General features: G+C 38.3%; 3 protein-coding genes and 2 long non-coding RNA genes across 7 annotated transcripts; 2 read left to right on the top strand and 3 right to left on the bottom strand.

Moving 5' to 3' along the window:
- Nucleotides 1–111,561: 111,561 nt before the first annotated feature.
- On the bottom strand, nt 111,562–249,063 carry IKZF2 (IKAROS family zinc finger 2). The gene is made up of 8 exons (XM_028151084.2): nt 248,933–249,063; nt 245,191–245,239; nt 244,240–244,344; nt 154,333–154,599; nt 148,066–148,233; nt 123,162–123,299; nt 115,275–115,418; nt 111,562–112,586 (listed from the first exon to the last, which is right to left on the bottom strand). The coding sequence occupies exons 2-8, from the start codon at nt 245,222–245,224 to the stop codon at nt 111,862–111,864; spliced, it is 1,581 nt and encodes a 526-aa protein (XP_028006885.1). The 5' UTR covers nt 245,225–245,239; nt 248,933–249,063; the 3' UTR covers nt 111,562–111,861.
- A 90,265-nt stretch (nt 249,064–339,328) lies between these two features.
- LOC114232857 (uncharacterized) lies at nt 339,329–350,205 on the bottom strand. 3 transcript variants are annotated; one of them, XR_003618976.2, is made up of 4 exons: nt 350,145–350,205; nt 343,223–343,288; nt 341,818–341,883; nt 339,329–339,579 (listed from the first exon to the last, which is right to left on the bottom strand). It is a non-coding gene; the product is annotated as an uncharacterized LOC114232857 (long non-coding RNA). The 3 variants fall into 3 exon arrangements; XR_008557503.1 differs by having other exon boundaries at nt 343,223–343,309; nt 350,145–350,198; XR_003618975.2 differs by having other exon boundaries at nt 343,223–343,337; nt 350,145–350,181.
- A 229-nt stretch (nt 350,206–350,434) lies between these two features.
- SPAG16 (sperm associated antigen 16) lies at nt 350,435–1,009,738 on the top strand. Its single transcript, XM_008145284.3, has 16 exons — nt 350,435–350,578; nt 360,869–360,915; nt 365,241–365,336; nt 367,634–367,752; nt 374,117–374,254; nt 386,349–386,456; nt 388,599–388,716; nt 391,198–391,267; nt 397,126–397,235; nt 432,807–432,934; nt 641,663–641,806; nt 674,486–674,671; nt 726,459–726,585; nt 796,047–796,112; nt 809,521–809,647; nt 1,009,388–1,009,738. The coding sequence occupies exons 1-16, from the start codon at nt 350,458–350,460 to the stop codon at nt 1,009,561–1,009,563; spliced, it is 1,881 nt and encodes a 626-aa protein (XP_008143506.2). The 5' UTR covers nt 350,435–350,457; the 3' UTR covers nt 1,009,564–1,009,738.
- On the bottom strand, nt 931,611–944,171 carry LOC129150752 (uncharacterized). The gene is made up of 3 exons (XR_008557495.1): nt 944,099–944,171; nt 939,201–939,344; nt 931,611–931,960 (listed from the first exon to the last, which is right to left on the bottom strand). It is a non-coding gene; the product is annotated as an uncharacterized LOC129150752 (long non-coding RNA).
- Nucleotides 1,009,739–1,013,421: 3,683 nt separating the features above from the next.
- Nucleotides 1,013,422–1,152,995, top strand: VWC2L (von Willebrand factor C domain containing 2 like). Its single transcript, XM_054723378.1, has 3 exons — nt 1,013,422–1,013,811; nt 1,037,635–1,037,764; nt 1,152,847–1,152,995. The coding sequence occupies exons 1-3, from the start codon at nt 1,013,422–1,013,424 to the stop codon at nt 1,152,993–1,152,995; spliced, it is 669 nt and encodes a 222-aa protein (XP_054579353.1).
- The last annotated feature ends 438 nt before the right edge of the window (nt 1,152,996–1,153,433 follow it).

The following is a 1,153,433-nucleotide window of genomic DNA, read 5'->3' as shown; positions in this document are numbered from 1 at the left end:
TCCCATTAAAGAATGCTAGAAGGGAAAATATCCTGTAAATTTCGGGCTATTGAGCAGGGTTCTTCCTCAAAGGAATCTGGACTCTCCTTTGTTCAAGGAACTCTGTTAACCAGACAAGGAGCCCATGTCTGGTTAATAGACTGATTGGTTGAAGGACTGATCATCACTCTTTGTTGTGGCGACTCACATCAGACTTCTGTTCACAAGGTAGAGCTTTTCTACTTTATTAAGTAAAACTTTAGTAGCTGACCATTGATTTCAGTGTTAGGGTCATCATCATCATCTAGCCAACATCAAAGATCTATATTGGCTAAGTCATCCTGATTACTACGGTGTCTCTGCTGCCCATTGTACTCATGATATCCATATTGTCTTTGGTAAAGATAAGCAGTCACTATCTGTTGCCATCTAGCAATTCCCATTTTCTCCATTGAATTCCAGGAGTTTAGTTTCATGACAAGCATTCCCCTATCATTCTTGCCTGTAGAAAACATCCCCATAAAGCTCTTCAAAGAAGCCAGAACTCACCTCATGAATATATTTCTTGCAACCTTGCCCAGCCCTGGGATAGGGAATGTCCTCTGGACCTTCCCAAGGTTAAGGAGTGTATGAGCAGGTCTTATATAATAAACCTACTCCAGCATTCCAATCTCTCTAAGCCAGTGGCCAGCAAACTCATTAGTCAACAGAGCCAAATATCAACAGTACAACAATTGAAATTTCTTTTGAGAGCCAAATTTTTTAAACTTAAACTTCTTCTAATGCCATTTCTTCAAAATAGATTCACCCAGGCCGTGGTATTTTGTGGAAGAGCCACACTCAAGGGGCCAAAGAGCTGCATGTGGCTCGCGAGCCGCAGTTTGCCGACCACGGTTCTAAGCCTTTGGATACCTTCTCTACAGTATACCGAGAAAGTTCTAGCATTAAAGTTGTATTTAGTGTAAGTTAACTTTGGGTCTAGGTTCCAGTCAACCAGTCAAACAGATTGTTAGAGTTTTTCTTCACTGCTCAAGGTGTCTCCATGAACCCAGAATCTCTACATAGTACTCCCCTTTTAACAAATTCAGCTTGGTTCAACATTATTTCCTTCCAACCTAATCTGATTTGCTTAGCTGGGAATTTAAAACTCTAACCACATCATTTTCCTCCAAGTTGTCCAGAACATTTAAAAACAAGTAATATATCCCATTAAACAGTTATTTTCACTAGACTATTCTATAGCAGAAACTTGATCTTCCAAAAGCCTTACCTCTGTAGGTACTTGATATAAGTATTGAAAGTAAACATCTAAATAACTGTCAATCCTGGTGTCTCTTTTATCACTGGTATTCAAATCTAATAAGATCAGAAAACCAATTCCAAATACTCATCTTTAACTTTCTTTTGCCCTGGAACTTTAAAGCTTCCATTACAAATGACTTCAGCAATTAGTACGTAATCAGGGGTGCAGAACAACTATGATATTATAGAATAAAAAAATTATTGTAGAATTACACCTTATACAATTATGGAAGAACCCGAGGTAATAAAGGTCTGAAAACAGTCAGAAAGAAATCACTGTTCAACCCTGGCATGAGTAAACCAGTTGAGTTTTCAGGAAGCTAAGCATGGCCATGAAGTAGGCTGATGTAGAAATCTATGGGTATGGCTTCTGTGATTTTACAGCAAAGCATCTGGTGGTGGGCTCTGCCTAGATAGCTCTTGATCAGAAGCACCAAGTGTTGGGAAGAATTGGATGCAGAATGGAAAAGGCAAGAGCACAGTGAGAGAAGTACACACAAAGGTCCTGATACAGGAAACAATTTGGTTTATTTAAGACAGTGAAGGAGAAAAAGTGTGGCTGAAGACAGAAGAGAAGTGAATTTAAAATGAAGCTGCAAAGATAGAAATCACAAGTCAAATCACATAGGGCCTTAGAGGAATTTGCAACTTGTTCTAAGTGTTGTTGGGAAACTATTGAAGAGTTTCCTTTTAAATGTAATCATTATCACTATCATTATATTTATTTGCTTTGTGCCTGGACTATGGTAAATATTTTACATACTCATGCATCTAACATTTACTGAGCATCTACTATGTACTAGACATTATGCTGGACACCAGAGATCTACCAGTGAACTAGACTGTTGAACATGGACCCTCTTTTCAAGAAGTTTATAATCTAGTAAGTATTGTTGCATTTAATACTCAAACTAGATCTATGAGGTAAGAAACTGAGGCATGGGAGGGACATGTTAAATTAAATTGCTTGAGGTTATCTGACTAGAAATTTACAGGGCCAATATTTGGATGCTGCTCAGTCATATTCCCACCACTTTCCTTTTAATCAGCAGTCTTCCATCTGCCTCCCATACTGTTATGTAAACACTCAGATGAACCAAGGAATAAATCACTGGGATATGATTAATTTCTTAATCTCTTCACGGCCCTCAGTTCTCTCTGCCTGTGTCAATGTGTGCATCTTAGGTTATCAATTTCACTTGAGCAAGGAAATGAGACAGCCTTGAGTATGTGAAGTGTCCTTTGCAGAATTCAAAGCAATTACATTTATCAGTGCTCAATTTATCATGTGTGTGGTGTGTGCTGGTACTTTGCTGTCCATCATAAGTCGTGAAGTTCCACATTACACTAGGCATGCTCACTGGGTTGACACATCTCCTATTGGAATCATATAGTTTTGTCGTGTTCTCTTTCCTTAAACAGGAAGTGTAACCATAAGTATTCAGAAAAAAAAGTTTCTGAGTGACTCTAAGAGAAAAAGAGTTAATTTAATGCTGAATTAAACCAGCATTGGACAGATAAAAATCTAAATTTGGTTGTCATAACTGTCAGGACATTTAGAAACCAAATAACTCACACCCTGCTAATTGCTTTTATGTTCCTTTATCCAAGAGCCGTGAGTCATCTCTCTCAGAATCCTCATTCTGAATGACTTACACCTTGTTGATGACAGAGCTCTGTGTTATTCGTACAGAAACTCCCCAAGATGTATTTCGTTCAAAATCATTTTAACTTTCCCTGACTTGAGTTTATCTGATAAACTTGACTTCTTCTCTGCAATATGTGACCTAGGGGCCTAACCTAGGCTGCCTGTCTTTGCTGTATCCAAAGAGCTGTTCAGAAGCCAGGAAAGCTGAATTTCTGAACTTTTTGCCGCAAAGGGTGTTGACGTAGTGATGACAGATTAATCTAGGCACATGATTGCTGAAGCTCTGTTTTGGAAGTGTGGATTCTTTTCAGCAAGGGATCCAAAACACAATAGAGACATGAAAATCCACATAGTGCATATTTGAGTCTATTAAAAACAAGGGTCACCACATTCCTGGGCATTCAAGAAGTTATTGCATTACAACTCGGAGTCTAGATATCCTTTTCTTAATTGGGTATGAAATATGAGGAATTATTCCAATATCGAGGAAGGAGAACTAATATAAATGTAACTCATAGAATGTAGTGTTTAAATATTTATTGACAGAAAAAGCCTGCTAATTCAGATTAAAATTTTATCAAGATTTGCTCATACACACACACACACACACACACACACACACACACACACACACACACACACCAGCATTCAGTAACAAAACATTTTGATTAATCCTTGATCCCCATTTTTTAGAACCGGAAATGACAACTTTACTTAAGCACCTCCAAGCCAGCATATCCTCCCCATTCCCAGGCTTAACTCAATACTGGGAAGCAGATGCGTGAAGCTTGAGACAAATGTCTAGTTAGGCCTATTTTTGGCAAGTATTTCCTGGGTCTAACTTCTTTTTTATACCATCAGCTGTTCATTATAGGGACCATGTTAGACACAAGGTTGGTTTTCCAAGAATTCAGCTATGGAGACTAAACCTTGACTCCCCTAAAATAACTCTCAAAGACTTTCTATCGTACATATCTGGGAATGTCACATCAAGGACAGACTGGCTCATAATTAAATCAGAATTCATGTGTTTGTTCAGGATAGGGAGTGGTAGTACACATTGTCTGGAACATTATTCCAAATGGGAGGATCCAGCAATAGGGATCAATCTTTCAGCTGAGTCAAATGTTGGCTTCTCTTCTGAGAATTCCGATACATGCACACCAACAAGTGCTACGATCAGGGATTTTGTTATGTGAATGTCTTACCAGGAGACACTGGCAAAAATATTAAAATAGTTTTTCTTTAAATGAAGAACTATCCTGATATCACTGCCATTGATATTTCTGTTATCATAAATGTGATGCTTCAAAGGTACCCCAAGCTTATATAAAATAAATTAAGTTACAGGATTGCTGTTTTTCACAAATGGAAACAAGAGCATGGATAGATAACATAAGGTCATACATAGGGTTTACCAGCAGGCAGAACCAGAAAGAAAACAATGCCTGCTGTATTATTTTATTCCTGCCACAATAAATCACCCCCTTTTGAAAACACTCACAAAACAGGACATGCACTCAAGGCCTGGTGTGATTTCTTTATCATATTAAGAATTCTTAGGAGCTTAATCAGTTTCACTTAATTTATACCTCTCTACGCAACAAATTCAAGATAATTTTTAGTTGGTACTTTATTAGGACCCACTGGAGTTAAACTATCTCTACAGGGTGAACACTAAATTCTTTAAATAAATTTCAAATTTTCGGAAATATTTTATTAATGGGTTTTATGAGAAGAAAATAATTTATATATCTCTCTCTTCTTCCACCTGCCCCTCCTGCCTTCCCTCCTTTTTTTCTCTTCCTTCCCTCCATTACTTCCTTTTATTCTTCCTTCCTGTCTGCTATCCTTCCTTCCCTCCTTTCTTCCTTCTCTCCATTCCTCTCTCCCTTTTCCTCTCTCCTTCCTTCCTTCCTTCCTTCCTTCCTTCCTTCCTTCCTTCCTTCCTGCCTTCCTGCCTTCCTGCCTTCCTGCCTTCCTGCCTTCCTGCCTTCCTGCCTTCCTGCCTTCCTGCCTTCCTTTTCTTCTTCTCTTTCTTCTCTTCCCCCTTCTTCTTGCTGGTCTTATTGCTTATTGATACAAGAAATCTCATTACGTTTATAAAAAGTGGTTGTCATGTCAAACTACCATATTATTATAAATCACTCTGTACACAATTGTATAGATTCCTTTCCTCACATCCCTACTCATACTCTTCTTGCTGTATCATTCTTAACCAGGAAACAAGTGCATTACGTCACAGATAATAATCTCCTATAATGTAGGGATTACTAACGCCAATCTAAATCACTCTAGACAAGGGTAAATTGAAGTTGGTAAAGGGAGAGGGTTTACTAGGATAAAAGATATAGGGTACTGTCTGTTTTACTGACATATACATCCACAGCCATAGGAATAATCCATACTAAAACTCTGGTCTATAGTTTCATTTCTGCATTAATAAGGAAATTAAACACCTTATTATCAGAGTCCTCTTATTACAGAAAGTTCATTTCCTAGAGCAAAAGTTTAGGAATATTTAAAAAACCAGTTTGCAGCCAGAATCAGGAACCAGGAAGTATGGAGTAACGCAGACCGCAATCAGTAAAGCAGGACTTGGTTACCAAGCATTGGGGCAGGATCAGACAGGCTGGGAACCCTCTGGGCATCACGCTTCCTGGTTGTTAGAATGCAGGTCAATCATATGAGCTCAGTGCCAGGCCCAGAGCAGGATGTTGGGTGGGAGAGGCAAGGGTCAAGCTGCAAAACAAAGGCATGAGAAAAATATTTTGTGATTCTCTCATGAGGCCACAGATACATAAAGGTCATAAACCTGATTAACTTCAGCCATTGTGTAGTAAATAACTTAGATCAATAATTCAAATTAATTAAACATCTTTAGTCATGGGCTGGAAATGTACTGCTGATTATTGGCATTAAAATGTATTCTTTCCATAGATTAATAATACAGAATTGGCATGGCAGACTATACAGTATAACTTTCACTGTTTCTGAGGCATAAGGAGAAAATTGTAGTGTTTTTTATTTTGTGAATGAGGTAACTTCACTTTCCAGAATCTTATCAAAAAAGCTGTAACAAGGACATAATTCTCAAAGAAGTTAAATGAGCAGAGACTATATACTCCACTTTCCCCTCACATTTAATAATACTGTTGGTTAAACAACTAAGATGAAGTGTAGAAAAGAAAATTCATTCATTCATCCATCCATACTCCCAACAAATATCAGGTCTGGACTTGTAGATTTGGGGGTCATAAACTAATAAGAGGTAGTAGAAGCTGCGGGTCTTAGAAATAGTGTACCATAATCGCAACTCATACTTTTCAGATCTACTAGTGTCAAATGCTACTAATAAGTTAAGTGAAATAAAGATTAAGAATTGACCTTTATATTTAGCAACAGGAGGATCATTAGTGACTTTGACAAGAGTAGTCATTTTTGGAGTGGGGGGTGGGGGCAAAAGACTGGTTGGAGTAAGTTCAAGAGAGGGTGGGAGAAGTTAGAGGCTGCAAATATACTCAGCATTTCCAAGGACTTTGTCTAAAAATGGAGGAGAAATGGATCATTAACTAGGGTGCCAATGGTCCAAAGAGGGCTTTTTAAGATGGAAGAATAATAACAGCATGTTTTCATGTAGATGAGAAAGATCCAGAAGAGATGGGGATGTTGATGATGTAGGCAAGACAGAGAAAAACTTCTGGGATGATATCCTTAAGTAGACAAGAGTGGATCCGATCTAGATCCAAAGTGGGGGAGTTGGCCCCTGCTAGGGGCCCGGATAGTATTAACAGAGAAAGTTCTCAGTAAATAGTTGTGAATGGATTATAAAATGCTTATTATGTTCTTTCTCAAGATGTTAATGTCTCTCTGTTCTTTTTCATGTGTGTGTATATATTCTGACTCGTTCTTTTGTAATTTAAAATGTGGTTCAGAATTCAGGTGGGGTAAATATGCATGTCAAAGGAATGACCTTTCATACATTAATGTTTATGGGAAATATAGTCAGATTATGGAAGGCAAATTGCTTTTGGTCTGATACTGCTGCAAACTATCCTCAAATTAAGACATGGTTAGTGAAATATCTGCTAAGGACACAGAGAATTAACTCTTGGGAAGTTCTTCACAATAGTTCACGGGATTCTGAGGCAGGTAGGAAAAGTGAGAGCTCTAGAAAATAATTTCTCCAAATAGTGTACATTCCTTGTGCCTTTTTATCCAACTGCATGGCTACGCGCAGACTGATAATGTGGTGATAAGCAGGAAGTGCATTATTCCCCAAAAGATAAGCATCACGCCATTTCATGAGAAAAAAACCAGCTTATAGATCTTTAAGCTTTTCACTGAAGAGTGTAGGATCAATTCCTCCCATCTGAATCACTTTGACATTTAAAGAGTTCATGGAACCAAGAGAAAGGTAAAGCCCATTATTGTAAAGGGAAAATGTCGTAACCCTCATGGAATGTTCCTGGATTTCTGCCATAGAGAGAAAGAGACTTACAGTGGTTGCAACAAGGACAAATAATCACCCCTGTGATGAGTAGCTGATGAAGCCACTGAAGGTTTGAGCCCATGGAGGCAAGTGTCAGTCCCGGCACAGGTGGGCTCCAGCATCGCAGCCTTGTCCGCAGTCTATCACCATCTGCACAAGGGGGACCCAAGGGGATTAAGAGACTGGAGCCCTTCCTTTGCTCACTCCCCTAAAGAGGAAGATAGACGTTGGCAAATATTTGTTTAAGAAAGATCCTTTCTGATAGCCGGACTGGAAGCCTTTTCAGAGTAACCGCAGAGGTAGGATTAGAATCGTCTGGGTGGATGAGAAGGAGGTGTGGAGAAGGGAAGTTGGGTGTCACCATGGAAAGCTGGAATCCTGCTCTGCTGGGGCATGAGCCTCTGCCACCTCGGAATCTTTTAATTGCCGCAAAGCCCCATTTCTGGGTCAACACAGAGGGACTCATTTTGAAAGAAGAAGGGGGGAGGGGGCAAAGAACAGAGAGGTAGCCTTCCTATTCAGAGAAAAAGGTAGGTAACTCGCCCTTTATCAGCTGGGCAAAAGGTCTCCCATTCCCGGGACTTTAAAAAGTTTAGCAGGGCCCCCATACAGTGTCATATGTTCTGTGAGAGAAGGAAAATATGGTATCTGAAAGCTCAGCAGGGCATGTAGAGAAAGCCAGTATATTCGGAATTACCAATTCTAAAGCTCAAGCCATCACATTAAGAGAAGGAGGGAGGAGGGAATGTTTCAAGTTCCTTAGTGACATATGGCATTTCTGGCTTTAAAAAAGTTAGCTTTCCCCCCTTTATTTTATGGGAACTGTCTCAGAGAAGGAAACTAACTGTCCACCTTTGTCAAAGCACTCCTAGCCCACAGGCCAGGCTAGATGGCTTGGGCTTAGCTGAGTGCCACCGGCTAAAGGTAACAGGGTGGCTTCCTAGTTCTGAGTGTGAAGGCGAGCAGCAATCAGCGGTGCTATGCTCTAGTTCTTTCTAATCCGTTTTTAATTATAGCATAAACACAGTTCGCACAGCAATAGGGAGATTTCCCTGGATCCTTCTGGCAGGTAGCAGCTTGTTCCCAACTGAATAACTTACTTTCTTCCTTTTTTCCTCCTGAATTTTTTATTTGAAAGGCTATCGCCCATCTTATTAAATTAATTACTACTTTTCTAAGGTATTAAAGAAGTATTACATTCAGAGCACACAAAGTAAAGCAAGGGCTATCCCCTTGTGCAAAAATGATGCAACGAATGAGACATAAGTAAAGATTTTTATACTCTTTCTGAAATAATTTACATCTTATAATTTGGTAAATTTATATTCCACAGCAAGGATGAGGAAAAGTTAAACTGCAATATTTAACAAGTATAATAAATAAACAACAGCTTCAAATTCGATGATGTTCAATTTCATGATAGGTAGGACCTCCCCATTGTTTCTATAGTTTTGTAATCATCATTATTATTTTACATGCATATAGTAATTTTTAAATAATAAAATACTCTTGAAAGGATATTTTATCTTCACAAAACTATCAAGTCTCATTATTCCCACTTAATAAGGGAAATCCAGTGACTTGCCCAAGGTCACAGAGCTAATAGAATTAGAATTTGAATGTAGGATTTCCAGCCCCAAATTTACTCATCTTTATGCTACAAACACTGTACATTTATGGGTATTCCTCATTTCATATTTTTCCTCAAGTCTTCTCCTCTTGCTACCACACACAAAAAAGTTAACAGATTAACTTTGGGTTAGTATTTCATTACGGCTAAATTTATTACCTATCTGCTTTATACATGCTTTTCATCAAGTATTTCTAAAGTGTGTCAGCAAAGTTTAACTTATTCAATTAGGATGTGCTTTCACAGGCTACTTAATCTGTCTGGACCTTGATTTCTAAATCTACAAAATGGGAACAGTAATTGCAACCCTTAGAATTATTTAGATATGATTGAAGCAAAATGTGTCTTCATTATTATGCTTTATTTTTAATTAGACATGAATCACATGCATTCATTAATTTAATGATTTTCTTTTTATGAGCGGACAAGATTTTATTGCAAATGTCATTAATAGTCTAGGCTCTAATCCAACATAACTTGGAGGTAACTTTAGAAAGATGCACCAGCAAAGATTTTTCAAACATAAAAGGGAACAAAGGAATTCCTTATTTTACTACCATATGATAATCAGCAGGGGGAACTAGCAATCATTTAAGTGTTTTTAGAATAATTACATTTGGGGATGTTGCAAAATTTCAAGCTTGGCTTGACCTTTTGGTGTTTAAGTTTGTCTGCTTGGCATAAGATAATTTCCTGACTTTAAAGACATCAGGCAGCTCTTACCAGTAAACATTTTAATTATTCAACTTGCATAAGTGACTTGAAAACATATGGAATCAATTTCCCACATAATATTCATTGGTTAAAAAATTGTGAGAAGAATGGATTTAATTTTCTTTAATTTCATATTTCATGGGCCTGAAGGTAGACAGATTCCTGTTAGACCTGGAGCAACTCAAACAGAGTAGGCTACAATCCCAGGGCTAATCTGAACTGTTTCCAGTATTATTAGCTTTCATTGCAATCAGTTTGTACCACACAATATAGTTAACTTCATCACTGCCCTTCCCCTATGTGCCGCTTAACACACACTCATCTTTCCTTTAAACAGATACCAAAACTCTTCTAGATAAATAAAGCACACTGCAATCCATAGACTATCAGAGAGAGCCAGATGTATAATTTGCAGCAATATTCGTTTTACATGGACTTTTGATGGGAAAAAAAAAAGCCCAGTTGATAATAAATTATTTTTTCGATAGAGTGGAACAGAGGAAGGGAGGGAGAGAGAGAAACATCAATGTGAGATTGGTTGCCTCCCACACATTCCACAACCAAGCTTGGGTATCGAACCTGCAACTCAGGTACAGGCCCTTGACGGGGAATTGAACCGCAGATCCTTCGGTGCATGGGCTGATGCTCTAAGCAATTCGCAACACCAGCCAGGGCGATAATAAAATTGCTGTGCAGGCTACCATTTACCAACTCACCAGTGCTTACTGTGCTCCAGACTTCTCTGTTACATGCTTCTCACTACTTGTTTTCTAAGTACAAATTCCAAATCATTGGGAAATATAACCCTGCTGTTCTCACTTATTTTTCTGTCACTTCAGTTAATAGCACTGAGCATCATGTGGACTGCGTGGGATTGTAGCACTTGGTATGAAAAAGCTCGTGGGAGGACATGACAGCAACAGTTATGCTGAAATGAAAGTCTGGCATACATGCAAAACCATCTTCCAATTCTTTCCCTTTTCCAATCTTGGCCCTTCTATGATACACTATTAACATTCATTTTGCTATTCCTCCGAGTGATTTAATTTTGTGACACAATGATTTTAATATTCATTATATTTCCATTGGTATATCCTTAGAACTTTAGTAGGAAACACATCATCAAATTTGAAATGGTACAGACTGAAGCAAAGTTAATCATTACACTAATCACCGGCCACCAAGTTTCCCAGGATAAAGATGAAGTCCACTGATGTCTCAGTGTGGATAGGAATGAAACCCGCCACAGGATTAAAACTGGTTTGGGGTTCTTTGTTTGCATTTACAGTTGTTTCTCATTGTTGGCAGATGCTGTTTGTGAATTCCCCTACTCACTAAATTTTTATTTGCTACCCAAAAATCAATGATCACAGTGCTTTGTAGTCATTCATGACCATGGGCAGAGCAGTCAACACATTTGAGTCACACCAAAAAGCATTCTTGTATCAGCCCTCACACTATAAATGTGTCTCTTCTGTGGTGAGTTTAGTGTCATATTTTTTTTTTGCTTTTTGTTGAGGATCAGTGTTTAAATTGAACCCCAAGCCCAGAGATGAAGAACTGTCTACCATTTCTAAGTGAAAGACAGCTCTGATGTGCTTTCTGGAGAAAATATGTGTGTTAGGTGAGTTCTGTTCAAACAAGAGTTAGGAAGCTATTGACTCTGAGTTCAATGCTCATCAGTCAACAATAATATCCAGTAAGGTGCCTTTACACAGAAACATACACTAAACAAGATTATATACCAATTGGCTGATTAAATATGTGATGAAGCTTATAGGAACCAAATCCTGTATTCCCCCTAGGAGCAATGGTTTAGTATTCCAGGAAATTTTATGGACCAGAACTACTGCAAATAAGGAGAATGGATGAGATATATGACATTTGTATTGTCTTCAGAAAAGGTCAGATTAAGAATTTAGAGGAAGATGCTAATATGTAGGGGTATTTTTTAGTGAGATGATATATTTTACAGTAATCTCATGCTCATCATATATTTTCTTATACCTTTTTATTTTTTTAAATATATTTTTATTGATTTCAGAGAGGGAGGGAGAGGAAAAGAGAAATAGAAACATCAATGATGAGAGTCATTGATCGGCTGCCTCCTGCATGCCCCATACTGGGGATCGAGCCCGAAACCTGGACATGTGCCCTGACTGGGAATCCAACTATGACCTCCTGGTTAATTAGGTCGATCGAGCCCGAAACCTGGACATGTGCCCTGACTGGGAATCCAACTATGACCTCCTGGTTAATTAGGTCGATGCTAAACCACTGAGCCATGCCAGTTGGGCTACTTTTTAATTTTTTTAAGCCCAATTTTAGTTAATCTCCCCTTTCTATGGATAGCTCTTCATTGAAGATATTTTCTAAGCTAAAGCTCATCAAAGAGTGTGACTTGTTTCAGAGTCCCCTGGAAGTTACCTGGTGGCTATGTCCTCTTGACCCACAGGACTGACCACTTACTTGACAAGAGCACTGCGACCTGAAGCTGAGAAAAGGGCTTTCCCATTCAACATACATGGGTTCAAATTCAAGCTTTATCAATTCATGCTTACATGCAAGTGACTCACCTTTCTGAGGTTCTCTTTCTCTCTTCATGTGTCAACTTCCAAAGGCAACCTTTTCCTTTACTAAAACCAAATCAAGAAACCCATCGTCATGGAAGCAGCAGCGTGGTGGTGAGATGGGTGGAAACCAAGCTGCTCATGGCATTTCCCTCAGTTTATGTTTCTATGAGGTTGTCTCATTTTTACCACCACTGCTCGCACGGCGAGGGGCCCTCTGAGGCTGGCTGTTCTTAACTGACTCGAAGGTGGCTACAACCGCTTGTCTCTTTTTAGGACAACTGAGGCAGATGGAATTCTATCATCACTAAGGATCCAGGGAAACAGAGGGCTTGGGCATCTAGAAGGGAGCCTTTCTGGGGGCTCCTTTGATGGCGCCCCCAGGTGGAACGAGGCCAGAAACTAGAATGTGAAAATTCCAGGGAAACAGGAAGCATGTGAGAGCTGGACTGTCCGTTCTTCCAAGTGCCATTTGGAATCTTATTGGGGCTGAGTTCTCCTTAGCAGGAACTGAATCAGAAACCAGCAGTGTGTAAACGAGGCTTCTGTTATGGTTTTTTTGTCATTTCTATATTTGTGTGCTTTTTTTTTTTTTTTTTTCTTTATTATTTGGTAGAGTCCCTTTAAAACCAGCAGCCTGTGAAAAGGAAAAGTTTCAGTGTGCTAATGAATTCCATTTTGGATTTCTGACCATGGAAAGGGATATAACTGGAGCCAGAAGATAAACATAATATTGAGGACAGCAATGTTAATGAGTGACATCCAGGAAACTTTAGGCGACAGAGTCATTTGGTTAGACGGTAATTCCCTACTAGGAAGGGTATGAAAGTGGTTGTCACAGGACTAAATATGACAGTATATGCAAAAGTGTTTAGGGAAGTAACAGGGCACATCCTTCTGAAGTATTTTCACAAGTATGCACACATATGCTAAAATTAGATACTATTTTTTAGAACTCTTCATAAGAAACTTACCAAACTTCTTCTAGAAAGGGGGAGAGTGACATGGTCATTATTTAAAAATTATAGTCAGTAACTCCATCCATTCAGCTCAAAACAGGTCATGCAATATAATCATTTTTTTAAATAAAATCTGTAGTAGGAATCATTATTCCCATTTAACCAGAGGCAAAGAGATATTATGTGCATATTTTCAAATCATGAGTAGAGTTTAAATTAGGACTGAAACTTTTGGCTCTAGACATTATCAATAAAACTTGTGCCCAGCTGGCATAGCTCAGTGGTTGAGCATTGACCTATGAACCTGAAGGTCATGGTTCAATTCCCGGTCAGGACACATGCTTAGGTTGTGGGCTTGATCCCTAGTAGGGGGTGTGCAGGAGGCAGCCAATCAATGATTCTCTCTCAACACTGATGTTTCTATCTCTCTCTCCTTCTCCCTTCTCTCTGTAATCAATAAAAATATACTTTTAAAAAAACTTGTTACACGAATTGATGCGAATTCTACTCTCCCAAAACATATTTCATTTTGTAATTTTTAAGTCTGAAAAACTCTGTTCGGTGCCCACTGCAAGACAACAAAGAAAAATACTTCTGTAAATAGTGTCAAATGACTCCTGCCGGCTGGTGGAATCAGGGAAAAGGGAATCAGAGCCTCCAATTTGTTTCCTGATTCAGAAAATGACTCATTGTGTAACTTTGTGAACGTTGCCTAACCTTTCAGCATTTCAGTTTCTGCAGCTGAAAAACAGGGATAATATTTGTCCACCGTACAATGGTAAATGCGCTAGAAATAATAAAAAAAAATTAATCTCATATCAAGGAATAGCAAAGCTGGTTTTTCATGTACTTGAGATATCGCTGACACATGCACAAAACAGTTTCTGCCAGAGTTGTATGGTTAATGCTTCCCGATCACCTCCCCAAACACCACATTGTGCACTGAACTTTTTATCCTGCCCTGAATCAGAATGGTAATCGCTGCGGGGTGTGTCCCACATGACTGATGAGGTGCTGTACGAAGCCTGTATCGCTCACCTGTGCTGCAGCGCTTTCTGCCTGGTTGTCAAGGAGGACAAAACTAAATAGAAGGGGGAAGATCCATATGGTGGGAACCAACATCCTTCTTGAATTTTGATTCTGGGAAATATGACTACAATTACATATGAGGCAATTTCGTTTGCAGCCTTCCTGCCTCAATATACAACTGTCCTGTGTCCCTCATTTCCTGGATGCCATGATCCAGGAAAATCAGGTACAAGTTCGCTCTTGTACTCTGCTCTTTGTCTTCTTCCCTTCCCAGTAAGTTTGGTTTTCTTCTGTTTTTAAAGAAGAGTTATTTGCGATGGTTGAGTTGGGATCTTTCAATACCTGTTGCTTGATATATCAATATCTTTCCCCATTATTCTCACATTTGGCAATAATTACAGTTCATTAAAGTCTGCATCAATGGCTTACTTCGGAATCACCTATTGCTGATATGGAGCTTTACCTTTAAGTGACAAATTCCAACATATCTTAACTAGACAGGGACAGAATGCCATTACCATAGGGACAGAATGCCATTACTACAAAGAGAGAATATATCACCAGGATAAGTATGAAACTGACATTAAAAAAAAAACCCAACAAAACCCACTGGGGTGGTCACACACAACTAGACAAACACAGAGATCCAAACGAAGGAACAGGGCTGTTTAGGAAATAATTGAGATTCTACATTATGAAAACCAAGCAGATTTCCCCCCAACGTATACACCTTTAGAGGGGGAAAAAAATATCGTGACTTTTCTGAGACACCATGTGCCCATTGTAAACACAAAAGAACATTTTCAAACTTTGTACTGAGCTGTGATTTAATGCCCTTGCCTTCAGGGCTCAGTGACTGGCCTCTTTTGTAAAACTAAACTCAGATTTTTTTTTCTTGGCTTCACTGTTCTCTGCACATCGGAGCAGGGTCACTAATGATTACATTTCTGTGTCAAGAAGTATGGACATCTGAGCATAAATATTAAATTCACATATGACCAGAAGTAAATAAAGTTGGATGGCAAGTGTGTACTGGGCACGCTATCAAGATATTTAGATATTGACAACATGATATACCCAACTCGGAAAACATAGACCAAACTTCAAGAGCAATTTTGTTCCGTGCCAGCATTTTCCAACCTGCTTTTCTTAAAACACACGAGATATTATTTGGTACTGCCAAATCGTTTTATGTTTGAAAATCGCTGCTTATTCTACACAACCCTTTCTTGGAAATGCGTAATACATATTAGCCTGCTAATTACTCCAAAGTTATGTAGAAGGCAGTAACTTTAACTCCACCTTGCTCAGAAGTACTTAACGAAGGAACATCTATATTTTTTACTTCTCTGGGAATATCTAATAGAAGCTCTCAGACTCTCTGACATGGTTTGGAAAATACTATTCTATCCTTATTTGTCAATTCCTTTAAGGTAAGATTGAATTTCTGCCTCTGCTCCTGCATCTTTGATTCCTTCAACCTATTCTAAAGTATATTTATATTTTAAATACAAATAACTTCCCTATTAGCAGAGACCTATTTTAGGTGTGACCTGGGAAAGGATTAACTGCAATTCCCTTTTCTTCTGAATCTTCTTTTAGAGAATTTGTGGGCAGGCAGCTTCCTCATTTTGATGGTGAGCAAGCAGAAAGTATTTGTTTAACTGAATCAGATCTACCAGCATTAGAAACTTCTATTTTCTACAAGAAATATTATCCCAAAGGGCAAAAAAGAAAAAGTGGATTAGATTGTTTTTCCTTCATTTTTACATATTCTGTTTAAAGAGCATCTGCCGATGATTTAAAACAGGGGTTGGGGGGAAGGGGGAGCGGGGCACAGGGGGAGTAGGGGAAAGAATGAAGACAGTGAGGCTTCTTATCTGCAAGTCCCTGTGCGTTGAACGCTGATCTGTCCCAACCATGCAGGTGTCCCTGGAGATGTGACTTAACAGTCACATTTGGAGGCAGCAAAAGCTGGAATGTGGTCTAGCAATTCTCTTTAAAAAAAGAAAAAGAAAAGCACATCAAGTTCAGACATACTTTCCTTGATGAATATTCGTGGTTTTGTTCTTTTCTCACCCTTCCCCCCATTCTAGTCTCTTCCCTTTTCAGCACAATTTGAATTTCTCTTTTAGTTTTGTTGTCAGGTATGATTTTGCTTTCACTTTTTCAGCTAGGATCACAGAATCAGAGTGACAGAAAGTTTTAAAAGTTTATTTTTCACATAAAATTTTCTACCCCAAACTCAAATCCTGCCTTCCAAGGAGGCACACACTTTACTATATGCCTCTCATGTATCTTGGAGATGTTAGTTGAGTACTGACATTCTCAAGTGTTCCCGTCCCCATTTTCAAGGTGGAGGACAGAACATAGAGAGCAGATGACTTATGCATTGTCACAGAGTGAGTCACCAATTTCCCTGGAAGAGGGAGCCATCGTTTTTATCCACTGATCTAAACTCTCCCCACCTTCCCTCTGCACCCCTGTTGTGGACCTGAACTTTGTATCCATTGTCCAGCATATGTTGATTATTTAGACATGCACACACACACACACACACACACACACACACACACACACACACACAGGCACCTTTGTATCACTGCAGCATTATCCTTGAATTTTTTCAACATTCAATTAGCATTTGTACCAGGTCAATGCTAGTTTCCCTGTTATGTAAACCCACACCCATGCTAAGAGTCTCTATGGTTAGGAACACAGTGATAATATGACTATTTGGTTTCGGTGTTTGTGTACAAGGAGCCCCAGGTCATTTCCAGGAAAAAAATTAAAGATTCTAAGGAGAGGTTCACCAATAAAAATGACTGTTCTCTCTCCTTCTCTTGACGAAGAAAAAAAGCAACTATGATAAAGGGTCAAGGAAATATCGAATATCAAAAATAGACAATGAATCAATTCACCAGGCAGTTAAGAAAGTGGTAAAGCTAAATTTGGAGTGCATCGAATAAGTGACTCCATGAGAACTCTGGATGCTTAGGGAGAGGAAGTACACACAGATTAGGAGACATACTAAATCCACGACAGCTGGGGCCACCCTGTCCCTTGAAATTTAGATGATGCTTGTGCAAACTACCCTAATTCCAAGAACTGTACATTCAGGGCTGCTCCTGTGATTTCTGCAACTTTGGACGGGGGGCGGTCAGGGGACCAGAAGCTCTGTGGCTGTGTGGTCTAACTCTGAATTCTGGCTCTGCTTTTCCTACTGTATCACTTGGGGCAAGTCCTTAATCTCTAGGTGCCTCAGTTTCCTCATCTGTAAAACAGTAGAACCCACCTTGGTCTACAGACTAGATAATATGCCTGGAGCTTTGAAAATGCCTGGCTCCTATCAGCATGAGCTAGTTTGTTTTAACTTGGACCAATGACAGAAGGCTAGGGAAGGGCTGGGCAGAGCACAGACAGACAGCAACAGAGTGTGTTTGGCACAACTTTTCCCCATGGGAGGTAGAAGAGATGGTTAATGTTGCTATTGTAAGAGCTTGGAAAACTCCACTCAGGAATTAATCCTCTTGGCAGGCTTTTTGGCTGTGCCTGTTTGTAGGTTAAAATCCTGTAGAAAAGGTAGGGGTCTCTGCAGCCCCAGTATTTAACATCTGGGCCTTTAAAAAAAATAAACAGGGATTTAATTTATTAGAGATTTTGTATATTTTCGTAGAAATTGACCTCAGTTTCAAATGAAATGGATTTCTATATTTCTTGTGTAATAATCTTTCATTTTCTGAATAAAGAAAATTTCTGAGGGGAAAAATTAACTACATCAATTCATATGGTTAACATAGGGCTTCCTCACTATCTCTCTGATTAATGTCTCTCTTGTAATCGCATATTTCTGTAGTGCCTTTTCCATATAGTACATGCTCAATAATTGCCAGTTGGTTTGATTTTCATCTTTAAAAGACACTGAAAGAACTGTTTTAAAAGACTGGCAACTTCCACACGGGTTCAGCAACAGCAGCAACAGCAGCAATTTAGGTAAGTTTTCCATCCAATTCTGGAGGGATTTAATCACTTGGGTTCATATGTTAATTTCTGCACTTCTAACCACCCACGAGGAGTCTGAGATCTGTGAGTAACCAGTGAGGAAAGAATACACTTGTTCTCATTTTCAACTGTCCTTTGATATCTTGTATTCTATTCACTGGTGCCAGAAAAAATCAATACAAACCATAACAGTAAAAATATTCATTATTTGTAAAGGAGAAAGAAGAAAGAAGAAAAAAAAAACACAAAACAACAACAGCAGCAAGATAAAAGAACAGGAGACTGGGGACGCACAGAGAGAAAGTCAGAGTCCAGCTGCACAATTCCATGAGCACCATTTGCACAAAACATGTGAAATAGCCCATGAAATTATTCAAAAGGTGTTCTTGAAGAGTACCTTTGGTGCTTTAAATTTTAGGTGACTTGCTTTGTGGTCTTAAATAGTGCATTCGTTTTTCTGTGTCCCAGTGACCACATTTAAAATATGAATGTATATATTTAGCATTTACTGTGTGCCCTGCACCTGTCTAAGCAGTTTATGCACATTAATTGATATGATTTTTGCAAAATCCCATGAGATAGGTACTTTTATGCCCATTTTACAGATGAGAAAACCGAAGTAACTCACCCAGGGTTATACGGCCAGTGAGTAGTAGAGCAGGGCTCAAATACATGTGGTCAGGGTCTAGAGTCTGAGGTTCCCCAATGCTGCCTGCTTTATTAGGCCCTAGTGTATACCAGAGCAACCATGGTATTCATGGCCACTGTGATGGATGCCAACAGTTCCTGGTTGGATAGAATGAGCATGAGCTTTTTAAAATTAGGATTCTGGAGAGAATAATGCAAGAGACATCTTGTCACCAAAGACCATGGAGTGTCTGACTGAAACTGAGAGCTCCAAATAGTTACTCCCTGAACAAATTCAGAAAAATCAGATGTTAAACCTTCTTAACATCCACCTGGGCATTCTGGGAAAGCAGGGACAAAATATGTGGGCTGCTCAGGAAATCTATATTCTATCCAGAGCCATTAAGTGCTGAGAGTTGGGAACTCTTATAAGAACTGGAGTACCTCATATCTCCAGCAGACACACAAAAAAGTGAACCAAGGTGTGTATCCTTTTCTCCAGAGAGGAGGGCTCAGATGGCTTCAGATTCTACCAGGGATCCTTATTCAACATCCTGGATTTGAAGCCATCCTATTCCTTGTCTCACCTCCCATGTCCCCTTTGTAGGACAATCAGAAAACAAGAGCCAGGCTTTTTAGGTGCTTTAAGATTCTCATTCTCATGCTTCCTTGTGAATGTGAGGCAGTCATTGTACTTTAGTCATTTGATTATTCCCAGATAAACAACTCTGTCCCATTACAAAATCTTTGATTTGTCATTTGTTTTTCTTCAAAGAGAGTAATTTCAAACAGAAAGTAGGTGAGGGAGTTATCACAAAACAGTTTGGATTATGGGATGGTTACTTTTAACCAAAAAGAATAGGGAAAGCAAAGGAATAAAGAAAGGGGTATTTTAGTTTTCTCAAAGACTAACAAAGCCCCACCTTAGAGAGTATCAGGTCAGAGTAGTTCGGAAAGGATTACCTGGCCTCAACCCTTGGGAATTCTCAGCTCTGTGGTGTTTGTTTTTGTCTCCCAACAGAGGTGTGGTATGAAGGGGTCACAGAGAAGGTGAGCGAGACATTAAATGCTCCACTTCCTCACTGTGAAGTAATACTCTTCAGTCAAACCAGGTGAGCTGAAATAACTGGATGTGCTTCTCCATGGAGCTAATACATTTTATTAAACGCTTCCTCAATAGTTCTTATTTCTTGACTGGAGCATTCTTTGCTACTGCCCATTATAGGAGGATGCAGATAGTCAAAATACCTCCAAAAAAGAAAATGGCAAAGAAGTCGAATAATTTATATTGTCTATAAAAGAGATAATTTGTAGTATATTATCTCGACCAGAATGAGTTAGAGATTTGCAGCTTGATCTAATAAAGAACTAGTATGAATGAGCTTTTAGTTTCTTAAAATCAGATTGGCTTAACAACCATTGGTGGTATGGAGTCAACTGTCACATATTTGCTGGAAAACACCTGTTTAGGAAATCAGGCAATGATCCTGAATAGATTCTAAATCACGAAAAGACTGGGTTCCCTAATCTCAGAAATAGGGGACTAAACTAATTTATCTGTAATAACAATTATCGTGCTGAAAACTGACTGGATCTGAGTATTCTTTAATTCATAAACATATACTATCTATTTAGTCACTGTGAACAAAAGCAATTGAGTAGTATTTATAGTTTACTAGAGTTGCTTTGACAACCTATCCTTGATTTGTTGGCAGCATACAGGAATCAGGGATTTCAAACACAACAGTGTATGGGCAGTGTAAGATCGACCCCAAAGCTTTTGGGGAAGTTCTCCTACATTTTCTCTCTACTTTACTAGAACTTTCTTAATGGCTATTTATTCTTTAGAAGTTTTCATATCAATTACAGACTATCCATAAAAAGATCACCATCATCATTTATTTCCAGTAGAACACTTTTATTTCCTCTATTAAGATAAGCCCAGAAACTCAAACAATCTAAGAAATGGGGACTACTTGGAGCTGCCAATGTAATCAAACCCCCCTTTGTAAGAGAAAACTTGCGTATTCTAAAAGGATTATATCAGTTGGCTGACAAGTTCTTGAGCAAAAAAAAAACCCACTTACGCAGACCTAAATAGAGTGGAATCTATTGCTAAAAGGAATTGATTCACTCAACTCTTTCACCCCCACCCAGTTCACCTCCTACGCTTGCCACACCTTTTCAACCTTTTCTGAAGCTCCTCCAGTTCTAGTTAGGTTTCAAATAAATGCTGGCATCCTCATCCAACAGCTAGTGCTGAGCATAGCTGGAGCGCAGCCTGGTCCACTGGGAAGATCATGAGCTTTGTAGTAAAATAGATCTTCCTTTGAGTTCTCTACCATTTAATAGCTAGGTGACTTTGGACAAATTATGTACCTTCTCTAGTTCACCTTCTACATAACTGGAATAATAGCCTCTCCTTTGCAGGGTTATTGTGAATTATCATTGATTTAATGTAAGTGAAGTATTTAGCATCACAATGGCATTCAATACATAAACTAATTCTAGCTGGAATTAAGGAAGTATCTTTAACAGAATTTTTGGGTGAACATATAATAGGATCATGTTGCTTTCTACTTTTATTTTTATTGTTGACACCATTTCAGATGTTTCTGCTCCCCCACCCCAATGTTGTTGCCTCCACCCAGCCCCTGTCCCCCTTCCCCTCTGTCCATTTACACACTGTTGTTTGTGTCCATCAGTTACGCATTTGTTTTTAAACTAATCTCTTTATCTTTTCCACCCAGTCCCCAAACCCCCCATCCCCTCTGACAGCTGTCAGTCTGTTCTCGGTATTCATGAGCTTGTCTCCACTTTCATGGTTAGTTTATTTTGTTCATTAGATTCCACATATAAGTGAAATCATGTGGTACTTGTCTTTCTTTGACTGGCTTATTTCACTTAGCATAATAATCTCCAGGTCCATCTATGCTGTCACAAAAGTTAAGATTTACATGGCCATAGAAAAGAAAAAAAAATCTACTTGAAATTTTTAATGAGTCCTTGTTCTAAAAGTGCCAAATTTCTTTAGGTGACTTACATTATCTTTTCTGTTCTGATTCTTATCTCTTCAGTTATGCTATGGGTTCCTATACCTTTCATTACACTCTAGGCTCCACCCATACTGAGGGCACTGTTGTGTTTTTTGTGCCATGCTAAGAGAAAATTTATGCATGCTCTTCCTTGAAACTCATGTCCCCTCCTTGGCCTAAAGCTAACTCCTCGTCACCTCTTGGCTTCATTTCGTCACTGCTACATTCAATGCCTTCAATAGAGTTCCTGAACAGCCTGGATTATGGGTTAGCATAACATCCTTAATTTCTTCTGCCATAGCACTTACCACACTATTTTAGTATTTCCTAGTCAGTTTTCTCCATCTCCCTTACCCTATAAATTCATTGAGTGCGTCTGTCTTGTTATCTCACCATAGCTTAGCAACATACATGGCATATATTATGCAATCACTAAATAAGGCTGAATAAACAAACAACTGATTGTGTAGTCTCCGATTTCCATTTCTCCACGTGGCCAGTTCCACGACTTGAGGTAGCCATGAGAAAGAGATGAGCTCCCTGTTTCTGTTACCACTCCCAGCTCTCACAGGAGAGGAACATGCGGATTACACAGAATGCGTAATGGTTAAAAGAAATTCTGCAGATTGGCAGAAAACAGGTTAAAATATTCATTCCCAAGAGGTCAGTCTTGGAGATTCCGGCTTGATCAGTACATAGAGGTGATTTTTATAAAATTAATTCTTAAAAATATGTAGACACAGGGTGGGGCAAAAGTAGGTTTACAGTTGTGAATATGGGAAGCACAGTTTATTTTTGTATTACTTGTTAATTATAGTATTAGTTTACATACAAACAACTATACACCCACTTTTGCCCCACCCTATATGATATGCTTCCAATTATATAAGTATATATATATACTTATGCAGAGGAAAAATACTAGAAAGAAATTTAAAAAAAGTGGATTAGGCATCTCTATGTGTTTTTCTGTACAGGCAAATGTGCTACAATGTCAAAGCATTAATGACATAATTTAAAAATTAATTAATGACGATAAAATCTTTTTTAAAAAAAACTCAACTTTTCATATGTGCCAGGTACAAGAAGAGAATTCTGGGAAAACACCATTTTTCTTTTCTTTTCATTTCAATCTGTTACTTGCTTAAGTTACTATTTCCCCCAGATGTTAGACTCAACTAGGCTTTATACAACTCCCTCTCAGAGAGCCCCTCTCAGGCAAACTCCATTTCACTGTCTTCAGGATTCATTTCCTTTACAAAGTCTCCCAGATAAGATACTCATCTAATGAGAAAGGTCTTTCTTCACTTCCAATGAAGTCCTTTAGAACTTAATTTGAGGTCTATTTTCTCTATTCCTTTATTGTTCTTTTGGGGGGCTCTTCTGTTCCCTGATTTTCCAACTATATTTTTTGCTCCCTAAAGTTAGGAGCTTGTTTCTTACAGATTTCATGACTTTTAGGATGGCATTGGACATAGAGAAGAATCTTCCAAAATACTATTGATTTAATGAATATTGCATAAGAAGATGCATTCTACAACACATTAGCAAGTCAGAATGCAGGTCTGTTAATTCCCGGCATGTAGGAGATCAGTTCCTGACTTTTTATTTTATTTTTATTTTTTGTTAATCCTCACCTGAGGATATTTTTTCCATTGATTTTCTAGAGAGAGTGGGTGGAAGGGAGAGAGAGAGAGAGAGAGAGAGAGAGAGAGAGAGAGAGAGAGAGAGAGAGAGAGAAATGATGTGAGAGAGGCACATCAATTGGTTGCCTCCTCCACATGGCCTGCCAGGGATCGAACCTGCAACCCAGGTACGTGCCCTTGACTGGGAATGGAACCCAAGATCTTTGGATGCTTGGACACTCTAACCACGTAGCAACACAGGCCAGGGCAATTCCTGACTTTTTGGGCCATTGTGAGATTTGGAACTCAAGTATGTTTGTGTGTGTTTTTTAATGAAGTGCAATAAATGACAAATTTTAATTTAAAAAGCAAAGTTTTCCTTTTTAAAAAACAATTACCTAAAAATGGTCAACCAGATATCTCTGTAACCATTTGGAAATAATCAGTATTTCTTGGTGCTATCCCTGGAGTCCTGAATTAATCTGAAATAACATGATCATATTTTTTTCTGAGTCTTAAAATGCTTCTTTTCCTGAGCAAACTTGCAAAGATAGGAGAGAAAGTAAGTCAATACCACCACTCTGACCCTCATTCAAACCTCAAGGTTTTACAGACTGGCAAAGATTCAGAGTAGAAGTGGATTGTGCCCTGCACACAGTAGGCATTTCAATGTTTGTCTATGTCATACTAAGCAATTGAAAAGCTAACCATAGGAATCCAGCTAATCCAGCTTAACTCACTGCAGTCTAAGGCTACATGCAACAATATCACTCAGAATAACCAGGAGAGATACTTAACAATGTGCTCTCTTAGAAGAAAAAGAGAAAAAGGTATGAGAGTAATGTCAAAGGCTCAGATTTCTAGATACAGATGTGCTCTCTTTTGTCTTTTCCCCTTTCCCTCTGAAAAATGGGAATAATGCCTGTTGTCATTGAGCCATGGGAATGTTGAAGAGACACTAAGTTAGCATTTGAAAAGGATTTAGGGTGAAAGGTACTTAAGTTCAAGGTGTTTGTTAATGTTATTACTCAATCCCTTCTGGCCCAATGTGGAAACAAAAGCAACTTCTATTACAAATAACACAAGTTGCTGAAATAACCTTAGGAAAGAACGAATGCATCTGCAAAGACAAATATTATAGCTATCAGACCTCATGTTGAGGTTGTAAGCTTTTAACACTAAAAAACAATGTTCTTTTAATGTTCAAGAAGTAATCATTTTGAGAAGTATCTGTCTATGAAAAAATGACATTTCTAGGTGCATATCAACAAATATATTTACAAAGGCACTTTCTATTGAAAGACTATGTTAAGTAGAAGTCTCCTTTTCAAAAGAGGATATTTAAGGAAAGGTCCATGTGTGAAATAAGAAAATACTCAGGACTTAACTTCAGAGATTCATGTAGGATCTTAGAGTCAGAGCCCAAAGATAATATTTAACTTATTAAATATTTTATTAACATGTATAATTATTAAACAGTATATATTTAAATATAGAGCAGCTATGACATTACTATCTACCTTTATCAGTCTTATAATCAACTTCTAAAGGCAGAAGGCTACATTTTCTGCCCATGGATAGCTGATTATCTTGGGTTTGGGCCATCAGAAATGTCTCTTCCCCACGCCTAACATTTCCTACTATGCAGAGGGCTCTTCTTTCTCTCCTCAGAAAAAGAAAGAAGGATTCACTTTTATTGAGCCTCTCAATCCCCCAATTCTTCTGGGATCTAGGTGCCTCCAGAAAGCATACGTTCCACTCTCCTATTTCAAACCCCAAGTTTTGGGGGCGGACTGTGTAGTCCAATGCTGGGAATAGAGCAGGTAAGTCTCTCTAAATCTGAAGTTCAAAATCAGCTTGTCAGTGAGGAAATTGATCATTTGTTCTTTATCTATTGGACTCTTTCATTTTTCAATGGTTCATAGTCAGCTGGGGAAGGGAGATGCCCTTTGCCTTGAGCCCCCTAGAAATCCCAACAATCCACAATACAATGGGAGGCATACCCAGGTCTTCTAGGCCAAAGGAAAGAAAGCTAAACCTAGGTTTCTAAAGGCTTAGAATAAAATATCATAGATATAAGGTCAGGGAAGTTAAACTCAGTCATTAGAAAAATGAGCTTAAGTATTTTTTCCTTTGATTGCTATAACAAATCACCATAAACTCAGTGACTTAGAACAACAGAAATTTATTCTCCCACAGTTCTAGAGAACAGAGGTCCAAAATGAGTTTCACTGGGCCTAAACAGGGAGTGGGCAGGGCCATTCTCCCTCTCAAGGCTCTCAGGGAGAACCTGGTCCTTGCTTCTTCTAGCTTCTAGTGGCTGCCAGGTTTTCTTGGCTTGTGGCTACATCTTTCCAATCTGTTCCCCTGATCACATTTCTGCCTCCTCCTCTTCTTTGTGTGTCAAATCTCCCCCTGTCTTCCTCTTCAAAGGATCTATGTGACTGCATTTAGGGCCACTCTGATAATTGGAGGTAATCGCATCTCAAAATATTTAACTTAATCACACCTACAAAGATCATTATTTAATTTAAGGTAACATTTACAGATTCTAAAGATTAAGACCTGATATCTTTGGGAACCATGTTTCAACCTACCATACAAATTTAATAGTCACAAATAACTATCATTTATTTTATTTTTTCTCCTTCCACTATATTCTGGAATTCTACAGTGTAAGATATTAAAGTATGTGGTTTGATAACATAGTCTTAGAGAATCAAGAAGATAAGTTCATCCTATACTTAGACCAACCAAATGATATTGAGAAGGACTATGTCATAAAGTGATCACCTTTTCTGTGTATATGGGTGACTCACCAAATTTTCAAATACATATATAATTTTTTACCTGGTCCAGTGGCAAAGTATAAATGTGATAAAATGCAAATGATCCTTACATATATGACTCATATTATAAACTCAGGACCATAGTTACCTAGAACTCTATCTTTAAAATCTGGTTAAAGTGTTTACTGAAACAGTTCAAAAATTAAGAATCAAATCTTTCATTCTTCATGTACATAGAGCATATGATGGAATTATTCATAGACTAATATAAAATTTATATGGAATTTTTAACTGTTAAATTATAGAAAATATTCACCTTTTAGCTAAGAACCATTGCCTTCTTACATACATTCAATTTCATTTTTCTTTTTCTACCAACATTTAGTGATTTACTTTTGTCATGTCCCACCAATATTCAAAAGACTTGCCACTTGGCGAGAGTTACTGCTTGGCAAGAGTTACAGGGGACAGCAAGCCATGGTGAAGGGCAGGCACTCTGCTTCTACTAAGCACTCTCACTAGTTAAGAAATGCGTCCTCAAGACCACACACACAGTGAGGACAGGCTATGCTGTGATGACAAATCCACCTCCAAATTCAACGTAATACATTTATCTCTTCTCTCACATAACAAGCAAGGGTGGATGTGCCCAGCTCTGTGCAGTCCCTCAGAAGATTAGGATGACAAGGGCTTTATGGTCCTTTCAAGAGAGCTGTGGTTGACTCCTTCTCAGGAAGCCAAAAGGTGGACAGGCATGTCAGAGCACACAAGTGCAGAAACTCTAGCACCCGGCCACACCTAAACTGCAAGGGACACTGGGAAACATGGTGTCCTGTGTACTTAGGAAGAAGAGGAGAAGGGATCTTGGTGACCCGCTTGCAGGCTTTGTTGCCTGCTCTACACACATTTCTGTCTTGAAAAAAGTAAAGACGACTGCATATGTGATAATCATGGGCTTTAGGTCTGTCAAAAGGATTCACATATATAAACAGTAAGGATTCATTCTACATAAGCAACCACTTATGCTTAATTCAGTAGAGGAGAGAAAAAAATGGCATATCTATAATAATAAAAGTGTAATATGCAAATTGACCGAATGGCCAAACAGTGGAACGACCATCCAGACAACCTTCTGGAAGAAGCTGGGGCTTCGAGGGCCAAGGCAGCCGCGGCTGTGAAGACCTACTCTTGCACGAATTTTGTGCATCGGGCCTCTAAGTTTTATTATAATTATCTCATATATTAGCTTATATAAATTGTCTCAAATGATGGCAATGCAGAGGCTTACCTTTTTAAGTAAATTCTGTAATTATGTAGTATACAGGGTGTGGCAAAAGGAGGTTTACAGTTGTGAGTAGGCAAAACTGTTTATTCTCATATTAGTATTTAATTACCGTACCATTTTCCATACAAACAACTGTAAACCTACATTTGCCCCGCCCTGTATATTGAGAAGCTTTTCTCTATTCAGTTCTTCATTCTACTGAGGAAGAAAATAGGCCAAGGAAGTTAAACTTTTCTCAAGGGGCCTAACTATTGGCCCAGGCTGGGTTCCAAGAGCTGAAACAAGGGATGATAACTGGTGGGGCTGACCTTTTTCTGAAGAAAGAGAAGAAGAGAAGAATTCCAAGTCTGTTTCCCAGGCACAGGAAGGACCAGGAAGCAAGGAAATCCCCAATTTTCAAGTTCACTGAGCAGAATACAAGAACAGGGTCAAAAACAAAGATTTCTCCATTGAGAACTGGGCGAGATGGAGCAATCAAGTCCTGCAGGCAGGCTGCGCCTGGACAGGAGCCCAGAGGCCAGGGCATGCTTGGAAGGAAGGTTGCTCAGACCCTTAAGAAGCTGAGGCTTTGACATCCCAGCCCTGCATTTTGCTTGAGGTCTGTCCACTCTCTCCATTTGGAGAAGAGTAATCTGAAGATAAGTCACTCGCATTATGGGAATGCTGATCAGTGACAAGTCATGAAGGGGAAACAAACCCAGAACTCGCCCAAAAAATCAGTAGAACTGCCTGCAGGACCTATGTGGAAAGAGAAATGAGCTGTCATGGAGAAGAGATGTTATGGCATGGCATGGAAATGAGGTACACTAGATTTGGATTAAAAAAAGAGTTTGATTAAATTCCTGCCCCAGGAACTAAGTAGCCTGTGACATTGGGCAAGTGATGTATACTCTTTAAATCTTAGTTTCTTTTCTGTAAACTGGGAGATAAAAATAATACCTAAGTCATATGCTTTAACTCCTTTTAATAAATTGTAGAACCTCAACATATTTCAAAGAATGAATTTTTTTTTTCTGGGTATGAAACTGTCTCTTATATTTAAAAATCAATCAATCATTCAACCAAATCTTGCTCCCATGACCTCCTTGGCTCTATGGAATATAAGGTGGGGGTTAAGTTGTGACAACTGACATATGTAGCAAAATATGTTAATTTAGGACATTTTCTTTCAGACGTGAATGTCTCCTGCAAACCTAGGTATATTTTTTAAGATATAGACAATAAATACTATAAAAAATAGTATAGTCCAAGTCATGTGGAAGAAAATATCCACAAGGGGTATCTCTTAGCATTCTTTCATACGAGATGTATCATATGCTAAGAATCCATGATTACCTGTAATTTATTTAATATTTCCAAAACAGACCATCTTTTTTCATCAGGACTCTGTCCAGATCAGTATAAATGTTATTTCAAGGACTCCTGGTTTTCTTAGGGACCCATCAGCACTGGGCATGCCTGTACACCTTCTGGCAAAGTGTGAGAATGGAATTCGTTGGCAATTGCGAGAACAAAAGAAGATTTCTCCAAAGGTGACCAGGCAAAAAGGGAAAGCAGATGCCCCTGAGGCACAGGGACAAATGTCAAGGAAATCGATCTATCATCTCAGCACCCTAAGGCTGGAGGATGAGGGGGATGAGCCAGTTCATTGCCGCATGAAAAGCCAAGAGAGAAGGATCCAGCTGATTGCTCACTAACGATGACTTGGAAAGGGAACTTGCAGGCTTAGGGAAGAGGAGTTGCAACATAAATTCAGAGGAAGATAAGATTCACTGGTGTGATAAAGAGACCTCCCAAATGTGTGGGACAAATTACTGGAATCTTTGGGTTATTGCAAAATCATTTTTATACTAATTTTATTAACGAACATTTATTCAGTATCTAGTATGTATCCAGTACTCTCTGCTTAAGTATTTCGCATGCTTTGTTTCAGTTCATGATGTCCCCCTAAGAGGCAGGTATCAATATTGTCCCCATTGAACAGATTGGGAAGCTGAGGTTTCCAGAGGTTAAGTCCTTAGTGTTCAGTAACGTTATGGAACGTACAGTACAGAGCCCAAATCACTTACTCAGAACCTAGCTAGGAAAAGAAGTCTGTTCAATAATGGACTTTTCAGCAGTACTTGAATTCTAAGAAAACGTGGCTCACATCCTTTTGGATGAATTGATAACTACTTTTGTGTCTGGAAAAGAATGTTTCTCTGAGGTCATATTGTAGCACTTTTAAAAGGGTTTCCCTCAGAGGTGTTTTATCTATTAGTATCAGCGAAAGGATCTCATAGAATGACTAATTTTTAGTAATTGTGACCTCCAAGCCTCTGTTGAGTCATTCTCTTCAGAAATAACAACCTGATTCATCAGATCTGTTTTTAAAAGTAATTATATTTAACATCTGACATCTCCTTTACCCCTTCTCCACAGTCCTGAATACTAGGGAGAAAATAAGACAAGCCAAACCCGGGTTATGGTTAAAAAAAAATAATTATTAGTGATTTCAAGTGAAAATTGAGTAACTTTAATACCCATGAGATAAAATAAAATAAAATAAATCTTACATTTTATAAGGTAAAAAAGAACATTAAGTACTTTTTCTTTTCTCTCAACTCAATAAGCATATCTCGGGTGAGGATTAAAAAACAAACAAAATAAACAACTAAATAAAATAAAATTAGCTGCTTTGCAAAACCCTGGTGAAACTGCAAAATGACTTACAATGAACAGCTAGGCTTCTCAAAGTGTCACTAATGTTTCTATAATAAAAAGTGCCCTGACATGTAATTAAAAATGGTTAGTATTTGAACCCCTAATGTAGATGTGCAGAAAGTTCGCAGCAGCACTGAATCAGATAAACTTAGAAAGAACCCCCTTTTTTCCCTTAATAAAGCAAAGTGCCCGTGGTGAACAGCTATCCTTAGTGCCCGTCCAGCATCTATCTCTTCCCCTTGATAACACCCCTCTGATTTCTGGGAATCTGCCCATCCCCATCATGTACCACTCTGGTAGGAGCAGCAAGCTATGGATCAAAGTGCAAGAGGGTGGACTGGCACTTCTCCCCCAATCCTACTCTCACTTGCCAAGACCAATCCCATAGAAATCCTAGAAATTTGGCCCAAGGACAGATCAGGGTTGGAGCTGAGTTGATTACAACTCCCCAAAGAGATTGTCCCTATTTCTTCACCCAGATCTCTGCCATGTTCCTGCTTCTCTCTCTCTGGAGTTCTGTTGGCACTTCCATTTCTTAAGTATTGGGACCTCCACATTCTTCTACTAACTTCTGCTCTTCTTTAAATTTGTCAGTTTCTGTTGCTTGCCTTACAATGCAGGTAAATACTGTCATTAATCCCATCTTACCAAAATTTAGGAAGATTAAATAAGTCCCTGAAGATCATACAGCAAGTAGGTGAGAGATACTGTAGGTGAAGCCAAGTCGGTCTGAAATCTGAGTCAGAGCTCATACATAATTAACCTCCAGGGAACTAGGACTGAGTCCTTCTCCATGATACGTTGTTTCTGAAGCAACCAGCACAGAGTTTGGTACATTTTAGATGTTCAAAAGTTTATAGTAGAGTGTATTTTAGTGAAATCAAGACAGAAGGGCTCCAATGTAGTAAATGCTAACACTGAAATTCAAATTAACATTCTGTTCATTGTTTCCATTAAACCCATCACTTGAGACGATTCACAGCACAAACACAGGCCCGGCTGTACTTCATCACCCCTTCTTTAGCACAGCTCAGCACTGAACCACAACAACCAACACATGCACACACGCAGACTGAGAAGAACACACGCCTGTTGTGTACGCACGTGTGTTCTCTTTCCTGGAAACTCCCATTAATCACCCAGAGTCTTCTCTGCCTCCATTTCTCTTTAAAATTACAGTAGCTATATAATTTTACTATGATGCTCTGAATATTTTAATGTGGTCATACGTTGGCATTTAACCTCATTTTTCATTTCCTCATATTTACTATTTAATTTTTACTTTATATCTTATAATATCCTCTTTCTACAAATGGTATGGGTAGAGGACATATTGTTTATTAAACAAAAGATTATTTCCAAAGAGACAATCTCTGCTGGATCTCCCATTCACGTGTACTTTACTCTTTTTTAAATTATTTTTATTTATTAATTTTAAAGAGAGGGAGGGAGGGAAGGAGGGAGTGAAGAAGGAAGGGAGGGAGGGAGGGAGGGAGGGAGGGAGGGAGAGGAGAGAGAGAGAGAGAGAGAGAGAGAGAGAGAGAGAGAGAAAGAAGAGAAGAGAAGAGAAGAGAAGAGAAGAGAAGAGAAGAGAAGAGAAGAGAAGAGAAGAGAAGAGAAGAGAAGAGAGAAGAGATTTGTTTCACTTTCTTATGCAGTCATTGATTGATTCTTATACGTGCCCTGACCAGGGATGGAACCTGCAATCTTGGCATATCAGGACGATGCTCTAAGCAACTGAGCTGCCCGGCCAGGGCCTCTACCCAGTGTCTTTGTAGGAACACTGCAGCTCCTTATTGGAAAAGGCTTGCCACTTGGCTTCCTTGGAATTCCCATCTCCATGCTACCTCTCCCAAGAGAAAACCTGCTTGAAAGGTTCTGGTTGAATTACCTGAACGCCTTGACCTCTTCCTATCAAGCTTTAACTGAGGTCAATTAATATTAGAGTTTTATAAATAATTACATCAAATGCTTCTCAGAGTTTCCATTTGAACAAGCCATTTCTTTTAATATTTGAAAAGTGGCTGTTCACATCGTCTCTGACAAACTCACCATACTTACCTCAAATGACATTTTCTGGATGAATATTGATTTCCTCTTAATTTTTGTTCTGTGATTTTGAAAATTATTGACAAGCCATTCCCAGAACAATAATTAGGAGGTAATATGCACAGAACAATTCAAAAACAATTCTGGAATGTACTGTACTCTTGTTTCCAGGCCAGGCCGTATATCTTCAGAGGCTAGGCAGTATTTCTTCAGTGCTCCTTGGTTCAAGCAGCATGAGCTAAACAACAATGTTCCTTGCTCAAAGTGTCCTCACAGTAGCATCTGCACCACTTGGGAATACAGAGCTCAGCTGCACCCTGTGCCTCCTGAATCCAAATCTGCATTTTCACCAGATCCCCAGGTGATTTTAAAGGGTTGACTATAGTATGTCTACATTAAATGATTGGTAGTGAGTACTTGGGGAAATAGTATTGGAGAGGAAATCTTTCAGATTTGGGCTCAATGGGAGGAGTGACAAAATGGACCAATGAGAGTGTGATTACCTTAGGCAAGGGGTATGCCCATTGCATTGCCAATCAAACCCTTCTTGCTAACTCTTCTGCATCTTCTACTCTATCAAATCAACTTGATCTTGAACATTTCCACATATATACTTTCTACTTTCTAATGTGGTCAAGCGAAACATTGCATTATCCTGCAAAAGTTGTATATCTTCACTTATTGTATTATACAGGGTTCTCAAGGCAACAGAATGTATAGGATGAAGATATGGGCTCCGTGTAATTATGGAGGCTGACAAGTCTCCCAAGATCTGCAGGGTGAGTCAGTACTCTGGAGACCTTAGTTTAGGTCTAGTCTGTGTATGAAGGCTGAGAACCAGAACTGATGGTGCGAGCTCCAGTCCATAGGGTGGCAGGCTCAAGACCAGGAAGAGCTGAGGATTCAGTTTGAATTTGAAGGCAGGAAAAACTCTCTTCCTCAGGGGAAGGGCGGCCCTTTTCTTTCTAGTTAGGCCTTCAGCTAATTGTATAAGGCCCACTATTTTAGGGATGGTAATGACCTTTCTTCAGTCTACTGATTTAAATGTTAATCTTATCTAGAAACACCTAGAATGATGTTTGGCCAAATATCTGGGAACCCCTTGGCCCAGTGACATTGACACACAAAATTAACTATCACACTGATCATGTTCCCATTTTCTAGAATTCCCCACCCCCCCCCTTCCACCACACATCTTTCCATGCATAGATCAAGACCTGTGTTTTCCAAGAAGCTTTCCCTAACTTCCCTTTGTGAATTTCCTCTTTGTCTCAACTGCCTGTAGCATTTAAAGAGGCCATACCACATGCTAATCTAGGACTATTTACTCTTATTTTCTACTCTTGTTCTTGGTATATTAGACTTGCTTCTGTCTAACTGGCAACATCATAAAGACCTGAATGTTTTCCTATTTTACTACACCCTCACAGTATTCAGATGCTCCCCAAATCTGGGATAATTTATTTTTATTTATTCTCACAGTTAGAAAATACTAGAATATCCCTTCTACAGGAAGCACTTGCCACTGAAATGAACATTGTTGTCATGTATGCACTAATGGAGACCTCTTTGGAGACAGGCAGGATGTTGAATTTTTATTGCACCAATTTTGAGTACATAAAATTTAGAATTTGTCTTAACTTGGAGTTCCACCCTGACATAGGTTTTGCTGCAAAAGCCTCAGGAAATAGTGTGTTCATGTATGTAACCTGCATGATTTTGAGGAGGAAGCAATTATATTGTAATGTCCTAGAGCTGGGCAGTTGGGAGAAGGAGGTTGATGACATGAGACAGAAAAGACCATGGTGTTGCCCGATGAAAAAGACAGCCCAGAATCTATGCAGAAAATGGCTATCCCCACCCAAAGGAGTTTAAAATGCCCATGGTTGGTTCCCTTCAGCAAATCACAGACTGCTCCTGGTAGAAGAGATGAGGTTAGGGTGACACGAGAGCCCACAGCACTAAGGACCCTGTAATGCCTCCCTTAGGACAGTCTTCTTGAGCACACCTGGAGGAGAGTGAGGCATGCACAGAAGAATCAGGAGGCAGTGAGGAGAAATAAGAGGGTCTCTTCCCTGAAGACCAGACTGCTGCCATTGATGAGTGTTGCTGCTGGTCTGGGCATTGGTGTTTATATGTCCTCATGGCAGCTGCCAGGGCCAGGCTGGCCACAATCTTTCTGATACTAACGTTGGAGCATCAGCTTTCTATTCTTTTTAAAAATATATATATTTTATTGATTTTTTACAGAGAGGAAGGGAGAGGGATAGAGAGTTAGAAACATTGATGAGAGAGAAACATCGATCAGCTGCCTCCTGCACACCTCCTACTGGGGAAGTGCCCGGCAACCAAGGTACATGCCCTTGACCAGAATCAAACCTGGGACCTTTCAGTCCGCAGGCCGATGCTCTAGCCACTGAGCCAAACCGGTTAGGGCAGCTTTCTATTCTTGATAAGTTAATTCCCATGCCCATGCCTCTTTCCCGGGTACTTTTCCCTGTTAAAAACCTCATCCTTACTTGCCTCGACTGTCTACACTTTAAGGAAAAATGAGAACCTTTTTTAACCAGTGGTTTGGAGAAGCACGCTCTAATATTCACAGGGTCTGGTTCAAAAGTACAAATCAAGGTCCATATACTATATGTCTAAATATTTAAAAGTTAAAGCCAACAGATGTTTAATGAAATCTGTTCCAACCTATGTCCTTGCCTAGGAAGCCAGGTTCAAATTTAGGAGGCATCTTAGCCCTTAGGTATACTTCTATCCACAACAAAACCAGCGACAGTGATGGCGAACCTATGACACGCGTGTCAGCACTGACACGCATAGCCATTTCTGATGACACGCAGCCGCTGAGGCAGCCACATGCCGAGGATGAAACATTTGCTGCTCCTGAGGATGAAACATTTGCGAAATAATGTTTTTTCCTCAAAGTGACACACTACCCGAGTTATGCTCAGTTTTTTGGCGAAGTTTGACACACCAAGCTCAAAAGGTTGCCCATCACTGCATTAACCACTACGTTGTACACCGAAACCAACACAAAGTAAAATTGGAAGAAAAAATAAAATTTTTTAGGCCCAAACTTAAAAAACAAAAACCTCAACCAGCTACCCTTAATCAAAATCTTGGGAGATAGAATAGTTGACTCTTTGGAGAATGGACAAGACAGAGAGGCTAATGCAGATCCAATAGGCTCAGTGTGTCTGTCATCCAGACGGTGTTAAGAGGGGGCACAGACTCATTGGAAAGGGCCACAGCCAGCAGGTAACACAGGAGCTCAGGGGAGGGAATTGTCTTCCCCAGGTAGGACTGAGACTGCGGTGGGAGAAGACAGAGGCTCTTGGGCATTAGTAAAAGAATTTGTCTCAGCACAGCAGAGAAAATGCAGAAAGTACAACACAGTGGAAAATTCGCACACCGTACGACTCGGGTCAGACAGTTGAAAGCTGCAGTCTCAGGAAATTTCCACACAAACAAATAGGCATCTGGGATTTTCAGCTGATATTGGAAGGAACTCAAGTCCTTCACATGGAGCAATTGGGGAAAACTCCATATATAAAAAGTATACTTGGTGTCAACTGTATAAATAAGAACTCAGGATTTCCTGTGACCTTTTTTTACTAAAGCCCCTGAAATAAGATGCAGACTCTGAGAATGATCAGGATAGGACATGGGGGGGAAAGGGTTGCTAGAATTTAGGAAAAAAAAAACCCAGACTCTCCAAAGTCTGAAATAATGTTCCTGGTTACAGACACTGTGATATATTCTCACGGTTTAGCGAATAGCAAAATCATATATAGTTCTCCTTTCAGAGTCAGGATTCATTCATTCTGAACATATCCCCTTGTTATCCATATGAGTCTTCTGAGTTGTATTATTTGTAGAAACTAACATCCATTCAGGAGAACCAATTGTGCCCATCTCTTCTCACCCCTGATTTCAGTGACTTCAGGATGGTGACTTGAAATTGGCCTTGGTGGGAGTGTTTATTAACACCATAGAAACTGGTAAACACTACAAATCAGTGCTTTCCTTCCCTGGGAGAGCCTCTTTTTAAATAAATTTACCAGCACACAACTCTACCAAGGCCAAAAGTGGGTAAAAATATCAGAGCCCATCCATCCTGGTTCAGTGGTTGAGTGTCAACATATGAACTAGGAGGTCAAGGTTCAATTCCTGGTCAGGGCACATACCTGGGTTGAGGGCTCGATCCCCAGTGTGGGGCATGCAGGAGGCAGCCAATCAATGATTCTCATCATTGATATTTCTATCTCTCTCTCCCTCTCCCTTCCTCTCTGAAATCAATAAAAAATGTGTTTTAGACAGAAAAACCAAGATGGCTGACTGAAACGTTTTAGTAAACACCTAAACTGCAGCCTCGCACAACAATTTCAAAAAACAACTAAAAGTCAAAACAGACATCATCCAGAACCACAGGAAAGCTGGCTGACTGAAACGCCCACAACTAGAAGGAAAGAGAAAACCACAAGGAAAATCAGAGGAGCCGTAAAAGCCTGAGGTACGGAGATAAGGGCGGAGACACGGGCGCGTGCGCGTGTTGGGAGGACGGAGCCGAAGAGGACGGGGCAGCTGAGTGCCTGGCTGGCGTTCTCTAGTGGGAAGGAGATAAAAGCTCCAGATTGTGCTGAACCCCAGCTCCGACTGCACTGAAACCCAGTTCTGGGCGAGACCCTGGGGAGCCAGGCTCATACTGGGGGAATCTGGGCTGTAAGGCAGAAACTCAGGGGAGCGGCGAAAGGCAGAGCTCTGGAGGCACGCACATGAATGCACGCAGAGGACGGACTGTTGACTGTGCTGCTGAATTGCCCTAGCGGGAAGGAGACAAAAGCTCCGGACTGCACTGAACCCCAGCTCCGACTACACTGAACCCCAGTTCCGGGCGAGACCCTGGGGACCCAGGCTCATACTGGGGGAATCTGGGCTATAAGGCAGAAACGCAGGGGAGCAGCGAAAGGCAGAGCTCCGGAGGCGCGCACGTGAATGCACGCAGAGGCCGGACTGTTGACTGTGCCACTGAATTGCCTTAGCAGGAAGGAGACAAAAGCTCCGAACTGCACTGAGCCCCAGCTCTGACTGCACTGAAACCCAGTTCCGGGTGAGAATCTGGGAATCCAGATTCATTGGGGGAGAGACTAGACTATTTGGCAGCGGGCGAAACTCCAGGGTGCCTTTCTCTCAGAGGTGCTTGCAGGGAGTACAGAGGGACACTGAGGGACACTGAGACCCAGGAACCTCATAGGGTGGGGCTGACGGGAAGCCAAGGCTGTAGGCTCCACCCTGAAACTCTGCCCCATCCAAGCTGAGCACAGAGGCTTTTACAATTTTGCAAGTCTAGTTGAATAAGGCTGTCTCCCGGCGTAGACACAGCTGATCCTCACAGCCAGTTGGCCTGGAGGTCAAATCCTCCCAGTGTACCAACAGCAATCAAGGCTTAACAACACCAAGACTTTGCACTCAGCCCACAAAGGGGGGTACCAAGAGTGACCACCTAGGGAGATTGGGGAAGCTGAGCTACCGGTCCCTATAGGTCACTGACCACACAAAGCCACTCCATCAACACAGGGAGGCAGCCAAAATGTGGAGACACCGAAGCAGGTCATGAATAGAAGAGATGGAGGAAAGTAAACTAATGGACGACACAGTGTTCAGAACCACATTTATAAGGTTACTCAAGAATCTTCTAAAAACCTCTGATAAACTTGAAGAGACCTTCAAGGACCTTAATGAGAATACCAAAAAAAATGGAAAAGGACCAGTCAGAAATTATGCATACACTGTCTGAAATAAAGAATATACAGAAACTCAACTGTAGATCACCATACCCCAAGAGTCAAACCAAAGATCTGAAACATGAGGAAGCAAAAAACACCCAACCAGAGAGGCAGAAAGTAAGAAGAATCCAAAAGTGTGAGGATAGCGTAAGGAGCCTCTGGGACGGCTTTAAGCGTACCAAGATCCGAATTTTTGGGGTGCCAGAAGAAGAGAGAGAGCAAGGTACTGAAAACCTATTTGAAGAAATAATGACAGAAAACTTCCCCGACCTGGTGAAAGAAATAGACTTACAAGTCCAGGAAGTGCACAGAACCCCAAACAAGAGGAATCCAAAGAGGACCACACCAAGACACATCATAATTAAAATGCCAAGGGCAAAGACAAAGAGAGAATCTTGAAAGCAGCAAGAGAAAAACAGTTAGTTACCTACAAGTGAGTACCCATACGACTGTCAGCTGATTTCTCAACAGAAACTATACAGGCCAGATGGGAGTGGCAAGAAATATTCAAAGTGATGAACAGCAAGAACCTACAACCAAGAGTACTCTACCCAGCAAAGCTATCATTCAGAATTGAAGGTCAGATGAAGAGCTTCACAGACAAGAAAAAGCTAAAGGAGTTCATCACCACCAAACCAGGATTACATGAAATGCTGAAGGGTATTCTTTAAGAAGAGGAAGAAGAAAAAAAAAGGTAAAAGTAAAAATTATGAACAACAAAAAGACATCAAATACATACCTACCAACAAGTGAATCTAAAAATCAAGTGAATAAAAAAATCTGAAGAATAGAATGGACTGGTGAATATAATAGAATAAGGAACATAGAAAGGGAGGCGACAGACAATTCTCAGGGGGAAGAGGGTCTGAGGGGTGCAGGAAGAGATTGGACAAAAATCTTACACCTATGGATGAAGACAGTGGCGGGGGGGTAAGGGCATGGGGTGAGGTGGGGAATCAGGTGGAGGGGAGCTTGGGGGGGGGAGAGGAACACCTGTAATAATCTGAATAATAAAGATTTATTATAAAAATGTGTTTTAAACAATCAGATAAGTAGCTCTCTTACTTAATGATGCTAATTTCTGAATAGACTACATGTTTATGACACATGCAAGCATAATTTATGTACTCGTATCTCAATTTTCAAATACTGATATTTCTTGCTCTTAACCTTTGAAAATAAAATATAAAGTATGAGGGAGATATATCAGTACTTAAAAATTATTAGCATTTTCTCCCAGATTATTTTATCCAAATGTGATTTATAAAACATGACTTATTGCCCAGAAAGGTAATACAATTCAGTTCTGTGTTTAGGAAAAAGAAAAAAAAAATATTTCTGCACCTGGTCAGAAAGTGCTACTTAGCTTTTGAGAATAAATTGAACAGCACAAAGGCATTCCCATGTTGATGGTTTTCCTCTGGGGTTTGTTTTCTGGAAATGCCTAAAGCACCCAATCCTCACCCCCCCCCCAAAAAAAAAACCCAAAAAAACCAAAAAAACCAAAACCAAAACACCCAGGTGTGTGTGCATTTCCAATGGGAGTCTGTCATCCCTTCAGTTCCCTTCTTCTGTAAGAAATTAAAAAAACAACAAAACAAAACAAGTTTCCTCCTTGCATTCTTGCTCCAACATGCCCAGGGCAGACACCGCACACCTGCTCCGCCTTGGTCACACGTCACTCATCATCAGCGGGAAGGAAGGCCTTGAGAGGGAACAGGGAAAGGAGGGTCACCCGCCACCTGAAGAGCTGGGCATGGACTTTGTTGATTTAGATGTCTGAGGGCATAAAGTTACAAAATCTGGAGAAGTCAGAACTGCAGGGTAAACTCACTACATGACTCCTTGAGCAAGGATGGGAAGCAGTTTTTATGGTCTGTCAGCTTTCAGCACAGTTTGCAGAATGCTAAACACATATGTATGGCTCCATCCTCGTTCTGATTTATCTGCAACATCTGTGGGGAAATCCACAGACTGGGAAGAAATGACCTCAACAACTTCTTTTACCCAAAGTGCTGTTGTATGTTCTCCATATTCTAGTCTACACTTGCTCCAAAAATACAATGGTGAAGTTGAATTGGAAAGTTTCTCATTTGAATTTCCTATAACAGTTCTGACCTGACTGGGGTTGATTTGTCTAATGAAAAGTAAATATTTTGATGTCTAATGAAAATTTTAAGATTCAATATCTTCTTTACAGTAAGCGTTATATTGTAGACAACCATTAAATTACTGTGGAAGGATTAATAATGACCCCTCTCCTGGCCAGTGTGGCTCAATGGGTGAGTGACGACCTATGAACCAGGAGGTCACGGTTCCAATCCGAGTCAGGGCATATGTCCAGGTTGTGGGCTTGATCCACAGTGTGGGGTGTGCAGGAGGCAGCTGATCAATGATTCTCTCTTATCATTGATGTTTCTATCTCTCTTACCTTCTCTCTTCCTCTCTGAAATCAATAAAAATATTTAAAAAATATAATGGCCCTTCAATCTGTCCACATTCTGATCTCTGGGAGCAGTGAATATGTGATGTTACATGACTCAAAAAACTTGGGAGGCGTGACTGAATTAAGGATCTGAAAACAGAGAGAGTATTCCAGTGATCCAGGTGGGCCCAATGCAATCAGAGGGTCCGAAGGAGGAGAGGGGCCACAGAGATGTAGATACTGTGCTGCTGTTTTTTAATAAAGAGCTGCAAAAGGCAAAGGAATGAATTTTCCCAGAGCCTCTGGAAAAACACAGCCTGCTGACATCTTGGTTTTAGCCTAGTGGAAGGCGATGTGGACTTCAGGTCTCCAGAACTGCACGAGAATAAACCACTGACCCACACTGGCCAGGCAGATAATTTGACTTTTTGATGAGTGAACCCTCACATTCTATGGAAATGGATTATGTCTGTCTCTCCCCCCCCCCTCTCTCTCTCTCTCTCTGTGTGTGTGTGTGTGTGTGTGTGTGTGTAGGGAGGATTGTGGGAAGCAAAAGAACCCATTTTAAGGAAGTTCACCCCCAAAAAGAGTGGAGGTGCCAAGGTGCACGGGGAGGGAATAGCCCAATAGTCACTGATTTGTAAGCTGTGAAGAGCGAAGCCGATCAGACACTGGCAGGGCAATGTCCCTACGAGACCACACAAGTGAGGTACAGCTCACAAATGAGCCAGAAACGCAAAGAAGAATATAGGTTTTAACTAACTTTTCCCTTACAGAAGGAATCCTAAGACAAAAAAAGAAAAAAGAGTACTGTAATTAAGCGGCTTACCTTGGAGAGAAAGAAGCAGAGCCGGCCTCCTGGGGCAAAGCTGGTTGTTGTGATTTACACACGTGGGATGAATGTGGATCCACCTGGAGGAGTGAGCGCTAGTCAAATGTGCAGCACAGGTGGAACAAGGCATCTCTGATGTTCACTTGCTGTGAAATAAGCAGAAATGAGGCAGAGTCTTAGATGTTAGGTGGCCATTTCTGAAGTCGGCTACCTTGATGGGATTTGGGGAAACCACCCAGATTTGGGGCTGGAGCAGCACCAATCCTGACCCATCACTTTTTCTTGATTTAGTGAATACAGAGCTGTGCAGGGGCCTCTGGATATAAGCCATAGAACTGTGTGATGAGCCAAGCATAATAGCAAAAAAGGCTGAACCCATTTGCATCTGAGGTGGAATTGGTGCGTGAGATCCGGAGAGAAGCAGGAATTGCTCTCAGCTTTTCAATGAGCACCAATAGGTAGAAACTTTTGTCTAGGTGCATAGATGAGGGCCTCCTGATGCCCATTCTTGGAGGCGCTACATTAATTTTCTCTGCCTCCACTCAATTGCTCCCAACATACTATTCTTATTCTGCACCAGTGACCAGGGTGCTCTATCCCTTCCTTCCATGTCTACCTCGCTGGCTCTGCTTTTAAAAATTGTGGATGGCAGCAGCATACACCATGCCAGTGACCTCTTTCCCCTTCCCCACCCACATTATTAAAGCTGCTCAGGTCAGACCCCAAAGTAGTAGTTTGCATTGTTTCACAGGCCCATTTTAAAATCTAATAAAAGATGTTCAGCCCTCCCATACCCCCCAACAGAAGACTGTATGTATGACCATCATTACACGGCAAATGCCACATGTATTTGCAGGAGTTCATGAACTCCCCCCAAAGGCCATTCATGGAAGCCCATGTGAAAAAGCCCTTGACTTAAAAGATGGTTTCACCCTTAGGGTTGCCAAGAGCTTTAGAAAGAGAGAGAGAGGGAGAGAGAGAGCGTGCAATGATGCGTGTGCCTTTTCCTTTTAGATAGCTTGGATCTCTCTACGAGCTGTTGAAGAGTTGAAAAGCAAATAAACGTCAACAGTTCTGAATCCCAACATTGTTTAATGACAACCTTCCCATGTTTGCCAACTTGCTGCTTAACAACAATCCTGTTGACACTGTAAAAAGCTTTCCAGGTCCTCCCAGGTAAATAACCCACTCCTACCGATCACTGGCCGCCCAACTGAATTCTTTCATACACAGAGAGCGTGAAGATGAGTCATTCTCTTTGCCAAATGTACCTTGACATAGTATAGATTTTACTTCTTCATGAGATCTTTTTTTTTGAAGATTTTTTTTATTGTTTAAAGTATTACATATATTAGTACATATATCTCCTTTTTTCCCCCCCATTGACCTTCCCCCACATGAGATCTTTTCATTTACTAACCTCAGTGAAGACAGTTATAAGAAAGCATCAACTTTCAGGGAAACTGTATAACTAAAATGAAATGAATTAAGTTTCCATATCTGTGAAAATCGTAAATATCGAATTTTTCTGAACCATCCTATTTTGTGTTCTAATGTGTTTAGCACCTGACTCTTTGGACAGGTGAAAAGATTTTTAAAAATTTTTATTTGCTGCTGAAATCTCACCAAAAACTATGTGAAATTCAGTGAGTTGTTTGTATGTTACTGGGAATAAGGATGTAAAATTATGTGATGGAAATTACAACAGGCAACATTCATTATAAACAAATGGGAGATGTGGTAGGTTTCCTGAGGAAGAAAAAGCGCCACTAAGAGTCAAAGGAAGCAGAACTTTTGATGTAGAAAAGGCTAATACGGAGTGGACGGCAGATAAACAGCATTGTGCCCTTGCTGGCTCTACTGCAAAGGTAATTTAATCACTTAATTTGATCCTCTCAGTACAACCTGGCCGGCAGCCTGAGGCAGGAGCAGAGAGCAAACGCAGGGAAGCAGGGGGTGGGGTGCGGAATGTGTTGGGCTGGCTAACCAGGCCCTTCCCTAACAGCCAAGAAGGAAACGGATTACCTGTGGCTGTGACTAAGAGACCTGCGGCCAACAAGACCAGTTGCCCACGTAGAATTCTGCCAAGAAGTATAAGAATAGTTCCAGCTTTCACGGTGGTTTTCCTCAAGTTTGGAAACAGGTGGAAATGTCTGAGAAAGTCAGGGGATAGTTTTAACTATAAATGGCAAAAGAAAATAGAAATATTTCCCCAAAGTCGTACATGATTAAGTTGCTAGAAACAACCTTAAATGCCAGAGCTCAGAGTGGAGCTAGACAGATCATCAAGGGCAGGTTCCCAAGATAAGGTAAGAGGAGCTTGGATGGGAATATTGTATAATGAAATTTAGAGGAAGAGGCATGTTAGATGTAATTGAATCCTCCCTGACTCTCCTGTTTTACGTATGAGGGGCTTCGCAGAGCTTCCACGCCATTAAATGAGCTACCTAGGGTCCTATAGTTAGTGGCAAACCAAATAGGTTCCAGAGTCCCTAAGGACTGGTTCAGGGGACCCTGGAAATGGAGAAATGGATGCAAGAGGTAAGACAATGGAAAACTAGCTGTTGGTTAACAACTGAAGAAGTTACAAATTAGTAAGAAGACATCAATTGTAATTAGGTGTTAGCATAATTTAGAATGAATTTTAGTGCTTTTTGCCCATGGTTCTTTAAAACATTTTTGGGGGGAGTTAGGAAACTTCTTTTTGAAAAACCACATTCTAATCACTCTTTCTGTAAGAAAGCCAAAGCAATCGTTTTAGTGAAGGGCTTTTACCACTACAAATGTCAAGAAAGTGACATGATCTATTTGTTCCTCTTATTTAAATAGAAAGTTCTTAGAAATATCATTCAATGATTTGACCATATTGTGAATGACTTCAAGTGAAGACTTCTAATTACTTCTATCTATAAATTGAGAACAAATTTTGAGCTAGGCAGCATTATTAGATTCTAATATCACCATGAACTTTAAGGAGCTAAAGGTCTATAAATGTGCAGTAAAAAACAAGGACACCTTGACTTTATTGTTAATATTTTTAAAAAACTCTTCTAGAACTTTCTTCACAGCTTTTTAATATTATATCACACAAAAGTATGAAAAAAAACCTTCTAGTAGTTTTCTGTGGCTTAAGAACCTTCATCACTTGTGATTATTTTTACTATATTACTTGAATCAGGAAAAATTGACCAGGTCTCTTTTCTATACATGCAAAATTTACCTTAAATCATTATCTCAGATGTCATTTTCTTGCAATTTATAATAGGAAAAGCTTAGCACTGTAATTATTGTTTTTGGTGCTCTGGATACAGAAAGAGTGATTAAGATATATTTTTAAAAAATGGATCCTAACTCAATAAAAAGCTAAAGAACCATAAAATTAGTTCTGAAACATGGTTAGAATGTGGTGCTTATTTCATTAATTTGTAGTTTCAAATGTTGTTCATCTACAGGTGGGTTTTTTTTAGCCTTGGATTAAAACACATATGCATTTGGCCATCCATGTAATTATGCAAGGCCATGATAGAATTTGCTGGAACCCAAAGATATAACATCCTATTAGGTGACTGCAAAAAGAATGCATGAAAGAAGTGACACCTGTTCTTTTTATTGTCATAATTTTATCTTTATAAGAGACATTTAATTTTGCATGACTATTTAAGTATTTTAATAATAAAAGTAAACTATTTAAAAATAAGCCAGTTCTAGTACCTAAAAAGCATTTTGACACAAAGAGAAAAATGTCTAAAGGATGTTGAATTCCTCTAATTAGGAATATGATAAATGGCAAGTGTTATACCAGTATAATTTGTATTACTCTTAATCACCAAAGCCCATAGGATAAAAACCTTATCCAAGCACTATCTTCATACGAGTCGGAATGTAAAGAAATATCAATGGAATTCCTATAAGCTGTAAACTCAAAACTTCGAGTATTTTCAGAGAACAGCATAGCATACTATATCACTTATTTTTTAGAAATATCATGAGTAGAATATTCTATAAAGTTTGCAATGGGAGCATAGATAAAGAGGAAGGTGTGCTGTGGAGTTAAGGACGAGGAGAGTAGCTATTTAAGGACTAGGCCCTGTTTCCTAAGCATGAAAAGGCAACAGCAATGACCAAGCAAGTGTTGAATTTGTTCTGCCAGGATTTAGGAATAAACTGATGAAGTTCCAAGCACAGTGACTCTGCATATCACTCCCATCCCCAAGAAACTGCCCCGGCCAAGTGTCTCAACTATGTTTCCAGTTGAATGATCAGAAAATAAGTGTTAATCAGAGCACTAACTTACCCTTCAGAGAACTTCCATATTACTCATGGTATTTAATCCATTTCAATTCCAAAAAAAAAAAAAAAAAAAGCGAAGAAGCCAGGAAAGAATCAGAGTTCACCTTCAGTTGCTGGACCTTGGAACTTGCTCAAGTCAACCTACAAATGCCAAGACCTTTTCTTTTGTCATCCTTCTTTTAAAAAATCATATTAATCTGCACTATTAAAAATCATATTAATCCTCTAAACACAGATTGAGTCTCTCTAAATTAACACAAGTATTTAGGATTTTTGTTTAACTTGGTTAATGACATTCTAGTCTACATTTCTTGCATACATTAGAGTTCTATACCGTAAAGGCTTCTCTGAGCCTCCTGCTAATGTGGCCACACCAGCTGCAGGTCTGCTCTCTTCTGCTCTTATGTAGTTGTTCTTCTTGATGACAAATGGTCTAGCTGCATTTATTGCCGTAGTACCTAAAAAAGGGGCAAACCCACTCAGGGTTTAAAGTATAAATTTTAATAGAAATCTCAGTAATCTCCAGGCATTAATAACCTTAACATTTTATTCAGGTAATACAATGAGTAATACCCACTATAATTCCCTTAATGCTATGTATAATTTCTTTTTCTAATTATAAAATAAAGAAATAGTACACATTTATAATACAATGTGAATTCAAGATTAGGACAAGAGTGCTGAAATTATTTCATTGCAAACACAAAGACCCATAAAGAACATAGTTTTTTGAAAGAAAGGAAGTAGTGAGAGAGGAAAAGATTTCCAGTAAAGTTACATAAATGTAATCTTGAATATCACTTTTGTAAGGAAACAGTAGTGTAAAAAGAGTAATGATAAAAGATGTGTCATTAAAAATCAATCTCAATTTTACAAAAATCATTTATAAAAAATGTTATAGTCATTTATAAAAATCATTTGGGATAGTTGAGAGAGCTCAGATGGAAGAGAGTAGTAGTCTGAGTTAAGCATTCACTCACTCACTCACTCATTCCTTCCTTCATTCCTTCAATCACTCAGTCAATCAGTACTAACTAAACAAAGAGGAAGGCCCTTGAAGGGAAGAGTTTCCTTTCCCTTTCTTAGACTTCAACCTCCAAACCTAAGACCAGACCTCTAAAATATGTAGGTACCCACTTAACTGGACAAACATTTATGCAAACACAATGTTGCCTAAGCACACTGCGTGTGTTTCTGTGTTCTGTGTGTGTTTCTGTGTTCCCATGCATACTGTTGTGGTTGAGGCATAGAGTGGAACTGTTACCTATACATGCAAAAGCTGAAAGCATTAGGCCAATTCCTCTGAAATGTGGCCAACTCTCAATATGTTTATTAGTTCATTAATTTATTCAATATTTATTTCCTTCAAAGTATTTGCTGTGAATCTACCATATCCAAGCATTGCCCTTAACACAGCTATTCTCTCTTCAAAAAGCTACCAGGCTGGAAAATGAGTTACTGTAAGTCTACAGAGGAAATAACTCGGATATATCTACATTTATTTTGCTAATATAAAAAGGATAACTTGTAAAAATAAATAAATAAAAATGAAAAATGAAAAGCTACCGGCAAAGCCTGTCCATTCTAATTTCAAAATATATCCAGCGTTGACCATCTCATGATCTCCCCTGCCCTTAATCTGGTTCAAATGATCAACTCTTTCTTGAACAACTGGAGTAACTTTGAACTGATTTCTCAGCTTCCACCTTGCTTCCTAAATTATTTTATCCACAGTGGTCCCTTTAAAGTGTGACCCATTGTCATGGTACCTCTTTGCTCAAGACCCTGCAATCATCCTCCATCCCTTTCAGAGTAAAGCTTAAGACCTAGCACAACCCATCAGGCCTGCCCCCACACTACCCCTTACATTTCCTCTTTCCCCTCTTTGCTCTGCTCCAGCCACTTTAATGTCTTCCAAAGGCTTATGTACCATCCTGCTCTTGCTAGTTTGTCTTTCCACAAATATCAGGAAGGCTCGCCCCTTCCTTTCCTTCAGGTCTCTTATCAATCCGGCCTTCCTTCCCTGACCACCGTGTGGACATGGCATCCATGTCCCTCCTCACAGTACACTCTGTTTCTTACTTCACTTCACTTGTCTTCCTTGGACATATCACCACCCGATTGTTATCTAGTTATTTGTCTTTCTCCTCCAGATCAGGGACATTTTGTTCAGGCAGCATCCCCGGGGCCTGGAACAGTATCTGACACACAATGGGAGCTCAGTACACAGTGAATAAATGAATAAAATAACTAATGTGTCACTTTCTAAGGATGACTTTGTTGGAACCCTCATTTGAGTGACTGGATTTCCCACTGCAAATGGATTTGCATTTATTTTATGGATCCGAAACATTGTAAGATGGGGTTAAAAGGGGCTTGCTGCTTTTTTTTTTTTTCCTATCATATTTTCCTCCTGAGATTTGGATACTGTTTCTCTTACTCACTTGTTCAGAGCCAATCAATGTCACCCTTTAGTCTGCCAAAGTGGTTGCCGAGTGATGATGAGGCATTTCATCCCTCCGGGAGCTTCAAGCACCACCTGTGTAGCATGTACAGTTGCTGCTGGCTATGAGGGAAAATCTGAGAAAATCTCCTACCAGGGAGCATAGACAAGGAACATTCAGACTCTGGGTCAGCTCAGAGAGCTTTTCAAGTCTTCCCTTCAGTACTCGAGCCGATTTTTAGTGCTCATGAAAGCGCAGTACCCCAGGGAGTTCACTGCACTCTAATGCACTAAAGGATCCCCACAGAGCTCCCACCATTATTCTGCAGAGAGAGATCTAGTTCTCCCTGGTGACGAAGCTCATCATATACTTTTATAACTTAATTTCTAATAAAACGTTATTTGAACCAAGAGAAAAATCCCTTGTGGGTTTTAGCATTAGAACTGGAGCAGTAAAGAAATCAGCTTTTTCTCATGAAGGTGACATTTCTTTTTCATACGGTAGAAGCAATATAATGATTTTTAGCAATGTGGTGGTATTGGTCTGCTGGGCTGCTATGACACAATACCGTAGACTGGGTGGTGTCAATAGGAGAAATTTAATTCTCTGCAGCCTGGGTAGTCCAAGAGCAAGGAGCCCACAGATTCGCTTCCTGACTTCTGGTTGTGTGCTCAGATGGCCTTTTCCTGGAGCATGCCTTAGAAAGAACAAAAAAGAGAGCAGCTGCCTTCCTCTTCTTAAAAGGCCACTAATCTCATCCTGAGGGTCCCACACTCATGACTAAATCTAAACCTAGACTTGTATTTCCCAAAGGCCCTACTTCCAAACATCATTACATTAGGGGATAGGGCTTCAGCATATGATTTGGAGAGGAGAAGGTGCAAACATTCAGCCCTTAACAGTGGACTCAAATCTTGGTTGAGATAATTAGTGAGTTTATATAGGCGAGTTACTCCACTTTTCTAAGCCTCAGTTTTTGAAACCTTAAAATGGACAATCAATTCCCTCACTGCAGTCCTATTGGTAAAGTACTTAGCAAAGAATCTCCGTGGAGCTAGTTTTAGCTGATAGCTGTCATTTTTATATTTTAAATGCCCCCCTTTCCCTTATGTAATCACTAAAAATATTCAGGAAGGTATTCTACTTATAATAAAACATGGCATACTTTTTATTTCTGATTTATAGTGTATTAACATGTAAAATGTATTATCCCTCAAATGGAAAATGGCTTTATAGGTTCCTAAGCTCTTATTTTAAGGAGCCAATTTTCATATTATGTAAGAACTTTATCAAATATTATTTTACAAATATAAAAAGAAATAAGTATTACATTGTAAAAGTTCAACTGTATAATTACACATAAATACTAAAGCTTATTTATAATTTAATGTGAAAGTAGAAAGTGAACATTTGTTGACTAATATATATTATTTTTCTTTTATTTTTAGGAAGAGTTCTAGGCATCCTATATAATAAAAGCCTAATATGCAAATTGTACCCGCAGGCGGTTGTTCGACTGGGAGACGGGGAGACTGGGAGTTTGACTGCTCGCTATGACCTGCACTGACCACCAGGGGGTGGTGCAGAACACGGTGGGTGTTGGTGACATGGTGCTGTCAGTGGACAGCAGTGGAGGTTCTGCTAGCCATGATGGGCCCCAATGAAAGCAGGACCGTGGTAGGATGGTGGAGCAGGTGAGGGGGTGGCGCCAGGCCAAAGCAGGGTGCCAGGCAAGGCTGCAGGGCTGTGAGGCTGGGGGTGCAAGCTGGGGCTACAAGGCTGGGGACACGAACTGGGGCCCAATCTCTGCAGGCCACCCAGAGGGACCCCACCCGTGCATGAATTCGTGCACTGAGCTTCTACTATAAAATATGTTTAAGAAATGTTAACTCCCCCTCAGCCCTATATGTATGTAAACTTTAACATAACCTAAAATGTTAACATTTCAGTTTTTTAGATATTAGTTTATACTTTTAATATTATTGCTTTGTTCATCTACCTGACTTCTATAATTTCTAGTGCAGACAGTAAGAGGTGATTACCAATATTCTATTATCCAGAGTGGTCCCTGTAAGCTGTCAATCATTGTTATGTCACTCTTTTACTGTAATGTTCACTGCCTGCCAAGATTCAGCTATGCGTTGAGTCAATATTTATGAAGTGTCTGCTCTGTACCAGGTGCTGTTCTAGGTGGTGGACATATAGAAGTAAATAATACAGGTAGTGTCTTTCTCCTGAAGATGATTAAATCCCAGTTTAGAATACAAAAAAAAAAAAAAAAAAAAAAATAAAAAACCAGGAAATTTTCAGATTTTTAAAAGTGCTAGAAAGGGCTGAAAAATAAGGAATAAGGGTAGTGTATGTTCCTCTACATTACTGCTCAGTGGAAGCCTCCAGGGGTGATGCCATCTGAGCAAAACCCTGAAATTTGGACTGAAGTAACCAGCCAGGTGAAGTAAGCCAAGGAAAAACATTGCGTTTATAGGAGAGAGCAAACCTACGGCCCCTGAGGCAGATAAGGGTTTAGCATGTTCAAGGACCAATAGACCAGTAGGGCTGGAGGCATAATGAATAAACACATCTGGAAGGAGATGGTGGGTGAAGTAGGCAGGGACCAGTGCTTTACAGTTCAAAAGAGAATGTTTAGCTTTTATTCTAAACTAGAGGCCTGGTGCACGAAATCCCTCAGCCCAGCCTGCACCCTCTCCAATCTGGGACCCCTCAAGGGATATCCGACTGCCCGTTTAGGCCCAGTCCCACCAGGTGGGATCGGCCTAAACGGGCAGTCGGACATCCCTCTCACAATCCAGGACTGCTGGCTCCCAACCGCTCACCTGCCTGCCTGCCTGATTGCCCCTAACCGCTCCCCTGCCAGCCTGATTGATGCCTAACTGCTCCCCTGCCAGCCTGATTGCCCCTAACTGGCCTCCCCTGCAGGCCTGGTCCCCCCCACTGCCCTCCCCTGCAGGCCTGGTTGCCCCTAACTGCCTCCCCTGCAGGCCTGGTCCCCTCCAACTGCCCTCCCTCCCTTGCAGGCCTGGGTCCCCCCACAAACTGCCCTCCTCTGCAGGCCTGGCCCCCCCACAACTGCCCTCCTCTGCAGGCCCAGTCACCCCTAACTGCCCTCCCCTGCAGGCCTGATTGCCCCCAACTGCCCTCCCTTGCAGGCCTGGTCCCTCCCAACTTCCCTCCCCTGCTGGACTGGTCACCCCAAACTGCCCTCCCCTGCTGGCCAGATCGGCCACAACTTCCCTCCCCTGCAGGCCATCTTGTGGTGGCCATCTTGTGTCCACATGGGGGCAGCATCTTTGACCACATAGGGGCGGCCATCTTATGTGTTGGAGTGATGGTCAATTTGCATATTACTCTTTCATTAGATAGGATTTAGTCAGAAGCCAAAGAAGATTTTAAGGAAGGGATGACATAATTTTACTACATATTAAAACTGAAAACTTGGCAATTGTGTGCTTAATCTGCTGCAGAGGGAAACAAAAATCTAGGAGTCTAGATTGGTGGCTATTTCCATAACCCAGCCTAGAGCTAATGTGGTTTATATGAAGGTGGTGGTAGTAGACATGAAGAGAAGGGGGCAAATCATAGAATCTTAGATATTCAACTTGAGCAAATGAAAAAAACAAAGACAAAAAAAACAGTGGAATGGGAAGCTTAGTATAAGATGAAGTATTATCAAGAATTTTATTTTTGAAAGTTAAACTTTATTATATGTTATACTATATAAGGAGAAATGTCAAATACACTATTGGATATGGGTCAAGACTAAAGACACATTCAGGAGCTAATGGCATCTAGGTGAATGTAAATTCATTGGGCTAGGAGGAAGTATAGCCTCTTCAACATTGAGAGGTCTCATTTATAAGAAGAAACCAGCAAGGAAGAATAGAAATTGTCAGAAGTGGAAGAAAAACCAAAGAATGTGTAATAGAATAATAACAATGATTATTAACAATTCCTGTGCCAAATACTGCTTTAATTGCCTTAAACTAATTTAATTCTTACCATTGCAAGAGCAAGGTGCTATTGTTATACTATTTTATAAGCAGGGAAACTAAGGCACAGTGAATTAAACATTTTGCCCAAGTTCAATATTGCTCTCTGATTTGCAAAAGAAAAGTAGCTTTTCCATCCCCTTCCAAAAAAAAAAAAAGATGTCAAATTTTACTGAGAGACAAAATACAATGACAGGAAAGTAGTTGTTGTATTTGTAACATGGAGATGGGTTGTTTCAGTAGAGATAGCTTTCTCAGGGTAACATAGTAATGAAAGATAGATAGATGAAGATTAACAAGTAAGCAGAAAGTAGGAAGTAGAAACCATAGCCTTACACAGCTCTTGGGCACAGTACTATTACAGAGCAGAACAAAGAAATGGGGCTGTAGCAAGAGAGGGATTTGGGACTTACAGTGTGTTGGGTATGTCTGGAAGCAGATTTTAAAATGAAGATAGAAATAGAAGAGATTTGTTGGGGTGATTCCTTTGAAATATAATGGGGAGGGAGCAGGAGTAGGCAGGGAAAGCCTTTAGAAAATGGCACAGGTCTGATACCTGTGGAAGGGCAGGTGGAAGGAAGGGGATTAGGTGGGAAGAGACCATGTGCAGCTCTGAGAGTCTCAGCTAGCCCAGCTGGGGAACTCCGTTATAAAGATTGCTCATAGAGGAGTCCTTCATGAGGTGGAACCACCAGGATTTAGGAGCCTTGTCATGCTCAGTAATTGGCTAGAATTGTCTGGAAAAAGCCTTGCCTTGGCTTAAATGCTGTGGTGGATCTCAAAGGTGCTGCAGCTTATGCACTTGGTTAAGTGAACTCCTTGCAGTTGATCAGCAAGATCTTTCTTAAAGGTAGACATGAATGGCAAACCTCCATGCTCATGGCAGGGGGGTAATTTGTTTTGTATATGGGCTTAATAATGTTTGTATGATGATGGGAATCCTATCTAATAAAAGAGTAACATGCAAATTAGCCACCACTCTGCTACACCCACAAGCCACACCCACCAGCCAATCAGGAGCGAGTATGCAAATTAACCCAACCAAGATGGCTGTGACCACGGAACAAACAGGAGGCTTGGGTTTCCCTGGCAATGGAGGGAGCCAAGTTTTCCGCACACCCTGGTCGGGCCCAGGCCTCCACTCAAGGCTACAAAGTTTCAATTATAGAAGATAAATAAATCCCAACAAAAATGGTGGCAGCCACAAAGCTGGAGAGAGCAGGAGGCTTGAGTTGCCCCCGGCAATGGAGGAAGCCAAGCTTCCACAGCCCTGGCCTGCTGTGGCCTCTACTCAAGGCTACAAAGTTTCAATTATAGAAGATAAATAAATCCCAGATACCAGGGCCTCCACTTGGGTCACTGGAGGGCGTGGCCGGCCTGCAAACCACCACAGGCCTCTCGCCCAGGCTGCCCCATGCCCCAAGGGAACCCGCACCCTGATCCTGGATACCCTTCAGGGAAAACCAGCTGGCCCCCATCCATGCACCAGGCCTCTATCCTATCTAATAAAAGAGTAATATGCAAATTGACCATCACTCTAACACACAAGATGGCTGCCCTCATGTGGACATAAGATGGCTGCCACAAGATGGCCAGCAGGGGAGGGCAGTTGGGAGGGACCAGGCCAGGAGAGGAGGAAAGTTGGGGGTGACTGGGCTTGCAGGGGAGGGCAGTTAGGGGCAAACAGGTTGGCAGGGAAGCAGTTAGGCATCAATCAGGCTTGCAGGGGAGTGGCTAGGGGGTGATCAGGCTGGAAGGCAGAAGCGGTTAGGGGCAATCAGGAAGGGAGGCAGGTGAGCGGTTGGGAGCCAGCAGTCCTGGATTGTAAGAGGGATGTCCGACTGCCCATTGTAGGATCGGGCCTAAATGGGCAGTCGGACATCCCTTGAGGAGTCCCAGATTAGAGAGGGTGCAGGCTGGGCTGAGGGACACATACCCCCCCCCCCCACCCCCCAGTGCACGAAATTCGTGCACCGGGCCTCTAGTTAAGATATAACAGAGATAACACAACTATTTAAAAATTCACACAGGCCTTAACTTTGCCTTATTGATGCCTCTAACGCCAACATTCTGGGCCAAAAATTTTTTCTCAGTGTCCGTTTAAATGGCACCAACAAAAGTATTCTTTTTTTAAAAAAAATATATTTTATTGATTTTTTTACAGAGAGGAAGAGAGAGGGATAGAGAGTTAGAAACATCGATGAGAGAGAAACATCGATCAGCTGCCTCTTGCACACCCCCTACTGGGGATGTGCCCGCAACCAAGGTACATGCCCTTGACCGGAATCGAACCTGGGACCCTTGAGTCTGCAGGCCGACGCTCTATCCACTGAGCCAAACCGGTTTCGGCAGTATTCTTAAGTATATAAAAATATTTCATTCCTCTCTCTTCTTCTCTGTAAAAAATCAATAAAATATATATTTTTTAAAAAGTATATAAAAATCATTAACATAGGAGCTATCTATCTCATTGAATATCAAATCTGGACACTCAACTCCTTGAACTCATTAGCAAACAAACAAACAAAAACTCAATTAAGAAATAGGGCCTGGTCGGCTTAGGCAGCTCTTGGACACAGTTCTATTACAGAGCAGAGCAAAGACATGGGGCTGTAGTAAGAGAGGGAGTTGGGACTCAAGAGAGGTGTGTTAGATATGGAGTCTGGGACCTATGAACCAGGAGGTCACAGTTCAATTCTTGGTCAGAGCACATGCCCAGGTTGCAGGCTCAATTCTCAATCCCCAAGAGGTGTGGGTGGCGTGTAGGAGGCAGCTGATCAATGATTCTTTCTCATCATTGTTGTTTGTCTCTCTCTCTCTCCCTTCATCTCTGAAATCAATACAATATATATATATATATATATATATATATATATATATAAAGAAATAGGCAAATGACTTGAGTGGACATTTTTCAAAAAAAAAAAAAAAGACATAAATGAAAATATGTTCAGTAAGAAGGCCATGTAAATAAAAACCACAATGAGATATCACCTCACACCTGTTAGGATGCCTATATTTTTTAAAGTGTTGCGAAGGAATTTGCACACTTGTGTAGTATTGGTGGGAATATAAATATGGTTCAGCCACTTTGGAAAACAATATGGAGATTCTTCAAAAATAAAAAAAATAAAAAAACAGAATTGTAATCTAGTAATCCCACTTCTGAATAGTTATTTAAAACTAGAGGCCTGATGCACGAAATTCATGCAAGGGGCTTGGCCCTCACAGCCCCGGCTATGTCCGGAATGTCATCTGGAAGGACATCCGGAAGGTTGTCCTGCTGTCTGGTCTAATTAGCATATTGTGCTTTTATTATTATAGATAATTTAAATAAGGATGTCCATGAGATATGTTCATTGCAGCATATTTCCGGTATTCAAGATGTAGTAACAACCTACAGAAGACTGGGTAAAGGCAAGGTGGCATATGCATAAAGTGAAATATTATTCAGCCCTAAAGAAGACAATTCTGCCATAGGGACAACACAAGTTTGATGACATTATGCTAAGTGAAATAAGGTAGTCACAGAAGGACACATATTTTATGATTCCACTTATATGAAGATTATGAAATAGTCAAACTCATAGAAGCAGGGATGAGAATGGTGGTGGCCAGGGGCTGGAGGAGGGGGAAATAGTGAGTTGCTATTCAAAGGATATAAAGTGTCTGTTATACAAGATGAATATGTTCTGGAGAGGTGTACAGTATAATAGCTATAGTGAACAATACTGTACTGTACAGTTAAAGTGTTAAGAGAGTAGAACTCGTGTTCAGGTTTTAAAAAATCTGGATTCTCTTGAGGAAAAAAAATGAAGGTTTCTAAATCGGGATTCATCAGTTTGGGCCACCTGATTTGCATGGCCTAGTATATATGCAAAAAATAAAAATAAAAATAAATCCCAAAACAGAATCTGAAGTAGAGCATGTCTACAAACTTAACTCTGTCCCATCACAAAAGTTAGGCCAAATTATATAATCAAATACTAACTTGAAGTTCCTTGTGAATATTTAATTTTATCCAAAGATTTCAAAACACTTGGTAAATAAATAAATGTTATTAACCCTTGTTGCTCACTGTGTTGCTTACTATGTCCATGAAATGGGATATAAAGATGCAAATGAAAATCTTGGGTTGTAAGAAACAAAAGCAAATTGTGTAAGAGTTCACTGAGCTAAACTATGCTTTAATAAATCTAGAAACTATAGTACTGAAATAATGATAAAGCAGTCATCAAACATGAATCAAAAGTATTGAGAGATTAACTGTGCAAAACACTAGTTGTTGCCTGCTTGGTTGAATACAGGGTCAGTTGGATAGGTTGCTAAAACGTTTTTTTGGAGATTTGAGCTATGTGTGATTTCACTGGGCTGAAAGACTAAATTCCTTGATTGAGTGATGTTACGAAACACACACACACCAAAATTTTTAAATCCTCACAGATTACCAAAACAAGATTTTTCTATACTAGATCAAAGTATATACACATTTTTAAGTCAGCACAGCACTTGTGAAACAAGACTAACGTATTCTTTCTCAGGGGGAAAGGGCTTCTCATTAGAAGAAGAAGAATTCCTGAGATATCAATTGTTTGGGGATTCTTGGTGAAAATCATTCTAGTAATCTGAGCGGCATTAAGGCAGTAATGCAGCAAGCATACAAAAATATTCACAGCTACTCTCTGTTCCCTGGGAATTTAGATGGGTAATCCCATATGGTTAAAAGTACTTGTTATGCATGGCAGAGAGTGATTCCAAAACAATAGAAATCACTAAGGAATAGCCAGAGGGAGTTAAAAATGAAGGGAACCTTGCTTTTCTGATGAAAAGAGCTGCAGGCAATTTTGGCCAGTGGTTGCCAATACTATGTCCTCTTCACGCCATCTTAGATGCTAATTTTGTGCAAGAACCTGACTATGGAAGAATTTAGTTTATTCAACTACTTGTTTCATCACAATAATAACCTCAGCAAATACATCTGACTTCTCTCTTTGCTGCCACATATTATTCAGCTGCTGCAAGACGATCTGTATGGGAATTACTGGGAGTAGTTTGAGTGGAAACAGAGCGAGGATGAAAATCTCTTGAGTGGCATGGTTGCAGGTACAAGTTGTTGCCTCCATGCCCCTTAGGGGGAAATGACATTGCATGTAGCAGGAACAGCAGCACACTCCTCTTACTACCTTGCATTTGTAAAGGAATTCCTTTTGGGGGAGTACAGGGTGCTGGGCACTACGGCAGCCCCTAAGCAATGCTATGGGTGCTTCGTTTGCCTGAGGACCCTGAAAAGTAAGACAAAATAAGTCTCAGACTCATAAACTGGGAACAATAACTTAGGGAGCAAAGCCGATTTTGTGCACTCAGGCAATGGGATTAAATGAATGCCACAAACTCTTCTCTTTGTGAAAGCTAAACTTCTCCTGGCTGAAGAGAACAGCCATAATTACTCAAAATTCCTGAAATAGGCCAATCATTTGTCCAGAGGGCGAAGAAATCCTGCTTGACTGGCTCCCACTTGAAACCAGTGTCAGGTTCCTGACCTTATGAACTCCCAGAACAGTATTAGATGGAAAAGGAGGAGCTGTTCTCTGTAACTTCTCTCTCTCTCTCTCTCTCTCTCTCTCTCTCTCTCTCTCTAAAGCAGGTAATGTGGTGGTTTGTATTGTCATTCACTGATTATCTCTCAGACGGAATTGAATTGTTTTATTTTATTATGGACTTTCATCCTTTGTAGATTGGATAATATTTTTTTAGGTTCCCTTTCTTAAAATGATACTCTTCATTAAGGGAAATCTTTTTTCTCTTACAGTGGGTGTTGCTGGTAGATGAGCATGTACATGACTATAGATGCACTCTAATAGTTCACTTTTAAGAAGACATTATTGTGTTCTTCGTGATCTACCACCTTTTTTCTCTAAGTGTTTTCTGAGTGGGACTGGTGACAATAGGTCCCAGAAAACTGGAGAAAAGTGAGGAATGAGACTTCACTGTCTAAAGCAGTGACTCTGACAATGCGGGATTTTTTTTTTAACAGGAGAAAATTAAAGTTTAATACATGTGCATGTAGAATAGACATGAAACATTGGGTATACAAGAGATTTTTAGACAAAAGAGAAAGGGGGAGGGGACAGAGTATTAGATTTCAGTAGTGAGAATGGGCAATTTACAGGTAGTTGAGGAAGAGCAGAATACACATGACAGGAAAATCCCTGCTGGGCGACTCAAAAACAATGAGACCTGGGGTACCTAGTAAGGGTAATTACTAATTTAATTCAAATTAGGCTAAGGTGACATTTTTAGTTTTTCTTTCTGAACCAGGTTTCTCTATCTAAATCTCTAGGGCAGGAAAAGGTGGGAGGGTCAAAGGTTGTGGGATGTCATAGGTTTCCTTGAAAACTGATAAAAAAAAAAATCCACAAAAAACTAGAAAGGTACATTAGAGAGAAAAAAATGTTTATATGCTCACAAAAAAAATCCTATATAATAAAAGGCTAATATGCAAATCGCCCGAACAACTGACTGGAATGACTGGTTGCTATGATGCACACTGACCACCAGGGGGCAGACGCTCAATGCAGGAGCTGCCCCCTGGTGGTCAGTGTGCTCTCACAGGCCGGGCTCATGGCTGGCAAGTGCAGCGGCAGTGGCAGGAGCCTCTCCTGCCTATGCAGCAGCACTAAGGCTGTCTGCTGAGGGCTCCTGGACTGTGAGAGGGTACAGGCTGGGCTGAGGGTCCCCCTCCCCCGAGTGCAGGAATTTCATACACTGGGCCTCTAGTATTATATAGGATCTTGGGAGTTTCAGAATCCTGCTGACATGCATAATGGTCCCTTACCCAAAAGTTTATGAATATTAGCTAAGTCCTGTATAATGAAAGGGTATGAATATTTACTGAGTTTTGGAAGACTTTGCATGCCCCACTACATCTCAGCCTATGGCTGAAGTCTTTAGGGCTTCCTAGTTAGCCCTATTGCCCTGATCTCTACTATAAAAAAAATATAGGTCGGTCTTCAATAGCAAGGACTGGATTCTTCATAAGTGCTGGTCATGAAGCAAATGTTCTACTCTACCTTCCCCTAAAATTTGAGTTTTTAAAATTTCAACCACAGACCACACATTGCATAACTCACTTGGAGCACTCAGGGATTCACTTATGAGAAAGATGTACAAGATTTCAAAACTGGCTCTAGCTGGGTGGTTTTGCAGTTGCCTATATGAAATGATCTGTCAATTTTAGCTTTGATCTTAGAAAACACATACATTCTTCATAATAAGCAGCTTGGATAGTACTCCTACTCCTGAATTCAAAGATTAAAAGTATCTGGAGAAAGAACAAACCTCTCTCTTCTTGAGACACTTCCTCCAGGGCAGGCCGAAGGTATACTGGGAAAGCGAAGAGGGAAAGCTTGTCATTTTTCTATCCATAGTATCCTGAGCTGTCAATTCAGCAGCTTTCACAAGAACTAAACCAATTTTAAAAAGAGAGAGAGAGAGAGAGAGAACTTGAAAGTGTTGTACCATTAGCTATTCTGATTCTAGTCCATACCAGGAAGCAAAGGTTCTTATTATACCTTGTTCTATTTTTGATCTAATCCATATCAACAGCCCGAAGTCTCAGCATGGTAATGCTGGGGAAATTCTTTGATGATAATTGGAAAGTTCACTGCCATGCCCCTTAAGTTATACAATCTGACTGTCACTGGGAGTGTCACTTGGGCTATAAAGAGCCAGGGATAAGAAAAGTGGGCATCTGAAATCAATGTGGGGGCTACAGGAGTCAATGTGGGGACTACAGGAGTCAATGTGGGGGGTACAGGAGTCAGTGTGGATGTGACAGGAGTCAATGTGGGGGCTACAGGAGTCAGTGTGGGGACTACAGGAGTCAATGTGGGGACTACAGGAGTCAGTGTGGGGACTACAGGAGTCAATGTGGGGACTACAGGAGTCAGTGTGGGAGCTACAGGAGTCAGTGTGGGGACTACAGGAGTCAATGTGGGGGCTACAGGAGTCAATGTGGGGGGTACAGGAGTCAATGTGGGGGCTACAGGAGTCAGTGTGGGGGTACAGGAGTCAATGTGGGGGTACAGGAGTCAATGTGGGGGTACAGGAGTCAATGTGGGGCTACAGGAGTCAGTGTGGGGGGTACAGGAGTCAATGTGGGGGCTACAGGAGTTAATGTGGGGGCTACAGGAGTCAGTGTGGAGGCTACAGGAGTCAATGTGGGGACTACAGGAGTCAGTGTGGGGACTACAGGAGTCAATGTGGGGGCTACAGGAGTCAATGTGGGGGGTACAGGAGTCAATGTGGGGACTACAGTGTCAATGTGGGGACTACAGGAGTCAGTGTGGGGCTACAGGAGTCAATGTGGGGGCTATAGGAGTTGATGTGGGGTACAGGAGTCAGTGTGGGGGGTCTATAGAAGTCAGTATGGGTTACAGGAATCAATATGAAGGCTATGGGAGTCAATGTGGGGGGTACAGGAGTCAATGTGGAGACTACAGGAGTCAGTGTGGGGGCTACAGGAGTGAATGTGGGGGCTACAGGAGTCAGTGTGGAGGCTACAGGAGTCAGTGTGGGGCTACAGGAGTCAGTGTGAGGGCTACAGGAGTCAGTGTGGGGGCTACAGGAGTCAGTGTGGGGGGTACAGTGTCAATGTGGGGGCTACAGTGTCAATGTGGGGGCTACAGGAGTCAATGTGGGGGCTACAGTGTCAATGTGGGGGCTATAGGAGTCAGTGTGGGGGCTACAGTGTCAATGTGGGGGCTATAGGAGTCAGTGTGGGGGCTACAGTGTCAATGTGGGGGCTACAGGAGTCAATGTGGGGGTTATAGGAGCAAGCGAGAGCCTCTGTGGAAGTTTTGACATTGGTTAGGTTGGAATATGGAAGGAAGAAGGTGTACTTCCCGACCCTCATATTTTAGAGCCGCAAAAGAACTCAGTGTACCATCATTCACACACCCAGATAGCACTATCTTTACTCTTTGTGCAGACAACACGATGTGGGAAGAAAAGTCACACTCCACAGCAGTTATTGAAGACAGTTAAATATTACACCAGGCGTTAAAACCTGGTACCTTCTTGTCATGATAAAGATTGTAACAAGAACAGGAAATGGCACAGCACAAATCCGTTTTCATGATAATGATCTCCTGAATGTAAAGAGCATAGGAAATGGAACAAATGTAACCCATTCCATTACCACCTTCAAACGGTAACCTCCTTGTCCTAGTCGCATGCCCTACTTATGGTCCAAGCACAAAGGAAATCAAAAGGCTGACTGTGACATTGGGGAACAAAACCTCCCCCACTTACTCGTGTGCATGTATGTGCTTGCACACACGTGTCTGTCCTCCTTTGACTGCTGATGCACTAGAGAATTCCTTACAGCTGATTCCCTGCCTTTGACCTGAATAAAGCAGGCGAGGCACTGGAGGAACAAAGAAACCTAAAAACCAAGAAGTCATCTGGGAATACGTGCTCTCCTCACCGCCCTTTATGGGATGAGGAAACCCTGACCTGCCCCTAAATAGAAGCAGTAAACAAAGAAGATGACTGAATGCCTTTCTTCCTTCCAAGCCTCAAAGCTTCTCAGCTTCTTGGGGAAAATGAAGCTTCTGTCTCTCTCCCCTATCTAAAGAGGCTGCAACTTGATTAGGGCTCATCTACAAGTACAAAGGGAGGTCTCAGAAACACAAGGAAGCCAGGACTTGAGGTCAGTCAGGCCAGGCCAGAGTCGGGGCTGCCATCTATTCCTCTTGGACCCGGCGGTGTTCGGTAGGAGGACCTGCCTCCCTTGGAAAGCTCTTTAAGTAATACGATGTGAAATTCACAATAAATCATCTCACCCCAGGATGACTACTTCAGATATGAGGGGGAGTAGCGAGGAACGATGGCTGAGTTTGCCAAAGAAATACTAGAGAAAAGGAAAGCCAGATTGCCTGGAGCACTGTGCCCACACCCCGCCCCAACCAAATGTCACTCACTCTGCTCAGCTGGCTAGTAACTCCTTCCATGGCATCCAAGCAACTGCACTATACGTTTTCTCCTCCCGGGGATTTGTCCAGGCAAGCCAGCCTGAAGACACTTTACATTTCAGGCATCCTGGCTGGCTGTCCCTTCCAGAGGATATTCCAATTACAAAATGGCCCTGGCTGGTTAAGGAGGAATGCAATAATGTTCCTTGCCCTGGTTATGTGTCACTTGTCAAGTGATGTTGGGAGATTCCCAGGCGATTTCACATCTTAAGATCGCAATTGATGGCCTCCCTATCAGATGCCATGCAAAATTTTCCTGTGGGGCGCATCAGTTTCCTAAGTGTCATATCTTGATCCTCAAGACAGATTACACTGAAATCATATTTCCAAAGAAAAGAATGAAGCCCCAAGTTTCAAATGGTCTAAAATTAAAGTAGGTGATGAGCAATGAAAAATAATCATTTGAGGACAATGCTACGTGAGAAAAAATATACTGGTTAAGTAGTCTCTAACCTCCATTGCCTTCCTGAGAGGTTTTAATTGATTGTATGTGACTTTGATGAATCACATGGGCTTGTTTGAAAACATGATCTTGCCAGGCCAGTGTGGCTCAGTGGTTGAGTGTCAATCTATGAACCAGTCAGGGCACACGCCTGGATTGTGGGCTGGATGTTCCTGTCTCTCTCTTCTTTCTTCTCTGAAATCAATAAAACTATATTTAAAAAAAATACTCTTTTGAAAAGTGATCTGATTGAAATAACTAGAATCTAGGTTTAATTATTAAATATCTCTCATCCTCTAATTTTTTAAACTGTTTTTATCCTGTCTTTTTCTTTTCCAAATGAGAGTTTATCTGTAGACATACGTTTACAGCACAACCATTTCATTCTTTCACTAGGCTGTGGGAGACACTGTGGTTGCTTAAAAAGAGAAATGAAATAAGAGATGAATGAGGAGGCAGACCTCACTAGTTGTGTAGCCTGGAGGTGAACCGTAGGCATTTCTGAGCTTCGGTTCTCTCATTTGTAAAGTGGAAAGGTTGGTCTGTTTGATACTGACTATTCCCTCTAATTCTAAAATCTAAGAGGGGTTTCTATAAAATCTAAACCCATGACACAGACATCACCTGTATTTGTTATTGATGTTTTGCTGTGGATTTTTGATGAATGTATCGGAAGTCTTTCTTTTAGGAGGGCATTACCTTCTCCTTTCATGCCTATTAAAGCTCCAGCTTCCCTATTTCTTACCTGGAGTCCTTTATCTTTACAATGAGAGGTACTTTGTTGTCCTCGGTGTCCACTTGTGTGCTCAGTGTCTATTTCTAAGAGATAAATCCAAAGGAATAGAGAGGAGAATCATGGAGTGAGTTTCATGGGAAGTTTGCAAAGCACAAGCAGGAGCTAGGTGAAGAAAGGAGGAGAAAGGTTATTTGTTAGGATGCTACATGTAAAATGTCCAAAGTAAGGGAATTATATCATTTAAGAACTATAACTGATTAAAGGAGATTAGTGTTTGTATACATGAAGTTCTAAACCATATTTGAGAAGCAGACTTTTAACTGCTGTTAGTACATCAGTTTTAGTTTAAAAATAACATTCTCTGGACATATAATTAGTAATAAAATGTTAGAAATAATTTTCCAATTCAGAAGCATGATCCAGAAACATCTTTTCTCCTCCCTATAATGGCAGCTATAGATAATCCTGAAATATCCCTAACAGAGCTCCCCAGCGGGCAGGGCTGACCCTGCGCTCTGCCGTCCCCTCCGCTCCGGCACTCTCTTGGGTAACTCAAGTCTATTTCAAAGGCTTTCTCACTGTGGGACCAGAGATAAGCCTTGTCTCAGGCTTGTGCAGACAATAAGCACTGACCACAGCAAGGTGCCATTTCCCATCCCAGAAGTGGTATCAACCGAAAAGGGAACTTTCTCTGATCTTATCCAGGGACTTCATGCCATTTTAAGTTACTCCACTTCAGCATCCTGTTTCCCAATTCCACAGCCATTTTGGTCAGTTGTTTATTCGAACACTTGAGGCGACTCATTTGACATTTATTTCCCCTCTAGAAAAACTAGCCAGGGATTCAGAGCACTCATTTTGTGGAGCACAAAACAACAACAACAAAAACAGGGGGATTGCCTGGTGTGTAAAGACAAACTGGTAACCAGATGTCATCTCTGTTAGCAGTTTGTGACCAGCGGCCTTTCTGTGAATCAAGTGATATCTTCTAATAAGACTTTAGACTCGTGGTTTTATCCTAAATTGGGTTTTAGGGCCAAAATGCCTTTGGCTGATCAAGCAGATGTGACTTTGTTACCAAAGATTAAGAAGACTATGGAAAAAAAGTAAACCAAACACTACAAAAACTGTAACATTACTACGAGTACAGAAATAACTAAAAGAGTACAAAAGAACACAGAAAAATATTTCTCCCAAAGATAGTATTTCCACTGCCCCACTTGCCAATATAAGTATCATCTTCCAACACATCTGGGAATCAGATAAATTCTTTAGAAAGATGGGAAACTGAATTACTGTGAGTTGCAGTGGTGATTAGAGAACTGTAGCCAAATAGGAGAAGATTGGTATTTGTATTTGCCAGTTCAACTATGGATCTATGCACCTGATCATAGATCTACATAGACTTTATTTATGAACCACATGAAATATGTTTACGTGAGAGCTTGATATTTATATCAATGCATGTGAGTTGTGGTGAGAAGCTTAACATATGTGTTGTAATCTCTACCTTTGAGGTAATCTGAGAAAAGAAAAGTCAATTAATTATACATGATCATGCTCACATGATTGTACATAACAAATCTCTAACCTCATTTTGAGCAGGGAAAAGAGTGCATTGGTCAAGTTGGAAACAGGTGTGCACTGATATCTCTGAAAATGGCCTAAGGGCTCCATTTGCCTTTATAAAAATGAGAACGGTTTTATGACTAAAGTGGATTTTGAGCTGAGTATTAGAAAAAAGTTTAGAAATGAGTGCAGATGAGAGTATGGCTAAAGGCCAGGTCATGGAGAAGAAGCAGGTAGGAAAAATAGAGCAATAGCCAGGTATAACAATGGGAATGTTGATAGATGACCTCAAAACCCAATTCAGGCACTTAAGGGATTTTCAGCGAAGAATTATGTGATCCCAGCAATGGAAACTAGTTTGCAGCATTTAAATGAACAAATCTGTAGCAAAAATGGTCTTAATTATGAATGGTGAACCAAGAAACATCAAAGATAATCAAAACTGAGATGAGAAATGTGACTAAAACAATATAGAATAGCGAAGTATTATAAATGTGATAAACTCTGACATTATTACAAACTAGAGGCTCGATGCACGAAATTTGTGCAAGGGGCTCGGCCCTCCCAGCCCCAGCTTCGTTCAGAAGGTCGTCCAGAAGGACATCTGGAAGGATGTCCAGTCTAATTAGCAAATTACTCTTTTATTATTATGGATTGGAATTCACTAGGACCTGATATCTCTAAATTTTCTGGGGTCAAAGGCTGGCTCTGTCTACAGTTATCACAATAAAGTAGTCTTCTCCTTTTCCTCTTCTCCCCTACACATTTGCTAATGGGTTTCATGCTAATTTTAAATAAGTAATGTATAACATACAAATTTGAATTATATGATATACAATCCTATATTTTTCTGATTCAAAAAGTACTTCAGTTTCTTATAATGCCTTAAGTTTATTATTAAAAATGTTGACAGGGCTGAGTAGGGAGAGTGCCAAATAATAATGTTTAATAATTATTAGGCATCTTAGAAGTTGAGTACTGTGCAAGGAGCTTTCTATGTTTTTCTACATATTGAATTATTGTTCTCTATAGATATTCCAGTGCATCTCTTTCTGTTTTAAATAAAATCTTTACTGCACATTGCATATAATATTGTTCATCAACTAAATTTTTTCGAAAGAAGGAATGATTTGAGACAAAAACTAGTGTGAAATGGTAGCCACATGAGAATGGAGATCTTAAGAAAAATAAGGAATTTAGGGATTTGTTGGACAAGTTTAACATTAAAGTATATAGGTAGTTATCTAGATAGCAATTTTATTTTGAAAAAAAAAAAAGAGAAAAAAAAGAAAGGAAAGAAGAAAGAAAAGGATCCCACAAAGGATCCTTTTAATTTTAGAATCTAAAGTTCTATAGACATGCATGGTTGGATTTTAGTCACATTAGGGCAGAAAAGCTAATATTTTAAATCATTTGATGATGCAGTTTCCTAGGCATTACTGCAATAATTGTAATCTACTTCGGTTTCCACGGGTGATGAGTACATTTTTGTACGATTAGGAATCTTGAGCAATATTAGCACAGATGCAAGATAATCTTAAGCAAGACTCATATTTCTGTACATGACTGGAAAAGCTAGGCCTATATCTTTAGATATCTTGAATTATATTTTGAGTCCACAAACACATATTGAGTACATAGGTGTGTAGGTCATGGTGCACATTCCCAAAGAAGCACCAAGTTGAAAGCCCTGAAGGTGCATTTAAAAAAAATAACTTACATTTACTTTTAGAGAGAGAGGAAAGGAGAAAGAGATGCACTGAAATTTCTATAGAGAACAATAATTCAATATGTAGAAAAACATAGAAAGCCCCTTGCATAGTACTCAACTTCTAAGATGCCTAATAATTGTCAATTTCAATTGACAATTGAAATGTGTCAATTACTCTACATTCTCTAGCACTTTTTGAGAGGTGTCTTGATGTAGTTCATGGGATTAGAAAAGATAATTCCAAGTCACATTAAGCAAGTAATAAATGTTTGCTCTCTTTCAAATTAAATAATAGAGCTGCCCAATATTATGTTTTAATCTGTCTTAAGTAATAGAGCAAACTAAATTGGAATTTCTAAAATTGCCAAGTGTAAATAAATGGAAAAGAAAAATCATCTATTCTAGGTATATGATATACTGGTATTTTATTACTATCTGTAGAGCAGGTATTATATGCTGCCCATTTAGCAGAATATATAATATGGTAATAGGTGTGTAAGCAGGAAATTCCCTAAGGGAAGACTGCAGAAGGATATGTGTTTACCGAAGTACTCTACATGGTGCATCAGAATCAATGGAGCAAAAATACAAGGAAACCTTGTAATTATTTCTGGTAACATCAAATGATATATTGTGTTGAGAATTACAGGCATATTGATAACAGTCAATATAATGCAGTTAAAAATAAAAACATAAAAACCAATGTAAATTCAGTCAAACCCTGAACTCAGGATACTCAAAACTATAAATGGCATCTGAAACAGGAATGGCCATCCAGAAAACTTCTGCATATCTGATCAAGCATTACCAATGCTTAGCAGTCAGATGAAAAGTCCTTTCTTCAAGTTTTCTTTACTCTAATGCATTCCAGTACCATTTCAACGATATCTCCCATAGTGCTTTCAAGTTTAATAGAGCTTAAATATACCACATTTAAGCACAGAACTCATGATTTGGAAATGCAGAAAAGCAGAAGTTCACAGAATGTGGAGAGAATAGAATATCACTTGGCATTTGTATAAAGGTGTTTTCCCTCCCTGTACTTGCAAACCATTACCTTGTTTTATTTTGACAACATTCTTATGATATGGGTAAATGTGGCCTTTAGAATTAATCAAATTTCATTGTAGAAAATGAGCTTGCTACCTGCTTAAGGAGAGAAGTATGGAATTTGCATTCAGACAACAACTCTACCACTTTGGTGTTCTTTCAATGAAACTTGCTGCCTGCCTTTTAAAAGTAGAAGCAGGATGGACTTCAACAGAAAACTGGAAATGACCATGAAAAGAAGAAATTACTTTCAAAAGAGAGACAGACAGGTGGTTTGCCAGGTAACGATTATGCGGTTTTATAATACTTCAGGTTGATTTGGTTGGCATTCGTAATCCAACCCCTTACGCTTTGGAGAAATAACATTTTTTCTTACAGTATTTTTTTATACATGTTACATGCTTTGAAAAGTATTCTTTACTACATACCTCAAAAAGAAGTTTAAAATATCTGAATTTCAAGGAATCATGATATAAATTCCTCCTGATCACAATCCTCACTCTTTTCCCCTAAAATCACCATTGTTATCATTTCCAGCCTGGAGGTATATAACATTTGACAAAATGAAGTGACTATATTTATAATGTCGATGTCCTTCTTAGAAATGGTCTATACATGCCATGCCTTGTATGTGGCTGTGTCCTATGAATTTACATCATCTTCTTCAAAAGTAATGGTCTCCAGGCCAGTTACAACAGATACTATTGTGAAAGAGTTCTTTTCGAGGAATTTTTGCTAAAGGTCATTTTAGTTTTTTTTTTCTCCAGAGAAATAAAATATTTGGTTCGTTACAAAATGTTTCAATCTGAAAAACTGGTGAGGCCGTGGTGGATATACCAATTTTTGAGAGATGTGTTATGGTTTTGGTATGAGCATATAAACCTCTCTAGTGAGAATTGTACTAAAATTTCAACATGCAACACTTTTAATTTCTGTGTCAAAAATGTCAATTTATTGTTTGAAGTTCTAAAAAGGATGGCTATGTACATTGTTAAAATAAATAATAAATAAATAAATAAAACTCCTTCACTGGTTACTGGTGTCTTCTAAATGATTCAAGTAATCAGGCAAGTTAAAACTAAGCTAAGCATAAAGATGGTGAACTTTCTAGTCAAGGTTCTAAACCTTTCAAAATTGCTTCATGCAGCAAAATTTTAAGTACCATAAGGGTTAGGAGTGATGCCACCTTCCATTTCTGTCACCCCTCCAACATCACCTATTACCATTCCGGACAAATACTAGATGCTCTACAGATGCCTGATTGTTTCAAACAAATGCTTAAATCACCTTCCTCTTCCTTGCCCTCTTAATGATTTATTTTTGCCAAACCACAGTGATGGGAAGTTATTGCAATGTTTGTCGATGAACACATTTAGAAATTAAACATTGAGTTTAATAGGGGAGGAGGATGCCAGCACTGGCTGATAGGAATAAGCGATTAATTCTGAAATAATGAAAGGGTGCAGTGCTAGCTGCAATCGTCAGTTTTATGCTTGCAAGGAAATGATGAGTGGGGAATTTGTGACACCTGACTAAAAATCAATGCTCCTGGAAGGTGATATAATAGCTTTAAGTTGGGGGAAAAATAAGTACAGGGGAAATCAAAGCTGACACAGTGAAACTGCACAGAGAGAAGTAGGTAGAATAATGACAATGTCAAGCAGCTAATGGAGCTAACGAGGCATAATGTGATGGCACTAAAGAGCTCACGTCTTCTGGAACAACTAGTTAATTTAGCTGGCTGATTTGCCTACTCACCTTTTCTACTTAATCTCTCTACCGACATCCGGTCAGTCCCCTAATATTAAACTTTGTATCATTTCTTAGAAAATTCTCAAAATAATCTTTAATATAAGAAGGAAAAACTTGAAAAGAGGAAATGGATGTTAAAATTAAGGCCTTTCACTTACTTATTAAAGTGATGATTATTTAACGCCAAAACAAATCCCAAAGTTGTTTCTCGGCAAGTGAAAATATGAAGGAAAGAGATATGAAAATAAATGGCCAGCTCTATTTTATTTTTCTGGCTCCAAGAGGGAAAAACATTAAAATGTAATAAGTTGCACTTTGTGGAGAGAAGCAAGCTTAATAGTTGATGTAAAACGTCTGCACTTGTGCTATATTTTCTTTATGTTAAATTTGCTCCTGCATTTCTGTTTTGGTTGTAAGGAGACTCATCACATTCTTCTGTCTTGGTATTAGGAGATGGATGTAAAAGTAGCTAAAACAAAACAAAACAAAACAAAACAAAACAAAACAAAACAAAACAAAACAAAACCAGGAATTGAAAGGGATGCTAAAGATGATTGGATCCTGCCCAGCAAACTCCTTAAAATTGCAGTGGACTTACTGTTTTCAAGGTAGCAGTCAGCATCCTTCCACACGATAGGCATCTCTTTTGGTGAGTTAGAGGGTCTCAAACAATGAGATGTTTTATCTTGGTTAAGCTGATAATCTGTCCTACTTAAGCACGTAATGCAAATTTCCTTGCAAAGCTGTGTGCTCATTAGCTCATAATTAGGGTAATAAACCTGGAATCACCAAACAGATCAGTGAAAACATCACAGAGCTGTATGTGAGAGTAAGTTTATTCTACCCTGCAGGAACCTTTAGAGTGTTTACAGAAATCTATTCAAATTCTGAATGCAACCCTACAGGCAATTACCATAAATTTAACCCCTAGGAAGAAGAGGAAGAAACTTAAAGCATGGAGACACTGTGGGAAGGGGTATGGATGAAAGAAGGTGAATGGATTAAGCAGGGAAAAAAGCCATATATCTAACATAGTCAGCAAAACAACACATATTGTATAATCACAGAAGGAAAGGGATATGGGAGGTTAGGCAGCGGTGCGGAAATGGGGACAGAGACTTTGCTTGGGGTGATGGGCAAACAATGCAGTGTGCAGATGAGGTTTACACTCCAAATGCCAACATTTTTGCTGTAGTGTTTTCATTTTTACATATGAACTTTATTCTGTCCATAGAAGAAAACCACAACTGTACTTCAATAGCATATTGTGAATGGCCCACTGGTAAGATGAAAAGCTGGTAAAATGTGTTTAATCCAATAAAGACTATTTTATGTCTGTTCTCATAAAAAAACAAACAAACACAGTCCACATAAAAACTAAAACTTCTAAGTGTATTTCTGAATATAATGAATACGTGTAATTCTAAAACATGTTTATGAATGACCTTTAAGTGGGCCTTTCACACAATTTTCATGCATGGACATTTTTGCAAGTAAGCACTTACTATGCTGCTGGAAGGAACCAGTGGCCTGGAGGTACTGAGCAATTAGTGAGAATTCACACCGTGAGTCAAAATTCCATGTCAAGAAGACAGCCCAGTAGAAAGCACAGTGTACACTCCGCCCTCAGTATACAGAATTCCGGGGTGGATAGATAACTTGAACTACTCCAGAGGCAAGAGATGAAGTAATTCTGCTTTCTATTTCCTTTAGGACAAATGGGTTAATCCCAAGCAGCTTATTTGTATATGTATAGTACTCCTTTCATTCTGTCTTGCTTGCAAATTGTCTGCAGCAATTTGCAATTTGTTTACAAATATGTCCCCTCCTCCCTCAAAGCTGATACCAGTCTCAATCACGCCTGTACCTGCTAAGTATTTTCTTTTTATTTCTCAGCTCCACCCAACTTGTTCATTTTCCTCATTACTCAAGGTTTAGAAAAAGTTGACTCACGTCTTTACCGCACCACCTACAGTGACCACAACTAACTTCAAGACAATAGGGTAGAAGTCTCTTCTCTATAGAAGAATCAGGAATTGCTCTTTGCCTCCCTGAGTTTGTCTGTGTCACACTTAAGTTAACAACTGAATTTCTTTGTGGTTGATGTTACCACTGAGAATATGCTTCTTTTTGCTTGGACAGTGGTATATGGAGACAACTAAAGAACTTAGGAGTTAAATCCAAAATAAAAATGCATTTGAGCCCACCTGCTTATTTGGTCTTCTACCTAATTTTCTCCAATCTTAGCAGAGGAGGCAAGACAAACTCCTCAGTGATCTGTTTACTCCAAACCAATTGTCATCACTGAAGTAGAAATTCATATTCAATTATCTGTTTGGGTCTCTTTAGGGACTAAAATGCATACTTTTAACTAAAGTTTAACTATTCAATATTTAGAAAATTAGATCTAGGTGTCCTCTATTTGAAAAGACAACAAAAAGCTAAATAAAGCAAATATTACATCTCCTTATCTTTTTTTGTTGTTATTTTTTGTTTTAAATATATTTTTATTGATTTCAGAGAGGAAGGGAGAGGGAGAGAGAGAGCTGGAAACATCAATGATGATAATCATTGATTGGCTGCATCCTGCACGTCCCTTACTGGGGATTGAGCCTGCAACCTGGGCATGTGCCTTTGACCGGAATCAAACTCGGGAACCTTCAGTCCACAGGCTGATACTCTATCCACTGAGCCAAGCAGGCTAGGGCCCTCTCTTTATCTTTTATCCTTATGAGGGAAGCTTGTGAAGAAAAGACCCCAGTGGGACCTTCTTGTATGCTAATAGGTGAACAGGAAGAGACTCATCAGGTAACATTAGCTAGAAGGCCAAATAAGCAGGTGGGCTCAAATGTATTTTTATTTTGGACTTAACTCCTAAATTCTTTAGTTGTCTACCTGCGATTAAAATATTTAGAATGACATATGTAGTCATTGTTAATGAACCATGTTGGAACTTGAATTCTCCTCCAGCTGCTACCTCTTAAAACATCAAGTTAAATATGTCTTTGCTCCCTTCCCCTTTCTTTAATTATCAAAGACATACAGAACCATTATCCCATCTCTATATGTCATATTTAGCAGTAATTTTCATTTTTGCCAATATATTCCACTTTGACTTTTGGTGAAGTCAAAAACTGCTATAAAAGGTAGTATGCTCGTCCACAGCCTAGAAGTCTTCCCAGACAAACTCTATTTAATTTAAGAACCATCAGTTTTTCAAACTAGCAGCAATACCCTGACATTTAAAAAACAAACAAAAGAACAACAACAACAAAAAACAGTGGCAAGCAGCCATGATCCAGTGGTAAAGGGCTTAAGTCCAGAATGATCTTTAACTGGGGAGGCAGGACAAATATGTGTTTCCCAGAGCTAATATGATGGAAGAGAGGAACTACCTTTGAATACTGAAGGTTAATTCATACACATAGCAGAAACACAAGTATAAAGGTGATGGAAATGAATTAAACCTTGTGTAGGTTGCTAGGGGGAAAAATGAAAAGGAAAAAGGGAAGAAAGAAAGACAAGGGCTAACATAGAAGATACCAAGATATTGTGAAGCTTCTAACTTCAGGACTCATCTCCATGCCACTCAGCCACACTGCAGAGGAGAGCATGCTGCTGCCAGCTTCATCCTTCCGCCCCTCAGGCGCACATCCCTGAGTTCCAAGGCCACAGCCCTCTCCATACTCCTGTCTTTCCTATATGTTGTCAGCACCTTTGCTTAAACAAAACGAGGGGCTAAATCCTGAAAATAGACCCTCCTATCCCCAAATACCCACCCCCATCTCAAATGTTCTTTTCTATAGACTGTTTTCCTAGGATGTATTGTGTATCATAAAAAGGAGAACATAATGTGTGCCCCCCCCCCCCCCCAAATTTAGATGCTTCATGTTTATTGCGGAAACTTGGACACGAAGTGAAGAATCATCTCGAGGCTTGTTACAGATTCAATCCATGGCTCTTTTGGCTGCCTCTTCGTTGTTATTTCAGATGGAAAATACTAAATGCATGGGATCCTTTTAGTTTGGTAAACACAAAGAATTGAGTACACTACCTCTGCTTTTAGATCTCAATCCCAATTCTGTCCTCTTTTCTCCTCTTGGGATCTCAGCTGGAAAACTCTCTGCCCCTTCCTCTCTCCTTCACCCTTGCCTGGGAGTGTCTAGCAGTGTGCTGCTTTTGTCGGGGGCATTTGCATGTTAACCCTTGCATCCAGTTCTGCACTGTAAAGCTTTTTCCCTAAGACGTTTCAGTTATTGCATGATGTTAACTTAAGAGACTGGCTCTGAAAGTAAACTTCCTTCGTTGAGTCTAAGATAGAGGAAGTGGTAGCGGAGGGTGATTTTTGCCCTCATCCCCACGTTCTATTTGCATTGGAGGCAGCACAAGAGGCTGCTCCCAGGGTCCCCGCTGCACCCCCAGTTGCAGGACGTACAGATAACAATGGAACTCGGGGCTGGTTTGAAAGTCTTCTGGTCAAAACTGAGACATGGAACTCTTGATGAACAAGCGGGGTTTTATTCTGCTTCTAAAGCAGGCCTCACCCTTCTCCTTTTCCCAACATTTTTATTGAATTTATCGGGGTGACATTGGTTCCTAAAATTATATGTTTCAAGTGTACAATTCTATAATACATCGTCTGTGTATTGTACTGTGTATTCGCCACCCAAAGTTAACTCTCCTTCTGTCACCGTTTATCACCCTTTTGCCCTCTTCTACCTCCCCCCTCACTCCTCCCCAGACCTTACATCTCTTTGCTCCCTGTCTGGTACCCATGGTCACTCAGATTCTGAAGCAGCTGGGAAAGATGTGGAATATGTGTATGTCCTACCAGGCTGGTGATGCAGAGGTCATGAGCTAGTGTAAGGGACAGAAATTGTCTTTGTCCTTTAGACCAATTCAGGAAAAACTGTACAGGCCACTTAAACAATTCAATATGAGAATCGCTTCATTTGGTCTTTTGTGAGAGTAGGTGTAGTCACTCAATTTAGATGACTTGTTTAATGTCAGTAACAAGAATGGGAGCCACTTTCAGTTACCAACATGTTAGCGTTTGTCATTATATGGGGCAATTTTCTAATTGCACACAGAAAATAGGTCCTCGATCCCATGGAAAAGTCAGGAAGTTTGCAAACCTGAGTCAGGAGTTGCTCATCACGGCCCCGCAATCTGATCCTCTTGAAGGAAGTCATTCAAAAGCCCAGAACAATCGATGTCAGTATTTCTATGAAGGGAACACTCGTTCCTTTGGAAGTGAGGACAGAGTGCTTCAAGCTTGAGTCATGTGAGAAAAGTAGAAATTGAGGATGTGAACCTAACATTTAGTTTCTGACATGAGGGTAGATGTCAAGATTATCTCATTCAACCTCCCAGATTTTACAGACAAGGAACAAGATCGGTTACATAACTTCTCGAGACATTTCTTGGCAAATGCCTAGGAGTCAGACAACCTCAGTGTGATTGCTGGCTCCAGCATTTTTCACTGGATGGGCATTAAGCATGTTTACCTCTCTTTGCCATAGCTTTCTGCCTACAGAATTGGGATGATTCGTTGCAAGGAATGCATGAATCTACTCATATATACAAACCACTGAAATCAGTACTTGCTGCTAATCTGCACTTAAAAAATGATAAACTTCTTTCTGCAACTCTCCTTTTTGAGAGGCATTTTAGTTTTTCCTCGTGACTTTTAGAATCATTTAAAGAACATAGAGATATCTTCCAGGGGTTACAACATTCCTGAAAGCAAGATCATCGCTATAAATTTTAGAATTAAAATGTAAAACAAATCTAATATTAGTTCTTGTTTGAAATTTCAGTGGGCCTTTAGCATGAGCTTAGACTTGAAAATGCAGTAACTCAGCATCTTGGACAAGCATTTCAGATCTGGCTAAGCCTGGAGGAATGGGAAAAAAGGAAGTGAGTTAACCTCCCCCCATTCAGAGATAACACCTCCCCACCCTGCTCTTAACTCAGACAGCTCTGCACTTTGAGGAGACAAGGACAAGGGATAAAAGGAAAGATAAGAAAAATATGACTTTTTTTTTTAACCCTGCCTTTCTTAGAATTCGTCTTTCCATGAATGTCTTCCTATCTCTTTCTAGTTCCCTGATAATCATTCAGTGCCAAGCGCTTCATAAAAATTTCCCAAGGTCCCAGCCTTCAGTCGGCTCTTAGTCTCATAAAGTTCTGGCATTTGTTGTCATTCCATTTGTTTGAACATTAATCCCAAGCTACATTCTGAGAACTCCTCTGATGCTTTAATATTTTGCTCTTACGTTTCCCATGTTAATATTTTGTTTCCCAAGTAGATTGTAAGTAGAGTCAAGTTTTTCTCATTTAATTGGTTGACCAAAGAAAGAAGAGGAAAGGTTAGGCAGAAAAAGAAAGTAAACACGGCAACTCAGAAGAATTTGCCAGAACAACTCAAATACCAGCTCCGCTCCACAAGCCCCACCCCTAAACTAAGCAGGATGGAATGGCCGAAGCACAGTCACAACAAAGCTCAGTAAATATGAAGCTTGTCTTGGAATATTGCAATAGATTCCTAACTAATCTTTTTACCTCCAATCTTTCCTGTCCAATACATTCCCCACACGAAGGTTCAAATGATCTTAACCTATGTTAGGCACTCAATAACCAGTTGTTTTACTGAATTGATTAAGCATGTATTTTGTGCAAAGAAAGACAGATACCTTCGTGCTTCAAATGATTATATCAATCTTGTGCTGTAATAAGAAGGTAAAGCTTTGACAATTTAAAGAGTAAGAAACTCAATTTGGAAAACAAGGTTTGAGTATGAAGTATGTAGGTTGTCTCTAAATTCATCAGTATGACTACAAAGTAGAGCATGTGTTTTTATTCATGGCCAAATAATAATTATTTATCTATCTACACTATTCTATATACGACATACAATTAATTGTGTTACTGGAATTATACTGATGTTAGGAACTGTAATTCAGGAAATATTAGACATTACATAGATGCATTCCATCAATCAACAAGTAGATACTCAGTACCTACTACATTCCACACACTAAGACTGGAAAAAATGCAACAGGAGCTAAACAAATACTGGGGTGTTGTGAGAGCTTTGCTTTTTGTTAACTGTGAAACACTAAATGCTTACAGGTAAAAACCATACCTGTGGCATTAGTCAGGGTCCAAGCACAACGCGGATGGCATATTTGAGCTAGGAAACGTTGAGAAGAGTATCATGTCCCTTTTATGAGTTGGAAGAAGGGAGACACAGGGCCAGTGCAGTGCACTAGCCCCAGAGCCGGGCTCCCCACAGCCCATAGCCTGAGGGGCAATGGGCAGAGGGGAGTTCTGGGACCTGGAGACAAACAGGGTGTTCATGAAGAGGCAGCAGGACAGAGCTGAAACCTGGGAAATCCCATGGGGCTGGGACCTGAGTCATCCATATCCCTTCCCTCTCAGCATTCCCTCGCTCTCCTGTCGGGAAGTCAGAGAAGGCAGCTCACTGATGGAGCCCACACACTTCAGCCTTCCAGGCCATTGGCAGTGCGGAGAATGGAGCAGAGACCCTGAGGAGACGTTATTCAGCTCTCCTTTAATGCCTTATCATAAAACGGTCAAAGGATGAAGAAGAAGAAACTACCCTGGTCCTTGTGGCTCAGTTGGTTGGGCATCACCCCAGGCACCAAAAGGTTGTCGGTTTGATTCCCTGTCAGGTTGCTGGCTCAGTTCCTAGTGGGGGACGTGCAGGAGGCAGCCAATCGATGTGCTCTCACATCAATGTTTCTCTCTCTCCCTCTCCCTCTCTTAATAAATATTTTTTTTTAAAAAAAGAGTACAAACTGGTAGTTACAGAATAGTCAGGGGGTTATAAAGTACAGCATTGGGAATATTGTCAGTGATATTGTATTAACTACATATGGTACCAGGTGTATACTGGAAATACCAGGGGAAGGGGGGACACTTTGTAAAGTATACGATCGTCTAACCACTAGGTACCCTGAAGCCAATACAAAATAACATCAAATGAAAACTGTAATTGAAAAATAAAATTTACATTAAAAAGTACTTTTTACCATAAGTATCTATGCAGCCAGGATGGGTTGGTGGGCAGCACAAACTCTTGAACGAGCGATTTAGAGTGAGCACTTTTTAAAAACAACACAATAATATTCTACTGAGATCCCTAAGGCAAGGTGCCAAAGAAGCTGTCAGCATCCATGCTATTTATGGAAAATGGAAAATGAATGAAGCACGAGGAAAAAGATCAATTCCAACTTGGTTTGTGGAAAACTTCTACTTTCAGCCATACAGATGAATTGCTTACCATTTATGCCCAATTTCCGTGCAGCAGGACTATATGTGTCATTAAGTGGTGAAGTCCTGGTGTGGAGGGTAGGGCGGGCTAGGAGGGCTCAATGGGGGAAAAGGTGACATGTGTAATACTTTCAACAATAAAGATTTTAAAAAAGAAAACATGTGTCAAATTAACTTTAAATACCCACTTTGCAATGTTAACTTTACACAATTAGCTCAGTACAAGTTTGGACAGTTTTTATAGGTTTTGACTCACGTAGGATAGTTTCCTCTCTTTTCACTCAAAGACAGTATTTGCTTCAATGATATTCTGCCCAATCACATAGTCTCTCGAGTCCCAGGAAAGGAATACAGCATGTTTTTGGTGGCAGAACCTCTAGCAGTTATAGGACTTAATTTAGTCGTGCCTAGCTAGAGCTAACCCAAAGCCCAGGATTGGGTTATCAACTAATTCTAGCCATGATAGAGCGCAAGGAAAGGTTCATGCCAGACCCTTTATAGCTCTTAAGTCATAGGACTCAGTATGCAGCTAACTGCCACCAGGAGGATCAGATGGGCAAGGGGTGTGCTATCTTTAGCAGATGTATCCTGATCACCAAGACCACATTCCCTTTCGCACTTGAACTAATGCTTGTTGGTAGCTTCAAACTGGAACTAATTCTTGATGATAGCATAAAACTGACCCACGCTCCAACACCAGTGATTAAGGTTGTCGTGATGTGTTCATGCTACATATTTGCATTTCCAGAAATGACTCAGAGGCCTGATTACCGAGTCTGTGCACTCACTCTAAGGATTTATCATACAATTTGTTTTTCTTTTACTTTGGTGAATTGCGAAGAGATATAGTCCACAAATTCTAGATCCTTTAACTTGCCAGGCAGTGAGTGCCTGAAATGTACTTCAAGTTGTTCTAAAAAGGCACAGTTCAATTATATCAAAAAGCCATAATTCAGCAGTGGGCCTAATGCTATAATTAAAGTATTTCAAGGTACTATGTGGTGTGCATTTAAAGGATTAATTTACTTTAAAGAGAGGTTCGCTTTGATCCCAGAGAACAGTTGAGTTCCGATCCTTCACTCTGGATCAGGCTCTTATACTCACAGATTGAAAGGTGTGAGCATAGGCCGGGACGTGAGCCGTATTTCATACCCTCACAAAATGTCAAGAACTTGAGGCGTCCACTCCTCCTTAGGGATTCATCTGCTGGGATCAGAGAACTCCCCACAGCTACTGCCCCCTCACTGCAGGGCTTCAGTTGTAATAAGAAGGGAGAATGGCTTGCAGTAAGTCTTCGTACGCATCAAGAGAGAAAGCAACTTGGTGACATGGAGAAAGGCCAACTGTTTGCATCGACACTTCATCCTTGTGTGCTGATATCTTGTCTGACCTTTAGACAGTTTGCCACCATTGTTTGGAGAGACCTGCTAAATTAATCACGTAAACGTCAACAGGCATTATTTGACCCTCAATGGAAGACAAATGATAGAAATAAGACAGCTTGGGCATTATTTTTATGGGTTCAGAACAACTTACTATGTAATAGTATAAGAAATATAACTACCCTATATTGCTTGCCTGGTTTCTACTGAATAGTTAAATCCAACTGGTTATTTAATTCTTTGAACAACCATGTAAGGTAAACAGTATAGCCAGTACGTAGATATAGAAGAGGCAACGAGATGAATGGAAACAATAATATGTACCCATGTGATAGCATATCTAGGAGGAAGAGGCCGATTAGAGACCAAGTCTGTCTAGTTCCAAAGTTCATATCCCTTCCACTCTTCTGTAAGCCACAGCAATGCCGTTCAGACATCCAGTGATGGCTGTGTTTTTCCTCCATGGAGATTTCCCCATTACCTTGTACACATACGCCCACAGTTTATCCCAGACTGTTTTCCTGCTCTCTGTTTCTTCTAAAACATCTGACTCAGAGTAATCTTCCCGAAGTAGCAAGGCACTGAGATTAGTGAAGTAGAAGCACTATGATGTCACATGGGACCGTGACCTAAGGGCTGTGGTCAGTAGATTACAGCCTGAAAAGGTCACATTTTGGGGGGTCAGAAGGGATGATTAATATAATGTCTTCTTTTATTGAGATCAATTTGAAGAAATGGCAGAAGGTCCAGTCATTCATGTTTTCTAAGAAATCTGCCGGCAAATATTTTTTTTTTCCTCCAAGCTTAAAATAATGCACGTAGGTGCTCTGTAACCCCTCATTTTGGGAGGCGTGTCAGGAGTTAACAATCACAGATTTCTTTCCAAGGCTCACTCTGGCACTTGTGCCTTAGATCCCGTCACTTCCAAATTCCTCAAGGAACTTGTTTCCACATGTTTTACCTTCATCTCTAGAATCTTCAGTTTTCTTCTTCATTCCCCTTTTATTTTTTTTTCTGCCTTCAAACTTAACCCCTGCCCCCCCAACCGCCTCCCCCCCCAAAAAAAAATCTTTGAGTTTGTACTGCTGTCCCTTCTCTCACGTGCTGACTTTTAAAACAAGTAGTTTCAATGCGCCACTGTCCTCTCTGCTTCATGCAGCCTCCCTTTGGGCTTTGACATTCTGGCTCCCACCCCACCACCATGTCAGGTTCAGTGGTTTCCTCGTTGCCAAGTTCATTGGACAGTCTTCTTCCCTGCTATAGCTGTGTCATGTTGTTCTCACTGCTCACTCCTCTTTCAAACACCGGCTTTATTCTTGGTTTCCTCTTGTCTCTTCCTACAGCTTTGAGTAGCTACCTGTCCAATTTCCCTTGTGTTGTTTTGGCTTTTACATTTATTTTCTTCTATTTTAGAGCTACTATATAGTGGTGACTTAATGAGTTTATTAATCTTTTTGGCAGCTTTATTAAGATATAAGTGATGTGCAATAAACTGAACACATTTAAAGTGCTCAACTTGATGTTTTGATATATGTATCTACCCATGAAACTATCATCACAATAGAGTGAACCTTTCCATCACCCCAAAAGACCTCTCATGACCCTTGCGATCACTCTCTCCTCTCTCTCCTCTAACTGCCACCCACTTCATCCCTAAGCAATAATTAAGAGTGAAATGAATACATCACATGGTAGTATATTTACCTTTTAGAAAACTGGTAAACTGACCTCCAAAGTGCAGTACATTTTACATTCCCACCAGCAGTGCATGAGTTTCAGCTCCTCCACACCTTTCTAACACTTGCTATGGTCAGTATTTTAATTGTAACTATTCTAATGTATGTGAATTAGTATCTCAGTATATTTTTAATATGAATTTTTTCTAATGAATAATGATGTTGAACATCTTTTCATGCTTTTGCTATCTGTATATCTTCTTTGGTGACGTGTCTTTTTAAACCTTTACCAGATTTTAAAAATTGTTTTTGTTTTCTTATATTGAGTTTGAGAAACTGTTATTTATTCTGGATAAATCATAAAGACATATGATTTTCAAATACTATTCTTCCAGTTTGTGACTTTCTTCTTAAGAACTTCTTTCAAAAAGTTTTTAATTCTGATGAACTCCAATTTATCAATGTTTTTTCTCTGCTGGGTCATGCTTTGGTGTTGTATCTAAGAAATCTTTGCCTAACCCAAAATAAAAATATTTTGTTTCTCTTTGGAAATTTTAATTTTAAATGTTACATTTAGGTCTGTGATCCAATTTTTAGATAAAATTTTTATTTAATATGTGAGGTATGAGTCAATGGTCATTTTGTGGCATATGGAAATTCAACTGTTCCAGCATCATTTGTCAAAAGGACTACCCTTTCATCATTGAAATGCCCTAGTAATTAGATCAAAAATCAGTTGCCTGTATGTGAATGGATTTCTTTCTGTTTAATTTCATTGGCTTATTTGTCTATTATTACAGCAATATCACAGCATCTTCACTAATGTAGCTTATAATAAATCTGGAAATCAGGTAGTGTTAGCTTCCAACTTTGTTCTTCTTCCCCTTCCTTTTAAAATCCCCCAACTGTGGCTATTCCTGTTGGTACTATTGTTGGCTTAAACTTTTATCTGTAAATGTGACTAGCCTTAATGAATTCTGGAAACTTTCTCACAATTTCCATAAACACATTTTTTTTTTTTTTTTTTTTTTGCTAAAGCCTCTAAAAAAAAAAAAAAAAAAGCAGAACTACTACTAGGCCTAGCTTCTCCTTTGGGTTCTAGGCTTGTAGCCCTTCCAGTTTATAGACAACTATAGATGAAATCTGATTTCTTCAAGCTCTGAACTTCTCATCTGACATTCCTCATGAGTTATCTCTCCCAGTTTCATACGTTAGCCCTTCCATGATTCTTCTCCTGCTACACAAACGTGAAATTTCATCTTTGAGTTACCTCTGTTCTACTTCCCTAATCTAATAAATCACCATGCACTGGCTTTTTTTTTCATTCAAAATATATTTCATGAATCATATCAAGTATCTTCTCAGACCACAATGGTACGAAACTGGAAATCAATTACAAGGAAAAAAAAAACCTGAAAAATGCACAAACACATGGAGGCTAAATAAGATGTGACAAAATATTACATGGGTTAACAATGAGAGCAATAAAAAAATTGAAAGATATCTTGAGACAAAAGAGAATGAAAACACAACAACACAAAGTCTATTTAAAAGCAGTTCTAAGAGGGAAATTCATAGCCTATAACAAGAAACAAGAAAAATGTCTAAGAATCTAACTTTACACCTAAAATAACTATGAAAAGAACAACAAACAAAGCTCAGAGTAAGTAGAACAACAAACAAAGTCCAGAGCAAGTATATACAATAGAATCATATTTGGCCATAAAAAATAATGAAATCTTACCATTTGCAACAGCATAGATGGACCTAGAGGTTATTATGCTCAGTGAAGTAAGTCAGAAAAAGTCAAATACAGTAAGATTTCACTTACAGCTGGGCTGGTGTTGCTCAGTGGTTGAGCATCAATCTGTGAACCAGAAGGTCATGGTTTGATTCCTAGTCAGGGCACATGCCCAGCTTGTGTGCTTGATCCCCATTGTGGGGCATGCAGAAGGCAATTGATCAATGATTCTCTCTCATCTATGTCTCCCTCCATCTCCCTTCCTCTCTGAAATCAATAAAAAAATTTTCACTAATATGTATAGTCTAAAGGGCAAAATAAATGAACAAACAAAATAGAAATGAACTCATAGATACAGAGATCAGATTGATGGTTGACATAGGGGAGGGGATTGGGGGACTGGGTGAAAAAGGTGAATGGATTAAGGAGTACAAATTGGTAGTTACAAAACAGTTATGGTGATGTAAATACAGCATAGGAAATATAATCAATAATATTGTAATAACTATGCATGGTGACAGATGGGTACTTGAAATATCGAGGGGTCCACATTGCAAAGTATATGATTATTCAACCACTATGCTGAATACCTGAAAATAATACAAAATAATATTGAATGTAAACTATAATTAAAAAATGAAATTAAAAATATAGAATATATAAAAAATATATATTTCATGCATAGTTTCTCTTCTCCATTCTCACAGTTAATGCATAGTCCCACTGTCTCATGCCTGAATGACTCACGGAACGCCCAGCTGACCATCCCACTTCCAGACTCATCCTGCCCCAAGCCATTTTCTCAGACTTATCTCTCTAAAGCAAATTTGTTCTTGAGTCAAACTTCCACCCAGAAGTTTCCCTTTCTAGCTTTCTTTCCACTTAACTTTCTACTTCTAACTTGCTCCTGTCTAACTGGTTTTCTTTTCTTTCTTTTTTATATTTTGGTACTCTCATTTACACATAAAATTGGCTAGTTTTTTTAGAAAGTATTTTCTAAGTAGAAGGGGATTTTAAGTTACATCCATTTAAAGACTTTGTAGAAATGCTTTGAAATACAGGAACTATCACAGAATTTGATTCCCGGTGCTACTACTCTATTTATAAACTGTCTTTCATTAGATTGAAAGACACCTGACCATTTGATCATGGATAATTTTATTTTTTAAACATGCCCCTTGCCCTATAGTCATATGAGAACCTACTATTGGTTAAAAAATAACAAAAAAGGTCTAGTAAAAATTATCTCATGTCCCTAAGACAAGAAGCAGACAAGTGGTGACTAGTGTTCTGTAGCAATGAGGACAAATTCCTATGACTGGAAGCAACTAAAGAAGACTTTTCGAAGTGAAAGGTTACTAACGATCCCCTTTCTTCATTTAAAAGTTCAACACATGTAGTTAAGCTCAACTTAGGTAAATGCCCAATTATTCTTTAGATTTCCCAGCCATAACTGAAAGTCATGGGAGAGTAACATTTATCATAGTTGAAAAGAAGCTTAAAAGTTTACTTTCTTATGATATTTTGTTGAAGCGCTGAGAAATAAAGTATTTTTAAGAAAATTAATATTTGATTATCAATTATTTTGAGCATAAAAGAAACATTAGAAACTTGTTTGTGGATACAGAGGTACATGAATGAAAAATGTACCCTTTCCTTGTTTTCAATAATGTAGCATCCTGACCATGAGATCATTGATGTTATCAAAATGCCATCTTGCTTAGGGAAGAATAGTTGGTTATTCTGGCAAAAAATTATAAAGTCTCTAAAGGCAGGTATTTATCTTTTTCCCATTAGCACCTAACAAAATACTTTATAAGCATACAATATGTATTTTAAAATTTGAATTCAATGATACTTTCCCCCCCAATATTAATAATATTGACACAGCTAAAAAAACTGGCTTCAAAGGATCAATTAGATTTCTAATTTGCTTGAAGAAAATGAAAAGAGGCAGTATATTTCCAGATTCGATCATTTCTAAACTAAGAAAGACCTACATCAGAGCAGCTCACCTATGAGATAATTTTCTGATGTGTAATGTAAATATTCTGTAAAGATTTAAAAAGTAAAAATTAAGAAAAAGGAACCGTCAGCATAGCTGAAGTAGTAGCATGACTTTCTTCCAAGAATCACGAGTTCTTTTGGAGAGACTCGCAAGTTTCCAAGGACAGGCAGGTGCAGGTACAGGAGTCCGTGTGGGGTAAAGGTGTCATCACCGGGACATGGTGCTTACAACCCCGGGGCCTGTACAACCTCCCACAGTGCAACTCCACAGCTGTTTCACACTATAGAACTGACTTTCCTAGAATTCTCTGGAACAGAAGGAGACTAGCTTTTTTTTTTTCTTCTTTCCACTTCATGTATAGAAAAAAAGGGTCAAGAAGGGTAGTGCCCAGTTCACTTCGCCTAGCAAGCTAGCCCAAACATCGCCTGACTACTCCAGATCTATACTGCATTAACTTTCACCTGCTCAGGAAAGAGCAGGAAAGTGCAATGCTTTGTTTGGATGAAAACACAGGAATTCAGGTAAGCCAAACCAAACAGCTTAGCCAAGGTGATTCAGCTTAATAGGCAAGACTTGGGCAGGCAAACGGGGGGAAAAGGAAAGTAGAAAAATACCCCCACCAACTCTGCTATTCCTCTGACAATCCAACCCCCCTTCACCAAAAAAATCAACAGGAAATGTTAACTGAAACATATATGAGATGATGTGCAGTAGGAAGAGAAATGGTTGAAAAAGAGAGATTTGGAGATAAATTAAATTATATGCTGTCTATGCAACCTGGTTTCTGATCATTTTAGAAAGAGAATTTGAACATGAAGAGGTTTGAAGAGACTTTAAAAGGAACAGAGGGGACATAAGAGAGTGAAATTGTCCATTTAAGCATGTTTTTCCCCCAGTCCGTATTGCTCATCTGAAAACAAGAAGTAGAGCAGGTCAGGAAAGGGGTTATGGTTAACACTGCAAGATGAGAGATAAGCAGCCAGGCAGTTAGAAGCCAAAGCATTTTATCTAGAAGAGCAGGTCTGGCCTTGTTTCCATCTTGATAAGAATTAGATTGGAGAGCTTGTTTGTCTCTAGACTAGGATGGGGTGACCTAGCTGAAGAAAGGGGACAGGGAAGTCGGGGGGCTTAGTTATGGAGTTGTGGCCAACCACTAATGTAGTGATAACTCCCTCCTGTGTGTTCAACATCCACCTGAACTTTGAAATCGTTCGACTTGACTGTTTAGATAACGTGGCTGTGTTTCTTTCAAACATGGAGACAGATATCTAGAGAGTTTAGGCGACCTGGAAAGGCTTATTCTGGGCTAAAATTTTAACACAGTGACTAACTGGTTGGGTCACTGACTCAAAACTTAAAGGAAGTTACATCTGAACTTAACTTCTCTTGAAATGGTACCTTGAACTTATATTCTGAAGCACACTACATTCTGAGTTTCTTTTTAAAGTTGCTTTCATTTCACTTCACGTCCTTTTAAAAAAAACACCAAAACAAATTACAATTGTAGGAACTTCTAGTTTCATACTGCTCTAATTTGATGATATAACTGGTTCAGACACAATTTTTTAAGAATATGATTATGAAGGCCCTGGCTGGGTAGTTCCGTTGGTTAGAGTGTCATCCTGATATGCCAAGGTTGCAGGTTCCATCTCCGGTCAGGGCACAGACAAGAATCAACCAATGAATAAATGAAACAAGAAATCTACATTTCTCTCTTTCATCAATCAATTAAAAAAACAAAAAATTAAATATCATTATTAAAAATTGACAAAGTTCTAAGGTCACCAAGTTTTGTTCTTGGTATTCTTGGATGAGAACCATGCTGCAGGTTTTTCTGAGATTTTATTACTACTTTTACTATCACAGTTCATCATACAAACCAAGAAATCAGAAATTCAAAATTATATAATTTTTTAAAATACGCCTTCAAAATTATTTTAGTGGGTAATTGAAATGATTTTAATTGTATTAGGTTTATTGTGCTCATGCCATTAATTGCTTAAGATGAGTTTCCTGACTGTGTAAGATGGTTAGCATAGGAGGATGCATATAGGACGGATATAATCATAACCCTGTCAGAGTTTGCAATCTATACTATCTGAGAGATAAAGCAGAACATTTGTAGTCCACGTGGTTAGATACAAAAACAAGTTTTTATAAATGACAGGTGGGAAGAAGGATCTTAAAGCAATTTTTCTTTCTTATCTTAGCTACTTTACAGATCGTCTGGCAACTTGGATCTTATCTTCTCTGGTCCTGAGGCAGTCCCTATATATAATTAGCTCTGGACACTGCCCTGACCACCAGGAACATTGTCCAGAATGCTCTACTGAAGACTTTTTCCTAGAATGCTCCCTATTTAAAATTTTCCTTTTAGTTCTTGACCTTGGTGACTCAGTAAAGTTGAGTTGGTAGTCAAGTCTGAGGCTGGAAAAAATTTTGATGATGATAATAATAACAGTAGTAGTAGTAATAGTAGTAGTAATAATAACAGGCCTCATTTATAGGAAGCCTCCCAGGTTGTTGCAGGACTCTGTTAAGCATTTTATATATGCTGTTTCTACATTGGTTATAATACTCTAGCTACTAAGCCCCTACTCTACTTCCTTTCACAGACAAAATTTACCAAAGAATAATTATCACTAGCTATTCTATATCCTGACCTCTAGCATGCTATTAATTATTTTTCTTATCTTAAAAATGAACTCTCTCTCTCTCTCTCTCTCTCTCTCTCTCTCTCTCTCTCGCAGGGGTGGGAACATTTTTCTGCCAAGGGCTGTCTGCGAGCCATACAAAACTATCAACTTAAAAATTAGCCTGCTATATTTGGTCAAACATTTAATTAACTCACTCCTAATGCCTTGGCAGGGCCAGACCAAATGATTTCTGATTTTGCAAGCTTTATACCTTACATGGCTTGTGGGCCAGACGTCCCCCACCCTTGTTCTAGAGTGTCATTCTATTCAGTTGGTTTATAACTTTTTTCTAATAAAAATCTGTTACTATCTTTCCATAATGTTAAATAGTTAACTACATAATTTTTCTTGGTTGCATGCTATCACAAGGCATGGATGCATAAGTTGTTTTAATCAACCTTACCATTGAATATTGATTATTTTTGTCTGTATTTCACAAATTCTCAATATAAATACTTCATAGTATTTGCTCACTTAATTCTTATAAAACATAATTAGGCTGTAATAACATTATTGATAATAGTAAATTGTTTTACTATTTTACAGCTAAAGAAACTTGAGGCACAGAAAGGTTAAGTAACTTGCTTAAGGTCACAGCTAGTAAATGGCAGATTGCAACTCGGGTTGTCTGGCTCTGGAGTGAGTGCTCTTAACTACTGAGATATGGTTGCTGTCATAAGCAATGCTGCCATGAATGTCCCCATTTCTCATTTTTCCTTCGAAAAATCCCTGGGATGAAAATGCTGGCTTTTCAAATGCCTTGACAATTGACCATCAAAGCGTTGATACTTTTCTTTCCCACAAGTTGTATATTTCCAGACTACAGAGCAGGGGTGGGAATGTCCGGCCCGCGGGCCATAGAAGGCCTGAGAACTCATTTGGTCTGGCCCTGCCCAGGCATTAGAGGTGAGTTAATTAAATATTTGACCAAATAGAGCAGGCTGATTTTTTAAAGTTGATAATTTTGTATGGCCTGCGAATGATGGTATAAGTAACAGATGGCCCTTGGCAGAAGAAAGGTTCCCCACCCCTGCCATAGGCAATACTGGGTGTTAAACTTTAAAATTAAATCTCATGCTGTTTTAACTTGTATTTCTCATTCACAATCCTCTTAATCTAGTGGACTTTTTCAGCCATCTTCCTTGCAACCATGGAAGCAGAGATGACTTGAGTACGCCGGAGCATTTGGTACTTTTGATCACTTCCTTCTCATGCTTCCCAACTCTCACCTGATTCCGTGGGATTCAGCCTGCCCTCTTGCCTTCTAACTTGAATTGCACTGATACCTCTCTCTGACCTCCTTTTTAATTTTAGTGTTTCTTAGCTCTCCACTTATTTCCCCTCTCATGTTACGGTCTACTCTCTTCCCATGACTTGAACTATTTAAATGCTAATGCCTCAAAAACTATGCCCTCCCAGGCACCTCCCCTAAATTCTAGACTTATATATGTGACTATCTACTAGACATCTTCACCAAGGATATTCTCCAGGCTTTTAAAACTAGAAAATGTTTAAAATGGCACTCACTATTTCCCCCTAAATGTGCTCATTTTGTATTTATCATCGTAATTTGATGTTATCATCATGTGTAACCTAACGACTAAGGTAAGATGCATTCTAGACTTGGATGCAGTAAGGGTGATGATGAATAGTAATGACTGTGAATCAGTTAAATCTAGGTTTGAACCTTACCTGTGCATCTTAAAATGTGGATGACCTGGGGAAAGTTGCTTGAACTCCCTAACCTCCAGTTTCATTGTTTATAAAATGGGGGTGAAAATACCTGCTTTTCAAGGTTGTTGAGAAGAGCAAATGGGGTGATGTAGTGTTCTTATTGGCGTTCCCAATATACTCAAAGCATTTAATACAGAGGATTGCTAGTTTGGGGGATAATGTCTCACCCCTCACATCAATCAGTTTCTGAATCCTGTTGCTTCTAACACGGCAACGTTGCTCCCATGTCCTTTCTCTCGTTACCATCCCTACTGATCATGCCTAATTAGGGTCCAGTCATCTCTGCTTCCATGGTGGCAATTTTCTCTAACTTAATGATCCTCAGCTTTTCCCCCTTGACATCATCAGGATGGATGATGTTCACATGTGAGTCACTCCCTCAGGCATAGTCAATGTTAAGTACAATTCTAGAGGTTTAATAACTCCGCCTCTTTCTTTCCCATGCTGCTAGAAAACACACTGGAATAAAAGTAAGAGTAATATTATTGAAGAGGCTAACTTGAGTCTGCTCCCACTTATGTTTTTAAACCCCATAAAAATTTGGGTTCCTTATTTTTAGTAGCACACTGCTTGGAGTACACCTGTGTGCCACTGCATCCTGGTCAAAAGCTTTGTGTTAACCAGCCTCCATTACCAGGTGTCTCACCCCACGCTAATCCCAACCTCCTCACTATTGGCAAAGTGAGCTTGTTTCTATTATGTAGATTTTTACCACTTGCCCAGCGTCTTTTATGGGACAAAGTTCAACCTCCTTTTAGTATGGCATCCAAGACCTTCCAGACCTGGCTTTTTTAAGCTTCTTCAGGCATTTTTCTTTCTATACTTCACCTCACAACAGCAAGTACTTTTCATTTCCCCTTTTTTCATCTCCCTCTCCATCTTCATCCCACTATAGTCTGCCCTTTGGCTCCAGATGCACCCCTGAGTGTGCCCTTCATCCTGGGCACCCATGACCTACATCCTGCTAAATCTACTGCACATTCCTCACTCAGCAGCAATGGACAATTTGAATACTCTCCTTCCTCCTAATTCTTCAGCTGCATCTTTTTAAACCACACTTTTGGCTTCTTGTTTCCTACCCATACTTCAATATTTCCCCCCTACTCTTTTCGATGCAGTTCCTTTTCTTCTCTGGTTCTTCTGTCCTTTATATTTTACTAACTTTGGGAGATCATCTCTAGGCTTTATGGTTCCAATTACTATCTGTATGCAGATGCCAACAAAGCCTCGGTTTCTAAGCCTTTCCTCTTCCTGAGCCCTATCTATCCAATTGCTCACAGGACTTCCCCACCTGATGGTGCTGTGACCTCTGCACAGTGTGTTCAGAAGGGACTTCATCATCCCCCATCCTCCCCAAGCTTTTTCTATTAAAGTTGCTCATTTCTATAAATGGCACCACCCACCCAATATCTTAAACCAGAAATCAAGGAGAATCTGTATTTGACCTCTTTTACTATTTTTTGACCCCTAAATTTCAACCAGGTAGCATATCTTGTTGATTACACCTCACAAACATCTCTAAAATCTGCCACATCTCTAAATCCATTGCTACCACCTTAATCCAGGTTGCCATTATTTTACTTAAGAGTAATTTATCTCCTTCCTCTAACTTTGCTCACCAACCCATTCTCCACATGCAACTAGTTATTTTACCTTAATCCAAATCTGTTAAGATAGCCCCTAATTTAAAAGCCTTCAAGGTAAAGTTCAGACTTAACATGATTTCTAAGGCTCTCCAATACCTGGGTCTGGTCCCATCTACCAGTCCAGACTACTTGCCATATCCACGCTCACCACTCCATGGTCCAGCTACACTGGACTTTATTCAGGACCTCAGGTCTCTCTTGTCCCTGTTTTGCCTGCATGGCATGCTCTCCTGTCCCTATTACCTTTCTTTTCCAGGCTTACTCTCACTTCAGAGTTCCTATTCTCTAAGATTGATTAGTCAACCTACTATAGATTTCTAGGTACTTTCCATATCACGACATCAAATTTCTTTATTAGAAACTCTTACTTATATGATCATAATAATTAGAGTACATTAAAATCAATATAAAATGTTACCTATATTCATTAAACATTAAGGCCTTCACCACCTTACTGTCTGGGTTATGTATATATGCATACAAATTCATTGGTTGATCTCTTCTTGCCCACTCACCCTCCTCTGCTTTCCCTCTGAGGTTTGACAGTCTGTTCGGTGTTTCTATGTCTTTGGATCAAACAACAAAACCCCAATATATTTAAATACACAATTGTTCACTTATTTTTTAAATGTATGGCTATGACCTTAAATTTGGAGATGGGTTCATTGAAGATCCATTCAGCCTTTCTTTACCATAGTGCACTATGTGTAAGTTCTAGTTTCACTTTATTTAAAGTGTAATGAAAATGAAAAAAAAAATTGCAAACCAATCTGAATGTAGAATTTTCTGGATTATTAAGAATTTTTTTTCTGGGACATTTTTGGTAGTAGCTCCTACATGTAATTTTGATAGAAACATTTTTAAAGATTCTCTTTCTAAAATATTCCACTTAATTTTCAAGGAAACAACTCTTTCATTTTATACTCTATTTTATTAAATTATGTAAGCAATGTTTAATTATTATATGGTTATAGTAATAAGTTAACTGTCATAAGTTTGGGCATAAACACAACTAATTCTTGGCAAGCATGCAACTCACCCAGTGAGAGGAGAAGTGTGTAGGCTTACTGAAGTGTAGCCCACTGGCTGTGAGGTTTCACTGAGCTCTGAATATTTATTTCTTTCTTTTTATTTTTTGTTAATCCTCACCAGAAAATATTTTTTTCCATTTATTTATTTATTTATTTATTTATTTATTATTTTTTTTTTTAGAGAGAGGGTACAAGAAAGGGAGGGAGAGAGGGGAGAGAGAGAAAAACATCATCAATGTGAGAGAGATGCATCGATTGGTTTCCTCCCATATGCACCCTGTCTGGGGCCGGGGATGAACCTGTAACTCAGGTATGTGCCCTTGACAGGGAATCACCCCTGAGACCCTTTGGTGCTTGGGGCCCGAGCTCTAACCACTTACTACACTGGTCAGGGCTGAGCTCTGAATAGTAATCAGTTTGTTTTGCAGAGGAAAATGGTAGTATTTGTTAATTTTCCAAGTCAGTCAGTGTTAATGGTATTCTGTTAAACTTTGTTCTCTCTCTTCCACATTGACTCTCAGCAATGAAGACAGAAGAAGCATGCATGTCTTAAAAAAGGACCATCTCTCTTTTTATTCACCACTGCATTCTCCATCATAATAAATATTTGCTGAAGGATTGGACATATTATTAAATATGTAGACAGTCTACCCCTCCTATTCTGTTCTTCCTCCATAACAGCTGAAGTGTCAACTGCTCTAAACCGCCCGACTCTCCTGAGGGATCTCTCCATCCTCCAAAGTAAAATGCTTAACTTCCCTTTTCCTGCCCCACTGTACTCTACACCTGCTCCCAGCATACCACTTTAAAGTGCTCCTACTCACATTCCTTTCTGTTTCTCTTTAATCCATTGCATATGAATGAATGAAGGCAGGAAATCATTTTTATTTGTATAGTTTGTGTTTAATGTATGAATGGCACTTGCTATTTGTCCAAGGAAATGAATTAATAAATAAATGAATAAATAAAATAGCTCTTCCATGTAGGTATTCTTACCACAACTGTCGATGAGGAAACTGAGGCCAGCGAGTTTAAGTATCTTAAGTAATGTTACACAGCAAATAAGTCGTGGGGTCTCCTTGGTCTGTGGACCCCAAAGCTCCTGCTGTCTTTCAACTATATTATGTCTCCCTCCATCACCTAGTAAGATAAAACCTCTTTTAGTAATGGAACTAATGCATTTCCTGGCTCCAATCAATTCTTACTTGCCAGCCATTTGTGAATATTAATATTTTCTCTGCTTGATGTTTTACAGACCCAGGTAAACAGCAAGGAGGAAGGGCCGATGAAGAATGCTTAGGAAAAAGGATACTAACCTGAGCAATAAGGAAGAGTCTGTGGTTTGAATTAGAGGAATGAGGAGGTTGAGGTGGGACAGAGATTATAGAAAGCATACCAGACCCAAGTGTATAGATTGGCCCTATGGCAATACTTAACCCGGAGAATGAGAGCATTTGTATACATTGCCATGCCGTTGTTCCGCTCAGTGGAGGGTAGAGTATTTCCCACGTGTGACTTGGGAAGGCTTCCTCTAGTAGATTGGTTCCAAGTGGGATCCCAAATGGTAGGGGAAATTGAGCACGGTGTTTGCAAAAAGGGATTTAATCTGCAGGCGGAACGGCCAGTGATACTGAAGGACCTGACACAAATAAAAACTAGGTAGGTTGTGAGGGTGGGCAGAGTGAAGAAAGAGCCATTGAAATATTGTAGTGAGCAGTGGAGAATTTCCATAGAGTCAAGAGAAGAACAGAACATCTTGTTATGAATGATTTTCCTTGACATCCAACTCCATACCACTGACCCTTCCGATCACCTTTGATTTTGCCCAAATTAGACTTACTTAATACACACAGTAGTTCTACAAACACCATATCTCATGCAAATGTCTTTGATCCCAAACTAGTAATTTCATATTTTAGAAAATTCAGACTTAAAAATCAATTTCCCGATTTTTTTTTTTAAACATTTCTATAACTGATTTTCTTTGTGCGTGCTTAATAATGTAGAGGTTCAACTTTTTAGGTTTCACCACAAATTAATTCTGTTCCATCTGATGAACACACACCCAGGATATACTACTATCCTTCCTGCCTATACTCATTTTTAGTTTTGTCTGGCAAAGATACGTGTCCCTGTGGTCACTGTATTCAGTATCATCTCCGTAGCATCATCTCTTTATTGCTCTTCACTAGTCACAAATTCCCTTAACCCACAAGCAAGACAGGTCAGTGGTCTCTCACTTTACCAACTTCCAATTCACTTAAATCATTTTACCACAGATTTTCTCCTCCTAAAACAAAACTGGCTGTCTTCACTTACAAATGAAGATACAAAATCATCTAAAAACACCAACTATAACTATTATTTCGATACTAGAGGCCCAGAGCACGAAATCGTGTGGGGAGGATCCCTATGGCCTAGCCCCCTGCGATCAGGGCCATCTTCTGCCCATTTGCCAGTCCCTAGGCCGCCTCCACTGCAGGGCTGTCAGGCCCTTGGGATCAGAGATGGTGAAGGGGGAAAAGGGGGATCGGGGTGGATGGCGGGAGGACCTGGCTGGCTGTCAGGCTGTTGGGATCACCAGCTCGGCGCCCACCCTGCCGCTGCTGCTGGGGCTTGAGGCGCTGACAGAATCTGCAGGGCACACCCTTGACCTACCCACCCCGGCGTGAGCGGCCCTGAGCGGGCAGTGCATTCATTCCAGCAGCTGCTGGCCCGGTGCACGCCCATGGAGGTGAAGTCTCCGGCGCCTGCTTTCCCGCAGGCCTGAGCCTCCCATCTGATCCATCAGAGCCTGCGGGCCGGGGCCAGGGACCAGGAGGTCAGCTGTCCAGCCCGCTCGCCAGTCCCCAGTCCCGCCTTGCCCTGCTTGTGGGCCGGGGGTGGGGGGTGGGCGTGAGGGGTAGGGAAGGGACCAAGAGGTGCTCAATGCACCTCATGGTGACCGGTCGTTTGGTTGTCACAGTCGTCATGGACACTGGCTATATATATATATATATATATATACTTTTAAAAATCTTCATGTTTGAATACTGGTCTGTCACTTGTTAACTTTGTAGATTTAAGCAAGCGACTGTGTCCTTCCAAGTCTCTTGTTACCCGTTTTAGTAAATGGGGTTGACAATGGCAACTGCATCATGTGACTGTTTGAGGATGAAATAAGGAAAACATGGAAATCACCTCAGTGACTGTGATATGATGAGGGCAGAAAGGGAAGCAGTGGTCATTATTACATAGTTGACTTCAATTACTGGGATGGATCATAAATCTGCTAGTGAGTCCTTGAAATGTAACTAGTATACAAACTGAGGTGCACTATAAACATAAAATACAAACTGGATTTCAAAGACTTTCTGAAAAATGAAGAAGGTGAAATGTTTCATAAAATATTATATTCTTACATGTTGAAATGATAATAGTTTAGATATACCAGATGAAATAAAATACATTCAAATTAATTTCACTTGTTTAATGTGGCTATTAATGAATTACATTTGTAGCTTGCATTTGTGGCATATATGACATTTCTATTGCTATAATGATAATCACAAACTCATAAATGGGTTTAATTTTACTTAAAAGTCTGTCCTAACCTTTCTATCTCAGGTGAAATGGCACTCACAATGAGCTTTTATTATTATTTACAATATATATACACCTTTAAAATATTTTTGAAACCTTATTTTATAAGATATATAGAAGACCATATCTTAGAATTATAGATTTTAAATGATAGATCAATAAACTATAATTTGAAATTCTTCTGATATCATATTTATCAAATGCCCTCCTTATATAGCCTATGAAAATAACATTTAAGATTTACTTGGTCAGCATATATTTATATACACAATAAATTGTGGCTAACTGAAATCTGCATAATAATAAATGGGAAAACTTAGTTTATTTTATGACAAGGCATGCAGGTTACCAGAAGACTAGTAATAACTTGTGGTTAAAATGTGGTCCCAGGGAAGCCTCTGTAAGTAAAAGAGATTGTCTAAAAGCTGTGTGGAGGTATCGGGCTGTCCTATGACTGTACATCCTGCCTCTTGGTGTGACCTTGTGCTTTATCTGACTCTGATGAAGCCCCAGTCCAGTCATGTGACTAACCAGTTGTGAAGAAAAAAGGCTCAGATAAATAAATTCACAAGAAGTTTGCAATGCAGGCCTCGGTTTCTGTACATAGAGGTGCTCTCCAATATCTTCTAGCTCAAAATAAGACGATACTGCACGGCACATTCAAATGAGTGTAAACAGACACCTACTTTTACATTTTGCATGCCACAAATTTTTAAAGAATAATTTTAAATATCAGCCGGTCTTATAGATCACAAAGAGATTCAAGAAGCTCTTCAAATGTCCATGAGAGAAGAGGCAGACTAAACCACCATCCCCCAGCTCAGCGCCGGGAGCGGGCCTCACTCTGTGGCCAAGCAGTGCTCTCTGTTTCTCTTTCTTAGACACATTCAAATTCAGAGGAACTGAAAATTGAAGTTCATTTCCCTTGAAATCCCTGTCACACAATTTCAACCTAACTTTATAGTTGCCTTTTGAAAACTTCCCAACAAAATTTCCAAAAACTCTTGCAAATACCACCTTTACTATGAGGTCATTCTTGGTCCCTAAACCTTCTTGGGATTTTAAAATAAGGCTTTTCCATGTATAAGAACTGCATTGTGGGTAGTTAGAAAGAAGCAGAGGACTTACTAGCCAGAGGCTGGGGGCCACTACCTCCTGGTCCCTTGACATATCAAGATTTGCAAGCTTTCCCTTCTACATAAGTGCACTGAGTGGCCAGATTATTATGCGTTCAGAGATCATAATAATCTGGCCACTCAGTGTATATTTTAAATGAAATTTAAGTTTATATCCCTCTCCTGATATTAACCCAGTATCTCCAATTTCCTATCAGACATCTCCACTTGAATGCCATACTCGTATTTCAGTCAACATGTTCAATATATTCCTCATCTCTGTACCCTTCAAATCTATTTTGCCCCCTGAGGTCAGTAAATGGCAGCATCATACATCTACTTTTCCAATTCAGAAACTAGGATATTACCCTTATATATTCCTCTTCCTTTCTACCTATCTACAATCAATCGACAGTCCAGCATATTCTACCTTTTTAATACCTTTGGAATCTAACCAATTCTCTCCATTTCCAGACCCACTACTGTAGCATGACTCACCCTTATCTTTTTCCTGTATTTACTGAAGCAGCTGCTACCTCCAGTCTGCATCCATCCAAATTAACTCCATAGTACTTAGCGAAGTGGCTGCATGTACTAGGCCTCGTAGTCCCTTAAGTTATAGATTATTTTACCAGTGAACACTGGCACAGCAACCAATCATGCAGAAAGAGATAGTATAGAAAGTGGACCAATTTTTAATTTTGGAAACTAAATAATCTGTACATTCTATCCTCTTAAAGTCTCATTCCATAGGCTAATTCCGTAGACATTTGCTTAAACTTCTCCAAGGGTACAAAGTGGCATTGCCAAGAATCCCAGAATAAATTAATGTTCACTGGGCCAGAATCCTATGTGAATATGTTGTTTCATACTTGTTTTTTATTCTTCTAGTATTATTTTTGTTTTTTATGCTTCTAGTATTATACTTGTTTAATTATTCTTCTAGTATTATACTTGTTTTTTATTCTTCTAGTATTATTTACTAAGAAATTTATCCAGGACCCTTAATAAAAAACACAAATAAACATGTTCAACCTTCAAATAATAGCAATTTACTCCACTTAGCTTGACAGAATCAGGCTTAAATTTAGGTTTTAAATTGGGTATGTTCTTTCATAACTATATCTTCTAAAACTCTAATATTATTCAATAAAATGATCAAGGGTATTTTTCAGGCTCAGACTCATATGTCGGCTTATTTTACTTGCTGTGTCATAAATTAGGTGTTACTGCATATAAATCAGGCCTGCTTTGTGCATTGTGATAAATGGGGTGGGATAAGTCATTCACTCATACTGTCATTCAGACAGCCAGTGATGTAGCTGTCCTTGTTTCTCCAAATTAGTTGTATTATGGAGTTCTGCCATAATAGCTGGACAAATGGGGTGAATTCAGATCTCACAGAGCAAAACAAATTCAGAAGCTAAAGCTCTCTTCTCTTCCCAGACTATTGCATGTATAATTTACATGGTCTCAAAAAGTGAAAATAAGTCTAACTTAAAAATAAGAAAAGTAGAAAAAGTTTTTGCCTCTGAAAAATACAAGGGATATTTACTAGTATAACTCAGCATCCAGGGAACTAAAGAACAAACAGCAGATAAACAGGAACCAGAGACTACAGATTTAAAATGTAGTAAGTAAATACATTTTATTAGTTGCATTTTAACCTTGGGCTGGTGTAGGTCACACTCACTGCCCAACAGCAGGCTGGCTGATCGCCATTGCTGACATATGATGGCTTCAGTGCGCTGGGTTTCCATGGGGCACTAAGATCGCCCAGAGCTACTTACATATAAAATTCTATGTGGTGACTCATAATTGTAGTTGGGTTATACACACATTGGAAACATGGCTGGCAAGGCCTACTGATATTAATGAGCCATATATCACAGAAAGGAAAACACATACCCGTCCTTATCTTGGTCACTTTTGCTGGCTATATTTTTGAACTGGTCTAATTGCGCCATGTTTTCTGAGTCTGATACAAGAGTATAACATAACTAATCCCAAGCATATTGCAACCAAAGAACTTGTATGCAGATATGCATAATCCATGGACACAGACAATAGGGAGGTGAAGGCCTGGTGTGGGGGTAGGGGATGTGTTAGAAGGGGTCAATGGGAGAAAAAAGGGGACATCTGTAATACTATTAACAATAAAGATTTTTTTAAAAACATACTTCATCATAAAAAAAGAAACCATATCATTAAGATAGTTTACATTGAAGGAACGATATGTTAGTAAATTTTCACATAGCCCCAAAGTCACCACACCATATCAGGTTCTTTAATGGTAAATTTTCTGTACGTTAGAAATTGTGAGCTACCATAAATTACTCTAAGACAGTGATTTTGAACCTTTTTCATCTCATGGCACTCATAAACTAATTACAAAAATGCTGCTGCACACCAAAAATATATTTTTTGCCAAAGTAATAAAAAAGTTAGGTATAATTTTGACTCATTCACACCAGATGACTATTCTTGTGCAGGTTGTTGTCACTTTTTATTTGACAATCTAAGGAAATAGAGGTCAGTGCTCCTGACTAAATAGTCAGGTATTGCATGTTTAAAAATTCTTGTGGCTCACCAGTTGAAAATGCTCTAGGAAGAATTCAAAATACATTATCATAAATGAGCATTTTATTAAAGCTAAGAGATATCATATTGAGCATGATGGCTAGTCTCTCAAGATGATGTTTAATATTTTTTAAAAAGCCAAACACATTTTTATAATTAAGGCAGAACATGTTTTTAAGCATACTATCATTTAAATAGATAATATCGTGTGTCCATTTTAGAGTTTCTATTAAGAGACATTATACCATACAGTTATCTTTGTTTCAAAAGAATTAGGCCATGACCCACTTCATATCTCAGAGACCCAGGAAAGCTACTAGAATTCTTCTTGTCGAGTAAAGTGCTGTCGTCCCTTCCCCCCCGCCCTGAAGCAGAGCTGTTCCATGCTCATTGTGTGACCAAGTGACCACAGGTCTTAGCAATAATCAGACTTGTCAAAACATTGAAGAAGAAAGCAGAAGACTCTGGTAGCCTGGAAAATGCATCAGCATTCCAATATAGCCAAACTGCCATTTGTTAGGATGACTACAAAGTGATTTGGCTAAGAGTTTGGAAAAACATGAGTCATTTGCTGTCCCAGTTTTTCTTTTTTCCCTTGAGTGTTATCAAAGCATAGTAATATCTATGCGTGTTACAATCTGATGCAAATAAATAAATAAATAAATAAATAAATAAATAAAACAGTGAAGGAAGGTGGGGCAGGGATACAAAGAATAGACTGTGTGAAGGCGAAAATATCAGGTTACTTACATTGTTGAAGTAAGAATATGATGGCGGGCGTAACTACAGCAACCATCCCTTGAAGACTGGGGGAACTTGTTAGGTCAAAGCCAAGAAATTCCAAATAGTTGTACATGTCTCAGTCCTAAGGGTAGACAACATGAAGTCAGATTTTATTATAAACACTAGAAGCCCGATGCACAAAGATTCGTGCAAGAATGTGCCTTCCTTTCCCTGGCTGCTGGCACCGCCTTTCTGCTCTGGCCCCAGAGCTGCCTCTTTCCGCTCTGGCCCCACCTTCCCATGCTGCCCAGAGGCCCTGAGTGGCTGGGGTGGTGCTTGGCACCTGCATATGCAAAGTAACCCTCCATCTTTGTTGGGTCAATTTGCATACTCACTCCTGATTGGCTGGTGGGCATCGCGAAGGTACGGTCAATTTGCATCTTTCTCGTTTATTAGTGTAGATATCCCTTCACAATGGATAGAGTTGGAAATGCCCTTATGATACAGAAATAACAGTAAAAAGGTAAGCTAGTTCTGGTTTAAGCACCTAAGAAGAATAAGCGTACTGTCCAGGCAGCTCACTGAATTGGGAAGATATAATAAAATGACAACAACTTATCATTGTGAACATTTGGCTATCATGTCTAGAGCTTCCAGTACTGATAACTTCATATTACTCATGATGAGTCAGCTCAAGGTTTTTAAATAGAAAGGAATCAGAAAACAAAGTATAAACCCTGAAAATTACATTCTGCAGTAAGAAAAGAAATGAGTGTGAGAATACAGATAAAGTGTTTTAGAAATGGGTAAAGCATTCCATCAATTCTGAAGGAAATATTTTGAATAATCTGAAGTCCACACTTATTTAAAACAAGTATAAAAAGGAGTCCATAGAAGATCTAGTTAGAATAACTTACCTATTTCTTAAAATTTCTGTAGAAAAACTTTAATTCCAGGTGATTTTTGCCTTGCTACTTAATGCTATATTCCTCATTCTTCCTGATTACATAAATTAGTTTGTTGCTTTGGGATCATGCTGCTTAAAAATTAGAATAAGCAAAACATTACTTGCAAGTTATGTCTCTGAAACACGATTTTTTGTTATCCACTACTTTATAATCTTTGCTGTCTTAGTGTGTCCAGGCTACTATAACAAAATACCACAGGCTAGGCAGCGTATAAACAACAGAACTTTATTTCTCACAGTTCTGGAGGCTGGAAGTCCAAGATCAAGAGGCCATCAGGGTCACGTTCTGGTGAAGGCCCTCTTTCTGGTTCATGGCTGGTGTCTTCTCCCTGTCAAAGGTGGAGGGAACCAGGGAGCTCTGTGGGGTCTGTTTTATAAAGGCATTAATCCCATTTATGAGGGCTCCACAACCTAAGCACCCCAAAGGCCCCGCCACCTAAGGTCATCAAACTGGCATTCAAATTTCAACACATGAATTTGGGTGTGGGGGATACAAACATTCAGACAATAGATTTGCTATTCCCCTGTATTAATGTGGTATGTCAATCAAATGCTGAATAAACGTCTTTAGAAAATAAAACACTGGACTAAGTATATTTGGAATTAGATTCTAGTTCTAGCCTTTTCACTTACTTGCGGTGTTCATGAACAAAATCACAACCAGCCTGAACCTGTTCCCTTATCAATAAAATAAAGTATCAGATATGCTACACATCCCATGAGAATTTTGAGAGTGAAGTAGATAAAGCTGGTAACAATTGTGCTGACTTGTCAAGTACCTGTGAAAAAGGGCAGAGTTAAAACTCACATTTATGTTTTGGTTGCATTAAATTACTTGTATTGAAAGAGACTGTATTTCAAATTAGTCCATCAGAATTGTGACAGGGTGAAGAAGAACAGATAGCAAGTGGTACAAGAGGTATGTAGAAAAGGCGCGGAGGGGGGGGAGGAGTAAAAGGGTTGATGTGGACACAGATGAGGAGGGGGTGAGAAAGGAGAGGGAAAGAAATGTAGTTACATGATATGAGGAAAAAAAAAAAAAAGGAGGAATAATAGGGAAGAAAAGAAGGCCACTCACTCGGAGACTGGGGTATTTCACTTCCAAGACATGGGCCCACTTTTACTGCTCGAGTAGCCAACCACCCTAGGCCCTCTGCCCTATTTTTGAATGGGGGATTGTTAGAGTTGGAGACTTCTCCACATTTACAATAGCTGTCTTGGCCATAGCCTTTTAAGTTTTTAAATCTACCAACCCAGGGCACTGACATACGAAGAACGTTATTCCCATTCCCTCTTCGTTAAATTCTCCTACTCCCCCATCAAAGTATTTCACGAAGCACTCCCAGTGCACACAGCTGATTCTGGTCCCAGTCTCCATTAGTTAAGGTAAAATGATAACACTGAATGACTCTTCAGTTATAAGCTTATCTAGGACCCAGGAGAACCCAACACACACACCCTTACCTTACGTCCTTTTTAACCCTCGGTTCTTCCTGAAGCACTTAAAAATCTTGTTTCTTTGCATATGTTTCATTTGGTCAGATGATCAGGGTCCTACAGCTCTTTTAAGGGATTTTAGAACAAACAACTGAACACCAATATGGGCAGGATCTGTTTTTACTGTTTGTTTTTAAAATATTTTTATTGATTTCAGAGAGGAAGGGAGAGGGAGCAAGAGATAGAAACACTGATGATGAGAGAGAACTAATCGGCTGCTTCCTGCATGCCCCCCACAATGGGGATGGAGCCGGCAACCCGGGCATGTGCTCTGACTGGGAATCTAACCATGACCTCCTGGCTCATAGGTCGATGTTCAACCACTGAGCAGGGCTGTTTTTACTGTTTTGAGGGATCTGTCCTGTGCCTGACAAAATTTTAAGTTAGAGGTAGCTGGTCTGATCCAAGAATATTCTAGGATGATAGAGCAATAGTAAGGACAAAAAGAAAAAAGCTAATGGTTCCTTTTCTCAGACTGGGCATATTTTTACTTTCTAAGATGTCCCCATACTTTTGCCCATTTTTTGTGTGGATTATGGCCACACTATCTTCTTTGTTAATTCCTCCTATCTCCCTGTTAGGCTTGTTTATGGAAGAACGTTCCCCGCCCCCCTCAGTTTTTGTGTCCAATTGGAGAAAAGCAGCAAAATTAAGCTTCATCAGTTGTATCCTAATTTGTACTTTAGTGAGAAGTTAAAAAATCACACTGGGAACTATTAGTAGGGCTACTAACAAAACATGAGGTTTTGTTGGAAGTTTAATGGGTCCATCTTAGAAACCCCAATAGTAAGAGGTAGAGTTGCTAAAATATTAAATGAATTGCCTTCACCAGGTGACTCACACACCAAAGACAACCCTTTGACTTGAGCACATTAATAAAAAGTCTAAAATCATATCAAGATTTCATTTATCCCATTCTCTGACCCTATTGCAATAGAAAAGTTGAGAACATATGGCAAGTGTGTTTTTTTAAAAACCTTTTTTTATTTTGCTCTTGTCAATATTATAAACCAAGAAAATTTGATATTTCTTGTTGATCTTGAAAAGATCCCTCATAAACTTAATGCTAGAGAGTAATTTATTAAGCCCATCTTTTTTTTTGTTTTTGTTTTTTTGGTCTTGTTAGTTCCTTTGTTTGCACTTTCCCCCCACATGTTAATATTTTGAATTAAAGATGGTCAGTGAAGTAAAATTTCATTTGAATTTGTAATATTTTTATTCTGTGTGGCTTGTGGAAGTAAAATTATTGGAAAATGTGATAAAGATCCATGAAATTCTGTGAATACTTATTGATGAAGAAAAATTCTAACAGCTCTCTCAAATGTGATGGTGGACTTAAAATTGGCCTGGGATAAGCAAACAGCTAAAGCTAAAGGAAATGAGTTTGCTAATCCTAAGTGCCCTTTTACAAACTTCTCATGTTAAAACAAACTTCCTTTGTAAAATCTGAAGAGAATATCATGACTCGCCTAATTGTAGTATAACATGAAGCAGAACAGACAACCACATTTTTGCCAGTGTGATTCAACAATCTCTGTGACTTCCACTTGAATCTTGGTCTGAAACTAAGCAATGCTGGTTTCTAATGTGGATGGTGAGCATTACTTGGACTGCTTGTGTACTTCACTGTGTACTTTGGAGCAAGTCACAACTATCTTCCCCAGGTCTCACCTTTTTTCTTCTCTAAGTAAGGGATGACCTCTTAGGTTTGTTTAAGGATAAAATAAGATATAAACTTTCTGAAGAGGTGAGAGATGTCATCCTTAACAAATCATGGAACAAACAACTGAGCACCAATATGGGCAGAACCGCTCGGTCCTCTGCTGTGGTGGGCTACACAGTAATGACGGGGGCTACTGAGGCCACACATATCCAGATCTCTGAGTCAGGCAACGTGATACACACACACAATGGCCATGATCACGCCAATAAGCCAGATGCCAGTCAACATTTTAATCTTCTGCATGTGCAAGATGTTTGTGAATAGAATTTTCACCAGAAAGTTTTTATAGCAAACTTTTATGTCAGAAGTTTATTTTATTGGTAAAATATTAAATAATATACAGAATTAAAAACTGCACTTACACTTCTGAGAAGAAATAAATCTTGGACAAATTATATGCTTGTTCCTGAGATTCCCTAAATTTATTCCAGTAGCTGTGCACTCAGACAGTACAAACCTTTATAATATAATCCTTTTCACAAAGTATTACAAAGTTTCTGCAGCTTTTTAGTGGTACACACATACAGACACACACTCACACATGCATATACAACACTCATACACATATACACGGTATCCACATACATGCACAGAACATGTATGTGTGTGCATTAAAAACAAAGAAAATACAAGTCCCATAATTTAATCTGCAGTGACGTCGGAGGTCTCCAAATTGGTGTGTAGCAGAGTGCCTTGTCACACAGCTGCAAAGCCTGTTTCAGTATTTCCATAGTAAACCTCATTTTCTGAGGTATGGTAATTGAGCCTTAAAAAAACTACATTACACTGAGCAAACCTGACATACAAGGTCTGGAATTTCAATTTTACATATATATTTATATATATATTTCTTTTTTAAACAATAGCTTTATTTTCCCAAATTATTAGTTTGAAAAAAAATGAGGTTTACTGGTTTGACCTATTTTTATTTGTATTTTTTTGCTTCTACAACTCAAAATATCCTAGAAACTGTCAAGCAATTAGTTTTTAAAGTAGTCTAATTACCTTTGGTATTGTTAAAGAAAAAAATCTAAAATGGCCAAGACATATACTGTACAAATGCAGTAACTGCCTTTAAGAGAAATGCCAAAGAAATGTCATCTTTTAACAAAATATGTATTTACATTACAGCAGTTTCACTACAGGGACACAGGTATAAAAAAAGAAAACCAACAAATGGCATATAAATATGTATGATACGAAAAATACTTCTTACTTAAATTTGTATGAAAACAGGAGTGCTCCAAATATTTCTTAAAAATTTTATCCAATAAGTGATAGGCAAGTGTTTAAAATGGAGCTAAGTGCTTTGCTTTCATTTTAAAGTTCATTTTCAAAAGGAGAAAATTGAAATAAAAATATTAGTTTCTTAATTTAAAACATCGAACAAGGGCCTAAGAAGAAAGTTCAGTCAACTTGAGGACACACTTCTCAGGCAAAAGAGTACTAATTTCAATGGGAATTTAGCCTGAATTACGTGCCATGAGATTAGATCAATGGTTTGTACATTCTCTGATTTTTTTTTGACTGAGGAGTGTTTTTCTCTTTGTTTTTTTGTGTCCTTTCACTAACATACCATGGTTTTCAAGGGTTTCTTTTTTTCATTAACTAAAGAAAGAATAGGTCAGAAAACAAACAAACAAAAAATAACCATAGTTTTTAAGACTTTAAGGAAAGTATTGCACTTGTACAGAAAGAAAAGAAAAATATCCTTTAAACTAAAAGCAGAAGCAATCATCCTAGAATTGCAAATAACACATGGTCTAAAAGGTCTGAGTAGTAAGAGCAACTGTGGAGGCTGGAGTGTCCCCTCTGAACCTGGAATAATATTAGAGTACTGTTAAAGCATTTTCTCCCAACTGGGACAGAGTTAAGACTTTTGCTTTAAATGTTTAACATCTTCCTAAATATTTGCAAAAATTGTTTCACCTCTCATAATATACACTTTCGAAGGAAAACCAAATCAGAATACAAAATTCAACAAAAAAAGGAAGGCAAACATACCATATGATGATTACATAATCTCTGAAGTCATATTTTAGGTACCCAATATTTGAAAGGGAAAGTAACACAAAGGTTATATACCTTACTATTTTTATCCCAACTACTTTTTTTTTAAAATATAAAACTACACTTGAGTATAAAAATATGTCAGCAGATTATACAGCCAACAGAAATCACGCACAAAAAAATTAAGACTTAAGAGACCCATGAATTAAAAATAGGAGTTGAGCTAATCTTCAAACTAGTAGGGGGAAAAGAGAGGCAGAGACATCCAAAGACAATGATGGGAGCGATATGGACAGAGAGGAGAAAGGGGTGGAGGAGAACAGACAAAATTTAAGAAGAGACAACAAGGAGAATTTGTTACACAGGAAGGGGACATGATTTATGTTCAAAATCTGAGGGTGCTTGACAGTCATTTTTTAAAAATCACAGTTTCAGAAATGGAACTACTTAAAAAACAAACAAAACACAAAAGGATAAAACAACAAAAACAAAACCCAGAGTCCTTCCCTTATTACAGTGTATTCAATGTTCTAAATTCATTTCCAGTAAATTAAATTAAGTAGAATTCTGGTAAGTGCATAGAAGGGGATTCAGTGACCTCCACCCAAGGGAGAAGTTTTTCTTACTGGGTATCACTTGAGGTAATGTAAAGGCCCAATTAACTGCAAACTGGCTTGTCTGTACCTATACGAAGTTATATGCCATACTTCACGTGGTTTAGCAGAGGGCCTCTATATTTTATATTTTATTCACAATAAAAAGGACATCGTAGAAAACTAGTCATTCACACACTATTCTCTGTATGGGATAAAGGTTATTTCACAACAAATTTATACAGAAAATATACAAATGCAACGTTACGGGAGAAAAACCCCATAAACAGAATTAAGAACTTATTTCTAAGAGCGCCTGTGAAAAATATCCATAAACTTACAATACAGCAAGAGAAAACTAAAAAGCCAGAAATAGAATGTTACATGAAAACCTTATGGAAATTTCAAAAATTTAGGTTTCTGCAAAAAATGTAAAAATAGTTAAGGTGTCATTATTTGGCCTAGCAATACACTATGAATAAAGAAACACTAGCGTATCACAGCTTCTTGGTCATATGACATTTGCTTTGTATAACAAGCAGCTTATTATTACTATTATTATTTTTATTTTTAAAAAGCTGTCATATCCTTGCATTCCTTGCAAGTAATACACAACCATGGCAGGAAACCACTTGAGATTATGCTTTGGAGAATAACAGTGTGATCTGACTGTTCAGTTTTGTTTTGTTCAAGGAGAATTAATTACCTGCTTCTTTATAATATTTCATTAAACATTAACAGATTAGAAGACTGAGGTTCTGAGACTAGCACAATGCTAGTCCTTAGATGAAATTCCAAACAATACTCTGTTTTATTGAGCAAAAATCCCACTAATAATGCCTTGCATGATATCAGAACTTATTTTTCCTTAAAACAAAACAAAACCCATACCATAATGCAATTCACAGCTAAAATTTCCATCTACCTGATATTTCACCAGCATAACCTTGTAATGGCATTCAGAAATACTATTTAACTAAAAGGACAAAATCTGGTTTCAAAATTTTCTTTGACTTTGCACAGATGAGCTGAAAGTCTCTGTATTGAAAATTCTTTTAACAGTGTTGCCTTAAAAACGTGAAGATAAATTATATAGTGCTCAATTTTAAGTGATTTTTAAAAGTACACAGTAAAAGTGTTGTAGAGGTACAACAGCTAATCAACACTCTCTCAATGCATTTTAAAAAGGCACCAATATAAATTTTTTTCTAAGTATTTAATACATTAAATTCAGGATCTTAAGAGACCAGTTACTGTATATTTTAATTATTTTGCAGAAACTGGAGGTTTAAAAACATTTCTGATACCTTTCCTATATACAAACTACAACTTCTCCACCACTCTTTTTTTCCTGTGCATTTGGGGAATTCCTGTTTTAGAATAGTCTTCATAAAATAGTATTTGCTGCAATAGTACATAAAATGTAGGTAAAGATGATCACAAACGCAACCTCCCTTTTTGTAAAATGAACACTTTAAAGTTGAAAAATAACACAGCCAGTACCTTATAATCTAAGTTCTGTCTTGAAACTAAGGCCATACAGGTTTTTTGTTTGTATTTTTGCAGCCTTTTCCTTTTCTACTTTAAGGAATTATTTTGGAGATAAAATGAATTAACAGTGAAAAATAAATAAACCAATTTTCATTGAAATGCCTTCAGTGGTATAAATCTTGTGAAATATTTACATAAAATATCAGAAAGACTTCAGGGTGGTTGTGTGAGGTGTACAACACAGACACAAACCAATACCAAGATCACTAAAACATTCTTGTCTTTGTTCATCTGTCAACACATAGCAGTTGAGAATTTCTTTTTTCTCTATCTTCCTATCCAAAAGTAATTTGTTTCCTTCTCTTTGGAGATGATATAAAATCGGCTTAAAATCTCTATTTTTTTTTAACTGTTTTGATTTCTTCTGAAGTAGATAGTAAAGACCCAACTTTCAATAGTTGCCAAATAGTCCTAGAGACACACTAGTGACTTCTTTGATATTTCTTAATACGATCTGGTAAGAAGAAAGCTCAGGCATTGGCAGTAGTTATCTCTCTATATGCTCTTACAACACAGCCGACCACTCTAATTGCTTCTTTTCATAAATTTTCTTTAAAAGACTGTATGTGTGATACGTCATTGCTTGTAGGTATGTAGGAGATACTCTCCACTTCGTAGCCAAATCTAAATCCTGGTCTCTTATTCTCCCATTTTGTACCCCAGAATATTCTCAACAGAATGTTTCAGCAACTCGAAATTGTTTCCGATCTGCTGATTGGTCACTTCCACTGTTGTAAAAAGTCAGGTTAGAATGGCTTTTTAAGTGATTGGCCACCAATAGAGAGAGGCTGCAGATTTCTCCAGCGAGAGCTGGAGAGAAAATTCTGGGCAAAATTAGGGCAATGCAATATGATGAATTTCTGAATTTTTGCCAACATGGAAAACACAGAAACTAACCCATTTTCACGTCCCTTAAATACTCTGTATTGTAAAAATCTCAACTGAATAAACTGGGCATAAAACTGTTCCATAAAACATGATTTATTTGGTGTCTGACCCCCATACTTATTTTTAGGTGCTACCACCTTGCTTATTTCCTTTAGTGAAGAAGAGGCATGCAAATAGAGCAATCCAGGTTTCCCAGAAAGCACTGTGCCCACAGGAATTCTTCCTAACCTACACACTGGAATCGACCTTGTCCTCATTTGTCCCGGCCACACCCTGAGCCATCTTTACCTCTTTCTGTTCCTCAGATCATGAGGCTAAGAAAGTACAAGCACACACTTGTAGCAAATGTACTTGCATAATTACCAAGTCCCTTTGATAAAATAGATCCCTAAAAAGATAAAATCAGAAAAGGAGAGTGCATGAGTCTTGTCTTCATGGGGCACTATACAACTCGTTAGATCCTCCTAAATTCAGTTTCATCCCAGGACAGGTACATAATTGTTCACACATTATTATTATTTTTTTTTAAATCGGAAGCAGGAAGAAAATTGAGACAATGCCAGCGGAAATTCACACACAGCCGAAGTTATGAACATACTGACTGCCATCCAAATGCTTCTTTAAATTGCGGTGAAATACCTAATCACTAATTTAAATGATTTACCTACCACCGAAAGGCAAAAATAAAATTTCAATTACTCATGATTGGTTAGGGTGGAGGGGGGAGGGTCTCAAAGACAAGCTTTGAGCTGTATATTAATGCACCCATGTACCAAAGCATGCAAGAGAAAAAAAAAATGACAGTTGACATTCTATTTAAAACATTTCACATCTCTGTTTTTGTGCTTCTCTTAGATTTAAGGAAACAGTTTGGACATTTCTCCAAGAATAATTACAGCAGGGGCGAGTAAAGGAGGGCTGAGTGGGAACCATCTTGCTTGGCTCTGGCTGACAGTGCTCAGAAGTTGCTTAAATAAGCAGATGGTAAACCAGCAAATGAGCAAAGAGTTGTGTCGAGACCAGAGGTGCTTATCTGTCCATCGTTCTCTAGTCGTGCTAATTCTCACATCATTCTGTATTAAGAAACATCGTTTCTGCATCCTATTTAATGATTTTTTTTTTTAAGCAGCTATCAGTGACTGCTAACAGAATGTCAGTATTCATAAATGGCTCTCGGATAATCCAGTCACCGGCAGGCTTGCCCTCTCTGAACCCAAGCAGCGAGTCCTGCCTCCAAGTGTGTGTCCCCCACGTGACCTGAATCAACCTCTCCAGGTGGCTTCCCTCAAATGCTGGAGGACTGCAAAGAACACAGAGAGCACCCACACACGTGAAACTGACGTCTGCACGTGGACTATGGTAACATGCACTGACTGAACGAAGAGAAATTCTGTACTAAGGAGTTGAGATGCATTTCTGACAAGGACTGAACACAGAGTTGAAAGTTTTTGAGACCGAAAAAGTGCTGGACACAGTCACTTTCCCTTGGAGGTGCAGTCACATTCTATACTCTGAGATGAAAGCTTTTTGTTTGTAAAAATAAGCTTTCTGTTTGCTTGTTTGATCTATATCGTCCAATTATACGTGACACAGAAGTTCCCTTTCCTTGCACCAAAAGTGGTAGATGTTATTATTGAAGAAATACTAGAATAAATAGCCCTAGTTCCATAACCTTTGGGGTTCAAGTTACACATTCAGATCGAATCGGGAATTGCTCCACGGAGAGTTTGAAAGACATAGCCTATAGTAAGGTATGTAAGATTTGCCGCTGGAAGAGTAAAAGATGAATGGACTATGGACAGAACACTGGGTGGTCACAGCTTGAAAAACACAAGTGAAAAGAGAAATATACCAGAAAAGGGATTTCTGAGTGGGTTTTTTCCCCCTACTGTTAGCCTAATTATATTTTTCTGCTGACTGGTTAACACTGATTAAATGCTGATAAAGTGATACTGGTAAGCACACTTTCAGAAACAAATATGTATACTATGCGGCCATCACATTACAACGTTAAAAGAAAACCCCCCAAACAAATTTATGAAAAAGTAGAGGTCCCTTCTGGAAACTACAGACTGCCTCGTAGCCACTCTTAGACCATATGTTATTCTGAAAACTAGATAAAAATACTATTCATTAAAGGTGTTAAAAGTAAGGCTGCCAGGGTGTCTATAAAATGCCAGTCATCAAAACTATGGAAAAACAGTGCTTAAGTTTAGAAAAATAAGATCCTAGGACCTCGGATGTATTGGAGGTGTCCTTGACTACCTGTAGTTTAAAAGTTTTGCTCTATGGTACAGTGTACCATCCTGGGTTATAAATTCCATAGGGGAAGTAAACATAGAACCCTCAACAACAACCCATCCAAGGAGTTATCACCGAAAGTAACAATGTGTTTCTGATCCATGATCTCTAGAGGAAAAACAAAACAGTTTACATTTTAAAACAAATTTTTCTTTGAAGCATTAAATTACTTATACCATTTTAAACTGCGAGTGTCCCACCCAGAAAACTAAACTTTCCTGCCTTCCAACACAATCCTGAACATCAGTGGCAAATCAGAATCTCTTAGGTGAATCTATAGGAATCAATCGATTTTTTTTTCCTCAAAGCACGATATGCCTTATATCTATGCATGGCAGAAAAGAACTGCTCTTAAAATCCCCACAAAACAAGCCAAGTAATCAAGACCCCCTGTCCCTGTCCCTTCTGTTTCTTCCTAATTGTAATTAGGCAGAGCAAAGACACTGCGTCCACAAAATAAGAATTAATGACAGTAATAATATTAAAAAAAAAAAAAGGGTATGTCAACATCTTAGGGAAGGTGGGACTGTAAGTGCAGTATTTCTTCATGTGCAGTTTGTTACTTCATAGGGGTCCCCTTTGGAATGAAAAGGCCTAGTGGAATGTGTGTTCCCCTCGAACAATGTGTGATGAAAACTCATAACGGTCCTGGCTCCTGTAGCCACAGATGTTGCATTCCAGTGGGTCCCGGTAGCCATGGCAACCCATGTGAATGGTGTACATGACATGGTCTAGGAAAAGGACGCGGCAGTGCTCACACTTGAAGGCCCTAATCTGTTCTCCTTCTCCATTGAAGACTTTGTAGATGTCCTTCAGAGAGCCCTTGGGGGCCTTGGTGGCATCCAAAGCCTTGACATCCTCCTTCATGTAGGCTGGGCTTTGTTTCCTCTTGGGGTTTAAGGCAGGGTTTCCTTGGTAGGACTGGTGGTCATCGTGGCTGCTTTCTGAGTCAGTAGAATCCAGGCAGCTATTGCTGGGGGAGGCCTCTCTTTCCTGGGGTCGACTCTTTGGTCTGATGAGAGAGATCGGGCCATCCATGTTGTTCTCGTGACTATCTGAGGTTTCCCTGCTAATGGGTCTTTCTATCCTGTTTGGATGATAGACCTGAGAATAAGCTGAGCTCATCACTGGGGCCACCTCAGCGATTGTGCTTGGCGGGTGCTGCATCAGAGGGTGAAGGGCCTCGGCTCCAAGGTAGGTGATTGCATTGTTGATGGCTTGGTCCATCATATGAGACTGCATCAGCTCAGCCTCCTTCTCATATGTTAAGTTCATATCAAAGTGAATGTCTGGGTAGCTGAATCGCATGAGCTTTTCCCCTGAAAGGGAGGGGAAGGAAAGCAAAAAGGAAAAAAAAGAAGGACACAATAAAATTAGTGGTTGGGTTAAAAATATAAAAGTACAAATCAACTAATCAAATCCATGTTTCATAATATGGTATATCTTATTCTTTAGACCAAGTATGTAGGCTCTTTAATTCTGCTGAGATTCATAGACACTCTAAACCTGCAAAGGGGAGTAGTAATAAAAATGGCACAAGCCATTTGTATTTGTTCTAATGCCATCGTGAAAATGCATCCAGCCTGAGAAGTATAAGTGAGTGTTTAATCTTATTTTCATTCAATATTAAAATTTCCACTTGTCTAGAGCTCAGCAAATATAGGAGAAAGAAAAAACTACCGGGTGAAAATAAGTCAGAGACTATGCTTGTTTTTGCATATTTTAAACATCAGTGACCAAGTCACAAAGATAAAAAAACTAGACCGATCTGGTTATAAAATCTGTCACCTCACTATTATATAGGGTTAATTTGGTTGATTTAGCTATATATTAAAAAACAATTTATTTTTTTTTTAATCCTCACTTGAGAATATTTTTTTCATTGATTTTTAGGAAGAGTGGAAGAGAGAGGGAAAGACAGAGAGAAACATTGATGTGAGAGAGAAACATATCGATTGGTTGCCTCCTTCACGAGCCCTGACCAGGGCCCGGGCCACATAGGGGCCTGCAACCAAGGTCCATGCCTTTGACCAGAATTGAACCCGGGACCCTTTAGTCTGCAGGCCAATGCTCTATCCACAGAGCCAAACCGGCTAGGGTGTGAGATCAGTTATTAATATATTTATTGTGACACCAGTTTGTAAGGCTGTGAGATTTTCCCCAAAGTACTAGTAGCTATGTAGATATGGCTTCACTAGACAGTGGGGTTTTACCAGGAGAAAAATATAGAAAAATAACAAGTCAGGAGAGTCAAGAATATTGGCAACAGAGCAGAAAAAGCGATGAGCCAATGGAATAGAATTTGGATGAGAGGAGACTAACATATATGCAGAAAGCTCAGGGACCACTGGCTGAGAGGGCTTGGCAAGGTCAAAGAACAGTATTGAACTGGGGGACATAGTAAAAAGGAATTTATATTAAGTGTGGGATGATGAAGTCTTCATTTCAGACATGGAAACAGTTAGTAGGCAATTGTTATATATGACTACTAAGGCAGAATCCAAATAAAGAAAAAAAAACCCCATCAAATTCTTAATAAAAATCTGAAGTCATTACTTTAGAATCAAAATGTAAATTAAAAAATCTGTCCCTCCTTTCTAAGGAATGTAATAAAATCAAATTGAGAATAGCATTTCTAAGTCATAAAAATGAAAATGTTTCAAAAAGCAAAGCTAAATAAATTCAGAAGACAGAAAAACTAGTAACATATTTCATATTTTCCTAACTATACTGGTGTCTAGTTGAGATATAGGCTTTTAATGGACATCCATCAAATTAGTCAATTTTAAAAATAGATGAACTTCCATTTAAATAAAGAGAAAGAGACAGAAAGGAAAGTCCCTGAGGGCCCATGGCAGGCCTCTGAATATACTCTCAAGGGCTTCACACTGACCTACTATGAACTGTGGTCCTTAGGGCTCCCCTCAGCCTTCTCTCAATAAGCTGTCATTAATCTCTCCAGCTTCCTTAAAGCGATATTTTGGTGATCTGTTAGTTCTGCAATTTTAGAGTGAAAGGAAACCTTCTCTGTGCTTATTGGAGTCATAGAATTTATTACCCTTTCCTCCCTGAAATAACCAAGATTTTCTCCCAATCAACATTCAACTCACATAAGATATTCCACATGATTTTTACAATAGAATGTGAGGACCCATTAGCGTATTTTTCATTTCTTCTAATTTCTACCCTGTATAAGGTTTATAAAAATAGATATTACATATACAATCAATGATAAGTTTTCACTTTGAATCTCTATTATTCACACAGTCTTTAAAAATTAGATACTTTTTGTATCCTCAGAGATACTTTATGACTTACAATATGCAGAATCATGCCCACTCTGAGTATATCAAAGAATATCTATGGGCTTGGAAATGAAAAAGAGAAGTCTAATACATCATATTTAATCTTTTCAGTTCAAAATCATAGGCTGGGTGAAAACAAAGATCCAAATATGAAACATCTTGAATGTAGGTTGCTGCATTATTTTTCTAGTGCAAAATTTAAAAAAAAGAGGCTTCTCTTTATCCTAGATCAAATACTAAACACATTAATATCATGTACAGAAACAGTTTAAAGAGCTGGTGCTGAAGAAAATTTTAAAACACAATGCAAAACTGGCTAACAGCCTACATCATTTCCCTTAAACATTATTTTTAATTTAAGTGAACATTTTATTTTTACATGCTATGTCAATTTATGTATCATTTCATTTTGAGATAGCAATTTACTACTATCAGTCTTTCCTTTATTTCTCTTTCTACAGCCCATATACTTAAGTCTGAGTGTGTATCTGTGTGTGTGTGTGTGTGTGTGTGTGTGTGCGTGCACACGTGCAAGTATGATACACATGGAGTGGCATAAAGTAGAAAAGAATAATGGAGAAAAGAGAGTAACGTTTATTTTATGAACTGAAATACATCATAGATACTTCCAATACATGGGAACATGTCTTTGCCCATTAAAAATCACCTTTTTAAAGAAATAAAAGCATTTGTAATGCTTACCCACAAACTTTTGTGGAGTGGAGCTTTTACGTTTTCCCATATTCCCCGTGAGCTTCTCTATGACAGCAGGTCTCTCAAAAGGCACCAGAGAAATATTGTTGTCCATAATAGGCTCTTGTTCCTTACAATCTTCTATAGGAGGTACTATATAAAACCATACAAAAAATGCAATCTGATAATTTCTTCAACACTTTAAAGGTATAAAGCTGAATTTGCCATCTCAACATGTGTTATACAAACATAAGCTGGTATGCTTGAGTAAAAGCAAGTAGAAAGATAACCTCCAGTGTTCAAGTCCCCGGTAGTTTTACTCTCACACACAGAGGATTTCTTTTTATCTGAGTCTCTCTCAGATCAATAGCATAAACTGTTGCCACTATTATGGGTGACAAACATGTTCATCTCGCTTCTCATCTTATGCCCCTGAAAGTGTTTTTTAACTGTGATTAAAATCAATACTACTTTAAGACTGCACTATTCTCAAGGCTTTTGGAGTTTATTTTTGTAAAACAATTTAAGTCCACTAGTTTGCAGAAAAACTTCAACAGACACACAGAATAACATCACAATATTTGACCAGGTGTTTTTTTTTTTTTCATCCATGTTTTTTCTTGTAACAATTTTTCTATTTGATGAGCTGAGTGAGCTGGTAGCCCCATTGAGCCTTCTGAAGGAGATTCCATTCTGAACATGCCGACTAAACTGGCCGCTTCATGATTGTAATTTATCTTAACAAGAGCTCTTCAGCAGGTTAAAAGAATCCATTTCCAAACTGGCATATTTGCTCACTAACCTGCTCTAATGCATTCGGCATAAACTTTCCAATGCTGCTCCCTCTTCATCCCATTTCGTTAAGTTGCTAAGGGCTAATATACTAGCTCATAGCTTATACATTGACATGCAACGTGTAGACAAAGAACTTGTAAAAAGTTGTTTTTGAATAAAAATATTGTCAAAAAACATTTAACCAAGGACAGATTTAACTAGGTAACATCTGAGGACAGACTGAGATCAGCTGATTAAAACCATGTTGATAGGAAAGACCATAACTTATTGCTTCTTGATTACTGTTGCTTTCTCCAATTGTACCTGTGCCAATACTGTTTGGAAACCGAAGGGTTTCATATCTTAGGATATCGTTACTTGTTCAGCATGCACTGTATAGTGATTTATTCTGCTCCTTGCATTTGCAAAGGATAGTTCACTGTGCGAAACACAATGCGTTCTCATTTATAAGGGCGGAAGCTAAAATAAAGTGAGAAAGCAAGAGATGAAAGTTAAGAAAATCCAGTGCACAATTCAGGTGACCTAGTTAATAAGCAATACAGGTTGCATATTTTGAAAAAATGAAAAATAGCATCATAAAATTGTTTTCCTAAATTGGATATGTTTAAGGAGATTGACATTCAATCTAAAGTTTGGGATTAACCTAATGTAGTCTGGTAGATGGGCCAGAAAAATTTAATCTTAAATCTCTGTTTTATAACAGATCCTCCGGTTACTAATGACAAGGGATTCTACAATTATTGGATGTTAGTTTTGGGAAAAAAAATTCCAAGAATAGATTCAGAATCTAAAAGGAAATGCTTTGCTCGTTTGTTATACTGATATAATTAATAATATTACCAGGTGGAAAAAGTATGTCCTACATTATGTATGTCCTATCTTAGAGACAACTAAAATTGAAAAAGAAAAAAGGAACTTAAAAAGTAAAGCAAGGAGAGGATTCAAATAAAGGGGTACAAGAAGAATGGAATGGCAGTGGTGACGTGGTGAGGAACCTTGCAATTAGCTGCAGATTATTGGCAAAATCTTAACTTTTGTTTTGGGTGGATTCTCAGGCCCTTACTATATTATTTAGAAAGTACTTATAAACCAAATAACTATAAATCAAAGATGAAAATATGTCACAGACCAAGATCCCAAATCAAAGGAGGAAAGAAAAAAAAGTTTGTTGTAAATTTTGCTAAAAAACAGCAAAACTGGTTAACAGGGTTTGTCCCAAAATTGAATATACTAATTAGTTTTGAAATGAGTAGTCTAAAATTTAGCAGTTTTGCTCTAAGTCTCACCTTGAATTTTCATATTTGCACACATTTAACATTCAAAACGAAACCTGGGTGTGGGAACTGTCCCACACCACATCCACCTCAATTCAGATGATTTGTCCCAAGTTCAATGAAGCTCATGTGAACTGAAAACAATGACTTTGGCAGAGGTCTGGTCTAAATTGTGCTTTGCAAAAGTCCTTTACAGATCAGATGTTGATCCTGTTTCTACCATATTGACAACAATAATAACAACAATAAGAGCTGACATGTGTTAAGGATTTGCATTTAATAATTCATTTAATGCTTTCAATAACATCCTGAGATACAACTGCATTCTCCATTTTACAGGTGGGGAAACAAAGACCCAGAAATGTGATGTTATTTCTTCAGGGTCTGCATCTAGTTAGTAAGGAATACGGCATATGAATTGAACCTACGTGGTCTAGTTCCAGGGACTGGGCTCTTAGCCACTATGCTGTAGTATTCTTTTTATTTAAAAAAATTTATTTTCCTTTTTAGACATAATTTGAATTTTGACTTTATATAAACAAGACTGACATGTTTTTATGGTCTGCTATTGGAGAAATATCTGATACAGTTTCTCAATTACGTAACTAACCTGAACTTTTTGCTTTCATGAATCTGTGCACCTCATCAACATGTTTCTGGATACACAGGGTGGTGGGCAAAAGTAGGTTTACACATGGACGTATATTTAGTTAACTCAATGATGTGTTACTCCCATAGTGAGACATTCATCTAGGCTAAGAAAATACCAATACGCTAACTTCACTTGTTGGAGCAAACTTCATAACCAAAGATCTTCTTTAGAGTTATTTTTAAAGATATAACCAGGATAAAAGTAGATTTATACTTGCATTATTTTATTATCTCATTTCATTGATAAATCATAAAGACAGAACCATGGTACTCCCAATACAGAGCTACTGTACTGAACAATCCACTTAAGTTTCAAATTCCAAGAATACACAATCTGAGAGACCTAGATTAGGCCATGTGTCCATCCCGTGGCCAGAAGCAGGCCCGGCACCTAGACCGACAGTCCCGCCATGGCTTCCTGCAATGGGAGACAGTTCTCTAAAGGGAAATGAAAGTCTTGTTATCAAAAGAAGAAGAAAGGTATGTAGGGCAGGCAAAAACAACAGATGTCTTCTATATTCTCACACATTTTCTCCATGTTGCTGAAGCTAAAACAAAGTTTTCAGTTATCCGAGCTATTTTCTTGAGAACATTGGACAGTGCTAATACTTGCTTTGGCTTCTGTCAAATCACTCTTTCCATTTTCAAGCCTTCTGCTCTTACTCATCTTCACGGCCTTTTCTTTTTTTTTTAAATTTTTTATTCCTGATGTGTTCTTGACCTTCTAGATGTCTCACTATATTCTTAGCTATATAATTTTATAAAACTTGTTACTTCAGGCTACTATCTATGTAATGATGGCTCCCACAACTTTAGTTCCTACCCACCCCTCTCTCCAGATCTTTTTAAAAAATATATTTTTATTGATTTCAGAGAAGAAGGGAGATGGAGAGAGAGAGAGAAACATCAATGATGAGAGAGAATCATTGATTGGCTGCTTCCTGCAGACCCCCTACTGGGGATTGAGCCTGCAACCCAAGCACGTGCCCTTGACTGGAATTGAACCTGGGACCCTTCAGTTTGCAGGCCAAGGCTCTATCCACTAAGCCAAACCAGCTAGGGCTCTCTCCAGATCTTGATATACATGCATATATAAAGAATATATATACATATATCTATATCTAATAAATATCTATACATACAATATTTGACTTCTTCTTAGATTCACTTGGCTGTCTCTAATAGGTACTTAAAGGATAATGTGCGAAAAAACTGAAATCTCCATTTCCCTCCCCCAACTTTCTCTTATTTCTCTAATTTCCAACTCCATGAATTGCACTACCTAGCTGGTCATCCATGCTAGATAATTATGGAAGATTCTACATTTTGTCCTTTCACCCAGTCTCCTCTTCCCTACCAGCTCTCCATATATATGGAGAAAAAGGAGAGAGAGAGAGTGAGTGAGAGAGAGAGAGAGAGAGAGAGAGAGATATCAAGTGTTTTAGATTGTACATCTACAGTTGCTCCCAATTACCTGACTTTTCTGGATATTGCAGGCCTCTAAGCACAACTAATCAGTAGACTGTTGCAATGGTCTATTTGCCTCTATGTCAACTCTTCTGATCTATCTTCCATATGTCTAGTAATGAAATTTTGATGTAATAATGTTTTGTTTAGGATAAATTATAATTCTTCACTTAGTAAATAGGCCCTTAAATTCCCTGTTCATTGCCTAAATCTCTTAGCCTTACCACCTTCAAATGCTTCTTGCCCTTACAAACTGGGCTCTAATTATACATGGCTGCTCCTAGGTCCTTAACCTACCCTGCTCTTTTAGATTTATATGTCTTCACACATGCTGTTCTTTCTGCATGAAACACCCTCCTCCACTTATTCAGCTGTCTATATCTCCTTTCAAAAGTCCACTCAAACATAACTTGCCCTAGAAATTCCTCTTGGATACTCAGAGGTGTGTCCCCGTAATGCTTATCACAGTGTTCTCACTGTAGGTTTACAGGTCAAATCCTTCCAAGTGTTTGTAAATGACCTTAGGGTAGAGACTGCTTTTTATTTGACTTTGTATCTGTAGTACCTTTTATGATGTGAGACAAATATACTAGTCAATGGATGTTTCCTAAGTAACTTAATGAAGGAAATGTTACCCAATGAAAATAGGGTGAAAGAGTGTATTAGAAGGTTTACAGGTTCCCAATATGTCTCCATACTTGCAATAAAGAAATTCTCTTTACCAAATAATCCAAATCATAAATTTAAAAACTATATTTTTTCTTTAAAGTCAGCTATCTTTCCAGTTTACACTTCCATTTTTGTCTTTGGGCAAGGGGAAAACTTAATTATATACTTTGGTTTCTAAAGCTTTTTCTTTAAGCTAAATAAACTTGAAAAATGAGCATAAAATAACTTTCAAATAAGATAATGTGCCATAAAACCAAATTCATTATTATCTTTAAAACTATGTCATTATTTTTCCCTTTCCATCAAACTAAATAACTTTTTATTCTACCTGCTGAATATGTCTTCAGCGTTTCCCTGTCCTCATCTCCGGCTACTGCCTATTCCTCTTCTCTGTGGCATTCTCACTTCCTTTCTCTCCTAACATGCCAGTAAGGCATCCATCCTATATACTATCTGGGTGCCATTTTTCTTTAGAAGACACAGATGAAGTTAAAGAATGCTGCTCTGACTTCAGACACTTTCTCGCTAGAAGAACCAACATGGAAAGAACATGTTTTGGGAAAGAGAGGCTAGGAAATATAATTATGTCAGAAATGAAAATAAAAGAATAGTAATTAATTTCAAGGAACTAATGGCAACCATAAGTATAGCAACTGCCATACATACCACAAGAAGAAAAGACCAAAAAAAAAAAAAATAGAGAAGATGTAACAAGATAGTAAGAGAGTGAAGGGGATACAAAGGATTTCATTGCGGCTCTGTTTAAAAGGAGACACATGCCAAGCAATGTATATGAGACAAGGTTCATGATCAATTCTAGCAGCATTCACCCATATTTCTCTCTCCTATGGTATTTATTAATTCCTACCTCATACATTCAATTCCCCACTAAGTATGCTAACAGTTATTATTACAATACACCTTGAAAAAGTACTGCAGTAAATGTCATCAATGTAATCTTAGGTGGTGAAATCAATATCCAATATTGAAGAACAAATATTTGGGACTATAAATGATATTGACACCTCCCTCCCCCCCCTCCTTCTTGGCTTTGCTCCTGGTCTTCCCAGTACCTGAGGGTCTCCCTCAACCCCCACTCCCTTCTCCAGTACACTTTCAGAGCCACCTGCAAAGGGCCTTTGCCGTGAAGACATAAGCAAGCTGGAAAGTGGGGCTGATGCTGAGGCTGCAGCTGTTTAGAAAAAAGTCTTTCCCCTTCCCAAAATACACCTGTTTAAACTGCTTGTCAGCACTTACTCTGCAACTGGTTAATCTGCCAACAGTTAGTTAAATGTCGACTATATTTATGTAGACCGATCTCCCTATAACAATATATAGTCTTCTGGAGAGATTCCCTCTCATTCAGATGTGCGTGCCACCTAGAGTTTCATAAATAACTATGATCAGAAAAGTGAATTAATAGAATCACTAATCCAATCAAATGTAAAAACTGTAATAAGAGACCATTAAATGGCGAAAGTAGTAGAGCATAAGGTGTCTTTGGAAATTTGTGGCAAGCTTTGGCATGCACCCAAGCCTCTATAAGCTATCCTGCCTCAAGCCACCTCTACAACCAATACTTCAAACAGAAATAGTGTGCTTCATAGGCAAATGAAACCTCCAATGCCCAAATTAATGCCAGTAAGTAACATAACTTTAAAGGGGATTGAACATTTACTACTTCTTAATATTTAATGTGCAGAAATGTACTAGTAAAAAGAACTATTTATTGGGTGTTTATTGCACACCCAATAACATTTAATTCTCATGCCAAGCCGATGAGTAACATACTCAGACATCACATAGCCAGAGCAGGTTTGCTGGACTCACACCTCTTTAACCTCTTTGCTCTGGAAACTATGCTACCCTCATAAACCCAGGTAATCCAAGCTTGCAATATCAAATTTGATAAGACTTAAAACAGAGAGGTTTTACATTGTTTTAGTTAGTAATGATAACAATATAATAAAAAATGGACTTGTAACCATGCACAGATCCTTTATATTATATAAACTAGCCTCAATGCAAAGACATGCTTCAATTATTCACGATAACAAAATATTTTAATTAAAAGGAATTCCCAACAACATATAATCACTAGCTATCCAATAAACACAGTTTCATAGTATGTACCATATAAAACAAACAAAAACCCACAAATAATCTCAGAGCGGTCTATAAATCACTCAATAGATATTTATACTTTAAAGGTGACTATAGCAATCTCCAATTATTCTGTTTAATATTGGCCAAATCTTTTTATATAACAGATATAAAAATACCAATAAGTTAAGATTTTTATATGTTCTTGTATGGATAATAAGATAAAAAATATAATTAATAGGACAAAACAAGATGCCTCCAAATCTAAAGAAGTGAACTTAATAACTTTCTTTTGTAAGGCTGATTTACTCACATGAATTTTTAGAGTTATTAACTGATAAATCTTAGAGACTGCCTTCCATCTGCTACTGTGTATTCTGGAGATAAGGATGATTTGCTTGGGTTTTGATTTCTGTGCATGGAAGTGGTGCCTAATTTTGATCTAGTTTGTGCCCCACCCTTGCAGAAAGAAAATCAATAATTTCCAAGATAATTCACAAGACATTTTGGAGAAAATTCCAATTATATCCACAATCACTTACCTAAGAGAAAGGCGCAAATAGCTAATTAAATCTTTCAGGAAGCCTGTAGACTTATGTGGAACCATCTCTAGCTATTTGAATAAATACTACCTTCCTTTGGCATATTCAAGGTCACCTGCCATTATTATGTTAATTCAAACACGTGTTATGAGAACTAATTGGGGCGTATCACAAAAATTCAATATAGTTTGTTTGCAAAGGGTCCCGAAGCTCAACTCTTTTCAAATGCTTAAGAAGAGAATGCCATACAAAGCTAATGTGATCTAAAATTGTTTTAAACAAGTAAGATTTTTTTTTCTCTTCATGCTGAAGGGTAGACAGAACTATTGAACTCATACAAAACTCTAAAAGCAGTAGAGAGGGGCACGGACACTGTGAATGCCAGTTCTACCCACCGTGGTGACTCATGACCTGCCCCGCGGCCTCCATGCTGACGTTCTGGAGATAGTTGTGGCAGCGTTCCTTGTGCTCCTCCAGCGAACTGCGCTGCTTGTAGCTTCGTCCACAGTAGTTGCACTTGTGAGGTTTACCCACTGCGAAGAGAAGTCGACATGAGTGTGCTGCCAGTCTCCTCCACAGCAAAATTAATAGCTAGCTCCTGGTGGTGTGGAGGAAGCACTTATAGGCTTTTCAGACTTAAATCTCTTCCTCCTCCACACTCTTAGATAATAAAATCTCCACCAAGACTAAAAGACAGAAAGAAGATAAGGCGGATCGTACCTTCGGCGACAGGGGAAACACTGAATCAAATTCATGCTCTGACTGTATGCTACATGATCCATCTTCAAATTATCTGACTCTTAACACTAACAGTGACTCTCACACAATCCTCTCCGCTTTGACTCATTCACGAGACAAATCAGGAATGCCCTAGATACATGACGAGAATTATCTTTTATTTTTTTTTGGGGGGTGGGGATAAGGACAGAGAATCTTACTGAAGCAAACTAAAATGTGACAACTCAAAATGTCATTGTTTAATGAGGAAATTATTCATGGGTACCAAGAAGACTAAAAGGAATTCAAGTGATGAGAAAAAGTACAGATAAAAGCAAGGTTTCTCTTTTCTTTCCACCTTGGTAATAGCTATTCACACATGCAAAACTTTGCAGCAGATAAAGCGTATTCTCCCACATCATCACTGTTCTTATATTACCAAGAATTAACCTACTAGGCGCTTTCAGTTAGGATTAACAATAACCACTGAAGCCCTAACACAGTTAGTTATACAATGATAGTAAGTAATATTTTCCAACACATTTCACATTCAGGAAGTAACTTATTTCCTAATAGCCAGAGAGCTGTATTTCAGTATACCTGGTAAAATACTGTGATGACCACAAAAAACACACACAACAAAAACAACACTTTACAATATTGATTAAGAAGGAAAAAAAACACATGGATGGGAAGAGGCATGTTTTGATGTATGACTATTCATCTGGATATCACAGAACACTTGATTCTTGGTTTTGAATCGTAAGGAGAAAAACATATGCCCCCAGGTGGTCTGTGCCTAGGCCCTCAGGAGTAAAGGCTGTGAGTCAGGTCAGGAGCTCCCATTGACTCCCATAGGAGTTACTCTGTTTTGCCCACAGGACACTCTTGTTCACGGCCAAATAGAGCATTCCTGAGTCCAGCCACCTTACGCACCAACGCTAGACACTGGTTATCAGTGGGGTTAAGATACCGTAACAAGGCCAGGTATTCATAGGTAGATAAAAGTGGCACTGTGCTGATTTTTGTTTTAAACAAAACAGATTGTATTTGAGATGCACATAAACTAAAATAAGTTGTTTCATTATTATACTTCTTTTTTGGTAAACTACCTTAAATAAAAAAGAGTTTCAAAGGCATGATCACTCATTTCTAAAAATACTAGTCAATGTAACTTCTATTATTCAGAACCAAGGATTTCTGAGAAGTCGAAACCAGGTAGCTGTGTATGTCATGAAGAATTGGTATCACTGTGTAAGAGCTATTAAAAAATACAAGAAAACGCTTTCAGTAAAAAATATTTCATGCAAATAATACAAATATATGTGCATGTAATTATATTCTAAGACAAGGGGCTACACATAATAAAACACCTTTGTTTGCTGTAACTGCTACTCAGCTTTGGGTTCTTTAGTGCTGTTTCTTTAGAAATAAGTGAGGGATTTGTACCGAGAAAGTCCATCAAGCAATGAATACTTATTAAGCATATGCACTGAAATTAGTTGTCCACTGCAAACGAGTTCTGTCATCTTATTCTTCCTCTTTATTATTCCTATTGCACTGCATCCTATGATACCTGTGTTATCGCACTGCATCCTATGATACCTGTTTTACTGTGAACATAACCTACTATACTTCCCCTTATTTATATAAGCAAACGTGACACCTTCTCAACTTAACTAAAATGTACTTCCCTTTTACTCCCCCTGGCTCACAATCCTCTATAAACTCCCAATACACCTGACAAGGAGAAAAAGATGACACTTTATACTGCTCTCAAGACTCACTTTATTACTCCCCTCATTTCTGAAGTCTACCCATTTGCTTTATTTCAGCTCCTCCCATTTTGTCCTGTGCTTTAAAACGTCACTCTTGCGCTAGCCGGTTTGGCTCAGTGGACCAAAGGGTCCAGGGGTCAATTTCAGTCAAGGGCACATACATCGGTTGCAGGCTCCTCCCCAGTCCAGGCCTTGGTCAGAGCATGTGCAGGAGGCAACCAATTGATGTATTTCTCTCACATCGATATTTCTCTCTCTTTCCCTCTCTTGCACTCTCCCTAAAAATCAATGGAAAAACATCCTTGGGTGAGGATTAAAAAACACACCCATAACTAAAACATTACTCTTGCCCGGCCAGCATGGCTCAGTGGTTGAGCATAGACTGATGAACCAGGAGGTCATGGTTCGATTCCTGGTCAGGGTACTTGCCCAGGTTGCGGGCTCGATCCCCAGTATGAGACGTGCCGGAGGCAGCCGATCAATGATTCTCTCTAACCATTGATGCTTCTATCTCTCTCTCTCCTTCTCCCTTCTTCTCTGAAATCAACAGAGGTATATTTAAAAATAAATCAAACATCACTCGTTCCTCTTCATCCCATCTTTGTTCTTGATGAGTCCAAGGAATTAGAGTAAACTTTTCTAAAAACAGTAACCCCACGTTTCCTAATTCTTCAACTCCACTCCACTCCAGCAATCCCCATACCGGGTGACACGTTGGACTTTGACAGCTCATAACTATTTTACCTGCAGATTTGCTTTGGAAATATTCCACTTTTCCCCTCTCATTTACTACGCATTGATGAAGAGCTTACTGTGCACCAACACTGTGATGAGGCTGGGTTGTAAAATGGAGAACACATCTCAAGGTGGCTATCCTCATGCAACTGACAGCTGGCTGAGGGAGGCGGGCATTTAGAAAATACACAGTGTACTACAAATTGTGGTAGATTCTGCAGAACAAGAGAATGCTGAGCTGGTCTAACATAAGGAACTTAATTTAGTCTGTGAAGGCTGAGGAGGGAGGTCTTCCTGAGGCAGGAGCATTGAGGCTGATAACTGAAGAATAAGCAGAAGCTAGATAATGGGGGGGGGGGGGGGGGAGAGGGTGGAGTGGAGGAGAGGTAGTGTTTCAGAATGTCCCGGAACTGCCTTCATCTCTTTCTATTTGCTCTCACATTCTTAGCGCCTTCAAAGTCTAGATCATGTCCTTACAGGTCTTTTGAACACTATTTTCAGACATCATTAACCATCCCGGCCAAATCTAATGGCACGACTACCTCCACAAGACCATATCCTGTCATCTCTTTGATATTTCTTAAAAATCAAGTCCATGAAAACATTTTTAATATTTATTATCTACACATGATGAGTTTATCTGTGCAATGCTTACTTACAAACTTATGAATTAATATGTAAGCATGTATACTCATTGAAGAGGACCAGTATTTTGCTACTTTCATTTTTATAAATATTATTACATATGCTCCCCATCTGTAACATCTTCATTCTGTTATTACTGAAGCAATTTAAAAAGTCATCAATAGCCTGAATCACTAAGTAGAGGGGACTTGAATCAATCCTAAATCTGCCTAATTTCTTGGTCCTTATAAACTTGTGTGTGTCTTGAATCTCCTGTTTTATTTAGCGTCTGGGATCAGATGCTATGGGCTTCTCAACCTCTTCCTTCTGGGTGTCCCCCAAAATGCATACACACACTTTGGATAATTATAAAGGCAGTGTTTATTAAAGTACCTTTTATTTTCAAAATTGAGCTATCAGCTATTAAAGTGCGTATACATATTTTGGGGACACCCTGGATATGTACCTCTAGATTTTGTTTCTAGTCTCTTTTCCCTCTAGATCAAACCCTCGTTTCTATGAAACATCCAAATTATGCCTGGAATAATTTCCCATAGTTGTAAGCTCCCACTTGTCATTTAAACCTTTTTAAGAATGACCTTGATGACCCCAAAGACATAGTTCTCTCCTCTGTGTTTTCACAGCATTTTGTTTATGCTCTGTTGATACATATGCTAATTGCTTTGTAATTATCCATTGGGCAACTATTTATTTCCCTGATCCAAACAATACACAGTGTATTACAGTTTACTCTAATGAGCTCTGTCATAGGCACAGGGGTCATGTTTTACCCAATTGTGAACGGATAGTGCTTAGGACAGTTATTAAACATAGGAGATACTCAATATGTATTTGCTGAGTGGCTGCACTTGAAACTCCAAATACCTTCCAAGTACTGCCTCATGCATATTCCTCTGAAATCTAAAATGCAACATATCCATTTTAAAATTGTCTTTATTGATGTATAAATAAAAGTAAAAATTTACATAAAATAAAATCCACCCACTTGAAGTGTATTTTCAAGGAGTTTAGAGTGTATAGTTGTGTAACCACAACTAAAATATAGAACATTTCTATCACTCTAAAAAAATCTCTCTTGCTCCTTTGCACCAATTCCCTTCCCCACACTCAATCCATGGCAACCACAGTTCTGCTTCTGTCACTACGGTTTTGCCTTTTAAGGATTTCACATAAACCGAATCAGGCAGTATGTAGTATTTTGTGTTTGGCTTGTTTCACTCAACATAATGATTTTGAGATTCATCTATGGTGTTGCATGTATTGATAGTTGGTTACTTTTTTATTGCTGAGCAGTATTTCATCCTATGACTATACCACAGTTTGCTTATTTATTCATTAGCTTGGGCTGACTCTTGTTTATAGCTATTAGGAATAAAGCTTCCACTAACATTTGCAGGCAAGTCTGTGTTTTCATTTCTTTCAACTGCTGGGTCATATGGTAGGTATCTGATTAACTTCATAAGAAACTGCCTGTTTTCCAAAATGGCTATATCACTGTGCATCTCCTCAAGCAATATGTATATTAGAGTTAACAATATTCCAACATGGTATTGCCAATCTTTGTATTTTATTTTACCTGTTCCAGTGGGTATATAGTGGTACATAAGAGTGTTTTTGTGTTGTCCTAATATCTCATGAGACTAGTCTTTTGCCATTCACATTTCACATATTTTATTTGGTGAATTATCTGTTCCAATCTTTTGCCTTTTTTACTATGCTATTTCTAATTTTATTATTAAGTTGCAAGAGTTCTTTACATATTCTACATACAATTCTTTCATTAGGTATCTGCTTTGCAAATATTTTCTGTAAGTGTGTTTTGCTTTTTTATTTTTGAGTTTCTGTTTTAATTTTGAATAAGTCCAATTTATCAATATTTTCTTCAGTGTTTTGTGTTTCTTTGTGCTCTATTCAAGAGATCTTTGACTAACCAAATGTCAGAATAATTTTCTCCTTTGTTTTCTTCTAGAAGTTGTATGTTTAGCTCTTATATTTAGGTCTCTGACTCGTTTCAACTTAATTTTTGTATATGATGTAACGTAAAACCGACTGTTCTAGCTCCTTTTATAGAAATTAGCTTTTTTTTTCTTTAAATTATCTCAGTACCTTTGTTGAAAATCAATTGATCATATATTTTTGCATATATTTCTGGACTCTCCATCCCATTCCATTAATCTCTATGTGTATTCTTTACCACAAAGTAGGTCTTACAGTTAGTACTCGTAATGTAGTCATCCAACTCTGTTTTTTTTTTTTTTTCCCCAAAATTATTATGGCTATTTTAGGTCTTTTGTACTTCCAAAACGTTTTTTGAATCAGTTATTCAATTTCTACAAAAATGGCTGCTAGGATTTTTATTGGGATTACATTGAACCAATAGGCCAAAATTCAGGAGAATTAACATCTTAATAGTACTGAATTGTTTAAACAATGATCATGCTATTATTACAACATTTATTTAGATCTTCTTTAATTTCTCACAGCAGTTTTAAAACTTTTCTTGCATATACTGAAATAAAAAAAGCTATTCAGAGTATTTCTATTTGAGGGACCATCAATGATTTCTATGCTTCAATGAATTCCTACAGTATACTTCCAATGACTATAGGTGTTTTAGTGAGCCCCGTTTTCGTTTCTGATATTGGTAAACTGAGTGTTCCCCATTAGTATTGATTAATCCTGTCTAGAGGTTTATCCATTTTATTGATCTTTTCACAGATTCAGTCTTTGATTTCATTGTGTTTTTTTCTATTATTTTGTCTTCTCTTTCATTGACCTCAGCCTTTATCATTCTTATTTTACACACTCTAGATTAAATTTGCTTTCCTTTTGTAATTTCTTAAGAAGGGAGCTTAGTTAATTAGTTTGAGATCTCTCTGTTTTTCCAATATAAACAATACTACACATTTCCATCCAAATACCACTTCTATTTTCATGTTCATGTTTTCCTTTATAGTCTTAAACACATGGAGTATATTTACAATAGCTGTTTTATCAACTTTGTCTGCTATTTTCATCATTTAGTAATTTCTAGGTCTGTTTCTATTGATTTTTCTGCTGATTATGGGTAATATTTTCCACCTTCTTTGCATAGTTGTTAATTTTTAAATGAGATTCTGGATATTGCGAATTTTACTTCAGTGGGTTCTAAATTTCTTTAATTTGTTGTAGCTCTTTAAAGTGTATTTTTTTCTGCTATGCTGTTATATTTCTTTCAATCATTTTGATCCTTTTGATATTTGCTTTTATGCTTTAAGACAATACAGAGCATGCTTTAATATAAAGGCTAATTTAGCCCCAGTACTAAGATAATAACCTTCTGAAGACTTTACTCAATGCCCTACATGTTACAAAATCTTTCCATACTGGCTGGTGATAATTAACTATTCCTAGTCCTGCATAAAGTCCAGGAATTGTCTGACCTTATGCTTTCTGTTGTTTCTTTTCCTAAGCAGTTTCCTCATACATGTAAGTACATAAGTGTTTTGTGAAAGATTTAAGGGGCACTCTGCAAAACTCCAGCTTTTTCTGTGCAGCTACTTCCTGTCTGATACTCTGCCTCCCACATTCTAAGCATATAGGTCTCCCTGGATTCTTCAATTCAGCAAAACTGCCTGTTCTAGTTGGGTTTGCTGGTCCTGAACTGTGGCCTGGAAACTGGCTTCCAGAAGGAAGTTGGGGGTAATCATAGAACTCACCAGCTTTGCTTTCTTCTCTCATGGGTCACAGTCCTACAGTGGCTATTGTTCAATGTCTAAATGTCACTGAATATACTTCGGTATTCTAGTTGTTCAAGGCAGGAGAGTTAATCTGATCCCAAATATTTCATTATGATTGGAAGCAAAAACCATATTTTTTAATTATTTAATACCAAGAAAGTCACACTAACTTTGTAAGTACCCACACAGTTCAGGTAACTGAAATAAAGTTTCTTAAAAATACAATTCTAAGAATATGTAACACTAAAGACTCTATGACATAGAAGATCAGGGTCAGTGTTCCCAATTATCTCAAAGTTAACTTACAGTCTTTTCTTTGGCATATTGTACCTCACAAAATCCAACACCTGTACCTCACAAAAAAAGGAAGAACTACCAGTATAATCAGTCAGAGATGTAGTTGCAGATTGCTGACCTGAGTACTGAATTGTACATTGAAGATGACGTAAAGAAAATGTGACAATCCTGAAGACTATTCAATTAAAAAGATTTGCTAGCATTAACTAGGATTATCTCCATCCGTCATTATAAGGAATTAAAAAATAAGAAATACCTGCCCCTATACTCCTAAGAACTCCACATACCTACCCAAAAGGAAAAATAAATTTAAAAAACCATAAAGAATTTTAAAGTAGGAATGTTTACCATAAATTCATAGGGAGTTATGAAGATAAATAGCACAACCAAGTCTTGTTCACTTATGTTTTCTTGAAATATGTGACTTCAAGAGTTATCCTAGTGAAACCTACAAAACAAATTACAATAGCACTAATATAGGTGGTAAAGGTTTTATTCTTTATATAGATATATAAAGCACATCTATATAAAGAAAATATATTACCATTTACATATTTACCGTAACACATATAAAATCAGCAACTGAGCAGTATGCATATATCTATCACATTCATTTTCCTTTAATAACATTAAATGCACTCACTTTCCTTTATATACTGTACTTACTAGAGGCCCAGTGCATGAAAATTCATGCACTCGGGAGGCGGGGGGGGGGGGGGGGGCGGTCCCTCAGCCTGGCCTGTGCCCTCTCTGGGAGCGGGCCTAAGCCGCAGTCTGGCATCCCTCTGCCAGAGCCCCTGAAAGTGGCCGACCCCGTCCCCCACCGCCACCACTGGCGGTGGCCTCCCTTTGAGGGAGGCAACCCAGGCAGGCCTATCTGGGGATGATGCTGGCTGGTGAGCAGCCGGCCCCACCCTTCCCCCACGACCCCTCCACAGCTGGTTGCTGCTGCCCTCCCCGCCCCCCGCCAGCCGCCGTCTCCTCCCTCTGCCCACTGGCATGTGCCTTGGTTGGCCTGGCGCTGCCTACTTGCCTGCCCCGCCTCCTGCCAACTGGTCCTTCTGCCATTCGGTCGATTTGCATATTACGCTTTTATTATATAGGATAATGCAAAAAATGGAAACTTGAATATCTGATAGTACTTGGCAGTTGCTTACAGAATTATAAACTAATCTGAAGAAAGATGAGCACTGAAATGTGTAAACGACATTTAACTTTTTGCTGTTTTTAGTACCCATAACTCATACTTTGTCTGAGTTAGTGGTCTGTTTTATTGTATGAACCCACTATACAATTTTGATGTTCTTGATCACTATTGTTATACTGCTGCCTCAAAAAAGGTTTTGCCAATCCATACTCACCCCATTAGCATTCATCACCTTCTAACATACCACACAATTTACTTATTATGTTTGCTGTTGATTGCCTATCTCCCTTCATTAGAATGTAAGTTCCACAGAGCAAGATCTTTTTTCCTTCACTGCTATATCTCAAGTGCCTAGAAAAATGCCTGTCATGAAGATACTCAAGAAATATGTGTTGAATGAATAAATGTCACTTCATTACTAGAGCTCTTTCAGGCTTCTTCACCTGCTACCAAGAATTTTCAACTGGAAGAGGCCATCAACCATGTATGTTATGCCTACTTTCCAGAAGTGAGTGAGAAGAGCACTCTGAGCTACATCTAATTTGACACAAAAAATACCCAAATATATTATTTATTTTTTGTGATTCACAAATTTGGAAAATATGCATGAGCTGACCTCATAGAAATGAGAACAGCTCAGTGATTTCCTTCCCTTTCCTACTATGGAATTTTTTTAGAACAAGTACATTATACCATAAGACTCTCCTCATTCAATTAATCAACAATTTTTTTATTACCGAATATGTGCCAAGCACCATTCAAGGAGTTGGAGAATACATTAATAAGACAGAGGAGGCCCCCATCTCACGGAGCTTACAATAGAATGGCGGGGGCTGGAGGGTGATGGGGTAGAGACAAGCAACAGATGCATGAACAAGAAGCCAAGAAAACCACAGGTTTGGATGTAACCTTTTTTTAAAAAATATATTTTTATTGATTTCAGAGAGAAAGGGAGAGGGGGAGAGGGGAGAGAGATAGAAACATCAATGATGAGAGAGAATCATTGATAGGCTGCCTCCCGCACAACCCCTACTGCAGATTGAGCCTGCAACCCGGGCATGTGCCCTTGACCGGAATTGAACCTGGGACCCTTCAGTCTGCAGGCCGACACTCTATCCATTGAACCAAACTGGCCAGGGCTCGGATGGAAGCTTTACAAGACCTTATGATAAGGCCAGGAAGCCCTAGCCAGCTTGGCTCAGTGGATAGAGCATCAGCCTATAAATTGAAGGGTCCCAGGTCCGATTTTTGTCAAGGGCATATACTTAGTTCCAGGCTCAATACCCAGGCCGGGTCAGGGTGCATGCAGGAGGCAACCAATTGATGTGTCTCTCTTACATGGATGCTTCTCTCTCAGTCTCTCCCTTTCCCTTCCACTCTCTCTAAAAACATCAATGGAAAAAATATCCTCTGGTGAGGTTAAAGAAAAAAAAAAAAAGAGCCAGGATAATAGTAACTTAGAGAATGGTTTATAGAAGGCCACTATCTCCAAGGAGATGGTAGTTTAACGCAAATATCTGAAGGATAAGGAGGCAATCATGCCAAACACTGGGGAAAGAGCTGAAGGGAAAGACTTCTAGGATCATCAGTGCAAGATCCCAAGCGTTGGCAAAGAATAAAAGAACCTGGGTGGCAAAGAAAGCAGAGTGAGGGTAGAATGGTATATGACTGGACAGGTGGGCAGAACTTCCACTGGCCATGATAAACAGTTTGATTTTTTTTTTTTCATGAGAGTGATGGAAAGCCATTAAGATATTTTAAGTGGAGGAACCACATTTTATTTATTTATTTATCCTCACCTGAGGATCTTTTTCCATTGATTTTTAGAGAGAGTGTAAGAGAGAGAGAAAGACACAGAGGAATATGGATGTGAGACAAACGCATCGATTGGTTGCCTCCTGCACGTGCCCTGACCAGGGCCCAGGCCAGGGAGGAGCCTGCAACTGAGGTACATGTCCTTGACCAGAGTCGAACCCAGGACCCTTCCATCTGCAGGCTGACGTTTTATTCACTGAGCCAAAGCAGCTAGGGTGGAACCACATATTTTAAAATGGGTTTTTAAATAACTTTCTGGCAGCTATATAATGAATAAATTGGAAAGTAAGAGTATGGTGACTGACAGCACAGGCTATAGAGTCAGGCAAAGCGGAGTTTGTATCACAGCTTTTCCTGAGTATGTTGGAAAATGTACATAATACACATATATAGTTACAATAGAAAGTTTTACTCTATCAGAGCGTAATTTTTAAAAAGTACTCTCACAAGGATAATTTATACTATTCTTTTTAGTTTTTATTTTATTCTAAATTTCTATATGTGATCAAGCATTATGGAACATTTGTGTATTTGAGCATGATATGATCTTTAGTTTTATTATGCTGAGCACTTGTGTGTGTGTGTTTAAAATCTAATCCACATAATACATTGTTGGCACAATATAAACAAAGAAATAAGGTGAAAATATAATAACCTTAATAAGGTAAAGCTTTACATACAGGACCATACACATAATATTTAAAACTCTAGGTTGTGGGGATATTAGGTAGCACTTTCCTCTTTAAATTTGCTTTAAAAATAGTGCTTGTCACAGAATAAGAGACTATTAAGTGTTAGCCATTAACTTTTATTTTTATAATGAATTGAGATTTATCTTCTACTAGAAAATACATATAACCACCACTGACCTCCACTAATATTAAAAAACTAACTTTCTAGTTAATGCAAACATGTTCAACTGAAAGCATCCACAGATTCATCATTCATTCAATCGATACAGCATAAGGGATGTTGATGCAAAATAGAATATAATAAGATCTCTTATTTCAAAATGCTGAATTTAGGATTTTTCATTATCTATTTGCTTATTATCATCATATTTCTGCACAATGTAAAGGGATACCACTCTGATAGATGATATATACACCTTAAATAAAAATTTAATTTTCTCTCTATACATTTTATATTCTTACTAGAGGCCCGGTGCATGAAATCATGCAGGGGGGGGGGAGGGGAGGATGGGGGAGGGTCCCCTCAGCCCAGTCTGCACCCTCTCCAATCCAGGATCTCTCGGGAAATGTCCGACTGCCGGTTTAGGCCCGATCATGGGGATCGGGCCTAAACCGGCAGTTGGACATCCCTCTCACATTCCTGGACCGCTTGCTCATAATTGCTCACCTGCCTGCCTGCCTGGTTACCCCTAACTGCCCCCCCCCAGCTGGCCTGATAACCCCCCAACTGCCCTCCCCCCACGCTGGCCTGGTTGCCCCACGCAGCCTGCTGGTCAGTCGTTTGGTCATCCCTCACTAAACCCCCTGCTGGCCTGGTCGCCCCACACAGCCTGCTGTTCAGTTGTTTTGTCGTCCCTCACTAACATCCCTGCCGGCCTGGTTGCCCCATGCAGCCTGCTGTTCAGTCGTTTGGTTGTTCTTCACTAACCCCCCTGCCGGCCTGGTCGTAGGCAGCCATCTTGTGAGGGCGTGAGGGTTAATTTGCATATTACCTCTTCATTATATAGGATAATGAATGATATTGGTTTTTATGTACCTCCTTTGTATGACTTTCTAACATTTGGGAGTTTACTTACAAGATCTGGCAAGATAGTACAGGTTGCGGATGAACAGGTTTCCCTGACTCATATACAAGGATCAAGTAAGGAAATAGAAGGAGGGTGGAGGTTAGTTTACCCCCATCCCCCACCACAAAAACCAGTGTGTTGTGCCCTTTTGGACACTGAGTGAGTAATGAAGTTGGCATGCTGCCCTTCCACTTCTGACCTAGAGTTTCAAAGAAGCCAGGCCCGCAGACTCAGCGATGTGAAAGGGAAAATGTGAACTGGCCACAAGTTCAGACTGTCCACCCCAACATCCATGTAGGGTGTAAAACAGTGATAGCCAACTTAGGAATGAGAACCATGTCTGCAGAAGACTGAGAAGGATGAGAAACAGGGCCATGATTCCTGCCCTTTTCTTTAGAATTCCCGAGAACAGGAAAAGGTAAGGAGGAAAGTTTCCAGCAGTAACCTGATCTAATGAATGTTGTTGTGCCAAAGTGAAGAGCTGCTTCAATGAATACATGTTACAGAAGAAAGGCTTATCTTCAATAACTCCTTCTAGAAATAAGTGTCTGAAATTTAAAGGAGTTTGACTATTGTTATTTGAAAAAATTCCATTTAAAATATACTACCGTATGTTATTTTAAAATTTTATTTTATTTTTAAAATAAGGAACACAGGGTAGACTATAAAATGATTATTTGTTTGGAAAAAATAAAGTGCTCTACTGGACCCTGACTGGTTTGGCTCAGTGGATAGAGCGTCGGCCTGCAGACTCAAGGGTCCCAGGTTCGATTCCGGTCAAGGGCATGTACCTTGGTTGTGGGCACATACCCAGTAGGGAGTGTGCAGGAGGCAGCTGATCGATGTTTCTCTCTCATCGATGTTTCTAACTCTCTATCCCTCTCTCTTCCTCTCTGTAAAAAATCAATAAAATATATTACAAAAAAAAAAAAAAGTGCTCTAATGGGTACAAATCCCATGTTTTACCTGTTGACCTGACTGACAGTGGCTCTTCCCTCCTGATCACTGTCCAATGGCAGGGCCTTAAGTGTAAGCTTTAAGAGTCAGGAATGAAGCCGAAACCAGTTTGGCTCAGTGGATAGAGCGTCGGCCTGCGGACTCAAGGGTCCCAGGTTCGATTCCGGTCAAGGGCATGTATTTTGGTTGCGGATGTTTCTCTCTCATTGATGTTTCTAACTCTCTATCCCTCTCTCTTCCTCTCTGTAAAAACTCAATAAAATATTAAAAAAAAAAGAGTCAGGAATGAAGATACTAATTTCATCTCCTCTCTTCGGTATTTATTGCAAAGCATATAGAGAAGGCACCATGGGCATCTATTGAGACTCAAAGGGGGAAATCAGCATAGCACAGTTATGTAAATCATGTGTGCAACTGACACAGATTGTGTAATTATCAGTGTAATCCAGGAAGCAAAGGAGGGGGTAGAGGGTGAAGCAAGTTCACACTTGGGAGATCATCCAGAAAGTGGGCCACGTGCCAGGTCTACAATCAGGTGAGAACAGTTCCTTCCCCTGGGAAGCCTACACTTAATGCACCATCGCTATCATGAATGAGTTGCACTAGATTCAACTTCTGAACCTGCATCATATAATCCAGTATGTCTATCAATATATACTGGCCCATGAATTAGTTATTTTTTAAGTGGATCTCTTTGGCAAATCTGGTAGAAAAGTCAAGGTGATCCGGTTTTAAAATACTATCAATATGAATATAACTGATGATAATCTTTTGGCCAAATACCTAATTTTCAGACATTGTTTTTGCTCCCCACCCATTTCACAAAATAACCAGTACTGTTAGTGTCTAGAACCTGTAGTAATTTCATGTTATACAAATAATTTTGTGTAATATAAACTAAAGGTACTTTTCTTATGTACTTTTTTTTTCAGGCCATCTCCTTAACAACATAAAGTGAAGTAATAGTGAAGTGAACCTTGAAGGACTGGGGGGAAAATCTATGAGAAAGATGAAAGAGTAGAAGGCAAAAGTAGAGAAAAGAAGGAAGATAATTTAAATAAAACCAGATGGAAAGAGGGGGTGTTAGGAAAGAAGAGTGAGTGATTACAAATGCTCCATGCACTTTAGAACACCTTTTAGTTTAATGGAATTCCTGATCAGCATCAGTCAGCAACTTCAGGAAGCAATGTAGCTGTGGTAGTGAATCCTTTAGTAAGAAGCCACAGTATATTTGAGGGTACTTCATTCTCATGAGGAATTAACAGACTTGCCCATACGAGACTTAGAACTAGAACATGTGACATTAAATCGCTTCTTTAACAATGCAGTCAAAGGTTTGTCCTACCTCAATCCAGGTTAGATGCTACTTTTAACTTTATTTTTAAGAAATTTGAATATGAGGAGAAAGCTATCTCTTCTTACTGGCTTCCTTAAGAGCATGTAGTTTATACTTTTAAAATGCCTGTTGGTTCGTTTAACATTCTACTAAAGGTGAACATCCACATATATTCAAGAGGAGGTGAGTCATAATATTTTATTTTATGGTTAAGGGCATAACTGAACAAGGCAACTAGAGTTTAAAATAAAATGGAAACTTCTAAGTGAGTTTGCAGCAGTGCACTATTTAACTGACACATTTTTAAAAGAATCAATATTAGCAAGAAATATAAGCAATCAATATTTCTGAGCTCTTTTTTATGGATAAAATAAAGTCCTTGGAATTATAGGGTCTTGAAAAATAAAAAGACAGTCCTTATAAAAAGAACTAAAAATGTACAACGAGGAGAGAGTTGTTGTTTTAACAGATGGACATTTACGTGGTACATCTGGTCCAGTCCCTTTTTATAGGACAAAATAGCTTTAAACCAACAATTAGACATAAAGAACAAACTTCTTAAGCTGAAAACTATCAAAACACTGAACAGGTTATAAAGCAGTATTGTAAAATTCAACATTCCTGAGGTGTTTGAAAATAAACTAGATAATTATTCAGAAATGTAGACTTAGTGACCCTAAGTCAAGAAAGTTCCTCAAAGAGCTATTACTCCAGAGTTTTCTGATACATACAGTCCTGCACAGCATTATGTTTCAGTCAATGATGGACCACATGTATGATGTAAGATTATAATGGAGTTGAAAAACTCCAATCACCTAGGGATGTCGTAGCCACTGTAATTTTGCAGTGCAGTGCATTCCTCACAGGTTTGATGTGGTGTAAATGAGCCTGTGCTGCCAGTGGTATAAAAGGATGCACATGAAGTTACAGAGGTAGGCTATACCTTCTAGGTTTGTGGAAGTGCACTCTGTGATGTTTGCACAACTCAATGGCCTAACAACACATTTCTCAGGATGCATCTCTTGTTGTTAAGTGGCACAAGACTGTATAAGATAAACAATTTTTACAAAGTATTTACTTTTAAGTGACATAACCAAATGAAAAATTACATCATGTACCGGTTTCATGGAAAGCAAAGGTTTTACTTTGAATTTTATAGAAAATCTTATTAAAAACACGAAGTAATTCTTATTTTCTTAAAATGAGATGAACAAAAAAGATATATATGAAAAAAAATTCCTGAACTGATCTGCTTATGCAAGGATATTTTATTTATATACTAGAGACCCGGTGCATGGAACTTGTGCACTCGAGGGGGTCTCTCAGCCCGGCCTGTACCCTCTGGCAGTCCAGGAGCCCTCGGGAGGTGTCCAACTGATGGCTCTGCACTCGCCAGCCGCGAGCCCAGCTCAGGATTTCTGTCTGAGAAGCGCTCCCCCTGTGGGACTGTACTGACCACCAGGGGGCAACTCCTGATTTGATCGTCTGCCCCCTGGTGGTCAGTGTGCATCATACGGACTGGTTGTTCCGCCATTCGGTTGATTTGCATATTAGCCTTTTATTAAATAGGATCTTGGTACAATATATTAGTGTTAAAACAAACAAGCATCTTAAAAATATGCAAGTGTTAAGGAATATTTGTTTTTTGTTGAATATGAGACAATGAACAAATTTCTTTGAAGCAAACATTAGGACTTTTCATTTTTAAATGTTTCTAAAAGATTTCATTTTTATGCAATACATACTTTTTTATAATAATCTGAATCCAGTACAACCCAATGATAACAAATGAGTTTTAGATATGACATAACAACATTTGAGACTGTGTGAGAAACATACTTACTGTTTCTTTTTATAATGTATACAAAGGAATTTATAACTCATGTATATCATGTATGTTTCCATATGTTAAAAATACATACTCGTCTATGTTGTTTTAACTATTTAATTTAGGCACAGCATTAGTGTATGTGAGAAAAGCCTGAAATGCTAATTAGGAAGAAATATTCAATTCTAGTTCCTCCTAGATTTAAAAGATAAGGAGTATGTTAATATTACTTTGATTAATAGGAGTCCAGGGCTGCATGGAAAAACCATGTCCCCAGTGCATTACGTATAATGAAGACAAAAGGAATACCATATCATATGAAGCAAACTAATCAAACTTATAGGAATGAAAAAAAACTATAATCACTTGTTAAACTAAAAATCCAAGAGACAAAACTTATTGAAAATCATTTTTAGCAGACACACTATGCTAGGTTACAAATTTATATAAAGCAAATTAGATGATTTGTGTTGTAAATCTTAAGATTAAGGAATAGAGAGCTTAAAATAGATACTAATACCTTTTACTTTCTCACAGCCTTATATAATGTACAAAGTTGGGGAATGTTTATAAAAGTGTAGTTTATTTTCTCACCAGACTAAAATTCTCCAGCAGATATACTATTGATGATACATTTCAATTCTTTATTTCTCTTGCCTTTCCCTCTCCTCCCACTCCCTCTTAAAATGTCATTTAAATTTCACATGTAAGAAGATATTTTTCCCTCTTTCTCAGCCATTCATTTTGTTTTGAGTGTGGCAAAGGGGCAAAGTAGAAAGAGGGTTGCGATTTCTAGATATGTTTAAATTTAGCCAACACAATTTCAATAAAATAAAGGAATTCTAATAAAATGCTAAGCATCAAGACAAATAAATAACTCTAAATAATCCATAATAAATGAAAACACTTTAAAAATCAAATACTGATGATCACCGTACAAATAAAACCTAGATTGTATCATTTTACATTTTTTATTTCCTGAATGGAAAATAGTACAGGATTAAGATACAGCAGTGCCATAACCAAAGCCAGAAAGGTTACGATATCTTCCGTCATCATAGTAAAGAAATGGGGAATGAAATATAGGAATTGTTGACAGGAATTATCTGCTACTGAAAAAACATCTGGTATTGGTTTGATATATTTCCAGAAATAATAAAATTATACTCTTAAAAAAATATTGCTAGAAAACAAACTTGTCCATGGCAAATACTGGTAAATACTATCAAAGATTTTTTTTTTTTCTCTTTAAAGGCCTCTGCTGCTTTATTTGTAAAACTGGGCATCCTTTCAAAATTTAAAAATGTTATCAATGAAAATCTAAAACATGAAAACAAATAAGTAATCAGGACTTGTACACTTAAACCCATTATCTATGAGAGGAGGAAAATTCAACACTGTTTCATACTTCTGCTGGTTTTCAGCAAGATAAAGGGAGCTTTAAACATTTATTAAAAGGGACTATATTTTGAGTGAACAAACTATGTCTGGAACCACAAGTGGAAAATCAGAAACTCTCTGTATCAAGGATCTCTCTTAGATTTAGGTTAGCAGATAGTAGCAGAGAAATCATATTGGCCCTGGGAAGATCATCTGAAAACATCGACTTATTCCGTGTAAAGCAAATTTATTTTAAAAGTTAAACTACAGCAAATAAAAAAGTGGGGCATGGGGACTACTCGCTTTAAGGTTTGCTCACAGAGACTGATCAGCAAAGTCATGGGGGAAAAGATAACACGTTGTATTTAGCTTCATATAATATTAGTAGCACAGGGAGATTGAAGATTAAATTGAGTGATTTCTCAAAGTCACAGAGCTCATTTGCAGCGAGCCCATTCTACAACCTAGAAGTCAACATCTTGACTTCCAGATAGTATTCTTTTTTCTTTATCATTTGAATTGATTCAATCGAGTTAAGAGTTTTAGAGAATAAACATGAGCTGTTATTTATCCTATAGCATAAAGTTCAGAGTTTGGAGTGTGAATCCAGGCTCTGCCTGCATGACCTGTGAAACAGGAGTAGTGATAGCGAGAATCTCTCTTGACGGATGTCTCTCCATGCCCTTTGAGAAGCACACAGATGGGGGGCCTGAGACACTGACTTCCGAACACTCAGAGGCACCTCTCTGGTGTGCCCACATATATACTTCTGGCAGTTGAACTGGATATTAAGGGTTGGTTATGATTCTATCCACACCTATTCATAACAGCTGAATCTGTTATTATAATTATGTTAATTATTAAAATATCCATATTCTGATAAAATAAGTATAAAAAGAAAGTTCTTTATATAAAAACTAATTTTATCACTTTAGAAAAATTCAATAAAGGTGAGTTGATAAAAACAAATACTAAAGACTTGGAGGTGGGCAAAGATAATAAAAAAATTATACAGTATATCATATACTAGTATTTTTTCTAAGTCTTTTTCATTGTTAAACTGAGAAGTATAAAATCTTACAGAAACTTAAGTGCCCACCAACTCTGAGCTCATTGATACCAACCTACCAGATGGAAAGTTTTCAAATCTAAAATACAGGTTACATAGAACACAGTAGCTAAATAAAACAAAACAATGAACCAGCGAACAGTCATTGCCCATAGTGAGGGGGGTGGAGCAAAATACCTTCTACTACTAATAATATTCACAAAAAGTTAAAATCATTACATTACACTTAGTACCCTATACTAGCTATTTTAAGCCCTAGTTCTTAAAGGTTAGTCAATCTGTGGCATATTCTCTGTTTTGCCTCCATAGCCATTTTCACTCTCCTTTGCTCTACTCTGCTCCTACAGAAAGCTAATTTCTATTGGATCCTTCAATGGGATCCTTTGTCCTCTGGCTTTTGTTTAGGGTCAGTTAATGTGAGGCACCAGCAAGAGTTAATGTGGAAAGAGTGAGGTCAAGGTGTTTACTCCTCAGTCACAGGTTAACAGATGTGCACTCCCCTACTGAAGGTCAGTGTTCACAACGTGTCCTACCTCGCTTCATTCCAGTGACCTCTCTATTCCCTTGCCTCTTCAGACGTGGGGCTGCTATTTACTTCTTGCTATTGCTAGCCTCTGAGAGCGTCAACCATCCCTTGTTGGTTTCCTTTATGCCTAACCAATTCTCTTGTAAAAATTAGTCCTTTCAAGGATGTCTCCAGATTTTTTCCCATTTGAGTGTCTCCCTGCTTTGCTGTCAGAACCCTGATTGATAGCTTTAGGGAGCAGGAGTGGCCCAAGGCCAAAGTCCATCAAAATGACATTGTGCCAGTGGGTTGTTCATGTTTGAAGAGAACACCATGGTCTCCTTACCAGGGAAATAATAGAACCCTAGTAAGTCTAGGCATGTGTTGGCAGCATGATTACTCAGATTACCACTGGTGGTGGCATGGAATGCAGTGCAGAGGCGAGGCAAGGCATTAGGTGCTGTGGCCTTCATTTTCTGAAGTGTGAAGACTATAGTGTGGCATAACTACGATGACCCTAAGAAAAATATAGAGGAGAAAGAACAAAACGAAGGCCTTGACTGCTCAAATCAGACCAGAGGTAAAATATCAGAAAGTTTCTCAGTCAGCTCTAAGATAGTTCCTATTTACTTAAGCCTCAGGGCAAATAAAGCTGCAGATAAACTCCAGAATCTGATTTGAAAGCTTATGGAATTGCCATGCTAAATAAAATGGATAGAACCAATACCACTGGTCTTGGTAATGGGGTACTGATGAGGAAAGGGTGGAATAGGGGATGGTACTATCTGATCAAATGCTGAGGGACTTACTCCTATTACCTCTCATTGACCCCAGGCTCACAACAAGTTAGATCCTAACATAGCCCAAAACCAAGGCCGGATCCATAAGGTGATGGCCTATACACTGAAGATTTAGGAAACTTTGCTGATTTGTATCAGCAGCAGTCTAGCTAGCATGTAAGGGAATGTAATGGATTGATTCTAAGGGTTTTATACCAAGAAGGTGAACTAAGATGCTAGATCAGGCCAAACTGATCAATAGATGAGCATTCATCTGGGATTTGGGATTTAGCATATTGCCTTGAGCAGGTGGGAGTGACTAATTAATTGATCCTTGATTCAATGATGGCTTACCTAGGAAAAAGTTGAAATGCCAAAATTTTCCTGGCAGAGCCAAGTGGAAGAAGTCCAAAAGCTCAAGTCAGTAAGAATATTGAAAAGGATCTATTATGAATCATCCTGTTCAGCCTGTCCTTTACCATAGCCTTGGAGGGGCATGTGGGACACTCCCTTCACCAAGTAATTACCTGGGTGAGCAGAGAACCTGCGTGTGTGAAAAGCTGGATGGTAACTGTCTTCTCTGGCTGGAGAGAACAGCAATAGATGTACAAATAGGTCTGGGCACCCTGATTTAAATGTACAGGGGTGGGCAAATGTAGGTTTACAGTTGTTCAGATGGAAAGAGACACCCAGATTCTGATTATTACCACAGCTTTATTAACTGTTTCCCATACTCACAACTGTAAACCGACTTTTGCCAACCCCTGTATTTTATTTAAGCAGAACTCTTTCAGCATGTGGCACCAGCATATTGAGGTGTTTAAGGGCCATGTGTGGCTAGTGGCTACCACACCGGAGAGCATAGCCCCGAGAACTACCACATCTCCCAAGATACTAGCAGTCACTGAAACTGAAAGACTGGGGAGGCGGTCCCTACCACATCCCCCTGGAAGCTGTGTTTTTAGGCTAATGTGAGACCTAGATGGTTCTGTGGGTGAATGCAGACTTAATCACCTCATGAATGTCAATGGCAAGTGCATTTCTAGGTGCATTATCTTCACTGGATCACATTAAAATAGCTCCTGACACCAGGTATGAAGGTATGAACCATTTTTTTAAAAAATAATTCCTTATCAACAAAGATAATCAGAAGCAGTTTGCCTTCACATTGCAGGAACAGCATACTTTCACTATCTTACCTGAAGGTTAGGTCAACTCTCCTCTCTTTGTCATAATATAGTCCAAAGAAATCTTGTCCATCTTGACATCCCACAGAACATCAAGCTGGAACATTACATTCGTGGTATTATACTGATTGGACTTGATGAGCAGGAAGTAGTAAATACCTAAGATACCTGAATAAGATATATGCTAGAGGGTAGGAGATAATCTCTATGAAAAGTTCAGAGACTTGTAGCCTTGGAGAAATGGTACGGGCCCAGTGGTCTGGACGTGTTGAGATTGATCCTCTATAGCAAATGACAAATTGCTGCATCTTGCATGTGTCATCATGAAGAAGGCACAAACACGGTGCTCTCTTGGATTTTGGAAAAGTAAATTCCACATTGGATACGCTGCTCTGAGGCATGTACCAGGAATTCACGGGGCTGTAGGTGTTGAAAGAGGAACTGGGGCAGGAAAAGGATCTGCAGCATACCTCTGCTGTGACGAAAGCTGCCCTATACCTTTGGCTCCAAGCTCCAGCAATGCAATGATTTTTTTGGAAATGGCTGTGGCTTTAAAACATCTCTGTCCTTAGAAGTATAAGAGTACAGATCTTTTTTTTTTTTTTTTTTAAGTAAAGACATGCAATCTTGTACCAATAACTATTCTCATTTTAAGAACTCCTCCTATCTTAGTACTGGACTCTGTTTAAGACTGAGAGTACTGGGCCACCAGACTCTAAATGACTATGTGGCCCAAACTACACAAAATGAACTAGGTATTAGCTGACTCAATAATAACATTGAATCAGCGGTACATAAGAGCATTTCATTGTTAAAGGAAAATGGGACCATGCAGGTTTGGGAAGCCAGGTGTATTTCATGAGCAATAGCTCAAGTGTCCCTGATACCTGCTACTACTGCTTCACAATCTCTCCTCAAGCCACATGTATGACTTCATGGGGTGTCTTTAGTGCCAAGTAAAAATGGAGGGTGACACTGTGAATTCAGTTCATGAATGGATTGCATGGTATTTGGTATGAGTTGTGACCACTGTGTTACAGGCCCACTAAGGGGGCTAGCCCTGAAATACCATAGTAACAGGATATTCCCCTCGCAGAATTTCAGACTGTGCACTTTGCATGGAAGGAGATACATTTGAGGTAATGATACATGGTACAGTCACGGACTTGGAAGAACAAGACTGGAAAACTGGTGATAGAAGGTCTGGCGGAGAGTTGGGTGAATAAACCTCTCAGAATTGGTACCAAGTGTGATGACATGTCCTATGTGCATTCTCTCTAGAAGGTATCCACTGTGGAGACGGCTCTTAGTAATCTGGACAAGAGTATCTGATGGGTGACCCAAACCAATCAGACAATCTATTTTGTGAATACTGGTCAGATTCTTTACCTAGCTACTCTTGTGCCTGTACAAAGTGGCAGGACCACCAGTTGTGAACTTCTAGAAATAAGGTTTGGGTCCCCCATCAGATAATGAAACCTGTCCAGCCCAGGTGCTACAAAGAGGGTGAGGGGAAGATAGAATTGGTACTGGAAGAACACTATGATGAGCAACTTGAGCTTTCTGACCATTCAGGAGCTTGGACTTTAGCAGTCTTGCTTCCTGTTTCATCTATTATGAAAAGCATTAGTGAAGACTAATATTTTAGAGTCCAATTGGAAGGTGACTGAATTGATAATACCCCTTGATGATGCAGTAACATCACTCCAGTAAACTCTCTTTTATTCGCCAGTTTGAGTATGATATATATATATATATATATATATATATATATATATATATATATATATATATAATATGCAAAAATCATGCCTTGATATAGCAACACCAACATGATTGTAGTTAGTGAAACCACAGTTTTGGTTTCTTTGGAACCTCAAAGTAGCAATATATTTATTTGTAAATATACAGTTTCACAGAAACAGCTTCAATTTATACACACAAACTTGGCAATTACACAGAACCATGTACATAATGTTAAGGGTCTGGCCTGGCCAAAGCTAATGAGTGGCCTAATTCTGGAGTGACATCTTTCCCTCCCCTCACTTTATCACCCACCAACCAGGTGCATCAGATGGACCAAGCCTAATTTGCATAAAGAAGCTAAGTGCAGATGCCCAGCTCAGTCTAACACAAAAACCAAGATGTCTTGACTTGTGAGACACCACCTACAGGGATAGAGCTGTTAAGAGAACAAACATGAAATCAAGGAAACAGGAATTGAGATGAATATCGAATGTCTTCCAGAGGTGTCCCCAGGCATCAAACCTTCTGAGAATATAGCACATGCCAGGTAAAGAAAATGTGTACACTAAACCACAGTATTAAAAGCAACACAATATTTATAAAGAATAAAACAGGTGTTTAAAATTATTTTTGCTTCAATTTCATGCAATAGATATGTGCACAAAAAGCTATGTCTTATATAACCCTTGGTCAACTTAACCACACTTTAATAAGCCAGAATACATGGCTAGCTTAAGAACATAACTCATGTCTTAAAAATATTTCCATAAAGAATACTTTATAATAAAAACACCACTTTAAGATCTAGTTTTCATAGCATGATTTCAAAATAAAATATTAAGTGTCATAGTTGGAAATAAGTGAATTACTTTGAGTCAGGAGGAAACGAAAATATATAAAGTATGTTGTTTTAACGTTTGCATTAATTTAATTTTTCTATAACTGCCCCAACTTTCAGTTAATATCTCAAGTAGTTTTGAGATATTTCAGACTCATGTTAAAAAACTAGGTAAAGCCTGAAGACTTAACAGGAAAAAATGTAAAGAAAGATAATACAAACATTACCTCACAATCCATAGCACTCTCTAATACAATTTGTCAAAGTAGATGAAAACATCACTTCCATCTTATCTTTATATTAAAATTAAACTTTAATATGTCACTAGGAATAGAAGGAGCATCTAAAACTAACTTAAGAGAATACTAATTTTCACCTTTAACTTCTTGGTTATGGCAATTCATGCTAAAAGTCAAATGAGACTCATTCAGATTTCTAAGCATTCCTTTTCTTTCCAGTACTACATTCTAGCATTTTAAAAAAAAATCAAACTTCTTCAAGATTTTTAATGATGATTTATGAAGTAGAGAAAAGTTCCAGAGAGCATCTAATGACTATAGTTTGAGAGATAAATAGGAGCTAAAAGGAAATAAAATATACTCTAATAGCCAATTTTCTAATGAGCATAGTTTCAAGTTTAAAAATAGCAATATTTGACTTCCCACTGAGGCCCCAGCCTGGGTGTTGTAATCAGTCAAAAAAAAAAAATCGCTTTCATCTCTTTTATGATAACATCAGCATGTAACTATAATATTTCACATTATCCTGGATTAACCATAATTATTATGTTAATAATTAAAAAAATTAAAAAATCATAGAAAACTTATGTAACAGCTGTTTTCTTACTCTGGCGATTTAAAATAAGAGACTTCAGTTAACAGTGCTCCTTTCAGCCCAGTCTATAAGAAGGGCAAGATTTATCAGTTATTCAATGCACACTAATAAAAATACTGTCTAGGTCGTTCCTCGCGATGGGCCAAAGCTATCAGTTCCTCTGTGTTGTTTATGGCTCTCTCCGGCAGTCTGTTTTAGCTCTCTTCTCAAAGAGCTGCTGACACTTACCAGAGTGGGTCCTGAGGTGTCCTGTGAGGGCGTCCCTTCTTCTACACGCATAGCTACAGAAGGGACATTTGAACGGCTTCTCTCCCGAGTGTAGCTTTATGTGTCTCAGAAGATTGCCCTTCTGAGTAAACGATGCTCCACACTGGTTACAGTGGAAGGGCCGCTCACCTGCGGGAAGGAACGGAGAAGAGAAAGGTCAGGCAGGTTATGTGCAAGTGACCAACTCGCCATCTACTGTTAGCTAGAGCCAGTCCTCATTGCAGAGACTCCTCACCTCGCTTCTAAGCCCTCTAAACTCTTACCTCCCTAAAGTCTCAAACTTTAGGTCAAGTGTCCCCCTTCATATAACCTTTACAGGATTTCTGTCATGGACTCAAAAGAATAGCAGTCACGGGACTGACAACTGGTTGAACAACGAGGTGTCATCACTTTATTGCTGTTACTGGTCGTTTTACATATAATATTTCAGTCCTCATAATGACATAATCAGGCATTTTAAATTTACAAAAGAAACTGAAGTGCAAGTATCAAAGTATCGGATGAGAGTCACAGAGCTAATAAGTACTCCAGCTGAAAACCGAATCTCGGTCAGTGTGACTATATCTTGCTCTCTTCACTGTACCATGATTTCTTTAAAAATCACATCAATTTTGTGTTGAAAGCCGTCTTTAGTCTAACTCTCTCATTTAGCTGATAATTTCCTTAACAGGGGACAAGAGAGTTGCAGTGAATGAACCAGGTTACGAAGCTCATTACCACAAAATCTCCAAATATAGCTCAGGTCTCTCAATTCTCCTACTCACTAATAGTAAAAGCTTTGGCAAAACTTCCTTACATAATGAGAGCAAGTCCAAGAAAATTATTCATTCAGACATTTCTTATTTATTCTCTTTTTATTATGAAAATCATTTGTTTGATAGGAGTCTTTTATTCTATTTCTGATATTGCTATAAGACCTTTGAAGCCATAATTATCAGTTCAGTCTGTTGCCATCAACTGTCATCAATGTCATCAAACATAAAGACATATAGTTGATGAAGTAAAATGGACAAGTGGAGCAAACTAATATCATTAATGAAATCATGAAGAAAATATTATTTTAATACTATTATTTTAAGCTTGTCTATTTTCTAGAGATATATATGAAACATATACATTAATACATAAAAGTATAAATATATCACATTAAAGCTCAAAGTTTAGAATAAAATTAAAAAAAAAAACACAATTCCCTTTTGGATAAACTGGGCCATTTCTGTGCTTGAAGTTAGATAATGATTACAATTTTAATAGTTTAAAAATTTTTTGAACTGAATCATCATGTTTCATAACTTTAACTGAAACAGTCATAATAATAGTGAATAATAAAACCTCGATATTTGGGGGTACCTTTAATATAATCCAAACAGTCATTCTTTTAATTTAAATCATCTAGAAAGCATAAAAAAATAAACTCGCCCTTTCTAGCAGCTGCCACTGAACATTAGATCATAATGATATAAATGCTAAAGAAACTGAGAAATAGATAGATCAAGTGTATCTTGAATTCTATAGTACTTGCTCATTTTGAAATTTAATAAAATTCATACCAAAAATGTGTAATCTGTGGCTGTGTATAGCAAGGGTTAAGGTTTTTTCTTAAGAATTCTGGAGATCTTATGAGCTGTTTACAAAATGTCCAAACTGATGTATTAGGTTGAAGTTGCCTTATATTTAATTTTAGTTATCTTTTTTTATTCTTTGATAAAACTAACAAATTAAATCAACACTAAATACAGTTTAAAAGAGAAATACTTGACTTAAAACCTCTCATATGCAGTCTTACAAAATAGTCAACAATTTAAATCTAATTTGCTAATATTTATTTTACACACACATGCACACACTTGCACACAAATATAAACTTAACTTGATTCTTTGACTTTTTTTTTTCAATGGAATGGCATTCTACAACTTTTTAAAATCAGGGTTTTCTATTACCCACTCCTACCATAGAAATCATAATAAAAAGGAAGAAGGAGGCACTTTCTTTATGAAATTAACTTTTCAGACAGTAGGAAAACAGGAAATTATTTTAAATCATAATTTTTTACTCCAAATATTTCATTTTTACACTTGATATCTGTCTATGTAGAATTTCCCAAGCAAGTAACAAATCAGTATGCAATAACTTTAAAATGAATTAAATTAGGGTGGTGAACAAAAACATCAGAAATCATGTTTGCCTTTGGAAAACACTCCACTAGCATGTTAATTAAATTTTTCTTGAAGCCTCCCACAATTGAAGTATTTTAAAATCCTGATTTTAGAGAACTAAATTTATCATTTAATATCATGCTTATCTAAAAAAAAATAAAAATAATACGGTAACTCTTTTCAAAACAATTTTTAAATTCATCTAATTGAGCCCATGGGTCTTATAGCAGGGTTATTTAGTTTTTTTTTTTTTTTTTAAGATTTTAAAATTTATTTTTAGAGTGAGAGGAAGGGAGAGGGAGGGAGAGAGAGAAATACTGATATGAGAGCAACACATCCATGGGCTGCCTCCTGCACAACCCCTACCAGAGATCCAGTCTGCAACCCAGGCATGTACCCTGAGTGGGAATTGAACCAGAAACTTTTCGGTTCACGGGACAATGCCCAGCCAACTGAGCCACGCCAGTCTTAAAAAAGTAGGAGAAACAAAAAAGCGACCTAGGCATATTGGGAAATATTGCCATATTGCCGAGTGTGTAAGTCTTAGTGTGGAGGCATTTGCTATGCTCCCATAGCCATGAGAAGTAAAGAAAGATGCGTCATGAAAGTGAGCAGTCATGCTTCCATTTGGGATAAGAGGGAAGAGGCAATGTCAATAATGCACACTGATTTCAATCACATGAACCTTTGAAGAACACAGATCTGTTTTACATGAATTACCTTGATTTTCTTTTGAATTATCAGATACTAATCATCCTGCATGTGGGTATAAAAGTCTGGATGAACAACTCTGGATCCATTCTGGGTCCATTCTCATTATGTTTTGTTTTTGTTTTTAATCTACTAATCTATTCAAGGACCATATTTAGTTATTCACTGGATAAAGTTATCTATTATTCTTATGGAATAAATAGATTATATTTCAATATTTTATGTACTTTCATAAATATAATTCTAGTTCTCTGTTTAAATATTCAATTAAACTGCAAGTGTACATGCATCAATTTGCTTTGGTGCATCAAAGACAGAGGGTGTTCCTGTGTTGGATGGCACAATAACCCATGAATATGAAAAATCAGCACCTGGAGACTGGGCCTTAGAGCAGGAGAAGGGCTCCACAAAGCTGCAATGCACAGAATATTGTGTGGAAAACTTGAAGCTACAAAGATGAGAGTACTTTCCCCCAAAGAGGGGCAAGGTTAAGGATATTCTGTATTTATAATGTTTACACGAATACATGTTTATGCATGAATTTATTTACTGCCCCTACGTTTTTTCTTCTCCCTGTATTCCCAATGAAGAGTGCCTGGTGTATCCGATGACAATATTACCTGATTACCTACTAAAGTGGCAATGCCAAAGAAATAACGCTAAACCATTAATAAGATACTGGAATTGGCACTTCAGTAGAGCATGAAAGAGAAAGAGGCGAATCTGATCTGATACTCCATGTCATTTACTGAGTTGGGTGGTTGTATATCTTTATTCACTATCAATTTTATATTAGATATTTTACAAGCTAAAACACAGAAACATATGTTTCCAAAAAGCTGTATAAAGATTTAAGGCAGTACATGTTACACTAGCTCTAAATTATTGGTGAGAGGTGGACGTTCTAAAATGAATATAGTAGTTCATGGTATCAAGGAGAAAACCTTTGGTGAATAGCTAAATTTTGACTGCATATTTTTCCAATCAAATTTAAATAAAAGACATTCAAGTAGACATTCTATTCTAGTACTAAAATGGAATAGAAAATGTCATGACCCACTCGGATGCATAAACTGGGTCAGCAGAAATACAAACAAAAATTGCTATTTAAAAAATATATCATAATTTCAAGGTCAACAATGTGGCAAGTATCCCAGGCTCCTCCATGAATGACTGTTACTTTAACAAAACCTTCCACATCTCAGGAAAGTGTAAGAAGGTTTACAGTACTCTGATAAACATTCATTAACAGTAAAAGTTCATACAGTTGTAGAGTACTTTAAATGGTTTATTTAGTCCATTCTCCTTGCCTTTATTAGCTGAGTGAATCTCCTATTTCTAGGACTTGTGGAAATCTATATAACTATTTAGAAACACTTTCCATGTCAGGGAGAAGATTTCAGGATCAAAATAACTCCACTCTACTACAGTAGTAAATACCAAATGGACAGAATAGGTATGTAATTATTACTGTTAAACCCAACAATCCTCATGAAAATCACTGCAGAAGTGAAACACTGATTAACCTACATTTTCAAGAGAGCATACTCTGTGAATTTTCTTAACTCAGACCATAAAAGATTTATAAACATTTTATAAAAATTGATTTTAATATCCTTTTCAGCCTTAAAATGAACACTATAGGCAATTTAACTGAAAAGTCCTTAGATGGGGTTTTGTTTTGTTTCTGTGTTGCTAGAAATTTGAATGAGTGTCATGTTCTCTAACATGATCAATCTGAGATAATGAATACATTATAACTTTATGCAACTCGTCTTTTAGAACTGCAGTTAGAATTATTTCATGAGCATCGAAGGTAAGTAGACCCATTATTTTATAGTCTTTCCCTTTTTTTATCTTATCAAATATGGTATCCAAGCTTGATCTTTTAACTTTTCCAGGAGATATTTTTAAATTAAAGGGAAAAAAAACATGTGCACTAGTAATATAAATATTACTATAAAATTTCAAACATAAATATTTAAAAATATAATGCTATTTGAAGGGAAATTCAAAACAAAACATAAAGTAAAAATGTTACTGCCTGTATGTTTGGAGTAATTTTAAATCCTTATAAAGTTGATGATATTAACCTAACACTGATTTTAACGTATTAACTTCTCATTATAATTAGAAAAAATATCAGACATATTATAGTAGTACTTCATCATAAATGCAGGTATATGGATATACCAAGCATTGTATGTTTGAACAAAGCCACTCCGGGCATCATGGAACCTTAGCTCTGGCCTCATAACGCCCTTAACTACATGAGGGACAATGGATAAGTCACGGCTGTTTTGGGCTTCAGTTTCTTCCTGTGTAAACGAGAGGTTTAGACTAAAAACTTCAATGTACCTTGAATCTATCATGTTTTAAGCACCTACAAGTCATTTACAAATCAACATTTTAAATCAATTTCTTTATTATAATTTATCTCTCTCTAGAAGACTGTCATATTTAAAGTTCTGGTTGTATTAGTTATTGGTATTTTGCTAAATAACACTAGTTTGCATTACCTTTAAATAAATTTTTGTGTGAATTGGTAACTTTTCTTAAGAGTCAATTATCTGCCACAATCACATTTCTATTCTGCATGGTGTGTGTGTGGTATTTTTGCCAAAGGATTTGAAGAGATTTCAATAAGGCCTTTTCATTGGGCTTGTGTTTCACAATACTCAAATCTCTAAAAGTATATATTAAATTAAAATAAGGTCTTTTTCCTCATCCTATTTCACAATTACAGATTCCTACCTCCACACTCACCACCCTTTACTATACCCCACCCTAGATATTTCCTTGTAGGATTTATGGTAAAAAAAAAATAACATGAAGTTGGTAAAATCCTCAAACTGGGGAAAATAAATATCTTCCTACTACAGAGACCCATGGTATGCAAAGATTGATTGGAAATTGTATTCCAAGAAATTTACTAGATAAGGTGAAAATGATCTACCCCTATATAAATGCATGAAGTACCATTTTAGAGTATCAACTCTTTGCTAGCAAACTATATTACCTGCCCATGGGTATGGTAAAAATGTATAGAAATACAAAAAGATTAAGTTACACAATGAAATTCTCCTCTACCTTTTGAACCCTTATCATATTATTGCTATATTAAGAACTGTGGAAACTGAATCCCAAACTTCTTTTCTGATATGCTATTCAGATTTGAAGGCTGGAAGTCAAGACCCAGGGCTACTCTCTGCTGCTTTTCAGCAATCCAATACTAGCAGAATTCTGAAAAGGTAGTTTCACCATTGCCACCCCTGAATAAAAAGGAAAGAGAATAGATGTCAGGTAATATCAACATCAGATGTCACAGGCAGTCATCAGGTTATTCTTTCAGCTGCTTACCAGTGTGACTCCTTTTATGTACCATAAGCACATTGGGCCCAATGCAAACCATGCCACAGACGTCACATTTCAGTTTACCATTCGGAAGCCGGATTCCTCCCTCGCCTTGAAGCTCCTGGACTTTCCTGTTGTCTGCCACCTCGCTGCTCTCAATTAGGGGTTCTTCTAGGCTGCTACCCTCATCATGGCCCCTGATCTCGTCTTCGCGGCTCAGGGGTTTCCTGTCACACTCTTCATCACTCTGCATTTCTAGCTTTACTGAATTTGCTGTAATTTAAAAAGAAGCAAGAAGATATTTTAGATGCATGCGATGTGCCATCACCTACATCTCTCTCCTACCTACTGCCATTCTATTACCATGGTTGGAAATGCTGTATTAAGTAGAATACAATCCATCACCAATGCAATGTTAGCACACACAGCACTCTGTGATATTTTCATAAAGCTTTGAAATGAAGGTGAAGATGGCTCAGGAAAGCTCTGAGTCCAGAATGACACTTTATTTCTGCACACATTTCTTTCTCTTTTTTTAAAAAAATTAAATGTATTGGGGTGACATTGGTTAATAAGATTATATGGGTTTCAAGTATATAATTATCTGATACATCATCTGTACATCACAATTTGTGCCCACCACCGGAAGTCAAACCTTCTTCCGTCCCCATATATTTGACCCCGTTACCCTTTACTACCCCCCATTCCTCTTCCCTCTTAGAACCACCATACTATTGTTTGTATCTATAAGTTTTCATTTGTTTTTTTTCTTGTTTGTTCATTTGTTGCTTTCAGTTTTATATTCCACATATGAATGAAATAAGTTTTATACTTTTTAAAAATATATATTTTATTGATTTTTTTACAGAGAGGAAGGGAGAGGGATAGAGAGTTAGAAACATCGATGAGAGAGAAACATCAATCAGCTGCCTCCTGAACACCCTCTACTGGGGATGTGCCCGCAACCAAGATACATGCCCTTGACCAGAATCGAACCTGGGACCCTTCAGTCCACAGGCCGACACTCTATTCACTGAGCCAAACCGGTCAGGGCAGTTTTATACTTTTAAAGCAAGTTTCTAAATAATTCTGATATTGGCTGTTGAGTAGGTCATTAAGGCTCCTGAGACTGAGGTAGGATAATGGAAAAGATTAGATACTGTTTAATCCACTGAGCCATACGTCTTCTTAATTTAACAATCATTACACACACACACACACACACACACACACACACACACACACACACGTACGCACACATACACACACTACATGGTCTGTGTTTCACATCAGAGTACTTGTGTAAATCTACTTGTGAACTGAGCAAGAGAAACAACTCAGGATATTAATCCAGCAAATGTCTTAGATATATGAAGGCACACTGTCAAGGCAAATACCCTAAAAGCAGACTAAACACATACATTCAGTTAAGACCTGTATACATGTGTGTAGAGTACACAGACCTCACATGCTCTTAAGCTACTCTGATTTTATTTCCTATATTCTCCATGGAATACATTAGCCTGCAAATCAAAGTATTTCAACTTGAAAATGTGCACACTGAAAAGCAATGAATGACAGAAATGGCATCGCCTGCATGTACACACCTGTGACTGTTAAGGAATGCAATACCTTCTGTTTGCTGGTTTTGGATCATCCCACAGAAAAGTTGGAATTTTGTTAGCATGGCCCTCATTCTGGAATGCTAACAGAGTCATTTCACAGAGCAGCAGCAAGTTTTAAATAAATACCAGTTATTTATCTAGTAATCTTGAAAAATTTTTAAGAAATCATACCCAAGTTACTGAGCAAAACAAATTATTTGGTATTACTTGAATAGAGGAAATCTTTTCACAAAAAGGAAGTTCTCTGCACTGCAATGGTTTTCTTAGAGAAACCACACAGTCTGTGATTTGTCATTAGCACTGATGATGGGTAGTGCTATCAAATGGCTCCTCCCCTGTTTTCTACTCAGGACTCCCCTACCAACTAGAGGAGATCACTGGATTTAGTCAGGAGAATGTGGCCCTAGCACTGGCTTTGACATTTACTGCAGCGTAATCTTGAATTAATTATTTAACCTTTGAATCTTATGTCTTTCATTTGCAAAGAGGAGATACATTCAGACTACAGAATAAAGTTTGAATAGACTGGTTGAGCTAATCAGACTCTGGGTCCTATCACCTGGGTTTGAACATTAGCAATGGCACTTAGTAAAAGGAGTGACAACTTCTGCAAGTCACTTAGTTCTCTTCGTCTTCTTTTAAACTGGGATAATAGTGGTACTCACTTCCTAGTACTGATGTGAGCATTCAATGAGTAAATATAAAAATGGACTTGGCTGTTGTTTTTCTCTGGACAGTGTTCTATTCCATAAGGTTTTGTGCAGATTAATTAACTTATAGGATGTAAAACTACACTGAGGTCTACAAGGGATATATAGCCTTTCTGGCCCCATCTCTAATAGAATATCTACTATGTTGACTTTTACCCTATTTACAAATTAGTACTGCTTTACTGATTTTTCAGAAGAGTAGGGACAATATTTTATCCATCTTAATATCCCCAACAAAATCAAGAAAGTTGTGGCATATAGGAGGTATTTCAGGCAGATTCAGTTAGATGTTTTACTTAATTGAATTAAAAATTTCTTTCTTTAAATTTGTTTTATATGTTTTTAGAAACTATGAACATAAAAAGAAAATGTAAACATAAAAAATAAAGCCCTTTTTTAGCCATCCCTTAGTTCCTTAGTCTCAAATGCAACCATTATCCTCATTTTCTAATTCAGTATTATGTGTACATATGTGAATGTATAGTCTCTCTTGTAAAAATTACCCTGTATAATTCACATGATTTTAAGTTTGCTTTTTTCATTTAACAATATCTGTTTAATATTTCCCATATTAGTACTCAGAAACCTACATTATTCTTTTTCAATACCTGCATATATTCCAGTTACAAATGCAACTTATTCATCTACGTTCTATCAATAGAAATGTAAGACTATTGCTTATTAATTACTATTATAGATATTATTATATAATACCTCAAAGAACTAGCAATCTGATAAATAACCATTGGCATTTTTACTCTAGTAGTTAATCTGCATTTTTTATTATGAGTTGTGCATCTTTTCCTATGTTTAAATTTTGGTGTCATTATTTTAGAACTATTAAAGTTCTTTGCCCATTTTTCTAGGTTGTCAGCCTTATCTCACTGTATTTAAATGCTATACAGTATATACTAAGGAACTTAGTTCTGTTTGATACATCTTGAAAATATTTTGGTTCATCTTTTTACTCAAGGGTATGTTTTAGCATATATGCTAATTGTAAATTTTGAATTTTTAGGGTTTCAATTATGGCTTCTGGATTTTGTATCTTGCTTTAATAGTTTTTTTACATACTTCAATAAATTCTTCTATGATACCCTTTTCTGATTAGTGTAAAACATTATTTGGTTACATTTGTAATCCCATATTTCACTCATAATTGTCATTTAAAGAAAAAACAGAAGAAAGAAAACAAATGAAAAGTATGAGTTTATATAGCCTTACTTCATATACCAACCTATGAGCAAACTTCCCATACATTCATTTTAAGTGATATACTAAAGATTATAAATGTCACAGAATTTCCATCATTTATATTTCTGAACTAGTCAATATCTGATAAGATGTATTTAATGAGTATAACGTCTATCAGCATTCCAGTTCAGGAACTGAAGAAATGTATATCTTAAAGAATAGCTTTTGAGTCTAAAACTATGGTCCTCTTAAATTTCAAAACAACATTCCCAATGCTGAGAAGTAAAAAGACTTAGAAGCTCTTGTTTTGAATGACTCTCACGTTAAACAATTTTCAATTTCAAAGTTTCCTCAGTAGCCATAGTGGGCTTTCACACGCAAAGGATTCACAATAATCATAGTTTCGAGATACATAATACTGAATGGGTAAAGTTACACTCGACTTGCCTTTAATTCACTATTATGGTATTAAATAAAGAGATAACAAAGTAAGGGTATTTAAACAGGCAAACAGATATAGATCACTGTAAAAAATGAGGTAAGGGTGTAGAAACCAAATGGTGAAAAAATGTTTTTTTGTGAAGCTGTTAAAAACAAATTATTTTAATTCAGTCTACTTTTGTTGTTGTCGTTGTTAATCCTCACCCGAGGATATTTTTCCATTGATTTTTAGAAAGAGTGGAAGAGAGAGGGAAAGACAGAGAGAAACATATATGTGAAAGAGACACATTGATTGGTTGCCTCCTGCAGGAGCCCCAACCAGGGCCCAGACTGGGGAGGAGCCTGTAACCGAGGTATGTGCCCTTGACCAGAATCCAACCCTGGACCCTTTGGTCCGCAAGGCCGACGCTTTATCCACTGAGCCAAACCAGCCAGGGCTAATTCAGTCTACATTTTAATGAAAATTGTCTTTACCATTATTATACTTGGAAAGTTTAAAACAATAATTTAAAATCCAAATGTACACCATTTAAAAATAAAGTGAAAAATAAAATATATAATGTTGCTGCATACCGTCATAGACCTCACACTCGTAGAAGCCATCTACCTCAACCAATAAGAAACAAAGACCCAAACTGAATTTGCTTAATAAATATCAGCTGGCTCGGCGATTTTTAAAGCCCCTGCTGCTCATGTAATACTTTGCTGTGATTATGAAGGTTTCAGACAAAAAGCTGAAGATTAAATTAAATAAGGAACCCATATGAACAGGATAGTATATACTCAGCTAAAGGTCATAACACAGTTCATGAATAAGTAGAGTACAGGAAATATTTCAATAACATATATAATTTGGTAACATAATAAATTTATTGACCTGAACAGTACTTAAAAGTAAAACGGTTTTTCCTTAGAAATTGGGCATTTACTCCTTTTACTCTATACCTTCACCAAGTTATCCATCCATGTGATACAGCAAAGATTTTGCAATGTCTGTCAAATGATGTCATCAAATAATGAAAGTCTGAACTTCTAAGATTTGGGAGGAAAAGATAATTTTTATATGCATGATAAAATATAGTCAATTAATTCTAAGTGATCAAATTGAAGGAATAAATTCTAGCCTCATCCTTAGCATTTGGTTTTCATAGATAACCTTATCATTTCTAAATGTCAAGTTTTAGAAATATCATAGTAACCTGATCCTAAAGTATCATTAAAATATTTTTAATACCTAAATTAAACTTTCTACAATTTGAAATTTTATTTTTAGTATGACTTGATTCTATTAACCCATAAACAGACTATTCAAATTTCCTAGCCAAGAGAATGATAGAAAAGTATTATGATTTGTTTGCTCTATTGAAAAGGATGCAATATTGATTGATCTTATAGAATATAGAAAAGGCTTTCTAGGTTAATTATGATAAATTTTGTGATTTATTTCTGTGTAGTTTCCAAAATGTTTTTTATTTTTATTTTTAAAGGGAATTAATAAAATATTCGTTTCACAGTACTGAATAAAAGATAACTAAAATGCCATTCTTTACTTACCAAATTGTGCGGGGGGAGAGGAGGGAATCTTTTAGGTGTGGTGCTTACTAGTAAGTGGATTTTTATATGCTTGGTTTCTGTTGTGTGAGAATTCAAGAGGACACTTACGGGTAGTTATTACTTACCAGCATCAATTTCCCCCTGTCTATGTCAGATACTTGAAATGGTTTTATACACACTAATTGGATCAATATGTCTATCTAATAATCTGTTGAAGTTGCTTCTGAGCTAATATATCTTTCTCTCATTTAAACTTTCAAAACAGAAACACTAAACATGATGAAATCCATGTTAACAGCCAGCAGCTGTTTAAATAATGTGTTAGAAAAACAAACTGCCTTCAAAACTCTTATGGAAAACACAATTATTTACTAAGAACTTATGAACAGTCTAAACAATTAAAGCAAAATCACCACAACCAGAACGATTTTAAGACATGTGCAGGTTTTTTTTAATTTCCTTTTAAACAAGTTTCACACAATATAAAACCTTTATTTAACTGTGAATAAAGAAATAAATGGGTAAGTCTCGCAAAAGGGCTCTATCACAACATCCTTGACATTTTCATTTTATAAATGGTTGCACAAGTCCAGACACTGGCTGTTACTGATCTGCAGCTGAGCCACTTGTGGGTAGCATTCTACGTCTGTACATCACCTCGCCTCACCTCATCTATTTCTTCTCCTCTCTCTTCTCTCTCCAGTATAGTTAGATCATGTATTTTTAAAACCCATTAGAAAAGCTAGATTAAGAGAGTGCTGATTTCTGAAGTACTATCATTACTCTGAGAACAGTGTAGAAAGTTACCCTGCACCTGAAGGCAGGATACCAGGGTCTTGACCTCTTATTCTACCACTTAACTCAGTAAGGCACTTGGGAAATTTATTTTGACTTAGTCAGCTGCAACATCTGAAACATGGAAAGTAACAGTTGATGTTCCTAAAAATATTAGATTAGATAAAATAGTCTTTTTACACTAAGGATTTAGAATCTTAATAATAATAATAATAGTAATAATAGAAAATAGCAATTTATATTATTATTTACTAGATGCCTGGTGCACGAATTCATGCACGGGTGGGGTCCCTCAGCCTGGCTGGCAATCAGGGCCCAGTCCCGATCAGGGCTGATCAGGGCCAATCGGGGCTGGCAGGCTGCCGGGAGGGACCATGGGAGGTTGGCTGTGGGAGCACACTGACCACCAGGGGGCAGCTCCTGCATTGAGCGTCTGCCCTCCTGGTGGTCAGTGCATGTCATAGAGACCGGTCCACAGGTTGTTCGGTCGACAGGTTTTAATAGTCGTTTAGGCATATATATATATATATTTATAATTTAAAAAATACATATTCTGTCTCATTTGATAATCAAACAACAGTAACTTTTAGGTAGGGCTGGCACAGATAAATAGAGTCATAGTTGTTAAGTGACTTTCCCAAGTATACAAAGTTAGTAAATGTGCCTGATATCAACTCAAGATCTGCCTCTTAGCCTAGCCATCTTTCTATGACATGATAATGGCTCTCCAATTAAACAAGTAACTAATATTAGGACAAATATCAGTTAGGACAAATATCAGTCATGGGCGAATAGATCTCTCAGGTGCTATAAAACTCTGTCCATCAGTTGAAGAGGAAACCAGGGATTCCAGTCCACAATGGTCACAAAGAATAAAGATACTTAAAGATTCCATAAACTTGACTACTGAATTAATAATTTATATTAAGTCTGAGGTACATATACCCACTCAAAACAACCACCTCTTAATTTGAAAATCTGCTTTAAGGAAGTGATAGGTCTATGTAGCACAACTAGTTCCTGAAGAATTATTCAATAGTCAATCCTCTCCCTGATCCCCCCTCCCCCAACACACATTTTTAATATTCTTTTGTCATACTATGACTTATCCGTGGTAGGTTAAGACAGCTATATGAAGAATAAGTCAATATTATCCATTTTAATCTCTAAACCAACAGTATATGAAGTATGACATTTTAGGACTTCCTTTGTGGTCAAGTTTGACAGTCTTATGTCAATTATTGTTATAGAGATAAATCATACCTATGAGCAGCTCATGTAGCATTTCGTTTGCATTTAAAGAGATCTTCACAACAAAATAAATCCAAAAAATTGTCCTTTCTACCTCCTTAAATAAAAGTAGAACAAAGAAGGGCATAACCTCCGGTTCCCTGCTGGTCTCCCACAATATATGAAACCGCATACAGCATGCTCATCAGCAGACACAAACACAGTGCAGCCCAAGAATGACGTTTCTATTATTTTGGCAGACAACTGCTTCATGACAAATGTACAATTTGTAGAAAAGAAGCCTAGTTTCAATAGAAATGCCACAGGCAAAAAATAGGCTATCCCTTTTTTCATTCTTTAAATGAATGATTTTATTTGCCAAGTACTAAAGATTCAAAAACTCTTGCATATCCAACTCCTTTTTGCACCTTCATGGGCAACAGAAACCTTCTTTGAGATTCCTCATGACCTCTTACCTGGAACAATCTCAACAGCTTTCTAACTAGCCCCTTTCTTTGGTCTTTGGCCACATTCCACTCCCTCAACTCATCCTATGTTCAGCTGTTAGATTACTATTCCTAAAGCAAAGCTATTACTTTTTTTAAAAAAAACATCCTGAATGACGGCCTGCTATCAACAAATTAAATCCGAAGGTCTTGGTGTGGAATTTAGGGTCATCCACAGTGTAACGCCATCATATCCCCTGGCCATATGTCCTACCAGTCCCTTCGTTATTCATACCTTTTCCAGTCACTTTCTAGTCATCCTTCCTGGAACTCATCCTGTACATCTCTACTTGCTCTTTTTCCTTGGCTCTTATTATTATTTACTGGAATCCTTCCTGTTTCTATCACCATTAGCATATTATTCAAGACTCACTTATCTGCTCCCTTTTTTTTTCCGGAAGTGTTTCCTGAGCACAGACACATTACAGTGATTTTATTAGTATACTAGTATTTGCCTTAACTCTAGACTCCCTACAGTATAAGGCTCTTATTCCCTAGAGTGTAAGTAAGATCCTGGAAAGGAAATATATTTATTCACGGTTTTAAAAGCATCTCACCTGGGTGCTCAATATGTGTTTGTTGAACTGCTGTCGCTAATTTTCTATTACATTTCTCTTTTTAGGTTACAGAGACTGTGCATAAAATAACAACAGGTGACAAATAAATGTAACAACAGAGAGTTAGGTTTTAATCACAAAGCATCATCACCATAATGCCAAGTAAAGGACTACTAGATGACGCATTACTAGGCACATTTCCTGTGTTGCCTGACATAATGACAGCCACTCTGTGAGGAAAATGCTATCCTCAGTTTACAGATGAGAAAACTAAAGCTCAGGATGGGTGACACCAATGACATGTCCAAGTCACACATCTATTCAGAGCCAGATCTGAGACTGGAACCCAGAAGTAACCTATGACCAAATTCTTGCTACTCGTTCTTTGTCACCAAAAGTACTTCTCGAGGTACTAATAAAGAAGAAGAAAAAAAGTCAATATGCTAAAGAAAAATAACTTTGAATCAATGTGTGTCATCTGACATGTGTTTTATTGCATGGCTAATACAGGTGGAATAGTTTGCCAGCTTTGAGTAAAGAGAAATTTGTCTGAGAGCCTGTCTTGGAAGAAGACCAGCTTACACTGCCAGGTTTTCTGAGCATGGATTTTATTTCATAGAAGAGCAATCTACTTTGAACTGGTGTTTGGAAATCATCTCCTTAATATTACTGTGGAAAGTTTATGAAGCAAATTACATTGTGAAATCATCTCTTTAATATGGGAAGTGTAAAAATTTTAAGCAAACTTCTCTAAAAAGTAAAACTATTACTATAATCCAGCTGAGTGGGCATATTCCCGAAGGGACCCACACACTGCATTGCCAGAGGTCACTAAGGACGCTCAAACCAGGTCAGAAGGCAGTGCTGCCGGCACGCTAAAGAGAAAGAGATAAGAAATAGAGCAGGGTTTCTATTACCGGGCAACAGCAACGGAGGGAAGAACTGAAGCCGTGAGAAGCATTTCAGCAGCTTCACTGAGTCTCTGAGCTAAAGTGACAAGGAACTCAACAGCTTCCCATACCCTGGGGTTCAAATATGGTAATGCTGGTTGCCAAATCTGGACCATGCTTCCTGACAATCAAGGCTACAGACTTTCCTTCCCTGGTGTTCTCCCATACTTCACTGATTGTATGAAATAGTCAACGTCTGGCCAGGATGTAAGATTGGTCAGTTAAAAATGTACAATCAATAGCCCAGCCGGCGTGGCTCAGAGATTGAGCTTGGACCTATGAAACAGGACATGGTTCGATTCCCGGTTGGGGCATATGCCTGGGTTGTGGGTTTGATCCCCAGTGCTGGGTGTACAGGAGGCAGCCAGTCAATGATTCTCTCTCATCATTAATGTTTCCATCTCTCCCTCTCTTTTCCTCTCTGATATCAATACAATGTATATTAAAAAAAATGTATAACCAATAAAATGTATGAAGTAGTAACAAAGAAGAAAAAACTTTTGGTGATAATTAAGGAAAATAAATCTGGACAATCACTCCATAAATTTTAAGAGATCAGTGCCAGATGTTTCTTTGCCACAATGTAGTAGCTGCATTTTTAATGTCAATGCTCATATCTAGTTTCCTACCCCTACTGAAGAGACACTTCAGAGAATCATATAGAATACATATTAAATGGTAGAAAATAAGTACAAAGCACCTAGGTGAATAATAGAAACAGTGGGTTAGACTACCTGTGTTTAAGTTCCTTCCATGTGGAAGTATTAAGAAGTCACTTAATATCTACCTGATTCCTACTAGGTAACGTGAGGATAATATTGTTTACATAACAGTCTTAAGGTTGGGAAAGCATGCAGTCACTTCGCGCTGGCAGTGCAGCTCGTGGTTAAGAATAATGTTTAAGGCCAGGTGCTTTCATTCATTAGCCACCTGACCTTACAAAACCTCTCTAAGTCTCATTTTTCTCATCTATAAAATCAAGATAATGATAACACCTCCCTCCTCAGGGCTGTTCTGAGTATTTAATACAATTGTATATAAAACCCTCTCAGAGCTATTTTATGTCTTATTACTAGATCTACCATATGAAAGCTTATCGTAAAATGAAGAATATCAAACAATATAACTGTAGGGATAGGTTTACTACAGGGAAGTACCTGGACGCTACAGAAAGCTTCCTAAAGAAGACAGATGGCACTGAAGACTGGGGACAACCAGGAAGAGAGGAGAGGCATGATGAGTCTATGTTGTTTTTGAGTGCCACCATTCCTTCTGGGAGGCATACGTTCAACAGGTAACATAAATAGAAAAGATCCTAAAATCAAAGAGAGTTTAAAATAGAATAACACATAAGAGAATTAATGCCTGTAGGGCAGTGGTTTCAAAGATGAGTGCTGTCAGCTTATTAACAAACTTGTGTTTTAAGAAACAGTATGAAGGAGGAAACTCCTTAGAATTTTTTCATTCATCCATTCAAATTTACTCACTGAGTAGCTGCTCTGTACCAGGAACCACAGCGCATTAGTAAGACAAATACAGTGCCTGCTCCCATGGAACCTGTGAAATGTTTGCATATATGTACATATATGTATGTATATGTATATGTACATCTGTATTTTGCTTTTATAAATGAGCAACTAAGCACAGTAAAATACTGTGGTGAGAAATACAACGATGTAGGGGCCCTAATCCCAGAACATGTTACTCCTATAAAATCTCTGCAAAATGTAGAGCATAAATAATCAAGGAATGCTCTCATAAGATCACTATTTCAAAAAAGTTAGCTTCTTCTGAATTGTAGGTAGTTCCTTTAAGCATGTCATCTATCTGTGAACTGAAGTTTTGATTATTCAATGAGGAGTCTGTCTCCATTTCTAGAACATTTTTTAGCCAGCTTTCTAAAACTTATAACTAAAGTATATGAGATATTCTTATGACATACTTTCACGTGTCATAGAAAGCAAATTGAACAAACATGTCCAATATAGTTAAAGGGCACACAAATAACTTAAAAAAACAAACAAACTTGTAAAGGTAACTTATTACATTTATCAGATGTCAGAGAATTCCTTATTCATTTAAAAATATTTCTTTTAAACTTGATGTTTTCTGGTCAGATCATAAGTAGACTAAGTGTATACAAACTGTGTTTTAGTTCTCCTTCTATTAACTTAAGGTATAGTACTGCTATTGCATCTTGGTCACCTACAAAGGGGCAAGTTACCTTCTAAGAGACTCAGTTTCTTTACCTGTGAAATGGAGATAATTCTACTTGTTCACGCAGGTAAAATAATTAAAGACATGCTCAAATGTGAATGCGCCTTTATACACAGCACATACACTGGCAACCTAGTTGGTATGTGTGCGGGACATTCTTTACTAAGCAGAAGATGGTGCCATGTGATTAATGTGTCATCCCCATGTGATTCCTTCAAACAAACAAATAAAATAAGTGCTAGAACCATCTTCACAAAAACCATAAAGTCTTTAACTCAATTAATATTATGAAGACACTTGAATTTCCCCTTTTTTCTATGCTGCCCCTGTGAGGATGTGCACCCTGGCATTATGGATGGATTGTGATGCTTGCAAGTTTCCTCCTCTTCTGGGACTAAGAGGCAAATTGCAGGTTTCTGGGGAGGGGGTGCTGTTATAGTAGAGATGGTCTCAGCTCCTCACATGGATTATGCCAAGCCCAGGGATACCAGCTACCTCGCTGCTGTGACAACCGGCCGCCAGGTTTTGTACTTTAAGTGATTGAAAATATATAAGTTGTACATCTCAGAAGCCTAGAATTTCCTTTGTTTGAAGACAATAAACACATGAACCAATATAAGTCATTTTACTTCTTTTCCACTTTCAAAATTAATTTAATTATCTCAGGGGCACAAGAATGCCCAAATCTACATTTTTTTTGTCAGATGCCTCTCAGGAAGCTCACTGTCCTTGTCCAGGCGCCTGGAAGGCTGCCTTTCTTCAAGGCAGCACCTGGTTACTAAAGGCCCCTCATTCTGTGGAAGCTGTCAGCAATTACTGCAATGAACTCAAATCTCTTTTCTCTAACTACTGTGGTATTCTAGAAATAATGACACAACTTCTCCCTGCTTTAAAATGTCAAGCTGACCACTCAGAAATTCAAACGAGGTTTCTGCAGGAAGGCCCAAATGATAAGACATTTGATGAGCCTTCCGTTTTAGCTCCTGTCCCATTACTACGCTGCCTAACACCTTCACAGGGTAGCAACACCTTCTGGGACAAGCTAAAGCTAAAACAAACCACAAAAGGTACCACCTGAAAACAGTTAACAATATCTGCCTGGGAAGCATTAGCCGTAGATACATATATTTTTTATCTGAAACTATCATTTGAATTAATTTCATTTTTTTCCTTGTGGTGCTATTTAGTAAGTAGTTTAAACATGTTGCATGGCAACTTTACCTAATGGCCAGGAAGACTTCCTTTAATTGTGCAACAAGATTTTTAAATTATATGCCCAGAACATTCTATTTGAGATAAATTTACTTTCAAATGTCTGGTTCAACTGTTATATTCTGAGGGAAAAATAAAATACATCTCCAAAATTTGAACTACCTTAAACTCATAAAGCTAGAAACTCCTAGCTGATCCCAGAATCACAGATTTACAGGCCAATAAGAACACAATAAAATCTTAAGAGTTTTTCAGATAATATAGACAGCATATGACTTATAATTTTAACTATGCCCAATTCTGGCAAAGAGACACATTAAAAAAAGAAATATGTATAGATCAAGTAAAGTTTGAATTGCGTATCTTCAATCGTACAAAGCAAAAACCAATTAAAACACGGGGTCCTGATGAGTAGATTTTACAGACAGAAAAGGTAGCTTCTTTCTTCAGATATTGAAACTCTTGTTATTGCTTTCTAATACATAGGGTGTACTTGGGATCACATTGGGTTGTACTCAAGATCAGGGAATTCACTGGCTTTCACGATGCTTCCTTCACATCCTCCCTTTCCCATAAAAAACTGAGAGATAAATAAGCAAATCTATTGGTTCACTCAGTATGTATTTACAGCATACAATCTATACACTAGACTGCTGAGTCCTGGTGATACAAGGGTTAACAAGACAAGCTTGGCTTCTAGTCTGGTTGGAGATGGAGAGGATCCCGACAATGGGAGTAGTTCTCTGGCAGGAACAGAGTGGCAGGGGAACACAGGTCTCAGTGACAAAATATATGGAGCTCCAGAGGAAGGACAGACAGGAGAGCCAATGATGGTGTCCGGACCTCTCACAACAGTAACACTAAAAAATAATGATTTTAAGGTTCTTAAAGGTTAAATCCAGTGCCACTGGGACCACAGGGATTCATTCATTCATGTGGGCCAGTTTGAAATGACTAGAAATGGAAGGAGTAGATGAAAGACGGGGAGAAGAACTAACATTTAGTGAAGCTCATTTTGTGGGTGTTCTTCACTATTAGCCATTTAATTTCCAAATAAATCTTTTCTTCATCATAATGCTGAGTAATACTGTGCCTCTGAACCAGCCAAATACCCTCATAATGTAAATAGTTGGTTACAGAGAGAACCAAATGGGGTTGGGGACCCAATTTCCACAAATAGGGAAATTCAACATTCATTTTCTATTGATGGTGCCATCTTAAGATATTCATATTTTACTAGTTACCAAACAAATATTTATTAGTAACTCGGTAACATGCAAATAAATGAAATGCAACGTAATAAAGATGAAAGTGCAAAAAATGTGCAGAGAAAAGGAACTAAATGAAATGAGTGGGTCCAAGGACTAAACTTTTATGGCTGCTTTTAATGTGGCAAAAGTGTGAGTGTTCGTTCAGACTGCAAATACATCTGGAGTAGCCTTTTGTACCAGATATTTTGCTATACACGAAAGACACATGGAATCAAATCAGACGTAGTCTTTGCTCATATTCTGCTCATATCAGGTGACGACAAGGAGAGACAGCAATCTTGTAAGAGCCTGTTTTTTTGTGGAGAGAGGAGGTAGTGAATTTGGAACAAGGAAGGCTCAGAGCAATTCACTAAAATCCCTGGAACTAAGAACTTGTAGCCCTACCACATATCCTTTTATCAGAAATAACCTGGTTTCATTACTGTTTTACTGATGTGAATTTTTGTTTGAGTATGTGAAAAACTAACAGCAATTGACATTTTTCACTAATTCTTGCACTGTCTCCACCACACATATAAACGAATTATCTAACTGCCTTTTTTCACCATGAAGGTAGCTCCACAATGTGAGCAAACACCCCCAAACTAAAATAAAACATACACACACACAAAATTTGAAAGAGAACTTAACATGAAACCTCTTCAATCCATTCTATTCACCATCATTAAATACAAGATCACTCTGACAAGTAATAGAACATTTGGTCAAAAAGTAATAGCTTGTTTAAAATTTCTAAAGGCTGGTACATTGCAAGATTTCACTGTGCTGCCATATTATTAGTCTTAATGAAATTCACTTGTCAGTTCCATTTTGAAACAGTGAATTCTTGCTCTGCATGAGGAGGATAAAATTAAAATCTCCTTTCTTTTCATAATCAAATCAAATAATGATATAAAATAAAAAAGAAACTTCTGTCACTGATTGATAAAAAAAATAGTTTTAGATTCCTTTCCTTTGTTTTTTTTTCTTCTGTTACCACAGGAGACCTCTTAAAATATTACCAGTGAGCTGCTTTTTTTTTTTTTTTTTAACTCATCTGTCCCCAGCAAATACGATGAATAAAACTGGCCAAAGTATGTTGAATTATACAATGGTAAGAAATAATGCAGTAGATAGTCTAAAATTTATTTCTACCCCAGATGCAGGTTTTATTTCTTTATAATTCATTGGTTATTGAACCTGACCTATGGTGGAATATGTCACCATGCAGCTCATTCTGAAATACAGAAGGCAAATATGCCTGTTTACATATCTTAACTTTAATTCTGAACTTCTATAAGCCTCAGTGAATTTCAACACTCTGAAAGAAAGCCCAGTGAGAGAGGGGTCATATTTATTTATTTTTTATCCCCATTTATAGGGTACCTTTGCAAGCCAGTATATTAGGCTCATTACACTTTATATTTTCTAGTGTTCTTGTTTTAAACCTTTGCTGAAAAGTATTAAACACAGCAAACCAATGAAAATTAAATGTGGTCTAGAAGATAAGAAAATTCAACTGAAATGACACATGAACCTGATAAAGTCTATCATACTAAATCCATCCAGTTGGACCCTGAATTTATGTTGTATTCTATACATTTTATTCTACTTAATGGTCTTCTATCCTCTCAAATGATGTCCAGTTAATGTTTCACTTATTCATTCATTTAATAATGTATAAATCATAAATTTAACAAATATTAGAACACTTATCATCTAGTACAAGTACAGTATTGTCCTTGTGCAAGAAGGCAGAATACATAAAGAGTTGGATATAAATAATTTCCTTAAAAACCTTAAAACCTACTTAAACAATAATATGTTATTAAGTCCATACTCTTCATGATTTGAGGGAAGAGGAAAGTGAAAACTGTTTTTTCCAATCCTTGAGAAACATCACAAATAAAGGTTAATGAAGGAAACTAATGTAATTAATGTAATACTAGGAAGTGATACACAATAAACCAACCACAGAAATAGAGGCAAGATGCCTAAATTTTATTGCTGGCAAGTAATGACTTCAATGAGTACAAGTGAAGGTAAACATTATGTATCTCAGTTTCCCAATGAGTAAATGGAAATAAACTAACTCCATATTTACCATAGAAGAACTTTACAGAAGTCAAGCAGAAAACAATTCTAGGGAAGTATTATACAAATGTTTTCTCATAACCTTAAAGTGCTTTTGAGTTATGACAAAGAATTCATTATTCAACACTGGATGGGCAATTGATAGAGAGCATGTTACACCCTTGAAGGATGTACCTCTTATACCACACACACACAAAAAAAAACACAAACCCAGCAGAAAATCAACTTACTCTTTTATCTTTCCAAAATGCAAAGGTCAAATTAAATATATAAAATTCAAATCAGAGAAGTGAAAACCACATTAGCTTCTAAAGAACCAGAGGTCGGTACAAACTTATAAATAACATAAATTACAGAAATTCAGAATGATATAAACAATCTCTAAAACAAAGAAAATCTAGAGGTTGAGAAAAAGTGAACTTCAATTTCATTTATTAATCTTAGGAATTCTGAAACTTGTACCTATTTAATTCAATTTCTATAACCATATTTCTCCAGTTTTTTGAATGTACGTGTTTTAACATCCTCTCAAAATTGATAAAATAACAATTTTTATTATTTTGTTGCAGGTGTCTAGAGCATTGATCTAAATATCAGACTAATTATGACATTTATGATAAAATAGTAAAAAGTAAGAAAAAGATAACTTTAAGGAGACAGATCCATCATTAGTTAAAAACAGGAGAGTAATAGTAATTATTTCTCATGGTTTCTTTCCTAGTAATGAAATATAAAACTAAATACAAAGAAATACATTTATTCTGATATGTTTGTAAGTATTATAAACAAATATTTATGTAAAAGATTAAAATTCGACTGAACACTACTTAGAATTGACAAAAGCACAACAAATCTTGTTTTTTAAAAGACTAACATAGCATTAATCACCACATAGAAGCTAACATTAAACTTCATCTGGAATCTTGTTTCTGTGCTATACTTCAATATCTACTAAGTTTTGCGAGAGAAATAGTAGAACAAAATTTATGGAACTATTCTAATTAGAAAAAAAATTTCTCATATAGTTGGTAAAATTTTCACTCATCAAAAGTTTTAGCTTATTAATAGAGTGATATAGAAAGCTATTATAACTTTATTTAAAGGCTCACTAAGTTTAAGCCTAATTTACTCAGTCCAGATTGACAGGCATGAGTTCTGATCATAAAATAGCAGTTTGTTTTCTTAAAACTAACTTTTAATGATTTCAGATTTAACTATGTGTATACTTTTCTAGGGAACAATTCTAAAGTGGCATGCAAATTAACTGTTTCTCAGCCATTTACCATACAGAGATACCTTATTATTAACATGATATAGACAGTCAATTCATATAACATATTTTCAAACACACAGACACAATAATAATTATGTTTTTAAATCACTATTTGTAAAAATTGATATAGGTTTTCTTTTTCCCAAGACTTTTCTACACATGAAATCATTTAAACTAAAACTAGACTTTTGTAAACAGTCAGAAAAAAAATTAATTAAGCCTCATAAAGCCCCATTACTAAACTTAAAATATTTCCAAGGATGAAGTTGTCATATGGATTACTGCATAGTTTATCACTTATATAGGAAAAACCTCCTTGCAGATATTTTAGTTCTTCCAAAACATTGAACCAGTATATAGTTCCCACTGTATAAAGTTATTTCTAAAATAATAATAACTCTAAATAGAAGATATAACTAAGATACAAATAAGACAGAGAATTACTTGAATGCAAATAATGTGCATCAGGCACATAATGCTAATATGAAAATTAAATATGATGGTTTGCAATGTAATTATACTGTCATAGCATCCACCTACGGATCAGGCATTTCTACTTTGTCCTTTACTTAAATTAAATGAAATAATGTGTATGCAGTGATTTTTAACTCTAAAGTTAAATAGCTGTGTTAACTACAATTATTATGTTTTAGAATTAAATATTTAATATGTAAATGAGAGTAAATTGGATATCCATTTGCTTGTATTTGACACTATGGAATAATAATTCGTTTTCAATTGTTCAAGAAAATTTCTATATGTTATTTTAAATTAAAAGGAGCCTGAGAGGTGCTCCAACTTTTACATCCAAATTCTGTAATTTACTATGAAAGTCAAAGCATATGAACTTAGAAAATCAGAAAGTACAAAACCAATATAAAATATTGTCTCAAGGAAAATATGGTTACCTTAAAACAAAATATTGCTACAAATTGGCAGGAATTTACCAAAAGGTCTCTGGAACATCTTTAGATAAGGTTGCTTAAGAATGACAGAATATCCATCTTACATATTTAAAGTCTCCAAATCTGGTGTACAAAAGTCTTGTTATAATGATTTCCTAGTGATTTAATTTTCCAATTTCAGATTTCTAACATCAGATGAATATAACGGAGGGCTAATATGTATACCAATTTGTCATTTGTTGATATTTCTTATGATGTACTGAAAAGCACAGTTTCCATCATATGCTAAGTCGAAGTATTCCACAACTAAAGTAAAGTAATACTGGTCTTTTCCTATCACAGAAAGTCAATTTCTAGAACGTTCCAATTTTAAATTTTTATAAGAATTTATATTAAACCACTATTAACTACCTTTTATCTAAAGTAAACACAAAATATATGAAAACAACAATTAACATGAATGACAAAATGAGACAATATCTAGCATCTTTAGATTGTCAGGGTTGTTTTTTGTTGTTGTTTTTTAACTGACCTGTGGGCTTCCGCTTGCGATTTCCTCCTTTGTATTTATAAGGGGGGGAAAAAGATCATGTTCACAGCTACTTTGAATGATAGAGTTATTCTTTATTTCTCTCTGAAATCTAGTTTGTTTTTGTTTTTACCTATACCATGTGCTGGAGGAGGAGATCTAATATTCCGTTTTAGCTTAAAAGCTTTCTGATCCCAGGAGGAATCCCACTGGTACATCTACATATTCTTGTATCCTCAAATCTTTAACTGTAAACAGACTACCCATGTGTCCTTTCAAAAAGCGATTCATGAATATATGAATTTATGTTTAGTTATGTGAATTTTAGAAATTGCTAAGGAAATTTGAATATAAGATAGCAATATTTTACACTGTTAAAACGTTAAAAGAAAAATACACTTTAAAAAAACACACAGAAGATTCCTCCCCCGCCCCCCTTTATGTTACATTAGTTCCTTGATCCACAGCAACAACTATTATGTTCTTTTCAGAAACAAATTTGGCTTACAGAGAATGAGTCTACTATGTCTGAGTTTATATTATGAGTTTATATACTACCTCATACTTAGGTAGTTCCATATAGCTCACAAGCATTGTCAAATCTGCCATCTCGTTAGCTCTTCACACTACAATATAAGGTACTATATGTATTTCCTGTATATATAAAAAGAGTGAACCCCAAAACACTCAACTGACATGCTTAAAATCACATAACTAGTAAGTCGAAGAACCAGGGCGTTGATTTTGTTAGTTTGGTGTTTTTGTTTTTAGTCCAAATGCTGTACTTTTTCTTCCCTTTGAAATGTGAGGCCAGAGAAGGAATTTTACATTTTAGTGAAATAAAGTGAGTGGCTACCTAATTTTGACCATTAAATTCTCAATTATCTGCCTCATAAACATGGGACAGATGAACAACCTGCCAAACAGAAGGAACTCAGAGACACCAAGTTCATTCTTCTCTCTTATGTCAACCTCACAGCCTAACAGCCTTCTCTGAGAGGTTTCTGTTTCCAGATCTATGAGGACCCAGCTGCACGGTGGGTACTAATTTCTGAAAGATCAGTTGGCATGAAAGGACTAGCCCACCATCATTAGGTTTAACTCTATTAAAAAACTGCAAATATTGCATTTGTTGTGTTTGTTTCCCATAATTTTCTTTTTTTTTTGAGGGTGAAAATGTCCATCAATAAACCACTATCCTAACTTTCTTGCACATTACCAATGGAGGAAGCTCATATTGCCTCACCAGAGTTGGGCAGAATTAGTTTGCCAGTTCACGTAAAACTGTGTAAAGTGTGAATAAAAAAGGCAAAGTTATGTCATTTCCTCCATTTTTATTTTTGCAGTCACTTCCATTTTTCCCAAAGTACTAACACCTTTAAGGCATCTAATTAGTGTCCATATGTTTTTCCAGTCTCTAGTCTGTCCTTTCCATAACATATTCTGAAAGAACTCTCTGTATATGCTTTCCTATGACCAGCGAAATCAAAACTCACCTATCATTTCCCTATTCTTTGGAACCCTTCCAAAAGCTCTTAAGAAACCAATTACCTAATGTGATAAACTGATGAGCTATTTCTAGCATAAAACTTAATTAACACTTACAAAGCATGTGCACGCCAATTCCACATCATATAACTTACAAATAAAAAGTTCAAAGGAACAAAAGGAAATAAAAATAGGAGAAAAAGTAATAAGCATCAAGCTTGGGCTACTATATACCCTCGTGTGTGTGTGTGTGTGTGTGTGTGTGTGTGTGTGTGTGTGTGTGTGTGTGTGTGTATTCATACATACACACACAAACATAAATACATATGGTATATTCTGTTCGGATGTGGAACAGAAAGTCTTTTGCTCACCCAGTAACTTATAAACTCTATATTAGTGAACTTCCAAAGAAGTTAGAGATTTGCTTTAAAATAATCTGTGAGGGAAAGTGGCTTGGGGTATAGCTAAACAAAGACTAAGAATGAATTAATAAGTACTAAATCTGAGTGATGGATACATGAGAGTTCACTAAACATCTACTTCTTCACATATTCAAATTTTCCCATTAAAAGTAAAAAAGAGAGAGAGAAGAAAAATTCAATCAATTGATCAATCAGTCCAGATATAACAGTTATGAAAAGAACCTTGAAAATTGTTCAAATACAAATAAAAAAGTGATCAAAAAGAAAAAAAAAGTATTATGGGGTAAAATGCAAGTAATTAAGGCTATACATAAAATCTGAGAGAACTCAATGTTTAGAAAATGCTTTCAAAGAATTTCTTAAATCTAGTAAACTTTCATAGATCTAATGAATACTTTTTAAACGAACAGCATTAATTTTCAAAACAGTGACAAATTCAAGATGAAATATATGCATTAGGGATGGAAAGAAATGGTTTGAAACTATATGGTAGCAAACATATCAATGAAACAAAATCCTAACTCTAATAGCCTTAATAATTGCAACACATAGGGGGTGGAAAGGCCACTTACTAAGTTCTCTCCAGAATCTATTTAAATAAGAGATGGGATGTTTGGTACAGTCTTGACTTATTCTTAAATTAGTTCTAATCATTAAAAATCCTTTTTATAAACAATGATTTTAGTGTTAGGCTTGGATTTATTTTAGTTTGAATCTATTAAAGCTATAAAAAGCAATTAGAGTTTTGTTGATTTGCCCCACATTTATTGAGTTAGGCACAGTCATAAGCCCATAAGCTAGAAAGATGAATAAAGCAGAACCATTGCCCACAAAACTCAAGTGGAGACATATCAGGCCCGGGAAGAGCACAAGGGGTAGTTCAGAAAGACACCCAGCCCAGGGAGCTAGCTGCCCAGTGGTTGTCCTAGCAATCAACAAACTGCAACATGGCCCAAAGGTACACTGACTTCAAGATATTACCCAGAATGGATGGAACAAAAGACAGGTATATGAGTATGTCATTATTTGATTCTACTCAGTTAGTATCCACACTACCCTCAAAACAGATGCAGGACAGTAGGCTGGCAAAGATCCAAAATGAAGTAATAGAAGTCATTCATTCTTTTAAATATTTATTGAACTACAAAGTCCAGTAGAGACAGAAAGTCAACAAATAATGAAACTATGGGTGATTAGTACATTAAGAGAGCCATGGACATAGGTATAGGAAGAAGTATAAAGGACGGGATGACTAGAGAAGTTTAGGTGGATTAAGGAAGGCTTCAAACTCTACTTTTTAAAATTGATTTGAGAGAGATGCAGGGAGGGGGGCAGAAAGAAAGAAACATCGATTTGTTGCTCCACTTCTTTGTACATTCAATGTTGACTCTTGTATGTGTCAAGACTGGGGATGGAACCCACAACCATGGCATATCCGGATGATGTTCTAACCAACCAAGCTACCCAGCCAGGGAGCATTTTTCCTTTCAATGGCTATTTTAAAATGCCCTCCAAAAAGCTTCCACCAGTTTATACTTTCACCCAGCCAGAGCCCAAACTTCAACTTAAGTTGGCCAGTAAACTGAGTGGAGGACACCCAGGCACAGGAAATAATATCTATAAGTGCAGTGACTATGAAAAAAAGGAGTGCAAACAGGGGTGGTCAGGAACTAAGTCATAAGGAAAATGGGGTTTAAGGGCAACAAATCAAACCCTAGCAGCAAACCACAAACTAAGGCCCTGACCATACAGCTTCTAATTTCTCTCTGTTTAAGAGTCCGGAATCTGAGGCCATTAAGGATATTCAGCTGTTGAGGTCAGAGGCCAGACTGCCAAGTTAGGCAGGTAACTAAATATATTTTTAAAAAGAACTAAAGCAAAACTAAATTATAGAGATAATAAAGGTCTATAAAGAACCAGTGAAACACATGATCAGGTAACAGGTAAATGAAGCTGATTACATAATTATGAGAAATGTAGTATTTTTGGCAACATGTCAAATGGGAATTAATTTTTCTAGTTTTATTCTATTCATTGTTGTGCACTATATTGAAACAATTTACCATGAGCTCCAGGAAAAATAACTATAGACTAAAGGCTTACTATATAAAAATTGTGCTAAGTTTGGAGAATAAAAGAAATGATAATGAATGATCCTTACACTAAAAATTTTGTAGTCAAATTAAAGAAATAAAGCAGTTGCCTAAACATATGAACACACACACACACATACATATATACATATATACATACACACACACACACACACACACTAGAGGCCCAATGCATGAAATTCATGCAACAGTAGGCCTTCCTTCCCCTGGCTGCCGGCACTGGCTTCCCTCTGGCACCCGGGACCCGGGCTTCCCTTGCAGCCCCGGCTTCGTCTGGAAGGTTGTCCGGAAGGACATCTGCTCTAATTAGCATATTATGTTTTTATTATTATAGATTTCTTTTATTTGCCAGTGTTCTTTTTTAAGCAGCTTATCCTGTAATGTTATATCCATGCAATAAGTGATAAGATTTATAATAACAATATTGAAAAAAAGGATTAGAATCCTGGTAATGATGGTAATGAAGCAAATCCTGTGTCCAGTCAGTTCTAAAACTCTAAGTCTATAGGGTTGGCTCTTATACACATTTGGTCAATATCCCAAGGTAATTCAAATTACTCAAAGCCCTCAGTGTATGAGATGTGAAGGAATAATTAGACCACCTGAATTTACCTATTATGAAGCAAGAGTTAATAATGTCCTACTTCAAAGTTGGGTCAATACACGAATAAAAAATATCTGCTGTAAACTCTGCACTAATACTAAAAGGACTCATAAATTTTACTGACAATTGTTTTGGATGACATTTTCAGCAAATTAAGGTGATATGTCCATAAAAGCTGGGGACATTTTCACTACCTTTGATTATTCAAGTTTTCCATCTTCTTTCTAAAATATGTTTGCAAAATACAATTTGAGAGATTTTGTTTTGTTTTGTTTCGCAAGTTTTTTAGCAATTCATTTAAAGTCCCAGAAAAGCATTTTACATTTTCTTTCATGTATCTGCTTATAGCATAGTAATTTTATACTTTTGATACAAGACAAGGAATTTTCTACTTCGGTTAAAATGAATCATATAGGTGAAAAATGATTAAAAACTATAGCATAGAAGGCAAAACCCAGTAAAATTAAGTAATGAAAGCATTCTGCTTTTACAATGTTTGAAGTTTAAATAACTTGTATAAACTCTAGTGGAAAGATTAAGTTTTGGAGTAAGCCAGGCTTTGGTTTAAATACCCAAGTGGATACTTAGCATTTACTAGTTATACAAGTCTGTCTGAGCCATAACAAAGTGAGAACCAGCTGTGGAACCCAACCATCTTGATTTCAAATCCAAAGGCCACTTATCAGCCATGTATCATAGAGCAAATTAGTTGGCCTCAGTTGCCCTCTTCTAAGACTGTTTTCCTTGTTTGAAAAATTGACATAATAACAGCCGCTTCCCAGAGGTACTTTAAGCATTAAATGGCATAAACTATATGAAATTTTCTCGTATAGGTTCTAGCACACAGTGGTCCTCAATAAACGTTAATTCTGTTCCCCACTCTTTCTCCAAAGGTTTCTCCTAATCTACAGTTTGCTCACACAATATTAGTTTAGTTCCTTTGGTCAGTGTTAGGAAAATGCTTAGTAATTCATTTTATTATAGCTTGGGACAAGGAAATGAATATATATGAGCTCTTAGAGAAGTAACAAAGTATATGAAACAAATTTTCTGAAACAATCATAAAATGATAAAATGGATGACTAAAAAATCATTTAGGTCATTCTAGACCAGGGATATAACTGAGCAGAGAAAAAACATGACATTTCCCTTACCTTAAAGTTCTAGGATAGCAGATAACACGTCTATCTCAGTCACCTGGTATCTTCCTAACACCATGGACTGTGCTAGGCTCATAGTAGACGTATGCATTGAGAAATGACTAAAGGAATGGGCAAATGACATTATAATACACTTTCCCATAAAAAATTGAGGAGTTTCAATCTCAGGAAATTCTCTTTGTTACTCATTTGAAATCTCTGCCGCTTATATCTTTTAAAGTAAAATAAGTACCCTCAACCGTCTATTTTCTAAGGTGCTACAAACTCCCAAGATCTTGTTGGGATGAGCATTATTAGAAGGCATTTCACACGAGAAAAATATTATATGACTTCCATAATTTCAAAAGTCGAGTCCTATCTTGCAATCTTTGCAGCTCTTCTCAGTTTCCCCACCACACACTGTAATTGCACTGCTTGCTCATTGGGGTACATATTGCTTTTCCTTATATGTCCTTGTCCTCATTTCCCTGTTTTCATCATTCCAGGTCCAACCCAACATTATTTCCTGAAAGAAACCCCTTTCTGGAGCAGTTCTGACAAAATTAATGGCTGCTAGCAGCGTAGTGAATCTACACCCTGTCTGTTCTATTAAACTGTGTACTGTGCCCTCAGAACAGTCTCATTCATTTCTGCATCCCAAGCACTCAACACAGTCGCAGGCACATGGTAATATTCAGAAAATGTTCACTGAATCCCTTGCAGCATTATCTTTCTGATTTGTTATAAGAACATTTAAAAGCAGGCGATGTTAAAAGCAATTTTTTAGTAAGCATTACAAAGATTAAAAATAAATGAGCTCCTTTTTATTATTAAAAGGTGTTAAAGAGCAACTAAATATTTTCCAGATTATGTGTTATCAAATAGAAAGACTTTTGGACACATGCTCATGTTACCAGCCAAATTCGCCAGTCAGTTTAGTGACATGTTTGACATCTTAGAGGATGAATGGCACGCATATGAGCGTATTAACATTAAATATTCACACACTTCCATGTGGTTTCATTTAAATGGGGCTTTATTTTACAAATCTGGCTTAGAAATTTTTTTCATCGAATTCTGATTCCAGAAACTCTTCTTATTTACAAAAGCCAGTAAAACTGGAGTTTATTCGTCAACCCAGGGGAGTCCGCGTGCTGGTTTCACTGTGCTGTAATAAAAGAACGAGAGAGTGGATCTCTACTCGGCAGAGGTGTTGCAGCTTTAATGATGGGGAAACCGACCTGAGAAAAACACCTGAAACCCACAACATAATCGTAGAATGAAGGAGGTGACATGATGTTGGGTCAGCCTGCCAGTTAATACAGTGCACTCTGTGTAAGAATTACCCTGGTGTATAACTTGAATGTTTTGTGAAATATACAGAAGAGCAGGTCTCTGTGCTTGATATCCTTAAGGAGGTTGCACTCTTGTTAATGATAGGTGTCAAGATCTCCAAAAGAGATGGACTTTACTCGCTGGAAAATGTTGAGACTTTCCGGGATCGCTCTGGCCAAGTTCTTAAACTTGAGAAGGTGGTGATTAAAAGTTAGCGAGTGGCTCTGTAGTGGTGAGATGTGAGGTGAAGAATAATTGCTAACCCAAACTGCAGGCAACACCAAATATTAACTTCACTGAATTACAGAACACAAGACTGCTCAGGATAGGAATCATTGCCCACTAAGCACAGGAATTACTTGGACTTAGGGACACTTTTGAACTTTTACTTAAACACTAGTCTAATGAATCTTGCCTGCTTCGGTATTCGGCAATACTCAGAGCTTAAATATAACTCTGAAACGTAAGCATGTTGAATCCAGGGGGAAAAAATCTCTGGAATGCTGTAACTGTTTGAATAGCTTCTATCCTGCAAATACCTGCATCCAGAAAAAAAAAAAAAAGTCTGGAAGAAAGCTGCAAATGTTACTAACTTACTCAAGGCACTGAGCTCCTCGAATATATAGTTTTTACAAACTAAAATAATATAGGACCCAAGGTGTGATTCACAAAAAAAAAAAAAAAAATACACATACACACACCAAAAAAACCCACACAGATGGAAATAGCTCTAAATTTCCATAGACAAGAATGTCACCTGAGACTGTGGGGAGGCAGGAATGATCTTGATGTGATATTAAGTTAGTCCAGGTGACTGACAGGAGTCCAGTTATTTTTCACACATAAACACTAGCCACAGTGGGGGCAGCTCCCCTTTCTTCCAGGTCCCTACCGATGTTTAGAGATTTCTGGACTTCCTCAGCAGAAAGCACTGAGACTAATGATTCTTTCAGAGAGACACCCCCACCCCTTATCCAATAAGGCACCAGTCCAGCAGCCCCTGGCTGTGCTCAAGCAAGGAATTTTAGGAATGGGGAAAGGAATGGCATATTCCCTAGAGAGGTTAGGCTGGAATGGGGATGGAGGGGGGAGGAAAAGAGGGCACCCTTCACATCCCTGTCAGTCAACTATTATTAACTATTATGCTGATGGAATGGAATCTAACCTTATACTAGCCACGCCTGGCTTTCTTCCAGGTTCAACAGGATAGCCCAAGAAGAGACTAGTTGTATTAAGTGATCTAGCCTTTGCTCCTTAAGGATGGCTTTGTTAACACAATAGGAAGAGTCTAAAGGTAATATTCGCCAGTACGCATTTACTCTTTTTAAAAAAATTCATAATACCAGTACACTTAAAGTAGTAATCTCAGGTTTTAAAACAAAGGGTAGGGGAGGTGAAATCAACAGAAAACCTGAGCAAATAAAAGGCCTTGGTACACAATGTATGATAAGGTTAATCCTAACAGAACAGAGAGAAAATGTGATCTAAACACTACCCGTGACTCATTCTTCTGTGTGAATTTTGATTTGCATAAAATTATGGCAGTTCTTATGATGCACCAAATACTAACTTACATCACTAAACATTATTTACAATTCAGACAATCCCCCACATGTGCTTATAAAATGCAAGATACTGATTTTAATATTTTATAGTTCTCTGAGGTATAAAAATACAACTCATTTAAATAAGAAAAAATTACTGTGTGTGCAAAATGATGACCTATTATTATTTATTTACTAGAGGCCCGTTGCACGAAATTTGTGCACTGGAGGGGTCCCTCAGCCCGGCCTGCGCCCTCTCGCAGTCCAGGAGCCCTTGGGGGATGTCCGACTGACAGCTTAGGCCCGCTCCCCAGCCGTCAGTCGGACATCCTTACTGCTGCCACAGAGGCGGGAGAGGCTCCCGCCACTGCCGCTGCACTTGCCAGCTGTGAGCCCCGGCTCAGGGCTTCTGATTGAGCGGTGCTCGCCCTGTGGGAGTGCACTGACCACCAGGGGGCAGCTCCTGAGTTGAGTGTCTGCCCCCTGGCAGTCAGTGCATGTCATAGCGACAGGTTGTTCCACCATTCAGTTGATTTGCATATCAGCCTTTTATTATATAGGATACACTACCTCATTCCATATTAGTTAAAATTGGCTTTAAGAATAATATTCATTTTGTAAAAACAATAATAACAATAACTGAAGATATTTAATAGGTTCTAATTACATGTTAGCAGCTGTTGTAGGAGTTCACAAGCATTATATAATGTAATCAGCAAACAATCCACTGATATATATAACATTATCTCCATTTACAGATAAAGACACTTAAGCCTTAAAAAATTAACTTAGGCAATTTTTATAATTAGTAAGTAGCCAACTCTTGGAGAGTAAAGATTTGGAAAGAAGAAAAACATAAAGATGGGGGAAGGGGGAGAGTATCACACATAAAAGATCTGCCATATATGTCAGCAGGAAAGTTCATACATGCTGTTCAAATGTCTGGCAGCTTGGACCTCGATTACACTGTAAGGAGGTTCATAATTGCTCTACCCTGCAAGAGCATCCTGACTCTCCAGTCCTTTTGGTTAAGAGTCAAGATCTCTATCTGCATGTCATAGAAAAGCATCTCAAACTTCAGCTGTTCAAACGAGAGCTCTTCACTTCAATCCCCAAATCAACTCTTCCCCCAAGCCTTCCTATGTCAGTAAATGACACGATTATTCACTGTGTTGCTTATGCCAAAAACCAGCAAGCATTCTTGACACCTCTTTTTCCATCACATGCCACTTTTAATCCATCAGCAAATCACACAGGTTCTACTTACACAACACATCTGAGCCTTCCCACCATCTCCACTGCTCCTGTTCTGGTTGGATCCACCACCATCCTTCACATAGATCACGTCTACACAGGCTTCCTTAACATCACTTTGCTTCCACTACGGCTCCCTTTGTCTACACTCCAGAGTATTCAGAGTGGCCTTTTTCAATATATCTCACTCCTACTATTCTTCTCATTCACACCACTATAATCACACTTGCTGTTTCTCAAATACACCAAATATGCAAAGTTTTACAATTCTCAAGGATGATGCTAACTCATCTTAATTTAGTAAATCTAGTGCTTTATGTAACAGAACATTTTTGGCTAACAGATATGGGGCCCAAAAGTAATCTCCATTCTTCAGCTCCAAATCTGTTTGTAACTGTCCACATTCATAAGAACCTTTATTTTGTAAAGGCCAGAAGAGGTAGGAAAATGAACTAAAGTAACATAATTACAGAGGTGAAAGGACAATCTGGTATCTATTGGTCATGGGTCAACTTACATGAGATTAACTGCTTATAATACAGGGTCAAAATATGAAAAGAGACTAGTTTATTAAGTGATCTAGCCTTTGCTCCTTAAAGATGTCTCTGTTAATGCAATAGGAAGAGTCTAAACGTAACATTTTCCCAGTATGCATTTATTCTTTTTTTCAAAAAAATTTTCATAATACCAGTACACTTAAAGTAGTAACCTTAGGTTTTAAAACAAAGGGTAAGGGAAGTGAAATCAATGGAAAACCTGAGCAAATAAAAGGTCCTGGTACACAACGTACAGATGGAATTGTGTTTCACAAGATGGAACTGTGTTTCACAAAAAATGAAATTCTGGAAAAGAGATTATGGTCTGAAACTGTATTGTGGCACTATCAGAGTTTGATTACTAGTAAGACCCAGATGAGCCCTAGCCATTTGACTCGGTGGATAGAGCGTCAGCCTGTGGACCAAAGGGGCCCAGAGTTGATTCTGGTCAAGGGCAAGTAGTTCAGTTGCAGACTCCTCCCCAGCCAGGGCCCTTCCACTCTCTCTAAAATCAATGGAACTATGCTCGGGTGAGGATTAAAAAAAAAAAAAAAGACCCAGATGACTGGCATGGCTCAGAAAATTCTCAGAAACCCCATGTGGCATCCTTGACATGAGCACTGGCTTTCTCCTTATAGGTAATGACAACAGAGGGTCTTTGTCAATGAACTTCTTGAGCTGTAGATGTGAGTATTTGGAAGTCAGAGGAGGAATGGCAGGCAGTTGGTTGCAGTGACACCTGAGAGAATGACTCCCAGACATATGTGAGGTGCTATAGACTTCCAGAGACAACTAGGAACTGGGAAAACTAAGAGAGATAATTTCCTTGTAGGGCTGCTATTAGGGAGCATCAACTACCTTCATCTGCTCACTAGAACATACGGGTCTTTATATGGAAGTCACAGGCTTGTGAGGTAGAAGTACATGAGTTCACTTATAGTCATTTAGGTTCTGCCTAGAGGTGAAGCCCATCTTTTTCACTTATTCTAAGCTTTCTAATGGAGACTAAACCAACACGATCTTCTGTGTCACCAGCTCTAGGCTAATTTGCTTTGGCATTCATACTTTTATTTGATGCTCTGGCCATACACAGAGGAAATTTTACCATGAAATGGTTTTATATCATAATTCATTCATACCAAGAAATAAACTAATTTAAAAATTAAATATTCTTTAAAATTGCAGATGCAATCAGTTAAGATAAGGTTTGAATGGTATCCTTCTAAAGAGGGAAAGAGGAAAAATTTGAATGCAGATATGCACGTAGGAAGAAAGGCGTGAACATGAAGGCAAAGATCAGGGTGATGCACCTACAAGCCAAAGGATGGCAAAGATGACCAGCAAACCACCAGCAGCTAGTGAGGAGGCATGGGAGAGTCTCCTGCACAGGCCTCCGAAGGATCCAACACTGCTTACACCTTGACCCGAGAGTTCTAGCCTCCAGACTGTGAAACAACAAACTTTCAGGATTTAATCATCCCAGTCTGTGGTACTCCAGCTCACATGACATATATCCCATTGACTTAAAAGGATATGTAGAAATGATCAAGAAACTACTTCAAAAACCAGTTAAAATGCTTCTGAGAAGAAGAAAGGTGCCAGAGGTGGATTAATGTTATAATTTTTAAAGGTAAAGGACGTGAATTCTGCAAATCTCAGATAAGTAAGCTTATAATGAACCCCTTAAAATTAGGCAAATGTTTGTGTAAAAACTTTAATAAAGGTTCCAATAGGGTTCACTAAGAATATTATTATTGTTGATTCAACTATTATATTGGGAGATAAAGAAAATGTGGACTTTGTTCATCCTGAACTTAATTACACATTTGCAAAAAACCTCTCATGATATTTCTGAGGTCAAAATGGTGAAATATGCAGGAAATAATATGAATTAAGTACATTCATAACAAGTTGAACAACCACGCCCAAAGAATGTTGATTCATGAAAAGATATTAACTTAAAAAAGAGGTCTCAAGTTGTAAACCATAGGACTACTTTAACAAGATTAGAAAAAAAAGCATGCAAGGCACGTTAATCAAACCTGTGGATGACACACAGATGATAAGAAAACCTGATCCTCTAAATAGCTGAGTCGGGATTCTAGAAATCATCTGAGGAATCAATGGAGAAATTACAGATGTTTAACTAGCAGAGAAAGAACAGGAAAGTAGATATGAAAGCTCAAGGCTAGATCTGTGGAAGATGTCAGATCAATGAAGGTCTTGCTGAAAAGACCTGCGATCTTAACAAAAGAAGAAAATACTTCACTTATATCTATCACTATCACTCTAGTTCCAATCAATATATTTTACTTAACTATTACTGGCTTCCTCATGTCCACTTGTTTTCCCATTTTCCCCCTTGCATTTCCAATCTATTTTCTAAAAAAGCAGGTTGAGCCATCTTCTATAAACTATAACATTCATGACATGTTCCATCATTTCAAGGTGCACTTGTGGTCATATTTAAATGTTTACTTTAAATATAACTGGTTAGAGCCCTCATTTGCCCTAGAAGTACATTCTACATGCCATACTTCAAGAAGGAGTAGGAAGCACTAATTAGTTTGCTACTCCCAAGGCTACTGGTCCCTTACCACCCATCAGTGTTGTCCTATTTGGCTCCGTGTTCAAGCCACACAAGCTTGATGATCTGGTTTCACTTGGTGCCTCGCTCAGGCATGGATTCTCTAACTCTACAGTTTGCACTATTTCCAGCTGCTCTTCCCCAGCACACAAACAACCCTGATGACATTGATATAACTTTCCAGCATCAGCCCCACGCGCTCAAAAACTTTTCTGAATGTTGGTTCTGCCCCGAGTTCCCCCTTTTGTCCTCAAGTACATTTTTCCTAAGTTAATTTTTTTTCCAGCACTCATTGCTTTTTACCGAGACTGTTTTTGTGGGGATTTTTTGGTCAGGGCCACACAGCTCCATCCAAAAAACAACAACAAACAAACCCAAAAAACAAAACAAAACAACAACAACAACAGGTATTAGTTTCTTTTCTCCTCCAAAACCCCGAACATCTTATGTAAAGTGTGGCCTCCTCCTCTTCAGGAACCAGCTTCCCTGAGCAGAACACACCTGCATTCTCAGGGAGTGGCAGCCTTTTATTAATGAAGTCAGAAAACTTTCTAATGAAAAAAAGTGGCTATGTACTTGCTCTACATTTCCACAGCTAAGAAAGTCATTCAAATAGTACAGAAAATAAGCCTTTCTAAACTTAATAACCTGCCCCCTGCCAGGAAAAAATAAATTCAGCCAAGTCAGTGCTCAAAATTTTCCAATAGCTGCTCAATGCATTAGCATAACAAATCAAACTTCCTTCTATGATCTACAAGAAAGTATCCTATATAATAAAGAGGTAATATGCAAATTAACCCTCACACCCTCACAAAGATGGCTGCCTACGACCAGGCCAGCAGAGGGGTTAGTGAGGGACGACCAAAGGACTGAACAAGTAGGCTGCATGGGGCAACCAGGCCAGCAGCGGGGTTAGTGAGGGATGACCAAACGACTGAATAGCAGGCTGCATGGGGCGACAAGGCTGGTGGGGGGGCCGTGAGGGGCAACCAGGCCGGCGGGGGGGGGGGCAGTTGTGGGTGACCAGGCCAGCAGGGGAGGCAGTAAGGGGTGACTAGGCCGGCGGGGGTTGGGAGAGTAGTTAGGAGTGACCAGGCTGGCAGGGAGGGGAGCAGTTGGGAGCGACCTGGCTGGCAGTGGGGGGCAGTTAGGGGTGACCAGGCTGGCAGGGGGGGCAGTTAGGGGTGATCAGGCTGGCAGGGGGGGCAGTTAGGGGTGATCAGGCTGGCAGGGAGGGGAGCAGTTGGGAGCGACCTGGCTGGCAGTGGGGGGCAGTTAGGGGTGACCAGGCTGGCAGGGGGGGCAGTTAGGGGTGATCAGGCTGGCACACAGAAGCAGTGAGGGACAATCAGGCCTGAAGGCAGAGGCAGTTAGGGGTGATCTGGCTGGCAGGGAGGGCAGTTAGGGGTGACCAGGCAGGCAGGCAGCTGAGCGATTAGGAACCAGTGGTCCAGTATTGTGAGGGGGATGTTCGACTGCTGGTTTAGGCTTGATCCTGGGGATCGGGCCTAAACCAGCAGTCAGACATCCCCCAAGGGGTCCCGGATTGGAGAGGGGGCAGGCTGGGCTGAAGGGACCCCCCCCCCATGCACGAATTTCATGCACCGGGCCTCTAGTATATCATATGGCTCCTTTCTACATTTTTCAGTCACGTGTCATCTTTTTCTCATATACCAGGCCCACCTGCCTTCTTTCACTTTAAGAAAGACAACATTCTCCTAACTTAGGGCCTTTGCACACATACATATATTAGTCTCTCATATACCAGGGCTCTGTGAGTTTCACCTCCTTCCTTCCTCTTCAGATTAAACATTACCTCTTCTAGTCACTATAAACTAAGGCCCTAATGTTCTTTTTCTTTGTCCCCTGTTCTTCTCCTTTACAGCACTTACTGTAAGTCATTATTACACTTTCCTAAGTTAGAAAGAAACATCAATTACATTAACTTTCTCTTTCTGGAATACTTTATAAGAGACAGGCTGCTATTTGGATTCTAAGAATAAAAGGTCATTATAATCTGGGATGTTGGCAGACGTTCATGAGGAATTATCTCAAGATAGAATTGACAGACCTTAAAGGAAATATTTGACTTGGAATGGCACAAGACAGAGAATCCAAAGGCGTGAAAATGAGCAAAGGTAAACTTAAAAATGGAAAGGAGAACATCTTATATGAGAAGATCAATCTGACTTCACTTGAGAGAGGCATGGAACAACAGGTGAGGCAGCAATGGTAAGGTGAGTAATAAAGGATCTGAACTGAGATCCATCTCTTAGACGGAGGCATAATGGCATTAGGAAGGGCATTTAGATATGATGAATATGTTAGAGGAAAAAGTAGCTTAAAGGGTCAGTAAGAGGTTACTTTACTAATCTACCATAATAATTATGAAGCTTGAAGCAGAGACAGGAGAGCTATTCTACATATTTAATTATTACATAAATTGGTGCACTACAGAGAGACTACAGTTCCCATGGGCAACAGCAGGGGAGAGCTGGCAAAGGAAGCCCATAGTTTCAGGAGCCCAGATGGGCACTCAGTGTTTCCTGGTGAAGAAGGGATACTTAAGAGTCTTGGGGGGAAAGCTATTTCTTGAACCTATAAAAAAAGCATTTTAAGTATTTTAGTAACCAGTACAACTATACCTGAGAGTGATGGGTGGATATCAGCCCAAGGTAAAGGAAGCCTAGGTGAGACAAGGAGCAGTCGGATGGAAGAGAACGGATCTAGTTGAAAGAAATCTTAAGAAAAAAATATAAGAAACCAGAGAAGTGACTACATATGAGAAACAAAGAATATTAAGTAAGTAATGATGTCAAGATTTCAAGCCTGAAGAGTGATAGAAGTAGAGTTATATTAATAACAAAGGTAAGATATTTTGGAATGAGAATAAGTTTGAGCGAAGTGGTGTGTAAGGTTTCTGAATTTTCAATCTGCTGAGCTTAAAATGTGTAGTAATAATCATTTCTAAACATTCTAAAGGCAGCTACAAACATAGATTTTAAATTTAGAACTGAACTCAAAGTTGCAGACTTGGGGAAAATCATATAAATATGATTACTTTAAATAAGCTCTTTAAGTAACTGAACATTATAATGAATGACTGATAGAGTTCGTTTTTAGGATAAATTAAAATTGACCAAATTATACCATTAACTTAAAAAGTAGAATGTTATATAATGTTGCAATACACAAAACATTCAATAAGCCCAAGATTTGCTTAGAACAGTGATCCTCAATCCAGGATGCACAGTAGAATCATTTGGGTAATTTAAAAACATATAGTGATGGCTATGGACTGAATTGCATCTGCCCCAAATTTTTTGGTTGAAGTCTTAACCCCCAATGTAATGGTATTTGATGGGGCCTAGTGAAGACCATTAGGATTAGATGAGGTTAAGTGTCCTTTTAAGAAGCGGCACCAAGGAGTTTGCATGTATAGCTAGCTGTGTGTCCGGCCTCACAGCTCACCCTCCCTCCCTCCATTGTGAGGGCACAGTGAGAAGGTGGCTGTGTGCAGCTTGAAGAGTCCTCAGCAGACCCAACCAGGCTGGCAGCATGACCACAGACTTCCAACCTCCAGAATTTTGAGAAAATAACTTACTGTTATTAAAATCAATCAGCTTATGGTGTTTTGTTATGGCAGCCTGAGCAGACTAATACACTGATGCTTGATCAATTAAATGATTACCAATGGATTGAAACATATTCTAATTTTGCAAAAATAACTATATCCAATTTAGTCACCCAACTAATTTCACTGAAATATTCTACTAGAAAGATTTGTGACCTAAGTCCTTTATATAGTAAACACCCTATAACTTGTTCAATGAACAAACATGTGAATGAGAAATGCATGCATGTCTGACTGAATGAAATTTTGTCAGAGAACATATAAAGTCAACATAACAAGCTGAGACAATATAAAAATGTAAGTATTCTTCAATAAAGATTTATCTAGATAATAAATATACTTTAAACACTGAAGAGTCAAAAATGCTAAACCATGCTTATATTACTTATTTCAATTATACAATGAACTCTTTAGCTGTTAAATGGTGTACAATAAACCCTTCAAACATTAAATCTTTAAACAGATTTTTATAAAAATTAACACAACATAGAAATTGCTTTTTATCTAGTTTTACTGAATTGTCTTATGATAAAACATGTTTATGAAAGGGGGAAGAACAAACTGACATTTCAATTTAGTCACAAAGTATATTTTGCTATTTCACCAAATCTAAAGAAAAATAAGTTATTGCATATATTTCAGCAGAAGCAAAGCTCAGGAAAAAATTCTAATTTAGTATGTCTAGTTCATCTAAGGATATTGCTTCCATTTACTAAAGAGAAAATTATAGATATTTAAAGTAAAATGCAAATTAGATTAAAATAATCCCATTTGCAATTTTCTTAATAATTAGTTGATATTCGTAAGGAACCTATCTCTGGGTTACCATGAAATATTAGACAGTTTATGAGAAGATAATCTGAAAAACAGGCCCAAAATAGCCTAGAAGATGTACTGGAGAAGAATGTATACCTGAAATCTCAAAAAACAGAATCTGTTCTCTGAGGGTGGGTAATCATACTCTATACTTGACACAAATTTTACAAATAATAGCAAATCAAGCTTGCCCCCCCCCAATAAAACAGCTGAAAATTATATGTAAACTTTAACTGTAACATTTTTCTCTGATTATCAGAGCTATAAGTCATTATTAAATAAAATTGGTATATATCTGTGGAATCTTTTTTTTAAAGTCTTCGCCCTAGGAATGCTTGATTTCAGGGGAGAGAGAGAGAGAGAGAGAGAGAGAGAGAGAGAGAGAGAGAGAGAGAGAGAAATATCGTTGTGAGAAACATTGATCAGTTGCCTCCCATAGCCACCCTGACCAGGAATCAAACCTGAGACCCTTTGGTGCACAGGACTAAGCTCTAACCAACTGAGCCACCGTGACCAGGACAACTGTGGAATCATTTTAGATATTCAAGTTAACTATGTAGTAGTTAAACTATGCAATAGTTCAAAATAATCAGATTTATAAATTGATACACAATGTTTTAAAACATCTTAATAGTGAATAATCATATCTAAAGAGTTAAAGTAAAATTCCATCTCTGCTATAATTATCAAATAGTCTCTAAAAAACCACAACTAAAACAAACAAACAAATAAACAAACTCCACAATTAAGCAAATAGTTAGACCAATAAGCTGAATGGTACCAATTCTCTTTCTCAGGACATTTTTTTTCCTTTTACTATTTTTACTTTTGCCTACAGAAAATGTTTTAAATCACAAGGTTCATGCCTGATTTCATATTTTTTAAGAGCCTAGAAACTTCCACATTTAGCCTTTACGTACAATAAATGACTTACTAGATTACATTTAGGATCAATCATATCCATGATATTCTATGAGTTAATGAACTATAATTAAATTTAACTAGCAAATGCTTTAAGTCCTGATTTCTTCACGTATAAGTGGGTTATTGTACTATAGAACGTGGCCCAGAGCACACAGATATGCTCAGTTAACGTTATTCCCTCTCCCTTCACTCGTTGCTTTCCCACCCTTCCCTCTATCAGTATATAGTTGCTGGCAAATCAATTATTTATTTGTAATTAAGCATGTGATACAATATGATACAATTTTTTATTCATTTAACAAAATGCACTAACAAGCAAAACAGAGACAGACTCAGAGATAGAGAACAGGCTGACAGATGGGGGTTGAGGGCCAGGGGGAGGGGGTTGGAGGAGGATATAGCGGGGATAAATGGTGATGGAAGGAGACTTGATTTGGGGTGGTCAACACATAATCCAGTGTACAGTGACGTGTGGTGGAATGGTGCCCCTGAAACCTGTATAATTTTGTTAACCAGTGTCAGCCCAATAAATTCAATAAAGAAGAAAAAAAAAAAAAAAAGAGCCCTGGCCAGTGTGGCTCGGTTGGTAGTATTATTCCATACACTGAAAGGTCGTGGGTTGGTTTCCTGGTCAGGGCACATACCTAGGTTGTGGTTCTATCCCCAGCCCCAATCAGGGTGTGTGAAGGAGGCAGCTGATCATTGTTTCTCTTTCACATTGATGTTCATATCTCGGTCTCTCTCTCCTTTCTCCTCTTCAAACAAATCAATAAAAATGTCCTCCAGGGAGGATTTTTTTTAAAAAGAAAAAAATATATAATTACATAGTTATGATACCCATCACAAACATGTTTACACCTTTTGGGTTAAATGTAATCTGCTCAAATATAGGACCATATCAAAATACCCTTTTCCAATTCAATATTGAAAAACAAAAGACACTATGTATTAAAGAGTTCTTTTTGCAAAGGTACAGCTAATATATATTCATTAACTTCAGAAAATCCTAAAAGATAGGTCAGCTATATCATTCTATATCTGTGGTTCTATACCTTCACTGTGAAGCAAATTTACTTAGGGGGATTAAAGAATCATTACAGATGCCTGAGCCCCACCCCTGAAGATTTTGATTAATTTGGTCTGAGGTGGAAGCCAGTGATGAAGCTGAGACTAGAATCCAAATCTCCACTTTTAGAAAATATAAGACAATCTCACTCTAGAGTCAATAGAAGTTTCATTGTATGATATTAGATAACCTGGAAATATTTAAACACAATATTGAGCACATTTAATCTACATTCAACCTTATACAAAATGCTGATAGTCAACAAAAGGCCGTCCTTCCTATTGCCACAAATGGCCTTTCCATCACAATCCCTAATTATAGAACTAGTATTTCCCTTGCTTCTTCCTCTGAAGAAAATAAAAAGACCTCAAAGTCTAATGTGAAAACGAGCAGTTACTTTTGCTACGTAAAGAGAAGTAAGTCTTCATAACTAATCTATTCGGTGTATAAATGAACAGAAGCAGAAAAAGATGTGAACACAACCACTGCCTCAGGTGATGTGCAAAGTCCCTAAAGCAAAGCGCTCTGTGTCCTGGTTAAAACCTGTTTGTCTGGGGATTGGCTCAGCTGCTCCAGTTCCAGCTTCCCAGCCTTCCAAGGTGTTGACATGACCTCAGTTGTCTCTTTGCTGGAGCTGGATCCAATTAACAAAATCCAACACATGCAGGCACTTGTTTCTCCATTATCCAGTGCCTTCGAGGGCAGCAGAGAATCAGAGTCAGTCACCTCGTCTAGTCTTGCCCTTGATAGTTTTATCCTTAATCTTTCAACACTGTCTAAAGGCTATCAGGCAGATGGACACATCAATGATCAGTGGTAGAACTGACTAAATGAAGACAAACAAAATATAAACCCAAATGAATATTAGCTGGTTGCATTATAGTATTTTAGAGAAGGAAAACAAAATCTAGTAAACCAACTGAGGGCTTACTTGGTTGAGGACTCTACATAAGGGAAGTCACCCTTCCTCTCTTTACCACCATCCCTCCGACCCTCCCTTCCTTCCTTTATTCCTTTTTCTCACTTGCCAATATAAAAAGAAAACAGATTATCAAAGAAGTTTGAGGAGAAAAATATCGTAAGAATTACTTCATTAGCTGCAAGTATTATATGCATGATTCCTAAGAGTTGAGTAACTATGACCACATGAGGAGTAGGAACGCACTAAAAAAATCAAATAGCTTTTCCTTTTTGGAAAGAAGGGTTCCACCTTACAAACAGTATCAACTATAAGTTGAACACATTATTCCTAAAAGTTTGCATTTATCCATAATTGGTAGTAACAGACTCTGAGGTCAAAATCAACATGTGTGATGAAGTGTCATCTTAATCTCTCTACCAACTTCCCACTGGAGACTGGCAAATACTTCAACCTTCCTCTTCTACCTCCAACTAGCTCCTGATTTTAGAAAGTAATACATATAAAACTACTAAAATCTACTCAAATATAATATTTTCCCTCCTTCTATTACTAAAAAAAAAAATGAACTCCTAAAAAATCTAGAATGAAAATTAGAAAACACCTTCTCCTATCCTAACATAAGAGGACAGGCCAGGAGAGGTCAATGGGGGCAAAAAGGGGACCTATGTAATACTTTCAAAAATAAAAATTAAAAAAATGTACAAGTATAACAACCCCTCCCCATCTCATCTTTAAAAAGAGCCTAAGACAGAAGCAACCCCCTTGCACTTTTATAGCAATAAGTGAGATAAAGCCAACCCGCTGTACGTGGAACACAGGAAGCACTTAATCAATGATATTCAGGCATAGGAGTAAAAGCTCTGCTGCTTTAGAGAATATGAAGTGTTGGCTTTCATTTTCACTTTAGTTTCCTTTATAAAAATCATATGGTTATTTATGTAACTATAAGTTGATTAGTAATATACGCTGGCTTGGGATATGTTTATATTATAAGGTATAGCATTTAAGACACTAAGCACATAGATGACTCTCCTTAGGTCTTCTAAAGCAGTGCTTGTCAAACAATCTGTGAAAAAAAAAATCCCATGTTAATCTAATTTCCAATTTGTTAAAAATAACCTTTGTATAGTATAATAAAAGTGAACTTTGAAAAACATAAAACACAAGCTCCCAATTTTCATTACTGTCAAATTTTTATAAAAGTTTTAAATATTTGCCTGGCTGGTGTGGCTCAGTGGTTGAGCATCGACCCAGGAACCAAGAGGTCACTCGTTGGATTCCTGCTCAGGGCACAAGCCCAGGTTGCAGGCTTGATGCCCAGTAGCAGGTATGCAGGAGTCAGCAGAACAACTATTCTCTCTCATTGTCGATGTTTCTCTCTCTCCCACTCTCCTTTCCCCTCTCTGAAATTAATAAAAACACATTTATTAAAGTTTTAAATATTTACTAAATTTCTATATTTATCTCAAGGCAGACAGGTAATAAAACACTATCCAGTCCACGGACATTTTTAACACTGTTAGAAAGAATGCTTGATTTTAGGAATGAATGGAGAGTGGCTGTTTTGTAATAAACTGAAATTAAAAACTAAAAATCATTCTCTTACTAGTGATGTTCCACTTACATTGATCTCAACTCAAATTATATATTAATTTAAAAATACACAGGAGTCCTGGCCAGGTGGCTCAGTTGGTTGGAGCATATCCCTTACACTAAAAGGATGCAGGTTTGATTCTTGGTCAGGGCATATAACTAGGTTACAGGTTCAATCCCCAGTGAGGGTGCATATGGGAGACAACCTCTCTCTCGCTCTCGCTCTCTCCTCTCTCCTTTCTCCTCTCCCTCTCTCTCTCCTTTTGGTGAGGATAAAAATATACACAGGAAAATAGCCAGTATGCCATATTAACCCCTCATAAAAACCACATATTTGATACACTATATTAAAAGGTTATTGAATGAAGTGACTGGATTTTAACTTAATACTGATTTAGTACAGAATAACTTCTATACTGTAGAGAAGTCACTAAATAAACTATGAAAACCAAATAATAAAAGTAACCTCACAGGTTTACATTTAAATTATTAATGAAGTCCGTCACACTACTAAAACTATTTTGGAACACTTGGCTACTTTAACAGAACCTTTTGCTATTTCAGGTAGTATTAAAAACATTTCTATATAGAGCTCCTGTATAGAGTTATTAAAGAGAAACCCCAATAGTATAAAGCCAACAAAGTGTATAATATATTAAAAAGAATAAAAATGCTTATTATGTGTTTTATTTTATGGTTTCAACATAACCTCTTATCAGTTTTGGCATTAATGCAATAATTTAGCAATACAGACCCTACCTACACAGTTGAACTTTATTAGGGATATATATATATATATATATATACATATATATATATATATATATATATCCCTAATAATGCATTTACTGCTATAAAGAAGAATAAGAAGAGAGTACTACAATAAAAAAAAAAAAAGTGAGATGGAACAAATACATTCCTGTGTCTATAATGATAAAGTTTGGTATATCAGTAAAACACTTCATACCTTTCAAGACTCCCTTAAAAGAAATCTCAGAAACCATGAAATGTTTTCATTGGTTATTTATAACACCATATAGTGACTGAAATGGAGAGAAAGATAAGATGCAGTCTCTAAAGTTATTACTAGAGGCCTGGTGCACGAAATGCATGCATGGGTGCGGTCCCTAGGCCTGGCCAGCGATTGAAGTGTGAGGGTCTGGCATGGAAGGGAAGGTCCCAGCTGACCTCTGAGCCCTGGGCAGCACCTGGGCCCCTGGGCCCCCATATGCCCCCCTCCGCCTTAGTCACAGCACCCGAGTCCCCACGTGGAGATGTGGTGAGCGCAGCCAGACGCCATAGGTCAGGGTGCAGCGTGGGCCTCTAGGCCACCCAGCGGTGCCGCACGGAAGCCGGGTGGGCAGCGCGCTCTCGCTCTCTCCTGGCTGGCCTTGCAGACTGGCTCCTGCGCAAACCCACGGGGAGCCAGGCATCCGGCACCTGAGCATGGGGGGCTTCCCCGGTGCGTAAGCCCTGGCGTCCCGGGGGGAGGGTAGCAGGGGAAGTGAGAGCAAGCTCGGTGGACACTCCACATTCTCACTGCACCTCCATCCCCACATCCCCATCACCCCCCGCCCCCCCCCCCCCCCCCCCCCCCCCCCCCCCCCCCCCCCCCGCCAAGTAGCCTGGCGAGAGGTCACAGCGCATCACCGATGCCTGCCATGTTCCGCGCCACCCCCTGGTGGTCAGTGCACATCATAGCAGCACGCATCATAGCAAGCAATCGAATGACCAACTGAGGGGACAATTTACATATTAGGCTTTCATTATATAGGACTCCTCCAATCTAAAAGAGTTTTTCTTCTTCCAGATGTCAAATTAAAAGTGTCTTTAACCAAGGTAGTCTAGGAAAGGCACTAGAAATGAAATGAGTGGATACCTTCACTCCAATCTGCCTTAAGAATGCACTAGGAAAAGGACTTACAATTAATAAATAAGCTCTCTTCACATGGAGGTTTTCCTGGTGATAGGCACTACCTGCTATAGAAATTATTCTGGGATTACAAAAACAAATTAGTTTCAAATGGAGAAAAGTCTTTCCCAGGCCCAAATTAAATTTACATTTCATCTCAAAGGCAATGATTAAAAATGTTTAATATGGCCACAAATGAAAACAACGATAAGACACTCCATGTTTAATAAGGCCGCAGTCAGCTATCAAATGAATAATCCGGCGCCTTTCACAGTATTTTAATCAGTCTCTGTATTCCAACATACATGAAATACAGGACAGTGTGTTCCATGTTTGGTCCAAGATGCTAATGATAGTAGCTGTTGCAATCAAATCAGTAGCACAAATGGTAGTACATTCACACCTAAGGTGCAGAGGAACATTCGTACCACTTTATTCTCACTTCAGCTCTGTGTAAAGGACAGGAAATAATGTCATTCCTCCCTCAACAAATAAACCTGCCATTTCAGATAACTGATCCATGACCAGTTGCTAGTATTCAAACTGGCACTTAGAAGAACAGTGTCACCATGCAAGCCAACAGGAAGTGATTCCCCGGCTTAGACCTGAATCTGCTACCTAGGTTTTTTTCTTTTCTTTTTTAGTACACAATTGGGAAAGGAGCATATGCAGGGCACACATATTTTCAACGTTGTGGCAACTTCATTGTTTCAATTACAATATATTTTATCGGAACTTGTGAGTGGCATCTTTCAGATGGGACAGGTGTTTCACCCCCGAAATAAGTGACTCCTTTCTGTACCTAGGAAAGCCAAGGTGTGGTACTGTTAGCAGTTGTCAAGGTGTCTGTTTACCCAACTTTTATCCAGCGGGAGCAAAGGTATTAAGCTCTTGAGGCATAAAGGGAAAGGGGAAAAGGACAAAAATTTAAAACCGGACTTTCAATAGTGAATTACAATGTACAGTGTAGCACAGTACTGGACCATTAAATGCAGTACAAAAATAACTAAACCAGAGCAGCTCTCAATTCACCGGGACAAGTTCGGAAGTTGTTTTTGCGCCTTTTCTTTGTTTCCAACATACAAACAATAAGGGACTGCGAAAATAAACAAGATGTCAACCTCTCAAGATTTCAATAGCTGAGTCTTGGAAACTAACAAATGGTAATGAAGTATTTCACTCTTCCTGTCCCACTCCCAGCCATCAGGAGGGAGGGAGGGGAAAAGCAGTGCCTCCCTAGCATTGCTCCGCTGCTGTGCAAGAGCATGAAGGCATCGCGATGGGATCAAGTGTAGAAATATTTTTTTTCTAGAATATTGTAAGGTAGCCAGTAGTGAAAACAGAGAGAGAGAGAAAACAGCACGGAGGCAAGGAATCATGGGATACTTGAGTCCATATAGTGATCACAATAATGATAATATAAATAATAACAATAAGTAACTGAGCGATAATAATGTTTAAAGAAACTGAGCACCTATATATTCCAAATATATAGGGGGCTTAAAAATACATGTAATTATAACAATCTTCACAACTATAAGTGTTATCACTTCTGTTTTTATAGGTATGACAACTGAGGCTCCGACCTACTGACTTATTCACACAAGGTCACTCAGTATGCAGTTATGCTTTTGGGTAAATAACAACAGATCATATTAAATAATGATGGCTAGACATATAGACATGTTTGTCACAGTTAACCAAACACATGGGTTTTTAACCTAAGACTAATAATTTTAAAATTTATATTGTACCAGATTTACTAATAAAAATATTTTATTAATGATTACAAAAGATAATATTATGATTTATCAAATCAACAGACTAAAAAAGAAACAATATAAGTTTGATGGGCACTTACTATATGTACTCCATTGGCTTAAAGAATGAATGACTATGAGTACAAGATAACAAAGGATAAATAGGCTTTGTTTTTTAAGGAAAGAATGGGAAATCTCCTTAACCTTTTTTGTTGTTGCATCCATCCCATGAAAGGAAATTACTTCTTACAATAAAATTACATCTTGATCTTCAATAAATGTTTATTTTGTAAACTCTGGACAATTAGTAAAAATAAAAATGTAACACAATATTTGAAGAGAGCTTAATAATAAGCTGTTTTACAATGTATATGGATTTGCTAAAAATGTTAATTATTATAAATTTTACAGAAATACTTTAAAATTTAAAAATACTGTATAATTATTTATTAATGACAAATATAGTTATCCTATTTATAAGAAAAAGTTAAAATTACTTTGAATTTTCTAAGAATACAATATTCTGAAATGTACTGAATAAAAGGAATGCTAATTATGCCATGTAAAAGGTACATTCAGAAGATGCATATATTTTCTGCATAAAAATTATGCAGTTTTCTTTATTTTCGTGCTCACACACTTCAGATTCTATTTATAATATAGATAAAATGGAAAGAAAAAGAGAGCGTTAACTATTCCACAGATACTGCAAACTCTCAGAAAAATATTATTTTACTGTTAAAACAGAATCTCTCGGTCTCTTAGGCTACCACACGTGTTTGAAAAGTTTTGTTTTGCTGTGGTTTTAAAGCTTAGTGCAATCTCTCTACCACTGCTTCCAACGGACGAAAAAAACAAAGAGTTAAAACTCAAATGCAACAGTAAACCACAGGGCAGAGACGAGGCTCTCTCAGCCCATTCCTTAACAAACTTGTTGCCAGTCCTGTCTGCACCATCCTAACTCCTCTGTTTCTCTGGCCTCGAGCCAAGAGTATCATTTTACTGCGAGTGAAGAAAAAGACTTTCATTCTTCCAATCTTGTACTACTTTCACCCCGACCTTGTAATCTTGTTTTTCCACATTTCTAACTGCTCAAACAAAAGCCTTCACTCTAAAATATTCATAAATGACAGGGAAAAGAAGAGAATGGGAAGGAGATGTTCTCTTTATAGATAGCACTCGTAGTCCTGGGCACTATTTTAAACATCGATAAGGACAAGCTTGGAAGCAGGGACTCTGCTTGCACCCAGTGAATTCAGGTAACGTCTCCATTGTTCCACACTGCCATGGTCTGGTGACAGGAACCCCAACTAGAACAAGCTTGCCCTGCATTTTCCTCTGCATTTAGATGCCAACTCTGATAAAGTCACGCCTTAAAATATCCACACAGCATGCAGCATACAGATAGCAATGAAGCCTTCAGCCCTTCCCAGACGCAGATAAGATGGTAAAAAGGAGAGGAAATCGGAACAAGACTTACATGCACAAGTAGACATACACAGCCAACCCATTTGTAACTACGGCTATCGAGATCCTTCCTCCCACTAGGGACCTACGTGGATCCAACAACAAAAATAGTGGAGAGAGTCCATCCCTCCCCCACCCCTGCTTCAAACTCAGAATTTTCTCAGAGGAGCCCATTGCTTTCTGTCACTAGTCTCCTTCGAGGGGTGTCCAAATGCATTCTTCATTGCTCTTTTTCTTTCAATTCCAGGGTCTCCCTGAAATGTCTAATTCCTGACTCTTTATTCCCCTGAACCTCCCACAAGATTTGACTTCTCTCCTATGGCAGAGCTCTCTCCCCTGAGCTACCCATAGAAACCAATTCCCCCACTGCCTTCCCTCCCAACATTCCCCAAAGATCCAATCCTCTTCTCTCCTGCTATTTTCCTTTCCAGCTGTTCCCTGAAGAACCTGACATCACCATTAGTGAAAATACAGAAGAGGTCTGGGAAGGCGAGGAGAGAATACCACTGTAGCAAAGAAGTGCGCGCACACACACTGAAGGAATGATACTTAATTCCCCAACTGTCTTTTCTCTTATCTCTAAGTTTTGTTTATACACATTACATCATATCACCTCTAATAGACTCAAATTTTCCTAAATGTCTTGATGAAATAATTGTATCTACAACAACACAACATATAGAAAGCTTGCCAACTTATAAAACTGTAACCGAAGTTCAAAGACTAAAGTGCAAAGATCATTTTTTACCTCCAATCAAACATTGGAAATCAGAATTCTGGGGTGGGGAGTGGGAGGAGGAGGAAGCCTTAGCCAAACTATTGACAGATTGGCACCACGCTCAAAAGCTCTGTTGCTCACAATTTAACTAAATTCTATTTCAGAAAAACTATTTTGCTGAAATGTTTGCATTAAGATTTAAGAGTTTTGAAACAACTTTTACACTGTTTAATTTTCTCCTTCTTCAGATAATAAAACATCTCTGGGGCAAAAGATAAATATGTATAATATTTTCGATAACATTTTCTTCATTCTATATATTTTTATAACCAGAAATACAATTATAAGAATTATTTTTTTTTTCTTTTTTCAGATATAAAATCCCTAAATTTCTTTTATTTAAATTGATAAACTTCACAATCAGCTATTTCTGTTGGAGGGGGGGGGGAAGGCATTATTATAATGACTGAAAATAATGAACCAAATAATTAGAATTTAAATATTGTTGACACCGAAACTATTTCCTCTGTGGTTTCTAAACAAATAAGATACAGAAAGAGAGAATCAAACTCTTTTCCTGTTTAACTTAGGACACCCTTGTTTTTCTAAATGAAAAGATGGTCTAACAACTTTTAAGAAAAAAAAAATTGTTCTTTGTAGGTTTTCCATTTGATACAAAGTATCTAACAGCCCTTTGACACTAAGAAAAATCTAAAAGTGAAGTATGTCAAGTCTCACTTTCATATATCTTGTTCATATTTAGTACTATGATGAACATATTAAATAATTCATGTATTTAAGATGTAATTAATATGTAATACTTAGACAACAGTACTAAAAAGTGTCTCTCTAATTTAAATGCTTTAGAGGTAAAATATTTTAAAATTTTTAATGTAATTTCCATTAGATGTACCTATCGTTGCACCTATCAATTCATCCTATGGTAAAGAACAGATATATCCTCGACCTTTCTTGACAATATATTAAAGAATTAAAAAAAAATAACTGCAACATCCTAAATTGGAAGTGAAAAGACTCAAAGTTCATCTATCTACTACCTGAGTAGCCTTGGACAATTCCTTAACTTTTCTTAGTTTGTTTCACACCTCTAAAATGAAAGGGGCTGAAATATCTCTTAAAAGCTCTGATGAAAAGAAATGAAAAGAATCAGGGGCATGATCCTAAATTAGACAAAAGGTAGCATAAAGACAACAGAGACACTAAATGAATTTTGAGGAGGATGGATTGACTATAAATCAAGGAAAAATGATTGAAATTACTAAATAGAAACCGACAAGACATCATTTTCAGTATTTAGGTCACTGACTATTCTCCAAAGTATTTAAAATGGGTGTTATGCTTGATGTCAACTAGAATATATCACCAGCTGCTAAGAAATGGGATAATGAAGACTATAAGATGTACAATTATTACATAGGGGATTTTTTAAAGTATACAGAAATACAGAAGAACTTTACACGTCTTTTACATTTTTCTTCCAGTTACAGAGCACAAAGTAACTTCCTTACAGTAGCCTAATGTGCTACTTTCACCAATACCCTGTGATCTGTATTTGATCTCAATAACCACAATGACATGCATGAAAGACTTGAGGGGGGGGGGAGGTTAATATACAATACAATATACAGATGATGTATTACAGAACTGCACACCCCAAACCTATATAATTTTATTAGCCAAGTCACCCTATTGAAGTCAATAAAATAAAAATTAAAAAAAAAACAACAAACACCTTAGTGTGGCCCACAACTTCAGAGAGCTGAGCTCCAGGCTGAGCTAATGAACTGATGTGACCTGAGATCTGATCCCACTGCAGTAGCCACCAGGCTCCAGTGGTGGTGTTACTTTACCAAAATAAACCCCTCCTCAACGCGCAAGAGTGCCAGGGGCACTTCCAGGTGCCAACTTCTACTTTTCTGGAAGAAGATTCTACTAACAAAGTGAGCAGAGCTTCGAACTGTTTTTCTTTCGTAGGTACATAAATTTAGATTCCACTCATCCTAAAATCCATTTTCAAAGTATAAACACACTGCATTACATGTTCATTGTAGAAAATTTGGAAATCTAGAAAATAACATAGAACCAATATAATAATTCCAACACACAAAGATGACCACTGCACTGGATGTGTATTCTTCCTATCTTTTCTCTATGAAATACTCATACAGTAGTGAGTTTTTATTTATCAATTTGAGATCCTACTAAATAACCTTGTGCAGCCTTTTAAATTTCTTTATTTTGTAAATTTCCTATGCCATCATAATGTTTGTGCACCCAATTTTTAATAACTGCATCTTATTTCTTCCAGTGGGTATGCCATTATAAAAAATCAGCCATACTCTAAAGCATTTTTAAAAAAACTTAAATGTGAAAGTTAATTTTCAATATCAAATATTCAAGTTGAGATTATTTTAAAGGTGATTTTTAAAAATATATTTTTATTGATTTCAGAGGGGAAGGGAGAGGGAGAGAGAGAGAAAAATCAATGATGAGAGGGAATCATTGATTGGCTGCCTCCTGAACACCTCCACGGGGATTGAGCCTGCAACCTGGGCATATGGCCTTGACCTCCTGGTTCATAGGTCAATGCTCAACCACTGAGCCATGTAGGTCTGGCAAAAAGTTATTTTAACAGTTGATCTATCAGGCTCTTAGTAAACAAAAAATGCAAGCAGACCCAAATTTACACCATTGAAAATTTTGTGATCAACTCCCCTTTTATTTTATTCAAATACTAGGGGACCAGTGCACGAATTCATGAACCTTGAAAGGAACTGTGAGCCACAAGGCTGTGGTGCACACAGGGGCAGGTCTCAGCCCATCCTTCTGTGCCCCGCCAGGCCCCTCCCACCGTGGCCCCTGGACCCCTGTCTGCCAGCAGCCCTGCTCCCTCCGCCGCTGCTCCCACGTGCTGATGGCGCTGGCCCAGCTCGCACCTGCTGATGGCGCAGAGCGATTGGGGCCGGTGCCAGCAGTGGGTGTGAGAGATGGCTGCTGGCCCCAATCTCCCCTCAGGAGCAGGGGAAGGTGGAGAAGCTCTGAGGGGCAATTGGGGCCAGCAGCCGCCGCTCGCACCCGCTGATGGCACCGAGTGATCAGGGCCGGTGCTGGGCGCCAGCAGCAGGTGTGAGTGGGGTCAGCGCCAGCAGCAGGTGCAAGCACCAGGTGGGACTGCAGTGCGTGGGAGCAAAGAATTTTCAGTAACCACCAGAGGCTCGCCCCGATGGCAGTGACTGGTGCCTCGCCTTGGTCTGGTGCCTCGCCTGCTCACCTGCTCCACCATCCTGCCACAGCCAATGCCCATCATGTCCCATGCACACCCCCCTGGTGGTCAGCACACATCATAGCGACTGGTTGTTCGGTTGTTCCGCCATTTGCTCTATTTGCATATTAGCCTTTTATTATATAGGATATCAAATATTGTAAGTAGGTACAAGCTGTGCATTTTGGCTTGTCAAAACTCACCTTAGAACTTTAAGGTTGTACATCATAATTAACATAATCACAGGTATAATACATGCTTGTATTCAGTATTCACTATGCTAAGTGTTTTATAAAGACATTCACTCTAATCTTGACCACAACTCTATGAGGTAAGTATTGGTATCTTTTTTACAAATTAAGAGATCAACTTTCTGAAATGTTAAATAATTCACAGAACTAATAATAAATCCCACCAAAACTTAAGATGTAGCTCTTGAATCCCACAATGTTCTCATTGGTTTTTATGTACTATATATTTCTATTTATTAACTGAATTTTAACACTAATGAAAACAAACACCCAACACTAACACTATTACCATCATGTTATAACATGGTAATTCGACAATGTCATATACTACAAGGAGATTAGCATAAGCAAAGTAAAATATAATACAGATATTTTTAATATTATAATTTTCAGATGTGCATGTTATGTAAAAATGTCCAGTAATTTTTAAAATGAATTCCAATCCTATTTTTTTTCAATTTGTTATTAACATTGAGTGGTGTGGTTCATTTGTTACTTTTAGTGTTTATCTTTTTTTTTTTCCTTTTTGGGTTGACTAGATATATATTTACATGTTTTTTAAAAATTAAGGTATATAGTGAAAATTCTTGCTTTAAAAAAAATTTATAATGAAAAGTCTTAAACAGATCCAGAGACAGAGAAGCATCGATCAGACCGTCAAACCTCAGAGGGAAGGTAGGGGAGGGTGGGGGTAAGAGGGAGAGATCAACCAAAGGACTTGTATGCATGCATATAAGCCTAACCAAAGGACACAGACAACAGGGGGGTGAGGGCTTGAGTGGGAGCGTGGGGAGGGGCAATGGGGTGATAAGGACACATATGTAATACCTTAATCAATAAAGAAAAAAAAAGTCTTAACTGTGTCCCAATCCCCTATCTGCTCAGCTATGAACCCTCAACCTACATACCCCCAAAATAAATAACCAGTTTATTGCTTTCTTGTATTTTTTCCAATCTTTTTAACATAAGTACCAATAATTTATCCTTTTTTTACACAAATGTAACTTATTTTATTCTGCCTTTGCTTTTTTTAACTTAGCAATATATTTTGGAAATCTTTCATAAGGTTCCTCAATTTTTTATGTCTATATACATTCCATTATTGATGTACCTAATTTATTTAATCAGAATTCTAAGATTTTGCCATGTTTTGCTATTAAAGACAATTTCAGAGCGGGGGTGGGGGGGGGAGAGATTAACCAAAGAACTTATATGCATACATGTATATACCCCATGGACAGATAATAGTGCAGTGAAGGCCTGGGGAGGGGGAAGGAGTAGGGTAGAGGGAGTGAATGGGGGTAAAAGGGGTCATCTGTATTCCGTATTCACTATGCTAAGTGAAGATAAATTAAAAACAGTAAAGATAAATTTAAAAAAAAAAAACACAAAAAGGTGGCCATGAATTTGTATGCTTAATATTTTACAAATATACTGTAAGATAAATCTGTTGCTATAACAGGACGACTAAATCAAAGCTCATATGCATTTGTTCCAATTTACATTTATAAAAACTCCTACTCCCCTCAACAATGTATGAAAATCATAGTTTCCTTGTAGCCTGGTCAACAGGGTATGCCATTACACATTTTGATTTTTGCTAATGTACTAAAAAAATTAACTGATTTTAGGGAGAGGAAGAGATGGGGCGGGGGAGAGAGAGAAAACATCAACTGGCTGCCTCTCACATGCATCCCAACCAGGGATAGAATCACAACCTGCGAATGTGCCCTAACCAGGAATCGAACCCACCACCTTTTGGTGTACTGAGTGACAATTCAAGCAACCAAGCCACACCAGCCAAAGCTAATGCACTGCACTTTTTTAAAATGCTGTCTGTGTACTCTTAGATTTCTTCTATTTTGAAAGAAGTTGAGGAACTCTTTATATGTGTAAAAGTCAGTGGTAATTTTCTGTGACCTATGTGCTAATATAACCAGATTTACATTAGGTCTTCTTTGTCAATTACTTGGAGTTGCTAAGTATTAGGGAGATTAGAGCTTATTCATAATGAGTTGTAATTTTTACCTCCAACCTATTTATATTTTGCTTTTGCTCATATTTGTTGTCATGTAGAAGTTTTAAAGTTTTATAAATTTAAATACATTAATCGTTTTAATGTATTGGAGTTTTAAAAAGCCTTCTCCATTCTCAGACCATAATAAATTGTTTCTTCTACTACTTCTATGGTTTCATCTTTCACATTTAAATCTTTGTTCCAATTCCTGATATTCAGTATGAGATATGGATGATGAGTCTACCTGCCAAAGAATATAGTATCTCTTCCCATTTTAAGTATTCTTTGGTATATTCTTTAATATGAATATTATGCAATTAAATAAAATAAATTTTGAGCTTCCCTATTACTGAATTAATATGTTGTGTGTGATCATTTTTCAACTGATTCTATGAGGGTTGTGGATATAAAATCTTATAAAATAATAACAATTATTTTACCACTTCCTTTCTAATTTTTATACCCTATTCTCTTCCTTTTATTTAATGACATTAGCAATTTCCTCCAGCACAACAGTAAATAACAGTGAAGGAAATAAGCCAAATTTGTTCTTATTTCTGATGTTAGTGAGTATGCCTCACGTGTTTTCCCATCAATCATGATAGCTTTGGGATGATGTAAATATATATTTATCCCACTGAAGAAGTCTCCTTTAAATACTATTTTATTGAATGTGAAGAATGGCTGTTAATTTTTATCATATGTCTTTTCAGTGTCCTTAGAAATAATGCTATTATTTTTATACTTAGGTTAATATGATAACTATTAGGAAATTGCCTAATAATGTATCATTATTTTAATGAAATATAGATTATTGTTATTTTTAGAAATTGCCATTTATTTGGACTGTTATTATTATTTGATAGTATTAAACTACAGGAGGCCAAGTCTTAAAGCAATAAAGCATTACAACCAGAAAATTGGGGGGACAAAGACTTGAATTTAGATTGGGAATTGGATATAAACTGATTATCAGGCAGCTACAGTTCTATTGATAAGAACTATGGGGCTATTATTTTGGGTCCTATATCACAAGGAAATTATACATTCAGCAGAAACCTTTTAGCCTAACACTGTATGAGGGTTTCTTTAAATTCAATAATACATTCATTCAACTTAATAAAGATTTATTGAACTCTTATTTTCAAGGCACTGAATGGCTCTGTAGTGTAGTTCAGTGACTTGCAAATGTTTTTTGACCTAGACACACAATCAGAAATACATTTTCTATTGCAACTCAATATATATGTACATCTATGAGTATCTAAAAATAGATGCATGTTTATAAAATGGTTTTATAAAACAATACTTACTACATATAATATATACACATGATGATCTATTTTTATTCCATATCATTTCTTATTAAAAGCTAGTTGAAACACACTGTATTTACTTTCAGCCCAGAATAAATTACAAATGTATTTTAATCATTAATCATTTTAAATGAACTTTTGGATTTATGGAGTTTTATTTAATACTAGCTAAGAACAAAGATTCTGGAGTGAAACAACCTAGGTTTGAATATCAGCTCTGCCTTTTAATGGCTTTTGTATATTCATGTCTCATCTATAAGACGAGGGCAACAGTGTCCACCTCATAGGATTTTATGAAGATTAAATAAGTCAATACTTAGAAATGCATGTTTCAATAGTAAATTTGGCTGGTTTAAAAAAATATTTCCCTTGACCCTACAGTTGCCAAAAGAAAAACAGTATCCCTATAATACAGAAACTGAGGGAACAAATCATTAAAAATATAAACTTTCTATCATCTATTAGAAATAATTATGAACATTCCAATATGATCCAAATGTCTGATCTGGACCACGTCTTCCCTTCCAAAACCTTAGAGATAATTAATAAATATGCATTAAGGCCTTCATTTTATTCTTTCTTTGTATACAGATGCACATAAGGGAAACCCCTAAAAGTCCTTTTAGCGGCTTTATGAACCAATAAGTATGCTAAAAAATTATAATTTATCAATAGATTATAAAGAAGTCACCATATGTATGACTCTCAATTATATACTTTTTAAATATTTCACAATAACATATAAATATCTCTGGCAGATGTCATATCCTCCAGATTTTCATATCTGTAAACTAGATAAGAAACATTTTTTATGTCACATTTCTTAAAGATAATTATGAAAAATTTCTGGGTTATTGCCGATCCCCTACTCCTTACTGCTTCTGATTGAGTAGTGAAAGCGGCAACAGTGCATTCAACATAACTACAGATATGACATAAGGACCAAGTCCTGGAATCCATGGCCTCAATGTCTTTTATCCAGAACTTCTATGGAGAAATTGGTGGCACTAAGGGAGTTGGTATGAACAAACATCCTCCTAAGGAATACAGAGAACTTTTTTCTTCAAATTTATGTGCAGATTATTTTATATGTTTTATTTTTCAATTACAGTTTACATTCAGTATTATTTTGTATTAGTTTCAGGAGTACAGCATAGTGGTTAGACAATCATACTTTACATAGTGGTTCCCCTGATATTTCCAGTACTCACCTGGCACCATATGTAATTATTACAATATTATTGATTAGACTAGAGGCCTGATGCACGACATTCGTGCACTCGGGGGAGGAGAGCCCTCAGCCCGGCCTGTGCCCTTTCACAGGAGCCCTCGGGGGATGTCCAACTGACGGTTTAGGCCCACTCCTCGTGGGGAGTGGACCTAAGCCTCAGTCAGACATCCTTAGCACTGCTGCTGAGGCGGGAGAGGCTCCTGCCACCTCCGCTGCACTCACCAGCCCTCAGCCCGGCTTCTGGCTGAGCAGCGCTCCCCATGGGAGCACACTGACCACCAGGGGGCAGCTCCTGCATTGAGCATTTGCCCCCTGGTGGTCAGTGCGCATCAAAGCGACCGGTCGTTCCGACGTTTGGTCGATTTGCATATTACCCTTTTATTATATAGGATTCCCTATGCTGTACTTTGCATCCCAGGACCATTTTGTGACTACCAATTTATAGTTCTTAATCCCCTGGCAACCATCAGTCTGTTCTCTCTATAAGTCTATTTCTATTGTATTTTTGTTTATTTTATATGCAAATTCTTAGGGGATTCAAGATGAAGTGGAGATAGGTATGTGATAAAGATCTGTATGAAGGGCATAAGTATCCAGTGATCATTCCCACAATAATAATAATAATAATAATAATAATAATAATAATAAATGAGTCATTCTATCTTATCCACCAAGACTATTCTTCACCCACGCTGGCTCTTGGTATAGCTGTAGAAGGGACAATCCAGGAAATATATGAAAGTACAACTCTAAAATGGTCTGAAATGGTAGGCAGAAAGTACCCTAATCTTTACAGTATTTAGGTGTATAAACATCTTAAGTCCAGCCTGGAGGGAAGAATAATCTCTTTCCCTCCTTAACTCCCAGTATTGCAAGGCCTCTCCAAGGTGAACTTGTGAGCTAATAGAGAATAGGTATTTATGAGACATACTTTCACTGTTCCATCTACTTTTAGAAACTATCCACTATACATATCAAATGATATTAATATTTAGGCTCCTGCTGGTAAACATGCTACATTAATTTCAAGTACAATCTCAAGAAACCCCCTAAGTATGTAAGTGCCTATTTCTCAAACAAAACAAAACAAAACAAAACAAAACAAAACAAAAACCACAAGAGAGAGTCATGTTTGAAAGTTCGTTTACTGTTGGAGTAAAAAGATTTGCTTTTTCTCTTCTCTCTTTCTCCAGTTTATCTAGTGACATTGGGTACATTTTTTTTTCCTTATTGTGGTAGAAGGATGGAGAAAGGTGTGTGTTTTGTTTAGTTTTAGCATCCTCCTTAAATCTTACTAGGATTATATACTTAAATTTGGCATTTATTCAGCAAGGAGGAGCAGGATGCATGAGTTTGATAGAAATAAAGCTAAATGGATAATTTTATGCTTATCACATGGATGGCAAGTGCTAGCAGGCTAACAGAACACCTATCTCCCACTGAAACTACACCACCACCCTCCTCCCAATATACCTACAGCAATCAGTCCTGCTTAATGCAGCCTGTGCCCTGCCCTTAAATGACTTTCTGAATTCCTTCAACACTGATAACCAACTCCATAGTTCAGTTTCAAATAACAGCTGATTGAAAATTTTAAATATATTTTCAGTGCTCGTCTACGCTAATGATGACAATAAGGTTTCTTGAAAAACGACAGTATCTTTAGTTTCTCCTAATCTTCCTCTAAAATAAAAAGGTATGTGTGTGTGTGTCCATGGGTATTCTAAGTACAAAGGTGTTTCTTTAGTCTGATAAGTACACTGATAGTTTTACTTTGATAGATCCTAAATATAATTGCTACAGGAAAATGTAAAAGAGCATTTTGATAAAATAAAATATTTAGTGAGAAAAACTAGGTGTTGTGTATTTTGTTTTTTATTTTGTTTTTGTTTCTTTTGTGTTTACTCACTGATTCACTGTTGGGTGGAATTGAGAAATGTAGTTATTAATGATCAGATTACTTAACTATGTGATGTACATCACTATACAAAATGAACACAATCATGATATAAAGTATATGAAAGAATATGTGAAAAACAGGTAAGGAATTCCTCATAAGGCCCCCCCGCCCCAAAGTGTGAAGATCTGATCCCCCCAAAGGAATCCAATGTAATGACTTTGATCAAAGCATAAGCCTCTTAAGAAACAGAAACATAAACCTATTCAAAGAATGCTTTCTAGAATTAAAGCAAATGCACATTAATTCTTAAAAACTGTAAACGAGCAGTTTCAATTACGTTCTACAAAGGCAAAATCACAGCCAAATTAGATAATGCTGCTCTCAGTAGCTGTGAAAAAGCTGTATAATAAATATATACAATCACTTGCTATTCAATAAACGTATTGAACTTTTAGTTTTTGCAAGACACTAGCCTAGGAAAATAAGATTATACATGTTTATGCCTTACATATGAACTGGCCCTGATTTGAAGTAGGAGGAAGGGAAATGGTCACTGGAGAGGAAAATAAGACTTCTAGAAACCTCCTGTTATAAACATGCTATCCTACTAAATAAAATTCTACAGGCTTGAAACAATAGAAGAATGAAACCTCTGATGGAACACTTCCTTTAACTTCTCAGCCACCCTGGGAAAACGTCTGTGTTCATAGTGAGGTCTCTCAGTATGATAGCAGACTAATCGGTACAGGTTCTTGAGATAATAGAAGCTCACCTGGCTAAGCAGGCAGCCTGCCCATCAACTTCAGATCCACATATCTCCCGAATTACAATCAGAGACTGTGTTCACACCCTGAAACCAATCCATCACTCTCATCTCCTGCCTTAAAAATAAATTAAAGGGATAGGTGAGGGCACTGCATGACTCAAACCACATGGATCTCAACAAGTATGTCCTATTTACAATTAGGGAATAGTCATAATTGGCATTAGACCAAGTTTTTTTCCATCAAAATGAAAAGATAAATTTCTATACTACACGCCAACTGTCAGTAACCCAAAACGTCTCATCATCTACGCAGTATCATTAATTCTTAGATGTTATTTTACTTTAAAACATTTTAGAACAGAAAGAGCTATCTCAGAATCACATAGTTTGGGTGTATGATAGAAAAGAAATAGCTGTGTAACATCAGAGCTTTCTCATTTTTCAGAGCAGGTACACAGAAGCAGGGTAAAACTCTTAGATACACCAAAGCACTGCCTGAAACTCTTTTAATATTAAAGAAAGAATGACAGACGATGCATTGTTGACTTCCTCCTTAAAAACACTATTTGTAGGAAAAACAAATCGTATTATCAACATCTTAAGTGACAAACTCTCCTTTGGTTACAGGAGCACAAAGAGATGAGCCAGTAGGTTCATTACCACAGATTATAATACTCGGTAGCTATTAAAAATACAAAAAATATATATGTACTTAGTGACATAAAACAGTGTTTAGAAGTATACTATTGGGAAAAATAATCGTATAATGAACAATTTTTTTCAGGTCGGTAACTTACCAATTTATATACAATTAGATACAAATGCCCTCGTATATGTTAGTGACCCCCACAGGGCAACGCCCATTCACTTCTTCCTCGTGACACAAACCCCTAAAGACCCTCCTGAAGTAACATCTTTTCCTATTTCTTTCTCTCTTTTTTAAATTATCTTTATTGTTGAAAGCAGTACAGATGTTCCCCTTTCCCCCCATTGACCCCCTCCACCCTGCCTCTGCCCCCGCCCAGGCCTTCACCACACTATTATCTGTGTCCATGGGTTATGCATATATGCATATGAATTCTTTGGTTAATCTCTCCCCATCTCCCATCCCCACCCTGCCTTCAGTCTCTTCCATGTTTCTATGTCTCTGGATGTACCGTGTTCATTAGTTTATTAGATTCCATGTATGAGTGAGATCACGTGAGACAGCATGGAGGGACCTAGAGATTGTTATGGTAAATAATTTTTATTATAAGATCCAAGCCATTCCTGTGTTTACATGGAAATAGAAAATGACCTGGACAGAAATCCTTTGAATTGCTAAATAAATTATATACCAAGTGCTTAGAACAATGCCTGATACACAGTAAATGCTATATAAGAATCTCTGGTATTATTATTTTGCATAGTAATTGGCTCTGATTGTGAGATTATAAATGCTTTTCCTTTTTTTTTACTTACGCATATTTTTTTCTCCTTAACTAACCTGTATTCAATTAAAATCATTTGCAATAAAATATGTATAATTAAAATATACTTTATTAAAATTATTATTTTCACATCCAATAATCACAATCCAGGAAGATTTACACATATTATAATTCCTTCAAATAACTGGGATACCCCATAATATTTACACAATGGCATTTAAGGTACAATTCATTATGAAAAAAAGCTCAGAATAAAAGGTTTATTGGAAAGGAAAGGAACATTAAAAGTGTAGACATCTGAGTTTTCTGTGCTCTACTATGAAAAAATATAATTTCACAAAAGCTCCGACCCCAACAAAGAAACCAAAGTGTAAAACAAGCCATCCATCGTTATTCAGTACGGTCTGCCTAACTCAGAGAGCAGCAGGAGCCACTGCCATTCATCCAACAGTTACTTAATAACAGCATTTCACTTACTAAGTGCCCCAAATTATGCTAAGAGTTTCAGACTTCATCTCATTTAATCCTCCCAATAGCCTTATGAGAGAGGTGCTCTTCCCAATCTTTAAGGCAGAGGAAGATGAAGCACAGAGAGGTTAAGTAACTTATCCAAGGTCACACAGCTGGTTAGTGAAGTCAGGATTTGAACCTAGGCAGATCCTAGGTCCCAGCTTCCAGCACTAATTACTGAACATCTTCTATGTGCAAAATGATAGGCACATCAAGGAACTCATGACTGCCCAAAGTCTAGACCCCTGATCTGCTAAAGTCAGGGCCTCTTAACAATTACTCTCAGTCAACCCTCTTCCCACTTTCAACCAGAGCCCCTTCAGAAACACAGTCACTGTAACTGCTATGATCAGGACTACCAACAGAACTCGAATTGCCAGAGCTCTGTTCCCACTCCCGGCTCTACAAGAAGAAATGTGTTCCTCAACTTCTAATTTGTAATTTAAAATGTATTTCCTCATAAAAGGTAGTGTGCATAATGCTCTTAATACTACCCATCACATAGCCCTAGCTAGTTTGGCTCAGTGGATAGAGCGTCGGCCTGCAGACTGAAGGGTCCCAGGTTTGATTCCAGTCAAGGGCATATACCCTGGTTGCAGGCTCGATCCCCAGTAGGGGGTGTGCTGGAGGCAGCTGATCAATGATTCACCATTGATGTTTCTCTCTCTCTCTCTCTCTCTCTCTCTCTCCCTTCTTCTCTGAAATCATTAAAAATATATTTAAAAAAACAAACGACAAACAAAACAAAAAAATCAGATAGATTTAACCACAATTTTACCATAGTTTTAAATAAAAAGTGCATTCCTTTACTGCATCATTTTATGTTTAATATTATCATACAGAAAAATTGAGCTTTTCTCCACACTTCAGTGTACAGTTCTACAAGTATAGATTCATGTGACCATCACCATATTCAGGACATGGAACAAAAATATAATCTTAATAAAAAAGAAAAGAGGCTTATCAATGAACTTAAAGGCACCCCCTGTTACAATACATGTAGTTCTTGCCTTGTGTCTCCAACTGTTCAGGTCCCCCCACCGCCCCCAGGACAAATGCAGTGAATACCGAAAATAGAAAGGCTTGGTATATTTTTACAAAACATAGTTTTACAGCTGTAGCATTTTATTCTTTACAGATATTTAGCAGCTGAGGTTTGTATGGGGGATTTATCAAAACAGTTGCAATTCTTTCCATGGCAGAGTTTCGACAAGAGTGGGAATTATGAAATGGGCACACCTTGCCCACACTGTGCATGCCTGGACACTGCTGGTCCACGGCCAAGGGCTGGGTGGAGGTCTCGGGGCTGAGATTATCAAGTGTGTATTTACACAGTATTCAAAGACACTGGGAAATGCGTTCTTTATTTATACAACTAAAACCAGAAGTTCCTCATGTTAAAACTAAAGTAAATGATACCAACTCCAACAAACTAAAAAAGGTAGTTTAAAATCTTATAATTAGCTCAAGCTTTGTATGGGTTATAAATGCCACCTAAGGCTTTCTCCCTCTCCCCCAAAAAAATATTTGGCATGGGGCCAAAAAAATGGCCAAAGAGTCACTTCCAGATCCTAGCATTCTCTTTTCTAACCACAAAGTTAGTGCTAATATTCTGTAGTCATGAAAAAATAAGTATCAGCTCAGGTCTGGTACTACCTGTGGGCTGAGAGCAGCTACTTCAATGTTATTAATGTGATAGAAAGTAAATAAATAATATGCATGGTCCTAAACTTCTCCTCTATAACCTCCAGTGCGATCCGGTGCTTGAAATTCCCATTTTTTAGGAACTTATTGCAATGACTTGAGACTTTTTCTATTTCTAGAAAAACCTCAACTAAAAACCTCAACAGCAATAATCTACTAAACGATGTCACTCTAAAAACTACCAGCTTTAAATGTACTTGAATTGTTCTATGATAAAACAGAACGTACAAGTTCGTCGTGCCGTAGACAGGTATTGACTTGGGTGAAGAGGGATTGTGGAGACACACAGAATCACGCAACCCTGAAGGGAAGCCGGGACGGAGAGGAAGAGCGAAGCAGCAAGAACGTACCACAAGGGAAGTGGGTTTCTAAAGGGGAGTGTGAAGAAAGAAGAGAGAATAGCAAAAGGGGCCCAAGACAATCCGTGTGCTTCACGAAAGCCAGCCTTATCTACATAACCTTTGCTGGGGCATCGGTGGCATGCCCCTTCCTGAGTTCTAAGTACTCTTCACACCACAACCTCATTTTCTTTTTTTTTTTAATGAAATAGGTCAACTTGACAAAGGGCAAATGACTGAGCTGAAACAAATTTCCCGAGGTTTAGCCAGAGGAAGTTTCGTTAGAACACTAAAAGCATGAGCCAGCACAAACAGGACCGATGAAAGTGTGGGAGAGAAGAAACATGAGAAGGACAAAGAAAGGCTGCACTGCTGTTATTATTCTGTTACAGATGACACATATAAGGAAGTCCATAGGAATGTGCTTATTAATAGTCCCAGCCTGCTATAAGGCCCCAGCTACCGACGTTCCATCTCGGCCGGCTCCAGATTACAAGAATAACCATGAAGCAAGACCTGAGCAGGCTTAAGTGCTGGGTGTATGGCTACCTGTACAGATCTGGATTCGCAGGTCGCCATCCTGTATGGATCTCTACTGCATCCTGTTCACATAAGGACAGGTGCAATCGGATCAAATTTGGCCTTGACTGCTTGATCTCTCCCCCTGCCCAGCTAAAGGAGACACCTCCACCTGTCCTTCTTCAAAGGCAGCCCCCACTCCCATCTACTTCATCCAAGGCCATTTACTCTCCCTATTTATATGGTCATGAAACACTGTGGGGAGAAGTGTACCTACTCTGTTGCAGGTACAGCAAGATCACAGGCATTGAGCTGAATAAGACACAGTCTCTGCCCTGGAGGATGTTAGAGTCTAATACGGGAGACAGTTATAAAACAATAACGACAGAGTGTGGCAAATACTATAATAGAAATACGTACGTAACCAGTGCTACTAGAATACAGGGGAGAAACTAAAGTTTTAAAGAGACAGTAACGTTTGATCTTTAAGAAGGATCGGGAGCTTGCCTGGTGTAAGAGAAGGGACAGAAATTTAAGGAAGAGGATTATGCAAAGACAAAGCAACATCCAAGATCATATGTTCAAGACATGGCAAGTGGCTGTGGCCGAAACATGGTATATGTGAAAGGGAATTTAAGGAGATGAAAATAAAAGGATAGATTGTTTTGTATGATAAAATCCTAAAGAGCTTATTAGTTCTTTATAGGTAATATAACTTTTTGTAGCTCTGCATAGGTAAGGGGAGTCATGAAGGCTTTTAGGAATGGGAATGACAAATTTATATTACAGAAATAAGTGACAAGACACAGAAAAGAAATTATTAATTATATGAATATAACTAGAAGGTAGATGACCTCCATATCTTCCTAAGAAACTGGAGTACCTTCTGCCTTAATCATATGGATATAATCAGAAAACTCTGTTATCTTTGCCTGGATGTATCAAACTTCCATCTAAAATAACCAACTGATATTTGGTTTTTTAATTTACTTGATTTCTCTATGCTAAACTTCATTCTCCATAAAGGAAGCATACATTCCAAAGTATTCAATCAACACTCCCTAGCTGATTTAGATAATTATCCTATAGAGTCTATTCTAGAAATCAGTTTTCTGCTTTCTTATTCTATTTCTACCTATTCTATTATTTCTATCGACTCCATGGTGTCCTCTGATTCTATTTCTCCTCTATTTCCACAGACTATTAGGGAAATATAAGGCCAACCAGGTAAGTGTTTGCACAAGCACACTTAAAACGCGCATCTCTTCTTTCCTTTTGGCTCCAGCTCCTGGGGATATGGCTTCCTATCTTATAGGCAAATCAGTACTTGGGTGCCACGCTGATACCATTAGCTATATTTCTTACATTCGGTAGTAATTCAATGTGGAAGTTGGAGTCTCTGGAAAATTGTTTAGCAGATCATATAGGACAGTCCTGGAATTCCACCAATCTATCTCTAACATTCAGGGTTGCTTTAAGTAAAAGGAACCTAAGGAAATTTTTGTGATTATTCTCGGAATAACTGCTCTTGGAAGACTGGCCACCAAATGTTTTGATAGTTTCTTTGAGGCACAATAAAGAAAAATGTAACTATAGCAAAAGCTTTTTATAACCACAGCATGGCTTAAATATGATCATTATTACATTTCTGTACAGGCGGCTAAGTCCAGTAACATGTTAACATTCTGAAGAGTTCCTTCTCCGTTTGGTTAGAACTGAGCACTAATCAGCTGTTGAAATCTAAACTGATTATTTCTGAAGTGTCAACAGATGCACCAGCTCCCTGGCTGAAACAGGAACATGCCCCTATTTTTTGTAAACAGCTGAAGGAACACGACTGGGAGAGAGGTGGTGAGAGAAAATATCCAGTCCCATAAAATTCAGTGTGAAAATGTTGCACATGGTTTTAGAAAACGTCCCAAACAAAATAACCTGGAAGGCCAAGAAAAAGGAAAATGACCAAATGTGGGTAGAGGAAAAGTAACGAGAGAAGAGGAGTCAAGAACTTTTGCCTACTGCAATAAAAAAAATGTCATATATCTTTGCATATTCGTTTTGGGGTGTGTTTTTTTTTAAAGAGCAAACTCTGGCCCTCGCTGGTTTGGCTCAGTGGACAGAGCGTTGGCCTATGGACTAAAGGATCCCAGGTTCGATTCTGGCCAAGGGCACATGCCTAGGTTGTGGGCTCAGTCCCCGGTGGGGAGTGTGCAGGAGGCAGCCGATCAATGATTCTCATCATTGATGTTTCGATCTCTCTCTCCCTCTCCCTTCCTCTCTGAAATCAATAAAAAAAAAATTAAAAACAAAAAGAACAAACTCTGCCTTCCCTCCATCCCCTGCAGACTCTCAAGACACAACTCAGTCATATGTTTACACCATCATTGAAAAGAAAGGGACATTTCACGGTTTGTTGGTTCATGGTGCAATTCCACAGTTCCTTGAAGCAACCACTATCATCTACCCCAATGCAGTCCTTTCCAGTCCCCTGCATATGCACCGCAGGCATATGTCGGAGATGTTGCAGGTTCAGTTCCAGCTGATGCAGGGACAGCAATAAAGGGAGAACCATAATAACGACAGTCATCATCGTTTTGCTGGCCGAGTGCCTTCCCTCGGTGTGCAAAAAATGCCACATCTGTGAAGTGCACTAAAGCGGAGCCCAATAAAATGAGGTATGCCTGTATTTCAGTGTTCCCTAACTTTGCCCGATCATCAAAATCACAGGTTCCTTCCTTGAAGATTTTGGTTCTGTACTCCTAGGGTGAGGTGTGGGACTCTACTTTTACAAGCATCCCAGAAAGATTCTTGTGATCAAGCAAGCTTGGGAAACAAAGCTCTATGACATCACTATTTTTATAATAATTTGCTTGTAAAGACCATCCTTTTCTGAGAATTCCATAACATCCCCTGCGATAATGGTCCTCTGTTGGACTTGTGGAAGTACCCTGATCAAATCTGCAGTCACATAAATGAACGTGCTAACACCTCTCCTATAAAGATATCCACTCATTTACTAGCCTGTGAATTCCCTAGTTAGATGATTCTCCAACATAGAGAAAAATGTGTCTGATAAAACCCAGCCTGGCTAAATCAAGAGACTCCCGCCCTGCCACAGGTGATCTGGAACACTGGCATATCTCTGCAGCCAGTGAGTGTCAGCTCCTCCGCAAATGTTCACACAAGACAAAGCCAGCTAATTTCCCTGTTAAATGTGAGTCACCGACCTAATGATTTAGATTGCTTAGGTGCACATATTGAAATATATGCTTCCCGGCACAATTCCATATCCAATTACAATAGTAAATCCAATAAAGGCGCAGTTAAACTGCCGCTTGGGCAAGGGAGAAATACAAAGTTATAAGCCAGTGCAAACGTTCCCAGGGGAACCAAGGTGGATACCCAGAACCCTTCTCAGAGAGCTCCATATACTAGTAATCATTTTAATCTAGGAATTTTTCATAAAAAATTTCAGCTGGAAAATTTTGCTAAGTTTCCACATCCTGAAATAAATTAATCCCTGAAAGATTATTCCATTTCCTTCATGTAAATTTCAACACCTCTCTACATCCCTCTTCACTTTTAAAACCCACTTTTGTCTCAAAGCATCAAAGAACAAAACCAACATTTTTCATTGCATTTGAAATGGAAACTTTTAAATTTTTATTTATTGATTTGAGAAGAGAGAGAGAGAGAGAGAGAGAGAGAGAGAGAGAGAGAGAGAGAGAGATCAATTTATTGTTCCACTTATTTATGCATTCATTGGTTGATTCTTGTATGTACCCTGACTGGGTACATGGAATCCCAACTTTGGTATACTGGGACAATGCTCTAACCAACTGAACTACCCAGCTAGGGCCTGAAATGGAAACTTAATCAATGGAGTTCAAAAAATGCATAGTTTCCAGGCAAATCAGCATTTTAAATATAATTCAATCTGAACTGTTAAATAAAAGAAAGTTATTTGAGGGTAAAAGAACAAAGTAACATTAGTAAGATGTAAATTACTGAAAATAAAGTCAGAGTTTTTGTTGTGATTTTTGTTTGTTTGTTATTTAACCACATTTAGATGGCTTACTTATTCTGTTTGGGTACAGATGTAAAGAGACAGGATATATATGTTAAGCATAACACCTGTTGCATTGTCCTGGGGAAAAAAAAAAGATGATAATCTTTTAAAGACAAGGGCCAACACAAAACCCTAAAAAACCCACATGAAATCCTTAATCCACAAGCACTAATATAGGACAAAGCATCTGAAACTCCTCTTAGGTATTTAGTTTGTGTCTTTGTAAAAGCAGAAACATTCCAGAGAGGCAGATCAGGGCTCAATATAAAGAAGAACCTTCTAAGAATGAGAGCAGATCAACAATGCACCAGTGAGCTTCCTTCCTCCCGCCCTGAACCTGCGCAATCCCAGAGACCACCTGCCACGTGTGCTGCCAAGGATAGGCTAGCTTAGTTGAGGAAGTTGTTCTAATCGACCTCTGGGGTCACTTCCAAGTCGCGCTCGGATTCACCAGGGTCATTCTCAGTGGTGAGAAGCATGATATGGGTACGCGCACACACAGCACCAGAAGGGAACCTGGAAGTCTAATGTTTCCAAATGCGATTTTATAGGCAAAAAGCAAAGGATGAATCAGCTACTGCCTCACACGGACACTTTAGAGAAGTGAGAAAGGGAAAGAGATACAATTGTGTTCTACCTCAGAACTCTCTTTGAGTCAAAGAACGAGCTCAGGTCCTTAGTGGCCTCGGGCATACTCCTGAACAGGCCCCCGGCAAGCTAGTTCTTGGAGAGACCGGGTGCTACGAAAGGGCAGGACGGATCCAGATGCATAATTTCTCAGGAAAAACATGTTTGTCATGCAAAGAACCTTCTCGGCTCTCCAGCCCATTTCTGTTTCCCGTGTGAGCAAAACACAGGACAAGTCCCAACCTAGCACTTTCCTGAAAAAGTATACAAGAAAACAAACAAAAGGAGGACTGACTAGACGTCAGCTTCTCTCAGGAGTAGGCTCAGCCTGGGAGTTTCCAGGCCGTTCAACTTGCTCATCAATTGACAGTTTATCAATCTACCCGTCTTGAAAAAGGAAGGAGACATCAGTCCGACACAGGCAACTCCCTACGCCTTCTATAAGGTATCCCCTGAAATCTCACCTAGCCCTTAAATGTAATCAATCAAATATTTTTTTTAACGCAGAGCCTTATTTCTCTTTCTGTATTCTTTGCTTGCTACTTTACTCTTTAAACGCATTATTTTCTCCTTAAAAGAACTACTGCTACATAAATAGCCAGGTTTCATAATATAAAAATTAAGATTTCATTAACCTCTGACCTTTATTGATGTTCTATGCTAAATACCTTGGAAGGGTTTGTTATGGGATGTATCAAAATGAACCAGAAAATAAAAGCAGACACATCGTCTGCCGCAGAGTAGTTAACATTTGGAAGTTTTTACTTCACATCGAACAATCAGTACCGTCCCATTTAATTTTCCTCTATAGATAGACCCCAAATAAAACTTTTTCTTCCTTTTCCTAGTTCTTAGTAAGGTTTTTAAGTATAATTTCTCCTGTATGCCGAAGTGGAAATGTTCTTCCGGGACAGAAATTAAACACAGACATTTCTGACAATTAAACATATGAACTAATGTTTAAGTAGCCATATTTAAGAAATGTCAAATATATGTAGATACCATTTTCCCCGCTCTCAGATTAACCAAAATTGATAAAATGAAGTGTTGTCAAAGGTAACAGAACAGGGACTCACAAACTACTTGGAGTGGGAATTGGTAAGCTTTTCGAAGGACAATGTGACCATATTTCATCCACCAAAATGGTCACCGCACAGATTTCTTGGCAGAGTGAATAGACAGTCGAGTTATCCTAAGGATATATGCTAAGGTTAATGGATGGACAAGGACATTCACGCTAAACACCGTGTAATAGCAAAAACCTAGAAACCAAATGCTTCTCAGTGAAAGACTAGCTGAATAAACACAATGTATCCTCAATAGATAATGGAATTATATATGCTGATATTTTTTTTGTGCTGATATTTTTTAAAAAATTGAAAATTCAAGCCATAAGTCAGTATGCACATAGTAATCCTATCTGTATCAAAATAAAATTAAAAATATGTATGTAGATATGGTAGTCTATGTACTAGCTGAACTAGCACTAGACGGAACCTGCTGGTAAAAACTGAATAACTACTGAAGGACAATGAAGAAACTGGTAACAGGAGAAATTGAGGACTGGGATTATCTGGCCAGTAGACCTTTTACTTTTCATTTTACATCTGTCTCTCCTGTTTTAACTTCATACTCTGTTCCTACACCATTTTTATGTCTCATCTTCCATTAGGCTACTCTCCAGCCCCAGACCATGGCAGGCTTTTGTAACAGTGGCCACATCCCCTGTGGGGTGAGGCTCACCACCCACATCCCATCATCCCCAGCGCTATCACCCCATAACACTGAAGTCCCAGATGGGAACTTACGTAACGGATGGTTTCAGAGCCCACATTTCTCCCCACCACTTTTCTTCTTTCTTCACATCCTTATGTTACTTGTGCTGATTTCTGTCTCTGTCTCTAAAACAAACTCATCTGAGTGGGGGATCAAGGTTATCAAAATCTTTCTTTCCCCCAATGGCATCTAGCACAGTGCTTAGTAGGTACCAGGAATAAATACATGTTAGATTTGTGTGTGTTTTTTAATGAGATTATAGCTTTAAGGTTAAGATTTTATTTTAAAAGGAAGAACCTAACACTCTCCCAATCATGTAGATTTTGTAAAAAAAAAAAATATATATCGCCTCCATATTACAGGGGGAAAAAAAAAAAGACTGAAGTACTTTAAACTTATAAGTGATTTTGCCATTAAACAACTAATTAAAAGACAGAGAAAAATAGACAAAAACATTAAAAGAGGTCTTGAACTTATATGCATATATGCATAACTCATGGGCAGACAATAGTGCAGCAGTGTGGAAGGGGTGAATGGGGGATGGGCTGGAGAAGGGGGACATGTGTAATACTTTCAACCATAAAGATAATTTTTTTAATTAAAAAAAGAGAGAGATTTAGATAAAATTTGTTAATGTTAAGAAAATACGCAGCTTTTTATTAGGTATGCCATATGGGGCAAGAGAAAACAGGCACACACACACACACACACACACACACACAAAATAATCTGATTGAATAAAAAAAATGTTATAAATCCCTTCATTTCCAATAGTGTCAACTACAATTTTTTTAAAAAAGGCCTTGGTTTCAGCTCTGGGTACACATTTATAACAGTGAATAGGAACTACACATCAGAATGGAATGATTATTGATTTCTTAATGGATTACTGCTGCACAAATTTACACTCACCAAGAAACCATCAATCTTTGGGTAATAATTATAAACCTATCACAGTACATACAGCATTCTGACTGAATTGAAACTTACTGCTATCTGCCGGGAAATGACCAATTTTCTATTTCTCCAGCTCCAACCACAATACAGAATGGTGAGCAGCTACTTACATCAAATGCTATTACAGGACATGGTTTGTAACGGCCACAGCATGCACCATCTGTAAATTGCTATTAGAGAGGTAAACAATCAGGTCCTAGTGGACATGTGTCTTAGTATTCATTAGCTATGAAAACTGTAAATAAAATGGGCATAAGGCAGTTACCCTTGTCAAAGCCCTATCATTACTGGCAGGCTGTGGAGCAGGGTCAAGGGCAAACAGTACACGAGCTGAAGTCATGCTGACCTGACTTTACATTCTAATTTCAAACCGCTCCCAAAATGTGCACCAGAAGTGCCAAACCACTAAGCTACAGAGGTTAGGCCTCTTTCTAAACCCCATGTATGTTCTCAGTGAATTGCATTTTTACCACGTGGAACACCATTACAATTAAGATATCATTTTCCAAAAAGAAAGTCACGTTCCATCAGTCCTACCTGGTAGTCTTTAATCACTGGGTAATAGTGTGATCCAGTATTAATCAATTTAGTTTTTAATCCTCACGTTTTCCAGCTGTAGGCTTTAGATTGCACCATTTCCTTCCAGATAGTTAACCCCATTCTGAACACCTAATTGATCTTTACTATGCCTATAGAGTCATGGAATGAAGACAATTAGTCCATCCAAATAAAGGTAATCTGGAATGGATAGTATATTTGTTTTCCTTTTTTCTTTGGTTATATCTAACCAAAAAAAATCTATCATCAGATTTTTTTATTAGATATAACAATTTTATTTTCTAAAAAGTTATAACTTGCAATTTTTCCACACAATTAACTAACTTAAAAAATACATATTTCCAAAACATCCCAGGAAATAAAGAAATGAGATATGATTGGTTTTATAAAGTGTTCTCTTTCTTAAGTACTAAGAGAGTATTAAATTACAAGGATAATCAATCATAATAATTAAAATACTATTAAGGGTAATATAAAATTAAATGGAAAAGCTAAATAAAGTTACCATTATAAAATAGATTTGTGAAGCACCATAATGGATTTGTGAAACAGTGAAATTTGCAGATGGTAAATTTGGTGGTTTTCATTTGTTTAATGAAAAAGAATATTCTCTATGTATAACAAATCAGAAAAATAAACATTCTCTAGAAGTCAAGAGATAACTTTAGACTGAGTTGACTTTACTTATATTTCAAATAGAAACCATATATAAGAAGTATTAAAACCATATGTAAATATTTACACTCTACAAATAATAACAATCGTGCAAGAAAATTAGCTAAGTGTTTTAAGCTATTTATTGCATTTATTTCTTAAAACCTTCTGATAGGCATTGTTATTTATAGATGAGGGAACTGAGTGCAAAAAGCCCAAGGTCACATAGTTGAAAAACAATTCCCTAAAATTCAACCTTAACATAAAAGGGCGGAACCAGTACTTGACCCCAGGTCTAGGTAAATTGAAAGTCAGTACTCTTAACCACCTCCACTGGATTTCACACCAAAACCTGGGAACAGCTTCACTCACAGGTATGTTCCAGAGCAGACAGATGCCCATATTTTTGATAAGTGAAGTAAATTACAAATGTACGAAAAAAAGTAATGAGCATATTATGTAGGGAGCCAGGAGACAAAAGTTTAAATCATTATTCTGCTATACTCTCCCCATGTGTCCTTGAGCCTGGATATACAGATTTCTAAAATAGAGGCTTTGAAATGGATATTACAGCGTAAACTATGTTGAAAATATAGGTACACACACGTACACACACACACACACACACACACACACACACACACACACACATAATTCTATTGATAGAAGGGAAAGGATGGGGATTTAATCTATCCTTAGATCCACATTTATTATCTACCATGTTTCTGGCCCTATTCTGGGTGTTCGGGCTGCATCAGTGACCAAGACAGATGTGCTTCAAGTGTGTGTTGGAAGAAGAGATAAATAAATAAATGATTAATTTCAGATACTATTAAGTATAACAAAGAAAAGAAAATAGGGTAACTTAATAGAATGCTTAAGAGAGACTTATTTACATAGGGTGCTAGGAAAAGCTTATCTAAGGGTCTACAATTGAGTTGAGATAACAAAAGAAGGAGGCTTTCATAAAATTTTATGAAGGAAGAGTGTTCCAACCAGAAGGAATGGAAAGTACAAACACCTTCAAATGGAGATAAACTTGCCATGTCCAAGGAGAAGAGAGATGGAAGATGTGTTGAGAGTTTAGTGACCAAGAAGAATGTTGGAAGGGGAGGTCAGAGATGGAGGCAGCAGCCACATCCTTTAGGATCTTGTAGACTTTAGAAAGGAATTTTAATTTTATTCTAGTTTTAATAGAAAACTTTTGTGTTTAAGAAGTGGATTGTTAAGATCTGATTTAGATTTTAGAAAGTCCAGCTCTGCCTTATGGGTGGATTATGGGGGATGGAGGGGCAAGAGTGAAGGAAGGAAGACCAGGTGTAAGTTTTTATAATAAATTAGGCTTAAGGGACCAGAAAATGATGGTAGCTCATAAAGTTGTAGGAGTGAACATGGTGAGAATTATAAATTCAGGTTGTATTTTAGAAGTTGAGCCAATGGTATCTTATGGACTGGATGTGGAGTTTGAGGAAAGGAAAAGTACAAAATAGTACTTTTAAATATATTTAAAAGTCAAAGCATCAGCAGTGTCTAAAGAAATAAACTCACAAAGTGAGGAAAGGACCTGCAGATCGAGATATAAGGGCCGCTAATAGATGAAGGGGATTTCCTTTAACTCAATAGCCAGCAATCTAGATTCAAAACCAGTGGTAAAAAGAGACACTTGGAAATAAATGCTAATTAACAAGTCCAGGGTCCCTCAAAAAACAAAGAAATTAAAACTCCAAATTCAAAGCATGAGAACATTTTATTTTTTTAAGTTTTTATATATTTTTATTCATTTCAGAGATGAAGGGAGATAGAAGCATCAATGATGAGAGAGAATCACTGATCGGCTGCCTCCTGCACACCCCACACTGGGGATGGAGCCTGCAATCAGGGTATGTGTCCTGACTCGGAATTAAACCATGACCTCCTGGTTCCTAGGTCAGCACTCAACCACTAAGCCACGCTGGCCGGGCACATGAGAGCATTAAGCAATAAAGTCGCATGCCCTCATCCCGCCGACCCCCCCAGTGTCTTGAGGGCATGCGACAGGGCTAGGGGAGGCTGGGGGAAGGTCAATGGGGGGAAAAAAGGGAGATATATGTACTACTATATGTAATACTTTAAACAATAAAATAAAATAAAATAAAAGTAATAAAAATTAAAAACAAAGCAATAAAGTGCTTTATTATAAAGTAAGTATGATTAATAGGCATCAATCACCAGAGTTGTACCCAACCAGGTACATGATCCTGAAGATATATTTATATCCAAAATATCCATGAACTCTTCACTTAAAAAGAAAAATATTAGGGGGAGTGTGAAAGTTCCCTACCATCTTGAAGAACCACCAGAGTAGGTAACAATGCACTCTGATTGATTAAAAACACCTTATTAGTAGCTAAAAGTGTTTTACAGTAATTCAACTCCAACCACTCACCCAATAAAGAAGAAAATGGCAAACAGAAAATTACAGATTACCACAAAAGGTTCTTTTCCACATAAAAACGCAGATGACCTGTTATCATTAAATGCTACTATACAGTTCAGTAAGGATTTAGGTGCAGTGCTTTCCTATATATGCCAGTTAAATATTATGGGTTTAATTTATATAATCTTATGCTAAGCAAACTACATTTCATTAGTTTCCAAATAACATACAATTTTGTTATAACATTAAAAATAATAAAGGGAAACCAAAGAAGAGAAGCAATAAAAAGATTACTTCTTAAGAAGATGATCTCTTACCTGTGTCAACAATAAAAAGATTTGGTATTCTCCAAGCTATTAAATACACTGCCTTATTTCTTATAGCTATAGGAATGACTACAAAAAATGTTTGTATAACTAGATAATGATTGCTGACCTAAAATTTCTTGGACACATTTAAATAATATTTCAAGAAAATATTCAGATTAAAAACTGGGGAGTGGGCGGGCATCCTTTGTAAAGGTTGTGTATCTGATCCTTTTTACTGTTATAATAGTTATACCATGGACAAATGTGATAATTATCACAATCGCTCTAAGAAAATTGAGGTCTGGTCTCCCAATCTAGCATAAGCAGAACCGTGTACAATTCCAAGGAAGAGCTATTTGATTGGTGAGCTTTGGGATTTAGCTACTGGATAAGAGTTAACTAAAAGCAAAAGCAGTATTACATCCCATTTTCATGTGTGTCTATTAAGTGGCCAGGTTATGATTTGAGAGATCTTGAATCATGAAGATTAGAAATCTTCATTAGTCAAAATAATAATAAAGTTAAAATTGTAAACTTTCTGAACAACATTTCTTGCCTCATACTTCTTACCAACAAATAAAATGATCAAAGTGAATTTCAATTATATAAATATATATATATACACACACACATACATACATACATACATACATGTATATATAATCAAGATTCTTTATACTCTTTTTAAAGTTTTCTGTAAAATCTCTCTCTGTATTCTGGAGTGGCAATGGCCTGAAAAGATCTATTTTTATGAAGCCATGTGCCGTTCTCAGTACTTGAAGCTTTTAGTGCAGCAAAGCATTCTGCTTGAATGAGTGTTGAGAACAGTTAAGAGTCTAAGCTTGCACTAACTTTAGAGCATTTACTTTGTAACTGCTTTGTGGGTAAAAAGACTAGCTGGACTTGGACTCGGGTATCCTCAGCACACATAGTGCTGAAATGATCACGTCTGTGGGGTTAATCTGAGTAGTAACATCCTGGAATACTGAGATATGTCTCCAATGTGTCCAGTCAGATAACCAACACAGGGCAACTCATAATATATTTAAGCTCAATAGGCAACCTTCTTAATTGAGAGACTAGTATGTTGAAGGCACTGTGCTAGCTAGCTTCTATGGAAAAGAGAAACTAATATTTATTGAAGTATTTCCTGAAATGTATTAGGCACTGTGACAGAAGGTTCATTCAAGTTATTTCATTAATCCCCACAACAACCCTAAGAGAAAACCACTAACGTCCCTTGCTTTACAAATGAGGGAATGAAGACTCATACTGTACATGACACAGCCTAGGTATAAAGCCAAGTCTGGTCAACTCTCAAGTCAACCTCTGCCTGCTACCCTCGGGCTGCAGAGACTAGAGTCACTTTCCCTACCCTCAGGAGATCCCAGTCATACAGGGGAGATAAGATGCATACACGTCCAGGAGTCCTGGTAAATTAGGATAGGAAGTAATAAAGGTTTCCGAGATTTTTAGAGAAGAAACTACTCCTAGATAAAAAGGACCATTTGGTTTTAAAGACACACTGCACTGTCACCATGTTAATAGTAACTGTGACCAAGAAAAGGTAAATTTCAGACATGCAAAGCAAAATGTGAATCTTTAAATGATCTCATTGAGGTTGACAAAGATTTCTGCTCTTTGAACCAAATGACCTATGGGAGGCCTGTTTATATCCAGTCTGTTGTGAAATCTTTTTAAACCAATATCCACTTTCTCCTTGACTGTTCTAGGGTAAAAGGAAAAACATGGACATTAGTGTGGTCTAATACATAGTTATCAGAATTCAGATATTAAACAGAGAAATGCATTATGATGTAGGCGAAAAGCATGTCCTTCTGAAGACAACATGTTGGTGAGATCTGTTTCTTAGCTGTTTGATTCAAGTTTTTTCTCATACTCATTTTATCTAAAAAAATAATAATAATAGCTACTGCCCTGGCCGGTTTGTCTCAGTGGCTATAGCATTGGCCCTCAGAACAACAGTTCGTGAGTTTGATTCCCAGTCAAGGGCAAGGGCCTCTGTTGCAGATTCCCCAGGCCTGGTAGAGACGCTTGCAGGAGGCAAATAATTGATGTGTCTCTCTCACGTGGATGTTTCTCTCTCCCCTCCCCTCCTCCCGTTCTTCTTCCTTCTCTAGAAATCAATAGAAAAATATCCTCTGGTGAGGATTTAAAAAAATAATAATAATAACAATAATAATAACAACAGCTGAAACCGGTTTGGCTCTGGATAGAGCGTCGGTCTGCGGACTGGAGGGTCCCGGGTTCAATTCCGGTCAAGGGCATGTACATTGGTTGCGGGCACGTCCCCGGTAGGGAGTGTGCAGGAGGCAATCGATGTCTCTCTCTCATCGATGTTTCTGCTCTCTATCCCTCTCCCTTCCTCTCTGGAAAAATCAATAAAATATATATAAAAAAATAATAATAATAATAACAACAGCTATCATCTGGTTAAATCACCACATGCTAGTCACCATTCCAGAGACTTTACATATATAATTTCCAGTTCTTGCCACTCTTCTGACAAGGCCAGTATTAACGTCTCTGTTCCACAAACAGAGACTCCAAGAGATGAAGTGTCTAAGTGTCACACACTTGATATATATGAAGGGCTCGCTTTTTGATACTGCAGAGGGCAGGGAAGAGGAAAATGCAATTATTTAATCTTTAAAAATATATATGCTTATTATTGTCTAGTAACAAATAAAACGTGTTCGTAATGCCAGGCAGAGTAGATTTCCTCTGAGACTGTTTAAATAAATATCAAGGGTAAGTTGTAATGAGCACATTGTATGTTAGATATGAAAGCATTTCAAATAATATGAAGTAGCTTGCAAATAAAATGCTACTTTTAACAAGCTGATAAAAAGTTTGTTTTCTTAAGCAAGTTAAACATATTCTCTGAACTTGTTTTTGTTGTTTATGGGCTTTCCGTTAACAGTGATACATATGTAAACATCACCTCATGTCTGATAAATGTGCACTGCAGTATTATCACAAGGCTAATTGTGAGGAGTGTTCTAATGGGGAAAGGCCAACCTGGGAATTCTAAATCTCTGACAGAGTAGGACCTCCAGAAAGTCTTTTGAAACACTCAGGGCTCAGGGCTCCTGTGTCCGATACTTCAGAAGGAAAATGAAAAAAAAACAACAGACCAGAGAACAAAAACTGGATGCAAAACCTCTTCCCATCAGCTCAATCTCAAGCTCATTTTTCATGGCCACCTCCCAAGAGGAGAAAACAAGGACAGAGGAAGTTCTTACTGTGTCTGGCCGGCTTATGGTCTCCTAACGCCCCAACACTCTTTCCCGCTGAAATGAAGTAAAAAGCCAGTTGAAGAACAAGACCCAAGTTTACTGCATTAGTGATAATTAGGATCACAACCAGTTAGGCTATCTCTCCCACGCTGTATATATCTCCCGGGCACTTTCACACAGTATCAGAGCAACAGATTAGTCCAAGGGGTCATCGGTAGCACCATTATTGCCGACAGCAAACAATCTATACTTGATACAACAACTTTAATACAGCTCCAGTCTTCTAGTCTCTCTAGTCTGGAAGCCTTAGGACTCCCGTTTTTTCACCAGTCTACCCCCAATGTCCACTCCCTGGCTTTCACATATCTGAAGAAGTTAGCTTCTTTCTATTGAACCTCAATATTTATCATTTATCTTCTACCAGAAACCATTCTAATCTTGCTGCCACATTCCTCACCATTCAACCAGGTAAGCTTCTTTAATTAACTTAAAAATTCACATTTTTTTTGCCCGGCCAATGTGGCTTAGTGGTTGAGTGTCCACCTATGACACTCATGGTTCTATTCCTGGTCAGGGCATATGCCCAGGTTGTGGGCTCGATCCCCAGAAGAAACATCATTGATATTTCTGTCTTTCCCTCTCTTAACCTCTCAGAAATCAATAAAAAATATATTTTTTAAAAATTCAGATTTTTCTTTATTTATCCTTTCAAAAAGAAGAAAAGGGATGAAGGAAAGATCCTATTATTCATTTGCCCTACTCCTGCCTCCACATCTACTAACTAGTGGATTCTGTGGCTTATCCCTCATTTTTAGACTCACCCTTTTTATCCTTTCTTTCTTTTTAAACTAGGTCTCTTCTATGTTCTCTATACTTCACATCTCTACTTTTTCCTTTCAGATGAATTAAGTTATTTTCACAGGTCCTCCTACTACCACTAGCAACATACCATAACTGTCTTGCTAAAAACAATGTATATTTATAAGTTTTAACATAAAAAATTAGCAATACTGAGTGGAGTTTTAAATGGATGATCATGAAAAAGAGACTAAATCTCTTTTTAAAAAGGAAACATGATTTCCTTCTTCATTATTATTTTTTTACAACCGAGTAGTACTCCATTGTGTAAATGTACTATATAGCTTTTTGATCCACTCATCAACTGATGGACACTGGATGGACCTGGAAAGCATTATACTAAGTGAAATAAGCCAGTCAGAGAAAGACAAGTACAATATGATTTCACTTACATAGAATCTAAACAAAATAAACTAACAAAATAGAACAAGTTCATAGATAGAGAACAGACTGACAGCTGTCAGAGGAGAGGCAGGTTGTGGGGCTGGGTGAAAAAGGTAAAGGGATTAAGCAAAACAACAACGAACAAACAAAAACTCATAGACACAAGATAACAGTATGATGATTATCAGAGGGGAAGGGAATGGGGGTGGTAGAAGAGGTCATAGGGGGGATCAATGGTGATGGAAGGAGACTTGACTTGGGGTGGTGACACACAATACAATATACAGATAACACACTATAGAATTGTAGCCCTGAAACCTACAAACTTTTATTAACCAATGCCACCCCAATAAATCCAATAATAGAAAAAAAATAGACATTATTATCATAGACAATGTAGAACAGAGAATCTAAATGTAAGTTTTAACTTATTCTACTCAGATTTCTTCTGGCATCATAATGCTACAGTGTTTCCTTACCACCACCAGAGACACACATGTGTATATTGTTTACCACATCTCCTGCTACCAATGAAGAGCATTCAAAAAATAGTGTCTAACTTTATTATAGCCATTAAGAAAATACCTTATGTTCAGACTAAATCTAAGATAATATTGAGAAATTCTGCAGACAACATTGGTATATGACAACACTCCTGACCAGTATTTATCACCAATGGCAGTAATCCATTTTGATGAGTCTGTAATACCACTGAAATTTCAAGGTTAGACATATATTATCAGAGATATCATTATCGGCTCTCTTACAGAATAATTCCGTACTTTATTTATTTGAGAAGATGGTTGACTATTTTAGTTTTTTGTTTTTTTTAACTACACAAGTCAAAGGTCTTTTTGGGGAAAAAAGATAATGCAGATCTATTTGGATCAAGCGATTAAGTACCTGGTTTACCCTCACATATCTCAAGGTAAACTCTATCAATAGTTCAACATTCCCTTCTTGTACCTAGTTATCCTTTGCATTTATAAACAAACGCATGGGCATACACAACACACATACACACACACACACACACACACACACACACACACACACACACGCGCGCGTGCGCTTTTGAAACATAAATGGCACTTTCTCCATACATCCAGTTGTATGAAAGCAACTATTTAGTCAACTATAACTTCTCTGATTTGCTGAAAATATATCTCTACAAATTTGCTACCAGCTATTGGATTCAATCTGTGAGACCAACTAAAACTACTCAAATTCATCAAAAATGTTTTATGCAAACAGCCTTACTGTAATAACAATTTATGTATAATAATTTATTTTAAATTGTGTTTTGTTGGGGGACAGAGGGTGCTTCTTTTTTGTTTGTTTTTGTTTTCAAGAAACTGAATCCAAAAACTGTCATTAGGTCATTAATCTGTCATAGTTCAGACAGATGGTGATGTGTAATTCATATTTTCAGAGTTTAAAAACAGCAGACTCTGAAAAATATCTCAGATTTCTTTTTCTAGTTCTTAGTTATATCCAAACAAAATCTATTACTCCTCTCAAATATTTTGCAAACAATTTCTTTTATATTTCAAAATATTATATTAGAATCAGTGTTTTTAAAGCTTTTATAATTTTAAAGCAGTACCTAAAATGATCATGTACAATTTCCTATTTTAAATACCTAAAAATATTTAGTCCAGTTTCTAATGATCTAAGTAATTGTTTCTAATACAAACAAATGGACCTATTTTAATTAGTAATTAAACATATATCTTCAAGCCTAAAAGGTATAGATAAAAATGGTTCTTTTCTCAGTCAAAAAGGTAACATACATGGAAAATAAGGCAATCTACATCTGACTATCCACATGTTAAAGATATTTACATTTCTGATTAAAAGACTTGTAAGACATGTCTTACAAAAGAAGTAGATTTCCATATGTAACTATTACTTGTTAGTGTTTGTTTTAAACAACAAAAACAAAGCATGAAGGGTCTTCAGAAAACATGACTGTAGCAGAAAATGTTTTACATAGTTGTAGAAGAAGTGATACCTATTTAGAACTAAACCAAAAATTCTTAAAGTTAATTCAAGGGAAACAGAGCAATGCAGGACCCCGGCACTTCAAAATAGGACCAAGCCCTGCATACTGATGTCTTAGTAAGAAGCATGTAAAGTTGATATAGTCAGGGGTAAGAAGAGTTACAGCTACCATGATAATATGAGAGCAATGACAAAAACTTCAAAGGTGCAGACACCCGGAATGTTAATTTATTAGAACGTGACTTTACACTGATTAATTATGTGCTCCTCAAAATATCTGCAGTGCATGAGAAACGTTAATTGGAGCATTTCATTTTGTACATGCTACTAAAAGTAGTTTAAAAAAGTGATAAAGAACTGATTTTAAAATTATAAGCATACAGACTACAAACTCTAAATTTGCTATATAAAGTTATTAGTAATGAGATGATGATAATAACTATAAAATATTCACAGAAACATTTACATTAACTTGGATTCTATTGAATATGATTGTATAGAATCGGAAAACTTAAGAGCTGTTCAGAATCTTAGAGATCATTTTTTGGGGCTGATCATTTTAGGAGTAACACATGCTTAAAATAAATGCATACCCAAACAGAGAAAATAACAAGTAAATTGGGATGTCAGAATTATTTCAACATCAAAGAAATCAAGTTTCCAAATTTCCTCAAATGGCCAGAAGCGCATCATTTAAATACAGATGTGCAGCATGCTAATCATAAATAGTTCTTTAATTCAATAAATGATGACTGGGTTTCTACAATGCACCAGTATGACACTGTACACTGGAGATGAAGTGAGAAATGAGGCATGGACATTGTCCTCAAAGGCACACATCTGTGAAATCGCCAATGAACTTCTTTGTAATCAATGTGTGGCCCGAAATGAAGCTGTATGTTTTGAAAAATAGTCTTAAGTTCACGCTCAGTCATTAAGATAGCCTTCCCTATTTGCTAACCCTAAAACACTATAATTTTCTATAAAATCTCTTTGCTGTAGTCAGACTACTTCAATGATTTCATGAAACTGGTGAGACGTTTGCTCCGGTTGACCTATAAACTAACTCTTCGGAATCCCCAGCCAACTTAAGGTGTCTTTCTCAGGTGGCAGTGCTATTTTCCACCTTCATCTATAATAGATATTAATACCTCTTAAACCACATCACCCATCAACATTTCTGTGAATGGAAGTCTGACGTAATGGTAATAGTTGGGATATTCTTTGTAGGTGTTATAAGATTGTTTTCATAAAGTTAATCTATGAAATCAACATTTAATAAGTATAAAATTACATTAAAGAATGTGAATGGATCCCAGGCCTGCAAGAATTGTTGTAACCTGGTTATATATAGTAATATGTTAAAGACTGAAACTAGAGGATTTAGCCAAGGAAGCTGAGAAGAAAAAAAAAAGAAAAAGGAAAAGAAGTATTTTGTCTGAGCTTCCTTAGGGGATCTAAATCCATGTCCATCCAGGGAAGAAGGAAATGGACAAAGGACTTGATCCAAATGGTAAGGTACATCTAATGTGATGCTGAACATATTAGGCTCTTTTAGTTTGATGCCATTAAATATTTGAATTATATAACTAACTTCCTTTGTGCTGATTTCTTGCTACCAAATGCCCTTCACTGATTACCCATATAGATGGGTTCGTAATAACAAACCGATCTGGTCAAGCCAACTGGAGTGACTGGTTGGGGTTAATTGGTTGGGGTGTTTAGTTTGTTGTTTATTTGTAGTCAAAATATAGATGTAAATTGGCATTTTGATTTTAAAGATCAATTTTGTAGAATTGTTTAATGCAAGCCAACCCTGAGATATGGGTCTACTCTAAATGTGCTTCCAGTCAAGTTGAGAAACTTGTACGACTGAGCACCAAATCTTGCATTACAAAAAAAGTTCTTAGGGAAATGTTATCCTGTGGAAACCTATCTAAAAGCTGGTTGTATTTTTGTTTGTTTCATTGAGTATTTTCAAATTTATTCATTTTTAAAGAACTCTTGATGGTGAAAGGCAAGAAGGAACTCATTCATCTATAATGGATATGAATCATGATGAGCACATCACACTTATTTGCTTCTAAATGCAAAAGGGTTACCTCAAACACATATCTCCAAAGAAAGCTTTAAAAACATCTCAAATAAAAAATGAATTCATTTGAACCCTGAAAAATAATGTCCTTCTCTACCAAACACACTTACATATTTCTTGTGCCCCAGCATCAGCAGTGCATCACACAAAGTAAGTGCTTAATAAATGTTGGCTGGATCAATGTTTGAAAGATGAAAAATACCTCTCTAGAGATTTCTGAATCTCCACATACAGGAAATCTCAGATGAAGTATTTCCATCATTAACATTCATTTGGAATCCCATGGTGTCGCAGGTAATCAAAGCTTACATTTTTAAGATGAAGTTCCATAATAGATATTTTGAGGCAAATAAGTATGCTAGTTACAATGTGTTTTTTTTTATATTACACTTTTCCCTCTAGGTAATTTTACCCCTGGGGGGGGGACAGTATTATAAGTTTTCTTTTCATTAAGTATATAGCAAACCATTTTCAAATATATATCATGTATGTATATTTATCTCAAAGCTTTCAAAAAAGCTCGGGATAAAATTATTAAATTCTTGACAACTAATGTGGCAGATCTGGTCAGTATTTATTTAACAAATCATTCCTTACATATTTGAAATTATATATTTATTTATAAAGAGAAATCATTATAGTAGAGACATTGAAGTATGTACCATACATTAGCCTTATGATTTTTTAAAATGTGTAACCATAAAAGGTACGATATTTAATATATCATAAAATTTTAAGGAGAAGGGCTGGCATATTTTGTTTAAAAATTAGTAAGTCAATCACATCAACTAATCCAACTTCTGAGACCAGCATAAAAGGACTCCATTAAGCAAAGAGAGTTCAATAAAACCTGTGCTCATACATTTCAATATAGAATTTTGATTTAATGGGGCAGTGAGGGAAGTAAGGTCACTTATCAAAAGCTAAGAATTACTTAGGATAGAATTTTTAAGAAATACTAAACTTTTGTTAAAGTAATACAGGAGAGAAAGAAACCAAGTCACAAGATACATATTAGATTTCTCTAATTTGGAAAATTCACACTTGAGTCTAATCTATCCACCTGCCTGATTGCTATCCTCTCCCAAATTCTACAGGTACTTCAACCTCTCTGTATCCAGAATTAAACTCAACTAAATATTTTCCTGGAAACCTACTCCAATATTCCCTGTCTGCCCTCATGGAACCTATCACTATCTGTCTAATAATTTAGGGGTCATGAACTTCCTCCTCTCCTTTATCCTACTATCTAAGTCCAGTCCACTTTAAGCTATTATGTACTTCCCAAATCCTTCTCTTTCTTATTATCCCCATTACCACCAGCTCCCATGACTTCTCACTCAATCCCTACCACAGCCTGTTAAAGAAGCCCTGCCTCTCGACTGGTCCCCATGCAAATCTTTCCCCTCACATTGCAGCCATTGTGGTCCAAGTCAGTCAAAAGGCAAGTCATCTGCTTTGGCTTTCTTGAAAATGAAATCCACGTTTCTTCTTATACAAGATATGTATTATCTTGCCCTGATGAATTCTCCAGAGTTATCTCTGGCTTCCGATACCTCGACTCCAACTTGATAAATCTAGACATACCAACCTGCTAGTATTTCCCAGAACATATCTGTTATGTCCCAGCTACCATTGTGGGTGAGTTCACTGAAAAGCCTTCTACTTCTCTCCTAAGTCCTATTCATTTAATAAGTCTCAGCTCAAGCTGCCTCTCCTTCTAGGAAGTCTTCAGAATTAGTACCCTCCCTGCTCCATTCCCCATAATAAATAGATCGCTGGCTTACCACAGTATAATGCCCTGTTTAGATGACTATCTTTCAAACTCTAGTGTGGGCTCCTGGCGGACAAGGATGGTGTACTGTTCACCTTTGGATTCACCTTACAGTGCCTGGCACATAAAAGCCTATCAGTACTTGCTGAATCAGTCAACTAGAACAACGCAGCAACATGTCAAATGCATATAAGTGATCTTTATATGCTAAGCTTACTTCAAATTTAAAACACCTAAACCATTACTCCCAACATGCACAATGAGCAACAATTGGGCCTACCACTTGATTAGTATTATCAAATTGAGAATTTATGGTACTACCAGAGGCATCAATCAAGCGAAATTTTAGATGCAAACTTTCTAAGAAAGAATTGATTCTAGATATGGATAGGTTACTCGATTAAGAGGACTTTTTTCTTTTTTTCTTTTTCCATTCTTAATTGCTGGTGTCTTTGGAGCACTGATAGTAAATAATGCTTTTTCTTTACATGTAATCAAAAACATAAAACTAAGAAACACTGAAATCCAATAAAAACAGCTTCTAATATGAAGACAAACTCTACTTCTTTCTTAACCAAAGTCTTCATAGATGCTTTCAGTAAAATAAGGGGTTTTTTTCCTTCCAATTTTTACCCTAAATTATTAGCAGTGCCTGCCTCTGTTCCACAGACCTATGTAGTAAAAAGGAAAGAACAAAAGACCTGACTTTCAAACAGATCTGGATTTGACAACACTCTTTCCTTATGAGTCATGGGACAATGAAAAAGTAACGAGGCTGCTCTGATAGCAGCAGTGATTATTTATTGGATAAGCCAGAAACTGTGCTAAGCATTTTGAATATATTGACTCATTCCAAATCTCACAAAAGTCCACTGAGGTAGGGATTGCTTATCCCCATTCTACAGATAAGGAAACTGGAGCTCAGAGATGTGAAGTAACATGCCTAAGGTCACACAGTAAGCTCTTGGGCAAACTAAGAATTCTAGCACAGGTCCATATAATTCCAAAGCCCATATTTTTAGCCACTTACAATCTGCTGCTACTGAGCCTCAGTTTTCTGTATTATAAAACAGAGGAACTATTAATCTCACAGAGCTGTTGTGGAAACTAAGTGAAATGGTATGGATGCAAATAGCGTAATGCTAGGAGCATCCTATGTATACTCAGAAATTATGCCCCCTTCCCTTCTCTCATTCCAGTAGTGATTAAACATTTGTAATAAGGGAAATAATTCCTAAATATTCCTTACCTATTTCAAAGCAGAAATATTCTCAGTAGTGATTAATTCGCAAAAGGAAAAGACTCCCAGATCAATAAGTGTATTTGATATAAAGGGATATAAAGGAAAAAGGAAAGAAAAATAACCTATTTTACTGTGACTGTGACGCTACTATTGATCTTTCAGAATAAGATCAACATATATCAATATTCAAAGTTAGGGAAGAAGGGCATTAGACCCAGAGATCCCAAAACACTAGGGCTTGAAGGAAGGCTCCCAATAGATCCTAATTAATCTGGTTCCATTTTTAAAAAACTGTTCTTCCAGTGGGGAAGACTTGGAAAAATATAGAGGCAATATGGATAATGTTTCTATAATAAATCGTTTTGTTTCTCAAAGACAGATCTTTATCCTTACTCTGAAACAGCCTAAAAATGGAGGGAAGGGAGAAATTAGGTACAAAGAAAAAAATACTGCATTTTTTGCTGTTAATTCCCTGCATATACTTCCTTTGGTTCCTTTTTTTTTTTTTCTTTTGGTACATAGCCATAACACTTAGCTTTTATAAGGTGTAAATAAATAAAATCAAACTTAAAAAAATTTTCTAACAAGTAAAAACTAAGATATGTTTTTAACACAAACCTCAGTATTACACAATTCAAAACAGTGAGTTTTTACATCAAGTCCACCTGATGTTATATTAGGGTGTATCCTCTGGGAATCCAACCAAGAGTGAGTGCCAAACTAAGCTACAGAAGACAACTTGGAAAGCTGGTGAGCCCCCAAAGTAAGTTACTTTTTAAAAGAGCACTAGAGCAAGATTATCTGATGTTACTCCATCCTCATAACAACCCTCTTCTACTTCTGTAATACTGCTTTTGCCACTAAAACCTGGGTCAGGACTGGGCATGGTGGGCATCCTGTGATAATGACATTACAGAGAAACAGCAGTTAAGTAATCCAACTAACCTACAAGGTAACATCACAGTTTTATGTCCCAATCCTGACAACTTCTTCCTTTTGCCAAGGGACCTAAAAGGCCGACTGATTTCTTTAAGCTTCCATTTCCACATATGAAGAGTGGAAATCATAATATACGTCTGCTGCTAAAAATGGAAACTAGCTAAGAAAAAAAGAAATAATTGCGAAGCACTCTGAAAAGGATAAACTGGATTCCATAACCTGATTATTGGTCAGAGTGAAACAAGAATTACTAGAATGACTACTTCTTCCAATTCCATACGTGCCATCTGGCCATCAAACTGATAAATAATATTGACTGCGAACTTGATCCATGTAAAGTAAAGATTTTAAAGTCATAGAAACAAAGTCTGTGTCAGGCTGTATTTTCCTACCATTTAACTAAATCCAAATGAAATTTACTCACTGGCATTATAATAGTAGATGATAAGAAAAAATATAATTAATTACAATTTCTTGAACCTTAAAACTGTTTTTCAATATAGTCAGCAGCAGGTATAGAAACCAATACTGAAGCGACTTTGCAAGAATTGGAAATGCGCTAACCCAGAAACAGAAGGAATCACAAAGCAAGACTCATCTGAGAGGCCGAAATACAATATGGATTATTTTTATATTGTTCTGTCTGAGTTGTCTGTCTCAGATTCTTAACTTCCAGAAGCTATTTTTAAAATAACTTAACACTGTGTATTTCCAGTAGCCATCAAGGCATATACTGTCATCCCTGACACCGAAGGTTGTCAGCAGACTCGACATGTACACTAATGATCTCAGGCAACAATGCTCATCTTCCTATCAAAGAGATCCTTACTCCAGAAGAAAAAGTCTAAAGTTCTCTAAGAAAATTCATTCTATAACATAGGACGCAGTCATTATGAAATGTGAAGATCAACTAATACTTCTGACTTCTTTTTAAGATTATCTTATTTGCTGAATTTTAAAACCCCAAACTGTCAGGCATGGTAACATTTTTAGTTCTCTCCCAAGTCGCTGGTGCTCTCTTCTAGCCCTGTCAAATAATGATAGCTGCTGTCATTATTTATTATACAATAGCTGGCAGCAAGTTGTACATATACTCTTCATCTCAAATAGCAAAAACAAATGATTACGACCTTATTGTCAAACTGACCACTTTCCTAAAGCCAAAACAAGGTGGCTACCACATCTTATCAACACTTTACTGCCAGAATAGAAGTTATTTTATTAAAATCAAAGGTTTTAATTCTTTTATTTTTTTTCTAAACTGTTTTAAACTAACTTTTTCTCTTACACGTACACTCCTGTCCTCTCCTGTTTGCTACTAGAGGCTGTCTATCTGAGAGATTTCCACATTTACTTTTGCCTTTAATACTTTCAATCAAAACTGCAATTCTGTTTTTGGAAGCAACAGCCCTTCAGGAAGTATATATGAAAATATTAAAAAATGCAGAAAATAAATAAGTTCTTTTCCCTTAATGAAGGCAAGAATGTGTGTAAAGGCATTTACGAAAACCAGTGATCTCAGACACAAGTGATTTGACAGGTCAGACACACACACACACACACACACACACACACACACACACACATTATTTCAAGTTATAGAAAAATATGAGTGACAGATTCTAAGTCTCTTGTTCAAATTAGACAAGAGTCTCTCTCTACTACTTTTTGCTTTGGCAATCTCAAATGCTGATATTCTCCTAGATCTAACAGAAAGGAAAAAATGGGTATCTTCTCCATCTAACACCTAAGTGGGTAACCTAGATACTGTAAATAGAGGCTACATAAAGGATGCAAGACAGCTCTGAAGTGAGAGCCAACATATTTAACCTGCAAGGCTTTGGAAAAGAACTTGAAAACACGTGCAGCTTCGCCAAAAACCATACTAACGTGAAATTGCCACGGGCTAGTAAGTTAAAAACAACAACAACAAAAAAACATCTTTACCAAACATAATTTAACTGTTAATGGGTGTAAAAAGCCCAAACGTCAAAAGCACAACTCTTATTTGTTCAAACTGATCACGTCTGCACTCTGCACTATATATTTAAAATAAATGGGTGAACTACCTGTTTGAAGCCAGTACTTGCTAAACCAGAATCAAATTCACAAATAAAGGAGGCAATTAACAAAAAACATTTTCCTGCTGATGTTATAGTGGTGGCTAGGGGATATCAGTAAAGTCTATGATTAACATTAATATGTATCCCCTTATATTCAATGCTTCTAAGGCCAACTGTTAAATAGCTGGCTAACAGAAATTGCAAATTCATCTGTTTTTACCCTTCAGAAATCATACAAAGATTATCTGAGAAGTAAAAACCTATTCTACCAAAGAACTAGTAAGATTGTAAAAACGTTAAAATGTAAAAACTGTAGTGCCTACATTATATTAATAGTGTAACTTTTATCAAATCAATAGCCAACTAGCAAAAAAATAAAATAAGTTAATGCTACAAGATCCATTATAAGACATTAGCACTATAATTTAATATATATTCACTCACTACCTATTAATTTTTCTTTCTACATGATAAAGGAATTTCAATGACTGCTTCTAGAATGAAATATTCCCATTAATAAAAAGAAAGAAAACTATTAAATAAGTAAGTTCACATAGTTTAATAAAAAATTCAAGTCAATAGCTGGAATCACTTAAAGTTAATGAATTGCAAAATGTATTCAATAGTACTCTATATACTTTTGCTTATAATTCAGTAGTCTTTACTACTTACAAAGTTAGTAGGTTTATACAACCTTAAGTTTTGAGAACTGAAAGAGGGAATTGGAAAGGAAATTTTGTTCTGTTCAGATAATGAGAATTAACTTAGGGATATGCTCTCATAATTCAGTAGGTGATTCAGTTTTCTTTAGTTATTAAACCTTCACTTTTTTTAAAAAGGAAAGAAAATGCCTTTCCTTCACATATCAACCAAGTAGAAAACGTCTAATTAAATAAAGTTAAATATAAGTCAGACATCATTTCTATGCGATAATATAACATATACCGACACCATAAGGGAAACACAAGATTTCAAATAATGTTTGAGTAGGAATATCAGAGCATTTTCACTTGATAACTAAACTGATAAAACATTATAAGAGAAAACAAACCATATTCTTAAAGTGTTTTGTCTCTGTCCCTGATAGCATATAAGCTGTTCTTTCCTTACACAAAAGTGTTTACTACATCAATGAATGACTCTTCATCAAAAACAGTAGCCAAAACTGTCTATGCCTATAAGTTCAAAACATCCTTCCAAGTTTCCTCAGTTCTTCTCTGGACAATCCTAAACAAAAAGCTCTCACTTTATTAGAGAAATGGATGTAAATGAGTTCTACAAATTTTCAATTACACTTCACTTCCAACACTCTGGAGGAAAAACTTCCACGTTTAAAAAAATAAAATAAAATAAAATAAAAAAGCAACACTGCAATTCTATCACTGATGGACTAGCTTTGTACCAAAGCAATATAAAATTATTTCATTTTTTTACTGTGAAGAGTCCTTTGGAAGTGACATGTTTCCATCTTTTTTTTTTTTTAAATCCAACAACAACAACAAATCTAGTCATAAACCTGACAAGTCAAAACAATAACCAGAAAAGCCTAACATTTCTTACCTGATACAGGTAAGCACCAGCTCCCAAATGCCACCTTGGGATAGTTCAGACTAGTAAGCAGACTCATGTTTTATGATACTAGAATGAACAGGAATAAATCTCTGTGGTTCTTTCTTTAGCAAAATCTATAACAGCAGCTATACCACAATGTGAGAGGACCCCACAGACCTAACAAATTCAAGGCTGTTGCTAGAGAAATAGGGGGAAAAACATAAAAAAGAAGACTTACTGCTTGTCATGTGACTTGGTGAGGCATGCTGTCCATTGGGTGTGCTTGAGGTGAGGTCAATTGCCATATTGGAGTGCTCCCTTTCAGGTGAAAGCTCATTGTCACCTGCTTCCACAAAATAAAACCTTTTGGTCTCTGCTCATTGTCACAGAAAATCTAATTACCAACTTTGTCTTATGCAGTGGCACGAATAGCCTTGAAATTGTAATGTAATATGCTTTTCCTTAAAAGAAACTGCAAGGCAATATAATTTAGAAATATACAGTAAATGAATGAAATGACAAAAAGCAACAACCAGCCCCCCCCCCAAAAAAAACAAAAAAAAACAAAACAAAATTTCACTATCACAATAATCGTAACTGTAAAACAAGAGGAATTGGGACGAGTTGATTTCTAAAGTATTCTTTAGTTTAAAAAACTAAATTTCTTTTAAAACCTAATTTAATCCTTGAACATACAGTATTTATAATGAGCATTTTCTAAAATGCTGGCTCTCAGAAAGTTGGATGTTGGAAAGGAGAGTTGGCTAAAAACATGTCAACTTGTTTGTTTTGAGCCAAACAGGTTGAGAATTTAGAAGCGAATTCTCTTTCAGAATCTGAGTCCAATAACGTAAGCTATCCAGAGCAATACATATTTAGTACACGCCATCATTAGTAGACATATATGTAACCTGACCTATTGTCAACTTAGGCAAAGTAATCAGCCAGGAAAGTGTGGATCTGCTAAGCTCTACTGATTTACCTGTTACCTTTAATATAGTAAGTATATTTCTATTTCACTGTACGCTGTTATTTTATCAAACTCACTTTAAGGGTGAAGTTGTGAACAGATAGAAAAGAAGAGCCTAGAATCCGTGATACAGACTTACAGTTGAGAGGTTCAAGTACAGGTAATACAGAAGCCTAACTTTATTAGCAATAAAGAAAATTCATGGAAATGAATACTTACACGTTATGTAGCCATCGATAGCCTCTGTTTCCATAGTCAAAGTGCAGTGCTGCAACACAAAAGATTAGACCCTTCACACAATGATTCCTTTCAGCCCTGCCCTTAAATGCTTAACTTATTTGAAGCTCCAAGCAGTTAGCCCATGTTCCTGCTGCTGCAACCTGTGCCCAGGAAACATACTACAGTGTACTGTATGTGCTCATTTGCAAGTCACTGAACTCTTTCTGCAAATGATCTGATTCCTGCTGGAGATAGGATAGGAAAGATAAGTGTGCTGTGAGATGGGCTGCAGCAAGAAAGGCATGACTCTCTTCATCAGAATTTCCTTGGTTCAAAGAGAAACAACAACAACAACAACGACAAAAATCTAGGGGGCCATCTCCAACGTTAAATGGGACTTAAGTATTTTGCCACTCACTACTTCCCACAAGCGCACTGCAGTTTGAGGACTCCCCTAGTATACAGATAGCTCTATTCACAATTGTTGCAAGTTGGTTCATCGTGTTCTAAGAGGGAGGGGTGGGGAGGACAAACATACACAAGAAAACAAAACAAAAAACTAAAAACTTCGTGCCCAAGTGTGCCTCTTAAGATTTCTGCAGCCGTTACCCAACTCCTGAACTTGCATTGGCGTTTTAGCCTACCCCAAGTTCTGGGTAAGCACCTGTTCAATGTAACCTTCATTTCCTGCCAGACCATGGTTGGACACAAATGCCAAGCTTACTTAATACAGTCTGATTTTGAAAATTTCATAAACTTTTCGCTGTTGGGAAGGGAATCACTTTTTTTTTTTTTTTTTAAAGTTTGGGGAATTATTCTCATGCACCAATGACGCAGAACACGAGCTTAATTCTCAGAAACAAAAGTAAGTTGTATGAGATGACACCCCCTAGCTTTGATTTCACATCATGAAAAGATCGATAAGCTAACTGTATTCTTTGAAAGAAAAAAAGTTTAAAGAATTGACATGTCCTGAGGAGATTTTTTTTACTTATTTTTTTTCCCCCCTTTGGCCCTGGTCCTTTTTGCCTTTAGTTTCAAAACTCTCACTGCACCAGCAGCTAAATTATTCACAATGAGCCATTTCTGTATTGATCGCCAAGTATATTTAGCCCTGGCTCCTGGAATTTCTCCATTACTTACTGGAAAACAGGCAGCTTCACTTGTCTCCAAAACCACTTCCCTTCTCCCTCCCCTCCCCTTCTTCACCACCACCCTCCCTACCCACCCCACCCCCCCCCAAAAAAAAAAAAACACACAACTTTTCTTTCTTTATGGAATAATCAGATCAAATTCCCAACTCAGCCACTACATAGCACTTAAATTTCAACCTGCTGTACTGTTATCAAATTCTTTCAAATTATGATTACATAAGGCGTTAAAAGAAAGGCATCCGTAAAGTTTAAAAGGGGCCCAGTTTCTTCAGCTATTTTACAAATGAGTTTATCTCTTTAAAAATGTACACATTTAAACACACACACACACACACACACACACACACACATTAAAAAAGAAAGAAACGTCAGGGAGAAGCGAAAGAAAGTCTGCCCCATCAATGAAATGGTTATTAACCCCCAAGAGAAGGAAAGCAAGGAAAAAGAAAAGGAGAAAGAGAAACGAAATGTACATACAAAAGGAATTGTCCCTTGATTAAAAAAGATTCATCACCATTTCCAGCTCTGTCGGGAGATCTCAGCTTCTTCTAAACCCCTCCAGGAGGAGGTGACAATGTCGGGCTGAAGATACACGGAGGGAGAAAGAAAGAAGTTTTTTGTGTCCCCCCCCCCACCTCTCTCTCTCTCCTTCCCTCCCCGGCCCCCTCCAAGCCAAGCCCCCTGCAGAGTTCAAGGCGAGGAGGAAGGGAAAGCACTTTACAGGTGGGTCATTCCGAGCCCAAATCCAGCAAACAGATCGGCTGATAAACAAAACCAAGAAATGAGAGAGAAGGAACACCCCCCTTCTCCTCCTCCTCCTCCTCCTCCTCCTCCTCCTCCCCCACCCCTCCCCCTCGTCCCTTTGGGATGGTCTAGTAGGAAAAGTCACTCAGGAATGGCACCACGTACTTTCAGGAAAGAGGAAAAAAAAAGAGAGAGAGAGAGAGAGAAAGAGAGAGAGGTCAGTCAGTGCTACAGCAATGCGATTAACGAGAAGAGAAAAAACTTGATCCACCGGTTCTTTAAGAATCGACCAAAAGCTAAGACAAGAAAACTGAAAGAAAAGGTGGGGGGTGCGGGGGGGGGGAGGTTAGAGGGGAGGGACAGTCAGGCAGAACCCAGCAAGGAACCTAGGCCAACTTCCCAAGACTGTTCTTTTGGCAAAGAAAGAAAGAAAGAAAGAAAAGAAATCTTAAATCCATCTCTTTCGCCCATCGTGGAACCTGTCAAAGTGATTTAACTGCTGCCTTTTCTGCATGTGTCATACCCGTTTTGTTTTGTTTGCTTTTTATTAAATTCCAACAGGATCTGGCTATTACCTTCTCTCTGGACAGCTGCAATCTATGCCAAGCTACCCGACCTTTCTTGGAATTCAAGTTAAAAACAAAGCAAAACAAGCCCAAAATCCGTGACAGCTAGAGAGATGAGAGAACTGATTAATCGATTAACATCCCAGACACAGATCTCCAGGAGGGGGACCGGCTACGTGCAGGCGGAGGGCATCGCCGTCCACCCGGTTCCCCGAGCGCCCTTTGCCAGACACGATGACCCTACTCCTCACCACCAGCCATCCCTCCCGGAGAGAAAAACATCTACATTGTTGTTATCACCCCTGGTTAACAGCAACAAGTCATTTGATCACACATCACCGTGCAAAACCGAGATGCTACATCATTACGCTTAACTTTGAAAACACTCCCGCCCCCCCCCCCCCCCCCGACACACACACCTTTGCAAATCAAGACACACATATTTATAGATCATCTAGGAACCAGAAGACAAATAAAAACAAGCGCTGTTCTTCCCCACGCCAAAGCCAAACGGAGATTTACCTCAGCAGTGCATGCAGTAAAATAATCCCATCACCCTTTTGTTTGTGTTTACTGTTAAGTGTGTCCTCTCTCTTTCCTTCCTTCCTGTGCCCTAACGTGTGTTTGTGCACTGCGGTGGGTGGTGGAAACTAAGGCAGTGGATCTGTAGCTAAGGGTAATCCTGTTTTTACTTCCTCCATCTTCAGCGAGGAGCAGGGTTAGCCCGGGACAGCTGGTCAAACCCCGAGAAACCGATCCGCCGCCGCCGGAGCACATCTCCCCCGCCGGCCGGGCTCGCGCAGACGCCCGCGGGCGGAGGGCGGGCTGGCGGCGGCGGCGGCGGCGGCGGCGGCGGCGGCGGGCAGGGGGCGCGGGCAGGCGGGCGGCCGTGCGTGCCGTGCGCGCGCGCGTGCGTGCGTGTGTGCGGGCCCCCGGGCGCCCGTGCGTGGGGGAGTGGGGGAGGGCGCGCGCGCGCGCGGGCAGGCGGGCTGGGGAGGGCGCGGAGTGCGCGGGTCTGCGCGCCGGGGCCGCTCGGCGCGCTCGGCAATCGATTACAGGACAAGTGCGGCCCCGGCGGCGCGCGCCACCGCCTCGCGCCCCCCCCCCGCCCCGCGCGCGCGCCCGGCCTCGCCGCCCCCCCCCCCCCGCCCCTCCCCGGCGGACCCCGCCCCCCAAGGGCCACCAGGTAACCAGCTTTCCTAGAGTCCCACCGCGACCCCGACCCACTCATTCCACCCGTTTCCCCCCCGCCCCGCGCCCAGTCCTCGTAAATCTCACGTTCTCTGCCGGCCGGGAAGGAAGGACCGCCAGGGAGAGGGGAGGCTCATTGCGGCCGCGGGAAGTTTTCTTTCCAAAGGGGATTTGTGGCGAGGCCGGGCGGCCCGAGCGGCGGCGATCCCGGCGCCCGACGCGGAGCTCGGGGCTGGCCGTCCTGGCCCGAGTCGGGCGGTGCGCGTGGACCCACCCACTTGGGCTTCGCAATGAACTCGGCCGCGGTGCAGTTCCAGCGAACGGCACCCGACGGACCGGGACCCGGGGGTCCTCGGGGGGTGGACCGAGAAGGGAAAAGTCGGGTCTGAGAGGCGGCCCCAGCTCCGACTATTTTGGAAGTGCTTTCCGGGGCAAGTTTAAAATTAGAGTGTTTGCTTGCGCCCTCTTCCCCGGGCAACTGCCAGCCACATCCACCCAAGTCCAAGGCGCGCGGGAGGGTCCAAGAAGTTGTTGGGAGTCAGGTGCTGCCCGTCGGTGTCAACCATTCGTCGCCGCACAGCTTTTTAAGATTGACTTGGGGACAGCGTCAGTGGATCGTCCTGGTAAACGCGTGTGTTCTTGCTACAAGTAGCAGCCTTGGGCGTCTTTCTCGACCACATTGGCAAAAAGAGGGAATAGAGGCTTCTGCAATGAAAGGGAAAAGGAAAACGGAAGGACCTGAAAATACTGAGCTGTGTCGCCTGGGTGGCTTACGTTTGAAAAAACACGCGAAAGTGTTAGGACTACCCCCAAACAGCGTTTCTGAGAAACCGTATCTCAGATTGAGAGGAAAATCGATGCTGAAAGAGTAGGCGCAGGCACCCAACTCCTCCTTCCAAGAATCCCAGAAATAGTTGCTGAGTTGCTCTTTTTTTTTTTTTCTTTTCTTTTCTGCTGAGGATAGAAAACGACACATTGAAAATAAAATCATTAACTATTAACTATATCGTAAGCACTACTCTATGTCTGGGAAATTTTGGATGATGTCTTTTCCTTTAGATTTTGTGATGGAGGAATTCATGCACGCCGATGCACACTATGTAATGGATGCCGTATATGACTTGTATCATACCAAATTTACATTTTATACTGAATTACTTTTTAAAAGTTTATTAGACAAGTGTAATCAGTAGGCTGGTTACTGAGTTAGGAAACTTTATAGTTTGGTGCCATACTGAAAAATAAGATTACCCAGTATTCATTGGACAGCAAATCATTTGGGCTCAGGCTATCAATGACTTTAAGACAATTTTTTGAGAGAAATTGCAGTTCCGATGAGTTATACGTTTTGTTTTTCTTAACCGGTCAATTCGGTAAATAAAAGTAATTTTCTTGATGACATATTTTAGGAAAGGCAACAGAATTCCACAAATCGTTTTAATCATCCCAATAGGTAGCAAATATTTTAACCTTAAATTACCTTAGAAAAGTGGAATGTTGGTTCCCAGTATATAAAGGGTAACATAACTTCTCTAAATTGCCATAAATCCCTCCTAAAAAAAACTAAGCCTAAGTGTTTAAGTATCTACAAAGTTATGGAGGTCCTCAGGAAAGATGACTTAACACTGAAAATTAAGAGGAAATGTCTGGATAAACATTTTAATGCTTTAATAGAAGAGTAATCAATATGAAGTTTTAAGGAATTAACTAAAGTTACTCAAAGTTACCACAGTTGATCAAGTCCTTGCCCCCATGGCTGATTAGAGCTTAATTTAGCTCCCTTGAAAGACTATCCTCTTCAGAAGTTGCTTTCATTGGCTTCCTAATCACCAGAGGCACACTCTCTCCCTCTAGTGGCTAAGCATTCAGACATTTTACATTTAGTGACTCTGTCTCCCAAGAATTGGGGGGTGGGGGGTGGGGGAGTGGGGGAGAAGTGTGAATTGGCTCCCAGATTTTAGGACGGTAACTGATCACTTGTGAGAATTAGACCATTTGGGGAAACTTGTTCCTTTTTTTAACATCCTGTGTTCCTTTCTAATTTGCAGATCCTGGCATATCCGATTTATCCCAAAGAAGTCAAGACTATGTTTACGTACTACAGCTAAGGGTTCTATTTCATCCTCTGCAGTTGAATAGTCCTGGCTCTGAGACTCAGGGTTCCACCTGTGGGAAGAAACCTCTTATAAACTGCAGTAATTCACTTTGTTCATAGTTTTTCTCAACAGTATTTTTATAATGGTTAGAAAACATATTTCCACTTTTTACCCTAACTACACTGCACACGTTTTTAAAGTACACCTGTAGGTAGCCTGTGCATAAAAATGCACTACCAGGGAAGTACAGTACCATCCTATTTGCCCATTGTATCCAGTTGGATAGTTAAATTTCCACTTTGGGGATGGGGGTGAGGAGGTGGGGAGAAAATATACCCCACCCCCACCACACTTCACACAGCTGGTTCTTCCTGATCCTGCCTGTCCCATTCTGCTGAAACTATGCCTTCCCAGCACCAACTCACCTCTTAGCGCCTTGCACATTTCCTTCATTACACGATTTGTAATTATTTTATTCACTATAATGTCATTTTTTTAAGGGCAGGGATTATGTCTATCCTGCTAACAACTGTTTTCTTAGAACCGTGGTTCGTAAACTGCGGCTTGCGAGCCATGTGCGGCTCTTTGGCCCCTTGAGTGTGGCTCTTCCACAAAATACCACGGCCTGGGCAAGTCTATTTTGAAGAAGTGGCGTTAGAAGAAGTTTAAGTTTAAAAAATTTGGCTCTCAAAAGAAATTTCAATCGTTGTACTGTTGATATCTGGCTCTGTTGACTAATGAGTTTGCCGACCACTGTGACTTAGAACTAGCAAAATATTTGGCCTGAGTTGTTAGTCAAAAAACATTTGCTGAATGGATGAATATAAAGCTAATCACATACCTAGTTCCCATGTGTTTAAGTGTTTTCAAGGGACAAAATGCATAGATATCGAAGATACATTCTTATCCCATAAATAATTTGGTCACTGGACAATGTGGCTCAGTTGGTTATTGTCCAGTACATCAAAAGGTTGCTGGTTCAATTCCTGGTCAGGGTACATACCTAGGTTGCAGCTCAATCCCGGTAGGAGGCATGTAGGAGGTAGTTTCACTCTCATATCCATGTTTCTCCCTCTCCCTTCCTCTCTTTCTCTAAAAATCGATAAAAAAATATTTTTAAAAAGGAACTTGTTCAAATCTTAGATCATAAGTCATGTTATAAATATAGTATACTTAGCTCTGGCTTATGGTTCATGTGAAGAATGTGATATAAATTGGTAGATATAAAACTTACAAGTGTAAATAGTAAAAGTGATTAAAACTGTATATCAAATGTAATTTTGGTTAAGTACATTTATGTCCCCTCTGTTTCATAAATAAATAATTTCATGTTCATACCTGATTATTCATGAATGAGGTTGACCATTAAGAAATGCAACAGATTTAATTCTATAACCACTAAGTGCAATTAGCAAAATAAAATTTTTAAAGGTAGTGTAGCTAAAAGGGACGTTATGGAGTATTAGTTTTGTTTTCTTTGGATGGTTTATTTTATCTGTTTTGGATTTAAAAACCCTAGTACCCTTTGAAGGAATTTGATTAAAAGTGCTTTTTTCTTTGTTCAAGGAATTAACTCTATTTTTAAGTTTGGGTTTTGTTTTTAGCAGAGGGTAGGAGGGGGCAATTCAGAACATTACAGTACTTTGCTAATATTAAAGGGGAAATTTTGGAAATTGATTATATATTGAAGTTTTATTTAGATGGTTCTAGTGCTCTAGCTATAGGAACACAATCATTCAGAGTAGGTGCCCTAAAATAACTCGAATCCCTGAAAGAGTTGAGATGGACATGCACACCTAGGCACAATGCTTTAAAGCTGATAACTTGTTTCATTTTTGTCAGGTGGTGGTGATCTCCTCTTTGAAGTGGTGTTCTCTTAAGTGAGATGTGGAACAATGGGCTCACTCTCCTGTCGACCTACATTGGCACTAGGAAGAAGCAAGGAAGGCAGAATGGGAAACAGTTTCAAAAGAAACATTCTAAGATACCAAATCCGGTTCATAAACCAAGCATGTTAATACCTCACAGCTTTGCCTTCCTGATACATATTACGGTCTGGGGTCTGTCTGGGTGGCACGTTGAGTTGTACCTGGTCAGGGTCTTCTCTTTCTCTCCATCTTGAACAATAGTTTCTTTGAGCAGCCCTTAAGAGTGTCACTTTGCAATCAGAGATAAGGCTCTTGTACCTAGGAAAGGTAACATTATGACTTAAATTCACACTTGGATAGGATAATATCAGATTTCTTCCAGAGAACACGTTTTGGTATTGATGTAGAGCAGATGATAAGCTATCTCTATCACAAATGAGAATTATAAGTTGTGGGAGTTAAGCTTAGACCAAGGGGGTGAAGTCTAGAGAGGCTTCTGAATAAAAAGGAAAGCACACATTTTTAAAGATGTCACTAAAAGCTGCCATAGTTGCTTTAAAATGTAGATGTAGTTCAGCATTTGAGGAAATGAGTTCCATTAATGCAGAAATGAAAGAACTTTGAGCTGGGTCAAGTGCAGATAGCTGATGCTCAAAAAAAAAACAACTCTAAAAGGAATTGGGAAAATCATTCTTCTTAGAAACTCTAAAATTATTAAATGCAAAAAAAAAAGAGTGCAATAAGGTTATTGAAACCTCCAATAAAGTGTTAGTACAAGGAAAGAAAAAAAGAAAGGCTAACAGTAAAAGGAGAATACATTATCTAGTGTGTGTTAATTTAGATCCAGTATAATAACACCCATGAGGAAAAGAAGGAAAACCAAAAATGGTTATTTGGAATTGGGAGGTGAAAATTGGGCAGACTAGCCTAAAAATCTGTAATGCCAATGGTTGGACTCTGCTGGAGATAACCATAGTCTAAAGCAGTGATGGGCAACCTTTTGAGCTTGGTGTGTCAAACTTCGCCAAAAAACTGAGCATAACTCGGGTAGTGTGTCACTTTGAGGAAAAAACTAACTCCAAGACTCTAGTCGCAAATGTTTCATCCTCAGGAGCAGCAAATGTTTCATCCTCAGCATGCGGCCGCGTGTCATCAGAAATGGCTACGCGTGTCAGTGCTGACACTTGTGTCATAGGTTCGCCATCACTGGTCTAAAGCAAGGTGATGGCTCGTTTCATCTCAAGGAGAATATTTAGTATATAAGCTAGTGCCAGTAGGAGTATGATCCTATTTTTTTTAATCCTGTGAAAATCTCATGGAATTACATGTCCAGTGTTTGTAAGAAGCCTCAATTCTTTGTAAGCCAAAATCCTTTCACAGTACAGCAGAGTCTAATCACATGTTTAAACAATTCTGAGAAAAATAGAAGGAAGCATTACAAACAGAAAGCGGCAACCTAGGGAATTAGAAGCTACACAGGAATAGAAATGGAGAACCATTTCCTGCTTGACAACTCTGAGAGGGGGCCTGCGGTGTGGCAGAGGGGAATGAATCAAAGAAAGGTCATTTATAGGTAGTAAAGTCAAATGTCACCTCCTCCAAGTCTCATGACTTGTGGTTTAGAGAAAGGTTAGCTTAATATAGAGACTAGTGTGGCATTCTGAACTGTCTTAAGACAAGATGTGTGAATATGATATAATATCATCAGTATCTCTCCCTCTAGCAGTTATGTTCAAAAAAGGACTTAAAAAACACACAAAAAAACTTGACGACATGGTGAGGTACTAGACACCTGGGAAAGTCCCACTTGGTAGACGAAGGCTATCATCAAAAGTCCTATAAACTATATTCCAGAAACTGCTTCATTGGAATATTATTTTTGAAATATACCGTTATGGAGAAATAAATCCTATGCAGTATCTATAGCGCTTTAGATTGATGATATAACTGGTTTCAGGAAGTCGGAGCATCAGTGGACTGGGAAAGCCATATGTATCATCATCATTATAGGCATTTATTTTATGCCAGGTGTCATGATAAGCATGTGACATACATTACCTCTTTTAGCCCTCACAGCTATTTTTAAGAGGTAATATCAACACCATTTTCACATGAAAAAATTGAAGCTTGGAGATATTATTTTTTATTATTTTTTCTTTATTGATTAAGGTATTACATATGTGTGGAGATATTATTATCTTGCCCAAAGTCTCACAATGTCAGAGCTGGACTCAAAGGCATGTGTTAAGTTCTAGAAAGCCCATAAAATAACCACCATGTTATGCTGTCTCCTTAATAGCCAAATATATTTGTTAATCATATGAACCTGTTACTGTAGTTAAGTCCAGCACTTTGATTAACAACCTGGTGGGTAACATACCAATATTACACTACTTGAAAGGAAAACTGAATGTCCACGGTCTTCTAGAAAGTTCATCAAATGTGTTATCAGCACAGAACTCTACCAAATCCAGTGCCTGTCTGTGTGTGGAACATGACCTATTTGACGTCTAATGCTTTAACATCAGATATTCATCTGTACCTTCTTTGACCTCATCCATCAAGTGAGTGACATGAGAGAACCACCGAGAGAGAATTAAATGATAACCATCCTATAAAGAATTGAGTAATAGTTAATGGTGACAAATCTAGACAAGAACTTAAATTAAAATTCTGGATATCCAAACATAATTGCACATTTTGTTCGAAGGGGATCATTTCTGGTTCATTGCTCTCAGAAACAGGTGTATCACACTTCTCCCTTTTGTAAACTTCACCTATATGTCATTCAAAGAATGAATTACTGATTTTCTGTGGTGAACATTGGGATTAAATGGCTATGGTATTCTTAAGTGACATTTTGGATTTCAAGAAACAGAGTTTTTTCTAGTGGAGAGTAGCTCTCAGTTGTAGTGAGGGTCAATGTGTACATTTTTCTAGGATCTATTAAGTGAAGCCTGGGATGTGAGGGCTTTTCTCTCCGTTTTAATTTACAAACACAGTGAATACTGGAGTAGAGAAGTAAAACTGTACTATTTTAGGTTTTTTTCTGTCCCAGTTTGGACAGATACGGAAGTTACATATTTATTCTCTCATAGCAGGTTTTTTTTACCCTAGAAACAAAAATAAGTAATATTTTTATTTGATACCAGAAATACTATATATGAAATTGATCAATGGCTTTGGGGGAACTTTGCTTTAGAGCATTTAAATAGCCTTCCCCAAGAGACAAGAGCTTCCCCAGAGATTAGGAAATAGTCAACAGATAAAATGAACATGGGAACTGGTGTACTTATAATCTTAAAAATAATTTAACATATCCCGATATTATGTTAGAGAGTGAATGCTTAACAGAAAACCAGTTAAGTATTTTTTTTTAATTTTTTTTTAATGAATCTTTATTGTTCAGATTACAATTGTTTCTCCTTTTTCCCCACATATCTCCCCACCACCCAGTTCCTACCCCCCCCTCTTCACTTACCTCCCCCCCCCCGCTGTCCTTATCCATAGGTGTATGATTTTTGTCCAGTCTCTTCCCATACTCCCCACACAGACACCCCTTTCCCCCTGAGAATTATCAATCCACTCCCATTCTATGCCTGATTCTATTAAGTTCACCAGTTTATTCTGTTCCTCAGATTTTTAATTCACGTGACTTTTAGATTCACTTGTTGATAGATATGTATTTGTTGTTCATAATTTTTATCTTTCTTCTTATTTTTCCTCTTTTTAAAGAATACCTTTCAGCATTTCATATAATGCTGGTTTGGTGGTGATGAACTCCTTTAGCTTTTTCTTATCTGTGAAGCTCTTTATCTGCCCTTCAATTCTGAATGATAACTTTGCTGGGTAGAGTAGTCTTGGTTGTAGGTTCCTGCTATTCATCACTTTGAATATTTCTTGCCACTCCCATCTGGCCTGCATGGTTTCTGTTGAGAAATTAGCTGATAATCGTATGGGAGCTCCCTTGTAGGTAACTAATTGTTTTTCTCTTGCTGCTTGTAAGATTCTTTCTTTGTCTTTTGCTCTTGGCATTTTAATTATGATGTGTCTTGGTGTGGTCCTCTTTGGATTCCTTTTGTTTGGGGTTCTGTGTGCTTCCTGGACTTGTAAGTCTATTTCTTTCATCAGGTGGGGGAAGTTTTCTGTCATTATTTCTTCAAATAGGTTTTCAGCATCTTGCTCTCTCTCTTCTTCTGGTACCCCCATAATTCTGATGTTGGTTCGCTTGAAGTTGTCCCAGAGGCTTCTTACACTATCTTCAACTTTCTGAATTCTCTTCTCTTCATGCTTCTCTGGAAGAGTGTCCTTGGCCTCTTTGTATTCCAAATCTTTGAGTTGATTCTTGCAATCCTCTAGTCTGCTTTCGGGTCTCTGTATAATATTTTTTATCTCAGTCAGTGTATGTTTAATTTCTAGTTGGTCCTCATTGAATTTATCGGCCTTTTCAGGAAGAGTGTCCTTGGCCTCTTTGTATTCCAAATCTTTGAGTTGATTCTTGCAATCCTCTAGTCTGCTTTTGGGTCTCTGTATAATATTTTTTATCTCAGTCAGTGTATGTTTAATTTCTAGTTGGTCCTCATTGAATTTATCGGCCTTTTCAGGAAGAGTGTCCTTGGCCTCTTTGTATTCCAAATCTTTGAGTTGATTCTTGCAATCCTCTAGTCTGCTTTTGGGTCTCTGTATAATATTTTTTATCTCAGTCAGTGTATGTTTAATTTCTAGTTGGTCCTCATTGAATTTATCGGCCTTTTCCATGAAATTCTTGAAAAACCTTATAACCGTGGTTTTGAACTCTATGTCCAGCCGCTTGTTCTCCTCCATTTCTTTGGTTTGTGATCTGTTTCCTTGCCTTCTCATATTCTCTGCTTCCCTAAGTTGGTAGGGTAGTTTTGTGTACTAGGTGTCCTATTGGTTCAACGGGTCAGCCTCCCAGTTACTTGAGGTGGACACTCTTGGTGTACCCTTGTGTACTGTGTGTCCCCCAGCAGGAGCTACAGCAAGGGCTAGTTTTCTCCTCCTTTGCTTGGGCGGTTTTGGAGCAGTCTGACTGGAGCTGCAGTTGGTTAAGCTGCTCCAGAACAGGCCATTTATATGCAAAAGCTGCTGTGTGGAGCCTGGGCGGGTTTGTAGAATGTGCGGGGCGGGGCCTCAGGGTGGGGCCTCAGGGCTGGGTGGGGTCTCAGGGCGTCACTAGGCTGGGGCGTGGCCAACGGCGATGGCTGCCGTCAGCCGTCTCTGCCTTTCCACGTTTCCAAGTCCCTGCGCCCCGCGCTCCAGCGCAGTAAACAATGATTGCTGGGCGCACCACTGCAAAAAAGTCACTCTCACTTTCCGACCCGATGGCCGAGAGTCCAGCTTCTCCCCATAGGTGCCTGGGTCCCCCGAGTGTCCCCAGAAACTGGATTTCAGAGTGATCGGGAGCTTGTCTCCCTGAGGGTTGAATAAAAGCCGCGCACCCAGCCGCCCGCCACCGGCCCGATTCGCGTGCCTCCGTACCTCAGCTTTTCAGCAATTGTGCTTCTTTCTCTTCTTAGTTGTAAATCTTCCACTCAGCCAGCTTTCCTGTGGTTCTGGGTGGTAGACGTTTTTGTCTTTTAGTTGTATTTTTGAAATTGTTTTGTGAGGCAGCAGATTATTTTTTTAACTATGCCGCCATCTTGGTTCCTCCATCTTAAGTATTTTTTTTTTAATTTCTTTATTGATTAAGGTATTACATATGTGTACTTATCCCCCCATTACCCCCCATTCCCCCCCCCCCCACTCATACCCTCACCCCCCTGTTGTCTGTGTCCATTGGTTAGGCTTATATACATGCATACAAGTCCTTTGGTTGACCAGTTAAGTATTTAAACAGCAGTCATCTTTCTTCCTAATCTAATATAGATGAGGGAGGGCACCTCTCTCCCAAGTATTTAGGATTATTGCTTTGAGGGTTCCCACCTGATGTGGAGGTGGATACTGCAGTCTGGGAGGCCTGGCACCATTAGACAGTCTGTCATGCATAGAACTCCTTGATGGATTCAAATCCAACAGAAGCAACTTTGTGATAGTTTTACTTCCCATGTTATTTTCCTGTATGGAGAGAATATACTTGAAAATTATGTTTCTTTATAAATAAAAGGTGTTTGGGGGATTTTGTACAGCTATTTCTTATGAGTTTACACATTTTTTCTTGTCCTTTTTAAGAACAATAATGGATCTATGAACTTGAGTTTCTTTCCAGGAGTGGGGAATGCCCGGCCCGAGGGCCATATATGGCCCAGGAAATCATTTGGTCTGGCCCTGCCAAGGCATTAGGGGTGAGTTGATGAAATGTTTGACCAAATATAGCAGGCTAATTTTTAAGTTGATAGTTGAATATGGCCTGCAAATCCTACCTAATAATAGGCAAATATGCAAATTGACCACACCCTTGCTACGCCCAAGCCACACCCACCAGCCAATCAGGATGAGTATGCAAATTACCCCATCAAAGATGGCGGCTGATTTGCATATCAGACAGCATAGAAAGAAGCCAAGAGCTGCAGAAGGGAGCAAAGCTGCAGAGAAGTAAGCAAGCCAGGGGGGAGGAGAAGGAAGGAGCGGAGGCGGGGCCAGGGGAGAAGGGAAAAGCAGGCCGGCTGGTGGAGAAGGCAGGCCGGGGGACAAGGGAGGAGAGCAGGCAGGGCGGGGTAGAGTGCAGCAAGAAACCCTATTGCAGGATTTTTCCTGCAACGGGAATGCTAGTGATGTTATAAATATCCAAATGGCCATTGGCAGGAAAAAGATTCCCCAACCTTGCACCCCATGAGGCTAAAGGCCAGGATCTGGACAGTGAAGCTCACTAAGGTCATGCCATTCTGTGTATGACCCTTGTCATCTGGCCAGACTTCTCTTTTGACTCTGGAGAGTATCATCAACTCATTCTTTTGCTTGCTTTAGAACTTCAGTGACTCATTCAACCTCAATCAAGCCAGCCTGCTTAAGGAGATTCATTGGGCCAGCAGCACTGTTCAGATAGGCTGTCTAAGGGAGACATTTAGAGGTCTGAGGGAAAACCAGGAGGTCTAAGAAGGAGAAGAGATTAACAGCAACAAATACTGCCTGTTAGAGATAGCATAAAACCAATTAGAGTTGTTGAGGAGAGAATAAAAAGTGAGGAAGTAAAGGCTGTACATACAGACACTAATTTCAATTTGATCTATACTAATAAAGGGGTAATATGCTAATTAGACCAAATAGACCAGATGTCTTCTGGACGTCCTTCTGGACAACCTTCCGGACAAAGCCATGGTGGCAGGGGCCGAGGCAGAGATGGTTAGGGGTGATCAGGTTGGCAGGGGAGAGCAGTTAGGGGCAATCAAGGAGGCAGGCAGAGTGGTTAGGGGTGATCAGTCAGGCAGGCAGGTGAGGGGTTAGGAGCCAGCAGTCCCAGATTGTGAGAGGGATGTCCGACTGCTGGTTTAGGGTGCAGGCCGGGCTGAGGGACCCCCTCCCCCACCCCCGTGCATGAATTTCATGCATTGGGCCTCTAGTTTAGCTATAAAAGGAAAGGCAGAAGCTAGAAGCTGGAGGAGGATGTGGGGGTGGGGACTTTAGGGAATTTTTGTTTCTAAGTAAAATTTTAGCATGTTCCAAATGCTGATAAGAAGGTGTCAAGATGCCGAAACCGGTTTGGCTCAGTGGATAGAGCGTCGGCCTGGGGACTCAAGGGTCCCAGGTTTGATTCCAGTCAAGGGCATGTACCTTGGTTGCGGGCACATCCCCAGTAGGGGATGTGCAAGAGGCAGCTGATCAATGTTTCTCTTTCATCGATGTTTCTAACTCTCTATCCTCTCCCTCTCCCTTCCTCTCTGTAAAAAATCAATAAAATATATTTAAAAAAAAAAAGGTGTCAAGAACAAGTAAAATATTGAGGATAGAAGAAAATTGGTCCCTGAGGGGACAAAAGGATCTAGAGCACAAGTGAAATAACTATCTTCAGGTAGGAGAGGGGATACCTCTTGTACTAAAGAGAAGCAAGAAAGGATGGGTACAAATGCAAGTAAGTACTTGACATGATGGGAAGTTGAAGAGGGTTTGAAGAAGGTGTCAGTATTATTTCTGAGAGTAAAGGGGAAAATGACTGCATTGAACATTTAAGAAGAGTGAACAAACCCAGTTGGCGTGGCTCAGTAGTTGAACATAGACCTATGAACCAGGAGGTTACAGTTTGATTCCTGGTCAGGGCACATACCTGGGTTGAGTGCTCAATTCCCAATAGGGGGCATGCAGGGAACAGCTGATCAATGATTCTCTCTCATCAATGATGTTTCTAGCTCTCCCTTCTTCTCCCTTCCTCTCTGAAATCAATAATTAAAAAATAAAAGAGTGAATAAGCTTGAAATAGTTGCTATGAAGAAATGTGAAAGAATTTTTAAAAAAATGGAAAAGTTTATGGGCAGAATAGAAATACCAGCTGAGGCTAGTGACCACATATAATCCATCAATAGTCTCAATACTATAACTGAATTCACAGTCCAGCTTTAGTCTTGGAAAACATGAAAGGATTGATCCAGTATAGAAAGTGGGAAGCTGGAAGACACAGATCAAAGTTTAGTTTAATTGAAAGAATTAAATTTCAGTAGTGGGCAATTGAGTAAGCTACACAGAGAAGGATAGGATACTGATGGATTGGTACCGATAAATGGGAAAACATAGAAGGATATGGATACCTTGGATCACAGTCAGGTTGAAGAACTTGTCTAAGAAGGAATACTGAGTGAGAGATATGAACATATAGGGGACTGTGAGAAAAAAAACTTGATATTTCTGATGAAGTACAAGATGCCAGGATCCAGAATAGAGGGCAAGAATTCATGGCTTTTAGGTGTTGGATTACCAGGATAATGATAGGTTAATCAGGAGATTATCTTGTGTCTTGGAAAATAGAGGAAGATACTAAACTAATTGCTGAAGCTGTTAAAGAATGATTCCCTAGTAAACTGATAAATAATAGCTAGGAGGAAGGGTAGTAACAGGTAGCAGGAAACAAGGAGCATCAGAAGAGTTTCATACAAAAGTGTAAATCGTGTGAAAAAATGGTTTTGCATTGTAAGGGTGATGCTAACCCCGTTTTCTCACATGAGCTAGGTGAATCATAGGAAAACGAGTTGCCTTCACTTGTGAGGACTATAAGTAGAGTGAACATATCATCAGATTTTCCAATAACAACACTGTCTGACATAATTATTATTTATTTATTATTTATTTATTTATTTATTTTCTGCAGAAAGCTTTATTGTTTCATTTGGTCCAATGCATGGGAGAGGGTTTCAGGGTGGTTAAAAGAATGGCTAGCAGTTTCGGGAAGAGGCTCAGGTAAAAGCTAGACACCAGGGGAATGCAGAGAGGCCCTCAAAGGCCTCTGGGCTCCACAGGCTCCTAGTCGTGCTTGAGGGTGAGCCTTTCGAAGAGATACTCGCCCAGCCCAGCCTGGGGGCCCAGCTAGCCTGTGGATGTTAGTCAGATGTCGCCCATCTTGTTGATGAGTTTCACCTCCTCACCCCGGAAGTGGTTCTCCATGAAGTCACGGAGCTGAGGGTCTGCGCGGGTAGAACCCAGGGCAGGCAGCTCCACAAGGGCCTGGGTCAGGTTCCTCTCCAAGGCCATGGTGGCTTCCATGGCGTCCTGAGATTTGCCCACTCATCTTGGGAAGGTTTCAGCATGTCCTGGAGAGAATGCAGCCACCGCACTGGTTTTGCATCTTTAACAGACGCTCAGCGCCCTCGAGCTTCTTCACCACCACCTCTCGGAAGAAGTGGCCCACATCCTGGAGAGTCACAGCGTCAAGGTTGAAATAGAAGCCCAGAGAGAGGTAGGTGTGGGAGCCCGCAGATGCAGGTTGGCCAGGTGGAATAATTCTGAGGAATTTGGGAGCTCATGGTTGTTCCGCAATAAAGAGTTAAGGTGGAAAAAAAAACCCGGTATGTTGGCTGGTCCTGGGAGGTGGTTTTGAAGGTGGAGACTGGATAAGATGCAGAAGTGTGTCTGGAGGCTGGAAGAAAGGGGGCGTCCCTGGGTCTGTTATGTCCAAACACTGTTAAAGTGAGAGACAGATCCCGGACCGCCAAGGGCACTGCAGTGACATAATTATTAATAGTACCCCCATTTACTCTTAAAAGTGTTCTGGTTTCTTTAAGTTATGCGTTCATCCCACTTTGAGGGGGAGTGGCGTCAAGGAAGAGCACGTTAATTTAGGAAATATTTTTGTTTGTTTGTTATTAAGTGAAAGGATACAGGATGCATTTGCTTGCTCATTTGTTTTACTCGAGAGGGGAATTTCAAGGACTATAGTAAGAAAAGTTTGGGAAGGGATGGAGCAGTGGGATACTGGATCAGTGGAGAGGAGACAGCAAGTAATGTTTGAGTTGAGAGTATGGAAGAGCCCTGACCAGTTTTGCTCAGTAGATAGAACGTTGGCCCATGGACTGAAGGGTCTTGGGTTCCATTTCTGTCAAGGGTATCTTGGTTGTAGGCTCGATCCCTGGGCAGAAGTCAACCAATCTATGTCTCTCTCTCACAAAAATGTTTCTTTCTCTGTCTCTCCTCCTCCCTTCCACTCTCTCTAAAAAAATCAATGAAAAATATCCTTGGGTGAAGATTAACCAAAAAATAAAAATAAAAATAAAAATTTGTGGGTATGGAAGAGGTGAGTGACTTCACCTGGAGCTCCAGTCTATAATTTCAATCTTTCTGTCAAACTTGCTGCTTCCTTTAATCTGGAAACAGATGGAGAGTAATGACTTCAGAGTTCAAATATGCCTATTATTATTTATATCTTTACACTGTAGCCAGAGATTGCAGCAGTTGCTGTATCACAAGGTGAAAGATTCAAGAGTCCAGTTCCTGCAGCTCCGTTGCCATAAAATGGCTCCTAATTGGGCTGATAGCTTCCTGACACTTCCTCCCCCCTCACTCAGGTTCTGAGTGCTCTTTCTTCCGAACTTTGGCAGGTTTGGCTTTCTCTCTGCCAACTCAACTCCAGTATTTCCTTCAAAATCAGGGTAAGAAAACAAGGCAGCTTAAGTATCTGGATCATATGAAGACTGGTTTATTCATGGAAGTCACTAGCTATTGCCAAGCATTGTACACTGAGAGCTGTTGAGTAAAGGAAGAGTGAAGTCATATGATAATGCCCAAAAGCAAATAGAAATTAACAACTTTGCTAAAAGCAAAATACTCTTATGTCTCTAGTCATGGCCATAGGCTAAAATGCACCTTCAGAGACCAATATAACATGCAGTCATATTGGAACTGTAGATTCTTTTTTTAAAAAAAAAGAAATAATCCCACCCACTTCCATTAAACAGAGAAATACTCATTACAGCATCTTCATAGGAGACCTTTATGTCAATGAAGTCATTTGTATTTAAGTCTGCAAATATATACTGCAATACAACTGAGACATAAAGTTTACCGATGTAGTTTATGGAAATATAGATAAAGCCATTTTCCCGAGCTATGGACATTCATCTATCACCATGACAAATAAATGTATAAGTTAAAATGAGTGGTTTTCAGCCACATTCTAAAAATATTCAATCCTACTTACAAATAGAATGTTCATAGGGATCCTGAAAGTAGTAAGCTTGCAGCATCAATTAAACATATGAATCACTTATTCTAAAATCTATACACAATTTTTCAGAATGACTTCATGATAAGAAATCATCTTCACTGCCTAAAACAGTGGTTCACATACTTCTTTTCTGTACCTAAGCTCTCCACATATTTAATATAGTCCTATTTAGTTACAAATTTCATTGCCTAAAAACCTTCTAAGCTGGACTCACTCACTCGCCCCTAGATTCCCACTCCATCCTAGGGAATATCAGAGTGTTGGGAGTGTTGTAGCAGTTTGAAAATTATTCTGTAGAACAGTGTTTTTCAAATGTCAGGTTGTAACTCATCAGCAGACTATATATTTAGTATGTCATAACCAGTATTTTTAAAAAATGAAATAGAATGGAATAAAGTATGCCACATATAAAAGGGATAAATAAAAAGGCATACTTTGATTTCACAGATACATATATCTACTGGGTCACCCATAAAATGTGAGCATTGACCTATGAACAAGAGGTCATGGTTGGATTCCTGGTAGGGCTCGATCCCCAGGTGGGGGGGAGGGGGCATGCAGGAGGCAGCCAATCAGTGATTCTCTCTCATCATTGATGTTTCTATCTCTCTTTCCCTTCCCCTCTCTGAAATAAAAATTAAATTACTGTAAATTAAAGGGTGAAAGCCACTATTTAAGAAAATAGATAAACCTGGCTAGTATGGCTCAGTGGTTCAGCATCGACCCATGAGCCAGGAGGTCACTGGTTCAATTCCTGGTCAGGGTGCGGGCTTGGGTTGTGGGCTCAATTTCCAATAGGGGGCATGCAGGAGGCAGCCAATCTATGATATTTCTATCTCATTGATGTTTCTATGTCTCTAATCCTCTCCCTTTCCCTCTCTCTAAAAAAAAATCAATAAAAGCATATTTTTAAAAAATAAAATAGATAAACAAATTGAGATGAATCAACTTCACTGAAATATTATACAGCAGTTATATATTACTACATAAGTCAACATGAGTAAAATTCAAAATATTTATGTTGGGTGAAATAAGCCAATTGTAATACGATTCTTACATTTATTGTTAAAAACATTGAAAACAATAACAATATTATGTATTATTTACATATATATGTATATGTATATGTATATGTATATGTATATGCATATGTATGTATATGTATATGTATATGTATATGTATATATAGTAAAGGTATAATAAAATGGAAAAGAAAGTACCTCTTTCAGAATAGCCCTAACCTCTGGGATGAGAGGGAGAAGGATGAAATGTACCTACAATGCTTGATTTCTTAATAATCATCAACAAAACAACAAGAAAACCCACTGCTTGGAAGAACATATTTGCCAATGTTATCTCCAATAAGGATTTAATCTCCAAAATTTACAAGGAACTCATACAATTTAACAAAAGAAAGATAAGCAATCCAATAAAAAAAAATTGGCAAAGGACCTAAATAGACACTTTTGGAAAGAGGACATACAGAAGGCCAAGAGACATATGAAAACATGCTCAAAGTCACTAATCATCCAAGAGATGCAAATCAAAACAACAATGAGGTACCATCTCACACCTATCAGAATGGCTATCATCAACAAACAACAAGTGCTGGAGAGGATGCGGAGAAAAAGGAACCATCTTGCCCTGCTGGTGGAAATGCAGACTGATTCAACCACTGTGGAAAACAGTATGGAGTTTCCTCAAAAAATTAAAAATGGAACTCCCATTTGACCCAGTAATCCCACTTCTAGGAATATATCCTGAGAAATCAGAAACACCAATCAGAAAGGACATATGCACCCCTATGTTCATAGCAGCACAATTTACAATAGCTAAGATATGGAAACAGCCTAAGTACACATCAGCAGGTGTGTAGATTAAAAAACTGTGGCACGTCTACACAACAGAATACTATTCCTGCTGTAAAAAAGAAGGAGTTCTTAGCATTTGCAACAGCATGGATGGACCTGCTAAGTGAAATAAGCCAGTTGGAGAAAGATAAATATCACATGATCTCACTCATCTGTGGAATATAATGAACAACATAAATTGATCAACAAATATAGAGCCAGATGCATCGAACAGACCATCCAACTTAAGAGGGAAGGCAGGGGAAGGGGTGGGTGGGTAAGAGATCAACCAAAACTTGTATGCATGCATATGAGCATAACCAATGGGCACAGACAGTATCGGGGTGAGGGCATGTGCTGGGGGGTGGGAGCCGCTGGGGAGAAGTCAACGGGGGGAAAAGGAGACTTATGTAATACTTTAAACAATAAAGAATTTAAATAAAAAATAAAATAAAAAATTATAGAAGTCATGCATCTGTGATTCTGATTTACTCTGATTGATTCACCTCATTTTTCTGGTCCTTATTTCTTTATATATGAAACTAGAGGCCCGGTGCATGAAATTCATGCATGGGTGCAGTCCCTAGGCCTGGATGGAGATTGAAGTGCCAGTGTCTGGCATGGAAGGGCAAGTCCCAGCTGACCCCCGGGCCCCCATGCGCCCCCATCCACCTGAGTCACGGCACCCAAGTCCCCATGTGGAGATGCGGTGAGCGTGGCAAGATTCCACGGGCCTGGGTGCAGCATGGGCCTCTGGGCCGCCCAGCGGTGCTGCACAGAGCTGGGCAGGCAGTGTGCTCTCTCCTGGCCAGCCTCGCAGACAAGCTCCTGCTCAAACCCACGGGAGCCTGACAGCCCCTGCAATCCCAGGGGCTGAGGCCCGGCTCACCTGGAAGAGGCCAGGCGGGTGCCGGGTGGGCTCCTTGCAGGCACCTGAGCGCAGGGGCTTCCCCGGTGCATGAGCCCTGGCATCCCGGGGGAGGGTAGCAGGGGGAATGAGAGCGAGCTTGGCAGACACCCCGCATTCTCACCACACCTCCGTCCCCATCGCCCCTGTCCCCAGGTAGCTGGCAAGTGGTTGCAGCCCCCAGTTCCGGGCACCGGGAGGTTGGTCACTGCCACCCATCCCCAGTTCCCTGTCTCAGCCCAGGGCCTGGCCCCAATCGGGTGATCAGGGCCTGCCGGCCGCTGGTTGCAGTCTGCAGAGCCATCAGTTGGGGTGCCCCCCCTCCCCCTGCCTGGCTCCCTCAGTGCCTGGGAGCTGGGAGGCAGCCCCGCCCCCCACAGCCACTGCTGGTCGCTGTCTGTGGGGCGATTGGTGGGGTGATCGGGGCCCCCTGCTTACACCCACCTTGACCTGGTGCCGCCCACTCACCTGCTCCACCATCCCGCTGTGGTCCCACTCTCGTCAGGGCCCATTGGGGCCAGCAGCACCTCCACTGCCATCCGCTGCTAGCACAGCATCGCCAATGCCCGCCATGTTCTGCGCTGCCCCCTGGTGGTCAGCGTACATAGTGAGCAGTCAAACTCCTGGTCAAAGGACCGCCCAAAGGGACAATTTGCATATTAGGCTTTTATTATCTTATATAATAAAAGCCCAGTGACCATAATGGCAGAACCACCAGAACGACTGCTTGACTAGTCACTATGAGGTACACTGACTCCCTCTCGGTTCCTCCACCACGGTCAACAGGCTCCGATCACCGGATGGCAAACAGGGAACCGGGTGGGTGGCAGCAGGGGGGGTGGGACTGGCGAGCAACCTAAGGGCCGACCTCTTGGTCCCTCCCCCCTGCCCGCAGGATCCCAGTGCCGGATGGTGGAAGGGGAACTGGGGTGAGTGGTGGGGGATGTGGAAGGTGCCAGGCCAAGGCCCCCACCCCCTGGTCACCCAACACACAGAGGGCTATCTGAGGCAGGAGCGGGGCCACAAGCAGGCAGGAATGGCCGGCCTCTTGGTCCTCCCACCCCTCTCCCCCTAGCTGTCAGGCTCCCATCACCTGATGGCAAACTGGGAACCCGGGTGGGTGGCGGCAGGGGGCGAGGCCAGCTGCATTCAGCCGGGGAAGATGGCCCTGATAGCAGGCTAGGCCTAGGGACCATACCCATGCACGATTTCATGCGCCGGGCCTCTAGTATAGGATAAAAGGATAATATCAGAGAGTGATCAGTGTCCATCTACTACTAGAAGGAAGGGTGAAATTGTGTAATGAAGATGTATTTTAATCATATAATACTCAACCCATAAAATTTAAATTATTTCTTAATGTTAATTAGCTCCTTGGTGGTAGCAGTCAGACTAGATAGCAACAAGTCATCTAGAATCACAGTCTTTTATTCTCTACCATTTAACCCTGCTTTTGATGAAAGATAGAAGGACATGACATCATTTTATCTCTAATGATAAAGTAAAGAGGTCACCATTATCAACATGTTCACCATATAAAGTGGGCCTACCTAACAATGGTTCTGCTAGTGTCATTGAAGGAAAGAATGAACCCTTTGAAAAAGCCAAATTTAATTAAATTATTCATGTTTTTATTGTTAAGTATTAAAAGAAGTTAAGATCACTGGTTTCAGGTGACCTTCCAATTGAGTTTAGCCATGCCTTATCTTAAATGATTGCTGGTAGCCATGTCTGGTTTCCTGTAGCTCTTTTATTTACAAATTGGAAAACGAGCTGGTGTTCTCTTCAAAACTGATTTGTGGTTACTGTTAGAAGTTGATTATTTTTTAAAATATATTGTATTGATTTTTAACACAGAGGAAGGGAGAGGGATAGAGAGTTAGAAAATCGATGAGAGAGAGACATCGATCAGCTGCCTCCTGCACACTCCCCCCTGGGGATGTGCCCGCAACCAAGGTGCATGTCTTTGACTGGAATCGAACCTAGGACCCTTCCATCCACAGGCCAATGCTCTATCCACTAAGCCACACTGGTTAGGGCTAGAAGTTTATTATTGATACTTCCTAAAAGAGTTTACAGTCCCAGCAAATTTAGAGAACAATAAGGTGAAAAATTCTATGTAACATAAGAGAGGCCAAGAAGCAAAGGAGAAAGAAAAAGCATCAAGAAATTCTGATTATGAAAAAGCCACACTTGAATACAATGCTAAGTTCTGAACTCACAACCACACCACCTGGCAGAAGACTAATTGCTCGAGTTTCTAGGAAGCCTGAAAAACCATCAGCCCAAACACAGACACAACATATCCCAGTTCAGAGCTCCAAGAAGAACTTGCCCCAGGTGATACTGAGAGAAATGTTCTTGATCCCCGGGTGACTAAAAGCCTTCAATCCAGAAGGCCTGTGGGTCAAATCCCAGCTACCCCACTTAATTGTTACTTCACAGTTGGGCAAATTTGTTACTCTCTCAGTTTCCTCACCTGTTAAACGAATATAGTAATAATAGAATTTACCTCACAAGGTTTTTTAATTAAATAAAGATTAAATGAGTTAATATTTGTACAGCTCTGTACCTGGTTAGGATTATATTGTGTTTCTTTAATAAATTTAGCAACCAAATATCCTGAAACGCAGTTTTGCAAAGGACATTCTTAAATTAGTGTGATTGCAGTTGTACAGTTAATTATCATATTGCCATAAAAGTGGACCATTGGCCCTAGCTGGTTTGGTTCAGTGGATGGAGCGTCAGTCTGTGCAATGAAGGGTCCTGGGTTCGATTTGGTGCAGGGCACATGCCCGTGTTGTGGGCTCGATCTTCAGTGGTGGGTATGCAGGAGGCAGCCGATCAGTGGTTCTCTCTCTCTCTCTCTCTCTCTCTCTCCTCCCTTCCTCTCTGAAATCAATAATATATATATGTATATAGATAGATATAGATATAGATATAGATATAGATATATTTATGAAAAGCAGACCATTGCTTCATACCTAATTTTTCTTTCTATTTCCTTCCTAATTTTTAAAATATTTCCCCATTTTTAGAAAATAAAAAGATATTTTCTCCTACATGGATTGGATACCCATTCCTCATGCTTGCTCTTCAAAATGTTATCCTCCTAATACAATAGGTCAGATTTCGATTTTTTTATACAGATAGCCAACTGTAAGTTACAGCATCTGTTTCACTGCCAAGAAAAACCTTGCATAGCAGCAAAAGCTAAATTAACCCTCTGTCATGTAGGGGTGCAAGGTGTATAGTAATTTGCAAACTGAGATATCTCTCCCAGTATTTGTTTGTTCACCCTCATTGGGAGTCATTAAAAAAAATTGATTTAAACATTTTTAATGAAAGTTACAACCCCCCCACCTAATTATAGATAGAAACCTTTTATATAAAAAGATAACACTTTCTTTCACCATTATAAGTAGCTTTAGTCCTCTTGACTCATTAAACCATGTTTTATGATATTTGTATCCCTGAACTATGTTGCTACCAAGTATTATAAATGCATGCATTGTAATTCCACTTAGGTTAACTTAGTATATACTATCTACATGTTTTTATTTAGCTCAGAATAAAATATATGTTTTCATGTGTCTTATCTCCCTTATAATCTTTGAGCAATTTTAGAGAAAGACTGGGTCATTATTTTTTATAATGTTCTTATTTCTTAACACAGTGACTTATACAGATTTAGTATTATCTTTACTAATAAAATTATTATAGAGATGGAATCCTTCATCAGTAAAGTGGTGTAAAATATTCCAATGCTGTTTAGTCATGCATTCATTAAAAAGCTCATTAATGCATTTCCCTTTCTCTTTTTTTATTTTCAAATATCAATACTATTTTTTTATTTAAGTCTTCACAATTTGTCTAAATCAACTAAACTATTATTGTCTTTTTCACTTATTAAACAAATATTTCTTTGGTTTCTCCTAAATCTTTGTAAAAGTGTTTCTATTTTTAGAACTCTTTTTTAGAAGTTATGTTATCATAGTATTTCAGTTCTCACTATACAATTCAAACATTGGTGTCCATTTAGAGTACTATATTCATATTATGTACTTTTAAAAAAGTTAGTTTGAGGGGAGAGTAGGGGAAAGTGGAGGAAAGTATAGGGGGGATAAATACTGATGAAAGGAGACTAGGTGTGCATGAAACTAGGTTTCAACTAGGTAGTGAACATGCAATACAGTGTACAGATGATGTGTTGGGGTAGTGAACACGCAATACAGTGTACAGATGATGTGTTGGGGTAGTGAACACGCAATACAGTGTACAGATGATGTGTTGTGGAATTGTGCACCTGAAACCTGTATAATTTTGTTAACCAGTGTCACCCCAATAAGTTCAATAAAAAGGGGGAGAAAGGATTTGACATTAGAAACAACCCATCTGGGCTCCAGCCTGGAATTCTTTTTAAAAAAGAAAAGTTTAAATAGGATAACAAAGTAGTAGAATGAAACAGAGGATTGTCCAGATGCTCCCATAAATCACTAGTCCCTTTCATTGTTCATTTCCAAGGACTGTAGTGGTCTAACTTATGTAATCTTTTGCCCCAAGAACTTTTCATCAAGTAAAGTGAATTCTTCCACCCTCCAAAAAAAAAAAAAAATGTGTATGACTTCAATATGATCACAGAACTAAAACTAAGATTAAAGTCTATGTTTCAGAAGCACATGTTACTTAATTTCAAAATTTTTAAATTCAGGCTAGAGAATTTAGTGAACTTTTAATTTTTATTCCTTATTTTATTTGTTTTCCTTTTATGTAATTCTAGCATTTTGCATTTTTCTCAATGATGTTAACAAATTCAATTTTTATTTTAATAAAAATAAATTTTTAATTTGGACATCAAATTGAAAGTAAAATTAATGTATATGCTACTACTTAATAGTAATGCAGAATTCTAGCCCAATGTATCTTACCCTTATATTTATGTTTTCATTTAAAAGATTGTTCAGTAAAATCTACTATTGATTTATTTAGAAATTGTCAGAATTGTTAGTTTATCTCCTTTCCACTCAGTTCATTTAGCTATATAAGATTTCTAAATTTTTATTGACAAACTAGAGGCCTGGTGCACAAATTCGTGCACCAGTGGGGTCCCTCGGCCTGGCCTATGCCCTCTTGCAATCCAGGACTCCTCGGGGGATGTCAGACTGTCGGTTTCAGCCCTATCCCTGCAGGCCAGACCAAGGGACCCCACTGGTGCATGAATCCGGGCCTCTAGTATGCATAAGATCTTTGGTTAATCTCTTCCCTCACTCTCCCCTCCCCCCTTCCCTCTGAGATTCATAGTCTGTTCCATGTTTCCATGCCTGTGCATTGAGCTTCTGCCTCCTGGTGGTCAGTGTGCGTCATAGCTATTGGTTGAACGGTTGAATGGTCAGACAGTTACTTATGCTTTTATAGATATAGATGTATGTTGCAAATTAGATGGAGGTTTCTTTTTTTTTTTTTCCTTGCAGGGAGTGAGAACTTTATTATAATTTCATTATTTAACTTCAATAAATTCTAAGAAATATTTGAGGTTTTGGTGGGTGATATTTTAGAATCTGAAGACTTACCTTAGGAGGGCATCATCAAATGAGCATCAAAGTATAGGATTAAGTTTAAAGTGATGTAATGGAAGCATTGTAATACATTTTGACACAACCCATTCGTTTGATATATTGTTTATCCTATCTATGCATTTCAGAAGATCAGAGTCATAAGCTTTAAATATCCTCTTTAAAAATCTCCAATAATTGTAGTAAACTTAATTGTGGTGTGAAATAATAAAATTGTAAAAGGAAATACTATAGCTTGCAGATTATTAATTGTTATTGAGCTTTTGATTCTTTACTAACAGTTGATATGTTGCTACCCGTCTCCATGGACAGAATGTGTTTTCGAAAAATTATCCAATACATCTTATAATAAAAGCCAAAAGATCTTTTCAATGGAATTAATAAATTATTGCTTAGATTTACTTTTAACAAAGCAATTTTATCAAGCTTTATCTAGCTCAGTACAATAACAACAATGGAAGGAAAATCAGAATCTCTCTCATTACCTGCTTCTGTAATTGGGCATGCATAAAGTAAGCTTGGAGCCTTTGAAAGGAGAGACTGTGCAACCTGAATACTAATTTTGTGAGTACTGTAATTTCACGTCTGCTATCCATGTTCAAGCTGGTTGTGCTTTGAGGAGCAGCTGAGTCTTTACGGAAAACGTTGTAAAACATTCTATTTAGAAGCAATTCTTTTTCTTTACAATATGTGCTCTGGGTATTTTTTCTTCTTTTGTGTTTTATTTTGAGAGCATTTGTATGAAAACAAGTTCATTGTTTCTTACAAGCACATCTGCTCTTGCTTCTTGTAGATGATGAGAAGTCATCATCCTCTGTGACATCATAATCATTTCCATGGCAACCAGCTTGGCTTACTTTTCTTGAAACTATAATAAAAAGTTACAGAATGTCAGCAGCAGCAAAGTGTTTTTCTCAAAACACACATAATAATTTCCCAGTTTTCTGCACCCACTGCGTGTGGCCTATTCATTTCAAAGCCCCAAATCTTTAGCCTAATGCATTTAATTCCCTTAAAATTCATGAGACCATCAATTCCAATTACCCACAATTTAGACAAAGGATAGAATTCTTGAGGACACAAATTTTGAGTGACCAACCTTATGCCCTGTCACATGGCTTGCCTAGTGTTAAGTTCAATGAGGGAAGAAATATATGAGACCTTGGTGTTTTATGTTTTACAGTAAATGATAATATAGATTTGAATAACAGCTGAAAGGATCTTGAAGCCCTTTACTTGAAATGATTTTATGAACAGGCACTACATTTACTCAACCACTTCAATGCTGTCACAACTGTGATGAAATGTGGCTATGAGAGACCTCAGAACACAATCATTTGGATGGTGAGCCAGGGCTGCTAAAGAGAACTGGAACTTGGGACAGACTTTGTGGCATGTTCTACTACATCAATATTTGTCAAAATTATGAAGTTTTACTCACAACCACCAAACAGCCCATAAAGAAATATTTATTGAATACTTGCTATGCATCACTTATTGGGGGTTGTGTGTGATATAAGGTAGTACACACACAATCCCTGACTTCCCAAGTCCTTCCTTGATATTAATGCCTCATTATTGGTATCACCGTTTACTTCAGCACTAAAATATTTTTATTTAAATCACTTTCCTTGTGCTTAAACAGTTTTATTTTACTTTTAAAGATGTGCATGTTTGCCCTAGCCGGTTTGGCTCAGTGGATAAGCATCAGCCTGCAGGCTGAAGGATCCTGGGTTTGATTCCAGTCAAGTGCATATGCCTGGGTTGCGGGCTCAATCCCCAGTAGGGGGCATGCAGGAGGCAACCAATTGATGATTCTCTTTCATCATTGATGTTTCTATCTCCCTCTCCCTCTCCCTTCCTCTCTGAAATCAATAAACACACACACACAAACACACACATCTATACTAATAAAAGGGTAATATGCTAATTAGACCAGGAGACCAGACATCTTCCTACCATCCAACTTCCTTTCGGACAAAGCCATGGTGGTGGGGGCTGAGGCAGAGGCGGTGAAGGGCGATCAGGCCAGGAGGGGAGGGCAGTTGGAGGCCATGAGGCTGCCCAGGGAGGGCAGTTGGGGGCCCTGAGGCCAGCCAGGGAGGGCAGTTGGGGGCCCTGAGGCCAGCCGGGGAGGGCAGGGCCTCCCTGTGAGTGGGGTTCAATGGTGGAGCCCAGGCTGGGTGGTCCCAGACTGCGAGAGGGCACAGGCCGGGCTTAGGAAACACACCCAGTGCACGAATTTCGTGCACCAGACCTCTAATATATATATATATATATATATATATATATATATATTTAAATGTGCATGTTTGGCCCAGGAGGAGTGGCTCAGTTGGTTGAGTGTCCTGTGTGCCGAAATGTCACCCGTTCCACCCTTCACTCTCAGCTATCATGGCCCACCAACTTTAAAACTAACTATAGCTATTTAACATAAACATCCATTATTAGCCTTATTCCCAGGTTTTGTAATCAACCCGTGGGCTCTCCGGAACCAGTGATTGCCACCAACAAAATCTCCACATCCCTGAATTATGCCATATGTCTGTCCAGTCTCCAAGATCAGCTGACATCCTTAACTTGATTTGTCTTGTTGCCACTTAAGCCCCCATGATGATAAATCCCTGAATCAAAAGTAGCTTATTATGAGGCTAGCAGTTTCTTCTATTTGAAAAAGGCTAACATTTGTAACAAACAAGCCCAAATATCACATTAGAAGTTTGTGTGTTGTTCAAAACATTTGGTGAGATTCAGGACCTCTCTGAGCTTGCTCAGCCATCCTTTGGGAGACTGGAGTCTTCTGCCAGCTTTACAGCATTTGCCTGGCAGACCAGGGAAGGAAGGAAGGGAGGATCATGGGGGAAGTTTTTACTGTCTAGGCACAGAACTGCTGTACATCCTTCTGCCCACATTCCTCTGGACAGAAATCACTCATATGGCATACCAAACTAAGAGGATAGTCTAACTTTTTTTTTTCCCTATGAAAGAAGAAATAACAGGCTTTGGTAAGCACAATAATGCATCCTTTTATTCACCCAAAACTCCATTTCACTCTTTTTCCACCAACAAAGGCCTTACTCATCCTCTCCCCAAGTGAGATCACCCAAGGCCCCATCCCTGTCACAGAATGGAGCTCCATGTCCAGGATCTCCAGGCTCCTGTCTGCTGTGACCCTCTCGCGTCCAGGCAGGTCTGGCCTCATGAGTGTGTGACCTGTGTAGTTGCACAGGTTCCCACACTCAGATGGGGCTCTGCAATTGGTTTAATGCTCTGTTCTCACTGTCATGAAATTACTAACCATTGGATCTTTAAACTTGTGTTTTGGAAGTGAAGAACAATGGGATAATGGAGCATGCACATGAGCAGAGAAGATATGTGCAATATGGGTGTACTCCATCCCTTGCTACCCCAATCTCATATAGTATTTGTGTTGAAATATGAACATAGAACCTAGTTGATTTGTGATGCTTGGGAATTTAGCAAAACTCGGTTTGAGTATAGGTAGGTACACAGGTTATGTCTACGGTTGAGTAAGCAGGGCACTGACAGCCCTGAGAGGTCATGCTTTCCATTTGAACCAAAAACTTGCTTCCAACACAGAAAGAAAGTAATGGTCTTTTAAGAAACATAAAAGACCAAGAAATTTTATTATACCCTTTTTTTCTCTTGTGCTGTCTTTCCTTGGATTAGTAAACCACTTGTACTGAAATTATGTCATAGTTGGAAAGGGAAAGATAGAGCAACCATAGTCCCTTCTTTCATTCCTTCCTTACTCATCTGTAAGCCAAAGGTAGTGAGTATTTAAAGGATATGCACACATCAAGAAGCAAAATAAAAACAGTCAAATTAGTTGTTTGTCACATCTCCACTGTTTTGGTAAGAACAAATGATGTTCAAGTCACAAAACAAGAATTGTGTAATTTCAGCAATTCCACATTTGAGTTCAGTGCTGTTGTAGTTCATTTAAAACTGGCAATGAACAATAAAAACATGAATAATAAGATTAAATATTTATTTAGAGTGACATTAAGTAGCAAATATAAAATACTATGATAAGTCAAACATACTGTAAAAGAAAGGCTAATGCTTTATATTTTAGTGTCTTTAATAACACATTTTCCCTACCTATTGAACAAGGGGGCCCCCCCATTTTGCATTGGTCCCCACAAATTATGTAGCCTTCCCTGGGTCCGGTGCTCTATGTCTTTTCCCCAGTATTACTGCAATAAAAGCTTCCAATCAAAAGAGGGAAGAATGAAATACACAGCCAATTCGCCATAGAAATTGTTAAGTCTTTCTGGGAAGACACTGTGAAGGGTGACTACCCGCGATGTAGACAGTTTCTTGTTCTGTCTCTGATTCTTTTTCTGTGGTTCTTGGCTCCTCTCTCTGAATTTCTTCCTTTACCATAATTCTTCCCAGAAATATAGAATGATTGTTGAGGAATAGTCTCTCCTTGTGGACTGTGCAGCATTCATATCTCCCTGACCAAGGGTAGTGATACCCACCCCCTCCCCCACCCCCCACACACACCCTTTAAGCCCTGGCTTATTGTTTCTTTGGCACTACTATTTCTTTTAAACTTTTTTTTAGTAAGTTCCTGATCTATTTGCTTTTAGTCAGTTCCATGTGCCAAGGTGTTTTTTTTGTTTTGTTTTTTTTTTAATGGTTTTTAAACTTGCCTTATTCTTTGTTTCCTGGCCCCCATGTTTTCCCTTCAATTTAATGGCAGGTACCTTGAGGCAATATGAAACAATATGTTAAGGTGAAAAAGTACCTCTCCTAATCTGCTACTTCTGAAGGGCTGAGTTGTTATGGAAATATCACTGGCCCTTTTGTCATTCAGGTCCCAAAGCTATCATCTTTTCAACCATGAGAGGCCCTTGATCCTTGAACTTTCTACAGTTTCTGCTTGAAAAACCTCCCAAACTTATCCGAGTGTGTCTTTCTTGCTCAAGTGGTGGCCAGCACACTGTTGCACTGACGGTTCCAACAACTTCCCCTAGAAAGACCCACAGACTCAGTAGACATGTTGTCTGCCTTGCAGGTTCTCCCAGGGCAGCTTTACTGAACATTCGCTGAGGAACAGCAGAACTCTCCAGAAGGCCAACTGCTATATTGTCTTTTCACCTTCTGCTGGCCAGTCACTAAACCTATGCCTCTTATTTTGGGGTTTTGTTACAACTGCAGCACATGTGAAAGTACCAACTTCTGTACTTATCAAGGTAGGATAAGTAAACACTAAACACTAAAATCTCAGTGCCTTAATATACTAAGACTTACTTTTATTTGCATAATATATTACTGAGGGCTTATGATGAGTGACATACCATGCAGTGATTAAGAGAACCAACTAGGTTCCTTCCATCTTTATTTTGTATTACCAAACCTTATATTATTAAATTCTTGGTTTAAATTTTTTTTAATGTATTTTTATTGATTTCAGAGAAGAAGGGAGAAGGAGAGAGAGATAGAAACATCAATGATGAGAGAGAATCATTGATTGGCTGCTTCCTACACACCCCACACTGGGACTGAGTCTGAAACCCAGGCATATGCCCTGGTCAGGAATTGAACCATGACCTCCTGGTTCTTAGGTCTAAGCTCAACCACTGAGCCACACCAGCTGGGCTTGGTTTAAATTTTTTATTGAAGCAATTAAAAGTTCTGTTTAGAAGTTTAGTTTATTTTATTACTTGCATTTAGCAGTTGTCACTATTTGAAAAAGAGCCCTCACAACCAGAGGTAGAATCAAATGAAAGAAATGTTTATTTGCCTGCACTAAAAAAATACTGAGCTCTGGCATTGTTCTAAGCACCAAAAGGTTGCTGGTTCTGTTCCCAGTCAGAGCACATGCCCAGATTGTGGGCTTGATCCCCAGTAGAGGGCATGCAGGAGGAGGCAAGTCAATGTTTCACTCTCACATTGATGTTTCTCTCTCTCCTCTCTCTCTCTCTCTCTCTCTAAATCAATTTTAGAATATTTAAAAAATAATAATGATACTGAATTTTCAATCCTGTTTACAAATTTACACAAAAATGTAGTTAATTTTTTTTGGTAAATTTAAATTTCCATGTTCCCAGATACCAATTAGTAGTTCTTTCAAAGCAATAAAAAAATTGAACATTTCATTTTTGACAAATGCACTTCAAACCCACTGAAATAATATTAAGCATGTCAGAAAATTATGCTTTTAATTTTTCTAGATATCAGCATATGAGGGTTAATTTTATAGATGTTAGTTACTGCCCTGCCTGTGTAGCTCAGTCCCTATATGCTAAGGTTGCAGGTTTGATCCCCCTCAGGGCACATACAAGAATCAACCAATTAGCACATTTACCCAGTTGAGGCATTGCTAGACTGGATATGACTGACAGCATTGGGTGGAGTGGTAGAGAGACAAAGGGTTTGACTAGGAAAGCCCCTTCTCATAGAGGCAAAGTATGAAAAAACAATGTGCCCTTCTACCAAAAAGATACTTAACAAATAGTCAAATAGTTCTGGTGAGAATGCCAGGGTTAACTGATATATTAAATATCAGTGCATTTTAATGTATTTCTTTTTAGATAATGTATTTCTTTTTAGAGGCCCGGTGCATGAATTTGTGCACGGGTGGGGTCCCTCGGCCTGGCTGGCAAGGGGGGGAGGGGTCATGGGAGGTTGGCTGTGCACTGACCACCAGGGGGCAGCTCCTGTGTTGAGCGTCTGCCCCCTAGTGGTCAGTGCACGTCATAGTGACCGGTTGTTCGGTCGACTGGTCCTAATCCTACATAATAAAAGAATAATATGCTAATTGACTGTACATTTGCTACACCCACAGCCAATCAGGGGTGCTATGCAAATTAACCCAGCAAAGATGGCTGGGGGAGGGAGCAGTGCCCACCACAGCCGTTGGGACCCAAACCCCGATTGCGGACCTGGGCAGGCGGTGTGGATCAGTGCCCGCTGCCGCTGGCAGGTGCTGACCCAAGCCCCGATCGCGGACTCAAGCCCCGATCGCGAACCCAAGCCCCGATCGCGGACCCAAGCCCTCATCGCGGACCCAAGCCCTGATTGTGCCCAAGGCCGGGAAAGCCTCCAAAGGCCTTGGGCACAAGAGGGGAGCCTGCGATGGATCGCAGGGATCTGGGGGTCCGCTCCTGCGAGGGGGTCTGCTCCTGCGGTGGATTGTAGGGAGCTGGGGTCCCCTGCCCAATGGGCGGTGTCTGCAATCACAGGGAGCTGGAGGTCCCCTGCCCAGGTCTAAAGCTTTGGCCAGAGGCTTTAGGCCTCGGCAGGGCACAGCCCGTGATTGGTGTGAACTATAGAGAAAACACCTTTTCTGACTGCACATTGGCTAAGCTTCCTGTATGCCACTGGTAATATTCTTACTAACTTGGGTAATAATAATCCAAAAGGGTGATCTAGGGCTTTTCCACCTCACTTCTGGAGAAAAAAACAAAGGTCCACTGCTGGAGGGCTAAGAAATGTCATATCCTGCCCTAGCCGGTTTGACTCAGTGGATAGAGCCTCGGCCTGCCGACAGCAGGGTCTGGGTTGATTCTGATCAAGGGCATGTACCTAGGTTGCAGGCTCCTCCCTGGCTGGGTCCCAGATCAGGGCTCATGCAGGAGGCAACCAATCAAAGTGTTCCTCTCACTTTGATGTTTCTGTCTTTCCCTTTCTCTTCCACATTCTCTAAAAGTCAATGGAAACATATCCTTAGGTGAGGATAAAAAAAGAAAAAAAAAAAAAAGAAAGAAATGCATATCCTATGAGAGACACATCTTGAAAATGCCTAAAGAAAGTTGTCATTTTTTCTTGGTGAAGGGACTGGAGTCGTGTTGATGAAAACACCTTGGTGGCTGTGGTGACTGGCAGTGGCTGCAGCAGTGGGGTGATGGGGCTGGTGCCTTCCCCTGATCAGCCCGGTTGCCTCCCACAAAGGGAGGCCAGATTGCGGCTTAGGCCCGCTTCCTGTGGGGATAGGGCCTAAGCCATCAGTAGGACATCCCCTGAGGGCTCCCAGTATGTGAGAGTGGGCAGGTTGGGCTGAGGGACCCCCTCACCCCCAGTGCACGAATTTCGTGCACCGGGCCCCTAGTATATATATAAAAACCTAAGCGACCACTTGACCGTTCCACTGGTAGCTATGATGTGCACTGACCACCGGGGACAAACTCTCAAGGCACAGGCATGGAAACATGGAACAGACTGATGAATCTCAGAGGGAAGGTGCGAGGGGGAGGGCGGGAAGAGATTAACCAAAGATCTTCTGCATACTAGAGGCCCAGTGCACGAATGGGGTCCCTTGTCCTGGCCTGCAGGGATCAGGCCGAATCTGTGCACCAGGCCTCTGACATCCCCCGAGGGGTCCCGGAATGCAAGAGGGTGCAGGCCAGGCCGAGGGACCCCACCAGTGCATGAATCCGTGCACCAGGCCTCTATTATTATACACACACACACACACACACACACACACACACACACACATTCTAATACTTCGTTACTTTAAACCCAAGAGATTTTCCTCTAGAACCCTTTTGACACCATTGGACTAAAAAAAAGTTCACTATTGGGCCACTATTAGACTGATGGACCTAGCTCGCATGGTTAGTCCTAGTTCCCAGTAAACATCCTGGCCAAAAGCAGGAAGAATTTCATGTCTTGTGCTTAGTTTCCCAAAATGATGTTGACTGTCATCAAGGTGCACCAGAATCAGCTTAGCCCAGTCCCCTCCCAGCCAAACTTCAGGCCCATCTTCCACTGACCATGTTCTCTGGGTCTGTGGATAGCTCAGCATCCACCTGTCACCACTGCTAAGCTCTAAGCTGAGTGGTATTGATAGTATGTCAGCCTTATAGTTATATATGAAGTCCAATACATTATGTCAATGCACTTAGGTCTTTTCTTTATGTGAAATGAAGGTTAGAATGACCTTTATTTATTTTATATCTGCTTAACTCTCAGCAAATCAGGCCACTGATTTTAAAAAGAGATAGAAGGAACATTTCATAATGTAGTTTATACAATGAATAGGAGTTTATGTTTATAGCCAATGGCTTCAGAGTAAAGAGAAGATCTGAAGTAAAAGACTAAATTGAGAACTCAAATGATAGATACACGCTCTTCCACCTATATATTTTTTTGGCCATAAACCATTTTAAAAATAACTTTCATTTTAGAATAGTTTTAGATTTATGGAAAAATAGTTGTAAAGATAGTATGAGTGGAATGTAGAATTTGCACTCAGTTCTGAACCCATTTTTAAAATATCGTGTTTGGCCGAAACTGGTTTAGCTCAGTGGATAGAGCGTCGGCCTGCGGACTCAAGGGTCCCAGGTTCGATTCCGGTCAAGGGCAAGGGCACGTACCTTGGTTGCGGGCACATCCCCAGTAGGGGGTATGCAGGAGGCGGCTGATCGATGTTTCTAACTCTCTACCCCTCTCTCTTCCTCTCTGTAAAAAATCAATAAAATATATTAAAAATAAATAAATAAAATATCGTGTTTGTTTATTTGGTTGGATCAGTTTGCCTTTCATTTTTTAAAATTATGTGCATTTAATGTTACTTTAATAGCTCAGGGCCAATAATTCCAAGATTTGAGTAAAACATATCTATATTTCAGAAACTTAGTTAAGAATTCTGCTTAATTAGAGTAAGAATTCAGAGCAATGGCCTCTGGCCTTAACTAGATTTAGGAGTTTAAAACTGTCCCTCTGGGGAAATATTTTAGGAGCTGATAAACACTCAACTTCATTTAAGGTACAGCTTGTCATCAATATACCCCAGAGAGTGACAATGTCTATTTATTTTTTAATGAGAATGAACCTGGACTCTACTGGAATTCCTTGTTGGCCCCAGAAGAAGAAAGGCTAGGAAAGTCATCAGTTTTTTGATAAGTCTGAAGTAGCTTAGAAGCTGTCTGACCAATAACCCAAAGAAGAGAACGAATGAACTCAAAACGAGGGAGTGTGACCACCCCTTTGCCACTCAAGCTGATGCCATTGTAATGATCTAGTTATTAATAATAGAAAAGGAATGAAGGGAGTCTAGACATTATAGACATACCACTTGGGCATCTTTACCAGGAAGCTGCAATTTCACACTCCCCAGGGAAACACTGGCCCATTCCCCACAGATCACTGGGCTCCAACAAAGGAGAGATTGATGCAGGCCCAGTGAAGTTGGGGTAACATAAGGAAGATAGTTGCCTGTCAATTTGGCTTGGGTAACTATGGACTGGCCAGAATGAGCGTGCCACTGCAAGCCCACTAAATTTTTTAAAACATGCAATACCTGAGTATTTAGTTAGGGTCACTAACCTCCTTTCCTTAGATTGTCAAATATATATATTTTGCTACAGAATTATAGTGATTAGTTTATGTGCGCCATGACATGAAAAGGGTTGAAAATCACTTAGAGAGTGAGTAAATTTGTGTAAATATAGAAGTAAAAATTGCCTACTTCTCACCTACTTCTGCCAGTAGGAAAGAGAGTGAACAAGATTAAAAGGTACTGATAATCACTGATGTATCTGTGGGGTAATAAACCAGTTTAACTAGAATATATAATTTGTATTGGGGAACAGTGAGAGAGAAACTGAAAATTAGAATTATGTAAGGCAAGTCTTGAAGGTCCAGCCAAATCTTAACCCTTATGGGGCAGGGGAAGGGATCTGGGTCTTAGAAGGGCCAACTAGATTACAAGGGACCAGATTTATTTACAAATGATCATGTTCTTCTGATAGGAATTTCCCTAAGCAACACTCATTAACAGTATTTTTGTGAATATTCATAAATTTCTCTAACATCTCCACATTTTTACTATACTTTTCTGTCCAGAATAGAATTGAGAGTATAAGAACTCATTCATTTATTTACATCACACTCAATTTTCTTTTATTTGAACTACAGGGATCTATTCAATATTAGTAACCTCAAACCAATAATTTTGCTATCTGGTTTAATCAACCCAAACTCTTATGTCAATTTTTATGCACAGAATTTTATCCATGTTTATCAGATATATACTACATGACATTAAAGTCCATTTATGAAAAATATCAAAATACAAATTCATGCTATTTTTTTGTATTTTAAATAGAAAAAGATGTTTAATGTATTTTAACATAAATTATTAAAAGTAAAAATTATACTAGGTGATCATTATCCTTTAAGAGCAAAATTGTAATCAGAAATACCTATAGACCAATAAATACATTGATCAGGTGTGAAAATGATAGGACCCTTGAAATTCATGGCAGCAAGAAGGATATATAGGCAGCTGAACTAAGATGGTGTGCTGTGAACCCTGTAAATGACTTCAGTGCAGAGAAACTAGGCATTCAGGAACACTTTGGAGAAGACTTGCCTGGCCGTGTTCCTTCCAAGTCATCGGTCTGTCAGCTGAGGCAATCTCTTGAGGTGTTTTCACCAGGAAGTGGAAACAAGCCCATCATTTGTAAGAGATTAAATATTGATCATAATTTTATAGTTATTTCATATTAAAATCTATATGTAAGTGCTTCATTATTGAGTTCACTCTGTAGGATTGTTCAGTTCAAAAACTAACACAAAAGAATTTGCTTCTACTGCCATCATAAAAAAATATTAATACAGAACCACAAAATGATGGGGATAACGTTCTGTGTCATTTTGTGAGGGACAGAGGTTTAGCTCTCATCAGAAAATAATAAGTGAATGGTCGACACGATGAAATACTGGAGGGAAAATAATGGAAACAGGCCTGGGTGCCATGGTCAGACGGCCAGAGTTCATGGCTCTGCCACGGCACAAGCAAAACTCAAACCCTCAGTGCCTCAGCTTCCTCATTTGTAAGATAGCAATGATAACATAACAACAACAGTAATAATAAAAGTAATAAATTCTACATAAAGAGTTTTGCGCAGGTTCAATTAGTTGACACATGTATAGCACTTAAAAGACTTCCAAGTATATATTAATCGCTCAACAAATGAGCTGTGACTAAACAAGACATATTTATAAAAGTAATCTCAGCTTTTATTCTGTGTTCTTAGTTATCTAAAATGATACTGAAAATGGTGTTTATGATTGTTAAGAAAGCAATCTCAGAGATCTTGCAATAATACTCTGAAACTATCATTGAGAATTAGCTGATTTTGCTATTAGAATTACTACTTTATTGCCAGAAAACCCAATTAAAGTTTCCTCATTCTCCTCCGTATGTTGCTAAGGAGAAATCTCCAGAGATTTCAGAGTATTGCAAAATTTTACAAGTAAACAGTGAGTGTAGTAGGAACACTGTGTTAGAATGAGTAGACAGGCTGCTAGCCTTGATATGATATTTCATTTCTCTTTATTTCTTCTGTCATTTCTCTACTAGACATTTCCCAGCACCTTGCTAAACGTTATTGCTTATTTATCATATACCATATTTAATACCATGCATGACATTGTATTGATCAACCCATTATGTCTTTCCAGCTGGTGCATTTACCCCTGTTCTGATGGTTTTACACATTATATTTTTTGAATGATGGTGTAATTTGATTCAAAGTCTCCTGGCACATACTACTTCTTGAGAACATATTAGGCACTTCAAGAAGCTGTTTTGTCCAGTAAGTTCTCTCTGGGCAAACATTAGGTTTTGCCTTTATCCACCGATCACGCCTTCTTTTCCTTTGCAAACTTTTCTTCCTTTGCCTGCCTTTTACATGTTTTTATTTGTGTTTATATTCTACATTCTCTTCAAATACTAATTTTCATGGTCTGCTTGGATGATCTCTTCTTCAGTAGCTCCAATTATAATCTATATAGTAAAAGACTCCAAAATCTAAACCACTAGGCTAATCCTCTCTATTAGTGACCTTATGATAATTACATATGGATGTCCCACAAAAATTTAAACTTGGCATGACCACACTGAATTAATTACTCCCTAAACCAACCTTTTACAGAAAATGACATAAACATATAAATTATCTTAGCTTCTCACTTCACTGAACTCTCACAGCTAATCAGTTACCAGGCCCCAATGAATCCATCTTATAAAAATGGTCTAATTAGTCCTTTTCTCTCCATCTCTATTGCCACTACCCTATTCCAGGCCACCAACTTAGATTATTGAAAATCTTCCCAAATGGTTTTTTCTTTGGGGATGCTGTCAGGTAATCTGCCTTATGTGTGAATCTAATGATGTCATCCTTCCATTTTAAACCCTTCAATAACTTTTTGAATAGAATTGAAATTATTTGTTTGACTCCTAAGGCCCTTCATGACCTGACACATATAGGAGTCAAGATGTTTAATGGTAAAAGCATAAGCTTCGAGCCCTGACTGGTGACTAAGTGGTTAGAGCATCGGCCCGTGCACCTAAGGGTCTTGGTTTTGATTTCTGGTCAAGAGCACCTACCTGGGTTGGAGGTTCACCTTGGCCCCAGTCGGTGTGTATGCAGAATGCAACCAATTGATGTGTCTCTCTCACATAGATGTTTCTCTCTCTCTTTCTCCCTCTCCCTTCTTCTCACTCCATCTAAAAAGGCAATGGAAAAATATCCTCAGGTGAGGATTGACAAACAAAACAAACAAACAAACAAAAGCTTATGCTTTGAGATTATATGTCTGGATTTGGATTTTAACTATTTCTTTATCCATTCTTCCATCCATCCATCTATCCATCCATCCATTATTGAGAAATCACCATGTGCCTAGTTCAGCTCTTGCCTCTGTGAATATAGCAGTGAAGAAAATAGACATTGGTGGTGAAATCGTGTCATTAGACCCAGCTTCCTTAGATCCAGACCAGTGTCAGCTGTGATAGCAAAAGGACAAGTTAGAAATATTACACTTTCTAAGTATGTTTTTCAATGCATGTGAAGATTATTTTTCATTGCCTTGAAATTCCTTAATTTCTTCATGTTGAACTTAAAGTTGGTACACTGTATGTAGCTATTGGGGTATGGGTGGTTCAGGAGTTATGTTTTCAAGAGAAATTACCAGGATGCCATGTATACATAATATACATGTTTTGGGGTTTTGGGTAGGACAATAATGGTATATAAGGAATATCAATACATTACTTTTGATAAGTTCTCAAAGTTGAGACCAATAGGTTGAAAGAGATATCTAAAAATCCTTTTCAAAATATGGTAAAGAAGACTCATTTTACCTTAAATTTTTAAGCAAAGCAATAATTTCATATATAATAAAAAGAGCCATGAATGTAATTTACTATGGAAATGATTCAGTGTAGAAAACTTATATTCCAAATTGTCATAAATCGGATTTGTCAGTAGGTGAATGAAAGGATCACAGGGTTACAATTGGATGCTAAGCTCTGCCTGAATTAATTGCTCTCTTACTGAGGGCATAAGGTTAGCTTTCAGCCATAGGCCATAATTTTTTAAGTGATTTTTTTTCTTGTCTGGACGATGTATAACTAGAAAGCAATGGAAAATATTTCACATTAAAACCAGAATCATTACTCTATATCAAATAGAGACCATCTTTTTCTCTTTTTACATTTTTATCCCTCTGTCTTGTTCTCTCTGCTCCACCTACTTTTCCTTTCATGGGTTGATGTATATTGTGATATTTTTCTTTTTCCTGCAGAGCACAGATATAATTTCCCATGTGGCACTCAATTGCTCTAAGACCTAGGATGTTCCCTGAGAGGTATGGTACTATTTTGAGATAAGTTGTAGCATAAAACTGCATTAGCTACCTCATTTGTGAAAATCATACAATTCCCAGATATGTGGTCAGCAGTTGCTGGTAGAAACACAATCCTAATGGTTTTCATAATTGATGTTTTCAAAACCAGAAATAATTCTGACTATGTTGCATCCCCTTTTAGGACTTTGGTGGTTAGATAGAATTCCGTGTTTTATGAGTTTTAGTAGTATTGTATTTAGACATTTTTACTGCTACATTTTTATAGCAGAACAACTTAAACTTATTTTCTTGGAATAGTTTGTGAAACACTAATGAAACATACATGTGTTTGTGTGTCTGTGTATTTCTGCTTTTTTTTTTTTTTAATCTTCACCTAAGGATATTTTTTTTATTGATTTTTAGAGAGAGTGGAAGGGAGGGGAAGAGACACACAGAGAGAAACATCAATGTGAGAAAGACACATCAATTGGCTGCCTCCTGCACCTGCCCCGACCAGGGCTGGGGATTGAGCCTGCAACTGAGGTACATGCCCTTGACTGGAATTGGACTCAGGACCCTTCAGTCCATGGGCCGACGCTCTATCCACTGAGCCAAAGTGGCTAGGGCAATATTTCTACTATTATTAGTAAACACCAGGAATGTTGTTTTTTTTGTTTGTTTGTTTTTGTGGCAGATCAGCCCACATCCTATCTAATAAAAGAGTAATATGCAGATTGATCATCACTGCAACACACAATATAGCTGCCCCCATGTGGTCAAAGATCCTGCCCCCATGTGGACACAAGATGGCCACCACAAGATGGCCAGCAGGAGAGGGCAGTTGGGAGGCACCCGGCCTGCAAAGGAGGGCAGTTGAGAGGAACCAAGCCTGCAAGGGAGGGCAGTTGGAGGTGATCAACCCTGCAGGAGAGGGCAGTTAGGGGTGACTAGGCCGGCAGAGGAGGGAAGTTGGGGGCAAACAGGCTGGCAGTAGAGTGGTTAGGGGGTGATCAGGCTGGCAGGCAGAAGCGGTTAGGGGCAATCAGGAAGGCAGGCAGGCAAGCAGTTGGGAGCCAGCAGTCCTGGATTGTGAGAGGGATGTCCGACTGCCCGTTTAGGGATCTGACTGCCCACCGGGATCGGGCCTAAACAGGCAGTTGGACATCCCTCGAGGGGTCCCATATTGGAGAGGGTACAGGCTGGGCTGAGGGACAACCCCCCTCCGTGCACGAATTTCGTGCACCGGGCCTCTAGTAGAATATAAGAATTTTTGTAGCTAATACTTGACAACACCTTTAAAAGAAGACATCATTACACCATTCTATTTACATTTTTCAATAAAATGTAAGATTCAATGAGGGTTCTCCCAGTTAATTTTAAAATTATTTTTCTCCCACTTGAGAATAACCTTTGGAATTAAACTTTCTGCTGTGCTTATTGGTCTACACATTAATTATAAACTGCTTAACCTTAATCAATTTCTCTTCTATCTATTAGTCCAAATTCATGCTTAGTTTTTAAATAACTTAAGGAACATGATCTGATTCCTGAAAAATTTCCATCGACATTTACTGGAGTTAGTGAAATTTTGTCAGACATCCAGAATCTAATTCATTGTTACATCCCAGAATACAAACTACAAGCGAGAAACTGGTGAACTTTGTGCCATAGAGCAGGTTAATGTTCTTTTAATGTTTTTCCTGGTCTCAATGGGATTTTTTGATAAATACATAACATTTATAATGACATTTAGGTTCCTGGTAGATAAGTACTAATTTATAATATACATATATACATATACTTAATGATTGTGTTATATAAAATATTAACACCACCATTTATTATCATCATTATTGTTATTTTTTAGCATTCGTTCCTAGGCACCCTAGTTAAATGGAGTCTGGGTACAGAAACAATCAATTCTTGATGGTTCATTCCTAAAATATTTAGGCATAATTTTAATGATGATCCTGGGTAGCTGAGACCTCTTCTTCATGTAGATGGAAATGAATTAAAGATGACCTCAAGTAGGATGAATCAAAAGGAAGTTAATGATTCTACTATGATTGGTGGCATAAGAGCACCCATCCCATCCCACTCAAAAAAGGACTTCTGTGAGCAAAGTAAAGCAACCACAGGGGTAAGGTGGAGTGGGAAAGGGGTGGGGAATCCTTATTTTGGAAATGATAGCAAACACAGACCACAGAAGTCAAAGAATTACTTCGGAACAGAGTGGAGTTTAGAAGCCAATGGGAGGAAGATGCCATTTAAGCGAGGATAGCAGTCTTATGGGAAGCGGAGGAAAGTCTATCCAGCCCTGCTAGTATTTGAGGGACCCAGACGGGAGTTGCAGGCCACTCTGAGGAAGGATGGGGACTGAGAGCCTCTTTCCCACCACAGCTCAACAGCATTCCTAGGCCAGGCTGGCATCCCTGGAATGTAAAGCAGCATCCAGCTCCTCCTCACTTTGTTTCTCTGATCTGGCTTCTTGAAAATCTCCCGAGTTCCCTCAGATGAAGGAGGGGATCTCCCTCATATGAAGGGGTAGGTCTCAGATGGAGAGGGACAGGAATAAGGGGACCAGTGGAAGTGGTGAAGTATTGATCACAGGACAAAAAAAAAAAAAAAAGAAAAAAAAAAAGAGGAAGCAGTGTAAACTATAGAAAACTGAAACTAAGATGACAGGAACAAGCTTGCTCTACAGTCAGTTACCCCAGTTCCAATCCTGAACCACCGATTACTAGGTGTGTGCCATTGAGCAAGTTTCTTACCCTTTATGAGCCTCAGTTTCTTCATCTAGCATATGAAGATAATAAACACCCTACATGTAAGGATGAAATGATAACATATCATTTATATAAAGTGTCTATAACAGTACCTAGCACATACTAAATGTCCCATAAGTGCTGATTGCTTGTATTAAATAATTTAATACATTTAAAGTATTACATTAAATATTGCTATTATTAAATGAAAATGGGCTAAAATAATTCTTTATTTAAAAGATAAACCTTCAAATTAGGTTGAAAACAGTCTCTGGGGCCCTGCCAACGTGGCTCAGTGGTTGAGCTTTGACCTATGAGCAAGGAGGTCATGATTCAATTCCTGGTCAGGGTGCATGCCCAGGTTGTGGGTTCCATCCCCAGAGTGGGGCATGCAGGAGGCAGCCGAATGATGATTCTCCCTCATCATTGATGTCTCTCTCTCTCTCTCTCTCTCTCTCTCTCTCTCTCTCTCTCTCTCTCTCCTCTTTCCTCTCTGAAATCAATAAAAATATATTTGAAAAATAAGAAAAGTCTCCGGGGTGTTTAAAAGAGAGACATCTAAAACAAGTGACTCCAAGTGAAAAGTGAAAGGACGGTAGGACAGAGAAGCTCATTGCTGTTACCTAGGCTCATTCACTCTGTGGAATAGTATCCCAACCACAGGATAAAGGCCATACTGCTCATCTCATCTCTTGATTTTACCTGTCCCCCCTCCACCCCCCCACACACCCCCCTTCCGCTACATCTTTCCAAAGCCCTGGTCTGGCTAGTGGCCTGTGCTTTGTGTCCTGGCTGAAAGGCTATGCACGGGATCAGATTCATTTCTTAAATTGGGGAGATGAGAGCTGAGTGGAAGGGTACTGATGGAGTCCATTGGTAAATCTTTGTGCCTCAAAGGAAGTAGGGCGGGAAAGGGGCACAGGGAAGGAGGCGTGGCCTCCTGGGAAACGCAGGACAGTGTGTCCCCGTCGCAGAAAGTGGTGGCTGCCCCTGCTTCAGGCCCTGAGACCACGAAGCGATGCCTCAGAGTTCCCTGTCACCCTGTTTCTTCGGCTATGCTTGGCTCCAGACAGGGAATAATGTTATCCTGGAGAATGAGGGAGCTGGGGATTTTTGGCACCCGGGCCTCCCTCCCCGAGTTACTTGCCAGCGCTGGTCCCCTCCCAGGTGTGATGAGAGTTCCTTTTATCAATCTATCCTGTGACCAAAGCTTGGAATGCAGGAGGGGCTTTTGGAAGTCAGTGAAGGCAGATTAAGGAAGAAAGGCCCTTCACTGTGACTTCTAACTGTGTTTTCTTCAGGGCCCTGAGGCTTAAGCCTTTATTTCTAGAAGAATGGGGAGAGGAGGAGCTAGTTCCATTTGTTGCTAAGCGACGGAAGCTTTGCCAGCCCTGTTCTCAGGTCACGTTTGCAGCTATTGAGAATCAGTGACAAGGTGATGTAGCAGTGCAGGGAGAAGCCTCTCGTTTCTAAATTTCTGGCTCTGTATTTTGTTCTCAGAACAAAATGGATTGCAAGCCTATCAAAGTTTTTCTTAATGGTATTTTTAGAAATAAGCCAGTCCCCAGGAGGAGGGATAAATTTCAGACTCAAACCAATACAACAAGGCATCTTATCTTCCCATGCAAAGTGCAGGCCCAGGACAAAGGCTACCAAGACTAAACTTAACAAGAAATATATACAACCTGTATGAAGAAAAAAAGACAAACCAATCAACCAAATGAAGGACATGAAGGAGGTCAGGATGACTGGAGAGACATTGTATGTTCTTGTTGGGAAGACAGGTATTATAAAGGTGTGGATTTTCTATAAATGTGTTTGTAAATATAACAGAGAGATCCCTCTTTTTTGACATGACAACATAATCCTCATTTATTTGGAAAACTACGTATGTGGGGTTGTTTAGAAACATTCTGAGAAAGAAGAGTAATGAGTAAGAATTTACCAAAAATATATAACAAACCATATTGTTAACATGTGACAATTGAAACAGTGTAATACTGTGTGATACCAGCACAGAAATAAACAGGCAGATCAATGGATCAGATCAGAGTCCAGGAACAGATACAAGTGGGAATTTAGCAAACACTGTAGGTGACATTTCAAATCAGTGTATTGAATGGATTTTCAACAAATGTATTTTGGAACAAATGGCTTAGCATTTGCAAAAATGTAAAGTTGAGATTCTACCTCCTATTTGCACCAAAATAAATCCTAATTTTATTTTGAGATGTAAAGTTAGAGATTTAATTGAAAAAAACGTAATAAATTATGAGAAGAAAATTTGGATTAATAATTTTATAAACACGAGGTCGGAAAGTTTATTGGTCCGTTCAAGCTATAGTAACAGAATACCACAGACTGTGTGACTTCAACTACAGACATTCATTTCTCACTGTACTGGAGGCTGGAAATCCAAAAGCAAGTTGTCAGCAGGGTTTGTTTCTTTGGAGGCTTCTTGGCTTGCAGATGGCCAGCCCCCTTTTCCCTGTGTCCTCAAAACTCACATGTTGAAGCCCTAACTCCCAAATGTGACCAGATTTGAAGACAGGATCTTTACAGAGATATTTAGGTTGAGGATATGAGGATGGGGTTCTTATCCAATCTGATTAGTGTCCTTATAAGAAGAGAGACACCAGAAATGTGTGTGCACAGAGAAAGGCCTGTGAGGAAATAACAGAAAATACTTTCTAAGTATTATCTCAAAGGCAGATAAGAATCATTAATTTCACTAGAAAAAAATAATAAAAATCTCACTTTTCATTGATTTGACTTGTTTTTGAAAATTGGTAAGTCCCAGCACCAGTGAGAGTATGGGACTGTAAATACTCTACAACTAGGAGCTCACAGTGTTGATGGGAGAATAACGTGATATAAATACAGAACAGGGTAATTTGCAACATATTAAAAGAATGTGTATGCTTCTCCATATCTTAGACTTCATCTTAAAGTATTGGCCCTAAGGGTTCCCAGAAATCTCCAGTCCGATGGGTGAGTAAAAATGTATGTGTAGGAATGTAAGATTGTTGCAGGTAATGAAAACAGAAAACAAACTTGATTTAATAAATAGGGAATTGAGTGAATCAATTAAGATACCAGTCATACAATGGCATACTCTTCCGTCATTAAGAAATATGTAGTGAATCAGTTGTCTGGATGTGGATCTGTACTGTCTAAGATGCAATGCTAAGTGAAAAAAAAAAAGTTTATAGTATGTTTCCCTTTTTGTAAAAAAAAATATAAATGGTCGTACATATGATGAAAAGTGGCAGATAATCTGAATTGTTTACATTGGAGGCAATGACACGTTTCAAGGGCAGGTCTTCCATCACCTTGAAAGACACCAGCCTCAGGATGCGTCTTACATCACCTTGAAAGATGCCGGCCTCAGGTGAGGCCCTTGCAGTTTCTCCAGGCAAGGGAAGTGACCTTTGTTTTGGCAAAGAGATTGTTTCAGCAGAATGGTGAGTTCAGGAGAATGTGAGGATTAGTGACTCTCGGGCATTTCCATCCAAATGTTCTCATTTCAGTTCTCAGGTCCAATTCTTTGCCTATATGGGCCCTGACTCTGATATGGAAGATATGCCCAGACACTACCTCATAATCCTGTGTAAGCTCTGCCACCCTTACAACTGTATCTTGAGCCTGACATTCAGCCACGTGGGCCTTGTAGCTGGAGGAGATGAGATTGTCCATCAAAGCGGCTGAATTTCAGTTTGTGAGCTTTGCGACTTCATTTTATTTTTTTCAAGGTTTCCAACACAGTAACAAAAGGTAGCTTATACCACAGTCCTTATAATTATAATAATTATAGTTGCCCTTAACCCATTCAGATGTCTTACTTCTTCTACTTTTACCACAATCAACCAAAGGAGGAAGCCTTAGTAATTGTGATGCCATTGCATAACAGGGTGTTGTTTTTTTTTTGCCGTGTGTGTGTGTGTGTGTGTGTGTGTGTGTGTCCTCATTGATGTCTGAGTAATCTAGCTCTAAGTTCCCATTTTGAGGATATGATTTCTAAGATTATTCCCAATACCATCTTTCTTGATTTGTTCCCCAGAGAGCATACCTAAAACAAAGGCTAATGTATATGTGCTTTACTTGGAGAAGCTTGGTCCAGGGAAGCAAAGGGAAAAAAAAAAAAAAAAGAAAAGAAAAAGAAAAATCACATGGACAGCTGGTTGCTAAATCCTGTAGGGCCATCTGAGAAACCTTATAAAATATTTATCTGATCTGTTCATTGTGAGAGAGAAGGATGATAAGCATATATTCCCAATTTTCATTTCTATTGGTTAAAACTTCATCCCAAGAAGTGTGGGCCCCAAGGGGTTCCCAGAAATCTCCTACCTTAGAGCCAATGAAGAATCCCTGGGATGGGAGGTGAGACTCATCACATGTACCTGAGGCAAATGCTATCTGCTCACACCTGTGTGAAGGTGGCCAGAGCCTGTGTAGCATTGGCTGTCACAGAAGTGTCTGGAATAAAGACAGGTCAGAATGAAAGGATCTAAAGTAGTGTGCAAGAGGTGTCCAACACTATAGCCAGAAGGACATTCATCATATCATTAAAGAAGCAAAAACAATATAAATTCCCATTATTTTCAGATTTGTTAAATAAATGGTGGTATGGACATTAAATGAAACACTGTGAATCCCTAACGAAAAACACAATAGTAGCAGTACATGTGATAATGTGAAAATATTCACAATAAATTTTAAATGGGAAAATCTGGTTATATTAACAGTGCATATGACCTGATTTAATAAAATAAATTCTGTTTTGTCTAATTTTCTCATTTTTGGGAGTGACTAAGATTTATGAACTTTTGAGGTTTCACACACACACACACACACACACACACACACACACACACACTAGAGGCCCAGTGCACAGAATTTGTGCACTTGGGGGATCCCTCAGCCCGACCTGTGCCCTGTCGCAGTACAGGAGCCCTTGGGGGATGTCTGACTGACAGCTTAGGCCCACTCCCCAGGGAGTGGGCCTAAGCTGTCAGTCAGAAACCCTTAGCTCTGTCACGGAGGTGAGAGAGGCTCCTGCCACCGCTGCTGTGCTCACCAACCGTGAGCCCGGCTTCTGGCTGAGTGGCACTCTTCCTCTGGGATTTGGCCAAAACTGGCTCTCTGACATCCCCCAAGGGGTCTCGGATTGCAAGAGGGCTCAGGCCAGGCCGAGGGACCCTACTGGTGCATGATTGGGGCCAGGAAGAGATGTGGGAGGTTGGCCAACTGGGGAGGGACTGTGAGAGGGCTCCAGGGCATGTCTGGCCCCTCTTGCTCAGTCCTGATTGGCCGAACCCTAGCAGCAAATTAATTTACTGGTTAGAGCATCTGCCCCCTGTGGTCAGTTGAGCAGTTGAGCAGCCTTAGCATATCATTAGCATATTATGCATTGATTGGTTGAATGGCTGACTGGTCAACTGGACACTTAGCACATTAGGCTTTTATTATATAGGATATCTTTCTATATATCCTGTGGTATCTACTCAGGCTCCAGAAGGCCTTACCTTCTCCCTATAAATTATTTCTAACTTCCTATAACTAGAGAATTTAAATAATAATAATAATAATTTTTCTTCTCTTCTGTTTCTCCCCATTCTTCTGTTCTTTACCATAGATATTGCAACTGCAGGATAGAGGATAATTAATTAATGTTTCTTTTGGACAAAAGTTTCCTCTTCTGAAACTTCAGTTACTTTACCCATAATATTATTCAGCTCGGGCTTCCAAAACAAAATATCATAGTATGGGTGGACTAAACAATAGAAATTTATTTCTCACAATTCTGGAGGCTGGGAAGTCCAAGATTAAATTAGATTTGCCATTCAATTAGATTCCCTAGGCAGGGTTCTCTTCCTGGCTTGCAGATGGACACTTTCTTGCTGTGTCCTCCAATGGTAGAGAGAGAATGAGGAAGCAACTCTCTGGTATCTCCTTATAAGGACACTAATCCTAAACCTAAGTACCTCTCAAAGGCCCCATCTCCAAATGCCATCACATCAATATATACATTTGGGGGAGAGAGCACCTATTATAATTGATTTTATAGAATCATAGACTCTTAGACTGCAATGGAATTTAGAGGGAACTCAATTCAAACTTTTACTCAAAAGTAGGGATCCTGGCTATAAATTTTCTGAGAAATGATGGTGGTAATTTGTATTTTATTTACTTGTCCTTAGGCTAATAAATAGAAAGTTTAATAGCCCACGAGATTCTTTTCAAATGAAATATTTGTCTCTTACATTGAGAATAATCCTGAGGAAAAATAATTTTAAAATCTTTTTTAAAATCTATTTTTTTATTGATTTCAGAGAGGAAAGGAGAGGGAGGGAGAGATAGAAACATCAATTATAAGAGAGAATCATTGATTGAGCAGCTGCCTCCTGTATGTCCCCCACTGGGAATTGAGCCCACAACCCGGGCATGTGTTCCGACCGGGAATCAAACTGTGACCTCCTGATTCATAGGTTGATGCTTAACCACTGAGCCATGCTGGCCAGGCTAATTTTAAAATCTGAATACTAAAAATAATACTGAGCACTTATATTGCTCTCACAATGTGCTGTGCACAGTTCCAAGCACTTTTCAAATGTTAACACACTTAATCCTCACCATAACCCGGTAATATAAATGCTCTTAGTACCCTCATCTTACAGATGAAGAAACTGAGGCACATAAAGTTTAAATAACTTGTCCAAGGTCACATGGTGAGTAAGCGGAGGAACTGGGATTTAATTTCTAGTCATCTGGCTCCCGAGTCTGTACTCTCGAACGTTACATAAAGAAAATAATTTCCAAAGCTTCTACTTTTATTTCCTTCCATCTCATTTCCCATTGCTCCTTTATTTTTCATAAGGTTTCTCTGATCTCTAGGCCAAATGAGATTCCAAAAATAACAATTTTAATTTTCAAATCGAGGGCATGATTTGTAAATGGACCAAGTTATTTTTGTGAACCCTACATAAAATTCAGGAGCAGAACTTCGGGAAGGAACTTCCAGATGGCAGTAAATCTTCACAGTTCAGTAATTAAGCCTTTTGAGAATGTTACTGGGTTATGGAGCCACTGCCTGATTAACTGTACAATATCAATTATATCAAATGGTGCTACTTTAATTCTGTCAAAATTTAGAGAAATCTGACATGCTGACACGAGACTCTGTGAAGTGTGATAATGAGCTGCCAAGTGTCATAAAGTGCCACGGGAGGGGGGAAACACCCTTGCTTTCAGACTAAAGGTTTTTTTTTTTCCCTTTATTCATTTTAGAGCATGCTTTATTAAACAGCACGGACATCCAGGTACATACACTTCTCCTGTTTGAAATGAACAGCCTAATCTTTTTTAGTTTTTATGAATGAAGGTAAAGTGATATAAGCCAATCTTATAGAAGAAAATACATATAACGTTTCTTTTTGGCTAAGAATAATTACCTATCTAGAAAATTAGAGCCTTAAACCTTTGTTGCCCGATTCCTGTGAAAAATCGTTCTCAGAAAGTTAACTTGAACTTTCCAAAAGTGAAAAGTTTGACTTGCCTAATTTTACAGTGGCAGACACTTGTCTGGTCATTAAGGACAAATCCAGCCTGTTTAAATAGCAAAGCTGGGGTTGTTAAGTGACAGGATCTTTCACCAAAGTTTGGCGTTCTTTAAAAGAAAGGTATGCCCTTTTCACACACAAAAAAATAGAAGAGAAATTATTAGAAATACAATATCATCAAAGGTAAGAGCTTAAGGTTTCATCAATAAAGTAATGTGTAGTTACAAACCACAAGCCACTCTGTTGTGATTTTTCCATCATTACTTTGATGCAATGTTCAAATATTTAAATTTTCTCCTTGTGTCCTGAAGTAGACAAAAGAAGCTCTTCAATGTGACTCAGAGAGATGGCCTTAATGAGCACTCTACCATGGAAAATTCAGTCCCTTTCATGTATGTGGTGATCATCTCTTTCTGAACAACTACCATATATGTACTTCTTGACCTCCTTTTTACCTTCATTTACAGTTAATTTCTGGAAATTTCCATTCCGAAATACCAGCACCCCAAACCCTACATTCAACTGAAATGTCTAAAACCCAATCCATCAGATTTTCCACCCCTTCCCAACTGATTGTCTCCCTCTCTTTCCTTTCGTCAGGACAATCATCATTTTCCAAGTTGCCCAAAGTTGAACCATCACGGTCTTCTTTATTTCTTCTTGTCTTACCCCACTCTTAGTATCCTACCGATTTGTAACCTATTTATTGAACCTTTTGAACTCATTGGATACAAACCTAAAGAAAGGTTTTATTTTTCTTGAATCACTGTTTCCAACCAACAGTCAAAACTTTGCCATCTCTTAATGACATTTGGAGAAGATTCCAGTCTCCTGGAGCTCCCTACCATCATTGGTCAGGTATCTCCTCTTTCAGAACGCTTCATCTGTGGTTATCCTTTCTGCAGCTCTCTGCTGATCATCTCCTGACCTGGCAGCCTTTCTCCTTAGGTACCGGCAAGATGGATTAAACCTTTCATTTGTGGTTCTTGGCTCACAAGAAACATAGGCAGTCCTGCAAGGACAAATGGTAGAGTACCTGGCTGATACATTACCCTCCTGTCTTTGTCCTGTTATCATTTTCCAAGTATATATTTTTCTTGGCTCTTGTCGGCTCAGACTAAATAAAAAAAAATCCATTGGCTGAACTGGATGATGTTACTCTCCACTACTGGCAGGCACTTTTAATTTTTTTATGAGTGATTTTCTTGAAGTTCTTCTCTTGTTGGTCTTTGGTAAGGAAAGCATCCTCCCATCCCACTGTCTTCTTCCATCTATGGTGGGCCAGGGGCTGGGGGGTAGGTGGGTATGGTAAATAAAAATCACAGCACTTCACATCTCCTGTGTATTCTGTTTATGTAGTCAGTAAGGCAGGGTACAGCTGAGATAATAGCTGTCTACTAGGTAATTGTACCTACTTATATTTGATACCTCAAGATGTCATCATATTCCTAGAAATCAGGAAGTCTCTTACCACGATGGCACATACCAACTTCCCTGGCCTACATGGGTCGGATTTTACAGAGCTATTCAAAGATGCTAGTGGCCTCTTCTCATGCATTTCTCAATATTTTAAAAAAAGGAGCTTACTCTGAGCCCTCCTGTGAGACATGATAAAAAGGACATATATGATATATACAGTTTGACATTTCCATCTTCCTAGGCTTTTGAATTTTTTCCTCTACATTATGCAAGGAAAATTCTGGACTCATACCTTCATTAGCCATCATTCCCCACTGAATCCATGTTTCAGTTAAGCAAACAAACCAACTTAGATTCAGGTACTGGAGCTTACACATTGAACTCAAACATTTTTGACGAACACACCATATTGACAACTTTGGTCTGATCCAAAGTCTATTCCATCCACTTGATCTAACATTGGTAGCATTCACATTCTTCAGAAATTTGTCTTTATCCATTAGCAAAATCTCACAGTTCATTAGGTACGGTCAGATGTTGTGCATTAGGTATGTTTGGATTTGACTCTGGGGACAGCCATGAAATCAGTGAAGTGTTCTGGAGGGTGTTTAGAAGGGTAAGCTTTACTTTGCAAGGTAACTGTGCTAGTGAAGTTGGTTGTATGGGGTCCTTACGTGAGGAAATGGTTGTCTTCTCAGATAGCAGAGAAATAATAACTACTGCTGGCAAGGGAGGTTCAGGGGGATTTGACAGCTCCATGTTTTTATACTTGTCAGAGTACACTCTGGTGTGCTCGTTCCTTGTTTTAATGTCCATGTATTTCCAATCAAATTCTGAGTTTCATACAAAAGATTTGGCAGGGCTGTGAATTCAAGTTATATTTTAATATGGTACAATACTCAGTTGTTGAGTCTAAGTTCCAGCCATTTCTGCTCTATACCTAGCTAAGTTATCATTCAACACACATTTCTAAGCAAAGACAATGAATGCTTAATCTTTGAGGACCTTGCTGAGAGAACCATGTACTAAGATATCAACTGTTAACTACTAGTAAGTATGAAAGAATAAAATGAAAGGAACAATGTTGGGCCAATAAATTGGTACAGACTTAAGCAAATCAAACTAAATACTGAGTATTAAAGAGAGACTCATTTGAGGGCCTTTCAAAGTAAAGAAGAGCTAAAATATTAGGTGTGACAGGTTTTATGATTATTCAATAAATATTCACTTACTACTCTCCATCCTCCACATGCATGGGAGGAATATACTTCTCCACCAAATTGATGTTGAGCTTAGACTTGAAACCTTTTTAAAAAATATATTTTTATTGATTTCAGAGAGGAAGGGAGAGGGAAGGAAAAAAACATCAAAGATGAGAGGGAATCATCCACCTGCTGCCTCCTGCACACCCCCCACTGGGGATAGAGCCTGAAACCCAGGCATGCGCCCTTGACAGGAATCAAACTCGAGACCCTTCAGTCTGCAGGCTGACACTCTATCCACTGAGACAAACCAGATAGGGCGAAACTTCTTTTGGTCAATGAAATGCTAACAGTCATGATGAGAAAAAAAAGGCTTGAAATGTGCATTCTTGTTACTCTTGTTCTCCTGTTTTTTTCAATGAGAAGAGTTTGCTTTCAGGTAGTCACAGGTTCAAGGAAGATGAGAGACACCTGGAGCAGATATGGATCCATTGCCCAGTATGGACCCAAGGTTCAGTCCGGACTAGCTCAGCCTTACCCAGATGACCCAGACACTTGAGTGAGAAATAGTTTCTTATTGTTGAGGATTCCTGGGACTTAGTAGATGTCAATTATGCAGCAATACCTGATACATTAGATACTAACAGATATGTTAGATGTAAAAGCAGGGAAATTGAATTTAAACTATTCTTAGTTCCTTGCATTCTTTGGGAGAAGAGGTATTGGCTCACATATTTCAAATTATTACTGTGGTGTTTTTTGTTTTTTTTGGGGGGAAAATGTGATATATGGATATACAAAATTCAAAATGTACAAAGGTTATTCAGTGAAAAGTATTTTTCTTCCCTCAGTTATTTCACATGTGCCTATATCTTCTTTACAGAGTCAACCACTGTTACCAGTTTCTTTGGTATGCTTCCAGACATATTTTGTACATGTTCATTTATTTGCCTAACTGTGTATGCAAAAATAGCAACATGTCATAAACACACATAGCTATCCCTTGTATTTTCTTATTAAACTGCATAAATGGAGATTGTTCTATATCAGTACACATAGGAGTGCCTTTTTTTTGAATGCCTATTTTTTAAAAAAATCTTTATTATAACCTATTGCTTAAAGTAAATAATTATTTGATTAGTTCTCTTTATATAGTGATTACCTTTAAATTTTTTTAATCAAGTAAGTGTGTTATTTAGTAAGAATAATCACTAAAAATGTAAAAATAGAACACATAAATTTCTAAATTAGTTAAGAAAAAAAGGGAAGAAAGAAAAATCATCTGCCCATTAGAAGGAAGAAACAGTGGCAAAAATATATTTTTAAAAAACATGGTAAATGCAAAGTTCAAATAATATGGTAGAAATAATCCAAATGCTCCAGATACAATCAGCACAATTTATATTATTAGTAAGACTAGTTAAAATACAAAGATTTACAAACAAAGTTAATACATTGCACAACATATTCACTTAAAACATGATTGAATGTATAAAGATATAAGAAGAAATATCACAAAATAATTACCAAAAGTATTAATACAATAAAAAAATAGACCTTAAGAAAATAATTATTAGTGCTAATAGAGTATGTGTGTATTTAATCATAAAGCTTCAATCCCCCAGAAAAATAAAACATTTCAGAGACTTTATATATTTGAGACATACAACAAGATGTCTCAAATATATAAAGTAAGTGCACAGAATAATAAGAAATTTTAAAATCCATCATATTTGAATAATTTAACACCTTGCTCAAAAGTTAATAAATTCAAGCTAAGCAAAAAGTGGTAATGATTTTAATAACACATTTAAAACTCAATTTATTGGTCAATATATACCTTCAAAACAAATAGAATATACATTCTTTTTAATAGCATATGAATTATTTATCAAGATAAACCATATATTAGGCTTGGAGCAAACCTCTATAAATTATATAAATTTATAAAATAGATAAGGAAAGAAAGCTCCTAGTCCTATCTTGGCATACCAGGAGACTAAATTCTAAATAATTGTGAGTCAAAAAATAAATAATAATGTAAACTATGAGTTTAAAACTGGATATCAGTAAAGGCATTATAATACAAATTTGTGGGACACAGTTATAGAAGTTCTTAGACTTTTTTAACTTTATATATATCTAAGGGAAAACAAGAAAGATAAAAAAATAATGAGGTAAAATAAACATTGAACTTAGGGAGTTAGAATAAGAACAACAGAATAAAAGCAAGAAAGTAGAAAATAATAAGCAAATGCCGAGATTAGTAAAATAAAATATACACAAAAAAGATCAGTAAAATAGTTAAGACTGAAAGAATTTATCGAGAACAAAAAGAGATGGTATAAATAACCCATATTAGGAAGGAAAATGGATACATAACTACAATAAATTAATGATGTATATTTCTTGGTCTACATATGCTACAGTTGAAAAATAATCTTTTATCTTATACTAGATTCTTCTATGCTGTTCATTTGATTCATGCTTGGTTTGAAGCGATGAAGAACTGTCAGATTCTTTTTAAACAGCACACTGTATCAGTGGCCATGACAAACAATCACAGAGGTTTTTTTGGATGCACACATTAGTGCTGATTTCTACTATACCTTCAAATACAACTTTAATGTGGTATAGCTGTGTGGGGTTCTGTAATGGCCTAGGGACAATTGTGAGAGGATTGATTTTCCTGTGTGTGTGTGTGTGTGTGTGTGTGTGTGTGTGCGCGCAGCAGGTCCTACTCATCCTTTGGGGTCTATATAATCTTTCATGATTCCATTTTTCTAGTGTTGAAAGACTAATCCATTGACAGCCATTCTCAGATTTTTTTATTTTATTATTTTTTTAAATTTCTTTATTGATTAAGGTATCACATATTTGTCCTCGTCCCCCCATTCCCATCCCACACCCCTCCCCACACATGCCCCCACCCCCCTGTTGTCCTTAACCGCCGGTTAGGCTCATATGCCTGCACACAAGTCCTTTGGTTGATCTCCCCCTTTACCCCCACCCTTCCCTACCCTCCCCCCGAGGCCCGACAGTCTGATCCATGCCTCCTTGTTTCTGGGTCTGTTCTTGCTCAGATTATTTTTTTGCTTTCAATATTTTCCTCCATTTACCAAAGACGTATCTTGAAGAATTGCATAGTTGGAAAGAAAATAATAAACTAAATTGTTTATAACTCAGATAAATTATATTTTAATGGAATTATAGGCATTAAACAGTGAAATGGGCAAAGTATTTTTATTTTTTAAATTCTTTATTGTTTAAAGTATTACATGTCTCCCTTTTCCCCCATTGACCTCTCCCTGGCCACTCTCACCCCCCAGCACATGCCCTCACCCCTGTACTGTCTGTGTCCATGGGTTATGCTTATATATGCATGCATACAAGTCCTTTGGTTGATCTCTCACCTTCCCCACTGCCTGCCTCTGAGGTTGGATGGTCTGTTTGATGCTTCTATGTCTCTGGATCTATTTTAGTTCACCAGTTTATGTTCATTATATTCCACAAATGAATGAGTTCCTGTGATATTTATCTTTCTCCCACTGGCTTATTTTGCTTAACATAATGCTCACCAGGTCCATCCATGCTGCTGCAAATACTAAGAGTTTCTTCTTTTTTACAGCAGCATAATATTCCATTGTGTAGAAGTACCATAGTTTTTTTGTTTTGTTTTTTGTTTGTTTTTAGATTCAATGCAATCCCCATTAAAATACCAATGGTCTATTTTAAAGACCTAGAACAAATTCTCCAAAAATTCATATGGAATAAAAAAAAAGACCCCGAATAGCTGCAGTAATCCTGAGAAAGAACAAAGTTGGAGGGATTACAATACCAGATATCAATCTATATTACAAAGCCACTGTTCTCAAAACTGCCTTATACTGGCACAAGAACAGACATATAGACCAATGGAACAGAACAGAGGACCTAGAAGTCAACCCAAGCCATTATGCTCAATTAATATTTGACAAAGGCAAAAACATACAATGGAGTTAAGACAGTCTCTTCAATAAATGGTGTTGGGACAGATACATGCAAAAAAAAAATGAAACTAGACCACCAACTTACAACATTCACAGAAATATGCTCAGAATAAGTAAAGAACTTAAAATAAGATGGGAAACCATAAAAATCTTAGAAGAATCCATAGGCAGCAAAATATCAGACATATGTCTTAGCAGTATCTTTCCCAATACAGCTCCTATGGCAATGGAAACTAAGGAGAAAATAAAAAAATGGGACTACATAAAAATAAAAAGCTTCTGCATAGTAAAAGAAATCATTAACAAAACAATAAGAGAGCCCACTGCATGGGGGAACGTATTTGCCAATGTTATATCCAATATGGATTTCTTTTCCCAATAAGGATTTAATCTCCAAATTTTATAGGGGACTCATACAACTTAACAAAAGGAAGATAAACAATCCAATCAAAAAATGGGCAAAGGACCTAAAGAGACCCCTTTTGAAAGAGGACATACAGGAGGCCAAGAGATATATGAAAACATGCTCAAAGTCACTAATCATCCAAGAGATGCAAATCAAAATGACAATGAATTACCATCTCACACCTGTCAGAATGGCTATCATCAACAAATTGACAAATGACAAGTGCTGGCGAGGATGTGGAGAAAAAGGAACCCTCGTGCACTGCTGGTGGGAATGCAGACTGGTGCAGCCACTGTGGAAAACAGTATGGAGTTTCCTCAAAAAATTAAAAATAGAACTCCTATTCGACCCAGTAATCTCATTTCTAGAAATACTATATCTCAAGAAACTGGAAACACCAACCAGAAAGGATATATGCACCTCTATGTTCATAGCAGCACAATTTACAATAGCTAAGATTTGGAAACAGCCTAAGTGCCCATCAGCAGATGGGCAAAGTATTTTCAAGTGTATAAGGGTTTTAGGTACTCGGAAACATCATGAATGTTGTTTTCACTTGAGGCTGGCCTTGCAAAACTGATATCGTGAAGTTCTAGTGTTTCTAACTCACCCCAGTTCAGATTTTTTTTTTACTTACAAATACATAGAATTTGTTCTTGGAAGAAATTATAGATAAATGAGTTCAATTATACCTATATAACTAAAAAAAAAGTAACAGGTTTAGTCCGTGTTAAAAATCAAAGCCAGCTCACTTTGGATAACCTTTTGGCTGGATGGCTAATGCAGAGAAAGGAACAGCCAGAACCAGTTTGAGCAAGTCCAACTTCTAAGTGAGTCACCAGAAGCTACAAGCTAATCTTTTTTTTTTTTTTACATACCTGATTGTTTTTCATTCAGGTTTCCTCCAGGGTCAAATAGAGTTTCAGCATTCCAAGAAGAAAGATGGAACTACCTTCTTGTTGCAGAACATTTTGTCTTTATGTCACAAATATTGATGCATATATTCAACCAACTGCTATTTCCTGGCAAGAATGTTTCAAGTTGATCTTTTCTATTTACATTTCACATGAAGAAAAGAGTATTGTCCTTTGAGAAAGCTATTTCTTCATTAGTGTAGGTTCCATATCTGACCATTTGGCCAACTCTGAAAGTAAAGAACAAGACTATATATGAAGCAATTTTTGTGTGGTAAACTATCACACATTTCATTAGGAATCCATGACAGAACTGAAATTAGAACTCGAGAATCTGCATAGGAAATATTCCATAGCTTGAGGATCAGATCCCCTACTTTTTCTAATCTATAATACAGTGGTTCTCAACCTTTCTAATGCCGTGACCCTTTAATACAGTTCCTCATGCCGCGACCCTGCTAGCAGTTCTCAACCTGAGAACCACTGCTATAATACATTGCTACTACTTCTGTGTTAACTAAGGAATCTTATCAATATACTAGAGGCCCGGTGTACGTATTCGTGCATGGAGGTGGGGGGGGTCCCTCAGCCTGGTCTGCACTCTCTCACAATCTGGGAACCCTCGGGGGCTGTCCAACTGCCAGTTTAGGTCCGATCCCCACAGGCAGGGCCTGGCCTGCCGTGGTTGGGCCTAAACCAGTAGCTGGACATCCCCTGAGGGATGTAGCAGTGTGTCAAGTGGCAGGCAGCCAGGGAGGAGCCCAAGCCAGGGCTGGACACTGCTTGAACTCATCCCAAGCACTGTACCTGCTGCCACCGCTTGGTAGCACTGCCACGGCATCAGGAGAGGCTCCCAATACCACAGCAGTTGTACTCGTGAGCCAGGAGCCCGGCTTCTGAGTAAATGGTGCTCCCCCTTTGGGAGTGCACTAACTACCAGGGGGTAGCTCCTGTGTTGAGCGTCTATCCCCTGGTGGTCAGTGCGCATCATAGAGCCTAGTCGACCAGTTGTTCGGGTCGTTCGATCATATTGGTCACTTAGGCTTTTACACTGATTATTGTGATCTCTGAATGCATAATAATCTGGCCATTCAGTGTACTTCTCTTGAGTACCTCATTTATTTGATATCAAAGATACTATAAATCATGCACCTGATCAGTTTTCCCCTTTGCACTGGCTGATAGAACCTCAGGGCAAATAGGTGGTTGATCTCCAGCAAAAGACTAGAATACTTTTGGTACCCATTTGAGATACAAATACACTGAGTGGCCAGATTATTATGCATTCAGAGATCATAATAATCTGGCCACTCAATGTGTATATATATATATATATATATATATATATATATATATATATATACACACTAGGGGCCTAGTGCACGAATTCGTGCACCCTAAAAGAAACTGTGGGCTGTGGGCTGCGAGGCTGTGGTAAGCACAGGGGCGGGTCTTAGCCCCTCCTGCGCACCCCAACCCAGCTCCTCCCGCCAGGGCGCTCGGTCCCTGTCTGCTGGCAGCCCTGCTCCCACCGCTGCCACTCCCAAGTGCTGATGGCGCTGGCCCCGCCCACATCCGCTGACAGCCCTGAGTGATTGGGGCTGGTGCCAGCAGTGGGTGCGAGCAGGTTTGGCACCGTCAGTGGGTGCAAGCAGCGACTGCTGCCCTGACCGCCTCTCAGGAGCAGGGGGAGGTGGAGAAGCCCTTTTGGAAGATCGGGCTGGCACCAGGTGCTGGCAGCGGGTGTGAGTGGTACCAGCGCCAGCAGCACGTGAGAGTGCCGGGCCGGACTTTGGTGCACGGGAGCAAAGAATTTTCAGTAACCACCAGAGGCTCATCCTGATGACAGTGACCAGCGCCCCGCCTTGGTCTGACGCCCTCACTCACCTGCTCCACCATCCCGCATGACCAACACCTTCCATGTTCCATGCCCCCTGGTGGTCAGTGCACGTCATAGCGACCGGTTGTTTGGTTGTTTGGTTGTTCCAGTTGTTCTGCCATTTGGTCTATTTGCATATTAGCCTTTTATTATATAGGATATAGATAAATATTTAAAGTAGAAGAATATGTTTTTCTAGTTGCAGATAACTTTTTTCAAGTATTTAGTATGTCCCATCCCTAAGGAAAAAAATAAAAAATCAAGTCCTTATACAACCATTATCGTCATCTCCATGTTACAGATAGGAAAAGAAGGTTTAAAGAGGTGTGAGAGTAGGACTTCCAGAATGATAAGAACTCTCCCTTTGGCAAAAAATTAACTGGTAAAAATTAAGAAAAGCATTCATGTAAGACTTGGGAAATTGTTCTAAGGGCATATAGCAAATGGGAAAGCATTCATTCAATAAAATCTACCATATCGCTGTAAAAAACATGAGAGTCTGTAGCATTTGACCATGACTCACTCCATTATTCCCTTGGTTTTGTGTAAACTCAGTTCCAGTGTGTGCATCTAAGAGGTAGTGCCCTAGATTCCCAGCTTCTTGCCTGGGGCTCCGATATCTTCCATAAATTCCGATATCTTCCATAAATTCCTATTTTCTCCAGATCCATGGTGTAGAAGTGGGCATGGACGAGAGGATTTCCTTACCCATTCAACCACCATTTGTAAGGTAGAAGCTCTGCTCCCATCATAAGAAACCAAGAATATTGAAGCTCTGATTGTAACCCTCAGCTCTGTTCTTCTATATCACTGATAGGGTTGCAATTCCATGTTGAGAATGTCAACTCAAGAAGACTGGGGCAGCTATCCCTTGCCCCCATGACTACCTGTAGAATGGAAGTATCAGTCTGGAAAAACAGACCTCCACCCCCAGCTCTGTGCAGTGGCACAGGGGTTTCTCCCAGGGCATAAGCCACTCTTCCTGAGGGGATTGATCTTGATCTAAAACAGAAAGTGGCGAACTCCGTGCCTAAGGGTGTTGTCATGAACAACAGAGATCTTTGTGGAGATCAATCAAGAGGGGGCTGGTAGCTCTAATACAAGCAAAATTGAAAAGTAGTCAGAAGTTTAATAGACAGAACAGTGAAAGAGACAGCTAAGAAAAGCTCTTCTAGGAACCTTTCTGGGAGTTAGAAAGGTTGTGCACATAATGTAGGTTGCCCGTAGGCAAGAATATTCAGTCTCAATTGCTTGAGACTGGTGGCTTCTTTTTTCCTTCATTGATTACTTCTATCCTTTTTCCATTTTCTCTATTTTTGAATGTAACTGCCAATAACCTGCTTCACCATGTATCTTGGGAGCAGATAACTGTTTTGTTTGTTTTTTTAGATTCACAGATCCAAAGACAGAGAGGAATTTTGCCTCCAAATGTACTATACCCATCATCTTAATCATACCTGGTTTAGATGATGACATTTGAGGTGGTATTTAGATGACATTTTGTTGTAATGGGTTGGCCTTTTGGGGATTTTGGAATGGAGTAAATGTATTTTGCATATGGAATTTACATGAATCTTTGGGGGTCAGATGGCAGATTGTGGTAAGCCTAATCATGGCCCTTACAAAGATGTCCACGTCCTAATCCCTGGAAAGTGATACTGTTATCTTATATGGTAATCAGGACTTTGCAGATGTGAATAAGTTAAAGATAGTCTGATGAGGAGGGAATCCTGGATTATCCAGGTGAACTCAATGTAATCATAAGGGTCCTCATAAGAAGGGTTGCTAATATTATTATGCTTAAAATCCTTTTTTTCTTGAAATATTAATGTTTATAGCATGTAACATTATTATATTTAAGATCATTTTTCTTGAAATATAAAAAAAATGCTATGAACATTTAAAAAAATCAATGGGAAAAATATCCTTGGGTGAGGCTTAACAAAACCAAAACAAAACAAAAAAATTAAGAAAATAAAATATCTTGCAGAAGCCCCTTGAAACTTTTTTCTTGCGTCTTCCTCCATCCTGCTGCTTGAAGGGGGGGGGGTGATGGGTGCTGCTAAAGCAGCCCTCTCCTACTGTGGAGGTGGTATGAGACTGGGTCCTTGATGACAAGGACCATATTATTTGTTGACTGCTAGGTGATGCTGATGCAGTTAGTCTAGGCACCATCCTTTGAGAACCACTATTACTTTGTGTTTGTTATACGCAGCTGCATCAAATCATAACTGATGTTGTTAGGAGATTCTGGTAACTTGAGAAAACATATATAAAAGCATATTCATTTTTTAAAAATATATATTTTGATTGATTTCAGAGTTAAAGGAAGAGGGAGAGAGAGATAGAAACATCAATGATAAGAGAGAACCATTGATTGGCTGCCTCCTGCTCACCCCATACTGGGATGGAGCCTGCAACCCGGGCATGTGCCCTGACTGGGAATCGAACTGTGACCTCCTGATTCATAGGTCAACGCTCCACCACCCAGCCATGCCAGCCAGGCAGAAGGCATATTCATATTTGAGTTTTTATGACATGGAGCTGATCAATTATGCACATCTACTGGCCTCACATGGAGCTGTGGAACAGAGTGGAAAGAACTGCAACCTAGGCCCATAGAAAGCACTCTCCTGTTAGCAATTGACCCCAGAAAATAAAGGAAGACAGTAGATGCATTAATAAATTAAGAATAAAGGTAGTTATCAGCAAAATCATTTTACTAGTAGACAGTCACCAGTGTGGAGATTGGAGCAGTCAGCCTCTGCACCACCCAAACTTGCTTGGTCTTTTTAGATTCCCATGCATGTTGACTCCATGTATGTTTTTACTCTTAAATTGTAAGCACCATATCTCTGATGGAGGGTTTGCCTCAGGCTGTAAGACCTCACTTTGCTCCATTTTATTAGAAGTACTTGGGATTTTACATCTCCCAGGGCACAGTTCTTAGCCAGCGATTGACAGGTGCAAGGGTATGTGTATTTCACCTACCTTGTCTTGGTCAGGATAAAGTAGAATCATGACCTACTCTTGTGGGACAAAGCCAGAGTTACCCTTCACAAGATTGCTTGATAACACATCTCTCCTTACTCTCCTTACTTTACTAGTACCATTTCTCTACTCTTGTATTGTTTCCCCCAGCCCCCTGGGAAAACTTAGTATTAATTATATTCACAAGAATCCTCACTTCAGAGTCTACTTACAGGGAAACCAACTTAAGACAGAGATAATAGAATTTTAATTTTCTCCCAGAAAGCAGTGAAAGAATAAAGGGAAGATCAGTCATCTTCTATCTTCTTGAATTTGAGCTTTCTCCAGTGACATGTCTCAGATATCTAGATGTGCTTGGGAAGAAAATCAACTCATTTCATACATCAAGATTCATTTAGAAAGTGGAAAATGTGTGTCTTGACTTCAGGAGAGAGGTCGGGCCCAGAGATATATTAAATTAAAACAGCAGGGTTGTCAATTCCTAATGTATGAGTAAGGCTGATTTACTTTTCTATGAACTACTTGTCCATCCTCTCCTAATTTTAAAAGTCAGTACAGCTGTGCGTTTCATTAAATGTTTATGATCCAATTATAGGATATATTTTTAGCCTTAATAAAAGGAAGTTGATAAAGCTTCACTGTCTGTCGTTTCAGAGGAAGAGTGAAAAAATCTTCCAAGTGAGTCTATAATATGTCACCGTAAATCTTCTATTTCCCAAGTCTTTGTCTCTCTCTGACTTCAAAGATAAATGACTATTACTAGAATTAATATCTCTTAAATATATCATGATTCTTCAACATTATTAGCCAAAAGGCTGTTATAAAAACTTCACTAAAATCGAATTTGATTTTCTTTCTATGAACTATAAGGGGGACTGTGATTTTTTAGTACAGTACCTGTAGTGGAAATGTCTTCCATATTAACTCAGCAGGTTTTCTTAGGGGAACAAAAGTGTTTTACATGCAAGAAAGAAAATTACCAAATATAGTGGCAAAATTATTCTGGTGGTTTTTTTTTTTTTTTTTTTTTATCTTTTGAAAACCATGACCATTTAAATCACTTAGCTAGAAGAGGTTAGTATCATTTTCAGTCTCCAGTCTTGCTTTCAAGTGGCATGAGCCTGGTAGCAAAACAATACAACTTAATTGAGCTAGGGAGAGCTTTTAAGAGACATCTCCAAAATATTTGAAGTACTCCTACACTCCCACTAGATGCCAAAGATAATTTTAGTGTAAGTTTCTTTGTACTGTTGTGAGTTACAAACCCAATTTCTCTAGAAATGTGTGTCTCTGTAAATAAAAGCCCCTGTAACAGTTTCTATGGAACTAGTTGCTAACACTAACATTATTAAGGCTCCTTTGGATTGGAAGGAAAGACACTACAAACTGCTTCTGTAATTTGGGGCTGAGGAAGAAAAAAATTGGAGCATGGCAAAAAATGAAAGAAAGTATTTGAAGTGTTGCCCTAGCCGGTTTTGTCTCGGTGGAGAGAGACAGCCTGTGGACTGAAGGGTCCCGGGTTCAATTCTGGTCAAGGGCACGTACCTCGGTTGCAGGCTCCTGGGCCTGGTCAGGGGCATGCTTGAAGCAACCAATTGATGTGTCTCTCTCACATCGGTGTTTTTCTCTGTTTCTCCCTCTCTATTCCACTCTCTCTTAAAAAAAAAAAAAAAAAAAAAAAAAATATCCTCCAGTGAAGATTATAAATAAATAAGTAAATAAATAAAATAAAATAAAATAAAGTGTTAGTTGCACTTGAAAATTCTTTGCTTTTCAATGAAAAACATTTCTATAATGTTTTAATGAGTATAGTGTCTAAAATGTAAGTATTTTATAGTATTATTTTCTATGTCACCAATGATATGTTGACTTCTGGAATCATGAGATTTTTTTAATTTTAAAATTTGTATGATGATTTGGATACATAGGCAAAGCCTTATAATATTGGTCCACATTAAGTTTTAGGAATTAGCTTCTTTCTTTTCAGGTGTTTACTAATGGAGGTAAAACAAGAAAACAATTAAAGAATATTCTCCTAACCTATGTCCCTTAGGAATTTAGGGATTTTCATGTTTCCCCTACTGTTTCCCACTATGCAAGCTTGTCTCTCAAGTGGGAGTTGCTGCTGTAGAAAAGCTTACACCCAAGTAGAATGCCCTGCAAACTGTTTACCAGCCTCCTCGGACTTCATGTCATTTTTACTCTTCATAGTTTCCCTCCTGTTCTTTAACTTTTTCTATTTACTTTGGAAACTTCCTCAAATTTATTTTGACATGAAATTGAGGTATGAATACATAAATAAAGCTAAAATGAATAATACATGAATTCTGTGAAACAATTAATTTAATTTCATTCTTAGAGATGAGAAAGTTTTTAGAACAGGGAGACAAGTGACTTGCCTTAAGTTATTAGCATTTTTTCTTAGCTGCAAATTTGGCCTAAAACTCGAGCATTTCAGATTCTTGACCCAATAGTCCTTTCAGCGGGACCCCAGCTCATCTGAGGAAGTCTGTGAAGCTGGGTTGTTTGTAGTGACCATAACACTATTTTTATTTTAAAAACTATTTATTTTTATTAAAAATACTATTTTCATTCTGAAACATATTCCTTTCCAAGTTTGAAACCATAGGTCTTAAAAGTAGGTGATGGACTTTTGGTCAGCAACCAGTCTCTTATTTAGTAAAGATAAGCCCCTCATGGAACAGGAGAATCAATGTGAATCCCACCATATGCAGTAGCTAAAAGGAGGAAACACTTGTTAGAGTGGTTGAATACCATTTACAAAACAAAACAAGCCCTAGCTGGTTTGGTTCAGTGGATAGAGCATCGGCCTACAGACTGAAGGGTCCCGAGTTTGATTCCGGTCAAGGGCACATGTCCAGGTTGCGGGCTTGATCCCCAGTAGGGAGCGTGCGGGAGGCAGCCGATCAATGATTCTCTCTCATCATTGATGTCCTCTCTCTCTCTCTCTCTCTCTCCTCCCTCTCTCCCCCTTCCTCTCTGAAATCAATAAAAATATATTTTAAAAAAAAAAGAACAAAAAAAAACTAAACAAGAAAACACAAAAAAGAAACCAGGGGAAAAATGCTGAAAGCAAACTTCTTTATGCCAATATAATTACTTTTCCTTTATATCATTGTCAAACCATCCCTTAAGCCCATGTTTGCAAACTTTTATTCTCATTAATGAAGCACCTAATAGGCAATGGAATTTAGTTTCCACATACATGTGTGTTTTATTTTTAATATGAAGATCAGATGCATGAAAGAAAAAGAGTTTGGTTATAATTAGAACTATATCATTTTTTGAAACTTCAATTTTTTTTCACAATTTTTAATTTTCTCAGACTTCCTGAATATCCAGTTTGACCTACTCATGCAGATTTTTATCATAAAATTGTAGATGTTGAAAATGTTTCTTCATAATTCTCTGTTGTTTTTTTTTAAGTCAGTGCTTATATTTAAAACCAGAATTTTAAAAATAAAGTATGTCAATAAATAACACTTATGTCAAAATAATGAATTAAACAACCACAGGTAACTGGTGTATACTCTGATCAAATATGATGTTACTTGAATGAGAGAAGAAATCTGTTATATTTCCAAGGAGGGAAAAGAAAAAAATAATAGAGAAAAAGGTGGCTGAATGATTTTCCACTCAATAGCTATTTGCCTGTAGTTGAGCTTATTTTTAGAACCAGTGTTCTATTTTTATTATTCTCCCTTTGCCTATGTTTGACATTTTTAGAAAGTTTTCTTCATCAGATATGCTACAGAATTTTTGTGTGTATATTTTTACATGTATTTTTCAGAATATGTGTTGCCTAATTAAAATAGAAGTTTTTATGTCATAAACCTTTTATCCATTCAGAATTTATCTATGGCTATATATCTATATATATAAAAGCCTAAGTGACCGTCGCAATGGAAACAACCGAACAGACAACCAAACAGGCTGCATGGGGCGACCAGGCCGGCAGGGGGGTTAGTGAGGGATGACCAAATGACTGAGCAGAGGGCTGCATGGGGCAACCAGGCCGGTGGGGGGTGGCAATGAGGGGTGACCAGACTGGCAGGGGGGGCAGTTGGGGGTGACCAGGCCAGCAGGGGGGGCAGTAAGGGGCAACCAGGTCAGCAGGGGGGCAGTTGGGGGCGATCAGGCAGGCATGCAGGTAAGCAGTTAGGAGCCAGCAGTCCCGGATTGTGAGCGGGATGTCTGAATGCCAGTTTAGGCCCGATCCCTGTGGGCCTGGTCGCCCCCAATGGCCCTCCCCTGCTGGCCTGGTCACCCCCAACTGCCCTTCCCTGCTGGCCTGATTGCCCACAACTGCCCTCCCCTGCCGGCCTTCTTGTGGCAGCCTTCTTGTGACCACATGGGGGCGGCCATCTTGTGGGAGGGCGTGACGGTCAATTTGCATATTCCCTCTTTATTATATAGGATGCTGTGGAGTAATTGAGGCCACTGTAGGCCACTGTAGGCTCCCTGGCCATCCCAGGACTGAGACACACCTCTAAGCCAAGGGAAAAAATGAGGCTAAGCTCATGTACTCACCAAAGAATATACTGAAAGAAAGCTTCTCCAGCTCCCTTGCTATGTATACATACAGGAAAGTGTACTTAGCTGCAATCTGTGTTCACAAATGGTCTCGCTGACTGTGACCAACTAATTGCAGATAATGTTGGAAGCCTTGAAACAAATCTTGTTTCATATATAATATAAGTGCTGGAAACCTGGGTTAATATGGAAACTCTTTCACAAAGAACCTGTACTATGATAATGCTCATTTGCCACATATAGCCTAACCAGGAGCCCAGTTTTTATACTGAAATTCTTTTATTGTATTAAAATACACTATTCTTAATATATTACCCTTCACGTTAAAAAGAGTTAACACTCAATTTCATTTATGCAAGATTTTTATTTTACATTTAATTTAATGAGCAGTATCAAATTTTATGGTCACTGTTTTTCAATTTTTAAGACTCAGAGGACATTGGTGATGTGCTGATTTGACATAAAGAGCACATAGCAGCAAATGGTGTGATCAGGGGTGGAACTGTGGAAGGCTATCATCCCACAGCAAAGGTCCTGTCAGGTAATAAGAAATCAAGATCTTCCTTTATCCCCTTCCATGACCCGGTCTAGATGATGCCTATCCACATGACAAAAGAAGCCACGGCTTTAAAACGCTGGGAATGGGGAGTAATAAAGCACATTTATAGATGCCATCCGTGCAGCAGAGTGATGGGTCCGAAATCACACAACCTAGTGGGAAGCAGCAGAGGGGAATGTGTGAGAGCATGCACTCCGTGGCCAGAAGGTCTAGATCTGAGTTCTGGCCTCACCACTTACTATCTGCTATTCATTAAATGGAGAAGTTATCTGTAATGATGGCATTTTTCTTCATATTATCATTCTGGGAATTAAGTACATTACACACTTAGAGCCTGTATATTATACAGTGTTAGGTCATGTGAACAACTCCAAACCAATGCAGGTCTAAAGAAAACGTGCAGAAAAATCTTTTCTTTTTCTTTTTTTAAAAAATATCATGTTCAGTATTAAAATATTTGAGAAAATGTGACTGACCAAAGGCTATTCTGCGATTGCTGCCTGCTGTTATTTTTTTTTTAATTTAAATTTTTTTTTAGTAAAAAAAAAAAAATATTTCCCCATTAACATCAAGCCATATTATGCAAAATGTGTTTCAAATTACTCAGCCAGTGTGCCTGCCGTTATTGATAACAAGAAGCTCCTCAGCCCAGCAGTGTGAGGTCTTCCGCAGGTTTCAGAGTTAGCCTTTCTGGAGGAGCAGGGCTGGTGTTTACTGGGCACTGGTCATGTGCCACGAGAAGAACTTTCCATTACCCCAGGAATGTGTCTAGATAACTAGAGTTTTCATTTGGCAAATTGGGGAGCCTCGGTTTCTTTACTTATAAACTGGGCATAATACCTATCTTGTAGGGTTGCCGTGACCATTAAATAGAAAAATGCATGCTACCTGCTTAAAAGAGATTTCAAACACACGTAAGCCTTTGCCATGCGGATTTTCATTCAATTCTAGGGTTACACAAACGCTCTTTTCTGCTACTCTCCTTGCTGAAAGCTGTGTCCTTTTAAGGAGTGTGGGTAAGTGTCATATTGTGTGTGAAAAATCAAAGAGGCACTAGTCTAAAAATATGTAACCTGGATTCTATTCCTGGCCTAGCTACAGACTCCTGTTAACTTATTAATATGTGATTGCCTCAATTTCTTATACATATACATAGAGAATTAACTCCTTCTCCCCCACTGACAGGAATTTTGGAGTGATGGATTGAGCATCCGTAAACCATGAGTTCTCTTGAGGAAAGCAATATGCATATACAGGGCTTATACTATTAGGTCGTATATGCTTCAGTTAAAAAAGTGCTGTGGTGGCAGAAGAGGGGTTTTATCTATATGCTTATAAACAGGAAACTGTGTTTATTTAATTGGACTTTTTTGATAAAAGTTTGAGTTTTTATAGAAAAAGTTTCTGATATTTGACTTCACAAAATTAAAAATGGTTGCATCAGCAAAAAGAAACTTAGCAAATATCCCCTTTATGATAGTGACCTTATGCCAGGGTAGACATGCTTTCAAGTAGATTATGTAAGGGCACAAATTCAGTTGATTGTTGCACTCAATTTATTCATTGCAGGGAAGTAATCTTAATTCTCAAGTTTGGCATTGAAAAAATGGAGTATATACTTTTAAAGTTATTTCTCCACCGGATCCCTTTGCTTTCTTTTTATGATCCCAGATTTCTCTACAAATAGTTTATAATCAGGGCATGATAGTCACCTAAGGAGACAAATATAAGCATACATGTAATATGCATATGCATGCTAGGACTTTACCTCAAGAAATTTGGATGCAGTCTGGGCTGCCCTGGGATCTATAAATTTAAACTGATCTATAGGTGAGTCTGAAATGTGTCCTCAATTCTGCAATGAGGGCTTTAGAGACCTTTTTATCTGAGGGGGTTTAGCTTTGCCCCACCCTGGCAGCCTTATCTGTAGAGAACATTCTGTTGATTTCCCAGAATTTTTTTTTTTTTTAATATTGATTTCAGAGAGGAAGGGAAAGGGAGAGAAAGAGGTAGAAATATGAATGAGAGAGAATCATTGATTAGCTGCCTCCTGCACGCCCCCTACTGGGGATCCAGCCCGCAATCCAGGCATGTGCCCTTGACCAAAATCAAACCCGGGACCCTTCAGTCCACAGGCTGACCCTCTATCCATTGAGCCAAACCAGCTAGGGCATTTCCCAGAAATTTTGTTTTCCAATCTTCTATGTGTTTGTCTAGAGCCAAAAGTAAGGGTTTGGGAGAGAATGAATAGAACATCTTGATTTATGGAGCCCAGCACTAAATCCACCTGCATGTCAGCTAGATCTGCTTTTTGTGCTTTCTTGTCTTACCTTCATTCCTCACAGAATTTTCCCAGATGAGTGTACCATCAACATTGAGGAAGCACCAGCACTTAGTGTTCCCTGTTAGAATCTGACAGCATTCCATCATAGCTCAGTGGAATGTTAAAAAACATGTTTATTATATGTAGTTCTTGGGCTTGGACATTTTCTAATTTGCTATGATTATACTATTCCTTACAATTAGTGTAGTATCCACTTCAGAGGGCTGTTGTGTGGAATAAAGACATGAAAGAGCAAAGCACTTTAGAATCTGGAAAGTGACATACAAATGTTGAATCTAACTAAAAATCACCTTCCCGAATATAGTGATCCATAGGATGCTAACCTGGAGGACATTTTATTATGTGCATTTACTTAAACTCCACCTTTCAGAAAAAAGTTAAGGTAGTTTTCATAGAGAAGATGGTTCACTTCATTAGAATAAATTATTCAAAGTAACCATAAAAAGAAAAAAGTTTACAAATAATTACCTAAGTACTACATGGTAATTTTAACAAAGACAAGCGATGCAGTAATTGACAAAGTAAAAAGAATCATTCCTACTCTGCCTTGCACCCATGTTCCAGAGGCAAAAACAATTAATATGTTGATGTTCATTATTCTGGGATTTTACTTACACACTAGAGGCCTGGTGCATGAAATTCATGCATGGGTAGGGTCTCTAGGCCTGGCCGGCGATCAGGGCCCATCAGGGCCTTCCAGCTGCTGGTTGGGGCCTCCCATCCCCAGCTGCAGACTGCCAGCCAGGGCCTTCCTTCATTCCATGCCACCCCCTGGTGGTCAGCACACGTCATAACGAGCAATCGAACTCCCTGTCTCGAGGTCGAACTCCTGAGGGGACACTTTGCATATTAGCCTTTTATATATAGAGATAGCATCAATATCTCTCCCTGCCCCAACCAGAAGTTTATTTTTATTTGCACAAAAATGATTCCTTTTTACCTATGAAAAAATGTTCTCAACAAATGTTTTAAGGCAAGTCTAAGTCAGATGCTGGGAGCTCAAGTATACAATGTGCTGGGGCTCATTTTTTGACTCTGAGGATATCAGGAGGGAAAAGCTGTCCCTACCCAATTTTTCTAAGTGTCAGGGACATGTACACCTGTTTTCATGTCTTTGAATCTCTGTGTCTCCTCCGGGGACAGAGGTTTCACTCAGGGGATTTCTGGTTGGGGGAAGAGGGTCTGCACCACAGCCTCACTCTGAGTGATTATTATCACACCGGTAAGTTTCCACTGTGGCTGCTGGGTGCAGGCTGTGAACACATTTGAAGTCAGCAGGGGACCGTTAGAAACCTCCCCTTTGCTGAGAGGAGCTGTAGAAACCTCTGCTTCTCTGAAGCCTACTTGCAGCCTGTGGTTGGTCGCTTCTCTTTTTCATGCCGAGCTGTTTTAAACTGCCTTCTATCCCACAGAGCAAAAACATACCCAACAAAAAAACAGCACAAACAATCCCCATGAGTGTTTTTGAATTTTCCTCTGCTAATCTCATTGCTAATGGTATGAGGTCTTGCCAGGAGCCATTTGCGGTTCGCACACACTAAATAACATAACATTCACACACTTAAAAACAATTAATATCAAGCATCGAATCAAAGTCTAGTTGATGCAAGAACTAGACTCATTGGCTTTTCTACCTGTCTTATGGAAAAAAGTATTTCATCTTCTTTACAGGTTGCTGATTGCTATAAAAGGAGGCATATTTAGTAACCGGTAGAATTTATAGGGTGCTGTACTTAATAATGACATGATTGCATAAATTGCACACTGTGAAGTTTGCATACTAGATTATCAGCAAAAGATTATCCTTTTAAAATAAAAACGCTCTCCAGTAGGTAGTGGAAAGTGATGCAAATCTACATCCCCTTATCTGTGTTTGTCCTTAGCTGGCAGTGAACGTAGCAGCACTTAAATTCCTATTTGGTATGAATTGAAATGATGCCCTTGGTTGACAGCATTGCTTTTTCTACCAAATGGAACTTAGGTAGAATTATCATTTGTCGTGGGAATTTCAGGAAAAAATCAAAAGTCACATAAATCAATAGGCTGCTTCAACCATTATCCTCAAACCACCCAGGAGTTTTAATCTTCAATTAAAAAAATTAAACTCTCATTGTATGCAGAACAAGGTACTTAAATCTGCATCATAACAGTTCTCATTCCTCTTCTCAAGTAGTTAAAAAACAAATGGTGGAGACAAATTAAATTCACCATCAACTGACTACTGAAACAATAGTATGTCATGGTGATGAGGTATGTCTGGAGGCTATTTGTTTATATATTTCTTGTCCTACTAATAAGTTATAATATTACTAGAGGCCCAGTGCACAAATTTGTGCAAGGGGCTCGGCCCTCGCAGCCCTGTGGCCCTGCCCAATGGTCATTCGGGAAGGTCATTCCGGAAGGTCATTCTGCCCTCAAGTCTAATTAGCATATTAGCTCTTTATTATATAGGATAAATCACAGACCATGAAAAACTATTGAGATAAGAAAGTAATAGTATAATTTTATCACTTTCATTGACTCAAGAAAACCATATCATTAGTTAAATAAAACAAAACAAAACCCACCACAACATTAGTTTGAAAGAAAATTATATAAAAACATAATTTTTTCGATTTATTGATCATTGATGCTGCCATTTAATTTTGTCTTTGGCATTTGTACTTAAAGGCATTGACTTCATTACTTGCTGCACTAAGTTGATTATGGGGGTTTCAAATTTCATTATCATTTTAATGTGATTTGGGGCCAAGTATTTAGCTTTTTGAGCTTTGTTGGCTTCCCTGTGAAATGGACACAATTGTTTCTACCTCACTGCTTGCTTTGAGAATAAGGAAGGCTTCTGGGTGGGAGAGGAAAGCTCCTTCCTAAGGGAAAGCAGTCTCTGTCTCCACACTGGTCTCTATCCCCAAGGAGGAGGGACAGTGCTCTGATTGGTCTGGACTCTTCTTTCAATTCATTCTTGATACTCTTGGTTCTTATGCTTTAAGTGCTCTTTCTTTCTCTTCCCTTCTCAGACTGCTATAACTCTTATGCCCTGGCCCTTTGGGTTCCTGTGAGCTCAGACTTCCAGTGAGTTATAAAAAGGAAGTATCTGATGCAAGAATAGGAGACAAGTCTTCATGGGTCTGCAGTGCCACATTTCTGTGCTCAGGGGTGCTTAGAGGCAGGAAGTGTGTGGGGATAGAGAGGTCTCCACACGAGTTGACTGCTCCTCACCATTTCTCAATTTATTCCATGCACACTGTACTTAGGAGGAATTCCTTCAGGAAGTGTTCAGTTAGCTGCTGGAGCTTCTTAATTTTCTGTGTGCAGAGAAATGATCTTGTTTGTTGTGTTTCCATGGATATCTCATTGGGAAATATTTTGTTGGAAAGGCTGGGGAAACTGAATCACATATAGTTAATTAACTGCCAGAATGACCACAAAGTCTCTTGAATTGAATTACAAATATTTTCTATACAAGTATCACATGCTTACTGTAGAAAATTTAGAAGACAAAGAGATGATTAAAAGTCATAAATACATTCTCACCATTTTATATGGCTGTTGTTAAAATATTTTTATATAATCTTTTAGAATATGTGGTTTATAGGCTAATAGATAATATACCTATATTAATATTATATGTTACTATCACATATAATATAATAGTACCTATGATATATTCATTATGTCATAGAATAAAAAATATAACTACTATTTTATAACTTGCTTTTAAATTTAACATTAAATGTAAACCTTTCTATGTCAAGAAATGTATTTTTACAACAATATTTCTAGTTATTGTAAGATATTCCAATTTCCCATTGTTTTTGTTTTTCCTTACCATACCATATATTTTTCACTGAATTTATTATTAATACTACCATTTGATTCAGCAATTATAATTAAAGTTATAAAGTTTAGAGTTATTCTTTTTAAATCTAAAGTCTATCCAATAAATGCATCTCATTTTCAGTATCACTATTAATACTTTGCCCAGTGGCTTTTTTCTTAGTGGTATAAATATTTGTCTGTCCAATTTAAGAAAAGTGTAGGGTTCAGCCATTTTGTCAGCATGGATCTGCATGTTTCTTTCTCTTTACATTTGCAGCTAATCCACTCTGACCTATGGATTCCTGGCCTGAGAGTCTCAAGTCATGGTTGTTTTGTGTTCAACAGGAAGAGACATCAAAATGATAGATAACATATGAATTCTTAAATATACAACAGAATGAAGAGAAAACATGAAGTTTATTAAAATTATTTTTCCCACAGATAATTGCTAACATATTTATAATTAGGAAGGTTTTGCTGGTTTATGCTGTTTTGAATATTAATATATATTTCTGTCTCAAATCTCTTACGTTATAGTTTTTTACTTAGTCTTTAAGATGAAACTAAGTAGATTTCTCACACAATGAGTGATATTAAAACAGTGCTTCTTGCAGCAATTTGAGATACCCAAAGAAAGGGCTCTATGTCCATGAAATGTCTGATCTTGATTTATTCTCATTCTGTTCAGTTCACTTCGCTCATGGCTCAGGGAACCACAGAGAATGAGTTTCCTGAAATGGTAACTTTGGCTTTCAAAAAATCACTTTGCGTCAAATCATTCATTATTCTGAGACAACTTCTGGTCTTATTCTGCTATTCGCTAGTCCTATTGAGTGATCAAACTCCTAGTTTATATCACTAGAGGCAATTCTGAGTAACTAACCACAAAATCAGTAGAGTAAGAGGGTCTTTTGTTTTTGGAATAAGCAAATGCTTTCAGAACCTACATTCATATTAGAGGGAGGAATGTTAACTTGAGGAAAATATAGCAAGTGTCATTTTGTGGGTCAATTAGGTTTCTTTTTCACATGGGGAAGGTAGCCCCATTCTCTGTTGTTGTTTGTGTTTTGTTTTTGTTTGTTTTTTTGAATGAAGGAGTGTGAGAGGCGAGAGGGTATCATTTGGATACATTTGATAATAGAGTTGAGGACCAGATGACCCTCCCAGCTCTATGTTTATGCATCTAAGTTTGAAAATAGATCAATACATGCACAAATGCCTTATGTTTCTTTAATCCAATTTTACTAGTGCAGAGACCTTTAAATGTGTCCTAATTTCTCTCACATGCTAATGAGTATACTGTAATATTCTCTTTTTTAATGGGGGGAGGCATGGTGCCTCACTTAAACCTGTGCTATGATAGGCTCTCAAATGAGACAAACAGCTGTGGAGATATTTCTGCACCTCCGTGATGAAAAAGTAATCTAGTTTGATGGATGTCTTTATTTCTATCTTAATCACAGCATGCAAGATTAGCAATACATGTGTTTCATCAGTTAATTACTCAGAATACATGCACAATACAGGGCTTTACTTCAATTAATTACTTTGAATTTCAATTCTTTAGGAGAGACCACACCAATAATATCTGTTAGAGTTCTTAGGCAAATGTAATGAATGTTAGAGGAACTTTATGTAACAGCCTCCTTGGGGTCTAGATTTTCAGCTATCATAGTGAAAAATCTGAAAACATAAACATATAAAACAATAAATCAGGTAATTGGATGACCTAATATCCTGTCTTTAGCTATAGTCATTACCTGAGGGTTCACAGAGCAGTGAAAAACTATTAGATTAACTGTGCCGTGGTTATGGGAAAAAGAGAAAATGTATGTGTTCTTACTCATACATTGATCCACCACTTATGACCCTAAACATAAATTTTATTAGTGACTATTCTGTTGTGCTGGTCTTGGAAAAGTTTATAGATTTAAGACAAGGTTATTTTCTCATTTTTATTGTATGTGCTAAAATGCCATGTTCAAAATAAAGCCTGATTACTTGGTACCATGGAAATAAACAATTAGAGTTCTTTTATAGTTAGAAAGTAGGAATACTCCTTTGACTGACTTTGGGATATGAGAAAATCTTCAAAATTGAGGAATAATAAAAATAATAATAGAATGTGAACTCTAAAGAAATAGGCTAAAAGTAGAATAAAAGGCAGTTTAAGCCTCAGGCTCATTTAACAGTGCCAAAGTCTGGTAGCTGGTAAGTGTACCCTGGAGAGAAGATAGAGATCTAACATGGATCCTGGAGTTCACAAGAAAGGTACCTTTCAGAAACATGAAACCAAAAGTAACATAATCATGTGAAAATCAAAATTCATTAGAATTAAGGGTTGCTGGGAAAAATAAAAATGTGATGGGAAAGGCAATTGAAAGGGTGCATCAAATGAGGTGAAATCTGTTAAATTAAAAAAATATTGTGTCTGGGACACTATTAATGCACTATAACAATTAAAATTGAGAATCGTGCAAATATATTACTAAAAATGTGCCTGAACCGTCTAGAAATTTTTTCCATGGGCAGCATTATAGAGTTCTCTATGAAAGAAGGAAGAGCAGATTTTAAAATGTATTTTATTTAAAAGTTTATTTCAACTTTTAGAAGTGTCTGATCAGCTGAACTGGGAGGAATTCACTAAGAGTGCTACACAGATGTTGGTATCAACTTACCCCTCTTTAAGCTCTGGGTATTTCATAAGTAAAGATGCAATATCTATACTAATCATAGCCAAGGTGGTCGTCATGATCTCACACATCACACCCTAACATTGTCATAAGATGGCCGTCAAAGATGACCATCACAAGATGGCCACATGCATAGCAGAGGCAGGGCCTGGTGGAGGAGGTGGGTTGCAGCAGGGGAGGGTAGTTGTGGGTGATCAGGCTGGCAGGGGATGGCAGTTGTGGGTGATCAGGCTGGCAGGGGAGGGCAGTTGGGTTTGATCAGGCTGGCAGGGGAGGGAAGTTGTGGGTGATCAGGCTGGCAGGGGAGGGCAGTTGTGGGTGATCAGGCTGGCAGGAAAGGGAAGTTGTGGGTGATCAGGCTGGCAGGAGAGCAGTTAGGGGGCAATCAAGCTGGCAGGCAGAAGCGGTTAGGGGCAATCAGGCAGGCAGGAGAGTGGTTAGGAGCCGGTGGTCGGACATCCCCCCAGGGGTCCCAGATTGGAGAGAGTGCAGGCCGGGCTGAGGGACACCCCCACCCATGCACGAATTTTGTGTAATGGGCCTTCTAGCATATGTAATAAAAGGGTAATATGCTAATTAGACCAGACATCTTCTGGATGTCATTCCGGACATCCTGACCAAGCCGGGGCAGGAGGGAAGCCAGCCTGGGTCCTGGGTGCCTGTGGGCAGCCGGAGGAGGGAAGCAGCCTGGGTCCTGGGTGCCAGGGGGAAGCCAGTGCCTGCAACTGGGGGAAGGAAGGCCTACTGTTGTACAAATTTTCGTGCATTGGGCCTCTAATATATATATAGTGCCTCAGCACCAAATCTCAATGGACTTAGCTTAATTTCTGCACTTGGATAGAAAATGTATCTTAACTCCATTTATAGCCTACCTTCAGGGAAAAAGTATTTATACAACAGATTAATGGTCACAGGAATTTGAAATGTGGAAAACATTGTCAAAAAATTGCTTTCCTAGTTCACCTTTGCATTCTTTGCTAAATGAGCATTTAAAAGCTATTTAAAAAGAAAGAAAAGTAAAGCAAATCAAGACAAACAAACAAAAAACCTAGAAGCCCCAATAGCCTTCAAAAACTCTACTGAAAAAAAAATTCTATTAACAATAAACAGGGAAAACACCAATTTGTTTCACAGGTTAAGTTTACAATATAACACAGTTCAAGAGCCAGTTCTAAAAAAACTGAGCAGATGAAAATACTTTATGAATTACTGGTGTTTTCTTGAGAAAGAATAGTACCGTTGAAAGAACAGTTGCTTTCTGACTTTTGTTGGAAAATCTAAATTCCTACATAGTTGTTGGATGAAACTATACAATCCAAATCTCCTCTTATTGACAATGGAATTTGACTTTGGGTAAGTGACTACATTACTCATCTGTTAGTTATTCTTTGAACAAAAGCAGTTTTGTTGCTCAACCTAGAATCTGAACAGATAAACGTCTAACACCCTTTGCACTGAGACTTGGGGTGGTGCCAAAGCCATCTCCAAAGTTAGAGAGTTAGTGCCACAATATAAAAGGATCTGCATGTAAGATTTATTACATTCAACGTCTATGAGCTGCAAAATATACAAATAATTACTTCTCCTGAGATAACTTAATTTTAAACTTTCCTACCGTTACCAAACTGGAAAGTTCAATTTTTCTAAAAGCAAGATGTCGTGTGCCCTACTGACACAAGAAAAAATTAGAAATAACTCACATTATAAAAATAGCAACCATTCCAGAATATTGTGGAATAAGACACAGTGCAATGGATCACTTTTATCCCCAAATTATAATGAACTATCTAGATAACAAAAACGAAAGTACACTGGTTAATAAATGAAATAAACAGTTGTAAACACCAAGTCCCCATGAAAAGACAAAGACAAGGTGAATTTCCCATACTGTGTAGTTTGAAACCAGGCACATGTTGAAGACTTATTTTTATATCGGGGCAATGATAGAGACTGCAGTCTTTGATTTTGATTTTAAAATAAGTATATATAAAAAGTGGAATAAAAACAAAAAAGATTATTGTTTAGTTGTTGATTCCATTTCATATGACTTACTGTTAATACCTAACTTTTAAAAAATACTGAGTCTGCAAAATAAATAAATGTTTGAAACTAAAACTACCTCCCCTTTGAGAGAGCATTGTTTAACTCATTACCTTTTTTGACATTTTAGTCTAAAACATAGCTATTTTTGTAAATCTTCTGCTCATATATACTGCATAGAATTTGAAGATATGCTTTAAGACAGCAAAAAAAAGTTATAGAGAAATTTTTATTAGTTGAAAATTAGTAAGCATTTAAAAGTGAAATACCTATCAATCTATATCTATGTGTACATACATATATACATATATATACATAATATGTTTATATGTAAGCCCCAATTTGCCCAAGGAAGTTTAGAAATAATATGAGTTTTTAACTTGAATATGTTTTCACCCTATTTTTGCCTAAAGAAGACTTATTGAATAATAGTGGATATTACTTAAATATTTTTTGAATTTGTAAAATTATTTGTTTCACATCTATATATATAAACGCTTAAGCTACCATCCGATCATTCCACAGTCCGACCCTTTGACTGGTAGCTATGATGCGCACTGACCACCAGGGGGAAGATGCTCAATGCACAGACATGGAAACATGGAACAGACTGATGAATCTCAGAGGGAAGAGGGGAGGGGGTAGGGTAGGAAGAGATTAACCAAATATCTATATGCATGATTTCATTTATTTTCAGATATGACAGATTAATTTTGGAAAATATCGTGCCTTTATTTTAAAACCATCATGCCAGTATAGTTTAGTCTACCTAGCACTTATTTTTAGATTTAAATAACAGCAGCTATTGAATGTCCAACTTTTGGATATCTCCAGAATAGAAAGTAAAGAAACTTAGTTAAAACTAAATAATGTAAAATTGACACAGTAAGTTGTCTACTTTATTTTTTCAACATCTCTCTGCAACTAGTAATGATAATTTCCCAGGATAACTTAAGTCCAGGGTAGCAAGTTCAAATTCCTAAAACCAGGCATGTAAGTTCCTTCTAGAGTTGCTGAGTTGGTATTATATTTAAAATGAGATATTGGCATACCCTCAGTCTTCATTAAAAACAAACCAACAGTGTGCTCCTCAAACAAAACAATTTGTCTCCCTAATATTTTAGGCTGAGTGACTGAATTAAAATGAATACAGAACATTTTTTTCTAGTGGTCTCCGGGAAGGCAGCACCAGAATGACCTGATGAGTTAGTTATTGCAAATTCAAAATCACACTAGGAAATTCTGATTATGTGGACCCAGAGATTCATATTTTAATGCACAGACAAATGTATAATTTCTAAGAATTTATCGATACAACGACACAAACAAATGACCAAAAAACTTAAGCACATTTTGAAAATAAGTCATCAGCAATGATAGTGACTGACTGAAGAAGTAGTGTTTGTCGAAATGAGAAGTCCCAGGTGGGAGACAGTCCTGATGCTTTGATGTTGGCTTACTACACACATTCCTGCCTATGACATTGGTTGTATGTGAACTTTTGCTTTTGTAAAATATAGATGCGGTGTGCAATAGAGACCAAGGGGAGGAAGTAATTTGAGGAAGATTAACCCAATTGCATTCTCAATGGTTAGTGCTGAAATTTTTTTGTTGTTTTTCCTTTCAGTGTATTCCCGCTCATTTAAACAAACCTTCCTAGAAGAGATAATGGTTAGAAATACTGATACTTAATCAAGAAGCAGAAGTTAACTAAGGGAACATAAACCTCACTGTGCCATGATTTCAGGACTGCCTGAAGTTGTCTAACCTATATTTATTTTCTTAATCTGCTACTGTTCATGACAATTATATAAGGTAAAGGAAAGGTTCTATGAAGTGATGCAACGGATTCATCTTTCTCACTTTTTCCCCCTCCTGATCTGTTTGCCTTGCTGCAGTATCGCCTTTGTTTGTCACCCTCAGACCACCATCCCGTGACTAGCCCCTGATATTTCATGTGAGTGTTATGTCAACACCTGTGGTGTTGTCACAGGCTCGTTCCTGAGTGGGTCCCTGCACACCTAAGCAAGACCGGCTGTCTGGGTATGAGTGGCCTGGCAGCAGATGGAGCCCAGGGAAATGAAACCATCTTAAAATTAGGAGGCTTTTGGCAAGAATCTTTCACCAAAAGTCTAGGCATGGGGACTTCGAAGAAAGTCTTAAATGTTGGAAAGTGTTGGGGGAATAAGTCTGCATTTCAGTCCTAGAGCAATCACGATCCTAAATAAGAACCATGGCAGAAGCAGGACCAGAAAAGAAAAACCAGGAATCCCCTCCCAGGAGCGGGAACAATGATGTCTAGTCTTGAGTTCTAAGGTTCTTAGCGTCTTAAGCCAAGAAACCACTATTTAGGAGCTGGGTTTAAGAGCAGATTGAGATTTGTTTCTGAGCTGACTCTTTGGATTCTTAAAATCTTCCTGTCTAGCATAAAAGATTTGTTCCAAAATCAGATACCAGAAGTCAGAATTTAGTTGACCTGTTCAAGATCATAAGCTAAATAGTGCTGAGGCCAAAAAGGGATCCCAGGAGTTCAATTCTCAAACCGAGGCTCTTTCTGCCATAGCAGAAATGCAGATAGAAATGTTTAATTGTTTTTCACATATTCACTTGTCCCTGTTGTTTCATTACTATAAAGAGAATTAGTAATTAGATTACTGAAATATAAAACAAAGCAAGTCAGAAACACATCTAGTAAATATATACACTAATTTGTCTTGGATTTTCAGAAAGCCTTAAGATGGATTTTTTTCTGATTATTATTTATACATCTTTCTGAGTTGATTATAGATTAATTCATTATAGACTTTTAACAATCACAAGATTTTCATATTGGAAAATTACATTATAAGTAAATTACTGTACAATACATACTATTACCTTACTGATAATTTTTCCTTTAATTTCATTCACCAAATTTGGCATTAAAGAAATTTCTTAAGATATTATTTTATCATGGTTTGTTCTTTGCTGGACCAATAGTGCCCTAGTTACAAAAATTTTAATTAAAAGTTTATACAGACTAGATTTCTGTATGACTTGAAAATTCAACCATTAATTCAAAGCTCTTAATAGTCTACCAGTCATAATTGTATTTATAAATTTATGTTCTATTTTTGCCTTATAACCTTTACCATAGACCTCTGTCTTCATACATGAAATCATTACTCCACCTCCATTTTACACGATTGATCTAAAAGGAACAAATGTTATTTATATTAACCAAAACATAAAAAAACAACTATTATTTAAAAATTTAGCAGATGAAGTTACTTTGGAGACAAATTGCTATATTACAGCCCAGTGGCCTTAGCTATCTCAGGGTTTTGTTTGTTTTTAAACAGAATTGATTGTTTTTTAACAGCAAAATCATTGAGCTTTCTGACCTCCGTGGGCCCAGGACATTGATATTACAGTTTCACTTTACGTCACAGAATCACACTGAAGAACGAATGGGCATTAACCTGAGCTAGAGACTAAGCTCTGCCATCAGGGTTCCTGGGGAAGCTGTGGGTTCGGGGAATGAGAGGAGAAGGGGCCAAGGCAGGAGAGGTTTCTGAGACAATTTCTGCCGCTGAGAATATACATCCCGGCAATCCACAGTAACAGGAGATGCTTATGTATTCATTTTTGCCAACCAGAAAAGAAGTAAAAAGTAAAGAAATAAATGTCATGTTCAGAGGTTGGGAAGAGTAGCTGAACGAGTTGGAAAGAGGAGGAGAAAATGTTATGTGACAATATTTATAACAAGTGAGGTCAACGCTGGCTACTGAAAACGTGATTCAAGAAACAGCAGCCTGAGCACCAATGGGGACTCCTTAGAAATGCAGACTTTTTTTTTTTTTTATTTAATATATCTTATTGATTTTTTACAGAGAGGAAGGGAGAGGGATAGAGAGGTAGAAACATCGATGAGAGAGAAACATCGATCAGCTGCCTCCTGCACACCTCCCTACTGGGGATGTGCCCGCAACCAAGGTACATGCCCTTGACCAGAATGGAACCCGGGACCTTTCAGTCCACAAGCCGATGCTCTGTCCACTGAGCCAAACCAGTTAGGGCAGAAATGCAGACTCTTGAAGCAGGATTTGCACTTCGACACTATCCCCGGGGGTGTGTGTGCACTTTTATGTTTGAGATTAAAGTTAGGGGAGCCTTGCTTTTCACTTTAAAATGTAAAAAAATATACGTTCAAACATTATCAAACAAGTGTTTTCGTTAAAGTTCGAATTGTACATTTTAAAACTATGGGGAAGTGTTAGAGATCTTACCAAAATTTGTTTGTGACTTCTTGTTCTCTCTCAATTTTCTTCTCATGAAGTATTGAATTATCAAGGTATGTACTAGTATAAAGTACACTTGGTCAAAAGATCCCATTAAGTCCTCTAATATAGTATTAAAACATTTTTAATGGATTAAAATGCAGTATGAGCTCGCTTTTCAAATTACAATTGTGTTCCTTACCAGTTTTTGTTGCTGTTGCTGTTGCTGATGGATGGTGAATTTTTCTTTATGTGAATATAAAGCATCAAGATTGCTTTACAACTGCCACCTCGCCTCCACCGTTTACTACATTACAGTGCCACACCCCTTGTTTTGTTTTTGTTTTATTTTAAGTTGTTCATTACCCAGCCTAACCTAATTACTTATTAGTCTGGACTTGAAATGCCTTTTAATTCCGCTCAAAAAATTCAAATCCACCACCAAAGTAAAGTTTCGACATAGAAACTTATGTTAAAAAATATGCTACCAGCGTACAAAGCAGTTCCCAAAGACAGTTTCTAGAAAATATTTTTAGCAAGGGCAGTATCAAGTGGGGTAAATGTCAATTTCTCCAGGTGTCTGCTTTCAAGTTCACATTCTGACGTATATACAATTCTGATACATTTGCTAAAGTATTCATTTCATTGTCTTGAAAATATGTCAAATAGCTGAAGAAAGGAAAATGGTAAAATTCAAATTGTGCCTTTTTTCCTTATTTATGGGTGAAAACTTGAGTCACAGGTAGAAACAGGGTAAAGCAGTTCACTATAAAAATGATAGAAGGCTCTAGGTCAAGTTGGCTATTGGAAATAAAGGCACTATCATGTTTCATCAAATATTAGGATTCTGCGCCAAGGGTTTTCATTATACACAGGGTACAAAGTACTTTATAAATCATCATATCTGCTGACATTCAATTATTTTCAGTCTTATTAATATGAACTGCAGAGTGTTTTTAGGTGTCTACTGGCAGTAAAACCAGCCTTTTCATTAAAAAAGCTTGGCATTCAGACATGGCCCAAAAGTTCACAAAATACCTTTAAGCATCCAAGGAATAAATGCTAATCATTTTTAGATATTTCAAACTACAGACTAAATAAATACCTAAGAACTTTAAAAAGAAACACCTGTTCATACACCTAGGGCCTGGTTAAAATAGAAAGGCAGTATGGGTGCAAATCAGGAAGTGATTTTTCCCAAGAAAATGTAGTCTGTCCACATCTATTTCTATATGCTCTCTATTTATTTTACACAACAATACATTCTTATGAATGGATCTGGTGCATTTATAAAGTAATCTCAAAGTCCCAGAAGAGGAAACACCTATTGTTGTGTTTGTTTTTTTAAATATATTTTATTGATTTTAGAGAAGAAGAGGGAGAGAGAGATAGAAACATCAATGATGAGAGAGAATAATTGATTGGCTGCCTCCTGCACGCCCCCTACTGGGGACCGAGCCCACAACCCAGGCATGTGCCCTTGGCTGTAATCAAACCTGGGACCCTTCAGTATGCAGGCTGACGCTCTATCCACTGAGCCAAACCAGCTAGGGCGACCTATTGTTTATGTAATTCCAGATTGATAGCCCCTGTGCGGAACAGGGAATGTTGAATGACAAGACTCACCGTTTTACCATGCCCACACTACCAGGTAATGTGGACTCATCTTTTCTCTCTATTTTATACGTTCTCTTCCAAATGAAGAATCCTTATGCATACCTTTTAGATAAAAGGTATTAAACATTAGCTATTTTTAAGTCACTTATAAAACTATAGATTCCTGGACACAGGTGTTCTCATTTAATGTTCTGTGGTACACCCAGAGAGGGTATTATTATTTGGTGGTTGTTGTTATCATTATTCTTAAATATGGAAAAATATGAAAACCACTCTTAGGCCATGGCTGTTGGGAGCTGAGAGTCTCAATAATTTTGCAAGTAGAAGAGTGAAGAGGTATTCTTGGGAGATGTGCTTAAGGCTACAAGAAATTTTATGAGTATTTATATGAACTGCACATTCTTTTGTGATTTATTTGCTTATGTATTTTGTACTATATGTAGTATATATATGTGCACTATATGGATATATATACACACACACATACTTGGATACATGTTATACCCCATATTTACGTAGAAGTAAATATTTTATTTGAATTTGGTTTAAAATCATCTGTGCAAAGCAAGCCACTTCAAACTTCAAAAGTATTCTCTCAGGTATGAAAGTACCTTGATGAGAAATGCTTATCCATGACCACAAGGGGGTGCTAATGATCTGTGAATGTAAACTGTAATTCAGAATTAAAATGGTATTTATGTATACAGGTTGAAATAATTTGCTATTAGCAAATTTTCCTTTTCTTGGAAATAAGTGTATGATTTATAGTGAAGAAACATAAGCTGCTTTCTAGAATGTATATATAATTTCTGCCTGTCCATAGTGTAGTAAGTGGTTCTCTTCCTTTGGTAGAATGTTAATTACATTTTCTATTTAAATTGCTTAACTATTGTTATAGTACAGAATTTTTAAATATATTCTAAAGAGACATATAAGAATATTTTCAACATCTAATTTTAGAAAGATTTCTAATGCCTAACTTATTTTCCATGAAAATAACATAGTTTTATCCAAATAAAAAGTAATTTTTTTTTTATGACTATGAGCAGGTTTAATTCACTTGTTTCCTAACTTGTGAAACTCTGAAATAAAAGGCGCTCCAACTTTACAAACGTTAAGGTACGTATTTTGGTCATTGTAATGATTTGAGGAGATAAAACAGTTAATAAGCTTCCAAAACTTAACTTTGTAATAAAAGAACATTCTAAAATATAAACAGATAAATCATTTTTGAAATTTACTTCAATATACATTATGCATGCCTTGTTATGAGGCAGAAAGTACTGGAAGACCATGAATTTAAATATGTGCATTTTAGTCAATCAAAAAAAGGCATTTTAGTGAATTTAAAAATATTACTCTAGTGGAAATTATGAAATTTATAGTCTCTGCTCCTTTCTGGCCCTCCTTCCCAGCACCATCCTGTTAGGCCTCAGGATTAAACATCTTCCCACCTCGGAAGACTCAAAGCTTCCACCTTTTTGAACAGTAGCATTTTCACGTAGCGTGGTGAGCTTGTAAGGCAAGCCTGCGTTTTTGTCTTCAAAACCGAAGATATTTGACTTCTTTGTCAAATGTGGCTATGAGGGAAGCTGAGGGGAGATTTGACCTGAGTCACAGAAACATATTTTTTAGTATCCCCAAAACACAGTTTGCTTACTCTTCGATGACTTCCCAGTCCTCCTGTCCCCCAGTGGTCCAGCAGGCTGTATCAGGCTTAGTTCCTCACAAGTATGTTGAACTTGGTGTGGACGCCCTTCGAAGACCTCTCAGAGCCCTTCATAGCATACTTCCCCTATTGGCCTCCACTCCTACTTTTCCATTTTTCATCCTGTGCAAACTTAAGTGCATTGCTATTCACGAGGAACGAGGCTGGATTGACCCTGAGGGCCGATCTGTGCTTCAGAAAGTTAAAAGTCTTCAGAGATGAGGCCCAAGGTAGTTATCATCATTGTCATTGAAATCAGGATTTTCCTGTTGCTGAGATTCTATGACTATTGCAGAAATAGCTGCATGAATTTAGATCACTGCTGTCCGGACTGTTAACTTGGGCTCCGGATTCCTGTGCCCTGGTCTCACCAATCCTGAGCCATGTGGTGGGAAGAGTTTCCCATCCTTTATCACAGTCCAGAATATACTTGGGAATTATCCTGCATTAAAAAAAAATATGGCAGAGTATTCTTGATTACAGATTTTTAAAATAAGCTTAAAGACACCAACTAATTTTCTCACTCCTTTGCCAATTGTAGCACTTATGATGTCAATAGGCTCCACAAGAATAGTACACAACTTCAGGTCACATTGTAGACACATGAAAACTCATTTGTTGTTCCATTTGTTTATTTTCTCCTCAGATTCCATTGTCCTAGGAGCTGTATCAGTAAAGATATTGCTATGACATATGTCTGATATTTTGCTGCCTGTGGATTCTTCTAAGATTTTTACGGTTTCCCGTCTTACCTTTAAGTCCTTTATTCATTTTGAGTTTATTTTTGAGAATGGTGTAAGTTGGTGGTCTAGTTTCACTTTTTTGCATGTATCTGTCCAATTTTCCCAGCACCACTTATTGAAGAGACTGTCTTGACTCCGTTGTATGCTCTGGCTTCCTTTGCCAAATATTAATTGAGCATACTGGCTTGGGTCAATTTCTGGGTTCTCTGTTCTGTTTCATTGGTCTACATGTCTGTTCTTGTGCCAGTACCAGGCAGTTTTGAGAACAGTGGCTTTGTAATAAAGCTTGCTATCTGGTATTGTGATCCCTCCAACTTTGTTCTTCTTTCTCAAGATTGCTGCAGCTATTTAGGGTCTTTTTTATTTTTTATTTTTTTTTTATTCCAGATGAATTTTTGGAGAGTTTGTTCTAGGCCTTTGAAATATGCCATTGCTATTTTAATGGGAATTGCATTGAATCTACAGATTGCTTTGAGCAGTATGGACATGGAAAGGTCATTGGGAGAAAAAGGAGACCCATGTAATACTTTAAACAATAAAGAATTTTTTTTAAAAAGTTACTTGTTGACTAAAGCCTATGGTTTTCTTCCAGGCCTGGTTAATTTTGCCATTGTCTAGGTCAGTGGTCGGCAAACTCATCAGTCAACAGAGCCAAATATCAACAGTACAACGATTGAAATTTCTTTTGAGAGCCGAAAACCGACTTCTGCGCACGGGCCACGAAGTTTCAATCGCACTGTACGTGCGCGCCCGCACGTGGTATTTTGTGGAAGAGCCACACTCAAGGGGCCAAAGAGCCGCACGTGCCTCGCGAGCCGCAGTTTGCCGACCACTGGTCTAGGTCATCCTTAATGACTAGTGTGACAAATGCAAATAATCCATATGCCTTTCAGTTAAAATTCCATGTATGTGGTTTATTTATTTGTTTATTTTTTTTGCAGGGACTTCAAAATTTATCTCTCCTACAGGATAGTTATATACTGTACAAAGTACATTAAGGATTCCCAATTACCATTTAAATCTCATCGGCAATGTGTAGCAGCAGTACAGTAAAGTTATAAACACATTGATGTTTCCTTTACTATCTTGCCGTGTGTACTTTTCTCCAAAAACAAATTCTCCAAATTTAACAAAGAAAATTTTATTGCTAATTAGACTTAGAAGATAATCTGGAAACTAATGAGGAAGAAACAAATTCAAGAAGAGGGGCAATTTGTTTCAAAGTATCCATGAAATCTTTACTGCAACCATATAAGGTATATTTTCAATTTGTTTTTCTATGTTTGTAGAAATAGTACTTTAAGTAATATACATGTGCATGCAAAGATAACTGGTGAGAAAAGCATAGAGTGGACTTCTTATCCATGTGCAGAGTGTCTTCGATTCCTGTACATTTTAGAGAATTTATACTTATTATCACACAATTTAGATTTTTATCATAATTTGGCGTTAAGACCTATCATTTTTTATGATGCTGCACTTTAACAGTAGATGGCACTATTGCCATTTTCCAAAGAGCTATGTCACCTGGCACAAACTCTCCTTTAAGAGAAGAATGACCATCTAAGAATCAGTCTTAAAAGTCATTATTAATTTCAACTGACATCAAAGTGTCATTCTTTTGCCATTCTCTGTTTTAAAAGCACGGAATTTCCTCAGACCTTTGCTATTAACTAACTGCTGCATGTGGGTAGCCTACAATTCTTTTATGTGTAATGATTTTCTTTTAAATGATTCCAGTGCTTTGGCTGGCTTCACAGAACAAAGCCTTATAGAAATGATGCTAAGGAAAAATCTCTTTCTTCATGATAAGAATAATAATAGTCCTTCTTCACCTTTGATATTTATTGTCCCTTCCCATTGTATTTCAACAGCATTCAATAGCATTACAATTATACATGTAAAGGTTAGAGTAAATTCAGTTTTCATTAAGAAGAATATCTGTTTTTATATTTTCTTAAAAATTGCTGAAATTACCTCCTATCAGCTCTTTTGTCAATCTGAAACCCATTTACTGCTACTTTTTATCCAAAACAAATAAAACAGTAATAGCAACAACCACAAAACTTAGTTCACTACTTTTCCCTGCAAAGGTTGTGCTGTTTCTATTGTCCAGTTTAATACCAAGTCAGCCATTAGTCACTAATGAATGGATTAGTAGGCTGAAAAGGTGGGCATGATTGACAGGCACAAATGGATTTCTAAGCATTTCTCTAAAAGTCCTTGCTAATGTTCCTTTCACAGGAGCAGTTAAGCATGTCAATCTCTTCTTGCAAAGTTTTGGTTTTGCTCCAATATAAAAGATAGGATGGCCATCCTAGGATTTTCATTTTACTTTAATCATGGATATCTAGTTTGCCTTCCTAGGATTTTCATGGTTGAATTGATGGTGTGAAATAATGTATTGATAAAAGAATAATTTGGAGACAACTCCACTGAGATTATCAGCTTTTGTTTGGTTTGCTATTGAGCTTCCCTCTAACTCAGGAAAGTGATGCACCACTATTATATTTGGGCCCGTGTATATGTGTGTAATTTTCTTCTATATACTTGGATGTCTTTCATCTGCTACAAAGACATGTTTTATTCTAAGTAATTTCGTATAAAGAGGGAACCCTGTGATTCCCCTATTTGTTATATATCTCATCTACTATGAGAGCCAAGAAAGAAAGCTAACTTTTGAATATCTGACTTGACAATCTCATATTTAAACAGAAATGGTATATACAAAGATGGAATGTGTCCTAGGAATATTCAAGGAGATGGGAGATTGCATTTTGTTTGGTTGCCTAATTCATGCAACTCTACTATCCCATAGGTATGGCCGCATTAGGACCAAGTTAGTACTGTTATTCTTTATATTTAGGATTGGAATTAGATGCTAACTAGCCTGCCGCAGTTGCTGAATGCCTCAGTCTTATTAATAAATGGAGCTATTTGAGACAAAATCATCTCTAATTTCTACTTCCCTTTGGTTCAATTCAATCAGGTTCAAGGCTTTGATCCCTTTGTTTTCATCAGAATCTATTAAGATGTGGCTTTTCTCTCCTTGCATGTGTTAGATGCTATATTACACGTAAAATAGAAAAAGTCTATGTGCTTCTTGGAGTCAAGGAATTTTCTTATTTCTCTTTCTACCCCATGATTAGTATGATGCCTTATTCAGGCTAGTATATTGCTTTGCAAATATTTATTACATTCTTTAACAGGACAGCTGGCTCTCTGATAAGCCTGGCAATTTACTCTTCAAAGTTTCATCTACCTGGGGCTACCCACACCTGCCTGTCTTCTAAGCAGTGTATTGATTCTCTCTTCTACCTTCTCTAGGGACCAAGAAGGTCCTGAAAAAAAAAACAGTGTATTCTGTTCTACTTAATTTATGTGCCTTTCTTTAAAGAAAATAGCTGAAGATTTTTGTGTTGGGGTTGCACTTACTTTTAAATTTGAGACTTCATCAAGCCAACACAAAAGGTTAGTTGAGAAATACTGAAACCATATATGTACACACTGTACGCTTTTTCACAAGTTACAAACCCACATGTGCAATCATATACTAAACTTAGAAAATGTGATCTAGTTATGTCCAGGCAACTTCATTTATTTCTTTCAGGCATTTGCGGTTTAAATTCAGTTAAATTCAGGATTATACCTCTCTCCCTCTTTTGGTCTGAATTTGATTTTAAATCATGGCGATTACACAGCATCCTTGAGCTTTACCTACTGGATACCCTGAGCACTTCTTCCAATCATGATGATCAAACATGTCTCCAGACACTGCCAAATGTCCCTTTGGAGGCAAAATTTCCCACCTCCCATTAAGAACTACTGTATAGGTTTTTAAAAATCTCTCGGCTATATGAGGCTATTCCAGAATTACTTCTATTTTTCATTCAGGACTCCAAAGCTCTGTGTGAAGGCTTACAATATGTTTAGGGGCAGATTCCAGTGTTGTAGAGCTTGACGTTTGTATCAATTTGGGTTTCCTCTTTAAGGTAAGAATACAGCCTTTTTTGAAAATAAAGCTTAGCATAAAAGTTAATTAGTGAGAAAGAATTATAAGAAAGTGTGCATTTTTAAAAGCTGAAAAATACCACAAATATTACAAAATCCAGGAAAATACTATATATATTAGCTATTTATAACACTCATTTTGGACTACATGTTTGGCTATCTATTCTTTGATAACCTCTTCCTAGGAAGAGAAAAACATTATTTTTTATAGAGGGAATAGATCATTTAGGTTTTTTCTACCATTAGTAAGTTGACATTTGTTTGTTATTAGTGATATTTAAGAAGTGTTTATTTCAGCCTCACAAATTATTATACTTGTGATCCAATATATTGCAATGAATAAAAAATATGATTTTATACACAGATATTTTTTTCTGCTTTCAGTATGGCTTCAGGTTGGAGTCCTGTTGGAGAATTCTGGTAAATTCTATTTCAGTGATTGCCATCAGAAAAAAAAAAAAGATAAAGTGGGAGGAGTGTTGAATTATAATGAACAATAATCACTGTGGCATTATTGAGTTTATTCAGAATAGGAGGACATTTCTGTTTTGAAGTGTTCACCATGCGACGTGAACTCTTTGTTCACAATTCAACAGGTTTGATTATTGAAAGAATCTTCCACAGACTAGATTCTAGATCCATTCATTTCAATATTTTTTTCTTCTACTCCACACATGCTTTCAGTTCTTGGTATCATAGGACACATGCAGCTAGGCATACAATTTTCTCCTTTCACATTACTGCCATGATCCTGGGTAAGTCAACAAGGGACATGTTGGGTACGGTACACCAGGAAGGCTAGCAAAAATGTGATTATACACAGAAGTGGCCTGTGAACCACATAAACACAACCCACTTTACCCAAACTAAATTTATTCTCAACTCACCTTTCCTTCATCAGGATCCCCAAAATGTCAGCGGCCACCTCATTACCCCCTTAATCAGAATGGGTATAACAGGGAGGGCATTAGAATGGAAAGAGGCAGATGTCTTCATTGATAGTTGTTAAAACATCTTATTTTTTGTACATTTTTTTAAAACAATTAACTCCTCAAAATACATTCCTATGGCCTTTCCCAGGGATCAGGCCTAAACTGGCAGTAGGACATCCCTCTTGCAATCTGGGACCACTGGCTCCTAACCGCTGGCCTGCCTGCCTGCCTGATTGCCCCTAACCACCTCTGCTTTGGCCCCTGCCACTGCAGCTTCATCTGGAAGGTTGTTCAGCTGTCTGGTCTAATTATTATATTATGCTTTTATTATTATAGATTAGTTTAAAGCAAACATATTTTCATCATAGCTGCTGCTGTAGGATCAAAGGTAAGGGAGATGGAGGAGGGGAGAAGACTCAGGCTGGAGACTTATATTGGCTCACAGGAAACAGAGAGAATAAAGAGTTCAGATTTTGTAATAATACTTCCTCCCTCCAACTCAACACAGAGAAAAATGTATTTTATAACATTTATGACACACGGTGCATTCCCACTGGATTAAGATCACTCTTGATTTGATCTGTTCTAGAATTTCTTACAAATGGAATCAGACAGTATATATGTTTTTGTAACTGGTGATTTTAGCTCAGCATAATGTATTTGAGATCCATCATGTTGTTGCAGATCTATCAATTATTTCTTCTCTTCACAGGTGAGTCATATTTCACTATATGTTGGGCCATGATTTGTTTGTACATTCATTTGTTGATGGACATTTGGGTCATTTCCAGTTTCTGGGCACTATAAGTAAAACTGCTATGAACGTTTATATATAAGTCCTTATGTGGCTGTGTGTTCCAATTGCACTGGGGTATCTAAATTGGATCATAAGTCAAGCATATCTTTAAGGAAATATCATGAGCAAGTTACTTAATTTCGCTATACCTCAGCTTCCCCAGTTCCTGTAAACGGAGATTGTACTGTGTATTGTCTATAAAAGTGTGATAAATCTAATCCATACAGATGTTTAGCACCATGTCTGGTACTGAGTAGTACATGAAATGATGGAAGTTTTTACTAGATAAGGATGTTCTCTAGGACAGATGAAAATTGAGGCTCCAGTCATGAGGGTTGTAGGGTTGCTTCCTAGATGGAAAGAAAAATGAAGTTGTTTGGAGCCCCTTGTTAGGGTTCTTATCCCTGTACCATCACTTGGTTGCTTGGTATCCTTAGGAATGTTCTGAAACTCTCTGCGCCCAGTTCCCTCATATGTAAAATTAGACAAAATTCTGTATTACTAGTAGTATCGGTAGTCCTCTTATGATTATTATTTCCATATTATATTCAGATTTTAAAGGAAATTCCTTATATTGGGAAGACATATTGTTCAAACAGATTTTGTGTGGTTTGATATCGAAACGAAATAGGGTGAACTGCATTTGGTAATTGGCTCGCACAGGAAAGGATTTTTATAATCCTAAGTGTCCGTCTCTCTTTGTTTTCCCTTGAAGATGCCCTGATGCTGGAGAATGCACTTGCCTGTAACCTACCACTTTCATGGTATCACTCAATCAAAGCCCTCTCTCACGGAGATTTTTCTATTTTTACAACCTGGCTGGTGTTTATGGGAATAAGTTGATAGAGCCCCTTTCCCCCGCTTTAGCTCCTCCATGAGATTTATGTGATTTAGGATTTTGTTGTGAGGTTCTTGACAGATGGGGGAGGACATGGAATTGTAATGGCACTCTCAGATCTGAAACAGTGTGGAGACGTGATGCATCTAGAGTTGTTATAGTCGAATATCTGTAGCACATAAAACACCAAAAGCTTGAATTCTGCCTTACCTGGTAATGGCACTGCCTGAATATAGGTTGCTGTGGTATTGGAAGAGGATGGACTGACAGAGAGATGCTAAAGAGCTACTATGATGTGTAAAAGGGGGACTTGCATAGATAAGCTTTCATGAAAAATTATTTCTGTCAGCACGAATAGAGACATTATGTAAACTGATCACAGGAGGCTGTTGGGGATCAGAAGGTCAGTAAAATATCCCTCACCTTTGCAAGTCATAGTGTCTCTGTCTTCATTTTGTGTCTTGATGTTACAAATTTCACTTTTCTATTCTGTAAATAAGATAAAATAAAAATACAACTGATTTTAGTGAAACATAATGATTAGTAATAATCTTATAATTATTTAACTATGAGCATGCAATAATAAAACTACTTTCTTCATTTTGCCTGTCAGATTATAAAATATTCTCATTTTGATTGGTGCCTAGGTTTTATAGATTCAAGGGAAAACTGTCTTCAGTGAATGTTATTGAGGAATGTGTCCTCTGGCTTTGGGATTCTTGGATACTGAAGAATAAAGATAACCAATTCATGCATGCGTTCATTCATTCATTCATTCATTCACCAAATACTTATTGAAGGTCTACCAATTGGTAAGTACTATTTTGGGCACTGGAACAACAGAGCTGAAAAAATAAAGTCACTTCTTGGTGGTGAAAATAGGCACTAAACCAATATGAAGACAAATATGTACAAGTTCACGTAGAAATAGAAGATACAAAGAAAAATACCACGTAAGACATTTGTCTCTGGGGTAATAGAGTTCCAGTAGGAGGATATAGCAGTACAAAGTCTTTAAGCCAGAGTGAGATGGCTTTGTCTGAGGAACAGGAAGAAGATCATTATGGCTGGACCACATGAATGATAGGGTGAGTAGACAACTTTCCCAGCACAACCCCAAACCACCACCAAAGAAACAGCTCTCACTTGGAGTATATGGGGTGAGTTGAGGGGAGAGGTCAAAAGAAAGTTAGATTGTAGAAGTCGCAAGAATACACCAAGAACTACCTTGTATATGTAATACAGTTATTATAACTACTTTCTAATTCTTCCTCTCTGCTATGATCTGAATGTTTATGTCCTGGAAAGTTCATATGTAGAAATCCTAACCTCCAAGGGTAATGATATTAGTAGGCGGGCCTTTGGAGAGTGCTTAAATCATGAGAGTAGAATGCTCATGAATGGGAGTAATGCCTTATAAGAGAGACCTCAGAGAGCTGCCCCTTCCATCATGTGACCTATTTTCCCTTAAATTGTCAAATAAAAATATGACAACAGTCAACACAACAATAGCTGTCCGGTGTGAATGAATCAAAATTATACCTATTTTCTTGTCAGATTGGCAAAAAATACAATATATTTTTTTGGTGTGCCACAGAATTCTAGTAATTAGCTTATGTGTGCCATGAGATGAAAAAGGGTGAAAATTGCTACTCTACATATGAGCAAATAAATACTCTAGAGCAATGCTATGTGTAGGCATATTAATAGCCTGTAGAGTTAGGAGAGAGGAGTTCACTTACAAAGGAGGAAACCACATGATTATTCAAAGCAGTTATAAAGTACAAAATCTAGAGATATTTAAAATGGGTCAAACAGTTTTACATACCTTTGCTTTACGGATCGTGAAATAGCAGATGTTCATAATAATGGTACTCCATCATCTGGAAACCAACTTAGAGTTTCAGCAAAATTACTTAAGGATTCAGAGAAATGCGCAATACCTTTTAGAAACATAAACATACTAGAATTTTGCTTTTTAACATTTAAGAATAAATCTTATATGCCTGTAAAATCCAACCATCCCAAGTGACAACTTATTCAGAGTTCTGGATAAGCTGGGATTTTGCAATACCTGGCTTTTTGAAATGTTATCTAATGTTTCCTGGTTTGCTATCTCTAAGTTTCACCTCAAATTTTATTGTTTCAAGATTGTATTTATAATATATATTATTTTGATAGTTTATAACAGTATTTTCACATAGGCAGGGATTAAACTTTGTCTTTTATTTCTGCTACCATTTTTTATTTCTACCCTCTTCTTTTCCTTTCAAAACTCATTATTTCAAATATATCAGAAGGATCTTACATGTGATTCACTGAGCAAAGGTCACCTCTAAATAGGAAAATGTTACACTTTTGATTTAATCTTTTTTTGCTGCAGAAGTGAATTCAATTGAGAGAGATTTTTTTTCTAAATAAAAAACTTTCATTTCTTATGAGTAAGATACAGATTGATTACACTTTGTGCTTCAGTTGTAATGATTTTATAACCTTAGCTGCAAGTAGTCTAGTCTCTTTGGAGGGAGGTCACATTAGAAGATAACTTTCAAGTCAGGTGTTGCCCACTTTCGATATTTTTATCAACTTAACTGCAATATCTTTAATATGTAAAATAACGAGGGTGTTTATGCAACTTATCAGAAGCTTTTAAAGAATGAGTATTCAACCTCGCCAGTTTGACTCAGTGGATAGAGCCTCATTCTCTGGACTGAATGGTGTTGGGTTTGAGTCCATTCGAGGGCATGTACTTTGGTTGCAGGCTCCGTCTCCCGTCAGGGCACATGCAGGAGGCAACCAATCCATGTGTTTCTCTCACATAGATATTTCTCTCCTCTGTCTTTCCCTCTCTCTTCCACTCTCTAAAAATCAATGGAAAAATATCTTCGGCTGAGGATTAAAAAAAAAAAGAAAAAAAGAATGAGCATTCAAATTTTTTACAGCTTAACTTAGCACCAAGAAGATGGGGATAGGAATGGATGAAAGAATAAGTCAAGAATAAATTCATACTCTGAAACAGATGATAGTTGACCTGACCTAATACTGATTTATTTATTTTTTTTACTTAATTCAATTAACAATGGTTTGAGCAATTATTTTTTGAATTCTCTACACTTCAATTTTTGGCAGATTACATAATATCTTTATAAACCCTGGTTCTATAAATATATAGGTATATTGTTAAATTAGTTTGAGAACAAATATATTTTATAATATGTGAATCAGCATATTAACTTCTACAAAATCAATTACTAATGTCCATTTTTGATGGTGTCATACTATACCTTTTTCCTTATATAAATATATTTGTCCTTTTTATATCAAACATTGTATATACACATTTATTTAAATTCAAGTGAAGTTGAAATAATTCTGTTTTTAGAATTTGATTATCAGAAAGATAAATAGAAACTTCCTGTGTTCTTAGAAAATTAAGACCATGAATTGACCAACTTATCTAATCTAATAATAGACAAATATGCAAATTGACCGCACCTTTGCTACACCCAAGCCACGCCCACCAACCAAGCCACACCCACCAACCAATCAGGACGAGTATGCAAATTACCACAACAAAGATGGCAGCTAATTTGCATATCAAGACAGCCTGGAAAGAAGCCAAGAGCTGCAGAAGGGAGTAAAGCTTTGAAGAAGCAAGCAAGCTGGGGGGTGGGGGCGGGGAAAGCAGGCGGGCTGGAGGAGAAGGCGGGCCTGTGACAAGGGCGGAGTGGAGGCGGGGCCGGGGCGAAGGGAAATGCAGGCGGGCTGGAGGAGAAGGTGGGGCGGGCGACAAGGGAGGAACGGAGGCGGGGTAGAGTGCAGCAGGAAATCCTATTGCAGGATTTTTCCTGCAACGGGAATGCTAGTAACATTATAATTATGATTTCTAATTTAGTGATAAGGTAATTAAATGTTTTTATATGTAATGAAGGCCAATAGTGTTAGCTTAGGTAGCTGGTTATTAATAAAGGAAGGAAGGAAATGGAATCAGGCATTAAGTCTAATAAACTAGGGAGCTGAATCAGACGTTAAGCCTGATTTACTAGGAAGCTATAGCATTCCCCGGCTTCCCAAGGGACTGCCACATTTTCCATGAAGGAATTTAATACCAGAGCAATCCCAAGTGGGCAGGAAGAATCACCTTGCAGTACAGCCCACAGGGGACGACCACTAGTAGTGGGATTATCAGGGGAGGAGTGGGGGAAATTCCTTTGTTAGGCGCATGTACAGTAGAAACCAATAGGGAGGTAAATAGAAGCAGCCCAACGTTGGAGCAAGCATAGTAGGAGCCAAAATAGCGACATAAAGGGGTGAAGCCTACCCAGGGAAAAGGATTGGATTGCATAAGGAAGCGCAACCTTGGATTACAGAAGGGGATTATTTACAAACCCATTACAAACCTGGGAAAATCCAGGATGTAGTTTGAATAGTTCGAAAGAAAGCCTGCTCATTCCAAAACACCAAGAAAATACATGGAGGATTATCAGAAATCTCGAGAGCAGTTGCTGCTAGAGCCTGCCTGCCCTCTACATCCCTGAGGGCATAATATTTTCCTTCACCCCAATAAATCTTTTTAAAAATATATGTATTTTATTGATTTTTTTATAGAGAGGAAAGGAGAGGGATAGAGAGTTAGAAACATTGATGAGAGAGAAACATCAATCAGTTGCCTCCCGCACACCCCCCACTAGGGATGTGGCCACAACCAAGGTACATGCCCTTGACCGGAATTGAATCCTTCAGTCCACAGGCCAATGCTCTATCCACTGAGCCAAACTGGTTAGGGCCGTCCCAATAAATCTTGCCACTATGTTTAAACTTCTCCCATATGTGTACCCTTTGAAATTTCTTTTTTGCAACACCGCGAGAACCCATTTTCACCAGCAACAACAGATGTCTGTAGGAAGAGAAGGTAGTATGCAATAATTAAACCTGAACCAATTTATATCTTAATTTATTAAATCCTTTATTTGAATGTGCCATGTTTCTTTATTGCTTATTTGGTGTTTTATAGTGCAATATACCAAGAGGAAGCAATCAATGCAGATCTATTGATCAAAAATGAGTTAGAACAGAACAAAAAACTAAATAGTGTTTTACCTGAAATAGCTTTTACAGGACACTGATAAATTCAGTAACTATTTAAGTCAAATGAAATAAAATCATAGTGATCACTTCACAAGACAAAAATAAAGAAATTTAAGTCAAGGAACTCTTCATAACTAGGAGTTGTTATCTACACTAATAAAAGAGAAATATACAAATTGACCATATCTCTGCGATGCCCACCAGCCAGTCAGGAGTTAGTATGCAAATTAACCCAACAAAGATGTCTGGTTAATTTGACTACGCAGGCACGGAGGAGTTGGTTGGGGTGGGATGCCTGCTATTGGGGGGTGGGCTGGGGGCGGAGGGAGCTACAGAAGTGGTGCTCCAGCCAGAGTGGAGAAGACTGAAGGCTCCCGTTGGAGCCAACACTGAAGGCTCTGGCCAGAGAAAAGACTCTAGCCAGCTGGAGAAAAGACTCCGGCCAGAGAGAAGATGGAAGGCGGTGGCCAGAGTGAAGGCCTGGGTCCCGTGTGCTGAAGGAAAACCGGTTCCGGCAGCCAGGAAAAGGAAGGCCTATTGCATGAATCTTTGTGCAATGGACCTCTATTATGTAAAATATTTTCTCAAATGCAAGAATCTAATCTCTGTGAAAGGTACATAGTAAATGATTTGTCATACCCTCAATGTGCTTTTGTAGGAAAAGGGGACTTTTTAAAAATAATATTAATTGCCTAAAATGAGCTATAAATAAAAGAGGAAAAGGAAAAGGGATTTAATTGTTGGAGATATCAGGACATCAAAACCAAAAATACACTAAGCACAAATCAATATGGTATTGGTACAGAAGCAGACAATCAAGTTACAGGTATACAGTATTTTGTAAGTGAATGTTATTAAAGTGAGAATTTAATATATAAAATGATATATTCGATGGGAACGGGTAATTTTTTTAAAGGTTCTGCTTTAATGGCTATCCATCTGGAATAAATAAAATTGGGATCTATTTTATCCCCTACATAAAAATAACCCAGATGAATTAACTATCTATATATATAAAAGCCTATGTGACTATCTATATATATAAAAGCCTATGTGACTAGTTGCCAGCCAGGCCAAGGGACCCTACCCATGCACGAATTCGTGCACCTGGCCTCTAGTTTAATAGTTTAAATATCAAAAAAGAAAATAGAAGAACATTGAAAGTTTTTAAAATTTAGAAGTGTGCTTACAATATATACAATTTTGGCAAAATATTCTTTTTATTTTTTAAATCTTCACTGAGGATATTTTTCTATTGATTTTTAGGGAAAGTGGAAGAGAGAGGGAAAGACAGAGAGAAACATTGATGTGAGAGAAACACATCCATTTGTTACCTACTGCAGGAGCCCTGACCAGGGCCTGGGCCAGGGAGGAGCCCGCAACCAATGTACATGCGAACCAGGGACCCTTTGGTCCACAAGCCGAAGTTCTATCCACTGAGCAAAACTGGCTAGGGCTGGCAAAATATTCTTAATCAAGACTGTAAACCCAGAAAACATATAAGAAAATGTTGCCATAATTTACTATAAGAAAACGAAATTTTTAAAATTTGAAACTATAGTATAAAAGATGTCAATAACAAGATGATAAATGTAGACAGATATTTGTGACAAAATTGATATGCTAAGGCCTTCCCTCCCCTCTCCTTTCCTCCCCTCCCCTTCCCTTCTCTTCTCTTTTTTCCCTTTTTGCTTGTTTTCTTCTTCCTTCTTTATTTCTAGTAGTGTAGATAATCGTGGACATGCTAAAAACATCAGAGATATGGATTTTCAAGTGGTTGATACTAAAAAAAAAAGGAAGAAAGAAAAATATAGCTGCAATTTTGAAAATGATAATTTCCACTATAGTCACTTACCACTACTTATATGAATTATGAAACTTTAAAACTGGCTACACTTACTGTGAGGTTTTGAAATAAAATAAGGTAGTTAGTTTTAAAAAATGCATCAGCAAATGAACAACCATAACTTCTGAAAATTGAGTAGTACTTCACTATATTTTTGCATATGAGTATTCTCAGCTTTGAAACTACAAGTGTAAAGAGTAAATTCATTGTAAGATTACTTTCTGGTTTTGCTTTTAAAATTAATTTCACTTTTATAAAAATGGAACATTTAGGTGTGAAGGAAATACAGTCTTTGTCCTTTGCGATTGTTGTTTCATTTTGCCTGTCTCCATTGGCTTTCTTTATTTACCTCTTTCAGGAATATATTCAAAGGTAAACTAGATAGATTGCTGTTTATTCATCAAAATGTTAAGGCACTTTCTTTTTTTTTTCCACTTCAAGAAAATTTGTAAAATGTTTTTTAAAAGGAAATATTTCGTTTACTCTTTATATTTCAGTAAGGTGGTTATTAAAATCTCGGTTTTAGAGAAGAGGAAAGTAAGGCTCTGAGAGCTGAAGTTAATTAAGGTCACACAAAGAGCCAGGATGTAAACCTATCTGTAGAACATGATCTACTACAGCTAAAAATTAGTAAGAGACATTGTAACAAACAAAAGAAAAAAATCGAATTAAACATTAATTGTTCAGAGAAATTCTTCTCCATGGTTTCCTCCTGCTCCTACATGCCTTTGCTGGCTTCCTCATGCTCCTACATGCCTTTGCTGGTTTCCTCATGCTCCTACATGCCTTTGCTGGCTTCCTCTTGCTCCTACACGCCTTTGCTGAATTGCCTGTCCTTACCCAGGCCATTGCTCAGTCTCGTGTTTACAGGAAACCACCTTGAAGGTTGGGGTAGTGCCTCCCCTTTGAACAAGGAGCAGGCTTTCTAGGAAAGCAGTGGATCCCCCAATTTCAGAGTTCTTCTCCTGTATTTGCAGCATCTTTATAATTGTTCCTTGCATTTTATGAGCACTCCGGATTTGCTTGATACGAGGCATAAAGGACAAAGAGTAGGTTATTAAAAAAACAAATACCAGGAACGAATTCTCCACATACTATGTCTGTGACCCTTGATTATTGAAAATCAAACAATGAACTTCCATAGAAACGTATTTTAGCGTCTACAGTGTGCCTGGTGCGTGTTAATTCTTTTTGTTGCTTTACCCCTTGCAAGAACGCTTGCGATGAGTAATCATTTTTTTTTTTTTTACCAAGAAATGTAGAATAAAAAAGAATCTTCAAAGCAAAGGGCCCAGCAGATGCTTGCTTCTGAAATATATGCAGTATAAATCTGAGGGAGATCCCGTCATAGCAAAGGACTGCACATGACTGGGCAAATATCACTTATTATACAGTATGTTAGGGCCATTTGTACCTCATAATTCTTATGAAAGCGGCTTTACCCTGACAAGAAACCACGCTCCAAATACTAGTCCACGTCCCAGGGCACTAAGTCAAAGTCAAGACAGATGTCCAGATACATGTTTTAAAGGAGCACCAGAATGACTTCAACTAAGCCAAGCACCCCATTTCTTTGTTGCTAAGCGTCTGAGGACGGTTCCCCCAGGGCCAGTCTCTCAATCATGATTTTTAGCCGCCTCCCCCCTCCCCTCTTCCCCCCCAGGCACTGAGAATCTTCCTCTTTTCCAGGAGTCTTCCCTGGGGATAATGGGACTCTCTGCACACATCTAAGATCCGGGGGCTGATGATGGATGTGTAAGATTCAAGAGAAAGGCAATTTAGGGAAGAAATAAAGCAAGAAATGTCAGGGTCAGACCTGAAGAAAACCCAGCTGCCCCGGTGAGAAGATGTGTGTAATCCAAGCCCGCCGCTTCGGCCTCGGAACGCTCAGGGTAACTAGGCAACGTCGTTGCCGTGGTAACCCGGGACGCTCAGAGGGCACCCGGGAGAGTCGCCGCCGCCGGGGCAGCCCTTCCGTGTCCGGAGCTGGCCTGGTGGGAGGGGTGATGGAGTGTCAGGCTCTCGCGACAGCTGCGAGGGGTCGTTGGCAGGCTCGCCGACGACGACGTTGTTCCTAGGGACGCGGTGGACAGGCGGCGGGGGTGGGCGGCGCGGCCCAGAGCGCCCCGATGGCTGCTCAGCAAGGGGTGCCCACCTCGCCCCTGCGGGCTCTGGAAGAAGCTTTGGGCATGGGCTTGACGGCTGGCGGGGACGCCTCGGACACCGCCGAGGGCACCTACTACCTGGAGCGTATCCTTCCCGCGTAGGCGCGGCCCCAGGCGCCGGCTGCGGTAACCGGTGTTAGGGGCCAGGGCCCGAGCTCTCCGCTGGGGGGCGCCCTTGAGGCTTGGGGCCCCGATCCTACCCGGTTGGATCGCAAGCTGGCCTTTTCTGCCACCGAAACCCCCTTAGATAGTGGCCAGAGTAAACTTTGGGTAAAAGTTTTGTGTGAAGGTGGAACAACAAATGGATCCAACCCTCGATTGGGCTTAGTGTTTTCCCCCCAAGCTTTCAGAATTTCAGAAGGAATTGGTCAGGAAAGTTTGGAGACTAGGGAATCCTCTGTCTTTGGGCTTTTAAGGAGCTGACGCTCAGAGTATCCCCACCCGTATCCAATGCTTAAAAAGATTTATGTTGATAGCATCAACTTCCTGGATAGTTTCAATTTTGGCTTTTTAATCATAAATACGTGTTGTTTTTTTTTTTTCTTCTTTAGCAACTAAATAATATCCTGGTGAGCTGACAGGGCTCAGAGGTGTTGGGAGAAAGCCAGAAAGTGAAGAGCAATTATCAATGGAAATAACAAAAAGTTGAATAGCCATATGTGGATAATTAAGTTAACGATTTCTTGTGTAAAACTTTTGAGCACCCTTCGATCCCTGGTGGGTTATGGGTGGCAACAGATCAATGTTTCTCTCTCTCTCCCTCTCTCTAAAATCAGTAAAACATATCCTAAGATGAGGATTAAAATACTACAACAAACTTTTCAGCTCTCCTCTAGGCATATAGATTAATTGTACTGATGGGAGGTTTCATGAGAAAAAAGTTATCTATTCCTTTCTTTGGGCAGGTAAGACGGAGATGGTTTATCTATTTTATTCTCAAAGATATCAAGGAAACTCCAAAATCTACCTGTTATGTATGTACGTATGTATGTGTATTTGTTCCACTATAGTCACTCCAGCTCTAATTCAAGACTTCAGAGACCCAGCAGTGGTTCTCTGAAGCTCAGTGGCTGTGAGCTTTGGCAAACTGATTAACCTGTCTGACTCAGGCTCAGTACACATCCCTGCTGCAGGGAACTTTGAGGAACTTAGTTGAAAAGATCAAAGAAAGTATGTAGCATTCTACTCGAGGCAAACATGATCTTTCCAGGCATGTAAGTTTGAAGAGTTTGAAATCAATTTGAATGGAATATGTGGGTGCTTTAATGTCTTAAATGAAGTTTTATATTCTGTTTTCATAGCTCTGTCAAGCTTTTTAAAAGTAATAGTCCTTTTTAAATTAAAAAACAAGTCAACATTTTTTTTTCAGAGCAATCTACATCAAGTATAAAGTTACCCAGTATCCTTGCTAGTGAATGGTAACCAGGCATCTTAACATTTTTTTGTCTGCATTGAAATGATTTCTGTAATACATAGTTAATTGTTAGCATGAGACAAACACGAGGTAACTGTTTGCGACATTTTTGTGAAATAAATGGTGGAACTCCAAGATAGCACAGTTTTCAGCAATGAAATCTGTGTTCTCTTAACTGGCAGGGGGATCACTGAGTCACTACTGCCAGCATGTAGCATTTTGCACAAAACCTATCAAGACTTCTCTTGATAATCACACTTGCAAATATAAGCAACTCCAAGTTTTCATAATTTTGTTATCTCGTTTGGGAATTACCTAGGCCCTTTGCTTTTCTTTCATCTCTCTTTGCTTGACTGACTACTGTTTTGGCTTTCAACCAAAGAGTAGTCAGGGGATAACAAAGCCAAACATTTAACCAGTCAATTTTTCTACATTCAGTGCAATGTTCAGGTAAAGGTTTAGACATGGGGGAGACTTAATTCTTAGGTTTGAGGATTACTACTCCTGAATGCCAAGTATCCCTGTATCCCTGGGCTCCCCTAACATGCATAATTAAGAGTTGACTGTATAATGTTATTTGACATTGTTTCTTAAGGCAATTATGATAGTTGCTGAAGTGAGACTTTCTTGGGTTTAAAGTCTTTAGCTCTCAGGTAATTTAATTGAGCTATTGCAGCGGATAAAGAAAAGTTATAATAAGCACAAATGAATCAGAAATCCGATGTTCTCTACTTTGCACGTACACTTTATCACTTCTAATCTACCACATCTAGTGTTGGACTTTATTTATGACTGAACAGATGCTCCTAGAACACTAGACAACAAGCTATCAATATTGAGCAAGGCTTTGAAAGATGTTGACTCAAATTCTCCAGGAGATCGGCTTTTTCTTTGCTTCTAAACATTTACACATGAAGAACATGTACACATTAATGTGGCCCAAACCAGAAACACATCCAGGATCCATTATGGGGGGAATGGCTTCATCACATTGAAGTTCCCACATTCTTTACAACAGGGTAGAGATTATATTCAGGAAAAAAGGATTTCTTACCCCTGCAACACCCCTCCTTTGTAACCTCCTAGCCATAATAGTGACACCTGTTTCTCTTCTGAAGCACTTCACAGTATCATTGCTTTTATGTTTTAAACTTTCAAAAGATGAGATACAAATATACATGACATAGTCCTTATTTAGCTATCACCAGAGCTTTAAGGAATGTGGTCATGGCGTGCCCAAGCCCTCTGGAGAACTCTTCATAAGAAAGGTCTTGGCAGCGTTGTGGAACATAAAGCTAGACGTTAACTAAGTGATCTGTAAAGGGCCACATAGATGTCTCCAGAATTTGTAAAGGTCAGTTGTCTTTTTTTCTTTTTTTCCCCCTTGATTTTTCCATCATCATTTATCCCTCATATACCCTTTTCCACTTCTCTCTCCCTATTCCCAGAACCACCACACCTTTGTCCAGGTCTATGAGTTTTTTCTCTCTCTCTTTTTTTAAAAAAATATATATTTTATTGATTTTTTTACAGAGAGGAAGGGAGAGGGATAGAGAGTCAGAAACATAGATGAGAGAGAAACATCGATCAGCCGCCTCCTGCACACCCCCTACTGGGGACGTGCTCGCAACCAAGGTACATGCCCTTGACCTGAATCGAACCTGGGACCCCTCAATCCGCAGGCCGATGCTCTATCCACTGAGCCAAACCAGCCAGGGCTTTTCTCTCTTTTTTTCTTTTTTGCTCAATACTCTCTCTTCTTCACCCCTCCCCCCCCCCCCCCCCCCCCCGCCAACCCACGAGCTATCAGCCTGCTCTCTCTCTATGAGTTTTTCTCTATTTTGCTTATTAGTTCATTTTGTTTACCCTCTGGGATGGCATGGGTAGACCTGGAGAACATTATGCTAAGTGAAACAAGCCAGTCGGAGAACGACAAGGACCATGTGATGTCACTCATATGTGGAATTTAATGCAGGTTGATTGTCGTTTGCAAATGAACCCTCTGTTAGAAATCAGTACAACTCGGGTGAGGTTTGCAGTTGCAGCAGTTACCACGGGCTGCCTATTAACGTGTGGCTGGAGACATTTGGGAAAGCCCAGTTCCAGTTGGGAGATGCCGGCAGGAATGAATGGTACTAAGAAAGCTAAGGCTTAATTGATTTTGTTGCTACCTGTCCAGAGAAAGACCTTGTTCAAGGAATGGAATACATGGCTCTAGGAAAGGGAGGCCCACAGAATGGCGTTTTTGTGATCTCCCCCCTTGGTGGTGAGTCTCTGCTCCCCAGCTAGCCTTTGGTTATTATAGCATCTTTCTAGGCATTCTAACACTAAGAATTTGGCCCATGAGATTGTGGACATAAATAAGTTTACTGGCTACTGAAAATGTGTCCTCTGACCCCAACAACAATCTCTGAACAGCGATTTCTGAGGATTGAGTGAGTTAAGCCGGTCCTTCGAGGCAGCTCCAAACTTAACTGTGCGTGCAAGTGCAAAATTAAGGATTCCAGACCCTGAAATATGGTGATCACACTAAATCGATAATCATCTAAGATAGACGTTTGTCTTTTTAAGTGACATTCCTAGCCAGTCTTTCATTACAATAGTGTAATGTTCACGATAACTTTGTTTAATTAAAATTGAACTTTTGTCATTTAAATATATTTTATTCTTCTTAACATTTTAAAATTTCTTCTCTCTGTTACGTTACTTCTCTGGAATGTTTGTAGTATTAAATGAAAAGATATTGTAAAATCCTCAATATTATCATTATGTACTCAAGTTGAGTATTTCTTATTATCATTGCAATCCTGAATTTGCACACGGGTACTTAGTGGCACCCTACATACAGTCAAATAAAAAGGATCGACAATCTGAATGTAGAATCTAGACCAGGAGGCATGTTACTTGCCCAGAGTGCTGAATTTTACATGCAGGAAAGTCATAGGCTATTTGGCGAGAAAAAAATGTGTTTTGTTCTGTGTCCTCTAGTTGGAGCAAACTTTAATGTGCATATGAATCAAAGATATGGATCTTTAAGTGAAGTTTCTAATTCAATAAGTCCAGGTCAGGGCTGAGACTCTGCATTGCTAACAAGCTCACAGGAACTACTGGTAAGAACTGTAATAGGAGTAGCAAGGCTGTATGCAAACATCTTAACATTTTACCTTGATATTTTCAGACAGAGGTGCAACATGTTGATATCTTTGTGTATCTACTGGCTTACAAGTTGGAAAACTTACACTGCCACCCACTGTGTAAGTCTTATATGAGTCACATATGTAGAAAGAAAAATATTTTCCAGTTTCAGAAGGCAGAGGATGTGCAGCAGCTGTCCAGGGCAAGGGTGGCCAATACATTTCCATTCTGGGCAATGGGCAATGCAACCGAAATGGTAGTGGCTTCCTGGTAAGTGTGTTAATAAGAATTCTGAGGCCTAATGGAGACTCGGCGGGAAAGACTGCAGGAAGCAAACATCGGGGAAAGTGGTAGCAAGCATGCCAGTTATTTCCCATCTTTGGTTTACATTATTCAGTTAACTTGCTTTATTGAAGCTGGAATTCCTAAGAAAGGGAACATAACTATGGTGTTTGCTATTTACGGCAATTTTCTTTTATTTCAATTCAGTAAGTAAAATGTTGATTATGGAGGATCCAACCTAGATTTTCGATTGCCTTGGTGTACATTGGCTCTGCATCGATGGCAAAGATTACAAAGCCATTTCTGGCTATAGCAGCTTTGGGAAATCATGTAAAATATAATTAGCTATATGTTTCACTCCAGTTCTTTATAGAGATGCGGCTGCTGGCAGTGATCACTACCTATAAATGTGGTAGTGGGAGAGACTGGTGTGTGAGCAACGTCGTATGCTGCTCATGTCTGCAAATTGTTTATTTCTTCCTGGCTGCCGTCCTTTTGCAGAACCTTATTTGTGACGGCGTCATAAGAGGTGGCACCTCAAGCTCTGCTCCACTAGACCAGCTGAAATACGTCTCAGGCTTCCTGCTGTTGTGTCTTCTGTGGCACTGTGATGGGGGTCGGGCTCCCTGCAGTTTCAGTGTGGGTGCCTGTTGTCCTGTTTTCTGATAACATCTAGATGGTCAGGATCTAGTGAAGATTCTGCTAGTGCAAAAAGTGCCCATTAGTTCACCTGTGTTGACTAAGTACCAGGGAGCTGAGTCATGCTGTGCAAACTCACAAATACTATTCCTTCCAGGGCAAGGGGACATGTGGAGAAGTGGGACCCTGGTCTGAGTCCAGGCTGTGACTCTAGGACACAGAACCTGGCTTGGAAGTAGGCGGTGTGGTAGATGGTGGCTGCAGACAGGGCGGGAAAGGGGAGCCACAGACGGTAGCCTCGGCAAGAGCAGACAGGAAACCAGGCCCAGTATAAGTGTCAAATCAAGCTCAAACAGGCTGAAAGGCAAGAACCAGATCTGAGGGGAACAGGCTGGGAAAAAAGTGAATTTTAGAACTGGAGTCCAGTGATGTTCTTTGAAGGGATACTAGGTAGATAAAGGAAAGGGAGCTTTGTAAGGGCCCAGAGTCAGCTTGGCATTAATAAACTGTCTTTAAGCCAGATGCCAGCTTGTTGTTCTACAGTGGAAAAATAATTTCGTGAGGATTGTGACCAGATTAATTGTAGGGACATTTCCTGGAGAATAGGCTCACCCAGGAGATTCGATTACTGTGGTTCTACTTTTACTGGGAAACTTCCTCATCTGTGAAGGTTTTATCTTTCAGACAATTCTGATGAACTGTCTAGTTCCACTCTGGCAATTCTGCCTCTAAAGCAGTGCTTTGCATACGTGGTGTTCTGTCAGATTCTGCTTTACGCTATCGTTCTGGCATCCCGAGGGCCAAGGGGATACGTTATCTGTACAACCTACAGTGTCCTCTTCATGAGAATCTGGGAGTGTAATTTATTCATGCTTTGAAACCAGAAATTGCTGTGCATCTACTGAGAATTTTGTCTGTTTTCATTGGATGGATACTGAATTGGTATCTGATTATATCCTCCTTTCACCCTGACTGCTGGGAAGCTTAGAGTCAAACCTGTGGCCTACTTTTCACAAAATTATGAGACCCATGGCATGTACTGCATCTTTACTTTTATTTTTACTTATTTAATTTTTTCTCAAATTTTTATATTCATTCATTTTTATATTATGTAATGTATGCATATTTGTAAACTGTCACAGTATCATTTTGGGATTCGTTCATGCATTGTCCATGTATTGCTAGCCAGATAGACAGATGCGTGCCAACATGCATGCCAACGCACATTTATTTCTCAGCAACACTGCAACATCACATTTCAACTGAGTTACTTCTGGGAAGATTTTCTGTTCAAGTCATTTTGTGGATACTAAAAATGTCAATCAAGGAGGATATCAGTTCCTATTTTGGGTTTTTGTCCTTTTCCTCATCTTTTGTCTCATTAATCTCTTGGCCTTGGTTAATTTAACTTTTGGCTCTCTAGACCTTTCGTACTTCTCCCTTCTTTAAGGAATTCACATTGAGCTATTTAAATGATTTGATTTAGCTGTCCATACTATTTCTTAAGAGTTTGGAAAACAACTAGGTTTGAGTTTATTATCTAGGATATTGGCAAAAATTGCACATTCTTATTGGGTCACTAGAAATAGTATGGCTTAGTTGAAAATTATTGACATTTATATACGAGAAATATGTCTTTGTCACTCAAAACTATGTGATTTTGGGCAAATCTATTAATCTGTTTGATTCAGGTTTTTGTTTTTTTCAATTTGATTCTATTTTTTTTTTTTTGATGGTGAGTATATCTGTGCCATTCAATCTTCACAAGGTTGTTATGAGAATAAAAATGATTATGTTCCATGTGATAGTACTTTTTAAGCTTTACAAAATGATAGCTATTTTTTTCTTAGTCTCCTTTGATTTTGTGGAAACAGAATATTTTACTAGTGATTAAAATCCATTGGTTAGATTATTTTCGGGATAGAGTATACAGGTGTTGTTAGATATTTCCAAAGCTTTTAGAACAAATCACGTTTTTCCTCTACATATTGCTATGTTTTGCAACCTTTGCTTTCACCTTTCTTCCTCACAATAATTTGTCAGCAGTTGTTTTATTTGCAATTATCAAGTCTATCCAGATAATTATAGAATACTTACTTTTTTGTGGAATTTTTTATGGTATAAACAGTGATGAAGGACAGCATTGCTTTTTGGGAGACTTAATCACAGGTGATTGCTTACAAAATCAATTTCTAGTAGTTGTCTCTCAGAAGAGAGCATACTTTTCCATAAAAAGAGAGGCTGACTCTTATTTTTTGCAACAGCATAGATAGACCTAGAGATTATTATGCTAAGTGAAATAAGCCAGTCCTAGAAAGACAAAAATTGTATGATCTCATTTATATGTGGAATCTAATGAACAAAATAAAAGGATGAACAAGATAGAAACAGAGGCATGGATACATTGAATGTTCTGATAGCTGTCAGAGGGAAGGAGGGTGCGTGGGGACTGGACAAAAGATGAAGGGATTAGCCAAAGAACATATATGCATAATCTATAGACACAGACAACAGTGTAGTGATGGCCAGAGGGAAGGGGGTGGGGAGAGAATTAGGTGGAGGGGGCAAAGGTGGGGAAATAATATAAACAATAAAAAGAAAGATATTTTAAAAAAGGCTGATTTCCTGTATCTGATGTTTGGGAAATTTCATCTCATTAAGTGAAAGTGTGTCAGATAAATATAAATTTAGAAGGAGGAAGATTTAGAATGCTTTCATCCATTTATCTTAACATATGGGGGAACTGGGCCATGGGAGACTTATGAGAATTTTTCAACAGGTACTCATATCTTTCCAGAACGTGGACAATAATAACAAACACTGTATATAGCCTTTACTGTAAACCATGCACTGTTCTAAAAGATTTCCATATGTTAATTCCTTTACTACCCTTGAAACGCTATAAGGTAATATAGTAGCTAGCCTGCAAAATGATGCCCACTGATTCCCACCTGCTGGGGTAAATGCTCTTGTATAGTGTCCTCATACTGAATAGGGTTGACCTGGGTAACCAACTGTATGTTGAATATATGCTATTGTGGTTGTTCATAAAAGAAATTGTGGCTTCCACTTTGTTTTCCTGGATTGCTTATTCTGGAGGTAGCTAGCCACCACATCTTAGGGAGATTTGAGAAGCCTGTGGAGAGATCCACATGGGGAGGATCTGAGTCCTCCACATAACATCAGTGAACCTTCAGCAAATAGATCCTATTCCCTCAGTATAGCCTTCCTGTGACTACAACCCTGGCTGCCACCTCAACTGAGACTTCATGAGTGACCCCCAAATAAAAATCTTTCAGCTACGCCACTACTGAATTCTTGATCACAGAAAAGATGAGATAATGGATGCTTATTGTGTTGTTGTTTTTGTAAGCCCAAAGTTTTTGGGAGTTTGTTATACTGCAATAAGTTAAAAAAAATATACTGATTTTGGTATCTAGAAATGAGGTTCTAACTTAAGAAAGACCTGAAAGTATCAGTGTGGCTTTGCAAAACAGCATTGGGCACATTTGGAAGTACTTTAAGTAGGATGTTAGTAAAAGGTAGGTACTTCACTCCTGGTACTCAATAAGGGTGAATTTTAGGTTAGGAGATGGACTGCAGACATGAAACTTTTTTTTGTGTGTGTTTGCTTAGTCTACTGTGAATTACTTATTTTTTTTATCCTAAATTACTTTTTACCATATTTTTGGGAGAGACACTCATATTTGACTGTAAATACAACCCTTTGATAGGTACCTGGGTCCTGAGGGTTGGTTATAACTGAAATTGGTTTATGTGTCTCTTCAAATAATAAGGCAAATACTAAGGAGTTATTGCTTATGATGAGGCTGAGTAGCAAGAATGTATTACCAAAAAAAGAAAGAAAGAAAGAAAGAAAGAAAGAAAGAAAGGAAAAAAAGAAAGAAAGAAAGAAAAGAATGTATTTCCTATCTTTAGAGGTTTTTAGAACTATGTGGAAAATAATTGGCAAAAGCCTCAAGTGTTTCCATACACAGAAAACCCATACAGAACATCAGGAGATGTAGTATTGCCTAGTGCATTGGTCGGCAAACTCATTAGTCAACAGAGTCGCAGTTTGCCGACCACTGGCTAGTGAAACTGGAGCTTCTGGGGCTTATTTCCAGGTTTGTCAGGACTCAAAGGTCCTGGCTATGCAGTCTGTGCCTTTGAGCCTGATCTGTGAAATGGAGATACTGCTGGTTCCAGCTTCATACATAGGATGAGGATGAAATGAGTTAATACATGTACTAGTAAAACCCTTAGGACAGCATCTAGCTTCTATTAAATACTTTGTTGTCAGTTCTTATTACGAACAACATAAGTTGTTATATGCACCTTCAGCTAACTCTTGGAAGACAGAATAGCAGAGACAATTTCTTATAACCAGCAGCAATATGAAAACTAGGCTAATCTCATCTTTGATTTTCATAACCATTACTGTGCATTAAAGTGTTTAATACCTTTTAAACTTGGCATAACTACCTCTGTACATTTGAAGAGAAAAGTAAACAAAATAACTGTAGAAGTTTTCATTTATAATTAGACTAACAATTTTAACAGTCTTACAGCAATGTTGTTAGAATTTTAATTAGAATCATTTCTGATATTTTAATGCTTATTTCTTGATAATTTATGAACTACTGAATTATAATTACTGTATAGTTTATATTTGCTTGAAAATTAGCCTGCCTTTCCTGAGAAGAGGATTTCATTTTAAAATTGAGAAATACATATAAAAAAAAAGTGGAGATTTAAATAACTTTCATTGATGAAAATTTTGGAATGTATTATCTCACCAAGTTGGTGAGATAATTAGATCTACCACTTCAAGGACAAATACAGTTATAAATGTAATAATTTTATTTCATAAATTTTGAGATTAAAACTTGACAAGATGTTCAGAGGTCACCATAACTGAAGCATCTGAAGATGATTACGAATATGAAGAGGTAATTATTTATTTGTTTATTTTAATCTTTATTGTTAAGATTATTACAGATGTCCCTCTTTTTTGCTCCCTATTGCCCCCCTCCACCAGGTTCTTGCCCCATCCCAGGCCTTCGCCACCCTATTGTCTGTGTCCATAGGTAATGCACATCTATATATATAAAAGTCTAGCCATGACCAGTTTGGCTCAGTGGATAGAGCGTCGGCCTGCAGACTGAAAGGTCCCAGGTTAAATTCTGGTCAAGGGCATGTACCTTGGTTGCGGGCACATCCCCAGTGGGAGGTGTGCAGGAGGCAGCTGATCAATGTTTCTCTCTCATCAATGTTTCTAACTCTCTGTCCCTCTCCCTTCCTCTCTGTAAAAAAATCAATAAAATATATTAAAAAAATAAAAGTCTAAGCAACTGGCCAACTGGCTGACTGGCCCACCGGATGGTAGCTATGATGCACACTGACCACCAGGGGGCAGACGCTCAACACAGGAGATGCCCAATGACAGCAACCTTGCAGAGTGCCCTCTTGCACCCCGGGATCCCTCAGGGGATGTCAGACTACTGGTTTCAGCCTGATCCCCACAGGCCAGGTCTAGGGACCCCACCAGTGCACGAATCCGTGCACCGGGCCTCTAGTATACATATAAGATCTTTGTTTAATCTCTTCCAGACCCCACCTCCCCTTTCCTCTGAGAATCATTAGTCTGTTCTATTTCTATGCCTCTGATTCTATTTTATTCACCAGTTTATTCTGTTCATTAGATTTCTTATTTATTTATTTTGATTTTTAGATTCAATTATTGATAGGTATGTATTTGTTGCCATTTTGTTGTTCATATTTTTTATCTTTTTCTTCTTAAATAATACTCTTCAAAATTTCATATAATACTGGTTTGGTGGTGATGAACAACACTAGCTTTTTCTTGTTTGTGAATCTCTTTATCTGACCCTCAATTCTAAATGATAGCTTTGCTGGGTAGATTAATCTTGGTTGTAGGTTCTTGCTATTCATTATTCTGAATATTTCTTGCCACTCCCTTCTGGCCTGCATAGTTTCTGTTGAGAAATCAGATGACAGTTGTATGGGCATTCCTTTGTAGGTAACTAACTGCTTTTATCTTGATGCTTTTAAGGTTCTCTCTTTGTGTTTAGCCCTTGGCATTTTAACTATGATGTACCTTGATGTGGTCCTCTTTGGGTTCCTCTTATTTGGGACTCTCTGTGCTTCCTAAACTTGTAAGTCTATTTCTTTCACCAGGTGGGGGAAGTTTTCTGTCATCATTTCTTCAAATAGGTTTTCATTATATGGCAGTCTCTCTTCTCCTGGCACCCCCATAATGTGAATGTTGGTTCACTTGAAGTCCTCCCAGAGGCTCCTTACACTATATTCATATTTTGGATTCTTTATTCTTTTTGCCTTATGATTGGGTGTTTTTTGCTTCCTCATATTTCAAATCTTTGATTGGATTCTCAGAATCCTCTACTCTACTGTTGAATCTCTACATATTATTCTTTTTTTCAGTCAGTATATGCTTGATTTCTGACTGGTCCTTTTCCATATTTTTTGGAGGTTTCTAGAAGATTCTTTGAACTCTATATCCAGTAATTTGCTTTCTTCCATTTCTTTCATTTGTGACATGTTTCTTTGTTTCTGCATTTTGGCTGCTTTGCTGTGTTTCTTTCCAGTTATTGGGTAGAGCTTCTATTTCTCCTTAAGTTGGTAGCATGGCCTTGTATAGGAGGAGTTCTATAGGACCCAGTGGCTCAGCCTCCCCAATCACCTAAGCTGGGAGCCCTAGTTGCACCCCTTTGTGGGCTGTGGACACAGTCTTGTTGTAGTTGAGCCTTGATTGCTGGGAGGAATTGACCTCTAGGCCAATTGGCTGTGAGGACCAGCTGCAACTACAGTGGGAGAGTTGCTGTGCAGGAGACACCCTTATGGAGCAGGACTTGCTTCAGTGGGGCTTTGGTGCCCCTTGAGTGTCTCTTATGGATGTGTAGAGTTGTAATCTGGTATGGTCTGACACTGACCACTGAGTACAGTGGCGCTTGGGTCTCTGGGGAGGTGCAAAGTCGGCCACTGCCTGGGGCCACCCAGTAGGAGCTACAGAGAGATCTGCAGATTCCTCCTCTTTGTATTGGGTTTGGAAGTGCCCAGACAAGGCCCAACTGTGAAGCAAGGCAGGCTGGTGCTGGGCTGGTTCTTGGGACTTTTATTGATAGGTTTGGGGCTCCCTGACCCAGCTGCAGCTTTTTTGAGCAAGGACAGGCCATTCATATGAAAGAGCTGCTACACAGCTTGTGTGGGGTTGTAAATTGGATGAGGCAGGGTCTTAGGGAATCACTAGGCAGAGCAAACTGAAATGGCTGCCAGTCAGCCTTGCTACGGGGAAGGTCCCAGCATAAAAACAATGATCCCTGTGAGCACCTCTGTCTGGGAGAAAGCTGCCCCTGAGTTCCTGCGCAGATGCCAGACAATCCAATTCCTCCTCGTGTGTGTCTGTGTCTCCCACAACCTCACCCTCTGAGCTGGAGCTCAGAGGAAGCAAGACCTTGTAAGTTCAGTTCATGGTGCCAGCCTTTTAAGAGGAACAGCTGGGTCTCTAGCAGCCTCTGTGTCACTGTGCCCCAATCTGCACTTGTCTTTACAACCTGTAGTTCTTACTGCCCCTAGGGACTTCTTTTCCCAGCTCTGGGACCTCTTGCTCCTCAGGGCAGCCTCTGCAGAGATGATCTCCCTCCCAATTAAAAAAGCGGCACCAGCCTGTTCTGCACCTCCACACCTTCTACCAGTCTCAGTGTGCTCTCCTCTTTACTTCTCTAGTTGTGGGACTCCTATTCAGCCAGCTTCCCAGTGGTTCTGGATGATGGTTGTTCTGTATTTTAGTTGTAATTTTGATGTGGTTGTGAGACACGACGAGTACAGACACTTACCTACACTGCTGTCTTCAAATTCAGTCTTTTTTTTTTTTAAATTTTGAGTACTCTGTAAATTCATTATGGTTGTTCTTGAGACATATTTATTTCTTTATTCCTTAAGAGTTGCTAGTTTAAAAAATACACATATATTTTTATTGATTTTACAGAGGAAGGGAGAGGGAGAGAAATAGAATCATCAACGATGAGAGAGAATCATTGATCAGCTGCCTTCTATATGCTCCCTACTGGGGATAGAGCCCACAACCTGGGAATGTGCCCTGACTGAGAATGGAACCCTGATCTCCTGGTTCATATATCAACACTACCACTGAGCCATGCTGGCTGGGCAAGAGTTGTTAGTTTTTCATCCATATCAGCTGGTTAAGAATGAGGCATGAAAATTCTCATAAAAATTTAGATTGGTTAAAACATCTGGTCATTTGTATTTTCTTATTAATTGTCCTTCAGAGTCAACTCCTTATCACCTGCCTTCTGGATCCATACTACAGAATGTCTTCTCTGTCTAATAGGCATTACTATAATCCAGTCTGAGCTTGGCCAAGTTTCCCAAATTTCTACCACCTACCTGGAGTGCAGATCCTATGCTTCCTTCCAACTTAACTATACTTCTATCTAATATGATTACTGCCTAAAACCTTTCCTTTAATTCACTGCTCCAGCGGGACCTATCATTATTTCTGAGACTTGGAGGCTAGAGACTCTACTAGGATGCAGAAGCTGTGAATGAAACTGTGTGGGTGCAGGCCTAGCAATTTCTGGCCTGGGCAGGCAGGAGACAGGACAAATACAGAACATAGGCTTGTTATTACTGCTGGTATAATGGGGATTATATTAATACATACCACATGAAATTACTGAATGAGTTAAATAATAGTTAAGGCCTTAAAACTGTGATAAGCACATAAGAAGCATGCAATATGTGTTAACTATCATTAATATCATTATTAGATTTGATTACATTCTTCCAATAGCTTAACATTCAGGCAGTAAATTTTATTTTATTTTTAAAAATAAACTAGAGGTATGCGGTTGCTAGTAGTAGTTAAGAGAGTAATGAGGGAGAAAAATCCAGGATGAATAGAGAATGGTGGCAGTTAGATGGCCTAACATTTCTTTCAGCACAATTGTTAGTCTACATTTGTCATTATAGTTAAATGCAGTTGCTCATAAGCTAATATTGAGTTTATTAGAAGTGACATTGAGTGATGTTTAAAAGAAAATCAAAGCTTTCTGCTTGATATTTATTCATTTTTCATAGATCTTCAAAATGACATGATGTCTTACATAAAATATATCTCTTTGATCCTTTGTTTTATGAGGAAAAATAAGTTCTGAAATGAAAGAATGTATTTTCTTGCTAACCCTTCCTATCCTTCTCTTTCTTTGTGATTTAGATACCAGATGACAATTTTAGCATTCCAGAGGGTGAAGAGGATCTGGCAAAAGCAATTCAGATGGTTCAAGAACAGAATACAGATACTCAAATTTTGGTGAGTTTGAACATAACCATAGCCTATGGTTTACCAGTGATAAATTTCTATGTGAAGTTTTGCAAGTTGTTTACATTTCAAGTACTTCACTTACTAAATGCAGCCCTAGCACCTATTATGTCTTTTTCATTTCTATTTCTCTGTCTTCAAACCTTCACTTTAGATAAGTAGTTATATTTATTCGTCTTTGGTTTATCATTTTCCACAACGTGGTCACTCTTGCATGACTGAAATAAATGACACTATCCCTCAGAACTCTGCCTATTTAATTGGAGATTAAACCAAGGATTTGCAACACTTATGTACAGAATTGGATATTGTATGCAGAGTCTACAATCTGCTTTATAAGCATTCTCTGTCTTTGCCTTCCCCTGCCCCCCATAGAAATATTTAGCTCGTAAGGAATGCCCAATATATTATGATATTTTCCTTGTGAGGCCTATGAACTAATATCGCTAAAGAATATGGTCGAGGATGTTTTATGATTGTAATACCACCAGTTAAAAGTAAATACAAGGATGGCGTTCCTGTAAAATTGAAAACTCATTTAAAAGTTCATAACAATTTAATGATGATAACAAAATATTTCTAAAGTGCTTAATATTTCATACCAACACTAATGAACAAAGATGAATTTTAAAAATGTTGTAACCTTTTTCGATAAAGAAATGTGAAGGAAATTGTGATATTCTTATTTAGTTACAGACTTGACTTCCTCAGTGCAAAATAGTGTGTGATAGACTTCACTCCATATTCCGCCCTATATCAGTCTTTTCATATTTTGTAGACTTCTTCTGTCTAGAAATCCAGTAATTCCTTTCCAAATATCTGTCTGTAAAAAAAACAAAACACACAACCTCAAGAGGAGGAGTTCTTGAATTTGTATTGATTATATTCTGTTGTAAATAGAGGACTCTAGCTCATAGTAAAATGCATTTTCTAATGCATCCTATAGACATAGTTCCCTTCTATTTAGACATAAAGAGAAGTCTCAATGCAATAATTTATATGAATTGTTTTAAAATACAGCATTTTTAATGATGAGCAGTTTATCCACTGCTCATCATCTTCCCTCTTGCTTTATGTCATTAAGTAAAGAAGGATTTAAAAAATACACTATGTATTACTCATTCATTTTGTTACTTGGTAAGTAAGATAGATATGCCTAACATAGTGCTTGGTGCATAGGAGGAACTAAATGAATAGCAGTTGAGTAAGTGAATGGATAGAGTCATAGAATGAAAATGTTAAGACCCAAATTATAATTGCTTCTTTGTATCTGGTATCATGCTGGAATCTGTTTGTAAAACCAAAGATAAATACAAGGAAGACAATGGGGTAGCTGTCATATCTATTGAACCAAATATCAGTAATTCTTCTCATCAATTTTTCAGAAATCTTTTTTTTAATCACAACCTTGCAAGAATTAACTTTCTAGATTTCTGGCATATTTATAGCTGTTTGACTATTATTTACGTTCTATGTACCTGCTTTTTTTAGTTCTTTGGCAGAATGATGCTATGCAGAAAATTCACAAAAATTGCCCTTTCAGCTTTGAAAATTAAATATGGGTTCTTTTTATGATAAGTATATCAATTATGTATTCTATTTTAAAAATATATTTTTATTGATTTCAGAGAGGAAGGGAGAGGGAGAGAGAGATAGAAACATCAGTGATGAGAGAGATTCATTATTTGGCTGCCTCCTGCACGCCCCCTACTGGGGATCAACCTGCAACCCAGGCATGACCAGAATTGAACCTGGGACCCTTCGGTCTTCAGGCCAATGCTCTATCTACCTAGCCAAACCATCAAGGGCTAGTTTGTTTTTTATTGCTATAGTATTTTATCTTCAAAAACTAGCTTTGAATTGTGCCATGGGCTTTCTGTTTCAAAGAGTATTTATTGTTTATGAACCCAACTTCCTTTTGTTATGATTTTATTACATCTGTTTATAAATAAGATATATATTCTTCTATGTTAGAAGATGCAATAGTCTCTATTCAATGAGGACTTTTAAAATGTTCATTAATGATTGCAAGTGAAAGGTCATGGTTTTGTGAAAGTTAAATATAGTTAAATAGTTGGAAATAGTTTAAAAATAATTGAAATAATTGAAAGTTTAGGTGCTTGCAAATTTGTTCTCTCAAAAGTCAGTCAATATGTTAGGTTTTGAGGGCCGTATCATCTATCCCAACAAAAAGAGTTGAAAAAAATGAACAAATTAGCAAATGAATCAATGCCATTAATGAAAGATTTGATGTTTGCATGATAATTAATTAAACATTTAAATTTTAGGAGCAGAAAACAGTTCTTCCTTCAAAGCATGTGGTACCTGAAGTAATAGAAGACTTTCTCTGCAATTTCCTGATCAAAATGGGAATGACCAGAACTCTTGATTGCTTTCAAACTGAATGGTAAACAATAATGTAGATGAATAGTTACTAGAAATGCTAACATTTAACATGTACAATTTAACCCTTTTATAAGATTGAAGTCACTTAGTGTATGCAAGATAGATGAAATGGATGGAAACCTTTCCCATCCCTGCTGTTGACACCACAACGTACAAACACACACACACATACACACAAGCACACTCACTCAAAACACATATGTGCACATAATCAGAATATCATCTTTCTGAAATAAAAATATTAGGTGAATTTTAAAGATCTAGAAAATGGAATATCTCCTGGAGTTATATAATCTAATACAAAGCTATTTTATGAAATACTTTCCCTAATATCTTCTGCATAATTAGTAAGGGTTTTATTTCCTGCATTAAGAATTCCTACTAGTAGTACTACTTTAATTATTTTACTTACTAGAGGCCTGGTGCATGAAAATTGGTGCACTCGGGGGGATGCCTGAGCCTGGCCTATACCTTCTCACAGTCTGGGACCCCTCAGAGGATGTCCACCTGCCAGCTTAGGCCCTCTCCCTGGGGGATCGGGCCTTAGCTGGCAATCAGACATCCCTCTGGCAGCTTGGAGCCCTCAGGGGATGTTCACCTGCCAGCTTAGGCTGCTCCCCAGGGGATCAGACCTAGTCTGGCAGTCAGACATCACTCTGGCAGCCCAGGAGCCCTCAGGAGATGTCCAACTGATAGCTTAGGCCCACTCCCCACAGTCTGACATCCTTAGCACTGCCATGGAGGTGGGAGAGGCTCCTGCCACCACCCTGTGCTCACAGCCGTCAGCCTGACTTGTGGCTGAGCCAGTGGTGGTCAGTGGGAGTGCACTGACCACCAGGGGGCAGCTCCTTCATTGAGTGTCTGCCACCTGGTAGTCAGTTGGCATCATAGTGACCAGTCATTCCCAGTCGTTCTGCTGTTAGGGTCAATTCGCATATTACCCTTTTATTATATAGGATTATTATATAGGATAGTGTAATGGCCTGCCTTTCTCTAATCACACAAATGATCAATTCGTTTTCTATAAGTTTTCCTTCATTTAGAAAGTAAGTGGGAATATTTTCAAATGATGCCTAAAGACAAGATTTGTTTGGTCATAATTTAATTTTAATAACTTATTGGTTATAAACTTCAGCAGGCATGCTGTCTTTGTTCCTTTGCTGCAGCAGGAATGTCACCAGATATGTTTTCAGTGTCCTATTCTATTAAAATATATATATAGATTTCAAAGGAAGGGAGAGGGAGAGAAAGATAGAAACATCAATGATGAGAGAGAATCATTGATGGGCTGCTTCCTGCATGCCCCCTACTGGGGACTGCGCATGCAACCCAGGCATGTACCCTTGACCGGAATCGAACCGGGGACCCTTCAGTCGGCAGGCCAATGCTCTATCCACTGCGCCAAACCAGCTAGGGTGCAGTGTTCTATTCTTTAACAAAATATTACTAAGTAATCAGACATGAAATTTTGATCTTTAAAAGCCATTGCATATTATAGAAAGAGGGAACGATATGCCATATAAAGATGTTTATAATGTTTTTTAGTTAATCCTAGTTTTAAATATAAGGGGTAATTTGTAATTTCTACTAATCCAACTGTAGTGTAATTTTTATTTTCTGTTCGTTTTTTGCTTCTCATCTACTTGGACCATGCACATAGAAGAAATTTCTCTCCCTTCCTCTCTGAACTTTATATATAAAGTTCAGAGAGGAAGGGAGAGGGAGAGAGATAGAAACATCCATGATGAGAGAGAATCATTGATGGGCTACTTCCTGCACACCCCACACTGGGGATCCAGCCTGCAACCCAGGCATGTGCCCTGACCAGGAATTGAACCATGATGCTCAACCACTGAGCAACACTGGCCAGGTGGTTTTCTTATTTTAAGTTGCTTATCTAATGTTAATGCATTAAACGAGGAGAACCATTTTTCATTATTATGATTCAGGGAATAGAGCAATTTTGATGGAAGAAAATAATACTGTTCCTATTAAATCTGGAAATCATGTGAATGTTTTTTATTAAAATGTCCCTAAAAATAATTACAAATGTGTTAGAAATATATTTTTGTACAAGTAGACAGTAGATGGTTAATTTGCGGTACTAATGAAATGAAAGATTAATGTGGTTCAATTACCTTTTCTTCTTCTGAGTGTAGGACATGTGGTGCTTCATGTTTGGCCAGTCTAAAGTATGACATGACTGTCTTGGAGACATGTGGAAGCAAGAATACTCTTAACAATTAGGTGCTTGCCATATTGTCTGTTGAGATTTAGCAGTTTGAATTGAGATGAAATGTCAGGAAACTGCAATTGTGCTAGGAATTTTAGAACCCCAAGTAAGCATACCATTTAGCATAATATTACAATCAGAAAGTAAAATTTATATAAAGTACCTTATTTGGGTCTAGTCGTACTTTGGTTCTAATAATTTTATCCTTATTCCTGGCGGCCAGTTAGTAATGAGGTAGCACATTGTTTGTACTAAGATTAGTATACTGTATTGGATATTTTTATTTCACATGTAACATTTTGACATTGACCAGAAACCTATGCTGCATAATAGGATTATAGGAATGTTAAACAATTACTTCTATCATACTGATTATGGAGAAAAACATATACCATTGCCAGGAATTCTTGCATCTTACAAAGGGTTGCAACCAAGGTTTTTTCATTGTTAGTTTGTAACACAAACAAACAGAAATATTCAAAATAAAAAAAAACAACCTGATTATTGAAATTTGATTTGTGTCCTTTCAATTCTCAAACAGTAATTGAAATAAATTATTTAATTTGGGGTCCACAAACTAAGACCCTTGAGCCAACTCTAGCCCACCTTTTGTTTTCATAAAGAAGATTTTATTGGAATAAAAGTCATCAAAACAGGAAAATGATGCTTACTCTTATTGCACTGTTTATATATTCACTGAAATTCTAGCATATTAGTATCCATTTGTAGCAGTGGGGTCTTAAAGTCTTTCAGTATATACACAGATCTTATGAAAGCTTATACACTTTCTCCATGAAATATATGTATTTACTCAATTTGTATAGAACTGTAATTAGTTTATTGACCTTAATGTAAATTTATTGGCAGTAATTAATTGGCAAGTCTATTGGTAGTAAATTGTATTTCTAGTTCCTAATACTTATATATGAATAGTTTCAGTCTTAATCTAAAGGAAGTGACTAAGGAGGAAGGAATAAAGAAGACCAGGATATTTCTTTAAAATACACACACAGCCCAGCCAGTATGGCTTAGTGGATGAGCACTGACCCATGAACCAGGAGGTCACGGTTCTATTCTAGGTCAGAGCACATGCTGAGTTTCAGGCTGGATCCTCCTGGGTAGGGGGGCATAGGGAGTTGAGTGGAGTAGGTAGGGGTGGAGGTAGGGAGGTGTGCAGGAGGCAGCCGATCAATGGATGGTTCTCTCTCATTGATATTTCTCTCTCTTTCTTTCTCTTTCTCCCCATTCCTCTCTCTGAAATAAATAAAAAAAATTTTAAAAGTAAAATAAAATACACACACAGAACCAAAAATCTTATGTAGGAATATGTAGATTTTAATGAGAAATTTCCAGTTTGTAGAATACAATTACTAATTACCTTATAGTATTATACTAGTTTTAGTGAGTTTAAAGTCAACTTTGGTATTTTTACATGATGGTATAAATTTTCCTTGGTAAAGTAACTTTTGAATGTCTTACATATAGATGTTGTGATATGTGTTATGTTTGATTTTTACTTATTTTACCACATATTAATTTATTTACATAGTGTTGATTTTAGAGGATTCTATATCACCTTTTTTTTTCTTACTGAAGTAATTTTTTTAGTGATTTTTTTTTCTGCATTAAATAAAAGAAGTTGCTGAAACCAATTTTATGCTCAGAAAAACTTTATGGTCCAATACTTCAATCAATCCTTATGACTTTTCTTCTGAGATAAGTATAAATCACATCTGAAATATGGATAAAAAGTGAATTTATGATTAAATGGTTATCAATTTACTGTTTTAGGAATCATGGCAAATATTACTTACTATTGAATCATTTATCTTAACCTTTCTCTTGTTTTTTTAATTTCAGATAACATATGACTATTAATGTGTCATAATAATAAAGTTAAGATTTGTAATATGAAAATACTGGTAAATTAAACATTTTAAAACTAATGCTCTGCCCATTTGTAGCAAGCTTTATAAAGATATTCTTACAATAACTTTATTACTTGAAATGTTTTTATTGCTCTGATTGGTTTTTCTTTAGCTTTATTAATTTCTACATATAATGATTAAAATTATAATTATTTACAAATCTATAAATGATTCTCCTCCAATTGCTCCCTCTCTTGACTGCACTTTTAACTTTTCCCCTTTCTGCTAGATCCTTCCCGTAAGCACCCAGATGTGCAATAATGTGTGTCATATATTTTATTTTTTAAAAAATACATTTTATTGATTTTTTTTTAAAGAGGGGAAGGGAGAGGGATAGAGAGTTAGAAACATCGATGAGAGAGAAACATCAAACAGCTGCCTCCTGCACACCCCCTACTGGGGATGTGCCGGCAACCAAGGTACATGCCCTTGACTGGAATCAAACTTAGGACCCTTCAGTCCGCAGACCGACGGTCTCCACTAAGCCAAACCAGTCAGGGCATGTGTGTCATATATTTTAAAAAAGAGAAATAAGAAAATTCCCTGAACTCCATATCCTCTTCTAGGTTCATCTTGATTTCTTGGCTCCGCTTTATAGCAGGTATCCGTGGAAGAGCTGTTGCCACTTGCTCCTTCCCAACTCTCTCATACCTGCTCTGGTTTCACTTTCATCTCCATGACTCTCTTGAAACCATTTTCGGTGACTTCGCTTTGCCAAATTGAGCAACTGATCCTCAGTATTCCTCTTATTCACCCTCCTTGTGGCGTTTGGTCACTGTCGTTCATTTCTTCCTTCCAGGACCGTATTCACTTCGTTCCTGAGCCACAACTCTCATATTCTCCCATTACTTCACGGCTTCTTCTCTTGTTTAGTCTCTGCTTAGTAGTATGCCCTTTTCTTCCCATTCTTAAACAGTCTTAGGACTTCTTCACTTCACTCTTTACATTAACTCCCTAGCTGGCCTCATCCAGTCTTGTGACTTTAAATAGTATCTATTCACTAATGATTCCCAAAGTTAAATTGCATGTCCTGACATTTTTCCTGAACTCTGGACATGTATATCCAGTATTCATCTTCACTTGATTGTGCAGAAGACATATTGCATTTAACACAAATAGGAACAATTCCTTGATTTCTTTAATCATCCAGTTCCTACTGCATTTGTCCCTGTATCAGGAAATGGCTTTTTATTGCTCACCCAGAAACCTTGGAACCAGCCTTGACTTCTCTTTCTAACCATCTCCTGACAGCTGATCTATAAGAAAATCCTGTTGGCTCCACCTTTACAGCATGTCCAGAAGGGGCCCATTTTTCCTAATCTCTACTGCTACCAACTTTGTTCATGCCACCATTCTCTCTCTCTTGGACGGTTGTAGCAGCCTCTGAGCTAGTCTCCCTGATTCTACTTTTGCTCCCCTAGAGTTAGTTTAGTGAAACTAGAGCAGGTATGAGAGAGGGTCACTTATCCCTGAAAGCCTACCCATGGCTTCAGTCTGATTCAGAGTAAAATCACATTCCTTTTTCCGGCTCCCTGCTATTTTCTTGACCCATCTCTTACATGACTCCAGATAACTCTCTGTAGACTGGCTTTTTGCTCTTTATTGTACATGCCAAGCACTTCCTTGTCTCAGAGACCCTTTACAATTCTTTCTATCAGTGAAGAATACGCTCCCACATATCCACATGGCTTAGTCTCTCATTTCCTTCAGTTCTCTGCTCAAATATCACTTTGTCAGTCATAGTGATATTTTCTCTGGCCATCCTATATAAAATATGTCACTTTCTCTGGCCATCCTATATAAAATATGTCAACACCACCACCACCCTCCAATTCAATCTCTCTATCCCTGGCACCCTGCTTATTTTACTTCATATAGAACATATCACCATCCACACTAGAATGGAAACTTCATTAGATAGAGAATTGAATCATTTTGTTAATTTTACCAGTGTCTAGATTAGTGCATGAAACATAGGAGATATTCAGTTATATTTTATGCACCATGATGATATTTGTACCCAGCAATTTATTAATTATTATTTAAAATATATTATGAATGTTGACATTTTAATTTATAAAGTAATATTACAAGTAATTTCTATAAACATTTACCCAGAATTAATTTTTTGAATGGTACACAAATTTAGCAGTTTAGTTGAAAGAAACAACTTAAAGCCTTTTTTTTTTTCCTTTTTATCCTAGGTATGAATTAATACAGAAGGGAGTAACCAAACTTAGAGAAGTTGGGAATGTTCCAGATGTCTATACCCAGAATATGCAGTTAGAAAATGAAAACAAAAATTTGAAGAAAGACTTGAAGCACTGGAAACAGGCAGCAGAGTATGTTAATTTTTAAATGACTTTTTTCCCCAGTTTATTTTGGACTAAATAAAAGTAAAGAGTTAAGTGAGGCTAATATGTGGACAGTAGTTAATGTACCAGAGCTTTAATTCTGGAGAACTGAATTATATTTAAGTTCTAGTTTGAAAGAATGTGAAAGCCTTCACTAGCAAATTAATTGAACCTATGACCAGAATGCTCACAACTGCAACTCATCAACAAGAGTAGAATGCAAGGGGCTGAGTAGGAAATGGTTAATTTGTTATATAACATTCACTTCCCTTTGTATTTTGATAATCTTCTCATGGTTTGTCAAATCTTACCCTGTGAGGATAAGCTGATTTCTGAAAAAAAAATCATAAAAATATAAGAAACAAAGAGGAAGGAAGAAACTAGTATATTTCTGATAGATGGATTTTAGCATTTGAAAATTCTCCAAAGGAAACTGTTAAGTAGTAATTTTATAGCTTTATTTATACATAGAGGGAACATTTAAAAGTGAATCCTCTCCATATCTTTCTTTTTTTTCTAAAACTAATGGAAGACATGCAATTTTGGGTGAACAAATTTACATAAACAGTGTTATTCTGATAAAGACAAATATGTCAATGTGTTGACCTGTGTGATTCTCCTCTAAGACAATGTTAGATGGAAAATCAATGCTTAGATATGGAGTAGAGACAGATCAAACATTGTCATTAATGTTTATTGAACATATTTAAAAAACGGCTTCCTTTGTTAAAAATCATATTAAAACAAAAACATTAGATAAACAAAATATTATATGGGATGTTCTATTGGGCATTTTACATTTTAGACAAGTGTATGATGATCCACAGAAGAATATGTGACTAGAACCAGCTTTCTATCTATTCTCAGTTCCATTTCTCAGAAGTGATTTGTGCTGTTGGCTCTGACACGCACGGTGTCTTTGTAGAGACACCTAATGGAAGCACTGGGAATTTGACACAGCAGTTTTTTCAGCGTGCAGCCTGGTGTACTGTTTCAGTTCCTGAAGCCTTTGAATTATTACTTGAGTTTGCTAATTTTATTTTGAATAGAGCCACTTTGTACAACGAATTTTGCCCCAGTAATATTAAATAATCATTGTTGATTATTGGTTGTTTATATGGTGAAAGTTGTTAACTAATATTTTTTGGTTATAATTAACACCATATAAACAATTAGCAGTGAAATTATTATTTTTTTTCTAATTTTTAAAAAATTTTTATTGATTAAGGTATCACATATTTGTCCTCCTCCCCCCATTCCCATCCCACACCCCTCCCCACACATGCCCCCACCCCCCTGTTGTCCTTAACCGCTGGTTAGGCTCATATGCTTGCACACAAGTCCTTTGGTTGATCTCTCCCCTTTATCCCCCACCCTTCCCTACCCTCCCTCTGAGGCCCGACAGTCTGATCCATGCCTCCTTGTTTCTGGGTCTGTTCTTGTTCATCAGTCTATGTTGTTCATTATTTCCCCTAGATGAGTGAGACCATGTGCTATTAGAAATACACTTATAAGAACCGAAAATGAGACAAGCAAGAATGGTTATGGTGACAGGCAAATGAATCAGTCTGTAGTGAGTTTCTTTCTGGGCCAACAGTTCTTTTGAAACCCAATTTCAATGTCCAATAGTTCCTTATGTGCACATGTCGGCACTGACATTACAGTTCTGGATGGTGGACAAATGGTGGTAATGCAGGTCCGACTCTCTCTGGTTTGGTCCTGGGCAACCTGCAGTGATGCACAGCTGCTAACTGCTAGTATGGGAAGGCCATATCAGCATCTTCCGTCTCTGGACTGCTTCTCTTCTGTCTTCATGGCTGGAGTAGTCCTGTCGATTCCTCTCTGTTGCTGGAATCCACATGGTCTTGGAGTTGTTTTCTGAAAATATACAAACATATTCTCGACTGCTTTCAGCGGCACACTTTTGGAGGTGGAGGTCTCAGGGTTCGCTTATCTGCAGCTGGGGTGGCAGGTCTTCTACCAGAGTGGCTGTAGTGACCAGGTTTGCTTCTGAGACCAGACTGGGTGGTGGTAAGGTTAGGATTCTAGTCTCTAGCAGTTCCGTTCTTAAAGATGGCGGGTTCTCTGTGCCACTGGTGTCCTCCCTGGAGTGTTTGCAGCGGCCGCGGGGTTTTGCCAACCAAGACTGCCTGGATTGGATGCCCCCTGGAAGAACTGCAGGGTCTAACTGTCCCTATTTCACTCACACACACACCCACACACGTCCACACACACCTCTATCACTCCTTCACTCGATCACACACTCACCCTCCCTACCTTCCTGCCAGTCGCCATCTTCCAGATCCCAGCAGTGAAATTATTAACTTAATTTTGAAAAACCATGATTAAAACAGATATTACTCAAATTAAATCTGTTTCTATTTACGAAAAGATTATTTAATGTTTATAAAATATACTCAATTTACTATTATATAGTTTTAGCTTCAACAACTTATGGTTATCTCTCAAATATATCTTATTTGATATAATTAAACTTGAATAAATTAGAAAAGGAAAATACTTATTTGCTCTAATTTACCTGACTTGGCAGAGTTGAAGGAAAGATGATTGACCCTTAGTAGATGCCTAATTATATCAGGCATCTGATATAATGAATGAATAATAAGCAGATTGTCTTTTCACAGTGCATTTTGGTGAAGTGTGTCCCTGTTGCCTAATTCTATCGGAGACATTCTCAGAAAATGGAGAGTGAAATTTTGTTTAAAAATTTCATAAACTATATCTGTTATGCTCCAAGTTTGCTCCAAATTGTAACGTTCCATCACACAGGTTTTTTAATTTGACTTGTGAGGATATTTTTTCCAATAGGAATCAGTGATAAACATGGGGGATTCCCTTCATGTAATTTACCCTAAAGCTTTTTCTCTTAGGATTAAGGCTATTTTTTAAAGCAAGGTAAGTGTAGATATTAAATACTTTTCTAATGATAAATAATATTTGATATGCAAAAGTATCAGGTTACATATATTATATATTGTCTTGATTATACTGGTAGTATTTATTGACATATTGAGAAAAAATAAGAGAGATCAGAAAGCTATCTATATATACTAATAAAAGGGTAATATGCTAATTAGACCAGGAGACCTTCTGAGAGACCTTCTGGATGTCCTTCTGGACAAAGCCATGGTGGCAGGACCAAGGCAGAGGCGGTTAGGTGTGATCAGGCTTAGGAGGGGAGGGCAGTTGGGGGCAAGCAGGACAGCAGGGGGGGCAGTTGGGGGTGAGCAGGCTGGAAGGGGGGCAGTTGGGGATGAGCAGGCTGGCAGGAGGGGTAGTTGGGGGCGAGCAGGACAGCAGGGGGGGCAGTTGGGGGCGAGCAGGCTGGCAGGGGGGCAGTTGGAGGCGAGCATGATGGTGGGGGACAGTTGGGGGTGAGCAGGATGGCAGGGGGGCAGTTGGGGGCAAGCAGGATGATAGGGGGGGAAGTTGGGGACAGTCAGGCCAGCAGGAGGGGCAGTTAGGAGTGATCAGACCGGAAGTGGGGGCAGTTGGAGTCGATTAGGCTGGCAGGCAGAGTGGTTAGGGGTGATCAGGCAGGCAGGCAGGTGAGTGGTTAGGAGCCAGTGGTCCCAGATTGCGAGAGGGATGTCCGACTGCCAATTTAGGCCCTATGGGATTGGGCCTAAACCGGCAGTCAGACATCCCCTGAGGGATCCCAGATTGGAGAGGGTGTAGGCCGGGCTGAGGGACAGCCCCCCCCCCCCCAATGTACGAATTTCATGCACTGGACCACTAGTATATCCTACCTAATAAAATGGTAATATGTAAATTATCATCACTCTGCTACGCCCACGATTGGCCAGGAGGCGCAGGGGGGCGGGACTTGGCGTGGCTGGGGTAGCCGATTGGGCCAGCGGGATGCTGAGCTCGCATTGCCAGCGGTGGCGCGAGCTCAGTGTCTGCACCATGGCTGTGCTGCAGCACAGAAGGAGCCTCTGGGGCAGCGAGCTCACGTCCCGCTGCAGACCATCAAAAGCGGGGGAGCTGGGTGCCTGTCTGCTCCGGCACCAGGCCTTTCGGAAGGCCTGGTGCACCAGCGGACAGGCACCCAGCTCCCCCGCGATCGAAAGCGAAAGTGTGGGAGCTGGGTGCCTGTCTGCTCTGGCACCAGGCCTTTCGGAAGCCTCTGCCGTGCTGGAGGCTTTCAAAAGGCCTGGTGCACCAGCAGACAGGCACCCAGCTCCCCCGCGATCGAAAGCGAAAGCGTGTAGGGGACCCTACACGTGCATGATTCAATCATGCACTGGGCCTCTAGTATATATATAAAAGCCTAAGCCACCAACTGACTGGCTGGTAGCTATGATGTGCACTGATGACCAGGGAGCAGATGCTCAGTGCAGGAGCTGCTGAGCAACAGCAACTTTGCAGAGTGCCCTCGCACTCCAGGACCCCTTGGGGGATGTCAGGCTGCCAGTTTCGGCCCTATCCCTGCTGGGCAGGCTGAGGGACCCCACTGGTGCATGAATCCATGCACCGGGCCTCTATTAGGCTTAATATTTACCTAATAGAGGTAAATATTAGAGAGTAGCTTTGAAAAGAGTACTGAACTTAAAGTTCAAACACCTTGCCTCTAATATTCTGCTACTTATTAACTCAGCTTTCTTATTGTTAAACTGGGAGTAATTATACATAATATTATTAACTCCTAGGGAGTGCTGTGATAATTAAAGAGACAATCTAGATTAAAGAGCTGTAAATCACAGAGTGCTTTGAAAATGTCAGCTATTATTATCAATATCTCTAAAGGCTGTCATCTCTAGTAGATTTTTTTTAGTCCTCACATTAACATTTTTTAAAATTCAGCAGTGATGAAGGACGAAGGAAGAAATGAAAAGGGAAAATATTTCACTTTAAAATTTAATTTGTATTGCTAAATTAAAAATGAAATTATCTTTCTGGTGTAAGCGATGCCAATTTTAGAACAGAGGTTTTCCTATACTTGCTACAAATGTAGATTATATTCTAAAATTTAAAATTTGGTGTATGTTGTATATGTATATATGGTGAAAGATGTTAATTAGACTTATTGTGGTGATGATTTTGAAATCTATCTTATATAATAAAGATGTAATATGCAAATGGTCATTATGCCATGAAGCGTAATGACCGACCGCATAATGACCAGATCACAGATCAGCAGGAGGGTGGGGCAGCGAGCTACAAGCAGGCGGTGAAGAGCTACAGGAGGGGGCAGGGCAGCAAGCTATGAGGGGGTGTGGAAAGGTAGAGGGAGCTACAGGAGGGTGGGACACTGGGTGGAGAACTACAGGAGGGTGGCAGCGAGCTACTGGCTAAAAGCAGGAGGTGGAGACCTACAAGAGGGGGCAGGGCAGCAAGTTATGAGGGGGAGCATGGAAGAGTTTTGTGGGGGAGCTACAGGAGGTGGGGCAGTGGGTGGAGAGCTACTGGAGGGTGGCATTGAGCTACTGGCAAGCTACTGACGCTAGTTACTGGATTTTTGTGCAGGGCGACTAGTATATATATATATATATAAAAGCCTAAGTGACCATTCTACTGTCTGACTGTTTGACTGGTAGCTATGATGCACACTGACCACCAGGGGGCAGACACTCAATGCACAGGCATGGAAACATGGAACAGACTGATGAATCTCAGAGGGAAGGGGGAGAGGGGAGGTTGGGAAGAGATTAACCAAAGATCTTATATGCATACTAGAGGCCTGGTGCTTGGATTCATGCACCGGTGAGGTCCCTTGGCCTGGCCTATGGGAATTTGGCTGTAACTGGCAATCTGACATCCCCTAAGGGGTCCTGGATTGCAATAGGGTGCAGGCCAGGCCAAGGGACCCAACTGGTGCACGAATCCATGCACCAGGCCTCTAGTAAATATATAAAACTAGAGACGCGGTGCATGAAAATCTGTGCACTTGTGGGGGGGTTCCTTAGCCTGGCCTGTGTCCGGGACCCCTTGGAGGATTTTCACCTGCTGGCTTAGGCCTGCTCCCCAGGGGATCAGGCCTAAGCTTTCAGTCAGACATCCCTTTGGCAGCCTGGGAGCCCTTGGGGGGGTGTCTACCTGCTGGCTTAGGCACGCTCCTAGGGGTATCTGGCCAAAGCTGGCAGTCAGACATCCCTCTGGCAGCCTGAAAGCACTCAGAGGATGTCCGACTAATGGCTTAGGCCCGCTCTCCTGGGGGAACAGGCCTAAGCCGTTAGTCGGACATCTTTAGCGCTGCTGCAGAGGCGGGAGAGGCTCCTGCCACCGCCGCTGTGCTGGCCAGCCATTAGCTGGATTCTGGCTGAGTGGGGCTCCCGGTGTGGAAGTTCACTGACCACCAGGGGGCAGCTCCTGTGTTTAGTGTCTGCCCTCTTGTGGTCAGTGTGCATCATAGCAACCAATCATTCCCGGTCATTCTGCCATTAAGGTCAATTTGCATATTACCCGTTTATTATATAGGATCATTATGTTGTACACCTGGAAATAATACAGTGTCATATGTCAGTTATAACTTGATTTAAAAAGTTTGGGAAATAACTTCTGGAGATTTTCCTCATAGATGTTTTTAAGGGAAAATGTATTATTAAAAATATTTATAGTTACATTAAAGGTAAAACTATATTATGTACTGAATAATAGAGAGGAATTATATATGTAGTAGTTTGGCATTCTTTTTTGGAAAAGGAGAATATAACTGTACTTTTATGTGGAAATGTAGATCAATTATAATTTTAAATGCAGAGGTTTAGAACTTAAGTGACCTGCCACATATTAGTAGAGAACTGTTGGTTGAATAAAGACTAGAAAGCATCACTAGAGTTATAAAATCTTTCATAGTTAAGACACTATTTTATAAACTTGTTTTATATGGTGGTTGACATTCCACAATATTAACCTCAGTCTGAGATCCATAAAAACTTTTAAGAATCTCATTAATTAAGAACCTGTTTGCTTATGTTGTTTCTTATCTTGACTAGCATTTTCTCATTCTTGTAACGTAGATATTGTAAATTCTCAATTTTCTGATTTACTCCTAAAAACATCAATTGCACTTTACTTAAAATAAATTTTAATTATTATTTTAAATTTATCATTATTGTTGAAATTATATTATATGTGCCTTTTTTTTTCCTCATTGACCCCTCTTTACCCTGCACCCACCAGTCCCCCCACCTCCAGGCCCTCACCACACTGTTGTCTGAATTCACTCATATGTGGAATCTAATGAACAAAATAAACTGATGAACAAAATGGATCCAGAGACATAGAAGTATGGAACAGACTGACAAATCTCAGGGGGAAGGCAAGGCATAGGGGTAGGTTGGGAGAGATTAATTAAGGAACTTATATGCATATATGCATAACCCATGGACACAGACAATTGCACTTGTATTTTGACATCCTTTAGTCTGGCTTTCTACCCTCCTCTACTACTATTTTTCATTCCTCTCCTCTGTCAGCTTCTATGACAACATCCTGTTCTGCCTCTCCTTCCCCATTGACAGTCTTCTTTTTCTCTTCTTACCATCACACAGTTTTCACTCTAAGGCTATAGTGTCCAATAAAATAGCCACTAGTACACGTGGATGTTAACATATACCTGTGTCAGGTGGTGGTAAGTGTTGTGAAGAAAAATAGCATGGGAAAAGAGACAGAGGTAAGTGGGGTACTGTTTTAGATAGGCTGGGAAGAGAAGTCCTCTCAGATATTTGAAGATACTGAGAGAGAGGCCATGTGTGAACTTGGGAAAAGGGAATTCCAGACAGAGGGGAAAGGAAGTACAAGTACAGAGGGAATAGGTGGGGACAGCTTGGCTTGTTAACAGGAAGACCATAGTGACTGGGACGTGGGGTAAGTGGTAGAGGCCTTTTAAAGAATTTCCTCTTTCCTCTGAGTGGAATGTGAACTAATGGATAGTTTTGAGGAGCTGGCTCTTGTGTGGAAAATAGACTGATGGAGGGACATGATAGAAACATGGATAACATTATTAATCCTGCATAACTGTCTTACCGATTAATTTAGCTGGTCACAATACAGTAATAATGAAATCTGCTACTATCAAACTCTGTATTGCTAGACTCTCTCAAACTTGGGTTTAGAATAGATATCAATACAGGATCAGGTGTTGTGGATAGAGCAACACAAATACATGATGCTCTGTCACTTTTTGATATGAGAATATATTTTCACTCACTTTTCTCATATGTAAATGGGGTAATATTACTTATTCTTGAAGGAATCATCTTAAAGTGTTCAACACAATGTCTGGCACATGGTAAATACCCAATAAATGTTAATTATAATTAAATTGCAATTAATTTTGAGGAAAAATTAAGTACTTTAGCAAGGGGCCCTAATTTAACTTACATTTTACTTCTATAAAAAGTCAAAGAGTACCCAGCTTTTCCAAAGACCCATTAACTGCAATGGGTCTTGTCAGAAAAAAAATAACCACTGTGGAAATAAAGAAAGTAATAAGGCCCCCCAAATATTTTACTTTAGTGTTTAAGTAATTGCTTCTTAAATTAAGGAAGTATTTTTTTTTCTAGACATGGATATACCCCTATCTTTTTTGGTTAAGAATATAATAAAAGTTTTCTTCTAATCCGGTTGAATTCCATTTTGTCTATTAAAAAATATCCCAATATTGACTTTAGTAGGTTAAACTAATTCATTTATAACCAACTCAAGACAATGAAATAATTGGTAATCATATAGTATTGTTCCCAGAAAATGCTTTGACTTAAGTTGGCACATGTGAAATATACTTGACAATGAAGGCTTGCTTTGATTAGTGCAGGTAAATACGAAAATGTTTATAAGCTTCCCTTTGCCAAATTATTATAACAAAATACTCCAGTAAACCTATTGTTAAATGGTTACTCCATAATACATAGTTAAAACTATTTGGCTAATAAAATTTTTTACTGGGGAATTCACTTAATACTAAGCTGCTGTAAAAGGAAGGGACTCCTACCATTTGCAATAGCATGGATGGACCTGGAGAGCATTATGCTAAGAGAAATAAGTCAGTCAGAGAAAGTTAAATATCACATGATCTCACACATTTGTGGAATATAATGAACAACATAAACTGATGAACAAAAACAGATACAGAGACAGAGAAGCATTGATCAGTCTGTCAAACCTCAGAGGGAAGGTAGGGGAGGGTGGGGGTCAGGGGGAGAGATCAACCACAGGACTTGTATGCATGCGTATAAGCCTAATCAATGGACACAGACACCAGGGGGGTGAGGACATGAGTGGGAGTGGGGTGGGGAGGGGGAGGGCATGAGCGGGGGGTAGGGGATAAGGACACATATGTAATACCTTAATCAGTAAAGAAAATTAAAAAAAATTTAGAGTACACTATTAAATCACATTCACATGTAGAAATGTGGAGTTTTGAGGACAAGGATTTTATAGCAGGATACAAATGTGAGTATATTTATATTTTATACTTTAACAGTAGATTTTGATATGCTGGTTTGCTGAAATGGGGAAATCACTAGTAAATGGTCATTCTGCCATCTCCTTAAGAGAAGAAGCATGTAAAAGTGTGTTGTTTATGATACACAAATCTAAGTAGAATGTTTCACTGAAGAACTCTTACTTCTTATACTCAAAATACAATCTCTATGTTTGCTTTCTGTCTTAGTAAAAGTTTATTTTTAACACAAACATGCTCTGCTAATATAATTAGAAAATTCTTCATAGTTTAAATTATTAATTGCTTAAAGGTATTTTATGAATATTTTTAGTACTACTTTTATTTTCCTTTTATTAAGCAGATGGGCCACAGGGAGGTCATAATAGGAAAGGCATCACCATGAAATGAATTTAAATTGTTTTACTGAGTAGACTTCATTTGTGCAAACAGAAAGCAAGTCGCAGAAAACCAATTTAATGGTCAGAAAAACTTTAAGGTCTAATACTTCAATCAATTCCTATGCTTTCCTTTCTTGGATGAGTACAAATAGGCCTGTAATGTGTATTTAAAAAGTGAGTTGATGCAATGCTGCACATTTGTGATGCAGCTTAAGAAACTTTGCAGCATTATTTTTCTGCATACAGGGCATGGCAAAAGTTGCTTTACAGCTGTGAGTATGCGAAACAGTTTGTTCTTGTATTATTTATTAATTATTATATTATTTTCAAGCAAACGGCTGTAAACCTACTTTTGCCCTACCCTGTATTTTTTTAACCTATTATGGCTTTCCATTTCAGATAAGATAAATAAAACGTATGTTCATTTATTTAATTTATCAAGTTGTTGAAAGTAAGGTAGTCTTAGTAGATGTAAAATAGATGTTCATAAAAGTTTAAATTCTTTAAAAAGATAGGTTTATAATGATCATGAATTTTGATATTTTTTTGTCAAGTAGAGGAAATTTACCTACTAGCATGCCCCCTATTTTAGGTAGCTAAATCTAGTTGTTAGAGGACTGGAATATATCTTTTCTACTATATTCAATAGTAACAGTGATATGATGATGATCACGTGATCACAGTAACATTCACTGAGTATTGTCTATGTGCCAGACAGAATATAAGCCCCTTTACATGGTTTCTTCTAAATGAATGAGAATTCAGGTGTTGTTCTGTTTGCACAACTAAATGTCAACTCAGCCACTTGCCTTTTCCAATCACTGTACTTCAATGGAGCTCTGTCCTCCTCTTCATGCCTACTAATGCCCACGTGGTGGTGGCAGAGGGGTTCTCTCTTTTTAGGTAAATCTTCATTCACACACACAGAGGGTTAAAATCTGGAAAGAATAAAGTATTTGTTCACCTATCATTGGCATATTCCTCGGATGATTTTTCAAGACTAAATGTTTTAATGAATATTTTGGAGCACTTTCAAGATACGGGCATGGAAATGAAGTGGAGGATAGATGGTGGAAGTGAGCCATGAGTACTGTGACACACATTATTTATATGCAATAAACATTACATAATGGTAGTAAAAAAAAGAATGATACGGGTCATCCTCCCTAAAAAGAGGAGGGGTAGGGGATTTTTAAAGGAGGACATTTGAAAGAACAGACAGGACACTGGGACCATATGCCACATGTGACTTGATCAAGCAACCTGAAACCTAACCTCTTCCCATTCTTTGGCAGCATCCCAGTCACCGCTGGTCAGTGATTACTCTGACACAGCTCCTGAAGCAGAAATCTATTTGTGTGCATTTCTTTTACGTGAATCTGTGTTTTGAAACACTGTCATCCCGAGAAGCAGATTTATTTCTTTCCGATCATCTTGTGAGATATCAGCACTCTAATTCAGCTTATCTCTTTTCAGAACACGAGAGTTTCAATGCAGTGGCACTTTGTCATTTAACTGAGACTGTTAGGCAACTACTCTTTCATTACAAATTATATTTTGCATTTTTTATATTGAAACTAATATTATGGGGGTGGGCAAAATATTTCTATTAATTTTTCACATACAGCTTGGGCTTAAAATTAATATTTTTGCTTTATGCCAGGGATTTGCAGAATACACATCTACTTGGAGAATGCTTCTATGTTACAATTCTGAATTTGAAGACCTTTCTCATCAAATTACCAATAATGTTAGTAATATAATCTGCAGGTGGTGTGTATTTCTCATATGCATTACCAGAAAAAAAAAACATCTTGTTTTTGCTTTCTTTTTCAAATTATCAGAACTAACTAACTCAGTGCATTCTCTTTTAAGTATGTATTTAAGCAAGTTCAGAAGCCTTAATTTTGTAAAGTCATTACCTTGTGATTATTTGGAATTATTCTGTTTTGTGTATATTTCAATTTTACAAACAAATTCTTTTTGGAATTAGGTGGATTATAAGTTATTTTGGCAGCAGCATGTCTTTCATTTTTCTTTACTTCAATAAAATGTGAATGAATGCTATTTACGAAAGTACAGGTTTTGGCCCATTCATCCCCCATCTCAATATACAGTATGTTGATTGGGATTCTTCAATGAGAATTACAATGGAATCTTTGTTTTTCAATGTTCTTTGGAATTGCTCAATAGTGGATTTTAACTTAACAACTAAATAACTTTTTTTAGAAAGGAACTAGCAAAGATCTTTAAAGTTATTATTATTTTCCAGCAAGGCTAGAGAAGATCTGCTGAAAACTCAGAAAGAACGTGATTTTCATCGAATGCATCACAAGCGAATAATCCAAGAAAAAAACAAATTAATTAATGAGCTCAAAGGGTAAGCTGCTAATATTTGTTGGCATATTTATTAAAGAGGTGTTTAATTAGTGTTAAGCAGCTTGGTTATGGCAGAAGGTTTCATGTAAAGTTATTTATTCAACATTTATTTAGCATACACTGTGTGCCAAATACTAGACTATGCATCTGATGTTCAAAGATGAGCAAGGTTAGGCTCTTGCTGTCATATCCTCTGCTCTCTGCCAGGGCAGCTCAGGCATTTCCACGTTGCTGAGGGTTGGTTCTCACTTTTTCTAAATTTCTAAGAGCTACTCCAGGAGTGATTTCACCTCATTTGTTGGTATTCTTGCTCCAGTACTTGTAAAATTCAGTGTCTTAAAGAAACTGGTTCAAGGTCAATGAATTATTATTTAACCAGTCCTAGTTTATAGCCCTTTTTATCAAGTACCCCAAAGTTCAATCTTTGGGGCACTCTTCTGGTTCCTGTTAGTACATGCTTAGTAATTCTTGGAGCAGTTGGGTGTATAGTATCTTTCTTCCCTTGTCAGACCATTAGCTTGGCAGTCAGGAGAGGAGGAAAGAGGAGTAATTCCAGGGCCATGTTTTACCTTGTGATGAAGAGATTTCTGAAGCAGCATTTTCTAGGGAAGGAGGGCCACCTCTGCAAGTCCATAGGGCCTGGGGAAAGGGGCTACAGACTAATGCCCTCAGGGCCATCCTGAGTGCTAGGTAATTTCCTATTGATAAAAAGAGTCAATTCATCAGGAAAGCACAACATGCATGAATCTGATATAAGAGTTTCAGAATGTATGGAGCAAAACCTGATAAAACAGTAAGGAAATACAAATATTTCCACATTTACAGTTGGAGATTTTTCACACTAATCTTTTAGCAATTAGTAGAAAAATAGGCAAAAATTCTCTAAGTCTATAGAAGAAGACAAGTTAATTGAGCATAAGTGACCTTTCTTGAATTCTTGGTTTTTCAAGTGCACATGGAATGTTCACCAAAATAGGTCATATGGTGAGCCATAAAAAAACTCTGTGTATTAATTGATGTCATGCAAAATATATTCTCTGTTTAAACCAAATTAAATTAAAAATTGATGACACAAAGCTCTGTGGAGAATTCCCAGTTACCTGGAAATTTAGTAGCATAATTCTGAATAAGACATGAGTCAAAGAAGGAAATAGGAAAATATTTTGAACTGGCTGATTGGAAATGTAGCATTTTAAAATTTGTGGGATGAAGCCAAATCAGTGCTTAAAATGAAATTGATAGCTTTAAATGCTTAGATTAGAAAAGAAGAAAATTTCAAACCAGTGATCTAATCTTGAACCTTAGAAGCTCAAAAAACCAAATTAAATACAAATAAGGTAAAACAAAAGAAATAATAAAAATAAAACGTGTAACCAATAAACTTGCAATGGGACAAACATAAGAAAAAAATCAACAAACTCATATATTGGTTGTTGTGTTGAGTGAAAGGAGCCAGTTTCAAAAGAGAACATATTCTGTTGTGTTCCAAATACATGAAAGTCTAGAATCTCCTGAGATGTTAAAATGCTCTATATTTTAGTAACAAGGTGGACTACCTAGACATGCATAGTTATGAAAACTCTAAACTGTAACAGTTAAGATCTGTATATTTTACTCCATGTAAATTACAATTCAATAAAAAAGTAAAGTATTTTAAAAGCATTTTCAAATAAAACAGGTTCTTAGAGGTGTTTCTATCATAAGCTGAGTTAATTTTTTTCTGTGAGATAATAAATATATTTTTATACTTAATTTCCTTAATATGAGGTTAATCAAACTTGATTAACCATCCTTTATTTTGATGTAAATGACACGCTTTCTGTTTAATCATCTATTGTTGATAACCATTGTCTTTCTGAAAGTTGTTCCTGGGTTAAAGGAACACAATTTTCCTCTCTGTCCGTGAATAGCAGCGATTTTCTGAGTGTGTATTTGAATACCTGGAAATGTGACTTCCCAGCTCCCAGCCAGGTGGCAGGGAAGTTGTAGGCCGTATAATACTGCTTGCACTTCTTGGCTCTGTTATGTTGACCTTTATATGGTTATTCATTTTTTATTTCAATGCCAAGGAAACGTTTAGATGTTAAATAGAAGTCACTGATTTAGCTGAATTACCCTTTAAGGTGCCCTTTATTTTTCATAGGTTGAAGTTACATTATGCATCTTATGAACCAACTATAAGAGTGTTACTTGACAAGCACCACACTTTATTGAGGCAGAAAATGCTCACCTCCATGGAAAGAGACAAAGCCGTTGAGCAGGTAAAAAGACTGTCAAAGGTACCTCAGAATGATTTTTATCCATTTATTTTTTTATGACAAAATTGGAAAGAATGTTTTATTTCTGAGATAAATATAAAAATATCCATTAATTGTCATATGATAAAAAAGATTCATTTGGAAATATTCAGAAAAATATTTTATCTATTTTAAACCTGTAAAGGTTTTTATTAAATCAAATATTATTGAATTAAAGCAAAGTTTCACAGGAAATTATTAAAGTATAGTTAGAGAAAAAACTCAAAGTATAAAATAAATGTTCATCTATAATAATAAAAGTGTAATATGCTAATTAGACCAGACATCCTTCTGGATGTCCTTCTGGGCAACCTTCCCTAGAAAGCCAGGGCTGTGAGGGAAGCCCACGTCCCAGGTGCCTGCCAGTGGATGGAGGGAAGCTTGGGTCCCAGGTGCCAGCAGCTGGAGGGAAGCCCGGGTCCCGGATGCCGGAGGGAAGCCAGTGCCGGCAGCCAGGGGACGGAAGGCCTACTCTTGCATAAATTTCGTGCACGGGGCCTCTAGTAATTATATAAATAAATGAAAGATGGGAGAAGAAAATATTTCCTCAAAGAAGAATTCTAAGTAACATATGTAGATAATCTTTCTCTCGAGGTGGAGCTTAACCCCTAAGCAGTTAAGTGTTGGCTATACTTACTGACTTGCTTCCAAAAGAACAGTGAAAATGGAGAAAAAGTAATTGTACAGTGGAGAAACCTGGCAAATACTACTTCAGAAAGGTGATCCAAGTCAGTGTCATCATGTTTATAGCATGTACCCTTGATGTGATGTGCTGATAATAGCATTTCTACTCTGTGGTGTTCCTACCCAAACTCATAAATCCAGTCTAACATGAGAAAACGTCAGGAAAACCAAAATTTATGGACATTTGCAAAGTAGTACCTGGCCAGTATTCCTCAAGACACGATGACTAACTGTAAGGCAGAACTGTGGATGGGATCCTGAAAAGGAAAAAGTTTATTAGGAAAACATAATGAAATTAGAATAAAATATGGATTTTGTTAATAATAATGTACCAATATTAGTTCATTACTTGTGAAAAATATACCACAGTAACACATGATGTGATGGAGGGAAATGGGCTGCAGGTATACAGGAACTATCTGTACTATATTTGCAACTTTTGTGTAAATTTCACACTTTTAAATAAGAGGTGCATTTAAAAGTTTTATAATATATTTTACATCCAAGAATAGATATACATTTTCACTCCTTTTTAAAAAGCATTTCATGAACACTAATATAATTTTACAATTTATTATCTGATATTTCCTATTAATAAAGAAATGTTGCTACTCAGTGGAAGTAGAAAAATGTGTAAATCTGTACATAACTAAACATAAGGTATTTTGTGTTGGTGTAATCATATTCAATGAGGAATGAGATACTTTTCATCTTTTTTAAAAATATATACTTTATTGATTTTTTTACAGAGAAGAAGGGAGAAGGAGAGGGATAGAGAGGTAGAAACATCAATTCAGCTGCCTCCTGCACACTCCCTACTGGGAATGTGCCCGCAACCAATTCCGGTACATTCCCTTGACCGGAATTGAACCTGGGACCATTCAGTTCGCAGGCTGACACTCTATCCACTGAGTCAAACCAGTCAGGGCCTTTTAAAAAAAATATTTTTAAGGTTGATTTTTTAAATTTAAGTCTATTGTTCAGGAAATATAGGGAAATGGTATGCCACCGAACTAACAAATATTCTTAATTATAATATGTTTAATGAAACAAGGAATCTCTATGGGTGGAAAATTAACTAAGAGTTTTAGGAATAATAAGTCTCTTCATATTTTATTTCCCAACTAATACCTACCTCATGTTTTATGAACATAAATAAATTAAGTTGTTGTGAAGCAATTTCAACAGAGGGAAGTGTCTCTTAAAGTAGAGATCTGAATATTAATTATTATTCAGAATGTGGAATGAATATTCTTAATTCAGGAAACTATGCTGTAAAATAAATGTTTCAGCCCTGAGCTGGGTGGCTCAGTTTATTGGATCATCATCCTGTATGCCAAAAGTTTGGGGGTTAATTCCAGGTCAGGGCATGTACCTAGGTTGTGGGTTTGATCCCCGATCCTGGTATATGTGGGAGGCAACCAGTTGATGTTTTTCTCTCTCTATGCCCCTTCCTCACTTTAAAAAATCAATAAAAACATATCCTCATAAACATATTATTTAGCAAATAATAAAATTCATGTTTCAAATGCTTAACTATAATAGGTACTTAATAATTGCCTGTGGAATTTAATTTAAATTCAGTATTACATTTTTAGTTTGTTGCCATTTATGTTTAAAAATTTTAAATACATAAGACTTAATACAAGAGAGATTAATAATTTTTTAAATTTAGAATCAATAATTAAACATTGCACTTTTAAACTTTTTTTTGCATCAATTTATAACCCCATATTTTTGGATTATTATTATTTTTTTTAGATTTCTGAATTTCAAACATCATCAAGGACTACGGACGTAGGACATAGTTACCAAGCTACTAAAATTAGAGGTAAAAGTATAATGTGATAAAACTATATTTTAATATTGGTTGGTGATTTCACAACCTTACCATAGCTCAAAATCCTAGAGATATTTAAAAGTGAATAAATGGTGTGGTAACTATTTTACAAATTAAAATGTTTATGAAAAGACCAAGAGGAAGTAGTGATGTGAATCCATATAGGTTAATTTTAGAGAAAAATATGAGTAAACCAAATGGGAGGATTTCTGGGTGTGAGAGAGTATCTGGTACCAGACTAGTCTCCTCCCCCAAAATAGCTCTAAAACTAGACTATACACTGAGTGGCCAGATTGTTATGATCTCTGAACGCATAATAATCTGGCCACTCAGTGTAGACTAACCACAGAGTTGGGATTTTAAAATAAGGTTTTTCCATGTATAAGAACTGCATTGTGGGTAGTTAGAAAGAAGCAGAGGACGTACTAGCCAGAGGCTGGGGGCCACTATCTCCTGGTCCCTTGACATATAAAGATCTGCAAGTTTTCCCTTACACATAAGTACACTGAGTGGCTAGATTATTATAATATCTGAACGCATAATAATCTGGCCACTCAGTGTGTGTGTGTGTGTGTGTGTGTGTGTGTGTGTGTGTGTGTGTGTGTATTAGAGGCCCGGTGCATGAATTCATGCATGGGTGGGGTCCGGCCAGCCTGGCCAGGGGGAGGGGACATGGGCGGTTGGCCGGCCTGCCTGCTGGTCAAACTCCTGGTCGATGGGACAATTTGCATATTAGCCTTTTATTATATAGGATATACACTGAGTGGCCAGATTATTATGTGTTCAGAGATCATAATAATCTGGCCACTCAGTGTATATATGAGGCAACTACATTTAGCCATTGGAAAATAGCACAAGTCACAGAAGGCAAGTGACAGAAGGAAAATGTGTAAGTTGAGCTCCATCCTCAACATGACTTTGTGCCTGGGGAATTTTCCAAATAAGATCCATGGAGATGGAGGTCAAGAAGGGCACAGCAGGTCTGCAGGAACTGAAAAGGCAAGTTGTGATAGCAACTAAAACACGTTGGAAAGGGCACCAGATAAGAGGGTGCTGCAATGAGCAGGGCCCCGTTTGTGAAGGAGTTTACTACAAATCCTTAGTTGATGACTGGACTCCACATGCAAGACTAACTGAGACTTATTCAAAGAGAGAAGCTCCTATAGGAGTAAAAGGAGACCAGAGATTCTAGAGGTCAAGCAGTAATGGGAGACTTGGAGTTCTAGCCACGCCTGGATGGAGAGACTTCTTTAACACCCTGTAACCTGGTATTAACATTCAACATCCTGTATCCACCCTCTAAAGTAAAAAACAAAACTTACACCAAGTCCCTAGAAGAAATAGAGATTAGAGTTTGAATCTTGCCAAGTTAGAGAACCTTGGACAATATTTAGCGCTTTCCATGGATCTACTACACAAAGCGTAAAATCAAGCCTCGAAATACAAGGGGGCCAAAAAGTTAAACTGTGTGCTAGAAAAAAAATCAGTACCCTTCAGAGGAAGACAGTTGTTCAGATTATTTATGACCTCTCATATATATTTCTCCGTATTTAATTAAAATGTTCTAGTCACGTTGTAGAAACATGAAAATATGAGCAACAGTCAAGAAAAAGAGTAATGAATGGAAACCTACACTGATACAGCTCAGGTGTTAGATTTAGCAAATACAAATATTAAAGAGGCTATTTAGAACATGATCAAGGACTTACAGGAAAATATGACATTAATAAGTGAAGAGATAGGGAATCTTGGCAGACAAATAGAAACAAAAAAGGAAATAGAAATTCTAGTACTGAAAAGGACAATTAACTACAAAGAAAATTTTATACTTATCAACAGATTGCAGATTACAGAAATGCCAGTGAATTTTAAGAAATCAAATAATCTGTTCTAAAGAAGAAATAGGAAAAAAAAAGAAATAAAATTTATCTGTTTAACATATATGTAATTAAGAGTCCCAAAGGAGAAAATAATGCGAATGGGGCATAAGAATATTTAAACAAAATATTTAAACAAGAGAGAAAAGACATCTATAATAATAAAGGCGTACTATGCTAATTACACCAGTCTACCTTCCAGATGAACCCTGGTCTGCGAGGGCCAAGTCCCTTGCACGAGTTTCATGCATCAGGCCTCTAGTATTACATAAAGGAAAACAATAATACAAATAAAGGCTGATTTCACATGAGAAATCATGGTAGCTAAGAACAATGAAATGACATCATTAAAATGTGGCAAAATTTTGCCCTAGTCTGTTTGGCTAAGTGGATAGAGCATTGGGCTTCAGACCTAAGGGTCCCAGTCCCATCGAAGGCACATACCTTGGTTGCAGGCTTCCTGGTGCCCTGAAGGAGGCAACCAATTGATATGGTTCTCTCTGTCTTTCCCTTTCTCTTCCACTCTCTCTCAAAATCATTGGGAAAATATCCCATTGGGTGAGGATTAAAAATTAATAAATAAAATAAAATGTGACAAAAATTGAATTCAGAATTTTATATACAACAAAAATATTCTTCTAATATTAGGGTGAAGAGTAAACATTTGAATATAAATGAAAGCTGAGAGATTTTGTTGCAAGCCATTTTGAAATACAGTAAATACTAAAGGATTTTCTTTGGGCTGAAAGAAAAAAAAAAAAAAGCCAGAAGGAATCTCAGATCTACAGAATTAAATATTGAGATTTAGAAATGCTAAATTATAGTTAATATAAAGATTAAGTTTTTCTCTTCTTAATGTTCATAAAAGAAAATGACTGATAAAAATTAGATAATACTTATTAGGCTTGTATAAGATAAAATAATTTTGGGGTGGTGCAAATGTTCTATATCTTGAGTTGGGTGGTGGTTATATGCCTACTTACCTTTGATAAAATTTTTCCAACTCTATACTTTAAAAATATGCATTTTATTATATGTAAACTATTCTTCAATGAAGTTGATTTAAAAAAGAATGTGGGAAACTCTAAATAATAGAAAGACTTTGAAATGGTGAATTTTCTTAATAAATATAACATCCTGTTATTTCCAGATGACTATTCATTATATTCTCTAATTAAAGCTTAAAAGAAATATGTAGCATTATTATATTTGGAATGTTTTTCTTAGCCTTGACTCAGTAGTTCCTTTCCTAAGATTTTATGTTAAAGCAATATCAGTTATGTTCAGTGATGCCTAAAGAGACTACTATACACAAGGATGTTTATTACAGTCATATCTATAGTAACAAAACAATACAAGCAATCTTAACCTTTAACCACAAGTGAATGTCTTAAATATAGTTGGTCATACGATACTAGAAAGTCTTAAAAATCATGCATAAGAAAATGCTCATGTATTAAGTTAATATAATGTTAAGAAATAAAAACATTGATATAGTATGAGGGCATGTCTTAAATATATGTATAGAAAAATAATTGGATGATGCATAAAAAATGTTTACATAATTTTCTCTGTGTGCTTACTGCATTTGAATATGTATGCCTATTTAGATCAAACAATTATTCATTTTATATGTAAATCAAACAATTATTCATTTTATAAGTAGATCACTTTTAAGTATATAATTAGATATAAATATGAAAGATTAATATGAAACTATTATAATCTAGGAGCTTTAACTTCCAAAAGTTCTGAAAAAGAATATAAAAATGGCTTAAAGTTTGAGGAACTTTGTGCATTTGATTGGTGCTAATCTCTAAGGCTATATTCTGCTCTAATAGTTTATGATTTTACATGTTTATTCTTGACATCTCTATTAAAATAAACTAATGGTTTACAGATAACTCCTTTATGAAATTATCTCCTGATATTTAATTTAATTAAAAATGGAATACATTTCATGTTTTACTAAGCTGACATTTATAAGTTATTTGGAAGATCAAGTTTGTAATTATATTTTGATCTGTGATATTTTGAAGTGGCTTTTGATCAAAGGGAATAAGTTCCTACTCAATGTGAAGAAATAGATTCTTTTAGTTGAATAATTCTAATTACGAATAAAATTACCTTCTTAAATCCTGTACTGAATAATTTTTTTGGTCCTTGTATACGTGCACTCTGGTTTTAGACATGGGACTTGCAATACCTTTGCAGTAACTTTTCCTCAGCTTCTGGTGTCAGCATTTGACTGTGTGATCTCAGCATCCATCACACTCTGATTGCCTGATCCACTTGGAACCTTGCTTAGCCAGGGATTATAATTGGAAAAGATGTTGGGTTTATTGGTCAAGTGGTTGTTCCTCATTTAAAGCCTGCTGGTCTTCACAGTAATTTTCAAATATTTAATACCCTCCCTCTCGTTTCACTCATTTTAGTTTCCTTTTTAAAAAAAATCCTAACCAGAGGAAATGTTTTTATTGATTTTAGACAGAGAGGAAAGGAGAGGGAGGGAAGGAGGAAGGGACGGAAGGAGGGAGGGAGGGAGGGAGGGAGGGAGAGAGAGAGAGAGAGAGAGAGAGAGAGAGAGAGAGAGAGAGAGAGAGAGAGAGAGAGAGAGAGAGAGAGAGAGAGAGAGAGAGAGACTTGCTGTCTGGGTATGTGCCCTGATCCTGATGGACAATGCAACCTGAGACCTTTCAATGCCACACCATCCAGGGCTTAGTTTAATTTTTAAAATATTTTATTAATTTGTTTTCTTTCTGTCATCTATCCATTTGCTTTGGGCAGTAGAAGTTCTTTTTTTAAAAAATTTATTTTATTGATTTTTCACAGAGAGGAAGGGAGAGGGACAGAGAGCTAGAAACATCGATGAGAGAGAAACATCGACCAGCTGCCTCCTGCACACCCCCTACCGGGGATGTGCCCGCAACCAATGTACATGCCCTTGACCGGAATCGAACCTGGGACCCTTCAGTCTGCAGGCCGACGCTCTATCCACTGAGCCAAACCGGTTTCTGCTGTAGAAGTTCTTAAGAATAAAATTGGATTCACTCTATAGTTAGGGAATAATTAATTGTCATTATGCTGAACTTTGGGGAAAAGAAAAATTAATTTTTATTTAATTCAAATTTAGGGAATAAGACAAATATTGGACTCATTTGGAGTAAAATTATCAAAGAATTTTAAACATGCCCTGATATTGGACTAATCAAAGTAGGATGCTAACTTTATTATTTATTTGAAATCAGCTTGTTGTTTAGATATATAGGGGGAAATTATCTATTTAGACGTATATATATATATATATATATATATATATATATATATATATATATATGTATATATACATACATATATATATATATATACACACATATATATATATATATATATATATATATATATATATGGAAAGATGTGAAAAGGAAAGATTTTTCCTATCACTTTTGTTTTTCCTTCAGATGATTTTATTAGGAATGTTCTTTATGTCCAAGAGTTTGGAGACTAATTTTACAACTATATTGGAATATTATCCTGTGTTTTTCTTTCAGTTTTCTCAATATCTAGAAGCATAGAGAGTAATATTTTATTAATACATTATTCTTTTTTAAATCCCTTATTTATTATTTAGTTCCATTTGTGAAATTTTGTTGTTTACCATTCTCTCCTTTGACCCTCTTCGACTTTGTCTATAAGCACATGAAACCTCATGATAACAGGAATTTGGATATAATGTAATTGGAGATCGGTTCCTATGCTCTCTAGCTGGCTTGCCATGCCATTTTATTAGCCTTGCAGAAATGCCATCCTGCGTTTTTGGTAAATGAATTTGAGACTTCACTTATGACATTTTGGTATGGTATCAATATTATTAGTTTAAAAAATGTGTCATGACTTTGGCTTTCATATTTTTTGTTATATTTCTTACAGAAAAACAGCATGCATATTAATGACAAATGTGCTATCTTGTAGTTATTCCTGACTATGAAAATGAATTTGTACCAGAAGGTCCTACTCAGAGAGGTCTTCGTGAAGCTAGGGAACAACACAAAAGTAAAATCAAGATGAAAGATAATAGAAAGGTATGATGTTTATTTTTGTTTCCATTAATTTATACTTGACCCTCAGATCTTCAGGTCCACCAACTCATAGGGTATTATTATTTTACTGGAAAAGGAGTTGAGAGCTTATGTACTTTCAGCCCCTTGGTGTAGGGATAGAAAATGGATGTCCTCTAACATTATGTAATTAGTTAATTGAGGGACACACACTGCTTAGTGGCAAGGATGGCTCAGTGAACCACTCTGCCATGTATCCCAACTTAAGCACGACCATGTCTGCTCATCTGCTCATTTTTTTCTGCTTAAAATTACCTCTCTTCCAACAAAATAAATCCTAGATCATTCCTTATTTATTTTTTCACTAGAGGCCCAGTGCATGAAATTCGTCACTTGGGGGTGGTCCCTCAGCCCAGCCTGCACCCTCTTGTAATCCAGGAGCCCTTGAGGGATGTCCGACTGATGGCTTAGGCCCACTTCCCTTTGGGAGTGACCTAAGCTGGCAGTCGGACATCCTTAGCGCTGCCGTGGAGGTGGGGAGGCTCCCGCCACCACGGCTGCGCTTGCCAGCTGTGAGTTCCTGTGGGAGCACACTGACCACCAGGAGGCAGCTCCTGCATTGAGCATCTGTCCCCTGTGGGTCTGTGTGCGTCCTAGTGACTGGTCGTTCCACCGGCACACCGAAACTGGCTCTCTGACATCCCACAAGGGGTCCCAGATGGCTAGAGGGCACAGGCCAGGTCAAAGGACCTGACCAGTGCACGATTAGGGCTGGGGAGGGACGCAGGAGGGATGTAGGAGGTTGGCAAGCCAGGGAGGGGCCTCGGGAGGGTCCCAGGGTGTGTCTGGCTGGTCTTTCTCAGTCCAGATCAGCCAGACCCCAGCAGCAAGCTCACCTACTGGTCAGAGCGTCTGCCCACTGGTGGTTAGTGCACATCATAGCAACTGGTTGACCAGTCGACTGTCTGCCCCCTGGTGATCAGTGCATGTCATAGCGAGCAGTTGAGTGGCCTTAGCATATCATCAGCATATTACACTTTGATTGGTTGAATGGCCGACCAGATGACCAGACACTTAGCATATTAGGCTTTTATTATATAAGATAGTATGACTTCAGATTTTCTTAGTCTTCTTTAAAAGTAGAATGGAAAGAATTATATCCCATTTAAGAATCTTCTTATAGCCTAGCCAGTGTAGCTCAGTGGTTAAGTGTCAACCTATTAACCAGGAGATCACAGTGCGATTCAGGGTCAGGGCACATGCCTAGGTTGTGTGCTCAGTCCCAGGTAGGGAGCATACGGGAGAAAGCCAATCGATGATTCTCTATCCTTGATGTTTCTGTCTCTCTCTTTCTCTCCCTTCCTCTCTCTGAAATCAATAAAGAAAGAACACATCCATATTAAAAAGAATCTCCTTATAATGAGTGCCTTTGCCTTGCAATCAGGCTGATAGTTAAAATTTTCTGTAATTATTACAGAAAAATTGGTATTAAAAATGTCTGGTCAGAGAGATAAAAAATGAGGAAGAAAGAAAACCCTGTGAGGGGTTTTAGTTTCTTCTTATGAAAATTGCATAAAAATCTACCTGAAGTAATGAATTTTTTTCATAAAGTAGTTGTTTTCTTTGAGTTCTAAAATATCTGGCATTCATTTAAAGATGAACACATTTACATTGTAATATCTTTTAGCAATAGTTCTATAAAACAAAAAATTGTTATGAATTCAAATACTATAATAAATCATTTACTTAGCTAATATCAATAACACTTCCCCCCTAAATGGTATGCATTGGAATTCAGTATTGTATATAATATCTGTTTATTGTTGTTGTTGTTGTTGTTAATCCTCACCCGAGGATACTTTTCCATTGATTTTTAGAGAGAGTAGAAGAGAGAGAGAAAGACAGAGAGAAACATTGATGTGAAAGAAACACATCGAATGGTTGCCTTCAGGATGAGCCCTGACCAAGGCCAGGGCCAGGGAGAAGCCTGCAACCAAGGTATGTGCCCTTGACCAGAATGGAACTTAGGACCCTTTGGTCGGCAGGCCGATGCTCTATCCACTAAACCAAATTGGCTGAGGCTATATAATATCTGAACAAAATGCAGACTAAATGCTTTTGGGTTACACTAAGGCTTTGATAATCTTTTTTGGTGATATTCATTTTAGTATTTTACTATCACTGTTAATTACTATTAATTTATGGATTATCCTTTATTGTTACTACTAATTTATGGTATCTTTGGTAGATCCACTCTTCTAGTCAGCCCCTTTCCAGCTTCCCCATGCCAACAACTTCCCATCAGGAAGGACCTTCCCTTTTTGCCTACATAACCTTTCTCACTCCTCCACCTGCCTTTAATTTGAGTCTCAGCCAAAAGCAAGCGGTGCTGTTGGGATGACTGTTGCTGTCAATAAGTAGTGCTTGTTCTTGTTTGGGTAATTTTTGTTTATCTCCACAGAGGTTAGTAGTTCAGGTAGCAAATAGAGCACTCAGAACAATAAACATAATAGCGGTAAGGATTTAGGTGTGATGACAGTGATTGTCATCGGGAGCATTTTCATCTCCTAATGGCATCCGCATTCTTTCAGGTGGTAAATCATACTTAGAAATGATTTCTTGATTCATTCCTTAAGTGCTATGGCTTGTAAGACTTTACATTAGTAGTACCATCTAACAAAAAGCTACTGAAATATTGGACAAGTACATTACATATTTCTGCATACTATATATTTTATTTGTGTTGCATTAAAATATTTAATACCTACAACATAATAGAAAAATTCAGGCCTTACCAAAGAACTAGTGAAGAATATAGTGAATTCTACCTCCCTTTACTGGATTACCATTTTTACCAATATTTTTTTTTCTTTTCCTGCATGTTTGTACACTTTGACCACATCTCCCTTATTCTCCACACCTCTGCCCCTGGTAACCAGCAACCTCCTCTCTGTTTCTATAAGTTTGGATTTTTTTTTAGATTCCACATATAAGTGTGTCATACACTATTTTTCTTTCTCTGTCTGATTTCATTGAGCATAATGTCCTAAAGGGCCATATATGTTGTCTTAGAGAGCGGATGTCCTTTCTCATGGCTGAATAATATTTCATTCCTGTGTGTGTGTGTGTGTGTGTGTGTGTGTGTGTACCACATCTTGTTTATGCATTAATCCAGTGTGTGTGTGTGTGTGTGTGTGTACATTAGTAGTACAATCTAACAAAAAGCTACTGAAATATTGGACAAGTACATTACATATTTCTGCATACTATATATTTTATTTGTGTTGCATTAAAATATTTAATACCTACAACATAATAGAAAAATTCAGGCCTTACCAAAGAACTAGTGAAGAATATAGTGAATTCTACCGCCCTTTACTGGATTACCATTTTTACCAATATTTTTTTTTCTTTTCCTGCATGTTTGTACACTTTGACCACATCTCCCTTATTCTCCACACCTCTGCCCCTGGTAACCAGCAACCTCCTCTCTGTTTCTATAAGTTTGGATTTTTTTTTAGATTCCACATATAAGTGTGTCATACACTATTTTTCTTTCTCTGTCTGATTTCATTGAGCATAATGTCCTAAAGGGCCATATATGTTGTCTTAGAGAGCGGATGTCCTTTCTCATGGCTGAATAATATTTCATTCCTGTGTGTGTGTGTGTGTGTGTGTGTGTGTGTGTGTGTGTGTGTGTACCACATCTTGTTTATGCATTAATCCAGTGTGTGTGTGTGTGTGTGTGTGTGTGTGTGTGTGCGCCTCATCTTGTTTATGTGTTTACCCACTGATAGGTTGTTTTCATATCTTGAATATTGTGAATGCTCCTACAGTGAATTTAAGAGTGCAGCTATCTCTTGAAGATCCTGTTTTCATTTCCTTTGGGAATATATCTAGATAATTTTTTGAGGGACCTTCATACTGCTTTCCAAAGTGGCTGCACAAATTTACATTCCCGCTAACAGTACAATAGGGTTCCTTTATCTCCACATCCAATTGGGGCCTATGTTATATTGAGGTATGTTTCTTAAATATCCAATTTGTTGAGAGGGTTTTATCCTGAAAGGATGTTGAACTTTGCAAATCCTTTCCTTGCATCTATTGAGATGAACACATGACTTTTTTTTCTTTTTTTTTTTGTATATGGTACAAGTTGGCTTTAATTGAACATAGGATAAAAAATTAGAAAAACAGTTTTGCTTCCAGTATTCAAAACCTATGGTTTCCATATGACAAAGACACTTGAGTCATTGAGGAGTGAATGAAATTCAAACTATATCTTAAATGCTGAACAGTCCTCCTTCTGGTTAAAATAATAAATTTATTTAAACAATTTGAAAAAGATTCTGAGCTGACATTTTTTTTAAAAATTCTTTATTGATTAAGTTATTACATATGTGTCCTTACCCCCCCCAATATTTCCCCATTCCCTCCCTCACTCATGCCCTCACCCCCCTGGTGTCTCTGTCCACTGGTTATGCCTATATGCATGCATAAAAGTCCTTTGGTTGATCTCTCTGCCTTACCCCCACCCTCCCCTACCTTCCCTCTGAGGTTTGACAGTCTGATCCATGTTTCTCTGTCTCTGGATCTGTTTTTGTTCATCAGTTTATGTTGTTAATTATATTCTATAAATGAGTGAGATCATGTGATATTTATCTTTTTCTGACTGGCTTATTTCACTTAGCATAATGCTCTTCAGTTCCATCCATGCTGTTGCAAATGGTAAGAACTCCTTCTTTTTTGACTTTTATCTCTCATTTTATTACTGTGATATAACATTTACTGACTTGCTTATGTTAAACCAACCTTACATCCCAGGGGTAAATCCCACTTGATCATGGTGTAAGATCCTTTTAGTTTATTATTGAATTCAATTTGCTAATACTTTGTTGAGATTTTTGAATTTATATTCATCAGAGCTAGTGGTACATATTTTCTCGTAGTGCCCTATTTTGATTTTTGTATTAGGGTAATGCTGGGGTTGTAAAATGAGTCTGGGTGTGTTTCATCCTCTTCAGTTTTTTGGAAGATTTTGAGAAGGATCTGTGATAAATCTTCTATACATGTATGGTAGAACTCAACAATGAAGCAATCTGGTCCTGGCCTTTTTTGTTTGGGAAGTTTTTTTTTAATTACGCATTTATTCTCCTTATATTAGTTTGTTCAGATTTTCTGTTTCTTTGTGATTCAGTCTTGGGAGGTTATATATTTCTTGGAATTTATCCATTTTTTTCTAGAATAATAATCATTGGTATATAATTGTTCATAGTAAGTCTTTTATGATTCTGTGTATTTCTGTGTTATAAGTAGTAATATGTTCTCTTTCATTTCTCATATTTATTTGAGTCTTTGTCTTTTAGTCTAGCTAAAGGTTTGTTGATTTTTGTTTATCTTCAAAAAACAGTGCTTAGTTTTGATTTTTTCTATTGCTGTTCTGGATTTCTAAGGCTATAAGGAACTCACCTTGAAGTTTTATTTGCAGAACAAATTTACTTAACTTAAATGTTTATTTTGGTTGTATTTAGGGGATCTGGTGGAGATTATGGGGGCTTTGTAAAACTAGTCTCCACGGAGTGCCTTAGCAACCTTCTAATCTAGACTGTCTTTAATAGTCCACTGTGTATGGCATTGAATATTTCTTCCTGAAACATGCCTCTACAAACTGGTTTTATTTAGACATCTGTGTATCTTTATTTGTAAAGTCTGTTACTCATCTGATTCCTGATATATTAATTCCTCTATATATTTCTATAACATAAAATCCCTCCTATAAGGTTTAGTTAATATGAGAGTATACTTTAAAATTAATACTTATGTTGTAAACTATTTTATTTTTAATTAAGGTAAACAATTTGTGTGAGCACTAGGAAAGCAGTTTTCTTCTGTCTTTACACTAATCAGTAGGTTAAATAGTCAATGGGTTAGGTTTGGAGAGATAACTATATATTATAACAATTTCCTTCTACATGTGAAATATATTTTACTCTAAGGGAACTAAAAGCCATTACACAATTAACTGGATACTTTTTAAAATCACATTAGTCACAGTTAGGAGAAAACCATTACTACTTAAATTGGACTTTGGTGAAAATATATATAAAATTTTCAATGTGCCAGTATATTAAAGAGAAGCAGAATAGAAGAATTCCATTTAGATTTGAATAGTTTTAAACAGTAATATTTTTGTGTGGAATTTATTTTTCATTGTAAAGGGGTAAAAGAATCATGTGGCATCAACTGTAATTCAAATCGGTTGTTTTAATGACTCACTGAAGATTTAAATGTGTAGCTTACAGTAACAATTCTTATACATTTCAATTTTTATATCTTAAAAATCTACCATTCACCTAGTGTCCAGACCTACAAACTCAGTGATTTTGCAAGAAAAGAGAAAAAGCATCACCATTGAAAGTATTTCAAGAAATTGGGAAGAAAAATTTAAAAAGATAAGGGATTACTAACTTGTTCCTTCCATCCTTTTACTGCCTAATTTAATTCTTTTAAAAAAAAATATTTTTATTGATTTCAGAGAGGAAGAGAGTGGGAGAGAGAGATAGAAACATCAATGATGAGAGAGAATAATTGATTGGCTGCCTCCTGCATGCCCCCTACTGGGGATCGAGCCTGCAACCTGGGCATGTGCCCTTGACTGGAATTGAACCCTGGACCTTTCAGTCCACAGGCTGACGTTCTATCTACTGAGCCAAACCAGCTAGGGCCTGATTTAATTTTTAATATGTTTTTGGTTGGCAGTAGCTGGTTTGGATCAGTGGATAGAGCGTTGGCCTTCAGAATAAAGGGTCCTGGGTTTGATTCCAGTCAAGGTATGTACCTAGGTTGCAGGCTTGATCCCCGGCCCTGGTCACTGTGCGTGTGGGAAGCAACCAATTGATGTGTCTTTCTCACATTGATGTTTCTCCCTCTCTCTCTACTTCCTTTCCATTCCCTCTAAAAATTCAATGAAAAAATATCCTCAGGGTGAGGATTAATAAAAATGAAATTTTAAAAAAATATATGTTTTTGGTTGGAGTACAGACATGTCTTTTTAAATGAAAACATTCTATCTAGATTAATACACTCTCACATGTAAACATATTTATGTTCTTATTATATACTAGAGGCCCGGTGCACAAAATTCATGCAAGGTGGCGGGGGTGGGCTTCCCTCATCCCAGCCTGCATCCTCTCCAATTCGGGACTCCTTGAGGGATGTCTGACTCCCAGGGACATCCGGCAGTCGGACATCCCTCTCACAATCTGGCAGTCGGACATCCCTCTCACAATCCTGGACTGCTGGCTCCTAATTGCTCACCTGCCTGTCTGACTGGTCACCCCTAACTGCCCCTCCCCCCCGCCAACCTGATCACCCCTAACTGTCTCTGCGTGCTGGCCTGATCACCCCTAATGCACCCCCCCTGGCCTGGTTGCCCCCAACTGTCCCCTCCCTGCTGGCCTGATTGCTCCTAACTGCCCCCCTCTGCTGGTCTGGTTGCCCCTAACTGCCCCACCCTGCTGGCTTGGTTGCCCCCAATGGCCCTCCCCTGCCAGCCTAGTGGCCCCTCACTGCCCCCACTGCCAGCCTAATTGCACCCAACTTCCCCGCCCCCTTCTGGCCTGGTTGCCCCAACTACAACCCCCCCTGCCAGCCTGATCACCCCTAACTGCCCTCCCCCCCCGCCAGCCTGGTTGCCTCTTACTGCCCCTCCTCCCCCGCCGACCTGGTCGCCCCACGCAGCCTGCTTGTTCAGTCATTTGGTCATCCCTCACCCCCTGCTGGCCTGGTCGCCCCATGCAGCCTGCTTGTTCAGTTGTTTAGTTGTCCCTCACTAACCCCCCTGCCAGCCTGGTCGTAGGCAACCTTCTTGTGAGGGCATGACTGTCAATTTGCATATTACCTCTTTATTATATAGGATTTCTGCTGGGAAACATGTTTTAACCCTTTGCACTAGCTTGCTTTTTTCTCGATTCCTGCTACCGATGCTAACCGTGTCGAGTCACACTTGACACCAAGTGCAAAAGGTTAAAGAATTGTAAAGATATTATCAAGAAAATAGATATTTCTTCTCCAAATAGATACTAACAGAGGATATGTTGGGAAGGATAAACATTACAATATATATGATAAAGTTTTCAAAATATTTTATAACCAATTTTTAAATGTTAGAAGATAAAAGGAATAAATACCTTTTATGTTTTGGGAAATATTCACATTATTTTATACTGAAATCAAATATTAAAATCTTATTATAGGAACAATTAAAAAGCTTATACAAACTAAAATTTTTAGATTACTTACCAAGGCAACAGGGGGTTTAGCAATAATTACTCAGAAATTATTTTAAGTATGAATTACTTTGAAGCCTAATCTGTATTTGAAACGCTCATCTACCTCTTATTTTATTACTTGTACAAAACTGGCCAAATATTAAACTTCTATGCTTCCAACTCTATAAACTGGGGAGAATATTATGTGAGTCAAAGGATTTGTGTCACAATTTAATGATATATGTAATATACCTAGCACAGTACCTATTTATAATTGATACTTAAGAAATGACTAGAGGCCTGCTGCATGAAATTCATGCACGGGGGGTCCCTCAGCCCGACCTGTACCCTCTCCAATCCGAGAGCCCTCAGGGCATGTCCTGCTGATGGCTTAGGCCAGCTCCCTGTGGTTCTCTGCTCTCTGCGGGGCTTGCCTGCTCCACACCATAGCGATGGGCAAGCAAGCCCTGCTGGGTGCTGCCTGCAGCTGCGCTTGTCTGCTCCCTGGTCACCGCGGTAACAGCCAAGCAGGCCCTGCTGGGTGCTGCCTGCAGGCCCACTTACATGTTGTGGGTCGCCAGCAGCTACGGCCAAGCATGCCCTGCTGTCTGCTGTCAAGCTGCGCCACTGGACCCACCTCCAGGCCCACCCTGAGGTTGCCTGTCCAGCCCTGCCTGGCTCCCCGGGCCCCACAGCAGCTCTGGCCGCTGGGGTCTGGCCCTGCCTCCCTCTTTGGCTCTTGAAGCAGCCTCGGAGGCTGCTGACCAGGCCCTCCCCCAGGCAGGTGCATGGAGGCGGGTCCGGGCGCCGCTGCCTCCACCACCGCAGCCCCCGGACCCACGAATGCTGATGGGGGCGGGTCCGGGCGCTGCTGCCGCCACCGCCGCACCCCCCCCCCCCAGAGAGACCCATCAGCATTCACGGTTCAGGGGGTAGCGGTGGCGGCACCCGGACCTGCCCCCATCAGCATTCGTGGGTCCAGGGCTGCCACCACTGCCGCAGCTGCTCCAACCCGCGAACGCTGAGGAGTTTCCCCTCAGCAGCGACCGATCTGGCTGTTGAGAGGCGCAGGGGGCGGGATTCGCGAGTCCCGCCCCCTGTGCCTCTCAACGGCTGGATAGGCCACCCCGAGTCCCGCCCCCCAGCCTCCCGCCGCCCAATCGTGGGCGTAGCGGAGTGATGGTTATTTGCATGTTACTCTATTATTAGATAGGATAGTGTTTCTATAGAAGAGATTATTTACCTGAAGATAAATAATACTTAGTTGTTAATGCTATTTCATTCTTTTGTGTGAAATATAATGTAGGTAATACTCAATAGAAGTTCATTAGACTTCTAGTCATTCCTTGTAACCATTTTTTGGTGATTTTATTATACATCATATGACTTGAATAATTAGGTAATGGCTTTCTGTGATTGTAGGTATGGTTTTTCTAATTCAGATTACATACGAACAGAGATATGGAAATTAGAGCATTATGGTGATGAATTCACTGTGCTAATGTTTGCACATTTCCTGTTATATGTTAGAACATTGCTGTTAAGTTCATAAAAATTGTACACTCCTCTCAACTTCTTTAGGGGCTTTTCTATATTTTGATTCACTTAATGAAAATTTTAAATGCTACTTAATATATTTATTATGACAGCTACTAGTGATTATATAGATTACAGTTTAAATATAATGAAAATATGAAGAAAGGAACAGTTTCTTCAGCTCTGATATGACAATGTTATGTCATGATGTGCTATGCCACCCTGGTTATGATAATGGCATATTTCAAGAGCAGTTCAATGCTCTTACATGCTGATGCTTTGCATTTATTAGATGGAATTTAGCTGCATTTTGTATAGTATTCTTGAATATTGCTATGTAGTTATTATTATTTTCTTGCCTCAAGTATCTCTGTGAGTTTGGCATCAACCCAAGATCTGGTCAACAGTTTGCCAGTAATTGTGAATATTACATTAGGATGTTAAATCATTCTATTTATCAGATATAAAGTTGCTAAAATGGAAATTAGTTTTACATTTTTTAAAGTTTAGAAATATGGAAGATATTAAAAACTCTATAACCATGTGCAAATGGGAATTTTAATGCATATAATTTTATAATAATGTTGAATGTCTTCAACAGTTGGAATAATTTATTAAAAATCCCTAAGGAAATATATTAATCAAAATATTTATTCATAAAATCCTGCCATGTTAAATACATAAGGATTAACCAACTTGTTTATAAATCTGTTCTGAGTAGAAAATCAAATAAATGGAAATATATTATTACACTAAATATATTCTGCTTGTGTGAAAACAAGCAAATATGAATCAGAATAAGAGCAATTAAGAAATGCTAAGTATTCCCAGCTTTTTAACTCTACTATTTATTTTTAATTATACCTAAGCATGGATTATTTAGAAAATACAAAAATGAGATTATGATAGTAATGCTCAGGATTCTGAAAACCTCAGTCAGTACAATATCTATGTTATATTTCAGACTAACACTTTATGGAACTTTATGGATTTGTGCATTAAATGTACAATAATTAAAAAAGTAAATATTTTCTAGTAATATGTAATTTAAATGTATTATGTGCATATTTGAGTATCCTATATAATAAAAGCCCAGTGACCAAATGGCAGAATGACCAGAATGATCAGAATGACCGGTTGACTAGTTGCTATGATGTGCACTGACCACCAGAGGGCAAACGCTCAAGGCTGGAGCTGCCCCGTGGTGGTCAGTGTGCTCCACAGTGGAAGCACTGCTCGGCTGACCAGGATGAGTGGACTTCCCACAGCAGGCTAATCCTGACAGGCTATGCTCCTACCAGTGCACAAATCCTGTGCAGCAGGCCTCTAGTAATATATAAATTATATTAATTATATATTATACTACAGGCCCGGTGCACGAAATTCTTGCCCAGGGTGGTGGTGTTCCTCAGCCCAGCCTGTACCCTCTCCAATCGGGCCTACATGGGCAGTTGGACATCCCTTTTACAATCCAGGACTGCTGGCTCCCAACTGCTCACCTGCCTGCCAGCCTGAATACCCCCTAACCACTCCTCTGCCAGCCTGATCAACGCCTAACTGCCCTCCTTTGCCAGCCTGGTTGCCTCTAACTGCCCTCCCCTGCAGGCCTGGTTGCCCCCAATGGCCCTCCCTTGGAGGCCTGGTCCCCACAACTTCCCTCCCCTGCAGACCTGGTTCCTCCCAACTGCCCTCCCCTGCAGGCCTGGTCACCCCTAATTGCCCTCCCCTGCCATCTGGTCGCCCATAACTGTCCTTTCCTGCAGGCCTGGTTGCCCCTAACTGCCCTCCCCTGCCGGCCTGTTCACCCACAACTGCCCTCCCCTGCCGGCCATCTTGTGTCCACATGGGGGCAGGATCTTTGACCACATGTGTTCGGCCATCTGTGTGTTGGAGTGATGGTCAATTTGCATATTACCTTTTTATTATATAGGATATTGATAACAAATTAATGAATATATATGTAGTCTTCTGCAGTTTTCTTTTTTCATTTGGTGTTTTGTTTCTAAGATTGTTCTATGTTACTTATATGTAGTTATATAGCTTATTTAAAAATATTTACTTTTTTATTTTTTATTAATAATGCACACTAAGGTTGTTTCCAAAGTCTTAATTTAATAAACAGTGCTGCCATGAATATTCTTGTTCATCATTAGGTGCATATATGCAAGACTTTCTGAAGTATACTAATCTAGGAGTGGAGTTGTTAGATCATTAGGGATGAGGATTTTACTAGATAGTGTCAAATGCTTTTCCAAATTACTTGAATGAACATGTTTACAAATCCACAGTTTCTATTACTTTAAAACCTTTCCAGCACTTGGTATTACCAGTGTTTTTGATTTTTGCCAATCTAATGAGTAAAATGTTGCTGTTAGGTCTTAATTTTCATTTTTCTGATTAATAATTAAATTAAATATGTTCCCTTTTGTTTATAAGCAATTCATATGTTAGGTCATAAATTTTGCTCATTTTTTCCATTAGGTTATTGATCTTTTATCTGCAGTGTATTTTAGATACTATTTTTGATCAGTTAAATGAATAGTAGATATCTTTCCCCAGATGTTGACTTATATTTTCTATTGTTATAGTGTCTTTTATGGAATAGAAGTTCTTCATTCTGTCACGTTTTACAACTAAAATATAGATAATGTTATTTTTTAAAAAGTAACTAAAATGTTTTTCATTGTAATGTAGTTGAGTTTGTCAATAATTTCTTATATGGTAAAATTTATTGATATTTGCTTGAGATTCTATCCTATGTTTGTCTTTTATCAAGTTAGTGTTAATTTTTAAAATTATAAATGAATGGATCATTTTATATTATATTTAAGTGTTCAGATTTTGTTTTATCATGAATTAATATTGAATTATTTGCTTTGAAATGGTTTTCTCCATTAATATTTTAATGTGGTAATTGGCATAATAGATTTTCTGATGTAAACATTTTCTTCCATTATTGGGCTAAAATGACCTTATTCATGTGTTACCGATTTATATATCACTGAATCTAATTCAATGTTATTTTTTTACAATGGTTACTTCTATTTTATGAAGAAAATTGGCATTTAGTTTCCTTTTTTAGTAACTGTCTTTTTATAATTTTGGTATTATTGAATGTGTTGGAGAATATTCCCCTTTGTCTCTGCTTTAAAAGAGTGTTTATATTGTGGAAGACCTATTCCAAAATGTGTGGTACAAATCTTAAAACTAATAGGAGCTGTTATGCATTTATGTGAAGATTTTATTCTATTGAGGCAGATTTTTAAATATAATTGAACTATATAGGTTGCTTTCTTCAATCAATTTTTATGTTATTAATTAAAATATTTACATGAATATGACCATTTTATCTTAAGTTTCAAATTTATCAGCATAAAGGTATTTGCTATTTGTTTATCTTTTAAATCTCAAAGAGATTCATAGTTACATTTTCTTTTTCTTTTTTATATCAATTTCTCTTCCTCCCTTTTTAGAGTTACCCCCTCACACCACCTCCTCTAATCTCTTATCTGTCTTCCTGGAGATATATTGATTTATTGGTATTTTTGAAGGTGCAAGTTATGAGTTTTATGATTCTCTATTATATGCCTATTTTTTCTTTATTTACACATAATATTTTAATTTTTGTTCATTAAGATTTCCATTATGATTTATTCTTTGACCCATGGTTTATTTAGAGGGAATTTTTAATTGTATATGTGCATGGGTTTTGGATTACCGTTTTTGGTTATTATATATTTCTATTTTGAAATAAATCATAGAGCACATAGTCTGTAGGAAATAAAAAATGTTGAGAGTTGCTATGGCAGAGATTTTCTTCCTACTCTTTTTAAAAATAATATATTTTATTGATTTCAGAGAGGAAGGAAGAGGGAGAGAGAGATAGAAACATCAATGATGAGAGAGAATCATTGATTGGCTGCCTCCTGCACACCCCCTACTGGGGATCAAGCCCACAACCCAGGCATGTGCCCTTGGCCGGAATCGAACCTGGGACCCTTCAGTCCACAGGCTGATGCTCTATCCATTGAGCCAAACCAGCAAGGGCTCTTCCTGCTCTTAAAGCTGATGAACAAATGATAGTTGCATTTATTGTAATCCCTGTGAACAATACTGCTTCCTCAGTTAATACAAGCAAAAATCAATTATACATTTATTTTATCAAACATTAAACAACAGCTAAAGCAATATACATTGGTTTACAATTTTCCTTCATACTGTATCTCAGTTGCATTGTTGTCTAGCATGTACATATTTCCCACTGGTATTTGTAATGCATGTCAAAGTGGCAGTGATGTTTATTGCTTTCTTTTGAAACTTAATGTTCATGGTTAGAAAAAACCCTGGATAAATGATGCATTTGATCTGATGATGAAGAATAAGAACAGTGATATGTACTGTTTGGAATAATCTATCACAAGACACTGTCAGATAATCCCTAGAGTGTGTGCTCATGCTTTAGATGCCTTATTTTTCTTCAGAGACGGATATTACCCATTTTTGAGATGACAAAAAGAGAGCAGAGGAAAATGGGTTGCCATATGAAACAAAAATAAGTACATTATCACTCACAAAATGTGTTATTGTAAACTGGTAGGCACATATACACATTTTTATTTTAAAAGAAAAAGGCCAAGATGGGATTTTACAATTTACACAGCAATGAAAATGTGGCTATAGGAATCATGTGAGTTGCTTTAATACTCTTGAAGAAATTAAATGTTTCCCAGGGTAATTCTGTGCAATCATATATTGGATTATTCTTTGTTACATAAGGTTCTCATTCTTTTAATAACCTAGTGCCCTTATAGAGTTTCTAGAAACATTAGATGTTTGGTATAGAATGACTTCTAGGTTAATTTTCAAAACTTTTTCTTAGCTTAACTTTTTTTAACAAAAGGAATCATGCTTTTCCATTGGTAATTAAAAAAAAAAAAAGAAACAATACCCGTAAGCATGCATATTTACACGCACATATTCAGAACCACCAGGCTGTTTATTTGGTACATGGGTAGGAAAATCAGAAATGGTACTAGATATCACGGAGCCACTTCCCAATTATGCAATTTTTTTAATTTCCATCCCCAAGATACAATATTTCTATAGGCTGTGCATTTTGTTCTTTGGCTGAGATGGAGTTAATGGTTCTTCTAGATCAAAGCTTGGCCTGGGTACCATCTTTACCATCCTGGTGCAAGCCTGAGGGGGGTATATGATCTCAGAGCCTTAACCTCCAGAGGTAGATGTAATATCCACAGTGTCAGCCTGTCTATGATGTCAGCTCAGATTTTCTATGTACTTCCCCTTCCCTGACCCAGCTCTTATCTATTAGAGGGGGGCTGTCTTCTAACCAATTCTGCTTTCACCATGATGTTGATTCAAACACTAGAGTTATTCTATACAATTTCTTAGTACATTAATTAACTAGTGAATTTTAAAAATCCAAAATCTTATTTCATATGCTGATACGGAATTTTACTATCTTAAATGTGGTGCTAATCATTCTCCAATTAAAGGAAACAGGGTTCCCTGGAGAAATATTTGATGCTTTAGCTGGAGCCTGGAATATGTTATAGTGTCAGAAAGCAAAAGACAAAAACGTATGGGCATACCAGAAGGAGATAGATCATAGGTGTTAATCTGAAGAAGCTACAAATGACCAAAGCTGTGACAATTTGAACAACATAACATCTTATTGTATTGTAACTCCAAATATAAAATATATAGACATGAGTCAATACTGATATAAATAAATATAAACAAATGATTAAGTAAAAGAGAAGGGAAAGATCTTCTTTATAGAAGGATTCCAAAATAAGAACATTTTCCATGTCATTCAATGTTGTTCCAGAATATCATTTTCAGTAATTAGTACACCATTATTTGTGTGAGGCATAATTTATTTAGAACATACATTTTGATATTTATGTTTTCTTTTTTCTCCTTAATATAGTAATTATTAGGCACTTAAATCCTTGCATCTGTAACTTTAGTCAGTAACCAATTTCTGAGTCAGGGTTTTGTGGTTTTAGCAGTAGAAACTTCGGCAACTTAGTAAATGCTTAACAGTTCATTGGAAGGCAATAAGAAAATTCACACAAATAAAGAAAAATTTAAGCTTTAGATCTTAGGAAGGAGAGAAACCACAGTATTTTACTCTTGGGATGAATAAGTTGTGTTGTTTCTGTCTTTAGGTCAATTGGCTCAATGTTAACATTGTTGGTAGCTTATCTTGGGTTATCCCTTGGAAGTCAAGGTGCCATGGATGACTCCAAACAAGCTGCACACTAATACAGAAACAATCCCTCCAAGCACAATATGACTCCTGAAACCGGAATAAGGGGAAATGGATTTGAATTGCAAAAATGAAGGCCTTTGCTTCATTAACACACCATAACCTCCTCTAATTTTTTAAAATATATATTTTTATTGATTTCAGAGAGGAAGGGAGAGGAAGAGAGAGATAGAAACATTGATGATAAGAGAGAATCATCAAATGGCTGCCTCCTGCATGCCCCACACTGGGGATGGAGCCCACAACCTGGGCATGTGCACTGACTGGGAATGGAACCATGATGGCCTAGTTCATAGGTTGATGCTCAACCACTAAGCCACACCAGCTGGGTCTAAGTGGAATATTTATGTGCAGCCGTATATTGCAAATTTTACCTGAGGAAAAGACATACCAGTTATAATTCTAACCATATGATTTCACTCATATGTGGGATATAAAACTAAAGGTACAAATGGATAAACAAGAAAAACAAACAAAAACTCACAGACGCAGACAAAAGTATGATGGAAGATGATTTGACTTTTGGTGGTGGGCATATAATGCAATATACAGATCATGTATCATAGAAATGTACACTTGAAACCTGTATGATCTTATTATCAATGTCACCCCAAGAAAATTAATTAAAAAAAGAAAGGTAATTTAAAACTGGCATATATGCATCCTACTTTAAAAGGCCACACTGATTGGGATCTTTCTTTTGAGACTGTGTTTCTTGAATGAAGAGCCATTTTTTCCTAATATAAATGGAGTTAAAGACTGAATTTCAAATGATTCTTGATTGATTTGTGTCTCCAAAGCAATGGAAGCAAGGACAGTGTTGGTACTCTCCAGAGATAATTGCTGTATTAAATTATATGAATATATTTCATGGTATCTCAACTCTAGATGTTAAAACTGAACATCCTATCTGCTTTATAATGATTGTTTAGGAAAGATTGCTCTGGCAAATGGCTATCATTAAAGTATACAGTGCAAATTTAATTTCCTTTGCTGAATATAAAATTTGCCTAAGAAATAGTGCATCTTATTTTCTACATAGTGATTTTGAGGGAAATAGTACTGAATGGAGAATAAAATGCCTTGTCTCTTATTATGTAGTTAAATCAAACAAATAACCAAATGCTGACATAGAAAAGCAATGGGATAAAATGTGTTGAAGAATAACGATTATTTCATTTAGTTATTTGGTCATTTTTCATTCACATGGAGCTCAATTACATCTCATTGCACCAATTGTCCAGGACAGAAAACAAATCTAAACTCACTTGACTGCATCAAATTATCTATTTTAATATGTTCTGCCAAATAACAAGGTCATCCAGTGTATTTAGGGCCATAGCTGGCAGTCTTTGAGATGTGTATCTAGGCTCTCTTTATAATCCTAGTACTTCTTACTAGCTGTGTAATCTGGGACAAGTAATTTAACCTTGGTCTTATTTAACCAGCTTACCTTTCACTTAGTTACCCTCTCTCCTTTTCATCAAAGGCAGGTATGCCTTTTCTCCCCTATATCCTTTATATCTTATAATTCCTATGTGCTGATAAACTTAGATGTCTGAGAACTAACTTAGTCATTCTCAAAATTACAGTCAGATGTAGCTGTAAGTACATAGTCATAAGTCCTGGGTTTTAGTCTAGACTTTGGTTTCTCAAAATTGGGAGCATGAGGAGGAATGTCTGTGGCTGGTGGAAGCAGTCAGTGGGTATGAAGGGAGATGACACTAAGATCATCACTTTCTTCTGAAAGCAATCACATTTATTTCCGACCTATATACCAAGCAATATAAATATTGGACATTTAGAAAAATGTGGAGTGCTGTAGACTTCTGATGCTGTAAAATCTATCATCTATCTATCTATCTATCTATCTATCTATCTATCTATCTATCATCTATCTATCTATCCATCCATCTATCTATCTATCTATCTATCTATCATCTCTATCTCTATCATCTATCTATCTATCTATCTATCTATCTATCTATCTATCTATCTATCTATCTATCTATCTTTCTATCTATCATCTATCATCTATCTATCTACCTATCATCTATCTACCTATCTATCTATCTATCTATCTATCTATCTATCTATCTATCTATCTATAATTTTACAGATAAAATTCATTTTAATATAACTGTACTATTGAGTTATTTTACTTTTATAATGCCATTCAACTTAACTTAATATCTTATCCAGTCAAATGGCTTATAAGTTATTTGAGGCTCAGAAATACTGATTGTATTGCATTGTGTATTATACTTTTTCCTGTTACCCACAACTAGCAAATCTTTTATCTGAAATGCGATTTCTTTCCTAATACCATTTAATTCCAATTTAAATACCATTCAGTTCCTTTCCTTTACAAGAACCTTTGCATTACCCATCACTAGTGACACCCCTGGGTTAAATCTTTTATATTTCTTAGTTTGCAGGCTTTTAATGCTTAGTATAGAGCCTAATACTATGAAAACTCTCTTAGTTTAAACATCTTGATGAAAAGTATACAGTTTAGAATCACAGTGCCCATGCCTTGTCTGTTATAACTTTGGGACCTTGTGCAAATTAATTTCTCTGACCTTCAATTTTATCACCTATAAATCCAGATTATAATACCCCCTTTAAATAACTTTTATAAGAGCAGAAACATAAAACATATGTATAGTATTTAGTCAGGTGTTATTATTAATAAGTATTTTTCTGTATTTTTAATTGATTTTTAAAATACATATTTTAAATCTTTATTGTTGAAATTATTACAGACGTCCCTCTTTTTTCCCCCCATTACCCCCTTCCAACCGGTTCCCGCCCCACCCCAAGCCTTTGCCACCCTATTGTCTGTGTCCATGGGTAATGCATATATGCATATAAGATCTTTGTTTAATCTCTTCCCAATACCCCACCATCTTCTCTCTGAGAATCATCAGTCTGTTCCATTTACATGCCTCCGATTATATTTTATTCACCAGTTTATTCTGTTCATTAGATTTCTTATTGGTTTATTTTGATTTTTAGATTCAATTGTTGATAGGTATGTATTTGTTGCCATTTTGTTGTTCATATTTTTTGTCTTTATCTTTTTCTTCTTCCTCTTCTTAAAGAATACCCTTCAACATTACATATAATACTGGTTTGGTGGTGATGAACAACTTTAGCTTTTTCTTGTCTGTGAAGCTCGGTATCTGACCTTCAATACTAAATGATAGCTTTGCTGGGTAGATTAATCTTGGTTGTAAATACTTGCTATTCATCACTTTGAATATTTCTTGCCACTCCCTCTGGCCTGCATAGTTTCTGTTGAGAAATCAGCTGATAGTCATATAGGTATTCCCTTGTAGATAACCAACTGCTTTTCTCTTCCTGCTTTTAAGATTCTCTCTCTGTCTTTACCCCTGGGCATTTTAATTATGATGTGTCTTGGTGTGGTCCTCTTTGGGTTCCTCTGGTTTGAGACTCCATGCTTCTTGGACTTGTAAGTCTATTTCTTTCATCAGGTAGGGGAAGTTTTATGTCATTATTTCTTCAAATAGGTTTTCATTATCTGGTGCTCTCTCTTCTTCTGGCACCCTCATAATGCAAATGTTGGTACACTTGAAGTTGTCCCTGCTTTGTCCCAGATGAGGCCCAACTGTGAAGCAAGGCAGGCTGGTGCTGGTGCAGGGCCTTGGGCCTTTTATTGATAGGCTTGGGGCTCTCTGACCCAGCTGCAGCTTATTTGATCAAAGACAGGCCATTCATATGCAAAATCTGCTGCACACAGCTTGTATGGGGTTGTAAATTGGACGAAGCAGGGTCTTAGGGAATCACCAGGGTGGAGCAAACACAAATGGTCTTCAGTTAGGCCTGCTACCTGGCAGGTCCCAGCAAAGGAACAATGATCCCTGCAAGCACCTCCATCTGGGAGAAATCTGCCCCTGAGTTCCTGCCCAGATGCCAGACAATCCAATTCCTCCTCGTAGGTGTCTGTGTTCCCCACAGCCTTGCCCTGGTGCTGGAGCTCAGAGGAAGCAGGACCTTGTAAGTTCAGTTTGTGCTCTAGGCCTTTTAAGAGGAATAGCTGGGTCTCCAGCAGCCTCTCTGTTACTGAGCCCGTCTGTACTGGTTTTTATGCCTCATAGTTATGATTGCCCTTATGAGCTTCTTTTCCCAGCTCTGAAACCCTGGGCTTGGGGTCTGGTATGGGGCTGGGACCCCTTGCTCCTCAGGGTGGCCTCCATAGAGACTATCTCTCTCCTGATTAAAAAAGGGGCCCAGGTGGGTGCTGGACCAGCCCTTTCCATGCCTCCGCACCTTCTACCAGTCTCAGTGTGATTTCTTCTTTACTTCTCTTATTGTAGGACTTCCATTCAGCCATCTTTCCAGTGGTTCTGGATAATGGTTGTTCTGTATTTTAGTTATAATTTTGATGTGGTTGTGGGAGGTGGTAAGTACAGGCATTTACCTATGTTGCTATCTTCCTTTCCAGCCTTAATAATATTTTTTAAGCTTTATGTTCTTGCTTAAACCAAATTTATTCCACCCCACATTCTGACTATATAAGGGTGACTCCAGTGTCCCCCTAAATGTCTCAAACTTACAGGTGTTGACTTATTCTGCTTCAGTGAGCTTTGCCTGTACTCTAATCTTGCAATCATACCCAATATTTTATTTTACATGTTCATAGGAATTTGAATTCTTGAGTTACGAAAATGCTTAGCAAATCTTGATTTATTTTGCCTTGATATAAAAATTCTGCTCCTGCCTATTACTTTATCTTATTCCTCATGCTGTCCCTATGTCCTCTTGGTGGCTAAGTAGACTATGTAAGTAGCTTTCATTAGTTAATGCAGTATAAAGCTTGGGCCCCTCTGTCACTTGTCAGTTAAGATTCTTTTGGTTGCTAGTGACAGAAACTCATTTCAAATTATGTTGCTTCAAAACTGATCTCAAAGTGGCTTAGTTTTACCTAAAAGATGGGAAATAATTGGTTGATGTATTAGAAAGCCCAGTGCCAGTCTGAATTTAGGGATGTCAGGATCTGAGAGGTTCAAGCAGTGCTATCATGTTTTGCTGTTTTGTTTTGTTTTTGTTTCCAACTCCTTTTGTTTCTCTTTGTGTCTCCTTGTCTCTCTTCCTCTTTCAATCTACCTCAATCTTTTTGCTCTTGGACTCAATTATGTTTGTTTATCAGATACGTGCTAGTAAGTTCTGGCCTCTGATATTGCTCACTAAATCTTGTATCAAATTCCCATTGGCTTTCAGAGGCCTTCTTTCAGGTGCTCTGGGGCATCATTATGCCTCTGGTGATTGGGCCTTTGTCCTAACTAACTTGAAATCACCTGCCTTTCAAAGATGGGGTATTGTATCAATTAGACTAAAAGAAGTTATTTTCCAGTTAATGATTTTTTTTCTGTTATCATTAATATAATATAAAAATACACAGTAGTCAAATGGGAACTATACTTATCAGGCAGAAAACTTTATAAGTTATATAAAAGTCTAATCACTCTGTTGTATACCTGGAACCAGTATAACATTGTATACCAACTTAATTGAAAAATAAATTAAAAAATACACCACAGAAACTTTCAAGGAACTAGAATATATCCATGTACCAGGCCTCTAACTCCATGGGAACCAAAGGTCCTCTGTTCGAGACCTTGCCCTATATATTGCTTTATCTGGCAGTTCATTCATATCCTTTAATATCCTTAGTAATAAACCAGTAATCTAATTAGTAGGGAAAAAAGATGTAAAGAAGAAAGAAAAGAAATATACCATATAAAATGTTAGAGTTTGCATTTTTTAAAGATATCTTTTTGAATGAACAACTTTTATGACTGTATTTACTTCCTGTTTCCTTTGGACATAAGCACAAGCTTTATTCCTCAGGAAAAACTTCCCAGGTTCTTTGTGATTCTGTACCTTAGAGAACCTAGACCCTTGTTTCTTTTCTCCTTAGAATATTATCTTAGTTTATATTTCTACATTTATTAGTACCACTTGTGATTAATGTCTCCTCAAATATTGTTCCTTCACCACTTTTTCTCTATTCCTACTTAGGACTCCAATTTATGATTTTGTAGATATTTTCCCCTTTTATTACCTTATGTCATTCACACACACACACACACACACACACACACACACACACACAGGACTGTGATTCCCTAGAACTCGAGATTAATTGGTCTGCATTCTAGAACAAGCCTAATTATTGTTTCATAATAAGTCCATATCAGGGACCATATATATACTCTTCCTATGTTAGCCAGGTTGTTTATTTTGGATCAGTCTTCCAGTCCACAAATTAACATCTGTGACTGATTTTTTCCATTATCTTCATTCCCCGTGGGTAAGTTTCTAATGTTCATCATTTCGCTTGGGTTTTGGTGACATCTTGAATTTCATATGCTTGTTTGTGTTTATTTGTTTTATCTTTGTTTTTGAGTACTAATGTTTCTTTTAAAAAATTAGAAGTCTAATTTGAGGCCCAAGAGTGATAATATCTTCTTCCAAAGGGGGTTTATACTGACATTCTGTAGGCAGCTGTACTATCGGTACTATCAACTATCAACTGCATATGACTTTATTCCCATTCACGATTTAGATGATTCTAACTTTAGCTTTGGAAAGTCAAGTCTATTTCTATTTCACTCATATTTCCCAGATTCTCAGTCCAAGCCTGGCATGTGTACCAGAACTCACCCTTTGGCTGGGCCCTGAGCTCTAATTCCAGTCCTTCTTATTTCAGTTTTGTAGCCGCCCCTTCCAGAATTGTCTGACAGCTGCCTAAGCTTCAGGAGAAAATGAACTCCAAGTCAGGCTTACCTCCCTGTGTGGCCCTCTGCTCTTGGACCTTGACTCTATTATTATCCACTATATTGTTAATTTCTTTGATGCTTTCAAACACATTTTAAAAAGATATATTTGACCATATTTTCCTGTTGTTTTCAGCTGGAGAGTTGTTTCACATAATCTCATTCATCAGTACTGAAATCTCTTCTGCTTTGAGGAGAAATATGTGTAAGCTTAAATTCTTATGTATCTGTAGTATGTACCACCACTGAATAATTTAAGATAGTATATTTTTGTTGAAATGTATATTTTAAATCACATTTTTGCCAGAAACTTCAGTGCCTCCGTTGTTCTTTTTTTTTTTTTGTTGTTTTTTTAAATATATTTTATTGATTTTTTACAGAGAGGAAGGGAGAGGGATAGAAAGTTAGAAACATCGATGGGAGAGAAACATCGATCAGCTGCCTCCTGCACACCTCCTACTGGGGATGTGCCTGCAACCAAGGTACTTGCCCTTGACCGGAATTGAAGCTGGGACCTTTCAGTCCACAGGCTGACGCACTATCCACTGAGCCAAACCGGTTAGGGCGCCTCCGTTGTTTCAAAAGCCCAATTGTTTTGTCTAGTCTGCCTGCTCCTCAGTGGTCTTCTGCCACTCACCTTCCCAGCCTTACCTTCTCATGCCCTCTGCTACTTGTTTTCACTTGCATTCACATTCTCTGTGTGCCTTTAAAAATACCTGCATTATCAGGTTTTGATTTTCCCAAAGTCTACATTCTTTTCTTAGATTAATGCATGTTATTTGCTTCTTTCTTTTTCAAATGCCATTTTCGATCCACAAGACTGTGATTCCCTAGAGCTTGAGATTAATTGATCTATATTGCTAGAACAAACCTACTTATTGTGTCATGATCCATCCATATCAGGAACCCTGCTCTTTCCCAGTTGTCTCACTCTGCTAAAAATTATCTGGCTGTCGATAAATGTGTTTTACTCCCTTCTTTGTGCCCACTAATGTTGCAGGGACACTCAATCTGCAATTAAGCAAACTTTGCCAAGTGATTAAGTTAATTTTGAGCAGAAGACCAATGTTTGAAACCACTGAAACTGAGGTTATCTTGAATTATTGTTGCATAATCTTTGGTTTTGTTATGAACACATAGTAAGTTTGGCATATATGTATGTAACTAGAAGTTAAAAGATAGAATTTGAATCATAATCTTTAAAAGGCTTTACTAAAATATAAACGTATAATGGCTTAGGAAATCATATTTGCATAATGTTACCATTAGTCATTGTAAATCAGTAGATGCATTTTTAGAGTCACTAAATCTTTAACACTCATTATCATTCCATAGTGCAAAATTGAGTAGTGCTTCCTGCCAGTCTTATGTAGGATTTACCTCCTCATGATTGAATTAGGGAAATGAAATTGCTAGGTAAGTCCATGCACAACAGTATAAATTATAGTTATTTTTACACCATTTCTGCCTCAGATGAATATATTGACTCTTTTCCATGAATAAGATATGGACAACACAGCGACATTTGGGAAACCCATTTGTTTACTAACTAGGCATTTATAGAGTGTCTATTATGTATAAGATGCTATGCTACAGAGACAAAAGTGAGTAATATGCTATACTTGTCTTCTACTAGCTCATACTGGAGTGTGAGGACTATGCATGGACAATTCTGATATTCTGTAATACATATAGTTCTCATTAATAATGGTGGCTCAACAAAAGATATAATGTGACATGGCTTTATATTTAGGAAGCAGTGGAAGATAAAGTTAGAGAGAGAGCCTGGGGTCATTCCATGGATGGCCTTGTATAATAGGAGTTTGAACTTTACCCTGTGGACAGTCGGGAGTCATTTGATGGTGTTACATAGAAGAATGACACATCCTATATAATAAAGAGGTAATATGCAAATTGATCATCACTTCAACACACAAGATGGCCGCCCCCATGTGGACTCAAGATGGCCACCACAAGATGGCCAGCAGGGGAGGGCAGTTGTGGGTGACCAGGCCAGCAGGGGAGGGCAGTTGGGGGGATCCAGGCCTGCAAGGGAGGGCAGTTGGAGAGGGACCAGGCCAGCAGGGGAGGGCAGTTGGGGAGACAAGGTCTATAGGGGAGGGCAGTTGGGGGGGGACCCAGGCCTGCAGGGAAGGCCAGTTGGGGGCAACCAGGCGTGCAGGGAAGGGCAGTTGGGGGCAACGAGGCCTGCAGGGGAGGGCATTTGCGGGGACCAGGCCTGCAGGGGAGGGCAGTTTGGGAGGGACCAGGCCTGCAGGGGAGGACAGTTAGGGGCAATCAGGCTGACAGGGGAGCAGTTAGGCTCAATCAGGCTGGCAGGGGAATGGTTAGGGCATGATCAGGCTGGCAGGCAGAAGTGGTTAGGGGCAATCAGGCAGGCAGGCAGGCGTGCAGTTGGGAGCCAGCAGTCCTGGATTGTGAGAGGTATGTCCAACTGCCAGTTTAAATGGGCAGTTGGACATCCCTCGAGGGGTCCCAGATTGGAGAGGGTGCAGGCTGGGCTGAGGGTCACCCCCTTAACCCTGTGCACAAATTTCGTGCACTGGGCCTCTAGTGATTATATATGTCTTTTAGTAATGTGGGAGATTCCTTAAGCAAGGATACATGTTGGAGGCTACAGCAACCTTTTGTGGAAAATGATAGAAACCTATACTAAGATACAAACAAGAATATACACAGGGAACAATGAATTTAAAAAATATGGTTAAAGAAATACTGTGATGCCAAATTTCAGGCTTGCAAGTAAAAATTAGTGCCATTAATCAAGATCATTATTTCAAAAAGTGAAATTTATTTAGGTGAAAATAAATTTATTTAGATTTTTTAGAAAAAATCTTCACTGTTAGACAGGGAATATCTTCCATATCCCTGTATTCACAAGGCATCTAGCATACCACTTGCATATTACTACATTATTCTGAATGAATTAATAGAAACCATGTGACTCTTCTGTAAATTTATATTTATTTCCACTTTTTGAATGAGGGGGATAGCTGAGATTAATTGTTACTATCCATTTATTTTCTTAATACTCTTAGGAAACTTCAATTAAACCAATAGTTTTAAATAATCCCAACTAAAAATACTTAGCAAGTTATAAATCAGGGGTAGGGATAGAAAGTTGATAATCTATAACTGTATTTTGTTTGGCCCTCCTACTGTTAACATTTCTCAAGATTAAATAATTATTTTATAAGTTTATCAACATTTATAATCCATTATAATTCACCTAAAAATGCATTCTTCTCCTTGCTTTTTTCTGAACCACACTGAACTCCTTTTTGTTGGAGCATGCCATGTTTACTCCCTCCTCCGGGGCTGTGATCTATAAGCTACATGTGGGCCAGGATATTTTTCTGTTTTCTTGCTGTTGTATCAGGCAGTTGGTATAGTACATGGTAAATTAATATTATCAATAGATATTTGTTGAATGACTCAATGAAAAATCCCAATATTTGGCTCCTTTAAAAAAAAGTATCTTGCCTGGCTGGTGTGGCTCAGTGGTTGAGTACCGTGAACCAGGAGGTCATGGTTTGATTCCTGGTCAGGGCACATGCCCAGGTTGTGGGCATTGTGGGGTGTATAGGAGGCAGCCAATGATTCTCTCTCATCATTGATGTTTCTGTCTCTCTCTCTCCCTCCCTCTCTGAAATCAATAAAATTATATATACAAAAGAACTATTTTTTTACATTAGCCCTATATTCTTTCCATTGGTTGGAATTTAGTATCAACTGCAATTTAAGCAAGATGCAGATGGATTCCTCAGCCTCTGCAGTCATCACCACCCTAGTTGCCTTCACAGTAGCATATGCCTTGGAATTAATCTTCATATTTCTGCTTTTATCTTTCTTATAGTAAAGTTAAGAGAAAAGTTCATTATCTATTATGTTCATGTCTTTACCAAAAGGGAGACTATGGGATCAAGAAGGAGCTAAAAAGTTATATGTTTACTAAAAAAAAAGGGAGATAAGCTTATTTCTATGTATCTATAAAGTATACATTTTATCTATATATTAAATATATAAAATTTATATATTTCAATGCCCACCTAATTAACTCATTTCAATTATCTTCCTGATACCTCACTTTTGAATGTCTGAGCCTGCTCTACATAGTCACAATTGCATCCTTCTTTAAAACTCAAAGGTAAGAAGGATCATTGAAGCATGTATTAACAAAAAGAAGAGAAATATTTCAGAAGATGGTATTAATAGCATGTAACTTGAGTAACTCACAGAAGAAGTTAGTTATTTTACTGTGGAGCCTCATGGCATTTTAAGTCACCAAGCCACGAGCAGGTCATGCTCATGAATGCCCATGGACAGTGAAACTTCAGTTAGCCAAGATGGCACCACTTTAGGCATAGGCTTGCATTTCTCTTTGGACACGTAAAGCAAACAGATGCCAGGGCAGAAGTATTAGACACTGATGCAAATGTTATTCTTGCTACAACACAGTTTTGTATTGACATTGAGGAATAGAAACAGATAAAACCAGTGAGGAGAGATATCAATAATTATCCATACTTTGGCCCTAGCCCATTTTGCTCAGTGGTTAGAGTGTTGGACCACAGACTGAAGGCTCATGGGTTTAATTCCCAGTCAAGGGCATGTACCTCGGTTGCAGGCTCAATCCCCGGCCTCTGTCGGGGGTGCATGTGGGACGCAACCAATTGATGTGTCTCTCTCACATCAATGTTTCTCTTTCTCTGTCTCTCCCCATCCCTTCCGCTCTCTCTAAAAATCAGGAGCAAAATATCCTTGGGTGAGGATTAACCAAAAAAAAACCCCAACAAAACACCAATAATTATTCATACTTTCTAACCACAAAACTAATCAGAAAATCCTTGACATTTCCTGAATAATGCCATAACTCAAAATAGATAAAAGTAGAAATTGCTGATTTAGTAAATCTGTTGAAAACAAGGCCTCTAGCTACAAAAGCTGCTCCATTATTGACTCCTGCATAAAGCATTGTGTGGTGCTGCTTCAGTAGCTGACACTGACAGCAATGGGCTTTGGTTTCATCATTATGGTGCAGATTTTTGACCCTTCATGTGCTTTCTGCTACCTGTCTCTTCATTTCCTTCACGCTCTCCCTGAATGTTTTTGAGGTTGCAACACTTTTATGTGATTATAATAGTGTTAACAAAAGTTATGATTTATTGTATAGCATTATTTTACATCTAATATATAATTGATACTTTTTAGATATTTGCAATATTTCATAATCAACTTTATCTAAATATAAAATTGGATGACTTAATTTTTTATTAAATTACGCTGATTGATTTAACAGTATTAAACTCAAGATAAGATAGCTGAGCTAAGTGTTGCAATTTCAATTACAAAAATGCATGCTTATTCTTAATTTTGGAAGCCCGCCAACTGGAGAATATATTAGGCAGGGAGTGCAACAAGACAAGTCATCAATTCAGCAATTTCTAGCTGGTCAGATATATCTTTGTAAGGCTTATTCTTGGTCTCTTCTTCATAAGAGTTCACACAGTTGTTTATTTTAAGTGAAAAATCATTGTGAGAGAGATATAATCCAAATATCATTGAAATTTCTATACCTATCAATTTTAGTTTATGTGCTGCTGAGTATACTTAATAAAGGCTTAGAAAACATTCATTTTCAAATAAGTTGCTAGTGGAGAATTGCCTTATTTTATGAACTTAGATTGTTTTTTACTGGCAAATGTCCAATTCATCGTCTTTTGTTATGTTTCAATTAATTGCTTACATTTTTGTGTCAAATAGAATTTAAAAAATATGTTATAACCATTTTCTTCCAATAGTGAGCTGACCTGTTTTAAAACCATTGGGAAAATAAGCAGCTATATGTTAATAGCTATGCATAAGCAATAACTGGATACTGTATGAGTGACCCCATGACCTCCTGAACCCTGCTTAGATTTTGATTAGCATTTAGGCTCCTGGGCATTACGGGAGCCACTAGAGGATGACTTCCAGGGAAACTGAAGGCTATGCGACCAGCTGTGCTTGAAAATGCAGAAATGAGTACAAAATAAAATAAAAAGCATACAGAGTTAATTACTATTAGTATTATGACACTTTCTTCTAGTTTCATATATATATATATATATATATATATATATATATATATGGATATATATGGATATATATGGATATATATAGATATATATATATAGATACTAGAGGCCCGGTGCACGAAATTCATGCATGGGGGGTGCGTGTCCCTCAACCCAGCCTGCACCCTTTCCAATCTGGGACCCCTTGAGGGATGTCCGACCAGTGGGATTGGGCCTAAATGGGTGGTTGGGATTGGGCCTAAACGGGCAGTCAGACATCCCTCTCACAATCCAGGACTGTTGGCTCCCAACCGCTCGCCTGCCTCTGCCTGATTGCCCCTAACTGCTTCTGCCTGCCAGCCTGATCACCCCCTAACCACTCCCCTGCCAGTCTGATCGACGCCTAACTGCTCCCCGGCCAGCCCGATTGCCCTTAACTGTCTTCCCCTGCCAGCCTGGTCACCCCCAAACCACTCCCCTGCCAGTCTAGTCGCCCCTAACTGTCCTCCCCTGCAGGCCTGGTTGCCCACAACTGACCGCCCCTGCTGGCCCAGTCACCCCTAACTGCCCTTCCCTGTAGGCCTGGCCCCCCCACCAACTGCCCTCCCCTGCAGGCCTGGTCCCCTGCAACTGCCCTCCTCTGCTGGCCTGGTCACCCCTAACTGCCCTCCCTGCTGGCTGGATTGCCCACAACTGCCCTCCCCTGCAGACCTGGTCTCCCCCAACTGCCCTCCTCTGCCGGCCCAGTCACCCACAACTGCCCTCCCTTGCAGGCCTGGTCCCCCCAACAGCCCTCCCCTGCAGGCCTGGTCCCCCCAACTGTCTCCACTGCAGGTCTGGTCCCCCCCAACTGCCCTCCACTGCCAGCCTGGCCCCCCACAACTGCCCTCCACTGCAGGCCTGGTCCCCCCACCCTAACTGCCCTCCCCTGCAGGCCTGGTTCCCCCAATTGCTTTCCCCTGCAGGCCTGGTCACCCCTAACTGCCCACAACTTCCCTCCAATACAGGCCATCTTGCAGCGGCCATCTTGTGTCCACATGGGGGCAGTCATCTTTGACCACATGGGGGTGGCCATCTTGTGTCTTGGAGTGATGGTCAATTTGCATATTACTCTTTTATTAGATAGGATAGATATAGATATAGATATAGATATAGATATAGATATAGATATAAATATAGATATACCATACATACATTCTCTATATTATATGGATACTTTACTATGTCTGTACTTTTTTGTGAATATAAGTCATAACTAAATAGTGTATCATCACCTGGATGCATGGTGTTCTATAATTCAATTAATCATTTTTTATTGGAATTTAGGTGTTTAAAGTACTTTACTATCTATAATAATGAAAGTGTAATATGCTAATTAGACTGGACAGAGGCTGTTAGGGGCAATCAGGCAGGCAGGTGAGTGGTTAGGGGCAATGAGACAGGCAGGCCAGTGAGCGGTTAGGAGCCAGTGGTCCCAGATTGTGAAAGGGTGGAGGCCGGGCTGAGAGGACCCCGCCCGCCCCGCCCATGCACGAATTTCGTGCACTGGGCCTCTAGTAATAAACAATGAATAATGGTTCATAGATATACAAGCCTCCAAGTAAATTAATATGAATATTTTCTTAAAACACATTTTTAGAAATAGACTTACTGAGAGAAGGTATTTAGTCATTTTGAAATATGTTTGGCACATATACCCAGATTTATTTATCAAAATTTTAGATCAATTTATATTACCAGTTGCAATGTGTGAGAGTTCCTGTATCAGTGCCTCTCAACAATTTAGTCATTTAAAAATATAGTTATCAATTTTCAAAAGAATAACATGTCATTTTATTTTAATTTATATTAATTAATTATTAGTAATATTGTATTTTTTATGTGTTTACTGACTACTTTATGAGTTACTTATAGATCCATAATCTCAGTGTCTTTTCTCCTAAAAAGTTAATTTTTTATGATGTATTTAAAAAATATCTTTATATGTAAATTATATTATTACTTTAACATGAACATTTTCTGGGCAGTTTTTTCTTTTATTTCATTTTGTAAGCTTAAAAAATATTTACCTAATATTTTGCTTAGAAATGGCTTCGCTATTTCAAGGTCATATAAATATTTACTTATATTTGCTTTCTAGTTCTTTTATGATATTCTTTTTTTTTAAAAAAATGGAACTCTAACCCATCTATAATTAATTTGAGAGTAGGATAAGATGCAATAGTCTACCTTTTCTTCTCAAATAGTTATACTAGTTTTCACAACTCTTATTGAATAATTCATATTGAGACTTCTGGAGACTTCAGTCATCAAAAATGTAGACTTAGCCTGGCTGGTGCGGCTCAGTGGTTGAGTGTTGATCTGTGAACCAGGAGGTCATGGTACGATTCCTGGTCAGGGCACATGCCAGGGTTGCGGGCTTGATCCCCAGTGTGGGGGATGCAGGAGACAGCCGATCAATGATTCATTCTCAACATTGATGTTTCTATCTCTCTCTCCCTCTCTCTTCCTCTCTGAAATCAATACAAATATATTTTTAAAAAATGTAGACTTATACCTCTAAAGAAGCCAGCAACATGGGATCGCACAAGAGACAAAGACTTATGTTAACAATCTACTAAGAGAACTTACAAATCTACTCTTCATTCACTATGTTTTTAAGTCAAGCACATTTTTTATGTCTGCTCTATTGGTTAATGGGACAAGTAAACAAGTTAATCTAGAAATACACTTTAAATATATAATGAACTAGAGGATTTCCAAGTGATAGTTTATTGAGTGTACATTTTATTTTGTTAGTCTTTATGCTTTAGCCTACTTTGATATCGGTCAAAGAATGACTCAGTGATAGCTTTAGAATGCATTAAAACTACTTTGCTTGATATAATCATATAAAAGTAGAAACTTTAAAGAATAATTCGCTACTTTAGGCATATTATATCAAAAATTTTAAATACATGTGAAAACAGCATTTTTCAAGTGTAATTCTTCTCAAGGCAACAAAGGTCACAGTAATGCAAACAAATGTAAAGGTCAAAAAATTGAACAAATACGTAAGTAAGGAAGGAAAACTCTCATTTTCATACTTAGACTGTGAATATCAGTTAGCTCAATCAAGTCTTGCTGATAATGTCAGCTGCCAGTCATTCCTAGGTAGTGATGCATGAAGTTCATCAGCAGGCAATGGACCACTGGAGCGATGAGTGAAATAATGAGGGCACAGGAGTCAGAACAAAACTCCTCTATTTCTGGTCATTTCCTCTTCACAGGGGGATTTAAGACAAGAAGAGAACAACCACATTAAAATTTGTTTTAATGTAGTTATTTAATTCAGTGTCTATCTTCAAACATTCATCTTTTAGCCTTGTACTTTTAAAAATTAATGTAAATGACCAATGATTAATCATTATTTTACAACTGTATAGGTCAGTATAATCAGTATTAGCCACTGCAAGAATAAAGCCCCCAGATCCCAAGTGCTTTTGCAGCAAAAGTTCCTTCTTCTCTTGGAGGTGGCGTGACTCCTCTGTGCGGCTCTCCTCTATGTAGTGGCTCAGGGATATGGGCAGCCACTCTGCAGCTGTGCTGTCAGGACATAGTTCTTTACAGTCACTGTGGTGGAGGAAGAGCAATGGTGAACAGTGTTGGGATGTTTAAGGTTAGGACTTACATAACTTCTACTCACATCCTGCTTTTAGAACCGAATCCCTTTATAGCTCAATTTAACTGCAAGGAAGACTAGGAAATGTAGAAGAGGTCTCAATAGTCTCTGGGACACCTACCAGAGATTGTCATTTAAATCTAGGCTTTTACCTGTGTTGTATCTAGTTAAGCCATGGTTTAAAAATACTAGGTGCAAATTGACAGCATTTAATATGTGCAGGGCTAATTTCCTTACATACATTACTTTATGTGAAAACTTAAGTAAAATAATGCATACATTTGGTAAACTATTAAGAGGTAAGGGAAGGTATAATATAAAAAGTAATTAATTAATTTTCTTCTATTTGGTCAGATAATTTATTAGATCCATTGGTGACCACTGTTAAGATTTGCTCTCTTTTTCTAAAAATAAATGTCAGTGCCTTACCCTCACAAATTATTACTTAATTGGTTAGAGTTGTAAAACACTGACCTATCACAGCATATTATTGAGAGCTTAGCTTTGTTTCTCCAATTGTACCTTGTCAATACAAAAAAAAATGTTAATGATTATGTAGTTTGAAAGAATTGTTTACCATTTATTTTTCTTCCTCTATTCACTAAGCATTTCCTTATTTACTTGTAACATATTGATCTCACTGACCTGCCTGCCCATTCCTTGGCTCTGTCTCCTGGAATATTTCAGTATATAAGCTGGGTGATTATATAAGAGGTCTTATGTTTTGCCTCTGTAAGTACATCTGTGTTTAGATAGGATTACTGTTAGTAGGCCTTTGCTGATCTTGTAAATCATCTTTTAAATTGTTGTTCAGTTATCATATTTTCCTATATTTTTATCTCTGACACAAAATATATTGTAGTTGATTAGGTTTTATTAAATCTAGTTGATTAGACTTTATTAAATGTATTATTGTATCAGTTTTATATAATGATTGTTTTAATAGTGCTTGTAGAAATTGCTATAGATAGTAAGTTTATGGTTCTAGATATTTCCATGGAGTCAAAAATTATATAATTCTGGATTCTGATCCTCCTTTCTATATTTTCCAACATAATTATTTAGCCTCCCTCCATTTCCAACCCAAGCTACATTATTATGTATCATCACAACAATAGAAAAATGGACAAAAGGTATATATATATATGCAATTCAGAAAAATGAAGTACAAAACACAAGAAATACATAAAATAGTTTAACCTAATTAGTTAATTGAAGAAACATAAATGAATACAGTTTTATATATGAACTAGCAACAATTTTTTCATAGAATTCTTAACTTAAAGATGTAATTTTTGTTTATTATTTTAATGTCTATACTGTTCTCATACTAGAATGTAGAGTAATAATGTGAAAATGCAGTGATACAATGCTAAATGAAAACTGGAGGGTGGATCATAGAGCATGATCTCAATTCTGTAAAAGTCGACAAAAGAGGCAGATAAATTATTAAACTAAAGTGCATTAGTAATTACATCTGGATGGAAAGAACAAGGTTGCTTTTAATTTTCTTCTGTGTAGTGTTATGAAATGCATAAAATTTCTTTATGAATATTTTATCTAATAAAGAGGGAATATGCTAATTGACCCTCATGCTATTGCAAAGATGGCGGTGCCCACAGCCACAAGATAGCAGCGCCTAGTCTCCTCAGCCCCGCTGGGGCGGCAGGCACGCAGTGCACTTGCCTCCAGAGTACCCCAGTCCCCTCAGCTCCCCAGCCACCCAGGGCCAGCCTGAGGTGCAGGCAAGCCTCAGATGGCGGCTGCCCAGCCACCCAGGGCCACCCGAGGCTCAGGTAACCAGGGCCGCCCGAGGCTTGCGCTGCCGGCAGTGGCAGCAGCTGAGGTGTGATGGGGCTTTGCCTTCCCCTTATTGCTGGGTCACCTCCCACCCCTGAGGGCTCCGGGACTGTGAGAGGGGGCAGGCCGGGCTGAGGGACCCGCCTCCAATGCATGAATTTTCATGTACCGGGCCTCTAGTTTATTATATATGTTAATTGGAAAAATACTTTACTTATAAACTTTTTTAGCTCTGAGCATATATTAAAGGATTTAATGCAATCTCTATGAGGGCAAGTGTTTTTATCTGCTTGGTTCATTGGTAGATTCCCAATGCCTGGAGTAATGGTTCACTAAAGTACCACTTTTAAATATTTTTTTCAATAAATAAATGAGTGCACAAAGGAATGATATGCCTCCCTCTCTAAAGGCAATTTTAAAGCCTTAAATGTAAGAGGATTATTTTCTTTTCCTGTAGAGATGCACAATTAACTTATCCTTCATTAAATGTTAATTAAGTGCCTATTTATAGTATGCCTTCTTAACACTGAGGAGAGATTATCTTTGATCTCCAGTTAGAGTTTGCTTTATGGAGAGGGAGTTGACCAATACATAGCACACATGGATGCTAATGAATGTGAGACTTAAAATAATTGTGACAGAAACCTTTACCTTCATTAAGTGCCTTAAAGTTGACCCTATGTCCTCAGATTTAAAAGAAGAAAATAATAATTTGTCAATAAATGGTATTATTTTTTTACTCAATGAAAGCGTTTTTAGTTTACCAGTTATAGAGTACAAATGGAATATAAGAATAATCACAGATTTTGCTAACATTACTATTGGTAATAGAAACTTATTGAAAAAGGATGATTGGATAATATAAGACAACACTATATTGTGCTTCTTGGAATTCAATACAGTAATGTTTTAAAACAATTTTTATGATGTAGCATTCAGTTTAGACTTATGCAAATAGATATGTGTCTTTAAAATTTTATCTTTTTTGCATAGTTTCTCAAAGCTAAAAGAGGAAATGAAGGACGTAAGGTAAATCCTGAGGGAATATATTAGTAATGGTTATGTTGTAATTTAATATTAATTAAGACAGTATTAATGTGTACAGTGATATGGCTATTTTACACCTAACTCTTGCTTTATTTTTTTTCTCTAGGATTCAGAATTTCCTACAGTTATGCAACCATATCTAAACCTGTGTTTAGCTAAAGGAAATGATTCTCCAGCAAAATTCGACTACCAGCTGAGTACCATATTTAGACTTCACGATCTTCCAGTGAGCTGGTAGGATTCTTGATGTTTTATTAATGCCTTTGAGACTTTATTGTCATGTTTAAATTGTGGTGCTCTTATAGCCATTTATGGTTGAAGCAGTTTGCTCTAAGCCTGTTTCCAGAATATGTATCATAATAATGAAAGAATCTGCTTTTAGCTGTTGCAAGAATCTTAAGACTAACTGGATTAGGCATTTGGTGGTGGTACCAACTTAAGTGCTCTACTATGCATATTTATTGTAGAGATGGCACTTCTGGCTTAAACTAAAGCACAAGTTGTTTTTAGAGAGGTTTGTGGGATTTACTATAAAGATAGGATCTCAGCAACTTGTAATTCATTTGTTAATTTTACTTAAAATTTTGCCTATATATATTTTTTATCATTAACAAATCATTTGTTTTACTTGTTTTAAAGACTATAGATTTGTGATCCATAATCACATTGATTTAAAGACATTACTTATTACTTGGTATTTATTTAAAATGACGTTATTTTGTGCCCTAGCCGGTTTGGCTCAGTGAATAGAGCGTCAGACTGCAGACTTAAAGGTACTGGTTTAGATTCAGGTCAAGGGCACATGCCTAGGTTGAGGGATTGGTCTCCAGTAGGAGGCATGCAGGAGGCAGCCAATCAATAATTCTCTCTCATCATTGATGTTTCTCTCTCTCTCTCTCCTTCTTCCTTCCTCTCTAAAATCAATAAAAAAATAATTTAAAAAACATTTTCTGAGTCTGCATATTTATATTCATACAACACATTTTTAAAAAATCTTATGATTATTTAGAGTTTTGAGAAAAAATGTTTCTGTGGAGAATCTATAAATATACATTCTATCATATAGTTCTGTGGCACCTTAAAATATCAGTGGTCAGCTTTTGTAGATTATCTTGGATATATCATTTTGATTATGGTTTAGGTAGGTAATATTACTTTCTTGCATTTGTTCATATAATTCCAAGTTTATGTCATTAATCTTCAAGAAATGTAAGATTTGTACAAAAATACATGGCAAACATTATTAATTGCTTCTGTTATGCTTAATGAGGACAAGTGTCTCAGAATAGGATGTAAACCTACTGTAATACCTTACATACATTTACCTGTGGTATTTTTTTTTTTCATTTACAAAGTTTCCTCTGCTCTTGATTACTATGTTTAATCTACTTTCTAAACACTTATCTGTTTGATTTTTCCATATAGCAAGAATATTGTCTATGGTACCTTAACTTCAGAGCATGGCAGATATGACCTTATCTGCCATGGTCAAAACCAGTAGGTTAGTGAATTGGAAAGTTCTGTTAGTAAAGGGAACCACAAAGATGGATGCATTCACACCTCTGTATTCTATTTCGACTTATCAGTGTATTTGCATCCCCATGCCAGTCTTTTGCTATAAGGCCATGGCCTTTTCTTTAAGTAAATATTGATGGGAATTCCACATCATATTTCTTGCACAAACTATACCAGTAATGCATGATCTACAATTTCAATTTTGTGGATTCTTTAATCCAAAGCAGGAACTTTAGTCACTCAGCAGATGATCTTCCTACCTTTCCATGGCATTACTTTAATTTTTACTACCAGCAATTTTCCTCGTTGCAATCATATTTCACCACCTTGACTAATCTTAAATTGCTCTGCAATATCAAGCACATCTGGCTTATAGGAGATTTAGGAACAGCCTCCTTGGACTTCCTGTAGTCCTGCACCTTGGCTGGAGGGGGGACCTGTGCTGGTCTAGTTGGCTGTCCTCTGAGAGCTCTGAGCGGGTGTGGTGCAGTGAGCACAGCTCGTGTATTTTACAGACACAATGGAAAAGGTTGGCCAAGCCAACAATTAAGTGAAGGAAAAAGCTTGTATTAAAGGACAATGTGGAGAAGAGAAAGAAGGAGACATGTAACTCTTGGTCAGCGACAAAATCTGGATTTTAGATTAATTCATTTTTTAGCCTTTGGAAATACAGTTGCTCTGATAACTACTACTACAACCGAAGCAATAATTTATCTGCCACATCTTCACTAGTTAGCCCATTCGGAGAGAAGGCTCTGGTATTATGAGTTAGGCAGTAACAAAACCCTTTTACTCGGCTCTGAAACTGGTCTTGTCAGTCATTTGCCACTTCTGTGCCTGCCACCGTGGTCACTTACCTGTCAGATCTCATTTTCTTCACCTTTCAGCTGCAGTCAGCACAAAAACTGCGGTCAGCCACCCCTGTTTTCCTCTCCTGACCCATTATTTGTAGGGTCCTGTCTTCCTGCTGACTCCCAGGCTGTCCTGCAGGGCCTTCAGAGGGCTGCTCCTCTTCTGCCCTGCTTCTGGTTGATACATTGCCCCAAGCTCAGCTCACAGCTTTATTCACACCCTACAGTTTCTCGATTAGCCTCTTCCATTCTCAGGCTTTAAATAGGTTCCATATGATGCTCATTCCCGTGGTGGTAACACTACCATTGACATTTCTCTGAGCTTGAACATCCACTAGGCTTCTCTCAATTATTATGTCAGAAATAACATTTCTTTTCTTCCCCCCAAACCAGCTCTTCTAATCTTCCTCATTTTTGCAAAAAGAACATGTAAATTTACATGACTTTATTAGAACTAAAAGCCTAGGTGTCATTATGATTTCTTATTCTTTCACTCCACAATTCCCATTAAATCTACCAGTAGGTCTGACAGGCTCTTGCTCTAGAATATATTCACATTTTTTTCACTTCCCTTTGTATTACTCTGGTCATCTCTCATACAATTACAAAAGTCTACTAATTTCCCCTCCCATACCCCATAGTAATTCACTAACTTCACAATAGCCAAATGGATGTTTTGAAAATGTAAATCAGATTAAAAGATTTCCTGCTTTAAGTACAATAATGTCTTTCCCTTGTTTAAAATATAATTCAATTTTTTTGCTGCTGACTACCTCTCTTTGTGTTGGCCACATGCTCTTCTGTCCTCCATTGCCCAGTACCTGTGTGAGCTGCCCGGAATGTAGTTAGGTTTGTGCTAGTATTATTCCATACACTTCCACAGAAACAGACACCTGAATTAAAAAAAAAAGTGGCAAAGTAGTATTTAATGCCAAAATAATAGACAATATTGAAATGTAACTTTTTACCATAGGTGAATGTAAAAACTTACTGTTTGGCCTGTAAATTTTGTGTTTTCAAGAAACCAATAGTTATATTTTAAAATGTGAGTTTTAAAATTAAATATTTAATTTTTTTCTATAATTTATAAAATTTAATTTGTATTTTACAATACATATTTATTTATTTAAATATATTTTTATTGATTTCAGCCAGGAAGGGAGAGGGCCAGAGAGATAGAAACATCAATGATGAGAGAGAATTGGCTGCCTCCTGCATACCCCCACTGGGGATCAAGCCTGAAACCCGGCATGTGCCCTTGACCGGAATCAAACCCGGGACCCTTCAGTCCACAGGCCAACACTCTATCCACTGAGCCAAACCTGCTAGGGGTACAATGCATATTTATAATAAGCTTAATTATATTATAATTTTTATGATGCTTATGTTCCCCAAACAAATAAGCAACTATGAGCAAAGTGTATATTTAAATTTTGAATTATCGAAGGTAAAGAATGTAGTTTCTTGAAGCTTTGAGAAAATTATCTTTAGGAGGACAATAATTACATGCAGATAAAAATATTAATAATCATCACTTATCAGTAGTGGACAGAATAATTTAAAACCTTTTCTATAATATAAAGATATTACTTTTATTTTATAATTTACTATCTGCTGGTTTGGTAGTTTTCTATCAAAGTACTAACATATTCACTTAGCTTTCATTAATTAGGATAATATTTATGTCATTAACTTTTAAAAAGGAAGAGGCACATGAATTTACAGTAAGCGTAAACATATATTTTAATGACCGGTTTATCTTTTTTTTTGTATTCCATGACTAATTAGATCATTTATTTAAGAGAGTAGATCTTGAATATATTTCAGATTGTCTTTAGTGCCCTTGCATATATCTGTCTTCAGCTTTGAATTAAGTTTGTTTAGACTTTTTGGGTTTTTAAACAGCTGTCATCTTCTAGGTGTTCTGATTTGTTTTTTGTTTTGTTTTGTTTTTGGTCAACTTACAGCTAAAATTATGGAAAGGTCTTTTCATTGGTCACAGATGATGCACAAAACATTTCCAATTCCCGTATTTCATAGACTCAGAGAGAGACCTATAGTTGCCCTTCTGAGTTATAATGGTTTTTCATTTTATTTTAATTATCTAGATCCATAGTAATAACCACAATGACCTACAAGAAAGCATCATTGGACATATTAAAATTATATATAGCAGTTACTTGTAGTGCCAACAATGCATAATAATCCCACATATTAAGTAAGGCTGGTAAAAATGAAATTGTATTTCTGAGGATATAGTTTCAAATTTTGAATAAAAAGCAACCAAGTCATTCAGTTTTTTGCATAAAACTTTTTCTGGAGTATATTATGATAAGGCAAGTCAAATTTACCTGGAATGACAATGCAATAATAATAATCCAGTAAGTATAGAAGCCATCTCTCACTCTACCTTGTTGCTTAGCTACTTTCTGGTATGTCCTGTTACCTGCTGTGCAATAGAAGGAGAGATGAAAGTTAAAGGCACAGGATAATCTTTATAATACAGAATGTTAGTGAGGATGGTTTAAGACAAGTACCAATATACCTCTTTTCTCTTTAACAATTTGTTTAGTATTTCAGACAACATTATACTTACACATGTACTTGTAATTCACTTTCCATACCTAGAGGTAGAAAGAATTGTGAAGTACTAGTAATCAGTGTTTCTAGCAATTTCTGCCATTACTTGGTGGGGTGCCTCACCTAAACTTGCCAAGACTGTGTCTTTAATACATGGTAAAGTTGATGCACATGGAATGGTATATCATAATTTACTTTTTTTCCTGCTGTTCACAATTATCTGGTGAATGGGTTGTGAACATCAGCGGTTGTACTGATAGGTTCAGATCTTAAACCAATTTTGGCATTTTTTATATGGCCATGACTAGGATGACATTGTCATGTTAATTTTATATTATTATATTTTTATGTCAATACTGTTTTATAATCTAAGAGTAAGTAATAAAATTTTTATTAGACTTATGAACCTGACATACATAACAATATTTATGCTCTGAACTTTAATTTAAAACTACTGACATTATCACAAAGCGATAACCATTAACTCAGAATATCTCATAAAATAGGGCATTTTAACCTGCATGTCTTGTGAGCATCGCAAACTTAGCAGATCTCAAAACCAATTAATTTCCTCTTTCCATCATCTCTTCCCCATTCCACCCTCCCCTTCTTCTTTTTCCCATTTTGTTAGTGTAATTATCATGCATATAGTGACTTAAGATGATCTGTGGATCCTAAATTCTTCTTATCACTTACTCTCATATTTAGCCAATCACTTAACTCTGTATTCTACATTCAATTTGATTTGTACAGCCATTCATTTCTGTCAAGTCCATCATCTGTCATTTAGGCTTCTCCAACAACTCCCTACTGGTCTCTCTCTGCCTTCAGTTTCTAATCAAATTTATCCTCTCTACTACCATTATAGTAATCTTTCTAGAATGATTAATCTTATTTTTGCTTTAAAATCTTTAATTATATGTCAAGCCTTCAAGATACCCCAAACTTCCTTTCTGTTCTCTTGGTACTAGATATAATAAATACCACAATATACATAATATAGGGGTACATAAAACATTTATTTATGTGTCAATGTATCCCAACCCTTCAACAAGGATCTTGAGGGCATATATCATGTTTCATTATGAATAACCCCTGACATGTAGGAGGTGCCTAGTATATGCTGAAGGAATGAGTGCATGAATTGAGTGAAAATATTGTGTGCAGTTATAGTCATATAGCCATCTTTTAAAAATATATTGTTCACTTATGAGTATCACCTGATGTCACCATGTTCTTTAATTTGTCCAGTGATTTCTTTGAGTATCTTCTGTTATTTAATTTTTTGCTCACAGTTATAGCCATAAGTAGCATATTCTGTGAAAATAGGGTATCTATAAACCCAACTTTCAGAATAGCTAGAGTTACATCTGGCATGCACCCAAGACCCAGTTCTCTCACATTTGGCAACAAGTATTTGCCTTGACTTTCAAGGTTTCTGACTCTTACTTGTCTGTATCCTTAACAATCAGTTTCCCATTCCACAGGTACTTTCTCTTTTCAATTCCTATGTATATGATTTTTTAAAAGCATCCCTTAGACGGTCACTGGATTCCTGACTCTTCTGCTTTCTCTCATGCATTTGGCCTCCTTGATTTGTTTTTTAATTCTGACAGCTGAGTAACTTTTAACTCTGACCTTTGTTAATGGGAACCTGGGCTTTTGCATAGTCATCTCCTAGATCTACTTATGTCTTACTTGCCCAACCCGATTTTCTTGGCAACTATATTTCAGATTATTGTCCATTTGAGGAGTGAGGATATACCTGACAAGTCTGAAGAATGCTTTTATGAAGACAACAACTTTCAACAACAAACTTAAATTTCCAATATATTGCCTATGCTGGAATGAATCCATGAATTTAGGACTATTCAAATGATAAAGAAAATATGATAAAGAAAATTAGGCATTCTAGGACCTCTGATCGATGGATGTCATGGATATGGGCCAGGGGTTGGTAAAATATAGTAAAAATCTTCACTTTTCCTATTAGATGACCATTGAGAAGTCAGTGCATTGATTTGATCAAGGCCAAGAACATGATTAGATCACCTTGCTAAAACTTATTCCAGTTTATTGAGGGAAAGGATAAAGGATATAGATGAACATCTTGATGTTGAGATGGGGCAAGGTCTGGGAGGGTCCCTAATGCAGGAGCATCCGTCCTTGTGGATATTGTGCACCTTGAGAGTGCATGAGTTAGGCAGTGGGTGATGTCATTTCAGTGTTGATTCCTTCAGAAAGGAGAGGGTTTGGGTTTTGGTCTTTGGCTGCCTTCTCAATGTGCATCACCATCTAATTTTTGTAACCCTTCCTTTCAGTTTTCTTCATTTGACATATAAAAAATGTCATGTTGACATGACCTTAAAATGTTCTGAAAGGCACCATTTTGGTAGAATGTTTGACAATGAAGCAACCATTGCTCCTTGCCCTTTATATCCTTCAGGTCTAATTCAGCCATAATGACACATAAGTATTCTGAGATGAGATTGCTTTTTATCTTTTTGTAGGAGCCTCATGAAAAGGCTGAGAGCCCATATATGGAGGCCATAGGAATGTTGCAGGGACAGCTTAGAGACAAGGGCTCCAACTTCCCTTGTTTGGAGATTTTCTAGTAGCTTGGTGCTACTCTTAAATCATAGAATAAGAATATTTTTGTGCCCTGGCCGGCTTGGCTCAGTGGATAGAGCATCAGCCTGCGGACTGAAGGGTCCCAGGTTCGATTCCGGCCAAGGGCACATGCCTGGGTTGCGGGCTTGATCCCCAGTAGGGGGCATGCAGGAGGCAGCCGATCAATGATTCTCTCTCATCATTGATGTTTCTATCTCTCTCTCCTTCTCCCTTCCTCTCTGAAATCAATAAAGAAATAAAAAAAAAAAAAAAAAAAGAATATTTTTGTGACAAAGAATAAAGGGACATTTTAAAATACAGGTGAACTAGTAAACACTAGAAGTTTAAGAGTTTAAGAAATAAGCTGTGGTAATAGAAACATAACACATCTTTAAATTCCAATCAAGGACAATTTTTAAGAAATAAAGTTGAAAGGTATTTAATAAAAGAAATTAGAATATTAAATACTTAAAAGAAGAATCCAGAAAATAGAAAATTTAAACAAGAAGGTTAAAAATAAGAATGGTATTTAGTGTGAAAATAAGGACAGTGGTGATACCTTTGGATAACTTATAAACAAAAATATTTGCTAGAAAAGGAAAAGAAGACCAGGTGGAAATATGGAGACTAAAAAGAAAAGATACAGTGGACCAGTTGAAATTGGGAAAAAATAATTTAAAACAATCAGCCCAAAACAACGCAACTGGAAATACAAAAAAAAAAAAAAAAAAAAAAGTAAGTTGCTGTTCAGTGATAACATTGTACATTCTATAAAAATGTAAGACAAGCCCTAACCGGTTTGGCTCAGTGGATAGAGCGTCGGCCTGAGGACTGAAGGGTCCCAGGTTCGATTCCGGTCAAGGGCATGTACCTTGGTTGCAGGCACATTCCCAATAGGGGGTGTGCAAGAGGCAGCTGATCGATGTTTCTCTCTCATTGATGTTTCTAACTCTCTATCCCTCTCCCTTCCTCTCTGTAAAAAAAAATCAATAAAATATATATATTTTTTAAAAATGTAAGACAATAAGGTAGAAAACAGGGGATATATAAAAACTCCAAGATATAGGTGAATATTGGATTCTGGCTAAATGCCCCCATGGAGATGTTCAAGATGTACATCTGTTTAAGAGCCTTTGAGTAAACTGCATTTTTCTTTCACCCTGACCTGTGTCCACCTCTCATTGAGACATAGACTTGCCCTTGTTGGCCGTCTGGACATGATATTAAAGTGACTATACATTACTTCTTATCAAAATTCCTCCTTTGCCTTTTTCACATATGGCCCCGTTGTTCTCCCTGCAAGGTCACTCAAACTCAGTGGTTGAAACTCTCCCCCATCTTACCTCCTGCTGTTATATCAGCTCTCTCTGCACTTGGGCTCATTTTGCAACTTTCCTGATGGTCATTATAGAGACTATTTATCACCTGGGCCCATGCTGAGATTCCATCTGCTACCAGTGTGAGTTGGGACATTTTATTTTGAGTATGACAACGCAAATTGGTTAAAAAGTGAAAGGGAATTACTGGATCAATTAACTGAAAACATGAGAACTAGGAGTATCTTCAGATCCAGCTTGATTCACTGTTTAAAAACATTACCAAGTACTTGATTTCACGGTTTTTACGTTATGTCATTTGTATAAGCATTGTCCTAAGGCTCCAATCTCTCCTTTCCTGGTAGCAAAGTGATTGAGACAGTTCTAGACTTCATATTCGTTCACAGAGCCATCCAGGGATAGAGGGTTCTCCTTCCATAGCCCTCAAAGGAAGAGAAAAGTTCTCTTTCCTGCAAGTTTGGGCAAATGCCTCCCAGTGTTTCATTGACTGACTGCATTGTGTCTTCTTGGAGTTGAAAACTATGACGCTGCACAATGACTGTTGTCTTGACATAAAACCATGAGACTTACCTTGGAGGTGGGATGGTATCACTTGACATGACTGATAATAGAGAGGGGAAGCTGCTTTTTTTAAAAAAAAGCCTGTTTTTTGTTTCCAGAGAGAAAGGGAATGGATGCTAAACAAGTATCCATCTTACTATGCAGGTTTCTGTCTCTGCCAGGTTTACCTGATAGTCAGTCAGTCCCAACCACTCCCTATTCCCTAAGTTATAGTCTATTCCCACGTGTTCCAACTAGTGTGTCTGGGTGTTTGCTCTGTTGTTTGTTTTGAAGGTCCTGTTTGTACTAGTATATCATGTGTAGTAAAAAGAAAATTACCACAGGTATCAGACTGTTGGCCATTTATTTGACAATACTTATCCAATGCACTCCAGACATTGTGCTATGTCCTGGACAGATCAAGCAAAATAAAATACTTTTCAGGATAGTTGTAAGGGTTGCATGAAATGATCTACATAGTAGTACATGGCATGATCCTGCAGCATGGTATGTGTTAAGCTGATGCTAGTCTTTCATTTCTGCCTATTTGCTATCTCCATCCTCTTCCTTTGACCTGGTCTTCTGCTTCTCTTGCTAGTCCTTCTCTCATCAAAGTAGTAACCTGAGACAGGCCTCTAGTACCTAGGAATATATCTTTAAAACATTGTGCCTACTAAGTTGCACGTGTAAGTATTGCTGTACCCATTGACACTCATCTTTGATTTCTGGTGCATAAGTTTTGCAGAGCTATGTGTGGAGTAATTGAGAAACATATATGTCATGTAGCAAGTGTTTAATACCATAGTTTATGTCTCTCTAGCTATAATTAATATGTAATGTTACTTATAGTCCTAATAATTGAATATATTTCTAATAAAGTTCATGTACTATTCATTTTATTGAAACCAAAGATTAAAATATTTGCTTTATCATTTAGTGATGTTAAGTTGCTATTCAAATAATTCTGGTTTAACCAGTTAACTGCCACGATATTTTGAATTTACTTAAAAAAGGTCCGTAGCTTGCATCTATAGACGCTTATGGCGTACAAACGGTTAAAAGAATTACTCAGTGCTGATAATAGAATTTTAATTATGAAAGTCTTGAAAAATTACTTTTGACTATTAAAATATAAAATATGTTAAATGGTGTATTGGGTATAGGTCTGTGTGAGTATAAAGACTAATATAAAGGCTCAACTTTTTTTTCCAATTTCTACCCATCACTCAAGGTTAATATTAAGTGTCATGACCTCAGAGAGAGCTTCCCAGATCCACAAAGGAATAATCCACATTATTCCCTTTATAGCACTGTTTCTTTTATTCATAGCTTAAACCTCGAAGCTCAAGTTATTTTTAACAATTTGTCTCTTTCACACAAAGCAGTCCTATTAGGTATTCAGATGTTTACACATTCAGATGTTGACTTACGTTCGGAATGACTGAATAGAACGTTTACAGATGATGTTATTAACTTTTTATATCAACTAAACAAAGGATGACAGCTCAGGTAGGGTCTGAATTTCTTGAGCAGGAATGCATTTCAAATGCCACCAGGTTTGAAATATCAATGAAAAACATAACATGGTTTGAAGGCCAGTTTGAGAGAAAATACCATTGTTTCCAGATTTGGAAAATATATATAGTTAATTAAATCATATACTATCTTCTTGAACTGTAATTCTGCATTTTTGGCAGTAGTGTTTTGAAGTAAATTGGTTATAAAAGCAAAACTTGATTTAAGAAAATAAATGTAAGATTTTCCTACTGCATTATTATTATTTATTTTATATTTCTTACTTTAACCCCAAAGCACATTGGAAAAGATTGTTGCTGCTTAGAAAGGGCCTTTGTATCCTAATTAGTTTTTCTCTGTAAATTTTATCCTTGATATAACAAAGCCTTTCTAGCATTATATTTAAAATTTAAAATTTCTTACTAAAATTATTCTGGTGGTATTTCTTATCTTTCAGAACAAAATATTGTATTTCCTTTAGGGTCTAATGTTCACTCCACTTTCATCTTTAATAGATATAAAGTAGTAGCTTAGGGTTATGTAAAACAGAGGGACTAATTTATAAATAATAAAATATAAAATTACATTTTTCTAAACTCTTAATTTTTATTAAAGTATTTGTAGTCACAATACTTTGATTCTAAGCTGTGTTTTGTTTATGAAGCCAGCAAGACTTTATAGATGCATAATATTTCCCCTTTGGAAGAAAAATGAAATAAAATATCACATTCTTGTTAAAGGTAAGTACAGAGTATATTAGCTTGATAAGGTAAATCAGCAAAAATCATGGTTATTAATATATAAACACCATACTTAGAGTCTGGTATTGCAGTGATGAGGCAATTTTCACTGGCACTGGAAAGTCAATGGTGTCTAGAAATGTAAATAAAGAAGAAGATAAATAATACAAACTAGACTTTTAGACAATGTGGTATATACATTTCTGGGTTCTACTCAAAATTTGTAGTATGTGGTATAGTAAATAAAATTAGAAAGAGAGAGAGAGAAAGAAAGGGAGGAGAGACTTAAAACAAGGTCAGTTGTCAAATGATATTGAAGAACAAGTTGTTCTCTGCACTCAAGCTTCAGAGCTCTAAACCTGTCATGTCCCATGAGAGAATTGCTTCATGTTTAATTACTGAAGAAAAAAAGAGATAGAGGATTGGGGGCTGTTGATTAGTGGCACCTGGCATAAAATTTATCTGAATAAATTGGCATTTTAATCTGTAGTACCAGCAATTCTGGTGAAAGGAAGAGGTGCCCTGGGACGTGAGCGCAGGAAGGGTGGGGCTTGGTGCATAGCCAAGGGAACCAGCCCAGTGTTGTGCAGGCTGGTTGACTCCAGCCTGTTATCTCTAGCTGTTTTCACTACAAGGATTTTTCAAAAGTAAATATCCTCCATCATATATCATTCTCTCCTGCTGAACAAAGCACAAGACATATTCTGGGAGTTCCTGTGTTTGGTGGGACCTGTAAGCTTTTAATCTCCATTGCCTGTAAAGGGACTGCCAACACACATACCTAGTCTTTGTGACTACCTCTGCATTGCCCACCAAGACTTGAAATAGCGCCCCTGCCACTGGTAATTCCCACTATACTCTGCTTTCTTCCCTTCCATCTGTATTGCTTGCATCAGCATGAGTAGTTCTCTGAGGCCCTCAGATTCTTCTGGACCTGCTGAGGTTGGTTAATGGAGGCCGGTTATGATCCCTTCAGTTAATTTTTAAAAAAATATATTTTATTGATTTTTTACTGAGAGGAAGAGAGAGGGATAGAGAATTAGAAACATCAATGAGAGAGAAACATCGATCAGCTGCCTCTTGCACACCCCCTACTGGGGATGTGCCCGCAACCAAGGTACATGCCCTTGACTGGAATTGAACCTGGGACCTTCAGTCCGCAGGCCGACGCTCTATCCACTGAGCCAAACCGGTTTCGGCCAGTTAATTATTTTTAAAGCTATGCCATGTTTAATGGTATCTATTTCTTGATTCTCTTGTGTACTCTTATTTCTCTGTGTGTGTGTGTGTAATGTGGAGGGGTTAGCTTTATTACCTAACTTCTGACCTTTTGTTCTTGCTGTTTTGTACATTCTTTATGCTTCTCTATGCTCTATAGTTGCAAAGATTCACTACAAAGCTAACAAGGTCATGCACTAAGCCTAACTAATTCTCTACTTTCTGTGGATGTCTCACTTTGAGGATAGGGACCAATGAGCTCTCCAGAAGTTTCTTTCATATCTCTGCTTCCAATATTCTATTCTTATACATGTCATTAGACAATTTGAGTTTTAGGGATGTATACAATAAAAGTTTATTTCTCACTCAAACCTGCTCAATGGAGATTTTCCTATCTGGATAGTTTTCCTGAGCATCTGTTCTCTATGTGGTGACTCAGGGAAGCTCAGGAATTTAGGATCTTTCTATTTTCATAACACTGGCATCTTCAAAACATGACCTTTAAGGTTCTGAGAAGGGCAGAAAGAGAATGGAATATCCCTTTTGGGTTTTATGGTCAGTCCTGGGAGTGCTACACACCACCAGAATGTGTGCTAAGGTCAGTAAGCACATAGCTGGATCTCTGTCATATCATTTTTCTGTTTTATACTCTGCCTGGTTCCCTTCATGTTTGTGACTGCAGCAGCACATGTATGTCCAGTAGGAAAGAGAAAGAAAGCCTTTCTTCTAACCATCGACCGTAAGTCGTTCTTACAGCTTTGGTCACAACACAAAGCCAATTGCTATATGGAGAGTTGGATGCCTGCACAAATCAGGATTTCTTAAGGGAAGGAAGAGGCAGTGAATAGGTGACAGGCAGGTCCACTGCGAGTATCAGACAGCCAGGGTAGAATGGTATCTATCACAAAATCTGAGAGAGAAGAGAGTTTGGAAAAGATGGAATGGCCAATATTTTGCAGTTCAATAAGAGTAGAATTTTAAAGAGGCTGATTTTGGAAATGAGATAGGCCTTAGTAAATTCATTATAAGTAGTCCCCCCAAAATTCATGGGGTTATTTCTTACATTATGGTTTACTGAGGTGTTCATGGTTGCTGAAGAAATGTGCTCACAGTATTCATTCATGATGCTGCCTTCTGTGAACTTGACTTTCTTTGCTAAATGAATATTTTAGTGAAAGTTTAGGCACAATACAATGAACAGTGAACTGTAAAAATAATATAAAACATTATGATACTTACAGTTCACTTAATTAAAAAGTCAGTTCTATTCATATTTAGCATGTAAATATATTATTTGTAATGTTTAACTTTAAAAATTTTGTAGGTCTAAAATAAAATATAATTTATAAAATTGAAATTACTTATGATACTGCAGATACAAGCTATGCTAATTACTCTAATAACCTAGATAATTAATTACTATGCATTCCTAAAATGGAATGCCATTAAGTTATTTTACTATGATGAATGTAATCATTTTGATAACATAAGTAATCTACACATTTTTCTAGACTAATCACAGATGCTGACCTAAAACTGTTTTAATGTGATGAATTATATTAGTTCACTTATTGTAAGCATCAAAGGGTTTTTAAAGGCTCTTAATAATCATATTTAAATTTCATCACTTAGAAGTAAGTTTATTTTTTATTTAAAATTACATACCTAAGATTATTTATTTTCTACAAGATAGATAACTTGTATATAATCATGAAATGAACTAAGTAAATATTCAAACTATTAAATAGATAGTGGAAGAGAGAGGGAAAGACAGAGAGAAATATCAATGTAAGAGAAAAACATTGATTGGTTGCCTCCTGCATGAGCCATGCCTAAAAGAGTGGAAGAGAGAGGGAAAGACAGAAATATCAATGTGAGAGAAACACATCGATTGGTTGCCTCCTGCATGAGCCACGCCTGGAAGGAGTCTGTAACTGAGGTTCATGCCCTTGACCGAATTGAACCCAGGACCCTTTAGTCCACAGGCCAACACTTTATCTACTGAGCCAAACCAGCTAGGGCTCATGGTATCTATATAAAATTTACATGTTCCTGATTTCTTACTTGGGCTCAATAGCCTCCTACTCATTTCTCCTAACTCCAGTTCATCTTCCAAATCACTTGACTCTTTTTAAAAATTATTGTGTTATTTATTTATTTTTGGTCTTTTTCTTTCTTTCTTGATTAAGGTATTAATATGTGTCCTTATCCCTCCATTGCTCTCCCCTCCCACTCGTGCCCTCACCCCCCTGGTGTCTGTGTCCATTGGTTAGGCTTATATGCATGCATAAAAGTCCTTTGGTTGATCTCTCCCCCTTACCCCCACCCTCCCCTACCTTCCCTCTGAGGTTTGACGGTCTGATCGATGCAACTCTGTCTCTAGATCTGTTTTGTTCATCAATTTATGTTGTTCATTATATTCCACAAATGAGTGAGATCATGTGATATTTATCTTTCTCTGACTGGCTTATTTCGCTTAGCATAATGCTCTCCAGTTCCATCCATGCTGTTGTAAATGGTAAGAACTCCTTCTTTTTTACTGCAGCATAGTATTCCATTGTGTAGATGTACCACGGATTTCTAATCCACTCATCTGCTGGTGGACACTTAGATTGTTTCCAAATCTTAGCTATGGTAAATTGTGCTGCTATGAATATAGCGGTGCATATATCCTTTCTGATTGGTGTTTCTAGTTTCTTGGGATATATTCTTAGAAGTGGGATCACTGGGTCAAATGGGAGTTCCATTTTTAGCTTTTTGGGGAAACTCCATACTATTCTCCAGAGTGGCTGCACCAGTCTGCATTCCCACCAGCAGTGCAGGAGGGATCCTTTTTCTCTGCATTCTCCCTAGTACTTGTCATTTGTTGATTTGTTGATGATAGCCATTCTGACAGGTGTGAGATGGTACCTCATTGTCATTTTGATTTGCATCTCTCAGATAATTAGTGACTTTGAGCATGTTTTCATATGTCTCTTGATTCTTCTTTCAAAACAGGAAAACCCATCATGTAACCTCCCTATTTTTAACATCACATTGATGGCTTACTGTTACTAAAGGATGAAAAATTAAATTCCTCTATACTTTTACCCCTAGTTTCATGTCCCATTGCTCTCAAATGCACTGATTCCTGAGCTTGCTTGTACAACTGCTGTGCCCTGACAAAACCACAATACGAGCAAAAAATATTCCTGAAATATTAACTGAATGTTTTTATCATAGCAATTCCTTTCTACTGTTGCCTTTCTCCCAGTTGGAGTAGTTTGATTCTGTTACTTCTGTCTAGGGGAGAAAATATAACAGAAAAAGTAGAGCGAAAGATAAAAAGAAAGGGAGAATCTTTCTTACTTAAGAGAGCTTGAGCTCTTAGGGGAGCAGAAAGATTCATGGCACAGTTAACGCATATTAGAAACATAATGAGTTAAGAGCAGGTCCACCCTTTCCCTTTACATCCAGATCAATTTGTGGGTCCAAGAATACAAGATATCTGGCCCCTGTTTCCTAAGTCCAGCCCCAGGGATATGACAAGACCCCAGAAAAGAAATTGCTGCATGGCATGTCTAGACAGAGAACACAGAGTTTTAGCCCTCCTCCATGGAGTAGGATTTGCCAAATGATCCCTGTGTTACCAGGAATGGGACAGAAGTAGCAGAAATAGAGCTATTTAACCAAAATAGGCCACAGGACAGAACCAAAGTTTTCCTAGAGACTTTTTGTGAACTATTAATGAATTGTTTTAGTGATGCCAATAAAGCCAGAGATATTTAGGTTCTTATAGTCTCTTCTCAAGTATTTAAATAAAATGGGAAGCCTTAAGAAATTAGGCTCAAAGGAGAAATACAGTGAGGACAGAAAAAGATAAAGTAGCTACATTTCTTGTGCACATAAAATTATACTCTGAAACCCACATCAGCTATGGAAATTTATGCCTAGTTCTTTGTGTGTATTTAAGTAATGGTATAATAAAAATAATCAATTCACCACTAAGGTCCAATCATTTATTTTCTTTATTAGGTGCCCGTACATTTTACTAATGTTTGATAACAAAATGAAACCTAAGATCTTTTTTAACATTTCCTTTTTTTTCTTCTTGGCAAATGAACTGATGTTAATGCTTTTTACTTTTAAAGGAAATGATCTACATTTCTTACTTTCTCTGTAAGGAATGGCTCTAGGTTAATGATGGCTTTATAATTATTCATATGTCTTTAAATCATGGATTTATACACTCATTTACACATTGATTCTAGAATATCTATTTAGCTGTTAGTATGTACAAGGCATTATTACAGATGATGGAATTACAGAAATAAAGATAGTCCCTGTCCTCAAAATGGAGTGACATAGTCATAAAAACAATAAAAAATTCATAGTCAGGGATCACCTACAGCAAACTGTGGGATAGTATGGAATGTCAGAAAAGCTCAATTTTGAGTTGGCCTTTGAGCATATCTGTTTGAAAAAACATATATGAGGTGGGAAAATTTTCTCAAGAACATAATTTGGTAGCTTTTTCATTAAATGCAGAAGTTTAAATGCAATGGATATTCATATTAATGAATTTATTTAATATATTGTGATATACTATCACTTTTTGTATTAGAAACATTTCTGAAATGTTGACTATAAAGCTTGTGACTTTATGCCAACTCATCTCCTTACATTTTCTTATTGACTTAACGTTTTGTCCTTCAGCTATGTTTTAGAATTTTGTCATTTACTCCTAGGAACAATATCTCTCCACCACTTTAGGATGTCTTTGTATTTAATTATCCTGTAGAATCCATGCAAAAAAATAAAATAAAAACAAACATGTTTTTTTGTAGTATAGTATTTGTTTTGGATTGAATTGTGTCCCCGAAAAGCTATGTTAAAGTCCTAATTTCTGGTACCTGTGAATGTGATCATATTTGGAAATAAAGGTCTTTATAGATGTAATCAAATTAAAGTCATACTGGATTAGGATGGGCCTAATCCAATATGACTGGTGTCCTTAAAATAAGAGAACACACACACACACACACACACACACACACACACACACACACACACACATACACACAGCACCATATTGAAATGGAGGCAGAAATTGGCGTTATGTTGCCACAAGCCAGGGGATGACAAGGATTGAGGGCCACCACCAAAGTTAGTAAGGAGCCATGGGACAGTTTCTTCTCTTTCACAGCCTCCAAAAGGAATGTGCCTTGTGCAGCTTGATTTCAGACTTCCAGCCTTCAGAACTGTGAGAGAATAAATTTCTGTTCTAAGTCACCCACTTTATGCTACTTTATTATAACAGCCCTATAAGACTAATACTGTGTTAATTCCCATTGACTTTCTCATAGACTTCTTGGAGACAAAATTACCCAGCCCCCCAAGAAAACAAACAAACAAACAAACAAACAAAAAACCCACAAAGCAATCCACAAGTTTTGTTTTTCTTACTCATTTTAATGACTTGTGGTTGTTCTGTATAACTTCTCAAATAAATTACTGTCATAGCACGGTTGTCTGAAAGCAGTCACTCAGAGTTTTGGTCATGCTTATTAAGGATCAGCAGCCAGGGGCTGGCAGTGCCATCTGCTGGACAACATGTGTGGCCAAGTGCTCCACCTTCATTTCTCCTTTTTGGGGTCTTCTCTGATCCTCTATCCTGTCTGTGTATTCCCCCAGCTGCATTGAGGGAATCCTGAACTTGTGCCTGTGTATTCTTTGGACCCCAATGTCAGAATCTAGGTTCCAGGAAGGTGAGCTGGTCAGTGAATTGCTCCTATTTACTGGTATGGCACTTTTTCCATAGAATCACACAGAATTGGGCTGCCAGAATGGCCCTGGCATGCTAATTTGGGGTGATTTCTCACTCATATTGGACAGAATAATTCAGGTATCTGGGTGTAGGCTCTTGTCCATCTATGTATCTAATTTCCCCTGTCTACCTTCTGAGTTGCAGTGCTAATTCCAGTCTATAGCATCCAGGGATAGTCATTCACCTCTTCTTAGGCTTGGAAGCATGTTTCAGGCAGTTTTTTCAGAATGGCAGAGCCTATGTCCTGTGAAGGCTTTTGAGACTAGTGCTGTACAAAACTGATGACCATTAGCCTTTCTTTTGTCCAATCCATATGGCAGTATGCACCTCTGAGTCAGACTGAAGCCTGATAAGTGACAGACATTCCTTGTGTGAGAGGGACTACTCATGGGTCCCTTGCCTATCCTCCCTGCTGGTGGTGGTGTGTAGATAGCCAGGGTCAACATAGAAAGAGATAATGTTCTAGAGCTGCCCTGATTATGGCCTAAAGATTTCAATAGCAGTCATGTTTGAAAATATGTTTTGCATTTATATTATTTCCACATGTAACGTGTTGTTTTACATTTATGCGGTACCATTCCAAATGTTAAGGTTGACAAGACCACAAAATAAATTCTTGTTCGTGCTATTCTACATGCTCTGGATAAAAGGTTTGCATTTGTGGTCAACATCTGTGAGGCATAGCAGTATCCCTTTAGAGTGTCATTGACAGCTAGTATTCATGATGAACTATGCAGTGTCAAGAGCAATAATGTGAGCATCATATAGTAAATGCAATCAGAGAACTGCAGAGCCAAGAGTATCTACAGTGTTCAATATAAACAAATTCTAAAGAGCAATGGCACTGTGAGTAGTAATTGCATAGCTGTCTTTCTCCTGTGACTGGATGAAGGAGATTAGGCACAAATGGCACATTTGAGAGTAAAGGACAAATAGACGGTTCCAGAATCTGAGCAAGAGATGAAGACTGGATACTGTGAAGAAGAATAGTAAACAAATGCAGAAATACTTCTGTATTCTTCATTCTAAATCTTTGTTCATAACTCATTGTACTTCACCTGAGACAATTTCTTTTACATAAAATTGTTCATATAGACAAGAACTTCAAAAGAAGTATTGACCAGGTAGCATATCCCCAGGGTAGTCCTGTCAATAACTGTAGAAGGGAGGGATGAGGGGAATGAGATTGGGCCCAGGGAAAACCTCAGCCCACCCAATGGGGTTATGCCCCTCATCTGACTGAAATGGTCTTGCCTTTAAGCCACTGACTCTCTTAGTCACTGGCCCCTGTAGGGATCTGATCTTGGGCAAGGTGGCCCTCTGAGAGGATGCAGACCCTGAAGAAGCTGATAGTTGGGGACCGTATCCTGTGCACACTCCCCAGTGCTGGGACATCCTTTGAAAATAGGGATCTGGTGGCACATCTTGTGTCTACCACAATTATAATGGCAGGTTCAAATTTTATAAAAGCTTATAAATGAAGTTTAAATACGTTCTAAAATGCTTAAAACTTATAAACCAAAAACACCCTAATATATAAAAAGCCAGGGGCCGTCACAACCAAAACAACCAGACTGATGACAAATCAGCAGGCTGCGTGGGGCGACCAGGCTGGCGGGGGGGCAGATGGGGGCAGTTTGGGGCAACAAGCCGGGTGCGGGGGGGAGTTGGGGGTGACCAGGCTGGCAGGGGGGGCAGTAAGGGGCAACCAGGCTGGTGGGGGGCAGTTAGGGGCCACCAGGCTGGCAGTAAGGGGCAACCAGGCCAGCGGTGGTGGGGGCAGTTAGGGGTGACCAGGCCAGCAGGGGGGGGCAGTTAGGAGTGACCAGACGAGTGGGGGGGGTAGTTAGGGGCAAACAGGCCAGCAGGCAGAGGCAGTTAGACTAATCAGGCTGACAGCGGGGGGAGCAGTTAGGGGTGATCAGGCAGGCAGGCAGGTGAGCAGTTAGGATCCAGCAGTCCCAGATTGTGAGAGGGATGTCCAACTGCCAGTTTAGGCCCGATCCCCCAAGGGGGACATCCCCCAAGGTGTCCCGGATTGGAGAGGGTGCAAGCTGGGCTGAGGGGACCCCCCATGCATGAATTTAGTGCACAGGGCCTCTAGTATATTATAATGAATATGCTCTCAAAATTATGAAGAGGCAGAGAAGCAAACACTTATTAGCAATTTAGTGCCTATTAATAGTTCATCATTAAATTAAAAATACTTTGTCAAAAATTGATTTCCAAATTACCAATTAATTTGAAATTAATGTTCTAATTTTCAAGTGTCTAATTTTCTTCACCACTTCTTCCCCACCCCTGGGCTTTAAAGTGTTTTCTTAAATATTTAAGATGTTATAACTTTTTTTAACTTGCTATAAATTTTATAAATAGCCAGGTCATTCATGTACTTGTTTTTTAAAAAATAAACAGAATATTCCAATTATAAAAATCATAAAATAGCATTTCTGTGCTCTGATTCTCCCTACATAAATTCTCATTTCTAAAATCAACCACTTTTACCTATTTACCTCCACATTTCTAAAAAAGTTCCTTGTAACATTGATTTGTTTAAGTTTAAACTTTGTTTATTCATTTTTTTATATAGAAGACCTACCTTACCCAAGTAATCACACACTTCTTTTTCCTCCACTCTCCCACATACTTTCCTTCCCTTTGCCTACCAATTTGTAATTCTATCATAATTTTTCATTTATTCAATATTCAGTCATATCCATATGACTGTGGACATTTTGTTTCAGCTAAACCAAGCAGCAATAATTTTACTTGTGCAATCATTTTCCTCTTGGAGACAGACATCACTCCTGCAACTCTGTCTCCTACCCCCGTCTGATCACTTGCTTTCTGGATTGGCTGCAAGCTGTCACCTCAGAGCCTCCTTTAGGCGGCATGCTAGGAAATGCCTTACCCTTCTGTACTAAGTCCAGTTTCCTGGACATGATATTTTGCTCTCCCTTCACTTATTCCCTCATTTTGCTGCTGTCCACTGTAGGAGAGAAAACCTTTACATCTATGCCCTAAGGGTTGATAGCTGGCTCTATGAAATAAACTGAAAATAGGCAGATTAACATGAGAAACGGTATACAAATGTATACAAATGTATTCATTTTTAATACTGTGTGCACAAGGACATCACTGGGAAAAAGAAAAAGAATACCCTCCCCCCTCCCAAGAAGTGAACTTGGAGAACTTATACATTGTCTCAGTATGGGAGGGGTAGGGGAAGGTAGGCCTCTGTGGAGAGTCAATGATTTTTAAAAAAGATGAACAGGCCCTTAGAGGGATAGGTGGGCTGGCTGGGGGGTATTGAGAGTTTGAGACTAAGTTTGTCTGGGTATGGGGCTGACTTCTAGTCTCCTCTGCTGTGGTGAGTCCAACTGGGGTGAAACTCCTGGGCAGGGGATTTATGACCTCAGAGTTCCTTTGTGAGGATCTGTCTGTAGGCAGATAAGGGGAATTCAGAGAAAGCCTCTCCTTGCCACTTTTCAGTACCTTCAGCTGAAAATAATCCCGTGACAAAGACGTGTGTTTTAAGATGGCATGTACTGCCACCTCCACCATGGATTTATGAGAACGTAGGCAAAGAAGGTTTCGAGAACTTGGAATTCTGAAAATGTCTTTATCCTTTATACCTAGATCGAAAATAACTTTTCCTCCCAATGTTGCAGTATTACTACCACTGCGTCTTAAGGATGTGTATGGGGCTTGTCAAATAAGATGTCATCGTAAGAGTGGGAGCCACAGAAGTTCAAAATCTGCAGTGCTTTCTCTAGAATGGTTTGTGTTTTCTAGAAAAGGAGCGCCCAGTGTCCTGCGTCAGCTACAGGGCAGAAGATGACTAAGTTGTCTCATTATCCAACATTTAATTTCAGTTCATCCCTCTGTGGTCAGTGTCTCCCTGCCTCAGCTGTGCCTGGTATCCTGGAGGCCACACCCACTGTGGCTCAATGTCTGCAGGGGTAAATGTTTTGCCTTCTGCCAAGGAGGTTGCACAGGCTGGGAAGGGAGGTCAGGGAGTCTGTTGTTGTTGGTATAAAGTTTCAACACCTCTGTCAATTTCCAGCTTTACTCAGGGCCTGTATTTCCCATGTGCTCAGGGTCTGGGAGAAAGAACTGGCTTGCTTCTTGTGCTGGATACCCCAGCAGCTGTTGGCTTTCAGTCTTCTCTGGACTGTTAGCTAGATTTACATGTTTATGCTTTGCAGTTTCCAAAATTCGTCTTCTCTCCACTGCTATTGCTCTTTTATGTTTTCTATGACTTTGTATGATTAAAAAAAAAACTATTTATCTCCTACTGTCGTTTTAGTTGAATTTTAAGGAAAGAAGTTAAACATGAACAGTCAATGTGTCATTTAAATTGCAACTTCTGCTCAACAACTTCAAGTGGCATTTCTGCCTTTTTATTACTAAAAATATTTATCTTCCTGAAATTGCAGATATCAATAATAGTACAAACGTTCTGATCACATATGGTGGAGTGAATGCTCTTATATCATTTTCTATTCTGAAAGTAGTCCTAAAAACCAGAAATGAGATGCCCCAAAACCATACACACAGAAAGTAAGACACCAATTTGAATGAAATTGAAATCAGCCACAACTCCCAGAATACTGTGAAGAATATCATAGGAAATAATATAAGAAAAATGCAACACATTTTGAAAGTAAGAGTGCTAAGAACATACACATTTTAAAATTTACTGCTGTATGCAGAATTTTTCAAAAGGGAACTCACTATAAAAATAAAAGTCAATGCCAAAACCGGTTTGGCTCAGTGGATAGAGCATCAGCCTGTGGACTCAAGGGTCCCAGGTTCGATTCCGGTCAAGGACATGTACCTTGGTTGCAGGCACATCCTTAGTAGGGGGTGTGCAAGAGGCAGCTGATCAATGTTTCTCTCTCATCGATGTTTCTAACTCTATCCCTCTCCCTTCCTCTCTGTAAAAAATCAATAAAATATATTTAAAAAAAAAATAAAAGTCAAACTACAAGCAGCAAAATGTATCATAACGTCTGTTGAAATAAATTCAGGTATAAATGGGTGAGAGGTCTGAAAATGTTAGTAAAAATGTAAAGATTGATGAAGCTGATTAGACAGTGAAAGAAGAGTCATGATATAAATAGCAAATGAGGTGGGTATTGATAGATTGTGGGCTTTCAAAATATAACAAAATATATGCAGCCTGTATGCCATTTTAATTCTTAACAAACCCACATTTTTAATTGGCTAACCATCATCTTAATCTCCTTCATAGTCAAAGGGTATTCTAGATTGTTAGTGGGTAATTTTCAGTGGGAGTGAAATTCCAATATTATGTAGGAATTTAGGGAAAAATAATATTAAATTTTTAGAAATCTTAATACTTAGAAAAGTCATCATTTGAAGGGAAAGGTGAGATTTGGGTCACATTTGTTGTTTCAAATAAAACTTTAAGGTATTTTAAAATATCATTTAATTTTTGGAGTGGGAAACATGTTTTGATTTTACAAAAATAACCAGTATTAACTTTTTAAATGTATATATGTATACAGTGGTGGGCAAAAGTAGGTTAATAATAATAAATAATACAATAATTAATTAATAAATAATAATACAAGAATAAACTCTATGCTTTGCATACTCAACTGTAAATCTACTTTGGCCCCTAGGTATATAATTTGTATTATAGCATATAGGTTTAGTTTTGTATACATAAATATAATAGAGTGTGTCCTTTTTTTTTTCATTTAATTGCTTTCTTGATAAAGAAAACTTCTTTTATTTTTTATCCAGAAATGTTTGAAATCTCACATTCACCAAAGTTCATTATTTTGTTCTCAGTTTTTATGGGCTTATTTCTTTTTTCCCCCTGCAAATAATATGAGTATGAACTGAAAATTAGAATGAAAGCTGCATCATCATTGGGCCTATTTGGAATTTTAACATAAATAAACCACCTTAATTCGATCTTTTGGTGTTAACCACATTATATCTTGTACCTATATATAGTTATGTGGGTTTTGTTTGATTTTTAATATATTTTTTATTAATTTCAGAGAGAAAGGGGGAGAGAGAGAGAGAGAGAGAGAGAGAGAGAGAGAGAGAGAGAGACATCAATGGTGAGAAAGAATAATTGATTGGCTGCCTCCTGCAACCCAGGCTTATGCTCTGACCGGGAATGGAACCATAACCTCCTGGTTCAGAGGTCGACACTCAACCACTGAGTCATACTGGCTGGGCTATAGTTATGTTTTCTTGATTTTGATATGAGCTGTAGGTAAGTACTGAGTGATACTATAGGTTTTATTTAGGAAAACATCAATATCAAGAAATTTTTTTTTCTCTAAAAGTATACCAGTTTGTCAAATTCGTGTTCCAAATTCTGCTCTTTAAAATTATAAGCGTTATATTTGAATTTTGGAGTACATTTAGAAGATCCCTTAAATTGGAAGAAGAAAACAAAATCTTATAAATTATTACAATGTTGAGTTTCTAGATGTCATTTGTATTTTGATCACAATAAAAATATAAATTTGTATTTTTTAGTGCTTTCTTACTTTAAACAATCTTTGAAAACATTTATAGTCATATTATTTTAGCCTGAAACATAAGGATTATTTCTTTAATTCTCTACTTTAATTATTATGTATTCTTATTCAAAAAAATAGATTTGAGGAAGGGCTTGAGGTCCCAAGGAAATTGACATTATGAAGATGAATTCAATTTATTGACTAAGAGTTTCACATTAATTGGCTCAATTGAATGTCTAAAACTTGAATACTCTTTCATACTAAGCTATATTTTATTTTCTATGTATTTTATTTTTTCTATGTATTTTAAACCAGACAAAACAATTCTTACTCTACTACCTTCAAACCATTCATAGTTATTTAATTGGTAAGTTATTCAAAGAATAATCCTGTATTTTAATCATATTAAGTAATATATATAAGATACATATATTCATATTTTTCCATAAATTATAGAACTAATACAACTGGACCAGAATATAAATATTATTTGCCTCATTTTTCCATGTATACTATTATGAATGTAAGTAATTATTCATAGAATTTTTTTTCTGTGTCGTATAATAAATACCCATACTCATGAGTGTACTTTTAATGTATGTGTACATAATAGTAAAGATGAAAATTAACACACACATGCATGAATATAAGTAAACTATAGTCACCTATGTTTCATATGTACACAAAACATAATTCATATATGGTTGTAGGTAATGTGTACACATTCTGTGTGTACATATAGATATGTGTGTTCAAGGTCAAGATTAAGCAGAATACTTCAGACCACCCCTCCTCCCAGCCTTATTCCTCTGCAGCACACATTCACTTTTATTGAGTGGTTAGGGTTAGGCTGACACTTTTCAGGCAGAAAGGCAGAAGCATTTATCTTCACTGACAAACAATTTGGGAGTATTTTCCTTGGGTTTCAAGACACTTGCTCTAACACAACTCTCATTCTATTCTATTAGGAAGCACCAGCAACATGTGGCATCTTCTTACTGATTTTGCATGTAATGAACCAAAAGACACTACCAGTTGATTGTAATGTATATTGAAACATTCATGGAAATTTATTTTGAAATTTAAAAAATAAAGTGTGGATTATTTTGCATACATTTTAAAGGAAGAAACATTTTTTCTGATATAAATGTAATATGTGTTTCTATTAGAAACTATAAAAATATGAGGAAATACAAAGAAGAAATAATATCTATAATCTAATATAATTTTATTGATATTTTATATATGTCCTTTACCATAGTTATGCCGGAACATGCATTATATATTTGGTGGGTATATTTGGAATCATGTAGTTTATATCTGTGATTTCTTTTGCTTAATTATAAATGGCATTTTATATGTCATTAAGGTATACTAAACAGCTTGATAGCTCAGTTTTTAATGGATGCATGCTATTCCTTTGATAGATTCTAACATGTAATTACCCTCTGTTGTTGGATATTTATGTTATTTTTCATTTTTCTATTATAAATTACAACATTATAAAAGCCACTTATACATTTTCATGCACATAAGCAATGGTAAGGGCTTTTATTTTGTGTGTGTCATCTAATTATGTATTTAACACACTTTCCATATCTCAGCATCTATAGAAGAGGCATTTTTTTTTATTTTTTAGAAGAGTCCACTTGTCTCCTAGGAATTTACCTCAAATAATTTAAAACATAAGCACACAAAAGACTTGTATAAAAATGTCATTGTAACACTCAGCATAATAACTATCTACTGGAAGCAATTTAAATTTACAACAAAAAATAATGGAAAAAAATGTGGTGTATTTATAAAATTCTCAACATTAAAATAAATGAACTACAGATTCACACCTAAACATAGAAGAATCCTAAAGCCATCCTAATTAGAGGAAGCAAAACAACTTTCTTATAATTGCTTTCCATATGTCCAAGAACCTAAAAGTTTAAGCATGTAAAGGTAGAGACAAAGAACATGCAAATAAGACAAATGCAACTTCTGGTGGTGACAGTTATAATGTCTGAAATGAAAGATGTCTATCTTTGTTTGCATTTTTGCTAAGTTTATGTTCACCTAACTTTCTTGTAATTTCTTTGAAGTTTCAATTCCATATTGAAATACCACCTGAAATATATCTTGTATGGTATAAAGTAGGATCTAGTTTCTTTTTTTATATTATTAAATAATATTCAGATCATTAATTATATTGTTTATCGCTTTATCATTTATTTGAAATGCCAAATAAATGGCATTTATCAGTGCAAGAATGTATTAGTGTCAGGTTGTTTTCTCTTATATCTCTAGTTGGCAGAGCCACCTTTATTCAGGACATTTTTCTGTATTGTATTTTGATTTCAGACTGAGTTAGTTTAATATCTATATACTCATTGTACTTGTACTTGTTATGCTTCTTAATGTTACAAGGAAGAGACTGCCAGCATCATAATATCTAATTGTCTGCTGCCCTGACATTTGGTTTGGTTATATTTGCGCGAATATCTCAGGAAAGCTGGTTCATTGCATAGTTTACGTGCATGGTAACAGATTTTCTTCAGCTCATCCTTACATCTAGCTATTCCTTCTTCAATTCAAGAAGTGGCCTTTACTCACTCATTCTTTTATTCTTTTTTCTTTTTTTTTCGTGAATTAGTTCGATACTGGTAATGGTAATATCAAAAAGATACTCTTGCCTGGCCAGAGTGACTCAGTTGGTTGAGTGTAGTCCTGGGCATCAAAAGGTTGATGGTTTGATTCCCAGTCAGGACACATATCTGGGTTGTGGTTTCATTCCCAGGTCGGGACACATATGGAAGACAACCAATCAATGCTTCTTTTTCCTCTCTCTCTCTCTCTCTCTCTCTCTCTCTCTCTCTCTCTCTCTCTCTCCCCTCTGCTCTCCCTTCCCCTCCCTCCCTCCCTCCCTCTCTCCCTTCCTTTTTCTAAGTACCCTCAGTTGAGGATTAAAAAAGAAAAAGATACTATTTTTAGTTTCACCAGGGTTTTGTCTGTCAGATTAGGCTAATAACCACGAAATAAATGCATAAAACAAATTTAATTCCAATTAAAGGTGAGTGAAAAGTCTTCTTCCAGATTGAATCCTCCTTTCCCAGCAATGGTTATCTTACAATGACTGTTGTCCTGCAATATGGTCCCAATGGTCCCCACTGTGCCCTTCATACAGCACACATTTCCTTGTAATGTATGTGGTTAATGCACTTTTCTGCTTATCAGCGTTATTCAGAGTATTCCTGTTTCAAATTCCTTTCACCATTTCAATTAAGATTAGGTCGGATGAAATTGGCATCTTATATAAAATGTATTATATGTATTCTTCAGAAATCAGGGTATATTTTAATGAAAATCTTGCTGTGCCCCAGGAATTAGTATACTTTATGACTTTTTATGAGTAGCTTCTTCTATATTTTAAAAGACTAAAAGTGTTTTCATAATATTCCATTTCCTAATGTAAAAAATGGGCCAATTCATAGATAACCTGGATAAAGTCAGTCATTGCACATGGCTACTGAGGGAATATATTAATAATCATTTTTTAATGAAGAAAATTTCTGCATCAAAGGATTCTAGACAATATACAGATGATGTATGGTTATCATCATCATTAGCGGGTTGACATTAATAATAGGAAGAGAACAAAAGGGAGGTCCGACATTATAAGCGTGGTGATCTGGCAGCTTCACCAGGAAGCTATGCTCCCCAGGGAACCAACCACCAGTCCACTCGCTGCAGATCACTGGGGAAGGGACCAAACAAAGGGAGAGATGGGCACATGTGCAGTCAATTTGGGGTGACAAAGGGTGGAGGTGCTTGCCTGTTAGTCTAGCCTGGGGAACAATGGGTTAGCTGGGGAGTAAACCCAGTTGGAAACGTGCAAAATGTTGGAAAGTGAAAATTTCCAGGCAGAGTTCCCTCTCTCTTGCTTGCCCTTTTTCCTCTCCCTCTCACTTGCTCCATGACCTGCACTGGCCGGTGCCCTCTGCTGTTCCCTCTGCATGGGCCTGCTTAGGCCACAAGGCCCATGGCCATGCGGACCCCACATGCAGTGGACTGCAGCTGGAACGCCAGCTAAGCTAGCCTGATGCTGGACTGCACTGTGAAAATATGGAGCAGAAACTCTGGATAGTGGCTTTAATCCCAGTTCTGCTGAAGACAAAATGGGTTTTTTTCCTTGGTGTGACAGAGGGAGATGGGAAGGAAGTAAAGGAAATAAAGAAGGAAAGAATCTAGATTAGAGCAGAAATAAATGACATAGAGGACTAAAAATAATACCAAAAGAAAAAAAATCAGTGAACCTAAGAGCTGGTCCTTTGAAAAGATAAACAAAACTGATAAACGGTTAGTTAGCTAGACTCAGCAAGAAACAGAGAGATTGAGCGGTTGTCCAAGTCGTTGGGATTGACCAATCTTTCCAGTTGTTGGGGGCAATCCAGTTGTCCAGGTTTTTTCAAGCCTGCTATTAAAAAAAGGAGGAATGAACTGTACTGAGAGTCTCATTTTTCTAGGCTTGACTGTAGCAGGAGCGTGGTCCAGGTCCTGTCTCCTTGCCAGGTGCCTCCAGAGGCCACCCCCAGAGGGCTGTGCCCTGCCTGCTTGGCTCGGCCCCTTCCTGCTCTTGGCCAGGGGGACTGGGACATGCTCAGGGCCAGGCTCCCTAGCACCAGCGGCCTGGGTCCCCCTCAGTGGCTACTGCAAGGCGAGGGCAGCTGGGGCGGCGTGGGGGCCTGCAGGACCATCTTGGCACAGTGATGCCCTCAGGCTGTGCGTGTTGGGAAGGCCTCCTAGGTGCCTCCCAGTGGAGGGTGGCCTGTCCCTCTCCCAGACCTGGAGGCCAGGAGAGCTGCAAGGCCAGGAAGAAGCGCCTGACTCCACAGCCATTGCCCCGCCCAGGTTAGAAGGATATTTTACATAGGCTCAAGGAAGCCTATTCCTGATACTTAACATTTCCTTTCTGAAAAAAAAAAAAAAATTCTTAACACAAAGATCACATGAATCCTTAAAACAATTCACTTGGAAATAAAAGTGATACTTGTAATTGTTAGTAGGGGTTATAATTACTTTTTAAGAAGTATATCTCTCTTTGTTTTCCTTGCCTTTGGAGAATTGGAAAAATAAAGCTGTTTAATGAATGTGTGGTTTAAATACCCTTTGGATATCTAAGTTGCTATCTAAAAAGGATGTATAATGCAGTTATATTCCTTTGTTTATGGAGCTAGAGGAGAGAAAGAAAGAAACCCGAGGCTAGTAGAAATAGATTGCATCTCACTTATGGAGCATAGATTAAAATAACGAATTTGATTGTGATGTCCCTTCAGAATTCAAACTAAATATCATTTACTTCTTCTATTTAAGTAATAGCCTCAGGGCTTTAAAAATCATCAGAAGATAACCTAATATATCATTGATATAGTTTCTTCCTATTACCGTACCATTGACAAATATCATGTTAGCAATATCACCTTTTATATTGTTGAAATAATAAAATAGAAAAAGGCTTCCCAAGTGCATTTTCCCCCAGTAAAATAGTCCTGGAATATTCTTTATTACCTTGCTTTGTTTTATTGAAATAAAAACAATTTCAAATACTATCCTGTGCATTGCTTTAAAAATTATAATTTATTTTTTCCTTGCTATTATTTCTATGATTGAAAGATGGGAAGAGGTAGTAGAGGGCAATACATGTATTTGGTCCATCATCTTGAACCAGAAATTTCAGAAATATTTGAGCGTATTTTAACTTTTTAAGTCACAAAATTCTGTGAAGTAACAATATATGGGTGAAACATTTTAAATGGAATTAATGTTAAATTAATGTGGTGACAACTTGCGATACATACCTGTGTATTAGAAAAGTAGCTCATTATGTAACATCCATCACCAGCTTCTAATATTTAGTGAACACATCTCACATGTCAAGCCCTGCTTTGATTACATTTATTAATTTCACTCATATACACAAGAATCTTGTGAGTTTTGTATCACTATTAACTTCATGTTACAGATTTGGGAAATGAACCTAGTACCATTAACATTTGTCCAATGTGACACAGCTACTAAATGACAGAGCCAAGAGTCAGTCCTGTAGTCCAGCCCCTGAGGCTGCAAACTTAATTACATTAATACTGTGATAAAAATATTTACAGAAAAATAAAATTATATGTGGAAATTAAAAATAACCTACTGGTTGTTTCATGGTCACTAGTATAAAAACCTTTATTTTTAATAGACTTAGGAATAACTTTTTGAGAAGAGTTGTTCAAATATGATGTGTCTGTGTTACTTTACATGGCAAGAACCATAGACCTAAATCTACTCCCAGTGCTATCACATACTAGTTCTGCAACCAGTAACAATTTATTTACCTTTCTGCTCTTCAGTTTTCTCCTATTACATGTTTATTTCATTCTTCATAAAATATGTATTAAGTGTACTTTCCAGGCTCTATTCTAGGAATGTGGGAGACAGCAATGAACAGAAGACAAAGTTATATTTTTCAGGGAATTTATATTCCAGTGGAAAAAGTAGTCCATGAGTAAATACAAACTCAATATGGACTTCTATTTCCAGCAATGAAACTAACTTGTTTTTGAACAATTCTCTTTAGAACCAGGAACCTGGGCAAAATATAAATATCATCTGTTAGATGTCATGGGAGAGCTACCCAAATAGCAAGATTTGCAGAAGTCACAATTATGGAGCGATGAGAAACCTAAATAGTTGAAAGTAGCAGTAGAAGCTGTTTGACCCCTTGCTGATTTCAATTCCAAAGCAGCTGAGAGGCTGAGTAGCAGAGCAGGAACAGGCCAGGGCTTTCAGCAATTAAAAGTTGGAAATAATTAGAGCTTACATACTGGCAAGCTCCCTTAGAACCCCCTGGCTTTCAGTCGAGAACTTTAAGGGCTACAGCCAAGGAGTAAGACTCAACCAGTAATATCCCAGGTCTATACCCACTGAAGATCAGTTTGCATCATGTTAGAGCTGGAAGATCATCTGTCCCTAGTCCAATTGAATGCCAGAGTAAAGGAGAACCTATCGATGGTTCTAAGCAATAGAGTTTTGGTAAAATAGAGAGTAGGGGAGGGAAATGCTAGTCCTGCTGAGGGCGTGTTGAATTAAATTATTATAGGTCCATATTGAATTGGGAAGGGATGAAAGCAAGAAAGGGTTCAGACTGGGAGAATAGGAATGGCTTTGAAATAGGTTAATCACGGTAACTGGATACAGAACATTGTGATCAGAAAGCTAGTGTTCCCAATTGAACAGTTTAAGGACTGAACGGTGGCAAACCTAAATTTGGCAAAATAGTTGCTGAAGTGAAGAAGATAATTGAACAAAAGGAAACCAAGAAACTGCATATAACTAGGTAGTTGGAGGAATGATCCAATTTGAATGGTACAGTTGTGTGAAATGCTGGCAGGAATTAAATTAAGAGGAAGTCAATGCCTCTCTAACTCAGAAATATTTAAAAAGTTAAGTAATTTGCATTTTTCTGAGGCTATTTCGACTTTAACAGGAGAAACATTCAGAAGGAAATTCTTTGACTAAGGATATTTTTTTTCTCCTCTTATTATTATTTTTATTCCTCAACCTTATTTAAGAAAAAATAGACATAATTTGAGGAAGTTTAGTAAAAGTATTGGGAGAAGAAAACCTTAATTTTCATAACTATTATTTTGTTATTAATATAAATAAATTGCTATTTCCACAGTCATTTTTGACCTAATGGAATAATGACCTAAACTCACTGTGTAACATCTGGTATGCCTTCTGTAGGATAAAAATCAATTAGAATTTTTAATTATTTTTGTGTAACATCTGCATAACAATTTGATTGAAAGCCAAATTAAATGTTCTTTCTGGTGATGGTGTAGAAAGATGCCTTCATGGCTTAAGAAAATGCTTTTTCCTAGAGTGTATAGTTTTAAAACATTTGGCTTGTCTTTCTTGGTTATCAGATTTAATTCATGGTTATCAGATTTAATTCATGTAGTTAATAGTATACCTGCTTTATCTTAATAGATTGTAAGGACCAATATCATAATTTAATGTTTAATTTTCTAAATATTTTAACTGTAGCACTTGAATTTCTTACCAAACTATTTTTCAAAGTTGGCAAACAGTTTAAAATAATTCCCATATAATTAATTGCTGATGATATGATTTTCATCTTTCTGGCTTGTCTTGAGTCATTGCTAGTGCTGTTTAAATCTTCTGATTAGGACAGTCAGATGCGAATAGAAATATAAAGAGTGACCAAAATCTCTGGAGACAAAGTTGGATGCTCTTTTCTAATCAACATAGATTCTAATCAACTCAGATGTCAGTTTTTAATCCTTGATTAATTATAATAATCTTTGACAATCATTTTTACTGCTCTGTGATAATTTCTTACATACCTGTTCTCAGTAGGATGCTATTATTTAAAAAGAAAATGCAAATAAAACTTTCACCCAAACTGACAATACTCTGCAAATGACTGGTGCATGCTATTGACCTTTATTGCTTGTATTCTAAATATTCTTGATTTGGTGAAACCAAGATGGCGGCATAGGTTAAACACCTAACCTGCAGCCGGGCACAACAATTTCAAAAATACAACTAGAGGTCAGAACGGACATCGTCCAGAACCACAGGAAAGTTGGTGGACTGAAATGCCCACAGCTGGGGGTAAGGAGAAGGCCACGGGGACAGTCGGGGAAGCCGTAAAAGCCTGAGGTATGGAGAAACGGGCGGAGACACGAGCACACGCGCCTGCAGGGAGGATGGAACCGGAGAGGAGGGGGCGGCTGATGACCTGGCCGGAGTTCACTGGCAGGAAGGAGATAAAGGCTCCGGAGTGCGCTGAGCACCGGCTCCGATTGCACTGAACCCCATTCCGGGCGAAACCCTGGGAAACTCACTTACTTTCGCAACTCCGCCGCCCCCGCAGGCCGCCCGGCCCGGGACGCTGGGGACGCCGCCGCAGCGGCGGCGCCCGGAGCCCGGCGGCCTCCCAGCACCCGTCCCCGCCGCGCAGCCCCCGCGCGCCTGGTGCCGCGGGCCGCGCGCCCCGCACACCGGACGGAGGCCCGGGCGCCCTCTCCGTGCACCTCCCGGCGGCGCTAGACTTCAGTAGAGTTGACTGAATTCAAGGGATTAAGAAGTATAAATTGGGGGGACGCCGCGGCGGCGACGTCCGGAACGCGGCGATGGCGGTGCCTGGAGCTCGGCGGCCGCCCAGCGCCCGTCCCAGCCGCGCGGCCCTCGCGCGCCTGGTTCCGCGGGACACGCGCACCGCGCACCGGACGGAGGCCCGGGCGCCCTTTCCGTGCACCTCCCGGCGGCGCTAGACTTCAGTAGAGTTGACTGAAATGAAGGGATTAAGAAGTACAAATTGAGAAGTTTGAAAAAGATGGCGGCGGAGGTTAAAGGCTGTTCTGTTGCCTCGCACCCAGCGAAATCGGAGGGGATGAGGTGTGGAGGTGCGTGGGTCTGGCTGGTGGCGGGGGAAAGGGGCTTTTGTTCCAAACCTAAGGGAGATTAGCTCTCCATCACCCTGAAACCCATCTTCTGGCGAACCCCGGGAGACCCAGATGCCTGCGGGGAGAGGCGGGACTCTTGCGGAGGTGCGCCCAGCAATCAGTGTTTGCTGCGCTGGAGTGCGGAACGAGGGGACTTAGATACGTGGAAGGCAGAAGGACCAGACTCACAGCCATCGCGGCTCGCCGAACCATAGCCTGTTGGCGCCCTGAGACCCCGCCCCGCCCTGGGACCCGCCCCGCATGTTTTGAAGACCTGCCCCGCAAGTCTTGCAGGCACACCTGCGCCCCAGGCAATGGCTTATACATGTGGGTGGCCTGCCCTCTGGCAGCGGACCAGATGATCTGCTGTTCTAGTCGGACTGCTCCAGGGCCACTCAGACAGGAGGAAGAAACTACAGTTTTTGCTGTAATCCTTGCTGAGTGCCTAAGGCAGTAGCTGATCTACACCCCATTGGAGACCCAGAAACGAGGGCATCTAGTGGTCTGTGGGAGATGACACCAGATTTCAACCACGTGCATAAGGGACACATTCAACGGGAATATTCAGTGAGCGCCAAAGCTTTGCTGCACCAAGACTCGGCCCATAAATGTGTCTCCTGCACAGCAACTCTTCCTTTATAGACAAAGAGAGCCCCCCCAGTGACACCAACAACAATAAAGACTTAACTATACAAAGGAGGACCAAGATGGAGGCATAGGGCGGAAGCCTGATTGTTGCCTACCACAACAACTTTGAGACTATGACAAGAGAGCAGAGCAGACACCATCCAAGACCACCATAGGGCTGGCTGAGTAGATGCTATACAACTAGAATAAAAGAGGGGTATGTGGGATGATGCTGATGCTGGTGACCCAAAGACCACACTTTAAGAACTACGGCTCAGGCGACACAAAAGAACTATGGCTCAGGCGATACAACAGCGGCCTGGAACGTGCTCGGCACAGTTCCCCCGGCGGTCTCCGGCTGAGGGGACGGCTCCACTGGCAGCCAAGCACGGACAGACGAGCCCCTATGAGACATGGGGAGGGAGACTCCGCGCTTGCTGACCTCTGAGTCCGTCAAGAATCTCAACGCCCCGGAAGCGGCCAGGTGCGCATGCTCGGCGACCGGCCACCGATGCAGACCCAAGGGCCGACGCAGCGACGCCAGACTGGCCCACCGCCATGCACCGGGTGCACCGGAGCTTCGCCGAGCCGCCGCCCGACGAGTTCTGCAGCAGCCATACTGGAGCTCTGGAAGGATGGCCAGGGGAATTGCTGAGGGGGGATTGACCGGCAGGAATTGGGATCGGGAAGACGGGGCCCCGCTGAGGCCCGGGTGCGGGCGGGGTTGCGCGCCTCTGGGCTCGGGTGTGGTCACACGCCTCTGGTATAAGTGAGGCCTCACGTCCCTGGGTCTAGGTGAGGCCACATGCCCCTGGGTCCAGGTGAGGCCGGACTCCGGGTCCGGGTGAGGCCAAGTGCCCCTGGACCCGGATGACGCTGGATCCCGTGCCCGGGCGAGGCCAAGCGCCCCTGGGTCTGGGAGAGCCCACACACCCCTGGGTCCAGGGGAGACCATGTGTCCCTGGATCCGGGTGAGGCCTCGTGCACCTAGGCCCGGGTGAGCCCAAGTGGCCCTGGGTCTGGGAGAGGCCAAGCGTCCCTGGGTCCGGGTGAGACCATGTGTCCCTGGATCCGGGTGAGGCCTCGTGCACCTAGGCCCGGGTGAGCCCAAGTGGCCCTGGGTCTGGGAGAGGCCAAGCGTCCCTGGGTCCGGGTGAGACCATGTGCCCCTGGATCCGGATGAGGCCTCGTGCACCTAGGCCCGGGTGAGCCCAAGTGGCCCTGGGTCTGGGAGAGGCCAAGCGTCCCTGGGTCCGGGTGAGACCATGCGTCCCTGGATCCGGATGAGGCCTCGTGCACCTAGGCCCGGGTGAGCCCAAGTGGCCCTGGGTCTGGGAGAGGCCAAGCGTCCCTGGGTCCGGGTGAGACCATGTGTCCCAGGATCTGGGTGAGGCCTCGTGCACCTAGGCCCGGGTGAGCCCAAGTGGCCCTGGGTCTGGGAGAGGCCAAGCATCCCTGGGTCCGGGTGAGACCATGAGTCCCAGGATCCGGGTGAGGCCTCGTGCACCTAGGCCCGGGTGAGCCCAAGTGGCCCTGGGTCTGGGAGAGGCCAAGCGTCCCTGGGTCCGGGTGAGACCATGCGTCCCTGGATCCGGATGAGGCCTTGTGCACCTAGGCCCGGGTGAGCCCAAGTGGCCCTGGGTCTGGGAGAGGCCAAGCGTCCCTGGGTCCGGGTGAGACCATGTGTCCCTGGATCCGGATGAGGCCTCGTGCACCTAGGCCCGGGTGAGGCCACGTGCCCCTGGGTCTGGGAGAGGCTAAGCGTCCCTGGGTCCGGGTGAGACCATGTGTCCCTGGATCTGGGTGAGGCCTCGTGCACCTAGGCCCGGGTGAGCCCAAGTGGCCCTGGGTCTGGGAGTGGCCAAACGTTCCTGGGTCTGGGTGAGACCATGTGTCCCTGGATCCGGGTGAGGCCTCGTGCACCTAGGCCCGGGTGAGCCCAAGTGGCCCTGGGTCTGGGAGAGGCCAAGCGTCCCTGGGTCCGGGTGAGACCATGTGTCCCTGGATCCGGGTGAGGCCTCGTGCACCTAGGCCCGGGTGAGTCCAAGTGGCCCTGGGTCTGGGAGAGGCCAAGCGTCCCTGGGTCCGGGTGAGACCATGTGTCCCAGGATCTGGGTGAGGCCTCGTGCACCTAGGCCCGGGTGAGCCCAAGTGGCCCTGGGTCGGGGAGAGGCCAAGCGTCCCTGGGTCCGGGTGAGACCATGTGTCCCTGGATCCGGATGAGGCCTCGTGCACCTAGGCCCGGGTGAGCCCAAGTGGCCCTGGGTCTGGGAGAGGCCAAGCGTCCCTGGGTCCAGGTGAGACCATGCGTCCCTGGATCCGGATGAGGCCTCGTGCACCTAGGCCCGGGTGAGCCCAAGTGGCCCTGGGTCGGGGAGAGGCCAAGCGTCCCTGGGTCCGGGTGAGACCATGTGTCCCAGGATCTGGGTGAGGCCTCGTGCACCTAGGCCCGGGTGAGCCCAAGTGGCCCTGGGTCGGGGAGAGGCCAAGCGTCCCTGGGTCCGGGTGAGACCATGTGTCCCTGGATCCGGGTGAGGCCTCATGCACCTAGGCCCGGGTGAGCCCAAGTGGCCCTGGGTCTGGGAGAGGCCAAGCATCCCTGGGTCCGGGTGAGACCATGTGTCCCAGGATCCGGGTGAGGCCTTGTGCACCTAGGCCCGGGTGAGCCCAAGTGGCCCTGGGTCTGGGAGAGGCCAAGCGTCCCTGGGTCCGGGTAGGACCATGCATCCCTGGATCCGGATGAGGCCTCGTGCACCTAGGCCCGGGTGAGCCCAAGTGGCCCTGGGTCTGGGAGAGGCCAAGCGTCCCTGGGTCCGGGTGAGACCATGTGTCCCTGGATCCGGATGAGGCCTCGTGCACCTAGGCCCGGGTGAGGCCACGTGCCCCTGGGTCTGGGAGAGGCTAAGCGTCCCTGGGTCCGGGTGAGACCATGCGTCCCTGGATCCGGATGAGGCCTCGTGCACCTAGGCCCGGGTGAGCCCAAGTGGCCCTGGGTCTGGGAGAGGCCAAGCGTCCCTGGGTCCGGGAGAGACCATGTGTCCCTGGATCCAGGTGAGGCCTTGTGCAACTAAGCCCGGGTGAGGCCACGTGCCCCTGGGTCTGGGAGAGGCCAAGCGTCCCTGGGTACGGGTGAAGCCAGATCCTGGGTCCGGGTGAGGCCGTGCGCCCCTGGATCCATCCGGGTGAGGCTGGGTCCCAGGCCCGGGTGAGACCACGCGCCCCTTGGGTATGGGTGAGGCCACGTGCCCTTAGTCCAGGTGACGCCGTGCCCCTGGGTTCGGCCGAGACCAAACCAGAGGGAGTCGGACCTCCATTACCACCATTTGTCCACCATCCAGAGCTGAGGGGTCTGTGCTGACATGTACACATAAGGAACTACTGGACATCGAAATTGGGTCTCAAAAGAACTGTTGGTCCAGGGGGAAGCTCGCTACAGATTGATTCATTTGCCTGTCAGCATAAATATTATTGCTCGTCTCACATTCAGTTCTTATTAGTATATATCTAGTGACATATGATCTCGTTCATCTAGAGGAAATGATGAACAAAATAGACTGAGGAACAAGAACAGAACCAGAAGCAAGGAGGCATCGATCGGACTGTCGGGCCTCAGAGGGAGGATAGGGGAGGGTAGGGGGAGGGTGGGGGGAGGGGGAGAGTTCAACCAAAGGACCTGTATGCATGCATATGAGCCTATCCAACGGTTAAGTTCAACAGGGGATTGGGGCATGCGTGGGGAGAGGGGTGGGATGGGAATGGGGGGATGAGGACAAATATGTGACACCTTAATCAATAAAGAAATTTAAAAAAAAATAAATAAATAAATAAATATTCTTGATTTGGTAAATTGTAGCCACTTCTCAATGCTGAAAGCTCAGCCATTACTTTGTACTGGTATAAAATTATCTTGAAATGTTGAACTATCTGTTCCTTGTTGTTCTAACTGGTTTGGAGATCTCTTTTTCAGGTATATTTTGTAGCTCATGTATCTGTGATTTCTCCTTTTTTTCTTTTAGAAATTTTAGTTCTCTTAATTTTGTCATAAATTTGTATGCACTTTTGTTTAGGTGGTACAAAAAACTGTGATGATTTCCAAAGCATTTCTAGAGACTTTGAATAAATAGGTAATTTTGATAAGATGAACATATTCAAGGAATATATGAAAACTTTAAAGTTTAGGGTAATTTTCACCAGGGTGTAGCAAGCTTTATTGTTCATTCTTGTCACCTGGGCATTGTGTTACAAAGTCAGGTTTAGATTTAGTAGGAATGAATTGGGCTCTAATAAACTCTCAGGTGATGCCTGTGCTGCTGGTCCTTGGACTATAATTCGAGAAATAAGGATATAAATAACTTCTCGTTTTGATATGTTTGATTACTTTTTCACCAGGTAAACTTTGAATATTAAGTGAGTATATTAATTTTCTCTAAATAATACACTATTATTCTATCCTTTCACCATAAAACTGTTTAGAAAAAACAGCCTAATCTTGTTTATCCAGTTTTCCATCAACCCTCCTGGGTCCACTTACAATCAAATTTATGCCCAGATTACTTTCATGACTATTCTCTCCATGTTCTGTATCAACCCACTCATCTCCAAACCCAAGATTATTTATGCTCATTGCTTATAGAAAATTAGGGGGTAGAGGAAAAAGCCACGTTTTCAAGGAGACCAGGAGCAGTCTACATCAGAGTAATTTGTGACTAGAGAATCAGACATTGGTACTTAAAGAGCTGAACATGGTGTTTGGGAAGGGAGGAAATCCATGTGCCAAGATGGATATCATGGGCTGAACACCTGCAGCTACACATGAATACGTTCTTGTGCCACCAGACAGTGTCAAACCATTCTAGAAGCATTCATACTAATACCTCACTCTTACTTGTGAGGATTACCCTATGCGTATTTCATATGTATATATCACATACACATTTCATGACATTATAAACTGTATCAGGTCAGGTTTATTTTTCCCTTGGTCAATTGTGAAGCATTGGACAAGTTACGATGTGCAGCACAGGTGAGTATCTAATCAATATCCCTTTATATGCACATACAAACACGCACACATATAAATAATGACCCACACCAGTTTCTGCAGTTTGCCTTCCCATTTGAACACTGAGGTCAATGTATGGTTAATCTCCATGGCCCTTATCCATTTTCCCCATTAATCCTTCTCCTTATTAGTCCTAACATTCTTTTGCATGGAAAAAGGGCCTAACCTTTGTAGCCCTTTTCTTGCTTCTCCTATAACCGAATACCTCATGAACTATCATCCATCACCACTGTGCTACTAGTTTCTCTAAAATCCTTGAGTTATAACTGCTTATCTATGAAATGAGTGAGGAGAAGAGACTGGCTAGAAGCCAAGTAATACCCATATTCCAGATTGGATGCATTAATTTAAATATCAAGATATTACCTGTGAGTTTGTATTCTCAAATAGCCCACAGTGATTTTTATAGTTTACAGGATTTTCTGGGGACTATAATTATCTTGATACCTTGAAAATAAGCTTAAAAGCATAAAATTATAGTCAAATATTTTTATAAATTAATGGGTACTTATGAAATTATTTTATATTTCTTGCCTTTTTTTATCCATTAAAGATGCATAGCGTCCTTATTTCAATTGCTGATTAAATTTTCACAAGTCTGACATTGAACATGATCAATTATAGCTTCAAAAGGAAGCTTCTTTATATAATGATTTTATGTCTGATTTTTTTCCAGTAACTTTCACGGTAAGCACAGGCTGTTTAATAAAATGTTGACACATTATTGGTCTATGAATTCTCATGCCAATTTCCAATTGCTGGATTTCAAAATAATTGCATATTATATTTTTATTCATTCAATTGTTCATCAAATGAATTGTTCAGAAATTCTTATCAATGTTATGGTTTATTTTCACTAGACAGTACACTATAAATGGATATAGCTCAGTTACTTTGGGTGCTCCTCTACACTTTATGAGGTTTAAAGTCATCTACACCACACTCATTTTTCACAGATAGTAGCTGCCTGTCCTTGTTAATCATTTATTAATCTTGGTGTTTTTTTTTCCCTCCTAAATCCTCCTTGAATTGTAAAATGAAATTTCTGATAATGAGCATATACCAGAGACCCATAAAACAACACAGTTGATTCCTGTGTTTTTCATACTACATTTTCATTTCCTCTTACATTTTATTAAGAGATTCATTTTTTCAAAGTTAAAAAATACAAGATACAATTTTTCTCTTTCTTGCCCTTAGCTAACTATAATCATAAACACAAAATTAATATATGCTATAAAGAGTATATTTCAGTAAGAGGTCAGCATTGTATGTTCCTTATGGGGAAAAAAAAGGGATTTTTAAATTAAAAATGAAGTCTTCCCTGGCAACATAAGCCCAGATGGCTAGAAGTATGTAGTTGATCTAAATACTCTGCCTGACTCGAGCATCATTATATATGCTCAAAATCTTAACCGAGCATATTTTAATCATCTTCATTTCATTCAAGGGTCTTTGGTTCTAAGAAACAGAAATCCACTCAAAGTAGATTAAATATTGAAGGAAACACCAGTGTTGTGGAAATGAAGTACAGCAGGGTATTGTGGAGACAGGTGCTGAGATATTGAGGAGAGAGATGATGACTCTAATTCTAGCTCTCTCCCTGGGGCCTCCAGCTCTCTGCTTCATCCTTCCTTCTGTATATTTGCTCCTGTCTCCTCAAAGAAGAAGGGGATTCTTCTGCTTTCATTATATATTTTTTTCTCTCTGCAATAACTAAAACTGTTACATAATCTTGATTATTATAACACAACTCTGTATGGTCAAATCCATCCCCACTCCAACCAACTATGATAGGAAAAGAGGCAAGACATATGATTCAAACAGCCAAAGAACAATTCATACAAAAGAGGCTGCTTGCAAACAAGTTTCCCAAACATGACCACTCCTGTAATCTACAATTTGATCTACATATATCATAGCAGTATAATAGGTATCTATACATATAAAAGCCTAAGAGACCATTATGACCAGTCAACCAACCAGTCGACTGGTCACTATGATGCACACTGACCACCAGGGGGCAGACGCTCAATGCAGGAGCTGCCCCCTGGTGGTCAGTGCACTCCCACAGCGGGAGTGCTGCACAACCAGAAGCTGGGCTCATGGCTGGCAAGCGCAGCTGTGGTGGTGGGAGCCTCTCCTGCCTCAGCAGCAGTGCTATCAAGCAGCAGTAGCAGCAGCAGGCACAGCAGGGCCAGGATGAGCAGGAGCAGCGCAGGGCCTGGCCCTGGCTTGGGATCTTCCCTGGCTGGCTGTGGATTGGCAATGCTACCTCCCACAAGTGGTCCTGGATTGCGAGAGGGTGCAGGCCAGGCTGAGGGACCCCACATGTGCATGAATCCATGCACCAGGCCTCTAGTTTATAAATAATGTTCTCTTTAATGAAAAGAGCATAGGATCTTAAAGGTCTTGTATATTTTCAATGTTGATGATTTAAATCTTAGAAATGATAGTATTATTAGTAAAGGAAATTATTTCAAGTGTGACAACTACTTTATAAATTAATATCAAATGGCAAAAGTTAAGGTGTTGTTTTAGTTTGGGCTTCTATAACAAAATACCATGGACTGGGTAGCTTATAAATACAAGACATTTATATTTCAGTTTTGGAGGCTGGAAGTCTGAGATCAGGGTGCTAGTATGGGTGGTCAAGTTCTGTAAAGTTGACAGTTGTAGACAGTCAACTTCTCATTCTATCTTCATATAAGAGAGAACAGAAAGAGGGAAAAAGCTGTCTAGTGACATTTATAAGGACACTAATCCTATTCAGGAGGGCTCCACCCTCAGGACTTCATTAATCTTATTTATTTCCCAAAGGTTCCACCCCCTGATATCATCACATTAGGTATCAGGGTTTCAACATACTAAATTTCAGGGGGACACAAACATTAAGTCCATAACTGGCACTGAGCTATCTATATTTAGCCCCTGAAATTATATTAGCTATATAAAAATAGATATGTATAGTGTTAGTTTATTTTTCCTTATGTTTTACACTAGAGGCCTGGTGCATGAAATTCATGCATAGGTGGGGATCCCTCAGCCTGGCCTGCACTCTCTCACAATATGGGACCACTGCATCCTAACCGCCACCTGCCTGCCTGCCTAATCACCCCTAACCACTTGCCTGCCTGCCTGATTGCCCCTAACTATTCTGCCTTCCTGCCTGATTGCCCCTAACTGCTCGCCTGCCTACCTGATCACCCCTAACCACCTCTGCCTCGCCCCTGCCGTTGCAGCTTCGTCGGGAAGGACTTCCGGAATGACGTCTGGAAGGTCATTTGGCTGTCTGGTCTAGTTACATATTATGCTTTTATTGTTATAGATATCCCTCATAAAGTTTAAAAATAAATATTTAAAAGTTTTAAAATTATCCAAACATCTTATAAAAATATGTGTAATAAATTCTTATTTTATGATATTACAAATAAAATCTAGGGTTTCATATACTATTTTAGGGAAAAATGTCACTTTAATGAAATAAGAGTTTCTCTTATTTCAAGAAAACAAAGATTTTATTAGTTTTAATTTATGAAATGGAGACAACAGAAAAAAACATTTTATCTGTTGATATTTTTAGAGAGATCTTAATTTTTTGGGAAAAATTATGTATATATAGTCAGCTTTTCCACCCCTTGAAAACTTGTTATTTTTTCATAGATGACCAGAGTTCCATCTCATATCTTTAATATGTACTATTAATATAGCTCAGGAAAAATTAACAATAGTTGTCTAGGTAACTTGTGTGTTTTATTATAAAAATCAAATTTTAACTATTTCTCAATGTAAATACAATTTTAAGAATCAGCATTATTTTAAGATTAAAGTTATAACAACTGAATCACTGTTCTTTTGTGCAAATTTTAGAGTACTATCTCCAAAGTATTTGCCATTGTACTTCTTTCTTCCACAATACCTTCTCTAGATCATTTTCATCTGAGCAAATTTTGGGTTTAGTTTATAGAAGCAATTCATTTTTTTATTACTGTTGTTCCATAAGAAGACATTATTTGGTTCTTTCAGGAACTCTTACAAATCCGAGAGGGCCAGTGCAGAGCACAGGGTTCTATTCCAGGCAGTGATGGCAGCCTTTTGCTGCTCCCCCCAGGGTAAGCCAGGTGCCCGGATGCTTGTACTTGCATCCCTCAGGTCTGCACATCTTGGTAGCAAGTTATTTTCTCTTCTGTCAAATAACAATAGTGATTTCTGATCCATAGTTTGATTTCAGCTTTATTAATCAAAAAAGAGAAAACCTATCTAAATAGAGGTAATTCTCATTAATTTGCATTTATCCAGGAACAAATGTACTCTTCTCAATATTTTATGCTGAAAAAGCAAAATAACAACTATTATTAAAATATTCTCTTCATATAGGTATCTCAGTAAAGAAGGAGTAATTTTATTATGTTTTCCTTTAGAAGTGATTTTTCTTTACTCTTCTTTCTTATGATCAATTTCCATGTGCATTTAATTTATTTGACTATATTAAATTGAATGCACTGGAATTGATCAAATATATAATTTTATGTGCAACATTTTAATAACATATTTATATGGTTAGTCATAGTAGTGAGATTAGAGGTAAAGTAATTGATTTTCATTCTCCTGGCTCTTCTTATCAACAGCTTTTTCTGTGACCTAATATTAATTGACATTGTGGTCATGTATGCTATCAAGATAAAAAACACAGTTGTGCTGCTGCTGATTGTACATAAATATCAGAAGATTGATGTGGTATATCTGGGTATCATTATATATCTCATTACATAATTCCCTGGGAGGTGTATCTAAGATTTAATTACAATTTATGTTGCCAGATTATTTCTCAAAAGAATGAGGTGATTCATAGACAAACCAACAAAGAATAGAGTGCATTTTTCAAACCCCTTGCCAGCATTCATGTTATTGTTCTTTCTAACTTCTTCCACTTAGAATGAAAAAGTTGTTCATTGCTGTTTTAACTTGCATTTCCTCTGCTAACAGTGAGATAGACCATCTTTTGACAAGTGTATTGATGATGTACATTTCCTCTTCTGTGAAAGTTCTATTTGTATTGTTGCTTTTTTATTAGTTTGCTTTTGTCATATAAATTTATAGGTACACCTTGCCACTCATTTATTTATGCAGAGGTTTTGCAGCTATATCACCCTATTTAAAACTATTTTACTCTTGAAATACTTTTGAAGAAAGAATAGCTACTCTGTAGACCACAGTACCTTTAATACTATTCAGAACCTTCTCTAAGTGTTTCCACTTTATAGTTAGATGACTTTTCACCCTGTATTGTATCCTACTATAATATTTTTAGCGTCACAACAGGTTATATAGCTTGCTTTTATGCAGAGCACTTAGTTTTTAACAGCCAGGTGTTGTAGGTAGGGGAAAAAAAGTTATTTTTAACAAATGGCCCCGAATTCTTTTTAAATTTAATTTTATTTTATTGTTGACAGTATTACAGGTGTCCCAGAATTTTCCCACCCTTCACCTCCCTCCTCCCAGCCCCTGCCCCACCCCCGGCCTTCACCAAACTATTGTCTGTATCCATGGGTTATGCATATATGGCCCAGATTCTTTGTATACAAGAGCATTCTCTAATTGGAAGATAGACGCCCAAGTGCACAACTGTCGTCATGAAACATGAGGCCCTGAGGTCATGGTCTGAAAGGGACAGGGAATCAGCTGAAACTGTGCTGTGTCAGAAGTTACAGGGCTCCGGGATCAGGATAAACTAAGAGAGACATAGAAAATGGGGCTCTATAAAAGCAGGAGGTTTGGATATTGAGTTTTAAGTTGTTTTCTGTGCTGGAGAAATGCATTTTAGAAAGGGCACTGTGTGTGCATGGGTTGGCATCCTGCTCAGGGTAGTGAACCATGCATTCAGCTGCAGGACTTCACTGGTGATTTCTGATGATCAGTGAAAGTGTTATTTTTTTGTTTTGTGGAAGACTAGGAACAATCATTTATGGAATATAACGAACAACATAAACTGATGAACAAAAACAGATCCAGAGGCAGAGAAACATTGATCAGACCATCAAACCTCAGAGGGAAGGTAGGGGAGGGTGGGGGTAAGGGGGGAGAGATCAACCAAAGGACTTGTATTCATGCATATAAGCCTAACCAATGGACACATACAGCAGGGGGTGAGGGCATGAATGGGGGAGATGGGGGGGAGTAATGGGGAAATAAGGACACATATGTAACACCTTAATCAATAAAGAAATTTAAAAAAAGACTAGGAATTTAGCTTACTTACTCTTTTGGTTCAGTCTGTTTACATTTTGGCATAAGAGAACACTGTTCCGCAATAAGTACAATGTTCCTTTTTATTTAAAAGTTCTTTGTTTAGGCACCGATGACTAATTATATAAATAGATGGAAAGTCACTTTCTGGAAGCAATACTATCAATGTTATAACACATTTTTTAAAAAGATGATATGAAACTATAACTCGAATGAAAAACTGGAAGAGGCACATTAACATTTATTGAATGTTATTTCATTTTTTATTTAATGGCAAATTGATAGCTCCTGTCATTTTAGCAAATTAGGCAATTGTTTCTATATCTTATTTCTGTTGTTTCACATATGAGTACTGTAAATGCAACATAAAGTAGAGTGTGTTTAAAAGAAAAAACTAATATACTATGTTGACAAGTAAATTAAATGGACTGCTCCATTTCGGATTTTTTTTCTTCTTTTTTTTGCCAATAGTACATTTTCCTGGGGTCGGGGTGGAGGGGCAAAACAATCTTTTTTTTCTCCCAGATGGAATTAAACACATATCGACTTATCAGTGTACAAACAGTCTATATCTACTTTTGAAAATAATTAGTTACACTGAATCCAAAAAACAACTATATGGTACACTATTCAATATTTTCTCAGATGTTTGATTCTGGTTGGCAAATTGTCTTTAAATATTCATTACAATTGCTCTTGGAAGTACCAGTTGTGGTATAGTATTTTTCCAAATTCCTATTAACCACTTAGGTCTTCCTTAGCAGTAATAGAAAATAGAAAACCATGTTGCATTTTCCCCCTCAAATGCTTATGTAATGCTTTATACATTCCTTAATCTGTATGAAAGACTGAAAATAAAGGGATTATGTGTGAAGACAAATAACAAGAGTAGATATGAGGGGTTTTCAGATAATTGAGGTTGAAAAACACACCATTTTGTTGCAGGTTTCAGTAACTAAATATTAAAACACCTTATACATTGCCTTTTGTAAAGAAAGAAATGAGTCTCTATAAAGTTTTTATCCCCAAATTTGGTTCTCATTATGATTTCTTGATTATTCCTTTAAAGGATTCAAATAGACAATGAAAGAAGAAATAATGTTGGGGGGAAAATCTGTATTTGTCTGATTTTTTTTTTCTTTAATCCTCACCTGAGGATATTTTTCCATTGATTTTTAGAGAGAGTGGAAGGGAGGGAGAGAAACACACAGAAAGGGAAACATCAATGAGAGAGAGAGAGAGATATCAATTGGTTGCCTTTGCACATGCTTCGACCAGGGCCAGGGATTGACCCTGCAACTGAGGTACATGCCCTTGACCAGAATCGGACCTGGAACCCCTCACTCCGCAGGCCGATGCTCTTTCCACTGAGCCAAACTGGCTAGGGCTCTCTGATATTTTTAAAGCAACTTGAGATGTTTTGCAGAAACTGTTAGTGAAGATATTAAAAATTGTAGGTTTCAGAGTATAGCAATAGATCACAACTGAGATGACTGCAGACTCTTCCACCCACCATTTGGCTAAAGTAAAAAGCACCTGCTATTCAAACATTTTATAAAAAATCATGGGCTAATCTAATTGTAGAAATGTAAACTTTAATAAGACATAAGACAGTGTGACAGCCAAATTCTGATGCTCTCAGTCACCCAGCTGAGTGCCTAGTCTTTGATCACATAGTATTGGCTAAATCTATCTGAATTGTTTTAATCCTGCTAGTTAACTTACTCATTATTCGAGTTTTTGTGTGATCAGCATGTGATGCCAACTTCTGGGAAATGTAGTTGTGTTATTGACTTTGGAGCCTTCCAACTGCAGTGGGAATTACTGTGACTTGAATAGAAAATGGGCAAACAATGGTGAGGTTTCAGAAGGAAATTGAGGTTGGGGATCACAGTTGCCCAGGATATTTAATATTTTTCTGGAAAAAATCACAGATTTATTTTGTAGTATTTTCTATCCAAGAGAAAGTATCATAAACTAGATAGAAAAGAAAGAAAGAAAAAGAGCAAATTAAAAAAAAGAAAGAAAATGAAAAGGAAAAAAATACCAGATGTCGGTTGGGCAGGCCTTTGAAGGGAGGATTGGGAAAAGGATATTATAAATGTAGGTGATCTCTTCTTGGAAGAAGGAACGTAGCCATTTCAGTAACTCATTCATCAGCATTGTTCACTGATGTCTTTAAGGATTTATTGGCAGCTAAGAAATACATTTTAATAGTAACGAGTCCAAATAGCATGTGTTTTGGTGTGTTGGAGGAAATATGGCTAAAGCAGATCTTCTTTTTCTTTTTAAAATTATTAATAGCCTTTAAAGGACTCTTAAAATAAAATATCCTGACTTTTATTCATGAATGATGAAAGATTTTTCAGAAGAATCAAGACTTATTTGAAGACAACTAAATATAACCATATATTTATTGCTAAACAATTATTTTATCCATGAAACTTATAGCAAGTTTTTTTTTCCCCTTTAATTTCACTCTTTCTAAAATATAGCAATGTTTTCTCTTCTTGGAGAGGTAAAATACAGGCCGTGTCAAATAAAGAAATTAATTTGTAAACATTTATATTTGCATAAGTTTAATCTTAACATATAATTATTAGAAGTGACAAAACTGCCAGAACTGGATTGAGTTATAACTCTTGTTCATCACAAGAAAGTAGTAACAAACAAGATTAAAAGGGACTGCGTTTGAAACACTTATTACTTTCCCCCTTCTGTTTTTGTTCAAAGGAAAGCATTTAAAGCAACATCTCTATAACATGTTATGCTGTATATAGTGGTAAAGGCATTGATGTATACAATACATTCAGATTCCTATTGTTTAGGATTTACATAGAAAGAAATAGCACATACAACTCAAATGATTATTAACTATAACAGTCTGTTATTTGAAATCTTGCGAGACAATTTTTAGTAGACTTTTGGCTAATATTTGAAAGAAAATGTTACATTTTAAACAGTCAACATATGATTACAGTCATGCACACAGAGTAAAATCATAATACAATGCTTTACTCACATGTTTGTGGCAATGCTGGTGTAAACAAATCTATGCTGCCAGTTGTATAAAAGTATAGCACATAAAATTGCAGAAGTAGTGCCTAAATTTGTACTTCTTGAATTACAATTCCTTTGATCCCAAATTGAGCTTTTTGATTATTGCTTTCTAGGTTTTTACATTGGTGGTGCCCTACAGCTCTAACATATTATAAATCTTAATAGAAATGTACAAAGAGCAAGTATTTTTATTTTGTACTTATAAAATATGGAGTTTTAAAAAAGGAAATAGATTGGTATCAGTTATATTTCAAAATCCATTAGTATATAGGCAATCCTTCAGCTTTGTTCTGTATCTACATTTATAATTCTAATACATGGCTGAGCAAATTATTTATATTTTAATGTTTATTTAAAAAAATTGGTACATATAATTTAAACCCTTCCATTGTTTGGGGCATTTCACCCTCTAGGATTCATTCTAGTTTGTCTTTCATTACTTTCACTCTAGGGAAGTGTCAAAAGTCTGCTTTGGAGATAAAAATGTGACCTAGTTATGAGATTTGTCAAATATTTAAACTATTGGTGCTAAATCAATTTATAACATTTGATCATATAAATGGCCTAATACCATGTGGAACATTTTAAATGACATGTTTAGCAAAAGTTGTTTCTGATGAACACTTAGTTAACCAGACTATCCTATAGCTATTCTGTACACACCACTTTAAGCAACAAATAAAACATTCTGTTATTTTAACTAAGTAATTTAAACTAGTATTTATATTTCATTAGGATTTTTATAGCTATTCTATTTGTACTGCTACCATTGAATAGAAAGTTCTAACCTATGAACTAAAGACAAAATCTTATAGAAAATGGAATAATTATTGATATTAAGAATAATTTCATGTTACCTCACTTAATAAATTCAATAGTTTTATAGAGTTTTAAAACTTTTTAAGATTCTGCATTTATTGAAGTCCACTATGTGCTAAGTTTCATGCCAGCTTCTAAGTATTCAGACATTAAAGGCTTTGTTCTTGGCCTCTAGGAGTTCCTAGTAAGAGAAGAAACTAATAACTTAATACAATTAAAGTTCTGAATATTAAGTTTTATAAATGCAAATAACAAGGAAGGAATTCCTAAGTGAGCCTAAGGGTAGTGTTAATCAGGGAAACTATTTTGAGGGGATGACCATTGAATTGATTAACTTACTCCAGGACCTGGAGGTGAGTTTAGTGGTCGAAATGATGAAGGGAAGCAAAAAAAAAAAAAAAAAAAAAAAAAAAAAAAAGGGCCATATTTTTCTTACATTTCTCGGTCTTTCCGAGAAATGTAAGAAAATCATATGGACATAGAGTGAACTACAAGAGACTGAACATGTTGAAACAACATGTAGTTGTAAAAACGACTTGTATGTAAGAAATCAAATATTGTTAGAATAAAAGGTAAATGTGAGAGAAGAGATTAAAGTGGTAGAAAGAGGCCAAATCACAATTACCCATAAAAAGAAGTTTAAACTATTTTATAGTTAACTTAGAGTCATTGATGGATTTTAAGCAAAGGGATGACATGCATTTTAAAGAAGAGGACTAGAAATTGTTAATATTAGAGGCAGAGAGACAAGATATAATAGAAATTGTACTGAGAAGGAATGATATCCTTCACCAAGGTAACTTCTTTGGGATGGGAGAGCCTAAAGCAATATAAAAAGATTTGGGGAACAAAATCTAGATTGAATGCTTATAGTAAAAAAGAGGGAGGAGTCTTTGTGTCTACCTTGGTTCACTGAATGGATGGCAGTATCATTCCTTAAAATTAGGAGCACAAGAGGAAGACCGGATGGTGGGAGTGGGGAAGACAGATAATGAGTTTAATGCATGAAAAGTGAAGATTACAAATAGAAAATTGTAATACATAAAGCTCAAGAAAATTGTTTGTGCTTTAAATATGTAAACTTGAGAGTCACCTGGTGTTCTTCCCATGAATTTCTGTTATTAGATAGATATGGAAAAGTATGCTTCTCTGGAAAATTTAAGTTATCTACTCATTGTAAAATTATTTTTTTATTTAAGCAATACATTATATATCAAAGGCACATGCATAATTTAAAATACTTTCATTTAGTTCATTTCCTCCTTTTTATCTCTATTAATAGAACATTTATATGTTGTCTATTACTTATCAGTCAAGAAGACACATTCTTACATGCTTATATTAACAGGAAATTGAATGTGCACCATTACAATGAAGGTCTATAGTAATTTAATATAATAATGAGTTAGACTTTTGGAAAACTTTAAAATTATTTTTTTAAGCAAAGCAATAACCACCTCATATATTTTTGATTTTTTCCCTTTGACATGAAAACCCAAAAGTACAACATAATGACATTGTGCTAATATTTCCTATTCATTTTGAGAAAATACAATTTAATAGCGAGGTATCAGAAAGTACAATCAATTCATACAGCAGGCTTCACATAGTAGAAAATTACTAGTTTAGAAAAATATTTTCAAATTTAAATGATAACCTATCAACTTTATTGAAATTGAAAGCCTTATTGCTGATAATAATTTTTTCAAATATTATTTATTAGGTTTGTAGATAAATAAACAAAAATATATTAGATTGTTTACTACATCCAGAAATACTATTTTGTGAACAAAAAAAGGAAGAATAACATAGAATTCTTACTTGATTGTGGTCATGTATAAAGCTTCCTCAATTCTGGGTTAATGGAGATTATCCAAATTCTTCAAAATAGCAGAAAGTTCTATCACAATGTGGATGAGCAAAGAGAAATGTTTCTGCAATATGACTTTATATACCCTCATAAATATATCCTCATATTGGAACTATTTTGTCTACACTTTGCTGAATCTCTAGGTATTTTATTGGTAAGCAAATGAAAAGGGCTAATTTTTCAAGTCAGTTAAACATTTATAAATTTAAGTTTTCCTATCAAAATTGACTCCTAATTCTTTCAATATTGCACCTTGTAAATTGCTCCAGATTTCATAAAACAAATTGGAGCAGATGGGACTGTAGCTGTACTGTAGTAAACCACGTTTCTTTAGCCGTATCTGTGCCGGCTCCACTTCCCATCTTTCCTTCCCCAAACCACCATTGGGTCAAATGGCAGTTCCATGTTTAGTTTTTTGAGGATATTCCATACTGTTTTCCATAATGGCTGCACCAGTCTGCATTGCCACCAGCAATGTACTAGGGTTCCCTTTTCGTCACATCCTCACCAGCACTTGTCATTTGTTGATTGTTGATAATCGCCATTCTGACAGGTGTGAGGTGATAACTCACTGTTGTTTTAATTTGCATTTCTCTGATGATCAGTGACTTTGAGCATTTTTTCATGTCTATTGGCCATTTGTATGTCCACTTTGGAGAAGTGTCTATTTAGGTCCTTTGCCCATTTTTTAATTGGATTGTTCGCCTTCTTTTTATTAAGTTGTTCCTTATATATTTTGGAAATTAATCCCTTATCAGATGTATCATTGGCAAATATGTTCTCCCATACAGTGGATTCCCTTTTCGTTTTTGATGATAGTTTCCTTTGCTGTGCAGAAGCTTTTTAATTTGATGCAGTCCCATTTGTTTATTTTTTCCTCTTCCCCTAGGCAATGTATCTGTAAAAATTCTGCTACTTAAGATATTTGGCTGCCTACATTTTCTTCTAGGATTTTTATGGTTTCATGACTTACATTTAAGTCTTTTATCCATTTTGAGTTTATTCTTGTGTATGGTGTAAGTTGGTGGTCTAGTTTCATTTTTTTTTTCATGTACCTGTCCAGTTTTCCCAACACCATTTATTGAAGAGACTGTCTTTACTACATTGTATGTTCTTGCCTCCAATGTCAAATATTAATTGAGTATAATATGCCAGTACCAGGCTATTTTGATTACAGTGGCTTTGTAGTGTAACTTGATATCTGGTATTGTGATCCCTCTAAATTTGTTCTTTCTGAAGATTGCTGCAACTCTTCAGGGTCTTTTTTGGTCTATATAAAATTTTGGAATGTTTGTTGTAGACTGTTAAATATGCCATTGGTATTTCCCCTTGCCATTCTTTTTCAGACCTGCAGTTATGAAACGTTGTTCCTCAACCAACTTGATAGTCAAAAAAAGACACATTAACTTGTAAAAGGTCACAGCATTTGCTATTAAATAACATGCTAGAAAATGGCTGGTTTCCTACAAAAGCTATAATACCTCAATTTCAACAGTTTTTACAGATAATGGTAGCAAATTTTTGTTTCACAGTCTGATCATCTTTATCTTCCAGGCTATAGGAAGCACTAAAATATGTGACTTATGCTGTATTACATTCTGGAGTACATGTTTTAAAACCAATTCATTATCTTCTTATGTTAAGGAAAATCTATTTAAATCTGGCCTTTAAAATATATCATTTTGAAAATTTTTAGTCATTAATACTTCTTGAAACACTTCTGCAAAACTCTAATTTCTGTATTATTTGCCAATGTCAATTAGTAGTATCTTTTCGCAACGTGTTTCAAGGGAAGAAAATGCTTCTGTCATAGGAAGGCCATGGAGCTCAAATTTAGGGAAGATATTCCAATTTATATTATAAACTTGAATAGTTATTCAAGTTTTGTAGTTTTACATCTAATACATTTTAAATGATCACCACAGCTAAAATTTATGGACTCATATCTCTCATTTATGTTTGAAATTTGATTTCTATTAAAAAGTAATGCAAATTAAAAGCTTTTACCATTACAAAATTAGGATTTAAATGTATGTAAACAATTTAAAAGGTTCTCTAATTCTAGATATGTGAAAATAAGACTATGCTTGACTTTGGGTTGAGAAATATAACTATATGAAATCTATAGAATGGTATTCACACACATACTCATATACATAATCATAAAAATGGCTCTACCTAATTTACTCATATTTAAAATGAATACCTCTTTTATTTGAATTCATCTAGTATTTTTTCTGTTATTCAGCCTGATAGTTTAGCTTTCTATTAGAAAAAATTAAAGGATTTATAATTATATATGCTAATATTTATTTTGAAGTATTTGCTTAAAAAGTTAAAACTCGATAAAAGCTACATGATCAATAGGTCAAACTATTGGTTGAAAAATGCAAATACATTTAACAAATTAAATGTCTATGTTCTGTCCTACCCCTTTAATATCCTGTGAAGCATCTGTCAATTGTAACAATCAGGGTAATAGAATAGATGGCTCCTTTGTCTCTTTTAACCTTAAAGTTCTATTGAGAACTATGGTAAGTCCTTCTTCAAAACAAGGATCTTCAGTTGCAGATAAGAACTGTTATCTACGTCTGTTCTGCACTAGGGAGTAAGTTCAGAGTTTGAATGGCGCTAATGAAGCTCCTTGCTGTGCAACACAGAGCCAGCAATTTCAGGAGGCTGATGCGAAAGGATCTCTAAAATGGAATAACCACTTTGTCAAGCTGAACGACTCTAGCAGGTAGCATTCAGAGACCCTTTCTGCCTCTTCTTCTGTTTGAAGGCAGCTCTTCTGACAGACAAATATAATATATGGTAATGTATTTTAATAATTTTTAACACTACATCAATCTCCACTTAAGAGATATCACCCTCACCCCATCACCACCACCATGTTTGTCTGAGTTTACTTTTTTCCTACTTTTATCTGATTAGGGAAAACAGCAGAAATCCATTTTTTCCCTACTTGAACAAAAGCACCCAATGTATCTATTTCTCGTTCAAAAATTAGCCAATCTCTTTTTCTGGAAGCTACCTTGGAAGTAAAAAAAAATAAACAAACAAAAAACACACGCAAACACACAAAAACCTGGTGTAGTACAATTGTAGCTCTGCTTCGTGGTATACATGTTGTTGTTTTTACATGTGACTTATAATATTTCCTCAGATCTAACATCCATGTCTTACTTGGCACCTGACCAGATGCTGCATGCTAAGGTGTTGTATTGACCTTGGTCTAATTTATGGAATGATAATCACAACTTTGACCATCTGGAAAGTGTGTTTTTCCTTCTCCATTTATTTCCCATTCCTTCATTTATGTCTTGTTTGTGCTCATGAGCTTTTAATAGGACAATATACCTTTAAGGATGTTTCTACTTGCAAAATTTTAGGTTACTTCAGGCTCTCAAGACATGTCACTGCAATTAATCTTTTTACATTTATTTCTAACTCCTTCTGTCTTGGAGGCAGGGCTTTGTAAGATGTATATCTGAGACTTAATAGGGTTGAACACCTAAGAGACAATCAACAGATGTTTGTCGAACTGAACCAAACTGAACTTTTCATTCTATTTAAACCTTAATCTTAAATATATATGCTGTTGAAAATATATTGTCCAGTGTTTTAAAGTACTTTTTTAATGACTGAATAACGTAAGGATTATAATAATCTTGGAATTTACTTCGTTTTGTAATATACATATCCTTGTCTGCCTGTCTATTATCTATCTACATATCTATCTATTTATCATCATATTTCTACCTATCCATATCTTATTAAGCCCACGGTTTTAGAGGGTTTCTTTGATCTTCAACAGTCAATGTTTGACATATTATAAATGTAACTCTACTGTTAAATAAGAATTATGGATGAGTTTCCTGGGGAGAGAGAAATCATCTATAAATTTTATGTCATAATCTAGAAGGATGATATAATTTAACTTTTGAAGCATGCAAATTATAGGCTGCTAATTCATCAGAACTACAAATAACAAACTCAAAAGAATTCACATTCTCATCTATGAATTCCTCTTACCTCCAACATAATGGTCATGCAATTAGTTACAACTCATTGGGATATTGTGGTGAAAAATTTAACATAATGTAGTTACTTTCATTATTAATATCATTGTTTTCTTGTCAAACTTAATAACAATTGGAGTTATCCTGCTGGAAAAAGTTAGACAAAGACAGATAGGTAACTCTTTATTGTCAATTAGTTTAAGAAAAAAAATGCAGCTTTTATTCTAGCATATATCAAACTTGACACATTTTATACTTTCTAGGATTACTTTAAAATGTTTTATGTGGGTAAGTGTCAGAAGTTTAGGTAATTTAAGTTTAAGGTAGTTATGGAGCTAATAGTTGTAGAATTTTCTTGTTATAGCACATAAAGATCTTTGTACCACCCATAAAGGCATATGACACTAGAGTAGAAATATGTATTTCTAGACACTGAATAAATTATATTCCTACTTTAAGAAGCATACTGGACTTTCAATTCCAACTAAGCCAGCAAATATTAGAATTTAAACATTCTGAGGTTTGTTTGGCTATATCCCCTGAAAATATTAATCAACTAATCTTTGTAGGTAAATGGCAAGAGTAACTATTGTGCAAATTAGATGGCAATTTTTATTAAAGTTGAATGTATTCTGTAAGTTATTACAGTTATTATCAATAATATATTAAAATGTACTCTGATCAACATTGTGTACTACATCAGTGTGCTTTAATGTTCATCAAGTGTCTCCTCAAGAAAGATCATTTTGCTATTCGATGCCAAATCACAAAAGCTAAATTGTCAGCAGCATCTTTGTATTACTCCTTATTTTAGAAAATTCAAAGATCAAACTGATAATATATCAGATAAATAGAATAATACATTTTAATTTAACAAGCAGAAGGCCAGTTGCATTTTTCTATGGGGAATAAAAACTCCTTGATTGAAAGCCACGGAGGTTGTAAGCTTTGGCGTAATAGCGCTGAGCATTTATATTTTGATTTGAACCCTGAATAATTGTGTAGCATCCTTATCTCTCCTAAAATGTGAATTTATTTTGAAATATTGGTTTCTTAGGACACTTAACAGTAACTTTTATTAAAATAGCATTTTAGCTGTGCATTTAAAGGTTGGTTGTACCCTTCATTTCAGAACATACTTTTGAGTACACATCCTGAACTCCTCTAAAATCTGAGGTCTCTCTCTCACCTACATTTCAGATGATACTGACATTTAAGAATGTGATTAAGCAAATTTTCCAAAAACAAACAAACAAACCAAAAAACAACAACAACCAGAATACAAAATTTTAAAATTGGGTGCTCATTTACTTATTTTTGATACTGGAGATAATATGGTAAATTATGGTTAAGGATTCTAAGATCTACTCAATTATACTAATGGAGTGTATCATATAGTATTGGAAGCTAAAGAAAAGGAGATTTATGAAAGTCAAAGGCATGAAAGGGAGTGAGCTCTCAGATTCTATACATCAGTTATGAAGAAAACACAGCTGGCTATCATAGTTAATGTTATTAGACCTTGGAAATGAAGTACACTTTCATAAACCTGATTCCATAGTCCCTAAGCAAACTTCTGATTACTTGGCACTCCTCCCACTCAGTTTCTTTCCTTGTGGAGACAATGTCTCATCAGCTAAACAATGGCTAGTCAATCACTTCCCTGCTTAGGAAAGGCCTGGAGGTTACAAAACATTTTGCTGAGACTTGTCAAAATAAAATGGCCAGAATGAAAATATAAGATATTTCAAGATATTAAGCACGGACTTTTAAAAACAGGCACAAACAGAAAAAGTGGTATGAGAATCTGCTCAGTAAGTGATGCTAAGGTTTTCCAAATTAAAGTTAGCAATTCATTAAAGCCTACATGCTGTAGAAGAGTTTGGTGTTTAAACTCTGATTTATTGTGAAAGGTATTCATTTATTTATTCATCCATTTATATATTTTTTTATTTGTTAAATCAGTACAAAATTACTGACTGCATTTTTTAAAAATACATTTTATTGATTTTTTACAGAGAGGAAGGGAGATGGATAGAGAGAAACATGGATGAGAGAGAAACATCAATCAGCTGCCTCCTGCACACCCTCTACTGGGGAATTGCCCACAACCAAGGTACATGCCCTTGACCAGAATCAAACCTGGGATCCTTGAGTCCTCAGGCCGACGCTCTACCCACTGAGCCAAACCAGTTAGGGCCTGCTTGCATTTTTTATCAAAGCACTTTGCCAGTCATTGAAAATACAGAGTTAGTTATATATTCCAGGTGTCGGCTCCCATGGAGCTTATAGTCTACCTACTGCAAATATAACGTATATGAGTATATGTTTTTATGACTTTCTCTCCATTCTTAGTTTATGTGGTAGCAAGAGTTCTACAAATATCAGACTTGTTTAAGAACTTTCTTTCCCACACAGTTGTTAAAGATATACTGAATCACATGTACTAAAACCACATAAGCAGTAATTTCTAGATTTTAGAAATTTGCTAGAAGTTAGCATTTTAATTAAAATTTTTAATTTGATCTTAATATTTGAGAGAATCTTTTTAACCCCTAAGGTTAATTTACTTCAGTGTCACTTTTGGTTAATTATATATAGTAACTAAAGTCCATGAGCTTTTTTCTCCAAAATCTTGAAAAATGCCACAATTGTATTTAATAAACAGAAGATATTACTATGCATTATGCAAATTATTTTCATTAAATAGTGTCCAGGTACTAGAATTAATAACAATATTTTATGTATATATTGAATGGTTTTAAATGCCTTTTGAGGTAATCAAATTAATCTTTATTAATAATGTATCAAGCAATATGGTATTGGTTACAGAGGTAAAACTGCCAGATGCCAGCCTCACTGGGATGTAAAATTCAGGATACTCAGCATTGATGATCACTGGAAGAATTCCAGATGATTGAAGACGGTGAAACCTTTTGACTTCTGAGACTTAAATCAAGCGTTATAAGAATGATCTGAATTAATCTCATGAATTGCTTCTTCTATGTTCTATATTGTAATTTTAGTTCAAAGGAAAAATTTCAGACTAAAGTTGATCAAAAGCTCAACTGAAACAAGAAAATTAGAATTGCACGTACTCTCTTTTGGTAGGGGGTGTACAGGCATGTTTCTGTAATGGGTTCTAAAGAAGAAATATAGCAACATTTTGGTATGAGTTATCATGTTACATAAACTTCGGTGGGAAAACAAACTCTGTGGACAATCTAGTTACTTTTTGCCTTTGAGGATGAAAAGTTGACCTTTAGAAAGCATTAGCTTTATGTCATCAAAATTGAGCAAATATGTATTGGGAAAGGTTATGTCTCTTCAGTGTCATTTTGTTATATTATCAAATACTCATGATCTGTTTATTTGTTCTTTAAGAATAGTCACAATTAAAAATACATTTTTGAAAACCTAGTTTACTTGTAGCTATATGAACATATAAATAACCTGATGTTTACTGAGTAAAGGAGGAACAATTATCAAGGAAGTATTCCTGGAGGGCTGAGTGAGAATGGTATACTTTTTTTTACCTACTGTCTTAAATATCAACTATCCTATATAATAAAAGCCTAATATGCAAATTGTCCCCTCGAGAGTTCGACTGGAGTTTGACCACTCCCTATAACATACACTGACCACCAGGGGGCAGCGCAGAACATGATGGGCATTGGCGACAGGGCACTGGCAGCAGGCAGCAGTGGAGGTGCTGCCGGCCCTGGTGGGCCCCAATGAGAGCAGGACCACAGTGGGATGGTGGAGCAGGTGAGTGGGCAGTGCCAGGCCAAGGTGGGTGCGACTGGGGGCCCAATCGTCCCGCCGATTGTCCCGCAGACTGCAACGAGTGGCGGTGGCGGGGGGCGGGGCTAACGCCTGGCTCCCAGGCGCTGAGGGAGCTGGGCAGGGGCCCAGCCCTGATTGATTGTTCCGCAGGCGGGATGGTGGAGCAGGTGATGGGGCAGTGCCAAGCCGGGCTGTGGGGCTGTGAGGCTGGGGGCACGAGCTGGGGCCCGATCCCTGCAAGCCATCCTGAGGGACCCCACTCATACACGAATTCGTGCACCGGGCCTCTAGTAGATAACATAATTCTAAATTATAACCAGGCTTATTGAAATAAGTTATTGGCTAGAAGTACATCCATAAAATTGGTTTCTCTTTATATTTTTTTAAATTTAATTGGATTGTGTATAGAACATTGGGAGAACCGAATTATCATAGTCTCCCCATCTCTCTATGCAGATAGGATAAATACATAGATCTGCAAGCTGCAGATGGAGAACAATAGTGTGGTTTCAGTCGGAGCCTGAAGTGCTAAGAAGCAGGAGAGCCTACAGCATGAATTCCAATGTGAGTGTAAACCTGAAGGCAGGATAATAATGCCCTGTCCCAGCGCCAAGACAGTCAGGGAGAGAGAGTAAATTCTTCCTTACCCAGGCTTTTGTTCTGATCAGGCATTGACTAGGTTGGATGAGGCCTGCCCATGCCCAGATAGGCAATCAGCTTTACCCAATTACCAGTTCAGATGTTTATCTCATCCAGAAATGTCCTCACAGATACAATGTTTAACCCAATATCTGGGCACCCTGTGACCCAGTCAAGTTGACACATAAAATTAACCAGCAGAAGTCACACACACACACACACACACACACACACACACACACACACACACACACTATGCAGTTTGGAATTACAATATTATAGTTTATTGTTTTTCTGTGAGGACTAGAGAATCTTGAGGATTACCCACGTTCTCAGTCACAGATGATCTGTACCTTCTTTTAACTCTTCCTTTTTCCTAAGTGTCTCAGAACCATCAAGGTTACAGTTAATTTTGCCTTATTGCCAAGAAGGCTTTGGAACTTCTGGGTAAGCTCTGAGGAGGCATTCCTTGTCTATTTGCTTAACGAATATTTATTGAGCTCTTCAGTCTTCAGGCACTGTGGCAGGCACAGGCTCTGCCTCATCTGGCTAAGTGGAAGCATAGGTAAATTGTCCTTTCAAAACTAAGTATCTTTCAGTTATCAACTTTATACACCCACTTGTTGCTATATTTTAATTGTTGATGAAAATATGGTAAATAGGAATGATAATGTACTGTTGGTGGAAGTAAAAATTGTCTGAAGAACATTTTGGTAGCACTTAGTGGAATTAATCACACATATACCTTGGACTACAACACCCCAAATTCTGCACAAATGCAAAGGCACACCCTCTCTGTCTATCTCTATGTATGTTTGTACGTGTGTGTTTTCATTATAGATTTAGAAGTTAAATACCACTTTAAATGTTCAACTCTAGGATATATGATGAACTATGTATATCCAGAGTTCTAGCCTTGGCTGGTGTGGCTCAGGTGGTTGGTGTCATCCCATGCACCAAAAGGTTGCTGGTTTGATTACCTGTCAGGGTCAGGGCACATGCCTGGTTATGGGCTCGATTCCCTGGTAGGGGGCATACAGGAGGCAGCTGATCGATGTTCTGCTAATCACATTGATGTTTCTCTTTCTCACTCTCCCTTCCTCTCTTTCTAAAATCAATAAAAACATTTTAAAAGATAAAAAAAAAATAAAAAGAGAGAATATTCTGAATAGAAGGTGTGGTAAATAGTGGTTCCAAAACAACTTAATTATTGAAATCTTGTTAGCTGAGATATCTATGGTGTGGGAGAATGGGGGCTATGGAATTATACAAAGCAAGGTATGTTTTGCTAACATAACATGCAGTTCTCAGTATTCATTAGAATGTTTAATGCCATACAGGGATTTATTAAATTAAGCTTTCATCCATGTGCATTTTTATAATAATTTTCATTTAGAGCAATGCAAAATTCATTGAGATACGTGGCATCTCTCTTTCTTTTCCCATCTTACCCTGCACCTCTCAGTGATAGCACCAGTAAACAACCATTGATGGGAATCAATAGGCCCTAGTGGATCTGAAGCAGAGTGCACGTGACTTACTTTACATTCTTCTACATTCACCCTTTGATGCGTGGCCGGTGCAGATAGCTTGCCTTTTCTGTCATCAGTCCTCTGGATGCATCACTGGGCAAATACCCATCACAAGAGCCATTACTGTCCTTGGCAACTGGATGCCCGTTTCTCAGAATCAGGGTATGCAGTCTGCTTGTCTGCTGGATCAAAAAGACTGGGAATAGCCCCATGTAGGTCATTACATAAATGTGGCATTTATGTTTTGCAAAGGTTTACTGTTTTTTTAGTTCACCCATGAAACTCCCTTATTGTGCTTTCGAAATACATTTTGGGGCATTAGTATATGAAAATTTATTAATATAGCAATCTCAGAGTGTAATTTATGCTTATAGCAGAGAACTTATGATTGAAATTATGTTTAAAAACACCAGTACAGGAATTATTGGCAGTGTGTTCCATAACATTTTGCCCAATGGTAGAGTAGAGGATGAGGGAGGGAATCAGTCTTTCCTTTGAACTTCGTATTGCTAAGGACTAGGCTAAGTTCTTTTATAAATTTACATCAGTTTTTAAAAGAATCCTTCAACACTGGCATTATTAGAACCATTTTACTGATGAATAACCTCAGAGTCTCAGAGTAATAAATTGATTTCCTCAAGATCAAGTTGATAGACTTAATCTGCAAATATGTATTGAACACCTACTATGGGCAGTTATTCTCCTGAGATGATACAGACAATAAACATAGTTGCAATCCAGGTGATTTTCCAGGTGAGAAAAACCCACCAGTGAAAATACAAAAATTGTTATTAGGAGTAAATAGTGTATTTGGATTTTGGAGGTTTTGCTCATTGGAGCTATGTATTTAAATAAAACACACTTTATTTTGCAAGTATAAACATGATACTCTACTGACAAATAAAATCTTACAATTTAAGTAAATGATTTATTGTACTTTTTTAACATTACAGAATATTAGTTCAAATTTTGTAAATAGCTGCAGTTATGCATTACAGAGTACAGAATTAGAATAGAGCTATGAGTAATGAGCCACCTGTTGTGTTATCTGGTTTACAAAATGGTTGTTACTGTGTGCGGTTATCACAATAACTATGAACATAACAGTATTCTCCCTTATCCATGGTTTCACTTTCTATAGTTTTGGTTACCCATGGTCAACCTCAGTCCAAATATATTAAATGGAAAATTCCAGAACTAAATAATTCCTAAGTTAAGTTGTGTGCTGTTCTAAGTAGTGTATGAAATCTCCCACCGTCCTGCTCTGTTCTGCCCGGAACGTGAATCATTCCTTTGTCCAGGGTATCCATGCTCTATACACTACTTGCCCCTCAGTCAGTCAGTAGCCATTGTGGTTATCGGATTGACTGTGGCAGTATCACAGTGCTGTTCAACTAACCCTCGTTTTATAGGGGAAAAACATCCTACCTAATAAAAAGGTAATATGCAAATTGACCGTACCTTTGACAAAACCACAAGCCACGCCCACAAGCCACACCCACCAGCCAATCAGAGCAAGTATGCAAATTAACTCAACCAAGATGGCTACAGCCACAGAGAGCAAGGTTTCCCAGGTAAGAGAGCAAGCCAAGCTTTCCGCCTGCCCTTGCCAGGCCTAAGCCTCCACTCAAGCTACAAAGTTTCAATTATAGAAGTTAAACAAATTCAAACAGAAATGGCGGCAGAACGGAGCTTGAGAGAGCAGGCCAGGGTTGCTGGTGGCAACAGGGGAAGCAAAGCTTTCTGCACACCCTGTCCAGGCCCACCCGCTTAAGGCTACAAAGTTTCAATTATAGAAGGTGAATTAACTGCAACAGAAATGGCTGCCACCCCAGAGGGAGCAGCAGGCTTGGCTCCGCTCCAGGCTACAAAGTTTCAATTGTAGAAGGAAAATAAATTCCAGATACCAGGGCCTCCGCTTGGGTTGCCAGGGGGTGTGGCCAGCCTGCAAACCACCACAGGCCCCTCGCTCAGGTCGTCCCACACCCCAAGGGAACCCCCACCTGATCCGGGACACCCTTCAGGGCAAACCAGCTGGCACCCACCCGTGCACCAGGCCTCTATCCTATCTAATAAAAGAGTAATATGCAGATTGACCATCACTCCAACACACAATATGTCTGCCCCATGTGGTCAAAGATCCTGCCCCCATGTGGACTTAAGATGGCCACCACAAGATGGCCAGCAGGGGAGGGCAGTTGGGAGGCACCCAGCCTGCAAAGGAGGGCAGTTGAGAAGGACCAGGCCTGCAAGGGAGGGCAGTTGGAGGTGATCAAACCTGCAGGAGAGGGCAGTTAGGGGTGACCAGGCCGGCAGAGGAGGGAAGGTGGGGGCAAACAGGCTGTCAGGGGAGCAGTTAAGCATCAACCAGGCTGGCAGCAGAGTGGTTAGGGGGTGATCAGGCTGGCAGGCAGAAGTGGTTAGGGGCAATCAGGAAGGCAGGCAGGCAAGCAGTTGGGAGCCAGCAGTCCTGGATTGTGAGAGGGCAGTCGGACATCCCTCCAGGGGTCCCAGATTGGAGAGGGTACAGGCTGGGCTGAGGAACAACCCCCCTCCGTGCACGAATTTCGTGCACCGGGCTTCTAGTTAAATATAGTGTTTGGTGCTATCCGTGGTTTCAGGCAGTACCAGGGAATATATCCCTAACAGTTAAGGGCAGGGCAGGGTGGCGGGGGGGACTACTATAATTCCTTTTGCCTGTGAGGAAACCTGAGATCAACCTGGTTAATGGATGCTCAGACACACAAGTAGTTAAGTGGCAGAGTGAGGATTCAAATCCACTTCCTCTAGTGCTATTTTCAGAGCTCTTTTCAAGACCCCCAGAGAGTAAGTATACTCACTTCCTGCTCTGTGTATGGAAAGAAATGTCCTCCAGCAAATTGTTCTGTCTGCTTTAATTTAATAATGAAGCAGATTATAGTATAAATTAATGTGTTGGCACAGTTAACTATTTCTTACTTACTTTTCTTTCCCTATGGAATATGCTACTCCACAGGAGCCTTTTTAAATGGGAACATCCCATTAACTTCCTTACACAGAGGAGGGAGACACAAAATAGCAGTGAATATAGCCCGCAGGCACCTCGAAAGGATGGCACTTCAAACATAACAGAGCAGCAGTGATACAAGGAGGGTGGCAGAAGGGGGGGAACCAGAAGATAGGCTTGCTTGCTTTTTCTCCAAATGTGATCTGCTTAGCCCTGGCCAGCATTGCTCAGTGGTTAGTGTGTGGGCCTGTACACCAGAGGGTCTCTGGTTGGATTTCCAGTCAAGGGCACATACCTGGGTTGAAGGTCCGATCCCCATCGATCCCCATCCCAGTTGGGGTGCATGTGGGAGGCAACCAATCAATGTGTGTCTGTCTCTCTTTCTCTCTCCCCACCCCGCTCCTTTCCGTTCTCTAAAATCAATGGAAAAAAATATCCTCACTCCTTGTGTGAGAATTAAAAAAAAATCTGATCTGCTTCAAACTTATTCAACATGCAGATTCCTGGGTTTCAGCCCAAACTACTGAATCTGGGTCTCACATCAGGGTTTCAAATGTGCCATTTGGTGGGGGAGGTACCAAATTAATTTTCTTGAAGCAATGGTACAAATGTGCTATTTTTAAAAGCTCCCTAGGTGATTTTTTTTTTTTTTTCATCTGGGCACATGAAACATCAGGACTCTGAGGGTCTAGTTCACACTGAGTCAGTATACTTTGGTTAGGGTACTTGGTCTGCGCTAGCATACTCTTGATAATTTAACAAACTGGAATTTACTGAGAGCTCTCAAAACTTAATTGAGGCAGAAGCAGCATTGGGAACAGGAAGGGGCCCAGTTGATCCTTGGGGTCTAGGAAAAACAAACTGCAACATGAACAATCTGTCCAGGACAGTGCGGCTCAGTGCAGATGGTAGGACATCAATCAGTTTTGGTGTCTTTGCCTCCCCGGTGTTGTAACGGTCAGGACTAGCCCGCAGTCCTATGGGCAGCTGGGCCTTTGCAGCACAGGCTGGGTCCAATGGGGAAAAAATTCCAGGATGGAATCTGGGCACCTTTAGGAAAGGGAATTAATGCTGAGCAGTTCAAACACAACTGCACTCTCTACAGCACGTAGAAGTTCAGTGTCATCATTGATGAAGCGCAATATTTGCGTTCTTCAGGCAGCCCTAATAACATCTAGCCTGGAAGAGGCTTCCATTTATTGGAACGGCATACATTCTCATGCCGTCAAGTAACAATGAGTGCCAAAGCTTTAAAAGACCCCGTCCAGCCTGCCTCAGCCCTTTGGTGGCACTGTGAGTCACACAGCTTTCCCTTGTGCACACCTAATAATGAGTTCCCTACCCTCACCACCAGAGAACCTGTCAGGTTTTCAGCTGTAACCCCCCTAGTTTGATTAATTCAGTAATGTTTTGTTATAAAAAGATAGCAGAGATAAATCACTTTGTCTGTGGCACAGTGCCCACTTTAGTTATTGATTGAAGTTTAATGATTCATATATCTATAGCCTGTCTGCCATTAGGTTTCCATTGCCTGCCCTCTGCCTTAACACTCCCTCTACCTAGAACACTCCTCCAGATCATCACATTTTGGGCTCCGTGTTATCATTAGTATTTCAGCTCAAATGAAATTTTCTCAAGGTGCCCTTTTCCAATGATTAAATCTCCATAATCTTCCTCACCCCGATCCACCCTCTGCTTTCCACCCTGCCCTCACTGCCTGATCACTCCCTAGTTTATCACCATGTTTCCTTCTTAGCACTTTTCATTCTTTGAAATCCTTTCTTGGTGCATTGGTTTCCTTGTCTGCTATATGTTAGCATATTAATCCCCCACCCCCTCCACTCACACCCTCTACGTGTCCATCTTCTTCACCTTGGTATGCGTAAGACTCACTTATTTACAGTAGAAGTTAAGGAATTTATATTTTGTATGGAATACATATGGACCTCATAATGCCATTCTCCTTTGCAGGGATATTGAAGGCCCTTCTTTTCCATCCTATCTTTAACCACTTCTCACCAATCACCTCATTTTTAAACAAACCACTGTGCATAGAGTTTGCTGAATATGCTATATATGCTCTCCCATTGTCCCTGAGGATTTCTGTTTCCTTTACCTCCACCAAAATGATAAAGGAGGAAGGGAGGGAGGGAAGGCGGGAGAGAGAGATAGAGGTAGAGATAAAGAGTGAGAGAGAGTGAGAGAGAGAGAGAAGATCACAGGATGGACTGGGTTGTTAGACTTTTAGACACCCAATTATCTCTTTGTCTCTTTTGTTAATTTTTAGCTTTTGCTAAGTTTCTTCTCCAAATTTTCTTGTCTTTTCTCGGTAAGACATTAACTGTGACTTGTACAAATCAATAATTTAAACACAATTAATCTAAAAAAATAAATAATTATTCATTTAGAAACTAATTCTAAATGATAGTTGGCTCACATTAACAAAGTTAAGCATCTTATTGTAAAGTGAGCATTTTTTCTAAATATAATCATTTTAAAATAACTAAAATTTACCTTTAAAGTATAAGTGGAAAATTATTACAACTTTAAAGCAAGATGTTAAGTTAGTTTTACCACAATTCAAGAGTGTTTAAATTTTAGTCAGTGATTAGGAAAGATACAAGGTGTTAGACCTGAAGAATTATAAACCAGGTTAATTAGAGTATATTTACACTTTTATTGATATAATTATACTAGAGCCCTGGTGCATGAAATTCGTACACAGAAGGGGAGGGGTCCCTCAACCTGGCCTGCACCCTTTGGGGATGACCAACTGCCAGTTCAGGCCAGGGATCAGGCCTAAACCGGCAGTTGGACATCCCTCTTGCAATCCGGGACGCTCCATGAACCAGTGACCATACTTTTCGTACTGGTGAAAGGCATCTTGCTGTTGTATGGGCAGCTACATTTTTTTTTGCCCTGATAATAAAAAGTAGTACATAACATGATCCTTATGAGGCAGTAGTACCATTTTACCCATCTTATGGGTAGAAAAACTGAAGCAGAGAGAAGTTAAGTAATTGGCTTTGTCACACAGTTATAAGTGTCAGAATCAGGGCTGACCACAAAATGTGCAAGCCAGAATCCATTCATTTCATTGCTGCATCATCCCATTTTTTTCAGTGTTAGAGTAGCCTTGCCAGGTTTTAATTTTTAAATCTAAGAGACTGTTCCCAGTATATAGGGGAAGGTCCATAGGCATGGCTGGCGATCAGGGCTAATCTGTGGGGCAACTGGTGGGTGGAGTGATTGGCTGCATGGGAAGGCAGAAAGGTGGCTCCTGGCTGGAGCAAAAAGGTGGCTCTGGCTGGAGCAAAGGTGGTGCCAGCAGCCAGGGGAAGGAAGGCCCATTCTTGCACGAATCTTCGTGCATCAGGCCTCTAGTTTGATATATAGTTAGGATTCTGATAGCAAAAAGGAAATAACTCAGATTTCTTTATTTAATTTTGAAAATTAAATAAATAATAAATATTTAAATTGATCTTCATTTGTGAGTCAATGAATTGTGATCATGAGTGATCATGGTTTTCCATGGAGATACTATAAAAATTTACTAAAATTTATGCTAAAGTTATTTTATGATTCTATGCATTTATAGAATTTGGTAGAAAGATCAATGAGCATAGTTGAAGTAGGTTAAGTGTTTTCAGATTTCTGTTAGTAACATAATATTTGAACTCAATTTATCAAATTTAAAAGATAATCTCATCAAATTTTAATTATTGCATTTTTGTATAATTAGTGCTTTTCTTAGAGAATAACACAAAGTACATATCATTTATTTTCCATGTATATTAATGAGAAATTCTTGGATGTAAAACAATTAGTGTAGAAATTTCACACTTCAATTCATGCGATTGGCATCCTATAGTGAAAATAGAATACTGTGACATTTTGTACCATTTTAAAGAAATGTACATATTAAAATTATAGTAATTGCTTTAATCAGGAAAAATAAGGTTGATGGCATTTTTAGCTAATTAGGAGTCAAAAAATAACCAAATGTGTATATTTGATTTATAAGGTACACTATAGTTTAATAATTAGTAGTCTAATATTTGAAGAAGAGCTTTATTTTTATATTTAAGTCATTCAAGTTACAGAAAAACACTATGCAATCATAAGCCAGTGGAGTTTATTATCTATTTGGGGAACTGCACTACTCACTGATAAGATAAATAACAATGCAAGCAATACTTCATAAGTAAGGCAAATATTTTATATAAATGTCAATCTATTTTTAGAAAGGAATGGTGTGTTATTAGAAGAGACTAATGCTAGTTTGACTATGGTGAAAACCTTCATGATAGATGGAAGATTTTTAATGGCCATAGAAAATTGTTCAATATCAGGAGGTGGAATATTGATGGATGAGACTTTTAAGAAACAATTGATAGAGGGAGATAGAAGAGGGAATAGAAACAGTCCAGGCGACAGAGAGGATGTGAATATAACTGAAGAGAATTACTTGTGTAAGTGAAATATATTTCAAAAGATAGATTAGACTATATCATAGGGAATTAGTATTGTAATTATATACTTTAGCAAAGGTATGTCATTTAAAGATTTTTTTAAATCTTTGGAAGATATTTTGGAGAGAACAAGTGAATATGTTCATTTTCAAAGTGTGTCCACAGATGGACCTTCTCATAACATTATCTGGGGAGTTGCTAAAATTGCATAGTCAAGTCCCCTAAATCCCAGTCTTTTGATTTAGTAAATCTTGAAGGATCCAAGATTCTGTGTTTTTAGCAATATCTTCTCCTCTTATTTCACAATGAAGTCCCAGAGCCACTGCAGGAGAGACCAGAGCCAGTGGAGCTCTACTTTGGAGGGGCTGGACCCCAGTCACATGTCCCTCCCCAGGGTTTGTCTTCATTGTGGAGCATCTCAAACATTCTAAGTTAACAATACACCTGAACAATTGTGAATGTCTACTAACCTGTGTTCAGAGCCTAGGCCCTCAAAGAACATTATTTAATTGTTACCATATTAATCAGGACTATTGGTTGCATGAAATAGAATCATGGGATATATAGACTCAGCAATTACATTTCTCTAACTATAGAATATATTTTAGATTAAAAAAATAATAAGTTAGGAGTTTCACCTGGGCTTTTATTTTCAGGGTTTTTTGTTTGTTTTGTTTTTGTTTTGTTTTGTTCTAAGTATAGGTCAAAAAAGAAATGTAACTCCATATTTTTAACTATAGATGCATCAATATAAATTATTAATATAAGGTTATGTGTAAAATAGGCACATATGGAATGTGAGTGACAATGAAGGCCTCAATTTGTAATTCAGGAATCTGTAATTATTTCTCCTTTTTTATTTGCCCTTGTAAAATCAAATCAGTGATCCTTGGTATATACCCAAAGGAGTTGAATACTTATGTCCATGCAAAAACCTACACATGGATGTTTATTTATAATTGCCAAAAACATGGAAGAAACTAGCATGTCCTTCAGGGCGTTACTGGATTAGTAAACTGTGGTCCATCCAGACAATGGAATATAATTCAGCACTAAAAAAACAGTGGCCAAGCCATAAAAAAGACATGCAAGAACCTTGAATGTATTTGGCTAAGTGAAAGAAGCCAATCTGAAAATGCTACATACTGTGTGCTTTCAACTTTATGGCATTCTAGAAAGGGCAAATCCATGGAGACAGTAAAAGGATCAGTGGTTGCTAGGGGTTGTCGAGGGACAGATGACCACAGAAGATGTTTAGGGCAATGAAAACACTCTTTGTGTTGCAATAATAGATATATGTCATTATACATTTGCCTAAATCCGTTAAGAGTCAACTGTAGCCGAAACCGGTTTGGCTCAGTGGATAGAGCGTCGGCCTGCGGACTCAAGGGTCCCAGGTTTGATTCCGGTCAAGGGCATGTACCTTGGTTGTGGGCACATCCCCAGTAGGGGGTGTGCAAGAGGCAGCTGATCGATGTTTCTCTCTCATCGATGTTTCTAACTCTCTATCCCTCTCTCTTCCTCTCTGTAAAAAATCAATAAAATAATTAAAAAACACACAACAAAAAAAAAACAAACAAAAGAGTCAACTGTAATGGTGATTATGATGGGTTATTATAGGTTTATCAATAGTAACAAATGTAGCACTCTAGTGGGGGTGGTGTGTTGATAATGAAGAAGGCTGTGCATATGAGGGGAACAGGATATATGGGAAATTTCTGTATGCCTCATAATTTTAATGTGAACCTAAATCTGCTCTAAAAAATAGTCTTAGGAAAAACACACACCATGTCTTCCATTAGCTCAGTGTTGATATTTAACATTCAAAGAGGCTGAACCCTCTGACTGATGAGTGTTGGGTTGTCATGAAAGTTGCCACGTGAAGTTAAATGCTGACTTTGTTTTCTCTGTGAATTGATTGCTCATGTGAAGTCAATTTCCAGCGCTGCTGATGTATAAGATATAAATCTATCTGAACTCTTTATACTCACAATACTTCTGATACCAAACATGTGAAGATCCCCCCGCCCCCCCTCTCCCCCCCCCCACCCTCTCCCCACACACACATTACCTAGTTTTTAATCTCTCTGGGCACCATTGATTAGCCTACAATTCAATTCAGTTCTGGCACTATCCAGAGTTAGCACAGATCCCCGCAGGTTGAGGGCTCAGTCTCATAACACAACCCCCACTTCAGATGCCAGTCACAAGTCCCATGTAGTTTGGCCAGGTTATAAATTCAGGAGGTTCCTACAACCCACTCTTCAGGTTTCCTAATTTGCTAGAGCAACTCACAGAACTCCTGGAAAGTGCTTTACCCACTATTACTTACTGTTGTGGTTTATTGTAAGGAATAGCTGGGAGAGATACAGAGGTACAGTATGGGGGAAGGAGTGTGATCTTCCAAACTCCCACAGCCTTGATGTGTTCATGAACCCAGACCCTCTGAACCACATTGTTTAGAGGTTTTTATGGGAGTTTCATTATGTAGCCATAATTAATCATTAGTCAGTGTCAATTAATCCCATCTCCAGCCCGCCTCCCCTCTGCAGAGATCAGGTGTGGAGCTGAAAGTTCCAATCCTCTGACCATGCTCCTATAGAGGGGACCCCAGTAACCTCATCAGCATGCAGAAGACACTCAGTATTCTGGAGATTTCCTGGAGATTTAGGAGCATTGTGCCAGCAAGCTGGGACAAAGACGAAATATATATTTCTTATTGTATCACACCACTCATCTTTCCTTTAAAAACATGAAACAATTGCTGGTTTATGGTGTGTATAAAACTTTTTCACTATGCTGTCACCAAATTGAAGGTAACATTTTATGGTTTAGCCTCACCTGTGAATTCTAGCTTCTGTTGTAATAGAGAAAATAAAGATAGACAAGTAACATATTAGAGGACTCTGAAAATATTCATGAAGCATCTACCTTTAGGCTTATGTGAAATAGGCAGGGATTTCTTATTAGTATTCTACTTTTATATGATGTACCTGTTTTATATTGTGCTCTTTTGTTCCATTGTCTAAAGAAATGGTAGCTTTCTACCTAGCAATTAAACTAGTCTCTGTTTTTTATGGAGAGTGTGCATTTATTTGATGTACTTTGATAAATAATTTAAATGGATGAAAAGGCAAACTGTTCTAGTAATAAATTTTTAACCAGAAATAGGTTAGGTACTTTGAAAAGCTATAGTAATGCATACAAACTGAATTGGTTAATATTTAAAACTGACATAAAAATCATAAAAGATGTGTTAATCATAATCCAAGCCATACCAGAGTAAACATCAATCAATATACCTCCCTTTTCAACCTTAACTGCTTCAATATTCAAGTTCTGTAACAAAAGATATATTCTCGTGTGACTCTTAGATATTGATTGGTCTATTATCAGTAGAATAGTATCCTTCCTTCATGGTACATATTGAACAATGTAATAAACTAATAAAATTGAAACGTACTTCATTAGATTAATTATGAAACTTAATTAGTAATTATGACATAACATATTTATACCAATTTAAGGAAATGCTTTTTCTGTGAATCTTTGAATTTTTTAAAAAAATATCTGAAAACCTTATAGAAGTTAAAATAGAGGAAAAATATCTGCATTCTGAGTTTTGATTATCAGTATTCTAAATGACAAATCCTTGTACTTGAACAAATTATATTATGGTAATTTTTTCCTTTAAAGGGAGAATATCAATGGTGGAAGAATAATTCTGGCTATTTATCATCATATTTGAAAAAGTAGAATAACAATAAAGCCCATTTAGGAGACACATTAATCTCCCTTGTGACTCCAGAAGCAAGCTGAATTTTAATAAGCATCTTCAGAAATTATTTGAAACAGATCTCTCTTCTCTAAGAATAGATCTCTAACATTCTTTTAAAAAGCTAAGACACTTAGGCTAACGCAATGCTGGATGCTTATGCTTCAGGGAGTGACAAACTAGAAAAGTTTGGAGGCAGTTTCCTTCCTGGAGCCTTGGAAAGAAATATAAGTAGGGGGCTAATCATTACTGTGATACAAAATCATGTCTTCCTTCCACACACTGTTATGTTAGGACTCTGACTGCTAAGTGTCAGGGCAGGGATTTGAACCCAGCTCTGTCTGAATCAAGTCCCCACACCTTTGACCACAATATCTTAACCCTTTGCACTCGCTGGCTTTTTTCTTGATTCCTTTATTCTACTCGGGATTTAATTTTTTAAATACCCCAGATTTTACAAAGTGCAGCAGTAGAATAAAAAACTGGAGTTTCTTTTCATACAAACTTATTTATTTGGATTTTTTTAATATTTCAAATTATTGATACATTCAAAGAGTAATTTTAATCTCTATAATTTTTCATGGTGTGATATTTTTTGAAACATTCACCCACATGAAGACCTGGTTTGCATTCACATGTTTCGCAAATATAAATCGTCTCTCTTCTTCCTCCTTTGACTTTTCTGTTAGAACAAACAACACAATCTTTGTGTTTTTTGTTAGGGTGAGGTGTGATTATATGGAGCTTTCCATCTAAACGTTGCTCTAAGCTAGTGGATAATAATCTACCCCTGGAAGTTAGTGTACCATCTCTGAATTCTCCAACAAGATCATGTACTAGTTTCCTAATAAATTTCACACGCATTATCGGTTTTTCATTTTTTCTTTTTTGACATCAGTTGAGACGGCATTTACATTTTACTTGTCCTTTCATGCTAATGAAAACAAGAAAAGATACTGGAAAAATAGACAAAAATCTCCTTTCCCCCCGCGGTGAAACTACGTGTTGAGTGTGGCTCGACATATGAGCTGCTACCGATGCTAACCGTGTCGAGTCACAAAAGGTTAAGAAGATATTTTGTTGAGCCAGATAACCAGAGTTCAAGCCCCCAACTCTATACTTACCAGCTACATGATTCTGGACACTTAAACCCGTGTCTCAGTTTTTCATCTCTAAGTGGAAGTGATAGTAATAACAATAGTACTTACCTCATAAGTTTGTTATGAGTATTAAATGAATTCATACATCTAAAGCTCTCAGAATGATTGATGGAACATAATAAGTGCCCAAGTCATTTAGCAAGTAGACCAAAATAGTTACCTAGGGGTATGTTTGTCATCAATCTTAAGAGTGTTTTCTGGAAATTTATATTGATCATGGTTACATATTCCATTCCTTTTTTTAAATGAACTTATTACCACTTGAGTACAAGTTCAAGTAGTGGGAATTTTTTTGTACTTTTTCTGTACTTTTTGCCATTTGAGAAACTAGTAAGTATAAATTTCTGATTCAGAAACAAGTTTGTCTTTGTAGTTCTCAACAGGGGCCAAATTTCTTCCACTTTGAGTCTTGACACCTAATGTTGCCTGGCCAATAATATTCTGCCTGGATTTTCATAGTGTCAGCTCCATCTCATCATTCAAGTTTCATCTCCCTGGCACCTCTTCTGCGTGTAGCCTTTCTTGACATCCAGTCTAATATTTTACCACCACCACAGCAACCCCATCTTACCATTCACTATCCCACTGCTGTGTATTATTTTCTTCTATCATTTACTCTAAATGTCATTCTCAGTTATTATAAATGAATGTCTAAAAATAATTGTTTGTTATCTAACTTCCCTGCTTGAATGTAAGCTACTTGAGGGCAGAGATCAAGCCCTGGGTAGGCCATGTATTGCTAATCTTACCTCCAGTTCAGCAACTCTTGAGGGAGTATGATGGTGCTTTTCATGGTCTTCTAGGTACAAGTTAGAAACATGTACTCTTCTGTTCCTTACTACTTACTGAAAACATGGTTATGTGGAAAATACATTTTTGGAAGTCTCTGATCATTTGTAGTTCTATCTCTTCTTGTAGGTATTCTTTGTTTTATTCCAAAATTTTACCAGCCATCACCAACCTGGGTATCTGGCATCATTTTGCTACTTATAAAATGGTAGAATTGCTTTTAGTAGAACTGTGCTTCCACAGTGTGTCCTAGCCCACACTGAGAAGTGTTATGAGAAACAGACTTATGAAACTTACCATTATCATTTCAGATGCCGTGCAATTGAGGATTTGACTTGTGTCCTCAATATATATAGTTTAAGAAAACAGAAACAAATTTAAGTGTTTAAAACAGAAGAGAAGCACCCTAGTCAGTTTGTCTCAGTGGATACAGCTTTGACTTGCGTACTGAAAGGTCCTGGGTTCAATTCCTGTAAAGGGCACATACCTTGGTTGCAAACTTGGTCCCTGGTCCTGGTTGAGGTGCATGTGGGAGGCAACCAATCGATGTGTGTCTCTCACAACAATGTTTCTCTTTCTCGGTCTCTCCCCCTCCTTTCCACTCTCTCTAAAAATCAATGGGAAAATATCCTTGGGTGAGGATTAACAACAACAACAAAACAAAGAAAATAGAAGAGAAGGAACTTAAATGCAGGCCAGTTATATGGGTGATGGGAACACTGAGAGGACAGATGACACAATGAGGCACATGAGAAAATAGTGACAGACTGGCTACCACTGCTAGGCTGCAGGGACAAAGTGAGTAGGTGACGTTCCTGAATCCAGAGGGTGAGCATTTCTGGAAGGAGGAAGCTGTATTTGTGCAATGAAATGCAGAGCCAGGGGCATGCAGGCAACACAGTAGCTTTTAGGGACTTCAGATTAGAAGCTGGGAAAGAAATATCCTGGCTGCTCTTTTTCTGTCTCCCTCCAATCTCCAGCCAGCATTTGCCATTGGCTGAAACCAGCTGCAAGTCAGCTGTTACGGGACCTGGAGGAAAGTGCTTTCGTATCCTATAGCATTGAGCAGAGGAGGGGAGTGAGGAATAGATCTAAAGGCAACCTGGCTCAGGACGGGCATACCACTCCATGAGGAATCATCGTTCAAATTGTACTCAGTCTTCAGGATGGGAAATAGGTGTGGCCCTTCATGGCACTTGAGTTGTTTATATATAATAGCACTAAAATACGCTATCCATCATGATTCTCTCCATGTGTTGGTTTCTAGAACATAAAGAAAGTGATATTTATGGCTGTCTTTTGGCATAGTGCACAAGAGTCTTCAGGAATATATTTTGAGTCCTAAACTTTTCCCCAGATTTATTACCTGAATGTTGTCAATCACTTGGCGAGGTACTGCAGCTACAACTGAGGGTTAGTAACACATATAGTCCTTGTTGGCAATGGCTCTGAGAAAGAGGCTACTGTGGTTCTTGGTGCTAACCAATCTAACCAATCCGTCCATTCTCTTTATAGGTAAGACTGTTGAAGGGACAAGGTGAGCAATCTTGACATACTGAGTTTCTCTTAGAAGTCTGGGTTTCTGACTCCCAAACTTACACTCTTTTATTTATGCTGACATTTTAATATTCCTTTCTAATTTTTCTCTAGTCTTTAGCTTATGTATTATTTCTCTGAGAAAGTTATTGCCTTATTATATCTGTCCCAGCACTTAGAATGCTAGAGTAGGGCATTCACCTTGCTCTTTCTCTTAGATACATTGAGGGTAGATGCATTATTATTTATATCTTTACTTTCAGCACCTACCATAGTGTTTAACAATACAACATGCCCAATAAACACACTTTTAAAAATCAGTGAATAAGAAAATGGATGAATAAATAAAATTAGTATATGGTTAAGTCGGTCCAGTTCCCTTATTGATGAGGTTAAATACCATTTGATATTTTTACTGTTGGCATTTATTTAAATATAGATATTACCAAAAATCAAATTCACCCAAACCACCAGGAGAAAAGTAATGTCACTCAAATCAACAACAACAACAAAACAAACCACACCAAACTGAATTAAATTAAAACTAGTTATGGGATGTAAAATCTGCAAATCACCCAAATTAAGAAATAGAAGCTGAAAATTACAAGTAAAACACAAGTTGTGCTGATCTACAAGTCATACTGGTATGCAAAATAAATGCCTGCTATGCATTGTGCTATGATTAGTCATAGGCACTTATATTTTTTAACCAATTTTCTAAATCTGGCATGTACTTCTTTGATGAAATTGTACACTTCTTTGGATAATGACCATATAGATGAGCAATAAGATTCTCTGTAAGAGTCTAATATAAAGATAATAAAGAGACTAATCTCCTCAATGCATAAAAATTGCAAAAGACCAGCTGTATTTTTAGGTGCACAGAAGAGTCATTAATAGGTGGAATTTGCTTTGTGCTTTACTAGACTCCTGGGAGGAATCTGGAGTCTCATTTAGCTCATGGTGCTATTTGTTACACTGCTAACATTTGGATCCCGACTTCATAATAGAAGGCTGCAAACCTAGATGCTGAGAAAACGTGACCTCATGATTGAGCCATAACTATTCATAAATTTGGGAAAAGTTGGCTGTGATAACACTGAGAGATGAAAGTTCAAACTAGTATGAAAAGAGCACCACCTTCTTCACTGGCTGTTGAAGTAATTCAGGACATGACAGTATGCATGAGGCAGTGCTAAGGTCAATATACTTTGTTCTTTTTGGATAGACTTGTGAAAAGTACTACGCTTTTTAAAATGCTGTAAGTTTCCACTGGTGACATTCCTGGATTAGAGGGAAAGAGAACTACAGCTTTGGGTGTTGGTGATTTAAGCAATAAGGAAAGAACTGTGTCAGTGATGGTGACAAGTTCTTGTGCTGGTTTGTGGTATGATAGCTGGAACAGAGAGGCTGACCTCAGTGTAAAGATAGGCTATGCTGTGTCTGAGGCTTAAGGTATTTATACTATGGGTAAATTTACTATATGGAATGCCCTGTTGACACACTATTTATTTGTATGTCTGATAGCTCATTCATTTGTCCATTTATTACTTTCAACAGTCAATTACTGAGTTCCTTTTATTTTTAGACACTAGTAATAAGGTGGCATGATGCTCCAAGAGTTCATGGTGTGGTAAAAGAAAGGGCCAACTAATAATACAAGTTGAAATTGCTAACACACTGGATAAAACGGCTTTGAGAAGCGAAAGCAGGAATGATTAGTTTTGTGTAGGAAATTTGAGAAGTCAAAGGGAGAGTCTTTATTAGAGATGATTCTACTTGAGCAGAGGCTTACATGATGAGTAGCATTCCTCCAATTATTGAAAAAAGAACACCCTGGTAAGCAAAAATAAATGATTACTCTGTGGTTTAAAACAATAATCAGTATTTATTTCAGAGTCAGATACTAAGCAACTAGCTGTGAGACCACTGAGTCATGTAGGCTGATTTTAATTTAATCTCCTCTTGCTCCATTGCAACGCCCTCCCCAGCCATGTGAAAGACAATCCTCGGTCACACATGATCTGTGTCACTTGCCAACCCTTCAATAGTGTGGCTCCTTCTTACATCTTGTGCCACATTAGTTCTGTACTGGATTTTACTAAATTATAAATTTCTGTGTTATCTTTCCCCCCGGCGTGTTTTGCACTATCCTGGTACATGGTAGTTGGCTGAGTAAAATAATCTGGCTGTAACTTCAGAGAAAGTGTCGAGTCTAAGAATCAGAATACAGAAATTAGTGTAACATTTGTGTCTTTATCTATGGTACTTTGATCTAAAAGGAAAAAAAAAAGACCCTAATAATTATATTTACTTAGTATTTGATACAATCTTATAATTATCAAAACACATATATTCTATAGCAAGATTGTCTAAATTTAAAATTGTTCTTATCAATTTCATCTTGAACTAAATGGGAAAACTATACTTCCTTAGAAAATACGGAGCTTATATTGGCATTCAAAGATATATGCAATTTTTAATGCCTCTCTATGTATATTTTGGTTTAAAAGAGACAAAATTATTTCAATAATATCAATTATGACATTTAATTATTTTGTAAGTAGATGAACCCATTTGACCTTTACAACATTGATTGAGGAAGGAGGAAAATACAGATGTGTATATTTTAATTTCTAGATTATGATTTCTGAAATAGAGTAGCTATGTTTTTTTGGTACATGTATCTTCTGTGAAAGAATCTCATAAAATGCTCTATTACTTTTAGTAGTTATTCTAGGTATAAAATTATATTAGCACAAAAACATTTTATATTTGCTCAGAACTTTAATATTAAATGATAATGTTGATAGTCATCACTATAAAATTCCTGATTTTAATTGAAATTATTTTAAAGTTGTTTAAAATGATATTTTGTTGATTATGGTAAATAATATTCATCATATTTAAGTTATTTTTGCTATTTTTATTTTTAGAATGTTTATGTGAGGAATGTATCTGTTAACTAGTGTTAATATTTTCTTGAGTGGTTAATATTTTCTTTGACTTTTACACCTTCTATGGGAAGCTTGTAAATTTTTCTTTGCTTTAAATTTTTGTTTGTTTTTGGTAACACTTGGACTTCAGGAATTTGGTAAGAGTATACCTCATGTTAATTTTTTCTCATTCCTTGTACCTTCATTGCTGATCATTTCTATCTAGAAACTTCATTCTTTTCAAACAAGTGAAATTTTCTTTCTTGTTTCATTATTGCCTTTCCTGCAATAATTCTTCCTTTCTTCTAAAATTGACAGTTCAGTTTTTCTGGGTTTAACCCTTGAGCCTCATATTTTTGTCCTCATGATATTAATATCCTAGTGTCTTGGCTGTATGTTTTCAGATATTTCTTCCATTTAATATTCCAGGAAACTAATTGGTCATGATCACTATTCAATTCTTTTTCTGAACCTTTTAAATTCTGATTTTTTTATTTTAGTTCCAAAAAACAGTTCTCTTTTGTATGGAAATCTTTCTCTCTAATGGAGATTCAAAAGTGGTTATGAACAATGATAAAAAAGTTAAGATTTAACTTCTTCTTATTCCATACACAAAGACTAGCTCTAGGTAATCTTAGGAATGAAATGTCAAAATAACATTTAAAACTTTTCATAGAGTTTTAAAGGTAATTGTCTTTTAAAAATATAATTTTTATTGATTTCAGAGAGGAAGGAAAAGAGATATAGAAACATCAATGATGAGAGAGAATCATTGATAGGCTGCCTCCTGCATGTCCCTTACCAAGGACTGAACCCACAACCTGGGCATGTGCCCTGACTAGAATCGAACTGTGACCTTCTGGTCCATAGGTTGATGCTCAACCACTGAGCCACGCCAGCTGGACTAGGTGAATTGTCTTTTAAAACTTGGGAGGGTGTAAAAATTTCCTAAATAAGACATGAAAACAACTATAAAATAAAATATTGGTAAATTTGATTATATTGAGTTTAGTAACTTTTGATCTATATAAGACACTTTAAAAAAAGTTAAAGATAAATTACAGACTTAGAAAAAGCATTTTGTTACACACAACCAACAAAGTATTATCAAATATATAAATAAATCCTTCATCTCAATGAAAAAGCACAAATAATCTAATTTTAAAATGGGCATAAATCATGAATGAATGGCACTTTACAATAAACATATGAAGAAAATTTTGGACTCCATAATGATCAGAGAATTATATACTATACTATAATGAGCCTATTTTACATTCATTTGATTGGGGGAAAAATAAAAAGCTCAATTATACCAAGTGATTAAGAAGATGTGAGTCCTCAGGGTCTCATACATTGTTTCTCTAAATATAAATTGGTACAAATGGTTTGGAAAGCATTTTGGTATAGTTTTTCTTACCAAGTGTAGTTTTTCTTACCTAATAATGAAGTAGTTTGGGCTACAAATTCAGGAGAAAATCTTTCTTATGTACACTGATTACATGTACAAGGATGTTCAGAGCAGCTGTCTTCGCAATAGCAAATATGTGGAAGCAAATCAAATGCTTCCACAGCAGGAGGGTGGCTGAATGTAGTGGAATAGACTGTTTTAAAGCAGTAAAATAAATAAACTACAATGCCTTGATGGTTAATTTCATGTGTCAATTTGACTGGGCTAAAGGATGCCCAGATAGCTAGTAAAACATTACTTCTGGACTTATTGTGAGAGATTAGCATTGAATCAGTAAACGGAGTAAAGAAGATTGCCTTAACCTATGCAGGTGGGCATCATCCAATCCATTGAGAACTCAAATAGAACAAAAAGGTGGAAGAAGGGCAAATGTATCTCTCTGCCTGAGCTAGAACATCAATTCCTGCCCTCAGGCATCAGTGCTCCTAGTACTTAGGCTTTCAGAATCAGACAGGGATTTACACCATCCCTATTCTCAGGCCTTTGTACTTGGACTGGGATTTATACCATCAGATCCCTTGGTTCTCAAGCCTTCATACTCGGACTGAATTACGTCACCAGCTCATTTGGTTCTTCAGCTTATGGAAGACAGATTGTGGGACCCCCATGGCCTTCATAATTGCATGAGCCAATTTCTATTTAAAAAATCTCCTCTTTTTTTTTTTTAATTACTTTATTGATTAAGGTATCACATATTTGTCATCAACCCCCTCCCCCCGTTCCCTTCCCAATCCCCCCCACACGCAAGCCCCCCTCCCCCTGTTGTCCGTGATCATTGGTTAGGCTCATATGCAAGCACACAAGTCCTTTGGTTGATCTATCTCCCTTGTCCCCACCCTCCCCTACTTTCCCTCTGAGGTCTGACAGTCTGATCAATGCTGTTCTTGTTCTTCAGTCTATGTTGTTCATCATTTCCCCTAGATGAGTGAGCTCATGTGATACTAGGAATACACTTATAGGGACTGAAAATGAGACAAGCAATAATGGTTATGCTGAGAGGCAAATGAATCAGTCTGTAGTGAGTTTCCTTCTGGGCCAACAGTTCTTTTGAGTCCCGGTTTCTATGTCCAGCAGTTGTTAATGTGTTCATAACAGCAATGATATTTCAGTTCTGGATGGTGGACAAATGGTGGTATTGCTGGTCCGACCCTCTCTGGTTTGGTCCTGGGCAATCTGCAGTGACGCATATCTGCTGACTGCTAGTATGGCAAGGCATCGTCAGCGTCTTCCATCTCTGGACTGTTTCTCTTCTGACTTCATGGCTGGAGCACTCCTGTCAATTCCTCTCTGTTGCAGGAATCCACATGTCTCGGAGTTGTTTTCTGAAAATATACAAACATATTCTCGACCAAAAGTTAATAAAGGAATATTTTCTATAAATTTGACTTGCGATCCTTTTTCATTTTTTTGCCCAAATGATTTTCCTTTGGCTTGTTTTGACACCATGTATGTTTTACCTGGGTGACTTGCTGTTAGCATTACAAATGAAAGTTAATTTTCTAAAGTAAAAATTTTCTAGATGCAATTTATTTGCAGGATATTTTTCCTTACATGATATTCTTCTACTATCCCCCCTTTTTTGGTTTAAATATTGGGAGGCTTTTGGAAATTTTATGCTGTAATCTTGATAGCTTTTAAATTTTACTTTTTTGCACTAAAATGTGACTGCTTTAGGTTCATTATATGTTATGCAATTTTACCATGAGATGAACTACCAATAAAAATTTTAGTTAACACTTTAGTAACAGCTTTTTTGTCCAGTACAATTGATTTTTCTAGAGGTGTGATTATATGGAGCTTTCCATCTAAATGTTGCTCTAAGTTAGTGGATAATAATCTACCCCTGGAAGTTAGTGTACCATCTCTGAATTCTCCAACAAGATCATGTACTAGTTTCCTAATAAATTTCACACGCATTATCGGTTTTTCATTTTTTCTTTTTTGGCATCAGTTGAGACGGCATTTACATTTTACTTGTCCTTTCATGCTAATGAAAACAAGAAAAGATACTGGAAAAGTAGACAAAAATCTCCTTTCCCCCCGCGGTGAAACTACGTGTCGAGTGTGGCTCGACATATGAGCTGCTACCGATGCTAACCGTGTCGAGTCACAAAAGGTTAAGAAGATATTTTGTTGAGCCAGATAACCAGAGTTCAAGCCCCCAACTCTATACTTACCAGCTACATGATTCTGGACACTTAAACCCGTGTCTCAGTTTTTCATCTCTAAGTGGAAGTGATAGTAATAACAATAGTACTTACCTCATAAGTTTGTTATGAGTATTAAATGAATTCATACATCTAAAGCTCTCAGAATGATTGATGGAACATAATAAGTGCCCAAGTCATTTAGCAAGTAGACCAAAATAGTTACCTAGGGGTATGTTTGTCATCAATCTTAAGAGTGTTTTCTGGAAATTTATATTGATCATGGTTACATATTCCATTCCTTTTTTTAAATGAACTTATTACCACTTGAGTACAAGTTCAAGTAGTGGGAATTTTTTTGTACTTTTTCTGTACTTTTTGCCATTTGAGAAACTAGTAAGTATAAATTTCTGATTCAGAAACAAGTTTGTCTTTGTAGTTCTCAACAGGGGCCAAATTTCTTTCACTTTGAGTCTTGACACCTAACGTTGCCTGGCCAATAATATTCTGCCTGGATTTTCATAGTGTCAGCTCCATCTCATCATTCAGGTTTCATCTCCCTGGCACCTCTTCTGCGTGTAGCCTTTCTTGACATCCAGCAGATGCCCTCTCACCGCAACAAGACTTGATGGAGATGTCTTGCACCCATGATCCGGGGAACTGGGGTCTAGGATATCTAAATCCAGCCTAACACCAGGAATGCTCAGGGCCTACTCAAGAAGGCAAATAATCCTCTCCACTAATAATTACAGGGTAAAACAAGATGGTTGTTAGAGTATTAAATTTGACAGTAAAATAGTAGTCAAGTTTTCAGACTAATTTAAATTGGCCAATCAAATAAAAAAATCTCCTCTTATGCTTATTGGTCCTGTTCTCTGGAGGACCCTGACTAATACAAATGGTATGCAACAGTTTGCATGAATCCTATCAGTATCAGTGTGTAACCACACACTGATACTTATGATTGATCAAATTCTGTATACCATGGTGTAGAACAAAAAGTTGCTATTGTTTACTCCAATGTTATTTTTCTAGAGATCAGTTCCTTCTTATTTGTTTTGAGCCCTTGTTAGGAGTATGCTATTACTTTGTCCATTTACTTAGGACTCAGGTAGAGCTGCTGGTGTACCTTTATGGTGGTGATGCCTACAGTGGTGAATAGTTCATTTGCTCTGTTCCTTTGGGTCTTTGAATTAGCAACAGGCAAATTGGACGTTCCTTGTTGAGGCCCTAAAGGGAAAGCATCTTGGCTCAAGGGAAAGACTCTTTGTAGTCCTAGCCCTAGTCATATAGAGAACCTTGCAGCTCCTCTTCAAGCTCTGAAGTTCAGCCTGGCAAGACACACTAATGTGACATATGATACACTTCCCCAACTCTGAGCATCTCTGTAAACAAAGCTCTTGTCAGGGTCTGTCTCTTCCCATTCTAAACCATGAGGCTCTGTCTGCCCTGAGGGGTCAAGTCATGCCCCAAGTATTAGGGATGAAGGCTCAGCTATCTCCTCTAATTTATTCTTCCCTTCAGGCCATAGCAGCCTGGCTCAGAAGAGGTAGACTTGCTGGACTTGAGAGTTAAGGGGCTCCAGGAGATTAACGAAATTACTTTCTCAGAAATAGATACTATCTGAAAAGATTTCTTTATAGTTTTTATTTTCATAGGATTGCCAGATCAAAATTTCAGAAATTTTCTATTTTCCCATCTACTTAGCTATTCATTCATTCATTCATTCATTCATTCATTCATTTGTTAATAGTATTTATTCTCCTTCATTTGCTAGTCTTGAATATTTTTCAATTCAAACTTTGCAAAATAAAAGAAAGAAAGAGCTCCAGAAATAGCAAGAAAAGTTTTAACATTTACAGTTGGCAGAGCAGATTTAAGAATAATCAAAGTTTTTGAATGACTACAAAGGGTGTTAATTAAGTAGCAGGTGTTTTATCACCTATGTCTATTTGAAAAAACTGCAGCACAGATGTAGCTATCTATAGTTTGTATAACAAAACTCTATATTCATTGGTTCCATCTGCCACACTAACCTCAAACCACACTTAGTACCAACTAATTAACACCTTGATTAAGCTATACACCACCTGCAGCTTCAGCAATGTAATGAATTCACTAACTTTTATATAAAAACTCATTGTAATACTTAGATTAAAATAGAATAGTGAAAATGGGAAAATAATTAACATATCAGTCTTAGCATGCTCATAAACACACACACACACAGAGATATGTACATTATTTGTCTCATCTCTACTTCTCTCTTTATTTCTCCATTCTCTCAGAAATGAGATATTTAGTTGAAGTTCTTCCAGGCTCATAAAGCAATGAACTGCAAGTAGAAAAGAACATTTTTGTATTCCCTCAAATCAGGTTTGAAAAATCCCAGGCAAGTAATTTAATTTGCCTAGCTCAGGTCGCATGCTGTTCTGAACAGGATTGGGTACCCAGGTTGACCCAATGTAGATGAGCTGTCTCGTCCTCTTGCCACAGAAACAAGAACCATAGGGGAGGAGCAAGGGGCCAACATATTTCTGGTTGGAAAAATAACCTAAATGAACAAATGAACCCTATAGGACAATTGATGCACGTGTGTATTGTTAGATGTACAGTGTAAATTCTGTCTCATTTTTCTTATAGAACCTTCATTGCTCACTTATAAATTGTGAAGCAGATTTTATTTTTATATTGGGATAAGGACAGTGATTGTCCACCACAGAAAAGTAAAATATCAGTTAAAATATTTTTCAGTAGAAAAATGACATTTTGATTAGTCATGGTACCACTATTATGATCATCCAGATATAATGATATAAAGGGAGGAGAGTTAGAATTGAAAGATCGACCTGTGTTTCCAGAGGAAGGTTCACAATGAGAGGGTGGGTAGGTGATGACTAGTCCATCCTGCCTGGTGACTAAAATAGTTGTGGATGAATTTTTTCTCAACTGATCATGATAAATCATTGTCCATTAGGATTAAAGAGTCAACTAGAATGCTGGAAGATAGGAAATGCAAGAACAGCAAAATAAATTAGAGTAAAAATAGATTTGATTTTGCACAGTACATTTTATTAAGAAGCTCATTGCAAAGTTAGTGACTCAGGACTACAAGAAGGGATTCATCCAGTTATTCAGGACTCATCATCAGAGGACATTTTTAATAAAAGGGCCCAGAAACTGTTATGACCTTAAGTATTATCATTTCATACTCATATTTCTATAAAAAGAAAGAAAACGAAGTTCCTGAATTTCATTATATTCTACTCTCAAGAGGAAGAAAGACAGTTTTTAGTTTAATTTATTTCATGTCTACTAAAACTTATTTAAAAGTCCTTTACTTGTTCTGAAATAGTGTATGGATAAATGTAAAAGCCTAATAAATAGTCCTTGAAATGTAATGAAATGAAGGATTCGTAGCAGGGATTTGACTATATGTAATTTGTGGGGCTGATTAAGTAATCTCTGTAAGTCTGTTTCTTAGCATCTGATGCTGGAACTTAAATTTTAAGGGAAGACATTTGGGAAAGGAAGATGGATGTAGTTGAGGGAGAGCAAAGACAAGATGCAGCCCATAGGCAGGAGCTGGAACCCATGAGGATGGACCGGGCATGTGTTGGTTCTCATTGCTTCCAGAGTTCACGATGCGGATGTCCTGTAAGAGAAGCTGGCACCCTCTGGGTCAGAGCTAAACACACACCTGGCCCAGGTACTGGAGGCGGATCCAAGGGAGGGTGGAGCAGTTTTTTGCCTGGCTGCTACCTTTGCCACAGAGATGAGCAGGCAGATTGATGACCAGGTGGATGACCTACACAAGCACCCATTGAACCTGCCCTGACATTCTGAGATTAACAATTAATATGCTTTACTTCTGTCTTCAAGTTTTTATGGGAAACTATACCTCCTTTGGCCCACCCTCATTGAAAATATACAGAGAAGGGAATTCTGGCAGACAGTTCAACCTGGCCCGCTTGACATATTTTACAGCCGCTGCAGTTCACAGTTTTCAACCTACAAGCTCTACACGTAGAAAGAAACCAGAGGAAGAGTTAGAGGTTTCAGTATTGTATTGATGAAGGTCAAGAATGAGTCTTTTTACCCAGCTGGTGTGGCTTAGTGGTTGAGTGTTGACCTATGCACCAGGAGGTCAGGGTTTGATTCCCAGTCAGGGCACATGCCCGATTGGGGCTCTATTCCCAGTAAAGGGGACATGTAGGAGGCAGCCGATCGATGATTCTGATCATTGATGTTTCTATCACCCTTTCCCTCTCCCTTCCTTTCTGAAATCAATAAAAAACATATATTTTTAAAAAGAATGAGTCTTTATACCTGGAATATCTCCCATCATTAAAAAGATGTGGTATACTGTGTGGATTAGCTACTCAAAATCCATTCACAATTCTTTTATCCTTTGTCTTTCACTATTTTACAGAGAGGAGAGCTTAAATTATCAATTTTCCAGAGTTCCTGACATTCAGGCTTACTCATGCAACATGATTCTGGTCCTAAGGTGGGGTTTTCTTCTGGATTAAAAAGGCCCCAATTCACCAGGAAAATCTTTTGCCTTTCCTGCCTTTTCTGCTATAAAATCTTATAAGACTACTTCTTCATTCTGATCCTGAGCCCTCTCCTCTCTCTGGCCCACACACTGCTACTTTCACTTGCTCATAATACACCCAGAGCACGCTTCTCAATAATCCCCTCCTACTGGTATCAGTTTACTAGTTTCTTCCTCATGAAGCAGCATCCCTTCTTCCCAAACTCCTCCAGGCTAGGCCGGGCTCCTCCTCTCATGTATTTCTGCATAGCCCTCATCACACTCATCTGTTTGTGATGAGATTACCTGGCTGCAAGCCACAAGCAGCAGGCACATCTGTCTTGTTTATCCCGATGCCATAAAGAGCCAGCATTTAATGAGCCAGACTGTGGGACAAGCACCGTTCTAACCACTGTACTTGTACAAACTTGTGCTTGGTCATTGTAATATCTTATTTTACAGATGGGGCCACTGAGATAGTGAGAGTTAAGTAGTGGGTGAGTGGCAGAGCTGGATCTAATGCAGGTAGCTTGCTCTAGAACCTCTGTGCTTAACCAGGATGGTCTGCTGCCTCTCTAGAAATGTGTTCCAGAGGGAGAGAGCTGGACTGCTTTGTATGGGAAGCAACGCGAAGAACCTTTCTTTTGTGCAATAAGAGCACATTTTAAATGTTTAAGTTATGTTTTGTACTCTATTCTGATTTAACTATATGAAGGTAGGGGCCCAGGAATCTTAAGAAATATATATCCCAACTGACTAACTGATAGAATGGGTTCACTGATAAACCTTTAGATGGCAAACATTACCTTAATGAATATGAACAGATTTTGTGTTTAAAATTCTGTAATTACAAAGTTAAGGTGTTCATATGATCAAAATTTTAACATATAGAACCTTCTTTTAAAACATCCCAATGTCTGGAGTTATTTTTATTTTTTTATTTGCTCTGCATGATATAACTAAAAATGATACTGTGAGTGACTAATCAAGGCTCCAAGGAAGTGATTTTTGATTCACAAAACAACCTGCTGGGCTTTTTATACACAGTTAAGCACAGTAAACAATGCCATCTCAAAATGAGGCAGATGGGTTTTCTCCTATTTTAGCAATATGTGACAGTTTATTTTTTATCCATTGTGTATATGTTGCACTTATTGAAGTGCTGTTAATTGCATTACACTCTACGGATAAGCAAAATTGAACAAAACTAATTTTTTTATTAATGTGTTTTGTGTATGCATTCATGCATGCACATAGGTATGTATACATGTGTGTAGGTCAGCATCTTATAGATGTGTGTATGTATTTAAGTAGTCTTAGTCCATGATGGTGCTAGGTCTCTGGTTGGTGATTCACCATTGTGTTTGTGTAATATTATACACCACTTTCAATTTTAAATGTTTGGTGTGCATAAAGGTTACCTAATTATGAAAATAAAAGTTGGATAATCTTTGTGTACTATGCCTTGATAGACTTTAAATGAAAGTCTTCATACATGTTTATAAGCATTTCCCTTGGTTGTCAATGATATTGTAGATTGCTTTCTCACTGAATAAATTCTTTTTCAGAGTGGGTTAAAACTGAAAAGAAAAAATATGTATATTTATATTATAATAATTATTATAATGTATATTGTTTAATTAAGATAAACATTTAATTTGATAATCAGATTGTTTTCAAGTATTTTCCTTCTTTTAGAATAAATATAATTATATAAATAAACTCATTGGGCATCTCTATCATATCTCAATTTATTCTCTGTTTCATATAGATGGATTAATATTTTATGTGCCTTAATATGTGAAAATAGAACATTTTGACTTGCTTCTTTTTATTTAAAAATGGATTTTGACGTTCTAATGACTAACATAGGCTTAAAGTTATACTGCCACTTTATTCCAAACATATCCTTCATCATTCAATTTCATCTTTTGTATAAAAGGTCATTTTAAAAAGCAATGACATTTTAATGACAATGCAATTACTTTTCCTTGAAGGATAATGCTAATGAATTGAAATCTTTAAAATATTTTAGTTTGTGTTATTTATTTTTAGTTGTCAGTGAATAAAACATAGACGATAATTTCTGAATTAATCCACATTGCAATTATCCAGGAGAACTTGGTTTCCATATAAGGATATGTACCATTTTTTTTCTCCTCCTCCTCCAAGACCTGCTATTGTTACACCAACATAATGTTTAGGTTATTATGTATGAATCTAGCTTATTATCTCAGGATTTATAATTAATATCTAATATGTGTGTATGAAATATTTTTGCCTAGCTGCTGTTTCAGTCTGTAACTTGCTATAACAATAAACCTTATTCAAAACCTTCTGTAGCAGAGACACTAGTCTAGGTGCTAAGGTTCAATGGTGTTCACATCAAATAGTCTCTTTACTCACTAACCTTACAGTATTGGTGGGGCAGGGGTGGGAAGATAGACAGCAATCATTACAAGATTAAATAAAGAACTGAGCTCTGAAGCATGAGTAGCAGTTAACAGTTTGAGGATGGGGTTAATATTTCCCAAATGAAAGGACTAGCTTGTGAAAGATCTGAAAAACCACTTGGAGAGTGAGCCCAGACTATTCTAGGAACTGAATTAAAGCCATTATGGAAAAAAAGTCAAAGACCAAGAGGCCAGGGGTGAGAGATGAAGCTAGAGTGCTTGGCAAAGGCCACACTATGAAGTTTCAAATGCACTATATTAAGGATTTGGGTTGCTATCTCAAGAGCAAAAGAAAGCCAGTAATGTTAGCAGTACAATTAAAAACTTAAAGTATCTAATAGGAATTTAATAATTGCTGATATACTTACCTATATATCAAATAATAAATAAGGAGGCTTCATTTGAAGTATGAAGACAATGCTTAGGGCAAATTAATTAATAATGTGTATGTTCTTTCCATGGCATTCAATAATATTCCTTTTCTTAAGGATTTTATAGTTTAGTTTAGTTTAATTGGGTAAACCATATACAAATAAACCTTATTTAATATCATAATATTTTAAATATTAAAAATTAATTGTGACAGATTATTAGTTGCTGAATTATCTAAAAAGGGTTTCTAAAATAATATAATTGAATATTTCAAGGGGTTGTATAACCTACGTTGTAGATGGGTCCAAGAATGAATAAGACAAGATGATTCTGGGAAGATGGTGGAATAAGAAGCACCAGGAATCTGTCTCCCCATTTAGACAACAATTATTCTGCAGAAACTGTCTGATGTAACTATTTGGAATTATAGTCTATTGAAGTCTTGCAACTTTCAGAGGAGGTCTTGGAGATAAATTGTGGTTAATTTTGGTCAATTTCAGCTCTTAGCATCGTAGTGGCTATCCATCCCTGACTCCCCAGCCCATGGCAGACAGTGGTGCATAAATTACTTTTATAATGGATTAAAAAAAAAGAAAGAATATTTCATACTGAGCTCTTAATCCCTCCTGGGTACTATGACTCTGGCTCTTGTAATTTTTTTTATCAACTATGGTCTTAAATTCTTATACATTGTCTCAATTTAGCTGTATAAGAATATATAAAAATTTTGTTAAGGTGATAGCATTCAGCATTTTCAAATAATTTAACCATTAAGTGATCTTTAAAGATTGTAACCAAATAAAGTCAATTAAATTTATGAATTTTATATATACAATTAGCTAACATTTTAAAAATGAGATTAAGGCTTTTTATAATTTTAAACCTAATGAAACAGTTGCTCTCAAACACACTTAGGTGTGTGTGTATATATATATATATATATATATATATATATATAGTCATTGCTTTTCTGGAAAGCAATTTGATAATGTATGTACCAAGGATATAAACACATCCATTCCATATCCATTCCATTTTACCCAGTAATTACATTCTGACAGTATTTTACAAGAAACAGTAAAACATTCCTATAATGATTTATTAATCAAAATGTTTTATGAATTATTTTCATTTCTTAAATAAAATCTAACAATAACCTAAATATCTAAAATTACAGAGTTGGATAAGAGAATAATACATTTAATGGGCTATTATTCAAGCCATAAAAATAGTGTGTACAAAGACTTTAATGGCATTAAAAGAGTTTCATGATGTTATATTAACTGAAAAAAGTAGGAAATTAAACTATCCACAGTATATAGAGTGTATCAGTTTTCTATTGCCCCTAACAGAAATCGCCTCAAACTTAGTAGCTTTAAACAATGTGAATTTATTATCTTACATTTCTAGAAGTCATAAGTCTAAAATCAATCTCAGTGGGCTAATAAAATCAAGGTGTTGGCAGGGTCAGTTCCTTTGGAGGCTCTGAAGGAGAATCTGTTTCCTTGCCGTACAGCCTTTAGAACCTGTCCTAATTCCTTCACTCATTGCCCCTCATCACATAGCCGGTTCTCCCTCTTCTGCATTAGCACATCCTGTGTCACTGACTCTTCAGCCACATTTTTATAGGACCTCTGTCATTACATCAGGCTCACCCAGTTAATTCAGGATTATCTCATCTCAAGATTCTTAATTTAATTGCATTTGCAAGTGGCTTTTTCCATGTAAGGTAACATACTTATAGGTTCTTGGGATTATAAAGTGGACATCTTCGCTGGGAGGGATTTAATCCTGCCCACCACACATAGGATGACCATATTTATCACTGAAACTGGAATACTTTCTTTTTTTTAATTCCAAATTATTTTTATTTATTTAATGTTGACAGTATTACAGTTTCCCCCATTTTCTTTCCCTTTGTCCCTCTCTACCCAGCTCCTACCCCACCCCATACTCTTGATAATGAAAGAGGACACTATTAATAATTACTTCAGGGCAACAGAGGTAAACAGGAGTTATTCTTGAAAAATCTAGGTAGGTGCCCACTTAAGTATACAACTAGAGTGATAAGAAATGACAGGCTGTCTTAATTCAATCAAATTTTTATTTTTGAAAGGGACCTGCTTTTGTTATCTTGAGAAAATTTAATACTTTCTCTCATTTCCTTATAGTTTATTATAATTGAGCATATTTAATTAAAATTTTATTTTAAAAAAGTACTTTTTATCCATATTTAGATATATTTTGTTTTAGTATTCATATGGGTGCTTTTTTAAAATTCATATGCTATTGGCCTTAGAGACACAAGGACAAACAATAAATTATATTAAAATAATTCAGGGACTCATCCATGCATGCAATAATTATGATTGTGAGCATCCAAGAAAAATTAGTGAGTAATGTCTTAATTAAAGTTGGGCAACACAGTTTTATTTACAGATTGAATTCTATTAAATCTTCAGAGTGGTATATTTTTATTTTACTCTGATGCAATTAATATTTAGTATAGCTCTTTCGGTAGCACATTGCATTATTAATGCACATTTTGTGAGAAATATAATAGTATGTAAAAAACTCTCTTTGGAAGATAGCCCATAAATTTTGTTATTATATTAAAATGCAAATTTTGCCTCTGGCTTAACAATTTAAAATACTTATGTGTTGCATTTTTACTTATTTAGAGGTATTAGCTGAGAAAAAAATTATTAAAATCTGTTGATGTTTTTGCATGAGGATCTGTTTTCACATTTTTAAACCAGAGTTGAGAATCTTTCCCAGTGGCATTCTTAACTCATAGATATGATGTGAATATTATGTTTACTTTAATCCTGCTCTTATTTTCTTTAGAAAAACTGTGATTTGTATTAGTAGCATATTACCAAAGCTACATGGCTATTAAAGTTTGAGCCTTAGGACAGAAGAGTAAAAATTTCAAACTTTCATTATTGTTCTTGTCAAAGGAAGTTGTTATGTTGGCTGTGGTATTCCCTCTAAGGCAGCCTCCAAGAAAAACACCATTTATCTTAGTTTAGCTATGAGAAATCTGCAGGGATCCTTTCTTCATCTTTAATAATAAGCTTTCAAAAATATTCACAAATAGAAAGCTATCTTTAAGCACAAACTCTGTAATGTTTGGTAACACCAAATAGATCTTCTGCTGAGCCTTTTTATTAACAAAAATGATGAAGGCGAAAATAAAAACTCCCCAAACTTTTTATTCCTTAATGCTAAAGTAGGACGATATGAATCCTCTACCAGTCCTGATGTTTCTTGGATTGGGAGTGAAAAACCTCAGAGATTAAGGAGAGGTTTTCTGTGGGGATGAAAAGAAAGTAGATTGCCTAACTCTAGGTAGAAGCTTATTCACAAAGTATTGTTCCCCATGCAAACATCACTGCTCCCTTGTCTCCCTTGCTCTCATTCATTCTCACTTCCTGCATTAGAAACGGTCTCTGAGTGACTGTTCCTGAGCACAGCTAGAGAAAACCAGCCTTTACATAGCTACACCTGAATTTGCACTGCTTCCTCTGGGATAATTAGATTTATAAATTGAACATGGCACTCTCCTACTTTTCATTTGGCAAACATGTTTTATCTAATTCCTAAAATACATCTGAAAATGATTGTTGAATAGGTAATCATGTATTGCATAAAATAATGTCATTATTGTTAAGTACTTTTTAAAAACTAATACTAGTAATTAGCTTCATATCACAAAATTAATGCTTCTCATAAACTCTTATATTACACTTATAGAATTCAAGGAGAGGTTTTATATTATTTTATTTTAAATAACTTATTTGTGATTTTTGTCTCAAAGGATAATTTTCTAATGATTTTTAGCACTTTCAAAATTCAAGTTGTTCTTGTGTTTAAATATTTAGTATGCCTTATGCATTCTAGGAAATATGAGAGACTTTTTTACCTACTGATAATACACACATTAATATTCAAAGCTAACTCTCTAACTACTGCAGACCATTCACTTGTTCACCCTATGCATACAAATATAAAACTCCCTTGTGTGTTACTCCTAGTTTTTAAATATGTTTGTAATATTTTGGAATGTTGGGGTTACTTTTGGAATGTTTCAAATCAGCAACCAAAATAAAGTTCATTAGAAAATTAAAACAATTGGAATTTCAGTTCAGAAAGACAAGTGATTCTCATATGATCAACTGAAGGTCAGAATTATTTTTCCAGTTATTTTTAAAATCCTCCCCAACAAATCAGGAGCCACCACATGGTTACTACAAAGTGTCTTTATTTGTAGAAATAACTATGAAAATGATTCACTGCTCTCATTCATGCTCAATTCCTAGATTATTTTCAAATTAAAAGAGGCCCCAAATTATATAAAATAATTTTAAGGGTGTGTGTGGAATAGTCTTCATTTTGATAATTGTGTCTTTAATATACTAAAAAATATTAAAACAAAACTTTTACTAATATTGTTTAATATACAACTAAAATATTTGTAAGTATTAGTAACCATAGGTATTAATAGTTTGCAAGGAGCCAAGATTTCTCAAAGGTCTCTTGGGAAGAAGCACATCACTGGGGTGTGGGCTTTAACAGTAGCCAAGTCAGCTTGGAGCTGCCGCTTTCACCACCTCCTCCTGGAGACTGACCTCTCTGTCCCCTCCCGCATCTGCTGCCTCCCATTGCTTGTTGTCTCCTCCAGGTGTCTTTCTTTTCCCATCCTTTCCTCAATGTAATGAGGGATTCTGGAAGCTGAGCAGACCCATCATCTGCTGTCTGTAAGCTGGAGACTCAGGAAAGCTGGTCCTGCAGTTCAGTCCGAGAACCTGAGAACCAGGGGAGCTGGTGGGTTAAGTCTCAGTCTGAGGGTGGGAAACGGAGGTCCCAGCTCAAGCACTCAAACAAAAGAAGCTCATTCTCTCTTCTTGTGCTTTTTGTTTTATTCAGCCCTCAGTGGATTTAGATGCTGTCCATGCACATTGGGGAAGGCAAACTGTTTTGCTGACTCTACTGATTCAAATGCTAATCTTGTCCAGGAGCACCCTCACAGACACTCCCCAAAATAATGTTTAGACCAGATATCTGGACACCCAGTGATCAGTGAAGTAGACGCATAAAAGTAACCATCACAACCTCTAAGTTCGGGTGGCCTTGAGTTAGGCGCCCCACTCTTATTTTACTCAGATATGGCCCTGGTGATGCAGGAATGCCAGATTTAGAGCTGTGAGCAGGGCCCATGCATTTAGACAGCTATGAGCTGAAGATGAGCCCCTATCGTCTCTAGGACATCATCAATGTCACTGATGGGGAAATTGAAGCCTAAGAGTAATCATACAGCAAATGAGCATAAATTCAAGACTAGAGCCCGGTTTTGATTAGACTAATTGCTAATCAAAAATTGTCATCATTTATTCAAAAATATTTATTGAAGATCAGTAGCACATAAGATATTATTGACTAAAGTGATTTAGACACAAAGGGTATTTTCCTTTCTGAAACTAATATATAAAATAGATCCCAGAAATGTGGAGATTCAATTAAAGGACTGTAGGAAGGAATGGCATATTAGAAAGTTGTGATAAAGTGTTCAAGATCAATTTCTAAATCTGCTAAATTACTTAGACTATTTCTCAAATGAAAAACTAGTTTTTCTTTGTGGGTTTCCTTTCTCTTCCCAGAGCCCATTAATAACATGCTGGGCCTTGCTCTAGAATTCCCTTCTTTTCCTGCCTAGTCCTAACAGAATTTAAATATATTTGTTCCTAACAGAACAAATATTTCTCTCATCTCTCTCCTACTTTTTAAAATAACTTTTAATATTACTATTTGACAGTTAACTCTTCCTAAGTTAGGATGTTTTTCCTTATAATCTCTAGCACTGTGTTTATTTTATTATAAACTAGAGGCCCGGTGCACGAAATTAGTGCACTCTGGGGAGGTTCTTCAGCCCAGCCTGCACCCTCTCGCAATCCAGGACCCCTCGGGGGATGTCTGTCAGTCAGACATCCTTAGTGCTGCCACGAAGGCAGGAGAGGCTCCTGCCACCACCACTGTGCTCGCCAGCCTGGCTTCTGGGCTTCTGGCTGAGCGACATTCCCCCTGTGGGAGCGCATTGACCACCAGGGGGCAGCTCCTGTGTTGAGCATCTTCCCCTTGGTGGTCAGGGTGCATCATAGCGACTGGTCATTCCACCATTCGGTCGATTTGCATATTAGCCTTTTATTATACAGGATTAATTTATTACAAAAGAACAAAATAAGGAAAGAAAAGTTGAAAAATACCTGTAACTTTAAAGGCAATACTCATTCCACCCCTAGTTTTTTAATTATTGTGATAATGAAAAAAAGTGTCATATTATATTACATTCTATATAAAATGTTAACAGCTCAAATATTTAATAGTTGCAAGCATCATTTACAAATCATATATATTTTTAATTATTTTATTACCTTCACTTTGTGTTTTAATGTGTCTAAAGTTTCTCATATTACTTAATTGAGACATATATATTACTTATCTTTACCTGGGAATTGTTATAAATTTTACACAGATTTAATTTACTATATGCATTTCAGTTGAATAGAGAACGTAAATAATATTAACAATAATAATAACTCTACCAGTCAAAATGACAAGCTATTATTACTTTGTAGTTATATTACTTTATAGTTTGAAATTTTATCCAGTTCTCTAAGACAACATACTTGTTTCTTTTGTGATTAGATTTCAGAGCAAATAAGATGGGATAATTATTATTTTAAGACATTGTAATCTAAAATTGCCCAGGCTTCACAAATCTTGCTGCTCGTAGCCTTTTATCTATGTACCTTCAGAATGACAGTCTCTCCTATTTCATGCTGGAAATTCTCCCTTGTTTAAGGCTGCAAGTCCCTTTGTTGTCTAGCCTTCATCCACTGTCACTTCTTTCTTGCTTTTCTCTCCTGACCTCCAGCTGCCCATCCACTGCTCCTGGAGCCACTCTGGGAGGATGCTATTTCTGCCCAAGTTGCTGTCCTTTGAGTTCCCAAAGCTGCAAAACAAAGAGATTGTAAATGGGCAATATTTCCTTCTGGTTTTATCTCACCAGAGCCCCACTGTTCCTAACAGAGGAATGGGTGAGGCCACCCAACTCTTCAATTCTTCAGCCCAGACCCGGTCACAGGCACAGGTCCTTTTCCTACAACCACCTCTAGGAGGGCTTAGAAAAGGTCTGGGCAGAGGCTCTAATGAGAAATGCACCCCTTTCTGCTGTTTCTTTTTCTTTCTCGCTTCCTGTCCTGGGTCCCTGCTCACAGGCATACACCAAACATCCTCCTCAGTCCTCCTTAATGAGGGACACCATCACTGAATACAAAGCAGCTCTTAAAAATGCATATTTCTCACACAGATCTAAATATCAATTAAAGCTTAGCCTGAAGTTCTGTGACATGAAACAGATGTACAAGTTTGCTTGACATTATTTATACACGATCATCTTTAGAGGAAACATTCTTTACTTACAATTTTGTTTGTTTTGCTTTTGCTCAGATTTTGAATTGCTATTTCCAAGAACCAGATAATTGAAAATTTCTATTCTTTTTCAGTCTTGCAAATCTGGTACTCCAAAAAGTGGTTCCAGCCAAATAAGCAGTACAATTTGATTTAAAATTGTACTGCTGGTCCTGATACTAAAAACAATTATAATATTGCCTTACCTTCTTTTTTTACACTTAACAGAGAGCATGGAAACTGTACATACATTTAAAATGCTAAGCATCTATTTTGGATAATATTTTTCTCCACTTTCTAAATCTTTTTAATAACTATACTTCACAATTCACTGTTGTTCTAGTTGTTAGAGTAGCCAGTTAGTTAGATAATTAACAAAAGAGGAGGGGGCAAATGGAACAGCCCCCTCCAGGGGATTACTGGAATCCTGTTTTTTTGTTTGTTGGTTTGTTTTTCTGGATTAATGGGTGAGGAAGAAAATTGTGAGGGAGCATTCCTTTTATTAAGTGAATGTTCAATAGAAGGCAAATGACAAAGCTAAACTATGAAGTATGTGCAGTAGGAGCCAAAATAGCAACCATGAAAAGGGGAGAAGATTAGACTGGGGAAGTCTGGGAAAAAGGTATGATAGGGGGAGGGCACAACCCCCAGAAAATCCAGGAAGGAGATTGGATGGGGAAGGGCAGGGACACAAGCCCCAGAAAAGCCAGGAAAGAGATTGGATGGGGAAGGGCAGAGGCACAAGCCCCAGAAAAGCCAGGAAAGGGATTGGATAATTTGAAAGAAAGCTTACACTTTCCCAAACCCAAGAAAATATAAAGAAATCCGACAAGGAACTGGGAACACTCCCTGCTTGGGCCACACGCATGCCCTTCCTTCTCTCAGGCACATATGTTTTTGCCTTCCTTTCTCCTAAACTCTAAGGGTATCCATGAGACTTGTGACCAGGGGAGCAGTGAGCAGCGGCAGAGGACTCTCCTTTTGCCTCTGTAACTTCCTGTCCTGAGTCCATGAAGCCACTTCCCTGCGCCCTTCCTCCCCAAGTGTGTACTCTCTCCGCTCCAATAAATCTGCCACAATCTCTTAAAACTCCTCCTGTATGAGTGTCCCTGAAATTCCTTTCTGTTGACACTGCTGAAGAACCCATTTCCTCTGATTTATGTTTTTGCCAGTTTATCTATGATAAAAACATGGATAAAGTTACCTAGGTAGAAGTATCCATTAATTTTATGGTTGCATGATACTTAGGACTAAATTTTTTAAATAAATGTGATAAGGATATTATTTTAGAGACATACAGACTCTAAAAATGTCTGTATTTTAAAAATTTTTATTTGTTTTTCAACAAGTAGGTGAGATACTAAGAATAGGATGCCTGGAATGGGAGTCTAGGCATTAGGGCTCTCACAGAAAGCCCCTATGGTCTTCATGTACATACATAAAAAGTTTTAATCACCTCCTATTCGCCCTGTGGATGAGAAAAGGATCTTCACTAGGTTTATGGGAATAACCAAATGCAGGATACCTACCAGACACTACAGGTGAGCTCTGCAGATGATTACATATGCTCCTGCCAAGGGGGTGGGAGGGAGTGAGGACACAGTTCCCACTCTGGGCCACATGGCGGTTGAGTTCAGGAACAGAATAAACAAGTGGGGTTGGGGAAGGCAGGCTTTGTAGTATTGAGGGTAAGGCTACCCTTGATTCCCAAGCTTGCCATTAGGCCATTCAAGGCCTTCCCAGTTTCAGCAGACATCAAGGCAGCACACAATATCAGGCCTGAGCTTCAGACCTTCCATGTTGTCTTTTGTTTATGAGGAAAAAATATAATTTCTGGTAGTTTTAAAAATATGTTTAATTATAAAGGCAAAACAAAGACTCTTATGGAAATCCCAGCCCAGAATTAAGAGAAGACATCAGGAACCAAACCTGTGTCTGTGTGTTGAAGGATGGTCTCTCTCTCCCCCTTTCCTGGATGATCTATTCAACTATGCGTTTCTGGTCCTTGTTCTATATATTAACTCTTCTGCTACCAATTATCTTGGATGCTTCTCACAGGAATCACTCTCCTCAGCCTTAGTGGTACTTGACTTTCTAGCTCTGATACTTGCTGACAATTGGCAACCTCTTTTTATGCTTATGGTTCAAATTCTCAAGACAAAATATGATTATCTTAGACTTTTGCATTTTTGCAAAGGCATCAACACCAGGCCGAATTATATACTTACTAGAGGCCCGGTGCACGAAATTCGTGCACTGGGGGAGGGTGTCCCTCAGCCCAACCTGCACAGTCTCCAATCTGGGACCCCTCGGGGGATGTCTGACTGCCTCTTTAGGCCCGACAGGGATCGGGCCTAAAGAGGCAGTCAGACATCCCTTTCACAATCCGGGACTGCTGGCTCCCAACTGCTCGCCTGCCTGCCTGATTGCCCCTAACCACTTCTGCCTGCCAGCCTGATCACCCCCTAACCCAGTGATGGGCAACCTTTAGAGCTTAGTGTGTCAAACTTCGCCAAAAAACTGAGCATAACTCGGGTAGTGTGTCACTTTGAGGAAAAAACTAACTCCAAGACTCTAGTCGCAAATGTTTCATCCTCAGGAGCAGCAAATGTTTCATCCTCGGCATGCTGCCGTGTGTCATCAGAAATGGCTATGCGTGTCAGTGCTGACACGTGTGTCATAGGTTCACCATCACTGCCCTAACCACTCCCCTGCCAGCCTGATCGACGCCTAACTGCTCCCCTGCCAGCCAGATCATCTCCAACTGTTCTCCCCTGACAGCCCGGTCACCCCCAAATGCCCTCCCCTGCATATTCTCTCTTTATTAGATAGGGTTTTTTCTTTAACATATTGGACAGCTCTAACTGGTTTGGCTCAGTGGATGGAGTGTCGGCCTGCAGACTCAGGGTCCCGGGTTCGATTCTGGTCAAGGGCATGTACCTTGGTTGGGGGCACATACTGCAGGAGGCAGCTGATCGATGTTTCTCTCTCATAGATGTTTCTAGCCTCTATCCTTTTCCCTTCCTCTCTGTAAAAAATCAATAAAATTTATTTAAAAAAAAAACATATTGGACAGTGTACCTGCTGTGGTCTTGACAAAACAGTAAAAATGTAAACCCAAACTAAAAGAGTCATAAAATAAACTCCTTAAACAGGAATTTCATGAGACTTGGAAAGGTGATATCCTGTGGTTGTTTCTTCCTTTTTTTCTTCTCTTTCTTTTTCTTGATGTTTCATCTTTTGTCCTTTCTTACTTTTCTCCTTCTATTCCTTTTCTATCCTCTCTTTCTCTAAACTTTTCCTTTGGTAGAATCATCAGTACTTGACTCGCTCCCTGGGGGGCGCGGGTGCCTCCCAGCCAGATACCTAGGGCTGCCTCTGGGAGGGGTTGGCGGCGTGGGGTTGAGGGCGCCTCCCATCCAGACACCCCGGGCTGCCTCTGGGAGGGGATGGCAGTGTGGGGTCGTGGGCGCCTCCCATCCAGACACCCCGGGTTGCCTCCGGGAGGGGATGGCAGTGTGGGGTCCTGGGCGCCTCCTATCCAGACACCCCGGGCTGCCTCTGGGAGGGGATGGCAGCGTGGGGTTGAGGGCGCCTCCCAGCCAGACACCCTGTGCTGCCTCTGGGAGGGGATGGCAGTGTGGGGTCCTGGGCGCCTCCTATCCAGACACCCCGTGCTGCCTCTGGGAGGCGTTGGCGGCGTGGGGGCAGGACGCCTCCCATCCGGACACCCCGGGCGGCCTCCGGGAGGGGTTGGCGGCGTGGGGTCCTGGGCGCCTCCATCCGGACACCTCGGGCTGCCTCCGGGAGGGGTTGGCGGCCTGGGGGCGCGGGCGCCTCCCAGCCGGACACCCCGGGCTGCCTCCGGGAGGCGATGGCGGCCTGGGGGCGCGGGCGCCTCCCAGCCGGACACCCCGGGCGGCCTCCGGGAGGCGATGGCGGCCTGGGGGCGCGGACGCCTCCCAGCCGGACACCCCGGGCGGCCTCCGGGAGGCGATGGCGGCGTGGGGGCGCGGACGCCTCCCAGCCGGACACCCCGGACGGCCTCCCGGAGGGGTTGGCGGCGTGGGGGCGCGGATGCCTCCCAGCCGGACACCCGGAGCTGCCCGGCTCTCAGCGGCAGTCCTCCCTGGGACTGGGGAACTCCAGCGGGGCTGAGCGTACTGGTCGCCGCCATCTTGTGGCTATGGGGGCCGCCATTTTGTCACGGAGGTACGGTTAATTTGCATACTACTCTATTATTAGATAGGATGGCAATTTTATGAATAAGCCACTTCTGAGAAAGACAGCCACTCTTACTGTACTTAGCTGATGTAGGTGTGGGGACATATGCCAATACTGAGGGCATAGACTTCCTCGCAAGGAAAGATGTAGGAAGCAAGACCTTCTGAAATGTACATAACAAAATACCTCAGGGTATCAAATCAGTGCTCCTGAGCAGTTTTCTCTTTCTGAAAGTAAAATCATTATTTCTCAGCAACCAAGTCAAATTAGTGAATTAGCCTATCTTTTATGTTCTTTCTTCTGCACACCACCCCACCTTCTTTAGTTTTGATGCATGAAATATGTTTTTTTCTTTATTTTTTTGTTTCTCTCTTACTTTGAAATATACAGTCATTACCTTTTCCTTCATGGTAGGTCGGTTAAAGCTGTTCTCTGACACCTCCAGACTCTCTCCCTGCCATCCACTCCTATAGCCAGACCAACTGGTTCTGATGAAACACCAATTTCTATAAGTTATTTTACACATGTCCTTATCCCTCTGGAAATGTCCTCAAAGCAAGGCCTTGAATTCATTTCTGTGTTTTTGTGTATCTGCCCTACTTCTGGACAAAAGGGATTGTGTCTATAAGGAATTTTACATCTATATAAAAGACTGGAGATACTGGGTGGGAGATTAAGATTTTTTTTTATAGAAGTGATAACATTTTTATGTTTTGTTTTATTAATCTATTTCCCAAGCCAGATTATAACCCCTTAGAGGATACTAATTAAGTCTAATGGGTTTTGCTACTCCAGTACCCATTTAATAATATATAATTTGATAGTGGTGATATTGTTGATTTCATTATGCTTTGAAAGCATTCATAGTGAGTTATTTGTATTGTTTACTTGATTCAACTTCTTATTAGAAATTAAATATGGCTATTGTATCTTCTCTAATGGGATATCAGAGTGGAAAAATAGCTTGGCTTAAATATGGATGTGTAAGTGCATAAAAACATTTCATCCTGACTCCATACCGACAACATTGGATGATAGCTGGTAAAAGTTGTCAGAATTGCCTGTCATATTGAGACTAAGGAGTACAAAAAGGCTTGTAAAAGCTTCAAGTTCTCCTGTCAATACTGGCATTTCACTAAAGATTAATTAAGCCGCATTTGCTTGTTAATAAATATCAAAATATCAATCAGTTCTATCACAAAATATGACCTGCATGTTATACTGTATGTGTGCATATTCATGGTAAAGAAATGAGATATACCCTTGGCATGCAAAGGAATATTGAATGTTTTTAATTAAAATTGGATCAGAGCATACATACAGCCAAGACTAATTTTAGTATTTTCCATAATTAAATAAAGGGAACAATATCTCTTTTCTTTGAAGACCATTCTAGAATTGATTTTATACTTAACTTTCATATGTATTCACACATTAGAACCAAATTAATTTCATTTAAAAAGTGAAAACAGATCACTTTGCATGTCCAACTCAGTACAATATAAGAGAGTAAAAAATTTGTTAAAGTTTTCTGAATTAATTAACCAAGTCCTCATGACTCTTCTCTCATACAGCAATAATAAAAATATCCATGTGTGCCGATCACAGTGTCCTCTGCTGATCCCTCATTTTCAGTACTGCCCTCCAGTGACTGGCCGCCTTGGCCTCTTTAGACTCCTAGCTCTACTCCTGGAAAGATTATTTATACGTTCTTTACATAGCTCATGTTCTCCTTTAAACCTCTTCCAATCTGTCATTCACTCTCTCTGGAATTCTTATCAAGTCACCAATATCCATCATTTTATTAAATCTTGTCGTTGATTTTTGCTCTAAGTGATCTGGCCCCCATAATATTTGACCTCATTTCTTACTAATATCTCCCTCAGTCACTCCACTACATCTATTTTTAATTCTTCAAACACAGTATGCATGGTTCTATCTTAGAACATGCACACTGGCTGTTCCCTTGGCTTAAACTGATCTTTCTTCTGACATCTGCTTGCCTAACTTACTCCCCTCTTTCAAGACGTCTCAGTAGGCCTGATTGCCCTACTTAAAGTTGCAACAGCTTATTTTTTATAGCCACTCTCTAAAGATGAGCCTCAATGTAGTCCTGCCCCTTGAATATGAGCTGGTCTGTGACTTATTTGTAACCAATAGGATGTGCCAGATGTGACAAATCTGGAACTCCTAAAGCTGAATCAGATGAAGCTTTGAAGCTTCTTTCTTGGTTTCTTGAAATACTATCGTTCAGGATGATCACTGACAGTACGCTCTCTCTCAGAGCCCAGCCTCTGTGCTGTGATGCCAAAGTCACATGGAGAGGCCACTTGTAGGCACTTGGGTCAATAACCTTAGCCTCGCTTCAACTGCTGGCCTTGTGAGTGAGTCATCTTGGACCTACAGCCCCAACTAAAACCCTGACTCATACCTTTCTGCAAGCATCTGAGAAACCCCAGTGGGAACAACTAGCAGAGCCCCATTAAAGCACAGTACTATAGGAAACAACAGTAAATTGTTTTAAGCCACGAAGTTTTAGAATAGTTTATAAATAAGGGTAACTAGAAGGTCCCCTTTTCCCTGTTTAATTTCAAATGCCTTGCTCTACTTTCTTTTATTTTCCCCCTGAGCCTTTATTTTTATTTAACATACTGTGCTATTTACTAATTTATTATGTTCAGCATTTTTTTTTTGTCTGGCTGTTTAAAACCAGGTTAAAAACTCTGCTGCATTTTTCTTCATCACTTTTTCTGTCATACCTGCTTTGTTCTTTTTTTTAGTTTGACTTTTCTGGTACTCCCACACTCTTATATTTCTGTTTTCTTTGTCATTCTCCTCCTCTTCTTTCTATACCAATAAATTTGGAAGTCTCAATTCTCATTTAAGACATCTTCCTCACTGCCAGGTTCTTCTTAGTTTTCATATTTGTTATTTATTTTATCATTATTATTTTCAGTAAAGAGAGGAAGAAGGCCACCCTTAACTGAGGACATTCCTGTAAAATAAGTTTCCTTGAAAAAATGTAGTGACAGACCACCAGGCAAACACTAACATGTGCTCGTGGGAGGGTCCTTATCTATGGACTGCTGCAGCAGATGTCTCGGTGCTTTTGGAAAACAAACCTACAATCAATGGACTTATGTGGCATGCCCCCCGGGAAATATCATGTACATTATGTCACACTCTTAGTATAAACTGGAAATGTGTCAGGCCAAACAGCCCCCTTTGATTAAAACAGGTAACTATACACATATGCCTCAAGGCTTCATTTGTAAACCTGGGCCAGTGTGTCCTCATGATAAAAAATACCTGGGAAGTTGTGTTAATAATTCTAGATATTTCCCTCCTTTGTATATACCATTCAATTACCTGTATTCTTGAAATCATTGGTAAAGCTTGATGCTGGCTAAGTCTTATTTATGAGTCTTACTGGACAACTAATACCTTTTTGTTTTATCAATAGACTAGAGGTCTGGTGCACGAATTCGTGTACCAGTGGGGTCCCTCAGCCTGGCCTGTGGGATCGGGCTGAAAACAGCTCTCTGACATTCCCCAAGGAGTCCTAGATTGTGAGAGGGTGCAGGACAGGCCGAGCAACCCCACTGATGCATAATTGGGGCCAGGGAGGGATGCAGGAGGTTGGCCAGCTGGGGAGGGACCACGGGGGACTCCAGGGTGTGTCCGGCACATCTGACTCAGTCCTGATCGGCCAGACCCCAGCAGCAAGCTGACCTACCGGTCAGAGCATCTGCCCCCTGGTGATCAGTGCATGTAATAGCAAGTGATTGAGCAGTCTTAGCATATCATTAGCATATTATGCTTTGACTAGAGGCCTAGTGCATGAAAATTCATGCACTGGAAGAGGGGGACCCTCAGCCAGGCCTGCCCTCTCTCACAGTCCGAGAGCCCTCAGGAGCAGTAGGCAACCCGGCGATTAGGGGAAGGTGACGCCCCCATCACACCTCTGCTACTGCCACTGCTGGCAGAGCAAGCCTCAGCCAGCCCTGGTTACCTCATCCTCTGCTGGCCCTGGGTGGCTGGGCAGCCACCATCCGAGGCTTGTCCCTGCCTCAGGCTGGCCCTGGGCAGCTAGGCAACTGCCATCAAAGGCTTGCCTGTGCCTCGGGCTAGCCCTGGGCAGCTGGGGGGCTGAGGGGACTGGCGGACTCCTGAGGCAGGCACAGAGTGGCCGGACCTGCCTGGGGGCAGGCCCAGCCATGCTGCACACCTGCTGCTCTGGTGGAGCTGAGGAGACTGGGCACCACCATCTTGTGGCTGTGGGAGCTGCCATCTTTGAGGGCGTGGCTGTCAATTAGCATATTCCCTCCTTATTGGTTGTGGGTGCCACCATCTTTGTGAGGGTGTGATGATCAATTAGCATATTCCAGCTTTATTAGATAGGATTGGTTGAACAGTCTACCAGATGACTGAACACTTAGCATATTAAGCTTTTATTACATAGGATCTGATGGCATTCCAGATGATTGAAGTTGCTAGAAATATACCTAGATATCTGAGTCAATACTAGGCTATGTTCCCAACAGAGTTATCTGTAATTATTACAGATTCCTTCAGGGCAATGCATTATCATATGTAACTCAGTGAAGAAACATGTACATATTCATAAAATGCAATAAGCCGTCAATATCTACATGCCTGGGTCTGCATAATGTAAGAGCAAACAGCAGTCTAACCACTGATTTGCTAGTATGGAGCCTCAAGAATTTTTGATGGTTCAAAAAATAAATAATTTATTAATTTAGAATGTATTTAAAAATTATGGAAATATACATATTTCTTCACTGAATTATATATGAACCAAATTTACAAATGGGAAATAATGTTAGCTCATTTTCAAATATCCCATCTTTTTTGAAATTTGTAGCCTAAACTATATAGATATTATTTATAAGAAGTAGAAATATAACATGCCATATCTGTGTCTTTTTTTGTTTTTGCTGCTACAATGAATATTACATATTTCTCGAGTATGCTATTTTCTAGACAAATGTGTACTCCATCATATTGTAATTAGGACCATAACATATCCTGGAATGTCGCTTACATCTTAATGAAAGGATAATCATGCTAGAAAGCTTTATATTTGGGACCTTACATTTGCTTCTCAGTGATTCTTTCACTTTGTAGAAACAATTTTCGTTCTTTTGTGTTTTTAGTGTATCATGTTCCAGATGGAAAATAAAGATATTCTTAGAGATTGAGACTGAGTGTTGCCTGTTGATAAGAAGCTTCTCTTCTCCACTTCTTTTATGTATTTTTTAAATCCTTATTTCCTTTTATTAAGTCTTCCTTGTATATTTCTTCATATTGCTTTTCTTTCTTCCTCTCTGCAAAGATTATCTAAGTGTGGAGAGGATTACAGTCTCCAGGGACTTGGGAATCTAAAAAGCCACATGGGTTCAAGAAAAGTGGAGTCAATATCAATTGCAGTGTAATAAAATAATAGTCCACCTTTGTATAGTCCTTTACACTTTTCAAATTTATGTTGTCATATAATGATGTTTCTAATATAGAAATATCATCATCTATAGCACACAGACGCTGAGCTCCAAACCTGTTCTCCTTTGTTAAATTATAAGGGAAAGCAATCTGACAAAATTAAAATCTCAAAATGGATTTTATTTTGGCTATTTCTTGTAAAGGACCATTTCCTTAGTTGATATAAATCAAGATGATTTAAGATTGACCCTAAATAAACCAGCTCCTCATGGAAAGTGAAGCCCAACGTAGTGCTGGCACCCAAACCCACTGAAGAGGGCTTTTCCCTGGGTGTTGTCATCTGTGTTATTGTTCCACTCTATGCTCTGCCCTTCTCTGGAAGGATTAGAGCTGTCCACAGGGTTAACTCAGGCGCACACATGTGATGTGCTTTAGTCGCTGAAATGTGAGTAGAAATGAAGGATGTGACTTCCTGGCAGAAGCTTTAAGAGTTAGCACACTCTTTGCCATTCTCTCTTTTTCCCTTCTCTTAAGACAGGTATATTTGACATGACAAAACTGCAGCCAACCAGATGGACATATACGATGAGTAAGAAATACACCTTTGTCTTTGATACTGAAGCACAACCTAGACTGGCTTGACTGATGGGGGTTGTTAAAATTATTAGGGACTTTACTATCCTGTTCTCTAATATAGCTATTCCATTTTTTATATTCTGGCTTAACTGTGATCAAGACAGTTGATTCTCCATTGCTAAGAGAGCACTATTTAAAAGACTACTGTCCCACCCAGCCAGAGTGGCTTAGTAGTTGAGCCTCGACCTATGAACCAGGAGGCATGATTCAATTCCTAGACAGGGCACATGCCCAGATTGTGGGCTTGACCCCTAGTGTGAGACATGCAGCAGGAAGCCGATCAGTGATTCTCTTTCATCATTGAAGTTTCTATCTCTTTCTCCCTCTCCCTTCCTCTTTGAAATCAATTAAAAATATATAACAAAATTAAAAGACTACTGTCCCTTAAATATGAATAGAAGGCATCAATCACAATGTGGGTGTTTTGTAAGTTTGTAAAAAAAAAAAAAACATTAAGCAAGCTCCCAATAAAACCAAAGAATTTTTTTTAAAAACAAAATCTAAGATTTATGCAAATCTCATAAACTTTGGCAGTCAGGGAAAACAGATATTTGCCATAAAGAGCAGTGACTTGAATCTATCTCGAGCAATACAGATTAATTGTAGGGAAAGTAAAGAAACATGTTCCACTTTACTCTTTTGTGCTTTGGCAAATTGTGTTGCATTATGCTGCGGATCTGGCGGAGTAAAGTGTGTCATTTAGGAAATTGCTGCTGAGTGTGGGTATGGCGCACTAGCACAGCAGAGATTTCCGAAGTCACCACAGCGCTGAGGGGGCAGGGTCAGAAGGTGTTAGCACTTTCAGGGCTCTTTGTCAGTCTGCTGAATAGCTGACATCAATTTCAGGAGACAGGGAAGTGCTGCACTCGATTTTCACTTGGCAAAGCTCTGAGAGTTAACGGTTGAGTGAGTAAAACTTCAACTAACTTACTTGTACTTCAAGAACTCTATGATGTTTCTTGGAGTGTTGAATTAATTGAGAAGGCTAAAATAATTGATTTTAAGTTTGTACTTATTATCATTCTAAAATGTTCCAGAAAAAAATCCATATTTTAGTTAAAAATACCAGTAAGTGTAAGTGGAGCAATGTAGGTTAATACAATACTAAATGTGTACTGCAGTCTGGGGCACTATCACATTCTGCCTGAAATACTGAAATAGTCTTCATTTTGCCTTTCTGAAGTCTTTCTATCATGGATTGGTGACTTGATTCTGTGTTCCCCAGTATCTTGACTCTCTTACATATCTATCACACTTATGTTGTATGATTACTTTTTCCTATTGTATATGCATTAGTAGTCTTTGAGGTCTATGAAGGAAGGGGTATTGCATATTTTGTTCATCATTCTGCCTCATTGCCCATTCTGTACTTAAAATGTAGAAATAATTGTTGAATGATTGAATGATTATACAAATGAATGTAAGAATATCTTGACTCTCAGTAAGTGGCATTTAATTTACTTTTGATTTTCTAGGAAAATGGATAAAATCTAATAGCTAAACTCACCTATTTATAATTTTTATTTAACTTATCTCTCTTAATAAATATTAAAAGACAGAATAAAACCTCTAATGCAATATATCAAGATTAGGATTTTGTTTACTATAGGGTAACTGGTAATCTGTTCATTCTAAAAATACATATCCTATATTTTTCTTTCAATGATCAGTGACAAATTAATGAAAATGATTTTATCTTTCAAAGTTATAGATCAATACTCTGACATTTGAGAATCAGTAAAAATCACTTAAGATTTTCTACCAAATTGAAAAATTGATTTTTCAAAGTTCTGAAATTATAATGCTGAGTCAATTTTTTCATATTTTTACATTCCAGTTTTAAAGATGAACAAAACATTTTTAGCAAAGTATAATGTTGTTAATTAGCTATACAAAAAAAATCACTTAAAGCCCTAATTGGTTTGGCTCAGTGGATAGAGTGTCGGCCAGTGGACTGAGGGGTCCCAGATTTGATTCTGGTCAAGGGCTTGTACCTTGGTTGCGGGCACATCCCCAGTAGGGGGTGTGCAGGAGACAGCTGATCAATGTTTCTCTCTCATCAATGTTTCTAACTCTCTATCCCTCTCCCTTCCTCTCTGTAAAAAATCAATAAAATATATTTTAAAAAATCATTTAAAGACATTTCTATGAATTTAAACTGTTTTCATTAAATATGTTACTCCCCCCAAAACATTTCACTAAATGTAATCAAATAATTATTCACAGTAAGATGCCCTACTCCACATTGCACTTATAGAAATGACTAGAGGCCTGGTACATGAAAATTCATGCATTGGAGGTGGGTCCCTCAGTCCGGCCTGCCCCCTCTCACAGTCCAGTAGCCCTCAGGGATGGGAGGCAACCCAGCAATCAGGGGAAGGTGGTGCCCCATCACACCTCTGCTGCTGCCAGTGCCAGCAGCACAAGCCTTGACCAGCCCTGGTTACCTGAGCCTCGGGCGGCCCTGGGCAGCTGGGGGACTGAGGAGAATGGGGGACTCTGGAGGCAGGCGTGCGGAGCTGCCATCTGGTGGCTGTGGATGCCGCCATCTTTGAGGGTGGGGCAGTCAATAAGTATATTCCCTCCTTATTGGCTGTGGGTATCACCATCTTTGAGGGCAGGGCAGTCAATTAGCATATTCCCTCCTTATTGGCTGTGGGTGTCACCATCTTTGAGGGCAGGGCAGTCAATTAGCATATTCCCTCCTTATTGGCTGTGGACTCTGCCATGTTTGTGATGGTGTGAGGATCAATTAGCATATTCCCTCTTTATTAGATAGGATAGTACTTAGGAAGAGTACTGCAGTAGTAAAGTTTCAGTCAATGTTTTCTTTTGTTAAGTGTTGAAATAGCTCCTCAAAGTGAGGGAAGCAAGAAAGGGGATAATTTATGTCTCACCTTACTAATTGGGGTCTCCAAGTAAGCTCTTTGTGTAGTTGATATGACATCTATAAATACTACCCTACTGCACAGAACCTGGCTGCCTAGTTTCTTGTCTTGATTAGATGGATGTTTCTGGTATTAATGCCTTTGGGCTCACATTTATAATTTCACTGTCCCATAGATAAACTTATGGGGTTGACACTTTAATAGGAGGTCCCCAAACTGGAATAATTACCTTGATTTGTATCAGTGCAGCACTTATGAAGAGCAAAAATTAGTGCATTATTTGATAACCAGTGTATTATAACCTGTGGCCCTCTATTTATTGACATTATTTACACCATGGAGCCTGCATTTTTTAAAAAAGTTGTTCTTTGATCATTTGTTGTTTGAGACATGGATGTAACAGATATAATGAAAATAAGAAGTGTGAGGCTCTTTCTGTCTATGAAACTTATATGAGGTCTGTTTATAGGAGGAATAGAGCACTTGCTTCCAGATTTGAGGGTATATGGACATATTTTTGCAAATTCAAGTGTATCTTATGAAATTAAAAAAAAATGAATCCAATATTTTGAGTTATGGTTTGACTCATCAAAATTTTAGACTTTGTGTCATGGACCCATGATCAAAGTTTCAGTTGGTTAAACAGGAGTTCATTTTACTCTCACTAACGTAACAAAAATACAAAGAAATCAAGATGCTAGGAGGAAAAAAAAAATACTATTGGAAGCTTATATTACAAAGTTAATCTCTGTCATTTCAAGTAAAAAGGTAGAATTTTATTAACCAACTAGAGGCCCAGTGCACAAAATTTGTGCATGGGAAGGGTCCCTAGGCCTAACTGGCAATCAGGGCCAATCTGTGGGGTGACTGTTGGGGCAATCAGGGGACCCTCATTGACACCTGTGTTGGCTGACCTGGGGCCTGCAGGCTGGAGGCAGCTCCTGCATTGAGCGTCTTCCCCCTGGTGGTTAGTGCGCATCATAGTGACTGGTCGTTTCACTGGTCGTATTGCTGTTAGATCGATTTGCATATTAGGCTTTTATTATAAAGGATGAAGAAAAGTTGTATAAAATATGAAGAACATAATTCTACTTACATACCTAAATCCTCATTCTTCAACTCCTTCTAAAGTGTCAGAGAGAGCTGACACAGGTTTTCTTTAAAGAATGACAACATATATATGATTTTATAAATTTTAAGGGCATTTATTGGAATATGGTAGTTTAACCGTAGCCTAACTCCAAATGTTTAATTCAAAGAATGCATTTTATTTTGAAAATAAAATTTACTATACTTTGTGTATATTAATTTGTTATTGAAACTACCACTGTGTTAGTGCAACTTACTGTACACATAAACTTAGAAATTATAGATGACATAAGTATTAAGGAAAATTACAGAATTCAATTTAATTCATAAGCAATTACTTTATTTTTTTGCTTAGTTTTTTTTGTATCCAAGCCTAAGATCTCTAGCACCTGAATGTAAATATATTCATATATGTATTAAGTAATATTGTAACATTTGTCACAAAACTTACAATTCAGTATTCAAAAGTGTCCTTTGGAAAGTGAATCGCTTTGTGTGGATGTGTTATGTTGATGTGTTGTTGTGAGGACACTGGCAAATTGCTATTGCAATTTTCATTATGAAATTCATGCATGCATATGTAAAGAAACATTTAACAGTAAACAGGAAAGTGAAAATTCATTTCCAGTTAACCTAGCAAAATAATTATTAACATCCTATATAATAAAATAATAAAAGCCTAATATGCTAAGTGCCCAACTATTTGTTCGACTGTTCGACCAGTTACTCTGACGTGCACTGACAACCAGGGGACAGATACTCTGACTGGTAGGTTAGCTTGCTGCTGGGATCCAGCTAACCGGGATGGGGTGTGATGGGCTGGACATGCGCTGGAGCCCTCCTGTGGTCCCTCCCTGGCCCTAATTATGCATCAGTGGGGTCCCTCCGCCTGGCCTGCACCCTCTCGTAATCTGGGACCCCTTGGGGGATAGCCGCAGGCCAGGCCGAGGGACCCCACCAGTGCACAAATTCGTGCACCAGGCTTCTAGTTTAAATATAATTCTAATACCTTTCTATGTGTATATACATTTTTGCATATACTCATAATTATAGTTTTTGTTTTACAATTTGCTTTTTTGTTTTATTTACTCATGTAAATAAAACCATCTGTATCATCTAACATTACGCCTAATACTTAGTAGATTTTTAATAAATGTAGTAAGTTGAATATATAAAATATATCCAGATGCCAGAAAAATGCATATTTATACATTCCCATAATAGGTACAAGGATTTTCACAATTTCAGACACACTATTCTTGGCCTCATTTACCTAAATAAAATTCTCAAGAGTATAACTCTATTTATGTAGATCACAATGTGAGGGTATCTCCTAGAGATATGCAATACTATACCCATGTATGTTTATTTATGTGTAATACATATACACATGTAAATAATACATGCATACATATACAGCCTTAAATATAAAGTGCTTAGCAGCTCTATGACTGTAGATTATAGTGAGGAAGCATCCTTACACTTCTAATAAGCTATTCCAGAATTGTAGAAGGTGACCAGAAAAATGATTCTAGTATCTTCCACCCTCCACACTTAATGGAAAAGGCTGAGAATTCATCTGAGTTTAAGGTTCAGAGGAGAGGATTTCTTTGGGAGAAGTCAGAGTCCTGTGCATTTTCCATCTAGATAAGGAGAAAGTCTCTTCTCCCTTTCTGCTATATCAAGTGAGGTTATCTCCAGGAAAATAATTCTGAAAATTGGCTTGAGTCCCCTGAAATTGGAGGAATATCAAAGCTGGTTCGTGATTTCAAAAAAAAATTTTTTTTTAATTAAAGTAAAATAAAAGTGTCTTAAAGCAAAAGAATAGCTAGCTGCCTTGTTTCACTAATAGTAAGGCAGGGAGATATTGGCATAGTCATGCAGGGATTATAAAAGCATGTGAGAGCTTATAGTTTTTGGTTGGATGTGGATACTACTACCAAAGAGAGATTACTGAGAGAAGTCTTAAAAAGGGCTTTGTCCAAGACGACCTTCTGAAGGTATATAGTGACCATAGCAAAAAGAGGCTGAAGGCAGAGGACTAAGGGACATTATAAGTCACCCACATGGGGAGGAATTGCAATCTTAGGAATAACAAGTGGTGGTCACCAGTGGGGGACTCTCTGAAGAAGGTACAAGTACCCCAAAGAAGGAAAATAAAACTAGATTTTGGACCAGCCACTACAGAGGCTGGCAATGACTTAACTCAACTGTTCCAGTTGTTGGAGCTTTACTCTGCTCTTCATTAGGTCTCCATCCCATCGGTGGAGTAAGAGGCAGGATGGAGTAAAAAATCAAGGTAGAAATAAGCCACAGCTTCGTGCCTTGGCCACTTCAATCCAAACTGAAAGAGAAAAGATTGAAAGTGGATGACATGTCTTGTTTTTTATACTAGACTGGGCTAGACTAGACATGGTATGTTTAATATTTTAATACCATGTTGTAACTTGGAAAAACAATGAAACTTGCTAAAAATTTCTTCCATTACAGGGCAAATTTGGTTTAAAGTGGAAATTGACAAAAAGTAGTGAGGTTATTCTTGTACTTTATCCAACCATGTTCACATTAGTAACTGGTCACAAAAAACAATGACAACCAAGTATCACAGGTTCTATAATATAGGAAATAAAGGATGCTGTGGGAGGACAGGGAGAGCTGTGCTTCCTGAACTACTGTACCAGCAAGTGTCCCATGATGGTAGATGTGAAGAGAGATGATCTTGGATACATGGCCAATCCTACTTAAGGTACTGACGGTAGAGGACAGGGTCTCCAATCCGTGGGTGGAAATACAGAAAGCAGGGGTTGAGTGGGGACAAAAAACTAGAAGAAAACCTATTTCTTGTGCTTCAGAGTATGCAGTGGAATGTTTTCAATGTCCTCAACGTTCTTTCAAGAATTCACAAAAGCCTCCCTTAATGGGGAAGAAGGCTTTAAGAACCTGTCAGATTCAGAAAGTCCTGAGCCATCTTACAGTAATTCCAGCGAAATAAGACCTTTCAATTCTCTTGCCATGTTTCTTTCCTCCTTCTGATCCTAGAGGGGAGATAGAAATAGAAGCTAACAATGATAGGGAAGGGCAGAAAAAGATCGCACCATTGAACAACATTTGAAGCCTAGATTGATCACATGGGGCAGGGCGTTCATAAGTTCTAAGTCAATTTGTGTTACTAACTTCAAAATTAGTTTCCCATTCTTTAGTAATAAGACTAAGACATATAGTCCCTATTATGTGCCAAACATGGTCTAAGAGCTTTTACTTCTACTAACTTTTAATTTTCAGAACAACTTCAGGATGTATGAATTGATAATATTTTGTATTTTATAGGGGATAAGATTGAGGCCCAGTTAAATGACTCCCAAGGTTACAATTTGTAAGTGACACAGTGGGGGGGGGGGGGGTTAAACTGGGCAGTCTGGTTCCAGAGTGCATAATCCTAAACACTACTTTATATGCTAAAAGTAATGATAAATGTCATGGATCTGCTCTATTTTTCATCAAGTACCAGATATAGGGAACCCACCTTCCATTAAGCACGTTTGAATAGAGAGGGAAACAATAACAGTAGCCCCGCCCCCCCCGTCCACAGTTTCCTTTTTTGCAGTTTCAGTTACCCATGGTCAACTGTGGACAGAAAATGTTAAATAGAAAATTCCAGAAATAAACAATCCATAAGTTTTAATTTGCACTCTACTCTGAGAAGTGTGATGAAATCTCATGCCCTCCCTCTTTGTCAACCAATCATCTCTTTGTCCAAGGCACCCACCCTGTACAGGCTACTTGCCTGTTAGTCACTTAGTAGCCGGCTCTGTTATCAGATGGACTGTCACCATATGCTGTTCTTGTGTTCAAGTAATCTTTATTTTACCTGATAATGTCTCATTCACACCACTTCATCTCATCACATAGGCATCTCATTAGCTCACATCGTCACAAGAAGAAGGGTGAGTGCAGAACAATAAGCTCTTTTGAGAGAGAGAGAGAGAGACCACATTCATATAATGTTCATTACACTTTAGTGTTATAATTGTTCTATTTCATTATTAAGTATTGTTGTTACTCTCTCGCAGTGCCTAATGTATAAATTAAGCCTGTGTAGGAAAAAATAATGCATATAGGGTTCAGCACTATTTACAGTTTCAGACATCCGCTAAGAGTCTTGAAAAATATCCCTCATGGATAAGGGGAGGGGCGACTGTACAGCTTTAATCCCTTGTTCAGTGTACTGCTTGCTTACATGTCCTTCAGCTATTAAAAGGTACAGAAGAGTTTTAAAATGAGTTTTCCTGTGGGATATGCTTTTTGGTATTATCACTATGACTTCTTTGTAGATTGGTTTCGAGGGGCATAAGAGTGGAGGAAACCTTGTAGGTTAGGAAGATTACTTTGAGATTATTGTTGCCTAAACTAGGTAATGGGAATGAGTAGAAGAGGATGTATGTATGAGATAGAATAGAAAGATTGATTGGATGTGGAAGTAAGAAAAAATTATTTGCCATTTACTTTTTTGTGTGTGTGAAACTGAGAGAATATATCATAGAGTGAGGATTAAATTAGATAACTCATGACAAACACTTGACTCCATGTACTATAAATGGCTATGAATGTTTGCTGAAGAGGGGATAGCTTGGGTTCTAACTCCCTGTGTATGAGGATGCTATGTAAACCCTCTATACTTCCTCCGCCTTATCTATAAAGCACCAGTACCTTCCCTACTTATGATATATAGAGGGGATTGTGTGAAAGGATTTGTTAACGAAACTTATTAACAAAATTTGTAAAGAGATTAGCAGTTTCTGGTACACAAAAGTTCTCAGTTAATGCTACCTTTTACTAAATCATTTTCTTTTCATCTACCTGAATTAGTGATACAGATCTTTTTTAAAAAATATTTTGATTGATGTCAGAGAGGAAGGGAGAGGAAGAGAGAGAGAGAAACATCAGTGATGAGAGAGAATCATAGATTGGCTGCCTCCTGCACGCCCCCTACTGGGGAACAAGCCCGCAACCCGGGCATGTGCCCTGACTGGGAATCAAACCATGATGTCCTCCTGGTTCATAGGTTGACACTCAACCACTGAGCCACACTGGCAGGGCGGTGATATGGCTCTTTGAAGTAATTTCTACAGATCACTAAAGATACACGGTTGCTCTCAGAAGGAGCTGATATTTCATGAAGATAGTTCATTGCTCTTACATAAACAGTGAAGATCCTTTTGACCTTGTTATCTACTTGCAAACCTACTCTGTTTTGGCATGATACAAGCACAGAGAGTTCTGGGATGTTATCCTCTCCACATACATAATAGCTGAGACAAGTAGGTCAGTGGGAAAATAATTGTAAACCAACTAAAAAGTGCAGTTTTGTGTCAAGTAGGTGATAAAGACATGACAAGGGTTAAAATTTTCCTCATCTATCCATTTAAAGCCTCTGACAAAGCTGTCACTTTTTTTTATATTTAATTTTCTACATTTACACATGTTCTCTAATTTGGTTTCCTTTTATATTTCACTTTATGGTAAATGTGCTGAAGTAAAATAAACTTTTTAGTTCTATTTCATTTTTATGGCAAATGCATTGCATTTTAAGACATACTTATTGTAAACAAAACTTCTATTTTTTCTAATTATATAAAGACTTAAGATGTAATAAAATATTCACTTTGTTTTAAGACACTGCTAAATATGTCAAAATGGTGACAGATAAAGTGATTTATAGATTTATATGTAGCTCCATCATGTCATGGATTGAAATGTTAATTAGCTGATATACAAGGCAATTTGGGGTGTCAGTGAATAATATATAGAAGTGTAGGCTGTAAACAAATCCAACAGTTCCAAATTGAAATGTGCTTACATCTAGAAGCAAATGCAGAGGTTGGATTCAAGGGAAAATTATGGGGGAGAAAGAGAGTAGCAAAGATGTTTTCTTTAACCAAGATGAAGAATAAGAATCTTCCCCAACCAGGAAGCTGAGGTTTAAAATTGCTATTGTTTTGGCACTATTTATAATCATTTACCAGCTGGCATTTGAAGGTAAATTAGCCTATCTTTTGTTTGTAATTTAACTTATTTTTCTTAATCTACTATTTCTAATTTCTTCAGTGTTAACTCTGTAAAATTTAAGTCACATTTTGCTACACTTTACCTTGTCATCAGTATAATTATAAAAATTCTATTTGTAGAACCTGGAGTGGTAAACACAGCCAGAATCAAAGTGTATGACAGGTGAAAATACATTCTTTGATCTCAGTGGGACCAAGAGAAATATAGTCCCACAGCCCCGAGTTCTAGCACTCTCACATTCTAAGCCTTTGAAGTATTTCTTTCCTTGTCTCTACACCCTTTGATTCATAGTTTGAGCTTCACTTTTTTAATGGTATAGTTGATTGATATGGTTAGAGTTGAAAGGATGGGGGTGTTATTTAATAAATATAGATTAATAAAGATAATTAGTTATTTAATGGTTCCTATAAGGCTGAATTCAAAGGCCATGGAGAGCTCTGTCTGTCCTACCACTCTTCACATACTCTTACTATGTAGAGCAGCATTTTTCAAACTTCTATGCACAAAACAGCCATCTGATAATCTTCATAAAATGCAACTTCTGACACAGTAGGTCTGGAGAACTTAAATTCTGTTTTTCAAATGTGATTGCAGGTGGTGCTCTGGGGGCCACACGTTGAACCGTAAGGATAAATAGGGCAAAGGGAAGGTCAGGATATCCTAAGTATTTTACTTTAATTCTTTTGCTGTGTTAGACACCTTAACATCCATTACCTGCCATTAACGCCCTAAATAGCTCTAGGAAGTAAGTGATATTATTCCTAAAATGCTGGACAATAAACAGACAGACATAGACATAGCAAACCAGACTAACAAATGGATCTCTCCACTCAGTAATTAAGATGAGCATCATGAAATTACCTAACTCCTGAAGGTCTGAGTTTCCATTCTGTGAAGATAAAAGATCTACTTCACAGGGATACTGGAAGGGTTTGAAATGTATGTAAAGCCTGACCCAAGTAATCCTGTAACAAGTTATTTATTGTTATTATTTTAACTCTAATTTTAGCAGTATATTTTGCTAATCAACTAAAAAGAAAACTGAAGTGCTTATATTTCATATGTAGTGTTGGCCATTAAGAGAAGATATAATTTGAATTATCGATGTAATTGACAAATATGTACTTGGTTAAGGTACTTAATCATATAAGTATGATTTAAATAATGAATCTTGGTAATAACCATTCATCTCAAATTATGAATGTACTGAACTTCTTGTCATTTTCATTAGTCAGCACTGAGGCATACTGAGTGTGTATTTTTTTCTCAGCATGGAAAAGTACAAGTCAAGTAGTAAACCCTAGTATGCCAATCATTGAGTAATTTCAAGGTTGCTAATTAGCAGCATGTTGAAGTGGTAAGATTATCAGGACATAATGCATTCATTTATGTTAATGACTACTTATTTTATCTTATACAAGAATTACACATTTCCCCTAGAAGCAAAAATAATTAAAGGACCAACCGAAAGTTTTTAATAAAGTGTTTATGCATTTAAATGTGTGATTAACTTATAATCATATTACAATCTTTTATTTCAAAGGAAATGATATAATAAAATGAAAAAAGTCCATATTGTTTATAAAAGGAAACTGTTTTCTTTCTAAATGTGATTGACATTTTAGTAACCAAAATGGGAATAACCATAGAAGTATAGGAAATGTACTCTGCCCTCAAAAAGAAAAAGAAAAGTCACACACAAATAATTAGAAACTAACTATAGTCTAAATTCTGTGAAAATAGCTACATATTAAGTAAGAATTTGGTGGGGGCAGGATAAAAGGGAGTGATTGTAGAGTGATTGGAGACAGGCTCAGATTTGAATGTTAACATGCAAGTGGATGGTGTGTAGAAGTGAAAAACTATGACTTAGGACAGTGATGGCGAACCTATGACACGCGTGTCAGCACTGACATGTGTAGCCATTTCTGATGACACGCGGCCGCATGCTGAGGATGAAACATTTGCTGCTCCTGAAGATGAAACATTTGCGACTAGAGTCTTGGAGTTAGTTTTTTCCTCAAAGTGACACACTACCCGAGTTATGCTCAGTTTTTTTGGCAAAGTTTGACATACCAAGCTCAAAAGGTTGCCCATCACTGACTTAGGAGATAGCATCTCCTTTTCTTTCTCAGAAAAGCATGGGACTAAGGATCAGAAAACCTAAATTTAAAGTTGGTACTAGTTTCAGCAAGTGACTGTACATGTCTTCAACCACATTTTCTCATTTGTGAAATGAGAGATTTATTAAAGATATTTTCCTAACTACTCCATAGTTCTTCAATTCTAAATTCCCATGCCTGGCTACCCAGGACAGGAAACAGAGGGGCCTGTGCAGGCCGCCATGCCAGGAGCTCGTAGGAAATAAACTTTTGCACAGCATGGCCAAACATGACAGCCTCCAGCACTTAGTGCTTGAGACAGAATCACTACCAGCTGCTGAGAATGGCAATGAGAGAAGATAGCTCAAAAGAGGTGAGCTATGATGTTATTTTGGACAAGGGAGCCTGTGGATATCAAAAGACGGAGAATTCAAATACATGACAATACTGAAGGAGCTATGGGAGTAACATGCACACTGATGCAGATTGTCAGGTCAGAATCATGTGTCACGGACACTCAGGCAGATGAACTGGGCTCTGTGTAGAAGTGTTAGAACTTTCCAGGAAACATTAGGTGTCCAGAGTTCTGTCCAGGAAACTCAATACATGTCAGTACTAATGAGGCAAGGGAGCATAAACTAAGGACTTAAGTAAAAGCTGGAATTGGAGAAATGTAGGTATCCAGGCATGGGACCAATGGCCATAATCCAGTATTAATCTACTAAAAAACTGGTGACACTTAGCATAATACTCTCCAGGTCTGTATAAGTGGGAGTGGGGAGTTTTCAAATTACCCAGCACAGCTGACTCTTCTTTAACACTTTTACCCTCTGTAGCTCATGGGTCGGTGCTCTGCCCATATTCTCTCTCTTACCTATCCAGTGCATACCAGTCTGATTTCCAACTGCCAATACCGTAGGCAAAGAAATCCCTCGGGGGCTTCCTTGCACTGGTGATGTGGCATTAAGGCCTGCTGGGAGCAACCCTAAATCACTGCTGGCAGCAATCAGTGTATAAATACTCCACTGCCCTTACCCCTGAGGTTAGATATCTCTGAGGAATGTCTCCTATATGAGGAGGTTCTTCAATGGGGTTGAAGATCCAGTCCCCACAGTGGTATCTGCCTTACTAAGTACCCTCATGACCCACCTTTTCATTCTTGTCTTAGAATTACTATAGGCAAGGATAACTGTATACACCCTTTCCTATCCAAAATACCATTTACTGAAAATGTTTAGCTGCGGGACTACAGTTAGAGTTGCCCATTTTCCTTTAAAAAGAAAGAGCTAAGAATGTAAGCTGCTGAAAAGCCATCAATTATTAGGCGATGTGACAATAGATTGAGATCTTGGCAGTTTCTAATAGAAATGTGCCCCTATGGGCATCACACTACCCTGGTTACTAATTGGCATTTGGCTTTCACTTGGAAAGTTTCAGGAGCTAGAATAACAGCAACAGCAATATCAAGGGGGTCAATCAGACTTGGCCTGACACCCGTCAGGTCCATATGAGTAGTGAAAGTATTTGGTTCTCTGGTGTGATCACACTCATGTGGGTCGTGTTAAGACATCCAGTTAAGATGTCAGATTCATCTGCTGGAAGAGCTGATGAATCTGACAGAGGTAGAGCTTTTTACAAGGAAATAAGGTGCAAGAATGTCAAAGGCAAAGGTCAGATTGTTTTTTCTTGTTGTTAATTAATCCTCACCCGAGGATATTTTTCCATTGACTTTTAGAGAGAGTGGAAGGGAGGGGGAGAGACACAGAGAGAGAAACATTGATATCAGAGAGACACATCCATTGGTTGCCTCTCCCATGGGCCCCAACCAGGGCCAGGGATCTAGCCTGCAACTGAGGTATGTGCCCTTGACTGTAATTAAACCTGGGACTCTTCACTCAGTGGGCCAATACTCTATGCACTGAGTCAAATTGGCTAGGGCCAGACTGTTTTATTCTAATTCATGCCTTTCAATTTAAGGATTCTCCAAAGGTAGTTAAGGATGGATGCATATTCCTGACATCTTGCTCTGCAAGTTTAATTTTAAGTGAATAATCAAGATAGAATTTTGTCTTTGGAAAAGTTTATGGACATTTTTAATGCATTCAATCTTGATACTAATCATGATCTTTATGGTTGTTTTGATATGACTTTAACATTATCAAATCACTATCCTAAACTTTTTAGGGCATAATGAACATACACTAATATTTAAAATAAATTTGCTTGCCAGACATGTCTAGAGGAAATACGTTATTAGATTTTATATTGTGCAAAATGTCAGTTTTCTAGCCAATTTCATTCACCTGGTTCATTCAATCAGTCATTTATGCTGGGCACTAGAAATTGAATAGTACTGAAATCCTTCCTTCATGGAGATTAATTCTGGAGGAGAAACTGGCAGTTAAAACAAAATTAAAACAATAATATACATGGAGATAAGTGCTATGGAGAAAAATACATAAATCAAGGGAGTGTGACAGGACATGGTAAGGTGGGCTTGGGGGCTTGAAAAGCATTTTAAAGAAGGTGGTTAGGGAAACACTCACTAAGAAGATCACTGAGCAAAAACAGGAAATAGTGAGTGTCAAGCCAATATCTGCTGCAAGATCATATCCAGCAGAGGAAACAGTTGATGCAAAGGCTTTAACATAGAAATTTTCTACACAGCAATTCAGTCTGTCCCACAAGCATAGGAATGAATGAGAAGAGCAGTAGTAGAACATGTGATAAGAAAGCTAGCAATGACTTGTTTTTCTTGTTTGTTCATTTGTTCCTTTCAGTTTTATATCCCACATATGAGTGAAATCATATGGTTATCAAATAAAAATTCATAGACACAGACAACAGTATAGTGGTTACCAGAGGGAAGGGGGATAGGGGTAATAAAGGGTAAAGGGAGTCAACTTATGATGATGGAAGAAGATATGACCTTGGGTGGTGAGCACACAATGCAATATACAGATATTGTATCATAGAATTTTCCTTAAAGAGACATACATATTTAGACCATTTTATAAAGTGCTTTTGATAATGATGATGACTCTAATAGTTGATTTTGTAATTTCTGTAGGTAGAGTTTTCAATAAGGTGACAATTGTGGAAGGTTGTTTCAGAGAGACAATAAATAAAAATTTGTCATTTTTTTAAATGGAGATCATAGTACCAAAATGAGAATTAAATTTCTCTGAGGATATAGAAATAAATCTAAGTGAAGGAAACAGACCTTTAAAAATTCTGTTGATCTTTTTAATAGCTTAAATTATATAGGACCCCATAAAGATAGCCAACATTTTAAAACTTTCCAATTTATTCACTATGTCATTAAGATGATGTCTTGGGCATGGCTGGTATGGTTCAGTGGTTGAGCATCTACCCATGAACCAAGGGGTCATGGTTCGATTCCTGGTCTGGGTACATGCCCGGGTTGCAGGCTCGGTCCTCAGTGGGGGTTATGCAGGAGGCAGCTGATTAATGATTCTCTCATCGTTGATGTTTTTACTATCTCTTTCTCTCTTCCTCTGTCTAAACTCTAAAATTAAAAAAAAAAAGATGATGTCTTAGTATACGTTTTTTATTCTTTATTTTTCTATAGAGATTCTGTAAAGTGTAACAACTTTATAGCTGGTAACATTTTAGAAAGATTATGATATAACAAAAATGTTAAATAACACATGAGAGTATGAAAAAAATTACACCTTAACACTAATCAATTCATATTTGCTCTTTCTTTTACTGGTTTTCTTCATGTGTACATGTTTTTCATGTCAGTGGTTATAGCACACTTGTTTGTAATCTTTGTTGCTACCTAATATAATTCTGTATTTCAATGGAGTCTTTAAAATAATTATTTTATTTAATAATAACTTTTTCAGTGATCAGAACATTTAACCAATACCAACTTTTTAACTTCTCATTTCTTATTCTCTTGTGTAAACTTTCTTCTTAGCTTTAGTAAACATAGGCTGAGAAGTTATTTTCAATTTCTGTCAGAATGACATTTTGGTTTAACTCCATTTTGATTTCTCAAAATGATTGCTTCTGATCTTTTTAAATTTTAGTTTCTGCTCCTGTCTCTTCTTTGCTGTTGTTATCATTCATGGACTTTCTTGAGTGATCCTCTCCATTATAGTTTTAAGTAAGTCTGTTCTCTTTCTAATCATTCTCCATCAACTTTAGCGTTCAAATAAATCAGTTTTTGCCTTATATTACAAGATCACTGTTTATGATTTATTTGCCTATAAATTGATTACTTTCCAGAATTTCATAATTCAATATTTTGTAGAGCTATTAGAGTTAGGTATAACATATTGTATTACTGATAAAAGTTGTCCAGAAGATAAACAAAACATGTAAAGATGATGACTGATATAATTGTAAAAGATTTTAACATTCCTTCAAATATAATTTCTATAAAGAGATGAAATAATTTAAGTTCAATTTAATTAAATTTTAAAAAGTGTTTAAGTTAATATTCTTAGAATGAGAAAAATCGAATGTTTGGAATTACCACTATAATATTGTAAAATTAAAGGCATGGGACATACATCATAACCTTAGTTCTTATCTCAACATAAAGATCCCATAAAACATTGATCTTAAAGCTTTAAAAGTTTTATCATTGCTTTCTGGTATTGGTTTACTATTATTTACTATTATTGTTTTATATTATTTTCACACAGTTAAAATTTTACTCTATGAAAACTATCTATATATATAAAAGCCCAGAACCCTTACGGCAGAATGACCAGAACGACCAGGGGCTATGATGTGCACTGACCACCAGGGGGCAGACGCTCAACAGAGGAGCTGCCCCTTGGTGGTCAGTGTGCTCCCACAGCAGAAGCAGCTACTCAGAGGGCGGGTCCATAGCTGCTCAGTTGACTGGCATGAGTGGTGCTCCCACAGTGGGCGGCCGATCCCTGCAGGTCATGCCCCCCACCAGTATATGAATCCATGCACTGGGCCTCTAGTGGTAGTTATAATGCCAGGCACCAGTGATTTCCAGGTCTTCATTTTCTGGGCACATGATGGGATTATACTTTTGTCCCCGTTATTGGTGGGTTAGGGGTATAAGATAGGTTAGCCAGTGAATTTTGAGCAGAAGTAGCATATGTTGCTCTGGTCAGATTTCACTGTCAGTAAAAAATTCTCTGGAGTTCATTTTCTCTCTGACACCACAGCTAGCCTTGTTAACCGAGTGGCTGCTCTGTCAACATTGCTCTTGATGCATATAGAGGGCCAGCAAGAAACAAACCTTTGTTGGTTTTGGTCATCACTGTGATATGGAATTGTTTGTTGCTGCAACACCAATTATATTCTGTTCATTATAGGAAAGCCAGTTCTTGGCTGATTTGAATATTTACCATTTGCTGATCTAATTAGTCCCAGTAGCAATTTATGCCAAATGAAACATGAAGAATTCTGATTTCAAATTATTGATTTTTTTAGCTGTAATCTCAGTGGGAAAAGGTGGTTTGATTAAATTATCCCCTATGACTGATTCTCTGACAAGTTAATTTTACAGCTACTTATTTTGTAATGTAGATTACATTGCTTTCATACATTTCAGAATTAAAATGTGTCTTCTGCATAGCAATATTTCATTTGCAGAATAAATGTTGGTTGGACAAATTAATGACTGCACACCTGTTGCTTAATTTTTTATTCTTTATTGGCTAAGTGACATTTACTTTTTAGTTTAATTGTATAGATATACACAAGTTTATCAGGAATTCTCTATTAACAAATCTTTCATTGATTCATGTATGAGACTCCCAGGCATGTATTATTTAAGCAAGTACATTCTGTAATATTATTCATAGAAAGATTTGTTGGACACCATGTTACAGTGTGTACTCATTTGGTATTTCTGTATATTCTTTAAAACATTAAATATAACTGGAATTTATATTAATATATTTGAATTTCAAATGCATTTGGAAGGTCTTGCTTTTTAGGGCGATGTTATTATGAATTCTTATGGAGAGCCAAGATTTATTTTATGTTTATTAATAATTAAGATTTTACATAATGACTTTACTTAGAGTGAAAAACCAGCATCATATTTACCCTAGAATTAAACTCAGAATTGGCATTAAATGTATTATATTGTTAAATCAGAGTTGTAGCTATATGATAATTAATAATTACAAAATATTTCCAATAATTTCTCCTGACAAGAGCTAAGAGTGGTAAAATAATGTAATCTTTATTTTGAGGTTAAAACATTTGATTCCAGGAATATAAAATCTAAGGTAGAGGCTATAGTAATTGAGTGGAGTTTCTGTAACAAAGAAGCTATAAGAAAAGATTGCTATCTTATGAAGTTTGAAGGCTCTGTCCTAGAAAAAGAAACAAAACTGAAAGGAACAGCCCACTGCCAAAAAGAGGCAACTGAAGGCTGTGCCTGTGAATGGGGCCACATTTCTTTTCAAGAAGTCAATAATAAGTATTTTGGAAAAGATTTTGATATAAGAACTCGCCTTCAATATTTGTGACTCTCTCATCATACTGACTGAAATGATAAAATGGAAAGTAATAAGCACAAAGGGAAAACCCATAGCAGTCTGGAGTGCTATGCCACAGACTTTCACTAGACACAGAACCTGTTGACTCTGAAATAAATTCGTAAGAGTAACTTACTAACCTCCTTAGTGAGAAAGCTGCCATTAAAGTAGTAAGCCAAAACAAAGACGAACTGTTGGCTGAAGACCTAAGAGTGTGGAATAAGAGGTGGGACTTAAAGGTAAGAATGGGCTGTGGTCTAAACAAGAACCGATCACTTGGGGCCCATTTTACTAGGATGCATTTACAACACTTTAATCCTAACCACCATTTGATAAGGCAATAGAAAACAATAATTTTTTTTTTTGAGACAGAAGTACCTACTAAAAAAGTTTCTCAAAAGTGTACTATACCATAGTATGAGGTTAACAATGTTGGAAAAGTTTAGGTATATAACAGCAGGTACTGAGTGCTAAGCCATTTAAAAATTGATTTAATAGCCCATAATATAGCAATTAAAAGAAGGTAAAATATAATAAATTAAAGAGAAAGCTTATTCTCTTTAAGGGTCCCCCCCCTTAAAATCTTTTTTATCTGATATTAATATTGTTACACTAGTTGTTTTTGGCTTTGTATTTACATGGTATGTCATTTCTCATTCTTTTTTACAATATATCTGTATAATTATGTTTTAGAACTCTTCGGTAATTGTCTTAGAGTTTTATTTTTTTAAATTTAGTCCTTAACTTATTTTTCTTAAATTGGAGAATTAAATCAATTTACATTTCATGTACTACTAATGTGTTTAGGTTTAAATCTGCCATCTGGTTTTGTCTTGCTATTTGTTTTAGATATTTAATATTTGTTTTACTCTCCTTTCTTTTTTTCTTTTGTATTATAAAAGTATTTTCAATTACATTTTCTTCCTCAAAAGTTTAGGACTTATAAAAGGTTTACTACTTTTTTAGGGGGGGAGCTTATTCTAAAGAGTACATTTTATACACTTAAAATACTTAAAGTCTGATGTTAAAATATTTTAGCTTCATTTGCACTCCTTCTGACATATTATCATTGCTACACATTTTAATGTCATGTTACTTTTTAGGATAACTCACAAGACATTATTATTGCTTTATCCAACTAATACTGCTTATGTTTACTCATGTATTTGCCACACCCACTGACAACCTCATATAAATTGCAGATACCTCTACATATACACTCTTGCTCCTCTTATTTTGGTCTAGCTGTTAATTCTGTAATAGTTACCAATTTCTAACATGCCACATACTTGTCTTTGTAGAAAATTATTTTATTATTTATTATATCTCTTCTCCCAACTAAAATGTACGTTGTAAATGTGGTGGTTTTGTCACTTGTGTTCATGGATTTGCTCTCCAAGCACCTGGAACAGTCCCTGCCCCATAAAGTAAGCACGGATTAGGTATGTGAGTAAAAGAATTAATTTATTCTTCCATCTCTTATGCTCCATCACGGCATCTGCCCTAAGTACACTTGTAGAAGTCCCCTATGTAAAGGTTGTTGGTAGCCTTTCTGATTTTTTTTTTAACTTTTATTCTGAGAATGTATTTAGAGAGTATAGAGTTTGTTATTTTACATTAAAATGACATCTGGTTTCCACCTCAGTTGTTGATCGGTCAGCTCTCAGTCTATGGCCCTCCTTTGTGGTAACCTGTATCTTTTCTCTGACTACTACTAAGAACTTCTTTTCTCATTTGATACTCTGAATTCTCATCGTGCTGTTTTTAGTATGGATTTCTTTTTATTTATTTTCGGGTTCATTAGATGTACTAGTATTGAATCCATGAATTGTCTTTCATCAGTTCTGGTAATTTCTCTGCCATAGTCTCTTCAAATACTGTTTCCTCTAGCTGTTACATCTTTTCTCCTAGGCTTATTATAAACTTAACTAGCCATGTTTGCCTTCCCTCCGGTTTCATGTTTGTTTTCTGTGCCTCTGCTAACTCTCTTTCCTGCTGGTTCTCTTGACAGTGCCTGGCTTCTCACATGCTTAGTCTTGTTTTACTGTGAGCTGCTCTTTCTCCTTGAAAAATTATTTATGGGAATATTTGAGGCTAAGAATTCTATATAATAAAAGGGTGATATGCAAATTGACCCTAATGGCAGAATGACCAGGAATGACCGGTGGTCGCTATGACGCGCACTGACTATTGGGGGCAGACACTCAATGCAGGAGCTGCTCCCTGGTGGTCAGTGCACTCCCATCTAGGGAGCTCCACTCAGCCACAAGCTGGCCTAATGTCTGCGAGCTCAGCGGCAGTGGTGGGGAGCGGGCCTAAGCCACAGTCAGACATCCCCCAAGGGCTCCCGGGCTGCCAGACGGATGTCTGACGGCCAGCATAGGCCTGATCCCCAGGGAAGAGAGCCTAAGCTCACAGGTGGACATCCTCCGAGGGGTCCTGGACTGCGAGAGGACACAGGCCAGGCTGAGGGACCCCCCCCTGAGTGCACGAATTTTTATGCACCAAGCCTCTAGTCTGTATATATAAAAGCCTAAGCAACTGTTACAACCGAATGACCAGAACAGTGGTCGACTACTCGCTATGATGCACACTGACCACCAAGGGAAAGACAATGAAGGGGGTGCCCCCTAGTGGTCAGTGCACTCCCACAGCCAACCACCCATGGCCCCTCTCTCTCTGGCAGCCAACCTCCTGTGGCCCCTGACCAGCCAATCAACTTCCTGTGGCCCCTCCCTCTGGCCAGCTATCCCCCCTGACCAGCCAGCCAACCTCCTGGGGTCCCTCCCCCTGGCCAGCCAGCCCCCTGATAGGCCTCGATCACCAGGCAGGCCGAGGGATCCAATCCATACACAAATTCGTGCACCGGGCCTCTAGTGAATATATAATCCTTTGAAAATTGCTTTTGCTACCTCTCTGAAAAAAGTTTATGCTAAAGACGTGGCTCCATGTCTTTTTTTGTCTGCTCAGTTGATGTGAAATTTGCACATCTTTGTGAGTGATAATTCAGGGATCTCTTTCTTACCAGCTTTACTCTGTGCCAAGGCATCTTTTCTCAGCCCCCGGGACTGTAGTGAAGTGGGAGTGCACTTACTTCTGCGTCACCTGAGCCATCCAAGGATACAGACTTATAGTTGAAAATTTGATTTTCAACTCTGGTTGGAAACTGAGCTTTGCTTTCTTTCTCTCTCCCCACTCTAACTCATTCCCTAACCCACTGCACAGGAAGCCAGTGATAATGGAATCTTGAGTTCCCCAAGTTTGAAAAATATTGTGGAGAAAAGTGAGCTGTAATGATTTGCTAATTATTCTGGTTTTTGTCTTTGCTTTTGTTAGGTTTTGTGAGATATGTATACATGCAAATACAAATAATATATCATCATCATCATGTTAAATGTGTTTCAGTTAGAGATTCCCTCTGACAACTTAATCAGCCACAATATCTGTTTCACTACTCTCTAGAAATAATTTCAAAGCAATGGGGAATGTTAGGGATTATTCATTGAAAAAAAATCTCAGACAATAATTTAGTGTTCAGAAATGTGGCCAAAGAAGTGAGAGGGTAGACACAGTTATGTGATCTGAATCTAGTTCATTTTCACACTATGGCTAGACACACTTTTTACTACATTTATTAATATTTTTGGTGACTTAAAATAAAATTTTGGTACTCATAAGCTTTCAAACACAACTTCATCCTTACTTGTAAAACAATTTTGCCCATTTAAAAAATTTTATGGTTCTTTCTGGATTTTGTGGATAGCATGACATAAATAGATCCTTCTCCAAAGATCAATTATAAATTAACCTATACTTACATTTCTCATGTGGGTTTAGCCCCCACTAGAGGGGGTGTAGGAGGCAGCCAATCATTGATTCTCGGTCATCGTTGATGTTTCTACCTAGACTAGAAGTATATTAAAAAAAAAATTAACCTATACTTAAAAATGTTTTTTTAAATATGTTTTTATTGATTTTAGAGAGAGAGAGAGGATGGTAAAAAGATAGAGATATCCATCAATCAGCTGCCTCCCACTCTACACTCAAAACCTGAGCATGTGCCCTGACCAGGAATCGAACCATGACCTGGTTCATGGATTGACGCTCAACCACTGAGAAGCATCAGCCAGGATCACCTATACTTAAAAAAACACAAAAAACTATTATGGTTTCACTTTTTTTGCCTGTATTTTGTAATTAATCAGGAGTTTATTTTCTGTATATTAACTTTTTTTTTCCTTACAAAGAGTTAGAGCCATTTGTACAAAGCAATTTTAAAATGCAAATATTTTGTTACTATTTTGGAATTCTGCCCATATCATGTTAATTTGGCCTATTTATGGACTGTACATCTCTATATTATGTAACTACTAGAAGCCCAATGCACAAAATTCATGCAAGAGTAGGCCTTCCTTCCCCTGGCTGCCAGCACTGGCTTCCCTCTAGCACCCAGGATCCGGGCTTCCCTCTGACCACTGGCACCTGGGACCCAGGCTTCACTCGGCTGCCAGTAGGCACCCAAGACCCAGGCTTCCCTCGTAGCCCCAGCTTTGTCTGGAAGGTATCCAGAAGTACATTTGGTCTAATTAGCATATTATGCTTTTATTATTATAGATACCCTCCCCATTATTAAATATTCTTCTAATTTTACACATTTAAATTACAAATATTTTTAAAATAAATCTTACTTTTATTTTTACAATTATTATATTTACAAATAGCTTTGAATTCCAGCTCTATTTTCACTTAATTATGGGTATGTCTTTCATGCATAGTGATTTATTCAAATGCCAAGATTATAAGAATGTCTTATAATAACCAATTTTAAAAGAAGAGATCCATTTGATCAAGAGGAAAAATTAATTTTACCTAATATATTAGAATAGAATAATAAGAGAAGTTATTTGAAATGGTAAATAAGCAAGTCTATATACCTTAAATTTGAAAGTCAAAGTTTATATTATTTCTTTAGTTTATGTATTTATTTATGTAGAGCCAATAAGTTTGATCTCTTTATAACTTGATTTCTCATACAATTGATTCTTGCTCTGATTGTAACATCAGGGTCATAGATCTTGCTCAGCTGAAATGAACCAATCAACATTAAATTGATACAGTTGTTCATAAATATGCTGCTTTGACCTGTGAACATTGGACTTGGGGAAACAAATTTACTGAAATTTGAGCCCTGGTAATTTCCCTTATGCACATATACTAGTAGGCTTTGCTGGAAACAAAATGTGTATTTCTTACTGCACTTTATCCATCTCACGTTGTGGTTTCTAAAATTATTAAGAACAATTCTATCTTGAACTTATCTTATTAATTTTATAATAAGGAATCTTTATCTATAGCATTTGAGTCCTCTTATTTGATATTCTAAATTCTTACCACAGTAAAACACTATCATTCAGAAGTATACTATCCTTGAAATGGCTGGACTTTGAACTTGCAGTCTGTATAAAACTCAATCTTATATGGCAACTAACTTACGCAAGTTGCAAATTATTGTTAGCAATTAGCAATTAATTCTTTAAAGTTATTTTAATTGTTTTACATCAGTTAAAAATTTATCAAATCAATTCTTATTTTTTCTTCTTTCAGCACCCATCGTAAATTTACAACATGGTGCATAAATATTGGGTTACAACAAAAAGACATAGGAGGTCTACATGTTTTACCAAGAATATTTCATAAATATACTTAAAAAAAGAGAACATAGCACTAAATGAAAAAGTACTTTCTGGTGCATGTTTCAGAACCACTTTTATTCAAGGCTTTTTAATGAATAGAACTTGAGTGAACATCTGCTTAGACTCTTTCATTTAAAACAAATGGGTTTTACTTTCCTTGGGAACATAATCATCTCTAGAATAATCTATAGAAAGAACAGCTGTCAGGAGGAGTTGGGGGGGTGAGACTGGTGAAGGGAGTAACTAAAGAAAAAAAAAGACTCATGGACACAGACAACAGTATGGTGGTTTTCTGAGGGAAAGGGTGGAGGAGGAGGTAGAAGAGGGTAAAGGGAGGATAAATGGTGATGGAAGATTTGGCATTGAGTGGTGGGTGCTCAGGGGATGGGGTTGAAATGTTTTCTTTGTGTGCAGACCAGCACAGTCCATTACGACAAGGAAATTGAAAATAGTCAAGTGATGGTCTGGTGTGCGTCGTCCTGGTCCTGGTCATCTTGGTTGTAGTTCATCCTGGTTCTACAGGCAAAAGTCAGGAAATCTCCTGGAACTGGGATGACTGAAGGTTGAAGTCTGTTATCTTCTGAAGTTCCTTCCTAGGATTCTTATACAAACATGCTATTTGTCTACAAGCTGTGTATTAGAGTTAGCATTTACAGAAACAATGTCAAAAGAATGGTGGGATTGGTTACCATTTCCCACTGTTACAGAACCAGTATATATTTTTAACAATACTATATTTTAAATTTTATTTACTTATTTCAGTTGTATGTTATGACAGAAACATATTCATATCTATAATAATAAAAGTGTAATATGCTAATTAGACCAGACAGCCGAAAGACCTTCCGGACTTCATTCCAGACGTCCTTCTAGACGAAGCCACAGCAGTGGGGGTCAAGGCAGAGGTGGTTAGGGGTGATCAGGCAGGTGGAAAAGTGGTTAGGGGCTATGAGGCAGGCAGGCAGAGTGGTTAGGGGTGATCAGGTAGGCAGGCAGGCAAGCGGTTAGGAGCGAGTGCTCCTGGATTGCGAGAGGGATGTCCAACTGCTGGTTTAGGCCCGAACCCGCAGGGATTCCTGCAAGATAGGGCTGGGATAGGGCCTAAACCGGCAGTTGGACATCCCCTGAGGGGTCCTGGATTGTGAGAGGGTGCAGGCTGGGCTGAGAGGCTCCCCTCCCCCATGCTCAATTTCGTGCACCAGGCCTCTAGTAGTAATATAAACCAAAAAAGTAGAGATGATCCTCTAACAAAAAGTAGAGATTTCCTGGCTCCACTCCTCTTACCTCTAATCCTATAGCTAGAGACAATCACTTTTAAGTATTTCAAGGTTTTGTTCTTTTGATGGTTACTTCATTCTCTGAAAAATGTAAGAATTTCAGCCATCTTAAATTGCTCATGTCACACAATGATTTATTGATTTTTTGCTATGTTATATTTATACTCCACCTTATCTCTTCTCCCCATAACCTGCCAATATAGTTGTATCACCATTTTATTCCCTTATTGATTACATTTGAAACTTAAGTAATATTTCTATACTTTTATTTCCTGTTCAGAAACTGTAGAAATAATATTTTGACTCACCTCTTTGTAACATAAGGATATCCCCTCTATGCTCATCATTTATCAGCCCAGTTCTTCCCTGACCTCTTTCTCCTCTATCACTTCTACCTCCCTTCAGTTTTTTCTGTAGTAATATATATGTATATATACTATCTAATAATAGACAAATATGCAAATTGACCATACCTCCGACACACCCACAAGCCACGCCCACCATCCAATCAGATCGAGCATGCAAATTAACCCAAACCAAGATGGCTACAGCCACAGAGAGCAAGGTTTCCTAGGTAACAGAGGAAGCCAAGCTTTCTACCTGCCCTTGCCAGGCCTAAGCCTCCACTCAAGCTACAAAGTTTCAATTATAGAAGGTAAACAAATTCAAACAAATGGTGGCAGAATGGAGCTTGAGAGAGCAGGCCAGGGTTGCCGCCGGCAACAGGGGAAGCAAAGCTTTCTGCACACCCTGGCCGGGCCCACCCGATTAAGGCAACAAAGTTTCAATTATAACCCCAACAGAAATGGCTGCCGGCCGGCCTGGGAGGGAGCCCCAGGCTTGGCTCCTCTCCAGGCTACAAAGTTTCAATTGTAGAAGGAAAATAAATTCCAGATACCAGGGCCTCCGCTTGGGTTGCCAGGGGGCGTGGCCGGCCTGCAAACCATCACAGGCCCCTTGCTCAGGCCGCCCCACACCCCAAGGGAACCCGCACCTGATCCGGGACGCCCTTCAGGGCAAGCCAGCTGGCCCCCACCCCTGTACCAGGCCTCTATCCTATCTAATAAAAGAGTACTATGCAGATTGATCATCAATGCAACACACAATATAGCTGCCCCCATGTGGTCAAAGATCCTGCCCCCATGTGGACACAAGATGGCCACCACAAGGTGGCCAGCAGGAGAGGGCAGTTGGGAGGCACCCGGCCTGCAAGGGAGTGCAGTTGAGAGGGACCAAGCCTACAAGGGAGGGCAGTTGGAGGTGATCAACCCTGCAGGAGAGGGCAGTTAGGGGTGACCAGGCCGGCAGAGGAGGGAAATTGGAGGCAAACAGGCTGGCAGCAGAGTGGTTAGGGGGTGATCAGGCTGGCAGGCAGAAGAGGTTAGGGGCAATCAGGAAGGCAGGCAGGCAAGCAGTTGGGAGCCAGCAGTCCTGGATTGTGAGAGGGATGTCCGACTGCCTGTTTAGGGATCTGACTGCCCACCGGGATCGGGCCTAAATGGGCAGTCGGACATCCCTCGAGGGGTCCCATATTGGAGAGGGTAAAGGCTGGGCTGAGGGACAACCCCCCTCCGTGCACGAATTTTGTGCACCGGGCCTCTAGTATATATATATCCAGCAACCATTATGGTGGAATGACCAGAATAACCAGAATGACCAGTTGTCCAGTCGCTATCGTGCACACTGACCACCAGGGGGCAGACACTCAATGCAGGAGCTGCTCCCTGGTGGTCAGTGCACTCTCACAGGGGAGCGCTGCTCAGGCAGAAGCCGAGCTCATGGCTGGTGAGCACAGCTGCACTGACGGGAGCCTCTCCCTACTCCGAATTGCAAGAGGGCACAGGCCAGGCTGAGGGACCTCCTGTGCACAAATTTCATGCACTGGGCCTGTAGTAAGTGTAATAATTATAGTAAATAGCACATTTTATTTCTCCTAACAACTATTGAACTTCAAAGTGTTTTAAGTTTTCTTTAAACATACAGAGGTTTGATAATGAAGGTGTTTTTTTTTTTCCTTCTATCAGATTGTTCATAATTTTGTTAGTTCTTCTCATGGTCATTTAATGCCTGATCTTTAAAATCAGAAGTTCTATTTAATCTGTTCTTATAATGAAATGCCTCTATCACTTTGGTTCATTATTTGCTGTTCTCTTAATCTTTTCCTCTGCTTTGTGTTTTTTTTTTTTTTGTGAAGCACTAGGAACTACACAGTACACTAAAACTAACTAATTATATTTGGCATAAAAAGTAGGCAAATACTTTATTTTGGGTTTTCAAATCCTAGGAGGTCACCGCTTTGTTAATTTTATTTAGTTTGCAGTAGAATAACTTCAGGGAAAGATACACAGACTCCTTTTTCCCTTTCCCAGCCAATAATTGAAAGTTTACAAGCTGTTATTTTTTCAAAGTATTTTATTGTGAACTTGCTCATTGGCCAATTCTATGCTAATTCACAAAGTTATAGTGTTTCCATCTTACATCATTTATCTTAGTATTGTCTCTCTCATAAATGCTTAAGGCAATTTGACACCTTGATATTTCACTGGAATTTTTATCATTCCTCCAGATTATTTATGATCACAGGCAGTATTAATATGTCCATGAATTATAAACATATTAGTATAACAAATAAATTCAGATAAAGGATATTAGTTTCTTATAATATTAGCATTCTGAAGTCCCAGTAGTTTCGGGTATGGAAGGTACAGAAAATGGAGCAGATGGATCCAAAGTCAAGTACTTCCCATTGCTCTGGAACAAGTTCCATAGGAGTGGCCGTAATTCAGATGACAATGTTCAATGTGGATGTAATGTGGCAACAGGTGTCTCTAGGGCAAGTCAGGGTACTGTGGATGGAGTGGTGCCATCATTGTCATTTAGATGGTGTGGATGCTTTGCATTTGTCTAGAAACATTAAGATGGCATGGTCTTATGGAGAAAGGGATGTCTAGATATAGTCAGGCTTTCAGGAACTAGGGAAATGTTTCACCTTTTAAAGGGAGATAGACTTCAGTCAAGAGACAAAAGTATCATTCTAGTTGCACATTCTAGAAGCCATGACATAGGTAAGAAAAGACTGCAGCTCACTGAACACAGAGGTATCTTGGGAGTTTATATGTCCTAGTGTTTATCAAAAGGTGACCTATCATGATACACTGGAATTCTAGCTAAGAATTCAAATTAATTCTATTCCAGTTGTTAAGACTGAGATGGGATTCAGTAATTTGTATTAAACTCCCTGGAAGTTACTCATGAATCTTAAAATTTGGGAAAATATCTCTAAGCAAACAAAATATTGAGTTTATGACAGGGCAATAAATTCTAGGCATTTTATTTTATCTGCTCATTCCCCTTGGCCCAGGGATTGAGGCCAGTCTTCCGGATCCTTAGTCATTTGTGAGGTATGGGCAGAGTGAAGACTAGGCATCTGCTTTGAAAGCATTTATACCAGCTGTGGAGAGGACCTAGAACAGAATAGGGCTGAGAAAGGATTACACCTCTTTGATTTCTATAGTAGTTGAATCTATAATAATAAAAGCATAATATGCTAATTAGACCGGACTGCTGAATGACCTTCCAGACGTCCTTCCCGACAACCTTCCGGATGACCACACTATGACACTCACTGGCACCAGGCCAGCCAAGGTGGGTGTGATGCGATTGGTTGGGGGCCTGGCCATCACCCCATGATTGCCCTGCAGAGGGAAGCTCAGGCCACTGACTGGTGGGCTGCGGCAGGTGGGCATGGCCTCCCTCTGTGTGGCGTGATCAATTGCTCCAAAGAGAGAGGCCCAGGCTATGCCGTGGCAGCACTGTGGTGAGTGGGCTGGGCCTCCCTCTGTGGGGGCGATCATCGCGGAGCCCTGGCTGGGTGGCTGGGTGGACAGGGCCTACTTCTTTGGGGCAATTCATCGAGGAGCCCCATCAGGGTGGGCGGGGCCTACCTCTTTGGGGTGATAGATCACAGGGCTCCCAGACTGTGAGAGGACACAGGCCGGGCTGGGGGACCCCCTGTCCCACAGTTCACAAATTTCATGCACTGGGCCTCTAGTATGTAAATAAAACATGACAAGATTTTAGCTCCACCATATTCCACTTTGTTTTCAATAACATGTACTTAAAATTATATTAATGGGTGTAGCATCATAATTAGCATAAAACAATGTATGTATGGACATAGTAAACATTTACAGGTTTTTGTTTTAAAAAAATATTTTTATTGATTTCAGAGAGGAAGGGAAAGGGAAAAAAAGAGAAAAACATCAATGATGAAAGAGAAACATTGACTGGCTGCCTACTGCACACCCACTACTAGGGACTGAGCCCGCAACCCAGGCCCATGTGCCCGACCAGGAATCAAACAGTAACCTCTTGGTTCATAGGTCGATGCTCAACCACTGAGCCATGCTGACCAGGCCATATTACAGTTTTTGAGGTCTCACTTCCCTCTGTAAACTATGTGGACATAAAAACCCATTTACCGTTAATAACTATGAGAGCTAAGCTAGTTTTCAATTAGTCAAAAATAAGTCTTAAACAGAATGTTGAAGTAAAAGAAAGCAAGGTTTCACAGCTCAATGACTAGTTTCTTTTCATTCACCTGATGAATGAAAGAAAGCATGCCAGTTGGATTAAAATCATCTGGAGTGTGCTCAACTGCATTAAACTGGAGAGGCTTTAGGAGATGTTAAGAAGTGTGATTTTGATTTCACCTGCAGACTTTTTGAAGGCAACTCATTATAAGAAACAGTTGATAGTGATGTCATGCTGGTGGCACTTGCGCTTTCTGCTGGAGGTTGTAATCCAGTTTCTGCAAACCTGTAATCACTGTTTCTAAACTAATGAGAGGTTTTCATTATTAAATCTGGATGTCTAAAAGGTACTGAGGAAAAACACACAAAACAGCCATCGCAATGAAATGTTCAAAACAATTTTTGTTTCAATAGTATTAAGTGTTGATCTTTCTAATGATATCATGGCATGTTATAAGAACATTTAGTATGACTGGCAGTTTGTTTTGTTTTGTTTTTGACATTTTTGTTATTATTTTTATAGTTACCAAATGTTAGTCTTTCAAATAGAAAAATGTCTTATTCCATTATTATGAATGTATACATCATAGCTTGATTATGAAGTTAAAGACAGTAGAATTTTTAAATTAAAACTTAAATATTTATATCTAGCTCTTTAAGGAAAATATTTTTAAAAGTTTTATAATAATGGAACTTTGCATAAAATGTGGAAATCACAAGTATTTGTATATTGGAATGTAAAAAATATATTTTTGTTAATTTTGAAAATAATCCTGATAGAGTCATCATTTCTACTCTGGAATATATATTTAAGTGATCCAATAAACATGTAAGTGCTCCAAATACAATTTTGCACAAGAAAGTATAGTATAGATGCTACCATTTTTTGGTGAAAGAGAATGAAACCTTTCTTTTTCCTTATCATTTCATCTTACGGTGTTTCAGGAACTCTCCTATCCATGGGAAATAGAGTAGTGAAGAAGATAAAGGGTATTCTGATGGGGGAGATAGAGAGTAAACAAGTCAACAACAATTCCAGGCTGATATGATGATTCAGATGACAGTTGTTCCAGAGGCAGTAATGACAGTGGACTTTCATAGATGTTGCAAAGATATGTCCAATGCCACTGCGTGTGGTATGCAACAAATAGAGAGGAATCTATATAACTGAATCTAAATGTCAAGGCTGTGGATTCGTTTCTCTCTTCACAGTCTCAAGTGGATCTCTGATACCCTGAAAGACTCACAACTGTTGCTTTTAGGGGTGTCAGATAAATATTAGTTAAGTGTCTTGGGATTTAATGAAGTCAATTCGTAAGATAATGACTTGGAAAAATGTTGACTTTATTAATGAGGTGTGGTAGTAACAGATTCTAAAATAATGACAATAGTGTCTGTCCCCCTTTTACCTCATTTCTCCATCCATTTTCCAGTTAGGAGTATTTTTTTCTTTTACAATTCTTGAGACAGCACAAGTGATTGCCTGGAACGCTCTCTTTTTTTACTTTGTTTTGTTACCTCACACTACTTTGCATTGTTTATATCGGTGAGGATAATCTGCAAAAGAAAATAAATTGACAGTGAGCTCTAGTGTAGCCTTAGACTTATATTTTGCAAACTAGTAGATGATAAACTATATTTCAAATATTGTTCTCAAACTCTCTGAAAAATAGAAAAACTAGCCATGAAATAATTTCTAAGAACTTTTTTATTTATGTAGCTAAATTGTTTCACTTTTAGGGTTGGCCTCTCTCTGAATTCAGTTCTTCTGTTATTGCCTTGAGTAAAAGCAAAATATTTGAAACTGATGAGAGTAAATTGGATTACCCCCCAAAAGCCAGCATCTCTCAAAGGGGACAATTGTAAAATTATGAAATATGCAATCCTATCTAATAAAAGACTAATATGCAAATTAACCATCACTCCCCTACACTCACAAGCCACGCCCACCAGTCAATCAGGAGTGAGTATGCAAATTAACCCAACCAAGAAGGCTGCAGCCACAGATCAAACAGGAGGCTTGGGTTGCCCCAGGTGATGGAGGAAGCCAAGCTTTCTGCACACCCTGGCCAGCCCTGGCTTCCACTCAAGGCTACAAAGTTTCAATTATAGAAGATAAATAAATATCAGATATCAGGGTCTCTGCTTGGGTTGCCGGAGGGTGTGGCCGGCCTGCAAACCACCACAGGCCCCTCACCCAGGCCGCCCCATGCCCCAAGGGAACCCTCACCCTGATCTGGGACACCCTTCAGGGCAAACCAGCTGGCCCCCACCTGTGCACCAGGCCTTTATCCTATCTAATAAAAGAATAATATGCAAACTGACCATCACTCCAACACACAAGATGGCTGTCCCCATGTGAACACAAGATGGCCACCACAAGATGGCCAGCAGGGGAGGGACCAGGTCTGCAAGGGAGGGCAGTTGTGGGCAATCAGGCCAGCAGGGGAGGGCAGTTAGGGGTGACCAGGCCGGCAGAGGAGGTAAGTTGGGGGCGACCGAGCCTGCATGGAAGGGCAGTTGGGAGGGACCCAGGCCTGCAGGGGAGAGCAGTTGAGGGGGACCAGGCCTGCAGGGGAGGGCAGTTAGGGGTGACCAGGCCTGCAGGGGAGGGCAATTAGGCATCAATCAGGCTGGCAGGGGAGTGGTTAGGGGCAATCAGGAAGGCAGGCAGGTGAGCAGTTGGGAGCCAGCAGTCCTGGATTGTGAGAGGGATGTCCGACTGTCCGTTTAGGCCTGATCCCAATAGGGTCAGGCCTAAACGGACAGTCGGACATCCCTCGAGGGGTCCCATATTGCAGAGGGTGCAGGCTGGGCTGAAGGACACATTCCCCTCCCCCGCCATGCACAAATTTTGTGCACCGGGCCTCTAGTTATAAATAACATTTAATAATCATAAATATTACATAATATAATTATTACTTTAATAAATTTATTGACAGCTGAAACATTTCTTTATAACTTTTACATCCTAATATTTCATTTCTAAAAGAAGACTCGTCCTGAGAAGAATAAGTATTTTAAGAAAAAAGTCTGGGAGTACATCATGACAGTTACAAATACTCATCTTGGGCAGAGGTCACTGCTCCCTCATTGTTTGAAATGTCCCTTTCTTACCATTTCCAGGCCTTTTCTTTTACTGTCATTGAATCTGATGGAAGGCAAACAACAAACAAGCCAATAAAACACACAAATATAAAAGCAAAATAGAAATGTCCATGATTTTTTATCAGGTTGAGAAGAACGGAGGTAGAAAAAGTAGGCAGGTAGTAGGCAGGTTTCAGTTAGAGAAATCCTTCATAACCTCTAGAGATTTTATATATATCCCTTTTCCCCCGATGCACGAAACACATGTAAGATAGGCCTTCCTTCCACCGGCTGCTGGCACCGGCTTTCCTCTGGCACCTGGGCTTCCCTCGCAGCCCCAGCTTCGTCTGGAAGGTCATCCAGTCTAATTAGCATATTATGCTTTTATTATTATAGATATATAAATTCTTTACTTGGCTGTGCCTTCTCAGATTTCTCCAGTACACAGGCATACCTCGTTTTACTGCACTTCACTTTATTGCACTTCACAGGTGTTGCATTTTTTTATAAATTGAAGGCCCGACCCTCCTCTAATACAAGGAGTACAACTTGCTTCATTGCAATACTTGCTTTCTTGTGGCGATCTGGAACCAAACCTGCGATGTCTCTGAGGTATGCCTGTACACTCAATTTTTCTCCCCTCCTCCAAAAGTCTTACCTAAAAAATATAAGCCTCCTGGAAATTAAGACTTTATCAGAGAGCCCTGGTAGCCTGCAGTTAATTCAGAAGGATTGCTTTGCTTCTAACTTTGAAGGGCTGATGGAGTTCTGTTTTTGGTGGTGACGAAGGTCTGATGTGCTTGATGTTGATGCTTTTGTAGTTGGAGCTGTTATGGAGAGAGAAGAAATATGAATAAGGAGCTCTGTAGATAATTTTAGGGCAGAAGGCTCAGGGAAATAGAGAGGACGGGAAATGGAGGCAGGTTGTTCAGTAAATGTGAACAAACCCAAGTCAGACAAGAGTGAATATAACATTAGCCTGGAACTGACCTGGGACTGAAGTACTTCTGCTCCAGGTTCTGGGAACTCAGTCTAGTGGCCTTAACACCACATTTCAGCTGCTGTAGGGATCAATCTTGTGTGTGGAATTCTGTGTTCAGGGCGCTGAAAAGCAAACTGACTTCCACATGGACTTTACACTAGGCTGCTTATGGTATGATTCCATTTACAGGAAATGTCCAGAATAGGCAAATTCACAGTATAGGAAGTAGTTTGGTGGGTGGCAGTGGTAGTATGTGGGTTGTGTTTGGGGTTGGGGCAACAATGGCAGGGGAAATGGGGAAGGACTGCTAATACCATGAGTTTCTTTTTTGGGTGAAAAAATGTTCTATCAGTTGATAATTTGGTGGTGATAGCAGCAGCCTGGTGAATATACTAACAACTGCATACATTTTAAATGGTACACTGATGTAAGATATATGTCACTGAAAAGAAACTGAGTCAGTGGTTGGGAGCTCTGTGCAGTGATCTCTGACAGTAGCTCAGTGGAGCTGGAGAGAGAGCTGGGCTGTCAGGTTCAGGTCATTAAAGCAATACACCAAAATGGAAGTGCTAAGCCTTTAACCACTTACTGTGATGCTATAAGCAAGAGGCTAAACCAGAGAAAGTATGAACTCCCCCTGTTCCATTTGCCCCACAGTTGAAGGTCAGGTGGATCAGTGCAGACTTGGGGTGTCATCTCACTATTGAAGGAGCCCCAAACAAAAGGCTTCAGCAATTTTATGGACCTTGGGATGGGGTTGTGGAGGGCAAGGGGAAGGGCTAGGAATGGAAAGTTAAAGTGCAGGGTATTAAGTCAGTTGGGGAAAACTGTCTTCAAGTTTCCCCTCTTCATCCCCCTTCCCCCTCCACCCAGTAAGGAAACCTCAGCAGAGATGCTTGAAGACCTCAGGCTAAGGTTTAGATAAAGAGACCTAGAACTGAAGATACCTGGCTAGGAATGATAATATGAAAAAACAAACAAACAAACAAAAACAACATTGGCAAGCAGCATCCTGAATCCTAGACTGCAGCTGTCTTCAAGACTGCAGTGCACTGACTGTGTACCAAGTCTGGTGTGCGGAGGGCACCTCTCCTCTCCAAGGGCTCCCAGGTAAAGCCTTAGTAATTCCCTGGAAAGTCACACATAGGTTTTTAACTCAGAGCCAGACTTCTTAATCTCTATCACAGCTGTTTTGTGGACACAGCCAGACCTATTTTTATTATCCCTTACAGATTTTGCATTACAATGCTAAGTAGTAGGTTATTGTCCCATTCTACTTAAGAAGAAAGGAAAACTCTTCATTATCTTCTTGGTGTTAAATTAATTCATACATTGTTGGGCTTTGCTTTACCAATAATTTAATTTGTTTGAACATGCATTATATGTTCTGTAATCATACAATTAAATGAAATTTAATACAAACCTATACAGTGCACTAAAGGGTTATGTAATGAATGGTCTCCTCTTTAGAAAGAGAAAAAAATGGTGATTTAGATATGTGTGTTAGAAAGACATTGTACAAAATTCAGATAAAAGAAAGATTTATGAATCTTTCAGGTAACTTAAGGGAGAACTTTCAGTATGAAAACAGATATTTGCCTACTTTTACCATTGGGACAGCTAAAATTAATGTGGATCAACTTAATGCAATATATGTTGAGCAATTTACTATGAGCATGGCAGTAAGATGGCTAAGAGATAAAACAGAAAAGAAATAAACACAGTGTCTACCTTCTGCAAACTTACAGACTAGCAGGGGCTATATGCAAATAGGCAATTACTACATAGTGTAATAAATGCTCTGATAAGGGAAGTATAGTTTTTTAAAGGGCTGCATTGAAATAGCCCTTAAGGAAGTTTTGCAAGGGCGGGAAGTTGGGCTGGCTTCTAAGGAATAGCTACCAATAAAATATGATCTTCTCCCCAACTTAAATAATGAAAACAGAAAAGAAAGAAAGAAAAAGGGAAGAGTATTTAGTAAAAAGGAAAGAATATGTGCCAACACCCATAAATTAAGGTGTTTCTTGGACCCGATTGGAGTGCAATGTGGCTGAGCATGTAGCATTAGGTAAGACATCAGTGAGAGCAGAAGCCGGAAAAAGGTGAGGATTGAATAAGGAAGACTTTCTAAAACAGATTAGAGGGAACAATCGAATGTCATTAAGCAGGGTGATGACATAATCAGATTTACAGTGTCTTCCTGATGTCAATGCCAAGAATGGATTAGAAATGAGCAAAAGCAAAGACAGAAAAGTTATTTTGAAAGCTCTGGAATTTAATCCAGGAAATACAATGGTGTTTTAATTTAGGATAGTAGCCATGGCAATAGAGAATTATATATGGTACAAAAATATTTAGGATTTAAAATGTATAGGTGCTAGTGATTGGATATGAAAGGTATGGGAAATAATTTGAAATTTCTAGTTTGGACAAGTGGGTGGACAGAGGCATAATTTACTCAAAAGGGAACAAAGCAAGAAGAATAGGTCTGAGAAGATGATAATAAAACTTATGTGTGTTGAATCGGTAATATCTATGACCAATCCAAGTGGAAGTACCCAGTAACCAATTATATATGTGCTGGATGCATGGCTCATTAAAGAGATCTGCATTGTGGGTATAGATTTAGACATCACCCATCTATTAATGCTAAAAGATGCACAACAATGGGTATGGTTATGCAGGGCAAGTATGCATCAGATAGGAATGCCCCAGCAACCAAATGAACAGAAACATTAACAAAAGACAATGAAGAGGAGGCAATAAAATAGAGAGTAAGAAAAGGTCAGAGAGGTAAGAGGGAATCCAGAAAATTGATGTCATGAAATCCAAAGAAAGAGATAGCTATGAGAAGGAACTAGTCAATGATTTCATAAAAGGTGCAGTGGTTCTCAACCTTTCTAATGCCGCGATCCTTTAATACAGTTCCTCATGTTGTGGTGACCCCCAACCATAAAATTATCTTCGTTGCTACTTCATAACTGTAATTTTGCTACTGTTATGAATTGTAATGTAAATATATGTGTTTTCCGATGGTCTTAGGCGACCCACAGGTTGAGAACCGCTGCTGTAGAGTCTAAGACCATCAGAAAACACAGATAATTCCATTACGATTCATTGACAGTAGCAAAATTACAGTTATGAAGTAACAATGAAAATAATTTTATGGTTGGGGGTCACCACAACATGAAGAACTGTATTAAAGGGTCGCGGCATTAGAAAGGTTGAGAACCTTAGAGGAAAGAGGGGCGGGGGGGGGGGGGGGAACCAATTTGCTTAGCCTCAAGGTCATTGTTGCTTTAGCAAGAACACCTTCAAGTAAAGTACTTTGACTAAATCCAAACATCAGTGAATTGAAGGAGTAGGCAGAGTGAATAAAGTCAGCTCTTAAGAAGTGAAACATGCCAAAACCGGTTTGGCTCAGTGGATAGAGTCAGCCTGCGGACTGAAAGGTCCCGGGTTCGATTCCGGTCAAGGGCATGTACCTTGTTGCGGGCACATCCCTAGTAGGGGGTGTGCAAGAGGCAGCTAATGATGTTTCTCTCTCATCGATGTTTCAATCCCTCTCCCTTCCTCTCTAAAAAATCAATAAAATATATTTTTTAAAAAAGAAGTGAAACAGTGAAAGTTTGGGGGATATGTTTGTCAATTTTGCATGGCCAATTCTATCTACAGGAATTGTGCCTCCTTTTCATTTCAGTGGTCTGTGCAGTGTTTTTCTACTATAGTGAAGGTGTCCATAGAAGCTGAATGTGTGATATTCTTACTTCATTTGCAATAGGATGTGAACAGGACGTAGGATCAAATAGACTTTTAATTGATAGCTGCTGACAGAACAAAGCAGGGCCAAGGAGTATCTTTCTGGCAGTGCTATTGGTAACAGCATAACAGATGGGGGGGTGAGGGCGTGGGCACGGGCGCGGGGTTGGTACCAGAGTGAGGAGTGGAAGTTAGGGCACCCTTCTCAGTACCCCTAGCAGAGATAATTTGAAAATTGTGGAGGCATGATGACAAAAGATTTTCCCCCCCTCATTTTCCTCCATTTTCAGTTTGCAAGGAAAGTAAGATAAGAAAGAAATTAGAACACTGGAAGAAATAGGAATATTTTTTAAACATAAAATTTAAAGTCTAGAGAAATACGTATTTTTAAATCTGAAAACCCCCAAAGAAAGGAGATCTCGTAACAAATTCATTCTCTTTCCAACATTCAGTAGCCCTCAGGATCTGAGCATTATTTTTCATATGTGATTTACAAATGTTCCAAACAACATAATTAACACAAACTTAGTGAAAACGTATTTCAGAACGAAGTCTTTTTAATGGATCTAAAATAGTGAAAACCAGGTAAATTTGGAGTTGTGGAAGATTCAGAAAAAGAGCAAAAACAAAAGCAACTGATTTAATTATAAAATGACATCAAAATTAACTAGTAAACTTTGTGGGTGGGAAAATATTAACCAAAGAATTTGTATACATATATGCATATGTGCATAACCCATGGACACAGACAATAGTGTGGTGAAGGCCTGAGGGGCGTGAGGGGTGGATCAGGTCAATGGGGGGAAAATCGGACACCTATATTTTCAACAATTAAGATAAATTAAAAAATAAAAGAACAACATCATAATAAAACAAATTCAAGTTCAAGATGAACCAAACAGAAAAAGAACTAGTAAAACATCATATTTAGTTTTTTTGCTTCACAATTGAGAACATTATACTATGTTTTCCTTTTTTATTTATATCATTTGAAAAATATTTCTTGAAAACAGCACTACTTTTCCTACTAGCACTGTGCTAACTCCAAATAGTTCCAGGATTCTCTAGCAAGTGGCCAGTTTTTAAGCATAATTTAATTGCATTCCAACTGTACCTAATTCAATTGCACTCCAAGTTTTCTAAAACCAGTCCCATTGCACTCTAAAATGTCATCTTCCCAAAGAATGAAGCATAAGGGTCCCTGAAATCTGGCATTTTAATTTTGCTCTTGAGATTACTGTATATTGTCTGGCAAAGGGGCAGGCTACAGTCTTTCTGGCTACACCAAAACACTTTATACATGAACTGTATAATCCAGTCATAAATGAGTGTGAGAGAAAATCTCAATAAATAGGATGATTGTTACATATTTGGCATTAAAGTTTTGTACTCTTACATATCCTGATATTGGATGAGAATCATATAAATACTAGCTGCCCGGTGCATGAAATTTGTGCACTGGGGGCGGAGGGGAGCTCAGCCTGGCCTGTGCCCTCTCACAGTCCGGGTCCCCTTGGGGGATGTAGCAGTGTGCCAAGCAGCAGGCAGCCAGGAAGGAGCCTGAATCGGGGCCGGGTGTCGCTTGAGCTCGTCCTAGCCTGCTTTGCCAGCTGTGCTTGCCAACCATGAGCCTGGTTTCTGGCTGAGCGGTGCTCCCCCTGTGGGAGTGCACTGACCACCAGGGGGCAGCTCCTGCATTGAGCATCTGCCCCCTGGTGGTCAGTGCGCATCATAGCGACCAGTTATTCTGCCCTTAAGGTCGCTTAGGCTTTTATTATATAGGCTAGAGGTCCGGTGCATGAATTTGTGCACCAGTGGGGTCCCTCGGCCTGTCTCGGGATCGGGCCGAAACTGTCTCTCTGAATCCTCAAGGGGTCCCGGACTGCAAGAGGGTGCAGGCTAGGCTGAGGGACCCCACTGGTGCACGATTGGGGCCAGGGAGGGACATGGGAGGTTGGCCAGCTGGGGAGGGACCGCAGGAGGGCTCCAGGGCATGTCCAGTCTGTCTTTGTTCAGTCTCAATTGGCTGGACCCCAGCAGCAAGCTAACCTACAGGTCAGAGCGTCTGCCTCCTGGTGGTCAGTGCACATCATAGCAATTGGTCGACTGGTCAACTGTCTGACCCCTGGTGGTCAGTGCATGCCATAGTGAGTGGTTGAGCAGCCTTAGCATATTACACTTTGATTGGTTGAATAGCCGACTGGTCGACCAGACACTTAGCATATTAGGCTTTTATTATATAGGATGTGTATTATCACCTGCATGATCACTATCATTTCCAGAGGGTGCTTAAAGTCTTGAATCAGAGTCTATTTTTTTTTTTCTTATAGCATGTAATCAGCTATGGTTAAAATAGTAACATCATTGCTAGACTAATTTATTTTTTTTTGGACATTTACTATTTTGAGAAGTGATACATATAATCCTGACAGTGAAAATAGACTAATGAGAAATAACTTTAGATACTCAATATAGTCAAATGATCTTTGATTTTTTTAATAATAGAAGCAAAAATCTTTATATCCTTCACTTCCCAAGGACAGTATGCAGTATGCTTGTTACCCATTGTCTCAGCCTAAGTCCCTAGTTTTTACATCTGTATTATATCTTTATCCCATGACTGACTATACCCTAGGTTTTGGTTTTATCATACTCTTCAATACCCAACCCTCGGATCATGGGCCAAGAGCTTTCTAACTCTGATTAGTATGCATATTCTTTTTCCCCTCAATATATTTATCTTTTCCTACCTTCTTTTCGGTCCCTATCCGAATCCATGGTTCATCACTTCAACCAGCCTCTGCCTCTATTCTCAGTCTCTGGCCCCATCGGTCCAACTGCATCAACCTAGCTGTCTACTCATAACTTATGAAACTGGGAAGGTGAGACTAAATATTAATTAGTGGTCTCCAGTATCATATCGACAGTGTTTCTCAGCAAGCCTTTTTTAATCCTCTTAGTTATCTCCCTCTTCTCTGTCCAATGATATTAAAACTTGTCTGCTCTTCATAACTAATTACCTAGTCACTGTATGTCATCTTACCAATTCACCTACTTCTTCCCAAATAACAAAAATCATCTTGAATAAATGTAATCAACTTACCACCAGACCTGCACGGATACCTCCATCTTTTTCAACTTTCCTTATTTGGAAAGTTAAATAAGTGCCATTTTCCTGCATAATGTTTCTCAAGGATCTTGTCATTTTCTCAATGTTTCTCAAGGACCTTGCTCCATCATTTTTTTTAAAGTTATATCTCTATCGTCTCTTTCTCCTCAAAGTCTTTTATTGACTTCTTAAATATGTTTACATTTCTTCCATATTAAAAGGCAATAATACCCTACTAAACCAAATCTTCCCTTAGCTCTACATTTCACATTCAGGTTTGTATCATTTATATGGTTTAAGCTGGGAATTATAGTAACCCTGACTTAAAATAGATGAAACAATAAGAAAAGTTTAGCTTACCTAAGAAAATTTCCAGTCAATCAGGATTTTGGTTCCATTCTTCTGTGGTTTGTTCAGTTCTGCCTTCCTTTATATGTTGGCTTTGTTCTTCCTGGTCAAAAGATGGTAGCCATCGTGATTAAGGCAACCTGGTATAATTTGTTAATGCAGAGAGAGAAGAAGAAATATCTCCTTCAACTATGTAACAAAAATTATCCCCTAAATGGATCATCTGCCTTATGCTTGGATAACTAAACCACTCATTCTTTGTCAAGAGGAATAGGTTTGCCATGATTGGCTTATTCTAGTCAGGTTCCTTGTGGGGAGCTCAGAATAAGGACCTAATGACTATGTAATAGAAGTATAGATACTGTACTTTAAAAATGGGGATGGGGCTTTTGTGTGTTTTTCCCCAGCAAGAAGGAAAGGGCAGTGCTGCATAAGCCACCAATGGTGTCTATTGCACAAAGAAATAAAGAGAATATAGTGAACCCAAATGCAGAAAAGTGATTGTACAGAAAGTGAAAACCCAGGATCCTATGAATATTCAAATAAAATTCCAATTTAATGCTTGAAACAGCATTCTGGAAATGCTGGCTCGTGTTCTTTTACTCACCCTCTCTGAGGAACTTTGCCTGGGGTGACTTTGGGTTATGATCCTGAGAGTGAATGATGAACCTCCTGCCCTTTGAGAATAATGTCTTGATTTGCACTTGCTTTGGCTGCCTTTCAACCAGTCTTGGGGTCTTTCCCCAACCAGCCCTCAACTTAAACCGAACTTTTGATGAGAGGATCTTTTACATTTGTCACATGGTATCCCTACCACATCCAAATTATCCTAACCGTAGGGGATATCCTTTCAACTGTCTTTAGTCTTTCTGATTCCAAACTCTGACTTTTATAACATGTATACACTTCTCTGGTATTTAGTGTCCTCTCATGCAATTATATCCTTTTCTTCTACTACCCATGTTTATTTATAGACCTAATATTTATTCAGCCACATGAAATCTGATGGGTTCAAATCGGGCCTTCCACAATCTGCTCCTCTGCCAAAGCTGATCCCAACTGTTTTCTTGTTCTTTGGAAAATCGCAAATATGTTGGGAAGTAACTATTGATGTTGGTTTTCAGAACTGGAAGGAATCATTTACCTCTTTGTATTTTTGCAGAGCAGAATAGTTTATCATTCTTTTCCTTTCTAACTCACATTCTCAAGGCTGAGAACTCAATTTGGTTTCCGTAAAGATGAACATGTTCTTTTCTCTCAGAGAGGCTGTCTTACAAATACCTAACCACTTCTAGCTAAGCAATTGTGGAAACTAAAACATAAGATAACAGTCACAATCACACACCTGATGACAAAGGGTAGTTTGTTTACAATCCATGCCTCCTAGTACATATTACTAGTGGACATATCTCATTAAACGAGGCCCTTTTGCTCTAGTCTGGAGGGCAATCTCAAATCACTGTCATTCTAAAAAGCCCAGAAAAATAATGTAAGGCTTCTGCAGAATTGCCTCTTGAGGGGGTGGCAACCAGAGTGACATTGTATATATTGTATAACACTCAGCAAAACTTAAAGACCCTTCTGGGGTATGTCTTCCCTTTGAGTCTTTCATTCTCCAGAAAGCCCTTTATACTGAGTTCACATTTCCCTTCTTTGGCGACTGCCTTTTTCTAAAGCAAAGCAACTTGTTAGTCTTTGTTTAAGACTACTTCTCCCTCCTGGGAAGAACTATTGAGGACTTACATATTTTGCCCATGTCACTCATTGAGAAAATAATCTGCTTCTGATAAATGGCATTATTCAGTATAAGATATTGCCTTACTTTAATAAAAATGAAAATAAATAGAAGCAAAAACTATCTTCTTCCCATTTTATAATCTAGAGTTTTCATTCTCCTAACTCTTTCCCTGCCCATGCTATCCCATGGAAGAAACAAATCCATACCTTCTTACCTTATAAATGACTAAAACATCCCAACATGACTTCTGTTCACAGAGACATTAAAATCCATACGGAAGCAATATTTTATATTCAGGGGAAGAATCTTTAATTTTGGAGTTTCAGGCATTTGGGGAAGGCTTCTCTGAGTGGGTAAAATTTCCAGAACTTCTGAAATCATATCATGTGTTCAATTTTCTATTTGCAGTTTGCTCATGAGGAAAATTATTCTCGAATTTGTTTATTGAAGAGCTTTTCCTCCTGTGATTGACTTGTAGGATCAAGGTCAAAATAGACCAAAGAATAATACAATTTAGAAAAAAATTATATTACAGTTTAAAATACCCAAAATCTTTTTGGTAAATAATTCCACAGTGAATTTTATAAGTAGAGAGAAAAAAAAAAAGCTAACATAGGAATGTTTTCCATAACAATAACTACCTCCTCTGTGTTTCACCTCTTCAGAGGCTAATAAGACTGTCAAATTGATGGAAAGCTTCCTGCTTTACTAAATTATAGCACCTCGATTTACGTTAGTGTAATGTGTGCCAAAAATGAAATACTATCTTATTTCAGTCTGTGTATTTATTTTATTACTTGTAGTTGATTTTCCTAGTACTCTAAGCTATAATAGTCCTTTATAAGTTATTGGATTTTTTGTTTTTTGTTTTTGGACAGAGGGAGGGAAGGAGCATGGTAAAATGGTAGGGAGGGAGAGAAGGAAGAATTCGGGGAGGGAGGGAGGGAGGGAGGGAGGAATGGTGGTAATATGAGAAGAAGGGAAGGAGGAAGGAAGAGAGAGAGGGAAGGAGGTAGAGAAAAATCAAAGAAACAAGGAAAGCACCTGTGAACATTAGTGTTCTTCCTCCCATCATGTTACATGACAATAAAATGGGGTGCTTTCTAACCTTCCCTTAATTTGATTTGAGTTATCCCTCTTTTGGTTTCTCTCTGTTTGTGATGTCATAGTGGTTATCTTGAGGAAAACATTAATGCTGCACACTAATACAGAGACCCTAAAGAGTTTTCTCCTTATCTTATCTCCCACATAATCTCATTTATGGGAGAGAATCTGTTGTGTAAATTTTGCTAATATAAAACAAATCTGAGTAATAAATAAAATTTACTGGGCATGGCAAAGTAGAGATGTGGAGAGACCTTATTCAAAAGAGAGGCTATCATTTAAGAACATAGAACAATATTCTCAAAAGGAAACTGAGCATTTTATATAGTGAAGTTTGATGCCTAATGGCAAAGCATCTACGAGGAATTGTACTGTTCTAAATGTTACAACTCAAAGTTTGAGAGGACTAGCAGAGGACATTGAGGTTAATTCGCACTACAACATACTTTTTTTTTTTTTTTTTTTGCCAGTGGATGCTCTTGTAGTAAGAATTAAATTCTTTTATAATGAAGATATTTTTTTCTAAAAGAGCGTTTCATTTTATCATTTAATATTGCCCTGTCTCTGCCATAAAAGACAAAGTGATAACCTCTATAGGAGGTCCACAGTAGAATATGTGGTCCTGGCTCTCAGAGAGACTCCAAGTCAACGTAAAGGGAAGAGAAGCAAAACCCTAAACTTCTTACCCTTCCTTTTTACTGGAAGCTTGGGCCTGCAATTAAAAAAAAATTTTTAAATATTTCAGAGCTAATTTTCCCACTTCAGTGCTCCCCTAGCATTCTGTATATAATGCCATTCATGGTTTCCACATGTATTGTAATTATTTGTAATTATATTTCACAATTATTTTTAATAATATCTTGGGGCTTGTTGAGTATGAAAATGAGTTTCTACTCATCCTGCTTTTATAAGGTCAAGACTAGTGCTTTGCATACAGTAAGTGCTCAGTAGGTGCATGGGTTTATTTTATGTTTATTATTAGAAATGTATACACACCTTTATAAAATGTAAGCCATATATAAGTGTATAATGTAAAAAGGGCTAAAATATATATAAATTGGTACTAAAATAGATGAGGCTTATTTAGAAGTAAAATTAATTACATATATTTTTTTGAGTGAAAGATGGAACTTTTCCATCTCTTATATCTACATCTATTGCCCTCTGCTAACCATGCTTAGCATTGTGATTCAGAACCCCCTAGACATTTTTTACATTTAGACATGTGATTCTGAATTATAAATTAAATTCATAAAATGTTTTAAAAATATAAAATGACCCTTTACAATATAGAAACGTTATGTGATTAATAACTTAATATTATTTATATTAAACTATTTTAATACCTTTTTGTAAGAAGAAAATAGTTGGATTTTATGGTGACCTTGAAACTTTGAGGTTGTATAAATTATTAATAGCATTTTGCATGTCACACCAGGAATATTCATTTCAGGTTAACATTTTAATTTATCAGGACAGAAAGGTTGAATATTAGTTTTTCTCATCAATCATTATTATACTAAAGGCCCAGTGCATGACATTCATGCACTGGAGGGGGAGGGGGTCCCTCAGACTGGCCTGCACCCTCTCCCAGTCGGGAACCCCTCAGGGGATGTCCGCTGCCGGCTTAGACCTGATCCCCCTGGGGAGGGGGCCTAAGCTGGCAGGCAGAAATCCCTCTTGCAGTCCCGGGCTCTCGCAGCCCAGGACCCCTCACTCCTTACCGCCTGCCTGCAGCGGAGGCAGGAGAGGCTCCCGCCACCATGATGTGCTTGCCAGCTGTGAGCCTGGCTTCTGGCTGAGCAGCACTCCCCCTGTGGGAGCACACTGACCAACAGGGGGCAGCTCCTGCATTGAGCATCTGCCCCCTGGTGGTCAGTGTACGTTATAGTGACTGGTCATTCCACCGTTCGGTTGATTTGCATATTAGCCTTTTATTATATATGATGATTATATAGGATTTTCACTTACATTGTAATATTATTGGTCAAACTCTAAGTCTAATGAAAGCTGACTTATTTCTGTTTGTTAGGTTCTAAACCAGCAATTTAAAAGGTAATTCTACTTCTCAGTTCTCATTTAGTAAATGTCAGTAATAATTCTTGACCCCCTGAGTAGATATCGGGATAGGACATATTTTATAAATGAATATTAAGAACTTTATACTGCTTCCCATTGTGTAAAAGTGTTTTTCTTTACAGACATCAGTTCACATATTTTTCCTAGTTTCCTTTATTATTGTTTTACTGATGCTTTAACTATTTATTGTCTTGATTGCTGATGTAATATTTGCACTTTTTTGCTGATTTAAAGATGGAAAGGATATATGCTCTTTAGACTCCATACTACCTAGTACAGCTTCTCAGTGTTTTAGAGTTGGAGTAGTGTGGAAATTATAAAATGTTCCAGTGAGAAATAAAAGCAACACAAAATGGTACATTATAAAGAATAAATGATTTATGATTGAACTAAATAGATTTTTAACTCAATAGATAGAGCTAAATAGATTTTTTAAATCAGAATTTTCTGTATCCTAAAATAATTTATAGTTAAGCAGTTGATTTTTTATTATTTTAGAATATAAAAATATAAATTATAACATATTACTATGAAATCAAATTATGCTTGGTATGTACAAACATTATGTGGCCTCAGATAGAGAAAAATTTAGTAGGCTAACAATATATCAAAAATAAAATATGGTAGAAAAGCTCTGTGGATCATAATGGACTCAAAGCTCAATATGTCTCCAATAATATGCTTCAACACAGATTAATGGGAAATATACTATAAGAGGGTACATTTTATCATTAAAATTTATTTGATTTAGGTCCTAATTATCTCAGTGTGCATTAATCTAATGGTGTATACAAACTTGGAATAATACAAATTTAAATTTAGTGAGGGATTTGAGATTTGAAATGGTTAAGATAGTTAAAATAATTGTGATAAATCTCACGTGTAAAGGGAATATATAAATGGATACTGAAACAGATGAGTCTTATTTACAAGTAAAATTGATTGCTATATTTTTTGGGTGAACAATATCAGGAAAGTTACATAATTAATATGAAATGTGATATTTGTAATGTGCAAATTGAGTACTACTAGATAAATTAAAGTATTAGAAGCTTTCATATTCTTTCCATAAAAAAGATGATGATGATTAGTGATAATATTAATGATTCCTGTATGCTATCACAAATATGAAATAGAAATAAATCAAGAGCTATTATTTACTGAATTTTCATCTCAATTTAGGTAATTTCAGTATATTATTTTCTTTTAAGCTTTGGGGTGCAGAGTATGTGAGGAGCTCAATGAAATATAACATAACTATACCATGGGACTCAAGGAAAATGTGGGGGTCACCTTGGAGATAGGAAGGCTGTACATTTTGGACAGCCATGTATGTTATGTGTCCTTTATTCTATGGGCAGTGGGAAAGCATTGAGAGTTATAAGCAGTCAAATTATATTATAGGATAAAAATATGATTACATGTACCAAAATAACATATATAGATTTATTTCATTTTTATATTGGAAAAACATCTTAAAGTTTTAGCATACCTCAAGTTAATGAGGTTGTAAATAAAGAAACTTATTGCTTTTAGCAGTACAAGTTGATACTATCATTTTAGGATGGTGATACTGTGATATGAAATTGAATAATCACCTACCCTTTAACTCCAAAACACAGCAGCTAGAATTCACACTATAGATTCTCCTCACATACATTCATATAAATTTGAGGATATCCATATAACCTAGAAGATCATGTCACTACTTAAGAAAGAATGACCTATCATATGAACAAATAATGAGAAAGAATCATAACAGCTAGTGTTGTTGATAGGAAAATTGGAACCCATATGCACTGCTGGATTAAATCATTATTATATACCTGCAGGGTAATTTGACCTTTAAGAAAGATTTAAGACAGACTTACAAATTTAACTTTCAGTTACAGATCCTAAGGAATGTATTGGATTGATATTCAAAGATTTAAGTACAAATGTGCTAATATAATATTATTTATAATAGTGAAAAACTAAAAAAAAGACAGTTAAATGAACTATGATAGATTACACAGTTGAATTTTATGTAGTCATTAATAATAAATATTTATTGAAATGAAAGGAAAGTAATAATAGTTTAGAAAAAGGGAAAAAATTTACAGAATCATGTCTATACATATCCCATATAAAATAGATATATACATATGCATTGAAAACATATATAGTATATAAAGAAATATATTTTGCAAAATACATATATGAAAACCTATACCAAGTTCTATAGTAATAAATGCATGATAATGGAATTTTAGGTGGTGTTTTGTTCTTGTGGTGATGTTTATCTCTACTTCCTAATTTTTCTACAATGATTATTTAATGAAAAACACTAAAATTATGTTTCATGTGAATTCTGGATCTCATCCCCAACATCCATAAAGCCTATGTCCTTTTAGGACTCTCGTAATTATTCATCTAGAGGATTAATCTGGTATTTTATATTCTAAGGAGGGCCTCAGAATAGACTGGATCACTGGGGTCCTTGGTATCATTATTTGCATAGATTTGAATTAATCCGTTTGTTCAGAAATTGCTTCATACATTATCAAGAATATATTAGATTATCCATAAATGCTGAAAGAATTAGAGAAACTTCTAAACCAATTTCTCAGCTCTTGTTACTGGTTTGCGTGCTCGCTTTGCAGATGTGACAGACTGACAGTATTCTTGTGTGGTTTCTTCATGGGGCAATGTTACATTTGACTCTAGCATGTGCCATAACTCTGTCCAGGATGATTTGGCTCAGTAGATAGAGGTCGGCTTGGGGACCAAAGGATTATGGGTTCTATTCTGGTCAAGGGCACATACCTTGGTTGCAGCCTCCTCCCTGGCCCAGTCCCTGGTCGGGGCTCCTGCAAGAGGCAACTAATCTATGTGTCACATCCATATTTCCCTTTGTCTTTCCCCCTCTCTTCCACTCTCTCTAAAAATCAATGGGAAAATGTCCTCCGGTGAGGATTAAAAGATAAAACACTGTAACAAGAACATCAAAAACTTGCATGCAACATTAGAATTTATTTTAAAAATTTAAAAATAATTTGAAGTATGACAGGTTTATATTTATCAGCCCCATAGGTCATCAAAACCTTTTGCTACTTAATGGATTTTCATTTTGCTTTGGGTTTTCATGTATGTAACCTGTATCTCTAAGCTGCCTAAAGAATATATTAAAAAGTTGTCTGTATATTCCAAATTATATCAAATCCTTGGTCACCATGCCAGGTATCAATATTATTGATTTTGTTGGATGAATACATTGTTATCAATACTCACAATAGCTCTGAAATCATTTCTCAACTTCCATAGGTAGAGTTTTTCCTTTTATATAATTCTAAGAAATATAATTCCTTCTCTCCTCTTTTAGCATCATGTTTGCTTTATAAAGATAGATGAATAACAGAAGTCTGAATATTTTTTCTGTTTGTTCTGTCACTGAAAGAAAAATATTGGTGTGCTTAAAGATAAGCAATTGAATGCTAATACTTTGGAAGAGCCATTTTAATCATTATGGTTGTAGTTGGAGCACTTTGAAATGCATGTAATGGAATTTAAAAATAGATTACAATTACTTCAATAAATGCACTCACTCATTTGATTACTTTGCAGTTGGAAATAAAACCATTCTTTCTATAGGCTGTGGTATTTCGTTTTGGGCTAATCACTAAATAAGATGATTTCAGTTTTGACATTCAGTGTATTGATGTTTTATCAAGCATTTTAATAAATTTGACTTCAGTGATTTATATGGTTTCTCATTGAGACTTTCTTATAATTATATTAATCAATAATAGTAACTAAGTAGTGGCTATGCTTGTTTAATAAGTGAAACCACGGTGCTAAGAATTATCATTGTCACTATGTTAAGGTGTGTATGAGACATTGTCTAGCATCTCTCCTGATAAATACACATGAGAGACTATGGGTATTTTGTGTGAGATACTGTTTGCAGAATTTAAATATGTTGGTCATTCTGTTTTTGTCTCACTAGCATCTTTAAAAAGATACACCAACATTTGACAGGTGTGCTCAGTGATAGCCTTATTTATTCACTAGGTGCAATGATTCCTGTTGTTTCAAAAGGACTTTCCCTGATCATCTCCTGTTACCACTGTATGATACCATAGGCTCCAAGATGCTTAAAATTCCAAAATTAATTTTTCTACAAAACTGAACCTATCACATCTACCTATTCACTTTTAACCCCCAAATATAGTGATCTATTTTGCCTAGATGTCATAAATAATGTGAATCTTTTGTGTTCCCAGTATTTGAAAATGACATTTTAATCATCCAATTCATTTTGGATCAAAACCTTGATATTAGCTTCACTCTTCACTTTTCTTGATCTCTCCTAACCATTCATATTAAAAGCATGCCGAAACCGGTTTGGCTCAGTAAAAGGTCTGAGCTACAGTGGATAGAGCATCGGCCTGCAGACTGGAAGGTCCCAGGTTCAATTCCGGTCAAGGGCATATATCTTGGTTGCGGGCACATCCCCAGTAGGGTGTGTGCAGGAGGCAGCTGGTCAATGTTTCTCTCTCATCGACGTTTCTATCTCTCTGTCCCTCTCCCTTCCTCCCTGTAAAAATCAATAAAATATATTAAAAAAAAAAAAGCTGCCCTCCAAAGATGACCTTTACCCTTTCTCCTTCCATGTGTTCTGTCCTTTCCATCCACTTGTTACTGCCTTTCAATCATTTAATTTGATTATTGCACTTACCTTCTAATCCCATGACACCGTTCATTCTCTTGTTCTTTCTCAGTATAGCACTTTTTCCTTATGGCCAAAATGACTTAAAATTATGTATTTAAGTATTTTAATTTAATTCTTAAACACCATTGATGACTCATCACTGCCTGTAAAACATGATGCATTTTTTTTTTCTTTTGGTTATCAAGACTCAACTATAGTTCCCCAAACTGTCTTTTGAGCTCTGTAACTCACTTCCATATTTTTCAACTTGCCAACTCTCACTTCTCACTATTTTTTATGTTGGGTTTAACCCCAGTGGATCATTTACCATTTTCTGAACATTTCCTTTTTAAGGCACTCTTCCCACCAGTGTAAATGTCCTCCATAACTTAATCATTATAGTCAACTGCATAGTTGTTTTTTTTTATTTCACAAATTGGATTTTTTTTTCCATTTCTTTATTGATTAAGGTATCACATATTTGTCCTCATTCCCCCATTCCCATCCCAAACCCCTCCCCACGCATGCCCCCAACCCCCTGTTGTCCATGACCACTGGTTAGGGTCATGATCTCATTCATCTAGGGCAGTGATGGCGAACCTATGACACACGTGTCAGCACTGACACGCGTAGCCATTTCTGATGACACGCGGCCGCATGCCGAGGATGAAACATTTGCTGCTCCTGAGGATGAAACATTTGTGACTAGAGTCTTGGAGTTAGTTTTTTCCTCAAAGTGACACACTACCCAAGTTATGCTCAGTTTTTTGGCTAAGTTTGACACACCAAGCTCAAAAGGTTGCCCATCACTGATCTAGGGGAAATGATGAACAACATAGACTGATGAACAAGAACAGACCCGGAGTCAAGGAAGCATAGATCAACTGCATAGTTTTTGTTTTTTTATTTTTAATACTATCTTTTACCATGAAAGTTTTGTGGGTTATTTCTGAAATGTTAGTCAATTTTTATGTCTTCTATACTAGTGTTTTTATTAATTTATTCAAAATATTAATGTTCTTGAATATATAGTATTTGTATAATTCTGTTTTATATCATGGATAAAAAACTCCTCACTGTATGCAATGCATACATAACTAGTAGTGTGTATATATGTGCTCATGCATAGTGTGTGTGTGTGTGTGTGTGTGTGTGTGTGTGTGCCTGTTTCACATTTGGTCATGGTCCAATTCTGGCTTCTCCACATCAGTTGATTTTGCACACAAGATTTCTTAACTTTCTTCTGCTGTTCTGACCTTCACTCGTCATCCAGCAGCTGCCTTAGTTTTTTTGCTTTAATCTTTCACTAGTTAGCTAATTTAGAAATACTATTTTAGATGAAAAGAGCATATAAGTATCCACTGAGGAATCCCTGGTGGTTTAATTATCACTGATTTTTTAAGAAGCAATTTGAAATGGTCTACAATTGTGATTAAGTTAGCAATAAGTTTTCAGTGGTGTGGACATGGCAATAAGTGTTAAAATATTAAACAAGCCTTTTTTGTACTTAGAGTGGATTTGAATGCCAACTTTCTCTCACAGCAAAGCTAGTATAGGAGTCCTTATAGTCAGGGCTTCTTTACCAATCCAAACCTTTATTGAGTGTGTGCGCGTTTGTTTGTGTTTAATCTTATGAGGAAAAAAATAAAAGTCTCTTTGGGAAAAAACATAGTTTGCAAACAACTTAAATCCTTTCTATATACCCTTCATTTTTTAATCATGAGACATATTCAGTAAAAGTGGCCAGCAAATACTATCAGTGATCTTTAATACATCTCCTGTTTGTTTATACAAAGGAAGCAGATTTAAGGAATAAACTGGTACACTGAGTTCAGCTACTGAGTAGATAATCATAATTTTTATGGAAGACTATTTGACAACAGCTTAAGGGATACACAAAATAAGAGCATTAAACCATATAAAAGGATTAGACTGGTGTTCTCTCAGTAATGGGGTGAATTGCATAAATCTGGAATCTGAATGGGAGAAGAAATGTGTGCATCTTAATCTTAAACACAAGAAAAACATGTTCATTCTTAAGTATGCATTCAATATTTTAAGTAATACACATGTTTTTGTAACATCCATATGGATTTTCTAAGCTCTATTATTCTGAAATGTAAGCCAAGCATGGTAAGACAAGTCCTTATCATTTAATGGAAGGGATTAGGCAAAGTATAAAAATGTTTTACTAGTAAGTCACATTTCCCCAAGTTTGTTGTATGGACTAGAAGTCCTACAAGATGTTTAATGAACAAAAGAAGTGTTTGTGAATAAATGTTTTAAAAATATTGTGCATATTATGTCATTCTGTATTGAAGTCAGGTCGCTCATTAGCATGACAAAGACTGTGAGCATTTTGCAACACATTGGAAGCCAACTTCCCTCAAAATTATTTCAGCACAAGATACTTTCCAAGCCAAACATTTCTTTTTTCTCTCAAACCACCATATTAGTATTCATCAAGACACATGCTCTGGCATACTGTTTTAAAATGTTATCAATTAAAAAAATTTTTGAAGCAAGAATTTCTTTGCAATAGCCCAGAGTCGTTAGCACAGAAGGTGGACCGGCAGAGGAATCCCGGGCTGCTGCTGCATGGAAGCATTCGCTGCACTAACTATGGTCTATGCCATCTGACCTCATGACCTTTCCTGTGAGCCTCCCTCTGTGCGTTTCCTCTGAGGACAGAAATTTATTTTATTGGCATTAAAGTGCCACAGAAATCCCTGTGCTTTCTAAGTTAATTTTCTCTCAGACTATCTGGCAACCTCAATTTTTCAAGGCAGTTAGGTTTCCCTTCCAACTGAAATGACTGTTTTAAACACGTTGTACTCCCCTCAGGTCTTGGAGGACACTCCTCCAGCTGTGTTGCTCATTAAATGACTTTGCTTCTTACTTCTCAGTGAAAATGTAAATTTTATGGGAGGTCCGCTGCATGGTTCTAAAACTTACCTGCTTCTTGCCAGTGCTTTCCCACTTATTAAAATAGTGGTGTTGACCTAGTGGCTTTGTCTCAGTGGATAGAACATAAGCTTGCAGACTGAAAGGTCCCCGGTTCGATTCTGGTCAAGGGCATGTACCTTGATTGCAGACTTGATCCCCAGCCCTGGTCTGGGCTCAGGTAGGAGGCAACCAATGGATGTGTTTCTATCTGTGTCTCTCCCCGTCCCTACACTCTCTCTAAAAATCAATGGAAAAATATCCTTGGGTGAGGATTAATAACAACAAAATAGTGGTATACTTTTCTTTTCTTTTTTTAAAATATATTTTATTGATTTTTTACAGAGAGGAAGGAGAGGGATAGAGAGCTAGAAACATCGATGAGAGAGAAACATTGATCAGCTGCTTCCTGCACACACCCCACTGGGGATGTGCCCGCAACCAAGGTATATGCCCTTGACCGGAATTGAACCTTGGACCCTTCAGTCCGCAGGCCGACGCTCTATCCACTGAGCCAAACCAGTTTCGGTGTGGTATACTTTTCTTACAGGAGTTCTGAATCCAACCCTCTCTAGCATTATCAGAGCTCCAAACAAATTTTCCTTCTTTCATATTTTTATTGGGTTTGTCGCCTTTAGATTTTTCACATCAATATTTAAAAACACTTTCTGTTCCTATCAAAGCAAGAAGAACAGCACCAAAAACATACAAAACAAAAAAAGAGCAAAACATGCAAATCTTTATTCTATACTAGAGGCCTAGTGCACATAATTTGTGCACTGGGGGTGGAGGGTTCCTCTGTCTGGCTTGTGCCCTCTTGCAGTCCAGGACTCCTTGGGGGATGTTTGCCTGCTGGCTTAGGCCCGACCTCCCCTAAGCTGGCAGTCGGACATCCCTCTCTAGCAATCCGGATTCCCTCGCTCCTTACCTGCTTGCTCCTTACTGCTTGGCTCGCTGTTTCTTAGTGGCAGGCCCCTTACTGCTCGACTCGCTCCTGCTTAGCACTGCTGTGGAGGCAGGATAGGCTCCCGTCACTGCTGCTGCACTTGCCAGCCATGAGCCAAGCTTCTGGCTGAGTAGTTGCCCCCCCTGTGAGAGCACACTGACCACCAGGGGGCAGTTCCTGCATTGAGCATCTGCCCCTGGTGGTCAGTGTTCATCATAGCAACTGGTTGTTCTGGTTATTCTGCCATAATGATCACTTAGGCTTTTATTATATAGATACTAGAGGCCTGGTGCACAAATTCATACACAGGTGTGGTCCCTTGGGGTGACCTGTGGGGATCAGGCCTTAGCTTGCACCCCCAGGCTCGCAGCCACAGCTCACGAACCCAGCCTTGCAGCCTTGCAGCCTTGCAGCCCCACCTGGCACCCCAACGTGGCCTGGTGCTGCCCCCTCGCCTGCTCTACCATCCCACCTGTGGGGTGATCCATTGGAGCCAGGCCCCCCACCTGGATCCCTAAGAACTAGGGAGCCAGGCGGCGGCCCCACTCCCCACCACCACCACTGGTAGCTGTCTGTGGAGCAATCGGCAGGGCAATCAGGTCCCTGCTTGCACCTGCCTTGGCCTAGCACCTCCCACTGACCTGCTCCACCATCCTGCCACAGTCCTGCTCTCCTCGGGGCACATCCAGGATGGCAGTGCCTCCTCTGCCACCTGCTGCCAGCACTGCATCACCAATGCCTGCCATGTTCTGCACTGCCCCCTGGTGGTCAACACACGTCATAGTGAGCGGTCGAACTCCTGGTTAAAAGACCACCCAAGGGGACTATTTGCATATTATGCTTTCATTATATAGGACTAGTGGCCCAATGCATGAAGATTTGTGCAAGAATGGGCCTTCCTTCCCATGGCTGCCAGCACCGCCTTTGCTCTAGCCTGGAGCTACCTTTCGGCTTTCGCTCTGGCCTGGAGCTGCCTTTCCACCTTCCCACGCTGCCCAGAGGCCCGGAGCAGCTGGGATGGTGTGGAATGCCTGTGTCGTCGCCATGGCAACGATGCAAATGTCCCGCCCCTTGCTGCTCAGCGCCTGTGTATATAAATTAACCCGCCATATTTGTTGGGTTAATTTGCATACTCACTCCTGATTGGCTGGTGGGCGTCGCAAAGGTACGGTCAATTTGCATCTTTCTCTTTTATTAGTGTAGATATCCTTCAGCAATCATCATCACTTTCCTCCCATCTGGAGTCAAATTTTTTGAAAGAATTGTCTATACTTGCTACCTTCTAGTCCCTCTGAGTAAATAAGTCATCAATCTTGTTCCAGTACGTAGAATTTGCTCTGAAATGTACTTTCCAATAGTAGCCACTGGGAGTTTGTGTCTTTACTATTCTTTAAGAAATACTTCAAGAGAACTGATTTAAAATTTCTAAGTTTTTCGGATGTATATGACTTATGGTTTACCTACATATATGATTATATACTCACTGATAATTAAAAAAGGAATTCTATAAAACATATTAAGTAGATAAAGCAAGTTTTTATTTCCAAGATCAAAAATTAAGAGATAAGATAATGTCCCTATTGCCTTTTTAAAATGCTAGTTTCTTCTCCTTCAATCCATTTGAATATCCCAGAAGTCATAAAGTATCTTGTCTTATCACCTTCATGTATCTCTTATCTACCTATATTTTTTATTGATGAGCCATAAATAAGTGAGACATTTCTCAGTGGATTATGAATATGCATTACTCTTCAAATCGCTTAAGTTGATTTCTTTTTAAAATCAGTAACACCTTTGAATTTAACCAAGTCTTTTGTTTATAACATCATCCATTAAATTCTTAACCCTCCTGATCATATCTAAATTTAAGAATTTTTTTAACCTTTAAAAAATATAATAAAGACTTCTCAGTATATCAGTGAGATGTGTGTAAAAGTCTAGGGTGTTTTGAATTAAGGTTCAAATTTTATCCTTAACAGTTCATTTTATTCCTATTTAGAACACTCTTAAAATCAGTGAATTACTTTGATAATTTTCCTATTGTATTCTAAAATGACTCACTGAATTTGAAATGAAAATTATTTTAATTACAGTGACAGGAAAGTTAATATAACTTCCTTGCTGGAAGTTTTTTTATATGAGCTCAGTTAGGAAGTGAAAATGTATTGGATATAACTAGTCCACATTCGGTAGTTTTGGTATATAAATGGGAACTCAAATCATAATGGTAGACCAATTTTTATAAGCAGTATTTTAAAACAAAGTACTAGGTTCTCTACAAATAGAAAGGGCTACTAAAAATAGAATATTGGTTTCTTGCATGTTCTTTTTCCCAGTCTTTTGCTATTTGCTTAATCTTTTTCCATTCCCTTATGTTGATTATATCATTTTTCTCTTAAACTTTTCTTTCCAAAATGATTATCTCTAAGAATAGTTGTTGAGATAGAGACAATAAACTTGTTTGGCTGGTAGCATAAAGAACAAATTATAATTTGGAGAATATATCTGATACCTCACAAGTTAAATGGGTAAATTTTATTTAGTACTTTTTAAAGTTTTTTTCTCATTTAATCCAGATAGCATCCCTTGAAACAAACAATAAAATTATGCCATGAATTTTGCAAATGAAGAAACAAATTTAGACTTGTGAATTAAATAACACCTACGATTACACTTGATAAAGGACTTAGAACATAAATCTGTCTTTGATTTCCTGAAATTACTCAACATGTATTTAAATCTTTAGATTATCCAAAATTAATTTAGTCTTTAGGATATTAATTTATTTTATTTGGTCAGAGTTAAAATTCATATACAGTATCTGAGCAGCAGCAAGTGATAGTGCTGTTGTGATAATATGAGCCAATAAGAATAAAAACCAGTGCATTTTTAAAAACAGAGTGAGCCTTACTTACCTATGTTATCTTAAATAATTGAGAGTTGATTCTAAAAGACTATAAAGGTTCTGTCCAATGTGGTGATTGTGAGATAAACTTTGTAAATATTGCAAGTAATGAGAATTTATATTTAGCTATGATTAAGGAATTATATTGGCAAATTTTGGAAATGACTTTAGTGATATGTTTGTACTCTTAGATTAATGTTAGTACTAAGTTTATAAAATGCTATTATAATTGATCGATACATAAAATTGATATTAACAGTACTATTCATTTCTACACATTTATGTTTTACATTAAAAGAGTACCTTATGTCTTTATGCTTTCAACCTTTTTACATTTAGTATTAATAACTTCTACCTCATCCAATGTCTGCCTTCAGAATGTAAATTACTCCTTTTATTAAAAATTATGGACAGTTTTCTATTTGCTCATATACTTGAAATTCTGTATTAAACATTGGTTTTTAAGAAAAAAAATGTCATGCGGCCAGTGTTGTCCAGTGGTTAGCATCAACCTATAAACCAGGAGGTCACGGTTCGATTCCTGCTCAGGGCACATGCCTGGGTTTTGGCTCCAACCCCAGTAGGGGGTGTGCAGGAGGCAGCTAATCAATGATTCTCTCTCATAATTAATGTTTCTCTTTCTCCCTCTCCCTTCCTCTGTGAAATCAATAAAAATATTTTAAAAAAGGAAAAAAAAAGTCACATAATTATAACTATTTTGTAGGACATGATATATGTTAAGGGAATATTTAGTACATTATTCACATCCTCCAAAATATGGTTAAAATGTTTATTAGAAATCTTTCTTTGAATTTTTAATATTTTGACTTCTTCATTGAAGTTTTATGGTAATGCAAGTTTTATTAAATTTGCTTATTTTAATTTTACAATATAATAATTTATAGTAAATCCACAGAATTGTACAACCATCAACACAATCTAATTTTAGAATATAGCCATAATTACTAAAAAAAAAAAATCTATAATCATTATCAGTCAATCTTGTTTCTCACTCCACCTCTAGGAAACAACAAAACTGCTTTCGGTCTCTATATATTTGCCCATTCTAGACATTTTACATAAAATAGTGGGGTTGGCAAAGCAGGTTTACAGTTCTGAGTTCATAAAACAGTTTATTCTTTTATAATTTATTAATCATTATATTATTTATTTGTATTACAACTGTAAACATACTTTTGCAAACCCCTGTAGAGTCATCTAAGTTCTTTTCTGTCTGGCTTATTTCATGAAGCATTATGTTTTCAATATTCATTCAAGTCAGAATATTTATGAGTACTTCATTCCTTTTTATGATGGACTAATATTCATATATATGTATCTACATGGCAAATTTTTATCAATTTACTAGTTGATGGATAATTGGGCTTGTATGACTTGTTGGCTATTGTGAATAAAGCTTCTATGATCATTCCTCTATAGTTCTTTGTGTAGGCATCTGTTTTAATTTCTCCCTGCTAGTTACCTAGGTGTAGAGGTGCTGAGTTATATGATAATTTTTATGTTCAGCATTTTGAGAAACTGGAAAGCTGTTTCAAAGTGCCTATACCATTTTGCATTTCTACCAGCAATGTCTGAGTGTTTCAATTTCTCCCATTATCACCAAGACTTATTTTCTGTCTTATGATTATATTCTGGTGAATGTGAAATTATATATGATTATAGTCTTTATTTGCATTTCTCTAATGATCAATACTCTTGAGAAGTTTTTTTTTTCTTCTTATTTTATATATTGTCCATTTTTATATGTTCTTTGGAGAAATAGCTACTCAATTTCTTGGTCTAGTTTTGAAGTCAACTCTTTATTTTTTAATATATTTATATCTTTATTGCTGAAAGTATTACAGATACTTCCCTTTTTCCCAATTGACCATGTTATGTTTTTTTTAATATATATTATGGGTAAAAATTCCTCATCAGATATAAGACTTGCAAATACTTTCACCCATTATGTGATATCCTAAGGAGCATAAAGTTTTTAATTTTGATGAAGTTCAATTTATCAATGTTTTAATCACTTGTACTTTTGGTGCAATCTAAGAAATCACTAATTAACCCATGATTCTGAAAACTTATCCTATGTTTTATTTTAAGATTTGTATAGTTTTAACTCTTAAAATTAGGTGTGTGATCCATTACAAGTTAATTTTTATGTTTAATCTAGTGATCAACATTCACATTTTTACATATGGATGTCTATACAATTTTTTAAAAATACTATTACTTCCCATTTAATTTTCCAGGCATCTTTGTTAAAAACCAATGACCATAAGTGTAAGGGATTATTTCTGGGTTCTCAATTATACTACCTTTAGACAGATCACACAGCCTTTGGTAGTTTCTTCACATGCATACACTGATACACACTCTTCTGTAAACTTTAAATATATATATATTGATTTCAGAGAGGAAGGGAGATGGAAATAAAGACAGAAACATCAATGATGAGAGAGAATCATTGATTTGCTGCTTTCTGCATGCCCCACACTGGGGATTGAACCCGCAACCTGGCATGTGCCCTGACCCGGAATCACACCCTGAACTCCTGGTTCATAGGTCAATGCTTGACCACCCAGCCTCGCAGGCTGGGCATCTTCTGTAAACTTTAGTGGGGACCCACTATATAGCTTTTATTTTTTCTACTGGACCAGAAGTCAGAAAACCCTTCCTTAAAAGGCCAGATAGAAAATATTATAAACTTGTGGCCCTACAGTCTATGATGCAGCTACTCACTCTGACGCTATAGCACAAAAACATTCACTGACAATATATAAAAGAGTGAGTGTGCCTGATCCAATAAAGAATTATTACTAAAACAAGAAGCTGGCCCATGATTCAGGGTTTTCTGACCCCTTTACCACTATGGGTACTTAAACTTTTATGGAATTAATGAAAACATTCCTCATATCCCACACAACTTCTGCTTTACCTCTTTTAGAAGCTCTACAGTTCATCTATAGCTCTCTTAAATTATGATGTGGATGGAATGCTTTGGTATGTCTAAAGTATAGTGAGGCTATTGACCTCTTTCTTCTGGATAGCCATTATTCTTTTTAATGCAACTATTACACTATTCTTAGTTTTTATGTAGCAATATTGCAGTTTTGGCTTATGCCATTTATGTGATCACCTAATTTCCTAGTTATTTTTGATCATTAAATTTTTTTCAATCACACTTCTCTCATATTTTTGTGTACTTTCCATTTCCTTCCTATATGTCATCATATTGACTTCATCCCACAGTATTGCAGTTTTAAACAAGATCTCTTGACTTTTTTCTAGAACTAGAATTAAATTACAAAGATTTTTTTTAGGTGGTGAAACCCAAGCTAGCCTTTCAGATATACTCCATCCCTATAATTCCAAATCTTGTGCCAAATTTGCAGTGGTGCATTATATACGTGTAACACCCCAATCCTGCTTGAACTGACCCTATATCGCCACATAACACAGTAGAGTCAGCTCTGCCAATGTTTGTCTATGCTTTCTACCAAATATCATAAGGTTTGCAACACAAGAAGACATTTTAGTCAATTGAAAAAGCAATGAACCCCTAGAATTTTAATATTATATTTCTAATTCTAGTTTCCACAGTCTCTATAATTTTGGAATTTTCATATGCCAACATTATCATCTGTAGCATAAAAACAATAAAGCCAACTGTTATGAATGCTAAATTAGGCATTTAAGATGTGGTGATTTATGAGCAAAACTTTCTGAACATAGAATACTCCATCAAGGGGTGGGAGGGTCAAAACTCCCCAGCTGGTAAATTGAATGTGTATGGATTAAGTAAGTAGGCAATACTTATAAGTTTTTATATATGTGTCTTTAGCTATGACCTGGCATACTTTGAAATAGTTACTGTCAAGGCAACCATAAAATAATATTGAACTATGAAAAAGAAGAATAAGGAAGTATCTATGCTTGGTTTACTTTTCTTTTCTTGCTCTTTTTTTCTTTTTCTTTTTTGTAAAGTAATGACTTGCTATAATCTCTAATATATGATTCTAGGATTCAGCTATCGTCAAGATGAAAATGCGTTTCTTGGCAATACAAATAAATTCTATCATTTATTCCCATTGTTTTCATCATGCACTGAAAGATAAGAAGTACAAAGCCATATTTTAGAAGATGACTGACTGTCCAGCCATATGCTATATTAGCTCTATAGTCAAATATATGTTTTGCAGAACACAAGGTATACAGTCATCTTTTTCAAAACTACATATCGAGTTGCAAAACTTTTCTCATTATCTAAACAGCCTTATTACAAGCCAATTAGACAGAAAAACTAAAGTTTTATATCCCAAAGAGGGTATAGAAAAAGGGCCAGTTATGAGATATCAGGAAAAATAGGAATTGAAAGTAGAGCCATATGGTTGGAATAGAGGATCTGAGATAGATCCTTGAGAATTGCCCATCTCAGACTTATTTCTTTATAGCCCTAGTATCTGAATTTAGGAGGAAATTTGGGAAAAGATGAAAGTATTCTAATCTTGGGAATAATTGAGGGGCTGATGATAATTGTAAGAACCAAATATTTAATGTTAATAAAATTTTGCTTACTTGAAAGATTTGATTTTGCTTATCAGAATGAAATATTTTATAAATTCCAAGTCAGATTGCTATAAATTCCATGCAAAATATAGGCATTTACTTAAACATTGTGTCATGTGTAGAAAATTACCTCTAATATTTTCAAGTTATCAATACACACACAATGATTGAAAATAACATGAGAAAAGATCATATTTTTTTTGTTTGCATTGTTCTCATACTGTAAGGAAAAGCTTGAGTTATCTCCCCACTCCTCTTCCCATACAGTTGCTTTTATCTTGCAATAATTTTGAGGAAATGGACTTGTTGAATAGAGGTGATAAAGGAGGAATAATTTAGATCTTGGCATACCTCTGATTGGCTTCCAGTAGCGAGTAGACACAGATCAGGAGAGTAAGAGGTCAATCAGACAAAAGGGGAAGTGCAAAGGTATTAGACACTCATCAACCTTCATAACCATTTGCCTATGATCAGCCTTCATATGAGCTATATAATTTCTAGGAAACCAAAATTTTTACTAAAAAAATACTTCTACATGATTTATGTCATCTTATATATGTGAGCTTGGACTTCATCTATTATCATATTTTGATTGTATAATTCAGTAGTTTTCTGAGATAGCCAACTATTATATTTTTCCAGTGTGAAAAAGAACAGTTTCTTCTGAGAAAAGTTAAAACAAGAACCTGCCTTAATTTTGGAGACAAAGACAGTGATGAATACTTTTAATAATGGGTAAAAGAACCAACATTTGATTCTCTAAGAGGAATAATCTTAATAACTAATGATTTTACAAAAATAGCAAAGGTGTTAAGAGGAATAAAGGATATAAGCTGCCTGTGATTATTAGAGTTTAATTTGTATGCTTCTCATTTGGTGAATTATTCAGACTCTCTAATTCACTCTCTCTCGTCTCTCTCTTATCTTTTACTGTTTATCACTTCCAGAAAAAGTGGACTAAAAATGCAAAAACAGAAGGAAACCCTCAAATCATAGCTATTTCCATTTTCTCTCCACTATTCAAAATCATTGTTTTAGAATTGCAAATTTTTAAAAGCTAGTACAACAGAAACTGAAATTTCTATACAAGAAGATGAAAGAGTTCTGGGTAGCTATTTTATAAGAATTGGTAGTCTTTTGCTCAAATGGATTATACTTCTGTGTACTAATACATAGGAATCTTTTTTCTGCATTAAATATATGTCTATAAAGTAGATATAACTATGTAATATCTGTATAAGTAGAAACAAATAAATAGAAAATTTTAGTAAGCTAGATTCCAGAAAAAGTTGGTACCCTACAAGTAAGAAAATAGATCACAATTAATCATCACAAATAATAATAACTACATAGAAATAAGGTCTCTTGGACTTGAAAAAATTATAGATCCCCGGCAGAATACCTTTCCCGTATCCTGAGAGACAATAATTTCAGATGATCCTACTATAATATAATGAGATAGTAATAAATGGGCGTGTGACAAGATACCTTATGACAAAGATTTGATGGTCTTCTTTGCTAAGAGACACGGTACTGAGGTGAGCGAGGAGCAGAGACAGATTTTTAACTTTGAATTATATTATAAGCCACTTTTCACTGTTTCAGTCTCCTCCAAGGGACTGCAAGTAAACTCAAGAGGCAAAGCCCCAAGAGAAAGGAAAACCCTTAAGTAATTCCATATATCTCAATTGAGAGCCTGAGGTGCTATCTCCAATTCTTTCTCCCAGCACTACATTACTTATTAAAAATCTGCCCGGTTTTTCAGCGTCTCTCCCTAACTTCTTAACTTCTAACCCTCGGCATCTTAGAATCAGAAAATTCCTTGAGGGGAAACCATTGCCAAATATTGAGCTCACATCCCTATCTATGCCTATCTTTTTTCCAGAATCTCCACCTCTTAGTTTTTGGTTTCTTTGACTGCCCTGGACTCCAATTTACTCTGCATAAATATTTATTGATTACCTATTGTAGTATGGAGCTAGGAACTAAGGTAAAACTGAGTGCAAAAACAGATGTGGTCTTTGCCCTTATATAATTTAAAATCTATTATATGACAGATGTATCACCTAATTACACAGTCACTGGTAAAACTGAAATTGGGATGAGTGGAAGGAAATACAAGGTTCTACAAAACCATATATGAGGTGAATTGACTGAGGTCAGGAGGTGATACTTTATTTCCGATTGAGAGAAGATAAGAAACAGGTAAGAGAGATGGAGAGGGAAGAGCATTCCTGGAAGACTGAGCACAGAGGTAAAATTCCTATGCAGAGAATAAGAGCTGAAATTCCTAGAGATAATAAGAGCTGAAAAGACTGATTTGCCTGAATGAGAGAGCTTTGGGGACTATGACTTGTGAAAAGACCATATACGCTGCTGGAGGCCAATTTATGTGGTGCCTTTTAAAAAAGACAAGCTCAGAAGCTTTATTTTTATTCTCAGAGCAATGATGGGTCATTGAAAGATTTTAAACAAGGGAATAGCACAATGGGAAGTGCTTACTGGAAATATTAGCGCACTGTATGGCAGCTAATGGCCTGCACTTCATTAAATATTATATTACCAATTTTACTGTTGAAGAGACTAAAATTCACAAAGACTATCAGACATAGGCATGGCCTTAGAACTAATAAGTGATGGCGTTGGGACTGAAGCTCAGACTGGTGCTCCTCCCTTTAACGCAAGTTGCCTAACGTGAAAGGGAAAGGGCACGCATAGAGAGGACTTTAAGATGAACCCCCAAGGTCTGGTTTAGTCGTCAGATGACATTGGAGATGAGAGATCAATCCGCTGTTTTAGCTGCATCCCACAAATTTCAATGCATCCCACAAATTTCAATGCACCTTTCAGTTCTAAATATTTTCTAAAATCCATTAGGAATTATATTTTGACTCATAGGTGATTAAGAAGCATATTTTTTAAATGTTTAAACATGAAGTTTAACAATTACCTTTTAAATTGTTAAATGAAATTGTGCTATGGCTGAATTATATGCTGTATATAATGTGGGTTGTTTGAAATATCTTAAGCTGGCTTTACAGACCCGTGGGTGCTCCGTTCCACGTGTGCTGAAGAGTGCGTGTATTGTTTCCTGTGTTCACTAGATCAAACTTGCCAACTCCATCATTCAAATCTCCCATGTCCATCTGACTGTGTCTGCCTGGTGTATCAGTTCTTAAGCTATGTTAAATGTGTCCCACGTTTGTTGAGAATTGTTGATTTCTCCTTATGGTTGTGGCAGTTTTTGAAGCTATGTTATTGGAGCAGACGTTAGAACTGTTCTATCTCCCAGGTCAACTGAGCCCCTTTTCAATCTGTGCTGATATTCTTTGTCATTAGCAATGCTTTTTATCTTAAAGTCTACTTTGTCTAATAATACAGCCACACCAACTTTCTTTTCGTTACAATCTTTATCTCTGGAGTTCAGTCAAAATAATTTTATTAATATTTTATTGAAATGTAATTCACATATCATAAAATTCATCTCAGTTTTGTCCATTTGCATTCATTTTGATTGCCTATATTTTCAAATTAGAAGAAAAAAAAAGAAAAAGACCAGGTTGGTGTAGACATTGATGTTATGACCCGTGAGAAATAGTTGAAGGAACTAGGTGTGTTTATCCTAAAGGAGAAAATGTTGGCATTTGGAGCATGACAACTGTCTTCAAATACTGCAGACTATGAATTTATGCTGCTGGACTCCAGAGAGCTAACCGAGGCCAATGTGGGTAATATACAGGGAATACATTTGAATTCTCAGGATTCTCTGGGGATGGGTGTTGTCACAACTGGAGTTTTCTTGTTATTGAAAGTAGCTAAGCAGAGTTGGAAAACTACATGTTAATGATATTGTAGAAAACATCCTTTGGGTAGATAAATGAACCTAGCAATGTCTGACAGTTCTTCCTATTCTTTAATTTTGTGACTCTCTGATATAAAATTACATATAACACTTCCAATTTATTAAATGATAAAAATATAAAATGATAAAAGTATAAAAATATAGTAAAGTACCTATAATGCAAATAAACTTCTCATAATTCAAACTATTCTTTTTTAATTTTAAAATATTATTTTATAACAATGGTTATAATGCCTTAGGTGAAATGAGAAGCCAGGTTCTGGGTATCATGGCAAGTTAGAAATGCCAGGTTATATAATAAAACATCAATCCCTTTGAAAGCTTTCTTGAGATATATTGATCATTAATAAAAAAACTATTTAGACATGCTAGAAATTGCTGCATATATGAAATGAATGGAGAATTATTATCAGGTTTTATGTCTAAGTTGATTGTTGATATAAAATTGATGGTTGTGTTGTTAGCATGAGGCATTATTCATGTGCTCAGCTTGCAGCTAGCAATGTTCCAAACAACTGCAGAGAGCACTGTCCTATTAAAAACAAAGACAAAGCTGTAAATGTTGTAATTTCTTAAGTAAAGGATGGTACCTACAATCTGGCAGATACATTTATGATTGCTCAATGAGGCCTGCTTTATAGCCTTGCTACCAATAATTAATATACCTTTCACTTTTGCCACCAGATGGCAGAAGAAGGCATTACTTAAATAAGAGTTTATAGTTAAAGTGCTTTAATATTTTTTACATAATTAGATTGCTGGGATCGGTGCATAACTAACTGAATTTAACTTCAAGTATTCTGATCTTAATTTAAGATGTCTGGGTTGCAGAACTGGCTAAGAGTGCTATGCAATATCTGACCTGGTGTTAGAAATGGGGAGGTGACAGTATTTCAAAGTTGCAGACAGAGTTTTGTTTTGCAGAGGGACAATCCTGGTCTGGAGCAGTGACCAGGACCCTGGTGAGGCGAGGCCTGGTGTGAGGATAGTGAACAACTGTTTGGTTGGTTCTGCTTTGGGGCTTGGCTTATGGATAATGTGGACAGCAAGGAGCTGGACCATTTTGGAAACCTTTTTTTTTCATACTTATTTTATTAGACATGAAAAGTAAGCAATAGTTAACGTATACATTTTAAGAACAAAGAAACATGCATTAATATTCAATTTTTACAGTTCTTCTTATTTCTAAGCAAAAACTCCCCTCCTAGTTTAATAGTATAAACTTTTAAAGATTGTCACTCAATATACCTCTTGGAAATGCAAAATATCTTTTATCTGCTAATGACTATAATTAAGGTATACATTTTCTAAAAGACCAGTAATTAGGTTCCATGATAAACATACCATAGTAACCATTAGCTTTGACGAGGGTTTGCTTCCAGTTTATACTCTCTCATAAAACCCTTCCATACCGTGTGTGTGCACACGTGTATGTGTGAGTGCTTTTGGCACATGATATGGTCGTGACAGCAAGAGAGTGTTGGACTTTTGGGGACCCTGAGGAGGACCAGTGGTCTATTTGACAAGCAGGCAGTTTTCCTCTTTTTATGTTTCTCCTCTCCATCCCCTCCCATCCTCCTCTTCTACTCCTGCACACTTCGCTGCCAACAGGCCAGGGGATGAGACGCCCAGTGCTAAAGAGGACAACCGGAAAAAGAGCAAGGGGCCGGTGACCAGGTTGTCTGCCGAGGGGGAAAGGCAGCCTCCCCACCTATGGCATCAGTCAGGCAGGTGGTGAGAACCGAGATGATTTTACACCGATCATGTGTACCTTTTCTTGACGAACCTAACATAAAATCAGCTGTGACTATCACATGACCACCGAGGGATAGCTTTAACACGGTAGGCCATGGGGAAAGTGAAGCAATAAGAGGCCAATCCTGGAAACTATACGGTGGCTGGGCAACATGGGTTGACTCGACTGCAGGATACTTACTGGAAGAAGTCCAGGCAAGCAGAGAGTATGGAAATCCACACTCCATAATCATGCCTATGGGGTTAGGGGAAGGTCAACAAGAGCTATGAAGTAGGAATAACAGCAGGAGTCAGCAGCACAGTGAAGGGAGATGGGAAAAGAAATGGGGGAGATGAAGGGTCGCAGAATGAGAGAAACTAGAGTCCTTAGTCCTAAGGGACTAAGTTCCTGGAACAAATGCGCAGTAACTTGAGCGGAAGTCCCTCCGGTAGAACTGCAAAGTTGTAAGGCCAGTGTTACACTGAGTTGCCTGTGCAAATGAAACCAATGAGGCTCTAATCTCGAGGAAGAAGGGCCAATTTATGTGGTGCCTTTTAAAAAAGACAAGCTAAGAAGCTTTATTTTTATTCTCAGAGCAATGATGGGTCATTGAAAGATTTTAAACAAGGGAATAGCACAATGGGAAGTGCTTACTGGAAATATTAGCTGACTGTATGGTAGCTAATGGCCTGTACTTCATTAAATATTATAATACCAATTTTGGGGAGAACCGAGATGATTTTACACTGGTCATGTGTACATTTTCTTGACTAACCTAACATAAAATCAGCTTTATGTCAACTTACATATATGAGCTTGGACTTCATCCAAACAATGAACTCCTAGAATTTTAACATGTCCCTTCCAACTGCCCTCCCCTGCAGGCCTGGTTCCCCTCAACTGCCCTCCCCTGCAGGCTTGGTTCCCCTCAACTGCCCTCCCCTGCAGGCCTGGTTCCCCTCAACTGCCCTCCCCTGCAGGCCTGGTCCCCCCAACTGCCATCCCCTGCAGGCCTGGCCCCCCCCCCCAACTGTCCTCCCCTGCAGCCCTGGTCGCCCCCACCTGCCCTCCTCTGCCGGCCGGGTCACTCCTAACTGCACACATTTGTTTTATGACTTCTTTTGCAAAGAAGAATTGAGTTTGAGAAAAAAAGTGATTCTTTTAGCTATTGAATAATGTCCTGGTAGCAGAAGGGGGTTTGTTTTCAGGGAGGGATGCAGGGCAATGCTGAGAATTGGTTCTGAGAGGAAGAGACTGGTGTTTTTTATCTAAGAACATACTATGAGATTTTTGTTTTTGTTTTGTCTCCTCACATCTGTAATATTAGCTGTCCAAACGATTCAATGCTACTTAAACTAGTAGAGAACTTCTGGTTCATTCATTCATTCATTCACTCATGTATTCAAACAGTGGATATTTATTGTTTTACACTTTAATTATCTATAACCAGGCAAGTTCTATCTATTTAGGAAACTGGGACGAGTAAAAGAAAACATATGTTGCCTCTCTGCTTTGGCACATTCTTTCTTATGGTATCAATTTTTATGAATTCCAAATTACATGAAAGAGGGTCATGAGATTTATTTGTTTACTAAATAAGACTGTGTTTTAAAAAGATTGAAATGACTTTCAATTTATAGTTTCAAATTTGGTAAGCAAACAAAAAAATATCAAAAGCTTTAAAAATTGACCTAATTTAATGATTTAAAATTTATTTTGACAAGTTCTGATTCACCTTAAAAATTACAATTGTAATGGGAAGGTATGAATTTGTCAAAACTCACCAAAGTGTACATAGGTAAGTTATACCTAAATAATCTGATTTTTAAAATAATCCCTTATAGCAAAATTTTGCAATTTTGGGAATTTTATGCAGGCAGGCAGATTTTCAAAAAAAGTGAAACAAGCTGGGGGAAGGTCAATGGGGAAAAAAAGGAGACATATATATTACTATTTGTAATACTTTAAACAATAAAATTAAATTTAACAAAGAAAAAGAATGAGTTATCTAGTCCCTAACTGGTACCAAAGACCAAAAAGCATCCCTTTAGGCCACCCTTTTTGAGACCCTGCCCTTCTCTTCTTTATACAACTGCCTTTAGGCATAAATGAGCATATGTGAATGCATGTGTATATTCATCTTTCTGTGTATTTATGCTCTCAAAATATGCTAGTTATATTTTAGTAAAGTTGTTTTTTAATGAATGTGGTGAATTTCTTCATAAAATTGAGTTGTAAAATGTGCAGAGACATCGGATAACATTCTTTTTTTGTATGCTTGGGGTTTTTATTAAAGCAAACCCTACAGTAGAATAGTATCTGAACTATCTATAAGGTAGTTTTGTATTTCTGTTTTCTGGGAAAGTCTATTTAGTGTATAACATGATAAACCTCATTGAAGTTAAGCCCTAATGTGGAACTAGTTACTAGCCAATATTTTATTATATATCTATTTGTTTCTTTATTATCTGTTTTCCTTCTCTGAAGGTAGGTGGATACTACTACTTATTTATCCTTGTATTCTCAGTTATTGGCACAAGTATTCAATTAATATTTCCAATATGAACAAATAAAGGAATGAGTGAGCAAGCCATCTTTTTGAAAATAGACACGGATCTATTTATGTTTCTACTTATTCTTTGTTGATTTTTGGTTATATATATATATGTGTGTGTATGTATATATATACATATATATATATATATACACACATGTATATATCTAATCTAATAATAGACAAATATGCAAATTGACCATACCTCCGACACACCCACAAGCCACACCCACAAGCCACGCCCACCATCCAATCAGAGCGAGTATGCAAATTAACCCAAACCAAGATGGCTACAGCCACAGAGAGCAAGGTTTCCTAGGTAACAGAGGAGGCCAAGCTTTCCGCCTGCCATTTCCAGGCCTAAGCCTCCACTCAAGCTACAAAGTTTCAATTATAGAAGGTAAACAAATTCAAACAAATGGCGGCAGAATGGAACTTGAGAGAGCAGGCCAGGGTTGCCGCCGGCAACAGGGGAAGCAAAGCTTTCCACACACCCTGGCCGGGCTCACCTGCTTAAGGCAACAAAGTTTCAATTATAACCCCAACACAATGGCTGTGGCCTCGGAGGGAGCCCCAGGCTTGGCTTGGCTCTGCTCCAGGCTACAAAGTTTCAATTGTAGAAGGAAAATAAATTCCAGATACCAGGGCCTCCACTTGGGTTACCAGGGGGCGTGGCCGGCCTGCAAACCACCACAGGCCCCTCGCTCAGGCCACCCCACACCCCAAGGAAAACCCCACCTGATCTGGGACGCCCTTCAGGGCAAACCAGCTGGCCCCCACCCCTGTACCAGGCCTCTATCCTATCTAATAAAAGAATAATATGCAGATTGATCATCACTGCAACACACAATATAGCTGCCCCCATGTGGTCAAAGATCCTGCCCCCATGTGGACACAAGATGGCCACCACAAGATGGCCAGCAGGAGAGGGCAGTTGGGAGGCACCCGGCCTGCAAGGGAGGGCAGTTGAGAGGGACCAGGCCTGCAAGAAAGGGCAGTTGGAGGTGATCAACCCTCCAGGAGAGGGCAGTTAGGAGTGACCAGGCCGGCAGAGGAGGGAAGTTGGGGGCAAACAGGCTGGCAGGGGAGCTGTTAGGCATCAATCAGGCTGGCAGCGGAGTGGTTAGGGGGTGATCAGGCTGGCAGGCAGAAGCGGTTAGGGCCAATCAGGAAGGCAGGCAGGCAAGCAGTTGGGAGCCAGCAGTCCTGGATTGTGAGAGGGATGTCCGACTGCCCGTTTAGGCCCGATCCCACTGGGATCGGGCCTAAACGGGCAGTCGGACATCCCTCAAGGGGTCTCATATTGGAGAGGGTACAGGCTGGGCTGAGGGAGAACCTCCCTCCGTGCACGAATTTCGTGCACCGGGCCTCTAGTATACATATATTAGTTTTTGTTTTAGGAAAACATTTTTATTACATCAATGTTTACAAATTTCTTTGGTGAAGGACCCCAGAGATATAAATTTGCACCTGGGTGATTTTTTGTCAGGTTTCTTAAGAATGGATGCTTGAAAAATCTTCATTTTAATTTCCATAGTCACTTGAAAAAAAGTGTAATTTTGTTTACTGAGTATGAGAAACTTTCAGAGGATATTATTTAGATTATTTTATTTTTTAATCTGTTAATGATTAAGAGAAGTATAACAAAGTACCCTAAGTATTATATATATATATATATATCCTATATAATAAAATAGTAATATGCAAATTGACCATACCTCTGCTACATCCACCAGCCATGCCCACCAGCCAATCTGGAGGGAGTATGCAAATTAACCCAACCAAGATGGCTGCAGCCACAGAAAGAGCAGGAGGGAGGCTTGGATTTCCCTGGCAATGGAGGAAGCCAAGCTTCTCTGCCACCATGGCTGGCCCAAGCCTACACACAAGGCTACAAACTTTCAATGATAGAAGATAAAAAAATCCCAACAAAAATGGCAGCCACAGAGCTGGAGAGAGCAGGAGGCTTGAGTTGCCCCCGGAGATGGAGGAAGCCAAGCTCCCACAGCTCTGGCCTGCCTTGGCCTCCGCTACAAAGTTTCAACTATAGAAAATAAATAAATCCCAACAAAAATGGCTGTGGCAACGTAGTGAGCAGGAGGCTTGGCTCTGCTCAAGGCTACAAAGTTTCAATTATAGAAGATAAATAAATCCCAGATACCAGGACCTCCGCTTGGGTCACTGGGGGGCGTGGCCAGCCTGCAAACCACCACAGGCCCCTTGCCCAGGCCACCTCATGCCCCAAGGGAACCCCCACCCTGATCCGGGACACCCTTCAGGGCAAACCAGCTGGCCCCCACCCCCACCTGTGCACCAGGCCTCTATCCTATCTAATAAAAGAGTAATATGCAAATTAACCATAACTCCAACACACAAGATGGCTGCCCCCATGTGGATACAAGATGGCCGCCACAAGATGGCCAGCAGGGGAGGGCAGTTGGTAGGGGCCAGGCCTGCAAGGAAGGGCAGTTATAGGCAATCAGGCCAGCAGGGGAGGGCAGTTGAGAGGGACCAGGTCTGCAAGGGAGGGTAGTTGGGGTTGATCAAGCCTGCACGGGAGGGCAGTTAAGGGTGACCAGGCCTTCAGGGGAGGGCAGTTAGGGGCAATCAGGCTGGCAGGGGAGCAGTTAGGCATCAATCAGGCTGTCAGGGGAGTTGTTAGGGGGTGATCTGGCTGGCAGGCAGAAGCAGTTAGGGGCAATAAGGAAGGCAAGCAGGCAAGCAGTTGGGAGCCAGCAGTCCTGGATTGTGAGAGGGATGTCCGACTGCCCATTTAGGCCCGATCCTACCTGAATCGGGCCTAAATGGGCAGTCAGACATCCCTTGAGGGGTCCCAGATTGGAGAGGGTGCAGGCTGGGCTGAGAGACACATGCCCCCATGCATGAATTTCATGTACCATGCCTCTAGTATGTATATATATCTAGTATATATATATATAGATAGATAGATAGATATCTATATCTATCTATCTATATATATCCTATCAGATTTATATATGTTTATGATTATATCATCATTATGGATTGTATCTTTTATCAATATTAAATCAATATCAAATGACCCATGTTACCAAATTCTATCTTCTTAATGTAATTGCTAATTGCATAAAATTATCACTAACAACCTTACTTTATTTTGTTCACTCTTCTTCTTTTTAAATATGTTTTTATTAACTTTACTGAGAGAGGAAAGGAGTGGGAGTGAGAGATAGAAAGAATGATGAGAGAGAAACATCAACATATATCAGCTGCCTTCTTTATATTACCCCCTGCCGGGAATGGAGCCTGCATCCTGGGCCTGTGCCCTGACCAGGAATTGAATTGGTGACCTCCTGGTGCATGGGTCAGTGCTCGACCACTGAGCCACACCAGTAGATCTGTTTTGTTCAGTTTCATATATATAATGTTTTTGTTTATATTTCATATATAAATAATTATTAAATGTGTCCTAAGTTTGTCTACTGTGTGAGGATCTGGGCATAGAGCAGTAAACAAACACAGGAATTCTTTTCTCAATGCTGATAAATATTTACCCATCTTTTTTTTCTTAACATTTCTCTGTTGAGTTCCTTATAAATAGAATACATGTAAGTTTTGTGGTGTCTGCTTTCTTTAACCCAGTCTGTAAATTCTTCTTTCTTAATAAGCTGTTTAAATCCCTTAAGTTCATATTGGTTTTTACTTTTATACATTCATATAAAGTATTGACTTTAGTTTCTAACTTCAGCTTTTTGAAGTGTTTTCTTGCCTTTTATTTTTTTCTCTGTCAAATTGGGAAGCTTATAGCTTCTTTCTAATTCTACTGGGAATTACCTTTAAAGTTGTAAAACATTATTGGACCTATGTTTTTTCATCAAATAAAAAATGATACAGTTTTAAATTTCATCTGTTTATTATAAAAAGGTATTGGACATAAATTGCTATTAGTGAATTGCTCTTTTATCAGCAAATTCTTATTTATTGTAAAATGTGATACTTATTTTCAAAAATTATAGTTTAATTTTTGGTTCACTATAGATTCACATTTATAGTGATTACTTGACTGTTCTATATTTGATTTTATTCAGTACTCATTATAATCTATTTTATTTCTTCCAAGGCTCACTTAAAATTCCCCAAACCTTAATTCTTAATTTTGATTCACATTTTGTTGACTGCTAAATATTTTTCAATGTTTCTTTTCTATATGTTTATTATAAATGCTATGCTTTCTGAGATGCTGAGTAGCTTAGACTGTCTTCTTCTGACCTTTATATGTGCATGATATTTAGCAGAATAAGAATCTGATTTCTAATTCTTTTCTCTTAAAATTCTTTAGTTGTTACTTCATTTTATTCAAATGTATTGTTGAAAAGTGAAACATGACTTCTTGTCTTTTATTACAACTGGTATTTTCCCCTGACATTTTTTTTTTTTTTTTAAGATTTTTGTTTTATCTTAGCTTTGTTTTGTTTAAAAAAATATTTTCAGAGAATTCCTTTGTTACTTTTCTGTTAAATTACATACATCCTATTAGCCAACATGTGAACTTCTTATACTTTTTTGTCATTGTCTTTGTTTGTGGTGGTAATTTTTGTTGTGTTTTGAATTTGTTTATTTGCTTGTTTGCTTTCAGCTCAAGAAAATTTTCTTAATTTGTGTCTTTGAATTTTATTTTACTTCACTTATACATTTCTTCTAAGGAACTTGTAGCCCTTGTGTCTGATAAACCCACCCCTCATTTTCTTGAACTTCCTCTGCATTCTAGGAGTACGTATGCATCAACATGCCATGTCACCGGTTTGGTATTATTAAGAATATCTAACATTTATTCTTTTAAAACTTTACAGCTATTAATTTATTTAATCCTCTTAATAATTTTATATTGAAGATATTTTTATTATTTTTCAATTGAATAGATGTATAGAAACAGAAGCATAAACTGGTTTTGTAATTTTCCCAATACCACATAACTAGTAAGAGTTGAAATAGTCTTGCTCCAAAGTCCATACTCTTAGCTATTAGGATATATTACCTCTGAAGTGCAGATTTGACTTTTAACTATTTATGATGCAAAGTTTAATTCTGCTATTAAAGTTGTATGTATGTTTTATATAATCATTTTTTGTCTAAGTTCTTTCTGAATTTCAATCTGAATTATTATGCTACCTTATCCCCCCCCCCCCCCCATCTTGATATATTTTCTCTTCATGGCATTTTAATTCTTCTTCCTCGAGATTACATCTTTAACACCTTCTTATATCCTAAATATTACTTTAATTCCTATAATTTAGTTTTCCCTTCTGTCCCCCAGAAAGATCCTTTCTCACCTCAACTACTGTGTCCTTTCTGTGTAGTATTTCTGAGAGATCTTAGGCTGTTGTTGCTCTTATTGCAATTGGTGTTTTTCCTTTATTTTCTAAAGGTGAGAGATCCACCTGACTATTTTCTAACATGCAGAGTATTAACTAAATTCTCTAGCTCCCTGTGCCCTGGTAGAACATGATTTTCACACTTATTGTTGGTGGGCAGGTGTGTGTGTGTGTGTGTGTGTGTGTGTGTGTGTGTGTAAACAGCTCCTGGACCTGATTTGTTGAGATGCCCTTTAATGTGTCTGCTGGACCAATATGGGATCTTCTATGGCTTGTTTCTGAGAAATTTAAACCACAATAAAAACTACAGATTTTTTTCTGGGTCTCCCAATCTAAAGGTCCTTACTTCTGTATAATCTCCTTGCAATAAACCTACTACAGGTATTTTCCTTTTCTCCCCCTTATAGTAAGGCAGATTTATTACTTAATGCATCTGAACTAATGTAGAAAATACTTATCTTATATAATAAAAGGCTAATATGCAAATTGACCAAACAGCAGAACAACCAGTTGCTATGATGCACACTGACCACCAGGGGCAGACGCTCAACACAGGAGCTGCCCCCTGGTGGTCAGTACGCTCTCACAGGGGGAGTGCTGCTCATCCAGAAGCCAGGCTCATGGCTCGTGAGCACAGAGGTGGTGGCGGGAGCCTCTCCCTCCTCCACGGCATCCCCCAAGTGTTCCCGGACTGCGAGAGGGCACAGGCTGGGCTGAGGGACCCCCTGAGTGCACGAATTTTGTGCACCAGGCCTCTAGTATTTATATAAAGAAGTCATCATATTCTGTTTATCTTCAGAAACTATATTTTTTTTCTAGGAAGGAACACTGGTAGGTTTTACAGTTTGTTTATATTCTTGTATCTGATTTAGGGGGCAGATTGCAATATGGTCCCAGCTTCTTTTGGTCCTAGGTTTTCTCACTGGATACTGTTTCACATTGCAAAGCACATTTGAACACCCATCCCCAACTCCAACTCAGACTTTCCTGGTCTCTGGTTATAGGTCGTTGTTAGATTTACAGTAGAATATTTTGGGCAGCTTCTGTTTCTCTGATTTTACAGACTACAATTTAGTGAGAGCTTTAAAAACCCAAGCTCAAAGAAATTTTATCTGGATACAAAAGTAAAGCTTAGAAATATTAAATAGCTTGTAGGTTCTAGTGTCAGTCAGGATCAGAACCCAGAAATGTCTGATTCTAGTGCCATGCTGTGTCCACCCTTGTGCCCATGGTTATCTTTCCATTTGTTGTCTGAAAATATTTTTTTTTCTGAGTGAAAAACAAAAGATCCAAATAAATCACATAGAACCCTATTTTATAACCCAATAAAGTTAAACCATAGCCCCACACAACCAGCTTGTCTCATAATTGTTTGTTTTGAGTGGAATGGATTTTAGAGAACCCCATGAACTACTCAACCCATTGTTTTTCATTCTAAAGATCATTGTAAAATTTGCTCCTCAAACATGTGTTCTAGAATCTATGCTAACAAATTTATGGTCTCTTCAAGTTGGGTATCCTACCATTTATCTTGTTTTGTATTTGTTTTTGCCAAGTACTTTATAGCACACTGCAGTATTTTTCTTTTTCTTTTTTTTTCAGAATTTTGATTGCATAACGAGACATATTAAAATGAGAGATCTATTCCCTAAAATTTTAACCTCTGTACCTTATAAAATATATTAATTTGGTATGTGAATATTTAATATTCTAATTGGAGAAAAACTGCACAATTTGAATTATAGCAACATCAACCAGGTGAATTTACCCATTTGTACTTTATTTTACTATCAGAAGGTTATGATTTCTCGTTTGAAGCAGAGTAAGAATAGATGGGTGGAGGTGCTGATGGCATTTGGGCAGATTCCATTATTTATTCTGTGGTTTAAATAAACCAAAGGTGAACCCATAACAGTTTTTACTTCATGCTTTGAAAATAACTGTTCATGTATTTTGCTAAATAGATTACTTTATGGGGACCAAAATCAATGGAAATTGGGTTACTAAAATGATAACATTATCTGTTAGTTATCTGAGACCAAACAATGTCTAAAAGCTTAAGTGGATACAGTGAATTAGTAGCACTAATTTTATTCCTAGGAGCAAACGCAAACTCAGACTGAAGGCGTTTTCCTTTTTCCGTGTCTGAGAGAATAAAAACAGTTGTGAAGCTATGAGGTATTATCATTGCTCCTTGCATTCTCTTCTTTTAGAAGCACACCCAAGGAATATATTAGCCAAAGGCAAAAGTAATTTTTCCAAAACTTTCTTAACTAAACATGAGAAGTATAGTTTAGTGGAAATTCTTGGTCTGTCTAAATTAGAAAAGTATTACCAAATTTTTAATATATTTTAATCTAATTTGACAATCATAATAGAGAATATAAGACATCGTTGTCATTATTTTGCATTTATATTAGGTGTTATATTGCTCCAGAATTACTTTTTTATTAGTCCTTTATGGTGGCAAAGAGCTATCCAACTGCTCTTTTTGGAATTTCTCTAGGCCTTCCAGCAACTCTGTTTTTTACTCTGAGACTTTATCTAAATATTAATATTTTTATTTCCCCAAATGTGCTTTGCAATGTGAAACAGTATCCAGTGAGAAAACCTAGGCCTTCTCCCTGTGAAATGAGGTTGATATTAGCTCCCCTAGATAGATATTTATTTTCTTTGGATCAGCATCTAGATCTCCCTGATACTTTAGTTTTTGATACTTTATCAGAGACTCTTCATTTTACATCTTGCTCTTGTTGGCACCATCAGTTCCTTTCTTTTGTCATCTTGTAGATTCTTAGTGGCTTCCCTCCTTTGTGAATACCCTCTTATAGGAATGAATCATGAAACACATGTATGTGCTCATGCAATGTTCTTTCATATACATCCGCAGGATCACCATTGTAGATAATAGTTTAGTGTTGTGTTAGGGAGCAAAGCTAGAGAAAATTTGGATCTATTTCCTATAGAGGCCTTAGATGAAGAATTAAAAAAAATAGTTTTTATGTTCTAATACAGGCAAAAATAAACATCATTTATAGCCTGACAACTTCTATGCTCTTAACTAAATGAGAATTACAAATGAATCCAAATTATGCCAAATGGTATCTGTTTTATGCAAGGGTCACTTTTAAACATGCAAAAGTCACTTCTACCTCTCAGCATGTTTTATAGATTTTTAAAGTACACTTTTCCATACAGTTCTGGTATAATGTTGCTATTTGCAGCTAATGACATTGGGCTACTTTCATGATAATGTTTAAATCACCAGCATTTTAATCTTTATTTTTGCTGAAGGTAACAAAGAATACAGTGGTAGTCAGAATAATGTCCCCTCAAAGATGTTCATGTCCTAATCACCAGAACTTGGGGATGTGACTTTATCCAGCAAACGGGATTTTGCAGATGTGATTAAGGATCTTGAGATGGGGAGATTATTCTGGATTTTCTGAGTGAGCCCCATGTAAGAGAAAGAAGGCAGCAAGAAAGTCTGCAGAGATAGAATGATGAACAGCAAGTGTCAGAGTCGCTACAGTGCTGGCCTTGATGGTAGAGGAAGGGACCAGGAGCCATGGGGTCTGGGTGGCTCTGAAGCTGGAAAAGGCAAGGAAATAGACTCTCTCCTGGATCCTCCAGAAGGAAGCAGTCCTCGCAATGTTTTGATTTTAGCCCAGTGAAACCCATTTCAAACTTCTGACCTCCAGAACCATAAGATAATAGTTGTATTAAGTCACTGGGTTTGTGGCAATGTATTACAACAGCAAAAGGAAATAACAGCTATCTACAGCCCTGGAATGATTTCTGTAGTCTTAGCACACACCAGTGGTTGGTTGTGAGCAGTTTGTGTTTCTCTGAAAAGAGCACCATCCATGGGCCCTGAGGGAGCAGCTCTCCAAAGGCCGCATCCGTCCTTACCTGATAGTGCCTCACTTGTCTGTATGGAGGCGGTAGGAATGTGGATCTTGAGTATCCAACCATTCTAGGTGTGGAAGTTAGTAATTTTTAAAAATATAACAAGGACACAAGTATGTACCCATTGATGTGTCTTGTTAACAAGTGTGTGGTCTGCATAGGGCATAGTTTTGAACTTGAACAAATGTTTCACCAATCTATTACCAAAGTTTATAACTTTCTAGCCTAGAATTCCTGGGTCTTTAACATTTGTCTTCTTTGCTCAAGCAGTTCCACATTTAGGTTTCAACACTTCGGCAATGCAGTTTCAGGTGGCAATTTGAATATCAGGGTGTGTTTTGCTGACAGGAGGCAAAATGACTAACATTCATTTAAAAAACATAGGAATGTTTTATTTTATTATGTTTTGAATATGTTTTATTGATTTAAGAGTGAGGAAGGGAGAGGGAGAGAGAGATAGAAGTATTAAAGATGAGAGAGAATCATTGATCAGTTGCTTCCTGCACACTCCACACTGGGGATCCAGCCCACAACCCAGGCATGTGCCCTGACTGGAATCGAACTGTGACCTCCTAGTTCATAGATTGATGCTCAACCACCCAGCAACACTGGTTGGGCCATTGGGATGTTTTAATCTCATGCAGTGCAGGGCTGCCAGACTATTTTAACAAAACCATTATGCAATCTGATTCCTTTTCCTTCTTTTTCCTGGTCTGTTATCCTTAGTCTGTTGCTTTTATCCTCCTGGTTATAAAACACGTTGCTGCATTTTCAGGCATCACATCCATTACAAGTAGGAAAATAAAAGTCAAGGGGCAAAAAGCTTCATCCTTGTCCCTGTTTTATATATATAGGAAAGATTGTCCCTCCCAAGAACTTCAGCCCATTGCTCAATGAGCAGCAGAACTCTCACATGGCTACTTTGACTGTCCAAATAGTATAGGAAAGTGTTTTAGCTTTGTAATATCTATAGGAGAGAGAGAGAGAGAGAGAGAGAGAGAGAGAGAGAGAGAGAGAGAGAGAGAGAGAGAGAGAACATATGAATGATTGCGGGAGCCAGTCCTCAGAGACTGCAAAAAGTACAAATTTTAATAAGTGATATCTGCAAGATGGATTGGTTAATTCTACTCTAGATACCACAGTTCTTCAACTGCCATCCTATGTAACATACTGAGCTTCTGGGAGATCCTGTAGAAGACATGAAGAATAGTCACCAGGTCTATTAATTATTAGTTGAGTCCTTTGTTATTGTACTTCAATTCAAAATGAAAATATGTGCCCTGTAGAATTTTAATGGTTATTAATGTATTCTTTTTCTTTCCATATATATAATATATATATGATGAAACACTTTTTCATGATCCTTTTTTCCATTCATAAAGCAGTATTGGATTCACAAATAATTTCTAAGGAAATGTATAATATCTCAGTAGAGTTTTCCTTACCAAAATCTAGATATAAAAATGGTTTAAAATTAATGCTCCTTACACTTAGCAGTCTGATCAAGTTGAAAAATTCTAAAACATTTTGCCAGTTCTCTCACATATAGTATCTAGCCAAAACCAACAATTCTGAAATGAGATCTCTTTTATTATGTATTGCAAGTTTCCTTAAAAGAGAACATATTCCACAACCTCGAATGTAACATTATTGTTGCACAGCAGTAAAGTTGATGTGTGCAGTATGTGGCCTGCATCCAACCGCATCATCCATCAACAAATTCGGGGGCTGATTGTACTACAGTACAGTCCTATAGTGGAAAATTACCCGCTTTCTCATGAGATACCATTTAAAGCACCTTTTTTGAAATGAAATTTGTGACTTCCTGCTAACAGCTGTAGAAAGGAGATGAGGAGGGGGATACAAAGGGGAAGGCTCTTTTTATAATGAAAAGGAAGAGGGAAACAGGAAAAGTAGGATAACAACATTTAAATTGGCAATATCTCTAAAGAGAAAGCCACATACTCAGCACGCTTTCCATATTCCAGCTCTGTAATGACTCTTGGGTTCCCGAGGCTTCCAAATCAGCCATTTATGAAAGATTGCATAGTTTTGTTGTTTGAAATTTGGATAACCTTCTTACTTGGAAATTAGGAATGCAGATTAAAATGCTGATAAGAAATTTAGTAGAGAAGGAATTTATGTTTTTAATCACTCAACTTTAATAATAACCATATTTAGGTAGATATCTATTACTGAGCGAAGAAAGTAATTGAAGCAATTACTTTGACAATTAGACAAAACCATCCAGAGAGGATATTATCCAGTGTAGTTAGCTGAGTACTAGGTAAATGGCCTGCTACTCCAATCGAAATAGAAACTTTTGTTGTTGTTCTTCAGGCTGTGAAAACTCTTCATTGGTTTTGCTTTTGAGAAGAAGTCACTTAAAAGATGTGGCTCAGTGGTTGAGCATCGACCTATGAACCAGATCACGGTTTGATTTCTGGTCAGGGCACATGCCTGAGTTTTTGCTTAATACCCAATGAGGGGTGTGCAGGAGGCAGCCGATCAGTGATTCTCCTCATCATTGATCTTTCTATCTCTCTCTCCCTCTTCCTTCCTCTCTGAAACCAATAAATATATATTTTTTAAAAAGAATGAGAAGTAGAAGTGATTGTTCAAGTTTGGAATATTATCTAGAATTTTACAAAGTTTGGTCAGTGTTCACTAATTTGGGAATGTAAACTAATCAATTTAAAGCTGAATGATATAAATTTCATAAATGTCTACAATAAACACTTTGGAATACCAATGGGGGATAAGAGGAAAGCAAGAAAGGCCTCTTGGAAGAGGTAGTCTTTGAGATGGGCTTTCTAAGTCTCAAATAGAGCAAGGAATGGTCCGTGAAAAGAGAGATACGGTAATGTATTTTATGGAAGAACAAATTATCACTAGGATACAGTAATGTATTTTATGGAAGAACAAGTTATCACTATGTAGCCTTAGTGACAGCAGAAGCAAAACAATAAGATTGAAAAGTACACTGTATATATTGCTAGCATGTTTGTAGATAGGAGAGCAATTTAATATAAACAGTAATAACAGTCATTACAAATGAATAAAGATGTGCTGAGACACAAGCACATGGTAGGTCCTGAAATGTTTCTCAGTCTGAAAAAATAACCTTTGCTAATGTCTCAAATAGACTTTACAGATCTGGTGAAGTTCATTTATTGCCAACTAATTTGCCTAGGGATATAATATTTCTATTAATTCCTGCAATGAAAATATATTTTTCTCATTATTGTGCTTTCTTCTTTTTATTGATTGCCCTAAGAAAAGAGAGAGTGAGTGAGAGAAAGAGAGAGAGAGAGTGAGAGAGAGAGAGAGAGATGTTTTTTGTCTTGTCCCAGCCCACCCCAAAATTGCCTGAAATTGACCATTGTGGATAAGAAGAGAGGATAAGAGCAATGGATGGATGAGTGAAGGCAGGCTTAGGTTGGCAAGATTGTTTCTTCTTTACTATTGATGGGAAGCTGATTGGGCACAGGAGCATTTTAGATGTTTGGTCTACTTAATTGCTTGTCTATTTGCCTGATATATTAATGCCATGTTTTTCCTGAAGAAATCTATTTTTTAATATAATGAGTGAAAAAATCACTTTTATGGAAATAGACTTAAAATTTGAAAATCACTTAACTGTAATAATAATTTGCATAACTTAGTATTATTCTTTTAATGATTATAATTTGGGCTTAATTGTTGTGTTTTTAAGGTTTCATTACTTTTCAGGTTCAAAGTATAGTTACACTTTTACGCTAATGAAATATAATGCAGCTTATTTGATAATTGAAGACTTCTTTTTTAAATACAGAGAATACTCTTTCTTGTAGACTGTAATTATAGCTATGTTCATTGTGTCCAATTAAACACGCATTATTAGGCCTTCAAAGCCTATAATAAATTCTGTATTTAACTATTTTGGGGCTTTTGCTTAATGGCCCCAAATATTTATATAACCAAAATCTAAGTTATACTTATAAGAAAAAACTTTTCTCAATTTCTGCATTAAGACACTTTTTTTTCTGTAATAGAAGAAACAAAATATTTTAATGGCAAAAATGGGATGCAATATTATTAGTAAATGATTATAAACTTATACTGAAGCACTTGTGTTCATGCTTATAGTCTTGTAAAATAGTTGTATATTATATAACCTTTTTGTTAAATTTAATAAAATATGAAAGCATCACGATAGTCCATATAATACCTGAATTAAGAATTCTGGATATTGAATAATTTTATTCTAAAGATTATTCATGCATTTCTTTCCTGAATTTACAAAGTTTTAGGATCTTTTGAAGCATCTACTGGATTAGTAATACAAGCAAGGGATTAAGAATTTAGTAACATTATTATTGTGGTATATGTATTGCAGATATATTTAGTATAAATTGAAAGTAGATTTATTTTCTTAGTAATAACTTCAGAAATTTTTGGTGTTTATTTGACTTTTTGTTTTGGTTTTGCTCATAATTCACTTAATAGTAAAAAGTAAAATGTCTATATGTTTTACCAAAATAAATTATATATATATAATTTGTATATGTTTTACCAAAATAAATTATATATATATAATTTGTATCTGAGCATATTTTTTACTTTTAAAATTAAATAATTAATTAATTTTTGTATATAAACATTTGATTCCATTTCATATATCTTGCAACTTAAATAACTTTACTAAGAAGTGAATTGTTGAAAATAAGAAATGAGTATGTTAGGTCTATTGCATTGCTTGCCAAAGATTTATTTTGTTAACATGTAAAACTAGATATTGTGTATCATCAGTGCCTTGAAAAATTTGGTTTTTTGTGTAGTGTGGTAATCTTCTGCATATGAATTGCCAATGAATACAGGCAGTCCTCGGGATATATCAGACTCAACATAGGTCATTTCATGGTTACATTGCCATCTCCCATCATATCTTATAAAAGGGTAATATGCAAATTGACCCTCACTCCAACACACAAGATGGCCACCCCCAGGTGGACACAAGATGGCCACCACAAGATGGCAGCAGGGGAGGGCAGTTGTGTGCGATGAGGCCAGCAGGGGAGGGCAGTTGGGAGGGACCAGGCCTGCAGGAGAGGGCAGTTAGGGGTGACCGGGCTGGCAAAGGAAGGCAGTTGGGGGTGACCAGGCCTGCAGGGGAGGACAGTTGGAGGGAGCCAGGCCTGCAGGGGAGGACAGTTGGGAGGGACAAGACCAGCAGGGGAGGGCAGTTATAGGCAATTAGGCTGGCAGGGGAGCAGTTAAGCATCAATCAGACTGACAGGGGAGTGGTTAGGGGGTGATCAGGCTGGCAGGCAGAAGCAGTAAGGGGAAATCAGGCAGGCTGGCAAGCGAGCAGTTGGGAGCCAGAAGTCTTGGATTGTGAGAGGGATGTCCGACTGCCCGTTTAGGCCCGATTGGGCATCCCTCAAGGGGTCCCAGATTGGAGAGGTTGCAGGCTGGGCTGAGGGACACACCCCCCCCCCCCGGCATGAATTTCATGCACCGGGTCTATAGTTCATTTATTAAAAAAAAAGTTCTGTCATTTCGACTTATGTACATATATGCTTTATGATTTTTATTATTTATTTACCACAAGTAAAGGTCAGGAATTTTTATCGTTCTTTTAATTTTTTTTTACTGTTTCACTTCATTACTGCTGTGTATGTGCACCATGTGAGTGACATAGGTGTTTATGTAAGTGGGTTCTAACTTACAGTGAAAATCGCGTCATGTTGCACTTAGGAACTGATCTCCAACATAACCCAAGGACCTACTGTAGGTAGACCTTTCCTTGGTGTTAGCATGTTAGTTTTTTGTGTTTCAAGAAAAAGCTGAAAGGCAAAACTGATTTTCTGAAAAAGAAATTCTTAAGAGACTTTGGGATTATTAGAGATGATTATATAGAACTAGAGGCCTGGTGCACAAAATTTACGCATGGGGGAGGTTCCCCTCAGCCCAGCTTGCACCCACTCCAATTCAGGACCCCTTGGGGGATGTCTGACTGCCAGGATCGGGCCTAAACCGGCAGTCGGACATCCCTGTCACAATCCTGGACTGCTGGGTCCTAATCACTCACCTGCCTGCCTGCCTGCCTGCCTGGTCATCCCTAACTGCCCTCCCGCTACTCGCCAGGTCTCCCCCAACTGCCCCTCCCAGCCAGCATGGTCACTTCTAACTGCCCCTCTGCTGGCCTGGTCACCCCTTACTGCCCCCCCTGCTGGCCTGGTTGCCCCTTATTGCCCCCTTCTGCCAGCTTGGTTGTCCCTCACGGCCCTCTTGTTGGCCTGGTCGACCCACACAGCCTGCTTGTTCAGTCATTTGGTTGTCCCTCACTAACCCCTGTGGGATCCCCTTTCCATGTCCTGTGTGGTCCAGGGTTCTGGTTCAGGGTTCAAGTTCTGGAGAAGGGCCACACACAAATGAAAAGAGACTAGAAGAAATTTAATTTGGCGATATGGGGGGCCAGTCCAACTCTAGCGGGAGAACTACCCTCTGCCCTGGCCCTGCTATCCCTTCTATTGAGGCTATGGGGAAAACACCTTAGGCAGGAAATAACAGAAATATACACAAGATAAACAGCGGTGGAGGCTGCTTCAGCTAACAATGTTTTATCTAAAGGGTGAGTGGTTAGAGCAATTAATGTTGTTGACAGCCTTCCTGGCTTCCTGTCCACATCTCTCTATTAGTGAAACAGTAATTGGTTTCCGGCAAACCCCTCTGCCGGCCTGGTTGTAGGCAGCCATCTTGTGAGGGTGTGAGGGTTAATTTGCATATTACCTCTTTATTATATAGGAAAACATCACAGAGCTTGACCATTGTCCTGTTAACACCAGTAATTTTCATGATTAACTATGACAAAGATAGAGAAATGATATGTGATTGTTGTGAGAAGAGGGAGTAGAAACAACTGATCAGTCCTTTTTCACCTGTATTATAGCAGGTGGAAAAGGACTGATCAGTTGTTTGGATCATTTATAGCCTTCGCCTATAACCTAACTTAGAAGGAAATCCATAGAGATAGTCCTTTCAGTAGTTTGGTATGAAGAAAGGGTTCATCAATCACTTCTTTCCATTAGCATCTATATTTCCAGTGAGCATTAAAAGACATATTAGAAAACATGAGGAGATAACCACCTGAGTTTTCTTCCTTCCCACATTAACACTACATATAAAATAACACTGTTGCATAAGTTTGAAGGATTTGGATATTAAGGACATTTAAGAGATGTTTTAAACCCAATTGTGTGGTTTAAAATTAGAAAAAAACACACACAATTTTCTGAGAAATTAAAATTTTTCAGATTGATTTATAAGTGCGGACATAATTTCAAAAATAATAACCAACATTTAATTGAGCTTATATTTGACAGGTGCTTTCCTAATATCTGACAGGTGCTTTCCTAAGTGCTTGCTATGTAATTTAATTTATACTTAATATCTCAGCATTCATGTTTTACAATTGAGGAAACAATGTACAGGTAGGTAACCCAGGTTCAAAGTGTGGAGGCATTATTTTAAAGTCTTAAGAAAATTATGAAAGGAAAAACCATCTCAAGAAAGCTATGGTTTATAAGCAACTTCTAGAAAAATTTGATTATTAGAGTTTAATATTATATATTGTTTCATGAAGCTAGTCATCAAGAACTACAATCCATGGTTACTAACCCATGCACTTGACCTGTATTAGTCAAGCTAACAGCAAACCAAAAAGTACAGGGAATATTAGGAGCTACCTCAAACTACTAGGATCAAATTCAAAATGCCCCAGGATTATATAAACCATGTTACTTTAGTTTTCCAAATGCTAGTGTTTGCCTTTTTCTCAAGATTTGGAAATCAGAGATAATTCTGCCTATTACTAAATATCAATTATGTGAAAAAGAACTGTCAAAAACTTATTTAAAATAATAATTAGAATTACATTTTACTGCATATTAGACATTACACTAAGCACTGCTTATGAGTTATCTCATTTAATCTCTATTTTACACAATAGAAAACTGAGGCTTGGGTAACTTTCCCAGGTGCCAGGTCCAGGGTATAAACCACAGAATCTGTCTCCATTGCTTAAATTTTTGCTGTGGTTCTTTTAGCATCTCTCTCTCTTTCACTCTCTCTATATATATCTATATCTATATCAACTCTCTCATCTATTTGTATATACACATATACACACAGATACATATACACACATACATACACAAATATATACATATATATCGCAAATGTATATATATTTGATCATGACATCCAAAATCCTTTCTATTTTTGTCAAACTAATAGCATATTTATGTTATAACAAAATAATTTCCTGTTGGCAAAAATGTTCTAGAATAAGAATTATTTTTATTAATACACTTGCAGCTTTATGTTCATAACTGTCAGTGCTTCAGTTTACCCAAGATGAACTAAAGAGGCATTTTCCATGATTACCTGCCCACGTCATTCTTTGTTCCCAAACAGTTTGAACAGTGCTTCAGTGCACCAGCAATATTGATAAAGGTGTGAGTGAGGGCCCAGGGGGAGCAGCTGATCTGTTGCATAAGAGAATGGAAAGATACCAAGTAAAGTTAAAATAAAATAAATGAAGTCATTCAACCAGATGAAATGCTACATGTCACTGAAACCTTATATTGAGAAGAGATAAAACAGTACACAAGCATGCAGAACCATAGGCTCTTGTGCATTCTTATCCCTACATAAGTGAAGTAAAGCAAGGGCAGCAAGGCTTAGGGGAGTTTAATCAAGCAGGGGTAGGGGATTGATAAACACTGCAGCAAACACCACCTCTCCTGGGTGCCTTGCAGTGGGATTCAACAAAATGTTAAAACCTGAACTACACACACACACACACACACACACACACACACACACACACTGAAAAGAGTGAGTGGAGGCAGAGCCATATGGCATAGGGGAAGCCTTGAGAAATTTCCAGAGGCGTCTGTGCTGCAGATGTTAAATGCTGCAATACAGGAAAGTAATTTGAGTTATTTATAACAGGAGGGTTGATTAAGCTGTGTACTTGAAAGTATCGGTACTGGTGCATATCTTTTATTTCTCCCACTGAATTTCGCAGAACTCAGGGTAGATAATAAAACATCAGATCAGCTATGTGCAGTCACTCCTGTTGTGATTGTAATCTTGGGCTGGGTGCAAACAAGCCGGAGTGTACCTGAGATTGTAGCAGGTTGCTGCTTGGATTGCTCTCCTTGCCCCCTTTTCTTACCCAAAGTGGATAGTTGGGAATAAAACAGTGAGTCAGTACCTACCTCTTTATTTTTGCCTTTTTTTTCACATGGAGTAGAAGAAGGAAGATGTCAACAGCATTTACAATGCAGAGGGAAATGCATGGGAATAAACGACGGATGAGAAATATTTTACTGCGTGGCAAATAATCAGAACCCATTTATGTCCGGTCCTTGCTTTTCTTAAGCTGTCATTGTTTGGATCCATTTCTTTCTACATTCTTTCCTCATGTACCATCATCTTATGTCTTTATCAGTTTTCACCTTGGCCCTATTGACCACCAATTTTCCCCCTTAAACTTGCGTTTCTCATTGTATTTGTCACTTGGGCTGTATATCACTGATGTCCAACTCTGACTTCAACCTGTTTTTGCAAATAGCTTTATTGAGATGTTTTCATAGTCTTGGTTCTTACCCCTGTGCCCTTCCTTCTACTCAATTACCTCTCCTCCGTTCACCGGAAACTTACTGGGGTCCCAGTTGAAGCCCTCCAGCTTCTCTCTGGGTTCACCAGCAAAATACAGTGAATGCCAAACTCAAAGATTAGTTCATTTTTCTAGTCCCCATCAGTCCTACCATATAACATATGATACAAATAAGGCATGATGATGTAAACTCATTCCATCTTAGCACATTTTAATATATAAATTGAGACTCAAAATGATTTATATAACACTAGAGGCCTAATTCGTGCACAGGTGGGGTCTGGCTGGCCCGGCCCCAATCAGGGCAGATTGGGGCTGGGCCTGTTGGGAGGAGGAGATGGTGGGAGGTTGGCCAGCCAACCTGCCGCGATTGGGACCTGATCAGGGCCAGGCTGGTTGGGGGAAGGGGCTGCAGGCTATTGACTGGCCGGCCCCGTCCCTGATTGGGTTGGGGGGCCAATTGGGGGTGGGGCCAGCCATGGGGAGAGGTGTGGGTGGTGGGCTGGCCGGCCCCACCCTCAAATGGGGTAAGGGGTGCCAATTGGGGGGCCAGCGGTCTGGGGGAGGGGCCATGGGCGGTTGGCCAGCTGGCTCTGCCCCTGATGTTGTGGGGGCTGATCTGGGGTGGGGCTGGGTATGGGGAGGGGCTGCAGGAAGTTGGCAGGCCAGTCCCCCCCTATTGGGGTGGGGGGTGCGATCAGGTGAGGGGCAGCCAGGGGGAGGGGCTGCAGGAGGTTGGCCACCTGGCCCCGCCCCCTATTGGGGTGGGAGGGTGCAATTAGGGGCGGGCCAGCTGAGGGGGAGGGGCTGCAGGCATATTATGGTGGGGCGGGCTGATCAGGACAGGGCTGGCCTCGGGGATGGGAGGGTGTGTTTGGCTGTAAGCCCACTCTTGATCTGAGTAGAAGAGTCAATCAGGGGCAGGCAAGCAGGGGGGAGGGGCTGAAAGGTTGGCCAGCCAACCCCACCCCAGATCAGGCCAGTTCTCTGGCCACAGTGGGCGTCATAGCAACCAGTCATTATGGCTGTTATGGTCGCTGGCTTTTTATATATATAGATGATAATTCCAATATACATCTCTTAAGTTCCATAACGTACTCTTTAGAAAAGGCTGAACTTATAATTAATTTTGGCTTTCTAATTTATCAAATAGGTACCAAAAATAGTTGTCAGAAGTTAAACATCATCACAATCATCCCATTGGCTTTGTGTTTTCTCCTAAATTGGGCCAAGTTTAGGACAGAATTCTGTACTTTACTTCAACATGGAAATTGACCTCAAATCCATGCCTTAAGTAGTAACACTTCCAGTTATTCATAGATTATATGTTGGTTATATCTCTAAATATCCTCCTGGAAAGAGATGTTGATGATAGAGCTCTTACGAAGGGGAAGTTTGACTTCAGCTTAAAAAAGCATTTACTCTTTGTCACTAATATACTAAGGATATATGAAATGGAAAAAATTATATTTGTAACTACACAGAATTCTTGTAGATTGCTGAAACATGAAATAACCAAATAAACTTTATTATTAAAATGGGTTTCTTAAGAACATAAATGTGTAATGTAACTTTCCAAACTCGTTAAACCATAAAGAAGTATAACAATTTCATACCATGAAGCTCAATCTATATAAAATGATGTAGCATAAAATGTCCAGCTGCTAAGATAGCAGGAAAGTTCCAGGAGGTATTTTTACAAATGTTGAAGTAGTTAACCTGTTTGTTGATCTTCCTCATTCCATTTACCAAAATAGTGGGGCCTGCCTTGCGCAATCTTTGGAGTTTATAATTTCATTTAGTTGAATCTGTGTATCTTGGAATGGTCTTTAACATATTAGAAAGTTCAACAACTTCTTTTCTACGTTTTTATTTTAAATTTAGTAAATAAAACATGAAGGAAGTAAAGGATACAGGATAAATGATGTCACAATTGTTTTTAATGTGAGGAAACAAAACATAATAAAGTCAAATGACTTTTGCTCAAGGCCACTGGTCCCCCGTTGTTAAGAATTGTCATTTGAAAAATAATTGGGAAATGGCCTGGCTTGTGCACTAACCAAAGTGTAAGTTCCCACCACACCATAAAACAAAGATGTATAGAGGAGGCGATGATGCATTTTGAAAAATTATTAGGCTGCATATTTGCATATATGTTAACTTTCCATCAAGGACATTTGAATTGAGTGTTGGGAGAAAATCTCTACATTTGTATGTGTATTTGAGGAATATTTTTTATGAAAATACAAATCTACAAATTTCAGTTGAGCATTTACACTAATTTATAGAAGAGGTAACAAAAAAATGGTATTACCCTTATTTATAAGTAGTTGATTTAATTAACATTAGCTAAAATTTAACTTTATCCAACCCGAAGACTTTTTCTAGAGAATTGATTATCTTTGGAGTTAAGCTAAAACTTTAGTTTAAATGTATAAATTTATACCACTTAATTCAAGAATAAATCATAGATTTTTGGAAAGTTTGTGGATCTGCTTCTTTACATGGGGTGAGAAAGACCAAATAATGTATATTTTGTTAAAAAGGACGAGGGTTGAGTCCATAAGCTGATAATATGGGCGATTGTGATGATATTGCATAGTGTGTGTCTTTGCTCTTTTGATAAATAGCCTTTTGCTGCACAATATCTATTATCTAAGTCATCTCCAGAGGCCTCTCCCATGGAAGAGCCAACAGAAATTGGGGTAGCCCACCCCACTCCAAGGTTGGAAGAACACAGTTGGACTAGAAAAGTAAAAAGGAGATGTTAAGGTTATTGGGCAGAAAAGGGAGACATATGTAATACTTTCAACAGTAAATAATTTAAATTTTTAAAAAAGGAATTGTTAGCCTTCTGACTACACTCCTGGGCATCCTATATAATAAAGAGCTAATATGCTAATTAGACTGGATTGCAGAACGACCTTCCAGAATAACCTTCGGGATCGACCAGTGGGTGGGGAGTGGGGCCTCAGGGCCGTGAGGCAGCCCGGGCTTTGAGGGCTGAGGCAGCCGGGGCTGGGAGGGCCTACGCTTGCAGGAATTGTGCATTGGGCCTCTAGCTATTAATAAATCCCACGAAGGGGTGAAAATATCCCATCTACTCAGTGAAAAATGAAAGGAAGGTGCTACTTCCCAGATCTGGGCAATATAATTTACACTTAATTTGGAACAAAATCTACAATATCACAGTTTTTAAACTTAAAATAACAGGGAAGTATTAAAACTTCAAATTTTCATATTTTCTTAGCTGGCTTCTGAAAATGAATGAACCTGATCTCTTATTTTGACAGATTTCTAATTATTAAGTTTTGTGCACACATTTGTTTTATGACTTTTATTCCATTTTTGCTTTGCTACTTTTTTATTGTTGATACTATTATAGATGTCCCCCATATTCCACCCTTTGCCCATCTCCACCTAGTCCCTTCCCCCTGCCCTCTGGAACTTCATGCTATTGCCCATGTCCAGCAGCTATGCATATATGTTCTTGGCTAATCTCTTCACCTTTTTTTATTCAGTCCCCACACACCTCTCTCCTGTCAGATAAGTCAGTCTGTTCCGTATATCCATGCCACTGGTTCTATTTTGTTCATCAGTAAAAGCACACTTAATTATTTAATGTTCTTTATTGGTGAAAACAACTGTGAGTTGACTCTTCCTGTAGGTAATGGTATAAGTGTTAATATACTAAAGTGACACTGGTCTTACCTAATGAAGAGCTATATGTTAAATTGATCTCAGGCATTATTCTGTGTCCTAGTTTCTTCTTTTGCTTCCCATTTTCTCATTTTCCACAGAGCACCTAGGAATCTTTTAAATAATTATCAATCATATAACATTCTCTGACGTAAAACCCTTCAATGATCATAGGATACATTTCAGTCTTTTTTTCTCAGCTGATGAGGTCCTACATGATCTGGTGCTTGGTTTTCTATTTCTCCTCATTCATCCTTAATACAGTCCTCCTTGCCTGTTCTCTTCAGTCTCCCTGGCCTTTCATCTGTCCCTTGAATACACCAACTCCTTTCAGCCATGCAGTCACCTGTGTTTGACTACCCATCCTTAAATCCTCCTAAGATGCTTCTTCCTTCTTGCCATTCTGATCTCAACTAGAATGTCACATCTTCAGCAAGGTCTCCTGTTACCACCTCATTGAATATAACTTTCTTCCCCCAGTCATTGTCATGCCACTTTATGTTTTTCAGATAGCTGCATTAGTGTGTTTATTTTAATGTTGCTGTTTCTTCCCCTTCCCACCCCCCCATTCATATGTGAGCTTCCTGAGAGGGATGCCTCTATCTGTTTTGAAGGTTCTTAATAGACACTTTTTGAAATAAGGAAAAAAAGTTACATGTTAACAAATGCTTTGTAAATCCTGATTCATATCTAAATATAAGGTGCAATTATTAGCTGAACAATAATTGACAAGTTTTTTGTCTGTCTTTGCCCTGGTAAGCTGTATATAGACATATGTCACGTGTGATTGTGTGTAGTCATTTAGAGTAGATATGTGGCCACCAAATATCCATGGGACACATATTTTGATACCGATATATTTTCAAACCACCACGCATCTTCTATGCTGGATATAATTAGAGCCCGTGAACCAAAGTGAAGGAAACATTCACAGTGAAAATGAAGACAGGGATATCTAATTAGCTTTTCTCGTGACCATCTTTTTTTGGATTAATTTTCTTCTCTTTGAAAAGTCTAATGGTGGTGCTTATGTCACTGACTTTACTGATAATTAATAGTGTTCTTTATACACCTACACATATTCTCTCCAAAATATCCTTGTGTGATGCCACTACTGGAAAGAACAATTCAATTAGAGAGGAGAGCTTTTGGAGTACATATCAGATGGTCTATTGTAGGGAATTTGCCCTATTACAAAAGAGAGCAAATCTCTGCTAGAACATAATATTTTATGTAACAGGCCGGGCACATTGTTTAACAAAACATTGTATGGATACTTCATCAGGACACGGCTTGGTTAAAGAGCAGGGCTAGCATTTACCCACATTTTCTTTTTTTGAATCCTTAAGACAGTTCCTGTACTATTTTCACCCTTGTCACAAGCTTATTAACTTGGGAATGAGGTGACAGGGCCTTTGTCTTCGAATCATGTAATTATAATTAATAGTAAGTTAAAGGGAAGCAGCAAGCTTATATTCAAAGTTTAAAGTGAAGTGACTCTGTGGCACTTAGGGCAGGTGCCAGGAAGATATTAAAAAAGAGCTCATTATTCTTATTAATTAGGACTTCGGGAAGACATCTCTGAGAATGCAAGTCATTCTGTGGTGACAAGAGGGACACTTCTTTGTGGACAGAGCCCAAGGAGAGAGTGTGCTGTCTTCATTTCAGCACGCCCAGGCCTACCCAGCAGAGGCCTTCCTCCTGGCCCACAGCTGCTTGATGCCAGCTGTATACCTGAGAACAGGGATAGGAGTCAGTGTGTGCACACTGTCCACTGTTTCTCTGAATGCATTCCTAAAAACTGTTATCAGGAAAAAAATTCCACCAAACTTTTGCGTTCATTTGTGAAAGTAGTATATCTGAGGGTTACAATTCAGTCAGGAGATTTAACTTCATATCAAACCCAGCAATGTCCAGGGATTACCCAAACCCAACTGGGAACATCATTTCTCTCTAAATATCTATAATTTTCAGTGTTAAACGTACTTCCCTTGATTATAGAAGTTAACTATTTCAAAGACCAGATTATAATGAAGTACAATAAAGTTGATTAATGATATTAGCTAAACTTTTATGGAGAGCTGACCATGTTCAGATACTGTTCCAACCACTTTACATAGATTAACTTATTTTATCCTCACAACATCCCTATGGATCAGTTTTATCATTCCATCCTTTTCACAAATAAGGAAACTGAGGCTGAGAGGTTGTACAATGTGATCAGCTAATAAGGATAAGGGGAGCTGGTATTCAAATCTAGGCAGCCTGGCCTCAGAGAGCTTGTCTCTCTGTACGATGATAATGTTCATTGAGCTTTCACTACATGGCCAATCCTGTTCTAGTCCTTTATATGCATTAACATATTTAATTCTTGGACCACACCTATGAGAGCAATGCTATATTTTTTCTATTTTTCAGAAGAGGAGCCTGAGGCAAAGGCTGGTGAAATAATTTATCCTTATCCAAGGATATCTAGCAAATAAACACTGGAGCAAGAATTCAAGCATATCTTAGTGTGAAGCCCAGAGCCTTACACACTAGTTTACTCCATGCCATGCAAGTGCTTGGGGACAGGCTCAAAAGCCAAATCTGGCCCATCACCTGGATTTATAAATATAGTTGTGTTGGAGCATGTCATTCATTCATTTATATGTTATAAATGAATGTCGTTCATTCATTTATATGTTATCTATTGCTGCTTTCATGCTACAATGGCCGATTTGAGTAGTCACAACAGAGACCATATGACCCATAAATTACTATCTGGCCCTTTACAGAAAAAGTTTGCCAACCTCTGCTTTAGAACGTACGTACTTTTTCTCAATCATCTTTGATCCATCCCTCCACCACTCTAAACCTAACCAGTGCCTAACTAATAGAAAATAAGTGACAATAGTTATAACCTTTCATACATCCTTAGAAAATGGCAGGAAAAGGGTCACCTTTTTAGAAACTTCAAGATGCATCTCAATAAAGCCCCTAGACAGAAATAAGACAACATTTGACTTGGCATTTGTTCCTGTGTCATCTTAAAAAGGAAAAAGGCAACTGAGACTCTGAACTCACTCTACGGAGAGACATGGACTCTGGGCACAGTCCACTCAGATTCATGTCCTCGCCCTGCCACTTCCTGGCTTCGTGACCTTGAACTGATCGCTTAACCCCCATGTGCTTCAGATCCACCATCTGCAACGTGAGGATACCAGTAGACCTAATTCACAGGGTTGTCATAACCATTAAATGAGTTAATGTATGCAATTTTAGATAAGAACTGACTCCCATGGAGTGGTAGTTATTTCTCTTTTCTTCGGGTTCTTTGAAAGACTGACGCAGAGATAAATAGAATGATAAGAGTTGAGGCCTCAGTATACTAGGAAAATTGATATAAATAAATACTAGAGACCTGAGGCATGAAATTCATGCAAGAGTAGGCCTTCCTTCCCCGGCTGCCGGCACCAGCTTCCCTCTGGCACCTGGAACCCGGGCTTCCCTCGCAGCCCCGATGTATTCCAGAAGGATGTCCGGAAGGATGTCCAGTCTAATAAGAATATTACGCTTTTATTATTTATAGATTCTCTTACATTTATTGTTTACAGCACACTCTATAAATGAGGTGATAAAAAAGGCAATGCTCCCTGACAACTTGAAGTACAATACAAGGCTCATAATTTTAGCACAAGAGAACAAATTAAATACCTTATCAAGTTCAAAATGCAGTACATCAGCCTTATGTAGACAGGAATGTAGGAGGGGTGCTGTCACCTGGTTTCTCCTACAACACCAGAGCATTTCAACTGTCAAGGGTAGGGTCCACTAACCCCTTTAAAAGACTATTGTTCCAGATGGTACCCAGATCCAATATATACCCTGACAATTCCTATATGGTTTCTTTAACTCAGGATTTAATGTGTAAATGACTTGAGCATTTATGGGAATGATAATAATTATTTTCAATCTCTATAATAATTATTATTGATGTTTATAATGCACATATAAATAATAAACCATGAAATATTGATATGAAGTAGAAGTAGCTAAAATCATGACCCTTGAAATTAAACTGTCCTGAATTCAAAGTCGGCCTCTATCCATTACCAAATGCAAACTTGAGCAATTTACATAGCTCATAAAATCACAAAAATAATAGTGCCAAAATCATTCACTCAGTCAGATATATATTTTAAATACATTTTTACTGATTTCAGAGAGGAAAGGAGAGGGAGAGAGAAACATCAATGATGAGAGAGAATCATTGATCGGCAGCCTCCTGCATACCCCTTCCTGGAGATTGAGCCCACAATCTGGGCATGTGCCCTTGACTGGGAATCGAACCTTAACCTCCTGGTTCATAGGTCAGTGCTCAACTACTGAGCCATGCCAGCTGGGCTCAGTCAGACATTTGAAAAGCACTTGCTGAATAGCTATGTGCCAGTTTAGTTGGAGTTGAATATATAGCAAACAAAGCAGCCATATACCCTGCCCTCATGAGCTTTCATTCCACTTGTGAAAATTAAAAGCATTTAGTATAAGTTCTGGTGCACATTAACTTTTCCAATAATATTGGATACCATTACCATTAATTGATGATGGTGGAGGAAAAAGTCTTCAGACGCTAGTACCTCATTATGGAGTTGATAACAACACTGAACTTCTGAATACGGGGAATAGTGCCAGTCCATGTGTCTGTTCTCCATCTTGATCATCTCCCCGCCAGAGTGATCTGAGTTGGGAGCTCTTGAATAGGGATCTTGATCACCATGACCCAGTCTCTGCTGATGCTCTTGGTTAGTGACCACATCAATAACAAGTGTTTATGGGCATGTGAATAACTAAGTTCCTTCTGATATATGCTGGAAATATTTCTGTTCACTTAAAGAACATTTCATGAATGAAGTAAAATTTATTCTTTGCAGAATAGAATATCAGAATTTGACCGAATTTTGTGCAGAACGATTAGAAAATGAGAGATATTTTTTAAACAGAATCTATGTTACAAAATGAATATATGAACAGACACAGCAGAGAGCGGGATTAGTCTGTGTAAAGTTGAAGTAGGAGTTGCAGGTGGGATAGAGAAGGTCCCAAAGCAGAAAAGATAAGAGTCTGGAAAACCACTTCTAAAACTGATTAGCCACCAATGGTTTGTGTTTATTTATATTTTTCCTTAACTTCTACAAATAGCTCCCCTCACAAAAGTCATTTGAGAAACTTATCTTTCAAAGTTCGTAAAGACATCAATGATTTAGTTATCTTCACTTAAAGAGGGTAATTTATCTTCTAGTCGAGTGTGCATGTGTCTGCCAGGAAAGCTGCAAGCCAACATACATCATACTCATAGCTTCAAGGATTTGGTCTGCCTTCTTATGTGTATTTGAATATAGAATTCATTTCAGCCTGACATTTTTTACCTCTCATCATATTTTTCTTCTAATTAAGTTCTATAAATGTATCCTCTACCCAGTTTGAGCTGTAATAAATTTCTTTCCTGAATTGGCCTTCTGAAAATCACAAACCAACATTATGATGAATTGCAAAATGAAAAATTTCCCTTCCACTGTGTTTATTTTGAGCAGGAAAGTACTGGAGAAAAATGAAACAGTGCTCCACTAAAGAGTGGTTACATGCTCAGAAACATGCTCATAGTGGTTACATGCCTGTGATTTGAATGTTTGCAACACTGGTTGACCACAGCAGATTTCCAAAACTGTAGAGGTCTAGTGCAATAAAATGAATTTTCAGTTCAAAATTTTGAGGTCCAATGGAAGGTATCCATAATGAGAAAAGTTTTAATCTCATGGTAGCCCTGGAACTACCCATGTAGATATAGACTGAGACCATTATATATTTTTTTTATTTTCCTAAAGTCTATATTGAAGAAGAAAGGAAAAAGGCCATTCAGAGATTGCACTGTGGGAGAAATGAATGGGTAGTTTTCATTTTTAAGCCATTGTTTCATTTCACAATGTACTCAAGCAAAAGCATGATGTCTTAGGTTTGAGATGGCTATGTTGAAATCGAACAATTTGTTGCTATTATTTAGGCTGGTATTTTAATAGGTGCTTAACATTGGGCACATTTGTTCCGTTTCATTGTAAGGCTTAGATGAAACTCTATATAAATAAGATTAGAGCATGGCCATAGATAAAGTATCAGGCATTAACCTTGTAGACTCTTGATTTGGGAATGGTTTAGCTCCAATATTTGAATAGCCACAGTGATCATAGCCTGGTTCAAATAATTCTGCTTAATGTGTTAAGTGTTAATTTCACATACTTCTTACTCATTTCCCCCTATGCCTTTATAGAGTGGGGAATTGCCTTATGCATCCTGAATTCATTACTGTAATTTGTGTACTGTGCATTGACTGAAACCAGTTTAAGTGGCATATTAGCACAGAATTTGAGCTCCTTCGCTTTGTGTAGATAGTAGGCCATGGAGTTAATGTTTCATTTATAGCATTTATTAAAGGGCTATGACGGTGGTTATGATTTATGATCTTTTCCTGGATAATGCCTGGTTTAAGATATACTATAATCTGCAAAGAATTTTGATTTTCTTAATAATTACCATGGCTACAGGTCCAACTATCCTAACACCGAATTATTATTGGCATCACCCTTTCTTCCTAAAAAAAACCCCCAAAACCAGAATTATTGTTTTCAAATTAGAATTAGACATGAACAATTACCTAAACCAAGCATCTCATTTGACACATAAGGAATCTGAGATCCAGTGAAGTTAATTAGGTTGGTGGCAATCAGAAAGTGATTAGTGTTAGAGCTATAGCCATGAGGTAGACGCTGGTTCCTCTGAGCTCCACACCAGCATCCTAGGAACTGTCCTGCCTTGCTGAAGTGGGATAGCCAGTGCCATGTCATGTGTTCATAGTGTGAAAGCATTCTCTGTTATCGCTCCGTAACTCTCTCCTCTGTCTGACTGTGCAGCATCGTGGTGCACCCCAGCAAGGACATCCTAGTCTCCTGCGGTGAGGACCACCTCTGGAAGGCAGTGGGGCTTCCCAATGGCAACGTGCTTCTCACAGGAACCGGCCACACCGACTGGCTTTCCAACTGCTGCTTCCATCCCAGGTCAGTGCACACAGTCCCTGAACCAGCCTAATCTCTCCAGGGAATGCACCTGTCTATTCTGTTTCTTCACTCTCCCGGCTTTTTTAAATTGAAATATGAATAATGGGCTAAAACTGTACATGTTTAATATATACAACTTGATGAGTTTGGAGATAGGTATACATCCTTAAAACCATTACCACAGTCTATCCTATGAATATTTCTATCATCTCAGAAAGTTTGCTGCTACCCACTTTATTTATTATCATTGTTATCATCACTAGAACACTTAACATAAGATCCACCTTCTTAGCAAATTTTTAAGCCCACGAGATAATATATCTCTAGGACTTACGTTGTATAAATGAAACTTTGTACTTCGGTGATTTTGATGGCACTTTTTTTTCCCTCTAAACCTTACAACCTGAATTTAGAAAAGTGTAGATACATGCTCCTTTGGCTTTCATTACATTGACTTTATAGATTGATTGCTTTTGATATTTGGTACCTGTAAAACTTAGTCACATGTTGATACATTTAACAGAGTAGAGAGCTTCCCAGAAGAAGCGTTATTGATGCTTCTTATACTCACAAGCTCTGACAAGACACATGGCTTTCTAGAAAATAATGCATGCTAGTGTTTACTTTGCCTCAGTTTATCATGCAGGTTTTTCTTTTAGAAATAAGTTATCTACCAAAAAGGATCAGAAGATAGTGATCAACTTGTTAAAAATTAAATGAAACTCAAAATATTAAAGAGATTAAAATTGAACTGAAAGCATTGAGTTCTGTAGTTTTCAGAATTCATTGAATTTTTGTACTGCAAAGGCCAGGGACCCAAAAGGAAAGATATTATTAAACACACAGATACATTAAAAAGCTACACCCACAGTTGTTTGTAGTCAACTCCCACTGCCAATCCCAACTGTCTTTTCATGTTCATCATTGTACTCAACACTGTAAATAGTCTTGCATCTGGCTCTTTCTAACACTATTATTCTTGGAGACTCATAGTTTTGGTGCAATTTCTAAACCATTCCATTGGGAAATTTTGTTCTTAGGAGGACTCTTATTGATGTATTTTCATAAAACTCTTAATTTTTTTGAATCTTGGTATGATCCTATATAATAAAATGGTAATATGCATATCGACCGAAAGGTGGAATGACCAATCACTATGATGCACACTGACCACCAGGGGGCAGATGCTCAACGCTGGAGCTGCCCCCTGGTGGTCAGTGTGCTCCCATAGGGGGAGCGCAGCTCAGCCACAAGCCAGGCTGATGGCTGGCAAGCTCAGCAACCCGCCTCCATGGCAGTGCTAAGGATGTCCAACAAGCTGTCAGTCAGACATCCCCCGAGGGCTCCCGGACTGGGAAAGGGTGCGGGTCAGGTTGAGGGACCCCCCCCGCCCCCCAGTGCACAAATGTCATGCACCAGGCCTCTAGTTGTTAATAAAATTAGATAGAAATAAACTGAGTTAATGAGAAGAGTAAACTATTTTTTTTTAATTTTTGAAAATTTTCTCAAAGTCTAATTTATCTTTAGTGCTAGATGTTTGAACTTAAGTTGTGAACATGTATGCATTCTGTACCTGTTAGGAACATGAAGCCCATCTTGTAAGCAGAGACAACCCAATTAGCAATGTAACCTATCACTTACGGAGCTACTGGGCAAGTAATCAGATTTCCATAATGCCCAGTTACCATGACAGCCAGTGACTCAGATATTGTCTCATTAGTGCTTGACCAGCACAGGTTCTTTTAATAGATTCTCCCATTTTCCCACTCAATTACTGAGATTAAAATGAGGTGAAATACATCATTATTCACTCATAATATGAATTTACATTCAGTACTTTTTTTGGCAAAATTGTAGTAAAATGCAGCTACACTGTTGGCTTTTTTCTAGTGCACAAGATAAAAATAATGGGAGAAAATACATTTAACCATAGCGTTTTTAAGTGAGTGATATTTAATAGCAAATATTCTTTTGTAGGATTAATTAAAAGAAATAAATTATTGTCAAAATAACAGTAAAAAATATTTTTTGTGTTTGGTATACAGATTGATTTATTTTTGTTTTATTTTTCAATTAGAGTTTACATTCATTATTATTTTGTTTCAGTTTTAGTTGTACAATCTGGTGGTTAGACAATCATATATTTTACAAAGTGATCCCCCCAGTATTTCTGGTACCCACCTGACACCATAAAGAGTCATTATAATATTATAGACATATTCCCTATGCTGTACTTTACATCCCTCTGACTAATTTTTAATCCCTTCACCTTTTTCACCTACCCCCCTAACCATCTCCCATCTGGCAACCATCAGTCTGAGATCAAGTCTGAGTTTATAAATCAGATCTCATTGTATAATGAATGCTTAATATATGGAAATCAACACTGAAGATCACATATGTGTAACATAATATATAAAATATATGCATGTAACATGTGTCTATATGATGCTTACGTCCTAAAGGTTGTTGAAATTCATGCTTTCAAAACTTATATTTGTGTCATTTGATTTTTATTTTGGCTTAAGTAATTTAGTCAGTAAAAAATAGTTTCTTTTTGAAGACAACATTTTTCCTATTTCTCTACATGTTTTACCTATAATTTAAAAATCAAACAAAGTAAATTTGATTCTAAAATGATACTTTAATATGTAGTTGTTTCTTCAGTTAAAGAATGCAATGATAGTCTCCCTTAGAACCCATCTTTGTGGTCTGCTGGATTCTGCTCCCCGGGAAGAGGCCCAGAATGGACACACTATACGTATTGACATCTGCCTAATTGCTGTGCCCTTCACAATGAAAAATAAACGTGTACATTTTTTTTATTTTTATTGTTGGAACTATTACAGTTGTCCCTCATTTTCCCCCTCTCTAGCCACCTCCATCCAGCCCCCCTTGCCCCGCCTCTGACCATGTTTTCTGTAACTTCCAATTCTTGATTACTACAAAATTTAAGCCACTGTTTCTCCTGCGACAATGATGTAAACCAGACTTCTTTTTGGGTTCAGTCCTACTTGATATGACAGTGGTACAGCTTGACTGACCCAACTCAGTCTTCATTGCCCTGTTTCCCTTGCCCTACCAGACATCATCAGGACATAATCAACAAATACAACACTCATAGTGATATTAATATGGGGCAAAAGAGGCCGTCAGGTAAAAACTAACCTGAATCACCCGAGAATTCAGACAATATGATGTTGAAATATATAGAATGAAAGATCTTATAAATATGTAGAAGAAGATTCTGACAATGCCATTGTCATCAAAGATTTTAAAGTATCTTTCTCAGTTTTTAATCTGTCAAGTCAAGAAAGTTACAGTGGAATTAGAGGGATTAATAAACTAGTAAGTATCTTTAATAGTATATATATTGGATATTGTACTTTATGAAGAGAGAATACAAATTATTTGAAATCATTGTTAGATTTTTTAAATGTACAAATCTTACATTAAAAATTTAGCATAAGTGAATTCTTCAGAATAGCAATTACATAAACCAATATTTGTGAACAAGATTCATAACAAAGGAAATAACATATCAATTACTAAAATATAATAAAATCTGAATTATCAAAAAGCAAATAAATGAATATTGGTCAAAGAGGAACTATAAATGGTTGTTACCTAGTTGGTAAACAATCACAACCACAATACTTATCAAACTTGAGATGTAAACAAAGCTATATTCAAAGTAAAATTCAGTGTTAAGCAAAAAATAAAAATAAGTGAATTATGAATTCAAATTGAAAAATAAAACTGGTAAATGAATACAAAAAAGCAAAAGAATGAATAAATAAAAACTAGAAATTATTAAATTAGTATAAATGTGTTAAATATATATTAATCCAAATTTTGTTTTTCTGAGAGAAAAAATAATAAAACAAGGATTACAATAGAATAAGTAGATACCTCAAAAATTTTCTTGAGAAATAAAAGTGAGAATCATAAATGTAAACCTTAGCAATTTGAAATGAGTTAAAGCCACATATGTAGAGACTAAAAATATATATATGTTGGAATTTTTCATAAAATAATAGATTTCTATAAAAATAAACATTTCCAATAATGAATCAAGATGAAGCAGAAACCCTGAACAGATAAACATTCGGAAAAACTGAGTTTTGGAACTTCCACTTGCATTCCCATCTTGAGCAGGTTTATGACTGAGTTTTGAAAATTTTATTTTAAAAAAATCAGTTAATTTTTTAAAATATGTTTTTTATTGACTTGAGAGAGAGAGAGAGGAAGGAAGATGGGAGAGAGAAACATGGATTGTCTGCCTCCTGCACACAACCTACTGGGGATTGAGCCTGTAACATGGGCATGTGTCGTGACTGGGAATTGAACTTATGACCTCTCAGTTCATGGGACAATGCTCAACCAACTGAGTCCCACCAGCCAGGGCAATATTTAGGTTTACTAAATGTTTGTTGGAAAAGGAAAATGAAAAAGTACTGTTTTTACAAATATAGCATAAATATAGTTCCAAACTCAACAAATGTAATACACCGACCACAGCACTACTGTAGTCTCATTTCACAATTATAGATGCAAACTGTTTAAAAGAATGCAGAAAATATAACTTAGTTGTATGTTTAAAGGCAATTTCCAATGGTCAAGTAAAATTTCTATTTGAAAAGCATGGGATACATACGGGATCTAATTATGAAGATATTATATTATAAACTATATTAATAGGTAAATATTGTAACTTACTTTACGATAGGGTTGTTAAGCCCCATGTTTTGATGTTGATAAGAAGAATGGATTTTGGTAGAACTGGGAAGTAAGAATGGATGCCATGGAGTTAGATGGGTCAAAAGAGATATGCATGTTTACTGGTTTGTACATAAGTTTGTAGGTTCCTTAGTAGGATTTGTGTATGAAGACACTTTTCAGGAGTAACATGGGTAACCCAATCACTGTAGAACTACTGTTACAGCATATTTACCGCTAGAGGGAGCTCATGCATTGGTAAGGTAAAGCAACCTGTGCATTGGCATTTATTTGGTAGACTGATGAACTAGCTGTTGAAAATTATTCATTAGTCACTGAATGTGATGAATGAGTGGAGCAATGCAGAAGGCGTGCATTGCACTATGCACTGTTAAAAGAGCAAAATGTACACGCTAAAAAGAAGGAACCAGCCGAAACCGGTTTGGCTCAGTGGATAGAGCGTCGGCCTGCGGACTCAAGGGTCCCAGGTTCGATTCCGGTCAGGGGCATGTGCCTTGGTTGCGGGTTTCTCTCTCATCGATGTTTCTCTCTCTATCCCTCTCTCTTCCTCTCTGTAAAAAATCAATAAAATATATTAAAAAAAGAAAAAAAGAGAGAGAGAGAGAAAAAAAAGAAGGAACCATAAGCATACTCCAGTGCAAGGAAAAGGTACCTAAATAGCTAACACATGGAGTCAGAGTTTCAGGTGCCCTTGTTAGAATCCTAGCTTTACCTTTGCTAGTCCTGTCAGTTTTCTCATCTGTGAAATGGGTATAATAATGATGATACCTACTTTGTAGATCAATTGTGAAGGCTAAATGCTATGATATATGAAAAACACAAATACTATTTCCTGGCACATATATGCTCAATAAATGTTACCCACGATTATTTTTATTCATTCATAGGAATTTTGAGAACTTAGAGATAGCTCAAAAATTGCTATAAAACTGGTAATCTTAAATACAATAGGTTAGGAAGGGAAAGAATCCATTTCAAGTCTGGGTTACACCAAGCTCCATTAGAAGAATACTAACTGTGAAACATTAATTGGTAACATCATGTCTTCAGTTCTTAGCAAGATAAACATGGAAACAATTATAAACTGAAAAAGAAATATAATTACTGTGAAATTACATATGTTATCTATCTGTTCATAGCCTGTAAAAACATGTGTTTCTTTAAAAGTTCTAGCAATTAACTCTTTGTATTCCATTTATACAGAAGAAAGAATTCTGCACATTTCATATCCTATCTAATAATCCTATCTAATAAAAGAGTAATATGCAAATTGACTGTACCCCCGCTACACCCACAAGCTATGCCCACAAGCCACGCCCACCAGCCAATCAGGAGTGAATATGCAAATAAACCCAACCAAGATGGCTGCGGCCACAGAGAGCAGGAGGGAGGCTTGGGTTTCCCCGGCAATGGAGGAAGCCAAGCTTTCCGCCTGCCCTTGCTGGCCTAGGCCTCCACTCAAAGCTACAAAGTTTCAATGATAGAAGATAAATAAATCCAAACAGAAATGGTGGCAGCCACGGAGCTGAAAAGAGCAGGAGGCTAGGGTTGCCCCCGGTGGTGGAGGAAGCCAAGCTTCTGAAGCCCTGGCCTGCCTTGGCCTCCGCTCCAGGCTACAAAGTTTCAATTATAGAAGATACATAAATCCCAACAGAAATAGCTGCCACCACGGAGCAAGCAGGAGGCTTAGCTCCACTCCAGGCTACAAAGTTTCAATTGTAGAAGATAAATAAATCCCTGATACCAGGGCCTCCGCTGGGGTAGCTGGGATCGTGGCCAGCCTGCAAACCATCACAGGCCCCTTACCCCGGCCGCCCCATGCCCCAAGGGAACCCCCACCCTGATCCGGGACACCCTTCAGGGCAAACCAGCTGGCACCCACCCATGCACCAGGCCTCTATCCTATCTAATAAAAGAGTAATATGCAGATTGACCATCACTCCAACACACAAGAGGGCTGTGCCCATGTGGTCAAAGACCCTGCCCCCATGTGGACATAAGATGGCCACCACAAGATGGCCTGCAGGGAAGGGCAGTTGGGGGGGACAAGGCCTGCAGGGGATGGCAGTTAAGGGCAAACTGGCTGGCAGGGGAGTAGTTAGGCATCAATCAGGCTAGCAGCGGAGTGGTTAGGGGTGATCAGGCTGACAGGCAGAAGCAGTTAGGGGCAATCAGCAAGGCAGGCAGGCAAGTGGTTGGGAGCCAGCAGTCCTGGATTGTGAGAGGGATGTCCGACTGCCCATTTAGGCCTGATACCACCAGGATTGGGCCTAAACGGGCAGTCGGACATCCCTCGAGGGGTCCCAGATTGGAGAGGGTGCAGGCTGGGTTGAGGGACACCCCCCGCCTCCGTGCACGAATTTTGTGCACCAGGCCTCTAGTATGCATTATACTAGGGGCCCAGTACACTGGAGGAGAGGGGTCCCTCAGCCCAGCCTGCCCCCTCTCACAGATTGGGAGCCCTCAGGGTATGTCCTACTGATGGCTTAGGCCCAATCCCTCTGTGGGAGGTGACCAGGCTGATCAGGGGAAGGCACCAGCCCATCACCCCGCTGCTGCAGCCACTGCCAGCACCGCAGCCACCAAGGTGTTTTCATCAACACGGACTCCAGTCCCTTTACCATGAAAAAATGACAACTTTCTTTAGGCATTTTCAAGATGTGTCTTTCATAGGATATGACATTTCTTTCTTTCTTTTATCCTCACCTAAGGATACGTTTCCATTGGTTTTTAGAGAGTGTGGAAGAGAGAGGGAAAGACAGAGAGAAACCTCAGTATGAGAGGCACACTTTGATTGATTGCCTCCTGTATGAGCCCTGACCTGGGCCCCAGCGAGGGAGGATACTGTAACCTAGGTACATGACATTGATCAGAATCAAACCTGGACCCTGTGGTCAGCTGGCCAAGGCTCTATCCACTGAGCCAAACCGGCTAGGGCAGGATATGACATTTCTTAGCCCCTCTAGCAGTGAACCTTCATTTTTTTCTACAGGAGTGTGGTGGAAAAACTCTAGATCACCTTCTTGTATTCTTATTACCCAAGTTACTGCTTGTCCCAGGTCCCAGCCTGCTTGGCACCAGTGCCCGTAGGCCACTTCTGGCTGGGGGGCATTCTGGGACCCCAGCCGCTCAGGGCCTACTCACCGGCCTACAGGCTTGGAGCAGTCTGGGTCCCGAGGATGTTCCTGGGATCCAGGCCGCTTGGTGCCTGTGTATGCAAATTAACCCACCATCTTTGTTGGGTTAATTTGAATAATCACTCCTGATTGGCTGGTGGGCATCATGGAGTTACGGTCAGGAAAACATAAAACATTTTGGCCAGAAACACTAAAAATTATTTTTAAAATAGTTTTTTTTCCTTGGCTCTGGTGTTTGAAGAATGTAAAACATATAATGACTGACGTACTTTGTGTCCAAGGCACATTTTATTATTATTAGTCTATTTAGACTAGTTGCATATCAGTCTCCAGGTTAATATTAATAGATCAATAAAATGCTCACTACACTAACTTAATAATATATTATTTGGTCTTTACCTATACCGATAATATATTATTTGGTCTTTACCTTTAACTATACTGCTCAATAACAGTAGCATGGTTTTGAATGTAAATACAATGTCCATTTTTTCTGATGCTTAGAGTTGCACTTTCTTCTGTGTGACTACAGCTTATTATGTGAAACAGCATGTATCTTCCCAAATATCTCTATGAAATGAAAGAAGTTGGGATTATTGATTTAAACAATTTTACAGTGCTGCATTTTCTTCCCCTGTGTTCACTGCCTGAGGCAGAAGTAGAGCTAACGGCATCCTGTTAAACATAAATCACCCTTATACACTGATTTATGCATTGTGAATAAATGGACCCCTCCCAAATCCCCCATACCTCTCTTTCCTGTATGAGCTACCTATTCATGTATTTCTATAGTGCCCAAAACCATAGTATGAAAGCTCCTTGACAAGTGTATCATGTAATTGTTTAAAAAGAACATCTTTTTATTTGCTACAAACATATAGTCAGGAGTTCACATTTCAAAGCATAATGAAGACACGGATGCACTGTTTCCCTAAGATTGTGGTATCTTGCTTCTTCCTGAGTTTCGGAGGTAGATGCTTTCATAATCTGAAAATCTCAGTAGATTATCACCAAGGTATTTTTTAGATATGCTGGTTAAATAATAATATCCTACTTTATATTTTTGAAGAGGTGTGTGTTGTGCTTCTGTTCTTAATATTGTTAGTCACTTTTAGGTGAAGGGGCTGAGTATAGAAAGTAACAGCATGGTTCTTTAAATACATTTCCTGTCTGATTGTAAAAGTAATACATTATCACCATAGAGAAAAGTGTTAGGAAAATATTTTCCACAGTCTCACAGCTCAGTGAAAACTTGGAGAAATTGCCCAAGGGCCCTCCTTAGGCAAATGGCAGGATCTGGTTATACATCAGAAGCCCCTTCTAAAGTCAGCATTCTTTTCAAGTGTGGATATGAAAAAGGAGAAGCTCTGTCATTTTGTAGAACCTCTGAGTGCCTCAGATGCTCATTGTAAAATGGAGAAAACCTACTTCATAAGGTTTTCATGACAACTGCATGAGGAAAACCTATGTAAAACACTAGCAGCCATGGGCTCAGAGTAACCACTTGCTAAGAGTAGCATGGTTGGCATTTTTTTGCAGATTCTAGTCTAGATATGGTTAGCTCTAAAACCAATATTGCCTCTAAATCTATTTGCCTAGCATGAAAAAACAATTCTGAGTAATACTATAAGTGCGTTAATGGCAGGGTCTGTGTCTTACTCATCTTTGTATTCTTGGGACAGAGCAGATCAATTGGAACATTATAGGGAATCACTAAATAGTTCCTTAATTAAAATAAGCAGAATTGAAGATGGTGGACCAGGAATGTGGCCACTTTCTCTCATATTCCTGGTAGGTATGATGTGATCATGAAAGGAATTCTAGAGACGAAATAGGCAGCTTTAGGTAATAAAGAGGGCTTATGGGGGAGGAATGCATAGATGAAGGATAGAGACATCTCTGGCCAGAGTAATTAAAGCAATTATAAAAGCAGCCCTGACCTGAGCAGCTTGGAGAGCCATAAGAGGTAATAAAATATCTCCAGCCAGGACAACTGAGAGAGAGCCATAAAGGAGATAAAAAGAAACTCCAACCTGAACATATAAGATGGATATGTGAAGGATAGAGAAATGTCATAGGATAAGGGGAGAGGAAGGCATAGATTTACAGAGGATAAAGAAAAGTCAGAGTACCAGGAATAAGGAAACATACTTTCACAGAGGACAGAAAAATGTCAACAGATGCCAGAAAGAGGGAATCATATTTTCACAGGAAATAGAGGAATGTTGCAAGGTAAGGGGGAGAGAAAAAAAAAGGGGCATCATGTGGATTTTGGACTTTGAAACAAAAGAATGACCAATTAGGAGAGCCCAGGATCATAAAATGGGGAAGGGTTCCAATTAGAAAGGAGCATGAAGAGTCAAAGAGCTACAGCCTTTATAAACCTGAGACAAAGGGATACAAGACAGATTTTAGATGCTTGGATTTAGATTTTTTCCCAGTAGAGAGAGAACATGTTTTTCCCATTTGGGGGCCCCTCCCCAGGTGGTCCCCTTGGGGAATCCCCCTGCTCAGATGGAGTTTGTATATGCTTCCAATAAACTTCCACATTTTTATTAAAGAAGCCTTTTTGTCCACAAATTTATTCTTCATTTTCGTTGGACAAGGACCCATGAAAATTAGTCTGTACCCCAAACCCTATGTTTCAATTATAGAGATATTAGAGGCCTTATGCATGGATTCATGCACCAGTGGAGTCCCTCAGCCTAGCCTGCACCTTCTCGCAATCCAGGACCCCTCGGGGGATGTTGGACTGATGGTTTCAGCCTGATCCCTGCAGGCCAGGCTAAGGGACCCCACCAGTGCATGAATCTGTGCCCTGGGCCTCTAGTATGCATATAAGATCTTTGGTTAATCTTTTCCTCCCCCCTCCACCCGTTTCCTCTGAGATGTATCAGTCTGTTCTATGTTTCTATGCCTGTGTGTTGAGCATCTGCCCCCTGGTGCTCAGTGCGCATCGTAGCTACCAGTCAAACAGTCAAATGGTCAAAAGGTTGAACAGTTGCTTAGGTTTATATATATAGATGATAGATAGATAGGTAGGTAGGTAGATAGATAGATAGATAGATAGATAGATAGATAGATAGATAGATAGATACTGTACTCACATACGTACACAGCTATTCTTGAGATCACTTTACCAAAGGAACTCAAACCTAGTGCAAGTCTTTAATTTGGCATAAAACTCTTAAAACATAAAATCCTCCTGAATAGTATTTTAATGAGAATAAATTTTATTCATAAGGAGAAGCACTACCAGTCTGGCAGAATAAGAACCTTCAAAAATCTACTCTCCATAAAAGCAAAAATTGCTAAAATCAACTGTTTTAGAACTCTAGACCTTAACCAAACAGCCTGCATCCAAAGAGCATTTATTCAAGAAAAATTGCTGAACCTGAGTAAGAAGTGAAGTTGTCTCATTCCCAACTCAGCAGTAGCCTTATAAACTAACTGTCTCACAGTCACGGTCGTTGTGCAGACCAGTATCATGGAATAGAGAGCACAGGTTTGCAGATTCCTGCAAAGCCCCATTCTCAGAGAGATGGGACTATTTGAACTTTCTGGAAGCTGGAAAATTCCCATTTGCAAGGCTTGTTTTTATTTGACCCATGTCAGGTCTTATTCTGTCAAAATGCACTATTTGCTAGAACATTTGTAGCGAACAATTAAGAACAAGTGTTTAAAATTGCAACTGCCTGAGGCAGCAATAGCAGTTGAGCAAACAAAAGGTTGGCCAAAATTCTTAAACAGAAAAGCTTGAAAAATAAATGTCCATAGGGGATTTAAAAATACTAAGTCATATGCCTATGAATATCAAAGGGCAGATGCATTTGGGGAGCTGTGTGAATATCCAAGAAAGAACTGAGGAAGTCTAATCTCTTACCTTTAGCTGACCTTGAGAAATCCTGCAAGTAGAAAGTAAAGGCTGAGGCAGAGTTGTAAGCTTCCAGAGTATTGAAAATGTGCCCCATTATGCACACACAGCCACTTGCCAAAGACCTGAAGATTTACTGGGTCAAGGCATCTAATCCTTACTTGTCCGATTTTAAGTTGACCACTGAGCTAAACAAGCAGAACAAGCAGACTTCCTTGGCCATACACAACAAAGAACACAGACTTTATTGAATTACATCAAAACAATTACTAAAAACCCCCAACAACAAACAGCAGCAACAACAAACCTTGGAGAGGAGGAAACCTGATTTCCAGAGTTTCCACATAATACATTTTTTTTAAATGTTAGGTATTCAACAATGACAAAAAATAGGAACCATGAAAAGAAGCAGGACAATGTGCAGAACCTGCAAATATGTTATCCTACATAATAAAAGGGTAATATGCAAATTAACCATCACTCCACTACACCCAAGATTGGGCCAGCGGAAGGCGTGGGGGGTGGGACTCAGGGTGGCTGATTGGGCTGGTGGGAGGAGCAGGGGGCGGGGACTCACGAGTCCCCGCCCCCTGCTCCTCCCGCCGGCCCGATCGGCTGCCGCTGAGGGGGGACCGATGGGGCCGGCGGAAGGCGCAGGTGGTGGAACTCGGGGTGGCTGATCAGGCTGGCGGGAGGCACTCCGATCGGTGGGTGGCCAGAGCCAAGGCCTGGGTCCCAGGTGCCAGAGGAAAACTGGTGCCAGCGAAAAACTGGTGCCGGCAGCCAGGTGAAGGGAGGTCTATTGCACGAATCTTCGTGCAACGGGCTTCTAGTCCCATATAATAAAAGGCTAATATGCAAATCGAGTGAACAACAGAATGACTGGTTGCTATAATGTGCACTGACCACCAGGGGGCATATGCTCAACGCAGGAGCTGCCCCCCTAGTGGTCAGTGCGCTCCCTCAGGAGGAGTGCTGCTCAGCCAGAAGCCGGGCTCACTGCTGGCGAGCACAGCTGTGGTGGCGGGAGCCTCTCCCGCCTCAGAGGCAGCGCTAAGGATGCCCGACTGTGGGCTTAGGCCCACTCCCTGCGCAGGCTGGGCTGAGGGATCCCTCCAAGTGCATGAATTTCATGCACCGGGCTACTAGTGCTATATAACAAGGTAGAATGAAAATTGCAAATATTTAAGATTCTAAACACTGACCTTAACATAAGATCATCCAGGATTATCCGGGTGGGCCCAGAGTAATCACAAGATTCCTTCAATATGGACAAAGACAGAAGGGTCAGAGTGAGAGCAATGTGAGGTGAGAAAGAAATTCTCCCCAGGACACAACAGAAGGAATCAGATCTTTTGACACCTGGTCTTTAGCCCAATGAAACTTATATCACAGGTGTGGTCTCCAGAATTAAAGAATAATAAATTTGTTTCATTTTACCCCACCAAGTTTGTGGTAACTTGTTACTACAGCAGAAACTATTTGCGCTACTATTGTTATATTTATTCTAAATATCCTATTCTGTTTGATGCTATTATAAATTAAATTTAAAAAATTTAATTTCAGATTGTTCAATGTTAGGGTATACACATACAGTTGACTTTTTATTTTAATCTGGTATCAATATACTACCTTATTTATTAATTTTAACATTTATAATAGACTTAAAATTTTTATATACAAGATCATATTTTCTGTGGAGATAATCTTCCTTTTCTAATATTGATGCCTATTTATTTATTTATTTATTTATTATCTAATTATTTGGCTAAAACCTCTAGAACAATTTTGAATGGATGTGGCAAGGACAGGCATCCTTAAGGGGGAAATGTTAAGTATGATGATAACTGTGAGTTTTTTGGAGATGCTTTTATCAGGTTGAGAAAGTTCACTTCTAGTCCCAAATTGAGTGTGTTTATCATGAGAAGATGTTAAATATTGGTAAATGTTGCAAATATTAAAATGATCAGTTTTAATAGTTGCAATTTTGTTTCAATTTTAATTCTTTATTCTATCAATATGGTGATTTATTTTTGCATTTGTGGCATAAAGACTAGGTGGTCATGGCATATAACCCTTTTAATATGTTTACTAGTATTTTGTTGAGTATATTTGCATCTATGTTAAAATAAGGGATATAGGTCCATAGTTTTTGTTGTTGTTATGTCGTTGTCTTATTTTGGAATCAGAGCAATACTGGCTTCACAGGGTGAATCTGGAAATGTTCTTTCTTCTTACATTTTTGGGAAGATTTTTGTGAGGGGTTAGTGCTAATTCTTCTATAAAGATTTAGCAAAATTAATTAGTGAAGAAATGAATGTTTGTATACTACCCCCCCAAAATATTCAGTTTAATTTCTATAGTAAGAACTAAAAACTAAAATAAAATTATATCTAATATTCTACTTTAAGTTTGTACCAGATCATGCCCCCTTTCATATAAGAATGCCCATTGTTGCCAACTCTGAGTTTTAATGTTGTTGTGTGTTTTTCGAAATCTTGGATGTGTGTGATGAGTATGGCACTGACATTTAAAGCTGCAATTGATAGTTAAGCTGATCTTTTCTTACATATTAGCTATTTGCATTTCTCCTTTGTGAATAGCTCACTTAACATATTCTATTTTTACAATTTTATTTATTTCTAAGAATCTTTTACTTGTTAAATATAATCATTTTATATTATGTTATACTGTATAAAAAAAATCTCCCAGCCTTACTATCAAATACATTTTTATGTTTTTATTTGTTTGATAAATATCTTTCCTTATGATTTTTATAGCTGCTATTCTGTTTGATATTAAATATTTCTAAAAGTTTATATAGTATTATCTAACATATAATCATTATTATTGTTCTTTTTTTGCCCTAATATAAATAAAAGACTTTAACCTCACCATTTAATTTTTTTCTTTTATGTTTCAGTATTTTTATTTTTTAAAATATATTTTTATCAATTTCAAAGAGGAAGTGAGAGGGAGAGATAGAAACATCAATGACTAGAATCATTGATCGGCTGCTTCCTGCACATCCTTTACTGTGGATCGAGCCTGCAATCCAGGCATGTGCCCTGATGGGGAATTGAACCAGTGGCCTCTTGGTTCCTGGGTCAATGCTCAACCACAGAGCCACACCCAGCTGGGTTGGTTCAGTATTTTTAAAATTTCACTCTTCAATTTACTTTATTCTGAATGTAACAAAGGAATATAACTATTTTTCTTTCCATTAAATACAACACTAAATTTCGGTTTGAATTAAACTTCTTTTTTTCTTTTTTATCTTTATTGTAAAGCTTTATCTTACTGTCAGATGTTTAAATAACTCTATGGTTAGTTGGTGATATTTACCACTGGTATTTTTATACCAATATTTTCCTCTTCTTGAGTTCTTTTTTTTCCCTTTCTTTTTCTTTAAGCATGGATCCATAATATTTCTTCAGTCATGCTTGATAACATAATTTTCTCCTTTTTTGAATAAGACATATTGCATCTAAACTTTGTATTTAACTCAAGGCATTTTTATTCATATTATTTTAATAATTCATTTTCTGGATTCATCTTTTTGTTCCCTCTTTCTGCATTACTCTTGACATATATTTGATTTCCCAAATCTATAATCTATTTATAACAACCTCATCTAATTCATTTTTATCCTCTCTCAGGGGCAAAGTTAAAAAATAAATAAAATTTTGTTTTACTAATTAACATTTATAAAATAACTTATTTATGTTTATAGCTCCCCAGCAGATTTTATTTTGATAATCATGTTTTTATTGTTACTTGAAAGGGAGCTGTATTTATGATCCTTTTAATTGTCTGTAAACATTTGAACACCACATATGTTTCTGAGTTTGTGGTTACTCTTCCAATTCCCCAGGAAACCTGGGTATCAGCATCCTCTCCCTTCTTCTTTCTCCAGGTTCCCAATTCATAGCTATGTCTGCCATCTGCCACAGCCAGTGTTGGGGCCCAAACAGCTCTAATTGCACCCTTATAAAATAGCTGATTTCACTTCCTTAGGCTGTCATTATATGCAGTCCTGCTGTTCCACCAGAGATCAAGATTTCATTCCAATTGGCGTTATTGCATGGCAGGCAAATATTGTTCCCACTTACACAACATATTTAAGTCATGCATTCATATCCAACAGATTTGACAGAACACAATAGTTCATGTCTACATTTTTCTTTCAACTTGGGATTTGAGAGAGAGACAGCTTGGAAGGGATGCTCTTGGTGCAGCCATCGGAGGTCCCCAAGTCTTTAGCTGGCTGCTGGCGCATGTTCGGGACCTGAGACACTCTGCTTACCTGGCCAAACCTTGGAGCTGCCCATGGCCTTCCTTTTATAACAAACTTCTGGATGGGCGAGCCACAGTGGTACTTGTTGAATTAGCAGAGAACATTTGCACACATATAACTGGTACTTTCAACTTAACAAAATACACAATTCAACATATACCAAAATTATTTATAGCTTCAAATGCCTCCTCTGAGTGGGGTTCCATCTTTATAACCCCTCTCCCCATCTCATATTTTTCCTATCTCACTTTTACTGTAACTTCATACATGCCAAGTTGTTTGATGCTGAGTTACCTTGAACCTTTTGGAAATATGATTCATCACTTTTCTAATTTTTCTCGCCTTCCTTTGTTAGTGAATAGACTTCAAAGAGAGCTATTTTCTCTGATTCTTTGAAATTGTCTCCTCCTTCTGATTCTTAGCGTCATTTCAAAGATCTTATGGTTTAAGGAAAAAACCAAGATGAAGAAGAAACAGTGCAACTGGAAAGCAGCCTAAGTGTGCTGACTTCCCACTTATTTTATATGCCCTTCAAAAAGGAGCCTCAAGGCTTCCCGAACCCTCTGATTCTTTCTGTCCTTTACCCAAAAGGAAGGCCTGCTTCTGAGGTTTTATGGCCCATTCAAATCCAGGAGGATCTCCCCCTGGGTATTCTGCCTGTATTTTAGATATGTGTTCCAGGAAAGCACCCCTTGTTGCTATGACCCTTGTATATTATGACAAGTCATCTCATAAATCCCCCTCCCTTCTCTAAGGAGGTATTAGTGGGGTTTCCAGGCTCTTTTTCTGAACACTTCTTAGTGCTGCTGTTCTTTTATGGAAGGGAAACTGCAAATAAGACTTCTGTGCATTCTTACAACCAATTTAGTGTGCAGTATATTTAGCAGACATTCCTTAAAATCATTGGCATTTAATGACAAGTTTTCTAATTTTCAGGCCTAGAGCATGTTCCTTGTTTCCCATCTTTTCCTGGTCATTCTTATAAACTCTGGATAGAGGAAGTTAGAAGCCTGGGTCCAGGTCATCATCTTACTCAGAAGCCCATATTTGTTTTTAATAGATGATTATAATTGACCTTTCAGGTCATTTTTATTCTTAAGGTTTTATATAAGCAAATTTTGCCCTAAGCCTATTTTTGTAGGCAAGAAGTTTCTCAGGTCAAATAGATGCTGTCAAAATAATGACTCTAGGAACTGTTAAATGTCATGAGGAACTAACATTTTGCCTCTAGTTAAACCAAAAATCATTCAACTGTATCTAAGCTCCAAAGAAATATTAGCCTGTATGACCTAACCTTGCTGATTGATGGCCTGATTAAATTCCAGTGTTACTTGGCAAGTTACTGCAGTTTTTAGGAAATTTTATTGCTTCACAAATATCAGTAGAGCTCACAGTTCTCATCTTGGAAAGGCATTGTAATATATGCAAAAGCATTCTAATTGAGAGGATGCAACACCTTGAAAGACAACACCAAGCCCTCAGGTCAAGAATTGTCATTCTGCACCATGTGCTTTGATGTAAATGTATGCAAGGGCCAAATCCACTGGGCAAACTAGCTCATGGCATGGCTATTTTATGTATTTTCAACTCTCTTCAAAGACTATATCGAATGCTTAGCCAGTCAATCAGAGAGAGATAAATACAGTGACAGCAGCAAGTTTTTATACTTAACTATTGTTACTGATACATAGCCAGGTAAGCAATATAAAAGTATTAATAATATATTACATATACCATTGTTTTAATTTCATTAGCATCCTTGTCAAAGAGGATCTAACATTTTTCTTGTATAAAATTCAGTTACAGATGAAAAACAATGACAAAGGCTAGAGATCATCGTAACTTAGGGAGGATCAATTAGAAGAAGGCGAAGCTTATCAAGGTAGAACAACCAGGTAGATCATTGCAAGGGTGCCCTAGAAAATGAGCAAGGCCTTGTTAAATCTGGATTCTTCACGGGAATTAAATCCTAGAAAAATTATTCGAGTGAACACTTTTCAGTTCTCTAATTCTGGATGTATAGGATATATTTTATGTATTACATTCAGTGGGTACACTAGAACACTAGGATTTTTCTTTCAAGAGCCCTGATTGAGAAAGTCCATTTAAGGCCCAGTAATTGATGACAGAAGAAAACAATGATTTATAAAGATATATAAGAGATAGATTCAATAGGAATAGATCTCCTGTTAAAATTGGGAAAGAGTAAGAAGTTAATATGGTCCCAGGATTTTAACTTGGAAAACTGGATTTCTGAGATGAAGGAATCTATGTAAATGAATCTGTATCTCAGGAGAGAGATTGGAGATAGTGTATGAGTTATCTAAAGCCACAATAATGCTGCATAATAAACCACTTCACATATTTTTAGCTTAATATAAGAAGTATTTATTCAACTCATAATTTTATGGGTTAGCAGTAAAAATTGGGCTTGTCTGGGATGATCATCTGGTCTCAGCTGGGCTTCCATACATCTGTTTTTAGGCAAAATCAGCTGAAGAACTCACCTTCTGGTGGTATCAGCTGGCATGCTTTCAAAATCTTCCACATGTCTCATGCTCTGCATGCTTCTCACATCCCTCCCACAGGGGAGGCTGGGTGTGTTCTCTCAAAGAGGCTCAGGCACACAGACAAGCCAGCCCAGCTGTGCAAGAGAACCACCAGAAGTGTGTACATTCTCTTGACCAACAGGCCTGAACTGGAACAACATAATCTCCTTCTCATTCTATTGGCCAAATCCCAGAGTGAGAGAGGGTTAGAACTATATAAAGACAGGGTCAAGGGCTTGGATACAGGAAGAGGTGGAGAATTGAAATTAGTTTTGCATTCTATTATTTCATATGGATGGGATGACCATGCATCCAGAAAAGCCTCAGGTTATCACTGTTACCCATATAGAACTATTAGTAACACCCCTTTCTTACTGTAAAAATTGTTCCAATTTGAGTGATAAATTATACTGGAGCCCTACATTTAGGATGGGTTGACTAGGAATCAATGACCCATTGAAACAGAACTTGCGAAGGAGGTGCCACTGAGCAGGAGCTGAGCTGAGACAGAATGGATATGAGGAAGCCAGGAGAGGAGAGATGCATAAAGGAGGCTAAATGACAAGGTTAACACCACCAAGAAGTGAAATAAAATATGGAACGAGTTTGTCTATTTCATTTGACAACTAGAAATCTTTGATGAACATAGTGAGAGGTTTCTGAAAAGTGGTTGCTGTGAATTAAAAGTTGACTCTAGTTCTTGTTCTCACACTGATTTAACACTGAAACTTTTTATTATATTTTTATGGGTCTTAGATTTAAAACAAAAAGTCTGGGCTCTGAGAAATGAGGTCCTTCAAGTGCTAACAACACTTTCTGGATTTGAATACTAAAGACCAAATGTACAAGAACCAAGGCCTATAGCCTACATTTCTTTCCTTTTCATCATTTTTAGCCCTAAAGGAAAATGATCTGATGTGTACTCATTAGGAGTTATTCTAATTTTTTTTTTATTATTAGAGGCCCAATGCATGAAAATCCATGCCTTTTCTGGGGAGTCCCTCAGCTCAGCCTGTGCCCTCTCACAGTCCAGGAGCCCTCAGGGGATGTCCTACTGACTGCTTAGGCCCGCTCCCCATCCTTTTCACTGACCTTCTTATGAAAGCACTAACCTCATCAAGGGGGCTCCGCCTTCATGAACTGGTTACCTCCCAGAGGAGCAGGCCTAAGCCTCAGTCTGGCCTCCCTCTGCGGGAGGTGACCAGGCGGGCTGATCAGGGGATGGTGCAGCCCCCATCACCCTGCTGCTGGTCATTGCCGCCTCCCCTCCCCCATCACCATCCCCTCCCTCTGCCCACTGGCACACACCTTGGCTGGCCTGGCGCCAACTACTTGCCAGCCCCGCCCCCCACCGACTGGTAGTTTTGCTGTTCGGTCGATTTGCATATTACGCTTTTATTATATAGGATGTCTGCAAATTCCATTTTTTCTGTGTATGTGATGTTGTTGATTGACATAAAACTCCATAAGACCTACTGTAGTTACATTAAATATTTACCAGAACATTATTTGAGACATCTGGAAATCTGTGATATCTTAGCCTGAACTTATTAAACAAGACACTTTTAAGACTTGTCATGATACTTTTGACAATTGTCCTAACTTGATGAAGCAAATAAGAAAATGCAAACTGTTCCAATAGAGAGTTTACCTTAGAAAGCTTTATGGATTTGATATTGTGTAAAGTTTTCCAACTATAAGTAGGTACAACCTTAATGGCAGTAAATGACATTGAAATCTAGAACTAACAAAACCCTCATTTGAAATTAGGAACATAGCTTTGGTAATTTGAAGCTTCAAGGATAAATAATTGACTATCACATAAGAGGACAAAAAAATCTAACTAGTATTGACTTTGCAACAAACAAGAAAATAAAAGAAAACACTGGAAAAGATAAAACCCACAATTGTCATGCAGTTGAATCCTTTTCTTGGCTACTGCTTAAAATTTACAAACTTATTTTTTCCAAGCTTTTACCTTGACTCATCCAATAGCTTTGGCCAAATATCTCAATGTCAAATGCATTATAAGCATTCTGCAAGGTATGTCTGGCAGAGATAAATCAATAATGAAGTATTAGATTTGATTAAAATATTTACTTTTTTCCTCCACGCTTCCACTTCCCAAGCTAAATAGCCCTTTCCCTTACTAACTGATCTTTGTTATTGGCTGGCCTCATTTCTTGTCATAATGCCATATGCCTGAGAACTAATTTCTGCTTTTCCATAATTTCAACATTGGAGTTCATGCTCTGATGTTATGCCATGTGTCACTCAACTTGTTAACAGACTTCAAAGAAATATGACAACTCATTTATATGAATTATTTTTACTCCAACAACTTCATAGTTTGTACAGAAAAGAAAATATGCTTAGCAAGATAATTCTGCTAATTTTTGCTCTGCTCAACTGTCTTTTCAATTATTTTGCTTATTAGAGACTTTTGATTATCATAGAAAATTCCAGAAAACTGATTATGATATTTATCTAGATCCTCAGAGCCTTTACCTCAGGGTCTTTCTGCTTAGAATGTTCTTTAAACTCTCCCCTTCCCTTGTCTTTTATATAATTAACTCTTGATGTGTCTCCAGGGCTAAGTGTTTTAGTCACTTTTGTTATTCTATAGCTAATTATCCTGGATTAGGTAGCTCAAACAACAAACGCATATTTCTTACTGTTCTAGAGGCTTGGAAGTCCGAGATTATGGAACTGATAGATGGGGTGTGTGGTGAGGTGGTTTGCAGATGGCTGATTTTTCACTGTATCCTTGTGGCAGAGAGCGGAGAAGGAGGAATGTCTTCACTGTCCTTCTTATGAAAGCACTAACCTCATCAAGGGGGCTCCGCCTTCATGAACTGGTTACCTCCCAAAGGCCTTATCTCAAATATGTCCGTTCACTTTAGGGATTATGATTTCAACATATGAATTTGTGGAGGGGGTTAGGGGGAGACACAGTCATTCAGTCTATAGCTCTGAGCTTTCAGAGTCACTTTTAAAGACATCTTTCCCTGATTCTTCAAGACTAGGAAAATTTCCCAGATGTACTTTTACACCTACCATCTTCTTATCGGCATTCATCACAGAAAAGATTGTTTTTTAAGAATATCCTTTCTCTTGACTGGGTTGAGAACTCTGGGAACAATAGTGTTTATTTCTGTATTCCCAATAGCTTGTGGCACTGAAAAATATTTGTCATCATGCTAATGCTCTACTTGCTATTTTAAGACTTTGTGATCTCATTGATGGATTATGGCTCAAAGTGCCTTACTTTTCTGCCTGCCTTTCTCAAGTCCATGTTGTTCAGAACTGACTGAGTTGTCATTCTCAAAACACATTTTATCATATTATGTTCCTGTGCAACCACTCTATAACCATGATATTTATGGTAGTCAAGACCCTTCATAACATATGTATATTTTTTGAGATCTATTACTATCATCATGGCCTAAGAATCTGAAATCCCCAGATGGAAGCCAATATTCTCAAGTGACAGGCTATAATTACTTTAGCATATTGTTAGTTTTTTTCTCTATATTGTGATATTCTTGAGAGAAAGGAAAGCTGGTATCCTATTTATATTCCACTTTTGATGGCTAACACAGTAAATTGAATTGATACCCTCTGATGAACTCTGTACTTTGAAGGACCAGCATGACTATTTAAAGGCACATATAAATATTTATTTTAATATTCAGATAATATATAAGGCTTAAAAATCTCTTACTGGTTACCTCCTATACTTGAGAATTTCCATGAAATCTCTTAATATATAAACAGAATTATCTTGTTAAAGAACAAACACCACCAACTGGGCTAAAACTAATCCATTTGGACTAAATCTTAGGGATTTTAACTTAAATAAATCAATTAGTTTGAATGTGCTGATGGAGATTTGGGAAAGGTTTTTCTGTAAAGTGATTAATGTAAGACAGTATGAATAAAATAATTATATCAAGTTTATTGTAAATTGTCTGAAAAAAATATATGTTAGCAGAAAAAAAAGTCTTTTTCATGGAAATAGTGGGAACAAAAGTAAGAATTGTCAGGAACCTGTGTATAATAAGGATGATTGCTTCCACATATTAGATATTAAAACGACCTAACATTTTTTGTCTAATTTCATGATCACCAAATAATATTTTAACCATACATTGGTTTCCATTTCAGACTCTTAAGGTTTGGTAAGCAAAGGTAAGGATTTGAGTATTCCAGTAAAGAACTAGCAGCTATATTTTTTTACTAAGAATTGCCATTATGGTTTATGTTTGCCCATATCTTGTGGATTTGTTTAGAATGAATAATCCTTTTCTGCCTTTTCTATGCGTGGTCCACCAGAATGTCTTCCCTGCCCAATGTCTAACCCAAGGGATGCTGCACTGAGAAACTGTTGAGTAGCCTATCAGACTCTCTCTCACTTTACATATTTTCCTTTTCAGTAGACACCACAAATCTGTGTTAGCATGTGCCTGAACTTAAAATCTTTAAACTTTTAAATTAACTATCAAATTTTAATATTTAACTTTTTAAGCATCCATTTTTCTTATATAAAATTTCCTGATTAATTGATACCAAAGCTGGAAGAAAGGTTCTTTGACTTATCTTGAGGTGTATGTCTCTGAAACGTGAGTAAAAACATGGGGATTCTCCAGTCATTTAAGCTCTGGGAAATGCAAACTTCTTTGAGAAGATCATCATGTGCTTCCCCAAGTCCTACCATTTTGTACATCTGTCCACAGCATCTTACACTAGGTAAACTCAGGATAACCTATGACTTTTATTTTTCATGGCAGTTATTTAAGAATACTTTTATTTTCTGTCAAAGCTCCTGTTGAGAATGCTGTTTTGAACAAATTCTTCTCCATGTATTTAGATGTCTTCAAGTCAGTTATGTACATTTTAGTACTGCAATTAGGTATTTATTTGTGTGATATTAATGGATATATATTTTCTCTTGTCTTAGGAATTATATTTACCAGTATACTATTGATTTGGTCCTCAGTTACATGATAGAGCTTTCAGATACTTAGGACTATCCTCAATTTGGCCATTTATGTATGCTTTTGAGAGCTGTTAAGTGATTGGCACAATAGGGAAAATTAGATTTAAAATAGTTCTAAAATTTCACTCAACTGTGGCTATTCTATGATGACTGACTGCAAGAGAATTTTTTAAATATTAGTTGTTTAGACATATAAGTATTTGATGCCTATTTTATATTATGCATAGTATGTATTTTATAATTTTTACTCATAGTTCTTATTTAATACATAGTCACAATGAATATAAATTAAACAATGAATATATGAATGCATGTATGTATATATAAATTTTTATTGGCTTTTTTGCTAAATTATACAAAGAGAAGGTTTGCTCTGAATTCTATATTAGGGAAATAGCTTTCAGGCAAACATTTTAAGATGGATTCAAATATCTATAAACCATAATATCTAAAAATTAGATAAATTATATTTAAAGGAAGGCCATGAATGAGAGTCAGGCAAGAGAGAGAATTGCTGAGAGTATAGCCAATTCATTCCTAATGATTCTGGTGAGAAGCTAGCTAGTTGAGATTATGAAAGCAGATTTGGAGGAAAATATTTTCTTTCCTCACTCTTACAAAAGGAAAATATATTCTTGAATGTACAGAACAAAATTAAATCCACGTCATAGTATTGAAATACTATTTATATAAATGACCTATTATTATATATACTATATTTCTGCTTAAACATTAATTATTTACTAAAATTAAAGCACCATAAAATATTATAAAGAACTATAAGGGGTTTCTAGAAGACAATACCTTAACTGTATTTTCATTATACATTTTCCAAGCCATATTTCCAATTCTTGAACAATTTTGCAGTTTAATTACAATGTCAAGACATTGCACTGTGCAAAGATAAACCATTTGCATCCAAAATATAAATTAAAATTACCTCTAAAAATAAATGAAGCATTTTAACTTTATGTATACAGTGATAACTTAAATCACCTCTGTATAGAATATATCATTATAAAAGATACTGAACCTCCCATGTAAACTATTTACTCTGCAAATTTTATCACTCTGAGGAAATCTCAGAAGTATTTTTCAGATGTGTAGTTATTATATTAAACTACCAAGGAAAACTTGTATTTATGGTTATGTTATTTCCTTGAGCAGTGAAATAGATATTTTTCCCACTAAGTATCTTTCAGGGTAGGCAAAAGTAGTGCTGAGAAAAAAAAAATGTTGTCTCATAAAACATAACTTTTTTTGGAACATTTAACATCTACTTATGTGAACTACTCCCCAATTCTGAAAGTTTGAGAAAAATAATGATATAGAAACCTGTTCATGGCAAACTTCTAATCTGTGAAATATTTAGACTTTGTACCCAAAGATAAAATTTCATGGTTGTAAAGTATTTCATATTGTCTGAATATAAAAACATTAAAAATCCCTACACTATTATTTGAAAAAGGAATTTATCCTGGAGTCATGTTATAGTGTGATAGGTAGTATATGCAGATGAAATTATTGTAATATGAAGTGAGATCATTAAGTAATTTTCTTTGTAATTATCTTCCTGAAAGTAGTATAATTTGAGTTCAAGTTCAGCAGACCAACATCAGCCATAAATTAGCATCCTTCAAGCCACTTAAGCAGTTTTAAGCCTTATAAATATTGGCAAGTTTAGTGAGAGGGGCACTTTTTAGACAATCTCTAAGCTAATGACTTCAGTGGCATTGTTAAATAGTCACAGGGAAACCCTGAATACAGAAATATGAATTTTTATTTTATCTTCACCTGAGGATATGTTTTTTTATTATTATTATTTTAAAGAGAGAGAAAGGGAGAGAGAAAAAGAGAGAGAAACATTGATGTGAGAGAGGAACATGCATGGAGTGCCTCCTGTAGGCACCCTGACTGGGGAGCAAACCCACAATCTAGGTATGTGCCCTGAATGGGAATTGAACCCACAAACTTTTAATGTATGGGATGATGCTCCAACCAACTGAGCACCTGGTCAGGACCAGAAATGTAAATTTAAATGGAAAACCTACCACATTAAATGTGAAAGATCGTATTAGTAGATGATATTCTTTTTTCAGTAATCATATTATATTTCCCAATGACCTCGATTATTTATTTGCATAAGGAAGTGAGTAAATATGTTGAAGCTACAAAAAGCACAATTAGTTATTAGAAAACAGTCTATTGTAAAACAGAAATCTCAATAGTAATGAAATGGGAAGCATTTCCATTGTTCTCTTTCCAACTTTCAATATCTTCACAAAATATGCAACAATTTAATCAAGAATAATAATTTAAAATGAGACTTATTTGTTACTTTGGCAGACAGAAAAGATTGTTTTATTTATATTTCTTTAATTATTTCCTTGACCATTATTTTGTGTGTAGACAAGTTACATTTTCCCCTTTGTTAATAACCTGTATAATTATTTTCCATGTGGAATTATTTTCAATTTGAATTAACCATTTATAATCCAAATGTTTCTTTTTATGAAGTTTTAGTAATATTTTGTTTTACTTGTCTATTTTTCCCTTTGTTTAATTTTTAGCATATTGAACTTTGGAGTTTGTAGTGTTAGTATTTTGGGGGAGGATGGAGAGTTTTGTTGTTTTTAAAATCTGTGAACATGTAGCTCAGAAAGTCATTCTTTTCACCTATAGTTGGTTGATATTCATATTTCTTCTAATTTCCCAGTGCTTTATTCTTTTGTAGCAGTTTAAGTTTATAATATTGAGATAGGTGTACAGAGATTTAAATTTTCAATATTGAGATAGGTGTATGGATATTTAAGTTTACAATATTGAGGTAGTTATACAGAGATTTTTAACATACCCTGGGTCCCCCACAAATACATACCCTCTCCCATTATCTATATAACTAGAATGGTACTTTTTATTTATTTTTTTTACTAATAGTGTTCCAACTTCACTTAGAACTTTCACAAGTCTGTATAAAGTAGTCCTCTTCACTACACTTTTTTTGGGTTGTTTTGGGTTGGGTTTTTTTTTTTGGTCTTATTTAAGCTTTGTACAATATCTCTTAGTTTCTAAGAAGCTGCTGCTATGAAAGTAATCCATTCTATATTTAGTCATTGGCTACAAGAGATGAAATATGTATCCTGCCTCCATTGACCTTGAATATTTTGTCAAATTAATCCTCATAAGACTTGAACTTTGCATCACACTTGTATATTTTGATTACCATGTATGCCTGAAAGGCAGAATAGTGTACACTGAAAAATCCTAAAATTCAAGATTTTTTTCTGAGTCAGATCAGGGATTGGAAGAAGGTAGCACAGTTTGGGGTGGCTTTCTTCTGCAAGAATGGCATGTCTTACACTTTGCAATTGAAACTTGGACAGATTTTTTAGCTAAGTGAAAAAGACAAGTGCTATGCTAAGACTTACTAGTAGACTTTAGAATTACTTACAAAATCTGAGAATAATTGTGATTATACAAAGCATAGATCTCAAAATAATTAGGTTCAAAATTAAGTACAAGCCTATCATAGAAAATGCATTTTAGGTAGACCAACCTGATGTGTCTTTCCGTAAAATCCCAAAGAAAGGAAGAGAACACGCCATTGCTTTTCTGGTAAAGAACATTCCTGAAAGAAAGAACAGCAAGTGCAAAGGCTGCTGAAGCTAGAGTAGAGAGGCTGGGGGTGGTGTGGTGTGGAGAGAATGGTAATGAGATAGGTGGTAGGGAAGATCACATAGGGCCTTATTTCATCATAAGGATTTTAGCTTTTACTCTGGGAGATGAGAAACCATTGGTGTGTTTTGAGCAGAGGAGCAGCATGAACAGGATCCTTTAGAGTTCTGTGTTTGGAAAAAAAAAAAAAAAAGATTGTGGAAGGACCAGGGCAGAAGCAGTTAGGAAGCTACTGGTGAAATTCAGTGAGAACATTGTGATTAATAGTTCTTTATAAATTCAAATATTCCTATTGAGTAAATAGGCACAGGGAGATGAGACTACAATCTAAGGGGAGTAATGATTCTATTCCACTATTTATGAAAATATGGATATAATCAACTTTATATTAAAACTGAACTAGAGCCCTAGCCAGTTTGGCTTTGTGGATAGAGCATTGGCCTGGGTACTGAAGGGTCCTGGTTCGATTCCAGTCAGGGCATATGCTCAGGTTGTGGGCTCGATCCCCAGTAGGGGGTGTGCAGGAGGCAGCTGATCAATGATTCCCTCTCACCATTGATGTTTCTATCTCTCTCACTCTCTCCATTCCTCTCTGAACTCAATAAAAAACATATTACAAAATAAAAATAGAAAAAAATAAAACTGAACTAGAGATGAAAAGATAATACTTTAAAAAATAATCTTAAATTGGAGGAGTTCCTAGAAGTAAAATGTGCTGTTGTAATAATTCTCTTATTTGACCTTTAAAACAACACTATAAGTTATATTAAGCAGAACTTATCCCTATTTTCAAATAAGGACAATGAATTTCAGAGATGTTATATGTAAATAATAAATGGTATGTCTGAGCTAGCCTGGGCTGTCTAACAGAGGAGAATGAGAGGGCAAACAGGTTCTCTTGCTGCTATGCTTTCCCCTTCCTGTTGCCTGACACTGGAGGTTTTCAGTCTCCACTCCATGCTCTCTCATGCAACAGTAGCATATTTCTTTAAAAATAAGTAATTAAGTCAATCTGGAACCCATAATGTATTTAGTTCTCAAAGCTGAAGTCATTTTCAAAGAATATCAATGATTTTCAAAATGTGAACGAAATAAAGCAATTACAATATACACTGAGTGGCCAGATTATTATGATCTCTGAACGCATAATAATCTGGCCACTCAGTGTATCCTACCTTATAATAGACAAATATGCAAATTGACCACACCTTCGCTATGCCAAGCCACGCCCACCAACCAAGCCACGCCCACCAACCAATCAGGACGAGTATGCAAATTACCCCAATAAAGATGGTGGCTAATTTGCATATCAAGACAGCATAGAAAGAAGCCAAGAGATGCTGAAGGGAGCAAAGCTGTGGAGAAGCAAGCAAGCCAGGGGGAGGAGAAGGGCGGAGCGGAGACAGGGCCGGGGGAGAAGGAAGGAGAGCAGGGCGGGCTGGCAGAGAAGGCAGGGCGGGGGACAAGGGAGGAGCGGAGGCGGGGCAGGGTAGAGTGCAGCAGGAAACCCTATTGCAGGATTTTTCCTGCAACGGGAACACTAGTATATATATATTAGAGGCCCGGTGCATGAATTCGTGCATGAGTGGGGTCCGGCCAGCCTGGCCAGGGGGAGGGGACATGGGCAGTTGGCCAGCCTGCCTGCTGGTCGAACTCCTGGTCGAGGGGACAATTTGCATATTAGCCTTTTATTATACAGGATATACACTGAGTGGCCAGATTATTATGTATTCAGGGATCATAATAATCTGGCTACTCAGTGTATATGAAGTACTTCTAAGTATAATGATACATATTGCTTACTATTTGCAAAATATAAATTGCTTGACCCAAACAACTTTGACATGATTTATTTGTAGGTTGTTCATAAGCTGCAAAAATCATGTTAATATAAATAACATTTTTTATAAAATGTAAATATAATTCTCAAACAAAACAAAAAATAAAGAGAATAACACTACACTTTTGTAAAATCACGTTAGTATCTGGCTTAACAGATTGCCATTTTGAGGGACTATTTTCTTTTTTCCAGCCTTTCAGAGATTTGTTTATTTTATAAGTTTCTTCAAAGAACCAGTTTGGTCTTTATTGATCTTCCATTGTATTATTTTATAGTATATGTATATACATATATATTTCTAAACTTAGAGCCCCATGTTTAACAGAGAAATATTGAGGCTGTTTTTTTTTTCATTATAAAGAGGTTAAAAATTAATTTGCCTTCAAAATACTATTTTACTTCATAGTTTTGATAAGTTATTTTCATTCAGTTCTAATTATTTGCAAATATCCAGTAATATTTCTTTTTTGATATGTAGGTTTTTGAAACTGTGTTTTAAAATTAATGCATGTATAGATTTTAAAAATATATAATCATGTTATTTATACCAATTGAATCATGATGAGAAAATATAATTTCTATAACAATTATGTTAAATTTTTTAAGATTTGCTTTATGGCTTATATTGTCTGTTTTTATAAATGTTCCACATATACTTGAGAAAAATGTGTAGTTACTGGTTATTTGGTGAAAAATTTTACATGTGCCCTTTTCTTAAATTTTCTATTTTCCACAAATTATCAACCTCTAATTCTCTGAGTGTTGCATCTAGCCTTTTATGCCATTCTATTTTGATATTTTGATTAGGAAAATGTATTTTTTTATTTAATCATCCCTATTTCTTAACTTATGTACTGTTATGACCTGAATGTCTATATCCTCCCTAAATGCATATGCTGAAGCCATAAACCCCTGATGTGATGGCATAAGGAGGTGGAATCTTTGAGAGATAATTACATTTAGGTGAGGTCATCAGGATGGAGCCCCATGATGAGATTCATACCCCTATAAAAACAAGAAGAGACACCACAGCTTCCTTTCTGCCACACGAGGATAAGAAAGAATACAGATACCTGCAAGCTAGGAAGATAGCCCTTACTATGAACCAAATTGTCCTTGTTTGACACCTTGATTTTGTATTATTATTCATTAATGATTGCATTATTTTTTCATACAAACAACTGTAAACCTACTTTTGCCTCACCCTCTATGTACAAATAAAAAACAGTTGTAAAGCAAAAGGCAGGTTTTAATTTCTATCTATTAGTAAAGGACTGCCTGCAATATAACATTTTTTTCAACTCTGCTAATTTGAAAAATAAAATAGATATCCTTTTATAACTTTAATAAGAACTTCTTCACTATAATTCAACTTTTCCTGCAACAGCTTTATTGAGCTCTCCCTCTCCAATGGTTGTTTCTCTTCTACAAATAAAAATTAAATTCAGCACAAAAATAACCCCTCCCTCTCTTTCCCCGCAAAAAGTAAGCAAGCAAAATACTTGTCTTGATGTTGCCATTTTGTCTCTTAGCAATAGCGGGCATATTTTCTCCTTCACTGTTAGCATAACTTCATTGATATATTGACTCAAATATTTATTCTGGAAACATTTGCTTAGCACTTCTATTGGTCAATCATAATGCTTGATACTGTAGAAACAGGGAGAGGAAACAAAATTCTCCATTAAAAACACAAGGAAGGAGCCCTAGACGGTTTTGCTCAGTGGATAGAGCCTCGGCCTATGGACCAAAGGGTCCTGGGTTTGATTCTGGTTAAGGGCACATACCATGGTTGCAGGCTCTTCCAAGTCCAGGCCTTGATCGAGGTGCATGCAGGAGGCAACCAATCAATGTGTTTCTCTCATATTGATGTTTCTCTCTGTTTTTCCTTCTCTCTTCCACTCTCTCTAAACAATTAATGGAAAAATATCCTCGAGTGAGGATTAACAATAAAAAAAAAGCACAAGTAAGGAGAAAAATAAGCATTTTATTATATTCATTGAGAGAGATATTAAGAGAACATAAGGGTGAGGGGGTAAGAGATCAAACAAAGGACTTGTATGCATGCATTTGAGCATAACCAATGGACACAGATAAGGGGGGGCAGTGAGGGCATGTGCTGGGGGTTGGGGGCAGCCAGGGAGAAGTCATTGGGGGGAAAAGGAGACTTATGTAATACATTAAACAATAAAGAATTTAAATAAAAAAGAAAGAAAAAAAATCACTGTGTGTCTATTTTAGCTCAGATACTAACCAGTTATTTTCTTGAGCAAGTAACTTCATGTCTCTGAGCCTTAAAAATAAATTTTTTACATAATAATAAATTGAAATTGATGGCCTTTGAATTTCCTTTCAGCTTAAGAAATTCCTTAAGCAGTATTATTTCTACTATACCCACTAAAAGATGACCTCAGGTCACCGATGGCAAATGCACAACATTTGATATATGACAACCATCTGTCCTAGTTTGACTAAGACTATGTTAGTTTACTGCTGTTGTTCTCATGTAGTTAAACACTTTCACTGTCAAAATTATTCTGGTTTTAAATATAAACTATAAAAATAAACTTATACATGTAGAAAAAGTTAATGCTGGGTCAAATGATATATTTATAAAGCAAGTAAAGTAGTGATAATAACAACAATGAAAAAAAAAAGAGAGAGAACATATAGAAATATAATGCAATACAGGGCAATGTGAAGATGATGATGGAATAGAAATCTTCTTGCAATGATATTTCACCAAAAAAACAAAAAAAAAACAACACACACAAAAACTAAATTGTTCTGCTTATGTTATTGACACCCACTCATTTCTTAAACTAGATTGTGTTCACCATTTGAAAGTCACAGCTTTGGGGTGGTAAAGACTTGGTGGAGTAGGGGTTGGGTGGAGGGGGGTGAAGTGTGGGGAAATGGGAGACATCTGTAATACTGTCAATAAAAAAAACATATTTTAAAAAAAGTCACAGCTTTTTATTTTTTTTTATTTTTACATCTACTAATGATCTAAATGGAAAATTCAAAGACTCATCCTTAACTACCCAGCACTTCAAATCTTTCATCTCTCAAGATCTAGCTCAAATGCCCCCTCATTCCTGATTCACTTCTTATTTCATTATCCAAACTCTACTCCTGGAGTATTTAATTAATGCAAGCATAAACAATGCTGACCTACTGGTTTGTATATTGTTTCTGAAATTGTCCTTAACCTGTGTCTATACTTGCATCATTCTGAGGCTACCTCATCCACAGAGCCTAACACATAGCCCTGAACCTAATGCATACTAAAAAAATATTGATTTACTGAATTAATTTAGAAGCATATAGAAGAATTAATCTAGAAAGTGTGTGACACCAGTTTTATCAACTTGAATTACTAAACAATGTAAGTAAGCATCTAATTGTGTAGACTTAAGATAATAAGACTTAGGCATTTAGACATGCCATTATAAGTAAAATTAAAATATATGCACACATAAGTTACAGAATACAAACATTCATAAAAAATAAATTACTTGTAAATAGATTTTTTTGACAAATTACTTTTTTTCTTTTTTGCAAATAGTGGCAACATGTTGGCTACATCAAGTGGTGACACTACAGTTAAATTATGGGACATGACTGGAGGCAATTGCACTTTGACCTTTGAAGGCCATAAACATGCAGTATGGTCCTGCACGTGGCATTCCTGTGGTGACTTTGTGGCTTCATCTTCACTGGATACTACCAGCAAAATCTGGGATGTTAACAGGTAAGAAGTACTTTAAACATTATTCACCTTCTATGTTGATAAATATACATCGGTAATGTTGTATGTGTGTGTGTGTTTCCCTCAATACTACCACTGGGAAGCATTTAAAAAACAACAACTGTTAGTTCATAAAATTGTAGAGAGCTACTTAAAAGTTTTATGAAATCTATTTCTAACTCCATTAGTCTTGTTGATATAATGAGTCCTTTCCAAGTGTAGGTATCAAGATCAAGCCTGTGTATTACATTAGAATTGCTTCATTGGAAAGCTGCTTATTTTAAGCAAGATAGAAACAAATACTCATTTTAAACAGGTTGTTAGTTCTCCCTTTTCACAGGATTATTATCTCTGTATTATCAAACTAATGATTTAATCAACATAAATATGACAGAAATAATTACTTGTTTTAGCTTAATATTAATATACTATTTTTCCAAATTAAATGCTTCTGGCAATTCACAAATTATAAGAACACATTTAATTGTATGCAAAGTCCTATATAATGTCATATGAACATAGAAGCTTTTCATTTTGCTTTTAATTCAAGACAGACATATCCTATATAAGAAAGATGTAATATGCAAATGGTCATTATGCCATGAAGTGTAATGACCAACTGTATAACGACTGGATCACAGGTTAGCAGGATGGTTCAGCAAGCTACAAGCGGGTGGTGGAGAGCTACAGGAGGGAGCAGGGCAGCAAGCTAAGAAGGGGAGGCAGGGGGAGGGGGGCGGGGGAAGGTACAGAAGGGTGGGGCAGCAGGCAGAGAGCTACTGGGGGGCAGCAGCAAGCTACTGGTGCACAGATTCGTGCACAGGGCTACTAGTCTATTATGTTTACAGTGTCAAAATATATGTGCTTCATATATATTTGGATGATTATTACTTTCTGTTAGCTATACAAATAGGATATAAAGAGCTATTCTCAAATATCATTATGGCCTCAGTTAACTAAAGAATTATAAATCATCAGTCAAGTTTCTGATCACTTTAATTATTGAACAATGTCCAGATTCTAAATATAAGTCATAAGGACTCCTAAATATTTAGGTAAACAGTTGTCACTGAGAGCCATGGTGGCTTATTTTGAAGAGAGAAATTGACTAATTCAAAGGTGGACACTCTTACTTTGAGGTAAAACCTTGAACAAACTTTCTCCATTCTTCCTTGAGTCATGGGTAACATATTTAGAAGAAGGGCAGGTAAGGTTACTTGCAAAAGGTCAGCAGATTTCTCAGAGGATTCATTGAAAGTGTGTGTTCTTTCCTGTGGGTAAATTGATTACCTCCTGATGCCATGTGCCAGGTATTATGCTATTCTTTCTCAGCACCAAAATCACCCTTCTGTATCGGTTTTGGTGATGCTGAGAATTGGAAATTTTCAAACCACATTTTTGCTTTGCCCAGCTGACTTTCTGTTAGGCTTTAGCAATACTTGTAGAAGTCAGCAAGGCCAGAGGAGGAAGAGGGTCTTGCTTCTTCCTGTCTCCTCTCTGTGGGCTCCTTCTGGATTTAGAGTGTCCAGGAGCATCAGTCGAGCAGCACTTCACCTCAGCAACAGCAGGTCCTTCTCATCACAGCAGCTGAATCCAGGTGGAAGTTTTCCCAACGCCTGCACCAGCAGGTGCATCATGCCATCATCAAAGGCATTAGCCTCAGCACCTAGGTGCCCTCTTTCCAGAGGTCTGTGATTCCAGCTCTGCATGGCTCCTCCTCTGAGTTGTAGAACACCAACATCAGCAGAAAAGTAGGTGCCCCACACAGAGGGCTGAGTTTTAGCTCTGCAGGCACCCCTTTCCAAGATTCTAAGTTTCAGTAATTCTACCCTATTCCCTTGGTTCACTCAGTCCTACAGATAGTAGTTCCTTTCTGCAGTTGCTTTTTCCAGGATATATTAATGTTTTCTTTTTCTCTCTTTAGTTACCTAGTTAACAACTTTATATACTGGTAGTTAACAATCCCATATATTAAATCCTTACTGTTAAAATGATGGGTGCAAATTCTGTATCCTGACTAGACCTGGATAGGTACAGGACATTAATTAATGGATAAATAGCATAAGCCACCTGTGTTATAAGATACAGATTAAAAATGTTGGAATATGCTATATGAGGAAACATGGCTATGAATAATTAATTTTAGACTTAAAATAGTGACAATGTGAGATTTGTTTTAATTTTCAAATGGGTACCATTTGGTTATCTGAATAATCAATCATGTAAATCTTAACTTTATATTTCTAATTATGTGATCAGATTTTATAAATATTTTCTATAATAGATTATTGGAATTTTTTAAAACTACTTTATTGAGGTATGATTGACATATAAAAAACTGTAAATATTTAATGTAGACAAATTGATGAATTTGTAGTTAAGTATACACTCATTAAATCATCATCAATAATGTATGCCAGAAATATACCCATCACCTCCAAAAATATATCCTTGCTCTCTTTATCTAATTTAGCAAATTTTTAAACATACAATACAGTACTGTTAACTATAGGCACTATGTTGTACAGTATATATCTCTAGGACTTAGTCATATTGTATAACAAAAATTTAATACTAGTATCTAATTTTATTATTTATCACCTTTGGCTCAGATGAGGAGCCTAATAGAAGTTGAGTCCTGTTCTAAAATATAACATCTCTTCAAATGTGCTTTAACTATGGTTCAAGATGGATTCCTAATAGACTCAGCCCTTCTTAAAATGACTTCAAAGACTTTGACTTGACAGCTTTTCTCCATGAACCTGATATCTAAATGCTTTTTTCCAACTGATACTTAGTAGAGATTGATATAATATATTAACATTTCTCCTGATTGATGCCAAAAATCCTTTATATTTCAAAATTCCCATCAATGTTAAGAGCTCACTTTCATCATCAAAGACCAAAAACTTGTATTAATTTTGAAGCTGAGGAACTAGACGAATTTTAACAAATAATGGAGAAATTGATTATTTATATAATGACTATTGATATATCTTTCACAGCTAAAATCAAAGCACTAAACTGTAATTTCTGAGTATGCATGAATCAATGCTGTGTAGATATATCCAAAACTAGTGTCTGATTTTTAAATTTCATAGGTTAATGGAGCCAGCATAGTGACTTAAGGGGAGTGGTTATTTGCTTTGGTGAGATTTTGGTAGTAGAAGCTGTTCTGTTCTGGGTCATATACTCTAATCCTGATGCCACATATTCCTAATAAGACAAATTATATTGATAGACTGTGCTGTTCACCAAAGTAGTAAAAGTTTGGACTATACTATTCTCTCTTACACTCTGCCCTACCCTTAGAACCCCTGGCCCTAGCCCTTCAACTGTTCCCGAATTGGGCAGTATCTACCAAGATCATCTCATTAGCTCCTTATCAGAAAGTTGGATAACTGGTAATTATAATTCATGTGAAAAATCCAGATCAAGAGCCACTTTTGCTAAATTCTAATAAGAACAATATCTGTGGCACCCTTTCTCTGGATGATCAGCACTCCACAAGATTTCTACAAATAATTAACAGTAGCACTTTGATGATCTTCTTAATGATCATTTATATAAAGTGGAAATTTATATGTGTTTCAATTTGTAATCATTGATTTCTGCATACACACACACACACACACACACACACACACACACACACACACATTATTGTATCCTAAAGTAGAGAGTGTTTGACAAATGGCAGTTTTGTTGCATGAATGATAAAAAAAGAATAAATCAACACATACATAGAATAAAATGTTCTCCTTGCTCCCACCCACATTCAAACTATAATTTAATTGTTGTCTTATTCTATATGAATCTGTAAAGTGATGAAAACAGGATAGGAAAATCAGAAAATATCTCAGTAGACTATAAAAATAATTTGTATTTCTTTAAATTATAAGATTATCAGTAAGTATTCATGAAATGAATTACCAGTGCCTGGCTATATTACAGACATTAGAAAACTCTAATATTCCATTACTGCCCTCAGTGAGATTACAAGTAATTTTAAAATGTAGCTATTTTGAAGCAGAGAATATGCATTGTATCTGCAATTTATAATATCAGGTAGCATGTTCTGGTTTACTTCTGGCTTTCTTCCAAGGTAGCTGGATATTTAGCTGAGTAGCTATTCTACACCATAACAATGATATTTGGAAGCCAGACCATGTGCCTGCTTTATAGCTTGCAAGGAAGGGACTGAGCCAAAGTTACTGAGTGTAGCTGCCCCCACTGCTTTCAACAAGATACTATACAGAGAGAACTGAGTTGGTTGTATAGTAAAGATGGAAGGAAAAATAGTTTTGTAAAATTCAACAGCTTCTGGACCTCCAACAGTGGGAGATAAATCTGTTGCCCTTATATCCAAATGTATCATTTCCTCGAGATTAAGTTGAGAGAGAAAAATGAAGCAGGTTTAGAAACTTTGTTTAGAACAGTAATTTGTGATTACTGCTGCACTGCATTGACTGTAAGCAAATGTATCGGAAGCCCACTAAGTTTTTGAGAGAAGTATATTGACAAAGAAACCATGAATCCATGCCTAATATCCCCATGACTCATCAAACTGTAAAACCATCCTCAGGCCTGAACTCACGTCCAGAGGAAGTGGACTCAGTGTTTTACAATCTGCAGTGGAAGCACAAACCACAGCACCCACATCAAATGTGGCCATAGAGATAATGGACAAGGAAAAACCTTGGCTGTGGAATAAACCTAGAGGCCACAGAGAACAGTGGACAAAGGATCTCCTCGTAGGGAGAGAGGCATGATCCAATCAAAGAATGCTTTCAGTGCCCTGGCCAAGTTCCTCGTGATCCTGCCCAGAGTTCTATCTCATGTGTTTTCCATTTTTCTACTTTCTGTACTGGAGTTTGTATTGCAGTTATTCTGTCTTTGCTTCACTGTGCTTGTGGTGGTGGAGGAGGCAGAAAATCTGGGTTTTATTTTTTTGGTCACCAGAACACAAGTGACACCTCTGACCCCATTGGAGCAGATTGTGTGTCATACAGAGATCAAGGGCTGTGAACTCCATGCAGTAAACGAGTGGGACTTGTGTTGTCTCCTTTTGCGGGGGACGGAGGGGGCAGTGACTACCCTGCAAGTGGAAGGAAGGATGGCACAGATATTTGCTGAGCAAAAGGCCAAACTATGGCAGATACCGTTAGCTGTTTGCCAGAATCTCCTTCTTCCATGTTAGTGGGGCACTTGGCTGCCTATTTAAATGGTACTTTTCAGCCTTCCTTTCAGTTGTGTAGTTATGTCAGTACATTCTCTACAATAGAATATGAGTTGAATGATAGATGCCATTTCTACATTCTTCCCCCTTTGTGGTCGGATGGAATATCAATGGCAATGGCCAGAGTCATCTTAGAAGCCAGTTATGGAAAATGACAGAGCGGTCCTCAGCCTGCTTAAAGTAAAGCCACTCCCGCCCCCCAGTCCAGTTAGCCTTCATCATTCTCTGGATTCTTTAGTAGCAAAAAAATAAATGGGGAGTGTTGGGGAGGGGCGGAAAGAGATCAACCAAAGGACTTGTATGCATGCATATAAGCACAACCAATGGACACAAGACACTGGGTGGGTGGGATGAGGATATGCGACAGGGGGTAGGGGAGGCTGGGGAAGGTCTATGGGGGAAAAGGGGAGATATATGTATTACTATATGTAAGACTTTAAACAATAAAAAATTGAAAAAAAAGAAAATTTTTTTATTTTATTTGAGATATTATATTTCTAGTCTATTTATTATAGCAGTTGAGCCTGTCCAGTCCAATATAGGCATCTGGTAAATAGTTTTTAGGTGATGTTTTCCTCTCATGACATATTAGTAAGTCAACAAAGAGAAACCCTGCAATATCCTCAAAATTATTTGGATAGGGCAGTAACAGACAGTCTGTGCTGACAATGGTTGGCTCTACAGCTCCCTGTAATTTTATTTTTCCTTCCCCCTTCTCCTTTTCCTCAGACTTTGCTCTCTATCCTGTTGGAACTACGAGTTCCTACTTGCCAGTAATAATGCAAGTTGAGTAACTGGCTTATATGCAAGTTAATGCCTATAAAAATAGCTGTAAATTATAAGAAAATATGCAATTATAATATATTATTTTCTATTAGTGGGAATCTGATTTAATAATAATTATTTCACTTAAACAATAAAAAGCACTGAGGATCGCAGTTTTATAGTAGCTTGACCATATTTACTGATGAGAATACATTTTGCTGATTGCAGTCAAGCTGATGGAGTACAAATAGTGCCTTCCATGTGGGTGCCCTAACAAGTTTTTAACATTTTTTAATAAATCCAATAAATATGCATTTAGTACTTACTCTGCTATGTACATTGTTTTAATCACTGAGCTATGGCAGTGAACAAAATAGAAAATAAAACAAAACAAAAAACAAAAAAAAACTCCACCTTCTTGTAGATAGCATTCTATTGGGAGTCAGAAAAAAAGACAAATGAAAGAAATTATATGTACAGTATTTAGAAAAAAATATGGAAGTCAGAAAGGAATGGTGAACACTGGGAAGAATTGCAATATTAAACTAGATGGTCAGGGAAATTCTCAGTGTAAAGACATTTGGATAACCTGAAGTAGGTGCGGCAACAAGCCAATAAAATGTCTAGAAGAATATCCCAAGCTCTTCTGGATATTAACTCTCTCATGGTGGTAGCAGGATTTATGTGACTTAGAAACAGCAAGACAGCCAATGTGACTGGAGTAGAATGAGCAGATGAGTGCATGGTAGAGGTAAGGCAGTTAGTCACATGGGTTATAACACGGCCTCATAGCACATGTGAGTGACTTTGACCTCAATGAGATGGGAAACCACTGGAGGGTTTTGAACAGTAGAGCCACATAGTATCTTTTACATTTTAGCAGACTGACCCTGGTTACCTTGTTGAGATTAGCCGGTGGCAGAAAAGGGGTGGGGCATAAGGGTAAAGACAAAAAGACCAGCTGGGAAGCTATTGCAACAATCCAGGCAAATTACAGTGAAGGTTTGAGGCATAATTGGAACAATAAAGGTAATAAAAATTTGTTTTTATTCAGGATAGATTTGGAAGATAAAGCCAATAGGAAATGCTGACGTATTGTCGGTTGTGAAAAGGAGAAAAAACAACAACAATAAACAAACAAAACACACCTGTTACATTTTGAGACACCTGAAAAGCAAAGATTTATTCTCTGTATACTGGAACACTGATGTAAACCTTATAAAAGGCTTTTCCAACCAGATTCATCAAGTGGAATTCCAGAACAGCTGTGGAAATGAGGAATGCCTTCACATGGTTCATCTAACATGTCATTTCCATTAGAGACTGGAATGTTCCTTCCTACCCAACAGCATTGCTTTCTTTATAATTTAATAATTCATTTTCCAATCATAATCCCTGGGCTGAGATGAAGTAAACGGGAGGCTATAAATAATGGGAGCAGTTAAAATTCAGAAAAAAATAAATGTGAAATATTAAGATACCTTTATGATGAGTTTTATTCTCTTAATAAAATGTACTGTAAACTTCTTTGGGGCAAATAATGGACTCTAAAATGGAAGGATTATTTTTTCTTTATTATAAAATTAGTAATAATAAGAAGGCACCAAATAAGTTATAAAAATGGAGCTTAGTATTTATAATAGGAAGTGTTTCATTAATAATACATTTCATGTTCTTTATGATTCATTTGCAAAGTTGTATATTTTAGAAATGAAGAACATATTGTACAATATTAATGGTTTTAAAGCATAATGTAAGAAGTATGAAGACTCCAGGGCATAGAATATTGTACATTAACACCTGTCTTGTGAAGAACGACCCCTTCCCCCCCAGTTTGCCTTCTTAAACTTGAAAAGGCACCCACGGTATATATTAATGCACTGCTGAAGCTGTGCTGGAAACATAATTATGTTACATTAAAAGAAATGGTAACACTGAAATTGACCTCTTGTGATCAATTTATCCTGTTCTAAGAATAATAAATCAACTCTTACATCTTCTTAGATTTTCATTTATATTCAAGTTAATAGTTCCCCTTTGAAATATAGACTTTAAGTTATACCTAAGTATTATTGAACTTAAATATATGGAGAGGCCCAAAGAGTGAATACCATCTTTCCCCCAAAACAGTGCATAACTAATAAGTACTATTCAAGAAGTGCCTGTTTTAGGGAGAAAAATATATGTTAAAGCTAAATTTAGATTTATTTTTTTAATTAAGTTTAATTTTATTCCAGACTTTAAATGGAATTCCATTTCTAAATCCAAGAGGTTAGAAGGCCAGAAGTAGATCCTATGCTGGCTGATCTTTGTGAAAAATAATAATAATAATAATAATTAGGATAGCAATGCGAAAATGACCACTGTTGCTATAGCCTGACTTTAGCTAGAATATAATTAATTAGAGGCCTGATTCACGACATTTGTGCAAGAGTAGGCCTTCCTTCCCCTGGCTGCCGGCACAGGCTTCCCTCTGGCACCCCGGACCTGGGCTTCCCTCACAGCCCTGGCTTCATCTGGAAGGTTGTCCAGAAGAACGTCTGGTCTAATTAGCATATTATGCTTTCATTATTATAGATGGTTTGGTGGTGATGAACTCCTTTAGCTTTTTCTTGCCTGTGACACTTCGTCCTTCAATTCTAAATGATAGCTTTGCTGGGTGAAGTAATCTTGGTTGAAGATCCTTGCTTCTAAGTTTAGATTTCATCTAGCAAGTTATGCCATGATTAAAAAATTGGGAAGCTCTAAACCAATATGGCTTTGTGTGTTAAACTGTATATTAGAAATAGTTGGGAAGAGTATTGATGGAGCTAAAGATATTCCAATAACACTTAATATAGGTGTATTATAACATGTTATAATATTACTCTACTAGAGGCCCAGTGCACGAAAGTCATGCAGGGGAGGGATGTCCCCTCAGCCCATCCTGCACCCTCTCCAATCCAGGACCTCTCTGGGGATGTCTGACTGCCGGTTTAGGCCCGATCCCTGTGGGCCTAAACCGGCAGTCAGACATCCCCCTCACAATCCAGGATTGCTGGCTGCTAACCACTTGCCTGCCTGCCTGCCTGATCGCCCCTAAATGCTTCTGCCTGCCAGCCTGATCACCCCCTAACTGCTCCCCTGCCACCCTGATTAACACCTAACTGCTCCCCTGCCAGCCCAATCACCCCCAACTGCCCTCCCCTGCAGGCCTGGTTCCCCCAACTGCCCTCCCCTGCTGGCCTGGGTTCCCCCAACTTCCCTCCCCTGCAGGCCTGGTCGCCCCCAACTGCCCTCCTTTTCTGGCCCAGTCACCCCTAAATGCCCTCCCCTACAGGCCTGATCACCCCCCAAATGCCCTCCCTTGCAGGCCTGGTCCCTCCCAACTGCCCTCCCCTGGTGGCCTGATCGCCCACAACTGCCCTCCCCTGCCAGCCGTCTTGTGCTGGCCATCTTGTGTCCATATGGGGGCTGCCATCTTTGACCACATGGGAGAAGCCAGCTTGTGTGTTGGAGTGATGGTCAATTTGCATATTACCTCTTTATTATATAGGATTAGTATAAATGCATTGAGTTTAAATATTCAACTTTAATTTTAGAGTGCATAAATATTTTACTACCTCAAGTGTGATAAATATCATTTAATCAAGTAATATTTTATTTATTAATTATGCTTTATCTATGTCTCCAAAACCAAACTTGTAGTAAACCATTTATTTGAAACAGCAGAAACTGCCCAGCCAGTGTGACTAAATGGTTGTCAACCCATGAACCAAGAGGTCACTGGTTTGATTCCTGGTCAGGGCACATGCCTGGTTGTGAGCTTGATATTCCCAGTAGGGAGCATCCAGGAGGCAGAGGATCAATGTTTCTATCTCTATCCCTCTCCCTTCCTCTCTCTAAATCAATAAAAACATATTAAACAAAAAACAACACTGCAAAAACTGTTAGCATGCTCCTGAAAAATTATTTTGGAATTACTGAAATGGTTTTCATATAAAGAAAACTCTAAGATTTTATTTGTTATTTAAAGGAATTGAATGTCTAATTGCATCATATCAAAATAAAATATAAACTAGTTTATATAAAAATAGCAAGCAATAAAGTTTTAGGCAGAATAATCTACTTTCATATAAAATCATGTTGTTAGATACCAAATATGTCCTATTTAGATAATAAAGGAGAATTTGTTCTGTTCAATAAACCACCAGGGAATAAAATTTTCATAGAAATTTTAAATATTACTTCATACTGTCTGAAAGAAGTGTGTGCAAAATCCTAACTTGTACCAATAAGGGCAGAACTTAACGTGCCCTGAGGAGAAAATGAAGCAGACTATCTTCAGTCACGGAATATGGAATGATCGATCTCTGGGTCTAGCCTTTGGTTGCCTTACAGCCTAGAACATCCTGTGGGAAGAAAGACCTCTAGCAGGATTTCACCTTCTCGAAAAGTCATGTCTTCTGATTTCGCCTATAATCTCTTGCATTATTTACTAGGTTTGACCACAGGTTTACTAAATATTGCTTTTTACTGAGAAATTTATTATTCAGTTCTTCAATATTTACCAACTATATACCTAGCCAGCCACTCCTTTTAAATTACATGAAATACACATTTTAGTAGGTACCCAAACCACCCAGTTAAGGTAGTTTAATGCACTTTCCACATGAAGAGTGAACCTTCCTATGGTTTGGGGTTATCAGTCAGGGTTGTTGTTTTTTTAGAAAGAAAGAATATGATGAAATTTAGAATAATATACATTGGCAAGAAACAATCTAAAATGCTATTCAGTAGCTATAATTAGAAATAATTATTCTAAGTTGTGTTGTATGCCACCCTGCTTATGTTTAAATTGTCTACCACTGGCTAGTAAAATGCATATCTAAATTATGTCTTGTCTAAGTGTACAGACAGATTCAGAGGAATCTAAAAATTGTTTTTTTTCTTACTTAAACGAAGTAATGCAGACATTTAAATATTATTCTTGAAGATGTAGTGAGTTAATTATAGTTATTTTATGTATTATTGTCTGAATACATGTCCAACTAAAATTTCTTAACCATAAATTTAAGATTTACAATTATTGTAAATGGTGATTATGTAAATGTGCATTTTAAAAGGTGAAATGTTTTAGCCTAGAAACACAAAACATATCTTTATGTGAAAGCTATAACTACTGTACAAGAAAGTGGGTAGTTTAATTTTTTCTTTGCCCAGATTTTTGACAAGTTTATAAAAGAACTTTTTAGAAGATATCAATGTCAGTATCTCCAGAATAAATGTAACTTTACTATTTTATATACATAAATTAATGTATTATAGGTATATGCAAAACTCTAATAATAAATTTTATGTCTGCACCCAAAGATACTGCCTATATGAATTATAAGTCCCTTACACAAATAACACTTACTAATAAATATATGTTAATTACATATGCAGTCATCCCTACTCCTTGCTCTCATTTCCTTCTACTTATGTCTAAGCAGGCGATGATATCTTAGTCTTAAGAATTTCCATGATATATCCAACAATAAATTAACTCTTAATTATCTGAATTATCATGGCTCTTGTTGTCTATGTTCATGTTCTTCCTAAAAACCCTATCCCAAAAGTGGGACTGATTGTTTACCATCCTTTAAGAGGCCATGTGTTAATAAGGCTAACAGCTCTTTTGTTTATTTGGCTCACCACAGTAAAGCCAGTCATTATATTCTACATAGTGTCTACATATCAACCAATCAGAATTATTCTCTCACACCTCTGATATCCTTTCCACTGTATGCACTAGAATTCAATGCCAGCCATCAGCTAAATATTCCATATCCTCAATCTCTTCAATATACTCTTTTATCTTCTTACTTAACTATCACCCCTTGAGGAAATTGAGTCCCTTTTCTAATGGAGTCTGAGACTTCCTCCTCTTAATTCTTCCCCAAATATTTGCAATCCACAGTGAATACTAAGCATGTAGACCCCGTCCTTGAGGTGCATATATAAAATTTATTTTTTAGTTTTGTGCATATCTATCATATATTACTGCTTAATGATCACACTCTGTCCCCAACCCTAACATTTGTCAACCACTGATCTGTACTTCATCACTATAATTGTCAATTCATTTTTTAAATCAATTGAATCCTACAATATGTGATAATCTGCGATTGGCTTGTTTTTATTCTGCAAAATGTCTTTGAGCCCTAGTTGGTTTGGCTCAGTGGATAGAGCATTGGCCCGAGGATGGAAGGGTCCCAGGTTTGATTCCAGTCAAGAGTTTATACCTTGGTTGCAGGTTCCCCAGCCCTGGTCAGGGTTCATGCAGGAGGCAACCAATCGATGTGTCTCTCTCACATCGATGTTTCTCTCTGTCTCTCCCTCTCCCTTCCATTCTCTCTAAAAATCAATGGGAAAATATCATCGGGTAAGGATTAACAACAACAACAAAAAAATACCCTAGGTAGCTTCTAATAGTTAACTAATGTCATGTTATTTCATGTTCTGTCTCACATCTTCACTTAGAATTTATGCTTAAATCTTTACCCTTTTTGAAAGTATTATATTTCATATATATTTCTATTAGAGTTGATGGAACATAGTTAAATTGTTCTCCCACAACTCCTCTCTCTTTAGAAAGACAGGTATCCTGCAGTGTCTGAACTTGAATAAATGGTTCCTTGTAACTTTTCATTCCTTGTCTTCTGCAGCAGGGTCTGTCTGGCTTGTCTTCGCATAGACATACTGAGTGTGAACTAAAGGAAGCTGAGCACCTGTTGAGATTTTCTTTAGATGGTTCACTACATTACATGATAAGGTGATGAGAGAAAAAAAATAGATGAAAATAGTGTACACACACATGTACCTTGTTATTTTCTGGGAGCTAGGTCACCACTCAACTATCACACTTATTTTTTTATTTTTACTCCTCCAACACTGGATAACTGGATTCTCTGATGAATTAAAAGCATTTTGCCAGAATGATCACCATTTCTTACTTTTAAATATATATTTGTTTGCACTATGAGTACTAAAAGGTCTTTGGTACTCAGTCCTTCTCCTGAAAGAAACTAAGTTTTAACTGGAGCATTGAAAGAATATTCTCACTGAATATTTAACTCCAATTATTATTTACCATGTCTACATGTGCCTGTTTTTGTCTTTTTTAATCCTTACCAGATGATATGTTTTGTTTATATGATTTTGAGAGAGAGAGAGAGAGAGAGAGAGAGAGAGAGAGAGAGAGAGAGACATTGATACAAGAGAGAAACATCATTTAACTCCCATACATACCTCGAATGGGGCTCCAACCTGCAACCTAGACATGTGCCCTGACCGGGAATCGAACCCACAACCTTTTAGTATACAGGGGATTCTCCAACCAACTGAGCCACCTGTCCGGGGCCTGTTACTTTGATTGTATAGTCAGGTGTATGAAAGCAGTTTTGAGTCTGACAAAATTAAATAAACACGGACACTATCTACGGGTTATTTTCTAAGATTAATATTAATGCTAACTATGATGATTTCTTTCTGTGTGCCACTTTAGCAAACCTTTGCTGTATAACTCCACTTCATCAAGTACAAGCCTTACACGTGTGAACAAAATGTAGCCTTTATTCAGATGACACAAAATATATAATGTTGGATCAGAAGTAACTGAAGCCTCTTTCACTGCATATATCTGTAGTTAGGTGACATGAACTGACACATATTTCTTATTCATGAGTTCTACTGCACCAGAAGGAGGATTCACCTGAATCTTAAAACTGTTATCAACCCTTAATATATTCGAGCTTGAAATTAAATAAGCTGATCTATTGTACCAAAGGAAATTTCTGTGCAATGGCTGCAGCACACATCAGTGCTTCTCATTTGGATTCCAGTTCCTGTGGCCTGTGACAATCTTTGCAAATTATCTATATTCCCTTTCCTCTTCTAAAAATTAAGGTAAAAAATGAGATTTTGAAAACAAAACCTCACACTGTCCAGTGATTTTTTTTTTTACTCTTCTTATGGTCAATTTTTGTCCTCATATTGTGTATGTGGACCAAAGAGGGATGTGTACACGTGCACATGCATCCTCATCTCAGTGGTAAGCCCTTCCCCTTCATCTTTGGTCTGTTGTAGTTTACTATGAGCCCAGGTCACGTAGCTCTTGAACAATGGCCTCTCCTGTTCAGAAGGTCTTCAGAGCATTGCCATAATGTCAGTAGCTTACAAAGTGCCCCTATAACTTAAGACATTTTAAACACATTATTCAGGATGTATCTCTTTTGCTTTAGAAATAAGTTGTTTCCCATTTCCCCTTGGACATAGTTTTCCTTATAATATATTTGGCATACTTTGAATAATATTTAATCTCAGAAATACTTTTAGTTTGATAACCCAGGTTTTTAAATGGTAGTGCTCATATTCAAACATGTGCGGTAACAGGACTCAAGTTCTGCTGTTCGAATTCAAGAATTCGTAATTTGGGGATGGATGACACATAAACTCTCAATAAATGAGAAATTGAACATTTCAGAAAATACATAATCGACTTTTCTTTTATAAAAACCTGTATTATTTAAAATTTGGCTGCTAAGATGACACAAAATAAACATTCTAACAGAAATGTCAATTAAATTCAATTTAATTTAAAATTAATCTAATTAGCAGAAATATAGAGTGTTTATAAATTAAAGATCTCAATAATAACATGTTCCTTTAAGGTAGAGAAATGCTCAAAATCAATATAGCAGCATAGCAAGCTCGCCATGATTTCTCCAGTGTCTAATGTAAGTAGTTATACAACATACAAAAGATGTAAGTACATAAACACAGTAAATATAAATGAGAAGCAAAGGCATGCTTGGCCCAAGCTTAATTTCCACTCTTAATTTTATTTATTTATATTATACTTCCAGAAAATAATTAAACCACTGTATAAGAATAAACAAAATATGACAGAAGAGTAGAAATTAAAGTTGAAAGAAATAAGAGATGATAAACATTGTGGAGTAAAAAACTGAAGCAGGAATATACCAAAATGCACATTATAATACACCAAAATGCATGCTGTAATAACTCCCCAACTCTGAGTAACACTCAGCTTTAAGTTTTCACATAGCCATGCAAAGGACACTGCATTTGTGTAAGTGAAAATGTTTGAGATGCAATCAATCTAAGTATTAAAGAGAAAAACACAACTGTATTAGTAGTAGTAAGGAAGAATTTTCATCAGGGAATGCAGACGGTGCATGAAATGATGATCTCAATAGTACTGGACACGTGCTGCCACATGGCTGAAACTTGAGGTGTACATCCCATAAAATGAGATGTAATGAAGGATCTACCCTGACCCTTATTCCTGGAAGTTTTGACCCAATGAACTCTTTGTAATTTGGTAAAGCAAAATTTATTTTAAAAATTATCAGGTAAAATAAGACGTAAGAAAATTGACACTGCCCTGGCCGGAGAGTTGAGTTGGTTAGAGCATTATCATCCCAATATGCCAAGGTTGTGGATTTGATCCCTGGCCAGGGCACATGCAAGAATCAAACAATGAATGCATAGATAAGTAGAACAACAAGTCAATGTTTCTATCTCTCTCTCCCTTCCTCTCTCTCTAAAATCAATAAATAAAAAAAGTATTTTTAAAATTCTCCTTTAAAAAAAGAAAAAATGACAGAAAGAATTCCACAATGGAAAGCAGTAGAGTAGAAATTGACACATTATGTATTAAATATACAATGTGCTCAGCATATAAAAATGATTCTAAAGCTACTATCATTAGAATAGGAGCTTAGACAATTAGTGAATGTTTGGGAAAAAACTCTCAACTTTACATCCTAATTTTCCTGTGTAAACCAAAGATGTCAATAAACTAAAGAGCTAAAATTATAAAATAAAATATCACTGTGTGATGTATACAGGGGTATGCAAAATAGATTTACGGTTGTGAGTACATGAAGCACAGTGTTTATTATTATTTATTAATTACTGTATTATTTTCCAAATGAACAACTGTAAACCTACTTTTAACAACCCCTGTAAAACAAAACATTAATTTACTTTATAATAAGAAAAACGCCCCAATATTAGATTAGGTGTTAAAGCAGAAACAAAACTGTATGATCCTTTCAAAAATATTAATATAAACATAGCTGAGAGTAAGAGAAAGAAATAATATTCTTCAGTATACCAAGATGTTACAAATACTTTTTTCAGAGCTGTGTGATTAAGGGTGATTCTATTTTCTCTAACACGTCTTTGCATATTTCAAAGTCTTCTACAATATACATTTATTTAGTTAATAATTAGGAAAAAGCATTATTAAAAATGATAATGGAAAAAATAATGCCTTTCTTAGACCCTAGACAATGTTTGAATGAATTTCATCACATGCTTCTTGGCTGTTTTCTTGATTGTTTTTCCTGTCATCTGACCACCTTTGCTTTCTCTGTCTTGATTGATATGGCACGTGACCTGCTATGGCCACCTCTGTTCCTGTGCTCACCGAGGGGAGCAGAAGGGGAAATGAAATTCACATTCCAGCAGTTATTTCCTTGGCTTCCTTCTGGGTCCTAGCTGCTTACAGGTGACATGGAGCTCTGGGAGATTCCTTCAGAGCTCACCTTTTGAGCTGGAGGTTTAACTACACTCAGCAGGAGGATCTGTTTTTTACTTGGAATAGTTTAGTTCAATCTAGTTCTACTTGCTTTGCCTATAAATAAAGTAGTTGTCATTCTTGTGATTTTTACATTAGAACCTATTATATCCTTCAACATACCTAATGTAGCTATTCTCTTTTACACTCCTCTAAAAGAACATAAAAATGTACTAGATCCTATCAATTTATGTGGAACTCATAGAATATGACAGTCATCAAATCTATTTATCTCACCTTTGGTATTCATTAGGAAATTGGTTTCCTCTCACTTTGCATTTTACCCAATAAGACCCCTTTAGTCCAGCAAAGCCATATCTCAAAGGTAAATAAAAAGATTAAAGGAAAGAGAGAATAAAAGACATTAAAATTACAGATGAAATAATTTATAAGATTTTTAAATATTCAGATTTACCACAGCTATGTGGGGGGGAAAAAGACTGTCTTGATTTGTGATCCTAAGATCAATTTTAAATGTACACTTTAATATAGAAAAAATGTAAAAATATAGTAAGATACTTAAACTTTTGTGAAAAGAACAAAAATGTGAATTTTACTCTAACCACTGCTATGATTACTAAATGTGAAGATAATTATAAATTAAATTGTCATAATTTATGTTGATTATAGCTAGCATTTTAGTTTTAAGTAAACTTTATATTATAAAAGTATAGTATTTTATGGACTTTATACACATTTTATTATTTGCTGAGTCTGAATAATCATTGTGTATACTACATTTAGGCCAATTTTATAGTACTTGAAGGATGATAGCATTACTTTAAATGATAATAGGGGTTTATAATGGTTGTGCCTCCTTTTATGGCATATCTGATTGATCGATTTAATGGCCAATTATTAATATACTAGTGACCCGGTGCATGGATTTGTGCACATTGAAAGGAAATTAATTAAAAAATGGCTGGCAGGGCAGGACTGGCGAGATGAGCCAGACACGCCCTGGAGCCAACCTCCCACAGTTCCTCCCCAGCATCTGCGGATGCTAGAGTGGGGTCCCTCTGGCAGGTTAGGTCCCTTGGCCTGGCCTGTGGGGATCGGAAACTGGCTCTCCAACATCCCCTGAAGGGTGCCAGAGTGCGAGAGTTGCTGTTGTACAGGGTGTGGAACACAAATGCAAGTGTGCAATAAACCAGATTTGGGGCTGACAGTGCCCAGCAACAACATAATCCACGATTGAAGGTGGAATCACGCAGCCCCATTAGGAACTGGGCTCCCTCCTCTCTGGATTCAGGGTGAGTCACCCAAGAACCACTGCTGCAAAGTCACTGCAGCTCAGCAGATCCTGCTTTAAGTGTCTGCCCCCTGGTGGCCAGTGTGCATCATAGCGATCGGTCAGACAGTCAGACATTTAGCATATTAGCCTTTTATATATAGAGACTAGAGGCCCAGCACATGAAATCGTGCAGTAGGGTCCCTAGGGCTTAGCCTCTTGCGATCAGGGCCATCTTCTGCCCATTCGCCAGTCCCCAGGCCGAATGCTGCCTCCGCCGCTGGGCTATCAGGCCGTTGGTATCACCAGCTCATCCCCAGCTGCTCAGGGGCTCAGGCCTGCGGGAAAGCAGGCGCTGGCGACTTCACCTCCATGTGCATGCACCAGGCCGGCAGCTGATGGAACGCGCTGCCCACTTGGGGTCGCTCATGCGACCACTGCCGCCACCGCCGCTGCTGCTGCTGCCACTGCCAATGCTGCTGGGCTTGAAGCACTGATGGAATCTGCAGGGCACGCCCGTGACCTACCTGCCCTGGTGTGAGCGGCCAGGAGCGGCCAGCACGTTCCATCAGCGGCCAGCCCGGTGCATGCGCATGGAGGTGAAGTCACCGGTGACTGCTTTTCCACAGGCCTGAGCCTCTGAGCAGCCAGCGATGAGTTGGTGATCCCAACGACCTGACAGGTCCTCCCGCCACTCACTTCGATTCCCCCGTTCACCATCGTTGATCCATCGGAGCCTGTGGGCTGGGGCAGGGACCAAGAGGTCAGCCATTCAGCCTGCTCGACAGTCCCCAGTTCCACCCTTCCCTGCTCACGGGCCAAGGGGGAGGGACTGAGAGGTACTCAATGCACCTCATGGTGACCGTTCGTTTGGTCATCCTGGTCGTCATGAACACTGGCTTTTTAATATATATATTGCAATGTGTAAGGGTAGTACACTTCTATGTTGTCCAACATATATGAAGCTGTCCACACAGCTGCCTCAATCTACTAAGTTCAAAATATCAACTATTTTCTTTTAAGCCCATAGTTTTAGGCTTCTGCTGATAGAATAGAAAATTTACAGGGATTAGATTCAGAACTGGATTCAAATCTTATATCCTTGGGCAATGATTTAACTAACCTTTTATTTCATTTCACTTCTCTGAGTTATATAAAACTATAAATTTGAAAGAGATGGTCTTTGATTTAAATCTGGCCTCATCCAATATTACTAGATGTTTGACATTGGACATATTTCTTGATTTCTATGAACATTAGATCCGTTTTGTGAAATGGGAATTGTAATATCTCTTGCCTTAAGAGAAACAAATGAAGTAATAAATATAAAAGTGTTCTGTAAATTGCAGGGCCTCATTCCAACTTTTGTATGTAGCACACCTATATTTAGTCCCTATTTTTAGGCTGAGTTCCCTTTCCCTGAAAGGGGGCAAATACAAGTACCGTTCACTCAGAGTCAGATAACACGCAGACATACAAAGTTACAGGAGGCTTGTAGAGGAACAGCTCTCCAAGCATGGGAGACTTCACTGAAGTGGTGGCATTTGAAGTGGGGTTTAAAAAGTGAAGGAAGCCTGGGCAGCGTGGCTCAGTGGTTGAGCATGAACCTATGAACCAGGAGGTCATGGGTCGATTCCCGGTCAGAGCACATGCTGGGGTTGATTATCTCTCATCATTGATGTTTCTATCTCTCTCTCCTCTCCCTCTCTGAAATCAATAAAAATATTTTTTTAAGTTGTTTTTTTTTTTTTAAGTGAAGGAAAAAAGCTCCAGAAAGAGGGAAAAGCATGATCTCTGAACAGGACCAAGAGCTCCCTATGTCATGAGTGGTATGAGGTGTAGGCTAGAGCACCAATATAGGCTATAGAAGGAAACGTGGTGGAAGCTGAGGTTTGCAAAGCATTTTGACACAAGAGGGCAAAGAGTCATAGAGGCCAAGCTAGGACCTCCTCGTTGGTTCAGTGTGGAGCCATCGGAATTCTTTAATGATTCTTTATGCAGATTATGGCTAAGTGATTCCTATGCCTTGTACATTTTTTAACTTAAAATGCCATGTAGTTAATTCCTAAGACCTGAAACCGTGAACTCCAGGGACACAGTTTAATGAACTGAGTGTGGATAAAATTTGGAAGAAAAAAAAAACCACAACCAATCTGCTTATAATTATTAAACAGTAAAAAATGGCACAGTAGGCAAATGTTGACAGTCAGGTAATGCTCAGTGTGATACTCTACTGATGAAAGTGGCTGGGTAACCTCTCGGTTCATAGTATCTGCAGGCCTCGTGCTTTAGGAAAAGTGTATCCTGGCCTCAGAGATATTTGATTGATGCCCTTCTTCCAAGTATATACATGAATCCAGACAGTTTCTATAATATGTGCAGGCGTATGTTTATCGTACATAGTAAATGCTTGGAAATATGTGTGCCGAGTGAATACATGGTAGCTAGTACATTTACCCATTAAGTTTACATAATTATCCCTTTTGCTCCTAACACTGGCAGAACTGGCCTAATTTTCATTAAGCATGACTACAGTCTTCCTATACTAATCATATTAATGCCATACTTGTTTTGATACCCAAGAAAATAATTAGGTTGTTTTGATGACAGTGAATATAATATGTATATTAACAAATTGATATGTTTCATGTCATTTTTCATTTAAATTAAACATAATCAACAGACGATAATCCTAGTCATCTAGCTAACAATTAAAATAAGCATTCTTTTCCCAAAGCGTATTTAGTTTATTATTTGAAAGCATTGTTTTAATAAATTTTCAAAGATTAATTAGAAAATTTTAAGAAGAAAGAAGATTGTTGATATCCTAAATCTGTTAAGGACACCTTTTCCATCATAACAATTGCACCATTAGTGAAAACTCCTTATCACTAATTGAATTAAGTACTTTCTTTACCTTCACATCAAATAAATATTTTAACACCCTTTTTAAAAATACTGATGATTTATGGAATACTTATATATTTGAAACTGAATTATCCAAGTCCTTAGAAATTATATCTGCCATCATCTGCTTATTAATTATTATATATTACTTGAATATAAAATTAATACACTATAGTATTTATTACATATATAAGCATATCTAATGACATTGCCATGTTAATTATTTTTAAGTGTACAGCTGGTAGTGGTACAAATTATAAGGTTGTACAACCATCACCAGAATCTATTTCACAATTTTTCATCATACCAAGCAAAACGGTACCTCTAACTATTAAAACATAGAATTACTATATGATTCAGCAATTCCACTTCTGGATATACACTAAGTGGCCAGATTATTATGATCTCTGAATGCATAATAATCTGGCCATTCAGTGTGTGTGTGTGTATATACATACATATATATATTAGAGGCCCAGTGCATGAATTCGTGCATGGGTGGGGTCAGGCCAGCCTAGCCAGGGTCAGGGGATATGGACGGTTGGCCGGCCGGCCTGCCTGCTTGTCAAGCTCCTGGTCGAGGGGACAATTTGCATATTAGCCTTTTATTATATAGGATATACACTGAGTGGCCAGATTATTATGAATTCGGAGATCATAATAATCTGGCCACTCAGTGTATATCCAAAAGACTTGAAAGCAGGGACTCAGAATGTATACCAGTGTACATTCATATGCTTAACTTTTTGAGGAACCACAGAACTGTTTTCTACAATGCCTACACTCTTTTACTCACTGCCAACAAAGTGCAAGGTTCCATTTCTTTCACATCCTTACTATCATGTGTAATGTTCTTTTTTTTTTTAATTATAGCTAATGTAGCTTATGTATCTCCTGGTTTTGATTTTCATTTCTCCTAATGATGTTAATTATTTTTTGTGTGTTTATTGAAGAAATATCTATTTAAGACCTTTTCCCATGAATAATTAGGTTATTTGTTTTTTCATTGTTTCATTGTAAACATTCTTAACATATTCAGTCTTTAGGGTATCCCTCAGGCAGGTTAGAACAGACAAACACAATCATGTGTTTATAAGGCCTGCTCTTGCTCTGCGCCCTCCAGAACTAGGGACTGTGGTCCCACATGGGAAACCTGGGCCTCCAGCCTCAGGACTGCAACCGAGGGTGGGTGGGTTTGGACAAGAGCATGTAAGAATTCTACAAGTTTTTCTTACCATGTTTAAGTTACCTTTTTCTTGATTCAGCATTCACTTAGCTGCTGTATTCCTTTGACTATTGCAGGGTTCTGAAAAGTTGGTTCTGACAGTTTCTGCTTGCTTGTCAGGGTTTTTGTGAAGAGACAGGTCTTTGAGCTGCCTGTTCTATCATTTTGCTGACATCACACTCTTGTACTATAGTTTTATATTCTAATGAGTCAGTGGAATTAATAAGTAACCTGAGAATTGTAAGACAGGCACAATATCAAGTACTGTAGGAGATAGACAGGTGAAAGACTGGCCCTCATGGAATGTGGAGACTCGTGACAAGCATATAAATTTCTGTTAAACAAGGTACTTTATGACCTGCTATAATCCAAAAGAGTTGGGAAAGGATTAATAATGATAACTTTTAAGGTGTTTTTGGGGGTTATGTAAGATTTTTATAGTTGGCCAAAATGGTTCGGCTGTGACAGCATAAGTATAATATAAGGACTGAGAAATGAAACAGAAGATATCCGTTGTATAAGTATGAAGAGTTTTAATGGAAGTTGGAGACAAATGATAATTACTCCTATATTCAGAAGACAAAGAAAATAACTTCTAAGAAAGAAATTCTATGATTAAAGCTACTGCTTTAGAAGTTCAGTTTGGCTGTGATGTGTAGAATGAATGAGAACACAAAAGTATGTATGGATTTGAGATGAGGATATTTTTCTGAGTAGCTGAATCCTTATATTTTATGTATGAGTAATTAAAAATTACATCTAATTTGAAAAAATTAATAAATTAGTAGTTTAAAAACCCTCCATATTTTATAAAACAGATGAAAGCCATTTTCTAGAATTTATTATCCATACATCACAAACTTTTCATTTACATCTAACACACTACAAATTATAGTATTTTGGCTCCTATTTAGATATAGCTAGTATTTTCTATTTAAAATATTCCAAAATATTTTAAATTCTGTACCTAGTCTGTCAGTGGTTAAAAGTTATCTATTCTTCGTGCAAACATTTCTAAAAATGTTTGCCAACTTAGTAATTAATCAAAGTTAAGAATTCTGTTACATAGATCTATGTCAATTAACAATATACTTTACTTATCCCATTACTTCTAATTTCTTTTGAAAGTCCGGCCATGTTTTATCTACATTAGATACTTAATAAATGTTGTTTTCAGACAATAAAATAGTGAACAACTTTTTTAAAAAATATTCCCCATAGTTGTAATAAAAATAATTTTCTGTGTTTTGGTTCTATAATATTCTTTAACTCTTTAATATTAATTAATCTCTAAACTAGGGGTCCTCAAACTTTTTAAACAGGGGGCCAGTTCACTGTCCCTCAGACCATTGGAGGGCCGGACTATAGTTTAAAAAAAACTATGAACAAATTCCTATGCACACTGCGCATATCTTATTTTGAAGTAAAAAAACAAAACGGCAAAAACACCCAAATGTGGCCCGCAGGCCATAGTTTGAGGACGCCTGCTCTAAACCATGCCAACCCCTATCCTTCATGCACCAGAGTACAACTATGATGAAAAAATACTAAGTATCTCTTCCATGACCAGCAATTTATTGTTACTATCTTTTGCTTGTATTCTGTGGCTGTCTCTCATCTACATTAGTTTGTTGTAATACCTAATGAAGACAAAATTAGATTAATCTGTCCCAGAAAAAAAACTGAAAGGAAAAATAATTTCCACAAAGTATCTTATCTAATAAAGAGGGAATATGCTAATTGACCCTCATGCCATTGCAAACATGGCGGTGCCCACAGCCAATAAGGAGGGAATATGTTAATTGACTACCACACTTTCAAAGATGGTGGTGCCCACAGCTACAAGCTGGTGGTGCCCAGTCCCCTCAGCCCCACTGGGGCAGCAGGCATGTGGCAAGGCTGGGCCCGCCCCCAGGTGGGCCCAGCCATTCCGCACACCTGCCTCCAGAGTCCCCCAGCTCCCTAAGCCCCCAGCCACCCAGGGCCAGCCCGAGGCGCAGGCAAGCCTCAGATGGTGGCTGCCCAGCTGCCGCCTGAGGCTCAGGTAACCAGGGCTGGCCAAGGCTTGTGCTGCCAGCAGTGGCAGCAGCAGAGGTGTGATAGGGGCGTCACCTTCCCCTGATCACCAGGTCGCCTCCTGCCCCTGAGGGCTCCCAGACTGTGATAGGGGTCAGGCCAGGCTGAGGGATTCCCCCCTCCCCCGTCCAGTGCATGAATTTTCATGCACTGGGCCTCTAGTATATAGAGAATCATTAAGGTTTATTCTAGCATTTTATTGAAACTAGTAGAATGCATGTTCACTGTTGTGCATCACACATAGTTAATGCAACTAAAATGTCCTCTACAGAATGACACTTAGCCCTGAAGGGAGATAACAATTATCGCTGTGCAAAAACAATGTATCAGAACCTTATCTGTGGAACCTCAGAATTACATGTGAGTTACTTCTAATCCAAGATAGTAATCAGGCCTGTGGATTTTATTCTCTGCTTAAAATTTATCATTACAATGTCCAAGGAAGAGAAAATATATATCCCCAGCAAAAACTAGGAAAGTTCATCATCCAAATGCTAGAAACATGAGGACTTTTGTCAAAGGTATCCCAGAGTGGAAAAAAAACAAAAACCTAAATGCGTGGATAAGTACATATACTGTATATGCATATGTACATACATAAAAATGTCGAATATATAAAATGGTGTACTATATATCAAAGCCTGCTTTGTGTCCTTTAGACTTGGATGACTAGACAGCACAGTTCACCATAACTCTCCAGCTCCACTGGTTTTCATACTTCCTCCTATCTCGTAGAATAGTTCCCCAGTAACCCCGTTTCGCTTGTACACTGCTGTATCTCCCAAATCCGGCCCATCTCTCAGTATACGGGGAAGCAGTCAAGGGATCACCCAAGTTCAAGCACCTTCTACTTTGATTATCACTGTCAGACATTTAAAGCTATGCTCCATCAGGCCACTGGTGTTTTGAGGTGGGTCCTTAGGTATAGCTTTGGCGAAGCAAATAGGATGGGAAAGGAACTGAAGTTCCTACCATGGTTTCAGGCCTTCCTGAGATGACCTCCCACTCCATCTCTGACCTCATCTGCTTCCACTCTCTGCATTCCTCACTCCTGTCCAGATGCCACTGGCCTTTCTGCTGCTCCTCAGCGACCTTACTCCACCTAGAAATCACCTTCTCAATATCCACGTGGCTTATCCCCTCACTTCATTTAAACCTCTGCTCATGATCATCTCATGGGAGAGGACTTCCCTGACTACCGACCTCAATAGAACCTTACACCACTCTTCTGTTTCATTGTTGGAACTTGCCACTTGCTTATTGTCTCCCATAAACAAGAATTCTGGGAAAAGTTGATCAGAATTAGCTATGTCCTACTGCTCAGAATATAGTATAGAAAATAGTAGGTCTTTGAAAAATAGTTGTTGAATGAACAAATGAACAAGTGAATCCCTCACAGCCTTGTCAATGCGTTTTTGTTTCATGTTTTGCAGTTGAGCAAAATGGGCTTTTAAGTACACTGCCTTTTGTAATAATGTCACCAGAGGAAGACCTGGACAGAGGCTGGTCTGCCTCGGCATGGCCTGGAAATAGGATTCCTCTGTGGTGTTGCAGGGAAGGCAGAGGAGGGTTTTAAGTGGTAGTGGGAAGATTTAGTAGAGTGCAAAGAGAGAGTATGCCCTCGGAGAGGTAGAGAGTGGGCAGGCTATCGTCGTGGCTTCTTTGAGGTCCTTGCCGAGCCTCCACATGTTTTCTTGGGTTCAGAAAAGAGCAGCCTTTCTTTCCAGCTACCAGCCTCTTTCCTGGCTCTTCCTGAGGTGTGCTTGTATGCTCCCCACCTAGTCCATTTCCCAGATATCCCAAGGTTTTGTGCCCTTATCCTCCCAGATTTCTCCAGGCTAGTCGCCCCCACACCCTGCCTTTATGATGCCATCTTGGCTTCTACTGCGCATGCACTCCCCTCCCAGTTTTCTCCCTCCCTTGGTTAATCCAGCAGAATGGTGCCAGTTATCCACCTCTGCCCCCTCAATGTGGCTATTAAACTATGCCAGTTACTTCCCCGGCTGACTGTGAAACTGCTGTTTCCCCACTCAGTTAGGCTAACTATGTCTGGCTCCCTTCTCTTTCATAACTGCCAATTGTAACAATAAGATCTCTATGTCTGAAAAAAGTTTGATTTATTAAAACCTGTGACACTTGGTAGCATAAGTTTGAAGTGTGTTTTATGATGCTACTAAAAATAATTCTAGAAATTATTAAATAATCTTAAAAATAAAATTAAAATAGTTTATAAAACTCTCCTTGTGTATAAAGGTTGCCAAGTCAACTTGGCAAAGATAAACCTTTTTTTGTAGGATCTGTACAGTTTGATAACAATTTATATTATTCTGCAAGAAGGTTCATGTAATCCTGAGTCTTGCATTGTGAGTCACTTTCTCCAAATAAAATCATCACCCATGCAGCTATGCACAAAAGCATCAGAGAGTGGACAGAATCTGCACATTGGGATGATGCAGAGTCCTGGCTAGATGCTATCTGAGACAGTAGTCAGCCCTCTAGGGTGTGTGAGCAAAGAGGGAGTGAATATAAAGGGGCAAAGTACCCAAACAGACTACTCAGTACTCTCATGAGTAGAAAATCATTCTACTAATCAATTCTAATACTAGTATATGAAGGAGATTAGAGAGCCGGACAGGGAAATGGCAGAGACTGCGGAGGCCAGGCCGTATTGGCACATCTTCAAGAGCTTAGGACTTAAGGAAAGAGTGGCGTTACACAGCTATGACCCTCCAACACACAGTGGCCTTCATAACAGTGAATTGGCTATACTTAAGGTCATGAATGCTGAGAAAGCGCATCGGTAACTTCTTTCTCTGTATGGAGGGATGAGGAAAAAGAGTTGCCTTTCTTCATTGAAAGAAATGTGGTCACAGTATGTTAATAAATTATAACAATACAAGGCAGAAAGTAGGAAGCTCTACAAGAAAATAATGAGGATTTATAGTCTTGAGGGAATATAGAAAAAAGGACCTTACATTTCCAGGGTGATAAGGGAAGACTTCACAGAGAAGGTGGGACTAGAGGTGGGCCTGAAGGTTGGGTAGAATTTGGATTGCCTAGGAGCTGGAAAGACATTCTAAAGTGAGCAAATAGTATGAGCCCTGGAGCAGAAATATGCAAAGGACTGATTAGTAGCTAAAGCTAGCTGGATTATGCTGTTCTCACTATTTATTTTAGGTTTATTTCTCTGACATGTTTTATATTAATTTATTTTAACAATAAATGACTCAATTCTATCTTGAATATTGCCAAGAAAGATACTTGTTTAATGTACATTTAAATATAATGCTTTTAAGAGGCCATATTTTAAAATGTGTTTATCGTTAAACCTTAGCTTGGAAGTATACTGAAATGTATGGGAAATAAAGCTATAATATATTTTAGGTAAAGAATGAAATTAAAATTTTATAAAGTGCCTATTTTTAAACCTATAAAACACTAGAGTGGCTACAAAAGGAACACAATGATTTGTTAGAATGCTTCAAAGAAATAATTCACACAGTTGGAGAGAAACCTTGCATCCAAACAGCTATTTTCACATTATTCTTAAATTAAAAAATGCTCACATTTTCATATTTCTTTAGAACATAGAACAGGTTTTAAACCATGCCTTATTACAACTTGTGAAATTGGGAAAAAAGAAATTGGACTGTGTATATAACTGTAGCAGTTTAATAAAATGTAATATAAGCTTTTGTCTTTTTTAATAATGCCAGTTAAATGAAAATAATATCTAGTCAAGTTTTCTGCCCCTAGCTTTTACCAAAACAAACAAACAAACAAACAAACAAACCAAGAAAATTACAAAAATATTTAAAACATTATTTTAAGATGTTAGGGTAACGCAACAAAATATACAATGTATTTTTTAAATTAATCCTGAGATCTGGTCATACTTATCTTTTACAAAAATCCCAGTGGGAGGAGATAGAACATCAAAAATTCATTCGTTCAAGGTCATGATAATTGTGGTAAATTGGTCATATATTATAATCCTTCCTTCCTTCTTCTTTCCCTCCCACTTCCTTCCTTCCTTCCTTCCTTCCTTCCTTCCTTCCTTCCTTCCTTCCTTCCTTCCTTCCTTCCTTCCTTTTTTCCTTCCTTCCTTCTTTTCTTTCTTTTCCTACCATATGCTAGATATTGCAGCTTTGTATTTACTCCTTTAGCCTGATTCTGAACCCCGGCATTATTTATACTCAGGCACGGATACTTTCAAACTTCTCTGCCACCCTACTGCCTGCCTACTTCATATTTAACTAAATCAAATCTGTATTAGGACTTCAGAGGCTCACCAACCTATAGGAGAGAGAGAGGCTAAATTTTGGATATAGTACTGCATTTAATTGTTTATGCTATGTTTTCAGTCTTATCCTAATTTTCTAATAAATCAAGTGGACTTCAAAACAAATATGTTTGGTAAGTCAAGATAGGTTGTAACTTCTACTTCTGGATTGGTTCTCTAAATTCTCATTCATAATCCAATATATCTGTGTTTATATCCCCATCTTTGGTTATCTGGCTTCTATCTGTGACTAAAATAGTAATACTGGACAATTCTAGTTTCACCCACTTGATTGATATTTAATTTCTCAATTAAGCATATATTTGACACCATGAAGAAGGAAAAACATCAAACTCTGCTCATACTTTTTAAAAATACGCACATTCTTTAAACACAAAGTCCCTAAATTCTAATAAATTATGTGAACAACAATATACAAGCAAGGAAGACTGTGCTACAGCTAAAAGAGAGGAACTATATCTATTTTGGGCAGATCATAAAAAGCTTTCTAGGGTGAGGAGAGCACTTTTACTTACATACATTTTACACGGTCAAGAAGTAGCCAACTGAAATGGGAGATGGAATTGTAAACCTAGGGAGCTGAGATGATTGTTTAAGATACAAATAGATCATTCATTGGGTAAGCGCTTAAAAAAAAGTGTGTTAGCACACACTTTTCCAAATGTGTGTGCTAACACATTTATATGAACCAAGGTCCTCCACACAAATACATGCTATAAGTACTTGATTGAACAAATAGAAAAGCAGTAAAAAATATAGAAAATGTGAACATTATCAACCATATTTACCTAATTATAGGGTATTCTACACAACTACAGCAGAATATACATTCTTTTTAAATACACATGGAACATCACCAAGATAGACTGTATGCTGGGCCCTAAAACAAGATCAATAAATTTTAAGTGATTTAAATCATACAGAGTGTTTCCTGTACAAAACTGAATTAAATTAGAAATCAATAATGGAAAGATATCTGGAATATCTCCAAATATTTTGAAATTTTAAAAAACACATTGTAAATAACTCAAAGGTCAAAGAAGAAATCACAAGGAAATTAGAAACGATCTGATCAGATAAAAGCACAACATATTAAAATTGGTAGGATAAAGTCTAACAAGGTTGAAGAATACAAGGTTAATGAACAATAACAATCTTATTTCTTCTATACACTAAATTACACATTGTACCACAATTTCTTTTAAAAAGCAACTATTCATGATAGTTCCCAAAATGGAAAAATTTAGGGATTAATTTAAAAAAATACAGTCCGTATGCTAAAAATATACTAAAACACTAAAATAATAAAATAATAAAGAAAAAAAATTAGACCCCAGCTAGTTTGGTTCAGTGGATAGAGCATCAGCCTGTGGACTAAAGGATCCCAGGTTCAATTCCTATCAAGGGCAGATGCCCGGATTGTGGGCTTGATCCCCAGTAAAGGACATGTAAGAGGCAGCCTACCCATGATTCTCTCTCATCATTGATATTTCTATCTCTCTCTCTCCCCCTCCCTTCATTTCCAAAATCAAGAAAAATATATTTTTAAAAAAGAAAAGAAAAATATCTCAGAAGACCTTGATAAATGAGAGGCATATTTTATGGTTTAGAGGACTCAATGTAGTAAAGATGTCAATTCTCCATAAATTGATATACAAGTGTAATGCAATTTCTATTTAAAAACAGATATAATATTTTAAATGTAAACAAATAATTCAATTGTGTAAAGTGCAGTCCTATTATTGCAGTTATTGAAATAGCCAGGACAAGGTTTTGTAACTTAAATGCTAGTAATTGCAGGAGTTTAATGCTGGATCCAAATTTGTGCTAAGTCTAGGGATGATTCTGGATTCCATAATGGGCTGAAGCTACTAGAACAGTGAGAATGATTCTCCAGCTAGGGCTTGTTCTGTGGGCCCAATCCTCTGTTGATTGGGCCAGGGGAACTGAGGACGTAGTTTACTTATCCTCTCATTTCCCCAGAGTTTCCTACTGTTGACTTGGCTAGCTTCCCCCTTTTCTCTATACCCTCTCAGGCCACCATACCAAGGATGAGAGCTTCATCCAACCCATTTTTCAAGAAGCAAGAGCAGCCCTAACCAGTTTGGCTCAGTGGATAGAGCGTTAGCCTGCGGACTCAAGGGTCCCAGGTTTGATTCTAGTCAAGGGCATGTACCTTGGTTGCCAGCACAGCCCCAGTAGGGGGTGTGCAGGAGACAGCTAATCGATGTTTCTCTCTCATCAATGTTTCTAACTCTCTATCTCTCTCCCTTAATCTCTGTAAAAAATCAATAAAATATATTTTTTTAAAAAGAAGCAAGAGCAGCCGAAACCGGTTTGGCTCAGTGGATAGAGTGTCAGCCTGCGGACTCAAGGGTCCCTGGTTCGATTCCGGTCAAGGGCATGTACCTTGGTTGCGGGCACATCCCCAGTAGGGGGTGTGCAGGAGACAGCTGATCGATGTCTCTCTCTCATCGATGTTTCTAACTCTCTATCCCTCTCCCTTAATCTCTGTAAAAAATCAATAAAATATATTTTTTTAAAAGAAGCAAGAGCAAATGCCAATTGCATTATATCCACATTTGCATTATCACATGATGTGTTATCGTGCGTGTGTGTGTGTGTGTGTGTGTGTGTTTCACTTTAAATTATCAACTCTTTAGTTTTTAAAGCTCTGATATAATACATTTATTTGAGCATTCCATTAATGGAAATACCTATTCCACATGACCCAACTAATTCTCCTATGTGTACCACAGCCAAGAAGAATCATACTTGGATCACTATGGCCAAGTAAGATATAACTTCTGGTAAAAATCATTTCTGATGGTAATAATCAAACTCACATCATGTTAATAGACAGATAAGGGATGTTAATGATATTGATTAATATTTAGCCATCCTTTTACAATTCTCAAATTTCTCTAACTTTTTAAAAAATTTATACTGATTATTCATAAAAGTAGAGTATATATGTGATTGACCTGTAGTCATGTGTGGCCATATTGGTTCATAATCCCAATCCCCAAGTCTAGTAAGTACTCTTTCTATAAAACCTTTAGGAAGTGAAATCAAACATTCATGTAGGCATTGTATTGTGTTAGCAAATTAAAAAAAGAAAAGTTAGATTTTAGAAGAACCATTTATTTTGTATAGTTTTTATTTGATTACAGTGATTAAGAAGTGACTTTGTGCCTTATTTCAAAAATGGTTCAATGTAGTGTGGTCTTTACTAGAACTAGAAAAGTGTCCAGTCTAAACTGAATACTTCCCCATTTACATTTCTATATCTTCATCTCTTGCTTTGTCATAGGGGTAAATTAGAAATATATATGGTTCCACATTGAAGATTATATAAAAACTAGCATTCCCGTTGCAGGAAAAATCCTGCAATAGGGTTTCCTGCTGCACTATACCCCACCCCACCTGCTCTCCTTCCTTCTCCCCCAGCCCCACCTCCGCTTCTCCCTTCTCCTCCCCCCAGCTTGCTTGCTTCTCCACAGCTTTGCTCCCTTCTGCAGCTCTTGTCCTGATTGGTTGGTGGGCGTGGCTTGGCTGGTTGGCATGGCTTGGGCATAGTGGAGGTGCGGTCAATTTGCATATTTGTCTATTATTAGGTAGGATAGTATATCTAGAAATGTGATTTATTTTTTAATAGAGTTGTTTTATTTTGGTAAAATACATAAGATAAATTATGCCATCTTAATCATTTTAAATGCGCCATTCAGTGGCATTAAGTACAGGTTGTTGTGCAACCATCCCCACCATCCATCTCTAGGACTTTTCCATCACCCCAAATTCTAACTGTGCCCCCATTTCTCCTCCCCCCAGCTCCTAGCAACCCCCATTCTTTCTGTCTGTATGTATTTGACTAGTTTATGTGCCTCATGTAAGTGGAATCATAAATAGATTTTTTGAATCTTTTTCAAACATTTTAGTTTGAAAGAATTTTAAGTTTAGAAATGTTATTTATATTTACATTGTTTATACTAGTAAACATCTGAGTGTGGGTGATAAATTGTCTTTAGTCAAAATATTATACTATGGGCAAAGAGTATATTAGAAGCTCAAAGGTTAACCATATCTTGCATCTACCCATTAACAATTTGTCTGATAAGACACTTAAAAATATAATCTGTATAGAATTTAAAAACAGCTGTGGAATTTTGTCAGATGACTCAATTTCTTCACAATGAAACAGCAAAAGTAATACACTAGAGGGTTGGCAGCAGGTGGAGAGTTTTCCCAGCTTCTTTCTTCTCTAAATCCTCTTGCTCCCACCTTCTTTGGTTTGGCATCTTCACCTAACTCCAGATATTTCCCATATCCTGGGCCTCCAGAGCCTGCTCCTCTGTCTTATGCTACTTTGCCAACTTCTCCTGACTCTCCATCTACTGGAGGGAACTAGGATATTCATGAGTCACACACTTAACTGCATCCAATTTATATGTTAGATGGACTTAAAGGAGAGCAATAATAAATGCAAAACTGGCTTTCCTGGAACCTTCAATGGATGGGTTTCAAAGTGTTATTTGGGGGCAATGCATTGATTGGTAAGAATAAATATTATTCTTACCAATAATATAAATTATTATACAAAATCAGTATAATCATTAAATCAGTGGCTTACCATGGTAGTCAGTGGGCAGTACTACTTCCAAAGGGATGTTTTAGTAATTCAGAAAGTGTTTTCTATTGTTTCAATGATTCATGGATTCATGGGTGCTACTGGCATGAAGTGGTTGGGGTTAGGCATGGCATATATCTAGCTGAGTAGAAGCAGTCCTATACCATGAAGGCATTTTTTGTGTACTACATGACTTCCAAATGCCCCGATGTATATTCATGAAGTTGAAAGAAAATCATGTTGACAATTCTTTTTAAGTTTTATTATTAGCTAGAACTCAACTCCATAACACAAATAAACACAAAGCATTGTGAAGCTTTAATTACATACTATTCTTTAGGAATGCAGATACTTAGTAAGTTTTTATCAGAACTTTACCAATACTTGTTTACTATTGTAGAAAATTACCTCAGTGGCAGTAAGACCACTTGAATTTGCATCTCCAATGCAACAGACCTTAACAATTTGCATTTATGGCATCACAATCTTGATGATTTTATCATGTAGGTGTGAGCCTCTGGTTCCATCACTATGTCTACTAGTGTTGGACCTGAGCATTTATATTTTGAAAATGATATTTTGTTATAAATTACTGAATTTATATTGCTCTTTGTAGTATGATTAGGTCAATATATTGATTTTTATAAGTTACTATTTTCTATTAATTTCATTTTAGTATAGTAGATAGAGCTTTATATACTTGTTTTTCAGAGGGACCATTAGAGTTCATAGAATTAAGAATTAGTGTGTGAAGTAATTAAGCAGATTAGTACCAATGCAAAAATTGCATACGTTTCTTAGCTGAGCATATGAAGTGCTAATTATATAATCCCGAAAAAAAGATTCGCTGGGAATTATTGATACACTTATATGTTTTGATTGACATTTCCATTGTGTATAAGTGATGCCATATACAAATGATAAAACAAAGTCATGTAAAAGTTGGCCTTATAATGCCGGTGTCTAATGGGCATATGAGTCATCCTTATCAACGTTCAGCCCTGCTGACCAGTCATGTAATGAAAATGGATGGCACCTGAATGAGAAAACAATTATGTGACTATCTGAAGGAGGGTGGCCGTACCCAAAGGATAAACGAAATACTTCAAGCAAAACTAACAGCAGCATAATGAGCTAAGAAGTGACAGGCACGAGCACAAGCAGCTCATGTTGGCTTGAAGCAAGCAGAGTTTGAGCTGCTTCACTGCCTCATTTAAACAGAGGAGTATGCTCAGCATGAAGCAAAGAGTCAGCTTACAGAGAATGACGCCCTGCAGGTAACAGCTGCTCCTAACGCAAAGGACAGCATACATAGACGGCATATTTATTTATTTTTGCAATTCGTGAGGGAGCATTGCCTGACAGGAATCAGTCCTTTCAACCCCACTCTTATGAACAGGAAACCTCAAGGTCAATAGCCCAATCACACAGTGCGGGAGATATTGCCTTATTTATATGACTCAGTGGAATAGCTGAAGTCATTTGAACAAGAATATGGAGACTGTGTCATCAGGATAAATATAAGTAATGTGCTGATTCTGGTTTCTTAAGAAAAATGGACATTCAAAAGTCAGCACCCGAAGGCATAATTTTAATGGCTCTGCCCTAGAGCCATATACTGTATTCAATTTTTGTTCTGGAAATTGTATCCATCTTGAGTCCAGTTCCAGGTCCAGGCCAGAAAGCAGAGGAAATCCAACGTTAACTGTTGCTTTTTAAGAAAGATATGCTTAATAGGAAAACAATGTTTTCTCCCATAAAATCTAGGCTTTGTTTAAGAAATATATTGAAACCAAAGATAAAATATGGTAACCAAAAAAATATGTCTGTCTTTATTGAAACGCTAGTAGTTTTAAATTCTTGACATGAATAATTGGGTATGTCTTATGTGCATCTACCAAGGAATAAAATAGAGGTCATAAAATGTAAAGACATGATAGGAAATATTTATAACCTCATAAAATAAACTGGCATTTTAATATCTTAATCTGGTCACTTTACTGTGCTTGTATGTGAGTCCTCACTACAAATTCTGTCCTTGATTTGAACACATCACATATGAGAGATAAAAAGCACATGGTGGGTAGGGGATACAAATGCCATTCTCTTCATGGTCCTTATCTTTAGGTTGGTAAAAATCGAACAACATGACCAAGGTAATAATATATCTTTACAGTAATATGTAAGAAGATCCTGAAGAACTTTTCTAACAATATATTCAGGTCCTAACAAATCAATTTGTGAAGCAAAAACAGCAGGTGGAAGTTAAGAAAAGTCAGTTCAATATGATGTTATAAAGAAAAGCATGTGTGTCTTTTTTCAAACTTGGTTTAATATATATTTTTTACAGGTGGTAGTTTTATTTAAAACATTAATTAGTTCAGTGTTTGTGTGTTTTATGGGGAGGAGGGCTGAATAGCCATCCTGGCGGCAGTCAAATGCAGTGAGCCCTCATATATAATTCACTGTAATAATGGTGAGGAGCACACATTAGGTGACATATTTCAATGCACTGGTAAATGAATGCTCAGGAAAAGAGAGAATGTCAGTTTCAATATAAAAGGTAGAGGTCATTGAGTAAAGTGGAGGTATGAAAGCAGATGCTTAAAGTATTCATTAAAATTTGCAATATCAAAATATTCCTATGATAGTTAATCCTTTCTGATAAACAGAATGATCAAAGTTTTATTCACTAGTTACAGATAAAAAATGAGACCCTTTTAGAAGTCATCTCTTACAATCCAGCTATTATGTAGATATTTCAAAGAGAGAAAACAATTTTCCTTAAGTTGTTTAGAAAACTAAGGTGCAGGTAGAAAATAATTACTTGTATTACTATTAAAGTGTTTGCTTCCATTCAGTGAATCTGAGACAGAGATTCATGGCTGCTTTGAAAAGCAACCTCTTTTTATTATTTTTTTTAATTTAATAAATCTTTATTGTTCAGATTATTACAATAGTTTCTCCTTTTCCCCCCATTGCTCCCCTCCACCCAGTTCTCACCCCACCCTCTGCCCTTACCTCCCCCCACACTGTCCTCATCCATAGGTGTACGATTTTTGTCTAGTCTCTTCCCACACCCCCCACATCCCTTTCCCCCTGAGAATTGTCAGTCCACTCCCTTTCTATGTCCCTGATTCTATTATATTCACCAGTTTATTCTGTTCATCAGATTTTTAATTTACTTGATTTTTAATTCACTTGATTTTTAGATTCACTTGTTGATATATATGTATTTGTTGTTCATAATTTTTATCTTTACCTTTTTCTTCTTCTTCCTCTTCTTAAAGAGTACCTTTCAGCATTTCATATAATACTGGTTTGGTGTTGATGAACTCCTTTAGATTTTTCTTATCTGTGAAGCTCTTTATCTGCCCTTCAATTCTGAATGATAGCTTTGCTGGGTAGAGTAATCTTGGTTGTAGGTTCTTGCTATTCATCACTTTGAATATTTCTTGCCACTCCCTCTGTCCTGCATAGTTTCTGTTGAGAAATCAGCTGACAATCATATGGGTGCTCCTTGTAGGTAACTAACTACTTTTCTCTTGCTGCTTTTAATATTCTCTCTTTGTCTTTTGCTCTTGGCATTTTAATTATGATGTGTCTTGGTGTGGTCCTCTTTGGATTCCTTTTGCTTGGGGTTCTGTGCACTTCCTGGACTTGTAAGTCTATTTCTTTCACCAGGTGGGGGAAGTTTCCAGTCATTATTTCTTCAAATAGGGTTTCAGTATCATGCTCTCTCTCTTCTTCTGGCACCCCCTAATTCTGATGTTGGTACGCTTGAAGTTTTCCCAGAAGCTCCTTACACTATCTTCAAATTTTTGGATTCTTTTTTATTTTTGCTTTTCTGGTTGAGTGTTTTTTGCTTCTTTGTATTTCAAATCTTTGACTTGATTCTTGCGTTCCTCTAGTCTACTGTTAGGTCTCTGTATAATATTTTTTATTTCAGTCAGTGTATGTTTAATTTCTAGTTGGTCCTTTTTCATATCCTTGAGGGTCTCGCTAAATTTATCGGCCTTTTCTAGGAAATTCTTGAAAAACCTTATAACCGTGGTTTTGAATTATATATCCAGTAGTTTGTTTTCCTCCATTTCTTTCGTTTGTGATCTGTTTCTTTGTCTCCACATTTTCGCTGCTTCCCTGAGTTGGTAGAGTAGCTTTGTATGCTAAGTGTCCTATATGGCCCAGTGGCTCAGCCTCCCCAGTTACCTGAGGTGGACACTCTTGGTGCACCCCTTTGTGGACTGTGTCTACAGCCTTGTTGTAGTTAAGTCTTGATTATTGTTGGTATCACTGGGAGGAATTGACCTCCAGGCCAATTGGCTGTGAAGATCAGCTGTGTCTATGCCAGGAGAACTTCTGTGCTGGAGACAGCCTTTTGAGACAAGACTTACAAAATTGCAAAAGCCTCTGTGTTCAGCTTGGATGGGGTGGAGTCTTAGGGCTGAGCAGACAGCCTTGGCTTCAAGTCAGCCCTGCCCTATGAGGCCCCTGGGTCTCAGTGTCCCTTGGTAATCGCTGCAGTCCTCTCTGCGTGCACTCGTGCATGCCCCTCCAGACCTCTGCCTTTCGCGGCTTCCCTGAGTTTCCATGTGCTCCTCTCTTTTCCCGAAAGTCCAGACTGCCCCCGTATAAGTCTGGGTCCCCAAGGTCTTGCCTGAAACTGGGGTTCAGTGCAGTCAGAACTGGGGTTCAGTGCAGTCAGGAGCTTCTGTCTCCCTCCCGCTAGAGAAAGCCAGCCAGGCACTCAGCTGCCCGTCCTTTCCGCGCACGTGTCTCCGTAACCTCAGCCTTTTGCAGCTCCTCTGAATCTCCATGTGCCCCTCTCTTTCCTTCTAGTTGTATAATTTCACCTCAGCCAGCTTTCCTGTGGTTCTGGATGATGTCCGTTCTGTCTTTTAGTTGTAGTTTTGAAATTGTCTTGCGAGGCAGCAGTTTAGGTGTTCACCTATGCCGTCATCTTGGTTTCTCTGTCAGAAACCTCTTTTTAAAGTTTGCTCTTCACATTACAGCTACAAAATAAAGGAGATAAAAAGGATATACTTTGTTTAAAGATATCAATGGAGCAAAATTATTTTCATAATCAAGAACAGATGCAAACAGAGACAATTGACTTAATCATACAATTTAATAGTTATTACAAGGTCCTTTGTGACCACAAATATCTATTTTCCTACTAGCTTACTATCTTATTTGTGTGTGTGTGTGTGTGTGTTTTTTTTCCTGGTATGGAGTAATATTCCTACAATTAGAATGACTTTTCTTGGAAGAAGAATCAATACATAGCTTTATTATGGTTTTTACATAGCATTTATGATGAAATTCAGAAGTTAACTATTAAAAATATTCTCTGGTGGAACAGACCCAAGAGAAAAGGGAAGGTGGACACTAGATTAAAGGAAGTCTTCTTATGCATCCTTCTGATTTTATTTGCATTAGGATTAATTAATTAAATTAGCTAGATGCTCACCAAAGCTTGACCTAAGAATTATTAAATAGAAAAGCTACTATGTATAAATATGTTCTAGAAACAGCAGCCAAAGCCGTTGGGAACTGATGAGTAGCATGGACTACTGTCAGGTGGGTCCACCTGGAGGAGAGCCCAGGAGGCCTCCAGGAAGCATGGGGGCGTCAGGGAAAGCAGATCCAGGGCTTGCGAGGACCCTGGAGGTGCTCATGCTGTAGTGTAGAAGACTGAATCCACCCCTTCTAACTTCTCTCTCTCCCTGCCATAAATAACATCTGTGGAGTTATTATGTGATGCATATATGTATAACCCATGATCATGAATCTCTGCCTACTAATCAGGCATGGGAGAAATATTTTATTTCCTTGTTTTCTAGAATCAAGATAATTTGAACTTGTGTCTTTTTCTCAGAAGTCTAGCTGGAAATTATAACTTCTGCATTATCAGTGCATCCATTCCCTAGAACTGTGCTGATGACCTAGGACCTCATTCACCACTGGAAATCAGGACACCCCTAGTCATGTTATCAAAGTACTTCTCAGTGTCCCAGCTTCATGGTGATGTCTGTCATTTTGGTGTTACACCTAGAGTACTTGGTATTTTTGGACAAAGGGTGAGCCTTGGACCTGGGAAGCAACCCCTCACATGAACCAGGTAGCCTTTCCCTCTGAGATATGGCATCTTTCTCCAGGCACTGCAATAAGTGATACGATGTTCCTTCTCACAGAGCCTTACAAGCATCCATACCCTCTTCCCCCTTCAAGGAAATCCCTCTCACTCGTTTTCCTCACCTTTAAAAGCTTTCCAGCAGCTTTCCATCCTTCAGAGATGACTTGCTTAAGGTTAGAGTTTAACAAAAGATGAGAAATGCCTTTGCCTCTGTGTAGTTTCTGCTGTGTGTCCATCCAACATCCAGAGGCAAGGATTTACACAAAGTCTCTCTCCCTGCTTCAACTAAGGGATTGGGGTGAAACAGGAGGAAAATAATGTGGATTAATGTTTCAACAGATTATGCTGTCATAGAGTAATAACCTCACACACTGACATCACCAGGCTCACTGTGTAAAAGAAATTCATTCCAAAATACAAATTTAAAATAAATACCTAATGGCCAAATTATGACAAGGAGTTTAGTCTGATTTGTGCATCATTCATGTAACTATTTCAGAGACACAGAAATTAAATCATATTAAAGGTATTATATTGTATTTATCATATTTATTGAAAATAATAAAATTATATAAAATCAAGTCTGTCAGGAAAATCTGGAATGTATGGTCACTGTACTCAGTGTAAAGATATTGAGTAAAGGCAGGTGTAAAGCCATTGTATCCATAACTGAAATGATAGTAAAGTCATGAGGAAGCTCTTCCACCAATGTTATTACTAAACTGTCTGCCCTTTCTGTTTTTGTCTTTTTTAATGTTTTTTATATATTTTATATTCTTCTTTGATGGGTATAAAGCCCTCAGGTCTGGATAGAAGGAGGGCAAACAGGAGAGTTGGACTGATTGAGAAAAATGATATGTATTTAAATTGTTTACCATTTCCAGTATTTTCATTTCCAGGGAGGGCATTCATAAAGAAATGTATCCTGACTTAGGAAGTTCAAGCTGGGTTTAATTGTATTTCTTCTAGAGTCCATGTAACCTTTGCCAATGATCTCCATCTTTCACTCTTGCCTTCAGTTGTTATAGAATTTATTAAAGAGTAAGAAGAGAAGGAAATAGGAAGACACCCCAGGGACAGACAGATGAGAGTGTACAGACAGTTCCATACAATTTTTCTTTAGATGTTAAAAATGACTCTATCTGAAGTATTGCTATAAACTTTGTTTTTTCCAACTCAGAAAGGTGTTAGATATATATAGCAGACAGAGACAGTGGGGAACTAAGACCATTCTGTGTCAAGTTATTCTGGGCAGCTGATGGCAGCAATCAAGGGATAATTAAGTTGCAAGAAGCATTGTATACTAGATGTGCTATGACAATACTGAAGGTCCCCTGGTAGGCTTAAAATGTTTCCCAACATTTCTTTACCAATGGTTTTGTTCTCATTCAAACATTTTAAAATGCTCATTTTTACTCACATTCCAAAGTAATACAGTGGAAAAATGGGACCACCAGTTGATACCATTAAGAATGATGATATAGGATTTATCAATTTAATACTCTTAATAAAGTCTTGTTCCTAAGAATAAGCTTGTGAATTAAGACAAGAGGTTTAAGCTAATGAGATTCCACTTTTAGATGAGGAAAAATAAACTAACCTAAACTGGCAGTTTCTACAGTGTCTTCAGGGGGAATTGTGTTAGTCATATAATTCTTTCTTTTTTAAAGCTAATTAAAATCCACATATGGCTCAGTTAAGTTTATTTTAAAACAATATATTCATTATTTTAAGATGAAATCCAAAGGGAAGGAAATTGGGTTGAGGGTTAAGTATTGGGAAGTAATGGTGCCCTCCTGGAATGTATAACTCTAAGCAGAACAGAAAGGTGGGAGAGGGCACAAGGGCAAAAACAATCAAGCTAGTTTCACCCAGCGATTGGTGCTCTGAAGGAAACAAACGGGGTGATGTGGCAGATGGGTGTGGTGGGCCCATTCAGTTTTTCACCTCTTTATGGTCAGAAGACACCAATCTTTTTTTTTTTTTTTTTTTTTAGTGTTTTTATTGATTTTAGCAAGAGGAAGAGAGAGGGAGAGAGAAACATTCATGTGAGAGAGAACCATCAGTTAGTTGCCTCCCATATACACTCCAACCAGGTACTGAACCCATAACTTGGGCATGTGCCCTGACTGGGAATCAAATAGGAGACCTTTTGGTGTGTAAGACAATACTCAACCAACTGAGCTGCACTAGTCAGGGCAAGAAACCCGAGCTTTGAAGGAAAACTCTGAGCATGAGGGAAACCCATATTGAAATCTCTCTCCCCCACCCCCAAATTCCAGTCCCTGGATAGCTAAGGATATTCCCCCCTCATTTCAGCCCTGCTTCCTTTCCTCCTGCTGTGCTTTCTGGGCTCCCTACTCTCCTAGAGCCCAGCTATGGTGACTCGATGTCTTGCCTCTTGTCATCAACCTTTTTCCCAATCCTGGCTTCTGACTAAACTGTCTTTCAAAGTCTTGACATGGAAAGGAAAAGAAGTATAAGATTCAAATGTATCAATGTGGCTACTTTTGACCATATTATATTAAAATATCTTGTAAAAAGAAAATTGAATGGAAGATTTCAGAAGTGGTTTTTTGGATTTAAAGTACTAAATGTTACATCTATTGATCAACTTCCCGTTAACAATGAAGTTGATTACAATGATCTTTAAAGCTACTTTATTTCCTATTTTGTTTAGTTTTGTTTGCGGGGGAAAATATTTTCAAAACAACTCTGTTGATTTGTTTGTAGGTAAAAAACAAGACATTTAAAAAGGTGGTTGATAGGTTTGAATTGTAGAATTGTTAGAATCCAAAGTTCTTTAGAAACTCATCTAACTACAGGACAAAAAAAAGCAACAGCGTGTGATTGAAAGCATGAGAGCGTTCACTTTCTTATTCGGGTCTGAGGTTCAGGCACATGAAGGATTGCCTTTCATGGTTCCACATCATAAGACACAGGTTCTAAAGCATAAGTAACCATTTCGTTTAGTCTATTAACTTCAGACACCTAGACCATGAGTCAATGTGACAATCTCACTTCTAGCCCTTTCTGTCCTTCAGGAAAAAGAATATTTTGGATTTGTTTAGTAGGTTCAACACTACCCAGAAGATATGAATGGCAGCTAACAGGCCTATGCTCTGAATGTAAAGGAAGAGTCAGGGAATTACTAAGGAAATAGTTTGGTATTGAGTTCTTATGAACCAGGGCACTTAAATTTATTCTCACCATACCAAATGTGCTGGATTATAAAATACATAAACATGACAAAATAACATAAGATAAAATAAAGGATGCAAAGGAAATGCTTGTTATACATGCAAAGTGTGATCAGGTGATGAATGGGATTTTTAAAGAAATCTTTAATTAAAATAAATTTGAAATATAAATAAATTATGGCTGAACTAAGGATATTGGGATCAGGCAGTGGAGTACTCGTAAACCACTCTCAGAAAAACAAAACCCTGATGTGTGGCACTTGTCAGTTTCCATGGTTTAAGTCTCTCACCATGACAAATTTCAAATTCCCCAGTGAAGTCACTAAATGTGGAACTAGGGAGAGATGTGTACCATTGTCTTGTGAACAATACAAATTGACTACAATGTATGTACCACTATGCCAGACCTGATAACATTCATTTTACCTAAATTTAAAAATGTTTCTTATTCATAAAGATTGATCTGTCTGGCACTATGGGAGGATAGGCTAATAATTAATTTTCTAGATAATGTTTCACCTCAAGCACTGAACTATTTTAATAGTAACTATTTCTTAAATCAACTTTCTATGAAATATATGTTGTATTGTTCTGCCTGCGGAGCATAATTTCATCAATGGCTGGTAATCCAAGGTCTTCAGTTGCCATTATATTATGCAGTACAATGAGGAAGACAGTGTAGATAGTAGATAAAAGTTCATGGTCTTAAGCCAACTATTTGGGGGGGGGGGAAGAGAATGGTACCTCCATCACTAACTTACCTGTGTAATACCGAGACAGTTACCAGGATTCTGTATATTGAGCTTTTCTTATCTTTAAACTGGAAAACTTATCAGTGCTGTTAGTTCTTGTAATTTAAGGTAGTTAGCTATCTATACTAATAATATTCTAGGGCTATCACAACCTAAAGGACTAGACAGATGACTGGTCACCAGGAAGTGCATGGAGCACCTCTTGGTCCCTCCCTCGCAGCCCACAGGCTCTTATCACAACAAGGCTGGTGGCAGGCAGGGCGGTGGGGGGTAGGGGAGTGGGGCGGGGCAGGTGCGGCTAGGTCATTAGCCTCTGGCCCAGGACCGGGGCCGGAGGCCTAATGAACTTGCCAAAGCTGCAGCGGCTGTGGATCAGGCCCAGAGAGAGGCTCGGAGAGAGGCAGGGTCTGATCAGCAGCTGCCACAGAGGCTGTGGATCAGGCCCAGAGATAGGCCCAGAGAGAGAGAGAGAGACGCAGGGCCTGATCCACAGTCGCTGTGGCTGCTGGTGAGGCCCAGAGAAAGAGAAAGGCGGGGCCTGATCTGCAGCTGCCATGGAGGCTTCGGATCAGGACCGAAGATAGGCCTGGAGAAAAAGGCAGCTGTCAGCGGGGCTGTTCTGGATTTTCCAGAAGAGTCAATAGCTGCCTAGGAGGCTAAGCATTTGATGCTGATTGGCATAGAAACCGACCAATCAGAACCTAATCTGGGTGAACTACGAAGGCAGAACCTAAGATGGGGGCTGAGGAGGGGTTTTAAGGGCAATAACTGTTTGGTGTAAGGTGTAGGAAAGCGGTTCAATTTTTTAATAACTGGTTTGGTAGTATAGTGCATATGGCTGGCTATTAGTCCAGATATAGGGATTATGTATTTTTGTCTGTCAAGAGCATCTCCTCCTGGTGAAAAAGGCTTTCCCCAACCATTTAAGCAACCCTATCCTATATAATCCATCTATACTAATAAAAGGGTAATATGCTAATTAGACTGGGTCGACCAGCCATCTTCCAGACATTCGACTTCCTTCTGGACAAAGCCATAGTAGTGGGGGCTGAGGCAGAGGCAGTTAGGGGCAATCAGGCCAGTAAGGGAGGGCAGTTGGGGGCGATATTAGGCCAGCAGGGGGTTAGGGGAAATCAAACCAGGAAGGGAGGGCAGTTGGGGTCAACCAGGCTGGCAGGGGAGGGCAGTTAGGGGTGATCAGGCAGGCAGGGGAGAGCAGTTAGGGGTGATCAGGCTGGCAGGGGAGAGCAGTTGGGGGCAATCAGGCTGGAAGGGGAGCAGTTAGGGGTGATCAGGCAGGCATGCAGAGAGGTTAGGGATGATCAGGCAGGCAGGCAGAGGGATTAGGGGCAATCAGGCAAGCAGGCAGAGTGGTTAGGGGCAATCAGGCAGGCAGGCAGGCAGGTGAGCGGTTAGGAGCCAGCAGTCCTAGATTGCGAGAGGGATGTCCCTGATTGGAGAGGGTGCAGGCTGAAATGAGGGAAACCCCCTCCCCGTGCAAGAATTTCATGCACCAGTCCTCTAGTAATCTATAAAGTCACAGCAAACACTGAATTGGTGAATATGAAATTCTTGTTCCAAAGAGAAACACAGGGTTAGTTTCCTGTAAGCTGGTTCATCAAGCAATCAATATATAAACTTGTTTTGTGTGTTTTTCTGTTTAAAGGCACCTTGTTTACTATATACTAGAGGCCCAGTGCATGATTGAATCATGTACGTGTAAGGTCCCCTACACGCTTTCGCTTTCAGTCACGGGGGAGCTGGGTGCCTGTCCTCTGGTGCACCAGGCCTTTCAGAAGCCTCTGGCACGGCGAAGGCTTCTGTAAGGCCTGGTGCCTGAGTGGACAGGCACCCAGCTCCCACACTTTTGCTTTCAATCACAGGGGAGCTGGGTGCCTGTCCTCTGGTGCACCAGGCCTTTCAGAAGCCTCTGGCGCAGCGAAGGCTTCTGTAAGGCCTGGTGCCTGAGTGGACAGGCACCCAGCTCCCACACTTTTGCTTTCGATCGTGGGGGAGCTGGGTCAATTTGCATATTTGTCTATTATTAGGTAGGATTATTGATACATTAACCTTGAACTCATAGTCAATAGCGCTATGTAGCTCATGCATGAACAAAGCTTATTTAACACAAGTATTTCTTCCGTAAGTCACATTATGGGCTTGTTGCTCTTCAGAACACTGGATAACACCACACTTGAAGGCCATTTTGAACAGCAAATTACTATGAAAAGCACAAAAATGTGAAAACAGTGGCACTAAAGCGGCACAAGGGACCCTTGTATATATAGTATGAGACTTGAAATAAGAAGGCGGAGCTTTGCCTAGTTTGACCTCAGCAGGGAATGTGCACATCATGGGACTAATTATTGGCCATTCTGTGCATGGCCACATCTGGGAATGTCTGCAAAAGCATTGATTTTGGGGTTATAAATGACGGTTAGCAAGTGGGCAATTCACAAATGGGGAATCTGCAAGTAATGAGGGCCAACTGCATGTCAGGGTGTTAATATATGTGAATTAGAACAGTAAGCACTCAATAGATGCTTAATGTTAAATGTAGGAACTGTGTAGTAAAAAGAGTTATTTTCTTTTGCCTTTACTAATTTCCCTCAGGTTGCCATTCCAATATTTGGTCTTTTTATTTTATTTTTTCCATTTCCCAGTTTACTGCCATTTGCAGCTAAGCATCCACATTTGCTCACTGTTATCAACGTGCACAGCAGGGCAGCCTCTTAACCCCTCCCTGCACCCACACCCTTAGCAAAAACAATTCAGTTGACTGTTCAACAAGTCTGAGTGAGGACTTGGTACTCTGAGTGCTCAACTCTATTACAGTTATTTTATTTATTCACCTTTTGCTTTTATTCCCAACCTCCTGGCTGCATTTCAGGTATTTGAGCTCACCAGGAACATGCCCTTTACATTTGTGAAGTGTTATTACCATTTCGAAGTAAGGCTCAGACTGTATGTTATGGTTTAGGGTTTTGGACAAGAACTTTCCTTGTCCAGGAACTGTGACCTTTTCATGATCTTTCCTCCATGTGGTACTCAGAACACATCACAGATTATCATTTCATGATAGATGATAGTGAACTTGAAGGTAGAGTTTGTGGCAGACTCCCTGGTAGATTTTATGTAAATATCACTTCCTTCACTAACTGTTCAACTGAATTCCATAGTAACAGAAAAAAAAAAAAAAAACAACAAAAAAACTATTGCCTGGTGAAGGTTTTTATATTATTTGTGGTAATACAAAGCAAACAAAATGCTCTCATTATTAACATGTTATTAACTTTTGAAGTCAAAATTTGGATGTCACCTGAAGAGTTTGCCTTGCTGAGATAAAAATCTGGTGGGTTTTAAAACTAGTGTATATATAAACTTTAACAAACCATCCAGAGATGGGAGGAATCTCTCACTGAACTTGAAAGTTATGAATTGCAATATGAGGATTTAAATAGGTTTCACTTATGATTATTTTAGATAGTATTTCATAAAGATAAACCCCATTAAATATTTTATCATTGTATGTTGGCTCAATTATATAAATACTATTTAAAATCCTGGTCTTACTAAGGGTTAATAAGATAATGAATTCCAGTTAATTTTTTCAAGCAAGGATAGATATTTTGGGCCCTTTTCTTCATATTTACTTAAACATATATTGCTGCTGCCTTTTGTAAATGTTCCATAATTCCATTAACCACATTTTATTGATATCTAAATTCATACAAACCTTAAATTTAAAGGTATGGTTTCATATTCAATATTACAGTGTTAAGACAAACACATCAAAAAAATAAAATAAAACCTCTAAAATTGAATGCCTCACAAAGGAGAAATGGTGTAGTCTTATGAGTTAACACATGTATGGGAAAATGCATTTTAAATGAAAATGTAACTGCTCTAGAAGAATAGATAGCTTTGTTTTACAGCGAGTGGAAAGTTTAGAAAAATATCCATCATTCGGTTACTAGAATAATAAATTAAATCAAGGGGGCAGGGAAAGAAAATAGAGGAGACAAAGGGAAATAAAGAAAAGGCAGGAGGTGAGCGAAGAATGAGCTATTGCTTGTGAACTAACTTCTGCCTACAAAAATGATAGGAAACCAGCAGACAGGGCAACAGAGAGAAAATTGCATCAAGCTTCAGTGTTTATGTTTTTGATGGAAATGTACAAATCACTTCCATTTCTTACGGTGCTGTCATGCTCCATCACTTTAGTCCATTTTCACCTTGCAAAGGAATTCTGAGTAGGACTTCCTTCTCTGGCAGCTAATTAATCTCTCACAAGCCTGCTCTTGCAACTCCTCTGCCTGGAATGCCCCCACCTTTAGCCAGTGACTCTGGAGCTGATTTCTTTCCCCCTTGAGCAGTTCTTTCTTCCCTTAAGCTATAAAAAGACCCATCTTTTCCTTTTCATTTGGGAAGCTATGTGAAGTTTAATGTACAATTGAGAAATTTCTCCCTCTACCTCACCACCTTAAATGAATATACACTCCCAAATAATTTAATTAGGTTTTAATGATAACAGACAAACCCTGAATATAAATTGTGAATGTGCACCATTTTTTTTTTCCTTCTCAGTAGTGCACATAATATGTAAGGACAGACATTACTTAGATTATGCATTTCCTGTGTATTTGTATTTCTTAGGTCTTTATTGTGATGACATAAATATACTCATAATACTGTTGCATTTGCCTTCAAAATATTACCAAATTTTGCAAATAGAATACTTAGTTTAATGGCTAATTCTTTATGTAAAAAAATTAAAGTAAGAGCATAATTCTTTATATGTTGAAATGCTCCAATTAAAAATAATAAATATCCTATTTAGTTTTATTCTCTTTAATAAATATAGCCTTTTAATAAGTTGCCACTAATCAACCACTTCCAAAGTGTACTGCTTAATTTTGTCACAGATGGAACTTTTGTTTCAGTAATTGCTCATAGGAGGTTAGAAATATGAACCATACTTTAATATTTTTCTGATGCTGTTCACATATATCTTTCTTTTTTATTGCAATAATCTGTATTGCTTTTATATTATCTTGCTTGTTTTTGTTAAATTTTTATGAAATTTTGTCTATCTTTATGTTTTCTTTTCTTTTTATTTCCTTTTAATTAAACATAAAACACCTCCCAGCAGCTATATATTTCATGCCTTTAGAAAGCAGAAGACATATATGTCAATGGAATAGCTATTCCAAATGTTAAAGATTCTCTTTCTTTCTGTGAACATGTATGTAACTTGACCCATGCGTGTATGAAAAACATACTTGACAAGAATAGGATTACTATAAATATTCAGTTATTCATATATATATATGTTGCATTTTCAACCTCTTCACATGTGTAGTGTTACTAACTAATGGGGTCCATTTGTCTGCGTGTGTCAAAGCCAAATAAAATGGGAACAGGAGTTTTCAGCAAAGAAAGTACAAGTTTATTAGTTGAGGAAATGGCACCATACCCAGAGTAAAAAATGAGCTAATGTTCAAAGATCTGTCTCCCCAGTGGCTTCTAATGGATGGGTTTATATAGGGGGGAAATCATTATTCATGGTGACTAAGGGAGTTAGGGTCATAGTCAAGGTGGTGGTCTCTACTGATTGGTCAACACTAGGGTAGGGAATAGTTGATCAGTGTACTTGATCCTGATGTCAGCCATGGTGTTACTTCATCTGATTTCACAAAGATGTGTTCAGTGGGGTCATTTTGGAGCTGAAACACAACTGAGGCCTAAATGTTATCTCTAGTTTGATTAGAACTCTGTCTCCATGGTCAAGGCTTTGTCATTGTCTTGAGAGCTTAATAACTAAGGGAGTGACGTGCAGGGACAAAGAGGCAGGTGAGTAAGGGTGCTAGATGAGGCCAGTTTGAATCAAAAGGAAGGAAAGGATAAAAGGTCATATTAAATAAATGAAATTTCTGAGCAGTTACAGTATTAACTGTTTAAAAATTATATGCTAAATATTGTTAATGGCAAATTGTAGGGAGTCTGTGTTAGGTGGCCTTTCTATGAAAGGAAGTGAAATCAGTTTTAGCAATCAGTTAAATTTTAGGCAAGTTATTTTTGCCCTTTAAGCTTGGTTTTATTCTTTGGTCAGAAAAGTCTATTTGAGTTTTGAACTTAATTCATGAATTTGACCCTTGCTTCTAGGGTGGACCCTTTCTGCAGTCCCAACTGAAAGTACGAGGTATTCAGAAAGTTCTCTCCACTCTGGTTGGCATTAGAGTCCAATGTCTTCCAGCAGTGCCTGGTCTCTGGCAGTTCTCACCCACAGAGCAGGAAATCTCTTCTAGGCTCCTGGAAACGTCTTCTGTAGAAATGCCCTCTAGACCTTGGCCAACGATTCATAATAAATCCTCACACAAACAACTGCCATTCCCAGTGCAGCCTCTTTTGCTCAAGTTCCCTACCCTGCAAATTCAGGCATTCAGCAACCAGACTGTTCTCACTGCCCTTGGGCTCAGTGAGACTTTAGTTCTAGCGGGGTTCCTTCTACCACTGCAGCTGATAGCGCGGAAGTGCTTCCAAGCAGAAAGCACGGAGGCCGTGGCGCTCATGCTGTTTTTCCCTTCATTAAGGGATTTCCAGCCTGCACTGTGTTTAGTTCACTGCCAGCAACGGTTGCCTTATGCCATATGTGTAACTTGATAGTTGTTTATGGTGAGAGGAGAAGTACAGTACTGGATACTCTATTGGGGTTAGGAATGTAAATCCTAACAAGACACTTCTATTGCTAGATAGTGGTGATAAAGAAGATTCCATAGGTGAGGCAGGTGGAGGGTGGTAGGGGATCAGGAGCATTTACAATGAAAATACAGGCTGTCATGCAGGTATTACAACAGCTACATCTGTACTTTAAAATACAAAATTGGAGGAAAGATGCACTTCAGGGAACAAGTCAGTAACATACTTGGTGATACGTCTTTGTGGAAGACAATAAATGTGGTTAGAAATTAGTGATAACCTAAGTTCATTTCCCTTCTTTTGCCATTCATCTGTAGAAGATAGCTGTCATAATAAAAAGGAACCAGAACTTATGAAGAATTTCAAAAGTTGAAGAATAAATGAATATAAACCCAATTCCACAGAAGGACATACAGTGCATCAGAAATTAGCTAATTAAAGTTATCAATAATTCAGACAAAAAGTATTATACTTGGGATATCTTCCTAGAAGTGGGATTACTGGGTCAAATGGGAGTTCCATTTTTAGTTTTTTGAGGAAACTCCATACTGTTCTCCACAGTGGCTGCACCAGTCTGCATTGCCATCAGCAGTGCACGAAGGTTCCTTTTTCTCCACATCCTTATCAGCACTGGTCCTTTGTCAATTTGTTGATGTTAGCCATTCTGACAGATATGAGATGGTATCTCATTGTCGTCTTGTTTTCCACCTCTCAGATGATTAGTGACTTTGAGTATGTTTTCATGTCTCTCTTGGCCTTCTGTATGTCCACTTTTGAAAAGTCTACTTAAGTCCTTAAGGCAAGGTGCTGCGGGGGGAGGCGTAAGAGATCAACCAAAGGACTTGTATGCATGGTTATCGACACAGACACTAGTGGGGTGAGGGCATGTGCTGGGGAGTGGGGGTTGCCTGGGAGAGCCCAATGGGGGGAAAAGGAGATACATGTAATACTACATGTAATACTTTAAACAATAAAGAATTTTTTAAAAAGTATTATACTCACCAGAGCTTAACTAATGGGTCATCATGTGAAAAATGTACTTACATTGACTCATCTGTTCACAGTATTATTAGTTACCTTATGTCCACTCTTTGTCAATTTTTAAAATAGGTTTATAAATGAAGTTAATTAAAAGCAATCAAACATTACAAATGAAGAGTGATAGATGGTGCTGTGTATACCTATACCTTGCTTCAGTAAGAACAGCCCTTTCATAAAATGGAAAGAAAAAAAGCAAAACTGCAGTTGTCTTTTCTTTTCAGTTATTTCTAACAGTTTAGATAAATGGTCCTCAAACTGTAGCCTGTATCAGAATTACCTAGAGAGCTTCTTAAAACAGGTCTCTGGGCCTCAATCCCACTGGGGAATTTGCATTTTGATATATTCCCAAGAAATGCTGATGCTGTCGGCCTGTGTAAAACCCTTTGAAAACCATTGGTTTAGATTCTCATCCCTGAAGGCAAATTATAATCACCAAGAGGGGAGGTTAATTCACACTAATACTCAGGCTCCATCTCAGACCAATTGAAATAGAATATGTGGGCCTTGAGGCTAAGAATGGGCTAAAAGTATCTCAGGCTATTCTAATGCACAGTTAAAGTTGAGAGGGAAAAAAACAAAAAGACTTAGAGCAGTTTATCTGGTCTTAACATGTTAGTGGACTGTTTTCTTTTCTTAGCATATTCGTTTATGATAGGGGAACAATTTCTATGTAGTCATTCACGAGAAGGAATAAATGAGATAGTGTAAAGATGGCTTTAGCAAGTGACTTTTTAAATTAAAGATAATTTAAATTTAGTCAATTTCATGCTACTAATTTATAAAGTGCTTAGAATGTAAGGTAGTTTTAGAATTTTAAAAAATATTGTTCTTGTACATTTTGCCATTTAAACTACTTTACACCTTAGATATTTAAACTATTTTATCAGCATTGTTCTATACAGCATAAGGAACACGTAGGTGCTAACTCCAATTTTAACTCTTAATTTCTCTCTCTACAGTGAAAGATGCAGATGCACTTTGTATGGACATACAGACTCTGTCAACAGCATTGAGTTCTTTCCTTGCTCCAACACTCTCCTCACAGCTTCTGCAGATAAGTCCCTGTCTATATGGGATGCAAGGACGGTAAGAAAATTGTCACGTTTTTCCAAGTTTTAATAAGCCCAGTCACTCTTAGTCACTCTTTGGGGTAATGAATACAACTTACAAAGTAATTGTGCAAGGGCAGGTTGTACATTTCTATTTATAAGATCCTGTCCATGTACTCTTATCTACCCTGCCTCCAAAATGTAAGGCCTATAAAAATAATTTCATTACTTCATTAAACAGTATTTCAATTATTTATTGAAATAGAAATGCTGCGGGTGCAGCCCATATGAAAGGGGAACATAGAGTGCCTCTCCTTGAGTGTAATGAAATAGGGAAGGGAGAAAGAGAGATTATGAGGTACGTGCTAAAATAAAAGAATATACAAGGTACCGCAGAAAAGCAAGAAGGAGGACCCTCATCTGCTTGGAAGAGTGTGAATGGCTTCTAAGAGTACACTGTGCTTTCCTGAGCTGAGATTTGGCGAGTAAGTAGAATGTATCAGGTAATTTCGAGAAGCGTGGATTGCAGGAAAGAGCAGCGCAGGTACAAAGCCATGAAGGGTGATGCTACAATAGTATATTGTGGGAGTAATAATATGTTTGAATAGAACTTAAGGAAGAAGAAAGAAATGTCAGGCAAGGGTATACAGATGGACAAACACAGGATCATGCATAGCTGACTGAAGTTTTACACTGCTCTGCAGGGTAACAGAATCAGATTTGCCTTTTAGAAAGATTGATAGAGGGATGAGGGAATCAGTCTCATTGTGGAGGTTAGTACAACAGGCTAGGGGCAGATGAGAATTTGAACCAGGAGATTGTGAAAATAGAAAAAAAAAATTGAGTGGATTAAAGATAAAGGGTTTAACTATCAGAATTTGAAGTGATTGTATCTGGAGATTATAGGAGGAGGAGGGATTTAGGGCAGGCCGAACAACTATCTCAGGTTTTCTAGGACTGAGGGATTTCCTGGGCCATGCGATTTCAGTGCTAAAACTGGACGGTCCTGGATTACTGTGGCTTGGAGAGATTTAGATGTGAAGAAATGGATATGAAATGTGGGAACTACATTTTCAAACAGTTTAGCTGTGAAGATGAAGAGGAGAAAAGATTGTAGCTCTAGGGTCTGATAAAGGCTCCTCCTTTGTTCAGATATAAGACAACATGCTTATTTGATTAGGGGGGAAAGTAGGAGGGTAGAAAGAAGGTGAAACTGAAGGAAAGAGAAGAGATAATAGAGATGCTTATTAAGCACAGATTTTAGTAATTTGTGGTATGCCAAGATATGCAAAACAGGAGGATATCCATATTCATTCTTAGCAACATTTAATGAAAACAATGAAGAAAACCAAGACTCCAGGAGATTATAAGGGAAAAAAAAAAAAGAGATATCCATAGTATCTGGTTCCTAGGTCAGTAAAAAAATGCAACTATGATTTCCCTCGTTTGTCTTCCCTTATACAACATAGGATTGACATTGATAAGGGAGTATGAGGATGACATACAGATGGTGTGAACAGGGACCCAAGTTCAGTCCGAGGGGCTCTATTTAGTCCTCTAAGGCAAATGTATTCAGGATGAACAGAGAACAAGAAGTCCTTAAGTAGAGCTGCAAGAGCCTTAGACACCAACTTTACCTGTTGCAGAGCTTTAGACTTCTGAGGAGGCAGGATTCAAGAGCGCACTGTGGAAACTGACTAAAGAATAAAATCACAGTGATTTGTTGTGGGGTCCAAAGATCCCACAGCCTTTTCAAAATAGCTTGGACCCTGATGCAGTGGGGTTCACTTCTGCTAATGGAGCATCAATGGAAAAGCAAGATTTTAGATGCATTTAGTTCAAACACTTAGATGTGAAGTGCATATAAAAGCAATTGGTAAAGGAAAACACATAGGGAAAATATTCTTTTAGCAGTGACCTAAATTTTATGTTCATTTCCTCTTGATTTCAGTTTTTTCTTTCCTGTCTCTCAAAGTGCTTTAACAGAGTGTTCTCAGAAAGTGTGTCTCTTACGTACTTTCTCTCATGTAAAAAACTAAAGTACTAATGCTTGGAAGTACATACAACTGTCCTCATTATGAGAACTTGCTTCTCATAAATCTGCCTTAAGTGCATGGAGTTTTTTATTGACACTGACCTTCCTACCTGGTGCTGGGAGCTCTGTATGTACTGTTTGTATTTTCCACAGTAGCTCTGAGACAGGCGAAAAGAGGGACTCAGCCTGCACAGGGCCATTAGCATAGAGGAACATATGGATATTGAAGAGGTGCATAGAAAGATTGTGAATCCAAAGAACACTACTTTAATCAATATTAATATATATTTTAATTGGTTTAATATCAAATTAAAATTTATATTGTTAAATTATTTTTGTAATTTTATTTTTAGTATGCATACTAGCTTTATATTTATTAATACTATGAAAATGCTCTGAAATATTTTGGTATAAATAAAATGTTACAAATAATGGTAAATGTATCAATGATTATAAATAAAATCCATATAATGTGTTTACTTTCTGAAAATGTTTTCAAACCCGATGGCAATATATATATACATATATATATACATATATATATATATATATATATATATATATATATTTAAATTAGCAGCTGTAATATAGATTTAGCATATAAAACAAAGGGAAAGTCACCCTATTTAGTATATTGATAATTAGACAAGGCAGGGTGTTAAATAAAATAATGATATAAAAATTTACAAATAATGTATGAAAACAACTCTAGAATTAAACAGACTCATTTCACTAAAGTTGCATTTGGCACTACTAGTGTTTTTGTTTTAGATGTACCTCAGTATTTAAAACACAAAACAGAAAATCTTGACATAACCAGATTTTTAAAAATTCATTTTGTACACATAGTTTTAAAAAGGTACATGTTATATGTTGTTTACATAATATAGAATTATTAGCTGTTTAGTATCCCCATGGTTCATGAAGGAGTTAAATGTAAATTAATTGTTATAGTTGAATATTATGACATATTGAAAAGGGTAACCAGGATAGCTATAGTTTATTTTATGATATAATAAAAAACGTACAACATACTGATAGGGATGATGTTATTTGACTTATAACATTAACTGAACCCATAGTATGCTAATTTTTTATAACTTTAAGATTATGTTAATGCTTTGGTAAGTTATAAACTTTCAGGTTATACTAAAAGTCTGAACCTAACAGGAGATGCATAACTTTCTTCTCTTCTTAGTAAAGCAAGAACAGTACATTTTGTCACCTTAATGGGATCAATTAGTATTGAGACATCCTCTAAAATATTTTTGATGAAACATGAAAATGACCAGTGGATTATATTCCTATAAATTAGTTTTAAACTTCTTTCTCCCATTCCCAAACATATACTAGTCTTAAATCATTATCCTAATCTAACAGCTTATTGTCAAAGATGATGAATGTGCCAACCTCTAAGTCAGTCTCTGAGTCAGCTGGACAGATCAGCTCTGGGTTTTGTGGGAGATGAAGAGAGGGATATAAATTTCTATAATTACCAAAGAGAGGCTATTAAATTGCTTGCAGTTTGGAAACCCATGAAATTACTCAGCTTTGCAGGACTACATGCAGTACTTTTCCTCAAAGTTATGAAACAGTATGATTATTTCATTATTAAAATTGAAATATAAGATTTATTATTGCCAGAATATGATGTGTAATATAGTATTTAATGAAAACTTATGATGCCTCCCAGAAAGCAACATGAAAAATCCCAATATACATCTGTGATTTAGAAGCAAATTTAAAATAAATGCAATGACATTTTTAGTCATTCACAAGTCCAATGAAAATATTAAGGCTTTTGATATATATATTTTTAAAGGATGTGCTCAGAGTACAGTAAAGCATAGAATTGAATGAGTAATATACCTGTGAGCTGTTCAGAGCTGGGTTGGCAATGGTCAGAGTTGCTGACATCTATTCTCTTGCGATGAATCAGACACAGAGTTCATGACCTGGACTGCCTTTAGTGGCCATGCTTTGCTCCCTAGACTAACTGCTCTTGTCTAACATATGGCGTTTTCCTGACTTAACTTTAACCAAAAGATTCAGTAACTGATCGCTCTGAGTTTCTTTAAAGCAGAACTAAAATGCAGACTGGTGCAGCCACTGTGGAGAACAGTATGGAGTTTCTTAAAAAAACTAAAAATGGAATTCTCATTTGACCCAGTGATCCCACTTCTAGGAATATATCCCAAGAAACTAGAAATGCCAATCAGAAAGGATATATGCACCCCTATGTTCATAGTAGCTCAATTTACCATAGCTAAGATTTGGAAACAGCCTAAGTGCTCATCAACAGATGAGTGGATTAAAAAACTGTGGTACATCTACACAATGGAATACTACGCTGTGGTAAAAAAGAAGGAATTCTTACCATTTGCAACAGCATGGATGGAACTGGAGAGCATTATGCTAAATGAAATAAGCAAGTCAGAGAAAGATAAATATCACATGATCTCACTCATTTGTGGAATATAATGAACAACATAAACTGATGAACAAAAACAGATCCAGAGACAGAGAAACATTGATCAGATCGTCAAACCTCAGAAGAAAGGTAGGAGAGGGGAGGGGTAAGGGGGAGAGATCAACCAAAGGACTTGTATGCATGCATATAAGCCTAACCAATGGACACAGACACCAGGGGGGTGAGGGCATGAGTGGGGGGGGGGGGGGGCGGGAATGGGAGGATAAGAACACATATGTAATACCTTAATCAATAAAGGGGGAAAAAATTTTAAAAAAGAGTAAAAAAAATAACTCCTCAAAAAAGTTAAACTCTTGAATCCTGTCTTGTACCTCATCCATTGTCCACTCCATACTTCCACCTGCACCCTACATAGGCCTGTTGGTTTCCTGAGATGGGAATCTGGTGAACTCTCAGAGGAGTCTGGCATTATTCATGAGCCAGAATGTGGAAACAAGGTCAGAGCTCGCACCTTTTCTCTCTAGGTTTTAATCCTCAGCCACATTCAACTTAGTACTACTTATTGATGATCTTGGTGGCTGTGACAGAGTTCCTGCCCTTAATGAACACATAGTCTACTAGGGAGCAAGCATAAAGATAAATTATTTAAAAATGTAGTAATCACTATATATTCAGCGTAACTATAGCTTTGGCTTTTTTTGCCAAAGCCCACTATTACAAAAGGTGATTTTCTGATTAACACTTATTTAATACCTACACTTTACCTATACCATCCACTTAATCATTACTGGAATTACCATTATTATCTATATTAGGAATTGGAAAAGCAAAGGTTAGAAGAGTAAACTAAGTTGCCTGAGATTGGCTGACTGGCTGGTAGCAAAGTCAGGAAGCAGGCTCAATTCTATGTTGTTATATATGGCCTCCAGTTTTTTGTTGCTTCTCACTGGAAAATGATGTGTTGAAATGACATTTCAGTGAAAAAAAGATGATTTAATGTGCTTATATTTTCAAAAATACTGTTTTAACACTATAATTAAATGCTTCACAAGTCAGATCTCTGCTTGTGATTAAGAACCATCAAATTTACCAATGGTCCCTTGCAAAGATAGAAACCCCTAAAGGGAAAAAGAACATCATAGTCTTATCTAATCTAATGTAGCTATCAATTAGATTCCGGATTGTCAAATTTACCCACCAATTATGCAAAGGGATTTTGATAAAAGTTTGCTAGGTATTTATCTTATTTTACGTCAACCAGTTGGTCTTATAAACCAATCAGAAGTAGTTTTAAAATATTTTCAAAGTAGAAAATTCTGTTCCTACATTTTAAAAAAGAATTTTATTCCAAAGTATTTACAGGTGATTGCCTTACATAGATGTGGCAGAGGAAAAACTTGCAAACAAATGTTCTATGGAGCAAGCTTTTTCCTTTTTTTGTTCCCTTAAAATGTTACCTTTACTGTGATAGGATGATTAACTGTAATATTATTTTCAAAAATATCTGCTTACAGCACATGGTTGACAAATATTTGTCATCACATAAAATGTCAGCAAATTAAAATAACTTACGTTTTGTGGAGAACAAGCATAACTCATCTTTAAGGTCAACTTTAAAATAATATTTTGCTGAAATACAACGTGAAATTCTGTGAAACATTTTCTGGGTTATTCCCTGACTCATTACAAAAGATTCTGAATGCTATAATCAGTGTAGGACTAGTTTGCATAAAATTAACCAGCTTAAAGATATTCAAAGTGCTCCAAATTACAATGATACATTGCAGTACTCAAAGAATGCCTCATTGCAGTGTTATCCACATATTGGGATACAGCTGGCTTTGGAGATCTTGCTCCAGTGACCTTCATATTGCACAAATCCTTCACAAAAGCTTCCTGCTCCCACACTCAATAAACGTCAGCTACCATCAGTTTTAAACACCTATTCCCTAACTATGTGAAATTAGCCACTATATGAAAAAATCTTTTTTTTTTTAAGGCTTTTTCTTTGCTATTTTATTTACCAACATACCTTTCCCCCTTCATCTGGTGAATTTACTTCTTAAAGTCTTAATATACCTTTTCTACACAACTCTCCATTTTTTTCCACTCTGGATTAGAGTCCCAAGAGGCAACAAAGAAAACTTTGTACCACATGGAATTTGCTATTTTTTAAAATAAAATACTTAAAATATTGAATTTGACAAGTGAAACTTTTTTTTTTCACAAAAAGATAAGACTTACACATTTGCTGGCTCTTTATGTAATAACTAATAGCTTCAATAATGTGATACAAGCAGATATATTTGATAAATAAATGTATTTAATTGGTTCTATAGAATCCTGGGCTTACATCATATGTTATGTCATATTTATGTCAGAGATTACAGTGCAGTAATAGTGCCCAGTCATTATGTCTGCATTCAAACCCTAATTCTGGTGCTATGAGCAGTGTGGCCTTGAATTCATTGTCTAAAATCTTAGTGTTTCAATTCCTTCATTTGTAAAATGTAAATAGTAGTAGTTATTTCATAGGGGTACAATGTGACTGAATGATTAATCATGTAAAATGCTGAAAAGATTGACTGATACACAGAAGAACTTAATACATTTTAGATATTCTTATAGCAGCTGTCACATCATATTAGAGTCGTTTGCCTAAACTCTGAGCTTTCTTTTCTGATTTCAAAATCAGGTGCTCAAATAGATATAGAAGAGAGGGAGGGAGGGAGGAAGGGTAGGAGAGATGGGGGGGACCACTAATCAGATTTTTTTAATGCAGAAATCCTTTATCTGAAAAATCCAGTTTTTTATAAATTAAAAGTAAATATTTTAATACAATAAAATGATCAAATATTAAATCATTTTAGTATAAATATTCACAATATTGTTATTTCATGAATAAAATGCATTTCTTTACATATCTTATACACTACATAAAATTTTTGCTTAGTGAATCTAGCCAGGGGTTTGTCAATTTTGTATGTAATCTTTAAAAAAATCCAACTGTTTGTTGTATTAATGTATATAGTCATTTTGTTCTGTATTTCATTCAGTTCTGCTCTAATTTTTATTATTTCCTTTCTTCTGCTGACTTTTGGCTGCTTTTGTTCTTCTTTTTCTAGTTTTTAAGATTTAAAGGCATTTACTTTACTTGAGATTTTTCTTGTTTCTTGAGATAGGCCTATAATGATTTAAACTTCCCTCTTATTACTGCTTCTTGTGTATTTCTAACTGAAACATGCAGATAAGTTAATTTTATGAAATTATTTAAAATTTTAAGAGATACAAATAATTACTTCATACTCATGTAGTTCACTTAAGTTTAATCCAATAAAGATATAAAGTTGTGTTTGGAAGAGGGCATAAGAATAAGCAAAATTCCTAAACAGTGTTTAGTATAACTTAAACATTTAAAAAGAATATATAGATTTTTACTGATTTTAGAGAGGAAGGGGAGGAAGAAGGAGAGATAGAAGCATCAATGATGAGAGAGAATCATTGACTGGCTGCCTCTTGCATGTCCCCTGCCAGGGATCAGGCTGAAACCTGGGCATGTGCTCTGACCGAGAATCAAACTGTGACTTGCTCATTCATAGGTCGATGCTCAACCACTGAGTAACACCAGCTGGGCAACTTAAACATTTTTGACAACACTTCACTTTTGTCATAGTTAAGACACCCCTTTACCCTGTCTTTTATATCGAATTGTACAGATTAAAGTGAGTTTTAGGATTGGAGGGAACAAACTAAAAGAAAATACTGGGGTGAAAAGTTTTCTTTTAAATAAAAATAACATGGGCTGGATCTTCTCTAAAACTTTCCTCATATGCTTCCCCAATTTTTATTTCCTTGTTGAAATGGGTTATTTGTATCAATTTTAGAATATTTGTGTTATTAGGAAAGAAATTATAATCTAAGGTAGATACAGACAGCTCTGTTCCTCTTATGGTCTTTAATACTAGCTTTAATAAACATAACTCACATTTATTCTCTCAGGCACTTTAGAACATTATTATATTTAATTATCACACATAGAATTTCAAGTTGGAGAATATTTTTACCACATTATAGAAAATATTATATATTGTTCACCAATACATCTCTGAAGATCAGAGATGTTGAATAACATTTTTAAAAGTCTACAGCTATAAGTGGCTGTCTTTCGACTGTAACCTTGTTCCTTCCAGCCTCAAAGTCCATGTGCCTTTACTGTTACATGCTATCTCTATTTTAACATGTCATTAAATTAAACCTGATGTTCAAATGGCAGTTATAAGCATCTGTCTATGACACTGAGTTTGATACTATTTCCAATAAAATAAAAATTCTCTGAATCAAGTTCAACTTCATCACCTTGCCTCATTTATCAGAATGTATTTTCTTAGAGAAGAGTAAAGATTAATGTATGGTTAAGCATAACTATTTTGTCTTCTAACATTTATGGATATCACCTTTTTTTTTTTTATGCAGTAGGACCTAGATCTTGTCTCTTGGCAAAAATAAACTTTTGGAACTATTGGAATGAACATGGTATAGTATTATTGTGTAAGAATATTGAGGGTACTTATCATAGAATTCATTTGACCCAAAGGAAACCCCAGTGCATTGCCTTCAGCCCTCCCTGTCCTGAGTATAGTGTAGAAAATATATAGACTTTGAAATCAGACAGAATGGAGTTTGAATACAGGTTTTGTGACTTCTTGATTGTGTGTAATAAGGCATGAAATTTAATACCTGTGAAGTTCAGCATTCTCTTTTTAAATAGAAATAATAATTAAATCACAGTGTTAACACTGGGAGTATGTATTTGGAAGTTAAATTCCCCTAATTGGTAGCTGAGAATACTACTGGCAAGTCTGTTGGTGGTTTGTAACTCTGTTTCTTTGGTTGATGGGTTAAATGATATGTAATATGAAAAATTCCATTATGAATTGCTTCACCCAGTGTTGCTGTCACTTTAAAGGACTCAGTGACTGTTATCCATTGCATCAATTTGTGCTTATTTGACCTATATTGCTTATTGTCTCCTAATTTCATTTGCTCATAGTCTCCTAATTGCTTGTAGTCTCCTATACATTCAAACAATTAATGCTTCAATAGTGATTACTTGGCTCTACTTCAAGATCATCTTTACTTTGAATCCATTGTAGCACTACATGTTAATGATAATTTTTAGGCACCACTGATGAAACTAGAAATTAAGTGCAGCATTTTGGGCAAGTATTTCTGGTATCCTACGGTGGGTTTTATTGGTGCAAGATAACAGGCCACCTCTTGTTATATAGACCCCCAGCACCGGAAAATTATTACCTAATCCTATCTAATAATAGACAAATATGCAAATTGACCATACCTCCAACACACCCACAAGCCACACCCACAAGCCACGCCCACCATCCAATCAGAGCGAGCATGCAAATTAACCCAAACCAAGATGGCTACAGCCACAGAGAGCAAGGTTTCCTACGTAACAGAGGAAGCCAAGCTTTCCGCCTGCCTTTTCCAGGCCTAAGCCTCCACTCAAGCTACAAAGTTTCAATTATAGAAGGTAAACAAACAAATTCAAACAAATGGCAGCAGAATGGAGCTTGAGAGTGCAGGCCAGGGTTGCCACCAGCAACAGGGGAAGCAAAGCTTTCCGCACACCCTGGCCAGGCTCACCCGCTTAAGGCAACATAGTTTCAATTATAACCCCAACAGAAATGGCTGCCGGCCTCGGAGGGAGCCCCAGGCTTGGCTCTGCTCCAGGCTACAAAATGTTGTAGAAGGAAAATAAATTCCAGATACCAGGGCCTCCACTTGGGTTGCCAGGGGGCGTGGCCGGCCTGCAAACCACCACAGGCCCCTCGCTCAGTCTGCCCCACACCCCAAGGGAAACCCCACCTGATCCGGGACGCCCTTCAGGGCAAACCAGCTGGCCCCCACCCCTGTACCAGGCCTCTATCCTATCTAATAAAAGAGTAATTTGCATATTGATCATCACTGCAACACACAATATAGCTGCCCCCATGTGGTCAAAAATCCTGCCCCCGTGTGGACACAAGATGGCCACCACAAGATGGCCAGCAGGAGAGGGCAGTTGGGAGGCACCCGGCCTGCAAGGGAGGGCAGTTGAGAAGGACCAGGCCTGCAAGGGAGGGCAGTTGAGAGGGACCAAGCCTGCAAGAAAGGGCAGTTGGAGGTGATCAACCCTGCAGGAGAGGGCAGTTAGGAGTGACCAGGCCGACAGAGGAGGGAAGTTGGGGGCAAACAGGCTGGCAGCGGAGTGGTTAGGGGGTGATCAGGCTGGCAGGCAGAAGTGGTTAGGGGCAATCAGGAAGGCAGGCAGGCAAGCAGTTGGGAGCCAGCAGTTCTGGATTGTGAGAGGGATGTCCGACTGCCCGTTTAGGCCCGATCCCTAAACGGGCAGTCGGACATCCCTCGAGGGGTCCCAGATTGGAGAGGGTACAGGTGGGCTGAGGGACAACCCCCTCCGTGCATGAATTTCGTGCACCGGGCCTCTAATTAAAGTATATTTCTAATGAATAACCATTAGTGCTCCATACATAAAATGGTATTTTTTAACCATTAATCATGCTCAAACCTTCCATTCAATAAAGGAAATATCGAAAAATAAGAGAAGCCATCTTGTGTACACTCCTTTCCTCATGACATAACAGGTCCCCTGAATTTTACATTAACTGAAGTAAAATCAGACATATCAGTCTGTGGCAGTTTTGTCTTCTATATTTTTAAAGGCCAAAATTTCAAATTGAGTCGTAGAACAAAGTAAATTTATAAGGAAATGGCCATTTGTTGTTTATTTGACTGCCAAGCACTAAGAAACATTCTCATTCTTGGAAAAACCAACAATGTACACGTGAAACTTGGTGGGAGGCTGGGCTGAAAAGGTGCGAGGCTTTTTGTTTGCTTGTTTTTTGTTAAGTTTGTTGGTCTGTTTCTGTGGTTTCCAGGAAGATAGCACACAGGCATGTCCACGTACAACTATGAATTTGGGGGTAGTAATGCAAAGACAGAGGATCAGGTAGCAAATTATTTGTGGTTCAAGTATTGTTGAGCCTAAATTTACCAAAGGCAGTGTCCCAACCAGACTCTTTCTAGCAGGAGTTTGACATCATTTCGTTTCCACTGGTTCTTGGATTTCCCCCAACCTTTTAAAATTTGTCGTTTTTTTTTTTTTGGGGGGGTGGGGTAGTTGGCAAATATATTATTAGAGAGGAATTCTCGTTTCATTATCAGAGGATACATTATAATCCATTACATAGGTGAATCCCTGTTTGCTTGCACAGTCTCTTGCTAATGGATATTTGGATTGTTTCTCGTGTATTTGGTACTCTAAACCACACTGCAAAAACATCCGTGCAGGTGTTTTTCACACCTATCAACTCATTTCATTGAGATACACTTACGGGCTGTTTAATCTACATTTTAACAAAGCATTTAAATCATATTGACAAAGGCGTTGTAAAATGTTAACCATAGCTACTTAGGTGCTACCGTGAGCAATACAGGTGTACGCGCTTTTCCACAGTCTTATCACTTTCATTTTAGCATTAGGGTAAAATTATCTTAATGTTTTAATATGTAACTATTAAGTTTTTTGAAGTGTTTTATACACTGAGTGGCCAGATTATTAGGATCTCTGAACGCATAATAATCTGGCCACTCATTGTATATCCGTTAAGCATATTTTTGACATGCAAACTATAATTAATAATTTTTATGTAATTTATAATTGATATTTAAGTTATTTGACATAGAATTTTGGATAATTTTTTAAGCTTTAGTTTGGCTTTGATTTCTTCACTTAAAATTCAAACTAGTTGAATATTATTTTAGTTTTTCTCTCTTTTTCTCGGGAAATCAGTACTTCCTGAAGTTTATTGTGATTCTCCTAATGGAAAATTCATGACTATCTTCTTTTAGTTCATTCATTATCAATGGTGTGCTATCACCTGCAGTTTTACCGCTTTCTTTCCAATTGTTTTCTGCCATTTCAGCACCTGCCCGGGGTTGGATGATGGTGTGAGACCAGGGAGGTGAGCCCACTATTGTACCCAAGCTTCTCCTTTTCAGTGCTCAGGTTCCACCAAAACCGTCATGTCTTTGCCATATTTTCTGTAGTTATTCTCTGAGGTTTGCCATTCTGATGGGAGGAAAACTGTGGACCATAGGACAGAATAAGAAGCCTAGAGCACCAGGGAGCAGAAGTAGTGTGCTTTATATTTTGCCTCAGCTCATGGGACTTGAACCATACTGCTGTCAATGATTTAGTTCACCGAGGCCATAGGACTCAGGGTCAGTGGTGGATGCTGGTGGGTATAAGAAATATATTCTCTGCCTCTTCATAACCAATCACTATTCCATGTAGCAGAGCTACAGCCTGGCATGTGCTATAAAGCCTGGGAAGGATTTTCAGTTTAGCAAAATTAAGAGCCAGGTTATTCGACAGTATTTTCTAATGTGTTTGCATGCTTTAGTCTCCTCCTGCATCTTTGTGGACACTACATATATCCTGATGATCCAGTGGCAATTTTACATCAAGTGCCTCAAACCAAAATTTTAAATTTAATGTGCATTTTATAAAATTTAACTATGCTGAATTAATGTTATTTAACATTGTTAAATAAGAATACTCTATATCTCTGATATAGTGATATTAAAATCACTTGATCTGAGATCCTACCTAATTTAACTATCTCTATATTACCTGTGAAATAACTTTTGTTTTTTCAAAAGTGTGTGTGTGTGTGTGTGTGTGTATATATATATATATATATATATATATATATAGAGAGAGAGAGAGAGAGAGAGAGACAGAGAGAGACAGAGAGGGGCAAATCTTTACTATTTCATAATTTAAATATTTTTAAATATATTTTTATTGACTTTCCAAATAACTATTGTTAATATGTGTATTCTTTTATATGTATTATATAACTGGTATGGCTGGTATTTTAGTGCCATCGTTATTTCCATCAATTTCTACACAGGTTTCTATCAATGACTTATACCTTTCAAGTAAATTCAATTCTCTAAGTGTTCAGTGAATAGCTTCATGTTCAGAGATGATGCATATAAACCGGGGCTGTGACAGATGCTTGTTGATACCTTTTCCCATAACCCTGAGTGGCCTTTTGGCTTTACTCTACCCTTCTTTGCCCTTATGCCTCCCACTTCGTTCAGCATTACAGAAAGAAAGGATCTTCAAAAGCTATAAAGCTCTTTATGCTCCCCTACCAAATGCACTGTGGGTGTTAGCGTGTTATTTTACAAATGGTGAATCTGGTACTACTTCCGTAATTAATCATTTCTTGTCAATAGTCACAAGCACAGCCATGAAATGCAGAATGAATAATAGGGAGCTGAAAATGTCTGAGCATACTGAGGAGATATAATGATCGCTTGTATCTGTAACAGAGAAGCAGGAATACAGCTGCTTGGAGCTTGGGCCAGTTTGGAGGAAAAAGGGAGACTTTGCCAGAGGACTCTGTGTTTCTACCATCCAGAGGAAGGCTGGGGAGAATATAAAGTGCCACCGTCATCTAGAAGGCACAATTAGAGTCACAGTGTGACCGAATTCTGGGGAAATCACATGCTGTAAGCCCTGGGTAAAGATCAGATCCAAGAGGATAAGGAAATGAAGAATTTATAAAAGCAAAAATGATATAAAGCCCCTACTTCTTTATTTATGGTTTATGTTAATGTCCTTAAGGAGCACAAGAAGGGTGTTTGGTTTGAAAAAGCTGAGATATAAGGACTTTGGGTGAGTAAATAGTCAAGGTCATTTTCTTTACCTCTACTGGCATAATCTTAGTCCCAGTGACAGAAATACCCACGATGCAGGGCACATTTGTGATAAGAAGAATCAGAAAGATACCACTTGTTTAGAGATCTGAGAAACTGTTAGCAGAGAGTATGTTCTTGTACCACAAAAGCATTTTCAGATAAATCAAGCAGCAGAGAAAGGCAGGAAGTGGGAATTCAAGTCAGAGGCCCTGTATCATTTTCCTGCTGTGATAGGAAAAGTGAAATGTTTTTAATCAAAACAGTATGAACCGAATTAAGGCATTAGTATTTGACAACTAATGAACTTGTTTAATGGATGGAAACACGAAAATGCACGATCATGTGCTTTCCTGATAAATGATGCTAAATAGGTGATTTTAACAAAATTAACATTTACGGGATTTCAGTACTCTGATGGGTGTGTAGGTATGGGCCAGAGGAAATGAGGCAAGTATAAATAAAGTGTAGTTTTTTTCTTTGAGTGATTTACAGGTTAGTGGTTGAAAAAAATATGTAAAGACATTATTTCAGTACAATGTGAAAAGGGCACGAGTCCTCCATAGAGTTAGATGCAAAGGAGTGACATCATCTGATCTATATTTTCAAAGAATTACCCTGTCTCTCAGTTAAGAATAGACTGAAAGGAGGCAGGGAGACCACAATCCAGGCAGAAGACTTTGGATTTGAACAAGTGGGTAGCAGTGGAGGTGACAAAACATTGATAAAAAATGTTTTATTTGTTTATCTATTTATTCATATATTCAGTCATGCATTTATTTAGAAAGGTTCCGTCTTACTGAAAAATTGTAACAATAACACAATATGCACTTACCAAGGTTTTCAAAGTGTTACATCTTTTACAGTATTTGCTTTATCTTTTCTCTTTCTGTATATGCACATACATATATATTTTTCCAAAATATTTCAGAGGAAATTGTAGGCATATTTCTTAATCCAAAAATAGTTCATTGCATAATGTCCAAGAACAAGTGCATGCTCTTAAACAGCCACAGAAAAAAATTACTCAGGTCAGTCAAATGGCATTGACACAATGACCTAATCTACAGACCTTGTTCAAATTTGTCCAACTGCCCCAATAATAGAAAATTGAGGATCATATGTTCCATTCAATTGTTTCTTTAAAAAAAGTCATTTTTCAATTAAGACATTCAACATTATTTTGTATTAGTTTCAGGTGTACAACATAGAGGTTAGACAACTTTATAAAGGGACTCCCTGCTATTTCAAGTACCCACTTGGCTCCACACATAGTTATTAAAATATTGTTGACTATACAAGGTGTCCCCCAAAAATGTATGCACACTTTATAGCTGATAGATCAATTGATGCTTCTTTTTTTTTCAGATTTAAACCATTGGGATTAATAATTATTCAAAGGATGTATACATTTTTGGGGGAACACCTATATTTCCTATGCTATACTTCATCCCCATGATTATTTTGTAACTACCAATTTGTACTTCTTAATCCATTCAGTTCCTTTTAATCAGAAAAAGTTCTTCAGTCTTTCTTTGTGTTTCATTATATGAACATTTGGAAGCATACAGGCCAGTTATTTATAGAATGTCCCTCAATTTGGGTTTTTCTGATGTTTGCTCTTAATTAGATTCAGCTGAGGCAACTTTACCAGAAGTGATGATCTTTTCTGGGAATTATATCAGGAGACACATATTGTTGATCTATCACTCATTACTGGTGATGTTAACTTGGATCACTTGGTTTGGGAAGACTCTGCTAAGTCTTTGCACTATAGAGCTGAATATTTCACTTTAATTAATAAATATTTTGTTACTTTGAGACTATCAAATATCTCATGTCTTCTCAAAATTTCATCTACTCATTTTAGCATCCATTGATCATTGTCACTTTTATTATCATTGCTGTTGTCTGGGATGAACTTATAATCCCATCATTTCTTCTTCATTTATTAGTTTGATTTCTACTGAAAGGAAGAGCTTTCTCTTTTCCCTCATTTTTTATTTATATCAAAATATATTAATGTATTTTTATTTTATTCAATCAGTTATAATCCTTTATGCCATTGTTTTAATACATATGTCCATAATTCTCTGAGAGATTTTCTCACTTCTAGCATGAGGTGTTTCAGACTCATCTTGTATTTTCCTTGCCCTAACACTGAAATCAGCCATTTCCCCAGAAGCCCTGGTTCCTTTTAGTGGAGAATGTTATTAGAAGTCAAGTTCTGGGTTCTACATGTTCTCATCAGTGCAGGGAAGTCATTGCTTCTACATCTTCTTGGTAAACATGGCTAGAAACACATATCAAGATAAATGCATTCACAGACACACTTCTATAGCTATCTATACAGCTAACTAGCTATATTAAAACTATGGGTTTACACTATCTCTAATTCCAATCCAATGACAGAATTCATTCTATTTTCTTCCTTTCCAAACTTAAAACTCTCCTCTGCCAAAGACAACTGTCCCCTTACCTTCAATATATTTATTTATATGTTTAATCTAATAATGTAAAGAAAGTAGTTTCAGTATTACTCAGGTCCCTAAGAAAGGAAGTCTACTACTGAGCATTTAACATTTGTTTAGAGTTCTTTTTTTCTTTAGCCTGAAGGCATATAGTCCAACTGCTACTGTGTTGAACTGTTATTTGGGTAAGATTTCTACTGTCTCCCCATTAGTTAATGTTATTTATTCAAATGTCATTTATCTGAAATATGTTTTTGTATCTAGATTTTAACCAGATAATTTAATTAATTCATTTAAATATATTCTTTTATTTTTATTGGTAAAGTGTGTAAGTATAGACTTTCCTTCAATCACTGCTTTGTGTCCTACAGATTCTGATATATATCAGACACATATTCTGATACACACATATATATATATATGATTTCATTTTTATTCTTTCTAAATGTTCTTGAGTTTTATTATCTACTTCCACATTCACTCAGGAGTTAATAAAATATTTTGATTTGTTATTTACAGTCAAAATTACCTTTTGAATTTAATAATTTCTAAGTTTTTATGTTATTAGAACTGTAATTATCCTATATCATAAAAGGCTAATATGCAAATAGACCGAACAGTGGAACAACCGAACAACCGGTTGTTATGACATGCACTGACCACCAAGGGGCGTGCATGGAACATGGTGGGCGTCGGCTGTGGTAGGATGGGGGGTAGGTGAGCCGGGGTGCCAGATCAAGGCAGGGCGCCATTGCTGTCATCGGGGTGAGCCTCTGGTGGTTACTGAAAATTCTTTGCTCCCATGCGCCATGGTCCCACCTGGCACTTGCACCTGCTGCCGGCGCTGGCCCCGCTTGCACCTGTGTGCCAGTGCCAGAGCTGCTGCTCGCACCCACTGCCAGCGCCTGGCTCCGTCCCTGATGGCTCAGTGCCATTAGTGTGTGCGAGCAGTGGCAGCCAGCACCGATCGCCCCTCAGGACTTCTCCACCTCCCCCTGCTCCTGAGGGGAGTTTGGGGCCAGCAACCACTTCTCACACCTGCTGTCTGCAACGGCTCCTCTCACACCTGCTCCCGGTGCCCGGCACAGGTCTCAGTGGTTTGGCACCATCAGTGGGTGTCAGCGGCAGCTGCTGGCTCTGATTGCCCCTGAGGGCTTCTCCACCTCCCCTTACTCCTGAGGGGCTGCTGGCACCGGCCCCAATTGCTTTGTGCCTTCAGTGGGTGCAAGTGGGGCCAGCACTGTCAGTGCGTGGGAGCGGTGGGGGCGGGAGCATGGCTGCAGGCAGATAGGTGACCAGGGGCCATGGTGGGAGTGGCCAGGCGGGGGCATGGAGGATGGACCAAGACCCGTCCCTGTACCTACTGCAGCCTTGTGGCCCACAGTTCCTTTCAAGGTGCATGAATTCATGCACTGGGCTCCTAGTAATATTTATAATTTTGTCACTTAATATATGATTAAATTTAATGATTGTTCCTTGAGTGATTGAGATGATATATTCATTATTATCAAAGTATAAAAATACATTTGTGTGTGTATATATATATTTGTGTGTGTGTGTGTGTGTTGTGTGTGTGTGTGTATTTAGTTTTTAGGACTTTTATATAGTGTCTTTATGTCTACTTCATTTATCCCAAATAATTTTAATGTATTAAAATGTCCTCTGATTAATGTCTCTCTCTGTCTCTGCATCTCTTGTAGTTTTTGCTTAAACAGGTGTTTTCTATGTTATTTTATGCATGGATATTCACAATTTTTTATATCTTTATTGGGAATTGATATTTCTAGCATTTAAAACAATAATTCTTTGCCATATTTGATGTACCTTACTTTGAAGTTTCTTTTTATCTATTTATTTCTTTAGAACAATAAACACCTTTATGAGCTAAGATAGGAAGGAGGATTAATTTGCCTTTCCGGGCTTTGATTTCCTCAGATAGAACTCCAGCTCCTTGCCCTGTGGCGCGTTGGCTGTCTATCTGCTTGGCAGCATTGGGCCAAGTCTTGGAGCTATGCACGCAAGAAGCTCGCCCTGCTGGAACTGCTCGTGGGGAAGACGGCAGATTTTGGCATGCTTTTTTTTCCTTTCTTCTGAATTTTCTTTGATCACTTCTTGTTTACAATCTATTCCTCCTCAGGAATCAGCTTGGCTCCCTTCTTGTTTTCCTGGGGCAGTGCCTAGTGAGACCCCCACCGCTGTAGGGTCTTGGTGCAGACCAGTTTGTTGTTGGATGCATTGTAGACAACATCAGTAATCCTTGTTTTGTGTGTACAACACTCAGAGCACCAGGAGAAATTTCTCACATCCAGCTTCAAGGCAAGGTCCATCTTGCTGCCTCCCCACACATGGGGACTGTATGTATGAGACAGGGACCAATCTTAGTGTTGGCAGCAAGGCATCCAGCTCTTGTGGTGGGACTTCCTCCCCCCACCCTCATCCAGGTTTTGCAGCACTTGTGCCAGCTGTCCGGAGAGATGCCCATGGCTCAGCAGCAGTGGAAAGAACTGAGGTTTATTTTGTTTGATATCAGTGTTGCCTGATATGTCTTTACCCATCTCTTTATAGTTTATTTTTTTAAATATATTTTTATTGATTTCGGAGAAGAAGGGAGATGGGGAGAGAGAGAGAGAAATATCAATGATGCGAATCATTGATTGGCTTGCCTCCTGCACGTCCCCCACTTCGGGTCAAGCCCACAACCTGAGCGTGTGCCCTGACCTGGAATTGAGTTGTGACCTCCTGATTCAGAGGCCTGCCACACCAGCTGGGTTCTTTATAGTTTCTGAATCATTTGTAAGTGTGTGTCTCAAATATATTTGGGTTTTGCTATGTCAGTCAAATTGAAAATCATTTTTGTTTACCAGAGAGTTAAACCATTCACTCATATTATTGATAAGTCTGAAAGGTTTGAATGCAACTCTCATTTTGGGTAATAATTACCATATATTATGTTATTTTGGATTTATTTTTCTATATGAAAAATAGTGGAGTTTGACTCATTTTTTAAATATATTTTATTGATTTTTTTACAGAGAGGAAGGGAGAGGGATAGAGAGTCAGAAACATCGATGAGAGAGAAACATCGATCAGCCGCCTCCTACACATACTGGATATGTGCCCACAACCAAGGTACATGCTCTTGACAGGAACTGAACCTGGGACCCTTGAGTCTGCAGGCCGATGCTCTATCCAATGAGCTAAACTGGTTAGGGCTGTCTCTTCTTTTTTAAAATTTCTTTTGGTGTTTAAGAAAGACTGGTTTTGGTCTATGTGCTAATTTTGAAATATTTCTTTTTTAATTTATTTATTTTCCTGATTTCTTTTTATAGCATGTTACTTTGTTGTTTACAGTTTTGAATAATGTACGTTTAGTTTTAACCTATCACCTACAGGAAAAAAACTTCCCTTTTTCCTCTCCCTTCTCCTCTCATTTTTAGTTGCATTACTTCTACTTTGGAGTACATACAATACACATTATGTACCTAATATCACAAAAATACATTCCACCCTTCACCTCTTCTTTGTTTGAGTTTTAAATCTACAATTAAGTATATTAAAAATTAAAAGGTCACTATCAGTTTTATTGCTGAAATTTCTCAATTCATCTCTTGGTTGGGTTCTGTGAGTACTTAAAACTGTTTTACAATAGAATTGATCCTTGAATTACCATGTAGCCAACTGTGAAATCCTTGGTTAAATTTTCTCTCCTTGAATTATTTTTAAATGCTGGTTTCACTGGTATGTTATTTTGTATGTAGTTTCTTAGAAATCTAATACCAATTAATTATCTTACCTCATTATCTATCTATATACTGGAGTCTACATATTCTTCATTATACTATTTTTTTCTCTAGTTTTCCATTCAATATCTAATATTTTATTAAAAATTAGAAAAATATAAAAAAATAAGGCACATCAAATTGCTAGAAGGAAGTAATTAAAGCAGTTCATCTATAATCCATTAACTCCTGTCTTAGTCCATTTGTTTGCTATAATAAAGACTAGATAGCTTATAAACAACAGAAATTTATTTCTCACCATCTGGAGACTGAAAGTCCAAGTCAGGGTGCAGGCACTGTCAGTACAGGCCCTCCTTCAGCTTTCAGGCTTCTGGATCCTTGGGTAAGGAAAGTGACTAGGGAGCACTGTGGGATCCCTTTTAAGAACACTGATCCCATTCATGAGGGTTCCACCCTCAAGACTTAATAACCTCCCAAAGGCCCCATCGACATAATACCATCACTTTTGGAAGTTAGGATGTCAACATGAATTGGAGGGGGAACACAAACATTCAGACCATAACATTCTCTTTATGGGGTTAAGTGCCCCTAGGAAAAAGAATATTGGCAAGTGACCTAATCCTATCTTCTTGTTGATATTTGGGTATATAAACTATTGATATTTTCTAGGAAAAAGAGAATCCTATCTAATAAAAGAGTAATATGCAAATTTACCATACCTCTGCTACACCCACAAGCCATGCCCACTAGCCAATCAGGAGCAAGTATGCAAATTAACCCAACCAAGAAGGCTGTGGCCATGGAACAAGCAGGAGGCTTGGGTTTCCCCGGCAATGGAGGAAACCAAACTTCCCACACACCCTGGCTGGCCCTGGACTCCACTCAAGGCTATAAAGTTTCAATTGTAGAAGATAAATAAATCCCATCAAAAATGGCAGCAGCCACAGAGATGCAGAGAGCAGGAGGCTTGGGTTGCCCCTGGCGATGGAGGAAGCCAAGCTTCCTGGCCTGCCTTGGCCTCTGCTAAATGCTACAAAGTTTCAATTATACAAGATAAATAAATCACAACAAAAATGGTGGCAGCCACAGAGTTGGAGAGAGCAGGAGGCTTGGGTTTCCCTGGCGATTGAGGAAGCCAAGCATTCCGCCCACCCTGGCCTGCCCTGGCCTCCACTCAAGGCTACAAAGTTTCAATTATAGAAGATAAACAAATCCCAGATACCAGGGCCTCCACTTGGGTCACCAGGGGGCATGGATGGCCTGCAAACCACCACAGGCCCCTCACCAAGGCCACCCCTTGCCCCAAGGGAACCCCCACCCTGATCCGGGACACCCTTCAGGACAAACCAGCTGGCCCCAACCAGTGCACCAGGCCTCTATCCTATCTAATAAAAGAGTAATATGCAAATTGACCATCACTCCAACACACAGGATGGCTGTCCCCATGTGGACACAGATGGCCGCCACAAGATGGCCAGCAGGGGAGGGCAGTTGGGAGGGACCATGCCTGCAAGGGAGGGCAGTCGGGGGCAATCAAGTCTGCAGGAGAGGACAGTTAGAGGTGACCAGGCCAGCAGAGGAGGGAAGTTGGGGGCGACTGGGCCTACAGGGAAGGGCAGTTGTGGAGGACCCAGGCCTTCAGGGGAGAGCAGTTGGGGAGGACCAGGCCTACAGGGGAGGGCAGTTAGGGGTGACCAGGCCTGCCGGGTAGGGCAGTTAGGGGCAATCAGGCTGGCAGGGAGTGATTAGGGGGTGATCAGGCAGGCAGAAGTGGTTAGGGGCAATCAGGAAGGCAGGCAGGTGATCAGTTGGGAGCCATCAGTCCTGGATTGTGAGAGGGATGTCCCAGATTGGAGAGGGTGCAGGCTGGGCTGAGGGACACACACCCCTGTACATGAATTTCATGCACCGGGCCTCTAGTTTATCTATAAAATGCACCTCAAAGGATGTTCTAGCTAAGGGTAAACTATAAAATCCCACATCTATAAGGTTCAGCTCCCTGGAAAATGTGATGTCAGCTATACAAGTGTTGGACGTATTAAATATAGGTGTTTCATAATTTAAATGTTTCCACTGCACAAGGTTACCCCAAGATTGTCACTCAGAGACCTCATCCACAATTCTTGGCCAGAATTGTGTGTCTAATATGGAAAGATAGGATCTGGGCAGCTATCTTTGGTATGCCAGACCCTTCTTTATCCTCTGAATTTTTTTGATATATCTAGAAAACTTCACACTAGGTAACATCTCTGATTCTTATAAGTCTAATTAGGAAACCTACTCTTTTATGTTAACTTACTACCCTCAAGAAATTTTTTTTTCTATTAACAGGTATAGATTTCAAAACCTTTTTTCACTCACTGTATTAACAGAGTGAAGATGGGCTACATTTTGTCATCACTACCCTCTAAAAAGGTAACTGGAAGGTCCTTTTAATGCTGAGCACTTTGATGAACTTGGCTAGATAAATTAGGAAAATAAACTTAGGAGAGTTGCATTGTTTTCCATATCAGGAAGAGATGCATGTTAGAAAAAACCTACATTGCCTTCAAGAGATTATTGACAGGAATATGGATGTTGAAGGTGATTCTGATGAGGCCTCAGACAAAAATGAAAACATGTTTTTGAAAACTGAAGTTAATCCTTCTAAAGTAGCAAAGACCTTGGCTGAATTGTGTTCTAGTGTTTTGTGAAAAATTAGCAAGTGATAACTTGGATATGCAGCTGAGGAGATATCTAAGCAGGGTTAAGAGCACAGTCTGGGTTTCTCCATGCTGCTTATAGTAAAATGTGAGAGAAAGGAGACAAATTGAAGGAATTGAAAAAGAAAATTCTCAGCCTATCCATATTGCAAAAAACAAGAAAGTATGAGAGAGAAAACCAAGGGTAGGACTGGAAAATCACATCATAAGGAGATCATGGGTGTGAGTCATGTGTCTAATCAGCCATCTCAGCAGAAGCTAGGAATAGAGATAGGTTATACCAGCAGAAACACTGATGGATTTGAATAAAGGGGACAGAGAGGGGGGAATTTGAAAAAAAGGCTATTGGACATCTGGGATTCTACATGATAGGACAATAGAACTATCTGGCTGTGAACATGTATTATCCTCCAATTAAAGGGAAGAATGGCCCAAAAGGCAGTGGTATTTCCTCCTCAGTTCCAAAGGGGGGGGGGTTTACCTCCTTAGTTATTACTGCAATAATGTCTTAATTTGTCTATTCATACATAGTCTAATTGATACCCATTTTCTTTATATTGTGGGCCAAAGTGATTTTCCAAACTGTACTATGATCTGTATATTCATACTTCCCTCCAAACCCATCACCTCCACTTACTTTGCTCTTAGGAAAAATCAAAACCTCTTAATATTACTTACCTATATCACCTCAAATGACCTGGCATCTACCTACCTCCCCAAGCTCATTTTGTATCATTCTCTTCCTCTATCTCTCTGGCCCAGTCCAACGGATTTTCCCATAGCCCTCATACTGAACAAGGTTAAGTACTCTGCAAGACCTTTGCATATGTTGTTCTCTCTTCTTATAATGGTCTTCCTATCTTTCTTTTCCTAGTTAATACCTACCAATCCTTTAGTTCTCAGCACTAAAATAATTTCCTTAGAAAAGTCTGAGTATGTGGAATTTCACTGTTATGGTCACTCATAGAACTGCAAATTCTTCTTCACCTAGACCGTAAGCCACACAAAGAGAGGGAACAAGTTTATGCACACAATTGTATCTTTAGAGATGTGCACTTAACTCTGAGTAGAAATCCAATAAATACCTTTGAGTAAATATATGCATGTATGAATGAATGAATGAATGAATGAATCTGATATCTCAAAGAGAATCTTGGCTTTGGATTGTTCATGACTTTCTGCTTTAATTCTACCTAGCTTTGTTTAATAATAATTTTTAAAACCCATATGAACATTGTTATGAGTGAATTGGTTAATTTTTACTACTTTATACTCACAACTAGAGGCCCAGTGCATGAATTAATGCACAGGTCAGGTCTGGCCGGCCCACCCCGATGGGGGCCAATCGGGGCTGGAGGGAAGGAGGGCCCACGGGAATTTGGCCGCCAACCCCGCCCCCATTCGGGGTGGGCCTGGCTGTGGGGGAGGGGCCACAGGAGGTTAGGGGGTTCCAATCATGCCTGATTAGGGCTGGTTGGCCGCCACAGTGTGCATCACAGTGACTGGTTGTTCTGGTCATTCTACCATTAGGTCGCTGGGCTTTTATATATATAGATAATCTATAAAAAACACACTTATTTATCTAGAGTAAAGCAATTAACATAAAAGACATTTCTTGAAAATGGTAAGAGGCACCATCAACTTTTGATACTCACTCAAAGTTTGATAGTGTGCACTGCTAAACATCTTTCCCTGTTCTTCCCTTCTTTTTCCTTTCTCTGTCACCAGATCATTTCTTCTCCTAAATTATGCAACTAAATTATTTCTTTAAAAATTATTATAGGCTTTGAAAGAAAATTTAGCCTACAGAGGAGATTATAGGGTGTAAGCCAAACCATGACAGACTGGTAGAACACTATTATTCATTTTTACTCTAAAACATTATTGTTAAGTACTCAGAGCACAGAAGGGTGAGCCATGCCAGAGAAGTGGGGCTGCTGGTTTCTCTGAGGACTAGTTATGACTGTACTTTTTGAAACATACAATCACAGCAGTGTCTTACCTTTTAATATTGATGACACAATGGCTTGTTATGTTTTAATTTAGCTCTAAGAATACCTCTGGCATTTAGCATTCCTTTTTCCGGGGCCTCCACTCAGAAGGTCCCATTTCAAGGACGGGTGCAATACTATTTTGCTAATGCTAGTGTTTTATATGCCAGTCTCTTAGTCAGCTCAGTGTGTGTGTTTTTTTCTCTCTGAAAATATTTTATAGCAAAGGAATAATATCTCAAAAGAAAAGACATTTATCAAGTGAAAGTAGAAAAAAGAAGACCAAGAACTGCCAAGAAAAGCTTTTATTCCTTGTGAGGAATAGTGCAGAAACACATTCTGAGAATGACGAAATGGCCAGATTTGAAGGGTTCTAACACCCTATAGAGGCTAAAGTTGTATCAAGTTCATTTGCTTTTTATTTGTTGTTTTCTTTCTCATCTCATTCCTTTCAGAGTTTATATTTTCTCTTCCCTTATGGGTGCAGACTTTCATTTTGCTTTTCTCAATGATGTGTTCTATAGCCACTGTAACATTCTAATTAGACCCTTTCCAGTTGTATGTAGTATAGTGTAAAAATCTCAAGATAGGACTTTTCTTGCACTCAGAGAGTAGACAACCCACGATGGGGAAGTTCAGACAGATGCAGTTTAGCAGAGTCAGCAGGAATGCTCACATCACTGTGAGGGATCTGCCTTCCGAAGTCTGACAGATGACACTCCTCAGGCCATGAGCCCAGAGGGCTAATGCGCATTACTATTACTTTTCTTGGTAATCTGTTCTCAAGCTCCAAGCAGCTGCATATCATAGGGTTTTATTCTATGTCATTAGCTGTACTTGATACATTTTGCCCAAGAGGCAGACTTAGTTTTAACATATTCATATTTATTTAATGCATAATAGATTTCCTCTTTGTCCTATCTGGTATAATTGATGTTGATGGAATATACTTGTATACTGTTTTCAAACATGTGAATGTGCTACATGAGCTCTATTTATGTCAATTGAAACAACAATTGTCAAGTATTCTATTGTGAAATTATTTTATTGGTAGAACAGTTTTACATGAAGTAGAAAGGGAATTTAGAAATCTCCTTAAATTATAAACATTAGCATCATTCTCTACCTAGTACCTCCTGTAGTCCTTCCTTCTTAAGTGTTTGATTCATTACATTCAATTAACTTGTCCAACTTGCTAGACTGGACCAGGAGCTTGGTGACCAGGGTCAACCACCAGATGACCTTCTTTGAAGCAGAAGTGGACCCTCTATAAGTCTATGACCTTTGTGGTGATCACACTACTTCCACCTTTTTCTGGTTTAACTCACAGTTTGGCATAGAATGATGGAGATACCTTGCCCCAGGGCACAACTAATTCATTTCCACACGATTCATATCTGCTAAACTCTGACTTGCCTGCATCAGCCACAGACTCCAGTGTAGATTGCTCTGTTGCTAACAAATTATCTGAAGTCTAGGCCTAGTGTGTTTCTTCCAGACATAGTCTTGGAGTTTTTCCTCTTTGCATCATATATAATAACAAGAGTATGAATTCAATTCAGAAGAGGTATTAATTTTTGAGTAGTAAACTAAAATATCTTCCCTGCCAATTTTAATTGTACTTTGGTTTCACCCTTATATGCTGATACTGAATCTCCAAGCAAGACTTTTATTCATTTCTTGTACTGCCCCTGTCCTTACAGCACAGTTCCATTAGAAAACAAACACAGCCCTAGCCAGGTTTCTCAGTGGTTAAGGCTTCGGCCCTAGGACTGAAGGATCCCAGGTTCGATTCTGGTCAAGGGCAAGTACCTTTGGTTGCAGGCTCGATCCCTGCCCCGGTTAGCAGGCAACCAATCTATGTGTTTCTCTCACATTGATGTTACTCTCTCTCTCTCTATTTCCCCCTCCCTTCCATTCTGTCTAAAAATCAATGGAAAAAATATCCTAGGGTGAGGATTAACAACAATAACAACAACAAACACAAAACCCCCACACATGGATACACAAAAACAAATTAACTAAAAAAAAAAAAAAAAGAATAAAAAGAGAAATGTTATAACTTCACTGATTTCCTATAATTCAAGCATGGGTAGGGATACTGCAGTAAATATGGAAGACAGCTATTCCATTTGAACCAGGGATTAGAATTTAATCCCATCTGAACTAAAATTAAATTTAATTTTAATTTATATCAGGAGGAATTTGCAATTCATATTAAATCTTCTTATCTAGACCACAACAAAGCAAAGTGAAAAGTAGATATTCTAAAAATATCTCTGATTAATGCTGCTTTAACGCAAAGATGTATGGAAGATGAGAATAGGTAAGACCATGTGTTCAGTACTTATTACACGTCAGACCCTTTGAAGCAGGAGTGGGTCTTCTAGAAGCACTTCAACCTCTGTGTAATCACACTGCTCTTGACTTTCTCTTCACACGAGCCAGGGCATTGCAGAGAAGCACAAAAGAGAAACCTTATCCCTGGAACATAACCAGCTTACTTCCAGATGGTTCACTCCTGCAAAATTGACTTGGGGCGCCAGTCAGAGACCCCAGTGCTGGTTGAAGTATTGCTCACAAATTATCAGGAGTCAAGGTCCAAGCTGATGCAGGTTTGCTCACGCAGTGATCACAACAGCAAGGGCGATGGAACAGAAAGGTGGATATGTAACTGCACCAACCTCACAGTTAGGAAAAGGCAAGCTTGGATGAGACTCTCAGGCTATCAATGACCAAGTGTGTGTTTTCCCCATCATTCTACACTGTGTACCTAGCTGAGGTTTAGAAATCCTTTTTAAACTTTGGGTTGTACTAATATATGTCACTAGAGACAATGCTGAATGTTTGATTTTGTTTAAGGTGCTATGTGGAACTCAAAGGTTAATAGGAAAACAATGAAATGGCTTATCTTTCCTTCCCCCCCTTCTTATTCGAAAACCCTTTATCTCCTTGTTGCTAAATACAAGCTAGTAATTAGAAAATCCATAGGGAAGCCTTAGTTCAAGGGTTTATATATCTATACCCGTCCCTCTCAGAAGCTTTTAAGGTGTTTCATAGAGCAGAACCATGGACAGACAAAAGTGCTGGCGAAGGCCTGATGAGGGGAGGGTGCAGGGTAGAAAGGGTTGGGTCGACTTGGGAAATAAAAGGGGACATCTGTAACACTTTCAGCAAAAAAAGATAGATTTTTAAAAAGAGAGAAAATATGAAAATAGAAAATTTCCTTTGCAAAGCTTAATATATTTTTAAGGTCTAATGGACTCTATTAATTAACTGATGAATGAGTAACTAAAGCCATAGTTATGGGAACTTCAGAATCTTAGTGTACTATTTCTGTAACTTTTAGCTGGACATGATCTGCTTTGTTGAATTAACCATAGGCCCCTCACAAAGAATCTTTGTCTCTAAATCAGAATGTATTTATGTGCCTCTTTGCTTACATATAGCTAAGTATATTATTTCTGTTGAAGCGAGTTTTTGTTGTTGCTAATTTAAGGTGATTAAAATGGTTTTCACTGGCAGTAATTTTGCAATTCTGATTACAATGTTTATTATCATGAAGAATTTAATATAAATACACAGCAATTAGCAGTGTTCTGTTGGGGAAGGCTGAAAATAATTTGTCCTAATCTGGAGATTTTCTGAGATCCATAATATGTATACACTAATCTCTTCACTACAACAATACCACTGTAGGAAGTAACTCTAGGGATTTATAAAGGTTAAAGAGATATTCACAGCAGGAGAGCACAGAGAGAAAACCTAAATTCAGCAGCCATTTAGCAGGATTTTCTCCCAATTAAATCACAGCAGCACAAAATTAGATATATAAAATCAGTTCATTGCACGTATTCTTCAACTAGAGTTTATATATTTTCAAAGTGCGAGGAAAAACTCCCCAAATTTCTCGTCTTGTATTCTACTATATTTGAAACCCTCTGAGAATTTCCAATTATGTATTGGTAATTTCCATTTTGATGGATATTTTAGGTATAGAACTTTAAAAACATCACTCCAATTAAATAATTCTACTGAATGATTGGGCTTACTTTATCCATTAGCCATCCTGTATTACTAAATGGATTACTCTTCTTAATTAACTTGGCACTTCTCAGTATATAAAGAAGCAAACAATAATGATTTTTAAAAAATATTTGATTTTCAAGGCTTTATTTCACTTTCTCAATTTTAACTTGCCAAAAAATGAAACAAATGTCTATGGAAAGGTAATTACTTTTCTCCTTCTTTAAGTTATTTTTAATTAACTTTTAATCTATGCAGTGACTCAGGGAGCATCTTTTCTAAAATATAGGAGACAGATTTAAATGATTTGGATAAACATCTGCCTAGCACAGAGGCATAAAAATTACAAAATTAGGATATGGGTGGCTGAGTGCCAATTGTAGCTGCCAGTGAAAGAAAGATATTGCCATTATTTTTTAAATATTTTGCTTATAAACAAACCAACTTAATAAATGCCTTCTAACCATACATACTTATTTTGAGGCATATTTCTTGGTTTACCCTACATGAAATTCTTTTAAAAATCTTTTGGATGGGATAATGCAGGAAAGACAACTATACAATCATTTATGAAATACATGTTTTAGTAGAGAAAAATCAATAAATTGAAAAGTTTAACCATGAAGTAAAGCACTGTTTTTTAGTTGGAGTGCATTCTGTCTACAGCAATTTAAAATAATCAGTTCAATGATATGATTCCTGGTTGGTGTTCAGATAATTACTGTACTTATGCCTAGTAATTTTCATCTATTAAATGGATTACAGAGTGGCAAGTAAAGACAGAAAGCTTTGACACTGAACACTTCCTTTACTATATGTGTATAATTTGTCCTCTAATAACTAAAAGAACATGACAATAAATTCCATATATACAAAATAGAAACCATTCTACATTCTTTATGCATGTCCACTTAACCAAAATGTCTTGAATGTTTTTACACAAAGTATACATGATAGAAACCCATGCATGTACATACACACACAGGAGAGAGAAAGATGAAGAGCCAGAGTAGTACAAGCATTTATCTTGCTTTTGTTTCCAAATCCAATTGATGTAAAGGAAGAAAAACAAATAAACAAACATGAATCTATTTATGGAAATACTGAGAAGAGTAGATGGGGACATCACAGATTAGATATTTCTACAAACATCTTTTATCTCTAGATAAGTCCTCCACTTTCTATCTTTCCCTTATGATTTTCATTGTCTTGTTTTTTCCTCTCCGCTCCAAGTTATTTCTTACACTTGATCTTATCATTACAGATATAGTTTTGAGTTACACCTGGCCTTTAACTTTCTTCGACTCCTTATCAGTTTTGTTTTGGGGGAATATTTATAGAATTTTGTCTCACTTGGCATTTCTCAGGTTTTTAATATCATTTAAGTATATATATATTTTTTCTTTTCCTTGTATGTGATCTTAGCCTTCATACGCATGGGGGTATTAATGGGTGTTGAGCCATGGCACACTTTCCATGTGGAGATTGGAATCAAATGGAAGGCACAATCATTTTTGCTCTTGGAGTTACTTTGAGTTATTGGTCAAATGGATTGTTCTCTTAAGGTATGAAAGTATAGCTTCCTAATTCTCATTTTACCTGGGTATAAGTAAAGGCCCTCTATCAGTAACAGGAACTTGTGACAGTGGCTTTCCTCCAAGTATAAGAGAGTGACTAGGATCAGGCAAACCTTCAAAAGACCACATATAGCCCCTGCACACCCTTGTCAAAAGAACTTGTAGGCTTCTTTTAATTGATTCTTCTTGGGGGATTTTTCCCACCCTCCACCCCCAGAATATCAGAGGCAGGCTCCAGGATCCCCAGTTATATGTCCACGCTTCTCAATTCCTCCAGGCAGAAGTGGGAGGGATAGGAGGTCATTGGTGAGACCTGGAGTTTCCATTCTTTATTTTGAAAAGGAGACAAAAATATTGTTAAATGTGAAAAATGTGACTGAATACCTCTAACACCCAAGAGAATAAACTGAAATGCTTTTTGAAAATAATAAGAGAATTCGATAAGATGACAGGTTACTACATGTCCAAAAATCAAACAGAAAAATATAACAAAAGAAAAAGGACCATTCACTTTTACAACAAAACCATAAACTCTTGGAGTGGAATCATTAAGCGATGTTCATAATAGTAAAACTATAAAATTGTCTTGAGGAACAAAAGAAGACTTGCGTTAAAAGAGAGGTCATTTTTTTCCTAGATTGAAATATTTAACATTGTAAAGAGGCTAGATCTCCCCAAATATCTCTATGAAATCAGAAAGACTGTTCAAAATTCCAACAGGATTCGTTTTTTCAGGGGTAGGGATGGGGCAGAGAGTTAGAATGGTGTTATGCAAAATAAATCTCTTGTATGATATATTCCATATGAGAAGAGTCAGAAAAGTCTTTCTAAATACAAAATATACTGTAAAGCGATGACAATTAAAATGTGATATGGGTAAAGGGACACATGACAGAAACACTAGTTTTCAAGACACTGGTTATCTGTCAATGAAAAAGTATGATTCCTGAGTGATGGGAATCAAATGAGGGGAGTCCACAAGGAGCACCGGTGTCACCAATATATTCACCATAGTGAAACCAACAACTTCTGTTTATCTGTAAAAGACATAGTTCTAAAATTACACAGGGATTTTGATTAAAATCTATTATAAGTCACTTACCTGGAACTGATATGTGTGATATTATATCACCTCACCTAGAATAACTAGACTATAGTAGGTACACAATCAGTAATTTTAAACCAATGGCGTCAGGGAGAATTTGTCATTCTAAATCTTAATCATGAAGAAAAATAACTTATAAGGAGGAAAGGAAAGAAGCAGATGACATGGAGAACTGTTAGCATTTAAGAATAAAAGGAATTAAAATATACTAGACTGTAATCAGGTAGGAACAATTGATAAAGAGAAAGCAGGAAAGTGCCAAAATATCTCATGATATGCTTATCTCAGGTGTCACTGCATAGAGATATATTTTTGAATACGTAGATAATAATGCAGCTCTATTGACTAAAATATTAGATCACCTAAGTTGATATAACTAATGGAAATATTTCTTCAGGAGGTTTTATACCTCTTAAAATATTTGAAGGCCTACTTAAAACATGAAACTTTCTCTGCAGGCTAGATAGGATTCCTCTCCATTATGTCAGGAGACTTTGCTTTGCCTTTGAAATATCACCTTGGCCTAGTGAAGCAAACTAATAATGCTTCACTTTCTCCTTGACCCACTCCTTCCTCCAAACCTGTCGCCCACTTTCAAAATATCATGTCACTTTGGATTCCATGTATATAATGATACTCTAGTTCACTTCACCTTCTTATCCTGTCCCCCCCCCCCCACACACACACACACACACATTTTTATTCCTTCTACCACTTCACTAGTGCAGATCATCATCTGCTGCTGAACTAATGCAATCACCTCACCTTGGAAATATTCTCCTTGTGCCAGAAGTCCGCCTTACTGATCCCCCTGCCCCACTTCCCAGTGTCTCCAGATTTGTCTTTTTGGAACTAGGATTTGTTCTTAAGTCTTGTTAATTCTTGTAGTTTCTTCCTTTGTCATTAAAATCATCGAGCATCAAGGCTCAGAAAACATGCCATCTTCTTCAGGATGCTTTCCCTGGCCTCTCCCATTTAACGCCCCACATATAATTAATCACCCCCATCCATCTTCATTCATTCCTCTATTTGCTGCATATTCACTCCCCATCATTATTATAGGTGTCATCATGTATTTCCTCATTGAGCTTGAACTCTTTGTGGACAAGTGCAATGGATTAAGTTTTTCCTCTAGCACCTATGATAAGGCAATATTTGCAGAAAAAATATCCAATATAATAAATATATGTTGTTTACTGACATATCAAATAAAGTAAAAAACTACAATAAAGTAGTTTTAAATCTGCAGAATAAAGATAGCACAAGGGAGAAAAAATAATCTCTGTATTATAAAAATGGCACAGGATAAAACTTGTATTGATAACTGGGTAAATTTAGATGGATGTCTTATTGGAAATGAGAAATAGAAAAGCTGAAAGGAAAATAAATCAAAATTATTCTTTGATTTCAAGTTTTCAAGGAAAAAATATTTTCAGGTACTAAGTTTATCTGCGCTGGGAAGGAGTGACTTTGTAATTTCCAGAACTGTCATCCTTTGTTACGATGTTGTCTTTCACCTACTATGATCTCTGGGGTTTTCAGCAGATCACACACCAGCAGCTTTGGACACAATGGCAAGTCTTGCAGCTCAGGAAGGCTTGGTAATGATTTCCCCACTTCCAGGTGGTGCTGTTTGGCTCCATTCACATTAACTTTTCAGTGCTCTCTGTGAAGAAAGCCTCCAGATAGTGCAGAGGGAGGAAGAGCAATAAGACCAGTGATTACACATCAATCACTTTTATTGCTGCCAGAGCTGGTAGCAGAACACAGATGATAGACAAAGCAATGGTTTTGTTCAATAATTGAGTTGTTTCTTAGGGGAGGAAAGGAAGTCTTTTCAATATTCCACTCTTTTAGGAAATATGTATATTGTTTCAAACATTAAGTGGCACACAATAGAAATGAAAGTTTTAATAGTGGATCTTGTGAACATTGACTGTGATGAGGCAGATTTGATTAGATTTGAGAGAGGATCAGTTCTGCAGGCATAGAGCCAAAAAAATCTGTGAAACCTATACACATGAAAAAGAAAGGTGCACATTTCCTAAATTAGGGGTGATTCAGGTAAGGCACTCCTATTGAGTAAATGCACTCAAAACGTGGGCAAAGATAAGAAAAAGGAGTTTTGTGCACATAGATCTGTGTGCATGTTTCTTTCTGAAAAAACACACACACACACACTAAAGTTATGACAGTACTATCATCCTATCTAATAAAAGAGTAATATGCAAATTGACCGAACTTATGCTACACCCACAAGCCACGCCCAAAAGCCACGCCCACCAGCCAATCAGGAGCAAATATGCAAATAAACCCAAACAAGATGGCTGCGGCCACAGAGAGCAAGAGGGAGGCTTGGGTTTCCCCGGTGATGGAGGAAGCCAAGCTTTCTGCACACCCTGGCTGGCCCAGGCCTCCACTCAAGGCTACAAAGTTTCAATGATAGAAGGTACATAAATCCCAACAGAAAAGGCAGCATCCATGGAGCTGGAAAGAGCAGGAGGCTAGGGTTGCCCCCGGTGATGGAGGAAGCCAAGCTTCTGAAGCCCTGGCCTGCCTTGGCCTCTGCTCTAGGCTACAAAGTTTCAATTATAGAAGATACATAAATCCCAACAGAAATGGCTGCCACCATGGAGCAAGCAGGAGGCTTGGCTTCACTTCAGGCTACAAAGTTTAAATTGTAGAAGATAAATAAATCCCAGATATGAGGGCCTCCGTGGCCGGCCTGCAAACCACCACAGGCCCCTAGCCCAGGCCGCCCCACACCCCAAGGGAACCCCCACCCTGATCTGAGACATCCTTCAGGGCAAACCAGCTGGCCCCCACCCATGCACAAGGCCTCTATCCTATCTAATAAAAGAGTAATATGCAGATTGACCATCACTCCAATACACAAGATGGCTGCCCCCATGTGGTCAAAGATCTTGCCCCCATGTGGACACAAGATGGCCACCACAAGATGGCCAGCAGGGGAGGGCAGTTGGGAGGGACCAGGCCTGCGGGGAAGGGCAGTTGGGGGGGACCTAGGCCAGCAGTGGAGAGCAGTTGGGGCGGACCAGGCCTACAGGGGAGGGCAGTTAGGGGTGACCAGATCTGCAGGGGATGGCAGTTAGGGGCAAACAGGCTGGTAGAGGAGCAGTTAGGTGTCAATCAGGCTGGCAGGGGAGTGGTTAGGGGGTGATCAGGCTGGCAGCAGAAGCGGTTAGGGGCAATCAGGAAGGCAGGCAGCCAAGCAGTTGGGAGCTAGCAGTCCTGGATTGTGAGAGGGATGTCCGACTGCCCATTTCGGCCTGATCCCACCAGGATTGGGCCTAAATGGGCAGTCGGACATCCCTCGAGGGGTCCCAGATTGGAGAGGGTGCAGGCTGGGCTGAGGGACACCCCCCTCCATGCATGAATTTCGTGCACAAGGCCGCTAGTAATGATATAAAAGTCAAATATCTATTTGAATTTGAATATAACAGAGGTTCTTTACAATGGGCTTTTGTTAACATTTTGCACTCGGATGTCGAGTGTGACTCGACACGGTTAGCATCGGTAGCCCATCCCTTCCCTCCCTCCATCCCTCCTCCTTTATTTGGGCTTTTCTTACATTAAATAAATAAGTTTGTATGAAAAGAAACTCCAGTTTTTTATTCTACTGCCGCGCTTTGTAAAATCTGGGGTATTTAAAAAATTAAATCCCGAGTAGAATAAAGGAATCAAGAAAAAAGCAAGCGAGTACAAAGGGTTAAAATACCTTTTTATACTATTAGTTGTTTTAAATAAATGCTGTTTTGGTGTTTTTGTTTCTTTTATGGGCCCCTACTTTTTCCCTAGTTCTCTGACATCATTACCACCAAATGTGAACTCACATTAACTATCAGTACAACAAAGAAATAGTATAAGACATTCTTCAGTGACTAGAAGAATTTACCTGGAGAAGAGGATGCAAGACTATAAAAAGAATGTAATCGTTTTGTAAATAGAATCCAAATTAAATACTTTAATTCTCATTTTTGTGGGGAAAGTGATGTGAGAATATTTCATCTGTGTAGAAGCACTGCAATGTAACAGAAAATGTCCTTCAGCACAAGACGGAATTTACTCTGACAACTCTCATTGGCTTCTATGACATTAGAGCTAGTCACTTAATTTCCTGAGGCTTCCGGTCATATTATTAAAAACAGAAACAATGACACAGATTTTTAGCAGGAGAACATGAAAATATTGGGATGACAAACAACATGTGACTATATTTAGTTCCTCAATGTGCCAGTTTTGTTATTTTCCTGAAAAGATCCACTCCCAAAAGGAAATTACAGAAAATGAGCACTATTGGTGTATACTGTGCTATTAGATATTTTCACACAAACCATTATGCTGAACTCTCAGAAAGAGCATATTTAACCGGACATAGAGCCTTTATTTGTTCTAATAAAACCCTAATTTGCCCAACTTCTATCAGTAACCATGGTTTCCACATAGTACTCATGGAAGTGGCCATGGTTTTTATTTCCTAATAAGACTCACTGTGGCACAAGGTCTGATTCAGAGCTTTTCTAGCTATGCAAAAAGGATAAATAAAAATGTAAAAGACAAATGTCTAAACTATTCCTTGATAACTAAGTGGTTGATCATAAATTGGAGTGTCTATGCAAATGAAGTAAATAATTAAAAACTCCAAGAACAGCATGGACTAGGTGGTTGATGACTGGCAATTATAAAAGCTGCATTTTTAATATGCATACATCTAAGGAGCCAGTAAAAATTAGCTCCCAGACTAATGGACTTGCCTTTCTTCCGAGGCAGAATTTTAATGAGAGCATTATTTATAACAGAGGGCCCAAGAATCAGGGTATTCTTGCTCAGTCTCATTTTTTTTTTACTCCCTGACACCTTATCCATTAAACTATGAACTTCTTTCCAGAAGAATAATACTTTATGTGCAAGGAAGGAAAGGTCAAAATTGCATCGGAATTTAGTCACACTATATATATATATACTCTAAAGATGTGCCACTTAGGAGAAAAGAAATTATAAAGCCTGTTTCTAAATATGCAAGTTGTGATTATATATATATAATATATATAATTATATATGTGATTATATATATATATATATATATATATCACATTGATTAAATTACATTCCATGTAGTTTTGCTTTCATTGATTAAATTACAATCCATATAGTTTTGCTCTTGATGCTACATAAATTGTTATTCTTCCACAGATTTTCTGTGTGATGAGATTATTTCCTACATAAAATGACTGGTAATAAAAAATCCTTAATACTAGTATATTATTTAGTTATTGGGGTCTTTAAGACAATTGCAAGTGTTGTGTTTTTCTTTTGACATACCATTTTAAAAATTTTTGATTGATTGATTCTAGAAAGAGAGGAGAAAGGAGAGAGAGAAACTTCCACTTATTCATGCATTTATTTATATGCATTATTTGATGCCCTGCCCAGAGATCTGACTCACAACCTTGGTGTATTGGGACAGTGCTCTAACCAACTGAGCTATCCCAACAGGGTTGACACACCATTTTATTATTGGCAGACTTTGGTATAAGCATAGTAGAATCATTCAATGCTCTTAAGGTTAGATTTCCCCTTTCTAGAACTTGGATTTTAATCAGAGCTACCTCTGGTCTTGCTTCCATGACCCCATCCCACATAGCTGTGACTAAGCAAGGAATGTTTGGCAGACAGCATCCCGGGAGATTTTATTGGCTGTGTAACATCCCACCCTAAATTATGAGTCAGACAAAAGCCAAGTCCAAAGATGAGTCAGAAGAGTGGTTTGCTCAGAACGACTTTGAATAGAAATTCACCAGGAGCTTTCTAATTCTATCCCTTCACCCTCACCCAGCACTAACTTAAAATCATATGACCAAGAGACAGGGATAGAGGAAGCATTATCAGGAGGAATATGGTAAATGGGCTCTCATTTGTCCAAGTGTGTCCCCTTGTATTTTCTTTTTTTTTTAAGCACTTAAGCATTTTCTTAACTCTGTATCTATAGCTATATATATAAAGTCAGTGACCATGATGACCGAAATGACCGTTTGACCAGTCACCATGTGGTGCTAGTATAGATGCATAGACACAGGTAAAGTCTATGAGTGAACTAAGAATGAAAAGACAAATGCTTGCCTTCACAGAGCTCACACTGTAAGAATGTTAGGTCAGGGATGAAAATTCAAAATTGCCACCAGCACAGACCTGAGGTGTTGCTTCTTCCCACAGCGGCCAAAGATACACCCGGTAGTGGACTGGGGGCATGACTGAAGGGCTGGCACCAACGTGATGGCAGGGCCATTCTGAATTTCCCAGAGGAGACAATGGCTGCCTAGGAGGTGGAGTTTTTGACACTGACTGGCATAGAAACCGAACAATCAGAACCTAATCTGGGTGAACTGTGAAAGCAGAACCTAAGGTGGGGGTTGAGGAGGGGTTTTAAGGGCAACAGCTGTTTGGCTGGCTTTGGCCTGATCCCCGCAGACCAGGCTGAGGGACCCCAACGGTGCACAAATCCATGCACCAGGCCTCTATTATACTCATAAATATGGAAGAATTTGGGCTTTCTGAGAAATGACAGGTGTTATTAAAATTTTCAGTATTGTAAGTCCCTCTCTAATCAGCAACATCAGTCATCAGGCATATGCCCAAGATAGCGTAGATCCTTTATATTAACCATAGCAAAGCCAGGATGTCGTGCTGGGAATCTCTATGTAATAAGCTGTATTGGTAGCATTGCTTAACATTGGATTGTGCATACAGTTAAGTTCTCATGTATGTTTTGGCAATATTTTTAATTGCCTGTTTGTTTGTTTTTTCCTTTGCACTGTTTCCTATTGGATTTTGTTTTGGATTGATTTAAAAGAATTTTTCATATATTAAGACTATTCTTTCCTTTCTGTAAATATTTTCTAGATTATCATTTGCCTTTTAATTGTTATATTCTTAAAGCATAGGTGATTTGTTCTTCTGTATGATTAAATATATCCATATTTTTCTTAATGTTTTTTCCATATTTTTATATTTAAAAATGCTATTCCTACTCTGATATTGGATAAATATTTACTTTTATTTTTCTATAATTCTGGTTTGTTGTTTTTTTTTAAACAAATGTAATTAATTTTGTATATTTTATTTATTATTTGCCAAATACTTAACAAACTATCCAAAGAATATTTATCAAATAAAGTTATTTCTCTACTTCTTTGACAGTAATATAGAATATATTTATATGTTATAAATATGTATAGTAACATATAATGCATTCTCCACTGCTATGTAAGCAATTTATAAAATATTTATATATTTCTTTATAATATATAAATAACTAATAAATAACTAATATACACTATATATGAATCTATCACTAGGCTTTTAAGTCTGCTCAAGTCATTTATTTTTACTCCATATCAGGAAATGTTCTATTCTCAGAATACTGTAGAACTTATCAGACAATACATTTTCAGTTTTTTCATTTGTCTTTTTAACATCAGTTGAGCTGGTAATATATAGTCTATTTTAATATATCAATTAATGATGTGACATTATTGATAGGATTACTAATATTTAACTGATTTTGCTTTTATAAAATAAATTCTACCTGGTTATGGTTTTATTATATTAACATATTACTGATATTCTTTGGGTTTCTGCATATGTAGTATAACTGAGAATGTTCTATAGTTTTATTTTGGACCTGTCATTGCCCAGGATTTTATAAGTTTTTTCATCTTGATTCATGAACTGAATTGAAAAATATACTAGGAAAACTTTAAAAAATATGACTACGTCAATAAAGACATTTGGTGCTTCCCTTTCATCTGCCCTACTCAGAATCTACAGAAATAATCAAATAATTATAAAGGTAGGGAAAAACTAAAAGTGTGCACCAGTGCTGGGAACTAGGAAAGGAGTCTATCCACATAGCAGATAATATTGAACAATTTCTGCTGTATGTGGTGCATATGGGAGCAAATGAAATAATTTTATGATCGATATCTCACAACTCTATGCATATCTGAAAACACTATATATCAAGGGAATAGTGTGATATCTCAGGAAGAAAGCTAAAAAAAAAAAAAACAGTCTAGGCAGATCGCTAATAAAACCTCCTCATTTGAATGTTTGAGGCCTGAAAGCAAGGAGATAGCTATAGATGACATTTGAAATTTCTGTCACCACTGCAATCATGTAGCTATGCCTGGACCATTAAATAGGATTGTAGCCATATTAGACCAAAGCCTTCCAACAGCTGAACTTGTCCTGGGTGTGATATTGAAAGCTGTAAAAAATGCAAAAACATAGTAAATTATGTAAGGAATGTGGAGGATAAGCTGGAGATGATCACTGGTATTGCAGGGGAGAAAGGAAATGCAATGAAAACAACCAAAGGAAAACCATTTGCCTAGATTACAACCATGGAAACCTAAGGCATTGAACTCCACAGGAAGCTGGGGGAGGTTAGAGGATGTCTCCAGGTTACTGCACTTGTAACATGAGAGATGGAACTGCCAGTCAGTTGTTCCTGTTTCCCTTTAACTGCCATGATGGGTTGTAAATATTTCCTTAAATATATCCAATATTTTTTTGTTCATTATATCTAAGATTTTTTGTAAGTGAATGGTACCTTTCCCTCATTTTCAGCTCCCTTTTTGATATGTAAGATGAAGAACCTAATTGCTGGCTTTGCTCATCATATCCTTTTACTCATACCATATATTTCAAGGCAAAAAACACTGTCATTTAGTTAAAATTCAACTCATTGACTCAAAGAGAAAAGTTAGGGATATTTTTTCCTTTGGTTTGACAGTCAATTTATCCTAAATATGAGCAAATTTTTTTGGAATAAATTCTTAACCACAAAAGTTGCAAGTTGAGTTTTTAGACAAGTAGTATATATAAGAAGCTGCTTTTTAACTTCTGCTGTACTTTTCTAAACATAAATTCATTACCTTTAACATTTCTAGTTTTCCAGGTGTCATACCACCTTAAAGTGGTAAGCACAAAATTTGCACCTTGTACTTGGGAGAAGTAAATGTCCCTTGAAATACTTTGACTGACATTATTATAAATTATAACAAAGTGAAGAAGACCAAAATTTTTCATCTTGTATAAAAAGAAAATTGAAATATCTCATGAAGGATATGAAGAAAGTTGTTGCTATTTCTGATCTGTTTATCTAATGCTAGAAGCAATATTTCATCATCTCAAAGTCTTGAATTCTATTAACTGGAAGATATAGCCTTATTAAACCCATCACAACCTCAATACAATGATAATAGTTCCACTCCTCTTGCATGCAAATCATGAATATACTTTGTTAGGATTTTTTTTCCTTCAGTTACATACCATTTAAGACTGACTTTAAGGAGAGACTAGGGAATTTGTTAAGCAAAATCTGCTATTCAACAAAATTGCCTTAAAATTAATAACATTGGTAATTGAAGATAGAAATGTAGGTGTTTGATAGAAATTTAAGTGACTGAAATGAAAATGTTTAAAGATAGACATTGAAGATATTTTAAAATGGAATCAAGGATGATTTTGTAACACTGGTCATGCTCAGAAAAAGTAAAAGAAAATGTATTTTAATTAGGAAGTCAAGGATTTTAATTTTTTAAATTCAAACAATGCATTTCAACAACATGAGCGAGGGAAAGCCAATTTTTACTAGTAAGTAATAACTAAATTTGGATTTAATTCCTATAGCATTTTAATATTTATATTTATAATGTAGTCATCTATATGCAACATTCAGCATATTTGTAAATATGAACACAAGAATATATTTGGTCATTCTTACTTTACAAATTACAATGATAATTATTGTCCTTTTATACATTTTACAAAATGGCTGAATTTAAGGTCAATATGAAAAAATAAACATTAGTCTATAAACTTGCAACAAATTATTATAAAATTAAACTTAAAGTAAGCTATCCCTAAAGTAGCATTAAAATCAAACAAAGTATCTAGCAACTAATTTAATGAAGGATGTGAATGTCCTATACACTAAAAATTACAATATATTGGAAGAAATTTTAAAAGAACTAAATATAGGTAGGAATATATCATTTACATGCATTGAAGGCACTCAATATCATAAAGATGTCAATTCTTCCTAAATTGACTCATAAATTCAACGCAATAGCAATAAAATAAATCCATTAGTTTCTTTTATGGAAAGAGAAGCTGATTCTAAAATTCATATGGAAATTCAAAAAGTCAAAGGGCACAAACTTTCAGTTATATAATGAATAATTTCTGGGGATCTAATGTACAACATAATGACTATAGTTAGTAACACTGTATTTATTCTTGAATTTGCTAAGAGAGTTGATCTTAGCATTATCACCAAAAAAGGTAACTGTGAGCTGATGGATGTGTTAATTATCTTGTTTGTGATAATCATATCACAGTGTGTATGTATATCAAACCATCCCATTGTATAACTTAAATATATCCAATTATATTTGCTGATTATATCTCAATAAACCGGGAAAATAAGTGATACTGAAATACATTAGGAGAAAGGCTATTGTTATAAGTGTTGCAGGCCCAATTTTACATCTGTATAGAAAATAATTATTACTACAAACTTATATAATACACAGATATTAATTCCAGACTAATTATAGACCTAAAATGAATTGTAAGGCTATACATTTTCTAGAAGATAAAAAAAGATGTTCTAATTATCTTTGACTTTTAGCGAGTTGAAGACTTGTTAAACAGACCACAAAACATATTGTTATTAAAATAATAAATTGATAAATTGAATATTATAAAAATCATGAAATTCTGTTCATTTAAAATACCATTATCAGACCATCAAACTTCAGAGGGAAGGTAGGGGAAGGTGGGGGTATGGGGGAGAGATCAACCAAAGGACTTGTATGCATGCATATAGGCCTAACCAATGGACACAGACAACAGGGGGGTGAGGGCATGAGTAGGGGGGGATGAGGGGTAATGTGGGGATAAGGACACATATGTAATAACTTAATCAATAAAGAAATTAAAAAAATAAAATACCATTATAAAGAAAAGACAACCAGAGTGTGAGAGAATATCTGAAAAGAAAAAGAAAAGAAAAAAAAGAAAAAACCCTAAGACACAGAAAAATAAAGTACTCCTAAAAATCATAAGAAGACAATTTCTAATTGAAAAAAGAAAACAATTAAGATATTTGAAGAGGACATTTACAAAAGAAGGTATTCAGAGGGCTAATAAATATGTTTAAAGTTATTTAACATCTTTAGTCATCAGGAAATGCAAGTTAATAACACGAGTTACATACCACTGTGCAACCACTGCAATGCCTATAACTAAGAAGATAGAAAACACCAACTGTTGACAAGAATGTAGACTAAGTGGGGAAAAATATTCATATAGCATTGTTTATAATAGCCATAACCTGAAATAACTTCTAATGTCCATGAACAGTAGAGTAAATAGGGTAGCTTCATACACTGCAATACCATAAAACAATGAAAAATAATGGAATACTACTCTATACAACATGGATGAATCTTATAAGGATACATTTAAACATAAAAGAGTACATTAGTAGTAAGTCCATTTATGTAAAATTTAAAAAAAAATACTATTATGTAATGATAAAAATCAAAATAGTAGTTACATTGCAGGGAGATAGTGATTGGCAAGGGTGTGAAGAAGGCTTCTGGGTACCAGAAATGATCGCTAAGTTTACCTGTGTGTTTTCACTTTGGCGTTAAACTTGTCAATTTAAACACTTATGATTCGGCACTTTGATGTATGCATGTTATATACATCAATAAAAATGTATTTTTGCAACATAAAATAGAAAAATTTTGTGCGTAGAAAGAAACTGCTGAAAAATAAAACACACATTCTGTGATGGAAGCAGAATTCAAATGCAGACCCACTCCTTAGGTCCAAAACCCAAACACGATGACAACTAAGTAAAACTGATTTATTTTTATCTCAATATACATCCATTATCATAACTCTTTACTTCTTTATGTGTTATGCTTAAAGAAAAATACATTCTGATGTCTGCAGTAAGAAAGAACAGATTGTAAATTCAAGGACTGTGCTTGAGTTTAGACTTGTCAAAAGTAATTGTTAATTTTCTTAAGTAAAGATGTGCCTTGATTACAACTGATTAGCCAAAGGACATTTCTTTCAGTCAGATTTCTTTATATGGAATAAAAAAGTATGAAAATAAGCATATGTCTATATTTGGATGTAAATTTTTATATATTTAAATATGTATTTTACATAGAAGAGTATATATTTAAAACAGTCACACAAAAATATATATTCAATCTTAAATGAATGGAAAAGACTGGTATAGATCCCCTAACAATCAGATTCATTCCTATTTGAATTTAGAATGTTTTACAGGATTCTTAAGGCATACTTATTATCTTGATTAGAGTTTGTTTTGCCTGATATTAAAATTAGTCTGCACTACTTGAAGACACAACACCTGATCTTGCAGAATTATATCTTTATAACAGAAAGAAGCTATCTGGGGATTAAGTATTTTATACTAATATTCATCCAAAAATATCAGCAACATACTGGTAAATGAGAATTTACTGTAAATTAAAATCTACCTCTAAAATAAGGACATGCCTGAAGTTAAATGCAATTAAGAAATTAGTATAAAGTACAAATTAGGATATCTCAATTAATTTTAATCCTTTTTAGTTTATTCGTGTGTGTGTGTGTGTGTGTGTGTGTGTGTGATGCACGCGCGGGCACATGTGTGTTGAGAAGAGAGTATGCTATTAAAAAAAGATCAAGTCTTCAGATTCTGGCAAACAAGTGTTCAAATTCTATGTCTGTTACTTTTAAGATATGTTAGCAAGTTACTAGTCCTCTTCCAGTTCTTGTAATAGCATATGCTTTGGACTACAGTTATGCAGGTGTAATGGGACCATGTAGCTGTACTATAATCCATAGCAGGTTGAATTTAGAGAGATATGGGCATAGAAAGTTATGGGCACGAGCCAAGGCCCCTAGGATGAGGGAGTATTATGAGAAAAGAGGAGAGGCTAGAACAGTGATGGGCAACCTTTTGAGCTTGGTGTGTCAAACTTCGCCAAAAAACTGAGCATAACTCGGGTAGTGTGTCACTTTGAGGAAAAAACATTATTTCGCGATATTTATAGTTTAAATAACATAAATGTATAATTGTTATATATAATTGTATTTAATAAACCTCAGCGGCCGCGTGTCATCAGAAATGGCTACGCGTGTCAGTGCTGACACGCGTGTCATAGGTTCGCCATCACTGGGCTAGAATCTAGAAACCTAATGACATTTATGGGAGGCCAGGAAGATATTGCTTCTGGGTCCTATAAAGTGATGGTATGGATATCCCATTCATACCATTTGCTTCCACATATAAATAAACAGAAAGAAATTTTGAGCAAACAGAGAAAATTATTTAATAAAACAAGTCACAAAGTCTCTGACACCTGAAGTCTGGGTACCTAAAGGCAAGCAGAGCACTGTACTTTGTAAGGGACTGGAACCAGGAATGGGAAGCCTTCAGCGATCCTGAGAGTAAGCTCTCTCACTCTTGCCTCTGCTTCTACCTTTTTTTAAAATTTCAATTACAGTTTATATTCAATATCATTTTGTATTGGTTTCAGGTGTACAGCATAGTGGTTAGACAATCATATGTTTATTTATTTATTTTTATTTCTTGATTTTTGAGAGAGAGAGAGAGAGAGAGAGAGAGAGAGAGAGAGAGAGAGAGAGAGAGAGAGAGAGAGAGAGAGAGAAAGGGAAAGAGAGAAAGAGAAACATCAATTTGCTGTTCCACTTATTCACACATTCACTGGCTGCCCCTTGTATGTGCCCTGACTGGGGATCAAACCTGCAACCTTGGCACATTGGGAAGATGCTCCAACCAACTGATCAACGCTGCCAGGGCAACAATCGTGTCCTTTATAAAGTGTTCCCCCAATATTCCCAGTACCGACCTGGCACCATGCATAGTTATTACAACATCATTGACTATATTCCCTATGCTGTACTTTACACCGCTGTGACTGTTTTGTAACTGCCACTTTGCACTTCTTAATCCTTTCACATTTTCACCATCCCCCTAATTTTTTTTTTCTTCTATACGCAGCCTTTATTTGTCCCTCTGAACATGGTTGAAAGAAGTTTACACCACAGATTCTGGGTTTTATCTTTCACTCATCCAAGAAGCCAATTTAACATGAAAGTAGAATTTAAGTCCTTATTCTGAGCTTTGGAAAAGGGGTCTTATTTCAGACATAAATCTTACGAGTTTCCCTCATGGCCCAGCGCCACCAGCCAGACTGCGCTCCTGTGCCAGAGCCATTTAATCACTTGTCTTGGGAGAGCTGAGCTCTCCCTCTTCTTGGCTGCCCCACGCAGGCGGGCTGAGGGGCCCTGTGCCAAGAATTCTGGCTCCACTGACCACTTTCAGTCTTCAATGGAAAACTACCCTGGAGGGCATGAATCAGGCATCTGGCAGGGCTCCCACCGTTCCGAGAGGATGCTCTTCTGAAGTGTAGGGGACCTTGATTTCCAAGAAGCAACCTTTAGCTGAATCCCACTTCTTCCTGCCTCCCATGAATTATTCAGAGTCATGTTTTTTCCTGTATCCTGTCCTCGGGAACCCTGTGTGCCAAGGGGTACAGCTGCGGAGCAGCCTGCTGTTTGCTGGTGTGTAGTCGCCCGGGCAGTAATGCCTCCTTTCTACCTGTCCCTGCCTCACTTCCCTCTTTCTCACCTTAGCTGCCTGGGGTTGGCACCTTCCACATAGAGCATTAGCACGTTAATCCTGGCTTCAGGCTTCAGTTTCTAGGGAACTCAGGCTAAGAGAGGCAGCTGACTGCTTAGATGTGCTCCAGTAAACTGATTCTGTCTCCATGGGGAAGAAAGGCAGAGTTCTCCCAACATTCTGCTAGGGTCCCATCCGTGGGATTCTGTGGCTCAGACGGTCCAGGGAGCTTGTTTCCCAAGGAGAAGGAACCAGGGTCGTCAAGTCATACACCCCAAAATATATCTGACAAAAATTAAAGGTGTGGCCATCGAAGTTTACTCTGTTACTTATTACTCCTTCCCTGTACGTCTGATAATTGCAAATGTCTTCAGTTTACATTTTCCCCTTTTTAAACAGTTAAATGAATCTGATCAGGTGAGGTGTTACTTTAAATATGATATAATTCTGTGAAAAATTAATATTATTGGGAAATTTATTACAACTGACATTTTTGTAGATTGAGGAAGTGACATATATTTATATGGATATTTCATGTAAATATTTTCAGTTTACTTTTTTTCTTTTTTTTATTGTTTAAAGTATTACAAATAGTAGTACATATGTCTCCTTTATTTTTTCCCAATTGACCTTCCCCCAGCCCCCCTACCCCCCAGCACATGCCCTCACCCCCCTCCCAGTGTCTTGCGTCCATTGGTTATGCTTTTAATATACACATAATTACTTTAAGATGCAATTATATACCCTTATCAATATAATTGTTTTGCAAAGCATACCTTTTGGATTTCCAGGAACCGTGCAATCACTGGTTCAGCTGAGTTTGCTGAGGTAGGTAGGGAGGACACTGGCATGATCTTTCTACCATAGAAAAGGCAGCAGCAACCAGTGAGAACACGGGTCAGGGACTGACAGCCAGTCTTTGTGTGACCAGTGGTGTCCGTGTTTAGATCTTTCAGGGCCCCTCAAGTCTTTGCTTTTCCATTGTTTCTTATAGGCCCTACGGCAGATCTAGGCATAGTCAAGAGTAAAGATGGTAGTCATAACAAGATAGAAAGCAATATTTTAAAAAGCAAAAACATGGCCCTAGCTGGTTTGGCTCAGTGGATAGAGTCTCGGCCTGTGGACAGAAGGGTCCCAGGTTCGATTCTGGTCAAGGTCATATACCTTGGTTGCAGGCTCTTCCCCAACCCGGGCCCAGGTCTGGGTGCATGCAGGAGGCAACCAATCAATGTGTTTCTCTCACATTGCTATTTCTCTCTGTCTTTCCCTCTCTCTTCCACTCTCTCTAAAAAATTAATGGAAAAAAATATCCTTGGCTGAGGATTTAAAAAAAACACAAAGAAACAAAAAATAAAAACATGAATCTTTCAATCACAGAGAAAGTAATAAAGAAATCACTAACTTTTCTTCAAGTCACCTCACCATCAGAAGGCTCTAGTAACTTTTGTCCTTTCCTTTTAATGTTCTAACTAAATTGTATGCAGCATGCTACACACAGAAAGCCATAGAAGGGCTATAAATATTAACCAAATTATATATCACTGCCCTTGGCAACAATCATCTTGTAGGGAAATAATTTTGTTTAAATAATGTCTTACATTCTGGATTCATTAAATATATATATTTCAGAGAGAAAGGGAGAGGGAGAGAGATAGAAACAGTAATGATGAGAGAGAATTATTGATCGGCTACCTCCTGCATGCCCCCTACTGGGGATTGAGCCAGCAACCCAGGCATGGCCCTGACTGGGAATTGAACCCTGACCTCCTGGTTCATAGGTCGACATTCTACCACTAAGCCAGGCCACCTGGGCTCATAGCAATCCTTAAATGGGCAAGTTGGAAAGTATTAATGAAAAAACTTAATCATTGTGTTTAAATTATCAATAAAAGTCAAGCAATACTTAGAATATGGCCAATCCCTGTTGAAAAGGAATACTTAGTGCAAATTGGAAAAATAGCTAAGTTTTCTGTTAACTAGATGAAAGCTAATATGGGGTCTTATGTAAATCACAGGCTTTTGTTACCTATTTCATTAATTGCCTTCTTTTAGCAGTCAGATATCAGTCTCAATAGAATTTAGGAGCTGGAAACCAAAAGGGTGCCTTTCAGCCCCAACCAGAAACCTGGCCTTTTGCTCTAGTTTTAGATGAGAAAAGAGAGTTTAGAAAAGCAAACTAATTCTTAGTTCAAGCAATCATTTAGGTCTCTAAATTGAAGCAAAGTATTATAGTTTTAAGAAGAAGGACTTTATATCAAATTGGATTGTAATTTATTTTTTGTCATCCCTCGCTGTGTATATGTGGGCAATTTACTTAACCTCTTGGTGTCCCTGTTGTTGTTGTTTTTTTCATGCTTAAAAGGCTGATAATATTGATTACACAATTTTTGTACAAAATCAAATATATCACTTAAGATATGACACATAGAGGGGCACCTGGCACATGGTAAACAAAAATGACGCCAAGGATTTATTGGAACAGAATTTTCTAAAGACTTGGAGCATTAAAACCAACAACATAACAGACTGAAGAATCTCAGAAGGAAGTGGAGAAGAGAGGGGAAGAGATTAACCAAAGATCTTAAATCCATACTAGAGGCCTGGTGCATGAAATTCATGCACTGGGGGGGGGGGGGAGTGTCCCTTAGGGGATGTCCTACTGACATCCCCATGGGGAGGGGGCCTAAGCCACAGTCTGGCCTCCCTCTGCGGGAGGTGACCAGGCTGATCAGGGGAAGGCACCACCCCCATCACCCTGCTGCTACTGCCACTGCCGCAGCCACCAAGGTATTTTCATCAACACGGACTCCAGTCCCTTCACCACAAAAAAATGACAACTTACTTTAGGCATTTTCAAGATGTGTCTTTTATAGGATATGACATTTCTTTCTTTCTTTTTTTTTTTTTTATCTTCACCTGAGGATATGTTTCCATTGATTTTTAGAGAGCTTGGAAAAGAGAGGGAAAGACAGAGCAAAACATCAATGTGAGAGGAACACTTTGATTGGTTGCCTCCTGCATGAGCCCTGACCTGGGCCCCAGCCAGGGAGGAGCCTGCAACCTAGGTACATGCCCTTGATCAGAATCAAACCTGGACCCTGCGGTCGGCAGGCCAAGACTCTATCCACTGAGCCAAACTGGCTAGGGCAGGATATGACATTTCTTAGCCCCTCCAGCAGTGGACCTTAGTTTTTTCCTCCAGGAGTGAGGTGGAAAACCCCTAGATCACCTTCTTGGATTCTTATTACGCAAGTTACCAAGAACACTACAAGTGGCGGTGTATAGGGAGCTTAGCCAATGAGCAGTCAGAAAAGGTGTTTCCTCTGCAGCTCATGCGCAGAGGACCCCCTGCATTGTGTCCGCTGGGCTGGGGGCGTGCCCCGAGCTTCGCAGCAGCTTCTGGGAGCATGCCCCCAGCCCAGCAACACACCCCCAGCCCAGCAGCCCCATGTTGTGTCTGCAGCCCTCCCTCCCTCCGCAGCTGGGGCATGGGACACTGGCATTGTCACCAGGGCAACGATGCCAGCGTCCCACCCAGGCCACTATGGGTGCCGCCATATTTGTGTTGGAGTGATGGTTAATTTGCATATTACCCTTTTATCATATTATATATGCATTACCTATGGGCACTAGTAAGGGATCCTAGCCCCAGAATTTTCTCCAATAAGTTCTACAGAACTAGCTACATAAAATGTTTAAAATATTTATGGATAACAGAGGAACATTGTTATGCTCATCCTCTTTATTAATCAAACTCTGCAAGACACAATTTCTTCAGGCCAAGATCCTGCAGCCAAAACCAATGCAACCCTCACAGAGGGAGAATTCCATGCAAAGATGAAGGTGGAGAGTGGAAACCAAGAAATGTTCAAGATTGCCAGCCATCACCATAAGCTGAGATGATGGCAACAAACAGATTCTTCCTCAAAGCCAACAGAGATGACCAACACTCTCAACACCTTGATTTCAGATTTCTAACCTCTAGGACTTTGAGCAAGTAAATTTCTGTTGGCTTAAACCTCCTAGTTTGTGGTCCTTCATTAATGGCAACCCTAGGTAAATAATTCACCTTCCTTAACCCAGTACCTACAGGATTCTCAGCCTACCACTCACATTTACTTTATATCTCCACATTTTTAGTGTATTTTCTCTCCCACTGATTTCATTTTCTTATATTTATGAGACCGCATTAAAGAAAGAAAGGCTGTTAGAAGGGGGTGGGGCAAGTGTGACCATCTCAGCCTAAAATCACCAGAGATCAAGAAAGCTGTATCACCATGGTAACACTCTTCTGACCATTTCCCTTTGGTTCCACATCAGGTTTCTCAAGCTCTGGGCCGTGTTGTATTTGTTCTTCACTCTTTAAAAATTTTTTTTTTCTTTATTGATTAAGGTATTACATATGTGTCCTTATACCCTCATTGCCCCCCCCCCACTCCACCCCACTCATGCCCTCACTCCCCTGGTGTCTGTGTCCATTGGTTAGGCTTATATGCATGCATACAAGTCCTTTGGTTGATCTCTCCCCCATACCCCCACCCTCCCCTACCTTCCCTCTGAAGTTTGATGGTCTATTCTTCACTCTTAGCTTCGAAATCATGGCTCAGTTCTTCAACTCTGGCTCTGATCCTTGGCTTTCCTCCATGCTATTCTCGCCCTTATTCTTGGCTTTGATGCCCCTGAAGTGTCCTGCAGCTGGTAAAACTTTCCACTGGCCCTTCATTTTTGGCTCTTGCTACTTGAGTTTTTTTTTTAATTTCTTCCTTGTCTCTCCCTGAGACTACTTTTAAGAATATAACCATCTCCACACCTAAAAGGTCCATTTGACCTTTTTTTAGCTACAAATGAATTTCACTTCATCAATATGTCATTAAATGAAATGTGTCTGTACACTGAAGACACCAGGCATTTGACATCCCCCTCCACTACTTTCTTCCTTCCCCATGTCTCCTGACTTTGGGGGCCCTGATGGGTGGACTCTTCCCACTGCCATTTTCAGGCTGTGGTTCCACTCTCTCCACTCAGTCATCTCTCATACTTTGTCCCTTTTCTCTCTCTGCTCTCCTTCTGCACTTTGCTCTTTCTTGTCCTGTCTTCTTTCTTCAGGACACCATCCCACACTTATCACTGTCTTCAATACCTGTTTTATCCTATTCTTCCTTCCTTTATTGCCTGATATAATGGTTCTTAGCCTGGATTATACATTAGAATCACCTGAGAAGCTTAAAGAAAAACTGATTCTCCAACAGCTTTCCCCCAGAGATTCTAATTTCATTGAAGAGGGCCCAAGCATCATATTTCTTAAATTTGCTTCCTAGGTAATTCAACTGTTCGCCCACAGTTGAAAGCCACTGGCTCACAAGTTTCAACATGGATTCTAAGCATTGTCACTTTGTTTCTCCTACCCCATCACTCAGACATGCCTTACAACTCATCATAACTTGAAACCATTCTACCATCTATCAGCTTAGTCTCAAAACTCTTACACTTAACTAATTGCAACCATTTTCATACCTTTTTTCACTTGCAGTGAAAAAGCTCTCAATTCTTATTATGACCCTACATTGTTCCTTGACTTTTTCCAATTTATCAAATCTAATGACATTACTTTTAAGTCTACACAACCAGAAATGTGGTCTGCCATTTCAATAGTACTACCATCTGTTGGTAAGAAATGCTTTTTCCACATTCATCCCTTTTCCACAGGCGGGGGGTGGGTGGAGGGGACTTGTTTCCGAGGAGGGAAACATTGAAGGAATACTTGAGGTCTTTTCCCTAGAGCCTGTTACAGACAACCTCCCCAAAGGAGGTATGGTTTAGAAGCATCTCTTTGGTAAGCATGGATGCAGAACCTGTGCATGATAGATAACTATCTTTATCCCTCTACTGAGCTAAGGTTGCTGTTATTCATTCTCTGCCAAGTATTCCAGTTCAGTTTTGCAGCTCCTCCTATGATTATGTGACTATGTTTGATTCAGTGAAGGAAATACTTAAATATGTGTTTCCAATCTATATTCAATAATTCTGCTACAACAGGAACAAAACTTGTGTTCTGATCCCTGTATATAGACTCAACTAATTAAACTCCTTTTATTTTCCTTTTGTTGAAGAGTTAATCTGGAAACTCATGCAATAGGATTTGTGTCCCTTAACCACTTTGTTTCTGTACATTTACATAAATGCACAAAATAATACTTACTGGATCCACTGTAATTTCTTATTCCAGGACTCAGCCAGACCCTCATTGATGTATTTTTTAAATGTACCCTTTTAATTACAGTTTACAGTTGTATAGTAGAGTGGTTAGATAACCAAATACTTTAAAAAGTGCTCCCCCTAATATTTCCAGTAACCACTTGGCATCATACATAGTTAATACAATATTATTGACCATATTCTCTATGCTCTACTTTACCTCCCTGTGACTATTCAGTAACCACCAATTTGTACTTCTTAATCCTTTCACCTTTTTCACCCAGTTCCCCAACCCCCTCCCCTCTGGCAACCATCAGTTTGTTCTCTGTGTCTATGAGTCTGCTTTAATTTTGTTTGTATATTTTATTCTTTAGGTTCCACAAATAAGTGAAATCATATGGTATTTGCCTTTCTATGACTGACTTATTTCACTAAACATAATACCTCTAGGTCCATCCATGCTGTTGCAAATTATAATATTTTATTTTTTATGGCTGAGTAATATTTCATTATATTCATGGTATGTATATATAATGAAATATTACTCAGTCATAAAAAATAAAATTGGATTGCTTCCATATCTTGGCTATTGTAAATAACACTGCAGTGAACACAATGTTTCTAATTAGTGTTTGTGGTATTTATTTTTTCACATATATGCCCACAAGTAGAATCACTGGGTCAAAAGGCATTTCCATTTTTAATTTTTTGAGAAATCTCCATACTGTTTTCCACAGTGGCTGCACTGATCTGCATTCCCACCACCAGTGCACAAGGGTTCCCTTTTCTCTGCATCCTGGCTAGCACTTGTTTGTTGATTTATTGATGATAGCCATTCTGACAGGTGTGATGGTACATTATTTTTAATTCCTTGTATATGCTTACTGTTTAACTCTTTTCTCACAACTATTTCTATCTTCCATATCATACTGAAGCTCTAATAATAAATCCAGGCACTCCCAAATTTTCAGAGAATAAACTCTTCAAGTTCTGAGAAGACCATGCAGCAGTTACAGACTTCCCTTTTCTCCTCTTTACTTTAAAATTTATCTCAATCCACATTTTATTCCTTGTGCTTTTCTACACTCCCAAAGCCTCACCTCTCTGAAACATTCCATGAAGCCCTTCCATTTGTTTACATCTTTAATTTCTTCCTCTCTCCAAATCGTTTCTCTCTGCCTGTCAACATGGGCACTACCAAGAAGGCCATGGCTGACAACAAAGTCCTCAACCCAGTTACACTTGGCTTTTTGGTTTCCTCCCTTCAGCACATAATCCTTAAAAGAATCTCCTAGATTTGCTGACTCTACTTTTTTATTTCTTTCCCTTGCCTTACAACATTACTATCTAACCCTCCCTTATATCAGCAGAAATGTCTTATTTGTAATTCATCAATAAAAAAATAAACATCATATTGACAATGTGGTGGTTTTTTGTTTTGTTTTGTTTTTATTTCTAACATTGTCCCTCTCCTCTCTGCCCCTTTTTCCAATCCATCCAGGTCCTAGGCTTCAGCTCCTTCATGTCGGTAATAATATGAAGTTGCTGTCACTCATCCCACCTCAGTCATATTTACACTTATTCACATGGGCCTTTACCCCAATTTCTTCAGGTTACTGTTTATTTCAGTAAATTACAACTTTATTTCCTAATGACTCAGATTCAAAGTAGCCATGTCATTTTATCCATTTTATTTATCAACTTCTCCATTATTCATTATGAACCTGCTCCTTGCTGAGGATTAAATCCATGTCCCAAAGATTAAAAGGAGAATAAAACAATATCTCTTCTCAGTGATTAGTGCTGTTCTAGAGGTACCACTAACGGGCTATCTTAACACAGTCACAATCATGTTGTGTGGGGGAGTCGGAAGTAATGCTTCGAATGAGGTGGGTAGTTCAGTTCAGTCTTTAATAAAAATTGGACATTAAAAAGTAAAGACACTTCCAAGAGGAGATACCAGGACAGCATTTATAAAGTCAATGATGTGTAAAGCCATATGCAATTTGCTTTGACTAGAGTATAAAATTTTTCAAAAGGGAAAGGACAAAGGGGAATGAGTCTGAAGAGTTACCGTGAAGGTCTCCATGTGCTGGTCTACTGAACCTGTGACCAAATTTGGTTTTAGGGCAATCGTCCTCCAACATCATGGAGTGGGAAACATAGTCATCTTTGGATTTACTTCTCCAGCTTCCCAAGCATTCATCATTTGTTCAATCTTGCAAATGTGCTCTTTACGTTGCCTTTTACATCTTTCCCTACTGTCTACATCCCACTGCCCCTCCTTGGTTCACAGGCTCAGTACCCTTCCCTTGGACGTCCAGACTACTGGCCTCTGACTCCAGCCTCTACTTTTACTAGAAGATGGGACTTGATGAGATTTTCAAAGAGAACAGTTCTAATCATGTCATTCACAGTCATAGACATTTTAGGAAATCCCACTACCACCACATTGGGTACAGTTTCTTCATCATGACCTCTTTAAGACTTCTCCCTATGACCTATCTGTTTAATTATCTGATTATATGACATGCACACATTCAGTGTCACAGCCATGCAGCCCTGTGGCCTGACATCTCTACATGACAGAAGCTTTCTCTCCCCATGCCTTTGCCCTATGCTTCTTTTACCTTGAACACCATCTTCCCCTCTCTGAAATTCTGTCCATCCTTTAAAATGTATCTTAAAAATATATCTTTTTTTTCTTTATTTTTATTATTGACTCTATTACAGATGTCCCCATCCCCCTTTGCCTACCTCTACCCAGTCCCCTTCTTCCAAGGTCAAAATTTTAAATAATTCTAAACATATGTGATTGTCTCCTTTTGTTTTTATGACATATTAACTATGCAGTAGCAGAACTGATACCACAGAAAACTGAATCAATATGTAAAAGACAACTTTAAATACCTTTTCCAGGGAGTGGAGGAAGAGAATGGAGACATTCATAGTTTGCAAAGGAGCAAAAGGGTTGGAAAAATGACATAGAAGATGACAGTTATGGAGGTAGGAAAACAAGGAGCCATCACACATATAAGTGGTATTTCAGAAGAAACTATCAGAACATATGTAACCAAACTTATTCCAAACTTGACTAGACCTCTGTCCAGTTTGAAGGAGCTCTGCAGACTTAAGATGAAGAAGAAAACCACACCAAGTCTCTTCCACAGATGTGGGCACCCCGTCCCCAGCACTCACAGCACTAAGTTCATTCTCTCCAGTAGATGTATTCTAGACAGCCATGTGAATTGGAATAAAAAAATTAAGAAAAAAATCTACTACTCCACAGGAATAAAAATTCATTAGCTATACTAAAGTACAAATAATTAACCTTTGAAACAGGCTAAAAGAAGGACAGATTTGAAGGAAATAATGGGACTCAGTGATTTCATAACATGCCAATTTATAAGACAAAATGACAGTCCTATAAACCCAGTAGATATTGGAAAATACACACACAATATATACAAACATGAAATAAGGGGAAGAAAATATAAGTGTATAAGGACTAGATCTTTAAAATGATTAATACTAATAGTTTAAAATATTTCAAATGGGAATAAAATTAACAGAGAAACTAGACCAGTGCCTAGTAGAGTAACACTAATTTAATACTTATTAACATAAATGTTCTAGAGAATTATAAATTTTAAAAATTGAAACAAATAAAAAAACAAAAAAAGTAGATAACCTGAATAGAACCATATTCTGGAAAGAACTGGATCTAACATCTAAAGCAGGTGTTAGCATCCTAGCCAGTTTGGCTAAGTGGATAGAGCATCGGCATGCAGACAGAAGGATCCTGGGTCCAATTCTGGTCAAGGGCACATGCCTGGGTTGTGGGCTTGATCTCAAGTATGGGGTGTGCAGGAGGCAGCTAATCAGTGACTCCATTTCATTACTGATGTTTCCATCTCTCTCCCTTGCTCTCTGAAATCAATAAAAATATATTAAAACAGGTGCTAGGACCAGATGACTTTATGAATGAGTCCTCTCACCACCCTGCAAAGGACAGATAATACTAATGCTGTTCAAACTATTCTAGGACATGAAAAAAATAGAACTATATCCTGGTCATCTTATAAAACTGGAATGACAATGATATTGAAATATGGCAAAAAAGTAAAAGAAAAATGCAGCCCAACTGTATTTTAGAATATAGATATAAAAATAATAAAATTTTGGCAAACTGAAATCCAGCAGCATATTAAAATATCAGAATCCAGTACCTTATAGAATAACAATGCTTGCTTCTTAGTAGGAAATCGTTAGTATGTTTTATAGTCTTTCTATTCCCACCTTCTCAAACAATTCACTGTAAATTCCTCATGGCAGAATGGGACAGGGTCACCTCTGTAATCCTGTGTCCATCCCTATACCTTGCCATAATGATCTCTTCTAATACATAGAAAATGAGAGACCCAGTGCACAACTTTCATTCACTGGGGGCGGGGAAGGGGATCCCTCAGCCCTGCCTGCACCCTCTAGCAGTCCGGGACCCCTCAGGGGATGTACAATATTATTAAGAATATAATAGTATAAACATAGAGTGTTAATTTAACTATAAATGTTATATTAAAAGCATAAGGTGAGGGAAATGGGATGCTATTTTAAGATAGTTTAAAAATTATCCATAATAAACAGAAAATCAAAAATAGCATCTAATATGTGTGCATCCGTTGATAGCAGTTTAAAATTTCATTCAGGGCTATGGAGGTGAATACTAATATTATGTAAAATAAAACAAATAAAGAAATTCCAAGTTGGTTATCTCTAGGGAGGGAAAGCACTAAAGACTGGTCAGGTGACTACTGTTTTTCAGTATTATAATCATTCTTTGGTAACTATAATAATAAAAGCATAATATGGTATTTAAACCAGACACCCTTCCAGATGACCTTCTGGATGAAGCTGGTGCTACAAGGGAGGCCCGGGTCCCAGATGCCAAAGGGAAGCCGGTGCCGGCAGCTGAGGGAAGGAAGGCCTACTCTTGCACAAATTTCGTGCATTGGGCCTCTAGTTATAAATAAAATCCGAAATGCTTAAATGACTTTAAAAGTATTGTTAGAAGTTTTGAAACTTTGATCATATATTTGGCAATAAAAGAACTTATAAATAATTAAACATTAATTTAAAAATTATAATATTTATTTGGGTCAGGGGTAGAAGACTGGCCTTCAAAAAATTTGTGGGATAAAATTAATAAATTTGATCAATAGGGCATTTTTACATTATGTATTAAAAGCATTAGGAATCTATAATTTCTGCTGTAATAACTTCTTAGAATTTATTCTCAAGAAATAGTCAAGATTATATATAAACATTTTTATCATTTGCCTTGTTTGTGGTTTCTTTTGCCATTGGAAATCTTTTAAGTTTGGGTAATTAGTCTACTTGCATTTTATACTTATGCAAATTAATAAGCTGCTTCTTATACTTACTACCTCTAGGATAGTTCAGGGTTCTCTTTTAACTGTTTTAGCTACCTGGTTCACAAATTTACACTTATAGCATTTTCCTCTTAAATTATCTTTTGGAATAAACGCTATGCTTTCTAACTCCTGCCTTTAACTTGATATAATAAGGATACATCCTATGTTATACGTGTTCTTCGTATTTTTACCACAATTGAAATATTATATTTCATTCTAAATATTACATGTTTAGATATAGATGTGGCTATGGCTATATATAGATATAGATATAAATATCTCCTTTCAGAAACCTTGAAAAAAAGAACCCTTTTTTCTACTAGAAAAAAATTCTTTATTAAAAATAACAGCAAATCCTTCAAGTGCCCAGCAGTAGTTGAGTGGATGAAAAAGCTGTGGTACAGTTACACAATAGAATACTATGCAGCTATGAAAAAGAAGGAACTCTAACCCCTTGTGACAGCATGGATGAACCTGTATATTATTATGTTAATGATATAAGCTAGTAAGAGAAAGATAAATGTCATATGATTTCACCTATATGTGGAATATAATGAGTAAAATAAACTGATGCACAAAATAGAACCAGAGGCATGGAACACTGGAACAGACGGAGGAATGCCAAAGGGGAGGGTGGTGGGTGCGACCAGATAAGAAAGGTGAAGAGATTAGCCAAGGAACATATATGCATAGCCCATGGTCACAGACAGCTGTGTGGTGAAAGCCAGGGGAGGGGTGTGGGGCTGGGATGATGTGGGGACAGCTATAGAGTCAATAATAAAAATAAATTTTAAGACATCAACAAAGTAAATCTAAAAAACAACAACACAGTAAATCCTTAAGTAGGCAATCAAATCTTGGTAACTTGAACTGTGGGGTACAATGGTGAGAGAATTAAATGGATAACACGAATAAATTTGTGGAAATTTACAATCTATTTGCCCTGAGATGATTTTTTTTTCCTCTTGCCCTTATCAGGAAAGAGCTAGTGAAACTGACTCAGAACTGTAATAGTTGTGTTTCCCTCTGACCCTTAACACTATGTTTCCTTGGCATTGTTTCCAATAACTATGTTTCTTGTAAATGCTTCACTTAATGTCCTCCACATGAATTACAGGAGGCTGGTGGCTTTACAGTGAGAGGTTTGGTTTGTTAATGTGGGGAAATTTTGCAATTGTGTACAGGAAAGGCACTTCTCCAGAACATGTTATGGTTCATTATATGCTGCCCGCTCCACCCAGGCTCTGCATTCTATTAATTACTGTGGACATATTGTGACAAAGTGCTTGTCTTCATTGAAGGAAATTCCCAAAGGGGTTGCAACTTGGATGAAATTGAATTAAGTAAATGTAATCTAAATGAAGGTGGTTGAAAAAAACTAAATAGTAACATTTTATTCAGTTTTAATGCTCCTGGGAGCGTTTTTTAAAAACCCTTCTTTCTAAATGGGATCTTTCTAAGATCCTCTGCAAAAGCTTTTACTCCTCCTGAAAAAAAGCTTGTTTCTTCAGCAGTTCACCCCAAAACAAAGCAATCAGAAATACCATATGCTGAAAAAATTCACAGAGATTTTGTAGAGGCAAGGCAAACTAACATTAATAAATGAAGCTCATTAGGCTTGATTTGCATATTTAACTCATCTTAATTACACATGGATTCAGCAAATATTTTAAAAGCTGCAATCAATCTTTCACAGACATTGTTAGTTATTTATATGAAATAAAATAAAAAAACAGGAGGCTTGTTAATGATTATGTTTTCAGTTTATATGCCAGTGGGATTATTTCAGTAATAATAATAGAGTATATATTTTTTTAACAATATATAAACCTGTTAGGTTAAAATTCTTTGGTTTCACAAAGTTATTTTAAAAAAAATTTGCAAAAACTAAATGTTAAATTGTTATATTAGATATTTGACCCTGTTCAATTAAAAAAGGATCTCCATAAAATTATTTGGCATAATATTTAAACTTGCTAATAAGGTAATACCTGTAATGGAAATAATCTACAGATAGCTGGTAATGAAAATGCTTTTCTCACAGCTGATATAAGTTTTTATTCTGCTCACCCTTGAACATGGTTTGCTTTCTTTTCTTTAAGAGTACTTTTAGCCCAGCTGGCATGGCTCAGTGGTTGAGCATTGACCTATGAACCAGGAGGTCACAGTTTAATTCTCAGTCAGGGCACATGCCCAGGTTGCAGGCTTGATTCCCAGTAGAGGGTGTGCAGGAGACAGGTGATCAATGATTCTCTCTCATCATTGATGTTTCTATCTCTCTCTCCCTCTCCCTTCCTCTCTGAAATATATCTATCTATATATCTACATATATATATATATATATATATACTAGAGGCCCATTGCATGAAGATTCGTGCAATAGGCCTTCCTTCCCCTGGCTGCCGGCACTGGTTTTCCTCTGGCACCCGGGACCCAGGCCTTCACTCTGGCCCCTGCCTTCTGTCTTCGCCCTGGCCGGAGCGCTGCTCCTGTAGCTCCCTCTGCCCCCCTCCCCCTCATAGCAGGCGTCCTGCCCCGCCTGGCTGCTCCACACCTGCATGCCAGCTGCCCAGAGGCCCAGAGTGGCTGGGGGGCAGGGCCGCCACCATCTTTGTTGGGTTAATTTGCATACTCACTCCTGATTGGCTGGTGGGCATTGCGAAGTGACAGTCAATTTGCATGCTTCTCTTTATTAGTATATATATATATATATATATATATATATATATATATATACTTTTAATTGATTAGAAAATATGAAGTAAAATGCATATGGCACAATTGCACAATATAATTCTCTTTAATAAATTTCATTTAGAGAATTTTTGAAGTTTTTAAAATAAGCAATTATTTTAAGTTTATACTATAAACAGTTATTTTCTAGGAACATGCAAAGAAATAATACTCTGGGGAGACATTGCCTCTGTATTGCAATGTGAGGAGCTTGCAGGACGAATGTGGAGGGGGAGGTACAGAGGTGCTGTTCACAGGAAAAGCAGTGTATGTGCACAACTGTATTCTGTGCAACTGCCAAATGGGTGTGAAATTCAATGATTAGGGCTCCATTCCTAGTGGTTCTCCTTGAAGATTCTTTCATAAAATAAAAATCCTGAGAGGTTAACACATTTTCCAGAATTGCCTTGAAAAGGCAGAGGTTACATGTTAAAAAAGAAAGTTGATGAAGGGCAAACTTAGGAACTTAACATCTTTCCTAGGAAAGACCTAAAAGTGTGTGTGTGTGTGTGTGTGTGTGTGTGTGTGTGTGTTACTACTTCAAAAATAATTATAAAATACCTCTCATGAGCCAGCTCATCTCTGCAGCTATAATTATGAAGTGATGAAGGTAATAGAAGTCATTCCTGCTATCACAGAGCTTGCAACCTGCATATTATTACTAATAATTAACATTTACTGAGCACTGGCTATGTCTCAGGAAGCAATCTAAGCATTTTACATGAATTACTGAAATCCTCATGATGATGCCATCATGTAGGTTATTCCTATTTTACAGATGTTAACATGGAGGCTCATAGTGTTCCAAGGACAAAGCAAAGCCCAAGTTCAAATTCAAGCAGTATTACTGTGGACCCTGTCCTCTTAGTTTGTCTAATTAAATATATGCTCAGATATGACATAAAAATGAACTTTTTATCTGAGATTGAATATTAACTCAAAGTACATTAATGTAATATATATAAATTATATATATATATATATATATATATATATATATATATATATATATAATGCAATAAATACTATCAGATAATGTCACAGTGTAATTCTTCCAACAGACTAATGCCCTAATGGCTATTGCACTCTAAGGTATTTTATGAGTAGTGGAATAAATATCTCTCCAGCCCTTTGTTATGGGCTGAATTGTGTCCTCTCAATTTACATATTGAAGACCTAACCCCCATTCCCTCAGAATGTGACTATATTTGAAATAGGGTCTTTAAAGAGGTAATTAAGGTTAAAAGAGGTCCTTGGGATGGACCCTAATCCAATCTGACTGATGTCCATATAAGAAGAGGAGATTAGAACACAGATACACAGAGAGGGAAAACCATGTGAAGTCATAGGAAGAAGATGGCCTACATACCAAGGAGAGGCCTCAAAATGAAACCAACCCTGTCAACATCTTGCTATTAGGCTTTTAGCCTCCAGAACTGTGAGAAAATGAATTTTTGTTGTCTGAGCCACACAGTCTGTGGTACTCTGTTATGGTAGCCATAACTAATACACCCTTCACCCTCTCTGTGGTATCAAAAGATGAAACCACCACTCAATACTTGAAACAAACAAAAATCCCTGAGTTCATCATATACTTAAGTGAGGAAGAGTTGTACTAGTCAGAGTTGTACTCGTTGAGCAAGCCCAATTGCTGATCTTATCTTCAGTTTTGGGGAAGAGTTTACTTTTGATTGTGTATGTTATAGAGGTTAGGTCAGGCTTAGAAGAGTAGTTGTGTTGGTTATTGAGGCTTGATTTTGTCTCTTACAGAAGTGGAAGAAGGTTAATATCAGACTTAGAAACATGTTCCCTGTATTGACTCTTTGGCCAGTTGGCTCACTTTCAAATCCTAAGTCTGATGCTATTTGGCTTTTCGACGAGTGTTCACTGATGTTAGTTGTCATTGATTAATTATATAGGTTTAAAATAAGTTCTGGTTGTTTACTCATAAGCAGGGCTATGGAAGTGTTACTAATTGATTGGACAAGTTAAAACTAGTTCTAGTGTTTGCTAACATGGCTATAGAACAAAGAGTCTTTTCCAGGGAGTGTGGTTATTTTTTATTCTCAGTGGCCAACAAAAGTTAAAAGGTAGGACAAATAATAGAAAAGAAGACAACTAATGAATCTATAAATTGTAATATATTTTACTTGTGTAAGCAAAATGCTAATTTCTTTTCATAAAGTTCTCCAACACTAAATAAGATTTTAAAATATTACCAATTTTATATGGTAGAAATTAAAAGAGTTACAGTATTTGAAGTACTTAGCATAGTATTTATACATGAGAAATATTACCAATACATTTCCAATGAGCTGAGTTCCAAATGCTGTAATTTTACTACAGTATCACATTTTTACCATCACAATATACTACCTCATAAAATTCACAAATAGCATTATTTAATTTATGCAAGCACTGAGGTGGATAACATGATACAGTAAAAAAAAAAAATTGAATGTATGGGCACATATTGTACTACAAAATTAACAAAAGACACTATCTACAGTAGTTGCATTTAGGGATGACCTTCAATGAGAGACTAACTTTTCATTGCATAGTCTCCTATAATATTTTGGTGTTGTTTTTTTTTTCAACTATATCCCTGTATTTCTTTTCTCCAAAAAAAAATGTAGTTAATAAAAAAAAAAACTTGTGGGGATCTTTTTACTGAAAAGGGCATAAAGAAACGTTTTAGAGTGATGGAAATGTTCTATATCTTAGTCTGAATGGCAGTTACACAGATAATACATAGATAAAAATTCATTAAGCTAAGTCCCCCAAGGTGTGTGCATTTTACTGTAAGTTATATGTCACTAAGGAACTTTAACACATCAAAAATAAATTTTTTAGATAGCCTTGTAAACAAAAAACAAGCCTGAGTTAGGAAGGCTCACTTTATATTTTGAAATCTGTTAAACTTTTTCAAAGGTTATTTAATCCATTGGTAAATAAGTCATTATAGTGAAAATAAAGTTTGTGAACATCAGCTCTTTGATGATTTTGATGATGTTATGTCTGGTTACTTGTTTTATGATTATTTACAATTTTATATTTTATGATTATTTAATGATTCTATATTAGACTTACTGTTTGAGTTTTTAAACTTTTGTCTTGAGTATTAGGCTTCTGACATGCACTATTTCAACATTTTTTCAGCTTTCCACATTGCAGTATAGATAATAGAAAAGCTTTTAATATTTGAGGAGATAATATTAATCTTCCCACATAGGGTTCATGTCAGTCAGGCTAAGCGAGGCTGTGTTATAGTAGCACATAACCTCCAAATCACAGTAACATTTACATCTTATTAATTGTCTGTGTCCTCTTTAGGTTGGATGGAAGGGCTCTGCTAGTCATACTCACCTATGATCCAGGGTGATTTAGCAGCCACCTTGAATGCTGCTGTTTTTTACCAAAGAGCACGTATATTTTTGGAGATTATTGCACCTCTAATTAATAGAAAGGTGGGGTTGCAAAGAGCATGAGAGAGGTATTACATGTTATTTCCACTCACAACTCTTGGGCCAGAACAAGTTATGTTTAGTTTTTCACTCAACAACTGTTTATGAGATCCTACTAGAGCTGTCTTGGGCCTTGGGGATGATAGAGTCGGGGATGATAGAGTCGTGGACATGTTTCTCTTGTGTGGTTTAATTCTAGTGGAAGGAAACTAACAATAAATCAGAAAATAAATTCATTGAGTAAATTTATATGCTAAAGAGTGACATGAAAGAAACAAAACAGGGTGACCTATTTGTTGGGTATCAACATGTGTTGAAACTGCTAAGCCCTGGATACTCAGGGGTTTGACCCAGTAGAAGCTTAGTTCCCATTCATGGGATGTGTAGTCAGAAGGTGCTAATTGGTGGCTTTTCTCTTTGTGGTGGTTCAGAAACCCAGACTTGTTCCAGGGCCCCTCTACCTGCAGCTGAAAAATTGTGTGGGATATTTTAAGGGCCAAGACCACATGGGACTTATTTCATAACTGCCCATATTTCACTGGGCAGAGCTCAGTCACCTGGCCACACCTGATCTCAAGTCTGGCTTAGTGTTCAAGAAGAAAAGAAAAGGGTTTTCATTAAAGTTTCTGGTACTGTAATGACAGGATGTAAGAGAAGGGGCAGGAATACTAGATTTCAGATATCAGTGAAAACTATGAATTTTAGTTGAGAGCAGAATGAGAAGGACAAGGACCTGTTTAAAGCTACACAAAAACATAAAGTAGAGAAAAAGGAAGTATAAAGGCAGGGACATGCTAGGCCTGTTAGAAGAACAGGGAGGCCAATGTGATAGTGTTATGTTTTTATGTTTACATTTACTAATTTGTTCATCTTGACAAGAAACAGGAGGTTGCTGGATCAGAGTTCAGACCTTGCATTTACTCACCAAGCAGTGTGTGTTAATTTGCCTAATTTCCCAAGGGGAAAAGCAGTAAGAGCGAGTGCACTCTGCAGGTACAGTGGAATTATGCCCCCTGAAAGGAAACCCCCAAATTATGACATTAGAGCATAGCTATTTCTCCAGGAGAGAAAGAGATAGAGATTGAGACAGAGTCATTTGTTTTAAAATATAAATAAATCCCCTCTAGGGGGAGGAGAGGAAGGTTTCAAGTCTTGTAACTCCTAGAATTAAACAAAACCCACAAATTTCTCAGGGAGAGATGCCCCTATATCTCTCCAAATTTCTCTATCTTTAGGGTTGCTATTAATCTTTGCTCAGAAAGCATTGACCATGTAGACAAATGACGATATCCTGGAACACTGCACATGAGAAGGGAGAATGGTAAAGGGTGAGGTCAGATAGCCAGACAGGAGACCAACAGTATAGAGCCTTTGGAGCTAAGTAAAGAGTTTAGAATTTATTCTGAGTGCAATGGCAATTGTTTGGATGGCTATAAGCTGGATCTTGGCATGATCTGATTCAAGTTTCATTGATCAGTCTGGTGGCCGTGAGAGAAATGGATGAGGAGTGGGGTGAGAGGAGGAGCAAGTAGATCGATAAGGATGCTCCTGCTGTCACCATGCACTGGAGTGGTAATGATGGAGAGTGACAGAAGTGAGCACAGCAGTGCTACATATTTCAGAAAGAGCTGTATACTGGATGAGGAGTCAGCTGGAGGTGAGAGAAGAAGGAGAGGTATTCTAGTTCTCAGGTCTTTGATTGCCTAAGTTTTTTGTTTGAACAACTGTGATGCCATTTACTCAGTGGGAATGATTTGGCAAAGATCAAGTAGGCAACTGGGAAGCAGTGAGTTAAAAAGTCTGCTTTAGCATATTATGTCTGACAGGCTATCTCAGACAGGTTCCCAGCAGGGAGCAGATGACACCTGGGGAAAACTCCAGTTGAATGTTATTGAAATGTGAGCAGGGTTAAGGGACCAAATGGACGGCACTCAATGGCTAGCAACCCTGGGAAGCCAGCACTACTTCTAGGTCTGAAGGGGCAGGAGGAGAAGAGCATTATTGGACACACATGGGCTGTGGCCATGGGAGAGGACCTCACAGCAGGAGTGTGGAATTAGGAAGAAGATAGGGTCACTGACAAAAATCACAGCTGAAGCAGTGGTTGCTTATCTGTCCTCTCTTTCTGCTTGTCGACACCCTGCTGGTGCTTTCTTCTGGCTGAGTCCAATCAGCCCAAGTGCCCAAGTGATGGGGTTAGTAGACAGAGGGCCACGAAGCAGGGCAGTACCACATAGGGGATGACTGAGGGACAAACAGAAGAAACAGCACTGATGCCTCTGAGACCCCTTCCTTTCAAGACAGCTAAAGGCAGAGATGTTGATTTGGAAGTGATCAGCATTTTCAATGGTTGTGAGCTAATATTTGTCAAGCTCTTACTTTGTCTAAGCACTCTACTCTCATTTAATTTTCGAAACAAAACCATAGGTTAAATATTACCCCATTGGACACGGGTAGTGGTATTTAACATTTGGGTTTGTTTCTAGAATTAATGAGGAAACTAAAGCACAGGGGAGTGAAGTGATTTGTTTAAAGTTACATGGCTATTAAGAAGCAGTTCAAGAATTACGTCCCAGATGTTTCGATCCCCAGGGCCAATGATAGAAACTATTATGCGATCCATGCACATGGGTTCTCTGGAGCAATGACGTGTTAGGCCACATGATTTTTTTTAATACAACTCTTCCCTCTTTTTCACTGCTTTGAAATGAAACAATTCTGACAAGATTTCATCAAAGAAGTTATTCTAAGCGTTAGTGTCCCGGTTTGGGTATTGCTTTTGATTAAGGCTATGTGCAGACTACATATTAGTAACCCACATATTCCCTCTACCACCAAAAGAGCACATTCACTTTTATCTTGGGAACAAAGCTGGAGAGAAAAAGCTTTTTTAACTTTTCTTAATTCATGAAACATTTATCTTCTAGTCAGGTTTTGTTATAGCAGCACAAATGTGGTCCGTCAGCATTTCCATTATTCCCTCATATTTCCAGGGCTTTTCAAGAGTGCCTTAGAGATTCCATTCCGAATTAAAACTTGGCCTTCAGGATTTGCGTCAGAAACCTCCATTTTCCTTACTAATTAATCAAATAGTTTAGAGGTTTGCAATTTAGAAGGGGGCCAAATGTAAAACTTTTATTAATGCAAAAATATTTTGAGGCAAATTTGATAATTTAAGTATATTTTTAAATATTAACACTCTACAAGCGTAATGTGATATGACTATATGATACTAGTTCTCAAAAACAACCATAAAAGTTCCTAAAATAATAATATATGAAAGCTAATTATAATAATTTATACTTCACCTTTTTGGCTTTGCAATTAATTTATTTCTATTTTAGAAATTTGGATGCTTTGAAGTTCTCAGCATAATTAATGTTATAACAATATTAAGACATTGAAGCAAGATGACATGGGCAGGGGGGATTCTGAGAGAGTGTCAGTGTTCAGTATATTTTTAAGAAATTTAAATTCATATGGGTAGTTTTGCAGTCTGTGCAAAGGGATTAATAGCGTGTCCAAAATCTGTAAAAATATCTGAAATTTAATTATTTTAAAGCAATGGTGAGTGCTGTTTAGAGCTTAGTAGTTAAAGCCTTTCCCACTTTGCCTAATTCCAAGTATTCTATGAATGTCGGATAACAGTGAGGGGCATGATGGTGACCACTATCTTTAATATCTCTTTTTGTAGTCTTTTCTGTAATCTCTCTTCCAGCCTCCCATGGCAGAGGACTAAGTAAGTACAAGGTAGTGAAAGAGAGTTGATGAAGCCTTCTGAGCAAACCTACTCTTCTGACTGCCTTCTCTCTAGCCACATTGGCTCCTTGCTGTTCTAGAAACACTCCAGGTGAACTCTCAGCTGGAGACATTCGCTCTAGCCTTTCCTTCTTTCAGGAATGCTTTCTCCACATGTCTGCTTGGTTAACTCCCTTACTGACTTTAGGCTTTCAAACCTTACTTTCTGAGTGGGGTCAAACCACATTACTCTACTTGATAACTTGATTTGCCCTTTGCCCTTCAATCCCCAAACTCATGATACCCCTTCCCTTGCCCGACTTTCCTTATTTTTATAATACTTATCTTCTGACATACTGTATACCTCTTAAAAATATTCATTCCCTCCCTTTCCCCCAGAAGGTCAATGGGGACAAGGTTCTTTGTTTTATTCATTGATGTATCCTAAGTATCTAGAATTGTCTCTGATGTGTTAAACGCTGAAAAATAACTTGTTGAATGAATATTATATTATTGGATTAAATCTTAATTTTATACCATAATAAAAATCTATCAACCATATTCCAGGTGTATTATTTTCTGGTTCTTCTACAGAATTTGGATTGTTTCCCTCAGATAGTTAAGAATGCCCTTTGAACATTGGTGTAAAAGTGAAGCCATCCCTCTCCCATTAAAATCCCCTTTGTAATATGTTATGGGTCAATTTTCCTGGAATCATTTAAACTGAAGCTTAGACATTTTTGTAGTTAATTTTAGCTTTGTTTAGAAAACATGATCTGAATGGGTACATGTGAAGTATGGTTTTCACAAAACAAATGCTTATTTTGTATTAAAAATATTACTGTGCATGTGTTATAACATTTTTATACTTGTAATGATACAATGCCAAACTTTGAAAATTCTGAAATTAAAAAAAAATCTTATAGCTAAAAACAAAAAAGAGAAAGGACTCCATACCTTCAGCAGTGGTAGAAATCATGGGTTTCACTAGTCAGCCCCATGGCGTGAAAACTGTACTAATGGCATAATGGTGTCATTTGGTGAGATTTCACCACCAGTTCAAGGATATAAAAGCAAGGACACAAGAATTTCAGTGTAGGTACCAACCCTGGTGGCACACTCATCAGCACAGCACTGATTCTGAATGGTAGCTGATATCAAAAGCTAACATTTTCTATCATGAGACTATATTAATTTTATTATTGGACTAAAACATTGCTTGAAAACAAATACAATTAAGTATCCTTCAATTTATTTTTACACATTGAATGGAATTTATTGGACTTTATTTCTGCTTTGTCTTCCTAGGGCAAATGTGAGCAGTCACTTTATGGTCACATGCATTCCATCAATGATGCCACCTTCACTCCTAAGGTGAGTTCAGTTCTCCCAATAATTTTTTTAACTCTTCACATATATAAATTCATTTTAATAAAACAAAATCCTAGTGGTAAATGTAGGTTAACAGGGTGAGTAGGAGAACACATTTGGGAATTAATTATGACAATGGAAAAAACATGTAGGTGGTATAGGGTTGCAGAAGTTTAGAACACAAAAACATACAATATATAATGGTAGGAACAATGAGGAGCTCACCTATTGAACGTAACTCTAATGAAGTACATTTTTGAAAGCTTCTTTTCTAATTTTGGTGTCAATAAAGTGTGATATAGACTTGTCAATATTAATGCAGAATCATAAAATAACAAAAATGCTTGAAAGGAAACCCAAGAATAAACACTGTTAAGTAAATAGGGACTTCCTTCTGGTTAGAACACAGAAACCTTGAATGGACAAATGGACAGCTTTTGAATTTTTCATTGAAAGGCCTTAAATATTTCTCTTTCCATATAAACTGATGGCATCTCAAATACGTTTTTCTGAAGCTTGAGATATTTAGATATCAGGATGATGTTTCCAATGATGAAAATCGTTAAAAACATTGCTTTGCGTTGCTGAGCTAATTGCTGTTATCCTTAAAAGGGTTCAAATAGTAATCATGGAAGGATGATTTAAGTTTGTTCCGTCTCAGATGGAAGTGATTTGAGACAATAGATGACCTCTCAAGTCCTTTCAAACTCTATGATTTAATTATATGTAACATTTTAATTTGTCTCCAAGTTCCCAGTAGAATGTGAATCTTAATTCCATATCCCTCTTCCAATTAGCTAAAAAAGAGATCTGGTAGATTCCCTACATCTAATTTCAAAATGACAGCATTGTCAAAATTCTGTTACTATTGTGCTGTTATTATTCTTTTAGAAAGAGAAAAAATGCAAACTAGAATTTTTTTTCTACTAAAGGAAGGTTGTTTGCTCCACCTGAATTATGCCGATGTCACTGTCAACCCTGGAATGTTAATAATGAGCTCAACTACAATTATATTTCAATAAAGGAATTTCCATTTGATTGACTCTGTTGAGCCAACATATTATGGATTAGTTCTAGATACCAAGCAAAATTTTATTTCTAGCATATTATAAAGCCGTTTAAGCAATATGGACCCATATAATGTGGATATTTATGCCAAAAATCTATTAAGTGGCTTGCAACTTTATGTACCCTAGGAAAATTAAATGGAAGCTAAAATGAAGTAAACTAATATTTTGTAAGTTAGACATTTTATTTGGTAAGCAATATTGTAGCTGAAAAAGACACACCATTTAACATACTAAATAGTAAAATTTAATAAATATGGAAATAGCCAAATCAGATTTATTGAATCAGCAATCAAGGAAGACATACATTAATTATACATATTTCAAAGCCAAAATGATGAATATGAGGTCCAGTGTCCAGTGTCACAATGGCTAGCCTGGTTTTGTTTACTCACTTTGTTCACACCAAAATGCCTGTCACTACGCAGTTGCAAATCAACATACCAGGACTTCACTGAATTGTTCCATCAACTTATTTCTTCTTTGCTGTAACATTTAATACCTATTAAGGAAATAATATTTTATGATGATAACTGACACTCCTAAATGAAGTTTACACTCACTATGCCAATTGATTTGAAAGCTGTTTTGTTGCACACACCTGCTGAGAAATTGTCAAGGGATCAGGAGACAGCAGTTACTGAGAGAGCAAAAAGACTTTTAGAGATTGCTCAAGGACATGGCATTGTGACACATTTCACTTTCAAACAAACTATCAGACAAAGGTGTGATAATAAATGCATTATAAGGTACATATATAGCAGGCAGCAATCTGAATTACTTAGTATTAGACTTACAAATTGTTTGGTGCCTTTGGGATATGCAATTAGGTTACATTAGTGTAAAATGCATTCAGCTATTTATATAAGCACAATTTTAGGAAAATTCTACAATTTTAGATTTGTAAGCAGAAATCACAAATGTAAAATTCAGTGTTACCTAGCTAGCAACCAAGAATCACAGAAACAAATAAATAATATACAGTATGTATATATGGTTCGGAAAAGCTATGTAAATTTAAATTTTATGTTATATGGTATTAGGGCTCTGATGTCTTTATTTCTTACCAATATTTCTAATGGAAGTAGATATTTATGTAAAACCTCTTTTTAAAGTAACCGGTTAATGTCTGTCCATGGGCTATGGTAAAAATTAATTGGTTAATCTTTTCCTGCTCCCCAACCCCATTCCTCTGAAATACATCAGTCTGTTGTATGCTTTAATATCTTTGTTCCTCAGTTTATTTTGTTCATTAGATATTACATGTAAGTGACATCATGTGATACTAGTCTTTCTCCGACTGGCTTATTCCATTTAGCATAATTCTCTCCATTCTTTAATAAAAAAACAGAATCCATCAGAGAAGAAATTTCATATCTTCCTACTACTATGTTAAGTAAGAAAAGATGTTATTATATTTTACTGGAGCTAAAAATGGATATAAGCCTCAGTCGGAATATTTTGTCATTTTTACATTTAGAATATACCATTTAATAATTAGGCAGTTAAGAGCTTTACATTTTATCTGAGATAGGTTAATTGCTTCTTCTAAGTTGGTCGAATATGGACATAAATGAATTAACTCATATTATATTTTCTTTAACTCACAGACAAATAAGTACCTGCAATTAATTGCCTACCTAGAAAAGTTATCCTCACAGCATTTTAGGAGAGGAAACTCAATTTCTGATTTTTTTTTTAGTTGTGTTTGTTATTCAATCTCAAACAGAAAGTACTTAGCATGTCTCTCTGGCTACTTTACATAAAGCAATATAAATAACATTTAGGTCATGCAGGTATTGATCCTCTAAAGGACAAATGATGTCAGGCAGTACTTATACACCAAAAACATTTCAATTTTGTTTATTTCTTCAGCAATCCAACTTGATGCCAACTACTATTTAGCCTGGCCGATATTGATATTTCATGTCAGTTTTATTCATTATTGCAACTAGATATTGCATAAGTCAAAACTTTTAGATATAGGGTAAAAAACACCAAAGTAGGTTATATTTGAGAAAATTGGAAACAACAACAGAATAAAAAGTTAAGGGATTTGTAACATGCTAATTTTATTTTATAAAATATTTGAATTATTTCAATGTTCCTACATATCTAAAAAATCAATTTTATGTCTTTTAAACTAATCTCATACTATAATATCCTTTAACTAATCACTTATGAAATAACCTTGCCTTAAAATAATAAAATAATTTCTGATTGAAAATTTAAAGAAAAGAAAAAAAAAGAATTTGTACAAATATAAAATACAAGTTAATTAGAAATTCCTTTTAGATATAATAAATTGATCGAGGTTTTTACCCTTTATTTCTACTTTGTTTTATTCTTAAAATTTAACAATGGAAATGACAAAGAATAATAGATTTAAGATTATATCACCTACCCCCAATGTTTAAATTTAGAAATTTATGCAGTTGGATAAAGATGAATTCAATCATGTGTAATTTTCTTGATGGTTCCATGAAAATTAGAAGTAACATGATGATGTCATATATCTTCATATTTCTTCTTTTACTATAAAATTAATAATTTGTTTTTCTATATATACATATTTTGAATGATAATATTTTTGGCATATATGAAAAATTCAGCATGGCTTTTAACTTAGCATCTCTTTACTGAGCACTTTCCATGTTTCAAGCACAGCTCTAAATATTGAGGGTGCAGCAATGAACAATACCAACTCCTGTCCTTATGAACTTAATATTTTGCTCAGAACCAAAGAAAATAAGTAAACAAATGAATAGTCTCAAGAATAATAAATGTTATCTAACCAGAATAAATTTGGGTGAAAAGAGCAATGAGGTGAGAGTTGGGACTTATAATAGAACTAGAGGCCCGTTGCATGAAAATTCATGCACTGGAGAGGGCATCTCTCAGCCTGGCCTGCCCCCTCTCACAGTCTGGGAGCCCTCAGGGGTGGGAGGCTACCCAGCAATCAGGGGAAGATGATGCCCCATCACACCTCTGCTGCTGCCACTGCCTGCAGCGCAAGCCTTGGCCGGCCCTGATTACTTGAGCCTTGGGCAGCCCTGGGCGGCTGGGCAGCTGCCATCCAAGGCTTGCCTGTGCCTTGGGTTGGCCCTGAGGGGACTGGGGTACTCTGGAGATAGGCGTGCCATGCACCTGCTGCTCCGGCGGGGCTGAGGGGACTGGACACCACCATCTTGTGGCTGTGGATGCCACCATATTTGAGGGCGGGGCAGTAATTAGCATATTCCCTCCTTATTGGCTGTGGGTGCCACCATCTCTGCAATGGCATGAGGGTCAATTAGCATATTCCCTCTTTATTAGATAGGATGGTCAGGGAGGTTCTCTGAGAGAATTCCATTCAAGAAAACCCTACAGTGATTTTTTAAAAATACATTTTTATTGATTTCAGAGAGGCAGGGAGAGGGAGAGAAAGATATAGAAACATCAATAATGAGAGAGAACCATCAAGTGGCTGCCTCCTGCAAGCCCCCTACTGGGGATCGAGCCCACAACCCAGACATGTGCCCTTGACTGAAATCGAACCCAGGACCCTTCAGTCCGCAGGCCAACACTCTAGCCACTAAGCCAAACCAGGTAGGCCCCCTGCAGTGATCTTAAGGAAAAATTCAAATAGAGGCAGCCGCAAAGACCAAGCTCCTGAGGTGGTAGAAGTGTGGCGTGATGAGTCACAGAACGAAGGGAGAAAGCCGGTGATTAAGCAGGTGAAGTATTTTACCTGTAAGAGATAACTATTAACCTAAATTGTTACTGGTTAAAATGTGGGATGTTTGAAGCCATGTTAGCATAATCCTAAGCATTATCTTTGGCTTCAAAAATGTTTATATGTAAAAAGAAAATGTCCCACTATGGGCAATATAGTAAATTCTTTGGCTGAGTAATACCTTCTTTTGTTTTCTTACCCCATAGCTGTTGGCATAATTCTTGGTACAGAGGTAATCAATAAATAGTTATTGATAAGGAAATATCAAAAATTTACTGCTGATTAAAACCCAAGGGGAATTTAAAAGAGTACATAGTTAAGACAACACTTGCTATGACAGGAATACATTTATTTTATGCTATATTGATCTTAAAATATTATTTCCAAATTTAATACACTTTGCTGACTTCCCATGTTTATTCTGAGCATAGTACTGCCAAAAATAGTTCAAAATATATTTATTACTTTTATAAAAATATGATATCACTGCTCAGAAAATTTGCCCATTTAAGCAAGGGGTCTTCCAATACAACTGTCTCATTTAAACAGTTTTCCAAGGACAAAAATGTTCTAAATAATATCACAATATCAATATAAAATTATACATTTTCTCTAGTCATGATTAATTATAGTCAATCTAAACTTGCATGTGATTGAAAATGTTTGAAATACTATAGGTATAACAGCCTGAGTTTTTAAAGAGATTGTTTTACTTATAGATAAAATGTCTAATGTACCATCCATTATCTCTGAATCACATAATTACAGCACAAAGAATTGTCACACCAATTTACTCAAAAACATAATTACAAGATAACTTGATTATCTCCGTTAATGTAATTTTCCCCACTTAATTGCGTGTTCGTGGGTGAATGTGACCCTGTGAATCATACTTCAAGAAGTGGCTGCTGGTTAACGTGAATACCACAGGCAGAGCGGAAGAATCTGCCCCCCTCTTCAGAAATGTCATTTGTGTACACAGCGTGGCCCTACAGGGAAGATGCTTTCAGAGTTCCCTCTCCCCACACATGGTCTAGAATTTCTGCTGGCAGATTTCACAGTGGTCTTAGGGCCCAGCATGTCCATCACCACCATGCTCCGCCTCTCACTCCACCTCAGTTCAGCAGCTGTTTTAAAAAACGCCAGTTTTCCAACTAAGGAAATATAAGCTGCTATGTTTAGATTGCATTCAGAGACCAAATTTTATTCTATTTTTCCTAAAGTATTCAAGTTTAAATACTCATTTTTTTTAATAGTTTGCAAATACTCCTTGACTTGTACAGGGTGGTTGGGAAGCAAAAGATCCCTTTGTTTCTAACTTATATGCTGGTTGCATCTACATTTTGCTCCACCTCAACATAAGAAAATTAAGACCACAAAGATGGGGCTTAATATGGGAATTGAAAAAAGGCATTCAAAATTTCTCTCTTCTTAGGCCGAGGGGTAGAATTTTTTCTTTAAAATAGTTGTTTTTCAGTTTACATATTCAAATACAAAATTACAAAAGAAACCAAATCATTAAATTATAGATGGCTTTGCTATTACGATGGGTTTTTCATATCTAAAAATAGTAAAAATAGACTGTGCCTTTGTGGGTTTGTAACTTTTCTTTCTCCATCCTGTGGATAAAGTTTCATATCTTCAAGAAAATATTGTTTAGTAAAAAAAAAAAAAAATAGTTTCTAAAAAAATTCTGTGCCAGCAGAAGCACAGCCTAAAGCAATAGTTCTTAGAAAGGCTATGAATTTTAGTGAAATATATATAGCTTAACCTCTAACCCATTTTTATGAATCAAACTATAGATTTTTAGAATATGTTATCTAATCACATCCATATAGCTACAGCCAAATATAGCTTATCATCATAAACTTGAACCTCAGTAGTTTAAACATTATGGTGATACAAACCAATGCATAAATTATCATTTTTATGTATATAGAACTGCCCTGATTTTATGCCACTGCACTTACGTACATATTAAAAGAAAATAAATTTATTGCAGTTTATCCCAGCAATGTTATTACAGTACACACTATATTAATCAATAATAATTGGCCACTTTAAAAGAGACTTCTGCCAAATAGAGTAATCCTTAGGTTGCTATCATAATAAATAAAACAGATTTAACAGAATTTGTGTGGGTCTACATATAATATAGCCTGCAATGATTAAGGAGCAGAAGGACAAAAGGGAAAAGGGACTGCAATGAAGAAGTCATTAAGGTGCTGTTGCTATCTTTGCTAGACGGTTTGTTTTATTTCACCGTGAAGAGGTAAAATACATACATATATATATTGAAAGCTCTAGCTAAGCACTTTAGAAATGATCATTTTGAAATTACTGGAAATATGAATTTGCATCCTGTTCCTAGTAAGCACTTTAGGAACTTTAGAAATGATTATTTTGAAATTATTGGAAATATGTATTTGTACCCTATTCCTAGTAAGTACTCTATAAATAATTTGTGGGACTGATGTAGGTAAATAATAATAATAATAAAATAATAATAATAATAATAATAAAAGAATCATAACTTTTTCCAACCAGGAAAGAAACAGATCTGACTAGATATTTTGGGGTGTGTACCTACGTAAGCAGCTCACATGGACATTCAGGTTCTGAGCCTCTCACTGGCCTCTGGTTACTGTGAGAAGACTAGTACTTCTCTAATTTGCATCCCCTGCCTTGCCCCCTTCATTGCTCTGGGAATATAAAAGGACTGCTTTTCTCCCCTGATAAAGGACAACAGATTAATGAATTTATGTGCCTGTATCATTAAAATTGTCATCCCTGGCATACTACTAAAATGCGGGAGCAATTGCACCTAGCTTTCACTCTCCAGGAGGTCCTGTGATCTCCAGTTTTTTAATGTAAATTAATGCAAAAGCTGCTCCAACAGTATCACATACTATTCACTTCAAACTCCAAACAGAATGTTCTCTTACTTGATTTGGTCAGTGGAAAGAGCAGAGAAGCAGTGAGCTGAGCTCAAGTTAACCAACAGAATAGTGGTCCCACCAGGGATGACGGGTTTGGGGAAGAAAACACTCTGTGTGTTGAAGAGGAGATTTCACCTACATCTACTTTATTCTTATCTATGTATGTAAAAGTCTAAGTTACAGAACGACCAGTCACTGACCACCAGGGACAGACACTCAACACACAGGATCAGGCTCCCTCCTGTCTGGATCAGGCCTGCAGGGATTGAGCCGTAACCAGCTATCCAACATCCCCCGAGGAGTCCCGGATTGTGAGAGAGCACAGGCCAGGCCTAGGGACCCCACCGGTGCATGAATCCTAGTGTATAAATAATTATAAAATGTAGTTGTAGGACAATACACTTCATTTCACTAGGAGGTTTATAAATTACTTTGAGCAAGATGACTCTATCATTCATTAAGGTCTAGGATCACGTCTTATTCTTTTCTGTCCTGCATCTTTCCTGTCCTCTCTCCCTCTCTCCCCGTCCCCACACTCCATCACCTGGTGCTAGGCCACTCTAACAGGGAATGCTTGCCTGGTCAATAGTTAATAAATGACAGATGATTCTATCAGAGTCCTTAAAAAAAAGAAGTGTCGTCGTCTTTTTTTGTTTGTTTATTTTTTTATTTGCTAATCCTCACCTGAGGATATTTTTCCATTGATTTTTAGAGAGAGTTGAAGGGAACGGGGAAAAACAGAAACATCCATGTGAGAGAGAGACATGGATTGGTTGCCTCCTGTATGTGCCCCCGACCAGGGCTGGGGATCGAGCCTGCATGTTCAATTTGTTCTTTGCTAGCACATATTTGTCGATGTTTTGTTAAAGTACTGGTAGTTCTTTCAGGGTGTTCTGCCTTCATAACAGAATATGTGCTTGAAGCGCCTAAGTACTATTTCATTGGATTCCATTCCCCAAAGCATCTAAGTCAAGGCATGCAAAATATTTTTCTCCTTAAGAGCTTAAAAGCTTGGACACTTAATTCAGTTTGGCTGGGTTTGAATCCTGGGTCTGTTTACTAACACAATGACTTTGGGCAAGCTTTATAACATTGCAAGTCTTTTATTTCTCATCTGAATAATAGGGCCATATAATTTAACTTTAAAGATGAAGGATTAAATGAGATAATAAATATAAATCCCTTTGCACAAGTTATTGTGATTATGTAGCAAAGTGTTGCATATTATAGATGATAAGTAACTATTTTTGAGATGTCAAGCTTCCATATACCTGGGACATGATTGGTGATATAAATTATTAATGCCTATTAGATTGACAATAGCATAGGAAAGAATTATGTACTGACATCAGCAACCTCATCTACATCTTTCCAATGCTTTATATTCCCTTCTTCTTTAGCCTTAAACTTGAGCATTCCCAAATTTTACTTTCTATTTCCATTCTAATTCCATATTTCTTTGCCTTATTTGTGCCATTAGAGTACTGAGGAAAGGGTGTAATGAGCTAATCTTTAACACTGCACAGGGCTGTCCTAAGAGACACACTAATGTATCAGTATACTAAAAATGTTTGAAATACTAATTTTTCTGCTAATGAGCCTAAACATTTTACCATAGTTATACCTTAATACCAAGTTGCAGGTCATTACCTTCACATATTGAAAGCAGCTGATGTTTTAGGGCTTAATGTTCCTGCCATTTGCTTGATGAACCCTCTTTCTTGCCCATTTTACATAGTAGAATTTTAAGTTATAAAATTAATACTTGACAGGTATTGTGTATGATGTTTTGATTTATTTATTTATTTATTTATTTATTTATTTATTTATTTAAAATGTTTTCTGATGATAACAATTACTATATGCTAACTCCATTAAATTTGAATTTTAAAAATGCTAAGAGGAACAAATAAAATAAAAATGATTTATCCTACCACCTAAAGATAATCATTTCTGATTTAGTTCCCACAACTCTGATTTTCAACATATGCTTATGTGTGTATCAGAAAATATAAACAATTGTGTTTGCTGCTTTCTTCATTGAATTGCATATGTATGTTTTCCCTTGCATTAACAATTTTTGGAAATGCCATTATAATAGTTAAAATAATAATGTTTTTTATTTTTTTAATTATATTTTTTTATTGATTTCAGAGAGGAAGGGAGAGGGAAAGAGAGATAGAAACATTGAATCATTGATCACCTGCCTCCTGAATGCCCCACTCTAGAGATCTAGCCCGCAACCTGGGCATGTGTCCTGACTGGGAATCAAACCATGACCTCCTGGTTCATAGGTGGACGCTCAACCACTGAGTCATGCTGGCCAGACTAAATAATAGTTTTGTTATGTAATATTACAGTTTTAAATATGTATGTATTTATGCATGCATGTCTATTTATCTATCTAGGCAACCATTGAAAATCATTTTCTTACATTTCTACTGCTTCATGTTATAAATAATATTGTGAGAACCATCTTTTTGACACGTATTGATCTAAGTTATTGACTTATTTAAATGTATCCTAAAGGGGAAATATATTCAATGTATGTAAACATTTGTGATATATTATGGTATGTTTTTCAAGAAATAGAATATTATTGTTAAAATCACAGACTCTGAAGTCAACCAGACCTATGCTTGAATTCTCTCCCCAATTCATTCTCTCTGGGTGATTTTAGGAAAGTCACTTGACCTCTTTAAACCTCATTTTTCTCATCTGTAAAATGGGATTATTGCACCTAATAAAATATCTCTAAAAAACATTTTATTTGAAGTCTATCTTTCTTCATTTAGGTTTAGCACATAACTATAGCTAGCCATTGTTTTTCTTACCTAAACAAGTTTTAGATAAGAAATTTGTTTTTCTCCAGGGAGTCCCTTTCCTACATCTCTCCTCTCCACCTCTAGATCCCACAAACTCCCACTATGTTGTTCAGATGGGCAATATTCTAGTATCTTCTAGTGCCCTATGGAAGGAGATTTATTAGCAGAAGGGCTTCCATTTTGCATGAGGGAGGAAGAGGGACATTGTGTCTTGAGGATATTCCAAGTTTTGGGTTCTATATTGTCTAGCTCTTGATTACTTTCTAAGTGATTCAGAACTATCATGGTTAGAACTAATATTTACTCTGAGAATGTTATGGAAGGACTTGGACTAAAGTAAAACTAGATAAGCTCCATTGAGGCATTCATCATTTATTGGTTTCACCAATATTTTTTGATATCTACACGGCCATAGGCACTGCCTCTGCCTCATTGGCTAACTGGAAATGCAGCTAAGTTGTTCCTTCACTACAAAATATCTATTGGTTATCAAATATGAACACAAACTTATTTCTATCACTTAATAAGTTATTATATTTATTTTACCTACTGTATACTTTGCCATGGCTAAATGGTGTTATTCTGGCTAAATGGTGTTATTCAAAATGGTCTAAAACAATATATATTCTTTTATTAATAAGCATTTAGCACGGCACTTGATTCATTTAAAACACTTAATAAGTAATATTATCAAATACTTTAACATTGGTCATTTGACAACAGTTAAAGTAAAATGTAAAAATGTTAAAAGTATTTAAATACTTATTTTCACACCAAGAGTGATTGAAATATTTATATTTATAAGTGTAGTTCCTCAAATTGTAATGTTCAATGGTATATAGCACACTTTAAGATTATCTTTAGTTTATAGCACCCAGAAAAGAAAAGTCAATCAAGTCCATAACCTGCCTTTTATGTAAACTGCTTCTAAATTAAATGTATTCTGTTCTTTGAATTGAAAAAAATAATTTTCCCTTCTGAAAAATCTTTAAAAGCCTTCATATCTGGAAAGATTTTTTTTCTAAATTCTAACATTAGTATTTCTTATAATCCTGAGAACTTTCCTTCTGAAAATTAAATTCACTGATTCTTTACAATTCTTACATTACATGTTTACATATCTGAAAACATTCCAAGTTCTCCACATTCCTTTAAAGTAATAAAAAAGATTAAACATCCTATTTATGAAACTGGGGACAAGGTTGTTGTATTGCTTCACTTGTGATTACAATCATAGAATTTTATTTTATTTTATTTTTTTAATATATTTTATTGATTTTTTACAGGGAGGAAGAGAGAGGGATAGAGAGTTAGAAACATTGATGAGAGAGAAACATTGATCAGCTGCCTCCTGCACACTCCCTACTGGGTATGTGCCCACAACCAAGGTACATGCCCTTGACCAGAATTGAACCTGGGGACCCTTGAGTCCGCAAGCCGATGCTCTATCCACTGAGCCAAACCGGTTAGGGCACAATCATAGACTTTTAAAACTAATGGCATTTGTTGCATTTCTGGTATGTTTAGGGAAAAGCAGAGTCCACTTGGAATGTAACATAAGCACATTTTTAAGAAAAAGGATAGAAATCAAGTAGTAAATGAGAAAAATTATGTGAGCTAACTAAAAATGGTAAGAAGGAGAATTGTATAATAATCAAGTTATTATCTTTAACATTTTAGAATATTTAGGAAAAAAATTAGTATACTTTTTACTTGACATTAAAAAAGTAAGCCAAAGCTGAAAGAGATACTGTATATTGAATGGCAAACAGTATACTGACATCATAAACATTATTTATAGGCCTGATGTGGCCAATACTCATATTTAATTGCTGAGTAGAGAGAATTTAGATGGCAGAATGATGAGAATGAGTATATATTATGAATTGCTGGAGAACAGAAACCCCTGTTACTCATCACTATATCCTGGTCCCTGACAGGAAGTAGATGCTCAATAAATATCTGAGAGGCCAGCATGAGGAGTGAATAAACCTTAAGCTTGGACCTGGTGCATCCATGCTGGTGCTTCTACATTGGGAAAACACCCATTCCTGTTTCCATAACACTTGAATGCATTCACCCTTCCTTTTGTTTTTCACCTCCTTTATCCAATTACCTTCACCCTTATCCTAACGCATATAACCCAAAAGCCCCAAATGTGTCTAGTAATTTTGTCTAAATGACCACAACAGACAACTGTTTCCTTGTCATCAGTTTCACCTGGCCCTAGTGATTCTACCTTCAGTGATTAAAAACTCTTCTTTCGTTGCATTTGTTTTCCTAGCTCTGTTTTTTCACTCTACTTGAGATATTAAAGTATTAGTACTAATTACAGCATATAAAGTAAGGTGCCCCCCTTTTAGTACAATGTTTTCATGTATATAGTTTTTAGGTGTAGATCACATATATGACACAGGGTATGGCAAAAGTAGGTTTACAGTTGTGAGTTCATGAAACACAGAGTTTATTCTTGTGTTATTATTTATTAATTGTATTATTTTCCATACAAATAACTGTAAATCTACTTTTTAACCCCACCCAACATGATATGTGTAAATGTCCATAAACTACATGGGTGTGTGTATTTTTGCTTTACTACATCTTCTGATATAATTAAATTAATCAAAATGAATGATTTCCTAAAACATAATATTCCAAAATGCATTATATAATTTTATATAGTACTTAAATTACTACTTTATAGCAATTATGTTTCAGACAAAGGTATAATGAATAACTTTTAGTTTAGAGGAATGTATTCTTGTGGACTTAATAAAATTATAACACGTATCTCTTTTGTGTGTGAGTTACTAAATATTTTTATATATATGTAAATGCATTTCTTTCTTTTTATATTCTTTAAAGGGTCACATGATAGCATCCTGCGATTCCTGTGGGGTCACAAAACTATGGGACTTTCGGAAACTCTTACCAATTGTGTCTATTGATGTAGGTCCAAGTCCTGGCAATGAGGTGAAATTTGATTCATCAGGTAGGATTTTGTTTAGTACTTGTGACCAGTCTAACAACTGTTTCTACTTTAGTGGTTTTTTTGGTGTTTTCTCCTATGTAAACTTCTGTTCTTACTGTTATATTAGAATATATTGTGTTATATTTCATTACATTTTGTATCATATGTCAGATTATGAAAATATATCTATCTTATATGTGAAGGAAGGACAATAGAGGAGGTAAGTGTGTGTAAATGTATATAACACAAGTTCCTAGCAGCACCATGTAAAACCTTGGAGCCTATATCCCTTAAAGTCACCATCCAAGGTAAGTAAATTGTTTTTTTTTCTGAAGGAAAAATGGCAGAGAGTAAAGAAGAACAAAAGGTTGGCAAGAAAAAATGGAAACATTTTAATGGAATAATTTAAATTTGCCAAATTACCCCAGATTCTTTAGATTTTACAATTTATTTATAATATATGTATATTCATCTTATTGTTGTAATTATATGCTCTATGCAATTATTTGATTGTGTTTATCCTTGCTGATGATAAATAGTATAACAACTGATATGAACACACATTAGTATCAGTCGTCTATTTAGAAGGTTAAAATTGCAGTTATATTTTTATTTTTAATTGTGGCCTTTTCTAAGTAAAAATGTATATATGTTATTGGATAATATAACTTTTCTTTGCTAGTGTGATACGTGTTTTAAATTTTTTTAAGTTTTGAGAATTTTTAAAATATTTGATAGTAATTGTGGTAGATAGACAAAGTTATAGATATAACTATTTTAGATGAAGAAATATATATATAATGTTTCATTTAAAAATAGTCCATATTAATTCTGTGGTCCAGAAAGTTTGTAGTAATTATAGAGATTTACAACAATTGTGTGTTTGTGAGACTGGTTTCATGATATTTCCATCACACAGCTGAGATTTAGAATACAGTAAGTTTGCCTTCTTAAAAAACATTAAGCTGTGTTCCTGTTACATATTAGTATATGAACCATGCTAATAAGAATGGCTTCTTTAAACATGTTTTAGACATTAAGACATTTATGGTCCACTCGAATTCAAAAATATTTTTTAAAATTCTATACAGAATAATAAAATATATCCAACTATGAGAATTTCATTTTATAATGTGACAGCCTATTGATTTAAATTTATATTTTCAATAGACAAATTTTACCTTGACATCATAGTGCTAAAGGGGTTTTAATTTGGTTTTCACAAACATTTCACATCCTTAAATCCCTTTGTATTATTTGAGCTAGCATCTAAGTATTTATGTTCTTGAATTTTGAACCCTAAAATTTCAAAACTTTTAGTAATACTTTATAATAATATAAATTAAAGGTGTTTTGAAATGCTGTGCAATCAATAATAGATATATATTTTACTTTCATTATTAAAAATGTCTCCACTTGCTTTTTACTGTCTTTGTCATACAGCCTGAAATTTCTTCTCTATACTTAGTCAGGTAAACCTGATTTTAAATAAATATAATACCAATCTTATTATACAACAATATCATCTTAAAGTCTTTATAAAAACAAACCTATTTTTCTCTCCATGACTGTTATATTCTTGGTAGTTCACTAATATTAAAGTATGAGGATCAGGGGCAGAACAATAAGAAACTTAAAAGTCAAAGAGTTTAAACAGGGACCCTATTAATGAAACCACTTCATCAGTTTGAGGACATAAATTTCTCTTTTAAAGTAAATTTCTTGGAGTAACATTGGTTAATAACATTATATAGCTTTCAAGTGTACAAATCTATGATACATGATGTGTATGTTGCATTGTGTGCCCACCACACAAAGTAAAATCATCTTCCATCACCACATATTTGGCCCTGTTTACCCTTTGCTACCCAATCTACCCCTTTCCCTCTGTTGTCTGTGTCTATGAATTTCAATTTTATATCCCACTTATGAGTGAAATCATATGGTTATTAGCTTTTTTCTGACTGACTTATTTCACTTAACATAATATTGTCAAGCTCCATCCATGTTATCACAAATGGCAATATTTCATCTTTTCTTATGGCTGAGTAGTATTCCATTGTACATATGTATCACATCTTTTTTATCCAATCATCTATTGAAGGACACTTTGGTTGTTTCCATGTCTTGGTCATTGTGAATTGTGCTGCAATAAGTGCAGGGGTACATAATCAAAACATTGAATACTTGAGGGCATATAATTTCAACTTAACCTTCCATCCCTTTGACCATTTCTTTAAGAAACATACTATAACCTCATCAGACAAAAAAAAAAAAAAAAAAGAAAAGAAACATACTATAATTAACTTTAATTCTGTTTGAAAAAATTAATGTCATGAGCCTTTTTCTCATTTAATAATGAGAATTTGTGCTTCTGTCACAGACATTTAAATGATAGAGATTTTTAAAAGGTTGAAATTATCAAATGTTGAAGGAACAAAGGAGAGCAAACACAAGCTCTAATGAGGGCTTGAACAGAGACCTGAAAATCACAGTCAAACACCAGAAATTATGTTCATCTTTAGGAAGTAAAGAAGTGTAAGTCAAGAGCAGAACGAAATCAAAATATGGATAGGAACGCATAGATCTCTTCTAATCTGCATTTATTCAGGAAAAATATTTATGTGAAAGAGTACAACAAAATTATATTGAAAATATTTGGACTATGAGGATAAGATCATATCTAATTTAATAAGCTCAAAATATACTTCTATTTGACATACTTTTATTTACAATCATTTTTCATAAATGCAGGAATAATTAACACTGTTGACAATAATTAACATTTATTGAGGACTCACATTAGTTGTGTCAACTCATGTTTCCAGGTTAAAATTCTGACAGAATTAAATTGTGCTGTTATACACATCTAGGACATTATTTGTCACAACTTTACTCTGAGACAGATTCTGGTCTGCTGCTTCGGCTATGCCCTTCAACCTGAGAAAAAGTCATTTAAAACATACATGTAATGTCATCATCTATATAAACGATCTAATAAAGAGGGAATATGCTAATTGACCCTCACACCATCGCAAAGATGGTGGTGCCCACAGCCAATAAGGAGGGAATATGCTAATTGACTGCCATGCCCTCAAAGATGGTGGCGTCCACAGCCACAAGATGGTGGTGCCCAGTTCCCTCAGCCCCGCTGGGGCGGCAGGCAAGCGGCAAAGCCAGGCCCACCCCAGGCAGGCCTGGCCACTCTGTGTGCCTGCCTCCAGAGTTCCCCAGTCCCCTCAGCTCCCCAGGGCTGGCCCGTGGCACAGGCAAGCCTTGGATGGTGGCTGCCCAGCTGATGCTTGAGGTGCAGGCAACCCTCAGATGTTGGCTGCTCAGCTGCCCAGGGCCAGCCCAAGGTGCAGGCAAGCCTCAGATAGTGGCTGCCCAGCCGCCCAGGGCCGCCCAAGGCTCAGGTAACCAGGGCCAGCCGAGGCTTGTGCTGCCAGCAGTGGCAGCAACAGAGGTGTGATGGGGCGTCACCTTCCCCTGATTGCCAGGTTGCCTCCTGCCACTGAGGGCTCCCGGACTGTGAGAGAGGGCAGGCAGGGCTGAGGGACCCCCCCCCTCCAGTGCATGAATTTTCATGCACGGGGCCTCTAGTTTATATATTTATAAACACATAAGCCACCAGATGACTGGACGACTGGAGGACCGGCTGGTAGCAATGATGCACACTGACCACCAGGGGGCAGACGCTCAATGCAGGAGCTGCCTCCTGGTGGTCAGTGCGCTCCCACAGTGGGAGTGCCACTCAGCTGACAGATGGGCACCAGTACTGCGCTGACAGCTGGCTAGGGTAGCTGCAGCTGTGGGAGCCTCTCCGGAGGACACTCCCCCTGCGTGGCAGCAGCGTAGTGGGGCCGGGATGAGCAGGAGTGACGAGGCACACAGCCTGGGCTTGGACTCCTCTCCAGCCACCTGCTGCTTCGTGCACTACTTCTCACTGTGCAGGATCGTCAGACTGTGGGCTGGAGCCCAACAAGCTGGCAGGTAAGGACGGGCTTTGCCAGCACGGAGGTCCACTGATCCCTGCAGGCCAGGCCAAGGGACCCCACTGATGCCCAAATCCGTGCACCGGGCCTCTAGTAATATCATAAAATACATATGGAAATATGGATAGCATTATTAGGTACATAATATCAGGAATGTAAGTTGTTCAAAATTCTAAATTAATATCAGATAAACAAAAATTTCAATCATTTTTTATGTTTCTGGATCAATTTAATTGAAAAGCATCTTGAGATTATGAGGTGTTCTGTTTAAAAGAGCTGCTTCCACCACCCCAGCTGGTATTGCTTAGTGGTTAGAGCATCGGCCTGCAGTCCCAGGTTCCTTTCCAGTCAAGGGTAAATCCCTAGTGTGGGGCATGCAAAAGGCAGCCAATCAATGATTCTCTCTCATCATTAATTTTTCTATCTCTCTCTCCCTCTACTTTCTCTCTGAAATCAATAAAAATATATATTAAAGAATAACCAGTAAAAAAATAAAAAATGAAAAAAGAACTTGTATGCATGCATATAAGCCTAACCAATGGACACAGACAACAGGGGGGTGAGGGCATGAGTTGGAGGGATGGGGGGAGGGGGGTAATGGGAGAATAAGGACACATATGTAACACCTTAATCAATAAAGAAATAAAAAGATAAATAAAAGGGGAAAAAAGGAACTACTTCCATATCAATGACTTATCTTTATAAATAAGGGGTTACTTGTCACTGCACATTCAACACAGTATAGAAATAAATTGGGGTAGAGATCATTAAAAGGCTGAAACTGTTATCCATAACATTTGACTTCAAATTTTTATGTATATCAAAATTGACTCATGATTTTTTAAGCACATAAGTAATTTTTTTCATTTTGAATTTATAAAAGTAAATATGTACTAATAAAAATACTACTTTATCTTTTAAATTTGTTATTTCTCATAGTGTATCATTTTAAAAATGTATCTTTGATAAAAATATTAGAAAACCAGTGATATAGTAAAAGAATATATATTGTAATTCCAAGCCTTAGGTCTTCAGCATCTCTTAGATCATAAGCAAATTAGTTAATGTCTCTGAACTAAGATTCTCCATGGAGGAGATCATTTTTTATAGTGTTCTGATGTGTTTCGAAGGGATAATGTATATCCTATAATGTGGAAATCCTAGTACAATCACCTTCCATGTTATTTCTAGCTAGGGAGGGATCTTAGAAAGTCATTCCAATCATTTCATGGATGATAAAAATGTATGTATATTTTGTCGTACAAATAAGATGCCTAAGGTTGTGTGATAGTGTAGGAAGTTTCTAATGAAATTATAAAACACTAATGAATAGATATTAAAACAAACCTCATTTTCATGTAATAGTAAAAATAATTTAAATGGTTAACTAAGAGGTAAGGTTGCATGTAACAGTACATATACAATATATTAAAACCAAAAGGTTTAAAGACATATGAATCACTGTCTAGAGATTAGCTTTTCTGTTAGTGTAAGAAATCTGCTTCTCACACATTTAGAAGTGGAGTTGCATATGGCATAGCATTATTTACATAATGTTATATTTGCAAATACATTGCTTGTGACAAACAGATTATCAGTGTTTACAGATATATACATATATTAGTACATATTTACAACTTGTATATTTGTAAAAGGATAAGTGTTCCTTTCTCATTAAACAGAGAGCCTCCTGGTAATATAATGCTACACATTTCTGCAAATATTCACTATCTAAACAATATCTCTCACTTGGCATATTCAAATGCCATATGTTTTATCATTCAACAATTTATTACAATTTCAGAAAATGTTAAATGGAATTGTGTGAAGTAATAAAAATGAACTGTGAGAATTTATACTTACACTTCTACATTTCTCACTGCCTCATGTTTATGTAGTTTAGCAACACATGCATTTGTCTCCTCTGTCAAAGATAATTTCGGTACGTTTGCAAAGTCACATCCCTAGACAATGCAGGAACTAAAGTTTGAGCCAGATGAGGACTTTCAGTGGAAAGCTTATTAGAATCAGATCATCAAAAGGGGCAAGGTTTCCTACTACTTGAGAAAAACCTAAATATTCTCCACAAGCAAAACCACAATAAAAATTATGAAATGGGGGGAGGGGTGGCCCCATTGGAAAATATGAAAAGTATATGACCCCTCCATAATTTTTCAAAATATAGTAACATCCTCCCAAAATTGTTGGTTCAAAATGAATTTATTGTTTTGTGTTTTGTTAGTAAAGGCTACTTACTGTTCATCCTTGTGTGTTTAAAAGGCAGATTGTAAATTCTTTCTGATGGACACACTGCACCTTAACGGGAAAAGTACTCATTTAGAAATTAGAGAAGCCCTGGTTTTGAATTTTGTCTCTAATACTTATTAGCTGAATGGACTTGGTGAAATTTCTAAACATTTCTGAGCCTCAGTTCCTTGAATGTGGAATAAGCAAAACCTATTAGGATTTCCACTTCCAAGATAAAATAACAGGGACCAGATTTACCCCACTACTTGAAACAACTAAAAAGGAAAAACAGATAAAATATATGAAATGTTTTGGGTTTTTTTCAGACATCAAATATTGGGCAATGAAAAACAGTGGTACCTGAGAGAGGGGAGTCAGTGAGAGGAGCCCTACGAAAGCCCCAGAATACTGCTTTGAGAGTTTCTAGGTCACAGCTCAGGATGGAAACCCTGCGGTCTCTCAGAGTTGAGGAGACAGAGGGGGCAGCCCTGGGCAGCCAGAAAGCCAGAGTTTGCAGGGCAGAGGACAGAACAGAAGAGAGCAGCACAGAGAGAGAGAGAGAACTCTGGAAATTTGCAGAACGTCTGCTCCAGTCTTTAGCTGAATAGAAATCAGTATCTGCTAAGATAAGGCCAGGGAAAATTCTGTCTGGAATTAAAAGGAAACTTCCCCAGAGCTCACAGAAGCCTAGGAATGGTTTTTATCCCTACCAACCAGAGTGGGGGAAAAAATCTTGCCATTCAAAAGGACAGTAGGTTAAACACACACACACACACACACACACACACACACACACACACAAACAAACAAACAAACAAAAAAGGACAGTAGGTAGAGAAAAGATTGCCAAGCTCTAGCCCATGGGCCAGCCTGACCTGTGTTCAGATAGAGTTTTAATGGAACACAGCCACACCCACTCATTTGCATAGATTCTAAGCCTGGTTTCACACCACAGCAGCAGAACTGGGTATTTGCAACAGAGACCATATGGCCTGTGAAGCCTAAAATACTTAACATCTGACTTTACAGGAAAATAATTGCAGAAGTAGAGTTACTTCAGTAGTGAGGCAACCTCAGCCCACCACGCTCTGGACTAGTCCTCTTCACTAATGTCCATGGAGCTATCTAGTTGGCTCATGTAAAAACCCATTTAATCTTCCCTCCAGCTCAGTGAGATTGTTAGTTTTTCCCCTTTTTACAGAGAAGGAAACTGGGACAAAAAGATAAAACAGCAAGCACAGAGACACCTGGCTGATCAAATGTGATGTCAGAGTTCAGAGCCGTCTAAGTCCAGAGAGAATTTAAACATCATGTTATTCTGCCTCTCGTTTTACTAATAGTATTCAGTTTCATATTGATTTATGGTCTATTAGGAGAAGTGACCCATTTTCTATGAATATTGAAATAATCCCATTAATGACCACTTGACAGTGTTTGACTCAGTGCTGAGACACAGAATCCTGTCACTAGTTGTCAATTTGTTGTCTCTGAAAGAAGAAAGGAAAAGAGAATACCCCTACTATTATCTGTCAGGTTTTTGATGTGTCTTATGCACAAGGGGGTATTCTAGATGCCTGTACATTCCTAATGGGATTTGAGACTCCAACCCTACACCTCAGTATGAATTATGTGAGCACCTGCAGGACCTTTATTTCTGCCATTTATTTTAAGTCCCAGCCTGATTAGAAACTGAAATAAGAATAGAAGGAAGCAAGCTAACCTCTTTTATCATCTAAGGCATATGGCAGAGCCAATCTAAGTTTCTCCTCCTAAAAGCAAGTCCTTTCTACCACATCAATTTCCTAAGAAAGAAAGCCACAAGGAGGGAGGCTAAAATATAAGGGAAAAGGTGACCAGATGACCCTGCTCAATTATTTATAGTCCCATTATTTATCCCTCCTCTTGAGTGGCCCTATTGTGTATGCGAAACCGTTTTGTCCTCGAGTAGAATATGGGCCTCTCTGGTACTGGAGAAAGGAACTGGAAAACTAAAGGAAATCAGATTGTGGACCCCAGTCTATGACTAATACCTGGAATGAAGTAAATTATACTCTAGATTCTAAAAGCTGGGCAAGGTGCTTTCCCTTCTAATCATCACAGAACTATGAGTTTTGTTCCATTTCTCCCATTCTAAAGAGTTTTGAGAGCTTTAGTTACACATGTATATTAATAAATACACACATGTGTAGTCTTTGCAGGCCTGAGTTGCATTTCATTTAATCCTTAACTCTAGAAAATTATAAAGGAAAATTTTTAGAGATTCACAGGGATTATTTTATACCTTATCTTTAAAAAAGACAAACAGCCGAAACCGGTTTGGCTCAGTGGATAGAGCGTCAGCCTGCGGACTCAAGGGTCCCGGGTTCGATTCCGGTCAAGGGCATGTACCTTGGTTGCGGGCACATCCCCAGTGGGGGGCGTGCAAGAGGCAGCTGATCGATGTTTCTCTCTCATCGATGTTTCTAACTCTCTATCCCTCTCTCTTCCTCTCTGTGAAAAATCAATTAAATAAAAAATAAAAAAAAGACAAACAAAAAAACAGCTATATTTTAAAATTTGGTTTTGTCATGTTAAGCCCTGTGTTAGAAGCAATTTTATTTACCTGATGACAAGTATGAAAAATAGTATTGTACTAATAGGAGGGACACCTTGAAAAGTTTAAAGGCATATTAACCAAAGATATATTAATTCAGGGATAATATTCATAGTTGTATAAAGTATTATGACTATAAACCAATTTTGATTGTTTACTAGTATTGTTCATTCTGAATGGTTCTTGACAATGCAATATCAGTTGTTAAGTATTTAGACAATTATTCCAGCAATGGTTCATCAATTCTGAGAACTGAAATATATTTGAATTGCATAAATTATGACAAATTAATATAAATAAGTTACTGGCTTTAAAAAAGAGTAAAATGTATACATGTTATAAGGTCTGTTTCTTTCAGATAGTGTGGTGAAGGCCGGGAACAGGGTGCAGGTGTTGGCTAGAAGAGGTTAAGGGGGCAGAAAGTGGACATCTGTAATACTTTCAATAATAAAGATAAATTTACAAAAGAAAGGTTATGTACTTAAACTAAGGACATAATTGCACAAACTACAAAGCCTCCCTTTTGGAATTGCCTTTGCGGTTTTAAAAATAATTATTTAATATCCCCAATACTCACAAATATTTTTTCTGAGTCTGGATTGAATTTGTAGAGACATCTACAAATTATTCACATCTTATGAGTCAGCAAAGGGCATTTGAGTCAATCACAAAGTGAGGCTCTAGAGAATAAAGATTGTCGTTCATATATGATTTGTAACATGAAATTGAGCAGGACACTTAATCTCTGTTGATCTAAACTCTATCATCTTTAAAATGAGAGGCTTGGCCTGGCCGGCATGGCTCAGTAATTGAGTGTCCACCTATGAACCAAGAGGTCATGATTTGATTTCTGGTCAGGGCACATGCCCGGGTTAGGGATTTGATCCACAGTCTGGGGCATGCAGGAGGCAGCCAATAAAGGATTTTCTCTCATCATTTATGTTTCTATCTCTCTCTCCCTCTCTCTTCCTCCCTGAAATCAATAAAAAAAAAAAAAAGAGAGAGAGAGAGAGAAGAAGAAGAAGAAAATTAAAGACTTAAATGTAAGACCTGAAACCATAGAAATCTTAGAAGAAAACATTTGGTTTTGTCATGCTAAGCCCTGGGACATTTCTTGTAGCAATATTTTTTTTTTCTGGTTTATCTTCTTGGGTAAGGTAACAAAAGAAAAAGTAAACAAATGGGGCTATATCAAACTAAGGTTTTGCACAGCAAACTGTCAACAAAATGAAAAGACATTTAAAAAATTGAGTCTCACCCTAACTGGTTTGGCTCAGTGGATAGAGTGTCTGCCTGCGGACTGAAGGGTCCCAGGTTCGATTCCGGTCAAGGGCATGTACCTTGGATGTGGGCACTTCCCCAGTGGGAGGTGTGCAGGAGGCAGCTGATCGATGTTTCTCTCTCATCGATGTTTCTAGCTCTCTATCTCTTTCCCTTCCTCTGTAAAAAATCAGTAAAATATATTTTTAAAAAAATTGAGCCTCAAATATAAATGACATCTGTATTGCTCAGCAATACCAATTTTTAAAATATATTTTTATTGATTTCAGAGAGGAAGGGAGAGGGAAAGGGAGATAGAAACATCAATGCTGAGAGAAAATCATTGATTAGCTGCCTTCTGCATCCCCTATACTGGGATCAAACCTGCAACCCAGGCGTGTGCCCTGACAGGGAATCAAATCATGACCTTCAGGTTCATAGGTTGATGCTCAACCACTGAGCCACTGGGCAAATACCGATTTTTAATCTTGCACACCTAGCAACACATTCAGTCCCTGTTTCAAAAGGAGTTTTGACAAAAAAGAAAAAAAAAAAAGCAGAAGCTCCAACATTTTAGTAAATCAATGACTCAATCAAACTCCTCTTGTAAGGACTATATGAGATAGTAAGAATCTGACCCATTATAGTTAAATCAGAGCAGGAAATTACTTATCAACCTTCCAAATTATAGCCTTGTGCAGATTCAATCAACTACTGCAGCTGCAATTACCTGGATTCTACAAAAAAAATCACAATTGTGCTATTAATTTCTCAATTTTGTGTAGTACTTTTTCAACAAGTATAGTTTTCATTGTTGCTTAGCTCTCTAATGTAGTTGTACTACATAGTATTATATTTGTAACATTGTTGGCATAGATGACAAAAAGTTCTTGGAAATATTTTCACATGCAGATAAAATATTTCCTTGGAAGTCCATTACAAAGTCTATATTCATAATTATATACAATTTCAATCTAGAAAATGCCCAAATGATAACAAATTCTAAATGAATGCCATTATATTTGGTGAAGATTTATTTTATACTAGAGGCCCAGTGCACGAAATTCGTGCACGGGGGGCGGGCAGGGTGTGTGTGTGTCCCTCAGCCCAGCCTACACCCTCTCCAATCTGGGACCTCTCGAGGGACGTCAAACTGCCCATTTAGGCCTGATCCCAGTGTCAGACATCCCTCTCACAATCCAGGACTGCTGGCTCCCAACAGCTCACCTGCCTGCCTGCCTGATTGGCCCTAATTGCTTCTGCCTGCCAACCTGATCACCCTCTAACCACTCCCCTGCCAGCCTGATCGATGCCTAACTGCTCCCCTGCCAGCCCAATTGCTCCTAACTGCCCTCCCCTGCAGGCCTTGTCCTCCCAACTGCCCTCCCCTGCAGGCCTCGTCACCCCCAACTGCCCTCCTCTGCAGGCCTGGTCCCCCCCAATTGCCCTCCCATGCAGGCCTGGTCACCCCCAACTGCCCTCCTCTACAAGCCTGGTCCCCTGCAACTGCCCTCCCCTGCAGGCCTGGTCCACCCCAGCAGGCCTGGTCACCACTAACTGCCCTCCCCTGAAGTCCTGGTTGCCCCTAACTGCCCTCCCCTGCAGGCCTGATCGCCCCCAACTTCCCTCCCTTGCTGGCCATCTTGTGATGGCCATCTTGTGTCATGGGGGTGGCCATCTTTGACCACAGGGGGGCGGCCATCTTGTGTGTTGGAATGATGGTCAATTTGCATAATACCTGTTTATTATATATGAGAGTATTAATGTAATTAAGATTTGTTTAATGTATTTAGAGTAGTTATATGCATATAATAATTTACAAATGCCAAATTATTTTTCAACACATTAAAAACTTTAAAAAGATTTGTATCTATATACCAAGTGTGAGAAATAAGTTTCATAACTAGCTATATCTTCATTTCACCTATGCAATAAAATATTTGAATGCATATAATTTGCTATGCCCATATGTTTGCAGATATAATAAAAACTACATGTACATGTGAGCATAGCTCACGTTGAAATATGACAATGACATTTTATGCCTATATTATTCTAGAAAATGCATTTGTATAAAGAAATAAGACATAATCAGACCTTTGAGTTTTTCTAAGGTACATAAAATTATTGTATTAAGAAAAACGTATTATTTTAACTTAATAGCATATAATAGTTTATTAGATTTAAAATTAATATGGTTAAAATTTGCAGTCCACACATATTTCATATCCTGAAGTCAAGTAACCCAAGCATTTGTCTTCTTTTTAATAGACCGTATATACAAAATTAAATAGATAATCATCCTTAATCTGCCAAGCTGATACTTTTAAATAGGATAATCCTTTAAGGGAAATTGTAGTTCAACAGATGTGCAAATAGCATGGCACTGTTGAAGACGAAGCCTGCACAGTTGGCACTTGTGATAACTTGCAGTTATACTTATCTAAAATTAAATTTCAAGCAATATTCAAATATGATTTACTCAGTATGCTTGAGCTCAGAAGTATCTTTTCACACTTGTAATATAAGAAGACTATAAATAAAAATAGTTTAAAATCATCTTCATACAACATCCCTTACTATGCACTCCCCTACCCCACCCCCCAAAACTTGAAAGAAATAGTGTGGTATTGGTATTATGAAAATCAATACTCTGGAAATGTTTTAAATAGTGAGTTTGATAAACATCTCTGAATAATAGATAAGCATTTCATGCCATGCCTTATATCCAAGAATTTTATCATTCTCTCTTTTGTATTTTTATTGGTCTAATGGTAGAAATTTTGTTAATTCGGTTGACATGTATTTATTATAGGAACTGTTCTAAATTCTGAGATTTAGTGATTTAAATTAGATTAAATTTTTATTGACAAACCAAATTGAAGCAATAGACATGAGTCTGAAGGTAATAACTGGGAAAACTGTAAGTTAAGCTGTTCTGCATGTAATATGCTCAGTATACCATCAGAGCATAATTTACATTAGACCAAGCCAACCAATATAAAACATGTTGATAACTATGTAGCCCCCGCCCCACACTCTGTCCAGGGCAAGCATGGAAGCAGAACAGTGATGCTGTCCATGCTATGACCCAGAATTAAAGAGCTTGGACTAAGGCAGCAACATATCAAGAGTAGACTTTCAGAGATCCTTATGTGGGGTGCACTGTCTGCAGAGAATGTAAAACAATAATAAAACCATCCTGAAGAAGGCCCGATTTTTATTATCACCATAATTTCACCAATTTTAAACATCGGAGATTAAATACTTATCCCCAAAGGCAAATGCTTCAATTGCCCCCCTCCACCCTTTTTATGCCAGTGGACATAGGTGACAACTGAGAAACTGTTAAAATGCCATCATATATTTGAAGGCAATCAGCATAATTTGCTGATGAATAGATCTAATCTGTGTGAAAATGCAATCTCAAGCATAATTTCTGTAGCATTCAGGTGAAATATGACACTGTGATAAATACTTTATACAATGTAATATGTATATAATAAACTTTACATATGGTCTAAGATTTGTTAGTAGATTACTAGTATGTACTTCATTGATTTTTCTTTCAGTTAATTTGCCAGTTTTATGCTAACTGTGTTTCTTTGTCATATGTTTTAATACCAGGTAAATTAATTTCCATTTAATTAATATTCTTTTTATAAGAGTTCTTGATTATTCTTGTTTATTTATTAATGTATTGGTTAAGATGCTTTTGGCTACAAGTATCAGGAACCCCAACTTAAACTGACAATAAGGAACTTTTAAATTTCACATAAGAGAAAGTCCACAGGTAGGGCCAGCTTTGGATTTGGTTGATTCAGCAAATCTAAGATGTTTTCAAGGAGTCAAGCACTTTCTTTCTCCCTGTTCTGCCATCCTTGGTGTTGGCACTGAGGTGGTCCTGGCATCTCCACAGATCATAATGCAAGGAGACAAGATCTGGGGAAGGGATGAGACTGTCTTCCTGTGGCTCTCAGAAGAGGGGCAACTGCCTCTGGAAGTCCTCTAGTCGACTGCTCTCATGTCCTTTGAGCCAGAATTGGGTCATGTGCACATTTCAGAAGGAGGCCCTGGAGAGGGGAATGGTTACTTTTATATCACACAGTGGTGTCAGCTTCCCCCTGGGTACGTGTATGCCTGTATTTGATGAGGGAGGGAATGTAGAAGAGAAGGAAGGCAAGGAGAAAACAAAGGAACTAGGTAGTCATGGAAGGTCTCACTACTAGAGCAACACAAAAGAACTCAGGAATAAGAGAGAATCTACCCAGGAAATTATTTTGAGGGAGACTAGAGGAACATTTCTTTGGATAGTAAAGAGAAAAACAAAGCATCAAAAAAAGAAAAAAATTGAACTAAAGCAGTGACTTCAGAAATTATTATGAAGACAACCCACAATAGGAAATTCATTTTCTATCACTACCCTAAAACACAATTTTATGCATTATGAGTGTGGCCATATGTCTGTATATATATATATGTACATATAATATTATATATATGGTAATTTATAGTGTATATAATATAACTAGAGGCCCGGTGCATGAAATTTGTGCACGGGGGTGAGGGGTCCCTCAGCCCAGCCTGCACCCTCTTCAATCTGGGACCCCATAAGGGATGTCCGACTGCCCATTTAGACCCAATCCCAGCAGGCCGGCCACGCCCCCGGGCGACCCAAGCAGAGGCCCTGGTATCTGGTATTTACTTATCTTCTATAATTGAAACTTTGTAGCCTTGAGCAAAGGTTAGAGCAGGCCAGGGCGGGCGGAAAACTTGGCTTCCTCCATCGCAGGGGAAACCCAAGCCTCCTGCTCACTCCATGGCTGCAGTCATCTTGGTTGGGTTAATTTGCATACTCACTCCTGATTGGCTGGTGGGCGTGGCTTGTGGCTGTAGCAGAGGTACGGTCAATTTGCATATTACTCTTTTATTAGATAGGATATATATTATGTATTAAATATAAATATCCCCTTTTTTAGTCAAAGGAAATAAATTTTAAAGTGTTGAGCTTAGAAGTGAGTTGACGAATGTTTATTTTAACTTTCTTTTTAGAACTTGTGTCTCAAAGGCAGGCAGTATTTTGCATTTTGGTCATTTTTCTTTTTTTAGAGATAATGAGGGTGGGGACTCTACCACTGCAGGCAATTGCTTTGAGCTCTGAGCACTTTGAAGAGATTAGCCCCATTGATATTCTCTTCATTTTTTGGAGAGAAATGCTGCCTTCCCCAGGGTATAAGAAGATGGACAGCTATTGAATACAAACTGCTTTTGTCTAGCAGATAGTATGGTATTAAGTATTCTCTTCTCGAAGACATATATGCAATATTAGAAAGTTCTGTAAGATGATCGGGAGCCTCATTACACTGACTTGTTCATTTTGTCTGAACCTGCAAAGTTAAATTTGGTATCATTTGCCTGGAAAATATCCTTACAGGGGTTAGAAGCTGGATTGTATTGTTATTAACCCAGCCAACTTGGTGATGAATAAGTTAATTATCTGGGAGATACAAAGAGGGAAAATGGTGTGATTTCTGCCAGCAATGCAATGAGAAATATACAAATGAACTGTTTGGAAGTCCATGTACACAATAGGACTTTACTGGACAGTGACCTATCTCTCCTGTGTGAGTTCAATCAAAGATGTCTTCTTTTGATTTACAAATGTTACATTTTTCTAGAATTCAGATAAAGCCATATAAATAATAGGTTTTATGCCAGGTGATTTTACATGCATTATATTATTGTTCTTTCAGAGAGGTTCAATTAGCAAAAACATCAATGTAAATGACTTTCTGTCACTAAAAAGAAGTCTTCTGTGGGAGAGGGACACATCTATATATATATAAAGAATTAATATGCTAATTGGTCCTAACGGTATCCCAGTCACGACTGGTCAAAGATGTGTGAGCACAGGAGCTGGTGGGCGGGGACAGGGGTGGGGACTTGCGCCATCAGGACATGAGGCTGGAGGGGGGCATCAGGACGGGCCGCGGCGGTCCCCCCAGCGGAAGCGCACGCAGGCCTGCAGTGCCACCTGGCCTGGAGTGGGGCATCAGGATGGGGACGGGGCCTTTGTTGAGAGCTCTCAGCACTCCTGCTCCAGGGTCTGAAGGTGCGGAGAGGAAGGGAGAGCACATAGGCAGTTAGGGCGTTTAGGCCAGGAGGGGAGTGCAGATAGGCAGTTAGGGGGATCAGACAAGGAGGGGAGAGCAGTTAGGGCCATCAGGATGGCAGGGGAGCAGTTAGGGGTATCAGGCAGGCAGGAGAGCAGTTGGAGGCATCAGGCAGGCAGGCAGGTGAATGCTTAGGAGCCAGTGGTTCTGGATTGCGAGAGGGATCCCAGATTGGAGAGGGTACAGGCCAGGCTTAGGGACCTCCCCACCCCCAGTGCACTAATTTCATGCACTAGGCCACTAGTGTGCATAAGAATATGACAAATATATATTTACATGTATATATTTAATTCCAGTGGTGCAGTTCTATTCAGTGTCTGACTTCAATACAAGAGCTTCATCTACTGATTAGCTTGCTCTTTCAAGCAATCAGTTAGACACTGAAACCTTTTGAAGGTCAGCATATCCTTCCCTTTCTGAAAGCATCCCTTTAAGTTTAACAGCTTAGCATGTTTCTGTTGCCTTGTATTCCCTTGCTCTGTTATACATACTAGTATATTAAAAGAAAAATTACTTTTATTCGGAGAAGGTAATAAAAACCTGTGATTTAGCCTTACCCAGTTTGGCTCAGTGGATAAAGCATCAGCCTGTAGACTGAAGGGTCCCAGGTTCGATTCTAGTCAAGGGCACATGCCCAGTTGCAGGCTTGATCCCCAGTAGGGGATGTGCAGGAGGCAACCGATAAATGATTCTCTCTCATCATTGATGTTTCTATCTCTCTCTCCCTCTCCCATCCTCTCTGAGATCAATAAAAATATATTTCAAACAAAACAAAACAGAAAAATCCCTGTGATTTAGGAAACAAGGTTATCATCAATGAGCTTTTTGTTTATGTTATTCTGACTGTCTTCAGGATATCACAAGTATTGATTCATTTCAGGTCAATTGGATGTGTGAAATAGAAGTGGCATACTCTAAGCTCATGATTATATACTGTGGTTTTAAACAGTGAACTTGATGACTTGACTTTTTTTTTTAATATATTTTATTGATTTTTTACAGAGAGGAAGAGAAAGGGAGAGAGAGTTAGAAATATCGATCAGCTGCCTCCTGCACACTCCCTACTGGGGATGTGCCCGCAACCAAGGTACATGCCCTTGACCGGAATCGAACCTGGGACCTTTCAGTCCGCAGGCAGACGCTCTATCCACTGAGCCAAACCGGTTTCGGCTGACTTGACATTTTGCTGTACCTCTTTGGCCAGAGTGTTTGAGATAATCTACATAGGAAAGGACCTGCGATATAATTTTATACATTTTTTCAGAGTGTTAGAAATTAAAAACTCTTGCCATCTCCAACTCTACATCATAATTCCAGTCCTAATATCATAATCAGAGATCCTGGACATGCACTGTGTGGCACTGAGACAGAGTAAAAGGGGTGGGTGTGGGATTTCCTGAAAGATTGCTAGGTCAGAAAATTGCTATTCTGCCTTTATCTCCAAGAGCACCACATGGGATCCCAATATTCTGTTACTCCTCAGCCCTTGACACTAGAGTCAATGAGATTTTTCCAAGATCAATACAACTTTCAAGGTAATATGATAAAGTAAGAAAATTCCCATCTATAAGTCTTGTCACTTTTGCTTAGGGCCACCACCTTAGTTAAGTTGGACTTTAACTATGATGGTAAAAACTTGGGAGATCAACTTTTGCCTACTTAACATTGAGCTAGATTGTTTATATAGGTGCTTAGAATGTTAAAGTGCTTCTTTTCAGTGTGCTTTTCTCTAACTTACAAAATGTGTTTTGTGTTCAGTTGCATTTTGCTGAGTTATTTGCAATCCCCTTGTAAATGATAGAAATAATAATTATTTCAAAAAATATTTTTGATTGATAACTACAAAGAAAATGTTTATTGAGAGCCATTAATCCTAGTCATTATCAGTGACTAGCATTTTTTCCTGAACTTTTCAGATTAATTTTGAAAAGCACCCATTAAACTAATTTAAAGTTTAAATTTGAGCATATAATTCAACAATTTTGCCTGGCTTTTACAGGAGAATTGTGAGTCTTTGCACTAGTCAAGTGTACCAGTACATTAGCTCTACTCTTATGTTGTAAAAGGTTTTATCTTGTTTCATAGATTTAGTGGGTCCACAAATCGCTAGTGGAAGAATCAGGTCTGAAAATATTGATCTGTAACTGATATCACTGTATAAAGTGTTAACTGAAATTCTTAAGAACAATAAATAAATATTGCATATTATAAGTGAAAAATAATTAATGTTAAAAAATTGAGTTTTTGTTACTTGCACGTATTAAATCCATCCAAAAATGCTAACTCCTCACTCACTTCAGTCCAGTGTGAGGAGCGCTCTCCTCCATCAGCTGTGGCCCACGGTGACAAAGGCCCTTTCATTTCCAGCACCCAGTTTCAAAGGTCACTCTGGATGTCAGCATCTAGCAGTAGATCAGAAGGAAAGAAAAAAGAGAAAGCCTGCTCCTTATCTACCTTTGCACAGATGTACAAATAAGTATTTTCTACTACGAGGGCCAGTTGCTATAGACAGTTATCCCTTAAACATGAATACAGGTTGGAAAATTACAGGCTAGACCTGTGGAAAATTTTTAAAATTACAATGAAAAAGTTCTCCAAACAGATCTTAATATGCCCCGCTTGTCAGTTCATTCTACCCTGTAGTTGTCATTTTCCAAGTAGGCTACTAAGTTGTCTTTGAAAGGTTTATTTTAGCAAAAGCCTGCTCCATCTACACACAAAGAAAATGAAATAACCCTATAATTGTGTGGGTTTTTTTTTTCAAAAAGTAATCTAACAAAAAGGTTCTTCTTTTCCTTTGATTCCAAAGAATGTACAGTTGTACAGTCTCTTCCTTTGGGAGCTCAATAAGACAATCTTCCTCTGAATCTTTCAAGTGTCTCATATAACAATAGAAGTGCAGTAATGGTCAATTTTTTTTTAAGCTTCCTGTGCTTACTTGCTCTCCCAAGAGAGACTCTAGTATATTTACTGTGTATGTTTGTGTTTATACATATGTTTTTTAAAAATAGTTCTTTAAACAATGTATACTTTTCTTTTCTTATTTTTTTTAAATCTCTTTATTGATTAAGATATTACATAGTGTCCTTATGCCCCCATTGCCCCTCCAACCCCCCACTCATGCCCTCACCCCCCTGGTGTCTGTGTCCTTTGGTTAGGCTTATATGCATGTATACAGGTCCTTTGGTTGAGCTCTCCCCTTTTCCCCCACCCTCCAATACCTTCCCTCTGAGGTTTGACAGTCTGATCAATGCTTCTCCGTCTCTGGATCTGTTTTTGTTCATCAGCTTATGCTGTTCATTATATTCCACAAATGAGTGAGATCATGTGATATTTACCTTTCTCTGGTTGGCTTATTTCGCTTAGCGTAATGCTCTCCAGTTCCATCCATGCCGTTGCAAATAGTAAGAATTCCTTCTTTATACTGCAGTGTAGTATTCCATTGTGTAGATGTTCCACAGTTTTTTAATCCATTCATCTGCTGATGGGCACTTAGGTTGTTTCCAAATCTTAGCTATGGTAAATTGTGCTGCTATAAACATAGGGGTGCATATATCCTTTCTGATTGGTGTTTCTAGTTTCTTGGGATATATTCCTAGAAGTGGAATCACTGGGTCAAATGGGAGTTCCATTTTTAGTTTTTAATCAACATCATTAAAATGTCCATACTACCCAAAGCAATCTATAGATTCAATGCATTTCCCATTAAAATACCAATGGCATATTTCACAGACCTAGAATGAACTCTCCAAAAATTCATCTGGAATAAAAAAAGACCCAAAATAACTGCAGCAATCCTGAGAAAGAAGAACAAAGTAGGAGGGATCTCAATACCAGATATCAAGCTGTATTCAAAACTGTTCTCAAAACTGCCTGGTACTGTCACAAGAACAGACATATAAACCAGTGGAATAAAATGGAGAACCCAGAAAATGACCCAAACCACTATGCTCAATCAATATTTGACAAAGGAGGTAAGAACATACAATGGAGTCAAGACAGTCTCTTCAATAAATGGTGTCGGGAAAATTGGACAGATACATGCAAAAAAATGAAACTCGACCACCAACTTACACTATATACTTCTCTTTGAAGTTACAGTGGTTTTTCTAGACATTATTAGCAGATATATGGGGCTAGAATTTTATTCTAGGTTATTTTTAATTTATATTTTTGCAATATTTCTTATTTATTTATAATTAGTGCCAAACCCTAATTCCAGGAATGCTCATAAATATGGAACATTTACTAGAAAATTAATTAAGGTCTAATTTTAAGAATAATGTTGGTAATAGCACTCTGTTAATGACAACTCTCAATATGTGAGTATTATACTAATTAAAAAGGAAAACCATCTTTCTTGCTAAGAAATAGGAAGTTATGGTTCTGTTGGTCATGTATACCCTATATTTGTTTAAGCTCAAAAACCCTGATGTGTTTTACTTCTTTTTCTTAACATATGGACTTTCACCAAGTGCTATTTGGCTTGAGAAATAGTTGCAAAATATTCCCCCTAGAATTGTCTTTAAAAAGACTGGCCTGACCATGCAGTTCCCTTCTTCCCCTTGGTGGGAGCTTCTGTTCTACCAGCCATTTCTGTAGCACCCTCAGGAGTCTCCAACTTTGCTCTGTAGATTCATCTTCTTTTCTGAATGGAAAATCCTGATTTGTTCTCTAATTCTATATTCAAATAACACTTTTTCTAATATCACTCTCTCACTTCTACTCAACTCCATTCCCTGGAGCAGAATAAATTCCTTTCTCATCTATGCTCTTATTGCACTTTGAACGGATCTCTATTACTTATCAAATTGCATTAGCATTAATTTGTGTTTCACCTGCCATCTCCCTTGCAGGATTGAATTCCTGGAGACAGGCATACTTATTCACCCTTCTGTTCCTCATCTTTGCCACTGTGCCTCATAATGGCCTATTGTGGGTGCCCAACAAAGGTCTATGGGATTATGTTGAAGTTAATTTTATGCTGAAATAGATGAGGTTAAAGCAGAAAGAATTCTGGAGCTATCTTTGGCCTGAGACATTTGCATATAATAATTAAGTTTACATATAGTAATTACATTATAAAGTTTATAACCAGAATGGTAAAATCTAAAACATGAGGACACTGATCATTCAATTTCAGAACTTCTCACTTAGCCTTCCCTTAAAGGTAAATGGAAGTTTTTGGATTTGAGAAAGCCAGATTATTGAAAACACAGTAAGATTTATTCCAAAGTGCGGGGGCCTGATGTGGCGGTGGCCAGACATGGCAAGGATCTCCCTTTTCCGCATCCCGCGCGGAAAGAGAGATGAATGAACCGGTTCTAAATGGAGGCGGCCAGGGATTGAGAAAATAATAGAAATAAAGAAAACAAGACGCAGAAATAGATTCATGAAGCTGGGAGTCAGGGTGGATCTTTCTGTGCCTGGCTGAGGCCACAGAACAGATCCAGACTGCAAAGCTGAGGCTTTATTTATAATCAGGGACAAACAAGGCAATTAACAATGTTCTTGTAAGTTTCACTTGTTTTGGCAGCACTTGCTGCCCCTCCCACAGCCCACTAGCTACCCAGGAAAGATCTAGGGATCAGTTACAAGATCAAGCTTAATTATGCTTAGAGGGCTGTACCCTCCAAGCTTGGGGCTTGTTTGTGACTTTGCCAGCAGGTCAGCCCGAGGCTTAACCCTATAACTGCTTCCTACAAAGATTTATTCCAAAGACCTTCTATAAAAAAAAAGTAATTGCATTTGCTTTCCAGTTTGTGTTGATGTATTTATAGTAGGAATAAATATTAGTATTGTGCTTTATTGGGTATTGATAATACTTCTGCTAGGGTCAAATTAACATTACAATGAAGTTTCATAATAATTAATTAAAACCATGAACTTCTTCCTATAAACAGAAATGTAATATGACTTAATAATTTCCTAGTTGTAGAGTATTCAAAATATATTTAAGTGATAAAAGTAGGATATAGCCCTAACCATTTTGGCTCAGTGGATAGAGTGTCGGCCTGTGGATTGAAGGGTCCCAGGTTCGATTCTGGTCAAGGGCATGTACTTTGGTTGCAGGCACATCCCCAGTGAGGGGTGTGCAGGAGGCAGCTGATCGATGTTTCCATCTCATCGATGTTTCTCTCTATTCCTTTCCCTTCCTCTCTGTAAAAAAAAATCAATAAAATATATATTTACAAAAAGTAGGATATAGATATGTGTATGTATATCCTAATTTTGTGAAATAGCTATATATGTATCATAATATATATAAAGCACATATATCTCATATATATACCTTAATATATATATTTGCATATGCACACATATAGAAGAAACTGGGAAGTAATATAGCTGGTTATCTTTTCTAAATTTCCTATAATGGTCATTTTAATTTGCGTTACCCAGAAGTCTTATGTTATTAAATCTAATATAATTAAATGTAATTAGGATATTTTTGGAATAAAAAGTTCTTGTTTAACTGAATTATCTTTCTTTAGACAGGAGATGCTGGGTTTTTGAAAACACTGTGGTATATTTTTATAATACACTAATCTAGGAAATTGGAATGTAGGAGTCTTGAGGTTGCTACATTATGTAGTTTGTAAAATAATGAAAGTGATGGTAATCATTGTAGAAAACTGCACATATAAAATTGGAAACAGATGCTAATACACAGGTGGTTGAACAAAAAATAATACAGCCCTGGTTCAGCAGTCTTGTGCTGAAGGAACATCTGGATATGTGCTGTATCCCTAAGCTAAAACTAGCTAACAAGAAATAAAATCAGGGACTTTCTTCAGTGAATAGAGTTGAGTCGAGAAGTGAATTTTAAGGTGATCTTTAAGTCTATAATTCTTTTGAATGCCTGTAAGTTAATGAGGCTGATTCATATGAGCCATGCCTAAAGATATGTTGCTAACAAATATAACTTAGATATGTCACATGTGTGCATACAACTAAGTTTTTTATAGCACATAGTCTTATAAATATAAAAGTAATATCAGCTTTATTAAATATGAGCATGCATATTATAAAAGCACCAGAGACTGAAGTACCTATATTGCCTACAGTTGGTGAGTAATGTAGGGGGACATTAAGAATTTACCCAGCAGCCTGCACTTTTTTAGGTTTTGTACACATATTGAGGGAAGAATAAAACAGATTTGACATTTCTGCATATTTCATATTATTTAGGAGATTTGTCCAGAGCAGAGTGGGAATTTCTGTTTCAATCCTCATATGATGCTAGGGTGGTCCACAGTGAGTCAACAAGCAATGGCTGCAGTATCTCAGTATAAAAGGACATTTGACCATAAAAATTACCTAGAATTTGGAGTTCGTATGTACTCCTATTATACTCCTTGGAATAGCACTCAGAGTTCAGGTACTTCCAAAATAAATTTTAACTAGCTTAGATTTTAATGCCCATCCAATTTAATTACCAACAAATTTCAACATTCATCCTCCTTCTAAATGACCAGTTAATTCAGTAAGAACAGTGTAACATTCAGGCAACCAAATGTACTGCGTAGCATCCTATGTAATAAAAGGCTAATATGCAAATCGACCAAATGGCAGAAATACCAGTCACTATGATGCGCACTGACCACCAGGGGGGCAGACGCTCAATGCAGGAGCTGCCCCTGGTGTTCAGTGTGCTCCCACAGGGAGAGCGCCACTCAGCCAGAAGCCCAGCTCAAGGCTGGCAAGCAGAGCTGCAGTGGCAGGAGCCTCTCCAGCCTCCATGGCAGGCGGACATCCCCTGAGGGATTCCGGACTGTGAGAGGATGCAGGCTGGGCTGAGGGACCCTACCTCCCTCCCCCTAGTGCATGAATGTCATGCACCGGGCCTCTGGTTATAGAATAATCACAAAACTAAGGAAAAATGTCTGTGCAAATTTTGAATGGTGTCTTTGTAGAGTAAGCTCTAATGATGTTCTGTGATTAGACTTTTCTTGTACCTAAAGAAATTTTCTGGAATATGTAATAACTCAGGCTCAATGTGAAAGTTCGACTGATGCAAATGATCTTTGACCTTTGCTTAGTCTATAACTCATGCCAAACCTACCCCAAGCCACTTTTGACTTGGAATGAATTTTGCATTTAAAAATCTGTGTTCTCTCCATCATCCTTGATTTTCTTATCAGTTTTATTAATGATACAAGTATTCTGTGCTACCAAAAGTAAAGAAGACTTCTAGATAATTTTACTTGCTTAGTTTATGTTTTACAACTAAGTTTAGAAATAATTTTATAAAACATGACAGAAATATTGTTTGAAAGCCATTAAATTTGCAATAGTCAGAATATAGATTAACAGGGAACATCTGGGAAGGAGGAAAAGCAATAAATGTGAGCAGAAATAACAAAAGACTATCTAAAATGAGAAATGTGATTTTGTATTTTAAATTTATGTACTTATAACACATCTCTCTCCTTAATACTAAGCTGACAGAAGCATGTCAGCCTAACATGACATAATGAGCAGAGGGAAGGGAAGTCACACTCCTTGGCTAAATGTAATGGTACAAAATAGAAACCCCTGATTTGACATGGTAGAATGTGTCAGGTGCTTCTTTTTAGCAAGGTGATTCCATGAGGGGTGTTAACATCACTCTTTGTTTTATAAGCAGGCTTTTTTCTCTTTTCCTGATTGATGGTTGCCAGTCCCACGCTATGAGCACAGGGATGGAGCATGATGGAGGACGTGTACAACTGCTCCCCTCATGGACTTCTCTGTAGAAGGCACACAGATCACCTGAGCATGGCTCTAGCTCACATGCTTTTTCATCTGTCCTTCTTTCACTTTACCTTCCTTCTTGACACACCTAGGATTAAATGTTACCAAACCAAAGTCTTATAATTCTCTGCCATTTTTACTTTCATAAGATGTAAAAATTGTATATTTTCATCCAGGCAAGCACCCAGTAGTCAAGCTGATGGGTTTAGTTTTTGACTCAATATATAAACAGTAAGAAATGTCTAAAAGATGGTTCCGCTCTAGTCAAGGTTGTGATGGACAGCTTCTCTAACTGCTGTGCCTCTTGCACCACAGTGACTTGAAGTACTTTTCAGATGGCCCCTAAAATCTCAGCTACTAGTACATGCTATTAAATTCCACCCACCACTAACACACACTCCTCACACACACACAAAGTCATTGAGAACAGGAAATGTAACAATGATTTAAAACCCTATGTTATCTAAAAAGTTTTGTCATCTTTAATCTTCTATATATTTTTCACTAGATTGCTCATGGAGTAAAAGGAACTGACAGTTTATCTCTTTCTCTTTTGTACCTTTTGCTGAAAAAAAAAAATAACAAAAGAAGAAGGAAAATTAAACTTAAGAATCTAGACATATTTTATACTAGATCACAAGCTCTATAGTTATCAGGGGTTTTCTCCTTTTATTATTTTTTATTTTTGAGTATATAGGTGACCCATTTTCTCATTTTAAAAGTAAATATACCAATGAGTCTAGTAGGATATTGACATCCACGAATACAGTCTATACCTTTTCAGGGAGTGTAATCTAAAATAGATGTGAATAATTAACAGATAGACTAATGTGCATTATACAACCAAGATTAAAAAATAATAGCCTGTCTTGCAATTATTTCTTCTGTTCAATGCAAGTGCTACAAGATAACAAATGTGCATTAGGTCTATGTATTTCATGATGAGGATGAAAAGGGCTATATTTTTTTCAATCTTTTTATAGCAACTGCATAATTGTGTAAGCTATAGGGTGAAGATTTACAATATATAAAAGTATCAATGTGATATAGTGGCCTCAGGACTGAATAAGTGCTATAGTTAATTTTGGAATTTTCCTACTTGCTTGGCATTTTAGCCATTTTAAGGAACATATCTCTCTATAAGGTACCAGGATCATGTCAATTTATTGTACTTGATACCACATTCATTGACCAGATCATTTCCAAACTTCCCTACAAAAATTTGAAAACTTAATAAAATATATACTTTGAAAATTGTTATTTTGTCACTGTGGCCATTGGCTATCTACTTCTTAAATCCCAGATTATCAGGAACTCTATAAGAAATCATAGCAATGAGGTGATTGGTATACAGTAAATATTCAAATACTTGTTGCAGAAATAAATTATTCTAACCTTTGGGTATTTTTCTAATAAAGCCAGTTAGTGGAATCTTCAGGTTCATTATTCTTTCTTTTTCAAAAACGCTATTTGGGGTTTCTAGATGGCCCAACCCTGTTTGAATTGCTGCCTGTTTCTCTCACTTTGAAAATGTAAATATCTACTATATATTTTTAAATTGCATTTCTCTGAGCTTATGTTTAATCATAAGTGGATCCATTCTTATCTCCATATGTTGCCTACATTTTCTTCCTGAGATTACTATGAACTATTTTCAGAAATAGATTCACTCAAGAACAAATAGTAGACTATCTGGTGAAGAGAAGTGTAAAAAAATAGGAGTTATTTTTCTCTAGTAGCAGGAATTCTGGAGACAAATACTTCCTAGGGTTGGTAGAGGCTCAATGTTGGCAGAGCACACACCTCTACAGGCCTCTCAGCCTTTCTCTCTTGGCCATGTAGGGGAGGAAAGCTTTTCCCGTTTTCCCTTCTAGGTTCCTTAACTGATCCTATAATTAAATTAACGTAAAATAAATTAATTAATAGGATAAAAGCAAATTAATTCATACTTATGTGAACCCATAAGAATATGAAACTCAAAGAAGTGACCAAAGCAGGTAGCCTTTATACCTTTAAGTTAAGGAAACAGTATATTTGTGAAGACTTGACAAGACCAAGGAGTTTGGGCTTGGGGTAGCAAATTGGTGAAGAAGTAAAAAGGTTTCATGATGCAACCCTTTCAGTCATAAGTTCCCTATCTCTGGTGGAAGGATACCTCTACCCTTCTAGTGCAGGGAGGGTAATTTGCATGGGGGATTTACTTCCTGCTTTCGGGGGGACAAGGGGGGTCAGAGTGTCCTTCTTGCAAGGGCTATTTCTTATGTAACTTTAATATAGTATGCCAAAGTGCCATATTTTGCTCCCATTCAGCTGAAAGGTGGCTGCTGCAGCTCTAGGCTTGCTCAGGTAACAAAGAGAAGGGCAAAGGGGAGGTGTGAGCAGCTACTTTCCTTCAATAAAGAAAGCAGTGCCCAGCCTGCATAGTTCAGTGGTTGAGCATTGACCTATGAACCAGGAAGTCACGGTTCTAATCCAGATCAAGGGCACATGCCTGGGTTGCGAGCTCGATCCCCAGTAGGGGGCATGCAGGAGGGAGCCGATCAATGGTTCTCATCATTGATATTTCTATCTCTCTCTCCCTCTCCCTTCCTCTCTGAAATCAATAAAAATATTTTCAAATAAAAATAAAGAAAGCAGAAACCCTAACAGACTTCTGTTTATTCTTCATTACCTGGAGCCTTGTGACACAGCAAGCCCTTACTGAAAGAAAAGCAGAGAAAGGGCTGAGGGGATAATTCAGCCTTAGCTCGCCCTGTATTTCTTCTCTGAAGCTGTCCTGGCTACTTGGATTCTCTCCATCCGTGTAGTCAGAGGTAATAGTATCAGCTCTCAATGTTGAACTTTCATTTAATTCTAAGGGGTAGAGCCTTCTTATTATTTCCCCAAAATGTGCTCTCATGAAGCTGAAAGGTTTCATCACCCCTCCATGGGTAGAATATGCCACCTGAGGTTATAAAGAAACTCTCACAAGTGGCCGAGGTATGTTTAAACCACATGAGAAGTACATCTCTTCAAGCACTTGAGAGTTTCAACAGAAAAACTGTCACATTATCTCAATAGAGCATAGTCCACTCCTATTCTGGTGTGTCATTTACTACATATTTATTTATTGAACAAATTCTTAAATGCTTACTTTCAATTTCTTATATGGATCAGAAACAGAAATGGGCATATCAGCACCAGTTTTTCAACTACACGCCACCTAAAATAAATGTGCTTGTACATTAGTCCTTCCTTACCCATGGGGGATACTTCCAAGGCCTCCCATGGATTTCTGAGACTTTGGAGAGTACTGAATCCTATAAACTATGTTCTTTCCTATACATATACACCTCTGATAAAGTTTAACCTATGAATTAGGCACGGTGAGAAATTAACAACAATAATAACACAGAACAAGTATAATAATACTAGAGGCCCGGTGCACGAAATACGTGAACTGGTATGGTCCCTAGGCCTGGTCTGCAATCAGGGCCATCTTTCCCAGCTGCCTGCAGCTGGCACCACCCCCTGCCACCACCCATCCCCGTTCGCCATCCGGTGATCGGAGCCTGCTGGCTGTGGGGAGGAACTGAGAGGTCGGCTATTCGGCCCGCTCACCAGCCCCAACCCCTACCGCCATCCACCTCTGGTTCCCCGTTCGCCTTCAGGCAATCTGAGCCTGACCCTGACGGCCCAGGGAAGAGACTGAGAGGTCAGCAGTTCCTGCCCACTCTCCAGCCCCACCCTGCCATGGGTCACCCTTTGTGTGTGGGGCAACTGGTGGGGCAGGGGCCTTAGCCTGGTGCCACCCACATCCCCTGCCACCCACCCCCAGTTCCCCATTCACCATTGGGCGATCAGAACCTGCTGGCCAGGAAAAGGGACCGAGAGGTGATCAGTGTGCCTCATAGTGACTGGTCAAGCAGTTGTTCTGGTCATTCTGCCATTAGGGTCTATTTGCATATTACCCTTTTATTATATAGGATACTATAATTAAAGGTAAATGAATGTGGCATTATTAAGTAAAATAAGTGTTACTTGAACTCAAGCTAAGCCACTGCATGAGATACTGTGACAGTTGATCTGATCCCCCAGCAAGCTGCTAAGTGACTAAGGGGTGAGTGGCATATACATCATGAATACACTGGGAAAAGGGGTGGTTCACATCCCAGACAGGACAAAGCTGGATTGCTTCTCATACTACTCAAAACTGTGTGCAACTTCAAATATCTGAATTATTTATTTCTGGAATTTTCCATTTAATATTTTCAGACTGCATTTGACTTCAAGTAGCTGAAACCACAGATAAGGGAGGACATACTTTCATGTATGCTAAATATACTGAGTAGCCAGATTATTATGATCTCTGAACACATAATAATCTGGCCACTCAGTGTATATATATATGTTAGAGGCCTGGTGCATCAATTTGTGCATGGGTGGGGTCCGGCCAGCCTGGCCAGGCGGAGGGGACATGGGCAGTTGGCCAGCCTGCCTGCTGGTCGAACTCCTGGTCAAGGGGACAATTTGCATATTAGCCTTTTATTATATAGGATATACACTGAGTGGCCAGATTATTATGCATTCAGAGATCATAATAATCTGGCCACTCAGTGTATATCTCTCAGTTTCTTTCATCTAGATGACAAAATAGGTGATTACTGGTATACCATCCTATATAATAAAAGCCTAGTATGCAAATTGTCCCCTCGACCAGGAGTTCAACCAGGAGTTCCTCCACTAGCTATGATGTGTGCTGACTACCAGGGGGCAGCACGGAACATGGCACATGTCAGCAGGAGGCAGTGGAGGAGTTGCCAGCTTCATGGGCCTCAATGAGAGCGGGACCACAGCGGGATGGTGGAGCAGGTCAGTGCGTGGAGCCAGGCCAAGGTGGATGCGAGCAGGGGCCCAATCGCCCCACAGACAACAACCAACAGCAGTGGCACAGAGGGGCGGGGCCACCGCCTGGCTCCCTGGTGCTGAGGGAGCCAGGCAGGGGGCACCGGCCCTGACCAATCACCCCACAGACAGTGACCAGTGGCTGGCAGGCCCTGATCACCCGATCACGGCCAGGCCCCAGGCTGGGATGGGGAACTGAGGGTGAGTGGCAGCAATCAACCTCCCACTGTGCCCACGCAAGGGGCTGCAACCTCTCACCCGCTACCTGGGGGCAGGGGTGACGGAGATGGAGATGCGGTGAGAATGCGGGGCATCCACTGAGCTTACTCTCATTCCCCCTGCTACCTTCCCCTGGGATACCAGGGCTTGATGCCAAGGCTTGTGCCAGGGAAGCCCCTGTTCTCAGGTGCTGGGCACCCGCAAGGAGCCTGCCCCGCACCCGTGTGACCTCTTCTGGGTGAGCTTGGCCGCAGCTGCTGGGACCACAGGAGCCGGTCTGCAAGGCTGGTCAGGAGAGAGCATGCTGCCTGCCTGGCTTCCCTGTGGTGCCACTGGGAAATCCCAGAGGTCCAAATTGTGCCCCAGCCCATGGAGTTCGGCTGCGCTCACTGCATCTCTGCGTTGGGGACTAGGGTGCCATCACTCAGGTGGAGGGGGCGCGCACAGGGACCTGGGGGCCCAGGTGCAGCCCAGGGCCCAGAGGTCAGCTGGGACCTGCCCTTCCATGCCAGATGCTTGCACTTCGATCGCAGGCCAGGCCTAGGCACCGCATCCTTGCATGCATTTCATGCACCAGGCCTCTAGTTTGAATATAATCAGATCAGAATTATCCTATATCATAAAACCCTAATATGCAAATCAACCAAATGGCAGAATGACCAGCAGAATGCCAGTCACTATGATGCACACTGACCACTAGGGGGCAGACGCTCAATGCAGGAGTTGCCCCCTGGTGGTCAGTGTGCTCCTACAGGGGGAGCGCCGCTCAGTCAAAAGCCGAGCTCAAGGCTGGCTTGCACAGTAGTGGTGGCAGGAGAGTGCTAAGGAGCAGCAAGCCAAGCAGTGAGGAGCAGCGAGCAGGTGGACAGTATGGAGCCAGGGGTCCCGGATTATGAGAAGGATCCCAGACTGTGAGAGAGAGATGTCTGATGGGATCGGGCCTAAGCTGGCAGTTGGACATCTCCTGAGCAGTCCCGGACTGTGAAAGGGCGCAGGCCAGGCTGAGGAACGCCTCCCCCCCCCCGCAGTGTACGAATTTCGTGTACCAGGCCTCTAGTCTGATATAAAAGCTACCTAGGTTTTCTTATGTCACATAAATATAAAGTTGTTTGAAACCTTTTAAAGCTTTATTACTAATGCTAACAGCCACTCATCTACCTAATAAAAGAGTAACATGCTAATTGACTGTACCTTTGCGATGCCCACCAGCCAATCAGGAGTGAGTATGCAAATTAACCCAACAAATATGGTGGGTTAATTTGCATACGCAAGCTCCAAGTGACCAGGGACACGGTGGGACACTTGTGTCATCAATGCAGGCGTTCTGCACCACCCCAGCCATTCTGGGCCTCTGGGCAGCATGGGAAGGCAAAAAGGCTGCTCTGGCCAGAGCAAAGGCAGCCAGGGAATCAAAGGCCCATTCTTGCATGAATCTTCATTGGTGCATCGGGCCACTAGTTTAAAAATATTCACTCTATAATTGCGAATCTTCATTAGTTTACTGTGAGGAGAGTTGGGATAGCTGGGCTAACTCATAACAGTTAATGCTTGGACTTCTTTTGCCTTTCATAACAGCAAAAATGTAAGCGTTTCTTTTCACCCCACCGTGTTCCCCAGAACTTCAGTATATTATAAGGCCAGCAATTGGTTGACTATCATCTGTACATTTCTTAAGGGTGAATTTGAAACCAGTTTTCCAGCCAAAAACAAAAGGGCATAATTTGATAAAAATCTTATTGCCTGGTAGCTCACAGGTATCTGTCAGCAGTTTTGGTTTCTTTTAAAGGGCAGCACGTGGCTGGCTGATCTCATAGTATGATTTATATGTGTAATTAATGCCATATAATTCAACAAATCAGTTTTATCACTGAAAACCAAAGCTTTCAAATTTTTGTATTTTAGTCATTGAGTTCTTAGGGAGATAGGCTACTGTAAAATGAATTTTAATTCCATTAAAAAGCCTGCATTAAAATTTAAGTAATTTAATGACAAAATAGGCATAATGATTTCAAATCTTTAAAAGAAATGTGGTTTTTGCTTTAGCATTTTAGAATATTGCTATGTATATAAAATAAAAGGCAGCTAGAAGTTTTAGGATCACATTGCTTATTAACATCAATAATTACTTATGCTTATTAACATCAAAAACTAACATGCATACTGATTTACAATTAAGGTAGATTTACACAAACAAAAATTTACATGCAGAAGTTGAAAAATGCTTCAAAAATGCTCATTTTCAAGGCAACACAGCTTCCTAAGCACATCCCACTGTAATCCAGCTTGTACAGATAGGTCAAGGAAGCAACCTTCTGAGCTGGGGCTGCCTTTCTCATAAGGTTATCATATGCATAAAATGAAGCGCTTTATGTAAATTAGTGAGCACAATTCCTGCCACATTATATGCACCGAACAACTTCTGGTAATTGGAGGGAAGCTTATTTCTTAGTTACTGGGTGGAAACACTTTGTGTTTAGATATGAGAATATTAATTTGGAGAAAAAGAACAAAACATACTAGCATAAACAGATATACCTGTATTAAAGGTCTTCAAATTAATTCCTACCTAATACAGGAAGTTTACCGAATTATGATGATTTTAATTACATGTGGAGACAAGAAGTAGACAAACCGATAAGAGGCATTTCCTTAAACATTAAACAGATAGATACAAAGCAGATGTGCTATTTTATTCTAAAGAATGGAGAGCTGTACATAAACTGGATTGGTTTGAGAAGTTTTCCCAGAGCAAGAAAACTCCAAATTAGTGTAGACCTGACTATGTGCCTACGTAACCCAGGACTGAGAGGCAATGACCAAATGGGGCAGATGTAGTTGTTACATGGGAATCAGAGAACAGAGGAACCTGACCACTGCATGGAGAGAAGCCTTACAACACACACAGCACCATCACCCCTTGATCTCTTCACTCTGTTTCTTCCTGCATATCCACTTTCACAATCTGTAATTATAAGTTCCCTATTTATTTAATTTACAATTTCTCTTCCCCCCCCCCCCCGCCACAACAATGTAAATTCTATTAAGTCAGAGTCCTCATCTGTCTTCTTCAGCACTCATTCTGACATACCTAGCACTGTACCAGGCATGAAATAAAATAGTCACTATCTTAAAAATAAAAATTAATAAATTAATGAATATGAGCTGAGAATTAAAGTCTTAATTCTTTAAGTGGAGTTTATTGGGTCAATGGTGGATGGCATTGTCAGGTGTTCATTACAAAGTCCCATGCTTCCTTCGCCCCACCACATTGTCCTTCACTATAGAACTGTTCTGAGCATGCTCTCGCTGCCATAGCTCAGTAAAGCCAGAGGGTAAAGCATTAGATTCTCACTTTTCAAGTTTAAATTCATGTTCAGAGGGTAATAAAGATTTGTGAGAATCAAATTATTTGGGTTTTTTTCCTCTTCTAAGCTAAATACATAATTCATGGGGTAGGGTGGAGGGGAAAGTTAAAGAAAGAAAGGCTACTGGGGGTAAGACCAATAGGAAGTGATGATGATTAAATGGTTCAGTTGATGCTGGTACTAAGTATATGGTGAGGAATTAAGGTATTTTCAGATACATCAGTAGATATTACCATGGAGGAGTGAGAGTGCTCTAGAACCACACAACTTCCATTCCTCCCACATTCATAACCTTAGGTAAATGCTCTGGGCCATGTGGAAGAGAAAGCGGTGGATGGAAAAAAATAATACTAAACTGACTAGTGTATTATGGATTGTCCAAATAAAGTCCTCCCATATGGGGAAGAGCTCAAAACAGAAACTTAGGCAATATGCTAATAGTGTCAAATGAGGAGCCAATGGAAATATTTCAAAGTTTACTTATTCAAGAGGAACTCTACATAGCCATAAAATATTTATATTTTAAATATATGTGCATTCATCAATAAATGTCCCCCTTCCCACACATACAAAGTTTCATTATATTTATGCTTTAATCCATAAAAATTTGTTGTTTAAAATGACTCTCAATTATTCTTTGACCTCCATCAAGCTGCTTAGCAGGTGAGAGGTGTCATGTTGTAAGTTATCTATCAGTATTTTATACTGGCATGTGAGTGTTTTAAATCACTACAAAATCTTGGCAACCCAATTTTATCATTTCTTCTGATTATGAAAAATAAACACTTATCCATCCACCCATCATTTTTTCAACAAATAATTATCACTTTTATCAGAAAGCAAGAGCTTTTCCAGAAAATATCAGCAATGTAAGTTTACCTCTCATTGTTCAGACATGACCAATGTGCCTTTCCTAGCAGCAAGGGAACTGGGAAAGAGGGTCTCTCATGCTCTAAAGGAGAAGGTGGCATGAAATAGGAGGGTTGGGATTGTCATGTTGGACAATGTCTGCCATAATAAAAAATGCAAAGAACCTCAGGTTGAGATAAATCTGCCTATCTAAATATTAGCTTTCTATTTCTTTGTAATTTCCCTTCTGACTTCATATTTCTTAGCCTCCCCATTTTTCACCTAGACAGGGAGGAGATGAAAAGAGGAAATAAAATGAGGAGAATGATATGGTTTCCAAACTGTTGTACAAAATTTGGAAAGCCAGAGAATAAAAGTTTGCAATTGAAATTTGAGAGATGCTGTCAATAAAGCATCGAGTATATTTGAAAGTATAATGAAGATCTAGAGGGAGACTTATTTTTGTCCCATGTAATCTTTCAGAAGCATTGTGTATTCAGTCATTCAACACTTGCTTAGAAAGCTTGTACTGTCTGTCCAGGACTACATGACAAAGTACGTGCCCCCTGTGCTTGGTCTTTGTTTAGGTACGACCATAATGCAATGTCTGAAAATTAAGTCTAGATGCAGTTGTAATTATCTGTGATTCTTCAAACCATAAATTAAAACAATTGAAATTCCATATATTAGAATGAAAGGGGCTCATTAAATTAGAAATATGGATTTTATTTTCTTCTTATTTCAAAAACTAAACATTCTTTGGTATCTAATCCACACAGAATATTTCTTCATATTCACAAAATGCAAACTCTTTGAAAATGTAATTGCTCAATCTTCAGAGGCAAGAAAGCTTTACTTCTAAGCTTCTCCTTAGCCTTATGTGTACCTGCTATGGTCCTGCATACTGATTTTAGGAATATTGAACTCCTGTTAGTTAACACTATCCAAATGTGAAAATCTGTTAATGCAGTTAACTCCAGACTTCTTAAATAACACATCTGTCTTTGTAACCTATCTTTTGCTCATATCAGAGTCATAACATAATTTCATGGCAATCACTCATTGATTCAAATGTGGGATTCCTCATCTCTGTGCTTCATTTATAGCAGGTTGTGAAAATCTGATTTAGGAGAAAATGTGTAGTATTTTATACTCAGCAACATCACTTGACCAGAATAGAGCTCAGCTTTTTCACAAAAAAGCATGGCCTTTTCTCTTTTAGTCAAATTTTCACTTTCAGGACTAACAAGTCAATTCATATAATTACCTTCCATTGCTTAAATGTGTGCAGTACTTCTCACAGATTCTCCTGACTCCTATAAGCTTTTGGCTGGGGAATGACAAACTCACAGCTATTCTGCTTGTTAGATTAACATGAGAAAACAGAATTTGCATCAGGCCACCAGGCCTTTACTCATCAAATCAGCAAATGGAACTAATGTGGAATAATAATGGGAAAGCTGGCTTTTGAGAACAGAAGACTAAAAGGGATTTTTATAAAACATGCATTTCACATTTAAAAAATCACAAAAGCCATTAAACACTGAATGCATCTTATTTTTCATGTCAGCTAAGGTTATCATTGTCTCTTCTAGGACATTCATGATTTTCATGCTACAAGTAATGTTGCTGATATTTTTTTTTTTTTGTTAACTGTTTTAAATGCCAGTCATGTAAGCAGTCTTCCTTGTCTTTGGATAAAATCTTATACTATACTGTGCATTTTGCACATTTTAAAACATGGGCTTAAAATGAAGAATTTTTTAAGCCTACAATAAAATGTGATTCTAGTCTAAAAGACTATCATAAAACCAGCAAATATTAAATATAATGTATGTCTATTGAATGCATCAACACCTTTTTACATTTTTCTCCATGATATTTTGGTAGAGTGATTGAAAATACTGCAGGGAAGAGAGAGGTTTTTAAAAAGGTCTTTTAAAAAAGTTAATTATATAGTTAGCTCCTTTGCATGTAAATTAACTTATGTGACTATTAAAAGTAGACTTGTATCCTTCTCTTTCTATCAAAAACTGAACAGACATGGTTTATTTTTTTGAATTACCAAAACTACCAACACTCTAAAAACTAGTTAATGCCACTTAAATTTTTAGAAAATTTTGATTATATAGTTGGAAATCATAAAACGATTAGGAATTTTAGTTGAGTGAACCAATCTTCAGAATGACTATTATAAATTAAAATTATCTTCCAGTTCCCTGTTTCATGCATATAGCTATATGTTTGTCAAATACTGGTATTTTTGAAACACTCAGACTATAATGTCACTGGAGTTTCTCTGTGTTTGTCTCAGTACAGACACTCTCTGGTACTCCTCTTGGACTAAATGGTAGGTAACAAAAGTTAAAAGAAATATGAATGGGCCCTGGCTGGTGTGGCTTAGTTGGTTCAAGTGTCATCCACATACTTGCATCAGTGGGTTTGATTCCTGGTCAGGGCACATACTTAGGTTGCGGGGTTGATCTCCAGTAGGGACACATACAGAAGGCAATAATTGACGTTTCTCTCTTTCTTTCCTCTCCCCTCTCTCTAAAATCAATAAGCATATCCTCAGATGAGGACTTAAGGAAATAAAAGGGAAAATGAGTGGGACTTTTGCAGACTTCCTCTCTTCCTCACTTGCCAGATTGCACTATTTACTTTGGCGTTTATCTAAGAGATGGTTTGAAAGTTTTAGGTCAGAGTTTTCCCTCATGTATGCCTGGAAAGATTAGGCATCTCACATAAAGTTGATGCCTAATATTATTTTATAAAATTAAATGGCCACAAAGGATGTTATCTCCAGCATTTTTGTGTATTAAATAGTGCTATAAATATATATTTTCAAAAACTTTTGTAGCTCCAGATTTAAATTAATGAATTTAAGTCCTTTTTAAGTCCTTAATTTCAAACCAATCAGCCAAATCAGACTTGCTCCATTATCAATGAAAATAAAAAATATTAACATGTGTTCTCAAAATGGCCATTTTTTTAAATTCTAGAGGAACAAAATGATAAAATAGTAGACAGATAGATAGACAGGTGCATAGATAAGAAAAAGGTGGCCTAGCAGAATCCTGGGAACTTGCCCTGATTTGGTGGGAAGAAGGCACAGCCACCTCTAATGTCTTTTGGCAACGTTCTCTTTGCTTCCCCTGTAAGACTCTTCTCTTGGGAGACGTGCATTTTCTAACTGCCCCCTGGGTTAGCACGTGACTTGGTTATACCCAGGGTGCCGTAAACCAGAATGATGTGAACCAATTTTAAGAAAGAGTTCCTGTATAAATTGAGATAATAGAAAATGGTTATCATATAGCTCTGTGGTCATGTACCCATAGGACATTCTTTGTGACTCCCACGGTGCCTCACACCAATTTGCTCCTGAGTAACTTTGCAATTTGGTAAAGCACTCTATTTGCTATTCCACAAGGAGAAATGAAGATTGGTTTCTTCTGTTAAGGATGGTTTTGCCATCCGCAGGGGCAAAAAGCAAGGAGAAAATAGTCTTTGGTTTGCACAGTTGTTTTACCTATAATTTAGTGGCACTGTGCGATCCTTTATATCTTTTTTCTTCCACCTTTCCAAAGAGCAAGTTCTAATATTTTATGCCATTTTGGATGTCTTTTTTCCTTAAGCGTTTTTTCTATTATATTTCTCTGGTTAATAAGGACCCATCGGTAAGTAAAATGCTCCTTTGGCCAGATTGTACCTATATAAAATTGTCCCATTGCCAAAATATATTTACAAAAATAAGTGGTGAAAGTGCAGTAAGCCTTTGTCTTATATCAGATTCCTCTAGAAGAGTTTACCCCTTGAGACAGGAATTCTTATGCAAGGGAGTGCTATTAGGAGCAACTCGCAGTGCAGTGAGAGAAGAGGATAGGGAGCAGGCTGCAGCCAGGCATGAGGAGGTTCCTTTTTTTAAAAAATTTCTGTATTGATTAAGGTGTTACATAATGTGTCCTTATTCCCCCATTAGCCACCAACCCCCCCCCCCCCACACACACACACACTCATGCCCTCTCCCCACTGTTGTCTGTGTCCTTTGGTTAGGCTTATATGCATGCATACAAATTCTTTGATTGATTTCTCCCCCTTATCCTCACCCTCTCCTACGTTCCCTCTGAGGTTTGATGGTCTGATCCATGTTTCTCTGTCTCTGTTTCTGCTCAAGTCTAGCATCGGCCTCACACCTGGGGAGCTCTGGGAGTTGTCCCACCTTGAGGCCAAATCGCCCAGCTTTGTGGCCCTGTATCAGTCAGCCAGTGGCTACAGAGGGCCACCTGGGGGTAGAGAGCAAGGCATAATCTCACAGACATTTCCAGGCAATATGACATTTAGCAAAAGATGATTTTTTAAAAAGAAAACTGCTCCTATGAGTATTTAAGAGCCAGCACTCCCAGCAGCTTGGGGATGGATGCTTCACTGGCTTCAGAAAGGGACCTGGCTGAAGCCCCAACAGTCTGCTAGGCCAGTCAAATATTCCTGTGTAATTAAAACGGTAAGAGCTTTCATTAAAACTCATTAGCATGCAATCCAAAATAATCTCTCTTCTGTGTGTGGTGGGGAGGGATGGATATCAATGGGTTGATTTGGTAAAAGCTCAGGACTCCTACTGCCAAGGTTTCAGGCCGAGCAGTTCCGTTAAAAAATAAAGTTCTCCAGCAGTAATAGATTTGGTATGATTCACTTGCCCCATGACTTGGAGCAATTACTTAGCTCTTCTGAATCCAGTGCCTACTCGCTGCAATCGCAATCATAACACCTACCTGAGGACTATTGTGAGAACACGTGCACAGGGCTGCTGACCAGAGGGAGACCCTCACTGCCGTAAATAGTGGCCCTTCTCCTGCACAGAGTGCAGGTCATTGTATCGTCCTCCATTCAATGACCTCAGAAGCTTCCTCTGAAAACCAGCACGATACCAAGTGAGACAGCTTCGCTGTGTCAGCACAAATGTCATCTTACCTGGGCTGGGATCATTTCTATACAAAAGTTTTATATTTTTATTTTAAATTTCTCAGACACTACTGAGGCGAATACAGTAAAGTGCCATTCTAATGCATCGTTGCATCAGCAAAATTGTGGTTGGCATTTTAGAGAGATTTCTAAAGAAAGTTACTCTTTATATAGGACTCAAATATTATAGTCAGCAGATGGGAATCACCTCTTGGGCAGGCAAGATATTTACGACGGACGCTGACACATTTCAAAGCAGTGTGTTAGTATATAACCCATAGGTATGGCTGGGCTTTTGTTTGTTCTACTGGTCACCACCAGATGGTGATACATGAAATGTCCACTTCAGACTTGTTTAAATATAAAAGTAATTAGTGCCTTAGATCTCAAAAATCAGCTACAGGCAAATCTATCTACAGTATCTGGATCACAGGTAGTCACAGAGCACATGCACTAATACGCATAAATTCACATATATATTACTAGGGTCGTGGTCGGCAAACTGCAGCTCGCGAGCCACATGCAGCTCTTTGGCCCCTTGAGTGTGGCTCTTCCACAAAATACCACGGCCTGGGCAAGTCTATTTTGAAGAAGTGGCATTAGAAGAAGTTTAAGTTTAAAAAATTTTGCTCTCAAAAGAAATTTTAATCGTTGTACTGTTGGTATTTGGCTCTGTTGACTAATGAGTTTGCCGACCACTGTACTACGGTACTTACTAGATACCCTACCTTACTCTCTTTCAGAGGCCTTATACTCTTACTTTGCAAACAATGATAGTAAGTTTTGTATATTTAGTGTCTAAAACTATAGGTACATTAGAAGCAGGAAAATAAGATAGAGGAAGGGCAACAACAATAAACCTATGTACTATTTTCAAATTGATATCTAACTGCCCCAGAGCCATAATTCTTCAAATGTGTATACATTTTACTAGCACAAGATACATCTATGCACATTATCACTTTACATATTTATAATACCCTATATAAATAGGATTTGCTGTTCAAGTAAATATTCTCCTTTCATATTAGGAGAATTACCTAGCATATTTTTTTTTTTACTTTTGCAAAGTCACAAAGTTAATAAATGACAATCATTTCATATCTATATATTAGAGATACAGACTGCATGCTTATCATATTGCTAGATTTTAACAAAGAAGACATTTTAGCCCTGCTTTGGAATCCATTTGCTAAAGGGGGTAAAATCTACACATTTACTATGAGGACTGAAATGCATGACCACATATTTTAGTCCATACATATTTACTTACCCAGCATCTCCGTGTAGAAGACACTGTACTAGACAGTGGGAATTGAGTGGTGAATAAAGCTAACATGTCCTGCCCCTCACAAAACTTACAGTCTAATGCAGCAGGCAGACATAAGGCTAGTAGACACAAAATAATTATAACAAAATTTGATTGCCATGAAATAAAAGGACAGAGAACAGAAGAGAATAATTGGTACAGCCTACATGGATGAGCTCTTAAGAAATAACATTTGAGATGTGACCTAAAATATGAGGAAGAATAAGCCAGCTGAACAGGTAACTTATGTTCCTGGCACAATGAATGGCTTGGAAGGCCCTGAGGGCAGCAAATGCACTGCAACTTTTGAGAGGAGTCAGAAATGAAATGTAAGAAGAGCAGAGTGGCCAGTGTTGGATGCTGACATGAAAAGATGAAGATATATATATATATACAGATTCCACATTAAAGAGTTTGAATTGTGTTCCATGTTCAAATGAAGGCTTGATAGATTTCCAGCAGAGGAAATATTATAATCTAATTTACTTTTTTTTTTTTTTTTTAGATTGCTCACCCAACTGTGTAGGAAAATAATTGGAGGGGGTTAAGCGTGAAGTAGAGAGATCCCTTTGGGACTACGATAGAATAGTGCAATGTAAGTTAAGAGGAGGGAATAATTTATATTGGAACAAAATTTGGAGGTAAAACTGACAGAATGTGGTGATGGGTTGTAGCTAGGAATGTGGCATGGGAGTGAGTAAGGACGGTGACTTGACATGGAGGTTTCTGTCCTGCCCCAGTCACTAAGCTGTGTGCTGTGCCATCACCGAGGTGAAGAAGATTAGGGGAATGTAGAAGACAGATTCAAGAGAGAAATCATTTGTTCACATTCACACTTGAGAAGTTTGAGATTCTTATGAGCACAAATGAAGATCCAAGTAGAAAAGTAGCTAGGTATGTCTAAAATCTGATGGGAGTTTCAAGCTGCAGTTATGAATTTGAAGTCACCAACATTAAAATTTTATTGAAAGTCAAGCAAATAAATAGTATCTTCTAGGATAGCAGAAAGAGAGATGGAAATGAACAAAAATGCCCAGGAGTCAGGCTAAAGAACATCAATACCTCATAGTCTTTCTGCTTTGGCAACTGCTTTCCTATTAAAATTTTCAAAATAAGTGTAAAATGTTACTAGGGCCAGAATCAATCCTGTTTAGTAATAATGATGCTATTAGGGACTCTGAAAGAAAGATTTTCACTGTTTTCCAGATGTTAACTCCATACTGAATGTCATAACCTAGCTTTATACTCGCAGGGAAGGTACAGATAGCGGATAGAGGGAAGAAACTGTGTCAGAAGAGAGAAAAAATGACATGCCACTGTATTCTTCTTCCCGTCTGTCCTGTACACCCCACCACCCTTTCTTCCCGTGAAACCTTGATATCTTATCAGGACTTAAGCATGAAAGGATTTGACATCTTAATGCCATTTTTCTACCACATTTAGTTAAGCTTTATGATGGTTTGCAGACCACTTAAGTAGTATAAAAAGGAAAACTGTCCTAAGATCATGAGACACAGAATCTATTCCTACGTAACTATTTAATAGTTATGGAAATGCAGAATAGAGACAAATGGTAGAGGACTAAAATATCACCTAGTCCCACAATGTTCTAATTTTAACTGAAGGGTCCCTACAAACGAAGACAAATGCAGAAGATGCTTGGAAATTTTATAGCGAGTCTTTGGAGAAGAAAGATGAAAACACAAAACCAATTTATAATGCCTATTACATTATTAGGAGTTGAATAAAAACAAAACACATCATATTCAAAGTGGGTAAAGTCCTTAGTTAATTGAATTTAATATTTAAGTATCAAAACCAGACACTAATTTAGGCTTCAGTTAAAGATAATATAAGAGAGAGCTGAAGGATAGTATAATGCAGTAAATCATATAGCACAACCTAATCCATCAAAACCACAGAGCCTACAATTTTCTTCCTTTATATTACATTGAAAAATGACTTCAGAGTATATGCTTATAAGGATAAGTGATGAGAAATCTAAGTTGAGGGAAAACGACGATACTAGCTTTATATGGTAATGCATAATTCTAACAGCTACAATTGATAATAGGTAAAGGCTTAAATGGCCCGGGGATATATAGTTAACAGAAGACAGGTACACCTGTCAATATGAAGCTCTGGAACATTACTCAGATAAAGCTGAGGCAATTAACCTGACAGCATTCCACTGAATTTTGGAGCACAAATAAACGCTATAGAAATAATGTAGGTCAGAAATTGACTTTACAGTATTAGAGTTCTGACATGTATTTCAATTAATTATTATTTAATCATAACTTAGAAATCAATGGATAAATCTGAACATGCAATTTATAAGGACAAAATAAATGGAAACAATCCTTGTTGAATTTGTATTCATACTTTGATGTTAATATTATTTTAAAAGGCTGTTAACCCTATTTAGAAATTATAAAACTTCTGAGTCAATAAAGTTCAATTTAAATAAAACATCATTCTCTTGGACACATTCTACAATGTGAATCAATAGTAAATCCCCATAGTAAATAATTCCAAATCTCCTACATTTTTACTAAAAATGTTAGAATATTATAATTGCAAATAAAATGTCATTGGCATTATTGATAAAATTGTTCTAGGTACTCCAAATAATATAATTCACAATTTTTTTTTAAGATTTCTGTATCATCAGAATTCTATTTCGTTTATTTATTCTTTAGTGCTTTTTATTTACATTCATGTGACAGCTTTTGTGTGTGACAGAATACCTGTTTTTGTGTGTGACAATCATGTGGTTTTTTTTATGTTTTTCTTCTGTTGATTTAACCCATTAATTCATAAAGTGTTTATGAAAACATGGAAGACCACAATTTAAAAAATTAAATTATATTAATATTATGAAATAAACATGATCACATTTATAAAATATTTGGACCACACTTGCTATTGAGTTTTACCTGGTCATTGGTTGAAAATGGCCAAGGTTTTAACATTCTATGATTCCATGTGTAAATCATTGTAATATAATACATAATTCACTTTCATTTTATTTCTAATTTGATAGCAAATTGACTTATTATTTAATTATTTAAAATGTAGACAATGAACCAATTATACAAATGAAAATCTAGACCAATATGACAGTTAAATTTTTTTAAATAAAAATCAATTTCTAATTTACTCAAATCTTTTATTTGGAAAATATGAAATATTTGTATTGTTTTACTTTAAATCATAAGTGAAACAAAAATTAAATTGATTGAAAAAAGTTAATTAGGTATTTCTTTATACAGTCATGAGCTGCTTAATGACAGGGATACGTTTTGAGAAATGTCATTAGGTGGTTTCATCCCCATACCAAGGTCACAGAGTGTAATTATACAAATCTGGGTAGCATAGCCTGGTACACACCTAGGCTAATTACAGATCATACGGGACCACATCGTATATGCGGTCTATAAGTACCCGAAATGTCATTATGTGGTGCATGGATGTCATTCTTTGAAAGATCTCACAGGAATATAAATTTATAAAAACTATAATACAAAAACAAAGTTTTTTCAGGGTGTTTGTGAAAGCGGAATTAAACCCGAGGTTTCTAAAACACATATAAAATGTGGATCCACAGTTAACATTATTTGACTTGAAATGCCAGTCATTTTCTCCATCAGCCCATTAGCATTTTAAAATCATTTACTGTCAAAATACACATAACATAAATTACTGTGTTAATCATTTCAAGTGTACAATTCAGTGATATTAAGTACATTCATACTGTTGTACAACAATCCTCATCATCCATCTCAAAATTTTTATCATGAAAAATTGAAATTTTATACTCATAAAACAATAACCGTCCTTTCCTCTCTTCCCTCATTCCTGGGAGCCACCATTCTATTTTCTATCTCTCTGAGTTTGACTAGTCTAGGTGGTTCATGTAAGTAGAATCATACACTATTTACCTTTTGTGATTGGTTTATTTCACTTAGTATAATGTCCTTAGCAGGGGTCCTCAAACTTTTTAAACAGGGGGCCAGTTCACTGTCCCTCAGACCGTTGGAGGGCCGGACTATAGTTTAAAAAAAACTATGAACAAATTCCTATGCACACTGCACATATCTTATTTTGAAGTAAAAAAACAAAACGGCAAAAACACCCGCATCTGGCCCATGGGCTATAATTTGAGGATGCCTGGTCCTTAGGTTTCATCCATGTTATAGCATATAACACAATTATCTTCATTTTAAAAGCCAAATAATATGACATTGTATGTGCATATCATATTATGCTTATTCATCTGTCCAGGGACAATTGGGTTACTTCCACATTTTAGCCATTGTAAATAAAGTTGCTATGAGTGTGGATATGCAAATACCTCGTTGAGACGTTGCTTTTAATTATTTTGGGTATATACTCAAAAGTGGTATTGCTGGATCATATGATAATTCTATTTTTAATTTTTTAGAGTGGCTGTACCATTTTAACTTTACATTCCTACCAAAAATGCACAGGTTTTCAATTTCTCCCTATCCTTGCCAACATTTGCTACTTTATTTCCATTTTTTATACTAATCATCCTAATGAGTGTGAAGTGGTGTTTCATTCATGTTTTGTCAGATATCTTCTTTGGAGAAATGTCTATTCAAGTCATTTGCTTTTTTTTTGGGGGGGGGAGGGGTGGTGGTGTCATACCAATAAAAGCCATCATTTAGAAAGATGTTTAAATTTTTCTTAGGACTAAAAGATGGTCCCTTAAACCATTTCTGACCATTATTTCCAGTTGCTTTAGGATATTTCCATGCATAGAAGACAAAATTATCTGGGAAATAGAGATGGAAAAGGAAAGATATTTAAAAAACATGGCAGTGATGCTAAAGAATTTTTAGGAACGTAAATGACTAATATTTAATTTCAGAGGTGAAGAAAGTGAGAAAGAGAAGCCTGAAGCACCAATATTCTGTAGAGGCAGAGGGTGGGAGTCATATGCACCAGTGGAAATGTGAACTAGTTTTAAAAAGGACATTTTAATTTACTCAAAACATAAAAGTTAGGTCTGAGCTAATCTTGTCTACACCATTAAGGACCAAGAGACAGAATGGCATCTAGGATACACAAATATGTTCAAAGCACCAACATCCAGACATATTCAAATAGAAAAGCAAAGGGAACAAATGTTCTTTTTTATTTTTCTCTTTGTATCACCACAGAAAACATCACAGATATTTGTTGTTGTTTTTCCTGCTTCCTGCTAAGCTTTTAAATAATATTAAAGTATATGACCTTGAGAAACAGATCTAAGAGAACTCCCATCTCTTTGGGTACTAAAATATATCTTCCTAAAGTTCTATTTTTTGAAATCTCCCACCAGGTAAATTCTGTGCAGAGGTTCAAAATTGAGATTTTTAGATATATCAATTTAAATTATTCTCTTTTATGTTGTCAAAATAAAAAGAGTTACTCAAACTAAATGAAAAACCCATTATTTTTCTGTATATATTAGATTTATTACTGATGATGAAGACAACTAAATCATGATGAAAGTGATTTTTAATTGTATTTTATTTCATTTGCTGGTTATAGTATATTTCTAAGAGTTCTTTTAACAGTGCAAGTTGATAATATATTACTTTGGATGCCTAGTTTTTTAATAAATGTGAAGGATAAAAACCATAAGATTCTTAGAAATATAATAATCTCATCTTTGTATCATATTTATAAATTTTATATTTTAAGTATAATTTTTATTGATAAAATAGTTCTTTAAACTGTATACTTGGTACAGAAGTACCTGTTGCACTTCAACTTGACTATATTAAAAACATTTTTTGAAGCACATTATTCCTAAAAGACAGTTTTGCTTTAATTGAGGATATAAAACATACAGCCATCTAATAACTTATTATCCCTACAAATAAAAACAATACATCAAAATATGCACAATATAATTTTTTGATGGCACATTGAGAGATTGACCTAAAAATGAATTTTAGAAAATATATTAGGGTCTAAGTCATAGAAACCATTGACAAAGGTTTGATGTCAGTTTCATTGAAGTTGATCCCAATAATAGAACGTGAGAGTCTTGAAGAGGAAGCTCCTTTGGGGCTGCTGGAAAAATTAAACTTCGCAAGAACGCAGTTCTACCTTGTATCATTACCCTCACCCAAGCATTCTGAATAGCTGGCTCTTAACCTGTGACATTTGAGGATTAGATCAGTTTTATTAGCCCTTGTTCTTCAAAATTGAGGTATATTTGTTTCTAAGCCTGCTGATAAAAAAAAAAACTTAATTGCTTCTCAGTCTTATCAGAAAAAGATGACTTTTCTTGAAATGATTCTTATTAACTTCTGTGACATTTGAACTTTAGCCTGTCTAGATGGAAGAGTCATTCTGCTTCTTGGATCTATTCTGTAGCATGATGTACCCACAGGCCAAAACATTGCCTGAAAATCAAAATCTTGTAAGATGTGTTATTTTGTCTATTTCTGGCCACAGTGGGTGCTAGAATTCTGATTACAAACATCAGATAGAATCCATTCTAGTCATGGAATGACAGAATGCCTGTTCTTAAAACAATTTCTGACCATTATTTCCTTTACTAATGAATTTGATAGGTCACGCTACTTGAGTATGTATACTCTGAAGATATACACTGATTTTGAATTACAAGTTTCAACATTTTCTCATTAAAAATGGGTTATATCCCTTCATCAATGGTGCTGATCAATTTATATGTTCCTAGTTGCTCTTATCAAATACAGGCTCTCAAGGGGTGATTTTATTTTTACTGAAGATACTAGTGTGGTGTTTGTTTGTTTTTTCAATAAACATGCTCAAAGTAAGGTTTTTAAGTGCTGAGTCTGTTAAAACTATTTCAGTTGAAGGCTTTATTTTGCATAATAGAACTCTAAAAATATTGGATATATTAGAATAATATAATAGTTAAGAACATTGGTTCTGGAGCCAAAAAGCCTAAATCTGAATTCCAACTCCTTTGCTTATTAGCTGGATGAATGGCTATGTGACCAGGGACAAGATAATCTTCCTGTGCCTCAGTTTCTTACTTTATAAATTGGGTATTATAATAGTACCTACTTCATAAGTTAGTAGATAGGAAGAAATAAGACAAGTGATTACAATCTTGTCTGGCACATAGTAAATGTTCTGTAAGTCAATATTATGTTTTTATGGTTATAGGATAATGTTATTTATATCCTGAACCTAACTGCTTTTTTGTTTTGTTTTGTTATTATTTGCTTTTTTTTCTATTTACTTGCTGCTGCAATACTTATATATATCTTTCTTTTTCCAAAAGCTATGATAAAATTTTAAATCCTATTAGTTGAGGGGATCCTTTTCTATGTAGAATCCAGACTCAAAATAGATCTACATGCTGTATATAGTCCTGAGTAAGCCACTCTGTAACTTAGCTTGTTGCTCTTTCACCTGTTCATGACAAATTCCTGGAGACACACCGGGAACTCTGAATAAGACCAAAGAGCAGAAACTTACCAGCCTAATTGTAGAGAAACCCACAGCAACCTATCATAAAAGAGATTTAGCGTGTGCTTTACACTCCACCACCCATGTCTCCTGAGCTATAAAATAACAGTACACAAGGGTATTTATTTGAAATTTTGAAAATGTGCATTACTCAAGAGCTGTTTAAAAAATCTGGCAAAACTGTGCAAACAACAAAACCACTTGTGAAATAAACCACAGGGAGTTCTTCTCTACTCCTTTCTTTCTCTTCAACAACTTGAAAGAATAGTATGGGCCATAGAAAGAGATCTGTCTTTGCAGCTAGCTGAGTTAGTCTTATCACAATCATAGAGAATCCTGACCCTTGATTCCAGGTATTGTTACCAATCTGATCAGTGCCCTCAGTTGGTTCATTACTGGTACTAATGCCCATAATAATGATGTCTTCACTTTCACCAGAAATGTTAGCACTTCCACCTTGTAGTACGAAAGCCTAATTGTCTTTCTCTGTCTGACTTATTTCACTTAGCATAATACCCTCTAGATCCATCCATGCTGTTTCAAATGATAAGATTTTATTCTCTTTATGGCTAAGTAATATTCCATTGTGTAGGTGTACCACCACTTTTTCATCCACTCATCTACTGAGAAGCTTGCAGTTCTTAAGTTCACACAGGTCCCCCTATCGCACTTGTCCCTTTCCCAGGCCTTGGAGGAAATATCTTTCCTCAGACTTTTGAACAGTCTCTTCCTATTAAGTCTGGATTTGTTTTTGTTTTATTTGATAGTGGAATTACTGGGGGAAAAATAAACCAACAACATAAAAAAGAATTAATAAAAGTGAAATTCTGTCAAAGCAACCAGCTTCCTTTTTAACTGTTTATTGTGTGGCTGCAATGATAACATTATCACTTTCCTCCTGATCCCATGTGACACTGTTCTATCTGCTACATTCTACATCTCTGTCAGCCATAATTATAAATTTAATTTGTCAATATTATCAAAGAGCTCTGACCACTAACTTTATATTGTGTTAAATATCACCTTTTACATGACTCAGTCTAGAACCTAATCCATTCACACTTTTTCCTGGCTTAGTTCCCAAGAAGACCTGACCTTATTTCTGCAATTTTGAGGTGATGAGTTCATTTTGAAAGGTCTAATTGGTACTAATTACAAAGGTCTTCCCAGATGCAAACAGCTGTATGTAAAGTCTTGCATAGACAAGATTAGAGTTGCAAATTCATACCTGATGAAAATGAAATTAGCTTAATTTTAGTTTAACTTGGTTGAATAATGAGAGAAGGTTGGTTGTATTCAGGTGATAGCATTAATTATAAGTCAGAAGTGATTGAACTTGATACAAAAGACCAAAGTATTGATATGCTTGATTGTGATGGGGACATAATAAAACTGTTCCTAAACAGTTTTACATCGATAGTAGGTTCAATGGAGGTAGGAAGAAATTGGAAAGCAGGAAAAATCAACTCAAAAATAAAACTGAGGAAATAATGCAACTGCGAGGTGATCAGGATTCTGATTTATAGGGATGCTGTGAAAGAGAAGCATGTTAGGAATATAGATAAAGATCACGAGCTCTGTTTTTTTTGTGTGAAATTTCAGGGATTGGCAAAATATACAAACAGTACAATTATATAGTGAATGAAAACGTGTTGAAACTATATTTTGGGAGATATTTGAGTTCTGTCATTTAAATGTTTTGAAAAAGTCCTATGATTATTAAAAAGAAATTTTAAAACACAATATATCTTTGCAGTACCAATGTATTTCCCCAACTTATGATAAACATTTTAGAATTTTCTCATTTTCATAAAATATATTCATTGAATGAATTCTTAACTGATTTTACAATTTCATGTTAATTGTAAGATTTAGACAGGCTCATTTACCACTAAATGTTTTGAACATTTAAGTCCAGTTAACATTTGAGAACCTTAAAAACATTTAGTACAGTTTTGAAATTATTATTTCAATGGTTGGAGTTATTGTGATAAAGAGATATGGACTAACAAATACAAACTTCATCAGACATTAAAATCCATTTTTTTCAGACGAGGAACAATGATTTATAAGAGCCAAGTGGCAGATTTAATGCAACCTCATATTTTAAAAAAAGTGTTACAAAGTTTTAGTTATTAAAAATTCAGAAAGGTTAACATTTTAGATACAAAAAGACCAAGGCACCAATCGATTTAATGGGAGATAAAAGGTAAAGCATGCAATGCTCAGGCGTTAAAAATCCAATTATTCCTATTACTTGCTCTGCATACATTAGGCCTTCATATTTTCGTGCTATCCCATGCCTCACTTGTCCTGCTGCCTCTTATCAAACCTCCTGTTTGCATTTTAATTGACTTGGGGAAAAGCAAAGAAAAAAGAAGTTGTAAAATTAAAGAAAGGTTCTGCATATTAGAAAGCATATGTGATCCCCCGACTATATTATGCCAATGTTTTAAATACCATTGTGTTCCCTATCAGTCTGTTTATAAACTATCTCTTCCAAATCTAAATACATTTTATGAAAGTTTATGTCACCATCTTAAGAGTATCTAATACATACAGGAGCCTTATTAGACTTACTTGAATCAACTCCCACTAAGCTATACAAACTTTCCACATGGTAAAAGAATAGGCCATGGATTTGTTTTACAATTATTTAATGTCTATATACCTTAGTTTTCTAATCTGAAAATGGGCATGCCTAAAGAAGGACCCTGTGGGCTCTCTGTAAGCTGATTCATGGTGTTTTGTTATGACTTCTGAAGTGGTTTTGAAGCTGCTTTTGGGGAAGTGGTTCTCAATTTTTTTTATCTTAACATCATTCTTAAAAATTATAGAGAATCTTAAAGACCTTTTGCATATTTAGATTATGTCCTTTAATGTTCTCTTTTAAGTTAAAATTTAAATGTATGCAGACTTTTTAAAATAGCTATTTATTAATTTATTTAAAATAACTATAATAAACTCCATCCTAACATAGAAATATTTTATAAAAGTTTGTATTTTCCAAAAAATAATAATAATAAAGGAGAGGATTGGCCTTGTTTTATAGTTTTCACCTCCATGATGTCTAGCATAAGAGATCTACTAGATTCTAATATCTTCTTTTGCAATCAATCTTTTGTGACTTATCATTTTGGTTGAGGCATAGAAAGAAAATCAGGTCTCACACAGTTCTGTAATTGGAAAAGGGAAGACTTTAAGGTCTTGGGCACCCCCAGGAATCTAGAAACTACACTTTAAGAATTACTCACTGGGGGATAGAAGCAAAGAGGAGGAGAGAAGACTGTTTTCAGTATTAACTTCATGCCAAATCTGGGGAACTTGGGTGGGAGAATGCTGAAGACCTGGGGACCTAACTTTTGCCTTTGACCTGCCTTTAACTTGATTATCTATCCCTTGTCCACAGCCCACACCTACTTGGCTTCTTCCAAGATGATCAGAACTTTAGTCTTCACTCATTTGACAAAAGAACCTGGGAGAGGGCAAGAGCTACTTGTGTAATAACATCATGCCAGTTTTACTGGGCTACATTTTTGGTTAAATGTAGTTTGATTATTAAACAGTGTATATTCTTGATAAATGCAGATTTAACATTTGTTCTTTTACAAGTGGTCACAAAGATGCATGGCATGTCATCATTTGTAACTTTGTTGAGGTGTGAGTTTGGAACAGTCCTCAAGATTAGTATTCAAGGGTGAGTGAGTCATTTGACGAGTGGGCCCAGGGGATTGAATTTTCTGATATACACTCTTCTTAGGGGAACTGCTTCTAGAATAATTAATGTCATTGTTGGAAGTATTGAGATTTGGAAAAATATTGCTGTTTTGTGAAAAATGACCTTGGGAAATTCAAATGACCTTGGGAAATTCAAAAGCCAACAGTCTTGGTAATGGAAACAAAGAGAAAGTATAACTATCTAGCTAATGTATGGTGCATGTTAAAATATAAGTCTACGTTTTACTTTGGTCAAGTATTTATTAAATAATTAAGTACCCAAAGATATAACTTAAATTTAAGCTTATTGTATTCTTCAATGATAATTATGTGTAATTTTTTCTATTCACACATTTGGGCATTTGAAAATGTCAAGAATCTACTATATTAAATCAACATATAAATTTAGAATGTTAGAATGATCAATGTTGGTTTTAATTCTCAATTTGGTGTGGTTTTGAAATCTTTTGTTAAAGTCTAATTCTTAGGAGAAGCTGGAAAGTATTAATTATTAGTTATATTTGATATTATCTATAAAATATTTATAAAGTAAGACAGAAACAACTTATCAACTGGAGATATAGCCAGCTTATATATATATTAAATTTTTATACTAGCTCTAATATACTCTAATAAGGACTAAATTTAAAAACTTGGATAAATTGCTTGGCATGTAAAAAGTGCTATGTAAGATTTGCTATTTTTATACTTTCATACAAATACCAATAGAAAAAAGTGACAAGAAAAAACAGTATAATTTATTGAGTGCCTGTTCTTGTGCCAGTTACTATTTTGGGCATTGAGATAGAGAGCCTAGAATAGAACTGGATGGTATATATTACACTGAACAACATTTTATTCCATACATAAACTTTTCTAATTCTTAGAAAAAAATTCTTGCTAAGTTCCTTCTATCTCTGTGTTTAGTGTAATTTACTCACACTAAAAGTAATTGTTCTGTATGGAAAGTTGATAGATTATTATTTCCATCTGAAATGCTAGGGGAAAAGTTTCTTAGTTACCATTAACTGATGATACAAGTGTAAAAAGTATAAACCTTATTAATAAACTTAATAGGCATGAACAAAAATAATTTAGAAAATCCTATTGATAGAGTCATCCTCCAGGGAACATATTTCAATCATTGTATTTATAAACACTCCATTTCTGATTGTATATTTTATAAGGAAATTTTACATCTAGATGAAATCATTCAATACATTAACAAGTTAACTTTAAAAGGATGTAAGATTTTTAAAATTAGAAGACTGTAATATGATTTCAGATCAGGTTTAGTTTAAACTTTATTAACAGTAACTATCTAAACTTCATAATGAGAAAGTTTACACATTTTTTAAAAGTCTGGAAACCTTGATCCAGATGGACTTTTTATCTAGTAGTTTGGAACCTTTACCAAAAAATCGGCTTTCTCAGTCTACCAAGAGCCATCTAACACTTCTCCTGACTGGTTAAAAGTTGTTTCAGATATTGGAGATTAACTAAGTACTGTCTGCTTGAGACATGCAAACATTTAATGTTTGACTGATTTCAATTGCACTGCAGCTTGTTAATGTTTAAGCAATGAACTTCTCTGCATTCTCAATCTGGGAAGACTTGTTATATAATCTGAATGCTGTAACACCACCACCCTCACCCCCACCAAGCCCTCGCATACCTCCTCATTTGTACCTCTCACACCCATGCAGATTAAACCCTCCTTCTCTGTTCTGATAACACTTTAGACATACTACAATTATGGAATTTGCTGTAATTGAATATGCTAAGACATAATCAACTATGTCTTACAGTTAAATATGCTAGTTTATAAATTCCCGGAAAACCAAGGCTTCTGTTAGGTTTCTCTAATGCTTAGATTAGTGCGAGGGAAATAGTAACCCCTCAACAAGAGTTGATATGGATTAATTGATTAATTAAGTTTTTTTTAATTAAAAGCAAAATAAAATTAACTTGGTAAAAATATTTGTGTCATGCGGTGGACATATTTTATTTTTTAGCTATTCTTTTTATTTTATTAATTGGTCTGGGGACTACACCTACCACATTCTTTTTCCATATGGTTGAAAAAGAATGACACCATTTCCATCCCACAGGGTGGTCATATGATCAGGGATTTTGGAGCTTTTTCCCCATCCCAATGGTTTAATTACATGAGCCAATGTATTCTTTTATGTTGCTTTAGATAATTCCAGTTGGATGTCAAGCACATTCAACCGCATCCAGGCTAAAACACTGTCTGCATTTTAGAATTCCCCCATCAGAAATATTCATCAAGTTCACATTCTCTAACTCTTTAGTGCTTTCTTAACTACAGTTTACAGGCAGATGCAATGCTGTATTTTACTGCTTCATCCTACAGAAAGTTTTCAGCTCCCATGAGCTTATATTTATTTTTCTTTTCACAATGTTTCAAATATTTTGAGCATAGCCAAACTATTACTAAACACCGATTTGCAGAATGGTGTTTTCTTTGTAGCTTGCCTCATTTCTTCCTGAGTGTCTAATCTCTGAGAATTTTTCCTCTCTGCTATATCAAAAATGTTGTCTATATTTTCCCCAGTGATTTTACTTTGGAGCCTTAATTTTCTTACTCAAGATAAAGACAAACATGCATCTGTATCAGGCTTTAGCAACAGTCACCTTTAAATGAAGCCCACATAATGGTTAATGTTAGATGTCTCACCATATGTCATGGATATTGATAATGGCTTATCTTTTAACTCTCTTTATTAAAAGAGAGAAACTGCAAAAGAGTAGATATGTTCCTTTTGAATATATTTATTTAGCTCCTGACTCCCCACTTATCACTCTAAGAAGATATAGTATAATATTTTTGCATTCTAGATCATATGCATGTCCCAAACTGGCTTTAGAACTCTATATATAGCAAAGAAGTGATAAAGAAAGTAAGAAAATTATTTTATCCTATCTTTATTATTTTTACTTTAGCATTTCAGTTACATGCTTATTAGTGTACATGTATCTGTTGTGGGGGTTCTGTTTCTAGAGCTGTTTTAGGTTCCTAGAAAAATTGCAAGGAAGACACCAATATTTCTATATGCCCACTTCTCCCACACATGCATAGCTTCTCTCATCATCATCATCCCCACCAGAGCAGTACATTTGTTATAATTGATGAACCAACACTAACACATCATAATCACCCCAAGTCCATCCTTTGCCTTGGAGTTCACTCTTGTTGTACATGCTGTATCCGTCATTATAAAAACATGCAGAGCCCTAACCAGTTTGGCTCAGTGGATAGAGCGTCAGCCTGCGGACTGAAAGGTCCCAGGTTCGATTCCGGTCAAGGGCATGTACCTGGGATGTGGGCACATCCCCAGTAGGAGGTGTGCAGGCAGCTGATGGATGTTTCTCTCTCATCGATGTTTCTAACTGTCTATCCCTCTCCCTTCCTCTCTGTAAAAAATCAATAAAATATATTTAATAAATAAATAAATAAATAAATAAATAAATAAATAAAAACATGCAGAGCATTTTTACTGACCTAAATACTGTGTGCTCTGCCTGTTTGTCACTCTTTCCCAACCACAATGCTGGGCAGCACCTGCTTTTTTTTTTTTTTTCCCTTTTCCAGAATCTATATATATAGAAGCCTAAGAGACCATTATGACCAGTTGACCAAATGACCGGTTGATCGGTAACTATGATGTGCATTGACCACCAGGGGGCATACGCTCAACACAGGAGCTGCTCCCTGGTGGTCAGTGCACTCCCGCAGCCAACCTCTGGCAACAGGCCAACCTCCTGCAGTCCCTCCCCCTTGGCCCACCCCCATCGACCTGATTGGGAGAGGGAGAGATGGGCCTTTGTTGGCCCCAATTGTGGGCCAGGCTGAGGGACCCCACCCATGCACGAATTTGTGCACTTGGCCTCTAGTGTCATATAATTGGAACCATACAATATGAAGCATTTTCTGATTGGCTTTTTTTCACTTAGCAATATACATTTAAGGTTCCTTTATGTCTTTTCATGGCTTGATTTCTCAGTTTATTTTAGTGATAAATAATATTCCATTGTCTGGATATACCACAGTTTATTAATCTATCCACCTAACGAAGGACACCTTGGTTGCTTCCAAGTTTTGGCAATTTTAAATAAAGCTGCTAGAAACCACTGTGTGTAGATTTTTGTGTGAATTTATGTTTTACTCCTTTGAGTAAATACCAAAAAGCATCATTGCTAGATTATATGGTGAGAGTATGTTGATTTTTTAAAGAAACTGCTGACTTATCTTCCAAAGTGGCTATCTCATTTAGCATTCCCACCAGCATAGACTGGGAGGTCCTGCCACTCCACATCCTCGGCAGCACATGGTGTTATCAGTGTTCCTTACTTTGGCCACTCTGATAGTTGGGTAGTGGTACCTTGTTTTAATTTACATTTCCCTGATGCCACATGTCATGAAGAATTTTTCATATGATTTCTTGTCATCTGTGTATCTTCTTTGGTGAGGAGTCTGTTAGTCTTTGACCAATTTTTTAAATCAAATTGTTTGTTTCTTATAGCTGAGTTTTAAGAGTTCTTTGTATATTTTGGATAACGGTCTATCCTTTATCATGTCTGTGTTTTGCACATATTTTCTCCCAGTCTGTGGCTGTCTTCTCATTCTGTTGATATTGTCTTTTGCAAAGCATCACAAACATCTGCATTTTAAAAGATTTCCATTGTTGTGAACTATTTTTGCCCATTCAGATCTTCCTAAGGGGAATTTATTTCATTTTAATGATGTCCAGTTTATCAATTCTTTTTTTTTTTTTTCATGACTGTGCCTTTGGTGTTTTATCTAAAATGTCATTGCCTTGCTGTGTTTTTGATGAGTGTAGTACCATGATTAATTTTTTCAGAATGTTAGCGTGATTGAACAAACAGCCAACACTATTTAAGAATTATTTTAGAATCAGTAAAGTGCAAGTTGCATTGTATATAGAAGATATAGAGACATCTTAACAGAATTGGAATATATCTGACTATTCATTTTAAATAAAAATGTATGTTTGTGCCTTTTGATATCCAGTGTGATTTTCAATGAGACTGAATGTGAAATTCATCTCTCATAGCTAATAGCTTTGATTATTGACCAGATAACTAAAAGATTAATTTGTTAAGAATTTTGTTTTCTTGCTCGAATGAACTGTTTGTCCCCCAAAATACATATGTTGAAATTCTAACTCCTAATGTGATGGTATTAGAACTGATTAGCCTTTTGGAGGTGATTAGGTCATGAGAGTGGAGCCCTCATGAATGAAGTTAGAGTCTTAATAAAAGAGGCTCCGGAGAGCTCCCTACCTTCTTATGTCATGTGAGGTTACAGCAGAAGACAGAGGTCTATGAGCCAGGAAGTAATTCTTCATCAGACACTGAATCTTCCAGTGTACTGATCTTTGAGTTCCCAGCCTCCAAAACTAAGAAAAATAAAGTTATGTTGTTTATAAGCCATTCAGTGTATGGAGTTCTGTTGTAGAAGCATGAACTAACAAAGACACTTGAACTTTATTAGCATGATGTGGAAAGATTACCTATTTTGAACCAAAAATAGTCTTGCCATCCATGCAAACTTGTTAACCCTTTATAGTCAAATTATAATTTGACATTTTTTCTCCCAGAAGAAAATTTTTATCATTCAGTCTATGAAAGAAACACAGAACTGAAGTGAATGCTTTTTGTTTAAAATAAGCACTTTTTTTTTCTCTTGTACAAGTCATGACATGGTTGCTTACCATGTGGGATACTCACTTCTACCAGTGTAATTGTCAGAAACAGTGTCAGAAACATCTATTTTAGTGAAGTCCTGTGAATAACCCAGCTAAAACATATATTTTCAAGAGATTCACCTCAGGAGGCATCAACCCTGTGATTCTCTAACTCACTGCACTTAAGAGTTACCTGCAGCTTCTGTACAAAGCCCACTAGACATGTTCCATGTCAGAAAATACTGTGGAGATGGAGTCTTGGGTTATGTTCCTGGAAACTCCCCAAGTACTTCTAGGGTACAACCAAGTTGAAATGCCCTTTATTTGGGCCAAATAGATGTTCCAAATCTTATTAAATTTTTAGTTGTTTGTGGACAACTATATTTTTTCACAAAAAGACATTTACCCTGTATTAATGGATAATGACAAATGTTTTTTCTTTTATTTTTAAACATGAAATATGTTCCAGGAACCCTTGATCATCACAAATATCTGCATTTTAAAAGAGTTCCATTGTTGTGAACTGTTTTTGCTCATTCAGATCTTCCTGGGGGGACTTTATCTCAACAGGAGGTAATCTATGTTTAGCCCTAACTAAAAAATTTAAAGCTCCTCAGAAAGGTTTGTGGCATCCAGGTCATTAGCAAAGAGCTAGAATTGAAGTATTTACTGAAGTATCCATTATAATAATGAATACTACATTATTATGAGATTTATTTTCCTACAATAGTAATTCTCCCATGTAGGCACTCTGCAATATTTTATTATAATAGGTTCACTTGTAAAGTTATTACTGAATACCAATAGTATATAAATTAAATAAAAATAAGTAATATTGGACACAGAATAAGAGAAGGATTTTTAAAAGCAGATATTATATTAGTACTAGAGACTTTGTGCATGAATTCGTGCATGGGTAGGGTCCCTTGACATGGCCTGTGGGTATTGGGCCAAAACCAGCAGTCCAATGCCTCCTGCTGCTCCTGCCTGCCGCTCCTGCTCATCCCAGCCCCACTGCACCTGCTGCGGGCTCCTGCCTAGTCAGTTCTGATGGGGAGAGGCTCACACCACCACAGTGGGGCTCGCCAGCCATGACTTGTGCATCTTGCGCCTGTCCTGGAGGGGTGGCAGGAGCAGGGACGTGATTGGCCCTCAGAGTGGGTGATAGAACACCCTTGCTGTCCCGGGATCTGGATCCCTCCCATCGACGTTTGTGCAGGTTGTTGGGAACCACCTGGCAGCTGCTTTTATATTGTTTCTTCCTTGTAGAGCGTCTAGAGAGGGGAAGTGGCCGTGGTGCCCGAGGATGACTTCCAGGAGGCCAGCAGTGCTATGGGGATCATGCCGGCAGTGCTGGTCTGTCGGTATCTGGCCAGTTCTCTGGAGATTGGACCTGCAGGACTACTGAGGGAGGGAGTGGCTGCCACCAGGCTGATGGGCCAGCAGGACAAGTCCATCAGCTGAGCAGCACTCCAGCTGTGAGAGTGCCCTGACCGCCAGGGGGCAGCTCCTCCATCTGCCCCCTGGTGGTCAGTGCGTGTCATAACGACTGGTTGTTCAGTTGTTCGGTCACTTAGGCTTTTATATATGTAGATGAGAAGCCGGATGCACAAAATTTGTGCAAGAGTAGGCCTTCCTTCCCCTGGCTGCTGGCACCGACTTCCCTCCAGCACCCAGGACCCAAGCTTCCCTTGCAGAGGGAGGCCTCACCCACCTGCCACAGCCAGCCAGTTGGTGGCCTGGGCCTCCCTCTTTGGGGTGATCATGGTGCCCCCCTATTGATTACCCCTCCCTCTGCAGTGCAATCATGGGGGGATAGCTGGGCTCCTGACCAATCACATTACACCCTCCTTGGCTAGCCTGGCGCCCGTGGGTGTCATAGCATGGTCCCAGATGGTCCTCCGAATGGTTGTCTGGATGGTCAGTCCGCTGTTTGGTGGTTCGGTCAATTTGCATATTATGCTTCTATTATATAGGATAATATCTTATTAAAAAGTAGTGAGGATAAATGTGAGATGTTTGTTTTGTTCTAATCATTTAAGCTGACTATATTATTGAAATCAAATTTACCAACTAAATGCCTATGAAGTACTCAGAAGCAAGGTAGCGAGGTAGTCATCTTAAATCAAGGAGTTTGACTGACTACTTGTGGAAGAAAGCCAACAGTGGGACTTCAGTCCTTACATAATGTAGGATGGTAACAGAATCTGAAAAGGATTTGATATCCACATCACTGCATAACAAACCAATCCAAACTTATTGGATTAAACATGAAGTTTCACAAGACTCAATGGATCTCAGCTGCCCTTCACTGCATAGTTTGCTGGTGTGTTGGCAGATGATCTTAACTGTGATGCTCAGCTCTGCCATTGTGGTCTCTAATCTTATGAAAGGGTTGCCTAGGATTCTTCTCATGATAATGGTGAAAGTCCAAAAGAAAAGTAAAAAATGCACAAGCACTTTTTGAAGCCTCTGCTTATGTCAAGTTTGATAGCTTTCTATTGGCCTTGGCCAAGCAAATCACATGACCAACCCCAGGTGTAAGCATTGGGAAAAAAGGCTCTGACCATTTAGTAAGAAGAACTAAGTAGGAAACATTTAAAGTCACAGGAAAAAGACAAACAAAATAAAAGACATTAACCACAAATAGAAAAAGCATTATGTCACCATTTCTTTTTCAAGTGTCAAGTCTAGAAGACAAGCAACTTTCATTAAGGCCTTATTCCCAAATATTGACCCTTTGCTGCTCACTAAAATTTGATTGCTCTGCCCAGAGCAGCAAAATGATTTACAGGCTATTTAAAGCACTTGCACATTCTCTCTGAATCTTACCCTGGTAAACACATTAATAGAATCACATAAGGTCATATTTTGAGCACTGAGTTAAAAAATAAGAGATCAAATACATGAAATTCAAGGATTATTCAGATAGCAGTTCCATCTTTGAGAAAAGAAAAGGTGTTTTCTGGCTGAGTCTGATTCCCTGGCTTTTAAAATGTGTTTGGTTTCATAAAATGTCAATGATCCAATCATTGAAAGTTTTACTTTATGCATTGTGTATCTTAGGTGTTTATACTTATCAATTATTGATATCAGGCAATAGCTAAATTGGCAATCAAGTATGAATAAGAAGAAAACAAAGATGATTAAAATCTTAAGAAACACTTTAAAGGCACAACAATGCACTGTCTACAGAACTAACCCCAAAAATGTAAATCAATCCAATAAAATCCTCTTTTTTAGAAAGAGGTTTAACATAAATTATTAATTATTTTTAATTGAGCAATAAAAATCATATAAACTTGTTAAATTCTGTCTTCCTCCTGATAATTATGTTAATTAATCTGTGGTCAAAAGGTAATTATGGAAGTTTTAGAGTTTTGCATCTTCCATGTAACTTATCCACTATAAACCATGATCTGAGTAATTTGCTGCCTCAAGAATGTCAAAATTAAAAAGCTAAAGTCAGCTTAGGAGCTGTTTCAACATTTTCTGCCAAATACCCCTAGAATGCTTTTCAAAGAAGATAGGGAGAAATAAATAAAAGCCAATGATATTAATATTTTATTTTATTATTCCCAAACACTACATATATTTTATCTCCTGTCATTCTTGCTTAAACTCCTTTCCCAGCCAGCACGGCAATATGTACTCACCCACTCCCAAGGACAAACATGCTGACTTTGCAAAGTCCCATTTTTCTGTCATGCGATGCATCTTCCTCTGGTTAATTCTAATAGTTGCTGTGGCTGTCCTCTTCTTTCTGCCATTCATGGTGGCCATTTTGAAAATTCCAACTTTGCAATGACTAGCTAAAAATTTGTGTGACTGAAACAAATGTATAGATGTATACACCCTAAAGCCTTTACTTTTCCTACCTTACTATCTTCTCCCCATTTCAGATAATTCTTGGGCTATTACTATTTTATCCTGATCAGTAACCAAGAATAGCAACTAGTTTAGAAATTAAAGTCTGATGATTTTTTTTTTTTTTACTTAAGCAGTTAAGTTGGAAAGGTATTTCTCTTTCTACATATCTGTTGCTGAGATTCTGTGCTGTATCTATTTGTAAATATAAAAGCTGTTCCTGGATACAGATGATTATTTACAGTGTTTTCTCTATTATGCAGGATAAATTATTAACAAGAAAATAATTGAATATTGAATATGCCTGGAAAAGAAATAATCCTTCACCAAGTCTGTCACATAGTATTCTGCAATCATGCATTACAATTAGTAGAGTGAGCCAAGTAGATTAATGTATCAAATTGTTTAGATTCATTATCCAAACCTACATTTTTAAAGAACATAATACAAATGTGAATTAATTGTTATTCAACTTTATCCTTTCTGCAAGTTGAACTATATTTTATGACCCATTGATTTAAATTATAATTCTATATGCATACCATTCAAAAGTTTTCTTGAAAGCATTATTTTTTCATTTTGATAGTATATCACAGCTGATCAAATAATTTGTCATTTTAATATATTAAGATGCATGGGTAGGAAAAATACCTCATTTTTTTATAAAAGGTTTCAAACTACTAAATATTTACATATAAAAGATTATGTTTGGCTAGGACAGTAGAATAACTAGAATATTTAAATATTACAATATTATAGTATCAATATAGGAGCAAATGAAACTGTTTAATCATATGTAATAAAAATTCTTTATATAAGTGGTTCTCCAAGTGTGGTCTTTGCATTGTCAGTATCAACAGTACCTGGCAACTTGTGAGAAATGCAAATCTCAAATCCCTAAATTTTTGAATCAGAAACTCTAGATGTGGGGCCCAGCCATCAGCATTTTAGAGTGATCTCAAAGTAATTTTGAAGAACATTAAAGTTGGACAGCAACCATTCCATAGTTATTTATTCTTTTCAAGCACCCTTACAATCACAATATTTAATCTGCATTTCAAAAGTCAAAGTATTATCCACCTTTAACAACTAAGGAAATTGAAACTCATCAAGGTTAAGAGTTCCTCAGCTAACCTGATGAAATAACCAGCACCTGATTTAACTTTCACTAACACTTGTCTCCATGAACAAACTCATCATTTTCACCTCAATTAAACAGTATAAATAATTAAAGAAAAAGAAAAGTCTAAGTCAGGAAAGACATTGACTTTGGCATGATGTTGAATTAGGGGAATAACAATCAATACATTAATATTTATTAAATATTTTATACACTACAGGAGAGGAATTCCCTGGTAGAATGAGGGCTGTAAGAATTACGTCCCATGGACTTTTTTTTTTTTTTTTTTTTGCATTTTCTAAACAAATCATTTATCAGTAACTGTGTTAGATAGACATGGAGGATACAACAATAAGCAAGATGCAGTATTTGTCCTCAATGATCTTGCAGTCTGCTGGGAGAAACACACCAAAAAGTGGGTAATTTCAATATAGAACAAAATACACTACAATATATATAAAGAATGTCATGATGAGCACATGGGATAAATAGTTCTTGGTCTGAATTTGAGAGAAGGGTTGGCAAGTGATTCAAAGACCAATTCCTGGAGTATTATAGAATCTTACAGTAGAGGAGAAGAGAAAAGATCTTAACCCATAAAAACAACAAACAAAATGAGAAAGAATAAATGAGCATAAATTCTTATTGTCTTGCTAATATTTATGTAAAGAAGGGTACATACATTTTTAAGTATCATTATTATGAAGGACCCTTGTCCATAGAAACATTTAAAACCCAGAGACAAGTTTTGAATTGATTTTTTTTATTGGAATACAACAATTGTGAAAATTTACAGCATAAAAATTAAGTTGACATTGTGTTGAAAATATTTTATAATTTAGAATATTAAAAACGAGAATAATAGTTTGCTGCTTAGTTCATATGTTGATGGAACCTGATACAAAAAGTGACAATGCAATCCAATTTAAAAAATGAGCAGAAGACCTGAATAGACACTTCTCCAAAGAGGACATACAAATGGCCAAGAGACACATGAAAAAAGGCTCGATGTCACTAATCCTCAGAGAAATGCAAATTAAAATGACAATGAGGTACCACCTCACACCTGCCAGAATGGCTATTGATAAATGAACAAACAACAAGTGCCACTGAGGAAGTGGAAAAAAAAGGAGCCCTAGTACACTGCTGGTGGGAATGCACACTGGTACAACCACTATGGAGAACAGTTTCATCAAAAATTTCAAAATGGAACTGCCGGTTAACCCAGTGATCCCACTTCTAGGAATATATCTTAAGAAGCCTGAAATAGCAATCGTAAATAGTATATGCATCCCTATGTTTATAGCATTGCAATTTACAATAGCTAAGATCTGGAAACAGCCCAAGTGCCCATCAGTAGACGAATGGCTGAAAAAAAAACTATGGTACATTTACACCATGGAATGCTATGCAGCTTTACAAAAGAAGGACCTCTTACTCTTTGAGACAGCATGGAGGGACCTGGAGAGTATTATGCTAAGTGAAATAAGCCAGTCAGAGAAAGACAAGTATCACATGATCTCACTCATATGTGGAATCTAGTGAACAAAAATAAACTGATGAACAAAATAGATCCAGAGACATTGAGGCATGAAACAGACTGACATATTTCAGAGGGAAAGGGGGAGGGGGAAGGGCAGAGATTAACCAGATAATATATATACATATATGCATAGCCCATAGACACAGGCAATAGTGCGATGAAGTCCTGGGGAGGGGGCAGAAGTGCTGTGTGGGGGGAACAATGGGGACATCTGTAATACTTTCAACAATAAAGATAAATTATTTAAAAAGTGATAATGCAATAAGAAACTATTTACATAGAGCAGAAATGGGAGTCAGCATTGAACATGTAGAAGAATAATAAAAGTGCTATAATCTATATAACCTTCTGCTAGTCTACAGAGTTTTTATAGTGTTAATCAATAAGTTTCTTTTTTATAACAGGATTAGCTAAGTTCAGCACCGTAATGTTTAACTACTCCATTTTTTCCTGATTTAACCTTATATATATATATTTTTTTTAAATATATTTTATTGATTTTTTACAGAGAGGAAGGGAGAGGGATAGAGAGTTAGAAACATCGATGAGAGAGAAACATCGATCAGCTGCCTCTTGCACACCCCCTACTGGGGATGTGCCTGCAACCAAGGTACATGCCCTTGACTGGAATCGAACCTGGGACCCTTGAATCCGCAGGCCGACGCTCTATCCACTGAGCCAAACCGGTTTCGGTCTGATTTAACCTTATATTGAATTTACTAATATCTTCCAATATCATACATGACAAATATAAAAAAACAGGTGAATACCCCGTATATTGGAGAAGATGCAGTAAAATATATATATAGCTAAATCAAAATAATTCTCTACATTTCCAGCATGGGAGACAATGAAAATGAAGATTTAATATGCAATAGCCTTTTCATTGTAATTATTCTACAACAATGAACCCATGGTGATTACAGTATTTCATGTATTGAATTATATTGTTTGACGTTATTACTGCCTGATTCTGGATAATATTTACATCAGCTAGCTAATTTCTACATTAACCAAAATGAGAAACTAATAGCCCAAAAAATGTGACAAGAGAAAAGAGGTGTGCCTACCCCTTTCTTAGCCCACAGAAATACTAAGTTCTAGAATAGCTAAGAACAGAGTACTTTCACTGTTAGTCAACTGATTGTCAATGTGCAGTTCTGTCTGACTATGCCTCCAATTCTTGTTGCAACACGAGATATAAATAAGTATGTCAGTGATGTTAAATATTTATTACATTAAACGTTTAAGTATTGAAAACGACAGTTTGTCTCTGAGAGAAATATTATGATAGTTTAAAAATTAGTTCATAAATAATTGCACATTTATAAATTCAGTACTTTGCACCCTGCAGGGAATTAAAATACACCTCTGTGCATAAGCTGGCACAAAGGGCATGAAATGTCGATTAGGAACTCTCCAGAGGATACCAAAATTCTGAGACTGGATTCAAATACAGTCCAGTTCTAACTCAGAGTCTGATATCCAAGGTAGAGGCCACTGTAGTGGAGATGTTGTATGTGAAGGCACTGAGGAGGGGAATATTTCAAAAGTAGCGGATTTGACAGTTGTTGTGGGTGAAGTTTTACAAAGAATATTTTGAAAGCAAGATGGGTCAAGCAGACCCAACGCATGTCTCTACCACCTTGGGTATCAATGCTATTTGGGAAAAGCTACTTATTTTATCCAAGAGGCCTTAGCAGGAAGTATAGTCCCGGGTTCTAATGTCTCTTGACTGATGAGCTCCAGCCCACCGTGGCCTATTACAGTCTTCAGTGTTGTCTGTAATAATTTTTTATGTCCTCCCTCATTGGTTTTAGTCAGTGTTGGACCATGTCCTAGAGCTGTGGTCAATGGAAACAATAGAAATGAGGACAGGATGAGGCCAGGACTTAATACAGTTTGTTATATATTGATAAATGTACTTCAGATATAATCTAGCCTAGAATGAAAAAGTGAAAAATCGATCTGGAATAGATATTAAAAATATAAAAATTAACTTTACAGGGGGATATTTTAAATCTAAAACTTTGTTAGAACATGTGATGTCTTCATGTCTCAGATATGAAGTCATTATTTATTACACTTCAGAGTGGACTGAGGAAGCCCTTGATTTAGAATTAAGACAAAAATAGTATCTACTTAGAAAAAAATGTGGTCAAATAAGCACTATTCATGTTTTTAAGTTTATAAGTAGTATATAGCATATTCATGAATATTAAAAGTATTATTTTATTTAGAGTTTTGAAATGTCTATTAAAATAGGACTATTAGTCTTATTTAATTATGATTTCTTCTATTAAAAAGTATGATTTATGCTCAGGGAAAACAGGTAGCCAGAACATATTCCTGAAATATAAAGGGAAGGAGAGAGGTACTGAGGTAGAGAGAAAGAAGCCAAGAGAAACTTAACAAAGTCAAGCACATTTCACACTTCCAGAGGCATTGCATATTTTCAAACCCATGGTCAGCTCTCATCAGGGACTATTATCTGATCTTTTTCTTTTTTTTAGAGAATGTGAGCATATACTCATGTATTTTGATTGCTAACCTAAAAGGTAATGTAACATCCTTTTTGCTTTTCAATGATTAAGAGTAAAACTTAAAATGATTTATTTTTTATGTGTTGTATGTGTGTTTTTAAATCCTTACCCGAGGATATTTTTCTATTGATTTTTAGAGAGTGGAAGAGAGAGGGAAAGACAGAGAGAAATATCCATGTGGGAGAAACACATCGATTGGTTGCTACCTGCACATGCCCAGACTAGGGCCTGTGCCTGGGAGGAACCTGCAACCAAGGTACATGCCCTTGACCTGAATCAAAACCTGGGACCTTTCAGTCCGCAGGCCAATGCTCTATCCACTGAGTCAATCCGGCAAGGGAAAAATGATTTATTTTGTAAAAGAGAGAGAGAGAGAGAGAGAGAGAGAGAGAGAGAGAGAGAGAGAGAAAAGGCAGTGTATATAGCTTTATTCAAGTATTTTTATATCTATTTATCCTATATAATAAAAACCCAGCGACCATAATGGCAGAACGACCACAACGACCGGTGGACCATTCACTATGATGCACACTGACCACCAGGGGCCCAGATGCTCAAGGCAGGAGGAGGGGGAGGGGTGCAGTGAGGCCTGGAGGCACATGCTATGGCCCAGGGATCCCAGGAACTGCAAGCCCAGAGCTTGCTTTCCAATAAAAAAAATAAATTAGAAAAAAAAAGCGGCCCACGCTGTCACCCTGGGAAGAACGGCTCCAGGAGGGAAAGGCCTCCCCAGGCCCTGCCGGCCCAGCTGGCACACCACGGGCTCTCAGGGACTCACCTGTGATGTGCGGGAAGTGCAGCCCCTCCGACTCCAAAGCCGGTCACACCGACAGCTGCTCCCCGTCCAGCTCCATGGTGGACGTGGTGGACGTAGCACTGCCGGGCCACCTCAGCTCGGACTTCCAGCTTCTGGCTTCCTGCCTGCCCCTTTGCATACTGCGCTTGGGGGTGTGGCTTTGCCAGTAGCACCACAGCACAGCCAGAGAGTGCCAGAACATAGCCACCAGCACTGGCTGGGCATTGATTTGGCCGTGTGACTGACGTCCATGTGCAGTTACACTGCATGTTTACATCTGTAGGGAAGCAGGGCAGCCCGCTCCTGCCCTCCCACATCACCTTCTAGGCTAAGAAAGGCCTGCTGATCTCCGTGTTTTTCTCCTCCCGTCTAGAATCAAAACCTCTTGGGGATGAATGATCCCAGTGATGGGCCCAACACAGGCTCGATGGCACTGTTGCAGACATTCCCAGTCATTATAGCCCATTCCTCAGCCTGCAGTGCCCTGCTCCACCCACTGCCTCTCCTCACCTGTCACCCCCTGAGGACCACCTCATGTTATCCTATCTGAAATGTGAGCAAGATCTCAAATGCCCCCCTGTCAATAGCTCCCTTGCCCTACCTTTCTTCCTCTAAAAACCTTGCATTTAAAAAAATATATATATATATATTTGATTGATTTCAGAGAGGGAGATAGAGATAGAAACATCAATGATAATAGAAAATCATTGATTGGCTGCCTCCTGCATGCTCCAAACTGGGGGTTGAAATCTCCCCTGCCCCCTTCCCCCCACCCCTCCCCCGGCCAGCAGGCCCAGGTGGGGGTGCTGCACTGAGGGAAGGAGGGAGGGGGAGGCGGGGAATCGTGGGGTGGCGGGGTGCCCAGGGCAGTGTTGGCATCTGGTGTCTGTTTCTTCCGCACCCTGCCCAGCCACCGCCACCTCCTCTCTGACCCTACTGGGGCCCTCAGGCCCTGATTGGCCTGGCCCTGATTGGCCTTGATCACCCGCCAGGCCTAGGGACCCCACCTGTGCTCTAATTTTGTGCACCGGGCCTCTAGTTATTATATAACTGACTAGACATATCATGTAATTAGTTTTTGTGCATTAGTAATAGATACACTTTTGCAAAATTAAACTGATATAATTTTATATGAATAGAAGGAACATGTAATATCACATAAGACTAGAATTAGAGTATACCTGCCTGCAATAACATCTATTTTCTTGTTACATGAATTTTTAAACACACTTTCTTGCAGTCATAGCTAAGAAAGAAGTTGTAGGGGAAAAGTAAACATATGGTAGATGCTATTTATTCTCCTTTCTAGAAATAAAGAAATTCAAATTTAGAATTTTAATCTGGAGTTATCTCAGATTGTAATATCTTTACCTTAACTATTTTCTAAACTGGTGTGGAATATTTCACGATTTCATCTAAAATTGAAATAAAGTTCACTTTTATAAGTTTCATTTTTTTCTTTTTAATATTCTCTTTTGCTAATTACAACATTGGTGGTGAATTTGAGTTTTCAGTGGCTGGGGAAAGTCCACTAATTACAACATTGGTGGTGAATTTGAGTTTTTAGTGGCTGGGGAAAGTCCAGATATTGAATTGATAACTATAAAAGAATTTTTGAGAATATTTCAGATCCTGAAACTATATTAAGAAGCATAAATTGGATACATTCAAATATTAACTAAATCACCAATATTCTCTGAATTAGGTGGAGGGGTTGTTATTATGTTAAATTTTATCAATATATTCTCAAAATGCTAAATGAAGGTTTGAACAGTCATTTCTCCTAAACTCCTATAATATAATTATCATCATGTGTAAAACAAATAAAACTTAATGTGCATTCAATGATATTTAGGGGATATAGCCTGCTTTTTTTCTTTGGTAATTTTAGAAGATCACCTCAAATACAAATGGCATCATTAAATTCTGATGTGCTACATTTTTTTCTCTATTGAATAGATATTATAAGAAGTCAAGGTCATTACTTAAGAAGCGAACTAAGAAAACAACCCAAACATCAATCAATAGTAGAATGGAAAAAGAAAATGTAATATATTCATGCAATGGAATACATGTAATGATGAAAATGAGCACACAGCAACTATAATGTTGAGTGAAAGAAATCAAGCAAGAAGAATACATAATCTATGATTCATTATATAAAAAGTTCAACATCAGACAAAACTATCCTATGCTATTTAAAGATGTATATTTTGCCCTGTCTGGTGTTGCACAGTGGTTAGAGCATCGGCCCACACATATTAGGGTCAAGAGTTTGATTACCGGTCAGGTCAAGGGGATGTATCTGTATTGTAGGTCAATCCCAGCCTCAGTTGGGGCACCTGTGGGAGGCAGCCATTGATGTGTCTCTCTCACATCAATGTTTCTCTCCCCCTTCCCTCCCTTCCACACTCTCAAAAAATAATTGGGAGGAAAAAAGATGCATACTTTACAGAACTCCACAGCAAAACAAGTAAAAGATGACCATAAATGTTACAAAGAGGTTGCCTCCAGGAGGGAGAACAAGGGCTGGAAACAGCAAATGGCTCAAGGGGAGAAGGTGGAGGATTCTGGAAATGTTCTCTTTGTTGACTTGGTGGCAGTTACACAAGTGTTTGCTTTACAATAATTTATTAATCTATATTCATTAACCTCTGGGAATATAAATAGATCAGGTAATTGATAGACGGATGTAAATAAAAAAGGTGAATTAAAATTAAAATCAAGAAAACCAGGATATTGGACGTATTGCTGTCTGTCTCATCAATGGTGTACAGTTGGACTGCCCCAGAAAGCATGTCACAAAGGGTCATGATAGATACTTCAGAAAGAAGAGTAGGAAAGAGACTGAAGACTTGGATTCCAAATCCAGATCCATACTTACACAATTTCATTCTGTTTATCCTGGAAATTTACTTCAATTCTCAGAGACTTAAGAGTTCTTATCTGCAGATTGGGCATACAGAAAGGTGGTGATAATTTTAATGAGATTATGAAAATTGTTTAGATAATCAACTCCTCATCTCTATCCTTCTTACCACAAATCCTCAGTCCTATGCATAAAGATGTGAAAAGCATCAGAGTTAGAATTGACAAAATGTATGAAGTACTTTTACATATTTCAGACATTCATTCAGGTTTTTTAATTCAACAAAAACTTTATTAGGCAGGCATTACGGTTATGAATAGAAAAAGGATATTGTTATTTTTAGTGCAACATACACAGACACACTCATATGCATGCAGATTGGCATGCACACACACACATGCATAAGCACACTGCCTCTATCCTTTGTCAAAGTTAAGCACATTGAGGTGGGAAAACATCAAGGAGTAGAAAAGAGCAAAGTTGTTCTTAACAGAGACTCATCTTCTGTCATATCTGTTTATAGAACACTAGAGGCCTGGTGCATGAATTCATGCACGGGTGGAGTCCCTCAGCCTGGCCAGAGATCGGGGCGATCTGGCCGGCCAGCCAGGGGGAGGGGGCACAGGAGGTTGGCTGTGGGGCAGCTCCTGTGTTGAGCGTCTGCCCCCTGGTGGTCAGTGCATATCATAGTGACCGGTTGACTAGTCATTTGGTCTCTTAGGCTTCTATATATAGAGATAGAAAGGGAATACACCATTATACGCAATAACCTGACTGTGAAAGTTGCACATCTAGAATTAAAGAAAAAGAAAGATATTGAGCATTTCTTCCTCTTTTTGTTATGCACTTTACTAGCCACTTCTCATAACATTCCATTTAAATTCACAGAAATATTGCAGTTAAAATCAAGAGATCAAATGATATTCCCAGGAATCATGGAAGAGAAATGCTAGAATCAAGATTTCACCTCAGATTTGCCTGATTCTACTACAGCATCTCCTCCCACCCATCTCACACCCTCAAATATATATCCATATACATACAGGAGCAATTTGTAATTTTTGTATTATTTATTTATTGGTTGCTTTCTTTAGAATGCCACAGGAAGAAAACAAACAACGAGTGGCTCAGACCAGTTTTCAGAAATATTTAGGTCATAGTCCTGAAAGTTATAAAAATTTATCTCAAATAATGATCATTTAGAGAAGGGGTGGGGAATATCCAGCCCATGGGCCATACAAGGCTCGCAAAATCATTTGGTCTGACCCTGCCAAGGCAACCACAGGCAGGACTCAAAATTCAATAGGATATTTTTATATTAAACTAGTGACCCGGTGCATGAAATTCATGCACATTAAAAGGGGATTAATTAGAGGAAATAATATAATATTGCTATTTGCTCTTTCTCTATAATAGAAGTGTCAGAGATGAAAGAAAATTAGTAAAATGTATATGAAAACCTTCCTCCTGTCAGAGTCTGGGGCTCACCATGGGACCCAGAGTCAAGTCCCTGCCCACCCACATGCACCTCAAAATTGCGTGAAACCCAGACCTGGCCACGCCCCCCCCCCCCATTGGGCTAGATCCAGACCTGGCCAGTCCCATCCTTATCAAGCCCTGCCAGGCAGGGGGCATAGCCTCAGGTCCCCTGACCCGGCGCCAGGATGGGGGGCATGGCCTGAGGTCCCCCGTCAAGCCCTGCCAGGTGGGGGGGGCGCAGCCTCAGGTCCCCCGGCCCAGCACTGGGAGGGGGGTGCAGCCTCAGGTCCCCCATCAAGCCCCGCTGGGAAGGGGGCACAGCCTGAGGTCCCCTGTCAAGCCCCACCTGGTGGGGGGTGTGGCCTGAGGTCCCCCAGCCTGGCTTTGGGGTAGGGGGAACAGCCTGAGGTCCCCTAGCCCAGCACCAGGATGGGAAGCACACCTTGAGATCCCCCGTCAAGCCCCGCTGGGTGGGGGACACGGCCTGAGGTCTCCTGTCAAGCCCCACGGGGGCGGGGAAGGGCATAGCCTCAGGTCCCAGCTGATTGCTTGTTAAGGCTCCTTATGGGAACTTGGCCTCAGCTGTGGTGCAGCCATCTTTGTGATGGAGTGATGGTCAATTAGCATATTCCCTCTTTATTAGATAGGATGAATTATATTAAGCAAATGATGTCATAAATATTCAAATAGCCCGTGGCAGAAAAAAGGTTCCCCACCCCTGGTTTAGAGTAATTGAGAAATAAATGTATTTTGCATTTAAGTGCTACTGATGGATCAATTAGTTATTGCATACCTAGATTTTATGATATTTGTTAAAAGCCTGAATGTGTATGACTTTAATTGACAGCAAGCTGAGTTCAACAGCATATTTGGAGAAAATAATCTAAATGAAAATAAAATGTACATTAATTTTGTTAAATGAAAGTCCTTTTTCTTCTTTAAAAATATTTTTCCAAATAAATATTGCATTATACCTTTCTCAAACAAATATTCTTCAAATAGAGATTGTACCCTACTTTCTCAAATAAATACTTAATGGTACCTGTCTTTTGAGGTTTCAGATGTCTTGCATCAAATACCTAAAATTCTGAAGAGCCCTCCTTTATGCTCTGAATAGAAAGCATTTGATAAATGTATATTGAATGGAATTGAAAAAGGTGTACCTACCTCCCTTTTTACTCCACCAAATGTCTTCCCATTAGTGGGACAGAGGAGTGGCCTGTGGCCACCAGAGTTTTAACAATTACTAAGAATTCACTTATCTTTCATACCTATGCTCATTGGTAAAGTAATACAAATTACAGTGTTTAAACTATTCAGGTGTTGTTTAGTTTTCTTTTGCTCATAGCAATAACACTTATTTATAAAAATTAAATTCTTATTTGTTGTATTTATATATTGTAGGTATCACAGCAGCATTACATATACCCAAATCTATCATTGCATTTTACAGCTACTGTAATTAGAATTTTTATTTGTCTACCTTTAAGCATTTTTTTTTTAAATTTTGAACTAATTTTAAGGAGGTAGCAGTACAATGTGTGGAGTGGGATGGAATCATTTGTTATTCTGAAGAAAATGCACATCTTCTATTAAAGGAATATGGGAGGAGTGTAAATATGCTTACTTTTATCATGACTTAGATAAATAGAGCCTCGCCATCTTCTAAAACATATTATTAAATAATTCCTATCAGGTGTCCTACTCGCAAACTCAGATCAATTAGTGCTTGTCATCAAAGCTCAGTAATAATTACAGCTAGGCAGACACCATCCAAGACCACCATAGGGCTGGCTGAGTAGATGCTCTACAACTAGAATAAAAGAGGGGTATGTGGGATGATGCTGATGCCGGTGACCCAAAGACCACACTTTAAGAACTACAGCTCAGGCGACACAAAAGAACTATGGCTCAGGCGATACAACAGCGGCCTGGAACGTGCTCGGCGCAGTTCCCCCGGCAGTCTCCGGCTGAGGGGACGGCTCCACTGGCAGCCAAGCACGGACAGACAATCCCCTATGAGACATGGGGTGGGAGACTCCGCGCTTGCTGACCTCTGAGTCCGTCAAGAATCTCAACGCCCCGGAAGCGGCCAGATGCGCATGCTCGGCGACCGGCCACCGATGCAGACCCAAGGGCCGACGCAGCGACGCCAGACTGGCCCACCGCCATGCACCGGGTGCACCGGAGCTTCGCCGAGCCGCCGCCCGACGAGTTCTGCAACAGCCATACTGGAGCTCTGAAAGGATGGCCAGGGGAATTGCTGAGGGGGGATTGACCGGCAGGAATTGGGATCGGGAAGACGGGGCCCCGCTGAGACCCGGGTGCGGGCGGGGTTGCGCGCCTCTGGGCTCGGGTGTGGTCACACGCCTCTGGGTATAAGTGAGGTCTCACGTCCCTGGGTCTAGGTGAGGCCACATGCCCCTGGGTCCAGGTGAGGCCGGACTCCGGGTCCGGGTGAGGCCAAGTGCCCCTGGACCCGGATGACGCTGGATCCCGTGCCCGGGCGAGGCCAAGCGCCCCTGGGTCTGGGAGAGCCCACACACCCCTGGGTCCAGGCAAGACCATGTGTCCCTGGATCCGGGTGAGGCCGCGTGCACCTAGGCCCGGGTGAGCCCAAGTGGCCCTGGGTCTGGGAGAGGCCAAGCGTCCCTGGGTCCGGGTGAGACCATGTGTCCCTGGATCCGGGTGAGACCTCGTGCACCTAGGCCCGGGTGAGGCCACGTGCCCCTGGGTCTGGGAGTGGCCAAGCGTCCCTGGGTCCGGGCGAGACCATGCGTCCCTGGATCCGGATGAGGCCTCGTGCACCTAGGCCCGGGTGAGCCCAAGTGGCCCTGGGTCTGGGAGTGGCCAAGCGTCCCTGGGTCCGGGTGAGACCATGCGTCCCTGGATCCGGGTGAGGCCTCGTGCACCTAGGCCCGGGTGAGCCCAAGTGGCCCTGGGTCTGGGAGAGGCCAAGCGTCCCTGGGTCCGGGTGAGACCATGCGTCCCTGGATCCGGATGAGGCCTCGTGCACCTAGGCCCGGGTGAGCCCAAGTGGCCCTGGTTCTGGGAGAGGCCAAGCGTCCCTGGGTCCGGGTGAGACCATGCGTCCCTGGATCCAGATGAGGCCTCGTGCACCTAGGCCCGGGTGAGCCCAAGTGGCCCTGGGTCTGGGAGAGGCCAAGCGTCCCTGGGTCCGGGTGAGACCATGCGTCCCAGGATCTGGGTGAGGCCTCGTGCACCTAGGCCCGGGTGAGCCCAAGTGGCCCTGGGTCGGGGAGAGGCCAAGCGTCCCTGGGTCCGGGTGAGACCATGTGTCCCTGGATCCGGGTAAGGCCTCGTGCACCTAGGCCCGGTGAGCCCTGGTGGCCCTGGGTCTGGGAGAGGCCAAGCGTCCCTGGGTCCGGGTGAGACCATGTGTCCCTGGATCCGGGTGAGGCCTCGTGCGCCTAGGCCCGGGTGAGCCCAAGTGGCCCTGGGTCTGGGAGTGGCCAAACGTTCCTGGGTCTGGGTGAGACCATGTGTCCCTGGATCCGGGTGAGGCCTCGTGAACCTAGGCCCGGGTGAGCCCAAGTGGCCCTGGGTCGGGGAGAGGCCAAGCGTCCCTGGGTCCGGGTGAGACCATGTGTCCCTGGATCCGGGTGAGGCCTCGTGCACCTAGGCCCGGGTGAGCCCAAGTGGCCCTGGGTCTGGGAGAGGCCAAGCGTCCCTGGGTCCGGGTGAGACCATGCGTCCCTGGATCCGGGTGAGGCCTCGTGCACCTAGACCCGGGTGAGCCCAAGTGGCCCTGGGTCTGGGAGTGGCCAAACGTTCCTGGGTCTGGGTGAGACCATGCGTCCCTGGATCCGGGTGAGGCCTCGTGCACCTAGGCCCGGGTGAGCCCAAGTGGCCCTGGGTCGGGGAGAGGCCAAGCGTCCCTGGGTCCGGGTGAGACCATGTGTCCCTGGATCCGGGTGAGGCCTCGTGCACCTAGGCCCGGGTGAGCCCAAGTGGCCCTGGGTCTGGGAGAGGCCAATCGTCCCTGGGTCCGGGTGAGACCATGCGTCCCTGGATCCGGGTGAGGCCTCGTGCACCTAGGCCCGGGTGAGCCCAAGTGGCCCTGGGTCTGGGAGAGGCCAAGCGTCCCTGGGTCCGGGTGAGACCATGCGTCCCTGGATCCGGGTGAGGCCTCGTGCACCTAGACCCGGGTGAGCCCAAGTGGCCCTGGGTATGGGAGAGGCCAAGCGTCCCTGGGTCCGGGTGAGACCATGCGTCCCTGGATCCGGGTGAGGCCTCGTGCACCTAGGCCCGGGTGAGCCCAAGTGGCCCTGGGTCTGGGAGAGGCCAAGCGTCCCTGGGTCCGGGTGAGACCATGCGTCCCTGGATCCGGGTGAGGCCTCGTGCACCTAGGCCCGGGTGAGCCCAAGTGGCCCTGGATCGGGGAGAGGCCAAGCGTCCCTGGGTCCGGGTGAGACCATGTGTCCCTGGATCCGGGTGAGGCCTCGTGCACCTAGGCCCGGGTGAGCCCAAGTGGCCCTGGGTCGGGGAGAGGCCAAGCGTCCCTGGGTCCGGGTGAGACCATGTGTCCCTGGATCCGGGTGAGGCCTCGTGCGCCTAGGCCCGGGTGAGCCCAAGTGGCCCTGGGTCTGGGAGAGGCCAAGCATCCCTGGGTCCGGGTGAGACCATGTGTCCCTGGATCTGGGTGAGGCCTCGTGCACCTAGGCCCGGGTGAGCCCAAGTGGCCCTGGGTCTGGGAGAGGCCAAGCGTCCCTGGGTCCGGGTGAGACCATGTGTCCCTGGATCCGGGTGAGGCCTCGTGCACCTAGGCCCGGGTGAGCCCAAGTGGCCCTGGGTCTGGGAGAGGCCAAGCGTCCCTGGGTCCGGGTGAGACCATGCGTCCCTGGTTCCGGGTGAGGCCTCGTGCACCTAGGCCCGGGTGAGCCCAAGTGGCCCTGGGTCTGGGAGTGGCCAAACGTTCCTGGGTCTGGGTGAGACCATGTGTCCCTGGATCCGGGTGAGGCCTCGTGCACCTAGGCCCGGGTGAGCCCAAGTGGCCCTGGGTCGGGGAGAGGCCAAGCGTCCCTGGGTCCGGGTGAGACCATGTGTCCCTGGATCCGGGTGAGGCCTCGTGCACCTAGGCCCGGGTGAGCCCAAGTGGCCCTGGGTCTGGGAGAGGCCAAGCGTCCCTGGGTCCGGGTGAGACCATGCGTCCCTGGATCCGGATGAGGCCTCGTGCACCTAGGCCCGGGTGAGCCCAAGTGGCCCTGGGTCTGGGAGAGGCCAAGCATCCCTGGGTCCGGGTGAGACCATGTGTCCCTGGATCCGGATGAGGCCTCGTGCACCTAGGCCCGGGTGAGCCCAAGTGGCCCTGGGTCTGGGAGAGGCCAAACGTTCCTGGGTCGGGGTGAGACCATGTGTCCCTGGATCCAGGTGAGGCCTTGTGAAACTAAGCCCAGGTGAGGCCACGTGCCCCTGGGTCTGGGAGAGGCCAAGCGTCCCTGGGTACGGGTGAAGCCAGATCCTGGGTCCGGGTGAGGCCGTGCTCCCCTGGATCCATCCGGGTGAGGCTGGGTCCCAGGCCCGGGTGAGACCACGCGCCCCTTGGGTATGGGTGAGGCCACGTGCCCCTTAGTCCAGGTGACGCCGTGCCCCTGGGTTCGGCCGAGACCAAACCAGAGGGAGTCAGACCTCCATTACCACCATTTGTCCACCATCCAGAGCTGAGGGGTCAGTGCTGACATGTACACATAAGGAACTACTGGTCATCGAAATTGGGTCTCAAAAGAACTGTTGGTCCAGGGGGAAGCTCGCTACAGATTGATTCATTTGCCTGTCAGCATAAATATTATTGCTCGTCTCACATTCAGTTCTTATTAGTATATATCTAGTGACATTTGATCTTGTTCATCTAGAGGAAATGATGAACAACATAGACTGAGGAACAAGAACAGAACCAGAAGTAAGGAGGCATCAATCGGACTATCGGGCCTCAGAGGGAGGATAGGGGAGGGTAGGGGGAGGGTGGGGGGAGGGGGAGAGTTCAACCAAAGGACCTGCATGCATGCATATAAGCCTATCCAACGGTTAAGTTCAACAGGGGATTGGGGCCTGCGTGGGGAGAGGGGTGGGATGGGAAGGGGGGGATGAGGACAAATATGTGACACCTTAATCAATAAAGAAATTTAAAAAAAATAATAATAATAATTACAGCTACATCTAGTGAGCATTTATGACCTGTGTGCCAATCATGGTGATACATTCTATTTAAGCTGTTCAAGTTTAATACAATGAAAATTATATTAATATTGTAGGTGATTATATAAAGAATTACTAGTAAAAATGAAACTAAATATTAATAAAGTCTTCAAAGATATAAATTTTTAATTTACCTCCTATATTTTGATTGCCCAAGCATTTATCATCATAACTTACCAAATAAGGTGATGATCATGCATAGAGATTTTTAGATCATGAGGCTTTAGGCATATTCTTGATTCAAAAAAGACCCTTGAACATATTCTGTGCCCTAAAAGTGACTGTGGAATGGAAATTAACCATAAACCATAAGGCTTATGGCTAAGCTGATAACGACACAAAGTGTATGTTATCTTCCTTAGAAAAACAGCAATGATTCCATTTTAAATCCTTTACATGGCATTTCCCCCATTTTATTCCTGGACTTCATTCTTCTCATAGTGACCCCTTCTTTCTATATTTCTAATGTGTACTTTTGATCCTTGAGCCTCACCATGAAAGGACAGGTAGAACTTAATTTGAAGAACTAGAACTTTTTTTTTTTTTTCATGAAAATCAAGAGTTAGAATATTATGAGCATGTGAGCAGCACCAATGTTGCAATAGGCAAACACAGTTTCATCAATTTTCAATCATATGCTCTGGATTTTGGGTCTGTTCTGATGTGAGGAAGTGTTTCTAAAGAATGCATTTCTAAAGAGCATTTTTTGAATAATAGTATTTGATGAGCTGCTATCAAATATTAATGAAACATGGATTTTAATTCATGAATTGTTATTAGTATTTTATTTTTAAGACAAATATCACCATGTAATCATTAATGATCTACTCTCATGGAGAATCCCATATAATAAAGAGCTAATATGCTAATTAGACCAAAGAGCAGAACGACCATCCAGATGACCTTTTGGACGAAGCCTGGGCTATGAGGGCCGAGCCCCTTGCATGAATTTCCTGCATCAGGCCTCTAGTGTCTTTATAAAATGATATTTCTGAGATGTTTTCATACTGCATTACTAGATTTCTGAAAACAACTGAATGTCATTTAAAATATTAATAATAAATTTACTAAAATATTTAACGCATACAATCTTCCTGGAAAATGGGAAAAATTATATTGCAAATTGTACTTATCTCTTACATCATTGTAAAATGCAGTAATAATTCAGGGGCCAGCATTTTGCTGATTCATCTTTTGTTAATTACTTAATCAAGTAATCATTTGCATAATATAATTCTATTTCTATGACTTTATACTTTCCTTCCTGGGAGTAATTTTTCCTTTACTTCATCTAATTTTCTTTATAAAAAGTCATTAGTGAAAAAAAAAAGAAATTAAACTTTAAAAAAAAGTCATCAGTGATAAAAAATATACAAAGTATAAAGGAATGCTTTTGAAAGAACATGGAAAAGGAAAGAAATTTAATATGAAAGGTTCTATACATAAATATTAAAACTAACAGTTTTTGTGTTTTTAATTGCTGCTTTTCACATTTAGAAACTAAAGTATCATTCTTCTAAATCTACAAGCTTGTTGTGAAAGATTAGCTACTAGAACGTTATATCTAATTCTAAAACCAATATTTAAATGGTGAACAAGTTCTTATGCTGCAGAAATATATTCTAATTTAGATTGTCATTAACATCAAGATTTCTTATTGTATTAACAACTTTCAATTTAGTTAATTGCATAATTTGTTTTTATCTTATAAAATGCAACATTTCCATATAGGTTAGCAACTGAGATATACTATTTCTAGCTTTTTAAGTGTTTCCTAAAGTTCAAGTTCTCTATCGTATGACTGTATAATCTGGAAAGATATTATCTAAAATACTTTATGTCCAACTTTCCATCTTCTTTAGTTATCACTCTTTCACTAGTCTTCATTCCATGCTAATTTCCATGGAATTTGCCCCTCTAATCTTGTCAATCCCTTGAAATCAAGCTGTCTTTTATTGAGGAGTTATTTTCATGCCCAGAATCACCTCATGAAATATTTTATATTACTATAAACAATCCAACTGTTACCTTTTAAATGGTGCAAAAATTTGATTTTCCATCATTAATGTGTTCCATTGGTAATAGTGCCAATTTCAGATGGTGAAACTGTAATTGCATTTTAATTAGAAAAAATAGTTTAATACATTCTGAAGATATTTTTTTAAATTAACACTTGCTATTATCAACAAAGCACTATTAACTGAATATTATATTAATTAAATTAAAGACTAGGTCGCTTGAATAGTTTAGGATTTCATGCACTGGTTTCCTATTCCTACAAATTCATGGCCTTATGTGCTTGATGTGCAAAAACTTAACTCATGAGGCTCATAAACATTTTATTTATTTGTTTATTCATTTATTTATGTATGGAAAGACCAGTTACTATAGCTCTTTATTTTTTTCCATGTCCATTAGTTTTTTTTCTCTCTCTCTCTCTTTGTTCTTTTGCTCAATCCCTCTACCCCCCAACCAAGTTCCCCAATTCCACCCCCACCATCCCTGACAGATGTCAGCCTGCCTTCTATCTATGAGTCTGTCTCTCTTTGGCTTGTTAGTTCATTTTGCTTTACTGTAATAGTTTAAAATTCATAAAATTATCATCGAGAGAAAACAAAAAATAATAAGAACTGCCACCCACTGGTACAACCTTTACCACCCTGTCTAAGCATCCAGTACCCACCCAGCTAAGCACCGGGGGTGGGGCTAATTAAAGAAAGATGAGGGAACTGAACCACAGAAATCAATTAGTGTCTTCCCAATCCGCATGATCACTGGGGCACACGGGTGGGACTATTATTCAGGCCCTTTCTCTCATCCCTCAGTGCTCCTTTCACCTTGACATTGGAGTGGCTTTCCCTTATCACCTGATCCAGAGATCTGAAAGACTGAAGGATTGTTCCTGATTCCTCTCATATTAATTCCATGGAAAAATTCCAAAGCCAAGTAATTCAAATGCTCAGTTGTATTTGGCTTTGTCGTTTCATTTGTCTTTATTCACAGTCCTGACCTATTTATCATTAAATCCCTCAGGCTTTCTCAGCATCTGATTTATTGTGAATAGGTAAGAAAGTTTGATAAATGAATGAATATTTGGCTTCTAGGTAGAACACCTGAAAAACTATCTGATTTCTGTTCAAACTGCCCAAAGTCCATGTCTCATATACACGCACCACCACAAAAGCCATGTTCAGGAAGAGTGTCTCAGAATGGAAAGGCAAACTAGAAATCTCAAAGTAAGAAATACGAAGTTTTCCTTTTAATTTTGCCTGCAAATTCTCTGAGGATTTATAGCATTTACCTGTACAATCTATCTCAGGTAATGACTTCTAGATGCTATTTAGAAACCGGCCAGTTATACTAGATAAAAATCATCTGAGATTATAATGCAAATCGATCATCATAAAAAATGTATAATACAGAGCTAGAATTTATACAAGTTCTCCTAAGCATTTATTTTATATGAGAGAGGCATACATTCCACAGCACGTACATAATTAAATGTAAATGTATGCTGAAAAGCTCCTAATCATGAAAAATACATATCCTGATGGACTACTTTTATTTGGCAACCTTTTCCTCCCAATATCATCTTAATATTCAAGTGTAGATTGGAAATTATATCTACAGCCCCAACTCTTTCTATGAAATATGTATAAGAGTAGGTATAGATAATTTATTTTCCTTCATCTGTACATAGAGATGGATAATTACATTTTTCTGAAAACTTCATGAAGCCATTAGAGATCTTCTAACCTTTTGCTATGTCTTTTTAGACTTTAATATTGTCAGCTAGTACAATTTAGTTATGCACTACTATTTGAAGGTGACCATCCCATTTTTCTAGCCTCTTTTATGTTGTTGTAACATTTATACACAGTATCAGTATATATGGCGTTACTGTGTATCTTCACGTAAATTCTTCAGTGGCAACATTTTCAAGAATAAGTTATTACTGTGCAGTTAAATAAAAATAAATTGATGATGGGAACCCTCTATACTTTCTTAGAAGTGCAGAGAGTTCTAAAACTGCTTTATAAAACTGCCCTAAGAAATTCATTTTAAAATAAATTGATATAGGAAAAGTTTTTTAAAAGTTTTCAATAATAAAAATTATGGATTACTTAAACTGGAAGAGAGGAGGGAGAATAGTTTAATAATCTTACAGTTGGTCATTTTACAGGACATGCTAACTGCCCTTCATCTTCCGTAAGAATAGGGCAAGGAAACAGATTTAAACTGTCGTAACAGAGATGCAAGTTGTATGAAAGAAATATGCTAATGATTAGAATTTTTTAGTAGTATTGAAACAGATTTCTAGCTGAAATTTCCAGAATTTCATGTTCTAAAACATTTGAAAATACAGGTAATCAATTGTCTTATATGGCTTAACTTTCTCTTGCCTAGAGCAAGGAGATAATTGAGTCAAAACTAGAGAAACTAATCCAACCTCCGGTGGCTATGATCCTTTATTTCCTGGACTAGATTGTTCAGCCCACTAAAATAAACAAACAAACAAATAAATAAATAAATAAATAAGTGGGCTTTTTGAATTTAAAGTCAGAGGTCTAATTCTTATTTCAACTTGTTGACTTCCCCTTCTTCTGAGGTCATAAACTATACTACTAACCTTGGCAAATTATTTTGTAACTTTCATCCACTCACAACAATATACTAAGAGTGGCCAGGCACCCAGTTATCCCCCCAAGTCTATAGAAGATGCCATATCAAAGGCTGGACTCTCAACACCAAAGAAAAATCCATGCCAAAGGAGAGGGGCTCCTTAAAATTTTGCTTGTCAAAACATATAAAGGCTAAGATTAGCGTAGCAAATTGTGACTCACCTATGTCAAAAAAAGAGAGAGGGAACTTCAGAGGGTTGTTCTATTTTCTCCTTCAGAGACTTACACCTAATTTTATTGAGTTTTGGTTCTTCTCCAATGTCTTCATTCCTGGTGAGTAAGAAAACTCTCAACTATATTCACTGAATCTACCAATATATATATATATATATAACAAATAGTCAAGAAAAAAATAATGAATTTTCTTATTTTAAATAATAGAATCTCCTTATTCACTGACTATAAGACAATGAACAGGTTAATATTATAAACTAGTGACCCGGTGCACAAAATTTGTGCACATTAAAAGGGAATTTATTAGAGGAAAAACTTTAATATTGCTATTTGCCCTTTCTCTATAATAGAAGTGTCAGAGATGAAAGAAAATTAGTAAAATGTATATGAAAACCTTCCTCCTGTCAGAGTCTGGGGCATGCCACGGGAACCAGAGCCAAGTCCCCACCCACCCATGTGCGCCTTGAAATTGCACAAGACCCAGACCCGGCTGGCCCCACCCCCATTGGGCTAGATCCAGACCCGCAGGCCCCACCACATCAAGCCCCGCTGGGTGGGGGATGCAGCCTCAGGTCACCTGGCCCAGCGCCAGGGCAGTGGATGCGGCCTGAGGTCCCTCAGGCTGGGGGGCACGCCTTGAGGTCCCCCGTCAAGCCCCGTGGGTGGGGGGCATGGCCTGAGGTCCCCTGTCAAGCCCTGCATGGTGGGATGTGGGCCTTAGGTCCCCTGGACTGGCACTGGGTGGGGGACGCAGCCTCAGGTCACCTGGCCCAGCGCCAGGGCGGTGGATGCGGCCTGAGGTCCCTCAGGCTGGGGGGCACGCCTTGAGGTCCCCCGTCAAGCCCCATGGGTGGGGGGCATGGCCTGAGGTCCCCTGTCAAGCCCTGCATGGTGGGATGTGGGCCTTAGGTCCCCTGGACTGGCACTGGGGCAGGGGCACAGCCTCAGGTCCTCTGGCCCAGTGCTGGGGTGGGGGGTGTGGCCTGAGGTCCCCAAGCCCAGCACCAGGGCAGGGAGCACAACCTGAGGTCCCCCATCAAGCCCCGCCAGGCAGGGGTGCACCCTGAGGTCCCCTGTCAATCCCTGCCAGGTGGGGGGTGTGGCCTGAGGTCTCCCGTCAAGCTCTGCCGAGTGGGGGGCGTGGCCTGAGGTCCCCCCAGCCTGGCGCCAGGGCAGGGGGCATGGCCTGATCCCCTGCCTGGCTTTGGGGCAAGGGGCATGGCCTGAGGTCCCCTGTCCCAGCCCAGCACCACACAGCCTCAGGTCCCTGCTGATTGCTCATTAAGGCTCATTAAGGGAACTTGGCCTCCACTGTGGGTGCAGCCATCTTGTGTTACGGAATTCCTGACTCTGCTGTGGGCACAGCCATCTTGTTATGGTGTGATGGTCAATTGGCATATTCCCTCTTTATTAGATAGAATAATATAATAAAGTCCTACAGTGTAAATTAATGCAAAATCCATATTTAACAAAGTCACCATAATTTAAATACATACATCTTTTGCAGTAAAAGAAAGCTTGCAAAATGTGTGATGACTTCTGTCGGCACATATTTGGCATCTTCTTAGATGCTAAATGTAATCTATTGACTACATTTTGGGTAGAGGTGGCCATACATGGATTGTTTCATCCTTTTTATAAAATAGAAATTTACCTCAGGAATGACTTGCTGATTTGAAAAACTGAATTCTCTTAAGCTTAGAACTTGGGAAATCAATAAATGGAAAGATAAATGTTTAGAAACATAATGAAAAGCAAGCATAATAAAATCTCTGAGAGCCTGAGGCATTGTCCAGATTTATAGAAGTGGTAAGTAAGTGTTCAAAGCCCGAGGAGCCTGGAGAGAACCTGAAACCTGGTTTAACATCTGGAAATATTTGTCTCTTTGTAGTGATTAATGAATTTTAATCAATCTGACTGTAGAAATAGAACCAGGAGGAGCATTATTCTACGTGGTATCAGGGAAGAAAATCCTGACTTCAGGTGCTCACCATCTTTTTCAGTAGTCTCTTGAGATGAACTTAAGATATGAACAAAAACAACTTGATTGTAACATACAATTTTTTTCACATTTACAACTTGATTGTAACATACAATTTTTTTCACATTTATTTACAAAATAGTCTCAAAGTATAGTTTATTTTTTAATAAACTTGTCTCCCTGGAGTAAGTGTTCCTAAAATTCATCTATAGAAACTGGCCTAATGTTTTATGAGTGTATGTTCATTATTTTAATGTGAACTACTAATTAGTTTTTTATATTGATGACTATAACAAATCATCTTTCTATGATATCCTCAATATGCAGATAATCACATAAAAGGCTATACTGTTTATAAACCATGAATTTCAGTCTATAGTTTATATGTCACACGTGTCTGATTTAACTATAAATATATGTAATACGTATGTATCACTTCCTTTTTGAGACTTTATATTTAATTGTTTATATTTAAATTCAAGTGATCGCCAATTACATTCAATCAATATTTATGGGCAAATAATTTCCTGAGAATTTAAATAGAAATGTATTTTAAATTGTATCATAAAATATTGAGCCATGTGGAGTTTGGATTGGCACCAGTAACTAGCTCAGTGTATGCTCCTGTTCCCATAGCATTTTCCCGCAGGTTTTCTCATCAGACTTACAATGGCAGTTCAGATTTCCAGCATTCTGACTGCCTCTAGGCAGCATGCAAATAAGAATGAAGAAATTTTCAAATCTTTGTAGTCACCATAGGTCTGGGTCAAGTTTTGCCCAAGGCACATATCTGATAGAAATAATAAAATTGTAATGTAATGACCAGTTCAAGTTTACTAGTATAACTTTTATATTCATTTATAAATTCTTTCATAAGTATAATTAATCACAATGCATTGTTTATCACACAAACGCCTAGTATAACGGCTTTCTTGGGAATCTACTCAAGTTTATATGTAATAAGAAATTTTTAACAAGCCTTCAGATTCTAAAAGAAATAAATATTGAAAATAAATATTTAAATTGAATATCTTTAAAATAATTGACTTTATTGTATATAATTCCATGGGTCAGAATCCATATGAAAAGTGGAAACATGTCTTATAGTAATAAGCTGCAATGCAATTATAAATGATTTAATAGACATTGGGATTTAAGGCTTACTTACTAGTGTGTAACAAATTAATAGAATTTTCAGCTCACTCAGCATGTGACTTCCTCAATGATAAGCTGAAGTCCTAAAAATAAATAAAGACAAAGTAACTATGCATATGATTGTTAAATTACTCTCCACATTCTTTGACAAATTAGGAGACTAAGTGTATTACCTGATTATAGGTTAAAATATTGGTAGAATAAACAATTGCTACAAGTGAACGTTTATACTACTAAAACTTTTCAGAATGCAATTAAAAATTCGGTTTTAGAAAAACTGCTATTTTGAAGTTTATTATGACTACCAGTGCTCTATAGGTTTTCAATCAATAATAACATTGCAATTCTATTTTTATCATAATGATCTTTTCTGCTGACTAACATAGCTAATTTTTATTATTATACTTTACTCAATTTCCATATTCAGCATATGTTTGTTTGTGTGGTTCTTTTTACACAACATCTGTCCTCATCAGCCCTGCTCAGCTCCTATAGATTTATGGTCTCCCTCTTTTCCTGCTGATTTCCATTTTTCTCAGCATTGTGTTTTTCCCAAGGAACCCTGTCAGGGCCAGCCTGATGGTTGAACCAGGCTGAGGTAGGGAGGTGGGAATTAAGAAAAGAAAGAAAGACAGGAAAGCGGGATTGGGAGGGTTGCGAGCCATTGACTGACTGCAGCAGCTTTATTAACTGCGTAATGCCTTTTATACACAAATACTTGAATAGGAGGTCTGTCAAGAGGAATGTACTCTTTGTTCCTCTTAATCTCTAAGGGAGAGACAGAACAGAAGGACAAATTCTTGGTACAGCAAATCTCAGTAAATAGTTACAGACTTCTTGGTAAGACATGAATGGTTGCTCTCTCTCTCTACTGATAATCGCCATCCAAACAAGCCTGGGAAAACTGTGTGGGTAGGGGACCAAGCCTTGCCAGTCCCTTTGGGTGCAAGGACCGTGTCAGCTTACACCCAGTCTCCAACAGAACCCTGCCTTCTCATAAGGGGCCAGAAGTAGGACAGTTTTGCCATTTTTGCCTACAGCAATGTTCAAGCTTAATTGGGAATATGAGGGTGTGCATGATCTCAGCCAACTCATTAACACAAAACACACACACACACTATTGATAAATATTTATTGATAAACATTACATGATTTTATTTTATTGTGTCTAAGCTCTATATACATAAAAATAGCTTATAAAATTATTAAGCAATGCATTAATTTTGTATATTATGCGTTAGGATGTATATGACTGAATTTTGTGGTTTCTCCATCCAATATTTCAAGAACAGTGCTATCCCATGGCTGTTCTGTGTCCAACAAATGTGTTCCCCTAATGTTCCTGCTTGCTTTGTTTGACTCATTGCCTCTGACGTACCCAGTATTTCTGTTTGTTTATGGTTTTCAGTTCAAGGTTAAAGCATTCATCCCTGATAGACAGCACAAATTGATAAAAAGCAGGGACTAAGTAGCCAAAGAGATGTTCATTACTGCCTGCTAAATTTTTAGGACAAAAACACGGAAAAAGTAGCACAGTACTTTGGGTTTGCTTACTGTTTCCTTTAAATGCTGAGGAATTACATCCAAAGAGCAATAATCTTAAGTGATTTGATGTTTTCAATGTTATAATTTTTTCATTTACATGGGTGATTTTAAAAGATTTCTACTCTACAAGTAAAATTTTATTATGTCTAGGTCATAAAAATATTCTCAGAGGAATGCATTTCCCATTTTATAGGCAAAGTCTATTACAAAATTAAATTCTTTGTAAATTTCAGGACCACATTTATTTCTAAACAGCAGTGTGGAGTTACAGTACAAAGAGCACTGTATTTGCAGTCGAAAACCTAAGTTAAATGCCGGTTTTGATACTTGTTAGCCTGGGGAAATAATCACTTAATCTTCTACATCTAAGAAACAGTAGGAAAATAAATTGTAATACATACCATAGACTAATACCTTCTTCCGCTACCACTGATTGCTATTACTGTTGCTTTAACATGAAATAGTATTTCATGACATGAGTATTACTAGTGTGAAATAAATCATCAGTGAATCTTTACCGATATGACCTTTGACTATCTGGCATTTTTGTCTCTCCTAAACATCCACTGCCTTCTTTTAGAAACATAGCTAGCTCCATTCCTCTGGCCCCAGTCTTCTTCTAATAGAAAAAACAAAATGCTTAAAGATTTAACCCTAATACATACATATCCACAAAATGCATCTCATAATTACCATCTTACTATACTTAATATATCTATCCCTCTATTCTACCTTTCCTTGCATCAATGCATTTAATGTATTTAAAATTAAGCCCCTTTATGTGAAATGCAGGGAGAAACCTAAGAAAAAGGCAGACCACTCCAGATCTGTAGATGGCAGGTTAACCAGCAAGAGAACTTACTCCTGAGGCTTGTCTTGAGCCACTTCAAATCACTAGTTTTCTGTACCCACTAGCCAGAAACCTAAGTTTATATAGAGGCCCTAACTGGGTCAGACACTCACAGAGGAGGTCTTACCTGCGTTCTGTCACATACCTAATTCAGGCAGTCTCACCATCACATTTCTATCTCAAACATGATATCCTGGGAGCGATTTCTGAACATTCTAAGAGTGGGGAGCTTAGTTGTCAGGGTCCAGCTCGCAGGTCAGCTGGTAGTCATGCCTTTGGATGGTCTCCTCCAGCAAATATGATGTTCCTTTTTCAGTGACCGAGAACCAGCAGCCAAAACAGACTGAAAGAAACTCTTCATGGTTCTCGGCTATATACAAACTAGTCATTAAAACTTTTTTACAATGATGAGATTGTGAAAGAGCTTTGTTGAATTAACCAAAATGTTAACAATACATCCTGCCAAAGCAGCTATTTTTTTTTTATTTACTCTCAGTCTGCTTGTGAACAAAAACGGAGGCAGTGTGATCCCAAGATCTTCCCTGGCTCCAAAAGCATTTGATTCAAACAAATAAGTAGTAGCAACCAGCATTAAGTGCTGTTAATAAGTATCAAATGACATGGTGTAGTACTGCGCCATAGAAGTAATCTTTTGTCTGAGTTGCTATTGTGAATCAGCAGAGTTTTGATGTTAACTTGGGCTTATTTGTTGAATGTTTCCTTGAGGGCGCAGGTGCAATGGCTCCACACGTGCATAAATCTCACATTTGCATTTCAGCTCCTTGACTCAGCATAATCCCCCTATGAATCCTCTCCAGTGAATTCTTCATTACGGATTAATTATGTCTTTACCTGCTTTGCAATGTATGCAAGGTTTACAATAAATTCTGCATCTCCTTATATGTGTGTAAATGCCTGGGTAAGTAGAAATGAAATCTATGTTCCAAGCAATTTAGAAGCATATGTTTCTGTCTCAGCCTCACAATTTCAGGGCACTTTTGCATACATGGAAGACCCTGTTTTTATTTCATTGCATCACCTTGCAAAATAACCTTAGCTGTTATACTTCAAGGACTCAGGTGTTGAGTCATTAGCAGCTAAGGAATACTGTAGATCAGAATTGCATTACAACTGCACAGCCACAAACCAAGGGTAATCCAAGCTCTTTCAGGCTTAACGTCAGCATATGGACAACTCCTCAGCACTTGCCTAGAAAGAGAGTTAATTTGGGAATTTTGAGCTAAATTCCCTCAGGATGATTTCTCCAGATGATTTTTAACTTTTATAATGCAAATAGAAAGGCATGTGAAAAATAAGCAGTATTCAATTAAAACAGAGAACAAATGATTGTGCCTACAGCTTCCAAAAATTGGTCATTTTATAACAAATTGTGTTTGAACATATTTGATTTCTACTTATGTATATTTGGGGAATATAACTATTCATTGGCATGCTGGATATAATTAAAGTAGTAAGAGTAACAGTTCTATGAACAGTTTATCAGCATTATTGAATCTATACTTCAAAATTAGTGGCATCTTGCAGAATTAGAAACAAGAAACTGAGTTGGATAATATGTAAACTACAAAAGTATGTGTGGCTGCCTAGACTCTTGGAGCTGTTATCGGTGGGTGTGTTCTGTGTCCCCACCTGTTGCCAGGGAAAGGGGAATCCTTGTGATGTCAAAAGGAAAGGAATTTTCCGAGACTCACACAGGAGGATGAGTGCTCTTTATTTCTGTGGAACTAAACCCCTGGGTTTCCAAAGTCACATTTCCCTCTGTCCCGCCATGGAAAAACTTGAGCCATGTCTTTAACAGAGCTAGATTTTAGGCTACTGCCCAGAGTCTCAGCTCCATATTAAAGCACCGTTCTATTCCAGCAGCTGGCTAGGTTCCCTTGTGTTTCCCACAGAGTCCATTGCTTGGGCCACACAGCTGCTTCAGGCCACATGGCAGGTTAGCACAGGGGCAAGTGTGGGTCATGGAACACAAGAGTGCAAGGGAGCAAGAGAGAGAACTCTTTGGGGATTATAAACAGGAGTTTAACCAATTAACCCTTCAAGGTTTTGCATGCTTGCATCGGCTCCACCCTCCTAGCCAGTGATCTTTGTTCCCAGGCTAGCCTGACAGGCAAGCACCTTCCCTATATCACCTGACTTCACTGCACATGTGCCCATCTCCCCGTGCTCCCCACTCCCACAGCCCAGGAAGGGGGGGCATGTTAATCCCCTTGGAGGGACAATGCTATGAGTTCTTGGGGTGTGAAGCATGCCCAGATGACCATGCTTATAATGTCTGCCCTCCTTTGCTCTTTTCCCATCCTATCTAATAAAAGAGTAATATGCAAATTGACCATCACTCCAACACACAAGATGGCTGCCCCCATGTGGTCAAAGATCCTGCCCCCATGTGGACACAAGATGGCCGCCACAAGATGGCCAGCAGGGGAGGGCAGTTGGGAGGGATCAGGCCAGCAGAGGAGGGCAGTTGGGGGCAATCAAGCCTGCAGGGAAGGGCAGTTAGGGGTGACCAGGCCAGCAGGGGAGGGCAGTTGGAGGCAACCGGGCCTGCAGGGAAGGGCTGTTGGGGGGGACCCAAGCCTGCAAGGGAGGGCAGTTAGGGGTGACCAGGCCTGCAGGGGAGGGCAGTTAGGGGCAATCAGGCTGGCAGGGGAGCAGTTAGGCATCAATCAGGCTGGCATGGGTGTGGTTAGAGGGTGATCAGGCTGGCAGGCAGAAGTGGTTAGGGGCAATCAGGAAGGCAGGCAGGTGAGCAGTTGGGATCCAGCAGTCCTGGATTGTGAGAGGGATGTCCGACTGCCCATTTAGGCCCGATCCTACTGGGATCGGGCCTAAACGGGCAGTCGGACATCCCTCTAAGGGTCCCAGATTGGAGAGGGTGCAGGCTGGGCTGAAGAACACCCCTATGCACGAATTTCATGCACCGGGCCTCTAGTTATTAATATTAATAAACTAGTTAATTATGATGATAACAAAACCACCTCCTAATGGTTCTGCTTACACCCTCTCCCTGACTTTACTCCTACCCATAACCCTGAAGTCCATGTTCCGCCTAATAGCCAGATGATTTTGAGGAAAATCAGATCAAATATCTCATATAAACTCCAGAGTGGCTTTCCATTGCATCTTGAATGAATTAAAAATGCCTTCATGGCCTGTGAGAATTTTCATGAGAGGATCTACCTCATGGACCCCATCTCAATCTACTCTCTTCTCTGTATTCCAGCCATACTGACTTGCACGTGCCACATGTATTTCTTCTGTGCTTGCTAATCCTTTTGCTTAGGATGCCCAGCCCCTGCCCATAAATCTTCTAATGACTTTTCCTTTCCTTTATTTTCAGATCAGTATTGGGTTTACAAAAAATTTTAGCAGATGCAACCAATCAGTAGAGCCCACAACCCCAACTCCATTAGTCACCATGATCAGTGATTTTCCCCTATATAATCTATTTCCTAGATGCCATCAGGGAGCCAGATCTTAGAAGGCTAGCTCACCTATGCTTCCAGGTTGGCACCATTTTCTTAAATAAACCTTTACTACTTTTTTGGTGAGAGATAGAAGAGAGAGAGAGAGAGAGAGAGAGAGAGAGAGAGAGAGAGAGAGAGAGAGAGAAAAGTACAGAGAGTTCTCATATGCTCCCTCTCCCTCCATTCTTCCCCCACACCTCCATACTCCCTTACACAATTTGTCCTTATTAACATATTTTATTATTGTAGTGTATCTGTTATGAACAACTCTTAATACTTTATTATTAACTAAAGTCTATAGTTTGCATTAGGATTCATTTGATTATTGTACAGCTCTATGATTTTTTGACAGATACATAATGTCATGCATTTGTCATTATGGTATTATACAGAATAGCTTCATTGCTTTAAAATACCCCTCTGTGTTCCACCTATTCCTCTCTCCTTGTCTCCTCCCAAATCCTTGCTAACCACTGATCTTTTTACTTTCTCCATAGTTTCAACTTTTCTAAAATGTCATATAGTTGGAATCATATAGTATATTACGGCTTTTCAGATTAGTTTCTTCCATTTAGTAATATGCATTTAAGGTTTCTCCATATGTTTGTATGGTTTTAAAGTTCATTCCTTTTTATTGCTGAATAACATTTTATTGTTTGGATGTACAACAGTTTGCTTATCCACTCACCTGTTGAAGGATATCTTGGCTGCTTCCATGTTTTGGCAATTTTGAGTAAAGATGCTGTAAACACCTGTGTGCAGAATTTTATGTAGACATAAGTTTTCAACTCATTTGGGTAAATACCAATAAAAAATGGTTGCTGGATCATATGGTAAGAGTAGGATTAGTTTTGTAAGAAACTGCCAAAATCTCTCCGAAAGTGTCTGTACCATTCTGCACTTCCACTAGCATAGAATAAGAGTCTCTGTTGCTCATATTCTCACCAGCATTAGCTGTTGTCAGTGTTATAAATTTTAACCATTTTAATAGGTGTGTAATAGTATCTTATTTTTGTTTTAGTTACACAACTCCCTGATGACATACGATGATGAGTATTTTTTATATGCTTAGTTGCCATCTGTATATCTTCTTTGTTTGAGTGTCTGTGTAAATCTTTTGCCCATTTTTAAAAATTGGGTTCTTGTCCTCTTACTGTTGAGTTTTCAGAGTTCTTTGTATACTTTAGATACAAGTTCTTTATCTGATATATATTTCACAAATATTTTCTCCCTGTGGCTTATCTTTTTATTCTCTTAAAATACCATTCACAGAACAGGAGTTTTTCATTTTAAGAAAGTCCAACCTATCAGTTTTTCTTTCATGTATAATTGCTTTTGATGTTGTATCTGAAAAGTCATCACCAAACTCAAAGTCACCTTGATTGTCTCCTACATTATATTATAGAAATCTTACACTTCCTCATTTTACTTTAGATCTATGACCCATTCTGACTTAACTTTTGTGCAAGTTCTGGTGGCTTATTATAGCTCCTTCTTCTCATTTGTATTCTTATTTTAATGTCACCCCCTCAACAAAGAGGCCTTTCCTGATCATGCTATATAAAGCAGTTCCTCAGAACCAATCGACTAACCCATCATCCTAATTTTCCCTAACATTATCACTATCTAAAATCATAGAGTAAAAGTGTCCTTTATTTATTTGCATTTTTACTTTCCCTTTGTCTAGAATCTAAGTTTCATGGCTCAGTCCATCTTGTTCTGTGCTCTATACTTAGTGCCTAACATGATACTTGGTACATATTAAGGACTTGGCAAGTATTTGGTGAATAAATGAATGATCAGGAAACACACTGAACCAAACTCTTGCTTACATCATGAAATATGTTAAAGACCTTGGCTATGATTTTATAATTAACAAGAACAGAAGATTTCTAGGAATGAAAACTGGAGGATATGGAAAAAGAATCAAGATTAGAACAAAAGCATAGCTATTTCATTTGTTCTGCCTGTAACATAAATTAAACCCAGCTGAATCTTGGATATGGTGCCCAAAGAGTATTGTGATGCTTAGGGAAATTAAATGTTTTGTATGGAAGTGTTTAGAGTCTCTGGTCAATTGCCAATAGATTTTATTTTTAGAGAATATCTATTTAATCACTGAACAGTCAATAGAAGACTCAGATAAATTGCTTCTCCTTTGCACAAAATGCAAATTAGCTCTAATTTTAATTGAATTTCTATTAAGCAAATAATGGAAAAGAATGTATTTGTAATCTGGGTTAGATTAAATGATAAATTATATTATTCTCCTCTATAGGGAAATAATTATGTGACCCAGTCTTCTTATAGCCTCTACTGAATCTTAGATCAAACCGAGTGCCAAAGAAGTATTATAATTATTTCCTTGGCTGCTGATGGGCCATTCTGTAAAGATTTTTTGAGTTTTTTAAGTATCTATAGTCAGATTTGCCTGTCATAGACCAAAGATGACTGGCTGGTTTATACAATAGTCATTATCATCAAGGTATTAATGTATCTATTGGCATCAGTTAGTCATCAATCACTTGAATCTTCTGGTCATTCTTTATAGTGCACAACCTATAAAAATTTGAATTTATTTTGGTCTTTCCTACTGAGTCTAATTGTCTTTCTGCACATGTTTACGAAGGAAGTGAGGGAGAAATATTTATCTTTCTCTTGTTTGATAAAGTTCATTAGATCAACAAAACTACTACCTGACTATGGCTCAAAGCACTGTGCTGGTGACCACCAAACATGTGACACACAAGATACTGTCTTTTAGGAGCAATCAGACTCAGTTACTGAGAAATTAAAAGAAAAACACCAAAAATGATACAAAATACCTGCTATTTTTTTCACACTTCATAATGGACTAATTTTGTTATTAATATGAGTTTTAAGTGAGAAAAAATATTATTTACTAAAATTTTCAAAAAGGCATTATACAGGAACAAAAAATACTTGAATAGAGTTTTAGGGAGTGGATGGGAGATGGGAAAAGGGAGAAGGACATTATGGTGGAAAATAATGTAGAAATAATTATATCATTCCCAGAAGAAAGAACCAATGTAACTGAAAATAAATGAGTGGCATTTGTATTTATTCTAAAAGTAAACAATGGAAAAATTATGACAGAGAGAGAAAATTATCCATTGTGTATTTATGTGCCATTGTATATACTATCAGCTTCTAGATTTCTTCACTGATATATGCCAGACATGGAAGAACAGTAAAAAACATTTTTTTCTATTCTATGCAGTAGTAATATTTTTTAAAGCAAGAGAGTGCTATACGCAAATGTTACTAATAGCTCGGATTGAAATTTGTAACTCAACAAATTAAATACTCTTATCACCTTAGTGCCTAAAATTTGGTGTCCTGTCATTGAAAGAATAGAACCAACCCCCCAAAATTTCATTTAATAACTATTTGCCACATTTTTAATTTATCAAAAAGCATGCTGTTATAAATACAGCCATCAAACATTTGCATTTTCAACAAGATTTCTTCGGAGAGCGAACTGGAAATATTTAAAACTTCACTTTAAATTTTAATTCTAAGAGTGGGCATTTATGTGTTTAGGGTATCCATGCAATACACAGAGAGTAAAATACATATGCTTTTGTTTAAACATGAAAATTCTAAGTAAGCTAGAATTATAGAAGGAACTGCCTAATATTGTCCTCCTAAAGAGAAATGATTTTTATTATAAAACTAGAGGCCCGGTGCACGAAATTCGTGCACAGAGGGGGGGTGCCCCTCAGCCCAGCCTGCACCCTCTCCAATCTGGGACCCCTAGAGGGATGTCCGACTGCCTGTTTAGGATGTCCAAACAGACAGTTGGACATCCCTCTCACAATCCAGGACTGCTGGCTCCCAACTGCTCGCCTGCCTGCCTTCCTGATTACCCCTAACCCCTTCTGCCTGCCAGCCTGATCATCCCCTAACCACTCCCCTTCCAGCCTGATTGATGCCTAACTGCTCCTCTGCCAGCCTGTTTGCCCCTAACTGCCCTCCCCTGCAGGCATGGTCACCCCTTACTGCCCTCCCCTGCAGGCCTGGTCCCCTCCCCCAACTGCCCTCCCCTGCAGGCCTGGTCCCCCCACAACTGCTCTTCACTACAGGCCTGGGTCCCCCTCAACTGCCCTTCCCTGCAGGCTCGGTCATCACCAACTTCCCTCCTCTGCCGGCCTGGTCACCCCTAACTGCCCTCCCCTGCAGGCTTGATCGCCCCCAACTGCCCTCCCTTGCAGGCCTGGTCCCTCCCAACTGCCTACCCTGCTGGCCATCTTGTGGTGGCCATCTTGTGTCCACATGGGGCAGTCATCTTTGACCACATGGGGGCAGCCATCTTGTGTGTTGGAGTGATGGTCAATCTGCATATTACTTTTTATTAGATAGGATAGAAGCCTGGTGCAAGGGTGGGGGCAGCTGGTTTTCCCTGAAGGGTGTCCTGGATCAGGGTGGGGGTTCCCTTGGGGTGTGGAGCAGCCTGGGCGAGGGGCCTGTGGTGGTTTGCAGGCCCACCACACCCCCCGGCGACCCAAGTATAGGCTGGAAGCAGGTATCTGGGATTTATGTATCTTCTAAATAATTGAAACTTTGTAGCCTAGAGTGGAGCCAAGCCTCCTGCTTGCTCCGTGGTGGCAGCCATTTCTGTTGGGATTTATGTATCTTCTATAATTGAAACTTTGTAGCCTTGAGTGGAGGCCTAGGCCGGCAAGGGCAGGTGGAAAGCTTGGCTTCCTCCATTGCCAGGGAAACCCAAGCCTCCCTCCCGCTCTCTGTGGCCGCAGCCATCTTGGTTGGGTTTATTAGCATATTCGCTCCTGATTGGCTTGTGGGCATGGCTTGTGGGTATAGCGGAGGTACGGTCAATTTGCATATTACTCTTTTATTAGATAGGATATTATAGCTTTAATGAGATTTTTATAGAGAGGAAAATAAATCATGCAAATTCCACCATCCAGATATGGTGACTGGTTTCCATTTTAGGTATTTCCTTCTGATCTTCAGATATGGCCCTGTTCTTTGCATGGTTATACCTGATTGGGATTAGTGAACACAGAGTTATATGTTTGTGCACTAATGTGTGTATGTATGCTGCTTAAATAAGTTACATTACTATTTAATTAGTTAAATGTCTATATTTTCTTAATCATGCATTTTTATTTACTTTAGTAAATTCAATATACATTTGATTTTGCAAAACTATGCACTCTACACCAACTATAAATCATAATGAAATAAGAATCACATTGCATGCATTTTATTACTATGATCTATTTGTTGGAGGGGTAGGGGTGGTAAAACATAGGCTATGTAGTTAGTAGACAAGATTTTCCCCAGTTACTTCAAAAGGTTTACATTCAGGAGAAATCAATTGCAGCAAAGAGAGTCTGTGAGAAGAATCTACCTCAGGCACTTAAGCTGCAACCGGAAGCCCAAATATTGACTTCTGAGTCATGAGGGGATTTCTTATCGACTATTTACTTTAAAATTAAAATTTGGTAAAGAAGCTTACCCTGATATATTTGCTTAAGGGCAAATTATATTTTCCTGATTGAGATCCTATGATAAATGAATGCCAGAGATAGACCTTAGAAAAGAAAAATAAAATGTTTTTTGACTTTCAGGGCCAGTACTACCAATATGTTTCTTCTAATAGCTTTCTCCTCATATTGGACTTGAAATTTCTTTAAGATGAGAACTCTGTCATATTTATTTTACTGTCCCTCAGAATACCAGGTATTTATCATGCATTCAAAAATGTATTGAATTGAATAACATTCCAATGGAGTCTACTTACCTGTATAAATATTCAGTTGGTAAATTAGACTTGAAATGATAGTGTTATTGAATTTTGGCTGCATCTTAACCGTTCCGTTAATCCATTTGCATAGTCTTTGTTCAAGTATTTTACAGTCCATAGCTTTCTTTTCAACCATAATGCAAACATATTTAAAAAGGGAAAAATGAAATCCTTCATGGTATTTTTTACTTTCATAAGAACTGAGTTATTAAACTTGTTGGTTGATAAAATGGAAGAAGTGGGATATGAGCTATCTTTCTGGATGCCAATCTGATGATTCTGTCATTCTCTGCCTATAACATATTACATTTATTATAAGACCAAACTCCTCAGCTTTGTGAGATGGCACCTGACTACATGTACTATCTTTACCTCCAATCAACCTACCTCTTTCAACAACATTGGCTGTCTTTCTAATCCTGCAATATCTCAACTCTGTGACAAGTGAGAACTTTTCATTCCCCTTCCTATCTGCCGGAATGCTCATCCTTTGATTAGTCCTGTAATTGACTCCAGAGTCCTGTAGGTCTTGGGTGAAATATCTCCATCTGATCTAAAGTAGCTCCTCACCAGAGTTGTTTGTTGTCACATCACCTTTTGTTTATACTTTTACTAGTGGCCCAGTGTATGAAATTCGTGCATCGGGGGTGGGGGGGATTCCCTCAGCCCAGCCTGCACCCTCTCCAATCTGGGACCCCTAGGGGGATGTCCGACTGCCAGTTTAGGCCCAATCCCCTAAACTGGCAGTCGGACATCCCTCTCTCAATCCAGGACTGCTGGCTCTTAACTGCTCACCTGCCTGCCTACCTGCCTGCCTGCCTGATTGCCCCTAACCACTCTGCCTGTCAGCCTTCTTGCCCCCAACTGCCTCCCCTTGCTGGCCTGCTCACCCCCAACTGCCCCCCCCCCCACCAGCCTGATCACCCCCAAGTGCTCCCACCCTGCCGGCCAAATCACCCCCAACTGCCCTCCCCTCCTGGCCTGATTGCCCCTAATCGCCTCTGCCTCGGCCCCGCCACCATGGCTTTGTCAAAAAGGACATCCGGAATGTCTCCTGGTCTCATTAGCATATTACCCTTTTATTAGTATAGATAGGACTTCTCATAATGATAATCATATTCATTGGCTATGCCCTCCAAAAAAGTGTAAATTTCATGGAAACCTTTTTCTACCATTTTCTCTGATAGAAGAACCTGAATGAATAAACAAGTAAAATGCAAAAAAGGAAACATTTAATATCTTAATATAAGCAACAGATTAATTTGAAGAGGAGAGGTAATTCTGAGGCTGTTTTAGTTTTTGTTTGTCTAAAACCAATTGCTAGATTGTATTCCATGTTGTCAGCCAGCCAAACTATATTATCATCAGCAATTTAGACTCTAAGACAGGGGTCCTCAAACTTTTTAAACAGGGGGCCAGTTCACTGTCCCTCAGACTATTGGAGGGCCGGACTATAGTTTAAAAAAACTACTATGAACAAATTCCTATGCACACTGTACATATCTTATTTTGAAGTAAAAAAAAAAACAAAATGGCAAAAACACCTGCATGTGGCCCGCGGGCCGTAGTTTGAGGATGCCTGCTATAAGACATATGAAGTTAGGAGATTTTCCAAAGCTAATAATAGGAATGAAAAAAAAAAAAAAGAGATCTTTGCACTTGGTTTTTACTAAAAGAAAAAATAACAAATGTATTTTTAGTTTTTTTTAATGTAGGTAGGTGCCTTTTGATAGCAAGTATTTTTATATTTATTTTAACAATTAGCTTGAGCAGAAGTTCATAAACTTGGAAGGTTGTTGGGAAGTTGTTACTTCTAATGAGTAGAAAAAATAACAATAATTCAAACAATATATAAAAACCTTATTAAAATAAATATTAGGAGACCATAAAAAAATAACAGTAGTATTTCATTTTATATGAATTTCAGCGAGCTTAACAAGTCTAAATGTTGAACTTTTAAGAATTTTTACTATGTGCATAATTCTAATAGAATCTAGCCCACTTCAAAGGAAATCAGTGAAAATAATCGGTGATGTGACAATAAACAACTCTGGTGAGGAGCTACTTTAGATCAGATGGAGATATTTCACCAAAGACTATGGAGTCAATTACAGGACTAATCAAAGGATAAGCATTCTGGGCAGATAGGAAAGGGAATGAAAAGTTCTCAGAAAAAAAAAAAATCAGATAAAATGAGGATATTTGTGATTTTAGTACACAGTGCTGTAATGTTGACAATATTTCATAGACATGCTGAATGCTTCTTGCTTTTCTTTGAAAATTTTGTATCATAGTGTCCCATTCTGTCTGTGTACATTTTGAAATCAGAATATTTACCAATTTGCTTTTTAAAACATGGTACAGGGTAAGGAATAGTGTTAGCCTTCTTTTGCTTAATACAAACTTAGAATCCAAATTTTAGAGCTGAAAAGAATCACAGAAACCCCATACTCTATCCCATCATTATATAAAGGCTGCAACAGAGGCTAATTTAAATGACCAGCTTAGGATCTGGAAAATAGTTATGGCAGAGCTAAAGCCAAAATTCAAGTCTTATCATATTCACTCCAAAACTCTTTGTGAGGTGTTACGCTGTCTACTTCGACTTGATATATTATGTATGGTAGCGTAATGGATTCTCTTAATAGGTCGAACAAGCCTTTATTTTGGACGGACAGATTAGTTGAGAGAAGACAAAAAGGATCACAGCAGGTTCAGATGAAAAATTTATAGGAGCCACCATCTAAATCTGATACTGACTCAGTGTGAGACGTACAGATGACAGCAACCGACCCTCTAAAATATTTATATGGGGTCGGGGGGAGGCGGGTGACTAGCAAAAGCAGAAAAGTATATAATGCGTAATTATTATTAAGAATTCCAGGGCACGTTAGTTTTCTGTCAGTAAATTGATTTTACTCAGCTTTCCTGACTGGATAATTTGTTTGTCTTGCCTGCATATGTTATTTTGTTGAATTATTATCATAATTATTTGCGTGAAGCAGTTTTCTTTAAAATGTAGGGACTTTGCTTACTTCTTGTTAATTTATGGTTTAATAATAGCAACAACAACAAAAATAGCAAATATTTATAGGGTGCTAAATATATGCCTGCTACAAATTAGCACTATTTAACACTTTACATATTTTAATTCCTTTAAATGCTTCAGACATTTCCAAATATATTACATAATTGCCACAAAACTTATGTTTGGTGCTTTTATTTTCTCCATTTTACAGGTGAGAAAACTTAGGAAGATATACTAAATTGTAGAGCAGAATAAAGTCTGGAAATAATATTCTCAACCATATTTAAAATATGTAAAATTAGGTACTGGCCAGTGTTGGTCAGTAGTTAGAGCCTCCCCTCAAGTTGAAGGTCAAGGATTAGATGCCCAGTCAAGGGCATGCACCTGGGATGTGACTTAGCTCCCTGCCCCTGGTTGGGGCATATGAAGGAGGCAAACAGTAGGTGTGTCTCTCTCCCATCTATGTTTCTCTCTCTCTCTTCCCCCTCTCTCCCTTCCACTCTCTCTGAAAAGCAATGGAAAAAATATCCATAGGTGAGGATTAACAAAAATAAATAATAATAATGCTAATAAACATGTTTATTATTATTAATAACCAATAATAAAATGTATAAAATTAGCTTTTTGAAAAAGAGGCTTGACATGTTAGCCAAAATTAAGAGAAAAGATTGCATTCCAAACTGATACTTTCTGCTGATATTGGCAGGAATTTTGCTGCTCTAATAGTTTCTGCTTAATGGACAAATTGCTTTAAGTACACATATACCACCATGGCAGTAAGGATGAATATATTTAGCACTTTCTTTCTCATCTGTGATTATTCTAGTGCTGCCTATTTGTACAAAAGCACTCTAAATGTAACCTGAAAAAAATATAACACTTAAGAAATTAACATTATAAACTTAAAAAAAAATTACTCATACATAAAGGGGAGCAATAAAGTTAGTCATTTATTAAATAAAGCACAATGGAAGCATTCACTATGATTTTGTTATAGAAACAAAGAATAATCAAAATGCATCCTATTGATATGATACATACATATATAAGGATTTTGATGAATGGTCCATAGCCATATATAACACTCCCCTTTTTTCAGAGGGTTATATCTGGTAATGAATATTCTTTGAAAGAATCTGCCCCATGGGGGTGGGAGGGAGAAACAAAACACAAAATGAAGATCCCCTTCTAAGATATGGAAAAGCCTCATTATTTTATGTCATATTGCTTTTCTTCACCCCTTTATCTTAATAAATTTGACCAGCCCTCCAAAAGCCAGTTTAATGATCTCATCTCTGAAGTTTTTTCTTTACCTTAACTTCTCCTTTGACTTTTCCCAGCACTGATATCTACGCACCACAGGCAGCACTCAGTTATGTGGTATTTGTGCTGTTAATTATTGATTCCACTACAAGCCTGTGTGTATTAAATAATACACACCTTGCAAGTGGCGTCTCTGTCTTCGTTTTATTTCAGTCACAGCACTGACCACAGAGCCATAGGCAGGAGACTCTCAGGGGCACGCTGGTCCCTTTGTCCTATAAAAGTAGTGCATACTGAGTTCTGGTCCATAAGAGCCACTTAGGAGGCTCCTGAAGTCACTAACTCCCGCAGGCACACCAAATCCACAGCTACACACAGCACAGTGCCCTGTGAAAGAGATTCACAAACTAGCTGAGCAGCACCTGCACAGGAGGGCAATGAGAAAATACCCGCTTCAAAACGGGTAGGAAGCGCGGAAATGTCTCTCCCCATACACCTACAAGACAGCAACATACAAGAGGAGGGAACTTACAACTCGCAGCCTCTCCCTGAGAAGCAAAAGGTGCGGAACCTCTCTTTACCACCTCACTTTTCAGACTTCCATCTGCAGGAAGAGCATCCTTTCCTCTGAGAGCCCACAGAGCTTTCGTCCATGAAACCCGTAAGACTAGAGCATCTGGTTCAAAGGATCTTCTGCGGCTACTGTCTCAGGGTTCAGCCCAGAGGGAGAGGACTGAAATGCCCACCCCCCAGTCTTTCCCTGTAAGCAGCCAATTGGCATATTTTAAAAGACAACCATAAAATTATTTTCGTTGCTACTTCATAACTGTAATTTTGCTACTGTTAATGAATCGTAATGTAAATATCTGTGTTTTCCGATGGTCTTAGGAGAACCACTGCTGTAGAGCCTAAGACCATCGGAAAACACAGATATTTACATTACGATTCATTAACAGTAGCAAAATTACAGTTATGAAGTAGCAACGAAAATAATTTTATGGTTGGGGGTCACCACAACATGAGGAACTGTATTAAAGGGTCGCGGCATTAGAAAGGTTGAGAACCACTGACACACCAAGAAAAAAGAGAGAGAACTCAAACAAAATTAGAATGAAAGAGGAGACATTACAACGGACACTGCACAGATAAAATAAATCATAAGAGACTACTATGAAAAATTATATTCCAGTAAATTAGACAACCTAAAAGAAATGAATAAATTTCTGGAAACATCAACTTACCAAGACTGAATCATAAGGAAATAGAAAATCTAAACATAATAAAGGTCATGTATGACAAACCCACAGCTAACATTATCCTTAATGCTGAAAAGCTGATCCCTGTCGGGAGAAGTGACATCTTAACAATATTGTGTCTTCTCACCATGGAATCATTGTGTCACTCCATTTGTGTAGGTCGTCTGAAATTTCCTCCAGTAATATTTTGTAGTTTTCAATGCACAGGTCTTGTGAATCTTTTCTTAGATTTATCCATATTATTTCATGTGTTGGATACTATTTAAAATGAATCATTTTTGAATTTCAAATTCTGATTGATTGATGCTAGTATATAAAAAAACACAACTGAGCTCTGGCTGGCTGTTCAGTGGTTAGAGCATCAGCCCATGGACTGAAGGGTCCCGGGTTCAAGTCGGGTCAAGGGCACGTACCTTGTACCTCAGTTGCAGGTTGGATCCCTGACCCCTTCAGGGCACGTGTGGGAGGCAACCAATCGATGTGTCTCTCTCATATCAATGTTTTTTTTCTCTCTCTTTGTGTATCTTCCCTCCCTTCCATTCTCTCTAAAAAACAACAGAAAAAAAAAATATCCTTGGTTGAGGATTAATAAAAACAAAACAAAAAAAACCCACACAACTGGTATTTTAGTAGAATAATTTTATAGTCCATGACCTTGCTAAACTCACTTGTTAGTTCTAGTAACTGTTTTATACATCCCATCAGATTTTCTACATAGATGATCATTTCATCTGCAAAAAAGTTTTACTTCCTTCATTCAGAAAAAGAAAAAAAAAAGCTGAAAGCTTTTCCTCTAAGATGAGGAACAAGACAAGTAAGGGTGCCCACTCTCACCACTTTATCCCAACATAGTACAGGTAGTGCTAGGCAGAGCAATAGTCAAGGTAAAGAATTAAAAGGTATCTAACTGGAAAGAAGGAAAAATATCTCTATTTGCAAATTAATGCTCCCCATAATAGGCTAATGGTGGATCAACTTGAATTCCATCATGCTTGTTTCTTAAATTGAATTATAACTTTTTTGAGTGATTATCTTTCCTAATTAGTTTAGAATTACTTAGGAATTAAGGCTAGAAATATGAACTTGGTGATTAGTAAATAAAGTACTTTGGAAAGGAAATTTTAAATCATGTTAATTTGGTGTAAGACTACCTAAATCTCATTATTATATCCACAAAAATCCCAGTCTTAGTTTTCTTACTTGTCTTTCCTCCTTACATACTTAGCAATGCCTGCACCTGGCATGGTCTGCTGTTACCTTCTAAACTTCTTTCTATTGATTGTATTATCAAAATGTTGACTTTGAATGATTGCTGAGCTCTATCCATATACACACTTAGAGCATCTTAAACTAAAAATAATTCTACTCTTCACATTTTTTTTAATCTTTTCACTATTATAAGACTTATCAATGACTTCTTTCTGTATCCCATTATAGGAATGGCAGCATGAAATAAAATATACGCTGACAGTTCTCAGATTTATTATTGTATTTGATATATTCACATTTTAAAAAGTGATGTTCCACTGTTAAATTAATCCAAAGAGATTAAATCTCCTTAAAATGAATTAATCCTCTCAGAGTAGTATTTTTTTGCCAGCACTACTTGATCAGACCATAATTGCAGGGGGGCTTTCTGAGCCTGCAACACTGTATATCTATTCATCTCTTTTAGGTAGAGCTTTTTTCTTAATATCTTAAAATATTGACTTTCTGTCTAATCATTACAATCAAAAGCATTCACATTAATGCATTTCAATAAAAGTATCAACACCAATATAAAACTACTCGAGGCCCGGTGCACGAAATTCTTGCACCGGGGTGGGGGGCGGGGTGTATGTGTGTCCCATAGCCCAGCCTGCACCCTTTCCAATCTGGGACCTCTCGAGGGATGTCCGACTGCCCATTGAGGCCATCCTTACCTGGCCTAAACGGGTAGTTGGACATCCCTCTCACAATCCAGGACTGCTGGCTCCCAACTGCTCACCTGCCTGGCTGCCTGATTGCCCCTAACTGCTTCTACCTGCCAGCCTAATCACCCCCTAACCTGATTGATTTCTAACTGCTCCCCGGCTGGCCCAATTACCCCTAACTGCCCTCCCCTGCAGGCCTGATTGCCCTCCCTTGCCAGCCTGGTTGCCCCCAACTGCCCTCTTCTGCAGGCCTGGTTCCCCCCATCTGCCATCCCCTGCAGGCCTGGTCCCTCCCAACTGCCCTCCCCTGCAGGCCTGGTCCCTCCCAACTGCCCACCCCTGCTGGCCTGATCACCCACAACTGCCCTTCCCTGCTGGCCATCTTGTGATGGCTATCTTGTGTCCACATGGGGGCAGCCATCTTTGACCACATGGGGGTGGCCATCTTGTGTGTCAGAGTGATAGTCAATTTGCATATTACCTCTTTATTATATAGGATATTTTGGAAGTAGATTTGATTTATGTACTTGAAAAATCAGTGTGTGTGAAAATTAACCTTTTGCACTCGGATGTCGAGTGTGACGGTTATTGAATGTATCAATAATTTGAAACATAAAAAAAATCCAAATAAATAAGTTTGTATGAAAAAAAACTCCAGTTTTTTATTCTACTGCTGCGCTTTGTAAAATCTGGGGTATTTAAAAAATTAAATCCCGAGTAGAATAAAGGAATTGAGAAAAAAGCAAGCGAGTGCAAAGGGTTAAAAAGTCAAATTTTCATGAATATTAGCTTAAAGTTTTCAACTAAAGTTCTTGGAGAACTCATCTCTAGTTTTAGCAGTCAGCACCTGTCCATTTGAGTTCATGATTTGCCATCTGTCAAACTTGACTGTGGTTGACACCCAGCCTGAATCTACAGCAAATCATGGACTTAGTAACAGGGACTCCATCGAAGACCTGATGTTTGGCTGTATATATTCCATCCTTACCTGGCTATAAACAGCCTACTTTATACCTATACAATGTCTCCCTTCCCCAAAGAAAGAGAGTTTATTAAGCAAAATACAGTAATGCTTATGTCTGCTCTTACTGCCTTTCCCAGATGCGTGTCTGGCCAAACTACAAATCTAATTTGATCAAACTCCTGAGCATGTAACCAACATTAACAACTGTTAGAACACATTTTAATTCTATTACCTCACAGAATGGAGAATTCTTGATTTGTTTTAGAGTAATGGTTGTGCCCATATTCCTATGTGGGCAGTGGACCTAGTCGTGGTCATGGTGCTGTCAGCCCAGGGTTTGGTGAAATCAGGCCCATTGACTATGGAGAGGTGGGGTGTAGAAGAGGTAGCACCAGACCCAGTATAAGAGTTAGATCATGGACATAATGGACAGTGCGCATGTCCACCGTTTCACTCGATTTTTGAGATCAGAACTGTGCTTTCATCATTGCTTTCTGACAAGTCTTGCAGTTGATACCCAGGGAAAGAAAGTGGGCAGGGCCTTTTATGGCTGCTGAATCTGCGTGAGAATTAATTGTTGGATGCATGCTTTACTATACAACAAATTTTAGCTCATACCCATACAATGAGGAGTATATTTAAATTCTAAACTTATTTCATACTCTAATGAAACACCTTTTTCTCTAACTAGCATTTAAGTATATTTTTTGCATCATACCTATAATAAACAATCCTTCAGAAATACTGAATTCCCTCCCTTCCCAATCTCTCTTTAATTGGAAAAGAAGGCATAGATCAGACCAGGCGACCAATCTGTTACATATTCTCAAAACATTTTCTTGCCAATGTTCAGTTAATTTATCTTTTTAAAGTTTCCCTTTAATTAGGTAACTTTAAAATGTGACGTTGCCCAAGAAATAATAACCTCATTGTTTTGTGGTCAAAATGTACAACTAAGCTTTTCAGTCTATATAGTATACTTAAGACAGTGTGAAATCTACTCTCATACCTACCACATTTTTTAATTAGAAAGAATGAAAAAGAAATTGTTATTACATGGAAGAGATTAAAACTGTGTGCATTTAAAAATGACGAATTGTAAACCTGCAAGGATAAAAGTATTTCCATACTAATAAGTTGAATTATTCAAAGGAAAAATATAATATTTTGTATGGGTTTTAGGGTGTGAATCATTTCCTTTATGATGAAAATGATCATGTTTAATGATGTGAATCATGTTTTTTAACAGTTATGATAAATCTCTTAAACCCAAACTGAAAATTATGTGTCAGAGGCTCTCAAATTAAAAACAAAAGAAACACCCTCCCAGGGCAAGTTAGTAATTTTTAGAAATGTATTATCTCTCAGTTTATGCACTTGAATACCACTTGGTAAATTCACCTGCTGCAATAATGTGTACTTTGGTTTCATGCAGAGGGAAAGATATCTCATTATATCCTTTTAATAATTTTAATCCAAATGGCTTAAATGGAGAAAATAATTTTTATCCTGGGTACATTTGGTCATATCTCCAACATGTACTTGGGCCTGACTTTTAAACCTTTGCATAGGACTCTTGGTGTCATATTTGTTTAGTATAGGTTTAGGGATACTCCAGATCAGATGAATCCTTCTATACTAGTAAGTGCTCATGGATGGAAACCTATATATTGGCCTCTCTCCATGTGTTCTGGTCTGCTGAGCTGCACTGATTTCTAGAAATGTGATTATCCACACTGATGATGTTTTATTACTTTATGTTTATGGAACCAAAGGCATTAGATTATTATTTTACTTAGAATAGGAATGATTTAGACTTATTTTTTAGAAGTAGCATTCTGTTATTCTCACCAAGAACCATAATACAGTGGAATATAATTAGTACCTTATTTCTGTATGGACTTTCCATTCCCAGCTCTTTTTGAGGCAGATTACCCAAGTTCATTTCTGTTGCCACAGATCCTGCTGACAAAGCATTCGAGTCAGGGTTTTTATTGTTGAAGGGAAGTGCAAAATGGAAGCAACTCCTTCTCTTAAAAAATTATAAGCCAAAAGAAAAAAACCGCTGAATATAAAAATATGATTACAGAATAAAAAAATAAATAAAACCACCTGTAGATATCTTACTATATTATTTTAAATGAACAAACTCTAGTTAAAATGGTTTCAAGTAAACAAAATATATATTTAAAAACTAGGTAAGTCAAACCGATCATTTAATTTAATGAAATTTAATTGATGATCCATCTACCTAAGTGCCATCTTTAAGAAAACCCATGCCCTACCTGGTTTGGCTCAGTGCATAGGCATCAGCCTATGAACCAAAGGGTTCTGGGTTTGATTCTGGTCAAGGGCTCGTACCTTGGTTGCAGGCTCCTCCCTGGCCCGGGCCCTGGTCAGGGCTCGTGCAGGAGGCAACCCATCGATGTGTTTGTCTCACATTGATGTTTCTCTTTGTCATTCCCTCTCTCTTCCACTCTCTAAAAGTCAATGGGAAAATATCCTTGGGTGAGGACTTAAAAAAAAAAAAGAAAGAAAGAAAATTAACATCACCACTGATATTTGTAAACGGTGAGATAATACACTTGTTAGTCCAACTAATAGTAACATGGGCATTCCTGAAAGGGCCTTTGTGAATTTAAAATCACTTCTTATTTAATTTTAGGGTAATTTTTCCAAGATCTTTCTTTTCTCATCTGCCAAAGAATTCCCAAGGATTTAGTTACATTTTATTTATTCAGGTTTTTTCATAAGATATATTTTGGAAAACTTCTCTAAAATCTAACTTTTTTAGTAAAATCTAACTTTTTTAGTAAAATATAACACCAGGTATATTATACCAACCTTAATCCTTGTTGTAAGGCTTAAATAAGCCATATGGACTCAGCTTTAGCATTCCATAAATGTTAGCTATCATGAAAAGTTTTTATTATTCTATTGATTTTCTTTAACATTCACTAGTTAAAAGGTCTTTCAAAATTAACTTTTATGTCTCCTCTTATTTCACATGAACTTTTTCAATTTCTTTATCCATGATTCTCTTTCAGGTACTATTTGTCTATTTTCAGAATAGACCACCAGTAAGGAATGGCAACATGATTAATGTTCTTTGGTTTTGTTTTTAAAATTTTTAAATATTTTTTATACATTATCAAGGATTGTTTCTTTTATTTTGTTTCTATTTTTTTTTTGCTTTTCCATATTATTAGACAAAGGCCTGTATCTTTATTAATCTACCCATAGTAATTTTTAAGTAATTTAAAGAGATTATTCAAATATTGCTATGCACTAATAATTATTCAAATTAAATCTACTCCATGGTGGCATTATTGACTTGTTTACTTGAGGCATTGTATTTGTATGTAGACCTGATAACTTTTTTATTTATCACAAGTTTGTTTGTAGTTTAGAGCCTAATATTCTATTGTTACTGTGTACTATATGGCTAATTCAAACTTAGAAACTTGGTCAATATATCTTCTTTTGAAAATAAATACATAACTTTATTTTGCCTTGGATTATGCTTTCTTAGAAATTGAACCATTACTATCCCATTAGTAACATTTTCATTCATATATAATATTTTTTCTTCTTAAGTTAGTTCCATGTATGTAATTATGGTTATAGTTGCATAATGTTAAAACTTATGGAGGAGAGTTAGCAATATTGAATTGTACTTATTTATGTATGAATTTTAAAGTTGTTTCAGAAAGTCTTAAATTTACCCTAAGTTCTCACTTTATTGTCTCCAAATTCTAAAACATAAATAAAATCCTAGAGTTCCACTTAGAAATTTAGTTTTAATACTTTTAACAGTTAGGAGCATATACCTTAGAGACAGTCTCTCTCTCTCTCTCTCTCTCTCTCTCTCTCTCTCTCTCTCTCTCTCTCTCTCTCTCTCTCTCTCTCTCTCTCTCTCTCTCTCGGATTTGAATCCCAACTCTACCACTTATAGAGAAATCTTGAACAAGTTACTTAATATTTTCTTGAATATATTGTTGAATTTGGAAAGATGACTGCTTTTAGGATAAGGGGAGGTAGAAAGAGAGGACATTCTAATAAAGTGACACAGTGTGATGAAATCATGAGCAAGAAGTGGTCTAGAGACCCAGAGAAGTATCGACTAAGCCAGATGATGCACATGTGTGATGGGTTAGGAAATGTTAGGAAATAATAGTTAGATCGGGTGGGTTCACATTACAAAAAACCTTGAACATCTGGAAAGAAGTAACAGTTGAGTAGAAGTGTATCATGATGAGAGCTGTTTTCAGAGTTAATTCATTTATACTATAGAAAGAAGAATAAACTGTCATTAAAGCAACAAATTAGCTACTGTATTATCTTGATGTGTAGTAGAGAGTTAAACTAAATATAATTTAAAAAAAAAAGAAGGAACTGGAACATTGTGAGAGGATTTCAGTGGGAGAATTGCCTGGATGGAGGCTCCTGAGCCCATCACCTCCCAATCATCATTTCTAGTTTCATCTATTTTTCCCCACTGTTTTTCAGTAGCAGGGAAGTAACAGTGAGGGAAGAAGCAGCAAATGGGCAGGAGATGTTAGGAGTGGAACAGTCAGGAGAGAGATTAGTAGTTGTGCACTCTTGAGTGGCCTTTTTTGTGTGTATGCAGGCATAAAAGAATGCAGTCCTACACCAACTTTTCCTTTTATACCGGTTAACAACATATCTGAAGAACCCCACCTGCTATAAAATTCACGAATGGGTGGTATTTATTATTAAACACATTAAACTGATTTAGAGACTATTACTTCCTATTGTTGGTACAGTTGCCATAACCTCAGTTTGGGGGAAAAAAAAGTATAAATGTTCTGTTGCCTTTAAATAAAACTAAAACCATGAGTGATTTAATCTCAAATATGAGGTCATCTAGGGAGACAATGTGTCTACCTTGAAGTGAATACATTATATTTTTTTTCTTTTTAGCAAGTCTTGCATAAATATCTCCTTTATTGGCTTTGGTTATTCAGACTTAGTTTAATATGGAAATGTACTTTTCAAGGCAGTACAGACCTCTGGCTTCTAATCCAATGATAGTGGTGAATGAAATGAGATTGGAAATATCTTGTCATTTATCAGCACTAGCGTGTTTTGTTCATGGAGCATTAATAATGGAAGAGGAGATTGTACTGATTTTGTCGTCCTCTGTATAACCAGCTTCTATTATACTAGCCTTTGTCACCTTGGTGACCATGTTCCCTCCTGACCTTTCTTTACAAAGAAGGTTTTCTTTCCAGCTTATGAAACCCAAGTGCCTTAATGAGTGCTTCTGTAGGTAGCCTCTCGTACAATGTTGTAATAATGCAAAACAGTGCTCCCGAGAGGCAACACAGCAGTAATCCTATTATGAAAAGCAGCCTATGTCAGAGATAACATAAAACACAGTTTCAGGGGGATGGGAGAACATGGTGGTGCATCCATGGGGTACTGAACAAGAGATGATCTCAACCTCATCAGCAGGTAGCTGACTGTGGATTCTAATTTTCATTTGCTTGTCATGCTACTGCTCAATGATGGGCAGTTACTCTTGCCTGCTCTGTTGCTAGCTACCTTTTTTTTAACAGGGACCCATAATGAAAGTTGTAGTTAGTAACTGTGAAGAAATTTCCCCTCCTCCCCTACCTCTGTAGACTCTGAGATTTGAATAAAATGTGTTGTGGCTTGTTTTCGTATTTTTTATTTTTGGTGATGGTGTTGTTGTTTTTTTTGTTGTTGTTGTCTTTTTTAGAAAATACTTCTTTCATTAACTTCTATAACTCTAAATCAGATTTCTAGATTCTTAAATACATAGACATGATTTTTCTTTAATTTTCTAACTTGGATATTTTGTCTCAAGATTCTATTAGGGTTACATAATATAAATCTTCATATGTTGACCCTCATCCAATAATTTCAAAAATGGCTGATATATTGCCCACATCTTGGCCATTCTCATGTTCTTACCTTCATGCTTAAATCTGTGGTAGTTAGCACTTCACCAAATGGTCAGTAGGCCTGATGTTGCCAGAACCTGCATAAAGAGCACTGTGATCCAAATTAGTTAATTTAAAAAGCTCTCATTATTGGATTAATAACAAAACCTTATGCCATAGGCATGAACACATAATGAAACACAGAAAGTATATACAGTCCCAAACAACCCTCTGATAGACAAACCCCAGGTTGTAGTGCCAGCTCCTGATCCCTGGATACACAGGGTGGGTATGTTTGCACTCTAGAAAATTAGAGTCAGGACCCCATTAGAGATAATAACCTCCTCACTTAGCAGTTGAGAAAACCACATCCCAGAGAAAATGTCCCATTTTCTAACCAAGGTCACAGTGGGACTTGTGTCGATATAAGGACAAGAATCCAAGTTTTTTGACTTCCAGCCCAATGTTATTTCCACTTCATTTTACTGCCACAAAGTACAAGTCATTAACATTAGCATAGAAAGTAATTTGAGCACATGCTCCATTGAAAACAGTCTATGTTATAATGTCAAAGATATCCAAGCCCAGGAATGGGACCATTATAGTGTTAACTGAATGATGGGTCTCCCAAATGAAACGAGCATAACTCTGAACTCATTCTGCCTTTTGAGAGATGCCTATCAATCACTTAAGATTCCCAAACCTACATGAGTCAATTTCCAGAATGGTTTCGTTTCTTTGGACTGCAAGTATCCCAATGGTTAATTCCAGAACCGATGTAAACAACAAGGGGCTTATTAATTTACAAAACAAGTAGACCAGAGGAAGGCAAGTGCCAGAATAAATTCGTCAGTATCGCAGTGTCGAGATTCTCCTTCTCCGTGATTCTATTGGCTTTGCATTTCTAGTACCACCGTGTTTCTCGGCATTATTTGCAGCCGTAGGCAGGAAAAAAAGTGACTAATGTCTGTCTGTGTCCCTTTTTCAGAGTAGAGGAAAACTTTTCCAGTCACTCTCCCAGCAGACTTCCTCTTATGGCTCATTAGTCAGAATTACATCACATGTCCTTGTCTAAACCAATCACTGTCAAGAAAATGGAATTACCACAATTGGCTTAGAGTAACCAACCTTTATTTCCCCTGAAGCAAAAAGCCTTCAAGTATCTGGACAAAATCAGAATTCTGTTGGAGAACAAGAATTTGGAAATATTTGAGGGAGGATGATGATTGATTCACATAATCTGGGTATATTTCTTAATTGCTAAGCATATGCTTCTTTTAGAAGATATTTAGAGTGTGAGACATTATCAGAACCCAGGATTCATCAGCACCTGACAGGTGACAGCTACTTGCCACACATCTGGAAACATCTGTTGCATGCAATAACATGGCACCTGGGAATAGGAACTCCCGCGCCAATTATGACTGATATCCCATACTTGCAGGAATCATTATTCTACGCACAGGAACAGGAAACTCGGCAAATGTTAGAGAACACAAGTTTTAACTTAAGCGATAATGGAAGTTTTCATTCACTTCCCCACCCCTGGTCCCCAAAATAATCTCATTGACTCTCCCAGAAATTGCACTTGATGAGGGATGTAAACTCTTTAGCAGGCTCCACAGCGGCCCAGAATGTAGACCAGACCTAATGTAGCGGGATGTTATTTAAAGCCTGCAAATGGGATGGCAGAGGTAAAAACAGGCATCTTTCCTTCAAAGCACACAGAACAGACTTACATGGCTCTAGCAGAGGGTTTCTGACAGGTCAGAACCTAACCTGAAGGGGAGCAAGCCGGGAGAGGTCAGGGAGCTAGGTCAATGATGCGCAGCTGAAAAGATGCCGCTGCTTTTCAGCTTTCTTTGTATCAAAATCCGGCTTTTTACATTGCTTCTTCTAAAGCACTCTCATTATGTTGCTAGGAACCTGCAACCGGACATGTTGCCTTAAATACGCTTTGGAGACAATGCCAGTTTTGAGGATTTGTTCAGGAGCAATCATTTTTCCTCCTTCTCCTAGTTATGCTTCAAAGTAGAGAAAAGATCATCAAGTTTGGGTGGAATTTAGATTCTGAAGGTTTCCTTAATGTTAGGCTAGATTATTTGGATTTTATACCTATGAACTAAGTCGATCAGAGGAAGTGTTTAAATAGAGTAAAAGAGTGAAATCAGGATTTTAGAGAGGCTAATGTGTTTTGGACTTTGTAGGATAGGAAAGTGGAACAGGCGAAGTGAGTGAAATACTGCACGATTCAAAAGGAAGTGATAAAATCCTAAACCACAGAAATGACTGAGCCAGACAGAGCCATCACCAGAGAATAGCAACAGGAATCAATGGAGGACTCTGTGTGGGAAACTAGGTGGAAATAGAAAGTAGTACACGTTGATTACTATAGTGTCCAAGACTAAGTGACAGAAACTATGATAGAAATGGAGTTTTGTGTTTGTTCTGTTTTTTTGTTTTTTGAGAATCTATGTGTGTGTTTTTTTGTAGCCCCCAATACACGCTTGAAAGAAAAGACGGCATTCATCTTTTATTCCCATCTTTGTTAACACTAGAATATCTAACACAATGCACAGAATAGAGTAGATGTTCATTAATATTACAGAATAGATGGGAGGTTTAGTAATTAACAAATTGCTGTTAATATATCCCCGAAACTTTAATATGGTAATGGTAGATGAACAGTGAAATTTAATTTTGTAAACCATTTTTCAGAATAAACTTTGAAAAAAGGTATCTTGACCCATAACCTAGAGTATTCTCTGTCATCACATGTTCTTAAAATATTTGTCCAGTGCCATGAACTTACACACAGGATGCCAAGCCCAGTGAGGCTGGTCTATATATTTTAATCTTCGAAAGTTGGCACTGCTTTAAAGACCCCATGTGGTTCAGCCCCTGCAAACTCTCCAGCCACATCTCTGCTACTTCACCTTACACCAAACCCCAAATCCCTCTCTGTCCAGCCATAGTGACTGTTTTCCTCACTTCTCCTTGCCGTGCTCCCTCATTTGGATCCTTTGCCTGAGGTTTTTTTATTCTACTTCTACCTTTACCTGGTCCAGTCCTGCTCATTTTAGAGATGAGTTACTTCCCTCCAGAACTCCATGTACTCAGTCTTGGTCAAGGGCCTTTACCTGCTCCCATGACACACCAGCCTTTCTTCACACAGCTCATATCACACTATTGAGTTGCCTTTTTGTTTGCCCTTTCTTATTAACCATACTCTTAGTACATAGCCTGGTACTTAGCTGTTGCTCAATAAACATTGGTAAATTCATTTATGAGTTAAGTAATGAAGAAAGATGATTTTAAGTGTCTTGGTTGGCAAACATATAAAGTTTGTTAAAAAAGGCCATAATCCTCTTATACTAGTCAAATCACATAAGCCTGTTGGTATGTTAGTAAGTAAATATATTGTGTATAGATTGGAATACAATGAAAGTACTACAGTAAATAGTATTTCTCCTAGTTTGTGTTTCAGTATTTCCTTACCAGGAGTAAAGAAAGAACAAGATAATGGCTGTTAGAGAAATAATAATTAGAATATCTTCATCAAAAATAGTTTTGTATGACAAGAGTATGATTAAGAGAATTCACATACAGGATTTAATAACACAATGACAAAGAATGGACAATTGTCTTCATGCCACCAAGGAGAAGGAGAAATTTGCAAAAATTGTGAATAGATATTCTCATTGTTACAACTAGGATTATACTTCTCCCCACAAGCTCACGTTCCTTTCTCTCCTTTCCCTACTACTGCCAGCTCAGAGTCAATGGTGAACACCATCTTACTAATAAAAGAGAAATATGTAAATTGACTGTCACTTTGTGACACTCAAGAGTGAGTATGCAAATTAACCCAACAAAGATGGCAGCGGCCCTGCCCCCTGGCGCTCCGGGCCTCTGGGCAGCATGCCTCCTCAGGGCCTCCCTGCCACACTCCACACCTGTCAACTGTCCTTGCACCTGCCCTATGGCCCAGCCCCCTGCCTCAGAGGCAACCCTCTGGTGCTTGAGGTCATAGCTCCTTGTGTCTGGCATCTCCCTCTATCCCACCCCTGCCCCGCTGTTCTGGTAAACAAAACTCTAGCATTGGAGCAGCCCCGCGGGCACAGATGTGCACAGGAGCTCGCTCAGTGCACAGTTAGTGTATCCTGGGAGCCCCGGGCCAGCCAAAGGGTGATGGTGGCGGCCGTGGCAGCAGCGGCAGGTGGCTCAGCTTTGTTTTGAATAGATGAAAGAGGCCACCCACACAGTAACCCAAATTATCAGATCTCCCTCCTCCCTATCTCACCAAATCAAGAGGGGAGGGGCGATGGGCATGGAGGGAGGGCGGCCGGCAGGAGACGGAGGGTGGAGGAGGAAGAGGATGAGGAAGGGGGCCAGTTGCATCCCACTTGCACAATGGGAAAGTGAAATGCACTAGCGCACCCAACCTCTCCAGTCCTCCCCGCCTGCCTGGCTCCCCCGATCTCTTCCGCCCTGTGCCTCCCTGGGAGCGCCAGCACTGCACAGAGGAACTCTCTGGAGAAGGAGGGCGAGGCGAAAGCAGCACCGGAGTGCGCAGGGCTTGCCACACCACCGCCGCTCCACAGGCTGCCAGGGCGAGCCTGCCACGTGCCGGCAGCCAGGGGTAGGAAGGCCTATTCTTACACCAATCTTCCTGCATCGGGCTTCTAGTATAAACATAAACTTGAAGTCTTACCTCACATGACGCAAGTTTTATAATCAAGCCAATCACATACTTCCTAAAAACCTAATGTGTAAGATATACAGTCCCTTATATCAAGAAAATCAGTCAAGGAATAATCATGAATGCTGAAGATTAGTCTAATTAGTGCTGGTTTATAGTATGCACAATATACAGGGTATCTCTCCAAAAAAATGTATGCACACTGTAACTGCTGATAGCTCAATTTTGAAAATGAAATATATTTTAATAAACATCACCTTTATAATTATTCAAAGTGTGTATATAAATTTGGGGGGGGGGCGACCTTCTCTAGGCAAGAGAACTCTAGACCAATAAAGGCTAGTCAGGGTCATCTGTGTATAGGATCATTTATTCTATAAAAAGTTTGTATGGATTAAATATTCAACCATTTGGATCACCAGTGACATTAGTTGACTTTTGGGTAATGGGTACACTAGCATACTTTGCTGATGTTAATGTTTATATTTGCAAATAATTATTCTTGGTACAATTCTACCAAGGGATACCAAATATGGCTGCTCAAGCCTACATTGTCAAAGGTGGTGACTCTGGTTCTAACCTATTCAGTAGGTTAAATTGACCTATTGCTCAAATTATTTTAATTTACTTAAATCTGCTACACAGTGGAAATGTAAATGCCATATATTATAACAATTATCCTAACTTTTTAGATCATTTTTAATTACAGAAATACTAGTATGGATTCCAATAATAAATCTAGAACACAGGTTTCTTTGTTTATTAGAATACTAGTGGCCTGGTGCACAAAATTCGTGCACATTAAAAGGGAATTAATTAGAGGAAATATTTTAATATTGCTATTTGCTCTTTCTCTATAATAAGTGTCAGAGATGAAAGAAAATTAGTAAAATGTATATAAATATTGCACTGTGGGACCCAGAGTCAAGTCCCTGCCCACCCGCGCACGCCTCGAAATTGCGTGAGATCCAGACCTGGCCAGCCCCACCCCCGTCAAGCCCTGCCGGGCGGGGGTGCAACCTCAGGTCCCTTGGCCTGGCACTGGGTGGGGGTCCCCACCCAGGTCCCCCATCAAGCCCCACCAGGTGGGTGGCGCAGCCTCAGGTCCCCCGTCAAGCCTCGCTGGGTGAGGGGTGAAACCTCAGGTTCCCTGGCACACGCCAAGGGGGGGCACAGCCTCAGGTCCCCGGCACACCCCCAGGTCCCCTGATCCAGTGCCAGGGTGGAGGGCACGGACTGAGGTCTCCCAGCCTGGCACCGAGGTGGGGGGATACAGCCTGAGGTCCCCCGTCAAGTCCCGCTGGGCGGGGTGTGTGGCCTGAGGTCCCCCATCAAGCACTGCTGGGCAGGGGATGTGGCCTGAGGTCCCCAGTCCTGGGCAGGGGGCATGGCCTGAGGTTCCCTGGCCAGGCACTGGAGTGGTGGGTGCGGCCTCAGGTCTTCTGGCCTGGGGCAAAGGGCACAGCCTCAGGTCCCCCGCCCTGGCCCGGCGCTATGCAGCCTCAGGTCCCTGCTGATTGCTGCTTATGGCTCATTACGGGAACCCCACCTCTGCTGTGGGCGCAGCCATATTTTGATGGTGTGATGGTCCATTTGCATATTACCTCTTTATTATCTATAATAATAAAAGTGTAATATGCTAATAAGACCAGTCAGCCTAATGACCTTCTGGACGTCCTTCTGGATGAAGCTTCAGTGGTGGGGGCCAAGGAAGAAGTGGTTAGCGGTAATTAGGCAGGCAGGCAAGTGGTTAGGAGTGATCAGGCAGTCATGGGAGTGGTTAGGGGCAATCAGGCAGGCAGGTGAGCAGTTAGGAGCCAGCAGTCCCAGACTGTGAGAGGAGGGTGTAGGCCAGGCTGAGGGACCCTCCCCTCTCCCCCGTGCACAAATTTTGGGCACCGGGCCTCTAGTTTAGGATAATTGCTTATTAATCTGGAATGTTATTAGAAAAAAATAAGTCCTACAAATGATTTCTCTATTTTTGTGTAAATAACATTTTATTGATATGAAAATTCAAAATAGTTTTCAAGTTGATTAATAGGTAAAAGGCCCAAATAGTTCCACTTATCCTTACAGTTAACCTTTTGCACTCGGATGTCGAGTGTGACTTGACACGGTTAGCATCGGTAGCAGCTCGAGAAAAAAGCAAGCAAGTGCAAAGGGTTAAACTTGTATTTCCTTGAGAAAGCCTAAGGTCCCAAACTGCATTAATTTTTTATTTTTTTCTGTTCTTCTATTATACTTTGTGCATACTTTATTGGTATTTCAACCTTCTAATGTAATGCTGGCTTTTAAGCTTGAAAAGTAACACCTGTTCTTTTGAAGCAAATAAGTCCATGTAGAGTTATATAAGGAAAGATATAGCAACCTCCTGCTTCCCTTTTCCAAACACAGCTATCTTGAGTTAGAGAAAGAATTTTGCAGGTTTTCTTCCCCACTTTTCTGTCGTGTGTGTGTGTGTGTGTGTGTGTGTGTGTGTGTGTGTATACACACATCAATGCTGTTCCCACATTGATTTATTATTATTTGGTTTTAGTCTGTCTCTTGCACTCTTCCAATGATTCTCAATCCTTACTGAACATTAGAATTGCCTAAGGGTGGTTTTTAAGAAATTCAAATATACTGACACTAGAGGCCCAGTGCACAGATTCGTGCATGGAGGAGGAGGGCTCCCTCAGCCTGGCCTGTGCCCTCTCACAATCTGGGACCCCTTGGGGGATGTAGCAGTGCATCAAGTGGCAGGCGGCCAGGGAGGAGCCCGAGCCAGGGCTAGGGGCCACTCGTGCTCATCCTGGCCCACTGTGCCTGCCACCGCACTGCTTGGTAGCTCTGCTGCAGAGTCAGGAGAGGCTCTCGCAGCTACAGCTGTGCTCACCAGTCATGAGCCCAGCTTCTGGCTGAGCAGCACTCCCCCTGTGGGAGCGCACTGACCACCAGAGGGCAGCTCCTATGTTGAGCATCTTTCCCCTAGTGGTCAGTGCATGTCATAGTGACTGGTCAACCAGTCATTCTGGTTGTTCTGGTTGTTCAGTCATAACGGTCACTTAGGCTTTTGTATATATAAGACTAGAGGCCCAGTGCACGAATTCATGCATGGGTGAGATCCCTCTGGCAATCGGGGCCAATTGGGGCCAGCAGGCCAGGGGGGACGGACCACGGCAGGTCATAGCTACTGGCTGGTCATCCAGTAGTAATGATGCTTAGGCTTTTATATATATAGATTCCCTCCTCCAAATCTGATTTGATTGGTCTGACTAACTGAGGGGAAAACTAGGTGTGCCTTTTTAAAAATCATCCCAAAGGTTAATGGCATCTGATTTATCTGTGTAGTCCCCATCCCTTCTTCTTCCTAATCTTGAAGTCTCATAAGAGATTGGTACCCAGGGTTGTTGAATCAATTGATTAATTTATTTTTAAAGAGACAAAATTGCCTTGATTAGCTATAATGGATAAAACCTAAATCTCCTGTTTCTAATTTACACACAGAAATGCCTCACTTTATGGGGGGAAAAATAATACATCATAGAAAAACTGATACCAAAGTGTATTTCCAAAAAATAAATTACATTTCCTATAGTATTGTAGAAAGTTGAAGTATATTTTGGAGAGAGGAATTGTTGGCTCTAAAAAGTTTAAATTCTAAATTTTAGTGAACATTTCAAATGTAACTAAATTATTGTAAAAATAGTAATCCTCCCACTTCATCTACCATCAGAAAAGTGCTAGCAATTATTTGTAAAAGTAATTGTTGCACAGTGATAGTTACTGCTCCAGGGCAAAAGGTGGTGTGGTCATAAGCCAGGCCTGACAGGAACCTGAGTGTGCTCACAATCAGGATGCGGGTCCATCACCTGGAACCAGACCACTTCATGTCAACACTGACTGATCCACGTGGCGACCAAGTCCATGGCTCCAGGTTTGTTTCAAACTTAACCAGAGAGGGTTTCTGCAAATCCCGTTACTGACTGATGGAATAATTTATTTTTTCAAATAACTAAAGCTGTGGAGTCTTTCTTGGGCACTCACGCCATCATTTTTAGTTCTTTCATCTAAAGGAATTTATTGTATGCTTTCTTACTTGTTCCCACCCGCTGCTTCGTGATTGTTTGTTGAAGTACATCTGTCCTGTTGAGGGCAGCTGTTGGCATTGTTTATTTAGTGTCTCTCCTGTGGTTTTGATCCTAATAGAAAAAGCCCATTCTTTCCCTGGGTCCTCCTCCTCTCCCCATCCCACCGAGTTTCAGATTGCTTTGAAAGGGTGATCCGGCAACCTCTGTGGGCACTGGTGTTAACAAAGCACTTTCCTCATTTATTTGTAAGATGTTTTTTTAAAGGATATTATTTAAATGACTACAGTTGTATCTCAAAAAAGAACCTATATCTATGTAAAAGGATGAGGGTTTTCCAGATTAAGTATTAGGTCATATTTATCTCCAGCAGGAAATTTGGGCACATACCAACAATGTGGATGAATAGAGAAATAAGGAGTTCAAACTGCTGAGCTCCCATGTGGCCATCCTTAAATGTAGTAAATCAAGGATTTTTCTCCCCATAGAAAGTTAAATAGCAGGTGTGGTACTTAATGAACTGCAGCAACTCGGCTTATTGGTGTGGCAAATAGATTGTGATATTCATTTCCAATTAAAGTTCTTTTGCAGAGATCAATGAAGCACATTTTCACAAATTGAATCACACTAAACTAATAAACAAAATTCTTCCATCCCCACTGATGGCAAATTATTATTTTCTTAACATTTAAAAACCCATCACAATTATAAGATGCAAGTGCTAGGAAAGATCAAATATTTACTTACCCATGTGTTTGTATTGTACTCCCAGTTTTATGAGAAAGGTAAGGAACATTAAATATTTGTAAGGAAGCTGTGTAGGAATAATTTTCCAAACCTGAATTTTTTGGGGTCTTTGATCCGTAATCATTTTTTTTTATTTACTAAATAACATGCTTGCCCTAATGATTAATAGGTCTGATCTTTGGTAAATTGGAAAAGAATCTGTTAGAGTGTAACCTTTAATTAATGAATGCACAGTATGCATTTATATCCAAAACAATGGGGTTTGCAAAAAAGGAAAATAGCTTAGGACTTTGCCTTTAGAATCACTGAGTTGCTTCAGAAATATTAAAATGTTAATTTAGCAATCTTAAATGTCACTAGTTTGTTCAAAGAATGCACAAATGTTATGATAATCATTTTCAAGGACCTTCTCACCTTTCACCTCCCCTTAATATTTCTTTCAAAGTATATGTTTGAGGAAATGATATTAATTTGCATAATCTTTATTTTAAAGTTTTTAATGTCTTGATATTAATGAAGATAACTGAAATGGAGCCACCTTAGAAGCAAAGAGTGAGGTTTGAATATACGTTCCTCTATTTTCAAACAACAAAATGGGACATTTGGTGGTTATGCACATGCAAGGCATTCCCTCTGAGAAAATCCTAGGTCTTAAGAATACTTTCCACACCATGGTCTACTACTTCGCAGGATGTTTTCCAGTAGCTTGTGGGATGAACTGTGTTTCATGAACATTACTGGAATGGAGAAGGGCTTATCAAATAATGCTCTCAAGCTGAGTGGCATTATGGTAATTTGCCAAGCATTGTCTGTGTGGTCTCTCCAAGAGGCCCAGCCTAAAGAATAAAAAGAAGGCAAATGTTAAGAAAATATGTAAAGAAAAATTCCTCTGATATTCCACTCCTTCCTTTTTCTTCTACTAATTCCACCCTTCTCTCCAGTGAATCATCTTCTAGCCACACCAAATTGTATGGGTCAATAATTTAAAAGGAAAGAAAAATACTGTGGGTGTTTGACAAATAATTTTTATAAATAAAGGATTAAACATACACAGGTGCTGCACACAACCAGCTATCATCATCTTTTCATCAAAGAAGTTAAAGCATAGTAGGAAACTTACCATCAGAATAAAAGGTATTTCTTTAAATTGAGTTATTTTATCTTTACAAAATCACAAAATAAACATATTTTACTTACTTTGCCACACACTGGTGACCCTGGTCATAAATGAATATAAGCCTGCAGTCCACCTTTCAAGAACTATTATACCAAACTAGAGGCCTGGTGCATGAAATTCTTGCACAGGTAGGGTCCCTGGACCTGGCCAGCAATCAGGGACAATCAGGGCTTTCTGGCTGGGACCTTCCTTGGTTCTGTGCCCATGCCCCCCCGCCGGTGGTCAGTGCACGTCATAGCAAGCGATCAAACTCCCAGTCTCCTGGTCGAACTCCTGATGGGACACTTTGCATATTAGCCTTTTATAGATAGGTAGATAGATACCGTGTTTCAACATGTTGTGCTAATTGGAAAGGATATAATTAAGTTTTCGAAATGTCATGTGCCTTCTAGTTACTGGAAATCTTATTAAAATGTATATGCTGGTTTGGTAGAGTGGGACCTGAGTTTATGTGTATCTAAGGAGCTATAAGGTGACCCTGCACCTGCTGATCTGTGGAACACACTTTGAGTATCAAGGAACCAATCTGTTTTCTCCCAATGTGCTAATAGCTAACCCTTTTAGAACTTTTAAGGTAGGGGAGAGGAGTGTATTATAATGAAAATCCTTAAAGACACAAATAAATTAATCTGTAATGTCATTTGGGCAGCATTTTCAAATTAATTCATTTATAAGTTATTTTGTCCTTGGGTCAAATCATGCCACATTAAATATCATTGCTCTTATTTTACTTGGAAAACATCCTCATCTATATGTGTTGTTGATTGATGCTTTCTTCAGTTATTCCCAGGAAATTCCCTATTATTGATCAGATTCTGTTGACATGTATTCTAGTTACAAATTAAAAATAGCCTTGGTGTTACATCCAATTCTTTTTTTCTTATTAGCACACTGGGGCAAAAAAAGCAAGAAGAGAAATGAAGAGATTAATTTTAAGAGGATAATGATAACTTGCAGTTTTACAATACTTTGATTTCCAAACTTCTGCAACAATTAAACTGCCCCCATAAGCTTGAAAACCATATCTGTTTATAAAATGGTCATATTAGGATCAAACTATATCATGTTTGTGAGATATCAGTGCTCTGGGTCAATTCAATTAAACAATTAGTTATTCCAGTTATATGTCAAAAGAAGACACTATTAAGAATAAAAATTAAGTAGACAGTTTCTGTTGGAAGATAGACAAAGGTATAAATTATTATTATTGCATCTAGGGAGAATAAGACTTTGGCCAATTTACTTAATCCCTCTGTGCCTTAATTTTTCAGGGATAAAAAAAAATCTATTTTCTTTAAGAAATATGAAGGTTAAATGAGATAATATTTTAAGGTTCAGAGCACAGACCCTGGCACACAGTGCTCATTACTATCTGGTGTCTGGCACACAGTAGGAGTTCAGTGAGTATTTGTTGAATATATTCACTCAAGGCTGTATTTGGATTTAACTCATAATTGTACAAATAGCTCAATAGTCATCATATATTTTAAAGTATAGTTCAAACTATGAACTTAGCTATGTGGACATGTACAGATTCTAGATATCAAAGAAATTTTTTTCTTTATTTTCATCGGTCCTGAGACTTTCAAAGATCTGCTATTAGGTGAACTTGCATTTCCTTGAGAGTAAGATGGTAAGAGATAGTACAGACATTTCCCCCAAAATGTTCATTTCTCTGAAATTGATTTCTCTTTCCTGATTGAAAAGTCTGGAATTTGTTGGCCTGCAGGGAACTTTGCAAAAAGCCATCTGGTTAATCAGTCACTTGTCTGATTGATACTAGAGCATCAGCAGGGTGGGTTATAGATCATGGAAGGAAAGACCTGACAGTCAGTTAATTCCGTGTCATCTGTTTGTGTGTTCCTAGAGACTCTACAGTAGGAGCAGGCTTATAAATAAAAGATAAAGGGATGCTATTTGTCTAGACTAAATTAGGTTTCATTCTAAATTCATGTTGTATAGTAGTCCATGAGCATGAGGTAATTGATAATATATACAGGATCCTAGAGAAAAATTTGTTTGAAGGACATTATGTTAGATCCCAGTGTACTTTGGGAACCCAAACTCCCACAATTCTCTTGCATTAACTTATTAAAAGCTAAAAATTACACATGTGGGCAGTTCAATTGGACATATATATTTAAATCTGATATCACAAGTTACATATTTATATATCTATACTAATAAAAGGGTAATATGCAAATTGGTCACAACACCCTCACAGGCTGCGTGGGGTGACAAGGCCAGCAGGGGGATAGCGAGGGATGACCAAATGACTGACCAGCAGGCTGCATGGGGCAACCAGGCCAGCAGGGGGGTTAGTGAGGGATGACCAAATGACTGACCAGCAGGCTGCGTGGGGTGACCAGGCTGGCAGGCAGGTGAACAGTTAAGAGTCAGCGGTCCCAGATTGGGAGAGGGATGTCCCACTGCCGGTTTCGGCCTGATCCCTGGGATTGAGCCAAAATTGGCAGTCGGACATCTCCCAAGGGGTCCCGGATTGGAGAGGGTCCAGGCTGGGCTGAGGGGACCTCCCACCCCGTTCACGAATTTCGTGCACCAGGCCTCTAGTCTTTCATAAAATTTAGAAGGTCTAAATGCACGTGCTAAGTGTCTATATTAATCAGAATTTTCTATTTATTTTTTGATGGTGTCATAATAGTTCAATTCTATTTTTGTTTGGTATCTTCTTCTATAGATTTTTACTTTATGAAAGCTTCAATTCATGCAATCATAACAATAGTAAATGTTAACATTCATTGACTACTTATTAAATTCCAAGTACTTATTAAGTAAAAGCATTTTATATATTTTTCTATGGACTGTGTGTGTGTGTGTGTGTATGTGTATTAAACTTGAAGTGACTATTCAGGAAAGTAGCTTAATTCTTCATTATGTAGATAAGAAAACTAAGGCACAGAGAAGTTAAATTGCTTGCATTATGTAGATAAGAAAACTGAGGCACAGAGAAGCTACTTCAAGTAATTTAGCTTCCCTGTGCCTCAGTTTTCTTATCTACATAACACCAAGATGGTTAGAGATGTATCATTGTAGCATCACATCTCTATGACAAACAGAACAATAGCAGTTCTGTGGTGCAGAAACAAAGGTTTATCCTTCCATACTGAGAGGCAGGGCTGCTCCTAGAACAAAGCTGCCTTTGAAGGGGAGGATTGCTCCATCTCAACTCTGTGGGGTGAGAGTGGGACCCAACGGGGCCAACATAGCAGGAAGTAAAGTTCAAAAAACTCTGAAATTATTTCCAGCCCTTTGGTGTCGATCCTTAAAAGAATCATTATTCTATTTAATGTACATTCATTGCCTTCTCTTTATTTTTAGCAAATCAGTTTAACCTTCAATATTCATTTATTCTACTTGATTAAATCAAACAACTGAATAGATAAAATAGAGACAAATAGCAATATTTTCTGTGCTAAAAAAGCAGCAACCCAAAAGGATTAAAAAAAATCAAATTGAGGTTAGATGTTAGTGCAAGGTGGACCAAAAGTAGGTTTGTAGTTGTTCATATGGAGAATACAATCCTATCTAATAATAAACAAATATGCAAATTGACCATACCTCCGACACGCCCACAAGCCACGCCCACAAGCCACGCCCACCATCCAATCAGAGCGAGTATGCAAATTAACCCAAACCAAGATGGCTACAGCCACAGAGAGCAAGGTTTCCTAGGTAACAGAGGAAGCCAAGCTTTCCGCCTGCCCTGGCCAGGCCTAAGCCTCCACTCAAGCTACAAAGTTTCAATTATAGAAGGTAAACAAATTCAAACAAACGGCGGCAGAATAGAGCTTGAGAGAGCAGGCCAGGGTTGCCGCCGGCAACAGGGGAAGCAAAGCTTTCTGCACACCCTGGCCGGGCCCACCCACTTAAGGCAACAAAGTTTCAATTATAACCCCAACAGAAATGGCTGCCGACCTCGGAGGGAGCCCCAGGCTTGGCTCTGCTCCAGGCTACAAAGTTTCAATTGTAGAAGGAAAATAAATTCCAGATACCAGAGCCTCTGCTTGCGTTGCCAGGGGGCGTGGCCAGCCTGCAAACCACCATAGGCCCCTCGCTCAGGCTGTCCCATGCCCCAAGGGAACCCCCACCTGATCCGGGACTCCCTTCAGGGCAAACTAGCTGTCCCCCACCCCTGTACCAGGCCTCTATCCTATCTAATAAAAGAGTACTATGCAGATTGATCATCACTGCAACACACAATATAGCTGCCCCCATGTGGTCAAAGGTCCTGCCCCCATGTGGACACAAGATGGCCACCACAAGATGGCCAGCAGGAGAGGGCAGTTGGGAGGCACCCGGCCTGCAAGGGAGGGCAGTTGGAGGTGATCAACCCTGCAGGAGAGGGCAGTTAGGGGTAACCAGGCTGGCAGAGGAGGGAAGTTGGGGGCAAACAGGCTGGCAGCAGAGTGGTTAGGAGGTGATCAGGCTGGCAGGCAGAAGCGGTTAGGGGCAATCAGGAAGGCAGGCAGGCGAGCAGTTGGGAGCCAGCAGTCCTGGATTGTGAGAGGGATGTCTGAATGCCTGTTTAGGCCTGATCCTGGTGGGATCGGGCCTAAACGGGCAGTCAAACATCCCACGAGGGGTCCCAGATTGGAGATGGTACAGGCTGGGCTGAGGGACAACCCCCCTCTGTGCACAAATTTCGTGCACCGGGCCTCTAGTAGTAAATAATAATATAAGAATAAACTCTGTGTTTAGTGTACTCACCACTGTAAACATACTTTTGCCCCACCCTGTATATATTACTTTATACAGCTTCTAAAATCTTAGATTTGGATGGTGAGGGGAGAAATAAAAAGGTTTCTAGAATAGACAGTCAAATATTTTACCTGTTGTACATGGAAGGAAAAAAATTGAAAAGTAAGTTTCAGATCGTGGCATTTTTGTCTTGTTAGTTCCTGCTAAAGCCCTCTCTTTAGGTAGGATTGTCTTCTAAGCACTATCCCTGGAGTATAGAAATCAATGCAACACTGCCCTGTAATGGCATTCTAACCCAGAGAAATCATAAGACTATAAAAGACTGCTTTTAGCAAGGTCCCAAATTTACACCTATAGCATCACTGAGATGTCAACTTGAAAGCTTAGGTATGTTGGAGCTATTAGAAAGAAAAGGAAGAGAAGATAGATAAACAAGTACAGATGTAGACAATTTAAAATGAAGAGTTTATGGAACAAACACAACTATATCTTTTAGCTCCATGGGAATAGAATTGAAGATCAATTAGTAAAATGAAAATGTTACGAGAAAATGAAAGGGCACTGCCTCATGTCAGGTTCCCCAAGAAATACTCTGAGGTGAAGGTTTCTTGGAAAGGGTCCTTGGGAATACCTGTAAGAGAATGAAACAGAGGGAGAAGCTACAATGCCTTGGCAAAGATGCCTCAGTCAATCCTACAAGAAGCTCTAGAGCTGAGGTTGCCCTTCTGAATTGTCCGAAATCATAGCAAAGGGGTAAGGCCTTTGAATCAATCACTCATTCTGTGCTGACTGGCCTTAGGATGGGGGCAAATCTTGGGCAAGGCAGTTTCTTTTAGCTGAGGGCTATGCCTGGAGCTGGGCCCAATTGTGGGTCATAAGGTGTCCACACTCTCAGCAGCTGGTCATCTGGGCCACTCATGCAACTTACTTGTGTTTACTTGAGACTTCTGATCCCACTAATCATTAATCCCATATGTGCCATTCCCATCTTATTACATACTGCTGGGCACATCCAACCTTATGATTTAGTGGTTATGACAGAAACCAGCTTGTGATGAGCAATTTGGGTCACCTGATGATTTGATGTCCCATAGTCAGTGGGCTGTTTCTACCAGGGATATAAGCATGTCAGCAGTTGTTTCTTGAGTTGTATATAGTTCTTTAAGGCAGATGGCATAATGTTGCTTTAGAAACCTAACTGTCTATGTGACAATTCTCCTATACAGGTTTGACCTAAGTCCAATTGTATGAACCTGCTACAAAGCTCTTGCTCTGCGACCCACTACAAGCTGTCAGTTTTTCATGCCACTCATTAAATTGATTGAAATAATTTTTATAAATATAGAATTTTCTGCACCTCGAGCCCCACGTGGCTTACCAGGCATTTTGTTTTCCTCTTTGTGGTGGAAATTATGAGATGCAATAAGTTGTTCTTTGTTTTGGGAGAGATGCCCTGCCATGCCCCAGACCAATGGATCTCTAAAAAGTTCACTAGTGTGGCAGACTCCTAAATATTCACAGGATTTAGCTCCCATTCTCCAGAATGTTTCTGTTTTACCAAGGCATCTAACATTCTTGCCACTTGTTTTGCAATTAGACAAATTAATTGAGTCATAAGTAGACCAAGTGTATCCAAATAGTCCAGATCCCTTACGACTATATTAAGGAAAGGGTAGAAGAGTTAATATAGCCTTGGGACAAGACCTTAAGTGTGTACTGTTTCCATCCAATCTGCCTCTGATATTCCTTCCTGATGGGGATGGAAGAAAACACAATGGTTGCCTGCCAGGTACATGAAACTGTGTTTCTCTGCTTCGTCAGAGACACTACATCTGATGCCATGATGCATTAGGACAAATGCTTGTTTGCATTTGCAGTAGTCCACAGTAATTCATCAAGATCTGTCTGGTTTCTATAAGGACCAGACTGGTTAATTAAATTGGGGTATTATATAGACTACCTCATTTCATCCTAAATCTTTAAGAGTGGCATTAATCTCTGAAAATGCTTTCCATTATGATAGTTGTTACTTGAGTGACCAAGGAACAAATATGGGATTCTGTCAACTACCATGTAAGTTCATTTTAATTATACATTGAATGACCAGGGAAATTACCACCCAATGGGTTTGTGGACAAACTGTGACCTAGAACTGGGTTAGGATTCCCTTAGTTACCTACCACTATCTGCTCATGTGCTCCAAAAACTTCAGTAAGAGGGTCATGATGTAATGCTTTGGTCTGCAGGTAATCAATGTCAACAGTCCTCAAATTGTCTTGATATTTTCATTTCCCAATGTCATCTGAGAAAATGACCATAGATCCCTTGGGAGAAAGACCAAACAATGATTACAATTTACTCTTTCCATGATGGCAAGATCCTTCTTCAGTGTGATCCTTTCCTTCAGTCAGTAGGTCCTATATCTGAGCATTGACTCAGGTCTCATAACTCAGATCAAGTGATTTGACTATTTATTAACACAGCTGAGTTCAGCCTCCTGATCATGCCTACGTGGTTTCTTTAGATTATATAGATTGATCAATACTCTTGTTGACTGTCTATTTATCTTATACCTAGGATTTTAAGTTCTAGTAATTATCTCTGTGGTGCTCTGCATGTCAGACCACTCTGGATGCCATTCTGATCTTCTTACTCTTTAACTTTTTACTGTAATATTTTATATAAATAAATATACTTTACTAGTTACAAGTAAGACTAAAGGCAAGAGGAAATATTTCTGAATCACCTAAAAGAATCAGTGTTGGATGTCATTTGCCAACGATAAAGACTATGGGATATAGGAATGCTTTTCTATCACTGAATGACTGACTCTCCTAGGCTGCCTCATTTCTTTCAATATAACTGAGCACAGACAAGTCTACAGAGACAGAAATTGAGACATTGCAGACACCTGCCTGCAAGATCTTGACCCTAGTTCCCACTCCTGAAAGAAAATTATACTATTGAGGCCCCATTGATACTTCTAAGAAATCCTGGTATTGATTTAATCTATACAAATCCTTGGGGTTTGCTAGGGTTATTCCTATGTCTAAAATAATGTTTTATAATTTATAAGTAAAGTTTTCTCACTTCAAATGGGTAAAGAAATACATCATTTACAGCAAAACAAATGTTTAGGAAGCTTGATATAAAAATACTGAAGTCATCAACTTATTAAGAAATCTATTCCTAAAATCTTAACCCTGTGTTAGCTATTGACCCATCTTGGACACAATTTTTTATATGTCAATGAGAATATATATATATATATATATATATATATATATATATATATATATCCTACCTTATAATAGACAAATATGCAAATTGACCGCACCTTCGCTATGCCCAAACCATGCCCATCAACCATATATATATATATATATATCCTACCTTATAATAGACAAATATGCAAATTGACCGCACCTTTGCTACGCCCAAACCATGCCCACCAACCAAGCCACGCCCACCTACCAATCAGGATGGGTATGCAAATTACCCCAACAAATATGGCGGCTAATTTACATATCAAGACAGCGTAGAAAGAAGCCAAGAGATGCTGAAGGGAGCAAAGCTGTGGAGAAGCAAGCAAGCCGGGGGAGGAGAAGGGCGGAGCGGAGGCGGGGCCAGGGAGAAGGAAGGAGAGCAGGGCGGGCTGGCAGAGAAGGCGGGGCAGGGGGACAAGGGAGGAGCGGAGGTGGGGCGGGCTGGCGGAGAAGGTGGGCCGGGTTAGAGTGCAGCAGAAAACCCTATTGCAGGATTTTTCCTGCAACGGGAACGCTAGTATATATATATATATATATATATATATATAATAAAGAGGGAATATGCTAATTGACCATCAATCCATCACAAAGATGGCTGTACCCACAGCTGAAGCCAAGTTCCCATAAGGAGCCTTAAAAAGCAATCAGCAGGGACCTGAGGCTATGACCTCCCCTGCCCCCGTAGAGCTTGACAGGGGACCTCAGGCCGCATCCCCCACCCAGCAGGGCTTGACGGGGGACCTGAGGCTGTGCCCCCTTCCCGGTGCCAGGTCGGGGGACCTGAGGCTGTGCTCTCCCTGCCTGGTGAGGCTTGACGGGGGATGTCAGGCCATGCCCCTCACCCAGTGGGGATTTACAGGGTATCTCAGGCCATGTCCCCCACCTGGCGGGGCTTGACGGGGGACCTCAAGGCATGCCCCCTGCCCCAGTCTTGGCTGGGGGACCTCAGGCGACACCCCCCATTCTGGCTCCGGGCCAGGGGACCTGAGGCTATGTCCCCTGCCCAGCAGGGCTTGACAAGGTTGGGACTGGCCAGGTCTGGATCTAGCTCAATGGGGGTGGGGGCTGGCTGGGTCTGGGCCTCACGTGATTTTGAGGTGCATGTGGGTGGGCAGGGACTTGATTCTGGGTCCCGTGGTGTGCCCCAGACTCTTACAGGAGGAAGGTTTTCATATACATTTTACTAATTTTCTTTCATCTCTGACACTTCTATTATAGAGAAGAGCAAATAGCAATATTAAATTATTTCCTCTAATTAATCCCCTTTTAATGTGCATGAATTTCATGCACCAGGCCACTAGTGTGTGTGTGTGTGTGTGTGTGTATGTATATGTATATATATATATGACTTTCACAAATATGTGTTGTTATTGTCTGTGCAGGTATCAGGTACATGACTTGTGATCTCTGATTCACATTGCAGGAGAACAGTCATACCATAATGACAATCAAGTCCTATTACATTTCAAATTAATTTAGGAATACCTTTAGGAAATAGTGTCTGGCTCTTCTAAAACTAGCTCCACCATTCTGATATTCCAGGGAAAACAAGACAAAGCAAAACAGATATCCTATGGATATTTTTAACAAAGAAATGCGTAGCTATAGAGAATGATCCAGTACTGGTTCCAACTGTCTCATTAGTCAGTTGTTTGCATCTCTTCTAAATTTTTCCTGATTTTTTGGCAAAGAAGGAAGTATTTTATACTTTGAAAATCAATAATCACTATAATCCAGGATTTTTTTTTTCTTTTTTGTAAGCTGGATACTAAACATTTCTACTTGAAAACAAGAGGGTAAAACAAGGTGATTAAAGAATTGAGTCTTGCCCTAACTGGTTTGGCTCAGTGGATAGAGCATCAGCCTGAAGGGTCCCAGGTTCAATTCTGGTCAAGGCCATGTCCCTAATAGGGGGTGTGCAGGAAGCAGCTGATGGATGTTTCTCTCACATTGATGTTTTTAACTCTCCCTCTCCCTTCCTCTCTGTAAAAAAAAAAAAAAATCAATAAAATATATTTTTTTAAAAAGGAGTTGAGTCCTTAAGATATTTTTTTTTCAAACTAATAACTAGGATTTCTTCTAGAAATTTAAAGGCTATTTTTTTTTCAAAGAACAAGACTAGTGCTGGGGATAGTGAGAATTTTATCTAAACTGGTGCAAATAGAGTACCTAGATATTCATTTTATATTATAAAGATACCATCCACTTAAAAAAAAGAAAAAGGTGATAAAATTGAGGTTTGCCTTTTCATTCTTTCCCTGTCTATTCTCATTAAGGAGTTAAGTTGATAATAAAGACAGAAGCAACAGAAGGAGAGAGAGAATCAAAAGAGAGAAGGACCGATCTAATCTCTTAATCATGGGAAACCTAATGGAGGATTTTTTTTTCCCCCTTGGAGGTTGCAGGAAATAGATGTATTATGGGTCCAAATGGATTAAATTAATTTTATAGATAATTTTCAACTTTGTCACCCCCCTTTTCAGAGTCCACAAGCTGAAATGAACTTTTTACAAATAGAATAATGTAACTTTGAGTTTTATCTACATTTATACTTTGGGTAGTATAGACCTTTTAACAATATTATTACTTCTAACTTATAAACATGTGAAATATTTCCATTTATTCCATTTCCTTCATCAATGCAATTTGATTTTTAGTATACAGATTTTTGAACATCCTTGTTTAAATTTTCTCGTATTTGATGCTATTATAAGAAGGATTTTTAAAAATTCTTTTTCAGATAGTTTTGTTAAGGGTATAGAAACACAACTTATTTTTGTATATTGATTTTGTAGATAATATTTAATATAGGTGTTATATACTAGTAGTTATAGGTTATGCAACTGACATGCATATTCATTAAAACCAACCAGATAAACTTATATATAATATTAAATTTAAAAAATAATTAAAAGCACTATTAATTTCATCTAGTTTCTACTCCAGAATGCCCTCTAAATTAACTTTCAAATTTTAAATAAGCCATAACTAACGCCCATTGTAGTAAATAATTTTACTGAGCATAATTAATAAAATTGGCAACCTAGTTTACAGAGCTTAAATTAGGGAGAATGAACAATGAAATAGAACCCAGTAATGGTCTGAGGTGAGAGTTTTCAGAATGCTGTCCTGAGTCTCAATCTGGACCATATGCAAATGACTTGTGAAGAACAAATGGGCTTTTTATTCCCTTACCTTAATAATTGTGGATCTCCATTTCTACCATAGAACTTTTCTTTTTCCTTAACGCATATATTTTCAGTAAAAGCACATTTATCATCAAGTGTCATTTATTGAAAATACTTTCCTATATTCAAGAGAGTGTCAGTATGTGTTGAAAAAGAGGAGATACATGTAGATACTGTACATTTGAATGATCCTTCAAAACCTGACTTTCCTGTGTAGAGGAGATAACACTTAATAAAGTCAGAGTCTTCTCAATTGTTTAACTTTTAAAAATCAGAATGTCATACTTTGAAGTATTTGAAATAAAAACTGGCTTTCCTAGTATTATGGAAGCTTCAACCCGCTTTTTTATAGATGTAAATTACTTGAAGCAGTTATTATTTTTACTCTTATAATAAGAACTTTGGATAGTTTCTTTTGAAAATCTACTTTAATCCACATGATTCTATGTCTCTCTTTAATATTAGCCAGAAGCAAGGTTAATATTTTTCTATTTTAAGGTTGCCCTTATTATTAATAAACTAGAGGCCCAGTGCATGGAGCGGGGGGGGGGGGGGGGTGTGTTCCCTCAGCCCAGCCTGTACCCTCTCCAATCTGGTACCCCTCAGGCGATGTCCGACTCTTACCTCTTACTGCACCCCCTGCCAGCCTGGTTGCCCCTCATGGCACCCCCTCAAGCTGCTGTTCAGTAATTTTGTTATCCCTCACTAACCCCCCCCCTGCTGGCCTGGTTGCCCCACACAGCCTGCTTGTTCAATCATTTGGTCATCCCTCACTAACCCCCCTGCTGGCCTGGTCACCCCTCATGGCCTCCCCCCTGGCCTGGTCACCCCACGCAGCCTGATTTTCAGTTGTTTGCTCATCCCTCACTAACCCCCCCTGCCGGCCTGGTTGCCCCATGCAACCTGTTTGTTCAGTCGTTTGTTAGTCCCTCGGGCCGGCCCTGGGAGGCTGGAGGCTGAGGGGACTGGGGGACTCCAGAGGCAGGCACATGGAGTGGTCAGACCCGCCTGGCAGGGCTGACTCTGGGCATTGCCATCTTTGTGAGGGTGTGATGGTCAATTAGCATATTTTCTCTTTATTAGATAGGATAATGGAGGTCAAGGTAAAACTTAAATCTTTTTTACATGATTTTATCTAAAGTGTCAAGCAAATTACAGTTCGTGTATGGTTTTTACATGGGAATTAAAGACAAGCCATTTCTACTTGCATGACTGTTCTTGCAACTGAATTAAATACAAAGCTGGAACTACTGAAAACTTACTTGTAGTTTTATTCCTCTGACACATCCCTGATAGCAAAGAAAGTAGACATGATCCTGAACTACCAGCTCCAGATGGTCTTGTTCCTCATCTTATATAAATTGTGTCCTTTTCTTCTAGTAACTGGAATGTTAATTTATGCACATTCCACTAAGCCCTTTCCTTAAACCTCAAGTCAGGTGAATGAGGTTTGACTACTGAACTCAGTATCCCAGTTCTGATTTTCTGCTTCCAGGTCATCTTTCTAGCATATTCTTCTAGGACTGAAGTCCTAGGAACCCCATCTTTTCACAACTGGATTTCAACTGTTTTCTAGCAGACTTGGTTGAAGTTAACTTGCCATTTTCATCTGCTATTAGTCCCCATCTTGATTGCAGATGTAGGCCCTATAAATATTTCTAATTTCTTCGATGTGACAATTCACATTTTGTCTTAGTGAAAAACAATTAAAACAGGTTCCATTTGACTCTCAACTCTCCTTTTGCCTCCTTTCCCATTTTTATTTTTTGCTTTAACTCATACTATTTTTTATCTCCTGCCTGAAAAAAGTCCTCCTAAGCACTCTTATTGTCTTTTCTTACATTAAAATGTATAATCTTTTATATTTTAAAAATTTATATAACTTGCATCAAAAATGCAAAAATCATAAGTGTGAAATACTATAATTATTATTAGGTGAACATATCCCAGAACCACTACTTTGGTCCAAGAATAGAACAATGCCAGCACCTTAACAGCAACCCACAAATCCTTTTTCAATCACTTTTTGCTCCCTCATCACCAGTAGTATCCATTATTCTGACCCCTCAGCATTTGAGGGTTCAGGAAAAGTAGAACTTTCAAACATCCCCCAGGATTCATAGATTGCCAAATACCAATTTCCTCCACCAGATTTGCTCTCTTTGGACTTCCCTACTGGCTCCAATGACCTATCCAGTAGATGGCTCCGTTCATGGTAATGATGTTATCCATGGGATGCCTTCTGTATCCCCACCTATTAGTGGTAGAAGTGGAGTACTTGATATTCCGCAAGGAAGGAATTTTCTGAGACTTGCACAAGAGAATGAATTATTTTTATTTCCATGGAATTAAACCTCTGGGTTTCCAATGTCCCATTTTCCTCTGTCTTGACATGGAAAAAGTTCAATCTTGTCTTCATTAGGGCAAAAATTAAGGCGACTTCCCATAGTCTCCACTCCATATTAAAGCACAGTTCAGTCCAGCATTTGGCTAGCTTAACTTGTATTCCCAGCTGCAGTCCATTGCGTGTGGAATCTGCATGGCCATGGGCAAGAGAGCACATGGGCAAGTGTGGGTTAAGAAGCAAGAGAGTAGAAGAACAGGCAAGAGCTAAGCAAGAGCAGAACAAGAAGCAAGAGAGTGAAAGACTTCTGTCTGGGGATTATAACCAGGATCTTAACCAATTAACCCTTCAAGTGCTTGCAGTAGCTTCACACATTTCCCCCACACCCCCCGCTAGCCAATTTTCTTTTTTCCAGGTTAGACTGGTAGGCAAGCATTTTCCCTACATCATCCTGACTTCACTGCACATGCACCCTCTTTGTTTGATCCTTCCCCCTGTGGTCTGCAGGGAATTGACTGGTGATTCCCTAGGGAGCATGAAGCTGTAGCTTCCTGGTAAAGCTGTCCAGATGACCATGCTCACAATGGCTGGCCTCCCCTTTGCTCTCTTTCTATTATTAATATGAATAACTAGCTAATTATAATTATAAACAAGGAACTTGCTTGTACTCTCTCCCAAGATAATTCAATGTGACTTTAGACTCATCCACAGCTGTGATCCTCTGTTCCATGGCCCACTGGCCCTCCTATAACACCCTGTTATTGAATTGCAAACAAATAGAAACACATACAATGTTGTACTCAGCTTCTCACATCTGAGAGGTTTATCCTTTTTTTTTTTTTTTTTTTTTACATAGCTATAGGTAATTCAGTGCATTGCTATACAGGATTCTATTTTATGAATATACCACAAATTATTTATCCATTGTATTGTTCGTTAACATTTCAGTTGTTTCCAGTTTAGTCTTTTACAAATAATGCTGCTGTGAACATTCATGTATAAATTTTCAGTATTCATGTATACACATTTGTTTTGGGTTATGATCAATTGTGAAATATTTTGTCATAGGTGTATATGTTCAACTATAATAATTGATGCCAAACAATTATACAACATGGTTGTGCCAAATATACTTCTACCAGAAGTATATGAGAATTACCACATGCTTTCAAACACTTGGTCTTGTTGGCCTTTTATTTTTTAGTTATTCCAATGGGTGTGTAGTAGTGTTTCATTATGGTTTTGATTTTGATTTTTCTGATGATAAATGTGGTTGGGCAATTTTTATTGGTCATATTGGAATCTTCTTTTATGAAGGGAATTTGACTTAAGTTTCTTGTTAATTTTTATTTTAGGTCTTGAATGTTTTAAATCATGGCCATATATTCTTTGATACTCCTCTTATTGGAAGATGAGGTTTATGCCCCCCTCCCCTTGAATCTGTACAGTCTTGCAATTTCTTAGTAATAGAGTAGTGAAGACGTAATGCTAAGTAGTTTCTGAGGCTAGGTCATAAAAGGCCCTTCGTCTTCCACACCAATCACTGAAAAATTTGCTTTTGGAGCCACAAGGGTTACCAAACTAAAGAGGTTCATTTTCTGGCCACATCAAAGCCCAATAAGACATGAACAAGAGCTTGCAGCAAATAAAGTAAGGGTTATTTCAGAAGTGGCCCACACTCAGAGACAGATGGACTAATAAAACTCAAAGTCCTGGCTCCCCAATGGCTTCTAGGGGATGAGTTATAAAGGGAAAATCCATTAATCATGGTCACTAAGAGAGTTAGGGTTGTGGTCTCTACTGATTGGTCAATACAAGGATAGGGGGTAGCTGATCATTGCATCTGGTCCTGATGTCAGCCATGGTGTGGCTTCCTCTGGTTTCTCAAGATGTGGTTGGTGGGGTTCTTCTGGAGCTGAAACACAACCGAGGCCCAGATGGTATCTCTAGATTGATTAAAATGCTGTCTCTGTTATCAACACACCCAAGGCTTTGCTCCTAAGATTGTTTGATGCTGACCAGAAACGTACTGTCCTGAGGGCGCAGTGATTAAGGAAGTGGTCTTGTAAGAGAGGAGGCAGGTAAGTCAGGGTGCTGGATGAGGCCAGTTTGAATCAAAAGGGAAAAAAGGAGAAAAAGTCACATTAAAGAAATGATGTTTCTATTCAGTTACAATGATGCCCAACTACAGCCCTAAAGAGCCCACATGTAAGCACTCCTGTCAACTGCTAAGACCACTTTTGCAGCAGTTCTCAACAAGGCACCAGATTTGTGAGTAGAGCTGTTCTGGACCCTCTAGAACAGCAGTCGCCAACCTTTCGGACCTCATGGACCACCGGTTGGCGACCGCTGATCTAGAAGTCTAGACCACCTCCTTCTCCATCTGAAACCATTTAATTAGCTCCATTGACCCCACTTGAAACAGAAGAATCAGCTAGCCAAGGCCTGCCTAAATTCCTGATTCATTAAAACATGATATGTAATAAAATGGTTATTATTTTAATCCATTAAGTTTTATGTTCATTTTTCAAGTGGCAATAAATAACTGAAACAGAATCTGTTATCTGAAAGTGGGATGCTGTCATAATAAAACCAAACATGTGGCATCTGGATTTGGAATCAGCCAGGAGCCTGTGTAGGCTGTTGGTGAAGGATGAAAACAAAATGAGGAAACTGTTACTGGAGCTGAAAGAAAGAGGACCCTGGTTAGGTAGCTGTGGACAGTGTGGCAATACAGTTGGCTGTGATGACATGGAAAATAGGAAATGTACCTAATAAACTAAATGATCAAGCTGAGGAGCCTTCTGGGCAGAGCGCTGAACATGCCACCTGCCTTCTTGCCCCCTGTAATAAAATGAGTGACCAGACAGATATAGATGAACAAAGTAAAGAATGAGCTGTTCTATTTTTTAGTAGAATTTGCAGGAAATGTAAAAGCTCAGAATAGTCTTTACATTCAGCAAAAGAAAAGACAGCTTCAAAGCAAAGATCAAATCCTGGGCATTGCTGGTGAAACATTGCCCCAGGGGAATCCAGGTGTTACTGCAAGATTCTTTGTTAAAACCTCAGCAAGATTTAAGCTAGAGCCTCATCTATCTTCTCATTTAGACAAAAAAAGCCTCCAAGAATGTTAAGAGTGAGCTTTAAGACCTCTCTGCTGGACCACAGTGCTTCTACAGGTATTGTTCTAAAAGTATTGTCAAAAGGAACCCTGGTGGAAGGGTTTTATCTCAAACCTTTGTGAGTGAAGCTTTTGTCTAATAGATTGATTTATAAATTGATATATGAGCAACTCAAAGGAAATTTAATATCTTGGACTGGAGGAGATTGGCATAATACACAATGCAAAGAGGAATTTATGGATGTGGAGCAGGCTGAGAGCTACTCAGCTGCAAACATATACTACTCTCTATGGAAAAAGGATGACTCAGAAGGAAGTCTCAAGACCACAGAGGGCAGAGCCAAGAGCAGTAGAGAATCATTCTCAGGGAGGAAGTTCTGGGCCCTAAGCAAGGAACTTGCAGTGGCAATATATAGGGTGGGCAAAAGTAAGTTTGCAAAATTAATAAATGATAATACAATAGTAAACTCCGTGTTTCTCTTAATCACAATTGTATATACATGAATTAGGGGAAAGTTGAGAGTAGTACCAAAAATCTTATACATCTCATACCTTCAGACTCTTTTCCACCTGCCTTCAGACCCCTTAGTACTTTGTATTGTTTCTATTCCTGCATGGAACAGGCTTCCTGTAGGTCAAGCAGGCCCAGAATTTCTGAGTTCTCCTATTGTTTCCTGACAAGAAAAATGAACAGCATGTAAAAGAGTTGGATATATCTTTTGCCATGTGAGAGGGATAAGAACTGTCTGACTCTCCCCTGGAGAAATCTGTAACTGAGAAGCTACATGCAGTTGGCTGGGTTAGGAGTGAGCTGCCATAAACAGAGAGACATTGGTGCATCTTTCCCTTGGTTTTGGTGTGATCTCCCTGCAAGGCTCAGATTCATCTTAAGAAAGAGTCTAAGAGAATCTCAGGGAAGACATGGAATCCCAATTTAGTCATGAATTTTTGGGAGCCGAGAGCCTAATGAGGAAGTTGTTGACAGCTAGCAGGAGTAAAGGCAATGTCAGATCAATGGATCTATAATAGCTAGGCCTTCTAACTACAGCTTGGGATCCCTAAAGTAGACTCCAAAGGGGATCCAAGAAAGAAAGATATATACCTTGGAGCTCAATCTGGAGTTGCCTCAAAACATCTGCTAAAACAAGTATTGGAATAAGAAAAGAAATAGATTGAACCAGACACTCCTCCTCCTCTATAAGCATCCAGCCTGTAGTAAGAGCATTAACTGAATCCCAGTGGATATATTGATACTGTATGGGAATGGAGATATGTGATTAATGGAATAAGCTTTATTGTCATCTAATAAGAACCAAAAAAGCTATGGGATTCATATATATTTCATTTAAGATGTGGGAAATCCCTGGCTGGTTTGGCTCAGTGGATAGAGTGTCGACCTGCAGACTGAAGGGTCTTTGGTTGATTCAGGTCAAGGGCACGTATGTACCTCCATTGCAGGCTCCTCCCCAGCCCAGGTGCATGCAGGAAGCAAGCAATCAATGTGTTTCTCTCACATCAATATTTCTCTCTGTCTTTCCTTCTCTCTTCCACTCTCTTTAAAAATTAATAGGAAAATATCCTCAGGTGAGGATTAAAAATAAATAAATACATAAAATCAATAAAAACATACTTAAAAAAAAAGAGCTGGGAAAGAAAAATGAAAGAGACAAAACAAATGTGAAATTACGAAAAAGAAAGGTTGGTGTCTGCCTATATATACACTTACACATATACATGCATGAATTCCATAGTATTGTAGGATCACTTCTTTCAAATTATGTCTATACTAGAGGCCTGGTGCATGAATTCATGCACCAGTGGGGTCCCTTGGCCTGGCCTGCGGGATCAGGCTGAAACCAGCTCTCTGACATCCCCCAAGGGGTCCCGGATTATGAGAGGGCACAGGTGCACAATTGGGACCAGGGAGGGATGCGGGAGGTTGGCCAGCCAGGGAGGGACCACTGGAGGGCTCCAGGGTGTGTCCAGCCCATCTTGCTCAGTCCCAATCTGCCAGACCCCAGCAGCAAGCTCACCTACTGGTCGGAGCATCTTCCCCCTGGTGGTCAGTGCATGTCATAGTGAGCAGTTGAGCAGCCTTAGCATATCATTAGCATACTAGAGGCCTGGTGCATGAAATTCGTGCACGGAGGGGGGTTCCCTCAGCTCAGCCTTCACCCTCTCCAATTGGGGACCCCTTGGGGGATCCCTATGGGATTGGGCCTAAACTGGCAGTCAGACATCCCTCTCACAATCTGGGACCACTGGCTCCTAACTGCTCACCAGCCAACCTGCCTAATTGCCCCTAACTGCCTCTGCCTGCCAGCCTGATTACCCCCAACTTCCCTCCCCTATAGGCCTGATCTCGCCCCCAACTGCCCTCCTCTGCTGGCCAATTTGGTTCTGATTGGTCGGTTTCTATGCCAGCATCCAAAGCTCCACCTCCTAGGCAGCCATTGGCTCCCTACAGCACCCACATTTGGTTCTGATTGGTTGGTTCCTATGCCAGTCAGCATTTCGGGCCTATCTCTGGGCCTGATCAGAGAGGTGGGGCTTAACAGCAGCCCCTGCGGAGGCCAGGAGAGAAAGAAAAGGTTGGCTGCTGGCGAAGCTCAGATAGAAAGAGGAAGAGAAAGAGAGAGGCAAGTACTGATCAACAGCTGCCACTGAGGCTGCAGATCAGACCCTGCCTCTCTCTCCGGGTCTCAGTCCCCCGGGAAGTCAGTGCTGGGTCACCCCTGGCAACCCATCACTGACTAAAGGACTAGCGTGTTGGTCAGCCTTTAGTCGTGATAGGTCATTACAACCCTGGCCTTTTATATATTAGATTATGCTTTGACTGGTTGAATGGACGACCATACATTTAGCATATTAGGCTTTTATTATATAGGATATTAATTATATATCAATTATATTCCTTCATGTTATACTTCTGCATACATAGATACATAGTATTATTTATATACATATATAGAAACACTGAGATATTGGCAGTGATATATATGTATTTTGTTTACATCAGGGGAAAGAAGCAATACAAAAATTTTTAATGGTATGTTGGTTAGTATTTTTCTATTAATCAAGCATCCAAGATATTCTAATTTGGTCCCCAGAGATATCACCATTTCAAAGTTTTAATTTGAATGATTGTGACATTAGAGATCCAGTATTTTATCATCCGGTATTTGAAAGATAAATCACATTTTAGTTCCCTTGATTAAGTAACGTACTTGCAAATTGACAGATGCTTTCATAACATTCCCCTTAAAGAGGCTTCATCTTTATTCTGACTCTCCAGTCTTTAGATCCTGCCCTGGTGCTCAGACCTCAGAGTTGTAACAATTGTCACACAAGAAAATTAATGCTTCTTTTCTTTCTGATTCCCTCTGTATGTGTATACGCTTGTCACTTAGTCCTGCCTGCTGCTTTTTTTCTCCTCTCCTATTCTTTGGATATTGCTTACAGCATTTTTAATGTCCTTTTAAGTTTTTCTTTCTTTCTTTTTTTTTTTTTTTTGAGATTGACATTTCAAAGTATACTTTTCAAATCATGGTAAATCCCTGTGCTTTGTTTCTCCCTCTTTATTTATATTTTACCCTTTTACTGCTGGCTATATGAACTGTTTTATTCCCTTAGATTTTATGCTGCCTTCAAGATAATTTTTTAACTTTAATATATGTTTTATTTGTCATTGAATTTTCTTTCAATTGTGTCCTTATACATTTTACAGAAAACATTTAAAGATACAAATAGTTATTATGTTACCACCCTTGTGGTAATACCTCTCATGTGATTCTAGATCGAAGTGGAGGTGTGGGAATCCTCCACTCCTGTTTTGTTTCCTTACAAATTCGTTAATACATTTAATATATGAGTCACTGCCTTTTTCTACTTGTATCTTTCCTGTTCTTTTTTTGATTTTTCATGATTGACATACAAGAAACTGTAAATATTTAATTCATACAACTTGATGAGTTTGGAGATAAGTATACACCAGTGAAACAATCACCAGAATCTATGCCATAAATGTATCCTTTACCTGAAAATTTTCCTCTCACCCTTTGCACTCCTTCTATTACTGCTTCTTCTTGTCCTTTTCCTCATTCTCCTCCTCTCCTTCCTCCTCCTTATTATTATTGTTACTATTAGAAAACTTAACATGAGATTTTTCCATCTTAGCAAATTTTAAGTACACAATACAGTATTATTAGCTATAGGCACTGTGCTGTACAGTAGATCTCTAGGATATACTCATCTTGCATAGCTGAAACTTTGACCAGTGTCTCCCCATTTTCACTGCTACCTGCAACTCCTGGGAATAATCATTCTCCTCTCTGCTTCCATGAATCTATTTCAGTTCCTCATATCAATGGTGTCATGTAGCATTTGTCTGGTTTATTTTACTTAGTATAATGGCCTGTAAATTCATTTATGTTCTCACAAATGCCAAGACATCCTGGTTCGTTATTTGAGGAGTCCTATATAATTCTTTTACATTATCCTGTTACAAATGGGACTTCATCTAAATATTGATTTGATCCAACCATCAATGTTACTGTGTTGCATAAAATTCACACTAAACCCTAAAACACTGCAGCAAAGAAAGAGGGAGTTGTCTTTACCGAAATGATAAAAATCAAGCTGATTAATTTGACATTTCTTAAATTTACTCTAATTATACGTGAAATGCTGAGGGAGAAAAATCAACTCTTGATTTCAATTTCTAAATCCTGTGATAACACTGTGAATGGAGATCAGTATAATAAATTTCCTAAGACTAACTACCATGCTCAAAGAATAAGGATTTTTTAAAGTCACATTTTCAAACCTACAATTTAGGGTTTAAATTGCAGAATGTTCCAGTTCCCAGAATCTGCAAGAAATGTGGGCGGTCCTTGATAAATGTCTCAGTAAATTCATTCTTTTCTTCAAGACAGAGATCAGATACTCTCTTTCCAAATTAAGCCCTGCTTTTCATAGATAACATACCCAGTCAGTCAAGGATTAAATGCTAACAAGCGGACTTGAATTGCCGAAGAATGAAATATGAAATTGCATAAAGACACAACACCTCCCTTATAATTCTAAGATCTTTAAACTTTCCCTAAATCTCAATTCCACTTTAGCCACATGAAAATAAAGATATTATTTATATGATTGGTGATAACCTGTGATTACAGTCACTATCATATAAAATATGGCAAAGCCACTAATTTCTAATCTGCTTCCATTATATTTGTGTTTTAAGCATGGCAACGTGTCTCTTAGCTGTGATTGGATTATATTAGTGAGAAATTTATGTCTGGAATTATAAGAAGGAGAAAACAATCATTCCATTGATTTTAGTCTCTTGCTGTTCATGTTATTAAATATGTATGTTTGTATATATATGTGTATATGTGTGTATATATATATATATATATATATATATATATATATATATACACCAGAGGCCCGGGGCACAGAATTTGTGCACGGACGGGGGTTGTCCCTCAGCCCAGCCTGTACCCTCTCCAATATGGGAGCCCTCAAGGGATGTCCGACTGCCCGTTTAGGCCCGATCCCTGGGATCGGGCCTAAACGGGCAGTCGGACATCCCTCTCACAATCCAGGATTACTGGCTCCCAACTGCTTGCCTGCCTGCCTTCCTGATTGCCCCTAACTGCTTCTGCCTGCCAGCCTGATCACCCCCTAACCACTCTGCTGCCAGCCTGTTTGCCCCCAACTTCCCTCCTCTGCCGGCCTGGTCACCCCTAACTGCCCTCTCCTGCAGAGTTGATCACCTCCAACTGCCCTCCCTTGCAGGCCTGGTCTCTCAACTGCCCTCCCTTGCAGGCCAGGTGCCTCCCAACTGCCCTCTACTGCTGGCCATCTTGTGGTGGCGATCCTGTGTCCACATGGGGGCAGGATCTTTGACCACATGGGGGAAGCTATATTGTATGTTGCAGTGATGTGCAATCTGCATATTACTCTTTTATTAGATAGGATAGAGGCCTGGTACAGGGGTGAGGGCCAGCTGGTTTGCCCTGAAGGGTGTCCCAGATCAGGGTGGGGTTTCCTTGGGGCATGGGGCTGCCTGAGTGAGGGGCCTATGGTGGTTTGCAGCCAGCCACGTCCCCTGGCAACCCAAGCGGAGTCCCTGGTTTCTGGAATTTATTTTCCTTCTACAATTGAAACTTTGTAGCCTGGAGTGGAGCCAAGCCTGGGGCTCCCTCCGAGGCCGGCAGCCATTTCTGTTGGGGTTATAATTGAAACTTTGTTGCCTTAAGTGGGTGGGCCCAGCCAGGGTGTGCGAAAAGCTTTGCTTCCACTGTTGCCGGCGGCAACCCTGGCCTGCTCTCTCAAGCTCCATTCTGCCACCATTTGTTTGAATTTGTTTACCTTCTATAATTGAAACTTTGTAGCTTGAGTGGAGGCTTAGTCCTGGCAAGGGCAGGTGGAAAGCTTGGCTTCCTCTGTTACCTAGGAAACCTTGCTCTCTGTGGCTGTAGCCATCTTGGTTTGAGTTAATTTGCATGCTCACTCTGATTGGATGGTGGGCGTGGCTTGTGGGTGTGTGGGAGGTATGGTCAATTTGCATATTTGTCTATTATTAGGTAGGATATATATATATATATATATATATATATATATATATACATATATATATATATATGTGTGTGTGTGTGTGTGTGTGTGTGTGTGTGTGTGTGTGTGTGTGTGTGTGTTTTCCCCCTGGAGTAAACATATCCAATAAATAAATCCCTTGTCCTTTTGGACAGAGTCAAAAGGTAGGATTGCATATATGTATTCCCGAAACATACAAAGTGGAAGAACTTATATAAATATCTAGGACTCACATAATTTATTAACCTTTTCTCTAAAAGGCATTTAGTATACATCAGAGAGCAGAACAGTTATTTTATTACATTTATTTATTTATTTATTTATTTATTTATTTATTGATATCCCAACCAGAGGACATCTTTTTATTAATATTTAGTGAGAGCAGAAGGAAAAGAGAGAGAGAGAGAGAGAAAGAGAGAGAGAGACATCTATTGAGAGGGAAATATCAATTGGTAACAATACAAGGACCTTGAAACAATTTAAAACAAGCCACTGGGACCTCTCTCAACTAATCTTAACTTGCTAACACCAAATGTTAAAATGTTAATGATTCTGTGTTATCAACATGATTAGTTTCTCCCTAGCTCATGATTTCTTCTTCCATCTCATACCTTCTTCTGCTATCATTTTCATTCTAGAAATGTGATTGGTCTCTGTCCATCCTAAGCACTCTCAGTCGCTGTCTCATTTTGCCTGCAGTCCTGAAAGTTCTGTTAGTGTAGATTTGTAGATTGACTGCTTTCCTTTGGCCCTTTGAAGCTAATCCTCTCTTCTGGTTCTGACTGCTGTCATAGAGATGGCACTTTCAGTCTAATGTTCATCCCTTAAAGGTGTCTTTTTCCTGGCTGCCTTATAATCCCCTGTGTTGGATATTCTTTTCACTACTGTGTGCCTAGTATGAATTTCTTTAATTTATCAGTCTTAGGATTCATGTTTTTCATCAGTTCTAGAAAATTATAATTTTCTTTTGGAATGCCATATCTCCTCATCCTTTATTATGTTTTACTGTAATGTCCATGAAAAATATGTTATAGCTTTTCACTCAGTTCTTTTCTTCTACCTCTCTTTTATTTATTTTTAAAATATATTTTTATTGATTTCAGAGAGGACAGGAGAGGGAGAGAGAGATAGAAACATCAATGATGAGAGGGTTTCATTGATCGGCTGCCTCATGCAACCCTCACACAGCAACCTGGCCTGGGCATGTATCCTGACTGGGAATCAAGCCATGACCTCCTGATTCATAGGTTGATGTTCAATCACTGAGCCATGCTGGCCGGGTACCACCTCTCTTTTATATTTCCATCTGTTCATCTCTCTGCTGCATTCTCTTTAATTTTTTTTGATCTATGTACTAGTTTATCCAGTCTCCTTTCAGCTGTGTCTAATATGTTCTTTATCCCACCTACTGAATTTCTCATTTCAAACCTTTTTTAAACATGAAAATTCTCTTCGGTTCTTTTTAAAATATGCCTAGCCATTGTACTGTCTCTTGTTTCTTTATCATATTTAGATACTGTCTTTTAATTTCTTAAATATATTCAATATGCTTATTTTATATTCTTTTTTATATCATTATCTGAAATCATTGTGGGTCTGATATACAGTCTTTTATTTAACTAACTCCCCCTCCTGTGGCTTGTTACCTGACTTACTCTGTGATTTTCTTCTGGGTGACTGATGTTTCATAGGAATTCTTTGAGGATTGGATTTAAAAGATTCTGCTAGGGAGAATCTAGTTGTGCTTCTGGCAAAGTGTCTCTAGACGCTATTTTCCCAGGAAAACTTCAAATAGTTGAGTTCAGGAGTTTTCAGATCACACAGTGAATGTGTATTTGGGGCCCAAATTCTTAGGAGTATGAGTTCATCATTAACAATTTTTAGGGGATTTGAAAAGAAAAATCTTGACCGAGAGCCCTGACTGGGACATGCACAATTCTTGATGTATCCCTGTGAAGTTCAGGTTTTCTTCTCATTCACTTGGTGTTGATATTTTCCAGAACTTCCCTGCACAATTTCAGTGGGCCACATCGCACCATGTCCATGCAAGGAGCATGCCCTGGGTTGTGCAGTGCATTGCATGATGTTTGCAGTCAGATGTGATGGTCTTGGTGTCACCGTTTGTGCATCTTTTTACTTGTATAGAATGACTGATTCTGTTTATAACTTTCCAGAGGTATCAGGGAAAAGAAGGATAAATTATTGAATGCTTAATATAAGCACCTGTTCAGTACTACTTATGAAATATTTTAGTTATTCCTGTTTTAAAAATAATACTTGTGATGGTAATACAAGCTTACATTTATTGAGATTTGACTGTGTGTCAGGCGCAGCTTTAAATATTTCATATTTATCAAATATTATAATCTTCACAATAACCCTATGAAATACCATTTCTATCCCTATCTATCTATATATAAAACCCTAATATGCAAATAGACCAAATGGTAGAACAACTGAACAACCGGTTGCTATGACATGTGCTGACCGCCAGGGGGCATGTGTGGAACATGGCGAGCATTGGCAGCAGGCAGCAGAGCGCGGATCATGGCGGGCGTCAGCCACGGTGGGATGGTGGAGCAGGTGAGCAGGGGTGCCAGACCAAGGCAGGGCACCGGTTTGCTGTCATTGGGGCGAGCCTCTGGTGGTTACTGAAAATTCTTTGCTCCTCGGCACCACGCTCCTGCCCAGTGCTTGCACCCACTGCCGGCACCTGGTGCCAGCCCCAATCACTTGGCGCCATCAGTGGGTGCAAGCAGCTGCCGGCCCCAATCACCCCCGAGAGCTTCTCCACCTCCCCCTGCTCCTGAGGGGCGATTGGGGCAGCAGCTGCTGCTCATACCCACTGACGGCACCAGCCCCACTCACACCCACTGCTGGCGCTGGCCCCAATCGCTCTGCGCCATCAGTGGGTGTGAGCAGGGCCGGTGCCATCAGCATGTGGGAGCAGTAGCAGTGGGAGCAGGGCTGCCAGCAGACAGGGGACCAGGAGCCACAGATGGAGGGGCCGGGGGGGGGGGGGCGGCATGGAGGATGGGCCCAAGTGCCCACCATAACCTTGTGGCCCACAGTTTCTTTCAAAGTGCACGAATTCGTGCACTGAACACCTATTTTTATATATAAGAAAATAATCTAAGAGAAGTTAATTTCCCAAGTCCACACAACTTGTGAGTGGCAGGACATAGTTTAAACTCAGTCTTCCCAACTCCAGACTTAATGTCCTTTCTCTGAGAGGCAAATAAGCTACTCTCCTAAAATCATGTTGGGCATTTGAGGAGTGATTATTTTGTTTGACAAAACAACAACAAAAAAAGACATTTCCATGATGCTAAAGAGTTAATACAATTTTAGAGCACAAGAAATAATATTTGTAACAACTGAAAAACATCCAAGACTTTGGCCTTTCAGAGAGCTTTAATCCTCATGGCCGGGCCTGTCCTGTATGTCTACATCAATTGCGGATGAACTATTAACTTTCAAACTAGTCGCTCCAGGGTCCTATTTACATTTTTAATAGGGAAAATATCAGAGGATCATAAGGCCTAGGTTAAATTCAAGAGAATTTTCTAGAGAAATAAGTGATCAGAGCAACAGAATGTATCCCAATGCCCTCTATATCATTAATGAGTTAATTAAGTGTATTAAGCAAAATGTAGCTTCAATTTGCTGTAATTAAGACAATTTTTGAGAGAAATTATTAAAACCAGACTTAAATGAAGAGGGCTTAGTCTGCATTATCTGCAGGAGACTTGTTTGGCCTCCAAGGACTCCTAGCTAATAACTTCTGACTTGTTTAAGGTCCCACTGAGAGAGAGTATTTAGTCTACAATTGGCTTGCTAATGACCGCTGTGGAAATGTAGATTGGTCTCAGGTGCCTTACTCAAAAACAAGCAGAAAGTTTTCCTCTCAAGTCAACTTCTTGAACAGAACTTGGTATGCAGTTTTACCCTGTTACCTTCCTCTAGCCAAAAATCACACTATCAGTGTCAGGGAATTTTTATGGAGAGATGATATGACTTGTAATTTTGAGAGCATCAGTAATTTCCCCTTAATGGGGCTCCCTACCAAATAAATTATAAATTGTTAAAAATCAATATGACTTGATATTTTAATAGAGTTAATGTATATTGGTATTCTTTTGGACAAGAGAAACAACTATTTTAGATACTTAAGCATGTCTGTTTCACCCTTAAACTGCTATAGACAGAAAAACTCCTAAAAATAAACTCACTCTAGGGTACCGACCTTTTAACCATAGTAAACAGATTGAAAAGCATAGGTGTTCCATAGTTTTCCTCTAGCATCTTCTTTATAAATAAGTTCTAGGATAAGTTACAAAAATTTTTGGAAGCTCTACCATTTTCACAGAAGATTTTATAGCCACTTTATTATATCGTTAAATGAAATTTCTATTGCCCTTATAGGATATTCTGAGGTAGGTGCAAATCAATTTACCTGAAAAGTCCACCACTACAGTGTTACATACTTAAAATAGGCTACTACAACCAAAGTTTTTTGAACCGAATGACACCACTTCATTATAATACAGTTGTTACAACTTAAAATTGTCTTTTGCCTTGTGCTAATTAGAAGCTGCCTACCATTCAGTATTGATCAGCAAATTAAAACCCTTCATCTCTGCTGTGTGCTTTGTTGTTTGCCTAAATCTTACTATTTCTCAAGTGTTTAGGACACCAATAATAATATCATTTAGAGATACAGGTATCAAGGAAAGTAGAATTCTTAGGCTACACACCCACATAAGCATGTACATGCACACACATATACATTGATTTATGTTTTTGCCTCTGTTATTAAGATTGTTGTTATGGAGTCACATTGAATGTGAATTGATGGTCCAACTATAACATCACTACTTCATCTAATTTTAGTATATTTTGTTTTATTTAAGTAGAGAACCGATTTGAAAGATTATTTTAGTAGAGATGATTAGACTTCCAAAATTAGAAAATTTAGGAAGCTCTGACTATTCTGAACAGGAATTTCTACATGTCTGAGAAACCGTGCTCTGTCATCTCTTTAGCTTCACCCTTTGTCTTTCAAAATCCAACTCCAGATATGCCCACCTGCTTCCAATCTCCACAGAGCACTGTGAAAAAGTAGACTGTCTCAGCTCTCACAAATTCATTATATTATATTCAACTTAAAGATAATTGTTCTATTATTTTTAAATAATTCCATTTGTGTACATCTCCTCTGCAGCTAGACTGAATCTGTACCAGGCAAGAGGCCCCTTATCTTCATGATGCCAGGTATCTCAGATGACTTCTCAAGGAGAGGGTCAGGGAGGAGAATGCATCAGTCTGGATTGTTTGCTGCGGCAACAAACAATCCCAAAATTTCAGCAAATTCTTGGAACAGAGTTTTATTTCTCGGTCACATAATGTTCATGGCAGGGGCAGAGGTTCTGCTCCGTGTCATCTTCAGAACTAAACACAGGGTGAGGAATAGCCACTAATCCGTGATAGTGTCAGTCTCGTGGCAGAGGAGGAAGAAGAAAACTGTCAAAACATATCATTTTCACACCCTATTGGTCAAAACAACTTATACAGCCATTCCTGAGTTAATCAGAATGTAGATGTTTACTTTTCCCATATGGAAGAGCCAAAGCAAGTGTTATAGCCAGCCTGAATTCAGTGGGTAGGAAGGGTATAATCCTTCCTCAGGTAGAAGGAACAACTCCTTGAAAAATAATGCAATCTATCACAGATAGAACATATAGTAAGGTAGTCAAATATTTCAACATAACTTTCTCTCACTGATTGTACTGCATGGATGGATCTACTTGATATACCATTTTCAGAATTTTTTTTTTTCTGAATGCATAGTCTTAACAATTACCACCCCCTCCTTCTCCAGTCTCATAGCCCAGGGTTAAACCCATGGTTTCCTCTTCATTGTGGCTAGTCAATAAAGGATTATAAAACAAAGACATGTTTAACTGCTATTGTTTAATAAGATAGCTACAACAATATACTTTATCAGTTTCCCCTAAAATATAATTTACCAAGCACAGCCCTAAGTGCATGGAGGAACCTGGAGGAAACTAGACAGGGTACCTGATCTTAAGTAGCTTATAATTTCTAGGGAAAGTAAAATATAAATAGCTAGGATCCAGAGTAGAATACAATGCCTGCTTTAAAAGAAATACAAAATACCATAACTAGTAAGAATCATTTATGCAGACACATAAAATTGGACCATTGAACTTCATCAGTTTTCTTAAATTTCCATTTCTAAACTCACTGGAGTGCCATCCATCCTTACTTGTTCTCCTGCTATCCTAGACCACTCTTTCCATCAAGACTCTTAACTCCCTCCTTCCTCTTTGGAGTCAGACCCATAATTTTTTCCTTCTGTCCCTTAGCTTTAATATCTGCCTTTCCACTACTGGATTTTCTTCAATTTACCCAAGTTTCGCCCCCATCAAAAATAACCTATTTTCCCTGAACATATCTATATTTTACTTTCCTTTTGGTTCTAAAACTTCCTGAGCTGGAAATCTCTACTTACTACCTGTACTTTCTCATTTCCCTTTCACAATTCAAACTGCTGCAATCTGCCTCCACCATCATCCTTTGCTTCTGTGCTTTCAAAGGCCAAATAAAGGGCCTCTTAATAGCTGAACATGATAATTTACATGACTGCGCTTCACTATCTAAAGCTGCTGACCACTCCCTATATCTTTAGGCAATCTTTTTTCTTAGTTTCTCAGACATTTTTGTTTCAATGTACATCTTCTCTTAAAAAATAAACCATTCCTATGCCTTCGAATATTATTTAAATGATAATGTCCTATGGTCCCACATTTCCATTCAACACATGGACATTTTTCATATAATTAAAACTTAATATGTTGAAAAATTACCCAAACATATTTCTTCTCTGGTATTTTCTAATTTGATTAATGTGCTTATTATTCCTTCCAATCAAGAAACCCAAACATCTTATAGACATTTATACTGTCACTAGAGTCCCAGTGCATGAAATTCGTGCATGGGTAGGGTCCCTAGGCCTGGCTGGCAATAAGAGCCGATCTGTGGGGCGACTGGTGGAGTGATCGGGGAGCCCCCACTGGCACCCATCTTGGCCAGCCTGGCGTTGCCTGCTCACTGGCCCTGCACCCCCCCCCCCCCACTGCCACCGGTCGCCTCTCTCTGTAGGGTGATGGATGGGGCAATCGGGAGGCCCCTGCTGGCACCTGCTTTGACTGTCCTGGGGCCTGCGGGCTTCGGGCAGCTCCTGCATTGAGCATCTGCCCCCTGCTGGTCAGTGCGCATCATAGCGACTGGTCGTTCCACCATTTGGTCAATTTGCATATTAGCCTTTTATTATATAGGATACTCTCATATAACTAAAGAGCAACCATTATCTTTTTGTTTTACTAAAACATGTCTCTTAGTTCTTCCTGCTCTTCTCAGTTCCTCCCATTACAATATCCCAGTAATTAGTAACGTCTGACATATAGTAGATTCTACATAAATATTTGTTCAATAGATTGACTATTTACTCCTTTTGGTTGCTGTTTCCTTCATGTGGAATGTTTTTTCTTTGTTCTAATTATAGAAATAGCTTAAATCACACTGACTCTATAAAATGTTCCTTGATTCTCTAAGAGATACTCCTCTGTGTTCCCATAGCACTTTGTAAATACCTTTATTATAGGTAAGAATTAAAAAACATTTGTGTTATTTCAATATTTGTTAGCTTTAACATTTTTTCTCAAGTAAACATTTCATTTCTTAAAGGTAGGCATCAAGTGGTATTTATTTTTGGTATTCTCACTTCACACAAATTGGATGAACCAGTGCATGGTTGGATGTTAGGGTGGATGTGAGTTTATTAAAAGCCTCACAGAGAAGACAGCATTTGAACAGGGATTTAGGAATGAATTCTATTTTGGTATGGTGAGAATGGCATTCTGATTAAACTGAAGGTACAGACTATTCTCTAAGATTACCCAGTAAGTCAACTCAGCTAAAATAGGGGGACATTTTGGAGGAAGGATTCATGTCAGGTACTTTGGAAGGTAGATCAGGGATGATTATAGTGAACCTTGAATGTCAAACAAGTATATTTATTCTATTATTTCTCTCTAGGTAGAGGTGAGCTATATATGGCTTATGAGTAGAGAAGTATGTTTTTCAAATTTATAACTTTAGGAAGATTATTCTGATGTCAGTATATCTTATGGAATGGGATGTAGGCTGCAAAAGTTATTAGAAAGATATGCAACAGTCCAGAAGGAAGAAATTTGTAAATGAGCAATAAAAGAGAGAGAGAGAGAATGGTAGAAGCCATTGTAAAGTTGCCATCCAGAGGAATGTGGCTGCTAGAGGATAAGGGGAAGAGAAGATAACAGGTTTCAAGCCTGAGTGGCAGGAGGGATGCTCTGCTCTGAACAAGATATAGAAAATACAAGAGGAGGCAGAATTTTGTAGAAGATTATTAGTTCAATTTTGGACATAGAGAGTTTAAAGAGCAAATATGAATTTGAACTTCAATACCAGTACATAAACTCTTCATATCAGGATTGCTTTCCTTTTCCTATTAAGTGGCTTAGGGAACTTGGTAAGATATTCAGGACCAAATCCTCCTGCTGACAGTAGCCTTCAATGAAAGACTGCTGTTTGTACTGATTGGAAGTTACTGTCTAAATGTAATCTACCAGCTGAGGCATAAAGCATCACTACCAATGAAGTGAATAGCAAAGGTAAAACAAGACGTAAGAAATGTAACCTTAAGAATTTTAAATAGAGGAAAATCCATGCTTCAGGGGTATTCCTCGTGTAATATGCAATACTGTTAAGAAGTGAGTAAATTAAAAAAAACAAAACTTAATTCCCAAAACTATATTTAAATTATAATTTTTCATGTTATTTCCATTAAAAACATGCAGTTGACTGATGTTCACTTCTTGTATTTTATATATTTTTAATTGTATTAATTTTCCCTTCTGTGAAAAATAAAACTCAAAAATAAAGGATTATAGGGAGAAATGACATATTTATTCTGTCATATAAAACAAATTCTTTACTCTTCAAGGTCTGTTTCTTTCTAAAAGTGACAGTCTACTACATTTTATTTTCAAATTCTAAGTAGCCTTGATAAAGCACCCATAAATTTATCTTTACAACTGAAAGTAAAAAGAAATTTTGTAAATGCATACCTAGGAAAAATGTGAGAGGCTGGTGACCAGAAGAACTATATTTGTCAGATATAAGACCTTTACTTTGTGTTTCTTGTTAATTACTGAGCTTGTGACTATGGTCAAATAGTAAGTATTTAGCTTCTACTAAAAGACTTTTTCACTACTAAGTGATAGTTTGATATATTCTACTTTTTCAAAGTATTACCAAGACCAGATATATTTAAATATTTCTTCAGTGAAAAATTATTCAATCTAATACAGAATTTAAGTGTATTTGTATCACATATATATCACAGCCCCAGCTGCCTTGGCCAGCCCTCGCAGCCCTGGCTTCATCCTGAAGGTTGTCCAGATGCTCGTTCTGCTGTTCAGTCTGATTAGCATATGAACTCTTTATTATGTATATAATAAAGAGCTCATATGCTAGGGGCCCAGTGCATGAATTTGTGCACCCTGAAAGGAACTGTGGGCCACGAGGCTATGGTGGTCACAGGGGCGAGTCTTGGCACATCCTCCATGCCCCCGCCTGGCCCCTCTCACCATGGCCCCCAGTCCCCTGTCTGCCAGCAGCCCCGCTCCCGCTGCCCCGGCTCCCACACGCTGATGGTGCTGGCCCTGCTCGCACCCGCTGATAATGTATATATCATTATCCAAGCAAATCTCAAGATTGGCTTTGATTTCTTGTATTCCTGTGAAAAAATTCAAGTCACTTTTAAAACCAATATATATGACCATACCACGAACTTTTGTCATTAGCTAAAACCCTTATTTATACCCCTTAGAAATTCTGAAATTTCCATCTCTGTATATAGTATCTTAGCTTTCCAATTTTCCATCACCTGTGTTCTTCATAATCTATTCTTTATTGTTATTATTATTACTAGAGGCCTGGTGCATGAAATTCGTGCACCGAGGGGGGTGTCCCTCAGCCCAGCCTGCACCCTCTCCAATCTGGGACCCCGTTTAGGCAGTCGGACATCCCTCTCACAATCCAGGACTGCTGGCTCCCAACTGCTCGCCTGCCCTCCTTCCTGATTGCCCCTAACCGCTTCTGCCTGCCAGCCTGATCACCCCCTAACCACTCCGCTGCCAGCCTGATTTATGCCTAACTGCTCCCCTGCCAGCCTGTTTGCCCCCAACTTCCCTCCTCTGTTGGCCTGGTCACCGCTAACCGCCCTCCCCTGCAGGGTTTATCGCCTCCAACTGCCCTCCCTTGCAGGTCTGGTCCCTCTCAACTGCCCTCCCTTGCAGGCCTGGTGCCTCCCAACTGTCCTCCCCTGCTGGCCATCTTGTGGTGGCCATCTTGTGTCCACATGGGGGCAGGATCTTTGAACACATGGGGGCAGCCATATTGTTGTTGGAGTGATGGTCAATCTGCATATTACTCTTTTATTAGATAGGATAGAGGCCTGGTGTACAGTTGGGGGCCAGCTGGTTTGCCCTGAAGGGTGTCCTGGATCAGGATGGGGGTTCCATTGGGGCATGGGGCAGCCTGAGCAAGGGCCCTGTGGTGGTTTGCTGGCCAGCCACACCCCCTGGCGACCCAAGCAGAGGTCCTGGTATCTGGAATTTATTTTCCTTCTACAATTGAAACTTTGTAGCCTGGAGCGCAGCCAAGCCTCCTGCTTGCTCCGTGGCCGGCAGCCATTTCTGTTGGGATTAATTCACCTTCTATAATTGAAACTTTGTAGTCTGGAGTGGAGGCCTAGGCCAGCCAGGGTAGGTGGAAAGCTTGGCTTCCTCTGTTGCCGGGGCAACCCTGGCCTGCTCTCTCCAGCTCCCTGGCTGCCGCCATTTCTGTTTGGATTTGTTTACCTTCTGTAATTGAAACTTTGTAGCTTGAGTGGAGGCTTAGGTCGGCATGGGCAGGTGGAAAGCTTGGCTTTCTCCGTTGCCTGGGAAACCTTGCTCTCTGTGGCTGTAGCCATCTTGGTTGGATTTATTTGCAGATTGGCTTATGGGTGTAGCAGATTGATGGTTAATTTGCATATTACTCTTTTATTAAGTAGGATTATTGATTTTTACAGAGGAAGGGAGAGGGAGTGAGAGATAGAAACATCAATGATGAGAGAGAATCATTGATTAGCTGCCTCCTGCATGCCCCACACTGGGGATCCAGCCCGAAACCTGGGCATGTGCCTGACCAGGAATTGAACCATGACCTCCTGCTCAACCACTGAGCCATGCCATCTGGGCCTTAATCTATTCTTCGAAAGTAATTTTTCCTGAAGTCTTCAATACTTATGTATTTAATCCTCTCCCTTTTTTTACTTACTTCTTATCTTCTACAACAGAGCCTCATGATAAATTATTTCATCTACTGTTGCCGAGATCATGAATCCTGATGTTTTTCTTTACCTTCTGCCACACCTCTTGTCAACCTCCAACCGTGTGTCATCCCAAGAAATGTCTGAACTTAACAGTTGTATAGAAAGAAAATGAAGAGTTTTGTTGGTCTGACTTGGATGAGAATCTTGTTCTACTACTCACTAGAGGAGTGGTGTTCAAAGCTTCAGTTTTCTCATCCATAAAATGAAGATAACTCTTATTATCATATTATGGGGTTTTTATGAAAGCTACATGATCCAAATATGCTGGCTCAGAGTAGACAATACATGATAATTATGTCCCCCTTTCCACTGAGACAATGACCTATTCACTTTCAACAATATTGATCTTGGGTTAACTCTTCTTCTCATTCTCTACAAGTTTCATTTTTTTCGAAGACATATGCTCCACGTTGGCTCTTGCTTCTCAACAGATGACATAATCTTTTTAAAATCAGAATATAAATCATAAGGTTGTGAACTCCCTCAATTTTTCTTCCAAAAATATCTAAATATTCACTTATGCTATCTTAGGGGAAGAAATAATTCCTTTCCAAAGTCAACCTCTCTATCAGTAATATTGATCTTAACCAGTTTTGCCTCCTCTAAGATGATACTCTCTCAATTATTTCTCCTCTGGTTTCATTAATATCTCATCTCTGGTTGTTTTTACTACTCTGCCAATCCATTTCACTCTTCAAAAAAATTTTAAATACACTTCCACCCTCACCTCCGTTTTGAATTTCTTTTTTTAAAGGCCAAAAATGACTTGGTTGCTGGAAAGCCAGAACACTTCTCTCAGTCTTACAGCTGCAGCTCTTGACATTATTGCCTGGAGCCTACCTCCTGATAATACAATACTACCCTGTGATGTCTACAATGCCTCCCCTCTAGTTTTTTCCTCCTAGTTTCCTAATTATGTGTATCCATTTTTACCAGGGGCTCTTCTAAAAATTCTGCCATGAAATCTCTCTAAATTGACTACATTATGGAAAGAAATGGTAGGGCTCTGTCCATTTTTCAGTAATTAAAGAGTGCTTCTTAGAAAAATAAGTCACAACAGAATTTTTAGGCTATTTGTGTTTAACTACTCCCATCCATGCCTGAACCACAATGTGCAACATGATTCTTACTTCATTGCTGTGCTTCCTATCACAAAGCTGCATTGCTGAAGAGTTCAGATTCACTCGAAAATCTAACCTGCTGCATTTCTTAAGAGCGTGTGTTAGAACACCCTCTCATATTAGGGCTATGTAATATTAGGGGATGAATAAGTGAAGTCACATTTCAATAAAGGTTTCCATTCATGTTCCAAACTCCTTGACACTCTCAGGCCTATTTGCAGCTGAATGTTTAACTTCCAGGACTTTAGTGCCATCCACTATGGTTGTTCCTGGTCATTTTAGAGCTCTGAAACTTTCACTCTAGTTGAGTTATTGTCAGGTTCACAGACAAAGGTGGACTGTTACGGGGGTAATTCACTATATCTGACTGAAGGCTCTGAAACGTGGGATACCTCTAAGGATATTGTTTAATGAGATTGCACTAATATATGAACTCTGTGGGAAAAATTTGTCATTCCTATATAACAACAGTCTACTCAATTATTTAATGTGTGTTGACATTAGCGCTTGTGCTTCTGTGCCAGGCTTCTGCTAGAGGTTGTCTGTAAAGGCAGGCAAACTTGAAAACATTATGATTCATATCGCTGGCTTATGTGAATTTATTTGCTTGCAAATATTAGAAGATTCTGATATATGTGTTTATGTGTGTATCTGGTGTATAGTTTATTACTAGGCCTTCCCTTGTCTTCTCCTAATTTTGAGATCTATCATGTTCTCATAGGTCTCTTCAACTAGGTCTGTCCTATTTTGAATAAAATTGAAATACCATGTAGCAAATTTCTTCAACAATCAGTGAAAGAATTAGTGATTCTCCACATACTGGGTTTTTAAGTTAGAGAATCATATATAAAGCTCATTAGGGACATAAATTCCATGCTGTGTTATGCTTCATCTCTATAATAGAAATTGTATAAATTGCCTGTAGGGCATTCTATCTTATTTTCATGGCCAAATGGGACAAATAGTGATTTCAGTTTTCCTTGAAGCATCCTCACAGTGTAACTAATTCATCCCTATCATTTAAGTTTCCAAATTAAACAAAATCAGACTTCCTTTCCTAAAACAAACAAAAAAATCATACTGTACGTACTCAAGGGGACCACAAATGTTTGAAGGAAAAAGAGTGAAAAAACAAGCAACTTTTCTACTTAAAGTCATAGGAAACATATCTTGGGAATTGTTTCAAACAGAAAAAAACAAAAAAGTTTTTTTGTTGAGGCTGAGAGTTGGGGGACAAGGCTTGCTGACCAGCCCTTGCTCTGTGATGTTGATTCATTTATCTAAATAGGATTAGATAGAGTTCAGAGACTTGGTCCCAAGAAGACTTGGTCCCAATTTAGACCATGAAAAAAATGTCATTCTATTTGTAGTGTTTTATAATGACATAATTCCTAGGGAAAAAGAGTAAGGGAAATAAAAAATGTTTGCCAGCTTATAGTAGAAGATCTTATCAATCCTCTATTATCACTATACCCCCCCTAAAAAGTAAGTACCATAAGATTCTATTACCCATTTTGTGTTTTAAGATTAGAAGTAAAATTTGTATTCAAGTTGAAGTATTCATATGTGCATCCCAAGAAAAGATGCTACCTGCCTTTGCTGATGCTCTGGAATGACACAGCAATATCCAAGAGGGAAAGAAAATCATGATGAATGTCTTAAGTAACTCCAGGTCTCTGAGACAATAAGAGAATATATCAAAGAATGTGGTAAAATTCTTTGCTTTTCTTATTTATGAAATCCCGGTGAGTTTAAATATGCTTCCAGACTGGTACTTTCTTAATAAAGACAAATAATTGCTTCAGAAAAATTGCTTTCAGAATAAACTAATAACAGTGAAGCATTTTTGTGGGCAATTTTATAACACCTTTAGTAAAATGTTGTTTTGTCACTACCAACAGATATTATGAAGATGATAGGGAGGTGCCATATGCCAAAGCCAAAACAAAGGATTACATTTTCCTCGCCTGGCTCTATTGATTACATGAGGCTGTAATGAAACTGATTACAAGAGCCACACATTGTATGGTTAAAGCTTGTGATGTAACTCATCTTCTCAGAACAATATCAAATATACTATGTTTTGTGGGATAAAATTAATAAATTATTTATCTATTTTCAAAATAGAAATAAATTATTATATAGGCAGTCTATGATTGGAAATGTTCGATTTGTTAATTCCCAGTGCCTAGAACACAAAAATGTCAGGGCAAGGCCCCTACTTCACCAGACAGTGGTCCTTACTTTCTAGTTCAGTTTTGACATTCATCCAAAGAGAGACAGAGACCAACAGACACAGGGACACAGAGAGAGACAGACAGAGAGACAGAGACAGACAGAGACACAGAGATATAGGCAGAGAGAGAGAGAGACAGTGAGAGACAGAGGAAGAGAGGGAGAGACAGAGACAGATACAGATAGCTTTGCTCATGGAAGTGCAAATTTTAAGGTAGGCTCTTTCCTTCATAAAGAGGCCGAGGTCAAGAAAGTAAGTAATTTACTTTTGATGCACAGCTTTTTTTTTTTAGTCTCATGGCAATAATATGTGAACTAGAATTTCAGATTTCACTTTATTATAGGAATAGTTTCGTAGGAATGGTTATCATTGAAAAATATGAACTTATTTCTTCATTTAGCAAATAATCCTTTGCATACCCACTATGTTCTCCAAACTGGCCATGTTTGCATATCGAGGCAAGTAAAACAGATATAGTTTTTGCCCTTATGTTTATCAGTCTAGTGAGAACCCAAACAAGTGAAATTTCAGCATCCTACCTTATAATAGAGAAACATGCAAATTGACTGCACCTCTGCTATGCCCACGATTGGGCCGGCGGGAGGCTGGGGGGCGGGGCTCTGGGTGGCCTATCCGGCCGTTGAGAAGATCAAGATGGCGGCGCCCAGTCCTCTTAGTTCCGGGGGTCCCTGGGGAGATCGCTGCCCCAGGGAGGTGAGACCTGGCTGCCCAGACGCTCAAGAGGGTCCCTGGGGAGATCGGCAACCTGGGGGGGGGCGTGGCCGGGCCCGTCCAGCCGCTCCCGGGGGTCCCTGGGGAGATCAACAACCTGGGGGGGGGGCATGGCCGGGCCCATCCAGCCTCTCCCAGGGGTCCCTGGGGAGATCGGCACCCCAGGGAGGTGAGGCAGGACTGGCCCAGTCGCTCCCAGGGTCCCTGGGAACATTGCAGGCATGTGGTTGCTGAGACCCAGACCAGGCCTCTGGCCACAGATTCATAGCTTTGCGGAGACCTAGGGCAGGGATCTGCCTCATCTGCAGAGAGACAGAGGTTCTGCAGTGCCCCCAAGATGTGGGTGGACCCAGCCAGGGATCAAGAGGCATGGAAGGACTCCTGGCAGAGAGGCAAGGACCCTCACTCCTGAGGCGGGGGTTGAGGGGTGGTGCCACCTCAGTGGAGGGGTGCTGCACTGCAGGGTACTGGACTGACTGATGTGATTCAGAGAAGCTCCCAGTGCTAATGGGCCTCACTCAGGCAGCCTTCATACTTCAGAGGCAGTGACTCCTGCTCCTGCCTTGACCCAAAAGCAAGCTCGGGACACCCTGCCCCATGGCAGAGCATGCCTAGGCAGTGAGTGGGACGCCTTCCACCTGCTTCAGAGAAGGGCAGTAAAGAATGGGGGGCAGGGGACGGGGAGAGGAAAGAATGTGGAGCACCCGCAATGAAGAGGTGCTTGAGAAAGAGGCTTGGAAGCCTAACTGGAAGGTTTGTTCTGTTTGCTGGGCCGCTGCCCCTTAGGAAGTGCAAAGAGCATGGCTCTGAGGGCTCCCTGTGTGCTGAATCAAGTTCCATAGCCAACTGGAATTGGCCTCAGTTTCCTGGTCATTAAAATGGATGAAGCGTGTCCCAGTGCCTTCACTGAGCTTTGATGGCCAATTGAGATACTATATAAAGAAAATGAGGGAAGAAGTGAGAAAGAAAAGGAAGGACAAGCAACACAAAAGAAAGACTGAAAGGAACCTGTAAACCCATTGTCACTTAAATAGGGAATATAGTCAATAGTGTTGTAATGATGGTATGATGCCAGGTGGGTACTAGAAATATCGGGGAACACTTTGTAAAGTATATGATTGTCTAACCACTATTCTGTAACTAATATAAAACCTGAAACCAATACAAAATAATGTTGAATGTAAAGAAATGAAAATTGGAGTGAAATTTTTATAAATTTCAAAGATTAAATAAAAGCTGTAAAGGAAGGAAGGGGAGAATAAAAAGTGTTTTTCATTTTGCCACTTCATTAAAAAGACAGTTGTCTTTATATGGTGCTTTTATACTTTTCTAAGTCATTATCTCATTTTAATTTCCGGGCAACTTAAAGACAAGATTCCCTCCACTATTCAAAGAAAGGAAATCTTGGTGTCTGGTCCTAATGATTCAATCGTCAAGCCCTTATTGTAAAGCAGAGTTAGTAAAATTTTCTGTGCAGGGTCATATCTATACTAATAAAAGCCTTGGGGGTGATCAGGCCAGCAGGGGAGGGTATTTGGGGGCAATCAGGCCTGCAGAGGAGCAGTTAGGGGGCAATCAGGCCAGCAAGGGAGCAGTTAGGGGGCAATCAGGCAGGTAGGTGAGCAGTTAGGAGTTAGCGGTCCCGGATTGTGAGAGGGATGTCCAACTGCAGGTTTAGGCCCGATTCCACAGGGATCGGGCCTAAACCTGCAGTTGGACATCCCCCGAGGGCCCACCTGCTTAAGGCAACAAAGTTTCAATTATAACCCCAACACAAATGGCTGGGGCCACGGAGGGAGACCCAGGCCTGGCTCTGCTCCGGGCTACACAGTTTCAATTGTAGAAGGAAAATAAATTCCAGATACCAGGGCCTCCGCTTGCATTGCCAGGGGGCGTGGCCCGCCTGCAAACCACCACAGGCTCCTCACTCAGGCCGTCCCATGCCCCAAGCGCCCCAAGGGAACCCCACCCTGATCAGGGACACCCTTCAGGGAAAACCATCTGGCCCCCACCCCTGTACCAGGCCTCTATCCTATCTAATAAAAGAGTACTATGCAGATTGATAATCACTGCAACACACAATATTGCTGCCCCCATGTGGTCAAAGATCCTGCCCCCATGTGGACACAAGATGGCCACCACAAGATGGCCAGCAGGAGAGGGCAGTTGGGAGGCACCCGGCCTGCAAGGGAGGGCAGTTTGGAGGGACCAGGCCTGCCAGGGAGGGCAGTTGGAGGTGATCAACGCTGCAGGGAAGGGCAGTTAGGGTAACCAGGCCGGCAGAGGAGGGAAGTTGGGGGCAAACAGGCTGGCAGCAGAGTGGTTAGGGGGTGATCAGGCTGGCAGGCAGAAGCGGTTAGAGGCAATCAGGAAGGCAGGCAGGCAAGCAGTTGGGAGCCAGCAGTCCTGGATTGTGAGGGGATGTGCGACTGCCCGTTTAGGCCCGATCCCTGGGATCGGGCCTAAACGGGCAGTCGGACATCCCTTGAGGGCTCCCATATTGGAGAGGGTACAGGCTGGGCTGAGGGACAACCCCCCTCCGTGCACAAATTTCGTGCACCAGGCCTCTAGTTACACAATAAATCACAATGATTACACAATATTGATTACACAATAAACTTATTTTCACCGATAAAAAATAACATCTTCATTTAAAGTTGCCCCAGTAAGGCTGCTGAGGCTTTCATCTGTCTCTTTCTACACTGAAGACGACAGGGTTCAAGGGGGAAGGGCTCCAGTTTCGTTTTCTCAGCACCCAGCTAGGAGGCCTCCCTGGGACGGCTCTCCCCTCTGAGCCTTGCACAGAATGGGAACTCCGCTCCAGCCTGGGAGCCCCGAAGGGAGGCAGAGCGAAGTGCTTTCGCTCTGGGACTCCACTCTCCCTGGTAGTTCATCACAGAGGGTGCTCTCCCTGGGAACCTGGAAATCCGCCTCCCAGGGCAACTGCACAGCAGCCAGGCCTGGTGAGCCCCAAAGAGAACGACCTACCCATGCAGATGTGTACGCTGGCGGAGGCCACGTAGCTGCCATAGTTGAAGTTGGCCTCGATGGAGGAGTGGGGGTAGTGGGGATCGGGGTTGGCCATGTCGACAATGGAACCCCAGCTCCCCACCAAATGACTAGAGCACATGAACCTCAATGGTCCTTGGTCACTTCCTGAGTAGCAGTCAGCCCTGACTGGGGATCAAACCCGAAACCTAGGTAGATGCCCTGACAGAATGGAACCCACCCCTTTGCTGTGGCAGTGGAGCTCCGACCCACAGCAGGGGCCAGGGCACGCCAGACGGGTTTTGTTGAGGGGCCCTGACAGGCAGCCCGCAGCGCAGTGGGTTAGAACCTCCTCCTGATACAGCAAGGTTGCTGGTTGGATCCCTGGTCAGGGCACAGACAAGAAGCAACCAAAGGGAGCATAATAAGTGGAACCACACACTGGTGTTCCTCTCGCTCCCTTCCTCTCTCTAAAATAATCAATCAATAAAAATTAAAATTAAAATAAACCCTCTGGCTTGCAGAGTTGCTAAAACAGTTAGAAAGTGAAGTCCCATCCCTTCCCGTTCAATCAACAAACACTTCATATGCTCCTTCAATAATCACACTGGGGATGGGTGTTTGTTTGTTTGTTTGTTTTGGTTAATCCTCACCTGAGGACATTTTTGCATTGATTTTTTTTTTTTTTTTTACAAAGATTGGAAGGGAGGGAGAAAGACAGAAACTAATGTGAGAGACATCAATTGGTTGCCTCTTGCTGAATCCCCAACCAGGGCCCCAGATTGAGCCTGCAACCCAGGTACCCTTCAGTCCTTGATCAGAATCCAACCCTATCTTTCAGTCAGCCTAGAGAAGCACTATGCACTGAACCAAACCAGCATTTTTTTTTTTTCTTTTTAAGTCCTCCTCTAAGGATATGTTTTTTTCATTGATTCTAGAGAGAGAGGAAGGGAGAGGAAAAGAGAAAGAGAAACATCGATCAGTTGCCCAAGCAATCCAACAGGGATGGAACCCACAACCTGTGTATGTGCCTTCACCTGGAATCGAACCCATGACCCTTTGGTGCGTGGGAGGACACTCTAACTACTGATCCACACTGACCAGGGCCTGGAGGTACATTTAAAAAATTTTTTTTCAGATCTGCCCTGGCCAGGTGGCTCAATTAATTATAGAGTCTCAACCTGTACACCAAAGGATTTCCTGTTGGATTCTAGAATAGGGCACATACTTAGGTTTAGGTTAGATCCCAGTGGGTCAGCAGGTGCAGAGGCAATCTACTGGTATTTCTCTGTCACATGGATGTTTCCCTCTCTAAAAATCAATTTAAAAAACATCCTCAGGTGAGAATTAAATATATATATATATTTAAAATTTTTCAGATCTAAAATGTTATTTGGTTCTTCTTTAAATTTTATTTTTCATTTCCAGTTCTCATTCAATATCCTATCCTATATAATAAAACCCTAATACGCAAATCGACCGAATGGTGGAATGATTGGTCGCTATGAACTGACCACCAGGGGGCAGATGCTCAATGTAAGAGCTGCTCCCACAGGGGGAGCGCTGCTCAGCCAGAAGCCGGGCTCAAGGCTAGCAAGTGCAGCGGAGGTGGCAGGAGCCTCCCTGGCATCACTAGGGAGCAGCAAGCAGGTGGGCAGTAAGGAGCGAGGGGTCCTGGACTGCAAGAGGGTACAGGCCAGGTTGAGGGGACCCCCCCCCCCCAGTGCATGAATTTTGTGCACTGGGCCTCTAGTGGTAGGATAAAATGCGAAACCGAGCAATGCAAAGTCAGTAAGAAACCGTGGCTGGAAATGGGGCTACAGATAGTTTGAGGCTAGCTTGCAAAGACTCTACCTGGAACTGTAAGCAATTTGGATTTTATCTTATGGGCAACTTCTAAACACTGCCTTTATGCTAATTATTTTAAATGAACATCCAAAGTGTCTGCTTGGCAGCGAGTGATAAGCCAGGAAGGGAATCTGGAAATGACTCTAAAAATATCCAGAATGATTTTCTTCAGATCAAATTCCCAAGCAAGCAAATTTGTCCAAAATCTACTTGGCAGATGTTAAAATTAATCCGTGCAATGAAATACATCTGAGTGTATATTAAACAGAACAGGAAATGTGAGGGGCTACCAGCATAAGAACGCTAACCTCTGGATATTTACTGGTGGCAGGTATTATATAATTGTCTGCCCTCAGTTAAATCCCTTCCTGGATTATTTCTCTAGCTCCTGTTGCCTGAAAAATGTTATCCTCTAAAATATTTGGTATTATAAACTCTTTTATCAAATAGAATGGAGCCAAGCATAACATCACAATCTCTAAATTTCTCAAAATATACAAAACGCTGGAGAGGCAGCCTGCACCTGCAGCTCAAAAGCAAATGTGTGGAATAATCAGGGATCCCAAACAGAGCTGCACTAGAGTAATTTACTCAGCTAATCATTATATGAAACAGAACATTTGATTTCTGCACCCAAGTTACATCAAAGTAGATGCATACCTCATTCGATTAAATAAAGCACCACAAACAAAATCATTTAGCTCAATGTGCAGTTCTTAGGGAGCACTTCATAAGTCTATGTTCCCTCCTTAGAGAGGGCCCTGCATGTTTTATTCTGGGGGTGTGTGCTTCCTGGCACATGGCGTGAGGTCTGTGTGATTCAGAATCCCATAAGGTGACCGTTGGATCCCCTCTCAGTCCTTAGGATGTTGTGGAAGGGTATACTCTGCTTTAAGATATTTACTATCAAAATGCCCTTTTTCAGTGTAAATCATAGACTGGGGTTTCCAAGAAAATATGTGGAATTGTTAAAAAATCTAAAAGTTGAAGTATCTCTAAGTTATTTTATTTTTCCAGAAATTATCTCTTCAGTACTGAAGAGTAGAATGTAGCTTTTCATGACATATCACTTCTAACACTGTGAAGACTCGCCACCAACACATGAATGCATGCTGGCACTTAGATCTCCTGCCACTGATACACGCACACAAACACACACACACACATGCACACACTACACATACACTGCACACACTGCACTCCATACACAGTGCACACGATGCATACACTGCACACCACACACACCACGCACTGCACACTGTACACTGTGCTTTGCACACACTGCGCACACTGCCCATACTGCACACACAATGCACACAAGCAAAATCACTGTTCCAGAGTACCATTCCTGAAATGTTTCAGATATGTATGGTTAAGATGTGGAAACAGTAAAAAAAGGAAAAAGTAACTCTGGTATGCTTTGTTGTCTATCAATATATTTATTTATTTTAGGCTTATAGAGTTTTAACCAAGGAAAATTTGGAAGTAAACAACATCACACACCCTGAGGGTTTCTTCCACGCATCTATAGTTGGTATTGAACTATACACAGTGGTTATCTCTGAAATGAGAAATATGAGAGGGAAGATTTTCTTAATTTCACAAGCTAACGTCTCTACAATTGGGAATCATTTTAAAATTGATAGTGTGTCGGCTTCATTGGAAGTGTTTGTTTCTTTCTAGTGCCTTAGATTCTATCAGATATGCTGTTGTCAAAGCAGCTGCATTATGGGTGAGTTTTGCTTTCCTGAAAAAACCTTCAGTGTTTTCAAATTTTTAAATAACAAAGAGGAAGGAATAAAAAATAATAATAAATTTAAAATAATGTTAAAAAACAAAACAAAATAGAAGCTGATAATGGTGCAATCCATGGCTAATTAAATATTGTAAGATGTATTAAATGTATTTTAGTTATTTGTAGACCTGGTCTATCTCTAATTAGAGTACAAGAGACCATAGTATCTTAATCACTCTTTCATATGTGTGTGTATATATATATATATATATATATATATATATATTTAATTTTTTTACAGAGAGGAAGGGAGAGAGATAGAAAGTTAGAAACATCGACGAGAGAGAAACATTGATCAGCTGCCTCCTGCGCACCTCCTACTGGGGATGTGCCCTCAACCAAGGTACATGCCCTTGACTGGAATTGAACCTGGGACCCTTCAGTCTGCAGGCCGACACTCTATCCACTGAGCCAAACTGGTTAGGGAATCTTAATCACTCTTGAATCTCCTCTGGGAGGCAATATGCTTCTGGTAATAGTAACTCAGCAAACATTGTTTGAATAAGTAGGTTATGAAGTGAATTAGCCTTGAAATATGCTGTCCAAAATCATCCAGACCACAGTTTTCAGACTTCTCAGGCATTTTCTGCTTGACCGGTAGAAACCTGACCAGTAGAAATCTAAAAAAAAAACATAATTCAAAATAATGGGACCACATTGGAACTTGATTAGCTTAAGACTATATTTTTCTCGATGATAAGCTTGTGCTGAGGTGACATTATAATCTACCTCTGTGATTAAAAAGACCTTATTAAAACCACACAGCCCAGCCTGGCAAGTAGAGTGAGGGTTCTTCTCTGCGCACAGAACTTTCTCTAATAAGATCTCTTGGCTGCTTGTCTGCCTTTCCCTTTTGAAAAGGGACAAAGACCTATTTGCCTTTGCAGATGAGATGCTCTAGATGTGGTGTCCTATAAATGTTGATTAAATGACATGACCGCATCACAAAATTTAAAAAATGTAAAACCTGTTATTAGTAATGCTCATGGGTAGGAGACCACAAAGATCCCCATTAGGAATGTAGCCCTGTGGCTATGGTAAGCACACCTAGCAAGCAGAACAATGGCCGCAAAGATATTCTATCCTAATGCCCAGAATCTGGATATGTAACCTCATGGGACAAAAGAGATTTTGTGCACATGTGACTAAATTAGGCGTCATGAGATGGGGGATTCTCATGGATTGATCCAGTGGGCTCAATATCATCATAAATGTCCCGGAGAATCAGAATCAGGAAAGGAGATGTGATGAGAGAAGTTGAGGTGGGAGTGACAAGGATCCATAAGCCAAGGAATGTGAGCAGCCGTTAAGAGCTGGGAAAGGCAAGAAAATGATTTCTTCCGGATAAAGAATGCAGCTGTGCTGACCCGTCAGACTTCTGGTCTCTACAACTTTAATATAGTCAATTTGTGTGTTTTAAGCACTAGCTTGTGGTAATGTATAATGGGAAACTAATGCAACAGGTCAATCAGTTAGGGATCATTTGTTTTCAAGCAGTAGCAGCAGCCACCCAAACTGGTTGAAACAGTAAGAAATTGCATGAGTCTACACATCAGGAAGTCTACCATGAAGAGGCGTGAGCCACTCCATTGTCTCAGTGATGTTATTTACTCATCGGTCATGTTATTTAATTTCTTTCTGTATCTCTGCTGCATATTTCTGTTCTATTGGCTTCATCCTAAGACCAGTTCCCTGGAAAGTTGGAAATGCTGCCAGTAACAACAGGAGTTAAAAGCTTCCTTGTTCATTTTTAGCAGGGAAGAGCCAGGCTTCTCATAGTGATCTACCTTGATAGAGTTGGACAAATCAGGGCCCATCCCTGGAGCTTTCCTTAAGGACTACCCTCAGGGCTGATGCCAGAACAAAATCCCAGTTCTGTTAGGAAGGAAAGAGGAGAACTAGCGGTGCCCCACCAAGTGCATCACAAAATCCTGTGATTAGGAGAGTAAAGGGATGAAAGTGGTTAAACAAGTTCCAGGGATATTGTGCCCTCGGTCCCAGGTCTAGGAAACAAGTCCCAGCTTTTATGTGGTAATGTTTTCCCTTGCACTGGAAGGACAGTTGTATGATAGAAAAAGCAGCAACAGTTAGTAAAAACTCATGGCCCATTCTGCCAGGTTCTGGCAATTAGTCTGGACATTTTCCACCTGGGAAATGGCAACATGCCTAGCACCTTGGCTCATCACACCACCATCTGGCATACCTGCTGCAGGTTGCTGACTCCTGGATTATATCTACACCAGATAGCCTCTTGTGAATCCTCCCCAAAATGGTGCATTCCCTTTGCACCATTCTTTTATATATAGTACTTTTATATATAGTACTAGAGGCCCAGTGCACGAAATTCATGCACTCGAAGGGGTCCCTCAGCCCAGCCTGCACCCTCTCAGTCCGGGAGCCCTTGGGGGATGTCCGACTGCCGGTACAGGCCTGCTCCCTGGGACCAGGCCTACACCGGCAGTCCCACATCTTTAGTGCTGCTGCCGAGATGGAAGAGGCTCCTGCCACCTCCGCTGCACTCGCCAGCCATGAGCTCGGGTTCTGGCTGAGCTGTGCTCCCCCTGTGGGAGTGCACTTACCACCAGGGGGCAGCTCCTGCATTGAGTATCTGCCCCCTGGTGGTCAGCTCGCATCATTGTGACCAGTGGTTCCTCTGTTCGGTTAATTTGCATATTAGCCTTTTATTATATAGGATTGCATTAAAATCAACTTCACGTATGTTTTACAAGTATCTGATGAGATAGTGCTCGTGATTTTCTTATCTACCCAGCTCTGTAGGCAGGCAAAGTAAAATAGGGAGAAAAAGGGAGACAGTGGGGACACTAAGTAGGTAGTTATAAGACATGCTATAGACTTTATTTATAAAGTACTTTATTTAATCTCTAGCTTTCAATGCATTATTCACTCCAATTTTACAGAAGGGGAAATTTGAGAACTGGGTTGCAAAGCTTGTAAATGCCAGAGCTGTTATTAACCTTTAGGTAGCATGGTTCCCGAGCCCAGTTTCTTCCTTTTGTACTTGTAGGGGCCACTCACAAAGTTGGGTATCTGAATAAACTTGACCTGCGAGAGTTGCCTCATCCTAACACTACCCCTGTGATTTACAGTTCATCCAGGTATTGGTCCTGATGTTCTGTAGGGAGACTGAGAAATCTAATCTGAGGAGCACTAAACTTTCCCCAGGTTTGTGAGAATTAGAGTACAGACAAGGGAAGGTCTTTCTAGACTAGCCCCAGAATAAAGCTAGAATGTAGTCGTGGTTTTGTGGCCCCTCGGGTCAGCTCTACCCCAATTAACTTTAAGGTGAAATGTGAGTGCAATCACATTGACCATCAGGATTGCATATGGAATCTGACTTGCCAGGTGGGCATATTCTTCCTCCCTCATAGTCCTGAGCATTTGCAGAGGATTCACCTCAGAGATGGGGAATAATTCCTCTTCAATATCCTTCTGTTTCTGGACACCTTTTCAGAAACAACACACACATTGCCCCACCATATACGCAGCTCAGGAGAGCCCAGTTGTCCAGGACACCGGGTATGAATGGGCCAGACTCACGTGCACGAGGGCAGAGAGCACATGTTATGGACACTGCGCCTTCAGTCCCAAGCACAATACCGGACCCACAACAAATCATTACTGTTCCATGAAGGACTAAACGAATGAAAAAATGGACAACTTAGGGAACATTTTGTCAGCAAAGAATAGAGCACGATGGGAAGCTGGTGGCAAACAGGGCTAGATCTGTGTCATTATCCAACAAAAATCAGGGGACATTTTGCCTTAAGGCAGATCCATGAGTCCTAATCCTATAGTGATGACCTTTAAAACAGTGCACACTCCACCACTGGCATTCACCGGGTAGAAATGAAAGGTCTTTTTACCCAGTAAGCATCACATGAATTTTCAGACTTTGCAAAATGTTAGTGTTTGAAAAGCCTTTCTAGTTACTGGCAATCTTCAAAAAAATGCCTACAACAATTTTCAGAAACGCTTCTATTGAACTCGACTGAAATTATATTTTATATATTCCTGTGTGATTGCTTCTGCTTTATTGTTCAAGGACTGTTAATAATGAGTGAGGGTTTTAATATGCAGAAAACGAGCAACAGAATGGAACCCATGGATCCTTCATTATAGTTTTTTTAATGAAAAAAGTAAAGACGCTGTTAGAGTCAGTTTCCAAAGATACTTTACTGGCATATAATTGTTTACCTGACTTTTAATTTAGAGATAAATCAGTGTAGTAAGAAGTTAAAACGTAGTATCCCTTTAAAATAAGGTGGCTCGGAGGCTCTCGGGATCCACAAGCCTTTTTTCTTGGCAGCTGTGACTTGAAATCCAGGGTGGGAATGAGAAGCATCACAGCGTACATGGCGCTACAGTTGTGGGTGGGACATGGTCCCCACTTTCCATCACCATTTCCAGTGGATGTTTTCCACCAAGTGAAGCCAATTACTGCTTCCGCAGGCATTAGTGTAATTGATTCTTGCTCTCCAGAGGAGAATTTATTAAGGCAATTTCAGTAAATAAGGGAAAAGGGGTCCCGAAGTGCTGCTGAATCCATTGGGTGTGGATAATCACTCTGCTCTTCCTCCAGATCCCAAGGGAATTCTGGTGTCTGTAAGAGCCTTTCTCTCTGTGCAAGAGAAAGCAAAGGACGTTTTTTCCCAAGAAAATTTATATTCTTAGTGACAATAATTCTAAGAAGCCATACCTTTCAAAGTATTGGTTATTGTATATTTTAAAGAACACGCAGAATGTGTTCAGAGGATAGCTCAAAGGAAAATATGTTCAATGCATATGTCATTTCTAAATAGTTAATTTTCAGTTACTATTGAGGAAATGCATGCATGCCAAAGCTAAATTTCCAACAGTTCCTGCCTGAAAACAAATCCTTGGTAAATTAGCACAATCCAAAGGCACTTTAATTTGGGGAAAGTTATTCCCAGTATGCAGGAGCCATGATGCTTTTTCATGTGGGCAAGTCCTTCCTGCAGAAACTGTGAGAGATGGGGAGATGTCATTCCCAAGATGACTGCCTCTCTTCTTCCAACAGTTTTCCTTTTTAGTAGAATACATTCTGAATACCCGAGAGATTTCATTATTTGAATAGGGAGCTGGAACATCAAGTTTACAGCATATTTGGCAAACTTTGCAATGTAATGTAGAAGTCAGAACCATCTACACAATTATGTGTGCAATTCTGCACACGTTGGGCTGTTGAGAGGATCCAGATTCTATGGGTGTATTTACACTAGGGGTCTTCAGGTGAGAGAGAGCTTAGCATCTGCCCATCTCTGGTGGGACATAGGTGACTATAGATTTCCCAGCCTTGGAGAATCTGATTCAATGCGGTAGATGATTTGTTACTTTATAAAAGCTAAACAAAGCAAAGAAAGCAAACAAAAAACACTTTATTAGATGTCTACTCAAATATCCTAAGAGCTGGGACAATTGTTTAATTCAGATGAGGACACGCAGATCTTCCTCTATTACCTCAATTGTTGTCTTAACCCTCAGATTTGCTTTGAAAACCAAACCTTGCTTTGCATCCTCAGAGCAATATTAATGCAGAACTGGCTTGGATTTTTCATTCCTTGGGTAAAAGGTTAAGTGATCCATAAATTTATTTCCCTGTGGACTTGGAAAAAGAAAAGCAAACATCACAGTGATTTGTTAGCCAGCTTCTTTGCAACAACAGAATCATTGAATATCCCTCCTGTCACCAGAGTCAATGCCATGTGGTGAATAGAAAATAATTTAAGGTTTCATGGCTTATCCATGTGAATGATACCAATAAAGGGAAAGATAAAATCCTCACAGAAATATGATTAATAAGAAATCGCTCTAACCTGCTGCACGTTTGACTAAGAGCTAAATTCCAATACAAATGTGCAAAGAAACATGACCCATAAATTAAGGTAACTTCACTGTGAAGAAATGCTCAGTATCTCTAAACCACAACATGTTCATTGCAAAGTAGAAGTTACATTTTTCAGGACTGCCCTTAGATTTTTGTGGTTCCCTATCCAGTGACTCAACGTTAGTGTAATGAATGCCTTTATAACTCATGAAGGTGCTGCTCCGTGCACCGGGTTTTGTGATTGCAGGTAATAGCCTTCAGACTTAAACACCCTCGTGGAGGAGGGTGTGCTTGAAAAGATAATAGTGGTGGAGAGATCCTTAGAGATGGCACCATCCTTTCTCAGCAACAATAGCTCAGTTATTGAGTATCCATCAAGCAAATGACATTGGTCTATCCTCACCGAAAGTTTCCGTATTGAATCTGAGCCTCTTTCTCTAAATGAAGAGCGTCACCTGCATTTCCCTTTGTGTCTTCAAATAACCGTTCAATATGCAACAAGAGATTAGGCTCTTTCCCTCTGAGAGTTATGAAAAGATGCACCAGATACAGAAAATCACACAGTAGAAAGGATCCCAGGAGATCAGCTTGTTTGGCCCCTTGCCTCTCCAAGCATGACTGTTGCTAAGGCCTTTCATAAAGAAGTACCACATGCTACAAACCCAAAGGCCTGCCACAGGACCCACCTCTGTGCCTTTGCTCATGCTGAAGCCCCCACCCTACCTCAGTGACCTTTCCCCACACCTATTCCAGTGAGAACCCACTTCATTCAGTCAGCTAACCTCTACTGAGCACAGCACACAGTGCTTGTCCCTGGCAGTAGGGAGGTGAGCCAAACAGACTTGTTCTCAAATTCACTGAACTTGTAAGCTAGTGGGAAAAACAGGCATTATAGAAGGTTGTCACAAAAAATTACTTAAGTAACTGTATGTTGCAAGGTCTGGGAAGAGGTATGGGTATTCTGGAGGCATTTAATAAGGGGTCCTAGCTTAGTCTGAGAGATTAAAAGTGGCTCCCAAAAAGGAGGGACATTCAGACTAGAGCTTGAAGGCAACTCTTTTAATGAGGAGAAGGAGGTGCTTGGAGGGAAAAACTTCCAGCTGGAGTATAACTTGTCAAGGCCAGGAGGTGGAAGTGGGGTGGGGCAAGTGATGTGAAAAGTATATGCAAGGGAGATTCTGTAAACCATAAAACAAGTGGAAAGCCATCAAATGACAGGCAGTGACATAATCAGATTTAGATTCCTTAAAACTCACTCGATTATATGGATATTTGTTTAGAGAGGAATAAGAGACGATGCTGGGAGGTCAGAGGGGAGGCTGCTGTCACAATTCATGCATGTGGCAGCCCTCTATAAATCTCTGTTGACAAAACAACCTTGCCCATCAGCCTGTTATCACTGGCCTATCACTCCTATCCTCCTGATAATGAATACATATTTAGGATGCAGGGTCCAGAACTTCCCAAATAGCATTATTGCTTTCAATATGGAACAAAACTAAAACCATTATTCAAATATAGTAGATTTTACTTCCTCTTGACCTTGGACACAACTATTATTTGTTACTATTTCCCCCCAATAATTTTCATTTTACATATAGAATTCTATTTTCTACTTAAATAATACCAACACTTGAGATGATCCCATGACACCAAGCTATGGAAGTTGAATAAGACAATTAGTACAAATATACTTTTAATTATGCCTCTGTTTCTCCAGTGTGACTGTCACTCAGGAAACTGTGCTGAGTTTCACAATAGGGCCATATTTCATACAAAGAAGGAAGATTTAGCTAATTTTTTTCCTTACAGCTACTATCTATACATTACATTCCCTATCCCACTTATAACATCTATAATACTAAAAGGGTAATATGTTAATTAGACAGATGTCTTCCAGATGTCATTCCAGACAAAGCCAGGGCTGGAGGGAAGCCGGCCAGGGTCCCAGGTGCCTGCGGATGGCCCAAGGGAAGCCAGCCCGGGTCCCGGGTGCCTGCATGCGGCTGGAGGAGGGAAGCCTGGGTCCCAGATGCCAGAGGGAAGCCAGTGCAGGCAACTAGGGGAAGGAAGGCCTACTCTTGCACAAATTTTCATGCATTGGGCCTCTAGTATGTAAATAAATGTCTTAAGTATCTTGCATCCCTCTCCAGGTAGAAGGTAGATACTGACACGTCAATGGCCGAACATATTTTCCAGGCAGGAAAACTTTTTCAAATTTCTTCCATTTATGCGATAGGTCACCAAACATGCCATCTACTGACCTGGTTTCCAAAGCATATAGCTGCTTCTTCAGTCAGCCATGCAGGCGACAAATGAAAAGAACTCATATTTAGGCATATGTGATGAAAACACATACAGTTGAGTCACTCTTGTGCGTGTTCTAAATTCCATCCATGGGTCAAGTGGGAATTCCTGAAGCCTTCATACTGGGAATTGCTGTCACTGAGTTCCATTTTAATACTGTACTTTTAGCATAGACAACAAGACAGCCGTAGGAAATCCATGACTAGGTGTCCTTTTAAATAGTATTAAAAATGTTCTTTGTCCTCTATCACATGCTGATAGTCATTAGATACAAAACACTCACAGTGTGGCCAGACTCATGGCTTTCATTATTTCAGATGGGCAGCATAGCCAGTAGTTCAGAGCCTGGCTCTAGAGCCAGGCCACCTACATTCAGATTCTGTTTCAATCACTCATTATTGTGTGCTCTTGAGAGACTCATTTAACTTCTCAGTACCTCATTTGTAAAGTGGGGCAGAAGATAGCAGCTCCCACCTTTGGGATTATTATGATGATTAAATGACTTTATATACATAAAGTACTTAGGTCATTTCCCAACACTGACTCAACTTTACAGATCATATTAATTAGTATCTCATTTAAGCCACACATAATCTCCATTTGCAATATCAAGAAACTGAGGCACACAGAGCTTAAGTAAGTACCACCAAAGCATCTGACTCTGGAGTCCATGATCCTAACACCTTATTCTTTATGTAAAGACTCAAGAAAGAATATTTTTATTTTGAGTAATATCTTTTTATTAAAATTATGAATTTATTTTTGACCCAGCTACCAGCAAGCACAAATCAACTTTAAAGTTCAGTAATGAAGACATCGTGTTGAATTTGCCAATTGCCATTTGTGTGTTTTCTTTTTTGTGATCCTGATTTTCTATTAATGTTTCAATTTGACTCTTACTCTGTATATACCTTTGGTAATAACCACCTCAAAATATGCTCCATAAAGGGAATAGGTATGAATATCGTGGGTTTTTTTTTTTTTTTTAAAGAACATAGCAATCTATAGAGGGAAAAGTCAGCTAAATATGAATAACAAAGTTCATCCACTAGGGGAATTTTGTTCAAATAGGAACTACCGAGGAATGAAAATAAGACCACAGTACAAGAGTATAAAATGGGGAGGTTGAGCTGCCTAACTTTTCATTCCCAGCACCTATTAGCCATCTACAGATATCCTGCACTCCAAACCCAATTAGTTTAACTTCTCCAAACAAGTTCCTTCATACATCTGTGTCTTTTTATATAAGACTTCCTTCTACCCCAAATGTTCTCTGTTCACTCTATTTTCCTTTCAACCTTTTTTGTTAATCTTTAAAGATTCGGCTCAAACATAACATCATCTGTGAAGCGAGCACTGTCTGACACCTTTAAGCAATTAATAACTTTCCCTCTTTGAGCTTTTATGATGCCAGATACATAATACTATCATGGCGTGTTATTGACTCGCTTACTCTTTTAACAAATATTCGTGGAGTGCCTGCTGTCTGGCACTCTGCATTAAGCTGGGATTATCATGCAAGTGTTATTTCCACTTTTAAAAGCATGGCCCTGTTTTATCCATTAGGACATCTGAAACAAACAGGTTCCTAATGCATGCCTGCTGAAGAAAAAGTTGGCAAAATAAAATAATTCCATGACTTTGTAATCGCTCTCTAATTGTTTTTCACTCTCTAATTTTTAACCAAAGGTAATACTATTCCAATTGCTTCTCTACTTTCTGCCAGACTCCAATATCTTTTGATGTTTTCAAAAAATCAAATACATCCTTAGAAACCAACAATTTACTATCACTTAGAAAATGCAAAAGCACATACTATCTTCCAAAGTGTGGTTGTGATACTGTTGTGGTTTAACCCAGTTATTAATAACTGGAAAGGAGCAAAGGGAAGCTGCAGCTTAAACACATGCCCAGTGAAGTGGATGATGTAGAAAGGGTGTTTGCCTGTCAGACCTACCTTGGGACAGGACATTGGCCAGAATAGGTGTGCAGGCATGGCCACTGCAAGCACAGGAAGATCTGATACTTAAACTCCTAAACAAAGGGAGTTCTCTCTCTTGGCTCTCTTGCTCTTGCTTGTGCTCCTGCTACTGGCGCCTAATTCCTGGCTTGCGGGGCTCTCACGCACTGCACTCGGCCACATGAGTACTCTTTTCCTTTTAATAATATATCATGGACATGGACAAGGTTTACCATGAGATCAATGAATCATGATTCCTAAGGCCTCTCACTTGTATGAGATTCTTCCAGGGCCCTTCTAGCTCTACTGAAGCCCCAGCTGCACGCTTTCCAGGACTGGGTTTAAGGAAAATGGGACTTTGCAAACCAAGGGATATAACTCTTTGCAAATAAAAACCACTCATTGTTCGGTAGGAGTCTAAGAAAATTCTTTTTCTGAGGATATCATAAGAACCCCACTTCCACTAGCAATGAGAAATTCCACCCGTGCAATTCTCCGATAAGAGTTGGACCTTAATTGTTACTTCTTCCATCCATGAAAAGTCAGGTTGTTGTCGTATACTTGATATACTTGATATCTTAAAATTGCTGCAATGATCCTTGTATATATTTCTTTGTGTACTTGGCAGTTCTTTCCTGCTGGAGATTCACATTTGTGAGAATGCTAGAACAAAAAGGATGTACATAGTCCAGACCTACTGGCCTAGAAAGATGTCCAAGCTAGGGAATGCATCCAGACTTTGTGGAGCCTGCCACATAAACTGTCAGGGGCCCTCTTTAAGAAAGAAAAACAACAGAGTTATGAATTGCAAAATCGCCAGGATCCTGGAAGGATCCCATACAAGTGAGGGGCTTTAGAGGTCATGGTTCATTTATTTCATTGTAAACCTGGTCCATGTCCATGATATATTATTAAAGGGAAAAGAACCAGTTAAAGAGTATATATATGACCTTCACATTCTCCTAAAAACTTAAAGCCACCATATGTTTTGTATATATTTTTATGAGGAGATGAAAAGGATATGGTTATATAAAACACATTATTAAAATTACCCTAACCAAGGGGAAATAAAGCCAAGGGTTAAGGAAAGATGTGTGGTGTGTGTAGTGGGGGAGTTGTGATCACTTTTATTTTAGATACTTATGTTTATTTGCATTATTAAAGTGATGATGTGCAACTTTTTAATTTTAAAAACTAAAACATACTTTACAGAGTAGAGAATAAAAGCATGGGCTGCTGTACACTCTGAGGGCATTCCAAAGAGGGAATCCAGCAACTGCCTTTGGGGTAAACCTACATCCTCCTGGAGTGACTATAAGAAAGTACATATACTGGTTTTATTTATTTGTTTTTATTGAGGTATTATATGTGTACATATCTTACCATTACCTCCCCCCCCCAACATATACTGGTTTTAGACAGTCTGTTGTATTTGTTACAAAATTAGCCACATTCTTGTATGAGAACCTCCCTTACATGAGTAGTCTGCTCCCTCCCCAGGCCTCCCATGAAAACATGCCACAGAAGAATCAGATAGGAAGAGAGAACACAAAAGCTCAGCGACCTACAAACGGGGTGCCAGGAAAACCATCTTTAGTAAATAAAAGACTTTCCAGTATACCCACATGAAATCACTTAAACCACTCACCGTCTGAAACCAAGAGGACCATCCCTCCTTAGAGAAGGCAAACTTAAGGTGAATGCAGACGCATATAAAACCCACACAAATAGATGATCATCAATGTAAGGCAAGCCAAAAACATTGATGTTCACTTCTTTGCAGGTTCCATTTGATTGTGGTAGAGGAACATCCAGTACAGACTTCAAAACAACTTATCATAAAAAGAAATTAAAGGAGGTTCACACCAGAAAAGAAATGTTTTTCAAAATAGTTCCACCAACCTATGTGCAATCTAACTTGCATGATACACTTATGCCAGCAGCATCTCCCAGCTGATGATTCTATGGTCACCAAAGGCTGAATCGCAGAGCAGTGTAAGGCTCGTGATCACAGTGTGTGTGTGGTGGTCGCCCCAGCCTCAGCGCCAAGCACAAAAGCAGGTGCCTTTCTCTTAGGTGTTTGACAGGCTGATATTAAAGAGCAGCACATGTCGGAAGAGGGGGGAAATCACCTGGCCTCCCTGACAGGTTCTACAGTGGAATGTTTGTCCTGTCAGAGCTGTGGGTATGACAAACCCGAGAGATGACAGTAACAGGAGTGTTTAGGTAAAAGAACAAGCTTAACAGAGATGCCACCGTTGACAAGAACATGCTTCTGTTAAGAGAAGAATCCTTGCTTTCATTTACTACTAGAAATTCCAAAGCTCCCTTTTTTCATCTTTTTTTTTTTCTTCTAAATCTTACAAAACTACCTTTTAGTTCTTTGCACAGGCAGGAGACTAAACTGCCAGTCATATTTTCTCATCTGTTTTTCAAGATACCTCAGACCATCACATTGACATTTTTCAGTCAGGGCATTAGTCGGGACTGAAGCAGAACTTATGCAGAATATTGAAGTGACGGTGAAATGACTGCCTATTTTTCTGGAGTGCACTTCAAATTAACCTTGGGGCCTACGCTCAGGAATGGTTATTACCCAGCATTCGTGTTGAGGTCCAACACTGCGCAGGATACCTTGCAATCATTCTAAATCAACTATCTCATTATTCTGTACCACAAATAAAATGTATGAGACAATATAATCTTCCTCTCCGCGAACCCATATACAGTTTGTATTTCTTACATTTCTACGGATATTCAAGTAATTATAGTGTCTATTTCACACCTCCAGCAATAACCTACTTCCAAGTTATGTGAACTCCTCCAGAAATATTTTACTCTAACTCTGCAAGAATGCTAAGTGATAGAGTATTTGGGGGAATGAACTGCTAGTTGTGAATTGATGCTAAATGAATGGGTGTGCTTTAAAAAAGGAGTCCTTTTCGCTTTGGGGCTTTAACACTCATCTAATTATAATGATTTCAAATTCTCTCCAGGCTAAAATTAAACTCAGCTTCCTGGATAGCCAAACAACTGACTATTCTTCTACACGACCCTGCTCCCATTTTATCGCAGGCTCGCTTTGAGTATAAATTGATTAAAAACAGTCGTATTCTGAATGCTGAATTAGATATCACTAAAAATATTTAATTGAAGGGGAAGTTAAAAGCCAACACCACCCAGCTAGAGAGCATTGTCATTCCCTCTGGATGAAATGGGAGAGGCAGGTGACAGTCGGGGAACACAACCTTGGTCCTAGAGGAGAGCATTGGTCACGGTGCTGATGTCACACTAGGTGGAATGTGTGGAGCCAAGGGGAATGCTACCAGAAGCACTGTTCCCGTGAGAGACAGTCAGACTCCAAACAAGGATCCAAAATTGAGCTGCCAAAAAAGACAGCCCACATATGAAACTACTTGGCAGAGACAAGGACTGCTCCATGAGAACGGAGGCATGAAGCAAGTGAAGAGCAACGCCCAGAGATATTCCTGAGGTAGTGATCAGTCAGCTGCGGAAGGTACTTGATTAGATATCTGGGCTTTAGACACGGTCACTCTTGGAAGTTCTTAAGATCTATATAAGACACTATCATCACATTAAAGATGACAAAACCATGACCTAAGCTTAAACAGGAGGTAAGCATATGATTAAGAGCAGAGATTTCAGACCAAAATAATTTTGTATTGATTTTTAGAGAGAAAAGAAGACAGGAGAGAGAGAGAAATATCAATGTGAGATATTTCACATCAATCTGCTGCCTCCTTCACGCCCCACACCAAGGATCTAACAAGTAACCCAGGCATGTGCCCTGACCCAGCATCAAACCAACAACTGTGCTGTACACAGGACGAAGCCCAACCAACTGAACCACACTGGCCAGGACCAAGTAATTTTTTTCTGACCAAGGAATTTCTATTTTATTTATTAAATTAAATTTTATTTTCCCCCAGTTTTTAATTGACATGTAACATTGTATTAGTTTAAACTATAGAACATGATTTGATATATGTATATATTGCTAAATGATTAGCACAAAATTTTAGTAAACATTTATCACCTCAGATAGTTACAAATTTTTAGTGTGTGATGAGAAATTTTAAGATTTACTCTCGCCCTGACCAGTGTGGCTCAGTTGGTTAGAGCATCATCCCATATACCAAAAGGTGGTGGGTTTGATTCCTGGTTTGATTCCAGGGCACATACCTGGGCTGTGGGTTTGATCCTTGGTTGGGGAGCGTATCGGAAGCACCCAATTACTGTCTCTCTCTCTCTCTCTCTCTCTCTCTCTCTCTCTGTCTCTGTCTCTCTCTCTCTCTCCTCATCTCTCAATCAAAAGCATATCCTCAGGTGAGGATTAAAAAATATATGTATATTTTTCCCTTAGCAAATTTCCAATATTCAGTGGCACATAGTATTATTCAAATAGAGGCAAGTATCAAAAAAAAAAAAAGCAACTAAAGGTTAGGTGTGTCTGGGAATGGGCCTTTGTAGTATGAGATGATTTAAGGCAGAAAAGTGCTATTTTTCATTATACACTTATAGAACTTGTTGATTTTTTTAACCACGTTATATATTTCCTCAATTAAAATTAATTTTAAATGCAAATATCTCACATGGCCAGAGTCTGCCAAACTCTCTTTTTAAAATTAGATTGAGGACATTTGCATGAATCTCAGATGGCTTGTACCTTGCTTATCCCTGTTTTGGTTGAATGTTATAAGTACAGTTTTCCTATGATTATGTCCTGCTCTTTGGCTGGCAGCCCCTGAAGGAAATATGCAAGATTTGGCTTCGTTTTGCCTTATCCTTTCTATTACCAGCTAGAAAAGTTTGGTTCAAGAATATCTAGAATTGAATAAAAATAAAAGTTTTTTTTCCCTTTTTACTAGTTCATAGAATAATAAAAGATAATGTATTGATTGGATTACATATGTAATAGATGAGAATTAGTATGTTTAAGTCTAGCAAAAGGGTAAAATATTTTTATGAATATTTTTGCCCAAATTACAGAACAGTTACCCAGTAAAATAAGTTGGCATTCATATTATAGGGTCATTTTTGTCCAAATGTTCATGTGTTTTCTGTGCAAGATTAAACAAGACCTTATATATGTTCAGAGACATATTAGCACTTAATTGAAACTAAGAATATTTTAGCTTCCTCGTGTCTTACAAAATTTATAATGTGAAGCTAAGAAAAATAAAGAATAAGAAAATGTTCTACATGAGAAATATTGAAGATATTGATGAATTCCCAGAAAAAAAAGAAACATATCTAATGTTTAGACTTGCTCAAAAAAAAATGTTTTAAAAGGCTAATAGTGTGCTATTTCAAAGACACTTCTAATTTAGAAAGACCAAATTATGTTTAATTTTTATAATGGAATCTCTCTCTAGTCAGAGGAAGTGTATGACCAGGGCTGTGTAATCAATGGGGAAGCAGATGGTGGAACAATTATCCGCTGTATTCGGGCACTACCATTGGCCTGTTCATAGAGTGTGGGCCAGGAAATTCACTCTGTGTTTTTAATGTTTTCTGGTTATGATTAATAACATTCTTCCAATGAAAATATTTGTATTTTTTAGCTTCTATAGTAACAAGCTGCCTATGTAGAGAGGCAATAATTTCTCCTTTCCTTTCCTTCCCTTCCCTGGCTTTTCCTTCCTTTTCTATGTCTTTCCTTTTTATAAAGTCCAGTTGGGGCTCTACAGTGATAATTCTAGGAATGTAATTTTTAGTTTGAGCCATAATTAGTTTTCAATATCAGCATGGATTATTGCTATCACTTCTGGGTAAATAGCTGCTCCCTATTCCAGTATACAAACTTTAGTATTTTATTTAACTGAGTTAAATATTTAAAAAATCATATAGTGCGGTTCACACAGAATTACTTATGAGTTAAAGACTTTAAGAAGACATTACAGTGCCTACTTTTCAGCACTTAATAACATCATTTTAAATTATATGTATTTTACTTTTTAAATTATAATTGAAAAATGTTCTATTACTCTCATCTAGGTTTCAAGTCTGTTTTTTTAACACATTGTTATATTTAGCATCTTTAGTTATCACTACTGACTCTATAGTGGCTAACATAATTACTTAGACACATTTTATATATACCTAGTTCTAGAACAATTTGTACATCTCTTTAATAATAAACATATTTTAGTTCTAAGTATAAGAAATTGCTACATATTAATGATGCTGATTTATGAATAATATTTTTAAACTTTGAATATAATTTTCCACACCTACATACCAATGGGGAAAATAGTATAACAAACACCATTTATCCATCACTCCCATTCAACAGCTATCATTATTTTGTCAATTTTGTTTCATCAATCCCCTTCTATCACATTTTCATGTGTTTTATTCTTAATCAATTTTGAAAGAATATATATATATATGTATATATGTATATATGTATATATTTATATATATATATATGTATATATCTTACTTAATAATAGACAAACATGTAAATTGACCGTACCTCCGCTACACCACCAGCCAATCAGGAGTGATATGCAAATTAACCCAACAAAGATGGTGGTTAATTTGCATACACAGACGCTGAGTGACGGGGGTGGCAATGACGCAGGCATTCTGCCCCACCCCCAGTCTCTCAGGGCCTCTGGGCAGTGTGGGAAGGTAGGGCCAGAGCGGAAAGAGGCAGCTCCTGGAACGGAAAGAGGTGGCTCCGGGGCCTGAGCGGAAAGGGGTTGGGCCGGAGTGGAAAGGCGGTGTCGGCAGCCAGGGAAAGGAAAGCCCATTCTAGCACGAATCTTCATGCATCGAGCTTCTAGTATATATATATATATATATTATATATACACACATATATATATATATATATATATATATATTTAAGTTTAAACGTTGACTACAGCAAAAATGGTATAATATTTTTAAAGATAATGATTTCATAAAATAACCTTTATCTATTTGGTTGCATATGTTTTTGTATCTTATTTCTGAAAATGATCTCTATTTTATAAATAACTGCAATATTTGTTTTAGTATGCAGAACCACATCTAGGTCTTTTTAACATCTGAAAGATTGTCACTGAAACTTAAAATATATCAACCTGATAGAAGAGCCCTTAAAAGACAGTTTTCTTATGGTAATTTTTTCCTGAAAATACTGAGATTATTAAAAAGCCTTATAGAAACAGTTATTTATGATTTTAGAGATTTAACAATTTTATTCTCTAACAAAGGAAAGTCAATATAACTAGTGGAATGGTGTTTCTTTTTGGGGCATTTATGAATTCTATTCAGATATTAATAATCATAGTATCTAGTTAATTTATGAATACTTTTCATTTCCTAACACAGGAAGATTGCTTGTCACACAGACATTTGGTGCTTTCCTTTCCTTTGCAACTGTAATTCTCACTTTATCCCCACCTTCCCTGAAATTTTACTTGGAATTTATCTGCATTTTTTACTCTCACTATAAATCAAAAGACCCCAAACACTGGCTTTTGTTTACTAAGAAACCAGCATGATTATTTTGTTAAAGGCAAATGAAGTTTATTTATATAAACGTCTTTTAGGAGGCAAGAGTATGGAATGAGTGAATTGCCAAATGGAAAAAAAAACAAACAACAACAAAGGAAAGTGAAACAGTTTTAGTGGTCTAGAATGTGGCTTATTTTTTTTTCCCTAATGCAAACATTGGCTCTAGTTTTGCATACCAGGATGACTGTCTGAAGTAGGGTTTGTTTGTTTGTTTGTTTTCATGCAACGTGTCCATTCCTCTTTGATAACAGTATCGCATTTTTTAAATTTTTTTTTTTTTATTTCAGAGAGGAAGGGAGGTGAGAGAGAGAGAGAAACATCAATGATGAGAGAAAATCATTGATTGGCTGCCTCTTGCATGCCCCACATTGGGAATTGAACCCGCAACCTGGGCATGTGCCCTGAGTGGGAATTGAACTGTGACCTCCTGGTTCATAGGTTGATGCTCAACCACTGAGCCACACCAGTTGGGCTATAATAGTATCTTGATCTCCCTTTGGGTCTCTGTATACTCTCAGTTGTTGTAGTGGGCACTCAGTCCTAGCTTGTTCCATCACACCCTCCCACATGCCAACCATAGTAATTGATTAAGGGATAACCCATGATCCAAGCTAGCCAATGAGGGACAATTTCTACCCAATATAAAACTGCTGGGCAATAGAGGTCTTCTCTCCAGATGCTGAATTTGGGAGGCTATGCACCTGACCCTGCTATGACCTCTCAAGCAGAGGTGAGGGACAGAGAGATGGTGCTCTTATAACATCATTCCAACTTGTTGGTCGAATTAATTCTGATTTCAGTCTATGTGTATTTCTGGGTTATAAATATACTAGAGGTCCGGTGCATGAATTTGTGCACCAGTGGGGTCCCTCAGCCTAGCCTGCGGGATCGGGCCAAAATTGGCTCTCCGACATCCCCCAAGGGGTCCCAGATTATGAAAGGGTGCAGGCCAGGCTGAGGAACCCCACCGATGCACGATCAGGGCTGGGGAGGGACGCCAGAGGTTGGCCAGCCAGGGAGGGACCGCAGGAGGGCTCCTGGGCATGTCCAGCCCGACTCGCTCAGTCCTGATCGGCCAGACCCCAGCAGCAAGCTAACCTACCAATCAGAGCATCTACCCCCTCATGGTCAGTGCACATCATTGCGAGTGGTTGAGTGGCCTTAGCATATCATTAGCATATTACACACTGATTGGTGGAACGGACGACCGCATAACCAGACACTTAGCATATTAGGCTTTTATTATATAGAATATTCTTAAACTATATTTTCCTTTGCCACTTTGAGTTGATTTTCTTTCTCTGGCAACTGAAAAATGTCAGAATATTCCATCTAATACTCAGATAAATTAAAACTGTTTTTTTTAATTAATTGTAATGTCAACTTTGCCATTTTTGTCTCATGTACATCTCTAAATAATTTGTGTCTCATTTTTACCCCAAGCAGTCATCAATGCTCTTAATCTCAAATTACTTCCTAGCTTTTAGCAAATGCCCATCTGATACAAATGGATTGTCAGGTTAAGAGGGTAAGAGCAAGATAGTGTGATGGGGGGAGACTGAGTAAAGAACAAACTAATTACATTTTGCTTTAAAATTTCTGAGGTACAAAGCCAGGTCATTAGAATACAATATACTGGAATATTACCTTAGATTTCCATAAAGATACCTTCACAGAATTATGATTTAATCTAAATGTATTTAATATAGCAGACATATTAGCTTAGCTTTCTGGTGTAAGTACTTTCCTCTCTCCCCAGACTATAGCATAGAAAGGGTTTAGAAATAATCTTGGGTTGGCATTTAGGCTCTTACTAGATCTGTTATCTTGAAAAAGTTCCATAACTTCTCTGTTTCAATATCTCATCTATAAAATGAAAATAATATTTTCTTCACATGTGATTGAAAGTATTATATAATACAAAACATTCAGGAAAAAGTAGATACTCAATAAATGGAAACTAATGGTTTTATCTTTTATCAACCACTTGAAATCATTTTGAAGGTAAAATATCAATTAAGTGTTAGGCCTTTGTATTTCCTCAGGTAATGAATTACTAAAGATGTGACATTTAAGCTAATATCTCTATAATTTCAGAGAATTTGATGATTTTCGAAGCATCAGCAGATAATACTATTTGAACTAATTTATCTAGCTCCTACAAACTCATACAAGACTCGCACTATTTGATGGCTCCGGCCATTCTTTTCCTCTTCAGTTGGGTGGTCGATATCATCTGGGCTCTAATTCTTTTCTCACATATTTACATCTTTTTTACTATAACTATTAATGGTTTAGTGGTGCTGATTTATTATTTACCCAACTTTATCCATGGGCTATGTTGTCCTGGAGTGAGAAAGAATGAAGTTCTAAAAATAAGAGATCAACTGAAGGACTTGTATGCATGCATGTAAACTTAACCAATGGATGCAAGGCACTGGGGGGCAGGGGGGTGAGGGCATGTGCCGTAGGGGAGGTCAATGGGGGGAAAAGGAGATGTATGTACTACTATTTGTAATACTTTAAACAATAAAATAAAAAATAAAAAAATAAGGATATGATTATAATAATTCACCCCCTCACCAATAACTAACAAAAGCTGACACGATTTTCTTCCCCACTGACAAAACGGCACATCCAGGAAGGGAGATTCCTCTGTAATGAAGTTAGTGTTGACAGGACTGTTCATGAAGAGAAAAACTTCTAAAATATTAGAATTCTACATCCTTGAGTCTTAAAATGTAGTAAATGTTATGGTTTAAATAGTGAAAAATGAAAAATGCTACAGGTGGTTTTATTACTTTATAATAAGATTAAAAAACTAAAGTTTTCATTGAACTTGTGGTATAAAATATAAGCCTTCAGGGCTTTCTCTAGTCATGAATAATGGGGAAGAAGCTATCACAGAATATGAAGCGCACTTTACCATAACTCAACTGATCCCCAGAACTGAACTGAAAATGGGTTTTCTGCTGACATCAGCCAAAGCTTTTCTGAAATTTTTGCATAGCTGCAGGTGCATGGGGTCCCTGAATAAATATTATTTCAACACTGTTCCACTGCAGAGATGAGGACCAAGTTAGGAAACATGTCTACCAGGATTTCTTAATGAAAGCAGGTGGTTTTTTATATTCTAAATAAATTCAACAGTTAGAACATTTTTAGGACTTTAGGTGCATTTCACAAAGGATTTCTGTAATATTCAGAAGATAGCTCACATAGGGAAGCATCTGCTCAAGAAAACATCCATTCGTGCTCTCCTAATAAGAGGAATGTATTTTAAAGACTACATATGATAAGATCAAAAGTTTTATTCCTAGCAAGGAAAGACACTTTTCGGATTTATTAACCTGCTAAAGTTTAGGAATTTCTGCACTATCAAAGAGCTGCCTTCCTAAAGGAGAGTGGATTTTACATGAAAGACAAAAAATAATTACTGTATTTGTTTAAAACTGTTTCTTGGCAAACATATAAAACATACCCTGTGGGTAACTCAATAAGTAACATTCATAGTTTAAGTAATGGTAGGTTTTTATCTTCAACCTCTGTTTATTGTATCCGTTGAACATATTACCTAATTTCTATATGCTTGACTCCTCAATCAAGATATTGAAGCACTCTCCAGTCATGTTTAAGACATGAGTTTCTACCCAGAGATATTTGAAATACATTTTTATCTATATTTATACATTGACATCAGTTAATCTTTGTTCAAGCAGTACTACCTACAATAGACTAAAGTTAAGACCCTTTAGTGTGTACATAGTAAAAATACTGAAAAAGTTTTCAAATTGTTGTAGCACTTAAGCACTCAAGCAAGTTAAATTTCCAAGTAATGTATTTCTTTTTCTGAAATGTATTGATCAAGCGATGGGATGCAAAATAAACTAAATCAAATTTCACATCTCTTTCAATGGTGTTTTTGAAATTCTGAGTAATGACTCAGGTTGAGCCATTAATGCAAATCCTCAAAACTTAAATAGTTTCATTTTGGGGCATCTTTTAAAGAAACAACAGATGCCTCTTCACATGCATTCTAAAAATCAATAGAATTAATCAATAATGCTCTCCACAGGTAATAAATGCTGAGGAGCATTTCTGCCCATCTATATTGATCAAGAGAATTGCTTCAAATTGCTTCTGATGTGTATAAAAATCATTTCCTTATTGATCAAAGACTCTCTTTCCTCTTTGATATGTAATTTCATATATGGCACACAATTGTTCTAGACTTCATTCTTGTGTATTTGTGATAAAAAAGTTCCTATGATCTGTCCTATGAGACTAAATTGAATGAAACATAAAATGGGTGTTTTTGTTTTCTTGGGGGAATGCATTGCTTAATATTTAATCAAAGAATTCATAATCAAAAGAAATTACTGAAATTATTTTAATGAGAAATATAAGATTTATTTCACTCAGATTTTATTGTTTAGAATAAGCTTAAAGTTTTGAGTCTGCTTCTATTTCTTATAACAATTCCATTTAATTCACAATGATGCTATTCCTGATGGTATAAGTAGTAGAAAACAGCATAGTTTTAGCCAAGTGTTGATTCATAATATTGCTGGAAAATTATATTTTTGTAACAAGAGCTAACATGTAAGTGAATTTTGTGACCTTTTTGTTAATATATATGTTAAGTGTATAGAGATAAAGTAATAAGAAAAGTATGTTTCTAAATTAGTTTTCTAAACAATTTCATTAGACCCAGCCTTTACTGAGTCTGATTAAATAGGACTCTGTTCATCGTTGGCACAAACAATATATGTATCCACAGTTGCCTTGGTTAGCAGTGATGGCAACTGATGGCTCATTGAGCAAGTGCTATTAGACAAATTAAGAAGTTTTCCAAAAAAGCTCAACTTCTAACTCTTGATACATTATCTAGCATTCTGAATTACTCCTCCAATAACAAAAAAAATACTCAAAAATTTCTATCAACATGAGTTAGCAAATTTCATAACCTACACTCCCAATTTTCCTTCTCTAGAGGTTCCATTACAAAATGACATTATTTTGTCCAATGAATACACCACCATGGAATGTGTTACTGAACTAGTATCTTCTTAAAACTTGACCAAAAGTTTTCATTCATCTCATAATTTTTATTTTGAATATCAGGGAATATGAATTGTCATATTGACAACTGAGGTTCCAATATCTCTATCTTAAATCATTAATTTTACTTTAACAATTTAATTTTGTCCTTTTTTATTCTGAAGGAATCTTTAACGTAAAATGAATTAAGTTGAACTCTTTTTTAAATATATTTTTTATTGATTTCAGAGAGGGAGAGAGAGATAGAAACATCAATGATGAGAGAGAATCATTGATCTGCTGCCTCCTGTATGCCCCACACTGGGGATCAAGCCCGCAACTCGGGCATATGCCCTGACCGGGAATCAAACTATGACCTCCTGGTTCATAGGTCAGCCCTCAACCTTTGAGCCACGCTGGCCAGCTGGGCAAGTTGAAATATTTTAACCAAACAAAACTGTTTCTTTTTTCATGAACAATTTGTGTATTCCCAGAAAGCTAATTGCACAGTAAGACTCTCAGAGTCAGTAAGTGCTGTTAGGGTAACAATAGAAGTTAAATTTTTAAAATATTTCTTGTACTTAGGTAGAAATTAATTTTAAAGTATCTCTAGGAGCAGGCAGAGATTCAGCTGGGAACTACAACTGCATACCCAAGAGATGTTTACTCTGACTCATGCTATATTTTAGTGAGAGCAGCTTAATCACAGTGGGAGAAACGACATTGAGCCAATCAATAACAATTCATCCGGAGGTATTAAGGTATGACGCAGAGGATAAGAGCATGACTTTTTGGAGTCAGACCAGCCTCAAATCCAGACTCCCCTACTTATAATCTGTGTGGCTCTGGAGAAGTTGCTTTTATCTCTCTAAGCCTCATGTTCCTCCTCTGTGAAGCAGGGTATGTGTTAGCCCTGCCCAATTGAAATATAATGTGAACTGCATATATAATCTTACATTTTTACTAGCTATGTTTTCAAAAAGCAGGGAAATTATAAAATGTATATTATTAAATGCAATATATCCAAAATAATATCACATATGTAATCAATATAAAAGTTATTAATGCATTTTTTCATATCAATTCTTCAAAATCTGGTGGGCATTTTACAATTATAGCTCATTTCAGTTTGCACTAGTTGCATTTTAAGTTCCCAATAGCCCCATGTGAGTCATAGCTGCTATAATGGATAGCACAGGTATACAACTACCCCATAAGGATATTGTAAGGATAAAATGAGACAATGTGTATAAAGGACTTGGGATAGTAGTTGGCAAATAATAAGCACTAAAAAAGAGAGTAGTGAAAACTGTTACTATTTCTTTTGAGTATTGACTACAACGGCCAGTGTGATAAGCTTGGGGGAGGGCAAAACATGGCATAGCTCCTGGGCTGAGTAATTACAAATTTAAGAAGGTAGGACAAATACATAGTTAACTATTATTTCTGTCATCTTATTAGCACATGGATGGTATGAATAAAATGCAAAAAATATGTTCAAAAGAGGAAGATCACTTGGGATGCCTTGTACTGACTTATTGAAGAAGGTCATTTTGAACTGGGATTTAATAAGTAAGTGGACTTTCATTAGGAAGATATAGTTAGGAACCATGGAGACAGCTAAGGAAAATATTTCAAAAGGAATAATAGGAGTAACAATCCAAAGTCGGGGAAGTGAAAAATATTTTCAACAAATAATGGCAAATTATTTGATGAACACAGGGTTCATAAATAAGAGTGTACTTGGGTGAGTAAATTCCATAAAGCACTAGGACCCTTATTCAGTGTGAGAGGGAAATGGGAAAAAAAAACAAAAAAGCAACGATTTGGGAATCAAAGATCTAATTCACCCAGGTTCTACAACTGCCATGAATACGTTTTCTTATTTGGGGCAGGTCAGTTTATCTCATCTGTTTTGTTTGGGTCTTAAACAGAGTTTATTGTTGTTGCTGCTGCTTTTGTTGTTCTATTCAAAGTTATGGTATTTCAGGATGGGATTGACATAATTGAAGTAACACCTTAGAAATTAATATAGGTAGACTTAAAAGTAAAGACATTCTAACAAAAAAAAATCATTTGGGGTATCATTTCACTCATCCTGACATCCAAAGTTAAGGATTTTAATATTGTAGACCTAACAGTTGGAAATGGGAAGGTTATAGAAAATTAGTAAAGAAGAATGGATAGAACTTGGGTTGAGGATGAAGAGGGAGAAAAGGGGATAAATGAACTAATGCCCTTTGGGATCTGGAAAAAAAGAGAATTCAGTATTTGAAATAGAAATGGAGGAACTAGGAAAATAATTTTGCTGAGATATGGGAAGGGATATGATTTTTTTTAGTTAGCAATTAGGTACAATTTTTCTAACTGACTTATTTCATTTAACATAATATCCTCTAAGTCCATTTATGTTGTTGCAAATGGTAAGATTATGTGTATTTTTATTGCTGAATAATATTCCATTATATATACCACGTCTTTATTTATTTATTCATATATTGATAGACACCTGGGTTGATTCCATATATTGGCTACTGTAAATAATGCTGTAATTAACATAGAAGTGCATATACCTTCAAATTAGTGTTTTCTTTTTTTCTCCAGATAAATACCCAGAAGTGAAATTGTTGCATTATAGAATAGTTTTATTTTTATTTTATTTTTTGAGGTGCCTCCATACACTATTTTCTATAGTGGCTGCATCAATTTACAGTCCTATCAACAGTGCATATGGGTTCCCATTCCTCTACATCCTCTCCAACACTTACCTGTTGACTTTTTTATAATAGCCATTCTAAGATGTGTAAGATGATATTTCATTGTGATTTTGATTTGATTATCTTGATGATTAGTGATGTTAAACATTTTTTCATGTGTCTAATAATGTATACATCCTTTGAAGAAATATCTATTCAGGCTCTCTGCCCATTTTTTTAAATCCCCACCTGAGGATATGTTTGGTTTTTTTAACTGATTTTGGAGAGATTGAAAAGGAGAGGGAGAGAGAGAGAGAGAGAGAGAGAGAGAGAGAGAGAGAGAGAGAAGAGAGAGAGAGAGAGAGAAAGAAATATCAATGTGATAGAGAAATATCTATAGTTTGCCTCCCCTATGCACCCTGACTGGGAATCAAACCCATAACATGGAAATGTGCCCTGACCCGGAATTGAGGAATTGAACCTGTGACCTTTCAATGTATGGGACAACTGAGCCACACAAGCCAGGACTTCTGTCCATTTTTTAATTGGATATTTTTTTGATACTGAGTTGCTTGAGTTCTTTATATACAGGGTGGGACAAACATAGGTTTACAGTTGTTCCTATGGAAAATAATACAATAATCCTAATATATAAAAACCCTGGGTCCGGCACAACAGGAGGCTCCACCAACCGGAAGTCAGTCCTGCAGTCAGTGCTGGGTTGCCATGGTGATCCAGCACTGACTGCTATGGCAGCAGGTGCGGTGACCCAGCACTAACTGCTGAGGGGGCTGTGGATCAGGCCCAGAGAAAGGACTTAAGAGAGAAGCAGGGTCTGATCCATAGCCTCTGTGGCAGCTGTTGATCAGCACTTGCCTCTCTCTTTCTCTCCAGGCCTGGCCAGCAGCTGCACCTTTATTTCTCTCCAGGCCTCCACCAGGGCTAAGATCAGCCCCACCTTTCTGATCAGGCCCTGTTGATAGGCCCAGAGACGCTGACTGGCACAGAAACCAACCAATCAGAATCAAATAGGCCGGCAGGGGAGGGCAGTTGGCGGCAACCAGGCCAGCAGGGGAGGGCAGTTGCAGGGGACCAGGCCTGCAGGGGAGGGCAGTTGGGGGTGACCAGGCCGGCAGGGGAGCAGGTAGGGGGTGATCAGGCTGGCAGACAGAAGTGGTTAGGGGAAATCAGGCAGGCAGGCAGGTGTGCAGTTAGGAGCCAGCAGTCCCGGATTGTGAGAGGGATGTCTGAATGCTGGTTTAGGCCTGATCCCTCCTCTAGTCCTATATAATAAAAGCGTAGTATGCAAATTGTCCCCTTGACCAGGAGTTGTCTGCGAGTTCAACCAGGGAGTGGGGCTGGCCAGGGGAAGGGAGGGAGGCCCTGGCTGGCAGCTGCTAGGAACCCTACCAGTGCACGAATTTCATGCACTGGGCCTCTAGTTAATTGTCAGGGTCCAGCCTGACAGTTGAACTGGGCTGAGGTAGGGAGGTGGGAATTGAGAAAAGAAAGAAAGACAGGACAGCGGGGTCAGGAGGAGTCTGCAAGTGGTCGACTGACTGCAGCTAGTTTTATTGACTGTGCAATGCCTTTTATACACAAATACTGAATAGGAGGTCAACAAAGAGGAATGTACTCTCTGTTCTTCTTAATCTCTAAGATAAAGCAGGAGGCCAAATTCTCGGTAAATATTTACAGACTTTTGATGAGCTATGAAAGGTCTCTCTTATTCTGCTCACCTGCTGACAATAGGAATGTGCCATCAAAACAAGTTAGATCAAAACAAGTCAGGGAACACTGCGTGGGAAGGGACTAATTCTTGTCGGTCCCTTCGGGTGCAAGGACTCTGTCAGCTTACACCTGGTCTCCAACAGTTAATAAATAACAACAAAAGAATAAGTGCTGTGTTTCACGTATTCACAACTGTAAACCTATTTTGCCCCCACCTTGAATTTGGGGTATTAATTCCTTATTAGATAGGCCATTTGCAAATATATTCTTTCCATCAGTAGGTTGTCTTTTTATTTTGTTGATTAGAGGCCTGGTAGGGTCCCTAGGCCTGGCTGGCAATCAGGGCCAATTGGGGCCTTCCAGCTGCTGGCCAGGGCCTCCCTTCCCTGGCTGCCAGCTGCCAGCTGCCGGCTGGGGCCTCCCTTCATTCCACACTGCCCTCTGGTGGTCAGCACACATCATAGTGAGTGATCAAACTTCCCATCTCCCAGTTGAGCTCCTGAGGGGACACTTTGCATATTAGCCTTTTATATATATAGATAGGTGGTTTCCTTTACTACACAAAAGCTTTTTAGTTTCATGCAGTCCATTTGTTTATTTTTGCTTTGGTTGCTCATGCACAAGGAGACATATTAAAAAAAAATAGTGCTGTGCCCGGCTGGTGTTGCTCAGTGGTTGAGCATCAACCTATGAACCAGGAGGTCATGGTTCAATTCCCAGAAGTGTCCATGCCCAGGTTGCAGGCTCAATTCCCAGTGTGGGGCATGCAGAAGGCAACCAATCAATTATTCTTTCTCATCATTGATGTTTCTATCTCTCTCTCTCCCTCTCCATTCCTCTCTGAAATCAAATAAAATGTTTTAAAAAATAAATAATGTTGATATCCATATCAGAGTTTACTGCCTAGGTTTTCTTCTAGGAAGTTCATGGTTTCAGATGTTGCATTTACTAGTAAGCCTTTAGTCCATTTTTAGTTTATTTTTGTATATGGTGTGAAAGTGGTCCAGATTTATTTTAATTTGAATGTATCTTTTCTCAATACCATTTAATAAAAACATTGTCATTTCTCTATTCTATGTTCTTACCTCTTGTCATAAATTAATTGACCTTATAAATGAGGTTTTATTTCTGGACTTCCTATTCTGTTCCATTGATCTATGTGTCTGTTTTTTGTTTGTTTGTGCTGACACCATACTATTTTAATTACTATAGCTTTGCTGCCTTCAATATTCCTTCTTTAATGTTTGTTTCTATGTATTAGATGAAACAGCTATCTCTTCCAATCTTGAAAGCATGGACTTGAATAGGAGCAACCTTTTTGTAGACTATGGATGCTGGGTGGGTTTTGTCATGCCAGTTGGAATGTAAGTGGGTGTGTGTGCCTCCTGGGGCACTCTGGTGGACCAGCTGGCTGGGGCTGCAGCAAGTGCTGGCTAAGGTGGCCAGGGCATGCTGTTGGAGGTCTTGCAGGGTGATTAGAGTGCTTGGACCAAGCTCCCGCCCACACTACCCAGAACTAAAAGATAATGATTTAATGCTAATTATTTCACTTTTCTTTATGGGCTTTGATTCTGTTTGTAAATAATGGGGCTCACAAACACCTCTGATCCAAGAGAGTTTCCACACATCCTGAAAGTCCCTGCAGTTCTCTACCTATTTGGCAGTAAATGGAATGTTTTCATGCATAGTCTAAGAGCTCTTTAATACCCTAGAACAGGTGAGTCTGTCTGCAATGCCCCTCAGGAATATTTCCCCCTACTACAAGTCACATGTGGGAGTGGGCTCCCTATGATTTTCATGTTTCCATCTCTCCTACCCTTCTCTATGTGGTTCCTCTCATTTCATGTGCAGAAGCTGTTCAATCAGCCCTTAGTTCTTCAGGAGGAATTGTTTTATATGTAGGTGTATATTTGTTATGCTCGTGGGAGGGGGTGAGTTATGGGTCTTCTTACAACCTTAAGTTCAGGGCAATCTTCACCTTAATCCATTACACTTTCAGTAAAATTAAACATGGTTGTGAATTTATACCCCTAGTTCAAGTAAACCTGAAAAACCTTACCATGAACTTGCTGACTTAAGTCTGTTCTAGCAAAGACATTTTTTTAAAACACCTGAGGCTGTGCTGCTGAATTATATAATCCTAACATTAAATTCCAATAGCATTTCCTCCATTTTATTACACAAACTTTCGGAAATCATCAAGAACCTTTATAATTATTTCTAATTATAATTTTTACATATTTGAATTGAACAAAAGATATTGATTTAATGTTAACTCTTTCACTTTTCTTTATATGGGCTTTGATTCTATTTGGTTTCAAAAATAGTAAATAATATTTATCCCCTTCCTAGCCATAATTTGAAGACTACAAAGAAAAAAAAAGTTGTTTTATTCTTAGAAAAGTCACAAGCAGCTATTGCCTGTAGAGGCAGGAAGTGAAATCCATATGCAATGCTTCTGTCAGCAAAGACTTTGTAGAAGAGAGTTTATAATAAATATTCACATCTGCTGCTTTGGACACTTTAATCCATCCTAAGGATCTTTGCTGTGTCAGGCTTTGTTCTAGATGAAGAAGCCCAGTAGTTATAAAGGTTTGCAAATAAGCTATATTTATCATGGTTAGCTTTCTTTTTATAACCTTTCTCTGTTTTAGAGATATCCATGACAATTTTTAGTATAATTTGTGAGTAAATATTTCACTGTGACTCTATGGTGTCATCATATAGAATTTTCATCATGGGATAGACAAATTCTATTTTCACAATATATCACCTACTTATAATTTGTCAAGAAGTCATCATTGATAACGATGCTACCTGGATGTGGAAAACATATCTCAAAGTGCTTGTGATTAAATGCTAGCTCCCTCCATAGACAGGTTTCTTAGTTTTTCCAAACCTCTCTTTTTTCATCTATATAATAGAGTTACTATTATTTTTTATTATTAGATTATTATAGGGATTATATGAAATTATCCATGTTATGTCACTAAATCTAATATCTAGCATGTTGACTTTAATGAATTTTAAATGTTTACTAAAATGGTACTATATGCCTTTTAAGTTGTATTAGATAATCCCATGAATTGTACGAATATTATATTTGTTTAACCCATGTACTGAATTTATGTAAACATAATCTATTGCTTTTACTTACCTCCACATTTCCTGATAGTTTGCTACTGGATTTTTAAAAATAAAAGCAGTTAGAATTGAATTGCTGATATATTTTTTCCTATAACAAAATTATCCACTCAAAAAAATATGGTATGAAAATCATGAGTATACTTTGTGTTGCATTTAGTTCCCTTATGTAACAAAAATTTAACTAAATTTTGAATTTTAAATTAGAGTAATAAAAACCAAAGTTATCTTTAAAATGGAGGTATTTTCACTTCAAACCCAAAGAAATGTGTTGTGTCAGTTTTTAAAGAATGAATGTATTATTATAGTCTTAGGTAACAATTTAGTATAATTATAATAAAACAGCTTACATATAATACAAATTTTAAAATCTAAATAAATTATACACTATATATGTGTATATCTTTGCCATGGATATATTTGAAGCTTGTGTTTTTTAACAATTTTTCACAAATAATTTACTTAAAAAGGAAAGCTGTGCTGCTTAGTGCTTTCAACCTCATCTCCTCAATATTATTTATTAATCCCAAATTTAAGGAGACTAGCAAAGCATTTGATGACCTCTGCATATAAAGTCAGTAACATATTAGGTTTTACTTTCTCATTTTAAATTTTTATAATTTAATCATTCACATGTCTTAATTTTGACTGGAATTATTTTCTATACAGACAAGACTCAGTCCATATTTAATGACTGGTATCTAATACAAAATGAGTTTGTTGAATTACAATTAAAACAAAATATATATTGATCTCACTAATATGTGGAATCTAATGAACAAAATAAACTAATGAACAAAATGGAATCAGAAGCATGTATATATGGGACAGACTGGCTGGTGCCCAAGGGGAGGTAGGTGTGGGTGACTGGATAAAGAAGGTGAAAGGAGCCTGGCTGGCTTGGTTCAGTGGTTGAGCATTGACCTATGAACCAGGAGGTCATGGTTCGATTCCTGATCAGAGCACATGCCCAGGATGCAGGCTCCATCCCCAGTAGGGGGCATGCAGGAGGCAGCCAATCAATGATTCTTTCTCATCATTGATGCTTCTATCTCTCTCTCCCTTTTCCTTCCTCTCTGAAATCAATAACATATTTTTTTAAAAAAGTGAAGGGATCAGCTAAAGAACATATATGCATACCCATGGGCATGGACAATAGTTTGGTGAAGGCCAAGGGAGGTGGGGGTGGGGTGGGTGGAGGTGGGCAAAGGGGGAGTTATTGCAATTATGGCAACATTAAAATGTTTTAATGCAACACTATATATTCTATTGCTTATAAACTGTGACTGAGGAAATAAAACTTTGGTATTCCCCTCTTTCTCTCTCCTCTCTCCCTCTCTCCCTCCAGGTCGAATATTAGCTCAGGCGAGTGGCAGTGGCGTTATTCATTTGCTAGATCTTCAATCAGGGCAGATTTACAAATTGATGGGCCATGAGAATGAAGCTCACACAGTGGCGTTTTCTCATGACGGAGAGAGTCTGTTTTCCGGAGGCTGTGATGGCACTGTTCGAATATGGTCCTGATGATCAGCATATCCCACTGCAGAGGGCATTCCCTTTAAGGCTTGGAAATGCCTCATGTAGTCCCAAACCAGTAAATACCTGATTAAATATGCCAGCAGGTAACATTTAAAATTTGCTTTAAAACATACTTTGAATATATATTTTAATTCTCATACTGTTACCAACAATAAAACAAAACTTTGTTCATTTATTTGTGTCTGGGTCTCTTTTTTTTTCTTATTTTTTATAAGATTTTAGAAACAGCATTTTTGCTAGAGGTTTGGAAGAAACAGCTTTACAATGACGCCTAATGACAGACCAGATGAATTACAGGAGATTGATTTTGAATGTTAGAGAACAAACTGCAGGAGAACCAGGGTACTTTTTAAAAAATCAAATTTAAGCTACAGGAAGACCTGAAGTTTAATCACGTAGCACAGGGAATGTGTTTCTGCAACTGAAGAGTCAATTAGAATTGGACCCATACATTTTTGCAGATTCTTTGACAAGCATTATGCTTTATCTATTAATAATAATCAGAGACTGCAGCTGGTTTAAATCTAAATGCAAGGCTCTTCCCGAACTTTCATCTCTGCAGCCCATCCAAGAATGCATTAAGTATAATTACAATGTTTATTTTTTATTGTAATCCAATGCAAATAAGTAAATAAGTATCTCGCACGTAAAGTGCCTTCCCCCCCACACACACACACACCCTTTACCCCCCTACCCCCACCCTCACATCCTGCCCGTGCATGCATCAGCTGTATAAAGTGCGACTGCTTAGAGAACACCAGCCTGGTCTAAAGAAGCAGCTCGGGATTTCGACCCTGATGGGCTCAGAAGCCAGTTGGCGCTGTCCGTGGTGCTGAGGAATTCCCGGCTGCCGGCAGAATGAGCTCCAAATCAGCAGTCTGCAAACTGCTCTCAGTGATGCAGGAACCCAGCTAAAGTTGCTCCTTTCCTTCACGTCCACAGTTAGTATTTTCTGGTGTGTAAGAAGGGATTCAAGCAACATATTGTGGATGATGCCGATGCTGTTGCCAGCGGAGCGGGTTTTAAGCGGCAGCATGCTGTTGCTGTTTGTGATCCACAGAGCCTAGCCAAATCACCTCTACTGCCGTAGCAAACACTGTGTAAGTGAACTCATGTGTGGAGGAGGCGTAATCAGCCGGGAAATTTCATAGAAGGATCGGAGAAAATGCTAAAAACAAGTTCAACATGATTCTGCTACTTGGGTCTGGATTTCTACAGGACCAGCATTGCTTCTTGCTTTGAATTTTGAAGACGGGTCCAAAGCATATTTCTTATGTGTGTCTGCTGTATTTCTCTCTGGAAGGGCGGGAGACTGCTTCTTGACTGTGGTTTGAAATGAGAGGTAGAGAGAATGGATTGCCTTTAATTCAAGCCTGAAAATGCATTCTTTGGATAATTAAAGAGGAACTGCTTTTCTAAAACATACCTGATCTTTTAGTTCATATTGGTCTATGACCCCCATCACCACTATTAACCTCCAGAGTGATTAGGTAAGTGTATCTTTTGACATGAGTTATGTTTGTTTTCTCAAAGAAATAAATGCAGTCGTTTTAAATGATATGTAGCAATGTGGGGAGGGGGGGAAAGTTTAGCTGGAAAGTGTTCTTCCATTCAGCAATGTTTGCTTGCTTATTAAAAATCTTCAGATAAATATTGTATTGGATTTATCTAATATTTTTCTCTTAAATAGTGCCTTAAACTGCACTAAAGCAGCTCAATTATGAAGAGGAATTTTTTTAAATAGCTTAAGAACTTTGTTATATTAAAAAGAAAACCATGTTTTTCTTCATGCAGATTTTAAAAGGTATTTCATATAATAAAATAATGCTTAATGTTTATATAAAGTAGATATTACACCCCTTTTTTACCTTTAAGTATACATTTACTATAACCTGACATTAATGCCTACCTGTAGCTTATAGAGACCATTTCTGTCTATGTCCTTTTGAAGCAGAATGATATGGGTATTTTATATGGCTTATTTTGCATGTATTAACAGTTACTACTGGAATACTATAAAGAAGCACAATATATTTTTTCTCCCAGGATAAACTTTCTATATATATGAGAGATGTATAAAATGCATGCCTTAATTAATAAAATACATATGCTTTTTTCAGAAGCTTCTGTAATGTTTGTAGCCTTTGTAGTAATTTAAGAGAAAAAAAATGCTTTGTCAAAGGGAGCTTCCAGATTCTCAAGTAGAATTATAGGTTTGCATTTTTTTATTCTGTCATGACTCATTATTTTTGACATATTTCAAAAGAAATTCATCTCACTTATCATTACCTACCCAAAAGAATTTAGAGAGCAGTTTTCTTTTTAAGGGAGGACATGAACATACTTCCTTCTATTTTACTATTACTAGAATTTGCATATCTAACTTAAAATGCAAATATTATCAGTTCATGAAGTTCCCTAATGCCATCTTTACCTTATTTAAAAGAATCATCTGCATGTTAGACTGAAAAGAGATGGTTTATCATTGCTCCTATTATAATCTGAAAATAAATAGTATTCATAAGTGATCTGAAAATGTCTAATATACAATTTTAGTGATTGTTGGCATAAAGCCAAAATCATTTAAATAGACAAATGAACTATTTGACAACACTTTTCCTTATATATTATTCATTCAAGTCAGTTTCCCCAGAGTTTTTATATGAGTTAGTCACTCTAAACATTTAAATGAGTATTGCTAGTGGGCAGCGCTCCACACAAGCACTAATACTATGTGAAGTTTACAAGAGTCATTGCCACCAAACTAATAAGGCATCTTTTCTATGAATGGCAACTCCTCATTACTATTCTATGAAACCAATAGTTTTACTCTGGCATTTTTGTGCAAAATATCTTTGGCATGTCAAAAGAGAGATATGTTTTCAAAATTGTTAAATGCTATTTATTATAATAAATGGTATGTATTATAATACATTCAAATAGTATTACACAAATTCTAGATTCCAGTTGCTATAAAAATTATCTGATACATTTTCCCTGCCCACTAGGAGCTTACTCTCTGAGTAAAATAAAGGTGTGGACAATAATATGAATATATTTATTTTTAATTAATTATTTTAAATACAAGAAGTTCTCTTGTATCATTTGTTATTTTAAATTTTCTTTCTCTTATTCACTGTCGAATAGTTATCTATTTTTCTTCTTGGCTATATTTCAAAATCCAGATTTAAATTTACTGAAACAAGAAACCCATATTGAGACCACCGCTGTTCTCCAACTATGGGCGTAAAGAAGCCAGAAGGCCTTTATAATAGCTCCATTCCAATTACAATTAACACCCAATTCTTGGTTTCTCCCCTTTCTCTTAAAAGTAGAATTTTTCTCACTAATCTCATGAGTTTTTGTACAGATGGTTATAATGTATATACGTTCTATGGCTGACTAGTACAGTTTAAAGAATAATAGAAAGTGTAAATTCAAGTATTCTGAGTTATTTGTAAGTAACCACTTGTAAAATCACCCTTTGAGGTTCAGTAAAATAATATATTACAAATTAGACAAAGCCAGACCTTTAAAAATCAGAAGGTGACTTCAAGCTTAAGGTTCCTATGTGAAAGAACTCCATATATGTTGTTAAGGATCAAGTCTCTAGACTTCATAATAAAGCATAGATAGTTGCATGAACTTAGTCTACTTCTAGTCTATCTTCCAAACAGATCCCAAATAAACAGATTAAGAGCATAGGGTTAAAATAAATCTACATTTTCTTTATATATGTCAAATTACTTTTTAAAAATATTTATTTTCAGCCTACCCCTCCCCATGGAAGGAGCTGAGTATATTCAGTAGTAGGAGCACATCCAGAAGCCTTTGAGGAGGGGGATGGCTCTTCATATTCATGAAGCTTGCATACTTCTGTTGGTCATCCCTGGATTGGTCACCTCTGCTGCCATCAGTCATGAAGACTATCCTGCTGATGAAGGGGACCAGACCTCCAGTAATGACAATCTGATCTTTGATGACTATCGAGGGAAAGGGTGTGTGGATGACAGCGGCTTTGTATACAAGTTGGGAGAACGATTTTTCCCAGGGCATTCCAACTGCCCTTGTGTCTGTGCTCTGGATGGACCTGTTTGCGACCAGCCAGAATGCCCTAAAATTCACCCAAAGTGTACTAAAGTGGAACACAATGGATGCTGTCCTGAGTGCAAAGAAGTGAAAAACTTTTGTGAATATCATGGGAAAAATTACAAAATCTTGGAGGAATTTAAGGTATGAGTTACCATCCATGTTTATTGAGTACTAACTTTTTACACCACATACTTAGTAAATTACTACATTAAAATTAAAGCTGGAAAAACATTTTTAAATTTCCCTTTAATTTACAACAATAACCCAGTTAGAATATGTACCACTATAGTCAACAAATAGCTGATTGGTTTGTTGAGCAATACCTAAAGGGTTTCACAATAATTTTTTCTTTCAGAATTATTTGTGGCATGCTGACATCTTTTTTCTCTTAAATTTTTCTTCTGTGTTATTACAAAGTATAATTTCTGATGGAAACACTTAATTGGAAGCTATGTGTCTATTAAGTTAATGTTTAAATTTTGTAAGATTTTTTTGATGTGGCTTATTAGCCTGTATTTGGAGCCATTTAACCATAACTTAGAACTATCTGTTCAGTGTATGGAACTGCAATGCTAGAGACACAGTTTTGAGCTATGGTCTTCATATTTATGCACTGGACCTACTTCTTGTAGAGCACAGTCTGCATTCTGTTCTCTGATCATTAGGTTTTGTTTTTGTTTTTTTTGTTTTTTACTTACAGGATCCCAGATTGAACTGAAATTTTATCATAGTCCATTGTAAAAAGTAGTAAAAAAAAAACCCTAATTTTTCTGCCTCCATGGTATTTCCTGGCTTTTCTTTTATCATTCTATTATATTTTCAAGTAACTTGGAGCTCATTTTTGTCTCCTTTTAGAGTCTCTTTTTAGAGTCTCTTTTCTCCAATGGCTAGTTTTAATTAGGAGTTCTTACAAGCCAATTGGAGCCCTGAGGGTATAAATTAATGTATTAAATTATCCTCCTGAAATGCAATGGCAGTTTGTGCCATGGACTGCCTGTCATCCTGATGACTTGATTTAAAAGATTTTAATTTCATGTAACCAAGTTCAGTGACAAAGTCTCAGAACCTCATCAGCAGAAGAAGATATAGCTAGCTTTCAGTATGGCTGTGTATTTGTGAGAAGAAAGTTCAGTCATTAGCCCTGACCAAACTCCTCCACAAGAGTCAAATGGGAAAAGAAGTCAATGTGTGGAAGAAAGGCTTTAAGTAGTAATGATGAGAGCATTCTGTATATTAGCCTTTCATTGCATTCAGTCCATTTCAGATTGTAGGTATAAACTAGTTCCAAGTTACCCAAGGAAAACGAATCATTCTACATAGATTCCTAAGGACAGGAGAGGGCTTTTAAAGATAATTATCACATTCAACTATCTTACACATAAATGTTATTCTAGACTTTTCTCTTTCATGTATTAAAATACTTTGTGGCACAACATTGAGAAGAGGCCTGAGAGTCTAGTCAAATTGCCATTACTGACATCAAATAATAGTTTAGAGTGTAATCCTATATAATAAAAGGCTAATATGCAAATCGACTGAACAGCAGAACAACTGGTTGCTATGACGCATACTGACCATGAGGGGGCAGACGCTCAACACAGGAGCTGCCCCCTGGTGGTCAGTGCGGAGCACTGCTCAACCAGAAACATTGAGCCAGGTTCATGGCTGGTAAGTGCAGTGGTGGTGACAGAAGCCTCTTCCGCCTCCGCAGCAGCGCTAAGAATGTTAAACTGTCAGCTTAGGCCACGGGGAGTGGGCCTAAGCCAGCAGTTGGACATCCCCCAAGGGCTCCTGGACTGCAAGAGGGCACAGGCTGGGCTGAGGGACTCCCCCCCACCCCGATTGTACGAATTTCGTGCACCGGGCCTCTAATACATTTAATAATAACTTTATGGTCTCTAAAATATTGGATACATTTTGGCATTGGCAAAATTAGGTTTACAGTTGTGAGTATGTGCAACACTTTATTCCTGTACTAGAAGCCCGATGCATGAAGATTCGTGCTAGAATGGGCTTTCCTTTCCCTAGCTGCTGGCACTGCCTTTCCACTCCGGCCCAGCCCCTTTCCTCTCAGGCCCCGGAGCCGCCTCTTTCTGCTCCAGGAGCTGTATCTTTCTGCTCCAGCCCCGCCTTCCCACACTGCCCAGAGGCCATGAGAGCCTGGGGTGGGGTAGAATGCCTGCATCATCTCAATGGCAACGACACAAGCATCTGCCCCCCAGTCACTGGGCCCCTGTGTATGTAAATTAACCGCCATCTTTGTTGGGTTAATTTTCATATCACTCCTGATTGGCTGGTGGCATAGAGGAGGTATGGTCAATTTACATGTTTGTCTATTATTAGGTAAGATTATTTATTTATTTATTTATTTATTTATTTATTTATTTATTTATTATTGACCTACTTTTGCCCACCCTGTAGATCCTGCTTGTCGTCATTATATAACTCACTGATGTGAACAAGTTTTCCACCTAACTCTCTATGTCATGAGATCTTTAAATGTGATTAAAAAAAAAAAAGATGCCACTTGTCTGCAACAATTTAAATATTATCTAGGGCAAATTCTTAAGAATGTGGAGCTGAGACCAAGAAAGTTTGTTTCTTGTCCAAATTGTCAAGTTATTTTACCTATTTCTAAATACTGCCATTCTAACTAAAGTCTGCAGAACCTCTCAGAGCACTTTGGTTCAAGAGCCAGATAGACCTGGATTCAAATCCCAAATGATTACTTAGATTCAAGACTTTGGAAAGAGTCCTTAAACTTTTTTGAGCCAGATGGCTAAAAAATGACCATCATAATAATTACTTTTCTTGGGAGGAGATATTGGAAAGATTTAATGAGATAATTTATGCAAAGTTAGCAGCCTTGTAATGACTGGTACACAGTAGATATTCAATAAATGGTGTTCTCATTACTCTAAACTCTAATGTTCAGGGATTTGCTCTAAGTTGTAAATTCTCTATGACTTCACCTACATTTTATAATGGAAGACCAATGTTAAAAGTCATTCAACTGAAGGAATTCCAAAACCTTTTTTAAAATGTTCTACTTATTTATGTGATAAATATACACCTAAGTAAATACCAGCCATAACCTGTTATCTTGATTTTATTTCAATTCAGCTTGCAAGAGACAACTAATTAATTTTTAAACATGTAAGAAACTTTCACATAATAATCTTATTATGGAGGTTATATTATACATATAATATAGTCATCTACAAGCATTTATTGGACTGTTTAGTATATAGGATACTATAGGGGTACTTACATTGGAAAGTAAGATATCTGGAAGACACAATCTCCACTCATGGAAAAGCATGGACAATGTGGAGAGAGACGGGGTGGGGAGTGGGACAGCTCTCTAAAGCGTGTTACTGAAAAGCTCAGCACCAAGAAATGTGGTGTCAGAAGCTTATCAACATGCTGTAAGGTTTTAGTCAACAAACTTTCTTTTTCTTCAGGATGGTCAAAATTGAGCCTGTTTTAAAAGAAGTAATTAAAATTGATCTGGAGAGATTAAAGTGCCAAAGAGGAAACTGCTTGAGTAAAATCAGAGACTGGGGCGAATAAAATCTGCAGAGAGAGGAGGGAGATGAGAATAACAAGAAAAAAGCTGGATCTTATAAAATCCTGTTATAATGAGAAAAAGTAAATTTGTATATGTTTTGGGCAGTGGAGAGAGGAACTTGAATACTGGGCCAGTATATTTAGATTCAGTCTAAAGAATAACAAGAAATAAAATGCAGGTTTTTGTGTATAGAGATGACCTAGTTCAATATGGTTTTTTAAACCTTGTAGCCAAATATAGAATTGAATAAGAGGTGAAGATTAATTGATGGCTGGGGAGGTGAGACTGTTGCAGAAAACAAAGAATGAGATGACCAGCATGCATAAGTGCACAAACATTCAGGACTGTGTTTAGGATAAAATTCTGAATTGCCTAGTATAGCCTAGACTCTACTCATCGACCTCTGCAAGTATCTCTCTCAGTGGCTTCTCTTCCCTGTTTGCTTGTACATGCTGTCCCATATGTTTTCGCCATCACACACTTGTGTAAACTCCAGCAGATTACTTCAAAATTCCATTTAAATCTCATCTCCACTGGAAAGCTCTCTCTGATTGTCCTACTGCAGGATCTTGGGCTGGGTCTCACTCCTCTCCTGTATCATTGCACAGCATGCTGTGCACAGCATTAAAACAAGAACAGTAATCCTAGCCAGGCACTGTTAAAACCTTTATCTGTATTAACATGCATGTCATTTCATAATATCAGTATGAGTATTATACTTTTTTAGCATTGTTTTGCAGACAAAACCAAAGCATCAAAGTGGAAGTAGCTTGCCCAACCTCCTACAGCTCTAAAGTGTATGAAGTAGGATTCACACCCAAGCAGCCTGGCTGCAGAATCTAAGCTCCTCACCACCTCTGCTGCCTTCATTGCACTACAGTAATATAATGTGACACAGCCTGTCTCTCCCGCTAGACAGTGAGCCCTGTACACCTAGAGACAGAATTTTCTTTTCTCTCTTCTACTCCCAACCCCTGCATTACATGAACCACAGTGCAGGCATCCAGTACATTTTTGGTGAATGACATATGAGTCAGATTATAATTGAACTCATTGAATAAAGACGTTAATTAGAGTGTCTTTAAAATACCTTAGTTTCTTTCTGTTTATGTGTTGATCTCTTCATTTTAATTAGTTAAAGGAAGTACTCAATGTTCAGATAAAGAGTAATCTTTGGGCCCCTAAAGATGACACATCTTGTTTACAGGACACCTATTTCCATCCTGTGGCTTTCTACTCGTCTCTCTCCCTCTTTCTAAGCAAGGCTATCTTGGAGTCTGCCTCCCTCCCAGGGCCATAATGACCACCTACTGTTGTAGGTGTGCTGTCTCACTCTACACAGGTGCAAAACATGTCTCTCCTTCAATCTTCTCTGATCACCAAATTCAAATGTAAATTGAGCCACAAGTGTCACCAATATGAAGAACAACGTTATGTATAAAGGTTGGATTATTTTTTCCAACATGACAGATGCAAGCTTTGAAAATGGATTTCTCTACTTTTTTTGAAAACTCTAAATTTTCCAGTGTTCCAGTAATATTGTATTAAGATAAAGGTCACTATATAGTAGGGTCTCTCATCTTTCTTTTATGTGTACCCAGGCAAAAAGACAGTAGGCCTAGTTCTGAAGAGATAAGGAGTATAAATAATACATTACAATAGCATTTTCTACAAAAAAAAGGTTGATTGGAAATGTAGGCTCTGTCAGCTTTGGCTTAACTATCTTATGCTGAGTTTCCCAAAGGGAGAAATAGTTTCTTATTTTGCTCAGTATTTTTATCACTCTGGCTCAGCTAGAATTAGCCTTTTTGGATTTTTTTTTTTATACTTTAAAACTCGTACTGATTTAGTTTTAGGTCAGACACTGAAGGTTATCCTACACGCAGCTGGGAGAGATGGTTCAGCTTTTACACAGCCTGTCGCACTTTAAAGTGATTTTCTCCAGTCCACACCCAGTGCCCTTCATTCAGGATTTGGATTCACCCAAGATCTCCCTTTCTCTGCAGGCGTTGACTTCTGTCCTTTTCCCACTGCGGGCCAAAGACAGCAGGTCAGGGTTTTGATTCTTACTTTTATTTTTTTCGGTGTGATTGTTTTCTCCTTCTGCACATTTTATGTATATGTTGTTGCTTAAAAAAAAAAGTAAACATATTCTCATGCTGTGGTAGGATGCCTCGTTTTTGCCCTGAATTTTGCACTTACTATTTAAATCTGGATGAAAGAAGCAAAGAGGACAAAAAATTAATCACTGAGAGTAATTTGCCAAATCATCCCGCTCATAAAAACTGTAGATCCCAGTTAAGGTTGAGAACTGACTTGCTCTTCAGTGGGTACCCTCACAGGAAAATAGGCTCTCCAGCTTTCTCATTAATCTGTGCCCCATCATGAATGTCCACTCTTGTAGCATTACATCCATAAAAGTGTTTGAGCAGAAAGGAAAATTCTAATATGGTGGAAGAATGGAAGGCAACATGTTCTGGGAACTAAGGACCAAATATGTGAAAAAATAGGGGAAGGTGGTGGCTGTAAAGAAATCTCAATTGAGGGGACTAATAGTTAACACCTTGCAGATGCACCATTCACTGCGCGTGCGCACACACACACACACACACACACGCACACACACACACACACACACCACCATTGCACCGTTTCTATGAAAGACACCGTTTCTATGCTTGCACTAGGAAAGGGGTACAGAGTGCATTTTCCAGGGATGATGTAGGTGGTGGGAAGGGCACCATGTATCTGACCTGTGGGATCAGACCAAACCTGGGTTCAGCAACCTTGGTACTTGGGTTCTGGCTAGGAAAGAATTCAGAGCAAGACTGAAACTGTAAGAGAACATTTATTTGGTAAATTACAGAGGTAGAAGAAGTAATTCCTCGAAGAAATAGGCTTAGGAAACAAGTATGGATGTAAAGGAAGAGCCGTTGGAGCTTGGGAGTAAGGAAGCTAATGGTAAGGTGCCTAGGGAGGGGGGAGAGAGAGAGAGAGAGAGAGAGAGAGAGAGAGAAGAGGAGAGAGAGAGAGAGAGAGAGAGAGAGAGAGAGAGAGAGAGAGAGAGAGAGAGAGAGAGAGAGGAGAGGGTAGGAAAAGGCTCCGGCTTGCTCCCAGGAGAGAGAGCACACTGGGTCCTCCACTATAAGGGTTTTAAGGGTGTAGATTTTAGGGACAGTCCCAGGGAAGGATCTTCATAGAATATTTAGTAGCCTTCTAGGTGTGTCCATTCAGGGTTTTGGTCTCCACTGATTGATTGGCTGGCACCAGGGCAAGGGGGTCATTATTCCATGCAGCTGGTTCTGACATCAGCCACGGCTGGTTTTATTGCTTATTTGCTCCTAGAGCTGAAATACAACTGAGGTCAAGATGTTATCTCTATGGAGGAAAGGTCAGGGGGTCCAAACATCATGACCAGTAATATGCTAGGGGAGAAAAAGTCATCCTGGGGGGTGAGATCCCACCCTACAATTGATTGTCCGTTGCTAGGCACCTGTGTCTTTCCAACCTGATGGTCTTTTTTTTGTTGTTGTTAATCCTCACTGGAGGATATTTCCCATTGATCTTTTAGAGAGAGGGGAAGGGAGAGGGGCAGACAGAGAGAAATATTGATGTGAGAGAAACACATCAATTACACGCCCTGACCAGGGAGGAGCCTGCAACCAAGGTACGTGCTCTTGACCAGAATCAAACCTGGGACCCTTTGGTCCACAAGCCAATGCTTCATCCACTGAGCCAAACCAGCTAGGGCATGGTGACCTTCTGTACCTGGCCCACTGTCCTTGCTCTGCTTATGTCTTTCTAACTGCCTACAGCAGTGTGAAGGTTGTATTTATTCTAATAACAAAGAAGCGTGTGGATCTTGAGTATATGAATGAGATTTTTAAATATTTTTTTCAAGAGGGGTTTTACAAATTCTGGACAAATGATTAATGGAGTTACCAGGGACATTTGTAAGATTCCATCTAAAAGTCCTCAAAACTATCATAATTTTATATAATAATAATTATTATTGGGGATCTGTGTTGAGATTGAGAAGACTAATTCTACAGTTGCTGACTGCAAAATAACTTCTGTTTTGCAGGGTATATTGTGGTTTTAAACATTAAAATGGCCTTTGAGTAAATTCAGGAATGGCTTCTCCTTTAAAGTTTCTACAAAATACCACAGATGAAGTAATTCCAGTCAGTGATGACTCTTGCTCACCTGAGGCTCAGCCCGGCAAGCAGAGCACACAGTCTCAGGGTGAATACTATCAGTGGGAAAGTCCTATCTTTGTAAGTAGCTAGGGAACTTCTACTTAATATGTATAATCTCTGACCAATTTCAGAGAATGGAAGTCAAATTTGTTAAAACATAAATTTAGAAAGTTCCTTGTACCTTTCCTCATTAATTTTATATTGTGCTCACTAGGCATTTTTAATGCTGTAAAACTATACTAAATCTAGGAAATAGATCAGATTTTTACAATAATTTTTTCAAAAACTCCAGCGATAATTGGGCATGATTTTCTTTATTTAATGTGTGGGTTTTTTTTTTTAAATGAGGGAGTAAGTATAAATGCCTTCCAAGATAAACCTGGAAGGGGTGAAATAGTCTGTTGTCAATAGGAACAGATGTCTTGCTTTTAAATTTTAGGAGAATTGATAGTAAGACAACCCTTTGTGAGTTGTACGTAGAAATAGTTTTTCATGCTTGTCCACTGATATATATCGCTGTCCTTCGTATTGCAAGATGCTGCTGCTAATGATGGTAGCCGTGTGATAAGAACGACTACAAAGATTTGTGACTTGGCTTCTGTGCCCTGTGCACATGGGCAATCCGTGTTTGATTTGCAGCCACATCTGAGATTTGTGGGGCTTGTCGCTGTGAGTGACGATCTCAGAGCTGAGGTCAGCCATCAGCCATTTTGCAGACACTTCAGCCCATCCCTTACAGACTCTCCACTGGTGTGAGAAGATGACAGAGAAAACAGAGTGACCTGGTAGTCCCCCTTCCAAATGAACTCCCATAGTACTAGGTTTGGGATGTTTTAGACATTTGCCTCTTTTTAATTGTGGCTATCGTCTCCAAAATACATAATTGGTCAATTGTATGATATGGACAAGCATATTTTTTCTACTTTTTATATATTATTTCATAAATCGGGTCTACATATTTTATACACATTTTATAGATTAATCTATATAATCTCAATTGAGATTGCTGTATACATGCATTCAAGCATGTTTGTGTGTGTGTGCGTGTGCGTGTGTGTGTGTGTGTGTGTGTTAAATTGAGGGAGCTGGAATGTTCTTACTTCATGAAAATCTTACTTTAAGATAATAAGAATCCTGTGTTTCTGCTTCTCCTTATTTTTGTTTTATTTTGTTGTCCTACAGCTTGATTTACACATCAGGCAGTGTTTATAAAGGAAAGCTTACTGGTTTATGTTTTAGTTGTACTTTGCCAAGCTTTCCAGGAAGAGAGTGAAACATAATTAAGAGGCGATTTGAAGCGATCAGTGCTTTTGCTTATCCAGGTGATCTTTCTCAAACAATAGCCATTGTTAATTGGGGACTGGCTTATTTTAGAGTCTAGACTTTGTACTTTTATCATCACTACTGATTAGCATCAGTAATTTCAGTCTAACACACCTCCATTGTCAATCCTCTTGCCTCCGGCCTGCCACATAGCACATCTCAATAAAGCCATCTTTGCAAGGACTAAGTGACACCATGAAAAGCGTGAATAAAGTACTAAGGTGACAAGAAAAATCATTTATCTCCTGAAAAAGTTTTCAAATGATATTATTTTAAGGCTGTATAAAGTTTTCTAAAGTGGATACACCCAGCCAGTATGGCTCAGTTGTTGAGCTTCGAACTATGAACCAGGAGGTCACGGTTCGATTCCCGGTCAGGGCACATGCACAAGTTGTGGGTTCCATCCCCAGTGTGGGGCGTGCAGGAGACAGCTGATCAGTGATTCTCTCTCATCATTGATGTTTCTCTCTCTCTCTGAAATCAATAAAAACATTTTTTAAAAAAACAAAGTGGATAGAAGTCAAACTCTTATGTTTTCCCTACTATGATACAATGTGACCATAAATAAAAATTAAATAATTTTCACCTTTCTAGCTATAGGATGGATATGATACTACAGTGTCATCATATATGTCTCATGAAGAGTAAATAGTATTGGGAATTTGAAAATTATAGTATTACATATTGATTTATAACTAAATTCTAACTGCTTAAAGGTTGTTTTTTAACTAAATACTACTTGAATGGAATTTTGAAATCATTTTGTTTTAATACTGATCTTTGACTACCGTTGTTACTTCTTGGCATAGGATTAGATTTCTAGTGTTTGAGTTTATATAAATTATATTTATAAAAGGCAAGTATTATGGTCTGTTTTTCATAGTCTAGGTCCTTCCTACTTTTAAGAGCTGACTAGAACTTTTAGATCTGGAAAAGAACTTTAAAATTATTTTCCCTAATGCATTTTACAGATGGTAAAACAAGGCCAACAGAAACTCAGTGAAAACAAATACATAGCTCATTATTGGCAAAAGTGATATAATACATTGCTTTCCTGTGATCTTTTTTCCCCGACAATTTACCACCTGTAGGTATAACAGAAAAATGTTGTTTATTTGCATCTTCCTTTCTAATAAATATGTTGGATGCAAAGATTTATTTCAGCCAATTGTCTATAGAAATGTGATATCAGGACCTATCACTATGACAACCCAGAGTTAAAGTACACAAGAACAATAAAATATTGGCATATCTAAAATCAGTCTGACATAGTCTCCTTTTGCAAAATGTACTCTAAGTTTGCAAAGGCTCTGATAAAAAGAGGGTCATTTGTCTAAAAATGAAAAATTATTTAATTAAACAAACTATAGGCCAAAATAAAACAAATACATTAGATTAAACACTATTTTCATAGGTAGTAACTATGCTAGGAAGTAACAAAGGAACTAAATTAGCTATACATTTGTAAGGAACTAAACTGCATACATTTGGTGTTTTTAGGAACTGAGGACTAGGTTCTTGATTTTTTTTTTTCTTACTCTGCAATCCCTCATTTCTCCCTTCTTGGAAGAATGGAGTGTGTGAAATGGGTGGGGTATGCAAGTCTCAGGTTACATGGCATTAGAAGAAAAGCATATCCTTAAATTGGCATATTATCAGTATCATTTAAGGCAGGAATACTGCAAAAACTCACATGCCTTGATCTCTCCCTTTTTAATTACAATTAAAGTTATTTTAATTTTTATTTTTTCTAAAAATTCCCAGATTATTCTAATGATCAGCTGGACTTGGAAATTGCTGCCATAATGTAACCCTGTTCAGACTGTCTTCTAGGGAACACTGGCCCCCTGTGAGAATCTTTGTAAGGATTTTTTTTTTTTTTGTCATGGTCAAGTAAATTTAAGAAGTGATGATTCCTTGAACATCTATTAGAAATGTGCCAGCCACATTAGTGTACTGACAGTGCTTGAATATTTTTGAAAGGTTTATCTGAGAGTCAATATGTACAGTTCAACAGCTCAGATCTCAACAGTGTGATTGAAAACTGGATTTTAGAGGGGGCTCTACCACTCACCAGCCCAGTGACCAAGGCACATGTTACTGTACTTCAGTATGTCTTAGTGGACACATCTCTAAAACAGATACAATAGTAAAAAACTTGGCACACAAAAAGAGATGCATAAAAACTATGGGACATTTTTACTATTATTACTGATTTTAATCCAGTTTTTCACAAATTTATTTAACAGTAAAACACTTTTTTTTCCCCTCAGAACTTCTATTAACATCTTAAAGTTAATAACAGTTCAGTGAAACATAGCTTAAGAAATATCTTGCTAATGATTCAAGATAATCTTTTATTTCTTCAACTCTTCAGGGCAATTAATGATAAAAAAGTCTTTACATCTCAGTTTATCCTCGATTGTGTACTTGTTTTTAAAGTTCCCCAAATTACATTTACTCTGATTATTTATAGGAATTTATTAATTTTTTTTAAATAAAACAATTTAATTGGGAAATTACTTATTTAAAATTATAATGATAATGGTGTTGGTCACATATAATCAAAAAGCTAAGATAAGGGTCAGCACATTATGATCCATTAGCCAAATCCAGCTCACCATCTGTTTTGGTAAACAGAGTTCTATTGGGAAACAGTGATGCTGATTCATTTATGTCTATGATGTCTTTACACTAGCATGCAGAGTTCAGTATTTGCTCCAGAGACCATCTGACCCTCATTGGTCAAAAATACTTACTATCTGACCCTCTATAGAAAAAGTTTGCCAACTTCTGATCTACAATCAAATTATTCTTCTTCCCTTTCCACTTCCCTCAAATTGTTCTGTCATCAAATCTTTCAAACCTCCATTCCTGAATGTTATAAAATCTTTGGGTATTGATAAATATAGGACCTACTTTGCTTGTGGGTGGTCTCAGGGATCTCTTTTCAGGTAAATTTTAAAATGCATATAGATTTGCCTGTTTTAAACAAACTTGCCTGTGTTATATACAAACTTAACAGTAGACATGCTTAGTCATATCTCTTTATCTGCTTGTCTCCAAGGAGTACAACTTTGCTCTTGGGTATATGATACTTTGCATGGATATATAATAATTTATATATAATATAAATATATATTATTATAATATTTATAATTTCCTAAATATATAAACTATTATGTATAACAATTTAATAACTTTCCACTTACTGAGAATCCTACAATGAAATAGATAAACAAAGATAATAAAAGTTCCATTATTTGGATATCCCAAGTGCTCTCTTCCGATTATGTGACAAGTCAGTACCTTTAATTTAATGTAATAAATATCCCATTATATCATTAAGTAAAAATATATATACTCTCTGCTTACTTATTCAGTCCATGTAATAAATATCCCATTATATCATTAAGTAAAAATATATATACTCTCTGCTTACTTATTCAGTCATATAAAAATATATATACTCTCTGCTTACTTATTCAAGTCACTTTACATAATTCATACTTTGATGTTATTGTGTCTCATTTTGCTAAATATGGAGAAGTGGTAGGTCTTGTGGGGGTGTACCAAAATATGTAAGACATAAATCTGACCCTCCAGGTTCTCCTAGTCTATCAAAGGAGTAATACAGGTGCCATTAACAACAGGGGTCCTGTAATGACTGTTCTAGGAAATCCTCTAAAAAAAGGAATAATTCAGTCTGAAGGAAGGTATCTTAAGAGTAGGAATTTCAGTGCATTAAAAGCATTTTAGACAAAATAGGAAATTTTGCAAAAGTAAATACAAAGCATGTACAGAGAAATACAAAGTAACCCTAGTGGCCAGAACATAGGGTACAGAGCAGACAAAAAGTGAGAGAGAAAAGTGAGAAGGGAGCATGGGACGAGCTCACACTGTCAGTGCCAGGCTAAGGGGCTGGGGCTGAAGCCAGGACTGAGTAGAGAATCACCAAAGAAGGGCTTGGATTAGGGAAGTGACACAACCATCAAAACAAGTAATTGTTGACAACTTTATGAAATATTTTGCACCAGTGTTCCCTCATTGAATGATTTAGTCCTTAGACATTTTTATTCTCATTTTATAAATGAGAAGGTAGGGCTTCTTCCTCTAACTCCAGTGCTCTCTGCATTACACCTGACCAGCTTCTATAAGTTCACTATGGATGTCATGCAAGACGTGGTAGAGATGGCCTATTTCCCATTTCAGCATATTCATGCCCTATATTCTGAGATGTGTGTTCAGTTCTAACTCACATATTTCACATTAAGTCTCGTATCTTTCTGACGAAGTGTAGTACATTGCTAACATGAGGAAAAATTTTTCCCCACTCCACATTTTACAGGGCTCGATTTATCTCATTTTAAAAATTTCCATGGCCATAAAGATGCATGCATCTAAAGAAGTGCATTCCCATCCATTAAAACAATCAAACAAACCCTGAATTCTGAATGGAATGAAAATTGACTACAAATATTTTTGCAAATTTAGGTTGTTGTTGTTGTTTTTTAATTCCTACATCAGTGAAATACAAATTTAAAACAACAACAAAAAACATGGACCTTGATGATAATTTTTCAGACTTAGAAATTCCATAGTCAACTGTAAAAATTTCCAGTAAGTACCAAATTTTCATTTTTCTTTATAGTGATAGAAAAGCCACAGCTCTCTGAAACTGCACTTATTTTTACTGCAAATTAGTTTTTATTTCCCTTTCCTAAATATGACAAGGAAAAAATTAAGTTGTTCAGTCTATGCCCGGCTGGTGTTGTTCAGTGGTTGAGTGTTGATCCATGAACCAAGAAGTCACTGGTTCCTTCCTGGTCAGGCAACATGCCTCGTTTGTGGACTGATCCCTAGTAGGGGGTGTGTAGGAGGCAGCCAATAGATATTCTCTCTCATCAGTGTTTGTATCTCTCTCTCCCTTACCCTTTCTCTCTCTCTAAAATCAATTTAAAAAAAAACACATTAAAATGATTGTTCAGTATAACTTTAATTTTTCTCCAACAATCCTGCTAAAGTAACAAACCTTTGGCTGAGATTTAGAAAGCTTCATTAGGGAGAAAAAAAGAATAATCACACAGAATTTTCTTTTTGTTAATGAGACTCTAGGTCTAGGACATTCACATTGAAACTATAAAAGACTTCAATCAAGACTCAAAAAAAAATGTGATCTCATGTTACCCTGTTTTAAAAAAAAAAATATATATATATATATATATATATATATATGTATGTATATATATATATATATATATATATACATATATATATATCTTTTTGTCACAAATCTGATTAATGATTGAAATTTTATCTTTCTAAATAAGAATCTAATTAACTATCTAAAAATTTTGTCCAATGTCATTCTCAGTCTAACCATGATCTGAGTGTATAAATTTTGGAGATGAAACTCAGATCATTTTCAAAACTCTAAACAATATATTCTTTACAAATTTAGTATTTCAAGTTATTAAAAATGAAAATGTGTATGCCATCATTTAAGAAAAATAATTTATGAATAATATAGAACTTCCTTGATAATATACAAAAGGAAATAAAGAAAACACTGGTCAAGTTGAAAGCTATGATGATGATAGTATATTTTTTACAAGTTCACATAGTTTAAAAGTTCCTTTTTGTCTCATAAAAATCAAGTGAGAAAATTAGAACCCTTTTGCTATTAGGTTACTATTACCTTCATCTTACAAATGAGAAAACCCAGGTTCAAGTGTTTTAAGTGATCTGGCCAAGGTAAAACAATAGTATTTGGTGGCAGGACTTGAGTTCCAAATGTGCTTATTCCATACAACCAAATTCTACTGGGCAGTAAGATTAACAAATTTATACATAGTTTCAAAATTATGACTGCATCTGCTATACCTTGCATAAGAGTGCACACTAAAGTTGAAAGGTTTATCAAGAAACTACTCAGTCAAGATTTTTTATACTTTCATCTTATTGCCCGTAAGTCATCTCAATGTATTTTTGTCGAATGAGGTAAGCTGTGAGTTAAGTAAGTATAAAATAATGAAGTCTAAAATTTAGTAGAAATTGCTGTTGGGACTTAAACTTGAAAATTAGTATATTTTAATATTAGCAGTTATAAAGCACTTTACTTTATTAATTTTTAATTACTCCCTCTTTGTAACATGCAAGAGAATGTTACCAGCAAATAAAAAATGAAGAAAAATATGATAATTTTTCAGACTTAGAAATTCCATAGTCAACTGTAAAAATTTCCAGTAAGTACCAAATTTTCATTTTTCTTTATAGTGAGAGAAAAGCCACAGCTCTTTTTTATACTTTCATCTTATTGCCCATAAGTCATCTCAATGTATTTTTGTCGAATGAGGTAAGCTGTGAGTTAAGTAAGTATAAAATAATGAAGTTATTTAACTTTTAGAAAATTTTTGCCCAGAGAAATACTGAGGGTAGCAAAGAGAGATTTCTTAGGTAATAATCTGATTGGCACTCCCAATACAAATGGATTTGGTTGTACGAGGCCGATGACTCCTATCTCTCCTAGATGACCAGAAGCCCTCAATTCAATGTCACCATGTAAAGCCAGCAGGCTGAGTTATGTCCTCTCGCTTTTCCATCATCACCTCCTTTTAATGTCTCCCATAGAATAGGACTGGCGTATTAGTCTCTCACATAATTCCTTCAGGTTGTAGAATTCTAACGGTGGTGTATTCTCCCCCACCCACATATGGGCCTTGTTTCATGCTATTATAGATTACTAGCTTTTTAAGTGATATCAATAATCTGTCCTTTTCAGTGTCAAAAAGTAAAGTTTTGAAGTTATAACGTTACTCATTTTTTTCCCTTCTGCATAAATGGGTGATTGGAGGAGCATCCCTGGCATGGAGACATACAGGCTGTACCGAAAATACTTGGTTCATTGTCAAGGACCTTCCTTGTGCCAAAGTCAACTGTCAATCCAGCTTATCAGTGAAGGCCTAGAGGCTGCTGCTTTTCTCAGCTATTTCACAAGTATAGGTGTGGTGCTTCATACAAATCTTTATCTTGAATCCTTTAGCCTTTGTCTATTCCATTGGGTTCCCCTAAGATCTTAGAGGCTGAAAGAACAACCCCCGCTCTTAAACACAAACTGATATTTGCTTGATAAGTGTGCTTGTCTAGCTAAAAAAATAAATCTGTGATTGTAACTAAAGAAAGATAGTTTCGCTTACATTCTCCTTATCTATATTTTCTTTTCATATGTTATTATTCATACTTCAGAAAAAGCTGCATTTTGTTGTCATAAGATTCCTTGAAAACATTCAGGGGAAAAAATTGGTTCAATAGATGACCAGTTTATCAGAATAGTCAGTATGTAATTATAGAATTGCCTACCCATAAAACATAAACCAAAGTTTATTTAAATACATATTTTAAGGAAAAATAACTTTAGGGGGGAAAAACCATTAATATAATGTCACTGTTGTGTTGCAACTATAATGAAGAATTTTCAAGAATGAGGGGATTTTTTTTGTACTTCATAATGAGTAATTTTATATTGGGCATTTTATCAACTTTTTTGCAATATTCTTGAATTTTGCATTAGCTTGGAGTAATTGTAATTGAAAATATAAAGATTTACTCTAATAATCCTTAAACATTAAACTTATTTTTATAGATATCTGTGTTATCACTATTGTCTTTTAGATTGTCATTTATTGAGGGCAAGCTAGATACGTAGTTCATCTTGGTTTATCCTACATTTAGTAAATATGCCAAGTAAATAATTTTTTAAATTTGCATTTTATATTTCTGAATTTTTGTTTATCACCTACCTGGCTTATCATATCTACATAGGCTAAGCTGTGTGCATTTTTTACAGTCAATTGGCTAAAATGTTTGCATTTTTAACAAACATGAAGTGGTTTTTAACAGACTCCTAGAAATAATGTTCCAGAATATATTTTCAAAATACCACTACTCAGAAAAAGCCAGAACAGCTACAATTTAACTTGTTATTCAAATTATAACCAGAATACACATTTGCTGGTTACCAGCAGTGATGGTTATAAAAAAAAATTATGCATCTGATTTTTTATTTGCTTCAACAGTAGTAAAATTCTTAAAGAAGTCCCAGCTCTGTGTTCACAATTTGATAAGACTTGTGACCTCTGTATTTCAAACATCCTCCAGTCAATAGGGCAGATCACTGAAGAGGTCACAACGATCCCATTAGTATTGGACACCGAAGAGCATTTTATTCAGTAATCTGATGGGTCTTCTTTCACATGATGGTAAAATTTGGTTAAAACCCATTAGGTCCATTGATTATTAGGGGACGCCAGCCGCATGCAAATTACTGGCTACAAGAATGGCAGTGGGTGCTAAATATCCTTGTACTCTGTAATTTAATGTATATTTTAATGAAGTGAACAGTGAGATTCCTGACAGGCATCAGCAACTTTGAAATAGCATCTTCCAAATTTCTCATACAGCTTGAAAGTAATGAGATTTGTTTCATAAAGTGATGAAATTTATGCCATAAATTATCTCTAAAAGATGAGTGCCTCTTAAAGCAGTATCTTTTCCTTGGTAGAGATCAGATTTTAAATAGTTGTTTAATGGGAAGTTTTTGCAGAAGCAATCAAAGCTATCTTCTTTTTGATAATTTTTGACAATTATCAAAGACATAGAGCACATGGTGTCCAACATCTAGTATCACATGTCCCAAAGCACACATGATACCATTAGGATGCTGCAACATAGCACTTAGAATATATTCTGTCCCTTCAGCCTTCAACAATAGGCACAAAGGGCTTCCTAGAAAACAAGTTCTGTTTCTCAGAACATTCAGAATGAGCTTTGTTAGACTGTGTATGCTAACCTGCCCTTTAGGAGAATGAGCATGTTTAAAATTTGGGCTTTCTTATAAAAAAATATTTTATAATACACTAAAATAATTTTGTTCCAAAAGCAACCATTAAACCTGACACACATTATAAAAGGAGACTAGAGTTTTTTAGTCTCCCCAGCAGTTCCTCCACACGTATTCTTGTCCTAGATTTAGTTATGATGGTATTTTTCTAGTGCAGTAAAAGTCTGCAATCATCTGCTAGATAGTCCAGTCAATGGGGTGATTGAAGATTTACTTACCTTGTGATCCACACAATAGATATTATGAATTTCAAATTCCCTTCAGAGAGTGAGTTTATGTTCATTGCCATAATATTGAAACTCAAATAGTTATTTCCCAAGTCATAGTCAGAAACCTTTCCCCCTAAAGTGCCCTTGAACACAGATGGAGCTGCCCAGAGGTATGGCTTAACAAATAAGAAAATATAAATAATGCATAAATGACTGTGCATATGTTAACAGCTATTTATTGGGAATTTAGCATGAGCTAAGATGCCTTCTTGGTGCTGAGAATATAGCAATGAACAACATACTATATTAGAGGTGTATAATCTGTAGGGAAAGCAGATAAGAATAAATAAAGTATAAACAAATTCATAAGGTGATTTCATGAACTGATTGGCACCCTGGATGAACAGCATGATGGAAGGAGATGATAGAGGGATAGTCAGGGCCAACTGCCCTAGAGAGAGGGAGGGCATTTGAATTGACATTTAAATGATGAGAAATCAGGAAAATAAAATACGTTTGTTGCTTTTCTTTTTCTGAGTGACTTTTAATGGTAATTTTAACCACTCACAATCATTCTTTATCTAGAGGCTTCTAATAATTTTTAATGTGTTTATGACACGATTAATTCTATTAGTTCACAACCACCCTCCCCTACCACCACCACCAAACCAAGTCCTATAAAACTTGATCACAACTGCTCGGCCAGTGTGGCTCAGCAGTTTAGCATTGACCTATGAACCAGGAAGTCATGGTTTGATTCCCAGTCAGGGCACATGCCTGGGTTGCACGCTCTATCCCCAGTGGGGGGTGTGCAGAAGGCAGCCAACCAATGGTTCTCTTGCATCATTGATATTTCTATCTCTCTCCCCCTCTCCCTTCCTCTCTGAAATCAATAAAAATATATTTAAAAAAAACAACACTTTATCACAACCACCTCTGCAATCAGTTACACTTTAATAAGAGAAATAAGCTAAATATTCTTTTAAACACTTATGCTTCCAATTGTATACTTTTTGAATTTTTTTTCAAAAAAGTTCTCACTAAGCATGCAATGATGATGATGATGATAGTTATAATATTTTATAGATTTTTATGTGCTTCACAGTAGCTATGAAGTTGGTAATGCTGTTATTCCCATTTTGTAGATTAAGAAACTAAGGCGCATCAAGGTTATGTAATTTTCCAAAGATTCCCAGCTAGTAAGTAAAGCATTTAAGACTAGAATCAAGTAGCATGGTTATAAAGAACTTGCTTTTAACCATGTTACCATACCACCCAAAGCCAACTAAGTGAAATATTATTTTCTTTTTTTTTCTAATTTAGAGTTCTTCAACTTGTATGAACATTGTTATCTTAAACTTCATCAAATTAAAATAGAAAATTGAATACTACTATGAACCTTGTCACTCTGAGGCTTGAATTCGTACAACAAATCTTATAGACTGTTACCATATCCTCCTGGCACTCTATGAACAATGCCAATAGTAGTTACCACATAAATAATGATGCCATGAGGTACTGATGCATGGACCAAACATCCAGGCTTTCCGCAGGTACGGATACAAAATACAAAATAAATGTACATTTTTTATAAACATTAGGAGAACTCTGCATCACCAGTCTATTATAACATGTTCTAATGGTCTGGTGTTAGCTTCCAAATTCTCACAAAGAATATATTTAACAATTTCTCAGGAGTTACTCAGTTATTCCAGTAATTAAGTTACTGGTTCACATTCTATGTTTTCCACTTTAAAGCATTATGGAGCAATCTACTGTTTCCAGGATTCTGGTACCTCTCCTCCAATTCTCCAAGAATCCTCAAAAGTCACAGACAGGGACAATGGATTTCAGCATCAAGGTCTTGAAGTTAACCACTTTGAAAACAATGAGTATCGCCATGTTTCCATTCTAATACCAAGAAGGAACATTGGAATTCTAGTCACTAAGCCAATATTTAAGAGTCTCCTTTTAATCAATTATAAATATATATCAGAAAAACCATTTGAAATTTGGGGGCAGCTGGGGCAACGTTTGGATTTGCCATGCAAATGTATTCAGTGATAGCAGGAACTATAGATAAAATGTCAGATTTCTGCTTAAAAAGAGTCCCATGTTTCATATTCAAAACACTAAGCTGGAGGTATAGGGATTCATAACAGTAATATACTCAGATCATCGAATATTCAGCAACAAATTAATTTGACCTTGAAACCTAATTTCAATTAAGATTTCTGTTAAGGCACATAGGTGTATATATAGTGAATGTTACTTTATGTTTGAAGCCTTTCATAGAAGTAAAATATTCCTTGACATTTCTAGGAATAGATTTTCCTGGTATAAAATTTTAGGATGGTGTCATTTAATCATCTTCCCAAATCTCTGGCTGTTAAAGCCATGTAGCAGACATAATTCACATGTTCCTCTGCAGAAAAGCTAGTAAGAGTAATTTTCCCCAAGTACTTATTTCAGTGTCCTCTGTTCCGCTAAGAATAACTTTATTGTTTAATCTTTGGTTTTACTGGGATGTTTTCAGATTTAATCTATAGTTTTCATATTGAAGAGTCTGATAAAGGGAAATCTGTAACCAGCTCAGTGCTTAAGATTTAAAGATTTATTCAAAGCACCAAACCTTTCACAGTTGTATACTGTTTGGTGGAAAGGATTTTTAAAGTCTGAAATTAATGTCCAAGTAGCTCACTGCTCACTCCTAGGGAACTTCTCGATGTTTAAGCAACGTGTTTTCAGGGCAGTGAAGGAAGTCACATTGGGCAAGGAAAGAGGGTGTCTGAACTGGAGAGCACATGAGAGAGAATGGCAAGAGGCAGAGGGGCTGCAGAGGGAGGCCAATGGGTTAAATTTGATGGACTGTTAAGAGGGGAAGGAGTGGAGCCCAAGAGGCTTAAAATGAGAAGAAATAAGACTGAAACAGACATTATTTGAAAGAAAAAAAAAACCCTGAATGAAAAGAAAAGCGGAAATAACTTGTTTCAGACAAGAGATTCTGGGCCAAGAAGGGACAAATGAATGTGGTATATGAATAAAGCCAGTTTCAGGAAAATGTAGTATCTGCCAATGGCTAGGGTGACATTTTTATTTTTCCAATTTATGTTTCTGATTACTCAAATTCTCTTCAAAAACAGTCAGAAAGAAAGAAAGAAAGAAAGAAAGAAAGAAAGAAAGAAAGAAAGAAAGGAAAGAAGGAAGGAAGGAAGGAAGGAAGGAAGGAAGGAAGGAAGGAAGGAAGGAGAAAAAGAAAGAGAAAGAAAGAAAAAGAAAGAAAGAAAGAAAGAAAGAAAGAAAGAAAGAAAGAAAGAAAGAAAGAAAGAAAGAAAGAAAGAAAGAAAGAACAAAGAAAGAGAAAATCAAGCATACATTTACCAGGAAGCCTTGTGGACTTAGCTCTTACACAGAGTGTTTCTCAGGATTCCAGTCCACACACATCCAGCCTCCACCAATGTCAGGCAGATGTCCCAGGGTCTTTGCAGGACCAGTATCTGTCAGTGCTTTTCCCAGATACCAGGTGTAGCTACCAGCCTCCAAGACTTGAAGATGCGGAGCTCCAGGAACATGAGCCATGTGGCAACCTAACCTTAGCCTACTACAATTTTCTACTAACTCACATCTGTGGCTCCATAATAATCTCTTTATGCACTTACCATCCTAGTTAGTGAAATCTCCTTCTTAGCAGGAAATATCTACACTGTATAAATCAATTATTTCGTGGCTAATGGTTATTCCTGAGGACCTGGCATGCATGAAGAATGTACAAATCACTGAAAAATAAACTCCTCTGAGGGAAGTGCACAGAATAGCATTCTTGCTCTTGTTTGAATTAGGATAGTAATCTTCATCAGTCTATGTTGGGAATCTAGTCATCCAACAGATCTTTCTGAAAGATCACAGTTACTTTGAGGGAAACGTTTTGCATGGGAACATGTAGGGGGTCTTTGAGGCTTTTAATGCCAGAATCAGTCCATTGGAGTCACACAGATCAGCCCCTCCTTTGGCAAAAGAAAGGATCATAGCTGTGGAAGGACAGGGTATGGAAGCGATGATACTAGTGGCTCCTTTTTCTCTCATATTAGCAAGAAATGCAGGCCAAGTCCTTCTGTACTTTAAGAAGGCTGTGCAAAACCACTACTTTGCAGTTAATCAAGGAAAGGGGGACAGCTGACAATTTTGCTTGGAAAGGTAAGATATCATAACGGAACAGTATAGCAGCAAGAATGTCCATCTCTCACACTGTTTCCTCATTAAACATTTCCTCCATCCAATAGTGTGCTGTGGTTTCAAAGCTTTTCCTTCATGTACTGAGATTATTCAGTGGAGAAGCTTTAGGGATATCCCAGCTTTAGGGATAATCCAATAAATTATCCTGAAATACTTAACACAACTCACCACATGGTAAAGCCCTTAACTCTGCCCTTCAACGAACTTATAACCATGTTAAGAAGTAGCAATATTTTCCCACAGATTCTGTGTATACTTCTCTTGTTCCTACTAAATTTGAAATTAAAATAATTCTTCAAGCAGAAAGCAAATATAAATTTACTTTTTAAATAATTAGTTGAAAGATTTCCACCAACACCCCATCCCCCAAAGGCTACCGGAGTCCAGGAGCACTGATATTACCCCAATTTTCAAGTTCCAGAAGAAATAAGAGCAGACAGTGGTATGGACAATAGCCACTGAGACAAAGGCAGAGGGCTTTAACTAACACAGTCTGGAAGAGAGAGACTGTGGCCTAGAGATGGAGGCAGAATTTTCTGGAAACAAATGGCTTGATTTGAGATACACAGACATGCATAACTTCTAAGACCTCCAAGTTGTCATCCCAGAATTCGAAACCTCTGTTTCATGAGAAAGGAGAGCTAGAACCTGTAAAGAATGTGAAAAGTCATAGAGAGGACACTGCTTAAGATTATCTGTGGTATAAGGAGTTTCTAAAAGGAAACAAAACCCCAAACTCACTCTCGGTCGGTAAGTACTTTGAAGACAAAATAGCTTTCTGATTTATTTTTCTTTTTCAATTACAATTTACAATCAATTTATTTTCCCCCTACATAAATCATTTTTCAGCTCTGTTTTTAGAGTCTTTGCATCTTAAAAAGTGGCTTTATAAGTTAAGAGTGGCCTTTTTAAGCTGATGGATTTTAGTTCATAAAAGTAAGCAGGCAAGATGCAAGGTATTCCCTAAATTTTCCAAGAGGCAGTGCCTGGATGTTTGCATCCCAAATGCAATCTCCTCTAAAATTCACATTGGAAAAAAAAAAGTCACTTAATGTCTAGGTTAGCTGGGGGGGCGGGAGTTAATAAAAAGGGTAAGAATGTCCACTTACCATGTTTTTCTTTCTCAGTAATTTTTTTAGGAAGAAAAATGATGAATGGCAAAAAACTTATTTCACATGTTCCAGTCTCATTCCTCTTTATGAGAGGAAGGCAGGGCAATCAGCCCATCTGGAAACAAAACCAGGAGGTGACATATAAGTTGTCCAAAATGGTCTTTGGAAAGTAGGAGCATAGGCAGGAAAGTCATACAGGAATGCCCAGTTGTTCCTGGAAACCTGAGATGCACATGACAACCTACCATGGCTTGGAAGTCTAGGTTGCCTTCCATTGGGGAAGAATGATCATATACATGGTAATGGAGTTAATACAGTAAAGCCAATATAAACACTAATGTTTTGTCTTCTGACAGCATATGAATGTGCAAGCATTAAGTTATAGGAGAAAAGGGGCTAATTTTAGATTTGTTCCTAGCCCTCTCCATGTGAATGGTGTCGCTGTGAGCCCAGCAATGAAGTTCACTGTGTTGTAGCAGACTGCGCAGTTCCTGAGTGTGTCAACCCAGTCTATGAACCAGAACAATGTTGTCCTGTCTGCAAAAATGGTAAGACCATACTGCATTAGCTTTCAAAGAGGGGTTAGTGCCAAATACAAATATTTCACCTCTGCACACCATTCAATGCAAGAGCCCTCTAAGATCAGCCTGTGGTTTTTTTCAACATGGGCATGGCCAATTTATATTTTTATCCCATCCTAAAGTGAAAATAAACCAGCAACGGGTGAATCATGAAGCATTCAATTGGGGGAACTAAAGCTTTTGTAAGCCAACTTTGTTGTGATGCCTATTACTTATTGTTGATTGATAAGGAGGATATTGGAAAGGATAAGTACCGTCTTTTCATAGTGACTGAATTTCTCTCTCGTGGGGTCTATGAAGCAGTTTACCTATTTCATAGTGAATAACCCAGAGTAGAGAGGATAAATGCCAGGTATTTTGCGTTTGGTATAGATAAGACTTTAGGTTTAACATTATCAACTAAATACAGAATTCAATTATTAATGCACTTAAGTTGAAGTGAGAAAACACTGGAAACTTTAGGGTTTTTATTCTAGGATTTTATTACCATGGAATCTTGCTCTCATAGTAATTATTATAGAGGGGAATTTGGTTTATGAGATCTTTTTGGCCCCCATGCAATGGAAAGGTAGAAATTACTACAGCATTACCCAAAATCAAGGTGATGCTGCAGAGAAGAAAATGCCAGGCCATAAACCCAGGACAGCATGTCAGCTAAGCCAATATCATGCTCTTCTTACTGGTCATGTACTACCCAATAATAAAGCTTTGCTGGGTAACACTCCACAAATGTCCCCTCTTGGCATTAATATCTGCTTGAAAAAAAAAGTGCTTCTAGCTCTTAATTAAGGTGAGGTCACTCTAACGCAGAATCCCCATGCCCTCTCTTGAGTTAGCAGGGCTCATCATCCTCTATTTCACATGTTTGGGGTCCTGAATTTGACATAATGTTAGTTCACATACTAATGTTTTACTTTGCAGAATTATAATTAGTAAAGAGGAGTATCTGGTTATTTAGTTAAAGAAAAGTCAAAAGCAGCCTGATTGATTTTATAGTAATTTTATGTTTTAGTATCTTTCCAAAAAGCTTACGAAGAATCCTATGACACATTATCAGACCCAGTTTTTACTCTTTCTGATCATATAAACCCAATGAGTTGAATATTAAACTGCTCACCTGGCTTCTCTTTTTCTTCTTTTCCCTAACACCCAACTGACCTGTGTCATAGTAACTATCTCTTCGACGTAGAATGTGGAAAGAAATATTCCCCTGGCATTCTAATCTTTCTAATATAGGTAAAGATGTAAAATTTAAGACTTTATATTTTTAAAGGGATTTTGAAGAAACTGGAAAAGGTACAGGGAGAACCTTACAATGATTTAATGGTTGAAAAATAGGACCTATGAGGACAGACTGAAGGAGTTAGCATAATTTGTCCTGGAGAAGAGAAGGCTCCAGGGAAACCTAACTGTCATAAAGTATATGAATGGTTAGTGTAAAGTGGAAGAGGACCTGTTATTTTTCATTTTCTCCAAGGACAGAAGGAAGAAAAAATCAGCTACCTAATCAATCTTTACAATTAGGATTGACAAGTCTTTGACTGAACACTTTTTTTTCTCTCTCTGGAAGCAACTGTCTAAATAGGTCCTTGAGGATTCTCTCTTCCCTAAGCGGCCCTGGTTGGCTTTGTTTTTACATTTAGGGTAAATGAAATTATGCTTCCAGTTAAAATCTCTTGTCTGGACATACTCAGAATACTCACAGAATTAAACTATAAAAGACCATGCATTTAAAAAGAGAGTTTTTACACATGCATCTGCCACATCTCCCTGTTATGCCACACCAAAGCCTATAATATATCCAGGGTTACTTTCCATGTCAAATGTTAAATCAGCCACTATAAGCTAGTCATACATAATCTGTCACCAAGATTATCCTATTTCAATCTATTGCTTGCCAGAGTAGGAATTTGTCTTGAAATGAAACCCTCTTTGTACAAAAACAATGAATGGACTTGAATTGTTCAATTAGTTCAATTAGTAATCCATTAGTATTCCTGAAGAGCATATGTTGATAGAACAAGAAATATCAGTAAAATTTTCCAAATTTTAGTTCATGAAGCACTACAAAACAACCACTTCTGTTTTCTCTTACCATTTCCAAGTGAATGTTTTTCCTTTTTAAATAAGGGAAATGAGCCTACATTAGAGTTAGCAGGAATACTAACTCTTGTACTATAACGTTATGAAATTATCTTTTTTTAATTATTAAATTCCAGTAATTAGTCACTTGTGCCCAAAAGTACAGTATAATCATTGCTAAGAGGAGCATACTAAGGACCACTAGAGAATGCTTATGTCCACCAGGGTTACCAGTATTTTATGAGACAACAGACTGAGCCTAGTCTTGCTTGCCCTCATTGGAAGCCTAGCCCAGAAAACAGAAACAGATCACCCATGTAAAGAAAAGGTGACGGGAAACAGATGTTCACTATGACAAAATAGATCTAGAACAATTTCCAATACATGATAATCCTGTCTCATTCTATATGACAAGACTGGTTTGTTCATTATAATGTAAGCTATTTTTAAAGGATACTACTATTTTCTTATATGTAAAAACAAGATGTGGAAAAAATGTAGAGGCACTAGATCTTAATTTGTAAATAGCCCAATCACATTTTATACGTTTTAAAATTCTTCATAAATATTGAAAATTTTCAGTTTGCATAAATGCTGCTTATCTTGGCTGGCAAATACTAGATTTTGCATACTAGATTTTTCTGCTTTCCTGAATTATAATTTGCCAAGAGCAAGAGGCATTAAACATATAAAATGAAAGTTTAAAGCAATAGAATCTACCACACCTAATATTAAAACTCAATATTCAGCTAATATAAAAATCATTTTTCTCAGATTATTTAAGAACAAAAAAGCAAAGAAGTACATGGACATGTATGGTTTTCCAGAAAACAGTAGTTGCCAATGAAAATGTACAATTATTTTTAGATGCAAGTATTTTTTAAAACATTATAAAGTACAAAGTAATATGTTCCTTAAATAAGCAATGATAGCCCATCTTTATTCTCCATAATGTAATTTTTATGAATAAATTTAATGACATATACTTGTAACATTTTTCTCATAGGATGTTTGGGGGGGGGAGGAAAATTTCAATTTTCTGGTCTTAATGATTACCTCAAGCAAGCTTTTCAATGGTTATCAATGAATATAGCCATGCCATAAAATATAGTCCATTAAATTAAAGTTAGTTTAGCACCAAATAATGACTCTCCATTTGGTCAGAATATAAAATAGAAACATTAAGGAAACACAAGCCAGGAGTAGCAAGAGGACAGTAATTATTTATTTGGGGAAGATTGGGGGAATTAACATAGGAACATAGAAATGTATTGTTTTTAAAAGTATCATTAAGCATTTGTTTCTCCCTGCTCCATACACCTGCAAGAGCTAGTAACCCAAATGCCTCCTGCAAAGTATGACATTTCCAGACTGTTTTTCTGTCCCCAAGATAATATTACTTTGACCTATCTTTCAGTCCCAATCCTTTCCCTGTGAATTAATGAATACTCTTTATGCTTTTTTGTTTGTTTTTATAATATGAAAAAAATAGATTAGCACAGCATCTGCTTGAAGAAAACATTCTACCTTGGAGTATCATATAAATATTTCAAATATTTGGTAACTGATCATACATTTGACTACTAAAATATATGATCATCGGGGCATCTGAACCACAAACTGCATTTTTTACATTTCATCAGCCAGTATGTCAGCCAGCTCTATGTTTTTGCTGGGATATATATTCAGTCATTATTCACGGTTCTGAGGGAAAAGTCACTTCATGAAAAATTGTAATAAACAGGAAACACCCACAAAATCCTCCATACACACTAAGTGAGGCATTTTCATATCTTTTCTAACTAAGCTAAAGTTGTCATAAGCCCTGTTCAAATATTTAATTCCATATCCCTTACTCTCTTCTAGTTTAGTAGTGAAACAAATAAAGCAGGAAACAGACTAGCCAAAAGGTCAAATGGAAAAAAGACAATAAAGGGAGGGGGAAATAGGAGAGAGGGGAGACTTTACAAGCATCAGATGCCTTTTAGAGGTACTTAGGAGAAAAGGTTTGACTCACGTATTTGTTAATATCCTTCATATCCATAGAGCTCCTTAAAATAAGAGGAAAACAGTTCCACAGGAAGGAAGGAAAGGAGCAAAGGGCATATAAAGGAAATTCACAGAAGAAAACCAAATGCCTGGTAAATACATGGCAATTTGCTTAAATTCACAAGGGGTCAAGGAGTTAGAAATTAAAGAGATTCCAATATTGTAATGATAATATTTGAGACTGATGATGTTGGCAAACATATTAAGGGCTGAGAATGTTAGAACAATTGTTAGGAATGTGGTTTCCATCACAATTTTCATGTGACATAGGGGAAAGGAGGCAATTCCAGCTCTTGTACTTTGTCCCACATTCATGTCCTAAATTTTCACTGCGTTTTAGGAGTGGAAGGGTGAGAGAAAATGTAATAGACCTTCAATGGAGTAATGAAGTCTATTTCAGCCTTTAAAAGGACCTTACTGACATTTTCTACTGTTGTGTAAAATAAGCAAGCAGTGTATAGTAGATTACATATTATTTTATACATAATATAATAATGTATCCTATCTATAATGCATACATTTTAAGTAATATATATATATTTAAAACATTTTATTGTTAACAGATATATAATTTTAAATAAATATTAAATTTTTTTGTACATAGAAAAGGAGCTAAATGGCTACACAATAGAACATCAATAATGATTCAATGATTACTTGTAGGGAGTAGTAATAAGAAGGTAAAGGGAGGGGCGACAAGAGATAATCTCTTTAGAACTTTAAATCCTTACAAATTGAGTTAATAAAAACAGCAGAAAAGTACACAAATGGAGTTCACAAACAAATTACAGATGTTTAAAAGATATGAAACTGTTAAGCCTCACTAGTAAATTAGGTTAATTTTTATTTTTTTAATTGTGCAATTTTAAAAAATATTGATTTGAGAGAGAGGAAGGGAGAGAGAAAAACATCAATGTGAGAGAGAAACATCAATCAGTTGCCTCTACACAGGTCCGGACTGGGGATGGAACCCTCAATCTGGCTATGTGCCCAGACCAGGAATGAAACTGCCACTTCTTGGTGTATAGGATTATGCTCCAACCAACTGAGCTACACCTAGGCTAATTTTTTTTATTTTTAAGCACATTTTTTTATTTTTGGTTTATAGGATTATGCTCCAACCAACTGAGATATACCAAGGATAATTTTTTAATTTTAAGCACTTTTTGTTATTTTGGTATGTGACATAGAGCAAGTTCTAGAATAATACACTGCAAATATTTAATAGCGATCAGAAGAGTAGAAGTGAGAATGTAGAAGCAGGAAACTTTGAGTTTTTATTTTATGGACCTTTAAATTAAGTGAATTTTCAAGAAACTATTGCACTTTATAATTTGAAAGGTTATAGCAATCCTTTAAAGAAAAAATAAATATAAATATGTTACTTAAACTCTTCCAGAGGAGAAACAGAACAAAATTTTCCATTTCTTCTTTTTCCCTGCAGTATAATATTAATACAAACCAAAGATTACACACTAATAAAAAGGCAGTAGAGGGAAACCTTATTTTTTATTAGTAATTAAGAACTATTAAAATACTAAATCCCCAATCTAAAGCTCTTGGGTTGTGAATTTTATGGGGTTCATATATGGTATAATATATTACATTGCCAGAGGGTATAGTGCAATATTCTTTAGTCAATAACATTAACATTTCTACAACAAAATATACAATAACTAGAGACCCAGTGCACAAAATCATGCACAGGTAGGGTCCACTGGCCTGCTCTGATGAGGGCCATCGGGCCAGGACAGTAGGGGGGAGGGGATGCAGGAGGTTGGCCAACCCTGCCCCCAATCGAAGGGGGGGAACCAGGGCAGGGCCGGTTGGAAGGAGGGGCTGCAGGCAGTTGAGGGAATGCGCTTGCAGGCTGGGCTAGCCTGTCCTGTTCATCCCAATCATTGTAAGCAGGTGGAGGCAGGGCAGGGTGAGAAGGGGTGCCCAAGGCCGGCCAGGGGTGCAGTGCAGGAGGAGGTGACAGTGTGAGCACGAGGAGGCAGTGGCTGCGGTGCAGGTGGGTGGTTGCGCGGCAGTGAGCACAAGTTCGTGAGGGGCAGCGATGGCATGCAGGGGTCGCCGTGCGCCCCCCTTTTATGCCCAAGGAACCCTCTCCACACCTGCCTTGCAATAGAGTCTGTCAGGCAGCCTTCGGGGCTGGGCTGGAGTTGGGGGTGGGGGGCGTGGCTGTCCCTAGTGTGGGTTCTTCCAGGCAGGCTTTTCCTCAGTTCTCATCCTCTTTGTTGTGTGTTCCTCCCATTTCCCAGCCGGGCTTCCATCCTGGCAGCCACATTTGTAATTTGGTGCTCTTGAGGTCTGGAGGAGCACAGACAAGAACCAAGCCCTCCCCCCAGGTCTCAGGGCAGCTCTTTGGCACCTTGGAACGGGAGAGAGGCGTGGGGGCAGCGATCGGGGGGCAGGGATGGCCAGGGGCAGGGGACATGGGAGTTTGGGGGGGCTGATCAGGCCCTGATAGGGTCAGTTGGCTGCTGCAGTGCATATCACAGAGACTGGTCGCTCCGGTCATTCTGGTCATTCTGCCATTCAGTCACTGGACTTTTATATATATAGATTATATTACAGAAACTGAATAAATATGGAATCTTGCATCATCTTAGGCCAGTTTCCATTCCAACTGAGTTTTGGTATCAAATTTATGAAAAAATATTGGGCTTTCAGAGATTAGGAACTCTCTTAATATAATTTATTCTATTAATAAATTGAAGAGAAAGATCATATTTTATTTGTATATATTCATAAAGACATTAGACATAAATCGGCAAAAACTATTGGCAAAAACTATTCATCAAATAAGACTAAGCAGATAATTTTTACAATTAAATTATATCTACCTCAGGCCAAAAAGAGAGAATAATGTTTAAGAAAAACACTGAGTGCATTGTTCATAAACTCAGGAATAAGATAGCAATGCCCACTATTTAAAATTTTAAACAGAGAGTAGATATGAACTAGCTAATTTAATTAGAAAAAAAAAAAGAATTGGAAGAGAAGAATTGGAAAGAAGATAAAACTGTTATATTGACATAGGATATGCTTGTATACTTGAAAATCACTTTGATCCAGCAATTTCACTTCTAGAAATAATTAGTATCTATATATATAAAAGCCTAAGCGACTGTTATGACCGGACAACCAGCCAGTAGCTATGATGTGCACTGACCACCAGGGGGCAGATGCTTAACACAGGAACTGCCCCCTGGTGGTCATTGTGCTCCCACAGCCAACCTCCCGTGGCCGGCCAACCTCTTGTGGTCCCTTCCTCCAGCCAGCCGGCTCTGATGGCCCTGATTGGGATTGGGTGAGACAGCCCCAGTTGCCAGCCAGGTCGAGGGACCCCATCCATGCATGAATTTGTGCACCAGGCCTCTAGTATAAAAATGTGTATGTAGAGATATTTATTACAGAGTTGTTTATAATAGCAAAAACTTAGAAAACCTAATACTTAAATATTCAAAAATGAGGTGTTCTTATGGAAAAACTATAGAATATATGAACTGACTACTAAGAGAACATTACAAGTAATATTATTTAAAAAATTAAGAATACCCTCTACACACACACAATCCATGTTCAGAGTATTAAAATAAACTAGTAGGCCAGAAGGATGGATAGATGATTGATAGATAGATGATAGATAATAGATAGATAGATAGATAGATAGATAGATAGATAATCCTATTTTTGTTTAAAAAGAATATATATCATATGTATAAAGAAGACTGGAAGAAAATACTTCAAAAAGTTAATGGTACTTAACTCTGAGCAGTAAGCTAATGGATGATTTTTACTTTCTTCCCTTTGCTAACCCATAATGTCTACATTTCCTACAACAGATATGTATTATCCTTATAATTTAAAATTATGATTTAAAAGAGAAAACAGAAAAATTTCTTTAAAAGATTATGTAAATTTTCTCACTACTGTTGTAATTTAATTAAATAATCAATGATGTGTTACTTTTCAGAAATTGCACTATAATTCCTTGTTGCAATTTGTACTCTATAAATTAATTAACCAACTAATAATCCTACCACTTGACTTTCAACTCCTTACCTTGAAATTTCTTATAAAGCATTTGGACAAACCTCATTGCCCATTTTATGCACCTATGAAGACAATTGTTAAAATATTCACTTAAGTCTATCCATTGATATTTTCATGAAGCTATCTTGCAGAATCAGCCTTTTAGGTTTGAATATTGGATGCAAGTATCTCACCTTAATTTGATATTTTCTCACTTCCTCTGAGGTAGATAATTAGTAACAAGTGAAACAAAGACATTGAAAACAAACACGCTAAAGATGAAAAATTTTCTGGCAACATATTCATTTTCTACAGAGCCCCTGAAAATAGTTCGTGATGAAAGCACAACCTATCAAAGGCAGTTTCAAAATCTGCATTTCATTGACTCCATAACTGAAGGTCAGCATTATCATATTCATATAAAGTAGATGTCAAAACAGAATAATTATAAATAGCTATTTTAATGAGCCACAAACAATAATTTCCTATTGCTTTCATAGAGCTTCCTCCAAAATATGAAAGGAAATATTGATATTTATGTTGTCTTAAACCAACAGGATTCCTTCTTAATGCATCAGCAAATTAGATTTCAAAAGCATTATTGTACAATGTTGACACAATGAAAATTAATGCCATATTCATTTCCTTCTAATCACATCTCTTTTTCACTTATCAGGACTACCCGGTCCTTCAGAAAATAAAGGAAAGCCAACACATGCAAAAACATGAACTTTTTTGTTTTCCTCCTCCACATAAGGAAACGCTTAGGGACTGTATTTTCCCTACAGAAAGCTTTGGAATGTCCAGTCCGGTCCTCCCACAAAGCACACACTTACTCCCATGGGAACAGACATATTCGATAGTTGCACTCACTCCTTCATGTGCTGTGTAGTACTTTATTGTTCAGCTTATCACCCCACAGGGCACTTGAGAGACCAGAGGAAGAGTAACAAGCATGCATGTACTCATTATCATCTTCCTAAATATTCATATAACCTCAAGATAGTCTGGCTCAAAACTAGTAACTTGGCAAAGAGTTGACTATATCTTCCAGAGATGGCGATGCATTTCTATTCTTAACTTCACCTTCTCTTTTACTTTTCAGCCTCTCTTCGATTATGTTTTTATATAATATTGCTGACTTTTAGGATTGTATACAGTAATATCAAATAGAACACCTCTGTGAACCAAGGATGGCAGTTAACAGGGCAATTGGTATCAAGAGCAGGTTCCTTGGGAGCTGAATTGGATTCTTGGAATAATTAAGCGAGGTGAGGTCTGACTGGTAAGCCAAGGCATTCAGTCTTGCCAAGATTCATGAACTATGAAAAATAATCCCAGGCTTATGTCATTGGCCATGGGAGAGACCAACTTCTTGGTTTCAGAAGTGTGGAATTGCCATCTATTATGACCCCCAGCTTTTCCTTGCATGCTCAGACACCCACATAGTTCTCAAAGGCACTCAAAGGGGTCACTGCTGACGATGAAGGCACAGATCAAGTCTCAGAGTCTCGCTGCATCCACGCCTCCTTTCTGATGTAGACACATGAGGAAGTTGTCCTCACTGTACCTCACTTCAGCATCGCCATGGAGATGTACAGGCTTTCCAGAGATAGAGGTGCAGAGCAAGCCCTGTCCCCCCGTGACACAACCCCCCCCCCGCACCTTTCATTCCCACCAATTAATGTAAACCTTGTGCAGTCAGACAAAAGCCAAACAGAGTTGCAATGTAAACAGTGTGCCTTGACCTTTGAATCTGAATGTCTTCAAAATCATTTGAACAAGATGAGCCTGGAGGCCTCGAGCAAGATATTTAGTCCATCTTCCTCAAAGTTTCAGAGGTCTGGAGCCAGAGTCTCTAACAGACTCATTCCCCAGGCACAGGTTCCCAGATTCCCTTTCTTACAGGTAAGATGGAACCTCTTGGTCCTCTACCTCCCTTGACACTGGGGAAAAAAGGACCCAGAACTCCAGGTGTTCCTGAAAAAGTCCTAGCACTTCTTCAGCCAACAGTCACAGCCTCACCCTCACTTTTGGACTTGAGATATTTAGGATAATTTTTCCCTACTGGTCTCAGACACCCCTCCCGCTCAGAAGCCTAGGACCTCAGTGCCTGGACTCTGATCCCCATACAGTTCTGCGAGCTATGAGGTAACACTCAAAACTACCACTTTCCACCCTGTTCCCTGTTTTTCATTCTCCATCTCACCTACTGTTACCTGAATAATATAGATTTTACACATTTAAGTTGCTTGTCTCCCCCCTGCACACAAGTATAAATTCCATCAGGCAAAGATTTTTGTCTGTTTTGTTCACTATTGTATCCCCACAACCTACAATACGTTGTACGTATACATGCACATTTTTAAATAAACGAATGAATGAACAAACACTCATATTGTTCCTTTGGAAGAACTGTAATTAAATAGGAAATTTTATTCTCTGGGTTATTTTAAGTTCTCTCTTGAAAAGTACTGGTCTTCTATTTCATAGAGAAGAGTTGTCAGTCACATAGAGAGCCTAGGGTGCAGCATGCAATGGGAAGGGAGTGCCTATTAGAAGATTTATTTCCTATTTGTAGTTGACCACTAAGATTAGCGGTGCATATGTTGATGGACGGTACATCGAGGTGACTTAGAAGAAACAGGATGATTGCCGGGATAACCAAGTCCAGCTTAACCTTTTACTGCTTCATAATCTTGTCATGGACCCAGAAAGCGCCTGTTTCTTAAGAACTAACTTAACTGCATAATGTAATATATGGGTCACTTTAGTGCAAAATTAATGTCATACTTTAGTCAGTGTTATCCTTAATGATAGATTTCATCGAAAAATGGGGATTGGACTTTTAAGGAAGCCATGAACATTGACTGAATATGTGATTTGTCAGGGTTTGGTGAAATCAACTGAACTTAACATGACATGAAACAAATCCAGGAAATGTGACTTGGTAATGAAGCAGAGGGAGAACAACTAAGTACAGGGCATGATATTTAATTCTAGAAACCCAATTGTGCAGCTGGAAAAGAAATCAGAAATATGGCATAAAACAGGGACAAAGGAAACTTGTAACCGATATCTTTTCTTGGGGAACTCTCCAGGGATCGCTGTGGCTGAGGAATGAAGCTCTTGGCAGTAGCACCTCTGATACTTAACGTAGCTCTGAGCTGCTTCAGATCAATCTATCAGAAATGTTAAACCTCTTTGGAAACATCTTTATGGTTGGATACCCCTCAGTTGAGAAAAGGGAAATGGGAAGTTCCTGCACACACACTAGTACTTATGTTGCTTCCATGAGCTTCATTTGTATGAGGTGATGGCTCGGAGCAGCCACAAATGCTGCTGCTTGTCAGGGTAGGGGACAGCCAGCCCCGAGTCCTCTCTTCCTCCCGCCGTCACTTTTATGGGTTCTGCAGAGAGGTCCATAAAGCAAGACGCCTGCCTTCTGGAAGGCTCAGCCCAGTCAGTTTTTGGCGCTGTTAAATAACAAAATAGTCAGCAGTGCTGTGTCCAAATCTTTTTCTGTGTTGGAATTTCAAATAGGGGCAACACAGACAGCAGCAGGGACTGAGGCCATGTGTTGAAGGCTCGGTGTCTTGCACCCTTTGTCCTGCCTGCTTGGATTAGATGATTTCTTTAGTGAAATAAACCTAGCAGAGAAAGACAAATACCATATGGTTTCACTTCTATGTGGAATCTAAACACAAACAACAGACTCAGAAAAACAGGCACCAAAGGGATGGTGATCAGAAGGGAGGGGGTGGGGGATGGGTACAAAGGGGATGGGGAAGTCAATAATGTTGTGATGTCACGGTGACAGATGGTTACTAGAGTTAGTGGGGTGATCACACTGTAAGGTATAAAAATATTGAATCACTATATTGTACACACGAAACTAATCAATGTAAGATTATACACTAACTATACTTACATAAAAATAAATTTAAAAAAAAGAATGGAGATAGATGACAAAGAAAAGCAACATAGGATTAAAGCTGCAGGGCAGAGGAGAACATGGGAGCCTTTCAAGTCAGAATTCATGCAGCATTATGGTAAAAAAAAAAAGACTTAATTGAATTCTGTTTTCACTCCTAGCAAAGGTAACGGTCCGGTCCCTGAGCTGAGTGAAGTAATAAGCCCCCTATACAGCATCATCTGAGGTACACTAAACACCTTTTCAACCCATCAAAAATAGTGCCTCTTCTAGCCTGCCAACATACATGTCCCACATACAAACATTTATGTAAATGAGGAAAATTAAGTTTAGAGATATAAAATAATGTGTCAAATACCTCATTAATGATGTATTTACCTTTCAAATCCAGATTTTTCTGATTCCAAACACTTAGTAATTTTCATAGTGCTGAGGTTATTATTTGCCATAAAATAGAAATGACATTTAATAATGCATTTTCTGATTATGCTTTTCAGCTAAGTACATTAAAACATTCCTAACTTGCCACCTTAAAAGATTTAGCTGACTAGTAGAATTTTAAAAGAGATTTTCTCTAGATCAGCAGGGAAAGAAAATTTATATGGCAAGAACAAAAGTAATAAAATATAAAGACTATAAAGTGGTTAATTTTATCACTCAGTTTAATGACAAACACTGAGAACAAGAATTTGCAGAAGAGAAAGAGGCAAGACTCAGGAGGAAATTGGTTCATTTGACAAACCACCAAGCACAGCACATAATTACTGTCTTAAGACTTATAAATCCCTTCTTGGATGTTGAAGATATGAGCTTTTTTAAAGTTGATTTTAGAGAGAGGGGGAGAGAGAGAGAGAGAGAGAGAGAGAGAGAGAGAGAGAGAGAGAGAGAGAAAGAGAGAGAGAGAGAGAGAGAGAGAGAGAGAGAGAGAGAGAGAGAGAGAGAGAGATATCGATTGGTTGACTCCCACATATACCTGACCAGGGATGGAATCCACAGCCCACGTATGTGCTGTGCCCTGGCCAGAAATTGAACCTACCATCTTTGGTGTTAAGGGAGATTCTCCAACCAACTGAGCCACTATAGCCAGAGCAGAAGATATGAGCTTTTTAAAAATTAATATTATTCATTGAATCTTCATTAAAGGCATTAAATATTTTTTACTTAAAAATATTACCAAAATTTTATATTATTTTGATTGAAAGACACTCAGATCTTAGTTTAAATACTTTAAATAAATAAATTTAATAAATATTTTTAGAACAAAAATTAATCATTTTTTAAACTTCTATCTCATTGTGAATATCACAAACATCAAATAATTGTATTTTACTATTGAATTCAACCAATGATGAAAAATACACAAAATAAAATAAGCCTAAGAGAACATTCCATACCTATTGTGCAAACAACTGTCAAATAGTTGGAAGCAACCAATTAGCTCCAATGTGATCCATGCAGTCAATTCATCCTGATGTGAAAAGTGGGTCCACTTCAAATTCATACTTCCACAATAAAAACTCTTTAAAGGATCATGGGTATATTGTATTTGAGAAGATGAAAAGAAAATCTACATAGCATTTGTGATGTCTATATTTCCTTAGGGATAACTAGAAGTAAAGCATCACCTTGAAAGGCATTAGGACAAAATAATAAATTTCCCAAAACTGCTCTGCATTCATTTCAGCTATTTAAAATTTCCTACATTTAAGCAAAATGTAAACTTTATTTCATTCCTTTTGAAGAAAGGCCTAAGATAGAATCTTGTCTTTACAAATGAATACTCATGATATGATTATTTTTCTTTATAGCATGGTTGTAAAGAATAGAAACAGAATTGATTTTCCCTATGTCTCAGCATTCTTCAAGCATCTAGGGAAATTACAGCCAACCTTTAAACAGGGTTTGACTTTTTAAAAAAAGGCAAAGGGAAAATGATGTTACACACAAGTCCTCAAATAAACTATTAATATATGCAAAACATTATGGTGATAATATGCATACAGGTATAGACCCGTTACAGAATAGATATAGTTCTAAGAAAAGGGTTGAACTACAGGCTCTATAAATGAATTTTTCCCCAAAAATTATTTTCTAGATAAAATTGGAAATCATAGGAGAATAGAACTTTAAAACTGAAAGTGACCTTGGAAATGATTTGATAGAAATCTCTTAATTTATACTTGGAGAAAACCCAAGGCTGGAAGGTGAAAGTGAACTGTTCAAAAGGTTACCGCAGAAGGAGCTAGGACTAGAACTCAGCTCTGCTCACTTTCAGAGGGCCCATGTTTTCAACTAAATAAATACATACTCTGTGTTGTCCCAAAGGTATTTGTTGGTTTGTTTTTATTTAGCAGAAATGCTTGTACATTTTTATCACAAGTATTTTATATAATTTAATTTGTTTTTATATGCTGCTTGGTGTTGAGTGCCAATCAAATGATTCTCAAGGTTATTTTTTGATTTTGCAAGTACTTGTGCACCTACAAGTAAAGATGTGTAGTTAGAATGTTAATGGCAAAATTTACTCAAGAAGACTAGGAGATTTGGCATGTTAAAAAGTTTGGGAAACACAACACCCAGATCAACTTTGAAAAACAAACAAACAATAAAAAACACATGAAAATGTATTTCAAATTTCTTGGAAGAAAAAAAATTCCAAAATGTTTTAGTAAAATGTTGAAAAATGGCTGATGAGAGCTCCTTTTTAGCATCTATATCTTTCTAATGGCATGTATTGTTATTGTCATGATAAATATATTCAATAGCACAATAAAATTAAAATATCAACATGGTTGTGCTCAATTCAGTTTAGCAAGTATGTACTGCCCTTCTTCATTTAATCAACACGTATTTATTGAGTATACACCATTTGCCAGGCATTATGTTAACTGCTAGAAATACAATGGTGACTAATATTAGTCCCTGTCTTCAAGAAACTCACAACTTTAAGGAAAATCTGGGCAAGAAAACAAACAAAGAAGCAATTAATTGTCATTGCAATATGCTCAAAGAAAATTACAGGAAAAATCTTTTAAAGAGTGCCTACGGGGAAAAAAGTAAACAGAACTTTAAGTCACTTTGAGCATATTAGAGAGAATTAATTGTAGGAATTAATTACAATATGGGGCAATCTATTGGTCCTTATGCTTTTTCTACTACAGAATATTTGAACTGTTATGTCCACTAGTTTGAACACAGCTGAAAAGATTGCATGTGCTTGTAATTTAGTAAATATCTGATATCTTTTCATTAGTATCTGGTTATGTAGAGAACTGGCAAAGTATTAGGAATTGGGGGTGGTCAAAGAAATTGTTGTATTATTTCCTGCTCTCATCTCCCACATTAAGAAACAAAAACCTGATAAGTGAGTATTTAGGAAAAGAATAAAAATAGGTTAAAGATTAGGGCCAAGGAAATTAAGAAGATGCAGATAGGAAAGTTTAATTGAGAATCTGTTTCTTTGTTTCCTTCTTTTCCCTCCCACACCACTTGATATTTCTCTCAGTCAACTTCCCTCTCTATTCCTCTGACTATCCTAGCTAATATAATTTTACTTAAAACACCAGCAGGTAAAGAATAATCTAATTGCAAATGATAGCATCTGTGACTTGTTCTTTTCGTTCTCAGAAATTGAAAACATTGACTTCCACTGTTGTTTCAGGGACTTTAACAGCAAATGCGTAAAGTATTTTGAAAGACTCCCTGTAGAAAAATAAAAAGTATTTGTTTCTCAAAAAATAAGTAAGCTGAAGTAACAGAACTTCAGTTTGTAGCCCCCAATTGAGACAGGTAATCATGACACAGTCTGATTAAGACTAGGTTAAAAATTAGGCTTAAGGGCATATTTTAATGAAATGTATCCTATTGGTTACAAAATATTTTTCTCCACAAGGATTTTTAAAGACTATTTTGATAATTTATTGGTAATTTTAATTGTTTGCAATAATAACTCAATAATATTTTCAACATGAGGATGATGACATTATCCAAACGGGTCATGTTCTAACATTATATTTCCAGAAACCTGTTGGAAGAAAAAAGGTTTCAAAGCCTAAATCATGCCTCCCCCCACCCCCATAGAGCTTGCAGACTTCTTACTTTGCATCTCATGGGTATATAATTATGTGTAATTTAAATAGAAGACTACAGTTATTCATAGAAACTTATTGGAGACTAAAATCTATGAATAAATGAATGAACTAAACCAGTAATGGGTAAAGTAGGCATTGTTATATGCACTGCAAGATGAGTAAGTTAGATAAAAGTATAGCTGTGAAAGGTAATTTGTCCATAAAATAGACATTTATTGGGCAGCTAGGTTAAGTACTGTACACATGTAATCTCATTTAATTTTTTCAACAATCCTTTTACAAATGAGACTGGGGCTTAGCAACTTATCATTGGATTACATGCCTGAAAAGTTATATATAAACCAATATTCACCACTATTTCCTGTCCAAATCTCATGCTCTTTTCCCATAGCCAATGTGTGAATTCATAGGACTTAATAGACCAATACAATAAGTGTGCTCTGCACTCTATCTTTAGTTTCTCATTTTTCTGGTTGCATTGGTGAGGACCAGTTCAGTTGCAAATGACAAAAAATAATCAATCAAACAAACAAAAACCTCATCTTCACTTAACTTAAACCAAAAAGTTTCACATATCTGAAAAAGCCAAGGACACCTGGTTCTAGGCCTAAATGTATCAAGGGACTTAGACAATAGGAGGACTTGTCATTTTTTGTCATTTCTCTGTTCTGCATTTCTCTTTTTGGTTATATTTTGAGGCCCTTCTTGGTGACAAAATGGCTATCAGAATGTTCAGGCTTTATTCCTCATCCGTCTATGTCTGGTGGAGGATAGGGGGATGGATAGACGGTTTATCTACCATAAGTATTTGATGTAACTCAAATTGGCCTGAGTTGAGAATAAACAGTTTTCTGAACCAACACCCCTAGAAGGAAGAACGTGATTCTTAGTTGGACAGGCTGAAGCTACACTCCCACTTCTGAAGGTGGGAATGGAGACGATACCACTAGAGTCACAAAGTAGTGGGGGGGGGTATTTTTCCAATGAAGAAATTAAAAATAGTTACTATAAAAAGTCTGTGTATCCATGCACCAAAGCTATAGGTGTTTGCCAATAAAAGTGACAAACACATCGTAGATAATCTAAGACCACACAAATGTTGATACAAATCATATTATGATCATGCATGTTCACTCATACCTGATGAGTGAAAACCACTTTTCCATACAAGGAACCCTGGTGCAGAAGATAACCCCCAAACAGGCAATAGATTGAAGAGAACTAGAACACCAGTCCTATCTCCAATAGACTAGTGTTCCATGTCACCATAGTTTGTTCTGAACATCTATTAGAATTTCATGGAACAATTTGAGAAATTACTACATTTTTTAAGCCACCTCCTCAGTGAATATTCATCTAGATATAGATTAGGTAGATAGATAGATAGATAGATAGATAGATAGATAGATAGATAGATAGACTGAGCTTATGCATAGTTTTCTGATGTCCTGAGTTTGGGAATTAAAGCAATAAATTTTACAATTTTGGTGGTACCAATAAATTGGACCACTTTCTTATCTTTCTATGATCTTTGGGAAATGTGTTCAAGGCTAGGGGCAATTTGTATCTATGGACATGAGCAAAGCTTAATGGTTACCTTGGTCTCATTAACGCATGTCTAGGTGAGATCAATTATACACAGGTTCATTGAAACTGTGAGGAAAGAACTTTATCATTACAGACACTTCTCAAAGATGTCATGTCAGTCTAAAAATTTTATTTATAAGAGATAGGGGATTCTGTGGATTTAAAATTAACACATTGCTGTTATCAGTATAACCCAATTTCTAATAACATTTTTGTTTTGTTATATCCATACTGTAACACTAAAATTTAAAAAATGAGAAAGAAGAAAAAATTTTAATACAATTTTTATTGATTTCAGAGAGTAAGGGAGAAGGAGAGAGAGAAACATCAATGATGAGAGAGAATCATTGGTCAGCTGCCTTCTGCATGCCCCACACTAAGGATCAAGCCCACAACCAGGGCATGTGCCCTGACCAGAAATTGAACCATGACCTCCTGGTTCATAGGTCGATGCTCAACCACTGAGCCATGCCAGCTGGGCAAGAAGAAAATTTTTTACTCTTTGCAGGGAAGGCAGATCATTATTCCTCACTTTGTAAGATACTTTTCTCTTGGGTACATACTTAGAAGCCTACCAACCATCTAGCCTAAAAGAAAGGAGGCAGCATGATAGGCTAAGAAGTGATGAGGATGTGGCATATGAAGATTGTAGTTCAATTCCATTAGAAGTATGACCCTGAGCAAGTCACTTCATTTCTACAGGACTTGGTTTTATCACTTGCAAAATGAAGTTAATTAGATGTGCCCTGCCTACCTGCTGAGTCTGTTGTGAGAGTTCAACGTGTTGTCAAATGTGAGTTATAGGAACACAAATGCATGTTTGTAGAAAATATTACAACATTTGAGGGGGGAAATAAGTTCTATTATTGCATAAGCATTCATTTTGTTTCCTCATCTTTCTTTGTCAAAACCATTAAGACTATTGTACAATAAAGTGAAGTGGTTTTGAGCAAAGCCTGTGGCAACAGAGAAACTAACTCTTTGATGCTACTTGTGTGACCTTGAACTAGCTATTTAACTTCCCAGCATCTTAGACTGCTCATGGGAATTGGGAAAAATAATACATTCCTCATAAAGTAATTATGAGGATAAAATGAGATAACATATGTAAAATGCTTTGCCTAGCACCTGGCACATAAATGCTAGCAATTTATTGTGCCTATTATAAGAAAGGGTATGAAGTGTTATTTATCTCAGACTTGCTTCTTCTGCTTCCCACCCTGCTTGTGTGCCCAAACACCACACAAAAAACAAACAAGCAAAAAAATTCAATGCAATGCCAAGCAGGACAGAAATCCATTTGGTTTATCATGGAAATGAAAGAATATGGGGATAAATGAAAGTCCGATTTAGGAAAACCACTCTCTTTAGCACACAGTTGCCTCAGCAAGGCCCCTTATTCATGCAATTTTCTTACTACTGTTCAGCAAGCTACCTACCTGGCCGCCAGAGCCCTTCTTTTGCAAGGTTTACCTTGCATGTATAAAAGCCTTTCTTCTGGCTATTAGACCCAGACATCTTGCCAAAGAATACAATGGAACATTAAAAAGAAGGCATATGTTGAGGAGTTTCTACATGAAGCTATAGAATTGTAGCATTGATTGCACAAATGGACCAGGCACAAAAAAAAAAATTGAATTCCTAGAGAGGCCAGGTAAGTCACATAAATAAGTGAGGTCATGTATTCTTTCAACATGGACACATGGACAGTCTTTGTTAGCATATTAAAACCAAGAAACCTAGGTATCTTAGACTTTGAACTTTTTCCTCTTTAGATAAAGATACTGAAAAAATATAGCCATACTATAAGAAAATCAACAATAAGCATAATAAGTGGAATGAACATTAGCCCTAGTTTTGGGAAGAGAATAGGGAATGGTGGAGACTGAGACAAATGGGGAGAAAGACATGCCATGTTGAATGAATCACCATTCTGCTCTGGTCAATTGATGCCATATAGGAATGTGAGATTGGTATTAAATCTAACAGTTGTATAATGGAGGCCAGAAATCTGTTTTTTAAGTGACATTTCTCAATTTTTTAACGTTGAGTCAAAAATTTTTAAAACATAATGCAAGTAAAAAAAAAAGTATCTACAGACCAAATGTGACTGTGATTGCTGATCATTAGAAGAGTCCCTGTTGCAGAGAAGTAACTGATTGCAAAGGAGGCTAAAGGACTTGCTCAGGGTCACATTGATATTGGCAAAGCAAGAAGTTGAACCTGACCTCCTGGCTCCCCTCCCCCAGTCCAGGAAAATCAGTCTGTCATCTCACACATAAACCAGCCAGAATATTATTGAAAACAGAATGTATGAATATAGAACAGAGCAGTTAAATACGCATGTTCTTATTATTTCTTTCTCTCTTTTTTTCCTCAGGAGATTTCTCCATTTTTTTGTGTATTATTCAGGACATGATAAGATCCCTCTTTCTTCTTTCTTAGTGTGATAATAATTCTCACACTCACAGACAGCAATCTTCTGCTTGATAGCTAATATATTTGTATATTTAAGGAAATATACTGCAGCCCGTATGCAGAGAAGCTTGGCACAAAAGGCACATACTGTACCACTTAAATCAATATTTTCAATGATATATATTCAGAACAAAATCATGCATGTCCCAACCGCTAGCTTATATAGTTTTTAACATCCAGTGTGAAACTATAGATCACATAATGACATTCTGGTCAAAAATCGCAGTTTCTGTACAGCATAGCAATTGTAAAAACACTCATTTGGTTACAGATCAGGGCATCAAATGCCAAATTCTAATCAAAAGAGGTTTTTTGGTGTTTTGCTAGTTTTTTCTTTTGACAAAGTGCATCTAATTTTTCCTACCTCTCATGCTCTGCTGCACCAGAGGCTTCAACTAAAGAAATGACTTGTTACCTGGTGAGCTAGTGCCACCCAACCTGAGAGGTATCTGACAGCAGGTGCTGAATAGAAAATTATTAGGTAGTGGGGACACAGTGATTAAAACCTGAAGCTGGCCTCGTTACATCCATAATTATATTTATTCAGCAGATTTGGAAGAGAAATCACATTTTTCCCTGCCTTTTTCATGCTCTCTTTCTCTTTTTCCTTTTGAGCTATTGAAGTATTTTTATATTTATCTACTTATTAACAGTGTGGAAACTCAGTAAGGAAAGCTGAACTGCAAACATTTATTTTGTCAATTGGTTATGTAGCTAGAACCAAGGTGATCTCTCCGTGTCCAAGGGCATTGATTAACTTCCCCTAAGCCCCTTTGAGAACTCTATACCCAGACAGGCTGGCTTTTACACTGTGATAAAATAAAAACTTCTAAAGAGGCAAAAAGAAAAAGGTTGCCTATGTTATTTTTGTGTCTTCCATCTGCTAAAGCTATATGACATCTCTAGCTAATATCACCCCTTCAAAAGAACTGAAGCATCAGGAATGCATACATATATAAATACATACTTATATATACATATATACATATGTGTGTGTGTATGTGTGTGTGTGTGTATGTGTGTGTGTGTGTGTATGTTAGCTGGAGGTGTCATATCCATAAAGTATATATGTAAGGTGGAAATAAATGTCTCAATTATTAGAAAATGCATTTGTGTGAACACTCCACTCTTTAATAAGGCTGTGAATTGAGTTCTTGCCGTCCTATAACAATGTTGGAAAATACCCAAGGAATGGAAGGGGCTATGATATTTTCTCCTTCATCCCAGTAAGTTCCTGGAATCCATGGCCATGCATTCATATAGCAGGCAAGCCTTCAGAGCTAGGCAGAGGGTCATTCCTGGTTCATCTCTAATAAGGACTTGTTTCTCTGGCACAAACCTTTGGGGAAGAGATTTGCAGCACCGCCTTGATTTATAAGATATATATCCTTTGCTCCTTTGACCACAGCCTCGGGAAAGGGGCCAGTCCTGATTTGTTTCGTGACTGCCCCTGGAACCCTAACAAAAACAACAGCTAACTTGTGTGGAGTACTTAATTCTTTATGGATGAGCTCATCTAATCCTCACAACAAGCTAATGAGACAGCTATGATTCATTCCTCCCCCCAGTCCCCCTTTTACAGCTGAGGACTCAAAGGCTTAAAATATTAAGTGCCTTACCTAAAATCACACAACTAATAAATGATGTGGCAGTCTTTGTATCTAGGCAGGCTGGCTTTTAATCCCTGGGTTATGCTGAGTGTACAATGCAAGGCCTCCTCTTTCCTTGAGTTTCATTCATTCTTAGACTATATACCTTTGTAATATTAAAGGAAGTATTTAAGCTATTCCCCAGTGGTGATTTGTTTTAGGGTTTTTGTTTGCTTGTTTTCTCATTTTTCTTATACACACATTTTATTATTTTAGTTTATTGTGGTAAGAACACTTAATATGCAATCTAGTCTCAACAAATTTTTGTATGTGAATACTTCAGTGTTGACTATAGAGACAATGTCAAGATCTCTACAGCTTTTTCATCTTGCCTGCATGAAATTTTGTCCCTTGATTAGTAATTTCTCATTTCCCCTTCCCCCAGGCCCTTAGTAAGCACCAACCTACTATTTGATGCTATGAATTTGACTATTTTATATACACCATGTAAGTAGAATCATGCAGTATTTGTCTTTCTGTGGCTAGTTTATGTCATTTAGCATGTGTCCTCAAGTTTCATTTAAGTTATTGCATATTGAAGACTTTCCTTGTTTTCTAAAGCTGAATAGTATTCCATTATATGTATACGGCATATTTTTCTTATCACCCTTCTATTGAAAGACATTTAAGTTGTTTCTACATCTTGGCTATTGTAAATAGTGCTGTCATGAACATAGGAATGCTAATATCTCTTTGAGATCCTGATTTCAATTTGTCTAAATAAATATCCATGTGGTAGGAGTGCTGGATCATATGGTAGTTCATATTTTTAATTTTTGAGGAAACTTTATATTGTATCCCATAGCAGATATACCATTTTTTATCTACACCAACAGTATACAAAGGTTCCAATTTTTCCACTTCCCTGCCAACACTTGTCTTTTTTATATATATATACTAGTAGCCTGTTTGCACGAAGATTCGTGCAATAGACCTTCATTCACCTGGCTGCCTGCACCAGTTTTCTGCCGGCACTGGGGACCCAGGCCTTGGCTGTGGCCACCGCCTTCTGCCTTCTTTCAGGGTCTGGGCTTGGCCCTGGGCTCGGCTGCACCCAGCGTCCCTGCGACCCGATCTCAGGAGCGAGCCGACCTGGGGGGTCGGCTCGCTCCTGCGATCGGAGCAGGCACCCCGCTGGCGCCCAAGGCCGGGCCTCGGGCGGCTTTCCCGGCCTTGGGCTCCGCCACACCCCAGCTTCCCTGCAACGGTTTCCTGGTGGGCGTGGTTGGTGGGCGTGGCTTTGGTTGGTGGGCGTGGCTTGGGCGTAGCGAAGGTGCGGTCAATTTGCATATTTGTCTGTTATAAGGTAAGATATAATAGCCATCCTGACAGGTGTGAGGTGATATCTCATTGTGGTTTTGATTTGCTTTCTCTGATAATTAATGACATTGAGGTTTTTTTTCATAATCCATTGGATAGTTGTACATCTTCTTTGGAAAAAATGTCTATTTGAGTCCTTAGGCCATTTTTAAATCAGGTTCCTAGATTTTTTTTACTATTGAGTTGTTGAAGTTCCTTATATATTTTAGAAATTAATCCCTTATTAAATATATGATTTACAAATATTTTCTTCCATTCCAGATTAGCTTTTCACTCTGTTGATTTTTTTTTCTTTCTGTGCAGAAGCTTTTTAGTTTGATGCATCCCCTCTTGTTTATTTGGTTTTGATTTCCTATTCTTTTGGTGTCATATTCATAAAGTATTGGCAAGATGAATGTCATGAAGTTATTTTCCTGTTTTCATATAGGAAGTTTACAGTTTGGGTCCAATATGTAAGTTTTTAATCCAATTTTAGTTGATTTGTGTAAGATAAGGGTCCAATTTTATTGCATGTGGATATTAACTGTTTTCAACACTATTTGTTGAAGAGACTATCCTGTTCCCGTTGTGTATTCTTGGCACCCTTGAAGATTAATTGACAGTATATTCATAGATTTATTTCTGGGATCTCTATGCTGTTCCATTGGTCTATATTTTTGTCTTTATGCTAATAGCATACTGTTTTGATTGCTGTAGCTTTGTAATATAGTTTGAAATCAGAATGTGTTATGTCTCCAGCTTTTTTTTTCTTTCTCAAGATTGATTTGGCTATTCATGGTCTTTAGTAGTTCCATGTGAATTTTAGAATTGTTTTTCTATTTCTATGAAAAATATCCTTTGGATTTTTATAGGGATTGCATTGAACCCTATCAAAAACAAAAGATTTCTTTGGATAGTATAAACATTTTAACAATAGTACATCTTCTAATCCATGAACATGAGATTTTCACATTTGTTTTTGTCCTGTTTAATTTATTTCATCAAGGTTTTATAGTTTTCAGTATACAAATTTTTCATCTCCATCATTAAATGTATTCTTAATTACTTTATTCTTTTTGGTACTATGGTAAATGAGATTGTTTTCCCTAATTCCCTTTTTAAATAGTTGTATGATAATGTATAGAAATGTAAATAAAATTTTATGCCAATTTTTTTCTACCACTTTACTGAATTTATTAGTTCTAACAATTTTTAGTGAGATCTTTGGGGTTGTCTGAAAACAGAGACAATTTTACTCCTTACTTTTTGATTTGGATGTCTTTTATTTCTTCTTCTTGACTAATTCCTCTGGGGAGAACTTCCAATTCTATGTTGCATAGAAGATATAGTGAGAGTGGGCATCCTTGTCTTATCCCTCATCTTGAGAAATAGCTTTAGTTTTTACTGTTAAATATGATGTTAGCTGTGGGCTTTATAGATATGGTCTTTAACATGTTAAGGTAATTTCCTTCTTTTCCTAGTTTTTCATCATGAAAGTATGTTGAATTTTGTCAAACACTTTTTTCTGCATCTATTGAGATGATCATGGGATTATTATCTTTTATTCTGTTAATATGCTGTATCACATTAATTGGCTTTTATATGCTGAATCAGTCTTGCATCCCTGGGATAAATCATACTTGGCCATGATATATGATCCTTTTTATTGTGTTAGTACTTTGTTAAGAATTTTTATCTATATTTTGAATGTCTGTTCATCAGGAATATTGGTCTGTGGCTTTCTTCTCTTGTGGTGCCTTTGTCTAGCTTTGGTATCAGGGTAGTGCTGGCCTCACAAAATGAGTTTGGCAGTGTTCCTGCCTCTTCAGTATTTTGGACGAGTTTGAGAAAGACTGTGTTAATTATTTTTTATATGTTTGGTAGAAGTCTCCAGTGTCACCATCTGGTCCTGGGTTTTTCTTTGTTGGGCAGTTTAGGAAACAGCTATTTTTAAATGTCACTGTTGTTCAGATAATGTTCTTCATGTATTTAGTTTATTGATCAAGGCTAACATGGATTATGAACAAATGCAACTTCGTTTTTCACTCCTACCTTTTTTTAAAAACTTCTTTGGTGGAAGTTACCTTTCCCAGCTCTTAGATAAAAACTCAGGCAGAGCATTGAGCACTTAAAGTGAAAAACATAGTTTCAGTTCATTGATTAGAATATCTTGTCTGATTTAATATCAAACCTGATTTAATATCAAACCTCCACTTCTCTCTCTTCATTATGGAGTCAGGAATGGGTAAGAAGGTGTGTTCCTGCCGTTGTGTGCTTTTCCAATGTTTACCTCCTCCATCCACTCCCAAACTTCGGTTTCCACTGAGGTCTTCTTGCCCAGACAACTCCACTTGGGTTCACTTGCTTATGTAACCCACGCTGTGCTATGGGAGGTACTCAATCCCCTCTTCGTATGACAATAACTCCAGGCAGCTGCTCTCTCTGGGTTCTGACACAAAAGGAGTAGGCCAGCCATTCACTTGCCTTCATTATTTCCCAGTTCCTAATCTCTAAGCCACTTTAGCTTTCCCAGGCATAAATCAGGCATCAGTCTTCTATACCCTCCCCTCAAATGTAGGAAACATCCCAGAGCTCTTAATTGGGCCCCTTGTTAGGCTCAGAGTCAGGAGCTGCTACCACCACATATCCCTCTTCCAAAGTGAGGTGTGGGGACTCAGGTGTGGAATAGCTATTTCCACAAAAGTGTCTTTAGCAATATAGTTTCCCCACTCTGACCCACTATTGGACACTCTCTAACATCCTTGATCTTACAGCGGAGCCCTAAATCATGGAGCAGGTCACTCCCTTTGTAATTGTCCACATGGGTGAGCTCATCTCAAACTCACCTTGTCCTTATGATATCATGTCATTTAAAACTGAGGGAGCAAACTTCCCTTTCTACTCTCTTTTACTGGTATATTCACAGTATACCAACAATATATTTTATTGTTTTACTTTACATTGTCTATAACATTTTTCTTTGTTGTTATAGTCACTGTTTATCATATAATTTCTTTTTGTAACCACCAAAAAGAAGTAATCAAAAATATAAAGCCTATTAAAGGGTTTATTTTCTCAAGAAATTGGCTGTTCTTAAATTTTTATTACATTAAAGTAGAGCCAACCGTAGGAACATTAGATCCAATTAAATTTTATTAGTTTCTATGTTTTAGTATTTTTAAAAATAATGACTAGCTCCTGATTTTCTATGTTAATAAAAGAGACAGATAAATTGAGTTAACAAAACTAGAAAAATACAAAAGTCACTGATTTTTTGGTGATATTTAAAGTTATGGTTGACTACAGGCAAGGAAGAAGGTAATTAAGTTTTCATCCATGTATGTTATCAGAAGAGAAATAAACAACTTGATGATGGGTTCAGTACATTCTGAAGGGCTCTCTAATTATAAAACACAGGGAGATGTGTTAGCATTCAGGTTTATCTGTGAATATTAGAGAAACCCAAGGAATAGTGCTCAGACAACTTAGAAATGTATTTCTCTTTGACATTCAGGAAATCTAGAAGAAATCAGTTCAGGCTGGTGTAGCATTACTTGGGGTTGGGTACCCAGAAGTTTATGTACCCACCTAAAAAATAAATGTACATAAAACAAACTTACAAATAAAAAACAGGAAACATTTCTGATGAGAAAGAAAAGAAGGATTTTGAAGGAAAACCAGCAGTCTTTGCCACAGGATGATCAAATGATTTATTCAATCTTATAACCACACACAGAGTACTTGGCCAGGTGGGAAGAAGGCTGTCGGGACAGAGAGAGGTACAAACTCCCAAAGAAGGAACCAGCTTTGAAAATGATGATAGGGGTGCCCAATAATGATGATAGGGGTGCCCAATAATGATGATAGGGGTGCACAATGTGACTCTTATCCTCCCACTAAACAAGGGTGGAGTCCATCTCTTTACCCTTTGAATCTGAGTTGACCTTAGGAATTGCTTTGACCCAGAAAATGCAGCAGAAATGTTGTGAGACTTCTGCGGCTAAATCTTCAGGGACCTTGAGGCTTCTGTTTCCATCTTCTTACAACACTCCCACCATCCAGTGAGGAGGCCAGCTAGCCTGCTGAACTTGAGAGACCACCTAGACAAAAAAAAAATCCAGCTGACAGCCAGCACCAGGATCTCAGACTTGTGAATGAGGCTATTTTTAGGCCTTCCAGTACCATCTGAGCTGACAGCTGCCTGAGCCTTGTGAGCGAACTCAGGAGAGGCCCATTGCCCAGTCAACCCACAGAACATGAGAAATAATAAATCACTGCTCTTTGAAGCTACTAGGCCTTGCGGTGTTTTGTTATGCAGCAATAAAGAACTGAAACAATGGCATATTTGAAAATCATCACAAATAATAGTTTGATATCTGACATACCTTGAGATGCTGGCTTTTAAATTTTAACAAACTACATAGTCCCAATATTAAACAAACTCTATTGCAAATATCAAAAATATTGACTTGAATTTTAATTCTGGGAAACAATGACACTGGTACTATCAAATTTACCTTCTTTGAAAGGTATCATAAAGACCTTATTGCATTCTTGAAATTAAAAGCAACACATATCTCCATTACCATGTTTTTGCAAGATAAAACTCTTGCCAGCTACCAGTGCCTTATATAACTCTTTTTTTAAATGTGCTTGGTTCACAAAGTAAAGAAATGTTCAATACAAGAAAAATAATGCACTAAATAGGAGAGGATGGCATGGCTAAGAGCAAACCAACTTCATAGTTTATAGCACACATTCTATAAAAGGGCAAATAATACCACAGTCTGGGATAACTAACAATGGAAACATTGAGAAAAAATATAAGAAAACTTACATGGACACGTAAAGCATGGCAGAATAACTAACACGAATAGTCAACTAGGCTCCGTGTACTCATACTCGTAATGTTAAGAAAAGTGTAGCTTTACACCTTGATTCTCCTCATGTTCATTGACACCATTCAACACCCTCTATGTAATAGATGTGTTAAAGTTCTAATAAAGCTAAATAAGGACTTCAAAGGAGAAGAAAAGCAGACCAGCTTCCTTCTGAAACATGGAGCTCGACTTCTTTTTCTCACCACCCCTTACTGAAGATGAGAGGCATCCCCTATCGCTGGGCCCAGCAACAGCTTAAAGAAAATATTTCCCTTATCTCCCTCCATGCTTTCTTACACAGGAGCAATACCTATGTCTGCCTGTGGTTACAAACTGGCAGAAAAAGAAGATAACTAAGAATGTTCACTCAACATTGATTTTAGTCTACCTGATGGCCGGTTCGATTTTTTTTTTTCCTCCCTATTTCTCCCTAAAACCTATCATCCTGTATTCTTGAGCACTTGCCCATTCTAGGGGCAAGCATCAAAAGACCATTTGCACTAAAAGTACTTGTGCTCAGTCTTTCAGCCCAGTCCCAACAGCAGAGCATCTCCCCTCTCCCCTCTATCTCCTTTGTTCACAGTCATCAGTGCACAGCAGTACACTTGAAATCAATATACTCTCTTTCTCCTCACCTCCCTATTGTAAGAGTGATGGGAGGTTGCAATGTGAAGTTCTAATTGACTGGCTATGTGTCATGAAAACAAAACCTAAGTGCTACGGTCTAAAATGGCATTTCTGGTCTCAGAGCCTGAGCTTTCAGCCCTACCTTACCCCTGTGTAGCTGGAGACTGAGAGCAAAGAGTAACGGGCTATAATAGCAACAATGTCCAAGGCATATTGATGGAGAGCTGGAGGTGAGTGTAGACTCTGAGAAACCATTATACAGTAATCTGAGTTAATGAATCAACCTTTTTTTCCCCCCTGTTAGACTTTCAAGTTCAATGAGCATAGTAAACATCGGAATGATCTATTTGTCAAAGAAAAAAGGGAGGGGAGTGTGAAAATTTCAATGTGCCCCTCAATTCTGTGGGAATATACTGCTCAAATATCAGTATTTCTCTTATACTGACCTCCAATAATCCATGTTGTTTTAGCAATTGTAGATTTCAAGGCCCACAATAACTAGGACGTAATTTCTCCACATTTTGCTCCAGTTTGATATAAAAGCAAGCAGCAAGTGATCTATTTACATTCCATTTAAATAGATCACTGCTTCCTGTGATGAGATTTAAGGTGACTTACAGCTAATTGGAACACAAACAGCTCTAAGTGTGTTTGTCAGGTGTGAGTGGGAGGGCTGCTCAGATTACAGAGCGAGATGCTGCCCCTCACTTTTGAGGGTAGGACTTTTAACCTGCTGGTGGTGGCAGCACACTTTGGGGTCTTTCTTTCGAAAGGAGGATGCCCAAGATGAGCCTTGGGTCAGCAGAAGAGACTGTGTTCATTGCCTTGTACTGCCATGACAAAGCACCACTAACTGGGTGCCTTAAAACAACAGAAATGTATTCTCTCATAGTTTTGGAGAATGGACGTTTGAAATCGAGGTGTTTGGTAGGGGATGCTACCTTGAGAGGCTCCAGGAAGAATTCTCCCTTGCCTCTTCTAGCTTCTGGTAGTTAAAGGCAATCGTTAGGGTTCCTTGGCTCCATAGATACATCACTTCAATTTCTGCCTCCAAAGCCTTCTCCCCTATGTGTCTGTTTCGGTTCTTATAATGATACCACATCATTGGAAGAGGGCCCACCCTAATCCAGTACGACCTCATCTTACATTACATCTGCAAAGACCTTATTCCCAAATTAAGGTCACATTCCGAGGTTCTGGGTGGGCATGACTTCTGGGGAGACACTACTCAACCCAGTACAGAGATGCTAGTGAGGGACTCAGGTGGTCTGAACTCTCCCCAGAGATCCACCAATAGTGAACTGTGTGACATTGGGCAACTCACTTGACCCTTCCAGGCCTCTGCACCTTGCCTTAAATGAAGAGCTTTGAACTACATGTCCTCTGAGAACCCTCCAAACTCTAACCATTTGTGATTATCTCATGTCCTCAGTTCTAGCTGTGCCAATCACCCCTTTTGAGCAATGGCATACAATCCCCGGCCAGCTGGCCAGGTAGGCAAGAAGCTGTGCTCCTGCTACAGAACAATGGTAAACGATCTCTTGTCAGTAGCTTAGTCAGTGGGAGCATAAGTTTCAATTAGGCCTTTACATGGAGTCTGTCTTAAGATATAGCACCAGGTAGAAATCAGTGATGTTTCTACGGCTCAAAAGTAAGATTTATTTCTAACATGTTTACGGTTCTTTGAAAAGCCTTTCTAAGACATGGTAAAAAAAATAAATTAATTAAAAAAAGAAGAAGAAAATAAACATGATAACATTTATATTATGTTCTTTCATAATTAAAGTTGGTCTTTGCAAGTTACATATTCTCACAAATTCTTGGCATCAGAGCATTTCATACTTGTATGCAGCACTTTTCCTGGATTACCTATATTTTTATAAACAGAAAATATATCATCGTGTAAGTTACTATGGGACTGCTTAAAGCTGAAACAGGAAGAACAAACATTTTCTACCTTTAGACATCTGTCTGTTAAACACAGCTTGTTGTGAAAGTAATAGTGTACAGTTATTAAGAAAGAAGCCTAGATTTGATATCTAGCTCTGCCATTCATTAGCTGTGTGACATTAGGCAAGTTAACCTCTCTGAGGCTATTTTTCCTCATCTGAAAAATGAGGCTAATAAAAATATTTTCTTCCTGGGGTATCCATAAGACATGAAAAAATAGTGTATGAAAATCACAGAACTCAGGCCTGTCAGAGACAGGAAAAGAAGGAGGCTCTTCCTAAAAAACTTGGTAGTGGGCTGAGATTCACACATTTGCCTCATTCATGCAGGAAATGTGCTTCGTCTTCCTGCGTGCCTGCACTATCTTCCATAAATCTCTGCCTACACTCCGTTTAGGATTGTAACTGTCCTCATGTTTCTTCTCCTTAGAGACACCACCACCTCTCTCATCTTTTTCTCTCCAGGGCAGCAGGGTCAACCCTGTCAAATGAATGAATAAGTAAATTACAAAGAAATAAATACTATGGAGTTTGTCCATAGAAATAAATTACTAAGGGTATAGTTAGTATACACCCTGACCTCTGTATCTGGTCATTTCATCTGAGAATAATACTAAGAAGTCTTTTTTCTTCCCATGCAATGTAATATATGTGTGTACACCCTTTTGGTGTGTGAATAGAAAATAACCATGGCTATATTAAGCTGTAATTATATACTCAGAGCTTATTTTAATTGCTTATTTGTCACAACAACCTGATGAGGAATGTCACAGACACCGTCCTTTTTCACAGATAAAACCCTACGCCTCAGCAAGGTTAAGTGGAGTGGCTTAGTGAGGTACATGCAGGAATCGATGGCAAAGCAGGAGTTACAGCTTGCAGCCCTAGAATTTCCGATTAGGGTTTAGCACCACTGCACATGAGTTATCACTATTTGTAATAGGACATTGTTACAAGAAATCTTAGGAGCCTGGGGGTTGAAAATTGATCTGCAACAGCTTGCCACCTTCCCTTAATTCTTTCTATGCCTCACGGAGAGTATCTTGTTCATCTGGAAGCTTCATAGAGCTGATCGAAACAGCACCCTTGCAACTCTGGTATTTACATAGCTCTACATCACTGAGCTATTGATGAGGGAGGCAGGGCTGAGAGCCCTACTCTCCCCATAGGCGGCAATCTGACACCACCTCCAGGTAGATAGTGTCAGAACTGACTTCCATTGTAGGACACCAGCTGGTTACAGAGAATTGTTTGGTGGGCAGAACCCCCACACACCTTGTGTCAAAGTGTTGTGAGGATGGTAGTAGACTGGGGGTAAAGGAGAAACACTGGAGGAAAGACTGGTTTTCCCAACTTAGAACCAGTCACTAAGATAAGGGGCACTGGAGAGAGAGGGAAGTTTATAAATGTCGTTTTGTGTGTGTGTGTGTGTGTGTGTGTATGTGTGTGTGTGTGTGTGTGTGTTTATCTTTATTGTTGAAAGTATTACAGATGTCCTCTTTCTTCCCCCATTAACCACCTCTACCCCACACCCTGACCCCCAGGCTATGTCACTATTGTCAGTGTCCATGGGTTATGTACATATGCATATAAATTCTTGGTTAATCTCTTCCCACCCCTCTCCCCTCTTCCCTCTGAGATTCCTCAGTCTGTTCCATGCTTCCTTGTCTCTGGATCTATCTAGCTGTGAGACAACACGTTAATCAGGGTAAGTAATCTAGTTATAGCTTTTATAGCTCAACGTCCCAAATCTCAGGGGCTTATCACCATAAAGGTTTTTTCTTGGTCAGTAGGTATTGGGATGGATGGTGACTTGCTCTGTACAATCATTTAGGACCTTCACGGTCACCTTGGCAGTGTCCAGCACTCTATGGGGGAAGAGAGAGATTGAAGAAAGCATACTTACTCCTAAGCACTCAAACCCAGAAGTAAGATTTACCTTCAGTCACATTCTTTTACAAGAACTAGTCATTGAATGCAAGGGGACTGGGATTATGAGAAGAGGCTGGGAATAGTTTAGTTGTGTGCCTGAGGAGGAGAAGACATAGCCGTTACCCAGCCAGTCTCTGCCACAAATAACTGAGTGGGGTTGTCAAAGGCAAATTATAAACTGGTGATGTATTTGGGAATATAGATCCCAAGGCAGGGACATAGCCAAGCTGAGACCAGAGCTTTAAGGGCTCACTCTACTTGTATAATCTCTTCTTGGTTTATCAGACTGCATGACCTCTGATAGCTATCAGCCTCATGTACTTTAGATAGGCATGGTTCCAATTATACATTTTTTTTATAAAATATATTTTTATTGATTTTTTACAGAGAGGAAGAGAGAGGGATAGAGAGTTAGAAACATCGATGAGAGAGAAACATCGATCAGCTGCCTCTTGCACACCCCCTACTGGGGATGTGCCCGCAACCATGGTACATGCCCTTGACCGGAATCGAACCTGGGACCCTTGAGTCCGCAGGCCGACACTCTATCCACTGAGCCAAACCAGTTTCAGCTCAATTATACATTTTTAGGAAAGGTTCCTGATTGGTCTGGTATAGGTCATATGCCTATCCCCTGACCAATTAATTGGCAGAATCATGTCACAGGAGTCTGGCCTCTAAGAGTTTCAAGCCATGTGGATGGAGGAAGGAGGATAAGATCAAGCTCAAGAGATGTGGAGAGAGTGGGGAGGTAAGAAAGGGAGCAAGACAACCCAATAAGTAACCACTATGAAAATTGATTGGAATACGATGGCACCTGAAGCCTTGGAAAGAGGTAAATGTTCAAAAAGTGACTAGCTACGGTCTAATGGGAAATGTGTCCCAGCTGGGACCCTAGAAAAAATCAATATGTAAGGACCAGGTAGAGAAGGATGAGCCTACAAAGAGGTTTGCAAAAGAAGAACCTCAGGTGCATGTGATGTCCAGGAAGGAGAGAGACTTAGGAAGGAGAGGGGCTGTTGCACAGAGGGCAAGTCAAACATGGACAGAGAAGATGAAGGTAAGGATCAAAATCAATGTCAAGAGACCACACGTTTTATTATTATTTTTTAAAAACAAGGAACATCAGAAATCAATCTTTAAGAAAAGTTTTTTAAATTTATTTTAGAGAAAGGGAGAGAGAGAAGGAAACATCAATTTCTTTTTCCACTTATTTATACATTCATTGGTTGCTTCTTGTATCAAACCCGCAACCCTGGCATATGGGGACAGTGTTCTAACCAACTGAGCTACACGACCAGGGCAAGGGACCTCAAGCTTTAAAAAGCTACTTTATAGCTACAACAAAGATGAATCTTAGAAGTATTATGCTGAGTGAAAGGTGTCAAACACAAAAGACCGCATACTGTATGATTCCATTTCTGTGAAATTTCCAGACCCATGGGGACAAAAGGCTAACTAGATATTGCCAAGTGTTGAGGAGAGGTGAAGGGGGGTAATAGGGAGGGACTGTTTAATAGGTATGGCAATTTTTTTTTGGGGGGGTGGTGTTCATGAAAATGTTCTGCAATTAGATTATGGTGATGATTGCACAAGCTTACAAATATACTGAAAGCCACTGAATTGTATACTTTAAAATGGTTAAAATAATGAATTTTATGTTACCTGAATTTTTCCTTCATTTAAGAAAAAGCCAAAGAACTTCAGTGCCAGTTGGAAATAATTGAAGCCCAGCTCCATTACCTTGGCCATATTACTTAACCTTCTTAGTTTTATTCTTACATGTAAAAAATAGGGAAAGTTTCCAGCTGAAGAATAGGCACATAATAAGCTTTCATCCCCCCGTTTCCTACTGTGTTCCAACCTCACAATAGCTGAAATTTGTAGAAATCTGGCAACTGATAAGGAGGGCATCATTGTATTTTTATCTGACACATCTTTGTTTGGACAAAGATATAAATAAAGGGTAAAAAAAAGCACAGCTAACACTACTGTAGGGCCTCCAGAACATGATATCAGAGAGATAAAAGTGAGCATGGTGACAGCTGATCGTAGAGAATTGCACATGATGAACAAATCAAAGAGGGGAGAAGTCAAAGAGTGATTTTTCTGTGTGTGGTTCTGGGATACACGATGTGACATGTGGCGACCCACTAAGCAGCACAAAGCCCTTGGAAGTGAGAGGGCATGTGAGGACTATCCCCAGAGGTAGGGGCTGGTATCAGGGAAGCGCAGCACTCAGAGTGCAATGTGTGACAATAGGGAACAGCTGTTCAAAGAACTCCACAGTCCATCAACATGACCACAAAAGGCTCTTACAAAGGAGGTGCTGCTGTGACAAGTGCCTTCTCTGTGACATTTGTTGGCAGAGCAGCTGAGGAGCTGTCAGCTTAGAACAACAATGCATGGAAATATCTACCAAATCAGCAGTGTGACCCCATGGAGGACTGTATGTGTGAGACACGCAGAAAAAACAGAGCCCAGGAAAAAAGATAACCAGGGAAGAAAATGGGGTTATATTGCATCCGGGACTGGGGTGGGGAGGGCGGGGGTGGAATTCTGCAACTAGTGTGTTCCTTCATCTTGTGTAAATTATTTTTTTTTGGTAAACTGAATATTATAAATGCTCCAGAGGAACCTGCATTTTAAAGAATACATCCATTGGTACTATGAACCATTAACTGTAAATAATCATTTTTTCTTAATTTTTGGTTTTGCTATGCCTGGTGTATCCGTCAGTGTTTATTAGGTTTTGCTGATGTAACAAGCATACCCTCAATCTCAGGAGCTTACAATGAGCTGCTATTCCTTGTTTACATTACATACTGGATGTGAGTTGGCTATGACTCTGCTTCTCACAATTTCTTCATTCTGGAGTCTAGGCTGAAAGAGCAGTTCCTGTCTGGTACTTATACTTTTCTTGGCAGAGGAGGGGAAAATGGATGGTGGCAGAGCAGCTGAAGATCTGTCAGTTCAGAACAACAAAGCATCCAAAGACCTACCAAATCGACTGTGTGATCCCACAGAGTACTGCATGTGTGAGACACACAGAACCAGAGCTTACAAAGTAGTGGCTCCTACAGGTTCTGCTCACATGTAGGGCTCATCACTCCCACTCAAGTTTCATTGGCCAAAGCAAGTCATTTGGCCAAACCTGAGCAAACTGAGCAGGGAGGTAGAGATGTTTTACAAAAAGAGGGAGACACTTAATTCAGAATAATATTAAAAGTTATCATAACTTTTAATGTGAAATGCACCTGCATATATGTATCTGGTAAACTTTCTGAAATTACAAGAGCCTAGCTTAGATTACACTATCCCTCACTAAGAAAACCTATAACAATACTTTGCCACCTCAGAAGAATATCTCAAGGAAGAACTTTGTGACTCCTGAGATCAGGGTTAAATGATTATTGCAATAATAATATTGTTCCTATTAACCCATATATTAGTATTCGGTTAGGCAGCCATCTTTGTGCAAATAAGAAAACCTAACCTTGTGTTAACAAAATCCAAAGGAAAACTACTATCCATGTAACTGAAAAATCTAAGGACAGGTATACTTTTATGCAAGGCTAGGTTCATAGGCCAGACATATCTTAAGGATCCTATCTCTTTGCCTTTCAGTACTTTGGCACTTCTGTCTGATCTATTCCCTTCATTCTTAGGCATGCTTCCCACCCTCATCAACTTTTGTGGTAAAGACGGCACTGACAGTTTTATATTCTACCAACCTACCAACCTAGTGGTTAAAAAGGGAATGTCTTACTAAAAGTCTGGCAAAATTTCCAAGGAGGATCTGTTTGCTTCAGCTTTAGCCATGTGTCCACCTCTGAAACTAGAAAAAAGAGTATTTTGAGGTCAGGCCTATCCATCTAAGCTACTAGACGCAGGTAAGGGAGCGTTACCTGGACCTCAGAGACAGGATAGGAGTGTTATGGGGATAACAAAGGGGTTGCTGACCAAGGAGATGCTGGGCAGAAAAACAAGCAAGCAAGGCACATCTAATACTCTACCTGTAAATGTTTCTGGGGTGAAGTTATTTCTTATCCTACTCACCACATATCAGTTGTTTCTTTCATACTCTCTCCACAGGGAATCAGACTAATACCACCATCTCCTAATAAGCCAAAGAACTAACATACAGCCAAATTCTATAATTTTCTTCCTAATTTTCTAAAGTTCAAAAGGAAATCAGTGGAGAGGTACGCCCTACTTTGCTATAGTTATTGTATTTTATGCTAAATGCATCTTCCATTTCCTCACCAGTACATGATGAAACCATAGTAGTCTTATTTAGCATAACCTCATTCCCATATGAACAGGGAATACTGTAAATTGCTTATCCAGTAGTAGGTGTCATAAAATATTATAATTCATTCCCATAGACATGAAATAAAGTACTTCTCAATTATTCTGATTTAGAAATATTTTTTTAGCAAAGCAAACTGCTTTCCCCTGTAGACTGAGCTATTAGAATGACTTAAGACAGATACATTTTGCCAAAAGCTTTTTAGCAGCAAACCAAGCAATGAAACCCCACTCAGCATGGTGCGGAGGATCAAGAATAAATTTGACCTTCACCCTCCTCAGAGCATCTCCCATTTGTCACAGTCTCCTCCAGTTTGGAGGAAAATCTCTTAGCTCATCTTTGAGTCTCAAAGTCTCTTCCGATCAGCTTTGTTTACCCCTGCCTCTCAGAGGTTCTTCAAGTCAAATCAGAAATTAAGGTTTAGCAGAATTAGGCAGGTGTTGCTGCCTCAAGACTTGAATGTGCTTAAAATTCATCCTTGAAATGTTATACAACTGTGTGTGTGTGTGTGTGTGTGTGTGTGTGTGTGTGTGTGTGTGTGTGTGTTTATCGCACTGGGTCCTTTTTTTAAGTTTCTAATTTGGTGTCTTGGGTGTTTCCTTCTTGCTTTTCCATTCACAGGCACATTTCAAGTAGAAAAACTTTCTGGAAATGTTAAAAACACACTGTTGCTCTCATTGACCCATTAAAGTTTCCACCTAGAACAATTCTCAGACTTCTAATGCCTTTGATTGTTTCTGAACTATCTTCTAATACATCATGCTCTTTAGCTGGTGCTCTCAAAATGGTCTGATTTATGTAGAATTTTCATGAACAACTTAAGTATTTCATACCTTAATGTTGATGATTAATTTAACGGTTCTTGTTGTGTTTTACTCTATTTCACATTAATCTCATGTTATGCTTATCTGGATTGGAAAATATTCTGCTAATACTTTGTTAAGAAAACACCAGAGCCTGACAGTAGTTGCAGCAATAAGAACACATTTTATTCAGGAACTATTGCAATAAGGAGGGAAAAACCTCAGTATAGAACTGATCTCAAATCTGAGTTACAGCATGAACAAGTGGGGATTTCCAGCCAAGGGGAGTGGTGGTGTCAGGCAATGGAAAATAACTATAAAGGGGTATTCCTGGCTAAACAGGCTTAATAGGATTTTTGATGAAAGGCAGAACTAAGTGACCACATATCACTTAGTGGGTGTTGGGGAATGAGGGATTTAATCAGATGTAGAAGTTGATTAGACATCCAGGGTGGGGGATTCTGGCGAAACTGGCTTAGCAAATCTGTGCTAAATTTGGGCTTTGCAAAGATGGACAGGAAAGTCCAAACATCAAGGTTTGGTTGGCAGGACAGTTCATAGGAGCCTGACTAAAGTTGGTCAAGGCAGAGTCTTTGTCAGGATATCCGCCCACTGCCAGGTCACCAAGAGTGGCTGAAATTAAATTCCAAAGGCTGCTGGGCCAGAATCTGCTCCCCACCTAAGCTGTCCCCTCACCGCTGCCTCTCTACCCACCATCCTCCAGGGCTGAGCTGCTGTGACGCTGAGTGCCTGCTCTGTAAGTTTTGGTTTATTTCCCATAGAGAACTGTGAGCTTCGTGGTGGCAGGGGTCATGCTTTCTCATCTTTGTCTCACCTGAAATGCCAGAGTAGCTTCTTGGCAAACATTTCTTAATTTGAATGATTTCATTGTCCTGTAGCTCGCTAAGATAATAAATCAGAGGTCCCTTTCAACCATCAGTTTTGCTTGGTTGACTGACAGTGTCCCGCTAGCTCAGTGGAGCGGTGTTTCAGCAGCTTACTTAATCTCTTTGTTTCAATTCCCTCATCTGTAAATGACCCTCACTTCCCACCCATACATTTCTACCATCTACTGCACGGGGCTATTGTGAGTGTCAAATAAATTACTTTGGCCAAAGGATTTGGTAACATTGAAAATGCTCTGACCATTTCTCCTAAAGGAACGCAAGCACCTTAAAACATTCACACTCAAATTGAATCATTTACACAAAAGAGGTATAAGCTCGGGGAGGGCATGACCTCCTCCTGAAATCTTCATGACCAGCTTCAAACATGTAAATTACAAGACATAATATTTCAAAAAAGCCAACCAGTCAGGTCAGATATTTTGTGAACTGTTACCCCACATTTTTAAAAAGGATGATGCAATAGAAGATTTGCAAGCACATGAAACCTCTTCCTCTCCATGGCTTGGTTTTTATTTTTATTTTATTTTATTTCAGTTCTCTCACATTTATTAGAAAGACTTCTTTGCATCACTTAGTCAGAGCTGTTTGACTTGTTCTACACTAAATGTGGTGAATTATTTATTTAGTCATCTAGTCATTTAATTTATCTTTATGGTTGAAAGTATTATAGATATCCCCTTTCCTTCCCCATTGACCCCCTTCACTCCACACTCAGCGCCTTCCCCTCCCCCAGGCCTTCACTACACTATTGTCTGTGTCCATGGGTTATGCATATATGCATACAAGCTCTTTGGTTGTTCTCTTCCCATCCACTCTCACCTTCCCTCTGAGATTCAACAGTCTGTTCCATGCATCTATGTCTCTGGACCTATTTTGTTCATCAGCTTATTCCATTTGGTTTTGAATTTACTCAAGATACCAGGCATCTTCTCATGGACCATGACACCTGTGTTCTGTACTGTATTATTTCACAAATACCAGTTATGCTTAGGTCTCCGGGCCCATCAATCTACAAGAGCACCAGCTTTCAGAGTATTGATGCACCCCTAATTGATTTGCTATTTCTAAGAACATATTCAACACTGTGCTTTTTCCACTTGGGATTTGACTTCACTAGTACAGAGCAAAGATGTTTTAAACTAGTGTACCTGATTTCCCAAAGGAAGCACGGCTAGAGGGAAATCCTATGTCATTGTATACTACTACTGAAAGCTATTGCTGACCAATGAAATCGTCAATGATTGAGTGATGATTTAATTTAAACAGAGCTATAATTTTATCTAAAAATTCACTTCTTTCAGATACTCTTCTTACCAGATACTTGGGTCTCAATAAAAACTTGGTTGTGATAATACCTACCATATTTATGATATAACCAGTAGTTCCCCAGGAACAGAGGTACATTTTTCATGGTCCTGAGTATTACATGTGTTGATTTGTACATGTTGGTCCTTTCACTGCTTGCTACCATCTTTCTTTTAATTGTGCTACTTATACAGAACCAAAAGACCTTGTTTCTTTGAAGGGAAAAGATGGTCTGTTCCAGGTTAAGGTGAAATGCCGATTTCCCATTAAAGAGCAAATTCTACCTTTCAGAAGGTTGAAAAGGCTGGTACTTACAGAATCCCAGCTGCTTAAATTTAGAGCACTGGAAAAGATCCAATCCAGGAATAGTCTTTGGATTTAGGCCTATAACATTTTTATTTGATAGTGTATTGGAAAGGGGAAAAAAACATTCATTTTAAGCACTTGACTTTTCACGTGTTGTTCTTCTGTGATAGGCGAATGGGTGTTGATAGTAGCATTGTCTCAAAACCATCACTTCCCTTGAGTGATCTATTTTAATTGAATTATGCCAGTTTAAAGGGGCTTCTGTTTGCAAATGTCTACACTGAAACCATCCTCTCCTGGTTCTCTAAATGTCAACTGCATTTTTTTTTGTATTCACCCCATTTTTGCAGCCCTATTCGGGAGCCCCATCCTCCTTGAACTATGGCAGGGCCGTGGGTCTCCGAGCGTTAGTACTCATTGCTGCAGTATGGAACTTTTCTCTAACCATTTTCCCACTTACTTACTGACTTCTAGTTCATCCAGCTCACATTGGCTCAGGATACAAGCTGCCGTCCATTTCCAAGCCCAGACTCCAAGTTGTCATTTCTGCAAATCCACTCACTTTATCAGTATTCCTCTGAATGTGCACCTAAATCACCTAGAACAGTGATGAAAATGCCTATTTCTGGGCCCCATCCCAGATCTAATGAATCAGGATCTGGGAGTGAGGCCTAGAGATTTGTATTCATAAACAACTCTCTTCCCAAAGAGTCTAACATTTGAGAACTGCTCTCTACTCAGCCAGCTTTCTCTAGTGATGGTAGTGTCCTGACCTCTGTTAAAGCTGCAGCCTATGCGCACAGCTGAAGCAGTGCTGGGTGCCATCCCACGAAAAGCTGACATCTTGGTGGCTTCGTCCATAGACAGGTGGGGAGAAGGCTCTCTTCTAGACCGCCTTTACAAGACTGAGCCTGGCAGAGGTTCCACCTTGTTCAATACATGTTCCCTAAGGTCACCCTCCACATGAAAAATCCAGCCTGTCAACCAGGAAAAAGAGGGTGGAGGATCACCTGGGCTGTGCTTATGGGCCTGGCCTGGAGGTGGCTTCCATCACTTCTGCCCATATCCCTATGGCAAGTACTTGAGACTCTACCTCGGTGCCTGGGAAGTGCTGGGAAAGGCACAGTCTGAGCAGCTGCTTCCCAGCAACCACGATGGACCCTTGGCATCTCTGCAACTAAGTGCCACCAGGGTAAAGAAACAGATTGCACGGTTCCACCACGTACTGTGGAGCAGAGGCCTATTTTTCAAGGACCCTCACTTCCAGCACTTCCTATCCAAAGAGGAAAGCCAGGATCCCCCCAAGGCTTATTTCTAGAAATGTTTGAATCCTCAATTTTTCTTTGTCTTAACATTTCTGCCTGATTATCTTGAAACACAAGCAGATTTTATTGAATTTTGGTGATGAGCTATATGAATACTATCTCTATATATAAAAGCCTAAGCGACCGTCTGACCGTTCAACTGTCTGACTGGTAGCTATGATGTGCAATGACCACCAGGGGGCAGATGCTCTGACTTATAGCTATGATGTGCACTGACCACCAGGGGGCAGACGCTCAATGCAGGAGCTGCCAAGCTGTGGTGACTTGGCAGCTGAGGTTCTCAGGTGATGTATCTGGAACAAGAGAGGAAGGAGCCTGATTCCGGGGTGCATCACCAGAGAACTGCCCTCTCACAATCTGGGACCCCTCAGGGGATGTTGGAGAGCTGGTTTTGGCCCAATCCCCTCAGGCCAGGCCGAGGGACCCCACCAGTAACACATAAAAGTTAGTGGGTGAATCTTTCAATTTGTTCCTGATATTGAAAAAAAAAAAAAAGTTGTTTGGGTGTATATATGTGTGTGTGTGTGTGTGTGTGTGTGTGTGTGTGTGTGTATATGTGTATTTATATATATGTATATGTATTTATTTATTTATAGTTGTATATGTATATATATATATATATATATCTGTGTGTGTATGTATACATATTGTGTATTATATGCGTGTGTGTATAGACAGGAGTGGGCAAAAGTAGATTTAATTTATGTGAAATAGTTTATTCTTGTATTATTTATTAATTATTGTTTTATTTATTTACATTACAACTGTAAGTCTACTTTTGTTCACCCCTGTATATATACACACACCAATCATATATATGTACATCACATATATACCTGCAATGGAGTTTTCAGGTGTCTGTGTGTTGACCCATGACTAATTCCAGTGGCAGATATATTTTTCATAAGTGTAAAACATTGCTTTGTGTTTATTTTATTACTAAGGAGGCATACATAGGGTGTATCAGCGAAGAAAAACTAGGGACTCTGTGGCCATGTCAACATAAAGGTGATTCATGCATGCTTTCATGTGCCTTTTGATGCTTATAGTTCACCATTCTATTTTTTTCAGATAAAACTGAAAGGAGGAAATCAGCAAAGTTTGAAAAATTGGCTTCTAGCTTAAACACTCCCTGTTAGAATGAACAATTGTCAGACAGGTTATTTTAACAGAAACAGGACTACTCTGAAGCTGAACAATATGTTTAAAGCTCTCAACTTGAAATGAGCAATGAGTCATAATTTTTCCTACATACATTGATTTGTTGGTAGTTTTCTTTGAAATCTTTCAGAATCAAATATGCATTATTTTTGCTTTTATTTATTTATTCATTCAATTGTTTAACAAATATTCATTGAGCAACTACCAAGTGACTGCCAAGTGCAAGACTGCTATAAGCACTGAGGAGACAATAATGAACAATAACAAAGTAGAAAATGTAAAGCGTAGAGAGTAAATAGAGTAAGGTTATAAAGAATAATAGTGCTATTATTATATATGAGTGGGAAAGGCCTTCTGAGATGTAGGCATTTGAGCAGAAGCTCCAGGGAAGGGAAGGTGTGTGCCACGTGAATATTCATGAGAAGAGCACATCAGGCAGAGGTAAGGGCAAGTGCTGATGCTCTGATAGAAGAGTGTATCTTACATGAGAAATCTCTAACAGAGGCACATATTTTTTAAAAATCCCCCCATATGATTTTGAATAACTGTTTCACCAAGTGGCATCATCTCTCTTGGAAGAAAAGGATCAACTACGTACTTGCATTTGTCTGCTCTAGTAAAATGGTCAGTTAGGAACTGTGTTCAACTGAAAAGTAAGAGAAATATAAAAAACAGGAGCCTGGCTGGTGTGGCTCAGTGGATTGAGCATCATCCCATGAACCAAGAGGTCCCAGGTTTGATTCCTGGTCAGAGCACATGCCTGAGATGTGGGCTTGATCCCCAGTATGGGACGCATAGGAGGCAGCCAATTGATGTGTCTCTCTCGATGTTTCTAACTCTCTCCCTCTTGCTTCCTATCTAAAAATCAATTTAAAAAAAACTTATTTTTTAAAAAACATAAAACAGGAGTTTAAACAAAATAGAGTAACTTTTTATTCATGACAATGGAGGGCTAGTATAGACACACTACTATATCATCAAGGTTCAGCTTTCTATCTCTTTGGTTTTTCCTTTCTTAGAGCATGGGTTTCACCTTCAAGTTTACCTCATGGTCACAATATGGCCACTGTAGACCTAAGCATTACATCTGCATTCCAGTAGGACAAAAGGGGAAATGAGCACCTTTTACTGAATCTTCTCTCCAGGTCCCTCCCCTTACTGCCAGCTTCTGGGAACCTCACACGTCTCCCCTAACAGCTATGGACCTATCACTGGTCAGCTGGGTCATATGGACCCTTTATCTGCAAGGAAGGTTAGAAAATATGGTTTTGCTTGAATACATTGCAATCCTCAACAAGATCAGAGGTTTACAAGGATGGAGGGGAGAATCAACATCTGTAGACCACTAAAACCAAGAAACGATGGCTTCAGTTCTAAGAGGAGGATATAGAACCTCCATTCTGTAACCAAATATGAGCCGAAAGACCTATTACTCTCTCATTTACTTATCCTCCCTAGGTTATATAATGCCTGCCTCAGTATGTGTATTCATCACTTACTCTTTATCTCTTTTCTTTCAGTCTCTGCACATATCTCTTTATTTGTAATCTACTCAGGTTGTTGTAATCCCCGAGGGAACCTATAAATAGCATCTCTCTTTCCTGAACTGAGAAATAAAATAACACAGTTCCAGATGGAAGCCAAATATCATTTTGGTTACTCATTGAGACCAAGTTAGAGGGTATAGTTTCAAGTTTATTAGCCAGTATTTCACACTGAACCCCAAAATAACACAGGTTTTCTACCAGTAATGCTGGACTCCTCCTACAGAAAAAAGAAAAAAAAAAAAACTCACTCCCAAGAGTCAAACATGCTTGATTATTTTTCACAAATTTAATAATCAGAAAAGCCATTCCATCGGCCCAGTAGCAGAGTATTCTACTCATTGTCGCCTCCATCTGGAAAGAAACCCAGTAGCAGAGTATTCTACTCATTGTCGCCTCCATCTGGAAAGAAACCTGAGGTATGGGGAAGAAGTTCTCCCATTACTCATGGTCTCTGGTATACTGGTGGCCCCAGAGAATCATGCATCTCAGAATTCACCCCATCTGTACCCTCCCTCTAGAATCTTCTCAAACTGAAAGGATGCATCAGCCCTAAGCCTAAGCCTTAAAACGGTCACCTGCTGTTTCTATTGCTCCCTTGAGACATGTAAGCCAGCTAACCTGCCAAAAAAAGCTACATGAAAAGGCCACTTAGAGAAAGAGAGGCTACCCTGTCCCAGGATTCCAGCCTAGCCCAGCTCTCTACTTACCTGCAGTCACATGAGTGACCATCAGGATGAGCAGAGCTGCCCAGGCACGCTGGCTTAGATGGCAAGATTGGAGCAAATAAAATCATGGTGGCTTCAAATGGGTAAGTTTTGGGGTGATTTGTTACAGAACAATCAATAACCAAAGCAATTAAATACTGCTATTTTTTCTACAGTATTTTTCATGCTGTTTCCTTCTTATCTAGTCTCAGCTTCAACATGCATTACTGAACTTGAAATGTTGGCAAGTTTTCAATAAATATTAGCCATTATTACCGGTATGTAAGTCATTTGTAAATGGCAAGTGTAAATGTAAATATTCAGAGTAATAACCATTTTCAAGCATTGTTTGCTGCTAATTGCTTTTTAGAAGCTCTAAAAGGATACCTAGTTTCGAAGCGATCTAAAATTGTCATTGTTATGGTTTTCTATCGACTGCAGGCCTCCTCTATTTTTGGTAACACCAGACTGGTCTTTCTTATTTGCTTCCTCTTAGAAATCCTTGCAAGTGCTGTTCCTGCTTCACATTATGAGCTTCCTTCTTGTCTACACCGTGTTTTTCATATTCCCTTTCTCCTTCCTCCCATTCTCCTGTTTCCAATTGCCAGACTCTGGCCACTGAGCCCTAAGAGCAGGTATTCCTATAGCCTAATATTTCATAGACGTGTATTTGTTTGCAGTTGTCATAGGCATTTGTTAGTTTGCCACCTAAACAGCATGGTAACACTTGAGCAAAATGAGACCCAGTATTCTCCCCACTTTTGCATTTGCTAGTGTTCAGAAGTCAGTTGAAAGCTGCCTGCCTGTCTTCATCGCTAGGCATCCAGCTCCAAGCACAAGAACAACTTGAAAATGATCCTCATGCAGATCGTATCGTCTGAACTCCAGTACATTTTGATATGATGGTGTGTCAAAGATATGATGTGTTTAGGATCTAAATTTTCAGAAGACCAGATTACCAATTTTCTAGGTGGATTAGTCCTCAATTTATTCTGGGCTGTAAGAGAAATAGGAGGCCCAGTGCCCAAAGCCTACGGAACTTTTATGGGCCCATGAAAATGTTCTGTGCTTTTTTTCTTTCATTCTAAAGAACTGAGGTTGAAGGGGGGAAATTTTTAATGTATAATATTAATATATTCATCTATATGCCAATGCAGTAGTCAACCATAACTTTAAATATTTTTTATGGAGTTAGATACCTACAAAAGTACAAGTGCCTAGAGTCTGTGAAAGTTATAATGTGGCCCAAGATTTATTAGGCTAATTGTCCTCCAAATTTGGAAGGCATTAGTCTTTCCTGTGCTTTTTTTTTTTTTTTAATGGATTCTCAGGCACAATAGCAGTGATTGTGTGAAGCAAGGTTACAATAAATCTCAGGAATCTGCATGCTTAATGAGCAATTTAGGTAACTCCACTACAGACTGAATTAGAGACAAACTAAAGAAGTGAAACCAGAAATAATGAAAGTTTTTGCCTCTAAGGAGTAGAGTTGAAGGATGGGACAAATAAGGGATGAGTATATTGCTTTTTGTGATAACTTTTCTGTCCTAATGATTTGTTCTCTAAACTGTTGGCTCCATGATCCGCAGCACACCTGTACTCCCTGGACATTCTCCTACCTGTGTGTAGCTGATTCTACAGGGAGAAGCACGATTTAGCGACAAGAAAACCACTTACATGGTACACTGGCAAACAAGGTATATCAGGTTAACCTTGGAAATAGTTGAGATTTCCATGCATTATATAAATTTAGCTGGGTCTGTGAACAAATGGAACCAGTTGGGTAGATGATTGAAATACTAAACAAAACAAAGATTCACATTTCAAAACTAGTGTTCCCGTTGCAGGAAAAATCCTGCAATAGGGTTTCCTGCTGCGCTCTACCCCACCCCACCCGCTCTCCTCCCTTCTCCCCCAGCCCTACCTCCGCTCCTCCCTTCTCCTCCCCTCGGCTTGCTTGCTTCTCCGCAGCTTTGCTCCCTTCTGCAGCTCTTGGCTTCTTTCTATGCTGTCTTGATATGCAAATTAGCCGCCATCTTTGTTGGGGTAATTTGCATACTCATCCTGATTGGCTGGTGGGCATGGCTTGGCTGGTGGGCGTGGCTTGGGCGTAGCGAAGGTACGGTCAATTTTCATATTTGTCTATTATTAGGTAGGATGAGAAGGTAGAAAGGTTCCATAATGTTAGTTTTGAATCCCTTGAGATGCTTTTGTTTCCCTAAGAGAAGAGTAGAATCAAGATGTTCAAGGCAAAGACAAAATAAGAGATAGTTGGGTTAGAATGACTGATGTTCAAACTAGCTACCTGTGACCCATGCACCCCTTGGATGAATCAAAAGTGCTGCAAGGGTGGACTGCTCTCCATATATAAGTATTTGGGATCTCCCTCTGATCACTCCTTGGTGATAAGGGGTGTAACAGCAGCATTATGTATCAGATGTTTGGGGGAGCTAAAAATGTATTAAGTGCAGCCAGATCGCCCAGCAAAAGTCAGCTTCTGGCCAAGCTGATTATACACAGGCCAGTAAATGATTCTTTAATTAAGATTAATTGACTAGCTATCAAAGAATTTGTTCAGGAGGCAGGGCCTGAACAAAACTAGAAATCTTTCCCCATTATAAATAGTGGCATCTTCCCGAGGAGAGAACCATGGTGTGTTCCCAGCATGAACCCGAGTTACTGCTTAGTCCCTCCAAGTCCCGGGAAACACAATTCAGTGTTTCATGATTGCAAAGTGTTTCATAACATTCACTATTTTATCCTCACAACAAGTGTATTGGGCAGCCTGGGGGTGTGATTCCCATTTTACACAGGAGGAAACAATCAGAGAGAGATTAAGTAATTCACCCAGTGTTCCAGAATGAAAGAGGATAGACAAGTCTAATTCTGAGCTGTGGATTTCTAACATATCATTTAGCTCATTGCCTTGCTTGCTTAAAATCCCAAAATAAATGTGACTGGTCTGAACATTGAAAAAGATGTCATAATTAGTTAACTTAAAGATGTCTTGATGAACTTGAGCGCTATTTCTTGTCTGCCCCATCTCCTTGGACATGTTCTGTGAAATTTCTTTTCTCAAGGACAGTGTGGATTTAATTGGAAAGAATCATGTTCCCGTTTCCTATTTTGGCTACCACAGTACCCCCAGCCATATGCACAGTGGCCATCTGGAAAAATCCGCTCCTAACTTCAGGGAGGATTACAACAGTTTGCCCTGAAACTGTTTACCCGCTGGCTCCGCTCCTCGGTTTTCAGAAGCCATGTGACTTCCACTTGGGTTGACTTGCAATTCTGCCTAATAACCAAAACAAACAGTGGTACAGAAGCCTCCATGGAGAATCTGAACACATATGTAGACAATACTCTCCCAGTGCTGCTCTGTAATTTGTTCCCTTTTTGTCAATTTTATTTTTATATAAAGAGTTGTTTAATTCTGCTTTCATTTAATGATTTCGTGACTACAGGCTTGTGGGGTTTTTTCTATCCTTTTTTTTTTTTTCAGACTAAGAAGTACTCAAAGGTATAATCAGGTCCTTCCACAGTATTTAATTAGCCATAATTATAAGACATCTACACAAAGCACTGTGTTTTCAAAGTCTTTTCTTCTGTTACATTGCTAATGAATTAAGAAATTAATTGGCATTGTGAGTTACAATAGGAAGTGTCACTGGGAAAATTTTAACTGTCTTATAAAATTATCCTGTTTTGTAGATCATGTTCTGTCACTGTGCTGAATTCAATGTCATTCCCAATCACTAAAAAAAAAAAAAAAAAAAATGAAAGAAAGAAAAGAAGGCAAAGTATAAAGAGGGAGAGCAGAGAAAGGACCAAAGAATGTTCTTATGAACTCATATTCCAGTAAGATTATTTTAAATGATCAAATCTCCCAAGATATGCTATTTGATTTAAAAGAATTTTCAAATCTCCAAATCTCTTACAGATAGTGGGGTGTGAGGGCAGGGGATAGAAAGGAGTGCCAGGAAGAAGATGAACTTATTTTCATACCTAACTATCTGACTCTATTGCTTAATATGGAAATATTATACATTAATTCTAACAAGAACTACAAGGTCTCATAAAGGACAGTTTAATAAAGAATTTGGAAAATATTACCTCATGGAAATCTTTAGTCTTTCGGAAGGATATTTTCCATGGACATAAGTAAATTTTATCCTGGCACTTTAAATAATATAAAAATGATTTTATTTGGGCAAAACATAGAAATCAAATATAAAAATTTCTATTATTTACAAATAATCTAAAGGCTACATGAGTAAAGTTTAAAATATATTGATTATCCATTTACTTGAATACTATGCTAAAAAAATATTTTTTAAAGAATATATAATGAGCCAAAACCGGTTTGGCTCAGTGGACAGAGCGTCAGTCTGTGGACTGAAGGGTCCCAGGTTCGATTCCAGTCAAGGGCATGTACATTGGTTGCAGGCACATCCCCGATGGGGAGTGTGCAAGAGGCAGCTGGTCGATGTTTCTCTCTCATCGATATTTCTAGCTCTCTGTCCCTCTCCTTTCCTCTCTGTAAAAAAATCAATAAAATATATATTTTTTAAAAAAAAGAATATATAATGATAGCCTTAGCCAGTTTGGCCTGTGGACTGAAGGGTCCTGGGATTGATTCTGGTCAAGGGCACATACCTCAGAGGTTGCATGCTCCCCGGCCTGGTTGGGAGCATGTGGGAGGCAACCAATCTATGAGTCTCTCTCACATCAGTGTTTCTCTCTGTCTCTTCCTCTCCCTTCCACTATCTCTAAAATCAATGGAAAAATATCCTTGGGTGAGGATTAAAAAAAAAGAATATATAATGACATAGAGAAGGACTTATGATGTGATGTTTTGTGGAAACAAAATATAACATTATACTATCCAAATGTTTTTCCATAATGCATATATAAGTGTGTAGAGAGAATAGAAATACATTAAAATATTAGCAATTTATAACTGAGTAGTTGAAATTCCTAGAAATTATCTCCTTTATTTTTTTATAAAATGCTCTACAAGAAAAATGTGCTATTTAATGATTACAAAATATAAAATTGACTTTATAAAACAAGGTCAAGATCAATATGTTTCTTTAAAAGCTGAAGCATATTTTTAAATGTAGACTTCTGCCATAATTAAATGTAACTGACAATATTTATAAACTTAATCTGTGTATCTGAAGGCCTTAATGACTTTATAGTCACACCATAGATATTTTAACATTGTTGAGGAAGTCTCTAAGAAATCCCAAAGGACAAATGCCATTAGCTACCCAACATAATCAAGTAGAGTTTAATTTGCATTTGAATTTCATTTGCAGTCCTTAATTCTGGGCTAAACAATGTGGAAATCCACTAATTATTGAACCAGATAGAACAATGATCACAGAAATAAAGATTAATAGTCATCAGTAATCATTTTCATATATGCTATTATATTTGACCTTCATGTTTGTAAATAGGAATCATGCTTTCTGATCCAACATATGGGGAAATTTATTAGAACAAAATTAATGGACTTGCCCATGTCTCTTGGCAAGTCAGAGATGAAACCAGGTCTTTGACCTCGTACCTTTGATTTCTAATCTTGGGCCAAAGTTCAGAGTTTGTGCCAATGTTCTGTATTGGCACCCTAAAATAATCACTCTCTCTCCTATCCACTGATGTGATGCTACCAAAATATTTGCTCTTCAAGTTAAATGTAACATCATCTGTATCTGTTAAGTTTGAAAGCACACGTTTCTAGGGAACCACCTTGGAGGTAGTCATGAGCCTGAAGTGGGCTCAAATTTCCACTAGATGGCAGGTAGCCTGCTTCTGGCCTGGTGAATGAGTTGCAGAGAATTTGCAGCTATTTGTCACATTTGTAAGGTAACTTAAGCAATATCTTAACAGATATTAAATGCTATTATTTGTTTAAAATGCTAATTAATGTAAGAGCTTCAGTTATTACTACCTTTTGAATGATATAGTTACTTATATCTTATTCCAAAATGATATAAATGACCTCTGAATTCCCCAGTTTGGAAGATAAAGATGCTAATGTTTCTCCCCTTTTCTTTCACCCCTACCTTTCCCTTTCTGCCATCGGTACTTTTACATGATCAGAGTTGGTCATATTTACAGTCTGTCAATCAAAGTTTGTTCATAGAATGATTCTAAATGATGGAACTATAAATGGAGTAACATTATAATTAACATATTTTTTTAACTAAACCAAGTATTTTACTATAATCACATTCCTCTTCCTGTATAACTGGTGTATGTTTATTTTCATAGTGAAGCTATTTACATGTGAAGTTTCCTATTTCTGTTTTCTCATAAAATTCTTTGACTTTTCTTCTAATACTTCCATGGATTTTTTTTAACTTGTAATTTTTAACTTCCATGTTATCTTTCAAGTTTTCTCATTGTACTTTTTATATAATACTAGCTTTCCCGTTGCAGGAAAAATCCTGCAATAGGATTTCCTGCTGCACTCTACCCCGCCTCCGTTCCTCCCTTGTCCCCAGCCTCACCTTCTCCTCCAGCCCCCCTTCTCCTCACCTTCTCCTCCATGGCGTTTCCCTTCGCCCCCGGCCCCGCCTCCGCTCCGCCCGCCCCGCCTTCTCCTCCAGCCCACCCGCATTTCCCTTCGCCCCCGGCCCCGCCTCCGCCCCGCCCTTGTCGCCCGCCCGCCTTCTCCTCCAGCCCGCCTGCTTTTCCGTTCCCCCCCCCCCCGGCCCTGACTTCGCTCCTCCCTTCTCCTCCCCTTCCCCCCCCTTTCGACGCTGTCTTGATATGCAAATTAGCCGCCATCTTTGTTGGGGTAATTTGCATACTCGTCCTGATTGGTTGGTGGGCGTGGCTTGGCTGGTGGGCGTGGCTTAGGTGTAGCGAAGGTGCAGTCAATTTGCATATTTGTCTATTATTAGATTAGACTAGTGGCCCGGTACACGAAATTCATGCACGGGGGCGGGGGGGAAGGGAGTGTTGTCTCTCAGCCCAGCCTGCACCCTCTCCAATCTGGGACCCCTTGGAGGATGTCCAACTGTGGGATCTGGCCTAAACCAGCAGTTGGACATCCCTCTCACAATCTGGGACTGCTGGCTCCTAACTGCTCACCTGCCTGCCTGCCTGATTGCCTCTAATCACTCTGCCTGTCAGCCTGCTCGCCCCCAACTGCCTCCCCCCTGCCAGACTGCTCGCCCCCAACTGCCCTCCCCACCGGCCTGACCACCCCCAATGCCCCCCCCCCCCCGCAACTGGCCTGATCACCCACAACTGCCATCCCATCCTGGCCTGATCACCCACAACTGCCCACCCCTCTTGGCCCCTAACTGCCTCTACCTCTGCCCCACCACCATGGCTTTGTCCAGAAGAACATCTGGAAGGTCTCCTGGAAGATCTCCCAGTCTAATTAGTATATTACCCTTTTATTAGTATAGATAGAGGCCTGGTGCATGGGTGGGGGCCAGCTGGTTTGCCCTGAAGGGTGTCCCGGATCAGGGAAAGGGTTCCCTTGGGGAGCAGGGTGGCCTGGGCGAGGGGCCTGTGGTGCTTTGCAGGCCGGCCATGCCCCCATGGGGTGAGGAACTCCGCTGGGGGGGCATGGCCAGCCTGGGTGAGGGGTTGATGGCTGTTTGCAGGCTGGCCACACCCCCCAGCAGGGACCCTCACCCCCTGGGGGCATGGCCAGCCTGGGTAAAGAGCTAAGGGCCGTTTTCAGTCTGACCACACCCCCTTCAGGGTGCGGGTCCCCACTGGGATGCCTAGCCAGCCTGGATGAGAGGCTGATGGCTGTTTGCAGGCTGACCATGACCCCCAGCAGGGACCCTCACCCCATGGGGGCATGGCCAGCCTGGGTGAGGGGCTGAGGGCTGTTTGCAGGCCACTCCTTTGGCGGCCAGCCCGGGCAGGCAGGAAGCTTGGATTCCTCCGTTGCCAGGGGCGACCCAAGCCTCCCGCCTGCTCCGGCTGGCTCCATGGCTGCTGCCATCTTTGTCCCACTAATTTGCATATTCCCTCCTGATTGGCTGTGGGCGTCACAGAATGATGGTCAATTACCATATTTCTCTCTTATTAGTATAGATATTTTTTCTTTTTAACTGAGGGATATTTCTTTCTCAACCTTACTTGAGAATTTAATATGAATTTATTTTGGGAAGTTCTAACCCATTCCCTGAAAAAGTACTATTTTCTCAATGATTTTCCTTTCTTTCTTCTTTCCTTCCTATTCTCCCTCCCTTCCTGGTATTTCTCTTTCATTTTCCATGTACAGCATATCACAGGATCCCTGCCTCTTTTCAAATCACTTGTGGCAAGTTTTCCTTAGTTTTTCACAGGCTTGTATTGTCCTTCCCTTCCTAGTCTCACTTCCCTGATTTTCATTAGCATTTCTAGAGATGACCTCCCAAATAAACTACTTGCCTCTACATGAAGACAGTAAATTTTCTGAAGTGTGTTCAATCTTTGACTGCCCATTCATATTAAATGTGAAACAACTGAATCAATGGTGATAAGGCACTTACTTTGTTAGAAAATGCCTAGTTAACCAAATTTCAATATTTTGCTCTTCAGCACTAATATCACTATTATCTGTCAGCCTCTAGTTCCTAGAACACTGTCCCTTTACCCCCAAGTCAGTGGAGTAATTTTTCTCTTTCTTTAAAGAAAAAATTGTGCTACTTAAAAAGTAGTAAAGTTGTTGGCTGTTGAGGTTGAAGTTGCCTGGGAGGTAAATGTCCTAACTCCTGGATGTTGTTGATTTGGATGCCGGGGAGGAGGGTGGTAAGGGGGATACAAGTGATTTGAAGACAGCTTTGTTGTTATCCTCTTCCTCACTGTTTCCTTTACTTTACCTGGTGGACCTGAGGGATGGACTGCTTTGGGGTTCTGTAGGGCATAGTGACTCTCTGCTTGGCTATACCCCCTTATTGCATAATTTTGGCAATAGCTTTCTCTGCTCCACTTTATAGCTCATTTTTCCAAATCTTGACATTTCTCCTGATGATGGCTCCCCTCTGATTCTCTTCATGATTGTAGATTTATACATTTTTAATTCAATCACTTTATGATCAACTTAAGACTGGCCTTTTGAAAGAAAGTAAACTAATGCTTGTGATCAGATGGCAATATTAAAAGAGAAGTGAACTGTTATCTTTTTAAAATCAAGCTGTTAGCAAAATGCACTTTATACTTTATGTAACTAAGAGCTATTAAAATGAGATCCTATATGTAACTAGAGGATTATAAAATATATACTATTTTGGTGCAGAAGGTACCTGGCTCACTTCTTAATGGGCCTTACTTCTTAATTAAATCTCTATTATATGCCAAGCTTCATTATAATTTTATTCTGTCTCTTTTCAAAATCAGAGAGCCATGTGATACTTATTCTAGAAACTTTTGAATCCTAATAACTCATAATGGGAACCTGATATAAGCTGAATTGACTATCAGAAATTGTAATGATCAATTATATTTGTACTTCTGGGTTCTCTGTGGCTCTGCTGAAATATTTATAAATTATAATTCACTGCCCTTACACTTAGGTATTATGAATTAGGTATTTAATTCATTCACATGTTATCTAATTCCTCTTTTTGGAGCTGCTTTCTGTTAGTTCTAGGAAGTCTCCTAAGAAAACAACATTATTGCCAGTTTTACCTTCACATCCTATCCTTCAATTTTCTCCTCTATTTAAAAAGAGACATGCCCTGGTTGAGTGGCTCAGTTGGCTGGAGCATTGTCACTTACACAAAAAGGTCGTGGGTTCAATTCCTGGGCAGGGCACAGACCTAGATGGCAGGTTTGATTCCCAGCTGGGGCACATGTAGGAGGCAACAGATGGATGTTTCTTTCTCACATCGATGTTTCTTTCTCACATCGATGTCTCTCTCTCTCTCTCTCTCTCTCTCTCTCTCTCTCTCTCCCTCCCTCCCTCAAATCAATTAAAAGCATATCCTAAGGTGAGGTTTAAAAATAATAGTGATAAATAAATAAATATATACACATGGAGACCTTATGTAGTAAATTAACTTACTCCTAGTTTTCCTTTCCCCAGTTCTGGGAAGACTGCTTAATGCAATGAAAAACACCGAAAGAGAGGTTAATCTTAGTTGAGACTTGCTCGGATTCTTATAAACACATCCTAACAGCTCCTCTAGTTGGCTAGAATCACATCTTTAGCATTTAACAATGGATCCGCTGAGTGTATTGTCTGGCGCATTCTCATTCCCTAACATAATTAATGAATGAATCCTAGAATCGCTCTACACCTTGCCCCATGTCCACATCCTAATCCCCAGAACCTATGAATATGTTACCTTACATGACAAACGGTAATGTACAAATGTGATCAAGGCCATCAATCTTGATATGGGGTGAACATCCTGCCTATTCAGGTGGACCCAATCTAAACACATCAGCCCTTAAAAGCAGAGAACCTCTCCCAGCTATGGTCACAGAGATGAAATCTTGCTGGCTTTGAAAGGGAGGAAGGGGCCATGAGCCAAAGGATTCAGGTGGCCTCTACAAGATAGAAAAGGCAGAGAAGTGAATTCTCCCCTGGAGCCTCCAGAAAGAAACACAGCCCTGCTTGACACTTTAACTTCAGCCCAGAGTGCCAGATGTCTACCCACAGAACTGTGGCTTAATGCCTTTGTATTCTTGTAAGCCTCTATCTCCCTGGTGATTTGTTATGCAGCAATAGAAAATAATATACCCTTGGCTTCTATGCCTAAAATATCCTCACTTTTGTTTCTTCTTATTAAAAATCTATCCATCCTCCAACACCGATCTGAAATTCCACTTTCACATGAGCCCTTTCATTGTCCCTTCTCCCCAAGTGAATGAATCTTTCCTTTTTGTAAAGGGTCACTGCCTATTTTGATGGGTTTATGTGTGTGTATCTCTTACCCTGCTTTTTGCATTGTAAATCTCTCCAGAGCAAGAGGTCAACAGCTTTATTGTAAGATCCTTGAGGCTAAGAATTCTGCCTTGTCTTTCTATCCACCAACACAACACCTTTAACCTATAAGTAAATATTTGTTAAAGTGATCAAGAAATGAAAACTTATAACCACACTGCCTTAAACTGAATTATGTCCTTACTCAAATTCATATGTTAAATACCTAATCCCCAATGTGACTGTATTTGAAGATAAAGCCATCCTATATAATCTACACTAATAAAAGAGAAACATGCAAATTAACCATCACCCCGCTACACCTACAAGCCACGCCCACCAGCAAATCAGGAGTGAGTATGCAAATTAACCCAACCAAGATGGCGGCCGGCCACGGAGCTGGAGCAAGCAGGAGGCTTGGGTTGCGCCTGGCGATGGAGGAAGCCAAGCTTCCCACCCTGGCCGGCCCTGGCCTCTGCTCAAGGCTACAAAGTTTCAATTATAGAAGATAAATAAATCCTAGATACTTGCCCTGGCCTCCACTCAAGGAGACACTGAAAAAAAAAAAAAAGAAAAAGAAAAAAAGGAGGGGCTGGGACCTTGGGTCCCTGGGGGGTGATCAGGCCAGGATGGGACGGCAGGGGCTGTTGGAGATACGCAGACCAGCAGGGGGGCCAGTTGGGGGTGAGCAGGTCGTCAGTAGGGGTCAGTTGGAGGTGATCAGGACAGCGGGGGGGAGGGGGGCAGTTTGGAGTAAGCAGGCCAGCAAGGGGCAGTTGGGGGTGAGCAGCCTGGCACAGGGGGCAGTTGGAGGTGATCTGGCTAGTGGGGTGGGGGGATTTGGGGGCAAACAGGCTGGCAGGCAGGCAGGTGAGCAGCTGGAGCCAGCAGTCCTGGATTGTGAGAGGGATGTCTGACTGATGGTTTAGGCCCGATCCCTGCAAACCAGGAGTAGGACATTCTTTGAGGGGTCCCAGATTGGAGAGGGTGCAGGCCGGGCTGAGGAACACACCCGCCCGCCCCCCCCTCCCCCGTGCACGAATTTTGTGCACTGGGCCACTAGTAAAGATATAATATGCAAATGGTCATTACGCCATGAAGCATAACAATCAACTGAGTAACTACTGGATCATGGATCAGTAGGAGGGTGGGGCAGTGAGCTACAAGGGGGCAGCAGAGAGCTACAAGAGGGGGCAAGTGGAGTTAGGGGAGGGTGGAGCAACAGGCAGAGAGCTACAGAAGGGTGGCAGCAAGCTACTCGAAGCTATTGGCACACGGATTCGTGTGCAGGGCTACTAGTTAGAGAATATTAAGGTAAAATGTGGTCATAAGGGTAGGGCTTTAATCTGATACAAAAAGAAGGAGGAGGACAAGGGGAGGAAGAGAGAGGAGAAATAGAGATAGAGATAGAGATAGAGATAGAGATAGAGATAGAGATAGAGATAGAGATAGAGATAGAGATAGAGATAGAGATAGAGAATCTGCCTGCCATGGTAGAATCTTCTTAACTTCTGCCTACTAGAAGCTAGGAAGAGATCTTACCAGAAACCTAAACAGCCAGCACTTTGATCTCAGACTTCCCAGCTCTTAAATTGTGAGAAATAAATTGTTGTTTAAGCCAGTCTATGGTATTTTGCCAAGGCAGCCCAAACAGAGTAATACACACACCTGAAAAAGAAATTACATTTCTCCATAAGAAATATATAATCTCATGAAATCCTACATTATTTAAACTAAAAGTGTAAGGATGTTGAATTGAATAAAATTACATATATATAGTGCATTGGTCTTGCACCCAAGGGGTGATAAATTTAATCCTTGCCATTTGTGCTTCTCTTTTTCAGACGTTATTTTTAAATTATCCCTCTCACACCATTGATATCAAAGGGAGCCTCCATTTCACTTGATGTCATTTGATTATAGTCTTGATCTCATTTTATTATGGTTGTAATGTGTATAAGAGGAATTGATATTTTCTTCTTTTCTTTGTTCTTTTCACAAATCAGCTGGGAAGCAACTCTACAGCTACCTGCTCAAGCAAAAATAGGTCAGCAGGTCTTTTCTTTGCTATGCTTACCCCCTGCTTTCACAGTACCCCTACTATTGTGATGTGCTAAGAATAATCTATCTGCATTTGAAAATCGATCACTATTACTTTTTAAATATTCTTGTGTCAACATGACAGATGTCTGCTGGTGAATAGGGTTTGTGCTTCAAACCAAAGGCCAGTGCTATCAGGTCAAAAAATAAAAATAAAAATTCAAGAGGAGATGTATTAAATCCAACATCCAAGAATTGCAAATCTAAGGGTTGTCAAATGGAGCAGTTTCTCCATACAACAGGGATAGACCAGAAGGAGAAAGTATAATGTGAATGTAACTGGAAACCGAATCATTTATGACTTTATGTATTAAGGTTGGCAAGATGAATTATAGATAGAGGTAAAATGATCACATAAACTACAGTGTCTAAGTGAAACATCAGTGGTTTTCAAGACCTACTCTCTACAGAATGCTTATAGAATCCACTGTAGTAGTCATCCAACTATAATGAGTAGACAAAGGCAGCAGAATACTTTTGAAAAAGGAAGCCTTCATCTTAGTCATTAAGATCCGTTAAATTAAATATATATATATATATATATTTGCACAGCTACAAACCAGGGAAGCCTTAGAACTGTCCTGGTACTGATGGTAACATTTTAGAAATGAATGTCATTGCGGTCAGACTAGTGATTCCTTTAAGGTCAAGGAGAACCAGCAGCAGCTCCCCAGTCATTACGTACGCTGGACCTTTAACTTGACCTTCAAGCTTTACTTCCTTCATCTTGAAATCCAATCAGTCTTCCCAATCAGGAACACCCAACAATATGCAAGCTGGGCTAATGTGTTTAAGAACTGATTATTACATGATACCTAAGATGCCAAAATAACAGTCTTGAGTAATGTGTCTGAAGATTACAAAATGTGATTCATCTTTCCAGTGGGTCAATATCAGAGGGAAGAAGGTCCTCATCACCTGATATTTCATCTGCAGGGTGAGAATTTCATATGAAAGCTCACACTGTGGCAAAGAAGATAATCACTATTGATGCTCCTCAGAAGTAGGACATGAGTGGAATAGAGTTCAATATACTATCTGGACAGATCTGTCATTCATTCATTCATTCACTCAAATATTCAATAAATAATCTTGAAGAGCTACTCAATGCCAAACAAAGGTTGCAAATAATGGTCCAGTTGAGTCACAAATCTCTTTTTCATGGAATAAAGGACCAAATTTGAAAAAGGACTTACAGTTAAAGAACAGAACCCTCTACCCAACACAATAGTATCATCTTCAGCAAGAAGTCATCCAGTCTCTGGTTAAAACCTTCCAGAAGGCTCTGAAGACAAATTCTCATATGTATGAAATCTGCCCAAATATGCTTGCTGGCAGCCACAGTGCTGTCTGCCTGTCACATGGCATACTCGGCCCAGTTAGCAATCTGACGGCTGTCACTCTGCCAGAAGTGGTCCGCAGGATGACAGCAGGGGGGTTTGTCGAGCAAATATCTTTGGCTCTGGGTTCTACTTATCGGTGAGAACTGATTGATGGTTCAGCCCATGTACACACACTCATGCTAATGGCTTCATCTTCACAGCTCTAAATGTAATGCCATTTTAATTTGGATAAACAGTTGTTAAGGTTCATATCAGAGGTTTATTTTTTTCTGTAGTAATTTGCTTAACATTTTAATTTTTCCCTGCCAAGCCTTCCATTTTTAATTGTTTAAGGATGTTCTCTGTGTTGATACCGGATATCGACAGAAAGCATCTGTATTGTGCCCAATACTGACAAGAGAAACAGAAAAATCTCAATTTCTGACCAGTAGGTGCTATTTTTCTTCTTTCTTGGCACCATTTAATGTAATACAGTGAACTAATCTATATATATAAAAGTCTAAGTGACCATCTGACTGTTCAACCAGTAGCTATGACACACAATGACCACCAGGGGGCAGACACTCCAACCAGTAGCTATGATGCACACTGACCACCAAGGGGCAGACACTCAATGCGGGAGCTGCTGGGCTGTGGTGACTTGGCAGCTGTGGTTCTTGGGTGATGCACCGGGAACCAGAGAGGAGGGAGCCCGATTCCGGGGTGCATAATCCGAGAACTGTCCTCTCGCAATCCGGGACCCCTCGGGGGATGTTGGAGAGCCTGTTTTGACCCGATCCCCTCAGGCCAGGCTGAGGGACCCCACCTGCCAGAGGGACCCCTGCTCACTCCACAGATGCCCTGCGAGCCACAGCGCTGCCTCAGGTGCGGCAGGCTGGGGAGGAATGAGGGAGGTTGGCTCTATAGCGTGTCTGGCCCATCTCGCCCAGTCCCGCCCTACCGGCCACTTTCTAATTAATTTCCTTTCAATGTGCATGTATCCATGCACCAGGGCACTAGTAATAATATAATATTAGAATATCAGGGCAAATTCTGTTTTTAAGCCTTCTCTTCTATTCATTTGGGTCTTTGTCTAGATAGATAGATGAAAGTGAGATAGATAAATAGACCAATCAATTTATAAATATAATGGAGTGGTATTATTTTTATAACTAAATCCCACCCCCATTTCAGAATATTCAGTAGCTATGGGGCTACATTTTGCCAAACAGATAGTGTTGTAAGAGGAAATTATACTTTTTTTGCAATCCTGTGTTCTGCAGCAATAGGTTATTAAATGCCTGTAGCACTTGACCTATGAACTGTTTATTAGGTCAACAGCACATGACCTAGTGATGGGAAAAGGAGGACCGGATCCTGTCTATACATACACATGACTGACAACCAGCAGTCACTTTGTTGGAGATGTATTATTCCAAAATTGGCATGATCACAGTTTCCACCTCGTTTATGACCAGCATAAAAAAATTGCATAAAATATCACGCACAGCTGTAGTCAGAAGGAAGATTCAATTTGGGCTTTGTGTAGACTTGACTTGCTGCCAGGGCAATTACATACATCATCTGGGGCTGCATTTAAAAGGATAAAATACAATTTTAATTCTTACAGCAAATTTACTTCCTTAAAGAGAGATAAAAATGTTAAGAGCGAGCATGAAGAGCATGAAGTCCCTCCCTGTCCACACCCAGTCTATCTTTTGTTAATACAATGTTCAAGGGTTAGCAAAAGATGGAAAAGCAAAGGTTAAGTCTGCAGTTCTGGCTACCCTCAGAACCAGAAGTTATCTTGGTGTGATTGCATACTCCTTTTCATTATTTAGACAGCCACCTGGGGAATATTATATGTGAACAACCTCAAACATCCCTGCTGGCTTCTTTGAGAAATCTCAAAGGCCAGAGTGATAGAGAACAGCATGGGCATGCTGCTGAGGAAAGACCACATTTTTATCTGAAACCCAAAAGCACAATGTAGCACACAATTTTACTAGGAGATTTCTCCACCCCTACAGAAGGGAGGGCTGTCTGGCACCCTGTGTGCCACCCCTTCCGAGCTTCTGCCCACTCTCAAGAGCCTTAAAGGGCCAGCTGCTTCATTTCTCAATCAGGCACACAAAGTCACATGGATATTCATGGACTGAATCAGAACCAGATCAATATTCTCTGGAATTTAAATACAATATTCTTCCTACCTTTTTAGACTACTTCACTTTATGCTCCTTCGGAAAGTGCTTGGCACCTCAAGGAATGAGTGAGAATGTCTACTTAGAGATATAGAAGAAAAAAAAACTTTTTTTTAAATTTCTTATCTGATGGTGTGCTAGAGCTAATTTGTGCGTTCTTTTTTAAAACTATTTTATTTTATTGATTTTAGAGAGAGAGGAAGGGAGAAGGAGAGAGAAAAACATTGATGAGAAACATCCATTGGCTGCCTCCCACATGCCCCCTACTGGGGATTAAACCCACAACCAGGGCATGTGCCCTGATGAAGAATTGAATTGGTGACCTCTTGGTTCCTGGATGGAAGCTCAACCACTGAGCCACCCCGGCCAAGATGCACATTCTCATTTTTGCATTGTACACATTTTTATTGAAACCTAGTGCATACACCAGACACTGATCTAGGCATTGGCAATACAGCAGAATACAAAACAGACAAAAATCCCAGCCCCTACAGAGTTCCTGAAACTTATATTCCAGTGAAATCAAATAACCCATAGAGAAAATGACCATGTTACGAACTCAAAAACAACTCCTCTGAGCATTAACAAAAGGGATTCCCTACTGTTTAAGTCAGAAAGAACGCAATAGAGTTCCTCTTGGGACTCAAATCTCTTCCTAACCCACATTTGGTGACTGCACATTGAAGGCTTGAGGTTAGTCATGGTGGGAGCGTTTATACCACAGACATGGGCACATACTATAAATTAGGGTTCTCCATCCCCCTGGAGCTGGCTGTTAAAACATCAAGCAGCATGTCACTGCTCTTACTGCACCACCCCAGGAGTTAGCTCATCAGAGATCAGGTGCAATGCTGCTCTCTCCTACCAATACTCATCCCCTACCTCACCACCTGCACTTATCAACCCTCGGTCATTGGCAGCACAGTTTGAGAGGAGCTGCTGGGAGGCTCCTGGAGAATCACCTGTTTCCGGGGGTTAGGCCTCTACCAGGACACCCCAAGTCAGGAGAGACCAGAACAGGAAGTTTTGTCACTGACTTACAGAGAGCTATTCTGCTGAAGACTTTTATCAGAGCTTCAGGTTCCAAAGATTTATTTCTTTTCATCTTAAAAGTGCATTAGTATCTTTAGTTTATGTAGATTGTGTATAACTTATCATTAAGCAGAATTTTGCTGCAGGAGAAACAGGTTCTTGAAATTAAGAAAAGAAGCTGAGGAAGAAGTTATGAAATTATTTCTTAATGTAGAATCGTAAGAAATTATGATGTACATAAAATCAACTCAGCTGCAACCAAAAGAATATTTCTTGCCAACAAGAGGCAAGGGAATATAGTTGCTCAGAACTTTGTAGGCAGGTAGACTTATGTTCGATCCCAGCTCTGACAACTGTGAGCTCTGGGACCTTAGACAAGTTAGAAACGTCTCTAAGCCTCACTTTCCTGATATATAAAATAGAAATAAAAACAATACCTGCTTCTTAAGGTTATTGCAATGATTAAATGAGATGAAGTGCACTAAGCCCTATTCCCTTTTGCCTACCCAAGAATTTTGCTCTTGGAATGAACAACTTTATACTCAAAGGAATGTTAGCCATCAGCAAATTAAGATAATGTGGATGAAATCACTTTTAATTTATAAATTGCAAGACAAACATTAACCTTCACATTGGATAATTTACTTCTACAAAGCCCTTGAGTTACTCAGAGGAGTCCCCCACTTTATTTGCCACACACTCAGCAAAGAGGACCTTAGATCTTACTAGAAGGCCAACATTCCTCTCTAGCAGCCCCATTAATCAGACTTACAGGAAAAAGACTTGACTGCAATGAGCTGCAGTGGGGATCCTGGCAAAAAGCAGGTTTGTGGATTGCTGGTGAAATTTCCATTCTTTAGAAAAGCCTTAACATAAAAATCATGCTGATTTATTCATAATCCTTGTGATTAGGGAGCAAAGGGAAGAGAGGAAACACAGGGACATGTGAGTCCCTAGAATCAAAACCCTGTCCCCTGTCAGATCCTGTCCTTACATTCGGGATCTTATGCCAAGATCCTTTTGTGGTCCTGGATCGATAAAGATGAATAAGACATAGTATCTGCCCCTAAGAAACATGCAAGAGAGTAGGGGATGCAGACCACTTAAATAAATAGATATGTCTTAACATAATATGCAAATATGGAAGCAAACATGTGATGCTGTGAGCACACAGCACTCAGCCCACAATGGAAACCATTATACCACAAGTGTGTCTTGATAGATAATAGCTTAGCCAGGAAAAGAAATCTGCAAAGAACATTCAAGATAGAAGAAACAAAGCAAAACCATGAAGTGACCACAGCGGCATACTGGTGAAATCTCTCTCAAGCAGTAGGTCACCCTCAGAACACTCTGTTCTCCAATTAGAAAGTACTTTCTCTTCCTTCCCAAGGATGCCACATCATTTCCTTCCATTATCTGAAGAAATGATCTCGTTTACTCCCTCCTGCTCCTGAAGGTACATGTCCAGGTGTGTGTGTGCCTGCACCCAAACATATTGCCCACAGGTCAGGACAGGGTGTAGAAATGCAAACCAAGATATTTATGTGCAAAGACATACATTGAAATTACATGGTTTTAAAAATATCTAAAAGGGTTAATGACATTATAGTATATCCATAAAATAAAACTCTCTAGCACTCTAAAGCTGTTAAAAATGCATAGTTCTGAAATGTTAAGACTATTTATGGCATGAGAAAATTCTGAAGATACAATATTTACATCTGTTTCTCATGTGTTTGTGTGCAAATATAGGTACGTATGCATTCTTGTATGGATGGATGAATGGATTTGTATTTCTCAAAGTTTCTTCTTTGAGCATGGACTTATGGAAACATAAAAGGCATGGGTGTATATATATGTACATATGTGTATGTATATATGTATGCAGTGTATGTGCATATGCCTACATACATATTCACCTTTTATGTTTACACTAGAGACCCTGTGCACAAGATTCATGCACTTGGGGAGGGGGGGGGGGCGTCCTTCAGCCTGGCCTGCACCCTCTCACAGTCCTAGAGCCCTCAGGGGATGTCTGACTGACAGCTTAGGGGAGCGGCCCTAAGCCTGCTATTGGACATCCTTAGCACTGCTGCGGAGGCGGGAGAGGCTCCTGCTATCATCACTGCGCTCTCCAGCCATCAGCCCGGCTTCTGGCTGAGCAGTGCTCACTGACCACCAGGGGGCAGCTCCTGCATTGAACATCTGCCCCCTAGTGGTCAGTGCGCGTCATAGTGACTGGTCGTTCTTCCGTTTGGTCAATTTGTATATTAGCCTCTTATTATATAGGATAAGCCCATACACAAAGTAGAAACTTTGAGAAATACAAATATATAAATTAATAAACAAGTAAATGCTTTCTTGAATATCATATATAATCCCAACAGCCAGAGACAACCATTACTAACATTTAGATATATTTTTCCAGGCCATTCTCCATACATATCTGTTTGTTTGTTTTGTGAGTTTTTTTTTAAAAATATATGTTATTGATTTCAGAGAAGGGAGAAGGAGAGATAGAAACATCAGTGATAAGAGAGAATCATTTATCGGTTGTCTCCAGCATGCCCCACACTAGGGATTGAGCCCACAACCCAGGCATGTGCCCTGACCAGAAATTGAACTGTGACCTCCTGGTTCATAGGTTGACACTCAACAACTGAGCCATGCCAGCCAGGCCATATCTATTTTTTTAAATGCTAAATTGCAGTGCTGGGGTTTTGCATCATGCATTCCATGTAGCATCTTATCAAAATCCCTTCTTTATAATTAACTAGTAGCCCTGTGCATGAATCTGTGCACCAGTACCTCGCCAGCGGCTTGCTGCCACCCTCCAGTAGCTCTCCACCCGCTGTCCCACTCTCCTGTAGCTCTCTCCGCCCCCTGCCCCCCCTCAGAGCTTGCTGCCCTGCCCCCTCCTTAGCTCTCTGCTGCCCACTTATAGCTCTCTGCCCCACCCTTCTGCTGATCTGTGATCCAGTAGTTACGCAGTCAGTCGTTATGCTTCACGGTGTAACAACCATTTGCATATTACATCTTTATTATATAGGATTATTCTTTATAAATTTTATTTTAACATCTATATTAATATTCCATCTTTTGAATTTAGTTCAGTTTACTTAGAAGTAATAATTTTTATCCTCTTGTTGTTATAAATGAGTCCTTAGTGAACTACCTTGACCATAATCATCATTCATGTATTCACTTTTCCTGAGACTAGCTATATGGAAGTAAAATTACTAGGTCAAAATGTAGATGATTTCTAATGTCCCTGAAATATATTTCCTAAATTGCTTTCAAGACAGGTTATCCCAGCTGATACTCTCCCCAATGATGTATGGTGGCCCTCGGAACTCTGGGTCTCCAGTGTGATTTGTTTTATCACCATTGCCAATTTGATTCATGAAAAACAGTTTCTCCTTATGATGCTATATTATGTAAAATAAAATAGAGTATACAAAACTGTACATGCACTATGACCACAGCAATAAAGAAATAAGCTTAGAAACACATGAACGCAAAGAAATACATGAAAATGTTAAAATGTTTAGCATTTGGTGGTAGGATAATAGGTTACAGCTATTTTTATATTAATAATATTAATAACAATATATGTACTATTTATAACAATATATAACAATCCAATGTATGTACTATTTATTCAAAAGCAGCCATGTTTCGGGAAGCATGCTAGATAATTTACAGGCAGTGTCTCATTTAATCCTCAAAACCCTACAACATTTTCTTATGCCATTTATAGAAGAGCAAGAAAAGTGTGCAGAGGCCAGCCCAGGATTTGAACCCAACCTTCAATAATTCCACAGTTCCTTTTTTTCTTCTTCTTCTTCCTCATACTTTTTCATACTTTTAGATGCTGGTTTTTGGTTATGTGCTTTTTTTTTTTTGTCAATAAGTATTTGCTTTAGTAAAATTATGCAAAGTAATAAAAGGTATTGTTACAGTCTCTCTCAAATAAAAAGGTCCCTGACTACAACTCTTGTCAATAAAATTGGACCAGCTTCTCCAGAAAAGCTCACTCTCCAGCTCAAGGGGATGCGAACACAAGGCACCTTGGATGCCCCACAGTGACTGTGGGTTGACCAAAAGCAAGGAACTGTCAGTGGCCTTACTTCCTGGCACCCTGAAGCCACACTGCATGGTGGCTGCTGACCCCAGTAGATATTACCTGGGCTTTGACTTGTGGTGTGTCACTGTCTGTGAGAAATAATGTCTCTGTGAGCAAAGGCTACCCTGGGAGACAAAGTCAGAATCCTAACTATTGCCCTTCTTGCATTAATAGGACAATTGTGCTTTTTTATATTAATACTAGAGGCCTGGTGCACAAATTTGTGCATGGGTGGGGTCCCTCTGCCTGGCCGTCAATTGGGGCCGATTGGGGGCCTTCTCGCCCAATCTCGATCAGGGCCAATCGGGGCCGACCCCCAGGAGGAGGGACCACAGGAGGTTGGCTAGCTGGCTGTGGGTAGGGACTGCGGGAGGTTGGCCGGCCATGGGAGGGTTTTTTTAAAGAAGATAGCAAACAGGAAATGATGATGTAAATATGTCATTTATAAATATATGTACTAGTAAACAACAACTTTTCTCTTTTTAAATTAAAGCCCATGTAACAGCTAGATAATTTATATGGTAGTGTTTAAACATGGTAGTGTTTAAATATAAAATATATATTTTAAGTATACACTGAGTGGCCAGATTATTATGATCTCTGAACATATAATAATCTGGCCACTCAGTTTATATCCTATATAATAAAAGGCTAATATGCAAATTGTCCCCTCGACCAGGAGTTCAACCAGCAAGCAGGCCGGCCAACCACCCATGTCCCCTCCCCCTGGCCAGGCTGGCCGGACCCCACCCCTGCACGAATTCATGCACCGGGCCTCTAATATATATATATATATACATACATACACACACACACATATATATATATATATGTATATACATATATATATATATATATATATATACATATATATATACACACACACTGAGTGGCCAGATTGTTATGCGTTCAGAGATCATAATAATCTGGCCACTCAGTGTATATTACCTATCACCCTGCCCCCGCTCCAAAACAATAACATATTTGCCAAAAACAGTCATTCTAACATCTTTTAAAGATACATTTGAGTAAATTTCTAAAAATATACAATTTACTTAATGACTAGAGTCCCAGTGCACAAAATCCATGCACTGGTAGGGTCCCTAGCAACTGCCAGCTGCCGGCCAAGTACTCCCTCCCTTCCCCCAGCTGCCTGCTGCCACCGCAGGCTGGGGTCTCCCTCCCTTCCCCAGGCCGGCCCCGCCCCCTGGTCAAACTCCCAGATGAACTCCCTGTTGAGGGAACAAGTTGCATACTATGCTTTTATTATACAGGATTATTAAGTTATGAAAATACATGTTTGCACACAGATTAATACAATATCTATATTATAGAATAAGAAGCTACTTTTCAAACTGTTATATATCTGTTTTAGGTTTTATTAAATCTTGATATGTTAAATATTTATATTGAAAACACAATGCACAGAGCAATACGAAAGAAATAAGGAATATTTGTATGTGAGTAAAAAGTCCCAAAGCTAATTTTTTTTAATATTCAAAGAACATGTTAACTGTGTGTATATGTAATATAATTCAGACACGTCATTGTATCAATATAGAAATAAGCAATAACAAACCAAACTTTGTTAGTAAACTTAGAACCAGTCAACATATTCTGTTGACTTTTATCAGAAGAGATAATTTTCATAATGATTCTATAATTGAGTAGTAATTTCTGCTTCTAAAGCTGCAATGTCAATGTCCAGGCCCTATTCCCCTGGCCCCACGCCATCGCCTCATTTCATTTGAACTCCAGGTGTCTGCTAATTGTGTGACCTCTGTGACAACATGAATCAATGCACAGATGTCTCCAGGCATTTACATTCTGGAGGAAAGTGCAACTGAGTTGCCCATTTCTTGCTTTCCAAGAGCCAATATAAGCCTGGGAATTTGTGAAAGTTTTGCATTTCACCTAAGATGTTCAAAATATTTTCAGTGGATTTGTAATACTTTGCTAGTTGTTCTTTGCATTTTTAATGAGGATTGTTCATTAGAAAAGTGTTTCAGATATCCTAATTCCACGTTTTTTTAATTGAGAACCTGAGAATTTTTTCAAAGGTGCAAAGGGAAATGATTTGAGATGTCAAAGAGGAATTAATATAAAATTATTACGTCTTGAAAAGATTCAAGTTTTGCCAAACTGTTTGCTTTTACTAGTAATGGTTACCTCCTGGGGTTAGCTATAACTATGAAGGGAAGCATGGCAGATGGAATGATTTAAGGTTAATTTTGGACAGGAAAATTAAGAAATTCATGTTTCATATGGCCATAAGCTTATTTTAAAGAAATCACTTATGATTCATTACAGGAGGACAAAAAAAAAAAAAGAAAATTTCAAGTACATAGAACCATTTTTCGTGTCCTATAGAGCAATATTTTAAAAGTAAATTTTCATAATATATAATTTGTCATCTAATAGCAATAAAACTCAAGTCATATTTGCCCCTGTTAGTCTTATCTGTATCTTGTCAACCTCTGGGTTTTCTTATTCTATCCACCCAAGCTATTCTCAGTTGTTAAATGTTGAGGGTCAAGCACATAATGTCACCTTAATGCTAAGAAGAACAATATTTTCGTTCTCTAAACTTGACCAGGCCCGGTTCTCGTAATTCTTTTTCCAAGAGTTCTACCCTCTTTAACATTCTGAGATCTCAGCCAGGTTCTGAGAATTTCCTCTGTTAGTCTGAGTTGGAGGCTAGGTTTTCTCATGTACAAAAGTGAAAGTCTTCAGCCAGAAGGGCTCCCTGAACTATTTTAGAAATAAAATGAAGATCAGCTTGATTCTGATTTTAACCAACCTTGTATTCATTTCACAAATATTGGGTAAACACTGCTATGTGTCAGGCACTGTGTTAGGCACCTAGGACAGGATGGTGAGCAAGCAGCAAGGGGTCCCTGCCCAGCCCAAACTTACCCCCTCTTGAGGGGATCGCTGGTATTGCATTACCTCCCCTCTCTTCCCCTCTCCCCCCCCCCCCCCTACTGCTTTCTCACTCATGCCCTGGTCTCTTCAAGTGAAAGACTCCACTTTTCACAGCTTATTTAAAAGAATCAAATCACTGGACCACTAAACTAAATATTTCATAGACAGTGATCATATACTCTTGGCTCAAACAAAAGTTAGAAGAACGCAAAAAGATTTTATTTTTATTTCTTTGATGATGGCTTTAGAGCCAAGGGCATTTTGGCGGACTTTATTCTTTTTAGAAATGCCAAGTACCAGATAGGTCCACACCCTTATAGAATAGTTTGCCTTTACAAAATCCCAAAAGCAGAGCAGGGAGAGGAGTAAGCATTCTCACTTTTATTTTTATTTTATTTTAAGTTAATAATGAACTCATTAGTTTCTCATAAATTCTTCTTATACTAGTACTAGCTAAAAAAAAGGATTTAATCCTATCCAGTTGTTTTTCCTGCAGGGAAAATCCCTGTTTGGGATTCTTAACCTACCTACCACATGCCATTATTGTGATAACTTAAATGAGTTAATATATGTAAAGTACTTTGATTAATGTCCAGCATATAAATGCCTAGTACATATTAGCTATTATTTTTATTTTCTATAGTCATATCAATATATTTTGTTGCTTAAGTATCACTTGATTATCTTCAAATATTTTATATATAGCCACAGAGAGGTGGTAAGTATTAATATCTTTGAAAGCAGACAGTGGCTATCTTTCTTAGAATATGTGAATATAAACTGAAACATTTTTGTGGGGGAGGTTGGGGGGCAAGTCAGATATTTGGAAAATAGCTATTTCCTATTCAGAGAGTTGATACATTTCTATTTTGTATTATGCAGATAGAGAGAGCTACATTGACATTTGGAGACTTGGTTAAAGAGTGAAATGGAGATAGATCAGTCCTCTTGCCAAGATCTCCCCATCTTCATGCAATATTTATTTGGCATTATTTTGTTCTTTTAGAGTAGAATAAAATAAATGACACAATTGGGATCTGAGGCAATTAATGACAAAACCACAGCCCACTGTAAAAAAGAAAAAGGTCATCATTATTGGTGTAAGGATAAAAAGCATAAAACTGATAGGGAACTCAAACCCAGATTAATCCTACTTTGCCCTGACTCATCATAATAAATCCAATTAGAAGGAATTAGGAAAATCATCCGCTTCCTACTACTGATCTTCCTTTTCCCATTGCTTTCTTTCCTCACTAAAACCCACTTCCTATACTAGCCAGCTTGCTCCCCTGATTATAACTCTCTAATGACTCCTACTTGTGCTCAATATAGAAACCATAAGTCTTAAGTCTACAGGCCCCCACCTGGCCTGCTGCTGCCTCTGATTCCTCATCTCACATCAATCTTCCCCAACTTGGTCATTTTTCTGATTTGAATCAAGTTCCTTCTTTATGCCTCAGAACCTTTGTACTTCCTGTTGCCTCTGCCTGAGGTATTGATCCTTCAGATTATATTGGGCCTGATTCTACCTCGCCATCCCAGCTGGTAAGAAATGCTAAATGACATTTCAACCGAATTTCCTGATCAGTCCATCTAACGCAGCCCTCCCACCCATCTCCTCACTGTATAAGTCTATCATATTGCTTGTTTATTTTTCTTAAGTGCCAATATCTATTAACTAATAACTTAATATTAGCACCCTCATTGTTCCAGTTAGTTATCCCCATGGCACAAATGAAGTCATCCATAGCTGTGCTACTTTAGAGAGAAGTCACCTTGGTTTACTTATGGTTATTGACATTGAAGTCCCAGCCAATATGATAAACATTAGCTCATTTTTATCATTCACAATAAATTGCAAGGTATATAACTCTTAACATTAATTTTAAAGAAATCCCTTAGCTAACATAGTGGAAACTGCAGCTCATAGTTCATTAACAAAATGTTTTACAGTTTTCAAAGAATGGAACTTTTGGCTCTGTTGGTTGATCCTGTAACAATTCTGGAAGGATCAAAAATTCATGAAGTCATATAATTTCATTATTGGAAGAAACACAAAAGTCTTAGAACAAGTCATTAATCTACTATTTTAATTCCTTCCATGATGTGCCTACCAAGTGTTTATTCTCCATTAACAAGGAATTCACAGCCTCTTATGGTAACCCTTTCTTTTTTGAAGACTTCTGACTTTTAGAAATCCTTAGAAGATGATATGAGACAGGCCTCGTAGTAACTTCTATCTATTGGCCCTATTTCAATATTTTAAGTTACAGTAAAATAATCCTAACCTCTCTTATACACAACAGTCTTTTAGGTTTCTGTTGACAATTGTAATATGTCATTAACTTTCCTCTTCTCTGGAGTGATATATTTAGGTCTTTCAACTATTCTCGGATTGTTTCAAATTTTCACCACAGAGTAATATTCCTAATTTACTAGTACACCACTTTCTCTATAGACTTCTTAGCAAGTGGGATTGAGAAATGAACCCTTTGCCAGAGCTAACCAGATCACTGCAGAATAAAGCAATCTGTCAAAACCTATGTTTGTGAGGTCAAAAATCAGAAACAAGAACAACAGAACATAGAAAACCAGCTAGGAATGTAATGCACAGTGAAGAGAAAAACAAAAGGAAAGAACCTAAAGAACACTGGCCCTTCTTTCACCCCTAAAACCCTCAATATTTTTGAATCATTTTGTCTCTTCATTTTTTTGCAAATAAGTTTAGGATCACTATGATAGAGTCTCTCCCTAAATTTGTAGAGATAAAAAAAAAATACTATTTAGCCTGAACTCCATGAAATCAGCAGTATGTGGTTATTTTACTCTACAAAAATATCAATGTCTAAATTAAAACACAATGAGGTATCACCTCATACCTGTTAGAATGGCTGTCATTAAAAAAAAATAGAAGAACTTAAGAGGAGAAAAAAAAAAACCAACACTTGTACCAAAGCCATTGCCAGGTCCAGGCTTTTGTTCCATTACAGTTTTATATCTAAATTATAAAGCTTTTCCACAAAAACTGGGATTATAAAAAAAGTGCTGAGTCATTTGCATTATCGCATGGATTTGACAGAGGGGCAACATCATAATGTTTGAGGAAGTCAAACCATTACTATGTGTGTGTGTTTTTAAATGTATATCTCAGATTAATGAAATTATCAAATCATATATGTGCACCTGTTAAAGTGATTCATGCTTAAGCTCATGTATTTGATAGCTTCATCTTTCATCTTCCATCTGAGGAGGGACTGGCCGTTCCAGGAGCCTCCAGCATACTGTCATATAATTCAGTAGATTCAACAGCATCCTAAGTTTAGAAACACAAGCTTCTTCCAAATGGGTGGTTCTTTGGATCTTACAGCAGCAGCAGCTGAAAGAGCAGTAACCATGTCAAAGTCATGAGAATTATAGTAGTTCAGACCATAACTTAACATGCAGAGAAAAAATAAAATTACTCTGTACTTAGGTCTCCATTTTCTTTGCAAAGTACTTTTAAAATGAATTTCTGCCAAGTGGGGCTCAAGCCAAACCTTCTCTCCTTCACAGCTCACCTTGCCTTAGTTAAAATGTAGATGTTGTTACAGCACCACCGTGCCCGTGGCACCATGGTGAGTGGGGAACAAAGACAACCAGCAATTATTCTGTGAGGAGCAAAAGTTCACACCAGAAGCAGAGGGCATCAAGTTCAGCTGTGAGTGATGGCAGAGTCCTCATCTTACCTAATAATAGATAAACATGTACATTGACCGTACCTCCGCTATGCCCATAGCCAATCAGAGTGAGTATGCAAATTAACCCAACAAGGATGGCGGTTAATTTGCATACATAGGCACCCAGCGGCCTCCGTCCAGGGAACATCCTTGGCACCCAGGTCACTCCAAGGTAGGCCCCATGTGGGCCCTGAGCAGCCTGGGAAGGGCCTGAGCCAGGGGGCTCCTGGGCAGGGCTGAGCCTTGAATCAGAGCCGAGGGGGCCCCTGCACAGGCCTAAAGCCTCAGCCAGCGATCGGAGGGAGCTGGGGGGCCCCGGCCCAGGCCCTGAGGCTTTAGGCCTGGGCAGGGTCAGAGCTGGTGATCAGTGTGAACTAGAGGAAACACCTTTTCTGACCGCTCATTGGCTAAGCTCCCTGTATGCCACTGGCAATATTCTTAGTAACTTGGGTAACAAGAATCCAAAAGGTGATCTAGGGTTTTTCTACCACACTCCTGAAGAAAAAAACTAAGGTCCACTGCTGGAAGGCTAAGAAATGTCACATCCTGCCCTAGCCGGTTTGGCTCAGTGTATAATGCCTCGGCCTGCCGACAGCAGGGTCTGGGTTCAATTCTGATCAAGGGAATGTACCTAGGTTGCAGGCTCCTCCCTGGCTGGGGCCCAGGTCAGGGTTCATGCAGGAGGCAACCAATCAAAGTGTTCCTCTCCCTTTGATGTTTCTCTCTGTCTCTTCCTTTCTCTTTCACATTCTCTAAAAATCAATGGAAACATATCCTCAGGTGAGGATAAAAAAAAAAAAAAGAAAGAAAGAAAGAAATGTCATATCCTATGAAAGACACATCTTGAAAATGCCTAAAGAAAGTTGTCATTTTTTCATGGTGAAGGGATTGGAATCTGTGTTGATGAAAACACCTTGGTGGTGGTGGTGACTGGCAGTGGCTGCAGCAGCGGGGTGATGGGACTGGTGCCTTCCCCTGATCAGCCCGGTCACCTCCCACAAAGGGAGCGGGCCTAAGCCATCAGGAGGACATCCCCTGAGGGCTCCCAGTATGTGAGATGGGGCAGGCTGGGCTGAGGGACCACCCCCAGTACACGAATTTTGTGCACCGGGCCCCTAGTCTTATATAATAAAAGCCCAACAACCAAAATGGCAGAACAATCAGAATGACCAGAGACCAGAACAACCACAGCCCCTCCCCCCAGATGGCCCCGCCCCCCAGTGAGTGGTTAGGGATGAGCAGGCAGGCTGGCGAGTGGTTAGGGATGATGAGGCAGGCAGGCAGAGGCAGTTAGGGGTGATGAGGCAGGCAGGCAGAGGCAGTTAGGGGTGATGAGGCAGGCAGACAGAGTGGTTAGGGGCCATTAGGCAGGCAGGTGAGCAGTTAGGAGCCAGTGGTCCTGGATTGTGAGAGGGATGTCTGACTGCCAGTTTAACCAGCAGTTGGACATCCCCCAAAAGGTCCCGGATTGCAAGAGGGTGCAGGCCGAGCTGAGGGACTCCCCCCTCCTCCCTTGCACAAATTTCGTGCACCAGGCCTCTAGTTTTCTAATATGAACTGTTGATCCCCATTTACTCATTTGTTTACAATACATATGAGATAACATCACTCTCTGCTCCAATGTCATAGCAGCTGGGCCTTTAGTATAAACATATTCTTAGTCCTGATAAAGCTGGCAAGATAGGCCCACCTGGCCACCCACTCCAGACTCCTGAACTCACAACTACCTATGGGAGTTAAGAGAGGAGCCACTTGGGAAAGCAGGAGATGGAGGCTTCAGGTAGTGAGAGGATAAAGTGACAGATTAGTGATGGAAACCAATTTCAGCAAATTACACAGAACTCGTGCAAGTTCCAAAAATAAATCAGTGTCACAAGCACCTGGTTATATCTGTTTTCCACTTATAGCAAGTTAATGAGGTAGATGTACATAAAATGTATGCACACACAAGTAAAATTCATTACGGAAACAACATTAGCATGGCAACCACCTAGTAAGGAGACCTATAAATCTCTAAGCCATTGCTTCAACTGCCACGTTAACTTGTGTTTTGGTTAGTGGTATTGGTAATCATGTTAAGATGAGTAAGTAGCAATGAAAAATACAGTAACGTCTACAATAGGGGTGATTTAATATTGCCACCCACTCAGTAATGTTAATGTTTCCCAAACCTGGGGCATTTCCATTTTCATTCTTAAGTGAACTTTCCTGTCTTTTGGCATTGATCTTGTTACTTTCCCATAGACTTGATAAGATTGAAAAGGAAAGTGGTCACTCCCCAGGGACCTTCCAAGCAGCACCCTCACAAACCTTGAATCGTGTTAGCAGAACAGAAAACATGAAAAACGTGTGCAGTAGAGGAGAATGGGCAGTGCAGTAGCAGGCCTACCTACCAGCATCTACACGGAGGACTTTCCATACACAAACACATTCCGGTTGCCTGTGGACTGTGCGCCGGGACACAGTTTTCTGCTGAGGATGTGAAGAAACACTGCCAAATAATTATTACTTGGAAGTAGCCAATGCCTTTTAGATCAAGTTCTTTTTCCCTTCGTATGCCAGTCCTTCTTCCAAATGTAGAGTTGAACAGGTAATTTGTTCTGGCACACTGGAAAACTGTGAAAATAGAAGAAGCAATTTTGCATTTTCTCAGTATTGGAAATTAGGTCTATTCTGCAGGAAATCAACTTTCCTGAGAGTAAGGAGTTTCAGGGAAGGTGAACTTCTCAGTAGGCAGATGTTAAGCGAAGCCATTTCTTAAGTGCGTTCTTTGCAGAAGAGGTTGGCATCACATTAAGGCAGAGTCGGAGCAGCAGGTGGCTACAGGACACTACAACTAAAGCATTTGCTCATGTGACTGACTATCCAGGGAGAGCCCATCCAAAAACATGACTATCAATAGAGGCTACCGATGTCTTACTTTCTTATTGAACTGGAACAGGTTTGAGTTCCAGGGTTTCCAGTTCCCAGAGCTATCTTAGCTATCAGATTTTAAAGGATGAGTAGAAATTAAAATCATGGTAACATGCTAAAGTTTTTCCACTCACACACTAATTTTACATTTCTGCAATCCACAGTCTCAACTTTCGTCCACACAGAGCTATCCCATAATACTTGAGATTTCTCTGTAGACTCAGTAAGATGAGGGGAAGGGGAAGAAGACTACTTCCTTGAGAATTTCCAGAAAGCAGGGTTTTAAACCTCGAGATCAATGAATGCAAAGGTAGCCTTAGAGACAGGAAACTTAGACCAGAAAACTTTTATGACCAAACCCTCCTCTATGATTTGACAGAATCGGCTTTGGCTCACAGTGAGATGCCTACATAGCCCCTTGCACATCACAGGGAAGAGGCAAAGAGCTGGAAGGCAGAGCAAGGGTAGTGATAATATTGGGAGCATCATTGTCTTTTGCCTTGGGTTCTTGATATAAAAAGTGGTCATAAAACCTGATTTCTTGCTTTGCTCCCATGGATATTACTGAGATAAGAATGTGCTTTCTTTGATAAATGTACCATGAAAAAAATAATAACTCACATTATTGGAGCCGCACTAAGAAACAGCACATAAGCTCCTTGAGTAGCCTTTTCTCTGACATGAAAGACCAAATTCCCTCCTTTCCCTTCAACAGTTTAATATCCTTTTTATTACTGTGTTGAAATCTTTTCTAAATTTATTTCCACTCTGAACAAAAATTAGGAGATAAGGGGAAAGGCTAATATTGCTCCATTTTTAATTGTATAGTAATTTCGCAGGCTTTTTACAAAACGATCAAGTTTTGTATATGTTGTTGTACATGTTGTTTTTAAGTCACATAATTATGAACATAAAAAAAATCAACAATGTCAACTTTACCTAAATAGTTGGTGGTTTCAACTAACCCGGAATAGGAGATGGGGTGGGAGCAATGGGCAGAGCGCATTTCACCTGTCAGTGCACAGACTGAAAACTCTCCCACCTGAGTCTTTGCCACCTGGGACTGCCTAGGAAAAGCCAGAGGCAACCCCATTACCCCCACGGGGCTGGGTTGGAGACATGGATGCCCGCCTGGTAGCCTTGTGTTAGGAGGTGGGTCCAGGTAGGCTGGCTGACATTTGTATTCATTTTCATGACCCTCCCTTCTCAATCCAAATACTTTCTGATACATCTCCCAACTTCCAAAGACATGGCTCCTTTTCTAGAATGAGGTCCCGGGAAGCAAGCCTACAAACCTCTACAAATGAGCAGAAGCAAAGTCAGCCTCCATCCAGGTCTCTGATTCAAGGCCTTGCTCACAATTGCCTGAGAAATCACTTCACCTTGCCACGCTCCAGTTTCCCTTGTAACCCAGAAACACAGCAATGTGCAAGTCTCCCCCGGGGGAGTCTTGTGAGCAGTAATTACACACACACACACACACACACACACACACACACACACACACACACACACACACACATCTGTATGAAAGCACTTTAGCTTCATAAGGTGCTCTAGCAATATTTAAAGATAAAATCAGAGTAACTGAATAAGCCTACAGCTATAGTGGGTCTGCTATCTGCACGAGGCTGCTAATATTAAAAAGCAGGACTACGACTTGGAGCTGGTCTTCCCAGCTCGCTACCCTCGGGCTCTGCTGCTGACTTTGGATTCTCTCTGCCTCCACATTCATCCTTAAAACAATTTAAAGCAATGCACTCCCTTGCAGATCTAAGGAGGGGGTGGGGGGTGAGGCTCAAGTCTAGGGATGTGATAAGCATAATTGAGAAAACAAATAACAAACCATCCCTCAAATACACAATTACTAATTCTAGTCACATAAATGTCAGTTCAGTCCAAGAATAAAATCACAAGAAATTCTCTGATTTAAGGCATTTGCCTAGTAATAGTCACAGGCATTTTTTCCTGGGTTTAGCCAGCCAAGTGGAGAACAGAAGGTTTTAGGGAACGCCTATAACTTTGCCCTGAATGATTCGTGGTAGCTCCTATAAATTAAACTGTTGGGGTTATCTATGGATTACGGCAGGCAGAGTTGAGCCATAAACTTTCCAAGTAACTGTGACGTCCTCAGCCCCTCTTCTAACAAATATTTCTAAACTGTTTTCCTTGACTCGTTGCCAATAAAATGGATGGAACGCTTTCAATTCTCTCTCTTTCTTTCTTGGTCGTAGCTTCAGAACTCTAGCGCTGCTCTGATTCCCGTCAGTGGCAGATATTGGTGGCTGGAATCAAGGGCCAGGCGCCAGACAAGTTTCACAGAGGGGACATATGTAGGGCCAAATTGGACCCTCCGATTCACACCGTGTGGCTCTGAGACCTGTGGTAAGTGTCCGAGGTGCTGATAATGCTGCAGCCAAGACGGTGCAGCGGAGCCCACGCTCACTGTACTGCAACCCCGTGTTGCATCCTCACGCCAATTGCGCTGCAATGCATATCGCTCAGGTCGCCACTCTCGCAGGCGCTATGCATTTTAATTGCACGCGCTGCAATTAAAACGTAGGAGTCACAAGAAATCACTGTCTTCGTTGTGTTTCCGGGTCATTGTCTAGTATCTCTGCTATATTGACAAAGGATATTTAAAAGCCGAAGTTGCAATATAGAAGGAGCCTCAGGGACCGTTTCTAAGCACCTTCCACTTGAATAGAAAAAAATAGCATTACCACCAATGAGGAAGCGATGGTGGGGGTACAGTTGCTGTACAAGTTCATTGCACAATTCCAGGGGGCCACCATTTACTAGGTTCTTCATTCACTAGGTACTGTGAACAGTACCCCATGGAGTTGTGCAATGAAGAATTCCTGCAAGATCCCAGATATACCTAAGAAACACTTCCGAAAGGAAAAGTAACCCAAATGAGTTAGAATTGTCCATCTAGAAGACATAGGTTCAAGTCCTGCTTTTGGGGTCTGACTTTTCTCATTGTAAACAAGGTAACATGAAATCATCATCAGCTCTTACACTCAGTAATTCTGAGTCTCAAGTCCAGTTAGTAAACATCGAGTGATTGGACTAATGCAAATGGTTCCCTCTTCCATGCAGTACCTTGTAACTAGTGTCCGATTAGTGAAAGAAATTCCACATAATCCCTAGTTGTTTTGAAGGGGGTTCTTGGCAAGAAGTTAAATCCCTGGACTGCCCAACTAGTTTAGTTTCTTTCACAACTAATGAAAATACTGCTTTAAAATGCAAGACAAAATAGAATCATAGAGAAAAGGAAAGCTCCATTGAATCAATAGAGGTAGTATTTTAAAAATGAGTTTAGATTTGTTTTCCCAAGCTGAAAACATATTCCTTGAGCTAAATAATGAAGTTTGCTTTAAATCAAAGACAAACGCCTTATTTCTGGATGAAAAAGCATGGAGGGATTAGCCAAAAAACAAAAAACAATGGAGAGAGAGAGAGTATATATATATTCCTACAATATTTTCTCAAACTATCTTTTGCCTTTCACCAGCCAAATTTTTTGTTGAGCTTTACATTCTGCCATTTGATTTAGAAATGTAGCAAATATCCTGAAGATACTTTTTTTTTAACATTTCCCACGTCCCTCTCTACTCCCCTGGCCCAAGACTCTCACAACTGAGTGGTGAATTCCCTGTATCCACATTGGCCTCTTGAAAAGGGAGCCACTCTTGGCTTCTTGATAGGAAACACCAGGTTTATTGCACACAAACAGACTTAGCAAACACTTTAAAGACTATAATCCAAGTGGTGCTATGATAGCTTATAAACCGTGAGCTTTTGTTTTAGAAATATAAACAGAAGGGTGACTCTTGAACTTGTGTAAGTTATACCAATTTCAAACATTCGGGCTTGGGCTGGCAGCCTGACTCAGGCTGGATACAGCCACACAGCATTGAGCTTCACTGGAATTTTACAATAGAAGTTAACAAACTCATGATAGAAATTTAAACACAAATCACAAAAATGCAAACACCATATTCTGTACCTGGGGACATCTGAGACAGAAGAGAAGACACAGGGCTCTGATTTACAAAGTGGGTAACAAATGCTTTTTTCTAAAAGAAGGAGCATACCTTGCCTCTGTCTCTTGGGCTTTCTATACAAGGCTAAGCTTTACACTAGGCAGTTCTCCTGGGCATACCTATTTAAATCTTTTCCATTGTCCTTCATTACTACATGGAAGATGTGTTTCTCCTAACTTTATTCCCATCTATCCATTATCACACTGCACCGTAAGTCCCATAAGGACCTATTCTCGTTCACTTTAGCTTCCCAATGGCTATTGTATTGCAAGACACAGAGACACACAATGCTCAATAAATATTTGTTGGATCACTGAATAAAATATGAAAGTGTTCTTTTATTTCTTACTCATAATAAAAGTGAAATACACATTTATTAAGTACCTGTCATAAGTTCTTCCTGGTATATAGCAGTACTCGATTAATATGTTATGTAAATAATAGTGTAGTTTCAATTCAAGGTCAGCTCCTAGGATGAGACAAAAAGCTTAGATCAGTGATGGGCAACCTTTTGAGCTTGGTGTGTCAAACTTTGCCAAAAAACTGAGCATAACTCGGGTAGTGTGTCACTTTGAGGAAAAAACATTATTTCGCAAATGTTTCATCCTCAGGAGCAGCAAATGTTTCATCCTCGGCATGCGGCTGCCTCAGCGGCCGCGTGTCATCAGAAATGGCTACGCGTGTCAGTGCTGACACGCATGTCATAGGTTCGTCATCACTGGCTTAGATGGAGTTGAACTCAGTTCTTCAACCAGCAGACCCTTCTGTATTCCCCATGATTCTACGAGGAGTGAACTTCATGACCTTGGCTACTTCCTAGTGTTTATATACTTTTCAGCCTGCTAAGAGATGGCCTCCCTGGCCAGTACCTACTTAATCCACTTTTATAAATTTGATACTTTAGTGACATCCAGTTGAAGCTAAACACATAACATTGTTGGGTAAAAATAGAAAAAATAGAATTTAGGATTTATTCTTTATCCCTTTCGTAGAGAAAAAAATACATATATATTTTTCCATTACCTTTCCTCCTAAAACAAAAATTATAAGCATTATTCTTATTATTCTACAAAGACATTTTACCCTCCCTGCCTCTACAGTTTTCTAAAAATATGTATATGATATTTTTACCCAAAGATATCAGATAAAATATTCCCAAATACCTTCAACATAAAGTCCAGATTCATGATATGACTTTCCAAAGGCTTGATGATCTGGCCTCTGGGTATTCTGAAAGCTCCTGCCCCAGCCCTCTTCTCAACAGTAACCTCCCCCCCCCCTCAATAAATCTGTAATATTGGACATTTACAAGTACATTTTTTCTCCTTCTTGTCCTCTCTGTGTGATAATGCCTTTCTCTCTCCACTCTACACACACACACACACACACACACACACACACACACACACACAATCTCCATGAGGCTAACTTCTATTTACCTTTTTAATTAGTTCAGGAATAATTCTTCCAAAAACACACTTACAAGTCCTCGCCCATAACTCTCTCTCATAATCTGGTGGGTAGTCCTCTGAAATAAAACCCACACTACCTTAACTCTTTTCTCTGCTTACCTATTCCCCAATAAGCTGTAAGTCTTGGAAGGTAGGGCCTAAGACATAATGTCTTTGGATCCCTAGCACCCAGAATCATGATTATTATTATAATCAAAACTCAATAAAAATCAATGAAATAAATAAACAAACAAATCCATGCCTTTTTTATTTGTTTATTCTTCCTCCCAAAAGAGTCTGCAAGGATTTATTATTGAGCCTATTAACCCAATGCATAAAACCAAACACAGCAACCAGGGACAAGCAGATTGCTTCCAAATGGGTTGGCCCAGACTGTTTTTGGTGGCCTTATTATGGATAGGATTTTGAACTGGACACTGAGTAAATATATATGTCATCATGAATGCTCATCCTCTCACCACCATCCCCTTCTTTGGGCCATGTGTATTCCTATCAGCATTTTTCACGAGAGTACTGTAAGAGATGGGATGTCTTTGCTCAGACTGGATTGTTATGCATTCCAGTGTCTGCATGGCTGGGAAAGACAAAATAAGAGACTGAGAGACAGACTCAGTATTATTCATTGACAACTGCTAAATGGCTCTTCATGATCTATTAATTTGCTCTCATACTTGGGAGCTGTTATCACTGGAGAAAATGATCACTTTGGTTAGGTACATCCATAGACAGCCTCCTACACTCTGTAGTTGAGTACAGTTGGCTTCTTGCATGAATAGAGACAGTGAGATGCTCAGCCTATTTTATGCAAGTTAAATGAATACTGCCATGTTACAAATGTCCCTGGTTCACTCAATTCAACAAAAATAACTTTGTGGCTTTAAGTGCTGTGGGTGAGGACATGTCCAAATAAAAATGCAAACAGATCCTTAGAGTTTAGTGTCAGTATAATTTTACTATAATTTAATGTATATACTAATATCCTACCTAATAAAAGAGTAATATGCAAATTGACCACACCTTCGCTATGCCTAAGCCACGCCCACCAGCCAATCAGGGTGAGTATGCAAATTAACCCAACCAAGATGGCGGTTAATTTGCATATCAAGACAGAGTAGGAAGAAGCCAAGTGCTGCAGAAGGGAACGAAGCTGTGGAGAAGCAAGCAGGTGGGGCCAGTGGAGAAGGGAGGCAAGCAGGCGGGGCGGGGGAGAGTGCAGCAGGAAGCCCTATTGCAGGAATCTTCCTGCAAGGGGCTACTAGTATATATATATATATATAATTTTCATCTAATAGTATACTGTCACTTAAAGAAAGGTGTCCTAATAGAATATCTTCTCTACTTTCTCTGAAGTACATTTATAAAATATTTTATTTACTGCTCCTTTCATTTTGATATTTGGTGTGGTGGAGTGAGTACATACAGGGACACTTTTGTCAAAATCCTCAGTTCTCAGTTATCTGAGAGAGGAATTAGCTGTCAAGCCTATTTGCACAACTCACATTAAAATTTCCATTGGGGAAAAACCCTCATAATTTCTAAACTGAGCACTTTTAAATTGCATCTATAGATCTTCTTTGCATCAATGGATATCTGGCTTCATACCTAGCGATGCTTGCTGCAATGCCTTCTTATAAAATTAAGCAACTGTGCAATCAATTAAATGTTTTCAAAGGCAGTGTGATGGTGCTCTCTTTGGATGCCATGCTGTGTCTGATTTGTTTGGAGACTACTGTACTTGACAAAGAATGATAACAAGCACTTGATAACATTGCAAAGAAGATATAAATTAACTCAGAGGAGCAACAAAGCATAACCCACTCGGCATCGAGACTGTGTATTCCCTAAATGTGTTCCGTTCCATCGCAGAAAAGTTTATAAAGTTATTTTGGTAGTCCTTAACAAAATCTCATTCCTGTTTCCAAAATTTGCCACAATGAAAATGCAAATGCAAAATAAGTGCTGAGATTAGTTCACTCTTAGTAAAGTTGTCACCGCGAGCTGAGGTCCCTTGTACTAATTAGGAAAAAAGATCAATGAGAACGAAAGGGACCTTTTAGTTCCATTACTGTCTGGCTACTTATTATTCTAAATCATTAAACTGGGGTATACAATTTCAATATTTATCCACAAACTTTGCTAATGAATAACAAGTTATGCTGACCTTGCTTAGTAGCTAATGTAGGCTGCGGGTTCTGCTGTGTATTCTGTACTCTTTTGATGTACTGCTGCTTTTTGATAGGCAATTTGTAATTCGATTGAATAAACTTTTTACAGCTAACATTTTAACAAAAATACTCTTTCCTAAAATAGACTGTTTTATCTTCCTTTAAAATAAATTATAACATTTGCCCTGTGGCTTGGTTGGTTTGGTGTTGTCCCATGTACCCAAAAGGTTGCCAGTTCGATTCCTGATCAGGGCAGATGCCTGGGTTGTGGGATTGATACCAAGTGAGGGGATGTAGGAAGCTGCCAATTGTTGTTCCACTCTCACATTGATGTTCCTCTGTCTCTCTCTCCCTTGCTCTTTCTCTAAAAAAAATCAATAAAAATATTTTTAAAAAATAAAACAAATTACAACTTTTAAGCATCACTGGTATTGGAAAATAAAATGTATTACACAATTTAAGTAAACAGTTTAGATTGCACCTCTAGGTTTTTTAATGTTGCATGCAACTTATCTGTGTGTTTTGAATATATAAAATTCACAGAAAACTTTAAAATATCAGCTAAACTAGCTAAAGAAATGAGGTATAAAATTTAAAAATGATCACATTCATTCATCCTTCTCAAGAAAGCCTACTTGGAATTGAGTACACATGGAAGTGTTGATACCTGTTTGGTGAGAAGCCCAAGTGATATAGTGGATAATCTGATGTTTATTGAATAGAACCTAGATTTTCTAAAGATACCACCTAAGCCCTTTGAATTGGAAAACTTAGTTGGAGAAAAAGTTAGAAAGAAGATAATAGATTATACACCAAAAACAATGTTGAACTTTCATGGGACATTCACTAGAATATTTATGTGCATTATCTCTTAACTATTCATAATTACTGATGAGCAGAATAGCCCATTTTACAACTGAGAACACTGAGGCTTTAAGAAGTGAGGTAACTCAGGCAAGGTCTTCAGGTAGCAAGTTCTGGATCAAAATTCAGACCCCAGCAAGGTTACTCCAGGCCCCCACGGGGACCCACAGTGTCTAAAGACAAAATACTCTTTTCCCAGAAAAAAATGGCTTCTCCTTGTGTATGGTAGACGTATATTGGAAAGTTGGTGTCTTTAACTCATGTGCAACCAACATCTGTGCTTGAATGGGAGACATTTATTTCCAGAGTTTGATTTTCAATGCTAATGAATGTTAAATTCTCACCAAGATTTACATGAGAAGAACGCAGACCTCAAGTGAGTTAGAGGAATCCCAGGGAAATTAATTTGCTTCCCGAGAACTGTGTGGTAAATAGCAGACAGCTTTTCTTCTAAAATGCTTTGCATCTGTAAACAATACATTAAAGAGCAAGGCCAGAGACTAGAGAAGGATTTTTTTATTATTCCAAGCTGCCTGTTTTTTACTGATGCTTAAAGCACTTCCAGTTAATAAGTGGGCATGTTTCTGATAGATTTTATGATGCTGTATGTAGCATACCAACAAAAGTCAAAATGGTCTCTTCTTAGCCAGACAGTGACTAGAGTAGGACCAAAGCTTTCTTTAGACAACATATGAAAATGAGTTAATAAAGTCCCCCCACCCCGCCATGTATTTCACTTTCTCTTACCCCTAATGTCCCTAAATTTAGCTTTTCCTTTCCCATCACAGGTGGCACTTCTTTTTTCTTGGAAAACACTAGTTAGGTGATAATACTTGGAAAGGATTAAGTCACAAAAGAGTGGTGTTTCAGCTACTAAAATTCGTGGTGTTTTATTTATACAAATTTCTAAAATACTTGGCTCGAAGTGAGGGGATGCTCTATAAGATGATATCTGGGCTGGGGTGGAGAGCACCATGTCCTCTATTCTGTCATCACCTGTCAAGGTCATTTGGCTCCTTATATACAGGGTATCCCAAAAAATGTATATATGCTTTGAAGGCAGCGTTTATTAAAATACATTTCATTTTCAAAATGTAATAGCAACTACAGCTACCAGCTGTTAAAGTGTGTCTACATTTTTGAGGGACACCCTGTAGTTTATTCTTCATCCCTTTCAATTCCTACATTCTGTTTCCAGTCTTGGTACCTACCCAATAGGAAAACCAAACACCAAACCTGTACCTTATCTTTGTTCATTTCTGAGTGGCAGTCATTTCCATGTCAGGCAGAACCACCCAGACATATGTCCCTCTGCTCATCTGAGAACTCCTCATCCCATCCCCATTAAAGTCGCCTGATTGCTCCATGCAGTCTTGATTCATTGATTTAGCATGCTCTCTGGCATGGAATCGGAGCTCAAACAACATTTGTCAAAGAAATGTTTGAATAAACTTGCAATTTATAATGAAAGATGAGCTTGGGAAGAGTTTTCTGGGTGATGCATGGCTAAAAATGGCAGTGTGCACGGTGGTGAAGAACTTGAGGCTTGGGGTAGGGCAGTCTTCATTTTGCATCCTGGCTCTGTCATATATTAGCAAGGCCGTTGAGCTAGTCACTCAATCCCACCAAACCTTGGTTTCCCCTTCTCTAAAATTTGGACAGTTAGCATGTGCCAAGCTCAGCTCAGTGCCTGACACCAAGCAAATACACAATAATGGCACTTTTAATTTTTTTATTATATTTTGGTGGTAGGCAGTTAATGCATTTATGATTATAATGTGGAGATTTTAACATGTCATTGAATCTGGTATATTCTAGGTGAAGTTTAAAATAGCATTAGAGTTCTGGGGGAGAGCAAACACTCTTACTTCTTCTTTTCTCCTCCTGAGTTAAAAACGTTTAATCTGAATAAGAATAAGCAGCCACGAGAAGGGAAATTCAGCCGCTGAAAGGTTATGGAGTTGTTTCATCTTGCTCAGGTGGTAGAGGTCATTCATTATGGGATAGGGTTGGCTCCCTGGGTAAATGTAATGCCCGGCTGACAGTCTGCCTGGTGTCAATGGCTTCCCTTCAGGTGGCTCTCATGGGTGGGTTATTAACAGAGTCCTTTAGCTTGTTCTTGTGTGCAGACTGGTAAAATTTGGGGAAAACAAGCTGGACCACCAGGGACGATTTGCATCTGATCATTTATACACAACCCACCAAGCTTCCAGGCAGGTTGCAAAATCACATAAACACCTCCCAAACGGACCAGGATTGTACTCCCTCCCAGGTGCCCAACACCAGCAGCTGGTAAGCCTGTCTGGGGACCAACCTTGCCAATTGCCTTTCCATCTTCCACGCTTGCTGCATCACTGAGCAATCATTGCTGCTGACAAGACTTTGATGGTCCTAACACGGAGGTGGGAGCAAAGTTGAAGTGACTGAAAACTTCTCCTGCTGCTGCCTGGCTCCGATGGACCCTGACATCGTTCAAAAATATGCAGTTAATGCAAGATGTAGATGGCTGGTGTTGGAGCTGACAGGGCCGGCGGGGTCCCAATTTTAGCTAGTGTCCACCACGCAGGTGACAAGGTGCCCTAAGCAAGCAAAAATCACTGCAGGCACCGGTCAAAACAAGCTCCCTGCATCTTATTATTCTCCTAGTGTGCCTCTCCTATGCCCCTTCCAATCTTTCAACCTTCACACTCTCTCTGCCTTTCCAGTCCAGGAATAGATTTTTCCTGGGAGTGATTACAGCTAATGGCTGTACAATTTTCATGCACTTTCATCTAAGACATATTTGTATAAACCTTCCCATTTCTGAAATGTGTGCACAATTTAGAAATGATGTGCCAAGTTCTTTCACTTGGCAAGCATTTATTGCACACCCACCCTGTGTTAGGTTGTCATTGGAGCACACGCATTGAAGCCTTTTATTTGCAACTTTCTGATAGGTTCTCATTGGTAAATCTAAACCACGCTCATAAGGTGATGTGCACCTGAAAGAATGTGGTACACACAGTAACCTGGTGACAGCAGCTCATTTACGTAAAGTTAACTCCCAAATTGGAATATCAAAGACCCCTCCCATTCAAATACTCTCCTCCACCTTTCCTCCAGAATTCTTAAAAAGCTTGAATAAGAAACAATTTCATTCAGTTATGTTCAAACATAACTTTCAACCTTGACAGACTTTAATTCATTTTTGGAGCCTCTCCATTCTCCAGAGAGTGTTCACCTTTAAATATGTTTGGTTTAAAAAATAGTAATAATAAATAAATAAATAAATAAATAAATAAATAAATAAGTTTGGTTTAACTATGTCAATCATTATTATTCATAACAGTAATTTCACATGGATGTGGTTCAATTTAAAGAGAAATATAAAAAAGCTAATCCTATTTTACAACTTTAAAAATGTTAGTCAAGCTAACCTGATTGAGATCTTCAGGGCCTTCCCTTCACATTTTATAAACAGAGTTTTTTGAAGATGGTTATCAAATACAATAGTCAACAAAAAGTATCTGTCTTATCCAGGGCACTTTCCAGAAATGCAAACTTGCTACCAGAAAATTTATACATTAGTTATCCCCTAGCCAAATATGCTGACCAAAGAAAGCAAGAGAGAGAGACAGAGACAGAGAAAGAGAGAGAGAGAAGGAAATAAAAATGGTTGGCAGGGTCTCTTAGTTTAATTGAATAAACAAGGGAATTCTGAATAGTATCCTGGGGACCCTCTTCAAGCCAAACCAGTTTGGCTGATTCTAAAGTGCTAAGTGTTTCCTACAGGGCATTAAGAAGTCCTGGCTTTGGGCCAGATCAGCCAAATGGCTTCACTTTCACTGTGTTGCTGGGTAAGGGGAAAACCTAGTCTTATAGTGTGCCTAGAAGTGTGATTACTTGCCAATATTGTGACTATAGAAATGAGAAGTATACCATAGTGCTCTGCAAATTACAGGAATAATTTCTCATTTATGATTTTAGTTGGCAATCCTGCAACCCTATAATGATAAAAATACCAGTATGATATTGCTATCCCTGTCTAAGATGTAGAAATATCACACAGCTGAAAAGACTCAGAACTGAAACTAGAACTCCTGGCTTCTGATTCCAGGTCTTTGGCTTTGTCCTTGTCAAGGGGGACAAGGGAGGAACTCCAGGCTTGAACAACCAAAGCCTAGAATTCCAAATAATCTGGGACATGCATCTGTACAGGCATAGAGACACTGATCCATTTTTTAGCTGGAACCCAATGCCCTGAGAAGATCTGGTAGGTAAAGCCTTCAAGAAGAGAGTAGTTGGCCACTAGCAAGTTGTCAACCAGAACTACTGACCCAACTGTTCAACACAGCCCTTTCTTCAGCCCTCTGCAGCTGGAAGTTCCTTAGGCTGGGTGGTCTTCCCGAAACTCCCCATCTAGCTGGCTGTCTTTCCCAGGACATCCCAGCCTAAGACTGGCACACCTGATACTGTACTCCATCCTCATGGTGGGATGAAGAGTCTCCAGCCAAGTGTTAGTAACCAAACAGGTGCTTGAATAACAGTGAATGGTGCATGGGCTTTGGAATCATCCTTAGGCAAGTCTCTTTACTTCTCTGAGTTCCATTTTTTTAATCTATAATGGGGGGGCATTACTGTCTTTTCAAATTTGCTGAGATTACAAAAGGTAAATGGCTCAAACTCTTACATTGTGCTATGGATTGGGCACTATTCTATGCCTTATAGAAACCCTGTGAGGTGAGTATTGCTGTTATTTTCTGATAAGTGAACTCCAGCACAGTGGATTTAAGTAACTTGGCCATGGATATGTAGCCAATAAGTAACAAAAATGAGATTAATTTCATTTTCATTCCAACTTCATTACGCTATGCCACTTCCCAATTATTCTGAATTTTTTCATACTCCATACGACTTAAACTACAAAGTCTTTTATGTTGGTGAATTTGGATAGCAGGGCCTAGCATGCCCATCTCCAGGAATTTATTGCAAAATGCATCTTCTGATAATTATAGGGTAACTGCTATGAGGAAGACATTATGCCTATAGGACTTTGATATTTACTACTTTGTTTTTATCTTCTATTTTATGATTCCTCAAAGTCATTCTGGAAAGTTGGGTTATTTTTTGAAAAGTATTTGCAAAGATTAGTCAAATAGAAAAAAAATCTACTGGATGCTTTAGGAGTGCTGGCATGTGCTATACCTGTGTACACTCTCACTTTGAAAGCTGTTGTTATTAACTGCTCACCTTTATGTAATATCTCTGCCAACACACCGACTAACAGTTCTATCCAAGCTGCTATAGAAAATATAGAATGAAGCATGCCTGCTGCCATTTGGATTAATGTCATAAATTATTTCTAACCAAGTATCACAGTAGCACATGATCACTTGTAAGGGGTGTGTTTTAAGCAAGTCATCATTTTGCTCAAAACACAAAAGGTATCAGTGACAGTAATACTAAGTCTAAAAAATATATAGCATCCTACGTGGAACTAATTGTGTGTTTTTAATAGGATGTTTCTGAGATTTCAGAGGTGGCAGAAACCTAAGGAAAGGCATTTATATCTCCCCTGAAAATAAATTTATCTGTGTTAATATTATAAAGTGTTTTATTGATTTCAATCACATATAAAATATTATTTAAAGACACTTCCTTGGTGGGACTATCAGGACAATCAAGAAGTTCCATAAACATTCTTGGTGACATGTGCCAAGCATCTAACCACAAAGACAACTGTGACATCCACTGGTCCTCACTACACGACTTGAGGAAATGCCTAATTTTCCTCACTCCCAAACCCTTCAGGGAAAAAAGTCTATGAAATCATTTAATTATTCAGCATCAATTGATTGAATGTCTCATGATGGATCTAACCAAAGTACTGAAGGATGGTCACCAAAAATAATGTGTTCCCTTCCTGAAAGATATTATTATACCCACCTTCCTATCACTCCATCCCCATCCCTGCTCCTTATCTTCTGGATTTGATTTGCAACCCCGTGCCACTGCATGGATATTAGCATGCTTGGGTTGGAGTGGGGTGGTAACTTGTATAAACAAGATGGGGTAACAACCCTAGCATAGATCTAGGAAATTAATTGTCCCTAAAACAGTCTAGTGAGCCGAGCTTGAATGATTTCTGCTTGCTCCTCGTGTTGAATCTTTCATTTCCTCTTATGCCTGAGACCATTTACTAAGCAGTGAGAAAGAACTGCTGGCATTTGGCACAAAGCTGCCAAGATATACAAAACTTCAGTTTGATTTCCATATGTTCATTGTGTTAATTTTCCCTCCGCCAAATGCTCCCTAGATCTTGTTTGCTGTCTCTTTTCGTTTCTGCGAGATTCTCCTGAATTCTAATGTTTTCCTTCCTTGCTCAGTAATGCTCTAGTGGGGCGCATGCAGAAGCTCGGTTTTGCTCTAGCAATGGCCACAGTAGGAGTAATATTGCACTTCTATGCGACTGTTGTTCTCATTGCCAGTGGCTGTTAGTTTCATAAAAATGAAGTGTAATGTTCACAGGCAGGCCAAGTAATTATTGCAAATATCAGATTTTTAACAACAGAAAATTGCATGCATCGTTCAGGAACCTTGTCATATGGTTTATATTGTAACGTCTGCATATTTGAAATCAATGTCATTCTTCGATCTCAGAAGTTCCACTTTTAATAAACATCATTTTTAGCAAACGCCGGGAACATCGACTGTCACAAACCATATATAAGTTTCGGTAGCACTATCATGGTCACGTGATTCCATGCCCAAACCAAATGTCACAGAGGCAGACCTACCTTCAGCAGTGCTGTTGAATAACATTTACTAACTCCTGCATACTGTGCTGAATGCCTCTGTGGTGATCAAAGTCCAGCTTGTAAATGGGCGTGTGTGTAAATTCTCTTCTATGTCAGATTCCATAACAGAGATACGGAGCCCAGGGCAGGAGGGACCCCGAGGGGAGGATGGTCAGCTCTAACTGGTGACATTTTGATAATCAGGAGCTGAAGGTCCCCTTGAATGCCACCATGTATCCAGCAATGAGCAGAGGACTTGAGTAAATTCTAGGAAAACAAGTAGAACACTTGGGGTCATATCCCAAACTTTTGAGTTTACACCCTCCTAAAATCCTTGAATCAACCCTAGAACTAGAGCAAGGATATTTAGAAGCCAGCGTAGAACAACACAGGTAGGTATAGATGTAAACAGCCTGCTGTGGGCTGCAAAACATTTTACTTATACAATCTGGGGCAACATAAACTTTACCAAGGCTGAAAGCATAAGAGATAGCCACAAACACTTTCACCAAGTGGTCTGTGATTGTTAACATCTGTGTTTCTACTGTTCATTAAAAAGAAATACCACAATTAATTGTTTAATGATATATACTGGCCTCAACATGAAAGTTACCAGGGTATAGGAGAGATTAATGTAGTAGCTCTCACTTAGCAAACATCACAGAGTAAAACTCAGCAAAATTCTATCTAACTTTCTCCTCTAGTAACAGGACTCAATCATTAACATGTTCTAAGTGCATTCAATGGCACAGGTACCAGAAAGTACAGATATTTCATGGGAAACAAATAAGTAAAAGCCCATTATCTCAGTACCTGGGTTTCAGTGGAAAAGTCTTGCCAAGACCTCTTTAGTTCTCAGCTTAGTATGACCATTCTCCCATACTAATAGTTGGAAGCCAATCATTTTTCTGAAAAAGTACATTGCAGAGTATACCATAGGCACTAAGCAGAGCTTGTTAGGTAAGTCCATCAATACACGATTTTTCTCTTCTGGATGCATGAGAATTTTTTTTTTATTTCTTCTCCCAGCTTTTTCCATTGATTTAGGTTTCACACTGAGTTGCACCAGTTAATGTAAATGTTGCTTTCTTCAAATGTTTTCCCAATTTGGAAGCAATGCCGATGTAATTCTAGGGTTGTCATTGAGTCTAAAAAATCATACAACTCATGGATGTTTTCCTGTCGTGGTCTCTTTGCCAGTAGTACAACTAGCAGAACAATGATTCACTCTTACTGCTCAGAACTCTCATTAGTTCTGCTGAGCCATGTGACTCACTGTCTCCCCTGTGCTTTGGGTGCTCTATCACTGCTTGACAACACAAGGTGCGCAATTTACAAGCTTAAACATTTACACAAGTTTTTTAAACATATGCCAATATTCTCTAGGATCTGCATGGGCATTTTTAAAAAACTGCATGTTGGCAGAGGTGATGTACTTTTGATTTCCGAAAAATGAACAGTACAAACCAGGACTTACAATTTATAAATACATTTTCATGTTTTCCCTGCAGGATATAAACACTCAAAAATGCTGCCTACAAATTCAAATATGAGCAGGGAATTCAACCAAATCGAATGGATGATGGTACTGTTCTGAGAACATTACAGAATTCTTGATTTTATTTTATTTAGTACATAAAGCAGTTAAGGGTAGACCACAAATCCTTCAGTCAAATCCACCCAAGTTGTTAACACAATTTGTCAAGTGTCTACCATGATAACAAGTATTTTGATTTTTCTGTGTCTAGGCTTGTTAGTCTTTATTTGGACCAAAGCATTACCCCTCCAGAAATTCTTTTTAAGAGCATTAATAACAGTTATCAATATGTAGTTTTAAATTCTTTTAAAATCAATTGGGAAATTCTGTTTATGTCTAAACTTACCATTCTTATTTAGCATCATCTACAAGTTGACTCAAGTCTACAGCTTCTATAACAAATTAGCAAAAGCTTACTGGCTTAACACCACTTGATTTTTGCAAATGTCTAAAGGTCAGAAGTCTAAAGTCCAGGTGTAGGTTGGGCTGCTGCACTCCTTCTAGGGCAGTGGTTCTCAGCCTTCCTAATGCCGCGACCCTTTAATACAGTTCCTCATGTTGTGGTGACCCCCAACCATAAAATTATTTTTGTTGCTACTTCATAACTGTAATTTTGCTACTCTTATGAATTGTAATGTAAATATCTGATATGCAGGATGTCTTAGGCGACCCCTGTGAAAGGGTCATTCGACCCCCAAAAGGGTCGCGACCCACAGGTTGGGAACCGCTGTTCTAGGGACTTCAGGGGAGAATCCATTTCCTTGTATTTCTAGCTTCTAAAAGCCACTGGCATTGCTTGGTTCATGACCCCTTTCTTTCATCCCTCCAACCTCTTGCTTTATTCGTCACAGTTTTTCCTGCTTCCCTCTTCTAAGGACTCTACATTGAACCCCCTAATCCATGATAATATTCACATCTCAAACTCTTTCACATAATCATATCTGCAAACTCCCTTTGAACATGTAAAGTTAAGGTCTTCACAGGCTCCGGGAATTTGGATGTGATGTTTTAGGGAGGCCACTTTGCACTATACCACAGGTAGCTATACCAAAGAGGACACAACAATAGCAACTCCATTTATTTAGGACATTATTTCCCCTCTAAAGCAATGAAGAATCATGGATGAAAAGAAGTCGTGAGGAGAACATTGTTATGCTCCTGCAAACAGACTTCATGAAAAAATTGGCCTAACCATATATTTATGTTATAAAAATTGAGAACTGAGTAGAATTAAAAAGCGTATTTCTTGGATCTTCCTTCTTGATTCTTAAGCATGCCGTCCTTGATGCCTTACTATTGCCCTGTCTAGATGCCTCTGCTAAGGCCCAGAGACAAACACTGAGCTGAATCGAAGACTTGACTTCCGAACATCTTTCTAGTGCAGAAAAGGGACAAACTCAGATACATTTAAAAAGTGCCTAGGTCAGTGTTTGGAACCAACTTTTTGGCTTTAAAGATTTTGGCTTGGCAATCTACATGTGAAATGCAAATGCAGCACAAATCCTCTTTATTGCTCAAATGCTCCAGAAAGTACAATCCTTACGCTGTGCAGTGCCATTTGGAATGAAAATGAGCATCGTATGAAAACTTGGGTGTATCTAAAGGTCAGTGGAGTTTCAACCAGATGCTTTGCTTCCCCACTACAGTGTTGGCAATAGGAGTGGTTTATAAATTCCACCTTGGGGAAATAAGTGTAAACATTTTTAATAATATTTTCCATTTCAACCTTGGCTCTTGAAAGTTCAAAACACAGTCTCACATTCATTTTATGCTAATATATTCAACCAGCATGTATTACCATAAGTAAAATATTTCTAAATGTCTAAAATTGAACTCATCACTCCCCATCTACGTATCATCACCATCCTTCTCTCTGCCCTGAACCTGCTTCTCTCTCTGTCCATCTCAGTGAATGGCACCACCTGTGTCACCTAATCCAGAAACCAGAGACAAGCTATGGGCTTCTTCTCCTGCCTCATCCCCTGCATCCAATGTCATTAAATCTTACCATGCATGAAATGAGAATGTTCCTGTCCAGACCCAAAGTTAGGCCTTCTTTCAGACGCTTGTCTCTCACATGGACCATGATAATGGCTTTGTTACTCATATCCTTGCCTCTTATCTTGCATACCTCTGTTTAATCTTCCACACTCTAGACAGAATGAGCCTTCAGAAACATTGATATCATGTCACTTGCCTACTTTAAACTTTTCAGTGGATTCTCATCTTAGGTTAAAACCCAAACATCTAATTTTGGTACAAAGGCCTTTCATAACCTTCTGCTAACCGCCCCCACCCCCTCCTCTCTTTCAGCCATAATCTACCCCATTCCTGAAACCAATAATTCAACAACAAAACCTCCTCTTTTTGTCCAGCCCATCAACAAAAATTAGCAAGACCACTCCTGCTATTAAAGATTTTACAGACTCCTAAAAGGGATAAAACTGTTGATATTTAGAGTGTTATAAGAGAGGAACAAAATACTTTGAAGTTCAAAAGTTAAAGAAAGAACATTTAAGGGGAGATCAGTGTAGCATTCATAACATTCTTCAAGTATAAATTTTATGAATGGTTATAAAGAAAATAAAGGGCATTCAAGATAAGAAAGAACATCATTCTGATATCACTCCAATTTTACAAGTCTTCTTATTCCCATTTAAAGAACTGAGCAGCTGTAGATTTTATAATGAGGAAGCTATCTGAGTGGGCAATTTCATTGCCTAGAGCTGCCCAGTCTCTAGTTGGATAGATGACCGGGAAGGGAAAAGAATAATGAATGTTTTAGATGGGTTATTTGTAAAACACATAAACAAAGAGACCGTCAATGAGAAGGAATAGCTCTTTGGGACAAGCAATCACTGTTGCTGGCAGTGTAATATTTCTCATTTCTATTAATGACTATGATTGACCCCCATTTCCTTCCAAGCTATCATTTCTCATTGATTTTTATTGACCTCCCTTGTCAACCTAGACCCTCTGGTTCATTAATTCATCCTCTTTCTTTCCAATTCCCACTTGCGTAGCAAAACCCCAAAACTACATCAATCCCAGTGTCTGCCTCCTCCAATACCAGCCTTAGGTTGTTGGAGACATCTACACACCACTCAGCTGTATACCACAATCAAGTCCAGGCTTTTCTCCTGGTCAAGCTCTCAGCCCACCTACTCCAGGCTCAAGAGCAGGCTTTCTTTTACCACATGAACTTACCCCCTCCCATTCTCAGTATATTACTTCATTCCTTCACAACAAAATGGGATAGCATCATTTTAACCCCCTTCCTTGCCAACATCAAGACACATGTGTGTCCTTCTCTTTATATCTTCCTTATCATAATATTGCAGGAGAATTTTCTTTCTTGTGAAAAGGCAGATTTCTGGTGCAGTAAATATGGGTGGGGCCAACATCGCTCATTTCTAACAAGCTCCCTGGTGATGCCAAGGCCCTGAGATCATAGCACTTTGGTTAGCAAGTCCTAGAACACATTCCCTGCACAAACACCCAGAATCTTCTCTTCTCCAGATCTGCAGTTTTTCCTTCATTATGGGTTCTTTCCTTTCAGCAAATAGATATGTTCATCTCCCTGATCTTACAAATTAAAATAAGGGCCTCTGAAGTTCAAGGAATACATTCCAGGCCAGTAACTTCTCTTGTCACTTAGCCCTCCATCTCACCTTCTCCTCACAAAAATATTTCTTTTTTTTATTTTCTTTTTTATTTTTCTATTACAGTTTACATTCAATATTATTTTGTATTAGTTTCAGGTGTTCAGCATAATGATTAGGCAATCCTATGCTTTACAAAGTGTTCCCTCCAATATTTCCAGTTTGTACCTGGCACCATTCATAGTTATTACAATATCATTGACTCTATTTCCTATGCTGTACTTGACATTCCTGTGACTATTTTGTAGCTACTAATCTGTACTTCTCAATCCCTTCACCCTTTCCACCCAGTCCCACAACTTCCATCCCCTCTGGCAACCACCAGTCTGTTCTCTGTATCTATGAGTCTAAAACAAGGTTTCTTGAATATGTAGCTTACATTTTTTCCCACACATCATTTAAACCCACTGAAGTCAAGCTTCATCCCCACCATGACATGGAAGATGTTTTTGCTTTTTGCCTGCTGGATACTAAAATCAAAGGATATGTTCAACTTTTCTTTTATTTAGCATCCCGTAGCATTTGACTCCTTACTGAAACCTTCCTTTCCACTGACTTCTATAACTTCATTTTACTCCCACCTCTTCTCAGAGGTCCATTTCTCTACTCAGGATTTAAACGGTAGTCCCTTGGGGTTCCATCAATAGTAACCTTCCAATTATTTATTTTTTTTCTTTTCCTAGGAAGCCACTTTCATGGATTCAATCATCATCTGTATCCTGAAGACTTCTAAATCGATGCTTCCAGTGCAAATATCTCCCCTGAGATCTCAACTATTCTATCTAACCACTTTAAGCTTTCCACTGGCTATAAGCCAAAGACATTTAAAACTCATTCTGGACCTTCCACCTAAACTTGACTATCCTATATGTCTCCTCTCCATGAAAGAAACCACCTACCACCCAGTACAAAAGCAGGAAATATGGACATCATTTTATTTCCTCCCTCTGTCCATACCATTTACATTCACTTCAGCTCCATTCCCTTTCATATTACCCCAGCCTGTCCCCACTTCCCCCTTCCCACTGCCACTATTTCCATGTGGACTTTCCCCATTTCCTTTCTGGAGAAATTACTATTCTTTGCCTCCCCTCGTCTGGGGCCTTCCCACCCCACACAGCAGCAATAGTGACCTGGTAAAGCACAAATATGATTATACCACTCTGTCACATAAAAGTCTTTTAGTGTCCCCCCTATGCTATAACAAACAGTAAAGTATATTCTATTCAAATAGTATAACTTACAAGGTCTTCCAGACCCTAGCCACTGCCCTTCCTTCTCCTCCAGCTCCAGCTCCCTACATTCTTCCTGGGACCCTTAGCTTCACCTACAAAAAATTCCTTACATTTTCCCCAGTGGGCTATAACCCCTTCTATGCTCATGCCACTAACTTCCCACCTACCACTATCACCAAAATAGCTCCTGTTCACTCCACAAGATCTACTCAGTCTTCATGTGAGTCAGCAAGCTTTCCTCTTTCCCAGTTTTGACTAGATCACCTCCTATATTCTCCTATAAAATCCTATTTCTAACTTTGTACCTCCCTCATTTCTGCTAAAGTATAAGCCCATTGAGAGCTGGGGATATATCTTGTTTTCACTGCATTTCTAGTGATTTACACAGTACACAAGAAGCCTTCAACAAATGCTTTTGAATGAATGTATAAATAAGTTATTCTTAATAATTGAAGTCTGCCAACTGTCAATATAGGAAGGCAGCAGATTCAGGAATATCTTTGACATAAGAATGGTAGTATTTGCACCTAAGATGAATTATCTGATCTCTCTTCTCTGCACCCTGCCTAGATGTTTCCTCTAATTTCATAGAAAAATCACTTGCACAGGCAAGAATAAACTCAAGATTTCTAGATTCCCAGGGGGCCAGGCCCTAGTCCATAATTGTACTTTATTTACTTGCTTGTTAGTGCATGAAACTATTTTTCTATTTTCAGAGATCTCAATGTCATATTTTTACCATATAAAACTTCAATCTGAATGACCATACAAAATGTATTCCCAGAAACAAAATAGCACCTCTGAGTGTCTCAGCCCATCAGTGATGCAGGAAGTTCCTTTTAAAGTTTAGGTTTGGAGGTTATTTATTCTGCAGCAATTCAAGTTTGAGCCAAACTGATTGTTTTCTGTCATAAATTGCATTGCAGACCTCAAGAAAAAGAACATAAACTGTTGGCAAATTTATAGCCTTTAAACAAAATTGCCTTAACTTGAGGGGAATCCCTTAATATTGCTTGTTATAATTTTTTTTCTCATTTTAAGGATGCTCCCATTTCATATGAATTCAGAACATGAAGGGACACATGCAGGATTTGCTTCAAGCTAAACACACACACACACACACACACACACACACACACACACACACTACAACATCTTTTTAATGTAAATTCCTTATGTATTGGGTACCACAGCCAAAGGACAGAATAGAAACTGGCATGAGAGAGCTCAGTAATGTTATTCCTTTTCCATCAGTACTTTAATTCTGTCAAAAATACTAGCATACAATACTCAGGCCAGCAGTCCATACCAGGAGGACATTCAGTAAATATAAATCATCTAGTAATTTTCAAAATCAATGACTTTACTTCCCTTGTTCTCCAGTGTAACCCCTCAGTCTACAATTTCAACCACTTTCTTGTTATTTTCTCCCTTTCCTTTGCTCCTATCATTCCATGTCTTCCAAAACCCCAAAGCTAATACTTGAAGAGTGTATATTATATGCTAACTAGTCTCAGAACTTTCCTGTGTATTAACTTCATTATAATCCTCAAAAAATCCAATAAGATGGGTACTCTTATTGTTCCCAGAATACATCTGAGGAAATGGAGACAGAGAGTAAATGACTTGTCCAAAGTCACGCTACTATTCAGTGATGACTATCTGCCTGGACACTCCTGATGAACCCCAATGGAAAAGATCACATGTGCAATCAAATTGGTACCACCACATGCCCAGCTGGTGTGGCTCAATGGTTGAGCATTGACCTATGAACCTGGAGGTTACAGTTCGATTCCCTGTCAGAGCACATGCCCAGGTTGCAGGCTTGATCCCCAGTGGGGGCAGCGGGTGCAAGAAGCAGCCAATCAGTGATTCTCTCTCATCATTGATGTTTTTCTCTTTCTCTGTCTCTCCTTTCCTCTCTGAAATCAATAAAAATATATTTTTTAAAAATTGGTACCACCACAAACTATAGTCACCTTCTTTGTCTAAACCTTTACCCAGTTCAGCAATTTTATGCTTTTCAGTCGGCAATTTTTTTTTTCATTCTCTCTAATAACTGCCTCAATTCCCTCTTCTCTTCATCTTCTCCCTTCACTCTCAGTAGACTTCTGGCCCTCCTCCTTCCCAGAGACAGTAGAAGTTATCAGACAGAAACTCCTTCAGCTTCCTATTGTCTATTACAATGGAGGGAGTTTCCCATCTCCCATCATAGAACACAGATTTCCATGCTCTTTTGCTTTCTCAGGGACTATTCTATTCTCTTGATTATTCCTTCCCACCAACCTGGTTTTGCTTTCACTACTGCACAGAAATTGCTCCTGTGTCACCAATAAACTTGCCTCAGCCCATATCTCATATGTCTTCTCATCTGCATTGGACACTGCTGTGACTGCTCCAACCACAAATGTTTTCTTTGCTTTGCTTCTCCGCTACCAACCACCACTATTTCTTCTCCTTCCTCTTTGGAAACGTCCTTTTAGTCACCTTAGTTGGCTCCAACTCTGCTGTCTGCCGTCCTAGGGCGCCTTTCCTCTTGCACTACACCAACCGCTCCAGGGAAACCTTACCCACTCCCCTGGCTTCAATCACCATTCATTTGCCAGGGACTCCCAGCTGTCTCTGTGTAGCTCAGTCAATTCTCTTCCTCTATTCAGCTCTGCTTAGATGATTCATGTGTGCATAAATGCAAAATTTTCAGCATTAACCTCATTCTCTCTCCCCCAAACCCTGCTGCATTATCAGTGTCCTAGAAACTGGCTCAAATCAGAAACTTGATGGGCATGGTTTTTTTCCACACATCCCATCCACCACCAAATCACATTGATTATATCTCCTAAATAGTGCTCACATCCATTCACTTCTCTCTGTTCCCATGGCCACCGCCCTAGACTAGCCCACCATTATCTTTCCCTGGAATAATGCAAGAATTGATTAAGTTGGTCAACTTTTTGCAACACAGCCCTCACCTCTGCTTCCTTATAATCTATAGTAAAGCCAGTGTAATCTATTTAAAAAGTAAATCTGATGATGTCATGGTTTCAACTGCTCTTTAAATGGAATCCCAAATATGGTGTTTAAGAGCACCAAGCACTAGCTTCTACTAATGTCTACTTTTATTTTGGTCCCACTTTCACCAGCTCTCTGTAATATCTCAAGTGCTTCCCTATGCCTCAATGTTGTATTGCACTTAGACTCTGTTCACATATGGCTTCTTTGCCCCCTCCCTGTCATTGTCACCAAACACTTCCTTAAGGCATTCTTTTCTGACTTCGAATCTAGATTAAATACCTTTAATATGTGTGCTTCATCTTATTTTTCATAAATTTTTATCCCCTTGTTATTTATATTTCATATCTACTTTTGCCATATCCACACAGGAAGAAAATATGATTGCCTGGTCAATATAATATTTCTAGACTAGAAATATTTCTAGACTAAACTTATTATACAGTTTGTGGACTATTTTTACTAATTTTGTCATCATTTCTGTGTCATATTTATTAGCCACCTACGGGCATTGTTAGATGCCCATGAAAGAAAATGCCACTGTTTTATCTAATTTACCTATGGCATGTCTAATAATATAGAGTGGCATAAAAAGAGGTTTACAGTTGTGAGTATTCTTGTTTTATTATTTATTAATCATGATATTTTTTTCCATAAAAACAACTGTAAACCCACTCTTGCCCCTCAGTAGGCAGCTTTGGTCATATGTTCCAATAATAAAATGATCTGCCCATCATTTTCTTTTCCAGTTGCAAAGCATTTTGTGTCTTTGAATAGAAAGAATAAAAATGAAAAGTTTTCTGTTTCATTTCTATGATGAAATGTATTACGTGTGTGGGAGGGGTGATGGGAGTGATACCTACTTTGTTGACAAGGATACTCCATGTCCCATGTCCCTCCACTCACCACCCCCAGGGAGGACGTCCATTTTATTCTAGTGTGTTCAATCAAGCATATTATTTTAAGGTAATGAAATAGGTTGGTAATTTCTTTTTCATCAGTGAAGTAAACAGTTTTCAAGATGATACTAAATTATTTGTGAGAAGTAGAAAGTTTGTTGCTTAACACATTTAGTTTTCATGTGAAAGGTAGATAAAACTGAGTCGTGCAATCTTTTCCAACCTGATTCTATCCAAAATATCTATAAATGTATACTATTTTCTTTCCAGTGACAAGCAACTTGTTTTGGGAAAGTGCGATCAGTTAAGCATCCAAAATGGTTCCAAATGCCGTGTCACACATGACACCTGAATTCTGAAAGCTGTCATGTGGGTAAAAAGCACACTTATCAAAGAAAGACAATAATGACAGCTCAGAGGTCAATACTGAAACTTGTAAGTAATTGAACCATTTAACCACCATTTACTAGCTCAGAATTTCTCCTCGGGAATGACCTGTTGCTAAAAGCCTTGTTCTGGTAGCATGCTAAATTCATTGCTTTACTCAGCTATTTTCCTAGTTCCCAATGATATGGTTTTTATCCAAGTTGCCTTATCCAAAAGCAGGGAGTCTCACAGCTTAGCCGGCATCATAATAACCTGGAAAGTATGCTAAAAGACAGATTGCTGGGCCCCTACCTGGCACTTCTAATTCAGTAGATGTCTGAAGGGGATGAAGAATTTGCATATCAGAGATGTTCCTAGTGATGCTGATAATGAGATCAAAGGCCTACACTCTGAGAATCCCTATCCTAAAGATATGCCCTGTTCAACAACACTTGGTATTCCTTCCTACCAAATTATGTAAAACGTAGTCTCCTCTTGGTCATTCCAAATGCTTCTTTATTCTTTCGTAATTCCTCTAGGCCAGTACTATCTGATAGAAGAACCATGTGAGCCATGATATTTTCTAAAATGAAATTTTCTAAATTAGCCCCATTAAAAAAGTAGAAAGAAAAAGATGTAATTAAAATTTTTATTCCTCACCCGAGGATATGTTTGATTATTTTTTTTTTTTTAGAGAGAGAGAGAGAGAAGAGAGAGAGAGGAAGGGGCAGAGAGAGAGAACACCAGTGTGAGAGAGAAACATCAATCAGTTGCCTCTCCTACATACCCTAGCCAGGGACGGAACCCACAACTTAGGTATGTGCCCTCACTGGGAATGGAACTCACGACCTTTCAGTGCATAGGATGAAGCTCCAACCAACTGAGCCATCTGGACAGAACAAGAGATGAAATTAATTTTAAGAATATATGTTAGTTCACCCAATGTATCCAAAATATTTTTTTCCAACATGTAATTGATATAAAAAATACAATGAGCAATTTTGCATGCTTTGTTTATGTTCAGGGCATACTAAGCCTTTGAGATTGGATGTCTTTTCACATTCACAGCACCCTCCTTTTGATCTAACCACATTTCAGTGCTCCATAGTCACATATGGTTAGTGGCTACTGCAAGGGCCAGCACAGCCCTAGACCTTTAGAGTCAAGGACACTGGAGAATTGATGGCTCTGTGCGGTCTGCCTCTGTCTGACATTCACTACATTTTCTCTGTTTAAAATATGCCTGACTGTCAGAAGCATTATCAATTTAATAACACATTTTAAAGACAAAAACAAAACTATTACATCATTAAGTGCACACATTGATTTTGAAACACATGCCAGTATCAGAACTGTCTCTATTTTATGCATAAAATCAAATATAAAATGTCACAATGCACTGTTTTTCTCTTGCCATTTTGTTCAACTCAGATCCTCCCCATCAAAAACCTTTTTCTTCCAGCAAGATAATCCACATTAACAACACAGTATTTGTGCTTCTTTATGTTTTCTTCATCCTCACATAATCCCATACAAACATACACACAGAAGTTTGTCTATATTTGTTTTATAAGAATAGGATCATATTATACCTATACTTCTCTGCATAATTCCTTTCTTATTCAATAATAACTCACAAAAATCCCTTCAAGTCAGCTGGAGGCTGCAATTCATTCTTTTTTAATGGCTACAGTAGTCCATGCGGTGGGGCACCATAATTTATTCAATATTTCTGTTATTGGCAGGCATTCACACTTTATCCAGGATTTTCAAGCACTAAAAAATGCTGCAAAAAAACCCTTTAGATAGATAGATATTTTGATATATATATATATATATATATATATATATATATATCATCTACTTTCTTATTCAGCTTGCAATCTTTTGTTAGGCTCTAACTTAGACATTCTCTCAGCATATCTGAGCCCTTTCTTTCCAACAAACTAAAGCAGTTATCATTAGTAGTCCAAGAAAACTGTTTTAAATCATTTTCTTAATGGATCCTTCCACAGTCAACTGGTTCAGACCAATGCATCTCCAACTCTCCCCAATGATGCTGTCTCTATTCACAGAAAAATCCGCATAGAAATTATTTTACTGTTTTATGCTTACTCACTTTGCAAAAAAAAATAATATTAGTTGACATCAACAAGATTAATTTCTTCACTGATGTTTTAAAATTAACAAAATAAAAATTAGACTAGAAATCCAAGGACCAGTACTCTATAACATACCCAAAGTAGCAGATTGTAACTCAGGTAATAACTATAATCAGAATGATAAATAGCAACAACTAACAGTTTTTAAAAATATTTTTATTGATTTTAGAAAGGAAGGGAGAGGGAGAGAAACATCAATGATGAGAGAGAATCCTGCACACCTCCCTTGGGGATGAGCCCTGACTGGGAATCAAACTGTGACTGCCTGTTTCATAGGTCGATGCTCAACCACTGAGCTATGCTGGCCAGGCAGCAACAGCTAACAGTTGTGGATTGTTGGTATGTGACAGGCACTGTTCTCATTTTTTCCATTTGCTAATTCATTTTCTCCTTCAAAACTTCCATAAGGTAGGTACTCTTGTTATTTTAATATTATCCCCACCTTGTGACTGGGGACACTGTGATCATACCTCCAGTAAATGGCAGGATCAGGATTGAAATGTGGACGTCAGAGTCCTAATCTCCTCACCTACAAGTAAATCAATTCAGCGACTCAATAAGTAGGTAAAAAATCATCTCAGCTCTTCTCTCTGAACCTCAGTGCCCTCCGCTATAAAATGGGCACAGTCATACCAGTTCCTCCAACCTTTAAGATTGCTAAGAATAAATATAAACATGACTAGAAAACCACAGGAAGCTCTAGCAAGGGCGGTTGCCTTGTTTCAGCTTGAAAATTTGGCTGAGACTATTTCCTCATTCATAGCAAACACTAAGCTGGTCAAGTGTTCTATGCAAGGGCAAACCAAGACCTATGCTGACCACACACACCCTTCTGAAGGTGAGGCTGGATGTAGACGGCCAGCTAAGCACCCAGCGGGAACCACGCCAGGCTCTCACAGCCTGCTGGTCTGCCTGGAATTAGAAAAAGAGCAGCCAACATTTCCCTCTATTGTGCAGCCTGACCGCGTCCTTCCTCTCCCTGCTCCAACCCTTGCATTACTTAATTGGAGCGCTAAGCTATAAATCTTACATACTTAAGGGCCAGGAAACTCTCTGGAGCCCTCACACCTAAAATTTGTGTGGGAGTTCAGCAATATTGAATTTTCAAATAAAATGATTAACAGGAACCTTGAGGGCAGCCTCAGAGAAAACAATCCTTCCTGAGTCTTGCCACCTTCCATCTGAGGACGCTTTTTGTTCTCGTGTTTAATGAAATGGTTTGGAAGTAACACAGTGATAGTGATGAGTAACTGAAAGCAGGAAGAGAGGAGCTCTCCATTCTCCACTCGGGGAGCTCCGTCAGCAATCAAACCTGTGTCACTGCTCTCTGACCAGGCCTAACAGGGCCAATGAAACATGTTCTTGGGAAGGTTTCAGCCACTTAGCTCCATTTTAACTGCAATCTGCTCTAATTACTGGGTTTTTTAGAAACATTTTCTCCAAGATTTTAAAATAGTAAGAAATCAGTGCACCTGATCAGAAAGCCAATTTGCATTTCCATAGTATAATAACGTCTATCAGACTTCATGAAGCAGAGAATTAAAATCAGTTAAAAGGAAGGACATAATCCAATCCGGTTCTACTCCAGACAGAGGCCTCCAAGCCTACTATTTGCTGAAACAATGATTTAGGTGCGCTGCCAAGCAAATATGGGATGTTTATGGTCTTGCACAATAGGAATCTGCCTCATTTATGCCCAGAAAGATCATTTACAACCAATTTCTAAAAGACACCAAGCGTCAATAATAAATTTTCAGATCAAGGCCAGAAATCAGGATACTCAAACAGATGCTATTAAGCATATGAAGTTGTCTGAAGGAGGATTTTCAGGGATGCCATACCATTTCATAAGTTGAAAGTATGTGTAAACTGGCCGTGACCTGCCCAACTTTCCTAGATTCTGGGAAGGAGGAGGCTTGGCAGGAAAGAGGATTTGGGTCATCAAGCAACAAGGACAGGGCATCTCCTACCGAGAGATCTCAGTGCCAGTCAGCCTGCCTGCCGAGATGATCACTAGACTCACGCTGTGTTTTCAGCCATATTTGCTTCCAGGGAGCAATTCTGCTTTGCAGTTATGGAGGAGAGGTTGACTAAAGCTGCTGGAGGGGCCCACTTCTCTACCCCACATGGGAGTTTTATAGCCAGACCTACCCCTTTCCATTCACTATTTGTCTATTCACCTCTTTGCCTTGTCTCTCTCTCTCTCTCTCTTTAAATATTCTAGGCTTTTCTTTCTAACCCATCCCACACCATCCCAGGTGCTATTACAATTCAGAGGAAATGAAAACTAGCTCTTACAGAAAAACTAACTTCTAAAATAAAGCATAGAAAAGTGGCTGTGTCCCCAGCTTAATCACTTACGAGCTGTGTGACTTTGAGAAAGTAACTTGACATTTCTATATCTCATTGACTCACCTATAAAACAAAGAAAACAGCAGCTCTTGTGAGGAGGAAAAATGGTCATGCATGGAATTTCTTTAAAAGTACTTCAAAAAGTATTTTTGCTGAATTCAGTGTTGTCAACTGGGTCTGGGTTTGACATGAGCTTCCTGCAAAAGAAAGCTGGGGAGTCAAGAACAGAAGGATGTATGATTATGACTGACTTTTGGAGTAAATAACAACACTAATACAGAAAGAGTCTCCTCAAGGAAAGTAGTCAACCAGGGGTCAGAACACGAGGGTTGAAATGTAAGCTCTCCTGCTGTTTAGTTCTCTGCCCTTCATCAACTCCCTTAATCTCTCCGAGCATTACTTTCCCCACTTGTGCAATAGGACCCATGAAAAACACCTTATTGCATGATGGTGAATGAGAAATTTTTTTAAAAAACATATATGAACATATTGTGTAAACTATAAAGAATTTTTCCACTCTGGGCCTAGGCATTCTACTACATTGTCTTGCTTATTATCTTCATAACACAAAATGACTTGAAATAGCCCTATTTAATTGATTTTTGTCTGATTCACCCCACTAGAATGTCAACTCCCTAAAGGCAGAAACTCTGTCTTATTAATAGCTGTATCACTCATGCTTAGAGCAGTCTTGTTCAGAATGAATAAATATTCAAGACAAGCATACTGGTAGTCAGCCCCAGAAAAAAAATTGAAACAGATAAAGTTTGCCACATTGACCCCTCTCCTGAACCCTCTTAGTATTAGAAATGAATTGCCCCCTTCCTATAATTGGGGAATTATCTACATATAAAGAAAGCCCATCTCTTCCTAGCGAAGCTGCAAATGCTAGATATTCATACTCCAGTCTCCCTTGCAGCTAGGGTGCAGGTATTTTACTAGACTCTGACCCCTGGCTTACTACCTGTTGCAGACTTTAAATTTAAAACTAGTAACTTCAAGAACAATAGGACCACATAGTCTTCATTCTAGCAAGGCTGGTAAGAGAGGCATCTATGCCCATGGTTCTAGCAGCAGCATCCAAGATCCTGGGTTGGTGAAAATGACGGAGCAAGCTGCAAGCACCCAACATATGTTTTCACTTGATCACATCTGTGGCATTATTTTGGCCCTTGCTCTTGATTGTATTATGCCACAAGCTAAGTTCTTTTGGCTATTCTGCATAACCTCTAGATATAATTTCCTCTAAATTATGCCTTTTTTACAGGATTGGTTTTTTTGCTTGACTGGTAGAATCCTCCTCTTCCCCAAACTGCCCAGTAGAATTGCTATCAAACTACACATGATCCTGGTTCCCTAAGGGACTCCAAAAAGTTTTTCTTCTACAAATTATACTCCCTCCCCTCCAGCCCTTCTCATTCACTCACATCAAATTATACACTTCTTGGGCCTTGTTTCCCCTAGGATCTTACATTCTATAAGGCATAATCTGATCAATTAATTCAAGCCAATGTGTTAATTGATGACACTAATTTAATATTACCCCAGCACCTTAGCAAATACTTTTAATACCTTAAAGCAAATAAGAAAGCAATGTGTTTTTACAACTACTCAGTACTCGGGCCTGTGAAGGCTCTTGTCTATGTCTGCAATCTCAAAGGACTTGTATCCATCAAGACAGGTCATGTCTAGTCTGACCTTGGGTGCTATGTGGACTGATCATTTTATGAGTAACATTGGGCATTTCATGGAATCAATGCCTTTATTTTATTATTACACACACACACACACACACACACACACACACACACCTACTTAAAATACTTCATGGCTTTTAGAATAAAGATAAAAAATGTTACCATAGCCAACCAGGCCCAGATCTTAGCCTTAATCTAGTGATATAAATGTTTAACAGCTAGCTCTTGGGTCAGAGGAGGAGTGGTTAAAATCCTTTGTAGCACTCACTGATTCGGATAGCATAAGTACTTCCACCATGACCAGTTTCAAGCTATCAAAATAATGTCAAAAAGGTTACGAGATTTCTGAGTATTTAAAAAATAGTCTCTTGAAGACCAGTATGAGCTACCAGCTCCAGCACACACTGTTTTCCAAGCCTCTAGAACTGGTTTTCCCAGCCACTTATTGCACTCACCATTCTAACCCCATTGGCCTTTCAACTTCCTCATAGCGTCATATCCCCCCTTCCCGCCCGCCACACACACACACACACACACACACACACACACACACACACACACTTTTTCCACTTACCTATAGCTCAGATCAAGTTCTCTGTTACAGCTTCCCACAGCTCTCTGATCCTGTCCTTCAGAGCATTAATTTCACGTTATATATTTGTTTCTTCTTGCAACTGATGTGATATTTAACATCATAAGCAAGTATGGGTCTATGGGATGATCAGAGAAGCTATAGGCCGCCTTTTCCATATAATTTCTATATATCCTTTTATGGGGGAAATTTTAAGACTATCCAAAAAAAGACAATTTTAGTGGATGAATGAATCTGCTCAGTTCTTATAACCACAAATATTACAGTATCTCTTCTATTTTCTCCTGGTTTCTTAGGTTATTGACACTGGAGAAGATTATTCCAAATGTGTTTTCTCTGATCACAAGATGTTCTGTGTAGATGCCTTACAGGCTGAATTTGTGAGGTTGAGGTGGGAAGATAGGAAAAAATAATGCTGATAAGACAGTGCTCCAGGCTCCCTCAGCTACCTTGCCAGAGAAGTTCTGGGTTTATATATTTAATAGATTGGTCTTCCTTATAAGATTATTTTGAATGATTTTTTATTATTGAAAAAAAATGTTTGCAAACCAGTTTTAACTTTAGAGGTATGGAAAATAAGTGCTCCAAGAAGTACAGGATAATAGGGAAATTATTGATGTGCTTCCTGGAACCTTTTTATTTTCATGTATGCTAATTCTTATCCTGCTTTTCCCTTCTTCCTTCCTTGTTCCAAATCCCAGTAAAAATTTAAGCTGCATTTCCCATGGTGTTGCTTTTTCAAAAATATGAATCCTTTTTGATACTAAACCATATGGCCCTCCATTTGTATTCGGGTTACAGAGTGCTTGTCTAAAGTCACAGAGATAATTGGTTATAGAAGCACAACTTGAATCAGGTCTCCCGAGTAACCGTTTCCTTTCATTCTGCTTCCGAGTTGGTCTACTGTCAGCACCAGTGGGAACCGCTACCCAAAGGAAAGCCCACGTCCCATACTGCAGGCATTTTCTCCACGAGAACTACATTTTTATTGTTAGATAAATTATGTTTTCTGGAGACAAAAATCTAAATCTAAAATCTGAACAAATTCAATAGAAAAGTGTCCCCCATCTTCCTAGCCATCAAATTTCTTACCTCAGAATGCATCCTCAACACTAGAACCAACTGGACTTCCAAGTTCTGAATAGAAACTCAGGATCTGGGTAAAGAATCCAGCAATGCACTCCATGGCATCCTATAAGTCAAGGAGATTTGAACTCATATTCCATTGATGTCACTTACTAGGTATGTGATTTCACACAAGTCATTTTCTATCTCAGAGGCTCAGAGTTCTGAGGATGAGAATGCGCACCTTATATGGTTTATTGGAAAGATTAAATAAGACAAACTCCTGGCATGAAGTGCTCAAGTGATGATTGCTCTGTGTTCCCATTAATTAATTAATATTTTTATATCTGTATTACTAGGGCAAGGCTGGATATACACTAAGTGGCCAGATTATTATGATCTCTGAACCCATAATAATCTGGCCACTCAGTGTGTGTGTGCTTTCCTCCCTCTGGCTGCCAGCACCGCCTTAGCTCTGGCCAGAGCTGCCTTTCCACCTTCCCACACTGCCCAGAGGCCCTGAGCAGCTGGGGCGGTGTGGCATGCCTGCGTTGTTGCCATGGCGATGATGCAAGCGTCCTGCCCCCAGCCGCTCAGACCCTGTGTATGCAAATTAACCCACTATCTTTGTTGGGTTAATTTGCATACTCACTCCTGATTGGCTGGTGGGCATCATGAAGGTACAGTCAATTTGTATCTTTCTCTTTTATTAGTGTAGATATTAGAGGCCCAGTGCATGAATTCGTGCATAGGTGGGGTCCGGCCAGCCTGGCCAGAGGGAGGGGACATGGATGGTTGGCCGGCCTGCCTGCTGGTCGCACTCCTGGTCAAGGGGACAATTTGCATATTAGCCTTTTATTATATAGGATATGCACTGAGTGGCCAGATTATTATGCGTTCAGAGATCATAATAATCTGGCCACTCAGTGTACAAGGTATCCCCCAAAAGTGTATATATACTTTAACAGCTGATGGTTCAATTTTGAAAATTAAATGTAGTTTAATAAACACTGCCTTTATAATTATTCAAAGTGTGCATATACATTTTTGGGACACCCTATAATAATAGATAGAAGATAGATAGATAGATAGATAGATAGATAGATAGATAATGTATATATGTGTATGTGCGTGTATAAAGTCTGATCCATAAGTTCAGAAAATAATTTTGCTTCCAATATATAGCTAGTTTGTTCATCATATGTTATTCAGTTAAACAAACATATACTGAGTTTTTAATATTTGCTGGACATAGTATTAGGCCTGGACCATAAGAAAGGGTAGATATTCAGTTCCTGTTTTCAAGGAGCTAATGATTTAAATCCTACCTGACAGGTGAGACGTCCTATGTTCTTAGGGGTCTCTAAGAGAGAAGATCTCCCCACACTGTCGGCAACTGCCATGCTCAATTCTCAGTTCTCTGAGCAATTTGTGTGTGTTTACAATTCTTTGACAATCGATGTGTCTCTGTTTCCTCTTATGCTCAGCATCAGAAGGAAGAAAGAACACTTGGCCACCATTTGTCACCTAATAAGCCTTCATTCACTGAGAGTTATTGAGTTATTTCTCTGTCTTCTCTTTCTAGATTAAATAATTCCAATCCCTTTAACCTTTCCTCAGAGGTCCTATTTGCCAGCCTTCAGTTTAATCATTTTCACTGCTCCCTTCTGGAGTCTCTCCAAGTCTTCTGCATTAAAATACGTTGCTTTCCTATTGAGTTCACTCTTCTAAGCATCTATTCTTTCACATAAACCAAGACAGAAGGAATCAGCTTCCAAATAAAAGGAAAATAATAGACAGAAGGATAGATTTCCTATGTAAGGAGCTCATGTAGAACATTCAAATGCTCAAGGAAAATTAGCATTTATTGTCACTACTATTAAGAAGGACAGACCAAAACCGTTTCTAAATTGTGCCAACCATTCTGTTTGACAATTACCTAAATTACTTTTCAGCAGATCCAGCTATTAACAGCACACTCCAGCCTTGCTTTAGTTACACCTGAAATTTTCAGAAGGCTGCTAATAAAATCACTAATGAGATCAAACAGGATTTTTTGATTCTGTGAAATACGTCTGATCACCAAGTAGACCACAGAGAAGTCTCCATGTTATTCACAGGCAGTGCCTTTGACTGGTCAGTCCTAGCAAAGTGCAAGGAATATTTCTTTGCATTCTGTCAATCGATATAAATTAATATTTCCTTGGCTGTGATTGCAGCCAATTCTAAATAATTCCAGAAATGATGTATCAAGGCTGATAGAATGCCTACTAATCATAGCATGACACCAATATAGGCAGAAAGAGGAAGATACAAAAACCAGAACCCTAGTAAAATAACTCAGCACATGCATGATGACTTGTCAGAGATCTCTTTTTACGAAGAGTCCCACCTGCCTTTTTCTCTTATTAATAGTTTATTAAACTATTGTGCCATCGAGATGAACCTACCCCTGTTGGATAGCAACAGTCCTCTACACACACACACACACACACACACAGTTAAGATTCTAAGATTCTTTGGACAAATTTCCAAATCCTCTCAAGAAGCTGGGAGAACATTTACTGAATAATATTCTGCTTATTTTAGGTGCTTCTTTGCTTTGAAGCCATTGTTGAGATTTTTTTTTTTTTCATTCTCCATCTGGAAAAGTGAAAAGTATGCAGTTGGGGTGAAAAGAACTGGTGAGAAGTAGAGAGGTTGAGAGAGAAACCACTGCCTTCTCTGGGGGATCCCAGGGAAAGAGGTGGTGGCCAGCATCCAGTGCCATTTCTGAAGCTAGTTTGGCTCCAACCAGGTGTGAGCTGGCACTGGCTGGGCCGAGAGAGGTCTGTCCACACAGCCACGGGAGAACCAGAGACGTCTGGAAATGCTTCCTTGCCAAGTTCTCTGAAGACTCCCTCAGTTCTGGTCACAGAACAAATCCGTGATTTCTTGTGGGAGTTTCCCAGGGAGGCGTAGTCCCAAAGATAGGTGAATGTATCAAACAATGTTTAATCCCAAGACTTGTAAAATTGATCCTCAAACAATCAGCAATTAGGATGGCCAGGAGCTTATACCCACAGCAGCGTAAGAAATGCCCTCCCAGGTAAAAGTAGACAGTTCACTAGCTGTTTAATTGTCAACCTTGACCTAGTAGATCCCTCCTACTTTTACTAGTTCTCCATGTCCAGGCACATGCCCAACGTGTTTGTCCCCCAGAGTGAAGGAAAGGCATAAGTCACACATGCCACCATAAGTGCATGCACAATTGAGGTCTGGGAGTTCTAAAACAATGGGTGATTAAAGCCATAACATATTAATAGTTACCAATTTTATAAAAGCAAGATTCTAGTTATGAAGTGAACTACAAATCGCCCCTGTTTTATTTATTTGATAGTAAATAGAGTCTCATAAATTCTTATCAAGTGGTAAGAGAGTGAGAGTAGGGCACGGATATTGATGTATGTTGCCAGGCTACTGTGTAGTGGTTATGGCAAGTGGCCAGGAACGCTGGATTAATAAATCACTAGTAGACAGAACTCTGTGCTCCTTCTTTATTCCAATATGTACTTCAGAGACTTATATCAAATTATTTCAAAGAAACAGCAATTTGCACCACCCCACTCGAATCCACTGCACCCTGGGAAGCAATTTTTATTCCATTTGAATCTGAGAAATAATATCACCAACACTGAACACTGGCATTTGTTCATTGCAAGGATTAGAAAAAAAAAGAAATAAAACAAATAAAGAGTAAGACAGAAATGAGAGAAAGACAAGAAGTGAAAACCTGAGGTTGGTGAATTTTAAAAACATCCATCTATGATGAGCGAGTGACATTTTCAGTAAAGAGTTTCTGGATCTGAAAAAGTAAAATAAAATTCTGGTTGACTTTCAAAAGCCAACCATTTGGGTCATTCTTTAAAAAAAAAAAAAAAAGATAGCTGACAGATTAAAGGAACTCCATTTATAAAAATCAAATGAACTTCTAACGAAGCTTGTTTGGGACATGAATAAATCATCTGGTCATGAATTATTCATTATTATCCAGAAACAAGCTGGGGATTCCAGGAACTGGGCTTGGGGAGGTGCTGAAACTGGGGACTGAGTGAGTTCATTGATTCATACCCACCAGGGGAAGCCAGGGAACAGGCCTAGGGTACCACCTTCTGATGCTGACCTTACTGGACCTCCACTCAAGTTTAGAGAACATTTCAGCAGCCTTTGCACCTCAACGCATAAAGCAAATAGAGTTTAACTCATAGAACCTTTCTTTAGAAAACTGCATGTGCTCAGTAACAGACACTATTTTTGAGCAATGGATCTTTATTTTATTTATTTTTAAAATATATTTTATTGATTTTTTACGGAGAGGAAGGGAGAGAGATAGTTAGAAACATCAGATGAGAGAGAAACATCGATTAGCTGCCTCCTGCACACCCACTACTTGGGATGTGCCTGCAACCAAGGTATATGCCCTTGACCGGAATCGAACCTGGGACCTTTCAGTCCGCAGACCGACGCTCTATCCACCGAGCCAAACCAGTTAGGGCTTTTATTTTATTTTTTATTTTTTTATTGATTTCAGAGAGGAAGGGAGAGGGAGAGAGATAGAAACATCAGTGATGATTAGCTGCCTCCTGCATGCCCCATCCTGGGGATGGAGCCTGCAACCGGAGCATATGCCCTTCAGTCCACAAGCTGAGGCTCTATTCACTGAGCCAAACCAGCTTGCGCGGGAATGCATGCTGTACACAGGGCACACTAGCTGTGTGCAAAAGATGGTAGCGGTGGAGAGTTTTTATTGAAAGGAGATGGCTAGAAAATTCTTTAATGAGAAACTGTTAAGCGTAGCCTGACCTGCTCATCCGTGGCTTTAGAGGGTTGGGGTTGGACTTTCAAGCTGGGGTGGGGCCGGGAAGAGAGAGCGCCTCTCAGATTCCATCAACTAATCCCTGTGTGTATTCCAGGTCCAAACTGCTTTGCAGGAACCACCATCATCCCGGCTGGCATCGAAGTGAAAGTGGACGAGTGTAACATCTGTCACTGTCACAACGGGGACTGGTGGAAGCCGGCGCAGTGCTCCAAACGCGAATGCCAAGGCAAGCAGATCGTGTAGCGCCCACGCCCGGCGATGGTGCCGACCTGCATGGGGGCGGGCGCGGTGGCCTCCGCTCTGCACACGTTCCACACAGAACGAAACCAGACACACGAACTCCCGCCAGCTACCACAGGGTCACCAGCAAAACCTTCTGGGGTTGACAAAAGTGACTATTTTCCTAAGAGGACCTTTCTCTCTTGCTATATAAAATACCTATAGGATACGGCTATCGAACCCGCTTTTGTAACCACCCACGCTCGATGGTGACTTTGACGACTGGATTTCTGGAACAAAAACAAACAGCCTCAGACCGGCTGCCTCTCCGGTGACACCTCCAGCCTGCCGGGCGCACCGTCTGCCGAGCTCATTCACGTTTACGCCCCTGTCCATCCCACATGGCATTTTCCCCCTGTGCTAGTTCTTTTTCCCGTTGAGAGTCCAAGGGGCCAGATGTGA

Source organism: Eptesicus fuscus, chromosome 11 (assembly GCF_027574615.1).
Source record: "Eptesicus fuscus isolate TK198812 chromosome 11, DD_ASM_mEF_20220401, whole genome shotgun sequence".
In the NCBI taxonomy this organism is placed as follows: domain Eukaryota; kingdom Metazoa; phylum Chordata; class Mammalia; order Chiroptera; family Vespertilionidae; genus Eptesicus; species Eptesicus fuscus.
This window is presented reverse-complemented; position numbering and strand designations above follow the sequence as displayed.

Bases quoted from the DNA above. Each gene is read 5' to 3' on its own strand.
- VWC2L (XM_054723378.1), top strand. From the start codon at position 1,013,422: ATGGCTCTTCATATTCATGAAGCTTGCATACTTCTGTTGGTCATCCCT. The intron at 1,013,812-1,037,634 runs GTATGAGTTACC...ATTTGTTCCTAG, and splicing joins AAATCTTGGAGGAATTTAAG to CCCTCTCCATGTGAATGGTG. The intron at 1,037,765-1,152,846 runs GTAAGACCATAC...TGTGTATTCCAG, and splicing joins TTGTCCTGTCTGCAAAAATG to GTCCAAACTGCTTTGCAGGA.
- IKZF2 (XM_028151084.2), bottom strand. From the start codon at position 245,224: ATGGAAACAGAGGCTATCGATGGCTACATAACGT. The intron at 244,345-245,190 runs GTAAGTATTCAT...TTGTGGAAGCAG, and splicing joins TATCGATGGCTACATAACGT to GTGACAATGAGCTTTCACCT. The intron at 154,600-244,239 runs GTAAGTCTTCTT...TTTAAATTACAG, and splicing joins ACCAAGTCACATGACAAGCA to CAAATTCAGTAAAGCTAGAA.
- SPAG16 (XM_008145284.3), top strand. From the start codon at position 350,458: ATGGCTGCTCAGCAAGGGGTGCCCACCTCGCCCCTGCGGGCTCTGGAA. The intron at 388,717-391,197 runs GTAAAAAGACTG...TATTTTTTTTAG, and splicing joins GAGACAAAGCCGTTGAGCAG to ATTTCTGAATTTCAAACATC. The intron at 796,113-809,520 runs GTGAGTTCAGTT...TATTCTTTAAAG, and splicing joins ATGCCACCTTCACTCCTAAG to GGTCACATGATAGCATCCTG.